General features: G+C 33.6%; 18 protein-coding genes, 3 long non-coding RNA genes and 1 pseudogene across 33 annotated transcripts; 10 read left to right on the top strand and 12 right to left on the bottom strand.

Annotated features, from left to right (window-relative positions):
- Positions 1-93778: 93778 nt before the first annotated feature.
- Positions 93779-94153, bottom strand: LOC135136035 (uncharacterized). The gene has a single exon (XM_064065164.1). The coding sequence runs from the start codon at positions 94151-94153 to the stop codon at positions 93779-93781; it is 375 nt and encodes a 124-aa protein (XP_063921234.1).
- Positions 94154-111846: 17693 nt separating this feature from the next.
- Positions 111847-113675, bottom strand: LOC135136034 (uncharacterized; annotated as a pseudogene).
- Positions 113676-240775: 127100 nt separating this feature from the next.
- Positions 240776-828747, top strand: LOC135136030 (hemicentin-2-like). 7 transcript variants are annotated; one of them, XM_064065158.1, is made up of 15 exons: positions 240776-241042; positions 577445-577586; positions 580350-580558; positions 590873-590986; positions 609005-609208; positions 768447-768598; positions 796343-796487; positions 808214-808344; positions 808402-808561; positions 815190-815483; positions 820866-821162; positions 821332-821646; positions 822816-823144; positions 827022-827327; positions 827571-828747. In XM_064065158.1, exons 1-15 carry the CDS (start codon positions 240928-240930, stop codon positions 827661-827663), a joined length of 3006 nt encoding a protein of 1001 aa, XP_063921228.1. In that variant the 5' UTR covers positions 240776-240927; the 3' UTR covers positions 827664-828747. The 7 variants fall into 7 exon arrangements, with proteins under 7 accessions (XP_063921228.1, XP_063921227.1, XP_063921226.1 ...); XM_064065157.1 differs by having other exon boundaries at positions 822726-823144; positions 827067-827327; XM_064065156.1 differs by having other exon boundaries at positions 822726-823144; positions 827574-828747.
- An 11828-nt stretch (positions 828748-840575) lies between these two features.
- LOC135136633 (tonin-like) lies at positions 840576-841748 on the bottom strand. The gene is made up of 2 exons (XM_064066003.1): positions 840891-841748; positions 840576-840674 (listed from the first exon to the last, which is right to left on the bottom strand). The coding sequence occupies exons 1-2, from the start codon at positions 841746-841748 to the stop codon at positions 840576-840578; spliced, it is 957 nt and encodes a 318-aa protein (XP_063922073.1).
- Positions 841749-854390: 12642 nt separating this feature from the next.
- On the bottom strand, positions 854391-855323 carry LOC135136632 (tonin-like). Its single transcript, XM_064066002.1, has one exon. The coding sequence runs from the start codon at positions 855321-855323 to the stop codon at positions 854391-854393; it is 933 nt and encodes a 310-aa protein (XP_063922072.1).
- A 3347-nt stretch (positions 855324-858670) lies between these two features.
- On the bottom strand, positions 858671-859751 carry LOC135136603 (snake venom serine protease KN3-like). The gene is made up of 2 exons (XM_064065962.1): positions 859604-859751; positions 858671-859552 (listed from the first exon to the last, which is right to left on the bottom strand). The coding sequence occupies exons 1-2, from the start codon at positions 859646-859648 to the stop codon at positions 858680-858682; spliced, it is 918 nt and encodes a 305-aa protein (XP_063922032.1). The 5' UTR covers positions 859649-859751; the 3' UTR covers positions 858671-858679.
- Positions 859752-893288: 33537 nt separating this feature from the next.
- LOC135136596 (uncharacterized) lies at positions 893289-895968 on the bottom strand. The gene is made up of 4 exons (XM_064065954.1): positions 895939-895968; positions 894436-895042; positions 893435-894385; positions 893289-893378 (listed from the first exon to the last, which is right to left on the bottom strand). The coding sequence occupies exons 2-3, from the start codon at positions 895033-895035 to the stop codon at positions 894305-894307; spliced, it is 681 nt and encodes a 226-aa protein (XP_063922024.1). The 5' UTR covers positions 895036-895042; positions 895939-895968; the 3' UTR covers positions 893289-893378; positions 893435-894304.
- Positions 895969-901103: 5135 nt separating this feature from the next.
- Positions 901104-923408, top strand: LOC135136032 (uncharacterized). Its single transcript, XM_064065163.1, has 14 exons — positions 901104-901701; positions 914118-914268; positions 914338-914517; positions 914771-914824; positions 916160-916288; positions 919504-919647; positions 920093-920221; positions 921019-921118; positions 921169-921365; positions 921543-921776; positions 922072-922264; positions 922318-922585; positions 922681-922917; positions 922970-923408. Exons 1-14 carry the CDS (start codon positions 901198-901200, stop codon positions 923120-923122), a joined length of 2673 nt encoding a protein of 890 aa, XP_063921233.1. The 5' UTR covers positions 901104-901197; the 3' UTR covers positions 923123-923408.
- Positions 903329-909028, top strand: LOC135136033 (uncharacterized). The gene is made up of 3 exons (XR_010281671.1): positions 903329-903383; positions 908266-908346; positions 908972-909028. It is a non-coding gene; the product is annotated as an uncharacterized LOC135136033 (long non-coding RNA).
- Positions 923409-934688: 11280 nt separating the features above from the next.
- Positions 934689-935103, top strand: LOC135136013 (uncharacterized). Its single transcript, XM_064065127.1, has 2 exons — positions 934689-934760; positions 934810-935103. The coding sequence occupies exons 1-2, from the start codon at positions 934740-934742 to the stop codon at positions 935095-935097; spliced, it is 309 nt and encodes a 102-aa protein (XP_063921197.1). The 5' UTR covers positions 934689-934739; the 3' UTR covers positions 935098-935103.
- Positions 935095-964082, bottom strand: LOC135136012 (guanine nucleotide exchange factor subunit Rich-like). 2 transcript variants are annotated; one of them, XM_064065124.1, is made up of 18 exons: positions 963546-964082; positions 963390-963497; positions 963187-963339; positions 962948-963131; positions 962758-962891; positions 962611-962702; positions 962139-962559; positions 961880-962089; positions 957187-957547; positions 956855-957132; positions 956657-956804; positions 956497-956606; positions 956311-956442; positions 955910-956264; positions 955302-955856; positions 950086-950596; positions 949843-950031; positions 935095-936312 (listed from the first exon to the last, which is right to left on the bottom strand). In XM_064065124.1, exons 1-18 carry the CDS (start codon positions 963684-963686, stop codon positions 935967-935969), a joined length of 4428 nt encoding a protein of 1475 aa, XP_063921194.1. In that variant the 5' UTR covers positions 963687-964082; the 3' UTR covers positions 935095-935966. The 2 variants fall into 2 exon arrangements, with proteins under 2 accessions (XP_063921194.1, XP_063921196.1); XM_064065126.1 differs by having other exon boundaries at positions 950086-950593; positions 963546-964081.
- An 11391-nt stretch (positions 964083-975473) lies between these two features.
- LOC135136705 (putative ribosome-binding factor A, mitochondrial) lies at positions 975474-977581 on the top strand. Of its 3 annotated transcripts, none has more exons than XM_064066119.1 (8): positions 975474-975607; positions 975696-975931; positions 976206-976401; positions 976451-976622; positions 976681-976820; positions 976878-976994; positions 977045-977191; positions 977390-977581. In XM_064066119.1, exons 2-8 carry the CDS (start codon positions 975819-975821, stop codon positions 977561-977563), a joined length of 1059 nt encoding a protein of 352 aa, XP_063922189.1. In that variant the 5' UTR covers positions 975474-975607; positions 975696-975818; the 3' UTR covers positions 977564-977581. The 3 variants fall into 3 exon arrangements, with proteins under 3 accessions (XP_063922189.1, XP_063922192.1, XP_063922191.1); XM_064066122.1 differs by having other exon boundaries at positions 975687-975931; XM_064066121.1 differs by having other exon boundaries at positions 975474-975642.
- Positions 977582-977785: 204 nt separating this feature from the next.
- Positions 977786-1021192, bottom strand: Mcr (Macroglobulin complement-related). The gene is made up of 17 exons (XM_064066118.1): positions 1020940-1021192; positions 998979-999432; positions 998581-998930; positions 997938-998527; positions 997818-997886; positions 997542-997766; positions 997263-997488; positions 997076-997206; positions 996051-996302; positions 995545-995998; positions 995264-995487; positions 994976-995212; positions 994798-994920; positions 994324-994745; positions 986190-987257; positions 978694-978868; positions 977786-978643 (listed from the first exon to the last, which is right to left on the bottom strand). Exons 2-17 carry the CDS (start codon positions 999416-999418, stop codon positions 978341-978343), a joined length of 5289 nt encoding a protein of 1762 aa, XP_063922188.1. The 5' UTR covers positions 999419-999432; positions 1020940-1021192; the 3' UTR covers positions 977786-978340.
- Positions 1021193-1021465: 273 nt separating this feature from the next.
- On the top strand, positions 1021466-1022377 carry LOC135136337 (ER membrane protein complex subunit 7). The gene has a single exon (XM_064065569.1). It carries the CDS (start codon positions 1021559-1021561, stop codon positions 1022249-1022251), a length of 693 nt encoding a protein of 230 aa, XP_063921639.1. The 5' UTR covers positions 1021466-1021558; the 3' UTR covers positions 1022252-1022377.
- LOC135136338 (GTP:AMP phosphotransferase AK3, mitochondrial) lies at positions 1022364-1023346 on the bottom strand. Its single transcript, XM_064065570.1, has one exon. It carries the CDS (start codon positions 1023116-1023118, stop codon positions 1022441-1022443), a length of 678 nt encoding a protein of 225 aa, XP_063921640.1. The 5' UTR covers positions 1023119-1023346; the 3' UTR covers positions 1022364-1022440.
- Positions 1023347-1038486: 15140 nt separating this feature from the next.
- On the bottom strand, positions 1038487-1050847 carry LOC135136455 (uncharacterized). Its single transcript, XM_064065720.1, has 6 exons — positions 1050580-1050847; positions 1050232-1050520; positions 1049945-1050176; positions 1040399-1040681; positions 1040211-1040326; positions 1038487-1040152 (listed from the first exon to the last, which is right to left on the bottom strand). Exons 1-6 carry the CDS (start codon positions 1050658-1050660, stop codon positions 1039678-1039680), a joined length of 1476 nt encoding a protein of 491 aa, XP_063921790.1. The 5' UTR covers positions 1050661-1050847; the 3' UTR covers positions 1038487-1039677.
- A 329-nt stretch (positions 1050848-1051176) lies between these two features.
- LOC135136536 (uncharacterized) lies at positions 1051177-1052723 on the bottom strand. 2 transcript variants are annotated; one of them, XR_010281726.1, is made up of 3 exons: positions 1052378-1052723; positions 1051790-1052331; positions 1051177-1051508 (listed from the first exon to the last, which is right to left on the bottom strand). It is a non-coding gene; the product is annotated as an uncharacterized LOC135136536 (long non-coding RNA). The 2 variants fall into 2 exon arrangements; XR_010281727.1 differs by having other exon boundaries at positions 1051815-1052331.
- Positions 1052724-1056770: 4047 nt separating this feature from the next.
- Positions 1056771-1058219, top strand: LOC135136554 (uncharacterized). The gene is made up of 3 exons (XM_064065892.1): positions 1056771-1056879; positions 1057025-1057098; positions 1057522-1058219. Exons 1-3 carry the CDS (start codon positions 1056856-1056858, stop codon positions 1057637-1057639), a joined length of 216 nt encoding a protein of 71 aa, XP_063921962.1. The 5' UTR covers positions 1056771-1056855; the 3' UTR covers positions 1057640-1058219.
- Positions 1058220-1070690: 12471 nt separating this feature from the next.
- On the bottom strand, positions 1070691-1087493 carry LOC135136307 (ceramide transfer protein). Of its 3 annotated transcripts, XM_064065522.1 has the most exons (10): positions 1087384-1087493; positions 1087067-1087271; positions 1086850-1086966; positions 1079098-1079341; positions 1078817-1079049; positions 1071683-1071859; positions 1071399-1071630; positions 1071142-1071344; positions 1070949-1071081; positions 1070691-1070893 (listed from the first exon to the last, which is right to left on the bottom strand). In XM_064065522.1, the coding sequence occupies exons 2-10, from the start codon at positions 1087268-1087270 to the stop codon at positions 1070766-1070768; spliced, it is 1671 nt and encodes a 556-aa protein (XP_063921592.1). In that variant the 5' UTR covers position 1087271; positions 1087384-1087493; the 3' UTR covers positions 1070691-1070765. The 3 variants fall into 3 exon arrangements, with proteins under 3 accessions (XP_063921592.1, XP_063921591.1, XP_063921593.1); XM_064065521.1 differs by having other exon boundaries at positions 1087067-1087480; XM_064065523.1 differs by having other exon boundaries at positions 1071689-1071859; positions 1087067-1087480.
- A 10899-nt stretch (positions 1087494-1098392) lies between these two features.
- Positions 1098393-1098854, top strand: LOC135136631 (uncharacterized). The gene has a single exon (XM_064066001.1). The coding sequence runs from the start codon at positions 1098393-1098395 to the stop codon at positions 1098852-1098854; it is 462 nt and encodes a 153-aa protein (XP_063922071.1).
- A 7084-nt stretch (positions 1098855-1105938) lies between these two features.
- LOC135136198 (uncharacterized) lies at positions 1105939-1149539 on the top strand. The gene is made up of 2 exons (XM_064065369.1): positions 1105939-1106231; positions 1146508-1149539. The coding sequence occupies exon 2, from the start codon at positions 1146532-1146534 to the stop codon at positions 1148356-1148358; it is 1827 nt and encodes a 608-aa protein (XP_063921439.1). The 5' UTR covers positions 1105939-1106231; positions 1146508-1146531; the 3' UTR covers positions 1148359-1149539.
- Positions 1117216-1118240, top strand: LOC135136694 (uncharacterized). The gene is made up of 3 exons (XR_010281747.1): positions 1117216-1117471; positions 1117798-1118078; positions 1118135-1118240. It is a non-coding gene; the product is annotated as an uncharacterized LOC135136694 (long non-coding RNA).
- Positions 1149540-1151140: the final 1601 nt, after the last annotated feature.

Below are 1151140 nucleotides of genomic sequence, written 5' to 3'. Positions count from 1 at the left end.
AAGTGCAGTGTAATACTATTAATAATAGTACTCTGATAACCCAAATATCCCGCCAAACATTGACATATGAACAAAATTATAAAAAGCCACGACAATTTGAAAAATGGTCGTGAGCGGCCATCGCCAACAAGATGGGACTACGTCGTGAATCGAATTTCCCCATCACATACATAAAACACATGTTAGATTTGGTCAAAAACACAAAATGTCGTTCTAATGCACGTCGCTTTGAGAGGCACGTCCGAGTATAAATGTTCCAAAATTGGAGTTATATAACACATAAAACATAACATAAAATCAGTATACAATCCCCATTCCCCCTTCGAATCCACGAAATTTACTTCACTGCTAATTTTAAAAAGAATCAAGGCTTATTTTAAAACATTTTTTTCAAAAAATAATAATTGTGAGTATGAACTAATTCATATTTTCAGGTTTTTCAGAAGCAGTCAATCTAATTTTTTCTATTATTTTAAAAAGCAGCTATTTAATTTTCCTAAAATTTCTACAAAGATAATGTCGTAATAACGAGTGATCAAAAAGTTTTTAAATTAGAGTTGGACTTGGAAATCTTTGTTATGTGTTTGATTAAAATACAGAGACATGCCAAATATTTCCATGGCCAACTTTAATCTAAAAACTTTTTGATCACCTGTTAGTTTTATATTACATATAATAAAATTTAAAACATACATCACAAAAAATTAATAAATACCATCAGTGACGAGGAAGTTCGGTTTGAAAAAGGTTAAGGCAATTTTATAGACATATGTATTATTTATAGTACATTAAACAACTATCAGCTTGATTTAATACTAAATAATCGTTTTAATATTTTGAACACGTGCAGGGAAAACACGTGAAAGTTTGTTAGATAAGAATTTTGTGCGTGTTCCACATTATAATTATTTCCACAATATATATAGTTCACATGTAAAGTACAGTCTGATGTTTCAAAGGTGAGAAAAACATTTAGTTTAAGTAATACAATTGAGTCTTTTGTGTGTTTAGCCGCTTGATGCTCGTATTAATAGATATTTATTTAGTTTGAAAAGACAAACTTAATTTTGTAAATACTACTTTAATTACCGCGTTAACAAACATCTTTTACAGTCATATACGATTAATAATGTTTTCACATTTATTTGAGTAGAATTAAAGTATTATTCGTCACTGATTTTTTTTCTAAATAATAAGATATATTTTTCATACTATGCCATGTTCAGCTTTCCTTGCTATAAAAAATATTTTGAAGTCAGAGATCGTAGACATTTACGATTGGAAAAACCTACTTCGAACTATGTGTCAATATAAATTTACAGCAATTTCATCCAGTTCATGAAATTTATTAGGCTTAGACCTGAACGTGCCTCACATATCTAACGAATGCTACATAATTCCAAAGTTGAATATGATGTCTGACGTTGGTCGATAAAATTGAAAATTATTTCCAAAGTTTTCGAAAAGACATAAAGTTTCTGTTTGTGCAATTTGTACGATGAACAATGAACAGAATGCTTCCCTGAAAAAAGTTCAAATATCTGACTCATTCATCTTTACAGCTCAAAATGGCGTCACGTCGCGACCATACGTCATACCCTGTTATGAGGGCATCCGCAGACTTATACTTACAAATAAGAGAAAAGTTCTGCAGATTTTACTAAAATTGTTATGTCTCACATTGCTCTTTGCGCTACAGTATCCTGCAGGAGCCACATATCTTGTCGCCGTTCCTTTTTTAAAATCCGCTATCATTTCATTTCCATTTTTCTTAACTTCTCATCCATTTGCCTTTATCTTCGTGACAATAAAACTGAAAGGACTGATACTTCTGCGACATGTCTTACCTGTTCGGCATATCGGCAAATTTTTGCAGGAATAAACTTAGAGAATCGAAGGCAATTTTTAGCAGGTGATGTGGTATTTAGACGCTAGATGTCAGTCGTAAGTAGACCCGCTTCCGGTTCTGGCACGTTTCTGGGCGGAAGAGAGTCTTCCAGTTTATCCTATCTGTCAACATACTTTAACCTTCGCCTCACGAGAAGCGGGTTCATGCGGAAAACGTGATCAGTCAACATAAGTGAATTTTATCTCGTGTCAACCAACCTTATAATAAACTTCTGCACTCCACAAATTGCCTTGTAACAGAAGCTCTTGTTGACAATAAAAATTCAGAACTCAATTAGCGATTTCCCCCTGAAAGCTTCATTTTACTTTGATGTGAAATGACAATAAAAGTAAGGTGAAAAGCAAGTCCCAGATAGAATAAGATGAAATAAACTCATTTTTCACTTTTGCAACTTGATCATATGATGAAAACTCCGAGAAAATTAAAATAAAGTCAATTTAATTAAATACCCGGCACTGACGTCAGAAAACAATTTTAACGTATTATACAGTGTGACGGTAAATATTTGTTCCTACAACTTGGCTATGTATTTTGCGCTTCGTCATAATTATTAATTTATTATATTGATCTGTTGCAAATGTTACAGACGCAAAATTTCACAAAACGCATAACACGAAATCGTTATATATAAAATATGATATAATGGAGTAATAATATTACCTACTGTTTTTTATAGTACTCAGTACAAACAGTGGTTTCCATAATGGTGTTAAAATCGTCCTTGCCTTGTTCCTCGTAGCAAACGAAGACTGGTGAATTTTTTCTTAAATCATGTCTGTTTTTGTCTATACTTTTTTAGTGATTAAATTTATATTGGTTCACTGTGTTTTTCGAAAATTTGAGAATGCTGTAATGTTGCGCCAGTCTATATTTAATGATAATAAAATATAGATTTATTTTACTATTCTGTAGCCTGTGTTCGTATGTAACATAATGTACCACGACATGAACAAAAGTCAACAACAAGACAACCATTCTCATTACCGATTCGTTAGGTCAATTACAAATGTTGACCCAACGCAGAGATTTCATCTGAATGAGCAAATTGGCTTAAAGCAGACACAGTCAAGAGGCCACAACAATGGTCAATAATCACACCCTACCGAAGATCAACGCATTGCGTTCGGTAATCACGTGTCCATGGAAAATTTTTAATAATGGAGTTAATTAATTAACTTGACATTATTTTTAAAGGTGTTTGTTTTTTATGCTTAATGGTTTAATATACGAATGATTATTTGATTTATTGGTCCCTCTGGGATCACAGCTATAAACCTGAGCGATGAAATTTGTAAAGTTTTCTATTGATTTCGAAAAATCCAGAGAAACTAGTAAGTTACAGCTACGACGGTGTGTGAATATATTTTACACAAAATTCGTCTTACTAAATGATGGCCTCCATAAAGTTCAAATCGAAAACTTGCAACGTAAGTTTTTAAAATATCTTTGGTACAAAACAACAGGAAGTTATCCGGACAGAGTGTTTCCACAAATCGATTGTTGTATTTTAGGATAGTTGCATTTTTGAAGTGAAAACTTTCGTTGGCGCACTGTGCACACTTTTCATGTGAACATTTCAACAGGTTTTTTTCTTGGGTACTGAGTAAATCTGATCCTTTGGACTCCGGGATCGCCCATTCGAGTAATCTCGGATTCAACAGCCGAAAGAGCCAGCGAAAACGGCGAAAGAGTCAGCTATGCATCATCAGCGTGCACTGTTGTGCTTGGACACGAGTCCGTTATGTCCAAATACAAAAGGTACAAATACGTAATAACTAATAACCATAGACCAGATGGGCCGAGCAGACGGGCAAACCGCCAGTACAGTGGTGCACTTGAACCTCCCGTAGGAGTTATTAGCCTTCAAATGTCTAACTGTACTGTAAAAAAATCATGCATATGCAGTGGTGTTCATTTTACATATTAAAACGCAAAGATCATCGCATTAAAGCCTCAGTTTGTGGAGGAAATAATTGTTAATCTAAATAACATTAATTCGGGCTTAGTTACTTAAATGCAACCTAACTTTCACTGAATGCAGCGACGACGTGAGCCTATGGGCGACTTAATTGCTATCCCCACAAAATATGGAACTATAGTTGACGGAGTTTTTGTTAAATATTTAGATTGATTTCAATCATATTCATAAGTATAGAGATATATTTTGTATTTTAGTTGAAGCAAGCCATTAGCACACTAAGATTCAGCAGAGTAATTGTGATATAATTATAAGCACTGGGGTAGTCGGTCTAAGACGGTAGCTTCCAGGACTTCAGAGAAAACCACTGGTGGTAAGAAAATATTTATTCAACACACAACATACACAGCAATCATGGACGCAAGCATATGGTCGACATACAAACGGTGGACGGCGGTTGTGGGGTGGAACGCCGCGGTTAATACCGAGCGGCGCTAGGTCGGGGCGATTATCCCCGGTTGATGCCTGGGGGATGGTCGCTTGGGACGAGAGTCCTCCGGTTAATGCCTGGAGGGCGGAAAGATATATCCCCCGGTTGATGCCTGGAGGCGATGAAATATCCCCCGGTTGCCACCTGGGGGATCTCGGGAAGTCCTCCGGTTAATGCCTGAAGGGAGGAAAGGGATATTCCCCGGTTGATGATCAGTCGGGACGGTAACCGTCCGGTTAATGCCTGGGGGCGGGTGGAATATCACCCGGTTGATGCCTGGGGGATGTCGGGATGTCTTCCGGTTAATGCCTGGAGGGCGGAAAGGTAGAGGGAAGGGCAGAGCGCACGGGTTGATGCCGAGCCACACTCTGCCTTTTCTGCGGAAAACGGAGAGAATTTTTAGCCGATCTTAACTCACCACGTCACACGACGTCAGTCGTCGCCGGCTATGAGAAGAGGGGCGACCAGTGTTGTCAACTTAGTGGATTTTCCACTAAATCTGGTGGTTTCGCATGCCACTTTCGCGAAAAAAACTTGATTTAGTGGTTAGTGGAATTTTTAGCGGTTCTTTGATATTATTTCAGTGGTTTATGGTGGTTTTTAGCTTTGGATTTATTTCAACAAGAAACTGTATTTTTTCTTATTTTAATGAATTAAAAAAAAATTAGGTACTTATTTTCTGAAGAACTTCACAGTTGTTTCAAATTTCCCGCGTGATTAGTTGCATTATAAGTTGTCCACTCACATCACGCGTATGAGGCTGGAGTAGGCAATATGCAGGATGCAAGTATGGGTGATTATCTTTTTGTTCGCTCATTTTCTGTGACTGGAGCGGATTGTGTGCCTAATTGATGCTGATAGACTGATGCTGCTATTCCATTTGCCTCCGTGGATCATTATTAGAGCGGAATAACATAGAGTAGGTAAATTAATGTTTTTAATTTGCTTTATTGAAATATTTTCTTATAGACAATGCCGAAAGAACAGTACACTCAAAAGTTTCGAAGATCATGGCTAAGTGATCCAGCTTTAAAAGACTGGTTAGAAGTTGTTGAATCCACTGAAGGAGAAAGAGCAAAATGCAAAATGTGTAAACAACTTTTACGGAATCATTATCATGACCTCAAAAATCATATAAAGTCAAAGAAGCATCAAAGAAATGAGAAAATTATTGTGGGTACCCAAACAAATAAACAAAAGACACTTAATTTTAAAAAAGATACTGATTTGCTGCAAGTAAAAGTCACTGAGTGTCGATTAAGTTTATTTGTAGCTGGTCATTGCAGTATTAGAGTTATCGACCATTTGTCTCCAGTGTGTATAAATAGTTTTAAATGTTTTGCCAGTGAGTATCTACAACTTCACCGAACTAAATGCACTTCCATAATATGTAACATCTTGGGACCTTACTTTAAAAGTGAATTGAAAGAAGATGTTGGAGATACGCCATACAGTATAATTATAGATGAGTCGACTGACTTAAGTGTACTTAAATATTTAGGTATTATCATAACTTACTTTAGTTCAAATAAGAAAAAAATTGTCAACTCATATTTAGAATTAGCAAATTTGGAATCATGTGATGCTGAAGGCATTTCACAAGCTGTTTTAAAGTGTTTGGAAAAATTTAAAATGCAAGTTGTTAATATGAGGGGAATTGGGACCGATAATGCGTCAGTTATGACTGGCATTGATAATGGTGTATACAGGAAGTTAAAGGAATTAGCACCTCATTTAATTCTTGTCAAATGCGTTTGCCATTCCCTTCAGTTAGCTGTTAGTAATGCAGCGAAAGATTTTATGCCACGAAATTTGGAATTTATTATAAGGGAAACTTATTCATGGTTTTCACATTCCGCTTATAGGCAGACCCAGTACAAATCATTATTTAATACTATGAATGAAGGACACGAACCATTAAAAATCGTTCAGTCATGTAACACAAGGTGGCTATCTGTAGAATCCGCTGTTAATCGTATATTTGAGCAGTGGTATGAATTAAAGGCGCACTTTGATGTTGCAAGGCAAAGTGAAAAATGTTACACAGCTGAACTGTTATATAACATGTATAAGGACAAAGTAAATTATGTCTACTTGTGCTTTTTAAAACCAATATTAGCAGACATACAATCAGTTAACAAAGCATTTGAATCTCAAAAAGCTGATCCTTCGAAATTATTCAAAGACTTGTTAATTCTTCTAACTTCACTTGTTCATAAAGTTACTACACCAAATACACAATTTAAACTTTTTTCTAAACAAAATATACGAGATTACGTTGACAAAGATTGTTATTTGGGCTACAGATTCGAAAATGAAGTAAAATCGTAAAATTTGGTAGCAACGATATTTCAGTTATGCGTCAAAGATGCATAGATTTTATAATAAAACTGATTGAAGAAATTTCTAGTCGTTTACCAGATAATATTAACTTATTGAAATAAATTGATATGATATCGGTTGAAAATACTCTGAAAGCTAACAAAAATACTTTAGTGGAACTTTTAAATTTTTTAAAACTTGATGAAGAGATTATAGCAAAACTTGAAAATCAGTGGAGGCAGATTCATTTGATTGAGTGGCAAAATATAAATTCAACAATAGATTTTTGGATAGAAGTTACTCAGTATAAGAACAGCTATGGTGACAATCCATTTTTCGAACTATCAAAAACTGCAATGATGTTGCTCACACTGCCCCACTCAAATGCAGAAGTCGAGCGATTGTTTTCGCAAATGAATATCATCAAATCAAAATTAAGAAACAGAATGAAGCTGCCTCTACTGGACGCAATCCTAACCATTCGGTCTGGGCTAAATAGATTCGAAAAATGTTGCTACTATTTTGAAATTCCTGTAGACGTAGTTCGCAAAATTGGAACAATCGCAGCGTATAAAACTCAATGTGATAGTAGCTATGAATTTTTACACTTATTAAACAATGCAACTGACTTATTTGATTAGAACCGGTGCAAACGGCTGTTATCAAAAGAAATGATATTTTGTTATAAACCAAAGAATGTATTTTTTTTATTCAAAGAATGTTAAGTTTCGTTAAATTTTTCGTATTAGTTTTGTTGTATTCTTGTTTAAAAATAAAAAAACTTTAATACAGTTATTTTGTTTGCGTAAATTTTTGATGTTGCGACATTTAGTGGAATCTGGTGGTTTTTATACTACCATATAGTGGGTATGCAAGCTATACCGTTGGCAACACTGGGGGCGACCGACTGGTGCGCCGGCTAGAGGGATCACTCGCTGTTCGATGGCCGGACTGCAGCGCATCGTTACGAGATTTAATAAATATACCTATGATTGAAAATAATTAATTTTATATTATAATATATTTTTATTTTAAATTAGAAATGATTACGATCGCCATAAAACTGTCCACTATCGCCAATCGGCCTTAAGCACACCCGCTTTGTTTTCTATCAAAACTATATTTTCGTTCTAATTCAACTATATATAGTTTTAGCCAAATCGAATTAATTGTGTAGGAAAGTTTTGGGACTGATATTTATTTTCTAATTAATTTTGAAAATTGACGAAGACATTTTGTATTTAAAGAATTTTATGGCATTTACGACCGCTGATGAAAATATCCCAGACACACAAAAAAAGGGCATTATGTCCGTTCACACTAATAATCTGACCGCCAAGGGTGCAACGTTACACTTGCATATTGAATCTGCTATTTAAGGCGATAACCACTTGACTGGTCCATTAGCGAACCCTGATGAGTAGAGAGCGGATTTTATGAAATTTGCATATCCGTTATTTTTTGCATATAAGTCTTGATATTTAATATGTGAACGAATCATGCCAATTAAAAATGAATACAGCTATAAAAAAAATGCATATTTGCATATATTTGCATTCTGCTGCATATTTCACCAAACTGGTGCATATTTTGCATTTTTATCAATTTTTGTACTAATTTGAAAAAAAAATTATCGTCATTCTATCGGAATTTGTCTAGAAAGACGAAATTTTATGAATCATGTTGCAAATATTGTCCTGAGCTTCAAATAACTAGGAAAGGTCTGGGCTTTATGGTAGTTTGGAGAAACCATTGGGTGTTAAGCCACCCTTCTAGGTAAATTCGGGCCCTAATTACTTTTGGAAATACCGTTGGTTCCCAATATTTTTGTTCATTACTTAAGTATATTAATGGTATGTTGTTTGGTGGTCGAAGGGACGTAATCCTATTATTTTTCATCCTGAGTTTGCATTGAAAACATTTAAAGGGATACAGGTGTGTCAATATCTCGAATATAACTCAAATTAATTTAATTTATTAGGGATTAAACCTTTTCTTGAACTTATTCTTCAAAAAGGAACTCTGTTTTGTCGCGCCTGCTCTAAACCGGTAAGGATTTTTATACATCTGTGGGCGTAGTATACACTTTTTCTACTTACAAAAGCATATTTAGAATCACCGGAAAAACTTTTTGTTAGAATATTTCGAAAAATATTTAAAAATAAATTGTTGCTAAAATAGCAAATAGTTAATTACTACTATTTTTTAATCGTTCTGTTTACCTATTTATATTTTAGTATTAAACATTATCTTTAAAAATGTGATTTATGTGCCAGTGAGATCTAATTAAACACTTTACAATGCGAATTATGTATTTTTTTTTTTTGATAAAATGTAAGCCAGGGAAACCTGTATTTGTAATTTCTAAAAAAATTTAGTTCGATTATTACGCTTTTTTTTATTTTTGGAGCATATGCAACTGCATATCTCTGCATATATTAAGAAAGTTACTGCATATTTGCATAAATTTGATGCATATCATATGATCATATTTCTCAAAATTTTGCTGCATATTTTCCGCTCTCTACTGATGAGTGACTTGGCCCAGATGGGTGGCCCTGTGTTTTATCGGGATGTTTACCAAAAAGGTCCGGGAGAACAGTTTTCAGTTTTAAGCCGGACGCGAACGGGTAAAGACATTTGTGATTTTTATTATAAAAGAAAAGTGTTGAGGTGAGTGTTAACACTGAGTTATCGGTTCTTGAGGGTGTGGTGTTGTGAGCGCGATTTCACAAAGGTGTAATCCGTACTGCTAATCATCATTAAATCTAATTGGAAAATCTGCAATAATTCGGTGAGTTCGTTCCTTATCATTACTGCTGTATTTGACTTGATTATTGATAAGTGGTACCGAGTCAGTTGTCAAATAATGTTAACAGAAATTGAGAGAAATTGAGAATATAATAATTGATAAATGAGCCTTGTCATGTCGAGCTAATTTAATTAGCTGTCCACCTTACTGTGTTACCTAACTGGCAACTCGGGGTAGTATCTGGGGCCGGTGAGGGCACGTACTTTTCCCCCTTGCCATTGCACAGTCCGGTACTACCCGTTTTTGTGTGAACTATCTGTTTCTGCGGATAGCCTCCCATTTGTGGCGGGGGAAGTGTCTGTTTGTGGCGGACAGAGTTGTCAGTCGAACATCTTGCGTGCCTTTCCCTTGATGTCCGTGGTCAAAGGACTGGTTATCAAAGTGGGCACCTCGCGCGCCTTTCCCTTGGTGTCCCTGCACTCTTTGATACTAGACCTGGGATAGTAACTGGAGCGGGGGCGTCGTGCGCCTTTTTCCCTTCGCCCCATTGCACGACCCAGTACTAGTCGCCATTGTCGATAACGAGGGTGAGTACTTCGCGCGCTATTCCCTTAGTACTCATTGCACACTCCGTATCAGACGATAGAGACCGTTTTGACTCCAACTTCTTGGACAGAGCTCATTGCTGAATAATTTGTTAAGTAAATCAGTCTTATGCAGATCATAATAAAATGGTACTGAACTTGTTGATTATCAATTAATTAAAAAGACACGGACTCGCTGGTAATAAATATCACTGAAGTAGCAGATTGCATCTGGCAATCTTGGGGATCGATGGCTCACACCCCCCTTTGCATTTTTTGCAGGTTGAGTAATTGTTGATAAAACCGATTCACCTCGACACCGGCCTATCTGAGAAGGAAATATTTGTGATTATCCAGACATCATCTCTGACGACTTAAAAGTGAGTTTAAGATTTAATTATGCTCAAGCCTGACATTTTAGTAAAGTTAGAAATGAAAAAAAAAGGTAACGCCCATTTGTTATTGTTTAAAAAAAAATGTTTTTATCGTATTAATAATAATTTTCTCCCCTACAATTGGAAATATGTCCTGTCTATTTTCTAATTGGAGCCTACAATCAGATGAGTGCTAATTGTAATGTCTTTAATTGTTCATTAGAAATCTACTTAGTAGCTAATAAATAAATTTAAAACGAGTAATGTGTGACTTATTTCCTTTTCGTTTTTAGTTATTCATTCTTTTTGTACTCTTTCTTCCTTTTTCACTATTCCTGTTGTACATGAAATATTATATTATATTGCCTACTTTAATAAATTGTACCTTGAACTGTTCAGCAATAAATTATTTTTATACAGGCTTATTCTCCTCCTGATGGATTTCCTCTCTCTGCAGGTTTTTCTTTCGTTTGACTGGATTCCTCTATCGGAAGGGGGGAATTTTCGAATGGATGTCCTCGTTGCCTATTTGAGGCGCCTGGTGGAACTTTTCCATGGGCGCCCATAGGGAGGGGGCCAGGGGGGGCGATGCCCCCCCCTGAGATTCTGCGTCAATTTCCTTTTTATTTGTCAAAATTAAACTTCAGCACATTTGTAAGAGTAGGTACATACCCTACACTCTCAGAATTATGGCCACACAAACACAGAAATGTGACAAACTTAGACCATCTGGTTTTGAAACCCTCTATTCGGCCCAGATTTGCCTGGAAACATCATAAATCTATCCTTTTTAACCGGTACTGAATTATGGGTTGTTTCGTTGTTTGTTTTTTACAGTTATTACAACACAAGAGCAAACATTTTATTGCTTACGTCCAAAAATTCATTCCGTTTTCACTTTTTATCTATGGTGAAGTGACGTGTAAAGACGAACAGTTGTTAAACCGGCGTTTTGTTGACTATACTTTTTATTATTTATAATACAAGCGTAAGTAGGTACTCTTGATTAAATGTCTGTTTAAATTTTAAATTAAATTTTTATTTAAAAACAAAGAAATATCGATATTTGAAATTTCTTCAAAAGAAAAATTACAAATACTGATGATGATACTTCAGCTAATAAGAAGTATAAAATAAGTGGTGTTATTTATTTATTACTACTGATGGCGGGTTTTCAGAGTAGCCATCGACTTCGAGTGGAAATTTAGGTTGCTCCAGAACTGTTTCACCAGTGGGCGTGCCAACTACAACACAGATAGCATAGAAAATTATTTTGGCACTTTTATTCCATACCTGGATCATTTCATTCTTTCCTTAACGACATGATTTTCCGAAACAAAAGTGTCATCATATTCATTATTTTCCTTACATCCAAAGAATGTACATAACTTAAAACCAAGTTGCTTTAAAGGGTTGGGCGAATTTTACTCCACTGACAATTTATCAGACGAAATCCAAAATTGGCAGGATTTTGTAAAAATAAAAAAACTTGACAGTAGTATTTGAGAGAGAGAGAGAGAGAGAGAGAGAGAGAGTTAATGCCGAAGAAACATCTGTTGGTAGAGTAATTGACGATTTTGGCCAAGAAAAAAGAAATTAGCAATTTGCTTTTGATTAATTTTATATTTTTATAACTTTTTAATTTTAATATTTTACACTGTTTTGTTAATAATAAGAATAATGATGTTGTAGGATTATTTGCGAGTAGATTTGATTAACGTAGTTAATGATTAAAATATATATTTATAATAGTAAAGATTTATATCATTATATTATTTATATATACAAGAACAGAGTATATTACAAAAATTTTAGGGTGGCCCCCCCTGAGAAAGGTTTCTATGGGCGCCCATGAACTTTTCCTTCACGTGCACCAAATTTCCGTCTGGTTGCCGACTAGGAACTAGGTTTCGCCTCCAAAACAATGGAACTAAAATAAAATGAAGACGAACGAAACCCACTTATATATGGGAAAATGATATACCGGATTATGTAAGAACAACCTGATCACGATGTTTCCATTAATATCTGTTTACTCCCGCTACCAAATTATGGCTAATTTGTATACTGTTTGACGACAGCTTCCAATTCTACTGTCAATTGATACCTATACCAAGACCAGAAATTTAGCGCGGATTTTGCCTCAAGCATCTACTGACTTTCACTAATTTTTATAACGCAATCCAGATGGTGTAACACGTGCTAACCACCGCATTGTCGGATAGACTATTTTCGCGTTTATTAGAGGCAGCTGTCGCATTTTCTGGTGGGAAGTTTTCCAGAAAACGGGGATGTCCTTTCTGTTGAATATGCCGTCCCATTTTATTACCCAGAATTCCTAAACTACCCTGCAATATACATCCGCACCATAAAGTGTCCTAAAACCCCCATGAACCAAGCACGTTTTCGGTTTGATGCGCTTTAGACAATGGGACTCAGTAATAACGTGAAAACCCGTTATTTAGAGGTATAGGATTGAAACGTTCTTGATCGAAAGCCATTAAGCATCAGATATACGTATATCACTCTTTGATGCGGAATTTATTCGGAGAAATAGAGGTTTTTTTTTGATTGTAGGTTTGATAATAATTATTGTACATAGAAGATTAGTTTTGAGAAAAGAGCTTTATATAGGTTATCTTTCCTATAGTCTTTATTTTCCCACTTCACGCTGTACCGTTGCACTGTTTTGGGGATGATCTTTTGTCCACACCCCAAACAATGCAACATTTCTTCTATCTTTCCGCTATCACCTCTTTTTGCAAGCTAGCTTTTTTCAAAGCTAAACACATTGTAACGAAGCGAATTTTTCGAGGAAGAGTGTTTACTGTGTTGTGGCTGTTTTTTTTTGGAAGTTTGACTTTTCGAAGTGCAATTCGACCTTCCGACCTCCGTAAGTACCTCTTGGATCATCTACCCGTTTGCGTACCGGTTTAGAATAGCCGCCCCCGAGCGAAAAACCGTACCACTGTCTCCATTTTTTTTTTGTTGTCATCGGAACAAGTCAAAACCGTCGCGCAGGCGTCGTGTACCGCCACAGCACTCCCCTCCCGGGTCCAGGAGGAGCCCATCTGGAAGGGAGTCTCCGTCCAGGAGGGAACGACCGTGCCGGACGTGTTGTTCTTTTCCTTGTTGTTTTATTGCTGTAGATAATTAAGAATTCTTATTTTATCTATGTAGCTAGTGGCAGAGAATAAACCCGATTTATTGTAAAATATCTTCTGCCGTTTTATTTTATTTCTTTATTTTCGCGGGCGCTCACCACCTGAAATCCGTGTCTCCGGCTTGAGAGTAACCCCGGCGCTCCCTCCCCCGGAAAGGGAGCTGACCCCGAGCGACCGTCGCTCATGACCGAAAGCGCCACCTCCGGCGGCGTGAAGGCCGCCGCATAAGCCTAGGTCGGCCAGATATGTTTTTATATCAGCGGCACTAGAGAACCCAAGGCTTCGCACCCAAATACACCGCCACCACACGTTATCGGCGAGATTCCAGACGGTCACACCGGTCAATGCGCCCTCTTAGTACTTATAAAAGACAAGCCCATTCGGCTCCAATGACAATGTTTATGGAAATATTTGTCATGTCTTTGAGTAAACTGTAAAAGTCATGCATACTATTTTATGTCAATAAAAAAAGGTTATGCATGACTTTTATAGTTTAATCAAACACATTACAAATATTTCAATGGCCACCTTCAATCTGAAAACTTTTTGATCACCCGTTAGTTATTTTATTTTAAATATTATTTAAGATTACTTATTTACATCGAGGCCGCTCGTGAGAACCTCTGGACAACCGTTTTTCCGGCTCACGTGTATCCCAAGGTGCTCTCTCTCCTAACATGGAGCAGACCGCCTACGTCAAACCAGGGCGCGGCGCTGAGGTACGTCACAACCCTCAAGAGACCGGCATCGACCGACCCGAGATTTACTCACAGCAGTTATAAAAAAAAATCATTTAATTTTCATTTTTTCTGCAACTGCGAAATACAATTTAAATTCCCAGTTTTATTAAAAATTTAAAAGGGAGAAACAATGAGTAGGCTTGCTTTCATTGTTACTAAGGAGGTAGACCACAATCAACAAGCTTGCCATTTTATCATTGTCAAATGCAATTTTCACAAAGCATTTCCAGCGAAAGTGAACAGGAGCGTTCGTGTACCCTCTCAGATGTGTACGAGACAGCAAGTACCGCCATTCCCAACTTACTACCTGAAAAATCCAAGAAAGAATACGAAATCGCCTACAAAAACTTTAAAGAGTAGTGCTTAAAAAAAACGCCGAAAACGGTCTTATAGCTTATTTGGAAGACAGGTCCCAAAGCGCAAAAACCTCAACCTTGTGGACAATTTATTAAAACATCGATATTACGCGATATTCAAAATTAGAAAATTAGTGCATTTTCTTAAGAAGTAGCCGGTTGAATATCGAGCAAAAAGGTAGACAGTTTTCACAAAGGATGATGTACAACGGTTTTTGGCTGAAGCAGACGACGAAAATTATCTACTGATCAAGGTAATTTAACTTTATTGCCTGCATGATCATAAATAATCCAGGTAATTATTTAGGTAGCGCTAATTATATTATATTGCTTCGTTACTTGCAAAATTAAACTCTCTTACTTTATATGTGCAAGACAAAAAACCCTCATGTGTGGCAATATCAGAATCTTGGCTAAATAACTCAGTTGACAGCAGAGTAATCAACTTACCTGACTACGATATTTATTGTTCAGACCGTAAATAAAACCGGCAGTTTTATGTCAAAATCATCGACTCATTATTGAATCATTGACTCATTTTCTGATATTCACCCTGTAAAGTCTGGTATCCCTCAAGGATCTGTTCTCGGACCCATTTTATTTGATATTTATATATGGGATTTGAGTCGGCTCTTAAAATCCTACCACACAATTTACGCTGATGACCTTAAAACCTTTAGTGATCCTGATAGTACTATGACATGTGAAATTTACTTAATACCTGTACAGACAAAAGTGTGTTGTCCTTCAGCTTGAAGGAAGAAACCCACGTTTAACTTATCAAATTATCAAATTGAAGACGAACCCATAGCAGAGGTCGAAATATATGTGGATCTGGGTATCACTAGCCAAAATGATCTCAAGTGGTCAGAATACAATTCAATTGGAGAAGTAGAAAATACTAGAGAAAATAATAGTAAAAAACGTTTCTAGACTTGATGTTTCCAATTGTGTGAATGTTACGATCAACCTTTATAAGAATGTATCAAAATAATGTAGGTAGATATCATTTTTTGTTTGATTTTTATTAATTAAAGACTTTTTTCTATTGTTGTTTTTAAGCGATTTTAACAAATGAAATTTCCGCGTTTTTTTCACGTTACCAGGAGCAACGGTATCCAATATTTAACCGTAAAAAATCTAATACTTGGCGCTTTCGTCAAAAAATGTAAAGTTTTTTCAGAGTTTTTGAAAAAATAAATTAAATATAATTTCTAACCAAAAAAAAAAAACAAGAACAAAACACTAAACCGCGACACAAAGTAATTTGAAAAGCTGTGGCATACAGGACTGAAGGTTATTCTTGTTGAAGAACGCTCAGCAGGGTTGGTACAATTTTCTCCAATTTCTATTACAGTATTAAACAAGTGATTCGTTCTATAATTGACCCATGTCGACAAAATGATATTGTTCTGCCAGCTTTTCTTTGCCGTAATGATTTATAAATTTAGTTAAGGTTTCTTATTCCTGGGAGTCGACTAGACCTAAAATTCAAACTTTGGTCTATAGTGCATACGAAAAGTTTTACTTATATTCTTGTTTTGTTTGAACGAATTATGAATGCAGTAAAGGACATTAATATTATTAGTGATGTGATTACGGAATTATAAAGTCCATATTAATATGATTCTCTCATCATGAATTATAAATTTGTACAATTTCAATGCTGACGCACCGACGTTGTGAAAAAAAAAACGAAATTAAGGATAATTAGCAATATTACTTGACCTCCTGCTGTGTTTAGTCTGAGGCCTTTAGAAGAGATCGTGACACAAAGCAAAGTATTATCTTGGAAATGAGTTATGAAGACCTGTAAGCTGAAGGATGTGGCTAGCATTAAACAAATGTTCTCGTTGAAATAATGGGAGCCTGTGTTAAATAATATGGAGGAAGAATGGATTCCTTTTCATTTGTCTCGCTCCCTCTATTCTATTAAATTAAATCTTTCCTTATTACAGAGAGCGACCAAAGCAAATCCAATTAAAATGCGATTTTAAATATTTCGAGTTCTGATCTCGAATTCGAAGTTAAAGTTATTTATTGTCTTGTCAGTTAAACGCCACGATTCGGCGATCGGTCTTTCTGCTCTGACATAAGTAATGAGAATGCTGGTAGGTACTGCATGTCACATACGCAGGCACTAGTCAGCTTCTGCCAAGGCAGCAAAATGCACCTGTTCATTTTTGCCCGACCTATTATAACTCTTCCAAACGAGCGACGTTTTTACGATTCCGCGATCGCCGGAGGTAAATAAACTTTTGCAGGTTAAGTAAGTATTAATCGGTAGTCAGCAGTACGAATTCTGTTTTTATTTATAATATCTATACTCATCGTTCAATTTTTTGAAAAATTAATTGCATTTTCAAGTCATTTGTTAAATTATTTCTAAAATGCCCACGAGTACATCTGAAACTTTGTTAATAAATTAATAACAGAAAATGTTTATTTCAAGCAAGCTATAACCGTTCTTTTAGTAGCCCGAATATTTTTATTACACATAATACGGAAGCAAAGGAGAAATTAATTCTGCATATTTAACTATTTTTTTTTTGTATTTTTGCAAGCATATTTCAATGTTAAGTGCATTTTTATTTAATCGTAATTTTAATACAGTTTTCATACAGTTGGTTATTGGGAGTATGCAGGTAAACAAGTACCGACCTTTTCTACTAATGCGGACGGGTTTTTCCAAGACTTCATTTAAGGGCATCACCAACTAGGCACATTACTGGAATTATTTACTTACCGGTCTCTAAGCCGAATAAGTTAAGTTATCCTACATTTAATTCATTTTTGGAAAAATACTGGAAAAGGACTATTCTAGACGAAAGCTCTCTAACAACTGTGTATTAGCAAAAATTGTTTTTAAATAAACTATGTGATATTTATGTTATTAAAAATAATATCCATGCCGTTTAATTATAAACAATTTTAAATTATAAATTTTCTTGCAAATTTATTGCGTCTGGTGCTGGAGAAAATTTCACAATGTTCTCGTTCTTATTCAGCCGTCTGTTAAGTCGACTGTAGTTTATTTAATTACTAATCTCCTTTAAGATGAGAGATGGCTAAGACACTCGCATTGTAAATTTTATTGGCGCTAATTTAATTTTTTTGTTAAGTGGTAGTAAAGAGCCTTAACGATTTTCAATTATTGATAGCTTACTCGAAGATGTATTCTGAATACAAATTTTAATATCCAACAGATCGATTATGCAAATTGGTCATATAAGTTTAAGAAAACAATTGTCTTGAATATTAGTTTAACACAGTTTAAGAGACAAAACTTAATATAGTGAAAATTTTAATTAATAATGCATTTAATAAATTCGGCAATTAAGTCGAGAGCTCAATTAGGTATGCAAAATTATTCCAGACCGTCGACAGAGTGTGCACTGCATTCAAGAGGCTTTCGTAACTGTTTACTTCTTAGCGGGGAACATGATGCTACAGTTTCCACTTAGTTTCGTTTATTTGACTTTTCAATTTCCGACTACAATAGCGAAGCACAATGCAATTAGGATACAATATTGCATATATTTCAACACAGCAAGGTTTCCTTGAGTTCCACTTTTATATTTTCATTTCGTATATTTAAAATTAGTTACACAATGCTTCTATAAGAATCATGAATCCATTTTCAAAACATACTCTTCTAAAATTTGTACACACATGATGCGTACTATTTAGGTCGTCTAAAGACAGTTTCTTCGAAACAAATTGCGTTTACTGTATCTCATTTCCACAAAAAAATGGCAATTCCTCTGTGATTTATAGCACCAAGTAAGCTGAAAGCAGTGGTGAACACCGCATTCAGAAATTTCAGTAAACAATTGAGACATTTCACCAAACCTTAAAAAGAAAATGATGAAAAACTGTTTTTTGTATATAGAAAGCTCTTAATGGTTCAAGTTAAGTTGATGCGGATTAAGTTTTGCAGATTCTAATGATTTACCTTCCTGTTGCTGCCCAAGTGATCTTACTTCTGTTCAAACTATATTGCTCTAGAACTCCGCTTGAAACCTCCTTTGAAAATCGTTTCGTTTTTCGGTTGCGTAAAAGTTTTGTCACTATTATTAGCAAATGAAAATCGTCAAAATCCAGGATGACGTCTTGTCTTCTGAGCTGTTGTTGTGTGAGGTATAGGCAATTTTTCTACTATTATTAAGTCTAAAAAAATACGTTGTAGGTGGCCACCGCATTTGTTTTTACTAGGCCTTCAGTTCGAATTTGGCGTTTGTACAACATTTTTATTAACTACAGCTCGGTTTTATCACCCGAGAGACAGAGGGTTTAAAATTGAAATCGTGCTTTTGCGGACGAGCGTCCTTTCCATAATTGATCCCCACGTCGTTTCCATAATTGTTGTATGAAAACTATATCCTCAGTTGCCTTAACTTAGTAACGTTTTGGATGCAATACGTTTTTCCAACTCAGTAAAAAAATTTTGATGGTGTCTGGTTTAATGTTTAATTTGAATCTTGTATGTAATAACCTCATCTCCCCACAACTAAGCGCATTAGATATATCTCAAATCTAATTTTCTTAGCCTTTTTTTGATTATCACAGCTTGAGTGTTATTTTTTTCAAAAAATCCCACCGACAGATTGTTTTTCCGTTTTACCTACAACCTGAAATATGAAATTTCTTCCAAGAACATTATCATTTTCAATTCCATTTCGGTTTGTTTTAGTTCGCAGCAGTTTTTTATTTTAAAGGCTTTAAAGGTTTAAATTTGAATATTCTTCAGACGGTGAGTTACAGAGTTATTTTCGCAGTAGGATTTTGGAAAATGAGGGGATGGATTTATTTGATTCCAGCATGTAAAGCAGAATTTCCAGATTTTGAAGTTGAAGATTCTGCGACAGGAAGTGTGAAAGAGAGCAAGTCATCTGGATGACATACTGTGTCTAATCAAGTTGTTACAAATGTGAGAGTAATGGAAGAGTCCCCACGAACATCAATGCGAAGATTATCTCTTCAATTGGGCTTCTCATTGTCAACTTGTTACAAAGTTGTTAAACCAAAGTTGAAATTATATTCGTCTTACTAGTGTACAAGAGTTACGTCCACCAGATTACGAATCCTGCTGGCAATATTGACAATAGTTCGAAAACCATTTGAATAATGACGATATGCTGGATCTAGCATTTATCATTCTTCAGTAACCAAGCGTGGTTTCATTTATCTGGATATGTACCAGGATGGTCACAGAAATACCCGACCTGACAGAAGACACAAAAAATTTGGGAAAAGGACTCTTGCTTTTTCAAGGTAGTCCTCTTGTAATTCTACACATTTTTCCCAGCGTTGTGCAATGGCTTCGATACACTGTTTATAGGAAGAATCGTCGAACACCTCAAAATTGCCATTAGCCGCAGATTCCACTTATTAGTATTACTGTTGGCAAATTTTTGACTAGCGAATCAATTTTTCAAGCTTAGGAAGAGAAAATAATCAAAGGGGGCCAAATTTGGTGAATAGGATGAGTGAGGAAGCAACTAGAATTTTAATTAATAGGTGCATTGTCTTGATGCAGTAATACTTTCTTTTTCGACAAATGCGGTCGTTTTTAATTGATTTCGTCGCTTAAACACAGCAATAAGTTCGCATAATACTCGCTGTTGATGGTTTTGCCTTTTTGGAGAAAATCAATAAAATGATTCCATGGGTGTCCCAAAAAACTGACGTCATGTCCTTGCCAGCAAACGGAACTGTTTTCGCCTTCTTTGGCCTTGATTCGCCAGGTCCAGTCCATTGTTTTGACTGTTGCTTCGTCTCTGGAGTGAAGTGCTACGAAACATTGGTAAACCCCCGATTGAAACCCCCCTCACGTCTCTGTTTTTGTTCTATAGTAAACAAACGCGGCACTCATCTTGCTTACAACTTTTTCATGCCCAAATTTTCGGTCAATATACGATGTACACCACTTTTTGAAATGCCCAACATGTCTACTATCTCGCGCACTTTTAGTGGACGGTCATCTAATACTCTTTTGTGGATTTTCTTTACCATTCCCGGTGTGGTCACATCATTTGGTCGACCGCTACTATGTTCATTTTGGCAGCTCCTACGGCCTTGTTTAAACTCTGCCACCCAATATTTAATAGTTGTAAACGAAGGAGCAGACCCTCCTAAAGTCGCATCCAGCTCGGCTTTGATATTGGTTGGACTGAGACCTTTCAACTGAAAGTATTGTATCACATAATAATGAACACTTTTTTCCATATTTACAACTTCACTGAGATCAGTCACTATAAAATAAATACTAAATAACTTAGGACCTTGAAATTTCAACCTTTAGGTTCATAGGGTTGGTATTTTCGATCTTGGTAATTTTTGTCAACAAATGAACAGCATCTATACGTCAGGTCGGGTATTTCTGGGACCATCCTCGTACATTCACAGCACAACACTAAAGTGTTGAAAATCCTCATGACTTTGTGAAAACACCTTTGCTTCGAATTAAAGTAGGTGTGTGGATAGGAGTTGAATTGAAAACCCAGTCACTGTGGGGTTGCAGTGCGGGGAAAAACACCTCAGGGTCAAAAAAGAGTGTGCGAACTTCACTTTCCACACCTCCGGTAGCACAAAAGCAAAAGAGGATGAGGAGGCAGGAGACCACTTCTAAAGAACACAGCTATAGGGTGGTAGCTGCAAGTCACCTCCGTGAAGCTGTGATTGACGTACAGAACCCACTTGATAAGCTGACTGCTGACCAGGTGGAGATGGTACAAAATGGCCTGATGGGAGCACTGGACAGACAAATTGAACAGTGCCTGGCATTGGGAAGACAAGCAGCCACTTTCGGGGACATCAAGTACACAGGGCAAATCCTTAGGATAACCTGTCAAGGCGAGATGTCTCTGGAATGGCCAAAACATTGCGCTTTCTAACACCCTTGTGGGAAGTCGCACAACTTAACGTGGTCCCCTTGACTGAGCTACCAAGGCTGTTGAACGCGACCCTGTGGATACCGGGACCACCGGTGGATGCAAAGGTCGTACTTCACCTCTTCGTGTTTGATTTTGGGATGGATGAGCCAGAAACAATCAGGGAGAGAGAGAGAAGACAGGATCAACTATATGCTGTCCTCTTTCAACCTGAAATTTAAGGAGAACTCAGGAAGGGCAGATCCCTATGGAAGAGACACAAACCCTTGGAAATGAAGCCTCTACCATGTCTCCTGAAATAGATATGAGATTTTTGGTTGCAGAGATGGCGCTGCAGCAGATAAATTTCATACAGATTAACTTGCAGCACTGTCGCACGGCGACGACTTTTTTGTGTCGTCGCCTAGAAAGATGCAGAACACTATAGAACTATGGATAGTAAAATTCAGGATCTCGGGGTTGAGCAGTTTAAATGGCATTGTTGTTTTAGGTACCATAATAGAATCTCCAAGGACATGTATTCACATTCCCAGCAGAATATTAAAGCCGTCGTCCTACCTCAAGTCAGTTCCAGCTGAATATCTTTTGGCAACAAATCTAGAGATTCTCAACCGAGGCTGCGAACCAAGTTTCGTAACATCGCGTAGCCAGTCAGTTATTACACTGGCGACATGGGATATCTCACAATATACTCGTATAATGAAATGGCACGTCTCTAAAGAGGCGTCAGTGTCAGACCATGGATGGATTATGTATACATTAAAATGTACAGACATAACCACAAAGACGTATAGAAACCCTAGGCTGACGAACTGGGCTTTATACAACGAAGAATTGGAAGATAGACTGGGCACCTCCGTACAGTCGATACCAGCAGAATATAAATCGACAGAAGACATAGAGAAAATTTTGACCATTATCAACGACCTTCTAATGTTAGCTTATGAGAAAAGTTGCCCCCTAAAGAAAGAAGGCCTGGGTAAAGGTACAATATGGTGGAATCGAAGGCTCAGCGTACTTCAATCGGAACTAAGAAAACTTTTCAGTAGAGCAAAAAACACCAAGAAAACTGAAAACTGGGAAGCCTACAAAGAGCACCGAAAAGAGTTTAAGAAAGAATTAAGAAAGAGGAAACGGGAAACGTGGAGATCCTTCTGTAGCGACAGAACGTCTACTGCTTCGGCCGCAAGACTGAAGAGAGTTCTCTCGAAGGACTACGCACATCAAACAGGTTTCCTGAAGAAAGAAGATTGGCACTTTTACAGCTACCTTAGAAGAGTTCGCAGAACTTTTGCTACAGACTATGTTTCCAGGCAGCACAAGGACTACCTAGTCGGTACTCAACCTTCCCCGAAGGACTGGGCGCTGGAGGCAAAGGTAGTCACGGAGGCAAGACTGGAGTGGGCAGTTGACAGCTTTTCCCCATATAAATCTCCAGTCCTGCAGAGGGGAATGAGCAGAATATGTCCTAGCTTGTTGCCAAAGTTTCGGGCGTGTGTGGTTTTCAGCTACATACCGAATGCATGGCGAAAAGTAAAGGTTATCTTTATACCTTATCCAGGGTGACAAGATTACACCTTGCCTAGATCCTATAGACCAATTACCTTAATATCATTCTTGCTGAAAACGCTAGAAAGACTAAGCGAAAAAGAGATTCGGGAGACCGCTTTAAGCAACCTCTACATCCGAACCAACATGCCTACATCCAAGGAAGATCCACGGATACGACCTTACACACAGTCGTAAACCGTATGGAATTGGAGATGGAGAACAAACTCTCCACTTTAGGAATGTTCTTAGACATTGAAGGAGCGTTCGATGAAACGACCTTCAAAAGCATAGGATTAGCCCTACTAGGTCTTGGGGTTTAAACCGCAAGATCGCCCTCTGGATTTACACGGCAATAGAGAGACCGATGCTTTGGTACCGAGCTTTAGTTGGGTGGCCCAGAGCCAGACAAAACGCAACAGCTTTGCAACTTGAACACGTTCAGAGAATGGCGTGTCTCAGTGTTACAGGAGCAATGAGGACCACTCCCACAGCGGCTCTGGAGACTTTTCTTTGCTTAGCACCTCTTAACCTTTATATAGAGGAAGCGGCAATGAGTACGTCTCTAAGACTTCACTCTCTGGGAGATGGAACAAACAGGGCCGCACAACGAAGCACACTCGAATCTTAACGGAGGCGTTCAACAGAATACCCTTGTTAAGGATGGGTTGTGACCGAATGGGTACAAAATTAATATATGACAAGACATATAGAATATCAATGAATGATAATTCAGAAGGAAGAACCGACATCGATATCTATGTCAATGGTGCCAAAACAGATAGTGGTTGAGGAGCCAGGATCTACTCCTAACAACTGAACGCACAAATCAGGGTACCTCTCGGCACCCACACGTCTGTCTTACAAACAGAACTGATGGGAATAATGCTGGGAGCTAAAATCGTTGCTGAACGTGAAATCGACAACAAACCAATACGCATACTTACTGACAGCAAGTCTGCACTACTAGCCCTGAACAGCTGCATGGTTCGATCCGGGGTGGTTTGGGAGTGTAGACAAACGCTAAGGCAGAGCTGTTCAGTACTTCAAGTAAAAGTACTTGAAGTAATAATTCAAGTACTTTAAGTACTTCAAGTACTTTACTTGAAGTACTTTTATATTTAGGTACTTGGTACTTGGTACTTGGAGTATTTCTAAAATGTACTTGAGTTTAGTACTTGATTTTGCCAAGTACTTTGCTCCAAGTACTTCACTCAGTATTTTAAATACTCTTGAATTACTTGAAGTATGAAAGTGGAAATTTCAAATACTTTAGTCTCTATTTTACGAAGTTTTCACATCTCAAAATAGGGTCTGTTAAATACTTGAAGTTATTAATTCAATTATTTGATTAGATGTATTTTTATAGTAAAATCGTGTTTTTTTCCTGTGAGGTTATATTTTGATCTGTGATTGTGGATATCTTATCCACAATATGACGTACATTTCATAGGTACTTGCATAATGCCGATAGATAGGTAGGTAAGAAAATTAATGTCATAAATATGTCATTTGAGAGTGGATGACGACAGCAGAAGTGTCGGAGATCTGTGTAAAATTTTCAGCGATGTAAAGTTGTGAATATATGAATTTTGTCTTTTTTGTATTTTGGTCTGGAACTTAACTTTGCGGGTAGTTTTTCAGTACCTTCCCGGTACCCCAAAGGGAATCGGGTTTGTTGACGTACCTGCTAAAGTGCAAGGTCGGATTTGAAAATATTTGAGAAATGATTCAGTACTCGTTCAAAAAGATATTTATTCTTTCATTAGTTTCTTAACCCCGCCATGTATTTGTCAGTAAGAAGCCTGGTCAGGGCGGAGAACTCGGCAGGGGATTATCCCTTTTATTATAATAGCAATAGCTGATGGCAGGTACAGACTTTCATATTCGCCTCTTCCTCGTAGAATTTAAACACAATTTTATGTTAAATATTTTGCAGTTTAATTTTCTTTATCATGTTAGACACTCGTTTTTTACCAAATTTTCTTTTTTTGTTTATACATGGTTCAGCCATATAAACTTAGTTGGTTATTACTACTTATATTTTCTCACATTACAGTTTCAAATAATCTTTTAAATTGTATGAATTATTTGAACACCAACAATTTAAAAAGACGTAATGCAGAAAAACAATGATTTTAAAAGTCACACTAATTAGTGTCATTTGTCTTTCCTGTGCGGATTTTATTTATTACCGTACAACAACTTTACGTATTACATTGCATCGCTTATTACATAAACCCAATATTGTTCAAAATGAAATATGTTTTGTGAAACTCGGCTCGTAGTACCAATGTTTTTTGTAATCCAGTTGATACGACCATGATTGTATGGTTTTGATGAGTACCGAATTGTATTTTGATATTGCTCGAAGGACCTTTGTTTTGTTGTGTACGAAATAATAGACAGCGTTCGGCTTCGATGTTTAAATACAGGACGGTTACAGAAGTACTGAATTTACATTTGTATTTACAATATCAGGTAAAGAGACCCAAAAGGGTCAGTGGCGCTTCCGGAAATGGAACAAAATACATATTCACATTATAAAAAAATACAAAGTTAATGAAATTCGCGATTAGTTAGTATAATTGCCTAGATAAATACACCCCTACGAAATATTTTAACAATAATGAATTTAGTACATATTTACCTGAATTTTCGCAAAAGCCGTTGTTAGGCATTCCCTGAAGTCATTGTAGTATTCAGTTACTAATGTCATCTTCTTTGGGTTCTCAGGTACAAATAAAAAATAAGCCAATCGAAAATGTAAAGAAAAATTCGGGAAAATATTGTGGCATTAGAGGAACAAAATTTTGTATAAATGGACGAAACAGCCCTCCGAACCCATTATTTGTGATTTGTCAGTGTAAAGTTACATAGACAAATATTGTAGTGATTAGTGTTTACTATTTTGTCACTGTAGTATTTAGGTTAATTTAATAATTTTTAGAATAGTAAATACGTAAGTGGTAGACAGATATATTCAGGAATATGGGGCATTCATTCCAAGAAAATTCTCAGCATTTTTGGTAACCGCAAAAGTAAAAAACGACTAATTACTTTGATCACTTTGATATATGAGTTATAGTTTTCGCTGAAAATGGACTCTCGTTTTAGGCATTTTATTTTTTATTTAAAAAATTCATACGTTTTTTTTGAAAATGCAACATAGTGTCTTAAACATTTTTATGTCACGAGCATGTATATGTATCGCACTGCTCTTAAAATTTTTTTCTGAAAAATTTCAGTTTCACAAATCCGGCCCTGTGCACTTTCACAATGGGTAATGATTAAGGGTGCTATAAACTACCCACAAACTTAAACACGGAACCGGTTCATAAAATTCATATATTTTTAACACAACTTTATTAAAAAATCAGAACGTTTTGGTGGTGAACCAAAATTCAAAATATTAAAAAAGGCAACAGAAGCCTGAGAAAATACCATACAGTGCCGATGTTTTTGTTATAAATTAATAGTAAACATACATAGACAACGCCGTCATGTATTTTATTTTAAATTTTAAATTAGAAATAGACGTTAATTTTGTCGAAGGCATTGTGTCAACAGAAAGATGTAAAAGTATTTCAAAAGAATATTGTTTATAAATAACATAGTATTATTAATAAGTGAGCTACCATTCTGCATTTAAGTTGATGCTTATGCAATTTTTTATGTGGCGAAATATGTATTATTGTATACTTAAATTCTGAGTATTAAAAAATTCAGTTCTAAAATATATTAAGCTTTTTTAAAAAAAACAGGAAAAGTTATTTAATTCTACAATATTTCAAATAATTAGAAAGTACTTGAAGCATTTTCAGTACTTCAAGTATTTGTAAGTACTTGAAGTATACCTCCAGTACTTCAAGTACTCGTAAGTACTTGAAGTAATGTACTTGGCTTGTACTTCAAGTACATCTGAAAAGTACTTGATACTTGAAATACTCTTGCTGAAAGTAAGTACTTGGTACTTTACTTGAACACTATTTCAAGTAGTACTTTGTACTTGGTACTTCAAGTACTTTTTTTGAGTACTTTGAACAGCTCTGCGCTAAGGTATGTAACGCAGAGGAATAGTGTGGAACTTTCTTGGATCAAAGCACACAGTGGCAATGAAGAAAACGAGAGTGTAGCTGAGATGGCGAAGCGAGCCGCGTATGCCCTTCTGGGGACCCGAACTGGCAATCATGCCTTCGGTTGCCCTCTCGAACGAACTAGTTAAGCATTATACCCATATACGCCATGAGCGAATATGCACGACGTTGTCGGCAGCGTAGAGCTTGTATAGCGACACCAGACTGTCAGTTGATGAAATTTTATCTCTCACTTTCAAGGGGCAAATTGCCTAAACTGATAGGATTCCTTACGGGACATTACCAGTTTAATAAACATTACATACCATAGGAATGGTAACACGACCCAATCTGTCATGAATGCAATAAAGAAGATGAAACAGCTGAGCACATTCTTCGTGAGTATTCAGCGCTAGCCTCCTACAGGAAATCCATACTAGGGAACATCAGGCCTGAATGGACTTGAGGAAGGTACAACGGGCCCAAAGGCCTAAGTGTCGTCTGGCTATGGTCCAGAATCCAGTGGATAGAAGTTTGTCGCGGATACTCAGGTAATAGGACCAATTTTTTTCCATGATAGGGGAAAGGTGCCTAAAATGATCCCCCTAAGGGAAAATGACCCAAGAAAATACAATTCTTCATTCTTTTCATAAAATTTCACTAGGACTTATAAATTTGACTATTTAACTACCTACTGGCTCAATTTAAACTAAAAAGAATAATTGTTTGTATTTTTAATTGTTGTTTTAAAAACATCCTACCAAAGCATCATTTTAGGAACGCATGTGGGTAAAATGATCCCCAGATGCTCCTAAAATGATCCCCTATATAATTGTAAATTAATGAACAATAGGTGAGGACAGTTTCAAACAATATGGTAACTTATAAACTTTTATTCAAAAATAAACAAAAATTAACCTTCATATTCCATAAAAACTAACAAAATCTGAAGGAAAACAGTCTTTTATGTAAAACTAAATGGCATTCTCATACAAATACAAATACTGAAGTTAAATAATAATAAATTAACAAAAAGGGTTTTTAAAACTTTAAATCTCTTCTCACGTCGTCGAAGTTGCTCTCTGTGAGGATTGTGCTTGCTTTCCTTTCTGTGCAGGTAAAAACGGTACGTTTGCTACTCAGAAATTTTTCCCCGCCTAAAGCAAACATATCTTTTCTTTTAGCTCTTCTTTTAAGAGACATAAGTGGTACCCCAAATTCTTTATGTGCTGTTTCAAAGGGCATACCTTTCGAAACAGCATCTAATGCCTATACCATCGATTCCTGACTCCAGCTTTGACGAGTTGTTTTTCTTTTGTATGGAACCATTTAACAATACCTAAAGAAGGGAAAAAAGCACATCACAATATTAGATACCTAATAAATTTCCATGTGGCCAAAATGATCCCGGGATCATTTTAGTTCAGGAAGAAGGGATCATTTTAGCCTAAACAGCAATATCACGTTTGCAAGTTGAAACTGAACCTTACATTTTTATAAATCGCGACAAAACAATGTTAACTTATCGTTGAATTGTGGGTAACTCGACAGAAAAAAACAGCCATCACAATAAATCTTTCCGAACAAAACTAACCAAACTTTGAAACACACCTTACCTTAGATTGGACACAGCACATTTAATAATTATTTTCACACAACGCGTAGGACATTACCAGACTCATAGAACTTCCAGCAATGGCGAAAAACAATGTGTGGAAACGATTTTCACCCATATTAAACAAATGGCGTTAGTTGTGTTCTCAAAAACAATGGGGATCATTTTACCTTGAGGGATCATTTTAGGCACCTTTCTCTTAACGCAACAAAGCAACAACAGCAAATTTTGGATGTGTTCATTCAACAGTTATATGATGATCAACTCAATGCTCGTTTCTTCCAACAAAATAGAGCAACATATCATAGTGCAAATATTACAACACTGAATTATCTGTAAGATTTTTTTGAGAATTGCATTTTGAAATTTTCCAATAAGAACACTGAATTTTGATCACGTGATACTGAATTATTTGATAATTTTGGGGTTCTGGTTGCTTTTTGACATCGATAACACGCTTGTAGCTCAAATTAATAAGTGGAAATTTTTGACAACTTCAAAAAATTATCAGTGCTGTCAAAGTTGACATTCAAATTTCAAAAATGAAATTGCAAGTGTTTTAGACAACATTTATTACAATTTTATTAAAAATTTACATTATTACAACTCGTCACTTAAAGTGTGCAGTTATTGTAAAGCATTTCGGGCTTTTTTGAAACATAAATCATTGAATGGTTAATAGAAATTTAATATTCGTTGAAAAACTTTTCCTGAACAAGTTTTGCAATCACACTCCACATCGTTTTCACACAGCTTCCTTTGTAGTCTGATCCATCGACTTTCTTCATGTTATATGCATAATCCATTAGAATATTGCTGATTTCTTTAGGTGTAGTACTTGCTTGCAAAATATAATTCCGTTCAGGGCAAAAGTTTTCAAACTTACTCCACACAGAAGAATGTGATTTTCTTGTATTCTGCGGAACACTGCTTTCAATACTATCTCCAATATCTGATTAAGATTTATTACTAAATTGCTTATTCATTATTTCTACCGTTGACAATACGGCGAAATAACAGGAAAAAAGTAAACGGCATCAGTGCTATGGGAACCCCAGTCAAAACCATCTTTTTAATTTCAATTCAATTACAAAAATATCATCATGCAATTCTCTAACCGAATTCCCTCTTTCTCGAAAAATTATCAAATAATTTCGAAATGTCAAACACGAGTGCTTGCTGGGGCATTTAAAAGTACGAGTGCACGTAGTTATTTGATAATTTTCCTCGCACTTGGGAAATTATATATGATAATAGAATAATACGCAGGGGAAAAATATTCCATAGCCACCTAGTTTACCAGATCTTACTCCCCTTGATTTTTCAATATTTGATTATCTGGAGGTTAACGTTTTTACACCCAGAGTGGAGAATTTTCGACATTTCCGTTTTTCATCACGCTAAGGAAAGTACCGCAAAGACGCTGACGTTATAAAAACTTTGAGATTGGAGCGAATTAATACGAGGTACGACCAAGTTAAATTTCTCCACAAGACTCGGACAATCTATTTTGTTGTTAAATAAATTAAAAACAAATAATAAATCAGGACTGATATATAATTATGAGTTTTAAAAATTTCACGTTTTACGTTTTTTATTCACAGAGCTAGCGGCAACATTCAGTAAAGTTTTAACCGAAGTTGATATTTTTTTGACATTTATCTACACGTAATGAGCTAACTTTATTACAAAAAATTGTAACTAACATTTAAAGCATGTTGAAGCTAAAACGACCCATGTTTCATAAGTAAACAATTTAAATTCATTACAGGCAGTACGTAATTAACATTGTAAAACGATCTGTTTGAGACTGTTTTTATAAGACTTACCTCTGGATCGTTTTAAAAATCCTCTTGATACTGCTCAACAAAACATAATCCTTAAAAAAATATATTAAAATGTATCCCGCTTCAAAGTAAAAAACAACACAGAGAGAATTCTCCGAAAGGGATTATCTCGGTTATTAGGTGTATTCCGACTTAAAGTAGAAAACCAAATTCACCAACAAAAAACGTTTAGTTTTCTAACTGAAAATTTAATTCAAAAATTGTGAGGCAGACAAAAGACTCTAATGTTAGATTAATAACCAACCATAATTTTTAAATAACGTGACAAGTTCACACTAACTAGTTACTATAATATTCTCTAGCCCACGTATGAGATACAAAAATTGAATCTAGAAATGCCTAAAATTGAAAATTTTTTGCAGTGTTATGCAAACCACTCAAATTTGTTATAAACAAGGCTTCATTTTTGCAAAAGAAACTGCGTTACCAGTGTAATTACGTAGTAATGAGTGATTTTAACTAAGTACGAGGAATGTCATATAAACGGTTCACCGATTGGTGTACATTCAAGAACAGTGAAGCAAAAGACAAAGCATCATTAACATTTTTTGAAGATTGGTCGAAGTTTAGTTCAATTATTATTAGTCTCAATTTTAATGCTAATCATTGATACAATATACGGGACGTTCTTCACCCTTGCCGAGAAAACTTCTACAACTTCGTTGCACATGTTACCACTTTTAAATTAATTTGTATCATGAATTCTACGATGTAAATAGACGGCAGTTTCCAAGTTCTGTGGCTTTCTAACTAATCGTTTGGTTTGGAAATTATTTAAGGTCACGCCAGATCTTGTTAAACACAATTCGCCAGAGACTAATCTCCGTTTTCACTTATATCTCGTACCTACGTGTTAGCACAGGAACATATTTCAGTTTTATTAATTCTAAAACGTAAAATCACTAACCATTTGTTCTTGAAACCACGCTCTCGGTTCATTTGAATAATTCTCTCGGTTCTTATTTAATTAAATTATTACATAATTGCTTAGATACATACATCACACAGCGATTTTACGTTTTTACAATTTTTACGAGTAATTTAATTACAAGTTTACGTTGTTAAAACTAAAGAAACGAGGAACAACATTAGACAAGAAACATTTCTTTTGGTGAGACACAGTTCGATAGGTCGGCGCAGCGAAGGAAGACGTGAGATGGCGCCACTATCAGAACCTGTCTAAGACATAAAATATGTAAGAGAAGCTAATGCAAACCGTCCATCTTGGTATATCTGGAACTGTATTTCCAACGGCTATCTATATTCATATGGACGTCAATGGTAACGTTTAAAATATGCGTGCCGATGTTTCGATTCTCTAGAGGCGAAAATTTATTCCTGGTGAACGCTGGGGAAATGAGTTTTAGGAATATGTCAGATACATAGTCTTACTTTGGTTTGTTTTCAGTATCAAACAGTAAACAAAGCTATATTGTTTCATTCTTATTTCGAATAAATTTGGAGGTGCCTCGAGATATCTTTCCTTTCCTTTGTTCCAGCACAAAAAGTCGTTAGATTTCACGATTTCATGATTTGTTAGAAATCTCGAATACGTATGTATTTTTATATTTATTTTCAGGTTATTAAAATTGTTAACTGGTAAAGTATCTTGTCTATGTTGTACATGCCTTTCTTTCTATATGGTGTTTTCAAATAATTTTCATCTAGTCGCCTATGCATTTTCCATGCAAATTAAAAAAAATCTGCTTTACGAGATAATGACTGAAAGATAACTGTAATTATATCTGTTGGTTGCATAACTACAAAATACTCTTTAAACATCATATTCATCTAATGACGTATAGTCATGCTCACATAAATCCTGCACAGATGACAATCTGAATTTGTATCGATGCTATTGACTTTGTATTGATTTTGATAATGTAAGGGTGAGGTTGTATGGGATTTATGTATTTTTTTCAGAATACTTCTAAGTGTACTGAAAAACACGTCAGTTCAAGCTGATAGACGACGTAATGATTTACTAATGATGAATCTTCAACAAGCGCCTGCACTTTTCCGGGACATTTTTATTTGTCTGCCGCCTTTCGGTAGATTTTTCTTTTAATATGCTTGCCGTTGTCTGAAATCTGTCTATAATTTGACAGACGTGATGCACAAGGAAGTATCTTCAATAATTTTGTTGGGAAATTTTAGTCGAAACTGTGCCCTTTCGAACAGTTATTGACAATGTATTATTGATTGACAAGTTCAAAAAACAGTACAACAAGAATTATGTTTAAAAAATAAATTCCAAAGCTAACTGGATGGAAATCGATTGAAATACCTCGTATACGTCGTCTTAGTCAGGACAAGTTAAAGTTTAAGCTTCGCTTTAGCATATGTACAGGTCATCATAAAATATTGTAGTCAAAGCTGGCTCTGACACAATTGAATTTGTGTGCTTCTTCTTATTTGGATAAAATTATTAAGAAATTATATAGTCCATTACAGATTTTCGAGATTTTATCTGCTTTTTGACGAACTCTTCTGTTGTTGCTTCTTTAATTGTAGCGTACACACTCTGTACTCCTGCTCATCCAGCCACGTATTTATACAGCCCCTTATTTAAATGAAATTCCCACTCATTCGAACGAGGTTATGTCGTATGGAAATGACAAGTAGATGACAATGACAGAAGTTACAAAACTCGTTGAAAGTTACTGGTTTCTGGGCGTACTTTATCAAGTTCCAATTCATACGGTAGCATGTTTCGTAAATGTGAACAAGATGTAATTGCGTAACCACAACATAAAACAATCCAACTGCAACACTAAAAGTTCCCAGATTTACTGAAATTCCCTAAGTTGGTAGTGTAGATGCGCCCACACGTGATGTTTCGAACTGGAAGATGCACGCAAAACTTCCTGTAAATCAAAATGCCGCAGTCACTTAAAACACCACCCTATTTCCCCAGTTATTCAAATTTCTACTGATTTTGACTTTTTTTCTAACCTAATGATTTTTTCTAGTTTGTTCGATGCTCTTCTCTCCAAAATTGATGTTTGGTTTTCCTAATCTTTCAAAGTCGTCTGTGAATTAACAGACCGTGTGGTACTTAGTTTTATTCCAACCCTAGTTGGGGCGTCAGTTTTTGTTATACAATGATCTACTGGACCAAATAGAGAAAACACTTTCGCCAGAAAAAAATTGTAATTTTAACTGATAAAACAAAAAGTGTAACAAATGTCAATTAATGGCACGCCACTAGTCGCACTAGTAGTCGGGAAAGAAGAAGGCGATCTTGCTTCTTGCTACCATTATTAACGAAGGATACGAGGCCTTCTCGCGACTTTGCGTTATAAAATGAATAAAACCTAATTTTGATTAACACTATAACCTACAACGATTGCATAACAGCGGTTAAAGTAGCTACAAAGGAATCAATGGGTATTAATAAGTTTGAAATAAATCTCTTTTAAGAAGGGGGGGGGGGGGTACACTTTAGAGCAAAATACGTTTATTATTGTGTCTTACTATCGAAATCGAACAACTTAACGGGGATTCGGTTGTATTTTGTTCAAGCTTGTAAAAGTGAATAAGCATCTGGAGAAAATTTCTCATGCAAACATCGACGAAGAATTTTTAAACACTCATACAAAGAATACTTCATCGTTGGAAATGTTTCTAAATGGAAGTCACCAAGAAGGTTTCCAGTTAGTGAAAACGTCGTTTAAGATTTGAGCGAAAGGATTTTTAACAAGTGCAACGGACGTGCAACCCCAATTGTCACCCGTCATCGCGAGCTGTATTGTCGCGGCTGTCCGTCATGGGTCGAATTCTTGTTACCTAACGACCCCTTAAAGATCACCTCTTCCGGATCTTCCTAGAAAATCCCAACAAATAGATACATATACTTGCTTCTGTCCCATCTCGCTATATCCCGTTTTCTCCCCATGTGGCACTGGACCCTCAGGTCAACTTTATGGTACCACATGTTCAGTATTTTTCGAGGGAGTCGTTAGAATGTAAATTGCGTCTCAAATGTGTATAGCTCTTTTTGTTGGATTTCAAGAAAACGGCACAGTTTTATAACGACCATGATGGATGGGCACAGAGGCAGAGAAAGGCTTTGTTCGAGAAATCCACAGGTGGAATGAAGTTTGCGATTCCACCTGGGGGAAACCGAGTCACAGGTAACAGAAAGTTTGACGGGTTCGAGATCTATGGTTGCTATCCCATTTAAGTCGCCAGCCAGTGGCCACCCAAAAAGCTGTTCGATAGATTTGGTTTATAATGTAAATGACATTGTTAGGGACTAATTTTGGTATGAATATGTGAATCGACGGCGATTTGGGTTGTTTGCTAGTGTGGTCACCTACATTTAAAATTTCAAATTTGGCGCTACAACTAGATGGCAGCAGTGAGGAGGAAGCAGCACGAGACGAGAGGGCATCAAAAACAGAATAATAAAACCGCTCGTTCGAAGATTAAAAAATTAGTTTTTACTAAAAAACCGACTACAATCTCAGGAGTGGGATGAACGACCTTAACATCGGAATGACCAATGTCCGATTTGTGTTTGTGAAGTGCTGATTCATGGAATAGTTACACGGATAAATGGTAGAAGAGTCATGCACGTGGGAAATGTGAGGTTATGTCAACTCATCACGTTTTTCATAAAAGGAGAAGATGGCAAGAACCCTCCAAGAAGTGGAGTTGTGTGACGACGCTATTAAGAATGGTCCTTATGCATCGGTACGTACGCTATACGGCCTTGCCTTTGACGACGGTAGTCGGTTGAACAGAAAGAAGCTGTGTCAATGGACTGGTTTCCCTTTTGAGATCGCATCAGATGACTTCAATGAGAAAGTGGATGAGGTAGTGCAGAATTTTACGATCGCAGAACTTTGTGGAGTCGGCCTTCTACTGGGGTTGAATTGTGCAGGTACTCACCAAGAAGTGGCCGAGAGAATTTGTTCAGTGTTGACTGATTTTGATCTGTTTACACAAGAAAGAGTTGTTCAAGAACAAGAGAGTGAAGACGAGGACGACGAAGATGATCCGGTAGACAGTGATGATGGTCGAGCAGGCGCGGCACCAGTCCCGACGTTCACCATGTCTTACAGAGACATCGAAGATTCCGTACGCACTTTTAGTGGTGATGACAATTATGCAATCGAGACTTGGGTCGCAGACTTTGAAGACATCGCTAAACTTATGAAGTGGTCGGAACTGCAACGACTAGTTTTTGCGAAAAAATCATTAACTGGGCTTGCTAAGTTATTTATCCAAAGTCAGAGGAATTTGGGTGCATGGAAGGACTTGAAACGCAGGTTATTGAGTGAATTTTCCAAGAAGGTGAGCACTTCTGAACTGCATCGCATGCTGAATAATAGAAAAATGAAAAAAGAAGAATCTCTCCAGGAATACTTGTTGAAGATGCGTGAACTCGCTTCAAAGGGTCAAATTGAAGAGGAGTCAGTAATCGAATATGTCATTCAAGGTATCAACGATGATCCTGAACACAAATTTTTGTTGTATGAAGCTAAAACTTATGTCGACTTAAAGAAAAAAATTGAAGTTTATGAGAAGATTAGAAAGACCCGTACACCTTCGACTCAATCTGTTGGTCAACGTTTCCGAAAGCATAACGAAAAACAAAGGAACTTATTCTCCGGGGTCTGTAGGAGCGAAGGGCAGTAGTAAAACCCCTCCAAATCAGAACATAATTAGAAGATGCTATAATTGTAATGGTGTGGGCCATTTCGCCTCAAATTGTCCAATTCCGGTGAGGGAAAAGGGTTCCTGTTACAATTGCGGTTCAAAGGAACATCAGAAGAGGAATTGTCCAGGGAAGAAAAAGGAAGACAACACCACCAATGTAATATCAACCGAGACACAAGATCCCTATATGGTAAACGTTAAGATTAATGTTAAAGATGAATGTCAAACCGAATGTAGCTATAATTTGAATTCATTAATCGATACAGGCAGCCCAATTTCAGTTGTAAAAGTTCGGTATGTCACCGAAAATAATTTCAATGAAGGTCTAAATCCAAATTTAAATTTCGTGGGTGTGAATGGATCGAAGCTTGATATTTTGGGTATTTTTAACACGGAAGTATTTGTTAATGAAACTGTTTTACCCATAAAATTCTATGTAGTTCCTAATAGCACCATGTCCTTTAACGCTATATTAGGTAGAGATTTTCTCAATACCAAGGGTTTCACGTTTACGTTGGGAGATCATTTAAAAATTATTTCAAACGAATTTGAGAAAGTAAATAACTTTGACGAAATTTTACATGTCGATTTTAAGGTAGGTGAAGAAATAAAAAGTAACAAAGAAGTACAGATCAATCCTTGTTTAGATTATGATAAAAAAGTGGAAGTTTTGGAAGTGTATGATAATTTTTATTTATGTAATGACTCGCCAAAGATTGATTGTAATTACGAAATGAACATTTGTGTTAAGAATAATCAACCAATCTCTTTTAGACCACGGCGTTTATCCTTTTCTGAAAAAGAAAAATTACAAAACATGTTAGATGATCTATTAGAACGAGGCATTATTAGACCTAGTAGCTCTGATTACTGTCGTCCAATTGTACTGGTAAGAAAAAAGACAGGTGATTTAAGGCTTTGCGTTGATTATCGCGAATTAAACAAAATTACTATTAAAGACAACTTTCCTACTCCTTTGATAGAAGACAATCTGGATCGACTTCGAAACAAAAGATATTTTACGATCCTTGATCTTAAGGATGGTTTCCATCATGTTCGTGTAGCAGAATCGTCGATTAAATTTACTAGTTTTATCACACCTTTAGGGCAATTTGAATATCTTAGAATGCCTTTTGGGTTAACTAATGCCCCAAGAGTTTTTAACAGATTTATTAATTTAGTTTTCAATAAATTAATTCGAGCAAACAAAATTATTTTGTACTTAGACGACATTCTAATAGCGACCAACAGTTACGAAGAACATTTAGATATTTTGAAAGAAGTATTTGGTGCAGCCTCCCAACACAATTTGCTTTTTCGAATTGATAAATGTGCTTTTCTTATGTTTGAAATTTCTTATTTAGGATATCTAGTAAACAATGATGACATCACACCTGATCCGAAAAATGTTGAAGCAATTTTGCAGTATCCAATTCCTACAAATGCTAAGGAAGTTCATAGGTTTGTTGGTATTGCTAGTTATTTTCGAAAATTTATAAATGGGTTTTCCGTCCTTACAAAACCTTTATATGACTTGTTAAAAAAGAATGTTGAGTTTCGGTTTGGTGAAAAAGAACTTGAATTATTTGAACAAGTAAAGAATCAATTAGCTTCTTATCCTCTTTTAGCTGTGTATGATCCGCATACCCAAACAGAGTTGCACTGCGATGCATGCACATCTGGGTTTGGAGCTATTTTACTTCAAAAACAGTCGTCGGGAAAGTTTCATCCTGTTTTTTATTTTAGTCGTAGGACGACCGAAACCGAATCTAAATATCACAGCTTTGAATTGGAATGTTTAGCCGCTATTTATGCTATTAAACGATTTCATATATATCTCTTCGGTATACATTTTACGATTGTCACAGACTGTGATAGTTTTAGGCTTACTCTGAATAAAAAAGATATTAATGTTCGAATTTCTAGGTGGGCACTATTCTTACAAAATTATGACTACGAATTGCAACATCATCCAGGAACACGGATGATCCATGTTGATGCTTTAAGTCGAGCCAACAATATATTACTACTAGAGGAAAATACACTGGAACAAAATTTAGCTATTTCTCAAAATTTAGATTCGAGTATTCAAAAGGTTAAGTCTGAACTCGAAATCCGCGAAAGTACAAAATTTGAACTTAGGAATGGAGTAGTGTATAGAAAGAGCAAAGGAAAACTTTTATTTTACGTTCCTTCGTTGATGGAAAGTCAGATCTTAACTATGTGTCATGATAATTTCGGTCACGTTGGCGTGGACAAAACTATGGAGTATCTAAAACGCAGCTATTGGTTCCCTAGTATTAAAGAAAAAGTGAAAAATCATGTTCGAAATTGTTTGAAATGTATCACCTTTTCACCCATTGGTGGCGCTGTGCCGAGTGAGTTACACAATATCCCTAAGGGAAATAAACCCTTTGTCACCATACATATTGACCATTATGGTCCATTAGAAAAAACTTCGACAGGTAAAAGATATATTTTTGAGATCATTGATTGTTTCACTAAATTCGTAAAACTGTATGCAGTCAAGAGCACCAAAACTTGTGAAGTAATCAATCAGTTAGAAAATTATTTTAGGCACTATAGTGTACCATTACGTATTATATCCGATCAGGGATCCTGTTTTACCTCTAATGAGTTCGAACAGTTTGTTCAAGAACATATGATTCAGCATATTAAGGTCGCGACGGGGTCACCAAAATCAAACGGTCAGATCGAAAGAATCAATCGAGACTTAACACCAATGTTGTCAAAATTGGCTATTTTAACAAACAAGTGGGAGAAAGCTTTGGGAACAGTTGAATTTGCTATTAACAATTCGTTTTGTAGATCCACTGGTAATTCTCCATCCGTTTTATTGTTCGGTATTAGTCAAAACGATCCTAGCGATCCTTTAAGAAATTTATTGGGCGCTGAAGCTGACAAAGAAGATGACTTAGCCGAGGTTCGAGAAAAGGCTCAGTCTCAGAATGAAAAGTTACAAGCATACAATAAGCGCATGTATGACCAAAAACACAGACCTCCTAAACCGTACAATGTCGGTGATTATGTGATGATAAAAAACATAGATGTTACACCAGGTATTAATAAAAAACTTTTACCTAGGTATCGTGGTCCCTACGAAATCAAGAAGTCCTTAGGCAATGATCGTTATTGGATTACAGACGTTGAAGGTTTCCAAGTAACGCAAATCCCATTTGAGGGAGTATGTTGTCCTGAGAATATGAAGCTTTGGCTTCAATAAGTTACAAAGAGATTAGTTTCATTTGTTCATTATTTCATAATGTTGTGTTTCTTAGTTTTGTTTCCACCTCGTTCTAGTTTTGACGCTAACATGTTCGTCTTTTAAGCCGTCTTTTAAGCGATTGGGTTTTCTAATTCATCTCTAATACCCTTATGATTTTTTTTTGTGTCCTAATTACTTATGTGATTTATGTACTTTAGATACTTATGTGCGTCTTATCATTATGTTATTTAGGCGTTATATTATGTATTGGATTTATGTGACTTATGTTTTTAACATTTTATGTTTCACTAACTTATGATGTTTGTGTGACTGAAGTTTACGCACCTTATGTTTTATGTCACTTATTATGTTATGTACCTTATGTTTTACTTTGTGTAACTTATGATGTTTGTGTGACTGAAGTTTAAGCACCTTATGTTTTATGTCACTTATTATGTTATGTACCTTATGTTTTACTTTGTGTATATGATCGGGACGATCATAATGTCAGGATTGGCCGAATTGTGGTCACCTACATTTCAAATTTCAAATTTGGCGCTACAACTAGATGGCAGCAGTGAGGAGGAAGCAGCACGGGACGAGAGGGCATCAAAAACAGAATAATAAAACCGCTCGTTCGAAGATTAAAAAATTAGTTTTTACTAAAAAACCGACTACACTAGTAAGTTCGAGAGAGAATGAGAAAGGGTTGCAACCCATTGGTTTTTCTTTGTTAGCCCTCCTGACACCGAGTGGAGTTTCCACTCATGGCGAAATGATAAAAGCGTAGTCTGGTCAATTTTTGTCCGTTCTCTGGTCGGCATTTTGCAGTGTGCAACTCGTTCCTTCTCGACGCGAGATTTGCTGTTTTAAATTTAATTTTGTGTTCAGAGTTTTAATGTTCATTTTGTTCAGTGTTTAAATTCTCATTTGTTTTGTTCTAAATTTGTGGAAATCAATTTGTTCCTTTTGCTTTCTTTGTAATTTTAATTGCTTTAGTGTGTATAACTAAATAAGGGTGACCAATTTTCAACCAAGTTGGACTTTCTTTTCGCAGACTTTTGCGGCCAACCCTTCCGTTTAAAATAATAGTGATTTGAAACTGTGTTACCAGTGAGTGACTCCGTGCCCTCGAGCAGTGAAAAGGAAAGTTTCGAAAGGTAAGAGAATTCCCATTTTTCTGTAATGTGTGATTAACACTTCTAAGGTAGAAGACCACGCTACCCGATTTAAGATAATTTAATTTTTCTAAACAAAACATTATTTTTTTTTAACTCACGTGCCACCCTTGCTAGGCTATTTCCAGATTGAACAAGAAAAAAAAATGAGTAAATTCTCTTTACAACCTTCCTTAGAATTACAACAAAACGCAAAAAACATTTTGTATCTTTCGTAGTTAAAAATAATAAAGAAGTACTGTAAGGAAACCTCGGATCAGTGGGCCGCGGTCTCACTGGTATCTTAGGATATGTGACGTACCTCGGCGCCGTGCCCTTGACCAACTAGTACCGCTGAAGACACCGTTTAGGCGATGTGCTCACCTGCGTCACGTTTGCTAGGGCGCCAGTTTCCTCTTCGGAAGAGGTAATACCTTGGTTGCTCTAAAGCCGAAAACACGAATCTCCAGAAGGCCTTGTGAGCGGTTGCGATAATAATAAAGTAATACTTCGGTAAAGAATTCAAATAAACGGTTTTTATTGTCTACCACCAGCTACACGGCTAAAGAAATATAGAAAGACAATCTCCTATGGGACAAAGTTATCGAGATAAACAAAAAAATGTGGTGAAGAAACATAAAAGAATTATTTTCTGATAGAATTCAATTGTGCAGTAGTTAGTTTTATTTGGACATAGTTCACGTGGCATACCCTTAAATAACAGCAAAGCTATTAACTGATTACCAAATACCGTCTGTTCCAAAATTCGACCTTGCTCCTTCGGCACTCGGAAACTGGGGCTGGTAAGCGTTACCTCCGCAAGGGGGACGTGAGAGGGCCAGTACAGTTACCGGAACGGTATACTTTATGGAACGATGAAGCCTATCTTGCTCAATGTCAACTCTCACTTCCGTGTCGTACAGACTGTTTCAAACTAACGGGAGCTCTGGCGAAGACCCACCAAAGCCTTCAATTTCGCTTAACCGAGTTGAGAATACGGTACCGGATACTTTGCCAATTAGTCCCGGCTGGTGACAGGCTCTGGGTCGGCAAAGGAGCTGAAGAAGCCAGTGGCATGCGCGGGCGGGAGAGATGTTTGCATCCGGACCCGCCAGGAATGTGACCGACGAGCCCAAAGGGAACACGCCGTCAGTTCCACCTTAGTACCCACGGGTCCAGGAAAAGCTTCTCGAACGGGCCCGCGCCAGGTGTGGAGCAGCTCGCGCTCCCACGACTGGTTACCGGGCCCACGACGAATTTTAGTCCCGGAGTTATGGGAGGCGAGAGGGTGTTACTAGTCTTCAGGGAGAACTGGGAGTATCGGTTCGAACTGGAGGTGAAGGCTTATATAATCGGTCAACTAAGCCACCTGTCTCGGCAAGTCATGGACGCGAAGCTTACGATGCGTTCTAGTCCGGCCGCCGCAGTTCGTTTTCCGCAGAAAAGGAAGAGTGTGCCTTGACATTAACCAGTGCGGTCTGACCTTGCCTTCACCCTTCCGCCCTCCAGGCATTAACCGAAGGACTTGCCGGCATTCCCCAGGCACCAACCGGAGGTTTACCGTCTCGACCGACCATGCCCTAGGCATCAACCGCGGGATATTTCATCCGCCTCTAGGCATTAACCGGAGGATTACCGTCCCGACCGGCCATCCCCCAGGCATCAACCGGGGTATACCTTTCCGCCCTCCAGGCATTAACCGGAGGGCTTCCCGACATCCTCTAGACATCAACCAGGGGATACTCCGTTCCAGCTCCAGGCATTAAGCGGAGGACTCCCGTTCCAAGCGACCATCCCCCAGGCATCAACCAGGGGATTATAGACCTAACCTAGCGCAGCTCACTTACTTCAAAAGGCTTGTCAAGTCAGCCAATCTCACCTCCAAAGGTACCGACAGAGTGACTAGCAATGGACGTCTGATACTCCAGACGAACCATAGCGAGCAAGGTAATGGGGCAATGCCGAGGGTTCACCAGTACCTATCTGCTTCCTCGAACTAACAAAGCTTGGGACCTTGGGGCGGGCACCAAGCTCCATCAGGGAATGCCGAACCCCGGTGTCGACCCGCATTAGGTGTAGGACTTGAGAGGATAGTGAAAAGCTTCTTGATAGAGGGTTCGCCCTCCGAGGCACGCCTTAAGGCCTAACGGCGGAAAAGGCTGAGGTGGCGCGGGCCCCCAAATGATCTTTATGTTCCGGAATTCATATGTATCACAAAAAATATACCTTTCAGGAAATTATAAAAAAGGGGAAAGATTCCACCAAGACTTGACAATAATGGAAGAGCGATATTAGGACTGGTGGGATAAAACGTTTTGGAAGATTATCATTGTCCTCCTATAGTTACGGAAAAACCTCAATTACGTATAAAAAATAAAGTTTGTAAGCAACATTTTTAATTTCAGTTATATTCTTACCAACACTATAGATATTTAATTATCCAGACGTAATCAAAAAATTTGAAAACAAATTTCGAATCAGTAGGTACTGAAGCACACAATAGAAATACAACTCTATTGCTTTCCCACAAAAACTGTCGTAAACCAATGTAATAGTATTTGCATTAGTAGAGAGGGACATCGTTAGACATTCGAATGAAGTTACACTATTTTTCCAATTTCTATGACGGTGCTAAAGAACTTATCACCTATTGATATGAGTTAGCCAAACATTGCGTGTGCTTACTCAATTTGTCACCGTTATTCTTTTCAAATGATTTCCACCACAGGAAAACATTTACTGTAATCTTCCACAACATCAAGTCCATCATGCTACGAGTGCAACTAAATCCAGTATTTATAGTTCGGCTAACTGCAATTGAACTTACTGTAATTTTTAGGAGTTCGTCACAATGGGGGCAGTAAATCCGATTGCCTGTTCAAGACCTTCTTCCTAACCATCTGTGTAACGTACCATCACTTGTATTTATTGAATTTTATGAGAAATAAATAACTTCACTATATATTTAGCCGAACTTTACTTACTAATACTCCCCGTGCTTACCACACATGTTTATTGAACTAACTAGACTCTAGTCATTCCAGTGGCATTGCTGTTTTGTTATGAAGAAAATAATAAAATAAAAAACAAAATAACGTTTCATGAAATGGGCTATTGGTTGCTGCGTAACTTGAATAGCTTTAAACTGTTGTGAAATTACTAATTCATGAACGAACAAAGGCTGAATCGGAAATACTGGTTAGAGATATGGATAAAATTTGGCAATAGAATAACACAAATTATTTCATTTTACTCCATTTTTACTTCTCGAGAGCAACCTAGAAAAGTATGTAATAGAGTCCATCCTGCCAGGATACATTCATGTTTTGTTGATGTTTCATGATTGCTATAGTATGGAAAAATTGGCTCTCGTTTCCGTCTGTCTGTTGTCCGGTCATCGCATAGTAAATTTAAAAAAAAAATATACCGATCTTCCGATTTATGAAACCATCTCGATTTTCTCTACTAAGTAGATGTCTAGTTTTTGGAAAAAAATCAAAAATTTTGTGAAGTTTTACAATTTATATTCGAAAGTGCAAATCGGATTGTGTGAAATCTTGCAGATATTCAATTCAACGTTTCAAATCCTATCCAAAATGAGCAAAACAGGATTCCATATTGTGGTTTATCCATGTATTCAAACTTCAAATGCAAATAATGCTTTATATTTTCTAAAATTGATTATATAGGATCATCCAAGAGCGTCTTACCCAGTGTTCCCGAAACTTCGAGTATACAGTAGTGTTATTGTTTGTATTACACTACAGCTATTCAAATTAGTTTATATACTTGTTAAAATGTTGAGGACGTTATTACAAAATTTTGTTATGGAAAAACTCACATGAAACCTAAGCTTCTTTATTTGTACTTTAACAGACCTCACATATTTTTATTTAACTTATAGGGATTATCATAAAAAAAATAAAGTACGGAAAATTCAATTTATTCTACTTGTTCCTCTGCGGGGTCGAGGGAGTTCTGTCTAAATAACTTACATCAATGTCTTAAGCTTTTCTGAATGTTTTAATGTTGATTCAAATTTAAACCATCAATTGGGTACCTACTTCGATGTCTTCATTGAAACGGAAAATAAGTGACTTGAAAATGCAAATGGATGATTGATTGTAGAAATTAATAATCCTGGGATTCAGGTTTTGTAGAATTTTATTTCAGGTAACAAGTTGTACATATTATTTAGAAGAAACGGGTATATTTGAAGTTTTATATTTTAATTTTTTCCCTGGTATTCACTCTCAAGTTTCCATTTAATTTCATGGAACGAAGTACTCTAATCATTTTGAAATTATTGTGATACATTGCAGAAGCACTTGGAGTATTATTCACTTCGGATGCATGCCAAGAATACAGCAAATCGTAGCTTCAAAAACTTAATTTTTTGACAAATGACAAATCTGTATAAAAAGCATTTGTGTTCGTTTGATAAATATGCTCAATTCGTCTGCGTTCGTTATAAATGATGCATTTTAGTTGGTGTGTACCCTGCGAGGAGTTGTTTACCAGTTCGTATCGACTCATACCACAAATTGGCTGCAACAAATATCGCATTTTGTTTTAGTATCATAAACTGTCCTAAACATCCGCATTAATCTAGAAGATCCATGACTTCAGTTATATCAAAAATAAATCAGTTATTTCTTGTTTTGTTTCGGAAAATGATTGCTCTCTCTAATAATAAATACCGAGCAGTTCGTGTAAAAATTTGAAATTTTTCCAACGCGATGAGAACGTATTAATCCGTCGCGCTCCAGGAGGTGATTTGGAATAATACAATAAATAAAATATGACAGCTCAAGTTGCTGGGTATTAAATTATTCATGGTCCCTATTTAACTAGAAGCATGAAATATTGATAAACAGTAGACAAGGAGAGGCGCTCGCTTTATGTTTTCTAACGACTTTTTATCTGTCAGTTGACAGAATGACTTTTTATACTTTTGCTCGAGTTTAATCCTGAAGGAACCTTCGCCGGCGTGTGATGGATCGTCCTGGCGTTGTAGAAAAACTGCACCGGATGTCCTGCACTGGACACTGGCTTTGCACCCTGACATTCTTTACAGCCTGTTTGGCGTAAGTCGCGAAGTCCGATTCACGCCACACTCAATTCAGACGACCTCTTAACTTGTTTACTTCTTGAAACGCCCACGGCTAGAGTCATTTAGGACAACTCTGAATAAATGATAACGAAAAAAAATTAGCACTAAACCAGCCATTCCACTAAAAACGTTTTTTGCGGCGTCTTCGTGTTCATCAATAACCATCACGAGATTAATCACTATCATTTCCTCAAATTTTTTACGCGAAGAACTTAGCTGATGATAAGTTCTATTCAATTATTATTGAGTTGTGTGAACCGAGCTTCGATATGAACACTTGGAAAATTATCGGAAATCTCTGCTTTTCCGTGGAAGGAATCTCACGAACAAAGTGCGGTTTGGATTTTTTAGTTGGGGCTTTTCAAATTGGACATATTTATGGCTTCTGAGCGAATTTATAGTGTTTTTGTACATCCAATTGCGCTTCCAGCTAAGTGTGAATCGCCTTATTTGTTCCAATCTGATAAAATGCTGGCACCGGTTTCAGGTGAGCTGTGGTCACGTCCATTAATTGAAAATTGCTGCTGAGAGCGAAAATCTTTCAATAACAGTGTAAATATATAATAACGCTGACTTATAGCTTACACGAACCATTATAGCGATTATAACCAGCGCGCTCCTGGAAGATACAAAGCGATACAAATACAATAAGAAGAGTTACAAGTCTACTTAATAATTGCAAGCTATAACAAGTTTTCTTACTGGTTTACAATATTGCAAAATTATGTCGTTAACACAAAGTTATAGATCTCCTTTTGACAATATTAGAAAGGAGTTATAAAACATTTATCGTATAATCCACGAGTTATTTACTTAAAATTAGAAACGTTGTCCACGGAGAGAACTTATTTGGAGATAATGAGATAATACTTACACTCCTGACATCATCAGTTAGTAGTTTTGAAATGATACAAAAATGAAAAGACCGAAGTCCGTAACACAATATCGTATAGTTTTGAATATGTGCAATAAAATTATCACCCGTTAAAGATTTGTGCATGTCGCAGTTTTCTGTACTTTCTTAAATAGATCTAATGAAAATATGAGGTAACTGCAATTGCTTGAAAAATTTCGTTCAGACATTTGTGTGATTTTTATTGCATTCATTTGTCAAGCCAACAAATTCACCGACGCTGTGATAAAACAAAGAAAAATGCCTGAAGCATAGTACGAGCAAACACGTCCGGTAAGATCATTTAATTTTTAACGGCGAAATTTTTTGTCAGCGGAAATGAAGTCCTCAAGTTAATCAGAAAAAAATAAAATGTTAGTGCTTAATAAGAAAATGTTATTTTGTATTAAAAATTGTTGGAAAGGAAAACCAACATTCTTTTGTGTGAACTATCAGCTCATTAAACAACGTATTATATCCATTACTACTTTTACTATTTTTTTTAAAACCCGTAACATCGATAAGAATTTCAAAGGAAACACTTGGAAGAATTACAGGTTTGGGTTCATGAATTCTGTAGTTAATTGAAATAATAATGGTTTGTAGAAAAAGAATAGATCCTAGAAATGAAACTGATAAACCTGAAAACGTTCTCGAAGGTCACATTTTTATTAACTTTTTTCAAGCGAAAGTCTAAATGCTTTGAAAGAGAAAGTAGGAAAGAAGAAAATATGATAGCGAGGTATCGAGCAGAGGATGTGTTTGTAAGAGCGAGAAATGGTGGAGTATATGTTGAACGAATGTACAGAAATGGAAGAGAGATGGGAAAGTAGGGAAGAAATGTTGTGTGAAGATGGGAGAGAAATTGAGTGAATGAAAGAAATATGGAAAAGGTACCGGGGTTACTCTCAAACCGGAGACTCGGATTTCAGGTGGTGAGCGCCCGCGAAAACAAGAGAATAAATATAAAATGGCAAGAAATGTTTTACACTAATAAATCGGGCTAATTCCCTGCCACCAACTACACAGCTAAAATAATAATCCTACAGCTAATTTATTAAATAAATTACAACACAAACTAACAAAAGAAAGAAAAAGAACAATACGTCCGGCATGGTCGTTCCCTCCAGGAGGGCGACTTCCTTCAAGACGGACTCCTCCTGGACCTGGGTGCGGCGACCTTGAAATTGAAAACCGCGCGGGGCGGTACACGACGCGTGTACGACGGTTTCGACTTGTTCCCGTGACGACAAAAAAGAAAACGGTGACGGTAGTACGGTTTTTTCGCTCGGGGGCGACGATTCAAAAAACCGGTACAGCGACAGGCAGAAAACCCAGGAACGTACTTACGGTGGTCTCAGGGCTTCTCCAAAAACTAACAAAGTCAAAAACTGCTAAAACTCCTTTTACCACAGCACTTCTACACCCTTCAAGACTTCAGACTAAAATTATCTTCTTCGGCCGCGTCGGCGCAGCACCCGCGAGTTTACCTCCGGTTCTCACGGTACACGTCGCTGTCCCCGGTCCGGAAAAATTCGTTTCGTTACAATACATATGCCAATTTAAACCTATAAATTGGAAACTCTCTTAGATTTCCAAGAAACAAGTTGAACTTGTTCATTGAATGTTAGTTTTTAGTCCATCATCACACTAAGATCTTTTATCTTCGAAATTCGTCACACTTTGTGATCAAATAGCGAATACTGATAATCTACTGGAGTTTTATTTCTGAAAAAAGATATAATGAAACACTTGTTTGTATTAACCTTCATTAAATTAGTCTCACACCATACACCGACCTTTTCAATGTCGTCTTGGAGAAGTACCTACATAGTCTTCGTAAGACCTTATGTTTTTATATATTTTGAAGTGGTACCGCAAATAAAAGTATATTAGAATTCCGTACTACTTGATTAATATCATTTATAAAAAGCAAAAATAACAAAGGACCACAATGTGACCCTTGTGGAACACCCGAAGCAACAAGGATTTGATTGGATATAAAATTACCGAATTTAGTACGAGTATATTGAATGCGATCCCTAACAAAACTACCGATCCAGCTAATAAACCTGCTATCCAAATTCATTTTCTCCAGTTTATGTATCAAGATTGACTCTGTCGAATGCTTTGGGCAGGTCACCATAAAATGAGTCAACTTGAGAATCATTTTCAAAAGAGTTTATTATAAAACTTTGATATTCTAATAAATTTGTTAAAGTCGAACCTCCTTTAATAAATCCATGTTGAAATGATGATAACGATTGTTCAGCAATATATCTAAGCTGCTGAGTAATTAAGAAATCTAATAATTTAGGCAAAGCTGATCGAATGCATAAGAACGATCCCCTCATTGGTATATGAGTGTAGCATAACTATTCTTCGAATAAGAAGGGAAAACCCCTGAAGACAGAGATAAATTGACACAGGTATTGAGAGCAACTTCGTCATCTTTATTGAAACCAAAACATTTTATCAATAGCTCTTTTCCAAAAATCAATCCCAGCAGTAAGAATCCAAATCACTCTAGAATGAGATGGTTAAATAAAAATTTAGTTAAGATGAGAGATACTTTAACATTTCTAGACAGTTTTTACAAACGTACCATGCGAAGCAAAAACCCAACTGTGATAACCTTTAAGGGGTGGGCAATAAATGAAAGTGATGTAGCATGTCATAAATTAAAAAGACATAAAACATCTAAAGCTAAACTAAAGTTAGATCTAGCTGCCAATGATCTTAACGACTTCTTTGTCAATATCCCAGATGCGCTCATCAATAAACTGCCACCTGCATTCCATAATCCAGTCAATTTTTGTTTAAATATTTGTGTAAATGATCTTGACTATTTCCACTTTGTTGAGGTATATACGTGCCATATTAAGAACATCATTAATAACATGAAATCCAGTCGAGCTAAGGATGTTTATGGTATGGGTGCTGATTTGATAAAGAGTGTGAAAGAAACCTTAATTGATCAGCTAACGAAACTAATCAGTAGGTGCATAGTACAAGACACATTTTCCGAATGTTAAAAAAGAACGCGGTCATTAGTGTAGTTTCAAAAGGAGACACTTCGGATCCAAATACTATAGACCCTGGTTCCTATATTTTCAAAAATATTTGAAAAAGTACTAGCGATTTAGTTGATAGAATATTTCAAGAGCAACAATTTGGTATGTAAGCAAAAATTGAGGTTTAAGAAAGCAAAAAGCATGGTAGATGCCATGGTATTTTTACTGGACAGCATCACACAAGCTTATAACAATGACGAATACTTGATAGCTAGCTTCCTTAACTTATCAAAGGCGTTCGATTGTCTTAACTATAGTACGCTAATTCGTAAATTATATCTTTATATGTAATATCCATTCATCAGACATTAATATCATAACATCTTTTCTCAAAAATCGTTCCCAACGAGTCACTATTGAAAATTCTGATTCTGACTTTTTACCCATAAGTAGTGGTGTATCTCAAGGGTCTATCCTAGGTCCATTCTTATTTCTAATTTTTGTGAATGACTTCTCTGTTTTTGTACGAAGGCACCGTACTATTCGCGGATGATACAACCATTACCAACAGAGGAAAACCCATCAAAGATGTAGTACAGAACAAACAAACAACCCAAATATTGGCCTTTGATTGTTTCATAGCAATGAACTGGTTATAAGCAAGTGTGTGCAAATTTTGTTTATTCTCGAACATGTTCCTGATGTAAGGTGTCTGAACATCCATGTAAGCAAATCCACCAATTTTCTCGGGGTCACCTTTGACTGTCAACTGATATGGAAGCAACATGGTGCTCGACTGTGTAATAAGCTATGTAAGAATACTTTTATCAGTCGCAGTTTGGTAAATTCAGTAGAGGAGGGAACTATACGTTCAGCTTACATGGCATTAGTTCAATCGCACTTGCTATGTGGCTTGTTATTGTGGGGGCATCCATTTAAAAAACTTAAAATAAAGTTGACTAGTTTATTTATTTGTCAATGTCTTTTGTGCGTTAGAAAACACATCAAGGAGTTTACTGTTAACAATGATATGCATCACCAGAATATAAGGAATAAAGATAAAATTTACTTAGAAGCTGGGAGACTAAGAAGAACACAGGTGACACATAAATACCACACAATTCAGTTTTTTAATGTTTTACTAATAATATTAATAATAATAATAAGATTTATTCGCAAACAGGTTTACAGCCAATAACATTACATTAACATTACATTAACATTACATTAACATTACATTAACATTACATTAACATTACATTAACATTACATTAACATTACATTAACATTACATTAACATTACATTAACATTACATTAACATTACATTAACATTACATTAACATTACATTAACATTACATTAACATTACATTAACATTACATTAACATTACATTAACATTACATTAACATTACATTAACATTACATTAACATTACTTTATTTTACTTCCTAAGTATAAAAATCTGGACTGAAATAAATTTAAATGTATTATTCAAGATTTGCTGTATTCTTTTCAAGAATTTTTTTGCTATTTCAACATGTAAAAAGTGTTTAATTTAATGTGTAAAATTGTGATAACCATTCTTTCTATGCATATAATTGTATCTACTTTTGGCGTTTGCAAAGTTTTTACATGTATTGTAATGTGAAGTAAAACATGAAAATAAATTATTATTGTTAAACATTATTAACTACGCCCTTAGAATCATTTACAAAAAACATGTACAGTTAATACATGTGTTAGTAACTGGAAAAACATTGTATTCAAGAATCATACGTATAGTGTTTTAAAACATAACTTAAAATTAAGAAAAAAAAAATAGAAAAAAAACGAAGAAAGGATTCCATGGCTAAGCATGTGTGGCGTGACCGAGGCGTGACAGGGATCTAGTACAACGTAAACATTTTTTAGCGACATGACATTTTCAATATAAAATATGAATTTATACTTAATAGTAATAACAATAACTGTAATTTGTGTCCACACTTAATAGTTGATTCATTTTGTGTAGTAAATAAGTACTGATGATATTTATATGAAGACAATAATCCAAATATTGTTGAAAATTTGAACTAACGAAGCTTTTAATAAACAGTTGATTGTTTATGAATTTAGTTTACATTTTAACATAAATATAGCAGTTTAAGCTTCATCGATTGACAGTTAAAACAACATTTCAGAGAACAATGACGAGGATTGATGGACGCGTATCAATTAATTGTTACATATTAATTTATTAGCCTTCATTAAGACATTATTGATAAATTAAAATGGAATTTATGCAGTCTAGCTGATAGCTTTGATCACTTTTTATTTGTATTCAGTAAAATTCAATCGTGATGTCTCAGCAATAAATTAAAAATTCATATGAAACAGAATAGTTTTATTATGCGTAAGCTAAGGCAGTATTACAATCAAGAGTACGACAGCATAAGTAGGTTTCCCGTTCCCGTCTGTCGGTCTGTTTGTCTGTTTGCCATTTATCCGGATATTCATTAAACCGATAATCTCGGAAACCACTTGACCGATTGTTGTCAAATTTGTGTGTATATTAGGAATGATTTCCCGTGGATGGTACATACAACGCTAACCAAATTTTAATAAGACGAAAATTGTACAGTTCTTTAACTAGCTGCATTGGGTAAAATAATTTTCATCTACGTACACATACATATAATATTCTATTTGAAAAAATGGAATATCGGTTTGAAAAAAAATCCTGACGTACGGTCGTGTTTCAATACGAGAGAATTTTTGGGAAGAAATGAATATACATAATTTGTCTCATCCACCAACAAACCACAGAAAAAGGAGAAAACAGGAAACCTGCATTTGCGTGTTCTGTAAATTGTAGAAACCGATAATATGTGGTCGCTAATAAAAAAAAGTTAGTGCTCTAATTTAGTAGTTATTACTGAAAGTCGCTGATGATATCTAGCACGGACATTATATTTCATCATTGACATAATGAAATGGGATCGTATAAATTATGCTTGTTATTACCTGCGCTGCTAAACAAGCGTAATGAAGACGTAAGTAATTAAAAGTGAAAATATTGAAGAATTTACACTTACTGTTGGAGGGTATAATAACTGTTTATGGAAATGAGTTAATCTGTATGTTCAAAGAGAGCGGCACCGTTCTTCTGAAAGTAACCGATTGTCGTGTCCATACGTTTAGGATCTTCGAAGCTTTTCAATTTCATGAGATACCTTCCATTTATCTGTCTACTAGAGGATGTTCCTTTTCGACAGGGAATAATTGACGGGATCGTGGTATAAAGTGAATTCTTAACATGAATGATACGTTACCGATGCTATCTACGGTCTTACTACAGTCACTCGTTTCTTTAACCGTTTGAAATAATCAAGCTGATTTACAGATAGAGTGGTTAGATATCAACAATTCATTCAAGTAAATGATTTGGATTAGAAAATACGTACTGTAAATGTTTAATTTCGAAAATAAAACTTCATAAGAGGATAAACAGGACTGATTTACATAGTAAACAAATGTTAAGTATGATAAATATGGGGACCAAACATAAAATGTAACGCAGATAGCAGTCAAGGAACGTGGCAGCTGTCTGAGCGTTAGAAAATGCGGAAACCTGCAAAATCAGTTTGTAACATTTATCCACCTCGCTTTCTGCCGCAATTTTTTATCAAGTATTGATAAAGTGGTGCTACCCGGGGAGTGCGTAGAGTTATTTATATTACTTTGATGTAAATTAATTCGATTTATTAAACTGTTACATTCTTACACCTAGAGGTATTATTTTTCTTTGTAAATAACGCGTAATCAGGAATGACTAATGTGATTGGCAATCCTGGATTTTTAGTTGAAATTGGTGTCATGATGTTTTCCATAATTTCCGGTTGAAATATTTAATTTGCAAAACGTATCAAAAACATAACCTAAGTGTTTGTTTTGTGATAATGTCTATAAAGTAAAAACCAGCGGTATGAATAATACACCCACAGCGCCTGTACGGACAATGTAAAATATATTTAAAACAGATACAGATACAATCGAACAAAATGTACAGAATATTATTATTATTATTATTAATTTATCATTTTCGAGAAAATGAGATGACTCGTTCTTAATTTGATCAGTAAAAAATTAGAGAGTGCTTAACTGTATTAAATTTAATTTATCTAATGAAAAAAAAAGGCTTCCCGCGAGTTCAGTCGGTTCAGACTCAGTTCAGACCGGTTTCGGTCACCTCGACACCGACATCGACACCGACCCGAGTTACTCGCAGCTCGAACTAGAAATCCTATTCCATCGCGCGTCGTATACGTGTTCTATAGTACGAAAAGAAAGGAGTTAAAACTCCGAAATATTAAAATAACGAAACATAAAACTTAAAAAAAGGATATCTGTTCCTTTGCAGCTGGAAAATAAGAAAACAAATAATGTTTCTATTGTGGTTGACGATGAGTCCTATTCGACTGTAGATGGAAGTGATTGCTGCAAATAAAGATTATTATTGCAAAGAAAATTTTTTAGTGGATATAGCAGTCCGTTTCAAACGTAAGACAAAATTTGCCAAAGCAAATACCATATATTGTGCGATCTGGAAATGTTATAAATGCGTTAAATACACTCATTTTTAAACATTTCTAGTGACCTAAAACTATCCATAATTTTAACTTTACTAACTGCTCTAAACAGTGTTCAATAATTTTTAGCAAATCTGTGGCCATCTTCATAAATAGTTGTGTAAAACTCCAGATGACTTGCGTTCTTTTTGAATTTGTAATAATTGACTTTTTCTCTATGCAGTACATTTTTTATTACTGTCTGTACAATTACCTTGTCTTTTCCACTGATTCTACGTTATTAACCTTCAGGTTGTCACGAACCTCTCGCGAGTTCGCCCGGAGAAATCAACTATTTGCTTATTGAAACCTGGAAAAATACTTTATTAAATCCTTTGTGACTGAAAGGACGAATGAAATTATAAACTACGAGTGTGCTCTTCGACATTTAAAGGAAAAGTAAGAAGTTGGTAAAAAAGTGAACTTGAGATTTGAAACGCTTCTCGGAAACGCGAAGTAGAAAATAAGGTCAAAGGATTGGGTTTTTGTCAAATTCTTCCAAGAAAACTACAAATGAGAATGTAGAAGCTGAGCAACAAAAGTCGTGACGTACACGGTTAGATTGAATGGAACGCGCTATCTCTACTTGGCTTTAAATTTTCAGTTCAAACCATTAACCTAACAGACAATAATAAATTAAAATAAGGAAATGTCGGACTTTATCTGTCACGTAATACCTAGAAAACTTGAAAAAAATTCGAATTACTAAGATTGTCCTTAAATGTTACGATATGTCACTGGGATTTCTTGTCAAGTCGATACTACTATTTAACGAGTTGTAGCAGCACAGCTAGACAAGATCCACTTCATCGTGTGTGTATGTTGTGATGTCAAAGCACCAAACTTGAGACAAGATGCTGACGCGTTTCGCTAACTGTACTAATTTAGCGGTGTCAATATATTTGAAAACCAACATCCGAAGAGATATGCAGGGTGGCCCAACGAAAAATCGACCTTTTCGAGCATTTTTCACATAATCAAGTACCGCGCCTACGGATCCGTCTGTTAAAATACACGTAAGGAAGCATGTTCTGCATATGTTGCAAGTGAGTTTTCCCCTAACAAAATTTTGTGATGACGTCATCAATATTTTACCATGGATGCATAATGCCAATTTGAAGAGATGCAGTGTAATACTAATAATAACCGCACCGTATACTCAAAATTTTGGGAAAATGGAGTGAGTTGTTCTTCGTTTGACCAATAAAATAAATTGACTCATTAATTAAATATTTTTAGCATCTTAGAAAAGTAATTTTAAAAAATGTGGATGCATTGATAAGCCAACAAGTATAAATTCATATTATTCTGCATATTTTAGACAGGATTTATTCGGAAAAATTTTAAGATTAGTTCAGCAATTTTTTTGTAGGGGAGAAACGGATAAATTGTTCACGATTTACCATGCTTACGATCACCTTGAAAAGTTTGTAAGAAATCAAAGCATTCGGTGTTGCAGATTCAAAATTAAATTGCAAAATATTATATATTTTGATTTTTTTCCAAAAATTTGGATGTCAAGGATAACAACTCAAAACGGATTCATAGCGGCCTGTGTAATATAAATCGACATAGACAGACAGACGACATGTGAGACCTATTTTTTCGTAGTTAAATTTAAAATGTTGATAAATATATCAATCAATTTTATAGATTAAGTAAAAAATTATGTATCTAATTTTTTCAGAATTCTGGGGAACTAATTATAATGAGAAGTTTATATCCATGGCGACATAGGCGATTTTGTTTAAAATTCATTACATTCTGCATCATGTACTTATAGTTTTCAAATTCTAATTGATATTCGAAGAATCACAACGAATTCCAGACTCACGATTCCAAAGGAAAAAGGTTTTGGACGTCTGAAGAATGTTTGCATTGACGTCCAAAATTCATGAATTCACGGAGAAGGACGGATTTGCAACGCTTGAGCGACATATGCTTGCGTTTAGCGAGATACAGACACGCGTGCTCGTCGGGGAGATATTTTATGCTATCGTATATTTTATTCAGCTGGTAATTTATTTTTTCCGTCAGCTAACTTATAATAAGGCATGCATTCTATTCCTTTGTAATAAATGCCGTCCGATTTGGAGTGCGGAAGATTTATTTTATCAAGCGACAATTTTACTGTTAACACGGGGTCTATTTATAACTAAAAGTCATGAAGAGAAAATTTGTAGTAGGCTATTTCTACAGAACTTCCGTCGGCCCTGTGCTTTTCATTTGCAAAAACTGGCTCTCTTCTTTAGGAGACCGGTTGTTCGATGTTCGCACGATGTCTCTAAAATACAGCAAGAATTAAATAATAAAACTTACAACAATAATAAAACAAAATCAAGGTGGATTCATAAAATACAAGTACAGGAGTACTTTTTTATAAAATTGTTAATAAGACAAATTTTGGTTAGCGGTTTACCTGCTACACGAAATACCTAAGTAACATACATATAAAAGTTTATAACAATCCCTGGGATAGGTTCGAAGATTATCTGTCTAATAAAAAATTGACACAGACCATAAACGGCAGACAGAAACGGGACACATATTTTGTCGTTCTCAAGGGGTCATGAAATTTCGAGTCGCCCGATGAACCCCAATACAATAATTCCTTAGGTTACGCTAGTTAAGTTTAAGGATCTCTGTACTTAAAAAAAGGTTTATTGAAGCAAAACTCAATACTTTGTAATATTTTTATAGTTTACTGTTTACATTTAAGAATATAAGTCAGAACTAAACTAATTTTATTGGCATAGGATTACTTGTACGTATTCTAAAGGAAATTGTGGTATGTTTATTTATTGGGTGTTTATTAAAACTGATATTCGAATCACTGCAACTTGTTTGCGTGAAGTCGATATCGTCTGGGAGTAACTTCCTAGTAACTAGTAGTCCTGCATCCCCAGACGATTAAGGGGTTAGCTTGATCAATAAAGTTCCTAGTATGTCCAAGAGTCCAAGTGCTGTGAAGATGATGTTGGTCCAGACAGTCTGGTTCTTTGGTCTTGTTGACGAACATCTCTTCATTAGGCTTTACATAAGATGTTATTTCCTCATATTTTTTAATCAGTGTTTTCCATAAAAAAATTTGTTGGTTTAAAGTTTTCACTATGGTCTTCTGATTGTGTTGTAGTGTAGGAATTGCGGAATCGTACCTTGCACCATCAGATGCATCTAGGTTATTAGCAATCCCTTTTACGATTGATCCTAGTCCATTTGATAAACCGCGACGTTGTCTTTTATTGGGGGTTATTGATGTTAATTTTCATTCTATAAGTTGAAATTTGTACGACAAAACTGATTTTGATGTTTAAATTCTATTTCATATTGTTTTTCTTGGTTGGTTTTGTTTTGCAGCAATTCGAATTGGTTCAGTAGATTTGAAGCTTCTATTCTTATTGGTGTAATATTGAAGTAGTGTAGGAAGGTATGATAGGAGTTCTGTATTATAGCTTGGCCTAGGTGGAAAAGTAGAAGGCCAGAGTTGTCTTTAAGGCTTCCAAATATTGGTTTCTCTAGAACCACTGGTCGAAGGACCCAGAAGAGGGTGATTCTGTAACAGTGGTGTAGTCTTAGTTGGTCGCCTTAAATTTCTTAATTAATAATTATAATAATTATTAATTAATTTATTTATTTCAACGGGTAAATCACCCAATTGCAGAAATAAATTATAAAAACGACAATACAAAATCAACCTAAATTCAAAAAATATAATTCCTAACCTAAATTATCTAAATGATTAATTAAGATGCTACGTATGCGATTAAAAAATCAAAATAAATATCACAGTATTCACAAATGGTATTGAAATGGTTACACATACATAAGTAGTACTGATGATCTTTTTAAAGCATTAGAACTACAAAAAGGAGAATAGAATGTAACTGAATGTCTACTATTTAGTCTAGGTAATAAAAAATATATTTTTTCTACCAGTTATGCACAGTCGCTATGATAATTAAGTAATCAAAACCTTGTGGTGGATAAGTACCATCTATCAAGTAGGAAACGAATTTCAAAAATTTTCTCTATACCTTTTCCAATTGTTGAATGTGTATAGCATAGATAGGATACCAGATCAATGCACAGTATTCTAAACGAGATGTAACTAGAGAGTTAAACAAAGCGAGTAAAATGTGTGCATTTGAGAAATCACGGCAATTTCGAAAAATAAACCGGTACATTTTATAAGCTTGGGAGATACATTCAGAAATATGGTTGGTAAACAGAAAATTTCGAACGAAAGTGACACCCAGATCTTTGAAGATTTCCAGACGACTTAAAGATCCACCTTCAATACAATAATTAAAATAAAGAATGTGTTCTTTCTTAGAATATGAAACAATAAAACATTTTTCTTTATTTAAGTATAACCGGTTATTTTTGCTCCAAGAAATTAGTATATTTAAGTCCTCTTGCAACAGTTCAGTCTCTTAGTGATTTTATTTCAAAAAAAAGTTTCAGGTCATCAGCGAAGAGTAGCTTGTAACTAAGTATTACATCAACCACGTCATTGACAAAAATTAAGAACAATAATGGTCCTAAGTTCGAACCTTGCGGTACACCAGAGCCAGGTGAGAGAGAATTAGAGACAAAATTGCGATGTTTAACAAATAATTCTCTGCCTTGAAGGTAAGGTTTCATAAACCTTCGTAAGGGTTCAGTAAAACCAAAGCACCGGATTTTATTTAATAAGATGTAGTGATCTATCTGATCAAAAGCTTTGCAAAAATCGGTGCAGATGACATCTACTTGGTGTTTATGATCGATTGCCTCAGAAACAAATTGACTGAAAGTAGCTAGGTTAGTAACAGTAGATCTTTTCTCAATAAAGCCGTGCTGATATAAAGCTTTTTTAATTGAAATATATTCTTTTGTATAAAGTGGACTCAAAAGCTTTCGCAAAATTGCAAAGTATACATATGAGTCTGTAATTCTCTACGCGCGTCGGATCACCTTTTTTCAAAATTGACGTAACCGAAGGCTTTTTCCATACATCTGGCAACATTGATGATGTTAACATTAAATTGAAAATATAATAAAGCGTTTTAACTAAGATGTATGCACAATTTTTTAATAAAAAGCTAGGTACATTATCAACACCAGAAGTGAACGATACCTTAAACGTTTTTAATACCTGAACTATTTCATCTTCTGAAATTTGTGAGATTGCAACAGTTAGACTAGGTAAATCAGGACCAGTGAAACTAAAATTTAAATTTGGATTATAGACACTAAAAAAACGCTATTGAAAAATGTGCCAAAGCCATTGACGATGGATGTCAAGTGGAGTGGATAATTCAGAGTTTTGATAAAACATAAGACCTGGAATTCTCGAACTCCCTTTCTTATTATGAATGCACTACCAAAATTTCTTCGGATCAGAAGAAATTTTATTTTGAATATTAAGCATATAGTTTTTGTAAGCTGTGATTCTTCGAACTTTACATAGTGACCTGAAATATTTAAATTTATGAAGATAATATTGAGATTTATAGCATTTGTACTTTTTATGAAAGTAGTTTTTGTGATCGATACAATTAATAAGATCCTAGTTAAACCAAGGTGGGAACCTCTCATTTCTGATATTATTAAATTTAAAGATAGGTACGAAGGAGTCAAATGATTTATACAATAATTCATAAAATACTCAACACACATCGTTAATATTTTTGATGCTTTGGAGATCTGACCAGTCAGTAGTTAGAATTCAGTTATACAATTCAATGAAGTTAGCTTTTCTGGAATTATACTGTTTTGAATTTGAATTCATTTGAAATTACTAATAGGATTAACTTGATGCTGACATTGAATTTACAACGCAGAATGGTAATCATCTTCTTTAATTAAAGGATTGATTGACTTATCAACAACAGGAGATAAATTGGCAAAGATAAGATCAAGACTTCGATCTAAGATATTACGGATAGAATTATATTGGAATAAATTAAGAAGGCTAGCAAAGTTATTTAACAGTACTGAGAACCACTCTTTATTGTCTGACACAAAGGAAGGAACATTAAACTCACCAATAATGATCAATTGGTTGAAATAAATGCCCTCAACATTACTAAGAGGATCTGAAAAAAGTTCAAACTCATCAAATGAAATGCTAGGAGGAATATAGACGATACATATAACAGATACTAGACATTGAAAAAATTCAATGATGGGAACAGCAGGTGTAATTATCTTATCTTAATCTTTCCTCAACAATTTTAACAGTTTTAAATCAAGGTTGGAGTTTACTGTATGCTCAAGTTTGATGGGTACGCTAGTCCGGGTGAGTATTCAACTGGCTCATGGCGATTCTTATTCGCATGTTCTATGACATGTTCCTTACATTGTGCCGTTTTTTCATGAATCTCGTTATATAGTGCTTCAATTTTTACTTCCCGAGCGTAAGCAAAGGAAGTATTGTAATCGAGTCCGTCGGCCGACTCTCTACTTTTACGTTTTCTCGATCTTTCATGACCCCTAGAAGACGAAGAAATAGGTCTCCCATTTCCGTCTGTCTGTCCGTCTGTCCGTCTGTCCGTCTGTCCGTCCGTCTGTCCGTCTGTCCGTCTGTCCGTCTGTTGTCACGGATTTTTATTAGACAGATAATCTCCGAAAGTACTCGACCGATTGTTGTGAAATTTTGTACTTATATTAAGAATATCATGTAGATGGTAAAACGCTAACCAAAATTTGTCGAATCATCCCCACCACTAAAGCGATGACGTCACTTCAAAATTGTACATAGTAAATGGGTTTTCAATTGTATAAAATAACATAGTCCTACACATGTAGTTTACAACTCTGAATCGACTTTTCACCCGAAACGTCCAGATTTTTGGAAAAAAAATCAAAATTATAAAACAACATTTTGAAATTTAATTTTTAATCTGCTAACCAGAATGCTTTGAAATGTTGCAGATGTTTTAAGGCTATAAAGAGCATCATAAATCTTTAGTCAAAAAATATTTGCTTATCCCCTCCAAAAACTTGATGACGTCAGCTCAAAAGTTTGTGGAATAAATCATATCTAAAATGTACAAAATATGATGAGTCTGTACTTGTGAACTATCACTCCATTAATATTTTTTGGATTTGCATATACAGGGTGACTCAAAAAAATTAATGAATGCGTAAATATATTTTATTGATTTAATCAGGAACTACAAAACCGAATGCTCTGAAATCTTGCAGATGTTTTAAGGTCATAAAGAGCATAATAAATGTTTAGTCAAAATATATTTGCTTATCCCCTCCAAAAACTTGATGACGTCAGCTCGAAAGTTTGCCGAATAAATCATATCTAAAATGTACAAAATATGATGAGCCTGTACTTGTCATTTATCACTCCATTCATATTTTTTGGATTTGCATATACAGAGTGACTCAAAAAAATTAATGAATGCGTAAATTTATTTTATTGATTTAATCAGGAACTACAAAACCGAATGCTTTGAAATCTTGCAGATGTTTTAAGGTTATAAAGAGCATAATAAATTTTTAGTCAAAATATATTTGGTTATCTTCTACAAAAAACTGATGACGTCAGCTCAAAAGTTTTCCGAATAAATCGTATCTAAAATGTACAAAATATGATGAGTCTGTACTTGTGATTTATCATTCCATTCATATTTTTGGATTTGCATATGCAGGGTGACTCAAAAAAATTAATGAAGGCGTGAATTTATTTTATCGATTTAATCAGGAATTACAAAACCGAATGCTTTGAAATCTTGGGAATATTTTAAAGTTATTATAAGCATGGTAAACTTTTGTTCAAAATGTATTTGTTCATCCCTCCTAAAAAAATTGATGACGTCACCCTTAAATTTTGCTGAATAAATCCTATCTAAAATGCAAAAAATATGATGAGTTTGTACTTGTGATTTATCATTCCATTCATATTTTTTAGATTTTCTTAAGAGGTGGTTCAAAAAAATTAATGAAGTCAATTTATTTTATTGATTAAATTAAAGGCAACACTTATTATTAGTATTACACCCCAACCAACCCAATTTGGTAGACACAAAATTTGTTAAAGGAAAAACTTGGTTGAAACATAAGGGTAGCACGCTTATTTACATCGACTTTAACATTACAGACCTGCATTTGTTTTATGCGTTCACTTGATTCCGCGAATGTGAAATAGACATGTTTATAATCAACCAATTGTGAATTTCACCGTCAAGAATTAAAATAAAACCCAATGTTTTATATAATAAGCGGAAGTCGAAGCAATAAAACCGACGGTCGTTTTGTTTACAGTTTCTGTGTTTGGCTCTCACGTATGCTGTTACGCCTGTCATCTTAAATTAACAATGTTTATACATACACGATTTTCAGTTGCCTCTGATACGTAGGTATACGTGAGTAAATTGTTTCGTTATTTTATTGATTATTACAAATCAATATTCAAACGACCCAATTCATTTTCCCGAAAATTTGAGAATATAATAATTTTATTCTTAGTATTACACTACATCTATCCCAACTGATATACGTGTCCTTGCAAAAATGTTGATGACGTCATCGCAATTTTTTTTTAAATTCCCACTACAAAAATGTAATGAGAAAAAAAACACAATAGGCATGCAGTCGTCAAGTTTCCGACAGCGAGGGAAGTACTGTCTAAACTCTTTAGACCAATTTTTTGTTTATGTGCTGTAACATATGAACTATACATCTTTTTTTTTGTTTCTATTTCTAAAGGCCATCGACTATCTAAATGCCCGGATTTTATATCGTGAGGTGTGTGTTGATAGTGGAGTGTTTAGAATTGTTGTACCCTAGTATGGCATAGGTCATTTAGTCAATTATATTCTCTTTTGGTTTTGTGGACTAGTAGATGTTCTAAAAGGGTTGAATGTAGTTTTTCTACAGGGCTATTAAAATTTAGATTCAACGGTGTTGCCCAATGAAGTTGTATTTTATGTAATGCTGCTATGTATTGAATAACATGGTTTTTTAATTCTGTGCATCTCTCCATTGCGAAAGCTTTGGGAATGCCATGGTGAGAAAAATATAGGTATGGTTAGAGCTTTAAATATTAGGATGGCTTGAACTGCTGCAATAGGATAGGCTTGGGCAAATTTCGAAAATCCGTCGATGATTAGAAATTTTTTGGTTTTTACAGAAAATGTGTCTAGATGAAGGATTTCGAAGGGTTAAGGCTAAAATTTGTTTAGGAGAGTTTCTATCGCATTTAGCCGTTTGACAAATTTGACAACCATTTATATTATAATTATAAACTATGTTGTAGTCTAATTCTTCTAATTTAATTCGCCAACGAGTTAATCTACTATTAGGATCTTTCAAGGACATTAACCAAAGAAGTGGCTTGTGATCAGTACATATATTAAATTTGCAACAAAACAAATAACGTCGGAAATATTTTGTGGCCAAGACAATTATCAGTAACTCTTTCTCTAAGGTCGAATAATTGATTTTTGCACCATTCAAAGTCCTGCTGGCATATGCGATGGGTAAATCGTTATTTTGATCACCTTGAGATAATACAGCCCCTATGCCAAAATTACTTGCGTCTGTAGTAAGACTAAAAGGTCCAGAATAATAAAGTATATTTGCCCAGCGAGCACAAGGCTCTTTAAAGGACCCGTAGAACAACAATACATTACAGTCTTATAACACAATCATTTACTTAAAAACTATGTCGGTGCAAGAATATCGGAATTGAGACAACGAACCAGAAAATAAGTCCAAAGCCTGTCTATACTTATTGTACACGTGAGACATATCGAAAACAAGAGAATGATTATGCTGGTTACTTTTGGCAATAGTTGTGGAAAAAAATATAGGGTTACGGGCATTAGTACGAGGTACGTGCACATTAAATTGACTTAACAAATTACTGCTAACAATCAAACCATTCCATAATTTATAAAGAGTGACAGATATTCACGTCTTGATCTTAATTCTAATACTTTACAATCTTCCAGTAATTTAGGATGTGGATAATTGCGTTCTGGATAGTGCCCTTGTTGCTTGTTATACAGATATTTGCAAAACTTACGCTGAATGCTTTCTAAGAGCTTAATGTGCACCTTATAGTAAGGACACCAGACAATCGTGCAGTATTCAAGTATTGATCTTACATATGTATTATATAACAACATCAAACATTCAGTATTTTTGAATTCCCTGGTGTTTCTTATTATAAAACCTAACATACTTAATGTCCATTTATCCTGGTAAATGTGGTCTTTTTAACATCGTCTGGACTCATTTCGATATGATGAAATCCGGATGCCAAATCTATGCTAGTAAAATATTGACATCTTCCTAACTTGTTTAGGACATCGGTAATGTTAGGGAGAAGATAATTATCGTCGATGGTTTTAGCATTTAGGGCTTTATAATCAGTGGCCATTCGCCAGTTGTTTTTGCCAAAAGCGGCGGGCTTTTTGGCGACCATTACTATAGATGATGCAAGGCCGTATTATACCTTATTTTAGCATTTTTGAAATCTGGTCATTAGTCTCTTCTTGATGGCACTGCGTATATCTATACAGTTTTGTGTGACATGGAAAACAGTGGCGGCGTCAAGGGGGGCGGTGGGGGCGGTCCGCACCGGCTACGTGCTTGGTGACAACGACAACTCACTTGCACAGTTAGAGAATACTTACAGAAGAATCACTCTACAAAAAGATACAAAAATAAATCGAGACGGCAGACAGACAGATAGGCACACATTTCGTCGTACCCTGGGGTCATGAAAGGTGGAGAAAATGTAAAACAGAGTATCGGCCGACGGACTTCACTACAATACTTAGTAATATTTTGCCATTTTTTTTGTTAATCTACATAGCCATCTTTTCATAACAAGAAACTTAAAACATGGTTAAAATGGTTTATGCAGGGAATATCCTTATACAAATTTTCCATTTTAAACATGTTTTTTTTGTGAAAAGAAATCTACACATATTAAAACAAAAGGGCCAAAATGTAAATGATGGAACTAAAGAGAGGTTGTGACGTGACGAACCGTGTATTGAACATACTTTAAAGGGTTCTTCTGTTAAGTAGGAATTAAAATAACGATCTGTTATAAATAGATCCAGAAACGATTTCGTAGAGCCAGAATCTATTATTATCAGTTTTAAAGGGAGATTTGAAATAGGTATGTATGGTAATTTTCTGAAGTTTCGATATGAATTTCTGCTATTCTGGCCTGGTTCGTAAAATTCCTGTTCGTCGTAGTTGTATTCTTCTTCATAATCTACTTCGTCCTTAGGCAGAGAAGATTCTAACGGGCCAATTTCAAGTTGGTTTGCAATTAATTGCAAGCGCCGTTGCTATGGTGATCTCGTAGAACTCTTAATACAAACCATTATATTTTTGCGAGGTTACCATAGCAACGCAGCTTGCAATTAATTGCAAACCAACTTGAAATTGGCCCGTAAGACTTCTTTTCCGTCTTCTTCACCTTCTGGATAATGTTCTTGTAAAAATAATTCTTTAGCTAACCCTTTTTGCTATGGTTCACGAAAAGCAGTTTTATTCGTTCGAAAACTGTTAATGCCACTCATGGGTTTTGGTTTTTCTGTTGGTTGGAATTTTTTCTTTGGTTGCCAGACATTCAAGGGTTTGTCAAATACTTCCTAGGCTGAAAGAAATTTATTTGTCGAAGGAGAAGAATTTTTGTGTAGAACTATTGGTTCGGATGTTGGTTCATTGCGATGATCACTAGAATTTCTCATTAATTCATGTCGGATTTCGACAATTGTTGCTGCACAGACTATGCTTATAGCATCACTTGTTGCAGCATGTAACTTATTAATAAATGTAGAAAATAGAAACTTATTCTGAAAATTATCAGCGCTTGCATTGTCGTAGAATTGGCGTATAATATTGTCCAGAGTTTCTATAAAAAAGCTCAATTCTGTGGACTTGCCCTCAAATATTGGAATCATGTCAGCATGAGCTCTTGTCAATTCAGGCATTGTTATTTTAAAGAAAAAGGAGGCAGAAAGAAAATTAGGGGTTAATTAAGAAGAAGGGTGTCGTCCTCTTCATGAGTTCTTGTATATGCAGCGAAATTATAATTGTAGCGATCCTTGATGGAGCTTTGATATCGTAGTATACTTATTGAATAACGGATGAACACTTAAAAGTGAAGTTTTTCCCGATTGAAAACTCCAGGTATCCTACCGACTGCGCCAGTTAAATTTTTGAACCTATGTAACAGAAGACCAAAAAACTAATCAATTTTTATTTGCATAATGTCGGCGGTCTTAATTCTAAAATACAAGATTTTTCTGATAATGTTAATGCTAGTGTCTATGATGTTATTATAATAATATAATAATAATCGTGGTTGAATGTTCAGATTTCTGATGTCGAATTGGGTTTAGATAATTTTAATGTTTTTCGAGTCGATCGAACTTCTAAAACTAGTGGTAAATTTCGAGGTGGGAGTGTATTAATGGCGGTTAGAAAGGATCTGGGTGCTTCAGTTGTAGTCTTGGGTCAGATAGTAGAGAGTCTTTATTTGAGGTTACAGATAAATGATTTAAAAGTGACTGTGGGTGGAGTATAAATTCCTCCTAACTCCGAAGAATATGTATATAAGAGTCATTGTGATGATCTTGAAAATATTTTTGTTCGATTCCCTGATTTCGATTATGTCATTGCAGGTGATTTTAATATACCCAGCGTCAAGATGGATGGTGAGATGGTTATGTCATGTATGGGCTATAGTAGAAGTTTTGACGTTATTAATGCTTCCTACTCATTTCTGAATTTAAAACAGATTAATGGCATACCCAATCAGAGAGGCGTATTTTTGGATCTTATTTTTTCCAATATCACTGCTCTAGGAATCCATACTGCCCTTGACCTTTTATCCAACACAAGCAGTCACCACACTGCGTATACTTGGTCATTGTCAACTTTGACAGATGCCACTTTACCTCTGGAATATTTTGTATTTGATTTTAATAATGGGGATTATCCTTCCTTAAATAACTTTATGGCGGACGTTAATTGGGAAACATATTTTAACGGTTTGAGCATTGATGAGAAAGTTTCTTTGTTTTATAATATTCTTTTTATTGGAATGAATAACTTTATTCCCAAAATAACTATCAAGTCTAGCAATTATTCATACCCTAAATAGTTTAATAGAGATCTAAAAAATTTGTGTTTTCAAAAAAAACTTGCTCATGCAAAGTATAAGCAATCGGGGAAACTGGTAGATTACCTTCAATTCAAGTCACTACGTACAAATTGTAAGGATCTTAGTAAAAACCTTTTTGATTCCTACGTTGCAAAAGTAGATGCTACTGTTGCAAATGATTCGAAGTACTTCTGGAAATTTGTTCGAGATAAAAGTAAGGATAGTGCAATACCTAACTTTATGACATTTGAAGATAAAACTGCGAACAATAGGAATGACATCTCGGGCTTGTTTGCGGAATATTTTTCGTCTGTATATGTGTCTGATTCTAAAGTTGGGTCGGATTATGTCGGTCATAATTTTCTAGAAGTGTTTGACGGAGGCTTAAAAATTACATGTTCAAATGTTTTTCAAGCGATTAACAAACTTAAAACATCATGCTCTTCTGGACCAGATGGAGTGCCTAGCATACTGTTGAAAAAGTGTATTTGTACTTTAACGGTCCCATTATTTTTATTATTTGAAGCATCTCTTAATGAGTGTAAGTTTTCGGACTAGTGGAAGAATAGTTATGTGATACCGATTTTCAAATCTGGCAGTCGAACAAAAGTTGAAAATTATAGGGGTGTTTGTAATCAATCGATTATCCCAAAGATTTTAGACGAGATAGTTTCTACACAACTGCAGTGGATGTCTTATTCCATACTATGTGATAATCAACATGGCTTTATGAAGGGAAAATCTTCTTATACGTTTCTTAATGAATCTTTCAGGGTAAAGTGCAAGTTGATTCTATTTATACGGATTTCGCTAAGGCATTCGATAGGGTTAATCATAGCATCTTAATTTCAAAACTGTGTCATCTGGGTTTTCGACATGATACTATTAAATGGTTGCATCCTTTCTTGTCTGGTAGATGTCAGCAAGTTAGAATTGGTAATTTTAAATCTCAATCTTTCAACGTTACTTCGGGGGTACCGCAAGGGTCACATTGTGGACCGATTCTTTTTTCGCTTTTTATCAATGATCTGCAATATTGTTTCAAATCTTCAAATTTTTTGCAATTCGCTGATGATCTAAAAATTTATAAGTGTATACATTCCGTGGAAGACGCGTATGCATTACAGTCAGACCTGGGCAGGCTACATGAATGGTGTCTTGGCAATCAGTTATTTTTGAATACTAGCAAATGTTACTCAATATCGTTCGCAAATTTAAAATGTACTCTAGCACATACATATAATATACACGGCATTTCATTAAAAATAGTTGGTGAGGTAAAAGATCTTGGAGTCATCTTTGACACTAAGTTAACCTTTAAGAATCATTATAATTATATTTTTAAAAAAGCTATGAGTAGATCGCAGTTGGAATATTGTTCTTCGGTCTGGCACCCTTACTATAAGTCTGATATTGATCTTTTAGAAAGGGTCCAGAAGAAATTTCTTCGCTGTATTGAATTTAAACTACGGTTGACTCACCAAGCGGGAAATTATGAAATAGTTAGAGAAATTATGAATTTACCATCTTTAGATCTTAGGAGAACATTAGCAGACGGGTGCGTTTTGCACGGAATTATAAATTTTTATATAAACTGTCCGTACCTTTTATCAAAATTGTCATTTTATGTGCCTCAAATCGATGTATGCGTAACACGTACTTATAAAATATTTACGATTTCTTCATCAAAAACAAATTTATCTATTAATAATCCGATTAAAAGATTTATGGAGTTAGGAAACAGGTTAGCTTCTATAAGATCATTTGATTTATTCATAGAGTCAAAAATTTTATTTAGGAAACATTTTTTATTAATCTTAAATAGAGGATAGTTAATATTCTGTAGTTACAATTTAAAAGTGGGTATTTATATAACGCTAATGTTTTTAGTTAGGATTAGAATGTTTGTATCAGTTTCTGCAATTTAATGTAATTCTTATTGTAAAAGTGGAGAATTTCGTAAATAAATAAACAAACAAACAAACAAACTTAAATAACGTTTATTGAAGCAAAACTCAACACTTTATAATATTCTTATAATTTACTGTACCATGTTTACATTTTAGAATATAAGTCAGAATTAAACTAGTTTTATTTACATAGGATTATTTATACCTACTCTAAAGGAAATTATGGAATATTTATTTATTGGGTGCTTATTAAAAATGATATTCGATTCACCGCAACTTGTTGGACATTGCTGATGCTAAAACTACAATAAGCTTTTCTGGCACGTTACATTATCGAACTATAGTAGAAATAACGTTTATGGTTTGCAAATATTCGCATCGGTGAATTTTGGAAAAAAAACATAACCACGCATAAATATATACAGTATTAGCGTTATTTATGATTTTCTGATTATAATTATGTTGAAAAATCTATACGTGCTCGAAAAAATCTGAAAGCAGGCTCACATTCAGCAAAAAACGTCAGATTAGGAACACGTATTTCCATTTCTACGGATTCGACGGATTGTAGAAGCGATTTTTTTCTAAAACCAAAAGCACTTAAGTTACACGCTTCTCAACGTTTCAAATGTTTGTCAAGCGTACCCCTGTTTCAGCAGTAAAAAAAAACATACATTGCTCGTAAAAATAAGTCTGAAATATGAGATTCAAATTCGGTGTGTTAAAACTAAGTTGCCGGGGCTTGTTGTCACATGATTTATGTATTTAAGCATATAAACACACATTTTTCCCTCAATTTCACTTTTAATTAACTAAAATATACAGACGGTAACTTATAAACGTCGGGTTGTTAATACCGCTAACCAGGATTCGAATTCCGGAAATTAGAAACATTCCGCTGCCGTCCGATTTATAAAGTGAATAATAAGCAGGCGATGTGTTCAACAGCTTGTCAAAGAACCGTTTTCCTAATTGTTTGATGAGTAAATTAGACCCCGGCGTCTTCACATGTGTAAGTCGATCGCTAGCCAATATCTTCAGAAATAATAACGACATTATCGTTGACATGACCGACAATGATTAATTAAATATCATGTTATTTTTCCACAATGCTTCGCCAAATAAAACAACCGAGTTATAACCGAAATAAAATAGTCGGAAGCTCAGGAGACCGTGCCGCTGTAATTAAATTAAGAAATGCTTGACCGCCCATTTACGTCCGCACACATAAAGGACAGCATCATTACATCACGAAATAACATTATAGCTTGTTTTGGCTTTGTCATCCATCTTTCAGTCCAACACGTTGTGCCCCCTGCCGTCAGGGATATGAGATGGGTGATTGGCAAGGGGTTGATGAAGTATAAGGTTTGGGGTCGGCCGCCTTGCCGCTTCGAGGGTGTCAGTGTCAGGTCGGGCTTTCATCAAGTGACTTCCCTCTTGTGAAATTATGATAATGTCTTACATAGGTTCCCTTGTGAGGCGGCAACATCAGATATTTATCTCGAGCCTATAAGAAAATTTAAACGTAGTTTTACGAAATTCTTGAAAGAAAATCGTTAGCGGACAAAATACAAAATTCAAATTATATGCCAAATTCGGTTCTGAGCATATAAATGTACGTTTTATTTCCGAAACGATGACTAAGGAAACTAATGCAACTGTGTTAGTACCTACTTTAATTCGCGTCGAATTACTTAAATGTTTTCTTTGTGGTCATAAAATATATAGAATACAAAAATATAAATTTCTCATTTGGGTTTATCTGCGGGAAATTTATTAGACTCCGAAACCGCCGACAAAGAATCGATTATTTTGAAATTTTAAATGCACATTAAGATGATCTTGGACATATTAACAGTTAATCAAAATTTGTCTCTTAGTGCGTCGTAAAAATTGCGTACTGCATTACAAAAAGTTTGCTTTTAATATAGATAAGATTCCAAAACGATGGAACAAAGCTAATAATATTCTTTCTCACAGCAGGTTTCCGTGTTTGTCTGTGATTAACTAAAAACACCTATTTTTGAATTTAAATATAGCGATCTCCTAACAGTTATTTGTGTTAATAGTGCACGGAATGGTATTCTAAAACACGAGAGTGGAATTTTCTTGACGAGGGTGCTAGTGACGTATCACGAAAAACGTTAGTGTTAAACTGCATTTTAAAATAATTTATGGGAATTCATACACACTTTCGATTACAGTAAATTCGACAATCATAAAGAGAAAACAAATTTAAGCAAAATTATAGATTTAAAAATTTCTTACGAACTATTACCAATCAATCATGTTTAGTCGCTGTAGTAACTACTATGTATATTAGCCGGCAAATGGGTGATGGTCGACGGGATGAAAGCTATGGTAGTAATCGGCATGAGAAATGAACGTGATGATTAATTGGGTCAGATCGGTTAATAGGAGAGAAGCCCGAACAATCTGTTGCTACAGATACGATCTCTAATTCTAAATAATTTCCGTTATCTAATATATATCATCGATTCCTAATCATTTGATTTATTATCCAGGGTGGAAAAATGTGTGCTCGATAATCTTATTTTATGAGAAGTCAGCGACTAATATAATAAATTGTGCAGTGAAAAGTCGACTTCTCGAGTCAGAGATCTCAGAGTCTTGTAGAGGCGTTGATTTTTAATACCATTTGTAATATGTAACAACTTGAAATAATTGGATTTTGTCGACAAAAACAACACCAAATGTGCATGTTTTACGTGAGAGTTTAACTGTTTTTTTGCACAATCGGCTTGGTTTGTAAACGGCAAGTTTGAACATATAAATTGTTGTGTTAAGTGTGTAGTTTAAGATATATATGGTGAGCAAAATATTAATAATAACAACAATGGAGTGTAAAAATTTCGCGAATGTAAACCGAAATTTTGGACGTGCAGTACCGTTAGTATTATTAGTATTCCACTGCATTGATATGCGTGTCTTTGCTAAAATATTGAGGATGTCATTGCAAATTTTGTAATCTAAAATGTTACTTGAAATATAAGCATAGAATGCTTCGTTACTGCTTTAACAGTAGACACATGCCTATTTTGTATTTTCACATATAGCAGTTTTTATAAAACAAATTGGTCGGAAATTATTTCGACAGGACTTTCCACGCCCCTTAAGTACAGCTCACCAAATCCCGCTTCTTTGAAAAATTAAAAAAAAAATTGCGAACTGTTATTTGAAGAATCAACGCAGATATCGGATAAACGTAAACACGGATAGGAGAATAGGTAACCTCCGAAGAGATGATCTGGGTTATATCCTTCCGCCGTGAAGGAAGTTAGAGACAAAGAGGTAATGAGTAGTGAAGGAGTAGAAAGAAAGAAAAGGGATACAGAAGTAGAGTCGCCGAAAGAGAACGAGCAGATTTTCCAAAGAAGCAAAATAACAGTAATCGATAAAGAAGAAAAATCAAGGAGATATAGAGATGAAGGTGGTCAAGAAGATGATCAGCGAATTTGCAACACAAATCAAAAATGATATGAGAGAAAGTTATAAACAATTATTGAAGGAATCTAATACACAGCTTAAAGAGGAGCTTAAAACAATAAGAGAAGAATTAAAGCAAGCAAGAGATCAACTACAGGAGCAAAATCAAGAAATTAGATATAAGCGTGAAGCATGGAAGCGATTTAAGGAGGAAATGGGAAAGAGAGAATGGACAGAGAAAAGAGAAGAAACAAATTGGTGATAAGAAGCAGATAAATGTAAAGATGACAAAATTTTTAGAAGAGAAAGCCAAAGTAGAGAGTAAAGTTAAAAGTGCGTACAAAATTGCAGAGAAAGTTAATGTAGTGGAATTCGAAAATAGAGAAGAAAAAATTGGTCTAAAGAGTTTCGACAGTACTTCCCTCGCTGTCGGAAACGTGACGACTGCATGCCTATTATGTTTTTTTTTTCGCAGTGGATTTCAAAGAATTCGGTTTTGTTGTTTCTGAGTAAATCAGTAAAATAAATTTACGCATTCATTAATTTTTTTGAGTCACCCTGTATATGCAAATCCAAAAAATATGAATGGAGTGATAGATCACAAGTACAGACTCATCATATTTTGTACATTTTAGATATGATTTATTCGGCAAACTTTCGAGCTGACGTCATCAATTTTTTGGAGGGGATAAGCAAATGTATTTTGACTAAACATTTATTATGCTCTTTATAACCTTAAAACATCTGCAAGATTTCAGAGCATTCGGTTTTGTAGTTCCTGATTAAATCAATAAAATATATTTACGCATTCATTAATTTTTTTGAGTCACCCTGTATATGCAAATCCAAAAAATATGAATGGAGTGATAAATTACAAGTACAGACTCATCATATTTTGTACAGTTTAGATAAGATTTATTCGGCAAACTTTCGAGCTGACGTCATCAAGTTTTTGGAGGGGATAAGCAAATATATTTTGACTAAACATTTATTATGCTCTTTATGACCTTAAAACATCTGCAAGATTTCAGAGCATTCGGTTTTGTAGTTCCTGATTAAATCAATAAAATATATTTACGCATTCATTAATTTTTTTGAGTCACCCTGCATATGCAAATCCAAAAATTATGAATGAAATGATAAATCACAAGTACAGACTCATCATATTTTGTACATTTTAGATATGATTTATTCCACAAACTTTTGAGCTGACGTCATCAAGTTTTTGGAGGGGATAAGCAAGTATTTTTTGACTAAAGATTTATGATGCTCTTTATAGCCTTAAAACATCTGCAACATTTCAAAGCATTCTGGTTAGCAGATTAAAAATTAAATTTCAAAATGTTGTTTTATAATTTTGATTTTTTTTCCAAAAATCTGGACGTTTCGGGTGAAAAGTCGATTCAGAGTTGTAAACTACATGTGTAGGACTATGTTATTTTATACAATTGAAAACCCATTTACTATGTACAATTTTGAAGTGACGTCATCGCATTAGTGGTGGGGATGATTAGACAAATTTTGGTTAGCGTTTTACCATCTACATCATATTCTTAATATAAGTACAAAATTTCACAACAATCGGTCGAGTACTTTCGGAGATTATCTGTCTAATAAAAATCCGGGACGGCAGACGGACAGACGGACAGACGGACGGACAGACGGACAGACGGACGGATAGACGGACGGACAGACAGACGGAAATGGGAGACCTATTTCTTCGTCTTCTAGGGGTCATGAAAGATCGAGAAAACGTAAAAGCAGAGAGTCGGCCGACGCTCGGGAAGTAAAAAAGGAGGAAAAATTGAAAAAAAAAACAAGGCATAGGAATAAAGGATGCACATAGGGAAATCGGAAAAAGGGAAGCTGGTACAAAATTCAGAGAAAAAGGCGTGAAGGTATTGTTTTGGAATGTCCAAGGGTTGCGAAAAAGGCAAAGGAGTTCTAGGACTACGTCGGAAAATTTGATGTGGTAGGGCTAGTAGAGACATGGGTACAAAGAGAAAACCGGGAGAAATTTGAATAGACACTACCACAAGAATATGTGTGGGAGTGTCAAGGGGCGATAAAGAAAAAGAAAAAGGGGGGACCAAGCGGGGGAATAATAATGGGCATTCGAAAAAAAATGCAAGAATTAGAAAAGGGAAGTAATAATCAAAATGGACTAATGAAGAAATTAATACAGCTGGATAATAATCGATGGGAAATAATTTTATTTAATAATAAAATATAGCAAGAAAATAACACTCCTATTTATTTATTTAACGCAAGACCGGGTGATAAGAGGACATGAATAATAGATAAAGAAAAGGGAGAGAAAAGAGAATAAGAAACCAAAGCAAATAAATAACAAAGAAGGGAAAATATTGTGGATAATAATAGAAGAAATGGGATGGGAAATTTTGAATGTAAACAAGGAATGAGATGAAGAAGGAGAATGGACGTACGTAGGAGCTAGGAGAGAATCAATTATAGACTATGGGATTGTCAATGAAGAGGCAAGGGAAGAAATAGAGAGTTTTAAAGTGGGGGGAAGGGTAGAATCAGACCACATGCCACTGGGAATAGAAATCAAAGGAAAAGAGCAAGAGTACGCAAAACAAGAGAGAAGAAACGAAGGAAAAGAAATAGAAAAAAAAAGTATGGGATGAAGAAGGAATTCAAAGATACAGAAGTAGACAAGAAAAAAAGAAATTCGAAGTAAAAGAAGATATAGAAGCTCTGATAGCAAAAGAGATCAAGTTAATTGTAGAAGCTACGGATAAAAGAAAGGGAAAAATTAATAAAATAGAAAATATAACATGGGAAGGAAAGAAGGGTACTTAAAAGGAAGAGAGAATTATAGGAGAAAATGTGAAGAAAAGTCGAGGAAGAATTAACTAAAAACACGTTTTCAGCTACTATCAAAATACAAGGGGTTTACAGTCAAAACTAAAACATCTTTTCTGTTCCGTATTAAATGTAGGTTATGATGTATAATATGTCTCACTGAAACCTGGTTGTCTAGTGAAATATATAGTAACGAAATTTTTTATAACAGTTATGTTGTTTACAGGAATGACAGAAATACTAGTAATAGTGATAAATCTACGGGTGGAGGAGTTCTCCTGGCTGCAAATAGTAAATTTAAGTCTTTGCGGTTATCTACCTCTGATACTGTTGAAGAAGTATGGGTTAAAATATCTATATCTTCAAAATGTGAAATTATTATAGGATGCGTTTATATTCCTCCCAAATTAGATCCGTCTAAATATTGTGATCACATTAGTTCAGTTGAAACTATTTGTGTTAAACATCCTTTCTGTGATATAATAATAGCAGGTGATTTTAATTTACCCAATATTGCGTGGAATCATGTAGATGGAACCATTGGAGTTGTTCCTCATAAGTTGAGTAGCGAAATTGAAATACATGTTTGTGATAGTTATTTCTCATTAAATTTCAGTCAGTATAATATTATTCCCAATTTGTATGGTAATATTTTAGACTTGTGTTTTTCAAATTATGCTGGGGTTGAGGTTATAGAATGTGAGCCGTTGTCTAGACTGAAGTTATGTCATCCTCTTTTTTTAGTTAATTTTGATCTAGACTATGAAAATTTGTACTATAATAATGTAGATAATTATTACAGTTTTAAGGAAGCTAATTATGTGGGCTTCAATGACTATTTCAATAATATTAATTGGCCGTACGTTCTTAACTGTTCTAAAGTTGATGAATTAGTTGATATTTTTTATCATTTTATATATTTTGCTTTTAATCAGTTTATACCTGTTAGGTTCAAATTTAATTCAGGTTACCCTAAATGGTTCAATACTGAAATAATCAATCTTATCAAACTTAAAGAGTGTGCTCAAAAACAGTTTAAAACAACTAATAGTAATGAAGATTATGTTGCTTTTCATAATCGAAGATATCAATGTAAGAAACATATTAAATCTGCGTATGAACAGTATCTGCGTAAATTTGAAAATGAACTATTTGCTAACCCTAGTAGTTTTTGGAAATTTATAAAAAATAAATCTTGTAGTGGGCTCCCGTTGCCTATGCAATTTAATGGTGAAAATTTGAACAACTTTCATGATGTTTGTAACGCTCTTAGTAATTACTTCTCCTCAGTCTATGATAAATCTGTTTATGTAAAAAGTGACTTTACATCTGCCAAGAATGTATGTCTAGACTTAATTCACATTACCATTTCCGACATTGCCGTTGCCATTGGGAAGCTGAATATCAATAAAGGTCCAGGACCTGATGCTATACCTTCCTTGTTTATTAGAAATTGTACTGAGTCATTAATTTTACCTATTTATATTATTTTTAATGCTTCTCTAGCTTCTGGTACATTTCCTTTGTTCTGGAAGCATGCTTACGTTATTCCTGTTCTTAAATCTGGTTCTGCTTCTCAGATTGTGAACTATCGGCTAATATCAATTTTGTCAGCAATATGCAAGTTATTTGAAAATATAGTCTGGTCTAAAATAATTCCATATCTTAAAACTGTAATAACACCTAAACAACATGGTTTTGTCAAGAAAAGGTCTACCATAACTAATTTATTTTCATACGTTAATTTTATAATTGACGCTTTTGCCAAGAGACTTGAAATACATTCTGTTTATGCAGACTTCAGTAAGGCCTTCGATAAAGTTAATCATTCTTTATTGCTTCAAAAATTAGAAGCATATGGTATTAATGGTTTAATTGTTATTTAATGGGCAGGTCTCAACAGGTAAAAATTGGCAATTATTATTCTTGTAATCAACATGTGCCTTCTGGAGTTCCACAAGGGTCTATATTAGGACCATTATCGTTCTGTATTTTTATTAATGATGTTGGCTTCAATTTTAATAGTAACTACTCTCTTTTTGCTGATGACTTAAAAATTTATACAACCGTTATACCTAAGCTCCAATGATGTTGTTTGCCTACAATCTGATATAAACAAATTGAGTAGTTGGTGTATTACAAATAAGATGACTCTTAATGTTACAAAATGTTGTGTTGTTAATTTTAGTAGCAAAGTCTCTCCGTTATATCCTAGCTATACATTAAGTGGGTCACTCATGACTGTAAATACTGTAATTAAAGATTTAGGTATATATATTTGGATGTTAAGCTAACTTTTATATCTCATTATAAGTATATTTTAAGCAAGGCAAATAAAATTTTAGGGTGTATTAAAAGGTATTGCAGGGATTTTAAGAATATCTCTACTTGTAAAATTCTCTATGTATCTCATGTCGGATCTATTGTAGAGTATGGTTCTATTGTCTAGTCCCCTTATTATATAGGGAAGTTATATAGCTAGGCTGGAATCTGTTCAAAGAAAATTCATTAGCTATCTGCTATGGAAGTTCCCACAATATGTAAACAGAGATACATCTTCTATTATCAGTTGTAATGCGTTCTCTTTAAGCAAGAAGACAGTTTTCAGCTGTTTGTTTTAGGGAGAAAATGAGAGTGAAAGCGGGTAAACGAAAGAGACAAGTATTATGAAGGAAAGGGATTTGCATGTGAAAAAGTAGAGAAAATGAGAGAAATGGGAAAGAGTATAAAAAAAGAACTGAGTGTAAGAGATAAGGATATAGATAAGCAAGAATGCAGAGTATAGGAAAATACTAAAGGATGAAGTACCAAAGTACAGAGAGAGAGAGAGAGAGAGAGAGAGAGATTATAAAGGGGAAAAGAATGATGGCGAGATTTAGGTGTGGAAATGAAGAGGAAGACAGTTCTTACCGTCATTGTTTTGAACACGATTTTTTTAATTTGTTGTAATTGGGTGATGTATATGAACTTTACAGGCAATAAAAGTTCGCTATCACAACTTCTTATTTTCAATCTGGAGTATACAGTGCCTTAAACTTTCGGATAATTCCAAACTGCATGAGAATTTGCTGAAATATATGAATAAAATAACTTGGGCATAGAAAAATATATCCAATTTCATTCGCATGTCCTCATTAATTACTATAATTTGTGTATATGACAATAATTAATATTCCCTGTTTCAGCATTATGCATTGCTACTAAAGTTGTAAATTTAAAAAACCACACTGTATTAGTAGTTACTAGTTAATTATCCTAAATTAACAGCAATTTACTACTGTTAGTCCTTTATGAAAACAAATTTGATGACATCAATTTTTGCCTGTTCAGTATGTGCAATAAAAGCAAAATTTTCATTTCATACATGAGCGAGTTTCGACAACGCAGTCAACACATTAACTAACTAACTCTGTTACGTATGTTTCGAACTAATTATTATAATTTACACATATAATTTTTAAATTATACATTTATTTCGGTAAAGTACTGAATATAAATATTATTGAACAAAAATCAAAACTCGTTAGCCGTATTTATTTGAAAGCGTATGCGATGATTACGTTAAGTGTTTCTAACAGCACACGTCCATTAATATTTTGAGTATTTCGTATATCACATCGCACAAACTACAACACTTAATAGGATTCTGATCTCCAAGTACTTATAAGATCGTCTGAACTGACATGGAAATGCAATCTCGTCGCGTCTTAAAGCCTTTGAAATGTGATACTGAGAACATGGTTACTACATGTTGTTATTTTAATGTTTATATTAAAGAAAAAAAATACTCTCGAGTTTTCAATAATATAGCAGTGCTTGGAAAAACATGTTCATCAAGAAGACGTTATCCAGAGATCTCTATTAAGCGTGTAATGATGGAGACGTTACTATTCTTGGAAGAGGTCTGAAATAATAAAAAAAATACTTATATTGGATACATATGTATGGCAAAGTTTATTTGGAAATTTTATATTCCAAAAACCGGATAACTAAAATGTGTCAAATCCCTGTAAGGTGATCTCATTTATTAAGTCGTTGTGATAAATTAACGTACTCACTTAATATTGTAGATTTTACAGGAATAAATGCTACTGCATTTAAAAGCAATATTTCATAGCATATGTCCTAAATTATTTCCTATTTTTTTGTTAATTGTTTAATATGTTAAGGTTAAGTAAATGATTTGTGAATGGTTTGTATAAGGCCATAAACAAACATTATTATTATAAAACTGTCAATTTAGCAGATGTATATCTATTTCAATTTTTCAAGTAAATCCACCACGACAATAATTAACAGAAATGGTAATTAAAACTGTAAACAACAGTAATTTATTTTGTGATTCATCAAAACCAGTAACCACATATTCAGTATAATTAAATGTGATTTTGTTTAATTTAGTGTAGGTGAAATTTATTAGCATTTTGTGTAACTCAGTGAAAATTTTTTTGTATTATTTTGGTAAACAACAAGCACTTAATAGTTATTTCAAATTAATAATATTTAATAACTTATTTTACTTTTAATTCTTCACCTTCAGTAATTCCTTCTTCGGTAGTGTTACCTAAAGTATAAAGTATATAATTATTTTTTTTTTCATCCGTAGATATTCATTTGTAGGAAAGAGCTATTAGATTTTAATAGAGAACAGATTTGAGGGTAATATTTTTAGGACAACTTATTATTTATAGACTAATTTTGTTTATAGATAGTGACCCCATGTCATGTTGAGAGTAATAAAACTAAGAGCAATATAGTTCTTACTGGGTGAGATATAGCCAAACTTTCCCCTATCACCAGAAACTTCGGCGTGTGTGGTAGCGATCTAAAAACTGACCGCAGCCGCATGCTTACCACAAACACTACACACATAATCAATCCAGTTGATTGATTTTTCATTTTTCGTAATAATGCCTTACGGGCACATTGACGCCTCGTTTTGACGGTGGTCAACAATTTATTAGGGTTAATTTAAATGGGAAGAAGTTAATAGTGGCATATCTTTGCCAAGAGCGTAAAATTCAATTTGGAAACATCACTGAATAACAGTCTAATTACGTATTCCAGGTGCATAGGTTTAAAAGGGCCGAAGATAACTTTCTCAGGATTATTACGGCGTTTTTTATGACTCTCTCGAATGGGTTGACGCCCTAAATGCGAAAGTGTAATTAATTTTGTGTTAGAGGTGAATACCCATCAGGAGCTCAGTTCGGCTTCGTGATGAGAAAATCGTTTAAAAAATTATCAGCCAAGTTTGGTTTGTCGGAAATTGATGAACAGCGTGCAGCCGGTATTATCTGGAACGTGGCAAATACAACACTTAAGTCGTATTTTGCTATATTAATTGACGGCAGAAACTTATATAATACCCAAAGTTGCAAATCTGCCACACATTTATTAACTAAAACATTTAGAATAAGTACCACAGGGTTTATGGAAAGCCTGACGGGTTTCAGAAAAAAAGGCTTACATACAAAGCAAAGATTAATTCATAAACTCTGCTCCGTTTGAAAATACATACACATAAGTCCTGTGTTACATTTTCTATTTATGAGGATATTCATACAGTTAATATTATGTCTTTAATCTGCTAAAAATTTCCTGTAAAAACGTTTAATTAAAACATTGTTGTATTGGAACAGTATTATAGGTTAAGTGAAGCATAACTAAATTAAACAGATGAGTCAAAAGTATTGTCAAACTGTCAATTTTACATTACAGATGAGATAAATACACTTTTCGGTTTTCACTTCTTTGAATTTTTGAAAATTTTAGAGTGTGTAGTGCCTGGAGCTGTTGACCGTTGTCTAGACAGGAAGGTGAATGATGTATTAACGATTTTACTCTGATGCGCTGATTGTATTGGAGAGTAGTTTCTAATTTTTAAAATTCTCCATTTGGAGAATCATATATCTGAATAACTTTCATAAATGAGTTAATTTCGTTTTTAAATTCTAAATTCTTCCCTTCTAAATGTCTTTTTTTATCATTTCAATTTTTTGCAGCTTTTACAAAGCTTTGGTAAAGATCTCCGCTACTCGCTTTTGAATAAGAATGTTTCTCCATTTCACAACGGTAAAAAAATGTGACATATAATAAAATATACTTTTAACAAAAAAAGAAACAACTTTTTTATACCTAAGTATTTTCATTACTTTCATGTCGATAAAAAAAAATAAAAAAATGAAAAACATTGTTAAAATAGACAAAACAAAATGTTAATATAACTAGTGCTTGAAGATAAGTTTAAAATTCGTGCTGCAAGACAACATGAGATGCAGCCGACTTGTCTCCAATACACGAGAATTATAAATTTGTTCATGCACGTGTTATATTCACTATTTTCTGTTGACCACGTTAATCGTGACCCGGTAGGGAAGATGTATTTGTTTTTTAAACAAAATTGAATGCATAAAAAATGGATAGCTGTTAACATCAAATTCCGCAAAATGTATTGAAAAAATTGATCAAAGGTTATTTCGGTAGAACAGCCCCTGACGCTTAGTACAGTACAGCAAATCCAGCTTTTTTGAAAAATTATAAGATTTAATAATGTTGCAACATTAAATCTTATAGTTCGTTTTATAATTCCCTGTTCAGATTTTCTTTTGTATTTTTTTTTATAGGTTTATAAGTAGATACTTGTAATTATTCTTTTAAAATAAAAACAACAAAATATAACTCCAATTTAAAAATACATTGCAACAAATTCAAAAGTATTAAGCAACTCTTTAAAACTATTAGAAAAATTTTAGGATACTTTTTTTAACATTCTGTTATAATAACCGATTATATATATTTTTTTAATTTTAAGTTTCTCAATTTTTAGTTTTTCAACATTGTCATTTTTCATTTCTTTAATTTGCATTTTTTCGAGTTTGCAATTTTTCATTTCTTCAATTTTTCGATTTGCAAATTTTCGCTTCGGTTTTCAGTGTCAAAATTTTCTAATTTTTCTTTTTTCAAGGTGAAAATTTTCAGTTTTAGAATTGTTCTATTTTTTGATTTGCAATTTTTCAACATTTAGATTTTTTAATTTTTCATTTTTTCAATTTTAGGTTTTTCAGAAACTTGAGTTTTCAATTTTTCGTTTCTTCTATTTTTGATATGTAGTTTTTCTAGTTTTCATTTTAAATATGTATCTAATAACAAGTTATAATTTTAAAAATGTTTCACTTTGTCAATTTTATGATTTTAAAATTTTTCCATCTTACAAGAATTCAACTTTAAAACTTTTTCATTTAATCGATTTTTTAATTGTTCGTTTTTCAATTTTTCACATTTTCTGTATTTGATTTTTCAGTTTTTTGATGTTTTAGTATTGCAGTTTTTCGTCTTTACAATTTTATTAATATCATTTTCAATTTAAAAATTTTTGGGTTTTCCAGTTTCTCGATTCGATTCGTTTTTTTTGATGTATCGTTTCTTCAGTTCTTCGATTCGCAATTTTTCGACTTTCTACATTTTCGATTGTGCAATTTTTCGGCTTTTCAGTTTTGTCAATTGTTTCAAATTTTTTAGTTTTAGTTTGTCGATTTTTCAACGTTTCGAATAAAAAACGGAACAATTGCAAAATTGTAAAATGAAAAATCTGAAAGCTGGAAATGAAAAACTTGAAAAGTAGAGGAAGTGAAAAATTGAAAAATCGAAAGATAAAAATTGGGAAACTTAAAAATCGAAAAGGTGCAAAACCAAAAAAACGCAATATAGAATCAAAATATTGACAATTAAAGAAATCGGATAATAATAATTGAAAAATCCAAAAATTGCAAAACTGAATCACTTAAAAATTGGAAATTCGAGGATGGAAACTTTGAAGAACTGATTAAACGAAAAAATTTAAAAATGAAAGAATCATTTAAAAATACATAAAAATATATAAAAATAACATCAAAAGGCTGAAATTGGCCATCTGTTGCGCTATTAAATATAGAAGAAAACGCACTATATTAAAGATTTAATTTTTACCTCCCGAACGTAAGCAAGGGAAGTATTGTAATCGAGTCCTTCGACCGACTATTATGTAGATGGTAAAACGCTAACAAAAATTTGTCTAATTATCCCCACCACTAATGTGATAACGTAACTTCCAAATTGTACACAGTAAATGGGTTTCAAGTTGTATAAAATAACATAGCGCTACACAAGTAGTTTATGATTCCGTATTGAGTTTTTATCCGAAACGTTCAAATTTTTGGAAAAATAATCAAAATCATAAAATAACATTTTATGATTTCATTTTTATCTGCTAAACCGAATGCGTTCAAATCTTGCAGATATTTTAAGTTTATAAAGATCATAGTAAAGTTTTAATCAAAATATATTTGCTTATCCCCTCCAAAAAATTGATGACGTCAGCTCAAAAGTTTGCCGAATAATTCGTCTTTCCACTACCTTGCAGTTCATTAATTTCTTCGAAGGGAGTTTGATAAACCTTTTTTTAATGGTTTCCCACAAAAAATAATCCAGGGGGGGCTTCTGGCAGCCCAAGGATTGCAGCTCCTACCAATCCAAATAGTTGCTAAATTCTCTGGTCAACCAGCGACGAACTCGATGATAATTGTGCGGAAGCGCTCCGTCTTGCTGGAACCAAACATGTCGCCAGATCTGAAGAGGTAAATTTGCTAACTGTAGTTCTAAGTACCTCCTCAAAATTTTAAATAATTTTCGCCATCTTTTTTTATTAAAAATAGGGTTCAATAATCCTGTTGCCCAATATGTTCAAAGGGTAATCAACCTCCAGTAGCTCGTGAACCGTTTACACATGGTAGAAATGAAATTGTTATCGCAATAGGACATTCGTAAACTGAGAGTGTGTGTATTCTGTAACCGCTTGTAAACAAGAAAATCGGCCAATCTCCTGATTTTAAAATTCAAGAAACGTCGTTATAAGCTCGCATTAAGAAGGTAATCATCAGATTTGTTCAAACTGGCAGTGTCAACAAAGGGAAATCTTCTGAAAGACCTTCAGTATTGGAGGACGTTTTTGATGATTTGAGACGACTTGAGCAGAATCCACAAACATCTTCGACAAGATTTCCTCAGCAGTCAGGAGTTCCTGTTGCAACCTAAAATTGAATGAGTATTGACGATAGGATTATACAATATTTTTGAAATAAAAAAAGAGTGAATATGTGCTTTGAACAAAACGGTGAACATTTTCAACATTTACTGGGATGCTTATCCGCAATAAATTTGTTTCTTTTTATTGTAATGAATTAGTTTTATTTTTTAATAAGATGTGAAGCATTTAGGAAAGCAGTTATACAGGTGCGTGTGGTATTTGTCGTCGGTCCTTGGGAATTTAGTAAAGTCTAAAACTCATAGACGGCACGTTTTCATGACCTACTTCGACCCTATAATCATTTATACAAACCTGTATAAATCAAGGAATAAAGGGGCACTGTATGTTGGGCTCATTTCTAATTCATTATTTAAGCCGAATAGCCGTGTATATACATAAAGTGACTTTTTGTTAACATGTTAAAATTTTTGGTCGTATGAGTGGGTTTTCTAGTACGGATTTTCAAGTAAAATTTGGCAGAATATTAGACTAGCAGTTTATAAATCACTTTCGGTTCATTTTATCGTAGAGAACAAAATAATTACGAAATTACAATCAAACTTAGCTTACGCTCGGGATGAAGTAAATAATACATTAAATTCGTTACGCAGTGCTTACCCAGGAGACCATGACCAAACGTCGTAACGTGACAAGTGTGAATTTGTGGCTAATTTTTTCAGTTTATTGTTGTGTAGTTGTAAATACTTCTTACTACTGTACTTTTGTCCATTTCGTTATTGACAATAAAATTTTATAAGGTATAATATACGTCCATACAGGCTGTAAGACATATATTTTAAAATATTTCGACATACATTTTTGTGATATATTTTTGTTAACATTGTAAATAATATATATTTAAAAATAATATTTTATGCAACAGTGCGCTTTCCGCTTAGTTTTATCCCCTGTTATGTATGATCCACGATATTATGAATATTGGGCATAAAGTATCAATCGATGCGTTGCATTGAACTCTAGCACCGCGGCATCACTCGAGCCAATTTAATTAAATATCTCTCTGCCATAGCTTAAAATACCTACATTTGAGTTGGGTCTGGACATCCACCAGCATGACGAGGTCTGACGGATAAAAGGTACTGAGGATAATGGAATTAGAGTGCTGCGATGATACTATTAGTAGCCCTGCGAAGGCTCTGTCAACGCTTAAACACATTAGCTTCCATCCTTCGATCGCTATCACTTAGAGAATGACGCGTTTTTACTGAATTTTCCACCAACGACAAATGAAATCAGTGCTTACCCATTCCTGTTAGCGGAATTCTTTTTTTTTGTGGAGCTTTTTGTTTGGACGAATAACGTACATCATAAACAATATAAATTTCGAAGAAACAAAAGGTCAAGTCGACGAGCGCAATCCAATGCTCTGGAAAACAGTAGTGGTTGTCCGGATCCTTTTACATAAAAATGTTCTAGAGGTATTTTATGATTCAGGGATATTTCGATTTTTTTGTGAGAGGAAAACTGTACACGAAGGAAATAAAAACTGTTTAATTGCTCGGATACATGTATTTTATGTGAGTTTGTAAAGACATGGATTTTCGAGTAATTATTATTAAATACGCTAATAGATTTTAGCATGTTACATTTTGGGCAAAAAGAACATTTAAACCTTCATAATAACTTCCTGTCGTTCTGACAACGCTGAATATTATCTTATGATGTGTATTTTACTATTAATACTAATATGTTGGGAGGCTTTAAAAGTTAGATTTGTCACTTCTAATTTACCATGTTGCCATTCTTGAGTCAATACGTATATATTTGCTGTCACGTTTAGTAAACTGAATTCTCAGAGTCATTTTCATCAGTCATATATATTTAAGATGATAGAACAGAACATGTCATTATTACTACAATTATAGCTCGTTAGCGTTGACGAATTACCAGGTGTGACCGATCAAAGGGATATTAACAAGCGCATAACATTTATAACGCGAATCCTTTAATTATGTGGGGATTAAGGTTGTTTTATTCCTTAGAATTATGACTAATGTTCGAAAATAATTGAAATTAATAAACGATTTCAAAACGAGAAACATGCCATTAACATAAATCGTATTCAATTAGATAGCGCTGGTAATTAGCTGTCTTTCTTATTCGCCGTTCTGAGCAACAACCAATGAACACCTTGGCCGTCCAGTGCCAATTTGAGGACACACTGACTGCACTCTGTTTAAGAAAATAATGAAAAGTTTCCCTAAAATTGGAATCGTTTTATTTTGAAAAATATTATCCATCATCAGACAAATAACCGTTAGTTTAATAATTGACAATAATAGATTGTTTGGAAAGATATCGCTATTAAGTTTTAGATATTATTAAAATAGCATATCGGGTATTTAGTAGAAAAAAATCATCCACTTGACGTTGTTTTTTGCAAGAAGAAAACGTAGCGAAAAACGTCTGTATTCTGTTAGTCCATAATATTGTGTATTATTTTAATGGAGTATTTTACTGCTTTTGAGTTTGTGTGTCGTTGAGTCATTATTACATTTATTCTTGTTTGTTTCATCTGTTCCTCCAAATTCTTTAAAACATCAGTGTGACAACTAACCAACAAGAGTTTCATTCTTGGTATCATGGCTTACAACTTATAAAACCAAGTGTTTTTGGCTTAGAGTTACTACCGAATTGAATTTATAAATGCTGCTATCGATTACATGCAATTTTGGACATGATGATGAAACTCTTCTCAGAAATTGGAAGTCCGGAAGTGGAGCTGCTAAAAAAATACAGAAAAATTTGTTGCTCATATTGAAGAAATATTAGAAAAAAAAGAGTGCGTCGACCCAGGGCTCCACAGATGGAGTTTTAGCTCTGCGTTGTTAATTTATATAAATTAAACACGTATACGAACACGTTAATTTTCTCTTAAAAAATAAAATGCTTTCATTAGTTCATTTGAACATAATATACTTTTGGTTCAAGTTGGTAAACAACTTAAAAATCAGCCTTCATAGACCTATTTTAACTCTTTGCAATAACTCACGTGGCGGAAAGCATCGTACACTCCTAGGCAATTTATTAAAAAATAAAATACAAAAATAATTAACAGCATTTCTGCAACGCGAGATTCTTAAATTTACAATTGATAAATCAACAGACCTGGTATTATATTCATGGAATGAGTTTAAAGTAGGAAAAGAATTTAATTCATTAAGGACATATTTTAAAGAATAAAAAATATATAAGCACGGTAGTGTCAGAATTTTTAAGGAGCTAAAATACATCCTACAGTCATCCCTATATCCAATATTTGCAATAATTCTTACTGCTCTTCTTTGTAATCTAAAAAGCTTCTGAAATGATGAATAGTGACCCCAAATAAGTATTCCATACATTAAATGCGATTGCACAAGACCGTAATAAGCAATTTTCAAAACTTCTCGAGATAAGTAATTAGACAAGTTTCTTAATAAATGTATATTTTTGGAAATTGTGTTTATGGTATGAGTTACATGATCCTGCCACAGTAATTTTGAATCCAATATTATGCCAAGAAATTTGGTGGAAGATTCAGTATTGAGGGATAAGTTTTTTTTTTAGAGTAAACACCATGTTTTTTGATTTAGTTTTATTTAAACAAAGTTTATTGCATAAAAACCATTGAGTCGCTTCTGCATAGATGTTATTTAAAGATGTTGTTATGGACTGGGGTGATGTCACTCTTTTGCCAATTGTTGTGTCATCTGCGTACAATACTGTTGAAAAGTGGGATAAATAATTAGGTAAGTCATTGACATAAATCAAAAATAACAGAGGCCCTAAGATAGAACCCTATGGCACCCCATACATAACTTTATTTTTGTTAGACAATTTTCCATCTAGACTGACTACTTGATATCTATTGGAGAGATAGGAAAGTACTAATTTAGTAGCAGTTGGATCAAAATTATAAAAACAAGTTTTCGTAATAATATTTCATATGATACACAGTCAAAAGCTTTACTAAGGTCTAGAAATGTAGCAAAAAGTATTCACCATATTGTAAAGATTTAATCACGTTGTCAATAAGAGAAAGAACAGCTTTTTCGCTTGATAAACCTTTACGAAATCCATATTGATTATTAAAAAATAGTTTATTATTATCAAAATATTTTAATATTTGATCAAACATTAATGATTCAAAAACTTTTGAGAAGACAGGAAGTAAAGATATTGGTCGATAATTATTTATATCATTAAGATCACCTTGTTTATGTAGGGGAATGACCGAGACAATCTTTAAGCAATCCGGAAAATTAGAACTATCAATGCATTTGTTAATTAATTTAGTTGGTGGTGGAATTAGTATGTCCTTAACTGATTTGATGACAGATACATTTAACCCATATATATCCTTACTTTTTTTATTTTTTAATTTATTAATTACATCACGGACTTTTATTTCGCTTACTGTTTCAAATGAAAAAAAAATGTTTGAAGCATTGACTAATGAACACATACGATTAATAGTATCTACATTAGGATTAGGCAAGGAGTTTACAATGTCTTTCGCAATATTTACAAAAAATGTATTATACTCAGATGGCGTTATCTTGGATATTTCATGAATCTTACGTTGTTTGTTTCTATTTATAAGGGACCACATTGCTTTTGTATTGTTACAATTATTTCTAATAAAATTATCATTAGCATTAGTTCTAGCTTGCTTGATAGCAGCATCGTATTGACGTCTGTAGTTATTATATACATTTTTTAGATGCAATGTTCCGTATGTCTTGTGCAAATCATATAAAAAATGAAGTGTTTCTCTCATCTTTTCTAACTCAGGGATAAACTAGTCTATATTATGAACTTTGCATCTATTACACATTATTTTCTTTTTAGGAAAGGCTAAATTGAAGTTGTTTAAAACTATGTCTAAAAACATGTCAAACAAGACATTTACATCAAGATTTAATGTGATAAAATTCCAATCAATATGATACAGTAAGTTAAAAAAATCATTTTTTCCTCGTTGAGTTATTGGCTGAACAAATTTAAATGCATACGAGTCATCATGAGCTTTTTCTATAAGACATATTTTTACAGAGATAGCTGTATGATCAGACTTAGAAATATTAATAGGTGTAACAGTTAATAAGTTGACATTTATATTAGTGAATACATTATCAATGGTATTATTCATGTGTGTTTTGAAATTAACTAGTGGATGGAAACCGTAACTTTTTAACAAATCAGAAAAATATAACATATTAGTATCAGAAGTACCAAAATGTAAATTAAAGTCTCCTATATTACATACTTAGATTTAAAATCAATTATTGTAAATAGCTTAACTATAGTATTAATAAAATTGTTAAAATTACCTTTAGGCGAACGGTATAAAGTTATTATTATTAAATTAAATTCTTTACTAAAAAGACCACATATTTCACAATCAACTTCAGATGATAACATAGGGGCCAATTCCAAGTTGGTGGCGCAAGTCACTGGTGCAGCGCAACTTTATAATGCTAATTTGGGTATCAAATGCTGGTTGCTAGGGGTGACGGAATCAACAAACGCAGTTTTGTCGAATTTTCCATTGAAATTTGCACCATGGAGTTGCGGCACCTCTAGTAGGCAGTGCACGTTGGCGCAATTTATCTCGAAAAATTGCGCTTGTTTATTCCGTCACCCCTAGCAACCAGCATTTGATACCCAAATTAGCATTATAAAGTTGCGCTGCACCAGTGACTTGCGCCACCAACTTGGAATTGGCCCCTTAGAGATATTTTTTAAATTACGCCAACGCAAATGCTGATTCAGAAGAGTCATCACACCACCCTGTTTTTGAAGTGATCTTGAATATTCAGATCTTACACAGTAATTATTTAAAGACAATGCACTACACTCCACAGAATTTAACCAGTGTTCCACAATGCAGAGACCATCAAAATTTTTGTCAACTAGAAAACCTTCTAAAAAGTTTATTTTGTTGCGCAGACATTGTGCATTCCAGAAAAAAAGAGATACTTATTTGTCACTATTGTTTGGCTCTGATTGCTATATCTGATAAGATAACATATATTTTGTTTAGCTAAGTTTATTTGCTTTTTATACACCGAACAAGTAAAGTCAAACCTTGAATGATTAATGTCGAGTTGTGCAGCTGGATTAACCCGATTTTCTTTAATGCAGTTTATACAACATTCATCTTCTTTCGTACAAACATTTGTAGCATGGTCTTCTCCGCATTTTAGACACTCAATTTTTTCATGACAATTTTTACTTACGTGATTGAAGCCACCACAGTCATAGCACCTCAACACATTGACGTATTCAAATACTCTACATGTATCCCATTGTTATTTTATAACAGAAATATTACTTGCGCCTAGATTTTGCTTAATAACACATTTTTTCAGATCGTCTTCACTAATGGGGTTCTCAAGGTCTAACATTTTTATTCTTGGATTTCGAAGCCCAGATTTTCGAACAGTAAAAGTGTTGTTTAGTTTACATGTAATTAAGGTTAAGGTTACAACTTAAACCAGATCTTTTCACTTAAATACTACTTTACTCAAGCCAGATCAACAAGTTCTTAACTATGTTGTGATTACAAATTGTACCGACACGGGCACTGTTAACTATCGACGTTTAATAATAACACTTTTATAATAAGTAGTTTTAAACAGCACCAGCTCTTATTTGCATCAGCTCTCAACATCTTCTCGACAATGGACCCAGTAAAATCTCTCCCTAACTTTAGCAAGCGTTTTGTTGATTCCAAAATGAGCACCAGAACCATCATTGTGCATTTCTCGAAGTACTTCCTTGGTTCTAATCGCCGGAACAACCAACTGCATGGTGATATGTTTCCCAGTCCGCATTATTGTGGAGCTTACCAGCCCTGTGTCGAATTTTGAAGTGATACTGTTGGAGTCGTTCAAGCCATCTAGCTACTTGTCCTTCGGGATTCTTCAGCTGAAGGAGCCATGTGAGGACTGCGTGATCGGTTCTAATAAGGAATTCGCGTCCATAGAGATACCTATGGAAATGTTCGACAGCCCTGACAATCGCCACCAACGCCTTCCTCGTAGCACAGTAGTTCTTATCGGGTTTCGAAAGTACGCTGCTGAAGTACTCGATGACTTTTTCTTCCTTGTCCTGCATCTGTGAGAATACAGCACCTATTCCGATGTTGCTCGCGTCCGTGTCCAAGATGAACATTCCCGATGATCGCGGATAGGACAGAATAGGACTAGAGCATAGTGCGTTCTTCAATCTCTTAAAGACTGCTTCACATTCAGCAGTCCAACTGAACTGAGACTTCAAATCCGTCAGCAGGTGCAGATAAGCAGCAATGTCAGCAAACCCGTTGACAAATCTTCTGCAGTACGCGCACAATTCCAAGAAACTCCGGACTTCGTGTTTATCTCTTGGTCTTGGCCAATCACGAATCGCCTTGATCTTCGTTTCCGTAGTCTTAATTCCGTTTGACGAAACAGTATGCCCCAGAAATTCTACTTCTTTTTGGGAGAGGAGACACTTCTTCGGATTCAACTTCAAATTTGCCTCCTTCATTGGGCTAAATACTTCTTCTAAGTTGGTCAAGTCTTCCTCAAATGTTTCTCCCATTACCATGATGTCGTCTAAATAAACCAAACGTGTTTTCCATGTTAACCCTCGTAATACCATCTCCATCGGTCTTTCAAAAGTAGCCGGAGCGTTACATAGTCCAAAAGGCATTATGGTAAATTGATACAAGCCACTGCCGGCAGAAAAAGCGGTCTTTTCCTTATCTTCTGGATGGATACCAACTTGCCAGTAGCCGCTTTTTAGGTCTAACGTGGAAAACCAGGCGGATCGTGATAGTGTTGTGAGCGTGTCATCAATTCGCGAAAGCGGGTAACGGTCCTTCTTGGTTACATCGTTTAGTTTCCTGTAGTCTACGCAGAATCTCGTCGACCCATCTTTTTTGGTGACTAGCACTGCAGGTGAAGACCATGGACTGTTTGATTCCTCTATTACGCCGTCATGCAGCATTTTCCGTAAGTGATTGCTGCGGGAGTTCCATTAATCTTCCCCGGTTTAGTTGAACTACTGCCTCTGATGAAACTTCTTATCTTCACTTCCTTGGGGGCCTTATTCACACCAGCCAGCACATCCCCCAAACTACTGGATGTTTTTAGTCTTCCTGCAGACTTCTTTGACGAGATCTCTGTCGTATGCTTCTGCTCGGAGCTGGTGATCGAGCACGACAATCGCGTTTGAGATGTCCCTGGCGCCCACATCTATAGCATTCTAGGTTTCTCTCCCGAGACACACCATTCTCTAATCCTTGAGATAGCCCATCTATTATGCGCTGCGAGAATTTTTCCGAGAATTTTTCCAACAACTTTTCTACCTTGTCGTTGTACTCTGTTTCCAATTCTGCCACTCTGATCTTGTGCCAGGTTCTTGAAGAATTGTACGCCGCCTCCACTTCCAGCGCACGAATCAAGGTCTCCGATGATGTCTGGTACCTTGATAGTTGTTAACTTTACCGTCGCGAATGCCATTTACGAAAGTTTCTATTGCAAGCGTCTCCTGAAAAGTTGATGGTGCGTTGGTGTATGCAAGACGTACTAGTTTCTTGACATCTGCTTCAAATTCCTGAAAGGATTCTCCAACTTTCTGGGTTCTTGTCTTCACTTGAGCTGCAAAAACCTGTCTCAGATGTTCATCCCCAAATTGAAGTTCTAGGGCAGCAGTTAGGGCACTGTATCTGTTTCTATCTTTTTTGGATAGAGTTTGCAGTATCTCCAGCGCTGCGCCTCGCAAAGCTGTTCTTCTTCTCAAAGGTTCGTAGTCGCTGCTGCCTCAAACTGCTCTTTATACGATGAACAAGGTGTCTGACCATCATAGGTGGGTAGTTGAATCGTTCTGGGGACCGACGCCACATAACATGAACCAGTGGTTGCTGCATTTTTTATTGTCTTTTCAAATTTCTTCATTCGATCTTCTATGCATTCATGCACTGATTTTTCTAACTCACTCTTCAAGTGATGCTCCATTGCCATCATATTTCGTCCGACAGTATTTTCCATATTTTCCAGATTTGTTTTTACGTCCTAAATTTCTTCTCTGATTTCTTCTATCTCATTCTTGTTTGCGTCCACTTCCTTTTGGAATTTTTCAGTTAGGCTGATTTACTTCCATCATTTTCATTTTGTCGTTCACTTCTTCTATTGTTGCATTCATTTTCTCACCTCTTGCGTCCATCTTTCCGTTCATTTCTTCTGTTGTTGCGCTCATTTTTTCATCCATTCCTTTATTTCTTGGGTCCATCTTTGCGTCTATCTTTTCCATTCTTGAGTCCATTTTCTCGTCCATTTCTTTGTTTATTGCATCCATTTCCGCATCCATTGTTTCCATTCTTGCGCCCATCTCCTCTTTCATTTCTTTCCCCATTTTTTCCATTCTTGCGTCCATTTTCTCGTCCATTTTCTCCATTTTCGCGTCTATTTTCTCATCCATTTTTGCCAGCATAGCCATGATCTTTTCCTCCATTTTCGCGGCCTAAGCTCTAGTCTCGATAGGCATAAATTCTTCAGAATTACAGATCTCACTTCCGACCAGTGTTACGTTCCACGGGCGAATAATTAATCGGGCGGAGGTAAAACTCAACAATTTATTTCTTAATAACTGGTATTTACACGACTATTGCAACGATTATTATGTACAGAAATTATTCCGGCAAATTTCACTGGACGCTCTTGACGGACTCCACTAGGTGAATAATCCCTTCCCGATGGTCGCCTCTATTTTAAACCCATACTTCCACGATCGAGATCTTTCTCGAGTATCCATCGCTTCGAGACTTCCGGTAACCGGCTTCAGATCCCGCCGCTCGGCCGTCGATGAGTCACCGTTCATCGACACACATACTAGAAAAACTCATAGGCGTCGCATCGGGGCGGTTATGGGTTTATTTCGTAACAGCACTATAAATTTTGCCAGTCAAAGCGAAGAAAAACCTGTGCACTGTGTGAAACAACCCTTTATTTTACAGTAATTGTTTTTGGGGTACGTTAGGCAACTGTTTTACGAGACAAAAATTCAACATTATTAATAAGTGAACTAAACTGCTCACACGTGACGTAATGTAATGTGACTGTGGTTACTATACTGCTAACTAATACATCTAATGTGTAAAAGCTGCTACTCTAAGATAAAACGTCGTATACTATATGTGAGCGAAATGCATTATAAACTCGCGCCAAAAAGCTGGTGACCCTACATTGTCACTCGCTTATGATACAGCATTTCTCTCACTTATAACATAAAATACTTTTTTTCTCCGTTCATATTTTATTTAAATTTAAAAGTTAAATATACGATAGGATACCACATATTTGTTACGCCAACTGCCATTAAGCACAATCTATGAGCTGTATATCTTTAAGGTGTAAAATTTGGAAAAAAAAGATATAAAAAAACGTAATTCAAAAGTTACGGTATGAACAATATATCACATATGCACAAATTATTTCAAAAGTGTATGAGTACAAGGTCAACTTTGCGTTATAATGTCTATCGGGTACTTACATATTTTGAAATTTTCATTTAAATGAAGGGATAAAAGCTAAATTCATGTAGATATATTTTATGTTAGCGGTGAGAAGCTACAAGGTTATGATTTACCACGATATCAGCACCTATATAAGGAGGTTTGGCCTGGTTATTTTCCAAAAAGTATTGATCTCCGTCAAAATGAAAATCTTCGTTATTGTCTACGCAGCACTAGTGGCAAGCCTGTTGGTAAGTAGTTTTAAAACACGCCATTAACGAAAAACAATTGTAAATTTTTAACACGAATAGCCTGTGTTTAAAATTTTTCAAAATTACATCTCGAAGAGTGAATTTTTTAGTGCAAGAACTGTCTCGAAAAAGTGCCCCACATCATACTAATTAATTGACGGCACTATTTACTTTTGACTGTTTGTTGTTATTTTGTCAATAGCTACATTTATTATGATATATCTTTTAGATTTCCACGGCTATGGCTTCGGAAGAGAGAAGAAGATACTGAGACATTCAGATGAGTACAGCTTACGAATAATCACTTTATTGTAATTATAAAGAATTGTTATTTGACGAATGACGGTACCATGTACTTAAAAATAAAGACATCTTTATTCTGATATTTGCAGTTATTTCATGTACTGAGTGTTAAAAATGAGTTTTTTTGGGCGTTGTTCCTATTATGCATATTCTTGTGGTACCCGTATGAGGTTTAGATCCATATATATTTTTTTAAAGTGATGTAAGTTTGCGCATCTGTTAACTACAAATAAGAAACATTAAGCAGATTATTACTCTGTTATATGTTGGTTGTAAAATTTTAAGTTTACTTATATTGTACAGAAGAATAATTTAAAAACACAAACGAAACAGGAAGAAATAAAAAAAAACAATTATATAATACAATAAATCAAGGCAAATAGGGGGGGAAGGGAGGTGAAGGTTTCGTTTGTGTGTTTACACTGAGAAAGGTTTTATGTAAAACTGCAACAATTAATTGTATTTGTACCATCTTTACTACGAGTATCATGGGAAATTTAACATTTATTTTAATAAACTAAGCCATGCCTCTCAGTAATTTTGGTTTTTACTTACTCTCTCCTCTTCGAGTTGCTTCATCATGTATGTCTGAAAACATTTCCTTGTCTTTGCTTATTTAGCGCTTTGGTGTAATGCGCATGGGTGTACCTACTTGTCGGTTAAGGTTTGCTACATCTAAAAAATTGTTGAATGAACTTCAATGGCAAGTTAACCCTATTATATCAATCCTTGCGATAGAAATGATGGCAATAAATGTGCACATCGTCCTAATGGAACTACGTGCACTGTGAGTTAATATACGACGACACGATCAATTCAATTCATCATAGAAACTTGATTAACTCTCTTAATGTTAAGTCGCTTGATGTAGTTAGTATTATCGCATGCAGAATTCTTCTGACGTAAGAGGAATTCAAATCTAAAGCTTGGAGTTGCAATTTTGTATAAATATAGTCGCGTGCGACACCTACAGGACCGGCAATTTACACAAGATAAAGGGCTACGAAGCGAGGCTCTGCTGACTAAATTGCCGGATACACAAAGACACAGCTTATTATGATGTCACGCACATCTCGCAAGGACACACATTTCACGTCAATTGCATTTTTAAATGAATATGACGACATTTTCCACCCACCTATCCGCCTGTTTTCCGCTTTCAAATAATTTCTGCTTATCTAAAATTAAGGTACAACAACAATTACACCTCCTTTGTTCGTGGTTCCTTGTTTCCATTCTTGGGGGTAAAACTGATTCGTGCTTGCGATTTCACTAATGAATAATAAATATCAAATGATAATATGTTGTATAAAACAGGTGAAAATCTATTGCAGAGTAAAAATATATTTAATTTCGTGTAACATAAATCTTGTTGTAGGTAACTAAAGCATAATATTATTCCTGGAGAGGAATATGTTTCTGTTCATTCGTAACTGGAAACAAGGTTGTTAACTCACTCAACAGACAAGTTGTTTTAATTATGTTGACGATTTATCATTAAAATTATTTTTGCAAAGTGTGTAAATATTTAGTTTTTTTTTCTAAAACACCTTTGTGGTTTAATTTCAAAACAAGGAAGAAAAACATGTACTTTATGTGTTAAAGGCTATGCTTGCCTGTAAAAAATTGTCACAGTAACGCCGTAAAAATATTCTCTGTGTCCCTTACCGACAGATGGTAAAAAAATTAAAATTATCAGTCCCTTCACCTCCAAAATGCAACCGTTACCGTGCGAATTTCGAGGAATATTTGAATAACATTTATTTGAGAATTTTTTAGCTGAGACCAAAAATTTAAGGAGAGGGAAACTTAATTCTTTATCATTATTTTCTGTAATACTAAATGTCTAAGATGTGATAAAACTATCAATTTTTGGAGGGCAAACGGTTCACCACACTAGAAACACAGAAAATATTTGTTGACGCGTTTCGCCAACCAAGTTGGCATTGCGTAGTCAATACTAAAATGAATTTTCCAGAGGGGAATATTTCTTTAACTCTTAGGAGGTTGAGGAATTTTATGGCACCGTGATAACTATCCTGCTCTGACTTTATTAAACGTAAACATTTTTCCGTAAATATTTTTTTTATTTATAAAATTTTATGATAAGGCAACACGAAATATGTTGTATGTTACTCGTAAAAAAACGAGCATAGTGTAACTAACTTCCATGCAACACTCGAGCTACGCTTTCGTGTCGCATAAGGTTCCTTACGCAATGCTCGTTTTTCAACACTCGTTACATAAACTACTATTAAATTTCTTATATTATTGGTGAATAATATATACTCATTGACTTTTTGAAAATATAATCATAATGAGATCTAAAGGACAATTTTGAATCAAACACCACACCGAGGTCTTTTATTTCATTTACTACCTTCAAGACACTGTCATTTATTTTATAAATATGTTGGCATAAATTTTTCACGTTACAGAATGTTATAACACAACAATTATCTGTATTTAAAAACAACTGATTCCGATCACACCAGTCATATAATCTATTTAAATTGTTTTAATGAGTTTAAAAATTTTCAAGTCATCGGCGTAAAGTAGAAAATTAGAATACTTGAAAGAAAACTGTAGATCATTGACAAACAGCAAAAATAATATTGGACCAGAGTGTGATCCCTGAGGTACACCAGAAGTGACTTCAAAACTACGGGATATAAAATTGCCAGTTCTGACTTGTTGACATCTGCCCGATAAAAACGAAAACAATCAGTCTATGGTGGAACTGTTAAACCCTAGTTGGCTTAGTTTAGAGATCAGAATGTTATGACTGACCCTATCAAAGGCTTTTACGAAGTCGGTGTAAATAGCGACCTATCTTGAAATGCACTATTAAGAAACACGTAGTAAGACAATAAGTTTGTAAGAGAAGATTTACCTTTGCAAAACCCATGTTGATGAGGAGATAAAATCGTTGAAGAAGACCACTGTAGTTGTTTCGAATAATGTTACCTAAAATTTTTGGGATCACTGATTGGTTGCTCACCCTTCTATAGTATTATTATATAGCAACTACACTTCCAAATATCAGGAACTTTGAATTCCATGAGAGATGATTCAAACAATAGGAACAATGGAACAGCCAAAGTACAAATGCAGTTTTTTATAAGCATACTTGGAACACTGTCGGGGCCACAGGAATAAGAAGATTTAAGATTGCTAATATTTTGAAAAACATCCAATAATGTTACCTTTAATCCATTATCAAGGACTTTTAAATTAAGTGAATTGTTATTTTCTAAATTTGTTGTGGGATCAGTAACATAGACTGTAGAAAACTATTCCGCAAACAGATTGGAAATATCTGCTCCATTGTCCGTTTTCTTATCTTTAAATGACATGTAATTAGGAACCCCATTATCATTGCTCTTATCACGAATATATTTCCAAAAATAATTTGGGTTATATATAACGCTAACATCAACTTGGGTAATGTACGAAGAATATAAATTTTCATTAAGGGCCTTGCAGCGAGATCGAATCGACTTGAAGTGAAGATAATCTACTAATTTACCAGACAATTTATATTCAAAATTAGCGAGCCTTTTCTGGTAGCACAAATTTTTATGGTGCCTGTTAAACCATATCGGATAAGAACTACCAGATTTAATCATTTTCTTTGGAATATAGTAATTAACGCCTGTAAACAAAATGTCATAGAATATGGAGACTTTAGTGTCAACATTTACATTACTGAAACAAAACTGCCAGTCAACAGATGCCAAAAAATACACATAAAAAACCCACAAATTTAACTTAAACTGTGTAAGATACTTGCAGCAAACGAACGCAGTTTGTAGGTTGTGACTGAATTTGTTTCTGATTGGCAATTGATTTGGGAATAAGTATTGACAAGTCTTTTTATACATCCAAAACCATGGTGAAACACTTAAAAGTATTTTTTTTCCTTCTTATTTCCTGAGCGTAAACTAATAGAAAAAGAATTATAGACGAGTTTGTGTGCTATTCTATAAATTATTTGATGGTGAAGCTTCAGGGAATTTTTCTAGTTAAGTACATATGGTATAAACGTTAATAATTAATTTTTATTTCACTGGGGTACACTGTTTTAGTGTGGCGTATTTGCATTATTCATGCGAGAGTTATTATAAGCTAAACATGAAAATGCACCGTTAATTATCACTGGGGTAGCAGATTCTACGCTCGCGCAACATGGGAATGGTTTTCCACATTTGTAGTTGGATAAAGTAGAGTAAGTATTAGGTTAAGAGTTTATTTGGGCTGAAACCCAACCAAGAAATTCTCCATAAGAAACTACTTACTTTGTATTCTAATACGCTGCATAATTTTTAATAATAATTTTTAACATTATGTAAGTATCAGTACAAGTTCTCGAGAAGACCAATAATCCTCCTTATTCCCTTCCTGTACCTAAATGTGGCAAAGAGTGGTTCGTAAAGAGTTAAAGACCATCAAATTATAAGTATTCGTTCTATTTTCTAACTCCCGTTAGGAATAATTTTTAGATTACTCGCTAAAAACATACAGTATATCTGTTTTAATTAATGAAAAGTATTCTTAAAAAACTTCTTAATTATTAATCTTTCATTGGTAGTTAGTTTTACGAAACATAATCATCAAGGGCTCTAAAGTTCGTATAGCAAATCTTTACTTCCCACCAAACCTCGTAACTAGTACAGTTTTAAAACACCTTGCCAAAATTCAAAGAATTCTACTTTTTTATAAGGTGAATCCATTCATACAACTCAAGTTAACACACTTAAAACATAATTTTGTTTACGTAAAGAACTAAGTAATATTAAAAACATTTGCCACTCTGCTTGTATTTCCAACGTTTGCACAAATTCCAGACGGTTGAAAGTTTAATTATAAAGTTGCACGTTACATGACAAGTGGCACTTTGTGTTATTATGCATCAGATTAGCTTTTGGTTTAGATCTCTACAATAAAGTACTATCTTTAGATGCACTCGAAACATTCGTCCTTTGTACGTAAGTTTTCGTTTTTGTTGGATAGCATCATAGATTAAATATTATTAAACCATTTCAGTACTTAAGTCAGTATTAATAATAATTATTGTTGATAGTAGCACGCTTTGTATATGCATTTTTATTAAAACGCGCTTTATGTTCACATTTTATTAAATCTAGTGGATCGTCCATGTTTTCGTCTTCTTTTTAACTACTGTTTTATTAACAATTCAACAACAGAAAGCAGTTACTTCAGCCAAAAATATTAAACTCTAAGGAATTTTAAATTCACATATTTTAAGAAGGATGTTATTTATTTACGATGAAATTCCAATCTGTACACGAACACGGGGAAAAATTACGTCTGCTTGTCTCTTTTAACGTTAAACAACAAATTGAACATCTTATGGAAATTCCAAGTTAAAGGTAAAATTCTCGTGAAAAATTCACAACACGTTTATTATCTTTAATACTGAATGTCTAGGATTAAAACCTTCTGCAGTTTCATCATATTATTTTGTCTACATTTTAGACAATGATTTTTACAGGACTGACTCTTCCACTTTCGCTGGCTGTTGATCAGTATTTAGGAATCCATTTTGCAGGAATTTTTTTCATATCCAGACCGAAGTGAATAAATTATGAAATCTGCAGTGCTTCAGATGTCATATTTTATCCCAATTCGGTGATCTGACAAAATCACGTCCTGAACTGCATCGACATAGAAATCCGTCTTCTGGGCCTCTCGTCATCTTGAACCCCTGTTAAAAGAGCCAACCCAATTATTTACGATTGTATAGGACCGACAGAGATCGCCAAGTGTTTTAAGCATATGTCTTCATAAATCTCTTTACTCTTTAACCTTTTAACAGAGAGAGCATGCCGTACTTGCATTTTCATAAAACTCAGGTTGTTTCATTCCCATGGCAGATGATAACCCAAATTTTTCCGCAACTGCTTAGCAATACTTTCGAACCTAGGAGTGTGGTTAAGTCGAATGCTAGTCGTAATCGGTGTTTAGGTTCAGAGAGGTCAGTGCCACAAATTTCATCGTATCACCCTATTATCCCCCTGTTCTTATCCAGCAACAGTAACAAAATTTGTAAAATGTAAGGTTATGTTTGTGACAAGTGGATGTTATAAGAATAGACATGCCGTTTGTGACAAATTAAATTCCAACGCCTACTTTGAGTGATTTTTCAATTCAACGCCCGGTACAAAATTTTGATGATTAGAAAATTTTTATTAGCATTGTACCATGTATATAATATTCCTAACGTACGTACAAATGTGACAACAATCGTTTCGGAGATTATCTGTCTAATAAAAATGCGGTTCCTTCGGCAGACAGACACACAGACAGACGGGAAAGGGAGACCTATTTTTCGTATTCATGAAACGTCCAAAAAGCATAAAAATAACCAGTCGCCCGATGGATTTGACTATCGGTGACATTCCGTGATCTGAATTCATTACATTTTTGTTTTCCAATATTTGTAGTCATTTTATCGTTTTCATTCTTTTTTATACTTTTTATGCCTTTAGATCCTTTTCATCTCTTTCGTCCTTTTCGTCCTTTTCGTCCTCTGCGTCCTTTTTGTCCTTTTTATCCTATTTATCCTTTTTATCCTTTCTATCCTTTCTATTCTTTTCGTTCTTTTTGTCCTTTTCATCCGCTTTATCCTTTTCATCCTTCTTATCCCTTTTCGTCCTTTTCGTCCTTTTTGTCCTTTTCGTCCTTTTCGTCCTTTCTGTTCTTATCTTCGTTTTCGTCCTTTTCGTCCTTTTCGTCCTTTTCGTCCTTTTCGTCCTTTTCGTCCATTACGTCCTTTTTATACTTTTTATCCCCTTTCGTCCCTTTAGTCCTTTTCATCTTCTTCGTCCTTTTTGTCCTTTTTGTCCTTTTTGTCCTTTTTATCCTTTTTATCCTTTTTATCCTTTTTATCCTTTCTATCCTTTCTATCCTTTTCGTCATTTTCGTCCTTCTAGTCCTTTCGTCCTTTTCATCCTTTTTATACTTTTTATCCTTCTTATCCCTTTTCGTCCTTTTGCAGAACCGCTCTAGCTATTTCTTTCTTGTGTTAATTACACTCGCCCACGTATGGAAACGTATACATCCACTCCTTTATTAGATCAATGATCCGTGATCTGAATTCATTACATAATTTTTGTTTTCCAATATTTCCAGACTTTTTATCCTTTTCATCCTTTTCATTATTTTTAATCTTTTTATACTTTTTATCCCTTGTGGTCCTTTTCGTCCTTTTCGCCCATTTCGTCCTTTTTATCCTTTTGATCTCCTTTATCCCTTTTCGTCTTTTTTATCCCTTTTCGTCCTTTTCGTCCTTTTTATACTTTATCCCTTTTCGTCCTCTTCGTCCTTTTGGTCCTTGTTATCCTATTTATCATTTTTATCCTTTCTATCCTTTCTATCCTTTCTGTCCTTTTCGTCCTTTTCGTCCTTCTCGTCCTTTTCGTCCTTTTCGTCCTTTTCATCCTTCTTATCGTTTTCATCCTATTTATCTTTCTTATCCCTTTTCGTCCTTTTGCATAACCGCTCTAACTATTTCTTTCTTGTGTTGATTACACGCGCCTGCGTATGGAAACGTGTATAAAGCTCCATCCACTCCTTTATTAGATCAATGATCCGTGATCTGAATTCATTACAAAATTTTTGTTTTCCAATATTTCCAGACTTTTTATCCTTTTCATCCTTTTCATCCTTTTTAATCTTTTTATACTTTTTATCCCTTTTCATACTTTTCATCTCTTTCGTCCTTTTCGTCCTCTTCGTCCTTTTTGTCCTTTTTATCCTTTTTATCCTTTTTATCCTTTCTATCCTTTCTATCCTTTTCGTCATTTTCGTCCTTCTAGTCTTTTTCGTCCTTTTCTTCCTTCTCATCCTTTTTATCCTTTTCATCCTTTTTATCCTTCTTATCCCTTTTCGTCCTTTTGCAGAACCGCTATAGCTATTTCTTTCTTGTTTTAATTACACTTGCCCACGTATGAAAACGTATACATCCACTCCTTTATTAGATCAATGATCCGTGATCTGAATTCATTACATAATTTTTGTTTTCCAATATTTCCAGACTTTTTATCCTTTTCATCCCTTTCATCCTTTTTAATCTTTTTATACTTTTTATCCCTTGTCGTCCTTTTCGTCTTTTTCGCCCATTTCGTCCTTTTTATCCTTTTTATCTTTTTTATCCCTTTTCGCCCTTTTCATCCTTTTTATACTTTTTATCCCTTTCCTTCCTTTTAGTCCCTTTAGTTCTTTTCGTCTTCTTCGTCTTTTTTGTCCTTTTTATCCTTTTTATCCTTCTTATCTCTTTTCGTCCTTTTCGTCCTCTTCGTCCTTTTTGTCCTTTTCGTCCTTTTCGTCCATACGTCCTTTTTATCCTTTTTATCTTTTTTATCTCTCTTCGTCCTTTTCGTCCTTTTTATACTTTATTCCTTTTCGTCCTCTTCGTCCTTTTGGTCCTTGTTATCCTATTTATCCTTTTTATCCTTTCTATCCTTTCTATCCTTTCTATCCTTTTCGTCCTTTTCGTCCTTTCCATCCTTCTTATCGTTTTCATCCGTTTTACCTTTCTTATCCCTTTTCGTCCTTTTGCATAACCGCTCTAGCTATTTCTTTCTTGTGTTGATTACACTCGCCTGCGTATGGAAACGTGTATAAGGCTCCATCCACTCCTTTATTAGATCAATGATCCGTGATCGGAATTCATTACATAATTTTTGTTTCCCAATATTTCTAGACTTTTTATCCTTTTCATCCTTTTCATCCTTTTTAATCTTTTTCTTTTTTTAGCCCTTTTCGTCACTTTCGTCCTTTTCGTCTCTTTCGTCCTTTTCGTCCTCTTCATCCTTTTCGACTTTTTCATCCGTTTTATCCTTTTCATCCTTCTTATCCCTTTTCGTCCTTTTCGTATTTTCGTCCTTTTCGTCCCTTTTGTCCTTTTCTTCCTTTTTGTCCATTTCGTCCTTTTTATCCTTTTTATCCTTCTTATCTCTTTTCGTCCTTTTCGCCCTTTTCGTCCTTTTCTAAAAATTTACAATTATTGAGAGACTTAACTAATTTTAAACAGGTTACGTCTGCACTCTGGTCATTTTCAAAAATATATTTTTCAGCAGCGTGGTGACTTACATTTTTGTTTGCTTAATATATTTTTGATTACAATCTTAACGACCAGTTTATTTCATAAATCCCTAATTTTTCATTACGGCCTATTTTATCCTTAGAAATTTCACTCTGCCCAGGATCAAGTGTTAACACCACAATAAAGCACGTATCTTTGCATAAAATATTGAAACATGGATCTTAAAAATTACCTTAAAGCGATGTTTCTGTGAACCCTTCAATTGCTAAAAATTTCAAGAAAAGTGGAAAAGTGGAATAACGTTCAAACTTTGCATCGGAATTTCAAAAATAAACTACGTTTGGAAAAGCTTAGAAAATACCAATGACAATATGTCAATACACATCCGTACTATCTTCCATTTAAAAAGCTAAGTTGTGTCTTGTCCCTTAGAAAAAGAACAAAATTTTAGTGTGCGCTATTCAATAAAACTGTACAACTTTAATCTCAGATTTTTTTCTTTCTAATAATAACTAATGAGATATCGAGGAGCGCGCGCGTAATAAGTCACACTGTAAACGCAGTAGAGAGAAGTTTCAGGATATTCTAGATTACTTATGGTTATAGCTAATCTACGAAAATAGTGGTTTTACGACTCTTACATAAACGTCCCCCTTGTCAACGAATAATGCAGATTTAGTAGACAAATTTATGACACCATCGCAAACTTCGGTAGCCCCTTCTGGTACGCTTCTCCGCGACAGGACCGGACAACCCTTAAAGCGGTTTTACACGTCACAGAATTATATTCAGAAAATTATCACGACTATTTCCTTCAAAAAAATTAATACGATCAAAGCATTGATATTTCTGCATGACAACCAATAAACGTTGAATGTCAGCGATAATTTAGTTGAACATGATAAGTAATAAGACTAATTTCAAATTTTTATCTAAAAAAGTAAGGTTTCGTTGTCGTAAGGTACAATTATTAAATTCGTCGAATTTCGTGCAATAATTACAGTTTAACACAATAAATACAATTGTTACGAAGTAACCCGTTGTTCGCTCTAGCACGGCGCCTATGAGTTTTCTAGTACATTGCCGCAATGAGCTGTCTCTCATCATCGTCGACGCCAGCGTTCAAATAAAGCAAAACGCACTCCAGAACAACCTCGAAGCAGCGATCGCGAACTTTCCAGAAGGAACGCGTGGCTGTGTAAATATTTTTCAGTTGATTAATGAGTATAAGTTAAGTTGAGCTGCACGTTAACACTGTATCGTCAGTTGTACAGCTGCGTATGATCGGGAAATAAATTGTTGAGTTTTACCCACGCCGTTGTCACTATTGCCTGGTTGTGATAGAACAAAAACTAAAGACACGATTACCCAAATAATTCTGAGTTGAAAACACCACATATTCTTGTATATTATACACACATGTTCTGAAACGTCACTTGTATATATTTTAAATGACACTATAACACAATTACAACAAGTTTTAAAACAGGAATAATAAATTTCTGAATTGGAGAAAAATAGGTGCTACACAAACACGAAAACCGATGTATTTTCAGTTGAAAATGTGTGTGTAAACTTAAAGACAAAATCTCCAGTTTTATCAGGTTCTAGAATTACTTCCACTATCAAGAATTTCATCTCCTTTAAAGCTGTTTTGAAAGCAATATAAGAATAGGCTTTTGTCATTACTATGAAATGTTTGCGTCTTCTCGAACCGTAGCAAACACCATTAAAAACTCAAGTTTAGAATCACCGACTGAACTTGTCTCCAGTGTTCGAAATGCAATAAAAATATAAAATTGTAACTCTTTTGTATTTTGTTTTAGAACAATAATACGTGCATTAAGTGTCGTCGTAAGGCATTGTTAAAATTTTGTTTATATCCTCTTCATCCATGCAAACTTCTATTAGTAACACGTTTCGCTTTAAAGACTTGGGACCAGACGTCCCTTTTCTTGATTAGTTCTGGTTGGTGAGCGTGTTTCGAAGCCAAAGTTAAATCTTTTCAAATGTGTCAACGTGAAATTAAAGCATGGAGACTAAAAAATTTACCGACCGCACGTAAATTCCTTCATTGCATTACGACCGTCGTGTATTGCACAAGTTGTCCCGACAACAGTAATTACAACTCAGATGACAAGTTTCGATATTCAAGCACCAAATCCATGTAGATGCACAACCAATTAGAATGTTTTTAATTGGGTCGATTGTGAGATGCGATAAATCCGGATTGTTTCCAGTCCACCTGGTGAGAATTTAATGAACATCCACGCACCTCGCAGAGGACGATCTTCTAAATTTATAACAACAACTTTACTGAATTTTGGCAGTCAGATTATAATTTTAAAGCTGAATGTTCCTTAAAATGGTCAAAGGCGGGTGATTTGGATAATTAGATGAACGCTGTTAGAGTCTGTTTTGTTTACATTTCATTAAACTTAAAGGAAAATGGCCCATTAAACGCCAGCTTCATTTTAAATTGATTTTGTAATGTTTTGTTACGGTAATTGCGAAAGTAGTCTAAGATGACAGTTGGAATTTCTCAAGCAGACATCTTACACATTTCGCATTGTGGCTTTATAAATGTATGTATGAGAAGTAGTTGAAGTGATATTGCTCACTGTTGACACGCCAAGGGAAGTATGAAATTAATTAAAACGACTTATAAAGTCTTACGGTGATACGAGCGACATGGTCCACATTTAGTTAAACTAGCACCATAATAATAATAGTTTATTCATGTTACTATACTTTTCTAGCACTTAAGTATGTAGGTCATAAAGAACATGGTAAAAATAATAATAATAATAACAACATACATTTATAAAAGAACATTACAAGATTCACACGTTTAACTACTCTTTGATGTGGTAAAATTCTTGCCCCACCTGACACGATTAAAAAATTAGTTTTTACTAAAAAACCGACTACACTAGTAAGTTCGAGAGAGAATGAGAAAGGGTTGCAACCCATTGGTTTTTCTTTGTTAGCCCTCCTGACACCGAGTGGAGTTTCCACTCATGGCGAAATGATAAAAGCGTAGTCTGGTCAATTTTTGTCCGTTCTCTGGTCGGCATTTTGCAGTGTGCAACTCGTTCCTTCTCGACGCGAGATTTGCTGTTTTAAATTTAATTTTGTGTTCAGAGTTTTAATGTTCATTTTGTTCAGTGTTTAAATTCTCATTTGTTTTGTTCTAAATTTGTGGAAATCAATTTGTTCCTTTTGCTTTCTTTGTAATTTTAATTGCTTTAGTGTGTATAACTAAATAAGGGTGACCAATTTTCAACCAAGTTGGACTTTCTTTTCGCAGACTTTTGCGGCCAACCCTTCCGTTTAAAATAATAGTGATTTGAAACTGTGTTACCAGTGAGTGACTCCGTGCCCTCGAGCAGTGAAAAGGAAAGTTTCGAAAGGTAAGAGAATTCCCATTTTTCTGTAATGTGTGATTAACACTTCTAAGGTAGAAGACCACGCTACCCGATTTAAGATAATTTAATTTTTCTAAACAAAACATTATTTTTTTTTAACTCACGTGCCACCCTTGCTAGGCTATTTCCAGATTGAACAAGAAAAAAAAATGAGTAAATTCTCTTTACAACCTTCCTTAGAATTACAACAAAACGCAAAAAACATTTTGTATCTTTCGTAGTTAAAAATAATAAAGAAGTACTGTAAGGAAACCTCGGATCAGTGGGCCGCGGTCTCACTGGTATCTTAGGATATGTGACGTACCTCGGCGCCGTGCCCTTGACCAACTAGTACCGCTGAAGACACCGTTTAGGCGATGTGCTCACCTGCGTCACGTTTGCTAGGGCGCCAGTTTCCTCTTCGGAAGAGGTAATACCTTGGTTGCTCTAAAGCCGAAAACACGAATCTCCAGAAGGCCTTGTGAGCGGTTGCGATAATAATAAAGTAATACTTCGGTAAAGAATTCAAATAAACGGTTTTTATTGTCTACCACCAGCTACACGGCTAAAGAAATATAGAAAGACAATCTCCTATGGGACAAAGTTATCGAGATAAACAAAAAAATGTGGTGAAGAAACATAAAAGAATTATTTTCTGATAGAATTCAATTGTGCAGTAGTTAGTTTTATTTGGACATAGTTCACGTGGCATACCCTTAAATAACAGCAAAGCTATTAACTGATTACCAAATACCGTCTGTTCCAAAATTCGACCTTGCTCCTTCGGCACTCGGAAACTGGGGCTGGTAAGCGTTACCTCCGCAAGGGGGACGTGAGAGGGCCAGTACAGTTACCGGAACGGTATACTTTATGGAACGATGAAGCCTATCTTGCTCAATGTCAACTCTCACTTCCGTGTCGTACAGACTGTTTCAAACTAACGGGAGCTCTGGCGAAGACCCACCAAAGCCTTCAATTTCGCTTAACCGAGTTGAGAATACGGTACCGGATACTTTGCCAATTAGTCCCGGCTGGTGACAGGCTCTGGGTCGGCAAAGGAGCTGAAGAAGCCAGTGGCATGCGCGGGCGGGAGAGATGTTTGCATCCGGACCCGCCAGGAATGTGACCGACGAGCCCAAAGGGAACACGCCGTCAGTTCCACCTTAGTACCCACGGGTCCAGGAAAAGCTTCTCGAACGGGCCCGCGCCAGGTGTGGAGCAGCTCGCGCTCCCACGACTGGTTACCGGGCCCACGACGAATTTTAGTCCCGGAGTTATGGGAGGCGAGAGGGTGTTACTAGTCTTCAGGGAGAACTGGGAGTATCGGTTCGAACTGGAGGTGAAGGCTTATATAATCGGTCAACTAAGCCACCTGTCTCGGCAAGTCATGGACGCGAAGCTTACGATGCGTTCTAGTCCGGCCGCCGCAGTTCGTTTTCCGCAGAAAAGGAAGAGTGTGCCTTGACATTAACCAGTGCGGTCTGACCTTGCCTTCACCCTTCCGCCCTCCAGGCATTAACCGAAGGACTTGCCGGCATTCCCCAGGCACCAACCGGAGGTTTACCGTCTCGACCGACCATGCCCTAGGCATCAACCGCGGGATATTTCATCCGCCTCTAGGCATTAACCGGAGGATTACCGTCCCGACCGGCCATCCCCCAGGCATCAACCGGGGTATACCTTTCCGCCCTCCAGGCATTAACCGGAGGGCTTCCCGACATCCTCTAGACATCAACCAGGGGATACTCCGTTCCAGCTCCAGGCATTAAGCGGAGGACTCCCGTTCCAAGCGACCATCCCCCAGGCATCAACCAGGGGATTATAGACCTAACCTAGCGCAGCTCACTTACTTCAAAAGGCTTGTCAAGTCAGCCAATCTCACCTCCAAAGGTACCGACAGAGTGACTAGCAATGGACGTCTGATACTCCAGACGAACCATAGCGAGCAAGGTAATGGGGCAATGCCGAGGGTTCACCAGTACCTATCTGCTTCCTCGAACTAACAAAGCTTGGGACCTTGGGGCGGGCACCAAGCTCCATCAGGGAATGCCGAACCCCGGTGTCGACCCGCATTAGGTGTAGGACTTGAGAGGATAGTGAAAAGCTTCTTGATAGAGGGTTCGCCCTCCGAGGCACGCCTTAAGGCCTAACGGCGGAAAAGGCTGAGGTGGCGCGGGCCCCCAAATGATCTTTATGTTCCGGAATTCATATGTATCACAAAAAATATACCTTTCAGGAAATTATAAAAAAGGGGAAAGATTCCACCAAGACTTGACAATAATGGAAGAGCGATATTAGGACTGGTGGGATAAAACGTTTTGGAAGATTATCATTGTCCTCCTATAGTTACGGAAAAACCTCAATTACGTATAAAAAATAAAGTTTGTAAGCAACATTTTTAATTTCAGTTATATTCTTACCAACACTATAGATATTTAATTATCCAGACGTAATCAAAAAATTTGAAAACAAATTTCGAATCAGTAGGTACTGAAGCACACAATAGAAATACAACTCTATTGCTTTCCCACAAAAACTGTCGTAAACCAATGTAATAGTATTTGCATTAGTAGAGAGGGACATCGTTAGACATTCGAATGAAGTTACACTATTTTTCCAATTTCTATGACGGTGCTAAAGAACTTATCACCTATTGATATGAGTTAGCCAAACATTGCGTGTGCTTACTCAATTTGTCACCGTTATTCTTTTCAAATGATTTCCACCACAGGAAAACATTTACTGTAATCTTCCACAACATCAAGTCCATCATGCTACGAGTGCAACTAAATCCAGTATTTATAGTTCGGCTAACTGCAATTGAACTTACTGTAATTTTTAGGAGTTCGTCACAATGGGGGCAGTAAATCCGATTGCCTGTTCAAGACCTTCTTCCTAACCATCTGTGTAACGTACCATCACTTGTATTTATTGAATTTTATGAGAAAATGTTTCATTTTTTCTTTAAATTTCTTCGATCCATTTTCAATCTGAAGTATTCGGCAAAATTTTGAAATGGTGTCATCAATTTGGGGGGGGGGGGGGGGTAAAGGGATAAATTTTGATCAACTATTTACAATGCTTACGATGACCTTAAAATATTTACAAGAATTCGGGTTTCAAAGTTAAAGTTGAAACTGCAAAACCAAATACTCTGAAATCGTATAAACGTTTTAAGGTTATTGTTAGCATGGTTGACTCCGAATATTTGAGAATAGCAGTGATCAGTGACCAATCACCAATTGCGCAGACCTTGATTGTCAGTGGCGTCGGTGTTTTAAATTGGAGAGAGGTTATCTGAAATATACAGTATATACATCTAATATTTGCCAAGAACGGTCCAGTAGTTTAGGAGATTATTTGTCTTTAAAAATGCAACACAGACAGACAGACGAAAGACCCAGTTTTTCGTAATCTACGGGTCATGAAACGTCGAAAAAACGTGAAGGAAGCCAGTCGCCTGATGGACTCGATTGCTTAGCTTACGCTCGGAATGTAATAAATAAATTAGTGAGTTCTTGAACTCTAAATTTATTGAAAATAAGACAAGGATAAATATAAAGTAAGCCAAAATAATAAAAATAGGATAAAACAATAATATAGTACTCAACATATTAAAAAAAATAAAAAAAAAGTAGAAAACTTTCTTGTATCTTTTTTAATTATATTTTTCCTTCTAAAATCATTTGCTCCAATTCCCGTCGCTTCACTTTCCCGGTCACCGTCAAAGGAAGTGACACAATGAATTTAATTCCAGCTCGTAACCGCTGCCTATCTGAAACTCTTTCCTCAATAAACTTCTCGATTTCTTCCTCGCTGACTTGAAAACCGTCGTTTAGTACCACCAAACCCATAGGATGATGATCATTGTCTTTGGGAATACCAACAACTGCAGCTTCTTTCACAGCAGGATGATTCAACAACTCATTCTTAAGTAAAGTAGGTGCAATAAACCAGCCCTGATATTTGAAAGCCTCCTTAACCCTATCTACCACATAGAAGCAAAAATCTTCATCAATCGCCAGTCTTCAACCACCCATCTTCATCGAAAGCATCCGACGAATCCATGTTGTAGTACCCATTCATGATAAATTTCGACTTGACTCGTAGCTCTCCACGTTGATTGAAACCCACGTTTTTCCCAGTGTCGATATCCACAACCTACAACTCTAGTTAGTACCTACTCTATAATTAGAAAAATTGTATATTAAAACCTTGTACGAAATTCCTCGAACCGGAATACCAACAGTTTCGATTTTCTCAGGATTTTTACGCAGTTCTGCGTGATGTTTGTCGTTGGGATTCAACATGGTAAGTGGCCGAGAAATCTCTGTTTGCCCATACCACGCGCCCAAATATACATTAGGAAAAACCTCTTGAATTTTGAACAAATATTCCTTTGAAATGCTAGATCCGAGTACCATAAAGTACAGAACACTTTGGACATCAACGTCTCCTCTTCTGTTTGTGAGGATTTCAATAGCATGAGCTGGTACCACCATCACAAAACATATTTTATACGTTTGAATATAATTCCATGCCTCTTTTCCATCGAAAGTTTCGCACACTAGCCGGCAGTGACCGTCAGTTATGGATCTCATCAGAATAAGACTAGCTGACCCCCAATAGAGAAAAGAGTAACTGAGATATGTTATGGGTAAAGATATATACTTTGCGACGTTCCTTCTGTAGGCCTCATCTGGATTATCAGTAAGTCTCATATTGAGCATTTGCCCAATAAAATCGTAATGACTTAGACATACAGCTTTTGGTAAGCCTGTACTACCGCTGCTGAAGTGTATCACTGCAGTGTTATCAAGATTATCGATTTTCACAGGCTGAAACCCTTCTTCACACGCATGAAGTTTAAGAAACTCAAAAAACTGGGTGTGTTTATCACTTTGGCCAAAAACTACAATTTCTGCGTTTGCTGAAGTTTCGTCTAGTACTTTTTCCAGTGTTGGTATTGACTCTGGTGCTGAAAATATTATCTTTGGTTGGATTGTGTTTACGAGATGTTTCATTTCTTGCGGTGAATACATAGGATCGATGCAACCTATGATCGCTCCTAGCAATTGCGTTGCTATGTAGGGCACTACCGCGTTTAGGTGGTTTTTTGTGCACACGGTAATGACGTCACCACGTGAAATTTTTCTGTCTGACATGTGTAGAGCTGTCCGGATGGAGCGTTGTAGAAGTTGACCAAATGTGTCTTTTTCCCCTGTTTTGGCAACTATCTGTTAACAGAGGAAATGCGTTTGAGGAATTGCTTGTAAACGAGTTAGGTAGTACCTGGGCGATATTGTCTTTGTGTTTCTTCATGTTAGTAAAAATGAAACTACCCAGGCTTTGCGTAGGTTCTATGGCTATGTCGGGGGTAGTTATTATGTTGTCTATCGACATGGTGATGTTATCTGTAAGTATTGAGAATGCTCGGAGAAAAATATTGAGTTTTTTCTTTATTATACTTACTAGAGTTTTGTTTCTCCATGGTTTACGCTACTAGACTGGATTGTGTGCGATTCACGAAGAGTTTAAATATTGTGTCTAATTACTACTGGTATCGCAATACAGCATATAATGTATTATCTTATCTGTATTACATAGGCAACAGTGTGTCATAAGCGAGACCTAAAAGTGAATGTGTTTATGTCAACAGGTAGTAATTATTATATGTATGAACTGCGTATTATTATAATAACTAAGTACAAACAATTTAGTGTCACGCCACTCAAGCAATTAAGTAGATATTTGCAATAATTTTGATATGTATATACACGTACCATTGATAAAAACAATATTGTGGTCCCAGAATTTTAGAGAAACTAGATAAACCATTTTTGATGTAATGAAAAAAATTGGGCGCAAATTGATTGAGCTGACCTCCCCTCGCTCCTGAGGTACAATGAAATAGAGGCGTCCGACATCGTTTCTCTGTCATAGTGAACTTTTCTACCTGGGATGGGTATCTGTACCTGTTTAGATTAGTGCCTAATAGATTCATCCGCATTCGTGCGAGCGTGTTGACCAGTTCACTTAAGTTTATGTTTCCGTGTGTTGTTTGCGATTTAAAAAAATTAATTTAAAAACCACCCCCTTCTGAAGTGTGCATGTTACGCTACTGACTGACAGTCCGTTGTCAGATTCTGATGGCTCACCATGTTGAATTTAAAATAATCCGTTTCTAAGAACCCTTGACCTTCATTCCCCGATAATTCTCTACTTTTTCTTTATTACCCTTTTAATGAATTGGGCATATTTGCCCTACTCTCCATTCCCTGGGAAAACCTTTACACGTCCACACATCATTCATTAACTCGCTCAATCTTTCAATCATCCCATCCGTCCCAAATATCCACACTTCGTTTACCAACCCATCCCTCCCCAGTGTTTTTCCTCTTTTCAGTCTTCCTACTTGTTTTCCTACTTCCTCTACTCGAATCTCAGCCTCCCTTTCTCTACCACCATTTCCGGTTTTACTATCATGCGCTACAATTCTCTCTTCCTTTCCATTCAACAGTTCCATAAAATGCTTCTTCTACTGTATTATAGGTATGTCTTCACTAATCGTGATTTTGTTCTTCCGTTCTTTATTTATATACTGCCATGCCTCTTGCTCAGTTCTTATGGCTTTAATTTTTTCTTCTTCTTCTTGCTGTATCTCTTCTTTCTTTTCTTTACATCGTTTTCTAAAATTATTTTTTGCTTGCCAGTACTCTTCTTTTCTACCTTTCCCCTTTTCCACCTTCGTAAACATTTCCTTGCTTCTGTTTTTAAATCTCTGCATCTGCTATCCCACCATCTGTTTATCTTTTCAAAATTTCTCCTTACAATTTCTTTTCTTATGGCTGCTTTTTCAATTTCTCTTTTTAATTCTTCCATTTCCTTTTCAATCCTTTTTTGTGTTAATTCCACTTCCAACATTTTTTTTTATAATGATCAATTCCTTCTTCATTCCATACCCATATCTTCTTCTCTCTTCCTACTTCATTACTTAAGCATCCGCTCCTTCTACTTATGCCCCTCAATTTCACTTTTAGTGGGATGTGATCGGAGTCCACTCTTTGTCCTATTTTGAATGTTTCTACCTCTTCTTCTGCTAATCCGTTTACTATTACGTGGTCTATTACCGATTCCCCTCTTTTACCTATCCAGGTAAATTCCCCCTCCTCGTCTCCTTCCTTCATCCCATTCAAGACTTCCCAACCTCTTTCTTCAATTAATTCCCATAGCAATTTTTCGTCTTTGTTTTCTACTTTATCTTTCGATTTTGGTGTGTTTTCCCCGTCGTGTTCCCTGCTTTTGTTCCCTATTCTGGCATTAAAGTCCCCTCCTAACAGTAGAGATTCTTCTTCGGACTCTTCGATTTTTTCTTGTATTTCTTGTTTCGTGTTTCTCATTCCTCTACTATATATTGTAGAGATTCTCCATCTTTTTTTATTTACAGTCAGTTTTGTTTCAATCATGCCTTCCATTTCTATCGCCCCCCCTTTTATTTCTTTTATATTTTTCTTCACTCCTGTTATGATTCCATCTATTGCTCTACCTTTGCGTTTTTCTTTTTTTGCCCGTTGCAATTTCCACTGAAATTCCTTTGGCAACACGTCTTTCAGTTTGTTCCAGTATCTCTCTAGTATCCATATTTCTGTTAGTCCCACAAAATCAAAATTTTTCACGTAGTCCCAAAATAAATTATCTTTCTTTTTCAGATCCGCAATATTCTAAAAGGGTAATTTTAAACCACGTTTTTTCCCCATTCTTCTTTCCCATTCCCCTATTATGTACAAACTCTACATTCTTAAACCTAAAGTTTTTATTTGTCCTATCATTTCTACCCCTCCCCCTTGTGTTTCTTTCTTCGGTTAGTGCTGACTTGATTTGCCAAATTTTTCTTCCAATTTTCCTTAATTGTCATTCCATGTATACATTTTGTCCCCTACTTCCAGCTTCTTATATCCCACCCTTGTTGTGTATCCTTTTTTTTCTTTCCTCTTTAGCTACCTTCCTAATTCCTTTTTGAATTTTTTGCTCTTGTAGTGTCCAATCATTATCAATATATATTCTCTTTCCTCTCAGTTTATTTTTATTCTTCATCACCTCTTGTTTTTCCGCCCAAAGCGTCTTAACCAGTATTTTCTTGCTTTCCTCTTTCTCTATAATTATTTTTTCCAATACTTTTACTACTACATCAATTTCTTTTTTCAAAAATTCCTCTACTTCTTTTGCATCTGTTTTTTCCCTTATTTCCATACCCGTAATTATGAAATTGTTTCTTCTTTCTTGCCTCCCTTTTTTCCCCCATGTTGAACTTAAAATAATCCATCTCTAAGAATCCTTGACCTTCACCAATAGGTTACAGCAATCTAACGCTCAAGAGTTTATTTATATTTATACATCGAAAGAATGTCACGTAGAAATTAGTTTGATTTGAATGAGTTTGTCTTCTCAAAACATAGGACTAAAATTATTAACTAAACAAAGTCAAACAAAATATTCTGAATATTATAATTCTTATTTTATCTATATTATATAAAGACGAGCGTATTCCTCATATTTTCGAGAAAATGGGGTGACTCTTTGTTAATTTGACGATTAAAAAATTGGAATTGCTGTTCTTCCTTTGATGGACAAAAAAAGTGCACTCCACCTCCACTGAGCCACCGGCCACGTTTGCGAAGTCACTTATGAATTATCTTTATCGTATGAACAATGTTTAAACAATAACAATAATAATAATAAAACACAAAAGCAGGGGGATTCATAAAACACAAGTGTGGGAATATAATATTTTAAGCAAATCAATTTACTTCACGAGTGTAAGCGAAGGAAGTATTGTAATCGAGTCCGTGGGCCGACTCTCCACTTTCATGTTTTTTCGACTTTTCGTGACCCCTACAGTCAATTTATTATTGATCAAATTAAGAACGAGCCACCCCATTTTCTCGAAAATGTGGAAATACGCTCGTCTTTTTAACAACAAAATAATAAAGTAGGAATTTTTAATAATAACATTCAGAATATTTTGTTCAATTGAGGTTTATGAATAATTTTAATCATCTGTTTTGAGGCTACAAGTTCATTCAAATCAAACAAATATCTAGGTGACATTCTTCCGACGTATAAATATCAACATTTTACGCTTTGCTCAGATAGCACTATTCCCGTTGATAATGTGTTGTAAATATATTTTACAATGTCTATACTTGTGCAGACACGGGACCCCTTCTTGCCTAAATGTAACGGAAAATAAAATTAATTTGTTTTTAATTTGGTTATTACAAAAATACGATTTCGTCTTTGACCGTTTGTTGACACATATGAGATTGTGCAAAATGCAAAATTGGCCACTTCCGGTCGTTCTACTAATTTATGACTTGCAGCCAGGCAGCCACCTGCACAAAGAGCTGCAAGTTTTGTTTGCAATATCGCTTCTCATTTTTATTTTGCTTTTTTTATCGTTCAGTAAAGTATACTGCACACTTTCGAAATTATTGCATTTGCATTCATATTTTTAGATTTTTGCGTTTGATTGTCTCTCAAGGGGAAGAGATATTTAATTTAAATAACTGTGGATCAATACTATTCCCTTTAAAGTTATTTCACATTAGTTTAACGCTGTACGTTTCGGTAGTAATGGACAACAGGTAGCAAATGTCTGTTCTTGTGATAAATATCCTGTGTTGACACGTAGTTACTAGAAGCACCACTATTAGGTCTCGGATTTAGATGCAACTGCTTAGTCAGTCGAACAGCTTTCAGTGTAATAACAATAACAAGAACAATACCAAGTGATAAGTATAACGAGTTTCTTTGAAACAACTTCGGGATTGATAGTTATTGCTACAAACGTAGCGTTGTTGATTTTTATTGACACTTTTCTGGTTTTCGGAAGGAAATTTCCCCTATTATTAGCTTCATTATACCAGTTCGTACGGTTATAGCTTCCTATTCTATTATTTACCTCAAGTCTATTACGACACATATAAACGATAATTCACTTTATATGATCCGGTAACTTTGATGTCAAACAAGTCATAACAAACCAGGTACACTGATGACAATTGAAATTTCATCATTCCTTACTCTGCGAACCCCTATTTGGCGGGTAAACAAACGTAACATGGGTTTAATAACTCTGTAATATCGGTCCCGAAAATGTCGTTAATTCCCTGTCGGAATTCGCAGCCGTTGGAATTCCGTCATCTTGTTCTGATTTATAAGGAAATACCGGATCAAATCGGTTACACCCCTGCACGGACATAATTCTGTTGTTCTATGAACAATAACGTGGCCAACAACGTAGGAATGTCTGGACACGGGCTCCTGGCGGCAGGACGTGGTAGTAAACATTCGTTGGAAATCGTCCATTGAGGGTGTCAGCGGGCAAGATGGCGACGATAAACCACAGACCGTGACGTAATAGAGTCGTTACCCAGCGGGCCCTGGCGGACCCATTCTCTCGACCGGGGGTCGGAGCTCGAGTGCTTCAATTGCATTACAACTGGCTTTTTATGGAACGCCACGCGGGAACAACACTTTTAAGAACAATCCAACGCACGCATACGTCTGTGGGGCTTACACTTGACCGGATCATTTGAATAATGGGGCGACGGCCGTCTTGCGACCAAGTGCTGCCGGTACAGACGGAAAAAGGTATTTTCTCTTAATAGAAAATTAAAACACGAAATGAAGTAATGGCTGTAATAGCTTAAATTAAATTTGAATTACAAGTTAAGAGACGTTATTGATTAGGGACGCTAATGGTTTTTTGTATGATAGTATTGAAGGCACGGTGCGAATATTAATTAGCTTATTTAATGGTCATTACTCAAGTGTATCCAAAGTGCTTTGAAATTTCTGTCAAAGTGAAAGTCGTAAGTAATTTTGGGTTAAAATCAGTGGCATCTCGTGATACCGGCCAAGCGATTATATATTTTTCGTAATATTAAAACTATAATCCAGTTCAGTGAGTACTTCATTAAAACCTGTATTATAAAATATGTTCATAAAACTCAAGGTTTTAAAGGAATTCCTTGCTGACTTTCTAACGAATATTGTAAAGTCTTGTTATACATTGTTTTATAGTACACGTAAAGTTAAAAAATTGCGATATTTCGACAGAACTTATCTCGCCCTTGAAGTTAGTCCGACAATTCCCGCTTCTTTGAAAAATGATAAAATTTGATTTGGCGATTTTCGTTTTGTGAAGTAAAAACCAGTCCACACAAATGCAGACAGAATTTAAAACAAATTACCAACGGGAAAAATGTAGACATTCTTAATTTCTCAGTACATGCTTAACTTCGACTGTTTATGATTATACTTTGAAATAATTCTAATTATTCTATTATTAGCACGTCCAGATTGCAAGCATCACTCCATCAGCGGTTAAACGTTTGCTCACGAACTATTTCCAAGGAACGTCACTGTATTCTTACTATTTTCTATCTACGACAAACGATTTATCAGACAGTTAGGAAACCGACAATCTAGAGAAAGCTAGAAGTCTTAAAATGCATCTCAGCAAGCATGACCACCGTCAGGAAACCAACAGATTTTTAATTTTTTGCTGGGTTTGGTGTAAAGAAGACCAAGTTTTTCACTCTACCTACCTTCGGAGTAACAAGTATACCACACCACATTTTGTTTCCAGTGAACAGAGCTTAGTTTTTTAACCACTTTTTGTATTTATTGATTATAATAAGTTTTCGTAATAATTCTTTTACTGTTAATGTAATACAGAAAATAACATTGTAATAGAAACTTTTTTTTGCTAATAATAGTATATTACATAATTTTGGTTAGCATTTTATCATCTACATGATATACCTAGTATAATACAAAATTTGACAACAATCGGCCCACTACTTTCGGAGATTATCTGTCTAATAAAAATCCGGGACGGCAGACAGACGGACAGACAGACGGACAGACGGACAGATAGACGGAAACGGGAGACCTATTTCTTCGTCCTCTAGGGGTCATGAAAGATCGAGAAAACCTAAAAGTAGAGAGTCGGCCGACGGAGTCGATTACAATACTTCCTTTGCTTACGCTCGGGAAGTAAAAAGGGAAAAATTTACCATGTGTTTTAAATTTCTAAGAATAAAAAAAATCATCACAATTGAGATGAGGTGGGTGGGCGGAGCTAATATCTAGTCTTTTTTTTTCTTAATATACATAGTATTCTTTGAACAACGCGATACTCAAAAAACATGTTTTTAATTTCTCGTACAGAAGTAAGTATTATGCAGTTAAGCTCCGCCCCCTTAGTTCACAGTGCATGAAAAAAATCATCACAATTGGGACAGGGCGGGTGGGGGGGCTTATATTCTGCCTTTTTGTTTTAATATGTGTTGACTTCTTTTCACAACATGAAACTTAATACATGTTTAAAATAGAAAATTCGTATAAGGAGATATCGATTTTGAAATTATATTAGGTTCCGCCCCATAGTTGCAAAATCCATATTTCCTTGCAAAAATGTACCATTTTTACCGTGTTTTAAGTTTCTTGTTATAAAAAGATGGCTATGTATATTAAGAAGAAAAAGGCAAAAGATAGATTAAATAGAAAAGATTTTTTATTTTTATTAAAAAACTAGGAACAAATTTTATAAAACTATGATTACATATTATTTTCGACTATAAGTTAAACCGACATACAATTTTTTTGCGGTTTTGCAAGTAGTATTTAAATAGTTAGAAAATAGTTTGTACGCTCTGAGCCCACAACCTCAACGCGGAGAAAAAAACTAATTAATGAATTAAAAACACTCACTTTTTTTCCAAAAATTCTAAATGTCTAGCATAAACATTCATACATTTAAACAACACTAATATTCAACAAAATTGTAAAATGACACGATTTTTTGCGAGGGCCATAAACGGACAACTTTTAATTAACGATTTACCTTCCTTCCAATAATAGTAACATATTTGCAAGATTTCAAAGTTAAGTTTTCAACTGTTGGTACACAATTTTGATTTTTTTGCCCAAAAATCTGGATGTCTAGGGATACAGATGCATAAATCACACATGCAGCAGTAAGTAAATTCTATGAAATTCAAGAAATTTGGCAAACTTGTAAAATGACGTCACCGTTTTTTGGGAGGGACATAAATGAAAAACGTTGAACTATTGTGTTATATTTGTTTTTTCCAAAAACCTGGATATCTAAGGTAAAGACTCAACACGGATTCATAAACTACAAGTGAAGGATTATCCTATTTTATACAATTTAAATAACATTTACTAATATAAATGTTGTAGATAACGTCACGATCTTGTTGGTGCGGACGACAAGTTTCGGAGATTATTATTTGTCTAATGAAAATACGAACAGATCAGAGGCATCTCATGAGTTGAAAATTTGACGATTCAAGGCACAGCATAGTCCAATATCTAAATATCGAAAAGATTCCATTGTCGACTTCGCGTTTTAAGAGTTCACTTGGATCCTTTTTCAGAAAAAAATAAATTTAGAAACATTACAAGATAAGAGTAATATGTGTCAGATTAATTTTTAAAATAGTAGAAATAAATTGGTCGAAGGTTATTCAATAGAACTTCCCTCGTCCTTGAAGAACAATAATAAAACAAATCCAGATTTTTCGAAAAATTATAAAAACTTATTTCGCGAATTTCATTTTTTTTTTGGGAAGCCATATATGTTAAAATAAAGACACGTATGTAATGTTAAATTAAATGTAAAGGAGGGAGCTACGCGTTTGTTTCAAATGAGGTTTTCGTTTACAAAATTTTGTGATGACGTTATCAACATTTTTGCAAGGACACGTATATCAGTTTGGGTAGGTATTAAAGGCTGATTTATAGCTATTCCGCATACGCAAACGGGCCCGGATAACGCAACGGAAGAAAGTTCAACATCAGGTCTTGCTAACATGCATTTATAACAACTCTGCATCCGGAAGCGGGTCTGTAACCGACACAAGTTTCTTGCGGTGCACACGGGCTATAAATCCACCTTAATAATGTAAGAAGAACCGTACTGCATTGCCAGATTTTTTTTGTTTTTTTGAGTCACCCTGTAAAACAAATGCTAAAAATATGAATGTACTGATATTGACAAGTATAGACTCATCATATTTTGCACACTTTAGATAGGATTAATTTTGCAAAATTATGAGTTGACGTCATCAATTTTTGGAGGGGATAAACAGCTATATTTTGATTACAAATTTACCATGCTTACGATATCTTTAAAATGTCTGCAAGATTTCAAAGCATTCGGTTTTGCAATTTCTCATTTGATCAGTAAAATATATCGACTCATACATTAACTTTTTTGTTGCCTTGTAAAAGCAATTCTAAGAAATATGAATAGAATGATAAAACACAAGTATACACTCATCATACTTACCACACGTTAGATAGAATTTATTTGTCAAAATTTTGAGAAGATTTCATCAAATTTTAGGGGGTCGTAAACGGAAAAATTTTGATTAACGATTTACTATTTTTGGGATAACTCTAAAACCTTTGCATAGTTTCTGAATACTCAGTTTTACAATTTCAAAGTTAAAGTGTAAAATGTTCTCATACACCTTTGATTTTTTTTATAAAAAATTTGGATCCCTAGAGTAAAACCTCAATATGGATTCATAAACTACAAGTAGAGGAGTATGTTATTTTATATGATTTAAATAACATTTAATGTTGTAAAAGTTGGTGATCACGTCATGTTTGATGGTGGTGGGGATGATCAGTCAAATTTTGGTTAGCGTTTTACCATCTACACGATATTCGTAACATACATACAAAATTTGACAACAATCGGTAGTTTAGAAGGTTATCTGTTTAATAAAAATTCTCACAGATGTGAACAAAAGGCAAACGACAGACAGACAAACAGACAGACGAAGTCGAGAGACCTATTTATTCATACTCTTGAGGTCATGAAACGTCGAGAAAACTTGAACGTAGCCAGTCGTTGGATGGACTCGATTGCAATACTCCCTTAGCTTACACTTAGGTCAATTTTCAGATAAAGACGTACTATGTTAAACATTCAGATTTCCTTGACGTTATTTTCATCTTGTGATAACGTTAGTTTTCTTGAATTTAATACAATTTTGTAAGATGCTTTATTCACTTTAAATCAGTGTGCTAAAAATATTTAAAAAATACAATACACCGGCTGTCTGGAAAATGGCGGATTAGCTCTTCAGTACGTTATATACGGGGGTTTCGGGAGTCCCAAAAAAATAATAAAAAAATTCTTTATAATGCAGATAACCAAAAAAACGTGATTTTATAAAAGTAAAGTTGGCAACACTGTACACACCTAATGCGTGAATACCTCCGGCTTACTTATAGTTTCCTAGTAACGATGCTGACTGAAATCCACCTTCGCTTTATATCAGGCAAACATTGTTGTCAAATGGAAATTTATCAAATTATTACAAAAACAACACAGCCATATCTTTGTGCATTCTAACTGAAATGGTAATTAAACATGGTCATGGGCGAGAAAAATATTAACTAAAAGTTTTACTACTAGTTATTCCGATAATGAATGAGTGGTTTAGTTGTTAAACGTAGCAAAAGAAGCAATTTTAAAATTATTATAACTGACCCAAAATGTGAGAAGGATTTTTTTTACTATTTTTCCCAGACTCACCAGTTGATTGTTAAGAGCGTAGCGGAGAGTTAATCCGTCATTTTCCAGACACCCGGTATAGTTAATTTTATAAACTTGTGTTACATAACCCCTACACTTGCAACTTGTAACTTTAGTATAATTTGGGATATGATACCCAAGTTTCAAAAATAGGTCTAATGTTATTTAGACGGGACTTCCCTTATCCTGAGGTACAATCAAACAAATCCAGTTTTTTAGAAAATTTTATATTACGAACTTTATTTATTTTTCGTTATGTTATAAGTTGAAGAATAGATGGATAAGGGTATGAATTATTAAACTAACATTTAAAAAACATGCTATGCGTATGTGTCAATTGAGATTTTCATAATAAAATTTTGTGATAACGTTGTCAATATTTATCGCAGGACGCTCACACACATCATTTTAAATGAGTGCAGTGTAACACTAATAATAATAATATTAATAAACGATGTTATTATTGACATCTTTTCCAACGGGGTAAACTCGACTACAGGGAAAGCGAAAGTGTATGAAGTCATAAACTACTTAACCCAAATCTAAAGATATAATATGTATATATATGACCTAAAAACCAGTGTATATAAACTACACAATATTTCGAGAAATATTATTTCACCAGATGGTGCTGTTGCTTAATGCACTTTAGAGATCCTAAAGAAGAAGTCTGGTCAAATCCGCCATTTTGTATACAATCATGTGTGCGTTTTTTTACTTCCCGAGCGTAAGCAAAGGAAGTATTGTAATCGAGTCCGTCGGTCGTAGGTCTCCCGTTTCCGACTGTTTGTCCGTCTGTCCGTCTGTTTGTCCGTCTGTCTGCCGTCCCGGATTTTCATTAGGCAAATAATCTCCGAAAGTACTAGGCCGATTGTTGTCAAATTTTGTATTTATATTGGTTATATCATGTAGATGCTAAACGCTAACCAAAATTTGTCTAATCATCCAAACCACTAATGTGATGACGTCACTTCAAAATTATACATAATAAATAGGTTTTAAATTGTATCAAATATCATAGCCTTACATATGCAGTTTATGACTCCGAATTGAGGTTTTACCCGAAACGCCCAGATTTTTGGAAAAATAATCAAAATTAGGAAACAACATTTTTACATAATTTGGAATCTGCAAAACCGAATGCTTTGAAATCTTGCAGATCGTTTACAGTTATGATAAGCATGATAGGCTTTTATTCAAAACAGCTTTACTTGTCCCCTCCAAAGAATTGATGACTGTATTTGTAATTTATCATTCCAGTCAAATTTTTTGGATTTGCATATACAGGGTGACTCAAAAAAATTAATGAATGCGTGAATATATTTTATTTATTTAATCACAAAATCGAATGCTGTTTCTTGAAAATTAAAAAAAAATCTAGAAAATACATACGAGTACATGGCCAACAAGAATGGTGTCGTTGGTTTATCCCATAACAAAATACATACAAGGATAAAGTTCTGTGTCTATATTAGGTATTTTCTCGACTTATCTTTCTCAGGTGTACCGCACACGTCAGTTTCTCTGAAAAATTCTTTTCCATTTGGTCTGGCGCCTTAAATACCTACATTTTAGAAATTGTACATACAAAATGTAGCAACAATCGATGCAGTAGTTTCGGCAATAATTTGTCTAGCAATAATCTGTACAAATGAGAAACGACAAACAGACAGACAGACGGAAATGGGAGACCTAGTTTTTCGTACTCTGGAGATCATATCCGATGGATCATATTACAATACTTCCTTAGCTTATGCTAGGGAAGTTAAAAGTTAGTTTGAAGAAAGCTAATAAATATTTTTTCCACGTCAAATATTTAAAAACTTTCGATTTTTACTTCCCGAGCGTAAAATAAGGAAGTATAGTAATGGGATCCATCAGACGAATGACGCAAAATTCTTTATCCTAAGCAAATGTTACTTTTTTGTTACTTTTCTGTTCTTAGATTTAATTATATTTTAGTTTTGTATAATAATTTTTTTTTTGTTTAGTTTACTTATATCTGGATTCATACGTTTACAATTATTATTTCTTTTTCCTGTAAATGGGTGATCACATCTATTGGAAAATAAATCATTATTATTATTTATGTTTGTCGACATTTCATGATCCCTTCAGCACGAAAAACGCAGTTTTCCGTTTCCGTCTGTCTGTCTGTCTGTCTGTCTGTCTCTCTGTCTGTCTATCTGTTTGTCTGTCTGTCTGTCTTGTATACACGTACAAAATTTGACAACAATCTGTATATTTGGAATATCACATAGATAGTTACACGCTAACCAAAATTTGGCTAATATGGGGATCAACAATTTAATATCATTTCAAAGAATTCTATGTTATATTTATTTAAATATTATACAGTAATATTCTTTTTTAGTTGAGGTCGACGAATCCGCTTTGAGTTTTTTGCTTAAACCTTGGAATGTTCACAAAAAATTAACACAGTATATTAAGCAACAACAATTTTCCATTAGCATAGGATATCCAGACCGTGGCTCAATGGGTTTCAGCTCGAAACCTGTGTATTATCTGTGAGTATGACAAACTCATTCAAATCAAAACAAATTTCTAAGCGACATTCTTCCAAAGTACAAACACACAATTGACGTTAATTAAAGCTTGTTTTTATTGCTGAGAGACCAATTTTTCCCGTTGGTTTTGTACTTTAAATCTATTTTACATTGTTCGTACTTGTACAGTTTGCACAATCGCTTGCAATGTGCGTCCGCGCATTACATTACATTACAGAGGTTATCACAAAACAAACATCGCAAAATCTAAGTTTATTATTTTTCAAAGAAGCGAGGGAAGTTCTGGCGAAAGAAACTTCGACTTATTGCTATTTGTAAAAAGGTACTAGATATGCAGTTACTAAAAAGAGTAAGTACATTGCAAAAATTGATCACAGCAATAAAAATTCTTGGTAAAGGAGCTTTTTATAGTGCATCAGTTAGTGCATCAGTACATCAAAGAATATTGTAAAACTTTATTTTACCGCCTTGCCTTCCCATGAAGTTTGTTAACAGAATAGTTGCTTGTAAAGAAGTTTCCTAACTTATACTTGAAACTTTATATTAAATATATGATCCTGAAATTATTTAAAATTTTATTATGTATACGTACACACAAAGGTGGTTTTTAAATGTTGTCATGTATAAAAATGTTTAAAATATCGTAAACCACGCTTAAAAATAAAATTGATATTTGAATGAATAAATATTTCTCAATGGGTGAACCTCTAGCATATCGCAATCTTTCAGCTACATTGTTTCAACAACCACCAAGTTTTTTAAATCGTTAAGAACTATACGCTAGTACAAAATTTGTAAAATTTAAATCCGTTAAATTATAAATTAAAAAACTTTGCCAGAACTTAAGGGAACTAAAGGTGCAAGCGCACTGTTACTAATAAATAATAAATCCTACCCAGAGTTAGCAGTTTCTCTTTAACCGACTAAATAAGCTAACGTGACCAAACCAATCCGCTTAACAACCGGACAACATCACTAATTTCTTAGAATTTGGGAATTACAAAGTTGATTTGGCCGCTTAGTAAAGGACTGTTAACAGATGCGCCACTAATGTCGCGTGGATAGCAAGCCAGTTCGAAAAATCTAAATTCACAGTCTTACAAAACCAGTTACTTTAAATATAATCGTGTAAAATCTAAAATTTAAAATCTAAGTGACGTCCGCTGACCTCGCCTTTTTCTTGTATTCGCTAATGCAAGCCCCTGATTAAAAAGAAGGTCGCATCTGGGAAAACCCTTCTACCCTCGTAAGGATCTAACTGCATCCACTGTGGTTTAAAAACGGAGAGGAAGTGTCAGATGTTAATTGTGTAACGTGCCTGTGTACTGCAGCCGAAATCCGTACGTGCTGCGAATTTTAATACAGACTTGAAAACAGCCAATAATATCATCGTCAAAACATTGATAAAGCACTTAATTATTTATAGAATACGCCCCGCAAATATTGTACATGGTGATACCAAAAACTGGCATATTTTGCGGAAATGGAACAAGTTCTCTGTTTTTAGCTTCGTTATTAAACAAAAGAAGGAAGAGGAATGCCCAATACATTATTTATTTTCCGTTTAGTCCAATGTTATTCAAACATGAAACGCTGTGGCTACGAGTAGGTAAATGTAAAATTTACAACTGGTTAGTCTTCGCTCCGACAATTTTTTATTTTACTGGTTGACTTAAAAAAATAATTTAAAAATAAAATTTTACAGTTTATTTCAGAGCTTACACAACGAACGAAACAAAGTAAGATCCAATACGTTATTTTTTTGTTCTTAAAAATATTTAAGTATATTGGCGATTGAATAATTAAACCCCATGTGGACCATCCGTAACAAGAAAGGTTACGGCGTAAGGGAAAAAATAAATAATTTAACTAGAAAGATAAATTTAATCGAATACGTTCGATAAACCTACATTTGTCAAAGAAGAGGGAGCTATAAATCAAATTGACTAATATCATTCTACTGCAACTCCACTCCATCTGCACTATTTTCATGTAAATCAATATGCAACCCACTTGATCCAGTTATCATCCATCACTTCTTCCTTTACATAGAGTTCATGGAATATCATCATCAGCACCACCATCGCACGAATAAAATTCCATTAGTTATTCGTCATGTTGGCCCTAGTTACTCCCTCGAGACCTTGACGATTTGTCAAATGTTGTCACAATTTTTTTCAATATTAATACGTTACGAAAATAATTAATTATAAATTCTAAAAATGTTCCCATAATTTAAATAAAACAAATGAAGCAAATGTGTTGGTTGTAATTTAACAACAAGAGTAAAACTGCCCAAGATTTTGTGGCTGAAACTGTAATAAAAATTATAATTTAAATAGCAATTTTAATAAAATGTTTTTTTTAGTTCGTTCTTGTCATTGAAATTGTTGGTGCTTGTCGCAAGACTGAGCTTTACAACATTAAAATTTCCGACATTAAAGATTTGGAATCGGCACTACTAATTGCAGTTCCTGACACAAAAAATAGAAAACCAACAAAGTTTACAATCACGGGAGATTTTTATAATATCGTAAAGAAATACTGGGCTCTGAGACCTTGTGATATTCCTTCTGATAATTTTTTTATTAATTTCCAAAAAAACAAATGTACACGACAAGTAATTGGAATTAACAAACTGGGGAATCTGCCGAAATAAACTGCCACATTTCTGAATTTATGAATTCCGCAAGAACATACAGAGCACTCTTTCCGCCGTACCTCAGCAACTACGTTGGTAAATATTCAGGTGCGGATATTACAACATTAAAAAGGCATGCTTCAATTACTGGGTCTAACTCGTCAGTCAACTTCCATTTCTTCCTATTTCACTACTTTTGAGTCTGTTAAGTCTACAAACCAATCTGTTTTGAAAAATATTACGGACAATATTTCCAGTGCACCAATTTTTAAATTTACTAATTGGTCAAACACTATAAATATATATTAATATTAATTCATATTTTATTATTATATTAATTATGAACCCTTTTTCCTTCCAAACTCCATCTACCACTTCCCATATCCTTTCTTTCACTCCTTCATACTGGATTCCATCCCCTCCTGGTGCCTTTCTTCATTTCAGTCTTTTAATTTATCTTTTTATTTCATCTTCTGTTATTTCCGCACCTCAATTTTTTCTAAAAAGCTGAATTTGTTGAACTGTACTTTATGGGAAAGAGAAGTTTTCTGAAAGTAACCTTAGACCAAATTTTATCTAACATAATGTATGTATTTGAAATAAACGGAACGGTTTTGAATAAATTTGGACAAGACTGGCTTTAATCATCATTTTTATGAAAACTGTTTTAACAGAGTCAATACAATGTTAAATATTATAACTTATTGGTGGATTTACACCACCATTCGAGTGGTGTAAATCCATTTCCACTAATTCCAACTAATTATTTAAAATCGTTTAAACATGCAATTAATGTGTGCAGCTTTATTGCACGTTATTTAATTTATATATAATTCGCAGTATTTAAAGTAATAAATTAAATATAATTTATACTTTGTGTTATAGTTGTGTTCTGAAGTCATCTGCAGATTCTTGACGGTCTTTTAACTGTGCATAATTCACTCAAGTAATTGCTCAAGATTGGTCTGGTTTATTAGGGACGTCGAGTCGGACTACAAGTTAACACTTTCTTGGCAATTTCATTTCATTTGGAGCTTTGGGTTCCTTTGCACGCACGGTAAACAAGGGATCCCAAGTCACCTTTAAATCCATTTTAGCCGTGAGCAACAAGAAATCGTGAGTTATTAAAACGACTAAGTCGTTTTACACATAACTTCATCCTGTGGTCACGGTAAACTAACCCTTTGAATTATTTTCCCTCATATTTGATACTATCGAATGTTTATTACTTTTTTATGGAGAAATTCAAAGCTATTTTTAAATTCATAATAAAAATTAAGAACGTTAGATCACTATCGCTGTCATATTTCATACATGTTTAATAAATGTCTGCATCAACAATAAAATCAAAAGTAGCTGCCGCAGTTTCACATAAAATCCATACTACGCATAAATTTTCAATATTACAAGATTGGGAAGTTTTAATAGTGCCTAGGGATGACTGAAAGCAACGAAGTAACTTGGGGCTTGTGTAAATTATAAATAAAGACTCCATAAAGCTCAGCCAAAATTTTTGAAATTTCGTCCAACTAATCAAATGTTTCGTCGTGTTATAAGGAAAGTTTTTGTTCTAGCTGCATATGAAAACATAATCTCACCTTATTAAAAAGTAAAAGAACTTAGTTGTGATTTAAAACTTAATCAAGTAAAGTCGGCCGCTGTATTTGCTGCATTATCGCATGCTTCTGGGCAATATATTCTTACGGATAATTGTATGCAGTACCGTAGATTAATATGCAGTGGCAGGGGGCTGCATGAAATTGAATCAAAATATAATATTTTGTACAGTGTTTATTCGATTTATATACTCATTAGTTATATATTTGGACGTCACATGAAGAAACTATTTACATTAATTTTAATATGAGGTGAATGTATAATATATCTACTAACGCTTTGGTTACAACATAATGCATGTTTCTTGTCAGTGTGGCATTTATTTGCTTCTATAAAGAACGAGAAACGAATTCAAAGTAGTTAGAGCTGTCAGTATGAGAAATCAGCCAAGGCCAACGTATATATATGTATTATTGTCAGTTTTTACTTTTCGAGCGTAATTAAATATTGAATAGGATCCATAGGGTGAATGACTACTTTTCACGATTTCTCCACCTTCCATGGCCCATAAAGTATGAAAAAATAGGTCTCCCATTTCCGTTTGTCTGTCGTCTATTCGACAGTTCTTTGTGCAGATTTTTATTAGACAATAATCTCCGAAAGTAGATAGTAAAACGCTAACCAAAATATGTACGAGTCTATCGTCACAAAATTATACGTGCTAAATGTTACATATAGTTGGATTCATGTATCTTTTTACACACGTGACCAAAAGCTAACGTCCGAACTAATAACTGTTACTTTGTAGTAATTAGTCAAAAAGATGACAATGTTCATAACGTCAACATGACACAAATGTGTAGACTCAGGCAGGTCTTTTGGTTTCGGTGCTTTCCGATTGGGTCGTGATTTTGTCGGACTGGGAAGGACGCCGAGTCTTTCTTTTCGAGTTTTAAAAAATCTTCCAAACCGTTCGACGAGTAACGCCTAGAGCATCTTCAACTCGCTAAAAATTTGAGCGAAATTATTAACCGTGAACCTTCAAGTGGTTTTTACTTACTTACTCGTTCTGTACCATTTAATGAGATTAAAGAACCACCGTTTTCCTTCTCAAGAGCAAAATACTCTATAAAGTTGGACACGATATCCTGGACACGGGAACTCAAACGTTTGCCCGTCATGTTGTAGACCAAACTCCAAACACGAACAAGAAATAAGATAACAAAACATAAAAATAGGACAACGAAACAAGAATCCTAACAACCAACGAACTTTACGAAGAACTGAATAGAAAACTTGAATAGAACAACGAAAAACTGCGATTAACCACTCTGAGTAAAACCAAAAATGACAGTGACGTTTGATGAAAATTATTATCAGTCACTAGATTGACTACATCAGTGCATGTCGCACTATGTGGACGCATTTATTACGTATTTTATCTTTTTCTAATTCAAGGAACTTTGTGAAATAGAATAACTGACGTAGAGCGTAATTTGGCCTAATTTCAGTAGACATACTATTGGTCTGGCTCTTCGTTTTTGTAATCCTTAAAACAAAGATCCTTATGATAGGTGCTGTCTGAGCTTGTATGATACTTCGGTCACGTGTGTCAAAAGATACATGAATCCAACTATAATCGTTTTCCGGGTTGAAACCGTGTTAATTGAATTTTTGGGTTCAACGTTTCGCACACTTTCGTAAGTGGCATCTTCAGGAGGAGGGGCAAAAGAACACGGTAACTCAGTATGTCAACCATACCAGAGGCGAAACTCTTCGGAAGAAAACGATCATGTGTTGATTCCGACCGTAGAAGCCTCCGAAATAATTTCGAAAGTGTTAAATGTTATCTGCTTTTAAAAATAACATACTAAGTTTCTACATTTGTGGTTTATCATTCCACCTTAAATTGTTGTAACTTTTCAGAGAAAGTAGATTTTTTGCACTGTACTTCAAGAGTGAGGGAAACTCCGTCTAAATCATCTTAGAGCATTTTTTTTATAACGTTGCTATGTAAGTGTTCAAATGTCTAGAATTTCAACTTCGTTACATACGTGAATTCGTCTACATAATAGTTGTAAGTACACAGGTGTCCCAGTTAAAATTCCACGGCCTTATATTTTGAGAATAGAAAGAGATACTGAAATTCTGTAAACACTGTTGATTTTAGCTTGAAGAAAAATATTAATTTAGCCTATTGGATTGTGCATATTGGAAATGTAATAAATTAAGTTTTTCCCTTCAATCTAAAAACAATGGTGTTTATAAAATTTGAAAATCTCTATCCATTCTAAAAATATAAGGCCGTGGACTTTTACCTGCGATACCCTATATTTGAAAACGAATTCCCAATCCAGAAAAATTAATGCAAACGAACAGAATTCTGCACGAGTATCTCTTTCTATATTGGTGTTTTGTAACTAAACAGGTCAAACGATTTTATAACGTTCGACATTAATTGTGCTGGTCTTCTCATTCGAACACTCTGCGCTAGTTATACTATAGTAGTACAACGCACTTGTTTCCATGCACAATTTTTAAAGGGATTATATCCACTGAACAACGATCTGATCTCCTGTTTGACACCACAGGTAGCCATCAACCTGTCAATTTTCAATTGTTTAAAGTAAAGTTGTAACAATATTCGAAGGACATTGAACTTTATAAAATCGTTTGACGTGTTTAATTGTGCTACCTCATCTCATCCGAACACTCTCCTTTATTTAACTAGGTAGATGTAGAAATATTGCGGTTTCAAAATTGTTTTCAAAATTGTGTTTTGGCTTTGCGGGCTCATAGAGTGAATCATTCGACTGTAAACTAGCAGAAAGGAGACAAGAACTGATGGCTGTTGTCCAAGAAGTGTTTGCTGATAATCTATTTTAATTTATTTTAGTAAATTGACAAAGTAGATACCTTTATTAGTTATATTTTTTAATTTCGAAGTTAGGCACAATATTCGTTGTTTGCTAAGAATTCATTTAATTTTACCTGAATAATTTAGCAAAATACTTTTATGAAAAGATAAAAAATATGTTAAATTAGTGCGGTATTTCATAAACTCTACCCAGGAAACACAATAATCTTGTGTTTGTTGGGAACCTATTCCATTCTAGTTGAGTAGTTTATAGGCCTACTTAACTACCTCACTGTCGTGGCAAGTTCCTTTTTGAAGGATTATCCCGCTGACTGCCTCGTCTTTGTACTCCAAGAATTGGGCTTTCTTGTTTCTGTGGTTCAGTTGGGTTGCCTAGCTTCTTGTCCTTTGAACTGCAAAGACCTGATCAAGCAAGCTTTATTCTATGCCAACAGTTTTGATAAATAAGACTTGGTGAAAACGTTTCGCTCTAATTCGTGCTAACAAGTACCCTGAGGATACACTGGTGTCGGCGATTGATGGGGATTGTAAAATTAGCTTCTGCAATGTCCTTTCCAAATAATACGTATATCGTAGAATAATATCAACAAAAGGAATCATATTTTTATAAACAAAATGGGAGGAAAGTAGGGTTTCTTTTGTGCCACCTAACTGACTATTTGAAAACTTTGTTAACATATAAGTATGAAAACCTACATTTGTGAAAACCTGATTTGTAGCATTTGGTTAGAGGTCGCTGGAATGTCAATAGTGACAATGTTAGTGAAACATCCCGCGGGAGAAATATTTCGTTTCACTTGAAATTGTGACCTTGTCACCGAATTTGATCGTTTCGATCTTTGAAGGCAAATACACGGCCTCTATTCAAAAATCAAACTGTCAGGTGCTCTATGGAGTCTAAGGTTTCCCCAAACACGTTTGGCGGCATGATGAAGCAGTTTCTCGAAGACGACGATCGAGATCGATTGAGTTCCTTTGCTTTAGTCATTCGCCAGGAAAATGTGTATAACACTTAAAAAAGGAGTAGACTGGTTGGGACATCTCTGGAGACAAACAGAAGACAAGATCGTTACTAAGAGGATGTGATCACTTTAAAAACTGTGCATGGAAACGAGAACGTCGCACTATTACTACCTAGTTAAATAAAGAATAGTGTTCGAATGAGAATACGTAGCAAAAATGTATATATTGTCCTTGTTTGATTTATATACGTTGAAAAAGGTGCAAAATAATTGCCATAAGTTCACGTTTAAAGGAAGTCTTGTTTTTCTCTCATTTTTTTGAGAAAGAAAATTGCAAAAGCAGTTGGTGCGATCACTATCAATCGGCGGCACTTTTTTCTTTTTTCGTCAATCTGTAATTATCGAAACTGTTAGCAGAGAATTAAAGCTTGCTCTGTCAAGCCTCTGCAGTTCGAAAAACAAGAAAGGAGAAGGACAAAACTCCTCCAGATAGAACTCCTGAAACAAGAAAGCGAACCTCGTAGTGCGAAGACGTCGCATGTGTAACACGTGCAAACCACCGTATAGTCGGATAGACTCTTTTCGCGTTTATCAGAGACAGCCGTCGCATTTTTCTGATGGGAATTATTCCAGAAAACCGAGATGTCATATCTGCTGAATAATGGTTTATTACGCCGTCCCCTCTTATTACCCAGAATTCCTAAATTACCCTGCAGCAGTGGCAGCTCCTAAGAGGAGGCAGGGGAGGCTGAGCCTCCTCTATATTTTGTAGCTGAGTTTCCTCTAATTTTTTTTACGATGGACGAATTTCTATTTTTGTAGACATTTGTTATTTTTCAGAATATTTTGTTTGATTTCATTTACTTTCACCATATATCAGGGTAAAATGTCGAAAAACTTTATATTTGCTCCCTTACAATCACAATTCTCACCACTCTGCGTTTGGCTTTAGCGGCAGAGCTAGCCGTTAGTCTCCGGACGACAATGCATCTTAATACAGACCGTAACCTTGAGGCATCGTCATTCTGTACTGCATTGGCTAAAACGTTGATCGGACTGCAGCTCCAAGCCGCTAGCCTCCGGATAGTTCATCTCTTTTCAGATCAAGTCGTACGGATAATTTTATCTCTTTCTTATTATTTGGCGCAATCGGGTGTAAAAATAGAAAAAACATTGAGGTGGTTTCGCGAGCTCCCTGTTCAGTGGTGGTGGTGTTTAGGTTTTACGTAGGTAAGGGTACAAAAGGGGAGACCAACATCATCACTCCCATTAATGGTAATGACAGGTAGAATTAGAAACAAAACAGAGCACTTCATGAAAATAATTATACTAAAACTAAATAGTTTTACGGCTTCGGTTTTAAGAAACAAATTATACTGTTGGAATTGTGTATTATTTATAAGTGGTAAATCTTCCGTTTGGGGTAAAACAGGCTATATAATTTACAAAATTTGTCACGAGCTATGAAAGGCATGAAAAATCACAGGAACACATATTTTCTCCGATTCAATTAGAAATGCTTGGTAAGCAAAATATTGCCAATAATTTAGATTCGGCTCATAAGAGAGATATTGAGAACTACGAGTGCAGTATACATCCGCGCCATACAAAGTTTCCTAAAACCCCCATGGACTGACACGTTTTCGGTTTGATTCGCTTTATACAATGAGACCCAGCAATAACGTGGACTGCCTTTGTTTAGAGGCATAAAATTGAAACTTTCTTGATCGAAAGCCATTAAGCACCAGATATGTCAATCTTTGACGCGAAATTTATTCGTAGAGATAGATGTTTTTCCTTGATTGTAGTTTGATCATTATTATACATAGAAGATAAGTTATGAGGAAAGAGTTTTAGTTTCGGTCGGAGAAATTGTCTCGCTTCCGGATTTGTAGAGGTGTGTTTTGTATTGCCGCCAGCAAGTTCCGAAGTGGGATAATTTTTATTAGGGTTCGAGCATAGGAAATTCTTATCGCTGGCAATGGCCGTAGAGTACCTCTGTGAAGTATGGATATTTTTATGTTTGTAAGCCTATTGTACGAGAAGCATGTTCCTACGAATTGGACGAATTTGCCGACAGACCACCCGCTCCAAGTCATTGCTCTCTTGTTTGGCCAAACTGTCGGAAAAAAAATCCTGAGAGAAACCACCCCGAAAGGAGGTGATTGGCCAAAATGTCCCCCTCTAATCAGGAAGGTACGACTTGTCTGCAAAATTTTGTCACAAAGTTTAGTTACTGTTTCGAGTTTGAAGTGGTCGGTCGCGAAATTTTCCCGCTGGTTGTTTTTGCCTTCACTATTTTTTTTGCCTTTTTAATGTAGAGTGTAGAGTTGTGTTAACGTCAAAGCGGTTCGTTAATAGCGGAAAGGGGTTCTGAAATAGATCTGGTGTAATTTAGATCGGTAAGGTTTCAACTTTAACCAATTTTAACTTGCGAAAACTAGAATTGATTCGAATTACAATTGTTGTTATGAAAATTCGAACTTCAAATATTTCGTGATTCGTATTAGACCAACCACGACAAAATTCCCCAGATTTAAAATTTTTGCGGAAAAACGTGCGCGGTAGAAAAAATAATATAAATAACTCGTTCATAAGGACATTCATCCTTTACATAAGTCGCGGCTTTGGCGCTCGTTTTATAAACTTCAGTTCGTGCCTTAATATTTGCCATATGAAACTCATTCTTTAATATACTATTTGCTAAATTACTCAAGTAACATAGTGGTTATAAAATACCGCTAGAAAAAAAGTACTTTGACAAGAGCTTGCTACACTAGGATAGCTGTCGATCAGAGTTGTCGAGTACTAGAGAGAATATTAAAAAATATGTCATTCGATTAATCTACGGCCCCATAGATTTTTATAACACTCAGTAATGCCTTTATTGTTTCGAGGAAGAGACAAAATGTACCACCATTTTTTGTTATTGAAAATTATGTATGTGTAAAAGTGCATGTAATCCTTCACATTTCCAAATTCCATCCTAAAAAACTTCGTTTTTAGACACAACTGTGTAGTTGCAGAATAAAACTAAAATTTTAAGGTCGTTAAATTAACAGTGCGAACATGTTAATTTAACATGTTCGCACTGTTAAATTAACATGTTCGTCCTTCGGTATCATCAAATATGGGTGATGATACCGAAGGACCTTTGGAAGAAACAAGCTATTCGAACCTAATAAAGCAATAACCAAAATTGTAACGCCTTTGGAGAATTTTATATGCCAGAATCTCATGCCTAGTGCTTCTACATCCATTAGGAAGGATGGGTTTTCCTTAGAAATATTTCCGAGCTCGACCTAGATATATGGTGGCCAGCACGCCATAGTTAAACCGTTTAGGGTGTCTAGCATAAATACTACAAACCCAAATACATAAACTATATAGATATTTAAACCCCAGAGCAGCCTTTATGCACGACTCGAATAAAATACTGACCCTCTAAGAAAAAAAAGGGGGTAGGCGGGGCTAGTTAGTTAAATAAAGATCAGTGTTCGGATGAGAAGACGTGGCACAATTAATCAGGCCAAATGATTTTATGACGTTCGACCTAGATTGCGTTAATTTTCTTATTCTAACGCTTAGTTCCAAATCCACCCAAACACGGATGATAAGTCCTTCGGATATTGTTTCAGATTTACTTTAAACGCAGTGGCAATTTATAGGTTGATGGTGACCTCTGGTGACAAATCGGAGATAAAATCGTTGTTCAGAGGATGTAATTACTTTAAAAAGTATACGTGAAAACGTGTACGTTGCTGTACTATTACTACCTAATTAAATAAAAAAGAGAATTCGGATGAGAAGACTAGCACAATTTTACATTATTTATTTTTTTGTACCTAAGTATTGGGTTTATTGATTGACTCTGCCCTAAAAAAAACATTATATTAAGAGGACGAAGGATGATTTCAAATAAGTGACTCCTGCCGCCAAAGGCCATAAACTATGATTAAAGAAACAGATGGAAGGTATTTTAAGAGAAACAGCGAGTATTTGTTGACGTATATAGAGCGTCTTTAACAAAAATAGGGATGAAAATCTGATCGACTTCACCACACACAGTTTTAATCTCACTTGGAAAACTGATTTTTTTCTCCAACTGTACCAATAAAACACTATATTTTAGGAATATTTTGTAAAAAAAATCGCTTCGGAATTTCATCAATATTCTTAATAAAAAAAATGTATTTCGGGCCTCATTAGATCGATAAAAGCCGCTTCGCTTCATTCAGCAACCCTTTTATTTTCTTTTGTACAAATAAAAAGTTTAAGCCCACCAAAAGTGGCTACATTTCAGGACCAGCTTTTACCCAGAGAGATTACGAATAACTAGTATAATGTAAACACAACCTTGGTGAGTTAAAAATTGAAAATGCATCACCAACAAACATGCTTTACAATTCTTTGTTTACACTTTTTAAGTAACAACGTTAATTAAAAAGTACGTAATTAAGATTGCACTCATGAGACGTTCCATTTACTTGCTTTAATTGAAACTTGTTGAGTCAACGTCCACACTTGTTTGAAAGTTAAAAATGCAACAATTTCATAAGCCACAAATTAGTTAATGACCTACTATTAAAAACACCCAGTTGATGTGTCGTATCCGCAAAGCGCAACGATGCATAGGTCAGCCTCCTATAATATAAATTCAAAAGCCGTAGGAGGAGGGTATTAATTTATCAAATGTACAACTCTGGATGTGACAAAAGTGACACACGACAATTCCCGGGTCCGACATCATCGACCGACGCTAATATATTTGTGCGGCCCTCAATCATTCGATGAATCGTGCGGAGTTGTGGATGTAACCAGCTCTGCAAATTCGTCGAAACTTTTGGAAACGGGTATTATAATAATCACAGTTGAGAGATGTATCCGACTGTGGGAGTTCTGATTCAAAAATAAAAACCGCGTGATAAATGACTCTGCTATGACATTATCATTTTGTTCTCGAATAAACGAATCATGGGGTGTATTGTGTTTGAAATCAGACAGTGTAACACTCGAAACTAATTTAGTGGTAGATTAACAAAGGATGTAAACAGATATTTAGATCGCTCACAAAAGGGAACCACATGATATTCAATAAAATCTTTAGAGAGAATGTGGATGCTATAACAATGCGTGGTGGTCTTAACAAAGAGATTACTTCAGATAGTCTAGATGTATGAAGATTTCAGCCTGCCAGTTCTGAAATATAGTCGACGGCGCAGTTTAATACTGACGTGGAGATTGGATACCACCCGAGGGTAGTAGGTATAATAGTGCCAACAAACAATAACCTACTAGAATACCAACTAACGTTCATTTTATTTAATTTATTTATTTCATAGCTGTTAGTTTAAGATAAATGTGAAATTGTAGAAATATTACTATAAAAATGTATATACAATAACACTTTAATAGTCTTTTTTAACTTTTTAAATACATTTGCATATGCAGTTTATTCCATTTATTTTTTATTTGCACCGGGATAATTTGTATGAAAAATTTGATACTACAAAATATTAACAACAAGGAAAGGTAAAGGACATATTGTTTCCCCGGGTTTTCTAAGGCGTAAATGAGTAAATTTCGATTAATTTTTTAATAAAAGAATACTTGCAGACATTTTTGTCTCGTTGGAGATAAAGCACAAAGGGAGTAAAAAACGGTTTTGACATTTCGTTCACTTTCGTTAAGAATATTTCAACAATATTTGGTAAAGTAATAAGTAATGAAAAGGGATGAGTTGAACGAGAAGGAGACGAGAGCGGAGACGAATTTTATTTGAGTGAGAAGATAACATGTAAAGAAATTCTCTAAAAATGCTTCGACGTAAGCGGACGAAACGTGGAGAGTTTTCCAAATTTGACATGATCTGGTGCCGGGAAATGTTTTCTATAAGTAAAAGTGAAAGACGTCGATCCGATTTCACAAGGTGACTCACGACTTTAGATACACAAAACAATAACACGGTGAAGCAAAATCATTTTTCCCTGCTCTCTCAAATAATATAAAACCTTAAAACACTAGGGTAAACTTCATATGACATTAACCTCAAGGGGTATTTTTAAATCTAATGAGATTGCTTGATATTTTAGAGTTATGAATTAGTTTTCTACGACAATTTTAAAATTTGTTAAATCAGTTTTAAAACTAAACTAAACCACTTAAGTACATTTTAATTATCAAAGTGTATAGAATTCTACCTTAGTTAAAAATACAGAATCTTTTTTAATGGGTCGCAGCATATTTATATGAAAATTGATCGTGAATACGTTTTTCAAATAAACTTGGATTTGTGGTCGTCACATAAAATGTCATTATTTTATTATACTGTCATTTTTAATTCAGGAACGGTTTACGTCAGAAAACTAGTCGCATTAGCGAGTTAGAGCACTTAATTGAAAAGGTCAAAGAGCAGGAAAATTCTAAATCACATTTACCGCATGAAATGCAGTTCATTTTGTCAGGAAAAGCAAATACAGGAACAGTTGGATGGCGAAAATTAATTAATCATCGGTTCGGTAGTCATACGCTGGTTGTTACAAACGGTTTATAGGTATGTAGTCGAAAATCATGAACGTCTAAAATTTTGCGAAATGTTTGGGTTACGCGGCTGAAAAATATGAAAACTAATATTTTTCCAGAATAGTCCTCTGTATTACATAAAATTTATTTATTGGAGTTTTTTAGAATTTTAACTCCTTTCTTTTCGTATTATAGAGAACACGTAGATGACGCGCACCGGAATAGGATGTCGAGTTCGAGTTTCGAACTCGGTGTCGGTGTCGAGGTCACCTAGACCGGTCTGAACTGAGTCTAAACATTGGCATGTAACACCGCGCTATAGAAAGAGAGAGAAAAATAAACTATCAAGCAATATGTACATGAAACGTCTCAGAGAGTGGTACTGATTCCGTCTCTTAGGAGCCCCAGGATGCTCTAAGAGAACACAGCCTACACCCACTACCAGAATTCAAAGAGTATCTAGACCACAACCACTCTCAGGATGCAGAAGTGATGCACAGATAACTCTCGGAACTCCGTTTGAGTGCAGAAGTATCTTTCAATCATTCTTACTAGTTCAGCTTCAGATAAATACTTCTGACTCCCTTAATCACATAGGAATCGGTTAGTTTTCTGTATTTATTTTTCTCAAGGTGAATTATCGTAAGGTTATAAAACAGTCTACTAAAATTCTATCCCGTTTAACAGATTTAATTTTAGAAATATGAGTTTCTGAGTCTCTGGAATTAATTGTTGATGCAGACTAGGATTTCGTTTGTTATCAGCTTTGGTCATTATATGGGCGTGCGCGACACTACTATATTCTCACATTTTCGAGACTTAGGGTGAACCGTTCTTGATTTGATCAATAAAAAAATTATTTAAACTTACCTAGACAGTACTTCTGTTGCCCTGAAGTGCAGGTGGACAAACACACCTTTTTCGAAAAATTATAGGATATCAATTCCGAATTTAATTTTTTTGTAAGTTAACCTCAATAAGTTGAAATAAAGATACGTGTATATGTTAAAATTAAAGTAACCAGGGATGCTCATTATTATAGCGAAATGTGCCAAAATAATTTTTTGCATTCCTTCCAACAGCAACTATTGTTAGCCAATTTAGAAGAACCATCTCTTATCATCATGCTAATATTGCTAATATTTAGATCCGAATTGTGATTATCTGTGATATTAGATTCGTTTTGATGATCGTCAGTACCTACTGTAAATATTTTCGAAGTAGTGGGCAAAAAGATTGCAAACGTCAGGTAAGTTCTCGGTTTTATTATTTTGATAACTCAAAGTTTTAGGTAATGTACTACCGTTTTTCTTTGAATTAATGAAATTTCATGTATATCATATTCTACATTGTTAATATAAGATGTTTTACATTGAGCAATCGTCATTTTACATTCAAATCTTAGGTTACTAAAAACAATGTAGTCTTCCTCAGACCTTATTAGTTTATAATATGTCTTATGAGTTTTTCTCTTCTTGCTAATAAGAAGTCTCGTTTGATAATCAAAGCATTTGGGATAATTTTTAGAACGCATTCTGTGGTATAAAATTTTCGATTGCAGTATGCAACACATCATACAATGCATTGACGCAGTCGTCTACACACTGGGTGTTTTGTAGAAAAGTCCAATTAGTATTGTTAAAATAATAATTGATAGTATCATAAGAGGCTTTACAGAAATTTAAAAAATATTGGCGAGAGGACGTCAAAGTTAGAAATACTTATTGCTAAAGCATCACACGACTGAGAAGTAGTATTATCACAGTTGGAAAATATTAGATTTTAGAAACTAAAAGAATAAAACGTTGTATGTACCACGGGCACAATTGTCGATTGTGGCCCTCGGGATATTAAAAGTTCTGCTTTGTCGGGCTTTAAACATTCTCTCGTGCCATAATCTCCCTAATTATGCCCTTAATACATAAAGTGATTAGATTATGTTCCTGTTATAATTTTTTTTTTGTAGTTTCTGAAGCATCTTAATTTTCGACGATTTAGCTTAGCTTAGCGTTTTACCATCTACACTATATTCCTAACATACGTATAAAATTTTACAACAATCGATAGGATAGTGGTTTCGGAGATTACCTGTCTAATAAAAATCGACACAGACCGATACACGACAGACAGACCCGAGATAATTTTTCGTTTTCTAGGTGTTATGAAAGGTCAAGATCAATTTTCGAATAGAATCTAACACAATCCTTCTTTTTTAGTTTTTAATTCGAGAAGCAAAATACCCCAGCGCACGAATACAACAGGAGACGCACAGACAAGCATATGGTTGATGCAGATTGTCTAAATTTCTGAAATTATATTCATAGATTTCCGTGTTTTTTGTGATTTGGTTTTTATTTTGATATATATGCAACAAGAGAAGCTGGATATATAGGCATGGCAGCGGTAGTATGTTATTTTTTTGGAAAAGTTGTTGCATGGGTGGGTTTGGTGTACTCCTTCCATACATCTCACAGCTCTTTTTTGAGCTTTAAATAAAGAATCTACACTTGATGATGCACCCCAAAAACGTAATCCATATGAGACGACAAACTGAAATAAACCGAAGTAAACTAATCTTAGTGTATCAGCGGTGACAGTGTTTCTTAATACCGTTATGATGAAACAAAGAGACGACATTTTTTTACACAAGTTACTAATATGCGAGTGCTAAAGTAATTTATTGTCGGCTATTATACCTAAGAAATTAGTTTCAGTTTTTTGTACAATTGGTTTATTATTTAGCTTAATATATATTGACTCATTGTGATTAAGAGTTTGTACTAAAAACTTTCTAAATTATGTCTTATTTAGTTTAGTTTTAGTGCATTTTCAGCTGACCACTGTAAGTATTCATAATCCGCTTTGTTTGAATTGGCGTATACATTCTTTGTGATTATGAAGTTGATCTCGTCCGCGTATTTAATAACTTTTGATGCAGACTTGCAGTGTATGCCTAGGTCATTTATGAAGATTATAAAAAGAATTGGCCCTAAAATTGAGCTCTCATGCACTCCATATTTTATTTCACTTTGTCTGGATTTTAGTTGACCTATGACAACTGTCTGCTTACGTCCCGAAAAATAAGATTGTATAATCTGTACTTCTAATGCCCAAAAGTATAGTTTTTGAAGTTATAGTTTGTTCGTGATCAACTGTGTCAAAAGCACTACTATAATCAAAAAATATTGTACCAACTTCATTTTTCTTATCTAGGTTATCATGATGGGATTCTACAAAATCCTTTAGTACTGATATTGTCGATTTACTTTTTCAAAATCCAGGCTAGGAGTTGTTAAGTAAACAATAATGTTTCATCTTTTGGACCTTTATTTTTATAAACTGGAATACACTTTGTATGCCTTAGCTCACTGGAGAAAATACCTTCAACAAATGATTCATTTATTAGTTGTGATAGTAGTTCGGCTAGAATTCAACTAACTGATCTTAGAACTCGCGTGTTAATTTCACCTATTCCTGCTGCTGGACTACGAGTTGCCTTTCTTAATAATGTTTCAATTTCATATCTCATTGTTGGTTGAAGAAAGAATGATGTTGGATTACGTTCTATTTTTGAGTTGTTAAATTCATTATTCCTTGTTATAGCAGTTGTTGTGAAATGTGTAATAAACTCATCAGCTTTTCCTTTAGGATCAGTTAACAATACGTTATAATAATAATAATAATAAGTTTAGTTTATTACGCCAAAAAAAGGCAATACATAATTAATTAAAAAAAAAAACAAAAACAAATTATACAAATAACAATTTACGACATTCTCTCTTGAATCTATTAAATGAAACACCAAAAAATTCTATGTTCTTACAGTATTAGTTAGCAAGTAAAATCATACTGTTCAAGGGAGAATGAAGCGCATAATTCCTTCGATGATAAGGTACAAAAAACACATAAGGGGAACGGACAGTTCGAACAGGTATATTAAAATAAATCATAGATAATAAATCGGGCGCATCTACTAAACCATCTACTAATTTAAAGATAAAACACAATTTGTGATAAATTCGACGATTTTCTAAACTACTAATTGATACATAACTAGCAACCAACTGAGTATTCTCTAAAATAATGTTTTTTAAAGCGAGTCTATACATTAAATATTTAAGAAAATTGTTTTGTACCGCTTCAAAACGCCTGATGTGGGAAGAATAAAACGGTGACCAAATAAGAGTGTTATATTCTAACAAGGATCTTACGAGAGAATTAAATAATATGACTAATACACGTATATCATTGAAATCAGTAGACCACCTTTTAACACAACCTAACATTTTCCTGCCTTTAGAAATGATTGTATCATAGTGACAATGAAAACTTAACTTGGCATCTAGTAAAACACCTAAATCTTTAATTTCTTTGACCACAGACAGTGCAGTACCAGATAAAATATAAGAACACGGAGATGAAGCAAATTTCCTGCTAAAACATATAACCTGACATTTATCTAAATTGAGTGACATATCATAAATTTTGCACCATTCTTCAATTTTAATTATATCGGATTGTAGGACAACAGTATCAGTAAGTGTGCGTATGCTCTTAAATAATTTTAGGTCATCAGCGTAAAGAAGCGTATCCGATGTAATATTCGAAGCAATATCGTTAATGAAGATATTGAACAGAAGTGGGCCAATGACTGAACCTTGCGGAACACCTGAAGTAACTAGATATTCATTTGAACTGACTCCGTTCAAATGAACACATTGATAACGGTCTAATAAATATGTCTTAAGCCATGACAGCAGAGGATCACGAAGTCCGTACAAATATAGCTTTTTTAAAAGTATAAAATGATTGACAGTGTCAAATGCCTTCCTGAAGTCAGTGTAAACAGCATGAACATCTAAATTATTTTCAAAGGCATCAAAAATATAATTAACAAAAGTAAAAAGGTTGGTTAAAGTTGATCGTTTTGAAAAAAATCCATGCTGACAAGGAGTTATCACAGTCTTAAATTTCTCAAACATCTGAGCAGCTACAATGCTTTCAAAAATTTTTGACGGAGTACACAGCAAACTTATAGGTCTATAATTTTTTATTTCAACCTTTAAACCTGTTTTAAAAATAGGAATGATAAATGCTAATTTCCAGATAGTCGGAAACTTGCCAGAATTAGTAGATCGATTATATAATCGGCAAAGGGGATCAGCCAGAAATTTGCTGCATGTCTTAAAAAAAGATTGTGGGAGTCCATCAGGTCCTGAACAGTTTTTGTTTTCAAGGCTTTCTAACGCACTGAGAACGGAGGAGCTCTCAATTACGACATTGTTTAAATCAACAGGTTGATCTACATGAAAGTCGATATTGTCAAAATTGATGTTCTTATTACTAGTAAATACTGAGGAAAAATGTGTAGCAAAGCACTCTACGATTTTCTCAGCACCACACACTTGCATGTTGTCGTAAATCATATTTAAAGGAACCTTACTGCATGTGCTAGATTTACTTTTAACAAAACTACAACATTTTTTCGGGTTAACCATGATGGCATTCTCTGACTGTTCAACATACGAAGGATCTACTAACAGCAGCTTTACAATCATTTCTAAGTTGGGAGAAAATTAAGTAATCATCAAAGCCTTTGCTGATTTTATAGCGTTTATGAGCAGCTCGCTTTAAATTAATTAAATTTCGGACTTCCTGAAAAAACCACACAGGAAAGCGCTTCTTACATTTGTTTTTAAAAGAAACAAATCTATCAGAGGCATAAAATAAATGCGTGTAAAAAGGAGAAACAGCAACGTCAATATCACAACAATTATCAATACAATTCCAGTTAACTGATAACAAGTAGTCATTGATTGCATTGTAACTAGCATTCTTGAAGTCTAGATATGTATCACAGAAATCATCTAAAAAAATATCACAGTCGTAAATAGTAAACTTAAAAGGAGGGTGGAATAAGTCTTCTTTGGTTAATACAACACAGCCCTTTATGATTAAGTTATCACAGTTCGAAAAACAAAGATCAAGTACATTATGAGAACAATTGACAAAATAGTTAAATTGAGACAGATCGAAGGAATAAAATTTATCACAAATTAAGAGGTCTTTTTCTGACTTGACGTTGACAGGTACATACATATTAGTGTCAATGTCCTGAATCCACCTAACATTACATAAGTTATAATCACCTAAAATAAATACAGTGGAGTCAGCGTAGTTATATACATTTTTTTTTACATTTTGTACATGGATAGAATAAGCATCAATGTTATGGCGGAAAATACACAGCACAAAAAATGTACCTTTTGTTAACAAGTTGAACAGAAACCCACAACTCTTCAATATTGGCGGTAATACTTAATACACTCGGTGCAAGACAACTTTTAACCGCAATCATAACAACACCTCCAGATTTTTTAACACTGTTACGAGAATTCCTGTCACTGGGAAACACTACGTACCTATCATCAAGCACTTCTAAATCAGAAATAGCTGGACTCAACCATGTTTCGACAAACACAAGAACGTCATAATTTTCACAAGCACAAGACAAATAACAATCTTTGAGCTTGGTGCGCAGGCCGCGGACGTTTTGATAATAAACGCTAATTTCTCTTACGTTATTCGAGCCACCTCCTCTGGGTTTAAAAAATTTGGGGATTTACTCAACGATGGAATTGCCTTCGAACTAGGTTGTTGACATAACGAGGACGGAACATTAGAAGCTTGATTTTCAACAGTAGGAGGCGCGGCTTTGGTTCTTGATAGCAGGAATTTCCTGACTAATGCTCCTTTGGGCCACGAATCACCATTGAGAATATTGTCAGATTCAGATTGACAAATTTCTAGTTTAAAAGATTTATAGTGCTCATCAGATCTTAATAAAGTACATTTTGCATAGCCAATGTTAAGTTCACTATGTATATAATTTTCAACGTCATTAACATTCATTGCTGGATCTATACGACCCAAATAATAGAAATGTTTTTTTTCAATAGTGCGTAGAGAAGAATTTGATTTCTTACCAGTAATAAAACGTAATTTTCCATTAGCTTTTTTCGACGATTCTTTGCGTAGATATCTGGGTTGCTCCCAGCCATGGCCGTTATTTTCCTCATGTTGAATTGATGCATTAGTAATCGCAAGACTATTATTATCAAGCAAAGGCATCTCCCCAAGGATAGCGTTAGTTTTTAAAGTTTCTCTCTTATCGGAGTGATTAAATTTTAGCAAAGACTGAGCATTTTTACTATCGAATACCGAAGATAAGGGTTTTTCTACCGCGGATTTGTAGTTAACTTCACTTTCATTATTAATATATTTGCGAGTCACATTATGTTCATCAGTTACCTTCTTCTCTGACCGAATCAGGTCCTGATGGTTACATATCCACGATTTTTTGTGACTATTATATGAAGATTCATCCTTATCGCAATCATAATCCATCCGACACGCAGCATCACTCTTTTTAGTGGATTTAAAAAACACATGCTTAGATAACAATTTCATGAGATCATTTTGACTCTCCCTGAGCTTAGTAACATCCGCTCTCAAAAATTCGACTTCTTGTCGTAGTTTTTCAGTTTCCGATCTAACAACTTTACTTAAAATATCTGTAAAGAGAGAACTAGACAAAAATGATGCAACTAATGGTTCATTCAGCAGATCCACATCCGATGGAGTATTGGGATTACTCAACACAATGTTAACACCGCAGCACTTTTGAATTCTTTCCACACAGCTAGGATGAAAAACAGTTCCACACACACCACAAATTGGACCATTTTTCGCCTTTCTTTTGCAACCCTTGCACACTAACTCATCACTAATTTTATTCAACAAATCACTGGAACCACCTTTTGAAAAAAATTTTTTGGTTTTCTATATCTGCCATTGTATACAGAGTTGTCAATTTTTCCATTAATACTGGACATTTCACATAACAATGAATGTAGTTTTTTAATTTCTGATGTGTACCATCGAGCCTTATTACAAGTTATATTTTTCTTACGTATATGAAAATATACGTCAAAATAATACAGGAATGAGTTATAAAAGCTAGTAAATATTTCGTTAAAATGTTCACCACTCTCTACTTTCTTATTTAAGGTGCTGCTCCACATTTCTTGTTACATACTATAATAAAATCGCTGCATATTTCCCAACTTAATTTCTAAATATAATTTTTTTACTTTTATCACAACTGAATCTACATAACTGAATATTTGCAATTCCAGTCTTATGATCGGAAAGATAACAATCATATACAGAAGTTTTAACATTGTCTATATTGGTGAAAATATTATCTAGACAGGATTGATTCGAGTTTTTGTCGACTGAAACCATTTACAATTCTTATTCAAAGTACATGACAGAAATTCATCTAACATCAACCAATGTTCACTTTAACAAAAGACATCGACATTAAATGTATCTAGCATAACTTGTAATTCATTATATTTATTATTTAAACCCTGCACATTTAAAAGCATTATTGTCGTTTGATAGTCAGGTGCTGTTTGCGATACAATATCGGAATTATGAGAATTCTCCGTGTTTGGGTCGAAAAAAATATTTTTTTTACTATAATTCCTTTTGGCCTGTTCTCACTTTGATAAAGTTGGTCCATGAGGTCCGAATTAGCTCCAACTTTAAAAGATATGCTTGTAGCCTCTTCGTGTTTTCGAAGCAGTTTAATTTGAAATTCGTGTCCAGGATATTTAGCCTTTAAGCATGTATTTACTTGTTCATTCGTAATATCAGGTCTTACTCTTCCTACATATAGCCAGGTCCTTTTCACCGCTGCTCCGAGGGTTGCAGTTTCGTCACTCGTTGCTGTACCATGGACTATGGTTTGCTTCCATGTTAAATTAGGTAGATAACATTCATAAAAACCTTCGTAGTTTGTGCTCTTGTCTTTTCACGGTTTTAAGTGGTAAAAAGTGGGAAATTTTCCGAGAATTTTGGAAGGTGGTTGATGACTAGAATTGTGTATCTCATGAACTAAGATTGATGCGGTTAAACTGAGTGAGTTTTGAGATTCTGGGGATATTCGATGACTTCTTCTTTTTTGTGTAAGTCTACCTACACGATAAAAATTATTGCTGCTATTTCAATTAGTTTTGTACACATATCCATAAGAGTGTGGCTTACACATTGTTTCCTGTGTTTCCTTTAATTTTTCCATTCCGTGGTCCAGTTTGTATGTCTTATTGTTAGTCACCACGACGGACCCCGTAGGTGCGAAGAATTGTATCCTTGTTTATCCCGTTTATTTTATTCTTTTTTATAATGACTGTCATCTGTATGAACTGTGAGGGTCCTGTTACACCCACAACACCCTCCACTAAGTGTGGAACATGCAAAAAACATTCACATGTTAAATGTTTAAAACTTAGTGAGGACGAAATTGCCGAAATCGTTAATAACAGATCTCCATGGATATGTTCTAAATGTTGTTCTGCTTCTAGTTCTGCTAATGTGATATGCGCTGAATTAATTGAAGACATTATCAAGAAACAATTAACTATTATGAAACAAGAGATTAAAGCAACTATAGACGATCACTTTAAGAATATCAATGACAGACTAACAGAGGTAGAAAATAAGGTTTGTACATTTCAAGAGGAATGAAATGTATTAAAAACATCAGTACCAAATATAGTCCAGAACACTACTGGTGCTGCTGGCGATATAAATGTTATTTATTATCTCGGAAATGGACGATCGGAAACGTTGTAGTTCTAATGTATTAATTTATAATATTCCTGAATCTGCAGCATCGTCAATTCAACAAAAAATCGATGATGATATTAATCGAGTTATGGATATATTGTCTCCGTTAAGGTCATTCCCTAAACCCAAAAAAGTTATTCGTATTGGTTCTTACAAACCTAACAGCATTCGTCCTTTAAAGATTGTTTGTAATAATGAAGAGGTGGCTAAAGAAATTCTTCGCTCTAATAAAAACAACTCCAATCGAAATAATCATTTTCGTCCTGATCTCACCAGGGTTCAACGTGATTTTAACAAATCTGTTTTGAACGATTTTAGAGATAGGTTGTCCAAAGGTGAATCCGATCTAACTGTTAAGTATAAAAACAATCTGGCATATATTACTAGTAAGAGAACTTCCCGTAATAATCTTCCAAAAAATTGATTAATTTTTATTATCAAAATGTAGGAGGTATTAGGACTAAGTTAAAAGATTTTTCTTTGAACGTCAGTTCTTGTGTTTATGATGTTATTGTTATTACAGAATCATGGTTGTGCAGTAGTATTTCTAATGGTGAATTGTGTTTAAATAATTATAACCTTTTTCGTACAGATCGTGATGTTGAACTTACAGCTAAATATCGTAGTGGTGGAGTGTTAATAACAGTAAAAAAAGATTTAGATTCTTACGTTGCTCTACGGGGTCAGTCGGTTGAAAGTATGTTTGTACACTTTGAAATATAATGACTCAGACCTGATTGTTGGGGGAGTGTATATTCCACCTGCTTCTGCCTTAAATATTTACGAGGAGTTTTGCTCTGATTTAGAATCAATGTTTGAACGGTTTCCAGATTCTTCATATATAATCGCTGGTGATTTCAATTTGTCGAATTTTGTTAAGGACGGTAATGAAATTTATCAATCATCTGTATCGCAGGAGTTGCATAATGTTGTGAGCACGACTTGCTCATTTTTAAATCTAAAACAAGTAAATACAATTCCTAACAGTAGAAATGTATTTGTAGACCTTATTTTTTCAAACATTAGCAATATTGAAATTTCTTCCGCCTTAGATCCTATTTTTCCCGAAAGTATTCATCATATTCCTTGCTCTTGGAGCATTTTTTCTGTGAATATGCCGTCATTACGTTCGGAAAGTCGTATTTATGATTTTGCCAATGGAAACTTTACGCTTTTAAATGACTTTTATGCTTCCATATGTTGGGATTCTTATTTGGCGGGCAAGGATTTAGATGAAATGGTAGGTAGCACTTTTCTATGATATAATATTTGCTGGCTTTGAGAAATGCATTCCATACAAAATTGTTAAACATAATGTGCCCAATTACCCTGTATGGTATAACAAAGAACTTAAAGATCTTTATTGGAAGAAAAATTAGCACATTTAAGTTATAAAAGATATGGCAGACTCAATGATTATTTATTTTTTAAATCTTTGAGATCTAGATGTAATGATTTAAGTGCTAATCTATACGCTTCGCATGTCAGAAGGGTTAATGCGTCCATCTTAAATGATCCAAAGTTGTTTTGGAAATACATTCGAGATAAAAAGAAAAGTGATGCTTGTATTCTTTCTAAAATGATACTTGATCAGCACTCGGGAAACGGTGGAGATGAGATAGTTAGCCTTTTTGTACAGTATTTTTCCTCTAGCTCTGTTTACGAAGTTAATGATCAAAGGAATTTTGTTTGTAATATAGATTCATCACATCAAGTTAATGATATCGGTTCCAATGCTACTGTTTTAGATATTTTTAATCTTATATGATTGTGACGTGTGACAGGTCGAAATCAACATCGATCCCATTATTAAGTCGATTAATCGAGTAATAACGGTAATAAAAATCAAGTAAGCGAAGTCAAAGTGCGAAGTAAAGTACACAAGAAGTACTGAAGAAAAACCAAGAAGAGTAAGCAGGAAGAAAAAACTCTCCGAGATAAGGTCGTACTGCTCCGAACTGTTGAAGTGGCGGGAAGGCCTTTCCGCTCGAGAAGGTTTGTTGAAAATAACCAATGTCGGATACTGAAGGGTCACTAACAGACGACGGTAAAAGGAAAAGGGAAGACGAATTTCATAAGGTGCCCCCCAAGAAGTCGAAAAAAGCACACAAAACACACAAAACAAAACATCACCCAAACAACAAGCAAAAAATTACTAAATCAGCTGTTTGGGATAGTTGAACAAATAAGGAAAGACCAAACAACTTACATTTCCGAAATAAAACAATTGAAAGATGAAAACCGGAAAATGATAACACGTATCGAGCTCTTAGAAACCAGACTTATGAGGGTAGAAAAATTGGAAAAGAAAAACAATATAGTAATCAAGGGCGCAGATATTCAGAACGATCCACTAAAACAAGGAGTGGCTGAATTCCTACAAAGTGCAATTCAAGTCCAAGCTAAAATCATAGGAGCAACCAAGATAAAAACAACACTAGGAAAGGATATAATTATTACGAAACTGGGAACCTGGGAGGATAAGCAAAACATTATGCAAGCCAAATCCAAGCTCAAAGGAAGCAAGGTGTTTATTGACAATGATTTAACCAAAGAAGAAAATAGAGTACAAGCCAACCTAAGGAAGCTGACAAAAAACGAAAGAGACCAAGGAAAAAATCTCAAAGTAGGATATCAGAAACTGATCTTAGACAAGCACATATGGGACTGGGATGGCAAAACGGAGAAAATAATAGAGAGGAATACCAAGACACAAAACCAAAAGCATCTAAGAAAACGGAGAAAATGACGACGAACTTGGCAAAGAATCTGGCAATGATTAATTCAGGGAATAGCAAGATAACGTATATGAGAGTAGGAACCTGGAATATTCGAACTCTATCTGAGAAAGAACAAGAACTGGTGGACGAATTTCGCAAGGCGAATGTCACACTCATTGCGCTGACCGAAACAAAACAAAAAGGGAAGGGTGAACTCACACTAGGTGAAGAAGTCATACTATACTCAGGGGTGGAAGAAAACTTAAGAGCGCAAGCGGGGGTGGGTTGTACATTCAAAAAACAATTTAGAAACAAAAATGTTTTAAATATCTGATAGAATTATGTCATTAACACTGAAAATAAACACAGATCGAAAATACAGTCTTATTATTTTATATGGTCCTAACGAGAATGATCCGAAACACATAAAAGATTCATTTTGGGAGGACGTCCAAAGTGTCTGCGACGAGGCAAAATATCCTGTCATAATATTGGGCGACCTAAATGGAAGAGTTGGAAATATTACAGAAGGAACAGAAGGCTCGCTGGGCAGATTTGGGTAAGTAACAAAGTAAACGGTGAGAGACTAATTGAATTTGCTATAAACAACAATTTCATAATATCAAACTCTTTTTTCGAACACAAAGATGAACACAAATATACAAGAGAAGTTAAAAGTAGGAACGAAAAATCAATCATCGATTATGTACTAATAGAAGAAAAGCATAGAAAATTAATAAAAGATGTAAAAGTAAATAGAAATGTTGAACTCGGTTCGGACCACTACCTAGTAATAGCGAAGTTAGGAATCCAGGAAGAGCCAAGAACGATTAGAACTTCCAAGAAAGCAAAGAAAAGCACCAAAGTATATAAACTAGCTGAAGTAGAAGTAAGACGAGAGTACCAGAGGCAGATAAACACAATGATAATAGATTTGGAAAATAGAGATAGTGATTACGACCTAGAACAAATGTGGGGCTGCTACAAAAGATACTACATAAAGCGGCAGTCAGTTTGCGGAACTGTAACAAGAGGGGGAAGGAAGAAAAAGACCCACTGGTGGAACAAAAAAACACAAGAAGCAGTAAAGAAAAAGAAAAATGCTTGGAAAAGTACCACCAATTAGGGACTATAGAAGCATATGAGGAATATAAAACGTACAGAATCATTGCCAAAAATACAATTAAAAACGAAAAAGCAAAGGAGTGGAAAGAATTTGGGGAAAAAATGGAGAACAGAAAAAGTAACCAAAAACTTTTCTATGCGAACCTAAAGCGATTGAGACAAGAAGAAAACAAATCAATAAATCAAATCATTAAAAAAGAAGGACAGATTCTCAACAACCCCACGGAAATTCTCGACAGATGGAAGGAGTACTTCACCGAATTGCTCGAAGGAACAGAAAATAATCAGGAAGCATCAAACTACGATGGCACAACGGTATCAGAACCTAGAGCTGAGATCACAGAAAACGACATCCACATAGACGAAGTAACATAGGCAATTAAATCATTGAAAATGAAATATATGGGCAGAACTGGCACTAAATATCTACACAAGATACTACAAAGAGCATAGAGATCAAGGAGAGTCCCCGAAGATTGGTCCACTGCAGCGATCATACCAGTACATAAGAAAGGAAATTATAAAGAATGCGGAAATTATAGAAGGATTTCATTATTAAGCGTGGCAGCAAAAATATACGAAAGAATTTTTGGAAATAAAGCTGAGATCAACAGTAGAAGATTCACTGAACGATGCACAACGCGGTTTTAGGCCGGGCCGCAGCGTTCAAGATCATATATTCACGATCAGACAATGCATGGAGAAATATCGGAAGTATGACAAAGAACTTTACCTATGCTTTACTGACCTACAAAAGGCATTTGACAAAGTCCCAAGAAATCTTCTATGGAGAGCTCTAGAAAAACATAACACCGACAACAACTTATTAAAAGCCATAAAATCGTTATACAGAAACAATTGGAATATAGTTAGGGCCCACAATATGAAATCAACTAGATTTGCAACTACAAAGGGTGTTAGACAAGGAGGAGTGCTAAGCCCACTACTATTCATCATCTTCATGAACAAAATCATCTGCAGATGCGAAGAAGAAACCAACAAAACCACAGTCGGGTATAATCATCTACAAAGACAGCAAATCGGAAATTGTACTTTTGCAGATGACATCACCTTAATAGCTAGTTCAGAAAAGCAACTCCAAAACTCCTTAAACAAATGGAATGAGGTCTTAGAAGAATCGAAAATGGCAATTAATAAAGACAAAACCAAAGTCATGGTTGTGGCTAGAGATAATAAGCAAATAGACATACGTTTAGGGAGCTCGAGAATCCAGTAGGTAACAGAATTTAAATACTTGGGTACCATAATTGATTCAAATGGAAAACTGGATAGAGAAATTAATGCGAGATTATCGGCAGCAGCGGGAGTCTACATGAGTGTTAAGAATGGTTTCATTAACAAGAGAGAAGTCAGTCGAAAAACAAAACTAGCTGTTTATATGTCCATATACTTGCCTACTCTCCTCTACGGCAGTGAAACCTGAATATTAAGTGAAAAGCAAAAAAGTAAGATACAGGCGGCAGAAATGAAATTCCTAAGAAGAATCGCAGGAAAAACTCGACTAGACAAGATTAGGAATGAAACAGTAAGACAGGAGCTAAATGTTAATAGTGCTATTAGAATTATTGAACAGTCCCAACTACGCTGATTTGAGCATCTGAACAGGATGGGTGAAAATAGGCAGGTAATGAAAGTCTGGGAAGCAAGAGGAACAGGAAAGAGGCGTGTAGGGAGACCCAGAGCAGATTGGAACGGTACCATAAGTAGGATTCTGGTAAGAAATAACACATCCTGGCAACAAGCATCAGTACGGTGCAGGGACAGAACAGAGTGGAAAAGTTTTATCAGGGATATAAAATAATACGTTTCAACACTGTAATTAGTATTTTTGAATTGTTAATTAGTTGAAATTTCTTAAGAATTATTGAAATTTTTGTTACCTCAAGACCGAAAGGTACAAGAGGTTTATTGATTATATTATTATATAATCTTATATGCAACTTAAAGTCGTCATGTAATTCTTGTCCCGATGGGGTGCCAAGCGTAGTTTTAAAGAACTGTATCTACTCTATTTGTTCACCTTTATTGATATTATTTAAATCATCATTAGACAAAGATATTTTTTCTAAACTATGGAAGAATAGTTACATCATTCCTATTTTTAAATCCGCAATTCCTAAATTGTTGGATTCACTAGTATCAAGTCAACTTCAATGGGCATCGTCGCAGATCATTTCTTGTCAGCAGCATGGTTTTTATCCTAAGAGATCCGCAATGTCTAATTTGATAGAATATCAGTCATTTCTAAACGATGCATTATCTAACCGTATTCAGGTAGATACTGTTTATGCGGACTTTGTGAAGGCATTTGATCGTGTCAATCATCGGTTACTGATTATTAAACTTCAAAAACTGGGTTTTAAAAATTCGACAGTGAAGTGGCTATCTTCATTTCTTTATGATAGATGGCAACAGGTTCGCATTAATAATTTTATTTCAGATTCGTTTTGGGTTCGTCTGGTGTTCCTCAAGGTTCACAAGGGCCAGTTCTTTTTACACTATTTATTAATGATGTGACATGCTGTTTTCAATATTGCAATTATTTGTTGTATGCGGATGACTTGAAATTATTTGCAATGATACGTTCTGTTCAAGATTCGAAACAACTGCAGCTGGATGTGAAGAAATTGTATAGTTGGTGTGATGAAAACTGGCTTCCTTTAAATATTAAGAAGTGCCATATAATATCTTTTTTTAATACAAAGTCACACATTAATTTTGATTATTATATGGACAATGATTTAATATCTCGTGTTTCGGAAAGTAAAGATTTGGGAGTCATTTTCGATACAGCCCTTTCAACTAAGAATCATTATTCACATATTGTCAACAGAGCAATGAGTATGTGGGGTCTCATCTGGCGTAATTGTAAGGAATTTACTTGTTTGTCTTTAAAAACACTTTATTTTGCCTTAGTACGATCGGACTTTGATTACTGTTCTCAGGTTTGGAACCCTATTTACAAAGTGGACATCGACTATTTAGAGAAACTTAAAAAAAAAAATTCTCCGCGCCTGGGAATATAAAGTTGGACATACCTACTCATGTCAAGGGTGAATACGTTTTATACATGGAATAATTAACGGACTTATAGAATGTCCGAATTTGTTATCTAATAAGCGTCCGTTCTGTGTGCCTGCAGTGAGTAGTCGTGTGACAAGGAGCAAGACCATTTTCAGAATTACGACAACAACAACAAATTTTGCTCAAAACCACCCTGTAACTAGAATGATGAATTCTATTAATAAAATTTCTAGCCATAGTCAAATATCAATCTTTGATTCGAAAAGATTAAAGTTTAAAATGGGTGTTAGAAATTATTTTGGTTTGTACTTGCTTTTTATATATAAGTTTAATTTTTAGTTAAATTAGATAAGTTACGTTGCAGTACTTCCACCAAGGAATTTAAGTTATTTTAATTTTTATTTAATTAATGTATAACTTTCTGTGAATTTTTGGTAAAACTTTAAGATTGTAAAATGAAGTTTTTCGTTAATAAATAAATAAATAAATAAATTTTCGTTTACCGCTCTTTTCGGCTGTTCTTTACGTATACAGCGGGTTTTTCTTGGTGTGATCGATTTCTTTTGTTTAAGTTTTTGCTATGCCATTGATCACCGTGTCAGTAGAATCGGTAGATATTTCCAATACATCGATGTTATGATTTTCAGAGTTAATTTTCACTTCAGGTTGTTTAACAGTAACATTTCCAAATTTCTCACATAATTCGTCTAAGGTTTTCTTAAGTTCTCTCAGCTCCTGCTGTAGCCGAGAAAAAAATGAGTGGCTATAAAAGTTTATAAACGTGTTATATATCCACCTTCGTTAACACGTATTAAACAGTGCATTTTATTTGAGCGATGTCCGATACCGGTTTGAGATGATAAGTACTGACAAGAGTAAATCTCACTATTCATAAATAATTCGATTTCAAATTGTTTTAGCCAAGCCATATTTAATGAACACGAAAACTGCCGAACCCTATCAAGCGTGACTAATGAGCTCGGACACATCTTCGGCCCGTGTTAATGAGTCCAAAGCCACAGATTACAAAATTATGATTAATTAAAAAATCACTTAGCTCCGTGTATTTAAATATGTGCTGAACAAGGTGTTAAATACGGGAATAAAAAAAATTGGTTTTCACGTAGCACTGAACATTTTACGACACATCTCACAACAATAATAGCAATCAAACAGTTCCAGTAGCTTTAAAACCCACCTCTAAGGATCAGCAGTAAACAAATAAATAAATAATTCAAGTTCTGTTTTACGATTATATCGTCATATACTCTGAATACAAATAGTGCATTGGAACATTACTTACATTAATTTTACAACTGAATACCTATATTCAAATTTATTTTTCCGAACATATCTTCCGGTTGCCTTCACCAATATCTTATTTGATTATATGGGTAGTGGAATTGAAAGTAGATTTATATTATTTTCTATGATAAGAAATCCTTATTGTACGGGAGCTTTTACATAGTCTAAAGTTACCTACGTTTATCCACAAATTTGAAATTTTCTCACTTACTAGAATATAACGTTCTACATATTTTTTAATTTATGTATGTATATGAAATAAAGTGTTACAATGAATCTGTATGGACAGATGTGTACATGAAGAGTAGCGTAAAAAATTGGGACCATTTTTTTGATTATTTACTAAACAAGGACCATTTTTGGAAAGTCTGTGCTAAAATGTGGCGGTAAAATCAAAATTTACGTTCAGCTAAACTGAACATTCGTTTCAATGCTAAATATGGTGCAACAAAAATTAATGTGCAGCGTACGTCCATTTGTAATTTCAAAATCTAGGAGGTAGAAATTACAACTTGTAGAAGCTTCTAACTGCTACGTGCAATCAATCGCTTACTTCATAACAGTTTTAAGACGCCACTCGACATGCTTCCTAGATATTAGTGCACTTAATTCAAGAGAATGCATTTATATAAGCTCTCTAAATGCTTTACAGATGTAAATCCCGGTTCTTAAGATTTTATCGCCTTTATAGCTCTTTAACTAGCAATCTCATATAAATTAAACTGAAACTTTGCAACGTACAATTACGAAAACAATTACATTTTTCCCTCTCCGTCGTTAAATTTTCCTCGATTATCCTCTCCATCGTGAAAAACACCACCCGATTTTGGATTTTAGTGAGTTATGTGGTTTTCTTCCCCTCTGTAATACGGTTGAAGAGGTGAACCAATCGTGACGAAACTTCACATGGGGATTGTTGAGACGATTTATGTGTTTTAGTTTGAAATCGTTGCACAGAAACAACGACAAGTGGCCACGCCTTTATAAACTGTTCTTTATAGTGCGGCGATACGAATTTTTTTGCGCGAGGCGAAATCGAGAAAGATTCCACAATTCATGCAGATTGCAATTTTGAAGTATCGAAGTTGGTACAGTGAGGAACATATAAATCATAAAGTTTGGTACCGGTCGACAAGTTTGTTTGGATGTAGGCAGTCGAGTGATAAAACGACAAAGTATTGCAACACATTAAAGTAGAGTACAAGTGACAAAAGTCAGAATTCTAGAATTTTTGTGTATTTTGCAGTGATTAAGCGATTCATTTTTTCAAACGAAGTCTTCAAGTTAGAAAACGTATGTGAAGCAATAGATTGATAAACGCTGTAGTATTCTTATTTTATTATTTTGTTTCGGGTTTTCTTACACCAGTTTACTGTAAGTAGACTGAACAAATTTAGTAGTGATTTGATACCTAATTTATTGATATTGATAATGATAATTGATAAAAGCTCACTTTGCAAGTTTTATTTTTTTATAATAAGATCTACATATGTAAACAAAAAATATGAGCACTTAGTAAACCATACTATTATTATGATAAATTTAAATATTTTAAGTAGGATTTTCTTAGCAAATTTTTATGTGATTTTGTTGGTAATAAATAGATAAATTTTCGTCAGCTGTCTATTAAGCTAGTGATAAACTCCAAACATGTGCCAAATTTCAGAGTAATTGGTTCAGCAGTAGCAATAATTTTTTTTTCCAAATTTCTACACATAGAAGGTTAAAGACATTTGCATACTAATAAACTCCAACTGTAGACGCATAATATGTTGCACATTCTGGCATTGGACTTCTCCCCTAATTTTTTTAGAAAATGATTACAAATTTTTGGGGGGGATAAAGGTAAACCTCGTATTTTCAGTTTGTTCTTATATCTATCGTCGTCTGAGAACTTGTTTGATCTGCAGAACAGAGCACGCTCAAACCAATATCGTCTCTAAGCAATTTATGTATCAGCCGACTTTTCTTAGAGCTGATCTGATACACATCCACCATGAAGAACCAACTCGTTTCGATCATCTGGTCGGACTTTAACGAATAAGTGAACACAGTTCCTGAACATTTTAACGATTTAATGCATAATGTACCCGAATGACAAAATTTACTTTTCAAATTGTACTATCAGATAGAGATAAAACGCTCACCAAAATTTGTCATCAATGTAATTGTAGATGTAGTTTAAATTTTATATCTTCCGTTTACGGTTTATGAATCCGTGTTGAGTTTTTACATTAGACGTCAAGATTTTTGGAAGGAAAATCAACAACACTGAGATTTTTCGGATTTTCGATTTTTGTATTTTTCAACTTTAGATGTCTGAACTTTTCAATAATTTAATTTTGGGCTTTTTCAATTTTTCCATTCTTCAAATTTTCGATTTCTCAATTTTTTTATTTTTCAATTTCTCAATTTTCCGATGCTTCAATGATACGATTTCTCAATTTTTGTCCTCTTCAATTTTACGATTTTTAAATATTTCGATTTTTAATTTTTCAAATTTTGAAATTTCTAAATTTTAAGTTTTACGACTTCTGAAGTATCTTTTTTATTTTCTCATTTTTCGCCTTCCCAAAGTTTCGAATTTTCACTTCTTCAATTCTTCAATTTTTCGATTTTTTAAGGTTACGATTTTCCGACTTTACCGTTTCAGTTTTAATCTTTTAATTTCTCAATTTTTTGATATTTGTTCAGTTTTGGGAATTTTCAATATTTCGATTTTTGCAATTTTCGATTTTATTTTTTGGATTTTCAGTTTTTCGGTTTTTTTTATTTTTCGACTGTTTTGTATTTCGATTTCTCAATTTTTCAACTTTTCGATATTTTAATTTTTCAATTTTTCGGATGTGTCGTTTTGATTGTTCATTTTCTCGATCCATTTTTAACTTTTCCATTTTTCGATTTTGCGCTATTTGTATTTTGAAATTTTGAAAATCGAAAATTTAAAAATTCCGAAAACAGAAAAATTGAAATATAGAAGAAGTGAAAACTCAAGAAATCAAAAAACCTAAAATTTTTAAAATTGAAAAGTGAAAATAGCGAAAAGTTGAAAAATTGAGAAATCGAACTATAAAACAATAAAAAAATTGAAAAATCCCAATTTCGAATTTTCGATTTTTTGAGTTCTAGATTTTTCAATTTCTCGAGTTTTCAGTTCTTCTTTATTTCAATTTTTCAACTTATCGAAATTTTAAGTTTTCGGTTTTTGCATTTCTTCATTTTTTAAAATTTTCGATTTTTCAATTTTTGATTTCTCGATTTAACGAATTCAGATGTTTCGATATTTTGATTGTTCAATTTTTAAATTTTTAACTGTTCTTCTCCGCTTTCGACTCCTCAATTTCTCGATCCTTTGAATTTTCGATTTCTCGATGTCTCAGCTTTTGAAATTACCTATTTCTCGGTTTTCGGTTTTTTAATTTTTCCATGTTTCGATTTTTCAGTTTCCTCATTTCTCAATTTTTCAATTTTTAAATTTTGGAGTTTCGGTTTCTCGATTTGTCGATTTTTCAGTTTTTCGATGTTTAAATTTTGGGTTTGGAATTTTTATTTTTTGATTTTTTGATGTTTGGATTTCTCGTTTTTTCAGTTCAACGTTTTAATTTTAGTTTTTTCGATTTCTCGATTTTTACTTTCTTCAGGTCTTCCGTATTTCTATTTTTCAATTTTTCGTATTTTGACTTTGCTAAATTTTCAGTTTTTCAATTTCTCTATAATCTATTTTTGGTTTTCCCAGTTCTCAACTTCTCAACGTTTTGGTTTTTTAGTTTTTCTATTCTTCGATTTTTCGACCTTGCTTTTTTGGTTTTTCGATTTCTCAAGTTTCCAGTTTTTTACTTTCTCAATTTTTGGATATATATTTTTCAGTTTTGAGATTTTTCAGTGTTTCCATTCTTGGACTTTTCGATTTTTCGACTTCCGGATTTTTCCATTTTTCGATTTTTAATTTTGGGTTTTCAGTTTTTCGTTTTTTAAACTTTAAATGTTTCAATTTTTCGACTGTTCTATATTTCGATTTCTCAATTCGACTTTTCGATGTTTAAATTTTTTAATTTTTAAAAATCCAAATTTTTCGATTTCTCGAATTTTTAAATTCGTCTTTATTATATTTTTCGATTTTTCGGATGTGTCGTTTTAATTGTTCAATTTCTCGATGCATTTTTAACTTTTCCATTTTTCGATTGTGCCCTATTTGTATTTCGAAATTTTGAAAAATTGGAAAATCGAAAATTTAAAAATTCCGAAAATCGAAAAATTGAAATATAGAAGAAGTGAAAACTCAAGAAATCAAAAAACCTAAAATTTTTAAAATTGAAAAGTGAAAATAGCGAAAAGTTGAATAATTGAGAAATCGAAGTATAAAACAGTAAAAAAATTGAAAAATCTAAAGTTTTAAAAACGAAAAATTGAAAATCCAAAAAGTAAAACGTCGAGAAATCGAAAAATCTAGAACTCAAAAAATCGAAAATTCGAAATTGAGATTTTCCAATATTTGGATTTTTGGGCTCCTGGATTTTTCGATTTCCCGATTTTTTATTTTATCGATGTTTTAATTATTCAATTTTTAAAATTCTAAGTTTTTCGATTTTTCGAGTTTTCAGTTTTTCTTTATTTCAATTTTTCAATTTACGGAATTTTTAAGTTTTCGGTTTTCCATTTCTTCATTTTTTAAAATTTTCGATTTTTCAGTTTTTGATTTCTCGATTTATCGAATTCAGATGTTTCTCGATCCTTTGAATTTTCGATTTCTCGATGTCTCAGCTTTTGAAATTACCCATTTCTCGTTTTTCGGGTTTTTTATTTTTTCGATGTTTCGATTTTTCAGTTACCTCATTTTTCAATTTTTCAATTTTTAAATTTTGGAGTTTCGGCTTCTCGATTTGTCGATTTTTCAGTTTTTCGATGTTTAAATTTTGGGTTTGGAATTTTTATTTTTTGATTTTTTGATGTTTGGATTTCTCGATTTTTCAGTTTTGCGATATTTTATATGTACAATGTTTTAATTTTAGGTTTTTCGATTTTTTATTTTTTGATTTTTTGATGTTTGGATTTCTCGATTTTTCAATTTTGCGATATTTTATATGTACAATGTTTTAATTTTAGGTTTTTCGATTTCTCGATTTTTATTTTCTTCAGGTCTTCGGTATTTCTATTTTCCAATTTTTCATATTTTGACGTTGCTAAATTTTCAGTTTTCCAATTTCTCAACAATCTATTTTTGGTTTTCCCAGTTCTCAACTTCTCAACGTTTTGGTGTTTTAGTTTTTCTATTCTTCGATTTTTCGACCTTGCTTTTTTTGGTTTTTCGATTTCTCAATTTTCCAATTTTTTACTTTCTCAATTTTTGGATGCATATTTCCGGATTTTTCCATTTTTTGATTTTTAAGTTTTTGGATTTTCAGTGGTTCGTTTTTTTAAACTTTAAATGTTCCAATTTTTCGACTGTTCTATATTTCGATTTCTCAATTTTTCAGCTTTTCGATGTTTTAATTTTTTTATTTTTAAAATTCTACATTTTTCGATTTCTCGAATTTTTAAATTCGTCTGTATTTTAATTTTTCAATTTTCCGACTTTTTAAATTTTCGATTTTTCAATTTTTTGGGATCTCGATTCATCGAGATTCGGATGTTTAGATTTTTGATTGTTCAATTTCTCGATTTATCAATTTTTCCATTTTTAACTTTTCGATTTTGGCCTATTTATATTTCGAAACATCGAAAAATTTTAAAATCGAAAAATTAAAAATTCCAGAAATTAAAAAATTGAAACATAGAAAAACTGAAAACTCAAGAAATCTAAAAACCTAAAATTTTAAAAATTGAACAGTTAAAATATGGAAAAGTTGAAATAATTTCGACATCGAAGTATAAAACCGTCGAAAAATTGAAAAATCTAAAGTTTTAAAAACGAAAAATTGTACATCCAAAAAGTAACAGTCGAGAAATCGAAATATGTATAACTCAAAAAATCGAAAAATTGAAATACCAAAAATATCCCAAAACTGAAAGAGAAGAAGAATCGAATCGAAAAGTCAAAAAGCAAAGTCGAAAAATCACAAACTTAAAAAGTCGAAAAACTGAAAAATCATAAATCTGAAAAATAGATTAACTGAGAAATCCGAAAACTGACAATTCAGAAACGTCAAATTTTGAAAAATTAAAAGATATTGAAGAACTGAATAATGGAAAAATCAAAAATTTAAATAACTGAAAAATTAAAATATCCTGAATTTGAAAAATGGAGAAACATCAAAAAATCAAAAAAATTAAATTTCGAAAATCTGAAATTTAAAAATCAAAAACGAAAAATCAATAAATCGAGATATCGAAACTCGAAAATTTAAAAAATTTTAAAATTGAAAAATCGGATAAAAAATCGATAAGGCGAAAAATAAAAAATTGAAAAACCGATAAATCAAAAAATCTAAACATCGAAAAATTCAAAAACTGAGACATCGAGAAATCGAAAAATCAAAAGATCGAGAAATTGAAAAGTCTAGAGGTCGAAAAATCGAAAAATCGAAAAAGTATGGAAAATAAATAACCACCATAATTGTGTCTAAAAGTATGTAAAAACTAATACAAAGTAAAACACAATGCTTCTAAAACATGAAAATAACTGCATTTTTCCGAAAAAAAAAATCTATTGAATGATTACTATTCCGCTAATATTGCTAATGTAGGTTTTGTTAGTATCAAACACATTTAAAGAATTAATTCTTAGTTGAACAAAAACATTTTTTGCTTCTTCTGTTAAATTAGGCTTTTTTTCTTCCCGGAACAACAGGTTTTATTGTCAGGGCCACATTATCTCCGCACCCGTATTTTTAAATTTTCTTTTTAAATTAGTTTAGGAACAAAAAATTATTGTTACCAAAACAAACACCTTAAAATTTTTTTTAGGTTAAAATGTTTCACTTGATATGTGGTAAACAAAAACTTTTCATCTTTAATAATAAAGGTAAAATATAATAAAAGGTGAGTGCAGTAATTATTGTTGATGACATTCTTGATTGACGTTGTTAAGAAAATTTACATTATTCTCCCCCTATTTTGGAATTTAGTAAATTGAAACATTCTTCCCAGTCTGCGACAGCACTCGTGACTATTACCCAGTCACCTAGAAATTTATTATTTTACTGAACTAATTTTGTAAATGTGCGTAAAGTTTGGAAGGCGATCCACTCCTAGGAGTTTTCATAAAAGTTCATTTTTGCAAAAAGTGGTAAAAAATAACGAACGTTGTATTATGGTATATGTGAAGATATCAAAGCAAGATTACTGTATATTGTTATGAGTGGGGCGCGCATCTTGAATAAAAAAGAAGGTAGAGTGCTAAATTTTACACATTTTTTATTTGTCGGCGCAGTTTCTTATATCACCAGACCTAACGACCAACGCTTAAATTGGGGCATACAGAAATGAGGGCGCAACGTCCTATAAATTTTTGATGGGAAAGTGCAAAAATTGCTCCCTAATATGCGCGAGGAGCGAGGAAGAAATTGTGGAGGAGATGTCCTTGTATTGAGCGGCGTTTTCAGCCACATTGTCACGTTCGAAACTCTATTTTCCGATATTTCCGCAGTCTGGCATTTTAATAAATAATTTAAACTCGGTTAAGCTGTGTAAAATCCGCCTCTGCGCACAACGCGTCTGATTGATCTTTTTCTGCGATTTCTCGAAATGCTTCTATAAAAGAAAACAAAGATTAATTCTAACGAGCTTGTTGGAAGAAGAAAAAAGCTTTGTCTAAGAGAATCCAATTAACGAAAGTCCCATTTAATTACAAAAAAGTATTAAAATTTGTTTGCAAAGCTATTAAGTGAATAACCAGGTCTCGTAGCAGCGATATAATTTATGTAAGACGTAGTTGCCCAATTCGCTGATTAAAAACAATTAATTTTTTAATTGTGTTTAATGAAGAGTAATGCTTTAATAAAAGTTTCTAAGTTCCGGTGGTCGACAACCGCTATTTTCTTATTTATTTCAGCTATTAAGCACCCAATTGGATGACCCTCCTCTGAAATGTCTAATTATTCCATTGGAGAAGACAAATATTTTAAATTATAAAAGAGGGTGAACTATAGTGCCATAACCACTTGTTTTTATTTGTACCACTTCATCTTGTCTCGATAACAATAAAGATATAAAACCCACCTGACTCGCCGCTTCAGATATGTGAGGGTAAAACTCGTTTCAAGGTATTAACAGTTTCGAACTTTTGGGTCCCAAACAGAATTAAAAATAGTTTCTTATAAATAGCAGCGACTTTGACTTCTTGAACATCGCCTGAGAAATATTAGGTAGGTCTCGTAATTGACATCAGGTAATAAAAAAGACTCACACATATTCTTATAATTTACAACTCTTCATTTTGAGGTGATAATTGCTGCGACACCGATTCATCTGTGTTAGACTAAAAACATTATTATCAATTTTACAACCTGAAAGGATGTAACTGTCAAAAGATACACACGTGTTTTTTGGATGTACTGATGTACAAATTTGTAATGCGGTTTCTTTTAATACGAACCATTATATTTATATGCAATGAGTAAGTGTATAACTTACATATAACTAAAAGGTACAATAAACACATGAATGTAAAATAAAAAGTTTCGTTATTCAAGGATTGTTCTGGAAAGCTCATTATTTGCAAAAGCTTATTTGTCACAATATAGTAATTACACTTATGTTGTCATAGACATTTTAAATATTATGTTGCAATAAAACATAAAGTCATATAAACAGTTAAATACCACGAAAATTTCTTAGCAAAAATGCATCAATGTTTATTTGCACGAAATATTTTTGAATTTTTGTGGATTTATATGTAACTAGCTGACCCCGTGAACTTCGTTTCACCTACAATTTAATTTTGAATCTGCAAAATCGAATGCTTTAAAATCTTGCAGATGTTTTAAACATATGATAAGCATAATAATTTTTTATTCAAAATATATTTACTTATCCCCTCCAAAAAATTGATGACGCCAGCCCAAAATTTTGCCCCGCCCACCCGCCCCCTATTTTCTCAGAGGATATATGATTTGCCAAAATCAGTCTTATCTTACCAAATACTAGACCGCCCACCCGCCCCCTATTTTCTCAGAAGATATATGATTTGACAAAATCAGTCTTATCTTACCAAGTACTAGCCCCACCCACCCGCCCCATATTTTCTCAGAGGATGTGTGATTTGCCAAAATAAGACTTATGTTAGCAAGTACTAACCCCGCCCAACCGTTCTTTATTCTCTCTGAGGGTAGTATTTGCTAGTACTTGCTAAGATAAGTCTTATTTTGGCAAATAACATATCCTCTGAGAAAATAGGGGTGGGTGGGCGGGGCTAGTGCTTGGTAAGATAAAAGTGGTTTTGGCAAATGACATATCCTCTGAGAAAAAAGGGGCGGGTGGGCGGGGCTAGTACTTGGTAAGATAAAAGTGATTTTGGCAAATGACATCCTCTGAGAAAATAGGGGGCGGGTGGGCGGGGCTAATATTTGGTAAGACAATTAATCACTGAGTCAATTTATTTTATTGATTGAATCAAGAATTGCAAAACTGAATTTTGAAATATTGCAGAGGTTTTGAAGTTACTGTTTGACATGGTAGGTTTTCAATCAAAATATATCTGTTTATCAAGCCCAAAAACTTGAAGACGTCATCTCAATTGCCGAATATATCCTATCTAAAATGTGGAAAATATCGTCAGTATATTTTCGTAATTTATCATTTTGTCCCAAAAATAGACAAAAATTTTTTAGGGTGGGCCACCCTTATCACTTAGGGGTTTAAAAAATAGTTTACAACCTATTCTCAGACTTACCGAATATACATAAAAAATTTCATACAAATCGGTCAACCAATTTCGGAGAAGTTCAGTTACAAACACTGTGACGCGAGAATCTTATACATAATGCATTATTATTTTAGAACAAATTTCATTACCATCAAAAAGGTTATACTGACTTGACCTTAAAAGATATACATATGCTGTCGCTGACTTTTCTTTAGAACTTTTAGAGGGGAACAATTTCGTCATACATGATTTTTACGTAACTTTAACCGTTTAAGCAGCGTAAGCAACGGAAGCTGTCAAAGGAGGAATAATTTTCCCGTTTTTCCGAATTTTTCATTGCTACTTCGCTCCTAATGATCGTAGCGTGATGTTATATAGCCTATAGGTAGATATGATACATGGACTATCCAACACAAAAAGATTTTTTGAATTTGAACCAGTAGTTTCTGAGATTAACGCGTTCAAATAAACAAAAGCTTCAGCTTTATTATATAAGTATAGAAGTATAGATATGAAAACACACTTTTAATTCCACAGTAGTTTACTTATAGGACACACTTACAAAATGCGTCTGTACAAATTACCTTCATCTGGCAGATAATAAAGTACTACAATAGAGTAAATAATGTATCGATATTATAAATATTAAATGGCAAAAAGTGAATATTTTTATTAATTATTGCTATTAATTTTTTGTAAACAGCTTTTAATAAGAAACTAATGTCATACTACTCATTTTTTTCTACCATTACTTTTAAAAAGTAATTAACCTTTGCCATTCTAGAAAAATCACATGTTTACCCCTAATTAAAATTCCATTTGTCAGTCCTGACAAGTTACAGATGTTCCTGCTGCAAAACTCAAGTTCCCACGGTTTATTGGTTGTTACTTCCACCCCTGATACACGTATGTAAATATTTATAACCGTTTAATATTCGAACTTTTGTGGAACTTTTTCTGTCTCGTGATAAACCGCCTTTTCGGTTTCATTAGTACAAAAATATTTTAGTGTGTTTATATTTGTTGCAGCACATACCTGGAAGCTGCAAAATAATTAATGAATTTTTCAGCGCTGACAAAGCATCAAAAAAAGCAGAAGTTTGAATTGTTAAAAATTCTAGCTGAATTTTCTAATTATTATGTAGATGGTAAAACGTTAATAAAATTTTACCATCCTCGCTAAAAATGTTATGAAGATGTGTGAAAATAAAACCTACTATGGTTGTAGAAAAGAATATGCTTGTTGTTAAGTTCATTTTAAAGTTATCGTGAACATCGTGACTTATTTATTTGTTTCTTGCAAAAACCTGAAGACGTAATTTCAAAATTTTGTAAAATAAACCTCACTTGAAATATGCACGCTACCACATATATGCAATTTTTGATCGACTTTATTTTTAAGAGCATTTGAACTTTTGGAAAAGGAGTCATAGAAAATAAAATTGGTCGAAAGTTCTTTCGACAGAACTTCCCTCGTGCCTGAAGTACAACGAAACATATCCAGCATTTTCGAGTTGAGTTTTTCCTTTAGTTAGTCGAAGGCTATAAATATAAACGCATAAATTCAGCTCTTTAAAAAATTATAAAATTTGATTTTGCGATTCTCGTTTTGTGATAACCGCTGTAAAGTAAAAACCAGAGGCATAAATAACATCCCTTATTCTTCAGTAGTAGATAATTGCAATCTGAAGCACAAGTGTTTATTTATGTTTATACATGGAACGAACGTCACGTAGAAGTTAGTTTGATTCGAATGAGTTTGTCTTCTCAAAGCAGGACTAAAATTATTAATTAAATAACAATCGCACAAAATGTTGTAAATACTTATTCTAATTCCTATATATTATCATTATTATATAAAGACGTGCGTATTCGAGGAAATGAGATCACTCGTTACTAATTTGACCAATAAAAAATTCGTGATGACGTCATTAACATGGTTAAGTCTGGTCACAGTATAAAAGAAAATTAGTCACAACGTTAGACCAATGCAAGAAAAAAAAGGAAAGGGCCAAGTTCGGCATCGCACCACAATCGCAGTATCGCAGGTCGCCATTATCTGGATACACCCACTGCGCCATGGAGACGTTCAAACCGTATCGGGAATAAAACGTTATTATAACTTGCAAATGTTTTTGTAAAAATTTGAACGTTTACCGAAAAAACTGAAGGTGAATTCGTACACTACAAGCATATGAATATACCATTCATTGAAGTGACGTCATCAAATTGTTGGTGGGGAAGATTAGTCAAATTTTGGTTAGCATTAACCATCTACATGATATTTCTAATATACGTACAAAATTTGACAACAATCGGTCCGGCAGTTTCGGAGAATGCGTGTCTAATAGAAATGGGTACAGACAGACAGACAGACAGACGGACTGAAACAGGAAACTGGTTTTTTCGTACTGTAGGGGTCATGAAACGTCGAGAAAACATAAAAGTGACCATTCGTCCGATGGATTAGATCACAAAAATTAATTTGATCTTGGGAAGTACACAACTATAGTATGGTTACCCAAGCTCTGAAATGCCCTTCGCGTGACAACTAGTTCAACAGCTAGGTTTACACGCTAATTTTACGTAAAGCAGTTGCGGCGGGAATTTTAAAAAACGTTTTAAATTTAAAAATTCATTTTTAAGCGTGGCACACTGTGTAATTGTGTGTCAAACTACTAAACATATCTTAATTTTTTGAAAATCTAGTTTATACTGCTCCTACATCTTTTGTTTAAATTTTAAATGGTAAAAATAAAATTTCAAGAGGCAAAAATAGGACTTTATTACAAGTCTAAAGGCAGTAATAATGGAATTATTATTGTATACCAACTGGTTGTGAAAGCAATTTTAAAAAAATATATAAAAACAAAGTGTTATATATATATTTACCCTCTTTGACAAGGAACTACATACAAATGATAAAAATAAAAAAAAAACATTTATGAAAGACGAATCACTAAGCGCGCGGTGTTCAATATCTCATTAATTATTATTAGAAATAAAAAGAAAAAAAATCAAAGTCCAAAATTCTATGTTTTTTTGAGGACTATTTTAATGTTATTTAACTATACAGAGTGTTTTGTTTTTAAGAGGTAGCACACAACTACGTCATATACATTTTTATTTTGATTGGCAGTTGGTGATAAATGCAACTAATTTAATTCATTTATAAGAACCACGTGCACATAACAATCATAACTGTTTATATAAACAAAATTTTGAAAAAAAAAGACCGTTTCGATTTAAAATTTAAGTTGCGCAAATCCGACGGGGTGGGGGTTAATGACAAAGGTCCATTAACCAATAGGATTGCAACTTTGAAAAATCACGTGAAGATCCCGCACTTTTACAACTTCAGACCTTGGGTAACCATACTATAACATCTCTGAAATTTCTCACACTTTAAAATTATTGTGAAGATCGCCAATCAGAATGTGTGTGGTTATTTTATTCAAAAATTTCTTGATGTCTACTCAACAGTATGTTAAGTAGTTAGTTACCTGTTAGTTAAATATGCTTCGGCTGATTACGTCAAAAATATGATTGCCTAATGGTACATTAGTATTAGTAAATACGCCAAGGTAGTGAATACAATTATTATAGACCGAACACAGTTTCTAGTTGCGTCGAGGGTTATGTTATAAGCAGAGTTAGGCACAGCCGAAGTGATCGGAGATCAATCAGACAAATATTAAAAACAACGGCGCGACGTCAGGCGATAAATTTGGCTGGCCGACTGTGCAGTCTCAACCTCAGTGGCATTTGATGCAATTCAGGGTTTATCTAATTAAGGTTATGTTAAACAGTCATTTTTAATTTTTAAAGCATTTTAACATCTAGGAGAACTCGTATAACTGAGAAAAATCTAGCAAAAGTAGTAATTGTTATTGAGAATTCCAGAAGTTGTAGGCCACGACTGATGCCGAAACCTGGTTATAAGACTTATAAAGGTACGGTCTACCTATGATAGTTTCACTACCGTGGCGGATACTATACAATTTTTTAGACCAGTAGATTTGAAAAATGTTCAGTTTATTAAAAGTAACATAACATCGCTGACAACTAGGCTTTAATGTTTGCTGTCATTATTTTTCGAAATTTGAAAAGTTGGCTTGTAATCAGGTTTTTGTGAATTTTTTGTTTTGTTTGTTGGCTCAGGAGGAGTGAAACCTACCATTTTCCTTATTTTAAATAAGCCAGTATAATTATAAACCGGCTGAAGTAACCGTAGCTAGCCGCTCACTCGGACCTACCCTTACAGTTAGTACCTAACCTAGTGAGGGTTATGGTGCATAAAATACCGTACTTATTTATTATTCCCACAACGTTTTCAGCATTGTTTTCAAAATTAAGGAATGTTCTCGAAAACACAATTTTAATGAACTATCCTGTAGAGAAACTATCAACGTCTAATGTTCCAACTGCTGATAAAATCATTTGTATTGTGATATTAGACCAGAATATTGCGGTCTCGCTGGCAAATTTTTCCTTTTTCGGAGACCCCTTGTGTTTTATTGGTGAAGTAGTTTAAAAGAATCTCGGGGACCTTTGGTGTCTGGTTTTTGAAGTAGTGTGAAAGAATCTCTTCGATCCCTTGTGTTTTGAATCTCGGAAACCCTTTGTGGGTCTTATTTTTGAAGTAATTCAAAAGAATCACGGGAACACCTTTTCTTTTGCTTTTGAAGTACATAGTTTGAAAAAATCTCAGGGACCCTTTGTGTCTAGTTTTCGAAGAGTTTAAAAGAATTTCGGAGACTAATTGTAAATATTGTTTTTGAAATATTTTAAAAGAATCTAATTTGAAAGAATCTCGAGATCCCTTGTCTTGTTTTTAAAACATTTTGAAAGAATCTCGGGGACCTCATTTGTTTTGTTTTTGAAATAGTTTGTAAGAATCTCCGGGACCCCTTTTGTTTGACCTCTAGAGTACGAAAAAAGTGTTCTCCCGTTTCCATCTGTCTGTCTCTGTGTCTGTATATCTGTATGTCTCTATGTCTGTCTGTCTGTCTGTGTGTATCGATTTTTATTAGACAAGTAATCTCCGTAACTACTGGGCCGATTGTTGTCGAATTTTGTATGTATATATTAGGTAAATCATATAGATAACTAAAATTTGGTTACTCATCCCCATACAATACTGTTATCATTAGTGTTGCACTGCACCTATACAAAGTGATATGCGTGTCTTTGCAAAAATATTGATGACGTAATCACAAAATTTTCTTAAGGGAAAACTTCTTTGGAATGTACGCCCAGCATGCTTCTTTACATTTACTGTAACGTTACATACATATCTTTATTTTAATATAAGTTAAAAGGCTTCTCATAAAAAATAAAATACGCATCATCAAATTTTATAATTTTTCGAAAAAGCTGGATTTGTTTTTGTTATTGCGTTTATTTTTATTTCAGAGGTGAGGGAAGTTCTGTCGAAATAACTTTGGATCAACGTTTTGACGTAGTGTGAAAGAATCTTTTTTTTGAACTTCGAAAACTCCTTGTGAGTATTATTTTTGAAGTAATTTAAAGGAATCTCGGAAATCCCTTTTGTTTTGTTCCTAACGTCTCTTCCAATTTCCGTCTTAAACTAATATAACGACAATATAACAGTTATATAATTTTGTTACTCTAACGTTCTGCAAATGTTATGTAGCCGTAACATAACTGTTAAACATATGTTACGGCTACAGTTCTTTAAATGTAACTGAACTGTAACAGTTACATAACAAGATAATTAACAAAAACATAACATCAACATAACGTCTCTATTCCAATTTCCGCTTTAAGCAACTGTAACGGCAACGTAACAGTTATACAACTTTTGTTATACTTTCGTTATATTCTCGCTATATAACCTGTCTATTACAAGATTGTAGATGCAACATAACAATCATTTTAAAGTAGATTACCGGTATTGTTTAACTTTGCTCAAGATTAAAGCACCTTGATTGATATGATTTTAATAATTGGAAAGTTGTATACAACTATCATTTCACGAAACCCCGTTTTTCGCTTGAAAACTCTGGCCTCTGGCGGAATTTCTGCCTTAAATGCCTTTAGGTTTAGGATCATATGAAATGCACCGTGCATGTTCCTTCGGAACACACTTCTCCACCTGCGTGAGTAATTATTCCTGAGTTCCAAACGACACACAGTAACACCGATTGAGTAGCCTTTATCAGGGTACTGGGCGAAAACTGTGTGGGAAAGAAAATGTGTTGCGCCACCTAGTGGAGGTGAAAGTAGGTAGCGATTGCAATCAAGTGATACGAGGGTCCATAAGAGGGCGCTGAGTGTTATATCTCCCCATGGTCACTCTATATCAAAGCAGAGGGGCTGTATGAATCTTGTTGTGTGTTTTTACTTTTTGTTACTTGTGCTTATAGTGTATGTAATGGCAACAATTTTTTTTATAACTTTCATATTTAATTCCAACATAACGTTACCTTCACAGTGGTATATAATACTGTTATACTTATATAATGTAACTGTACATTATTAAGTCTTATACCATAATAACAAATTTTGTTATAATTTTCTTATATAATTGCAACATAACAGTGTTATACCGGCTGTCTGGAAAATGGCGGATTAACTCTTCAGTACGATATATACGGAGGTTTCGGGAGTCCCAAAAAAATAATAAAAAAAATCTTTACAATGTAGATTACGAAAAAAACGTGATTTTATGAAAGTAAAATTAGCAACACTGTACACACCTAATGCGTGAATACTTCCGGTTTACTTTCTGGTTTCTTAGTAACGATGGTGACTGAAATCCACCTTCGCTTTATATCAGGCAAACATTGTTGTCAAAGGGAATTTTATCAAATTATTACAAAAACAACACAGCCATATCTTTGTGTATTCTAACTGAAATGGTAATTAAACATGGTCATGGGCGAGAAAAATATTAACTAAAAGTTTTACTACTAGTTATTCTGATAATGACTGAGTTGTTTAGTTGTTAAACGTAGCAAAAGAACCAATTTTAAAATCATTATAACTCCACCAAAATGTGAGAAGGATTTTTTTTACTATTTTTCCCAGACTCACCAGTTGATTGTTAAGAGCGTAGCGGAGAGTTAATCCGCCATTTTCCAGACATCCGGTATAATACTGTTACACTTACTTAATGCTACTGCTCCATAACACTGTTTTATAACGGCAACAAATTTTGATATATTCTTGTTATATAACTGCAACGTAACGTCAACATAACAGTGTTATATAACAGTATTATACTGATGTTATATAACTGTACAGTTACATTTTTTTTGTAACGCCAAGCAAACTATGTTATAATTTTGTTGCGTCACATGAGCATAACAGCAATATAAATGTGGGATATAACTCTGTTAATTTCTTGTTATATAACTGTTATAGTTTGTGTTGCCTAATAAGTTTTCTTTTTGAAGTCGTGTTAAAAAATCTCGAGGGTCCCTCGTCTTGTTTTTGAAGTAGTTTACAGCAATTAATGTTTAAAAAAATATGTTATCCCAGTATACAAACAACATCAAATACCTTCAATATTTTGGGTAACTCTGGTTAGGTCACATTATGCGGCAGCAACGTTGAACAAAAAATGTATCTGTTACTAGTAAATAAATGAACCTCCTAATAGCCCAGAATCACGTACAATTGAAAACTGTTGGGGTAACGTCAAAAAACATTTATGAAAGAACGGAGTTATTGCAAAAAGCTTGGATGAAGTCAAAATATGCGGAAATAAAACAAAGCAAAAGGAGTCTGTAAAATATAAATAAAGAGATACGTAGAAAAATAACATATCTTTTTAAAAATTGTTAATCTTAATTATAATGAAGCATTATGTGTTCAATAAAATATCTAGTTGGATCAGTTAATCAAACCCTTTTGTTTTTTATTGCACATTTTCTTCTCTTATGTTAATTTTTAAATGTGGAGTTTCTTTCGCGAACATTCCTTATTAAGTCAATTTCAGTTTTCTTTACTTGCGTGCAGTATTTCGTGTGCTCTAAAGACGAGATAATAGTTGTTAAAAATACTTTTAGAAAAGAACAGTAGGTAAAATTTGATTTATTTAGTTTTGTTGTACTCGTAGTTATTCAAAATACCTACTTTTATAATTTTCTATATTTTTTTTAGTTGACAGTAATTTTTACTCAAGCCTGAGCTAAGAAAGGCCAATTTCATTCTGGACGTTTCAGCGCTTCTAAAATATAAAAATATCAGTCTTCTATTTCCGTTTACCTGTCTTGTCTCGTCTGTTTATTTGTTGGCAGTTTTATTAGACAGAAATGTTCTGAAACTACTGAAACAATTATTTTGAAAAGCTGGCTGTCGACTTTTCATAATTCCTAATAAAATGCGAAAAATTTTGTATGCCTACTGTCTGACAAAAATACTGTGTACCGAGGCACACTACACAAACATTATTTGGAGCCGAAAGAGTATTTTATCATACATAGCTGAACGCAGCTTTCTAATGAGTGCCACAAAAACTACATGAACCAACGTTTCTGTACATAATATCAACTATAAACGTAACTAGAAAATATAAAGAAGATTCGTTAAGTACAATTTAGTGCGACCTTACTAAACTTGTCAAAATCAACGTTATTATTTACGCCCTCTGCTATAAAGCACAATGCCACTAAGCAAATTAATCTTGCTTAAATCAAATAATTAAAATTTATGACTATCGAGTCTACACCTCCTTATCTAATAATGTCAGCACGATACTTTCAGAGCGGTAATTGATGTTGTTCTTTACAAAAAGAGATGCGGTTAGTCAGACTAGCGCATACAGAATGAGACGTATTGATATGGTTACGATAATAATTATTCGAGAGATAAATAAATCAGTTTTCTGTCGTCTTACACGATATCTCAACTGCTAGAGCGTAAAGGAAACACGTGAATTAAATCTTACCCCCAGGTCCGGCTTTAGACTCCATGCAAAAAAAAACAATCCCTCTCGGGGCGTAAACAAGGCACGTTTATCTTAGCATAAAAAAATAAACCAAAGATTACGAATATTTAAATGAACTTATTCCTAATCCTTAAATTCGCAGCCACACCTATACCTATATAAATTTCTATTTTTAACATTGTGGGTGGCAGTATAATTTGGAATTATTTATTTTATTATTCTGGAGGATGTTCTAAAAGAAGCTGATAGGGGATTAAACAATTTTCTATCAGAAATCCAAATTTATATACGAGACGGAATATCAGCAATTTAACACAGATATTAGCTGGTTTAACAAAACGTCAGTATTATTTTGATTAAAATATTATCTGACAAGGAAGTTAACATGGTCTTATGTGAAGCTCCTGATGATCTTTCTTAAAATAAATAAAATATAAAAAATTAATGCTTCTTGGTTTTTTTTTATTCATTTTTGACAAATGGTGGATTAATTTTTTTTGAATTCCTAGAGATTAAGAAGATCTGTTAATTTACAAAAATCGGACATTGAATGTAATAAAAACATGTCGGTATTGGAAAAAATTATTTCCTTATCCAGATAAATAGTGGATTAAAAGTACTCGTAATTTGATCGATCATTTGAGATGGAGCACCCTGTATAATATATTTCGCATACCTTTTGAGATAAGTAATCTCTTACATTTTCACGCTGTCAGCATAATGTTCAAGTTGGATATCATTATTGTTTTGCGTTTACCTCACTTTTCATCTTTCGTTTCAGAATGCACAGGTGTCCAAAGCCAAACTTGTTGACACCGAAGCAAAAGCAGCATTTTCTGGACGTTCTTAATGAAACAAAAAGCGTATTTTGTATTCGGTACCGGTCGATTTTGTCTGCTATAAATCAGCTATAATAGAAAACGAGCGGTCATTTCAGAGATGTGCCGTGCCGCAGAGGAATTGAGATGCATTCCACCTAGTTATCGCCGCATTATGCAGCCAACTGGTCGGGTCTACGTAAAGTCTCCTCGTTAATTCCACTATTCTCCTTCACGATCTCCCTGCCAATTATCTATAATACACTAACTACTTTCATAAATAACTATTTTAATTGATAGCTGTATTAAGCAAATTGTCCTGTCATTTTCCATAATAGCCCACAAGTTGATAGGTAACTTAATTAGTGAATTTACTCCAACAAATTTAATATGTCTTAAGCAGATTAAGTAATAGTAGTAATAAGCATAAAGTTCCCCATTGTTATTGTTACAAAGTACGTAGTTCACCGTGCTAACAAATTTAGCCAATTTGATTGATGTTGCAAACTTGGAATACTAACTGTGTTAAACTATCAATGTAAATCCTATGAATGTAAATACACGTGCTGGATAATGGGTGAATGTTGGAATTAAGTTGATTTATTTTTAAGCTTAATTTGTGCAAAGAGTGCGTGCATCCCAATTAATATTGTTTAATAAAACTTTATTTAATCATTTCTTGCTTTCACCAGCAATTTACTATAGTTTACATAAATTCAATGCATAAACCGAGTGTTGCTCCAGAATTTTCAAATAATCCGTTTCTGTGATTCTATATATTGTACAAAGTAAATAATTTTAAAATTTAAACGATTGTAAAACATAATTGTTATTTATTCTAGAAGAAAATAAAAAGAAAATGTACCCACGAACGAAAAGTTTACCTAATTTACCGAGCAAAGCGAGCGAGTTGAGTAATTTCATAAGTGGGTAAATTTTCATTTGCCTTCCAAGGAATATATAATTTAATTGTCAAAAAATCATATGGAAAGTTTTTTTTTTTTCACTATTTTTACTTTCTACTTCCCGAGCGTAAGCGAAGGAAGTTTTGTAATCGAGTTCGTCGGCCGACCACCTACTTTTATGTTTTCTCGACTTTTCATGACCCCTAGAGTACGAAGAAATAGGTCCCCCGTTTCCGTCTGTCTGTCTGTCTGTCCCGATTTTTGTTAGACAGATAATTTCCGAAAGTAGTCGAGTGATTGTTGTCAAATTTTATATTTATATTAGGAATATCATGTAGATGGTAAAACGCTAACCAAAATTTGTCGAATTATCCCCACCAATAATGTGATGACGCCATTTCAAAATTGTGCACAGTAAATGTGTTTTAAATTGTATAAAATTACATAGTCCTGTAGATGTAGTTTATGATTCCGTGTTTAGTTTTTACCAGAAACGACCAAATTTTTGAAAAAAAAAAATCAAAATTATGAAACAACATTTTGCAATTTAATTTTGAATCTTCACTCCATTTTCTCAAAAATATGAGAATATGCACGTCTTTATTTAATGATAATAAAATGAGAATTATAATAAGTATTCAGGGAGTTGTGGGACTACGTGGGAAAATTTGATGTGGTGGGGCTACTAGAGACATGGGTACAAAGAGAAAACTGGGAGAAATTTGAAGAGACACTACCACAAGAACATGTGTGGGAGTGTCAAGCGGCGACAAAGAAAAAGAAAAAGGGGAGAGCAAGCTCAGGAATAGTAATGGGAATTCGAAAAGAAATGCAAGAATTGAAAAAGGAAAGTAATAATAAAAACGGACTAATGAATAAAGTAATACAGGTGGATAACAATCGATGGGAAATAATAACCGTTTATAGCAAGAAAATGGAGGAAACCAAAATAAACACAGAAAAGGAAACAAAAGAAAAAGGAGACGAAAAAATTGGTCTAAAGAGTTTAGACAGTACTTCCCTCGCTGTCGGAAACTTGACGACTGCATGCCTATTGTGTTTTTTTCTCATTACATTTTTGTAGTGGGAATTTAAAAAAAATTGCGATGACGTCATCAACATTTTTGCAAGGACACGTATATCAGTTGGGATAGATGTAGTGTAATACTAAGAATAAAATTATTGTATTCCCAAATTTTCGGGAAAATGAATTGGGTCGTTTTGAATATTGATTTTTTATAATCAATAAAATAACGAAACAATTTACTCACGTATACGGCAACTGAAAATCGTTTATGTATAAACATTCTTAATTTAAGATGACAAGCGTAACAGCATACGTGCATGAGAGTCAAACAGAGAAACTGTAAACAAAACGACCATCGGTTTTATTGCTTCGACTTCCGCTTATTATATAAAACATTGGGTTTTATTTTAATTCTTGACGGTGAAATTCACAATTGGTTGATTATAAACATGTCTATTTCACATTCGCGGAACCAAGTGAACGAATAAAACAAATGCAGGTCTGTAATGTTAAAGTCGATGTAAATAAGCGTGCTACCCTTATGTTTCAACCGACTTTTTCCTTTAACAAATTTTGTGTCTACCAAATTGGGTTGGTTGGGGTGTAATACTAATAATAAGTGTTGCCTTTAATTTAATCAATAAAATAAATTGACTTCATTAATTTTTTTGAACCACCTCTTAAGAAAATCTAAAAAGTATGAATGGAATGATAAATCACAAGTACAAACTCATCATATTTTTTGCATTTTAGATAGTATTCAGCAAAATTTAAGGGTGACGTCATCAATTTTTTTAGGAGGGATGAACAAATACATTTTGAACAAAAGTTTACCATGCTTATAATAACTTTAAAATATTCCCAAGATTTCAAAGCATTCGGTTTTGTAATTCCTGATTAAATCGATAAAATAAATTCATGCCTTCATTAATTTTTTTGAGTCACCCTGCATATGCAAATCCAAAAATATGAATGGAATGATAAATCACAAGTACAGACTCATCATATTTTGTACATTTTAGATACGATTTATTCGGCAAACTTTTGAGCTGACGTCATCAGTTTTTTGTAGAAGATAACCAAATATATTTTGACTAAAAATTTATTATGCTCTTTATAACCTTAAAACATCTGCAAGATTTCAAAGCATTCGGTTTTGTAGTTCCTGATTAAATCAATAAAATAAATTTACGCATTCATTAATTTTTTTGAGTCACCCTGTATATGCAAATCGAAAAAATTTGAATGGAATGATAAATCACAAGAAGAGACTCACCATATTTTGTACATTTTAGATAGGATTTATTCAGCAAAATTTTGTGGTGACGTCATAAATTTTTTAGGGGGGACGACCAAATACGTTTTGATCAAAAATTTACCATGCTTATGATAATTTTAAAATATCTTCAAGACTTCGAAGCATTCGGTTTTGTAGTTCCTGAGTAAATCAGTAAAATAAATTTACGCTTTCATTTATTTTCTTGAATCACCCTGTATATGCAAATCCAAAAAATATGATTGGAGTGATAGATCACAAGTACAGACTGATCATATTTTGTACATTTTAGATATGATTTATTCGGCAAATTTTCGAGCTGACGTCATCAAGTTTTTGGAGGGGATAAGCAAATATATTTTGACTAAACATTTATTGAGGCCTATTCTGTAACTTTTATGTTATTTTATAACAGTCTGTTAAAAGATAACACCCCTTTAATAATAGTAATCGTATTCTGTAACTGCAAATCTTGTTAAATTTTATCGTAATCCCTGTTAAAATTTCCTGTTAAAGTTATAATTTAAAGGGAAGTTATGACATGCCTTCATAATATAACTGTCATGTCAAGTTTTAAAAATGGATGCAGTACCAGGGTTGTTATTAATACAAAACGAAGAAAGACGACAAAGGTACCACATCTAATACTGTACTTTTACTTAACAAACTACGAAAATCATTTTAGACGATAATTTCGTTTTGCTAGGCGTCACTTACGAGATGCTGCAAATTCTTTCGACCTTCCAAATTTTTCTTTTCTAAAACTTTTCAGATTAAGTAAAGACGTTGCTAGATATCTTATAAACACACTAGCACCCCATATGAATAATGTCTTGCGACAGAGAGGTATCCCAAATTATCTTAAAGTTCTATGCTCTCTTCATTTCTTTGGCCATGGTAGCTATCAGTTAGATCTTGGTTATGAGGAAATTTTAGTATTAGTCAACCGTCCGTAAGTCGCTGTTTGTTGCAAGTAACAAATATCATAAATGAATATCTTTTAAATAAAAGTTTCCTGTTACCGTACAAGAAATAAATTACAAGGAGCAAATTTTTTTTTTTAAATATCAGTTACCTCGTAAGGGTCTCGTGCAAAAACAAATATTATACCCATCAACTTAAGACAATTTCTTCCTGATTTTAGATGCTATTGGTGCAATTGATGGCACGCACGTTGCAATTTGTTACCCCTCAAGTTAATCATTCTGTCCATCCAGCAGCACTGTATTTAAATCGAAAGGGGTTTTATAGCATAAATGTTCAAATTACAGTAGATGCTCATTTAGAAATTTTAAATATGAATGCTCGTTATCCGAGAAGTGTACATGATTCCGCTATATGGATGATGTCTAATATAAACAGGCATGTAAGAAACAAATATTTAAATGAAGACATTGACTACCATCTTATAGGCGACGAAGGATATCCATTGAGCCCTTGGCTGATGGTACAATATCCGAGACAAATTAATCCAATTGACCCTCGAGGAATATTTAACCAAAGATTACGTAGGAGCAGAAATTGTGTGGAAGGTACTGAATGGAAGGCTAAATGGAAGGTTTCGATGCACCTTAAAAGACAGAACATTACACTACAACCCCGTTAAAACTGCAAAAATTATTTATTATTTATTAGATAGTCTCAATATTTCCAAGTTTTCAAATAATTGAACAACAAAGATGGAAGTCTAGCATTTAGTGCGATAGAAAATGATAGATATTGAAACTCGATCTGACAACCTTGTATATTTTAACACCCCTGTTATAAATTGTAAATTTAACCAGATATGTTAAAAATGGTGATAAAGAATACCGATTGCGGTTATTTTTTTAACGATCATGTTATAATTTAACTTTTAACAGGGGTGTTAATTTTAACATAAAATTTACACAATAGGCCTCATTATGCTCTTTATAACCTTAAAACATCTGCAAGATGTCAGAGCATTACGTTTTGTAGTTCCTGATTAAATCAATAAAATATATTTACGCATTCATTAATTTTTTTGAGTCACTCTGTATATGCAAATCCAAAAAATATGAATGGAGTGATAAATGACAAGTACAGACTCATCATATTTTGTACATTTTAGATATGATTTATTCGGCAAACTTTCGAGCTGACGTCATCAAGTTTTTGGAGGGGATAAGCAAATATATTTTGACTAAACATTTATTATGCTCTTCATGACCTTAAAACATCTGCAAGATTTCAGAGCATTCGGTTTTGTAGTTCCTGATTAAATCAATAAAATATATTTACGCATTCATTAATTTTTTTGAGTCACCCTGTATATGCAAATCCAAAAAATATGAATGGAGTGATAAATTACAAGTACAGACTCATCATATTTTTACAGTTTGGATAGGATTTATTCGGCAAACTTTCGAGCTGACGTCATCAATTTTTTGGAGGGGATAAGCAAATATATTTTGACTAAACATTTATTATGCTCTTTATAACCTTAAAACATCTGCACGATTTCAGAGCATTCGGTTTTGTAGTTTCTGAGGAAATCAGTAAAATAAATTTACGCATTCATTAATTTTTTTGAGTCACCCTGTATATGCAAATCCAAAAAATATGAATGGAGTGATAGATCACAAGTACAGACTCATCATATTTTGTACATTTTAGATATGATTTATTCCACAAACTTTTGAGCTGACGTCATCAAGTTTTTGGAGGGGATAAGCAAATATTTTTTGACTAAAGATTTATGATGCTCTTTATAGCCTTAAAACATCTGCAACATTTCAAAGCATTCTGGTTAGCAGATTAAAAATTAAATTTCAAAATGTTGTTTTATAATTTTGATTTTTTTTCCAAAAATCTGGACGTTTCGGGTGAAAAGTCGATTCAGAGTTGTAAACTACATGTGTAGGACTATGTTATTTTATACAATTGAAAACCCATTTACTATGTACAATTTTGAAGTGACGTCATCGCATTAGTGGTGGGGATGATTAGACAAATTTTGGTTAGCGTTTTACCATCTACATGATATTCTTAATATAAGTACAAAATTTCACAACAATCGGTCGAGTACTTTCGGAGATTATCTGTCTAATAAAAATCCGGGACGGCAGACGGACGGACAGACGGACGGACAGACGGACAGACGGACAGACGGACAGACGGACAGACGGACAGACAGACGGAAATGAGAGACCTATTTCTTCGTCTTCTAGGGGTCATGAAAGATCGAGAAAACGTAAAAGTAGAGAGTCGACCGACGGACTCGATTACAATACTTCCTTTGCTTACGCTCGGGAAGTAAAAATACATATAGGAGGGGATTTTAACACAAGATTGGGCGATAAGGGGACAAGAACAATAGATACAGAAAAGGGAAAGAAAAGAGGATCAAAAGACAAAGAAAATAACAAAGAATCGAAAATATTGTGGAAGATAACAGAAGAAATGGGATGGGAAATTTTGAATGGAAACAGCGAAGTAGATGAAGAAGTAGAATGGATGTACGTAGGGGCTAGGGGAGAATCAATTATAGGCTATGGGATTGTCAACGAAGAGACGTGGAAAGAAATAGAGAGTTTCAAAGTGGGGGAAAGGGTAGAATCAGACCATACGCCACTAGAAATAAAAATCAGAGGAAAAGTGCAAGAGTGCGAAAGACAAGAGAAAAGAAACGAAAGAAAAGAAATAGAAAAAAGAATATGAGATGAAGAGGGAATTCAAAGATACAAAAGTATATTAGAAAAAATTGGTCTAAAGAGTTTATACAGTACTTCCCTCGCTGTCGGAAACTTGACGACTTCATGCCTATTGTGTTTTTTTTCTCATTACATTTTTGTAGCGGGAATTTAAAAAAAATTGCGGTGACGTCATCAACATTTTTGCAAGGACACGTATATCAGTTGGGATAGATGTAGTGTAATAGTAAGAATAAAATTATTGTATTTCCAAATTTTCGGAAAAATGAATTGGGTCGTTTTGAATATTGATTTGTTATAATCAATAAAATAACGAAACAATTTACTCACGTATACGGCGCCGGCGTGTAATATGAGAGGGAACTGAAAATCGTGTATGTATAAGCATTCCTAATTTAAGATGACAAGCGTTACAGCATACGTGAGAGTCAAACAGAGAAACTGTAAACAAAACAACCATCGGTTTTATTGCTTCGACTTCCGCTTATTATATAAAACACTGGGTTTTATTTTAATTTTTGACGGTGGAATTCACAATTGGTTGATTATAAACATGTCTATACCACATTCGCGGAACCTAGTCAGCGCACAAAACAAATGCACGTCTGTAATGTTAAAGTAGATGTAAATAAGCGCGTTACCCTGACTTCATTAATTTTTTTGAGCCACCTCTTAAGAAAATCTAAAAAATATGAATGGAATGATAAATCACAAGTACAGACTCATCATATTTTGTACATTTTAGATAGGATTTATTCAGCAAAATTTTGGAGTGACGTCATCAATTTTTTAGGGGGAAAGAGCAAATACATTTTGATAAAAAATTTACCATACTTATGATAACTTTAAAACATCTCCAAGATTTCAAAGGATTCGGTTCTGTAATTCCTGATTAAATCGAGAAAATAAATTCACGCATTCATTAATTTTTTTGAGTCACCCTGCATATGCAAATCCAAAAATATGAATGGAATGATAAATCACAAGTACAGACTCATCATATTTTGTACATTTTAGATAGGATTTATTCAGCAAAATTTTGGGGTGACGTCATCAATTTTTTAGGGGGGATGAGCAAATACATTTTGATAAAAAATTTACCATGCTTATAATAACTTTAAAACATCTCCAAGATTTCAAAGCATTCGGTTCTGTAAATCCTGATTAAACCAATAAAATAAATTCATTCATTCATTAATTTTTTGAGTCACCCTGTATACGCAAATCCAAAAAATATGATTGGAATGATAAATCACAAGTACAGACTCATCATATTTTGTACATTTTAGATAGGATTTATTCAGCAAAATTTTGTAGTGACGTCATCAATTTTTTAGGGGGAAAGAGCAAATACATTTTGATAAAAAATTTACCATGCTTATCGTAACTTTAAAACATCTCCAAGATTTCAAAGCATTCGATTCTGTAATTCCTGATTAAATCAATAAAATCAATTGACGCATTAATTAATTTTTTTCAGTCACCCTGTCTATGCAAATCGAAAAAATATTAATGGAATGATAAATCACAAGTACAGACTCATCATATTTTTCACATTTTAGAAAGGATTTATTCACCAAATTTTAGGGTGACGTCATCATTTTTTTTAAGGGGGGATGAGCAAATAAATTTTGATAAAAAATTTACCATGCTTATGATAACTTTAAAATATCTCCAAGATTTCACAGCATTCGGTTCTGTCATTCCTGATTAAATCAATAAAATAAATTGACGCATTCATTAATTTTTTTGAGTCACCCTGTATATGCAAATCCAAAAAATATGAATATAGTGATATATCACAAGTACAGACGCATCATATTTTGTACATTTTAGATAGGATTTATTCGGCAAACTTTTGAGCTGACGTCATCAAGTTTTTGGAGGGGATTACCAAATATATTTTGACTAAAGATTTATGATGCCCTTTAGAGCCTTAAAACATCTGCAACATTTCAAAACATTCGGGTTAGCAGATTCAAAATTAAATTGGAAAATGTTGTTTTATAATTTTGATTTTTTTTCCAAAAATCTGGACGTTTCGGGTAAAAACTCAATTTGGAGTCGTAAACGACATGTGTAGGACTATGTTATTTTATACAATTTAAGACCCATTTACTATGTACAATTTTGAAGTTACGTTATCGCATTAGTGGTGGGGATGATTACACAAATGTTGGTTAGCGTTTTACCATCTACATGATATTCCTAATATAAGTACACAATTTCGTAACAATTGGTCCAGTACTTTCGGAGATTATCTGCCTAATAAAAATCCAGGACGGCAGACAGACGGACAGACGGACAGACGGACAGACGGACAGACGGACAGACGGACAGACGGACAGACGGACAGCCAGACAGACGGAAATGGGAGACCTATTTCTTCGTCTTCTAGGGGTCATGAAAGATCGAGAAAACGTAAAAGTAGAGAGTCGGCCGACGGACTCGATTACAATACTTCCTTTGCTTACGCTCGGGAAGTAAAAATTAAAGGAAAAGAGCAAGAGTACGAAAGACAAGAGAGAAGAAACGAAAAAAAAGAAATAGAAAAAAGAATATGGGATGAAGAGGGAATTCATAGATACAGAAGTAGATTAGAAAAAGATAAATTCGAAGTAAAAGAAGACATAGAAGCCATGATAGCAGAACTGATCAACTTAATTGTAGAAGCTAAGGAAAAAAAAATATACATATGGTAAGGGAGGTACAATGAATGGAACGGAGAAAAAGAGAAAAGCAAGGAAAAAATAAAAAAATTGAAGACTAACAGGGGAAGGAAAGAAAAGTACTTAAAATTAAGAGAGAAATATAGGAGAAAATGTGAAGAAAGAAAAAGAGAAAAACGAGAAGAAGAAGAGAAGACAATAAAGTCCCTGAAAAAAGAAGAAGAAGTATGGAAATATATAAACCAGGAACGGAGAAGTCAGTAGGAAAATAAAATACATGAATGGAAAAGACACTTTATGAAATTATTGGGAGGTTGTGAGGAAAAATGCTACAAAATAAATAAAGGAATCACAACGAAGGAAGAAATGTGGAGAAGTCCGGACATAACAGAAGATGAAATAGGAAGACAGATTGAAAGACTGAAAAGAGGAAAGGCACCAGGAGGGGATGGAATCCAGAACGAAGTGTGGATGTTCGGGACAGAAGGTGTGAAAGAAAGGATATGGGAAGTGGTAGATGGAGTTTGGAATGGAAAAGGATTTCCTCGGCAGTGGAGAGAAGGTATAATAATCCCATTATTTAAAAAAGGTCAAAAAAGTGATGAGAAGAACTACCGAGGGAAATGCACAGACAGGAGGGGTGGTGGTGGGCAAAGAGAAAGTGTTGTCGTTGGCGTACGCAGATGATTTGGTGATTGTGGTAAAGAAAAGAGAAGTAATGAAAACAGTGATTAAAAGTTTCGAGACGTACCTACGTACAAAAAAAGGAATTGGAAGTGAGTGTGGAAAAAACAAAAATGGTGGGGTTTGGGAAGAAAGTAAGAAAGGAGAAAGAAAAGTGGGCATGGAGAGGGAAGAAGATTGAAAAGTACTTAGGATATATATTAAAAAGCAATAACTCAGATAGAGCGCATATTCAAGAAATGGTCCGAAAAGCGAACAAAGTGATAAGAATAGTAGAGAGAAAATTTGGACACGATTACAAGAGAAGAATGATGATGTTTGATAGGTTGATCAAAAATGTATTTATGTACGAAGCTGAGATTTGGGAATGGAAGGAATATGAAGAAATACAGAGAGTGCAAGAAAAATACTTCAAATGGACATTGGGATTGGAAAAGTATACGCCGGGGTATATAATGAGAGAGGAAACAAAAAGGAAGGAAATGAGAATGGAAGCGGGTAAAAGGGCGGTTGGATTTGAAGAAAAGTTTAGTGAGAGAGGTGATTGCAAAATATTGCAAGAATGTTGGAAAGAAATAAGAAAGGAAGCGGGAAAGCATGTTGGAACGAAAGAGGCAAGTATTATGAAGGAAAGGGATATGCATGTAAAGAAATAGAGATAATGAAAGAAATGGGAAGGAGTATGAAAGAAGAACTGAGTGTAAGAGATAAGGATATAAATAAACAAGAACGCTGATCGAGAATATCGGAGTCTAGATATAATGCAGAGTATAGAAAAATAGTAAAGGACGAAGTACCAAAGTAAACACAGAGAGAGCATATAAAGGAGAAAAAGTGACGGCGAGATTTAGCTGTGGAAATGAAGAAAAAGAGAATAAATTTTGGATGGATAAAACTGACAGAAGGTGTAGGAGATGTTAGAGAGAGGAAGAAACAATAGAGCATATGCTGGAAGGTTGTGAAGGATTGAGAGAATCGGAGTAAAGTAGGGAAGAAGTGCTAAACAAGGATGGAAGAGGACTGGACGGAATGAAAGAAATATGGAAGGTAAGGGAACTAAGGCAAGAGGTGGGCAAGCAGAAAGAATAGAACAATTATTATTATATAAAACTTGAATATTTATTTTATTTTATTATTTATTTTATTGATTTATTTGTATCATATATATTAAGTTAATTTGTACCCCTACTGGGAATCTTATTAAGCCTGTAAGACAAATAATAAATTAATACTACTAATAAATATTCAGAACACTTTCTTCAATTGTGGTTTAATTAATAATTTTACTCCCCTGTTTTGAGAAGACAAACTCATTCAAATCAAACTAATTGCTACGTAACATTCTTTCGATGTATAAACATAAACACTAGATCTTAAGCTTGTTAGTAGTGTTGAGAGGACATTTTATCCCGTTACTTATCTGCTTTAAATACATTGTACATTGTCCGTGATTGAAAGCGAAAATGATGATAAAACGAAAATCACAAAATCAGATTTTATAATCTTTTGCACAAGCGGGATTTGTCGGATTATATTTTAAGGTCGAGGGAAGTTTTGCCAAAATAATCTTGGACCAATGTTTTTAGTTCTTTGCTGGAAAATTTTTGAATATACCATATTAACCTTACCGCGTCTACCACTTTCCAAAATGGGGAAGCTAAGTTTTTAATTATTTGTAAAACATTCAAAATGGCTACCACGTGCTCCTGAATCATTATTAAGTCTTTTTTCCATATATTTCCACACAGCGCTTTGTGTGTGTCTATTTTATTATATCAAATATGATTTGATATAATAGAATTTTTCGCTATAATTATAGAAATGACTTTGTATGTATTTGAAAAGAAGGTCCACTGTAAAATTTTCCTGCAATTTTAAAGAATTATAATATGGACAAACTTCCTGGTGTCATTACCTCTTGAACAAATAGAAGATTATTCAGAGGACGTGATCAGTTTAAAAATTTGTGCGTAGAAGTAGTACCGATTCAGCACTACCTAGTTACATAAAGAAATGTTCAGATGAGAAGAGATTTGCACAATTAATATGGATAATTGTGTATTTAGTGATATGTATAATTAATCAGCCTAAGAGAAAATACACTAACTAAACTAAGTACAAACTGAAACCACCATTTTAAAAATAACTAAAATATATAAATAGGTAACATTGTTAGGCAATTCAGGGTTGACAAGACAGCTACGATTTGGACGAGCCCGCATTGGGTAGGAAATGGAAACATGGTACACAAGATTGCGACACTGTGTGATTTTCACCGAAGACGAACTGATAAACTTACGATTTCTGTTGGCCGCAGAGAATAAACCTTATTTTTATCCATTATGTCTAATCTCAAAATTTCACACTTTGTACAATACGTAACTATCCGTATTCCATTTCCGGCTATAGTCGTCCGTCTGTTTTCGATTACATTAGACAAATAATAATCGCCATAGTCTCGGAGACTATTATTTGTCTAATATGATGTTGTTGATTGTCCTCAAATATATTAGGTATGTGTCTTTTGGAATTGCATTTTATTTGACCAGATACAATTTCCTTGTTATAACCACGAAACATGTGATGACGTTATTTTGAGCATCAGCAATGTGTAATTATATTTATGTTACCGCTCAAGTTACTAAAATTTCAAATATAGTGTGTAATGTGACGTGATAAAAAGAAAAGATATTTTCAGAAAATATGAAAATTCAAAATAATTGCGTTTCATAACGAAATTGAATACACAAAAATCGAATTTAACAACTGTTTATGTCGAGCGATGAACACTTCAGACAAATTATACAGGATTCATATATCTGAAAAAAATTCATGCGTGTTTAACAACTGAGATTTTGTAGCTCTAGATCAAAATCAACTGGAATTCACCACAGATTGCTATTGTCTTTATTTGTGGCTGTTACTAACTGAAACTATTAAGCATAAATTATTATAAAATTTACGTTTTATAAGAATAATTTGAAACTGTTTAATGAAACCATTTTTTCGCAACTGGGCAACAAACAATACTGTTTTATTCCACTACTGTAAGACTAAATGTTATGCAAAATAATGATTATAATTGTCACAGAGCACACAGTAACATCATAATTTTTAGTTTATTGCCTTGTCTGAATACAACTAATTAACAAAATAAATAGTGAACAGATTTTAGGAGCATCCTGACAATTTGCACTGTATTAATGAACAATCCTATTCTGGACCTGGTTGTTGGAACTAATCGAGCAAAGCATTTCAGGCATGAACCTGGAGCTTTTATGGCTTACCTGTAAAACAATGTTCATTAATTATAACTTGGGGCGAGAATAAACAAGTCTACACGCATTACTCAATAAAAACACCAACACATTACACCCAAACCGAAACGAGCCTAGGAAATAATGTTTGCAGGAGGTGGCGCTGTTTTATGAATGTGATAAAGCTCGACAATATTAAAGACAAAGTAAATTGTTTGTTTGCAAAGCTGCGAAACATGTAGCACGCACGTAAATAACTCCGGCTCCCCATCCTAATTCCGTTAATTTCGTGGGCAACCTTTAAATTTTATCGCGTTTTTTTACGGCATTTCCGATCCAATTTATGCCATAACAAATTCGGCCCTTGTTGAAATGAATGAAAGAGTCTGGGTTCTTGCAATAAAACCCGAAACTTAGCCATCCATTCCAAACACGTAAACCTCATTCTTATCTAGACCTAATCAAGAGGCAGCCACTATAAGGGTTAAATCTAGATGTTATCTTATCGGAATTATCCTTGAATCATCTCCGAAATCTTACATGTTCCTGTTGTCTTAATCACTTTGAATGTTAAGTGGTGAACGAGAGGAAATGCTTCCCTTCCGAAGCTACGAACTCGAGAGAGAAGGGCCGACGGATTAAGATACCAGCTTTAATTATTTAATGCCTATTAAATGAACACAGGTGGTCGATTTTCAAATATGTACGCTTATACTACTACCTTTGGTTTCACATTTCATTTCTTTCGGAGCTTTCGGATTCTTGAAAATAGGTAGGTATAGTTTTTTCTATTTTTATGTGATATAAGATATACTATAAGTGACTTTTATTATTTCCTAACAATGCGTGAGGAATGTTATCTCCCATATTGTCTGACATTCCTTCACATAAATAAAATATAGAATTTGATATAAAAAATATTGTAGTTGTTCTGTTACAAGTCGTCTTAATTGTCATCAAGTCTTGTCAAATATATTAATTTTCTTAATATCAGGGCCGACTTTCTATTTCTATGTTTTCTCGACTTTTCATGACACCTACCGTACGAAGCATTAGGTCTCCCTTTTTCGTCTGTCTGTCTGTCCGACTGTCTGTCTGCCGTCACGGATTTTTATTAAATAGATAATCTCGGCAAATATTGGGTCTATTGTTGTCAAATTTTGTATTTATATTAAGAAGATCTCTAGCACAAGGCGTAACAATTAGGCGACAGTTAATACGACTCTATCAATTTAAAAAATAACCTCCTAATAAAAAAAATTTGGTTGTTAAGCAGACACGATTAACACAGATATTTTTTGTAGAAAGTTTGTATTCGACGTACGAGGCATTAGACATATTATTATTATATAGCATGCACGTTAAAATAATAATGCGAAGGTAATACGGGCCCTCACAAAATTTATAAAATTAGGGTAATTGTTTTATTGCACGTAGTAGGAATTATTGTTAATTAAGGATGGCGCCTTTAGAAACTCCAAAGGAATTTCAATTTGTACGCAACTGAACGCGTGACTACGTTCTAAAAATGTTGATGATTAAATTTGCTTAAGCCCAAAACTGAAAATAATGTTTCCCAAAACTGTTACTATTAAAAGAGTTGGATTCCGAAATAGAGAGTTATTACAAAAGTACGTAAAATTTACAGTAATAATAGTAAATGCGCGAGACTATCAACCATGTCAATATATTAGAGCAATTTAGAAGAATGCAGACTAAGTATGGCCTTGTAAAATTATTTATTGATGATGGAAAAAATATTCTGTTAGGTGAAGGACAATTAAATTTTTGTCTTTACAACATATTAATATATTATATGCATGCGTATGTTCCGTTTTTATATGTAGGTCCCTGGCGTTCCACACTATGCATTCGAGTGAAATATTATATCAACAAGATTTTGGGGTGATGTCGTTAATGTTGTGGAACCAAATACACAGTTTGGTTTTTTCACCATTTTCACAGAACTTATAAAACACATTTAGAATTTCGGATTAAGTGGTACAATAGTTTCGAAATCTGCAATAAGCAGAAATATAATGCCGCTTTTTCCTATTTCACAAAATGTAAAATGTATTGTTGAAATATGAGAAAACCACTTAAATTTCTTAAAATAATTGTTTCTAACATTATGCCGAAAACCACGGTTTTTTAAATGGAAACAAACTAATGGATGTAAATCTCACACGACTTTGCTTACTTTAAGTTTTAAATAATCAAATAATAATATGTACTTACTTTCAAATGGGCGTTTTATATTTGTACGAATTTAAACAGTTTTACAAAGCGTTTACGTCCCAAAAAAAAATGACTCCCCATTATCATCCTCACAGAAACAAGTGTATCAAGGCAGAAAAAATAACAGACATCATCAATTCTATATTAGAGCAGGGTGAATAGTAGCAACAATCGGCAAACAAAGTCGTAATGGCGTACAGAAGAGTTCGTACAACCCCTCGTGTAGAACACATCACACTAAAACAAAACGACAAGAATACCAATGAGAGTGTTAGATTAAGTAAACATGGTAATACATTTTCGAAATGTTTTTGTCCTAACGCCTCTTCAATTTATCTGTACAAAATCTTCCAGAATCAATACCTACCGTCACTTCACAGAAATCACCCTGATTCTAATTGGAACAGTCAGCGCTTTCAAATTATAAGCTACTCTGTCGCACATACGTGGAGGTTTGTGTTCGCAACGAAAATGTGATAAAACGATATTTAGATACGTGAATATGACGTTATTAATTTTTTGTAGGATTATTATGTCAGTCTTAACAGTGTAACACTAATACTTAACAGCTCTAATTTGTTTTAGAACTTCAGAAAAATCAAATATGCTGCTTTAAATTAATTTACTAAATTTGACATCTAGAGATGCAAGATTCATATAAGGGTTGCATTAGTAGTTTGGGAAATTATCTGCCTCTTTTACTTGATAAACTTTTAATAATAATAATGTTTCGTCTTTATAGTGAATGCAGAATCAGATACGCATTAAAATATTTAAAGGGAAATTGTAGAATAAACGATTATATCCTACCAAATGAATTACTTATTTTCGTAACCCAACACTTACAGCCATTATTATCGGTGTAGGATAAGCTTTATAATTAAAAAAAAAGACTGAAAAGTCGCAATCTACAGATCTACAGAAAACGAGAAAACAGATAAAAATGCTGCAAGAAGTTTGGCAATTGACGAGAGGAAATAATTTTTTCTCAGAACGGAAAATGGAAAATAATTGGAAAGGGAAATACTGGAAATTCAAATAACCGTATCAGATGCAGAGATGAATGTTTTAAGTTTGGTTTGTAGACAGTGCAGCTGCATATTAAATGTCATATTTTGTGAAGTTGCACACAGATGGGAGAACTTACTATAGCTCTTATGAAACCCCTACATCACCATGATGAAAAAAATTAGTCTATAAGTATATTTAAACAAAATTTTCCTCGTCCCTGAAGCGAATTACAACATATCTAGCTTTTTCTAAAAATTATTATAAAATTAGATATTGCGAATTTAATTTTTTTTATGATAATCTGTATAAATGAAAACAAAGATGTGAGTTAAAGCAAAGGTAAAGAAGCATTCCATATCAATATCAATATCTCAAATGGATTTTTCCATTGCAAAATTTAGAGATGACTTCATCAATATTGTTACTCGTTCCTGATGATGACCTCTATTTAGACCCTATAACGTTTTTCTCGACGGATCCAGAACGCCGCTCCAAGTGTTTTCTGGGCCCGTCGCGACATCCGGTTCCAGGCTTTTCTCTAGCGAGCGCCGGCCGCTGTCATCGATGAGTCAGACTACCACTAGAAGAAACGCATACATACTAGAAGACCCATAGGCGTCGTACCGGGGCGGCGTATGTGTTTATTTCGTAACAATATTGTAGTAAAGACACGTACATCATTTTGTGTAGGCGCAATGTAATACTAATAGTAACAGTACTGTATTTCCAAAAGTTAGGAAAATAGAATTCTTAATTTGATCAATAAAATAAATTGTCTCGTGTCTAAATTGTTTTGATCCACCGGATACCGGGTGTCTGAAAAATGGCGGATTAACTCTTCAGTATGTTATGCACGGGGGTTTCGGGAGTTCCAAAAAAATAATAAAAAAAAATTTTGTGACGTAGATTACGAAAAAAATAAAATTGACAACACTGCACGCACCTAATGTGTGAGTACCTACGGCTTACTTTCTAATTTTTTAAACGATGATAAAATTCAACTTTTATTTTTTTTTAGGACAATAACCATAACAACCAGTAGTCATTAATCGTGCATTATTATTAATAAACTAAGCTGTTACTTTTCATTAATAAATAAACCAAAAAAAACATTAAGACCCGATTTATAGAAAGCGAAGTTAAAGTTAATTCGCGATTAACTTTTAACTGAGGTCCGTTGCGAGGCAACGCGCATATTTTAACCAATCACGGGTTCATATTCCACATTTTAATTCTCTGTTAAACTAATCGAGGATTAAATATTTAACTCGCTGTTCTATAAACCGGCCCTTAATAAGACATTTATAAATTTTAACCAAAACAAAAATAACAAAAGAAAAATCCATTCAGGCATAGCCAGCTAAACATTAGAGATGTTCAAAATTCCCGCCTTATGCATATAAGTAAGGTCGTAATTTTTCCAAATTTTGATCATTTTTTATGAAAGTTAGTCGTCAGTACTTGGTAATATAAAACTGATTATGACAAATTACATACTCTCTAAGGAACGAGGGGGTGGGTGGGTGACATACCTTCTAAGAAAACAGAGGGTGGATGGGCGGTTCTAGTACTTGCTAAGATGTGACTGATTTTGGCAAATGACATATCCTCTAAGAAAAGAGAGAGTGGGTGGGCTGGGTTAGTAGCCGCTAAAATAATATCAATTTTGGCAAATGACATACTCTCTAAAAAAATAGAGGGCGGGCGGGTGCGGTTAGTACCTGCTAAGATAAGATTAATTTTTGCAAATGACGTATCTTGTAAGAAATTAAATTAAATTATTATAAGAAAAGACATTAGCCTCCAAAGCACTTTCAAATTCTTTTCAAACAGGAGTACCTAGTACTCCAAGATTGTTTTAAATTAAAAAAAAAACTGGGTCCCAAAATTAACTGAAAAACAGGCAAAGTAAAAGATGCTTTGTTTCTGGAAGATCAGGTCCCTTACCAGCAATCTGCAGGTGTAAACCAAAGAGTAATTACTGGTTATGTACATAAGCACCGACCAAAAGGATTGGGATCTGTGCGTAAAATCGACCACATTTTCGTACAATACCAACGTCCAAACTACCACAGTATTTCCTTCGGATTTGGTACCGTTTGACAGACTACCAACACTGCCATCCCCAGGTCTTTTCTAATAATAACTTTTTGAAAACCAGGATCTACCAATAAGTATCACAAAAAAAATATCTTCTGGAAACTGACAATTTCTTCATTTTGTTCAAAAAAATATTCTGCCAACCAATGAACATTCGGTTGTTAGTGAGATGCAAGTGTGGGGACTTATGTGTTCCCCCACTGTGTCGAAAGATCGTACTTTCGCGCTCTTTGAGGAACCAATCAGCGAACGGAAACAGCTACGATTCAGTGGGGAACATATAGGTCGCCACACTTGGATCCCACTAACATGTGTCTGCTAATTTTAAGCACATAAACGAAACACAATGAATGGTAGACAACACGATGGAATATGCTGTACTGATGAGATCCAACAAGATCGAAACTGCAGTCCACAGCTTTCCAACGAGTTGTCTAGCCCATTTTAAGGGAGGATCATCCGGCTTTTGTTATAAATATAATTCTTAAGGAAGCGCGGTTCATCAAATTTTCAAAATATTCGGGTCATAATAACTACAATTTTCGCAAAGCAAATTTTCCGGTTGTATACTATAGCTTATTTACTACAGATTGGTCCTTATTATATAGTCTCACAGATGCTAATTTGGCATGTAAAACTTTTTATGATAAAATACTTATATGCCATTTTTGATACTACCCAAATTTACATCTGGCAACAAAAACTTTCCCAAGTGGTATAGTACTAAATTAAGAACCACTCTTAAAAGCTTAAGAATAATTTTAGGCGAAAATACAAAAAATGCAAGGCTATCCATTATAAATTTGAAAATTGAAAAACCGAAAAACTGAAAAATGGAAAGAAAATTGAAGAATCGGAAAAGTGAAAAAAATCCAAAACTGAAACATTGAAAAATCCAGAAATCGAAAAATTGAAAAATCACAATTGAAGAAAGAATTGAAAAATCAAGAAATAGAGAAATGGGAAAATCAAAAAATCAGTTAATCGAAAAATTGAAAAATCGAAAAATTTAGAAACGTCAAAAATTGAAAACTGAAAAATAAAAAAATTTAAAAATCGTAAAAGTGAAATATCGTAAAGTTAATAAATTGAAAAACTGAAAATTTTTGAAAAAAAAAATCGTATCAAAAACTAAAAATTCAAAAAATCGAGAAATTGAACAATCAAAAAATCAAAACATTGAAATCCCAGTAAGTTGTTAAATAGGGAAATTTAAAAAACAAAAATTTTAAAAATCCAAAAATTGAACACCAAAAAAAATCTAAGCCTGAAAACTCAGAAAATTGAATGATCGAGAAGAAAAAATCTAAAATTTAAAAATTCGACAAATTGAAAAATCATGGTACTGTAACAAAGTTCGGTTCAACTGCTCCTTTTGGCACGCCCACACATCTGGCACCCCAGCCAGCTGTCTGTTTTCACCCGACAACACGAATGATAACCCCTGCGCCCTCTCGCGCATCCCTGCATTGCGCACCCCGCTAGTTGCCTGTTTTCATCCCGGCGACACGAACAATACTCATAACGCCCTCTAGCGCACCCACGCATCAGGCATCCCCCCAGGCAGTACCATTTACCCTCAGGCACTACCTGAATTCACCCCAAGGCAGCGCTGTCGGCTAACACCCTCGCACCACTTCCGCCCGTCTACCCTATAAAGAAGCTCTTGAAATCAACTGAAATCAACAAGAAGTACATGCTAGAGTATTCTAAAGCTCGATAGCATTTTGTTCATCTCAGCATCGCCTTGCATCCTAGGGGTCTTGGTGGTCGGGAGTGAACAGCTTCTTGGACGGGTTAAGCATCCAGTGGCGCATCCAGAGGGGTCCCACCGGGTCGACGAGTCGCGTTTGTTTAGTGTCGGTGTGCAAAGACTACTTTCGTGTTTTCGTGTTCAAAGACTACTTTCGTGTTTTCGTGTTCAAAGACTACTTTCGTGTTTTCGTGCTCAAGGACTATTTTCGCGGTTAAGGACTTTTCTTGTGTTTAAGGACTTTTCTTGTGTTTAAGGACTATTTTTCCTGTGTAACGACTTTTGTGTTTACGGATTATTTTGTGTGCAATAACTTGTTAATAACCCCTGAGATATTATATGTATATATTGTTATAAATAAAAGAGTTTCGGCTCACTGAACCAGCTACAGTACTGAAAAATCGAAAAGTCGAGATAGTAAGAAATCTAAAAACCTAAAACTTTAAAAACTGAAAAATTAAAATATCGAAAAATTTAAAAACCGAGAAAACACGATATCAAAAATTTGAAAAATTGAAGAAACGAAATATTGCAAAATTTCAAATCTGAAATAAAATATTGAAAAACCTAAAAATGGAAGGAAAATTAAACAATCGAAACAGTGAAAAAATCCCAAACTGAAACATTGAAAAATTGAGAAATGGAAAAATGGGAAAATCAAAAAAATTGGTCTATAGAGTTTAAACAGTACTTCCCTCGCTATCGGAAACGTGACGACTGCATGCCTATTATGTTTTTTTTTCACATTAGATTTCAAAGCATTCGGTTTTGTAGTTCCTGATTAAATCAATAAAATAAATTTGCGCATTCATTAAATTTTTTGAGTCACCCTGTATATCCGAACCAAAAAAAATAAGAATGGAATGATAAATTACAAGAAGAGACTCATCATATTTTGTAAATTTTAAATAAGATTATACGGCAAACTTTTGAGCTGACGTCATCAATTTTTTGGAGGGGATAAGCAAATATATTTTGACTAAAAATTTATTATGCTCTTTATAACCTTAAAACATTTGCATAATTTCAAAGCATTGGGTTCTGTAGTTTCTGATTAAATCAATAAAATAAATTTACGCATTCATTAAATTTTGGGGTCATCCTGTATAAGCAAATCCAAAAAACATGAATGGAATGATAAATCACAAGAAGAGACTCATCATATTTTATACAATTTAGATAGGATTTATTCAGCAAAAAGTGGAGGTGACGTCATCAATTTTTTAGAGGTGATAAGTAAATATATTGTGATTAAAACGGTCCTGGTTTAATAACAAAAAAATATTGTTCGTCTATAAAACAAGCTCGTCTTAGACAAAGTATTCGTAAAAAAAATATGTCGTAAAAAATTTACGTATGCTGATCCCGACTGCGATTATGGTTTAAATATTTTTTAGAAAATCCTGTCATGGAGGTAGAAACATTTGTGACAGCCAAAGAGGTTTTTTTGAGAAAATTATCTTTGAATTTAGACCAAATTGAAATAGACACTAGGCAACAAGCACGTTTGGGCAAAAGAAAGAGAAATTAGGGTTACGGCTTCAAATCTTGGACGTATTTACAAACTTAGACCGACTACAGCAATAGCTAAAACTGTGGAGTCTCTGTTGTACAGTACATTTAGAGGTAATAGTCATACATACTATGGACAGCAAAGTGAGGAAAAAGCTGTCAAGTGTTTTGAAATAAATAAAAATATAAAAATTGAGCGGTGTGGCTTGTTTATTTCAAAACAATTTCCTTACTTGGCTGCTAGTCCAGACAGGGTTCTAGAGGATAGGAGTGCATTAGTCGAAATTAAATGCCCTTCAAAATCGGAAGATTTGTCTCCCGAAGAAGCGGTTAGAAAAAAAATAATCAAATTTTGTACATTGACAGACAGAGAATTGAAACTAAAAAAAAATCCTGATTACTACTTTCAAGTCCAGGGACAAATGCTTGTTACGGGTATTTCACAAGTTTATTTTGTTGTATGGACACCCAAAGGAATAAATATAGAAAACATGTATAAAGACGAAGAAATAATTGTAAAAAGATGGCAGATAAACTTGGCAGATTTTACTTTGGCGCATTATTGCCTGAAATAATTGATTCAAGAAGAAAGAGGAACCTGCCCTTGCGAGAGATTTTTTTTTAATAAATAAAATTTGTTTCTATTTTTTTATGTACTTTAATAATTTATTAGGAGTACATTTTTCATCACCAAAACTTGCATATTGTTATTATAAGTATATTTTGATGATGATCTCTCGGCAATTGAAAACATATACCAGCACTTTTTTCGGGTAAACAATGAAGGGAGAAGTTACTGGGTGTAGGGCTTTTTTAAAACACCTCCTTTCTGGGATAAGTAGTAGATACACTTAGCTACTTATACGTGTTAAACAAAAGCTGTATTTTATATATTTTTTATTATTATTATAAATATGTTTATTAGTTTTATTGATTAACAAACAAAATATATATTAACAATAATATTACAATGAATTTTTAGTAATCATGTGTATTGAATTCAGTATCCTGAGTGGACTAAAAATATTATAGTTCCCCCCTTTTAATTCGGTTTTATGATAGTACCTCATTGCGTAAAAGTTAATTTCCTTAACAAAAGATTACTACGGCCGGTCCTGGCGGCTTGTTATAAAACTGAGTTCCTTGCCATAAATTAGAAAAGTCAGCCGAGAACTCTAACAATCAGCTTATGGTAGAGCAGGCGATAAGGGTTTTACCTGGAAAGTCGCTTCCGTAAATTTTAGTGGCGCTCCTATCGGCAAAGTACTGAACTAACTGCTCAAATTCTGTTGAATTGATACCCATTTTTTTCAATAATTGTTAGTTTTTGTTAAAAACTCTGCTAACCAATAGATCATTAATTTTCCTCTGATATTCCTGTTAAAATTGTTCGATGTATTTTGCATTAATTTGTGGTATATTTTGATTTTAATAAACACATTATTATTTAAACAAATTGTACCACTAACAAACATCTAATGACTCTGCGCCCTGTAAAAAGTGATGTTTTAACCATGTGCAAATTTACAAGCGATTCTATGATGGTTATGACTCAAAAAACTTGAAAAAAAACATACAATGCTGCTTTTTTTACGATATTTCTCAGCCATATTTTTTTAGTTGATTGAACTGGTCTCTGCGCTCTAGAATATGAAAAAAGCTGCAGTTTGATGTACGATACATCTATATTAATATCATTTTTTCATACAAAAAAAAACAAAAAAATGTTATACCTCGTCTAGCGGGTCCCCTTAACTTACCTATTTAACCTGTCGCTGAAAACTCAACCAATTCCTAATGATTGGAAATTGGCCAAAATATGTCTGGTTTCAAAGTCTGGTGACAATAGCCATATTGAAAATTATAGGCCTGTTGCTGTACTTTCACCTTTTTCTAAGGTCTTTTTCTAACAGTCATTTATAATAAAATAGTTCCGTCAATAAAATCTATGATTTCTCCCTATCAGCATAGTTTTTCCCTGGGCGTTCAACTCTAACAAATCTTGTATGCTTCACACAATTCGTAGCGGAACACCTTGATAAGAAGCGGCAGGTTGATTGTATATACTTGGACGTGTCTAAGGCGTTTGATACCATTAACCATTCCATTGCTCTCAGGCGGTCGGAAAATTTTGGTTTTAGTGATGCGCTCATCCAATTCTTTGATTCGTATCTCTCCATCAGGAAACAAACAGTTTTTTCTAATGGATTCAAATCTTCCTATTTTTCTCAAACGTCGGTCGTACCTCAAGGCTCAACTCTAGGACCATTAATATTTCTAATATACATCAACGATTTCCACTCAGTGATACGCAACAGGGTCTTGTTTTATGCAGATGATATAAATATTTTCACATATTACACTTGCCCCATCATACAGCTTTTGAAGTTGAAGAAAATGATTTTTGAATCCAAAACAATGTGCGTGCACGTATGCAATCGTATTTTTTCTTAAAAGTAATAAAAATAAGCCGACTTGACTATTCAACTACTGCATTTGTTTAGACTAGTGCATATAAGAAGCTGCTTGTCACCGTCGCCATTATATGTCAGTTGGATAATTTTATGGTGGCTATTAAGTTTGCAGAGTGTGAAAACATCATCTACGGGCACCGGCTTTATTTGCGGGGCGTACAAAAAATGTTTTCGAGATTTTATTACAAAACAAGTTAAAAATTTACATCAGTATTCCTAGAAAAATTGGGGTGGGCACCAAGTGATAATTCCGTACAAATAAGTAAATCATTTCATTTCTGAAAATTTAGAGTAAAAATCCAAGCTAAGAAATTGTTTTATTTTCCATAATAGTGTTCAATATCAGCAAAATACACATCACTTCGAAACAATTAACTAGGTACACCCACATTCAACAATTTCGAGCGTTAATGAGTGAAGTAGATCAAAATTCCCCTTATTCATTACACATTACACAAGCGTGAAAAGCAAAATATACAAAACAACAAAATCTAAGTAATTAATTAATTCTCAGAAAACCAGTTGAAATAATGCACTACCCGTTTTGTTTTTGTTTCATAATGTGTTCTCTGATTGATTAATGTTGTTCAAGCAAACATTTCAATTACACACCATCTACCTGGAACGCGGCAAATTTCCGGCGTTATTTACATTTTTCCCTTTAGTATAAAATTCAAGTTCTCCTAGAAACGGTTTCATTTTCAACATAATCCCTTTCCGGAAGCGGTAGACGGTATGTTCGAATCAGTGGACTGGATGCAACTTCTCTTTTATTAGAATTCTTTTCTTTCCAAAAGATTGACCAATTTTAGCTCGTGTCAAACTAACCATTATGATCTGCAAACATAATTTTACAAACTGCCAGCCGGTTTTACCAATAGCCATAACGTTATACTTGTTGGAACTCTCAGCTCTTTGGCGGTTATATTTTCCTCGGTGTCTATTCGTTCGTGAAAATACTCGATTTCCAATAACTTTAAACGAGTGTGATTTAAAAGCAGTTGCTGTTGTTTGAGATTAAAAAGTTGATTAGTTAAATAAACTGTTACTTTCGGGCAAAATCCGTCGCTTTGTTCGTAAAGTGATTGATGATGTTTTTGTCAAAAGTTTCGAATATAATTAATTGTTCAATAGTTTTAATCAATTTCTTTACGGTAGGTGGATGGTGTGATTAAATTTTAACCACAGGGTCAAGAATGATTATTACACATTACAACACGGCAGTGTTATGTCCTAATTTGAATAATGAATAGGTGGAAGCAAACAACAGTGTAAAGCAGGCACTGCATTGGATATTATTAATTCAACTTAACTCCAGTAATTTTCGACTAGAGCAGTGAAACAAGACGTACAACGTGTATAATTTTTGAATTATCGTGTACTTTACAATGAGTCGGCGGTGTCATTATGAGACCGCTGATTTAAGGACAGTAAAATGCATATAGCTGAATTTTTATTAAAATAAATTTAATGTTGATTATTTGCTATTTCTCTGACATGTTAAAATCATGCACAGCATTAAAAAAAATTAATGTCGTTTAACTAGATACATAGCTGCCATTGGATTAGATTTATATTTTGTACCACATCATAGTTTTCTACTGTCTTTTAATACCGTAGATACCATTTCCAACAGTTTTCACCAGTTTTTCTAATTTTCAACAAGCAAGAGCTAACCTTCGTTTGTAAATTGATTTATGTCAGTATGCACATGTGTTTGTTTAATTGCATAATCTGAAAAGTATCTGAAACCGAAAAGACATATGTTCAAAATCATACAGCATACTTTGATCTAAATAATTAATGAACACACAGTATTACACATTAAAAAGTTTCAATTTTGTATAATAATAATTATTATTATACAAAATTTATACTTGCTAAGATAAGACTGATTTTGGCAAATCATATACCTTCCAAGAAAATAGAGGGTGGGTGGGTGGGGCTAGTACTTGTTAAGACACCATTTATTTCGGCCATTGACATATCGTCTGAGAAAATAGGGGACTGGTGGGCGGGCCAAGTACTTGTTAAGAAAAAACTGATTTTGCCCTTATTAATCTTGTAAAAAAGTGTGAAATTTAGAGGTGTCATATTACAAATTTCCATAGTAACGAGTTAAATTCCTAAATCTATCAGAAATATGCAAAATATCATGAGTAGAGAGCGGAAAATATGCAGCAAAATTTTGGGAAATATGATCATATGACATGCATCAAATTTATGCAAATATGCAATAACTTTCTTAATATATGCAGAGATATGCAGTTGCATATGCTCTAAAAATAGAAAAAAGCGTAATAACCGAACAAAATTTATTTACAAATTGCAAAAACACCTTACCTTTTATTACAAAAAATACATAAATCACATTGCAAAGTGTTTAATTAGATCTCACTGACTAATAAATGACATTTTTTAAGATAATATTCTTATACTCAAAAATAAATATAGGTAAACAGAACGAATTAAAAAATAGTAGTAATCGACTATTTAATTACTATTTTGGTAACAATTTATTTTTAAATATTTTTCGAAATATTCTAAAAAAAATTTTTCCGGTGATTCTAAAGTATGTATTTGTAAATAGAAAAACCGCGTACTGCGTCCACAGATGTAAAAATACTTATCGGATTAGAGCAGGCACAACAAAACACAGTTCCTTCTTGAAGAATAAGTTCAGGAAAAGGTTTAATTCATAAATTAATTTGAGTTATCTACATATTGACACACATCTCTATCGCTTTAAACACTTAAATGCAAACTCACGATGAAAAATAATAGGATAACGTCCCTTCGACCACCATAAAACATACCATTAATACACTTAAATAACGAACAAAAATATTGAAATGAACGATATTTCCAAAAGTAATTAGGACCCGAATTTACCTGGAAGGATGGCTTAACACCCAGTGGTTCCTCCAAACTACCATAAAACCCAAACCTTTCCCAGTTATTTGAAGCTCAGGACAATATTTGCAATATGATTCATGAAATTTCGTTTTTCTAGAAAAATGCTGATCGAATGGCATTTTTTTTCAAAGTAGCACAAAAATTGATAAAAATGCATAATATGGACCCGTTACGTGAAATATGCAGCAGAAGGCAAATATATGCAAATATGCAATTTTTTTATAGCTGTATTCATTTTTAATTAGCATGATTCGCTCACATATTAAATATCAAAAAATAACGGATATGCAAATTTCATAAAATCCGCTCTCTAATCATGAGTTTTTACATGTGAGTTATCATTGCATTCATATTTTTTATATTTGCTTGTACAGGTGATTCAAAAAAATTAATGGATGTTCAATTTTTTTGTTGATTACGTCAGGAACGGCTCACTCCATTTTTCAGATTTTTCGAAGTCACAAAGACCACAATTACCACATTTTTCAAAATTTCTAAAATTATCTGGCTCTAGTTACACCAGAATTTTGAAATGCAACCTTTTTCAATATATTCAAGATTTTTAGGTCTACCACATTTTTTCCAAACTTTCTAAATTTTTTCAAATTTTGCAAAATTTATAGATCTCAGGAGTCTAAATCTTTGAAATTTTTGGAATCTCTGGAATCTTTAGAATCTGTGAGATGTATAGGATAATAATTAGGATTAGTTTTATTTAGAGTCTTTGGAATCTTTAAAATTTTTGTCATGTTAAGAGATCATGCTTTTTTTACAAATTATAGAATCTTTGAAATATTTGGAACATAATTTTAAAAACCTTTTTAACGTTTGAGTCTTAAGAGTATTTAGAATCTTTATAGTTTTCAGAGTCCTTAAAGTCTTGACAATCTTTGGGAATTTTGGATACTTCAGAATTTCTAGAAATTTTATAAAGTTTAGATTTTTTGTAATTTCTAGGAATATTAATATTTCCAAGATCTTTACAATTTTTAAGATTTTGTTGGATCTCTCTTCTATTTAGAATCTAAAACTTTGGTTTATTTAGCATCTTTGATGCCTTTACTATTATTCTAGTGTATGAAAACTTTAAGAGTTTTAGAATTTCTGAAGGGTTTGAAACCATTTTTTAAATACATAGTTCAAACATTTGGAAAATTTGGAATTTTTACAATATCTACAATCTTGAGATTTTGGAAACCTTTGAAATTTTCAGATTCAATATTTTTGTATTTTCGTTTAATTTTTGGGAATTTTCGTAATTTGCAAAATTTTTGAAATTTCCAGAATGTTCACATTTTCCAAATTAGCCCAATTTTTCAGATTTTCCGAAGTACACAAAATGACTAGAATTTCCATTTTCCAAAGTTTCTAAAATTATCAGGCTCCAGTTATACCACAATTTTGAAATTCAACCTTTTCCAATATTTTCAAGATTTCCAGGTCTACCACTTTTTTCCCACACTTTCTAAATTTTTTCAGATTTTCTAAAATTTATAGATCTCAAGAGTCTAAATCTTTGGAACTTTTGGAATCTCTGGAATCTTTACAGCCTCCCAGATTTATAAAATAATAATTAGGGTGTTCAAGGAGGCCTTCAGTGCTTTTAGGATTTATAAAAATTAAGGAAAGCATTTTTCCGATCTTTACGATTTTTAGGTCTTTAAGATTTTTGTTCTCTTTAAAGTCTTTGTAATTTTTAAAATCTTTGGTATTTTAAGAGTTCACGCAATTTTTAAAAGTTTTAGAATCTTTGGCCTCTTGGAATTTCTCTAGAACCTCAGAATCTTTCAAGTATTCAAAACAGAATTTTAGCTTTTGACCCCTTAGAGTCCGTAGAGTCTTTAGACTCTTTAGAGCCTTTCCAATCTATGGAAGTTTTGAACACCTTGAGAATTACTAGGAGTTTTATAAAATCTAAAATTTCTGCAATTTCTAGGATCATTATTCCCCCAGGTTCTTTAAAATTTTTAAGATTTTGTTGGATCTTTTTTATTTGTAACATTATAACTTTTTTAGAATCTTAAGTGTCTTTACAATTCGCAGTTTCTAGTGTATGTAATCCGTGAAAGATTTTATACTTTTTGAATCTTTCAAACCACTTTGGAATCTTTAGAATCTCTAGAAACTAAAATCACTAGAATTTCTATAATCTTTAGAGCTTTCAGATTTTCATTATTTCTAGATACTTCAGCATTTCTAGAATTTTAAATATTTTTAGATCTTTAGGATTTTTATCATCTTTCCAATTTTTAAATATTTGAAATCTGTAGAATCTTCGGATTGATTTTTGGAATCCCTGAAACCCCTTTCGAATTTTTAAATTGCCGGCTTCTCTAGCTTTTTTTAATTTTTTGAAATTCCTGAAATCCTTGTAGCCCTTAGAGTTTTTGGTATCCTTGAAAGCTTTAAAACCTTTGGAGGTTATTTGTTCAGAGAATATGTCATTTGCCGATATAAGTCTTATCTTAGCAAGTATTAGCACCACCCGCCCACCCACTCTCTATTTTATTGGAAAGTATGTGGTTTGCCAAAATCAGTCTTATCTTAGCAAGTACTAGCCCCGCCCACCCACCCTCTATTTTCTTGGGAGGTACGTGATTTGCCAAAATCAGTCTTATCTTAGCAAGTACTAGCCCCGCCCACCCACCCTCTATTTTCTTGGGAGGTACGTGATTTGCCAAAATCAGTCTTATCTCAGCAAGTACTAGCCCCGCCCACCCACCCTCTATTTTCTTGGAAAGTATGTGATTTGCCAAAATCAATCTGCTATTAGCAAGTACTAGCCCCACCCACCCGCCCTTTATTTTCTCAGAGGGTAGTACTTGCTACTACTTGCTAAGATAAGACTGATTTTGGCAAATCACATACCTTCCAAGAAAATAGAGGGTGGGTGGGTGGGGCTAGTACTTGCTAAGATAAGACTGATTTTGGCAAATCACATACCTTCCAAGAAAATAGAGGGTGGGTGGGTTGGGCTAGTACTTGTTAATACAAGATTTATTTCGGCAAATGAAAAGTCTTCTGAGAATTAATAAATATTACCTATTATAATAGGTAATATTTATTAAAATCTAGCAATGCCCAAATATAAAAATATCAGAAGCACTTTTGTAAGATATTATGATTACACATAACAAAATACTCTACATAACAATTTCTAGACATTGGTAGTACATTACCACAAAATACGTCTCTTAAAAACAACGTAACATGTTAATACGAAGAAGATACATCTATATTATATTTTGCAAAGTTTGTTGTAGGTTTTAAACACTCTTATGGTGGCGTTGTTGTTGCAGCCATCTAAAATAGTATATTATGATATTAGTTTATAATGGAAGGGATTATGGCACAAATGAACGTTTAGCGCAGGAGTGCAGCGAATGCGCTGATTTCATGAATGCCAGAATCCCGCATTATAGACGAGCATCATACGCTATTTTGTCGTCGACTTGGATATCACAATCATGAAAATTCGGTTAGTGAAATTTTAATAAATGAAGTTATGAATAAATGAAATAAACAAGAAAAATGTTGTAAAAATGTGCGAGAATGACACTTTAACAGATTTATCCGCCGACATTTAAAAAAAAAGCTGCAGAGACTGAATCAAATTTAGTGGGAATTTACTTTGTGAGAGATACTTGCCAGATTCGATAAAGACCAAAATAAAAATTGCTCGTGCTTTTGGATCCACTACAACTGGTACTAATTGTGCTACCAGTGGTATTTCTGCCTCCACCACCACGAGGACCAAGAGGAGTACTATCTGTAGAGAGCGGATTTTTGTCGGGCTATGTCACGATTATAGGTAGGGACACGTGCATCGCCGGGAATCAGTATAAGTATAAGTTTATTTAGCCAAAAGACAATAAATACATTATTTTTTGTATATGACACGTCAGAATTAATAAACAATAAACAAGTATATAAAATACATTCATACATGTATATTGACATGATCATGGCAATTACCTTACAATAACATTTACAAAAGAAAATCATCTACGCTGTAACATGCTTTTTCGAGTAATAAAGTTTTTACAGTCTTACAAAACTTCTTAACATTATTGATAGATTTTTCCAGCAAAGCATTAAAAAGCTTAGGGCCAAGATAGTTGGGAGAGCGTCTATATAATTCCAAATTAGGTTTAGCTAAATAAATTCGAGTATTTCTAGTATTGTGTTCATGGATGTTTTTATTTAAGATAAATTTATTACAATTTTGGAATGTGTAAACCAAAAGAGTTAGAATATAAACTGAGGGTAATGTTAGTATTTTTAATTTTTTAAAATGCGGTTTACAAGAACACCCAGAACCAATAGACACTATATTACGAATAATACGTTTTTGGGCTTTGAAAACTTCATTAGCCGCAAGCGAAGAACCCCATAGTGAAAAAAAATTTAGTAAGACGTGTAAGTCGACAATGTATTTTAACGTTCGTATTTGATAACATGCTATATTAATTTTTTTGATAACTTGTGTACACGGCATATTCCAATTCAAAGCTTCTTCAGTACATATTCCTAAAATTTTTGCGTTATTTACAGGTTCTAAGCGCTGGGTACCTATGTTAAGAGCTGTCTTGGCAACTTTTTTTTGACTGTGAAAATAAATACATTTAGTTTTATCATTTAAATGACCATTAAAAGCAAACCATTTTGATATGTTTTCTAAAAAGATGGTGCTCTGCATGTTATCACTGGGCATTAGGATGGAAGTGTCATCAGTATATAAAACTAGAATGCAGCCTGTATTATCGGCCAATAAAGGAAGGTCTTTGATAAAAAGACTGAATAACACTGGCCCCAGGATGGACCCTTGAGGTATTCCACAAACCACTGGCTTTTTGGATGAAAAGAATTTATGATTTCCCTTATTAATACATTTCGAGATTTCCACGTATTGATACCTCCTGGTAAGATACGAAGAAAACCACATGAATCATTTCCACGAATTCCGTATGATTCTAATTTAGACAATAATATGGTGTGATTTACGCAATCAAATACTCTGCTGAGATCACAAAAGATCCCAGTAGAGCATTTGCCATTATTAAGGTAGGAAACTATTTTGTTGTAGTATGCATTTAACGCAGTGTTTTTTGAAAAGTTTACTCGGAAGCCATGTTGAGAAGTACTTAATATGTCGAAGGTATTGAGATATTTATTTAATCTATCAAATATGCAATATTCCATAATTTTTGAGAAAACAGACGTCAAAGCAATAGATCTGTAATTGTGTATATCTTTTTTTGCTCCTTTTTTATAGACGGGTATTACTTTCGAGGTTTTTAGTAAGTCAGGGAATACCCCTAGTTCTACGGATTTATTGATCAAGAAAGTGAGCGGTGAGACAATCGACGCTGCAACACTTTTAAAGACAGATAGTGGTACATCATTAGGACCACAGCTAGTTTTATTTTTTAACTTTTTAGTAATAATGATAAGCAGCTCCTCCTCAGTTATTGGTATGAACGCCATACTGGAGCATATATTTCTAATTGTTGGGTTAAAATTTTTAGGTTTATGAATATTATTTACGGAAGCTGTAACTGAATCAATAAAAAAATCATTAAAACTATTTGCTATCTGAGATGGGTTCTTCAAAAGCTCGTTATTGCTAAAAATTTCGATAGGTTTATATTTAGTTTTAGTTGTTTTTGTGATTTGCCCAATAACTTTCCAAACCATTTTTGATGAATCCATATTATTATTAATTAGGTTATTATTATATGTTTTTTAGTGACATTAATGAGATAATGATGCTTGCGTTTTTCCGTGTTGTATAAAGGTTTCAATTCGGGATTTTGTCTGCACAATTCAAAAAGTAATTTTAATCTATCACTGGACATACGAACTTCTATTGTGATCCATGACTTATTAAGACAATCAGCTCTCCAAACTTTCTTAATTGGAAACAATGTGTCGAAATGATGCATAAACACATTAAGAAAAAATTCAAATTCAAACATTTCAGCAAAAGTGACAATTGAAATATTAGGAAAATGCCTAACATAAGAAAAACAGTCTACAGGGTCTTTATGTAAATCAGAAGTAACACGAAGAACTGTTGTTTCGTGGTCAGAAACTGTATTTAACCTGATCCAAACATCATTAACAATACTCGGATGCGCATAAATATGATCAATAAGAGTTTTGCTGTGACTAGTTACTCTAGTCGGCTTATCAGTCATTTGCACTAAGTTAAAGCATGACATAATTGATAAAAAATCTTTTTTTCTTACTATTGATCAGTAGATCAATATTGAAGTCACCTACTATATCAAATTTGTTCTTCAAAGACCAATATTGGTTTAGGACGGATTCTAGTTTGTTTAAATAAACACTAAAACCCGGACAAGGACTTGTATAACAAGTTAGATTAATGTAATTGCAAAGTTTATCACCACAAATTTCAAATAACTTTTCACAACAGATCGATGATAGGTCGATGCATTGAGAGTCAGAGAACACACGATCGCTCACCCAGACTCCGACACCTCCTCTAGTAGTACTTGATCTAGAGAAAGAGCTTACTAACCGGTAGCCTTGAAGATCGTAGCTGGCAGCAGATTTAACAGTACACCATGTTTCAGAGCGGGGCTAATCAGTGAATTCAATCGTCACTTATTTCATAAATACAATTAACGAAAACTTAATTCGTAAAACGGCTAAGTAAATGAAAACAGCGATTGATAGTGGAATGGAACGAAGCAGCGTTATTCAATTCAGTTTTAAACGAAATGCAGCCCGTAACTGCACTGAATTCCCATCCCGCACGAGCCGTACCGAGTTTGACTTTCCTGGGCCCGACGGTCATCCGCTGTCTATCAGTGGACCAATTTGTATTTCTAATACTGAGTCTACTGCTGCCCTCACAACTTCCTCCTTTGGAATAACAATTACTGGAAATACAAATTGTACTTTTCATTTAACCATTAATAAAGAATAGACGGGAGTTTACTTAAATTGTCATGACACCTTTATCTTACAGCATTACGGCACTATTTCCAGCATTATGGCACGATCTGCCGAAATCACCCTACTTATGACAGATTTTGACATCTATAATGATACATAAAGGTGTCACAGACAACATAAAATTATCAACGACACTTCTGACCCAGAGAACCTTAACTCCGGTCCAGGTCGGGCGTTCACTAGTCCGACACTTTAAATCCGGTCCACGGTCGTCATTACCCCTTTGGCATGGCATTAACTCCCCTCCTGCAAATGTCTACCTGACTCTAATTAACCTTATTTAGTAGAGGAGCACATTCAGTTCATTTTGGAACAGGAAGCGAAATACCTTAATAGTTATTTATGTATTAAGAGCATACTTAGAGAGATTATGGTAGGAGGGAATGTTTAAAGCCCGACGAAGGGGGGCTTTAATTTCCCTAGGGCTACAATGGATAATTATGCCCGTGGTACATACAACCCTTAATTCTATTTTAGTTTCTAAAATATTTTTAACGAAATATTGAGTATTTCCGGCAAGATTGTGTGAATTGTGCCGACGCGAACTTTAATACGTAGCTGGCTATTATTTTGATGTTGTTATTTGTTAAATAATTCCATTTTCAAATTGCAAACTGAAGAAGCTAGGTCGGCTAGGAAATGATTTGGTGAAATCTTGTTTTCTCAACTTTAATAAAAATGTTGAATATACAAGCTTGTTTGAATAATTGATTAATGTAAATGAGTAATCAATCGTTGCCTAGCAATTTTTGACTGATGTATGCCATAAAGGCCAATTTATGCCGGCATTTGGATGCTTATAAACAAGATTATGATTTTAAATTAGAATAAAAGTTTTCATAATATTGCAATTCATTTTACGATAGAAAATTCTTCCGTTGTGTAACTACTTTACTTACTACACATGAATTTCTAATCCATTTAGTTTCATGTTTGATTCTGTTTCCATGGAATATATAACTGGAATTTAAAAATGGGCAGCTAAAATTTATGCAACATTTACAATTGATAAGAGGTATCAATTAGGGCCAAAGTTAAGGCGAGGGATTAAGGCACTTCAGGTATCAGTGTAACGAGATATGACCTTAGAAGGGTTTTTGACACAACAGATTACTTGGATGAATCCTAAAACTTGTAAATTTGTAGGCTTCATACTTGGATAGCGATGTCATTAATCAATTGCTGTTGAAAATTTCGTATAAATTGTTAACAATAATTGTTCAAAACATATTTAAACTTTAGTTCAGTTTGTGAAGTCACAGACCGCTGCAGACTGAAATGTGGCAATATCGCAAAATTGGACGTTGTGCTTGTCAATTGTAAACATAACCTAACAATCTTCTGAGTTATTAGAGTATTAAATAAATGTTGGTCACACCTTGTTGAAACGAGGCAGCTTAATCCCTAACTAAGAATTTCACCACAGTTCGACAAGGGGTCGTAAGGTATCAGGTACATAGTTACAAAATTTTGTACCGCAGTTTGGTCATGGATTAGAAATGCACCGCAATTCGGACTAGTCGGAAGCTAATTTATTTATTCGATGACATATTATTTTCTAATTTCAACAAATTTAATGCCCAGCAGTATACAGGGTGCCGCATCCAAGTCTGGATATAGGGAATTAACATGGGAATTGGTTTTTATTTTATAATATCTCCCCAGATCACTTTAAAGCTATTATTGAGTGATGCCTTTGTGGAGGTCGAAGAGGGCTATCGGCCAGTATTTTTTTCAAATCGTTGCATCGCGCTCATTCACTGTAAAAAGGTTTTAAAAATCGTATTTTGAAATTCGCGCCCGATCCGAATTGTCGCGAAGTGTTCCGTCGTACTGTCGAAGTTCGGCGATCGCGTCTTTTTATTACCCATGCAAAATTCAAATGTCAAAGTGAAATTAGAAATTATTCTCATCAGAAATCAACGAACAAGTCAAACTGAATTATTATTTTATCCAGTGTGATGATTATTGTAGGACAAATTAAACGGAATAAATGCACAAATTGATCCATTCATTCGTCATAGTGCGCGACCCCGTCAAACGAGCCATCTCGAACTACAATCAGACCGTATCCAAAAAGCCCAAGATGAAGACTTCGAGCAGCTGGTCTTCCTCAAAACCCCATCAAAGCCCATCGGCAGCATTGTGACATTTTCTGGGAGCCCTCAAGCTAGGAATGTACTCCGGCTGCCTCACTCAGTAATCACTGAACGACTCAAATTGAATTATTTTATCCAATATGACGATTATTGTAGGTCAATTTAAACGGAATAAACGCACAAACTGCACAAAATATTTTATTAGGTTATGCTATGTTCTACTGCGATTAGATGAAAAAGCGGGGGCCTGCATGTTCTTCAACGGTTAATTTAATTAGTGGGTAATTTGGATAAATTTCACCCTTTTTTTTGGAATCACTAAAGATTGGAAGTCAATTGATTTTACATTCGTTAAGCAGGGATGGATTTTTTGTCTCCATGAAGCATCTTCATTACATGGAAATTTTTGAGAGAGTAATGTAGAACATTGACTCATCAACATTTTAAAGTATTTTGCTCTATTACGAATGTGTTTTGGGATTCAGAAAGTTTTGTATTACTGTTTTATTTGTTTATTGTGTTAACAACAACAAAAATAAAAATAATATTTCGCAAAATAAAGTTACATTTATTTTCAAAGGTGATAAAAATTACATAAAATCAGGTGGGCACGACGTTTTCTAGGAATCTTAAACAGATGAGATAGAAGAATTTCAAAAAGCATCATGACAAAAAATTGAAGCCTGAGGACTACTTCTCACATAGAGTTTTACGAAGAAACGCTTGAGAGAATCTAGGCTGATGGAGAGTTTTTGAGGAAAATTTGTTTTACTGACGTTCATTTGGTCTTAAGGGAAGTTATAATCGTCAGAACGATCAAATTTGAGCATTACACAACGCTCACGTGGTCCATGACCTTCGTTATCAATGGCGTGCAATTGTCAGTGTATGACTGGGGCTTCTGGGACATCATGTCATTGCACCTTTTTTCATCGAATCCGGATTGAATGCTCAGAAGTAGGATAATATGCTAGCTCAGCAAATAGTTCCTGGGACTCGAAGGGTGCGGCATCTGCAGCAGGTCTTTTACATCCAGGACCAAATCTCCAGCCATACAGCTCGCATAAATGTTGTTTATTTGAACCAGTATTTTTCCGCAATGTTGGAATGGAAAGTTTGCACCGCCCCATTGGCCTGTGCAATCGCCGTATCTAAACCCCTGAGAATTTTTTCTTCCGAGATTTTTTCACGACCATCTGCATTCAAACAATACCAGCTATACAAACAGAGAAGCGCTGAAACAAGCAATCCAGCAATATTGTCTTCAGATTTCAACTAAAATGCTGATCAACACGCGTAGGAGTTTTGAAGATTACTTACTGTACAGCTGCTGACAGCAGTCTTTTTGAGCAATTCTTGAAAATAGTGCAATACTTCTCCCGATTCGTACAATATTTCATTACTTCATTCATCAACAATTGTTAAGTTTTGTTATTTGTGGTTATCTAAATGGTTCATTAAAAGCGCCAGCTGTTTTGATGGTAAATCTTATCATCACACAATAAGAAAAGCGGGCCCTCGCTTTTTCATCTAATCGCAGTAGAACATGGCATTTTAATGAGATTTTAGTAATAAAGACTCGATCAGCACCAGCAACATAACCTAATAAAATATTTTGTGCAGTTTGTGCTTTTACTCCGTTTAAATTGACCTACAATAATCGTCATATTGGATAAAGTAATTCAATTTGAGTCGTTCAGTGATTACTGAGTGAGGCAGCCCGAGTACATTCCTAGCTTGAGGGCTCCCAGAAAATATCACAATGCTGCCGATGGGCTTTGATGGGGTTTTGAGGAAGACCAGCTGCTCGAAGTCTTCATCTTGAGCTTTTTGGATACGGTCTGATTGTAGTTCGAGATGGCTCGTTTGACGGGGTCGCGCACTATGACGAATGGATGGATCAATTTGTGCATTTATTCCGTTTAATTTGTCCTACAATAATCATCACACTGGATAAAATAATTCAGTTTGACTTGTTCGTTGATTTCTGGGGGTCGATTCTCGAACTCGTTCGCAAACATGCGAGTACGAATAGATGCGCATGCCAAGATGCTATTCGAAACGAAAATCCGTCGTCTTGAACGAGATCCAATGCGAATAGCAACTCGATGCGCATACGAAGGCCTCTGTTCGAGTGAGGATATGGCAACAGCGGCGAAATACAGAGGATATGTAACTGCGATGGTTGGCAGAACTCACGCGGGGTGAATTTGAATCCAAGAAGGACTATTTTAATCTGTTACCTCCAAATTTATTAAGCAGCAAAACACGTATTAGCAGGATTGACTCGATTTAAATTATTGCTTTAAAGTATTATTGTTTTTTTTAGTTTTCTTCACAGTTTGGAATATGCAATGCATATTACGGCCCATTTAATGCAAATTTATATCAAAATAAGTTGAACTTTAACTAGAATACAATATTTCCAACAAAATGGAACGATAATTCTTTTAAATTGTATTTTAAAGATTATAGGAGTAAATATTATAAATAACACTATCAATTCCATTTTTGCAATGTAAATTACAATAAATTCTCTTTATTGTTCAAAACTAAGAAGTACGACTCATGGATGACATTAAGTCGGATACTTACTATTTTAATCCCAAATAATTGACAGACTACAAAAACATAAACAAATCGTGATTAAAAAAAAAATGTTGATTTTATGATTTTATGCAACCCTACGTATTTAATACAAATTCTTGTGATTTTTTTACAATGATGCAAATATAAACTTAATAATGTTTATTTTTGAGTGGGACCACCGCAGCCAGCAGGTATTTGCATATTATTATTATTGCTGCGTGTACTCTCCTATTTTATAGAGAATTCTTAGCGTTTGGTTACCCGATATTTATTTAGGTATATTTATGGATACCATTACAACCGTTTTGTACAGTAAATGATGTTTCAGAATTCATTTTAGTTTTTATTTTTGAAACAACTGCACGTATATTTGAAATGTTCGCAGTGTCTAGCCAGAGTCACCTAAAAATTATTGTTACAACCATAATAAGAACGTGTTAATGTATTATTAGAAATTACCCAAAATATCGCAATAGTCCGTTGTTTCTTCATACATATGTAGCTATTATGTGTACTACACAGAAATCGGCTGTTTCAATTTAAAATTTTTAAATTTGCATCACAAATGTCAAAATTGTAAATGAAATTATAAAATTCCCATAATCAAATTGATACATTACAATTTGTGTATTTTTGGAATGGTAACCCTTTCTATTAATGTATATTAACAGATACAGCATATTAAAGATATTATATTGACGTTACAACAGAACTATCAAAACCAAACAGAGTTTTAGGTTAGCTTTTACCACTCGCAAACCAAAATGCGATCGCATCTACCCACTCGTAACTTGACGTTCGTATACGCTCGAACATTTGCGTATACCAACGTGTGCGCGCGGTTCGAGAATACCGAATCTTCAAAACCGTTCGGAATTTGGCCACTTGCGTATGCGGAACTTATTCGAACGAGTTCGAGAATCGACCCCCTGATGAGAATAATTTCTAATTTCACTTTGACATTTGAATTTTGCATGGGTAATAAAAAGACGCGATCGCCGAACTTCGACAGTACGACGGAACACTTCGCGACAATTCGGATCGGGCGCGAATTTCAAAATACGATTTTTAAAACCTTTTTACAGTGAATGAGCGCGATGCAACGATTTGAAAAAAATACTGGCCGATAGCCCTCTTCGACTTCCACAAAGGCATCACTCAATAATAGCTTTAAAGTGATCTGGGGAGATATTATAAAATAAAAACCAATTCCCATGTTAATTCCCTATATCCAGACTTGGATGCGGCACCCTGTATAACAGAACCCGAGTTTAACACCGAGACCAACGAGAAATTTTAAAATTAAACTAGTATAAATAAAGATAAAAAATGTAATGAGCGCCCAAGAGGACCGTAAGCATCAGCGCTCTGTCACACACCCGCGCATAATTCGCCTACAACCAGCACCTATTTTCAACCCTGCTAGGTGGCGTTTACTTCTTCGCAGTGTTCCACCCGCACCGTTCACTTCAATCATGTTATCAAGGAAAATAATGCCCATTGTGAAATGATTTCATGAATTAGTTTTCTGCCCAATGAAACCTCTATACGAATTAATTTTGTATCACAGAAAGTTGAGAGGCATGTCGTATGGAGGGGCTAACTTTGCGCCAGACCGCTACACTGTGGGGCGTCGGTTCGATTCCCGGCCGAGGTGTAACTAGCTTGCCCTCTGGGTGTTGTGTCCGTTTTGAGTGTTTGGTACTCTGCCGAGTCTCGGGTGTGTGACACTGTGTATCGCTTTGTACCTCAGGGTCCCTCCCCACAGAGTGTTTCGGTGACTCTTATACAACTATCCTATTGCAATGTAACAGTTTCATAACACTGCTATAAGAAAATTTGTGTAACTGATATAAGTGCTTGAAGCGCAAATTACTACACAGGGGTTATGTTAAGGCTATGTTTTTGTTACGTAACCTGTTATATAGCTAGCATAGTATATATATGTATCATAGGCGGCAGTTATATTGCAGCGATATAGCATTTGCATAACGTCCTAATAGCAAAATTATATAAGATATCTGTCATGTTGTCTTCATAGTTGCTTGAGGCGGAAATTAGATTGGAGATATTATGTTGACCTTGTACTCGTATTATATAATTTGGTATACTTTTTGTAACAACATTATGTTGTTGTTATATCACATCTTTGCTATATTAGGCCAGTGCCGAAGCCTTTGAAAATGGTAAAAAGTGAAAAAAATTAGAACAGGATGATACCCATTGGAAAAGGAAGAAGATATAACAAAAACAAAAGGAAAAATAATTTACGGGCGATCTAAGGTCGGGAAGTGGAAGAGGGGAAGCTTTTAAGGGTAGAAAACGGTTTATCACGATTTTCGGCAAAACTATCGCAAAAAGTTAAATGGCAAAGTTATAGGTAATAAAAAGATCTACAACTTTTGTATTTGCACTTTCTTTACATAACCTCAAAATTTATGCGAAAAATGCAAATAACCGAGTTTTTGTTTTTTTTATTTTTATCTCCCACAAAAAAAAATATTTTTCGCGAAATTTGGTGAAAACTTATTTATGTCCCAAACTCACTGTAATTTTTTTTATTCAAAATATTTATTTTTTCGCCTTATTTAGATTTAATATCGAAAAACTACCCTAATTTTCAATCGAAAATTCTCACGTCAAAACATTTGCTTTTTTTAAAAAATCGGTATGCTTTTTGTTCGCTGAAATCTCTACTTTCTGATGGTGTAAAAAAAACTATACATTACTACGGAAAATTTTCACAAGAAATGCAAAAAAACGAAGAAACTCGAATTCAAAAACTTGTTTCTTAATTATTATGTAAAATTTGGAGCTATTTATTAAAATTTATATGTTAATGACTCGAAAAACGTAAGATTCCGTGTTACATTGATAAATTAAAAAATTGCAAATCGAAATAGACTACTATAATTAACAACCAAATAAGTTAATAAACTTAATACTTTATAAGACATCTGCAATATTTTGTTAAAGTTGTAGGATAATTTTTAAATAATATGCATAGGTGCCTATTTATTGCTATTTTAAGATAACTTATATACTTGAATGGCCTACGGAAAATTTTAGCCCATCAGAAGAATGAACAACATTGTTTATGAAAATACACGTGCATTCTGAGTTACTTGAAGAGAATCGTGACGAATTGACTTATTTAAAAGAAACTTTTGGAATCTACAGCCACAAAGATTTTCCTGTAAACAAGCAGAAGAAGATGCTGATGCTGACATAATTAGGATCTCGATAGAAACTGCCAGAGATACTAATAAAACTGTCATAATTGTGGATCAAGATATTGATCTTTTGGTCCTTTTGAATCAATTGAAGAAAAACATCGTAAATTCATTGTCTTCTAATAAGTATATAAAATTCTAGTGTCAAAGTGTGTGTAACCAAACTCCCTCGAAACGGCTTGACTGATTTTTATGAAATTTTCTGTCTATATTCGGTAGGTCTGAGAATAGGTCGTAAACCATTTTTTATACCCCTAGGTGATAAGGGTGGCCCACCCAAAAAAATTTGGGTGGGCCACCCCACAGCCATCTTGCAATAGGGTTGAAAGACGGCTGTTGAATATAATCATTGTCGTACGATAAATAATAATTTTATAATTTAATTTAATTATAATTTATTTATTTATTTTAATTTAATTTTTTATTTATCTACTAATATAATCACTAGAGATAATTTATATGGCAAAACAACGTTTGCTGGGTCTGCTAGTTAGACGATAAAAATTTGTCAAATTTGGCCAATGTTTTATAAAAAACATGCAAACAAAGAAGATATCGCAAAAAATGGATTACAATTAATCAAATATATTTATAAATTTATAAATGACAATATAACCCTGAATCAATTAAGATTTCGAAAATCAATTGGCAAGAATTAAATCATCTTTCATATTGACAAATCTCCCACCAACAGAAGGCGTTTGTTTCATGGATTTTCAATTTTTTGGTTTATCAATGTAACATGGAATCTTACTTTTTTCGAGTAATTGAAGTGTAAATTTTAATAAATATCTCAAAATTTTACATTATTAAAAAAAATCGAATTCGAGTTTTTTTCGTTTTTTTGGATTTCCTGTGAAAATTTGCCATAGAGATTTCAACGAACAAAAAGCACACGGATTTTTTTAAAAAAGCAAACATTTTGACGTGAGAATTTTCGATTGAAAATTAGGGTGGTTTTTCGATATTAAATCAAAATAAGGGAGAAAAATAAATATTTTGAATCAAAAAAATTACAGTGAGTTTGGGACATAATACATAAATAGGTAAGTTTTCACCAAATGTCGTGAAAAAAATTGTTTTTTTTTGTAGGAGATAAAAATAAAAAACCAAAAACTGGGTTATTTGCATTTTTCGCATAAATTTTGAAGTTATGCAAAAAAAGTCTAAATACAAAAGTTGTACATCCTTTTATTACCTAGAACTTTGGTATTTAACTTTTTTCGATAGGACGTGTAGTTTTGCCGGAAATCGTGATAAACCGTGTTCTACCCTTAAAAGCTCACTCTCTTCCACTTCCCGACCTCAGATCGCCCGTAAATTATTTTTCCTTTTATTTTTGTAATATTTTCTTTCTTTTGCAATGGATATCATACTGTTCTAATTTTTTTTTGTTCTCAAAAATTATCGGCACTGGCCTATATGTTCTTCTAGAAAATTGTTTTAACTTATAAAGAACGGAATATTAAGCAAAGTGTTATTTCTTATAACTAAGAAGTATTAAAAAGTGAGGATAAAAAATAACATAAGGTTGGGTATTCGGAAAAGTGTCTTTAAATTTAATTCGATAATTATGTTTGAAGAAAATAAGTAATAATGAGAGCAAGTGTGTAAGTTTGTGTAGTTAGAAAGAGGAACAGCGTTACCAACTAAAGACCTGAATATGAAAATGTAATTGGAAGTGAAAAAAGTTAAAGAGATAGTGCCATATAGAAATAGAGGGAAAACGAATAACTAGCAACTCATTACTCGTTACTAACCAATTACTACAATATAGGAAGTAAAAACGGATACTGTAGTCTATGCTCAAAAACTTCAAAAAGCTATTTTTTCATTGTAAATATATTATTTATTACTTAGAACGAAAATGGGAGCGTACAATTCAACAAACATTTGTTTTACCGAACAGTCAATAACTATTAGGAATGAAAAAGTGATCACTTATCTCACATCGGTTCAGATGTAAATGTATAAATCAGGAAAATGTCTTTTTTGACAGTTTGAATGGCTTCATTTAGGGTTTCACTTTATTTTTATCACACATCAAAAGCGATTGGGTTAGACTAATATTGCCGTAACTTTCCCGCAAAAATGATCATGTTTCCATTTGATGTTCTGCATTGTGATATATTCGGATGTTTAACATCCAAAAGTAATTGGAAACCAGATATGAAAAGTTCAATATAATAAAACCCGAAATCTTAAACTTGAATTAGAGTGTCACCGGCAGTCGAAGAAATAGAAAATTCTGTTCAGATAAGAGACTAAAGTTTGAAAAACGAGCGAGGTCAGAAATGTATGTGAATGCTTAATATGCAAAAGATTGTTTCGCTAGCAGTCGACTGAGAATATTAAATTCTGGAACCTGATAAAGTCTACAGAATGCAAGGCACTGATACAATGACGACGGAGCAGAGATTCTGCTTGAAAAAAACTGCTAACTTAAAACAAATAAAGAATGCCAAGAAGTTCTTTATCAAATTACAAGCCATATTTCTCCTGTAGGCTTTGACAGGCAAGAAATTACTTTGTCTAGCTAAGAAGTAATATATATTTGAAGCTAATTATTGTTAAAATAAATAACAGACAGTATTAAATTTATTTAAAATGCTGTTAAATAAATTAGATGCATAATTATTTATTTTGAGTCTTATTAAAATTATCTCTATTACATGAGATCAAGTAACAAAGACAAAAGTTGTCAGCTATTATGTGTCTATTAATTTTTTCAGATCTCTGATATGGAGGCTATACGTTTAAGCAAGTAGGGTCCGTAATTTTTTAATTCAGTTTCTAAACTGTAGTAAAATAGCAATCAACGTCCAACTTTTAAAACTGACCACATTTAAACAAAAACTTTCCTTGGAGTGTAATCGTCAAGACCAGCAATTCCATTCTTTTTAGATTCAGTAGCGTAACGAGTCCTTCGAAATTGCGTCCAATCTTTGTATTTTTATTCCGCAATAAGAGTTTGTTGTTTCCACCCTGTCGTGTCTCTAATTGGTGTGTTGGTATTTTTTATTGCTCCAATTCGTGTTTACGGTGAGTCTTCCTGTAGCTAAGCCGAGTGCTTCTAATCAATTCCAATTAGTTGGATGACACGGACAATTTACTGGTCTGCCTGTGTAGAAAGGAACCAGTACGTGACCGCGAAATACGAAACAAAAGACCGAAAGCTCGATCTGTTTTGGACTGCCTCGAATCGACAGTCTCTGGTATGTATGGGATTAATCGAGTCAAAAACTGCAAGCTTTTGCCTTCAGTTTTTCGACGATGTGATTCTTAAAGCAATTCGGTGTAAATACAAAAACAAGAAAAAAGGAGATGCTTTAAACCTGATGTATCGTTTATTTAAAATTAATGTCGTCTTAATGCGGCGAATCGATCACAACAAGAGCTACATTCATGGAAAAGTCGCTTAATAAATTAGGGTTTTTAAGTTTCCAGACTATTTAAAATATCGACATTGTTTACCTCTGCATCGACAAAACAGTGTTTTTATTATTAGTTTTTAACTAAAGAATGTTTTGTGAAAACTACTGATTCAAACTTCTTTATGGCGCATTGAATAAAAACATTACGTTTACAAGTAACATTTGAAAATACATATGTTACAACAGCGCTGTGTTGTACAATAATAAACGACTCATTTTATTTCTGTATTTTAAAGTGAAGCTAACTGTTTTTGTTCCGGCAAATTTTTCCAACAAATATTAAAATAATTTACGCTCGAATGGCTCCAGCAAAATTAATGCATTTTTGCCTCAACTGTAATTTCCTGAATGCATTTTGTTCACATCATACAATATATACAAAACTCATTATGTTAAAACCTTTACACCACAAAATACATAGGTATATTCTTTTGTTATCAGCTCAAAAGTGATATTATTATCATTGGCATCATTCATGGCTTATCTCTTCCGGTTATAATAATAATGTTAATAATAAATTTGGTTTAAAGCTTTAGTTCAGAAACTAGAGACGCTTATCTTTAGCAGCAAGACAAATAAATTGGTAAATCGTATCTTTAATTTGTGGAACTTTTTTCCAATCAAAGTAGCTGAAAGCAAAACAGGTTAAACAATTTTATAATGCTCGACTTTGATTGTGTTAGTCTTCTCATCCGAACAGTCGTCATTATCTATATAAGTAAAATTTAGATACAACTGGTTACTGCTACATTGGGTTTTTTTTCTTTAACAAGGAGCGGCCGAACTATCATGCTAAAATAGAATGCACAGCAAAATCTGAGAATTCATTTAGAATACAAGACGTCCATGTTATAATTTTGCAAACATCTGGGAAATTAAAAAAGTTACATTTATCGATTAAGGTTGAGAAGACTATTTCGATCAAAATTAGTTATATAACAACAATTTTACAATATGCACACAAGTTCATCACAAAATCATATTTGCCGACTTCCTTGAATTTTAAGTTTAAAACTTTGAGGATAATAGTGCTAGTTTTTGCGTTAACTAAAAGTCTTGGGCAGATTGTAACCCAAGTAATTCTCAGAATCCCAACATCTGGCCAGGTATATTTTAGTTCCTGACATTCGAGCGGGAAACAATACCATAAATTCAGGTTCTATTCTGTTGGATGAAATATTTACAAAATAATCTAATTACGGCAATGTTTATGATGTATCCAGCTCTGTCCCTGCATTCTGATTATTTCCAGTTAGGAGCAAATGAAATTAATTTACCTTTCCACATTAGATTTTTAGAACGTTGGAATATAATTTAACAAACTGTTTTACATTATTACAGTTTATTTATAGACATTTCAGAAAGTTGTGTTAAGTGAAAATATTGAACCAATTTGGAATTTTGGCTGTAATTTTAAATTCATAATACAAACATAGCCTTCTGGTGTTGAAAAAATAAAAAAACAAAAAATCTGAAGTAAATATTTTTGAATAAATTAAATACTATTGTATTTTTGTAAATTATGTTTTTAGTAATAGTGAACAAATGTTGAATGAACTGTAAATTAGTATTTTAATTTTCATTACTTAATTTCCTTAATATTTTTTTTATTGCCATTTGAATTTATAATATTTCCTTTTATTTTGCACTACTTAATTTAATGCAAACGGGAGCGGAAATTAATCAGATTTCAATGAATAAATACAGTTATGTACAATTTCATTCATTTCCGTTCGATCAGGCTAAGTCATGGAGTGCTCATCTTAATTCGCACATGTGTACCTACTTGCAACACTTAAGCTTCCCTCCCTGTTTACATCTTTCAATTTAAGTTTTTATTACCATGATCAGAACAGAATTTACAAGCCCGTATCCAAACAATCTAGGTAAGTAGTCGAATTCCGACTTTAACGATTTACGCGGTAAATAGTATTATAAATTATGGGTCCGTTGTTATTGACCAAATTTTATTCATAAACGAATTTGTCGACAAAATTTATATTCTTCTTCTTAACTGCATGTTTTTGTAAACTATGTTTAGATTTTCAACTAAAAAACACACTCTTGCACATTACAAATTTTCTTAATGTTTAGTGTTATAATGTGCATTAATGTTACACGTGTTGTATTATTTATTATCATAATATACATGTAAAAATATCAGTAATTAATACTAACAAAATTCCCGTTGGCAAGCATTATTTAATCCATTTACTAAAAAAATGAATAAATCATACAGTTAAACTACAATAATTATTTCTAGTCAAGAGAAACTGAAATTATTTACCGTTCACATTAGATTTTATAGTGTTTAGGCTTCTTATGTTAAAAAAAAAATAATAAACAGAAAGTTTAAAACAAATTTTTAAGAAAAAAATTAGATCATGTATCCACAGAGTTACTCGTATATATTTTATAATTGTATTTTCTATAATAGTGGCATGAATTTTGGATTAAACTGTAAATTACTATTTCGATTTTCAGTAGATAATTTTCTTAATTGAAAAAGTTTATTTTTTTACTGTTATTTAAATTTATAATATTCTTGATATTTACACTAATTAACTTGATGCAAGTGCTAACGGAAAATTACTCAGTGTTTCAATTAATATACAGGGTGTTTTTGAAAGGTATGTAAAAAATCTGAAAATCCCTCGGACGCGGCCTGGTCTATGCGGCAAACCAGTTCTCAGGCGACGCAGCCGCTGTTCATCGGGGTGGTAAAACGTATGGATCTATTATAGTTTCTAATAATACCTGTCCAAGCATTGAAACTGGATACGCCAATTTTCGCACGCTTATGCCTGGGTTTTCTTCTACGACATTTAAAATTTCGGGTTCCGCATTTAGTGTTTGGACAAAATCCTCCATTTTCTCGAAGACGCTGAGCATTGAAAGTTCTATGGTCTGGTAAATTCCGACCGGGGATAGCTTCATCGTAGAGACGTCGAGCTTCAAGACCATTTCCAAAGGCTCTACTGTACATTAAGACCATGTCGGTCATTTCTATAACCTTGACACCCGGTATAATGAATGTCAACCTAATTTATCTCTTTATATATCTATTAGCGTTACATGCTCTCTAGGCCCTTAGTTTCTATGGTGGCAGTTATTTGTTTCCATCTCTTCCGGTGTGTGACTACACTTTTCCAGATTTTCACTCCATTTGCTTCCAGATCTTTCTGCACCTCCTCTAGCCATTTCTTTCTTGGGCGTCTTCTTCTTCATTTTTCACCCCTTTCTTCTTCAAATACTCGTTTTACTATTCTTTGTCCTGGCATTCTAGTTATGTGTCCTAACCATCTGATTCTTTGCGCTCGTATTTTTTGTGTGATCCTCGGTCTTCTGTACAGGTTCATGACTTCCTGGTTTGTTCTTCTTCTCCATTCTCTTTCTGTACTTTTGACCCCTCCGAAAATTTTTCTCAGTATTTTTCTCTTCCATGTTCTTAATTTCATTTCGTTTTGTTTATTCAGTGTCCATGTTTCACTTGCGTACCTTACCACTGGTCTTATGATTGTTTCGTACATTCTGCATTATTGATGTTAGAGAACCCATTGCTCTGCTGCCTTTTAGCATACTTTTTTCTATTTCCGTTCCTTCTTTGGCTTTACTTGTTAATGTGGCTCCTAGGTATGTAAATTTATTTACTTTTTCTATCTTGTATTCTTTTTTATCTGTTTTTAATTTAATATATCTGTCTTCTTTTACGTTATCTCTATTCATTTCCATGTATTTCGTCTTCTGCTCATTTACCACTAGACCGTACTTCCTCGCCTCTTTTTCAAATTGCTTAAATGTCCTTTCTAGCTTCTTTCTTGATCTCGTAAGCAAGGCTACATCGGCTGCATATGCAATGCATTGCTTCTTATGGTGATATATTAATCCATTTGTTGGTATTCTGCTTTCCCTTATTATGTTCTCTAGTACAACATTAAAGAGGTCGCTTGATAGTGGATCTCCTTGTCGTAGCCCTTTTCTAACCAAGAATTCTCTTGATATGTTTCCTCCCAAAATAATTTTGTTGCTCGTGTTTTGTAATGTCATTTTAACTAATCTTATCAATTTTCTTGGTATTTCTAGCTTTTCCATTGTTCGGTCAATGTTTAAAGTCTATGAAAAGGTTGTGCAGGCTTAGGTTTTGTACATAGCTGCTATTTTTAAAATCTGATCTATGGTTGATCTTGCTGCTCTAAACCCTCCTTGATATTCTCCTGTTGTTGCGTGGTGTATTCTCTCAATCGAGTTCTTATCATTTTTGCTAGCATTTGATATACTACATCAAGTATGGCTATTCCTCTGTAGTTTTCACATTCCGTTTTGTCTCTTTTTTTAAATATGGGGCAGACAATGGCGCTGTTTCAGCCTTTCGGTGTTATCTCCTCTTGCCATATTCTAATATATTTTCTTGGTAAGTTGTTCGGCTCACATTTTTAGTAGTTCTGCAGGTATTCCATTTTCTCCGGGGCTTTTATGACTTTTCATTTCTTGTATCATTCTACTTACTTCTTGCCTTGTTGGTTCTTCTATTTTTTCTTGTTTTTCATTGTTTTCTTGTCTTCTTGTTTTCATTACTTTTGGGTGTTGTTCTTCCTCATCTTATCATTTAGTAGGTCTTCAAAATATTCCGCCCATCTGTCTAGTTTTTCTACTGTGTCTCCAATCAGTTGTCCTTTACTTCTGCAGTATACCGTTCTCGTGCTCGTGGTCTGTCTTATCTTCCTGATTTCTTGTTGTTTTGTATATTTTTGTTTTGGTAGTATTTTTCTATTGTATCCATTTTTTTTTCAAATGTTCTCTCTTTTTCCGTCTGTATATTTGTTTGGTTATTTTCCTTTTTTCTTCATAATCTTTTATTGCTTCCTTTGTTGGTTATTGATCTTTTTCTATTTTTGGAATGTTAGTACTTATCAAGGCTTTCTTACATTCTTCATCATACCAATCTTGCTTTCTACTTCTTCGTTCGGTGTTGTCCATATATTTCTTTGCTGTTTCAACCATTTCTGCTTCAATTTGGCTCCTTTCATCTTCTATTGTTTCTTGTGTTGTATCTTTACTTCCTAGTCTTTTATTTAATTCTATTTCAATTTGTTGTGTAATTTTTTTGTCCTTTAGTATATCAACATTGACTCTTTTTCTTTCTTTTTTTAGTTTTCTATTGGTTGGTAGTTTTTCTCTTATTTTTGCTACAACAAGTGTGTGGTCGCTGTTAGCATCTGCTCCCTTGTAACTCCTGCAATCGTGAATCACCGTATGGTCTCTATTTTCTATTAGCACATGCTCTACTTGGTTCTTTATCTTGTTGTTCGTGGAGATTCATGTTTCTTAATTTCTCTTTATTATTTATAAAAATTAAACGTACAATTATTATAACACACATTGTTTGCATTCAAAGATTTCTGCTGGTTCTAGGAAAAATTACATGCTTCTGATGATGACGGAGTACCTAAATTGCTTCGAATCTGATTTATAATCTTAAGTTTTAAGTAAGGCTTTAACGAATTTGGCGTGGAATGGCCCGTTACTTTAATTATTTCTTGTAAATTTGCACCAGAATTCGCTAATATACTTACACCCAAAAATCGGTTAGATGGGTTCATAATGTTTGCCTTTTTAGTGTCTATTCCAACATTTTCTGCACCTAAACGTGTCCACTTACTAGTTTGATTTAAACCAACGAGACAACTCTTGTACCAAGCACACGTTGCTTTCCAGTCCTTATTTGGCGTCAAAAATAAGGGATTTGTCTTCACATTCGAAGTTCGTTTTGCCATCATCTTTTCAAGCAACCTCAACGGACATAAATCTTTTCAGTATTATACTCTAGTATTATACTCTAAGCGACCCATTGGTATCTCATAATTATTTATTTCTGAAAAAAAAAAAAAACAACTACACATGATTTCGCTTCAGTCCCACGCCAAGCCAGTTCTACAACTGCCGGCGCGGATCCAGGGGGGGGGGGCAATGGGTACAATGGGTACAATTGCCCCTCGCTGACACACGACCGAAGTACTTTATTTTGACCGATTTCAAAATTTTGAAATCGCATTTTATTTTGTAAATACAGTACAAACTCTATAATACGAATTCACCATTATCCGAACATCCTGTAATCCGAACAGAGGCTATTTGAAGTCGATGCTTCCTTAATCCGAACAGAAACTCTGCAATCCGAACTGAACTTGGAAACACGCACCTATTTGCAAAAATGACGCATAGTCTTTCTTCATATATTGTATGGAATATTTTGAAATTTTTAAAAATTGCGATATTTCAATGCACTGAATTAATTAACTAATTCTGGAAAAAAGGTTGAAGTTATCGAAGAAATGAGGCCCGAAATCTACAAGAAAAAGTATTTAGTTAAATTTCGAAAATCGTCGAAAATGGATCGAAATTTGCATGAGGATGATTTCATTTTTGAAAAAGTTTCCTAAAAATTCTAAAAAATTCAGGAATATTACGTATGTACTGATTCCAAAAATATAGCATGTTGATGGTAACCGAGCAATATTTTCGGAAAATTCGGTGTAAACTTTTTTCGAAATTTTTAAAAATTGCGATATTTGAACTGAACGAATCTATAAAAATGGTTTAAGTTATCGAGGAAATGAAGCCAGAAGTGACTTCTACAAGAAAATGTATTTAGTTAAATTTCGAAAATCGTCGAGAATGGGTCGAAATTTGCATAAGGGAGGTCATACAACACGGAAAATTTCATTTTTGAAAAATTCATCTAAAAATTCTGAAAAAATTCAGGGCGTGTTGATTCCAAAAGGATAGCGTGTTTATGGTCACGGAGTAATATTTTTTTAGAATGTATCTACATATTATCCATTGTTGCTTAAGAATTCTTTAATTTTGTTTAATAAAATTAAGGTTTATTTCTTGAAGTTTGTTTTCAGCTGTGTATGAAGTTGTTAGTCAATTTCCATACAGATTTTTGGGAAAATCGCTGATCTGAACAAATCGTTAATCCGAACACATCTTTTTGCCAATTATTCGGATTATCGAGGTTCTACTGTACACTATACGTGTAACGAAAACAACCAGATATCACCCATGTTATGTGAAAAAGAGTATACTAGCTAAAATTTTATAGTTTTTTTTGTTTAGAACAAATTTATCGCACAAAAATTGCCCCCCCCCCCTTAAACGAAATCCTGTAGCCGCGCCTGTACAGCTGCAATTAAAAAAAAATTCTTTGCAAGTTTTGGGGTGTGTTTTTGTCGAAACTTTGAGAAATCTTTTGAATTTCGACCCTGCAGAAAGCTGCAGAACTATTTTTTCTTTTTTCTGATAATGACTGAAGTTGTTTTGTCCTAGTTGGACGGGCTTTACGACCTCCTTCAAATACTAAATCTTTGAGTGAGTCCATTTTTCGATTGTGCTCTTTAAGGTATTTTTCTTGAATAAGTTTAGCAGTAACATTCCAGACAGTTTTCTTTCGTTTAATATTAAATGCCCAATCCTTCAAAATATTCGCCACTTGCCATCGGTCGTCTTAGCTCGCAGCTTATACTTTCGTTGTTTACAAAATTCTTCAAATTGTTTCCAAATACATATATGTCTCAGTTTTCACAGTATCCGCGGGTTTTAAATTTTCTATCGCTTCATCAATTTCTTCGGTCGAATTTCTACCAAAACGATTCATTTTCCACAATTTTTTGATTATTTACTTCTCGCGTCCACCGTAACTGCGGAAACTATCAAGCTGATTACTAATTCTAAGGAAACACTAAATCGATTATATCACAAAAAAATTGAACATTTTGATTGTCTTAAAAACTTACGAATTATATAATCAAAATTATCCCACCACAATACTTAACTACAAATTATTAAAGAAGTAAAAATTGAATTATCACGATTGAAAATGCTGGATAGTTAGTTAATCAATACATATATGGCACAAAATGTGTTTCAGAATTCTAAAGTGTACTTTCAGTGTTAAATGTAAAGAAATTAATAAATAAACTGCAAAATAACGTTGTAAATTTATATTAAAAGGTGCTCAGGAATGCGTTATTGCAGACAAGTACTCAACGCAGGCGAAGTAGATTACTACACGAATCACATGAATGATACTAACACGAAATAAATAATCGTTAGCGTGACATGGCACTGGATTTGTACAGTAATATCTCCAAAGAGCGGAATTGTATCCAAAAAGGTACTAAATATCAACACATAAATATGTACATAAGTAACAATTTATGCCCAGAATAACCATTTCTTATATTTTAGTATTGTGTTCTGATAACCGTAATTTTTTTTAATAGTTTGGGAAATTCAAAAACCTATAATTTGTTTTTACTTCCCGAGTGTAAGCTACGAAAGTATTGTAATAAATTGCAAACATTTAACAAGCAGCTAATTTTATCTTTCTCAACGTTTAATAGCTCCTGATATATCACAAAAAATTATTATGCCTATTTCTCTTTTAACTTTACTACCATAACAAAAAGTTTACCTAATAATAATATTTAAAATATTATCTAACCTAACTATTAGTTCAAACTCTACTGGTAACTGATGAGTACTCTTATTTTCAAGAAACAAGAAAAAGTGATATCGTTGCAATTAACGACAAAAGTTCGGAGCAGCAACTCGAGAACGATAAATATTACCGTGTTTTGAATGCAACATTCACATGCTGTGCAAATGCTATTAAATATCATTTCACTGATGTTAATACCCACAAATACAAGGATATCGTTTGTTAAATAAGACGTCGAACATCTTACACTCGTATGTATATCGCAGTTATCAACTCACTGTGCAAAAAAAAAAATATCAACTGCTTTCATGTCAAACCTCTAATTAAGTATTAAAGCTGATAAAAACTCTTTGAGTCAATAAAGTTGCAGACGCTGTTTGTGGCTCCTGTTAGGAGAAGTGATTTGCATATAAATCTGCTTATTATCAAATCGACAGGCAGCATAAAGCAATTAATCTTACAACAGTGCAGTAGTTGGCAACAAATAAACTACAGGACATAAATTTTCAAGATAGGTTATGCAGGTCCTCAGCAAAAGGTAAACTAATAATCTTATTTGAAAGAAAATAAAACATGGCCTTCGGGTAATTTGTGCAAATAAATTTGTCTACGTCATAAATTTCCATACATAGTGGCCATAATCAAAAATCATTATCTGTAGGACTATGGATCACGGCAAATTAGTTCTAGTAAAATAATGGCGTTATCAAAATAAAGAGAAGTAATGTATGCTCGTAATTCAAAATAAAACTAAACTGGTGAAATATCCGTTGTGAGTAAATTAATCCCTTAACAAGTCTTCCACATGTATAATAATAGTTTAGAAACATGGAAATTGAAACGGCTACAAAACCAAAAAATATTTTATGCAAGTAGGTGTCTACATTATTTTAAATGAACTGCAAGGAGGGTATTAAAACCACATCTGTGAAACTATGGACTATTGTCTCAGCTCGTAGAACATAACGCAGTAATCATCCAATCATTTATTTTTATAATCTTTAAAAAACTGGTATTTAATTGACTTTATTCATAATAATAACCGAAGGATACTGATAAGTGATAATAAATTAACAGTAAAAATATGTTGAACATGGAAAATATAAAGTTATGCCATTGTTAAAGTTTGTTTATACTTTATAGAGTAAAGATTGTGTCTTAATATTGTCGTATTAAATTGCATTTAATTTAATTTACCCTCGAAATCATACTGCGAACTCTACATTTTAAAAATTGGAGTGCGCATATTGAGGCCATTCACATAACAGTATAAAGAACTTTTAATGCAACCATACATGCACTTTTCATACACCACCCTTTTCCAATTTCATTTTATAGTGGTTTAACAATCAAGTTTGTGGAAATGATGAATAGTAGGTATATTGTTTTATCACGAGCAAAAGTATAACTTTTCCTGGCGAATTTGTAGGTTTAACATGCTATTTTTCTTCAAACGTGAAATTGGGTCAAATTAATTGGACATGAAAATGTGACTTCTAAAAAATTGTGATAAAGATCAATTAGAGCTGATTTATTTTAAATTGTCAAAGCGCTAATAAGATAACTAACGAGTATAATATTAAGTCTAAAAATTCAAAGAGAATATTGATCACAAGCCAAACGGGTATCCCTCACTTTTTCTACCGTTGATGAGAGACAGAAAAAATACGGAATAGCTGAGGCAGAAAAAGTGGAGTCACTATACTCTATATAAACATGTGATTTTAGCTTTCAATATCCATACAATTTTTCACTTTGATGTGAAAATGGGTCAGTGGCAAATTTACTTTAATATTTACTAAGCGAAAGGGCTTTTCTTTTTATTTAACATTCCGATTGACAACCAGTTCCAGCACAACTGATCACAAATACCTTTGATTCCGTCACGTATCTCCTACAAATAATATTATTTAGAGTATTTTGCATGTTTTTACTTTTTATAACCTAACTTTTGTATATTTTCTACTGTCATGAGCACATGTTCAAAAATATGACTGTAATTTAATTATAAAATGTTAATCATAGCAAAACTTTCATCGAATTCATCAACTTATAAATTTTGCGTGCTTGCTAAAATGTTGATGATGTCATCGCAAAATTTTGTTGCGAAAACACTCACTTGAAACATATGCATAGCATGCAGCTTTGTCTGTACTTTACTAGTCCAGACATGGTTTGATTTAAACTTATAGGGGGATAGGGGCCATCAACGACAAATCGTAAACTAAGGAAGTATTGTAATAGGGTTCATCCGGCATACTTTCATATTTTCTCGACGCTTCATGAGCCCTAGATACGTAAACAATAGGTCTCTCGTTTCTGTCTGTCTGTCATCTGTCGTCTCTGTGTGTCGATTTTTATAAGACAGATGATCTCCGAAACTACTAGACGGATTGTTGTCAAATTTTATGTGAATTTTAGGAATATCGCGTAAATTGTAAAACTTTCAAAATTTGCACATATAATTATCCCCACCAAGAAATGTTGCATCGTAAATGTGATTTGAATTTAATAAAATGACACACTTCTACGTTTGTGGTTTATGAAAACGTCTTCATTTTTTACGCTAGATCTCCAAATTTTTGTAAAAAATCAAAATTCTATAACAATATTGTGGAATTTATTTCTGAAATTGCAAAACCGAATAATCTATGAATCTAAAATATGCGAAATATTATTAGTCAGTACTTGTTCGTTATCACTGAATTCATATATTTCAGAATTTCTTATACTTAAAACTTACTTAAAAAACATGAAAGAGGCATTTATTTCATTAATCAAATAAGAAACAACTCATCATATTTTGCCTAAACTTTAGTATTAGTGCTGTACTTCATCTATCAAAATTAATACACTTTCAGCTCTTGCTAAAATGTTGACGAAGCCATCACAAAATTTTCTGATTGAAAAATTCACTTGAAACATAAAGCATAACATGCTTACTTCACTCTAACACTGCACAAGTACTCTCTAACATTTTAACTGGTGGAATTTGTCATTGAAATAATAAAATCGCAATTTCATAAGTTTTCGAAAAAGTTTGGCAAGGGAAGTTCTGTCTCAATATACTTAGATCAATCATAGATATAGATAAAGTTTAATTAGTGATTTATCATGTTTACGATATCCTTAAAATGTTAGCGATTCCCCATTAAACTGTTGTCATTTTCCAAAATCATCAAAATGATATTTGCAAATTTTTAGCATATATCAAACATTTTAGTAGCTGAAGTTATCCGGAATCAATATGAAGGTGTCAATGGTTTAACTTCCAACGTAAGGGAAGTATTTCTTAAAGGTCATTTGAGGGTCCAAGGCTTCCGGGAAGACTTACTGGTCTGTCGGTTGCCTCCAGAACCTGTTGTGACAAGACGGGGTGCGTGGGATTGAAGCAGAAATATATTATTGCTATCGTTTTGGTAATGTCTTGTAGAAAAATTTATAGAATTGTTTTTTGTTTTTTCAATTTTTCACTTTCTCGATTTTTAATTAATCCGAGTTTTCAGGTTTCAATATTACAATTTTTCGATTTTTCAATTGTTTTTTCAATTATCCCATTGTTCAATTTTTTCATTTTTCGATTTTTCAACCTTTAAATTTTTCAATATTTCAAGTTTCATTTTATAAGTCTCATTTTTTCGGTTTTTTCAAGTTTTCTTTATTTTTTCAGTTCTTCGATTTTTCAATTTTTTGATTTTTCAATTCAATTCAAAATTTCGATTTGAATAAATTCGTCCTTTTGTTGAACATTTAAAAAATGACAAATCGAGGTAATTAAGAAATAAAAATCGAAAATTTATATCGAAAAATTGCAGAATCGTTGCGTTTAGTCGATTTTTCAATTTCTCGATTTTCAATTGTTTTGTTTTTTGATGTTCGTTTTTTTATTAATCAGGGTTTTCATGTTTCTATATTACAATTTGTTGATTTTTCAATTGTTTTTTCAATTATCCACTTGTTTAATTTCTCATTTTTTCAGTTTTAGATTTTTCAATTTTAAATTTTCGATATTTCAAGTATCATTTTTCAAATCGGTTTTTTCAATTTTTCTTTATTTTGTCAATTCTTCTCAATTTTTAAATTTTTTGATTTTTTAAATTTATAATTTTTAGACGTTTCAATTTGCTGATTTTTAAATTTTTCAAAATTTCAAAAGAATTAAAAAATGAGAGAATTTAAAACATTTTACATCGAAAAACTGCAAAATTGTTTCTTTTTGTAGATTTTTTCAATTTCTCGATTTTCAGTTATTTTGTTTTTTGATGTTTCAGTGTTACAATTTTTTGGTTTTTCAAAAGTTCAGTTTGAATAAATTTGTCCTTTTGTTGAACAATTAAAAATTAAAACTTTGAAACCCAAAAAATTGTAAAATCGGAGAACTAACAAAGCAAAAAATGGAATAATTGGAAAATCGTAAAATCGAAAACTGAAGAATCTGTAAAAATAATAACGCAATTAAGCTCCGCGTGCTTGCTCACAACGAATAAAGAAATATCGTCGCAACTGAGACAGGGCGGGTGGGCGGCGCATATGATTTGACTTCTTTATTCGTCTTAATATACATACTCTTCACAGCAAAATACTGAAAACATGTTTAAAATGGTAAATTTTGTCTCCCACACTTCTCTAAAAATTTATCTACCATTTTAAACAAGTTTTCAGTTTCTTGTCGTGAATGTACCTACATATCTCAATTGTGATGAATTTTCTAATTCGTTGTGAGCCGAGCTCACTTTATGAATTTTACGATTTTAGACTTTTTCCATTTTTCAAATATTAATGGATTTTAAAAATTTTTCGTTTATACGACTTTTCATTTTGTTATTTCTTCAAATTTTCAATTAAGCACCAATTTTTCGTTTCGGTTTTTATTTCCTTTTTTCAAATTTTACGATATGCAACTGTTCGAGTTTCCAATTTTTAATTTTTCAGTTTTACAATTTTTTAGTTTTTCGTTTCTTCAATTTTTCTATTTGGAAATTTTCAATTTTTCATTTTTTTTTCTTAGGAAAGAAAATAGAAGGCGGCTGGGCGGGCTTATTATTTGCTAAGTTGAGACTAATTTCGCCAGGTAACATACCCCCTAAGAAAATAAAGGGTGGGTGGGCGGGGCTACTACTTGCTAAGTTAAGACTGAACAATATTAAGAGTAGTCCCTGGAATAAAAAGGGGTGGGTGGGCGGTCTACTGCTTGCTTATAAAACTCTTTAGAAGAAAGGCAAACTCAGTTCTGTATTTCATTGTCTTATTTTTTTTTTTACTATAAATTGCAATCTAAAATTTAAAATAAAGTAAAAAGTGACCCCACCCACCCACCCCGTCTATTTCGTTTTGATCATTCATTAAAGTTGGATTTTTTATCCATAAATAATAGAATCTATGATTACATAATTTTTTAATAAAGTGTAATTTTTACTACTTTTTTTTTCGAAAGAAATACTTCAATTTTTACATTTTTCAATTTTTGATTGGCAGTTTTTCTAGTTTTCATTTTAAATAATTAATTCTAATAATAATTTTTGAAATATTTCACTTTATGAATTTTACTATTTTAGATTTTTTCGAATTTTCAAATATTATTGGATTTTAAAACTTTTTCGTTTATACCTATGACGCTTCAGTTTTTGATTCATTTTTTTTTTTGCTATAGTACTTGCAGTATAAGACTGATTTTGGCAAATGACGTACCCTCTAAGAAAATAGAGAGCGGGTGGCTGGGGCTACTATACTTGCTAAGATAAGACTGAACAATATTATGTAGGTACTGGAATAAAGAGGGGGTAGGTGGGCGGGGCTACTGTTTGCTTATAAGACTTTAGAAAGAAGTAAACTCAGCTCTGCCCACCTTTTTCCTGTAGTTCATTGTCTATTTACTGTATAATGGGTATTGATTTCTATTTTCACAAGCGCTAGAATCTAAGACATAAATAAAGTAAAAAGGATATCTATGGTAAAAATTCAAAACGGATTAATAAATTACAAGTGCTGGACCATGTTATTTTCTAAAAATAAAAGAACCTTTATTCGGTCAATTCGTAAGATGATATCATCATTCGGGCCGAGGAGGCGGATGAAGAACAGATAAATTTTGATAACGATTTAACAAACTTCCGAAAACGTTAAAATAGGACGAATGGCTACTTTCATGTTTTCTCGACATTTCATAATCTTTCGGTAGGGACAAATAGGTCACCCGTTTCCGTCTGGCTGTTTGCCGTCTTTGCCAATTTTGATTAGAAAGATAATAATCTCCGAAAATACAGGACCGATTGTTGTCAAATTTTATGTGTGTTATGAATAACATGTAGATGGGGAGACGCTAACCAAACTTAGTCTAATCCTTCCCACCAATAGTGTGATCACGTCACCTCAAAATTGTGTATAGTGAGTCTTGTTTAAATTTTATAAAATTACATACCTCTCTACGTATAGTTTATGAATCCGTCTTACTTTTTGCCCTAGATTTTTAGAGAAAAACCAAAATTGTATAACAAAATTTTACAATTTAACTTTCAAACTGCAAAACGACATGCACTGAAAATTATCCGTTTACGGTCCCGCCTAAAAATTGATGATATCATGTTATAATTTGCTTGATAAATATTATTTAAATTTTATAAAATAACAGGCTGCTGCACTTGGAGTTTATTAATCCGTGTTTAGTTTTTACGGTGGATATTTAATTTCGGAAGCGCAAACCTGAATGGTTCAAAATGCCAAAATAATTTTAAATTTATATACAGTAAACTTGCTAAATCAGTAGTGAAACTTTATCTCCGCGCTCCCCCAAATTGATAACGTTATCACCGGATTTTGCCCAATACATTCCATTTAAAGTGTACATAACATCATGAGTCTATGCATTCATAGATTTTTGCAATTATAGGGGTTATCACAAAAAAATCACAACTTTGAATTTTATGGGTGTTCAAAGAAGCGGGATTTGTCGGATTATACGTCAGGGACGAAAAAACTGTTGAACAATTTTTCGATTATTTAATTTGTGGTATTGATGACAAACGTTAAAATATTCAGTCAATGCTTTGTTAATTAAATATTGATGTTCAAGCTTTGGATTCGCTTCATTTAATTTACCCCGTATTAATTTAACTTGTTTTACCGAGAACATAGTTTATCCTGTAGTTTTTCCATGGCGTTCAATTATGTGTTTTATAGACCATTTATACGAAAAAAACTTTTTATTCCGTAAATGTAGGTACGAAAACTAAATATTTCTGTACTTAAAAAACATCTCTATTGCAAGCGTTTCAGATAACACGGCTGGAACAAAAGCGCAGTTGAATGCGGTTAAAAATAAATTAATAAGTACATCAAGTTGTATTTCACGGCCTTCCTACGTGATGCACTATAACAAAATTACTTTTCCAACAAACCTTACGCAAATTCGTTGTCTGTGCCTTCCAAAAAGCCATCCACGTATCAAAAATAGCTACATACGTGGATTCAATCCTCTTCATTCCTGTCGCCGCAGGGTAATCGGTTCACAATCCTGTTAAAGCAACATTATAACATAACTCTACAAGTAGGTAGCAGCGAACTAGGTATCAGAAACATAACAAAATCCATTAAACAAAACGCTGCAAAAATCTTTAGTTTCCCCGACGAAACAAAATATAAATAAAAGCTCCGATGTGTATTCGTTCGTCTCAGTTGCTTATTTATTCAGACGTAATCAACCGTTATCGGGAAGTAATGAACAAACCGTCCTCCTCGCCGGGAATTCAGCGATCCTATCTCTATTCCAGGGGAATCTCCCATAAAAATGACTGAATGTCCATTATGAAGCCTCGGAAAAAAAAACTTGAACGCAATTAGATAGGTATCGCGATCTTTTGGGAACCCTTCCAAGATCGGCGTTGCGCCTCCAAATCGTTCCGCGATGTCCTCAATTCGATATTTCTTCGCATGTTGTCTCGCAAAGTGAGGAAATATCTCGTCGCCTTGATTAAGGATTAAAATCCTTGATACTACAACAGGGCCCTTAGTGCCTCGGGGGCGCTCGGCAGTCGTCGGGACGTCAGCTATTGGCCGGGCGCACGCTTAGATCTTAGCGCCAGCAGTGGCGATTCGTCCGCTGTGTTGGAAGCTTCTTGCGGGAATCTGGTCCAAAGAGCGGTTCGCCGGTTCGCGTTATTGCCGAAGACGTCGAGGAATTGTTTTCCCAGATTTATTCACGGCGGTGGTGAATGATTCAGGATTTTCGCAGTGCGAGTGACTAAAGGATGATGGCTCGAGGAGTGTTTGTTAATGACAATGTTATAAACAATGTGTTGAAAGTGCTATGGGTGTGCGTGTTTTGCTACCATGGGATCTGCGCCAAATACGTCGAAGAACCCGGTAGGAATGCCAAATTATTTAACGGCTGCCTTAATTAGGATGTTGCGCATTTATCACATTCAAACCAGTTTCGTGAATTGCAGCGACAAAATGGGATATTACTCGTGCGAAATGGGCCGCGCTGCGAAAGCACCCATGATATTATTACTTAACACCAGATATTTCATTCCTTACGAGCGCGGCATTTTCATCATCGTTCACAGAGTGTCAAGTGAAATATCCTACTAAGAAATAATAAAGATAAACACTTCATTATTGTTATCACCAAACTAAGTTTTATTAACGATGTATGTTGTATAACATCTGAATATTGAATTCTACGGATCTCTTGGACTTGTGTACGCAGTATACATTTGAAGTTTAGAATATTTATCGGGGCTGTTAACTCTATAGATCGAAATCATTGTGATTTAGAATAAGGTCTGTTTATCGTTGTACAGTTGATGACATTGAGTTACTTGAGAAAACCCTGATAGCACTAAAACAACGTTACATTTGCCTAACACTCAAACTCAATAATCGTTTAACTTTTGGAGAGTAATTTGTCAGTGTTTGTTTTTTAGATGTTAACATAATACCACTTGAAGTCAGCTTCCCAAAAGCTCTAACTTTAATTTAATAAACAAAAATCAGGAAATTACCATTCATCGACACATTAATTAACAACTGAATATAAATAGCTAAGTTTAAGAGCATGAAAAGAATGACTGCTAATTCTAAATGTCTAATACTTTATTTAATTTGTGTATGTCTAAAAGTTTTCTAAAAATTGTAAGATCTTACGACTTTTTTTTTAATGTCAGTGTACTTCACGGTTTACAGTTTGCAAATGTTTTGGTCCATAATATATTCGAGACCATGTAAATCTTTGAAACTGCATTTAGTAGAATAAAAGTGGTTCTAGTTTATGGTAAAAAAAAATTAAATAAAAAAGCCCTACGACTTCTGTCAGATCAATAAATTTAATTTTATGTTAATTTCTGAATCCCAGTGAACATCTGTTCCAAATAGACAACAGTTATAAATTTGAAATAGATTTTCTCACCATAGCCAATGTACTCAGTTTTTACAATTCTTGTTGTCAGATGATTTCTCTACTGTTTTATTTTTACCTTTGTTAATCAAGTTTTATACAGCACCAAAGTAATAATAACAATACACTTAATATTAATTAACTATTTACAACAACTGTATTCTACTTTTTTTAAAATTATTATATTATCAGTTAAGTTAAGATTATTATATTATTTTGATTTCAGTGAGCTCGCACAGGCAGCCTATACATAAATTTTAAAACTTTCTCATGCAAGTTTTCTCGTAAATTTTTCGATTTTAACGCTCCTGCTGATACTTTTGTTTTTCTAGATGGTAAAAGCGACAACGAAGGGTAACACTGATGTTGACATCTCATTTAAAACATACCGATAATGTGATCGGATCGTCGTCATGGGATAAAATGAGAATCATCCTCGATCACCGATTATTTAACTTGATACTCGATTATATAGATGCTCGGAAGTGATCAAGTGATCACAGATTCTTATCTTCGCCGATTAATTTAACCTTTCCGGGAATTGCTTGATGTTCATTGTCGAATATGAAGCACTATTTATTTGATTATGTTTTAAAATGCTTGTTCGTGCAGTAACCAGAATTGTTTAAAATTCAAATTTTTACGTCGAAATAATTATATTTATGGCGGCTTTAAGGCAGACGAACTAAATATTTAATTCGAATTAATATTAATGCGTGACTAACCCATGAGTAGTTGAATTTGTTCACGGGATCGGTTAACTCTTGGTCAAGTTAAAAGCGTGAATTAGTGCTTCTCTGGACCAGGTTTTAATTTAAATGATGTATATTTATGCTTGACATTTCGCTCCAAGATGCTTTCCTGGATACAATTTAAAGAAATGAAATATAAAGGAATGTAGAGTTCGAAAACTATAAACAATAAAATAGCGTAAAAAAATTAATTTTTACTATTTACTTACTATTTTATTTAGTGAGTTTTAGTTGATTGCTATACAACCATATGGTACTATTAGCTATTATTGCATTTGAGAGTTATCTTTGTACGATTTTATATAATTGAAATTTTCCGTAAATGAATGAATTAAAGCTAAATTAAAATTTAAATGGTCGTGAACATTTTTTATTCAGTTTAATGTAGGTTTTAAGCTTTTTTCTGTTTATTTTATCCGTGCGGAACAATTTATTCAAATTTTCCAAACAATTTTATTTTTGCGAAATTACTCAGTTCGACGCTCTTTTGTATTAAAAAAATCTTCTAATACGCCCACGGAGTGCTTAGCGGTATTATGAAACAAAGTCAGAGTATCTAGGGTCACATTTAAAGTGCCATTTATACAACAGTAGATTTCTGAAGCAAGCGTAGGAAGCAATAAATAAGGCGAATTTCGGGGGTTTATCATTTCATCAACCAACAGCATTTATAGGAGAAAGATATTTCGGTATTAAAGTTAGTTGAAGGCAAAGGTTGTTGCAGTTACAACATGTTGTAAACTTGACTTGATTTACTTGACACTTGACTTTACAAACCGTGGATCTAACTCTGACTTAAATCAGTTCATAATAATTTTTAAAGATTTAAGATCTTCGCAGTGATCATAGGGTTGTTAACGACAATATTATAAACAATGTGGTAAGAGTATTTTCACTCCGCTTGTTTTTCAGCCATGGGATCTGCCCCAAATTCGACGAAATCATGGTAGGAATACCAAATTATTTAACCACCTCCTTAATTAGGATGTTGCGCATTCATCACATTCAAACCAGTTTCGTGAATTGAAGCGACAAAATGGGATATTACTCGTACGAAATGGGCTGCGCCGCCAAAAACCAATCATATTAGACACCATTACTTAACACCTGATAATTCATTCCTTCAAACACGACACGGTAATTTCGTCATTAAATTAATATTAAATAAATTAAAAAGAACGACGTCTAGTTTTGTCGTTATTGAATATTCTATGTATCAGGTTAAACAAAGCTTCCAATGTAGACATCATTAAATCAAACATCGAAGTTCTAAAACTTCTGAGATCGTAGTTGTTACTCATATGATCATTAGAGTTCTTCAGAAATGACACAGTCTGTACTCGAAAGTAATCCTGTTGTCATATATTTTTGGAAAAAAAATTTGGAGTCAATTACTAAGCTAATATTTAATTCCGAATGCGCTGGTACGAATACACAAAATTTAACTTGTTTTCTTTGATTCCTGATTAAACAAAAAGGACTGGAATAATCTGTATCTAACTTATATTCTGAACATTTCATCAGCTTTACCGTCGAAGTCATGAAATGCTAAATATCTAGACTCCCAAGACATGACTGCTTACGTTAGTAGTGTAAAAAGAGACGAATATATAGCAGCGTGCCTACAACAGCCTTAAAAGTTTTATGACTTGTTCCGCTTTATTTCAGTGTTGATATACAAATTTTCTCCTCACTGTATGGATTAACAACGGAATCCGTTTTCCAGTATAACGACAGTTATTTTAACTTGTTTAATAAATAAAATTCCAAATTATACTAAATAATTCGTTATTTTTGACTGTGATTAATAAATCAAACTAAGAATTAACATATAAAATTCAGACACAGAAAAGTAAAAAAGCTTGTGACTGTTGTTTGCTAAAATTTAGTTAAGTTTAGTTTGTAAAATTTTAACCAATCAAAAATTAATGAACCTTGGTCACACTTATAATAAATGTGTATGTAAATAGAAATGCGCGAACTTTTCGATTAAACTTTCTCGGGTTTGTTAAAGAGCGTCAAACTTTATTTTAAAAATAATAGCAGAACTCAGAAGTTTCTGTTAGCAAGGAATACGGTTTAAAGTTTAATTAGATCCTTAATGATGCCGAAAAATGTATAAAATTAAAAGAAATGTAGCTAAAACGCGGTTTTTTCACGCGTCCATCAAAGAAACCGATGGAATTCTAAAAAACCCGTAATTTGAAACTTTGAACCTATTTAAAACAGTGCTTAAAACTTCATCTCATAAAAAATAAATTGTGACCTCTACGTTCTATCAAAAATGCACTTTAAAGTTTAATTAAGTGCACCGGTACACTGCAGTAAAAAAACAAAAACGTAGCAACACCTGCACAGTGTCCCGGCAGTGCACATAAACATTCGACATTTGCGAGCTCAAAATTCGTGCAAATAAAATGTTTGAGTGTTCGGGTGATCTCGCCTGCAGTGGTCGAGATGACAGATCAAAGGCCGGTATAGCAAAGAAGATGTAAATAATGTTGAGACATAATAGCTTTAGTTGAGACGAGATGTTATGCTCACTTAACGATTTTCTAAGAGGTTGAAGCGATTAGATATTGCTCTACTATTTAATTATCCAGCGATAACGACAGTGCTGTGGTCGCTTTATGGGTTTGATACATTGATACATTTTTAATTTATGGTGCATACATTCCGAATGAATGGATGATGTGATGATGTTTATTTTTGACATGACTCCGAATGTCGAACTGTTTTTTTGGTTTTGTCATTTCAAATGACAATGTTGGATGACGTATGACTTTTCGGGATGTATAATATGCGTAACTGCAAATTGTGACAATTTATTTTGGTGGAATTAAATAACAGGATGGCTTATTATTGAGTTTCTATTATAGCTTACAGATATTACAGTTGTGGTTATTTATATAACAAATGGTTAATTTAGAAATTTGATGAATATTTTATTCGGCGGAAAATCAATAGCGTATACATTATACGTAGTAAGGGAGATTATAGGGTGGGAACTTTACTACCATTGTCTAATATTTTTTGGTTGTATTTATTAACAGTCTGTTAGAACTTAGATTAGACGATTGGAGTTCGAATTCTTGTACTAACTGTCAAAATTTAAATAATGAATGTAAATAAATACACCGATCATATATAGATAATCTTGACTGTTAAATTTATCTGAATCTGATTTAAATTTTTTTAACGAAATGTTTTAATTTATAGAAAATGTGGACCACTAACAACATCACTTCCAATTATGGTTATAAGCACAAACTAAATAAATGCAGGATTTTTGTACTGCGAATTAGTGTTAAATAGATTTCATAGATAATAATTTATCAATTCATAGTTTTATTGCTTGCTTGATATTGGCGTTACCATTATTCATTACATATTCATTTGTATCGATATTACTTATCTTTTCATCATAACAAAAGTTTTTCCAATAAGTACTTTCTTTATAGGGAGTAATTGATTTTTCATTTACATTAATTGACTACTTATAATATTTGATGTGATGTTAATTTCAGTCCTGGTGTTGTGAAGTACTCACTAATTTTTTTCTATAAAAAACCTCATGGAACGAAAGATGAGCCGCAGACGTTTCAGTGTGATAAGAAACTGATAAGACTGACTGCGACACCTATCTCTGTTTCGAAAATGATTGTTATAAATACAGTGAATGCTACTTAACGCAGTTTCCAACAAATTTATACCCTACGATTGAAAAAACAATTTGAACAATTTACGGAACCTGGTAGATTTTTCATATTAAAATCTGCATGGTTACACAAATCTGCGGTTTTATTATTTTATATTATTTATCTATCTAACAAAAATTAACACAGACGGAGGACGGACAGACAGACAGACAGACAGACAGACAGACGGAAACGGAATATAATTTTTTTTTGAAGTCTTGGTGTCATGAGCTATGAAAGTCTCATCGATGAATTCGATTACAATACTTCCTTAGTTTACGCTCGGAAAGTAAAAAGGATCCAACAAATTTGCGATAAATTTAACAAATTAAAAAGTCACATACTTCCAAATAGTGTTTTAGACGTTAACGTTTTTAATTTTTAAATCTTGAATCAAAATATCAAAATGAGTTTTGTCAAAATAATGCCAACCTAGTTGGCGAAACGCGTCGACATTTTTTTTTGTGTTTTAGATTTTGTAAAGAACTTTCATAATTCGTTCTCCACTGTTATCAAAAGCTTGATTTCTTCAAATTCTTATTTTAATCTTTGTGTTTTTACGTGCGAATAACAACTTAAGTAATGAAGCGATCTTGCCAGATACATATTTCTAAACCACAAATAGGTTGGGACACCCATCTTTAATTCTATCTTCGATCGTGTCTGATCGTAAATCGTCCGTTTGCATATCCGCTTAAAATTATATTTAATAAATTATTGGCAGTGTCAATACAATGAATAACTTTTATCGGATTATTTGAATTTATTTTACATGATACAATTTACAACTACAATCCTATCGGAATTTCTCTCCACCAACACATTTTTATGTGTAAAAAGGTGTACAGTCACAAACCCAAATATTTACCATTTATTACTAACCGACTGATTGTTGTCAAATTTTATATGCTTTTTAGGGATATCATGTGGATGGTAAAACGCTAACAAAAATTTTTTTAATAATTATGTTGAGTAACAAAAATAATATTTTATGCCAATATGATGTCGAACTATTTGACTTCAATTTTATGCATTAAGATTAATTAAACTCCCTAACTGTACCAACAGGAACATGTTGAAATGCGTTTGAAAGTTTCATTATAAAATTATTCATTTACGTGCTTAATTTATGTGAATGCATTTATGATAAATCAGAAATTTACTGACATTTGAGGTTACCTATTGTAAACATTGATTGTTATGCAGTTATTGTTGCGGTATTTTTAATAAGAATTAACATTTCCGATATGATAAATAAATTTTCATTACCTTGCAGTACCTGTAGGTCACATCTTTTTACGTTTCACGACGTACCTTGTAGATAGTATGGGCGTACTTTTAGCAGCGTTAAAGCCAAAAATTAGGCCCCACCCATGTCCGCGCCGATCTCAGTTCTCAATTGTGATGAATTTTTCATTCGTTATCAGATCGAGGGGAGGGGCTTAATTGCAAGATCCATATTTGTCTAGAAGAATTTAGTATTCTAAACATGTTTTAAGTTTCTTGTTCTGAAAGGACGACTACGTATATTAAGAATAAAGACAAACTGTAAGCCCCGCCCACCCGCCCTATCTCAAATGTGATGATTTTTTTTCATCGTTGCGAGCCAAACGAGCGGAATTTAACTGAAAATCTTTATTATTTCTCTACAAGAAATTACCATGTAAGATGTGTTTTGAGTATCGTGTAACTCAAAGAATACTATGTATATTAAGAAAAAATTAAAACCAAAGATTAAGCCCCACCCTTAGCTGCTCTGATGTATATAGTAATGAAGTTTTCATTCGTTGGCAGACCTAGGGGCGTGTTTGAAGTTTTTAAGAATAAAAAAATTCATCACAATTGAGATGGGGTGGGGGGGCGGGGTTTATATTTTGCTTTTTTTTCTTAATATACGTAGTATATTTTGAACAGTACGATACTCAAAAACATATTTTTAATTTCTTGTAAAGAAATAAGTATTTTGCAGTTAAGCTCTGCCCCCATGGTTCACGGCGAATAAAACAAATGATCACTATTGAGACAGGGCGGGCGGGCGGGCTAACATTTTGCTTTTTTCTTTTAATGTGTGTAGACTTCTTTTCACAACATGAAACTTAAAACATGTTTAAAATGGAAAATTTGAATAAACAAATATCGATTTTGCAATTAGGCTCCGCCCTATAATTGCAAAATCCATATTTCCTTGCAAAATGTACCATTTATATTAATAAAAAAAGGCAAAATATAAGCCCCGCCCACCCGCCGTGTCTAAATTCTGATGTGTTTTTTTATTCGTCGTAAGCCGTGGGGTGGAGCTTAACTGTAAAATCCTTATTTTTTTATGAGAAATTACGATGTGAAATTCACTGATTGCCATGTAACTTTAAACATCTGAAAATTTTGTTTCTAATTTTCAATTTTTGGATTTTTCAAAATTTCGGTTTGAATAAATTTGTTCTTTTAGTTAAAAAATCGAAAAATGGCAAATCGTGAAAAGGAAAAATTTTAATTTGAGAACTTGAAAAATTAAAAATCAAAAAATTCCAAAATTGTAAAGTTAAAACTTGAAAAATCAAAAAATTGGAATTAAAAACTTCAAAATGTCAAACAAATTACTAAATGAAATACCTATTCGAAAGTTGAAAATTCTAAAAAATAAAAAATTAAAACTGGAATTTCAAATTCGATTTTATAAGATGTTTTTTTCAATTTTTCGATATTTCAGTTTTTGATTTTCATATTAAACAGTTGTATATTTTTCCGATTTCTCATTTATCCAATTTTTCAATTTGTCATTTTTTGTCTAACTTCCCTTATTTTCTTAGAGGATGTCATTTGCCAAAATCAGTCTAATCTTGACAAGAACTAGCCCCGCCCACCCACCCTTTATTTTCTTAGAAGAGTGGGTCATCGGCCAAAACCAGCCTTATCTTGACAAGTACTAGCCCCGCCCACCCACCCTTATTTTGTTAGAGGATATGTCATTTGCAAAAAATCAGTCTCATACTTGCCAAGATAAGATTGACTTTGGCAGACGACCTACTCTTCTAAGAAAATAAAGGGTGGGTGGGCGGGACTAGTACCTTTTCTTAGCAGAAGAGTACGTCATTTGTCAAAATAAGTCTTATTTTGGCAAATACTAGCTTGGCCCACCCGCCTTTTATTTTCATAGAGAGTAGGTATGACAAGTACTACCATAGTGTAAAATTTCATTTTTGAAAAAGGTGTCTAAAAATTTTTCAGATTCTTGATTTCCAGTTTTTGATTTTTCTAAATTTTCCATTTTTTATCCGAAGCTGAAAAATCAAAGAATTATAAAACCGGGTAAGATCGAAAACTCAAAAAACAGAAGAAAACGGAAAATTGCAAAATCGACAAAGTAGAAGATCGAAAAAGGGAAAATCGAAGAACTGAAGAAACGAAAAATTAACACAATGGTAAACCCAAAAATTATAAAATTGAAAAATTATAGAATCGTCAAAATTGTAAAATCGAAAAACTGTAACACTGGAAGATCGAAAAATTGAAAAATTAAATATCGGAAGAATGAAATCGAAAAACTGAAAAGTCTTAATTAATTAATTAAAAAAAATTGAAAGAGTGAACAATTTTTTAAGTTATAAATATGATTACATATTTAAAATGAAAAGCCAAGAAAATGAACAATCTAAATTTACCTTCGACGAAATTTTTTGATATCACAATTTTTCGTTTTTTCTTTTGGTCCCATTTACAAAATTTTTTGATATCATAATTTTTGGTTTTTTCCATTTTTTCAGTTTCTCGACATCCAAAGTTTTCAATTTTTCGAATTTTTCGATATTACTATTTTCCATTTTTTCGATTTTTCAGTTTCTCAATTTTTATTCTTGGATTTTTCAATTTTTCAAGTTCTTGAATTTTATTTTTCATTTTCTCGATTTTATATCACAGTTTTTCGTTTTTTCAATTCTTTAATTTTTTCAATGATACTTCCGATTTTATATACATAAGTTTCAATGTTTGTTTTTCAATTCCTTGATTTTCCAATTTTAAAATTTTTCAATTTTGTAATTTTTGAATTTCCAATTATCCGATTTTTAATTTTGTTTTTCCGGTTTTGCACTTTTTCGCTTTGTTTCCCCATTTTTAATCTTTCGATTTTTCAATTTTTCCTTTCTTCAGTGTATCTGGATGATGATGTCAATTTTACAAGTTAGCATTTTTTCATTTTCTATTCGAAAAACCGAAAAACTGGAAAAAATTAAAAAATTGAAAAACTGAAAAACGAAAAATTCCAAAATCGAAAACTGAAGAAACGAAAAACCGAAACCTTGGAAAACACAAAAATTGTAAAATCGAAAAATTTTAGAAACGTCAGAAAAATTGAAAAACTAAATATCGCGAAAGTGAAATCGGAAAATTGAAAATGGAATAAATTAAAAAGTTTTAAAATGTAATAAATGAGAAACTCGTTGTCAAACCGAGAGGCGGAGCGTAGTTGCAAAATCGATATTTCCCTATACAAATTTACCATTTTAAACATGTTTTAAGTTTCTTGTTGTGAAAGGTGACTACACAGTACTACACATATTAAGAAAAAATGGTAAATTGTAAGACTCAAGCATGCTTTTGAGTATCGTATTGTTCAAAGAATACTATGTATAATATTAACAAAAATACAAGGCAGAAATTAAGCCCCACCCATAGCCATCCCAAGCTCAATTGTGATGAATTTTTCATTCGTTGTCAGACCCAGGGGCGGAGCCTAATTGCAAAATCGATACTATCCTACAAAAATATACCATTTTAAACATGTGTTACCTTTCTTGTTGTGAAAAGAAGGCTACACATATTAAGAAAAAAATCAAAATCAAGCCCTTATAGCTTAAGTTATAGCAGCGTCAGCGACAAGTTCATAAATCGACCTTTAGAGTTGTTTGACATTGTCTCATTTAATATTAGCCGTTTTAAGTATTTCGTTAGGGTAAGAATGAAAGTTTATAATCTGCTTTGGAGTCTACGTAACGCAATTTCTTGAAATTTGGGACTGGTACCACCTTACTTCACTTAAAGTCAAATTGTTATACAAGCGGATGATATCGAAATTTTGCAAACGCCATTGTTTTTAGCTTTAATAGGGAAGCTTAATTTAGTACATTACAAACATGACGCATTTATGGCGTCGGCGTCGCGACGCAAATTGTAAATTGCAATGTGTATGATTATGTTTTAACGGATTTTGGTAGATCGTTAAATTGCAATTACAAAAATGAAATCTATGAATACATATGAAAAATTTGAAGTTCAGTAAAATTTAAGCATCTGTTCGAACTGTCGATCTTCACACTGAACACAAAACTTCTTATAGTTCGTAAAATGGGTCGGTTAATAGAGTATCACGTCTTAAAGACGCATTCAGACTTCTAATTCATTTACTTTTAAAATCGTAAGTCAGGCGAGGGTCGCAAATACGTTAAATGTTTTATGCATCAGCACAAAAATAAATCAAAGGACTTAAAACTAGCCTGTAAACAGGTTATCGAGTAGGGCTTCGATCGCCGACATAATTTTCATGATAAATGTTTTGGAGAATAAAAAATTGTCTACAGCTTTTTGAAAAACCATAAAATTTAATTTTGCTAATTTTAAATTGTATATACCTGGACTGTTGAAATCCAGAGAAAGAAGTGCCCTGTGTACGTTCCAAGTAAGTATGTCCATTACAAAATTTTGTGATTACCACATCAACACTTTAAATAGGTGCAGTGTAATACTAATAATAACATACTGTATATTCAAAGCTTCGGGAAAATTGCGTGAGCCGTCCTTAATTTAATAATTTTTTTTTCTCGTTTATCTTATATATACTAGATTTCAAAACATTCAATTTTGAAGTTTTAAAAATTAAATTATTAAAATGTTGTAGCGTTCAGATGATTGCAGTGTTTTCATTTGTTCTTAAAATATAAAGCTGCAGAATTTTATCTGCGACACTTGTATTTAAAGAGTTTTGCAGTCATTGATAAACAGGACGAACGAACTATTTTTTCATGTATCATTTTGGTTTTTAATAATTTTAAGTTATACATTATTATAATTACCTACATTAAACTGATTTTCTAACGTCTGAACATTGTTCATAATAGTCCCCTCAATTAAACTAATGACCTCTGCAGCTCGTGGCAATGCATCTGTTAGAAGTATTGATCTCTCTAACTTGCATTATTAACTGTTCTAAATTGACAGGTATGTCGGAACACATCCTGTGTGATATCAGTAAACCTGTAGCGTTGAAATTTACTACGCTTGTAACCAAGAATATAGGTATGTGGTAAACCTATCTTTTCAACAAAACACGGAACAGTCGTAAATAACATACTATTATCACTATTATCAGTTTTTCGAGTCGATGCAAACTTAAAACAAATATATACGAAGTATTAACACTAAATTCGCCAACGCTTTATCTAATTTGAATACAATATAGATAAATTCGTAGATGTATTTTCTGTGACATTTCGGTTCGGGTTGACTAACCGAAACAAATTAAATTTTATTACAATCTTTCTCCGGTCTTTAATCTAAATATTTAGCTTGGCATGTCACTGGCGTAAAACGTTTGGTGTAAGGAAGTTATTTTAAAATACACCTTGCACCGGTGAAAAGAGTTGATAAGGTTACGGTTATAATCAATAAATTGTGGCTACGGTTGGGGGTGATTTTCCAATTACGAACGTAATCAAACATTTTTACTTCAGTAAGCAGATTAGAGCTGCGTTTACTTAGGCAAACCCTAAGATTGTGGAAGGAGAGGGATCAGTGGGTGTTGCTAAATGCTAATAACGCATTAGGGATACCTAATCGCAAAATCTTGACTAAAGTTACCCTGATAATAATAGGTGTATACTGCAAGGTAGCCGGAATAACGATTAAGAAAATCGTTTTAATCACCTATACGTGAAAAGGGTTATTTTGCAAATATACCTGTTTAATTAATTAATAAAACGCCCTTTATGATAGACTAGCGGTTCACTATAGACCAGGCTTGGGTAATTATTTTTAAGAGAGGGTCGGACGGAAATTTATTAGAGAATTAGAGCTTTCAAATACATCTTTCAAAATTTAATAATTTTAAGAAGTAAATAATAGTAGTTTCAATACTGTAATGTAAAGGATGAAATGTGATGTGTTCTTGCTTGATTTGTCATCAAAATTTGTGTCGAATTCGTTTAATAAACATATTGCCTATTTAATTTGTCTCATTATTATGTTAATACGCATAGTATTAGAGGGTCATGTTAAATGTTCTTACGGGCCCGCGGGCCGGCACACGCCCACGCCGGCTATAGATCGTTCGTAGTTGTAGTGCTTTCCTGAGATATTGGAAAAATAGTCGTAACAAACTTTATAGATTTTTCTTCTTACTAACTGCAATTTCCTTGCTCTCTTGCTGTTTTTCCTGTCTGAAACTAAGCCAAAGGAACTGTGGTATTTTACAGCTCATAGATAATGAAAATGCGGGTTTCCCGTATCCACTACTGTGAAATTTTAATAATATTTTAAGATTATCTTGAAGATGAAGCTTAAGTAAACTTCACTTGAAGTATATAACGGGATGTGCTCCCACAGTCCTGGTTAATACTAAACTTGTCTCATATCAAATTTGACAGTTTATTTAATAAACTATGCAACTTGACACTAACAGTGGTGCAATAATAACTGAATATTAATTAAAATTAAGAGCATTCGTTGCCTCTAGAATGTTGATTAAGTCATTTTAAAAACTATTAAATACAGCGTAATAATCATCAAATTGATAATCGTTTTCAGAACAAATTTAATAACAATGTTAACAAGATATATGAGCTAACTAATCGGCGCCAGACAGTAGTTATTTATTATACGAGTGGTTTACATTAGAATTTACCCACGCAAAAATGTTTGAACCATCAGGGTGCTTAGCGCCCGAGTGAATACAATTTTTTTAAGTGGGTTAATTCTGGTGCCTCCCGAGTGCAATATAGTACTTTATCCCACACTTGAACCTATTTAAAATTAAAATTAATTAAATGTAATTTTTATTTTATGTGAAAGTTAAGCTTAATTTTTTCATGTTGCTATGGGTTTTCGTTATTTATGCGTCAGCAAAAAAATTGGTCAAAAGTTGTTTCGAGAGAACTTACCTCGCTTCTGAAATACAATGAAACATATCCAGCATTTTCGGAAAATTATAAAATTTGATTTTTGCGGATTGTACTAATATAACAATAACATATATTTGACTGAAAAGCTCCAGTTTACAATAGATAATATAATATTGTACCCTTATTATAAAAATAAATAAAATTAATTTAAACTCTTCTGCCAAATAAATTGATTGATTGACTGATTTTCCAATTGATAATCAAAATTGATGCTTGTCTGTATGTTACAAAATGAAATAATCTAGCATTTTTTTAAATTCAACGGCAACCAGTTTCTGTCGCCATCTTAATAAATTTTCTAAAACAAGTTGCAAAAGTTGCGCATCGTGAATACAAGGAATGACTTTAAATAGCCTCAAGTCATCAGCATAAAGCAAATAGTTCGAGTGTCGAAAACAGCTTGTTAGGTCATTTGTAAATAGTACGAATAGAATAGGTCCACAGTGTGTACCTTGAGATACACCTGAGGGAACTGAGAAAGGAGCATAGACAAAGTTGCTAATACGGACCTGTTGACTCCTATTTAATAGGAAAGACGATAACCGTTTAACCGTGTCATTTTTAAAGCCTAATTTATGTAACTTAGATATTAGAAATCTATGACTGCCACGATCAAAAGCCTTTGCAAAATCCGTATACACGGAATTTACCTGATAAGATAACGCTTAACAACTGCTTCGTTCAGTATAGACCTGTATTCGAGAAGATTCGATAACGTTGGTCTACCATATTATTTTCTCCAGATTTAAAATTGGTATAATGTAACTATTCTTCCACAATGCAGGAAAAACGTCTTCTGGTAACGAAGTTTTAAATAAAGTCAACAAAAGCAAAACTAGACTGTATTTGCAGTTTTTCAACACTATGTTTGAAACATTGTCCGGACCAGAGTTATACGTTGATTTCAAATTAGAAATAGCATCAAATACATCAGAAACCTCCACTCTCAAACCAACATCATTCACGTGACCCAAACAATCAGAGTCACAAACAAATGTTCTGCAATCATCATTAGTATAAACAGAAGAAAAATATTTTGCAAAAAGATTACATATTTCGTTTCCACATTTAGCATATTGGATGTCTAGCTTCATTTCTATTGGGATATTGATGTTATTAGTATTTTTATTCTTATATAGCTACCGACACGGCACGGTGTAGTTCGGTTGTGAATAAAGTTTTGCATTAATAATATAACAAATAAACAAATTTCAACCATGACACGAGAAACCAGGCCGAATAGTGGTAACAATTCCAACATCAACACCATCAATATACATATCTCAGAAAAAATTGAAAGAAATAATTAAAAGGCCATTTCATAAGAAACTGCTCGGCTACAGCAGGAGCTGAGAGCACTTAAGAAAACCATAGACCAATTATGTGAGAAATTTGGAAATGTTACTGTTAATGAACCTGAAGTGAAAATTAACTCTGAAAATCATAACATCGATGTATTGGAAATATCTACGGACTCCATTGATACGGTGATCAATGACATAGCAAAAACTGAAACAAGGTCGAATAAAAGAAATCGATCACACCAAGAAAAAACCCACTATATACGTGAAGAATAGCCGAAAAGAGCGGGAAGCAAACCATAGTCCATGGTACAGCAACGAGTGACGAAACTGCAACTTTCGGAGCAGCGATGAAAAGGGCCTGGCTATATGTAGGAAAAGTAAGACCTGACTCTATAATTGAACAAGCAAATACATACCTAAAGGCTAAATATCCTGAACACGAATTTAAAATTGAACTGCCTCCAAAACGCGAAGAGGCTAAGAGCATATCTTTTAAAGTTGGAGCTGATTCGGACATCATGGTCCAACTCTATCAAAGTGAGAACTGGCCAAAACTAATTATAGTAAAAAAAAAATTTTTTTTCGAACTAAACACGGAAAATTCTCTAATTCCGATATTGTATGGCAAGTAGCACCTAACTAGCACATGACAATAACGCTTCTAAATGTGCAGGGTTTAAATAATAAATATAATGAATTACAAGTTATGCTAGATAAATTTAATGTCGATGTCTTTTGTGTAACTGAACATTGGTTGATGTTAGATGAATTGCTGTCATGTACTTTTAATAACTATAGAATTGTAAATGGTTTCAGTCGTAGAAGTATAGTAGACGAGGAGTTTGCATTTATGCAAAAACTAATTTTAATTTAAATCCAATCCAATTTAACGCATGTATCGAAAAAGATCTTGAAGTAACAATATCTAATATACAGGATAAACATAACGATTATAATATTTATATAATAGTAGTGTATAGAACACCAGATAGTAATTTAAACTCGTTCATTAACAAACTGCGTGATTTACTCAGACAATTATCAGATAAAGAAAAATGCGAAATTGTTGTCTGTGGTGACTTCAATGTATACTTTTTATGTGATCATAGTAAAGAAGCCAGTACGCTTTTAGATTTCTTTTTAGAATTTGACTTGAAACCAAAAATCAAGGAAATAACTCGAATCAATCCACAGGGTGGAACCTGTCTAGATAATATTTTCACCAGTATAGACAATGTTAAAACTTGTGTACATGATTGTTATCTTTCCGATCATAAGGCTGGAATTGCAAATATTCAGTTATGTAGATCCAGTTGTGATGAAAATAAAAAAATAATATTTAGAAATTTTAAATCGGGCAATATGCAGCAATTTTATGATAGCATGCAACAAGAAATGTGGAGCAGCACCTTAAGTAAGAAAATATAGAGTGGTGAACCTTTTAACGAAATATTTACTATAGCTTTTATAACTCCCGCCTATATTATTTTGACGTATCTTTTCCTATAAGTAAGAAAAATATAACTTGTAAGAAGACTGGATGGACACACTAGAAATTAAAAAACTACATTCACTGTTATGCGAAATGTCCAGCATTAATAGAGAAATTGACAACTCTGTATACAATAGCAGATATAGAAAACTAAAAAAATTTTTTCAAAGGGAAGTATTAAAATTTAAACGAAGTTATAACAATAAACGTTTACAAAATTCAGATAATAATGTAACCAGAGAATACTGGAAGATAATAATCAATGAAACGCGAAGCGGTAAAAATTCAAACTCATCGGCACTAAATCTCATAACGGATTGTTAACTGATCCTAAAGAAGTAGGTGATGAGTTTATTACACATTTTACACCAACTACTATAACAAGGAATAATGAATTTAACACCTCAAAAATAGAACGTAATCCAACATCATTCTTTCTTCAGCCAACAACGAGATATGAAATTGAAACATTATTAAGAAAGACAACTCGAAGTCCAGCAGCAGGAATAGATGAAATTAACGACCGAGTTCTAAGATAAGTTAGTTCAATTCTAGCCGAACCACTATCACAACTAATAAATGAATCATTTGTTGAAGGTATTTTCCCCAGTGAGCTAAAGCATACAAAGTGTATTCCAGTTTATAAAAATAAAGGTCCAAAAGATGCTTCTTACAGGCCTATAGCATTACAAAGTCAAATTGCAAAAATTTTTGAGCTTTCATTTGCAGTAAAGTTGTGTAGCTACATAGAACATTATTGTTTACTAAATAACTCCCATCATGGATTTAGAAAAAATAAATCGACAATATCCGCACTAAATGATTTTCTAGAATCCCTTTGTGATAACCTAGAAAAGAAAAATAATAATAAGGTTTATTCTCCAACGGGACAAGCCCAATTACAGGAAAATTATAATAACAACATAAAATATCAAGGTACAACATAAGTAAAATTCTACATATAAAAACTAAGCAAGCTGTAACAAAATAAAATGCATAGCTATGACTATTTTAAACCGAACACAGCAGTAACATATTTTAAAATATTTCTATGTGAGTGAAAATAAACATCAAATTCATTCGATATTCTATTATAATTGTACGACATGATCGTAATTGGTGATCTTACAAGTGTGTTGGTTCTATTTGAATCAAAATAAAATGAGTGCTGTAATCGTGAATTTTTTCTTGGGACAAGAAAATTTAATTTAGGTAATAACCAACAGCAATCAATTTTATTATTTAATAATCCCTGAAGAAAATTAATACTAAATGATATCCTACGTGTAGACAAAGAACTAAAATTAAATCTAGAGAGTAAAATTGAGTTGTCTATACTCCTTATAGGATAAACACCATCTTGTAAAAAATTAATAAATTTCAAGAACTTCCTTTGCACTCACTCAATATTATTTATGTGAACATAATATATTGGGTACTAGATAAGACTGCTGTATTCCAATTTAGATCTTACTAATGAATAATAAAGAAGGATAATGGATTTTATATTCGAAAAATCGCATTTTGTACTGGGTCGTTAATATGGTCCACGAATGTAAAAGATTCATCACAAATTATACCTAAATCTTTGATCTTTTGAGATCTGTTTAGAGTGACACCATCGATCCTGTAGGAATACAACACAGAAACTTTTTTTTAGTATATGATATAACAAAACATTTTAATACATTTAAATATAATTTATTTAGGACACACCATCTAAATAAAGAACATAGATCAGCCTGTAAACTCTCACAATCCAGGATTGAATTAATCTTAACGTATGTTTTCAGATCATCTGCGAAGAGTAACTTATCGTTATTGATAAAGTCGAGTAGATCATTGACAAATAGTAAAAATAGAAGAGGACCTAAATTTGAATCTTGAGGAATCCCCGAAGTTGGAGTAAATGGTTCAGACCAGAAATTCCAATATCTCACTGAATGTTGCCAATTAGTCACGTATGAATATAACAAACTGGAAAGAGATTTCGAAAAACCAAGAACTGACAATTTATTTAATAGAATGTGATGATCTATGCGGTCAAAAGTCCGTATAAATCACATCAACCTGTCCTCTATTATTAAGAGTTTCCGAAATAAATTGCGTAATGCACCCCAAATTTGTTATTGTCGATATCTGGTTCACAAAACCAAGAGAGATAATATGTTTGATAGTTGAATAAATCTGGTTTTACAAACATGATTCAAAAATTTTTGCAAAGTTGCACAATATAGAAATGGGTCTGTCGTTATTTATTTGAGCAGGATGACCTTTTTTAAGAACTGGAGTTACACAGGCTTTCTTCCAAAAAATGAAGTTGTCCAGCTTACAGATGGATACAATCCTACCTTTCAGAACGTAAGCAGACAATTGTCATACGTCAAGTAAACTCCAAACAAAGTGAAATAAAATATGGAGTGCCTCAGGGCTCAATCTTGGGGCCAATTCTTTTTCTAATCGTCATAAATGACCTAGACATACACTGCAAGTCTGCATCAAAAATTATTAAATACGCGGACGATATCAACTTCATAGTCACAAAGAATTTATACGCCAATTCAAACAAGGCTGATAATGAACTAAAACTAAACTTAAATAAGATATACTTTATAAAGTTTTTAGTACAAAATCTTAATCACAATGAGTCGGTATATATTATGCTAAATAATAAATCAATTGTACAAAAAATTGAAACTAAATTCTTAGGTTTAATAATGCACAATAAATTACTTTGGCACACGCATATAAGTAACTTGTGTAAAAAAATGTCGGCTGTTTGTTTCATCATGAGGGTATTAAGAAGCACTGTCAACGCTGATACACTAACATTAGTTTACTTGGGTTTATTTCAGTATTTCGTCTCATATGGATTACGTTTTTGGGGTGCATCATCAAGTGTAGATTCTTTATTTAAAGTTCAAAAAAGAGCTGTGGGATGTATGGAAGGAATACACCAAACCCACCCATGCAAAGAACTCTGCCAAAAAAATAACATACTACCGCTGCCATGCCTATACATCCAGCATCTCCTGTTGCATATATATCAAAATAAAAATCAAATCACAAAAAACTCGGAAATCTATGAATATAATTTGAGAAATTCGAATAATCTGCATCAACTATATGCTAGATTAAAAATTTCTCAAAAAAATCCAATATATATTGGTACTATATTATTTAATAGGCTACCACATGAATTAAAGCAACAAGATTATTCAAGGATAAAACAAAATGTTTGCTACTGAAGAAATGCTACTAATCTGTGGATGAATTTCTAGGAGATAGGTTTTAATTTTTCTATTGTAACTGAAGATGTTGTATGTTATTATTGTAATTTTGACTAGCCTTAAAATCTGAAACTGTTAGAGAGCTTCAAATTTAATAGTGAATAAATTATTATTATTATTATTATCATCGCAAACAAATTTCCAAAAAAATTTGGATTGTTCAAAATGCTGCAATCGACGTCAGAAATAGTGTTTACATCGAGCCCTTAGAGATTTAAAAAATAAATAGGTCTCATGCTTGCCAGTTGGCTTATAATTCATATGTGTTGCTCTTTTTCTTCTACAAAGTATACTAGTCCAAAAGGTATAAGGTTATATGACCATCATAAAAGTAGTTGACGGCAAATAAATACCCCCTTTGTGTGATTCGCACTAAGCTTACCGGTTGGCAATAAATGGTCTTCTAAACATTTCTTGCTCACATTTAACAGGGCCGGCTTTCAAAGCGAGTGGTTATTTCGGAACCCTCAGCGGCTGCAAGTAGTAAAGAAATAGTGGAGTGGTGGATTTACATATTTAGTGAAAGTCGCCCCTGAACGAGACCACAACAGCCGGTCGAGCTGCAGTGGACACGTTATTTACGACCCTAAAACCTTTTCTATTGTAAACAACTTAACTTCGACACAATGGGATGATTTTATGATGGCCATATAACCTTATAGCTTCTGGTCTACTATACTTTGAGTTGACTACTGAACCATCTAGGGTAACTATTAATAACTTTAACTGGAATGTACTTTTGGAAACCTGAAAAGATTGTATCATAAAATATTGCTACTTTTTCATCTAAATTATGACCAACTAAGTAGGATTCCCAACAGACTGAGGCATAATATCTATTCAAAAGTTACCTTTAGAACAATCAAAAATGTGCAATTCGGATGATAAAAGTGGAACAGATTTGGAGGACACACACCATTAGTATGGAAAGTCTTGAGGAAATATAAAATCCACGGCGAGAGATACTTCAAGATTACTAATATTTAGTAAAGATAGGATCCAAAAATACACCTCTGCTGTTCGGGATGTTATTAACTTGATGAAGGTTCATAAATGCACAAGTAGTAGAATTAATAACATCATGGAATTTCTGCAAATGAGAATGTAAATTTATGATAACTTCATATTTATTCCAATCAAACAAAGGCAAGTTAAAATCACCAGCTCAGCTATTATATATGACGAATAAGGAAATTGATCAAAACTGATTCCAAGTCACTACAAAGATCTTCATACTATTCGTAATTGAGACTTCGGCGGGATGTATGTACACTCCATCAACAATCAAATTCAACTCGTTAACTTTTAAATGAATAAAAATACTCTCGACAGAGTACCCAACTAAAACAACAGATGCATAAAAATCCTTTCTAACTGCAATTAGAACACCACCCCCAGGAATTTTATGTTTCAAATAAATTTTCACTTTACATAATTTTCTGATGACATCAATCATCATTTTCGCAAGAACACGTATTTCAACTTTGGTTGGTCCAGTAATACTAATAGTAACGTACTATATTCTCCCCTCCCCCAAAATGTGTGGAAAAATGGTGTTGGCCGTTCTTAATTTGACAACTGTCGGCTCAGTACTTTCGGAGATTATCTGTCTAATAAAATCGGGACTGCAGACAGACGGACAGACAGACAGACGGAAAAGGGAGACCTGTTTCTTCGTACTGTAGAGTCGCTTACGCTCGGGAAGTAAAAACAATAAGTAACGCGTAATAATTTGTATTGTCCTTTATACTATCTAAAAACATGTAAAGTAAGAACTCACTAGAAGAATTTACCAACTCTTTTAACAGTAATTGGTAAACAGCTTCTTTCCTTGTTCAAATTCACTATACTAAAATTGAAAATAATAGCAAGAATTGGATAAAAACGTGTACAGGTCGTATTACTGTATCTTTATGAATAAATTGGAAGGTTCCATTACACAGCGACGAATCGACTATACTCACTAAACCAAATTTTAATTTTCAGATCAAACAGATCGTATATTTTAGAAAGCTGAATACCGTGTTTTACTTCTATTAAGAAATTGGATTTTTTGTGCAAATACAAAATCCTACAGTTGGGTATTGAAAATTATGCAGGTCAGCTATGCAGACTCGGGTTAAACAATCTCAATTTTTTCTTAACGGTCGCGGATCCCGCGGGTCATCCATTACGTGTTTGTCTGATAGTTTGAATTTGCTACCAGTTAATTCAAGTTGCCAACCATCAACGAAACGTTTTATTATAAGTCATTCATCTGGACTAATCAGACTGCCATTTTCTGTGCGTCTTGTGCCCTGAAATTTTTGTACCGCGCCGGTATACCTTAATTAATGATAATACAAAAACTTGATTCGGTTCCGAACTAAAATTTATTAACCAGTTTGACACTCAGTCTTTCATGTCGAGAAACTGGGCTGCCTTGGAATGTTTCTTTATTATTTTCTATCTTCTCACTTACACCTTCTTGTATAACTTTGTGTAAAAATGTACGCGTACGGTTGCGAAACAATCCGCATATAAATTTGTTGTGTTGATGCCGTGGCGCCAACAACGCAGCGGTCGCATGTTTAATTGAATTCTTTCAGTCCTTTCAGTGCGGTCGCAGTAATTATTAATGTGCAATTATCCTCGATTCGTAATCAGGTAAAACAAGCAGCGGATAGAACGGCGTTTATTTCTGTACATGCCTCGCATTTACCGTGATAAGCATCGATTAGCAGCAAATTTTTATTCAAAGTATCATCAAGATAACCAACTACTCCACTCATTCTTTATTAAAGTTATTCAAGAAAGCAGCTGTCTCCAGTGTCATTTCGGCTACCTGTTTTTCCCCCAGATTCCTCTCCTCGGGATCAATTAGATTCGACCCACCACACCTTTGACATTTGAGGGAATCCTATTCCCATCTCATTACGTTTGCTATTGAATTTCGTGGTGATTTGGTGCGTAATGGCGGCGGTGGAACGGCAAAAATTATTGTGCCTCCGTGGTTACTCGCTCTTTAATTAATTCCACCTTTTTCGGAGTTTGTTTTAGCGTTTATTGTTGTGATTTTATAACGCAACAAAGTTCGGAGGTCGTAGAATTGTGTCCAAAGCTGTGCACGAATTTTAAGCTAAATTTTATATTGAGTTTAATTCGAAAGTTCCTGGTTGTTGACGTTCATTTCGCAGAATTAAAATTAATTAGCGCTGAATAAAACTGCCAGGAGGGGAGAACAAAAAGTTGTGGTTTGATTTTTATTATTTAAAAAATATGCTCAGTTTACTACAAGGTTGCTCAAGGGAATAACCTGGAGCGCATTGCATTTAGTGGGAATTAAAAATATCTACATCTAATACAATCTTTACTTTTCGCTCACAATTATGTTTTTCCTACTAGGCTTCGTGGATATTTAAAGTAATTTTTGTTCCATTTTACTTCCTGAGAGAAAGCGAATGAAGTTTTGTAATAGGGTCCATCGGGCGATTGGTTACCTTACTTTCATGTTTTGTCGATGTTTCATGACCCCAAAAGTGCGAAAAAAGTGGTCTATTGTTTTCGTCCGCTTGTATTATGTCCATTGTCTGTCGTTTGTCGGTCGTCTGCCTGTCGGTCATTTCCAAAATTAACAATAGTTGAATTTTATAGAAAAAGTACCCCCGCCCTTGTGACTTATAAACCCGTGTTGAATTTTTACACAAGACATCCAGATTTTTGGGAAAAAAATTAAAGTTTTGTAATAGCATTTTGCGATTTAATATTGAAAGTTAAAATAAAGAGATGTATGTAATGTTAAAGTAAGTGTAGAGAAGCGTGCTACGTGTATGTTTCACATGAGTTTTTCCTTTACAAAATGTTGTGATAACATCATCGACATTCTTGCAAGGACACCTGTATCAATTTGGATAGGTGCAGTGTAAGATTAATAACAACAGTAAAGTATAGCCTCTACAATCCGAACCTACGATTATACGAGCATTTAGTAATCCGAACAGAGGTTAATTGAAATCGATATCTCTTTAATCTGAACAAAAACTCTGCAATCCGAACTGAACTTGCAAACATGCACCAAAATATATTTAGTTCAATTTCGAAAATGGTCAAAAATGGTGCGAAATTTGAAGAAAGTGGAGTGTGCTGGAAAAATTTCACTTCAAAAAAATTGTCTAAAGATTGTCTACAAATTTTCGAAAAATTCAGCGATGTCGATCTCGACGTGCTGATTCCAAAAATATGGCGCATGTATATTCATCCGCAACACTTTTAAAATATTCGGTTTTAAACACAAATTTCCTAAAAATTCGAAAATTTTGATATTTCAACGGCCGATTTTGGAAAAATTGTTGGATTTATCAAAGAATCCAGGACGAAAGAGAGTTCTATGGCTCGAAATCTACAAGAAAATTTTTAAGTCTAATTTGCCACTTGACGCAGTAAAATTCAGTCTGGGGTTAGTTTTACTTTTTCGTCTAGATTCCATTGTTTAACTCTATAAAATTGTTTTTTTGTCCAATGCAATAAGTAATTAAAAACCTTTTTTAAACCTAGTTAACCACTTGACACAGTAAAATTCAGTCTTCATCGGATCAAAAAATCCAAAGAAATTCAAAAGCGGTAGTGGGTGGGATTAGTTTTACCTCTTTTGGTCCAGATTTTATTGTTTATCAATATCCACTTTTTGTCTATTAAAATAAATGATGAGAAAGAAAACCGGGTGGGTGGGCGGGGTCACATTAAATTTTTCTAAGCGAAACTTGAGTACTTAACAAAATAACTAGAGAGCGGAAAATATGCAGCAAAATTTTGGGAAATATGATCATATGATATGCACCAAATTTATGCAAATATGCAGTAACTTTCCTAATATATGCAGAGATATGCAGCAGGATATACTCCGAAAATTAAAAAAAAAGCTCAATAAGCGAACTAAATTTATTTACAAATCACAAAAACAGGTTTCCCGAGTTTACGTTTTATTACAAAAAATACATCAATCACATTGCAAAGTGTTTAATTACATCGCACTAACACATAAATCATACTTTTACTAAAAATAAATACAAACAGAACAAATTAAAACAGTAGTAATCGACTGTTTAATTATTATTTTGGTAACAATTTGTTTTTAAATATTTTTCGAAATATTCTAACAAAAAGGTTTTCCTGTGATTCTATAGTATGTATTTGTAAACAGAAAAACTGCGTACTACGTCCACAGATGTAAAATACTTACCGGTCCAGAAAAATGAAAAATAATGGGATAACGTCCCTCCGATCACCACAAAACATACCATTAATACACCGAAGGAACGAACAAAAATATTGGGAATGAGCTTATTTTCAAAAGTAATTAGGGCGCGAATTTACCTGGAAGGATGGCTTAACACCCAGTCGTTTCTTCAAACTACCATAAAATCCAAACCTTTCCTAATTATTTAAACCTCAGGACAATATTTGCAATATGATTCATGAAATTTCGTCTTTCTAGATAAATGTCGATAGAATGACAATCATTTTTTTTTTTTTCAAAATAGCACAAAAATTGATAAAAATGCAAAATATGCACCCGTTACGTGAAATATGCAGCAGAAGGCAAATATATGCAAATATGCAATTTTTTTATAGATGTATTCATTTTTAATTAGCATGATTCGTTCACATATTAAATATCAAGACTTATATGCAAAAAATAACGGATATGCAAATTTCATAAAATCCGCTCTCTAAAAATAACATTCAATCTTTGTCCGGTCTGATCAAAAAAGCCAATGAAATTCGAAAGTAGAGGTGGCTGGGGTTAGTTTTAACTTTTCGTCTAGATTCCAATATTTATCAATATAAAACCGCTTTTTTGTCCAATAAATTGAGAGAAGAAAAACCGGGTGGGTGGGTGGGGTCACTTTGAATTTTTAGTAGTAAATTCACAAAATAAAATTTAATTTCCATCTAATCAAATAAGCCAAAGGATTTCAAAAGCAAAAGTAGGTGGGGTTAGTTTTAGCTTTTTGTGTTGTTCAATATAAAAATTCCCAAAATCTAGAAAAAAAAATTATTTAGTCAAAATTCGAAAATCGTCGAAAATGGGTCGAAATTTGCATAAGGGGGTCTAAAATTTCGTTTTTCAAAAAGTGGCCTAAAAATTCTCAAAAAATTCAGGGTTATAGATCTCGACGTTGTGGTTCCAAAAATATAGCGTATTTAGGGTCACCGAGCAATATTTTCAAAATATTTGAAAATGTTATAAACATTTATTATTGTTTAATAAAATTAACGTTCATTTTTTTTAATTTGTTTCCCCAATTAATTCGAATTATCGAGGTTATACTGTATTGTATTCCCAAATTTTGGGGAAAATTGAGTGATTTAATCAATAAAATAAATTGGTTTATTCATCACTTTTTCCCAATACTTCCCGAGCGTAAGCGTAAGTATTGTAATCGAGTCCATCGTACCCTAAAGTACGAAGAAATAGGTCTCCCGTTTCCGTCTGTCTGTTCGTCGGTCTGTCTGTCCATCTCTCTGTGCGTCTGTCTGTCCGTCTGTCTGTCTGCCGTCTCAGTTTTTATTAGACAGATAATCTTCCAAAGTACTGGACCGATTGTCCAAAAAATTGATGACGTCAGCTCAAAATTTTACCGTAGAAATCCTAACTAGAATGTGCAAAATATGATGAGTTTTTACTTGTAATTTATCATTTTACTCATATTTTTTGGATTTGATTATACAGAGTGATTAAAAAAAATGTATGACTGAGTCAATTTATTTTATTGATTAAATCAAGAATAGCAAAACTGAATATTTTAAAATCGTGCAGACGCTTTGAGGTTATTGTAAGCATGGTAAATCAAAATGTATCTGTTTATTCACCCCAAAAAATTGATGACGTCTCGTCAAAATTTTACCGAATAAATTCATTGCATTCATATTTTTTAGATTTGCTTAAAGAGGTGGCTCAATGAATGAGTTAATTTATTTTATTGATTAAGTCAGGAAAGGCTCATTCGATTTTCCGAGAAAATTTTGACAATATAATACTGTTATTTTCAAATTTCCATTTTACACTAAATAAAATAAATCAGTGAAATGAAGAAATGAAGTGGGCGGGGTTAAATTTAGTTTTTTTCTAGTTTGATGAGTAAGTAATGCCCCCTCGCAGCTCTTCTTTGTTCCAGTGACTATTCTTAATATTGTCCAGTCCTAGCTTAGCAAGTTTTAGCCCCGCCCACCCACCCTTTTTGTTCTTATAAAATGATGTTATTTACCAAAAGCAATCTTATTTTAACAAGTACTAGCCCCGCCCACTCGCCCTCTATTTTCCAAGAGGGTATTCCGTTTGCCATAATCAGTCTTATCTTAGCAAGTACTAGTGTGAATGGGAACAAATAGAACGTAGGAGTAAAAAAAGCGTTAATCGTAATTTTTTTGTTATACTACTTATTTGCTATAACATTTATTTTTTATTTCTGAAGAAAAAAATGTGAGAACGGGTGCGTGGGCGAGGCTAAATTTAACTTTTTCCTGCAGAATCTTTTATAAGCAAGCAACAGCCCCGCCCACCCACCCTTATTTTCTTAGGGGGTATGTAATTTGCCACAATCAGTCATATTTTAGCAAGTAGTACACTGCACCAATCCAAGTTCATATACGTGTTCTTGCAAAAATGTTGATGAGGTGATCACAAAATTGTATAAAATAAAAACTCAACTCGAAATCGCTAGATATGTTTCATTGTACTTTCAGTGCGACGGAAGCTCTTTCGACCAATTTTTTTTATTGTGTTTGTATGACGCTGTGACTACTTTTCTTTTGTCCTGTGACTAGAATTTTCCATGTTGATGACGTCATTACAAATTTTTTATTTGTCACCCTATTTTCCCCGAAATGTAAATAATACGTACGTCTTCATATAATAATGATAAAATAAGAATTATAATATTCAGAACATCTTGTTCGATTATGGTTTAATTAATAATAATTTTAGTTCTGTTTCGAGAAAACGAACTGATTTAAATCAAACTAATTTCTACGTGACATTCATTCGATGTATAATCATAAATAAACAGGGGGTGCTATTTATGTCTCTGGTTTTTACTTTATAGCGGTTATCATAAAACGAAAATCGTAAAGTGAAATTTTATAATTTTTTAAAGAGCTGGATTTTTCGGATTATACTTATAGCCTTCGACCAATTTTTTATTGATCAAATTAAGAACCAGTGGAATAATTCGTGTAAGAGTGCTAAATTTGACTACAATTTAGTTAATCTATCTTGGGCTTAAGTAGTTCAGTGCAATTGCACTATTCATTCATCAAAAAAATTGATTCACTGCTTAATTAATGTAGTGATGAGTTTCAGGAGCACTAACAATTATTTTTTTTAACTCTTTCGTAAAATATAGGGGTAGATAAGCGTTGCAGTCCACGAAGTGTGTTATAACAAAATCTTGTAGAGCTTAAACTTTTACCGATTTTTAATTTTCTCTTTTAGTGAATGACGATTTTGACAATTATGATTTTTCCTAACTTACACTTCTTTATATTGACTCAAACAAGATTTGAGTGATTAACAGTTCGCACATCCTGTTATATTTTTGTCATCATGTTAGTCACTGTAGAGTGTCAAAGTAGGACAATGTTTCAAAAGCCGCTTTAAATTTTCTCCAATATTAAAATGAAACCAGTCATCATTTTTCACTTCTACTCCTGAATAGGTTAAAAAGTGATCATAACACAGTTTTATTCTCGTTTAACTGTATAGTAATTGTGACTATTAATCTGAAACTTAAGTGGCGGCTAATCATATAGTAGCGTGTGTTTTGAAATGGTTTGAAAAATTATTCCAGTCATTGAAAAAACGAATTAGGGATAAGGAAAATTGGCCGATGAGGAATTTTCAACTTACCCCTAAATACCGTTTCGCTTCTGAATTCCAATCGTTAAGTTATTGAGCCAATTCTGTTGACTTGTACACCCAATTAACAAATTCCACTATAGCAATTCTGGTAATGTAAACGGAAAACTTGGGAATAACAACCTCGACCGTCTGTTCATATCGTAAGAATTCATTCTCAAAATAAAGTTTAATTAAGTTTGAGCGTAAATTAACCTCGGCCCCCATACAAGAAAACTCGCGCAAACTTAAAAATTTCTATGCATTTCACATTTCTGTTCGACGAAGTGTTGATAATTACGGCAGTGCCGACGGTTTTAAAACGAAAATATTTTTCACTTTTAACAACGCTTTCATTCGTCCTTTTTTTCAATTGTCCTTAGCGAAGGATAATAATTCAGCTGGTCAGTGAGTCGTTGCCGTTTTAGGGGTGGAAGGTAATAGAAGAGGCCATTCTTTACCCGCCCGCACTGCGCCAGTGCTACCACAACACATTAAGCCTTTATTACTGCGCTATGTCTCCGGACTTATCCTGCGTCCGCGTGTCTCTGAAGTGTTTTAATTCCCTAGCGAGTGCACTAGATGCTGCTTAACTAAATGTTACCACGCTGAATTACACAGGCTAATGTCCAAACTACGATGCGAATTCTTCCAGTAAAGTCCGCAATTATTGCTTCGTTGAGAAAATTAAGTGCAGAGCGAACAGTATGCTTGGTTTTATGTATGATTTATTACCTGCCGGTTATTAAGTTCTGGTATTTGAGCTTTAGGGGAGAATTATTTACAGCGCTTTGGATCTACTTTTCATTGTCGGACGGCTAAATACATATTTATGCCGAGCCAAAACGAAAACTGTATTAATCACAGCGGAAATGCGATATTCGAACTTTTCGAGCCATGACGGAAGATATTCGACATTGTCAATCAGAAGCAGAAAAACACATTCTCTGAAACATGAGTTTGCCTTTGCCGTTGATGCGATCGATAGCTACAGAGACCGGACCACTGAATGAAAGTCGTAAATTTTTCTCAAAGCATAGGCTTTGTTTTAAAAATTCGACATTCAGCTTTAATGAAAGGATTTGAATACAGGCAAACATGTTTTGTCTTTCGATACATATCTGATAGAAGGTTTCGAAAATAAAACGGTAGTTTGTGGTAATGCAGTATTCTGATTTCGTTTTTTATGCGATGAAGGTTTTTGGAATCATCGATTTCCACAGCACTTCAATAAATTATTAGGATAACATGATTATGCTAAGGCATAATATTTGAAAATTTTTTAAAGTGGTATGTGAAATACCACGGTATGTATTGATCAGATAGATGTACGGAATTTTTTAACACCACGCTAAAAATACGGCTCTTTAGCGATCGTTTTTGTGGTGTGAAAGTGTTGTTGAATTTTAGGTTACCGCAGTCCTTTCAAGTCCGCGTTTCACTACGGCTTTGTGCTTATGTTACAAAAAAGGCATGCTTTCGTTCTAATTCTGTAAAAGCTGTAAATAGTAATAAATTAGACATAAATTACACATACCGTCTTTACTAATTTTTTGGAGTGAATAAAAAATTGGTCTAAGGTTATTTGAACCAAATTTCCTTGTTCTTGAGGTACATTCCATCAAATCCAGCCTCTGCAAAAAATAATATAATTTAATTTATTTTATTAAACTTATTTGTTAAAAAATTGGTCTAAGCTTAATGACCCTGAAGTGCAATCCATAAATCTACACGACAATACATTAAAATAACATTTGGTGGAACTGTTTTGGAGATTACCAATAAAAATCGACACAGACAGACAAACAAACGGAAACGGGAGATCAATTTTTTTCGTCCTCTAGGGGTCGTGAACGTCGTGAAAACAAAAAAATAGCCTACTACAATGCTTACTTTACAGTATTTTTTTTTTACTTTAGCTTACAGCCAGAAAGTAAAAAAATACTGTTTTAACGAACACCGCAAAAAAATGTTCAACAATAATTTATAAATGCACTCTCACTCTTCATATTTTCAAAAATGTCACGTAATATTTTTTCACTTATGTTACGACAGGAGTATGAAATGAAATTCTTCCAAAAAAATATTTTAATTTCTCTCTTTATAGTTGATCTTTTACAATTTAGAGATGAAAGAAAAACTTCTACACAGCTAAATTTTACTTTATATTTACTTAATAAAAGCTGGAGATTCTTTAAACTTAAGAAGGCTTTCATTTATTATTACAAGACTTTGTAGGAATATTTAAATTAACTACCAAACTTTCGCTTTGTATAAAAAAAATTGATCGAAGGTTATTTCGATAGAGCTTCCCTCGCCCCTAAAATTAATACAACGAACAAACACAGCTTTGAAAAATTATAAAATTATGAGAAATGTTTTTATGAGCTAAAGTTAATATATGTGTGGGTTGTTAAAGTATGTACACATAAAAAGCATCGTATGCATATTTTTCTATGAGTTTTTAGATGTATGCGGTAAAAAAGGTGTGTTCGGGTTAGTGATTTGTTCGGATCAGTGAATTTCCCAAAAACCTGAAAGGGAATTGAATAACAACTTCATGCATTGCTAAAAACAAATTTCAAAATTTTATTAAACAAAAATAAATATTCATAACATTTTCGAATATTTCGAAATTATTGCTCCGTGATCCTAAACACGCTATATTTTTGGAATCAGCACGTCAATATAATAATTTTTACCCCACTTTTTCAAAAATGAAATTTTAGACAATGAAAACCTACCCCCTTATGCAAATTTCGACCCATTTTCGACGATTTTCGAAATTTAACTAAATACATTTTTTTGTAGATTTTGGGCATTTTATATTGAACAACAGAAAAAGCTAAAACTAACCCCACCCACTTTCGCTTTTGAATTTCATTGGCTTATTTGATTAGAAGGAATTTGAATTTTATTTTGTCGAGTGGCCGAATTTACTAATAAAAATTCAAAGTGGCCCCGCCCACCCACCCGGTTTTTCTTCTGATCACTCATTTTATTGGACAAAAAGGAGGTTTTATATTGATAAACATTGGAATCTAGGCGAAAAGGTAAAATTAACCCCACCCATCTCCACTTTTGAATTTCATTGGTAGTTTTGAACAGGTAAAGATGTGAATTTTATTGTGTTAAGTGCTCGACGCTGCGCGCTTAGAAAAATATAAAGTGACCCCGCCCACCCACCCAATTTTCTTTGTAATCACTCATTGTATTGGACAAAAAAAGGGTTTTATAGAGATAAACAGTGGAATCTAGACAAAAAAGTAAAACTAACCCCAGACTAAATTTTACTGCGTCAAGTGGCCAACTATGCTTAAAATTTTTTTTGTAGATTTTGAGCCGTAGAACTCACTTTCGGCCTCGATTCTTTGATAAATCCAACAGTTTGTCCAATATCGGCCGTTGAAATATCGAAATTTTCGAATTTTTAGAAAATTTGTCTTTGAAACCCAACAACTAGAAAATCTTGCGCGATGAACACACATGCGTCGTATTTTTGTAATCGTCACGTCGAGATCTACCTCCCTGAAATTTTTGAACAACTTTTTTAAAAGTGAAATTTTTTTCAATTACCCCCCAATCTTAAAATTTCGCCCATTTTTGACCATTTTCGAAATTTAGCGATTCGGGTGACTTGGCAGTTTCAAGTTTTCTAGACATTTAAGGACCCAAGAGCCCGAAAAAATGGTCTTCCGTTTCCGCCTGTTCGTCATTTGTGTGTCTGTCAATGTCGATTTTTATTAGACATATAATCTCCGAAACTACTGGGCCGATTGTTATCAAATTTTGTATGTATGTTGGTAATAGCATGTAGATGGTACAACCCTAACCGAAATTTGGTTAATCATCCCAACCAACAATTTAATGACGCCACATCCAAAATTTACAAGTTTTTTTTTTATAAAGTTAGTTACTCCTGTACTTGTGGTGTATGAATCCGTCTTGAGTTTTCTCCCTTGTTGTATGAAAGATGCTAAACATTATGACTCACAGTCTTAGAACTACAAACACAGAGTGATCAAAAAAATTAATGAATGAGGTAGTTTATTATGTTGATTAAATCAAGAAGAACTGACTCCATTTTCCCGAAAATGTGTACTGTAATTATTAGAATTATTATTATCTGTTCAAAGTGATATCCCTGTCTTTGTAAAAATGTTGATGACGTCATCACAAATTTTTTTAAGGAAAAACTCAATTGATACAAACACCTAGCACATTTTTTTACCTTCATTGTTGTCAAAATATGTCTACACATATTAAAAAAGGCAAAATGTAGCCCCGCCCACCCGCCCTATCTCAATTGTAATGATCTTTTTTAGTCGTCGTGAGCTTAATTCCAAAATTCCGATTTCCCTACGAGACATTAAAAACATGTTTTTGAGTATTGTGTTGTTCAAAAAATACTATGTATATCAGGAAAAAAATGAAGCCAAAGATTAGGTCCCGGGACCCATACCTGCCCTGATCTTAATAGTAGTGAAGTTTTGTATTCGTTGGCAGACCTAGGGGCGGCGTCTAATTGCAAAGTCCATATTTCATTAAAATCGTCACAATTGAGAGGGGGTGGGTGGGCGGGGTTTATACTTTCGTTGTTCTTTGAACAACCCAATACACAAAAACATGTTTTTAATTTCTTGTAAAGAAATAAGTATTTTGCGGTTAAGCTTCGCCCCCTTGGTATATGGAGAATAAAAAAATTGTCACAATTGATATGAGGTGGGTGGGCGGGGTTTATATTTTGGCTTTTTTCTTAATATACATAGTATTCTTTGAACAACCAGAAACTCAAAAACATGTTTTCAATTTCTTGTAAAGAAATAAGTATTTTGCAGTTAAGCTTCGCTCCCTTGGTTCATGGCGAATAAAAAAATCATCACAATCGAGATAGGGCGGGTGGGCGGGCTTACATTTTGCCTTTTTGTTCTAATATATGTAGACGTCTTTTCACAACATGAAACTTAAAACATGTTGAAAATGGACAATTTGTATAAAGAAATATTGGTTTTGCAAATAGGCTCCGCCTCATAGTTGTAAAATCCATATTTCCTTGCAAAATTTTATAAAGAAAAACTCAATTGAAACAAATCCCAAGCACATTTTTTTATCTTTATTTTAACAGTGCATACAATCTTTATTTTAACTTGTAAAGGTTATAAAAAAAAAATTAAACTTTTGTGTATGTGGTAGTTCACGGACGAGGGAAGTTCTATCGAAATAAGCTTCTACCAATTTTTTTTTTCAAAAAATATGCAGGTAAAGATGGAATCATGAATGACACATGCAAGAGTATGTTATTTTATAATATATAAATACGATTTATTCGCCAAAGTTGTAACTTGTAAGATGACGTCATCACGACGACTACCTTATTAATTTAAATTATAAAGTGTAATTAGATGTTAGTTCATACAATTTAAAATAACATTTACAATAATTTGTAAAAGTTAGAAATGACGACATGTTATTGTTGCCTGGGATGATTATTCAAATTTTGGTTAGTCCTTTTGGTCGTCTACACGATATTCCTAATATACATAAAAAAATTGACAACAATCGGTCTAGTAGTTTCGAACGTACCTGTCTAATAAAAATCGGGACAAACGCAGACAGACGGCAGACGCCATATGACAAACAGAAATTATAAAAAACATGAAAGTAACCAGTCGCCCGATGGCTCGATTACAATACTTCCTTAGCTTACGCTCGGGAATTAAGAAATGTAACTACATTACACATTAATTTCTTTCGGAGTTTAACTACATTACAGTAGAATTTAGATTCTTACGCGATTGTTTTAAACGGTAGCGGTTTCTACCAGGAAACTCCTATCTGGTAGGGAGAGTTGTAGAGAATGTAGACAAACTTATTTTAGACAGTAAATATTGCGCTATGTTCTCTGAAGGAAGGAATTTACTTAGTCAGGACCAGTTTACTTACTATCCGCTAGTAACGCACTAATTGATTTTACGAAAATCCAATATTTCCAATTTCTTTTCAATAATAAGTAGATTCCATCAGATCGCCAGAGTCGATTGGAAAGTTCAACGCGACCTTATAACTCTTTATTGGCTATAATTGTTTGGATAAAGTTCGAAGGAACTTCGCCAAAACTTCCGGATCAATCCAATCTAAAATTATGATGCACGATTCCACTTTGACTCCGATGGCGACCTGTTTTGTGTTAGTTTTAATTAAAACATCCTCGTATATTTGCCGAGTGGTATTCATAGCGTCTAGCGCTTTGAATATTTCACCTTCAAACCCCTTGTCGCAGTGCCATCTCAGAAATTCCGTCTTTGTCCGGATTAAATCCTACCTGCAACGTTTGTAAAAAGAAATGGTTGTTTTTCTTTAGTGTCAAAACTCGGAGGTGCCTTGGCAGTTTCCGGCGCATTGCATCGTCTGGAGGACGGGTGATGACCATTTCATTCACCGTTTGTAGTATCAATTGTTCCAGTTCGTTTTGCAGTTTGTTCTCTTCGGGTCATTCGGCCAGGACGTGACCAAATGCGAATTCCATCGATGGCCAAACTCTCTTGACCAATCTTGATCCTGACATAACCTGAAAGCATGGAGAGCTTTATGTGGAAATTCTTCGACAACTTTTCGAGCAACGAAACTTTGGCATTGTCGATATCTAATTGAGAAGGGTAATTGGAAATGTTCTGGGGGAAAGAATGTGTAATTGGAGCGCGAGGAATTTAATGTTGATGTTTTTGCCCGCTCACAACGTGCACTCGCTAGCGGGCTGTACTTTCAAAATGTGCATTCTTGCTGCAATTTCTCAATAATAATATGAAATTCAGTACTGGGACCGGGATCCTATATGTAATATATGCATGTATGATGGTAGCTAGATATCAAGTATGGTAGTACGCAGATCTAGACATTTTAATAAAGTATAAAAGTAACGATGTACTTACGTATTATAACCATTTACAACACAAAATGTATCAACGTTTTACATTCCATTCAGTACATCTATTCCGTGTTGTTTTTCCTTTCACAAATAAACATCAAATTGTTTACTCTGTTCTAATTCAAACAATTATTATTAACTACAATATAATAGTACATCGGTCTAATAATAATTATTCATGCCCTTACCCTAAATTTATTGGTTATTACTTTAGCGTTGGATTATCGTTAAAGGGAAGATTCTTCTTTTGAAGAGTCTTGAACAAACTTGAGAGAGCTTTTACTTAACCTCTCTCGTCAGTCACTCCGTCGTTAAAGATTAACGGGTTAAGATATAGATTTAAGACTACAAATAAGCAGCAGTTTATATTTGATATTGGATATCGAAAATTATACCGCAATATTGTTTAAAATTAAATAATAAATTCTTCACTTTGATTACTTGGGCATTAACAAAAATACAACATTTAAAAAAAATGTTTTTTAAGGATTCTACAACATCTGTCATTGTTTGTTGTTGTACACATGTGTAAAATTGGAATAAGATATTTAATTTTTGCTTCCCGAGCGTAAGCAAAGGAAGTATTGTAGTCGACCGTCTGTCCGTCTGTCTGCCGTCCCGGATTTTTATTAGACAGATAATCTCTGAAAGTATTGTTGTGAAATTTTGTACTTATATTAGGAACATCATGTAGATGGTAAAACGCTAACCAAAATTTGTCTAGTCATCCCCACCACTAATACGATGACGTCACTTCAAAATTGTACATAGTAAATGGATTTTAAATTGTATAAAATAACATAGTCCTACACATGTAGTTTATGACTCCAAATTGAGTTTTTACCCGAAACGTCCAGATTTTTGTAAAAAAATCAAATTTTTGAAAAAACATTTTGACATTTAATTTCGAATCAGCAAAATGAATGCTTTGAAATCTTACAAATGGTTTGCAGTTATGATAAGATTGATAAGCATCATAAGTTTTTATTCAAAATATATTTACTTGTCCCCTCCAAAAAATTGATGACGTCACCTGAAAAGTTTGCCGAGTAAAGCCTATCTAAAATCTAGAAAATATGATCAGTGTGTACTTGTAACTTATCATTCCATTCATATTTTTTGGACTTGCATATACAGGGTGACTCAAAAAAATTAATGAATGCGTAAATTTATTTTATTAAAATAATCAGGAACTACAAGACCAAAAGCTTTGAAATCTTGGAGATGTTTTAAAGTTATCATAGGCATGGTAAATTTTTGCTCATCCCCCCCTAAAAAATTGATCACGCCACTCCAAAATTTTTCCGAAAATCTATCTTAAATGTGCATTGTGCAAAGTATGATGAGTCTATAATTGTGATTTATCACTGCATAAATATTTTTTAGATTTGCTTATACGGGGTGTGTGAAAACAATTAATGACTGAGTCAATTTATTTTATTGATTAAATCAAGAATTGCAAAACTGAATACTTTAAAATCTTGACGTTTTGAAGTTATTGTAAGCATGGTACCTCTTTAATGAAAATGTATCTGTTTATCAACCCCAAGAAATTGATTTCGGCATGTCAAAATTTTGCAGAATAAATTCTTTCGCAAATGTGCCAAATATGAACAGACCTTTAATCATTGCATTCATATTTTTTAGATTTGCTTAAACAGGTGACTCAAAAAAATTAATGAATCAGTCAATTTATTATTGATCAAGTTAAGATCAATAAAATAATTATAAGGTAAGAATGATGATAATAATAACGTTCAGAATATTTTGTTCAATGGAGGCTTTTGAATAATTTTAGTCATCTGTTTTGGAGCGATAAACTCATTCAAATCAAACAAATGTCTACGTGACATTCTTCCGATGTAATGTATTTCCGTTGATAATGTGCTGTAAATAATTTTTTTTCACTCATAACCTTTTTTGATGACCTTGGCGCATTCAACAGCATGCGAATATCACGCACGGATGCGTTTTACTATGACTTCGTTGTTTATAAATAAAGCTGGGCGGTCGAAATTTATTTATCCTATCTACCCGTCTGAAGTGCGCCCCGTGCATTCTTGCCTTACTCGCTTCACGCTTTCCAATTGTGCATCATTTTTAATAATTTACAGAAATAGTTTTGACACTTGAAAATTATTAAAAATATTATTATTATTATTATGTCGTGGATATGGATTTTAAAATCATCAACTGACGATCAGTTAACGTTAGTTTTCTCATAATTTTCTATTCAAACTGATATACGTGTCCTTGCAAAAATGATGATGACGTCATTGCATTTTTTTTTAAATGCTTCGCTTCAAAAACATAATAGGAATGCCGTCGTCTTGTTTCAGACATCGAGGGAAGAATTGCCTAAACTCTTTAGACCAATTTTTTTGTATACGCTTTCCAAAATGATTACTTTGATTATTGCACTCACATGTCACATGATGTCAACTGACCATACATGATAATTGCCCGGTGGCCTAGTTTACGCCGCATCGTCATAGTATCATACTGGGTAAATCATTTAAAAATAATATTTGTGTTTGTGCAATAATCTGTTGAACATATCGATAATTTTGAGCAACAATAAATCTCTCAATAAGCATTAGAGTTAATGCGACTCAAAATTATCGATAACATTGTGATTCACTTAATAAAAAATAGCGGTAAGCATTTTCGAAGAAACGAAGCCGAAAATGACTTCTGGATATCGAAATCAACAAGAAAATGTCTTCAACTAACTTTCGGATATAGTTGAAAAATGGTCAAAAATGACAAGAGTGCTAAAATCAGTCTTATCCTATCAAATACTAGTGCTGCCCACCCGCCCTCTAGTTTCTTAGAGAATATGTCATTTGCCAAAATCACTCTTTTCTTAGCAAGGACTAGCCCCACCCACCCGCCCCTATTTGCTTGGAAGGTATGTCATTTGCCAAAATCAGTTTTATCTTAGCAAGTACCAGCCGCGCCCACCAGCTCTTCACATTCTAACGACTAATTTTAGTTCTATTTAGTATAAGGTCATTCCGTTGATTCATATTGGATAAAAACAATCACTCACAAGGAAACAGGGTGGGTGGGAGGGGTTAAGTGTGTTCTTCTGTCGAGTGAGAGTGGAAACTGATACCTAATAGAATCTAGAATGTGAAAAAAGTAAAATAAATTGCTAATCGTAAATTTTTTGTTATACTATTTGCTATAAAATGTATTAATTATTTCATGCACCTGACCTGATTTGACCTAACATTATTTAACCTACCCTGACAAATTATTGTAACAAATAAACACATTTTAAATGTTTCTGTAAATACCTAAAAACTACAAAGTACATTCTTGAAACAATTACATTTTATGAAACGAAAATTAATAATAATTTTCTGTTTTATCTACAAAATTTTTATAACGAGCTATTCTGACGGAACTGTACAAATTGCTGAATTTTGGGAAAGCGATAAGAATTTCCGAAGAAACGAAGCCAAAAATGACTTCTGGATATCGAAATCTACAAATGTCTTCAACAAATTTTCGGAAGTTGTTGAAAAATGCTCGAAAATGTCAAAACTGTCAAAATCAGTCTTACCTTATGCAATACTAGTTCCGCCCACCCGCCCCTTATTTTCTTAGAGAGTAGGCCATTTGCCAAAATCAGTCTGATCCTGGCAATTACTAGCCCCGCCCACCCGCCCTTTATTTTGTTAGAGAATATGTCATTTGTCAAAGTCAGTGTTATCTTAGCAAGTACCTACCTCTTTGAGTGCACACTATTATCATTTAAATACCTTGTATTTAAAAGTATGATAGTAACACTCTTAAATCTTTTGATTTTTCATGGATATAACATCATATCCCCAGTCACTACTGTTATCTTGCTCTCCTTCTGCTCTTCTTTGGATAACTGATATTCCTTTTTGTATTTTCGGGGTTATCGGGGCAACAACTCCCAAATCGATTGGAGAATTTCTCCCATTTTGCAATGAGATTTTGTTTGAGATGTACTATGCAAAATTTTGAGGAGACGTCATCCCATTGTTGACGGGGATGATTAGGCAACTTGTCGTTTTGCTGCCTAGACGATATTACTTACTAAAATACATATAAAATTGGACAATCGGTCCAGTATTTTTGGAGATTATCTCTCTAATCAAAATCGACGCAGAAGACAGACGATAATTGGACAACAGATAGACCACAGACAGATAGGCAGACAGACAGACAGACGGAAACGGGTGATCTATTTTTCGTATCAGTTTTCATTGGTCTTCTGAGAGTGCGTTCGCTTTCAAGTTAGATCCATATGTTGGTCGTAAGTAAAATTAAGAAAGAAAGAAATGAAGATGAAAGAGATTTTTATTGGTCACAAATCCTATTACTTGAGTGTAAGTGGACGCAGATTTTGCTTCTTGATAAGATATTTGCGCGTAGATGATAGAAGAAATAACACTTGACAAATTTGCCCCAATAAGAACATATTAATTACTACTAGTGTTTGCGATCGGGCAGAGGCCGAACCCTAATATGCCCGCGCCTTGAATGATGGAATGATCGTAATTAAATTCAGTTATAATGGGTTTGAGATCGGTGTGCGTCATACGTTATTTTAAACTCTTTTGTTGACTACGAATCCAGAACGCTTCCAGGCAATAAATTCCAAGGTGACCAAAAAGTACTGTCTGGGAGTTGTAAGAAATTTATCCTTAAGCAACTTCAGACGTTGTCCACGCAATCCCTTATCTCTGTAACTAAATGTCGAATAGTAATGTAATTGGGCCTCAGTGCCTGTTGGGGGACGTAATTAATAAAATAAAAAATAAAATAAATAAATAAATAAAATAGGGGGCTGCTCGTTGGATAAAGCTTTATATGTTCTTATTAAGTCGTATCTTATCCGTCTTTCTGCCCAACTCGTTGACCTCATCAGTGCAAGTCTGTTAGCGTATTGCGGATGAACTTTGCCGAACGGGATTCTCGTTGCTCTGAACTGACTCCAACACCGCAATATCCTTCTGTAAGACAGGCGCCCATATGAAGTTGGCGAACTTCAATATGGGTCTTACAAAGAGAACAGGGCTAGCCTTGGAAAAACTTTTACTTGGAAGGAATAACATCGTGTTAGCTTTTTTAACGATCTTCGCCACTTTGCCAGCAATATAATAGACGGTCTTAGGATATTTGACTACCGAGATAAAGAGCGCTACACTTGTCCTTGCTAAGAGGAAGCAACCTGTCCCAGGACCAGTTCAATATGTCACCAAGATCTTCCTTGAGGATCATACTGCTCCTACTTATGTTATATGAGAACTTTAATAAATTCTTACCTCTTGGGTAGAACTCAGTATGTCTTTTTGAATGGTTATCGGTCTAAATGGTATGAACAACTTTCAGGCGTGCCTCAGGGCTCGGTTCTTGGGCCTCTATTGTTTAATATGTTTATTAATGACATAACTTTACATTTAACAGCGAAGTGCCTAATTTATGTTAATGATCTAAAAATCTTCCTTCGAATTCGAAATCGAAGTGACTGCCTTAATCTCCAACGTAATCTAGATACATTAAGGGACTGGTCTGTAAGTAATAATCTTCCACTAAACTATAGTAAGTGTTATGTCATGACTTATTCAAGAAAGCAAAATACTATCGATTTTGATTATTCTATAGCTAGTAACGTTTTAAAAGATAAAGATTTAGGAGTTACATTTGACCTAAAGTTGAATTTCATACAGCAAATTGAATATATCGTTGCGTCGGAATACAAATCTCTTGGCTTTATCACTCGCAACTACAAAGGAATAGGGGTGACAGATTCGTTGAAGATGTTATATTTTAGTTTTGTTCGGTCTAAACTTGAATATGCATCTGTAGTTTGAAATTCTATTTATAATATTCATATCAACAATGTAGAAAAAGTGCAGCGACGCTTTCTTAAACTTATTGTATTTTTGGAGGATGGCGTTTATCCTGTTCATGGTTTTCCAAATGATCTTTTGCTGTTTAGATTTCAAATGCCAAGTCTGGTAAAAAGACGTAGCGTGGACAATATCGTTCTTCTATCAAACATTGTTGATAGTGGCATTAATTGTCCTGCTCTCGTGAGCCAAATTTACCAAGATCCAACTTAAGGAGTGGCAGAATTTTTGAAGTCCCTCATTCTAGAACTAATATATTAAAATCTTCGCCCTTGTATTTGGCAATTAAGAACTATTTGAATGTAGAAGAAACTATTGACATATTTTGTTGCGAACCAGATGATATTAAAAAGAAACTCCAAACTCTGTCTTAATTAGGTATCTAGTTCTTTCTATGTGTTTGGGTTTTCTTTGTTTATTTTATTTATTCCATTAAATTTGTTTTCTTTTTGGTAGTTGTGGATCTCGGTAATGGGTTACATACCTGTTGAGTTCCCGTATTTCAATAATAATAAGAATAATAATAATAATATACAATTTGATGTCGTCTGCATACATTGCAAACGGCGAGTTTATAAGATTTTTTAACTCAGGAGTGTAAACCAAGAAAAACAGAGGCCCCAAAACGGAACCCTGCGGAACTCCACTTAATATCTGCACCGGCTGGCTCAGAGATGTTCCCACTTAAAACACGGATTGTACGGTTTATAAGAAATCCCTCAATCCATGCTAACAGATTATCTCTTATGCCGAGGTGGCTAAGTTTCAGCAGCAAGCGATATCGCAGAACTCTGTCAAACGCCCTAGAGAAGTCAAGATATAAAACATCAATTGTGTTTCCCACATCTAGTTCTTTAGGCGCTCGAACAAGCAGAAAAGAAGATTTTTTGTATATATTTCCCAGGTAGATGGGATTAAACAATTATCTAATCGAAACTGAACCATTTGATAATAAATTACTGACTCTATAACTTTGACAACAATTGAAGTGAGACTAATCGGTCTATAATTGCTCGCATCAAATTTGTCCCCATTCTTGAAAATGGGTCGAACGATGGCTGTACGCCAATCCAGTGACAAATATCTTGAAAGAAATAACTGCTTTACTAGCAAACTGATTGCTTCACCTGACTTTTTGAACTTCCGCCATAGGGTACGTTTTTTTCTAACTAATTGCAAAATTCTACCATTAATCCAAGGTTTCCTGGGATAATTTTCGACAAATATAATTATGAGAAGTAATCCCGCATATTACGTTCTAAAATTATTTGCTTTAGTTGATGCAAAAAATGGAATATACCTTAAATTTTGAAACCAATCTTAGACGTCAATCTAAAGAAAACGTGCCGCCTCTCCGTTTTGAATTTTACTAAATGTCCAAGGTCGCATGACAGACCACACCCATCTGTATAGCTGGTTGCCTAAATGCTTCATATCTTATTAACAACTAAAGCTAATTCATTACAATAAAAAGAAATAAATTTATTGCGGTTAAACATCACAGTAAAATGTTGAAAATGTTCACCATGTTCAATTTCATCTTGCAACAGGAACTCCAGAACTAAAAAAATACACAACTACACCACTTTTTAGCTTTTTGTTCGGTGAAAAGTGGCACCCACATGATGACCACAGGTTTAACAGGAAATGATTACTTAGAAACAAAATTGGAACCTTTCGCTTACAATTAAATTATAAAACTCTGTTTAAATTTGAACTTAATAAATAAAAGAGAAACACTTTTTAAAAATTACTTTCATCAAACTGATTTGTGGTCACGCCAATGAGACAAGTCAAGCAAGCAAGTAATTTCAGTTAATATTCTCTCTATCAAAGACCAGGCCAGCACAAAATAAAGTTTTAAAATTAATGTTTCAAACAGAACGTTTGTTCGAGTCAAATGTAAATAATATATTTCATTCTGGAGTCCCTAGTAGACCCCTTGAAATTTGTCTTAAATATTTGATTTATCATGTACTGTACTTCAGTCTTAACAAAGATCACATTTAAGGAAATCGACTTAGAGGGAACTAAATCTAATTATCCCAGCATGAATTTTTAACCTCACCTGCAACAATAACAGATATAAAAAAACAAGCTTCTTTGAAAAATTATAAAATTAAACTACCAAGTCCGCTAAGGGTTACAGTACTTCATTAGCTTACGTTCGTGAAGTAACGACGAACAGACAATACATACTTCAAAGCGAACAATGCAGACTTCGATATTTGTTTAACTTCTAAGTATTTACCGCATGATGAATGATGTTTGTCACAATTTTTACTTCTCGAGCGTAAACTGAGAAAGTATTGTAGTAGGGTCCATCGAGCGAATGGCTACTTTCAAGTTTTTTCGATGTTTTATGACTCCTAAAGAATGAAAACATAAACCTTCCATTTTCGTCCGTCGTCTGTGTCGATTTTTATTACACATTTTCCGAAACTGCTGACCGATTGTTCTCAAATTTTATATGTTTTTTAGGAACGTCGTGTTGATGGTAGAACGCTAACCTAGGTTGTTTTTATCATCCCCACCAGCAATATAATGACGTTCAGTCAAAATTTCCTACATTAAATGTTATGTATTCTATAACATTTTTTATCCATATAGGTATTTGTTTAAAACAAAGTTACGTATGCTGGGGAAAAATTGTCACAGTTAATTATTTAACCAAGCGTAGCTCCAACTTGATTATGACTATTCTGAGACAAATTTATAAAAAAAATGGGGGTAGTAAAGTGGCAACTCCTATTGAAGCATTTACAACATTTGCCTGGAAAGGAGTTTCAATGTGCCTAGCGATCTGATAGGCAGCCGACCTAAAAAGAAAATGAACGAAGGGCACGCAGATAAAAAATCTATATCTTTTATTTCCATTTAACTTGCACATTTGAATCGTATTTAATTTGGGGCAAGCAGGTGTTCCCAGGCAAAGTAACGTGATTTGATAATTGTAAACGCTGCATCTAGTTTCCATGATGCAAGTTGAATTCGCACTAAATCCTGTTTTAGATTTATTGTCCTCATACTTAAAAGGGCTTTGTAACTTTGACGTTATCATAAATGTTCACCTAATAGTATAATATGGAAACTTTGCTGCATTTTGTGTAAAGTTGTGTGAACGTTTCACTCATCTCTATTTTGCTGTACCGGAAAACATCGACAACATCCACTACAAAAGTTTTATTCCACTCCCACATCATTACTTATTCCGAAACTATTTTCCTGACCTTTACCTGGTGTTGCCACCCCAATGATTAATTCAGTCGCAATCCCCTTTCACAATATCCTTTCGCATCATAGTCCTTGGGCGCATTTGAACTTATTTTATTAAAGCTTTGGGGTGGAACGCAGGGAATTATATTATTCGGGGCGTGGGTGGTAATAACAAAACACGTGCTGCGTGGCTACCCTTGATCATGGCATAATAAGAGTCTGGAGGGTTTCTTCTTGGAGCTCCCTTTGTTGTTATCCGTAACGTCACCAGTACAATTGATGCCCTGTCATCATCTCTACAAGTGCACAATGAATGAGAGCAGGGAACACGTGATTATGACGAAACCATTTTATATCATCTCATGCCGGTGCACAAAAGGGTGTCAAAGCGTGATCTTGCAAGTTTGCGTTGCATTGAAATCTTACGCGAGGAGTTCGGATTTGTCTTATTTGACAATCGGAGGGACTGCATGTAACTTGAGTTCGTATTTCTTCTTTTGTCTATCGAGCTTCGCTTTGCGACGTCGGCTGCGGGTTGTTTTTTCGACGTGAACCGCGGAACAGTTGAAAATTAATTAACAACGAAAGTAATTATAATAATAATTATCGCTGAAATTTTGTAATTGTAATGTCTGCGAATTTGATAGGCTTTGTATTATGTGTCACCGATATAAAAAATGTGGTTGTGTTGAATCGTGATTTTCTGGTTGTTTTAGCTTGACATTATTAATTTCGAAAATAATTTGGAATAATGAGTCCAACAACACTAATGGTTGGAATAAATCATTAAAATATGCAATAAAGGCAAAAAAAATGGTTAATTGTGGACGATATCCAAAAATATGCACTTTGCATATAATCTGAGCCTTGGTTAATGTAATGTTAAGGATGTTAATAATATGTCATGAATTAGGTACTCATGAAATAAAACACCGTAAAACGAAACGTGGGAGTGTGTTGCATACAAATTTTACTTAAGGCTTGACCTTTTGTTCATAATCTCGTCTAAATATTTCTCGTTATATCCAATGAAGCGTCTTATAATCCCAACCCCATATTCATGACCTGCTCTTATTTTGTAGCATTTTGTAGCTTGTATTATCGCCCCTCCGAATACAAGAAACCCTCGCTAATAGTATAATTTACATTTCGATTTAGCCAAGGCAAATTAAAAAAAACAGGTAGTAAATAATTAATCGATTAGGAGGCCAATAAAAAAGAAGGATTACTTCCAGCACGCTGGGATCGATGTAAAAAAAGAACATAAAAGTTTAATGGCTAGGTGCTTCCCTTTGCCGGTTTTATATAATTACCGCTGGTTGGTGGCGAACGAAATAAAAATAGAGATTCTTGGCGAAATAGTAATTTACAATATCTTTGTTGGTGTTTATATGCAAAATCATTTACTCGACTCTCTTTTGTCGATAAATCTGCTTTAAGTTGTCAGCCTGAAATATGCTTCACGAACCATTAACTTTTCAATTTGATAATTTTAATTAAAATTTCTTGAGCTTTAATTTTTTATTATTTTCTTGATAAGGACTGGCAGATCACCATATTTTCAACAGGATAAAGTTTTCAACCGGGTATTCAACACATAAAAGAAAGCTTTCTCTTTATTATTTTTAATTCTGAGATGATACTGCCTATTACTTTTCCAAACAAGGCTGCTGCTGTGTAATGTGGAGTAACGAGGATGCTGTCATCGCTGTACTTTAACTCTCATTCTTCTTCGCCTCTAATGCTTGCAGGGTAATATTCAGGATCCAGCCCCATCAATCAGCCAGTATTGAAAACTCCCTTACTTAGTAATGATATATACCCATTATACTGACATATTGTGGGCATTTTTTGTGCAATTAAACGCACCTGCCTGGAGTTAATGAATTTACTCCCTTCCAGCTCGTAGGGCAAATCAGAATTAATGAGCTTTGTCTAATTGAACATTCCTTACGCATTCCGGATTTGGCTTCTTACTTTTGAGATTAAATGTGACTGAAGTCATTACTGATTTATCAGTGTAAGTCAAGATTCTGTTGTCACCATTCACGCAATTGCATTTGGAGTGGCACATTTTTGCCAAAATACTGTCGCTACTTCGCTAAACATAAATGCCACTACAAGTTTTTATACTAAATTTGAAAAAAGTGGGTCCGCTAGTGAAAACTGTTGAAAAATAAATGAAGCTGCCGCCAGTTTTAGGGAGTTGATTTTTTAAACTGTAGCGGAAAATTTATTTTTACTCTCTTTTCTAATTAACAAAACCTGTTGACTTTGATTGAAGCAGGTCTGGAATGTATTTAAAATTTATAACAGGGGTTAAAAATTTACAGCCTTATCTCTGGCAAAATTCTGTAATGAACACCATCTAAACGCAAAATATGATGTTCTTGGAACATGTTTCATTTAAATTAGAAAAATACCGAAAGATGTAGACTTTCGTTATGAAAAAGTAATTAAGTTAAAGTAAATATAACCTAAGAAAATATTAAGTAAAGTTCCTTAATTATGTGAACGCATAGAGTTGCGCTCTCTCAATACACTTTGAGAAGACTATCATACGCATGCGCTAACTAATGCTCAGCACATACTTACCAACATAAAAGCTTTTAGAACTATGAGCTTTCAACTACTGGCACTGACCAGTACTCATATAATTAAGATCGAACTTCACTTAAGGTAAGTTCGTTTGATCTTATAATTTTCGTCGGTATGTGGATCGATGTTTGTGTTTTTTATCATTGTGTTTTCACTCCTGTATTTTTGACGTTATTCACTGAAGGTCTTTAGAAGAGGCTTTGAATTGTATATTTGCGTTTGATGAAATTACCTGCGGCTTTTGGAACGGTTATTTCTGTTGTCCTTTGTACAGTTTTTGTTGAAAGTATTTTTTATCCTTATGTTAATGCTGCTTTGAATTGTATGCGGAGTATAATATTCGGATTAATGTTTTTCCTGTGTCTGATGGTATTGAATTTTCTCCTTAGCGATTATAGAGTGAGAACATTCTTGAAATATTTTATAACTTTTATAACGACTGATAGTCGAAGCTGTATTTGTGCGTTTGTACTTTAGGGGCGAGGAATGTTCTGTCGATTTAACCTTCGGCCAATTTTTTAATGGTCGGGTGCACCGTATAAAATTAGCAGTCGCCGTTTTTTGATTAAAAGTTGCGAGTGTTCTGTTTGTTTGCTTTCGTCCCAAGCCTACCACATATTACTAATACGGGATGTTTACTGATATTGATAGCTGTCCGGGGTTCAGGCCCGAATTGCTGAAATTGTGGCTTTCAGTAGCGTCCACTTGCAGTGACAGATTATAATTGCGATTTTCACTTTTCACTGGTTTTACTCAGGGAATGTTTGATTACACTCAGGCGTTATTATGTCAGGCATGTAATCGTATTTCGAACTAAATCGTTTTATGCAAGTGTTGCTCTTGTCAACTGTGAATAAATTATGATGCGGACGAACATGACATCTGTAACGGTGAAACAATAATTTTATAAAAAATATTATTGTTGACATTAGTGTGACTGGACAAATATCTGTTGCAAATTTATATTCATACTTATATTTATACTACACATATATTAACAAACGTCTAAAAGAAGCGTAATTAAATAAATGTTGTACTATGAATTTTGGCCGTCAGAATTTTGTTTACAGATGTATCTTTCAGTAAATTTTTATTTTTATGTAATACAATATGACGTTTCAAAAACTTTTGTTATGCATAGTGTCCTATTTTCTGATTTTTTTATCATACCACATTAATTATAAGGAAACAGAGTATCCTACTACAGGAGTGTAAGGTTAGTTAATTATTTCTAATTAACAGTTGTGGGAAAATATGCATGTTTGAAAACTACTTAATTAAATTTCTGTTTAATTTAATAATATTATTACAATTTTATCAGTCTATGAACCACTGTGAAGACTACAAGATTTTTTCACGTCATTTAAATCATCTGTCACACGTTACAATACTGTTTCACTTTTAAGAAAAAAACTTGGTAAAAATCAAGGCAAATAATCAAGCAATATAAAAAAAAAAATAAATAAAACAGTTCTTCGAAGCATGTATCAGACAAAAGTAGAGAAATCTCCCTGGTGTAATCAAACATTTAAGCGTAGAATTCCCAAGTGAAAGTTTAGAAGCGCAGGCAACTGCTCGTAAATCCCTTTTTCTCTCGCACATTGTATGCAATTATTATTGTCGAGTTGGCACTAACATAAGTGTAAATGGTTCTGTTATATACCCTGACCGGCAAAACAAAACGGCCAGTCTGAAATATTTTTTAACACCTCTTTAAAAATTATTAATTTAACTAGTGATTGTTATTTTATTAAAAAATCATCCACTGTTGACACAGGATGTACAAATTAACAAAAAAGGAGACAAATAATTACAGAATTAAATTTAATTTAAGAAAGTTACAGAAAAAGTGCAATATTTCAGAGTGCCCGTTTTTTTGCCGGTCTGTACATTAAAAAGTTTCCAGATATTGTCCAGGTATTTTTCAGTAAAGATTCATCATATATTTTTTGTAGATAGGTGAAACGGGAACGCATTTTGCCTTCCAAACGTAAGCGATAGGTGGTAAAACGGTAACTAAGACTTTTCTGATCACCTCACCAACCACCTGTGGTTTATGAATCCGTCTTGATTTTTTACCCTTGAATTCCAAACGTTTTGAACTTTTTTGTAACTGTAAAACCAAACGCTCTCATAAATTTGACAACAAAATAATTTGTCTACTAAAAGTCGACTTAAACGGCAGACGGAAACGGAAGACCCACTTTAACATAGTTCAGAGATCATGGAACGTTGGGAAAACACGAGATTAGTCATTTGCCAAATGGAGCCGATTACAATGATCAAATAAAAATCACCAATAGTTCTTTTTTTGATGTTGTGAAATATGGATTACAAAAATATTACTTTAAAAGTTATCTGTTTGAAACAGAGTATAAAACGATGACAACATTTTAATTCATCGTCATTACAGTTTTACACAATTTCAAGATTAGTTTATCCGTCTGGTATTGATAATTAATTTCCTATTTTTAACTTTTCAAATACAATTTCTGTATTTATACCCAGCAAATACTTGGTCTAATAATCGCATGAATTAACAAAACAAATTAGATTGTGGTGATTATTAAAAACAACAATCTGATTTTGATATCTTGTACCTACCTACGACGATCTTGTCTTACAGTTATGTTAGTAAGTACTATTTAAGTTAAACATATTACAAAGGATGCATGAAATAAAGCACAATAGTACTGTAGTGACTTAACAATGCTTTACCTTGACGTAATTCAACATCAGGGTATTAACGAACAACTTTATTAGCCTTCTTTAAATGGTTTGTTTGTCGCAAAGTTTGTGCATTCATTACGCGACCTTAAGCGCAGTTAGTAAATACATAATGAACACATGAAATTAACTACCGATCAAAGCGATGTGTCATGTTATTTGTTAATTAGTTAGTTACTGATTCCACTTCTTTTGTGTTAAGTTGTGAACAAACTATAACACAAAAATTTTAATATTAAAATTTGAATGGGTGGTATTTGTGAAGAGTATTCCATAAGTCGGCGCCTGTGTATAAGTATTGGGGCACAAGATTCTCCATTTGATTATTGACAGCGGAAATCAATACTGTGCATACAAAACAAAACATGGAAGTTATTTAGTTCTTGAGGACTTACATATGTCTGCTGTACATGTTTTATTTGAACAATATTTTATATTTTTCTGATCAAATCTGTATGTTTCTGGTATAGCTCTAAGTAACTAAACAGATTTGCGCTAATTAATAAACCACACATGTTGTAAAATAAAAAAAAAAATCAAAAATGTTAATAGTTCTGGAGCTACCAGTTCTTAACGGTACTACAAACAGTAGACGGAATCAATTGTGCTCACTTAAGGTATTAATAATTTTTAGTTGTCAGAAAGCTAACTGCTTTCGCAACCTATTTAACCCTGTGCAGAACCAACCTGAACTTAGAGCTAATTGATAAATAACCGGACTGAACCCATAATACATTATTGGGCACTCGGGAGTCGAGTCTACAGAATGCGGTGGACTAACGAATCAACATGAGCTACTGACATGTACTTAATTCAGAAACGAACCGCGAGCCGAGCTCGGTTATCGAACATCGGATCATATCAACCTGAACCCACAAAATTCTGAAAATTCACACCGTTAGTGCCAGGAACTCTGTTACATAACTTCGTCCAAAGGTCATTTAAACAGGACTGCCCATGCTGCTGAAGCACAGTTTTACTTTGATTTTCCGAAATTTTGTTGGAACAAAATAGGTAATACACATTGTAAAAAAAAAACTAAAGAGGGGAATGCCCAGATAAACAATCAAGGCGGACTCATAAGCTAGAAGTATAAGGATCATGTTATTTTATAAAATTTAATATTATTTTCTATTTAAAAAATTGAGATGACGTCATCAAATTGTTGGTGACAAGACTGGACAAATTTTGGTTAGCGTTTTGTTATACGATATTTATCTAAAATTTGACAGCAATCGGTCTGGTAATTTTGAAGATTATATGTCTAATTAAAATCGACACAGACGACATATGACAGAGCATGGCTCAAGAGTCATGAATTGCGTAGAAAACATGAAAGTAATCATTCGCTGGATGGACCTTAATTTTAATTGTTCGTTAGCTTGGGATCGGAAAGTGAAAATGGATGGTACAAATTACATAGTCATATTAAGTTTTAATTATAATTTTGCTTTAATTGGGTGTTTTAAACCTGTAGAAAAATAAAGCGTATTATTATTATTATCTTGTTAAAGCATTTACGCATATAACGTGTATTTTAACCATCTGAGCGAGTTAAATTAGTTGTGCTTCAAATATCCACGGGGCTAATATTTTGTTAAACCCGTAAATGCATAATATTGGTTGTGCCTAGGCCATTAGTTGTATAAACCAAATGGTGTAAAATCGATATAATTTTTAGTAATTAGCTGTTAAACTTGACTAGGCACGGTTCTCACAATCTGGCAGTATTAGTGCCAATGGAAACCATCTACAAATTATTAGCATTCATGCTCTATTAGATTTTTTTTGAGCGGATAGTCGTTATATAAAATATAACCTTAATGATGGAGGTTCACCAATCGTTGAAGTAACAGTAATTTTTTTATTTTTAGTAATATTTTTCTAAATCTATTTCATGTAAATTAACATCGTATTTTTCTCCACCTTAGGGTAAAACATTCACTAACCATTAGGTACGACTTGGTAGGTTCCTATGTCTAACGCAGCATTTCATTGGAGTCACGCGGGACTGTTAAAACAGCAATCAATCATCCAAAAGTGACAGCTGAAAATTAATGTTAATATAACACAATTGTATATAGTATATAGATAATATGTGTCACGTGTTCGTCACTTGTGACATAAGTACCTTCTGATGGTTAATATTTAAAAAAATGGTTGCCACTACACCTTCCTTAATTTGGCATTTAATTTGGTAAACTATACATATACTCCACTCGATGTAATTTTCATAATCATGCTTGGCATGGCCAATGTATGTATCACAAGTTTAAAAAATTGGTCGAAATTTGTTTACATTTACGCCAGAAGGGGTCCCAACACTTTAAGTACCGCCGTCCAGTTTATTGGACACAGTAGTTTTTACTCACAGTCCGCATCCAGTATACTGGACGCAAATTTATATTTAATACGTACGGTCTGGGAGATTATTCCATGATTTTCTACCGGCTCAAAAGTGTAATTCAAAATTGGCAGATTTCTGTAAAAACAAATTTATGTATTTTGCATAGATGGCGATACAGATGCTCCTATACCCATTTGTATGTGGTCAAATTTCTGTAAAAAATGAGAAAATGCCATCTGTGCAGTTTGATGTGCCTTTACTTTAGGATATACTCGTAAATAATCACATAATTGACCGAAAGACTTCGAAATTTATCAAAAAAAACACGTCTACTTAACTGGACGCCCGTTCTAAAATATAAATGTTGTTACCACAGACCGCCGTCCACTAAATAGGACAGTACCCAAAACTCAAATTTGACATTAAAATTGATTTTTTTTGTTCAAAAACACACTGGGAGCAAGAGTTTTTATTTTTCTATCCATCCAAAAAAATCACAAGCATATCCGTATAAACCGTTTCTGCGCGACGGATATTGTAAAATATATTTACAGCATATTATCAACGGAAATAGTGGTATCTGAGCAAAATGCGTAGTGTTTAAAATGTTGATGTGTATACATCGGAAGAATGTCACGTAGCCATTTGTTTGATTTGAATTTATCGCTTCACAACAGTGCCTAAAATTATTCATAAGCCTCAATTGAATAAAATATTCTGAATGTTATTGTTATAATTCTTACCTTATCACTATTTTATCTTTATAAAGACCAGGGTATTCTCACGTTTTCGACAAAATGGGGTGGCTCGTTCGTAATTTGATTCATTAATTTTGTGAGTCACCCTGTATAACCAGATCTAAAAAATATGAATGCAATGATAAATTGCAAGAATAGATTGATCATATTTTGCACATTTTCATCAATTTTTTGAAGGGGATAAGCAAATATTTTTTAATTAAAAATTTATTGTGCGTATCATAACTTCAAAACATCTGCAAGATTCGGTTTTGCAGATTCAAAATTAAATTGCAAAGTGTTGTTTTATAATTTTGTTTTTTTTTCCAAAAATGTCAAGTCCGAATCATAAACTACATGTGTAGGACTATGTTATTTTATAAAATTTAACACCCATTTACTGTGTACAATTTTGAAATGACGTCATTGGATTATTGGTGGGTATGATTAGATAAATTTTGGTCAGCGTTTTACCACCTATACATATGATAGTCCTAACATGTGCAAATACAAAATTTGACAACAATCGGTCTAATACTTTTGGAGATTACTTGTTTTATAAAAATGACGATGGCCAGCCGAACCGACAGCCAGACAGACGGACAGACCGACAGACCTGTCTCTTCATACTCTAAGAAAACATAAAAGTAGAGAGTCGGCCGACGGACTCGATTACAATACTTCCTTCGCTTACGCTAGGGAAAAAAAATATTTGTAATTTTTCTCAAAATTTTTGTTACATCGTTACTACTTATATTTATATGTTTTGTATTGGAAACCATCGAGTTTATGGCTCCCTAAAATAATGTATGTGCTAAAGTGGATATTTTCAGTGCTCGGGAGGGACTGGTTAATGCGTGATACGTGCAGGAATGGTACTGTAGAAAACACGGTGGTTACCATGTTTGCCAAAAGAGAAAAAAATCCTCTCTGTATTAAAATGGTTTTGTGTTTCGTGAGTAAAACATTATTTTAGCTTAGTATCGGAATAAAACTGCGAATTCACTTGATATGAAATAAAAAAGCGATGAGAAAAAAAACCTATGTTAGCTCTTAATTTGGGAGGAGAGTCTGGTTGAACACTTGTTAACTATGGATAAAACATTTTTTAGGTTAGTGAAAACGATGTTTGTGTTTCTTTTCTATTTCGAATAAACTGTGTCCTGTGAGGAGATATATTTTCACAAAAAACGATTATTGAGTGGCCGAAGAGGAAAATTTTTATACAAGGAACAAAATGTCACTCCAGCTCAACAGGATAGTGATGTAAAAAATTCACAGTCTAAAGCCTACTCAGAAAAAGAGAGTTTGTATCAGAGGGACGAAAGCAAAAAGCGAAACTTATAATTCTGGAACGAAACAAAAATAATGTTACGTTGATTGGTGGATAAAATCGACGTGGGTAAAACTCAACAATTTATTTTTTCATAACTCGAATTACACGACTGATTATTATTACACAGCGATTATGTTCAAAACAATTTCGGCGCAACTTGACTGTACTCTCGTGGACTCGATTGACTGAATAATCCTCCTTCCCGAAGGAAGTTTTTAAAGATGTGTACCAAAAATCATTAAAAAAGTGTACTATTTTTGCTTTTTTAACAAAATATACTTTCTTTGCTTTACTCTGCATATTAGTATGTAGGTGTACGACGTAAAAATACGAAGAACAATGTTCCGTAAACTTACTGCAGTTGGTAATTTTACTTAGGAAGTATAGCTATTTAGTCATTTTTATGACTTGCTGCTGAAAATTTTCTATTTAAATATTACTAACACTGGATAGCGTATGCAGGTGGGTTAAATTTTCTGTTTGTTTTTTGAAAATTTCACACATACGTAATTAACACAAAAAAAATCCATTGTGATGTACAATAATATATATATAAATAAAATATTTTGTATCGACTTCATCTGATATCTAACTACGGAAAATAGATATACAATAGCTTGATGAAGATTAATAGCTCTGCACCCTCTCAACAATAATTAGACGCAATTTACATGCAAATGGCGCTGATAACGCACACAAATGCATGCATTCCAGCAAGACGACGAATAATTTGTCGTTACAATCCGCCAAGTCGTAATGCAACCAGTGACACATTGTGGCATATATCTAGCATTACTTGTTCTAGATAATATACTTATCTAGATGCACTTTATAGAATGTCGGGAAATGAACAGTAAACTCGTCAAAGTTCGCAGTTATATTGCGGTTTCGAAGGGGTTCCCTGCCAAGATCAGATGCATGCTTGCTGAATGTCTTTAACAAGGATACACAGCTCATCAAAGTAACCCTTGGGTACGTTATTGCCATTTTAATGCCGTCCCATAAAACGACTCAACGACTCCTTCGCCGCCGCTTGCAAAAAAATTCTTGTAAATTGGGTTTGTCAACTTTTTTCCCGTGTTATGACACGGTCTTGGGAAGTTCTTGTTCTCTCGGGAGCGATTTAAAAAATGTTGGACGATGTAACAAGGGACTCCATCGATCGCGAGGAATGATTTATACGAGTAATTCCTGAATTATTCTCGTCAAAGAGGCACCGACGGATTGCCGTTAATAATTGATTAGGGCGCAGGGAAAAATCCGCGTCCCCACCGGGGCGATTATCTAATAGTAACTCCGCGTAAAACTACTATTTGAAATTCGAATGGGAATCGTTTTCTTCGCACGCATTCGAGCAGCAAGACTGATGCATTATGTAAGGTAGCTTCCAGACTGGGGGTCTACGTCGAGGGGGTAAACAAGAGGCTGTTCTAGAATTAACTTAATAAACTAGCGAATGCTTTTCAATATGCAATTAGCAATGAAGTCCATAAAGTGGATATCGCATACAAGATGATAGATGAAGAAATACAACTGCGAGTAATCTGCATTAATTCCTTCCACTTTAAGCCTAGCTCCGCTGAAATATTTTACAATCGTTGGTGACTAATTTGATGCCTTAGTTTTTTTAAATTCTTCTGTCATACATTTTTTACTTCTTAGAGTGAGTCAAAGATCCATCACATTTCTAGGATGACATTTGGCTTCTTACACTGTTGCTGGTATTACTTATCTATATTTGTTTTAATGTATCTGCAGAGGTTATCACAAATAAGAGTGTCCAAAAAGTCCTGTCGAAATAATCTTCGATCATTTATTTTAGATTATGGCTAAAAATTTAGTAATAAACCAGTAATGGTATATTAGTCGTATATTATTGCTTTAATATATCGTGTACTGGAAGTTAACAATTTCATTTCATTTAAGTTTTATACATCGAAGGAATGAGCCAATTATTCAATAATTGTTTTTGCATTCAGTTTAATTATTACAAATAGTTGTGTCATAGAAACGAATGTCATGGTAAACCTAATCATGGAGAGGTCATGGACGTTGGAAAAAATGAGACAAAATGTGTGAAAAAAACTGTAGGTCGTATTAGTGTAAGGCCTGTTCACGAAAGTTCAGAATCTAATTTTTGAAGGCAGAGATTTCTTCTTTCCAATGCGTTTTTTTTAAACTGGAACTACATTACGCCTAATTTGGGTAGATTACACTTAAATCGACATTTTTTTCATTTCGGATAATTTCGTCATGTTTGTAAAAAACGCCCAGCAACTAAAAATCCATCGCTTTAGCCCTTAAACCGGGTTTAAACCCGTAGCGAATGCCCGGCTTTTAGCGCAACATGAGGTGATTCCGTTACAGCGGAATCCAATGGAAAAACGAATTTCGTCCTACGATCTCGGCATTGAAATGAACCATCAAACTGAAACGAAAACGTATCCAGTGTTGCTTGTACAGACACAAACGAGTAAAGTAGAGGCTATTGTGAATTGACCGGAAATAAAATCATAGCTTCATTCAATCGGGTACGCGACACAGTTTTAAATTCCCTAAAGAGCCCTCAGCTAGGCAGTGCACGATATCAGGGCTCGTACGTTATTTTTACGACCAGAGCTTCAAATTATAGTTTTGATTTTAGCCTTTCAAAATTATCGATGAACACGATATCGTTCAGATGACACATGCAAGTGCTATTTTTCCAATTTGGTTTGTATCAGTGGTGATGCTCTTGTTATTACTCAATGTTATGCAACAGGAATTGTTTTTTCAGTGCTACAAAAATTTGCTTTCTATCCGCTTGCCAAATGACAAATTAATGTAACAGTGAAAAAGGTAATGTTCTAAAGATCGGAAGGTTAAGAAGATACTTCATTTTCTAAGTAATTACTTACAAGCATTATACATTTTTATCTTCTTCTTACGGTGGTACTTTCTCGAATTGTTTCAATTACTGAGTAAATTAAAACTGGAATTTGTTTTAAATGTTTCCATTTATAACCATAGATTCCTTACTCTTGTACAAAAACTCGTTGCTTCAACTGCATGATTTGTGCTGTGCTCTATCGCATAATCAGTTATTTTTAGTACATAATATACAGGGTTGCGCATCCAAGTCTGGACATAGGGAATTAACATGGCAAATTGGTTTTTATTTTATAATATCTCCCCAGATCACTTTAAAGCTATTATTGAGTGATGCTTTTGTGGAGGTCGAAGAGGGCTATCGGCCAGTATTTTTTTCAAATCGTTGCATTGCGCTCATTTACTGTAAAAAGGTTTTAAAAATTGTAATTTGAAATTCGCGCCCGATCCGATTTGTCGCGAAATGTTCCGTCGCACTGTCGAAGTTCGGTGATCGCGTCTTGCGATTAACCATACAAAGTCCAAATGTCAAAGTGAAATTAGAAGTTATTCTCAGAAATCAACGCAAACTGAATTATTTTATCCAGTGTGATGATTATTGTAGGACAAATTAAACGGAATAAATGCACAAATTGATCCATTCATTCGTCATAGTGCGCGACCCCGTCAAACGAGCCATCAGGCCGTATCCAAAAAGCTCGAGATGAAGACTTCGAGCAGCTGCTCTTCCTCAAAACCCCATCGGCAGCATTGTGACATGTCGTGGGAGCCCGTCAAGCTAGGAATGTACCCGCGCTGCCTCATTCAGTAATCACTGAACGACTCAAATTGCATTATTTTTTCCAATATGAGGATTATTTAGGTCAATTTAAATGGAATAAATGCACAAACTGCACAAAATATTTTGTTAGGTTATGCTATGTTCTACTGCGATTAGATGAAAAGGCGAGGGCCTGCTTGTTCTTCAACGGTTAATTTAATTAGTAGGTAATTTGGGTGAATTTCACACTTTTTTTTCAAATCACTAAAGATTGGAAGTCAATTGATTTTACATTCGTTAAGCAGGGATGGAATTTTTGCCGCCTGGAAGCATGTTCGTCACAAGAAATTTTTGAGAGAGAAATGTAGAATATTGACTCATAAACATTTTTAAATGTTTTTCTCTATTACGAATGTGTTTTGGGATTGAGAAACTTTTGTATTACTGTTTTATTTGTTTATTGTGTTACAACAAGGACCCGGGGTGGGCTAGTTAGCATCATGCTTGCCCGCTACACCTTGGGTCGTGGGTTCGATTCCCGCCATGGCTCTGGGTGTAACGTATATGTCCCGTTCCCCTGTAATTGGGCCTCAGTGCCTGTTGGGGGACGTAATTAATAAAATAAAATAAAAAAATAAAAAAAAACAAACAACAAAAATAAAAATAATATTTCACAAAACAAAGTTACATTTATTTTCAAAGGTGATAAAAATTAAATAAAATCAGGTGGGCACGACGTTTTCTAAGGATCTTAAACACATGGGATAGACGAGTTTCAAAAAGCATCATGACAAAAAATTGAAGCCTGAGGACTACTTCTCACGTATGGACTTTTTGAGGAACATTTGTGCGACGGATCATTTCGCGACAAATCGGATCGGGCGCGAATTTCAAAATACGATTTTTAAAACCCTTTGAAAAAAATACTGGCCGATAGACCTCCGCAAAGGCATCACTCAATAATAGCTTTAAAGTGATCTGGGGAGATATTATAAAATAAAAACCAATTTGCCATGTTAATTCCCTATGTCCAGACTTGGATGCGGCATGCTGTATAAAGAATATTTGAAAATGATGTTAATTTATGGAGAATGTAAATGCTATGCATCGAGCAAAAGAAGATCGATCTTTTCAGCCTATTCGGGAAGACCTTCCTGGGCTACGGTTTGTACGCGTAGACGGTGAAGAAGAAGTGGCACAAATGAGTGGATGCTCAAGATCGATCATGCATCGTATGCTTACAGACAAAAAGCTGCATCCTTACTATTGACGAAAATGCAGCATCTGCGACGAGCCCAATGCGCGACGAGTGCATTTTGCTCAATGGTTCCTGGGGTAAAATGAACTATATCCTAATTTTTCACGGCACCCTCTTTTCGCCGACGAATGTTCATTTTCCTGAAAAGGAATGTTTAGTGGTTTAACATCTCAGAAGTAACTGTACCGTAGACTTCGTGCAGTCTCTCTTCCCGTTCTTCTAACGTATCTAGAGGTTCGCTATATACGTAATTTTTAATTTGATTCTAAAAAACAAAGTCCAAAGGAGAAAGGTCTGGAGATCTAGGAGGCCAGATGTTAGTACTGCCACGCCCAAGCCACCTAAGAGGATAGACTCTTTACAATGTTCGCAGCGGCTGCATTACGATTGCACTTTCCATAAATTAACATCATTTCCAAATATTTATTTATTTATTTATTTATTTATTTATTTATTTACTACTAGTCCAGAATCAACTTATGATATAGACATGTCAGAATATAGGAAATCATACACGACAGCGAAATTTATAATTTAAAAGATTTTATGAATTCCTCAATGCTATAAAAGCAATGAAGTTGTAGATAGCGTTTTAATTCTAGTTTAAAATTTCTGATAGGCAATATTTTAAAGTTGTCAGGTAGAAGATTATATAATTTTATTGCCATTACTTTTACAGAACTCTGTGTCTTTGTTAACCTACAATATGGAACTAATAATTTATTTGCGTTTCTGGTGGAGTACATATGATGAGATGAGTATTTTGGAAATTCATGGGAATGTAGATGCGGATGTAATAAAATTTGAAATAAGTATATGCAGGGCAGTGGAAAGATTTTGAATTTTTTGAAAAACGGCCTACATGAGGCCATTTGGGAAGTCTCCATCGCTAATAGGCGAACTGCTCTTTTTTGGGCTCTAAAGATCCTAATGGCATAACCAGAATTTCCCCATAAGATTGTACCATAAGAGAGAAGCGAATGGAAATTAGAATGATAAAATGTTTCTGCAATGGAATTGGAGCAAAGCATTACGAGTTTCTTCAACTGAAAAAGTACAGGATTTAGTTTAGCGGCTAAATGGTCGATGTAACTACGCCAAGTAAGCTTCCCATCCAAAACAAAACCAAGTAGAGTAACACAATTTGGATGATCAGAGGAAGTATGCTCTTTTGCTGAAGAAAATCTTATGTTTTGATTTTTCTCCTCGTTCATGGTAAGTTGATTTAACGTCAACCAGTTAGCGGCCAATTTTAGTGAATTCTTCGACCGGTAGTTTACATCCTCAATTGTTTTAGCCGCATCTAATAATGTGGTATCGTCTGCGAATAAGATCTTACCCTTGGAAGGTACATTAGTTGGCAGATCATTGATGTATAGCAGGAAAAATAAAGGACCTAGTATCGAGCCCTGTGGCACTCCAATGATGATTCTTTCTTTAGATGAGAATTTCCCTTTTTCAATAACACATTGCCATCTATTTTGAAAATATGATCTTATCAAATCTAACAGGCCTCTTATCCCGTACCTATACAATTTATCCAACAGGCGATCGTGTGGAACGCAATCGAATGCCTTGCTTAAGTCTAAGAGAGTTGCCTGGGTAATAAGCCTATTTTCATTATTTGTATGAATTTCGTCAAGGAGATCCATCATTGCTATGGTCGTGGATAAACCCTTCCGAAAACCAAACTGTTCTTTAGCAAATAAGTCGTTAGATTCTAAGAAATCTACGATGCGAATCTTAATAATATTTTCAAATATTTTAGAGAAGACTGGCAATATGGAGATGGGACGATAGCTATTGCAGCAATTTTTGTCTCCTTTCTTATACATAGCTATGGTTTTGGAATTTTGAAGACATTGAGGAAAGACTCCCTCCTCAATACATTTATTAAACAGAAAAGTTAAATGATTTACGATCATGGGATCAATGGATTTAATGACAATAGAGTTGAGGTCATATATATCACTACTTTTAGAAGATTTTAAAGATTGAATGAAATTTCAAACTTCTACGTTATCAGTATTTCTGAAAAAATTGATTTAGTTCGCATCCCGACTGAACTATTTACTGTTAAATTTGTAAGTGCTGATTGTTGTAACTGCTTAGAGAGCTCAAGTGGGATATTAACAATGTAATTATTAAAGTCATCTGCACTAATGTTGTTCTGGCAGTTAGTGGATTTTTTTTCTCGACCTAGTTCAGTATTGATTATATGCCATACAGCTTTAGACCTATTAGTTGCCGACATAACAAAGTTGTCATTAGCAAAAATTTTGGCTTTCCTTAGATTTTTCCTATAAACATTCTTTAACAGATTAATAACTTGGCCGGTTTCGGCATCATTTACGCAATTTTGCACAACCCTTAAAGCGTCTATAACACGTTTTTGTTCTTTGAGTTCCTCTGTATACCATTTAAAAGACTTAAGTTTGCCGCTACAACGCTTATTAACTTCTGGGAAATTATCATAAAATAAAGATCGTAGTAAATTTAGGAACAACTCGAACGCTTGTTCCCCTGAGAGATTACTACAGTAAATTTCGGAAAAATCAAAACTGGAAACCTTTTCACAAAAAAGATACAGCTTCCGATTTGTAATAGGTCTAAACTTAATTAGCGGTTTGTCTAAACCCAGAACATCTCCTTTGTATCGTAAGTACATCATAATGCCGAAATGATCTCCAAATTTTTTCTTCACCACCTGTGATGAAGAATCATTTATTTTATTAGTAAGAATATTGTCGTAACACGTTACGCTTTTTGCATTAATTTTTGTTGGTTCTAAAACAGTAATATGTAGGTCAAAGGAATTGATTATGTCCATAAATGTATTTTTGTTATTACTGCTAACTAGCAGGTCTATGTTAAGTATAATCTCCAGATACAACGAGATGTTTTTTTCCGTATTTAGAGGTTAATGACTCTAGAAACATTGCAAACTTATTAAAGAAAATATTTAAGTCTCCATCGGGCGACCGATAAATGACAACCACAATTGTGTTTATCTTTTCTAAATGAATGGCAGCAATTTCAAACTGTAGTTCTTCACAGTACGCATCTGGTTCTATATCTTTAGCATTAAGTATTGACTTTTTTACAAATATACACACTCCACCGTAAATCTTGGACACTCTACAGTAACACGCTTTCATCAAAAAGTTTTCAAACTTATAAAGGTTTCTTTCTTCGAAATTTAGCCAGTGCTCGCTTATACATAAGACATCAACACTATTCTCCTTCAAGAAAATTTCAAGCTCGTACATTTTGTTTCTAAGACATACAGATATATTTATATAGAAGAGAACTAGCGAGGATTAAGTTCTGGAACAAACATTTGTACAATTTGAGATCATAGACTTAGTATGGTTTAGATGAGATTTTAAGATAAAAAAGGACAATTTATATTTAGATTTAACAGTTCCTTGTCGATTGTTTCTAAAATTCCTTTAGCTGTCTTTATTCGATGTATTTGGTTACCATTTTCACATTTAACAAGGGTGATTTTCTTATTTAAATGAGGATTAATACCTGTAGGGACTGATGTCATAATGATGTTAGTTGCCGAACACAGTTTCAACTTATGTAGTATTTTCCCGAGTTTTGGGTATTGTTTATTTTGAAAATCATTCTTCCCTGCAACTATTACTACAAAATCATTACTTGTGAAGTCTTTGATTAATTTTTCAATATCACAAATAACATTATTTAATAATGCCCCTGGTTTGACGAGTGATATGATTTCAAACGAGTTGTTTACAAATGTACGCATTTTATTTATGAATAATTTCCCAGATTCGTCGGACAGAATCAAGATTTTATGGCGATTTAATTTGGGAGAGAATTGATTGTCTAAAATTTTATTTTTACTATCTTTTGATAGGCTCAGTCTAATTTCGTTAAAAAGTGAAATTTCCTCTACGTTGTCTCCAAACCTACTTTTCCCTTGTAATGGGTAGGTGTTATTGATTCCATTATTGGAAACAGAAGAATTTAAGTTGATATCGTGTAAGTAGTCACTTGAAAAATCTTTACTTTTAAAATCAATAAAAGAAGTCGATATGAGATTATTGGTATCTGTGTTAGTTGCTTTTTCAATTAGCTGCGATTTTTGTGTATTAAAAGTTTGTGTAAAAACATATTTTTTACCTGAATCCATAGTATTAGTGTTAGCGTTAAAATTATTGACTAAACATGTTAATTCGTCAATTTTAGCTTTTTGTTCAGACAAAAGAACATTCAAATTTTCTTCCATTTTAATGGCTTCATTTTGAAAAGCTTCAAACTCAGATTTCATTCTTTGGATTTGTTTATCTTTTAGGATAAAGCCTTTTTCTCATTAATCTGGTTCTTTAACAAATCTAAATCCGTACTAGAGTTAAGATTACTCTCACTAATATTAGTTACCTCATTAGTGGGGCAACAAATTATTTTGTTGCCTTCTATAAATTGTTTTACTTTAATTCGAGGCAAGCAACTTTTATGGAAGACACTTAAACAATTGATACAGATATAATTGTGATTAAGAACTTTACCACAGCCTTTATAGTTGGACAACGAGCTCGCCATTGCACTAGATGTGAGAGATTTCCACCACTTACTACTCTATAATCAAAACAAAATAGACGAAAACGAAAAGAACCCTTCACCAACGACAAAATTATTGGAGTGGCTTATGGCATGGTCCTTCGCCCATAGGGATTCAAACAATAAACAATTTAAATTTCTGACACAGACACTCAACACACGTCCGTCCGCGACCGCGAACATTTGAATAAGATATTTTTTCTACAGTGCTTGAAACAAATGTTAAAATCGTCTTGACCAGTTGAGACGACAAAATAATGTCAAATTATGGCTGGACAACTGAAATTTTTGAACACATTCTCTAATACGTTTACGTCCAGTTTGGTGTTGGCTTAATTCGTGTTGCTTGTTTAATTTGTACTATTGTTAAATAAATAAAAAAACAGGATTTATGTCACATTTTTCATTCGTATCTTTTCAATCTCTTGAAAGTACCCACAACTTTAAAGAAACTGTTTTAAATCATCATGTGCAAGATCAATATTATTCTTCTTCGTTTTCATTATCTTCCCTATATGGTTGATACCACAGCAGATATTTATGATCTCAATACACCAGAGAAGTGGAGAATGGCGCAACTTCTGGGACACCCTTGTATATAGATAGCTAGATATTTTACCTTATTAAGTATTTATTATACATCGCAAAGTGTTTTAAAGGAGTATCATTGATATGTAGTTATAGCCAAACAATCGTGAGTAGGTTTATTTACAAATAATGTATAAAACCTTGATATTGATACTGATAATCTTGACATTTGATATATTCATGGAAGATCATCATCTACCCTGATTCCAAACATCAACACCATCTTCACTAGCAACTAACAGATTGGTATTTCAGAAACACTTTCAGACTTTGAACAATTAGAAGCGTAATTTCCCATCACTCTTTGTCAGAACTGCATTCTCTGCATTCTCTATACAGCGTTCAACCACATTTGTGGATTCTCACCCACTAAACCGTTTTTAATTTGTTTTCTCTTCACTAACATCCACAACAAAAATCGCACAACAGCGCTGTAAATAGTTTCGTTTCCATCATTATATACAAGTAGTATGGTGTAAATGTCGTGTTGGTTATTTAAATAATTAAGGTTTTAATTTTTACCACCAAAAGAACCTTGCTTTAATTCAATTTCGGACACTTACAGTCCACAGTGTAACCCTCAACGCAACTTTTTCAGTTGTACGGGATAGAAAGAGACGTTTTTATGATATTGGAGGTGGTAGCAAGACTGTAAAGAGCGATATTGAGTTCACCGTCTCCTGGGCGAACAAGTACAAAATAACTTGGTTTATTGCTCTTTGCAGAAATTCATATAATGCTGACTTGTTTTTAGAATCACGTAACGTTTTTGTCAGGTCGTCATATCGATAGGCTAGAAAAAACAATACATTTCCAATGGGAACGTTGTCGTTTTTATGATACATATTCATTTTTGTGAATGCCGGAATGCATACTCTGGCCGCACTAGAAACGAGTTAATATTTGAACAGCCACGGGTATTTAAAATGAGTTTGCAGTCAAAATGGAATTAGCCAGTCTTCAATTTCGAGAATTACTTCTGCCAAAGATTTCACATGGTGTTAGTGCAAGAACAACAGGAAATCGATTATGCATAAAGATTTAAATTTTTTACTTTTATTTATCATCAAATTAATAAAGATCAAAATTAAAAAAAAAAAAACTCTCCGGTGATGGCGCCAAATTTAGCAATATTATTACTTTCAGTAAAATGCTCAATCCAGTGAGCCATTTCTAAAATGTTTATTCAATCAACGTTTGGTGTGGTATCATAGAAAATAATATTATTGGATCCTATTCTTTTAATGGAAATTTAAATGGTGAAGTGAACTTGAATTCTTTAGTAAACCATTTACCATCTTTATTAGATGTTCCTTTAAATTTGATAAAACCCATGTGGCTCAAAACGCGGAGCCCCTGCCCATAACGCACGGATCGTTAAAGAAAATTTGGAAAAAAGGTACAGAAACAGATGAATTTTATTACTAATATAACGTTTATCTCCATTATGGTATTAAGGCCTTCACCAACGACGACGAAATTCGCAGGCCAAAAAGCACCATTTTTCTTTGTTCTTAGCGTATTTTTCCTTCAACACTATACCGTTCCTATACTCATGTTTTAGGATTTTGCGAATTAAATTCATATTCTATCTTTTGGCAAGCATTTTCTTTTTCCCTCCATGTAATGTATTCACTGTCTAGACTTTTTGCTTTTAATTATGTTTTTGTGACTTTATTTGTTATCTTTATCAAAAGATATTCTTCTCCGATGAAAAATTCGAAGATCTTTTGTTACAAACTGGTTTCTTCATTATTAAAAAACGCAAAATAACTAAGAAATAGAGTTTTTTCGTGTCAAATTAATCAACTTTTCAAAAACAACTCGCGCCGTCACAATTTCTCCAGGAAAGTTACTATACAGGGTCGCTAAATTGTAACGAAACTATTAAATATCTTGAGAATTAATTGTACAAATCACCTAAAATTAGGTATAGGGGTACAAAGTTGTGCTTTGAGAATTCGTCGAAAACATTTTTTTTCCTTCATTTGTTTTCGAGATGCAAGGCCAATTTGTTTTTTTTTTTTTTAATAGCACTACCATATAATTGATGCTTTTTTTTAATAGAGTTTTTTTTCATAGACTTAGCACAATCATATTTTCTTTCTAATTGAAATGCCAAAATAAATTATGATTTCTCTTTTTTTCTTCTTCTTAATTAATACACAAACATATCCTTTACAACAAGAGACCGCACTTCTCTATAAATTTAAATTTAATTTTAAACATGTTTTTAATTTCTTATTGTGAATAGAAAACTACGTATATATATTAAGAAAACAAAAACAAAATACAAACCCCACCCACCCGCCCTCCTCTCAATTGTGATGACTTTTTTATTCGTTGCCACACCGAGGGACGAAACGTAACTGCAAAATCCGCATTTCCCTAGAAAAATTTACCATTTTAAAAATAAGTTTTTGTTGTGGAAAGATGACTACGTATATTAAAAACAAAGAAGGCAAAATATAAGCCCCGCCCACCCACCCGGTCTCAATTGTGACGATTTCTTTATCGTGAGCCAAGAGGGCGGAGCTTAATTGCAAAATGCTTATTTCTCTACAAGAAACTGCCATATGAAACAGGTTTTTAAGTGTCATTTTATTGAAAGAAAATTAGATACGTTAAGAAAAAAAAATAAAAATAAGCCCCACCCACCCACACAACCTCAATTGTGATGAGTTGTTCATTCGTTTTCTGATCTAGGGGCAAAATTTAATTTGTAAAATCAATGTTTCCCGACAAAAGTTTATAACTTTCAAATGTTTATACATCTTGTCGTGAAAAAAAGATTACGTGTGTTCAGAAAAAAAGGCAAATTTTAAGTTTTATCATATTTCGCACGGTAATTTCTTGTCAAGAAATAAAGATTTTGCAGTTAAGCTCCGCCCCTCGGCTCACGGCGAATAAAAAACACCAACTTTGAGAAGGGGGCGGGTGGGCAAGGCTTCTATTTTGCTTCTTTTCTTAATATACTTTGTCTTCTTTTCACAACAAAATCATTAAAATATGTTTAAAATGGAAAATTTTTGTAAAGACATATCAAATTTGTAATTAAGCTTGGCGAATAAAAAAAATCATCACAACTGAGACAGGGCGGGTGGGCGGTATTTATATCTTGCCCTTCTTTTTAATGTAGGTAGTCCTCTTTTCACAACAAAAACCTTAAAACATATTTAAAATGGTGCATTTTTGTCGGGAAATATGAAGTTTGTAGTTACGCTTCGTTTTTTGGACTGAGAAAGAACGAAAAATTCGTCACAATTTAAACCGAGACGTAGGTGGAGCTTAACTTAGTTTTCTGTTTTTCTTAATACAACATGTTTACTTAAGTCCATGTTTCACATGGTAATTTCTCGAAGAAAAATAAGGATTTTGCAATTAATTTGCCCACGACGAACAAAGAAAAACAGCCCCAACTAAGACAGGGTGGGTGGGCGGGGCTTGTGATTTGTTTTCAATTTCTTGTCGTGAATAGAAAACTACGTATATGTATTAAGAAAACAAAGAAAAACACAAACCCCGCCCACCCGCCCTCCTCTCAGTTGTAATGGCATTTTTACTTCCCGAGCGTAAGCAAAGGAAGTATTGTAATCGAGTCCGTCGGCCGACTCTCTACTTTTACGTTTTCTCGATCTTTCATCACCCCTAGAAGACGAAGAAATAGGTCTCCCATTTCCGTCTGTCTGTCCGTCTGTCCGTCCGTCTGTCCGTCCGTCTGTCCGTCCGTCTGTCCGTCCGTCTGTCCGTCCGTCTGTCCGTCCGTCTGTCCGTCCGTCTGTCCGTCCGTCTGTCCGTCCGTCTGTCCGTCCGTCTGTCCGTCCGTCTGTCCGTCCGTCTGTCCGTCCGTCTGTCCGTCCGTCTGTCCGTCCGTCTGTCCGTCTGTCCGTCTGCCCCCCGGATTTTTATTAGACAGATAATATCCGAAAGTACTCGACCGATTGTTGTGAAATTTTGTACTTATATTAAGAATATCATGTAGATGGTAAAACGCTAACCAAAATTTGTCTAATCATCCCCACCACTAATGCGATGACGTCACTTCAAAATTGTACATAGTAAATGGGTTTTCAATTGTATAAAATAACATAGTCCTACACATGTAGTTTACAACTCTGAATCGACTTTTCACCCGAAACGTCCAGATTTTTGGAAAAAAAATCAAAATTATAAAACAACATTTTGAAATTTAATTTTTAATCTGCTAACCAGAATGCTTTGAAATGTTGCAGATGTTTTAAGGCTATAAAGAGCATCATAAATCTTTAGTCAAAAAATATTTGCTTATCCCCTCCAAAAACTTGATGACGTCAGCTCACAAGTTTGTGGAATAAATCATATCTAAAATGTACAAAATATGATGAGTCTGTACTTGTGATCTATCACTCCATTCATATCATTTGGATTTGCATATACAGGGTGACTCAAAAAAATTAATGAATGCGTAAATATATTTTATTGATTTAATCACGAACTACAAAACCGAATGCTCTGAAATCGTGCAGATGTTTTAAGGTCATAAAGAGCATAATAAATGTTTAGTCAAAATATACTTGCTTATCCCCTCCAAAAACTTGAAGACGTCAGCTCGAAAGTTTGCCGAATAAATCATATCTAAAATGTACAAAATATGATGAGTCTGTACTTGTCATTTATCACTCCATTCATATTTTTTGGATTTGCATATACAGAGTGACTCAAAAAAATTAATGAATGCGTAAATATATTTTATTGATTTAATCAGGAACTACAAAACGGAATGCTCTGACATCTTGCAGATGTTTTAAGGTTATAAAGAGCATAATAAATGTTTAGTCAAAATATATTTGCTTATCCCCTCCAAAAACTTGATGACGTCAGCTCGAAAATTTGCCGAATAAATCATATCTAAAATGTACAAAATATGATCAGTCTGTACTTGTGATCTATCACTCCATTCATATTTTTTGGATTTGCATATACAGGGTGATTCAAGAAAATAAATGAAAGCGTAAATTTATTTTACTGATTTACTCAGGAACTACAAAACCGAATGCTTCGAAATCTTGAAGATGTTTTAAAATTATCATAAGCATGGTAAATTTTTGATCAAAACGTATTTGGTCGTCCCCCCTAAAAAATTTATGACGTCACCACAAAATTTTGCTGAATAAATCCTATCTAAAATATACAAAATATGGTGCGTCTCTTCTTGTGATTTATCATTCCATTCAAATTTTTTCGATTTGCATATGCAGGGTGACTCAAAAAAATTAATGAATGCGTAAATTTATTTTATTGATTTAATCAGGAACTACAAAACCGAATGCTTTGAAATCTTGCAGATGTTTTAAGGTTATAAAGAGCATAATAAATTTTTAGTCAAAATATAGTTGGTTATCTTCTACAAAAAACTGATGACGTCAGCTCAAAAGTTTGCCGAATAAATCGTATCTAAAATGTACAAAATATGATGAGTCTGTACTTGTGATTTATCATTCCATTCATATTTTTGGATTTGCATATGCAGGGTGACTCAAAAAAATTAATGAAGGCGTGAATTTATTTTATCGATTTAATCAGGAATTACAAAACCGAATGCTTTGAAATCTTGGGAATATTTTAAAGTTATTATAAGCATGGTAAACTTTTGTTCAAAATGTATTTGTTCATCCCTCCTAAAAAAATTGATGACGTCACCCTTAAATTTTGCTGAATAAATCCTATCTAAAATGCAAAAAATATGATGAGTTTGTACTTGTGATTTATCATTCCATTCATATTTTTTAGATTTTCTTAAGAGGTGGTTCAAAAAAATTAATGAAGTCAATTTATTTTATTGATTAAATTAAAGGCAACACTTATTATTAGTATTACACCCCAACCAATCCAATTTGGTAGACACAAAATTTGTTAAAGGAAAAACTCGGTTGAAACATAAGGGTAGCACGCTTATTTACATCGACTTTAACATTACAGACCTGCATTTGTTTTATGCGTTCACTTGGTTCCGCGAATGTGAAATAGACATGTTTATAATCAACCAATTGTGAATTTCACCGTCAAGAATTAAAATAAAACCCAATGTTTTATATAATAAGCGGAAGTCGAAGCAATAAAACCGATGGTCGTTTCGTTTACAGTTTCTCTGTTTGACTCTCACGTATGCTGTTACGCCTGTCATCTTAAATTAAGAATGTTTATACATACACGATTTTCAGTTGCCTCTGATACGTATACGTGAGTAAATTGTTTCGTTATTTTATTGATTATTACAAATCAATATTCAAAACGACCCAATTCATTTTCCCGAAAATTTGAGAATATAATAATTTTATTCTTAGTATTACACTACATCTATCCCAACTGATATACGTGTCCTTGCGAAAATGTTGATGACGTCATCGCAATTTTTTTTTTAAATTCCCACTACAAAAATGTAATGAGAAAAAAAACACAATAGGCATGCAGTCGTCAAGTCTCCGACAGCGAGGGAAGTACTGTCTAAACTCTTTAGACCAATTTTTTATTCGTCGTGAACCGAAGGGCGGGGCTTAATTGCAAAATGCTTATTTCTCTACAAGAAACTACCATGTGAAACAGGTTTTTAAGTGTCATGTTGTTGACAGAAAATTAAGTATGTTAAAAAAAATAAGCCCCACCCACCCACCCAACCTCAATTGTGATGAACCGTTCATTCGTTGTCTGACCTAGGGGCAAAGTTTAATTGTAGAATCAATGTTTTCCGACAAAAGTTTACCACTTTCAACATGTTGTAAACATCTTGTCGTGAAAAGAACAGTACGTATGTTGATGTTTTACCTTTTATCATATTTCACATGGTAATTTCTTGTAGAGAAATAAAGATTTTGCAGTAAAGCTCCGCCCCTGGGCTCACGGCGAATAAAAAATAACCACATTTGAGATGGGGGCGGGTGGGCGGGGCTTCTATCTTGCTTCTTTTCTTAATATACGTTGTCTTTTTTTCACAACAAGATCATTCAAATATGTTTAAAACGGAATTTTTTTGTAGAGAAATATCAAATTTGTAATTAAGCTTGGTTCACGGCGAATAAAAAAAATCATGACAAGTGAGATAGGGCGCGTGGGCGGGGTTTATATCTTGCCTTTCTTTTTAATGTACGTGGTTCTCTGTTCACAGCAAGAACCTAAAAACATGTTTAAAATGGTACATTTTTGTTGGGAAATATAAATTTTGCAGGAACGCTTCGCCTTTTGGACTGAGAAAGAATGAAAAATTCATCACAATTTAGATCGAGACGTAGGTGGAGCTTTCTTTTGTCTTAATACATTTAGTTTTCTTTCAACAACATGATTACTTAATACCACGTTTCACATGGTAATTTCTCGTAGAAAAATAAGAATTGCTTGCCCACGACGAACAAAGAAAAATGGCCATAACTGAGATAGGGTGGGTGCGCGGGGTTATGATTTGTTTTCAAGTTCTTGTCATGAATAGTCTGTTTCCACACTTTAACGGGTGAATGTTGTATTCAATTACAGACTTCACGGTTCAAAAAAGAGATGTATTTCATTGTCACGTAATGTTTATTTTCCGGACTGACGCAAATAACAATTACATAATTGACAGTAGTAGCATATTTTACACTTACCTTTGTGTATTAGAAATTGAGGAATATCGTTGTACAGTAAATTATTAGAGTACATCTTTATATTTTGATGCATTTTCGCTGTTTTCCATTGACATCGTATGCGATTGTTTGCTTGACATATTCTTCCATGGATCCTTGAAATACCTTTATGTTATTGAAATCTGAAAATGTATCAAGAATATGGTTCTATGTTTACCCAGTTTCTGTGACAATGCATGCTATCGATACGCAGATAAAGTTTCTTATCCGGTAAACATTTCAAGGTAGTTTACATTGCGTCCCTTTCTGTTACATAAGCGCTCTCATAAAAAATTCAACTTCGAAGACATATATTTTCATCGACGACTGAAAACAACAGTAAACTCGTTTATAACGCACTTATAAAAATTTCCAACTAATTTATTTTGGTGGAAGCGCCCGAAACAAAAGGAAAGCAAAAACAAATCAAATTACAGGTATCTGTTTTAGGGTAAACTGGAAAACAATTTTACTACTAGTGGCGATTGCTTTCGGTCCCGTTCGGACCTTTTTTGTTGTTGTCTTTGCGGAGAAAACAAACGTAATCAGGAACTTGGACCGCTGAAAACTTCCAACTCTTTTCCTTGCTTTAGAAGATAGAAAAACGTCTGCATGAGGCATTTCACAACAATTTTGCCAACTTTAGGGAAAACTGTGCACTAAATTCAACTTACGAACAAGCTCATTTGGCTTTTTTTTATCACGACAAAGCATCCGCAGGTAGAATTGGAAACGTTCACTTGCTTATCTGCTACAATGGCCGGACTTTATCGCGTTTTATTCGGACGATTCGATAAATTCTATTTACCTACTATTGATAAAATTCTTGTTGCTTCCGGCGCATTGCTAGAAATAATTCTCTGTTTTTTTCTTCATCGGGGATAAATCTCGACTACCTAAAACCCAATTTTCTGAAATCGCCTAAAGCGACGCAGTCATAAATTTTTCATTGTTTAATGCTAGATGTTGTGCTTTTTTCTCAGCAATGCTTTAACCTGAAACAGGTCTTTTTAAAGCTTATAATAAATAAACAAACGAACATCTTTTTCTCTGGTCTACGTTCATGAGATATTTATCTGCCTAATTCCTCATTTATAAGCAGAAAAAGCACAAATTGGCTGATTAAAGAAGGCTATTGCAGCAGAATGTAATTCGTTTTGGTTCATGTGTAATATGAAATTGGATCTCTACCTCTTTATGTGAATCGTGTGGTTCTAATCTAATGTCCTTTGATAATATTAATACATAGTAGAAACGATAATAAGAGACATGTAGAAGGTAATCGGGGACCTGATATTATGAGATTCTCATCTGCTGACAATCTAGCCTGGTTCTTTCGGAACCAGGAAATTACTAAGTGTTACTTCCATACGGGGGATGTGAGAGGTGCAGTATGTATCTAGCCATTACAACGGGTCCAGGTACTTCTGGCGCAATTAGTGTCCGGTTGGTGGTACGCTCGGGAGAGATAACGGGTACAAGGAAGCCAATATAGTTATACTAGACGCAAACATTTAGGGCGTTTATGGCTTCACACCAATTTAACTCCCATTATAATTCAGTAGGCCGTCACAGCCGGATGTCTTAAACCCGCTTTAATAACCTACTTGAAAAGACCTTTTCTAGAAAAAGCACAGGGTACTACTGTCTCGGCCGTCCCTGACACGTGGGATGGTTTGCATTTGCTAAGTTTTATGAAGGGTGGGTTGTAAAGTACTTTAAACGCACTAAATGGTTGCGTCTAGTATACCACGCCGTTGTTCGATGAGTACCATGGACCATTCAGCATTAATTGTAAGGCCTGAGGTAGGGTGTGAAGTGGCATGGAGTCTCATGAATTGGCTGTTGGGCTATTTAGAGTTGGAACGTTCTGATTTAGCCTTATAAGAAAGGAATGCGACGAGACAATGGGTTCTTTTCGAATATAACTTTACGGGACGAAATCACAATCTCTCACACCGTATAGTTCAACTACCATACCATTGCAGTAGTTGAATATGTTACTGAAACTGTTTGTTTTAATCAGTCGTCGCCCGAGAACTTGTTTGATCCACAGACCGGAGTGCGTTCAGGGAAATCTCGACTCTAAGCGTTCAGAATTTCTGCGGGAAAAGGTTATTATTTAGATGCTTTTATTTACAAACATAATATCATAATTATCAATACTTGTGGAACCGTAATAATGCAATAGATTTTTTTTCGTGAAAGTACAGTTATTTTTGTGTTTTAGAAGCATTGTGTTATATTTTGTATTAATTTTTACATATTTTTAGTCATAATTTTTGTGGCTTCGACTCCTCGATTTCTCGATCTTTTGATTTTTCGATTTTTCGATTTGTCAGTTTTTCGATTTTTTACTTTACGGGTTTACGATTTTTCGATCTTTCGATTTTTCAATAATCTGATTTTTCAATTGTTCAATTTTTTAAATTTTCGAGTTACGATTTCTCGATTTGTCAATTTTTTAGTTTTTTGATTTTTAAATTTTAGATTTTCGAATTTTTATGTTTTTAGTTTTTTGATGTTTGTATTTCTCCATTTTTCAATTTTACTATATTTTAATGTTTCAATGTTTTAAATTTAGAATTTTTCGATTTTTAGATATTTCAGTTCCCCAATATTTTCAATTTTTCAAGTTCTTACGTTTCTGAATTTTCAGTTTTCTGATTTCTCAATTAATCTATTTTTTATTTTCAATTTTTTGGATTTTTTAAGTTTGTGATTTTTCGATTCTGCTTTTTTGTTTTTTCAATTTTTCAATTTTTCAATTTTTCAACTTCCCAATTTTTGGTCATTTCGTTCAGTTTAGTGATTTTTCAGTTTCATGATTCTTTAGTTTTTCTTCTATTTTTCAATTTTTCGATATTTCAGTTTTGGGTTTTTTTAGTGTTTCGACTTTTCGATTTTTTGGGCTCTAGATTTTTCGATTTCTCGACTGTTTATTTTTTGGATTTTCAATTTTCCGTTTTTAAAACTTTAGACTTCTCAATTTCTCGATTGTTTTATACTTCGATTTCCCAATTTTTCAGCTTTTTGATATTCTAATTTTTCAGTTTTAAAAATTTTAGGTTTTTCGATTTCTTGAATTTTCAGTTCTTCTATATTTCAATTTTTCAATTTTCGGAATTTTTAAATTTTCGATTTTCCAAATTTTCGATGTTTCGAAATATAAATAAGCCAAATCCAAAAAGTTAAAAATGGAAAAATTGATAAATTGAACAATCAAAACATCAAAACATCCGAATCTCGATTAAATCGAAATCTCAAAAAATTGAAAAATCGAAAATTTAAATATTAGGAGAACTGAAAATTGGAGAAATCGAAAAATCTAGAATTTTAAGAATTGGAAAATAAAAACATCGGAAAGTCGAAAAATTGAAAAATCTGAAAGTTAAAAAACGAAAACCTGAAAACACAAACAATAAAAAATCGAAAAATCGAAAAATCTAGAAGGCCAAAGTCAAAAAATGGAAGAATCGAATTATTGAAAAATCCCAAAACTGAGAAAAATATCCGAAAATTGAGAAATTAAAAAATAAATCCAAACATCAGAAAATCAAAACAAAAAAAATTCGAAAATCTAATATTTAAAACTCGAAAATCTGAAAAATCGACACATCGAGAAATCCCAGAAAAACTGGAAAATCAAAAAATTGAAAAGCCAAAAAATAAATGATCGAAAAACCGAGAAATCCAAAAATCGAAACATGCAAAAATCAAAAACTGGGACCAAAAATCTAAATATGGAAAAATTCAAAAACTTCGAGAAATCGAAAAATCAGAGGATCGAGAAATTGAGGAGTCAAAAGCCGACAAGTAAAGTTAAAAATAGAAAAATTGATGAATTTAGAAACTGAACAATCAAAACATCGAAAAATCTTATCAAAGAAAAATTGGAAAATCGAAATTTTTAAAATTGGAAAATTGAAACAGGCGGAAAATTGGAAAATTGACAGTTCAACAAAAAATTGAAAAAAAAAGGTAAAAATCCCAAAACTGAAAGAAATATCCAAAAATTAAGAAATTAAAATAACTGGAAACTTGACAAATGGAAAAATCAAAAAGAAAAGTGAATTGAACATTTGAATAACTGAAAAATCGAAACTTTGACAACCCGAGAAATGGGAAAATCAACAATAGATTAATTGGGAAATCGGAAACATAAAATTTAGCAACAATGAAGAACGGCAATTCAAAAAAACGAAAATCGAAAAATCGAAAATTTTAAACATTTTGAACAATTAAAATATCGCAAAATCGAAAACCCGAGAAATCCAATCATCAAAAAATCAAAAAATAAAAATTCGAAAATCTAAAATTTAAAAATCGAAAATCTGAAAAATCCAAATCCCAGAATCGACAGATCGAGAAATCAAAATCCCAGAATTTAAAAAATTGTAAAATTGAAAAACTAAACATCGAAAAACTAGAAAATCAAAAAATTGAAAAGCCCAAAAGTAAAAGATCGAAAAACCGAGAAATCAAAAAATCGAAACATGCAAAAATTCAAAAACTGGGACCTTGAGAAATCGAAAAATCAGAGGATCAAGAAGTTGAGGAGTCGAAAGCAGAGAAGAAAAGTTAAAAATGGAAAAATTTATGAATCGAGAAATTGAATAATCGAAACATCTGAATTGGATAAATCGAGAAATCAAAAAAAAATTGAAAAATCGAAGAATTTTAAAAAAGAAAAATTGGAAAATAGAAAAGTTAAAAATCCAGAACATTGAAAAACTGAAATAAAGAAGAACTGAAAACTTGAGAATTCGAAAAACTTAGAATTTTAAAAATTGAAAAATTAAAACAGTCGAAAAATTGAAAAATCTAAAGTTTAAGGAAAAATTGAAAATCAAAAAAGTAAAAAGACGATAAATCAAAACATCCAGGAATCCAAAAATCGAAAATTCGAAAAATCGAAATATTGAAAAACCCCAAAACCGAAAGAAATATCCAAAAAATTAAGAAACTAGAAAATTGAGCATCGAAAAAACTAAAAAAAGCAAAATCGAAAAATCATAAACATAAACCGAAAAATTGAAGAACTGAAGAAGTGAAAAATCGAAACCTTGGAGAGTCGAGAAATGGGAATATAAAAAAAAAAGATTGCATCAGAAATCGGAACACTGAAAATTTAGAAACATGAAAATTTGGAAAATTGAAAAACCGAAATACGCATTTAAAAATCGTGAAATTGAAGAGGACAAAAATTGAGAAATCGTGTCATTGAAACAGGAAAATACAAAAATCGAAAAATAAAAAAATCGAGAAACCGAAAATTTGAAGAATGGAAAAATTGAAAAAGTACAAAATTGAAATATTGAAAAATTGAGAAATCTAAAGTTGAAAAATCGGAAAATCGAAAAGCCGAAAAATTCCAATCGCGTATTTATAAACCACATGTTCAGGACTATGCTACTTTTTAACATTTAAATAACATTCGATAAAATTGTAAGATGACATAATCAATTCCTGGGTGGGGGGGGGGGGGCATCAACGGATAAATTTTTAGTAACATGCTTCCAATAAGTATAATTTGGGAAATGTTGTTTTTTTTTCAAAAATCTTGTCGTCTAAGGTAAAAACTCAACAAGGATTCATAAACCGTAAACGGAGGAGATAAAATTTAAACTACATCTGCAATTACATTGATGAAAAATTCTGGTGAGCGTTTTACCATTGTCTGATAATACAATTTGCAATGTAAATTTTGTCATTCCGCAATATTATGTTTAAATGGTTAAAATCTTCAAGAACTTTGTTCACTTATTCGTTGTAAAGTCCGAGCTGATCTGATCTCTAACGAAAGTCGGCTTATAGATAAATCGCTTAGAGACCATTTTGGCCTGAGTACGTTCTGGTCTGTAGATCAAACAAGTTCTCGGTCGACGATGTAACATTATGTTTCTCCCAAATGGATGTCAAGAGAATAGACATGCCGTTTCTGTCAAATAAAATTTCAACGCCTAAAATATTGCGGACACAATAATTTTATTGCTGCATGATTTATTAGTGGTTCATAATAATATTATTATATTTTTGGTACGTTCGGCCCGTATTACTGGTTTTCGGTACGTCTCAAACGGTCAAAAACCAAAATTTGCCGGAATAGTTTTTCTATCTTGAATCATTTTTGTTAAAATCATTTAATAATTTGACAAATTTGTACGCATGTCGGCCTACAAAATCTTGTCAGACAGACGTCTATAAAATGTTTTTGCATTACTTGTGCTGCTCCGCCTGGATTATTAGCGTCTCGGCCTCGCAATATCACTCATTCTCCCAAATAATCAGTTTATTAATACAAAAATTTAATGGTGTTATTAATTTAGCAAATCTAGTTGTACGACAGAACATTGATCACGTAAAGGGGGGGGGGGGAGAGTTTGCTTTACAGTTTTTGGTTATTAATTACTAGTGAAATTAGAATGGATTTATTTTCTGACAGTTTTTTAATCATTATTACAGTTTTCATTATGAGAAAACGAGAGAAAGGTAAAGGGAGTGTTGTTTATACCTTTTCATTTAATTCTAAGTCTTCCAGACTGGTGGATATAAATTTAAAATATCGTTGTCACAGTTGATAACTCAAATTTTAATAAAAAGTAAAGAAGCGCTGGGGAGTTATTATACTCGTTTATCGTAGCTCTACTAAATTCGGTGGAAACTTTTACACAAAAATATGAGGTTTCCGTCGTTAAAAATTTATGGCAATGTTTTATTAACTGTAATATTTTTCGTAATAAAACGGGTATTTGAGACTTTTTAAACAGGTTTTTATTGAGACAGATGCATTACTCTGAAAAATATCGACGCAAGAAATCGTGGGATGTTTACAATTTCATAGTAGTGGATAAAAACGCTGAATATTAGTAGAGTCCCGCTAAGCGTAAAATGTGAAATTCAAGATAAGACTGTAAGAAAAAATACGTATAATAAAGGAGGATTTTGCTATAGCGACGAATTGTCACTGCGGTGAGCTTAAGGAACAAGATAACAGACGTGATAACAACCACATTCCCCTAAGAAAAAAAGAAATTGATAGATAAACGTAGTATGAGATCTCCAGAAAGATAATTACGAGAAAGTTATATACTGCCACGTAGCGGAAAGAGACGGGCCTTAAACTGATTGCGAGATTTAGATGAGGATTTAGAAAAGTGAGAAATAAAAGATGTTTAGACGAAAAGAAAATAAGGCGGAAGATATGTAGCAGTTTTATAATATAATGTGAGCCCTAAAAAATGTACTAGATTTGTCGGATTATCTTTTCGTGATTAAGTCAGCGAAAGGAACGAGAATGTTCGCCGAATTACGCTCTTAGTTTCGCCGCTGAAAGAAAATACTTTGGGTTTGTGCGTGATGATTTTTCAACAAGAAGGAAATCTTGTAGCTGAGGAAAAATGAGCATTATCTTGTTGTTGAGTGTTTTCGTTAGCGCTCTAGCTTATTTTCTTGTGACCCAAGGAGAAACCCAACTCTCGACGTATTCATCATTCTCCATATTTTTGCAAGCAATAAAAGAAAAAAATGATGGTTATTAATTAAAGTTGTCTCTAAACAAATGGTAGATTTTAAATCCGGAATTCACAGAATGTGTATTAAAAACAGTCCTACGCTTATATTCTCTTACATTTTGAGCCAAAGTAAGAGAATATGTGCTAAATTATTTCATACCATTTAGATATATGGAATATTATTCTCTTTAAGTTCCCCGCTATTCGTATTTTTTTGCAACAGCAATATTGGAATTCCGCTTTTTTGGGGCCACATTCACCGTGAAATACGTCACTGGTGGTAAATATTTTGTTTGATTGCGTTTTCTCTCTCTGTGTGGAAGAGTTCCTTTTCGCTTTGGCAAATATATTCCGGGTGAAAAAAGAAACCGAGGAATTTTCAATAACGTGTTCGAGGTTGAGTACCAATCGAACAAATACCTTGAGGAAATGTAATATGTTCAATTATTTGAAGCTGATGCAATGAAAATAAAATAGTGAGGAGAATATCTGCAAAATACTCTGTTAATGAGTGAAAAGAAAGTATCTAAAAAGTTGTGGACATTCCGGAAAATAAAATAGATGGCCTCATAAAGAAGAAAGCGAAATAATGGACGGCCGTTTTGTCACTTACATAGGCGTGCTTTTAATATAAACGACAGGACATGGATCCGAATAACAAACACGTCAACAATAGCTAAAACACTACCCGACAAGATTTATCGACTTAATAGATAATTATAAAGCACACTGACAGAATTCAGCTTCACCATTCATACTGTGGAATCACCATCAATGTTGTAAACGGCGTTGACGATTCCTTTAATAAATCACTAGACACAGAATTTCAATGAAAATTATTTATGGGTGCAAGAGGCGTAGTTAAAATCATTACATACACTGCATCTGGCTACTAAAATTATAAACCGTAAAATATGTAAGTTGTTTTGTTCTTTATTTTTTTGTTGTACCTACATAGTGGTGTTGCGGAAATATGATAATAAAATGTAAACAGATTGATGTGTTCGTTATATAACACCTTATTGATTTTAACAAAATAAATATCTATTGTTTCAACATGAAAATACTCGGTATAGACAATTCACTAATGCATATTTAGTAGTTACGTCAACGTTCGTTCATTGTAGTGATGGGTTATGCAACTCCTTTACTAAACATAGGTGTCAAAATGTTATGAGAGCTTCCATTTTTCTTTCAAAAAGGTAGTAGTAATAATAATAATTAGTGTACAGTGGTTGATTTTATATATTTTAATCTAGAATTAGTATAATATCTACATACGAAAAATTGTAACATAAAACTAATTCTACATAAAAAACTACTGTACGGATTTTCATGCGGTTTTCACCAAGAGAGAGAGAGAGTGATTCACGAGGAATGTTCAGGTGTATAATTTATGAACGTTTTGTGAAAATTGGCCTATCTGTGATAATAATTGTCGAGTAACAAGTCGGAAAAAAATATGGTATCTAAACCAACTAAACATTAAAGATATTCAAAATTTCTGCCTTGTGAATATAAGTAAGCTCGTAATGTTTCCAAATTTTGGTAATTTTTGTAAAAGTTCGTCATCTGCACTAAGATAAAACTGATTTTGGCAAATGACATAACCTCTAAGAAAAAAAGGGTGGGTGGACGTGGCTGGTACCTGCTACATTAAGACCGATATTGGCAAATGATCCCAGAATGAACTTACAAACAGATCAGGTCAGAATTTTCCAAAAATAGAACACGAAAGACCGCTAAAATTGTTTTAAATAATTTACAAAAACAATCTCCATGGTCTCCCAAAATAATATACCGTGGGTACCCAAACAATGCGGCTCTCAAGACTTTTTCAGATTCGTAAAAAGTAAAAACACTAAAAGGTCGAAAGATCTTTTTCATAATCGCGAGACTAGAAATATAGTTCGAAAATAATAACAGAAACGACAGATTATTCCCTAGGGAAATAATATTGCCAAAAACTCCCAAGGGAGTTTTCGTTATGAACAAAATAAACTGGAAATATTATTTATTGAATTATTATTAAATATTTATATTGAAATTCTCTGTTAAATGTTCACAATTAATAAAAGTAATACCAGAAATCTGATGAAAAGAAATGTTCTTTTCGGCCGTGACGTTAACAATGTTTGATGTACTGGTACTTTCTAGAATCTAGAGAAGGGTAAGGAGGTTTATAGTTTATAGTCCCTGAAGTAACGGGTGTTTAATTAAAAAATCACGCGGAGTAAGCATTGAAATTTCATTTGACAGAAACGGCATGTCTTTTCTCGTAACATACATAGACGTCAAGATTTCTGGAAAAAAAATTTGCAACATTTTCCAATTTATAGTTATTGGAAGTATGTGAAATCGTTACTCAAAATTTATCCGTTCATGCCCCTCAGGAATTGGTGATGTCATCTAACAATTTTATCGAATAAATAAGTTATTGAGATTTTTCGGCTTTTCGATTTCTCAATTTTTCTACTTTAGATGTTTCAATTTTTCAAAATTTCAATTTTCGGCTTTTTCAATTTTTTCATTCTTCAAATTTTCGATTTCTCGATTTTTTTATTTTTCGACTTTTGAACTTTCCTATGTTTCCGTGATACGATTTCTCAATTTTTGTCCTCTTCAATTTTACGATTTTCCAATATTTCAATTTTTCAAATTTTAACGTTTCTAAATTTTCAGTTTTCCGATTTCTGAAGTAATCTTTTTTTCATTTTCCCATTTCTCGGCTTCCCAAAGTGTCGATTTTTCACTTCTTCAATTCTTCATTTTTCGATTTTTTAAGCTTAAGATTTTTCGATTTAACTTTTTTTGTTTTTCAATGTCTCAATTTTCCTATTTTTTAATTTCTCAATTTTTTGGATATTTGTTTCAGTTTTGGGATTTTTCAATATTTGGATTTTTCGACTTTTCGATTTTTGGATTCCTGGATTTTTTCATTTCTAGCCGTTTTACTTTTTTGATTTTCAATTTTTCGTTAAACTCTAGATTTTTCAGTTTTTCTAAGTATTTCTTAAGTTTTCAGTTCTTCTTTATTTCTATTTGATTTCTCGATTTATCGAATTCAGATGTTTCGATTGTTCAATTTCTCGATTCATCAATTTTTCAATTTTTAACTTTTCTTCTCGGCTTTCGGCTCCTCAATTTCTCGATCCTCTGATTTTTCGACGTATCGATGCCTCAGTTTTTGAATTTTTCCATGTTTCGATTTTTGCGTTTCTCGGTTTTTCCATTTTTTAATTTTGGGCTTTTCAATATTTCGATTTTCCAGTGTGTCGATGTTTCGATTTTTCAGTTGTCCGATTTTTCAATTTTACAATTTTTTAAATTCTGGGGTTTCGATTTTTCGATTTTTTGATTCGTCGATCTTTCAGATTTTCATTTTCATTTTTTGATTTTTTTGATGTTTGAATTTCTCAACTTCAAAGTTTCAATTTTTCGGTTCTTCAATTCTTCGATTTTTCTACTTTGCTTTTTTGGTTTTTCGATTTCCCAATTTTCCAATTTTTTAATTTCTCAATTTTTGGATATTTCTTCCAGTCTTGGGATTTTTCCATATTTCGATTTGGCGACTTTCCGATTTTTGGATTTCTGGATTTTTTGATTTCTAGCCATTTTACTTTTTGATTTTCAGTTTTTCGTTAAACTCTGATTTTTCAATGTTTCGACTGTTTTAATTTTTCAGTTTTTAAACTTCTAATTTTGTCTATTTCTTAAGTTTTCAGTTCTTCCTTATTTCAATTTTTTAATCTTCAGAATTTTTAAATTTTCGATTTTCGAACTTGGTCTTTTTTAAAATATTTCGATTTTTAGATTTCTGGATTTATCGAATTCAGATGTTTCGATCGTTCAATTTCTCGATTCATCAATTTTTCAATTTTTCACTTTTCTTCTTGGCTTTCGACTCCTCAATTTCTGCATCCTCTGATTTTTCGACTTGTCGATGTCTCAGTTTTTGAATTTTTCCATGTTTCTATTTTTGCATTTCTCGGTTTTTCGGGTTGTACTTTTGGGCTTTTCAATCTTTCGATTTTCCAGTTTGTCGATGTTTCGATTTTTCAGTTGTCCGATTTTTCAATTTTACATTTTTTTAAATTCTGGGGTTTCGATTTCTCCATTTGCTGATTTGTCGATTTTTCAGATTTTCGATTCTTGAATTTTACATTTTCGAATATTTATTTTTTGATGTTTGAATTTCTTGACTTCTCAAAGTTTCAATTTTTCGCTTCTTCAATTCTTCGATTTTTCCACTTTGCTTTTTTGGTTTTTCGATTTCTCAATTTTCCAATTTTTTAATTTCTCAATTTTTGGATTTTTCGACTGTTTTAATTTTTCAGTTTTTAAATTAAACTTCTAATCTTTTCAATTTCTTAAGTTTTCAGTTCTTCTTTATTTCAATTTTTCAATCTTCAGAATTTTTTAATTTTCCAATTTTCAACTTGTCCTTTTTAAAATTTTTCGTTTTTTTGATTTCACGATTTATTGAATTCAGATGTTTCGATCGTTCAATTTCTCGATTCATCAATTTTTCAATTTTTAACTTTTCTTCTCGGCTTTCGCCTCCTCAATTTCTCGATCCTCTCATTTTTCGACTTCTCGATGTCTCAGTTTTTTAATTTTTTCATGTTTCGAATTTTGCATTTCTCGGCTTTTCGGTTTTTTACTTTTGCGCTTTTCAATTTTTCGATTTTCCAGTTTGTCGATGTTTCGATTTTTCAGTTATCCGATTTTTTAATTTTACAATTTTTTAAATGCTGGGGTTTCGATTTGTCGATTTGTTGATTCGTCGATTTTTCAGACTTTCGATTCTTAAATTTTACATTTTCGAATTTTTATTTTTTGATTTTTTTTAATTTCTCGACTTCCCACAGTTTCAATTTTTCGGTTCTTCGATTCTTCGATTTTTCCACTTTGCTTTTTTGCTTTTTTGATTTCTCAATTTTCCAGTTTTTTAATTTCTCAATTTTTGGATATTTCTTTCAGTCTTGGCATTTTTCCATATTTCGATTTTGCGACTTTCCCATTTTTGGATTTCTGGATTTTTTGATTTCTCGCCATTTTACTTTTTGATTTTCAGTTTTTCGTTAAACTCTGGATTTTTCAATTTTTCGACTGTTTTAATTTTCCGGTTTTTAAAATTCTAAGTTTTTCTATTTCTTAAGATTTCAGGTCTTTTTTATTTCAATTTTCAAATTTTCCGAATTTTTAAATTTTCGATTTTCCAAATTGTCCTTTTTAAAATTTTTAAATTTTTTGATTTCTCGATTTATCGAATTCAGATGTTTCAATCGTTCAATTTCTCGATTAATCAATTTTTCAGTTTTTAACTTTTCTTCTTGGCTTTCGACTCCTCAATTTCTCGATCCTCTGATTTTCAACTTCTCATTGTCTCAGATTTTGAATTTTTCCAGGTTTCGATTTTTGCATTTCTCGGTTTTTCGATTTTTTACTTTTGGGCTTTTCAATTTTTCGATTTTCTAGTTTGTCGATGTTTCCATTTTTCAGTTGTCCGATTTTTCAATTTTACAATTTTTTAAATTCTGGTGTTTCGATATCTCGATTTGTTGATTTGTCGATTTTTCAGATTTTCGATTCTTAAATTTTACATTTTCGAATTTTTATTTTTTGATTTTTTGATGTCTGAATTTTTTGACTTCTCAAAGTTTCAATTCTTCGATTTTTCCATTTTGCTTTTTTGGTTTTTCTATTTTTCAATTTTCCAATTTTTAATTTCTCAATTTTTGGATATTTCTTTCAGTCTTGGGATCTTTCAACATTTCGATTTTGCGACTTTCCGATTTTTGGATTTCTGGATTTTTTGATTTCTCGCCATTTTACTTTTTGATTTTCAGTTTTTCGTTAAACTCTAGATTTTTCAATTTTTCGACTGCTTTAATTTTTCATTTTTTAAACTTCTAAGTTTTTCTATTTTTTAAGTTTTCAGTTCTTCTTTATTTCAATTTTTCAATCTTCAGAATTTTTAAATTTTCATTTTTCAACTTGTCTTATGAAATTTTTCGATTTTTTGATTTCTCGATTTATCAATTTTTCAATTTTTAACTTTTCATCTTGGCTTTCGACTCGTCAATTTCTGGATCCGATTTTTCACGTTTTAGATTTTTAAATTTTATATTTTCGAATGTTTATTTTTTGATTTTTTGATATTTGAATTTCTCGATTTTTCAATTTTGCAATGCTTTAATTGTTCATTGTTTTAAATTTTAAATTTTCAATTTCTCGATTTTTCAATGTTTCAAATTTTAACGTCGCTATATTTTCTGTTTCCGATTTCCCAATTAAACAATTTTTGATTTTCCCATTTCTCGACTTCTCAAAGTTTCGATTTTTCGGTTTTTCAATTCTTCGATTTTTCGACTTTGCTTTTTTGGTTTTTCGATTTCTCAATTTTCCAATTTTTTAATTTCTCAAGTTTCGGATATTTGAGTTTTGAGATTTTTCAATATTTCGATTCTTCCAGTTTTCGATTTTTCGACTTCTGGATTTTTCGATTTTTGACTTTATGAATTTTCAGTTTTTCGTTTTTTAAACATTAGATTTTTCAATTTCTCGACTGTTTTATATTTCGATTTCTCAATTTTTCAACTTTTCGATATTTCAATTTTTTGAGATCTCGATTAATCGAGATTCGGATGTTTCGATGTTTTTATTGTTCGATCTCTCAATTTATCAATTTTTCCATTTTTAACTTTTAGATTTTTCGAATTTGGCCGATTTATATGTACATATTTCGAAACATCGAAAAATTGGAAAATCGAAAATTTAGAAATTCCGAAAATTGAAAAATTGAAATATACAGCGTGTTATTGAAAGGTACGTACAAAATAAAATCGGCAATTGGTCTCGAAGTATGGGTGCTAATGTAAAAAAAAGTTCAGGTAAAAGTGTTCTCTTTTTAGAGATAAAAATCATTAAAATTCATGTCCAAATTCGTTGTACGCTTCTGATAAAAAGGTCATCTTTCCTTTCTATAGCCACATTTAGTCTTAACAAAAGTTTTTTTTTATTGTTTAACAACAATGAATTGTTGACAAATTAAAACTGACGTCTGTCAAATAAAAAAATGGCACGTTATACAAATGCTGAAATGGCTGATATGCATTTAGTGTATGCTAGACCACTTGGAAACGCCCATGAGGGGCAGGGTCTTTTCGGTGAGGCATTTCCGCAACGGAGATTACCCGATCATCGTACATTTACTGCGATTAAGCTCGGCCCAACTCGTACTTAAACAAAATTTGACCACTGCAAGTTTTTCCTATAGATGCCACGTGATGATCTGTTTATTCAATTTTCTTCAAATAAACCCTGAAATAATTGAAACAAAAATAATTTTCCCCTTATCTTTTGCAGTGACATTTACTAAGTGACGTACTATAAAATGTGACGTACATTACATCGATTTAACAATTAATTTAATTCAATTTAAATATTTTGTAATCATCAGAGGTTCTTATACAACTGGACGACCGATGTCTGGAATTTCTAGTACAAGTGTTGACGTTAAAGTGCAAATCAATTCGCTGGAACATTCTGAAGAAACAATAAAACTTATGGTCTAGCCATAAACTGAGAAAATATCAAAGTTTAGATCGGTAGCGATACATAAGTTCCGTAACGAACACCGCCACGGAAGCCGTAAGATATCGTAGTGCTTTGACTACACGGTCGATCTTCAGTGTTATCTGTTTACGATGGTTTTCAAACGATCGTTTTATATTCGGCCATTCTGCTAATTCTACAATTCAATTAGAACCTAGATAGTAAGTTTTATGCAAGCGATAAAATTTGCGAGTAATAAACTTGATGTTACAACTTCATATAAAACGTTTATACAAATGACGTTCGTCCGAACCAAAAATAAACAACGTAGACATTTGAGTGGCTATTTCATGTAATCATCCCATTAGCCACGCCATAAAGGTATTTTATATGCCCTCCCAGATTGTCAGCAGAAAACAGGGATTGTTGGTGCAGCAACTTTTATTTTAATTCTTATATTTTCATAGTTCATAACAAGTGCAGTTATATTTTCCCTTCGGCAACAACGACCAAGCTTTATTCCACTGAAGTTTAAAAACGATTTTTTGGATGGAGTCCCATGTTTCAATAACTTTGTTTCCTGCGAGAGCTGAAGGTCCCGGGTACCTCACAAGAGATTCAATACGTCTTCTAATAGAAATGTATTTCCAGTCATTGAACATTTTTTTCGGAGACTCCATAAATTTTTATATCGAACTGCTGAAGATTATGTGTGTAGGGTAAAGGAAGGAAGCAGGACATATTTTATTATCTTACTGGAACAGAACGAAAATCTCAGATCATCCTCTAATTTTGGATAAAAGGATGGTAGGGTTGAAATACTATGCAAAAACGTGTTGTGTTTGTGTCTAGATCGACACATTTTTGCGAGTAATATACGTATTACTTTACTTTTGTTAACCATTTAGTGAATAATGTTGAGAGTTATTACGCTTACGAACAGAGTGAGTTTTAGTTTCTTAATTACTAATGTTATTAGTTATTAGACATTTAAATGGATTTTATACCTTACCTGTGCGTTTTGCAGTTCACTAATACCGATATGCAAAATTGATGGCCTGGGTTTCACTAAGTTCCCTTCTAATACTTAAGTCAGTTAAGAAACGATAAAATATTTGTTCCTATAGAAAGAACATGTTTTGATTTGTCAGGTCTAATAATGTTGTATTTCATACATTATGCATTATTATATTATTCTAAGTTTAATCTTTATTCCTTTGTTTCAGGTATGTCCATCAATTGTATATCACGATACTCGGTTACGTTTTAATGGGTAAGAATACTTACATTATAATTCGTCAACTAAAACCTTTTATGACAGTTTGCCTCTTTTCGCTTATTAGTATTACTATGTATTATTTCATGCTAGGCTGCACTATCAACTAGAAAAGTACTTCATGTTTAGAATAACCTCCTAATAATTAAAGTTAGTAATTTATGGTAAACAATGTTATTTTATCTTAATTTACAGTTTAGTTTGTATGTTGACTGACTTTTTTATTCTGAAGTCATTGTTAGGTCATCTGGAAGTAGACTCATGTCACAGATAATGCGCCTACAGTTTTGGTTTTTGAAATTTCACAATCATGGGATTTTGAGAGCATAAGCTAGGAAATCATTGTAACGAAGAGTTAATTTTGTTTTCTAGACATTTCACTGCTTACCGAGTACGTTTGCATGTTTCCGTCTGCCTCACTGTCTGTGTATTAGAGAGATAATCCCGAAATTATTGGATTGATTATTTGCCCGTTTATCTTGAACATATTTTCAACAATAAGTATTTACCGAAGTTTTAATTCGTACGCGAGTAACTACCGCTGTTGGGGGTCAGTAATATTAATTTTAATATTTAATTAATTAATCTACATACATTAATCTGTGTAGAATAATGAGGATAGGGACAACTACAGGACAGGCCGCCTGATGAATAATAATAATAACAATAATAAGTTTATTACGCCAAAAAAAGGCAATACATAATTAGTTAAAAAAAACAAAAACAAATTATACAAATAACAATTTCCGGCATTCTCTCTTGAATCTATTAAATGAAACACCAAAAAATTCTAGGTTCTTACAGTATTGGTTAGTAAGTAAAATCATACTGTTCAAGGGAGAATGAAGCGCATAATTCCTTCGATGACAAGGTACAAAAAACACATAAGGGGAACGGACAGTTCGAACAGGTATATTAAAATAAATCATAGATAATAAATCGGGCGCATCTACTAAACCATTTACTAACTTAAAGATAAAACACAATTTGTGATAAATTCGACGATTTTCTAAAGTACTAATTGATACATAACTAGCAACCAGCTGAGTATTCTCTAAAATAATGTTTTTTAAAGCGAGTCTATACATTAAATATTTAAGAAAATTGTTTTGTACAGCTTCAAAACGCCTGATGTGGGAAGAATAAAACGGTGACCAAATAAGAGTGTTATATTCTAACAAGGATCTTACGAGAGAACTAAATAATATGACTAATACACGTATATCATTGAAATCAGGAGACCACCTTTTAACACAACCTAACATTTTCCTACCTTTAGAAATTATTGTATCATAGCGACAATGAAAACTTAACTTAGCATCTAGTAAAACACCTAAATCTTTAATTTCTTTGACCACAGACAGTGCAGTACCACATAAAATATAAGAACACGGAGATGAAGCAAATTTCCTGCTAAAACATATAACCTGACATTTATCTAAATTGAGTGACATATCATTAATTTTGCACCATTCTTCAATTTTAATTATATCGGATTGTAGGACAACAGTATCAGCAAGTGTGCGTATGCTCTTAAACAATTTTAGGTCATCAGCGTAGAGAAGCGTATCCGATGTAATATTCGAAGCTATATCGTTAATGAAGATATTGAACAGAAGTGGGCCAATGACTGAACCTTGCGGAACACCTGAAGTAACTAGATATTCATTTGAACTGACTCCGTTCAAATATACACATTGATAACGGTCTAATAAATATGTTTTAAGCCATGACAGAAGAGGATCACGAAGTCCGTACAAATATAGCTTTTTTAAAAGTATAAAATGATTGACAGTGTCAAATGCCTTTCTGAAGTCAGTGTAAACAGCATGAACATCTAAGTTATTATCAAAGGCATCGAAAATATAATTAACATAAGTAAAAAGATTGGTTAAAGTTGATCGTTTTGAAAAAAATCCATGCTGAGAAGGAGTTATCACATCAAACATTTGAGCAGCTACAATGCTTTCAAAAATTTTTGACGGAGTACACAGCAAACTTATAGGTCTATAATTTTTTATTTCAACCTTTAAACCTGTTTTAAAAATAGGAATGATAAATGCTGATTTCCAGATAGTCGGAAACTTGCCAGAATTAGTAGATTCATTATATAATCGGCAAAGGGGCTCAGCCAGAGATTTGCTGCATGTCTTAAAAAAAGATTGTGGGAGTCCATCAGGTCCTGAACAGTTTTTGTTTTCAAGGCTTTCTAACGCACTGAGAACGGAGGAGCTCTCAATTACGATATTGTTTAAATCAACAGGTTGATCTAGATGAAAGTTGATATTGTCAAAATTGATGTTCTTATTACTAGTAAATACTGAGGAAAAATGTGTAGCAAAGCACTCTACGATTTTCTCAGCACCACACACTTGCATGTTGTCGTAAATCATATTTAAAGGAAGCTTACTGCATGCGCTAGATTTACTTTTAACAAAACTCCAAAATTTTTTCGGGTTAACCATGATGGCATTCTCTGATTGTTCAACATACGATGAGTAGGATCTACTAACAGCAGCTTTACAATCATTTCTAAGTTGGGAGAAAATTAAGTAATCATCAAAGCCTTTGCTGATTTTATAGCCCTTATGAGCAGCTCGCTTTAAATTAATTAAATTTCGGACTTCCTGGGAAAACCACACAGGAAAGCGCTTCCTACATTTATTTTTAAGAGAAACAAATCTATCACAGGCATAAAATAAATGCGTGTAAAAAATAGAAACAGCAACATCAATATCACAATAATTATCAATACAATTCCATTTAACTGATAACAAGTAGTCATTGATTGCATTGTAACTACCATTCTTAAAGTCTAGATATGTATCACAGAAATCATCTAAAAAAATATCACAGTCGTAAATAGTAAACTTAAAAGGAGGGTGGAATAAGTCTTCTTTGGTTAATGCAACACAGCTCCTTATGATTAAGTTATCACTAGAGAGCGGAAAATATGCAGCAAAATTTTGAGAAATATGATCATATGATATGCACCAAATTTATGCAAATATGCAGTAACTTTCTTAATATATGCAGAGATATGCAGTTGCATATGCTACAAAAATTAAAAAAAAGCTTAATAAGCAAACAAAATTTATTTATAAAATACAAAAACAGGTTTCCCGGGCTTACGTTTAATTACAAAAAATACATAATTTACATTGTATTGTGTTTAATTACATCTCACTAACACATAAATCACGTTTTTAAAGAAATATTCTTATACTAAAAAATAAATATAAACAGAACAAATTAAAAAATAGTAGTAATCCACTATTTAATTACTATTTTGGTAACAATTTATTTTTAAATATTTTTCGAAATATTCTAACAAAAAGTTTTTCCGGTGATTCTAAAGTATATGTATTTGTAAATAGAAAAACTACGTACTACGTTCACAGATGTAAAGATATTTACTGATTTAGGGCAGGCGCGACAAAACACAGTTCGTTCTTGGAGAATAAGTTCAGGAAAAGGTTTAATCCATAAATTAATTTGAATTATCTTCGACATATTGATACACCTGTATCCCTTTAAATGCTTTCAATACAAACTCACGATGAAATATAATAGTATAACGTCCCTTCGACCACCACTAAACGTACCAAAACGAACAAAAATATTGGAAATGAACGGTATTTCCAAAAGTGATTAGGGCGCGAATTTACCTGGAAGCAAAGCTTAACACCTACTGGTGTCTCCAAACTACCATAAAACCCAAACCTTTCATAGTTATTTGAATCTCAGGACAATACTTGCAATATGATTCATAAAATTTCGTCTTTCTAGATAAATGCCGATAGAATGACAATAATTTTTTTTTTGCACTCATGACCTTTTTTGATAGCTTTCGCGCATTCACCAGAGTGCGGGAGGTCGAATTTCCCGCACACGTGCATTTAACTTCCCGTTGCCATGGTAACCTTAAAATACTCGGGTAGTGTCAACATTGTGACGTGTTGACGGCGCTGTCAATGGCGTTGTTTATAAATAACTCACAGTTAATCTCTTCAGTTTAAAGGTTTATTCGTCGCAAAAAATATTGTACACAACACGTTCGTGAGCCTGCTTCCCGCATTCACGCAAATGCGGCACTCCCTTCGGTCGTGCCTCAAACAAGCGTTCATGCGGGAAGCAGGCTATCCCGAACTAGTTGCGTAAATTACTATTTCAAATTAGCACAAAAATTGATAAAAATGCAAAATATGCACCCGTTCCGTGAAATATGCAGCAGAAGGCAAATATATGCAAATATGCAATTTTTTTATAGCTGTATTCATTTTTAATTAGCATGATTCGTTCACATATTAAATACCAAGACTTATATGCAAAAAATAACGGATATGCAAATTTCATAAAATCCGCTCTCTAGTTATCACAGTTCGAATAACAAAGATCAAGTACATTATTAAAACAATTGACAAAATAGTTAAATTGAGACAGATCGAAGGAATAAAATTTATCACGAATTAACAGGTCTTTTTCTGACTTGATATTGACAAGTACATACATATTAGTGTCAATGTCCTGAATCCACCTAACATTACATAAGTTATAATCACCTAAAATAAATACAGTGGAGTCAGCGTAGTCATATACATTTTTTTTTACATTTTGTACATGGATAGAATAAGCATCCATGTTAGAATCTGGCGGAAAATACACAGCACAAAAAATGTACCTTTTGTTAACAAGTTGAACAGAAACCCACAACTCTTCAATATTGGCGGTAATACTTAATACACTCGGTGCAAGACAACTTTTAACCGCAATCATAACACCACCTCCAGATTTTTTAACACTGTTACCAGAATTCCTGTCATTACGAAACACTACGTACCTATCATCAAGCACTTCTAAATCAGAAATAGCTGGAGTCAACCATGTTTCGACAAACACAAGAACGTCATAATTTTCACAAGCACAAGACAAATAACAATCTTTGAGCTTGGTGCGGAGGCCGCGAACGTTTTGATAATAAACGCTAATTTCTCTTACGTTATTGGAGTTACCTCCTCTGAGTTTAAAAAATTTGGGGATTTATTCAAAGATGGAATTGCCTTCGAACTAGATTGTTGACATAGCGAGGAAGGAACATTAGAAGCTTGACTTTCAATACTAGGAGGCGCGGCTTTGGTTTTTGATGGCAGGAATTTCCTGACTAACGCTCCTTTAGGCTACGAATCACCATTGAGAATATTGTCAGATTCAGATTGACAAATTTCTAGTTTAAAAGATTTATAATGCTCATCAGATCTTAATAAAGTACATTTTGCATAGGTAATATTAAGTTCACTATGTATATAATTTTCAACGTCATCAGCATTCATTGCTGGATCTATACGACTCAAATAATAGAAATGTTTTTTTTTCAATAGTGCGTAGAGAAGAATTTGATTTCTTACCAGTAATAAAACGTAATTTTCCATTAGCTTTTTTCGACGATTCTTTGCGTAGATATCTGGGTTGCTCCCAGCCACTGAAGGGCACTAAAGTCCGAAACCGGTAACGTAAATTGAAATAAAAGTGGAAAGAACAGCGTTTTGTATATGCAAATCCAAAAAATTGGTTTAAAGAGTTTAGATCAGGCCTTCTTAAACTATGGGTCGCGACCCCAAATGGGGTCGCGTAGCAAAACTCTGGGGTCGCGAGAGATTTTAATGTCAAATATTTAAATACACGATTTTATAACATCTAGATGTGTATTTGTGCAGAGTCACACTTATCTTTTTTTATATTTACATGGGGTCCCCAGGAAACTCGCAATCATAAATGGGGTCGTGAACGAAAAAAGTTTAAGAAGCCCTGGTTTAGATAGTACTTCTCTTCCTGTCGGAAACATAACGACCGCATGCTTATTATGTTTATTTCTCATTAAATTTTTGTAGCGGGAAAATTAAAAAAAAATTCCAATGACGTCATCAACAATTTATCAAAAAAGTAATCCATTTTTTATTATCAGAATTCTGGGGGTATAAGAACAAGACTTAATGAATTTTGTTAGTGTGTACAACGCAATTATTATCACTGATCCTGAATTATTGTTGCGAAACTTCAACATCTTTCGTGCTGATCGAAATATTAACACTAGTACAAAATTACGGGGCAGTGGTGTATTAGTAGCTGTTGACAAAGCTTTTAATGCTTCTATTTTTATGTATGGTCAAAATGTAGAAAGTGTATATGTTCGCATAAATACTAAGGGGGAGATTCTGGAAACTCCGATAAGTTGCAAATCGCTATCGAAACTGCAAATACAATGCAACAACAATACATATTGCTATGGTTTTGAATTTGCAGATCCTTGCAAGGCCTTATCGAGTTTCGAGAATCTCCCCCTAATAAATTAAGTCTAATTGTTGGGGGTGTCTACATACCTTCTGCATCTGATATTCATGTTTACAGTGATCACTGTTCTGAATTAGAATCTGTTTATCAAAGATTTCCAAATTGAGACTATATAATTGCGGGTGATTTCAATCTTCCATTTCTGATTTGGGACAAGAATAAAATTACTAATCATTTGGTTGGTTGTTCTAAGGATTGCTATGACGTCTTAATTTCTATTTATTCTTTTTTAAATCTGGATCAGGTTAACACTATTCCTAATAATCGTAACGTTGTCCTTGATATTATATTTTCAAATATTATTAACTTACAAGTAAACGCCGCCGTTGATTCAATCTTTGATAACAGTCTCCATCACATTTCGTATTCGTGGTCTCTTCCTAATTTTTGTGTTTCCGTTCTGTCTTCTGAAATTGAAATATTTGACTTCGCTAATGGGAATTATTATCTACTTAATGATTATCTGGCTTCTGTGGATTGGGAAAGTTGTTTTGTTGGTCTGGATGTGGATGATAAAGTTTCAGTTTTTTATGGTATTCTCTTTGAGGCATCAATAGATTTCTTCCAATAAAAACTGTTAAATGGAATAGCTCATCATATCCTAGATGGTTCAATACAGAATTAAAAAATTTGATTCGTAAGAAAAAAGCAGCTCATTCAGTTTTTCGTAAATCGGGCACGATTGAGGATTACCTTTGTTTTAGATCGTTGAGGTATCACTGCAAAAAACTTAATACAGATCTCTATAAGTCATATTTGACTAGAGTTAACAATAGTTTGTCGAGTAACCCTCAATACTTTTGGAAATTCATTAAGGATAAAAATTAAGGCGATGGTATTCCAGAGGAAATGGTTTTTAATGAAGAACGTGCACAAGGTGGAAATGCAATTTCCAACTTATTCGCTCAGTTTTTTTCTTCTGTATACGAAAAGAACTGAAATAGAAATTTCAACCTTAATTTTGTTTCGGATATGGAAGTAAATGATTATGGTTAAAGATGTCTACTGCTGCGGTGTTTGAGCATATTTCCCAAATAAAGTCTTCCTCCAATTATGGTCCAGATGGGATTCCAAGCATTCTCTTAAAAAACTGTGTCTTCACAATTTCTTTTCCGTTGATTTTGTTATGTCAATCGTCTCTAAATGCATGTAAATTTCCTAAAGTTTGGAAAATCAGTTATAATATCCCTATCTTTAAAACTGGTGAACGGAATAGAACTGATAATTATAGAGGAGTGTGTAACCAATCTGTTATTGCTAAGATTTTTGACTTCATAGTGTCTAAACAATTGCAGTGTATGTCGTCCTGCATAATTTCTGAAAAACAACATTGTTTCGTTAAAAATAGATCAACTCTGTCGAATTTAATAGAATACTATTCCTTTCTTAATAATGCTTCTGCCAATAAACTTCAAGTTGATGCTGCATACACCGATTTCTTTGAAGCCTTCGATAAAGTAAATCATACGTTGCTACTTTTTAAGTTATCCAAATACGATTTTAATAACAACACTATAAAGTGGTTAGCGTCATTCTTAAGTGATAGACAGCAACAGGTGACAATTGGGAATAACTTATCTACTACCTTTTCTGTAACATCGGGGATCCCACAAGGTTCACACTGTGGTCCTATTTTGTTCTTGTTATTTATTAATCTTGCTTTCACAATTCGAAGTTTTTATTAATTATATGCTGACGATTTCAAGCTATTTAAATCTGTTCAGTCTATGACTGACGCAATGGAATTGCAAGTTGACCCTAATAGATTACATGCACGGTCTTTGAGCAATTTACTACCTCTAAATCTCAAAAAGTGTTATGTGATCTCTTTCAACTTCAACACTAAATTATTGGTAACTTTTAATTATCAGTTAGAAAGATCTGCCATAGCTCGTGTGAAAGAAATCAAGGATTTAGGCGTTATTTCTGATTCATTCCTTACATTCAAGCAACATTATTATCATATTTATAATAAATCAATTAGAATGTTAGCCTTCATATGGCGTCATTGTTGTGATTTATCTCAGTGGTCCATTAAATTGTTGTACATTTCATTTGTGCGTTCTCATCTTGAATATTGCTCCCCAGTACGGAATTCATATTATAGAGTTGACTGTGATCTACTAGAAAAAGTTCAAAAGAAGTTTCTTCGTTTGATTGAATTTAAACTTAATCGTAGTCATCATCAGGGTGATTACACTTCGATTTGTACATTATAAATAGTGTCTTATGAATATATATTTATTATCTGTTCTCATTTCTATTGCTAATTTTTCTTATTGTTAAGATGAATTAATTAAGTGGTTTAAGTTTATATACTTGTACATTTATTTTATATACTATTATTGTAATTGGAGTTATCGGTCAATAAAACAATAATAATATGAACAATAATACTAATAATTGAATGTTCTGTCGAAAATGCTATCTGTCCGTTGGTCGACGAAGATTTCCATCACCCAGCGCTTGAGCTGAATCTAAATTTCCAGTCTGGCAAACCTCCCAGCTCTTTCCGTATGAATAATAGTGTTTCGAACTACAATTTCAAGAAAGCGAACTTTCCTCTTCTCTATGAACTAATTACAAACGCTGATTGGTCCTTTTTGGAAAATATTAACAATGTCAATTTAGCATGTAAAAAATTTTATGATAAATTGTACAGTCTTTTTGATTTATCTGTTCCGAAATCTATTTATCGTGATCGCCGGTACTACCCACCTTGGTTCTCATCCGAAATTATAAGCAACTTACGCCTTAAATGGTCTACATACAAACAGCATAAAAAACTCAGAAGTGACCAGTCCTATTACCTATTTAATACTCAGCGTGCAAAATGCAAGAAACTTATTAAAGAGGCACACAATCACTACCTTTCATCTATAGAAAATTCAATCATCAATGATCCGAGCAAATTTTGGGCTTACATCCAAAACAAAAAAGGTTCTACGCGTATCCCAGGAGTCATGTGTTATAACAACGAAGAAATCTCAAATCCTGCAGACATTGTTAACGCCTTTGGCAATTACTTTCATAGTGTTTTTATACATTCTACTCCCATCGACCCAGCTTCCCTATCACTTCATCAATGCGTCTTCAATAATACCGTTTCAGTCAATGAGATCTCCGTTGATGATGTTCGAAAACACTTGCAGCGATCCAAAAATTCGCAAACTACAGGTGTTGATGGTGTTCCCAGTTTTCTCCTACGTGATTGTGCTTCTGTTCTTGCTGCTCCCTTAGCTAAAATTTTCAATCGGATGTTGCAGTATTCAACTTTTCCAGATATATGGAAAAAAGCCTTTATATGTCCTGTACTTAAAAAAGGCAAAACCAATGACGTTACAAACTACAGACCGATCTCTTTGCTGTGCAATTTTGCGAAAACTTTCGAGTCAATTATTTACGAAACTATCTACAATTCAGTCAAACCTTTTATCTCTTCATATCAGCATGGCTTTATGGCTAACCGTTCAACGGTCTCGAATCTTGCTGTTTTCTCCCAGTATTTGTCGGATTCCCTGGATGATAAATGTCAGGTCGATGTAATATACACTGATTTCCAAAAAGCTTTTGACAGGATTGATCATTACGTTTTACTGGAAAAGCTCAGCCGTTTCGGTTTCTCCGAACCACTATTAAAATTGATTCAATCCTATTTATTTGATAGAGAATTCAGAGTTAGATATCGTAATTTTACATCTGTTGCATTTGTACCCACTTCGGGCGTGCCACAGGGTTCCAATCTGGGTCCATTGCTTTTTCTATTGTTTATCAACGATCTTGCTGAATCTGTATCTTGTAAAAAGTCATTGTTCGCCGACGATTTCAAACTCTTTTCAATCATCAATTCAGTCAGTGATTGTTTTCTTCTCCAACAAAATTTAAACTCGGTGACCCGCTGGTGCGACAGCAATCGTCTCCAACTCAATATTTCCAAATGTAGAGTAGTCTCTTACTCAAGAAAACAAGACATTATCACCTACTCGTACAATGTAAATGGTATTCTAATGGAGCGTTCACAAACAGTCAAAGACCTAGGTGTAGTTTTTGACAGCAAACTTGCTTTCATTGACCACATTAATACAACCGTTAACAGTGCTTCTAAAATATATGGTTTTATCTATAGAAACTGTCGTCGCTTTTCCAATGTTGAAACTATCAGATTATTGTTTTGTTCGCTTGTAAGGTCGAGATTGGAATATGCTTCCTTAATCTGGTATCCTATTTACGATGTACACTGTCTTAGTTTAGAATCGGTTCAGAGACGTTTCCTCAAATTTATGGTATATTTAGAAGATGGTATTTACCCTCCGAGAGGTTGTGAGCAATCCCTATTACTGTCGCGTTATAATTTACTATCATTAGAAACTCGTCGTAATATAATTGCTGTTAGATTTGTATATAATCTTTTTCATAACAAAATCGATTGTGCTGAGCTTCTCAGCCAATTCAACTTACTAGTACCTCGCGTAAACTCCAGACAACAGATGTTATTTTACGCTAACTTTAGCAGAACCAATATGTCTATGCGATCGCCTATTATAATTATGTCCAATTTATTTAATAAAATTTCACACTTATGCGATATGAACCTTGATTCACTTCGACATATTGTTTCATGTGTTATAAACTTAGAATAACTTTTTTTCTCCTCCTGCATCTGCCTATCTTATTGTTCAGATGTATATTTATGTCGCAATGAAGCATGTTTATTTCTGTACTATTAATAGTTGTACAATTTATATTTTGTTAGTTTAGTACTGTTACTACTTATTTAGTTGATGTTTATTTGATCCTGTAAATGGGTGTCATACCTGTTGGAATCAATAAAGTTATTATTATTATAACATTTTTGTAAGGGCACGTGTACCTATCAGTTCGGATAGATGTAGTGTAATACAAAAATAAAAGTACTGTATTCCCAAATTTTCGGGAAAATGAATTGGGACGTCTCGAATATTGATTTATAATCAATAAAATGTGCGCGTGTATTAGCAGAGACGACTCAAAATCATTTATGTACAAGCATTCTTAATTTAAGACAACAAGCGGTAACACTGAAATTGTACACATGAGAGTCAAACAGAGAAACCGCAAACAATACCGATGGTTGACCAGACTTTTTTATGCTTCGACTTCCGCTTATTGTATAAAACAATTGATTTCATTTGAATTTTTGATGGTGTAATTCACAATTGCTTGATTATTACTTGTCTATACCACATTCACGGAACCTAGTCAGCGCAACAAAACAAATGCACGTCTGTAATGTTAAAGTAAATGTAAATAAGCTTGCTGCGCCTATGTTTCAAACGAGTTTTTAGTTTACAAAGTTGTGTGTCTATCAAATTTGGTTGGTGCAATGTAATACTAATATATGATGTGAGTTAATCAATAAAATAAATTGACACATTCATTAATTTTTTTGAGCGACCTGTTAAGCAAATATAAAATATGAATGGAATAGTAAATCACAAGTACAGACTCATCATATTTTGTACATTTTATGTAGGCAGCAAAATTTTGGGGTGACGTCATCCATTTTTTACGGGGGGATGAGCAAATACATTTTGATGAAAAATTTACCATGGTTATGATAACTGTAAAACATCTCCAAGATTTCAAAGCATTCGGTTTTGTAGTTCTTGATTAAATAAATAAAATATATTCACACATTAATTTTTTTTTTTGAGTCACCGTGTATATGCAATTCCAAAAAATATGAATGGAATGGTACATTACAAATACACAATCAACATAAATATTTTCTACATTTTAGATAGGATTTATTCGACAAACTTTTCAGGTGACGTCATCAATTTTTTGGGGGGGGACAAGTAAATATATTTTGAATAAAAACTTATCATGCTTATCATAACTGTAAACCATCTGGAAGATTTCAAAACATTCGGTTTTGCGGATTCCAAATTAAATGTCAAAATATTATTTCCTAATTTTGATTTTTTGTCCAAAAATCTGGACGTTTCTGGTAAAATCTCAATTCGGAGTCATTAACTACATGTGTAAGACTATGTTATTTGATACAATTTAAAACCCATTTACTATGTACAATTTTGAAGTGACGTCATCGCATTAGTGGTGGGGATGATTATACAAATTTTGGTTAGCGTAAAAGTAGAGAGTCGGCCGACGGACTCGATTACAATACTTCCTTTTCTTACGATCGGGAAGTAATAAAAGTGGAAAGAACAGCGTTTTCCGATTAAACAAATCAAAATATTTATAAGGGTTTAAAAGGAAGACCTACATTTCTAAAATTAAAGTTTACAGTTTGTCTTAGAACCCGTGTAAAGAACTTTTTGAAATCTTTAAACCTCAGAGGCAAAGTTCTGTTTTTATCTGCATATCTTTAAATAATATTTCTGAAAAAGTTTTGTTTGGAAAATAGTCTTGAACAAGTTCTGATTATGTTACTTACTATGCAAATTGAAGGTGAGAACAGACTTGTTATCATGTTATGATATCATGCAGTGATACGTGTATGGATAAAAGTGAAAAGTTTGAAGCCTGAGCCTCACCATATGCCTGAGTTATTTAACCCGTAAAAGAAAAATCATGATTTATTTTCTACATTTTCTAACCAGCAAAACTCAGCCTTAAGCACGCTACATACTACAGTTTAAAAATTAATAATTTACTATTGAATCGATAGCAAACGACGAAAACTGATATTAAATCAAATGATATGTTATTATATAATCCTGGTTCATCATTATTATTTAATCATTCATGTCTGAAATAAACAAAATGCCATATTTTATTGTCATTTTAAGTTTGTTTGAACAACTGAAGCAACAACATGTTTTACGATACACGAAGTATCGACATATCATTTAGTTCCATGTATAATTATTTGATCAACCATGTTTCCATTCGATTCCAGTGTAGAAAATTGTGTTATTTTAAGCTTTTGAATTGAGTCACATTTTGTAGCGTTTAAATACCTCGTATATGATTAAAAAAAAAGTCGCTTAATCAGTTTGGAAGTTTTCAAGAAATACAAAAATGTGAACAATTATGTCTATAAATAATTAATAATATTTCACAAAATTATTAAACGCTCATTTATAGTAAGGGAATTTGATATTTAGATTTATATTAACTCTGTAAATCTGAGCAGCTGATGATCGTATGGATAAATAAATGGCGTGATTAAATGCATCTGGAAAATAAAAGTTATTACTTAGAATAAATGACTGCTTTAAAATAACTATATGTGTTTTAGTTGCCAATGGCGGTAAGTAAACATAGATGTGAAACGTACATGCAATAAGAAATAAACTCTACAAATAATAATTTTCGTCATTTCACTATTCGATTATGAAGTACAGGAAGTTACTCTTATGCTGAAATGTCATTGAGTTTTTTTAACTAAATCACTTCGATTTTTCTAAATCGTTACTTGAAACGAACCACACGTTTCCCGCTTGCCGGGTGGGTGCCCTGATCACTAGACTATAGAGCGGCTTATCTTTCTTCGCTTACCAACCTATTTTTGTATTTCGTTCTTAATTAGGACTCATCATCAGGTATACTTCCAAGCTCAAATTTCGGACCACTATTATTTCTTCTCTTCACTAACGATCTCGCAGTTGTAGTGCTATCTAGGAAACTAATGTCCCCCCATGATTTGAAGTTATACACCGAAATAACAAATATTGAGAGCTGTGTTTACTTGTAAATATGTTTATATCTTTCATGTACTTCGTGTATTCCTATCCTAGAAAACAGTCTATTATCGAATAAACATAATCAATGGATCCCCTCACGATCCTGAAATAGTTTCTCACAGCAAATTTACATTTGTGAATGATGTCACAGACATTATCGCTTAGGCCTTCAGAATGTATGAGTTCCTAATTGTAGCGACTTTCATGCCTAGCGCACTCTGAAAATTCTGTTGTTTCATTGTACGATCCGGATTTGAGTATGGAGCCATTATCTGGTCTTCAATCTATGAAGTTCACTTTCACAGTTTAGAGGCTATACAACGAAAATTTCTCAAATTCATTACTAATCCGATCTATTGAGCAGATTTAATTTTACTTCTCTCCCTACACACAGGATTTTCCGTAGATTAACACACTTTTTTTTAAGGTGTTTCCTCCTTCTTGAAAATTCCCTCCTGAAAAAAGCGGAACACCAAAAAGTTTATTAAATTTAGGATTGAAAGTGTAATATTTACTTCGTATGTAGAAAATGCGCCATGGACGTTGCCAGTTTGTTGAAATAACATAACATCTTATTATAAATTCAAGGCGAATTTAGTCGAACCTCGAACTGTCCAATAAAATATAGCGAAAGGAAACATTAAGCGTCTAAAAACAAGAAGGACTTTCTTTGTTTTTCTCTATCTCGTATCTGAGAAACCGCGATAACCTGTGATGGTAGAAATTTATGGGACTAGAAGAATATTTATCCGCATTTCGATAATGGATCATCAACCTAGTTAGAATCCAAACTGAATTATTAATCACTTTCTGCGTTTCAGATCTCTCACATAAATCAAATTTCGTAGAAAACAATATTATAAAAAGTTACCATCGACTCATCTAATTAAGACTATTACAGTATCAGTCGCGTATGGCGCGCAAGAAAGAAATTCGCATAGTCAGTATGACCTGGCGGAATTTGGTCTGGGAATTGATGAAGGAATCGTAAAAATAACAATGAATCATCAAGACAAGTTCCTTATATGAGTGAGACGTCTGTCGACGTGCGGACATACCGAATTGGGGATAACGCAAAGTGCAAAAGAATCGCGGAATCGATACTTGTTAGCTGTCTGCTGACGAGTTGCCCTCGACTTGAAGCGAAAGCTGGATTTGAGCGAATCTTGGTTTAGGAATAGCCTCATAACTTCTAGAACCAATTTGGTTTCCCCCAATCATTTGCACTTCCTTTTATATACGCCGGCTTAACGCTACTTTGCCAAACTTTCTTAATATGTTGAATAGGGGCTGCGAATTACTTCAACTAACCCATGTGGTTTAATTATAAGTATGCCAGACCTTAATCGAACGCACTGAACTCCGGAATTTTATCCCACTTTTGTCTTTTATGACAACTTTCGACAATGACTTTATGTTATGACAAAAGTCGGGATTAACGCAATGTCTGCATTATGTGAACGCTCTCAGCATTTCATATTTTGGTAGATACCTTTTTTTGAAAGAAACTGTTTCTGAAAATATAATGTTCCCGACCCTAATAACTGAAGGGTTGCTATACAGGTGTATTGGAATCAGTTTCGAAGCTTCATCACTCGATAAAAAAACAGCATGAAACATTCAGTGAAAGTCATTTTTATGACAACTAAAAAAGACACTACAATATTGAAATTTCATGTGAGAAATTGGCAGAAATTGATTTTTAAGACGTTTTTGTGCCTTCTTGCATTATATGTATTTCGAAATGCAGATTTTATGAAAATTGTTGCTACGTTTTTTGTTTGCTTTAGAAACTTTATATTAGGAAACTCGTCTTTCATGGCCGTTGTTCTGTAGTTTCATTCAATTTCCATCTTGTTACGTTTTTGACACGCACGTATGATTTATTTATGTATATTTATCTGCCACCAAATACATCAAATTTCATATCTTATCGTCGTAAATTCAAAGCAGAATATCGGTGTTACGTCGATGAGAGTTTTAATGTTGCATGGAAAATTTATTGAAGCTTTGTAAGAAATATTTTGCTAAAAGGCTTTAATTCAGATACTTCTCTATGAATTATGACTCTGAAGATTCGATTATAGCTTTTTTGCATGACAATGGCACGTTAACATAGACCATTCGAATTTATGCTATAAAAATTTTAATTGGTTATTGACTAAACAAACAGATGAAGCAAATTGCGGAAAGGGGAAAGTGAATTTGTTGGCCTGTTGATACATGAAAAGTTAGATAAACGTGTTTTTTACGGAGTTCTTGTTCGAATTTTCCAGTAGTTTTATGACTGTTCATTTTACGTTACTGCCAATCATTCGATTTTTAATCGGTTGTTTTATTTAGGGACACGACAAGAGTCACGAAGCAAAATAAAACTTGTTGTTCTAATAACTAGCGCAATTATTGTTGTAGATAATATCGGTGGATATGCTTGTCGATAACCATTCAACGTGGTATTTTGAAAAGTTTTCCGATATTTATCTACTAACTTGTTCCAGCACGAAAAGCTGGTGGCTATTTAGCTAAAAAGCGTATACGTAATTTTTATTTGGTGTAACTTTTTGTTAATTAAGCAAGGCATCAAACTTTGTGGATTATATTCTTCCACTTTTTTGAGCACTTTCAAAAACAATTCCTGGTAGGTGTTGCACTTACCTGATGTAACCTACAAAACAGTTGTGTTTCGAAATACAAGCTTTAACATGTTGACATAAAGTGATCATTAATCATGTACATAAGATGAATAGTTTTCATTAAGTTGAACATATAATACAAATACAACAAGGTTAGCGTCGTATTTTGTGAGCTACTACTGGAGAATTTTTACGATCTTTAACATCAAACTTAAGGTGCACTGCAATTTATTTAAAACGAGTCACCTGTTGTTACGGAAACGATTTTTGCGACTACGGGCTTCAGCACAAATAAACACTTGAGCTACGAAAGTATTACTCTTATTTTATGTTTGTAATATCAGTGGTGTTAGGTTTTGCGTCATACATGGGTTGTTAGAAAGACAAACCTGTGCATTTTTTTCCAGAACAAATAGATATGGGTAACAGAAAATTTCATGTATGTCGAAAACATCAGATAATGACGTACACTTGTGTTTCTAAATTAACATTTTCCCAATTTTGTTCAAATTTCTTACACTCCATCTATCCAAATGGACATAGGTGCCTAACGACATAATCACAAAATTTTGTATGAGGAAAACTCACTTGCAACAAACGCATAGCATGCTTCTTTACCTTTATTTAAACACTAGATTTTAAATTTTTATTTTAATCTATCATTAATAAAAAAAAATAGTATTCGCAAAATGAAATTTTATTATTTATGTTGTACTGTATTTCACATATGGGGGAAGTTCTGTTATAATTTTAGGCCAATTTTTTCGACGTATAGCTATCCGAACTCCTTTTCATTATGTAAAACATATTTTGAGAAACAACAAGCATGAATATTTTTTTCTACAGGCTTTCACCGCTAAATATTTCGGTTACAGGAAACAGGATTTATCCGGTTTATCAGTTAGGAAAACAGGGTAACGAGTTTGTTTCAAAAGGTTTTTGCATATGCTTTTTATCATATCAGTCAAGGAATTCATAAGTACAAGCTTTCGCCTCCAAAGAAAGTTCTAATGGTGTAAATCTGAGAAAATTTGGTGGATCAAACGCGGAAATGTAATGTTTTGTTTGCCAATAACAATCAGGACTTTTATGGTCGTATTTATCGCAGCCTGGAAAGGTGACCCAAAAAATAAAAAACTGGCAACAGATGTTCAAAAAAAATAATTACTGAAATTTTAAATGTCTGACAAGGTCATTATCTCCTAGCTAGGATAAAACTAATAAAATAATGAAAATTGAGGATTTGGAAGTTTCGTGACCGGCCTGTCAGATTTTCAATCACTTTCACTTCCGGACGTTGCATGTTTGTACAAAACGCAAACGTCGGTTTTCGTCTGTCAGTCATCTGTGGTTTGTGGTTTGTCGCCTGTCTTTTATCGTTTATTTGTTATCTATTTAATTTTATCAGACGCGTTATCTCTGAAACTACTAGCGGTTTTTGTAAAATTTTGGGTGCACTTCTCGTTGATCCAAGCTCAAAACAACAAATTAGCCATTTTCAGAACTCTTGGTGGCTGCGTACGAAAATTTTGTTTTTGTGCTAGGATGCGAAGACTGTGAAAATGGTTTATTCTGTTGAACAAGACATTTTCATCGTTATGTCTTGTAATCGCAATGGGACTTCGTAAACGAAGAGTATGTGTATTCTGTAACCGTTTGTAAATAAGAATATCTGGCCAAATACCGTGATAATTCAAGAAACATCGTTAAAGGCTCACATTATAGATCCAATCAACAGATTTGTTCGAACTGGCAGTATCAAGAGATTTCTCTTTGGAAGACTTCATCTGAGGAAATTGTTGATGATTTGAAACGACTTGAGTAGATTCGAACAATTCAACAACGGGTCCAAATTATTGACGAAAAGATGTTACAGAACATTTTTGAAATTAAAAAAAGAGTAAATATGTACCTTGAACAGAATGATGAATATTTCAACATTCACTGTGACGCAATAAATTTGTTTCTTTTTAACGTAATGAATTAGTTTTTTTTTTAACATATGAAGCGTTTAGGCAACCAGTTATACACATGTGTGGTCAATGTGTGATCTTCGTTATGCGTCCTTGGACACTTAGTTGGGATCTCCGTACAGTTAAATCTGAGAGGCGGCACGTTTACATGACCTACTGCTACCCTATAATCATTTATAGAAACCCTGTACATCCTCATCAGTTTGTTGGCGTCACCTCAGATATTTTTGTTAAGTAAATCCTACTTAAATAAATAACGTATATATGATTTATGATGATTTTATGAATTCTCTTATTTGTTTTATAAAGATTTCACGTCACAGAAATCTGTATGAGGAAGGACATTTACGTGTTAATCTACTATTCATTTGGGCGGCTGAGATAAACGGATAAATTTTGGTTAACGATTTATCATGCTTACGATAACATTACGGGGTGCGTCTGAACTTAAATACATGGAAAATATTGTTTTTGCGTTTTAAAAATATGAGATACATATTAATTAATAAACTTCAGTCAAGGGGACGTCCTAATTTCATTCATTTCATTCATGTTTGGTGTGCAGTTTTTAATAAAAAAAAATATTAACTTGACAAAGTTTTAGATCTTTAAATGGACATTCTCATGCATTTTTTAAGGAAGTGTTGTAGTATTTTGTTTTCTGAGATAGGAGGTACCCTGAAGAAAAATACTTATAAGACTGATTTTGGCAAATGACATCCTCTAAGAAAATAGAGGTGTGGACGACCCGAGTACTTGTTAAGATAAAACTGATTTTGGTGAAAATAAGAGCGGGTGGGCAGGGCTAATATTTGTTAAAGGAAGACAGATTTTGGCAAATGATATACCTTCTAAGAAACTAGATCGCGAGTGGGTGGGGCTAGTACTTACTAAGATGAGACTGATTTTTTAAAATGATATACTTTCTAAGAAAATAGAAGGAGGGTGGGCGGGGCTAGTCCTCTTTAAGTTAAGACTAATTTTGGCAAATGATATACCCTCTAAGAAAATATATATTTTCTTAGAGTTCTTCGATGCTTTGTGGTCAACTTTCTTGTGACACCATTTATAACCCAAAAAAATTCGCAATTAAAGTAGATGACTCCAGAATATCGTATTCTACAAATAAACGGGATAACCACTATTTTAGGAGCGTTGTTGTGGTATCGGACACAGGTTCTCGGTCGCCTTTGGTTCCCGACGTTTTGGTACGTAGTGTAGCAATTCCCTATAAGAGGTGCTGATTAACATTCAAACAGATTTTGGTAAAAGATGCTGGTATCAGAATTTTCATTATAATTTCCTTTCATTAGTAACTTTTTAATTTCAGTTTTTACAATACAGTAACATTGGTAACAATGACTTATTTTTTGTACATAACATACGTTACATTAATTATGAAATATGCTTTATTTGAAGGGTCATATAAATAATATAACTAAGAGCTTTGTATATAATAATACATATGGTATAAAAAACTATATTAAAACCCTTGAAGCACCTATAAATCGCTTTAACTCTAATAATTTTTAATTCTCGTTAAAAAAAAAAGTATTTGTAAAACCAATTTTTTTAACTTTGTAATACATTTTAAATTTGTTATCCAGTTTTTGATGGAGACCACAAAAATAAAATTATGTCATTGTTTTGTAACCACTACCGGATCACCGTCGGCTTAGGGAAGGTCAAACTCGGTACGGCTCGTATGGGATAGCAATTCAGTTCCCGTTCTCAGTTACTTAGTCGTTTGACTAATTAAGTTTTCGTTAATTCTATTTATGGAATAAGTGACGATTAAATTCAGTGATCATCACCCGTCAGTGAGTCTCGGCGATCCAGCGCGTCCCCACCTATAATCGTGACGTAGCCCGACAGAAATCACTCAATGCCGACATGCGTATGATTAAAAAGAAGGAAAAATCGACGACAAGTAGAAAAGCATATTATTTTGCATATTTTGAATTTACTTTAATACACAGCCCACTCATACTGCAAAATTATAATTTCAAGTAATGAGAGACTGTAAAATAGTTATGGAAAAGATGATTTACACAAAGACAAGAACTAAGTAGTTCCCCAAAAAATGCAAAATGTAGGAAAAAAATCTGAACTCCAAATGAATTTCCAGTTAATAAGTATATAGAGATCATTTTATTAGCATTTTTACCCAATCATTTAAATTAACCCGGCTTTACGAATAACTGATATCGTATCCCCTTGTACACATTTCTTTGTTAAGTATGGTAATATTACATTTACGACCCCACTAAAAACTGATGACATCTTTTCAAAATTTTTCTAAATAAAGTCCATTTATGATTTTTACAACTATTGCTTATGCAGCATGACTCAAAAAATTAATGGAGTAATTTGTTTTATTGATTAAATCAGAAATCAGTTTTGAAATCTTCCAGACATTTTAAGCTTTCGCAAGCATTGTAAATGTGTAAGCAAAATATATCTGTTTATCCCCTTCAAAAATTGATGGCGTCATCTCAGAATTTTGCCAAATAAATCGTAGCAAAAATGTATTAAATATGATGAGTCGATATTTATGATTTATCACTGGAAACAAATTTAATCAATGAGTCATTTTATATTATTAACTAAATCAGGAACAGCTCACTCTACTTTCCCGAAAATTTGGGAATACAGCACTATTATTATTAGTAATACACTGCGCTGATACACCTACGTATCCCTGCAAAATGTTGATGACATCATCACAAAATTTTATAAAGTAAAAACTTATTTGAAACATACGCGTAGCACGCTTTTTTACATTAATTTAACATAACGTACATATTTGTATTTTAACTTACACTTCTTTTTATTTTCATTATACTTCAGGAGCGAGGAATGTTCTGTTGAAATAACTTTCGACTTTCGGTCAAATTTTCTTCCTAAAGTCTGGATGTCAGGGTAAAAACTGAACACGGATAAAAAAACTACAAGTACAGGTGTATGTTATTATATAACATTTAAATAACATGTACTATTGTAAAATTTTGATGTCATCGAATTGTTGGTGGGAGAATAGACAAAATTTAGGTACAGTTTTAGGATAACATACATTTAAAATTTTACAATGGGTGCAGATTTTTGGAGATTATCTGTCTAATAAAAACATTGACACAGACGACAGACAGACAAACAGACAGACAGACAGACAGACGGAAATAGGACACCGATGTTTTAGCTTACGCTGGGGAAGTAAAACTATTGCAGCGCGTTCATATTCAAGATGCTCAAATCTCGTGTTCAAATTGTAGGACAATTGCACTTCACGAATTCACATGATAGGTTTTGAAACTTTTTTCGAGACATTTTGTGACCCGCATGTGGTTGTGGACCTCCGTTTCGTGCGACTGCGACAAACTCCACATTTCACGGTTAGGTAATGAAGTAATGTTGACTTGTGCAAAGTCAAAACAAAGCCCAGAACCTTCCCGCGGCAATCGTCTGAGAATTCGTGGAGTGACCTTTACCCATAAAAATTTTATTGCGTTGAGTGTCCTGCTTTGCTACCATTATTTTCACCCTCTGTTCGCTCCAATCTGTACGTTCTGCAGCTGCACATTCGTAATAAATGTGTACCCCAACATGTGAAGTTTAAACGAAAATGTATATTTATATTAAGAAAAAAAAACAAACTTAATTACTCGTCCCCTGCTTGCAACGAATGCCGACAAGGTGCGAATAATAAAATGTAAAACGAAGGAAAAATGCTTAAAGGTTGAAAAACGAGATTGTCTCCAAGTCGGAAGAAAACAGTAAACGGTAAGCCAGATGAGTTAGGCAAAGAAGGAGACAAAATTACGGTTGGAGGAAAATATTAAATTTGGGTTCGCCACAAAATACGTCATTACTTAACTCCGATTTGAGCATCTCGCTCCCCCTTATCGAGAAAGCTACCGGAGACATATTGTCTTGTATATTAAATCCAACAACCAACGCGAATTAGGACTAATTGCTATTATTTCATATCCGTAAAAGCTATTTTAAGATGATCGTAAATTCTAAATATTGTACCACGTGCCATTTCTAAAGATAAATTATTTTCAATTTGAGAAATCTGTTACATTTTGCAAGAAAGTTTACTATATTTGTCGATATCTTTATGTATCAATTATTTTTCCACTCAATAAAAGCACAAAAGTACGCGGAAAGCATTCAGGAAGCGAATGAAACTTTTTATTCGAGGTTCTCGTTAAAGGAATAAAAATATCTAAATTTCATCGTTTCAAGTTAGCGAGTTTGAACGAAATCGAAAGTATGAAGCAAAAATTAGACAGGTTCTAAGGTCATTTTAAGTATTAGTTGTGATTGAAGGTTGCTCGACATTTTTGTGTTTTTTGGGAAGAATCTTTAAATATTTAATAGTTGTGTCATGGAGACAATTATAATGGATTGGTATTCTCCCTTTTGTGGTGTTTTTAAATATACACCTTGTTGGCATTTTGTGAAACTTTTTTACTTTTACATGTTACAAACACTTTTATTTACTGCCAATTATTCATAATCGCCATCTTGATAAGTTTTTTTTGTTCAGTTGATTAGGTCGACGTCCGACACTCATTGGTATCCGGCGCTGACCCATAACTGGAGGGTTATTTTCATTACTGTAACATCCACTGGTTGTTTAACAAGATGTGTTTCGTACATATGTTTATGGTTGCGAAGGATAGGCAAGCAGCAATTCCTGTCCACCCCCTTATTGCCTACCCTTAACTACCACCCGCCGATAATCCCCACCCACACAAGAAAGCCGCCCTCTGGGAGAGGAAAATTTAAAAATATTTGTAACGAATTTTCATCGTTGTTCGTTAACCGTCGAAGTGAGAACATCTCGTGGCGGCCCGTTGTTATTGTTGTTTGTTGTTTCATTTTCGTTGCTGCAAGAGGCCCCAGCGCCTTTTCTTCGTATCTACAAAAGGCCCAGGTGCCTTCAATCGAGAGAAATCGTCGAGGAAGATCGTTGCAATCAGGGTGAGTCCGTTGTCCATCTTCCTTATATTGTTGTTTTGCTTATATGACTTGCGTCGTAAACATATGGTCCTTCGAGCCGGATAGTTTAATTAGCTCATGGTTTACAGTGTTTTGTTTCGTGGTACACTGCAAAAACTGTTCATATATTTCGCGTGCACACTTTTGCGCTCATTTCTTTGTGCAGTAGAATTGGTTTTATTGGTAGGGTTGCTTGACCTTGAACGAGGGTGCTAACGGAAACGAAACACGTGTTCGTAAAATTTGCTTGGTGTTGAAAAGATCCGCAAAATTTGTAATGGCTGTAAAACTGAAGGAGGCTAGAGCAATGCGAGCCCTTGCGTATAATCAAATGGTAGAGACCCACGACGTAGCCTCTTCCGCGTTAGTGCAAACTACGCTCAAGGGTTTATTTTCATTCCGGTACCAACGCGTTGAGGAAGTTGTACAGGATTTTCGAAAATATCACGCGGCGGTTATTTCTTGCCTATCTAGCTTAACCGAACCGGATTTTGAAAGCGAAGATGCGGTGAGGAAAGAATTTGATCAATTGTATTGTGAAACCGGAGTCGCATATGGCGAACTTTTTCCCGCGTCCTCGGCATTGAATACTCCCACTCCTAGTGATCATAGTCAAACGAGACAAAATAATATTCGTTTACCGAAAATCTCGTTGCGAAACTTCGACGGCGATTTTGTGAAATGGTACCCGTTCATTCAAACGTTTAATACGGCAATTCACAATAACGAATCCTTACCCCCCGTTGACAAATTTCAGTATTTGCTTAGTTGCCTGTCCGGTGAAGCATTAAATCTGATAAAGTCGTTAACATTATCAGAGGATAATTATCCGATAGCATATAAAATTCTAACCGATCGGTATGACGACAAACGCAAACTGGCAGCTCAATTTTTTCACGGGATTATGTCCATCCCAAAGCTAACAAGGGAGTCTGCAAAAGCACTTCGCTCAGTACTCGACAGTTTCAAAGAGCATCGCGGCGCTTTGGAAGCTTTAAAAATTGCTGACAATTTAGAAGATTTTTTGTGGTTTAGCATTCTGTTAGATAAGGTAGATGTGAATACTAGGAAGGCTTTTGAGGCCGAATGTCGGGTTCAGAAGATTGATTTTCCAACTCGCGAGGATCTAGAAAACTTTATTGAATCGCATTGTAAAGTACTAGATTGTTGTCCGGATCCCACAGGAGTTGCTCGCCTGAAATCGTTTAATTTAAGTGGCCCTAAAAGTCACAACAAGGCGTCATTTGTTGTTACGTCGAACTCAGTAAAAAAATGTCCGCTTTGCACAGAAACTCACAACGTCGTAAAGTGTCCAACATTTGTACAAGCGTCGCCCTTTGATCGATATTCATTGATAAAACCTACTAGGACTTGTTTTAATTGCCTTAAAGAAGAACACGCGGTGAGTAAATGCCCATCAAAGGGGTGCTGCCGTGATTGTGGTGGACGACACCATACGTTATTGCATTTTAAATCTCGTAAAACCTCGCATGCGCCATCGGAACCTGATACCACGGAGGCAGATACAAACAGAACTCCGTCAGAGTCTCTCACTTCTTGCATTGTTCATTCACTTGTCAGTCCCTTGAGTTACAAAAAAAATATCTTGTTGGCGACCATAGTGTTGGAAATTCGCGATAGATGGGGAAATTTCCAAACTATGCGCGCTTTGTTGGATCCCGGTAGCCAGGCATCTTTTATTGAGAGTGCCAGTCTCAATAAATTGGGTCTACTCAAAACCAGATCGACAGTATCGATTTCTGGAGTAGGCCAAATTATAACCAATGCATCATACATCACATCTACGCAGATACGGCCGCGTAAATCTCGGCGGCCGACTCTAGATTTAGAATTCCATGTACTTCCACGTATTTGCGGCAAGCTCCCGGCATCACCAATAGACCCATCACAATCTCAGTTCTCTCGGGAGCTGGATCTCGCGGATCCCAGCTGGTACAAACCGGGTTCCATTGATGTGTTGTTGGGGGCAGACGTATATTCGGCGATTGTCTGCAACCACATGGTGGACCATACCGCAACACCCGCCATGGTTAAAACTATATTTGGGTGGGCTTTGCTGGGTCCGATTCAATCCACGTCGTTACCATCTATGCAGGCATTACATATATCGCTCCAGCCCTCATTGAACGACGAAGTACAAAAATTTTGGTCCGTCGAAGAAGTCCCATTCAGGACAATTGTTTCACCATCTGACTCACAAGCTGAGGCAATCTTTAGACAGAGTATTTTTCGAGACCCGGGTGGTAGATTTGGCGTCGCGCTCCCATTTAAAACCGACGTAGTACCTAGTTTTGTAGACTCTAAAGCTATAGCAGATAGACGACTTCTTGCTCTTGAACGTCGTTTAAGTAAACAACCCGACATTCGAGCACTGTATTTGGACTTCATGCGTGATTATTTGACGTCCAATCACATGTCTTTACTCACGGACGAATTCCCTGAGGGTGATTCGTTTTATATCCCTCATCATGGGATAATCAAACCCGAAGGGAATCTGAATAAGATTCGCGTAGTGTTCGACGCCAGTTGCAAGGCGTCTAATAATATTTCCTTAAACGACACAATTCTCATTGGCCCCAAACTGCAGGCAGACATTGCCCAATTATTGTTAGTTTTTCGAATGAAACCAGTTGCCTTTACCTGCGACATTCGTCAGATGTACAGACAAATCTTGATTGCTCCCGAACATCGACGTTTTCAATTGATCCGTTTTCGATTCGACGCGTCGGACCCAATCCAATCGTACCAGTTAAACACCGTTACGTATGGAGTTGCTTCTGCCCCTTTTTTGGCTATCCGGACCCTGCTGCACTTGGCAGACCTGGGCCACTTACAGTTCCCTTTGGCTTCCAAGGCATTGAGAGAAAATCTTTACGTCGACGATCTTGTCTGTTGTTCTGAGTCACTAGAAGAGGCAACGGAATTAAAGTCACAGTTAATTCAGTTATTGTCTTCGGCGTGTTTCGAGCTGAGAAAGTGGGCTAGCAATTGTGTGGAATTGTTGGAGGATATTCCCGAGGGCCACAAGCAGCTACAACCTTCCAATTTTGATAAGGACTTGCGAGTCGCCTTAAAGGTACTAGGGTTACAATGGGATGCTGCATGTGATAACTTTTCATTCTCCGTAAAACCGAATGATTTACCTTGCACAAAAAGGAACATTCTGTCGGAAATTGCTCGGATCTATGATCCTCTCGGATTCTTATGTCCTGTCTCGTTTTTGGCAAAATATATTATACAATTGCTCTGGAAGGCCGGTGTTGATTGGGATCAAGAGGTTCCGATATCGATTAGTCAATTGTGGAATAATCTAAAAGAGCAACTTCCCACTCTATCATCTGTAAAGATACCACGCCACGTACCACTCGTTGTCACATCGGACTGTCAGTTACATGGGTTTTGTGACGCATCGGAAAGAGGATACGGTTGTGTAATTTACCTGAGAACAATTACACAGGGCATACCAACAATTCGGTTGTTGATTGCGAAATCCAAAGTCGCGCCTTTGAAATGTGTCTCCATTCCTAGGCTGGAGTTGTGTGGAGCAGTACTGCTGGCCAAATTGATTGATTTTGTTAAAAAGGCACTGGAAAGCACAGTGAATTTCAGTCGCATATTTGCCTGGACGGATTCGTCTATCGTGTTGTCGTGGATCCGTTCTTCACCTAGTCGTTGGAAGGTGTTTGTAGCCAATAGAGTTTCTTACATTCACGATCGAGTACTACCTAGTTGGTGGAGGCACGTACCTACTTCCGATAACCCCGCTGACGTAACATCACGTGGGCTCTTGCCGGAGGATTTTGTCTCAAGCTCCTTATGGTGGGCGGGCCCGTCATTCTTGAAACTTCGCGAACAGTATTGGCCTCAAGAATCACCTGTTGGGTCAGTCGACACAGACTTAGAAATTCGCAAGATCGAGCTATTTGTTGCTCAAACCAAAGAGCCTACTATTGGTGAAACGTTGGTCTGTCGGTTTTCCTCGCTTAGGAAAATACAAAGAATTGTTGCTTATTGCCGGAGAGCGGTGCGAAAGGAGAAAGGTTCTTCATTGTCGCTGACGGCGGCAGAACTCTTTGAGTCACTTTTGTACCTCATAAGCGAGGTTCAAAAAACTGTCTTTGCCCAAGAATTGTCAAGGCTTCAAAGAAGAGAGCCCTGTTCTAAAAGATTGTTAAATTTGTCACCTTTTGTGGACGAGAAGGGAATTTTACGCGTAGGTGGGCGGCTTCGTCATTCAACTTTGCCGTCGGCTTCTAAATTTCCGGCCTTACTTCCGAGCAAACATCACCTTACAGATTTGTTGATTCGTCAAATTCATGAAGATAATTTTCATTGTGGCATAAATACAACCATGTACTTATCTCGTCAAATTGTATGGATTCTGTCCCCTCGGCGCACAGTTCGACGTGTGCTGTCCTCTTGCGTTCGGTGTTTTCAAGCTCACCCTTTATCTGCACAGCCAAAAATGGGCGATCTACCCGCCATGCGAGTATCCGAGGCAAAACCCTTTAGTTGCGTTGGTGTAGATTACGGTGGACCCTTTTCAGTCTCGGTTGCTAGGATTAGAGGGGCAACTGTGATAAAGGCGTATTTGTGCTTATTCATCTGCTTCGCCACCAAGGCGGTACACTTGGAAGTGGCATCAAGTTTGTCCACGGATGCATTTCTCGCGGCACTTCGTCGTTTTGTTAGTCGCCGTGGTCGATGTACACACATATTTAGTGATTGTGGGACCAATTTTTCCGGGGCAAATCGCGAGTTTGTAAAGACGATGAGAACAGCGGCCGAATCACAGTTAATTCAATGGACTTTTAATCCCCCCGCGGCACCTCACTTTGGAGGCATTTGGGAGAGTGGGATTAAGTCGGTTAAGACCCATCTATCTAGAGTAGTTGGCACCCAGATCATGTCTCTAGAAGAGTTCAACACATTGATAATCCAAATTGAGGCAATGCTCAACTCGCGTCCTCTCTGTAATATGAGCTCTGACCCAAACGATTTGGCTCCCTTAACCCCGGGTCATTTTCTTACCATGGAGCCACTCACATCGCCTCCAAACCCCGACCTATCTCATTTGAAAATTTCAAGGTTGTCTCGATGGCAACTAGTGCAGCATATGCAACAAGTATTTTGGCGTAGGTGGAAAAACGAGTACCTTCATAACTTGTATCAGCGCGGCAAATGGGCAGTCTCTAAGCACGTAGACAATATCGAAATAGGTACGGTAGTCCTCATCAAGGACGATAATACGCCTCCCTTGCAATGGAGGATGGGTCGCATCGTGGAGTTATTCCCTGGAACTGACTCTATCGTTCGCGTTGCCACGGTTAAAACCAGTCACGGGACGATGAAACGGCCCCTTGTCAAATTGTGTCCGTTGCCCAACCAATAAAACCAATGTCGAATCTTTAAAACCTGTTGTATATATATTAGTTTTAGTTGTTCTTTGTTTTTGTCTTTTTCTTCCTTTCTGCTTAGTTAATTTTAGTATTTGTAGCTCATTGCAAGCGTAACTTGTAAATAAAATACTGGATCCGTATTTTGGTGGGCGGTATGTTTCGTACATATGTTTATGGTTGCGAAGGATAGGCAAGCAGCAATTCCTGTCCACCCCCTTATTGCCTACCCTTAACTACCACCCGCCGATAATCCCCACCCACACAAGAAAGCCGCCCTCTGGGAGAGGAAAATTTAAAAATATTTGTAACGAATTTTCATCGTTGTTCGTTAACCGTCGAAGTGAGAACATCTCGTGGCGGCCCGTTGTTATTGTTGTTTGTTGTTTCATTTTCGTTGCTGCAAGAGGCCCCAGCGCCTTTTCTTCGTATCTACAAAAGGCCCAGGTGCCTTCAATCGAGAGAAATCGTCGAGGAAGATCGTTGCAATCAGGGTGAGTCCGTTGTCCATCTTCCTTATATTGTTGTTTTGCTTATATGACTTGCGTCGTAAACAAGATGCTGCAATAAAAACAACACGCACGAATTTGTCTTTGTATTTATCCTGCGCTAGTACATGTAACAAGCAGTTTCATTATAAATGCGCCAATTTACCTGAAAGTATGCAGGCTCATATGGGAGCGGGTAGAGGTTTCTACTCGAAGTGTTCAAATTGAGTAAGGAAATTAATGTTCCTGTTTAAACGCTGACTCCATAAATCCTTTAAGCCGTTTACAATTTGATCAAAAGAAATGATCAAATTGTAAACGGCTTAAAAGATTAAAAAAATGATTTGATCAGTAACATCCAGAACAACAAGATTACCATACCTCCAAAAAAGTAAACCAGTTACTTGGGTTGCAAATATACTGAAAAACAAAACCAAACCTGCGGTAATTCTTGAAACAAAAAATATTGAAAGTGATCCCGTTACAACGAAAATGAAATGTCTGATATAAGGAAGCTGATCGTATTAAAAATACGAACAGCTTCATATTTGGTCTTAATTTGGAATGCAAAATTTTCAAATTTTGATTAACTAAGAAAATTTTGCCGAATAAATCCTATCTGAAATGTGCAGAACATGATCAGTATATACTTGCAATTTATGATTACATTCATTCATAGTTATAAATCAAGAATTGTAAAACTGAATGCACTGAAATCTTGCAGACGTTTCAAAATCATTGTAACCATGGAAAATTGTTAATCAAAATAAATCTGTTTATTCCAGTCAAAGAAATTGATGACTTTATCTCAAAATTTTGCCCAATAAATTCTGCCCAAAATGTGCAAAATATGATGAGTGATTCGTCATTGCATTCATATTTTTTATTGCTCAAATTAAGAATGAGTCACCCCAATTTCCGGAAAATGTGAAAATACAAACGTCTTTATTTAATAAAAATTATAATAAACAGATTCAGAACATCTTGTCGCTTGTAGCTTACTACATAATAGTTTTGGTCCTCTGTTTTGAGGGACGAACTCATTCAAATCAAACGAATTTCTACGTGACATTCTTCCGATGTATAAACATAAACACTTTCAAGTTGTTTTTCTTATCGAGGATAAGCTGAGGACGTACAGTAAAGGAGTCCATCGGGCAATTTGGTACTTTCATATTTTCTCTATATTTCATATCCCCTAGACGAGGCCGTAGCCTGTATCTGCTAAACTATTTGGTACTGCACCTACATTGGAAATAACTAAAGGTATAGTTGAAATTCTTTGAAGAGAATTGAGAGAATTTCCTGTTCTGGAAACCTCTTCTCTCGTTCTTCCTTAGTAATGAGAATCTCTCAATTCAGATTTCGGATAAGCTTTCTGTATTGTCTGAATATTTTTCTTAATGTGATGTTTAAATTTTCCAAGGCAATTTTCCACTACTTACTTACTACTTATTTATTAGGTTAGTCAACTGATTTTTCGTACTTCCATATATAGCAAGTGATGTAAGTAATTTTGTTGTTGATTCTTAAATTGAAGCCATAACTACAAATCATTCATTCGGATCTCAATTAATATTTACAAATATTCAACTTTCAAAGACATTTCAAACAAACAACAGAAGTTGACAATTTTAACTTTGTTAATATTTTATAAGGGTTTGAAGTATATGTCGTGCCAACTTGATGACTTTTTCAATTTAACATCCGTACCGAACTATTGCGGGAATGACAATCAAATCGAATTGTCCTGTTTAATGCAGCCATCCACACCACTCTTGTATAGGTAAAGTCTCGTAGCTCTGCATTCAATAAGTAGTTCAAGATAATTAGGGGCGCTCTTGAGTGGTGTGCAGCTTCTATTAACAACATCGAAAACGACATCCTATTATCCTGTGTAATATTTACTCGTCTGTAGACTGTTATATGTAGATTAAAAGCAAACATCGAATTACTTAGTTGGACTTCATTATCAATATATACAGATGCACTATAGCCAGCTTTGAAGATGTCAGAATTTAATTAGGAGGTTGTCAGAAAGGAGCTTTGTAACTGTGAATTAATACTTAATATAATTTTAAAACTCTTTTGTTCATTCCTTTCGTAGTATTCTTAGCACTGAATTAATAACCAAGGTCACCGTTCCTTATGGAAATTTTCCATTCAAAAATTTAGAAAAATTTCTAGTAACTGTCACAGGAATCAGAAATATCGTTAAACAATTGGCACATCAAAGTAATAGCAAAACATTAGTTCTACCGGAATCACAATAAAATACAACTTTGTGTCTCGTGTCAACAGCAGAAACAAGAAAATTCAATTGGGTGAGAAGTAAGGAGCAATCAATTCTGTTATTTACAAGTTGGACAAGGAATTTTAAAATTAAAATAATACGTCTTACACGTAAAGGTATAAAGTTTTCAAGTAAAAGAGAATGGTCAAAACCCCTCTCTGGATACGTATCTACCTTCTAACAGAGAGCACAAGAATTTCAAAAAGTAGCGCTGAACTGACTCAATATGCTGAATGTGGACCTGATACATAGGATTCCCTATCCAAGCACCATATTCAAGTCTCGAGCGCACCAAGGAGCAAAACAAAGGGCAAAGAGTTTGCGTTTGAGTGAAGTTCCTACAGTTTCTATACAGAAAACCATAAGTTCTAAAAGTTTTAGATACCATATCATTAATATGCTCAATGAAATATAATTTCGAATCAAAAATTATACCAAGGTCTTTGATGCTGTCGGTGCGTTTAATAAGCACATCAGCGATCCTATATGGAAAAATTATATTTGCTCGTATTCTGGAAGAGGTTATAACACAACATTTCTCTGCAAACTTCAAATCATTCGTCGAGTTAATAGTAATAATAATAATTCGTTTCTTTCCAACAGGGAAACCAAATTACAAGAAATATAAAATCAAACAATTAAATGTTAAAGTGGTTGGTTAAAAATAAAAATATATAAAAATTGGAGCTAAAACTAGTATACTTAGTATATGAACAAATTATAACATATTACCAATCCTAAATACAAAAATTAAGAATAACACAATTACAAACATGCTGACATGAATCAAAATGAATATCACAACAAGAAGAAATTATATTAAATAAATTACACATATTAGAAACAGGTGAATTTCGCAACATTCTACTAGTACCACAATAAAATGTAGACGACTGACGCGAATTAATTCTTGGCACAAGGAAATTAAGTTTTTGTAAAAGATATGGGTAGTCAATTTGACCCTTAACTAAATTAACCAAAAATTTTATTGTTAGAATCACACGCCCTGTCTTCAAAGAATTAAAGTTGAATTTAGAAAGTAGCAATGACTGGTCGTACCCTCTCTGCGGATAATTATGATTTTGAAGATAGTATACAAATTTTAAATATCATCTTTGCACAGATTCAATGTAGTTTATGTGCATCTTATAGATGGAGTACCAGATTATATGAAGTCGTACATTTTAAACGATGTTGTCAGAGTTTCACCAATGTGATTAGCAAAAGTTAACTTTTGATCGAAAGTAACGCCAAGATCTTTTATGCGCGAGGAGCGATCTAAAAGAGCATCTTCAATTTTGTAAGAATAAAATACGTGGTTTTGTTTTATGATGAACGTCATAATGTAACATTTCGTATAATTGAAGAAAAGACGGTTCTGAATACACCAGTTGATTAAACAATCAACATCGGCTTGAAGTATCTCACAGTCTTCTGTTGAAATAATTTCTCTATAAAACTTCAGATCATGCGCAAATAGTAACTTTTCTGAAGATATCACATCAACTATATCATTTATAAAGATTAAAAATAATAATGGTCCTAAGTTAGAAGAATACAAAGGTCCCAGATTTGAGCTCTGAGGCACTCCAGAAAATGTTTTAAAAGTGTGAGACTTATGATTTCGATATTTACCATATTGCACACGGTTAAATAGGTATGATTGACTACAAAAGAGAGTCTGAGAAACCAAAATATCTCAATCTATCAATCAGAACAAAAAGATCCATTTGGTCAAACACCTTCTGGAAGTCGAAGTAAATGGCATCTACTTGCTTATGAGTGTCATTGCTTTTGAAACAAATTGTGAAAAATGGGCCAAATTTATAAAGGTGGAGCGTTTTTTAATGAAGTCATGCTGGTGAGGTGATAAAAAAAATAATCGAGTGATGTATAGGTATGTTTGTATAGGATGGATTCAAAAATTTTAGCAAAGCTGCACAGAGGAGAAATGGGTCGATAATTTTTGATGACAGAAATATTTTCTTCTTGAAGACAGGGACATATTGATGATACTTTCCAAATATCAGGAAAAACAGCAGACTAGACGGAAAATACTTACGAGGAAGCTTGGAATACCGTTGTATCCCATTGTTAGTGACTTTTTACAGCTACATAGACAAAATTTCTTTAAGAGAAAAAACGTGACAGTCACAAGGGCAGCATGATTGAGACTTTGTAGACACTATTGAAATAGTCAGCAAAACCACCAACAATTAAGTTTCCTAAAGTTGGATTTTGGAAAATTTTATTTTTGATGATATGATATGATTTGATTTATTTACGGTAAAAACCTATACAATTGGAATTAACAAAAATAAGGACAAAGCACTAACTATAGAAAAGTTGCCTAGCGAGGATGTAGTTTAAAATTACTTAAGGATTGACAACGAAAAAAGTCCAGCCTATCACAATATTTGTTACATATTAAAATAATATTATTTAGTGGCCATCTCAACATATAGTTAGAAGTACATCTAGATGGATCAATATAAAAGATTGGAACATTTCTAACAGGATAAAATGGAACAGAAAAAGGCAATAGATTTAGAATATCAGGCGCTTCAATATTATTAGAGATGATATTAAAGATAAAACAAACAGCTGAAAACTGTCTTCTTGTTTCAAGAGAAGGAAGTTCAAACAACGCATTATAACTGATAATAGAAGATGTATCTATATTTATATATTGTGAGAACTTCCATAGCAAATAGCTAATGAATTTTCTTTGAAGATTCCAGCCTTGCTATATGACTTATATCATAAGGGGACCAGACAATAGAACCATACTCTAGAACAGATCTGACATGAGATAGATAGAGAATTTTACAAGTAGAGATGTTCTTAAAATCCCTGCAATACTTTTTAATACACCCTAAAATTTTATTTGCCTTGCTTAAAATATACTCACAATGAGATATATAAGTTAGTTTAACATCCAAATATATACCTAAATCTTTAATTACAGTATTTACAGTCATGGGTGACCCACTTAATATATAGCTAGGATATAACGGAGAGACTTTGCGACTAAAATTAACAACACAACATTTTGTAACATTAAGAGTCATCTTATTTGCAATACATCAACAACTTAATTTGTTTATATCAGATTGTAGGCAAACAACATCATTGGAGCTTATAACGGAAGTATAAATTTTTAAGTCATCAGCAAAAAAAGAGTAGTTACTATTAAAATTGAAGGCGACATCATTAATAAAAATACAGAATAATAATGGTCCCAATATAGACCCTTGTAGAACTCCAAAAGGCACATGTTGAATACAAGAATAATAATTGCCAATTTTTACCTGTTGAGACCTGCCCATTAAATAACAATTAAACCATTTTAATAAGATGCCATTAATACCATATGCTTCTAATTTTTGAAGCAATAAAGAATGATTAACTTTATCGAAGGCCTTACTGAAGTCTGCATAGACAGAATGTACTTCAAGGCCCTTGCGAAAAGCATCAATTATAAAATTAACATATGAAAATAAATTAGTTATGGTAGACCTTTTCTTGGCAAAACCTGTTGTTTAGGTGTTATTACAGTTTTAAGATATGGAATTATTTTAGACCAGACTATATTTTCAAATAACTTGCATATTGCTGACAAAAGTGATATTGGCCGGTAGTTCACAATCTGGGAAGCAGAACCAGATTTAAGAACAGGAATAACGTAAGGATGCTTCCAGAACAAAGGAAATGTACCAGAAGCTAGAGAAGCATTGAAAATAATATAAATAGGCAAAATTAAGGACTCACTACAATTTCTAATAAACAAGGAACGTATACCATCAGGGCCTGGACCTTTATTGATATTCAGCATTCCAAGGGCAATGGCAATGTCAGAACTGGTAATGTGAATTAAGTTTAGACATACATTCTTGGCAGATGTAAAGTCACTTTTTACATAAACAGATTTATCATAGACTGAGGAGAAGTAATTATTAAAAGCGTTACAAACATCATGAAAGTTGTTCATATTTTCACCATTAAATTGCATGGACAATGGGAGCCCAATACCAGATTTATTTTTTATAAATTTCCAAAAACTACTAGGGTTAGCAAATAATTCATTTTCAATTTTACGCAAATAATGTTCATACACAGATTTAATAAGTTTCTTACATTGATACCTTAAATTATGAAAAGCAACATAATTTTCATTACTATTAGTTGTTTTAAACTGTTTATGAGCACACTTTTTAAGTTTGATAAGATTGATTATTTCAGCATTGAACCATTTAGGGTAACCTGAATTAAATTTGAATCCGACAGGTACAAACTGATTAATAGCAAAATATATATATTGATAAAAAATATCAACTAATTCATCAACTTTAGAACAGGTAAGAACGTACGGCCAATTAATATTATTGAAATAGTCATTCAAGTCCAAATAATTAGCTTCCTTAAAACTGTAATTACTATCTAGATTATTATAGTACAAATTTTCATAGTCTAGATCAAAATTAACTAAAAAAGGAGGATGACATAAGTCCAGTCTAGACAATGATAATCCCTCTAGTTAACAAATCTAGACAATATCAGTGATAGTGTAAAAAAAAATGTCGCATAACCTAATCGTACGAACTTCTTCTTCTTCTTTCGTATTATAAATAAAAAAGATTGTTGTTTCATGTCGATTTTTTTGCGAAAATCTGGATTCCTAGGGGAAGAAGTCAATGCCGATTCATAAACCACAAGTACAGGAGTACGTTATTTTGCGGTATTTATTACAAGAAATTTGAAGTGACGTTAGCACAGTGATGATGCGGATGATTAGACAAATGTTGATTAGCGTTTTACCATCTATACGATGTACCTAACACACTTATAAACTTTGACAACAATCGGTCTGGTGGTTTCGGAGATCATCCAATGAAAATAGACAGAGAGACAAATGACAGACGACAGACAGACAGTGAAAGTAGTCGTACGCTCTGGAAGTAACAACACTCATTATTCTCAACTAAAGCTTTAATAAGACATTAATCCCTGGATATTATTCGGATAAAAGTTTTTGAAGTTAAATAAGTTCTACTTGTTAAGTGCATATAGTTTGTAACGACTTTTTACAAGTGAAAAAAATGAACTTCAAAACTGTATAGAGTTTAAAGTAGAACCAACATGCACAACGACTTTCAAATCTTTACTAAATTATGTTATTTAAAAGTCATATGTTAGAAAGGAATTTTTTTTATTTTATTAAAAGAGCTTTTGAAAAACTAGTTACGTGTAACGCGTTACTTTTGTACAGTGATCTTAGCACTGCCATCTCTTGCCTTATTATGCAGTTAATAAAGCGTTTCCCTCACATGTAAGAGAATCCTCCCAGCAATCGTGTTAATTATTATAAAAAGATAAAACACCACCACACACGTTTTGCTCGCGTCACGAAATTCCCCGCGTAAATATTTATTAGAATTCGCGTTTCGTGATTTATTTCTCGCTACGATTGTGTAATACCGACGAGTGTAAGCTTCTTAGGAGCCGAAAGCTCGGTAGGCGGCAATGACTAGGTCAGAAAGGTGTAATCCTCCGGTGCAGATTGTACTGCACGAGCGAAAATAAACCGAGTAGTATCAAAGAAAATCCCGACATGGTAAAAGCGTGTGGCTACATTCGTAAAGGGGATCTGGAGGTCTCTGTGTTTTAAGGATTTCTGTCATATCGTCGTGAACGCCGGACTGGAAAACAGATTACGGCCTTCAAAGAAATATCGAGGATTTTCCGACCGGAATTAGATTGTTTGAAACTAAAACAGTCAAAATTTAATATTTGGGCCGTTCGCTTCGCTGCTTCTGTCGGAATTTTAGCTTGGTGGGCTTGCGTTTTTACGAATTAAGCCAATTATGATTCATCAAGTGTTATTATTTAATGTTGTTTAATACCGTCTTGCTTGAGTGAAGATGCAACACCCAAAGCTTCTTAGCAATAAATCTTGGTTTTTGGAACCGGTGCATTCAGACAGGAACAATTCGGCGGTTTGGTTTAATTAAGAGATATGGGTGTTGGTTAAAGTGAGGATGCGTGGAAACGTTAGTTTCTCCTTTTTAGTCTATTTCGAGGTGCGCACTTAGAATAATGGGTTCTGTAGGAGATAAACTACGTACTTCCGGCAGTGCATTAATAAAAATATGAACCTAAAATAAAAATACCCGAAAATTATAAGTGTAACCAGTTTTCTACACGTGGTTGTATTGAACCAGTAATATAGTATTACGAAATAATAATGATTAATTCTACAGGTTATCACCACATATGGACTTTAAATTGATAGTGTGAACAACATAAATAATAAAATTTTATGATATTGTAATGAGTATTCTAAATTTAAGATATCTTTTAATTAATAAATTAATCGTAAAGTTTTCCACCAAAATATACATACAAAAGTAACACTGTTTAAGTGTTTGATTGCCATGAATATCGAATGATGTAGCATGCGTAACACAAGGTAGTATCCTAATTGTGTGTTTAACCACCACTTGACCTTATTTTAAATTATTGTCTCTAATATTGATGTACCTTTTCAGTTTCAGCAGACAATAAATTTGTTTTGTCTATAAATATGGACAAAATTGGTCTGCTGAACCAGACGTTTGTAAATAGATTGTAGCATTTTTCTAAATAACGTTACTTATTATTAGTAACGACTAGCTTTTGTTATTGAAAGATTGGTCGGCAAAACACAGTCTGTGTAATAATGCTGGTCTGGTTTGAGTGTTTCTTATTTTTAACAGTGAGTGGAATTATTATCCAAAATAACAGAATTTTTTTCTAACTGTTGGTTTTATCCCAACAGAATATTTTGACTGTTTTATTAAATTTTCAATTTCATTTGGGTGATTTTATACCACAGAACTGCTGGAGTATTCGAGTCTTAGTTTGTCGTTTTGATGTGTTGGACGTCTTCATAATTTCCTCATCTATTTATTCAATTTCAAAATTTGATACATTAATTTGAATGCGCTTATTGATTTATTTAGTAATTCAACTCCCGGTTTGGATAAATCGACATAATTGTTTTTCTTGCAGATTACAAACATCTAACATATCTATGTTGTCCATGAGATGTAAAACTAGCATTGGGAAGAGTTTTCGTGATTTAACTTCCATTTTAGTGTTATGCAAACCAGTTTGTGATAAACCTAATATTTTCTGAAAATTGTGCCGTTTCAATGGACATGTGACAGAAATGTAAATAATCAAGATTAAAATACGTGATCAACGGTGTTGAGTAAACATTATCAATAATTCTGGAGATCAATAAAGGCACGAATAATATTAAAAAGTTAACTTCTCTTTTATTCCACGCTTTATTCGCAGTGCGTAATCTAATGTTTTAACACAACTGAATGGTAGTAGTAAACATACGAGTTGAAACAATAGCACATTTCTGAATGGTCATGATATATCCTGGAACAAACCAAAAATTTTACACTGGGTGGTGTAATTAGAAAAAGTTTTAAGGGGCATAAATAGAAACTAGTATTAATTTTAATAGATACTTTAAAATACCTCTTCCGTTTCCGTTTGTATGTCTGTTGTCTGTCTGTCTGTCGTCTATATCGCTTTTTAATAGAAAGATACTCTCCGAAACTACCAGGCTGATTTATTGTTGTTGTTTAATCATTCACACCAACAATTTGATGACGTCACCTCTACATTGAAATTTTATAAAATAACATACTCCTATATTTGTGGTTTATGAATCCACCTTGACTTAAAAAAAAATCGAAATTGTGTAATAGTATTTTACACCAGGATAAGAGCAAGCCAAACCTAAAGGTTAATAAAGTGGTGTAATTACGAGCGAGCGAGAATTAACTCTTCTTCTTACATTGTGACCAGAGCTGTTCAGTACTTCAAGTAAAAGTACTTGAAGTAATACTTCAAGTACTTTAAGTATTTCAAGTACTTTACTTGAAGTACTTTTATATTTAGGTACTTGGTACTTGGTACTTGAAGTATTTCTAAAATGTACTTGAGTTTAGTACTTGATTTTGCCAAGTACTTTACTCCAAGTACTTCACTCAGTATTTTAAATACTCTTGAATTACTTGAAGTATGAAAGTGGAAATTTCAAATACTTTAGTCTCTATTTTACGAAGTTTTCACATCTCAAAATAGGGTCTGTTAAATACTTGAAGTTATTAATTCAATTATTTGATTAGATGTATTTTTATAGTAAAATCGTGTTTGTTTCCTGTGAGGTTATATTTTGATCTGTGATTGTGGATATCTTATCCATAATATGACGTACATTTCATAGGTACTTGCATAATGCCGATAGATAGGTAGGTAAGAAAATTAATGTCATAAATATGTCATTTGAGAGTGGATGTAAAATTTTCAGCGATGTAAAGTTGTGAATATATGAATTTTGTCTTTTTTGTATTTTGGTCTGGAACTTAACTTTGCGGGTAGTTTTTCAGTACCTTCCCGGTACCCCAAAGGGAATCGGGTTTGTTGACGTACCTGCTAAAGTGCAAGGTCGGATTTGGAAATATTTGAGAAATGATTCAGTACTCGTTCAAAAAGATATTTATTCTTTCATTAGTTTCTTAACCCCGCCGTGTATTTGTCAGTAAGAAGCCTGGTCAGGGCGGAGAACTCGGCAGGGGATTATCCCTTTTATTATAATAGCAATAGCTGATGGCAGGTACAGACTTTCATATTTGCCTCTCCCTCCTAGAATTTAAACACAATTTTATGTTAAATATTTTGCAGTTTAATTTTCTTTATCATGTTAGACACTCGTTTTTTACCAAATTTTCTTTTTTTGTTTATACATGGTTCAGCCATATAAACTTAGTTTGTTATTACTATTTATATTTTCTCACATTACAGTTTCAAATAATGTGTTAAATTGTGTGAATTATTTGAACACCAACAATTTAAAAAGACGTAATGCAGAAAAACAATGATTTTAAAAGTCACACTAATTAGTGTCATTTATCTTTCCTGTGCGGATTTTATTTATTACCGTACAACAACTTTACGTTTTGCATTGCATCGCTTATTAAGGTACATAAACCCAATATTGTTCAAAATGAAATATGTTTTGTGAAACTCGGCTCGTAGTACCAATGTTTTTTGTAATCCAGTTGATACGACCATGATTGTATGGTTTTGATGAGTACCGAATTGTACTTTGATATTGCTCGAAGGACCTTTGTTTTGTTGTGTGCGAAATAATAGACAGCGTTCGGTTTCGATGTTTAAATACAGGACGGTTACAGAAGTACTGAATTTACATTTGTATTTACAATATCAGGTAAAGATACCCAAAAGGGTCAGTGGCCCCTTCCGTAAATGGAACAAAACACATATTCACATTATAAAAAAAATACAAAGTTAATGAAATTTGCGATTAGTTAGTATAATTGCCTAGATAAATACACCCCTACGAAATATTTTAACAATAATAAATTTAGTACATATTTACCTGAATTTTCGCAAAAGCCGTTGTTAGGCATTCCCTGAAGTCATTGTAGTTATCAGTTACTAATGTCATCTTCTTTGGGTTTTCAGGTAAAAATAAAAAATAAGCCAATCGAAAATGTAAAGGAAAATTTTGAAAGTATTGTGGCATTAGAGGAACAAAATTTTGTATAAATGGACGGAACAGCATTACGAACCTATTATTTGTGATTTGTCAGTGTAAAGTTGCACACTTAGTTAGACAAACATTGTAGTGATTAGTGTTTACTATTTAGTCACTCTAGTATTTAGGTTAATTTAATAATTTTTAGAATAGTAAATACGTAAGTGGTAGATAGATATATTCAGGAATATGGGGCATTCATTCCAAGAAAATTCTCAGCATTTTTGGTAACCGCAAAAGTAAAAAACGACTAATTACTTTGATCACCTTGATATTTTTCAAGAGTTATAGTTTTCGCTGAAAATGGACTCTCGTTTTAGGCATTTTATTTTTTATTTAAAAAATTCATACATTTTTTTTGAAAATGCAACATAGTGACTTAAACATTTTTATGTCACGAGCATGTATATGTATCGCACTGCTCTTAAAATTTTTTTCTGAAAAATTTCACTTTCAGAAATCCGGCCCTGTGCACTTTCACAGTGGGTAATGATTAAGGGTGCTGTAAACTGCCCACAAACTTAAACACGGAACCGGTTCATAAAATTCATATATTTTTAACACAACTTTATTAAAAAATCAGAACGTTTTGGTGGTGAACCAAAATTCAAAATATAAAAAAAAGTCAACAGAAGCCTGAGAAAATACCATACAGCGCCGATGTTTTTGTTATAAATTAATAGTAAGCATACATAGACAACGCCGTCATGTATTTTATTTTAAATTTTAAATTAGAAATAGACGTTAATTTTGTCGAAGGCATTGTGTCAACAGAAAGATGTAAAAGTATTTCAAAAGAATATTGTTTATAAATAACATAGTATTATTAATAAGTGAGCTACCATTCTGCATTTAAGTTGATGCTTATGCAATTTTTTATGTGGCGAAATATGTATTATTGTATACTTAAATTCTGAGTATTAAAAAATTCAGTTCTAAAATATATTAAGCTTTTTTAAAAAAAACAGGAAAAGTTATCTAATTCTACAGTATTTCAAATAATTAGAAAGTACTTGAAGCATTTTCAGTACTTCAAGTATTTGTAAGTACTTGAAGTATGCCTCCAGTACTTCAAGTATTCGTAAGTACTTGAAGTAATGTACTTGGCTTGTACTTCAAGTACATCTGAAAAGTACTTGATACTTGAAATACTCTTGCTGAAAGTAAGTACTTGGTACTTTACTTGAACACTATTTCAAGTAGTACTTTGTACTTGGTACTTCAAGTACTTTTTTTGAGTACTTTGAACAGCTCTGATTGTGACTACTATTAACTATGTTTTTAACTTATAGGCGTTATCATAACATAAATCAAGTTTTATAACCTTTCCAAAAATCTGTACTTGTTCACCTGTATTTCAGGGCCAAGGAAATTTTTGTCTAAATAACAATGGACCAACTTTTACTTCCCAAGCATAAGCTAAGATGCAATCGAATCAATCGGGTGACTGGGTACTTTCATGTTTTCTCGACGTTTGGTAGCTCCTAGTATACGAAAAAATGGGTTTCCGTCTATCTATCTGCCTGTCTATCCGTAGGGATTAAAAAAAATAGACTACTCATTCATTTTTTTCATTCACTCTCTATAAGTACCTCTAAAATCTACGAATGCGTTGATAAACCGCAAGTCATAATATTTCACACATTTCGGACAGGACTTATTTGGTAAAATTTCAACATTTTTAGCCGGGATAACCGGATAAATTTTGATTAACTATGTGCCATGCTAACGGCAAGCTTAAAACTTTTGCAACATTTCAGAGTATTCGTACTCTAGAAAACATGAAAGTAACCACTCGTCTGATGCACCCTATTACAATACTTCCATCGCTTCCGCTCGGGAAGTGGAAATATATATAGACTGTCATTAAAAAAAAAGTGTAAAAAAAAGTATTTGGTAAGATAAGGCTGAATTTGGCAAATCACATATCCTCTAAGAAAAGAGAGGGTGGGGGGGTGGGACTACTACTTGGTAAGATAAGACTTATTTCGGCAAATGACATATCCTCTAAGAAAAAAGAGGGTGGGTGGGTGGGGCTAGTACTTGGTAAGATAAGACTACCAACAATTTGATGACGTCATCTCCAAAATTTATAATAAAAAGTTTTTTAATTTGATAAATTAAGATACTGTTGTATTTGTGGTATGTGAATCCCTGTCGAATTTTCACTCTACACGTCCAGAATTTTTATAAAAAATTTAAAATTGAATGGAATAATTTCAATATAACTTTCTTTACCCCCTCTCTATTTTCTCAGAGGGCCTGGCATTTGCCAAAATCAGTCTTATCTTAGCAAATACTAGCCCCGCCCACCCGCCCTCTATTTTCTCAGAGGGTATGGTATTTGCCAAAATCATTCTTATCTGACCAAGTACTAGCCCCACCCACCCACCCTCGCTTTTCTTAGAGGGTATATGATTTGCAAAAATCAGTCTTATCATAGCAAGTTCTAGCCCCACCCACCCACCCTCTCTTTTCTTAGAGGATATGTGACTTGCCAAAATCAGTCTTATCGTAGCAAGTATTAGCCCCGCCAACCCACCCCTATTTTCTCAGAGGATAAAAAAAAATAGGGTATCAAAACACATTTATAGGATGTCATTTCGCTTTTTACAGTGTTACCGATGCAATCTGTATTTGTTTTAATGTGTGGAATTTGTGACAAATAAGTAGGATTTGTTGGTCTTTTTTCAGCGGCGAGGAAAGTTCTGTCGAATTACTTTCGACCAACTTTTTGTTTTTTACTTCCCGAGCATAAGCTAAGAAAGTATTGTTACGAAGGAAACCCATACGACGCCTATGGGTTCCGTCATGACTCATCGTCGATGACGGCGGCCGCGCGGCGTTCGCTAAAGAAAAGCCTGGAAGTGGAACTCGCTGTGGGTATTCCAGAAAGACCTCGATCGCCGCACATCTATAAGGAAGAATGGTTTTAATTAGAAGCCACCTTCGGGAGCGATTATTATGCAGTCGAGTCGAGTCCAGCGAATGTTGGGAGTAGTCAGTCAGTCAAATTGCGCTGGAATTATTTTGTACATAATCTAAGTGTAATTAGTCGTGTAAATTCGAGTTACTAAGAAATAAATTGTTGAGTTTTACCCACATCGATTTTTAATACCCGTACAACGTAACGGTATTATACCGGGTGTTTGGAAAATCGCGGATTAACTTTCAGTACGTTATGCCCCCGGGGGTCTTAAAAAAAATAAAAAAAATCTTTATGATGTATATTACGAAAAAACGTAATTTTATAAAAGTAAAATAGGTAATACTGCACGCACCTAATGCGTGATTTCTCGGTAACGATGGTGACTGAAATCCACCTTTTATTTTTTTTAGAACAATAACCGTAACAACCAGAAGTCATTAATCGTTGTGCATTATTATTATTTTAACAAACTGTTATTTTTCATTAATAAATAAACAAAAAAAAATATTTACGAAGACACTTATAAATTATAAACAAAAACAAAACGAACTAAAGAAAAATCCATTAAAGCATGACCAACTTAATAGTAGACAAGCTGTTTCCAAATTTTGATCAGTTTTTGTAAAAGTTAGTCATCAGTACTTGCTAAGATAAAACTGATTTTGGCAATGACATACCCTGTAAGAAAAGAGAGGGTGGGTGGGCGGGGTTAGTTCCTACTAAGAAAAAACTGGTTTTGGCAAATGAGATACCCTCTAAGACGAGAGGGCGGGTGGGCGGGGCTAGTATCTGGTAAGATAAAACTGATTTTGGCAAATGACATACCCTCAAAGAAACGAGAGGGCGGGTGGGCGGGGCTAGTACCTAGTAAGATATAACTGATTTTGACAAATGAGATCCCTCTAAATTATTTTAAGAAAATACACTAGAGGTTCCAAAACACTTTGAAATTCTTTACAAACAGTAATACCTAGAACCTAAAGATTGTTTTAAATTTTCGAAAAAAATGGGGTCCTAAAATTAACTCAAAAACAGGTCAGGTCAGAATTTTCCAAAAATTGGACACCAAAGTCCCCTAAAATTGTTTTAAATAATTTACAAAAAAATCTCCATGGGCTCTCAAAATAAGACACCATGGGTACCGAAGAGTTTTTTAGAACACCAGGCGACCTAAAATTAACTGCGAACATCTTAAACGTAAGGTTTTGAAAACTTTGGCAATTTTTGATACGTCAAACATTTTTAACTGCTTACATAATTTTTGCTGATTTGTATGTACCTTCGCTTTATATCAGGCAAACATTGTTGTCAAAAAGAATTTTATCAAACTATTACAAAAACAACACACCATATCTTTCTACATTCTAACTGGAATGGTAATTAAACATGGTCATGGACGAGAGAAATATTAGCTACAAGTTTTATTACTAATTATTGTAATAATATTAATGAATGTGTTGTTAGTTCATAAACGTAGCAAAATAACCAATTTTAAAATCATTATAATTCCATGAAAATGTGAGAATGATTTTTTTTACTATTTTTCCCAGACTCACCACTTGATTATTAAAAGCGTAGCGGAGAGTTAATCCGTCATTTTCCAGACACCCGGTATGGGGTCCGTGGAGCGAATGTCTACTTTTATGTTTTCTCCAAGTTTCATGACACCTAGAGTACGAAAACTTTGGTCTCACATTTCCGATAGTCCATCCGTCTGTCTGTCTGTCTTCTGTGCCGATTTTTATTTGTTTTCACTACTTTACCGATTGTTGTCTTCTTTTATATGTACGTTATAAATATAGTGTAGTTGGTAAAACGTCCCATAATTTTTTTTTTGTAAACGCCATTTAAATTTTACAAAGTAATATTCTCCTATACTTGTGGTTTATTAATCCGCTTTAATTTTGACTCTTGACATTCAGATTTTTCCAAGAAATTGCAAATTGCATCATCATATTTTGGACCAGTATAAGAGGACTGAGGTGTGGTGAAGTCGGTGGTCGTGCCGCAGAAATGTTGAGTTACTAACGTGAAGGTCGCAGGCTCAATTGACTGAGGGGTCACATTTTTTTTTTTTCAAATCGATAACTATATATTAACTCCTTTTTGTGTAAAACTTGAAAATACAGTAATATTGCCCTCGCCCATATTTAATAATACTAAAATAAGAATTATCATAGTAACAGGTGCTGATCCAAAATAACTTAATTAATAATTTCAGTTGCTTCAAATTTTTCCGCTTATTCGGGTCCGCCAGTATTTAATGGACGCACTCCTTAGATGTATAAACATAAACAATTGAAGTTAAGCAGGTATTGATAATAAATTTCTCCCGTTGGCTGTCTGCTTTAAATCTATTTTAGACTGTCTTAGTCGGTATCTTGCGGACTACACGCTCTGAAACGCAGGGGCTGTAAACGTATTCTTTACGCTACTACAGAATATACTTGTTTGCCTGTACTTCAATAGTCCACACATATCTTTATTTTAGCTCACTGGGGTTGCAACAAAAATTAAATGTTTTATTTTTCGAGGAAGGAAGGAAACAAGTAATACATAAGGTACTTATTTTTTTCAAAGCAATAGATAGTTCTAATGCATTATTTACTACCCTTCATAACTGCATGCATTACTTAATGATAGAATGTATAGCGTGATTTAATAATCAATATTAGGTATGTACACATTACCTTAACAGTTACCTAAAAAACTCTTTAATTCTGGCTAGAATTTTCTTCAATGTTACACTCATATAAAGCTCTTTACGATTCAGCAATCTGCTAGGAATCGGACAGGTTATGCAAATAATAATAATAATCAGTAAAGTTTGTATTTACATTTCCTTTAGAACTACGACTTCGTCGTGCCAATTTTCATTCAATTCGATACTCAACAAACAAAATCTGCGCAGCTTTTTGCATAAATTTTACATTCATCGGCTTTCTCGAGAGCGTCACTTGAAGAAAACAAGCTCGAAAACATAACAGTTAACCTTAAGTGGTGTCGACACCGTTCCAGCGTAAAATCTCAAAGTTATTTAAATTCGACATGATACAGGCTCCTAAATCGTCATATCTTTTGAGTACACAACCAGGGCCGCTTCCCCAAAAATCCAAAGACAAACACTGAACAGTCGAAGATTTAAATATTTAATTCTATGCCGCGTATGAATAGAAGGGCAGTAAAACTCTTTACAGATGTATATTTATGTATTACGACTGAGCTTAGAATAAATCGGAATATGTATTTATGTTAATGTTTCTTTTAGATTTGTCTCTTATTTCTTATTCACTGGAATACTGATACTGTCTCGACCCTTTTCGTTGGTGCAACGTCTCTATTCTATATTTTGAAGAAAAAGGCACTGAATATATATTTTCAAGTCGATAATTTTGCAGGGTGCTTATTTATTTAAAAACGAAGTTATCTACCTAGATTTTAACCTATCTCCCTTACAGCTTTGTTTGAAAAGTTGAAACCTTAAACTCACATTTTATCCCTGTCGTGTAGTATTGGACTGAAACACCTACTGACCTGACCTACACAACGGTTGCCGTTAAATAAAATAAAACACAGCCAAACATAAAATTTTACGTCATACATAAATGTATAAATCTCATATATCGGTACTTAAACCAAACGCAAACATAAGATAAATAAATAAATGCAGAAATCAATCTTTGTGCATGTCGACTCACGAATATGCACGTATACACCTCGATCTGGGATAAAACGATATTGCTTACCGGTTTGGTAGCAGAGGTAAAATGTCGTACTGCTGGACCTGACAAGTGAAATATTTATAGGGGCTCTAACTCTTTCCCCTAGACTTCATTCCAACTTGGCGAATAAGTTTCCTCCACAAAACAAAGTAATACATGATGTAGGGCGCTATATATTAGACGCGAAACACGTTGGAATCTTTATGAACAATTTATTGCCTTTTCATCTGGCACGAGTAATTTTAGATATATTGAATATTACTCGCAGGAACGAGGTTAGAGAATTTTAAATTGCCGGGATAAAATACATAGAGAAGTTTTACGCGTCTAATTAATCAAAATATAACTTTGTAAAGAGCTATTTTATTATAGGCTTCCTTGTGGAGGTGAGCCAGGCTTGTATTTTTTGCGTTCAAAATAATCAAGATTTCGTTTACTATCCAGTTGTTGTCGCAGTGTAAACAATTTTAAATCAGAGCGAGCATTATTCAGTGCATTATTTAATATTTGAAAAACTGTATACATATTGGCTTTTTTAAACGACGCCCGAGGTCAGGTTATTGAAACGTTTGAACGAACTCATTGGTCTTTATGATTTCTGTATTAGTATTTTAATCTTTGTGAAAATAGCGTTAATATGTTTAAATAAACTTTAAATTCTTGCGCAGATTTGAGGATGTCTTGAAATAACGAGCGATCGATCCAATGCTTTTCCAATTTTGTACTTTTTTTTTAGATAAACACAACCGTTTTTTCCCACCTTAAACTTTTTACTTGAGAGCAAAGGGAAATCTTTTATGTTTGTTAAAAAAAAGTCTTCAAAGAAGCTTCTACTAAAAAGGTCGCACGAATAAGACATGGATTTTCCAATTTAGGTAAGCGTAGCGCAATTATTATTATTATTATTATTAAAGAACCGATCGGGCAGAGGCGTGGACTGTTATACCTGCGCCAACATCAATTTTTAAACTTTAGTCATTACAATAAGTATCATATTGGGATTTAAATAGTAAGGTAGACTCCGGTAATACCACTTCTTGGGGTAGTGCTTTCCAATCATGAGAAATTTTGTTTGACAAGAATGTTTGTCTCACCGTGGTATGGCGTCTATATTCCTCCTGGTTGTGCGGAAGTTATTTATAAGATCCACTGATGATTTGGAAAATATTTTTACCAAATACCCTGAGTCCAAATACATTATTGCAGGGGATTTTAATTTACCTAATATAAAGATAGATGACAATATGTTTATGTCGTGTGCAGGATCTCGGAGCAATTTTGATATAATCAATCGTTTTTAAACATGAACCAAATTAATATAATTAATAATAATAATAATAATAACAAGTCGGCGAGTGATGATGTGGGGCTATTCTTCGAGGCGTTCCAAAATTTGTTCTTCAGCGTGCCGTATTCTTTCGGTCCTATATGGCCACGATTGTGAGTTTGAAGCTAGAAGGTAACATGATCTTGGAGATGTAATTGTAACGAAATATACCACTTAATATGAAATGTGCTATTTAAAACAGTCTTTGGTAATGCGTCTAAGAACACCGCCATAAAATATTAAAATATTGTTTCATCATGGAGAATTTCGTTTCAATATGGCTGAGGGAAAAAAATGCAAGTAACATATCTCCATATTTTCATATTTATAAAGAAAATGATAAGAGACTGCTTTTTCTCGTATGTTTGTTAACGTTTATTGCTTTTTCTGCATGCTAATATTCTTGTGTATTCTTCTATAATAGTCTAAAGATCTGTGATCTCATTTAAGTTCAGCTTTCATTCTTAATGTGCGTTAACTCTAGTTACTTTAGCTTCCATCAAACGCGTTCTAAGCTTTATAATGGCATTGTAGCTAACTCGTAAGCGTTCCTCAACTCTTGTTTGTTTTTAAGCCTGTTAACTAGAGGTGTGACACGAGATTGATGCCGTTATAATGAGATTTTCCTATTAACCTTGAAGCTTTGCATCTTCGATCAATCTTGTCCGGACCTACAACCCATTTATCAGACTATTAAGAATTCACGATACAGATGTCTTTCTTGGTTATGCATCAACGCGTCAGTTTGAACGATGTATTGGAGAAGTTTTTATTGGATTCCATAGTGGGGCGACTAAATCGAACACCAGTGACGGTATCCCTTCTGGGAATTTCACCGGTAAGGCTACAAGGGTTGGAAAATCAAATTTCTCGATGTTGAGAAGAATTTTTTCAGTTTTAATATGACGCATTATTGTCCCATGAGAGACTATCACGAGTTTCCGCAGAAAAAGTATTGTCGGAGTAAAAGTGAGCCTGAAGCGTTTTAACCACTGACAGGGATGTGGAATTACAGAGAAATAACTTCATTTTGAAGTTTGCTTTTTCGTATAAAAAAGATTTTATTTCTGAAGATTGGACACTGGCAGCTGATTTTAGGTACAACGTTTGTTAAATTTATGTTGCCGAAAAATACGTGCATGTATAAAATCGCATTAATACATTTCAAGTTAGCCAAAGAGAAAGCCATCTTGGAGACGTCCAGCTGAGATGACACACAGACCGCTTTTACGGAAGTACCTTAAATTCCCCCAGAGAATTCGCCGGAAATGCCCTATTTGAACCCATCCCTATAAAATAAAAATATGGCGAATAAAAACACATAACATGACATCTAGTCGATATGAACGCTGATAAGACTTTCTAGGCGCATTCTTTATGCGTTTTACACGTGTCCTAAGAACATATATTTTCTGCATTTATCGTAAAATCCTATTATGGTTCTGATGTTTTTTTCATCGTCATATGCATGTGATGAATAAAAAATTCAAAAATTAACAATTTTTTTATTTTAGCACGTTGACACGTTTGTGTTTCGTTGTTGATATAAATTAGTGTTATTTTTATTGCTACTGCTTGCAGGAATAAAACCCAATAATGTTACATATAGCTTTACTCTTGTCCAGTACTAAATTAAATGAAAAGTAGCGTAAAAGTTAAAAATTCCCTCAACAACAAACACGAAAATCGTGTCGTATAGAAATATTGAAAATATTAGTATTTTTTGCTTTTTTCTGAACAAGCTCATGCCATACACTCAAACAGGGTTTTTCGTGGCGGCCTGCGGCCATAATATCATAATCTAAATACTGATGATTAATGAAACTGTCAGGCGTGGTCTCGTTTTGATTATAAAAATGTCTGTTTGGATTCAAACATGTCGACACGATGACAGCATATCCTAAACGGAAGAGTACGAGTGTACGTTACGCTAAATGACGTTGGGACTAATCGTGGGTATACATTTTTTGTTTATCGCTGCTCGTCACCGAGCTTTCTCTTTTCTTATTAAAAATATACAGCTTCATGTTTAAAACAAACAAAATAATACTGTTGTTTTGTAAAGTTTGGTGTTCAAAAGCAGCCGTCCTGACAGGCCAAATCGTTGTTTTTAAAGCAGAAATTGTGTTTGATTTTTAAATGGCAGATGGAAGCTTTATTCGTAAATTTCGAATTTACATTCGTTGGTGGAAAAAAATTCGGCATTATGTTACGTAATAACTAAGTTCATCTAACAAATTACGTAGGGGTTAATGAAACCTTTGTATTGTTCGTAGCTAGTTCCTCCCTGGTAACAAAGTAGAAGAGAGTGATATGCATTCCTTATGTTACTTGAAGCAACGTGTTGTGCTTCCGTAATAATTCAGAGAAATATAAGGCATAAAAATAATTTACGGTTTCACAGCATAAATAAAACTTGCGGTTATTGCGACGGAAACGAATGTTTGTGTATTTGGTAAATATGACAAAAATAAAATTAAGCAGGGCTTGTCCTGTTTCGATTCAAGCAAGGTGACGACGATTAAAACTCTTTATATTGTTAGAAAGCTTAATAAAATGGAAGAATGTGGTAATTTCTTTTGGAAATAGGAACGTAAATCAGTGTTGTAGTTAATAACAATGCAAATCAGGTCGCTTAAGGATGTTTCCCTTCGGAGATCAAGGGCAAGATGACGCAGACATCGACAACATCGATCCCTTACAGCCTGGTGTTTTCCTAACTATAACAATTTTAATAAAGGATTTTTACTACTTCACCGAGGCAATGAACGTGAAATTCTCGACGCAGCTTATAAAGTTTGAGAAAAATTGCAAGAATCCTTGGAGAATATTATCCAATTAAGCGGCGTGCTACTTATAAAAGGTACCTTTACATTTCTTTAATACAAATATTGTGATGCCTAAAAAATTTTCTAAAACTTTTTTTAGTGATAATTAGTTTAAAGCGCCGTGAAGCTTACGGTTAAAGACGAAAATGAATTTTTATCTGAACTTTTTTGAAATTACCATAATTAGAATTTATTTTGATAATAAAGATTAAAATTAAAGATGATGTTTCTTGCCCTAGAGTCAGTCGGGAAAGTGTGGTGTAGCTCAGAAGACTGGAGTTGTGGCACTTTTAATTTTTTTTCGTTAAATCTTGAGGCATCTTTAAATTTTAGCACTTATTGATTAAATTAACAACCTTCGTCCTACGCTGTGCTAAAATACGCATTTTGCTCAATGTCAAAATAGTACACAGCAAGTAACAGAAAGCTGATAAGGCAATGTGAACAATGCAACAAAAATACTTTGAATTCAAATGAGAATTGTTCACGGTTCAAACATTTATCGAGTATGGTAAATGGAAGCAACTTTGTTGCATCGTTCCAGCGTTTGTGGCCCTATTGATCGTTATGGTCAGATAGAGAACATTACAATAAATCAAGCGACGCCATCGTCATTGCACTTGTGCACCGTTCTGAAGATAAGTAGACTTGGGCGAATCGGTCACCGTTATGAAAAAATTGGGAAATGCGAAATTTACGATCTCGTTTTCCCAGTTGGTGAGCTTATAAACACTGATATTGAAAGAACAAAGTGATTTTATGGGAGTGGTTTTGCCAGAAATCCTCTTTCGAACGCCATTTATCCGACTTTTCAAAGATAGTCGCAACAAACAATCATTGGTAAAATATAAAAATCTTTCAAGGTTAGCCATCTTTTTCTGTAAATAGGTCACGACGCGTATAGATATAACAATTTATGTATTTATCTGTTCTAGACATCGACACTACCTACCACTGTTACAGATTCAAGTGTGGCCTTTGTCTTTTACAGATATTCAGGTCATCTTTTAATCATTAATTGTATAGAGAAGAACTTGTTTCATTCTAATTTTTATAATTTTTTAGTTAGATGATATATCGATCCAAACGAGAGTTCTTCATTTGCGCTAACGCAAGTCACTGGTCCAACGCAATTTTGCGGCACCGATTTGCATCTTCGTTGCATCAACAGTTATCGTGCAATTCCAAGTTTTCATGTTATAGAATTTTCGAATAAATTAACAGCCGCCAATATTTGCCGCGCCACCGCCATTCCTCGAGTTCACCCAACTATTTGGGCCACCTACAAGTAAGACGCAACTCAATGTCGCAAATTGCACTTACTTATAGTTTGATAACTATGATTTTTTACCCGATGCATACAGATTGCGTAAACAAAGTCTAAGTTGCAGTATTTTAAACCAGTAAAAACAATTCACCCCATTTTCTCCAAAATTTGAGGAAACAGTAATGTTGCGACCGCCTATATTTAATAATAATAAGCTTAATTAAAAGTTTTAGTCGCGTCCTCTGTTTTGAGGAGACAAAGTCATTCAAATTATTCCACATGTTCTGGTCAACCGGCTTGGTACGTACTTAACTCATTTCGTTTGTAGATATACGTATATATAAAAATGCGTATACAACTCGTTATTATAAAATATTCCTTAGTTAGGTGATTTGATTACCCCTGTTGCATTATTGACATTGCTTTATCGATTTTCTATTTATTTGCGATGGATTTTTTGTCGAATCCATTCAGAATTGTAAATGTTTTATTACCGCGTGAAACGACGGCTATTTGTTTGCTATGAATGGTGCCAATTGAATAGTCTACAAGCGATGTAGGATCTAATGGGGTTTAAGCAAGCCTAATTGTCAAATGGAAATCTAATATCGATATAATCGTAGTCGGCAGTCCGGATGGGGTCTATTGCTGCTACTGTAACGCCCGGCACATGTCGACGTTTAATTACCAGTCTGTTATATGGAACAGTCACTCGGTTATTGCCATTCACTCCTATTCCTCCCTCATTGTCCGTGTCACACCCACGCCGAAACGATTCGGAAAAAAATAAAAGACGAAAAGGCACGGCACGGATGTTCACCATTCCGACCCAACAGCTCGAAAACTAGGTGACAATAAGAAGCTGACGACGCTGCGGTAGATAAATGTTTTAAATGGTTTGGCTTTACATACACTTAGGAAAATTTAGGGAGCAGGATTTATGTGTATAGTGGAAGTTTTCTTAATGAAATCAACTTCCCGATAATACTTGGGGTAAAGAAGAGTCTGCACACAGAAAATGAACATTGGAGAATTTTTCTTCCTCCATGGCAACCAATCACTGAAACTTTTTTCATGCAGTTATTATATTCTATAGTTAAATACCCATTTTTTTCCAAAATTAGAAATTTTTATTTAGCAAAATTTTCGACACAACTTCCCTTGCCCTTTAAGTACATTGTCACGTTGTTGTTATGTTTAAATTGTACATAATTATTTTATATTTTTTCACTATGCACGTGTTTTCTCATAAGAACTGCTTGCATATTTCTTAAAATTATATTTCAAGTTTGTTGTTGGAAATTTCCTGTTTGCGTTATTTATTAATGAAATATTAAACTTAAATCTGATGTATTTTTAGCTCTCATAAATTTGCATTGAAGAAATTCAACACTATCTTAAATTTATGGACATGAATATATTATTATTTATTTAGTTCAAGGATCGATTACTGCCTTCGATTATTGTCTTCGTGGCTAGCGGCAATGGTGGCTCAATTATCAGGTGTTCTTATTACAAGAAAGGGAACAATAGGGTCTAATAATCCCGTGATTACTTGAAATCGACAAAACAAATATCTCCCAAGGTTGAAGATGTTGTCAGCGCGGTGAAAACATGTTTTACACAAAAATCGTAGAAACAATAACTTACTCAGTTCGCATCCCATTCCGGTCTATTTATTTTATTTTTCAGTTGTTATAATTTTAAAATGCTTAAAATTCAAATTTCTTGGTTTCCGTATAAATTGTTAATTATTGTTTCTTTTATCAGTAGGTTAATATTTTGCATTCCGGGGTAAAATAAATGTTAATTTTATAACAAAATGACGATCGAAAATGCACATTTATAATTAGCATGGTAATGATGAGGTGTGTATTCGTAATTCCACAATCAATAATTGTTGTACTCGATCTACTTTCAATTGAGCTTATTCATCTGGCACAAATCAGTGCATGCAGGATTTACTGTATTGTACCGGGTGATCACAAATGACAGAGTCTGTTGGCAATCCTGTATTTTTAGTTAAATTTGGTATCATGATGTTTTCTATAACTTCCGATTATCAGCTGTCAAGACATTTTTAATTTGTAAAATGCATCCAAAACTTAACCTAAATTTATCGCATATCACGATTGACATATGTATTTGTCACACAAAAGTAAAAAGTACTGCCAAGAGATTCAGTCATTTCTGATCACACATTTCCGACATATGTTATGTTTTCTTTTTTTTTGCTTATGCTATACAATTGAAAAATATGTACAGTTATCTATACTTATATAATAAAGCTGAAGCTTTTGTTAATTTGAACACGTTAATCTCAGAAACTACTCGTTCAAATTCAAAAAATCTTTTTGTGTTGGATAGTCTATGTATCATATCTACATATAGGCTATATAACATCACGCTATGATCATTAGGAGCGAAGTAGCAATGAAAAATTCGGAAAAACGGGAAAATTATTCCTCCTTTGACAGCTTCCGTTGCTTACGCTGCTTAAACGGTTAAAGTTACGTAAAAATCATGTATGACGAAATTGTTCCCCTCTAAAAGTTCTAAAGAAAAGTCCGCGACAGCATATGTCTATCTTTTAAGGTCGAGTCAGTATAACATTTTTTATGGTAATGAAATTTGTTCTAAAATAATAATGCATTATGTGTAAAATTCTCGCGTCACAGTGTTTGTAACCGAACTTCTCCGAAATGGGTTGACCGATTTGTATGAAATTTTTCATCTATATTCAGTAGGTCTGAGAATAGATTGTAAACTATTTTTTAAACCCCTAAGTGATAAGGGTGGCCCACCCTAAAAAATTTTGGTCTATTTTTTGGACAAAATTTTTTATTTTTATTTTTTTAAGAATTGCCATCAAAAAATACACATAACCCTAAATTTTCACCTTTCTACCACCAACCCCCATTTTTTAATCGTCTATATAATAAAAATCAATTGCTGTTCCTGTTAGTCTCGCTAAGACTCAAAAACGGCTTGACCGATTTGAAGAATTTTTTATATTACGGGGATGGTTTATAAATAAAAAAAATAAGGAAATCTTACGAGTAAAAGAACAGTTAAAAAATAAAAAAAATCTAAAAATTTTGTATGGGAATCGCCACTTCGAATTAATTTCAATAGTTGTGCAATTGCATTTCAAATCGTTCTTTGTTTTTCGTAAAAAAAACGTCGTTTATTTTAAGAAAAGTCTTGGTTAAAGTGAATTTAATTACACATTGCGAAAGTTTCTTATTAATTTTGATCTGCCATTCTATTTACCTATATTCACTTTGTTGGTTTCGACAAAACCTCAAACTTTACCGTTATTCGAGGATTTAATTTGAAGGTTTCAATATTTTAAAATTCTCAAGACAAAATTTACAGATTTGGTTGACTGTGAAAATAATTCTGTGTCGTTTTATGAAGTTCATTAAAATGCCGAGAAGACGACAGCCTCACATAGGTCCACGAAGTCAATCAAATGTGCGACGAACTACCTCAGGTGCAAACCGCAATGATTTATTTCATGGGTAATTCGGATATGGAAGTTGATCAGCGTTGTGCTCATAATCAACATGAATAAAATGAATAGAACTGCGTAGAAACTAATATTCGAAGTACGACGTACCTACTTCATTATTACTCTTATATACCTGAGCATCTACTCTATGTACTGAGTACCTACTTGGAAACATTGTATCTCCCCGGACACAAATTGAACATCTACGCGTTTTGTGAGCATTTAATCTAAAAATGAAAATCGGCGTGGCAAATAACTGAGCTGTCTGTAAAGCAGCTTAGAAAACGAGTAGAATCGTTGTAAGAGTGAATTTTGACTAAACATGGCGACTTTCATGAACGTGGAACGTCGTCAAAAGGTGCATTCAGTTTGAAAAACACATTAGGAGCAGGAATATCGAAAACTTTTCAGGTAATTAACTTTTATTTATGCATAAATTGTGCAGTGCGTTTTTTCTAACATTGGCCATAGCGATTCCCATCTCAAGGTGTCTACCCCATACTAACTTATATTTTGGTGACTCGATTTTTGCTTTGATGGTTGAACGCTGTCACTGTTGTCCTTTTTTGTTGTATCGAGATGCTACTTGAGCATCAACTGTTACCTACTGAAGTATTAGCATCATGTAGAAAAACTAGAAATATTTTGATGTGATATTCGAGTAGATACTTCGTATTTCGAGTATGAGCATTTATATTATTTTTTTATTTATATCAACCATTGTCAAAAAATTGATCGAACGTTGTTTCGACAGAACTTCCTTCGCACCAAAATTATAATGAAACATATTCAGCATTTTCGAGTTGAGTCTTTTCTTCACACAATTTTGTGATGACCTAATCAACATTTACGATCAACACGTATACCACCTTGGATTGGTGCAGTGTAATACTAAAAATAATTGTATTGTATTCCCAAAATTATCTGCGAAAATCGAGTGAGCCATTCCATCAATTTTTTGGGGGCAATAAATAAATATTCTTAACAATTTACCATGCCTACAATAACTTTAAAACGTCTGCAAGATCTCAAAGTATTCATTTTTGCAACTCTTGAGTTATTCACTAAAATAAATTGACTGATCCATATATTTTTTTGAGTCACTGTAAAAGCAAATCTAAAAAATATGGATGCAATGATAAATTACGAAAATATACTGATGATATTTTCCACATTTTAGATAGGATCTATTCGGCAAAATCTTGAGATCACGTCTTCAAGTTTTTGGGCTTGATAAACAGATATATTTTGATTGAAAACCTACCATGTCAAACAGTAACTTCAAAACCTCTGCAATATTTCAAAATTCAGTTTTGCAATTCTTGATTCAATTAATAAAATAAATTGACTTAGTGATTAATTTTTTTGAGACACCCCCTATAAGCAAAACTAAAAAATATGAATGGAATGATAAATCACAAGTATAGTCTCATCCTATTTTGGACAATTTAGATAGGATTCATTTGGCAAAATTTTGGGCTGACGTCATCAATTTTTTGGAGGGGATAAGTAAATATATTTTGAATAAAAATTTATTATGCTTATCATATGTTTAAAACATCTGCGAGATTTCAAAGCATTCGATTTTGCAGATTCAAAATTAAATTGTAGGTGAAACGAAGTTCACGTGGTCAGCTAGTAAAATATATAAAAGTAAAATACAAATAACTAACCTATGTAAGTCGCTCGGGAGGTTTAATGTAACTTCTCTTGTTCAAATCGTGAAGTAAAAGCTAAAGAGGGAATTCTAACTTTGATTTAGTTCAAGTGTTTTTTAACTTCTGCTCCACCATCTTCGAATCTTACCAAAAAGGTACGATAATCCTGAACTCAGACCGGATCGTTAACTTTAAATTGATGATGTCTGTTGCCCTAAAAAAAAAATTGTTATGTATGGTCAAAATGTAGAAAGTGTATATGTTCGTATAAATACTAATAAATTAAGCCTAATTGTTGGGGGTGTCTACATACCTCCTGCATCTGATATTCATGTTTACAGTGATCACTGTTCTGAATTAGAATCTGTTTATCAAAGATTTCCAAATTGAGGCTATACAATTGCGGGTGATTTCAATCTTCCCTTTCTTATTTGGGACAGGAATAAAATTACCAATCATTTGGTTGGTTCTTCTAAGGATTGCTATGACGTCTTAATTTCTACTTATTCTTTTTTAAATCTGGATCAGGTTCACACTATCCCTAATAATCGTAACGTTGTCCTTGATCTTATATTTTCAAATATTACTAACTTACAAGTAAACGCCGCCGTTGATTCAATCTTTGATAACAGTGTCCATCCATCTTCTGAAATTGAAATATTTAACTTCGCTAATGGGAATTATCATCTACTTAATGATTATCTGGCTTCTGTAGATTGGGAAAGTTGTTTTGTTGGTCTGGATGTGGATGATAAAGTTTCAGTTTTTTATGGTATTCTCTTTGAGGCATCAATAGATTTCTTCCAATAAAAACGTTAAATTGAATAGCTCATCATATCCTAGATGGTTCAATACAGAATTAAAAAATTTGATTCGTAAGAAAAAAACAGCTCAATCAGTTTTTCGTAAATCGGGCACGATTGAGGATTACCTTTATTTTAGATCGTTGAGGGATCACTGCAAAGAACTTAATACAGATCTCTATAAGTTATATTTGACTAGAGTTAACAATAGTTTGTCGAGTAACCCTCAATACTTTTGGAAATTCATTAAGGATAAAAATAAATGATATTGTATTCCAGAGGAAAAGGTTTTTAATGAAGAACGTGCAAAAGGTGGAAATGCAATTTCCAACTTATTCGCTCAGTTTTTTTCTTCTGTATATGAAAAAAACAATAGGAATTTCAACCTTAATTTTGTTCCAGATATGGAAGTAAATGACTATGGTTTAAAGATGTCTATTGGTGAGGTGTTTGAGCATATTTCCCAAATAAAATCCTCCTCCAATTATGGTCCAGATGGGATTCCAAGCATTCTCTTAAAAAACTGTGTCTTCACAATTTCTCTTCCATTGACTTTGTTATTTCAATCGTCTCTAAATGAATGTAAATTTCCTAAAGTTTGGAAAAACAGTTATATTATCCCTATCTTTAAAACTGGTGAACGGAATAGAACTGATAATTATACAGGAGTGTGTAACCAATCTGTTATTGCAAAGATTTTTGTCTTCATAGTGTATAAACAATTGCAGTGTATGTCGTCCTCCATTAGGCAAAATTGTGACATGACGTAATCTAGTCTTTGGAAGGGATGCACAAATGAATTCTCTTTAGCGATTTAATATACGATAACTTTAAAGTATATAGAACATTTTAGAGTTTCAAAATTTAAAATAATTTTTATTTTCATCATACATCTAAAATGTCACAACAATCAAAAAACCCCGGGGTTGCTGGTGTTATTTTTGGAAAATTGAATTTCGAGAACTTCGGGAACTTTGAAAATCTTAAGACCTTTGAGAACTTCAAAACTTTAAAAACTGAGAACTTGGAGAACTTCGATGATTTCGTCAGTTTCTAGGATTTTGAGAATTTTGACATTTCAAAAAGTTCAAAAACTGTAGGAACTGCAAAAATTGTACAGACTTGAGAACTTTGAAAATGTTCACATTATTAAGAACTTTAAAAATTTTAAAGACTGAGAAATTTGAGAACTTCAAGGACTTTGAAAATGTTAAGATCTTGCAGAACTTTAAATTTTCAAAAACTTTCAAGAACCTTGAAAATTTTAAGATATTTGAGAAATTCAAAACTTGAAAAACTTTAATAACTTTGATACCTGTAAAAACCGCGAGACCTTAAAGAACTTCGAAAGTTTAGAGCATTTGGAGAACTTTTAGAATTTTGGCAACTTCGATCGTTTGAAAGGTCGAAAAGGACGAGAAGGATGAAAAATTACGAAAAGGACGAAAAAGTACGGAAAGGACGAGGAATTATAAAAAGAAGGAAAAAGGACGAAAAGGACGAAAAAGGACGAAACAGGACGAAAACGTCGTAAAGGACGAAAAAGGACGAAAAGGACGAGAAGGATGAAAAATTACGAAAAGGACGAGAAAGGACGGAAACGACGAGAAACAAGGAAAAGGACGAAAAAAGACGAAAAGGATGAAAAAAGTCCAAAAAGGACGAAAAGCTCGAAAATTACGAAAAAGGACGAAAATGACGAGAGACTAGGAAAAGGACGAAACAAGACGGAAAAGGGCGAAAAGGTCGAAAAGGACGGAAAGGTCGAAAAGGACGAAAAGGTCGAAAAGGACGAAAAAGGACGAAACGGTCGAAATGGACGAAAAAGGACGAAAAGGACGAGAAATTAGGAAAACGCCGAAAAGGATGAAAAAAGACGAAAAGGACGAAAAAGGAAAAAAATGTTAAAGTTAAAAACTAAGAGATCTTTATGTACAGTTATGCTTACTCACATAAATCCCGTACAACCTCACTTTTGCGTTGTGTAAAAATCAATAGCGTGGATCCAAATCAGAGCATGACTGTACTTTGCGAGAATCTCGAGAACTTTGATAATTTCCAAAATTTCGAGAACTTTGATATTTTAAGATTTTTAATAATAACGATAATTATATAATTATGTAAATTTAAATAAACCTCCGGAAGCCCTGGTGCTTTACTTTTGAAGAGAATTGAAAAAAATCTCGGGAATCGTTGGTTAATCGAATGGTTTCGTTAAAAATAGATCAAGTCGAACTTAATAGAATACTATTCCTCTCTTAATGATGCTTTTGCCAATAAACTTCAAGTTGATGCTGCATGTACCGATTTCTCTAAAGCCTTCGATAAAGTAAATCATAGGTTGCTACTTTTTAAGTTATCCAAATACGGTTTTAATAACAACACTATAAAGTGGTTAGCGTCATTCTTAAGTGATAGACAACAACAGGTGAGAATTGGGAACCTTTTCTGTAACATCGGGGGTCCCACAAGGTTCACACTGTGGTCCTAGTCTGTTCTTGTTATTTATTAATGACATAACATCTTGCTTTCACAATTCGAATTTTTTATTATATGCTGACGATTTGAAGCTATTTAGATTTGTTCAATCTATGACTGACGCAATGGAATTGCAAGTTGACCTTAATAGATTACATGCATGGTCTTTGAGCAATTTACTACCTCTAAATCTCAAAAAGTATTATGTAATCTCTTTCCTCAACTCTAAATCATTGGTAACTTTTAATTATCAGTTAGAAAGATCTGCCATAGCTCGTGTGAAAGAAATCAAGGATTTAGGCGTTATTTTTTATTCATTCCTTACATTCAAGCAACATTATTATCATATTTATAATAAATCAATTAGAATCTTAGGCTTCATATGGCGTCAATGTTGTGATTTATCTCAGTGGTGCATTAAATTGTTGTACACTTTATTTGTGCGTTCTCATCTTGAATATTGTTCCTCAGTATGGAATCCATATTATAGAGTTGATTGTGATCTACTAGAAAAAGTTCAAAAGAGGTTTCTTCGTTTGATTGAATTTAAACTTAATCGTAGTCATCATCAGGGTGATTACACTTGGATTTGTAGTTATCTCAATATAAACTCTTTAGAGGATAGGCGTTGTATGTCGGATATTTGCTTTCTCCATGGTCTCATAAATGGTAACATTGACAATTCCTTATTGCTAAGTAAGTTAACGTTCTTAATTCCTGCAGCCAATAGTCGTATTACGCGTAGTTCAGTGACGTTCAGAATTTCTGTATCTAGCACCAACAAAACTAAGAATCATCCTATCTTAAGAATGATGGAGACAGCAAATCATCTGAATAAATATAACGATTTCGTATTATTCAACAGTGGTAAACACGAGTTTAAAGGAAAACTAAGGCGATTATTTCCGACACAATTTTTAGTTTAGAATTCTATTAAGTTTAAGCATTATAAAGAGTGTAATATGAATATATATGTTTTTTATCTGTTCTCATTTCTATTGGTAATTTTTCTTATTGTTAAGATGAATTAATTAAGTAGTTTAAGTTTGTATACTTGTACATGTACTATTATTGTAATTGGAGTTATCCGTCAATAAAATAAATTAATAAAATAATAAAATTCCACGTGCCATCTTGTCCATATAAGCTAGCACTTCCTCTGCTGCTGCTTGTATGTTTTCTTTTATCTGTTTCCATCTACAATCTATGCTTCCTCTATTGTTCTGACGTTTAGCTTTGATTTGTTCTAGTCGGGCACTCCATTCTGCTTTGATATCTATTTCTTTTAGCTTGTGTACGTTGAATTTTTTCCTTCTTAGGGCTTCTTCGCTTCTTTTTACGACGCATATTCTCATTCTTATTTCAGCAATCAGTAAGTGATGGTCACTGCCCACATCTGCTGACCTTTTGTTGCGTACATCTAATAAGCACCTTCTCCACTTACAGCTTTTTAATATGTGGTCAATTTGGTTTCGTGCGACTACCAGGTTGTTTCCTAGGTAGAATTCTATTAATCTGTTACTATTGTCATTTCTTATTCCTATTCCGTGTTTGTTCATAATTTTTTCATCTCCTTTTTTACTATGGTTCCGTCACCTTTGTTGATGTTTCTTATCACTTCTGATAATTCCTCATAGAATTTGTCTTCCAGGTCATTTTCTGCTACATTTCTAGATGCGTAACACTGTACAGTTGTAATTTTCCTGACTGATGTTTTTATTCTTCCTGTTATAATTCGGTCCGAAATGGGATTCCATTGTAACATACTCTTTCTCGCTTCACGGGATAGCAGGATACCTACTCCACCCAATCTTTTCTCGCTTTCCTCATTCCCTAAGGAAAGCAAGACGCTGCCATTTCTGCTTGTTATTTCTCCATTTCTTGGCCATCTTGTCTCACATAACCCTAGACTCTTGATATTGCGGAGGTCCATTTCATGTACTATCTGCGCGAGCTGAGTTGCTTCTAACATTGCTCTTACGTTCTAGGTCCCTATTCGTGTTTTGTTTTTCATTCCAAAAATTTTGTTGTTTTGCTTACTTTAGGCACAGTTGACTACGACAAAGCGACACCTTGTCGCCATTTCTTATGTTTTCCACCTAATCTATGGGGTTCATTATGGAATAACTCACGAAAATCCCTTGGAAAACCTTCATTATAACTCAACACTCTTTCTGTTACACTCTTTTGTTTTTCTCCCCCCAGATTCATTAAACGTAATATCGAAGGTCAATTTTAATGTGTACCCTATATAATTAGTTAAATACACAAAAAAAACACAGAATGAAGATTACAAAAAATTGCTGATAAAATATACTTAAAATTTATTAAAATCTAGAATTTTCATACCAGTAGATAAAAATTCTCACCTGTTCCCAAAATTATGATGTTTACAACATTTTCTAATGGGAATTATAATAAAAAAAAATTCAAAATACCGAAATAATTAAAACAACGACCAAAAGTAAAACATAGTTATCTGTTTTGTGTAACAACATTGACATAGTGTCAAAAATTTCATCAGAACTGATGCAGAGTGTATTCAAATGACGGAAAAACTGATGTAATTTTAATATATGGTGCATGCTTTAAGCTTGTGTACCGAACATTTTCCGTACAGGGGATTCCCTGACGAGTTCTTGTTTAAACATATCTATTTGTTTTTAATTTTAACCTAATAATAATTAATGTTTATTTAAAAATCATCAAAACCAAACAGTTAACAATGTTTAACTTAAAACAGAAATGATTGCAAACATTATTACGCAAATATCAATGACTGCTATGAAATTGTACTGTTGGTTGCGTTTTGAATTTTTCAGGCGTGTAGCTTCTCGTGAAGCTGTATGAGCTATTATAGCTAAACTTTGAGTGTTTTCTTGTCACTTTTAAGCCCTTAGGGTGGAGTCAACATGAAAAGAAACTAAACACAGTGTTAAAAGTTACATTTCTGCCAAGACGATCAGAATTGTCAAAACAAGTTGAAATATAGCAGAATACTCTATTTATTACTTAAAGAAATATCTGTCTCATATTTTCAAACTTTGGCTGCATACTCATATTGCGATATTTAATATTAATTGAAAATTGTACATTGATGTGTCCAGTCTTTCACCTTCTTGTACGGCATCACCTAAACATTTCAAGTGTATTTTATATTTTACGGCCTTTTAAGGTAATTTAAAGATAAAATTTTCCGCTTTCAAAGCATTCCGAATCTTATATTTGACAGGTCCCCGCTGATTATTCCAATGACATCAATGAAAAATAATATCCTTTTCAGCGTCCATATTGTGTTTTTAATAAATCCTAGAGGCGACGGTCTGATGGAGCTTTTTCGACAAGAAAATTACAACGGCGATGCTTTGTCGACAAACATCTGGCCCCGAGACCCAGTTGAGTGGTTAATAGCGTTATTATTAATTTCCTAGTTTACGAGTGTCAGGAAATATCCCCAGTTTTAATAATTTACCGGATATATCACACACCCGTCAGTTAAATTTACAATGAAGACCAAAAGTTCGTAGACGCGTTAAACGAGTTTTTTAGCAGTTTTATTTTTACCCAATGTTGTACATGTGTCGTCGTTACTAATCACAGCATTAATAACTCCGATCGAACTGGAAAATTGCGCTACCGTACAATAAATACAGGGTTATTTGTTTTAACAAGCATCAACAAAAATAAACGTACCGAAAAATTGTTATTGATTGGAATATTATATTCGTCCAAGTCGTTAACTTTATACCATAAAACGGAATCTGTTTTTCGATTTTGTTATCATTAAAATTTTATATGTTTTCTTATGAGCACGTGTTTCTAACCCACACCAGTACTGATTTATTAATTGAGAGGCTTTCCATCTGCAGAGACCTCAATGATAAAAGACCACATTCCGTAATACTATATATTTTAGCTTACTTTAAACAACATTTTTTTCATTGAACATAAGTACGTTATAAAAATGGTCTTGGTCAAAAAAAAAAAATCTTCGTGCTTAATTATTTAGTCATGAAACACAAAAACGTTACTGCGGGACATACCAGATAATTACTTTTTTAGTGTCGATAAAAATATTACAGTTTTTTCAACCGAATCTTGCAAACATTGAAAATTATCGAAAGAATAGTAAATCGTTAATCAAACAGTATTTGTTTATCTCTCCCAAAAGATGTAAATCTATCCTGTCTAAATTATGCAAAATATTGTGACTATACTTGTGGTTGATCATGCATTCATAGTTTTTAGAATTACTTATACCGGGTGACTCAACAAAATCGGTGAATGAGGTCTGTTTTATTGATAGAATCTAGAACGGCTCCACCCCATTTTCCATACTTGTAGAGGTTATCATACAAACAATAAAATTTGTAAGTAAGTACAGGAGTATGGTACTTTATAAAATTTAAATACCATCTACTATGCAACATTTTGAGGTGGTGTCATCAAATTTTTGGTGAGAATTGTCAAATTTTGGTTATCCTTGTGCGATCTATACGATATGATCTAAAATACTTGATGTTCCCGGTAGAGAGTTAAAAATAAACTCACTCTCCTGAAATCACAAAAATTTGTGGCACATAGTGTATATTTTGTAATGTGTTTTTGAGCTTACGATAATTATTTATCACCGTCGAAATTTTTAACTTATAAATCATAGATCTTTATCTTAATTCAAAGAATTAATTTACTCTGATATCAAAGCATCTACCGAACCCACCTCAATCGTTCAATTTTATTTCTTCCGTTGACGTTTGAAGGTGAACCAAAGAATTTAATTGTCCAATAAATTAAGAAATGTTTACGAAACAAGTTTATTCTTTCAACTGTTTTTTTATTTTATTTTACACAGGACCCGTTTATATTTATTCACCTGTGGCTAGCTACTTTATGATTTGAATAAGGTATTCGCCTATTTTTTTATAGTTCCAGATTTTTAGATAGATATAGACTGTTTTGAATATCGAAACTGCATTTTTATTAGAAACAACTAAAAATATATTTTCATTTAACACTTTATTTACTTTTATTTTTTAACCAATGAATTAAATTATTTCGTTGTCCCCTAACAAAATAGAAGAGCTAAAACTGTTCGTTGTTTCCGCTAGAGATGTTTTTGGCATCTAATTACCTGCCTCTAGGTAGGTAAATACCTTCCTGTCTCAGCGTAAAGATAGAACTTGTTTGTATCAAACTTTTATTGGTTACTGTGTACTGATTACGCTGAAACACGGTAGTCAAAATAACTTACGTTAGTATCACACTGCCTTTGGTGAAATTCCTGTCTGAAGATTTTTAATGCATACCGAGTGCTACACGAAATATAATTTGAGCTAAAAATTACACTCTTGATGAAAGACACGGAGGCTTTTCTAATGCAGCTACTAAGGAAATTTCTCATTAAACTTGGCTTTTGCTTGTGGGTAACGTTTTCATCATAAAAGGCTATCGCCATTTCAGTGTGAGGTAAACTTTCGCTAAATTTTGTTACTTTGTCGTTTAATCTCGTTCCGAAGTTGTTTTATAATCATTATTATGCGAAGTAATGATCGAACTTGTCAAATTAGACTTCCTTACACCGCTGTGTTATGTTATTACCAGATATGACACGTCGATAGTTGTTACAGCATGGAAAAAAAATCCAGTTGTCGAAATTTTTAACTATTGGTAAATATACCAGCTCTCGGCTAATGTAAACACGATCTAGTTATATTAGCAATTGCTTTGTTACATTGCAATTATTGACCATGTATGTTTACTACAGGATTCTAGACCCTTCCGAACGTGATATTGTTTATCCTGATAACTAAATCTCTCTTACAGTCGTGAAATTCATCGCTAATGAAATTTCCTTGTACTGAATAATAAACCTCGAATCCTTCCCAGCTTAAAAAATTGATTTCAATTTAAAATAATCCTGCCGGTTTGTCAGCACAGATAAAGTGAAATTAAGATATCAAGAAAAAGCAAATTAGCCACCCGAAACCTAATAAAAACACTAATTAATCATGATAATTAAGTTAATACAACGCCCAACCGCCGTTATTTAAAGTAACGTCTTATAAGCGGCCAAGCATTGAATTTATTGGGTTTCTGATTTATTCTTCATTTAGCTGTAGCCGAACATTTTTTATGACCCCAAAATTTATGCAACCCTTCCCGTTCTGTAAAAGTTTAGATTAAACCGAGATTGGAAGCGAGATTTTTATGGGAGCGGTTGTACACACGTAATTGGGATGAAATTAAAGCAAGATATTACCTTTACAACACTTTTAGTGATGAACTGTAAAATTTTATGTTTTTACCAATTACCTATTAACAACTCTTACTCCTTTCATTACAGTCTTTACCACATTCCTCGTTAAAGCAAAACACACAGCGACATAATCAGGTCAGGTGCAACTTTTGCTGACAGAGCAGACAATACCCCCGAGGTTGAGAACTTGGGCCAACATACTTTTGGAGCTTGGTGTAAATACACTTTACGAAATGAGAACAACATTGTGCAAGAAATTTTGCGAGAGATTCATTTGCAAAACATATTCGGATGGTTAATAACAACTTTATACAGAGCTGAAACTAGAAAACAAACGACTAGAATGTGACGGCTTAAAACGTCACTCATATTCCGTAAAAATGGTACACAGGGTGGTAACTAATGTAACGCGAAAAATGTGTCATGTTAAACTTGGAGTTCCAATTTTTTGACAAACCTGGATATGTTTTATTACGAAGGAAGTTCTGGCGAAATAGCCTTCGACCAATTTTTTTTACGGGCAAAGTTGCTCTGTAAATATAGCGTCAGCATTGTAAATCGTACGCTTTGTAGGCACGCAATGGATTCGTTTTCCAAGGTGAAGACCCATTTTCGACCCCGGTCATCTTCAGTGCATTTTCATTATTATTATTTTAAAGACAACGTACTTACTTTGCCTGGAATTCTTATAACAGGGTAATGTATGTTGCTGTTTGCATTATACATATATATTAAAATTAAAATATTTATGCGTACGAAATATCAATAAATGCATGCAGAATTTATTCTGCTTCAGGAGCGTAGGAAATTCTGAGTAAATAACCTTGAAGATGTTTTTCTAACTTTAACAATATTCATTTCTAATTAGTACGATAGTTTTGTTTTATCTTATAGCTACACTCGGAAGCAGAGGAACAAATCAGTGCTTACGTGGATGTTAGTTGGAATAATTAATAAAAGTACTGTGGTATTGGACTATGCATCGAAGTAATTTTTTGTGTTAGTTTAAAACGACTCGTATTACAACGACAAGATTGATACAGTGTGACTTAAAGATGAAGATAAGCATAAAAAATACATATTGTTACATAAAACCCTTTTGAATAAATAGTAAGGGTTACCTATAAAGCATGAATAATGCGATGCTTTCGACACGGGTTTAGACTCTGCGAAATCACGAAGATCCGAAAAGTGTTGATTGGCAAGTGATCTAGATCGGTGGATGAGCTGCGTATATACTAACATAAGAAAAATACATACAGCAACGAAATAACGTCTGCAGTATTACACAGTTCGATGACGAAATTCGCTTAGGGAGTTACAGTCAACTCGGGGTCTCTGAGGAGAGTAGGGACAGAAGAAAAAGTTCATATCCTGACAATCATCGTTAATGTCGTGTTTTGAAAATTTGATGTTCGTTTTTAAATACTTTGGTGGTGTTCAGTGCTAATCATTAGCGTTACCTACTATACATATATATTTCGTGACAGTCGTTATATAACTGGTTAAATGTTCGCCGGACTGCAGCGGACACAAAACGAGTTATACAAACAGGACGTTGCTGTTTGCAACTTACAAAGACAAGGTTGCAGAGTCGTCACCTGTATGTTACTTTACTTTTAAATTTCTTGTAGGAAAATTAATATACTAATAGTATATTCCTTAACGAACATGTAATAATAGCCCATTACATACGAGTAAAAAGACACTATTTTATCTACGACTGAATAAAAAATTCAGCAGTTAAAAATTTATTTTTTATTTTCCAAAATTGATTGTGACGTTACAGTTAGTAATATTGACCCAACGCGGAGATTAAATATTAACATCATTGCTTGATTTTAAATTTCATGTTCAGAATTAGGTCTTGATTCTTCCGATCGCGTTTTACCTGAAGAACAATCTGGGTCTAATTCATGTAGAATTTTTGTGGCGGCATTTATTTTATTTGTTAATGACCTTTCAACATCGGCTTTGCTCCTCCATCGGTAAATATTGTAGCTGAAGATCTTCGCAAGCAATGGCTCGTATATTTCTATTTGGTAAATTTAAATAAATGGCTATTTGTTTGCCAAATGATCCAAATTTATTAATTCCAATTATTTATACGGTCCATTTGCGTTTTTGGAAATTAAAAAAGAATGCATTTGTACTTACTTTTGGTGACCGCAACAAAATGTACCTTTTAACAATATCATAAAATGAAAACTTGGGTGTTACTTTATTTTTTGTTTCCGGAATGTCAACGAGGAACGTTGTTTGATGGTGATGAACATGATCTATTTTCATTAGGTAAAGTGCAATCGAACGACAACAACCCATAACTCCCATAACTCAGGGCAACTTTCAAAATGAAAAACGTTATTAATTAATTATTAATTTTTAAAATAGAAACAGGTATTTATCATCAGAAGCTTTGTGAATGAATTTCCGTATTTCTTCCGTTGTGACGACTGCAGCTTTTTTCGATTTGTAACCATCGGATGTTCTTTTTAAAAAGAAACCGAGCTTTTTGTAATTTTCTGTTTATTATGGATACTTAACGTTGCTCTTAACACTGAGTACGTCCTCCATAGCGACATTGATTAAATACATACAGATAGACCCATACTATTGTTTGGAGCGAACAGGCCAACGGCAGGCGAACAAGAGATGGCGCACCAACATTTGGCCGTCAATCGCCGGCGAATAGCTTGGACCCCAATCACCTGCATGGACAACCCACGTAACAGCAACAATACAGAGGGTAAATCTACCACTCGATAGAGGGCAACGAAAAAAATGTGTAAAAAACTCATAGTAAGCATTTAGATAATTTACAACTAATAATTTGTTTGTATTATTTATTCATTATAATAATCCCATTTATTTACCAGAAACTTTTAAACAAAATAAAATCTAATTGACTAGAAATAACGGCAAAGTTGTGTTAGGCTCATCTGGCAACGTTGGAAATTATGTAAATGCTTACTATGAGACTTTTATAATTTTTTTCGTCGCTCTCTATCGAGTGGTAGATTTACCCACTGTATTGTTGTTGTTACATGGGTTGCCTATGCGCGTGATTGGGGTCCAAGATATTCGCCAGCGATTGACGGCCAAATGTTGGTGCGCCATGTCTTGTTCGCCGGCCTTTGGCCTGTTCGCTCCAAACAATAGCATGGGTCTATCTGTATGTATTTAATCAATGATAGCGAAGAAGACTTGTATTTTTCAATAAAATATGCCAAGATAATTATTTTTCGAAAAGGAGTTGGTGTTTTTATGAGTTCTCCAGTTCATAAATGTATTATAAACGGCTTCCTAGGTTTTTTGGATTTTTCGGGCAACAAATTTAAAGTAGCAGTTGTAGCAGCTTCCCTAAGTTCAGGTGGGGTGCAGACCATTTCATCGTCACTGTTCTCCATTTTCACAAAAGCACAGGGAAAAGAAAACACTTAAAATACCATTTGAAAGATTCTTATTTGTTTGTAAATTTTTATTCAGTTTCCATGTCTACGTTGTTTAAAACCGTATCTAGATTTTGTACGCGAAATAATTTTGGTTGTGATGTTTGATAGTATGATTTACAGACACATCTATCAACTACCAGTGATAGCGTAATAGTTAGAGATGTAAGTTTACATGCGAGTGTGACGAGGGTGGGATGTTGTTTCTATAACGATAAAATATCGGTACCGATAAAATGTGGTGTTCTTTTTCTTTCGCATCCCAGGGGTAGGATTTTGTTTTTACCGATACGATACGAAGCGATAAATGACAAGGACGAAAATATAAATTTCAGATGCGAAAGAAAAAGACGACTACATTTTATCGGTACCGATATTTTATCGTTATAGGAACAAAATCCCACTTCTGGGGTGCGATTTTGTTTCTCGACCGAAAAAAACCCGTTAGCGATAAAATCTCGTTTGCTGATTGGTTGAGATGCTACATTTCTGTCACATTTCTCGATTCTGTCACGAAATCAAGTCTTCGTGCAGCGATCTTTTATCGATAGCTCTGAGTAAAGTGATAAATTTTGGAGACATAACCTCGAAATTTATGTCAAAATAGAAGTTCAAAATCGTAATTCTGAGTTAAAAGTTCTTAAAATTAAGGTAATTGTAAACTTTTGAGCATTTAATAAGCTTATATGCAAAGAATAAATGCAAACTTTTGCATTTAAAACCTACGTAATGACATTTATTTTATCGCTTCGATCGAGAAACAAAATCGCACCCCTGGTTCGAAGCCCGCTCAAAATCAGCCTTTTTTTTAAGCGTAACAATACAACAATGCTTAGGTATCAATGCAATTATAATAGTATATTACATACCAAGGTTCTCGAGTCACAGGAATGGCACTTTTGCCGAGGTTTGTATACTCCTTTATTTACAATTTTTTCTGCGTAATATGAGTCACTCAGCAGGCGTAGAAAAATTCAAAAATTGACATATCTTGACAAGCGACGTTTAATTAATAAAATTTTATTTAAAATGTTTGATGATGATATGAATTGTACTCCTCCCAAACTGCGGGAAGTTGCATAAAGAGCGACTGACAACCTTTTGCCAGAAAAAAGTAAGTCCCGTTATCAAAAGGCTTACGAAGCATACGTTGATTGGTGCGCCCAGAATAAAGTATAAAATATCACGTCGGAAAATGTTGTCCTGGCGTATCGTGGAGTATTTCGGTGTACTGTCTCACAACTTTATGCGCAAGTTATTCAATGCCACGAACTATGTACATTAAATATCAAACACAAAGTTGATATTTCCAAATTTAGAAAACTAATAGCATGCCTGAAAAAGCAAAGTGAGGGATACAACGCTAAAAAACCTAGCAATTTTACGAAAGAGAACATAGAAAAATTCTTAAAAGATGCACCAACGGAGTTTCTTCCTCAAAAGGTGAAAATATATGTAATTATGAGGTATTAAATATTTTTTCTACTCTTCTTATAGTAATCGATCGATTACAAACCGTTGTCCTTTAAAATAAATCTATCATTACCCACACGAGTGTAATATATATAATTACATAATTGTACAGAGGAATAGCAGTTGCTGTGGATGTCATCAAAATTTGTCAAAAGTGACATTTGCCAGTTTTGTGTTTGTATGCTTCATCATGATGAGTGACTCCGAGGGTGAATTACAATCTACACCCCTCGAAATTGCGGCTCAAGCAGTTAGTGCAACTGATGATCTCCTGTTGGAAAAGTCAAAAGAGCGGTATGAGTCGGTGTACAGCAAATTAAAAAAAAAGTGTATTTTGACAAGTTAACGCAAGATTTCAAACCTTCGTCCCTATGGCATTGTTATTCATTGCTGAGAACCAAGTTAACCATCAAACACAGCTTAAATATTGCAAATTACTAGAAATTACGGGCATTCTTGAAGCGACAATCTGATTGATTCAAGAGTAAAAATAAAAAATTCTAACCGTTCAAGAAATTGACACTTTTCTGAAGAGTGCTCCTGATTTAGAATATCTTTTCACAAAAACAGTCCTGATTTTTGGAATTACTGGAGCTTGTGGGACCCAAGAACTAAAAAATATGAGGCTCGTGGATATATAATACTGACCGATTGTAAATAAATATTAACAGCTACATTCAAGCGAGTAATAACGGACATAGTTAACTACAAAAATTTGGGTTAAGAATAGAACAGTTAGTAAACAGTCGTAGATAATTGTGGGATGGACTGAGACGAACGATTAAACAAATCATTATTACTGTATTGTTTTTAAGTGAACTACGACTCCTCGGCCAAAAATTCTCCTCTGGTTGCACCACTGAATACTGATGTAATAAGAATGATAATGCTTTTCACTTGGCAGTAAATAGAATAGAAGTAACAATAACTGGTAGAAAATCAAGTTCTATTATCAATGGTTTAAAAGGGAGACAAAACCTTTGATGGGTAGATTGTGGTCAACTTTTCTCTCCAACACATTTTTCCAATTTTTTCGACTAATTTTCTACCCTACTGTATGCACAACAACTTTCAGTCTATGAATGTTGAAATTTCCTAGGAAAGATTGTCTTAATTAACTCCTAGCTCATTTACGCCATCCAAGTTAACCTTTCTTGAAGGCATTAATCTTTTATCAAAAAGAAAATTCCGTAATTGGACAATATCAAAAATATATACTGAGTAAAAAATATACAGGGCGTCCCAGCTAAAACTCTGCGGCCTAGTGACTTGAGAACGGATAGTGACATTCAAATTTGTAAACGCCATTGTCTTTAGCTTAAAGGGGGAAGCTTGACTTAGTACATTGGAAATTGACACATATGTAATATCGGTATAACGACACAAACCTATATTTTTTTAAAGGACAACATAAGTCTTTGTTAACGATTTTTGATAGACCTTTAAAATACGATTACAACGATGTAAGATACTTAGATCTCTATTCCTTCTCGAGATACTAAGGCCGCGTAGTTTTACCCAAGACACCATCGATGGATGTATTCTTCTGCAGTTAAAGAGAGATAATCAAAAACGATAATTGGTTCGGTGCCAAGGAAATTCGACAGCTATGTAATTGTGCGACGTGACGCAATCCGTGGAAACTTGAAATTACATAGTTTAGTCAATTCAGAACAATCGATGATACTTACTATGAGCTGGTTTAAAGCTAAAGTCTGTGCTATAATTTTTTTCTTGCAAGATAAAGGAGTATTCGTTAGTCAACAGCAACTTTGAGTGTAAATACTTTTTTTTGTGAAGAATATAACAATTTGTGAAGTTACAACAATTTCATCCATTCAATGTACCAGATTTTTTTTTAATGTCTTTTAATAAAACCATAATTTCTCGTGGCAGACTGATTTACATGATCTAAAGTAATATCAAATTTAACCTAAATGTCTAGATCTCTAGGTCCATTAATGTTGTGAGTACTTGAAATAAAGACTGGGAGGCGCATCTTATCTGGTGTCGTCCTATCTTAAATATATACATACTCGTCCATCCGGAACAACATCGCGCTTTTAATTATTAGTGGTGAAAGTTTTTACTTTTCGACCAAAGCTAATGTCGTTTTCAAAGTCACATTCAATTTCATGTTATTATCTGTACACCAATTCTCAAATATGCTTAAGTCATTCTGAAGGTGAATGCTATGATTACGGTTAGTAAGAGTGTAGTTATTTTTATCTTTGGGCAAAGTTAGCATCTACTTTGCATGAATTTTGATTTATTTTTTAGTTTAATTTTTTTGCAGTTTTTCGATTTTTCGATTTTTGACTTTTATAAACCCTCAATTTTTCGATGTTTCAATTAATCGATAAAATATATTTTCATTTCTTGACTTTCAACTGTTTTGATTTTTCAGTTTTTCAATTCTCCAATTTTTCGATTTTTCAGATTTTTGATTTATCAATTTTTCTATTTTTTAAGATTTCAATTTTTCGACTTCACTTTTTTTCATTTTTCAATTTTTCGAAATTTCAGTTTTGGGATTTTACAGTTTTTTATTATTCAATTTTTCACGATTTTGAATTTGTCGATTTTTCAGTTTTGCGTTATTTCAATTCTACATTTTTCCAATTTTTCAAATTTGAGTTTTATAAACTCTCAGTTTTTCTATTTTTCATTTCTTCAGTTCTTCAATTTTTCAAATTTTTGGGATTTTGATTTTCCAATTTTTCGATTTTTCGACTTCACTTTTTGGACTTTTTGGTTTTTCAATTTTTTAATTTCGCAGTTTTTGGATATTTTAGTTCTGAGATTTTTCAGTTTATCCATTTTTCAGTTTTTCTTTAATTTTTTAATTTTTCGAAATTTCATTTTTGGGATTTTTCAGATTATTTATTAATTATTATTCAATTTTTCGATTTTACAATTTCTCAATTTTTTTAATTTCCCGATTCTCATTTATCCGATATTTCAGTTTTACGTTTTTTCAGTTTTTCTCTTCAAATTTACAATTTTAAAATTTTTCAATTTTTCATCTTTTCACTTTTCTAAATTCTGAGTATTTCGTTTTTTCAGTTAATCGATGTTTTGATTTACCCATTTCTTGACTTTCCACTGTTTCGTTTTTCCTGGTCTTCAATTCTTCAATTTTTCAATTTTTCGATTTTTTAGGTTGCAATTTTTCGACTTCACCTTTTTAATTTTTTTTTGTTTTTCAGTTTTTTAGATTCTCAGTTTTTGGCTATTTCAGTTTTGGAATTTTTCAGTTTTCTTTCATTTTTCAGGTTTTCTATGTTTCAGTTGTGAGATTTTTCAATATATCGAGGTTTTCAATGTGTCGATTTCTTACTTTCCCGATTTTTAAATTTTTGGATTTTTAAATTCTAGATTGTTTAATTTTTCAATTTTTAAAATGTTATATTTTTCTATTTATCGATTTTTCATTTCAGTTCTTTGATATTTCGATTTTTCAAGTTTTCGAATTTTTCACGTGTTTCGATTCCTTAATCTCTCGATTTTTCGACTTCTCAGCTTTAGATTTTCAGTTTCCAATTTTGCGTTTCTTCAAATTTTCGATATTTTATTTTTCAATGTTTTAATTTCCCGATTTATCAAGATTTGGATATTTCGATATTTTGATTCTTCAGTTTCTCGATTTATAAGTTGTTCAATTTATAACTTTTCGATTTTTACTTCCCGAGCGTAAGCAAAGGAAGTATTGTAATCGAGTCCATCGGCCGACTTTCTACTTTTACGTTTTCTCGATCTTTCATGACCTCTAGAAAACGAAGAAATAGGTCTCCCATTTCCGTCTGTCTGTCCGTCTGTCCGTCTGTCCGTCTGTCTGCCGTCCCGGATTTTTATTAGACAGATAATCTCCGAAAGTACTGGACCGATGGTTGTGAAATTTTGTACTTATATTAGGAATATCATGTAGATGGTAAAACGCTGACCAAAATTTGTCTAATCATCTAGTGGTGGACTAATGCGATGACGTCACTTAAAATTGTACATTGTGCGTTTTAAATTATACAAAATAACATAGTCCTACACATGTAGTTTACTACGCCGATTTGAGTTTTTACCCGAAACGTCCAGATTTTTGGAAAAAAAATCAAAATTATAAAACAACATTTTGCAATTTAATTTTGAATCTGCTAACCCGAATGTTTTGATATGTTGCAGATGTTTTAAGGTTATAAAGAGCATAATAAATCTTTAGTCAAAATATATTTGCTCATCCCCCCTAAAAATTTTATGACGTCAACACAAAATTTTGCTGAATAAATCCTATCTAAAATGTACAAAATATGATGAGTTTCTTCTTGTGATTTATCATTCCATTCATATTTTTTGGATTTGCATATACAGGGTGACCCAAAAAAATTAATGAATGCGTAAATGTATTTTATTGATTTAATCAGGAACTACAAAACCGAATGTTTTGAAATCTTGCTGATGTTCTAAGGTTATAAAGAGCATAATAAATTTTTAGTCAAAATATATTTGGTTATCTTCTCCAAAAAACTGATGACGTCAGCTCAAAAGTTTGCCGAATAAATCCTATCTAGAATATACAAAATATGATGAGTCTGTACTTGTAATTTATCATTCCATTTTTAATTTTTGGATTTGCATATACCGGGTGACTCACAAAAGTAATGAATGCGTAAATTTATTTTATTGGTTTACTCAGTAACTACAAAACCGAATGCTTTGAAATCTATTGCGAAAAAAAAAACATAATAGGCATGCAGTCGTCACGTTTCCGACAGCGAGGGAAGTACTGTCTAAACTCTTTAGACCAATTTTTCGATTTTGGCCTATTTCGGTTTCTTAATTTTTCGATTTCTCGATCTTTTGATCTTTCGATTTGGCAATATGTATTTCCATTTTTCAATTTTTCGATTTTTAAATTTTTTTGATTTCTGAATTAATCGAGATTTGGATGTTTCGATGTTTTGATTGTTCAATTTCTCGATTTATCATTTTTCAATTTTTAACTTTTAGACTTCTCGATTTCTAGATCTTTTGAAATTTCAGTTTCTCGGTTTTTGGATTTTTCGGTTTTTCGATTTTCCAGTTTTCGATGTTCCGATTTTCAATTATCCGATTTTTCCATTTTTCGATTTTTTAAATTTGGAGTTTTGATTTCTCGATTTTTCGTTTTTCGGTTTTTAAATCTTAGATTTTTGAATTTTTCATTTTTTCAATTTTTTCATGGTTCGATTTTTCGATTTTCAGTTCTTCAACATTTTTATTTTTCAATTTTTCAATTTTTACTTCCCGAGCGTAAGCAAAGGAAGTATTGTAATCGAGTCCGTCGGCCGACTCTTTCCTTTTACGTTTTCTCGATCTTTCATGACCCCTAGAAGACGAAGAAATAGGTCTCCCATTTCCGTCTGTCTGTCCGTCTGTCCGTCTGTCCGTCTGTCCGTCCGTCTGTCCGTCTGCCGTCCCGGATTTTTATTAGACAGATAATCTCCGAAAATACTCGACCGATTGTTGTGAAATTTTGTACTTATATTAAGAATATCATGTAGATGGTAAAACGCTAACCAAAATTTGTCTAATCATCATCCACCACTAATGCGATGACGTCACTTCAAAATTGTACATAGTAAATGGGTTTTCAATTGTATAAAATAACATAGTCCTACACATGTAGTTTACAATTCTGAATCGACTTTTCACCCGAAACGTCCAGATTTTTGGAAAAAAAATCAAAATTATAAAACAACATTTTGAAATTTAATTTTTAATTTGCTAACCAGAATGCTTTGAAATGTTGCAGATGTTTTAAGGCTATAAAGAGCATCATAAATCTTTAGTCAAAAAATATTTGCTTATCCCCTCCAAAAACTTGATGACGTCAGCTCAAAAGTTTGTGGAATAAATCATATCTAAAATGTACAAAATATGATGAGTCTGTACTTGTGATCTATCACTCCATTCATATTTTTTGGATTTGCATATACAGGGTGACTCAAAAAAATTAATGAATGCGTAAATATATTTTATTGATTTAATCAGGAACTACAAAACCGAATGCTCTGAAATCTTGCAGATGTTTTAAGGTCATAAAGAGCATAATAAATGTTTAGTCAAAATATATTTGCTTATCTCCTCCAAAAGATTGATGACGTCAGCTCGAAAGTTTGCCGAATAAATCCTATCTAAACTGTAAAAATATGATGAGTCTGTACTTGTAATTTATCACTCCATTCATATTTTTTGGATTTGCATATACAGGGTGACTCAAAAAAATTAATGAATGCGTAAATATATTTTATTGATTTAATCAGGAACTACAAAACCGAATGCTCTGAAATCTTGCAGATGTTTTAAGGTCATAAAGAGCATAATAAATGTTTAGTCAAAATATATTTGCTTATCCCCTCCAAAAACTTGATGACGTCAGCTCGAAAGTTTGCCGAATAAATCATATCTAAAATGTACAAAATATGATGAGCCTGTACTTGTCATTTATCACTCCATTCATATTTTTTGGATTTGCATATACAGAGTGACTCAAAAAAATTAATGAATGCGTAAATATATTTTATTTATTTAATCAGGAACTACAAAACGGAATGCTCTGACATCTTGCAGATGTTTTAAGGTTATAAAGAGCATAATAAATGTTTAGTCAAAATATATTTGCTTATCCCCTCCAAAAACTTGATGACGTCAGCTCGAAAATTTGCCGAATAAATCATATCTAAAATGTACAAAATATGATCAGTCTGTACTTGTGATCTATCACTCCATTCATATTTTTTGGATTTGCATATACAGGGTGATTCAAGAAAATAAATGAAAGCGTAAATTTATTTTACTGATTTACTCAGGAACTACAAAACCGAATGCTTCGAAATCTTGAAGATATTTTAAAATTATCATAAGCATGGTAAATTTTTGATCAAAACGTATTTGGTCGTCCCCCCTAAAAAATTTATGACGTCACCACAAAATTTTGCTGAATAAATCCTATCTAAAATGTACAAAATATAGTGAGTCTCTTCTTGTGATTTATCATTCCATTCAAATTTTTTCGATTTGCATATACAGGGTGACTCAAAAAAATTAATGAATGCATAAATTTATTTTATTGATTTAATCAGGAACTACAAAACCGAATGCTTTGAAATCTTGCAGATGTTTTAAGGTTATAAAGAGCATAATAAATTTTTAGTCAAAATATATTTGGTTATCTTCTACAAAAAACTGATGACGTCAGCTCAAAAGTTTGCCGAATAAATCGTATCTAAAATGTACAAAATATGATGAGTCTGTATATGTGATTTATCATTCCATTCATATTTTTGGATTTGCATATGCAGGGTGACTCAAAAAAATTAATGAAGGCGTGAATTTATTTTATCGATTTAATCAGGAATTACAAAACCGAATGCTTTGAAATCTTGGGAATATTTTAAAGTTATTATAAGCATGGTAAACTTTTGTTCAAAATGTATTTGTTCATCCCTCCTAAAAAAATTGATGACGTCACCCTTAAATTTTGCTGAATAAATCCTATCTAAAATGCAAAAAATATGATGAGTTTGTACTTGTGATTTATCATTCCATTCATATTTTTTAGATTTTCTTAAGAGGTGGTTCAAAAAAATTAATGAAGTCAATTTATTTTATTGATTAAATTAAAGGCAACACTTATTATTAGTATTACACTCCAACCAACCCAATTTGGTAGACACAAAATTTGTTAAAGGAAAAACTCGGTTGAAACATAAGGGTAGCACGCTTATTTACATCGACTTTAACATTACAGACCTGCATTTGTTTTATGCGTTCACTTGGTTCCGCGAATGTGAAATAGACATGTTTATAATCAACCAATTGTGAATTTCACCGTCAAGAATTAAAATAAAACCCAATGTTTTATATAATAAGCGGAAGTCGAAGCAATAAAACCGATGGTCGTTTTGTTTACAGTTTCTCTGTTTGACTCTCACGTATGCTGTTACGCCTGTCATCTTAAATTAAGAATGTTTATACATACACGATTTTCAGTTGCCTCTGATACGTATACGTGAGTAAATTGTTTCGTTATTTTATTGATTATTACAAATCGATATTCAAAACGACCCAATTCATTTTCCCGAAAATTTGAGAATATAATAATTTTATTCTTAGTATTACACTACATCTATCCCAACTGATATATGTGTCCTTGCAAAAATGTTGATGACGTCATCGCAATTTTTTTTTAAATTCCCACTACAAAAATGTAATGAGAAAAAAAACACAATAGGCATGCAGTCGTCAAGTTTCCGACAGCGGAAGTACTGTCTAAACTCTTTAGACCAATTTTTTAAATTTTACAAAGATACCTATATTACCTACTGTTTCAAATAATTTCAAATAATAATTGCATACAAACTAATTCTAAGTTCTAAGATCTCTAATTATTTTGTTTGTAAGAAAATGTCGGGTAGTAGTGATGAAAGTGATCGTTACATGTTTACTAAAAACTAATTCATTGCTTATGTTCAGTTATAACTTCTTATAAAAAATATGTACTTTTATCAATAGATTAAAACTGAAAAATCAATACATTTGTATAGTTTATAATGAAGTCGCCTAAAAAATCTTGTGTGCACCACGGCCAAAAAGTGTGATTTCAGCCTCGCCTTATTTATTAATCCAAACTCGGCCGAAAATAAAATACTTTTTGACCTAGGTACACAAATAGCTATTTTTAATGTTCTGCAATAATATCGTAACTTAATGTAACAAAGTATCTTATCCATAAATTAATTTCATGGACATTGCATTGGTGATATCGTTTAGGTGAATTTGTAAATTCTAGATGGTTGATGCTAGAAAAATTTAGTATTTTCGAAGCAATTCTAGATCTGCACCTTGATAGCATTCCTAATCCTTGGTATTTTTTATCTCCCAAATTTATAATAGAGTTGCGAAATTCGAAACCGATATTTATACATTTACAAAATCGATAGAGTGAATAGTAGTTGTAACACCTAATACGTCTTCTGCTTGTCTTTGAATTTTTCTTACTAAATGGCTCCTAGCTCATTATCAAATATGTGACAACTTAAATCGAATTAATCGCTTTCGTTTAATCAACGTGGCTTTTAAACCTAAAGCCACAAAGCTGGATTGTTTTTATACTTTGGTGTGAGTTTGCAAACATTCTTTTATATTAAATGTACACCGTGGCGTTTTAAAGAAGAATGATAATCTCGTAATAACCGTAATTAGAAAATATCCCGGCGTTTTATACACAGCATTTATTTACTTACGTTTTTCTTCTTCCCGCATTCTTATGTGCACAATCCCTGAAATAATATGTATTTTTTTGTTCTAGGTAAGTGAATCAACACCAGGATGGGATAAGGAACGGCAATTGCACAGATTTTATTAGCTGGAAACCCTAAACAATAAACGAGTCCACTGCAGTAATGTGAGGCTGAAAGCTTGCAAGGTACAGTACGTCCGCACTGCTTGTTTGCACAAGATTACAACAATTTTAATTAAAATCCAGACTGTTTTACACTTGAGTTAATTATTACTTGATATAACTCCTACATGTGTGGAGTTCGAAATTGTGGCAGTAGTTGGTCGTTTTCTCATTGACGACAGATTTCTCGGAGCGTAACAGTGTCACCCCTAAAGTAATTAATGCTTGCGCTGCGGCAAACTTCATAACAAACCACATCAAACGCCGAATTTACTTTGTATAAAAACTCACTTTTATGGCACAAAATAAAACAGTTTCGGCCAGTATGTATATTGGCAGCAATAAATAGACAGTGGCCGCGGGAGAATATACACCAAAGCCGCTTTGAAATTTACATATAAATTGTGTACTACGCCAACCATCAAAAGATGTAAAGGCACATAATCTCGATGCCTTGCCGGAGTGATTGAGATGTTTGCTAAAATGCGACTTCTTCCGGGTTTTTTGGACAACTTTTGCTTGAATAATGCATCGGCACATACACAATAAATCTACTTTGGAGGTACAGCGGGTTGTTTCCTAAATAGGTAAACACAGATAAACTGAATATGTTTTATGATTAGAGGATACAAGACTACGAGATTACACGATTTAAATAAATATTGCAGCAGTTCCACAAATTATAATTATAATAACTCCGGACATGCGTAATCAAAAAATGATGAAAAAAGTTTTAAAATCATAAACACAATGTTCAGATAACCGTAATATGATTTCAATGTCTACCTCCAAATGTTAAAAAAACAATAATATTAATCGCTATTACGATTTATAACAAATTTATATTTCAAAATAGCGCACGAAGCTAGCATATATATAGGAATTTTTATTAAATATGCATAGTATTAAAAATATATTTATTTTAAGTGATTTAACTAAGTTATGCAAAACAATACAAAACATATGGTTCAAGTACCGTCCACATCTGACTACCTGAGATTTATAATTACGAACGCAAACGAATCATTGCCGTTTATGGATGAGGCGTAGCCAGTCCGGAAAAGCAAATGAGTCCGCTAAAACCTTCTTTGAGTAAGTAGGTTTTAGCGGTTTCAATCTTTTTAGTTAAAGCTCCGAAAAATAGCAACGATTAGTCCGAAAAAGCTGTATTTTAGGTACTAGTTTGAAAAATGCCCATTTCACCGACCAAAATAGCTATTTTTGGGAACATATACTAAAATACCTATTTATGTTATAAGTACATCCTAAACCAGGGCTTTATTGACAAGCCGATTTTAATAGACGAGGGAGCGCAGCGACCGAGTCGATAAAAAAGACGAGTCAGTAAAGCCGGTTTATGTACGAATTACATACAAAGTTTTATACCCGACTGCAGCAATTAAATCTTTTATAAAAATGTAAAAGTACTATCACGTCCAAAAAATGGAAACACCTAAACTGCTGATGTCATCGATTTTTATTTAATTTTTCTATTGTAAGTGCAATTTCTCTGTCACGTTGATGTTAAAAAACGTCAGGAAATCAGAGGCGTTCATTCTAAAGCAGACACAAAATAAATTTAACAAATAATAGAATTGAAAAATTAAATAAAAATCGATGACATGAGCAGGTTAGGTGTTTCCATTTTTTGGCCACGATAGTAAAAAAAAGAAACTCAACATCTAATTATGCTACAGATTTGTCAAAATGACAAATTTGTTTTGAAAAATAATGCAGCGAAAGTCGCCTCCAAAACAAAAGGAACACTCATCCCAATAAAGTCAAGAGGTTTATACGAAAAAACACGCCACGAATAAAAAAAGAAAGCAGAAAATAAAAAAAAACACAGAAAATATTATATTGGCTTATCTGAATTGTAAACTCGCTTCTTTGAAATGACCCAGTCTAAGGACACACTCAATATTGCGAAGTACAATTAATTTAAAAGAAGATACGGATGTTAGCAAATTTCCCATTTGAAAAAGAAGGGAGAATGCTGGGAAATACGGCAAAAATATCTTATATTTTATTAAAAAAAATGTAGATCCTTTTTCGGTGAATTCTGATGACAAAATGCATGAACAAGATATACAGGGTCTCTATAAATGATTATAGAGTTGCAGTAGGTCATGCAAACGTGCCGCCTCTCAGATTTGAACTGTACTAAATATCCAAGAACGCATGACACAGACCACACGCCTTTGTATAACTGGTTGCTTAAATGCTTCATATCTTTTTAAAAAATAAAACTAATTCATTGCAATAAAAAGAAACAAATTTATTGCGGTTAAATACCAAAGTAATATATATGGAATATATTAATACTATAATATGAAGAATATGGATGGTCAACTTGGTGTTCTCGTGTTTTGCTGTGCTCTTACAATCTGTATAAGGTTAGTTATAAATTATAAACAATAGGAGTATAATATAAAAGTATTGTCCCTGTATGATCGATTCTCCAATGGACGAGTGATATAGATAGTATCATTGTTTTTTTTTGATCCTCGGGTGTTATCACTGTGCAGCGCTTTTATTTTATCGTTGCTAAAAAAAAACTTATTCCAGCGATAATTTTGTGTATTTATATTTCGTCTAACCCACTGTTATTATTGTTTGTTGCAAATGTATGATATGGTTGAATAATGTCCAAAATCCTCTAAAAGGGATGGCCTTGTGGGTTGCGAAGGCGTCTGTAATAGATGGTTCCACTACTCTTGTGTTAATTTATCAGATGCAGAATTTAAGTTGCTTGAAAAGAGTAGAAATTTGTTGTATTTATGTGATTCGTGCAAACTTGTGTGTAACATGTATGATAAAACTTGTTTGCAAAATATTAGCGAAACCACTGCGTCTTTAAATACCGATGTTCAATCGTTGCATGTTAAGGTTGATAGTTTTATGGATAATCAATCGGTAGCTATTAATTCTCAATTACAAGCGTTTAAAAAGGAATTATTATATTGTTTAAATACAAAATTTCAGGAACTCAAGGATTCTTGTTCGGGTAATACAGGTACTGTCGAATTTGGCAATACCAAAACTTCATATGCGGATGTTGCAAATAATAGTAAAGTGGCTTCAGTAATGTTACTGCCCAAAAATCAAAATCAAAATATTTTGGTCACAAAAACTGATGTTTTACAAGCTGTTGATCCGGTTACTACTGGAGTTACTTTTTCCGATACAAAGCCAGGTAAAAATGGCAGCCTAATCATCAAATGCATCAATCAGGAAGATGCAACCAAAATATCTAACACAGCTACTGATAAACTGAGTGAAAATTACGTTGTTAAAGAATTACCCAAGCTCAAACCTCGTGTCAGAATAGTCGGTTTTACCTCTGAAGATTTGTACAAAAATGGTACTTTGTCTAATTATATAGTGGTGCAAAGTAAACATTTGTTTCCTGGTAGTCAAGACTGTGATATAATTAATTTCACACAAATTAAAAGTAAAAGAAGCAATGACAACAACGAAAACAGGAATGTGATTAGAGACAGCAATAGTAATAAAAAATATTAGACGAAGTTTCAAGCATTAATCCAAGTTGATAATGCGGCATATAAGAGTATTTTACACAGTGGTCACCTTATTGTTGGTCTTGATTATTGTTTGGCTTATGATGCCGTGGAGGTCCGAAGATGCTTTAATTGTTGCGGTTTTAATACTTATCAAAACAATGTTCATTCCGAAAACCAACTTGTCCCAGGTGTTCACAGGAACATTCTTTGAATCAGTGCAAAAGTGAAACTCTGTGTTGCATAAACTCTACTATATGGAATTCCACCCAGTCCGAAAAATTACCAGCAGATCATGCCGCTTCGGATATAAAGAATTGTCGTATGTATCAAAGAGCTGTTTCTGATTTTAAACACAACATCTTAAGTTTAGAATAGCAATTAATGTCAAAGTCGACCGTTCCTGCACATCGTACAGAAATATACCATCGTCTTAAAAATATTGATATTTATTATCAAAATGTGCGAGGTTTGAATACCAAACTTATTGAGGTTTTAACTTCTAGTATTAGTATGGAACATGATATTTATAATGTCAACGACCGTGAAATTTTTGATACAAACTACTTTAATGTTTTTAGGGCTGATCGTAACTTTAGTGAAACTTCTAGAACACGTGGCGGAGGTGTACTGATAGCAACTCGTAAAAACTTGAATGCTGTCCAGATTGATATTTGTACAATTAATGATGACTTTTGTAAGCTAAAAAATTTTGACATAGTAATTATAAAGTGTGGAGACACGGTCGGGTTACTCTTTTACCTGATTTTAGTTTATATACCACCTAAATGTCATCTGGATGCATATCTTTTATTTTTTAACTGTTTAATGGCGTTAAATTGTCTCTATAATGCTAAAATAATAATACTCGGTGATTTTAATATTCCTGAATTTTATGAAATTAGTCAAATCAATGCTACCGATAATAGTAAAGTCTCAGCTCTTCTAAACTTTATGAATTTTTATGAACTTAGCGAGTACAATGATGTAGTCAACTGCAATAACGTTTTATTAGATCTTATAATCTCTAATCTATATCTAAAAATTAATAAATCTGAAGTTCCTGTCACAAAAATTGATTCTTATCATCCACCTTTAGAATTTACTGTGTCGACTTCGAAGTTGAAATCCGTTCCTTTGGAAGTCCAGTCAAATTTGATCTATAATTTCAGAAAAGCGAACTTATTTCTCTTATATGACGAGATTCGCCAGTAAGACTTTGGTTTTTTAAACGGTATTAGAGATCCCAATGTTGCAGCCAGTCAATTGAATGATCATCTTACTTCAATTTTTGATAAACATGTGCCGATGAAACGAAGACGAACCAATAAATATCCGGTATGGTATAACATTTCAATTATTAATTTGTTGAAAAGAAAAAATCGACTTTGGCGAAACTGCAGGCGTACTAAATCTGAATCGGATTACAATGACTTTAAGTTAATTAGGGCCTTCTGGCCCTAATTAACTTAAAAATCCCAGAATTTTTTTGGATCAGATTTTATATTTCTACTGACATTTCTAAGATAATTAGTGTACGCAACTTTAACCATTTTCTTTATTCTTTTATTGCGTACACTAATTATCTTAGAAATGTCAGTAGAAATATAAAATCTGATCCAAAAAAATTCTGGGATTTTCTTAAAGCCAAAAATAACGATATCTCCATCCCGGCAGTAATGACCTACAATAACTTCAACGTTGAAAGCCCATTGCAAATTGTTAATTCATTTGCAAATTTCTTTACCAAAACATTCATTCAGAATACATCTCCTGCTAAAGATATCGGTGATCAAGACTTGTCAGCATTAAATATCAATATGCTGCATGTACCTCAGTTTAGTGAATCCGTTGTTCAGAAAGCTTTAAAGAGATTGAAGCCATCAATGACTGCTGGTCCTGATTCCATACCCTCTTTTCTTTTAAAAGACTGTGCCATACTACTTGCCGGACCCTTGACTTTGATTTTTAACTTAATTCTTCAAACATCACAATTTCCTGATTTGTGGAAGGTTTCACGTGTCTCACCTATTTTTAAGGCTGGAAATCGTTCTGATATATCTAATTTATCGTCCTATAAGCATAATTAACAATTTCGCTAAAGTGTTTGAATATATTCTCCATCATATTATTTATTCTCACGTCTCCAATATGATAATAACTAAACAGCATGGTTTCATGAAAGGTCGGTCGACAGTCACTAATCTCACAATATTTTCTCAATTTATATCTGAAGTTTTAGATCGACGAGGCCAAGTTGACTGTATTTATATAGATTTTTCTAAGGCCTTTGACCGCATTGACCACCATACATTGCTGCGTAAACTCTCAAGCTTTGGATTATCAGACTCTCTTATCGCCTTAATTAAATCGTACTTATTTGGTAGATCTCAGTATGTTTCATTAAATGGTTTCGACTCTTATTCTTATGCTCAAACTTCAGGTGTTCCTCAGGGCTCTGTTTTGGGTCCTCTGCTTTTTAATATGTATATCAATGATATAACGAAGTACTTAAGAGTCGACTGTTTAATGTTTGCTGACGATTTGAAAATTTTTGTAGAGATTAAATTGTTCGAAGATTGTGACAGGCTTCAGAATAATCTTGACATTATTTCTAATTGGTGCCAGGAGAATTTCTTTTGCATCAATGGTGATAAGTGTTATGTAATGTCCTTTTCTAAAATTATCAACAACACTCATTACGATTACTGTTTTGACAATAACGTCATAAAACGTAAATCTTTAATTCGTGACTTGGGAGTTACGTTTAGTACAAAATTGAATTTTCTTGATCACATTAACATAATTACTGCTAAGGCATTTAAATCGTTAGGATTTGTCATTCGACACTTAAAAGAAATCGACGATATTGTTGCATTAAAAGGTTTGTATCTTGCTTTCGTAAGATCCAAGTTGGAGTACGCTTTTTCTAACATCGAAAAAATTCAAAGGCGTTTCCTAAAATACCTTGCCTACAGGATTGATGGGGTTTATCCGAATCAAGGTTTTCCACATGACCTACTTCTAAAAAGGTTTGAATTACACAGTCTTCAGAGAAGAAGAATGGTGGACTCTGTTTTAATGCTGGTTTATTTAGTGCGTTCCTACATAAATTGCCCACAGTTACTGAGTATGTTAAAGTTTCGGACAGTAACAGCACGTTTTCGGAATACTAATCTATTTGAAATCACAACACCGAGAACTAACATCATGAAGGCCTCCCCTCTTTATCAGGCTGTTAGGAACTACTCCTTTATTGGTCACAAAATCGACATTTCTTTTACTAGCATTAGTCAGATTACGTTTATCTTTGAAACTGTGGAAATTTAATTGAGTATTTACTATCTATTTTGCGCTGTTTATTGTTATTATTACTATTACTGTTTACCTATCTATTAGTGATGTAATCCAATAATTGGGCTAATGCCTGTGGGATTACTTTGTATTAAATAAATAAATAAATAAATAAATAAATAAATAAATAAATAAAGTAAATGTTGAAAATGTTCACCATTTTGTGCAAGGTACGTGTTCACTCTCTTTTTAATTTCAAAAATGTTCTGTAATTCTTTCGTCAATGCCCAGTGTTCAATTTCATGTTGGAACTCCTGACTGCTGAGGAAAGATATTTGCGGATTCTGCTCAAGTCGTCTCAAATCATCAACAACTTCCTCAGATAGTGAAGGTCTTTCACGAAATTTCTCTTTGTTCACACTGCTAGTTCGAATAAATCTGTTGATCTCTAATGTAATGTAATTATTTTTGTGCAGACATCGACAAACCTATTAACCAGTTCTGAAATGGGTGTAAAACCCATTTCAAATAATTATAAGTATAGCACACTTCTTTATCTGTAATTTAGCAATCGGTCCATAATTTTATTTTCTTATGATATCCTACAATTTAAAATAAAGTTATGTGTATTGCTAAACTACAGTTACAGAAGTTTGCTATGCATAGATTTCAAGTGAGTTTTTCATAAGAAAATTTCGTGCTTTTCAGGAAGGTCATCAATTTGGATCGATACTATAATAATACTTAATACAAGTAGTGTCTTCCCAAAATTTTGGGAAAATGGTGACCCGTTTTTGATTTGATCAATAAAACAAATTAATAAGAAGGGTTGATGAAAATGAAACATGATTTACGAATAATAGTGGTTTCACTACAAATAAAGAAAAGTTGTCACTTTTGAAATACAATAACCAAAAAACCAACGGTGAACGGTGATACAAAAATTGATTAAAAGGATGTTAATTGAACATAAAATCTTTATTAAGGAAGTTAGTGAGCGCCGTCCTATGCCGCTGTGATAGCTTTTAACAACATGACGACTGACCTGTGGAATGCCTAAATAGGGGTTGTGGTCTATTAAATCAAAGATTTGTTCGCCCCGTTGAATGGCATTTGGGTCAGGATTTTGTCCTAAATCAAATTTATTTTGTTGCACTGTGTGGAATTCTTCGATGTACTTGCACATATGTTTCTGTGCGCAATTATTTTATGCGGTTATAACTCACTATAACGTCCCACGGAAGCGGGAGTCTAAATGAATTTCGGTATATTCTTGGTTCGTAAAAGTAGCAGGAATTCTTCAGCTAAATCTATAAAGCGACACTACTCACATAAAATTCAATGTTAGTTATAATAATACATTTATTTCCGACAGGCTTTCACCCAATTACAAGAAATACAAAATTAAAGATATGCAAAAGAAGAATCTCGTATTGACAATGCAGGTACCCATTGTTAAATTAATATAAAATTCTTAATTATAATAATAAATAAACTTAATTTATATTCCAAATTTGTTTATGACATTATCACGAATCAGAGTTGAATGATGGAAGAAAATATCGAACTTATCACATATACAATTAATGTAATGACTTATAATAAATACAGGTGATGTTACCAACGTGTTAGTTCTACTAGTTCTAACATATATTAAACTATTAAATCTGGAGTTTTGTTGTTTTTAAGTTAGATAAGAATCTTGTGCAGAAAACTATCCAACGAGTTTGAAGGGAGTTAAAATGTGTCTAGTTAACATTAATGATTGGTCAAAACCTCTGATGGTGTATGCTCCATCAGTTGTATAACCTATAAATTTAAGAAATTTTCTTCGCACTGATTCAGTGTAGTCAATATGCGTCCCATTGATAGAAAACCAAATCAAGCAACCGTACTCTAATCTGGATCTAACTAATGAGCAATACAATACACATAGAAATCTTACATTCAAAAAATCTTTGCCATATCTATATATAAATCCGTATGTTTTGGATGCGTTGGCGACCATTTCATTGATATGTGCAACAAAAATTAGTTGTGAATCAAAAATTATTCCCAGATCTTTTAATGTTCCAGTCCTATTAAAAAAAAATTCGTTTAGATTATAACTAAACTGAATGATACTTAGTCTCCGTGTGAATGACAAGATATAACGTTTGCGTAAATTGAGCGTCAATCTATTTCGACTACACCATTGATACAATAACATGAGGTTGTATTGAAGAAATTCACAGCCATTAATCCAGTTGATGGTATGGAATAGTTTAAGATCATCAACCAATAAAAGTTTTTCACAATTTAGTATTTCAGGTAAGTCGTTAGTAAATATTAAAAATAAAAGTGGTCCCAAATTTGATCCTTGCGGAACTCCAGATGTTGGTATAAAGTAATTAGATTCAAAATTACGATGTTTTGCTCGATTTTCTCTACCTCTCAAATAAGAAATAAAGAGTAACACTAACGATTCAGAAATTCCCAGTGAACGTATTTTTGTAAATCAGTATAGAATGATCTATTTGGTCGAAGGCTTTATTGAAGTCTGTGTACATCACGTCGACTTGACCTTTGCTATCGATTGCTTCGGAAGTATACTGAGAAAAACAAGCTAGATTAGTGACCGCAGATCTAGTAGCCATAACCATGTTGAAAAGGGGAGATATAGTATTTTAGTTCAAATGAAAGGTGTCTACATAAAATGGTTTCGAATATTTTGGCAAATTTGCAGATGAGAGTAATGGGTCTATAGTTTTCCACTTCATTTGGGTTTCCCTTTTTGAACACTGGTGTAATACAGATTTTCTTCCAAATAAGTGGAAATTTTGAATGTCTTAATATTAAATTAAAAAGATACAAAAGGGGTTTAACAAAAATACTAGAACAATTCTTCACCAGAAAACTAGGTATGTTATCAACGCCCGCCGTGAATGAATTTTCAAAATTCACAAATCAATCATAAGATATAGGTGTAGAAATCTGTAATTTTATAAAATTTAAATAGTATTTACTATGCAAAACTTTAAGATCACCTAGCTTCGGAGATAATCCGTCTGACAAAATCACCAACAGATTGCAGACAAACGGAAACGAGAGAACCGTTTTTTCATTCTCTAGGGGTCATGAAACGCCGAGAAAACATGAAATTACCCGCTCGTTGGATGGACCCTATTTTAATATTTCCCTAGCTTACGCTTGGGAAGTAATGACAAATATATTGCAGAGTTGTACGTGTACATATTTAAAAAATTGTGTGGTTAGCTCAATCAATAAAATTACTATCATTCGTTACGTTACGCATTACATGTGCACTGTGTTGTGGGTAAAATTAAATTTAATGCACCAAATTAATTATTTAATCTGCTATTTGTCGTCATCAATATACATAATGTATATGTTCCAACTACTATGTTTGTGGCAATGTGGCATTAAAAGACCAAATTAAGTTCTACTGCTATGTTTGTTCAGCGTTAAAAGTAAAGTGCTATCAAAATAAAAAACAGGTCAAGGAAATATTATCAAAATTTGATAATACCTCTTCTTTTTTATTGAATTCTATGGTGACATCCATCTAATTAGCTTATTATCAACGAAATTATGCATGCGCAACGCCGTGAAAGCAATATTTAATAAAGCTGTGATTAATCTTCAAGAATTTTAGTTGACGAAGACTGAAGATACTCTCCGAGGATTTACTGAGTGTTAAAGCGCGTCTTAAATTGTTGCTCCGAATACTAATGGGAATACGATTAAAGTTGCATGTTTGGATGTTTATGATCTATCGAGAAATCAAAGTAAAGTTTATTGTTAATAGTTCTCAAGATATTTTATTTCTCCTACCTAACATTGATCAGTAATGGTTTTTTGTATAACTAGAGAGTTTCAAATCGACCAGCAACAAAGCTCTGGGCCATGCTCATGTTAATGAGGAAAAAGTATTAAAGTAAAAACTGGCAGTCACGTCTGTCTTAAATTATGAATTTGTAATTTCATGGAATATGAAATATAACTTGAAAAAAGTTAATTCAGAAGCAAAAATTGTTAGTGATATTTTTTCACTAGTCTGTTTGCATTTGTCTACTTGAAAATTCTTAATAATAAAAACAGGTCGGTTGATTAAAATTTCAAATTTTGCGTAAACCTTTATCAACGTTTTCGAGAAGTGGGTCTCTAAATTTAAACTTTTTTATCGTAAAGTTACATTTTTTCAAATTAAAAATTCTGTTTGCTTTTTCGCAGTCGAATTTTTACCTAAAGAATCAGTTGTTTGTTGACTGGAATTATTTGTGAGTTTTCTCTACTATCCCTTGGTTTTAGAAAATGGAACTAAAATGTTTTCTCATTGTAGCTGAAGCTTCAGGGAAGATGCTCATTTTTTCCTTTCAATTTTTTCTCTAAAAAATGCGAAGTGGTGATAAAATGTTTTTGTCGTTCACGAACGACAAAAATACATTTTTAAATTATGTTTTTCAATTTGTGTATAAATATAATTAGATACAATGGGAGTAACAATTTTCTCATTTATGTTCGGCTACCAAAAATGATCTTCTTTTAATATTAAAAACTCAATATGATTAATGGTGCAATAATGCATTTACTGTATTGATCAGATTTATTTGGACTGAAGTAATCTCATTTAACAAATTATTTATGTTTAAATGAATTATGTCATTGTAATCTCATCTTATCAATGTATATAGATTCCGTGGCCACTTACAAACACCAATTTAATTAACCGTACAACTTTTGTTAAAATTAATCACAAAAATAATTTCCAATGGATAATAATTCGAAACGAATTTACGAATATAGGTAACTCCTTTTCTAATAATTTTAGCATTTCAGATATATAAATAAATTAATAAAGCAGGATATGGTGTTCTAAGCTACAAGAGATTTTCAGAGCGGAAACAAAATCTTGTCGGAAAATGCAAGTAAGTGGAAACAGAACATTTGCTGAAGTGCAAAATGCTGTCTGGAATATTAAAACCGTCAGCGTCGAATTTTAATTTATTATTTAAGCACGATTTTGCTTTAAGGAATAAATCTTGATATTTTTAACCATTTGTCAATTAAATCCGCACGACAAGAAAAATTCAAAATACGAACCCGAGCTTCTGTTCGCAACAGCTTAATAAACTTTAGAGCTGGGAACGGTCTCCACGACAAAAGTTGAAAATAAAAAATAAGCTCGTTAAACAAAAATAGAGTAAACCAATTAGGGATCAACTACTTGGGCACAATACGTAGCTAACGAAGTGAAATGAGAAAAAATAAAAGATAGCGACGACGGAAAATGGTCGACACTTAGTGTTCACTCTGCAGAAAACAGATAATTCTGTTCTCTAGGTTTATACTTTATATCGACATTCCTTTAGTGACAAGCAAAAATCCAACTGACAGCTTGTCTCCCAATAACTAGGAGTTCAGATGTGAGTGCGAACCTTTTACGAAAATTACTTTCCAGAGCTTTTATAAGCCAGATTCAAAAGCCTTCCTTCTGCAGGCAAATTGATGTATAGGCAACTTTAACCTCAGCACGTATCGCGTTGAAAGACTATGGTAAAAAATTGATCGGTGCGAGGGTAAACAAGGGAACTTGCTGTTTGTTTCTTGTCAGCAAAAGCGAAATTATTTATGAATGTCTGGAAACTCTGAACTATGTTTCCAACTTCTATATTACTCATTCATAAAACCATTGTTCCGTTTTTCCTATTTATTTATATTATTTTACTATTTAAAGTACACGAGTAAAAGCACTGTAATGTCAACAATGAAAACTTCTAAAGCCAAGCGACAAAAGAGTAAGAACTACGAGGAATAAATTATATTATATCTCATACATTTTAAATTAAACTTGAACTGAAGTACTAAATCGGCACTCAATAGTAAGAATATTATTAAATGAAATTTAAATAAAACGTTTACTAAATAGTGAAAGCAGAGCTTTCGATTTTTATTTATTTGAACATAATTATAAATCGGTAGTTTATAGAAATTTTGTTACTTTTTGATAACTAGGTTTTTATTTCTCGAACCTACGGCAGTATTGTGACGTTTCATAACCTCCACCGCATGAAAAAATTTGTAGTTTTTTTGTTAAGTCAATTTCACCCCAAATGTACAATGTGACATGCTTACCTGTACAGGGTTTCTATAAATCATTATAGGGTCGAAGTAGATCATGAGAACGTGGCGCCTCTCAGTTTTTGACTTTACTAAATGCCCAAGGACGCACGACAAATACTACACACATCTGTATAATTGGTTGCCTAAATACTTCATATCTTATTAAAAATTAAAACGAATTCATTACAGGAACTCCTGAGTACTGAGGAAATCTTACCAAAGATGTTTGTGAATTCTGCTCGAGTCGTCTCAAATCATCAACAACTTTCTCAGATACCGAAAGTCTTCCAGGAGATTTCCCCATGTTGACACTGCCAGTTCGAACAATGTAGTGAATTTGTGTAAAAATCAAAATTTACAAAAAAAAATAATGTTGAAAATTTAAAAATTTATCTGATGAATTTCATTTGTTCGATCGATTAATTGTCCTTACAGGGCGAGGGCAGTTTTGTTTATTTAACTTACTCAAGACGCTAGAGAAGTAAACATTGTCACTAAGTCGTAATCAGTAGAAAATTACTTCGTTTATGTAGTTAATATGTTTAAATCTTTTACTACTTGCATTAACTCGAATCGCCTTTTGGTTAAAGATAAAAACATCGTAAAGTGCGGATAATAAATTTTCTTAATAGCTCGAACAAAACATATTTACACAAATGTTCTCTGATATTGTAAATGGTCTTTTAATCATGAAACAATTAAGAAAACTTGATAACAATGTAACGACAGTCTGGCAAACCGCCGAATGAAAGGGCGATTTTACGGTCCAATTTCTCAAGTTAAAAGCAAATTAGCCGCGGAAGCACGTAAAAAAGGAGCAAAGAGGGTGTCTTAAATTTAAAATACTAAGATGTAATGCGGGGTTTTATGGGGTGGCGGTGTGCCAGTCACTCCCTCGAGCAGTATTCATCGGGATGCGGCAAAGGATTACCAAAGTACCACTTCTTGGACCATTTAAACGCTGACCACGTCCACGGAATCTCGGGGTCGCTACACGCACTCGGACGTGGTCACAGGCTCTCAATTGATTCTTTTGAAATAATAGCTTTCGCCGAGGGCCAGCCGCCAATCTCTTATCTCTTCGGGTGGAATGCCATCGCATGACGCCTTTTTATTAGTTTATTTTACACCGAACGGCGCTAAGCTATCGATAAGTAATAGGAGATAAAAGCTACATCTAATCGCTGTTGACAGTAGTTTTGATATGAAAATCTATATTCAACGTCGCCACCAAGAACCGTAGCAGCTCAATCACTGATTACATAACTGAAGAAGGAAGTTAATCAAATTTTAGAGGCCGTTTTGAGGGACATTCAGTATTATTCCAATATGCAAAAAAATTAAAAACCTTTTTGTAAAAAAAAAGCTCTTGTCTTTTTTAAGCTACAGGAAATCACATTTGAAGAAAAAATATGCATATTGTTCTTATTATAAATTCCATGTTGATGTTCACTGTTTTTTGTATTGACCGACGCATAGTTTTTGTAAAGAACTTTCCTTGATGAAACTAATGACATGAAAAACTAATCAGCTACAAATACAGGGCTTTTATAAATGATTTTAAGGGCGTAGTTGGCCATTGATTTCAAAAATCCCGCTTCGCTGAAATTATGCCCGTGAATATGCATCATTATGACAGTTCTCACTTGTCACATTGATGTCTAATGTCATTTGTAATCTGTCATTTAAAGTCGTCGTGTTTATTGTTTTCATGTTTTTCAAGTGCGAATTACAGTAATTCTCGTAAAATGGATTATTCTGTTGAACAAGACACTTTCATCGTTATGTCTTGTTATCGCAATGGAATTTCATATACGAAGAGTTGTGTATTCTGTAACCGCTTGTAAGCAAAAATATCTGGGTAAATACCGTGATTTAATAATTCAAGAAACATCGTAGAAGCTCACATTAGAGATGTAACCAAGATATTTGTTCGATCTGGCAGTGTCAACACAGAGAAATTTTGCGGAAGACCTTCAGTATTTGAGGAAGTTGTTGATAATTTCAGACTACGTGAGCAGAATTGACCAATTGAAAAACGGGTCCAAAGTATTAACGAAAGGAAGTTACAGAATATTTTTGAAATTAAAAAAGAGTGAACATGTGCCTTGAACAAAATGATGAACAGTTTAACATTTATTGTGGTGTTTAATTGCAATAAATTTGTTTCTTTTTATTGTAATGAATTGGTTTTATTTTTTAGAAAGATATGGCATTTAGGCAACCGGTTATACAGATGCGTGTGGTCTTTGTCATGCGTCCTTGGGCACTTAGTAGAGTTAAATCTGAGAGGCGGCACTTTTACATGACCTACTGTGATCCTATAATCATTTATAGAAACCCTGTATAATAGTTAATTTGTGGAAAGAAGGACATTTCAATGGCGAAATTGGAAAAAAATCAAAAAAAATATTGTTCGTCTATACCAAACCAGCGCCAAAAGTCCTGATATGTAAAAAAATTGCGTTACCCCGACAGAACTTCCCTCGGCTTTAAAGTACAAACCAACAAATTCGGCTTCTTTGATAAATTATAGAAAATTTTTGTTGTGTGATAACCTTTACATAGTTAAAACGAGTGATGTAAATGACACCTCGAACTCGCTGCGTCGCAGGGGTGCAAATTCCAATGAGGTGCCGTTCGCAGTTATACAGACCATATAAAATGTATTCTTAACTTAGATTGTTTATGTTTATACATCGAAAGAATGTCAGGTAGAAATTTGTTTAATTTGAATGAGCAGAAGACTAAAATTATAAATTAAGCCACAATGGAACAAAATGTTTTGAATATGATTAATTTTATTCTTATTTGATCATAATTAAGTAAAGACGTGGGTATTCTCACATTTTCCAGAAAATGAGGTTCTTAAGTTTAAAAAAATATATAAAATTTGTTTTGTGATAACCGCTGTAAAGTAAAAACCAGAGACATAAAGAACACCCCTTGTCCTTCGGCATTATGTAATAGCAATGTGTGAAGCTCAGGTGTTTATTAGTTATTAGTTAATACATCGCAAGAATGTCACGTAGAAATCAGTTTGATTTGAATGAGTTCGTCTTCTCAAAACAGGACTAAAAATATTAATTAAACCATAATCGAACAAAATATACTGAATATTATAATTCTTATTTTATCATTATTATATGAAGACGTGCGTGTTCTTCACATTTTCGTTCAAATGGGGTGAGTTGTTCTTAATTTGAGCAATAAAAATTTCTGATGACGTCATCAACATGGATAATTCTAGTCACAGCACAAAAGAAACGTAATCAGCGTTATATCAATACAAAAAAAAGGAAAGGGCTAAGTTCAGCATCGAACCCACAATCGTAGTACCGCAGGGCCGCCATTTTCTCCGATACACCGTGTTGGGAATAAAACGTTATTATACCTTGCAAATGTTTATGAGTAAATTTTTGTGTAACATTCAAATTATTTTAAAATACCACTCATTGAAATGACGTCATCAAATTATTGGTGGGGACGATTAGCCAAATTTTGGTTAGCATTTAACCATTTAACGTTACGTGTCTCATAAAAATGGATACAAACTCCAGACAGACAGACAGACAGGCAGACGGAAACGAGAGACTGATTTTTTCGTACTCTAGGGGTCATGAAACGTCGAGAAAACATAAAAGTGGCTATTCGTCCGATGGATTCGATTACAATACTTTCTTCGGTTACGCTCGTGAAGTAAAAAGTAAAGTTTCGGATATGAATAGGAGGGCACTAAAACTAATTATTCGCTAAAATATATGTTCCAACTATGGACAATTGAGGTTACTGTGGAGCCAAGCAATTGGAAAACATTGTTCGAGATCCACATGCCATCGGGAAGCTCATAGATTAGGATTTGAAACATAAAAATTAAAAAAATCAGTAGTTATTTCAATAAAATTATAGGAGTAATAAAAATCGTAGGCTCAAAAATGCCACTCTTGACAAAGAGACAAAGGAAAAACAGGTTGAATTAGGCTAAAGAATACCAGTGGACTCCCCGATGGTGTGGTGGTCGATATCTGCAACATATATAGAAGAACTATATTTTTTGACGGCACAGTTAATAGAGGAAAATATTTAAACATCTTAGGCAGAAGAAAGTTGATTACCACTGTGATAATGTTTCAGAATCTGGAACAAAAATTATTTACCAACAGGAAGTTGCATACGTCTAAAAGAGTTTCATGTTTCATGATCGTGTACAGAAAACAACATTCCTGTACTAAAATGGGTTTTCAGCAGTCCTGACTTGTCTTCCATAGACACACTTCCACGCAGCAAATTTTTAAAATGTGATCAGTTTAAAAATTTATGCGTGGAAGTAATACTGGTACAGTACTACCTAGTTAATATATAAAGAAATGTTCAGATGAGAAGACTAGCACAATAATTAAGGTCGAACAGCATAAAATCGTTTGATCTGTTCAATTATATTCTCCAAGGAACCAAAAGTAGATTTTTAACGAGTGAGCCAATTGAAGTGGAACGGGGCCCGTATTACGTAGCAAAAGTTGTAAAAAGCATTTTACGTACTAGTGGAAAAAATTGCTTTACAACTTGAGTTATTTACCATACTTTTCAACTATCGTAAACAAAGAAAAAACTATTCACTTTATAAAATTTTATTAATGAACAAAACATTTTAATTTCACTAGAGATGGTAATTGTAGTGTTTGTTTCTTATCACTGTACAACTGCTAACCACTAGAAAAGAGTCACATATAAGCAATTTACAGTGGTGATTGTAGAAAAAAGTATTCAATAACATCACAAGGTTAAATAAAAGTAAATGTAAATATAATTGGAGACCAGCAAAACTTTTTCTGTAATAACTAATAAATAATGTGTATGTAATGGACTTGTAATACATAATAATGATGTATGTATTCTTGAAATGTAATGATATTTATTTTTTATTTTTGTGTATCTCTAAATGGTAGTTATTCAGATTTTTTTCATATATTGACTTCAGTAATAACATATTTTCTATGACGTCATGTTCAAACATTTCTATCTAATTTGTTTACAACAAAGGCTGCAAAGTGGAATGTCGTTTATCAAATATTAATATATTTATTCGAAAAACCCGTAAAAAGAACATCATCCACGATAACTTTAAGACATTTGCAAGATTTCAAAATTTTTAAAGTTGAATTACAAAATGTTATACAATTTTGATTTTTTTCCAAAAATCTGGATGTCTAGGGTGAAAACTCAACACGAATTCATACACTACAAGTGAAAGGAGTAATCTTATTTTATAAAACTAAAAACAGTTTTACTATTAATTTTGGTGATGACGTCATCTCATTAGTGGTGGGGATGATTAGCCAAATTTTGGTTAGCGTTTTACGATATACATGATAGTCCAAATACAAAATTTGAGCATAATCGGTCCGGTAGTTTCGGAGATTATCTGGCTAATAAAATTCGACACAGACAGACGAAAACGAGAGACCACTTTTTCGTCTTCTAGGGGTCATAGAACGTCGAGAAAACATGCAAGTCCCAAGTCGCTCAGAGACGGCTTCATAAAACATGTAGAAGTATGGTATTTTATAAAATTTATTTAACATTTACAAACATATTGTAATGGGGATGATTTTTTAATTTTAACTTTGAAAGTAAATTAAAACATAGAAATAGATTAAATGTTAAATGAGACACAAGAATACTTCTGAAGAATTTGAAATGCTGCTATTCATTTTTTAGAGCATGAATAAACAATTTTTGGGTATCGTTTTGCTGTTTATAGCAAACTACTATCTTACAAAATAAAACAGAAAAAAAATCTACAGATTTAGAATAAGCAGGTACAACTTAGTAGTCTACCAATTTTTTTTTATGTTTTTTTATTTTTGCCTATTGTAATCTCTCGAACATTATATATCTAATAAAATTATCAACAAACAGACGCAAGCTGGAAACTGATATTTTTTAATTCCACAAGCTGAAACTCCAAGGAAACATGAAATTAAATGTTCATCACAGCGAACCTCCTACGTAATTTCTTAACATTTCTTAAAAAAGTAAAAATAACCTTCAAAACAGTGATTTGTAGAAATTTTGCACAAAATATTTGTTTATAAAGAGGTCGAAGTTATGTGAATTAAAAAAATGTAATTTTTATCTTTTTTTTATTTAACAAATCTCTCTTGACAGAAAAGTATTTCGTATACATAATTCAAAAACCATGATGTATACGAAATGAACCTTACTTTCGAAGTCACATTTAATTTGTTCGTCAGTCAACCTGGTTGATGTTTTCGTTTGTTTTGAGGAATTTTCAGAAAAAGATTATTTACTTCAAGCTGTATTTAGTACCATTAAGACGGCAGTTGTCCTTAAATTCCTGGAAGTTATCTTACGTGTTTAGATTACTCGAACATTTTGAAACTTGATGGCACTCGAAAAGTACAAGGACATAATTTTAAAACATTCTGCTGTCTCAGTTTACCTTTCATGCTGTAAAAAGTTGAAAGGTTTTTATCAACAGTATTGACCAAGACTTTTGGTACAATCAACTTATATTTATTTGTTTTATAAAATTGACACTAAAGTGGAAATTGTTGTTCCTTTTTCCGCTCACCTACCTACACCGTCTACAGGTGATATTAATATTGTCATACATGTATAGATAAAAGATTTGAAATATCAAATCGTTGTTGTAATTTTGTCATAAACATTAACTAAATCGTCAAAAATTGTTTCCAACCAATGTTTTCTGTTTTCTGTAATCCGCACATTACTTCGTGATCATGTGTGCACGACTTACCTTTCGAAAACATGTTTATCCGGCAGCGCTGCGAAACCCTGCACATAAATTAAACCAATTAATACAACTGAATTAAACTAGGATTTCTGAGTAGCAAACAAGCCACATTGTCATTGAAATTCTCGATTTTGGCATTACCTACAACGCTATGGTTCACTTTATGCTAGTTCCGAAACTTTAATGAGGAGGGATGTTTACGATGATGCAATAAAACATGTGTCTCGATAATGTGGAAACTAATGCTGCTGGGAGCGGTTTTACTGTGCAATTGTAGTTTTAAAATTGAATTTACTTCGAGAAATGCAGTTTTAGATCTGCTTTCCCTGCAGTTATGCAATGGAATGGTAGTTTGGTGATTTGGGGCACGATATAATTCACCGTAAAATAGTAAAAGCCGTTTAGATTAAACTTCCTGAAGATGCTTTTTTAACGCCAGCAATAAAAACAGCATTTGCAGAATCACTATAAATAATATAAATATCGAAATATTTATTGACGTCATACATGCTCAATTTTATTATTAATTTCGTATTTGGCTGCGACAATGTTTGCTATTTTATTTCAGTTAATGAGTTTTGGCTACATAAAATCAAACATGATTATGTTTGACATTGTTGCTAATATATAAGCGATTTGTGTAATAAAGACATTTATTGCCGCTATTATTATTAATTAATCGTATAAATATTGATGATGCGTTATGAGAGATTGTAATGCTTTTCAATCAATAGTAATAACAGTATCATCAAAAAACATGACAAACCTTTTTGAAACGTCGACACGATTTTTGGATCGAATCCTATAAATAAATTATCTTTGATTTTTTTTCACATGAATAAGATCAAACGCTCTTAACTCGGCGACGATTGGCTTCCCTCTAAAGTGCTCATTCGATTCTTCACATTGAGTTTCATTAGAACATGCAATCTGTATATTTTAATTTATTATTTATTTTCTCTTTGGTACAGTTTATATAAATATAAAACACAGACAAAGTAGTTGCATTAATCTTTCCTAATGCAGCTCAAATAGCCGTTTTCTTAAATTGGCGACAACATAGACTCCTTCAACAGGTACGCTATCGTCTTATCCTAAACGGTCCCATTCAAGTCGATTCTTTATTTTTAGTTGCAATTTACAACAAATGTAAAGCGTATACTTGCCTTTAGAATGTACGAAATCGTGCCGAGAACACATTACGGATGAATAAAGTTTGGATGCATTTATACAGAATCTTATCGATATTCGTGAAGCCATAAAAATGAAGTGTTCAGACAAATATATGAAAACTGCAACAAAGTATCAACCTGGCTTTAAGAATCAGTGATACGATTGATCAAACTTAACAATGTCGCCGAAACGACTGGTCAGAAAACACACCGTAGGTCAGCATGGCTGAATTTTGTTCTTGAACAAAGAAGTTGTTAACAATGAGAAAACATTTTATTATACAGCCTGGACAAGCTGGAATTGTGTTTGCTTTTAATGGGTAGGGTGAAATTTATCTGGAATGAATTCGCCAAGGGACTTTACACACGACAGAAATCATGTAATTCTGACCTCATCTAAGCCAAGTAAATAATGAACGAATGAGTTGAAGGAAAAATGCCAAAAAAAACTTCTCCAAGATTCTGCTCGCGCATTCACGCCGAGATTGCCATTAGCATTCCGAATCGGAAGCTGACGCGCAACGTAAACTATGCACCTCTTTATTTGGCCATAAAATTGGAGAATAACGGGGTTAAAACTGTAAACCGGAAAGTAAGGACCAGCGGACGGCGGTCCTAAATAAAACGATCGTTATTACTTACTGTTATTGGTTATGTGCACATTTAACTATCCAAAAATTACAAAACTACGATAGATACTTAGGAAACCGATGTAGATAGAGAGTTGTTCAAATTTAGTAATATTAACTCTCCGCATGATTGCGCAAACGTAATGAAGTCCTAGTCCAATTTAATTTATTAGTCAATTTCGATTGTCAATAGTTCTTGAATTCGCACGGTGCGTAAAACAGGTTGTAACAAGCAGCAGCTTGCAAAATCATACGTATTATGTAGGTAACACATTGAAGTAAATTTTCGAAGTTTTATCCAAACACTTCCTGTTTTTATATTTTGCCAAATTGTCACAATTGAGAGCTTTGTGAAAGCGACATCTTATTAAGACGACAATTTTTTGCGGTTTAATTTAGGCTTTAGCCGTTTTTGCTCACTGGCTGTAATTGTTTTGTTCCATTCGCGGCGTGTCCAGTTTAATACTGCTAATCTCTTTGTTCTCTACTAGCCTGGAAAATTTCCACACATCTCACGCACTTCAACCAAAATATCGAAAAAATTTCATTTGCGCACATAAAATCCCCTTGCTGACTCCACAGAGGCGATCGTCGTGCAATAATAAAATCCCGCTAACATTCGATAACGCAAGAGTTAAATGCTGGGCGATCTGCACCCTTCGACAGAGGTTAGGGTGCACTTCATAAATTTTTCGAAGAACATAAAAAATTTAATAGCCATGAAAAGTCAACATTATTTATGTATTTATGCATCCAGCAGACAGCAAAGTGAGCGTGTGCGTAAATTTTTGGGTCCAGTGCTTACGGGCCGTCGCAGTTTTGCATATTCCAAACATTCGTCGCAGGACCAAGAGCAGGAAATGTACGGAAAGGCATAAGTTATATGCGCTTCGGTGGACGGACTTGCATTCTGGGTCAACAGATCCTTATTTTCTGGTTGACGACGGCTATATTATTCTTCAATTTTACAGCCAAATTGAGAGGTATGATAAGTGGAATCGTAGACGAAGGGAATCGCGTTGGTGGTGATGGGGACGGACCTGGAAAATAATCTTAAAATAGTACTTCGTTTACGCACTATAGAATCTATAGTTTGCTAACTGGAAAATGAATATTTCGTGCGAATTGTCCATTATATATTTATCTTCGATTATTATTTTTATAGTCTGCAATACATTTCACTGTCAATAGTGAACATTAAAGATCGTTTGAAAACGATTAGGTAAACAGTTCATATTCGATTGACTAATTTAAAGCTACCCTAAATTAAAACGATGACAAGCCGAACAACTCCATAAACTCCACGACAGTCACAAAAAAAAAACTGAAGAACTATCACGGCCATCTGGACTTATTTTACCAAAACGTTCGCGGTTTAAGGACTAAATTAACTGATTTTCCGCATTGAACTATTAACCTGCACTATGATGATGATCGTTTTGAGCGAAACTAACCTCAGCAACATCTTTGATTCGGAATTATTTTGTGACAATTATACAGTTTATAGACAAGATCGCAATCCATCCACAAGTGTTAAAATTACTGCGCTCTTTTCTAAATATTCCTCAAGTGTCGTCAATGTTTCTAAAAATCAGTGCGAAATTATTTTTGTGTATATCAATTTGGGTCAGCACCCTTACATTATTAGAGCAAGGCGTATACCTCCTTCCTTACATACCCCCTAAGAAAATAGAGGGCGGGTGAGCATAGATAGGTAGTATTTGTTGAAATTAGATTGATTTTGATAAATGACTGAACAATATTAAGAGTAATCATTGGAATGAAGACGGGGTGGGCGGGTGGGCCTATTTTTTGCTTATAAGAGATTCTGAATGAAAAAGTTAAACTTAGCCCCGCCCACCCACCCGTTCTCCCATTTTTTTTCTGCAGAAATAGGAAATAAATGTAATAGCAAACAAATAGTACAACAAAAAGATTACGATTTACGCTTTGTTTTAACAGCCTACGTTCTATTAGTTCCTACTTTTACTTTACAAAAGAACATATAATTCAACCCGCCCACCCACCCGGCCTCCATTTCAGATTTAATTTGTCTAGTCCGAATAAAAGGTGGATCTCAATTGAAGACAGTTAAAATCGTTAGAATGAGAACAGTGTGTGTGGACGGGTCTAGTATGTGCTAAGATAAGATTGATTCTGGTAAATGACATATCCTCTAAGAAAATAATGGGTGGGTGGGAGGGGCTAGTACTTGCTAAGATAAGACTGATTGTGGCAAACGACATAGCTTCTAAGAAAATATAAGGCGGGTGGGCGGAGCTACTACTTGTATATACTTTTTAAGTAAAAGCATGAAATGTAAATACGGGGTGTCTAATATCTTTGATCTTTTTTCTGCTTGCTTATACTGACTTATTTTATTTACTGTAAAATGGGAGTTCAATTCTATTTTGACAAATTTAAAACAAAGTCACAATTAACTAGATTTAATTATTGAGTCTACTTTAATCAGGTCATAAGTTCACTGTTGTAAAAATAAGTAATAATTTTTATACATTTATAAGTATTGTTATTTTGATATAACTATAGGTAAAGTAATTTATCTGTCTTTTCACTAATGGTTTAATGATTTGCCTAAGATTCTAATAAAATAATAACGCTGTCATTAATTAACAGCATTAAGAGTAGTCACTAGAATAAAGAGGGGGCGGGTGGGCGGGGCTATTATTTGCTTACTAAAGATTCTGTCGGAAAAAGTTAACCTTCATAATGTGTAGACTTCTTTTCTCAACATAAAACTTAGAACATGTTTAAAATGGAAAATTTTTGTAAGAAAATATCAAATTTGCAATTAGACTTCCGCCCCATAATTGGAAAATCCATATTTCTTTGCAAAAGTGTATCATTTTAACCATGTTTTAAGTTTCTGTTGTGAAAAGATGGCTATATACATTAAGAAAAAAAAGGCAAAATATAAACTTTTGCGGCCAGAAAACTACACGAAAATGTATTTGGTTAAATTTCGAAAATCATCGAAAATAGTTCGAAATTTGCACATATGGTCGAATATTTAATCTGTGAAAAAGTTGTCTAAGAATTTTCAAAAAATTCGGGGGTATAGATGTTGACGTGCTGATTCCAAAAATGTAGCGTGTTTAGGGTCGCGGAGTAATATTTTCGAAATATTCAGGGCGAAATTCCAATTTTTTGAAATTTTTAAAAATCACGATATTTCAGTGGGCGGTTCTGGAAAAACCGTTGGAGTTATCGAAGAAATGAAACCAGAAGTTACTTCTGCTGCCCGAAATCTATAAAAACGTGTTTGTTTAAATTTCGAAAATCGTCGAAAATGGGTCGAAATTTGCATAAAAAGCACTATAATAATTTCGTCAGTTGAAATAAGTTCAAGACAATCTTTTATCCATGAATTTATTAAAGTTTTCGCTTTTGGTATTTTCACAAAATTTACTATCACGGTCTTCTTCAATGTCTAGTTATGAATGAACTAGAAATATTTTGTCAAATTAACCCACCTCGGCTTGCCATTATCAGGCATGAAATACTGTATGCTCAGTTGACATGTACTTAGTTAAATTTTTATGACTTAGACAAAACACCCTTATAAATCGAACTGGCTAATGTAAACTCTAACAAATATATTTTCGGGTACATTTATTTAGAAGAATACCAGAAAAACCCAAAGAGATGTTTAAATGGTCTTAGATTTTCTCCAAACAAAAATCATAAATAAATTTTATTGCCCCCCAATAAACTATTTAGGGCGTCTAATAGATGAAACCAAACTTCATCCATCATCACTAAAATAGTTAAGTGTAACAAAAAAAAATGCCGAAAATTGAAGAAACAACTCAATGGAACAGGAATATCAAGTTGATGCCATTTATACTGATTTCTCTAAGGCTTTTGATCGAGTCGATATACAACTTCTTTTAAATAAATTAAAATGTTATAAGGGGTAATTGTGAATAAAATCTGTTAAAATTTAAAGGTTGTTAAATTTTAAAGGTTATTAAAAATAAATCTCCATTCTGTACTGTTTAATTTTAACACACTTTGAAATTAAACATCCGATAAAATCAAAATTTACTATTCTAAAACATCAAATTCATGTTAAATTTTAACTACTACACTAGTACCCTTTAAAACTATTTAGGCTTGACAAGCAAACAACTCAATACTTCATCGACAGTACTAGAGATCATATGGCAGAGCCATTAAAAGGATCAAAAGTTCCAATTCATTTGATGGTATTAACAGCTATGCATTTTTTTGGACACGGTTCGTACCAAACGGGAACTGGCCTTCAACATCCCTTGGCAGTTGGTCAACCTACAGTCAGCAGATGCATAGCTGAAGTCTCTGATGTCATTACAAGATTTTTTCTCAATACATGGGTAAAATGTCCCCAAACTGAAAAAAAAAAATACATGAAACAAGGATTAAGACTGCTCGAATCACGTTTACGCAGTATGCTGGGTGTTATAAACTGTACGCACATTGAAATTATTGCACCACCACAAGAGGATCCAGCACATCCAGCTGGACCTTATGACTGCAGAAAGGGATATTACAGCATAAATACCCAAATCATTGCGGATACCAATCGTATTATACGAGCAATCAATGCCAGGTTTCCTGGATCGGTACATGATTCAGCTATGATATTACAAGTTGCTTTTCTTCTTTTCGCGGACGATTTAAAGTTGTATATGAAAGTTGTCAAGGTAGACGATGCCGTAAAAATCCAAAGTGATATTGATTCTTGTTGGAAATGGTGTACTAAGAATTCCATGATTCCTAACATGGATAAATATAAAGTCATTTCGTTTACTAGAAATAATGAACCAAAATACGCACTGTTTGGCATTATCTAGATAATAGGGGCATTATAGGGGCAACACATTTTACCTGTGTACAGAGGCCACTCGGACTAATTTTTTATTGTATATTTTTATTTCTAAAAAATAATAATTGCGGTTTATATATAAAGATTAATTTTTTCAAATAGCACAAATTAGTTTTATAATTAAATGTGAATGAATACTGCTGTAAAATATTTATTTATTAAATTTAACACAACAATTCCTTCTTCTGCACTTTTGGAGCGAAAATCAAATTCTTACTCCAAGAAAAAATAAATGAAGCGGCAGCAGATTGGAAATATTAATTTTAAAAGATTCATAAAAAAATTAATAAAAACTTGTTATCAGTTGTTTTATTGGCCAAAATTTCAAAAAAGTATGTTTTTTTGTATGTATTATCTAGATACATTTCGAAAAAATTGAAAACTATCTGTATCTAGATAATTTTAAAAGGACCTGTCCTCAACACTGAGTATGATGCATATTGCTCACGTTAGCATTTAAACGAGCAACGATTTCCCGAAGTTTTTATTTATCTTTTTCTAATTTTCATTGCTCTTACTTATTTTCAGCAATACGTTCTATATGCTTGAAATTTTAATCTTGCTTGACATAATGGTGGATGCGCCGGGACAACGATAAACTTTAATGAGCTGTAAGCTATAAAATAAATCCAAGAATTTGTTATGCTCAAATTGCGAGATCGCGCAATGACCGAAGTAAATAACCACATCGTTTGCTGGTCTGAACGAAACGACCAATATTTGCCGTTGTGGTGATTTTAAAACACTCAGATCGCGTAGTGCCGTTCCCAGAGTTTCCATAAAGTTCATGTTGGCATTATTTTTGTAAAATCGTCACATTTTGAAAACACAAGAGAGAATTAAAAAAATATAGTTTTTTCACCACTAGCTTCAGAAGACGTCATTATGTTCTGAACCTTACCAAATCATGGATTTTTCTCTCCAACTAGTAAATAAACAAAATATCGATAATGCTGCCATGGTTAAGTAAATGTTACCAAAAAGTATTTTTCCCATACAAACATAGCCCCTTTTCACCCCCTTAGGGGTTGAATCTCGGAAAATGTTGAAATGCGTGTTTTATTATTTGTGTTGAAGAGGATTAATACCAAGTTTCACGTAAAAATTTAAATTTACAGTAGAAATATTTTTCCCGTACAAATTTTACCACCCGTATTTAAACGATGGTTCCAGTATAAAATCAACACCCTCTCCAAATTTCAAATTTTAGCATTTAGCGGTTTGGGTTAAGCGTTGATAGGTCAGTCAATCGGGACATTGCCTTAGATTAATGATAGATGATAGATCCAAAATCTAGAACTGGGGAGCTGAAATCTGAAGTAAACTTAAACAAATGTGCTAGTAGTGAAAAAAGTAAATCTATAAACCACGGGCGAGAAGACTTTTCTGGTCCTCGCTTTCTAATTCACCTCGATCCTTCGAATCTCGGGAGATAATTCAACTTGGGCCAGAAAATTATCTACTTTCTCTTTGTTATATAACAAATCATAATATTTACGGAGCAAAAGAAACTAGATTTTAAACATTTATATTTACCTAAATTAATTCACCTGAAATGTTGTAATTAGGGAATTAATAGATCGTGTCACAGTCTGTGACAGTACTTTCAGAAATAATCATAATGATAGTCTCAGTAGTACTGGCAACAATAATTATTAAACTATTTTCATTCAATTAATTAATGTTTACGTCGGAAAGGTTCCTTGTTTATTATTATTAGAATACGTCCCACAGAGATACATTTTTAATTTGCTTTTTTATTTTTGTCCTAGTGTTATTCGTATACATTGGAGATCTTTTTTTAATTTCTGTTTTTTAACACACTGCTTCAGTAATTTATTTTCTGTTAATGGTTCATTGCATTCTATAATGCAAACATTTTCAAACTATAGATAATTCAAGTGATGGAGTCGTTAAAAAACGGTCGCTAGAAAGATAGTTGCGGAATGAAGATAGGTTTTTTTGTTTTCGAAAAAAGCTGAAGTGTGAATTTTTTTTCGTGTAAACAAGTAGTTGCAGCAAGTATGTATTAGTTTGGACAGAACAACGGTGCAAATGTGCATAGCAGGATTTGTTATGTTTGCTCATGAGTGTAATTGTGCGCGGCAGACATGACGTTATCCTTATTTAGCTAATACTTAACACAGCTGCTTTGAATCGAAATGAGTGACGTGTTCATTATTTTGTAGAACCTCGTTGTGATTTTCCACTTTTATTCGTTTCGTTATTTTCGAAGAACAGAGCAGATTCATCATCCACATACTTGGCATTCGATCGACACAAACTGTCAGTTGAACTGGAAATTTTCGTGCTTTTGACACACCGAATTGAATAATCGAATTATTTTTTGTTCCATTTGAAACAGGTTTAGCACTCGTCGATAACTGGCGTCGACCCGTTCTTGATAGTCCCATAATTGAAGCATCTCTATCTGAATTGGTTCAATTCAGATAGAGAGGCGCACCGGAAGAGGATTTTAATTCGCAACAGTTGATTTTATGGCCCGGTCGAAAGACTAATTAAGACGACGTTTAATTAACATCAAACGCAAGAAACCTCCATCGATTCGGAATTCTTCGGCGCCTCAACGAAAACCATAATACCGACATCTGGCGTTAACACGCCGTTATATATTCGAACCAGTAGATATTATAAGCGGTTAAAATGGTAGCAATTAACTCGGTAAATTACATTGTAATTAACTTTAGTAATTGAGTTGTGCTGAGGGTGAGGTGTTAGATGTGCTTACGTTGTCTGTAAAGTTGAAGGAATTACGCCTGAGGGTCCGAATTTGGCAACTTTTAGCCGCAGCGTCTCTTAAATGAATCAGCTGGCCGAAATGGGCCCCCAGGACGATTTACATTATTGCATCTTCAAACTTATTTTCGCGTCAAATCGAATTCTGTTTGTTTTCGAACTGCCGAACGGAAAACGTGAAGTAATTCTTAAACTGTCGACATTTTTAAAAGGGAAACTTTTAGACTTTTCCAGGTCACGAGTGTAAATTTTAACTGCAAAAACAAACAGGACGACGTGGCGGTTATAGATTTTCAATTTTTCATTACTAGGAATTAAGGAAGATATATTGATTTCTATTTTTTTTTAATCAACTGGAATAAGACTAATACTAATAACATTGCGATATCTTAGCGCGACTCATTTAGTTTAGTATAAGATTTCAAAGCATATGATAGTTATTATTTTCACGTAAAAATAGAATAAACTTAAACTTCCATTGTTTAAGTTTAAGAGGTAAAAATTAGTAAATACCCCTTTTTCGTTACAATTAAACTAAACTGCTGCTGCGTCGTTTACAAGTATAAAATTAAACAAAAAAAAGCAAACTTGCAAATGCATAGTCGTGAGAAACGTACGAAACAATGCAACGTTTGTCTGTACGCCCTTTCCATTAGTGACGATGAAAATTTAAATAACATGCAAGATTTCGAACTCACACTTAACGGTAATTCCATTCTAAACTAAATAACTTTAGAATAATTCTAGTTCCAGATATTTGTTTAGTTTATTTACCCAATAAATGGTAAGTTGAAGTTTATAAACAAAGTCTGGTTACATACTAAAGAAATTTTGTTACCTAACGAAAAACACCGGTGAAGTAGTGTAAGCTAAGTATTTTATTCTCCTGCATATTATTTTAGTATTAATATATTTACATTTATATCGTTATTTGTTGTTAGGGACATGCAGTATATGACAGTGATTCAATTAAGTATATCCCGCTCATGTGTATGTTTTAATGTTTATAAATAAGTGAAAAACACCAAGTAGTCCATTAAATAATTCGACAATTTACTTCAAAAAATTTAGAAATATTTTTAATATATTATTAGATGGAACATTTTTTATTAAATAATATGGAATTGTTTCTTACCTTACCTGTTTATGTCCATAAACAAAAAAAAATGTGGTAAAAAACAATTCTTCAGTGAAACACATGGTATAATAATTAGTAATGATGTTAAATGGGTGGCTAATTAACTTACTCCTGCTTTGGCTAAGTTGAAGAAAAAATGTGTGATGATTTTGGACAACGAAATTAAGGCTCACCCATACCTGCCTTGACGTCAATAGTGATAAAGTTTTCATTCGTTGTCAGACCGAGGGGAGGAGCGTAATTGCAAAATTCATATTTTCCTACAAAAAATTACCATTTTAAACATGTTTTAAGTTTCTTCTTGTGAAAAGATCACTACGTATATTAATAAAAAAGGCAAAATACAAGCCCCGCCCACCCACCCTATCTCAGTCGTGATGGTTTTTTTAATCTTCATAAGCTGTGCGTTTTACTTAATATACTTAGTTTGAACAACACGATGCTCAAAACTATATTTTAGGTGGTAATTTCTTCAGGAAAAATAAGGGTTTTGCAATTAAGCTCCGTCCTGTTGGCCACGACGAATAAAAAATCATCACAATTGAGACAGGGTGGGTGGGCGGGGCTTATATTTTGCCTTTGTTTTTAATATACGTAGTCATCTCCCCACAACAAAAACTTAAAATATGTTTAAAATGGTAAATTTTTCTAAGGAAATACTGATTTTGCAGTTACGTGTCGCACCTCGGTCTGGCAACGAATACAAAATTCATCACGATTTTAAGCCCGACCCATACCTGTCCCGACCTCAATAGTGATAAAGTGTTCATTCGTCGTCAGACCGAGGGGCGGAGCGTAATTGCAAAAACCATTATTACCCTACACAAATTTACCATTTGAAAAAATGTATCTTATGTGGCAATTTCTTCTGGAGAAATAAGGATTTTGCATTTAAGCTCCTCCCTCTTCTTTCACGATAAAAAAAATCATCACAATTGAGACAGGGTGGGTGGGCGGGGCTTATATTTTGCCTTTGTTGTTAATATACGTAGTCTTCTCCCCACAACAAAAACTTAAAATATGTTTAAAATGGTAAATTTTTCTAGCGAAATACGGATTTTGCAGTTACGTTTCGCCCCTCGGTCTGGCAACGAATGAAAAATTCATTACGATATTAAACCCAACCCATACCTGTCCCGAATTCAATAGTGACAAAGTTTTCATTCGTTGTCAGACCGAGGGGCGGAGCGTAATTGCAAAATCCATTATTTCCCTACACAACTTTACCATTTGAAAGATGTTTTAAGTTTCTTCTTGTGGAAAGATGACCACGTAAAAAAAGGAAAGTATAAGCCCCGCCCACCCGCTCCATCTCAATCGTGATGATTTTTTTAATCTTCGTAGGCCGTGGGGCGGGGCTAAATTCCAAAATCCTTATCTTTCTACGAGAAATTGCTATGTGAAACATGTTCTTGAGTAATCGTGTCGTTCAAAGCAAACCTTATGTATTAGGTACAAAATAAAGTCAATTAGCTCACCCATTCGTCTAGATCTCAATTTTCTTTAATTTTTACAATATACTTACTATTCATTGAACAACACGATATACTCAGAAATATATCTTACGTGGTAATTTCTTCTGGAGAAATAAGGGTTTTGCAATTAAGCTCCTCCCTGTTGGCTCACGACGAAAAAAAATCATCACAATCGAGACGGGGCGAGTGGGCGGGGCATAGATCTTGCGTTTTTTTCTTAATATTCGTAGTCGTCTTTGCACAACAAAAACCAAGGGGCGGAGTGTAACTGTAAAATCCATATTACCCTCCAAAAATTTGCAATTTCAAAACATGTTTTAAATTTCTTGTTGTGAAAAAATGACTACCTATATTAATAAAAAAGGCAAAATATATAAACCCCGCCCACCCGCCCGATCTCAATCGTGATGATTTTTTTAATTTTCGTGAGCCCTGGGGAGGGGCTTAATTGAAAAATCCTTATCTTATAAATAAAATAAATTACTAAAGCGTAACTTGCCAGAGGATGATTTTTTTAATTTCAGAAATTGTTTAACTGAAAAGAACATGTATTACCACTCTTTAAATGACCATTTTATTTTATGTTGTATCATTGTATGTTCATTATTCTTTAGTTCTGGATCTCACTGCATACGTACTTTTTACTCTCATAGATTGCCATTTTATTCTTTTATGACTATGAAACGGCAAATTTTTTAACATCTGTATTTCTGAAATTATATAAAAAAACCGTTTTCAACCTTGTTGTCAAAACTTTATCTCGAAATCTCGACATGACAATTTATAGAGCAATTTTCAAAGAATGCCCTCGTTTTGATGAACAATAGACGGTTACACATTTAGAAATCACCATTGTTTTATTTTAACAAATATTCGTAAACAAAATAAAAAAAAATCGATATTGTTTACGAGCAGTTTATACTTTTGTACGCATACATCCGAAAAAACTATTATTCAATAAAAATATACTATCCACTACTGTATAGTTAGTAATTTTGTGCTCCGAATTAATTATGTTCATGCAATCGAAGTTTGTCCAGTAAAGCTACCGCGTTGTTGTTCCAGAAATCCTTTTGTTTCGATTTATGGAATTATACGGTGTACTATTCTATAGAATAGGTTGTATTCAATTCAGTTTAGTGGCCACTTAATTAAAGCAGTAAATTGCTGCACAATATCTTTTTTGTTAAAAAGGCACGTTAACATATAAATTCATTTACTTTGAAAATTCCACACTTTAGCTTTGTTTTACCCATGTCGTTAGTTTATCAAGATAAGTGTCTCTTTGGGCCTAAAAGGAGACCAGCAAATTGTTAGATTGGTTCAGAGCATTATGTCTTTCCCAGCCTTGTGGGTCTATCTACATTTCCAACCGTTTATCTTGATTTGATACACCTGAAGGAACTAAAGAATTTATTTCCCCTGAAAGAAAAACGTGCCGTTACGTAAAATTTATAATTTGGGCTAATTCTCTATTGTTAGGTTATTTTTTAAGAAAACTGACTTACTGCCATTATCACATTTTTATTATGTCGATCTTAGTGTTAATTTTAATTGTCTTAGATGTATTATATAACGGGTGTTCAATTGAAAACTTGTCAGAAACATAACCTTACATTTTAAAACTTAACTCTAAGTGATCTTTCGTTTGAACAGACATTATAATACATAGTAAGAGGTTGTTGGAATAAAATGGTGGTATATATGTTACGGAGATACTTCTGAAGTACGATTATCTCTATATGTATAAATCTTTTATGATACGCATTTCATTATGCAAACGTAGACAAATTTACATGAAAAAGTATACACCCTTGATAACTCAAATTTACACGACTAATCACACAGCGATTATGTACACAGTCATTCCGAATGTCTACTTCTCCCATTGTATGGACTTCACTGACTGCTCCATTTAAACAGCCACGTGGTTCTTCTTGAAAAGTCGTCGTCACCGCGACTTCCGCTTCCAGGTGAACGCCGACCGAGCGCCGTCACCAACGATGAGTCATCCATCATCGCCATACATACTAGAAAACCCACAGACGTCGTACCGGGGCGGGGTATGGGTTTATTTCGTAAAAATGTCCAGATACTTATGTTTCTTACTTGCACTATTATTGTAGATATAAAAATTATGTAAGATAAAAAACGAGTACCTATATGTTACCAATACGTTTAATTTTACATTTTTTTAAGTACTAAACGTTGATTCGACCTTTTTCATGAATTTCGAAGCAACCTTATAGATTTTCCGCAAACGTTTTTCTACTCTTCTGAATTTTTTATCCTGTCGGTAGCATATTAGTTCTGGTAGATCGCCCCAAGAATTCAATTTAAATCCATAACTCGACAGCAGATGCTCTGTTGGTAACCGAGATATACTCCTGGGTCCCCAGCGTATCGAAACCGATGCATAAATTCGTTAATTGGGTAAATAGGACCTGGTTAATTGGAGCTACATTAGTCGGATGACGACGGAGCTGGAAGCGCTGAATTGACCGTTTCTTTACGGGCCGCCGGGCATCAAGGCAGGGCCGAAATGGGCTGAGGCCGAGACAAGAGGGGATCGCACCCTCAGAGATCATCGCCTAAATTCCCGAACGGAAAGCACAACGAAACGAACGATCGCCCCGTGGGCCCTGCTTGGACGTAACTCTCTCCCGGCGAGCTTTCCGAGCCATTGTACTCGTTCTTTATTGATGTGGTCGTCTTCCACTCGAGTTTATATTGTCCCATTCGAATTACGTCTGTCATTTACTATAAATCGTGCTTAGACGGCAGGGGTGACTGCTCAACTATCATTTTTCTCAAGGTCGCCACATCTAAAGGTGTTGGATAAAGGAACAAAAACGCGAAATTTTTTTTTTTTTTTGTTAAGAAATAACGTAATAATAATTCTGCCTTTACTTTTCAAAGAGCGAAATATGTTTTAGGAAGAGTTTAATGATTCCTTGAAGTCATTTTCCTGATCACCATTGATCCATGGCAGTTATATCCGTCAAAGAGAGAATTTTTAATCCCAATTTCCTCCCACTATTTGCATTATTGTATTAACTACACACGTAATTAATACCGAGTAACTATTATTGATTGAAGCAAATTTTTGTGTTGGCAATTCTAAATTATTGGCATCCGTGCTAGTACGTCAGTTCATAGTTGTCAATTTTGACATTAACATACCTCACAAACATGTTGATTGGTTTAGACGATGGCAGCTGTCACAAATGTCACTTTAACAGGTATGGCATCAGAAAATTTTAAATGGTTACCAACCTGACAAAAAAAATCACAAACATTAATGTTCGCGCGGTACTAGCTGTCAGTACAAAATAAATATACAAATTATACAAATATTATATAAGTATCAATATTAACATACAGCCTGGTACCAGTTAATAATGGCAGGAGCTTCTTGCAAAATGAGATCCGAAATACACTAAAATACAATTTATGACAATTTTTTTTACTAAAAAAGGCAGGGCTAATTGCAAAATCGATATTTCCTTATACAAATTTTCCATTTCAAACATATTTTAACTTTCATGTTGTGAACACATATTAAAACAAAAAGGCAAAATCTGATGATTTTTTTATTCGGCATGAACCAAGGGGGCGGAGCTTAACTGCAAAATACTTATTTCTTTACAAAAAATTAAAAACGTTTTTTGAGTATCGTGTTGTTCAAAGACTACTATGTACATTAACAAAAAAGGCAAAATATAAACCCCGCCCACCCACCCCACCTCAATTGTGATGATTTTTTATATTCTTAGTACGTTTAAATGGTAAATTTTTGTAAGGAAATATGGATTTTACAGTTAGGCTCCTCCCCTAGGTCTGCCAACGAATGAACCATTTAGATCAGGGCAGATATAGGTGGATCTTAATCTTTGGCTTTAATTTTTTCTTTATAAACATAGTGTTCTTTGAATAACACGATACTCAAACATTTTGCAATTAAATTCCTCTCATTTGGCTCTCAACGATTAAAAAAAATCACCACAATCGAGATAGGGCGGGTGGGCGGGGCTTATATTTTGTCTTTTTCTTTATATACATAGTCGTCTTCTCAGAGCAACAAACTTGAAACATGTTTAAAATACTAAATTCTTCTAGACAAATATGGATTTTTCATTCGTTATCAGATCGAGGGGAGGGGCTTAATTGCAAGATCCATATTTGTCTAGACGAATTTAGCATTTTAAGCATGTTTTAAGTTTCTTGTTCTGAGAAAACGACTACGTATATAAAGAAAAAAAGCGAAATATTATCCCCGCCCACCCGCCCTATCTCAATTGTCATGATTCTTTTTTATTCGTCGTGAGCCAAGGGGCGCAGCTTATCTGCATAATCCTTATTTCTCTACTAGAAATTAAAAACATGTTTTTGAGTATCCTGTTGTTCAAAGAATACTATGTATATTAAGAAAAATAAAGCCAAAGATTAGGCCCCACCCATACCCGCCCCGATCTCAATTCTCAATTGTAATAGACTGGATAGATGGATTTTGCAAATACGCTCCGCCCCTCGGTCTGACAACGAATGAAAACTTTATCAGATCAGTATTGAAGTCGGGACAGGTATGGGTCGGGCTTAATATCATGATGAATTTTTCATTCGTTGCCATATAGAGGGGCGAAACGTAACTGCAAAATCCGTATTTCCCTAGAAAAATTTGCCATTTTAAACATATTTTAAGTCTCTGTTGTGGAAAGATGACTATGTATATTAAAAAAAAAGGCAAAATATAAGCCCCGCCCACCCACCCTGGGTCGGACTTAATATCGTGATGAATATTTCATTCTTTGCCAGACCGAGGGACGAAACGTAACTGCAAAATTCGTATTTCCTTAGAAAAATTTACCATTTTAAACACATTTTAAGTTTTGGTTGTGGAAAGATGACCACGTATATTAAAAAAAAAAGCAAAATATAAGCCCCGCCCGCACACCCTGTCTCAATTGTGAAATTATCACGTAAAATATATTTTTGAGTACGTGTTTTTCAAACAACACTCAGTATATTAAGTAAAAATTAAAGGTAGATTGAGATCGAGACGAATGGGTAGAGCTTATTGGCTTTCTTTTGTACTTAATACATATAGTTTGCTTTGAAAAACACGATTACTCAAGAACATGTTCCAGATAGCAATTGGTCGTAGAAAAATAAGGATTTTGCAATTAAGCCCCGCCCCACGGCTTACGAAGATGAAACAAATCATCACGATTGAGATTGGGCGGGTGGGCGGGGCTTATATTTTCTCTTTTTTTCATTAATATACGTGGTCATCTTTTCACAAGAAAAAACTTAAAACATGATAGACTGATGGACTTTTCATTCGTTATCAGAGCGAGAGGCGGGGCTTAATTGCAAGATCCATGCAGTTTCTTATTGTGAAAAGATGACCACGTATATTAATGAAAAAAGGCAAAATATAAGCCCCGCCCACCCGCCCGATCTCAATCGTGATGGTTTTCTTAATCTTTGTAAGCAGTGGGGCGGGGCTTAATTACAAAATTCCTACGAACAATTGCTATGTGAAAGATGTTCTTGAGTAAAATTGTCGTTCAAAGCAAACTTTTATTATTAAGTACAAAAGAAAGCCAATAAGCTCTACCCATTCGTCTCAGTCTAGCTTTAATTTCAACTTAATATACCTACTTAGTATTCTTTGAACAACACGATACTCAAAAATATATCTTACATGGTAATTACTTCTGGAGAAATAAGGGTTTTGCAATGAAGCTCCTCCCTCTTGGCTCAGGAAGAAAGAAAAATTATCACAACTGACACAGGGTGGGTGGGCGGGGCTTATATTTTGCTTTATTTTTAATATACGTGGTCATCTTTCCTCAACCAAAAGTTAAAATATGTTTAAAATGGTCAATTTTTCTAGGGAAATACGAATTTTGCAGTTACGTTTCGTCCCTCGGTCTAGCAACGAATGAAAATTTCATCACGATATTAAGCCCGACCCATTGCTGTCCCGACCTCAATAGTGATCTGATAAAGTTTTCATTCGTTGTCAGGCCGAGGGGCGGAGCGTAATTGCAAAATCCATCTATCCAGTCTATCACAATTGAGAATTGAGATCGGGGCGGGTATGGGTGGGGCCTATTCTTTGGCTTTATTTTACTTAATATACATAGTATTATTTGAACAACAAGATACTCAGAAACATGTTTTTAATTACTCGTAAAGAAATAAGAATTGTGCAGATAAGCTCCGCCCCTTGACTCACGACGAATAAAAAAGGATCATCACAATTGAGATAGGGCGGGTGGGGGGGGGATACATTTTGGCTTTTTTTTCTGAGTATGTGTAGACTTAACAAGACACTTAAAACTTGTCTAAAATGGTAAATTTTTGTATAAATCAACTTAAATCGTCCTTTTTTCTTCTACAACCCCTTTAAATACGACAAAAGTTGAAAATCAAAATTACAATCAACGGCAACTTGGCAACGGAGTCAACAGCAGGTTTATGAATCCCGCTTTAAGGAAGCTATTGCATAAGTTTTATGAATGTGTGGGCTCTTACAAATAAATTGAAGAATCTTATTCAATGAATACAAAACCGTAGTTTACCTCTCTGGTTGTAATTTATGTTTTTAGTATCTACCATATAAGAACTCATATCATTTGAATTATTATTACTGAAATTCCTATATCATATTATATTAATAAATTATCCGTGGTAATAATATTGCTTTCATTTTCTATTATATAGAAATAACAATATATTAGGAAAATTTGTTAAAAGTAACTCACTGATTAGTGCAAAGTGTAGTTAGAAAAAATGTTCATTGAAATTTAAAGTATGAACATAATGGGATGCAAAATGGAACATTATTAGGAATCTGCACGAGAAAGGAAAATATAAAATGTTAATGCAAGAAAAGTAATAAATTAATATAATACGCTGCAGTAGTATTTTTAGTTACGTTTTTTCACTAAAATAATTTCGTTGAAACTGCAAAAATGTGCAGTGCATATAACACTTTGAAATAATTGCGAGTCGGGAAGTTTCCAAGTAACGTGCTCAGGCAAACTGTGGTAATATTATTTTTAATTATCCTTGCTCTTGGGTTATTAAATGTAGATAATTGAGCAGAATATAATTTAGTTTTTAGGAGCACAGTCAACGGAAAAGTTTAAAATTTTCTTGAGTTTTACCTGCTCCTAGCAAAAGTAACCTGTGTAAATAGATAATTTTTTGTATGTTAAATCTTATAAGATATAAAAGAAACACTTCGTAATAATGTCGTTCTTTGAATTTAAATTCTAAGTTTCAGTGCGGTTTTCTTTAAAACCATTTACAATAAAAGAAACACTTTTTCGTGTACACCAACTAAATATTGAAAGGGTATTATAACCGCTTAACGAAAATATAATTAAAAGTTATTTTAATTTACTCATTTTATGTTAGCAATACAAAGCAACAGGTAGTGAACTTTTAATGAGAAGGACCTTGTAAAATTTGATAACAATCGGTCCGGTAGTTTCAGAGGTGATCTGTCTAATAAAAATCGACACAGAGAGACGAAAACGGGAGACTTATGTTTTCATACTCTAGGTAACGTCGATAAACCACATTCTAAATACATAGTATTTAGCAAAATTTTTAATGTTAACAAATTTTTGATTTCATACTTAGAAAAATGTTGGTTAGTGTTTACCATCTACATGATAATCCTAAGGTAAAGCCAGAATTTCACAGTAAATTTCTCAGTATAATTTCGAAAATCATTTGTCGAAGAACAGTGACAGCAGGCAGAGAATGGATAAACAAATAAAAGGAAAATCGAATTTCTCATAGTCTAGGTAAATTTTTATAAATAGTTTTTTTTCCAATTGGGTTGTAAACGATTTAACCAGCGACAGTGGTTAACAAATTGGCGGCAAACACTTTCTCTAACTCAAGTTAGCGTTAAGACAATTTCTGGAATTGTTAGGAACTTATTAATCGACTTAACATTTATACGAGCGCGGCCTCTTAATGTTACAAGGTGAATGGCAATACTTGCCACAAGGCGGGTTTAAACGTTTTATATGTGCTTATGGCCAGACGGGAAGTCGTAATATGTGTTATCAGTAACCATTTTGTCAAGGCGCTTTTGTGCGTTCAGCTCCGGTCTACGGGGATATCCCCCAGGATAATGGAAGATCTCCGAAAGTGGATTGAACCCTCGGAAGGAACTCTCGCTCTGGTAAAATATTTCATCAGGATATGGCTAGGATATTACAAATAATTTAGATCCCCAGATAAACGTAGATTAAATTGTATTTACTAGTTCTCATCCGAGAATGAATAATGGATGACGAGCGAACCGTTTTAAAACACAGTCGCCTGCCGACCACCCTCGTTACACATTTCGGCTTATTTTATTTGATTATACCAAGTTAGGTTTTGAGTACATTTATCCTTCTCCTTAATTAAAAATACGAAATGCAAAATAACTCAATCACGTTGTAGAATTTGGAAACAACGACAACGAAAATTTGTAAAGTGATGAGTGAAAAATATGTGGTTACATAAAATTGTTTTTCCGACGATTGTTTATATAAAAAATCTAAATAATACTAGCAGTATACAAAAAGAAATCAAGAGAACTAAAATTTGTTTAAAACGGTGGATTCTTTGACTGTGTTTCTTCAGTAACCTCACTCAAACTTTATGTTGTACTAAACTTTATCTCTTTTAAGAACGCAGGAAACAAAATCAATTCACAATACAAAAATGCAAGAAAATCGAAACAGGCAAATGTAAAAAAGTTATACATCGGAAAATTACTGTTACACTCGTGAAAACGTGTTAGTAATTTTGTCAGAAAATAAACGAATCCGTCGGTTAGGATGAAAATGAGATAACTTTAAATGTAAAAGCAGATTAAAAACCGAACATTGGAATCAAGCGAAAAGTGGTAAGCTGTTGTAATTTCTAGAATATTATCAATTTAAATCCATTGCTATTATATCGATCAGTTTTGGCTATACGCAGACTATTTAATTAGTTAAAAACGAATCGAGTGGTAAAAATAACATTCCCAAAATAACTGATTAAATTTGAAAAGCTGTAATATCGGCTAATAAAAACCATGATAATACAATTTTGGTCTTATTGATTAATACCAGTTATACGAAATAAACTTTGCAACAAAATACGTCGATTTCGCTAACGCTTAGATTTGATAATGAAAATTGGATAAGCAGAATTCCCCAATTTGCAGAGCTTACAGAATGCAAATGTTTTAATTTGTTTCATCTTAGAGCTTATACGAGCTTTTTGAATTTGTGAACTTTATTTTGCTTATCTTATAAAATGCCTTTGAATTGTAAATTCTGCATGAAACCTATAATTTAGTTAACGAATATTTTAATGATGAAAATGGTTTTAATGTAGAGGGTGTTTGCGTAATGCACCGACAAAAAAACTGGAGGGGTTCCCGAGAGCATAAGGAATGAAAAAAACTGTTTTTTTTAATCAAAAGTTTATTAAAAGTTGCAAAATTAATGTATCCTTTATCCAAGCTTTATTCACGCCACTGTAAGAGGTGCTATCAGATTCAATTAATTCACGTTTTGTAAAAACATAGCAACCAAAAACTGATAACGAACGTGAAGCTTACACCCTGTATAATAGCTTTTGATGGTGTACGGTATTCATTCAAAATAAAGTTGTTGAATGAAATATAACAATTGGGGACGGACGCTACTAATTATGAGTCTCCCAACTTAAAAAGTTAATTTTAAAAAAATTCTTGTATTGACTTTCCTTTTTTAGTACCTATATCTTTCAATAATTGTGAATTTGAAATTTTGATTTACTCATAGCAACATATAAGTGTTGGGTAGGAGTATTTCCACGACTATACTATACTTTTTCTACAATAGATAGATAATTTTTAATACCGTTTAATTACAGTTTTTATTGTTGAAATACATCGATTTTATTTATTATTTTTATAATGATTAAAATTTAACACAACGCTAACATGTGATGGTGATAAAATAAAAACTTTCGTGTGCATTGTCAACAGAGGATGCATGTAAACTGCACGAACGAGTCCATATGTCAACTTCACAGATAGATTTTCATGCACTTTATGCATGCTCTGAAACGTCATAATGTAATCTGACATTTTCGGACAAGGCAATTTATGGCCAAAATTCTAGCTTCGGTAATAATAATTAATAGGAGTAGATAAAAACAATTACACAGGTCTCTGTTGGGCAAATTGTCTGAAATCTATTTAGTGATTGAAAGAGGAAAATGTAAAAAAAAAAATCACAATTTGTTCTATCCACAAGTGTTAGCCTTTTGTTAAAGACCGTCTTGTAACACTGTTGTTTAAATAAACAATCATAGTTTTGTTTTAGTTATGGTGATGCAACAAGTTGATATTCTGAATAAAGATAAAGGGAATTTATGATAAACAGGTTAAAAGTAGTAATACATTTATCACACAACTGTAAATACGACTTTCATGTCAATACAAGTTACTTTTCCTCTTTTACTGCATACCTTACCATAAAAATACATAAGAAGTAGCTGTGGAAGTGAAAACAACTTATTGTTCACAAAAACATTTTTACATTGGTATGTGCAGAATGTGCGTTTGTTTTTGTTACATTAATGACTTTACTTCTTAGAGTTGTTCGTGACAGAGCAACCTCATAGAACTCGTAGTTCTAGTGCCAGTACGTTTTCGACCAGTTAATTCGATTGTTTTCGCAAGCTGTTGCAGAAGAACTTGGAGAAACTACAGGACGTCCGAATCGCAGTAGCGCTTATTTACGATTGACACTAATTATTATTATTCTTGAGAGCAACGAATGCAACATAACGTATTGTTTTTCATGATTATCTGAAAGTAAGATGTGCAATATTATAAAACCAGGAATATCAAAATTTTAATTTTTGCTTGATGCTCAACTTTATTAAAGATTTAAATGTACTCACTGCACTGTACATGTAGGTATAGAGTTCACTGAAAAATCAAATGTTTAATTGTTTGCTGTTAGTTGAAACTGTTGTCGTGTTGTATATGTATACTAGAATAGCTGTTACCGCAGCTCGGCTTGAGTGGATTTCGCAATTAGTAGGACACATTATTTTTCACCCTCTGATAGGGTTAATATAGGACTCACTTCCCCCCTCTCTAGTGAACCCGTCTAACTTAAAAACTCACGGGACTCCTATACAAACTTTCATCCCATATTTTACCCGAGTTAGACTTTATGTGCTTACATTACAAAAGGAACCCACTGTCCAAATTTCATATTTCTAACTTCAGTAGTTTAGGCTCGGCGTTGATGAATTAAAAAATATTGAAATTGCTGATATTTCGAATTACAATCATTAAGTTTATGCTTTTCAGATTTAGTTTCCGGACAAAATACAGTTTTTCCGTTTTCTACAATTTTATAAGCTAAATTTACTGAATGTTAATGTGCGTCCAAAATAATTTTATTTTTTTAGCAAACCGTAATTCTCAAACGATGTAAAAAAGGTTACAATTTATATAAACAAACAACCATGTGCCTTATGAAGTTTAGTGTTTGTTTCCACCCCCAATTGTTAACTGATTAACAAAAAGTGATATAATTTTTTTATATTTGTGTTATTTCAAGAGAGAATGAGCGTCGCGTAGCATCCCGTATACAAGAATTCATCCACTGATTTTCCTGAATACTGCAATAGCACATCGGTCACTAGCTCTTAGACTACATGATAACTGATCTGCACTTATTCACTAATATAAATGACACACAATTTATTTTTTTTAACTGTTTCATTCCCCCAGGAATCGCAGTAGAAGGTACATACACACACATACATAGGACCTTATTCATGATATAATAATACATAATTAGGCGGAGTCTACTTATTAAATGCAGAACAATAAAATATTAATAATAAAGTTAACATAGAAATGCAATAGCTAGGAAGAAACTTAAGATAAACATGTAATAACAACAACAACAAAAAAATTAGAATACACACAATAACTTAACAGTAGGTATTAAGAATTGAGAAACATTGAACTAAGCAAATATAGGCGTCACAGGACAGCTAAGTTTATCACGAATGCCAGTGCAGTAGAATGTTTTTTAGTTTTTTCGAAAGCTGCTCACAGAAATACAGAACAACAATTCAAAATTAAAGTTATTATATTTAGGTCTTAATAATGTAGAAAACAGAAGTAAGAAATCTTGGCATTGACAACTGTTTTAGGTTCCTTAGTGGTATATTAGTATTTACATACATTTTATCCCAATGTCATTATTAACAACTCGGACGTCATTAGTATTACAGAAACATGGTTGAAAGATGAAGTGTCAAGTAGTGAATATTTTGGTACAAATTTTAACGTTTATAAACCAATAATAGAGGCAGATGTGTTGGTGTAACACTGAAACTTAAAACAACTGTACTTTCTGAAACAAAAATTAAAAATAATTTCCTTTTTTATCTACAAAAATTTCATACCGAGTTATTTTGACGGAAATGTAAAAATTGCTATATTTCAATTACTGGTTTTGGAAAAATGGCAGAAAATGTCTTCAGGTAATTTTCGAAAATGGTTGAAAAATTGTTGAAAATGTCAAAATTGAGCGGTTGGAAATATGTACTGTCCAAAAATTTCCAAAAAAATCAGGAATGTAGATCTTAACGTGCTAATTCGCGAGTTATAGCCGCTAATTAGAAATCTCCGGAAAATTCGGATTAAAAATTAATTTCTCATGTCTTTAGCTAATTTTCGAAAATGGTTGAAAACTATCAAAAATATCAAAATCAGTCTTAGGCCCGTTATTTCAATCGCTTGTTACTCTAGTTTTGAAAATTATTAGTTAATTCTAATCACAAGTTAACTAGTGCTTAAAAAACAAATAGCTATTTCAATGAAAACGTTACTGTTAGTTTAGTTACCATGAGTTTCCTAAAAGTTGGAAAGGCAACGCTGTAATTTCTGTGTCAGAATGGTCACAAAAAACATCAAATAATCGAACACCAAACTTTGCACAAACAGAGGAGCAATTATTTGTGAATTTAATCGGAAAAATGAAGAACGTAATTGAACATAAACGAAGCGGTTCTGTCCTGTGACAGGACAAGGAAACAACGTGTAAAGAAATAGAAGTGGAGTTTAATTTTAGGAATATATAAACAAATTTTCGTACTTTCGAAATTTTAAAACAAAGATATATGAACTTAAGAAAAGGGACGAAAGCATAATGAAAAAGAAAAGACCAAGACTGGTGGAGGTGAAGCAAAATTGCAGGAAATTTCTGAGGTTGATAATGCTATCAAAGGACTATTGAGAGAAGTGATTTCTGGCTTAACACCGCTTTTTCATAGTGGTACTGAGTGACTTGATAGTGATGTATTCAATTACTTCTTATAACTGTGATAACAACAGATTCGACCCCCACAGAATCATGTACTTGGTCTGCCGGAGACACAGCTGAATTACTATTTAAGAAAATCATTAATTAAAAAAAAATTACTTTAGGACCCGCATACCTCCCCGTAGGATATCTTATAACGTTGTTTTTCTATTAAATTTTCTACTGTTCGCTTCAATAAGCGAAAACACTGAAAACATGATTTTTCCTCCCACTTTTCAAAGTGGTTTACCCCTTCCCAAACCACTCTTCTTTTCCTCAGAGATAGTTCCTCATCATCACTGAAGGCAGTAGTAGTCGTTCATTTTTTTAATTAAATATGACATTTGTTAACTCATACTACATGTGCTGGCAAAGTTAACTATGAGTAAACTTCAGGTTTGAATCAATTGAAATAAGGAACTTTGCATTTAACTATGAATTGAAATAACGGGCTTTATGACTATAAAGTACTAGCCCCGCCCCCCTTCCCTCTATTTTCTTGGAGATTAAAAATGGATGTTAAAATCAGTCTTATTTTAACAAGTACTAGCCCTCCAGGAAAATAAAGGGCGAGTGGACGGAGCTAATACTTGCCAAGATAAGACTGATATTGCCAAACAACATATTCTTAAGAAAACAAAGGGGGGGGGGGGTGGGCGGGGCTAGTACTTGCCAAAATAAGACTAGTTGACCTATTCTCTAAGAAAATAAAGGGTGTGTGGGAAGGTTTAGTTTTTGCCAAGATAAAACTGATATTGCCAAATAACATATTCTTAAGAAAATAGAGGCCGGGTGGACGGGGCTAGTACCTATTCTCTGAAAAAATAAAGGGCGAGTGGGCGGGGCTAGTTCTTGCCAAGATAAAACTGATATCGATTGACAAATTGCCTACGCTCGAAAAAATATAGTACGGGTGGGCGGAGCCAGTACTTGTCAAGATAAGACATTTTGCCAAATGATATATCCTCCATTCTTTAGTTTCTTAAGCTCAATATCATTACCTTATAATTTCGGAGGGTTGCACGGTCGGAATCAATACCTGATTGTTTTCCGGGTTGGAACCGTGTTAATTGAGTTTTTGGGCTCAACGTTTTTGAAAAAGAATTTCACCTCTGGTATGGTTGACATACTGAGTTACCGTGCTCTTTTGCTTTATTCTTAACCCTGCTCCTGAAGATGCCACTTACGAAAGTAAGCGAAACGTTGAGCCCAAAAACCTCAATTAACACGGTTTCAACCCTGAAAACGATCATGTATCATTAACTTATACTTGCCACCTGCTTCGTCTGATGAGCATTACAATGGTATTTTTGAATATCTATAAAATAACTGTGTCTTATCCTCTAATACTCTGATTATGAGTGACTTTAATATTCCTCAGTACTATAGACAAATGGTTCTTGGTGATAATTTGAATAATCTGTCAGGTCCTTGCATTTGGTTACGTGATTTTGTTCATATTAATAGACCAATTAACAGAGCAAACTCATAACAAACGTTAACTCTAGATTGTTGGATTTAGTTCTAACTTCAAACAACCTTACACAGTGACAATCCCTTGGTATAAGAAGATCATCCTTCGCTATCTGTTTCTACTGAATTTTTTTCTGATATAACACCACGTAAATTGAGCACAGCTGATAACGGTCTCAAGCACAATTTTCGCGAAGGTGATTACATTATGCAGGAAAGACTGGTCTCGTCTGATGTCATCTGCAAGTGTTAATGATGCTTGCGACTGTTTTTATGGGTAAATTTTCAAATTATTTGATAAATTCATACCAAATTGTCCCATCCGTAAGAAATCATATCCAGTGTGGTTTTCAGTGAAAACTTTTCACCTATTACAATTGATCCTGTCAACAAAAAGCGACGTTTATGGAAGCGTTATAAATAATATCCATTTGGTAGGGATTTAATCCAACTAAACTCTATCAGAAAACTTATTAAACCCAAAATTAAGAATGAATATGCCAGGTGATATTAAAAGCAAGCCTAAAAACCTATGGAAATATATCAGTCTAAAAAAGAATCATACAAGCATGAAGGGCAGTATATTTTTTCAAGATGAAGAGATATCAGGGCCCTAGGATCTAGTGTATAACTTTGCTGTTTACTTCAGATCTGTGATAACATCTGTGATATGATCAACGTCTTATATAATTTTGTGATTTCCAGTTGTGATATTTACAGTGCTGTGAAGAGAATGTAGTCTAATTTTACTATGGGTGCAGATGGCGTACTAGCATTCTCCGTCAAAGATTGTGTATCTTGTTTATGTCAGCCGTTGTGTTACATTTTTAATCTCATTGTTCGTGATGCTACATTTTCAAATGCGTGGAAAGTAGCTAGAGTGGTTCTTGTGTTTAAGAATGGTGACCGACATAACATTCAAAATTATAGGTCTATAGTAGAAATTTCAAATTTTGCTAAGTTGTTCGAATCCATCTGATCTAATACATTATATTCTCATGTATCGTCTATGATGAATGTAACATCCAGAAGGATTTATGACAGGTAAATCGACAACTATGCGATTTTGGCCAGTATGTATCTAACTCGATTAAATCCAAAACTCAAGTGGATGTTATCCATGCTGACATGTCCAAAGATGTTGATATTGTAAAACACTCTCTTCTTATTAATAAACTTAAGTCTATTGGCTTATGTAATAATTTGTTAAACTTATTTAAGTCTTTATTAAGTGATCGTAAACAGTTTGTTGAATATAACGGTTTTAGATCGCACACTTACATAACATCCAGTGGCGTAACGCAAGGATCGAATCCTGGACCTATTTTATTTGTTATTCTTTTCAGCGATGCATTAGCGCATTTTAATTGTCGTGTTTTCGTTTATGCGGATGATCTTAAGATAGCTAACTGTATCCCAAATAACAGTGATTGTGTTCTCTTACAAGCAGACCTAAATAATTTCAGTATGTGGTGTAGTAACAATGGTCAAAGTATTAATGAGGGTAAATGCAGAGTAACTACATTTACCAAATCGACTTGTACCACGCAATTTCAATAGACATTAAATGATGTTCAAATTATTAAGGTTAATCAGATTAAAGATCTAGGCATTATCTTAGATTCTCAACTAACCTTTGTACCTCATAAACGTCATATTTGTGAAAATGCTACTAAAATGTTAGGTTTTATTTTCAGAAATATATCGAATTTCATTAACATTTGTTAGATGTAAGTTAGAATATTGCTGTTTCATACGGGATCCTTATTGTAATACTGACATTACTAGCCTAGTACGCATTCAAAGAAAGTTTTGTAAACATCTGTACTTCCTTCAATATGGTAGATATCCTATATTACACCAATTCCAAATGATTCTCTATTATGTGATTTTAGTCTAAGTTCGCTGAAAACAAGAAGAACTTAGCTAGCGTGTAATCTTTCTCTTTAAATTAATCCATGGTGATATTTGTTGTAGTAATATTCTTAATAAAATAAAATTACATACCCCGTTCTACTAAATTATAATAGAACCAATCAGCACCTCCATGCGCCGATTAATAATATTTGCCGCTCTTACAATATCATATCAGTTAGTGTTCACATCTTTATTTATCATCCAAAGAAATTTTGTGATCAATGTAAAAATGTCATTTTTGTCTTTAGTTCAAAAATTTAGTATATTCATGTAATATGTACTACCTGTTCAAATTTATCTATAGGTAAATGTATTTTTTAATTTAGGTTGTTGACATAATTTATATTGGCCGCACACTATTAAATAATTTAATTTATGTTATTCTTGCATTAATAACATGTAATAACAAAGAGTTTTATGTTGTACGCATCCTCGTAGACTCTTAAGTCTGTTGGATAATAAAGTACTTCATTATTCTATCCTGGTGCATTTGATTTTAGAGCCTCGTCTTCCACAGTGAGCGAAAATTTGAAACTATTTCCATCCATGTATTTTTTATTCCGAATTTCATTAATTGCATCGTTACAGTTATGTGGTGGAGTAAAAACTGATGAAAAATAATCATGGATTTCATTGGTGCTAGATATATATGTATCCGAAAATTTATTAGTGTGCTGAAACTAGAATTTGAATAGAATTTTATTTTCCCAGATTAATGAAACTTTATCAAAAATTTACAGTGTAACAGCACCTACGTAATCAGTAATTTAATACAACCATTCTTTGCTGAGTCGTTGTTTATTTAAGCACAAAATATTATCTCATATTAATTAATTAAATTCTAATCCAAAAAATTTTATTGTCTTTGATTACAATGTAAGACATGTATTTAGAACTCACTCGCAGAATGACAGCGGCTTATGGGGATTTTCATTTCCTTTGCAAACGGAAATGGTTTTGTCTGCTTAAGACAATTTCATAAGATTCCTTCAAGGGATCATTGACGTCAATCAATGTAATCTCTTGGTATTTTACATAATTTTACGAATAATTCAGTCATTTGTAATTTATGACCATCTACAAAGGTTATGTGCAGCCGAGAGCAATACATTTCGTCGTCGATAAGTAGTAGCAATCTTAAAAAATGACATTGACGATAAAGATTTATTGCTCGCGACTGTATCCTTTAAAACTACTATTTCAATACAATTTCGTTACAACTTGGTCATGGTGTCGAAAACAACTTTTTGTGTGAACCAACAATCAAGAGAATTATTTCATCGAGATTCATCGCTACTGAAACATTTCCACTCGCAAAGGCCATGTGTGACACTTTCTTTAATTATACTCGCAAAGTTAAACTTACATACTGCTACAATTAGTCCAGCTATTAGCAGAACGCGTTAAGTAGGAAAGTGTAGTTTCCTACGTCAAGTTTCCCTCTGTATCTGCTTAGCTCTCGTGTAAATAGTTGCTACCTTTCACGTCAACTTTGCAAACACGTGGCTGGAGATCACGTACTAGGCCTGACTTTAGGAGATAACTCGTGATGTTCCCGGTCGCCACTTCCTCTTTTGTTCTTTACTTACAGTTTATCTGAATTACATTACCGTTTCATCCCTTTCAGGATTTTACAAATTAGGACGTGCCTATGGTGGCGAAAAATTCTCCAGATAAACGTTCTCGTCGAATTTAGTGCGTAGTTTATTAACACAATTTCGTTTTGTTATGAATATGATCCACATTTACAGCGCGTTTACGAAATTATTTTAGACAAGCGTGTCTCGGAGAAGCTAGAATTATATCAAATTAAGTTCGATGGAACTTATTAAATTTCATTTCATCGAAAAATGAAAACCGATATGATATTTGTATTAAAGTACGAACTGTAATTAAAAGCCTTATAAATTCACTCGAGAAGCACTACTTATTAGCCGAAATTAGTTTCTACATTTTTCAACAAGTTGTAATAATGTCTGCACCATTCATAATATTATATAAATCATTACGTTCTTAGGAAATGAACAGTAAACATTACGCATGGTAAATCCGGTATATATTTCAGTGTGTGGAAAACGATTTTAATTAAGTCATTTACATTTAATGTAAGTGAAAAATCATCAAAATGTAGCTAAATTAAATTTTAAACCAGCACCTACAGCGGCTATAAACCTCAATACAAACCCCCTAATTATGTTCTATATAGGGTAGTTTCGGTAAATAACCTAATAAATTTATCAATAACTTTTAACGATATTCGGCGTACAATGAGCTCGCTTCGAGCTCGTTAGACTCACCCTAAAACTTTATCATAAAGACTGCCATAACGGAAAAAGATATCTCGAACTTGCACCATGTGTTGTGACTCTTAATTGTGTATTTGAGCTTTAGTAATTGGACCGACAAACTTCCCCAAACGAAGAAGTGAAAGCTTGTGAGCCTTTGTTCACGTGAAATGGTTTCAACAAAACTATTAACTCAGGCAGTCAATGAGAAAAGAAAAAATGGTGTACATTTCACAAATTTTACATTGATTAATAAGAGCAGGCGCTCTTCCAGGGGAAAATTTTTTAGTCGCTTTGAAAATATAAAAAACAATAACTAAATGATGTCGACGTACTTGAATTGACGTCTGCTAAATTTCCTGCTGACACCAGACATCTTTAACTGAGTAGATTTTTAACAGACAAGGGAATTTTTGGTTTAAGTTTTAGGCAACGTGTCTACATAATTTAAGTGTACGTCAAATTCTGCAAATGTAATTTTTTGCCGTATTCAACCACGGTATCTCCCTTTTTTAACCTAATAAATACTTTAAAATACATGATCTCACAATGAGTCAGAAAATTAACACATTTGACAGATTTTACGCCAATTGTATACATTTTCCAGTACACGAAATTAAGCAAATTAATTATTAGTTGTTGCTAATTCACCAACAAATTATTGCATTGCCACGCAAATTACTGAAACTGAACAGTTTCTAAACTTCTACCTTTTATTACGTAGTTTGCTGTTTTGGCAGACATTCGTTGTCAGCAATTAATTAATTGTTTGCTTTGTCACAATTGAATAGAAGTAGGTAATCTAAAATTGAAATATTTGTGATGAAAATATAATATCTCGGAGTTTTTCAGAAAATTCACGCCCTAATCACTAAACTTATTTTATTTCAAAGATAAAATATTTATAAGAAAAGGGATTCGAGATAAAAATTGTTCGTTTTAGTAGCAGTTGTGCAAAATAATAAAAAAAATACGTGACAATATTTTTTAATTAATGCAATGTAAATTATATATATTGTTACGTTGTACGGGTGATTGAAATCGGCGTAGGTTAAAACTCAACAATTTCTTTCTTAATAACTCGAATTACATACACTACTAACTATTACAGCGATTACGTACAAAATAACTTCGCAACTTAAATGCATTCGCTCACTCGAGTCTTGACTGAATCATCATTCCTGAAGGTGGCTGCTATTTGAATCCATATTTCGGCGATCGAGCTCTTTCTCGAATTGGGTATTCGCGACTTCCGCGTATAAAACACGATCAGCATGTACTTCTGATTTATCACCCCATTCATATTTTTTGGATTTGCATATACAGGGCGACTCAAAAAAATTAATGAATGCGTAAATTTATTTTATTGATTTACTCAGGAACTACAAAACCGAATGCTTTGAAATCTTGAAGATATTTTAATGTTGTCATAAGCATGGTAATTTTTTGATCAACATGTATTTGCTCATCCCCCTAAAAAAATTATGACGTCATCTTAAATTTTGCTGAATAAATCCTTTCGAAAATGTGCAAAATGTGACAAAAAATTAATGAATCAGTCAAGTTATTATTGATCAAATTACGAACGAGCCGTGACTTCCAGAGTGAAAGCGAAGTTATTGAAATATCCCGTCACAGAACTCTAATGAGAAGAGTCAATGATAGACCTAAAGACACGGTTCTGAAAGCGAGGGAAGTACTATCTAAACTCTTTAGACCAATTTTTTTGAATCTGCATTGATTTTTACCGTAGACGTCAAAAATTTCGCAAAAAATCCTAACTGTACAACAACCTTTTACAGATCGGAGACCATCTTACATATTTTTTTTATAGATCTCCTGAATTACCGAAGTAATTGTCGTCAAAATTCGTCCGTGTGTTGTGAATGTCGTGTAGATGGTAAAGCGCTAACCCAAATTTATCTATTGATCCCCAATCACATTGTAATGACGTCACCTTAAAATTTTGTTTATAAATACCATTTCAGTTTTATAAAATAATAAACTCTTATAGTTGTGCTTCATGAATCGGTCTTGTTTTTGTTTGTTATTATAATGACTTCTTTATTGTTTAATCCTTCTTATTTCTTTAGTCACATAATACAGTTGCTAAACCGGTTATTATATATTATATCATAGACCTGTGGAAAGACGCTCTGTTTTACACATGAAACGTCACGGTTCGATTCCGGAAGCATTTCATTTTGCTTTATTGATCAAATCAAGAATGGTACACCCAATTTTTTATTATTAGTATTACACAATGGACATGGCGAAATTGACACTCATGTCTAGCTGAAATGTTTGCAATGGGAAAACTCACTAGAAACACAAGCCTAGTCTTGCGCTTTGTTAATGCATTCATATTTTTGGAGTAATTGTTATTCGAATCATTATTTTCTACGTAAGGTGGAGAAGTGCAAACTACACCCCACGCCCGACCAAATATAGTTAGGTAGGTCTCATCAGTACAGCATATTTCAATGGTTGCCTTGAAATATGCTTAATTTGAATATTTATCGTTATCAGCAAAGTAATGTTTGTTGCAGTTGTTGTTTCTGCTGACGTTGCTTTTTGAGATGAAAATTATTAGTATTAATTATTTGTAAACTCCGTTGCCAAGTTGCCGTTGATAGTAACTTTGACGTTTAACTTTTGCCGTATTTAAAGGGATTATACAAGAAAATTGGAGGATTTAAGTTGATTACTACAAAAATTTACCACGTTTTAAGTTTCTTGTTGTCGAAATAAGTCTACACATATTAAGAACAAAAGACAAAATATAGCCCCACCCACCCGCCCTCTCTCAAATGTGGTGATTTTTTTTTATTCGTCGTAAGCCAAGGGGGCGGAGTTTAACTGCAAAATCCCTGATATGTTTTTAAATATCGTGTTGTTCAAAGAATACTATGTACATTAAGAAATAAAGCCAAAGATTGGGCCCCACCTATACCTGCCCCGATCTCAGTTTTCAAATGTGATAAATTTTTCATTCGTTGTCAGATCGAGGGGCGGGGATTAATTGCAATATCCATCTTTGTCTCCAAAAGTTACCATTTTAAATGTGTTTTAAGTTTTTAAGAATAAAAAATCATCACAGTGGAGATGGGGTGGGTGGGCGTGGTTTATATTTTGAGTTTTTTTTTCTTAATGTACATAGTATTCTTGGAACAACATGATATTCAAAAATATGTTTTTAATTTATTGTAAAGAAGGTAAGTATTTTGCAATCAAGCTCCGCTCCCTTGGTTCACGGCGAATAAAATAAATCATCACAATTGAGATAGGGCGGGTGGGCGGGCTTACATTCTGCCTTTTCGTTTTAATATGTGTAGACTTCTTTTCACAACATGAAACTTAAAACACGTTCAAAATGGAAAATTTGTATAAGGAAATATCGATTTTGCAAATAAGCTCCGCCCCATAATTGCAAAATCTGTTTACCTTAGGCTTATAGGTCTACAGATTTTCATTGCGTTGCCTAAATATGTATTGTCATAAAACGTACAAAAATAAACAAATCAACAGAATGTCTTTTCGTAACATAATGTTTTCGAATCAAAGGCAGTAGCGAAGTATAGGTTATTAAAGTATAATATATTAGTGAAGTGAGGGAAACAACATCTACAGGTAGTGATCACTGCGACTGGTATTGTTTACATTGCTCTTTCTAAACAAGTGGATCTATTTTATTGTATTTCAAGGGCTAGGGAAGTTTTATCTAGTATTATAAGACCAGTTTGTTTGTTCCTATAAAAGTTATTATTTTATGTTTGACTTCATTTAGTTGTAGTCGACTGCTAGAACGGAAGTCGTAAATGTTATTAACCCCCCAAATCAATCTTACTTGAATACTTCGATACCGATCACCTGCAAACAATAACAATAACAATTTTACTGTCATTGTTAGCGTAGCCCCAAAACAAAAGTATTTATTACAGTCTTTATTTGCAATTAATTTTCTGAATACTGAAGCTGCCTCGAATTGCGTCTGAGGGATCTAGAACAAGCTTTTACGTAAAATGTTTGAAAGAATTGAATAACTTTACTATTGTTACGATAGTCTTGATATTTTAAGTGATCAATCACATGATATGACAGTCTAATTTGACAAATAATTCCATTTCTCTGAGTCTATCAGATAATTTTTGATTATCAATTAGCATAAACATTATCATCATTTTTTAAATATTTAGGTAAGGACAAGTGAAGTAGCCGTTTTTGTCACCGTGGTATTCGAATTTCTTAGAACATTTCCACTTATTTTTATAATATTTTTGAAAGTTTTAGTTAGAGCGTAGGTCCAGTTTTAATGCATTTTAATGTAGATGTGCTTTTTGCTGCGATGTCAAGCTCGGTCCGGCCCGAATTTCGCTAATAATAGACTATCCACTAAATTATTGTCGCACTTTTTTAGGTGAAAAAATTTAGACTACCTGGGAGAGGATATGGATTTGTGCTTCATCACTAGGCTTCGGATCTTAGGGTTTTTGCATTTTTATACCTACTTCAGGCATTGGAGCGAAATTTATATATTTATCCGAATTTAAAAAAATCTGTTTCACTGTTTTGTCTGGCAGATTGTTTAAAAATGGGTTGTAAACAACGCCCTCGAGTTTAATGGTACGAATTGGTGTCGCCAACTGACAACGCTGGCCTGCATTTCATTTAGATTATAACCGGAAAGAGGTAAATCTCTGAAAATGCATTTTATTTTAGAAGTTTATTGTTAGTGATACTGAGGGTCTTTGCGTGTTAGTGAATGTGCTGGGGCCGTTTTTGATTTTTGTGCATACAGTAAACAATCCTCAAAATGCCTAAGGTAAAGTCATCCATGATAGATAAAATCAAATTATGGTTAGGGAATAATTTGGACACTAATTTTCAATTTCCTTCTTCAACCAAATACAATGAGTTATTCTGCAAAGTGTGTGGAAAAGTTCTAAGTAAAACATTTAAAATACTGAAGCTTGAATTATGTTCACATTTTTGTTTCCTAGTTTAAGTGCGCAAAAAAATCACACTTTGAACAACACTGCAGTGGCGATGCACATAAAAAAACGAGAATAAATCCAGTAAACACACTTTATTGAACATTAGTTGCGACAATGATTTTACGCAATTTTGCACCGATTTATGTAGGGCATTTACCGTAGCAAATATTCCATGGAATAAAGTTAGTTGTCCTGAGTTTAAAAATTTTATGTATAAATATACAGGAAGGCATTTACCCTCAGAAAGCGCTGAGAAAGAATTATTTACCAAAAGATTACGCTATGGTGAGCACTAGAATTTTTATTTAAAAACTTTTTAACATAAATTTTATAATTTAAAGGTAACTAAACAAATTAGAAATTCTATTGGCAATAATGATATATGGATTAGCGTCGATGAGACGACGTACAGATTAGGAAGATACATAGCCCATTAAGTAATTGGAAAGTTATCTTCTGAAGAAGCTGGCCGTCCATTTCTATTAGCTTTGAATTAATAGCAACACAATCTCGAGATTTATAAACGAATCATTGGGTGTGCTATTGATAATTTTAAACATTGAAATTATTCTAGTTTATTTAATTGTTAATTTATAGCTTTATTGTGGCCAAAAGGAACTGAACACAAAAAAGTTAAATGGTTTGTATCAGATGGTGCTTCATACATGATCAAAACTGGTACTAATTTGAAGGTGTTTTATGAAAATATAACACACTTAACAAGTATGGTTACATTTAGTGTCTGAAACAATTAGAAGATTTAGATAACCTAAATCGTCAATTTTGGGACCTAAAAATGTCTCCTTTTATTCATTTTTTAACGACCTAAAATCCGAAGCCTATTCATCACTTTAACACCAAATTGCATTGTAAGGTAGATCATTATAGATCACAGCTAAAACAAGTAACACTAAAGAACAATGCGCAAGCCGTTTATAAATGTTTCTTAGATTCAATACGTGACACTTTAGTATTGATGGACATTTTTTAATTAATTTTGTTAATATGTAATTTGTCTGAATAATTACGAACTTTGGCTGCAATGGACAGGGTTAGAAATTGCCATTACACTTAGTTGCACATCCCGAAAGAGTCGTTAGGACTATTTATGATAGCGCTATATATATTACTATATAATTTTAACAAAAAACGTATAATTTCCCGCAGTTTGGTGCATACTCCTAGAAATATGACACTAACGGTCCATATTAACAATAAATGAAAACTCTGTTCATTCTTGATTTTTCATCTTCTTAAAAATAAACGAACCACCTAAAATTCTTAGAGTGTGTGTTACACACCAACAAAATTACACATTTATTTTACCGCAAAAATTTGGTGCAAAACTTTTAATTAAAAAGTCAGAATATGTGACATCCACGGAGCCCATTAATTTCAGACTAAAGTTGAGGTAAATCGTAGACAACTTAATTTAATGGCTAAATGATAACCAAACCAACCATGGTGAATTTTTCGATGAATATTGGTGTGATTGATGTCATTTATATTAGCACATTTTTATCCGCTCTGGTGGAATTCGAAGCGTTTTCCGGAGGGAACGACGATTTAAATTTTTCAACAGAGTGCTTTGGGACAATTCGGTTTGGTCAATTTCATGTGCAAGTATGTCGGTATTGAAAAAGCCAACCCATTCAAATTAAACCGTCAGATTTTGTCATTCGCATGCCATGCCCCCATGTGTGAAATGAAAGCCTACAGCCCTAACAAAGGAAACACCTTAGGTAGAAGTACGATTATTGTTTGACGAAATTCAATAGCCGGTCGGATGTGGTTCAAGCGTTTAACACTACAAAAAGCTTTTGTGTTATTGTCGAATGACAAGACTTTGGTGCAACTGCACTGGAATTTTATTTTGTAGGTCGGGAACAAAAGAATTTTGATTTGCGGTGAGATTTGCTTTGTGAAAGTGGTTTTAGATAAACAACTCTCATAGAGGCAGGGCTGTCGGACAGAGACAATGAAGCACCTGTATAGCATCTAGTGTTTAATTAAGATACATTCTTGTTTGTAAAGTGTTACGAAAGGTGTCGGTCTTCATAGCGGAGGCGTGAACTATGGCACAAGCGGGCACAAGCTTGTATACAAGGTTGTTGTGTACTCGATGTTTACTAGAGCATGTGCTCACGGGAAAACATAGAACACATGTAACTAAATGAACACAATAAAATCTTATCATCAAAATAATAACAAGAGGGAAAATTATATAATTATTAAAAACTTGATGTTTTTGTGTCAGTATATCATTTTTGTGCATTAGTGTTAAGTTTCATAAAAATTAAAACGGTTCTCCCTATATGAAACTATATTGTATTCCTTGAGAATTAAAATTCTTCAGACATGTCAACTCCTGCATTATTAAAAATTTTATATCATTTTTGTTGTTTTAATGAGACAACAAACTATAACAACGAGAAAAGTTTAATATTTCTCAGCGAGAACCACCGGCATTATTTTCAAAAGTCTTGGAAGTAATAAAGTGTACGAGGAAACAACAAAGAAACTTCAGATGATCAGAAAGTTAACGATTCCGTGCTATGTAATTTCAATTAAAGCAAATTGGCTTTTTTCGAAAGCGAACAAGCCTAAACCGTGTAAATTCGCTTTTTACTCCCGAATCTAATGAAAATTTGAAAATAATTAAAACCCGCTAAAGTAACGTGCAAAAACTGAAAATTGGATTATAAAATATAGGCTTCGTTAATTTTTAATAAACAGGATATTTATTAAACGCAGAAGAGTGCACGTAAGCTCAGAAATAATTAATTGTTTTTGTTCCCGAATTGATTTCTCCGCTGGGGTAATTAATTTTAATTGGAACGACTCCGCATTAAGCACCAAGCATTGACCCATCTAACAAAAGAAAGAAGGAATCGGAGAATCGTAAAATATTATCGACAAAAATAGGAAACGTAGAACGCAGTAGGATATAGTTAGTCTTCAATTTACTTTCTTGATCTGATTTACGTCAACAGCCGGTCTTGAGTTTACATCAAAGTCACCAATTACAGCTTTGTCTAGAACGGAGGTGGAGTGTGAAATGCAACTCCCAGGACACAAAGCAACCCAGAGTTACAACTGGTTAATAACATTCCTGCGACGTACTTACTTTATTACAACACTGCAGTGGCCCTTAAACTCTTAAATATTTCTAATTTAATTTGGACATGTGATGTAAACTCGAATACTGCAAGGTTGCATGATAAATGAACTTTGTTCCGACTTTAGTAAAAATTTTTCCCCACACTTTACCAAATGCAAGAATATTTCATTAAAGAGTTTGTCATTAAATACGGAATAGTTTCAACGTATATCTGTAAAATAGAAGAAATAGGTTTTCACAATATACAAATACCGGATACTGCGTCGATTCTTGTTAGACAGATAATCTCCGAAACTACCGGACCGATTGTTGTTAAATTTGGTATGTTATTATTATGAATAACATGCAGATATATAGATATCAAATCTTATAATAGACTACCCTCTCACATAAAGAACCTGGAAGTTACGAGGTACTAAACAGTTATTGAAAGTTATTTTTTAAGTAAGTTTTACACATACGAAACTTCAAATGATGATAGCATACTGTATGTGATCTGTTTTTCTGCTTTATTTTTATTCTATTGAGGCATATACAGATAAATTTATTTTTATTATTATTATTGTGATCCCTGAGATTTAAATACCTTCCCTCGTCTTGGCTCGTCTTGGATCAATATTTGGGTGGTTATATTTGACAATAAAAATTGTTACAAATTTTTAGAACTGATGGAATGTATAATAAATTAGACAACGTTTTCGTAGTGCTGAATTCTCTAAATTAATGCTGTGAACTTCGAAGAAGTCTGTTGTATAGTATAAGAGGGATTCACTAACCTTTGATTATACAGACCGCATCTGTTTTAGGAAATTTTGTGTAGGTACGTAAAGTTGAAAGTTAGGGTAGGCTGTTAAACCACCTGTAAAAGAGCATGTTAGTAACAATAAAAACCATTTAGTATGCGGCATGCATGTGTAATGTTAAAGACGAATGCTATCAACTGGCAAGAACTGAACCGTGAAAACAACATTTAAACTGTTAAAGGTTAAAAGTTGGCGGAGAGTTATCTTTTGATGTATAAGCGAATTGGATTGAGCGCATCCATTGAAACAAGCGCATTAATAAAAAAGAATAATATTTAAGATGGCATTTTATCTCACTTCGTATATTTACACACCATCTTTCGAAAAAAGTACCTCTTTAACTTTTTTATCAAAATGAGTCGGTACATGAATTTGGAAAAAATCTTCTTATTCTTTTCAATTTCATTGTAGTCGATTTTTGTTTGAATTGTCATATTTCTAAATTTTCACTTTTCTGCTATTTATCGCATCATATTTTAGAATCAAGTTTTGCCTTAGATTTTTAACGGTAATAATAGTACTGATTCTAGCAATGTAACTGTGGTTGTATTCGTGCTTTTTCATTTGTTTAAAAAAAATCTTTACCTACACGGAACGCATTTCGAAATTTAAATTAGACGAGGTATTTTTATTACATTAAAATTAATACCTTGAAATTATTTTTTAATAATTAAGATAATCAATCAATAACAAGTTTTTTTTTCCAATTAAATATGTTTGAAAGAAATTCATACCTCAAACAACGCATAAATGCCGTATCTCAGTTGTTGTGATGCATTCGAGATATCGCTGAGTTTAAAAATGGTTATCCAACAGGCATAACACCCGATTAGATGATAATGATAAATCTAACATAATAACATAAAAAGGAAGAAATTAAAAATAGTGAAATGAAATAAATGAATAGATACATTTTTAAAAATAATGTAAAATCCTTAATCGAATTTTTCGCTGCTTCTATAATATTTATCTGATGATCGTTGTGGACATTACATACCCTGGCAACTCGATTCATGGTTTTTCTCTTTATATTAAGAGTTGAATTCAATCCGACGTTTATCCTATAATGTGCAAGATAGAAGATCTCTTACTGCCTCGTATTGAAACGCGGTACTGGAAATTGTAGTAACGATAAAAAATACGGCGAATCTATTTTACCTTGAACAATCCTGATACAAAACCTAGCCGACGCTAAGCACCTCCTCATTTCTATTTTTGCAGTAAAAAAGGATATCTACCTTGTTTTCCATAAAACAAGATATTTTAAAAATCTTCTAGGGACCTTTTCTATACTGTTCCTATGATTATTATATAATTCCAGATTGGAGGGAACAAGAGCGATGAATAAATTTCTTAAAGCAAATTCTTAAATTCGAAGCAGATGCTGACAATAAATTCCAATACCTTTTCTGAGTTCTCTACCATCACGGATGTACTTATATTCAGCGAAATTAAGCTAGTGTCAAAAACCACTTCCAGTCCCCAACACTCAAGACTCTAGACAGTGGATGATTATGGCTCTTAAAGTACTTATATATAATAGATGTTTTTCTTATTTTTTGTAAAACTCATCACCTTGCACTTATCTAAAGATTACATTCAAACTTATTTTGCTCACACCATAGAAGCAGGTTGCATATGTCTACTTGCAGTTCTACGCAATCATATATTGTAACGAAGCGAATTTTTGCGGGCCGGAAACCCAGGACGCATACCGCATTATCTTGGCCGTGTAGCTGGTAGTAGGGAATAAACTCGATTATTATTTAAAATATTCCTTGCCGTTTTATTTTACTCTTTTGTTTTCGCGGGCGCTCACCACCTGAAATCCGTGTCTCCGGCTTGAGAGCAACCCCGGCGCTCCTTCCCCCGGCGGTGTGAAGGTCGCCGCATGAGCTTTGTGATCTCAACAACGTCATTAATGTAGATTGGACATAGAAACGGGCCCAGAACAGACCCCTGAGGGACATCGGAACTAGCAAAGAAAAATTCCGAGGAGAAATTATGTATTCAACAATCAATCGTCGTTGATGAAAATAAGAAGTAAAAAATCCGAATAAGATATACCGGATCAAACGCTTTTGTGAGATCCGCATACATCACGTCCACTTTTATCTATTTTCTCAGCACCATGCTGTGCAAAGTGAACTAAATTAGATACAGTAGATCTACGACCAATAAATCCATGCTGAAATTGAGATACAGACTGCATAGTCATGGGAGAGATACAACTGTACTGCATATAACTACTATAAAAACTTTAGACAAGTTAGAGGTAATTGCTATCTGTCGATAGTTAGGAATGAGTGTTGGGTCATTAAGAACGGGCACAATTCTCGAAACCTTCCATACATCTGGAAACTGAAAACATTTCCATGACAAATTGCATAGGTAACATAATGGCCCAACAAATATACCAGCAAAATCCTTAATTAAAAATGCAGGAACTTGATCTGGACCAGATAGCATATCACCTCTTTATAGCAGCTATAGTATCTCGTCCCCCGATATTGACAAAAGTTCTATCTGACAATTGGTTTTATAATCGTGGTTTACCAAATTGACGGGTTTGGAGCTTCCAAAATTCTGTGAGAAAAATTTAGCAAATCAATCCACAAGAGACCAGAGCTCTTTTGGATTAATCACTATAGAGCTTTCGACGTTTTCCATATAAGCATTAAAATCCACATTTTTCTGTCGCTTAATTCTTGCTCTTAAGTCATTGTACACTTGCCTGCTACCACCGTATCTTTTAATATTCTTAAAAACTCTTTCTTTACATCTTATCAACGCTTTTAACTCACCTGAAAACCATGGAGGAGAAGATTTTTTTCTCATACCAAATTTAGGTACATGTTGCTCAAAAATGTTCATTCATTATATCATACAAAGTCTCATATAATGGATGAAAATTACAGCGCCTAAAGTTGTATGTCTTCTTAGTTTCACAAACAGGAAATCACGCATTAGAAGATAATAAGAATTCAATATCAATTAATAGAGCTGGAGGATACTCATCTGCCCTTACAAAAGGGTACTCCAGTTTCATGATATTTACAACTGTCAGATTCGAGAGTACAAGATCTAGAAGATTATTGCTGTCATGAAGTATATTATTAATCAATCAATCAATCAATCAATCAATCAATTTATTGTGCTTAAATGTACACACATTTTACACTCGTCAAAATACAGAGATAACATAAATGTCATTTACAATGTTTGATAGTAATAAATCAAGAAAAGTTGTACAGAAGAAAGAAAACATATAGAACATGATACACATTATTGCATGGATACATTGATGTCGTTCAGAAACTGATCATAGTTATAGTAGGCTTTGTTAATCAGAAAGTTTTTTACAACCTTCTTAAAATTAACTGTATCTAACTTTCTAATCGACTCAGGAAGTTTGTTGAAAAATTTGATACCCAAGTATTGAGTACTGTTCTGTGACGACTTTAAACGTATGTGTCTCAGACATAAGTTTTCCTTATGTCGTGTGTCGTATTCATGGTTGTCTTTGTGTTTGGAGTATGTGTTTATATTTAGTCTCAAATTGATCAAGCTGTTAAAAATGAATACGCAGGGCACCGTAAGAATTCTTAATTTTTGAAACATACGCTTACAATCATCTCTGTAGCCAAGACTTCCCACTATTCGGATTGCCCGTCTCTGTAATCTAAATATGTTTGTCATCATGCTTGAGTGACCCCATGCTAAGATACCATAACTTATATTACTATGGCATAATGCAAAATAAGCTACTTTTAATGTCTCTATCGGAAGCTTTCTACTTAGATTTCTCAACGCAAATATTCCTGTAGAAATTTTCTTAGCTAGGTTCTCACCGTGTGTATGAAACCTCATTTTTGCGTCTACTGTTATCCCTAAAAAGTTTGTCTCTTTAACTATGTCTGTAGGTAGTGGGCCGGTGTTTTTTAGAGTGAATGCGACTTTAACCGTTTTATTTTTGTTTAGGGTTAGTTTATTTGTTGTAAACCAATGACTTGCCTTCAATTCTGTTTCCTCATTGCGATTTAGGGCCTCTGCGAATGTAGCTTCATTAGTTAATAAGTTCGTGTCATCCGCAAATAGTACAGTTTTTGTGTTTAGAAAGAAGGGAAAATCGTTGATATAAATGAGAAATAATAATGGGCCCAGGACTGACCCTTGGGGCACTCCTAGTACCACTGGTAGCTTTTCCGATTCCCTGTCATTATGTCTTACTGACTGAAGCCTATTTACCAAGTAGGATGTTATCATACTACAAGCGAGAGGATGTAAATTGTAGCAGTATAACTTTCTTATTAGTTCTGAGTGGGAGACGCAATCGAAGGCTTTTGACAAGTCTAAAAAGCAACCGATGCTATATCTGCCGCGCTCTAGGCAATCTCCGATAAAACTTGTGAGATCAAGAATGGCTTTGGTTGTATCTCGACCTTTTCGGAAGCCGTACTGACTATTGGAGAGAACATTACCATCTTCAAGGAAGTTACTCAATTGGTCGTAAAGTATCCTTTCTAGAATCTTAGAGAAGACTGGTAGAAGTAAGATCGGTCTATAGTTAGTAGGGTCGTTTCTATTACCTTTTTTATGCACTGGTATCACTGCAGCGATTTTGAGACAGTCTGGGAATGTTGTGGTCCTTATGCATTCATTTATTAATCTAGTTATTGGTGAAATGACGGTGTCTTTCATAGATTTAATAATATTGACGCTTATGTTATAACAATCTTTTGAATTGCTATTTTTTAGTTTGCTAATGGTGTCTCTAACAGCTACACTGGAGACTTCTGAGAAATTAAAATATTTAGAATTATTACAGTGCATGTTGCAGTTCTTAATAATTAAGTCAATGGGATCTTGAGTAGATATAGGAAGTGTTTTTATTGAATTTGGCCCGATATTAGTAAAGAACTTGTTGAAATCGTCATTTGAAATTTCACAGTTTGCCGCACTACCTATCAATGAATTTTTATTTCGGTTGTTATTTATTACTTGCCAAATTGCTTTACTTTTATTATTCGATTTATCTATAAAACTCTTGGTGTAGTTCACTTTTTTTATTTTAATTGTTTCTTGATAAAGGTGTCGACATTTATTTCTAGCCTTTCTAGTCACGTCCGTTTGAACAATTTTATGAAACTCGTCAAGAAATGATAATTCTTCGCGTATTTTTCGCAATTCGTCATCAAACCACTTAATGTCCATTTTGCTATGCTTGGTTTGTTTCAGGATTTTTTCTGGGAAGGCAAGATTCATGTTGTCGATAATTTCCTTTATAAACAATGTAAACTTAGTATTGATATCAACGGTTTTATCGTCAACAAAGTACCAGTCAGCTTTACTTATATTGTTGTATAATTTGCACTTGCCTAGTTTAGTAATCGGGCGGCACTTATAAGTAACATGTTTGTTCTTAGCGTCAGATACAGTTAATTTGAAGTCTATACCTAAATGATCAGACATTAGGCTATTGAACGGTTTTACACTATAGCTTAGAGTGTGAATGTTGGTAAAAATGTTATCAAGAGTATTATTGCCCCTGGTCGCGAATTTTACGATGGGATACAAGCCAAATTCAGTTAAGGTGTTACAAAGTTTTAGTTCTAGCATGCTGTTAGTGTTGAAATGTATGTTAAAATCTCCACTTAGGATAACATTGTTTTTGACTACGTCTATTGTATCCAGTACATCAACAATAATTTCACAAAACAGATTAAAATCACCAGATGGCGGCCGGTATATATTTATTACAATAAGTTTGCAAGAATTGACTAGTGATGCTGAGATTTCACAATGATTTTCAATAGACATATTTTCCAGATTAAGTAGAGTAGTATATTGTAAATTATGTGCTGCAAATAAGAGGGAACCTCCATAATTACTCAACTTACGGCAAAAACTGGATGCTACGTGTATATTTTCGATAGAAAGGTTGTCCACTTCCGCGTCGTTTAGCCAATGTTCGCAGATAGCCGCCAACGAGAAATTTCCCTGGTGTAACAGTAGTTCAAACTCTTGGAGTTTTGATCTAATTGATTGCGAATTAAGCACAAGGATTCTTAGCTCTTTAGTTGTTGTTGTCGGGGTGGGTGAAAAAACCTGTTAATTCGTGTTCCCTTAGGCCATATTTCAGATTTCATAACGGTTTCCAACTCATCAAAGTCCAAAGTTAGTTTGAAACTGGAATAGAGGTCCGGATACTTTGAATTCAATTTTTCGATATCAAATTCGTTAAGATAGGATTTCAGATGTTCTTGCATCTGTTCTTTAGTTGTTTTAGGAGAAAATCTGTATACGTGAATATAAGCTTTTTTTGAGATAGCTTCCAGACGTGTAGTTCCAGGAAGGGATCCAATAACTGTTGATTTGAGTTGTCGTTTTTTGATTTTGGTATCAATAATAGGCTGATCCTTTTTTTCGTCAGAGGCTTGCTTAACCTTAGATTTGTTCCAAGGAGTTGACTTAGGTTTGTTATTGTTCTTTGTTGTTATTAAGGTAGGTGGTTCCTTATCGTTGGTGTTTTTCTGAGCAGTGGCGTTTGTTTCTGTTTTTTTTTCGTTGATCGGTTTCTCGTTACCTTTAATGATGTTTTTGCTTGTGGTACCGGTAGAGGTTGCCATGGAAAGTTGATTATTTAGTAGCTGTATTTGCTGTCTTAGTTCATCAATAATAATGTCCTTTTGTTTTATTATGTACGTAAAGATTCTGAGGTCCATACCCGTATTCGGCTGCTGTTGGAGACGATTAACTGCGTCCCAGAAGTCGGGGTCTGTCATTTCTGTAATGGTGTCTTCGTTTTCACAACAAGTAAAAGTTGTTCCATCGTCCGAGTATTTGGCAGAGTTCTTTGCACAGCTAGGATGAAATGGTTGCTGGCACTTTAGGCATTTTACACTAGTCACTACTTTATTTTTGCACTTTTTACAGAGCGCACTACTATCCGTGTCTGTGTTCTTTGTCGCCATCTTGAAAAAAAACTTGTGATAAACCTGTAAAAGATAACAACCCCAGTTAATAAACTGAGACAAAATTTTGTATAGTTTTTGAAATACAGCGTGTTACCGAAAGGTACGTACAAAATAAAATCGGCAATTGGTATCGAAGTATGGATGCTAAAAGTAAAAAAAAGTTCAGGTAAAAGTGTTCTCCATTTAGAGATAAAAAGTATTAAAATTTATGCCCAAATTAGTTTCACGCCTCTGACAAAAAGATCATATTTCGTTTCTATAGCAACAACAGCGTGGCTTATTTTGTTTTATTATTGTTACAGTTGCTAGGATTTACCAAAATAAATTAATTTTACCTATTTATTCTTCAGGAGCGTGTAAAAAGTTTGGATAAAGGTTAATTTTTCCCTTATAATTTTGACAACACAAAATGAGTTTTTCAGACCTCTTAGACCTCCCGAAGAACTGTCAATTTTGTTTTACGTACCTTTCAATAACACCCTGTATAATATGATATTGATAAAGACCAAAAAACGCAATTTTAAAATTATGTTAATTCAAGAAATAATTTGATTTATTATGAAATTTTAAGATATTTATAAAAATCTAATTTTAACACGAATAAAAGCGAAGTAGCAAAAACTTTATTATAATTTGTGTAATATTCATACGACTTCTTTAGAAAATGGTTTTTAGATAATTGACAACACTGACCCGAATTGTCCCATATAAAATGCATTACTTAGGGGTGTTGCACGCTGCCAGGTCGAAGCGGAACGGACTTTAGATAGTAAACGCACCAAATTAAAAATATGCTGAAATAATGTTGATTGTAACATTTTCAAATAGGAAACTCACTAGAAATATAAGTATGCACTTGCCCTTTATCAATGCATTCGAATTATAGACAGTGGCGGAGTATGGGTGATTAAAATATATGTATATATATTAATGAATCCAGAAAAGTAAAGTCTACAAGAATATAAAAAAATATATAGTGTGATATTATCTATTTGTGTCAATGTATAGAGGTTATCACATATAAAAGTTTGCAAAATCTTTTTTTTTTTTTTGTTCAAAGAAACGGGATTTGTTGGACTGTACTTCAAGGGCGAGGTTAGTCCTGTTGAAATAACCTTTGAGCAATTTTTGTGGTACAAATAGAATTGGGTTTTAATATACGGACTGTTTATAAAAAATGTTATAACCAATTTCAAATATATCGGTATTTCAGTTGTATCTAATTGGGCATTAGTGTAAGAAACCTTTGTGAACACTTTTATTATCTACGAATACTATAGCATAACGAGTATATTAACATATATATTTTTTTGCAGGTAAGACTGAGATAGCCACAACACTAGGTTCAAGCAACAACGACGCAGACACATTGATTCTGAACTGTCACAGCACCATGGGGGTTTACACTATCGTACAAATGCATTTGCCGCTCGAAATCTTAGTTCGTAAACAACGAAAGTTAGTCACCTCAAAAAACATTCGCTTGTACAGATACTAAGTAAATGCAGATAGTAATATATATAGGTATATGTTATATATTACGCTTAAGGTAATCAAGAAGCACATAAAAAATATGAGTGGAACGAAAGTTATTAACGAAATACTTTTCCTAGTCATCATCGTAACATACAATGAAATAGAAAATAGGCTATTATAAATACAAGCAACCAACAAAGTTCAGTGATTTGTGAAATAATAGCCGATAATAATTGACCATATCGAATAAGCATCAGTCAGAGATTTAATTTAAGATAACTGGTAACGTACTTGCAAGCCTGCACGTAAATCAGGCTAGAGATAATAAAACCCTCGCAGAAAGTAAAATCACACCGACTAGTTTATTCGGGCTAATATAAGCAAGATCAAAAGTAATGATTCTTCACCCGCATTTGACGTAGTCTGCCTCGGGGGCAAAGAGGAGGCGTTTACGTCAAGATGTATTCTGCCACGTTATACACCAGCCCGCATTTTGTCGTTACAGGGTAAGCACACCATGTGTAAACTTGTTTTACGCACAATTCTCCAGAAATTGGTTGGAGAAGTTGTCGTGCCATACTAATTTGATTTCCAAGACGTAAGTTTACACTACTACCATAAATTCTCCACATAACTTGTCGAGCTTAGTACACCCATAAACACTGATTTTTCTGTTCGTTTTATAGCCGTCTGCAGAAGGGTGGTTTATTTTCTTAGATTTCTAAAATACGCATCTAAAGCAATGCAGACTTAAAACAGTTTTTATTTTTGAATCATTTGACTCTCAGACAACGCATTTTTCATTGATTTTGAATTTTAATTATAAGTAGGTATGAAGATGCGACAGTTGTATTTATTTCGTTCTTCGTTGCAAGATTTCATTTAAAATAGGGTCTCGCACAATTTCACGGGCTTGTTGAGTTTGCAAGTGTAGCTACAGATGCAAACTTCTCAATACAAATTTCAAAGTGTATGATAGATCGGAAGCAGCAGGAGTCGTGGTTGTTTACCAATTTCCAAGCGAGTGTTTTTCGTAGAAGTTTTAATTGACAAAGGGGTCACTTATTACATCTCATTAGGTAATTTGCGAGAAACTTCCGGCAAAGTTTGTTTTAGCTAAAGGAGAACATTCTGTATAATCGACCTTTGTATTCCATTACAAATTGGTTGTTTACTTATTTGAACTTTGTATAAAAGCATTGTTTGATAAATGCTGGGGGGTACAAACCAAATTGGCTCGAAGTTGCAAACTTTTAAGGATATAAGAATTAATAAGTCTGCGATAAAGTTCTAATTTGTATCAGAAAGACTTTGCTGATTTCAAAGCGTTTTTTAGGTTTTTGTAATCCAATTTCATTTTGTCCTCAAAATTCTCACATTGTGAAATGTACAATGTTTTCCTACTGATTTATGCTTGGATATTTTTATTACGCAGTAGCGATTTATTTGCCAATTGGGTATTTTCAATTAAGAATTCCCGTTTCTTTTATGTAGTTTAACGTAAATTCTTTGAAACTATGAAGCAACGAGATGAGATAAAATAAAACATCCACCTCTAAATGAAACTCGTTGAATGATTACGTTCCAACGGATGAGTGTTAAGTAGGTTTCTCTGACACTGATTGAGCGCTGTATGAAGAAATTATCGCTGCAAAAAGATCTGTAAAAAGCTCTTTGCGCCAGCAGTTATAAAAGCTTTCGAAGAGAGACCGAAGCCCTTTTAAATAATAATTACGACACGAGAATTATTTACTTCAGTGAGTATAAATTCAAGAGAACATTCATTGCAAAAATGAAACTTAACATGTCTACTTCAAACAAACGCTAAATTCTGAATTATTAAGCTTCTCTCTACAACGTGTCGGTTTATTGCATCGTAATTCATCGTTGGTTTTTACGAGAAATTCGGAAAAATATAGCTGCCCGATGGAATTACCAAGAATAGGGTAACAAAGGTAGGCGCCCCCGTTTCCATATGCCACATTTTATACGTTTTCTGACACATACAACGTTAAATAATGCAACAACTGCTTAGCACTTTTCACATACAATAAACATTCCGGAAGAGGAAAACCCTCGAGTTTATATACAACTCCCTGCAATTAATGCTTTCAGCGCGAACCGCACGCTATTAATTTTTTGATGGTTATTCCTTTTTACATTTTTTACTTCAAGCAGATTTATATAATTTTCATCAAGCGTAATACTCACTCTTTTGTAAAGATAGGTACATGTGTGTCTACAATTTTACGCGTATTTTACAGGGACACTATTCTTCATATTAATGCTTACAATTATGAATCACTTTAATCGTTGTATATGAAAGCTTTGTTTGACTTGAGCTTAGAGTGAGTCTCAACTAATGGTCACTGGTAATAGTTACAAATCGTTGGCTCTATCTATCTATCAAACAGAACGACAAGAGAACAGTTTGTTTCATGTAAGTGTTCTGTTTCGTAGCTTTGTCTTCCACTGTTCGACTGAAAACAACACAGCGGATGTAGAAGTTAGTTTCAATTAAGATTTTCGCACAACACCGATAACAGATAAATCTAACGAGGTCTCGTTCGGGCTTATACGTGCTTTTATCACGAAACGTAGAAAACCAGCAAAAGCATCGGCTATTATGATTGTCTGGTGTACTCGGTTCGAATTGCAGTGCTCTTTACTTTATAGAGTAACACAACAATTGCTTAAATATCTCTTCATCGTTTAAGGGGATTAGTGATTAGTTTGGTATTAAGGTATCTTCCATCCAATTGTAATAGCTTTAATCCAGTTGATGTTACGTAAAGCTGAGTACGTTTAGACTAGATACAAGTTATCAGAGGAGTAGCGTTACGGAATATGTGATGATTCTGGGAGAGAACACGTTTCACTTTAATCCGCGTACAGTAATTAATGCAATCATCGCAGCAGATATTCTCAAGTCACCTTACTTGCCTGTTATGGTTTCATATTAAATGTTTAAACATTTCGACTTCCCAATTTCAACATTTGGAATGTGAAAGCCAATTACCCTTACGTTAACCAAATTCAAATTAGGACTGCCGGTTGCAACGCTGCTTGCAGACAGTGTTTGATTTTTTGCATAATACAATAATATTGCAGCGCTTGCTGGTATTCTAACTTTAGTAATTAAGACGTATAACCACATATGAGCTTCTCTAACTTTATTACAATAATTTGCGCTAATATAAACTAGATTCTGTGAACCTTGTACTATTGATGGTGTTCCCACACACATGTAGCTTGACTAGATGACGAAGACCTTCAACACATGTGCTGGAAAGGGAATCTCAATAAGTTCGAATTATTCAGTTGAAAAATAAACACCGGTACTAAATATTTACTTTATTGTAAAAGATAATCCGTCATATCAAGTAATGCTTTAAAAAATCTGTCAAATTAGTTACACAGCATTTGCTTAGTTTTTTACTATGTCTAACAAAAACGTTTATTAAACACTTAGCTTGTGAGTGACTATTAAAAAGCAGAACTTGCTGTAAATGTTTATAAATAATATCCACTCATTGGCTTTCTTTATTTTCCAGTTAAATCTGATGCACGACACTTGAGGAAATACGTAAGCACTATTGCAGAATGATTTTGAAAAAAGGCTAAAGAGAATTTTCATTGATTTTACTTTAATTACACACTAAATATGCCATAAACGCTAGAAAGTATAGAAAAACAACATACAATTCTTTAAGTGTGTAGAACTTTATAAAAGAAATGGAAAAACAAAAAACGAAAGTTTGTGTTATTTTTGTACTCTCTGGTTGTCTGTTGCTCTTCCCCAGAAAGTATACCATGTTCTATCAATGAGTTAAATTTTGAATAATATAAAATTGTGACTGCAGAAACTCGTCGTACTGCTTCATAAATCGTAATACCCCTTGAATATATTACTGTGGCAATTTTCGTCGTTAAGTCCGAGAAAAGCTCTGACTTGATTGGATGTTTGCCCCCAAAATTAAGTTAAACATGTTCATTCCCTAATATTGTGTTGCTCGATTCCTTTGTTCGATTGTTACAATGAACAGGATGCAGTGTATGTTCATTTAATAATAACATGCTGCTAGAAAACTTGCTCTTAATTGAGTAAATGGTTTTTGGCCATTCATTTTGACTTCTACTTCACTATTACTTTTGATTAGTACGTTTGTGTCTTAATAACTGATTAAAAAATTTTGGAAAAGTTGTAAAGAAAACTGTGGCTTCTTTCCAGATATTGGCAAAACATAGGCAAAAGCATTAACAATCTCAGGTGATGTTGAAAGTTCTTCATAAGAAAATTTCATGATTGTTGGGGTTGTAGACTTTTCTTTTTTAGTTTGAACGTAGGACCAAAACTTCTTAGACTCAAACGTGAGTACTGATTGAAGTTCGTTCAGTATCTGAGATAGTTGGTTTGAATCAAGGACTTGCACTTATATCCATAGTGCTTAAAGCATCGTAGAAATACAGGCTTCTACACTTTCTCAATTTATTGTAAAAAAAGGAGAATACTGATGACATTTTTTTTAATTAATTAATCGGTAAAATTTTGGACAATCAGCTTTAACATTAGATACGTTTTCCAAAAAAGCCCAATCGGTAGAAAGAAGCAAGTTGGATTCATCATTTTTGAGCAAGATCTCTACTATCTATAGTAGCTGAAAAGTCTGCTGTGTTAACGTCACCAAGAATCAGAACATTGTCCATATGTGACTCTTCCACGGCATTAAATAAATTTAGAAAAAGCTCGCAATCCTTGAGGTTAGTAAAAGGAGGAGTGTAGCCTACGAAAGCAAAAGGACAAAGTCCATAGGAAGATTTGATGTTTAGACCTAGCATGTCTATTGTTGTTAACGTTGATTTGATAAGTATTCGATAAATCAATCTGAGAACATAAACGTATTACGAACTGAGAAAAGGACACCTTTTTTGACATTGGTTACAGCGAAACTTCTGTATTTTCTAAACACAAAGTAATTATCCTGAAATACTTAATATATCTTCGGAAAGGCAAGTTTCTGATAGTGAGATAAATTCAAAGGAAAAAGAACAAATATTATTATACAAAGTAGGAACTTTAGAACGAGGCCACGAACATTCTGATAAAAAAATTGAGTAGGTGGTCCAAAATCAGGTGCAGTATTTAGTTTGTAGGTAACCGAAGAAAAATGTTGCTGCCTCGGTGGGAATCGAACTCCACGCCCGCCGCTTGCCGGGCAGGTATCCTGAGCACTAAACCACGAGGCCGCTTACCTTTCTCCGCTTACCAACGTGTTATTGTGCCACCACAGTGGCTCAATTTTGACGTTGAAATAAATTTAGAAAAAAAATATTTCAAGTGCGGTAACAGTACAAAAGTCAAGAAATAGACCAACATTGTAACTTAAAATAAGCTACAAATCTGCAGAAAGAAATCATTACCCATTTTATTTCTTAAATTTTCAATATCTGCATAGATTTCAGATTCGTTTTAATATGTCAAATTACTTGTTTACTAGATACGTATTTTATTTTGTATTTGCCAAGTCTCCTGGACTAAATTTATATTTTTGCTTGAAACGTTATCCCCCAAGGTGTTCGTAACAGCTGATCAGATGCCTTCAGATTTATTACAGTAGGCATCCTTTCAGCAACCATTCTCTTATGAAAATTTGTAAAATAAGTAAAACTTAATTTCTAAGTAAAGCAAACCCATAATATTAATTATTTTGTCAAAGATAAATTTATATTGAAAATTCAACAACTCTAATAGTGGCATGAATTCTTATTCAGAAGCTTTGTTAGCACTACCGTAAGCTCAGACGCCTACACATTTACCTATGTAAGTATTTATTAACGTCTCGGATATTCAACAGAAGGGGAAAATCGGAAGTAAGAGTACAGCCCGAAAGAGTTTAAACCAAGTAAAAAGCTTAAAGAATACAAACGAAGAAGGTAAACAACGATAAAGATATGGAGGAGGTAAACAGCAGTTTGAGAGACGCTTCCATGCAAATTTGCCACTATGTTTTTCCCTGCGTTTCATAAGACATTCCACTATGATTTTGTAACAACAAAGCATAGACACTTCAAAAAAACTTCAGAAATTTTCTTTGAATCTTTTCTACTAGAATATTGTGACAAAATTTCGTAGGCTTCCACGATAGGAGTCAATACATGATCGTTTTCCGGGTTGGGACCATGTTAATTGAGTTTTTGGGCTCAACGTTTCGGACATTTTCGTAAGTGGCATCTTCAGGCACAGGGTCAAGAAATTAGGAGTTACCGTGCTCTTTTGCCTTATTCCTAATTTCTTAACCCTGCTTCTGAAGAAATTACTGACTTACCGTGCTCTTTTGCAGGGTCCGTACTCGCTTCATATTTTATGCAAATGTTCATATTTTTTACTTGGCTTCATATTCTTTCATATTTTTGCAAATTTTGCCTAAACTTTCATAAAATACGCATAAAATTGCGAAACTGCACAAAGTAATCAAAATCTGTAGTTCCGGGAATATTGTCATGAGATAAGTCTTTCTACGATATGTGGCGTCGAAATCAAGGGATTTAGAGTGTATTAATGTGGGCACTTGTAATCTACGTACAATAAATAATGGCCCAGAAATGATCGATGAAAAAATACAAACAAAACTGAAGTTAACAAAACATAAATTTGTCAATAATGTATTACTTATTTAGCTAAAGAATGCAAAAGTGTAATTAATATTAAAACTTATATAACTATTAGAGATTTTTTCAAAAATAAACACTTAAAGCGCAACTAATGTTTAGTTCTAATAGTGCAAAGTTGTTTAAAGAATTTACGACAGAGTTCCAAATGAACCACTAATTCACTTAGTTTTTGTAGAGATTAAAAATTTGATAGTGAATTTATTGATTCGAATTTGCAAACCAGAAATAGTTGAAGATTTAAAAAACGATATAAATTCTGCTTCTACATTTGAAGTAGAAAAAAAAGTATTGTTTACTGATATAGCACGGAAACATTATGTGTACGAGTATATCATCATGCAAATATATTATTCAAAAAGTGAGTCTCTTTGAACCTATCAAATGTATCAATTCAAAGAGAAGAAAAAATTACGACGCTAGTTATATTGAACTTTTACCTAGAAATATTTCGAAGTTTTCAAATTTTGATGATTTGGTATATCAATGGAAACTCTTCCGAACTGCAGGAAGTAATTTAAACACTTCTTCGTCTTCCTCATGGACATGCAGATGTTGAGCAATTCGAATTCTCACTAAAAATCGAAACCAACTACACGAAAAAACTTTCAATGCGATACAGACCGTATCTGCTGTTATTAAAAACATCTACAATAATAAAATCCATAAAGTAGAATTACTCCAGATTTACTTATTTACTTAACAGAAGAAAGAGAAAAGAAACAAGTGAAAGAAAACTATCCGAAAGAAAAACTATAAAAAGAAAAATTACAAGAAGAATTGAAAATTAAAGTTGAGAAAAAAATTGCATTGTTGGAGAAGGGGCTCCAAGATATTAAATCTAAAGAAAAAAAAAATAAGGCTGCTATAGAACAGCTTCGAAATGCCAGTGACAAATTATCAAAAGCTCTAAAAATAACAATATTCTGGAAGTAAATGTTGCTCAGGCTTTAGTACAAAGTGCCCAGTTGATAGTAAATGATGAACGAACTCTATATACAGAAGCTGGAAAGCTTCAAAAAACTGTTAACAAATGAAAGGCTGACCTACTTAATTATTTTACGAAAAATGCTAAAGATTCTCAATAAATATCAATTGCGTTTGTGATTTTTATTTATATTTTATATGTATACTTATATTTTATAAAAATAAGTTTGCATTTTTCCTATGTTCTTGAGTTCGAATGTGTTATAACAAGTTATGACGTTTGTTTAATGTAAGAATTTTTAAGTTTTTTGTTCTCCAAATTTTACATTTATTTGTTATCATTTTATTAACTTTAATAGACTTGCATTAACTGAATATTGTCTATTGCTTTTCATAAAATGTCTTCATCAAACTCATCTCTACCTTTTATAAAATCTTCATATTTTTAAAGATTGTATTGCATATTTTCATATTACGTTGATGCATATGCGCTACGAACCCTGCTTTTGCCTTCTTCCTAATTTCTTAACCCTGCTCCTGAAGATGCCACTTACGAAAGTGTGCGAAACGTTGAGCCCAAAAACTCAATTAACACGGTCCCAACCCGGAAAACGATCATGTATTATTGTGACATGCATAGAAAGGGTACCATTTAACAGACGCGCACTTCAGTTTGCTGGCGACAAGTCCAAAATATAAGTTTTTGATCAACAGAAGATCCTAGAAACTTCTGCTAGTTCGCATAATGAAACCCATCATTCTTGAACTAGACGAACAGATGTTGATGATATGTTGAATAAAGGACAACTGTGAATCGAAAATTACTCCAAGGTCCATACAAATACTTTTCTTTTCTAATAACTGCCCACATATTGAGTAGGACGAATTAGTAAAATTAGTTCTCTTAGTATACGATATAAAGTAACATTTTTTAACATTCAGGGCAAGGAGAAATCTGGTACACTACTCAATAATAATATCTAGATTCTCTTGAAGCAATATGACATCCACTATACTTGATATAGATGTAATTATCTTCATGTAATCAGCATACGCCAATACCTTACCATTCAAGATGGTGAACAAGTCATCAATAAAGAGGACAAACAGCAAAGGGCCAAGGTCAGAACCCTGCTGAACGCCGGAGGTTCCAAAAACGCTGGATCTAGAGCCTTTATAAAAGACATTTCTGTCTGTTGACCAAGTAAGATCTCATAGATCTCAACAAATTAGGTAAAAACTCAAACGAGCAAACTTTGCTTAAAAGAATTTCGTGATTTACACTATTGAATGCACTCGAAAAGTCCGTATAGATTACGTCAATTTGCCCTTTGTTGTCAACTTGTTGTTTTGCTTGCTGGACAAGATTTGCTAGGTTGTAGACAGTTGAGCGCCTTGATAAGATAAGATAGATAGAATCGCAATGGGCCTGTAATTATCAACTTGCGATGGGTTACCTTTTTAGACGGGTGTTACCCTAGCTAGTTTCCATAAATGCGGAAAGGTGCAGCTCCTAATCGCAAGATTCGTTATTATTGTTAAAGGTTTAGTAAGGACATTTCTAGCATGACGGATCATCACCTGACGTGGATTTATTAACAAGTTTAGACATGATATGGATAAGCTCATCTTCAGAAACAGGCGGCAAACTCTAAATGAAGGTGTATAGGAAAAAATATCAGAAGTAATACGATATGTATTAGGAACATAGGTGCTCCAGAACTTTTCTTTAAAAGCATTTACTATATCGACCGGGTTTTCATAATCTACTCCATTATACTATAATATTCCAGGGATACGTATAGTACCTTGCTTAAGATGTACATACTTCGAAATATTTTTCGAGTTAAAGTGCCATCGAGATGTTTTAATTGTATTGTGGGGGCGGTCAAGTCCCACAAAATTCTATATTTGTATATAATCTGCATGTCGTAAAACCTATCTTTTGTTCACCCTTCTCAATAATTCTTATCCTTTCCCAGATTTCGAATACCTTCCAAGAACCCTTTAGACACAACTCGTTTCACCGCTTTCTACCGACCTTTCTTTTCATTTCAATTTCACAAACTCCAGGACTCTTCCCTCATCTGCCGAACCGACAACATCAAAATAAATACGCCAAAACGCCAAGTACTATTTCAATCACCTGATCACCCCACAATATCAACAGATTTCATAGTGATATGCAACGCAGGATCATGTAAATCTTCAGGAACAAAAGGTGATCATCACGACAAACATTGATATCTTAATGTAAGTTGAAAAATACTAAATCCAGGGTTCTATCATATGCATTAGGTATCATATTAAGTTAAATTAAGTTAAAAAATTGACAAAAGTTAGACAAGATAGTTAATTTCTAGTAGAAAATGCAGAAAACGAGTTTTTAACTCTTTTTTAACAGTTTTATAGACAAGTTTTAGTAACGAAGGTAGAAAGCAAAACAAAGAAAACAGGATTAGAAATAAACCAGAAGGGGCCAAAATATATGAACTGGGATCATGAAGATTATACAGAAACAGATTTTAAAGTGAAAAGAAGTGACGGTGGAATCGTAAATTTCGAGGACGTGGAGAGGTTATGTTATTTGAGCACATGTTTACGAAGTTGCCGGGGAGATAATAACTAGCTTATTCTAGGACAATAGGTGCTTACACTCTTCAAGTGGCATCCCAGTGAGCGCTGATAAGTATTTCGAATGCCACGAAAGTCAGTATATATAAGACAGTTAGCCGGCCGACAGTTACCTAGGGAAATGGAAATTACCTGTTCGTTGAATAGACCCTATTTTAATGCTTCAGATCAGAACAGTGGAATGTCAAGCTGAGGAAATGATAATAAAGGCATAACCAGTGGGTAATGATGGATGTCTAGAGATTAATGCAATTTACTTGAAAAATGAATAGATATCACTAAAACAAATGATGCAAAGGTAGCAATGTCTCCAACAAGTTTATATTTCAACAGCAGCAACTGTGAAATGATTTATGAATGCAGTTTTCAGACTACTATGGCTAAAACCAAATTAGATGTGGATAGGATTTTACATTCTACTCATTTTTATTATTATTATATTAAAGTGTTGAAAATGAAAAATTATAAAATATTTTTTGCAGTTTGAACAAAACTATGGGAAAGCGCGCGTGATATCCGAATATTTGATTTTCGCTTTAAATAATGACCCGGTTTAATCAAAATACCGTAATATTAATTTATTGCCGTGCACATTTTAATGATTAATATTCCAAATAATTAAAAACATGAAACATCGGCTTTTGATTGTATTAAACCGCATTTAAACAATTTGTCAGCAAAACAAATCCTTCACCCGCCCCCGTTCATGGTGAAAAAGAACGAAGTGGAAGGGTGCTGGGACAGTGATTAATGAACAGAATAAAGAATTCGCTCATAGCCAGTTGTTTTCACCATCTCTTTCAAATTGAAACCAATTTACCGATTAGGCTAAATAATGCCACAGTTCTCTCACCATGTCTCGCTTGATTAAATCATGAAGCTAACAGTGATCGATCAAGCTTAGCGTTTTTGCCGGAAAGTAATGAAGAAATTAATCATGTCTTCAGAGATGCTTCCAATGGAAAGCAAATTTGGTGCGGACCACACATGCGAACAATTTCACTGAAAATGCGTTTATTAAACTTTGTCGGTTGCGAACGCTTCCTTGGAGAAATTGACAACCAGTAAACGACTACAATTTAGTTTAAAATGTGTGTTTCATAGAATGAAGCTCAATTAATAGATCAGTCAGTTATGAATCTCTGATTTTTTTAATTATTTTTGGTTTGGTTTCGACTTTCCGTATTCATTCTATATTGACGCTGGAGAACGAAGTTTGAAATATTTCTTCGTGAGTATAATAATAATAATAATAATAATAATAATAATAATAATGTATATTCGTGCCCAAACTGTACAGTTTTTACATTCGTCAGAAAATAACAAACTAACACAACTTATATAAACATAAACACAAAAAAACATATACAAAAATTATTACAATCAATGTCGATTTAAATACTCGTCATAATCATAGTAAACACCGTTTATCAAGAGTTGTTTAACTACCTTCTTAAATTTGACAAGATTGAGATTTTTTATATCAGCCGGCAAACAGTTATAAAATTTTATACCAAAGTATCTGTGAGCTGTCTGCGTTCTCGTTAGGCGAATACTCTTCAAACACAGTTTATCCCTAGTCCTAGTATTATATGCATGGAAATCCCCAAATTTGTCAAAGATATGGATATTTTGTTTTATATAGAGTAAACATTCATAAATAAATAGTGCCGGAAATGTCAAAATATTTAATTCCCTAAAAGCAGGGCGGCAATCAGCTCGATATGGTAGACCGGCAACTATCCGAATTGCTCTCCTTTGAATGGAGAATAGATAATGCCTGCAAGATGCGTGACCCCATATTAAGATTCCATATCGCAGGAAGCATTGAATGAGGGAACCAAAAGCGATTTTTAGAACTTCTTGTGATACTTGATTCGCAAGGCTTCTAAGCATAAATGTATTTTTGCTAAGTTGTTTCGCTAATATGACACCATGTTCTTTCCAAAGCAATTTGTCATCAATCGTGATTCCCAAGAATCTCGTAGTTGTTTGAATATTTGGTAAGAGTGTTAAATTAGCTAGATTTGGTGACTTTTTTAGGGAAAACAACATGTTGACACTTTTCCCCTCATGCAGTGCAAGCCCGTTACTACAAAGCCAGTCAGAAGCCTTTGATATCGCTCTCTGATTTCTGGTCAGGATTTCATAGCAGTTTTTGTCGGTAGTACTGATTGTTGTATCATCTGCAAATAGAATTACATTATTTTCGTTTAGTTCTATGGGAAAGTCATTAAAGAATATTAGAAATAACAAAGGTCCCAGTACCGACCCCTGGGGAACCCCACGGCTGACAGGAAGATCAGACGATGTTGTTCCTTTAAGGCTAACTCTCTGAAAGCGTTCAGTTAAGAAAGAACTGATAATTCTGCAACTATCTGGATGGATGTTATATACGTATAATTTACGAATAAGAGTCTCATGTGATACAAGATCAAAAGCTTTCGTTAAGTCCAGGTATGTTGCAATGCAGTAATTACCACTTTCAAAAACTTCCGAAATTTGATCTATAAAACTTAGTAATGCGTCAGATGTTGAGCACCCTTTACGGAATCCAAATTGGTTTTTAACTAAGATTTTGTTGTCTTCAAAAAATTTCGTTAATTGTATACATAACACTTTCTCTAAAATTTTCGAAAAGACAGGTAATAGGGATATAGGTCTATAGTTACTCTTGTCATTTATTTCACCTTTTTTGAACACTGGTATGACAATCCCTGTTTTCAAACATTTAGGAAAAGTTTTGTTTTGTATGCATAGATTTATTAATTTGGTGAGTGGCGTAATGATGACATCTTTCACATTTTTTATTAATTCCATGCTGAAGCCATATATGTCTCTAGATTTACTCGACTTTAAATTTGTAATAACATCTCGCACACAGCTCTCAGAAACTTCAGTAAAACGAAAATACATGGTAACATTATTACAAACATTATTATTATTACACATCAATCCTATAGGATCATATTTGGGGTCAGGTACATTTTCTAGTATATCATTGGCGATATTATTAAAATAATTGTTAAAAACATCAGGTGAGATATCGCTGTCCAAATTTTTATAATTATTTTTATTTCGTTTACTGTTTATTACGTCCCACATAGCCTTGGACTTATTTACTGCAGTACCTATATATTTATTATTTGCCTCATGTTTTGCTTTCTCTATGCTTTTGCGATACATATTTCTATACAATGTTTTATATTCTTTAATTAAATTATTTTTTGTACATATGTACAAATCGTCCAGAAATAACAAATTACTTCGCATGATTTGTAACTCATAGTTAAACCACTTAACCTTAGCTCGGTTATCACAATTATTATTACCTTTGAGTATGTTTTTTTTTGGAAAACATATTATATATTCAGCATAGATTACATCAATAAATTTTTTAAATTTGCTATTAATATTTATATTATCTAGAGTTATAAAGGTCCAGTCTAACTTCTTTAGGTTATTAAAAAACATAGTTTTACCCAAGCCTGTAAAAGGGCGAAACGATTTAGAAACTTTTTTACTTTTGTTTAATAAGTTTGTCTCAGTTATAATTTGTAGACTAAGAGCGCTATGGTCAGATATACCTGTATTAAGATTAGTAACCCTAACTAGTGACATATCTAGATTTGTGAAAATGTTATCTAAGCCATTTCCTAATCTAGTAGGAAAATTAACATGCGGCCTTAAGCCGTGACTAAGCAGCAAGTTAGTTAAGTTACGAGTATCTTCATTTGGTACAGTAAATGATGAGTTAAAGTCACCACCAATAAGTAAACTTTTCCTATTGTCATATAATAAATCCAACACTTGATTCAAAATTATCAGGAAATCAGAGTGCTTACCAGAGGGACTTCTATATATGGAAAGAACAGTCAAATTTAATGCAGGGATAAACACTGCCGACATTTCACATACTTTTTCCTGCGACAAGTTGGTGACTTCAGGGATGTTATTGCAAATAAGGGAGTTGTGAGTGAGAATCAGCGATCCTCCATATCCATAGGTCCTAGCAAAGTATGAAGACAGATTGTATTGGCTTATAATAAGAGATTCACACTCTTGTTTTAACAGCCAATGTTCACTAATACACAGCACTGAAAAAAATATTTTATTCTTCAGGAGAAGGGATTCAAGCAGATCCATTTTATTCCTAATTGATTGGATATTGAAGAACAAAATTTCAGTCAACTTCAATATGGGTACTTCTCGGCTATCTTGTAATTCTTGGGTTACTTGTTTACTACCAGTTAGGGACGAACATGAAGAGAACGTAAGATCAGGTTTAATGTTAGAATTGGTTGAGTACTTTTTCAACTGATTTGGATCACAGTCCTCCTGTTGACGATGAGGTTCTGGTGTCAAATTTTGGTTTACTCTCGTGAAAAAACCTGTAGCGTTGGACTTTGACGTTTGAAGGCCAAAATTCTGGACTGTACAGTTGTTTCACGATAATATCATCATAGTCCGTGTTGATACGAAAGGATTTATACACACCTTTAGAGTCCAATTTAAAGATCTGAAACTTTTGGTCGGGAAGCTTTTTATTGAGATATGACGCCACTTTCGCCTCGGTGGTGTCCTTATTACACCTGAATAAGTGTAACCATAACTGTGGTTTGGGTCCGCCGAAATCTGAGTCCGTAACTTCATTATTTGCACATCCTGTCACTATTTTTCTTGATTTAGCGGAATTTTTCTTGCTATTCTTTACACCGTTGTTTTCTAAGGTGTTTTTGTGGGGCAGGGTATCATCATTGTAGATAACCGTCTCGGTGGAGACATTAGAATTGTCCAAGGACGAATATTCATCATCACATCGTCTTTTGTTAAATTTAATGTTGATTTCCTTCGTTAGCTGATTATTTGCTGTTCTTAATTCGTTCACCTGTTCTTCTAGGGCAGCGATTTTATCGAGAAGATTTTTCGTAGCATCTTCGACGATTTTTTTGATAAAGTGTTTTAAACTTTCGCAGTTTACGTCACACAAGACATCACTTTTAGCTTTAGCACCACCTCGTGTCATGTTGAAGCTTAAATTTTGGTTAAGATTACTTATTTTCAGAGCGAGGAGTCAGGAGACAGCGACACACGTTCACACGTTCACACGTTCTGTGAGAATCTGTTTTGTGAGTGGTTTTAATTCAGACTTTTCGATCGGGATGTGTACGAAAGTTTTATTTTGTTCGAGAATTTCGGCGATACAAATTAGTTTTAAATCTGATATCATTCAATTCAGTTGCTGGAAGCGAGGAGATGTTATTGACAGAAGCAGCTCTAGAAAAGAATAATAAAAATTCGCCGCGCTGAAGATACGTGATGTAAGAAAGAATGAAATCGACATTGTAGTTTACGTCGAGGTTACTTTTACAAGAACTACAAAGCATTGAGCAGGAAATCAAACGTGCATTAAGAAAAACTACTTGTACCTATGTTGTTCAGTATGTGTGGCTTTGGCGGTCGTTTGATGTAGTTTAGTTAAGTTAAATATACAGTTACAATTTATTTGTCAACAACAATGCAGAGACAACGAGCAAAAAATCTGATCCTTTGATTATACACAGTACACAAATTTTAACGCCAAAAAACTTAATAGCTGTGTTTGTAGTTGGTTCACAAAATGCTATTTGAAATGAAAAAGAATTTTATTTAATGTTCTAGAGTGCTAGAAACACTTCGTGCGCGACTAGATACGTACACACACGTATATTCAACCTAATAGGAACAGGAATAGTGCGCTGGTTTTATCAAAAGGATTAATTTTTATGTGCGAGACTGACCCAAAACCAGCTGTTGAAAATAGCGTTGATGGTTCTCAATTTTGCCACTCTCTTGCATGACCAGAATATTGATAAGCTTTAGAAAACTTGTACTTGTCGGACCTCTTTCAAATGCAACAACCTCCTCACGTTTTGACAGCTTTCTTGTAAATAGAATGGACGATCAATCCGCACAGTGTTCTTGCGTTATTATTGCTTTAGAACATCTGCAAATAAAGTATTTAATCTGAAAGATAGCGTTCCCTTTTGAGGCAATTTATGTATTTTCCAATATTTGGTACGCTGCTAAAATTTATTGTTGACAGATAATGATGAACGAGACATGAAAAACCGTCGAGACGTTAAACGTAAAATATTTTAGCACGTGTAAGCCGGTATTATGTAAATTCCACAGTATGGATTGCGATGATTGTCGTACGCGATATGTAAAATTTGCCGAAGCAACCTTCCTTCCTCTAGGGCTTTCGCGGTGAAGTATCATATGGTCGGCCTTAATTAGCTCTACCCAAGCTTTTAAAGAGACGTTGGAAACTCCATCACAATACTTGATTAACACCTCTTAGTAAACTGTGACAATACGTAGCGTGATAATCACAGACTGCTGAAGTAATTTCTTTTGTTAGTAACAAAATTAGTAAAAATTGTTTCCCTTCAAAAATTGTAACAACTGTACGAATTCCACCGGTTTAAATTTTAAGGTAAATTTAAGCTAAAGCTAACAACCAACCACCATATCCTTTATGTTGGGTCAGTCTGATTATAACGTCAAATGGAGCGAAGCTTATTAAAGTTTAAAAGAGGGCAATTGGGGAGTGTTCTGCTGCTTTATAACTTGTATCGAGGAAGTTTAATTGTGCGGTTCGTCATCTCCGCACTTGTTATTCCTGGGGCGTGTTTGGGTTATGGCTTGTTCCTATTCTGGATGATGTTGGCTGTGCGCTGTTGAAATTCTCTTGTTCTTCGCTAATTCATGCACGTATCTATTTTACATTGTTTGTACAAAGCTTCCAACAAAAGTTGAAGCCGATTCTTAAATTCCACACTTGTAGATTCCTCCCGTTATTAAACTTACGAAAATCAATCATTACTGTTATTACTGAACAACTAACAATGTAAGATAATTTAAAAAGCTGATTTAAATTTCATTAATAATCGGATCGTCGACACAAATAACAGCCTTTTAGTGTTTGCTAGTTAGAAGTTTGTTCGGTGCAAAAACCGAAACTTAGAAATATCAAGTTGACGTCGGAATCGACTTTATAAACTTTATTATAATGGATGAGGGAAAGGAAAAACAGAAAAACGTAGAAACTCTTGTCAAATCGATGTCCTTGCCGACATCTCGCCGAGAAATAGCTGCTAAAATATCAAGAGCTATCAGGGATCTATAATCAAGTGCAATTAAACAAGTTGGAAGTTAGCGTTCTCCTAGAAGGTTTTAACTCTGGGAGATAATTAAGTTGATGTCAGCTGCGAGACTCGTTCAATAACTATCTGGACGTTGTGCCTGGAAATCAATCTGATGGTGATCGAACGACGGGCGCCAACTTGGTTTTTGGGGATGGCAAAGTATACAAGACCGCAACCCCACTGCTGATTTTGCTTCACCAACTTCGACGATTTCCTTGCAAAAACCTAAGATCGGTCGACTGGAAGAAAATTGTTTTAATCAACGGCGAGCACGAACAGCCGAATGCACTTTCATTTAATTATTGTCAAGGATGGCTCACTGAAGGCCTATTGAGTTTAGGATGGTGGGTTGAGGAAGTATTGGTGTCTGAGAGGAACGGAATGTGAAAACAAATTTATCAGTTTACAAAAAGTTTTTATTTTATTAGGTTAGCGAACGCACATGAAACTATGTATGACAATGAGAACACACTTGTTGTTAAATAAATGTTTTAGTTTTGATTTTCAAGAACTGAGGTAGTCAAACATGGCAAAAATTTCTAATCATGTTATGTTTTTATACATGTGTTACAGTCAAAGCGTACATTGCGCATGGAAATGGATCCTTTTACTAGTAAATGTATACACTCACTGGACAGTGTAAAAGTAGTACAAATGACATTTTTATTAAAAATGAGTTAAGTGCTGAAAAGTATGTTCACTAATGGTGTGGAGAACTAGAAATGACATACAAAGTTACTATGTTTGTCTCTGAACCCGTACAGATAAAATAGGCTAAATGAAAAAACTTCCAGGAATTACTTCCACATATATCCCACATTTACCGGTTCTTTTTTAATTTAAAATTTGCAGATGATAAGACATTAATACTTAAAAGAAAGGGTTAACATGTCGAAATCGATAACGAAGAAGACAGTAAAATATCGTCAAAGTTTGTTCTTTGTAAATAAATCTATTAAACACAAAAAATTGCAATTTAAACAATGTTTTCTAATACAAAACAAAATATAAAACACATAAACAGAAAACAATAAAAAACACCATAAAATTTAATAAAATTTTAGGAAGTGTTGGGAGTGTTCAACATAAAATAAGACCTAATCTATTATTGTATTAACCGAAACTTGGCTCACAAATGATATCTCTGATAGTCAATAATTTCCCGGTGATTATTTCATTTTTCGTCATCACAGGGATATACATAGATTAAAATTGTCTAGAGGGGGTGGAGTTCTCTTAGCTGTAGCAAACAAATTCTTGTGTCAAAGAATTGACTTAACTATGATCACGGAAGTCCTGCCAAATGTTGACATAATCGGTGCCAAATTATTCTTTAACGAAGGGTTACATTTTTACATCCATGGATTGCTTCCTACGATTATGAATTACTCTTTAATATTCTCAGCACAGTTGACGAAGTAAATCAGAATCATGTTATCATAATAGGCGATTTTAATACTCCCATGTTTAATACCAACAATATTAATAACTATGCTGTAATATTAAATAACTTCTATTTGTTTCTTAATCTGTCTCAGTAAACAATCACAACCGTGTTTTAATCTGATTTTACAGATGACCTATTTATTGCAGTCCACTTTGACAAAGTCGTAAAAAATATTCCAAAGTTAAGTACCAAATAAGTCATAACCGTACTCGATCTTCCGTGATACTTCACAAGAAATACTGCATGGGGCAGGAGGTATTTTTCGATAATGAATTATTTTTGGCCATGACGCTCGTGTTAACCGTTTCAAATGCACTGCTGACGTTGGCGCCATGGCCAACTAGAGCAGAAATTTAAAAAAATCACACGGTATTTTAAAATATTTTGTGTGACGTTAATTGTAAGAAAACCAAATAAAACTGTGTCTCCTTCTAATCAAAAGATATTCCTCGTTTTATACGAAATTCATCACTCCCTCGTCATCGGTCTCATTTATTTGCGTTTGGATTTTAATATTGAAGAAGATTTAAGTTTATTTTTGTTATTTTAATTTTTCATAAAGTGTGAAATACCTTTAGGTATCGTAACCTTATTTTTGTAGTTTTGCCATTTTTAACATTGAGGGCATGCTAACACTGGATGAAAATCTTTTAAATTCCAAACGTCAACTGACAATAGAGCATAGTCTACATCAGAATTATTAAAATTACCTTAAAGGTCGATTTATAAACTTGCCCCTGACGTTCCTCTTCACCGTTGACGCTGACGCTGTAAGATAAATACGCAAGGAAGGTATGCGTCGTTTATATTAATATTCATTAAATTAACAGGATTTAGGGAACATGAAGCTAGGAATTGATCAAATTTCGAGCTTTTCCAAAAAAATATATTTAGATTCTTCGTTATCGATTGCGCGATACTCTGTGTAAAAAAACCTTTCTATTTTTATTGATGTGATAACATTGGAAGAATCTCTAGGTTCCCTAGTGTTCAATTCTTGGTGGAATTTGCAAGTATTTCGGGCGCCGTTGGTGTTTTTTTTTGAAAATTTGAAATAATATCTAGGATTCGTACTATATTTTTTGGCGGAATTTCAAAAAAATTTCAGGGTCTCCTGGTGTTTAATTTTTGGAAAAATTTGAAAGAATCTTGAGGGCTCCTGGTGTTCCATCTTTTGGAGAATATGTAAGAATCTATAAGATTCGTAGTGTTCTGTTTTTTTTGCGGAATTTGAAAGAATCCTGGGCGCCCTTGGTGTTTTATTTTGGCAGAATTTCTGGTGTTTTATTGTTAAAAGAGTTGGCAAGAATCTCGAGCATCCTTAGTGTTTTATTTTTCCGAAAATTTGAAAGAATCCCGAGGGTTCCTGCTATTTTATCACTTGGATAATATGAAAGAATCTCTAGGATCACTGGGGTTCAGTTTTTTGGCGGAATTTAAAAGAATCCCATGGTTACCTGGTGTTTTATTGTGTGAGGAATACACAGGGTTTCTAGTGTTTTATTTTGACGGATTTTGAAAGAATTTCGGGGACTCCTAGTGTTTTATTGTTTGAAGAAAACGCAAGAATCTCGGGCGCCTTTGGTGTTTTATTTTTTGAAAAATTTGAAAGAATCTCTAGGGTCCCTAGTGTTTTATTTTCACGGATTTTGATTTTGATTTAAGGGTCCCAAAATCCATATTTCACTATAAGAAGTTACCATTTTAAATATTTTTGAAATTTCTTGTTGTGAAAAGAAGACTACCTATATTAAAGAAAAAAAACACAAAATATAAGCCCCGCCCGCCCACCCTATCTTAATTGTGACGATTTTTTAATTCGTTTTCAGACCGAGGGGCGGAGCGTAATTGTAAAATCGATATTTCTCCACAAAAATTTACCATTTTAAACATGTTTTAAGTTTCCTGTACTTGCCAAAATAAAATTGAATTTGGCAGACGACGCACTCTCTAAGAAAATAACGGGCGGGTGGGCGGGGCTAGTACTTGCCAAGAAAAAGTGATTTGGCAGATGACATACCCTCTAACTAAATAACGGGCGGGTGGGCGGGGCTAGTACTTGCTAAGAAAAAGTGATTTTGGCAGATGACATACCTATATTAAGGAAAAAAAAAATGCAAAATCTAAATCTAAATCCATTGACGTTGCCGTTGAAAGTTGGCACGCCGTTGGGGTGACGTTCGACCAACTTTTAATTCGTCGTTATGAAGGAAAATCCTCTGAAGTAGGGGGGACATTTTTCTGGTTGACAGCACTAATTCCACAAAAATCAAATTTATGTTTTGCCTTTTTCTTAATATACATAGCCATCTTTTCACAACTTTCGTGTTGTGGAAAGAAGTCTACACATATTAAAACAGAAAGGCAAAATGTATGTTACTTTTGTCCAACGGGCAGGAGCCCAATTACACGGTCTAGGACAAATTGACCTCTAGATTGTTCACGTTACACCATTCAGAAATATTGTCGAGAGATTTTTGCAGCCACAGAGAATCGTCGTATGAATTTATTGTACTATAAATTTTTAGATCATCTGCAAACAGAAGTGATTGCACATCTATGACCTCAACGATACCATTGGTAAAAATAAAAACAAAAGGGGACCTAAAATCGAACCCTGAGGAACACCAGTTTCTTGCTGAAATGATTTTGACTTGAACCCTTTTACTTTTACAAATACAGATCTGCCTTCTAAATACGATTTTAGCAATAAAATTAATGAATTCGAAAATTCAAAACATTCCAGCTTTTGCAGTAAGAGGTCATGATTAATTTTATCAAATGCCCTAGAGAAATCAGCATAAATGACGTTGACTTGACGCTGGTTATCTAATGAGTTACATAAAAATTGAGTAATTGAAGTAAGATTAGTCTCCGTGGAGCGACTTTTAATGAAAGCATGCTGATTCATAGAAAGCATCTGAGATATATGATTTGAAAACAGATTATGCAATACTATCTCGAACACTTTTGCAAAATTGGCCTGTAATTTTCCACAGTTGCTTTCTGACCCTTTTTGAAAACCGCACGGATTCGAGAGATTTTCCATTTTTTAGGAAAAGCATATGTCTGAAGAATAAGATTAAAAAGAATAGTAAACACATTTGCACAATCTCTTACCACAAAAGCCGGTATTTGATCGGGCCATTTTAGGTTTAAATTTTTTGATAGCTTTGTACACACATCCCTCACTAATGCTCCTAATATTTAATACGTTTTTGTTTAAGCTGGAACAACTTAGGTTAGCTGATGGATTCCTGTTAATAAATGATTGAGCAAAGTGTTCGGCAAAGGAATTAACTATATCACTAGGGTTGGTTAGGTTTAAATCGTTGTATACCATATTAGATGGAATAGGATCTGACTTTTTTTGCATTTACAAATGCCCAGAACCTTTTAGGATCGGATTTAACACAATGATTCATTCGTTGCATGTACAACTTGTAAGCTTCCTAAATTTTATATTTTACCTGTGTCCTCAGAGTTTTAAATGTGGAATAATCGTATGGAGATTTAGTTTTGTTGTACCTTTTCCAAGCAGAAATTTTTTGTTTCGATGCCCTAATAACATTGCCATTAAACCAAACTGGATAATTACCTGAAACATTTTTTTTCTGTGGAACATAGACTTGAAAAATTTCATCTAATACCTGGTAGAAACTAGAAATAGCATCGTCAACATTGGTATGACTGTAAAGAAATGACCAGTCTACTAACAAAAGTGTGTCATACAAAATACTAAAATTGCATTTTCTGAAGTTATAATCAGACTCAATTGAGGTTGGAAATTTTTTGCGCTGAAAAATATCCATTTCGAGAGCGGGCTGATGACCGTCTTCTGGTAATAAAGGATCATCACATCGACGTACAATACATTGAGTGTCATTATTGATAAAAATAAGATCCACCAACAATGACACCAGATAGAGCGGTAAATATTGATGAAGTATTTCCGACCAAAAACAATTTAACCATTGAAAACAATGTCACTAACTTTTCACCTAATATAGTTACAGTTCCCACAAGCCTGATTAAGACAGATTCAAAACAAATTCAAAAAAAGATACTACGTAGTAATTCAAATAAAGGATCAAAAATGTAATAACAGTCAAACTTATTGGTAATGTCTTAAATTGGACTGATTCTGCTCGAATATTAGGCACTTCACTTTGATTATGATTTACATTTTATATCACATATTTATTTTCTTACTTACTTAAATCGGTCTACTTAAGGTTAAAATATTATGTGCTTCCAGGTTTCTCCTAAACTTCAAAATTAAAAAAAAAAAAAAAATTACGGAATCATTAATTTTCTCGGTTTTATTTTACATCATTACTGTTTATCACTTTTGTTTGTATCCCATACGTAAAAGTAGACTGCAAATGATCCAAAATTTATCGCTTTATATCGAATATCAGAAAACACGACGATTTGTCAAAAAAATTTAAACGCTGTTTTAGTTACAATGCTGTTATATAATGATATGTAATGCTGTAGACTGTAACATTAAGAATCTTCCCATTGCCCGATTTAAGAGATATGTATTTTCCAACTTATTTAAATCTTATTTAAAAAAAAAACAGAATTCTTAAACTATTAGGTTACGTATTAGATTATCTTATACATGTATTAATGAATCATGTGGTTGTTTTTCATATAAGCTTCTTTAAATTTATAATTGTTTTTTATCTCATCATTTTTCTTTTCTCTTATAATTATCTCATTTCTAGAATTACTGTTATATTTTTGTAGTGTAAACTGTAGGTTATTTTTGTAAGAGGTTAAGTGTAAGAATAGCTACAAGCTAAACTTCGCCTCCGAGAGGTACTGTATATGTGTCTGAAATAAAGACGTTTATTATTAAGACCCACCACTGACCCGGAAATGACCGGCATTCAGGCAAGACTTCTATCATTACGGGTACTAAGACCAAGTAATGATATGCATTGATTAGATTAACAGAACAACTTTCGAGATTCTAGAATTACAGCATACAAATTAGTCTGCTATTATTCTCTAATCTCACCCCATCCCCAAAAGTCTAGCCTAACTACCGACCATTTATCCGCGCATCACATGAAAAGTGACCTACACTACTCTGACCTACTGGTGCTAATCTAATCTGACTGACATGATCAGACTGTTCAAGAAACTTACGAACAATATGACATGTTCCTAACAAAACAGCTTTTTGAATTTTGACAATTATTGAATCATTCAAATGCAAAGACTTTAAATTCTCAACTAAGCTATTTGGAACTACACCTACATTAGAGATAACTAGGGGTAGAATTGAAATTTTTTTAAGATTCAACATGGATTTCATTTCTATCGATAATTGTAGATATTTTGAAATCTTGGTGTCGTATGTTTGAATAATGTTGTTTGTGTTAGGAATAGCAATGTCAATGAGAATGGCTTCGTTTGTGTGTTTTTTGATAAGTATGATGTCTGGTCTGTTAGCTGTAATGTTTAAGTCTGTAAGTATTGTACGATCCCAGTATAATTTGTATTTGTTATTTTCAAGGAACGGAGATGGAATGTAAGTGTAATAGGGTGTCGTATCTTCGATTAAATTCATAAGTGTTGCTAATTCTTTGTGAATGATTTTGGCTGCGTTGTCGTGTCTAGCTTTGTAATCAGTTTGTGCTAGGATGCTGCAAGAAGAGATTATGTGCTGGATCGTTTCAGGTTTTGCTTTGCAGAGGCGACAGCAGTCGTTTTTTATGTTCGGATCTTTGATGATGTATTTTCTATAATTCTTGGTATTGATTACTTGGTCTTGAATAGCAAACACAAATCCTTCTGTTTCGGCATACAAACTTGATTTTTTTAACCAAATCAATGACATCTTCTTATTGACATGATTTTCTTCTAAGTCTTTGTAGAATTTTCCATGTAGTTGTTTTTGTAAGAGGTTAAGTGTAAGAATAGCTACAAGCTAAACTTTTTATTATTATTATTAATATTATTATTAAAAGTCGATTATTGCTATTTAATACATTGTAACTCTGCTTCAAATCATAAAAAGAGACAAAACTTTTAATGCATTGATACGAAATTGACAATGGTATTGTATTTAAAGTTGACTGCACAAAATCTGGACAATTAAAATCTCCAATGATAATTAATTGATGATCATACAAAAAAGATAAGGACAAAAGGAAATCGAAAAAAATAATATAATCATTACTAAGACACTGAGGAGGTATGTAAATGACTATAATGTAAATAGTACAAGAATTCAGATCAGATAAGAATCTAAAAATGTCGTATTCACACAGTATTTTGAAATCTGCATCATGAATTTTTAAACATTTAGTGTGGTATTTATTGCCACAAATGAAGCATTTTTGAGTCTGATCAAAGTTTTTAAGGTTTGTGTCACAGATTTTGCACACTGGCATTTTATCAAATTATAAGAGACTAGTAATGATAAGTAGATAGCCGCTTCGGTACAAGAAGTACCGAGCGGCTAGAAAAAGAAGAAAAAAAAACAAGCAATGCAAACTTATAGTACTGTATTCATACCACAACTCCATAGGAGTGAACCAGGTTGAACTAAAAGCCAGTATCAGCCAAATTAAATTAAATAAGCGAAGACTCAATCACTACACGTCCGTTCACAACGTTCACCTCACGTTTAGTTCAATATATTGCCTCATCGGGAGTAGCACAAGGTTCGAAGCCTGGTCCTCTGTTATTTCTGTTATTTATTAATGACATAACATAGGTTATCTCGTGTAATAAGTAATTGTTCGCTGACGATTTGAAAATATATGTTGAAATCAACTCGATTGAAGATTCGTCAGTTCTTCAGAGTTCGACAAACGCGTTGAAATTAAACAAATCCAAATGTCATGTTATGTCTTTTAGTCATAAGTTAAAGACTCTGATTTATCTGTATCGTATTGGTAACACGCAATTAAAAAAAGTATCTGAGATTCAGGATTTAGGAGTTACTTTTGACAGTCAATTTAACTTTAATGAACATGTTCTTGAAATTATTAGAAAATATCATAGACTATTTGCTTTTATGTATCGCAATTGCAGAGAATTTTCCAATGTAAATGCATTAAAATTACTATACTGTGCATTTATTAGATCTAGATTAGAATACGCTACACTCATTTGGAATCCTATTTGTAAGATATATATTAATCACTTAGAGTCCATTCAAAGAAAGATGTTAATATTTGTCTTTTATACTTAATGGGGTATACCCATAAGAGGTTATGATTATCATCTTCTTTTGGTGAGATTCAATTTTAATTCATTAGAAACACGTCACATGTACTTAATAATAACATTCTTATACACCTTATTAAAAAATAAAATAGATTGTAATTCACTCCTAGCCCAAGTTAATTTTTTTGGCCCGCGCCTCAATTCGGGACAAAATATGCTATTCTATCCCAGGTTTCCTAGATCTAATGCGCTGATAATAGTTATATAACCTATAGTAGTTATCTACAATAATTTTAATTTAGTTGCTTCAGAATTCGACATTCATTTTAATTCGCAGAGTCATTTGTTAAAATGTCTAGTTAAGTTGAGTTAATTTTTCTTTCTAAGATAAACCTGTAACGTATTTTACCGTCTAAAAACCTGATAGTGTAGAGAATATTATTGCCTACTCGTTAGTTTTGGTTAAACTATCCATTTTTATTTCCCGAGCGTAATCTAACAAGGTCTTGTAATACGGTCCATGCGACGAATAGCTGCTTTCATGTTTTCCCGACGTTTCATGACCCTTGTCTGTCGTCTGTGTCGATTTTTATTAGACAGATAATTTCCGGAAGTATTGAACCGATGCTTATCAGATTTTATATGTACTGCATTTTAGGATTATCGCGTCGATAGTGAAGCGCTGACCAAAATTAAATTTAAACTATGGAGCGCTAATGGATAAGTTACGCAACTAACCAATCCCTTTCCAAAAAGATCGTAAATGCATAATTATAGTGTTGATGTTCATTTCTAAGTAATAACTAATTAAACTTTCAAGCGATAAGAGAATACGCGGAAATCGACGCCATCACTAAACTATCTGCTCTTTTATAAGCTAGCAAGGAGCCCATCAAACCATACTTCATCTCTATCAATCTCGAGGTCTGACAGAGATATTTATTAAATAATTGGAAATATAATGAGCATCGTGAGTAACGCCCGTCCAGTCTAGCCCCAACTTAATAGGGTGAAGGGGAAGTTTCGCCGAAGGAATAATCTGCGGGTCTGCAAAGCTCTACATCTGTTCGTGTGTAACGGTCCTCTGGTCCAGATAGATGACTGTGATCCTTAGAAGATACACCGAAACATGGTCATTCTCACGTGGAGGCACGTCTGAGCCACTACGATGTCAAAGACGCGTGTCGGGCCAAATTCCTCTTGACTTATTACCTCAACTTGTGAAGATTTCTACTGGAGATCGGTTGGACTGATATTGGAAATATTTCACAGATAATCTTAGGTCACGTTGACTCGTAACATAATGGTTCAACATGTTTGCTGCAACTAAAACTCGACGGCCTTATCGCGTAAGCATGTAGCATTATGCCTGTGCGATTTTTCACACTTATTTTGGCAAAGTTCCGATTAAAAAATGATCCTTTACTGTATTAATTAGTGTATTCCTCCTACACTACTGATCTCTAATTAGCATATGTTAATTTTTTTTTTTACAAAACACAATAATGAAATAATTCATTCTTCTAATATAGTTGTTCTTTTTCGTTAATCTTGATATATACTGCTCAGTCCCTGAAGAGAAATCTGACATTAACCTTAATATCTTCTAAAACACTTCATAAAGTAACAGTTTAACCAGCCCATGATCCATCAAAAGCGTCATAAAAATTAGTAGAATTAGACAACACTCATAGCTTTCAACTGCACTGAAAATTACTGAAGATTGTTTATGAAACTTGCCGGTAAACAATGCAGACAAATGATTTTCAATATTGCTTGAAGAAGTTATGAGAAAGATGCTTTAATAAACCAAGTAAATTTCATATAGGACGGCAGCAAAAACGTGCTCGCGAAGCTCCAATCGATTTATCTTTTACTTTAACCGTTTACAATGTTTTTATCGCATCCGAACAGCAACCAATTAATTAAATGTACACAGTAATAAATCAAATTCGCTCATCTTAATTCGCTGAATTTCATGATTCATCACGTTTGCAATGAATTGAAGCACTTGTATGTATTCTGAAATCCAGCAAGATTAATTGCCAACTAATATGATGACTCATGAGGGTCATGTGTGGAATAAACGTTCCCCGTCCAACTTATCCAAAACGATCGAGTTACAACGAATTTTCAAGATCCCCTTGCAAAAAAAAAAAACGCAATTTCCACCGTTTCGGGTTACAGAATAAACAAATCTGATCCTTCTGTAAGACGATAGAGACAAAAGTGACTTGCAAATGAAAAACCGAAGGAAACAGTTCCGATTGTTTAAAATAAATCACTGCCAGATTCTGAGTTCCTTGACTCTCTCAGGACATGATAATATAAAAGGACTTTTGCTACATTGTTATCGAACCGCAATAAAAAGGTCGGAAGAGCTGCAGACTTTGGTTCTATTGTTAAGAGTGCTGCACGAAATTGATCGTTACTACGCCCGATCGGTCTGATGCAAATGCCTCTCATATATTTTCCCTCCAAAGAAAACACTTGCTTAAGTAGGTCTAATTTAAAGAAAACATATATTCTGTTCACGATGAACCCACATCTCTTATTGCCTCATTTCATTCGCAAAAGCTTTCTTTAATTCGGGATTGCGGTCGAAATCCCTCGGGTTTTTTATTTTCCAGCGGCCAGGATTAAACCAAGATGAAATCGGCTTTTGTTTGCAGTCATATTTTATTTATTCCGGTTGAACCTGGTAATTATTTCGCGATTCGATCGGTTCGGAGAAATTAAAAATTTGTCGTTCTGACTGGATTTGACCTCGTTTTCCCGAAGAGATTATTTCTCGCTTAGCACGCTCGTCCTCTCAAACTCTGCCGAAATATATTACTCATTTTTGCATGAAAACGTTCAAAATCTGACATATGAAGGGAATAGGAGCTCACGGGAAATGTTATTGAAATGAACCTGATCCAGCGTTATATAGTATATATCTGCGAGGACCCGATGGGATCATCCGGAATATCACGATATCAATTTTTGCCTTAAACATATCCCTTTTACGAGGGATTATATAACTTTTCTGTGGCACAGATTTCTAAATTTGCACGCGTTTTTCTCTGTCAAACTTTCGAATTTAATCACTCTTCCACCATGTGACATTTCGCACCGCCCTCCCCAAGAAATTTCATCAGTTTTAAGCTCACAAATTTACATACTCCAACTTTAGTTCTCACAGAGTTTATAAGCGAGCTTCAAACCCTTAATGTAGTGTATTTTGTCTGGGCATTTAACACGGAATTAAAGAGACAGATTTTGTTAGCTTTGCAACTAAGAAAAGGCTTTTTAACGAGATTTTCTCTACTTAAATGTCTCCAGACAATTTTGTAGCGAGGATTTATATTGTTGTTGTCCGTTCGACGACAGAGCTTTAGGACGACCGGAGGAATTTTGCATTTTCTGTCCACAGACGCCCATTTCTTTTCCATAATTGATAGATTTTTTCTCGGAATAGCGACTGTTGTTTCTATGAAAAGCGCAATTTTATTTATCTAGAACGAACTAATACCCAGTGAATGCAAATTGCCCGCAAGAAGAGTCCTTTAAATTAAATTTCCTTTTATCCTGCTACAAAAGATTTCATTTAGAAAGTAGGATTTGGAATCTTGTAATATTTGCGTGTAAGCAAATAACACAATTAGCAAAGAACGAGATTAAATTTTTGTTCATTAAATACGCAGCAAGATTAAATATACGCGTATTCCAGAATTAAGCGTATCCATGCACTAGTAAAATGAGGAGTGTTCCATTAGTCTGTATTACTGATTTGATGAAAATATTCATTAGTAAATTACGAATAATGCTCTAGGTGATTACAAGTTTGGAAGATTATCTGACAAAAAAAAAAACGTGAATAATATTATGAATACAAAATTTATAGGTATATTTTGTACTATGTGGAATTTCTTAATTATTTAGCGTGCTGAATTATTTAGTGTTCTCATTGGTTGTAACCCTGAAGAAGAGCAAAAAAATGGGTGTTGGTCACTTGCACGCGGCGGTCATAGGACATTCGCGCGTAAATAGGAGATTATAAGTAAGTTTGGCAGCACAGGAACGAAAGAATTCGAAAACTATCCTAGCCTTCAGCTTTTTTGCATAAAAGCGTCAAGATCATTAAATTTTCTTTTGTAAAAAGTGTTTCGTGTGGATATGTAACAGGGTAGAGTAAGTTCCCACCAATTTGTTTCATTTTTTTTTTGTTTTGTAAAAGATGGATGGACAGAAAATTTAAGAACAATAAAAAATACTAACGTCTATATGCAGATCTATCCAATGATTAAATAAATACCGGCTCACTATTAATGATTGAAGCAAAACTTTTGTGTTGGCAATTCGGAGTTTTTGGCAACATTGTTAATATGTCAGCTGTCAGTTGTTAAATTGGACAGGAGTAATGAGAAGATGACATGGTGCCTCGTATACTAATAATAAATACTGGGTGTACAATTGTACATGTATATAAATGATTGTAGATCAAGTGGTCTTTGGATTCTGATCAAATTTTGCCGCTTCATTGAAACTGTGCATGTGCTAAGCTTATTTTACAACATTTTACCTAGTAACTTCCGAAATCAACCACCAAGTATCTTTAAGAATAAACTTAAGAGTTTTTTTACAACTAAATGTTTTTACACATTTGATGAATACCTAAAATGTAAGGATTTCGATTCTTTAAATATGTAAGTAGGTAGCCTAAGCAATTAATGACCTGTGTAAAACAATTCGTTTGTAACACCAATAAATTATCTTATCTTATCTTATTTTGGAAAGGACGTGTTAGTGAGATGTAACATCTATCAATTCAAATAACCTTGCGAAATGTCCTAACCTAGAAATTTCACTACCTTACTGTCCTCGCTATCTGTGCAAGAACTTCATTCACCTGATTATAAAACACGTATACAATACTGCAATTGGTTTGAAAATAATTTTAACAATGATTTGCTGGATTTAACATGCTTTAGCGATGAAGCTTGGTTTCATCTTTCCGGGTTCCGGGTATGTTAATTCACAGAATTATCGAAAATGGAGCGCTGAAAATCCCCATCAGTTTGTCGAAACATCCACTCAAAATAGGAGTGTGGATTGCGGTCTCTTGCAGACGCTTGATTAGTCCAGTTTTTTTCCATGACACCCTTAATTCTGCACAATACAGGACACAGATGTTGGAGATATTTATACAGCAACTGCATGATAATGAACTGGTGGCTATATTCAACAAGATGGAGCTACAGCCCATACTGCATATTCGACATTAAATTTTAGTACTTGTTAAGATAAGACTGATTTTGGCAAATGATGTACCTTCTAAGAAAAGAAAGGGAGGGTGGGCGGGGCTAGTATTTGATAATATAAGATTTTGGCACTTTTGACATTTTCGACCACTTTTCAACTATTTTCGAAAATTATTCTATCAGGTGCATTAAATAAGAAATACATTTTATGGCAAACAGTATATTAGAAAAAAGATTAGCACTTTTTGTACTTTTTTCACATCCTATATTCTATTATTAGTTGCCACTTCCACTCGACATAAGAACATAATTATCTCCAACCCACCCACCCACCCTACCTCCTTTTCAATGGTCGATTTTATCCGATCTGAATGAAATAAATGATCTTATACTGAACGGAAATAAAATTAGTCCTTAGAATGAGAAGAGGGTGGGTGGGCGGGGCTAGAACTTGCTAAGATAAGACTGATTTTGGCAAACGACATACTCTCCAAAAAATGGAGGGCGGGTGGGTGGGGCTAGCCCACTTGCTATGTCAAGACTAATTGTGGCAAATGATATAGCTTCTAAGAAAAGAGAGGGTGGGTGGGCGGGGCTAGTATTTAATAATATAATATTGATTTTGGCAGTTTTGACAGTTTTGACCATTTTTCAACTTTTTTCGAAAATTATCCAGTCTTGTCAGGTGCATAAAATATGAAATAAATTTTATAGCAAACAGTATAATAAAAAAAATACGATTAGCGCTTTTTTTACTTTTTCACATCTTATATTCTATTATTAGTGTCCACTTCCATTCGACATAAGAACATAATTGGCCCCACCCACCCACCCTAAATCCTTTTCCGATTTTTATCCAATCTGAATGAAATAAATGACCTCATACTGCACAGAAATAAAATTAGTCATTAGAATTAGAAGAGGGTGGGTGGGCGGGGCTAGTACTTGCTAAGATAGACTGATTTTGGAAAAAACATACTCTCCAAAAAAATTGAGGGCGGGTGGGCGGGGCTAGTACTTGCTATGTCCAGACTGATTTTGGCAAATGACATACCTTCCAAGAAAAGACAGGGCGGGTGGGCGGGGCTAGTATTTGATAATATAAGACTAATTTTGGCACTTTTGACAGTTTCGACAATTTTTCAACTATTTTCGAAAATTATCCAGAGTCTTGTCAGGTGCATGAAATAAGAAATAAATTTTATAGCAAACAGTATAATAAAAAAAATACGATTAGCACTTTTTTTTTACTTTTTTCACATCCTATATTCTATTATTAGTGTCCACTTCCACTTGACATAAGAACATAATTTTCCGATTTTTGTCCGATCTGAATAAATAAATGATCTTATGCTGAACAGAAATAAAATTAGTCGTTAGAATGAGAAGAGGGCGGGTGGGCGGGGCTAGTTCTTGCTAAGATAAGACTGATTTTGGCAAATCACATTCCTTCCAAGAAAATAGAGGGGTGAGCGGGGTTAGTATTTGATAAGATCAGACTGATTTTCGAAAAATAGTTGAAGACATTTTCTTGTAGATTTCGATATCCAGAACTTATTTTAGGCTTCGCTTTTTTGGAAATTCCTACCGTTTTCCCAAAATCGTGAATTGAAATATACCAATTTTTATAGTTTCGTCAAAATAGCTCGGTATAAAAATTTTGTAGATAAAAAGGGAAATTGTTATCAATTTTTTTTCCCAAAATATAGTAAGAATGTTGTTTGTGAATAAATTTTATAGCAAATAGTTAACAAAAAAAAATTACAATTAGCGTTTTTTTACTTTTTTGATGTCCTGGATTCTATTAGTTTCCAGTCCCATTCGACAGGAGAATGAAATTAATAATCTTATACAGAGAATTTGCAATTTCAAAGTTAAATCGTAAAATCTTGTTATGCAGTTTTGTTTTTTTTTCCAAAAATTTGAATGTCAAGGGTAAAAACACAAACTCATAAATCACTGCAAGAGTATAAATATTGTTACACAATTCTAAGTGTTTTTTATAAAAATTTGGATGTCTAGGACAAAAGCTCAACACGGATTTATAAACCACAAGTGCAGGTCACGTGCATCTTATTCAATAAAATTTAAATATTCATTCCATAATTGTCTTATTTCTTTTAGTCATCTTAGGTCTGATAGATTTTAGAAACAATTGCTGGTTGCATTTAAGAGAACAAATGACGCCTAATTCAAACTCGCTTGTCATCTAGCGTTCCATCTTAAGTTTAGCGAGACTAGTAAGAGCTTCCGGGACATAATTAGGACCTCCGGAACACAGTCAGGGCCTCCGGGATACAATGAGGGCTCCTGGAATAGTGTCAGGAGCCCCAGGAACACAGTCAGGGTAACTGGAATAATGTCAGAGCCTCCGAAACACAGTTAGCGCCTCTGAAACACGGTCAGAGCCTCCGGAACATAGTGTGGAACTCCGGAACAAAGTATCAAGGCCCTTGGAATAGTGTCAAGGCCTCCGAAACACAGTCAGGGCCTCCGAAATACAGTCAGGGCCTCCGGAATGCAGTCTGGCCCTCCGGAGTGAAGTGTCAAGTCCCTACACAGTCAGGGCAACTGAAATTGTGTCAGGGACCCTGAAACACAGTCCGGGTCCTTGAAACATAGTCTGGACCTCAAAACTCACGTAGATAATTATCTACGTGAGTTTTTTGATGATAGAATAATAAGCAGGAGAATAGCTATTTCATGACCAGCACGTTCCCCGGACCTTACTCCGTTCGACTTCTCTACATTTGGATATATGAAGGACCCTGTTTTTAAGCGTAGAATGGAAAATTTGGATGAACTGATGGAGGAAATAAGAAAATACTGCAATAATATTGAGCGAGATATGCTGCAGAATATTTTTGAAAATAAGAAAAGGAGAATCAGAATGTGTTTGCAGAAAAATCGAGGGCATTTTCAGATGTTAGCGTAAATCGTTGGACATGAGAAGTTGTTGAAGTCAAAATTGTTGATGTTAATTGGATGGGTTAAAGTTACAGTTTTTTTTAAATGTGGTTAATCTAAACAGATGAACAGACAACTTGAAGTAGATCAGATCTTCATTTAACTGGCAATATTTTTGTTCTCAAATTGAGGAGTTGGATGGAGTAAACGCCCAACGTGTGTTAGGTCGTTATTCCTTAAATCGATTCAAAATATCCTTTTTAACTTTCTTCAACGTACTGACGTGTGAATACTTTTTTTTTATTGGACTTCGTAAAAAAGTTACTAAGTGAGATAGGTAACCTGTAATTCAGAGTCAAATCAAATCTTCCCTATTCCTTCAAGCGGCAAATTTTGATTACTACAGTTTTGACAAGTTTTCCATAAGTCACTTGATCTACAAACATTTATTCACATTCCACAATACTCGGGCATATAGCAGAAAGCTTTAGGCCAATACACAAAACTGTTTATTTCGGTTCTGCTTAACTGACCCATCATTAACAAAGTGGATGGTATCGATAGTTATCGGAAGTTCTGCTAAAATGGGTTTCAAATGTGGCCATATCGGCGATACATTATGCGAAAGATTTTCCAAAATTGTACAATACGATTTTACGCGGTTCTGTCGATATACTACAACTGTGTGAAGCTAAATCTAAGTTCTGGATCCTCCGAAATGGACGGCTTGGACTTCCTCATGATACTTAGTGTAATAATTTTCTGAAAAATCCATGTTTCACCACATCTCGTTCAGTTAACGATTCTTTTAGTGCTTTTAATGCGTTGTACTAATGAACAATATCGTAGAGATGTACCGACTATAGTCGGCCGACTGTTCCGCTTTGCTAAAACCGGTTTATAAATGCAACAGACAGTGTGTTTTTTTTTTCTATTTCTCTGACTACCTTAAAAACTTGTTTTATTTTAATAAAAGGAATAACTAAAGTTTTTTTGTTTTCCAAAAAAATGTGTTAAATTTGTTTGTATAATTTTAACATTTAATTTTTTGTAGTAACTCAGTACAAAAATAAAGAATAAGACAATTTAGGGCAGTTTATACAATACTTAGCCAATTTTAACCACTTTTTTGGAAAATTTTTGAAAATTTTGAATTCGCTTTACGGGTTTATTGGACCAGATATCGTGACGGCGATTTCAGAATCGTAACTAGCGGAAGATTATCTACACTTTGACACTAATTTTCGGTCGATTAAACCAATTTTAACCGGTTTTGACAAAACCGACTAGTCGGCCGACTATAGTCGGTACATCTCTACAATATTGGCCTCATGATTAAAAAAAATTTCCAAATCATTATCTTAGCAAATACTAGCCCAACCTACCCCTCCTTTGTTTTCTTAAGGAGTATATCATTTGCCAAAATTAGTCTTATCTTAACAGGTACTACCTCCACCCGCCTCCCTCTATTTTATTAGGGGATGTATCATTTGCCAAAATCAGTCTTATCTTAGCAAATACAACCCTCGCCCACCCACCCCGTATTTTCTAAAAGGGAATATCATTTGCCAACATCAGTCTTATCCTAGCACATATATGAGAAAAAATATTTGTTTCCACCTCCCGGAATGGTCGAGTAACATTACATTGGTTATTTGAAAAGTTCTTTTTTTTAATTTGGTGTGGATATACAAGGTGATTCTTAAATTCATCCGAATATTTTACTGGTAATAGATTTCATCAAGTGCGAACATTTTTCTATGTGGCCTTTGTCGAAATTTGCAGGGAATAAAATAATTTGACTCATTAACTAATTTTTTTGAGTCACCTGTATCACAAATTCAAAAAAATTTGGAAGTAATTATAAATCACCACTCATCATATTTTGCACATTTTCAATACGATTTATTCGGCAAAATTTTTAGATGACGTCATCAATTTTCTGAAGGCATTATACAGATATATTTTGATTGCAAAAAATTTTAAAACGTCTGCAAGATTTCAAAGTACATATTTGGCTTTGCAGTTTCTTGTTTGATCAATGAAATAAATACTCAGTCACTAATTTTTTCGAGACACCTCGTATAAGCAAATCTAAACAATATTAATGCAGTGATTAATCACAAATATCGGCTTATCATACTTTGCACATTTAAGATAGGATTTATTCAGCAAAATTTTGAGATGTCATCAATTTTTTGGGGAGATAAATACACATGTTTTGATTAAAAATTTAGCCTGTTTACGAAAACTTGATAACGTTTGCAAGACTTCAAAGCATTCGGTTTTGAAGATTCAAAATTAATTGCAAAATGTTGTTATTCTCTTTCGATTTTTTTTTCCAAAAATCTGGATGTCTTCTGTAAAAAAAAAATAATTCAGAACCACACCTGTATGGAGGACTATATGATTTTATACAATTTAAAACCCCTTTACTATGTACAATTTTGAAGTGACAAATTTTGGTTAGCGTTCTACCATCTACGACACAGACGGCGGACAGACAGACGGAAACGGGTACCTATTTTTTCGTACTCTGAGAAAATACTTAGCTTACGCTCGGAAAGTAGAAAGTCACCAAAGAAGCTTTACTTTGATAAATAAAATTTGCACTGAAAAGTTATTTTTAGCTCATTTATACAAAATTTTATTGTTTTTAAAATTACAGGCAGTTTACGGTTTGAAACATCGGCACCACACCATGTTATAACCTTAAAATCAGGCCAGTCCTGCCAACATAATCTCACAGCAATCGAGAAGACCCCATTTAACGCTATTTTTCCCAAAGAATACGCGTTTAGTGTGTAATTGGTTTCTTGTAAAAGCCAGACGAAACGAAAACTATAAGGGTCTTCCACAAAAGAGATATTTCTCCAGAATCCTCACCTGAAAGTTCACGCAAAAAGCGGTTGCTGTAATTCAAAGCGCACCGTAAAGACATTCGCAGTGAATTTAATGAGACCTAAATTAGGCGATGTATTACGAAAGCTCATTATCGTCGTTATTATCATAAAATACAAATTGCGGTTGAAAAGCACAGCCTTCCACATAAACTACTCATTTTATGTTTGTGGCGTCCCAACCCCGAAGTTCGATAATTTCGATTCTGTATTAAGGCGGTAGTAGCGAGATATTTATAGTGATGGGGTGGGCCATGTTACCACTGTAGATCAAAAAATCTCAATCGGGAATTAATGTAGCGTGGTGGCTGACGCTGGGGAATAACTTCTCAAGATTCAGCGAGAACAAGGAGGGGAGCGTTTTTGTAGAAGATCCGTTCGGTCAGAATGCAAACCTTGGATGCTTTAAACTGACCTACGTGAGGAGAAGAATCTGTTAAATAAAAAAAAATCATGTCAGCGTTTTTTTCTTAAATTTCTGTGTCTTGGAAAAATTGTGGGGGAAAATTTGTGGTTAATTACAATCTTGTAATTATCATCTGATTACAGGACAACTATGTATACAAAAACGGTATATTATGTAAATTCGATACAAAAAATGTGGACTTTACACTGTATTCTTCGTTCGATAATTTCGTGCCTGTAGCGGTCACTGTCGCTACTTTTGTTTTTATGGGAGATATAAACCTGTTATTTAACTTGTCGATAAACACTTAAGAAGTAGATCTTTTCCGCCCAAACTGATGCTCGGATATTGCACCCACTCTACCAGATTGCTTCTGTGCGAGACAAAATGGAGCGAATCTGCGAATTAGAACACCGAACGGAATATGCTGAAATACATGTTTCAGAGTTATTGCTTGTCGGAGTTATTAATGTTCGGTAATACAGACTGAAAATAGACTTTTAAATTTATTCGTCTGTTCCGATTGAGTCTCTCTGGTTTACATTCAGATTCAGATTCAAGACAAATGGAGGCCGCAGTTTATTCGAATTTAAAGCATCATTTCAGGGAGGCCACGAGGAATGAGGATGGAAAATTACATAATACCGTCGACGTGCCCCTACTGAAAATAGGAGGAATGATATTTCAGCATCGGGAGGACCAACCGTTTGTATAATTATGTTTTTACTTGCGTCGTTAAAATTAAAAGGGCCAGTCCCAAATGACTTGCTGTTTGTTCCGGTTTCCGGTTACGATACTGAAAAAATACAGGTTGTTTTTAAAAGCTTAAATTACAGCGAAATATAAAAGTGACGGACTCGTTCATTAGCACCTTTGTGAAACAAAAATGTAAACCAAGATATGTACGTTATAAAAAATTCACAGCTACGCATTTTGCTTTTACGGGTATATTTGGCAAAAGTCTTGATTGTGACTCTCGTTATAAAGGATTACCTCCAAAGAGGTGTGATGTCACTATATTTGCTTGTTCCTTTGAATTAATTAGGTTCTCATCTCGGTTCCTAAATTTCATCGGAAGGTCTTCACTGTTTCTAATGTCAACCCGTTTCCACCCTGTTTATCACTTTGAAAATTTTCATTTAACACCTCCCCTTCTGAACGTGTATGCGCAACAGCTTGAAGGTTCATTCCAATTCCAAGGGAGTCAATGTGGATAAAATACCGTAGAAAGATGAATTTAGCACATTCAACATACTTCTGACGTCTTGCTATTCATTCGGCATTAGTCATTACCCTATGGGAAAACGGTTGCAATTAACACTTAATGTAAAACTTGTGCGGCAAGGGCTTCTTGCAAAAACACATGGTGATAAGAAGCCACTCTATCACGTCAATAATTTCAAGTGCTTGCAATGGCGCTGGTTGGCAATGCGGAAACACGTGTGCCAAGACTGCAGCTTAATCGTAAATGATACATTTTCACCGGTTATGAGGGTCTTCCGTTTAACAACTTCAGTAATAGTGTCATGAACCTGTAACTTGCATATTAGGTTTATGTTACTGCTGCTTTGCGGTAAAACCAATTAAGAGCATTTTCTTCCTACATTAGGGAAGTGTTTGCATTTTATGCGTTATAAACATAACACATACTATATGTAGTTTTCATTTTTGCGTAACGTAGATAGGTATACATATCAATTCAATAGTTATGAAAAGTGGGATATTGTTTGACGAGTCTTAACAGTTTGCCAAAACGATCGAAGGGAATTTTGCAAGTTAGGTAATTTATTAATTCGAAAAATCTCGTGGAAGACCTTCAGTATGTGAGGTTGATGATTTGAAACGACTTGAGTAGAATTCGCAAACATCTTTGACAAAATTTCCTCAGCAGTCAGGAGTTCCTGTAGCAACATGAAATTGAGCAATGACTATTAACGAAAGGATTCCAGAACATTTTTGAAATTAAAAACAGAGTGAACATGTGCCTAGAACAAAATGGTGAATATTTTCAACATTTGCTGTGGAATTTAATTAAATACAATAAATTTATTTCTTTTTATTGTAATGAATTAGTTTTATTTTCAAAAAGATTTGAAGCATTTAGGCAACTAGTTATACAGTTATACTTGGGCATTTAGTACAGTTCAAATCTGAGAGGCGGAACGTTTTCATGATTTACTGCGACCCTATGATCATTTACAGAAACACTGTACTACAATGCAATGTTTTATATAGTTGAAATAATTCGCATTCAAATCACACTTAATAACATTTTCATTAAACAATTCAGAGTTATTAACAGGATATTTTACCAGTAAGTTAATCTTATTAGCTTGACAATAAAATACAATATACTAGTAATGCTCAAGGCACTATTTAACTAACATGTCTACTTTTGCCAGAATATATTTTTCATCAGGTTTTGACTGATTTAGTTTTACATTACATTTTTTCAAAAATATTACCTTTATGATATTACGAGTGCAATGATTATTGTCGAAAATGTTTTCGAGTGTAATCGAGCTAAGCCAACTGAGTCTGTTACGATTTCACGAGAAAATATATCTGCAATTAATCAGGCTACGAGTTACATTCAACGAAAGAACATAATTAATGGAAAAATCAGAAATATGTATATCCTTTATTTATTACAACAATACATATTTTGAACATTGAAAGTACAATTTTTATTTCCTGAGCGTAATCGTAAGCGAAGAAATAGATCTCCCGTTTCAGTCTGTTTGTCTGTCCATCTGTCTGTCTGTCTGTTTGTCTGTCCGTCTGTCTGTCCATCTCTCCGTCTGTCTGCCGTCCCGATTTTTATTAGGTAGATAATCTTCGAAGTACTGGGCCGATTGTTGTCAAATTTTGTATTTATATTAGGAATATCATGTAGAAGGTAAATCGCTGACCAAAATTTGTCTAATCATCCCCACCAATAGAATGATGCCGTCACTTCAAAATTGTACATAGTAAATGGATTTTAATTTTTATCAAATACTCCTGACAGTACTACACTTGATTCTAGGACTAGTCTTAATCTTGTTAACTAATGACAACATTATTACATTATTGAATCTCGGGTAATTCTGTTAAACTCTACAACTCTAAAATAGATAAATTGCAACCAAAATATCTAGAAATGATTCGGTTGGTGTTGAATAAGCATCCCATGCGTAAGAACTATATTTAAAAGGCTTGTAATTAAATGATAAGTATAAAATGCATTTTTTTTAGGTAACTTAAATAGTTTGTTACGGACATTAATAAGTTTGTTCAGTAGAAATTGTAAGTATTAAAAAAAACCTGACCAGTACAATGTGCAAGTATTTAATTGTGCTGTGTTTAGTAAAAATAATAGATGTTCAGTAGAAATGCTAGAGTGTCTGGTTGACCTAACTGGCGATGGAACGTTTTAATGAAAACCCATATTTAGTAAAAAATAGTAATATATAAGTACATAGTAATTGTAACAATAGGTAGGAAACAATATTTTTAATAAATATTTTTATTGGAAAAATGTATAGGACACATTGTTCTTTATAAAAATTAATATAAAATTGTAAGAAAAAAAATAGATCACATTTAAATATAGAATACACTTTCATGTATAAAAAAAAATTACAATAAACAGTAAAATAATAATAACAATAATAATAATTCTTCATTCTTTCAATTATAACAAATAAACGATTCTATATAATAAAGATTAACATGCATATTCTAAAAAAATAATGAGGTTATGTATCATGTGTGGGTGTTAACTATAAAGAACATCATAATTTTCTAACGAACCTGTTCAATTTCTACTGAACGTCTATGATTTCTACTGTACATCCATCATTATTAACTAAGCTTTTGTTATTTTTACAGGACAATAGTTTTATTTACTGAACAAAATGAATAATATACATAACTTCCATGATAAAAACATATCGTTAAAATTAGTTACTGTAACAAAAAATTTGTTATATGACATTTATATTTTCCACTGAACAATTGTATAATATATCGGTAAAGGTAACTTGTCGAAAAAATATTATACTGAGCAGAATATTTTTACCGTATTTAAAACGCACTATTAATGATGCTCCTCCCACTCGCACAAGCCCCACCTTAATAAATCAATTCATTGGCCGGAGAATTGGGGCGGGGTTTACAATTGTACCTCTTTGTGTCTATTTTATGATTTTTAAACATTTCAATGTAAACGCTGATGGCAAAATTGTTTTCGAATAAAAATCAAAATTTTATTTAAAAAATCAAGTTCTAAATTCTATTATTTGTTAATCTAAAATGTAACTTTCTTCACAGAACCAGGAAAATAAATTATCAAAACAAAGGAGGAGCGGGTGGGTGGGGCCACTTTCCACTTTGATTTAAATCTTAGATTCTACGCCTTATCAAATCAAAATACAAATCCTTTTAACAATAAATAAAGTAAGTTACTGAAATGGAGGAAGGAGATGGGCGGAGTTTATTAGCTTTATGACTCCGTGTTGAGTTTTTGCTCAAAATGTCCAGATTTTTGGAAAAAAAAAATAAAAATTATGAAACAACATTTTGCAATTTAATTTTGAATCTACAAAACCGAATGCTATATTATTATGACAAACATAAAACATTTTTAATCAAAATATATTTTCTTATCCCCTCCAAAAATTGATGACGTCAGCTCAAGATTTGACCGACTAAAACCTATCTAAAATGTCCAAGATATTATGATTTGTCATTACGTTCATATTTTTTGATTTGCTTAAACAGTCTGACAAAAAATTAATGAATTCGTGAATTTTTTTATTCATTTAATCAGGAACTGCAAAACCGAAAACTTTGAAATCTTGGAGATGTTTTAAAGTTATGATAAGCATGGTAAATTTTTGATAAAAATGTATTTGTTCATCCCCCTAAAAAATTGATGGCGTCACCTCAAAATTTTGCTAAATGAATTCTACCTTAAATGTGCAGAGTATGATGAGTCAATACTTGTGATTTTTTAATATTTTTTAGATTTGCTTATACGAGGTGTTTCAAAAAAATGAATGGCTGAGTTAATTTATTTTATTGATTAAATCAAGAATTGCAAAACTGAATACTTTGAAATCTTGCAGACGTTTTGAATTTATTGTAAGCATGGTAACTTTTTAATTAAAATGTATGTATTTATCACCCCCAAAAACTTGATTAAGTCATCTCAAAATTTTGCCGAATAAATCCTTTCGAAAATGTGCAAAATATGATCAGACTATATTTGTAATTTATCACTGCATTCATATTTTTTAGATTTGCCTATACAGGGTGGCTCAAAAAAATTAACGAATCAGTCAATTTATTTTTGATGAAATCAAGAACGAGCCTTCCCATTCTCTCAAAAATCATCTGTTTTGCGGCGGTAAACTCATTCAAATCAAACAAATGTCTACGTGACATTCTTCCGATGTATAAACGTCAACATTTTAAACACTGCGCCTATTGCTCAGATATCAGTGTTCCCGTTTATAATGTGCTGTAAATATATTTTCTACAATGTTCGTACTTGTGCAGAGGCGGTTTATACGGATATGCTTGTGATGTTAAAGGACCTCTTCTGGCCTAAATTTAACGGAAAATAAAATTTATTTGTTTTTCATTTGATTACAAAAATACGATTTCGTCTTCGACTGACCGTTTGTTGACACATATGATCTCGAGATTGTGCAAAATGCAAAATTGGCCACTTCCGGTCGTTCCACTAATTTATGACTTGCTGCCAAGCAGCCAACTGCACAAAGAGCTGCCGCCTGAGTTTTGTTTACAGTATCGTTTCTCATTTTTATTTTGCTTTTTTCATCGTTCAACAAAGCACAATTTTAAAACTATTGCACTTGCATTCATATTTTTTCCATTTGCTTATACAGGGTGATGCAAAAAATAATTAATGACTCAAAACTCAATTTATTTTATTAGTTAAATCAACAACTACAAAACCGAATGCCTTGAAATCTTGCAAATGTTTTAAAGTTATCATAGGCATGGTAAATTTTTAGTCCGCAAAATCAAATTTTTTAATTTTTCGAAAATGCTGGATATGTTTCGTTGTAAGTACTTCAAGAGCGAGGGAAGTTCTGTCGAAACAACTTTCGAATAATTTTTAAATACTATTTTAGGTTGATTCTGAAGTGAAGTTGACGGTGAAATTGATCCATTTGTTTCGTCATCTTCTGCTAAATCATGCCTCATAGAGTTGATAATTTGTTGATGGTGTTCAGGTTCCATTTTCAAGTACAATTGAATAGAATTGTCGTTTGTAAACTCCTTATTTACTATATCTAAACCGCTTTTCTTAGCACTTTCTTTTAGTCCACGAAGACAATTTATTAACTCCAACTGGACATTTGTTATACGACTTTTTCCAATTTGGATTCTCAGTCAGAAAAAAACGATCGCTCTGGGGGCCCTTTTCCAACATTTTGAAATACAAGCAAACTGGGAAATTGTTATCATTTATATTTTTGATTAACAGGTCCCGTAAAATCACCACAATTATCTTTTTCAACTTTGAAATGGTTTGTCCTTGCCGATGCTGCTCCATTCCCTCTCCAAGCGAGTTCCTTTGATGGTATAATTTCAATGCAAAAGTTCATCATCTTGCTATATGCTTCTAAAGTAAAGGCTACAACACTAACTTTACGCTTCTCAGGCCTTTTTTTAAGCTCTTTCCCTTTCGCATCCCTTGCTTTTAAACTTCTAATAATAATTCAGGCTTCAAAAAGGTTAATTTTTATGTTATATTTCTTGAAAAACTTTTAGTTGTAGCATTCGACAACGTTTTTATTACAGCCTTTTCATAATCAATCTCTTCGCCTCATGGTTACTACAGAGCCTTTCAGAATCATTGCTAATTCGAGAATTGTCGCACTCTCATCATTTCTATAATTTTTGCTCCACTAGATATCAAACATTAATGAAACTGCTGTGCAAAAACAGTTTTCTTCAGATTCAAAAAGTTTGATCAGCACAGTTACCACAGCTACTTAATTCCTAGCTTACCAAGCAAGTTAAAAATAAGGGTATACACATTTAACACAGTTTTTATTGACACGACGAGCATACGCATACCACGGAATAAAGATTTCATATTTTAGGAACATGCAAGCGTGCTTTTTCTGATTCTTTTTTACGTATTTGTGTAGCCAAAGCACCAATTATATTATTGTAGGCCTTTGTTTTATTTCACTTTGTTTTGTTTATTGCAATGGGATATACGAATATATAAACGCATAAAATCCCCAAGGCATTTTAATTTCGTTTTCGAATTGGATAAAAAAACACCATCGGTGGAGAATCGCTGTGATTGAAACAAAATATTTACAACAAAATAGGTTCTACGCATATCGTTATTTTTTTCTGTTTACAAAATACGCAGTACACTATCCTCTTAGCTTGTATATGCAGAAACTTTGTGCGTGAAAAATGCATAAAAAACCTAGGACTGGAGCAGCTCTTGCGTAACATGGCTTTTCAACTTACGGAAAAACGCGACAAGAATTCATCGTTTCTTATTTCTGAGTTAAAAGAATGTGTATTTGGTATTTGCTTACATGCGGTGGACATGCCGCTACAATATTCCTCAAACGACATCAAGGCATTTTTTAATAAAATTTCTCTTTATTTACTTTTCGGCTTCAGCGCAGAGCACCCAGATATCATTTACCAAAATTCCTCTGCTAACAGATTTCTAGTCACCAAATGCCGCAAATAACGTTCTATTATGATAGGAGATATGAAAAAGAATTTTTGCTGTATTGAATTCGTACGAGCAATAACAATTTATTTTGAATCATATGGAAGTAAACGAAAAGATTGATTTGGGGGCAATTGAAAGAGTTGTCTAGTGAAACAACGGATTTTCGTACATTTACCGACGTTATTCTCTACATTGAGGAATAGTCGCATTTTAATAAATATGAGAAGCGGATCAGTGACCCCTGAAAATCGCTTTGAATTTAGGCTATAAAGAGAAACGCGAATCTTCTAAAATTGTCAGACAAATTAAAATATTAAATACTTGTTTTGTACCTTCGTTTTAGGTACATCATGATCAGATATTATCAGATCAGATGTTATCTAAACATGCTAATAGTTGAATTTTCCAAGTATAACATAAACAGTCGATGTTAAATATGTACTAAGAAATTGAGAATACATTTTTTCCCGTTGGTTATCTGTCTTAAATATATATTATACTGTTTCATATTGCGCCACCTTGTGCTAGTTTTTACATGTTTTTTCTTCAATAGAATGATGATTTTTATTTATCCTAAAATTACAAAACACTGATATTATTCAAACTGAAAAATATTTTACATCAGTGGGATGATTAAACAACGTTAAAATGTATTTTCAATTATGTACACTGCACAAAAAAGATCAAATAGTTTTCTTTACCAGTAAAAGCATACGGTTTGCGGCAGAACTTGAAATACACTCGTGGGCTCACGCTATATTCACTTTGAACCACAGTTACAGCGTTGTTTAAATTAAGGTGAATTCCCTAGGCACAGGAACGCGTAGGAAGTAAAAATTAGGACGTGGACCGACTTCGATCTGAAATATAGGTGCACTGTTACGCACAACACAAAACCTAATTACATTCACAAAGTTTTGATAAATCAATGCTCTAATGCAATTTAGCTGTATTGACCAACACCAAAATTTCACTGTGAGCCAATCTTGATCAGGATGAGAGCTGCATCACGACGTCGTCATCGTGATTTCGTCAGCAATAATCCTTGATCACCCATCGGTAAACGGAAAGAAAATAAAAAGGAACGAAACAAGTATATATTGGTATTTGCTTAGAGGAATGGCGTGCTGTGTATACAAATGGCGGCTGCGATGACATGAGAGCATTAACAGCGGCGTCGGGACGCTTACACTTTACGTCATCCGTCTTCCTACCATGTTATTCATGTAAAACGTCTGTTTCTCAACTTTGTCTTCCCTCTTTTTGCCCGCAAACTAAAAAGAGACGCTGTTATTTTACGTAGCGAAAGGCTTTATTTATGCTTTTTTTCTCGCTGTTTTTCTTAAGAGCTGTCAGTGTTACCAACGCAAATCTATAAAATACAATCTTTCAATTTAAAAAGTGTCACTATGCGACTTTCAGCTTCACTTGTAATTTTTTACAAAGCTTATAAGCGCGGTTGAAAATTATTTATTATTACTGCTGATGCTACAAAAAATTCATTAAGACTGAGTAATTCGTTTTTATAAAAGGAGACGTGCAAGTGTGGGTAGACTAAAGTAGATTGAGTAATTATTGCGTTAAAGATCAAAAAACGTTCAACTAAAGGTACAAAGATGAACCGCTTTCATCAAAACCTCATTTGTAGTTACAAAGAAAATTTTGCTTTGGATCGTTGAATGTCTAAAATTGGCGTAATTTATAAATAGGCTTCGGATTTAGGTCGTTAATAAATGAATAAAAGGAGACATTTTTAGGTGTAAAAATTGACGAATTAGGTGATAAAAATCTTAGTTTAGGTTAAAAACCTGGAGGAAAAAATATTTGCTCAACGAAAAAGCATACATCAAAAAAATATATTAAACAAATCATTATAGATACAAATATTTTGTGTAACAAACAAAAAAATGATTAAATAAACAAACGATCTATAGTTACGTCCACTAATTCTAAGTTATCGCAAAAAAATGGCGATCAAATTAAAGCAAGTCGCATTTAACAAAAAATAAAATAATAATTCAGGTATTTAAAATAAGTTACAAAAGCAAACTATATATTTCTCTAAATTTTCGATTCTAAATTTACACTTTTGATCGCTTAAAACACTTTTAAGTTTGAAAACGTTACAACCTATTCAATATAAGAATGATAGTAAAAAACCATTATATATTTACTGACTTGTTTTAAAACATTAAAGTGTTCTGCATAAAACAAAATTGCTTGAATCCAAGTGCTCCACCTGGTTAATACAGGTTCAAGTGGGAGAGGTGTATTTGTTAAACTGTTTTTATAAAACTCTATTCTTATTGGTGCTTTTAAAAAGATTTTCTTAACAATACTACTTATCCCATTGACATCTGGATAATTCAGTCTAATTGTTTCAGAAACTAAATGTAACCCATATGCCATACATATTAAGTGTGTTATATTTTCATAAAACACCTTCAAATTAGTACCAGTTTTGATCATGTATGAAGCACCATCTGATACAAACCATTTAACTTTTTGTGTTCAGTTCCTTTTGGCCACAATAAAGCTACAAATTAACAATTAAGTAAATTATAATAATTTCAATGCTTAAAATTATCAATAGGACACCCAATGATTCGTTTATAAATCTTGAGATTGTGTTGCTATTAGTTTTATCAAACTGCTTCAAAGCTAGTAGAAATGGACGGCCAGCGTCTTCAGAAAATAACTTTCCAATTACTAAATGGGTTATACTTCCTAATCTGTCCGTCGTCTTATCCACGCTAATCGATATATCATTATTGCCAATAGAATTTATAATTTGTTTAATTACCTGTAAATTATAAAATTTATGTTAAAAAGTTTTTAAATAAAAATTCTAGTGCTCACCATATCGTAGTCTTTTGGTAAATAATTTGTTCTCAGACTGCTTTCTGAGGGTAAATGCATTCCTGTATATGTATACATAAAATTTTTAAACTCAGAACAAGTAACTTTATTCCATGGAATATTTGCTGCTGTAAATGCCCCACATAAATCGATACAAAATTGCATAAAATCATTGTCGCAACAAATGTTTAATAAAGTGTGTTGACTGGATTTATTCTCGTTCTTTTTATGTGCATCGCCAATGCAGTGTTGTTCAAAGTGTGATTTTTTTTCGCACTGAAACTAGGAAACAAAAATGTGAACATAATTCAAGCTTCAGTATTTTAAATGTTTAACTAGAACTTTTCCACACACTTTGCAGAATAATTCATTGTCTTTGGTTGAAGAAGGAAATTGAAAATTAGTGTCCAAATTATTCCCTACCCATAATTTGATTTTATCTTTCATGAATGATTTTACCTTAGGCATTTTGAGGATTCTTTACTGTATGCACAAAAATCAAAACCGGCCCCAGCACACTCACTAACACGCAAAGACACTCACTATCACTAACAATAAACATCTAAAATAAAATGCTTGTTCAGAGATTCACCTCCTTCAGACTATAATCTAAATAAAATGCAGGCCATCGTTGTCAGTTGGCGACACGAACCCGTACCACTAAACTCAAAGGCGTTGTTTACAACCCATTTTTAAACAATCTGCCATTCAAAACAATGAATTTACGGAAAATCTCTATTGTGCAAGCACGTCCGCTTCGTTGGTCGTGGAATCCTATTTTAAGTGTTTTAAAATTTACAGTTAGGTCGTCTAATTAACACTTTAGGTCTCTAACGGTAAACTAGGTATTTTTAGGTAGTAATAATTGGGCGTTAAATAGAATTTTTTAAATTCGGATAAATATATAACTTTCGCTGCAATGCCTGAAGTAGATATAAAAAGGCAAAAACCTAAGATCTGAAGTCTATTTATAAAGGGATTTCACTTGAATAATTTGTTACAACAAAAATTTTTGATTTGTTCAAAAACGTTGACAGCAATATGAGAAAAAGGGATGAAAAAATGGTAGCAAATATTTATAGTGGTTTTTATGTTACACTTTTCTAAACAGTTGCATGATTTTGTAATCAAGTTGAAGTATATACTTAGATATTACTTTATCGGATTGATGGTTAATTTTTTTTTCGAAAGATACATTCGTTAAACTGAGATTGTTAAAAAGGGACATTTAATGACTTCTTTATATATTTTTTTAATATTATTATTAATCATAATGTGATTGATGAAAATATTTAATTATCCTTTACATTGAAGTGTTGCTTTAGAAACGAAATATTGCAAACATATGAGTACAATGCACGTTATAGGTATCTTATAATATAAAATCGCATCAATATAACTTTTGTTGAATAGCATACATACACTGCCCTGAGTTTACATATAAAATTTGACACCAATCGATCTGGTAGTTGCGGAAATTATCTGTCTAACAAAAATCGCCACAGACAGACAAATGGAAACGGGAGACCTATTTTTTCGTACTCTCGAGGTCACGACACATTGAAAAAATATATTGTATAGTAAAAACTAATACAAATTCGGAGTCTCCTTTGAATTGATCCTTTTGATCATTTCAAATATTCCCATTAAGTTGCCCTAGTGAATTTATGGCCCAAAATTTGCATGTTTCAGTAATCAACAACTTTTGAAGAGCATGACGCAGCATATTATATTCAGGCTCTTTTAAAGCTGTCTTTATAAGACAAACTTGAACAGGGAGCTCATTTAAGTTGTGTAGGATCTGATGACAATAGTGCAGAGAAAAATTAATTTGCGTGAAACGTAAAATATCCACTTGGAAATTCGTTATAGAAGTAATATTTATATACAATCCCTATCGTGGAACTACACTACACTACTTGAATCCTTAATTAAGCAATTCTGCGAAATATGAATTTAATTTTACAACTTCTAAGCTTATTTGTAGAGTTGAATTATTATTGTACTAATTGTTTACACTTTTTTAGAAGAACATTTGTAGTCATAAATTAGCTGTTTTAAGCTCCGCAATTACAGTGGAAAATACGACATGTCTAATAATAAAATTAAGCTCATAATTTGGCACATAAAGGTCCCTAGATTTAACCAAAAATTACGATCTGTTTACAACAGTAGTGAATATTGTTACACAATAGACCCAATCAAACATCACCGGTTATTAATTTACCACTGGCAGCATAATTACATTTGACTCTTTACTATTCACAAAGCTGTTCTAATTAACTAACCCCATATACTGTCACCCTAATGAGAAAATCTATTAATTAAAAACTTGTCAATCGGATCTGGTTCGTTGGAAACCTTTTTAATTACAACTGAGAGCTCCAATAGGACTTTGATAGTTCCACTGGCCATTAACAAATACAATTAAATCACGAGTTTAAGCGAATTGTAATGTTCATCTTGATTACCTGATGGTGCCTCGATAAGATTAGATATTGTCTGTTTTACGGCACTTGTAGTCGAAAGGGCGCTACATAAATTTGGACTCTGTCTTAATTAGGGTAACCTCAAGCTGAGGCTAATTAGCCACAAATATGTCGTAATTTCGAGGATCCAAAATTGTTGAGCGCGCCTTGGGATAATGTGTTAATAGTCATTATATTGATTATTTTCCCGAAGGATTGGCTTTAAAAATTATCTGTATTGATGACAAGAATCTTAAACATTAAAAAAAAAATTCACAGCTTCTAACTAAATACATACATATTCGTGAATAAGCAAACACAAACATAATCAAAATATAATCACAATAAACGAAAACGTATTTTATAGTCTGAAAGTTGATTTCATAAATTCCGAAAAGCGCACTAATGCAGTATTGATGACATACGAAGGCTTCATGCGTCATGTATCTAATTTTCCTACTTGAAATTTCTCATGTGTGATCCCAGAGACCCGGAAGCGTAGACCCGCATTAACTGCAGTCGATAAAGAGGCAACTACAACAGAAGCGCCCTTGGCTCTAAATGCTCATTGTTCCCTCCATAATATCTCACTATACATCATTATTCCATAGTTGAGCGACTAGCAACATACAGGTGCTGATCTTCTGCTTCAAATAGAGTGTGTATTATAGAGCCACGAGCTCTTTGTTATCTCTTCCTACAGTCTACTTCGGAGCATTAGAGAGCTGAGTACAGACTAATAGTTGCAAAAATCTTTTGTTGCGTTCATGTTCGCACATACATTACAATCGTCGTCTACTTGACCTTACTTAATTGTTTCTTTCAGAGCGGCGACTTGAAACGTTAACCCTTTATAATGTCGTTGTCCAAACACGAAATATAAAAGACGTTGAAAATTAATTTCGCTAAGAGAAAAACACGAAATTATTTGCTCGGAGTCAAGGCCAGGATTCCGGCATGTTTCGTAAAACAAGGGAGAAACGAAAGGAAATACGAGCTGCTAATTTGTGTTTACTTTTAGAAATTTATCGCTCTTTGTACAATAAAAGAAAATTTAGGACACTCTTTTCCTTAAAGGAAAAATGCATTAAGCTTACTGACTTTTTATTTCCTGACGTGATTACGGTTGCGCTGTGTTCAATATTCTAAGAAAATTTATGCACACGATTTACCGCCATTTGAGCGGTAGATCATATTGCGAGAATTTTGGTATTCCTGGTGCATCTGCCAACACCCTTTTACATTAATAAAGTCCATAGTGGCGTAAAAGTATCTGAACAAAAGGGGAGCTAAATGGTAACTCTAAACGAATTTAACGGAAGCTTTCATCTTTCCTTTTTCTGCATTTAAAGCAACTTGTGTAGTAGACACGAGGTAAGTTGATTTCTGCGCTGTGCTTTCTTTGCATATCTTGTGTATCCGCCTCCGCACTTTCTTCCTGTTTCCGAATCAAATCTAATTTTCTTTGCTACCTGTAATAGCCTTTCTACTTGATCTGATCCAGCTTTTTGTGAGCTACCACTGTTTTCCGAATAATACCCTGCAATAAATTTCAAAATATATTTAATGTCAACGGTCAAGGAGACTTCCTGATATAAAAATAATACGCATTGGGTTAAGATAAACAAATTTTATATAGGTATTATGAATTTACCCTTTTTGTTAAAGTCCAGTATTTCTTAAATTAATGTCACTGGTGATATGATATATCACATTTATTAATTTCTACGACGTGAAATTTAGTGTTTCGATTTTATCATCGTGTATGGATAAAAAAAATCACCGTTAAAATATTTTAAATAAAACGTATGTAAAGTGTTCACCAAAAAAAGTAGTGTTGAGGTTTAAATTATACAAAAATCCTCAGTCCAATAAAATCTAGTGTGTCTATAATAAATACGAAGAGTAAACATAATGTAATTGTTCGACGTGAAAAATCTGACCATACGAAAAGCTTCTAAGCTTTGCAATGATAACAAGTTGATTGAAAAATACACCATCAAACAGCTATCTGTTTTCAGTCCTCGTGTTACAATCGTAGTTATAATTGATGAAGATATTACTGCTGAAAACCCTTCTGATTATGTAATCCATTAAAACAGATATCTCTTGGTTGGTGAACCGTACGGTAAAGTAATTGATGAAACTGTACCTTTACGAAAAACGGTTTCAAACTACTCGAGCAGTAAATTGTGCTAACGACTTCTCATTCGAACACTCTTCATTATCCAAACAGGTAATAATGCCATTTTTAATTCAAAATAAAAATTCAAATTTTAAAGTGATTGCATCCTTTGAACAACGATTTCGCCTCCTATTGCCGCCAGTGGTCGCCACTAACCTCTTGCCGTTGAAACTTGGCACGCCTTTGGGTTGACGTTCGAGATAACCAACTTTCGCCGTTACGTTGCCGTTGACGTTGGATTTTCAACCAATCAAATTGTGGTAGTGTGCAATGCTGCCAACTTGAAGGAAATGTCCTAAAGTAGGGGGGACATTTTTCTGGTTGACAGCACTAATTCCACAAAAAACAAATTTTGATAGAGATAATGAGGTTCGCTAATATTAAGCCATTTCATCACCTGTTCACCAAAATCTTCATATTTTAAATAGCGGCCATCATTTCCTACACTGTAGCTTTCTGTCAGTACTTATACATTGTTAAAGATAGTTCTCGACATTTAAATCGACAAGATTTATTGCTATTCATCTCAATAATAAAAACAGATTAGGTATTATAACTACAAGGGCTTCCATTTTGCTCTTTTTTCTTTATATATGTAATATGGTCTTCTTTTCACATCAAGAAAGATAAACCATGTTTAAAATGATAACTTTTTGTAGGAAAGTATCGATTTTGCAATTAGGCTCCGCCCCTCGGTCTGACAACGAATGAAAATTTCAACACAATTGAGCTTGGGATGGATATGGGTGGGGCTTGATTTTTAGCTTGTTTTTACCTTAATATAAATATTATTCCTTAAACAATACGATAGTCTAAAACATGTTTTTATCTCATATAGAGAAATAAGGATTTTAGAAAAGCTCCGCCACTCGGCTCACGACGAATAAAAAAAATCATCACAATTGAGATAGGGAGGGTGGGCGGGTCTTTTATCTTCCCTATTTTCTTAATATACCTATGTAGGCATCTTTTCACAACAAGAAACTTAAAACATGTTTAAAATGGTAAATTTGTTTAGCGAAATAACGATTTTGCAATTATGCTCCGCTTCCCGGTCTGACGACGAATAAAATATTCATCACAATTGAGATCGAGACGGAGGGGTGGGGCTTCTCTTTTGGTTTTCTTTTTTAATTAATATATCTAATTTTCTTTGCATATCACGATTACTGAAGAACGCACGTCGAGGTCTACAGCCCTGAATTTTTAAAGAATTTTTAGACAACTTTTTTAAAAATTATAATTTTCCAATGGTCCCCCATTCTTCAAATTTCGACCTATTTTTGACCATATTCGAAACTTAAATAAACACATCTTCTTGTAGATTTCGAGCTCTAAAGCTCACTTCCGACATTCGTTTCCTTAATAGCTCCAACTGTTCTTCCAGAATCGGCCGTTGAAATATCGAAATTTTTTAGAAAATTTGTTTTTAAAAACGAACGCTTTGAAAATGTTGCACGATGAACATAAGCATGCTATATTTTTGGAATTAGTACGTGAAGATCTACATCCCTGAATTTTTTGTGAATGTTTATACTACTTTTATAAAAATTAAATTTTTCCATTCTTCAAACCCATTTTTTAACATTTTCGAGACTTAATTAAATCCATTTTCTTGTGTATTTCGAGCTTTAGAACTCACTTTCGACCTCTTTTCTTTGTTTTTTCAGAATCGGCCCTTAAAATATCGGAATTTTCGGGATTAAAAAAAAAAGTTTTTAAACCCGAAAATATTGAACATGTTGGAATCAGCACCTTGAGATCTACGTCATTGAATTTTTTCAGAATTTTTGGAACACTTTTTTAGAAATCAAATTTTTACGATGATCTCCATTTGCTCAAATTTCCACCCATTTTTCAGAATTTTCGAAAGTTGACTAAATCGTTTTTTTAATAACTGTATTTTCTTAGAGGGTACGTCATTTACGATAGTCGATATGTTTAAAAATAAAGGAAATAAAAAACTGAAACAAAAATATTTTAAAATTCAGTAATAATTGAAAAATGGAAACATTCTAAAATCGTAAAATTCAGAAAGTGAAATATGTTAAAAATTATTACTATTACTATTATTACAAATTTAAAATGTAAACTAGAAAAAATGCAATTCAAAAATTGAAAAATCTAAAAATTGAAACAATTTTTCGAAAAAAAGTAAAATTTAGTAAAAATTAAGTTTTATTAAAAAAAATGTAATAATAGATTCTATTATTTATCAATATGAAATCCAACTTCTGTTCTTCAGAGCCAATAAGAATGAATGATCAAAACAGAATAGGAGTCGGTAGGGGGCGGGGCCACTTTTTACTTTGTTTTATTTAAATCTTAGATTATATCGCTTGTCAAAATAGAATTCAATTCCCGTTTTGCAGTAACTAAAATAAGACAATGAAATTGAGAGAAGACGTGGCCGGAACTGAGTTTAACTTTTTTTTAGAGAGTCTTATAAGCAAGCAGTAGCCGCGCCCACCTACCCCCTCTTTAATTCAGTGACTACTTTAAAATAGTTCAGTCTTATGTTAGTAAGTTAGCCCCGCCCGCCCGTCCTCTATTTATTTCTTCTTTTTTAAAAGTGAAATTTTTCAAATGGTCCCTCATTCTTCAAATTTCAACCAATTTTTCAACATTTTCGAAACTCAACTAAACCCATTTTGTCGAAGATTTCGATTTCTAGAACTCACTTCCGACCTCGTTTCTTTAATAGGTCCAACTGTTTTTCCAGAATCGGCTATTGAAATATCGAAAATTTCACATTTAAGCTCCGCCCCTCAGCTTACGACGAATAAAAAAATCATCGGAATTGAGATTGGGCGGGTGGGCGAGGCCTTATATTTTGCTTTTTTTTCTTAATATACATAGCAATCTTTTCACAACAAGAAACTTAAAACATGGTTAAAGTAGTACATTTTTGCAAGGAAACATGGATTTCGCAATTATGGGGCGGAGCCTAACTGTGATGATTTTTTTATTCGCCGAGAACCAAGGGGGCAAGGCGGAGCGTTACTGTAAAATACTTATTTTTTTATAAAAAATTAAAAACATGTTTTTGAGTATCGTGTTGTGAATTTTATGTATATTAAGCAAAAAAGGCAAAATTTAAACATCGCCCACCCACCCCATCTCAATTATGATTTTTATTCTTAGAAGCTTAAAGCACGTTTAGAATGGTAGGTCACCCCTAGGTCTGCCAACGATTGAAAACGTCATTACTATTTAAGTAAAGGCAGGTATGAGTGAATTTAATATACGTGATATTCTTTGAACTACACGATACTCAAAAACATGTTTTTAATTTCTCGTAGAGAAATAAGGATTTTGTAGTTAAGCTTCGCCCTCTTGACTCACGATGAGTAAAAACAATTGAAATGGGGTGGGTGGGCGGGGTTATATTTTGTCTTTTTTTCTTAGTATGTGATATGTGTAAACTTATTTCGACAACAAGAAACTTAAAATATGTCTAAAATGGTAAATTTTTGTAGAACCATGTAAATTCTAGGAACGATTTCTGCTGTCTGAAGGAATCCTGGTTTTCCGGTACGTGGCATAAACTACACATGGATTCGAAAGACCCATTTTTGTTGACAGTACTGGGCACCGTCATTTCTTATTAGAAATTGTGTTCCCGTTTTCTACAGACCGTTAAAAATAATCTTTAGTTTAATAATAAAAAAATTTACAGTAAAATGTACTTATACACTTAAATATGTGGAACATTTTTTGTTATCACAAATTACTTAAAAATAATAACAAGAGTTATTAAACTATGTTAGTGTATGACGGAAAAAATTATCCAATGATGATTATGTGCTATAAATTACATGAGAACCCGGGTGGGTTGCTCTGGGTGTTGTGTATGTCCCCCGTTCCCCTGTAATTGGGCCTCCGGCCTGTAGGGGAACGTAATTCAATAAAATAAAAACTACATAAATGTGCAATCTGGTTTAAAACATTTATGAAAAATTTAAAATCATTCCCAATGTTGTCCATGGGTGTATATTTTAGAGCATTAAATTCAATTTGTTGAGACCAAAATTTCGACCAGGAAACTTCTAAATTCTATGAACTTCGAATACCAGCGGTTAATTGAGTTTTGTATGGACCAGTTAGACAAACGACTATAGAATAATTTTTCACTATTAAAAAATTCATAATTTTTCTGAGACGTCTTTGTAAGTAGAACGGTAAATTAAGTTTCTTCTAGACATAAATTGCCACTTTGTTAATTAATAATTATAATACAAATTATTATATAAAAAATAACTGAAAAGTATTTCATGTACAATGATGCAAACACAAAGCAATCTTTGGCTGTGACATCATACTGTATTAAAAAAAAAAACAACTTCATAATACATTTAATATAAGTTAATACAACAGTAAAAATGCTGTTAAAAAGTTGAACATTCATAACATTTTTTTTTCTTTCCCAACAATATTAAATTTAAGTAGCAATATAATCTCACGGTTTACAAAAGAATTTTCAGCTGCTTTTTTTGCAAATTAGCTAGTCAGGTAGTGCAAATTCTTTATGAATTAATTAAAGCACTCTTTGCAAAAAAAAATTATATCAAGCTAAATTATATATTTCGTTTATATGTTTCATTTTGTTACTAAAGTTTACAGTTTTTGAAAATAGCTAATATTTAATAAGTGTTCAATTATGCATCTGATTGTGGGCGTTACTCGTTTAGTCAGACGTAAATAATCTCATAATTGTGTTTATTTATAATTACTACAAGAATGGAAAATCCTGACGAAAAATTTCATGCTTATGCTTAATAAATATCAAGTTCTCGTAATGTAAAAAGTTCCAGACGGAAAATAGGCATCATAAACATTTATGTGACGAAAATAAAGAACAGTATCTTAACCGAATTCTGCTCACGTTATGCTTTCAATCAACAACTATTAATTATTTTATTGTGATTTATTCCTCAAGATGTGACAGTTCGCCGTTAAAACCAACTGTACATTACCACTTAAATTGAATTTTGTCGTGTTATTCTTTCCCAAAGGTTCCATGCCACCTTAATATAACGACAATTCGTAACTTTCCAGACCGTTTCAAACACATCACAGCTATAAAAACCTGATTTTGATAAAATATAGACCACGTCTGAAAACACCTTTTTTATAAAGGTACGAAACACTCATAACAAATATTGTTTTTCACTTTAGGAAGCTTGCGTGAGCCATTTTTCTGAGATTATGGTGTCTTTAGTGTGAACACGCTCATCCCCACATTATAACGAAGTTTCCTACGGCGTTTGATTTTAGTCGCTGAAAGCTTGATAGACGTTTGAAAAAACACCGGAATTATTGTAATTAGGGTGTTCGGAACCGCAATTTAGTAATACCGTTTATCACGCATTTTAAACCTATCGTTTTCGAAATAGCTGTTATTACTTTGGTGCAGTGTAAATTATTTTCGTGTAATCGGTGATGCATTCCGTTGGATAGTAAAAACGCAAACCATGAAAATGTTTTTGAGTATAAATTAAATTGATTGATTTTGTTTGCACGTTATTCTAAAAAGGCGCATTTGAGACTATATTTATTTCAAGTTGTTACACACTTATTGACAGACATTACGCTTTGTGTAATTACAAATAATCTCACAGAAATTTCAAACAACCGTTGTCGTTAATTACATTCATTTTTGAATTTTTTTTGTGACACGAAAAATAGATCATTGTTGATGTGATTTGAGAATTGGCAATTAAAATGCGAATGTAGGGCGGTACGTAATTTATGGCGAAATTACGGTTCATTGTTAGAATCACTCCATTGTGTGTTTTTATAAGGCCAATACTAGTACAGAACATTTTTAATTAATTCAACATGTTTGAGTCATTTCTTTGTCAACTAATTTTCAATAGAATGTACACTTTTTACAAATATTTTATTTTATCACAGCCAAAAAGTTTTTTTTTTCACATTAGAATTTCAAATCAAAAGAACACTAACAATGAAATGCTACAACGCAACATGGCTGTCAAAAGTTATTTTCTTATGATGATACCAAAGGACATCACAAAATGAAAACCCAAAATCCCACTAACACATCTAATAAGTTCGAGTTTTGGTAGGGCACGAAACCTTTATGTACAAAGGCTGATTAAATGTTACAAAGCAAGTTAGGTAGTTCAATGCGCAGCATAAAATCACTTCAGCTAGAGAGACGGAAACCATAACGTTCCATTATGTACATGGTCTACGTTCACATTTGAGAGCAAGAGCAATCTACATACACTTAAACTCGAACGACTGTTTACCGTTGATCGATAAACGTAATGTCTGTTACAAAAAATATAAACAACTACATTTGTAACCAGCGCAAACCCAATTATACACGAAATTAGTGTCATACACATTTTTGTTGCTTTCGATTTTCAAGTTTTGAGTCGATCGTGCTATTAGCGAGCTTTCTTATCGAGATTTCAAGTTCCATTTTTTTAAGAGGAATATTTTCTTCAGAACGTCTCCCAGCATTGTAATTAATAAACTGTCATAATTTATCACAAACTCAAGCTTTCCTGACGATTTCAACTTCCTCCACGTCGCAAATTTATTTCTTTTGTTCATCAGATATTTTTATTCTCTTAATATTTTTTTAATTCTCATCCGATCCTCGAAACCTTATCGATGTCTTCCGGAACTTCTGCTGTTACTAGCGTAGTATCGACAACAGGTATTGAACAAGCAAAGCTCTTGAATTTCCGGAAGCCCCGAAACTCAATCATTTGTGCAATTTAGCTATAGAAAATTCATTATTCGAATGCCTGCTGGAAACGTCGATACCTGCTATTACACCACCAATAAAATAAATGGACATTCTGCTGGCTTTACCTAATTTTACCTAACGTGAAGCGTATTGATCAACAGAACGTGTGTGTTATTATTGCCTGCTTTACAAAACATGTCTCCGGTATAAGAATAAACAGGAGCTGTTGTTGGAGTGCAACCCTATAATAGTTCTGCGAGATTTTAATAAGTTATTGCAAATTGAATAATACTACTGGCTGAACCATACCAAGTCTTATTCATGTAAATAGATGAGGAGCAGAAATATTAAATGCTTACAGATCTAAAAGAAAAAATTATAATAGCTTAAAAGATTATGACGTACTTACACACGAATAATAGATGTCATAAAAACCATATTATACAAAACTAATACACATTCCACCATCTTTTGTACACGATATTATCACTTAGTAATATATTTTAGGATCTATACTCTATCCCATATATGATTGTATATTCAGGCGCCAAGAACGTTTACAGTGTACCTATGACACACAATTTAATTTTACACCCAAATACGTCTGATGATACATTACATGTAAATTTAAATAAACTGCAATATTTTCTTCCTTAATGGTTTTATATCGAAATCGTAACAGGGAAAGTTGTAGAGGATTCTTATTTATTTATTTATTTTTTATCTTAGGAGTTAAACTGGGCAGAGGACAATGTCCTGTTATGCCCAAGGAACAGTGCAGATACTAACTAATATAAACTACATCTACTATAATAATTATGACTGGAAGGTGTCGAATTTAGGATTATTGCTACCAAGGTGGAGTATACTACATTTGTCTGTGTTCAGAGAAAAAAGCCATTCATGCGCCCATTTTGATATAATTTTGATAGGTGTTTGACAGGTATTATACACTTTCAGATCATCTGCAAATTATAATGTGAATGGACACTTAAAAACCCGGGCAAGATCGGCTGTATAAATAGTAAAAAAGAGGCGCCCGAAAATAGAACCTCGTGGAACACTTCTCGTTGAGAACAAAGGAACTGCCAATTTTGATCCTAAAGGTCCTGTCGGATAGAAAACCTTGAATCCATCCACCTTGGTAAACAACTCCTGATACCAGCATGTTCCAATGTATGCACCAGACGGCGGGTGGGAACCTTGTCGAAAGCTTTGGAAAAATCAAAGTAGACAAGATCGATGGAATTGCCGTCGTCTAACTCTCTACTTCAATCATTAAGGCTACAACGGAGGTTATTCGATACGTTAGGAATAACTTTATTGTCTAGTAGGAACTGCTTCATACGATCGCTGATAATGGATTCCATCATCTTACCAACTGGAGATGTTAAACTGATTGGAGATTGGCACATAAGCAAACTCAATGGCCTTGCTAAGGCAGAAGCACACTCCTTCAAAATGGCAACAGATATCTCGTCAAGTCCGGGAGATTTGGTTTTCTTTAGCTTCTAGAGCTTCACAGGGATCTCATCCTCAGTAAAATCAACATTATTTAAAACTACGCCGCATTGAGGAGGTTCTGTCGTGTACTTATTTGCAAACGAGTCAGCGAGAACGTTTGCAATGTCTTCATTTTCTGTGACTAGAGTGCTAGCCGAAGAAGGAAAGATTTATAGAGGCATTTTTGGTTTTTACTGCTAGCAAAACAAGCTTCATAAGCCCCTTGGGAATCTTTAAGCTTCGATACTAATAATAATAAATTAGAAAAAGCCCTATGAGATACATAATCCATCTCATTAACTGTTAGTTTGTATGTTTTCCACAAAATTTTCTTGCGTCGATTGATAATGAAACAATAAAGAAAGGTAACCAAATTTATGTAAAGTGCTTAGGTTTTAACAACACGCACAATAGTTGGATTGATACAAAAATAATAGCATAGTCATATTCTCATCAGTTAGTCAAAATAACCGGGTAGGTGAAGTTGGTTGAAGTTTGCCAGAATTCTTTGTAAAAGAACTTACGATTTACGATGAAATTAACAGAGTACATGAAACTTTCAAGCCCACAAAACAATTAAAAGAATTGGATGAAAGCACCAAAAAACAAGTTAGATATTGACAACGTTATCATCATATGTTGAGATTTAGTGATGGAGCCAAGGATCAGACATCTCCTAAACAAATTTTGATCGAACACATCAAGGAAAATGGGGTGTAGGTCGTATACGTGAAAGGAAGAAACAAAGAATTATCTCATGGAAACGCTAGGAAAAAACTGTCCCAAAATTGTGAACCTTTAATCCATAGAAGACTGTGTGAAATTGACCAAAGAAATCCCAACATGTGATAACCATATATCTAATAATAAAAAATGTTCCTGTTCATTAAACAACGCTAAAAATAGTTACAAATGGCTGTATTCTATATGTCCTCAACAAATAACATAACATGAAAATGTGTTTTATTCAAACCCAAGACAAAACTGTCAGGTGTGGGATTCGAACCCACGGTCCCTTTCTAGAATCATAGCTTAAATCTAACGTCTTAAACCACTCGGCCAAACTGACTACAATTAATTGTTTTGTTTATAAATCTGCACTTTCGTACTAAGCTAGGTATATGAGAGGATAGTCAGGACAGAGAGCATATGCAAAACAGGACCTAAGGGGTCAGGTCAACCGAGGACAAGACGATGGCGATAGTTAGTGACCTACCTCGTGAGTATGACGGCTGACTTGTAAGTTGGTCACAATTGTTACATGATCTGATTTACCAATGAACTAGTAAACTCTAAATTAGAGTTTACTAGTTCAAATCGGGGCTGGAAGAAATAATAAGATATAAAACCGAGGGCTGTTGATCGATTCTATACCCAGTTAGTTGGTTTAGAAAATAGTTGACATAAATGAGAATCGTTTAACAAATCCAATAATAACTTATAAGAAGGATTCGAAGATACTAGCGTTGCTGAAGGCCAACTCAAGTCAGGTAAATTAAAGTAGACAAAAATAAAAAGGTCGCCATAACCGTTCGCCAAGTCAGATACTACGTAAAAAAGTTTGGAATCACTGTCAAAATCAGTGAAAGGAATCCTGTAAATACAACCCATAACAAGCGTTAAGAAACGGCTAGAAAGCTTTATAACAAGGGACTCAATATTTAACGTAGGTGTATCTAGTTGTAGTATTAATTTATTATTTGGCTTACAGGCTTAATAAGATTCCCAGTAGGGGTACAAATTAAATGTTCAAGTTTTATATAATAATAATTGTTCTATTCTTTCTGCTTGCCCACCCCTTGCCTTAGTTCCCTTTTCTTCCGTACTTTTTTCATCCAGCCCAGTCCTCTTCCATCCCCAGTTAGCACTTCTTCCCTGCTTTCCTCCGATTCTCTCAATCTTTCACATCCTTCCAGCATATGCTCTATTGTCTCTCCCTCTTTCCAACATATCCTACCCCTTCTGTCAGTTTCATCCACTCAAAAATTTTTCTCTTTCTCTTCATCTCCATTCCTAAATCGCGCCATAATTCTTTTCTCTTTTATACTCTCTCTCTCTCTGCGTGTGTACTTTGATACTTCATCCTTTACTATTTTTCTATACTCTGCATTATATCTCGACTCCGATATTCTCGATCTGCGTTCTTGCTTATCTATATCCTTATCTCTTACACTGAGCTCTTCTTTCATACTGCTTCCCATTTCTCTCATTCTGTCTATTTCTTCACATGCATATATACCTTTCCTTCAAAATAGTTGTCTCTTTCGTTCCAAACATGTTTTCCCCCTTCCTTTCTTACTTCTTTCCAACATTCTTGCAATATTTTGCAATAACCTCTCTCACTAAACTTCTCTTCAAATCCAACCGCCCTTTTACCAGCTTCCACTCTCATTTTCTCCCTTTTTGTTTCTTCTCTCACTATATACCCCGGCATATAATTTTCCAATCCCAATGTCCATTTTAAGTATTTTTCTTGCACTCTCTCTATTTCTTCACATTCCCTCCATCCCCAAATCTCAGCTCCGTACATAAATACACTTTTGATCAAACTATCAAACATCATCATTGTTCTCTTATTACCATGTCCAAATTTTCTCTCTCCTATTCCCAATACTATTCCTATCACTTTGTTCGCTTTTCAAACCATTTCTTGAATATGCGCTCAATCTGAGTTACTGCTTTTTAATGTATATTCTAAGTACTGGAATTCTTTCACCTTTTCAATCTTCTTCCCTCTCCTTGCCCATTTTTCCTTCTCCTTTCTTACTTTCTTCCCAAAAACCACCATTTTTGTTTTTTCCACATTCAGTCCCAATTCCGTTTTTTGTACGTACTTTAATAATTGTTTTCATTTTTTCTCTTTTCTTTGCCACAATCACCAAATCATCTACGTACGCCAAAGACCACACTTTCTTTTTGCGCACTATCACCCCTCCTGTCTGTGATTTTCTGAACATTTCATCTATATTTCCTAGATAAGCTGCAAACAATGCGAGGCTGAGTGGGTATCCCTGTCTCACTCCTCTATTTGTATATAATCTCCCGCTCTATTCCATTTACTCTCACCTTACTTACTGTTTCTTCATATATTTCTTCCATTTTAGTTACCAGGTACGTATCTACTCCCTTTCTCCTCAAATATTCCCATATTTTCTCTCTATTCACGCTGTTCTGAAATCTAAGAACAATGTGTACATTCGTCCACCCTCTTTCCTTATTTTTCTTCCCACTAAATGCCGCAGGATGTACACATTGTCCATAGTACCTCTTCCTTTCCGAAGCCTTGCCTCACCGTCTGGTAACATACCCCTTGCTTCCATCTTCTTTCGTAACCTCTCATCTAGTATCATTGCCTATATCTTGTACGCCGTATTGAGCAAGGTGATCCATCGATAGTTCTTCACATCACTTTTTTACCCCTTTTTAAATAATGGGATTATTATATCTTCTCTCCACTGCCGAGGAAACCCTTTTTCCTTCCAAACTCCATCTACCACTTCCCATATCCTTTCTTTCAGTCCTTCTGTCCCGAACATCCACGCTTCGTTCTGGATTCCATCCCTCTTGGTGCCTTTCTTCTTTTCAGTCTTTCAATCTGTCTTCCCATTTCATCTTCGGTTATTTCCGAATCTCTCCACATTTCTTCCGTGGTTGTGATTCCTTCTCCGTTCCTTGTTTCATATTTCTTCTTCTGTTTTCAGAGACTTTACTGTCTTCTCCTCTTCTTGTCGTTTTTCTTTTTTTATTTCTTCACATTTTCTCCGATAATTCTCTCTTGCTTTTAAGTACTCTTCTTTCCTTCCCTTGTTATTCTTCCATTTTCTTAATTTTTCCCTTGCTTTTCTCTTCAAATCACTACATTTTCCATTCCATCCATTATTCCTCTCTTGCCATATGCATATCTTTCTTTTTTAACGCAGTATATCACATGGGTAGATACAAACTCCTCTACTAAATTGTCTATCTTTTCTAAATAGATGATAGGCTGACAAAGATATTAACGCATCAGGTAACTTAGGGTTAAGCCACTGACTAAAATAAATGAACGCTTATTGACTAAAACAAAAGCAGATAACTCATTAAACTTTGAATATAACAATGCAATGTTTCAGTACATTAGCGGACAGAAAAACAGACAAGCAGAGGGTTCAGTGACATCCACGAATTGAAGAGGAAAAGAAAAACTAATAAGTATCTGCATCACTGTTACTTTCCGTACTGCAATTCTGGTACCGAGTATAAGCCTTTTTAAGTTTCCGCTGTATTTTCAAACAACGATTTCGTATATTAAGTATGAGAGTGTGAGGGATAAATTTGATGTAGTTCATCCAGAAGGCCGATAATGTCACTAGTGTAGTTAACAGCAATAGTTAAAACGTCCGATTCACCCATGACATCTTCCATAAGTTTAACCAATTCGGAAAACTCTAGAACAAAAAGCGGATCAGCTACGTCACATAAACTACGAACAGGTCCCAACAATTCAAATGTGCCTATCAGACTCTCAGCGGAATCACTTGTTCTAACCTTTTTAAATGCTCGATCAAAGGAACTGTTTCACTGCTAGGGATCGAAGGTTCAGTCACGGGTGAATCAGCGAAAGGACTTGATATTTTGTTTGTGGATGATTCAAGAGAGTGTCTACCTTTTTTTGTACGTGTTCAGCTATCATTGTTTCATTTGTCGCTGCATTAGCGTTCCTGGTGGTAATGTTATCTTGGACTACTATAGGTATTTAGTTTTATTTAAATGTTGGGGTCTCTGACCAGCCAAATGACACTTAAAACAATTTTGGCCGTCGCAAGTGAGGAAGATGCGATAATTTGTACCACTATGTTTCATGACCAAAGATGAAGGTAAATCTATCGACTCATCCAGCGTGACAAACATCTGACGTCTAAAACTGAGTACATTACTATACTCCGCATTTTGAATCCCTGTCCTTAAAAAGGACACAGGGGAGACGGGTTTGTAACCTAGCGTTTTAATAACAGATCCTCTCTATTATTAAAACGCTAGGTTACTATCACTGTCGTGGGGGATGTAGGACATACGTTTAAAATATGTAATTATTCGTCGTGCAGGGGTAATCAGACGTCGAATCCCAACTTCTTCATTGTTAATAGTTAAAGAAGGATATTTCGTGACAAGCCCGTCTACTAGAAATTTAGCCTTTAGATAAATACAAATTCGGTTGTTCATACTTGTTGAAGCGAAAAGGACATTTTTGGGCTGGACTAAACAACCAACAGCTGCAACATACGAGTATTCAGTTAATTTCGTCTCATTAACGGAACTGGGTACAGCAGCTTGGTCCTTCTCGGGGAAGCTAACATGAGTAGCAGTAGTAGGGGGTGAACTCATGGTTGAAGATCAAATCCGTGGATATGTAGGACACAACCAGAGCAGGTACACAGTAAAGCTGGTTGCTTAGCTTTGTTCTATAAAAACCAGTGTATATCTACTGGAATGTTTCTGTGAATAAAAATCGTTTATTGACTACACATACAAATGAGGTTAAAATTGTTACCTCACTTGTTGAATTTCTTAAAGCTCTTATGATTCCGGGAAAACTGTTAACTAATGAAACAATTTTTCAAAAGAAACACCCACTATTAAGACCATATAACCCAGTTAACGAACTGTTGTTAACAATTGCAATTCAAACATATTTTAGATAATATAATATCGTCAACTCAAAAAAATTATTTTAGTCGTGAAAATGTTACACATGCTTTCAAATACTTGAACACATTTAAAAATAATGCAAAATAAAGAAATAAGAATTTATCGCTTGAACGAGGTAGGTAGTTGACCTAAATTATCGATTGTGTGCCTTTCAGGCCGTAAACAACTAAGAAAGGTGAAGAAAATTGTGTAATTATTGACGTTTGTGACAGCTGACGACGAAAGTTCGTTATAATACATTTAGCGACGACGATTAATCAGTCATCAACACGAAGCTACAAAATTTGAAACCCAACTTGAGGAAAGATTTTAGTTATATGCCACATTATTCACAATATTTCCATTTGAAATACGGAGAAATATCCATAAGAACAAATTTATCTTTCAACCGATCCATACGTTACAAGCATTAATGTACGGTGCAGTTTGCTGCAATAGCTTTAGGCTAGGTTTGTATTATTTTTAAATTTTTCTTTTGGTCTGATAACGGCTAGCTGCATGTTATAGACCGCATAAAAGGTAATGTAGATAAAGCAGCAACTTATATTTTAAGCGCAAATAAAGTTACGTTTCGGCCATTATTATTAGTTCGTCGCTGCCATTCCCTGGTTGGAACAAGAAAAAAAGAACAATAATTTTTCACATGATTCGAGCAAATGCCAAGAAACTCACGGAATGAGACTTACTTGTGGCAACTATATGATAAATGTCGTTGGTGGCGTCCTGACGTGTAGAAATAAGTTTTAATAGATGTTTCACGGTTAACAAGCGCACTGTTTCGTATAAAAACTCCTTCTCTTTGTTAAGTTAGAACTTTCTGATACCGTTCTAGGCGATTCTCAACTTGAATTCTTTGAATCCCAAAAATTTAAATTGAGATGATTTAACACGAACTTATTTTGATTACCAGTGCTATAGTGGTGAAAAGCAGCATAAATAAGCACACTATAAATGTATAAACACGCCAGTGGCATAATATTTAATTTCTGGAATAGTGGTTTACAAAGCGCTTTTGTGTGTGAGATACCAGATAATACACGAACTGCTCTTTTTTGTATACCAAATATTCGGATGGCATGACTTGAGTTATCCCACAATATTAGATCGTAATTGAAGATACTACTAAGATTTGAATAATAGTAGGTTATACAGTACGTAACCAATTTTCTAAGTTGTAACAACACAGAATTTAATATCGTGCCGAAACCTGTTTAACATCTTCAAACCAATTTAGTTTCGTTTTCTATCTAGTGTAATTCCTAAACATTTAACACTATCACATACTGTATTTTGATCGTTTTTTTTTAGTGAAAATATTGTGGGTTTAGTTTTATGTTCACTAAGTTAATTTGTTAGCTCTCAAGCAAATAGTAGCCGAATCGACTGCAAATAGTAACTGTTTGAAGATCATTAGTATTTTTACCTGGATTAATTAAAAAGGTATCGTCTGCAAATAAAATAGTACGCATGGAAACTTTGTGGTAAATCGTTAATGTCAATTAAGAAACAAATTTGGGTAGTCATCCCCTCCCACAATTTGACGACGTCATTTCAAAGAATTATATTTTCATAATAATAATAATAAATGGTTTATTTCCAAACAGGTTACAAACCCAATTACAGGAAATCTATTAAAAACAAAAGTAATATATATTACAAAATAATAGTAATATTAAATAAAAATATATATATATCTAAAGAATTAAAAAGTCACAGTTGTCACAGTGCTGCATTATCATAAGCCCTCTCAGGGTATATACCATCGACAGTGAACCATAGGAACTTCAAAAATGTACGTTGGACAACTTCTAAGTTGTTAATATGCACTTGATATATTGGATGCCAAATAATTGAACCATATTCTAACTTCGATCTAATAAGTGCATAGTACAAGTTACAGAGAGTTTTAGTATTATAAAAATTCTTACAATTCCTGTACACAAATCCATACATTTTATATCCTTTAGCAATAATATCATTAATGTGATCCAAAAAGCTAAATTTTGAATCAAAATTGATTCCCAAATCTCTGATCTTATTTTTCCGTTGTAAAATGATTATTTCGATGTTGTAAGAAAAAGTAGTAGCGGTATTCTTTCTTGTAAAAGACACAACAAAGCATTTATACTTGTTAAGTGTTAGATTATTCAATTTACACCAATCATGTAAGCGATTAAGATTGTATTAAAGAATCTCACAGTCTCTTGCACTATGAACTTCAATAAACAGTTTAAGATCTTCAGCAAAAATCAATTTTTCACACGTAATTTCATTAACAATGTCACTAATAAATATTATGAATAGTAAGGGTCCTAAATTGGACCCCTGTGGGATACCAGAAGTCGGAGAGATGGATTTAGATCGAAAATTACGATATATAACAACTTGCTGCCTGTTCATAAGATATGATGATACTGTTACAAATTTGTGTGCTTTTACGCAGTTTGCAGCTGACCAACTTGATGCAAAACTTCAGGTTGATGTAGTTTACACCGATTATTCTAAAGCTTTTGACAAACTTAATCATAATATCCTGTTAGCAAAATTGTGTAACTTTGGTTTTTCTGATTCTCTCATTAAGCTAATTGGTTCTTATTTGTGTAGTAGATTACAGCGTGTCAAATATCAAGGTCATGAGTCGATAATTACTGTTGTACCCTCTGGTGTGCCTCAAGGCTCAGTATTGGGACCTCTGTTGTTTGTCATATACATCAATGATATCGTTAAGAACATTAAGTCAAATGTTTTAATTTATGCTGATGACTTAAAAATTTACAGACAAATTACATCAGTTGAAGATTGTATTATTTTGCAGAATGATCTTGATATTTTTCTAAGCTATAGTTCTTCCCATTTCCTTCCTGTAAATTACAGTAAATGCAAAATCTTGTCCATCACTAATAAAAGCTTGCAAATAATGTTTAATTATAGCTTAAGCAATTCACTTATAACCAGAGTGGAGACACATTATGATTTAGGAGTCTTCTTTAATTCCAAATTGACATTTGAGAATCATATTAGCAACATGTGTTCAAAAGCCCTAAAGTCACTAGGCTTTATTATTAGATGCAGCAGGAATTTTAAGGACATTGGTTGCATGCGAGTTTTATATTTTGCTTATGTTCGATCGAAGCTGGAGTATGCTAGTATAGTATGGTCACCGTTTACACAATGTCATATCCAGGCAGTTGAAAAAGTTCAGCGTCGTTTTCTAAAATGCTTGGCATATAGGGAGGATGGTGTTTACCCAGCCAGAGGATCTCCTCATTCGGCACTTCTTTCAAGATTTGAGTTGGAGGATCTGAATACAAGACGAATTAAGGCTTTGTTAATCTTTCTTAAAAAGTTAATAAATTTTGATATTGACTGTTCTGATCTTCTCAGCAAATTATCGTTCTTCGTTCCTAGATCGTCTGCTCGTTCTCACCCCTGTTTTTATCTGCGAACACCTCGTCTTAATATAGAAAAATACTCTCCTATTTATGAGATGTGTAATCAATATAACCTACTTCAGAATTCCTTTGATATATTTAGATAAAAATAATAATATTTCTCCTCTTTCTGGCTCTCCCATTTCTCTTTCTACCTGTCCCTTTGTTTTTCTGCATACAATAGATAAATTTAATATTATACCTGCGTTTGAATTGCTTAACTATTCTTATCTGAGTAAAGCAGTAATTAATTAGCTGTTGATTATGTTTGCAATTTTATTGTTGGTCTGTAATTGGGTTCACACCTGTTGGCCAACATAACCAATAATAATAATAATAATAATAATAATATGAATGGAATTATGTTATCAAGGGATCTGAAAAACCATATTGCCTTAACTTGTCTAGTAATATGTAATGGTCAATTTTATCATATGCTTTACAAAAATCTGTATAAATTGTATCCACTTGACCACGATTATCAATGAATTCAGAAAATTGTGAAAAAACATGAAAGACTCGTTAGAGTAGATCTTTTTTCAACAAATCCATAGGTAATAAGGAGTAGTAAATGGTTTAACAGTAGAATAAATTTGTTTGTACAATAATGATTCAAATATTTTAGCAAAGTTGCACAACAGACTAATAGGTCTGTAATTCTCAACAAAGGTCACATCTCCTGATTTAAATACCGGACGGATGTTAGATGTTTTCCAAATGTGAGGTATTGAACACTGTTTTAAAATGCAGTTGAATATTTTTGAAAGTGGGGTCACTAAAATATTTGCACAGTCCAAAAATAAAAAACTAGGAACACCATCAGGGCCCGCCGGAAAAAAATGTTTAGATGATTTTAACGCTAAAAGAATATCGTTATCTGAAAAGGAATCACAAGAAACAAAAAGCTGCCAAACTAGTTCAAGATTCGTTGATGGGCAGCTGCTGGGATCAGATTCAGAGTAAACACTCTTGAAATAATCAGCGAAAGCATTGATCATATTAGGCGAATATAATTCCGTGTCATTGTAACGCGACATACCCGGAATCCTAATACCATTTTTTTGTACACGCTCCCAAAAATGGTTATTTTAGGGATTCAAAAGTGTCCGTAAAATGAGTCGTTTTCGTACTAGTACGAAAAAGTTGCCATGGCAACTTTTTAGGACTGAATAGTAAAAACTATAAAAACAATAATTAAATAACCACATTTATTCTAAAGGAGTAGATACAACAATACAATATTTATTTCTCAAAATGAAAATGGAATGAACAGTTTTGAGCTCCCTGAAAACTGTTGTGTCCAAAAACGAAATACCTGAGGAGCTTGAAGGTATCAGGCTGATGTCTCTTGATGTCGTGGAAGTAGCTTCAGTAGTAACTAATAGTGTGTTAGTCGATAGTTCGTTTTGCTTTTCTCCCAATAACTGTCTGCATATCTTCTTCTTCCTTTCAACAGATTCTTCTATATATGATTCTGCGACAGAAGACGACCTAAAGTTTGTTACTGTTTAGAAGAAAACAATAATTATATTGCAAAAAAATTACTTCCATCCTCCTAGCCGTTTCAGGGAGATTAAATCAACATCACTATCAGCCGCCAGAGATGCACAACTTCGTCGGAAGCAATGCCCTGTATATTCCTTGGGATTGGGCAGGTTAAGAAATTCAGCAACAACCGAGGGCATTTTCGCAAAAGAATGAATTTCTACACGTTGGACAGTGCATTTTCCATTACGATAACAAATGAAAAAATAATCGTGTTGAACTGTCTCGGGCCGTAATCGTAAAAACTTCTGGTATAATTCCAGGCCATTGACAGCTTTGCCTTTAGCTATTACTGGAAAGACTCTCTTAATGTTGCTCTTAGTATCAGGAATTGTTATAATTAGACATTCTTCGTCTTTTTGGACAATATCTTGAATTTTTAGTGAATGTAGCTCCTCACGCCTACATGCACCACACACACCAAAAAGAAGGGCAACCTACAAAATGAAAAATAAATCTATCTGATACATAGAATATTTTTTAGACTTACCTTTATTAATAAATATTTCATATCGTCTGCATTTGTCAAAAATGTGTCAATTTCTTGACGTGACAATACTTTTGACTTCGTGGGCTCGTATCCTACTGAATTTCTCTTTAAAAACGCAATGACTCTGGAAAACTTGTTCATTTCAATATTTTCTTTGACAGACAAAACAGCTTTAATCATTGAATATTTTGACCAGAGAGTAGATGGTTTTACTTCTTGTGACTGTAACAAAATACGGAAATTATCACGATAATCATGTGTAAGGCTTATAAATATTGAACATAAAGGCGGCACTTACCTTTTCATGAAGATAATTTAACATTACATCTTCATCTACTACTATAATCTTTTTTTCTTCTTTCCATCGTAGGAATATTTGATATTCCTTTTCGTACATTTGCCGAGACTTCGCTGGAAGTAAATCCAGTACGATTTCTTTTGCTTTTTCCGTAATATGTGCGGGATTCTGCATTTTGTGCAAAAAAATGTCAGGTTTTTTCGTGTTTACAAAACACTGTAGTTACTATGCAGCCCACTAGCCCACTTTTCAATAAATATTTGCTTCGTTTGTCAAAATTAGTCGTTTTTATAAATGGTTTTTAAGGTGTTTTGGGAGCTTCAACAAAAAAATATTGTTTGTAACACGTACCTAAAACGTTTTTTGGGACTCATTTGCAAAATTCGTCCCAAAAAACTATGTTTTAGTTTAGTTTTACTTGTAACAAAAATAACTATTTTTACTTTCAATAAAGGAGCAAAACTTTTTTGGGTGATCTGTAAACTTGGTTTCGATCTCAGCAATATATATATATATTTCTTATAAGAATTCTTTATAAGAGATTTACTTTATTAAACCATGGTGGATATTTTTGACGACGGATACTATTATATTTAATTTTTGGTACCGCTAAATCAAATTTTTGAAATAACTCTTTGTAGTATAACGAACAAATCTGATCTTAATAAAAATCAGCATTATTTTAAAATGATTTAAATGTTGTACAACATGCTCCTATACTTGTGGTGTACGAATTCGCTTTGATTTTGTCCTTAAACGTCCAAATGTTTACAAAAAAATTAACACAGTATAATAACACTTTACCACTAACGTAGGGTTTAGCATCCGTGGACCGGCGATCGCACGTTCGATGCCAAACTTGGCCGTTTCTTTTTATTTCCTCTCACGTATTATCAATCTTTATGACGTCATAACACATTTTTTATTGCTCAAATTAAGAACGAGATTCCCCATTATTTCTAAAATGTGAGAGTACGCACTTTCTTATGTAATTAGAATTATAATAAGAATATTCAGAACCTTCTGTATTATTGTTTGACTGTAGCTTAATTAATATTTTTAGTCCTGTGTTTTCAGGGGACAAACTCATTCAAATCAAAAAAGTTTCCTTTTCTATATGACATTCTTCCGATGTATAAACATAAACACTTCAAGCTAAGCTTGTTATTATTGCTGAGAGGCCCCTTTTCTCGTTAGTTATCTGCTTTAAATATAGTCTACACTGTCCGTACGTGCAATTTGCACACTCCTTTACAATATACACTCCCACGGCGCAGAGGCTGTTATTTTTTTATTTTTACTGTATAAAGGTTATCACAAAACAAACAACGCAAAATCTAATTTTATAATTTTTCAAAGAAATGACGTATCATTAAATTTGAAATTTCACATGTGTTGCAAATATTTTATAATTATATCTGCGTTAATCTAAATCTAAATAGAATTAAAACGTCTTTATTGTACAAATTCGGTTACTTGTATTCTCCGCTACCGTTCCATAATGCTGATTTTTATTGACTAACATTAGCTGTAAACGTTCCTGTAGTTTGACATTTACTGTCTTTCACCTGAGTTATATTTCGCCAATGTATGAAACTCTTTTTAATAAAAATGTTTTAAGCACGAATAAAATTCCTAGTATTTCTCCTTATTTATCGCCATAATCATTCATGTTTTTATTTGTTCTTGCCAACATTTATTTTTATTTACGTTTTATTGCAATGGTACTTTAGGAAATTGCGTTTAGCTAAAATATGTGTTACTTCCAATTTTTCAGCAAAATTACACTACTGCGATCATCTTATTTATCTCTTTTCAAATCGACCATCCCAAGTGCTAGTGTATGTTCGAGCAGTTCGCAAAATTAGAATAGAAATACTATTAACAGGTATCCTTGTGTTCAGTATATGAGATTCTGTATATCTGTCTCTACATGTGATCGAAGACCTAACTGAATAATTAATCGAACTTGAACGAAGTAGCATAAAAACTAAGAGCAGCAATAATGCGGGTAGGCACTTAACCCCGACTAATGAAACGGAGCCGAAATCCGCATTAGCAAGGATGGCTATAGAGCAGGTTCTCTATGGTGGAAGCGATCTCTAATTACCGTATCTTCAATCATTCAATCACACTAGATGACAACACCAATGATAATTAATCACTGTAGCCGTTAATTAGAGACTTATCACTGCATGTAAGTGCATCAGGTTTACAGTAATTGTTGGTTTCTGCGAGTACAAGGGCCAACGATGAGCAAGCTTTAACGGGTTAGAGCGGCAGACGTGTCATGGCGACGTAAAAAGAGTACACGTTTAAATCGTTGTGACGTTTCAAAATTGGCTGCATTTGTTTCGATTACGAGCTGAATTTATTACTCATTCCCTATTATTTATTCGCAGGCTACCATTTTTAGACCACTTCAACGTTCGACAATATTTACTTGCCGTTGTTATTTATTTTAGGACACTGCATAATATTCGATGCTGATTTATTGGGAGGACAAAAAACACCAACAGAAATTTCTAGTAGAAGAATGTGGACGTAATATATTGTACGTGTACTTATTCCGAGTCCATCGAACGAATGGTCATTTTTATGTTTTCTCAACGTCCCTTTTCCGTCTGTCTGTCTGTCTGTCTGGCGTCTGTTCGGTTAATCGTCTCCATCAACAATTTGAGGACATCATCTCAAAGAATTATATTTTAAAATAATTTAAATGTTTACAGCAATATACTTCTATACTTGTCGTATATGAATCCGCTTTAAGTTTTAATGTTCACAAAAAAATTACCACAGTACATAAACATTTAAAGTTAAAGCTTGTTATTACTGCTGAGAGACCTGTATAAACTAACCGCCCAATAATATATAATTCTGGGGCATCTTGTCCATTGTCGTATTTAAACTAATTTTTGTAAATATTGATAACTTATTTTTTCTCAAACAGGTAAGCCCTTAATTATTCAATAGAAATCAACAGTCTTTCAAAGTCGCACATTTTGAATATTGATCTTTAGCTTCGAATATGAGTTCTGGTGTCTGCTGAAGCTCGCAGCTTTTAACGTCCGTGAATTATCCCTGGCGCTCGTCCAAATCCTACGGTGTAAATCACGAACGCTTGGCGAACCCTGAGCTACTATCCACACTCTGGCGGTACTAAGCGAACCCGGATAACTGTCAACAATTCCACTACTGCAAACGGTTCTGTTTACACTTTACAGGCCTCCTGTTACTGGTTAAGCAATTCTGACGCACATAAATACACGGAATCGTCAACACATTTCATTTGTGTTTTGCTATTATGAATGAAGTTCTAAACCAACAGAATAGTTTGTGTGTTTACCTGTTGAGATATTGACATGTTGCAAGTAGAGCGGTAGATTTGAATGCAGTTTAAACTGAGTTTGGATTAAGTGTCAATCCTTAGGTATAACTGAATTGAATATTATTTTATTGATATGACATGAAGTTATTAATTATCTTTAAGGCCATTGTGCTTAGCTATGCTAACTTTGGATATGACAATTAATTTTCATATGTTTTTTTGTGTAAACATTATATGGCAACAACAGTTTAAAAATATTTTTATGTACTGTTCTAGTTTTCGCTAAATTTAATTATATCCACAGATAATTACCAAAGATTAGAAACTTTTGCAAGTAAATAAATTGATGTCTACAGAATTTAAACAAGGTGCCTATCGCCTCCTAACATCTAAACCATTGCACGATCTACAAAGTGCCTTTGATGCATATTCGTGAGATAGTGATCAATATGAGGCAATTATCGGCACGCTTAATTTTATTCTACGTCCGATTAAAAAAAGAATTAAATTACCTCCTCTAATGGTATCGTAAAAGAACAAATGAGGCAGGAGCCCGACATTCCAATTGTTCTAATTCATGTTGTATGTTTTTAATTCTTTGGAAATAGAATTTCCATTCGTTATCATTTTTTGTTGTAATTGTAGTTAATTACGCTTTTGTTACGTTACTGTACCAACTATTTAAGGTTATTTAGACAGAACTTGCTCCTGAAACAAGAACAAGACATTCAAATTTTTCGCAAAGTAAAATTTTTAAGTTAAAATAGAGATATATGTGCCTCATATATAAATAAATTGCCTCATTTATTATTTTTTTGAGTCATCCCGTGTAAGTAATTATCAAAAACATTTTCTATGCAAAAGTTTTAGGTGACGTCATCACATTGTTGGTGAGGATGATCAGACCAATTTTTGTTAGCATTCTACCATCTGCACGATATTCCGTCGCCTGAGAACTTATTTGATCTACAGACCAGAGCGCACTCAGGCCAATATCGACTCTAAGCGATTTGATCTATAAGCCGACTTTCGTTAGAGCTGATCTGACTGATACACATCCACTGCAAGGAACTAACCGGTTTCGATCATCTGGTTAGACTGAACAACGAATTAACGATTTAATACATATTCCTGAATGAGAAAATTTGTATGAACTATCAAATGGTAAAATGTTCACCAAAATTTGTCTTCTCATCCACGCCAACAATGAAATGACGTAATCTCCAAATTTTACAAGAGTTAATGTTATTTAAATTTTATATCCTCCGTTTATGGTTTATGAATCCGTGTTGAGTTTTTACCTTAGGCATTAATGTTTTTGTAAAAAAATCAACATTTTACATTTTGAAAGATTGTTAAATTGTTAGTCAAAATTTATCCGTTCATGCCCCCCAGGAATTAATGATGTTATCTTGAACTTGTGGTTTATGAATACGCGTTGAATTTTTATCCTCGATTTTTTTCATTCTTCAAATTTTCGATTTCTCGATTTTTTTATTTTCGATTTGTCAATTTTACTATTTTTAAATATTTTGATTTTTCAATTTTTCACAATTTTGGCGTTTCTAAATTTTCAGTTTTTCAATTTTCAGATTTCTAAATTTTTCACTTTTTAATTTCTCAATTTTGGGATATTTGAATTTTTCGATTCTTCAGTTTTTCTTTTATTGTTCAATTTTTCGATATTTTCTCTTTGGGATTTGTGAATATTTCAATTCTTCGACTTTTCGATTTTTCGACTTCTGGATTTTTTACTTTTTGGATTTTCAGCTTTTCGTTTTTTCAATTTTAGATTTTTCAGTTTTTCGACGTTTAATATTTTGATTTCTCAATTTTTCAACTTTTCGATACTTTTTTTTCCAATTTTTAAAATTCTAGATTTTTTTATTTCTGGACTTTTCTGTTCTTCTGATTTTTCAATTTTTCGATCCTTCGACTTTTCGATATTTTGACCTATTTTTTAATTCGTCCATTTTGTACATTTTGAATTTCCAATTTTTCGTTTTAAACTTTCGATTTTTCAATTTTTCGACTGTTTTAGGCTTGGATTTTTCAAATTTTCAACTTTTCGATATGTTAATATTTCAACTTTTAAAATTCTGGATTTTTCGTTTTCTCGAGTTTTCAAATCTTCTGTATTTCAATTTTTCAAAATTTTGAAGTCTGGATTTATCGAGATTCGCACATTTCCATGTTGTGATTATTCAATTTCTCGGTTTATTGATTTTTCAATTTTTAACATTTCAATTTTTCGATTTTGGCATTTTTCGACTTCTCGACTTTTCGACTCCTCTATTTCTGAATCCTTTAATTTTTCGATCTCTCGGTTTTTTGATGTTTACTTTTCGGCTTTTGATTTTTCGATTTTTCATTTATGTGATTTTGAAATTTTGAAATTTCAATTTCTCGATTTTTAAGTTACTCGATATTTTAATGTTTCAAAGTTTTAAATTTTAGATTTTTCGGTTTACCAGTTTTTGAATTTTTAACTTTTCGATTTTGGCCTATTATTTCGGTTTCTCATTTTTTTCGACTTCTGGACTTTTCGACTTCTCTAGTTTTCGATCCATTGATTTTTCAGTTTCTTGATGTCCCACAGTTTTTGATTTTTCGATTTCACGGTTTTTCAATTCTTTAATATTTTCTTCACATATTTCGATGTTTCGATTGTTCAATTATCCGATTTTTCAATTTTTCAATTTCTTACATTTAGTAGTTTCATTTTCTCGAGTTTTTGATTTTTCAATTTTTTGATTTCTAAATTTTTGGGTATCCGAATTTATATTTTTTTGATGTTTGGATTTCTGGATTTTTAAATTTTTCGATATTTTGTTTTTTCAATGTTTTAAAATTTCGATTTTTCGATTTTTCAATTTTGTGGTTTTTCGATTTTTTATGTTTAGATTTTTTGCCATCTTGGTTTTTCGATTTTTAAAGTTTATTTCAACTTTTGAACTTTTAAATTTCTCGATTTTTCAACTTTTCAATAGGTGTTTTAATTTTTCAATTTTTAAAATTCTAGAATTTTTGATTTCTCGACTTTTCAGTTTTTCTGATTTTTCAATTTATCGATTCTTCGACTTTTTGATTTTTTGACCTCTGGGTTTTTTGATTCCTCGATTTCGTACATATTGAATTTCCAATTTTTCGTTTTTTAAAGTTTAGATTTTTCATTTTTGCGACTGTTTTATACTTCGATTTAGCAATCTTTCGATAATTCAATTTTTCAACTTTTAAGTTTCTGGATTTTTCGTTTTCTTGAGCTTTCAAATCTTGTGTTTCAAATTTTCAATTTTCCGAATTTTTAAATTTTCAATTTTTTAAATTTTTGATGTCTGAATTTATCGAGATTCGGATATTTCGATCTTGTGATTGTTCAATTTCTCGGTTTATTAATTTTTCAATTTTTAACTTTTCGATTTTCCGATTTTGGTCTATTTCGGTTTTGTAATTTTTCGACTTCTCGATCTCTCGGTTTTTGCATTTTCGACGTTTCGATTTTTCGATCTCTCGGTTTTTTGATTTTTTACTTTTCGGCTTTTGGATTTTTCGATTTTTCAGTTATGCGATTTCTCAATCTTTCAAATTTTGAAGTTTTGATTTCTCGATTTTTAAATTTTTCGGTATTTTAATTTTTCAATTTTTTAACTTTTAGATTTTCCGATTTACCAATTCTTAGATTTTTAACATTTCGATTTTTCGATTTTGGCCTATTTCAACTCCTTTAGTTTTCGATCCACTGATTTTTCAATTTCTCGATGTCTCAGATTTTGAATTTTTCGATTTCTCGGTGTTTCAATTTTTTACTTTTTACTTTAAATTTTTCGATGTTTCGATTCTGTAAGTATCCGATTTTTCAATTTTCATTTTTTTAAATTTTGTAGTTTCAATTTCTCGATTTCTTTATTTTTAAGTTTCTCGATTTCTAAACTTTAGGTATCGGCATTTATATTTTTTGATGTTTGGATTCCTCGATTTTCAAATTTTTTGATATTTTATGTTACATTATAAATTTTGCGATTTTTCAATTTTGTGGTTTTTCGATTGTTTTGTTTCGATTTTTCAACTTTTCAATATTTTAATTTTTTAAATTCTGAATTTTGCGATTACTCGAGTTTTCAGTTCTAAGTTTTTAATTTTCCGAATTCTTAAATTTTCGATTTTTCAATTTTTCTTTTTCAAAATTTTTCGATTTTTCAATTTTTGATTTCCCGATTTATCGAGATTTTCAATGCTTTTAACTCTTGAATTTCTTAACTTAGCAATTTTTCAGTTTTTCAATTTTTTCAATTTTGGAGTTTCGATTTCTCGATTTTACAATTTTTCGATATTTTGATTTTTCAAGGTTTCAAATTTCAGATTTTTTTGATTTCTCGATTTTTGGAGATTTTGCCATCTTGGTTTTTCGATTTTTTAAGTATATTTCAACTTTTCAATTTTTAGATTTCTCGATTTTTCAACTTTTCAATATTTTAATTTTTTAATTTTTAAAATTTTTCGATTTTTAATTTTTGATTTATCAATTTTTCGAGTTTTAACTATTCGATTTTTTGAATTTGGCCTATTTTGGTTTCTCAGTTTTTCGATTTTTTGACTTCTCAACGTTTCGACTCCTCGACCATTCGATTTTCCAATTTTTCAATTTATTAAATTTTGGAGTTTCGATTTCTCGATTTTTCAATTTTTCGATATTTTGATTTCTCAATGTTTCAAATTTAAGGTTTTTTTATTTCTCGATTTTTGGATTTTTTTGTCATCTTGGTTTTTCGATTTAAAAAGTTTTTCGACCTTTCGATTTTTAGATCTCTCGGTTTTTCAAATTTTCAATTTCTCAATTTTTTCCAACGTAATCAGTTTTGGAAACTTTTCAATTTCTGTTTTTTTCAATTTTCGATATTTTAATTTTATATTTTTAAAATTTTTGATTATATATTTTCAGTTTTTCGATCGCTGAGAGCTTTCTCGGCATGTGGCGTTACTGCTGAAACTTTTCCCAATCATCCCAATCATACAGTATGTGGAAAATGACTACAAAAATGGTTACTAATAACATGTAAAATTAATATAAAATAGAACACAATACATATTTCTAAAGCATTTGCACTTTCCCGAAAAAAAACTATTGCATGATTACTGCTTTAACACTGTTCGGCTAGTGCTGCTAATTTAGGACGTTTTGCTAGAATCAAACACAATTAGAGAAGCAATCCTTAGTTAAACAAAAAGATAGTTGCACGTATATCCCGCAGAAATTCTGAACCTTTAGAGTCGAGATTGGTCTGAGCGCGCTCTGGTCTGTAGATCAAACAAGTTCTCAGGCGACGATTCCCAAAATATCGGTTAAATTTGCCAATAATTGGTGCAGTAGTGTTTTTGTTTTTTAATCCGGGAGACTCTTGGGTACCCATGGTATATTATTTTGGGAACCCATAGAGATTTTTTTTTGTAAATTATTTAAAAAAAAAATTGAGAGATTTTAGTGTTCTATTTTTGAAAAATTTTGACCTGACCTTAATCTTAGGACGCCGTTTTTTTTTTTTAAATTTAAATTAATCTTGAGGTTCTAGGTATTCCTGCTTGGAAAGAATTTGAAAGTGCTGTGGAACCTCTAGTATCTTTTCTTATAATAATTTAATTAAATTTCTTAGGGGATACGTCATTTGCTAAAATTAGTCTTATCTTAACAGGTACTAGCCCCGCCCACCCACCCCCTCATTTCTTAAAGGGTTTGTCTTTTTCCAAAATCGATCCAGCCCTTTGCTTGCTTTGTTAAAAAGAACCTTATGATTTTCTATCCGAAACTAAAATAAAAATATAAGATTTCATTATAGAAAAAGTGCGTGTGGCGTTATACCTCAAAATGAACAAGTGAAGCAACGCCAATTACTAGATTTATGAAAAAAATTAATAAAATTCAAAAATGGGTTCTTTGGGGGTATTATGAAAACTGTTGAAAGACATACGGCCTATATTGCATTTAACAGGCGCGGAAACGTTTTATTGTCCTCTGCTAATGCCGGCCACAAGCTCACTGTCGGCTTTAAGTCGTTAAGAACTATTTCTGCTCTATATACAGTCGAATATCGCTTTTCACACTTACTTAAAACGATAAAATCTATTTTCATTTTAGATTTATGAGCTTAAATCTACTTTTGTCCGACGTTTCTATTTTTTTTTTAATATAATGTATTTTATTAAATTAGGTACACGCAAACACGTTTCAGCGTAGTCTGGTTTCCCCTTAAATTCACGTTTATAACACTCACCCACATTCTGAAAACAAAATGTAGGTGGTAGTATGAATCCTGTTCTATAAAAAAAATTAAATTACCGACCTAATGGTAGGGTAAAGGAACAAACAAGACGAGAGCTCGGGATTCTAATTGTTGTAGTTTATGGTGTATGAAATTGTGATTTCTTCGGATTTGGATTCTGGAATGGCGATCGCTTTCTTTTTTGTTCTCGGGAGGAATCTTTTTTCCAGACAATATACTTCGAGATTATTTTCTCAAATTCTTCACGGCCGCTTCCTCGTTAACTTCTTATCTATTCGCAATGTCTTTTGCACATTTGCCAATCCTAGCGAGAAGAATAACAATAAGAGGAGAACAGATAGATGCATGGCTTCTTTTAATATGCACGTCAAGTCTCGTCCGCTTCTTGAATCTCGAGTGCCGGAAAGTAACGGCTAAGACAGGAGTAGACTGAAGCGATTTCCGTTTTCAAGATTAAAAACATTTGTGTCTATATTATCCCCCGAAGGCCGGCTCCCCGGAGACCTCGCTTCTCTTAGATAAAGCGATATTTCACGAAAGATTATATTTTTCGTGTCGGGCACCGCATTATGCAAAGAAGTAAATTAAATTCAAGAAAAGTGGGAAATATGTGCGAATTTTCCTTTATTGTATAATTTTCCGAGACAAATATGATTTTCGCGCGCCATAGCTAAATCCGCAGAAAAACCTCCTAAAGGCAGCGCCCGAGATGAAATGGGACAACAGCTTTCAATTCGCTGGCTAGCGAATGCAAATTAACCAGGAAGCGTCAGAAAAGTGATTAATCTCCGTCTGGATTACTGCAGACGGCGCTGTCACTATATTATTATTGCTGAACTTGGATTATCGATTATGCTGACATTTCTTTGTGTTTGCAGACACGATCATTTTGGGAAAATCAGGCGATGGTGGGCTGGTTTCGGGGTTCCATGTTCATGCGGAAGACACCAAAAACTCACTTTATGGCGGGCCCATTTTTATGTTCTTTGTTCTGTGATATATCATCCTTCATCACAAACCGGTTCGATGTTAAATGGGGATTCCTTTGACTGATTCGGCCTATATATCCATGAAACGGTTACATTATAACGCAGACAGGTGTGCGTGTCTTCTCAAAGGACCATACTGGGGTATTAATACTGAATTTAGGTGCTTTCAGCCTACCCACCGGATCGAAATCAATCACCTTTACTTAATATTTTTCTCTCCATACGAAAATAAAATGTGCTCTTAAATGCTAATTTGTCATTCTTTGAATTAAAAGATTTACATATTTCTACCTAAATCGTAGGGAAACTTGTGTTGATCATAATTATAAAGGCTATGAATCATACTTCTTTAAAAATTTCTGAGGTCCATGGAATATCTTGAATTTACGATATACCTAAAATTACGAACTTAGAAGATATACATTCTTTAAAAACGGTTTTATACTCTAGGTTTCCCTTAATCTTTGTTGTAGTAAGTGTGAATATAAATATATACTTTATTATTTTGATTTTTTTAAATTTCTGTTCTAATTGACCATTCGTAGGAGCAACTTTGGAAACCTGACAAGCACAAGTAGATACGAAAAAACTTGGAAGTTTTGCATTTCCATAGCTTTGAACAGGCTAACGATAAGTGCAGTTTTTCAGCCAATCATTCGTTCACCAGTGAAGTTTCACACATCGATTGTCGAAATATTACCACAGCCGATTCATTTTTTTTTTACTAAACGTATTCTATAACACAAAGTTGTAAATATACATTTTTTGAATATTATTTAAGCTCAATCTTTTAATATCTTAATTATGTCTAACATACTGTAAGTTCTTCTGAAGCTCTCTTCTAAGATTAAATCTAGTGAACAAAAACCTTCTGTTAAGTCTCGCCGGAAATGTGTCACGATAGTGAGCTTAGATTCGATATAATAACTTACTGAGATAATATTAGATACGGAACCGATAAAGTTCATTCTGGAAAAGAAAGAAGTCATTTGATATAAGTTCTCTGCAGTTCCGTCAATATTGTAAACTTAATAATGTTCGTAAGTCTGCAGCAGATGCGATGACGCATGGAACTGCAATAATGGAAGCTAGTGTTTTCTCAAGATTTAACATACATATTATCTAGTTTCACTTATTTTTTTCTTATTAATTACTTTTAAGTTGGATCAGAGTGGACTCAGTATCGATTACATTTTAAAACGAATTAATATATATTAAATTTCTGTCAAAGGATAATGTTTTAATTTAAAATAATTATAGCATATACGCAGAACGTAATTATATTGTGTAACAATTTTTATGGTTAGAGTTAATGATTGTAATAGGATTCGTCCCACGAATTTTCATGTTTCTGCGACGTTTGAAGACCCCTAGGATATGAAAAAATAAGTCAACCATTTCTATCTGTATGAGTGTCGTCTGTCTGTCTTCTGTCTGTCGCTGCTGTTTTTAATACGTATTAATGATCTGCCAAACTTATTATTTAATAGAAGCTTGTTATTCCAACTCAACTCCAAAAAGATATCAACGTATTAATTAACTGGTGCTGAAAAATAGTCTTGCTCTTAATATCCTAAAGTGCATTGTCATGTCGTTCACGAGAATATTGATATTATATATGGGAGCTTCGAAACTTAAAAGCACAGATATCCATAAAGATTTGGGAGACATATATGAGAAAAATTTTACCTTAACTTAGCTTTGAAAGTCATATGTAGGATGTTTTTGTCAAAGCATTGAAAACCTGTAGATTTATATTTAGAAATTGCAAGACTTCACAAGCATTCGACCTCAAGTTGTCTGTACTTTCCGATCTATGAAATACTGATCATGTCCTGTTACTGATAAAATTTAGGTTTACATCGCTCAAAACTCGGAAGGTAACATGCGGCATTTCGGTCTTCAGGAAACTTTTAAACAATTTTGTAAACTGCACATGGCTTCTACAAAGGACCAACGTTTTAGTCTTTAGAAGTCATCATACTCGTCAAGTATTCACGTTTTGTACATACTTTGTGCAGAACACATTCGAATGCAAGTCACCATTGCATGTAATATGCAATAACTTCAGTAAAATTGCTTAGGAATGTGATATCCACCATGATGCCATTACAAAAACTAGACACCATGTAGAGGATTGTCTGGATAATCGAAGTTAATTTAATTGATAAAAACTATTATAATTATATTTAATTATAATTTATGATTAATATGTAATATTTTTCTTCTTTTTATTTTGCATTTTTATTATTAAATAAAGGTTCATTTACATATTTATTTAGTATATATATATATGTATTTCAGCGGCGAGGGAAGTTCTCGTAACTTTGGACCAATTTTTTTTAAATTGTTAGTGCAGGGTGATAAAAATCTTAATTTATTTTAGTAATCAAATCAAGGACGATTCACCCAATTTTCCTAAGAAATTAAATTTATTGGATTGTACTTCAGGGGTGAAGAAAGTTATGTATAATACCTTAAACCAGTTTTTTTATACAGATTATTTCCACAGACAATCTGTGATGAAAAAATATTTAATAAAGGACAATAAATCTTATAATAACGAACACAGAGTCACACTGAGATTAGTGATATTACATTCTATTTAAAATGCTTTTAATTAAAATGACATTACCAAATTTGGCTAACAAGAATTATACAAATTTTAATGAATCTCCCTTATTATTGTTGTTCTTGTTTGCGGTACAATTATGGGCTAGAAATATAGCCCAGGAAATTACATTAAAATAAATTATGACTTAAGAATATGTACTTGAACTCAGTGTGGAATTGTGCCGCCGGGACACTGGAAAATTTTCCATTGAGCCCCGAAACGGTCTAATTCTTTTTTTTTTATACAATTATTTACATTTTTCGTATGTCTAGGATGTTACAATTACAAATGCAATAAATATTCATAAAAATATAACAGACGTATAAAAAACTGTATAATATGTAAATATTAAATAAGAGCATCTGTCTGTCTATCTGTCTATCGTCTGTCCGGATTTTTATTAAACAGATAATCTCCGAAACTACTGAATCAGTTGTCAAGTTTTATACGTGGATTACGAATATCGTGTAGATAGTAAAACGCTAATCAAAATTTAGCTAATCACCCCTACCAACAATTTGTTGACGTCATCTCCAAAATTTACAATAGTACATATTATTTAAATTTTATAAAATATTATACTCCTGGAGATGTGGTTTATGAACCCCTGTTAAGTTTTTATTCTAGGCATCCAGATTTTTGGAGAAAAAATCAAAGTTGCAACATCTTTAATTTATCTTTGAAACTGCAAAACCGAATGCTTTGAAATTTTGTAAACGTAAACATAGTAAACCGTTAATATTTTTTTTTTGTACACGCTCCCAAAAATGGTTATTTTAGGGATTCAAAAGTGTCCGTAAAATGAGTCTTTTTCGTACTAGTACGAAAAAGTTGCCACGGCAACTTTTTGGGACTAAATAGTAAAAACTATAAAAACAATAATTAAATAACCACATTTATTCTAAAGGAGTAGATACAACAATACAATATTTATTTCTCAAAATGAAAATGGAATGAACAGTTTTGAGCTCCCTGAAAACTGTTGTGTCCAAACGAAATACCTGAGGAGCTTGAAGGTATCAGGCTGATGTCTCTTGATGTCGTGGAAGTAGCTTCAGTAGTAACTAATAATGTGTTAGTCGATGGTTCGTTTTGCTTTTCTCCCAATAACTGTCTGCATATCTTCTTCTTCCTTTCAACAGATTCTTCTATATATGATTCTGCGACAGAAGACGACCTAAAGTTTGTTATTATTTAGAAGAAAACAATAATTATATTGCAAAAAAATTACTTCCATCCTCCTAATCGTTTCAGGGAGATTAAATCAACATCACTGTCAGCCGCCAGAGATGCAGAACTTCGTCGGAAGCAATGCCCTGTATATTCCTTGGGATTGGGCAGGTTAAGAAATTCAGCAACAACCGAGGGCATTTTCGCAAAAGAATGAATTCCTACACGTTGGACAGTGCATTTTCCATTACGATAACAAATGAAAAAATAATCGTGTTGAACTGTCTCGGGCCGTAATCGTAAAAACTTCTGGTATAATTCCAGGCCATTGACAGCTTTGCCTTTAGCTATCACTGGAAAGACTCTCTTAAAATGTTGCTCTTAGTATCAGGAATTGTTATAATTAGACATTCTTCGTCTTTTTGGACAATATCTTGAATTTTTAGTGAATGTAGCTCCTCACGCCTACGTGCACCACACACACCAAAAAGAAGGGCAACCTACAAAATGAAAAATAAATCTATCTGATACACAGAACATTTTTTAAACTTACCTTTATTAATAAATATTTCATATCGTCTGCATTTGTCAAAAATGTGTCAATTTCTTGACGTGTCAAAACTTTTGACTTCGTGGGCTCGTATCCTACTGAATTTCTCTCTAAGAACGCAATGACTCTGGAAAACTTGTTTATTTCAATATTTTCTTTGACAGACAAAACAGCTTTAATCATTGAATATTTTGACCAGAGAGTTGATGGTTTTACTTCTTGTGATTGGAACAAAATACGGAAATTATCACGATAATCATGTGTAAGGCTTATAAATATTGAATATAAAGGCGGCACTTAACTTTTCATGAAGATAATTTAACATTACATCTTCATCTACTACTACAATTTTTTTTTCGTCTTTCCATCGTAAGAATATTTGATATTCCTTTTCGTACATTTGCCGAGACTTCGCTGGAAGTAAATACAGTACGATTTCTTTTGCTTTTTCCGTAATATGTGCGGGATTCTGCATTTTGTGCAAAAAAATGTCAGGTTTTTTCGTGTTTACAAAACACTGTAGTTACTATGGTGGCAGCCCACTAGCCCACTTTTCAATAAATATTTGCTTCGTTTGTCAAAATTAGTCGTTTTTATAAATGGTTTTTAAGGTGTTTTGGGAGCTTGAACAAAAATATATTGTTTGTAACACGTACCTAAAACGTTTTTTGGGACTCATTTGCTATTCCGGACTCGCCTTCGGCTCGTCCGGAAACAGCAAAATTCGTCCCAAAAAACTATGTTTTAGGTACTTGTAACAAAAATAACTATTTATGGCCATCTAAAACAATAATGACATCATTTTAGAATTTTTCCTAATAAATGTTCTTTAATTTATATTTACCAAATATAAATTTTGGTAATTCCAAAAGGATTGTTTGTTATTTCAAATCCAATTCTCATCTGAATGACTAAACCCGAGTCATTCAGATGAGAATAGCATTGAATTACCGGACGTTCTAGATGAATTGTTGGAGAGAAATCACATTTTTTTTTATGTATTTAAGCATTTTTTTTTCCTGTTTTTTCGTCTATTTTGAGGCACTGTACCATTTTTTTAAACAAGCTGGCCAATTTTGACGTTGAAGTTTTTTATTGTTTAAAGATTTTGAGAATCGTTTCAGCCGATCCATCGAGAAACCGCTGACTTTGACATTTTTACAAAAAAAACTTTCAACGTCAGAATTGGCCTACTTTCTTAAAAAAAATTATAAAGCACCTTATAATAAATAAAAAAAGAAAATGTGGGGTGAAACGTATCATTTTACTTACTCCAAATTTGCCCTTTTTACTTCCCGAGCGTAAGCAAAGGAAGTATTGTAATCGAGTCCGTCGGCCGACTCTCTACTTTTACGTTTTCTCGATCTTTCATGACCCCTAGAAGACGAAGAAATAGGTCTCCCATTTCCGTCTGTCTGTCCGTCCGTCTGTCCGTCCGTCTGTCCGTCTGTTGTCCCGGATTTTTATTAGACAGATAATCTCCGAAAGTACTCGACCGATTGTTGTGAAATTTTGTACTTATATTAAGAATATCATGTAGATGGTAAAACGCTAACCAAAATTTGTCTAATCATCCCCACCACTAATGCGATGACGTCACTTCAAAATTGTACATAGTAAATGGGTTTTCAATTGTATAAAATAACATAGTCCTACACATGTAGTTTACAACTCTGAATCGACTTTTCACCCGAAACGTCCAGATTTTTGGAAAAAAAATCAAAATTATAAAACAACATTTTGAAATTTAATTTTTAATCTGCTAACCAGAATGCTTTGAAATGTTGCAGATGTTTTAAGGCTATGAAGAGCATCATAAATCTTTAGTCAAAAAATATTTGCTTATCCCCTCCAAACACTTGATGACGTCAGCTCAAAAGTTTGTGGAATAAATCATATCTAAAATGTACAAAATATGATGAGTCTGTACTTGTGATCTATCACTCCATTCATATTTTTTGGATTTGCATATACAGGGTGACTCAAAAAAATTAATGAATGCGTAAATATATTTTATTGATTTAATCAGGAACTACAAAACCGAATGCTCTGAAATCTTGCAGATGTTTTAAGGTCATAAAGAGCATAATAAATGTTTAGTCAAAATATATTTGCTTATCCCCTCCAAAAACGTGATGACGTCAGCTCGAAAGTTTGCCGAATAAATCATATCTAAAATGTACAAAATATGATGAGCCTGTACTTGTCATTTATCACTCCATTCATATTTTTTGGATTTGCATATACAGAGTGACTCAAAAAAATTAATGAATGCGTAAATATATTTTATTGATGTAATCAGGAACTACAAAACGGAATGCTCTGACATCTTGCACATGTTTTAAGGTTATAAAGAGCATAATAAATGTTTAGTCAAAATATATTTGCTTATCCCCTCCAAAAACTTGATGACGTCAGCTCGAAAATTTGCCGAATAAATCATATCTAAAATGTACAAAATATGATCAATCTGTACTTGTGATCTATCACTCCATTCATATTTTTTGGATTTGCATATACAGGGTGATTCAAGAAAATAAATGAAAGCGTAAATTTATTTTACTGATTTACTCAGGAACTACAAAAACGAATGCTTCGAAATCTTGAAGATATTTTAAAATTATCATAAGCATGGTAAATTTTTGATCAAAACGTATTTGGTCGTCCCCCCTAAAAAATTAATGACGTCACCACAAAATTTTGCTGAATAAATCCTATCTAAAATGTACAAAATATGGTGAGTCTCTTCTTGTGATTTATCATTCCATTCAAATTTTTTCAATTTGCATATACAGGGTGACTCAAAAAAATTAATGAATGCGTAAATTTATTTTATTGATTTAATCAGGAACTACAAAACCGAATGCTTTGAAATCTTGCAGATGTTTTAAGGTTATAAAGAGCATAATAAATTTTTAGTCAAAATATATTTGGTTATCTTCTGCAAAAAACTGATGACGTCAGCTCAAAAGTTTGCCGAATAAATCGTATCTAAAATGTACAAAATATGATGAGTCTGTACTTGTGATTTATCATTCCATTCATATTTTTGGATTTGCATATGCAGGGTGACTCAAAAAAATTAATGAAGGCGTAAATTTATTTTATCGATTTAATCAGGAATTACAAAACCGAATGCTTTGAAATCTTGGGAATATTTTAAAGTTATTATAAGCATGGTAAACTTTTGTTCAAAATGTATTTGTTCATCCCTCCTAGAAAAATTGATGACGTCACCCTTAAATTTTGCTGAATAAATCCTATCTAAAATGCAAAAAATATGATGAGTTTGTACTTGTGATTTATCATTCCATTCATATTTTTTAGATTTTCTTAAGAGGTGGTTCAAAAAAATTAATGAAGTCAACTTATTTTATTGATTAAATTAGGCAACACTTATTATTAGTATTACACCCCAACCAACCCAATTTGGTAGACACAAAATTTGTTAAAGGAAAAACTCGGTTGAAACATAAGGGTAGCACGCTTATTTACATCGACTTTAACATTACAGACCTGCATTTGTTTTATGCGCTCACTTGGTTCCGCGAATGTGAAATAGACATGTTTATAATCAACCAATTGTGAATTTCACCGTCAAGAATTAAAATAAAACCCAATGTTTTATATAATAAGCGGAAGTCGAAGCAATAAAACCGATGGTCGTTTTGTTTACAGTTTCTCTGTTTGACTCTCACGTATGCTGTTACGCCTGTCATCTTAAATTAAGAATGTTTATACATACACGATTTTCAGTTGCCTCTGATACGTATACGTGAGTAAATTGTTTCGTTATTTTATTGATTATTACAAATCAATATTCAAAACGACCCAATTCATTTTCCCGAAAATTTGAGAATATAATAATTTTATTCTTAGTATTACACTACATCTATCCCAACTGATATACGTGTCCTTGCAAAAATGTTCATGACGTCATCGCAATTTTTTTTTAAATTCCCACTACAAAAATGTAATGAGAAAAAAAACACAATAGGCATGCAGTCGTCAAGTTTCCGACAGCGAGGGAAGTACTGTCTAAACTCTTTAGACCATTTTTTTTGGTATTATATATATTTAATTTTATAGAATTGCATACTCCTGCATGTGTGATTCATGAATTGTTGAAGATTTACCCTAGACTTCCAGAATTTAACTTCGAAATTGTAAAACCACATGCTTTGAAAACTTACAACCTATTTAAAATTATCTTAAACATGGTAAATAGTTAATAAAAATGTCTTCGTTGAGGGCCTTTAAAAAATGATGAAGTCTTTTATAATTTTGCGCAACAAATGTTCCTTAAATTTTATGGAATTACATAGTCCATTTATATTATGTGAAATTTAAAATGCGTGTGTAATTTTTCCCCTAGACTTCAAGATTTTTGGCCAAAACTTGAAAATTGTATTTTTCGAAAACTGTCATCAAATGTTGACATTTTCGCTAAATTTTTAGTGGGCAAGGTCAAAAACTTTTTCGCTCTAGAACGTAAAAGAAATGTCAAAAACTTTGTAATCTTTTGAGAACTTATTGGTAATTCTATTAACTGATTTTACTTTATTAAAACAATTAACAATTCAATTATTATTACAATTGTTAATACAATTTATCATTTATTTTTCTACATGCAAATTGAAAGTCCCGATTTTGCAGTTGGTTAAATTGATGCCAAATCCAGGCCCTCTAGTTATCGTAGCTTCTATTTCTGTATGCCCACTGAGGCTGCTGCTGTAATTATTCAAGTTTACTCCGCAGGTTGTATTTATTGATAAATTCTGTGAGCTCTGCTGAAGATTGTAACATTTTATTTGCTATCGAAATTTTATTTTGTATAGAATCTTCTACATATGTCTCTGCTACCGTAGTAGAGCGCCACCCCCATATCGTTTAATGGTTGTAATATTGTCTTGTGAGTCGGTCAACAGGTTAGCGGAGGAACGCCTGAAGCAGTGCCCTGTATAATTTTCCGGGTGAGGCAATTTGAGATACGTTGATATGTCTTTTGGTACATTCCTTATTTTGTTGACGCCAACCACTTGATTAACACATTTTTCCCTGATATATTTCACAAAAAATCTTTGACTGGTGAAATCACGAAAGTTCCCCGACTATAATTTTTAGAATCGGGAATTCTTATAATGATGATTGAATATTTATCTTCTATATCACTGGTCGTCATTTTGAGCAGTTCATCTCTTCTACAAGCTCCGCAAAGGCCAGTTATTAAGATGACCTGAAAAATGGGTCAAAATTATTTCAGTCGATCTATTTATATCAATTGGGGTTACCTACCTTTTCTAGCAAAAATCTATTATCAGGTGCCTGTTGTAAAAATCTCTCTATTTCTTCTTTTAGAACCTTCGACTTTTTTGATCGGTACCCAATTGACTTGTTTTTCAAATATGGTAGCTTCGGAAATTTTGCTATATTTACATTTTTTTTAACGTTCAGTGTACGTTTTAATATCGAATATATCGATTATAAAGTTGGGGGTGCTACCTTTTTTACTTTATGCTCGAAGTATGCCAATAACACAGATTCGAACACTTTTTGGATTTTCGTATTGTTTTACGGATTTTTGTGGTATCAATTGCGACACTGCACGAAAACTTCTTGCAGTAACTCATTTTCACTTTCAGAACCTCGTTCAGAACTCACTTTTTAATAAAACACTATAAAATTGCAGCTCCAAAACAAGTTTTTGAAACAACTGCTTTTTATTGTTTGCTACGCTGCTATGGATCGTCTTGATTAAAAAAATTACTTGATTTGATTTCTTTGCTTTGATTTTATTGCATTTTTGTAATTCTTTTTTGAGTTTCCCCTAATATGGAGCTGTGTAGTTTTCGAAAAAACTTTGTTTGATACTGGATTGCGAAATTTATTTGCATTCTCGAATGCAAATGTGGCAATTTCGCAATCTAGAATCAAAAATAAGTATTTACAATTTAACTTTAAAATTGAAAAAGCGAATGTACTGAAACATTCCGAACGTTTTAAGGTTATAGGAAAACAAGACAAATCGTTAATCAATCGTTAATTGTTCGATTAAGGCCTTCCCAAAAAATTATGCTATCATCTTAGAATTCTACCGTACAAATTCTCTTTAAATTTTATAAAATAACATAAGTCCTGCTTGTGCGATTTATGAATCTGTGTTGACTTTTTACCCTTAGCATCCAGATTTTTGAAAAAAAAATCAACATTGAATAATAATACTTTACAATTTACCTTTGAAATTGCACAAACCCAATCCTTTGAAATCATGAAGATATTTTAAGATTGGTTTAAGTCTTTTCCTCCGCGTGAGAACACAAAATCAACCAAATTTCATTTTCTTTTAACCGCTGATGATTGTAATCTGAACGTGCTAAAAGTCGAATTCGGTCGAAGTATAAACACAAACAGTCGAAGTTAAACAGACACTGAGAAACTGAGAATGTTTATATTTTTTCCCGTTAGTTATCTGCTTTAAATATACTCCATATTTAAAGACGCAGGAGTTGCAGAGATGTTAATTACGTCATTTAATAGAGGTTAACAGTTATCACAAAACAAAAATCGCAAAATCTATTTTTTTTATTTTTTAAAGAAGCGGAATTTGTAGGACTATACTTCAAGGGCAAGGGATTTTCTGTCAAAATAACCTTCTTTTCCACAATTTTTTACTAGCTTTGTTTTTCTTGGTAACGTCATCAAAATTGCAAAAACAACATAATTTTTTCAAAACGCCAATGTCGCCGTCAAAACTGAAAATAATAAAAATAATTATACCCAAAAAAACATCTGTATACACTTTGTAAATTTCTCGATGGACCCCCATGTTCTCATTCCGATAATTGATGTTACTAGCCTTCTAAAATTTACAAGAAGTTAGCTAGGTAGGTATGTCTAGTCTAAGGTGAACTCTAAAATTTAGTTGTATGTTTTTTTAAATCGTCCATTTTACGCAAAGTTAGAGGTAAATTTCGAGGGAGGGTTACTTAACATAATTTTGACATAACTTTGTGACAAATAACACGATGCAATATCAGATGATAGTCACAGTTCTACACCATTATATTGTTTTTTCTTAATACACATGGTATTCTTTGAATAAGCGATACTCAAAAACATGTTTTTATTTTCTTGTAGAGAAATAAGTATTTTGCAGTTAAGCTCCGCCCTCTTGGTTAACGCCAAATAAAAAAATCATCACAACTGATATCGGGCGGGTGGGTGGGCTTACATTTTGTCTTTTTGTTTTAGTATGTGTAGACTTATTTCGACAAAAACTTAAAACATGTCTAAAATGGAAAATTTGTATAAGGAAATATCGATTTTGCAATTAGGCTCCGCCCCATAATTGCAAAATCCATATTTCCTTCCAAAAATCTACCATTTTAAACATATTTTAAGTTTCATGTTGTGAAAAGAAGTCTAGACATATTAAAACAAAAAGGCAAAATGTTTTAAGTTTCTTGTTGTGAAAAGATGGCTATGTATATTAATAAAAAGAAGGGTAAGAATTATATTATAGGTCTCAACTTAATTCATTCATTTTAGACATGTTTTAAGTTTCTTGTTGTCGAATGAAGTCTCCAAATATTAAGAAAAAAGGCAAAATGTAGCCCCGCCCACCCACCCTCTCTCAATTCTGATGATTTTTTATTTGTCGTAAGCCGAGGGGTGGAGCTTAATTGTAAAATCGATATTTCCCTATACAAATTTACCATTTTCAACATATTTTAAGTTTCTTGTTGTGAAAAGATGGCTACACATATTTAGAAAAAAGAGGCAAGATGTAAGCCCCGCCCACCCACCCTATCTCTATTGTGATTATTTTCTTTATTCGTCGTGGGCCAAGAAGGCGGAGCTTAACCGCAAAACCCGCATTTCTCTGCGAGAAATTAAAAACATGTTTTTGCGTATCGTGTTGCTTAAAGAATACTAGGTATATTAAGAAAAAAATAATGGGCCAGGTGTGTGATTAACGATAAAATAAATTATTGATACAATCATTTTGTTGAAACATACTGTATAAGTGTTTCTAAAAAATCACAATACTGAAATTCAAGCAAAAGTGTGGCACAGGATGAATTATTTCAAGAACTATTTATTTAATTTGTTCAACAAATAATCTTTTGACCACGTTTTATAACCCCTAAATCTATGTTACTTCTGCAACAAACATTAAGAATCTATTGTGTGCTCGCTAGAGTAGATTAAAGTCAGTTCTTCCGGAACACATTTTTTTTTTTAGAATATCGTTGCTGCTATTGGGTTTAAATAATAAATCTAAAGAGTCACTCACTTATTTCAAAATGTAAAATGAAAATGTTCACATTTAATTTATCCTCCACGAACTCGGTTCCATCGATGTAAATTTAAAAGCTACTCAATTATAAAACCACAGTTTTATACGAATTCCACCAGCTAATTCAATACAACTTCACTGACGCAAGTAATGTCTGAATTAAAATAAAAATAAAACATTAACTGATTTTCAGCGAATTTTAATTAATGTAATGATAGTTACACGACTGATACAAAAAATGTTTAGTGGTTACAACGAATGCACTGACAATTGCAGTGCGTAAGTTGAAAATCGGTTTTAAATCTTGAAATAAGGTATTTATGTTTAATTCAGTCTAGTGTTTTGGAAGTGGTTTATTTAACTGCGTTCAGTTTCGTGAAAGTTTTACTAACGATTATTGAAAAATTCACCGTAGATTGCCCCGAAAATTGCAATACCTTTTTTACATGTTTCCGTTGTACCTATATGTAAATAGTTACTTGGTCATATTTAGTTAATAAATTTTTCAAATAAAATTTCTTATTCCGCATATTAATATTCTTGTAACGTGGAACGTGCTGCCAACGCTGGAATATAATGATTCGTTAAATTGAGGATATATGTCTCAATAGGGGCAGCAGAAGCTAATATAACCTTGTCGAACTTTCAACTACTGTTAAACTCGGCCATTTACAGTTCTACCACTCACAATGGATCTTCCTAATTTGAAAATCGAAGTGCCCATGGATATCTGGCATTGCTTCCGTTTACTTGGCAGATTGCCGAGACAGTTCCTGGAGTGGTTTCGTTATGGCCTGATCCAATTTATGGTCGTTCTGGAGGTCAAACGATGCATTTCTCGGGTCACTCTTGGTGTTCTTAGCGCCTCATTAACCCTGAGCTCGGGGGGTGGAACTAAAGAAACGCGACGCTTCTTTCTCTTAATAGATGCTTTAACTTTAATAAATGTTACTTGTGTCTAAAGGAAACTAAATTACAACGACTGAAGGTATTTTAAAAGCAGTAAAAGTCCGTTTCGAACTGTTCAACCGACATTTGTGGCAAAATTATTGCTGCCAGCCTCAATTATTTATTATTGCCGTTTTTTCCGGTTTAAGATCGCTAAGAGTTCATCTCGTCACGCTGAAAAAATTCGCCACAATGTAACACATAAATTCCAAGTTACTAAAGAAATTGTCTTCAAACAACAATAAAACTTTTCTTAATTTCGAGGTTTCCGCATAAAAGAGAACTTGTGTTCATTAAAAAACCATCTCGGGTGGAATTTACATCAACAAATTGTCGGCAAGGCCGATATAAAAATGACATACCACCGGATTCTGGAATTATCCTCTTTTTGCGCAAAGGCATGTTTTTAATTCCACGATGTAGAGTTTATCTGCTGTTGAAATCATCATGAGCTACAATTTTAAGACTTAGAAATTAAGTATCTCCGCTAATTCTTGTTCTAACTGGCATTTAGACGATATCTTTCTGTTCCAGCTAGTGCCACATATATGGTGGAAGCAGTCCAAGGTGGAGTGGCAAAATTACCATGCGACATAGTCCCTGCCCTTGCCGGTGACAAAATGCATATAGTCATATGGTTTAAAGACGGCGAGAATCGTAAAACTCCCATATACTCGTAAGTAATTAGCGCAAGCATGCTTTCTACAATTGCGTACATTTATTATAGCGTGTTACAGTTGGCAAGTCTTGATGAATGTCTCGCCGAGTACCACTATTAAATTATTTAAAGCGAATCGTTGAATAGGGATCAATTAGAATAACAACATGTTAACGTCATGTCTGAAATTCAACGTGTTGATTATTGTGTGTTGAGTGGACGTGTTTCAAATTATACATCGTTAGCGAGCTATCATCTCATTCATTCGCTCACCCCTTGAATCAATCACCTTTTTCGGGTGTCGCCGCATAATTAAGGGAAGTTCCAGTGCGTTTGCTCGATCTCGGTGATAATTCATTTCCCTTTGACAAGCGGTGCTATTAGTGATGAATTTAGATTATGAAAGGAGTATTGTCTTGATTGACAATAACTTTACAAACGTCATTCGCGTCTTGCTCAAGGTAGAGGTAATCGATTAAGGGGTTCTTGAAAAGATTTATTAATAATCACGTTCCTGATTCAGAGAAAAGATAAAAACAACTTGGATAAAATGTTTACAAAGGTGTATACAAAGTGTCTCAGTCATTTTGTGGCTGCTGACAGAACATAGAAAAATAGGTACACTTCCTTTGTGCAATCTCTCTACGGCAACTCCCTTTGTAAATGCATCAGCCTTTCAGAAAAGTAGCTTAAAAGATGTCTCACTTTCTTATGACAACGGTGACAGGTGATGTTAAATTGAAATATAATTTTAGTCGATTGTTAACCGCAGTATTGTAACAGGGTCATCTTGATAATTGACTAATTTCCTGTTTTTGGAGCGAATCACTCCTTGCAAAATATGATAATGCTTTCTCGCATCGCTCTGTTTGTTCATATTCTGTCTGAAATTTTACGCATATTACAGTTTTAATCGACACTAATTTGGTCCTCGTATTTAAAAAATTGATGAGTAGGCTTCGGATTTTATTTAGATAAAAAATGAATAAAAGGAGACATTTTTAGGTCCAAAAATTTACGATTTAGGTTGTAAAAATCTTAGTTTAGGTTAAAAACCTGGAGGAAAAAATATTTGCAACGAAAAAGCATACATCAAAAAAATATGTATTAAATAAAACATTAAACAAAACATTATAGAAACAAATATTTTATGTAACAAACAAAAAAATGATTAAAGAAACAAACGATCTATAGTTACGTCCACTAATTCTAAGTTATCGCAAAAAAATGGCGATCAAATTAAAGCAAGTCGCATTTAACAAAAAATAAAATAATAATTCAGGTATTTAAAATGAGTTACAAAAGCAAACTATTCTTAAAAAAATTAAATATTGAACAATCTATCACCATTTCGTAATCTTTTGGTAAATAATTTTTTCTCAGAGTGCTTTCTGAGGGTAAATGCCTTCCTGTATATTTATGCATAAAATTTTTAAACTCAGGACAACTAACTTTATTCCATGGAATATTTACTGCGGTAAATGCCCTACATGAATCGGTGCAAAATTGCGTAAAATCATTCTCGCAACTAATGTTTAATAAAGTGTGTTTACTGGATTTATTCTCGTTCTTTTTATGTGCATCGCCAATGCAGTGTTGTTCAAAGTGTGATTTTTTTTCGCACTTAAACTCGGAAACAAAAATGTGAACATAATCCAAACTTCAGTATTTTAAATGTTTACTTAGAGCTTTTCCACATCACAGTCTTTTAAAATTTACAATTAGGTTAATTAACACTTTAGGTCTCTAACGGTAAATTAGGCATTTTAGGTAGTAACAAATAGACGCTAAATAAACAGATTTTTTTAAATTCGGATAAATAAAAATTAACTCAATTTTATTTTTTTAATATAAGATTTATCTTCACAACACCAAAAACACATACAATATTTTTTAAACTTATTACTATTATTTGTAAAACTTCGCTAGTTCTTCTGAAATATTTAAAAAAGACAGTGTGACCCACAAAATTAATAGTCAAACATGACCCCTTGATTCGTAAAATGTTTGCATAAATAAAATATACTATACAATATTTTCTGTTTTCAAATTATATACCTAAGGGTGGATCTTCTTAGATGTGCCACCCTATAGCTTACGATAATTAAAAAAAGTAAAACTGAACATAAGGCACGTTTATATATTTTAATTATAATTTTTTTAAGTCAAAAAAACATTAAAACGTTCCTTCGGATTCACACATTCCCATTTCTAAAAAGATTTAATCTGAAAATTGATCAGCGTCAGACCTAGCTTTATAAAATGTCAAAGTAGTTGTTACTTCCTGCTACTTATTCGACGAAAATCGATTGCTACGTCAGTACGCTTTCTGAAATCTAAATGATAGCTGTCCTCACGGATTGCAAATTGCTGTGAATAAAATTTCACATATAGTGCAGTTATTCAAGATGCAAATTGAGGAAACTCGGTTACAGATATGCGATACGTGGTGGATTCGCTATAAATAAAATTAAACATAAAAAATACACGTACAATCGCCAAAAATTATTGCAGCTGCTACGTTCGTAGTTCTTCATTTAGAATATTAAAATGAAGCCATGAAGCAAGCATGAATTTTGTTGCCAATTATAAAGCAATTTATATGTATATTACATATGAATATTGCTCGCAGAAAACAAAACATTCAACTCTTCTTTAAATATTGTTATTTAGTGAATGATCAAGACGGAAAAATAAACGGTTGCAATCGCAGCTGAATGAACTTGTCGTTATTTGTTGAGGATTTTGTTCAACTAATCTATTTCTTTGTCGTCCTTCCAGGTTCGACTCAAGGGATAAACTTCCAGAGCAAGGAAAGCACTGGCATGACGAAAGTGTCTTGGGAGGTCGGGCTTACTTCCGCTATCAGGACAATCCAGCTAAACTTACACTGGACAGTGTCCGAGACAGCGACGGGGGAATCTATCACTGCCGAGTCGACTTTAAACAAACTCCTACAAGGAACATTAAAGTCAACTTGACCATCATCAGTAAGTTATAGTTTAATCTGCTTCCTGGATAAACAGATCAATGAGGCTTAGTGCTGTTACTTCCGTAAATTTTGACGTTGAAATTCGGCGGTCTGCGATGGCACTTGAATAAAATCGTGTCTGTTGGAATGCGAACTAACTTTAAACTCTCACTAAACTGGTGATTTTTGTATAAATTCTTAATTGTAGAATTGTTTAAATTTCTCTCAAGATATTCCAGTCGCATTCATTAGTTCAGTTGATTTATTGTTTTATTATTAGTCAACAAATTGCAATGAGATTTTTCCAATAATATAATTCATACAAATATGCTTGTTGACACAAGTTATAGATCCAAAGCTCCATTAAAGACGATACTGACTCAATTTCCTAGATATGCCTACAATTTTGAGGCAGCAGTGAGAAAATTAAAGTTACCAACTTGTTCCGATCATGCTCACATTATTAGCCACTTTTTATTCTGCCAAAGAACTAAAAATAATAATTATAATAATGATAATTTAATCCCCCAACCTTAAAAAAACTGTTCCTCATCACATTTTTAAAATTTAATATTCTGTTTACTGAAGTTTCCCTTTGTCGAAGTCGATATATTGAAATTGCACTGAACAGAGTACGAAAAAAGTCTCTCGTTTCCGTCTGTCTGTATCTCCGTCTGACTACCTGGCGCCTGTGTCGATTCTTATGAGACACGTGATATCCGAAACTACTGGACCGATTGTTGTTAAATTTTTTATGTATGTTAGGAATATCACGGAGATGGCAAAATACTAACCAAAATTTTGGGAATCCTATCCACCGATAATTTGATGACGTTATTTAAAGGAATTCCACTTTAAAGTGATTTGAATGTTAAGGTCAATTTTAAATTTGCCCCTGATGTTGCTGTTTGCTATTGACGTTGCCGTTGGAAGAGAAATACACCAGCGAAGGTATGCCTTTATATCATCTGTCGACGTTGCTGTTGAAAGTTGGCACGCTGTTGGGGTGACGTTCGAGATGACCAATTTTTAACTTTCGCTGTTGCATTGCCATTGAACTTAGGTTTTCAACCAATCAAATTGCGGTGGTGTGCAGTGCTGCCAACTTGAAGGAAAATCTCCTGAAGTAGGAGGGACCTTTTCCTAGTTGACAGCACTAATTTCACGAAAATCAAATTTTGATAGAGATAGTAAGGTGTACTAATATTACGCCATTTAATATTATTATAATATTATCAAGTACTAGCCCCGCCCACCCGCACTCACTTTTCATGGTGGGTATATTATTGGCCAAAATCAGTCGTATCTTCACAAATACTAGACCCACCCACCCTCCCTTTATTTGGTTTGAGGGTATATGATTTGCCAAAATCAGTCGTATCGTAGGAAGTATTAGCCCCGCCCTCTGTTTTCATGGTGGGTAGATCATTGGCCAAAATCAGTCGAATCTTTACAAATACTAGCTCCACCACCCACCCAGGCGCGGATCCACAATTGCAATTGCACCCATTGCCCCCCCCCCCCTGACATACGACCGAGGTACTTTATTTTGACCAATTTCAAAATTTTGAAATCATATTTCATTTTGTAAATACAGTACAACCTCTATAATCCGAACTCACGATTGTCTCAACATCCAGTAATCCGAACAGAGGCTATTTGAAGTCGATGCCTCTTTAATCCGAACAAAAACTTTGCAATCCGATCTGAACTTGAAAACATGCATCTACTTCCAAAAATGACGCAAGATCTTTCTGCATATGTTGTATGGAATATTTTGAAATTTTTAAAAATTGCGATAATTCAAAGCACTGAATTAATTAACTAATTCTGGAAAAACGGATGAAGTTATCGGAGACCCAAAGTCTACAAGAGAAAGTATTTGGTTAAATTTCGAAAATCGTCGAAAATGGGTCGAAATTTGCATGAGAAAAATTTCATTTTCGAAAAAAATTTCCTAAAAATTCTGAAAAGATTCAGAGATATATATCCCGACGTGCTGATTCCAAAAATATACCATGTTTATGGTAACGGAGCAATATTTTCGGAAAATTCGCTGTGAAATTCGAATTTTTCAAAATTTTTAAAAATTGCGATATTTCAACGATTCTGGAAAAATGGTTTAAGTTATCGAAGAAATGAAGCCAGAAGTGACTTCTGAGGTCCAAAATCTACAAGAAAATATTTAGTTAAATTTCGAAAATCGTCGAGAATGGGTCGAAATTTGCATAATGGAGGTAATACGAATACATAATGGAAAATTTCATTTTTGAAAAATTCATCTAAAAATTCTGAAAAATTTCAGGGTATAGATCCCGGGGTGTTTATTCCAAAAGATAGCGTGTTTATGGTCACAGAGTAATATTTTTTTAGAATGTATCTATTATTATCCATTGTTGCTTAAGAATTCTTTAATTTTTGTTTAATAAAATTTTGGTTTATTTCTTGAAGTTTGTTTTCAGTTGTGTATGAAGTTGTTATTCAATTCCCTTTCAGATTTTTGGGAAAATTGCTGATCCGAACAAATCGTTAATCCGAACACACCTTTTTGCCAATTAATTAGGATTATTACTGTACACTATACGTGTAATGAAAAGTACCAAATGTCACCCATGTTATGTGAAAAAGAGTATACTAGCTAAAATTTTATAAATTTTTTTGTTTAAAACGAATTTCTGGTCGATAGGTAAAATTGCACAAAAATTGCAGGGGGAGGGGGGGGGGTGGGGCTGAACGAAATCTTGTATCCGCGCCTGCACCCACCCGCCCTTTATTTTCTTTGAGGGTATATGATTTGCAGTGGCGGCTCGTGACCTAAAATTTTGGTGAGGCCACACCTTATGACGTAAAATTAGTTACATACATATAATTTTTTTATATCTGTAAATTACTCTACTCTGTCAGTTGGAAGTGATACCTGAACATTTTACAAATCACGATTCAAAAAATTTCCACTTTCATTTTGCCCACACTTGGCGACTTACTTAAAAAATTTGGAATTGTAAGTTGGTTTTATACGTCAATACTAGATGAAAATTTATTGAATCACGAATTTGGCGTTTTTTGATCACAGGAAATTTTAACATAAAAAAATATTAACCAAAATGCACCACATAATCAACTGTCCGGTAAGAACCGAGGTGGAGGTGGATGAAATTAATTCTTTAAAATTTCCGCGATTGAAAGACGTTTCTGACACGTCATGTCCTCTAAAGGGAAGCTCTTGTGTGCATAAAAATATAGCAACATCAATTGACCTTTTAATAATTTCTATTTCAATTTTGTGAGCAGAATCTAGAGTACTGACAATATTCTGTTGGCCGAGAAGAACAAACTTGCAAGTAGATGATATGTGATCTTTACTTTTGGAATGTTTTTCCAAGGAACGCAACAAATTTTTCAAATCTGCATATCCAGTTTTCCACCAAACCGATTCTCCACTATCCGAGAATAAAATACATGGCCAACAGAAAAGTTTATTCACAGTTGTACTCCCAGCAAGCCAATCATATTTTGTATACCAATTGAGACTGAACGCCCTGTTTTTTTTGTTTTTCTCTTTGAATTAATGTTAAGCTTAGATCTGGACATGGACGTTCGCTTTGCTTTACAAACAATTTAAATTCGTATGTTAACTTATTGAAGGGACATTTATTCACGAGGAAGTTAACAATGAAACAATGTCACTTGTATTTCGAACAGTAGAAATTACCTGAGTACCAGATGGGCCTACTTCCATGTTCATTATTATTTAATTACAAATAAAATTAATCGGAGTACCCACAATTCACTAGTACCGAACTCGTTAACGACAACGACTGAAATTAAAAATTTATGCACACTGCAAAATGCAAAACGCACGTGCTTGTTGACATATGATGTGGACTGAGCTAAGAAGGAGAACCAATCAGATAAGAGCTGCGGCCGGCCTCAAAACTATCTGTCCTAAAGCATTTGATTCCCATAATAAGCGGTAGCGGTAATACTATGCGTTGTAAAAACTTAGCCTCCTAGTCCTACCTTTTAATCAACCCGTGAGGCCGGCCTAAACGCATGATAATACATGATTGGTTAGAATAACGCTGCGCCTTTATTTTGTGGTTGGCATAGAAAGTTCAATTGTCGCGCTAATTTTAAATTACCCGTACATACAAAAAAATAGTATGGAAGAAAAATATTTTTTATGATTATGTATGGTGAGGCCCCGCCTCACCTGCCTCACCTGACAAGCCGCCACTGATGATTTGCCAAAATCAGTCGTATCTTAGGTAGTACTAGCCCCATCTACCCACCCTCCGTTTTCATGGTGGGTATGTCATTGGCCAAAACCAGTCTTCTCTTTACAAATACTTACCAGTACTTGTTAAACTGATTTTGGCAAATAACATATTCTCTAAGACAATAGTGGGTGGGTGGGGCTAGTACCTGCTAAAATCAGTTTTATCTTAGCAGTTACTAGCCTCACAGAACCACCCACCCACCCTCTCTTTTCTTAGAGGGTATGTCATTTGCCAAAATCGACTTATTTTAGCAGGTGCTAAAGCCATTTTCTTAGAGGGATTTCATCTGCCAAAATCAGTCTTACCTTGGCAGGAAGTAGGCCCGCCCACCCACCCTCTCTTTTCTTAGAGGGCATTTCATTTGCCAAAATCAGTTTTATCTTAGCAGCTACTAGCTAGAGTAAGAGTGATTTTGGCAAATGGCATACCTTCCAAAGAAAGAGAGGGTGGGTGGGCGGGGCTACTACCTGTTAAAATAAGACCGATTTTGGTAAATGACATTCTCGTAGAAAAATAAGGATTTTACAATTAAAATCCGCCCCTCTGCTTACGACGAATTAAAAAAATCATTAGAATTGAGATAGGGTGGGTGGGCGGGGCTTATATTTTGCTTTTTTTTTCTTAATTACATAGCCATCTTTTCACAACATGAAATTTAAAACATGGTTAAAATGGTACATTTTTTGCAAGAAAATATGGATTATGCAATTATGGGGCGGAGCCTAATTGCAAATTGCAAAATCGATATTTTCTCATACAAATTTTCCATTTTAAACATGGAACAAGTGACATGGAAATCAGAGCACCCAGTAATGTTAAGAATATTTTAATAATTTTTTGTATAGTTGTGTATTAGTTCAAGATAAGTAAACCATCAGTTCAAAGAGAATATTTCGAAAATTTTATTCCCGGGCTATAAACACGACATATTTTTCGAATCCGTACGTCGAGATTCTTTAATTTTTCAGTACTGTTGAAAATTTCGACCCTTTTCGACGACCACCTTCAAAAATTACCTAAAAAGATTTTTTCGTAGAATTCGAAGTCGAGAAGTTACTTTCGCCAGCATATCTTCGAAAACTCCTAGCATTTTTCCAGAATCGCTTATTGAAATAAGGCAATTTTTGCAATTTTGAGAAGTATTCGACATCGAAATCTATATTTAAGAATTTTTTGTGGATTTTTAGGCAAGTATTCAAGAAGCTCAATATTTCAATGGCAACCTTATGAAATTTTCGACGTTTTTTATTCAACCTGGAAAATCACCGAAGGAGATTTTTTTGTAGAGTACAACCTCCGGAAACTATTTTGGGTTTCATTTCTTCAGAATCTACTAACATTTTTCTTGAATCGATCAAAATACATGTATAAAATTTTAGGGTTTTTAAAAACTTGACTTCCAAACTGTATACCCTCCATTCATCAGAGGGTAGGTCATTTGGCAAAATCAGTCTTATCTTATCAGCCCCGTCCACTCGTCCTTCATTTTCTTAGAGAGTAGATCATTTGCCATTATCAGCAGGTACTAGCCCCGCCCACCCACCCTCTCTTTTCTTAAAGTGTATGTCATTTGCCAAAATCGATCTTATTTTAGTAGGTACTAACCCCGCCCACCCGCCCTCTATTTTCTTAGAGAGATCTCATTTGCCAAAATTAGTCGTTCTTAAGAAGTTTTATGTTGTGAAAAAAAAGTCTACACACATCACAACCTTTGTGTTTTTAATTTTTTCTTAATATACATTATTCTTTGAATAACACAATACTTAAAAACATGTGTTACATGGTAATTTCTTGTAGAGAAATAATAAGGATTTTGCAATTAAATGCCGCTCCTTTGGTTCTCGACGATTAAAAAAAAATCATCACAATTGAGATCGGGTGGGTGAGCGGGCCTTGTATTTTGCCTTTTTTTGATACACGTCTTTTCAGAACTAGAAACTTAAAAAATGTTTAAAATGGTAAATTCTTGTAAACAAATATGGATCTTGCCATTAAGCCCCGCCCCTTGATCAGACAACGAATGAAAAATTCATCACAATGGATAATTGAGATCGGGGTGGGTATGGGTGGGGCCTAATCTTTGCTTTGATTTTTTCTTAATATACATAGTATTCTTTGAACAACATGATACTCAAAAACATATTTTTAATTTCTCGTAGAGAAATAAGGATTTTGCAGTTAAGCTGCGCCCTCTTGGCTCACGACGAATAAAAAAATTCGTCACAATTGAGATAGGGCGGGTGGGCGGGGCTACATTCTGCCTTTTTTTCTTAATATGTGTATCAACGGTAACTTGGCAACGGGTTTATAAATGACAATTTTCAGCTCTAAAAGCAACGTCAGCGGGAACAGCAAGTGCAACGGGAACTTCAAGGCCAACAGCAAGTTTATAAATTCCAGTTCATACAACAAATGCTTCTATATATGTAGTGTACGAATTCTCTTTAAGTTTTTTCCCTAAACGGCCGAATGTTCACAAAAAAGTTTACACATCTTACCACTAACTCACTAACAGTCCGTGGTTATGCTGTTAGGGCGTCAACCTGAGGCCCGGCTTAATTAATAATTTTAGTCATCTGTTTTGAGGTGGCAAAATTCAAATCAAACAAATTTCTACGTGACATTTTTCCGATGTATAAACAAACATTCGAAGTTAAAGCTTGTTATTATTGCTGAGAAGCCATTTTTTCTGTTTTAATTATATTTTACTTTGTCTGTACTTGTGCAATTTTATTTTATTTATGCCGCTGATGTTTAAAAGAAAAAAATCTATAAAGATAGAGGTTAACACAAAATCTTAAGAATTTTATATAATTTTCAAAAAACAATTTGTTGGACTTGTACTTGGACCAATTTTTTATGTACTAAGTGCATGTAATGGAAAAAAAGTTCTTTGACAAATTTAACAAAGTTTATAGTTTGTTGAAATGTATAAACATCATATATTCAGTGTACGGTGTTCGTGATCTTGCAGGCAGGACAAAATAGCAGACCATGTAAATTTAATGCATTTATTTTGTGCCGATAGTAAACTACCACAGCAATAATTGTAATATGTGAGTTTTTAATATGTATAGATATGTATATTTGAAGTTTAGATACAACATACAGGATGTCTATAAATGATTCATACATCCAGTATTCGTTGGAAAAATTTAAATTTTTTAGATAAAATAATTTTGCCGCTTGTATGGAAAGATGTTTTGTATACGATTTTATTTTTAAAATAAGATTTAAATAAGTCACAAAAATATTGAAAGTGAATATCCTCGCTGTAAGAGGGACACAATCCTGACGTTTTAGTCTAAAGAATAAAGAATTCGTTGCAATAGAATTACACCAGTTGCCGTTGTGAAGAACCTCCCCCTTAATATTAAAATAGTTCCTTTAAACACTACAGCAAAATCCGCCTTCTAATTAAAAGTGTGAAAAGTGTGAAATCAGCAAAAAGATGGAATTTGTTAATTTTAATTAATTTTTACAACTTAAGCCGAAGCGTCTGCCGCCGCCCAAGGTGACTTATTCCATTATGCGCATCGACTACGTAAATGATTCAAAGTGCTGGCTGAAATTTATCTTGGCATTAATTCTGATTTACGAGAATCGCTGAAACTCGCTTAGTTTCCGTCCCATTTCTCATCTCGATCCATCTATTTGTCGCATCTAAGGCAGTCCCGAATAATTGCTACAGAAACATAAAAAAGTAGGATATCCCGCTGGCTTTAGCCATTCTAAAAAAATACACCACCGAAAAGACGAGATCCCGCAGGATACCATTACTAAATTAATTGGCCGGAATGAGCAAAAACGAGATCAGTTAGCGAGCGGCAAACGGAAAAATATATACACATCCAACAAATTTGAAGCATAAATTTAAATTGGTTTAAGTGAAGACGTTTTTTTGTATCTGTATGGTTAATGTTAGCCTTTGAAGACTGCACGCCTGAATTACTGCCGTTGGTACAAAAGCTCACCTTTTACTATAATATTTGAATTACACAAAATTTGCGTCATCTCTGACGCAAATTCTATCGAAAGTTGATTTGATTTGTACGCCTACTCTGTCAGAAACATGTAATATATCACTTCTCAAACAGTTTCATTACTGTATGTAAATACGGGAAAATAAAACGATTATAACGCCATGCTGACCTCGATGTCTTTGCCAAACACCCCAAAAAACGCTTATCCCCAGTATTAATGTTTGCCCAGTTTTGTTCGAGTTGATTCAACAACTCGTATTCTAAACAAATAAAAATAAATATAATTTACATATTTATTAGAGCTGCATCCCGACCGTTATGTCTCGAAATTTGGATATCCAGGATGTTTTAAATAATATATGGAACCTCAATACATAATCCATCAGCAATTCATGGTGTATTTTATTATTTAAGGAAGATATCAGTTTCACGTCGGGTTTTTATTGTGAGATTTATTTCTTCTCGATAAAAATTTTACAACTGTCAAAACAAATTTAAACAATCCGTCGGCACTGTTTGCTGTGTTTTATAATATTACAACGAGGGTAAATCACCACGTAATATCATGCGTTTCTTTATTGTTCTGCTTTTGTGCGCATTTCGCACGTTTCGGGATGAAAAATTCTTATTTGAGGTTGAGTTTCATCATTTTTTCAGACGGATTATATTACTCATGACATTGAATAAAATTCTTAAATCCGAGAATTTTCCAAAGTAAAATTTTATTAATGTTCAAAGCATGGTTGTGCGGCATATAGATACCTTCTCTGTAATGTAGGTGCCCTTACAATAACAAGGAGTGTAACATTTACGTAAATATAATATAATATAAATTAATGTAACAATAGTTCAAACATTGCTGATTTAAATCTGAAACAATAACGACAAATTGTTTGTTTAATTTTACTGTCCTTGCAAAATTGATTTACTGAGTTCATTTTTTACAATAGGGTTTTAAACTTTTTAAGCTGAGCCAAAAAAATCTAAATGGATTGTGTAACTACAAATTGTATAAATGAACTGTTTGAGAGCTTCAAAAGTTAGCATGTCTACTTGCAACCTTAAAATTCTCCAAGAAAGTTTAGTTTTTACTCATCTCTTCAATAAACTACAGTATTTTAAATTTCTTGCTGACATTTAACCGATAACAGGATCTGTGAAAGTTGATCTGAAAATTTTTAACAACCGTTTTGTTCAAGGTGGCGTTTGTCAGAGCTTAATTATATCGTCTGCTATTTATTTTTTTATGTAAGTGTTAAATATATAGGTTGTTCTTATATTTGGTGCTTTTGGAGGTTTCTTTGAGGGACATAAGTGGGTAGCATCAATATACACTGAATTAGGAGAATATTGCCAACAGAGAAATATATTCCTTACCATTCTATTAGTCTTACGATTTGCAAAATAATGTTGAGATTGCAATAATTCACCATCTGTCATAAGGCGGTCATTTCGAAAGATTAAGTGTTGGGTCAGAAACAGATGTAATCTCAACCGGAAACTCGAATTTACCGGTCGAAATTAGTTAGTTAACGAGCGGACAAAGCGAATTCTCACTTCTTGCATCTATTACGTCCGACGGACTAAAACGAATATTTGCGCTGACTTTAATTGTCATCCATAAATTCCGGTAGGCTCCCTGGTATGCAAACAAGAAAATGAGGGAACAGTAAGTAAATGAATGATGACATATGCAGGAATTTGGATGATGCTGCGATGACAGGGTCCCTTGTATTTGTACCTTACTTGCCTTAAGTAAAAGCCGTAGAATAATAGCCATTAAGTGCTAGCAGGACGTCATGGTTTCAAAATCGGTAGACTTATAAAGAGTATCTTCAGTAAATTTAGTAATAAAACTGTAAATAGAGTTAGGCTTTTTCGATCTTTATAGGAATTTTATTCTCCGAGAATTTAATGAAATAATTATTAGCCACTTGTTGGAATAAATAACACACTTACAATTTAGTTGAAGTGTTTTGCATCAGCGCCTAATCGTAATTAGTTATAACCGTGACAGCTTCTTCAGAAATGTGAGAGTACTTTTTAATTAAGATGCTGCCTTTGTTACAGTTCCACCTGAACAACTGAGTGTTCTTGATGAAACAGGCGTTCATATCAGCAACTACGTTCTAGGACCATACAATGAAGGTTCTGCAATCAATATTACATGCGTTGCCACTGGAGGTGAGTTAATTTAATACTCTAGCTGCTTTGAGTTTTGCCGCAAAACGTTTATAGAACTACATCACTCCGTTTCCGTGTACACAAATGAAAAACGTACTTACTTTATAATATAACATATACTATAAAGTTAAAGATAAGCTTCTGCAAATAAAATAATAATTAACGTGAAACGTAGCGCACACCAAAAGTTTCCATACTACGTAGTACTAAGCTTCTGAAACTTTATGTGTAGGAGTAACTCTTAATTAAGTACATCATGTAAGTTGATAAAAGAAATATCTTGGATTGTGAAGGACTAAATTTGTACATGTAACTAACTAAATATTTAGAATAATTATGTTTCTTCTTAATTAATAGTAGCAACCCATAAGATATTGTAAGAAATTTCGCTTTCTTCTCTAAGGATTTTTATTACTGATTCATTGCCAAAATCCTTCAACATTGTTGAATACGTACAAAAATACAGTGTCGTCATAAAATATTGTAGTCAAGGAAGACCATGGTTTTGTTGACATTGTATGCCGCTTTTCACAGTTTTGTGGAAACGATTACACTAATATTGGAATTTTAGTTTTTAACGCTACATTAGTGGCTGCACTGTTTCGGCGCCAACGCTTCATCAGATTCTGTCGGATGTCAATAATTTTTTCGTTTTTACTGATTAGTGGTGCATTTTTCCACACGTTGTGCATTAATTGACTTGTCTTGTTGTTTTCATTTGTTCGAACTATAACTGTCTCAAAAAACAATTTTTATCAAAACTTCGGATCATTGTGGAATAATCTCAGGTAATGAACACAGAGGAATGACTATGGTCAGTGTTACAAATAACTTTTTTAGGTTAGGGTGGGTTATTTTTTGGAGCAAAACACGTTCATCATCATGTCCTAAGTATTACCGTAATGGGGTGTTAAATGAGGATGGGGACTGGGTGTATTCTGTGGATGCGTGTAAAGACGAGTATCTGGTGAAATATCCTGTTGTTATCGAGGAAGAATCTTTGAAGACGAATTGTGGTCAGATTTAACGACACTGGTAGCGTCTCCAAGGGAAAACCAACGAGGAGACTTCAAGTTAGTGAAGACGTTGTTGAAGATTTAAGGACGAGGATGGAACAAAATCCGAAGAAATCTTTGTCAAAACTCTCTTTACAATCCGCAGTACCATACAGCACGTGCCAGAAACGATAACAGGATTCTCGATTTGTCGTTCTTTTCTGATGACGCCTGGTTTCATCTGTCAGGCTACGTCAACTCACAGAACTTCAGAATTTGGAGTACAGAAAATCCACACGCCTTTGAAGAAATACTATTACACGCAGTGAAGATTGGTGTGTGGTTAGCTGTTTCCAGAAGACGATTCATAGGCCCGATATTTTTTTCAAGAGACAATTAATGCGACGAGATACAGGGAGCAAATTCTGGATGTGCGACCCCTTAATAAGTTTAATCCAGAGTGCGCCCCCCCCCCCCACTTGATTTTTCAATATTTGGATGGATGAAGACAGCCTTTATAAGAATAGAGTCCACACATTGGAGGAAAAAAAATGCTTGGACATGGCAGTTTTCACCTATTGTAGGGACAAAGATCAAGGCTTCCAGTTGTGTTTTTTCAAAAGAAAAGCACCGCTTACAAACCATGTCTCCCAATGTTTTGACGACTCCTTACAATTTACAAACTGAACTTTCGCGGAATCAACTTTAGCAAAATTATTTAATGCAAAAATTTATCATTACCATTTTAAAACAGTGGTACTGTTAGCTAATTGTGATAAGACTTGATCTGACAGTGTCCATTACGTTATTTTTCACAATCTTCCAGATGATTTATTCTCTTCAACTCTAATCGACTTTCCAAGGTGTAATTCTTGACAAAGCCCTTAAACGCATTTCTGATAATTTATAATTTTTGAAGGTCAAATGTATTGCAGTAGTGTTTACAAATGCTCGATAACACTGCAACGAAATTAAACCGCAAACCTGGCATTTCAATTTTCAACACATTTGACAGATTTGTTTTGACGTTCGTGACATTTCAACTGAGTTCAAATCATTTTGATGAGTAGCGGCACGAGAAAAATTTCACTTCTTCTTCACAGGTGAGTTGACTACAGTATTTTATGAGCCGTGAGGAATGAATTGACTGCTCACAGATACTCATTCAATTAGTATCCATGGTGCTTTACTTTATCGTATGTCGCGTATGACACTCATACATACATACAAAAACAAATTGGAAAAATTGAGCCTTTACTACATATTAAAATGAAGTGTTAAATTTGGCAGTTTCCTTTTTTTCGTGACACTGAAGGTCCTCAACTTATTTCAACAACTAACTTTTGAGTGGTGTTTCGAATGGACTGTTTAAATAATAATAACAATAATAGATATATAATCCAAGCAACTACATGATGATGATTAAAAATAATGACAAAAATGAAACTAATTCTTTACATTAAACACATCATACTCATCAAAATATTGTTTATTTTTTTTTTACCATAATCTTGAAACAGATCAGCGGCATATTAAATTTCATTATAAAACCTAATGTAAAGAAAACTCAACATTTACAATTTTTTTAGTAGATGGCATTAACGTAATATAGACGGTGAGAGATTGGGATTTTTTGACAGTTGACATGTAATTTGGCAGCAACCTAACACTACAAAATGCGCCGAAATTCCTACACTATCGCTGTCTCTGTTACAAATGTAAAACTACTGAAATTCCATTACTGCTGTTGCTTTTTTTTCTTAATATGTGTAGTCATGTTTTCACAACAAGACACTTAAAACATGTTTAAAATGGTAAATTTTTGCAATGGATTAGGCAATTGTGGGTATTGCAAAATCAATATTTCTTTATACAAATTTTCCATTTTAAACATGTTTTAAGTTTCATGTTGTGAAAATAAGTCCACACATATTGAAACAAAAAGGCAAAATGTAAGCCCGTCCATCCGCTCTATCTCAATTCTGATGATACAAGAAATTAAAAACACGTTTTTAAGTATCGTATTGTTCAAAGAATACTACGTACATTAAGAAAAAAATGCAAAATATAAAGGCCGCCCACCCACCCCATCTCAATTGTGATGATTTTTTTTTCTTAGAAACTTAAAACAGGTTTAAAATGGTAATTCTTTGTAAGAAAGTACGGATTTTGCAATTAGGCTGCACCACCTCTAGGTCTTTCCAACGAATGAAAACTTCACTACTATTTAAATCAGGGCGGGTATGGCTGGGACTTAATCTTTGGGTTCAATTTTTTCTTAATGTATGTACATAGTGTTCCTTGAATAACACGATGCTCAAAAACATTATTTACATGGTAATTTCTTTTAGAAGGTAATAAGGGTTTTGTAATTAAATTTCGCTCCTTTGGCTCTCGACAATTAAAAAAAAATCATCACAATTGAGATAGGGCTGGTGGGCGGGGCTTATATTTTGTCTTTTTTCTTAATATTATAATAATAATAATAATATAATTTATTTGTGTTAGGAATACATAGTATTTTACACACGTCAAAATGATAACAAATACATCAAATGAAATCATCAAAATTATTATTCAAAAATTCTTCAGTCGAGTAAAAAGATTTCGAAATGCAATACTCTTTTAATTTGTGCACTAAGATTTTTGCATCCAGTTGTTTAATTCTGTATGGAAGAACATTAAAAAACTTGATGCCGTAGTAATTATTTCCGTGTCTTGATCTGTCTAACCTTAAAATATTGTGACTAATCTCACAACTTCTTGTAGAGTAACAGTGATAAGAACTGAGCGTGTGATACTGAGCTTTATTTTTCGTGATATACTCTACACATTTACAAACATATAAACAAGGAAATGTTAAAATCTCTAATCGGATAAAATGTGGTTTACAGTCATCTCTATAATTGATGTTTGCGATAATTCTTAAGATTCTGCGTTGCAACTTAAATAATCGTACTGTTTGAGGAGCATGTCCCCACACAATGCTGCAGTATGCAAGATGCGATTCTATCAAAGCATAATAAGCGGTTTTAAGGGTACTTTCTGTCACATTATTCGCTAAATTTCTAAATAAATACGTATTCCTGCATAATTGTTCAGCTATGTTATTAATATGGTTATGCCAATTAAGAGTGGTATCAACATAAATTCCCAAGAATTTCGTTGTTTCAGAAAAACCATTAATACTATTATTATTAAACAATTTTAGAGTAAAAATTATTTTCACTAGTTTGCTTTTATTTGAATGCAATTTATTGGCTAATAGCCAACTTTCGATTTCACAATGATATTTATTCGTATGTAAATTATTTGTGGTAGCAATTGAATAGCCAACCGTTATATCATCAGCATATAAGACCATATCTGCCTGCGGTACAAGAGAAGGTAGATCATTTATATAGATCAGAAACAGAAGTGGTCCCAAAATTGAGCCTTGCAGCACACCATGAAGAATCATGCGCTCATCAGATAATGTATTATTTATTAGGACTTTCTGAGTACGATTATTTAAGTAAGATTTTATCATTAATATACTATTTGTACTGAATTGATAATACTTTAGTTTTTTTAAGAGAATTTCATAAGAAATGGTATCAAACGCCTTGCTCATGTCAATAAATAGGGCCTTGTAATAGTTACAATTTTCGAAAGAATCAGTAATCTTATTAATAAATGCGAGAATAGCATCCTCAGCGGATCTTCCCTTCTTAAATCCAAATTGTTTATTAGTTAATAGCTTATGAGATTCTAAAAATTCTAACATTTGCAAAAATAAAAGTCTTTCAAAAATTTTTGACATAATGGGTAGCAATGCAATTGGTCGAAAGCTATTGTTATCAAAACAGTCACCTTTTTTATATATTGGTATAACAATTGAGTTTTTTAGGCATTTAGGAAAAGTATTTGTCTCTAGACAATAATTGAATAAAGTAAGTAAACGGGGATATTAAAATGTCTTTTACAGGTTTGATGATCTCCCCACTTAACCCATAAATATCTTTGCTTTTCGAATTTCTTAACTTATTGAACGAGTCTCTGACATCATTTTGAGTCACTTTATGAAATACGAATTTATTTTCTACAGAACTAGTATCAAATGTATGCATAAAATCTATTGGATCCTGTGAAGTTGAAGGCAGAAATTTTAATAAGTTTTGCGATACATTAATGAAAAAATCATTTAATTCATTAGGGCTCGACCGAGGAACTTTTGGGGAAGGCTGTTTCCGGTATTTATTAACAATAAATAGTCCACATAGCTTTAGGTTTGTTCTGATTTTTTTTAATATAAGTATGTGTCATTATGTGCAATTTTAGCTTTTTTTACAGCTGCATAATACATTGCACTGTACTTGTTTTTCCAATTTTTCAAATCAGAAGTTTTGTATGAGTTATATGCTTCCCTTAAGAAATTAAGACATTCTCTCATTTTATTTAAATCATTTGTATACCACAAATTGTTGTATTTAGCTTTCTTCGAATTATAATTGATATATTTCTCAGGAAAAGCATTAACATAACTGTATAAGATATTATTTAAAACCATAGTACATTTATCAATGGGTTCTATATCAGTGTCAAGAAAATCCCAATCAATCTTAGATAACATATTATAAAATACAATTTTAGCATATTCAGATATAGGTCTCACAATTTTTAAATTATTATCCATAATACAGTCATTACCAATTTTTAAGTTTAATGCAACTCCTACGTAATCAGATAAATTGAGATTTAAAGGATAAACCTGCAATTTATCTTTTGGAATGTTACTGAAGACATCGTCTACAATATTTCTAAATCTAGTACAGAAATTAACACTAGGTATCAGGCCATAACTTACACATAAATCGATTAATGACACTGTATCATTATTATATTCATTAAAATGCACATTGAAATCTCCTCCAAGTATAATATTATAGCTATTATATTTTAATTTATTCAGAAGATCGTTAACAATATGAAGGAATTTCTTAATATCACTTTTAGGTGAACTATAAACAGTAACAATAATTAAATTATATTTGGTCAGCTTAATAGCTGTTAATTCACAATTTTTTTCCAAAGACATGTCTTTTATCCAGGGTAATGCAGTGTACTCCATGCTGTTGTTGATAAACTGCATTACACCTCCATGGGTGTGAACCGATCTCGCGAAGAAAGATGCTGTTTCAAAATCACAAAGGTGCTTATTATCACATTCCAATGACAGAAGCCAATGTTAACTAAAGCACAAACAATCGAAATTAAGTTTACTTAATGCCGCTTCCAATAAGTTTATTTTATTTCTTATACACTGAATGTTCTGAAATAATATTTGAAACGTATTACGGTTCCTTAGCACTGTATTTAAGTATTCGAATCCTTGACTTGCTGATGTTTCACTAAAAAAGATCGGACGTTGAAGTCACGGATACACACTGAGTCTGGCCAGATTTCGGGGTCGAGGATCTTGTCATATAATTCCAAAGGAACACCAATACTAAAAGACGAATTGTTACCTTTGTTTTCAAGTTTATTTATAATCACTTCTTTTTGTATGCCTGCACATCTTAAATGATTCAGTACGTCCTCACTTGTGACTTCTTTACCTTGTAATCTTCGAATGTAGATCCACTTACGTCTGGCGACTCCAGTTAATTTAGAACCTATTGGTACTGATTTTCCAGTACCATAGGATACTTTCGCTTTAGCTTTGTTATTCATATTATTATGTTGCACGTCAGTTTTTTTCTTTTGAGTAAATACTGTCCAGTTGTCTTTTGTTCTCATATCATCACTACTTAGTAAATTGGAGGTTTCATCAAAATGTCGATATTTATCTTTCGTAACATCTTGTATACCATCCATCCTGGATGTGGTTGGTTGACCCATATTTTTTGCTGCGCCTAAAGATGCTTCTGCAAGTTGCGATTGACTTTTAATTTGAAACTTGGAATGATTTCCTTGGAATAAGTTTTGTTTATTTGTATCGGAAAAAGACGTACGTGTAGGCTCCACAGTTGTTTTTGTTAATATTGACGAAAAAGATTCCTTACTGCCCATTCACAATGGACATAAGACATAAGAACGAGCGCATAACATAATTTACGTTTTTGGTTTGTGTCTGGCTTATGCTTATCTACGTTCACAGTGGACAGAGTGAACTCTGTAAGAATTGTTAAACTGCGCAAACGCAGAACGGAATAACTCCTGGCTAAACATAGAAACGGCTAACCTCAAACTGAGTCAATCAAAATATCTAACCTACAATTTCAACGATATTCGAACTTGACAACTCGCAGTACAGAACAGACTCGCAGTGTGAAGCTTTGATTATAATTTATATAATTTAATCAAAGGTGTGAAGTGCCAAGTGCCAACTGTCATAGGGAATTCAATAGCAGCATTCCCTAGATTTTAACATAATTTTGACATAATTCGTACACAAAGTTGAAACAAGTTCAACTTTGTGTACGCACACAAGGATTACATAAAACGTTCATAAGCATAAGAATTACGTTCGTCCATTGTGAACAGGGGTACACGTTTTCCATCGTTTCAACTTTATGTATTTATGTAAGCTTTATGTACTTGTTATGCCTTATGTCCATTGTGAATGGGCAGTTATCAGCAGATTTTCTTATGTCGGCTAACTGCAATTTCATCTCCTGAATATCACTCCTTAGTGACTTAATTAAATCATTTTGATCTTTAATTGTTATATTCTGTGCCAGTACTTGATCTTGGCATCCTATCAGTGCTGTTTTGATGGACCCTAGAAGTGAGCATATGTTTGCACCAGCAAAGCGGCAGTCATCACAAAACCACATCAACTTGGTTCCTTCTTACAATAATTTCAATTCGGTTTTCTTCAATTTTGAACACTTGATATGTACACTATTATCACATGCACCACTGCATGAAATAAACTCATCTGCTTCTTGTAAAACTAGCTTACAAACGAAGCACACAGAAACTCTGTTTACACCGTCGGCCATCTTGCCGTATCATATATTAGGGATATACCGACTATAGTCGGCTTTGCAAAACCGGTTAAAATTGGTTTAATTGACCGAAAATTAGTGTCAAAGTGTAGATAATCTTCCGCTAGTTACGATTCTGAAATCGCCGTCACGATATCTGGTCTAATAAACACGCAAAGCGAATTCAAAATTTCCAAAAATTTTCCAAAAAAGTGGTTAAAATTGGTTAAGTATTGTATAAACTGCCAATTTAGGGCAGTTATTCTTTATTTTTGTACTGAGTTACTACAAAAAATTAAATGTTAAAATTATCCAAACAAATTTAACACATTTTTTGGAAAACAAAGAAACTTTAGTTATTCCCAACGGGCGGAATTGTGTTTCATACGCTAGATCCAGTGCTGTCACGGCGATAGTTTGATTACAAATATATTTTTCTTTTGGATTATATCAACATAATATAACATTTCAAGTTCACAAATCTGTGGTCCTGTGTTTGAAAAATTAAAAAGGACATCGAGTATTATTTTTTGAAGTAATATAGTAATATAGAAGTAGTTTTTTAACAAGCTGTAAACACTCCTAAGCGACGCACTGGCTACGACCTTGTGGACCAGATCAAAGCGTCCCCGCTACTCGCCGTAAAACACACCTTGCTTCAACTGGGGAATTGTATCCGTAAGATAAATTCCCGCCTACTGGTTATTCCTTTTATTAAAATAAAACAAGTTTTTAAGGTAGTCAGAGAAATAGAAAAAAAAACACACTGTCTGTTGCATTTATAAACCGGTTTTAGCAAAGCGGAACAGTCGGCCGACTATAGTCGGTACATCTCTACTTAATATACATACACATCATGGGCTAGCCAAAGATGCACACGGATCAGATCTCCGCTACAACTTTGTGTAAAAAGTATAGAAAACCCGCAGTTTCACTTACGAAAACTATAAAGTGTATAAAGTGTGAAAGTGTATTCCATATAAGTTGTGCAAAACAGAATAAATCGACGAAATTTATAGATGAAAACGTTTTAATTTGTTGTGAAGGTGATATCAAGGTAGGTCAAGACACTGACACAGAGTTCTGAGAGGCAATCAATGGACAATCACCTAACAATATGATAGATATACGTGTTAAACAAAAGGACTCAGTTATCAATGAGCTACATGACAAGATTAAACTTCTGAATGAAGAAATTACCTTGATGAACAACCTTCAGCAATGTAAAAACGACAACAAGAGCTCACTAAACTATCAGAGTGACGAGGCAAAAAAAACCGCCAAAACAAGGAAAGAAAATGACCGATGTTAATGTAAGCAGGAATGAGCTAAATAAGACAAACCCCAACCTGGAAACACAGATAAAACCCACCGAGCAAGGAGAAAATCTAACACAGGAAAATGTTCAGACTCAGTGGAAAACCATTACCTCAAAGAAAAAACGTACTGACAACAAACCAATCGTTGGAAGCTCTGTCAGCTGTAACATACGAGTAATAAAATCTGCACCCAAAAAAGCTTATCTACACGTCTATAGATTGCATCCAGACACGACGGGAGATCATCTCGAGCAATTTCTGCAACAAAAGCTATCTTATTTTCAATGTGAAAAACTGAAATCCAAATATTCTGAAGAATATTCTTCCTTTAAGGTCACCATCAACTTATCAAGCTACAGGTCAGTCTTGCTTTCCCGGAAAAAGTCGTTAAAATTAATGGTGATCAGATTAAATGGTATGACTAAGAACTAAAATATATGAGACAGCATTTACGTTCTCTATGTGATGTGCATAATCACGTAAAGACTGAGAAATCCAGAAAAGCAAGAAGTGAATATCGACAATTATAGCGATATAAATTTCAACACTCTAAACTAAAATACAATAAAAAATGTATTGAATCTGTCAGTAATAAAACAAAAGCAATGTGGCGAATTATAAATCAATCACGAAAAAATGGAGCCCATGATAAAGAGGCTAACAGCAGCATATCAAGTGACACTTTTAATAACTTTTTTACAAATGTGGCGGCTCAGCTACTGGCTACAACCAATGGTCTTGCGGGTAATGCTAATATTCAATCCTCTAAAAATTCCAATATGCTACTTGCAAATAACACATTCAATGTTTGTGATTTTAAATTCTTGGAGGTATCGTATATACATGTGAGAGAGGTCATAATGAAACTTAAAAATACTAGTTGAAATGACATTTATGGTCTAAATATTAGAATATTAAAAGGTGTCGTAGACTTAATAACTTCACCCTTAACAAAACTTATAAACCTATGTACAAAAAATTCGATCTTTCCTGAGTGCCTAAAAGTTGCAATTGGTTATTCCAGTCCATAAAAAAGCGACAAGAACGATCCATCTAATTATAGGCCAAACGTAATTCTTCCTATATTCTCCAAAATTTACGAAAAAATTCTGTATAGTGAATTAAGTAACCACTTTGAAGCAAACAGTTTTTTTTCACATCTCAGTTTGGATTTAGGAAAAATAAATCGACCATTGACGCAGTCCATAACTTAGTTCAGGTTATAACGTCGTATTTTGAAGAAGGAGCGGCGGGAGTCACATCATTCCTAGATCTGTCTAAGGCGTTTGACTGCGTCTGTCCCAAACTTTTGCTAATCAAACTAAATTGCTACAATATGCACTTATCTACTAGTCGTCTGCTAATAAAATCTTATCTGGAAAATAGAATGCAAGTTGTGAAATTTAAAGACGACACTTCGCAACATCTTCCGATCGATAAAGGAGTACCCCAAGGTACCATAATTGGACCTTTCCTTTTCCTAATATTTATCAACGACTTACCGTTATCTTTAACGTCCAATTGCATCTTATATGCAGACGACACAACTTTAATAAATAGATTAGCCGACGGGAAATCTGTAGTGAACTAAAGGAACAGGCGCAGTCGGAAGCCTTCAATTGGTTTGAAGAAAACAAACTCCAGGTGAATGTAAAATAAACTGTAAATATATTGTTTAGCCTACGAAAATGCGAAACACCATCAAACTTTCATGAATCCGTGAAATTCTTAGGCCTCGATATAGACTCCAAACTAAGTTGGAATACTCAGAAAGATATGCAAGAACATATTTCTGTTAAGAAATCTTAAAGATCATATTCCAGTTGAGTCAATAAGCACTGCTTACTTTGCATTGTGTCAGTCACACATGACCTATGGTCAATTAATCTGGGGCCATGCTACTGTTCGGAACCGTATTTTTGGCCTTCAACGTAGATCCGTCCGTGTAATTGCTGGTTTAAACTATAGGGAGGAATGCAAACCTTACTTTATTACACTAAAAATACTCACATTACCCTCTTTATACATTTATGTGTGTTTAGTTTATGTTTTGTGTCATAAAAATGATTATTTAGTACATAATGAGATACATGCTTATAACACACGTCATAATGACAACTTATGTATGAGGAAATTGAGATTGAAAAAATCTGAAAATGCCTCAGAATATTATGGAATAATATTATGGAATAATATTCTACAATAAATTACCTAAGTATTTTAAAAGTTTAGATATCCATGTTTTCAAGAATAAGTTAAAGGCTCTATTTTTATCTAAAGCCTACTACACATCTGACGAATTTCTATCTGATGTCCTGTAATCGATTATAATCTTTTAATATGACGTGTACAAAATTGTAATACATATTTCTATGTACGAATAAATTTATTTTATTTTATTTTAATATACGTAGTCGTCTTTTCAGAACACGAAACTTAAAACATTCATACAACAAACATAAAATTCTTGTAGACAAATATGGCTCTTGCCCCTCGAACTGACAACGAATGAAAAATTCATCACGATTTAGAATTGGGATCGGGGCGGATAATCTTTGGCTTTATTTTTTTCTTAATATACGCAGTATTCTTTGAATAACACGTTACTCAAAAACATGACGAATAAAAAAATCATACAATTGAGATAGGGCGGGTGAGCAGAGCTACATTTTCCTTTTTTTTTTTTCTTAATATGTGTAGACTTATTTCGACAACAAGAAAAAAGTAATCCTCCACTTTTTTTCTACAACCCGTTTAAATACGGCAAAAGTTGACTATCAAAGTTAGCATCAACGGCAACTTGGTAGTGGTTCTAGGAGATATTTCAAATAATTTTCCGGAGAATACAAAGGTGTAATGATAATAGACATCGTTTTCTGTTATTAAGTAAGAGACATTTTTGTAGCAAAAAACATCAACTCGATGAAATTTATTTTCGGATCGTAAAGTTATAGCTCCTAAACGAAACTCACTACAAATTCTCGAGTAACGTGAAAGTTATTTTTCATAGCGCTTGAGATTAGATTTATTTTGAAATTTCAAATTTCGCGCGGATGGTACAGTTTACTTCGCGTAGATTTTTAGTGATTTTTACTAACTCAATCTCTCACCGTACGTAGTGTAGCAGAACATAATAGTTTTTGATGGTGTACTCTATTCATTCAAAATAAAGTTGTTGTATGAAATATAACATTTGGAAGCAGATGACATACGCTACTAATTAATGAGTCTCCGAAGTTAAAAATTTACAAAAAATTTCCCTTGACTTTCCTTTTTTAATACCTGCACCTTTCAATAATTGCGAATTTGAAATTTAGATAATAATAATAATAATAATAGTTTATTTACGGAATATACCATTACAAATCATAACAATAGTTACACTTTACATATTTAAATCATTCTTCAGCTCCCTCTTAAAAACATTAATTGACACACCACAAAAGTTCAGATCATTATACTCCATCGCCAGTTTAGCCATGCGGCATAACGGAGATTTTTGAGCATATAGTGTGCGATGGAAAGGCACTTGGAGCAAATGAAAACCTCTTGTGGCGCGATTAGGTACATGTAAAGAAAACATATTAAGAATGTCAGAACAATTTACACGGTTATTTAACACATTAAAAACAAAGCACAAATCAAAGTAATGGCGACGACTTATTAAGAAACTAAGCCCGAAATATTTAACTATGAGTTCGTAATTATTCTTATCAAATATAACATTTAGTTTAAAACATAAAAATTTAATGAACTTTCTTTGAATTTTTTCAAGTCTAGATATATAGAGCTGATAGTAAGGTGACCAAATTATACAGCAGTACTCTAATAATGAGCGAACATATGAATTATATAAAATGCAAAAGACACGAAGGCTAGTAAACTCCTGACATTGTCTTAGAACAAATCCCAAGGTTTTATTAATTTTATTGACAATTTTATCAACATGTAGAGTAAAGGCTAATTTTGGATCCAACATTACACCCAAGTCACAAAAATATGCTACTTGTTCTACAACTACATCCGAAATATTATAGTTGAATTCAGGTACTTTAACAATTTTTTTAGAGAATCTCATAGATTTACATTTGTGTATGTTAAGCTTAAGACTATTATCTGAACACCACATTTTAAACTTATCTAGGTCATTTTGAAGTAAAATACAATCAAAGGGAGAATTGATAGCTCGAAACAATTTCAAGTCATCAGCGTATAATAGAAAAAGACTGTTTTGAAATACATATTTTACATCGTTGACATATAATAAGAACAGAATAGGTCCCAAGTGGGAACCTTGCGGAACACCAGAACATGCATCAATTGATTTAGATAATATGCCATTAAATTCAACGTGCGACTTACGATTTGTTAAGTAGCATTCTATCCAGCCAAGCAAAGGATCAAATATCCCAAAATGTTTTAATTTATTCAGCAAATGTTTAATGTTGACTGAATCGAATGCTTTGCTAATATCAGTAAAAATACAATCAACTTCCGATCCCAGTTCATTCATATTAGTAACAAATTCCGTGAAAAGAAATAAATTGGTGGTAGTTGATCTCCCACTGAAAAAACCATGTTGCTCAGTAATAATAGTTTCTTTCACACTAGCAAATAAAATATCTGCAACAATTGCATCAAAGATCTTAGGAATAAATGGTAATTTAGAGACACCGCGATAATTACTAATAATATTTCTTGAGCCACTTTTAAATATTGGCAAGATAAAGGACTTTTTCCAAAAATCTGGAAATACAGATAAAGACAATGATTTATTGAACATTATTTGAAGTGGATTAATCAGAGAAAGCAGACATTTTTTAACAAAGATCGCAGGAACACCATCTGGTCCTGGGTGACTAGGGTTATTAAAAGATTGCACTTTTTTCAAGATATCATCGTAGGTGATATGAATAAAATTTAAATCTAAAGCAGTATCACAGTAATAAGTATCTCAGAAATTAACATCGGGATCAGGATGACTAAATACAGATTGAAAATATGATGCAAACAAGTCAGCTATGTCAAATGAAGAATGAGCTTCCACGTCATTATAATACATTGTTTTAGGAAAGCCACTGTTCTGTTTATTGGCTTTTACATAGTTCCAAAACATTTTTGAATTAGATATTATATTATTTTCCACCTTATCAATATATAATTGTCTACAATTGTGAATAGCCTCTTTACATTCGTATCTTAATTGAGCAAATCTTACGTAATCATAATGTGAATTAGATTTTTTATAATCCTTATGAGCTATTTTCTTCTGTATAATTAAAGATTTAGTAGAATTATCTATCCAACTGGGAAATTTATTATTATTTTGACATTTTTTTAACGGAATGAATGTTTCGATTACATAATTGATTATACTATAGAAAGCACTTACACATTGATTAATATCAAAGAAATTGTTTAAGAAATTCCAGTTTACATTTGATAGGTAATTATCAATTAGTTCATAGGGGGCATTTCCAAAATCACGATAAAAACACGGTTCGTTAGATTTCAAAATAAGAGTATTAATATCACAGATGTTTGCAATCACAGCTGGATGGTATTTATCACATTTCAAAAGAGGTAAGCATTCATTGACCAATGTGGTGTGGTTACAAAAAATTAAATCTAGAGTTACAAAGTTAACATTTTGTACGGAATTGTGTTGTGCCAAGCCGGAAAAAGCCATACCATCGCAGATGATACGTTCAGTGTCACAGCTAACATTCGATGGATACAGTCCTTCCGACATGCTTTCTGTAGATGTTGCATTCCACTTAATATCAGGCAAATTGTAATCACCTACTATGCATACAATGTGATTAGGATAGCGTGACACAATACAATTAACCAATTCAATATGATCACTATAAAGTTGACGAGCTGATCCTGGTGGAATGTAGCAAGCACCGAGAATTATATTAGTTTTACCAACTACTAGTTTTATCCAAATTTCTTCCCTATTTGATGTGTTAACATCAAGTTCACTGGAACTGTAATGGGACTGTATGGCAATGAGCACTCCACCCCCTCGAGTCTTGATGCTTGTTTGAGATGATCTGTCTTTCCTAAATACACAGTATCTTTTATCAATAAATTCACTATTAAAAATGCCATCACACAGCCACGTTTCAGAAATTACTATTATTGGGTAACACTCACTGAGGATTGAATGGCACAATTCGTTTAGCTTTGTTCTACGTCCTCAGACATTTTGATAGTAAATCTGTAAACTATCAAGATTCTGTAAACTATCAAGATTTTTGCCCTCACCTGACATTAAGACGTGACCTAATTGTGTGCTTCTGAAGGCTTCCTTACATTTTGAGATGCCTCCCCTTCTTTTTTCTTTAAAAAATAAAATTTCTTAATTATAACACCTTCCGGCCATAACTCTTCTTTGAAAAAATCGTTGTAAATAGTTGGATCAACCGTTACCTTAAAGGAAACACTTTTGGCATTAATTCTTCTAGGCAGTTTGTCCACTAGAAATTCAAAGTTTGGAAATTTAGATCTTAAAAATTCATTAACATCATTTTCCACTGTATTTGGTTGTAAATTGCCAACATAGACAGTACTGAGACGCTTCGCAGCCTTGAGTGACATATTTTGTAAAGTAGCATTCCCTCTAACAATTTTACGTTTATTCCTCCTAGACATTTTTGTTTGCAACCCATCTGCATCAACTAGAACGCTGTTGTTGTAAGATGTTGTGTTTTTGTTATAGATGCTCCCTTGACTCTGTGTTTTTGTCGTTGGCATAATTGGTTCGAGATTAAAATTCGGTGAACCATCATCATTACTAATAATTTTCGGAACTTGTAGATAGTTACTATTTGTTTTGAATTGTATTGAATTAGAATTTGACGGGACATCCGAAATTAAGTTGGTGTTTATAGTTCTTTCAGTCGTTGTTTTTTGGGTTTTAATCGGCTGAGTTCGATGACCTCCGTTGCGAAAAGTTTTACTATCACCGTCTAAAAAAAAGTCAGTCATAAAGCACCAACCTCCTTATCCGATGATTTTATTAAATTCTTCTCTGGCCAGTTATTAAATAATCTTATCATATCGATATTAGTAGACTTCAGATCTGAGAGTTCTTGCTTAAGTTCTTCAATAGTGTTTTGCATCACGTAGAATTCCCGAAAATTTGTTGCTACTTAGAAAGTCAATAATGGCTTGTGACATTGGTTCATCTTCATTTAAAGTTAAGACATCAACTGTATCAACTTGATCATCAACTTGGTGGTGAATACACTGCATTTCATTTTCACTAAGAAAATGAAAACACTTAGATCTTTCATTTTTAGTAAAGACACAACTACGGTGATACGTTACACCACATTTTACACAACGAATGCACGCATTTGTGACAACTTTCTTGCATCTTTCACACTTTCACTGTAATAAAATTGTCGGATCACTGGTAGGTACGTCCGTATCAGACGTCGCCATGTTTATAGAATTTTTATACATAGCAATATATTCGTAACATATAAAAGATCACCTACGAAAAGTTACTAGTGTTTTTGACTAGGGGTATTTCCATGACTATAGTTTAGATATTAATCGATACCTACTAAGATCCATGTCGTGTCATACAGTATAGTGCTTTGAATGACTATACTAAAGATTTGAAAAACTATTTGTTTAAGCTAACAGCCTATAGTTTTTTATATTATTTCTTTGATAAGTTTTAAAAATTGGATAGGTATTTTAGGTTTTCCCTATTTCTGAATAGTCACTGGATTTTAAGATTATATGGAAAATATGACATAATAAATCGTTTAGCCAATGAATATAATCCTTACTAGAGGTGCAATGACGCCATTAGAGTCTGTAGTAAATTTAGCTTCCATTTTTCCAGCATCATTTATCACATTTTGCAACACATTAAATACGTGCAGGGTATCAGAAACACAATTTATATCAACAGTTGTACTTTTTATGGAATTATTTATACTACTTATTTTTGATTAATACCTTGCTGAAAAATGCTACGAAGCTTACAACGATGTCTTGTGGTACAGTTTCTCTATTTTTATGTTAACTGTGATTTTTTTGATTGATTAAATCAATACTAAACCACGTCGGATAGGAAAAATTGTTGTAGCTTCTGAAATTATAATTTAAAGTTTTAAGTCATCTTATTAATATGACCTTCTTCCAGTAAGGAGAAACCTATACAAAGTAATAGTAAGCAATAATAAAATAAAATATTTTTTGCCTTCACAAAAAGACTGAAAATTAAATTTACTTCTCGAATAGTAAAAGTAATTTTGTTTTATTTTATTTTAGAATTTTCATATAGAAATCTACTTTTAATTTTTGTAGTTAATTAAATCATCTACGGTAAATCTCAATCCATTATGGGAATCCGATCCGGTTTTCTTTTTAATTAAATCCGACTCCGAACATATTTTGTAAATGCGTTGCATACAAATCTATCTTACTCATAAAATATTATGTAGAATTATTTTGTGTTAATTTATGATTAGAATTGTGTTTCTTCTTCACTATGTTCTTATTATGTCAGTCATCATTAAAAAGATTTATACTTTAAAAACAAATATAAACTATTCAAACAGTTGTTTCAGCTACTAGTGCTATAGACATTTTAGTTAGAACACGAAGAAGAAGTATGCATGCATTCATTTCCACATTATATTTTATACTGTAAAATTGTATGCTTATTTTTTGACATTGAAATAAAATTTTCTCTTTATGACACAGGTCGTCCTCCGCCCAAAGTAACGTGGTGGCAAGAGAATGCTCTCCTCGACGACTCTTTCGAGTACTTATCGGAGCGTCGAGTCAGAAATATCCTCCACCTGGAAAAGCTTGAAAGGAAGCATCTTCACACCGTATTTACTTGCCAAGCAACCAACAACAATCTAGTGGCTCCCATTTCTAGTTCAGTTACCCTCGATATAAATCGTAAGTCTTTCACAATTCCTCGTTCGCATGTTCCACAACCGAAATCATCTCCGAAGCGGGTTTTCGCAATAATTTCAGTCAAAACGCTTTCGCTGCAGTACAAGTGGTGGAAAGCGGAACTGTTCGACATTAAAAGCGACTTGTTGTATCAAATTACAGATGTCTTAAGGCAGTTCGAACTTTCCGTTTGTGCAGAATAAACAAGGCACAATGCCGAAATTAACATACTGTTTTACTTTAATAAGCTGATGAAGACGCACGACTTACAATTCGAAACCGCTCGCCTTTGCCATGGGAAAATAGGATTACCAAATTGGTGGATGCGCCGGGAAAGTTTATTTTTCTTGCTGCTATTAGTCTTGTATGCCTTCCATTTGGAGAACGAACGTCGAAATAACTGTTTGCGCTCCAAATTATGTTTTGATCTTCGCGGGACTAAAACTGCATCGAACCGTAGGTGCACTGATCCGCACACATTTCAGCGGATTAGTCGCTAGATTGCAAACGGTTATTTCATCAGAAATTAAAATTAAGCCGGGTCTAGTTATTCAGTATTGGGGAGCGGACAGTTACGCAAATGCTGATGCAAATTTATGGCTTTTCGGCCGTAGTTTTATCTACTGCGGTTTTTGTTTGGATTATGACTTAATTTTTATTACAGTGTATACCAAATGTCTGAATTGATTACAGCATTCCACACCGCGTTGTGGTGTTCTAACAAACCATAATAAGCAACTATGTATTGTGATTATCTAAACGTAAATACCCTCTCGAATTGCTGGATTTGTAGCCAACGTATTTCGAATTATTTATAACCAAAATTACGCTTTTAAGCTATACTCTGTAATGCAGAGATAAACAAGTGACTTTTGAAATTTAATCTGCTGAAAATTATAAATTATGACACACCGTCATAACATATTGACTATAAATAAACAATTAGTTTTGTGCCTGGTACGCAAAGTGACGAGGTGATAAATTGACTTAATCCCGAAGGGTACGGGTTATTTAATTTATAAACCTGAACTTTTTTACACTTTTCATTGATTGCTCACTCAAAATAGGAGCGTTGTTTTTACGGAGTGACTATTCGTACACACAGTATGTACGAATAGTACAAGAGCTATTCATACATCCAGTGTGTACGAATAACTACAGCGCTATTCGTACACACAATTGTACGCCCACACACGAATGATTCTGACTGTGCCTATTTTTCAGTTTGATTTCGTTAAATATTTAGTGACCATCATCAAATAGATAAAAGGTACGTGTATGTATATCAGTATCATTCAGTAATTACGTGTACTAACATAAGTCCAATCATAGCTTTGCAGATATAAGCATAACTTCAAACTTTAGCCGCCACAAATGTTCCCAACGTACCTTCAAACTCCAGACATTCCAGATCGAGTTTAATAATTTTTACAAGTACTGCACATCTTTTCTATAACAAGATAATAAAGTTACAATATGTTAACAGTTGGAAAAACTTTCGAAACTTACGAAGAGTGGCGCTAACTTTAAAAAATTACGAAGACATGAATTATATATATTTTTACAAAAGAATTAGTGTAACAATTTCCGAAGGAAAGAAGAAACAGGCCGCTAACTGTAGTGATGACGTGCAATATTATAAAATTGATTATGCATGTGCCAAAAGAGGTAAACATTTTAAGAGTAAATTAAAGAAGACACAAAACGATGCAAGATAATTGTCCAGCTAGTATAAAAATAAGTATTAACGATAATCATCAGTTATGCATTACAGAAATGCATAATCACAGACTTGAAGAATCCTCTTACAAATTTATGGCTAGAAATTGCAAACTGGATCCAAGCGACAAAGAAGAAATGGTGCATCTTATGCAAATGAAAGCCAATTCGAAAGACGCACAAAACTATATTATGTCAAAAACAAACAAAATCGTAACCCTGAAAGAAATATAAAGTCAATTGCTAAAGCACTATTAAACACAAACTCGAAGAGATTATCCCGAAACTTATTCAAGAAGGAGACTCAGTAAAAATTTTCCGAAATGGCGACAAAAATCTAAGAGCAATTTACTACCAAAGTAAGACAATGAAACAAATGTTCAAGTACTTTCCGGAAATATTAATATGCGATGGCACCTACAAACTCAATAACCTGAGAATGTCGTTGTACTCACTGTTGATGAAAATGGACATAGTGAAATTATATGTTCTTTTTTGTTGATTGATGAGGACGAAATTACTTTAGGCGAAGTGACTCAGTTATTCAAAAAAGAAAATGCTAACTGGGAGGCAACAAAAACTACTTTCACTGATAAGGATATGAAGGACCTTCACATTTTCAATCAGGAATTTCCAGATGCTAGGCTGTTATTATGCTTATACTACACTCTAAAGACGTTTCGCAGGAAAATTACTGTGGATAAAATGAAGATTTCGTCTGCCCACAAAGAACAGTGCCTGAATTTGATACAGAGGATAACATACAGCCATAGTGACGGAGAGTATATAGAATAGAATTGAATAAGTTTCAATTTTCCCAAAGTTACGGCATATTATAAGAAAAATTGGCACGACATAAAGGAGCAGTGGGTCTGTGCATATCGTCATCACTGCCTAACATTTGGAAACAATACAACCAGTAGATTAGAAAATATTAATCAAATGCTGAAAGCAGGTATTGAAAAACTGTCTTCTTTGGACCAGTTTTTCACTGACTTCAAGAAGGTGTTTTCTTCATTACCAATTGAAAGAGAAAGAAGTTCACGATTTACTCCTTAAGTAGGAAATAATTAAATTTAAACGGGATACTTATCAATGGAAATATCACAACTTAATTACTCCTTTTGCTTGGAAATCTTTACTGCAGCAATTTTCTTTTATGGTAAGATACAAAATTAAGGAAAACCTAGAACTAAACGAAAAATGACAAATGTGACTGCAGCTTTCTAACCAAATGCTATTGCTATGTTGCCACATTTTGGCTTTAAGAGAAAAAATGGGTTTGAATCCGTCTGACGAAAAGTTGATGCTTAATCGTTGGAAGAAGAATTTTTATTTAAGTTATCACAGAGCGTCAAGCAATATGGAAAATCTGTATGCAAATGATGCATGCCAACAAGTAACAATATTGGATTTCGCATCTCCAACACCTACAGCTGTTAGAGCTAACAAAAAATATGAATAAGCAGCAAAATTATGTTCCAGATTTGCTGTTGTTATATCCGAGTTTGGGACTGAAAAATATAAGCAAAAAATGCAAGACGCCAAATTGCTTCTCAATTATTACGAAATGAATATAGAGGTACTTATATGTGAACTGGCAAGTTCGTCTAAAAATGCAGTCACTAACAAAACGAAGTGCTTGATACAGGTATTGAAGAAATTGAAATGAATTTCACAGAGGAAAATGTTTAATCACACTGTGAAAAAATGTGGAAGAATAGATTATTTACGTTGAAGACTTGAATCAAAGTAATTCATTGGAAGAAATAAACAATAACAACAAAAAACTAATAGAAAATACTCGAAACCAATATGAAAAATGCAGTGGTACATAATAAACATCAGGATAATGAACACCAAGAAACTGCAACAAAAACAAATGAGGAAAGAATAGAAAAACTAATCCCTCAAAATTAAGGCTGTGATTGGCACATCTAAGATGCTGTAGGGAATGCTGTTCAATTAACGTTTGCAAAAATATTTGCTAACAGTGAAGTCTATAGACAGAAATCTACTAGTAATACCATCTCGTAGAATCAAAGTGAAAAATATCATATTTTACCTAGTTGCTCTTAACAAAAAATGAACGAGCCTACTCCGGCAAAAAAAACTATTGTTTCATCATCCAAAACCAACCTAAATGAAGAATTTTTGTTTGAATTAAAAGCAACTAAACTTCCTAAAAAAATGATTCGTTGTGGGCGCCCTAAAGGTCACATGTCAACGGCTGTGGAAGTAAAAAGAAAAAAACAAACTTTTGGGGTTCCAGTAAAATACAGCTTAAAATCAGATTATGAAAAAAAGAAGTTGATCTTTGAATGGATTGGTTTATCTTACGAATCCACTATTAAATATACTACTTCCCATTTACCTACTGAGCCAAAATTAATCAAATCAGAATTTTTTTAAAATGAAGTGCATGTATCTTTAGTCCAAAAAGATTTTGCAGCACCCGGTTATTCTGCTCTACTTCGTTTTTTGATAACTGCGAAAAAAATCAAGAACTTGCACTGCAGAATTTGTAACAAGATGTCGAATGGAATCAGTACTAAAGAAATGTGCCAATATCAAGCGAAAACTGAAAGGTGATTGGTTTTGTACTGTTTACAGTGAAAGCGAGAATCTTTAGTATGATACTGAACACTTGGAGATGTTCTATTAATTATTATTAAACTATCTTTTTTTCGTTCTTATAATCTTCTTAAAAATAGTTCCATTGTTTTGTTTTAAAGTTTTTTTGAAAAAAAAAAGTACAAAAAATAAAAGTTAAGTCTGTTAGCACTGTTTTGTTGTGTTTTGTTTCTTATGTTAATATACAGAGTGTTATTGAAAGGTACGTACAAAATAAAATCGGCAGTTGGTCTCGAAGTATGGGTGCTAAAAGTTACAAAAATTTCAGGTAAAAGTGTTCTCCTTTTAGAGATAAAAATTATTAAAATTTATGTCCAAATTCGTTGTACGCCTCTGATAAAAAGATCATCTCTCGTTTCTATAGCAACATTTAGTCTTGACAAAAGTTTTATTGTTACAGTTGCTAGGATTTACTAAAATAAATTAATTTTACCTATTTATCCTTCAGTAGCGTCTAAAAAGGTTGGATAAGGGTTGATTTTCCCCTTATAATTTTGACAACACAAAATAAGTTTTTTTCACTAGCAGCCTGGACGCATGCAAATGTCGACTCATTTAGTGGTAGCAAATTCAACTTTTGCTACCACGGGTTCAAAAAGAAAAATTGAGGTTATGTACGCAATGTTTGATGTGATTATTTCTTAAAAAATGAACAAATGTGTGCTACAAACATTACTTGAGTATACGCATGGTAGTTGGTAGACGGTAGAAGATAAAATGATTAACTCAGCGACAAGTATAAACGGTTTTCTTTGTGTTGAAGATTTAGATCAAGTTTGATTAGAAATCAAAACAAAATCATGTTGCGTCAAAAAATTGAACGTTTATTTTTCAGTTTATTGTCTTATGGTTTCTACTAGTGAAAAAAATAGTATATTAACCACGGTTGCAAAGCCACTTCTAGACCTCGCACTTAGAGCCCTCGACACTGCGCGTCTCGGGTTCTAATTTGCGCTCGGTCTAGAATGCTTGGCTCTGCAACCTTGGCTAATAATATACTATTTTAGACTTCTTAGACTTCGTGAAGAACTGTCAATTTTGTTGTACGTACCTTTCAATAACACCCTACCTACCACTTAGTCTCTTGGATTTATTTCTAATGCCTGTTACGGTTTGCTTGTATTTGACATAATACAGCTTTTTCTTCTTTGTCACTTATACCCATTTTGCGATTTATAGCCACAGATTTGTAAAAGCATAAGTATACCATATAGTTTTAGAAAAGACGTACAACGGTCGTAAAAATCATTAAATTTGAACTGGAGTTTGAAGGTAAATCGAAGATTTGTGGCGCCAAAACCTTTCAACTTGTGTTAGTACGCCTAATTACTGAGTGATACCTATATACAAAATCTCTATCCATCTGATGATCTGATGATCATGAAATATTCAACGTAATCGAACTACAGATTATTCACAGTAAAGAGAGTAAAATGGTGTGAACAGATGTTTGTATCATTTGTAATGTGGACGTACCTACATGTGAGTATGAACAGCGCGCGTACTATTCATACACACTGTATGTACGATTAGCGCTGTAGTTATTCGTACACACCGTGTGTATCAATAGCTCTTGTACTATTCGTACATACTGTGTGTACGAATAGTCACTCCGTTGTTTTTATTATAAATTTGTTTTGTATTTTTGAAATATTTACCAATAATTATGTCTTAATTGGTATTACTCTTATTACTCTAGAATTCTCGAATAATTTTATCGGTGATTGATTAAACTTTTTAAATGATACTTAATACAATTTTTTGTAGTTTTTAACCAGTTTTTTATACGTTTAATCGTATACGTATTATTTACTGCTATCTTTTACATCACTTTACAGTTATAGTGCACACATACATGAATTATGAATTTTGTTCTAAAATCGGAATTTTCTGTACCCCTAAGCACATGTATCTTGCGAAGGTCACATTTAATATTTTCGGTACTATAAAGAAAGATAATCCAAGCCGTGATTCGATATCAATTCAATAATCCAAGAAGAAGAACAAATTTTATTGCATGTAAGTACGTAGGTAGGTTTTAATAAATATTATGCAACAAGTGAATTAAACATACGTTTATGCACGAGAAGGTGTTGAGATCATTTCTTTGAGTGAATAAATATATTTAATTCGCGCGGCGTATATATGCTATTATTCCATTTAGACAAATTTTATGAGAAAATTTTCAAGTAGTAAATAAAAATTCGAATCATAATACTCCCAATCGAGAAATTGTGTAGACTGCAAAACTAATTCTATATTTTGCCATTTCTTCTTAATGTACGTAGTCTTCTTTCCACAACGAGAAACTTAAAACATGTTCAAAATTTTTCTAGGAAAATATGTATTTTGCAATTACAGCACCTCGGTCTGCTAACAATTCATCACGACTGAGATTGCGTCTTTTTTTTAGTTACATATAGTTTTCTTTGAACAACATGTTAGTTAAATATGTTTTCAGTTTTTTGTTGGAAAAAGAAGACTTCGTATATAAAGAAAATTGTAGAAAATATAAGCCCCGCCCACCCACACGCTCTTAATTGTAATGATTATTTTATTCATCGTGATTCGAGGACGGAGCTTAGTTGCCAAATCCTCATTTCTCTACAAGAAATTACCATGTGAAATATGTTCCTAAAAGAGGAAAATTTTGTGGAGAAAACTTCGTCGCTCTGTCTGACAACGAATAAAAAAAAAATCATTACAATTGAGATAGGGCGGGTGGGTGGGGCATATATTTTGCCCTTTCTTCTTAATACATATACGTAGTCTTCTTTTCACAACGAGAAACTTAAAACATGTTCAAAAGTTTTGTAGGGAAATATGGATTTTGGAATTACAGCACCTCGGTCTGATAACAATTCATCACGACTGAGATCGGGAGTTTTTTTTAGTTACATATAGATTTTTTTTTAACAACACGTTAGTTAAATATGTTTTCAGTTTCTTGTTGGGAAAAGAAGACTTCGTATATAAAGGAAATTGTAGAAAATATAAGCCCCGCCCACCCACCCGCTCTTAATTGTAATGATTCTTTTATTCATCGTGATTCGAGGACGGAGCTTACTTGCAAAATCCTCATTTCTCTACAAGAAATTACCATGTGAAATATGTTCCTAAAAGAGGAAAATTTTGTGGAGAAAACTTCGTCGCTCTGTCTGACAACGAATAAAAAAAAATTATTACAATTGAGATAGGGCGGGTGGGTGGGGGTTATATTTTGCCTTTTCTTTTTAATACATATACGTAGTATTCTTTTCACTACGAGAAACTTAAAACATGTTCAAAAGTTTTGTAGGGAAATATGGATTTTGGAATTACAGCACCTCGGTCTGATAACAATTCATCACGACTGAGATCGGGACTTTTTTTAGTTACATATAGTTTTTTTTTTAACAACACGTTAGTTAAATATTTTCAGTTTCTTGTTGGGAAAAGAAGACTTCGTATATAAAGAAAATTGTAGAAAATATAAGCCCCGCCCACCCACCCGCTCTTAATTGTAATGATTCTTTTATTCATCGTGATTCGAGGACGGCGCTTAGTTGCCAAATCCTCATTTTTCTACAAGAAATTACCATGTGAAATATGTTCCTAAAAGAGGAAAATTTTGTGGAGAAAACTTCGTCGCTCTGTCTGACAACGAATAAAAAAAAATCATTACAATTGAGATAGGGCGGGTGGTTGGGGCATATATTTTGCCCTTTCTTCTTAATACATATACGTAGTCTTCTTTTCACAACGAGAAACTTAAAACATGTTCAAAAGTTTTGTAGGGAAATATGGATTTTGGAATTACAGCACCTCGGTGACAACAATTCATCACGACTGAGATTGGCACTTTTTTTAGTTACATATAGTTTTTTTTTAACAACACGTTAGTTAGATATGTTTTCAGTTTCTTGTTGGGAAAAGAAGACTTCGTATATAAAGAAAATTGTAGAAAATATAAGCCCCGCCCACCCACCCGCTCTCAATTGTTATGATTTTTTTTATTCATCGTTATTCGAGGGCGGAGCTTAGATGCCAAATCCTCAATTTTTAACAAAAATTTACCATGTGAAATGTTCTTAAAAGAGTAAAATTTTGTGGAGAATTGTGGATTTGCATTTAAATTTCGTCGCTCAATCTGACAACGAATAAAAAAAAAATCATTACAACTGAGACAGGGCGGGTGGGTGGGGCTTATATTTTGCCTTTTCTTCTTAATACATATACGTAGTCTTCTTTCCACAACGAGAAACTTAAAACTTGTTCAAAATTTTTGTAGGGAAATATGTACTTGCAATTACGCTCCGCACCTCGGTCTGCTAATAATTCATCATGACTGAAATCGGGACTTTTTCTTAGTTACATATAGTTTTCTTCGAACAATACGATGGTTAAAATGTTTTCAGTTTCTTGTTGGGAAAAGAAGACTTCGTATATAAAGAAAATTGTAGAAAATATAAGGCCCGCCCACCCACCCGCTCTCAATTGTTATGATTTTTTTTATTCATCGTTATTCCAGGGCGGAGCTTAGATGCCAAATCCTCAATTTTTTACAAGAAATTACCATGTGAAATGTTCTTAAAAGAGTAAAATTTTGTGGAGAAATATGGATTTGGAATTAAATTTCGTCGCTCGATCTGACAACGAATAAAAAACATCATTACAATTGAGATAGGGCGGGTGCGTGGGGCTTATATTTTGCCTTTTCTTCTTAATACATATACGTAGTCTTCTTTCCACAACGAGAAACTTAAAACATGTTCAAAATTTTTGTAGGGAAAATGTATTTGCAATTACGCTCCGCACCTCAGTCTGCTAACAATTCATCACGACTGAAATCGGGACTTTTTTTTAGTTACATATAGTTTTCTTTGAACAACACGATAGTGAAATATGTTTTCAGTTTCTTGTTGGGAAAAGAAGACTTCGTATATAAAGAAAATTGTAGAAAATATAAGCCCCGCCCACCCACCCGCTCTCAATTGTAATCATTTTTTTATTCATCGTGATTTTAGTGCGGAGCTTAGTTTCTCTACAATCTCTTTAATTTCTCTACAAGAAATTACCATCTGAAATATGTTCTTAAATGAGGACCATTTTGTGGACAAAACTACGTCGCTCGGTCTGACAACGAATAAAAAAAGTCTTTACAACTATGGCGGGTGGGTGGGGCTTATATTTTGCCCTTTCTTCTTAATAAACATAGTGTTCTTTTCACAACGAGAAACTTAAAACATGTTCAAACTTTTTATTTCCCGAGAAGCTAAGGAAGTATAGTAATCGAGTCTCCCGTTTCTGTCTGTCTGCCTGTCTGTCGGTCTGTTTGTCTGGTGTCTGTATCCATTTATATTAGACAAGTAATCTCCGAAACTACTGGACCGATTGTTGTCAAATTTTGTAAGAATACCATGTAGATAGTTAAATGATAGCTAAAATTTAGCTAATCATCTCCATCACCAATGGGATGACGTCATCTCCAAAATTTATAATAAAAAGTTTTTTGAAACTTCATAAAATAAGATGCTTCTGTACTTGTGGTGTATGAACCCGCGTGGAATTTTCACGCTACACATCCACAATTTTTTGAAAAAAATCAAAAGACTATTATATAAACAAAATAAGAATATTTTGTAATATAACTTTGAAACCGCAATACCGAATGGTCTGGAATCTTGTAAATATTTTAAAGATGTCGTAATCATGATAAATCGTTCAGTAAAATTTGCACGTTTATCCCCTTCCAAAAAATTGATCACGTCATATCAAAATTTTGCCGAATAAACCCTATCCAAAATCTGCAAAATATGATAAGTCTATACTTCTGATTTATCATCGCATTAAAAGTTTTTAAATTACTTATACAAGGTGACTCATAAAATGTAATGAATGAGTCAATATATTTTATTGATTAAATCGGGAACAGTTCACTCCATTTTCCCGAAAATTTGGGAATGCAATACTGTTATAATTGGTATTACACTGCATCTACCCAAAGTGATATACGTGTTGATGACGTCATCACAAAAGTTTCTTAAGGAAAACTCATTTGGAACGCACACCCAGTACGCTTCTTTACGTTTATTTTAACTTATAGAGGTTCTCATAAAAAAATAAAATTCACATCAAATTTTATAATTTTTCCAAAATGCTGGATATGTTCCATTATATATATAGTTTTCTTTGAACAACATGATAGTTAAATATGTTTTCAGTTTCTTGTTGGGAAAAGAAGACTTTCTATATAAAGAAAAAATGTAGAAAATGTAAGCCCCGCCCACCCACCCGCTCTCAATTGTAATGATTTTTTTATTCATCGTGAGTCAAAATCCTCAATTCTCTACAAGAAATTACCTTGTGAAGTATGTTCGTAAAAGAGTAAAATTTTGTGGAGAAATATGGATTTTGCAATTAAACTTCGTATTATTATAAGTTAAATAACTTGAAAAAGGCAAAAACTGATAAAAAAATTACATAAGGTCATGTATTAGTAGCCATTATTAAATGCAAAAAATGTTTTCTTATACTAACAATAATGAGAAAATCGAGGTCTTGCCAGGTGAGTTTCCTCAGTCTCATGAGTTTTGATATTCAGAAATAGTCGATTTGTTGTGCTCCATGTGGATAGTCCGTTTAAATTTTCTTGTAAATTATCACAATCTCCAGATTCACTTACTAACAGGAACAGCTTAAGATCGTTAGCGAATAGTAATTTCTGACAGGATAATGAATTAACCACATCGTTAACGTATAACAAAAACAGCAATGGTCCCAAATTGGACCCTTGCGGCACACAAGATGTGGGATAAAATGGCTCCGAGAGAAAGTTACGGTATCTAACAAATAATTTTCTGTCAAATAAGTAGTATCTAAAAAGTAGAAGTAGCGATTTCGAAAGTCCAACTGAATTTAATTTCTCAAGTAATATATACTAGTCCATTTAATGGAATGTCTTCTTGAAATCTGTGCATATCACGTCTACTTGTATATTTTGATCTAATGCTTCTATAACCTATTGACTAAAGTATGAAAATAAATGCACTTGTAGATAATCGATTCTAAAATTTTAAGAAATGACATAGAATGCATATGCAGTTCTCTATCAAACTAGGGTCACCTGTCTTCAACACAGTAGTAACAATAGCGTTTTTCCAAATTATGAGAACAGATGAGGTTGTGATAATGAGACTGAAGATTCGATGTAAATGTGTTACAGAAATACAGGCACAGTCTGTAAGGAGGAAACTAGGTCCATCGTCTAAGCCAGCGATCAACGAGTCCTTAGAACGTTTTAACGGATCAAAGATTTCTTCCTCGGTTATATCATCAGTTCTGAGATTGTGTATATTTGGGTTCTGAATACTTGTTGTGTCGAAGTATGATGAATCTGACGAAATGTAGACATTATTAAAAAAGATGCTGAAAGCATTGATAATCTCCGAAGGTGTAGCAATTTCTTTATTGGTAAACTTCATTTGAGCAGGAATCCTGAACTTTCCCTTTTTTGCCTGAACAAATGCCCAAAATTTGTTGGGATCTGAAGAAATAGAAGATTGAACTTCATTCACATACTTAACATAGATAGATTTTAAATTGGTCATGTATTGCGAAAAGTTGTGAAAGTTCGAAAAATTTTGTAACAAGATAGCAAGTCTATTATTCGGGTTGTCAAGGAGATCGGGTACTATGCAAGTACCATGGTGGTGCAACAAGAAAGAGATCTCGAATAGTCAAAATTCATAGCAGATTACAAGAAATCAAAGGCGTTTAGACATTTCTGGGACCAGCTAAAACATATTCCCAGTGACGAGGGACTACGTGCTACAGCAAATTAATCATCGAAATGATATTGAGCGGTGCACTAGTAAATGTACTTTTGGTTATAAAGCAGTTAGATAAAACAAAGTACAGATTACAAAATTCCGAGAATCCGTTACCATGGTCTTATTAGGAGAAATAAGCGCATCCACCACAATTCCACATAAAATATTACATTGCGCATAAATGCCAGTGAATATTCACAGCCCAAGGGTAGAGGTTCGCACAAATGACTAACTATTGAACACCATGTGTTCGCCGCTATAGTGGGATGTTTGAGGAAAACCTCACCGGATAGTGAGACACAATGTATTTATTAATGACTTTTGAGGTAAAATCTCGTAAGATTTATCTTATACAATACAATTACTTTTCCATCAAAGTTTGAGTTAAAAGTATTTTGTTAAAATAACATAGGAGATCAGGTGTGATACTTCGCCAAGGAGAAGCTGCTAATCACGAAGTTGTTTCTGCCGCGAAACAACACGTTAGAATTTTGTTTAGGTTTACTGAATAGCCGCAAAAGTTAAAAGCTTTCAACAAAAATTCAAAACTCTAACAAAATTAATCTACCACAAAATTCAAAGCCAAAGCGACATTTCGTTGTTACAAGTGCGTTTGCTTTCATTTTCCAGAATAAAATTACTTACAGACAGTAGTTTTACATTTTCCAGCTTGCAACGAACCCATAATAACGGTAGAATATCAGTTTATTTAACTTAAGAGACGTCTATTTCAGGCAAAACAAAGCTCGCCTCGACATTTACTATCGGTCCTTTAAGCAGCGGTTACATGAGACATTGTCTTTTAGATTACAAAAGGTCGTTGTCTTCACCGATACTATATCATTTTGCATGTATAAATCCGTACGAAACAATGACCGTGCGAATACAAACTAATGCGCTATAAATTTACACAGGCCGTAATTATCCATTTTAAAATCTAGATTTATTGGGTCGTAGGAACATAAAGCATCGAGGAAATAATTTTTGTCCCCTACGTCGAGCACACTTCTTTGATAAAATATTGGGCTCAGCGTGAGATTTGCGAGTTGTGGAACACACAGATAGGTGATTTTTTTTAAAGTTGGACCGACTCTTGTGTTGTTTTTGAGGTTTGGACTATATCACCGGACCGCACTCGGTTCCTTTGTTTACGAAGATTTATATCTGCCAAGTTGCGCCCTACACAAATATTCAGTGTTTGCAAACAAGAACATATAATAAACTAAAGGTCCGCGCTTTTATTAGCTGTTGTTGCGCGCTTTATTATCTTTTTTTTTAATTACTCCAACTGATAAGTTGATTACCGAACCTTGTAGCTGCGAGTAAATTATCGAGCAGTGGTGTGAACGTTAGGTTAACTATCCCCCAGTTAAAATCATTCAAAATTATCTTTTTAAATTGCACAAAAAATAAATGAGATACAAAATATTACTGTTTATTTGTTAATGGCTATGGATTTGTGCGAATAGTAACACATTTCATTTTTGAAATTGTATTACAATTTTGTGGAAATATTTTAACAATGCAAAACTTCAACCAAAAAAGTCGCTGTAGGGTTAAATTTAGTATCTATGCAGCAATATAGTATGCTGATATACAAAGGTATGCGCTTTTTTATAGCATTAAAATTAAGCTTGGGTATGCAATGTTGATAAAAAATTCTAAAATATTTACACAATCCCCTTTTACCTTAGCTCGAAGTTGAGTATTACATTCTTTGTGTAGAGACAAAATAATTTTTGTTAATTATGGTTTAATCGTGGGAGGACTAATCAGAGGGAGGTTAGAATTCTTAAAATTCCCTCCCTGTTGCTACGCTGTTACTCAGGTTTTTAGGTCCTTTCAATCGATATTTTGTCGTGTCTTTAAAAAAGGAAGTGCCGTCCACAGACAAAAAGACAGTATGAAACATATGTATTCAAAAGGAAATAACCAATGGAAAATAGTGTATTATTTATTTTTTGTTTATCTTTATACATCGCAAGAATGTCACGTAGCAATTTGCAGTGATTGGAACAATTACTTTCAAAAAGTAATGCGTTACAATTACTCATTATTCAGTAACAATAGTAGTTTATCACAATTACAAATTACTTTTTTTTAAGGAATTCGTTACAATTACTTTTTGCACTTTAAAAAATTTTATGAAGACACAATTTTAGATATTTGTTGTATGGTCCAAAGGATCAAGAAACAAGCAGTGAGTATTTTATTAACACATTTGTTACATATTCACATCAGTAAATAAAATACTTAAAACGAACAAAAAACCTTTGGAGGGGGCTACAAGATAATATAATATACTCCTAATACTTAATTTAATAATACATTTATTTTCGACAGGTTTTCACCCAATTACAGGAATTACAAAATTAAAGATATGAAAAAGAAGAATGTCGTATTGACAATGCAGGTACCCATTGTTAAATTAATATAAAATCCTTAATTAGTAAAAGTATAATACTATCCTCATTTAGTATATCAGTATAATGCATTTAATTTATATTCCAAATTTGTTTATGACATCACGAATCAGATCTTACATTCAAAAAATCTTTGCCATATCTATATATAAATCCGTATGTTTTGAATGCGTTAGAGGGTCGACACTCTCATAAAATTTTATTGTCGGATTATAATGGGTTTAAAAGGACGGACCTGATTGGAGTGGACCAGAAAAATGGCTAAAGTTTGTTTGACCACAAATTTTAAATATTCTGCCCCTCTTTACTCAATTATTTATTAAGATATTTTATTTCTGTAAAGCGCAATAGATTTTTTAATAGAATTTCTACTAATACACCTTTTTGAAAATTTAAAATCGATCCATAAATAGCGAAAACCAGATAATCTCATACTCATCACAATTTTAACGCGTTGTAGTTTTTTTTTTGACAACAAAATTTAAAAAACGGAAAAGCAATTTGGTTGGAGCTTTTTACGCTCATTTCAACAGTGTGAAGTTTATTACAATCGGATGTATACTTTTAGGTTATTCTTCTCTTTGTGGGGATGAACCAGCTATAATAATCCCAGCAGGTTAGGTCAGGTAGAGAAAAACAAAACAATATTTTTGAGTATTTGGGTAAAAAGTAATTGCAAAAAGTAATTGTAAAATTGACTGAAATACTTAAAAAAATTAATTCGTTACAATTACTCATTACATTTTCTGAAAAGTAATGCATTACAGTTACTCATTGCTTGAAAAAGAATTGAATTACGGTAGTGAATTATTTGTAATTGAGTTACTTCCAACCACTGGAAATTTGTTTAATTTGAACGAGTTGTCTCCTCAAAACAGAGGACTAAAATTATTAATTAAACCACAATGGAACAAAATGTTTCGAATATTATCATCATTATTATTATTCTTACTTGATCAAAATTAAATAAAGACGTGGGTATTCTCACATTTTCCAGAAAACAAGGTTTTTAATTTGATTAGTATAAAACTGATCGAAGGCTGGCTGTAAGTATAATCCCACAAATTCAGCTCTTTAAAAAATATATAAAATTTGATTTTACAATTTTCGTTTTGTGATAACCTCTGCAAAGTAAAAACCAGCGGCATAAATAACACTCCTGCAGCCCCTGCGCCGTACGGACAATGTAGAATATCTTTAAAACATATAACTAACGAAATAAAATGTCGTTCAGCACTAGGTAATAGGCTAATTGCAATCTGAATCTCAAGTGTTTGTTTATATTTACATATACATCGAAAGAAATTCTGCAAGACTCTTCTGTCAATTTATTTACTTGTAACAATAAAATAAGAGCTTTCGAAGAGAAGTTAAATTTATGGAAAAGTAGACTGGATCAAAATGTTTTTGATATGTTTCCAAATATTTCAACCGTAATAGATGAAAATTTAATAGGTGATACAGAATGAAGCATTAGTGGTGAAGGTTGTAATGAAAACAAATCTGTCACAACTAGTTGAAACATTTGACGAATATTTTCAGAATCAACCGATTTGAGAATAGGCAATATGTGGAGTCAAAATCCATTTTTATCTTCAATAATAATAATCCACCTATCTCAGAAGAAAACTCGTTACTATAACTTGCTGCTGACATGAGGCTGGAAATCTTATATAAAAATAAAACATTTAATCAATTTTGGATATCCCTTGAAAATGAATACCCGAATTTGTACAACAAGGTAATGAGAATTCTAATTCACTTTTCAACTATACAGGGTGCCTCATCCAAGTCTGGATACAGGGAATTAACATGGGAATTGTTTTTATTTTATAATATCTCCCCAGATCACTTTAAAGCTATTATTGAGTGATGCCTTTCTGCAGGTCGAAGCATCGCGTTCATTCACTGTAAAAAGATTTTAAAAATTCTATTTTGAAATTCGCGCCCGAGCCGATTTGTCGCGAAATGTTCCATCGTACTGTCGAAGTTCGGCGATCGCGTCTTTGGATTAATCATGCAAAATCCAAATGTCAAAGTGAAATTAAAAATTATTCTCAGAAAATAACGAACAATTCAAACTGAATTATTTTATCCAGGGTGATGATTATTGTAGGACAAATTAAACGGAATAAATGCACAAATTGATCCATTCTTCGTCATAGTGCGCGACCCCGTCAAACCAGTCATCTCGAACTACACTCAGGCCGTATCCAAAAAGCCCGAGGTGAAGACTTCGAGCAGCTGGTCTTCCTCAAAACCCCATCGGCAGCATTGTGACATGTCCTGGGAGCCCGTCAGTAATCACTGAACGACTCAAATTGAATTATTTTATCCAATATGACGATTATTGTAAGTCAATTTAAACGGAATAAATGCACAAACTGCACAAAATATTTTATTAAAAAGATTGTCAACCGTGTAGTTTCCTTATAAATAAATAGAAATGACAAATCACTTCGGCAACACTTCTATAATTAGCATAATGTCATTTCGTGCACTGAATGTACCGATGAATCGGTAAATTACACTAGAAGCATGTTTGACCAAATTTAACTTGCATTTGCAATATAACGCACCTGCACTACGAGCGCGATATATTCACACCCATATTCTTGAATAACTTTATGGTAGTAAAAATATATCAGCAGGAAGTAGACGCAGTAAAATCAATGTTATTGTCGACTTAAGAACATTTAAATATTTATACATTATTGGTTTATCAATGTTACTAATACTCCCAAATTAACTTTATTATTTAATTACGCTTCCATACATAGAAAAATATACTTCTACATTTGTTGTTGCGATTGGATTTTTTATTATTTGCACTAACAACGTTTCTGAGGATAGTACAAGGAAAGCGTCAATAGGGAGGGATACTCTTCTAGTCGGTAAATATTTGTTAGTTGAAGATGAAAAAAAAAACAACGTTGAAACCAAATTAATTTTTCAGTCTGTGCTTGTTTTAGACTCATAAACGCGACAAACAACTGTGTTACGCCGATAGAATGTGCAATTATTTTAATTCGAATAACAATACTTGCTTTTTAGCAACTATAGCATTAGTACATAAATTATTATTTTAAATTTAAGTCGTTAGATCATTGCAATTTATATAAATAAATAGGCCCTGAGTAGAATCGCCAATTCTAGAGATGTTTATATAAATCAGAATAACAATACTCAAAAGTGTTGCTTTTTCAATCATTTTGCGTTATTCCACGAAGCATAGTACTGACACATACAACTCCGTTGTGTATTTTATCGTAAACTGTCGATTGTTCCGTATCACTTTCTAAAACATAATACTTCATTTTCATGTAGCAGTGTATAAAGCTTCAGAATTTACACGAGACTATAAACACACCCCTAAATTCTTTACTGCTCATTAATTTCCTCTATCGGCCGCTCTAAATCAACAGGTAATTAACAAAAAGTAAGCACGAAAGTCAATAAAGGCAAGCGCAAATTGCTACAACTAATACCTAAAGCGGTTCCTGTATATTAACAAGCAAGATAAATATAAGCCGGTAGATGTCTTTACGCGCCATCACTCTAGTCGGTATAATTGAAGAGAGAAGATGGAAACTATTAGTTCCGAAATCTCGGATGATTGGTGGTGTAGTCTCCTGTAACAAGACCCGGGAGAACACTAAGCGAGAAACTGCTGCAATTACACAATGACATGTATATTGGTTAGACTGTAACGTCTTTAGATATTCTCTCCTTGTATCTCCCTGAAGGAGTTGTTTATTTCCCGCTGCATTTACTCCAAGGTATCAGAATTTATCGTCGACGCCGTCTCCGTGGCGTTTATTAATGCTTTCGTCCCGAAATCTTCTCGTCTCCACGGCCAAAAACGACTTTCGCAGCGTAGGAAGTCGCATCAACATAATTTCTGCTTGTTTCCTTAACTGCAACTTCAATTCCTGCACTAGATGTAAATTCCATTTCCTTCAGTGCCAATACATGCTATGGTGTTGACTTGAGATAAATGATGCATGCTCTGTCGCGGCGTTGCTTTTACTTATTTGAAAAGGTGCTTTCGAATTTCATCATTTATCGAGTTGCTGTTATTGAGAGACGCCGAATATATTATGGACTTCGACAAGACATGCACCGACTCCATTCTGAAAGCCAGTGAGATTAAAGAAATGGTCAAACATGTAACGTCGAGTTTTCAAGTTTGGCATTTTATATAAATCCGGAAAACGCAACTTACATTTCTCGTAAAACTTCCAGTTTGTGACGGAAGTTTCAAACTCAGTGATTTTACAAATATACTCGTATAGAATAAAGTAAATTTTGGTTTTCAAGAAGCCACTCAAGAAAATGTATATAAAAATATTTTAAATAGTTTTAAACGTTAATTATTTAGAATCTCACTTGTTTATAATGCCCAGTGTCGCATTCGAGACTTAAGTAAATGTTTAAGCATTAGGTAATAGCAATCTGAAGCTCAAGTGTTTATGTTTATACGTCGAAAGAATATCACGTAGAAATTAGTTTCATTTGAATGAGCACGACCCGATTCCAGCCAAATCCGGCGACTAGACGTACGGTTTCCATGGCAACGGTGTAAACAAAACGTCTAAATGAGTCGTGATTTGGTCCCCGCTTTTGTCAGCATTTCAGCAACATATATATCCAATCTGTAAATGTAAGTTTTGATACATTTTATACAAATGGAGCGAGATAAAAAAATAGTTTTGATAATAGTGACACAAATTTCCGGATAATTTTTTAAGTATTGAAAATTACCATTTTGCTATGTCCGGTGTTCGCTACTTTCTAATCCAACAAATAATGTGTATAAAACGAAGGTAACTTCGATGTTTGTTTATAAATTGATGATTCAGTTGATTCAATATTTGACTTTATTTCTCGCGTGAAAATTCAGTGTAATCGGATATAGGTGTTCGTATGGATATGATAAATATACCTACAACAAAAATTAATTATCCGCTCTGATCGAAAAAAGAAGTCAGAACAAATAAAAAATGTGTTGTTGGAATAATTACAGTAATAAGGTAGAATTCCACGTGCAGTAATAAATGTGATTACCTTATTAAAAATTTACGTTAGGCGATCGATAACGCATTAAAATTTGCCATTAGAGTTTTGAATTTCGTTAACAATAACAATTACTGAGTTGTAAACATCTGTAGATATCATTTTTAACAATGGCTTCATAAATTTATTACTAGGTACTCACTTTAATTACTTTTTACTATTCAACTTTACATTAAATACCCAAACAACTCTTGTAACCGTAGACAACTACATATCTACAACTACACTGAAATCAATTAAAGTAATATTGCACTTCGAGGTCGGAGTACATCATAGTAATTAAATAATTTAAGTGACATTTCCGTTGACAATAGATGAAGCATAATAGATGCGAACATAAGTGATCAACTGATCAATATCAGCCCAAGTTTTCAATTTTACGTAGATTTACAATATAATCCCACGCTGCAAAAAAGAGAGCATACATTCATTCAGGAAGGGTAGTTTAGCGAAATTAGTCCTAAATGGAAAGTGAACTGCGCTTGAATTGGCCCTTTAAACCTTTGAAAATGGGCAAAGTTCCGACAAGAATGTTACCGTTTTTAATTCGATCTCGTTTAAAGTTTTAGCAACCGCACCGAGTTATGTTATGACTTTATACATCAAATAAACTTTACTGTTATATTATCTTGCTTTAAGTTGAGCTTTTTGTCGACGTTCCGCCTAGTGTTATCTGTACCATACTCGTTAGGCCTCACTTCGGACATTAAAACTCTATATGCAAAAGCTAGTTGAAAAGTTTTTATATCTGTGCAGTTTGAACATTGAAACTGTTGAAATTTCGCGAAACTTTTAATGGATAAACGATCAGAGGGTGAAAACCTGTCAACCATTATTAACGAATTTAGAGGGTTTTAACACACTTTCCTATATATGACGTCATGTTTATCGGTCGCTTAAAGAGGTATATTAAAGACACTTTTATCTGATTGAAATGTAGGTTTTTGCAGTGTTTTCTTCTTTATGTGATTGTCCAGGGGGTGTAAACATGAGATTTGTTCCCCGAAGGAAAAATTTCATTTAAAAAATTTATGACACAAAGGATGTCAAGCTAACGCCATAACTCTTTTAAAAATGCTTCTTAAGAAAAATACGAAGGCAAGGGGGTTGTGGGCAGGGACTATTTCATTTTTCTTCGATAACTTCCGAATGGTTTGGCATGGTCCACGATATGTGGTGACTTTGATCGAAAGCAGGTTATGAAAAACTAAATGTGACGATGTGATGGTATATCCAATATTCAAACTCAACTTAATAAAGAAAAATTACACTGCAGTGACACAGCTTTAACGAGCACAGCTGAACGAACACACACCCCTGAATAATGTCTGCATGACGATTCAGATTAAGTTCAACAATAAGCTTCATCCCAATTTAATTTAATAACAGAGGCTTCTCATGATTTAGTGCAATTAAAAATGTCCTTAGAAGATTATTCTTTACGTTAAATGTACTCGGCGTCAATACTGAAAACTTAAAACATCTGTGTTTTTACAGTGTGTATATAAGTCCATTTTTTCCACACTATGAACACAAAGGAAGTTATCTAATATAGACTCGAATATTTTTTATTCTCCTATTTCTTGTGCTATCGAGTGAATATAATTTTATTTAGAGTCGTTTTAAAGGCATATGTCGTAACGTACCTGTTGAAACTATAAAATAAGTTGGGGAACTTCCTAACAAACATACAGTTGTATTGGAAATTGTTGTATTATGTATATCACATTGACAAGAACTATATAACAATCAATCATCAAATCATCAAATAAAATTAAAGAAAGAAATCAGAAATTAATTTATAATATTATATTAATATACTTTACGATGTATGTAAAAAAATACACATTTCGTGTAAAACAAACTAAAGAAATAAACACGTAATTTCCATTTTTAATCCTACAAGAGGTGTTATCGTTAAAGTTGTATTTTTTATGAAAACAGAATTTTGGTCTTGACCGTTCATCAGAATAGAATATTTTTCAAGTTGTATGTTGCTTAATTGTGGGCTAGTTACATATTTATATTTATCAATACCACGTACATTATTGAAAGGAATTTTTGTTTCAATAAAAAAATACGTCTACGAATATAATCATTGTAATGCACAATTCGTTTCATTTTCATCAATTTGACCTGCGTATTTGACGTATTTTTTTTCCGCCATTTTGTTTCTTTGCTTTCTAGTACTAGTTTTTTTTAAATACCCTCATTTTCATAATATGCTGCTATGTCATTTTTCAAGTGTGCATTCTCTTATTTCAAAATTTCTATTTTCTTTTTTAAAGACCCTCATCTGGTGCTGACAGCACCAGCAACAACAGTTGAAGAGAATCACTGTTCTCCAATCAAAGTTTGTACAAGAACTTCCCTTTTTTCTCTTCCTGTTCCTTTTGACACATCAGTTTTATTGGTGCATCTCACATCCACGTTGGTCGCATCTAATATATTTTCTAATATGAATAAGATATGAAGATAAAATAAAAAATTATAAGAAAAGTTTATATTTACAGCTTACAGATCGTCTAAAAAAGATGGAACAATTGACACGTAAATAACTGTTTGAAATAAATCAAAACACAAACACAGCTATGTATAAACTTATATCAAAATAAACAAAATATTCAATGAAAGAAATCACACTGTACACACTTCTTAACCTTAAGGCTATTTCAACAGAAAACATTTGATTGCTTTTTTAAAATTGACATAAGAAGAAAATTATTTCTTGTGTTTTGTCCATATTAGAAACTAATTTATTTAGACAAAACCAGTTTATTTGGTTTCTATTAATTTCTTTGACATCTTCTAAACATGTCATATCTGCATTCATTTCAAGGACAGTTGTGTCATCGGCAAAAAGAATTATTTTATTGTCAGTAGCATTAGGCAAATCATTTATATAAATGAGGAACAGGAGCTGTCCAAGGACCGTTCCCTGTGGAACACCATGCTTTGTACTTTTTATGGTTGACTCTATATTATTTAAACTAACAAGTTGCTGTCTAGTTGTTAAATAAGATTTTATAATGTTAATACTGGATTCATGACATTTTTAATAATTGAATTTATCTAATAAAATATTTTGAGAGACAACGTCAAAAGCTTTAGTTAAGGCGAAAAATCAAGCATATACAAAAATTTTTAATTCAAGAGCATATACTATAAATTTACTTAGTTGATTTACTGCTAAAGTACTTGAAAGAGTATTACGAAAACCGTACTGACTAGGAGAAAAAAAAATAGATTCCAAATAAATAACTAGTCATTTGATTTCTAAGCAATAGTTCAAATATTTTACCAAAAATAGGTACGATCGTAATCGTATAAAACATATTGAATTTTTTATCGAGCTTGATGGAACTATCGTCAACAAAGCTAAATTCCATATATTTTTGTTTTTTATAATTTATTAACGGAATTCCATTTACAAAATATACATAAATAATAACATCAGAGCAAATAAACAATTCATAATAAATAAATAGCTTGGCACAAGCATAATAAAAAAATAATAATTTTTACTTAACACTTAAAATTATTATATTTATTAAAAAAGACTAAATTAAAAACTTTACTATTTCAAAATTAATTTTAAATTCTTCTGAAACACTTGTTTTGAACTATCAAATAAATTAAATGTTTTATGCTTACAAAGATCATTTCCAACTAACATCATTCTCCTCAAGGGGTGATTACGAGCTAAATTTGTGGCGAACGAACTAATTCTAAAAATTTTGGTGTTTTTAATTTCCGGAGGGCTAATAAGGAAGGATAATTTCTCCAGAATGGAAGAAGGAGCAATAAAGGATCTTCGATACAGCAGGAAATAAATCTTTACAGTTTCTCCATAAAAATCCCCACAGTTTGAAAGCTTTGGTTAAAACAGTAAGGTAATGATTTTTGAAAGATAATGACAAGTGAAATAATACACCAAGATCTTTAACTTCATTAACATGATCGATAACAGTATTATCCAGTACATAATCGAAATGTAATAGAATGTAATAAAATGGCATTTGGTAGTATTTAAATGCAATTCATTAAGTGTACACCATGAACAAAAGGCATCCAAATCCGATTGAACAAGAAATGTATCTTGAATAGATCTAATGCAACTAAAAAGTTTTAAATCGTCAGCCAAAAATAGAAAATTACAATGATGAAATACTTGCGATAGGTCATTTATAAATAACACAAACAAAAGGGGACCACACTGACGTTACTTGAAAAGGCTCAGATAGAAAATTGCCTAACCTTACCTGTTGCCATCTATCACATAAAAACGATCTCAGCCAGATAATCGTTTCCTGTCTAAATCCTAAATGGGACAGTTTTAATCATAAGATTCTCTGATTAACTTTATCGAATGCTTTCGAAAAATCAGTATATATTGCATCTACTTGACATCTATTCCCAAAGGATTCGTTAAGATCAGAATAGTATTCAATTAAGTTAGTCAATGTTGATCTCTTAGGACGGAATCCATGTTGATTTTCAGTCAAAATAGAAGAACTCATCCATGATAGCTGTTTAGATATCACAAAAATGAATAAGTTACATATGGGAGGAGACAACGTAAATATGCACTTCTTTATAAACAGGCTTGGAATACCATCTGGGCCAGGATTGGATAATACTTTCACATTCAAAATACTGTCAAAGACATAAGTAATAGAGACATGTAATCCAGGATCATTAATACTGTTGCTTATAAATGAAGAACAATCATAATCACTAAGTTTATCATGGGAATAGACAGACGAAAAATATTCAGCAAATAGTTTAGCGATGTCATTGGCATCTTTAGCCACTTTATGGTTCAAAAACATTTCTGTTGGAATATCATTGTAGCGTTTTCTATTCTTAATAAATTTCCAAACAAATTTGGAATTATTATAAATATTAGTATTCATTTTTCTAATATAAGAATCATAAAGTTTACTACTCAATTCTTTACCCTGGGTTCTTAGTGATCTAAAATAGTCGTAATCATATAGATTTCCAGTTTGCTTAAATTTTTGATGCGCTATTTTCTTTTTAAATGTTAAAGATTTAAGATCTTTATTAAACCATATAAGAAATTTCGACGAGTTTGACCTGAAGATATTCTTTGGTATAAATTGGTCAATGGCACAATAAAGAATGTCACAAAATAACTTCATTCTGTCATCAAGGTTCAAATCACGGAAATAAATATCCCAAGGAACAGAAGCAAAAAACTCGTTAATGAGAATATAATTCCCCTTGGCAAAATCAAAAACTTCAATTTCGGTACTCAAAGTACTCCAAAACTAATCAACCATGAGTAAAGAGTATGGTGTAAACTACCAGAAAAGAGAGAATCAATGGTAGTATTGACTTCCAGGTCACAAAAATTGGAAAATACTAAATCTAAAAATATACCTCTGCTATTGGGAATCTTATAATAATAATAATATGTTTATTGTCCAAATAAATGTGATACATTTTAGCACGCGTCCATTACAATACTGCTCTTAAAAGTAAAGAACTATCTATATTAAATCAACAACTAAAACAAAATAAACTAAATGTATATATATAAACTTTAAAACTAATGGTTATTCTACAATGGAACTAAATTATGAACTACTATTCCTCACTAAAATCATGATCCAGAAACTCTTCAGTTGAATAAAATGCCTTCGCTTTAAGATATGACTTGATTTTATTTAAAAGCGGTCTATGTTCTAAAAGTTTAAAGCTGCGTGGAAGTTTGTTGAAGAATTTTATACAAAAGTGGTTAACTCCATCTTGTGATTTGGTTAGTCTTAAAGATTTATATAGTAGGTTATCTGTTCTGGTATAATACTGGTGGTAGCACTGATTTAGCTTTGCATAATATTTAATATGTTCAATGCATTTAAAAATATATAATGACGGAAGTGTTAGAATTTGTAGGGTAACAAAATTCTCTTTACAGTTTTGCCTATATCCAATATTTGAAATTATTCTAATGGCTCTACGCTGTAGTTTGAACAATCGTTTATTTACACTGGAATGTCCCCACACTAAAATTCCATATTCTAAATGACAATGTATTAAAGAATAATACACTGTCTTTAAGTACTGCAGTGACAGAGCGTTAGCTAGATGGCTATTTTTGAAGCAACTTCTTCACCGTGTTTGTTCCAAGTAAGTTGTGAATCGATGTATATACCGAGATACTTAACAAATTGGAGATCTAGTTCAGGTGCAGGTATTTTTTTAACGTGAATCTTAAGTTCTTGGGATTTAGTCTTATTTAAAGTTAAAGTTCGCAATAAACCAGTCCTCAGCCAGACAAGTAATCCTAAATTTTTTGTTATCAATATCTTGCTTACTTAAACCTGTAGTACTTATTATAGTACCGTCCGCATACAAGGAAACATGTACATCTGCTCGATATTCAGGTAAATCATTAATGTATATTAAAAATAAAACTGGACCCAAAATAGAACCTTGAGGAACCCCATGGACGATTTTAACACAATTAGATGATTCGTCACTAATTTTAACGTACTGTGTTCTGTTGCTGAAATAGGATATCAACCTAGTACTATCTGGATGAAAATTATAAAATAGTAACTTCCTTATTAATATCTCATGTGAAACGCAATCAAACGATTTACTTAAGTCTAAAAAATAACTAAAATAAATTTGTTTATGTTCGAAACAATCAAGGATTTTATTAATTAAGTTTAATACAGCTGTTGGTATTGAGTATCCTTTTCTAAAGCCAAATTGATGGGGAGATAATATATTGTTTATTTCTAGAAAATGTAAAATTTGTCCAGGCAGCAATTTTTCAAACACCTTAGAAACTATAGGTAGTAGCGAAATTGGTCTGTAGTTATTTTTGTCATTAGCATCTCCTTTTTTATAAACTGGCAATACGGATGCAATTTTCAAACAATCAGGAAATGTTTTGTTATCAATACATAAGTTTATCAACTTTGTAAGCGGAGGAATTAATGTTTCTTTAACAGCTTTTAAAATTCCAGTTGAAATGCCAAAAATATCCTTAGAATGACTATTTTTTAAACTATTAATAGCATTTCTTGCGTCAATCTGTGAAACATTTGTAAATAGAAATATATTTTTGCCACCTGTATTATTTACTTTCATTATGTGAATCGGATCAAAATTTGGAACTGGTAATTTACTTTTAATTTCGCTAGCTATAGTTCAGAAAAAGCTATATTATTATTCATTGGGAGTAATTGCAGTTTTACTATTACAATTGGAGCTTTGGATAGACCGATTGCTATTTATTACTTTCCATAGGATTCTCGGATTAGCTTTATTAGCTTCAATAAATTTATCGTTAGCTTTTACTTTTGCTTCTCTAATGGCTAAGTTATATTTTCTTTTAAACTGGTTAAGTAAAATTTTTAGTTCTAATGTTCTATGTAGATGATGAGCGTCAGTTATAAATCTCAAAGTTTCTCTCATTTCTCTTAATTTAGAATTAAACCATCTGTCACATAGGGCATGAGAACTCTTTTTGTTAATAATTTTTTTTAAAGGAAAAGATAAATTATAGTAATGTATTATTATACATAAAAATTGTTTAAACTTGAGCTGTACATCTAAATCTATATCAATAAACGTCCAGTCGAAATTAATAAGATGCTGAAAATAATAAAATTTACCAATATTTGTAACAGGTCTCAATATCTTAATTATTTTAGAACATGTGTTATTATTGGTTAAAATATTTCGTATGTCAACGACAACTACCCGATGATCCGCAATATTAAATTCTGTTGGAGTGGCAAAAATTGATTGTGATTCTATATTAGTAAATACATTATCAATACAGGCATTACCATGTGTAGCGAAATTAACTAAGTTATACATATTAAAACTAGAAAATAAATCTATCAATAATTGAGTAGATAAGTCATTAGTTTTTTCTAAATGCACATTAAAATCGCCACCAATTACTGTATGTTTGGTCTTATAATCTAAAGCGTTAAGTAGTTTAGTCTTTAACTCTAGAAACAAATGTATATCCCCGGAAGGTGTTCTGTAGATTACAATAAAGAATAAATCAAATTTGGTTAAAAACGAACCTGTTATTTCACATTGCAGTTCTACAAACAATTTTTTAATATGGGAGAGTGTTTTATATGCAATATTCGGATTAAGAAATTGAATTACACCACCATGGACATGTCGCACTCTAGCAAAGTAGTCCACTGTGATATAATTGTCCAATTTGATAGTTGCAGCCTCCTCTTCCTTGAGCCAGTTCACACATACCTACTCCACTGAAATTATAGTCGATCAAACTTACATCTAGAATGTTGACTTTATTTCGTAGACACTGAATATCTCGTCTTGCTCTTGCTTATTTCGCATAATCGCTTGTACACTTCACAATCATAATCAAATCGAGAGTGATTAACTTTGAGATTTAATTTTTGATTTTTGTTCACTTTTAAACAGTTAACGCAAATTGAGTCATTTATGCAATCTGTTTCAGTGTGATCATCTCCTCCACAGTTTAAACATTTGGGTGGAATTTCAGTACATTTTTCAGACGTATGATTGTACCCTCCACATTTAAAACATCTGTAGAAGCTAATGTGCTCATTGATAACACATTCGCACCATTGAATGAATGCAGTTTTTAGCATAATTATTTCCGAAAAGGTTTTCGGTTCTACTTCTATAATAGCTAGATATTTTTTTCTCATCCGTTTACATGTAATCAATTTGAATGTTCCACTAATATCTTTAAGTATCGGATGTTGTTTCATTAGACATGTCTTAAGTTCTTCTTCATTCAGTTGTTCCCCTAGCACAACTATTTTAATTCTAGGGTTTTGTAATGTCGATTTTTTAACAATAAAGTTATTACCCAATTTAGCTTTTACTTCCGCTTCCAACTTGATCATCTGTTCTGTAGTAAGTATTGCATCCAATAGCAATACCGCCTTCTTTCAGGTACCGTGTTAGTAATGCCAACTTCTACTTCATTGGGCTTAATATTTTTTTTTATTAGCCCAACTGATTGCGCGGATTCCAGTGTTTATTTCGGTTTAACATGATCACATCTTTAGATCTTTTAGCCATTTCACTATATGATTTGCCTGGAGTCTGATTCATGGATTCCTTATTATCTTTAGATTGGAATTTTAAATTTTCTTGGAGTTCAATGAACTTATTATTTATACTGCTATTCAGTTCTTTTTTGAGAGATAAAATATTGGTGCTGAGTTTTTCTTTTCATAGTGTGATAGCATTTTCCATGACTACCTCATTTTTTGGATCCTCTATACGCGCTTATGCTAGCTCCAAATTTTTATTTAATTCACAGTTACCACTTCTGTAACTATCATTTTCCGACTTTAGAGCAGTAACTTCATCCATCAATATTTTAATTGTCCTTTCACTGAGGGCGATGATTTCATTTTTTGATTCCTTTAGGGCATTATGAAAAGTTTCTACTATACTATGTACTTCCCTACAATGCTCTTCACATAACATAATGTTGTCATTTATTGTTATCATCTTTTTTCCTCTTGCAATTAACTGACGATGACAACTTTTATGATAAAGCTCCTCACACTTAGAACACTTGATGTTAAGCATCTATAACTTTCATTTTACACTTTTTACACAATTTTTCGGCACTTTCAGGTTGATCACTGTTACCGACGTCTTGCTGCACCGACAAATCGATAGAATCCAATTAAAATCACCTGCAATTATGACATTAGAATCCGGGATTATGTTATAAACACTTTCAAGATCCACGCAATGACTTTTATAAATTTCCACTGCCGAGAAATATTAAAAATTACATTAAAATCGCCAGCTATTATGATAAAAAAATTTAAATTGGTTAAATAAATTAATAGTTTATCTAAGTTGTAAAGAAAAATGTCAAAATTACCCATAGGAGATCGGTAAACAGCGATAACAATAAGTTTACCAAGTCTAATAACTGCAAATACGCAGTCAAAATTTTGACAGTACTCATCAACATCCATCTGACAGTAGTCCGTCAGTCAATTATGAGTAGCCATTTTTCTACAAAAACTGGCTGCGAAGTTGAATTAAATAAAAAGAAGGAATAGTTGAAAACTATCGTATACAGGCAAGATTATCAACATTGGTCTTACTTGTTGTCCAAAAGTGGTTTCATCGCGCCTGATTGCTATTGCTAAATATGCGTGCGCATTGACTCCCAAGCGTAACGAAGCGGCGAAGTGCCGCCATAAATACAACCGTGGATGAACTTGATGCTAGTTCTAAGTGGATCGCCTTGGTGGCAAAATAAATGAATAAACACTTATAAGTTAGAACAGATGCACCTCTAATCCGGGCAATCCAGACGGAAAAGACTTCACAACTCTCACGTTCGAAGCCTTGACAAAGCTTCCAGAAAAATAATCTTCTGAGTTTTATGAAGTACACCAGTGACTCAATAAGTTCAATTGGTATCAACGATAAAACAAAAATAAACCCTTGAGCGCGGTTTTTACTAACGCGGGGGCCGCTACGTTGTGTTTCTCCACCATTCGACTATAAACAAGGGTTCGCAGTGCTCGACCCTCCTTGAGTTTAGCTGCTATCACAAAATATACATAAGTTCGCATTGACACGTTGTAAATTCCAGGTAACAAAAATTTAACACGTGTAGAGAAAGTTGTTGTTCGGACCTTTGTTCAAAGTCAAGCAATACAACCAATAATACCAGTGTGATGAAACATAAAAATTATTTCCAAAAAAAGACTATGTCCAAACAATCATGAGGCGAGTAAAAGACGCATGGAAGAACTTTGTGCGACTTCACCTACAATTGACGAACGAGAGAAGGTTGCGACAGTTTCTTTTCAAAATCTCGACTATTAGAGGCCGATGATTTTTTTCTGTGTGGGTAGGGTTTAAGGGGGTAGCATTAATACATTTAAAAAGCTTTCCAAAAATAAATGCTCTGAAGTTACTTAAACAAAACTTCCCTTGTCCCTGAAGTATAGGTATTCCAAAAATTCCGTTTCGAAAAATTATAAAATTTGATTCTGGGAAACTGTATTTTTGTATAGCTCCTATAACTTAGAAGAAAGTATATAATACCAGTCACAGTGTAAGGAAAATGCTGTATTAGATTTTCGAAACCGCGTATACCTTCGCGTTGCGAGCTGATCACTTCAGCCGATTAGCCAAGAACAGCGTTGATAAGTGGTCCGCTTATATTAATAGTACAGTTCTCACTTGTCACATTAATGTCTAATGTCATTCGTAACCTGTCATTTAAAGTCGTCATTTTTATTGTTTTTCAAGTGCGAATTACAATAATTCTCGTTGATCCAAGCTCAAAACAACAAAACAGTCATTTTTAGAACTCTTGGTGGCGTTCTTTAATAGATCTGGTGTAATTTAGATCGGTAAGATTGGTAGCCATGACGAGAAATGTCAGGTGATGTCAGTGGCAAATGTCAAATTAAAATTTCCCGTATTTCCGGAGGGGTATGGACTTCACTAACTTCTTCACAAGACATTTTAACCAATTTTAACTTACAAAAACTCGAATTGATTCGAATTACAGTTGTTGTGAAAATTCGAACCTCAAATATTTCGTGGTTAGTGTCAGACTAACCCATCACCAACCACGACAAAATTCCCCAGATTTAAAAAAAGGCAAATTGCAATTAAATTTTGCGAAAAAACGTGCGCGGTAGAAAAAATAGTATAAATAACTCGTTCAAAGGCCATTGTGGCACTCATCCTTTATATAACTCGTTCTTTAATATACTATTTTGTGGTAGGAAGCGAAGACTGTGAAAATGGTTTATTCTGTTGAACAAGACACTTGGATCGCAATGTCCTGTTATCGGAATGGAACTTCGTAAACGAAGAGTGCTTGTATTCAGTAACCGCTTGTAAGCAAGAATATCTGGCCAAATACCGTGATTTAATCATTTAAAAATCATCGTTAAAGGCCCACATTAGAGATGTAATCAACAGATTTGTTCGAACTGGCAGTATCAACAAAGAGAAATCTCGTGGAAGACTTCATCTGAGGAAACTGGTGATGATTTGAGACGACTTGAGCACAATTGAACAACGGGTACAAAGTATTGACGAAATGATGTTACGTTACAGAACATTTTTGAAATTAAAAAGAGAGCGAACATGTGCCTTGAACAGAATGATGAACATTTTCAACATTTACTGTGATGTTTAAAACATGAAGCGTTTAGGCAACCAGTTATACACATGTGTATGGTCCATGTGTGATCTTTGTCATGCGTCCTTGGGGACTTAAATCTGAGAGGCGGCACGTTTACATGACCTAGTGCGACCCTATAATCATTTATAGGAACCCTGTATAAAAGATGGTTGTTCAATTTGGATTTTTTTGACAAAATCTGGATGCTTACGGGAAACACTCCAGGTGAATTCATAAACCACAAGTAGTTATTTTATAAAGTTTAAATGATTTTAGACAAATTTTTAAAGTCCTGACTGACTCCCTTTATGATGTAGGCAAAGAATAAGGCTGGATTTTTCGAAATTCCTCCTCTAAGTGGGTAAAATAGGAGACGAAATTCTTAATGTTCGTTCCGCCATATATTTTCATAGCAAATAATTTACAGGCTTCTGGTTACAAATTAAACGCTCAGCTGTTTTAGCGTTTTTGGAGATTCCGCCCCTGAAGGGTTCAAATAGGGGATGAAAATTTGTGAGTCGCCTAATGTTCGAAAGAATAAACATGAGAAATTGAATATGTAGGCTCATGGTTAACATTTACCTGTTCCTATGTTTTTGGAAACTGTACTCCTAAGGAGATATGGAAGTCGCATTTACTTAAAAAATACTTACTACTTCTTTAAGATAGTTAGTTTTTCACAAATGACGAGTGGTATCTCGTGGCGGATGATATTTAGTAAGTTAGTTAGTCGGTCAATTTACTCTTTTATTATAAGTTATTATTATTACAAATAGTAAAAAAAGTCAAAGACCGAAGTTGTACGGATTTTTGAGGACTATTTTCTAAAATTATTTTTAACTATACAGAGTGTTCTGTTTTTAGAGGATAACACACAATTTCAGTTATTGTTTTTAATTAAACCTCCTATACCTTTTCGCAATTTTAATTAATCTCTTCTTCGGCTTTACAACCGCAGTTTATTTTTGAAATTAAGATTCGACGTTGCCACAATATTCCAGTTTTCTTGAAATCGAAAGTTTTACAAAAAAATTACAGTAGGGTTATTTTTAAAATCTATGTTACATTTGTGGAGAAATAAAGAAAGATACCGCTTTGTGGTGGTGTAAACGAGACTAAATTTTCATATACAGAGTATTTACAAAAATATTTTAATAATTGCAATTTTCAAACACGATATTTCAGTTTTTTCAAACAGAACAGCCTGTATTTTATTACTGCATTTTATTCTATATTTTGTTATCTTTATTTTTGCTAAGTATTTTCTATATTCAAAGTTGCCAGGTGATTACATTTTTTTTTTACTTTTTTAACAGACACATCGACATACTCCAAGAATAAGAACAAAAAAAAAAGAGTAAGACACAGTACTAAAATACAGGCTGTTCCATTTGAAACAACTGAGATATCGATATTTGAAAAATGTAAACTTAATTTTTTATGGACACTCTCACTACATTAAAAGTTTAATTAGAACAAAGCGCCTACCTTTATTTATCCTTCTATAAAATATTGTAAAACAGATTTTGAAAATAACCCAATTGCGTTTTACCATTGTGAAAAAATTACAAGAAAATTGGAATAACGTGTCAACGTCACATCAGTATTTCAAAAGTAAACTGTGGTTGTAAAGCTTAAGGAGAGACCAATAAAGATATCTAAAGTCATATAGGGTGTTTCGTTTAAAAAAAACTAAGTTGTGTGTTACTCCTTAAAAACAAAACACCGTAGCTAAAACTAATTTTAGACTAGTCTTCAAAGAACCGTACAACTTTGGTTTTTGAATTCTTTTGGTGACTCACTCTAAATATTGTTACGTTGCGCGTTGTTCGATGAATAAAATCGGCGTGGGTAAAACTTAACAATTCATTTCTTAATAACTCGAATTACACGACTAACAATTACAGCGATTATGTATAGAATAACTCCGTGGTTCACTCGACTCGACTTGGTGACTGGAATGACTGAATTGGCTGAATAATATCGATCCCGAAGCCATATTCCTTCCTCGATATTTCGCAATCGAGGTCATTCTCGAATCCATCGCAACTTCCACCTCCAGGCCTTTCTTTAGCGAACGCCGCTTCGATCGGCCGATCAGTCATACTACATACTAGAAGAAACGCATACATACTATGTCGTACCGGGGCATCCTATGGGTTTATTTCATAACACTAGCTAGTGTTTAGCTACATGAAATTTCATATGACAGGTAAACCAGTCTTGCCGTGCGTATATGTACAGTGTGAGTTACCAAGCGCGCGTTCCTCGATATCTCATTGACTATTAGAAACAGAAAAAAAGGCAAGGGACAAACATGTGCGGTTCTTTCAGGACTATACTCCACAATTATTTTTAACTGTACCGAGTGTTCTGTTTTTAAGGTGCAACACACAGCTTAGTTTTTTTACGAAATACCCAACATGTATATTTTTAGATAGTTTATTTTTGAAATTCTGATGCGACGTTGCTACGTTATTCCAATTTTCTTTAATTGTTTACCAGTGGAAGGGTTGCAAAAAATCACAGCAGGGCTATTTTAAAAGTCTGTGTTACTGAAAAACTGGACATGACGAGAAAATCAGGTCAGATTTGTAAAAAGCAACGGGACTCGGAAGTTCATGCCACTGATATAGTAATAAAATATGTTGTATTTGAACTGAAAATCGATATTTGCAATTGTAAAATTTTAGAATTTTTTTATAAACATTCTGTATTGATTTACTTGATACGTTGAAACGTTGAAATTGAAAACGCGTACCTTTATTTATCGTTCCACAAAATATTGTAAGAGAGATTTTAAAAATAACCCTGAATTTTTATTCGAACCCCCTTATCGCTAAAAAAGTTCAACAGAATTGGAATAACGTTGACAACGTCACAACGTAATTTCAAAAATAAATTATGGTTATAAATCCGGGAAGGCGCTAGTGAGAATATTTAAAAGTATGTAGGGTAGTTCATTAAAAAAAAACTAAGTTGTGTGTTACGTCTTAAAACCAAAACACTATAGTTAAAAATAATTTTAGGGTATAATACTCAAAGGACCGTATAACTTTGATCTTTGACTTTTTTTTCTATCTCTAATAAGTAGTGAGATATCGAGGACCGCGCGCTTAGTGATTTACCCTGTATAGTGTCTATATGTTTATGTCAACAAGGTAGGGCATGACGACAGAGTGCAATTAACCCTTGTTTTTCCACACCTCTTTTTCTTCTTCGACTGTTATAGGCTTCTTTAGTCCTCTTCTTTGTATTACATAATTTTTAAGGTACTGTCTAGTTCCGGTCCAAAATCAGAAGTAGATACTTAGGACATCCGAGTTTAAAAGAAGTAGGCTGTAACTGCTACAATTATAAGAAAACTATGGTAACAAATTTAACTTTTCAAATAAATAAATCAACACAAACAGACAGATGTGAACACAGAATATCAAACCGTATTTGAATTTTTAAAGTTGCTTAGCTCAGGATTACAGTAATTTCTTGAGAAAGAACAGGCACTTAAAACAAGCATTAAAAAAGTCCAAACTATTACAACCAAGATAGGAACCATAGTGGTGATAAAATGTGAAACTTAGAAAGATAAAATGCAAATTATGAAAGTTAAATCAAAGCTAAAAAAACTAACACACACATGGACGTTAGAAATACAAAGAAATTTAAAGACTCGCGAAACAGGAACTAGGTAAAGGAAAACAAGTAAAAATTGGTTACGCAAAGCATTTATAACGATAAAACTGCGATGGAAACGAGCAACAGTTACAGAAAAAGAATCTAGAAATGGCTCCAAAAAGCTAGCAAATGAGACAAAAATCTCGGTTAGAATGAAGACAGGCAATTAAATAACGAATGCAAGGGCTATAAATTTAAGGTTGTAGCGGTATAGGAAACTAAACTCTGTGGAAAAAAAAATAGACTTAGAAGTTTATATGTATACTATTTGAAAGGGAATACTAGAAAGCTAACTAAACTCTGTTTTATCATCCCCATGTGATGACGTCCCGTAAAAATTTTTCATTGTAAGTAGTATTTAAATTTTATAAAATAACATACTTTTGTTGTATTTATAGTTTATAAACGTGTCTCGAAATTTTCCCTGAGGCCTCCAAATTTCGCAAAAAATATGAATATTAGTGTAAGTGAAACTGAACCAAGCATATTCGTTAACTCATTGGATTTTTTTCTTGCGCTGTTACTGCTATTATCTATATGTTTTTTAATGTGTAGAGGTTATAAATCACCAAAACAAGTTTTTAAAGAAGTCGGGTTTGTTGGAGTGTACCTACGTCAAGCGCGAGGAAAATTCTGTCGACTATTTTTTTCTTCGATAAGCCAGTGCACATACGCAATAATTTAGCACTTCGTGTTCCTTGTTGATCTTAAAGTGTGTAAATTGCCGACACATTGAAGCCGAGGGAATAACTTTGAGGGCAATAAAAAAGAATTCCAGCTATAAGGCAAAGTCGACAATCCTCCCGTGCGTCATAAAGAAAGGAGAGGCTCTTAATGTTTTCTTATATTCATGTACAGTGGGAAAATAACCGCCGACGATGTCAAGAGCTGTCATAAAAGCTTGTGTAGTGCGTTCTCCGTAACTATTCCAGAAACTAAAGTGTCGTTCGACACATGTAATAAAATCCGTCTAATAGCCGGGAGATTGTGCTAAAAAATTGAGGCGAAATTTCGAGGTTTCTGGATAATACATAAAGTCGCACACATTGAAAAAAAAGACTGTTGCTAAAAAATGTATGTACAGTGAGAATCTGAGAAAAGACATCTTAAACAGTATTCTTGGAAATTAGTTTGTTACGAAGTTAAATTACATTTTTTTTGGTAATATTCTTTAAAAAGCTTTTCGATTATATATCATACAAAAACAAAACGAATAAAAAAGAGGAATAACAAGAAAAAAATTTAAGTTTTAACATTTTACAAAAATTACATTTTTTATCAAAAAACTGGATTTGTCCGATTGTACTTCAGGGGCGAGGCAAGACCATTTTTTTCATTTATATTTGAATTTGTAAAATATGTTTTGAGTCGATAAGTTTTAAATCACTGGAACGCTCATAACTATCAATTTAACACCAAATTTATAATTCTCAGTTCTCTGATTCCCATTGAATCACGAAATTTTTCGCTCAAACACCCGAAAAACGTGGAACATTTCCGCTTAATAGGAATTTTATTAAAATAAAAGAGGATTTATTTCAATCACGATTACTAGTGACAGACATCATAATTTACGGCGTACGTTTATGTAAATCATGAGATAATTGCATATAAATGAAGCGGCCCTGTTATGAATATAAAGTCCCTTTATAAATATAAAATAAACCATATATCAAGTAAAATTAAAGCCACAACACCTCATTTTTTCAAGCTCCCAGACAGACAATGAATCAGCTATAAATTACACCGAAATAATGCAAATTAATCTATTCAAGTCATTGCAGCCGAAGGTTACAAAGGGTTTTCGGCAACCTGATAAATTGCTAGAAATTCCTTTCCCGTCAAAAAATACAAACGACGCAAGGGGTAAACAACCCATATTAGGGACATTTTGTATGTGCCCTAACGACATCGATTTTCTGAAAAATTGTCACTAAATTTGGACGATTTCTCCACTTTGTCTTTATTTCGTTATAATTTTACGTGCAACTGCCCGATTTTTCGGCAATAAAACCACACGCTAGATTGGTACTTCAAATATTTAAAAAAACGATTTAGATAATTGTTAATGCATTCAGTTTACGTTTTTTTATGCCAGGACTAGTGATTATTAAAACTTCGCAGAGGCACCCACTGAGAAGCAATTTAACTTTATTAACAAACTTTCTCATAATGGCAAGACTCCTAACTGAATCAGTGGTGGACTCTGGGCAAACCATAATTGCTTCTTGGAGCTTCCAGACTACTGTAAATTTCACTCAAGCAGTAATTGTCTTTCTATTTTATTGTCGAATAGATACTAAGTTATAATTATTGAAAACTTGACTACACGTCAGAAGCATCCATGTTAAATACCAATCTGGTGTTTGGTGTTCACATATGATTGCACGAAGGTCAGTCTAAAAACGTCGTTAAAAAGAACTTAAAATACCCATTCCTTGGAAAAACGATATTCGAATGTTTTATCACAAGCGCTCTTTTGTAATTTATGTTTGTCTAAAGTACCTAACATCACTATAAATTCATTTAATTCTCCATTAACGACACTATCAAGTTTTTAATTGATTGCATTAAAGAAGAAAATGTAATCTTTAAACCAATTCTGAACGAACATGTTTTGCATTTAAATGAAGGCAATAACAAACCGATTTTATTTTAATACAAGTAACATTTTGGGGTGAACCATCCATTGCCTTTTTGAGGCGTTAATATGTTTTGGAAATGTGTTTTTTTGATTTTTTATTTTGATTGAGATATGTTCATATTTTATGATATTAAGTCTCTATAGTATTTTTTTATAAGCATAATGTTTAAATTCACTTGAGATTTACATCCATTATTATGTAATAAAACATTTAGTATAAAAAATCAAATCAAATCAGTCTTAAGAAGCTAAATTAAATCGAGAAAATTTAAGAGTACACTATGTACTACGATAAGTAAATCGATAAGTGAATAGATAAGAAAGAAATCAATAGTAACGACGAAAACGTCATCACACTACTTGCTTCTCGAGCCTACTTGTCCGGAACAATGACCTTTTTGCTGCAAAAAAAGGATTTAGGATGTGTATTCTCTGTTAGGCAAGTCAGTAAGTAAAAGTTGCTACAGAACTAAAATTGATCATTTAATCTTCATATGTGTAAATAAAATATGTATGAAAACATTTTTCTCCATATTTTTAATACGCTTCAAAATCCCTGAGTGATCTCGGCAATGAGAGACCAACTGATTGAATGGATTTAGAGAAATACCTACACAAATTTAAAAAAGCGTCATGCTGAAATTCGTTGTTAATAATTGAAATAAACTCGTTAAAAAGCAATGCTGAACCCTCTGAACATCATATGGGATTTTTATTAATAAATAAAAAAGGTCACCCACACAAAAATACAATCAGATATACAGGGTTTCTATAAATGTTTACTCTCTTTCGCAATGCCCATTGTTCAATTTCATGTTGCAACAGGAACTCCTGTCTGCTGAGGAAATGTTGTTAAAGATGTTTGCGGATCCGCTCAATTCGTCAACAACTTCCTCAGATACTGAAGGTCTTCCACGAGATTCCCTTTATATACACTGCCAGTTCGAACAAATCTGTTGTTTACATGTCTAATGTGAGACTTTAACGAAGTTTCTTGAATTATGAAATCACGATATTTGGCCAGATATTTTTGCTTACAAGTGGTTACAAAATACACCCACTCTCTATGTGAGCACCTCTTATTTGTTATCGTCAGTAGACGTGAACGTGTGAACACAGAATCTCGGGCAGGGTTTTTGTGTCACTTGAAAAATTAGATATAGCTTAGCGTTATTGTCATTATGACTAACGTGTATGTGTCCAATGTCAAAATGACAATCCCACAAGCATGACTAAAATTACAAGTTTAGTAGAGTTTATGGTACATAAGGAGTGTTTCATAAATTATGTCAATGAAATGGAATCGGTGTCCGGGATTCCGTGCTCGCCACTGTAAGTTTCAATCCATTTCCGTAATAATTTGCTCAACCATTTCATAACGTGAGTCAATTGTAAAATACAATCGGGGTCTGAAAATCTTGGACGTCGTTTTAAGTGACGTTGACGTTGAAGCTCCCGATGCAGTTGCTGTTCCCGCTGACATTGCTTTTAGAGCTAATTTACCAATTTAGACATGTTTTAAGTTTCTTGTTGCTGAAATAAATCTATCCATTTTAAGAAAAAAAAAAGGCAAAATGTAGTCCCACCCATACCCGCCCTGATCTCAATTCTCAATTGTGATGAATTTTTCATTCGTTGTCAGACCGACGGGCGGGGGTTAACTGCAAGATCTACATTTGTCTACAAGAATTTACCATTTTAAACATGTTTTAAGTTTCTTGTTCTGAAAAGACAACTACGTATATTAGGAAAAAAGGCAAAATATAAGCCCCGCCCACCCACCCTGTCTCAATTGTGATGATTTTTTTTTAATCGTCGATAGCCAAAGGAAAGGAATTTAATCGCAAAATCCTCATTATTAGTCTATAAAAAATTACCTTGTAAGACCATGGTACAAGAAGACATGGTATGCTGATCGAAACGCTGTTCTGACAGCTTCAAAAGCTATCAAATGTCAGTTTATCTGTGATATGGGAGGTTATAAGGGAGGTTGATATTCGGTTCAATTTCTAATCATGGGTTAACTTATCTTCGAAGGTGCTATGCTGAAATCAGATGTTAAAAACATGTGTTCAAATTATATCTCCTTGTACCATGTGTATACCATGTATATTAAGAAAAAATTACAGCCAAAGATTAAGCCCCACCCATACCTGCTCTCATCTAAATAGTAATGAAGTTTTCATTCGTTGATGGACCTAGGGGAGGAGCCTAATTGCAAAATCCATATTTTCTTAGAAAAAATTACCATTTTAAGGGTGTTTTAAGTTTCTACGAAAAAAAAAATCATTACAATTGAAATGGGCTGGGTGGGAGGTGTTTATATTTTGCGTTTTTTTCTTAATGTACATAGTATTCTTAGAACAACACGGTACTCAAAAACATGTTTTAATTTCTTGTAAAGAAATAAGTATTTTGCAGTTAAGCTCCGCCCCCTTGATTCACGGCGAATAAAAAAAATCATCACAATTGAAACAGGGCGAGTGGGCGGGCTTACATTTTGCTTTTCTATTTTAATATGTGTAGACTTAGGCTATGTATATTAAGAAAAAGAAGGCAAAATATAAATTTGATTTTTGTGGAATTAGTGCTGTCAACCAGAAAAATGTCCCCCCTACTTCAGGGGATATTCCTTCAAGTTGGCAGCAGTGCACTACAGCAGTCTGATTGGTTGAAAACCAAACGTCAACGGCAACGTAACGACGAATTAAAAGTTGGTCGAACGTCACCCCAACGGCGTGCCAACTTTCAACGGCAACGTCAACGGATTTAGATTTAGATTTTGCATTTTTTTTTTCCTTAATATAGGTATCTCATCTGCCAAAATCACTTTTTCTTGGCAAGTACTAGCCCCGCCCACCCGCCCGTTATTTAGTTAGAGGGAATGTCATCTGCCAACTTATATTTTGTATTTTTTTTTTCTTTAATATAGGTAGTCTTCTTTTCACAACAAGAAATTTAAAAAATATTTAAAATGGTAACTTCTTGTAGTGAAATATGGATTTTGGAAATACGCTCCGCCCTTAAATCAAAATCAAAATCCGTGAAAATAAAACACTAGGAACCCTAGAGATTCTTTGAAATTTTTCAAAAATTAAAACACCAAAGGCGCCCGAAATTCTTGCGTTTTCTTCAAACAATAAAACACTAGGAGTCCCCGAAATTCTTTCAAAATCCGTCAAAATAAAACACTAGGAACCCTGTGTATTCCTCACATAATAAAACACCAGGAAACCATGGGATTCTTTTAAATTTCGCCCAAAAACTGAACCCCAGTGATCCTAGAGATTCTTTATTATTATCCAAATGATAAAACAGCAGGAGCCCTCGAGATTCTTTTAAATTTTTCGCAAAATAAAACACCAAGGATGCTCGAGATTCTTGCCAATTCATTCAACAATAAAACACCCGAAATTCGCCAAAATAAAACACCAAGGACGCCAAGGATTCTTTCAAATTCCGCAAAAAACAGAACACTACGAATCTTAGAGATTCTTCCATATTCTTCAAAAGATAGAACACCAGGAGCTCTCAAGATTCTTTCAAATTTTTCCAAAAATTAAACACCAACGGCGCCCGAGATTCTTGCAAATTCCGAAAACGGAACAATGGAACCCTAGAGATTCTTTTAAATTCCACCAAGAATTGAACACTAGGGAACCTAGAAATTCTTCCAATGTTACCACATCAATAAAAATAGAAAGGGTTTTTTACACAGAATATTGCGCAATCGATAACGAAGAATCTAAATATATTTTTTGGAAAAGCTCGAAATTTGATCAATTCCTACCTTCATGTTCCCTAAGTCCTGTTAATTTAATGAATATAAATATAAACGATGCATACCTTCCTTGCGTAAGTTTATAAGTCGACCTTTAAGCTAATTTTAATAAACCTGATGTAGACTATGCTTTATTGTCAGTTTGACGTTTGGAATTTAAAAGATTTCCATCCAGTGTTAGCATGTCCTCAATGTTAAAAATGGCAAAACTACAAAAATAAGGTTACGATACCTAAAGGTATTTCATACTTTATGAAAAATTAAAATAACAAAAATAAACTTAACTCTTCTTCAATATTAAAATCCAAACGCAAATAAATGAGACCGATGATGCGGGACTCATAAATTTCGTATATAACGAGGAATATCTTTTGATTAGAACGAGACACAGTTTTATTTGGTTTTCTTACAATTAACGTCACACAAAGGACTTTAAAATACCGTGTGATTTTTTAAAATTGCTGCTCTGCAATAAATCGATCCTCTGTAAAATGCTTTAGATGTCATAGTCGTAAACGGACAATATATTTAGCGAAAGTATACTTCGGATTAAAATCTACATTTAGATTAGTGGAAATGAGCAAAATTATATTTTTAAACATATTTTAAGTTTATATTTTTTATTTACTGTAAAAATCTGTATTTCTACTTGGCAGTGCGCTGCTTGATAAAAGTTTACAATTATTGTTTTCTAAATGTGATATTCAGTTTAAACTAGTTACGATTTATGAGAAATCGTTAAAAGTTCAGATAGTGGAAAAATTATTCGACAAACGTTCTTTCAACAAAAAACGTAGAAGAAAGATTAATCAAAAAACATATATTACCAGACTTGTATTGCTGCCAAATGACATAAATTAATATCTGAACACCGAGAAACTATTTACATTGATCGAAAACTTGTTTGGTTGTTAAACACTAGGTACAGAAAATATGACACTGAAATTGATTATGCCATATATATTGGTGTAGATTTTTTTGCCTCAGTCAATGATTGTCTTTGATAATTATTATTAATTTGATATTTATCCAGATTAGCACATCTAAATCTGATTAATCGCATGAGATGAAGCACCCCGTCTTTCCACTGAGAATGTAACCAAGAGATTAATCCTCTACCTTCCAAACATCAAAAGCACCTCGATATGAAAAGAACGTGTCATATCTAGATATTCTACATTTGTTGCACATTTCATAACCTAATTTCCTTCGTCTTTGAAATTCGACGATCAGCCGGCAACATCAAAGAGCAGAAGTCGCGAAGCACGTCCGTTCAGAATTTTAAACGAGCGATCTTTAATCCTAAAGTCGTGTTTAATTCAGTAGTCACGCAAACCTTAACCAGTGAGGAATCACAGGTGAGTGGTCCAGCCTTGCGGTCGACTCTCGGCTGGATTATGGGCAGGTACAAACGGACCACGCGACGGCGGTTTTGTACCATGCTGGTTCAGACCTGCGGTGTTCATGTCCACCGTTCGGAAGCCCAAGGTGCAATTACCGCCTGCTTAGCCTGAAATATTATGCACGCAAGCACGTCCTTTTTTGCCCCTGTTGCATGGTGAATGCAAATAAATAGATTGAAGGCGGAAAAACCGTGTTGAAGATTGCTGATTAACTGCAGGTCCGAGATTCATTTGCAAGCATTCCATAAACGTGGTTTTGTAATTGCAACTTCATGTGAACATGATTTGCGGATTGTCATAAACTGTTATGATTATTCTCGCAAGTATGACCTAGTTTCAGCATGCTAGGTTGTAACTCGGTTATAAGAAAAACTGTATGTAAAAATTCTCAATATTTTGCTGCGTATCGCAGGATCAAATATTTCCGTGTGGTATTAACACTGATGGAGAGATAAGGCGACACGAAACTGGAAAATGACATGTTGTGTTTATAAATATTACTGCACCTTTACTGTATTAGATTTATTTGCACTTCGGGAAAAACGAGAGAAAATCCACGATAATGACTAAATGGAATTGGGTCAAACATTAACACGGGTAATGATCGAAAATCAATAAGAGGGTTAAAGGGAGCAGCGTCAACAATCACAAGTTGAAATGGATAGTAAAATTTGTGTGTTTCCAGACACTGAATATATTTGGGACTGATGTATTATTGTTGTCCGACAAATAGATATAGGTATTTATAGTCAATTTAACGCTCGTTAGGCTCATTAACCATGAATTTTGTTTGTATTGTACTAGGTTTTTATTTAATTAATAAAGTTGTTTATCTTGTGAAGTTTATTAATTTCACTTTTCTGTAGGGTAATAATTATTGGTATTTACAATTAAAAAATATAAGTGAACCTTATAAATCTATATAACTAATCTCTGCGTCTCTGGGGTTGTGAAAGTCATGATCACGCACATTTTTTTACAAATTACCGTCAGTAAGGTGACATGCTGCAAATTTTTATTAATTTTTTATAATTTTCACTTCCCGAGCATAAAGTATGGAAGTATTATAATAGGTTACTGCTACTTTCGTGTTTACTTGACGTTCGTAACTCCTAGAGTATGAAAAGATATGTCTCCCGTTTCGAACTCTCTGTCCAGCTACTACCTTTTGTCTGTTGTCTGTGTGATTTTTATAAGACATACAATCTCAGAAACTGCGAAATTTTATACTTGTTTTAGACATATCGTGTAGGTGGTGAAACGCTAACAAAAATTTGTCTAATCATCCCCACCAACAATGTGATGACACCGTTTAAAAATTTTCATATACTATTTAAATTTAAAAAATAATTATCTTAAATCAGTGTCAAATAAATTTTAAAAAATAGTAGGTCATGTAAACGTGCCGCCTCTCAAATTTAACTGTACCGAAATCCGTACGAAGTGCCCAAGGACGCATGACAAATATCACGTGGACCACACACCTGTGTATAATTGGTTGCCTAAACGCTTCATGTTTAAAAAAAAATAAAACTAAAGGATGGTTCTTGAATTATTAAATCACGGTATTTGGCCAGATATTCTTGCTTACAAGCGGTTACAGAATACAAGCACTCTGCGTTTACGAAGTCTCATTGCGATAACAACACAACAATGAAAGTGTGTTGTTCAAAAGAATAAACCATTTTCACAGTCTTTGCTTTCCAGCACAAAAACAAAATTTTCGTACCCAACCACCAAAAGTTCTTAAAATGACTGTTTTGTTGTTTTGAGCTTAGATCAACGAGAATTACTCTAATTCGCACTTGAAAAACATTAAAACAATAAAAACGACGACTTTAAATGACAGGTTACAAATGACATTAGACATTAATGTGACAAGTGAGAACAGTCATAATGATGCATAATCACGGGCATAATTTCAGAGAAGCGGGATTTTTGAAATCCATGGCCAAGTACGCCCTTAGAATCATTTATAAAGGCGCTGTATATAGCGTGTATACGCTAAAACAAAATGTGTCTGTGGACGTCATCTCAAAATTTTGACAACTATTTTTATTTTTGGAAAAATATTGTACATAATTTAACTTAGGAACTACAAAACCAATTGCTATGCACGCTTTAAGGTCATTATGATTTATGATGATGGTAAGTTGCTAAATCAGAATTCGCCTGTGCAAAAAGCCATTTCAAAATTAAATTAGTCACATTAGAGTCTACAAAATAGTCTATTGTGCAACAAGTTTTGAAAAGGACTCTTTTCACACAATTTTGAAGTTTATTAGCACGAGCCACCAAGTGCTGAAAGTCAAAGGAGTGAGAAGAGTTAATTTCAAACGTGTTGCACACTATACTTTTTCTACACTTAAATGATAAGCAAAATAATTGACTTTTTAACTTGTTTATTATTAGTATTACTTATATTTGTCAAATCTATAATTGCTTTAAAATATTTTATAACAGATAATTAATTATTTAAACTTTTAATAATTTATTGTAAAATTGTAACAGTTTTCTAAATTAACCAAAGGAATTTCAAACTTATTTATTAGACGTATTTATGTTTAGATTTTAAGTAGAATTTTTTCGGCAAAATTTTCAGCTGATGTCATTAATTTTTTGGGGGAATAAACAAATGCATTTTGATGAAAAATTTAGCATACTTAGGATAACTTTAAAACATTTCCAAGTTTTCAAGGCATTCGGTTTTACGGTCCTGGATTAAATCAATAAAATAAATCCACCCATTCATTTTTTTTAATCACCCTGTAGCAAAAAATATGAATGGAATGATTGAGTCTCCTGTATAAACAAATCCAAAAAATATGAATGGAATGATAAATCACAAGTATAGACTTACCTATTATATTTTGGACATTTTAGATATTATTATTATTTGGCAAAATTTTGAGCTGACGTCATTAATTTTTTGGAAATATATTTTGATTAAAAATGTATCATCCTTATCATGATTTTAAAACATTTGTAAGATTTCGGAGCATTCGGTTTTTCGGATACAAAATTAAATTGCAAAATGTTGTTTCATCATTTCGATTTTTTTTTTTCGAAGAATCTGGACATTTTGGGTAAAATCTCAACACGGAGTCATAAACTACATGTGTAGCACTATGCTATTTTATACAATTTAAAACTCATTTACCATGTACAATTTTGAATTGACGTCATCACATTATTGGTGGGGATGATGAGACAAACTTTGGTTAGCAGTTTACCATCTCCATGAGTTTCATAATAGACGTAAAATTTGACAACAATCGGTCCAGTAGTTTCGGAGATTATCTGTCTAATAAATATCCGGACAGATGGACAGACAGACAGAAACGGGAAATCTACTTCGCTTACGCTCGGGAAGTAAAATCGTAACAATTTTTTAATTTATCTGAATTTTTAATTTACTATAAATACTTATAAATTTATCAAATTTTACGTCAAGTTGCACTGGTGAACAAAGAATATTAATATTTTGTTTAAGAAAAATTGCCATAATTTTCGAATATTAAATACTAAATCTAATAAAGCTGTTTTCTAAATTTTTTTCGAATAAAAAAAATGCAAAATCTGAAAAATGAAAAAAAAGTTAAATCACCCTGACCTTAAATTCTTTTAAAACAGTTCATTCACAATGTATTTAAAGTGACTATTTCCCTCAGAAACTTTCGTCCAATAAAATTGTGAGAAAAATCAAATTATGACAAATCATAGGCGACTTAAGTTAAAATTTTTTTACTCAAAAACTTATCGATCGATAAATTCCCTGCATCAAACAATGATAGCATAGTATCAAGCGAATATTTCCCCGCGTGGACCAATGAAAACACACTATTTTGTTGAATTCATAATTTTTGCTGACTTGATTTTGGTTTTTAATTAGAGTGTTTACAATTTTATTTATTAAAAATTAGCATAAGTCCAAAAAATTAAACTTTCTTCAAGAAATAGTCTGCGAAAAGACCCCTCGACCTCGAAAACTTGGTGATAATTTTTCCGATTCCCCTCGTTCGGTGCCCTCACTCGGGAAATTGATGAAAAATTATCGCCAAGTTTTCTCGATCTCGGGATCTTACTATTGATAATTTTTGTTAATTTGGAACAGTTTTTTAGATTAACTTATAAATGAAGCTTTCTGTTTGATTGATTCTTCAGTAAGTGATATATTTGTGGAATGAGCATGAAGCATCTGGATCATTGGAGAAATCCTCTACTACTCCTTATAAATCATGGGTTATCAATGAAATACATATTGAGAAAGGATGATTCCACCTCATTGACAATTTTCTTGGTGATTTTCATTTGATTTTGAAATGAGTGGTCAATGTATCATTTTGCAACACTACTTGACCTGCGTGCCATTTCAAGGTTAATAAATCACTGCACGCATTAACTAGGAGTGTGGCTGACGAACGTCCGAACAGTGTCCCGTATAATTTTCTGCATTTGGTAACTTTAAAATTGCGCTGTTCTTAAAGGTACCAAATGCAGAAAATTCTTTGACCATATTCTAATTATGTTGACTCCAATTATTTGTCTAGTACATCTAGCATTCTGGTAACTGAAAAAAAATCTCCGGGCAGATTTGGAGTGTGAAGACTGGCATAGTTCTTACAAATCGCATAAAATTTGTCCACCATAGTAAAAGATCTAGGTAATTTATTCTTTGTAATGAACATTACTGATTCTAAATCATTCATGTCGTCAGTCGTTAATCTCGAAAGTCTACAAGCTCTTATTAGTTCAATGGGTTTCACCCTATCACCGTATGTAAATGTCAATATAAATTACTAGTATTATTCTATAAGAATAACAAAATAAATACCTTCACAAGTAAATATTTTTCATTATATATATGCTGTTATCACAAATCTCACCAGTGAATTGAAGCGAATTAACTAATGATTTCATCTTTTATTTTAAAAAATGAACAATTTCAACGATTTTGGTTATAACAAATGTCAGTTTTGACAAAACTGCGTGAAAATTTTTCAGTTAAACTTTAATTAAACTGTTGGACAAACAATTTTTGCATAACCAGTTGCTTGTTTCCCTAATTGCAACACATTAAGGGAACACTCTGGAAATCTAAATTATCTGCCCCCGTTGTTGAGGACCGTTCAACAATTAAAGTTTGGACATTTGGACTAACCATCAAACTAGTATTGTTACTCTGCCTGTAAGACGATGTCAAAGAACCTATACAAACTGTGAAAATTGCAATAAAAGACTACGAGGATATAAAACCTTCTCCGGGACTCCAGAAATTGCTAAGGTAACATGTTACCACAGAAATCACCAGCAATCGCCGCCAACTTCGGTTTGATACTCCCTATTTAAAGCGTAACTCTACTCTCTCTCATAGGTCTTTTGGTAATTAAACTGGTTAGTTAATGAAGTGGTTATCTCAAACACGTCTATTGGAACACATAAATTAATTTCTTACGTTCCGACCTGGCAGTGTCTTGCATATTTCGCGCCCAACATGGTCCTATCTTCTTGTTTTATGGTTTTGCATTGCCTGAAAGAATTGTTTTAAGCCATGCGGTTTACTCATTGTTTTTATTGGCGTTACTTTTGAGCCGTAATAACAGCAATTAATATATCGACCGCTGCGGCAAGTGTGGTGAAGCACATAAAATTAATGTTTACTAATTATCCCGTTCCATAATATATATGCGTGACGATTGTAATTTAACGTTATATGCTTAATAACAGATTCTTACTTTGCTCTTTTGAAATTAGTACTAACAAGTTTGTGGTAGTACATTACGCCCGAGGACCATTCGGCACCAACCACAAAGTAAACTGATTCCTTCTTTGCTAATTTTTCAATTCTAACGTAATATTTTTTCTTTAAATAAATTGTTGAAATATTTATTGAAAAGGTAAAAATAGGCTTCAGAGTGTGACACTCGAATATACACAATATTTATTGCAGCAGATAGTACAAAAAGCAAAATAATGTTTCCAAATTGTATGTAATCAATTTAAAATTTCGAAGGTTTTGGGTCGGTTATTTTATCCTGCATAATAATGAGACGACTGACGAGAGGGACCTAATGAATGAGTTTATATTCAAAGATGTCTCATAATTTCAGCTCTACGCATTTCTCCCCATTGTTGGTGCTGTATTTTATTTCATATTTTATTCATTCAATAACCGATGTGGTGTGTTTATAGCCTACATTACACGAATGAAGCTTAGTTGGCTTTTAATTAATCTCAGAAAATATGATAACCATGGGCTTGACGACGGTTATGTTGATATTACAGGTGCACACATAAATTTAAGCGAACAAATTTACAAATTAATTGGACTTTTCCAGCTTCTCCAATAAATTCCTTTTTATATCATTTTTTAGCATTCAGTACATAGGAAGCATCGATTTGATTTTTTTCAGAAATTGATGGAATGCCGACGATTGCAGAATATCCAATGCGACTCGCTCGCTTTTGTAATAAAACCACGTTGATACTTGTAAATTGATAAAATATGACACTTTTTATGAATGAATGGCAGCTAGCAACATGTATGGTATTTTAATTAGTCCAAAATGGAATAATTACACGCGGAGAGCAGGTAAGACTGGTTCTTTAAAATACAAATTTTGGTGTGGCTAAGGTGATTATATCAGTGAATTCCTAATTGTTAATAAACAAACCATAATATTGCTTAATACGATGTTAATGTTGGAACAGGCTGTCGCTGTCGTGCCAAAAATATCAAACTTCGTGCTTTCGGTTGAAAGCCAATTATAATTAAAGTAATTGTAATATGCTAATTAACATAATTGGGCTCTTGCTTACTACACGCTGAGTGCTTATAAAATTTGAAGGTTTTTGTGGTTACATATTACGTGAAAATGTCTCATTACGACAATAACGGTTACTTGATGAGTTTCACATAAAATCTAAAAGAATAGACGGAAAGTAAATAAGAAAAAAGTCTTAATAACTTTACGAAAAGCGATAAAGGAAAGCAATTTGAACTGGATTTGTAGACATATTTAAAAATGTTGTAGCGATAACTTTTATTTTTAGACCGCAATTTATATTTGATTTCAGATTCTAATTTCGCACTCTAATTAGTTATTTAACTCTTCCTCGACTTTTATGATTCATCCAGTAAATTTTCGCCGTTGCGGCTAACTCAATTTTGGTTTAAATTGTCTCCGCGCCACCACACAGTTTGTGCTTGTTTAGCGATTAATGTGCTACAATTCTAAATTCCTTGACATTACCATACGTAATTACGTTAAGAATTATTCGAATGGGAGTTTGTATAGTAAATTCTTAACACTGTTAATTGATAAACGAAAGGCATAATGTCAATGTTTCCCCCTACTGTTGGAAAACGTCAAACCGCAGCAAGCCATAAACCCCAATTAGTGCCTGCTAACGCCCACGGATTTGTAATGATGTAAACATGATTAAGGCTGATCCAGATCCAGCGACATGAGAAAGGCCCCGACTTAAAACAAAACATCCAAATTTATTTTTGTTGCCAGTGCAAGATCTCGTGACAAAATATTTTACTTTGCAAAAAAATGAAATACGGAACAAACGGTTAATTTTTTAAATTTAAATCACATTTAACGTATAATCTTACCGGAACTTTTCAACTTTTCTTCAAACTTCAAGATTCTTCTGCATAATTTTTTAAGTGTTAAATAGTCGCAACGTCCTTTAGCTCCGTTAGAGATGTACAGGGTTTCAATAAATGATTATAGGATCAAAGTACGTCATGAAAACGTGCCGCCTCTCACCTTTAGACTTTACTAAATGCAATGCAATAAAAAGAAACAAATTTATTTAAACATCTTGATATTCGGTAGTTAAACTACAGTGTATTTAAAGTTACCTTCTTGTTTCTAGATCGCCTTCAAATTGTTTTAACATTTAGGAATTTTATATCAAACACAAAAATTCAAGTAAGTGGAATGAGATTGACATTATGGTACGTAAAATAAAGAATATTGTCGCCTTTCAATTTACTAGTTGCTGCCTGAAAAATATCAAAAAAACATTATTGGGGGAAATTCTACCGATGATGCACCTTGTTAATTAACACGGGATAGTGCCGCCCCGGTTTTTTTGGATTTGACCAATTTGTCACTAGACCATTAAACTACTCGATTGATCCAAAGTAAAACTTCTCGAACCATGAACTTTCTATATTAAGAAATAAGTACAACTACATGCTCATATAGTTCTCTAACAATCAATCATAATCATAAATAATTCGTTTAGATAGCTTAGTTTTAGAAATACAGAATGTAATACTTTAACAAATGCGTCAATTACAGATATGCTTGTAAAATTTTCCTATATATTCTTGAAAGACGTTATTTAGCATATTGTGTGATATAATGACACTTCGTTCTGAAAAGACATCAATAAGATTTTCGCACTGTAAATGGAAATACCTGTGCGTAGGTGGGAAGGAATTTTTTACAACAGACAGAACACGAGCATAAAATTCAATCGACTTTCGATTTTTGCCTCATTAAGTGATAAACCGACTTCTCGTCATTATTAATTCAAACCAAAGCGAAAGAAGAAGCTTTCTTAACGAATGATCAGATACTTGGAAAATACTGTGATCCGTCAGTTGAACGTAAACATTCTTTCTTTCACTCAAAGGAAATCTGCGCTCGTGTCACGTCTCAAGCAAAATCATTAAGGGAGTTATTAAATTGTTATTAAATTCCACTGTGATTTTTTGTCTGTTGTGTTGCAATATCCTCAAAGGTTGTTTTTAATTGAAAGCTCGTCTTTACAACGAAGTTAATAATAATAACTTAATGTAAAATAACGCAGTTGCCATGTGGCTGTGTTGTATGAAATATCTTATTTTGTCAGCAAACAGCATATGGGTCATTCTTGACAAATAATTCAGCTTCTGTCAGTAATCTACTTAAGAATGTACGAAAAACTTCTCGGTAAAAAGAAACGGCCACTTTTCAGCTTTGTCGTGTCGGTAATACGATGAGAGGCAGCCCTGCTGTAAACTAATTTCAGTAATATCATCCCGGACTGAGATAAACAGTTCAGTTAAACCTTTCCTTTAGTAATTTAATCCCTACAAAGAGTAAGGACAATATACAACCCGAATAAATTAAACTTTTTGTTTTGAGATTTTATCTTAACTAACAATGACCCTTTTTAATCCGGTTTCTACACCTTCCCGGTGTTTAGCTGGATGATTTATATTGAAATTTATTCAAATTGAACCATAAGTAACACATAGGTGCACGAACATTTTGTTTATTTTATAACATCCTTATATCTCGCTGAAGCTTATCTAATCATAAAGTATAAAGTTTTAATTGAGGTTTTAAACCGGTCCGAAAGAAAATAATTCGTTTCGAATGGCTTTGTTGAAGGGTTGAAAAAGTTATAATTTGCATCCGCTCTTTCACTTTAACGTGTCAACAGTCCAATAAAGGCCATTTCTTTATTCCGGAGAATTTTATTGTTGTAAAAGTTTTTATCTCGCGAGGATTATTAGTATTTTGTTCTCGAAAAGTATCGATGAGGTTGGGAACGAGCTTTGCTTAAGTGAATGGAGGGTGCTCTGGAAAATTTCACTTTGACGATTTTCGTCGAAAACAATTACTTGATCGAATCAATATTATCACTTATACGGAGCCAAGTCAGAACTTTGAAAGAAATTTTGGGGTAAGTGTATGCTAAATCAAGATCCGATAGCTGCTGGATTAGCATAGTGAAGGGGAAAGAATGATTGTTTTGAAAATTATTGCAAAAATATTTATCTATAATAATATATTCGCTGTAGACATAGTGACATTTACATATATACAGCTTTATTTACATTGTCTTTTAGACAAAAATCCTTTTATTGCATTTATGCTAGTGACCCATTATCACTTTTGTTACTATTAACCAAATTCAAATTGTGTTAGCAATGTTTTCTTATCATGAAGCAAAAATATTTTTGATCGATTTCTTTTTGTGTACATCAAGTAAGCTTTAGAAGGCAAGATACTTTTATTGTGATAGCGTATTAGCACAATGGAATTTTTGAAAACCGGCAAAGGTATGAAAAACAAATGGCATTAAATTGTTGCGCAAGTACCATTACGTGCTGTAATTTCCTACCTACAAAAGATCTTTTGAAATGTCGAGTTCTTAAGGCGTTTACTACGCTACGCGCTCCAATATAAATGCGAAGATTGTGACCCTGTGAATACTTTTTCCAGGTGAAAGTGTGTTTCTATTTGAACAATGGTTACTGCAATGTAGTGGTTTAAATTAAAAATAATAGGTTTTCTTAGCGCAGCTAGTCATTTTTGGGTAAGAAACGAATTTGTAATTTCTACTGGTGAAACCGTGTAGTTCCTAAGCTATAAATCACTTTTCAAAAAGCTGGTTGGACCTAAAGTAAAGAATTACTGAACATGTATCTTGACAAAATTACCACAGTATAAAACCGAATATGAGGTTCTACATAATATTGCTACTTGTTTGAGATCACTTTAAACAATGATGACTTGCTGAACTTGACAAAAAAAATCACAAAAATTTCGAATATGGAATGCTGAACATCGCTACTACTTTATTGAACTCCTTTTACATCCAGTTGAATGTAATAACGTAATATAGGAGTTGGATCACGTTTTTTCACAGACGCCTAATTGATCCAGTTTTCTTCCTGATCATTAAAAGATCTTGGTTTTCTAGATTTCTCTGCATTTGGATATTGAAGAAGAAAATGTCGAACCTATGGAGAAAGTTACGAACTACTACGTTAACAGAACTCATGTTTAAAATTTGTTTTATATATGGCTGAGAAATAGAAAGATACAAACTTCCTTTAAATACAGCGCTAAAGTTCACAAATATCGAATTTAATTTAAGCATAAAAACGAACATGTACCGAGAATAACTCTTTTTACAATTTTGTAACGTACAGGGGTTAAATTTAATAAAAGTTATTGTTATTATTAGCACTAGTTATAGGACAATAATTGTAATCCCTTTCATTATTAGAAAAAAATTGGTCGAAGCTTATTTCGACAGAACTTCTGTCCCACCTGAAGTCCAAGTCCAACAAACACCGCTTCTTTGAATAGCACCCTCACAGCACAAGTACAGATAATGTAAAATATTATAAACAGATAAACAACGGCAGAAATGGTGTCTCAACACTAATGACACGTTAATTTCAAGTGTTTCCTTATACATCGGAAAAATATCAGGTAGAAATTTGTTTGATTTAGACGAGTTTGTCGCCTCAGAAGAGGACATTAAACTTATTAGCTACCGCCACAATCGAACGAAATGTTCTGAATAATATTATTATTATCATAATTCTTATTAAACACAGATGCGTATTCTCACATTTTTGAGAAAATGGAATGACTCGTTCTTAACTAGTTTAATAAAAATGTATTATGACGTCATAAATATAGATAATAGTTACACAAAGCAAGAAAAAAAAAAGGAAAATCCAAGTTTGACATGGAACGCGCGAACCACCAGTTCGCGACTTAATGTGTAATCCTGGGCCCCGGATGATATTCTATCTTCGTCGCAAAATGATTTTGTACTATGTTAATTTTTTTATGAAAATATGGTCGCTTGGGGAAAAACTCAAAATTCATTGAAATGGCGTCATCAAACTGTTGGTGGAGATTATTAGCCAAATTTTGGTTAGCGTTTTACCATCTACATGATAATCTTAACATTCATACAAAATTTGACAACAATCGGTCCTGCAGTTTCGGAGATTACGTGCCTAATAGGAATTGATACAGACGCCAGATAGACAGACAGATAAAGAGCGGAAACGTGTAATCCGATTAGGATCGTCTTTGTTGCTTAATTTTTATGATCTCCACTGTCCGGTGGTAGTTCATAAGAACTATACAATAAAACAAATCAGGATTTTTCGAAAAATTATAAAATTTGATTATGCGAATTTTATTTTTATGAGGACCCTTATAAGTGAGCCGTTCCCGATTTGATCAATAAAATAAATTGACTCAATCATTAATTATTAGGAGTCACCTTGTATCAGAAATTTTAAAACTTTTACTCTGATGATCAATCATAAGTATAGACCATTTTGTACAATTTGGATAGGATTTATTCGGCAAAATTTTGAGATGACGTCACCAATTTGTTGAGAATGATAAACAGATGTATTTTGATTAATAATTTACGATGCTTACGATAAGTTTAAAACATCTGCAAGATTTCAAAGCATTCGGTTGTGTAGTTCCTGATTTAATCAATAAAATAAATTGACTCTTACACTAATTTTTTGAGTCACTTTATATAAGTAATTATAAAAACTGTGAGTGCGTTGATAAACCACAAGTATACAGTCATAATATTTTGCATATTTTAGAGAGGATTTATTGGGAAAAATTTTAAGATGACTTCGTCAATTTTTGAAAGTTATAAATGCTTAACGATTTACCACGATTACGATAACCTTAAAATATTTATAAGATTTCACAGAATCCGGTTTTACAGTTTCAAAGTTAAATCGCAAAACGCTGTTAAACAGTTTTTAATTTTTTTCCAAAAATCTGGATGTCTAGGGTGAAAATTCACACGAATTCACACACCACAAGTGCAGCAGTTTCTTATTGTATAAAATTAAAAAAAAAATTCTATTATAAATTTTGGAGATGCGTGATCCCATTGGTGCTGGGAATGATTCGTTAAATTTTATTTAGCGTTTAACCATCTACATGATATTCCTAATAAATATATAAAATTTTACAACAATCGGTTCAGTAGTGTCGAAGATTACGCTAATAAAAATGAATGCAGACACTAGACAGACACACAGACAAACAGACAGACAGACAGACAGACAGACAGACATACGGAAATGCGAAACCACTTTTTTCGTACTTTTTAGGTCATAACACCTCGAAAAAATATGAACAGTGGCAATTCGCCCGATGGACTCGATTGCTTTACTTCTTTAGCTTACGCTTGGGAAGTAAAAAGGGGACGCGAATAACCCATCAGATTATCACCTCATAGCGTTGTTGCTGATATTTGCAAAATTATTTAAAAAATATTGTTCAAGCAACTAAAATAGTTAGTTATTTTTGTATTAAGGGGTGATGAAAGCGACTTTGGCCCACGGTGGTTTTATAATCCTAGGCCCGAACAGCCAAGGGATTATAAGAAGCCAAAAGGAAAAAAAAACTGTCAATGAATTTTTGCAATGGTACACCCAGAAAAACATCGGTGGCCACCAGATTAATGAAAACGTTTTACTTGTTTATTTCAAAAAAGAGTCGCATAAATTCAGATCGTCTACCGTATGGTCTTATTATAAATTAGTTGTATAAATGACTTCATTTCGATATGATTTTACAAAAAATTATTTTGAATCTACCAAGCTGTTTTCTGAGCACCAACCAGGGTTTAGAAATCAATTGTCCACTATACGTAAGTGCAATACGAGGACTTGTTGACATAATGTCTTCACGAGAGCAGGGACAGGTCGGTGGTCCTAAATCCTTACCTTTTCGAAGGACAGTAGTTATTTATCACAAATAAACTAGCTCGTTGCAGTATAGGCACAGTGGTGTAAGTATGATCAAATCGTATTTAGACAACAGGTCACTGGTTGTTAAAATAGATCATCCTACGTCAACTCGACCTTTTCTTAATATATACCTATTTTCAACAACATCAAATGCCATTTGATATGTAAGTATTGAAAAGAATGTATATGTACTAAGAAAATTGAAGGGTAAACCTCACCCACCCACCGCAACTCAATTATTGTGATTAATCTTTTTACTCGTTGTGAGGCGGGAAGCGGAGAGAAGACATTACCCTTTTCTTTGGGAAGAAAGTTTAAATCGTCTAAATTGAAAAATCGATTCCCCTTTCAAAATTTGTTAAGTACTTATTCAGTAACATTTTTTCTTATGTATTTTTAAAATTATATTTTAAGGTACATTTTGTTCAAGAAGATTTCGTCTACGACTTAAAGTTAAAAGAGAATGTTGTAGCTAAATATTTTAAAACTTAAGATTTCAAATATAAAGCTCCAAATAAAATTATCAATCCAGAAGACACAATTAATGAGAAAAATAATTTAAAATTATTAACGTAAATCGAGTGTTTACGAAAGTGCTACCAAAATTTATTGCAGCAGAAAGAAGACAAAATTTATTGTTTAAAAGAAAAAATTAACAGTTTCAATTTACAGAATTTAAAAATTAATAACAAACTGTCCAAAATTTTGGTTGGTTTACACTATTTACATTTATATTTTATATTTTCCGTATTACACATTCTGTTTTTTGTATTTTTTTCTGATGTGACATTAACCTATGTTGTATAATGTAATATGGCGAATAAAACATCATTGTCACTATCACTATTAACGAAGAAAAAATCCTTAAAATATAACGTGTAGATTGACTAATTTATAGAAGGAAAATAACAATTTATCTGTTTTCTCACCAACGGTTTAATAGATTTGCCGAAGATTCTAATAAGACAATAATATTGTCAATATTAACAGTATTAAGAGTAATCACCAGAATGAAGATGAGACGGGTGGGCAGGCCTACTGCTTACCTATAAAAGACTGTCTAGTAAAAAGTTAAACTTAGCCCCGCCCACCCACCCGTTCTCTCATTTTTTTTCTAATCTGAAGTAAGAAATAAATCTTATAACAAATACTATAACAAAAAAGTTACGATTGACGCTTTTTTATGTAAATAATTATTGGATGATTAGAAATTTGAATAGTATTTTACCATTTACACGATCTTCCTATCATACATTTAAAATTTCAATCAATCAGTCCAGTAGTTTCGGAGACTGTGTCTCTAATAAAAATTGATACAGGCAAACAGATAGACGAGTCACGATAGGCAGATGGAAATACGACTATTGACCCTATTGTTATCCTTCCTTAGCGTATGCTCGGGAAGGAATAGACTAATAAAGCACACTTGTACATGAAAGTAACCATTCGATGAATGATACATATTTCCTTAGCTATGCTCTGGAAATATAAAGAAGTTGATGTCACTTCCATAAAAACCAAAGGTGGTAATTATAAATTATAACAGTTAATCCGTAGATGCCGACTTTACACGACTGTTTATTGGGGATACTAGGTAAACTGAAGCTTCAAATTTGTTAAGCATTAAAATAAACCAATCACGCATCAAGTACTACACCTTTGAAAATAAAAAAAAACTGTATTTAACACACTAACAAATGTACCTTTGACGCTGGATGTTAGTTATTTTTTACCCGATTTGAGCAAATGATAGATCAAACGAAATCGTCTGGAATATAAAGTCCCCGCCATTTCTATCTGCGGGTCACTTGATAAAAAGAAAGGTCGGTTACCCTGTTCTCCTTGGATTTTTGTTCAAGACGGTTGGCAGCGACGGAATTTGACGTGTTGAAAGAGTAATTTTTAAATTAAAAATGGACAATTCAATAAAAAAACAAACCAGAATTCTGTTGTCCCGTCAAATGAAGACAGCAATAGTCAAATGCCACCAGGAATTGAAACATCTTTCTCCCTTGGCATGTAATCGTCAATTAGAGGACAAATTGCAAGGTATTTTTCGGTATGGTAATAATTGCTTGTTCTTTTTACCCTGCACTTTCCACGTTCCATTTTATCCATTAGTGCTCAAGAAGTCAAATTAGAACGGTTTTACACCATTATCCATCCGGTTATCCATTCCAAAATCCTCAAAACGGTAAAAAGCCAAAGCCTCATTTCTACACCGACTTCCCGTTTAAAGAGTGTTGCAAGTGAGGGAAAGCGTTTCACGGTTCTTCATGCTGGGGGTAGATCTCGTTTTTTGGGAGGTTGTGAGCTGTTTTTGGACAGTAATATTGATACTAGAGATTACCACAAAACTATGAATGGGGAATTGTTGAAGCAGTGGACTGAGAAACAAATAATTCCATCTATAAAGTTATTACACAGTAAAGTGGTAGTCGTACTAGATTACCCACCATACCACTCAGTTCTTGTTGAACGCCCTCCTAGTCTTTCATGGACAAAATCAAAATCACAATTTTGTCTACAAGACAACAAAATTCCTTTTGAAAGTAATTTCACCAAAAAACCTTCAACAAAAAAATTCGAAATTGACGAACTACTGTTCAAAAACGGCATAAAAGTGCTTAGGCTTCCTCCTTACTACTGCCATTATGATCCCACCCATAATTTGTTGATCAAAAACACAAGGCCAAGAACGCAAAAGTACAAACAAGTGACAAGTGAGTCCAAAAAAGTGACACTTCATGAACATGATTGGGGACGTAAAACGTCTAGATTTATAACGGCTGGCTAAAAAATTAGCTTTGCTCATTGCAGTAAAATCAATGCATGTAACTGAGAACAATTTCTATGTACTCGATGACCTTGACCCATTTTAAGTACTTAGGAGTCATGACTTCTCAGACCTAGTATCTTTTAAACTACCCTTCAGTTAATTTTTCAGACTACTATATTTATTTTGGTGTTAAAAAAATTGGTACATGCTAGTCAAATTTACGCCAACTCTTCAACCCGAAGAACGATTACTTATTAACTAGCATATAAATAACTCGGCTTATTGTCGTATCGAGATTGACTCCGGCATCTACATAATCTTCTGGTCCATAGCTTTAGAATATTGAAATGCGTTCTATGCACATACCAACACAAACCCATTTATTTATGGCCGCGTTCTACTTATTGTCAACATTTTGTTTATGCTGGTTTTTATTCCAACGCTGACGAATTTAACACCCCATAACATCATCGTGTAAAGCAGAATTACGATTAATCGCACACCTGAGCACCCGAGCCGACAACTCAGAACATAATTGAATGAATTTGCATATTTCCGACATTTTTCCACGGAATTAAAACGAACTTGCCATTTTAAATGCTGCAATAAACACTCCGCGAACCAAAAAAGTCCGAAAATGGAGCGGCAAGAGACAAAGGAGATAAATGAAACAGGACAAGGTAAATTACGACTGTCTCGTAACCGGAAATTAGTCCCCACGACAAAAGTCAAACCACTAGATCGATTTTGTCAGAGTACGGGATGAAGAAGAGCGAACGAACTTAGACACAAAGAAATGCCGACTGTTCGCCAATTAAACCAATTATGCCGATTTATTTAAATTCTGATCGAGAGGTTCACTTCCGAATCGCCAATTTCGTTAAATGCTTTATCTGTTTGTTAATTGTCCCTTCCGTTCAATACAGTTTAGAAGTAAAATTTCAGGGAATGTTCTCGATTCAACTGGCTCGTGAATTCAAAGGATATTAAATAACCGATTCAGATTTTAAGCGATCGGCTCGTTATCCCATCAGAATGAATAAAGGAGTGAATGTATTCCAGACGACGGCTTGCCAATAATGGGGGCTACTTTGAGCATATTTTGGTTATTGATGCGAACATGCGTAAAATATATCAATGTCCGCTTGCTCGAGTTTCTTTTCTAGGAGGTGGCGTCCTATTTACAACTATCGCAATAAAATCACGTTAAATTATACCTATAATCTATACGAATCCTTAAAATTACTATTTTAACGCCCTTTTCATTTCCAAAGCGTAAATTAAGGAAGTATTGGTAAAGAACAAGGCGGTTTAAACAATAAAAAAAATAGTAATATTAAACAACATGATATAATGACACATATTTGATAACAATTGGTCCAGTAGTTTCGGAGATTATCTCTCTAATAAAGATCCGGACAGACAGCAGACAGATAGACAGACAGACATACAGACATACGGAACGGGGGACCTATTGTTTGTACTGTAGGGGGCACAAAAGGTCGAGAAACCGCTTACGCTCGGGAAGTAAAAATATTAATATTAATTTTTGTTAAGTATTTCCTGAAAATAGCACGATTTTTGTATATAAAATACCGATCTGTGAAGGTCCCTGTTTAAAAAAGACGGACGTAACTGATACGTTTAATACGTAAATTTCTCTTTTCTGAAAACATTCAGTTGTTCTCTGTATCGAACTGTATTTACAAATTTTCCCTTCCTATTTAAAAACCAGTTGCAATTTATATAATGCCTGAGCTGTATATTTCGTGAAACTCAACTTTATTTACTTTTTTGCTTGTAATTTTTACTAAATGATTTAGTGGATTTAATCCGGATTCGCAGGGATAATAGCCAGCTCCAATTCTCTGCCGGTGCGCAGGATATAGCGCAAATAAAACCATTGTCCTAGAGTTTTCCTGGATTAGCATGTAGAAGAGATTGGGAAGAGTCATTTGGTTCGCTGCTTTTCCATTTAAATACGTGACCCGTAAATGATTTTTTAAAATTTGTATCCTAATTTTGACATCGAGAACCGACGGTTTATGATCTCGCAAAGCGACAAGAGGGGTCAGGTATCTGGTGCCGATCTTCTTCCGTCCGTCATCAAAAGGGCTCTTATTTTCCAGGGTATAAGCTGAAATTTGCACATTTTATGCTAAACGATATGAAAAACGATCCTTGTTCAGTTTGTAGCTGGAGATAGGACATGGAAAAATAAACAAAACGTTGAGTCCATAATACATGCCTCGACCCTGCGAAATTTTATTTAAAAAAGCCCCAATGGCGGCAGCGCAAAAAGCACAAATAACCGCATTTTTTTAAGGGAAAAAATGGGAAAGTCGCAGAAGAGGGTATTAAATTTTTTTATGTTACAACCCTCTTAAAGCATTTTATGAATAACGAGATTGGTCAACATGGGGGAGAATAATTTTTATTGCCGCGATCATGAAATATTTTGAGTCTTTTTTATGACTCGAGTATACCTTGCGAGGTCTATCTAATGCATTAAGATGAGACAGACAGGTGAATGATAAATAAAAAAATATTGTTTACAGGGTTCAGGAGCACTGTAAAAACTGCCGTCATAAATTACGTTTTTATGGCCCTAACTTGGCCATAAATTTTAAAAACATGCGTTATTTTGTTCAAAAAATGAGCTTGAAAATTTGTGTAACCATAATATTTTTTCATTTACAAATTGAATCAGGCTTGGCCCTCATGTTATTGGCTCACAGTTTTCGCCGAATTTATTAAACAAAAAAGTTGTTAGCTCTATAATTCACGGGCTATTTGAGTGTTGATTTTAGAGATTAATGTGGGAATTTATTGTGCACCCGTTAAATTGTAACATATTGTTGTTTAAAAATATTAGGTCAAAATCAAACACATAAATTGAAAATGTGGTGTATTAGTTAACATAATATACAGGTGTTCCGTAAAAAGTGGGACATAGTCATGGTGCAAATTCTCTGTCACACGAGAGATACGAAAATAAGGTTAGCGTTGTTTAACTATTAAATGTACAATTATTGACACTGACAAAATTGTCAACTAGCTATTAAATAATGTCACATTGCTGGAAAACAAGTGTGTGAAATAAATACAACTATTGAAACAATATTTGAATATTCTGGCATCGTTTAATTTTAGAGCAAGAAATTGACTAAAATGTAATGACGTGGTATTGATGGATCATTAGGATTCATTGTTTCCATTCATTGTTAATTATTTAAAAAACGTAAAGGTATCCCTTAAATAGGTAAATACACAGGGTGTATCACATTTGAACGTTCAAACTGCTACATTAAAAGAAAAAAAATGAACCAAATTTGAGGGCACTTTGCATCGATGGCCCAGTATACGAGCGGTGTTCGACTCTTTACGGGACATGCTGTATTTGTAATACTACCACATTTTATAAATACACACATATACAATTTTCCGGTAACAAAATAGAATAAAATAGTCTGCTGGCGATGAATATCCTGTACATGGAAAAACGTTTACCAACATTTTTAGAATTGCTTACACAGGGTGGTTAAAAGGAAGGTATGCATAACAGATTATTTTATTGACTAAATCAAAAACTGTGTTTTTGTTGATGATAGGGAGGTCCTAACCCACAGTAAAATTATAGCAATAGTTTTTTTTTTCATGCTATTAACTATAAACAGTGGTTGGAAGTAATTCAATTACAAGTAATTCATTACTGTAATTCAATTTCTTTGCAAGTAGAGCCTTGTGATAGTGAAGACAAACTCCTCATCATAGAAAAACCCTTTAAGCTGAAGTATTTTATTTATTTTTTTCATTATTTTTGACTTCTCTTAATTCCATAGAAATTTCCTAGCAACTGTTAAATAAACAACAGATACAGTAGATAACAATAAACTCGGTATTTCTTCCATTCTGCTGCCAAGGGAATTTCTACTCTAGTAGAGTAGAGTCACAGGTTTGTCCTGTCAGGTTTTCTTACTTTTCTTCCCGATTTGGTCACCTGGATCGTTTTGTCATCGTTCATTGCGGATGTTGGTTCTGATCGATCGTATAGTGAATTTCCATCGTCATAAAACAATTTTTCGTCTTCGTTTTCTATTTCTAATAGATATAACTTTTGTACGAAATGACCTGAAGAGGTTCTTAGCTTAACAACTCTAATATTTCCGTCTTTGCCGGGAATTGTGTCTTCTACTCGTGCTAATAGCCAATGTAGTCGTTTCTCCTGGTCGTGTTCTATGAAGACAAGGTCTCCAACTTCAACTGGTCGGGAAAATTTTCTTTTATATTCTCTCAAAATCAGTTGTCCAAGATATTCATTCCGGAAACGTTTCTGTAAGTCCATCTTCAATTGATTCTTGTACCGATGTCTTTTTGGAAGATGAATGGCTTCAATGTCGTCTAAAAGTACTACACCAGTCTATTGAATATCTTGAAGAAACATCTTTGGTGTTAAGGGACCCAAATCTAGGACGTCCTCTGAGATATATGTGAGTGGTCTTGAACTGAGCAAAACTTCACAATCAATAATGTTCCTTTTATGATGCGGCAGTTGGGGGATTGAACGTCCATTCGATTCTCTCCAGATTGTAAAATTCTTTAAGTCCGTTCCAGTTCAAGGACTCTAATGCATTCTGGTATCCACTGAAGTTAGTTTGGTTATCCGTGTAAACCGTTGTAGGTCATCCACGTCGTGCTATGAATCTTCGGAAAGCTCGTATAAAACTGTCAGTGTTCAATGATGGATCAAATTCCAAATGCACAGCTCGATAAATGGCACGCGTAAAAATTGCAACCCAAACTTTAACTCGGTTTTTTAGGAATAAAGGTCCAAAAAGATCAATTCCTGTGACTTGAAATGTAGCAGCATCTTTTACTTGATTCCTTGGTAGAGATATGAGCGGAGTGTTCAGTCGCTTTGGATCGAATCTCCTGCATCTATCACATTTGGTTATAACCGATTTTACGGTCCTTTTTCCTCCCATGAGCCAGTAGAACTGTCTCAGGTAACTCAAAAGGGTTTGAACACCAGCATGGCACATTTTCTGATGAGTATCGAAAACTAATATACTTATAACTAGATGTTTACCTGGCAACAGCGTGGGATATCAGAAATTTTCAGTATCGTCTCGTTCTGTAATTTTAGTCTGTACTCTGATGACGTCATTGTGATCTCGAAAAGGTATGATGGAAGAAATCTGTTCGACAGATTCAATTTTTAAACTTCGTTTCTGTACACTTTCACCAATTTAGTTAGGTTTAGTCCTGTTATTTTCAGCATTATGACAAAATCTTTTGATCCCACCAAACAGTCTGACTATCTGCTCGAATTTGGAACATTTTCTGTAAGCTCAAGAAACGTCATTTTTGTTTGGTGACAACATTGTTGTGATACTTTTCTTTCTCTCTTCCATAATTTTGTCTTCGTCAGTTTCGTAATTCTGTTGTGGCCAAAATTGTCTCTCTTCTTTTAACCAATGCGGACCCTCCCACCAAAAAGAATCTAACAACCGTGATGCTGTGCAACCTCTGGATGGTAAATCAGCTGGATTTATTGTACCAGGTACTAAGTACCAGTCGGCAACGTTGGTCAGCTTGTGAATTTCTTATATCCGATTCCAAATAAATGGTCTCCAGTTTTCAGTTAAATTAATCCAAGAGAGAACGTCTGTAGAATCAGTCCAAAAATATGTAGGAATATCTTGACAGTTGAATGTTTTTTCTACAGCAGCAAAAAGCCTGGCAGCAATGGTAGCAGCTAAAAGCTCTAGTGTTGGGACCGAAAACCTTTTAGTGGGTGAAACTCGCGATTTGGCTTGTACAATTTATTATTATTATTAAGTAATAAAGATACAGTGAGGACCTAGGTCCTATAAACTGTAAACTTAACTAAAAAACGGCAATGAAAAATGTGTGGATAACGTATATACTTAAGTGTGGTAAGGTACTGCAAAAAAAAATAAATAAATAAAAATTACAAAACCAGTACTATAACTAAGAAAAATAATCGGAAAGAAAAGAGTCGAGATGATTGTTAAACGAATTGACACTAGACGACTCCACGACGTTCCGCGATAAAGCGTTCCAGTGATTGCAAACCCGACAAAACCAAAAGTGTTGTCGAGAAAGAATACGGTATTGTTCCTTGTGGAGTTTCCAAGGATGCGCTCGAAGTCTTGCGTCATTATTCAGTGTGAAGAAATTGATAATCGGGAAGTCAGAGAATTGGAAAATAATCGATGCACACGATAGTCTTCCGTTCTACGAGATGTCCTAAATTTCAGCCAGTTTCTTTTTGTACTGGATTTATTTCAACAGCGCCAAGTCAATCCATGGTTTGCCCAGAATAGTGGGAACTTTTTTAACAAGTGCGCATTTAGTCAACAGGGAATAAAAGTGGTTATAAAATAAATTCCAGGATGACTCAGGATCGCTTGAAATGGGCCAATTAGAGGTACAAATTTCATTACGTAAATATTCATAATTAACACTGGTCTTATATTGATAAGTCTGAGATTTGCTAGTTTCAACTGAAAATTGAATTTTACCATTTAGTATCACATGGTCAGATTTGTCAGAAGTGGGAGAAGGATTGCATATACTAACAAGGGGCAAGGCTGAAACAAGGACCAAATCAAGAAGAGAAGGAACCTGATTTTCACGGTAACGAGTAGGTTCATTAACAATTTGGTATAAATGCGAATCACGAAAAAATTCTATAAATAAATAATCCGAGTTTACGGTTCCTGGTAATAGTGGAGAGGGCCACTGGAGGTTCGGAAAATTAAAATCATTCTTTATAATAACATTTTCATATCTCTCAATTAATGGGGACAAGATTCGATACAACTGAGAATCAGCCTCAGGGGGGCTATTTGGGGGTCGATAAACACAAGAAACAATTATGGAAAAATATTTATTAAAGATTTTTAGGCAAGTTACTTCTATATTAGGCACATCGATTGCAAGTACCTCAACATTATAATCGGATTTTAGGTTATGACTGATCGAAACAGGGTATAATTACAAATATTAACACAGGAACTTTGGATAGAATTAATCAGCCATGATTCAGAGATTAACATGATGTCGGGTTTATAGAATTCCATTAATAAGGCAAACTCATTAAATTTAGAAGACAAGGACAGAATATTTGTATAGACGAACTTCCATTCAACTAGGGTTATTAGTTTTTTGAAATTGATGCTACAATTCCAGGGATGCCTTTACGATATTTAATAGTTAAGTTAGCTTCGCCCTGTTGAAGACGTCTAGATAATTCGACACGAAGATCTTTTAATTGTTTTTGCTCATATTTTGTTTTGTCACCACCTAAGGCTATAGTTTTGAAGGAAGAATTATTAGATAGCAAATGTTTGTGCCCAAGGATAAATCTCACGAAAGCAGGATTATTTAAAATCACTCGTAGAAGCTGGGGTTTATTAAGAGTTTTGCTACCAATTCTCTGAGTATGTACCAGCTACTATGGACGTAACGGCATCGAAAATTTTCGTACACAAAGATTCATCGCTAACATCATTTTCCTGAAGCCCATATACAATTAAATTATTCATCCGAGCCACTCGATCTTTTAACTCTGCGAGATCCAAAACTGGCCGACGACCACTGGGTATTCCTTCGTTTCCATTGTTAATATTGTTAATTTTAGTCGAAAGATTTTCAACGATTGTCTTACAATTTTCTAAATTTGAACCGAAATTTTGGTTTTGGTCGCTAATTTGGGAAATTTTTGATTCCATCGTCTTAATAGTCGGGGAATGCTCATCAATCAGTTTTTGTTGTAAGTCAACGGCTTCAATACAGTTACTTAAATTATATTTAAATTCCTTAAATTTCACATCCAGATCGATCAACAACTTTGAATGAGCATCACGAAAGGAAATAATATCCCCTTACAGAGCTGTGAGGTAGTTATATCATTCAGTTTGGCCATAATTAAGTAAGTCGAAGTGGTGAGTAGGTTTCTGTGTGAAAAACCATATAGGGTTACTCAGTGATGAAGGACAATTCAAATCGTTCAATCATTGTACAAAGGGTTCTTTTAAGTCTTCGGTAACTGGTGTAGTCCAGTTCAACTGTATCATCCAAGTTCTTTGAAGTAACATTTTCGGCAGTAAAAATACAGATGACACAAATGCAAGTGGATCGAAAATTTTGTTGGTGATGGACAAAAATTTTCTAGACAGAGGTGTAGAGTGTCATCATCTTTATTTCAAATCATTCCCAGTACAGAAGACATATGTTTTTCTTCGTAGGTAGGATCAAGTATCGTGAACTCCCATAATCGTAGGTCCAACTGAGCTTCAACAAAAATTGTAGTAGCTTTTTTGATGAATTCTTGCAGCTCTTCTTGTGTGTCAACGCTAATTAGGCCATTGTCAACGTAAAAGGAATTCCTCAACTTCAAAATGATGTCTTCTGGTAAATTTACTCGTTTATCGTCTAGCAAAGTGTTCAGGTGATGTTTGATAACTGAATTCGATACGAAGGAACTGCATGTGACGCCAAATACTACTTTTATCTTTGTCATATAACAAAAATCTTAAAAAATCTCTGTCTGATGGACGTTGACTGATTTGTACAAAGGCCTTTCTTACATCAAAAATGACAGCAATTTTTTATTTTCGAAAATTGATTAGTAAAGAAGGTATCAAAGTTAGCAAATTAATACCTTTTTCTAAGCAATGATTCAATGATGGACTATCTTTTTCTCTGGCTGATGCGTCGAACATGGGTTGTAACTTAGTTGTAGTACTTGATAATTTTGCCAGATGACGATGAGGTAAATAGTGGACTGAGGTACCAATCTCGCTGTCGTTAACCTCCTCAATTATACCTTCTTTCAACCATTCTTGAAAAACTTGGTCGTATTCATTGTAATAGCCATCCTTTTCTTCGAGTCTTTTCTTAGTTAAGTTTAGGTTATCATGTGAAGAAACGAGTGATAAGCAAACATCCGTGGAACAAAAAGTGAACGTACCAAAATCAATACAAGAAAAGGGGAAAAATCCAAACAAGAAACAGATAAAAACCAATCAAGTCAATAAACCCACAGTGAGTCTATTAGAGAGAGATCAACTCAATTATATGAAATCAATAATTGATCTGTCTGGATCACCAAAATCAATGAGGGTGGAGAAATCGGTAGAACAATTTGATAAAGATATAAATGACAATGTTGATTACCAATCTGGCGACAACGGAAAATTCATTGAAGTTCGCCGTAAAGAAAGCAAAAATCGTAATCTTGTGATAGGTAAAAGTAACAACTCTTCATCCCGATACAACAACGTACGACATAAAACACATCTCAACAACATTTGAGAAGCTGAGGTTGAAAAACTAACTTTAAAACGAAGTGAAAGCGTAGCCTCTTTCAAAATTGAAATTCCTTTTGCAAATAAAGATGCAGTGCTGAACGAAAGTTTATGGCCATCAGGTGTCGTTCTAAACAGGCATTATTTCCCAAAACAAAGTGGAAAAAAACGTAAATTTTCACAAGGAAAGACTGTTGAAGTCGCCAGCGTAAAAACAAAAAAAGTGACGAGAACATTAAAAGATCAACAAAAATATTGTAAATCAAATAATGCAACCTCTTGCAAATTTAGTGTGATGTTTCTAAACATCCATTCACTTAGAAACAAAGTTGAAGAACTTAATGCTTTCGTTAATAACACTATCGACGACATCAAGAGCTGTGCAGCATTGTGTTTGGGTGAACATTGGATCTCTCCTGTGGAAATGCAGTGCCTACACCTGGATGGTTTTGAGACAAGTGCTTACTATGCTCGACCGGGAGGATGCGGCGGATCAATCATCTTAATTCGTAACGGTATAAAATACATTCCAGTATCACAATTATCTGATATATCTATAGAGAAATGTTGTGAATTGGCGGGAGTTTTTATTCCCAGTACAAATACGTTCATAGTAGTAATTTATAGACCACCTAGTGGAAATTTTTATCATTTTGTGTCCAACTTAGCTAACGTATTTTCTTACATTTAATGTTAAGTTTAACAGCAACGATGCAATTAAAATAGGAATCTATGATCTGTTTAAAAGTATTAATTTAGAATGTTGCTCAAATGTACCTACAAGATATAACAATTGTCTAGATACAGTTTTCACGATATTTTAAAAAATCGTTATTCCATTTCTCATTGTGATTCGTTACTGTCTGATCATGACGCAATATTATTCATGATGAATACTGAAGATGTTCCTGACGATAAAACTGTCATTACAAACATTAGTACCTATAACCCAAATTGGTAAATATAAATTGTTCAATTATTTATCTAAGGTTGACTTTAGTTTCATATTCAATAAAGATCAGGACATAAATTTTAAGTTCACTCATTTTGTTAATATTATTTCTCATTGCATCCAGATATGTTTTCCCGAAAAAAAAATTAAAAAAAAAGGTAATCAAAACTGTATAAAATGGTTTGATAATGACCTTAAAAAATTACGAGAAGCTTTACATATACAAAATGACATTTATAAAAGAGTTAAAACAAATGATTCTAAACACATCCGCAACATGTACAGGTCATTATACAGAAGTAAAATAAAAGAAAAACAAATTTATTATAATAAAAAAATTATTGATAATGCCAGTAATAAATCAAGAGCGGCCTGGAAAATCATTAATCAAAAATGCAATAACAATAACATAAAACAGTGTAATGAAAATGACTTTCAATTGACTAGTGATGAATTTAATACGTTTTTTACCTCGATTCCATTAAAACTAGGGAATTCGGCCGAAACAACTGATATAAATCCGATTGAGTTACTACGTTATTACCCAAAATAAACCTCAAGTTACTTTTCATTTTCTCAGATATCTAGTGTATCAGTTCGTGATTTAATTAACAACTTAAAGAATAACAATGTCATGGACACTTACAATATTAATGTAAATATCATAAAATCTGTAACTGATATAATAATTAGTCCACTTGTAAAATTAATAAATTTATGTATTTCATTGTCTGTGTATCCGGACTGCCTGGACGTAGCCAGAGTGATTCCAGTCTATAAAAACGGTCCCAAGAACCATCTAAACAATTACAGGCCGATTTTCTCAAAGATTTTTGAAAAGGCTTTACATGTTCAACTTAATTCGTTTTTTGAAGAAAACAACTATTTTTCTGGGGACCAATTCGGATTTAGAAAAAAAAGAACTACCATTGATGCTATATTAGCTTTCACAAATATAATTTATGCTAATTTTGAAAATAAAAAAGATAGTGCTGCAATCTTCCTAGACTTATCAAAAGCATTTGACCGTGTCTCCCGTGACATCCTTATAGAGAAGCTGGAAAGATATCATTTAGATCAGAACGCTTGCCAACTGTTGCGACCCTTTTTAGAGAATAGATGTCAGTTTGTAAACTGGAATAAATTAAACTCAAAAACTCTGCCATTACATCATGGAGTGCCACAAGGCTCAGTCTTGGGGCCTCTTCTATTTCTAGTGTATGTAAATGACTTTTCCTCGAATGTATCGTGTCAGTCCATTCAATTTGCAGATGATACCACCCTAGTGAATGCGGTAGATGAGGAAAACGGTTCACAGTCGGTTTATAATGAGTCACATTTGAAGGCAAAAACCTGGTTTCTAGCCAACAAACTAACTCTGAATGATCAAAAATTAATTAAGATGTGGTTTACCTTAAAAAATAATGATAATTCCAGCAATAGTTTAAACAGCACCAAATTTTTAGGTATTCACTTAGATAGCAGGCTTAGTTGGGCTGAACATGGTAAAGCTGTAGCGAATAAATTATGTAAAGGCATTTTTGCTTTGAGGAACCTTGTAAACGTAGTTCCTCTTGAAACAATCAAGTTAGCTTACTTTTCTTTAATTCAATCGCATTTGTCATATGGAATCTTGGTCTGGGGTCACTCTCCTATTTGTCACAGACTATTCCGACTGCAACGTCGAGCAGTTAGAATTACAAGGGGCTTGGGCTATCAAGAAGACTGTAGGTGGGTTTATAATGAATTAAATATCTTAACTGTGCCGAGTTTATTTATTTATCAGTCTTTACTCTACGTTAAACAAAATATTAACTTATATAAAGTACATGGTGATATCCATTATTATAGTACTAGATATGAGAAAAATATTTGTCAAAAGAAATTGAGATTAACTTGCTCTAGAACCGGTATTGCGTATCATGGTATCAAATTTTATAATATTCTAACGTTCGAATTGAAAGAGATGCCACTTATTCGCTTTAAGCCTAGATTGAAAGCACATTTGAAATTCAAGACATATTATAACTACATTGATTTTTTAACTGATGACAGTAGTTCGTCTCTTTCAATTCCATAGTTATTCTTGATTTATATTATGTTTTAATGTATATGTATTTTATCTTAATATGTTTAATGTGAACTATAATGTAGTGTATCTAAGTTTATAATGGTATTTGTGACTTGTGTAAAACATGTTTTATGTCCTATACACCAATAAAGTTAATTCAATTCAATTCAATTCAATTCAATTCAATGTAGTGGTTTGTGTCCCTGAATCCATGGCATTGAGACTTCGTATCTTCCATTCGGTTGTCTAGTCACTATCTTCTGAAAATTATCAAAAATTTCTTATTCGTGCTTTTGGTTAGATCTCCACTCCTCTGGATTCTCAATAACTAAACCATCAAGAGTCCATAAATCTGTCAATTTTGGTGTTTTTGATAAAAGTGACAGAACGACAATGTTGCAGGATTTTTGTGCATCTGGACGAGGAGTGACAACTTTATCCATCAGAGTCCACCCTAGTTTAGTTTTCATGGCAACTAAACCGCATTTCAGAATATGTTGTTCACCACAGAAGAGTTTTCCTGCTATATCAGCACCGATTAAGGTTTCGATGGGTACTTGGCTTCTGTCGTTGATTTTGATGTTAAGGTCTTGCAGTTCTTTCATCCATTTCCTATACCCAATACGTTAGTACAAATGACTGATTGGTCCAAGGCTTCAAAACGACAAGTGTAACTTTTATCAGAATTTTCCAAATAGACACGATAGCAATTATGAGAAGTGACTTCAGATGAAAGCATGAATAAGTAATTCAGTTCTAAGAATTTCGTAACCCATTTCTTTGGTTGCTGCACTGTTGAGATATCCATCATAATATGTAACATTATTTAGAGTGTTGCACAAGCCTTCTGTTTGTGGAGCTTCTGAAGGTTCTCCATTTGACAATTTAGCAGATTTCGAACACATCAAGGTTACGTGTTTACCTTCACAGGACTGACACTTTAATAATCTCTATAAAGTAAAAACCAGAGGGTACAAATTCCCAGGGGCCAGGATCCGCACAAGTGAGGATAAAATGAAATATATTTAAAGTAAATAACCACCGAAAAGAGATGTAGATATTCTAACTTCTCAGTACATAGAAAAGAATTAACAAAACATCGTACACACACGAATTCATATTACGTGAATAATATTGTGTGTACCTATATTTGTGAATTGGCGTTGAAAGTGTGTTGTCATCGCTATTATGAAATAAAGATTGTAATATGTCTGTAGAAAAAATATTTGTAGAATGCAATTCTTAAACATTGTACTTTCCACAATGCGCTCTAAAAAATGCCCAAAATACGGTAAAACTTCGTGGATACAGTTTTAAGATAAGACAACACTACTACTTTCAAGTACTCTAATTTCCATTTATGTGTCAACAGCCAGTTAATTAAAGAAGTTAGCGGAATAAGTGCATTCTTGTGTAAGATAAAGTTTTCTCAGTTTCAGAGAGCATGATCATATTTTAGAAGTGGCCAGACTGCAAAGTTTTATTAATCTAAATTGGGCAACTCCACTTTTGACATTCCGCTTCTTGTTCTTATAGGCTTAGTAAAAAAGTGTGTGAATTGTGAAGCGGAAAATTTTAAAGTACGTCAACTGTTTTATCTGTAATGCGTAACGTGGCTTGACATTTCATTTAAATTAAATACTGACATGAATGAATCCTTGAAACGAAATGTCTGTGGTATGCAAGAACACTATATGTACTGGATAGATTAATAATGGAAATTTTAAGTGTTTAACCATTTTCTTCCGCACTGCTTTTACTGTTTAGTTTAAATCTAACAGAAGATAATTTTACATCTTTGCCATTGCTAAAGTTGGAATATTAAAGAAACATATCAAGATGTGACATACAAAATTAAAGAATGTTTTAATAAAGTTTATAACAATTATGTTATAAGCATTTATTGGATATTTTAAATGAAATACATATTTTCTAATAAATACGTGTATGCACGTTCGGAAGAGCTAGCGGGTGATTCATATTAGTGTCACATATCATCGAAGACATCGCGTTATATTGCTACGTTACTTGCAAGTTACGATCACTCCGTCCAGAGAAATAAAGTAAAAACCATTCGCAACTTAGCCATAAATTTTAGATTTCCTGTCAGCTACTTACTGAACCTCGTTGAATTTTGTGTACTATAAATATTTGAGTTCAGCCACTTCGACAGGCAGAGCACGTATGGCTTTTTGACTAGGTATTTGGAAAATGGACAGTTTCACTGAAAAACGGAAAACATGTCTGCAATAGCAAATCAGTTTCCTCGTCTCATATAAACGTCATTATGTTTTTTTACAACTTAAAACGTAACAAAGCGAGTTTTTCACGCACAGAAGCAGTTTCGCCGACGTAAATGGCAGGGTGAAGCGATAAAGTCGTCTAACAAAAAACGAGCCCTCGCACTGAAGACTTCAGAGGGAGAATAATTTCAGTTAAACTCATAATTATATTAATGTCAAAGTTCGGGTTAAAATGTACCCAGGTATCGTTCAGTTTTAATGCACTTCAGATAGATAATTTGTTAGATCTGCACTTCAGTAACAATGCGCTGGAATTTTTCTTTGTCTCGTCGCGGCTCATAATTCTTTTAACCAGACAGAGCGTGATGTGGAAGTCAGAACTTCATTTGCTTCAACAAACCCTTCACAGCTAATTAAAAAGCTTTCTGTGCTTCGCGGTACGTAGAATTATATTTTATTTTTAGGGGATAGAGAAAGTTCAATTAAACTTTGTACATTTACTTCTATATTTATACGCAAATATTACTTCTTGTAAATACTAAATGAAACATGAAAATACTGTTCGAATAGGTTGCTTCCGGGAATTTTAAAAATGTAGATTTCAGAGCTTAATACATGGACGACGATGTCATTTAACGATTGTTTGTAGAAAATCTCGTATAAATTGTTAACAATAATTTTTAAAACGTGTTTAAAACTGATTTCATTTTTAGACGAGAATGTACGGTTTGTGACGTCACAGATCACTACAGACTTTTTTTAGTGTAACCGCCTAGGAATTCATGTACATAAAGAGTTTCAAAAAAGTATTTTTTTCTGGTTTCAGCGCTAATGAAAGCTTTCGTTGTTTTTTGTTTGATACCGACTCCTTGTTAACTTATTTTTAAAAGAATATTGTTTCTGAAACATAAAACGTACATTTTACTTAAACTTTCATAAGAAACTTTTTAAGTAACAAATTCGAACCGATTTTTTTTTCATGAGGAGCAAAACAGTTAAGATCAAATAAATATGTGTTCTGTGATCTTTTTTTAGTCCAGCAAGAGTCAACTTCTGTAACATGCTCAAGGGAGAGTCTTCTGAAAATAAAAATCAAAGAAAAAATTACACGACTTAGTTTAACGGCTAATATTGTTTCCATTTTGATGAAAAAAAAAAAAAACAACTGAGCTCAAATATGCAAGTTCTTAATACAGAAAAATTCTTTAATTAAAAACATCTTATAAATCTTTGAAAAAATTGAATAAGTGATACCGTATTTCAGGAGCGAAGAAAGTTCTGTCGAAATTACTTATTCAGGGAAAAATGAATGAGGCAATCTATTTTATTGATCAAAACAACAACAGCTCACTCCATTTTCTCAAAAATTTCATTATACAGTAATGCTATTGTCAGTATTACGCTGCATATGTTAAACTTGGTATACCTGATTTTGCTAAATTGTTGTGACAGCACCACAAAATGTTATTATGGGAAAACTCACTAGAAACACCCGCATATCATACTTCTTTACCTATGTAATCCACACACAATATATCTCTATTTTAATTTCTAGGGTGTAGATATCATAAAAAGTAGAAGAAATTGTATTTGTTCGTTTGCATTTCTGGGTCGATAAGAGTTGTGTCTAAATAATGTTAATAAACCAATTTTTTTATTTATCAAATTAAAAACGATTCACCACATTTATCTGAAAATTTAAAAATACCGTAACTTTGCGCCCACCTATATTTACCAATAATAAGATAATATTTGTCATAATAACCTACACTTAACCAAAATAACATTCAGAACGTTGCAACTTAATTAATAATTATTAATTAATTATAATTAGTCGTCTCCTCTGTTTTGATGAGACAAAAGTCAATCAAACTCCATTTTCTTTGAACACAGATGCACGCTTTTTGTCTGCCACCGCTTATTCTAGTCAACCGAGATCCATCGCTACATCCTTAATAGTCGAGCAGTATAAATATAAACACAAATGTAATATAAACATAAACAGTCGAAGTTTGCTTTAAATAGGTGGATTTCATTTTGTCCGTATGTTACCCCGCCCACCCACTCTCTCTTTTCCTAAAGAGTAATTCATTTGCCAAAATCAGTCTTATCTAAGCAGTTACTAGCCCCGCCCACCCACCCTCTCTTTTCTTAGAAGGTATGTCATCTGCCAAAATCAGTTTTATTTTAGCTAGTACCTGCAAAGGTAAAACTAACTGTGGCAAATTATATACTCTCTAAAAAATAGAGGGCGGGGCTAGTACTGATTTTGGTAAATGACATATTCTTTAAAAAAATAAAGAGTGGGTGGGTGTCGTTAGTATTCTCTAAGATAAGAACGATTGTGGCAAATGATCTAGCTTCCAAGAAAATACAGGGCGGTGGGCGGGGCTGGTACTTGATAAGACAAGACTTGAGTTTAGTAAATGACATCCTTAGATAATAAAGGCCGGGTGGGCGGGACTAAAACTTGATTGTTCAGTTCTATCTTAATAGAACTGAACAATATTAAGAGTAGTCACTGGAATGATGAAGGGGTGGGTGGGCGGGGTCACTGTTTGTTCATTTAGCTTACTTTTACAAAAAATGATCAAAATTTGGAAATATTACGAGCTTACTTATATGCACAAGGCAGCAATTTTGAACATCTTCTCTAGTGTTTAGTTGGTTATGTTTTAATGAATTTTTCTTTTATTGCTTTTGTCTTATTAAATGTTTTTTTTTTTTTGGTCTATTTATTACACTGAAACCTTTCCACGGCGGACACCTAGGGGGAATCTCAAATGGTCCGCTGTGGAGAGGTGTCAAGAGGTTTCAAGACACGAACTAAAGAAAACACATTGTAACATGTACATACCAACGGCAAATTTTTCTGAGAGTCTCCAAATGCTTAATTTAAACTTCTCTGCATTGTCGACAATTTCAATTTTTGTCACTAATACTTAAAAATTAGACTTTAGACGTAAACGCTCAAATGATAATGTTTTATAAGTTCATTCTCACTTAACAAACAAAACCACCCCAGCTTTGCTGTTTGGGAAAAATGCATATTTACTCGTATTATGAGCAGTGTGGGGTTAAAGAGAGTTATGACCAGGTACCGAGAATCTGTTGGCCTAATCTTTAAATTTTATTGTAGGGTCTAATCTCTACCTGTTACCTGTCCGTTGTGAAGACGTAATTTTACAAAGAAAATAACTAAAAGTGCGCCAATTTTACTGTCCGTGTCCTTTGTCGGGAGTGTCCGTTCTTTACAGGATTATTTAACTTAAATGACCTATTCTATACGTTGGGACAGTGAAAATTGTTCGCTCTATGGAGAGATGTCCGCTATTGGGAGGTGTCCGTAACAGGAGGTTTCACTGTAATAAAAAATAACGGCCTGTTTTATTAATAATAATGTACAACGATTAATAACTACTGGTTGTTACCATTATTGTCCTAAAAAATAGAAGGTGGATTTCAGTCACCAACGTTACTAAGAAATCAGAAAGTAAGCCGGAGGTATTCACGCATTAGGTGCGTGCAGTGTTGCCAATTTTACTTTTATAAAATTAGTTTTCTACCTCAAGAGCAAGGGAAATTCTATCGAAACAAACTTGAAACAATTTTTTCTTCCCGAGCTTAAGCTAAGGTAATATAGTAATCGAGTCCATCGGACGAATGGCCACATTTATATTTTCTCGACGTTTCATGACCCCTACAGTACGAAAAAAATAGTCTTCGGGTTTCTGTTTTCTGTTTGTCTGGGGTCTGTCACCATTTTCTCCAAAAAGGTGAAGAATACGCACGTCTTTATATAATAATGATAAAATAATAATTATAATATTCAAAACATTTTGTTCGATTGTGGTGTTAATAATTCTGAGAAAACAAACTCATACAGATCAAATTAATTTCAAGGTGACATTCTTTCGATGTATAAACATAAATAAACACTTAAGTTTCAGATTGCTATGCTATTACCTAGTGCTTTACGACAAGGGGTGTTATCTATGGCTCGGGTTTTTACTTTACAGCGGTTATCTCATGGCGAAAATCAAATTTTGTATATTTTTTAAAGAGCAATTCTGTAATTTTTAGTATTACATTGCACCAATCCAAGTTGAGATACGTGTCCTTGCAAAAATGTTGATGACGTCATCCCAAAATTGTGTAAAGAAAAAACTCTACTCGAAAATGCTGAATATGTTTCATTGTACTTCAGGAGCAAGGGAAGTTCTGTCGAAACAACTTTCAACCATTTTTTTATTATTTCCTTCCTTTTTATTTCCCGAGCGTAAACTAAGGAAGTATTGTAATGGAGTCCATCAGGCCACTGGTTACTGAAAGTAGCATTTTCTCGATGTGTCCTAATATACGAAAAAATCGATTTCTCATTTCTGTCTGTCTGTCTGTCCACCGTCTTTATCAATTTTTGTAAGACAATCTTAGAAACTACCCGACCGATTGTTGCAAAATTTTTTTATCTATATTAGGACCATCATGTAATAGTAAAACCCCAGCCAACTCCAAAATTTGAAATAATAAATTTGTTTGTAGTTTCATAAAATGTAGCTAAAATATTATGTTTTAAATATCGTGTTGTTGAAAATACGTAGTAATAATATTTAAGCCCCACCCACCCGCCCCTATCTCAGTGATGAATTTTTTATTCGTTGTTAGATAGAGGGGCGGAGTTTAATTGCAATATAGGTACTCCTGCACTGCTTGTGATGTATAAATCCGTTTTGAGTTTTTACCCGAGACATTCAGATTTTTGGGAAATAAATCAAAATTCTATAACATTTTGCAATTTAATTTAATTTGCAAAACCGAATACTACGAAATCTTGCGGACGTTTTAAAGTTGGTAAATCAACCTCCCCCACCTCCAAAATTTGATGACATCATCTCAAAATTTTGCCGTATAATATAGAAAATGTGGAAAAAATGAGGAGTCTATACTTGTCACTTATCATTGCATTGATATTTTTGAGAACTGGGTTACCCTGTAGCTTATTAATTAAATCAGAAACGGCTGACTCCATTTTCCCGACAATTTGAAATACAAGACTGTGTGGCGATTTTGACGTTTTCCGGCCTTTTTTTTTTTTGTTGGGGGGGTCCTTTGTGACGACGGAGACGGCAACCAACCACGAATCGACGGCACCCGTACATAGAACCTAGTTCCTCCTGTTATTTAAATATTCTAGACCAAATAAGCACTCACCTAGCTGTTATTGGTTCCTTATTTTGCCAAAATCTCGCTTTTCACCGCAATTCAATTTGCTCAAAAACCGCTTTTAACCTCCTCTTTTTCTCGCCGCCCGTAAAAACCGACCCCACTCTTCCGCGACCTTGCTCACCGAGCGCGCTTAGATTTAAAAATCGTTACACGGTTTTTTGATATCAGAAAATACTGAGATGAATCAAGAACCAATTGTTAAAGTTTTTAGTTTCACAGGGGACTCTGACCTTCGAATTACCCATCAAATTGGTCTGCACAATTTGACTGTGAATGGCTCACATCGTCAAAAAGTAAAATTTGCAGCCAAGCTTTTTTCTCGCCATATCTCAAGCAATCAACAAATGTGGTACCATGAGACTTTTTACTGAAAACGAAAACTGAATAAAATAGAATATGCGATGTTTTTCGAACTGGTAAGAGAAGTAAGAATCAAGGAAAATTGCTTATAAAATAATGTTAAAGTAAATGACTGGTTTGATTGGTTAAATGTAAGAATTCCAGAAAACGACAGCAGAGAAAGAATAAAAGCTTTTGGGCTGCAGTTGGAGGTGTAAGAAAAAATTTTGGATACAATGTCAGACGTTATGTATAAGATGATAATTAAATGAAAATCGTCTTTAATGACGTTTCAAAAAGGAATTATTCAGACCAATAATGCTCTTAACTGTTATTTAAGAAAGAAAATTTTGCACTTAATTACACGCAGACGAAAGCAAGATGTTTTACAGCAATTTTTTGGGCAAATTAGGTCGAAAAGAGGATTATATGATCATCCTGACGCTTTAGATTTTAGGTACAGATTGAGCAATTTTATTTTGGGAAGAAATGAAGGTTGTATCTCAGAAAAAGCTAACACAGAATATGAGATTCCAGATGGCTCTTTAAACAACCTAGGAATATTTTCTTAAGCGGTAAATGTGTTTCTTGTTTAACTACAGAACGTAGTGCCAACCAAGAAAATGCTGCTGACGACTCGAAGTTTCGCCAGTTAAATGATCTCTAATATGACGTAACAGAACATTTAACAGGGTACATTTGTCATAAGATGAAACTTACGGAAAGTAGAACGGAGCAGAATCGAGTTACATTTACTTGGACAGAAGGTGTCTTATAAAGCCTCCTGACGAACTTATTAAAAAAATGGCAGAGTTGGAAGTAATTTTTAATAGATTTAATGGAGACAACATCAAAATTACAAAAAACTATTTAAAATCTTTGATATATAATTCAAAATCCATTGACTGTAACACGGAAATGAAATCATTACTTTTCAGGTCACGAATGTATTTCAGGATAAAAAATCTTAACAATGTATTATGGGAAAGTAAAAATAATACTAAGTGAAAAAGAAAATTTCGAAAAATGATTAGTTACCATGTATATTACAGTTCCATAGTACATTGTATTTATTTTTAGTAGTTATTAAGAATTCCTTATTTTTAAGTTCATATTATGTGGTAAAATTTTGTTTTTGTCAATTGTATCGAAACCATTTTTTGTTCTATTAATAGTAGATTGTTTTCCAAGTAGTGAAAATTGGTCCTTTACCAGTGAGTCTGGACGCTTTAATTAACGAACGGAGCGAGCACAGAAAAACACTTTTATTATGTGTTGAACATGTTACTTTTTCGTGTACTCAGTTGTTGAAAATTAAAAACAGAATTTCTAAAGTAGATTTCGATTTATCATAATAATTATGATAAATAAGAGTGTTGTATGAAAGCAATAGCCCCGCCCACCCGCCCCTCCCTTTATTCTAGTGAACACCCTTAGTATTGTTAATTAATGACAAAATTATCTTATTATAATCTTACTCAAATCTGTTAAACTGTGGATGAGAAAACAGATGAATCGTAAATAAAATTTCTAGAAAGTGCTATGCTGATGTTAAACAAACGCACCAGACGTAAGAATTACGTTTCAAAGGCAATATTACTGATGCTCCTCCCACTCACAAAAGCTCCACCTTCATAAATCGTTTCATTGGCCCGGAGAAAAGGGTGGCGTTTACAATTGTACCTCATTGTGCCTACTTTATATGATTTTCAAATATTTCTACGTAAACGCTGACAGCAATGTCGTTTTTGAATTAGAATTAAAATTTTATAAAAAAAATGTAGTCGTAGATTCTATTGTTTGTCAATATAAAATGCAACTTCCATCACAGAGCCAATGAAATGAGTTATCAAAACCGAGTAAGGGTGGGTGGGTGGGGCTATTTTTTTATTTTAGATTCTACGAGTTGTTAAATCACAAACACAATTCCTATTGTAACGTAATTAACATAAGTCAGAGAAACGAAGAATGAAGGTGGGCGGAGATAAGTTTTCCGAGTGTTATATGAAAGCATTAGCCCCGCCCACCCACCCTGTCTTTATTCTAGTGAATACTCTTCTTCACTTTTGACTTTGTTTTAAATCTTAGATTCTACCGCTTGTCAAAATACAATTCTAAATAAAATAAGTCAGAACAATGGAGAAAGAGATGGGCGGAGCTAAGTTTACCTTTTTGCTACAAAATCTGTTAAACCTTTTGGAGAAAATAGATAAACTATAAACAAAATAGGGATAATTCTGAATCAAACCTGTTAAATTTAAAGGGTGTGAAATTGAAAATTTCGATCGGAACAAGTTAAATTCCTAAATCTGATTAGCTGTTTATTTTTTAACAATCTTTAAATTTTAACATATTTGATCCAGAATTGGCCCTAATATTTACTAATTATTAAGCTGGTGTTCAATAAGCAGACCAGACGTGCAATACTATTGATGCTCCTCCCACTAGTCCCACTGCCAAAAGCTCCACCTTGATAAATCGTTTCATTGGTCCGGAGAAGAGGTGTGGCCGTTGACAATTGTACCTCATTGTGTCTATTTTATATTATTTATACGTAAATTCTACTATCTGTCAATATAAAATGCAACTTCCGTCACAGACCCAATGAAATGAGTTATCAAAACGGAGTAGGGGTGGGTGGGGTTATTTTTTTTTAATTTTAGATTCTACGGCTTGTCAAATCATAATTAAATTCCTATGGTAAAATAATTAAAATAAGTCAGAGAACCGGAGAAAGGAGCTGGGCGGAGATAATTTTTAATAGTGTTATATGAAAGCAATAGCCCCGCCCACCCGCCCCTGTCTTTATTCTAGTGAATATTCTTAATATTGTTAATTATTGACAAGATTATTATCTTATTATAATCTTACTCAAATCTGTTAAATTGTTAATGATAAAATAGCTAAATTGTAAATAAAATATCTAGAAAATATTAAGCTAGTATTAAATCTTGGGTACATACATATAAGCATACCATACTTAAGAATCAGATTTAAAATCAATATGACTGACTGGTTTAGCAGATTTGCCGAAGATAATAATAATCTTATTAATTAACAGTATTAAGAGTAGTTACTTGAATGAAGAGGGGCGGGTGGGCGTTCCTACTGCTTGCTTATAAAAAAGTTTTGCAAAAATTAACTTCACCCCGCCCACCTACCCATCCTCCCAATTTTTTTTCTTCTGAAATAAGAAAAATCTTATAGCAAATATGTAATATAAAAAAAAATTACGATTAGCGTTTTTTTCTGTCTTAGGTTCTATTAGTACCCATTCCCCTTCTACAGAAGAACATAATTATTATGTTCGCGTTAAATGTGCACAATTACCATAACAACAAATCCGTTGATAATAATAATCAAATAAAAACGTAAAAAAGCAAAAAAAAGATTATTCTGAAGATCTTGGCATTTTCAAATAACCTGCAAAAGCCATTGCGACTGGAGTACCTGTGAAACAGTAATTACAGACGTATGAAAAATGTTACAAATGCTTTAATGAATGATGGAAAAGAACAAAAAATTCAAATAAAGCGGACGAGACTGGATGGTTGTAAAACTGTTACTAACGAGAAAAATAGCACTTTTTATAATTATCTCCAAATTAAAAGCGCACTTTTCTATTGAGTACACGAAAAATAATATTAAACGCGAAATTGTAATTTGTCGCACACAATAAAAATGCGTATCAAACTCCGTGAAATTCGTTTATACAATTTAATTAAGGTAGTAACGTAAATTTATTTTTCAAGTTGTTTAATGCAGCATTATAATTATCATATTATAGTATAGAGGTTGTACAACACATTTTTTTAAATACATAAAGAATTATAACAATAAAAATTATTAAAAATATGTATTAGGGATTCTTCCTACTTTTATGTTTAAATTCCAATATCACATTTTGAGCCGCACAAGTATAATACCTTGAGAATTATTGTATCACGCGTTTGCACCAAATCCCCTCCCCCTCCCCATCCGTCGCGAAAATGTGGAAAATATTATGAGTCTGTACTTGTGATTTATCATTTCATTAATATTTTTTAGATTTGCTTAACAGGTCGCTCAAAAAATTTAATGAATGAGTCAATTTATTTTATTGATTAAATCAGGAATAGTTGTTCACTCCATTTTCCCGAAAATTTGCAGATACAACACTGTTATTATTAGTCTTATGTTGCACCAACCCAATTTGATAGACACAAAATTTTGTAAAGTAAAAACTCGTTGAAACATACATGGTTTGCATTTACTTTAACATTACAGACGTGCGTTTGTTTTGTTGCGCTGACTAGGTTCCGTGAATGTCGTATAGACAACTTATAATCAACCAATTGTTAATTATACCATCAAAAATTAAAATAAAATCCAATGTTTTATATAATAAGCGGAAGTCAAAGCAATAAAAAAGTATGGGCGACCATCGGTATTGTTCGCAGTTTCCCTGTTTGACTCTCCCGAGTACAATCTCAACAAGTGTGACCGCTTGCTGTCTTAAATAAAGAATGCTTATACATAAATGATTTTGAGTCGCCTCTGCTAATATACGCGACATACGTGAGTAAACTGTTTCGTTGTTTTATTGATTATAAATCAATATTCAAGACGACCCAATTCATTTTCCCGAAAATTTAGGAATACAGTACTTTTATTTTAAGTATTACTCTACATCCATCCAAACTGATGTACGTGTCCTTGCAAAAATGTTGATGACCTCATCGCAAAATTTCTACTCGTTTGTAAAAGTAGATAATAAAGTAAAGAACAATTTTTTTTAGTACGTGAAAGATCAGAAAAGATAGTGAGAAAGTGGTTTAAATTTAATTTGAACTTGAATCTATCAATATGAAGGGAAAATAGGCACTCGCATTATTTTGCAATATGGAAACATTCAGTTTAAAATACAAATAAGTTTGATCTTTCATCTAAATCATTTAAAATTGCATTCCAAATGGACTCACTGAAACAAAATAGGTGCTGTAAGTTAAAAATTCAAGAAGGTTTTGATACGGACGCAGTTATGCATAATATGACTTTAGCAGACTCGGTTTTAAAAATTTAATTTTCTAATTTGAAGTGGGAGTGTGACCGTTGGTCAGTGGAGTGCTGTGACACTATAAGATACGAGAGAATAATAAAAATTTGCTAGGACCAAGCGCATATATGTTTTTGTGTGGCTTTAAAGTTAGTGCTCTGTACGACCACGACTAACTGATCAAGTGATCACTTAAGCATCTCAAAGTCGAGAAGTTCAGACGAAGTCACACGCTTCTTGCCCAGGGGTTAGAATTGACGGTGACGGTGTTTAGAACTGACAGACAAACTATAACCCCGCACAGGAAAAACAACACCAGCTAAATCGGATAAACCGGTGTGAGCCACAAATTGGTATAAAGTATGCAATACTTTACAGTTCCTGCTCGTCATGAGACACGCTAGCGAGTCGGCAGAGGGGCACCCACCCCACGAGTCGTGCCGAGGATGAATTTAAATTATCTCCGCCCTGACCGTAAGAAGCACCATTTTTAATCCGGGTCGTGTTCTGTCCATCCAAACTCACTTAATGAAAGAAAAAAAACACTGTAAATTACCGCAGCACTGGCCACAAACAACGACAAACATCATGGATTGCCAGGACCTGGTCGTACATGAGTTGTGTGGGTTTTTTCAGTTTTCCGGTATTTACAAGTCGGGGTCGTAATTTATTCTGGATGCGTGGTAGTAGCGAGACCCGTTCGTATTGAGTTAGCGAGTAACCGACGGTGCGACGATATTTCATAGCGCCCCGTGTCGACTACTAACAAACACAAATTCCCCCAGTTTCGTTCTACATCTCTTCACTCAGTTTTAAACGTGGAAAGCTCTTATTTACTTTTACGCCCACGGCCAAAGGTGGATTTGGCAAGGAATTGGGCCAGCGGGACGAAAAAGATCGCACTTTCGGGAAGACCCGCTGCCGTTTATATTGCACTTTCAGACTTTGTTATTTTTAGTAACGAACGCAGATAAAAGAAAATAATAGCAAAATTCTTTTCGTTAATTGAAAAAGCTTTTTATATTTTTTCTTTAAAATGGTAATAGCGTGGCACTCGGGATGGACTTGTTTTTTTTAATTTCGCATGATGATTAAACTAGTGGAGTACTTTGACAGGACACATTTTTCGTAGTCTAGAGTGTACCCCTTATAAGATTCTAAGATTACTTTTTATAGTTGGAAAATATTAGATTCTTATACAAATTGTCGGTCGGACCCTTGAGTTTAAATCCGTCTAATTTTCCGGAAGCATAATTTACAGAAAAACATCTCTGAGATCCTGGTGCATTAATTAAAAGTTTATTTAGTATTTTAAACTGCTCTAAAGGTAATTAACAAAATGCGTGCATTTCTGTTTCTGAAATAAAACCTGTTCGAAATCAATTATGATTAAAAGGTGGAAGAAGTACGATGTAAAATATAACGCATACTTCAAATACTACTGGAGAGGCAAAAGATTTGGTGTAGATACTTTTTTTAGATTTAGTATTGGCAACATAATCTAAATATTTCAGAGATTGTTGAGCAAAGTGACGTTTTTTGAGGAAATCAGTAAATTTAGGTAATTTAGTTAGTCTCTAGTACTTGTTAAGGGAATACTGATTTTGGCGGATAACATACCCTCGAAAAAAAGAGAGGGCGGGTGGGCGGGGTTAGTACTTACTAAGATATGGCTGATGATGGCAAACGATACACCCTTCTATTTTCTTAGAAGGTATCATTTGCCAAATTCAGTCTTGCATTAACAAGTACGCTTAGACGGTATGTCATTCGCCAAAATCAGTCTCATCTTAGAAAGTAGTAGCCCCACCCACCCACCCATTATTTTCTTGAGGGTATATCATTTGAAAAAGTCAGTCTCATCTTACTAAAAACTAGCCCCGCCCACCCGCCCTCTATTTCCTTAGAGGGTATTTCATTTGCCAAAATTAGTCGTATCTTAGCTGCTCACCTGTCCTCTATTTTCTTGAGGGGGGGGGCAGTATTTACTAAGATAAGATTGACTTTTTCAAATGGTATAAGCTATAAGAAAATAGAGGGTGGATGGGCGGGGCTAGTACTTGTTAAGGGAATATTGATTTTGGCGAATAACATACCCTCGAAAAAAGAGAGGGCGGGTGGGCGGGGTTAGTACTTACTAAGATAAGACTGATGATGGCAAACGATACACCCTTCTATTTCCTTAGAAGGTATCATTTGCCAAATTCAGCCTTGCATTAACAAGTACGCTTAGACGGTATGTCATTCGCCAAAATCAGTCTCATCTTAGCAAGTAGTAGCCCGACCCACCCACCCATTATTTTCTTGAGGGTATATCATTTGAAAAAGTGAGTCTCATCTTACTAAAAACTAGCCCCGCCCACCCGCCCTCTATTTCCTTAGAGGGTATTTCATTTGCCAAAATTAGTCGTATCTTAGCTGCTCACCTGTCCTCTATTTTCTTGAGGGGGAGGGCACTATTTACTAAGATAAGATTGACTTTTTCAAATGGTATAAGCTATAAGAAAATAGAATGTGGGTGGACGGGGCTAGTACTTGTTAAGGGAATATTGATTTTGGCGAATAACATACCCTCGAAAAAAAGAGAGGGCGGGTGGGCGGGGTTAGTACTTACTAAGATAAGACTGATGATGGCAAACGATACACCCTTCTATTTCCTTAGAAGGTATCATTTGCCAAATTCAGTCTTGCATTAACAAGTACGCTTAGACGGTATGTCATTCGCCAAAATCAGTCTCATCTTAGCAAGTAGTAGCCCCGCCCACCCACCCATTATTTTCTTGAGGCTATATCATTTTATCTTTTAAGATAAAACTGATTTTGGCAAATGACATACCTCCTAAGAACAGAGAGGGTGGATGTGTGGAGCTAGTACCTGCTAAGATAAAACTGATTTGGCAAATTACATACCTTCTAAGAAAAGAGAGGGTGGGTGGGTGGGGCTAGTATCTTTTAAGACAAAACTGATTTTGGGCAAATGACATAGCTTCTAAGAAAAGAAAGGGTGGGTGGGTGGGGCTATTACCTGCTAAGATAAAACTAATTTTGGCAAATGACATTACTTCTAAGAAAAGCCGCTCTTTATTTTCTTAGAGAATATGTCATTTGCCAAAATCAGTCGCACTTTTGAAAGTACTAGCCCCACTCACCCACCCTCTATTTTCTTAAAGAGTATATCATCTGCCAAAATCAGTCTTATCTTACCAAGCACTAGCCCCACCCGCCCACCCTCTCTTTTCTTAGAGGATATGTCATCTGCCAAAATCGATCTTAAACTCAACTCAAGATAAGAGAGGGTGGGTTGGGCTAGTACTTATTAAGGGAATACTGATTTTGACGAATAACACCCTCGAAAAAAAGAGAGGGCGGATGAGCGGGGCTAGTACTTACTAAGATAAGACTGATTATGGCAAATGATACACCCTTGTATTTTCCTAGAAGGTAGCATTTGCCAAAATCACTATTGCCTTAACAAGTACGCTTAGAAAGTATGTCATTCCCCAAAATCAGTCTTCTCTTTGCAAGTAGTAGCCGTGCCCATCCGCCCGTTATTTTCTTAGAGGGTATGTCATTTACCAAAATCACTGTCGCATCCAATCAAAAAACTTACTAAAATAAGATTGATTTTGACAAATGATACATACACTGATACACCCTTCTAATATTTTCCTAGAAGGTATCATTTGCCACAATCAGTCTTATCTTAGCATGTAGTAGCTTGCCCGCCCACCCGCCCATTATTTTCCTAGAGGGTACATCATTTGAAAAAGTCAGTCTCATCTTAATAAATGCTAGTCCCGCCCACCCGCTCTCCATTTTCTTAGAGGGTATGTCATTGTAGCCATCGATTTTGGCGTAATTAATTACATTCGATGATTTTCAAACAGTTCGGACAAATCTAAAAAGCTAGTTAAAAGCTTAGAAATCTCTATCATAAATCGGAAAAAAATAAGCACGTAATTTTAACTTTATTTACTGTATGGTCGCGGGATGAGAAGATAGAAAAAAGAGACTGAAGCTGTACTTTGTTTGAGTAAAATATATTAAAATTATTTTTGAATATTTATTTTTTTTTGAAATTCCGATACTGGTACCTGCTTAGATAAGGTTGATTTTGGCAAATAACATATCTCTAAAAAAAGAGAGGGTGGGTGGGTGGGGGGGGGGCTAGTAGCTGCTAGGATAAGACTGATTTTGGTAAATAAGATCCCTCTAAAAAATAGAGGGCGGGTGGGTGGGGCTAATACTTACTAAGATAAGACTGATTTTTACGAATGATATGCCCTCTAAGAAAATACGTATCATTTGCCAAAGTCAGTCTTATCTTAGCAAGTACTAGCCCCACCCACCCCTCTCTATTTTCTTGGAAGATATGTCCTTCGCCAAAATTAGTCTTGTCTTAGCAAGTACTAACCCCGCCCACCCACCCTCTCTTTTCTTAGAAGGTATATCATTTGCCAAAATCAGTCTTATCTTGGCAGTTACTAGCGCCCCCCCACCCACCCTCTCTTTTCTTGGAAGGTATGTCATCTGCCAAAATTAGTTTTATCTCAGCAGGTACTAGCCCCGCCCACCCACCCTCTCTTCTCACAAAGGGTATCTCATTTGCCAAAATCAGTCTTATCTTACCAACTTTTATTTTCTTTTGTCGAGTGAGAGTGGAAACTAATAATAGAATCTAGGATGTGAAAAAGTAAAAAAAGCGGTAATATTTAAAATAGCTGTATGTCAATTGGCGATTTTCGAAAAACGGTAGGAATTTTCGAAAAAACGAAAACGAAAACTTCTGGATATCGAAATGTACAAAAAAATGTTTTCAACTAATTTTCTGAAACCACCCACCCTCTGTTTTCTTAGAGGATATGTCATTTGCCAAAATCACTCTTATCTTATCAAGTTCTAGCCCCCCCCCCCTCTGCTCATTCCAACTACTAATTTTAATTCTGTTCAGTATAAGATCAATCATTTCATTCAGAGCAGATGAAATCGATCACTTTTATCAACATATTGTTACAAAATAAACCCACACGGCGCTCAAGTACAATGCCTGTGGGTTTTCTAGTATGAACAGTAATGAGCGATGGTGACTCATCATCGATGACGGCGGCGCTCGAATAAAGAACAACTTCGAAGCGGCGTCCCGAACCATCCAGAGAAACAGATGGTTATTTAAAGAGGGACCAGCGTCGGTATCATTCAGTCAGTCAACGAGTCGAGTCCAGTAAATGAGAGAATGAGTCTAGTCAAATCAACAATCGCTGTATGTAGTCGTGTGAATTAGTATAACTGAGAAATAAATTGTTGACTTTTACCCACGCCGATTTTAATTACCCGTCAACGTAAAAATATCCAAAGAACCCTTTTAATCTTTTCCGTATTTTTTGTCATTTCTATAAGTTTCCTTTTTTAGTTTGTCCAAACACTATGTATATTTCTTAGACACAGTTTTTTGTAGGTTTCTAGTGTGTTTGAAATGAGAGCTTCATTTTACTGTCGAACTGAAAAAAATGCTTGAATTTATCAAAGTATTGTGTGCAAATTGTATTTTATTTATGAAATTATTCAAAAACAACTGCACTTTTCGAAAAACGAGCAAATAATAGCTGTTTATCTTATTCGGAACTGTAATCTTTCAAAAACTTAAATTCGTATGCATTGTGGTTTTTGTTTGTTCATCATTTCGATCGAAAAAGCAGCTCGAGGGTATGTGAAATACACAAGGCAAAGTTCAGCAGAATAATTAAATAACATATGAAGGAGCTTCCAAATAGCTTCGAACAAAGAAAGTCGGAAAAACGAGCTTATGTTTTGTTTGAAAATTATGGAATTATATATTAAATTACTATCTTTTATTTACCTTGTCGCCTTCCCTACCTAGCGGCGTCCAGTTTCGTGTGAAACTTCTGTTTTGTAAATGGATGGCAACAGGTTTAAAATATTCAAAGTATTGGATGCATCTTAAGAATAACAACAAATGTCTTAACAATAGTAACGAAGAATTGAGTACCAGTTTGATTTTAGTACGAATTTACTGGTGTTGTAAACCACATTAGGTATGTAGAGAAACATTTGCAAGATAGATAGAAAATCTTATGTGATATGGCGATCAAACATACTGTTACGTTGAACGGGCGAATAAAATCGGCGTGGGTAAAACTCAACAATTTATTTCTTAATAAGTCAAATTTACACGACTAATCATACAGCGATTATCTAGAAAATAATTCCGGCGCAACATTCACATATATAGATTCTATAAAATACTAAAATTTACCGCCATTTCTCGCTATCGCAAAAGCTTAGTTTCTGTCCTTGTAAAGGAAATAGCTAATAATGAATCATTTTAATGTTTTTTACCGTGTTATTCACAATTTTAAAATTTAAAGTACATAACAGCATCGTTTACGGTTTTTATAGGATAAAGCATTTTCAGTATACGGCACGACGTTTTTACCTAGAACAAACTTTCGCCGTGGATTATACTTATTACATAACGTTATGAATATTCATAAGACAGCATACATGTTTGCCTGCAGTAGCCCTGATTGGATTATCCATTAGAAGCGCGGCAGATGGTTTCGACAATGTGCCATGGCGGCAAACGTCTCTAGTTTCCATATTGCAGTTACGGCATCTTGTTTTAATTTTCGCATGAAAAGGGCATGGCTGTTTTCTGCCAAAACAGAAAACCTTATCGAGTGTTCTCCCTAATAGGGCTTTGAGGCTTATCCTGCATACATTTGTGCGGAGTTAAGGAATGAACGGAACACAGTTTAGTACTCAGATTTAACTTTGTTCTATATTAAATGGAAATGAACATAATTAAAATTGTCTCTTTCGGCTGTGTAAAAGTTTGAGAATGTCTTTCAACTGCTCGATGCAAATATTTAATTCTCAAATAAACTTTTATCGTTATAGTAATCTCGTTGACTAAAAATCCGACCTTCTCTTCCGGGAGCAAATATTTAAAATATTCTGAAATCACATCAGCTTTCTATATCTGCTCCAGAAATGGATATCGATACTCTTTCCATTGGGAAAGAACTGTATAATCGCTGCGAGTGGTGAGAAGCGACTGTATCTGGAGTGAGGACTGGCAATTGCCTGATTTCCGCTCTTATTGAAAGTACAACTGGATTTTTACAGCGGCCGCACAAATATTAAAAAAGTCGAGAGTTTGGATTTCCTATTCGCTTCATTCAGTTTACCTTACAGGAAAAAAACAGCCAGTGAGATATTAGATACACTTATTATCTCGATGGCAGGAAATGTGTAAGTTTTGGCGTTAAGGGTCTTGGTCGAGCTTTCGACCAATAACGAGGGACTGCCCAGGACATTTACCGTCTAATGACTTTACTGGCTTAAATTACTCCGGCTTTTTGCCACCTTCACGATATATGGATGGTTTTAATTTAGAGTGTTTTTGTTACCACTGAAACTTCCATACCACACACGACCATAAAACGGCGAGGGTCTCCTGCGGTTCGCCAATCGAATAAAATCGGTGTCATTATTTCTCACATGTAGGACCCACTGCGATTATCTTAGATCACCTGAACTAAATTACCGAGGATATATTTTATTGTCGACTGGTTAGATCTTAATTAATAGAAGCCCACTTCAACATGTATAAATTTTTGCTGCTGCTACTGATAACCAAAAATCGTTTATTTTAATTCGCAAGAGATTACGATTACTTTATTTGAAAACTGCATTTTAAAATTATTGTCTAAATGCAATCCCAAAATTGTGTTACTTAAAACATTCTAATATTAAGTACGAGGTGATTATTTTGACAGGACGACTGAATAAGCGCACGAACTTGTCTCAATATCTCATTAATTTTTATTAATATATTACATATTTATTATTATATTACATTCGCATAAAGTGATAGGCGGCACACATCCATGACCTACTTCGACCCTATAATCATTTATAGAAACCCTGTACATACAGCAATATCTAAAACGAAGACACTCTACCCAAGAAATTTTTAAAAAAGTTGAAAGGAGCAACTGCGTAGTCCAGATTTACCACCACTGGGCTATTTTCAGTGTCAATGTCGATACGTAAAAGAAAACAGCGTCGGATTGAAGACACAGGGGTCCACCGGGGAATTTACAAAGTGGGACCTTGTAGTATTATACACAGATGTTGTTTGGGTATTATTATTACTATTATTATTTTCAGTTTTGCCGGCGATATTGGCATTTTAAAAAAATTATGTTGTTTTTGGAATTTTGATAATACTACCAAGAAAAACAAAGCTATAAACTGTGAAAGGTTACTATGACAGAACTTTCCTCGCTCTTGAAGTCTAGTCCGACAAATTCGTCTCCTAAAATATTATAAAATTAGATTTTACGATTTTCGCTTTGTGATATTTGTTAACGTCTATAAAGTGGTGTAATTAACATCCCTTGCAACCCCTGCATCTTTAAATATGAATATCTAAAGCAGATAACTAACGGGAAAAAATGTAGACATTCTCAATTTCTCAGTATATGCTTAACTTCGACTGTTTATGTTTATATTTCAACCGAATTCGACTATTAGCACGTTTAGAATACAAGCATCAGCTGTTAAAAGAAAATGAAATTTGGTTGATTTTGTGTTCTCAGCGCAGAGCAACGGACTAACTGATAAATTCATACTCAAAAACTGAGTATGAATTAATCAGTTAGTTCCACAGACACTCATAAATTTGAAGAAATTCGGCAAAAATATAAGATGACCTCACATTTTGATTAACGATTTACCATGTTTCAAATAATCTTAATTTAATATTTTTCTATTTGCTTTTTTTCCAAAAACATAGAGGTTTCTTACAACACCATACTTGAAAACATGTAGTTCTCTACATAAATAAGGATCTTGCAATAAAATTCCGCCCCCAGGCTCATAAGGAATAACATCATTACAACTGAAATGGCGTTGCGAAGGCGGGGCTTAAATTTTGCATTTTTTCTAGATATATGTAATGATCTTTTCACGCCAAGATTTTTAAAACGTTTGAAATGGTAAATTTTTGGTTTCGGAAACATCTATTCTACATCTAAGCTCCGCCCCTTGGTCTGACAACGAATGAAAAATTGATCACATTTGAGATCAGGGTGGGTGGGCGGGGCTTAATTTTTGACTTCTTTTTTCTTGAAATATAGTTTTCTTTCAACAACATGATACTTAACATGGGTCACATGGTAGTTTCCTGTAGAGCAACAAGGATTTTACAATTAAGCTCCGCCGACGAATAAAAATAGTTGCCACAATTGAGAAAGGGGTGGGTGGGCGGGGTTTGTATTATGTTTTCTCTCTACTTTTACATTTTCTCGATCTTTCATGACACCTAGAAGACGAAGAAATAGGTCTCCCGTTTCTGTCTGTCTGTCCGTCTGTTCGTCTGTCGGTCTGTCTGCCGTCCCGGATTTTTATTAGACAGATAATCTCCGAAAGTACTGGGCCGATTGTTGTCAAATTTTGTATTTATATTAGCTATATCATGTAGATGGTAAAACGCTAACCAAAATTTCTCTAATCATCCCCACCACTAATGTGATGACGTCACTTCAAAATTGTAATTGGGTTTTAAATTGTCTCAAATAACATAGTCTTATACATGTAGTTTATGGCTCCTAATTGAGATTTTATCCGAAACGTCCAGATTTTTGGAAAAAAAATCAAAATTAGGAAACAACATTTTGACATTTAATTTGAAATCAACAACAAAACCGAATGCTTTGAAATCTTGCAGATGGTTTACAGTTATAATAAGCATGATCATATTTTAATCACAATATATTTAGTTATCCCCTCCAAAAAATTGATGACGTCACCCCAAAATTTTGCTGAATAATCCTATCTAAAATGTACAAAATATGATGAGTCTCTTGTTGTAATTTATCATTCCTTTCATATTTTTTGGATTTGCATATACAGGGTGACTCAACAAATTTAATGAATCCGCATATTTATTTTATTGATTTAATCATTAACTACAAAACCGAATGCTTTGAAATATTGGAAATGTTTTAAATTTATCATAAGTATGGTAAATTTTTGTTCAAAATATAATTGCTCATCCCCCTAAAAAATATATGACGCCACCCCAAAATTTTGCTGAATAAGTCCTATCTAAAATGAACAAAATATGATGAATCTCTTCTTGTGATTTATCATTCCATTCATATTTTTTGGATTTGCATATACAGGGTGACCCAAAAAATCAATGAATGGGTAAATTTATTTTATTGATTTAATCAGAAACTACAGAAGCGAATGCTTTGAAATCTTGCAAATGTTTTAAGGTTATAAATAGCATAATCAATTTTTAGTAAAAATATATTTGCTTATCCCATCCAAAAAATTGATGACGTCAGCTCAAAAGTTTGCCGAATAATCCTATCAAAAATGTACAAAATATGATGAGTCACTTGTTGTAATTTATCATTCCTTTCATATTTTTTGGATTTGGATATACAGGGTGACTCAAAAAATTTAATGAATGCGCAAATTTATTTTATTGACTTAATCAAGAACTGCAAAACCGAATGCTTTGAAATCTAATGCGAAAAGAAACATAATAGGCATGCAGTCGTCCCGTTTCCGACAGCGAGGGAAGTACTGTCTAAACTCTTTAGACTAATTTTTTTAGTATGTGCACATAGTTTTCATTTCACAACAATAAATTCAAAACATTTAAAAGTGAAATTTGTAGAGAAATGTGGGGTATAAAATTTTAAACATTTTAAACGGTTTTTTGTTGTGAAGGGAAGACTATGTATATTAAGAAAAAAAAAATGAATGTTATCATAAAAAAATAAAATTCGCAAAATCAAATCAACCAATTTTTCGAAACAGCTGGACCTGGAAAGTTCTGTAGAAATAAGCTTCGACCATTTTTTTTAAATTGCTTATACAGAGTGGCCCCAAAAAATGTGTGAATATGAATGAATTAAAGTGTTGTTGATGTCATAATAAAATGTCATAATGAAAAAAAAAATCACTTGATTGTATATACTACCACTTGGCAAGATTGTAAAATGGTGTCATTACTGTTTTAGATGGGCATAAACGAAAAAAAAATACTATTGATTTACCATGTTTATGATAACTTTTAAACGTTTGCAAATTGTTTTGAAAAATCTGTTCCTGCATTTTTACCAAGTACTTACTTTGTTTTCGCCGCTTCGTTTTTTCACCAGTATATTAGTAAGTAAACTAAGATAAATAAATAATCATAAGTCATCATCACAACGAGGCAGCAAAATTCACGAACTTTGAAAGTCAATTTGATAGACTGTTTTTAATGAAGAGAATATTTGGTTTTGAAAATTTGCAAATTATAGTAAATTTTTAGTCAAAAGCAAAAACGAACAAATTCAGAAGAATAGCTGGTCAAGGTGTCTTATAGGAATAGTATTCTCAATACAATTCCGAACAGTAGCTGTTTTGACTCGTTAAAGTCGAATGCTGACGATTTTATTTCGTATTCAAAAACCTTTAGAAACTTTTAATACTTATATATTTCGTAACGTATATACATCGTATTAATAACTGACTCCGATCTTTTCCCTTCGGTGGCTGGGTCAAGAGAGATAACGATTCTTCATTCGGTACCGCCTCGTACCCCGTCCCGGAGACCCCCACCTAGAGGATGCTGAGTGGGGATGGGGATGAGGCGTGTTCGTCCATACTCCCCCCGTTGAAGCTTGTGCACTTCAACCACTCCTGGCTGCTACATTTTTTGCGGCGTCTCCTCAATTGGTATGAGGCAGATTTTCTGTAGCGACCTCTTCACTATCCCTCTGCTCGTTTTGACGCTGACGACCCGGACTTGACCGTCATCACCTGAGTGAATGTCTTGAATCCGCCCTATGTGCCAAGACAATGGCGGCAAGCCGTCCTCCATGAGCACCACCATGGAGCCTACAAGATTAGGATTGTCCCCTTCCTGCTTCCACTTGGACCGGCGTTGTAAACTGGTGAGGTATTCTCGACTCCACCTCGTCCAGTAATGGGCTCTTAGCCGTTCCACGAATTGCCACCTGGATAGACGATTCAGGGGAACGTCCCTCACATCATTTTCTGCAAAGGCTGTCAGTGGCTCTCCGATAAGGAAGTGGCCAGGAGTCAGGACTTGGAGGTCGTTTGGGTCGGAGGTTAAGGGGACTAAGGGTCTGGAGTTTAAACAGGCCTCGACCCGCACTAGCACAGTATACATCTCATTTATGGTTAAATGGGAACCGGCTAGCACTTTGATTAAGTGTTTTTTGACTGATTTTATGTTCGACTCCCAAAGGCCTCCCATATGGGGTGACCTTGGTGGTATAAAGTGCCACTTTATATTGACGTTTGCTAGCTCGTTGGCAATAGTCTTATTTTCATTTTTCAAAAAGGTGTATAATGACTCTAATTCGTTTTTTGCACCAACAAAATTAGTTCCATTGTCACTGTAAATATCTTGAGGGTGACCCCTTCTACTCGTGAATCTCCGAAGGGCTCCGAGGAACTCTTCAGTGGTTAGGTCTGTTGCCAATTCGATATGTACCGCTTTCGTCGCAAAACAAATGAACAAAACAATATACGATTTTATCAGCCGCTTACCCCGTCCTCGCGATTCTTTGATTTCGATTGGACCTGCATAATCGACACCTGTAACCACAAATGGTCGTGCAGGTTGGACTCTAGGTGCTGGCAGGTCGCCCATTTTAAATTTTAAGTTGGTGGGATTTACGCGAAAACACGAATAGCAATAGTGCAAGACTTGGCGTATGGCACTTCTCGCGGAGACGATCCAAAAGCGTTGACGCAGTGCTGCCAAGGTGCCCTGGGGGCCCGCATGGAGATGGCGTTCATGCTCTTGCTGAATTAATAATTTTGTGACCACACCGTTTTTGGGAAGTAATATCGGGTATTTTGCGTCATTAGAGAGTGCAGAATTTTTCAATCTGCCTCCAACACGTATTAGATTATGTTCATCCATGAATGGGTTTAGCGTGAGGATCTTGGACTTATTTGGCAGGGTTTTGTTTTGGCTTAACAAGTTCCAATCCTCGGTAAATTCCAGCTGCTGGACCATACGAATTATGCTAAATAGCGAGTCGTTGAGTTCTCCTGTAGTGAGAATAGGATTTCGGATCTTATTGGTGTTTCTGCAGTTATGAATGAATCTACGAACCCAAGCCATGATTCTTTGCAACTTATTAAATTTTGAATATTTATGTAATAACGTCCTTGAAATCGTAACCGCATTACATACGACAATCGGATCCTTTTTTTCTGGTACATCATCGCAACTGATGTTCAAGTGGGACTGTGGCCATTGATTTTCGGGACTTTTCAGAAATTTTGGACCGTTGAACCAGATTGGATTTGTAATGATTTCTGACGGGTATGCGCCTCTACTTAGGATATCTGCCGCGTTGTTCTCAGAATTGATATGCCGCCAATCGTTTGGTTTTGTCAGCTTAGTGATTTCCGAAATCCGATTTCCTACAAAAATTTTCAACGAATTCGCAGGAGTGTGAATCCATGCTAGCACGATACTAGAGTCAGTCCACAGGATTTCGCGGGAAATGTCTATTGATATATTTTGCCGAACCTTGTTCACTAGCCGTGCGAGTATTAATGAACCACATAACTCCAAACGCGGTATCGTGATTGTTTTAAGGGGTGCAACTCGTGATTTTGCACACATGAGTCTGACTTCGTACTCACCAAACGTATTTTGGGTTCTCAGGTACACCGCTGCACCGTATCCTTGTTTCGACGCATCTGAGAAACCGTGGATTTCTGCTCGTGCTATTGTCGGATTTGAGATTACCTTACGCGGGATTTGGATAATTTTTAAATTTTGTAATTCAGACGTGAACGCAATCCAAGAGCTATGTATCGACATTGGTACAGATTCATCCCAGCCCAAATTTAACATCCACAATTGCTGCAGAATGATTTTGGCCTTCATTATGATGGGACCGATAAGACCTAGCGGATCGAAGATTTGCGAAGTGACGGATAAAATTACTCGCTTGGTAATTCGTTTAGGGTGGTTAATCATATTTAGATCGTAGTTTAACGTGTCACATAATGAATCCCAGCATAGACCTAGTACTTTAGAATGTTCGGATTTACTTAAATCAACGTCAGCTATGGTGTCATCGGGTTGTTCTGGTAAAACACTGCGTTCGTTTGAACGGAATTTTCTTAATTCGAACTGACCTTGATTTAGAATATTAATTAGGTCGTCTCTAATTTGAATCAATTCGGAAATAGAATTAGCACCTGTCAAAACGTCATCCATATACAGATTATTTTTTATTATATGACTCGCTCTAGGATAGTTTTCGGAATTAAGTGATGAAAGTTCTGACAAACAACGCGTTGCAATAAAACTGGCAGGTTTTGTACCGTAAGTTAGCGTTAATAATTTGTAAGTTTGCAAAGGCTCGTTCGAACTATCGCGCCACAGAATTAATTGATAATTAGCATCTTCTTCATCTATTCGAATCTGCCGGTACATCTTGGCGATGTCGGCGTTTAAAGCGAATTGAAAGGTTCTAAATTCCAATATAATTGAAAATAAGTCTCGTTGGATAACCGGGCCGCACATTAAGTTATCATTCAAACTTTTACCGTTTGACGTTTTAGCAGATGCGTCAAAGACGACGCGTAATTTTGTCGTGCTACTTGATTCTTTATGAACTGCGTGGTGCGGTAAATACGCAATATTATTTCCGGGGACGGATCGTACTAGCTGCATATGACCAAGCGAGAGATATTCTTTGATGAATTTTGAATAAGATGATCTTAGGGCTTCGTCTTTACAAAACCTTCTTTCGATTCCGAGAAACCGTTTAACCGCCAAATGTCTAGATTCTCCGAGATTTATTACATTGTCCCGTCTAGGTAACTTAACCAGGAAGCGCCCAGTGACGTCACGCCTGAGGGTAGACTTAAAATGATTTTCGCATTCTATCTCTTCAAGAGATAAAGCACATTTACCTGCACCTGAATCATAGTTCGTACCCGAACTTTCTAATTCGAAGAATTTGGTTACCCTGTTTTCTAAAGATGAGGTATTTACAGCGAGATTACAAACCACTCTATTTGCAACAGGGTTGTTGGGTATGCCATAAACGGTATTATGGGGCCCGACCGCAATAAACCCTAACTGAGTTTTCTGTAGGATAATTCCAGTAGGTAAGGTAATTTGATCGATGCATAATAATGACCAAAACAGGCTCCCGCCAATAAGCATGTCTACTTCCGCCCTTTCGTAGAAACGAGGATCGGCTAATTGGACGTTTTCTGGAATTCCTAGGGTAAAACGGTTTATGGTCATCAGCGGTAACATGTCTGTGATTTTTTCTACAACAATGCATTTGATGTTGTCGGCCTTATAAGAGTTGTATTTTGATTTGATATTAACTATGACAGATTGAGTTGCATTACTAACGGTACCATTTAGGCCCTTAATTTCAAAATTTTCATTGAAGCAATTTAACCGAAGTTTTTTAGCTAGTGCCCTTGTGACACAATTAGACATAGAACCCGGGTCCAAAAATATCCGACAAGATTCATAACGGTTTTTTGCATTTTTTATCAGTACTATGGCCGTGGCTAATAATACATTGTCGTGATGAATAGATTGATTAACGTGCGTGGAATAATTGTTAAGGGTAGTCGTAAGATCGCCTTGACCCGATGAGTCAACATGGAGTAGCGAATGATGCCTTTTGTTGCAAGTACGGCATTTCATAGATATTCTACAGTTTTCAACAATATGATTATTTCTCAAGCAATTAGTGCATAATTTCATGAGATTGGCCTTTTCGAGTCTGCTTTGAACCGATAAGTTAACAAAATCGGGGCATTGGTGAATCGCATGTTCAGTAGACTTGCAATACAAACAAGGATTTCGCCCTCGTTTTGTGGTCGCGACATGTGTCGCGGTGCGCTTTGTATTTTGAATAAATTTTGGCGGGATATTAGGTTGATTTATAAGTTTCAAGTTACTGTTTAAAGCTTCTAAAACAGCCGCTCGTTTTTCTAAAAAAGTTATGAACTGCTCATAAGTGGGAACTGCGCTATTTAGAGTCATTTGCCACTCCCGTTTCGAATTAAAGTCCAATTTTTCCGCAATTATCGGAACTATTAATGCATCCCAAGTGTCGACCGGAATTTGTAATGTTTTTAAGGCCGCAAGATTGGTAATGACGATATCAAGTAATTCACGAAGTGCCGCAGCAGAGGATTTAGAGATTATAGACGCATTTAATATTGAGGAAACGTGATCTTGCACGATCAATCTGATGTTTTTGAAGCGTTTTTCTAAAATTTCCCAAGCTTTCGTGTAATTTTCATCATTGATAGATAAAGATTCAACCGCTCTTAAAGCTTCTTCGCGTAAGCAAGATTTTAGGTACTGAAGCTTCTGTCTATTATTTAAACATTGATTTTCGTCAATTACGGATCTAAAGCAGTTTTCGAAATTCGTCCAGTCTTTATAGTTTCCCGAAAACGTTTTTAAATTTAATACCGGTAAATTGAAAGGAGATTCTTTATGACTACTCTCCGACGTGGACGTTGAAGGTACAGAAAGTTTTGAATTCTCATGTTTTTCAATAACGTCGGTTATATCCCCGATTATATCACAATATTTATTTTCGAATGTAATTCTCACATTGCGATGTTGGATTTTAGATTCTTCGGTTTTCGAATCTAATTTTTCGAGTTCGTACTGATTTTCTTCGAATTCTGTTTGAAGACTTTCCAGAATCTGTTTACGCGCCTTTAAGCGGCTGATACTACCATTTGCAATACTAAAATTATTCAAATATTCTTCTATGCGAGCTAGTTTTTCCCAAATTGTAGCTAGGATAGCTTTAACCTCGTCAGCTTTAGTCATCTTGTAAAATTTACGAATTACTGAATATATTAAGAGGCTTACGAATAAAAGATTGTTTACAATTATAGAAAACTACCTGCCACTATTTGAAATTAATTATTTTCCGAATTTACGATTAGATTTGAGTATCAATATTAATAGATTAAAAACTCTATAGCTAATAAGATAGAGAACGAGTAGAATGGTTTAAGCTTTGGCTTAATACGAATTACTTTGCAATTATGTGGATGCAAAAAATGAATTAAAGATTTGAGCGAATTTATGGCTTTTTCGTAAGCGTAATTATGAATAACGAATATGAATCAGAATAAGAATACGACCACGAGTCAGTTTGGCGATTATGAATATGAATAAAGAGTACGATTTTGAGATTTGTTTAAGAATACGATTTGAATAACGCACATGCAGTTTTAAGAATATGATTTGAATAATGCAAATGCGATTAAAGCGATATTCATCCAAACGAGAGTGTATACCGTACCGTGCACATCGATGTCCGTTTAATAGACGGGATTTAATCAGAATGGAAGTAGACAGAAGAGTCACTAACCTGTAGATTTGACGATTCTCGAAGATGCCTCTGACGATGACGTTGAATTCGCTTGGACGTGAATGAATTAGTTTAATTCATCCGGCTCGAAGGACCATGTTTTGACTCGTTAAAGTCGAATGCTGACGATTTTATTTCGTATTCAAAAACCTTTAGAAACTTTTAATACTTATATATTTCGTAACGTATATACATCGTATTAATAACTGACTCCGATCTTTTCCCTTCGGTGGCTGGGTCAAGAGAGATAACGATTCTTCATTCGGTACCGCCTCGTACCCCGTCCCGGAGACCCCCACCTAGAGGATGCTGAGTGGGGATGGGGATGAGGCGTGTTCGTCCAGTAGCCGTAATTTTTTTGCATTCAGAATATATCAAAATTATATCAATCTTTTCGTCGTTTGAATGTTTTTTACGTAAACGTATTGTTAGGAAATAAACCCATACGCCACCCCGGTACGACGCCTATGGGTTTTCGAATGTGCGGCGATGAGAGGTGACTCATCATCGATGACGGCAGCGAGTGGCGTTCGCCAATGAAAAGCCTCGATCACGACTAATCTAGAAAGGACCATATGGATTTAAATAGACCACCGTCAGGAGCAGTGAGGGTTCCAGTAAATGAGAGAATTTGAGACCAGTCAAATGCATTCCAGTCGGAATTATTTTGTACATAGTTAATCGTGTAGTTTTGTATGTAGGAAAAATTAAGTTAATGTATATTTTAACACAATGTTATAACTAATATTGTGTTATATAAAGATTTTCAACTTTCATTTCTAAAGCATGCTTCATACATAGGAAAAAGAGATCAATCTGAACGTTCTTGAAGTTATATTAATATACAATATGAGTCCACTCAGCGTGCGTACAAAGTCAATATTTGATGTGAACCTATAGGGGATAAAATAACTGGACCTTCCCGTTTTAACGACAATCTATCCGGAAATAGTTATTTCGTATTCTTGAAAAATTAGGTCTTATTCTGGCAGTTCTGTTTCACAGTAATAATGATCCTAATACGCCCGCTACCTAAATTTAGTTTCAACAAAATAATGCGTACATTTATGATGATATTATCCCGAGTATATGATGGGTAGAGAGCGGATTTCTGTCGGGCTACGTCACGATTATTAGGTGGGGACGCGTGAATCGCTGTGAATCAGTAGCGGGTAATAATCAGTGCATTTAATTTTCACTTATTCCATAAATACAATTCACGAAACCTTAATTCGTAAAACAGCTAGGTAAATGAGAACGGGAATTAACAGCAAAGTACAACGAAGCACCGTTATTTTATTCGAAAATAGACGAAGTGCAGCTAGTAACTGCTCTGAATTCCCATCCCGTACGAGCCGTACCGAGTTTGGCCTTGCCAAGCCCGACAGAAATCCGCTGTCTAATGATGGGCTAGGTAACATCGAGGGTGGGAATTTGTTTCTATAACGGTAAAATATCGGTACCGATAAAATGTGGTCGTCTTTTTCTTTCACATCTGAAATTTGTATTTTCGTCCTTATCATTTTTCGCTTCGTATCGTATCGGTAGAAACAAAATCCAACTCCGGATCTCCCGACTTAACACCATTTGATTTTGTTTCGTGAGCTCGAATAAGTATATCAGCGGAGACTTCAAGCTACGATTTTAAGTGAAATGAATTTCCTTCATTAATTCCAAAGATAATTAATAATACTCAACAAGACATTTAGTTTCATATTTACATGCCAAATTATTTTTGTCATTTTAATTATAGGTATGTTTTATTTATTACGTTATCTCGTCTCTATCGGACAAAGTACATACGAAAAACAGGTTACATGAAGTTTGTTACTAAGTAATGAATAATGACTCACATGTTATCAAGTTGTACAATCACGTATTTAACGTAACATTATACAATTCTTTTTAACCTCCTTACAACGTTTGAAAAAAAAACAACAATTTAGGATATTTTGTGTGATACGATAAACTCGATAATATAAAAAAAGCTGTACGTATTAAAGCCCCTGCACCGTCAATGTGGGAATCTGATCCCCGATTCAAATTTGTGTCTACAGATCTTTTTCCTATTACACCCGTGATTTTATTACTTGGTTGCTCTTATAAATCTGGGTTTATACCCCCTAAGGTTATAAATACAAATTGTGTATTTTATTGATAGAGACAGAATTTTCGTAGATGCTGAACTGATTAAATTAACCGCACAAATCCCAATTAAATTATGCATTCATGTTCTAAATTATCCCAACTGTATGAATGTATGAATTGCTTGGTCCCTGCTTACGGGGAAACGATGCCCGAGGGAATTATTTCACTTGGTTCAGCCGTCTAAGGCAGAAATGTAAGCACTCTTGTATCATACATCCTTAATTACGGAATCTGCAATTTACATTTGATTTCCTTTGTAATTATACGGCCTCTGCATGCACCACGCAATGCATTGTCACGTAATCGAGTTTGATTTACTCTCTGATTTAATTTATATGTTCTTTACCTGGAGGCACAAAGTAACGAACCAATCAATTATCTGCTCGGGGACTGAGAGTGTAGCAGTGTAGCGAAAATTTAGCAAGCGCTACTATAGGTTACACTGGACCTGGTTTTAGATTAAACAGTTAACGTTATGTAATGTAACAAATGATTTTTCTTTGCATCGTTCATCAGAAACTATATCACCGTGTTCTCAAGTTTGTTGTAACTGCAATTCACAGTTTTCAGACACTTTTGTCTTAGGAATTCCCCAAGTACCGCACGCAACTGCCATCATTTATAAAAAAGTGAAAGATAAAAATGTGTTCCTTTCTGCTGCAAGTAATATGTTTCTTGTTCTGTTCTGCAATTTAAAAGATTTGCAGTCCATCTGAATGTGAAAAATGATGCGTATTTGCCTCTGCAGGTGTGAACAGATTTCATCCGCGAGCCGGATTTGTGTTATTTAAAATTCTTGGCATTATTCGGATGGACTGGAGAGCTCGAATCGATAATGCATTCATCTCAGACATTCTGGAAATATCCACCTGGTGTCAAACATCTCAACGAAAACCTTTTAATCAAGTCGCAATCGCATTACTGAAAGACCGATCACGTATCACTAGTAAAATTGCATTCGTCTTGACTGATCCCAATCGATGGCTTCTTGTGATTCACATTTTGCGAAATAGATTAGACGCGCCAGCATAAGATTATATTTGCTTGATACATTCCCAGGGTATATTGGAAACTTAAAAATCTTGGAAATTTAAATTGGATTTTCTTTTTTTGAGTTGGTTTTTCCGATAAAAGTTAAATTTTCTTTCCGAATAAATACCAGAAATACATGTACCTACTTAAAAATTAACTGCTGTAGCTTTTAGTTCCTGTCTTTGTCTGTCAAATTTTCAGTGGCGGTACGTACAATGAAAATGATTGGGGATAACTTCGTCTATAAAATAGCCTGATGCTGCGAATGAATGGTTACCAGTGCACTCCAATTGTATATTTTAAGCACAACACCAGTAGGTATTATTGAAAAACAAACGAAACCATTTACTTAAAATTTTGATAAACCAAGCAGTGGTACAGGGTTTCTATAACAAATCATCAATTATCTTTTGACTTTTCTTTCTTTCTTAATATTCGTAATCTTCTTTCTACAACAAGAAACTCAAAACATGGTCAAAATAGTAAATTTTCTTAGAGAAATATATTTAAAAAACGGCAAAATATAAGCTCCGCCCACCCGCCTTCAACTCAGTTCCGATTTTCATCCCTTGTCATACTGAGGGGCGGCGCGTAGTTGCCAAATCCATATTTGTCTACAAAAATTTACCATTTTGATAAAGTGTAGAGTCTGTGGTTGTGAAAAGAAGACTACGTATATTAAGAAAAACAAGCCAAATGCAAGCTCCGCCCACCCGCCCTGTCTCAACTGTGATGTTTTTTTTGTAGGCATCGTGAACCGGGGGCGGAGCTTAATTGCAAAATCCTTATTTTGTTTACAAGAAATAACCATGCAAAACAAGTTCTTCAATAATTATAAACAAGAAAGCCAAAGATTAAGCTCCACCTATATCCGCCCTGATCTAAATTGCGATGAATTTTTTATTCGTTGCCAGACCGATGGGCGGAGCATAATTGCAAAATCCGTATTTTCCTACAAAAATTTACCACTTCAAACATGTTTTAAGTTTGGTGTTGTGAAAAAAACTACGATTTAAAAAAAAAGCAAAATATAAATTTATCGGTAGTTGTTTAAAAAAGAAATGCAACATCATTATATAACTTTCAAACGAAACTCTACCACAGTTTTACCAGGTTCTAACAAGAGAGTTTGAAAATTACAGGTTAAAAATAAAAATATTGGCTTTAATTTCATACTTTGAAACTAAAATTCGACACAACTCCTCTTATTTCTAAGATAAAATTTGATCTAAAGCGGTGGTTCAAAGTTATTTATACAAAACTTCTCCAGACTCGAATACATACAGCTTCTTCGAAAATAAAAAAGTTAATTTTTATTTATTCATTGTTAGTGAGAACCCCTATAAAATAAAGTTATGTGGAGTGTAGATAAAGAAATATTCTATGAAGTGCCGAAATAATATCCCCGCACCTACCAACGCAACGCGAAAAAGATATTATCAGTATATGCTTAACTTCGATGTTTTATATTTATACATCAAAAGAATGCTAGGATTAAGCACGTAGCACGTTGTCTGAGTTGTATGAAAAGAACGTTCTGAATATTATTTTGGATAAGTGGCTGTTATTATGATAATTCTTATTTTGTTATCACAAAGTATAGGCGAGCGCAACATTATTGTATTTTCAAATTTTCGAGAAAATCAGGTGAATCGTTCATGATTTAATAATAATTTAAAAATTGTGACCCATGAGCCGATTGAACCATACAAAATTTTTACAGCATGTAATTTTAAAAAAGTTAAATAGCGTTTTAAAAAAAAATGAGGGAACGTCATCAAATCGTTGGTGGGATGATTTTAGTTAGCGATTTACTATATTCCTAAAATACATATAAAATTTAACAACAATCGGTCCTGTAGTTTCGAAGTTTAGAGTCATGAAACATCGAGAAAACAGTAGTAGTTGAGGGTTATGGTGTACTGAGGATGTGAGGATCGTGGTGTTCTGAGGATTTGATGATTATGCTGTTTTGAGGATTTAAGTATTATGATGTTTTGAGGATTTGAGGATTATGCTGTTTCGAGGATTATGGAGGTTTGAGCATTTGAGGATCGTGGTGTTCTGAGAATTGGAGGATCCTGGTGTTCTCAGGATTTTAGGATTATAATGTTCTGAGGATTTGAGGGTTAAGCTGTTTTGAGGATTTGAGGATTGTGTTGTTTTGAAGATTTGAGAATTATGCTATTTTGAGGATTTGAATATCGTGGTGATCTGAGCATTTGATGATTATGCTATTTTGAGGATTTGAAGGTTGTGGTGTTGAGGATTTGAGGATCATGGTGTTTTGAGGATTTGAGGATGGTGGTGTTCTGAGGATTTGAGTATTATGATGTTTTGAGGATTTGAGGATTGTGGTATTCTGAGGATTTGAGGATTGTGATGTTCTGAAGATTTGAGTATCGTGATGTTCTGAGGATTTGAGGATTATGGTATTCTGAAAATTTACTGTTTTGAGGACTTGAGGGTTATGGTGTTATGACGATTTGGGGATCGTGATATTCGAGGATTTGAGGATTGTGGTGTTCTAAGGATTTGAGTATCGTGATGTTCTGAGAATTTGAGGATCGTGGTGTTCTGAGGATTTTAGGATTATAATGTTCTGAGGATTTGAGGGTTAAGCTGTTTTGAGAATTTGAGGATTGTGTTGTTTTGAAGATTTGAGAATTATGCTATTTTGAGGATTTGAATATCGTGGTGTTCTGAGGATTTGATGATTATGCTATTTTGAAGATTTGCAGGTTGTGATGTTAAAGATTTGAGGATCATGGTGTTTTGAGGATTTGAGGATGGTGGTGTTCTGAGGATTTGAGTATTATTATGTTTTGAGGATTTGAGGATTGTGGTATTCTGAGGATTTGAGGATTGTGGTGCTCTGAGGATTTGAGGATCGTGTTGTTCTGAGGATTTGATGATTAAGCTGTTTTGCGGATTTGAAGATTGTGGTGTTCTGAGGATTTGGGGAGTATGGTTTTCTGAGGGTTTGAGCATCGTGGTATTCTGAGGATTTGAGGATTATGCTGTGTTGACGATTTGCGGATTATGGAGTTTTGAGGATTTGAGAATTATGGTGTTCTGAGGATTTGAGGACTGGGGTGTTCTGAGGACTTGAGATTATGCTGTTTTGAGGATTTGAGGATTATGATGTTTTGAGGATTTGAGGATTATGGTGTTCTGAAAATTTGAGCATTATGTTGTTTGGAGGATTTTGGTGTTCTGAGGATTTGTGGATCGTGATGTTCTGAGGATTTGAGGATTTCGCTGTTTTGAGGATTTGAGGATTATGGTGTTCTGAGAATTTGAGAATTATACTGTTTTGAGGATTTGAAGGTTATGGTGTTCTGAGGATTTGAGGATCATGGTCTTCTGAGGATTTGATAATGATGCTGTTTTGAGGTTTTGAGGATTATGATGTTTTGAGGATTATGCTGTTTTGTACAGTAGTCGCTATTATATTTATGTAGCTTACACTCGAGAAGTAAATTACTTTTTTTTTTCAAAATTCCATTATGTCCGTAATTACTAACAGTTTTCAAAAAAGATCCAATTTTAACAGTCGTTATCTTTAATTAACAATAGAGTTGTTTTGGTACCAAAAATCTAAAAATCTTACATTTCAAAAATCGAAAATCGAGAATCAAAAATCGAAATATCGGAAATCCAAAAAAATTGGAAAATCGTAATTCTAAAAAATTTAAATTAAAAAGCCGAACAATCGAAAATTATAAAAATCAAATAATAGAAATTTCGAAAATCGACAAATTTAACACTCAAAAGATCGGAAAATCGAAAATTCGAAAACCGGAAAAATCTAAATTCGGAATATCGAAAATTGAAAATTCGGAAAATCGAAAAGTAGTTTGAAAAGAAACCTACAAGTTGTTTTGGCGTAAATGAATTTATTGCATAATTTTGCACTTTTATGTACAGCTTTTCAAAGCTACGAATATTTAATCTTGAAAAAGTACGATGGGCCAAAAAAACATAATGTGTACTGGTATATTTGCAAACCACATAAACTGGCACTAAACTTAGCTTTTACATACAGATATACAGAGTGAGTCATTAAGTTAGTCCTTTTCGATATCTCATTAATTACATATTATTATTAGAAATAATACAAAAAAACTCAATAATACAGTGTTCTGTTTTTGAGGGATAACATTCAGCTTAGATCTTTTACACAGAACATTCTGTATATTTTTACATACTATAATTGGCATCTTCTTAGGTTTTACAACTAAATTTTATTTTTGAAATTTCGATGATTATAGGGTCGAAGAAGGTCACGAACACGTGCCGCTTCTCAGTTTTGGACCTTACTAAATGCCCAGGCACACACGACAAATACCACACGCATCTGTATAATGTTGCAACAGGAACTCCTGACTGCTGAGGAAAAAATATCAAAGATTTTTGCGGATTCTGCTCAAGTCGTCTCAAATCATCAACAACTGCCTCAGATACTGAATGTTTTCCACGAGATTTCCATTTTGTTGACACTGCTTGCTTACAAGCGGTTACAGAATGGATATAGAGAAAATTATATACGATATCCATCTTTTGCATAACTGGAGTGCATTTTAAAAAATATTTTCAATTTTGAGTTTTTAGTTCAAAAAATGACAAATTACAAAAATAGCAACTAGGCGCATTGCTGCAATTTTTTTAGAAACATTTCAAGAAAACCCGTCGAAACGAAAACGGCATAATACCACAAAGCACTCTAGTAATACCTAACCGTTTTTTAGCTAAATCGTTTTAATCGATTAGTTGCGAATAATCTGACTGAAGCAGTTTAACCAAGTTGTACACACGCAAAATCAAGTTATTATTTTGAAGAACTTGCGTTATTGTTATTGTACACATTATCCTTAAGTGCATTTAAAATCATAAATATCTAATTCCATTCAACGCAGCGATACCACAAAAACACCATGAACCGTCAGCGGTGCGCCGACTGATGATGTTCCAACGCTCATTTTGGTTAATCGAATAAGTTGTGCCTGTTTATATTTCATAAGTGGCACCGGTTTGTCATATCTCTTTGGTCTTTGCCGCAGTTTTTTGTTCAACTCGACTCTCGGAAATTAATTGTCGGAGTAATTTAGTTCATGTCTGTTTAAATTCATTTTCGGGGTGCTAATGAGAACTTAAAAGTTGCTTGTATTTAACTTTTTAATGAAACCTCTCATCGTACCTTCTATTTTTATGAGCATATTTATTCATCTGTTATTTCATAATTGTACTGGTCAAAACGCGCTAAATTAAATCACATCATTGTTTAGATATCTTTGCCTTAATTTCGATATTTGTACTCGACATTCAACTTAAGACTTCGTCGCAACGCAACGTCGTAGTTTCTGGATTAAAATTTGTAGTTTCCTGTTCGCTATAACATACGACGCGGTCGAATCTAAGGTTTTCTAAGCCCTAAACGTCAAGGGTGGTTTTACCAGCCAGAGCAATTAATGATGCTTAACTGACATTTTGACATATTGTGCGATAGCCCGATAGCAGCAGCAACTTACCGCTGTTTTTGTCCAGCAACCATAACTGAAAGCGATCTTCCCTCATAACTCTTTCCGATATCGCGCGTCTCCATCTCTCCACCAAAAAGAAACCCCGCATGTGTTATTTGTTAAAAATTACAATACAAAAAGTGCCACTGTCAAAAATCAAGTGAGACCCAGATGAAATATTGAAGACGAGACGGGTGCACATTAATAACCATCTCGGATTTGCTTTTTAATTGTGGGTGGTAAAAAAGACCAATCTGGGTGTTTTAGAGATAATAGAGGTTGCTTATAGGATGCCGGTAAACCAGATCCCTTAAGTATTGATCTGACGTTTCGATTAACATTGCAAATAGCGGTGTATTTAACTTAGCAGTTACCATAACTTACTAAATGCATATTTCGTGCTCGCCTTGTGGGAATTTGCCTTGTAATTCCGTTATTACGTTTAGAATCGGGATCTAAGCTCCTATTTCTTGTCGAAGATGGGCATTATGAAAATATTCGTCGGAAATTTCAAACGGGAAATGCAGACGTAATCGCTTTAATAATTTGTAATATTTTAAGTAGCTTTAATCGCATCTGCTAATTCTTCATTTAACTTGTTCAGTTTCTCGCGTGAATGGTTTATTCCTCGTTAAATTTATTCACTACTAAATTACTCAAATTTATAAGCATTAACAAGTGCATCCCTCAGTATTATGTTTATTAAATATGTATCAAAGATAATGACAATGTGGCAATTATATTTCTGTAGTTTCATTAAAAACTGTTTTATTCGACAAACATATCTCGTTCACGAAACAGTTGTTAAGTTTTGGAAATTATCTGTTTTTCTCGTTAAGTATAATTAGTCATTGATTATACAGGTCCTGACAAGCACAATAAGCTCACTGTCCTGTCTAAGACATGTTATTCAAGTTTTGCATTTGTCTATGGAAATTAAGGTAATACTAAACAAAAAATAATAAAAATTTCAATTCTGCTTTTAGTTTTTTCCACTATAGATAGAGGACCAAATAGTTTAGTAATAGTTTAAATTTTTATGTTAAAACGACCAAGATTCGAAAAGTTGTTATATTGATTAGGGTAGGTTAGCACAAAGCAGACTAAATCAGAGTAGTATGGGTCATTATAGAGTCAAAATGAGCAAATTAACAGTCGACAGAAATTCTAAATTTGCAAAAATTTCAAACACAGCAAAATTAACAACAAGTTCCAACCGTCATAAGTTTGTATAAAAATTGTAGAATGGATTGGGACAATTAAATTAAGATATTTAAATTGAAAGAACTAAGATATTCGATTTTTCACAATTAAATTAATGTTCTAAACTAGATGAATCTATTGCAAAAATAAATATTTAAATTCTATGTGAAATTGAGGTGTTGGAAGCATATAACAAAACTTCGTATTAATGTGATAGTGAGCGATAGCGATAAGCCTAAAAATACTGAAGCGACCAAAAAGTTAGCATAGAAAATTACAATGTGGAGATATAATATGGACTTATAATATAGAAGAACGAATCTACAAAATAAAGCTTAAATGTGCCGCTATAACATAGAGGTCTTTAAGAATATTATTGAATACTATTATGACCACCCGGTATATTTAGGCATTTTTTCTTAATACTTTTGTATTTTATCTTAATAATAATTGGATTGATGATGAGTTATCAAACTTCAATGATGATGACAATCAAGATTGAATATTATAAAGCTTGTTTCTTACTAATATGAACTGTTAAAGTGCTGCGCTAAATTTCCAATTTTACTGTGGTAAAATCTTTGTTATTATTTATGAAAATTATACCAAATTGGAGAACTCCTTGTATACTTGCACTTTTTGAAATCTATTGGCCTACTTTTATAATACGTAAGTAGCTTTTTCCAATTTCTACTAATAAAATGCTCATTTTGTGTGTTAAGTCTCGCTATTAAAACAATAGTTTAATCGAAAGGATGAATAAAATGTTTATAGCAACACTTGATTCAGACTGTCATTGACAACACGAATAAAGTAAAAAATCTAAAAATTCGCACTACCACTGAAATTTTCGTTGCTATGGATGTGTGGATATTCAATTAAATTTACAACGCTTAATACTCCACCTCCTGTAAAACAATTCTAATGAAAGGCCAGGAACATTCTTTGAATTTGACGTGACGAAAGTACAGGCAGCTTAGGCAATTTACCTTTTTTAAATGTTCATCGTATTAGTAATAGTACAATTAATATTTATGTATGTATGGATTACCTAAACAATAAATTTTTTGAAAAATTTTGAGAAATTGGAAAAAATCTTGTATGATACACATGAATAAACGCATTTTATCCACTCAAAAACATTATCACTAAACTGTTTTTTCGTGGGATAAAATTCACTTTTATTCACTTATACCATAAATAACTATAATACGTTCCCAACTTTCTTTATTCGTGTAGTCAATAGAGTGGCCTTTTCGTATTGTCAAAAGTTAGTCACCTTGAACGGCCCCAAGGTTGTGAAAATTGTGTCCCTGTGATCAATCCTATCGTATAAAATATTTAACAAATAACATCATTGTCGTTAATAATATTTGATTCACAATGAGCAAGTGCGGTAACTGCAATCATAATATAAAAGCAAGTACTCCAAATTTAAAATGTGACGCATGTCAAACTTCTCTACACCCTCACTGCGTGGCTGATGGGCTAACTGAGCAAGAACTTATGATTACTCGTTCCAAGTCCAAATCGATTAAGGTTGTGTGTAATTCGTGTGAACATAACATGTCATCTTTTCGAGATCTTAAATCACTGCTAAGTGATCTTTGTGCCGAATTTACTGCATCAATTGATAATCTCAAAAGAGATTTGCAAGACCAAATCGACAGCGTAAAATTTACTCTAATTCTTCAAACACAACAACAACAAGCTGAGTAATAACATCATATTATATAATATACCTGAACAACCTAGTTCTCTATCCAAATCAGAACGTGACGTTCAATGAAAAAAAATCTGTGGACGGCATATTAAAGGTCATCAATCCAAACTTTGATAATTCCGATTTGCAATGTTTTAGACTTGGAAAATTTCAGAATTCGCATATTAGACCGGTTAAAGTTACTTTAAAATCTGAACAGGACGTTCTAAACATCATTCGCAAGGCTAAAAATCTAAACTCGTCTGACCAGCATAAAGATGTTCGTCTATTCTTTGATAGAACTCCAAAACAGTTAGTACTGTATAGACAACTGAAACAGCTGTTAGAAGATAGAATAAAGAAGGGGGAAACAAATCTAAAGATCGGGTATTACAACGGTATGCCACGCATAGTACGTTTAAACTAACTAATTCACCTGATTACAAACAGTTCTTTACACTATATTATCAAAATATACGCGGTCTACGCTCAAAATCCATCACATTGTACAATGATGTTTCTGGTTGTAATTTCGATTTTATTGCGTTGTCTGAAATATGGCTCACTCAAGAGATCTCTTCCAACGAGATTACACCTCAAGACTACCTAGTTTTCAGAAAAGATAGAGATTATAATTTAGTAGGACCTTCAAGGGGTGGTGGTGTTTGGTTTGCCGTGAAAAATTCTTACATTTGTGTAGAAATTGATTTATCTTCAGTTACTTCTGCCGTTCCCAAGATAGACTGCATCGGCGTAAAAATTTCTTCAGTGTCCAGGAAACATCTTCTATTTATCGTCTATATTCCTCCTTGCATTTCATTCGATGAGTTTGAACTCTTTTTAGATCTTCTTAGTAATGTTGAGGGCATTTATTTCAACCAATTGATCATTATTGGTGACTTTAATATTCCTTCCTTTGTGTTAAACACTAATGAGAGATTCTCAGTACTATTAAATAACTTTGTTAGTCTTCTTAATTTATTCCAATATGATGCTATCCGTAATATCTTAAATCGAAGTCAATCAATCCTTTAATTAAAGAAGATGATTACCATCCTGCGTTAGAAATTCATTGTCAGCATCACATTAAACCTTTAGTAATTTTCAAATGAATTCAAATTCAAAACAGTATAATTTTAGAAAAGCTAACTTCATTGAATTGTATAACTGAATTCTAACTACTGACTGGTCAAATCTTCAAAGCATCAAAAATATCAACGATGCATGTTTAGTATTCTATGATTTATTGTATAAATCTTTTGACTCCTTCGTACCTATTTTTAAATTTAATAATACTAGAAATCGCAGGTTCCCGCCTTGGTTTACCCAGGATCTTATTAATTGTATTGGTCAGAAAAACAACTATCACAAGAAGTACAAATGCAATAAATCTCAATATTATCTTGATAAATTTAAATATTTCAGGTCTCTATGCAAAGTTCTAACAATCACAGCTTACAAAAACTATATGCATAATATTCAAAATGAAATATCTTCTGATCCGAAGAAATTTTGGTCGTATATTCATAATAAGAAAGGGAGTTCGAGAATTCCAGGTCTTATGTTTTATCAAAACTCTGAATTATCCACCCCAGTTGACATCGTCAACGGCTTTGGCACACTTTTCAGTAGCGTTTTTACTGTCACTAATTCAAATTTAAATTTTAGTTTTACTGGTCCTGTTGCAATCCCACTAATTTCAGAAGATGAAATTCTTCAGGTATTCCAAAACGTTTAAGGTATCGTTCACTTCTGGGGTTGATTATGTACCCAGCTTTTTATTAAAAGATTGTGCATACATTTTAGTTAAACCGCTTTATTATATTTTCAATTTAATGTTAACTTCATCAGTGTTCCCAGATATATGGAAAAAAGCTTCTGTTACGCCAATTTTTAAAAAAGGTGATCCGACAGACCCATATGTATACTCTGCAATTTTGCGAAAGCTTTTGAGTCCATATTATACAAAAGAATATATTCCAATATAAAAAGGTTTATATCTCCTTTTCAGCACGGCTTTATTGAGAAAAGATCTACTGTTACTAACCTAGCTACCTTCAGTCAATTTGTTTCTGAGGAAATCGATCATAAACACCAAGTAGATGTTATCTCCACTGATTTTTGCAAGGCTTTTGATCAGATAGATCACTACATCTTACTATGTAAACTCCGGTGTTTTGGTTTTACTGAACCCTTACTAAGGCTTATGAAATCTTACCTTCAGGGCAGAGAATTATTTGTTAAACATCGCAATTTTGTCTCGAATTCTTTTTCACCTGGCTCTGGTGTACCGCAAGGTTCCAACTTAGGACCATTATTGTTCATAATTTTTATCAATGATGTGGTTGATGTAATACTTAGCTACAAGCTACTCTTCGCTGATGACCTGAAACTTTTTTTTTGAAATAAAATCACTAAGAGACTGTGAACTGTTGCAGGAGGACTTAAATAGACTAATTTCTTGGAGCAAAAATAACCGGTTATATTTAAATAAAGCAAAATGTTTTATTGTTTCATATTCTAAGAAAGAACACATTCTTAATTTCAATTATTGTATTGAAGGTGGATCTTTAAATCGTCTGGAAAACTTCAAAGTTCTGGGTGTCACTTTCGATCGAAATTTTCTGTTTACCAACCATATTTCTGAATGTATTTCCCAAGCTTATAAAGTGTACGGGTTTATTTTTCGAAATTGCCGCGAATTCTCCAATGTACACGCTTTACTCACTTTGTTTAACTCTCTAGTTAGATCTCGTCTAGAATACTGTGCGTTGATCTGACATCCTAGATATGCTATTCAGATTCAACAATTGGAAAAGGTACAGAGAAAATTTTTGAAATTTGTTTCCTACTTGATAGATGGTACCTATCCACCACAAGGTTGTGATCATCGAAAGTTATTACGTAGATTTAATTGCCGTTCACTAAGCACCAGACGTACAATTATCATCATTAAATTCTTGTATAACTTACTTAATTATAATAGCAAATGTGCATATCTGGTAGGCAAAATATATTTTTTTCACTAGCAGCCATGAAGCTTGCAAATGTCGACTCATTTAGAGGTAGCAAATTCAAGTTTTGCGACCACAAGTTCAAAAAGAAGATTGAGGTTATGTACGCAATACTTGATGTGACTATTTCTTAAAAAATGAATAAATGTGTGCTACTAACATTATTTGAGTATACACATGGTGGTAGTTTTAGACGGTAGAAGATAAAACGATTAATTCAGCGACAAGTATAAACGGTTTTCTTTGTGTTGAAGATTTGGATTAAGTTTGATTAGAAATCAAAACAAAATCATGTTGTCAAAAAATTGAACGTTTATTTTTTCAATTCATTGTCTTATGGTTTCTACTAGTACACTTCTAGACCTCGCGCTTCAGACCCCTCGACGCTGCGCGGCTCGGGTTCTAATTTGCGCTCGGTCTAGAATGCTTGGCTTTTCAAACTTGGTTAATAATATACTATTTTATTACCTAGACTAAATAGTAGACATTCAGTTACATTCTATTCTCCTTTTTGTAGTTCTAATGCTTTAAAGAGATCACCAATACTACTTATGTGTAACTATTTCAATACCATTGGTGAATACTGTGATATTTATTTTGATTCTTTTAATCACATACGTAGCATCTTAATTAGTCATTTAGATAATTTAAGTTAGGAATTATATTTCTTGAATTTAGCTTTATTTTGTATTGTTGTTTTATAATTTATTTCTGTAATTGGGTGATTTACCCGTTGAAATAAATAAATTTATTATTATTATTATTATTAGAAAAAAAAAAATCACAGCTAACTGATGAATAATGATTAATATTTAAATGAATTATTTTGAAATTGCCTGTTAATAAATTTATAGTTTTTTTATCATAACATGCAAATAAACTACTATTTGATTAAATTGTTTGCTGTTTAAACCATAAATCTCTGAAGTACATCCAATAAAAAATATTTTTCATAACTCAACAACAGTTTGTTCATAATTTTCATTACGAGTTCAAATGAATTCATATATAATTATGCTATAAGCATCGTTATAATTAAGCGTGAAAATTTTAATTAATTATAACTGAAGACCTATTAGACTAATAATAATATAAATTTTATAAAGCTATGTTATAAAACTATCTAATAATCACGCTTGCGCTCATACACATAGCGACTATTTGTGTGTGTCTGGGGGAATTTTTGGTCCCTCCGATTGGTCTGGCTGCTTACAAAAATTATTGGAATAGTTCCCTAAATGTCATACTTATATAAAAATCAAGACTGAGATTATAAGTAAAGTTACAGTATTTTTTTGGGAGCTTTAAAGCGTCTGGTAAAGAGGTAAAGTGAAGACAAGAAAAGTAAAGAGAAAGTGATAGTAAAGTAAGAATTGAAACATAGAAAAAGGGTTGCACTGTTTGAGGTGTCGACAAAGAGTATAAAGGAAGGGAAGATCATCCCTAAAACAGTACAATGGTACTCTGGTAAATAGAAAAGAGAAGGCGAGAGGAACGAGAAAAGTCTAGGGAAAGAGAGGGGTGTTTCTCTCTGAGGGATGCATAGAGACACCTCGTGCAGCTTGTAGCAGAGTAAAATGCGTACCTCCAACCGCCCCTTATCGTCTAGTGCCAAAAAATCGAAAATAAAATAAAGTTAAGAACTAAAAATCTCGAACAAAGCGAAATTATACAACCAGTTATATTTAATTTGAATACCTCAACACTAGCATATATTTTTTTAGGCACTTTAGTATTTTTATTTGTCTTTTATGATGTTCAAGACCGATGTTAAGTACCCGAGCATTTGTGTGGTCCCTAGAATACGCCCCACACACCGGCTAGTAAAAGTAGCATGCTACAGGATATGTCAGAGTCAACGGGGTGTTTCAGAATTCAAATAAAATTAGCTACAAAAATTGTAGCAAGAAATTTTTTTCGCATAGCAAATTTTCTCATAAAATGATAGCAACATATTTCATACACATCATCTCCTGAATCCCCGTGAAAACAATATACATTATATATAATATAACTATATATATTAAGACTGTAATTTCTTCGAGATGAAACAGTACACACCTAGACGTATTACTCTGTAGTTAACAACATGTGTTAATACTTCTTTTCACATAAGTATTATGAATCATCACCGTAGTCACCACCATCACGACATCTTGTTTTTCCTAAGAAACTATTTAGACCTAGATCTACAAAGGAACGACATAATAACATTTGACAAATTAAATTTGGAAGCGGAAAACCAGAAAACCTTAAATATTTTGAAATGAAAAATAATTTGATCATCTTTTTCTAATAAATTTGTCAAACTTTTGTTTAAACTTTTAGTTAATCGGATTAAAAACACGAAGACAAAGTTGTTGTAATCAAAATATAGGTACGCGTTACAAATTCAGCTCCTTAACTAAAGTAAACGACGACACTGTTATACACGGTACTTACCACAAGCAAGGGCCGACCTCAAAGTTTTAAGGAAGCAAAATGGAAGAAAGAAAAACAGGTTTGTGTCTCCGGCATGCATTCTTCACTGCAGATTTTGCAATGAATTATATGCATTATGCGAGCGATGGTTTAAGAGGTAGTGTTTCCTCTCAAACTTCGCATATTCCGGAGTTTGTGATTTAGTTGTAAACTCACAATTAGTTTGAGGAAGTAAAGCCTTGTCATAAGTCGCAAGGGAAATCTTACGATCCGCAGCAGCTTTCACAGGCCTATTGCTATTACCTTATTCTGACATAGGACACTTCCTGTCATTTACTTATTAATTTATGAATATGGGGTATGGGGAACGCTTTACTAACCGTTGCGGATCGATAATAATTTAACAATACGAAGCGTTTAAACTGGCACCCACAGAGAGAATTAACAAAATTATATAAACATCAAACATATATTCTTCCTGCATCGAACTTTTGTTCCCTTATGAATAAATTATGTTGACTTTTTTCTGAAATAAATAATACTTCGCAAAGCTATCGCTAGATAATTACTTATCCACTGAAATGTACGGTACTGATGAGACCAAAGACAGAGTTTCACTGCGTTGTCTGGCATTCCAAAATTTTTATTCATCAAGCAATAAAAGGTTTCATAAATTTATTGCTCTGTCTGCTCGGTTAACTTACTTAACACTTAAGTTATCTAAAAACAAACTTATCAGTCAATCTGTTCAAGTAATAGGTCCAAAAGTAAATTTTGGCGTAAATAGGAGACGACTGACGTGTTGAACATTCTTTAATAATTGCAAAGCATCACCCGGCAGTGCAATTTCCAGGAGTTTTCTCTGTGATATATTGAATTCCTTTAAGATCGAACAGATTCTATTACAGTTTCGTGTCCAGCTTATGTCTAGTCTGATTAAAAAAAATGCAGCATTTTAGGGGTATCTGCAGTGTTTTTAACCCTCATTTTCCGTCTGCCCGAATGCTCGTCAAGTTAAAGAAATCGCTAGAGTGACGTAAAAACTCTTGACATGAGACGTTCAACAAATCTTAGTTGTGAAGTCCGTTTCAGTGATTTTTCGCAATTTGTATATCGTGATGTGTATTTGTTTGTTATAAATCAAATTTAATGCAGAGAAAATGTAGAAATGTTTTCTTTCGATTAGTTCGATTAGATGAGTGGGTGTAGGAGATGGAAGCAACTAATTTTATTTAGGTAACCACAGTGTCGACAAACGACGTAGTTGCAGATTGAAATACACTGTACTTAGTCATTGTGCAATTAGTTACTTCTAAATAAAACGTTTTCATTAAATATGCATTTCGTTTCTGTAACACCAACAAATACTTGTTCCTTTCGAATTTGGATGGTAATGATAAAACGAATATTTGAAAAGGAAAAGACGAATACAGAAATGGAAACATAATGATATTAAAGAAATTAAGATAAAATAACAACAGTCTCAAATTAGATACATAAGCATAAGAAGGGTGGTTTCTATTTTTACTAAATGCATACAAGTAATAACATAACTGTGGATCGACCCAAATAGTGGCTTTCTGACAGTTCTCACTTGTCATTAATGTCATTTGTAACCTGTCATTTAAAGTCGTCATATTTGTGATGCGTCCTTAGGCATTTAGTAAAGTTCAAATCTGAGAGGCGGCACGTATTCATGACCTACTTTGATCCTAAATATTTTTTATCAAGATGTCAGAGGCTTAAATACTAAAATAGTGAACTATTTCCAAGTTCTTTTATTGTTGTTCGACATGACAGATTATGTAATAGAGGACGCAATAAAAAACAAGTTTTTTATTAGATTGGAAATTTATGTAAATAGTGGGGCTGCTCAAGGCTTTCATTTAGGTCCTCTGCCTTTTATAATATTTTTCACTGACGTAAAGAATCTTGCCAGCAAAAGTTTTATTTATGCAGATCATCTAAACATAGTTAATAATAATAGAAGGATTCAGTATAAATAATATACAAATGGAAACTGCGGTTTACAAAGAAAATCAGTTGGTATTTCAATTTGCTTGTCCTAATTACTGTGAATTATTGCAAAATCAACTAAATCCGATTGTCAAATGTGTGTCAGGGAAAGTATCAACCCCACCGAACGCGATACAGAGGATTAAATGACTGTAAACATAATTTTATAATTAGGAATGATTGATTGCTACCTCTTGACAGTGAACTGGGACAACGAGAGTAACGATCTCTTTTACACGATAAATGAGAAAGAAATTTAAGGGAAGTCGATTACTCGGTATTCTGAGATCCGTATTTTAAAAAAATTGAAAAAAAAAATCCAATTTCGTTTTTACTTGTGTGTGAAAAAACACTATTTGACTTACTTTAGTAAAAAGTGCTGTTTCATTGCAAGAAAAATGCTTCCATAATTGTGATTAAAACAAAACAAATATAAAGGTTTCGACCACATTAAGCGATACATATCTTATTCTTGTATTTTTAGTTTAGTCAACGTTGAAATTATTTCTTTCTCCCTGTATTTTTAAAAAGTTTTCCTACGTGGTGTTCATTTTTTTAACACATTGGATAGGTAGACAGATTTTATTAATTTTCGCGCCGGAATAACATGTCGAGTTCGAGCTACGAGCTAACGTTTTTCCGTACCGACACCGACACCAGTCTGAACATAGGCATGTAACCCCGCGCTATAGAAAGAGAGAGAGATAAATTGGTGTGAATGTTTGCTGCTCCGGTGCAGCATTGAACCGCACATATCCCGCTTGCCGGGCAAGTGCTTTGACCACTATGCTACAGAGCGGCTGATCTTTACTTCGCTTACCCAGCTATTATTGTGCCGCCACAAATCTAATCATGACGTGCTGGATCGCCGGGACTCAGTAGCGGGTGATAATCACTGAATTTGATGCCGTTTTCACACGTTTTATTACTCATTTAAGAACTGATATTTACGAGTATATCACTTATTTCGGTCACTATTGGCCCCTAATAACTGTATTAAATGATAGAGATAAAGATACCAAAGGCGGATAACGCTATGATTGTATTTTAAATCGAATAAGTTATAAATACTGCTCTAGCATTTGTAAATATTTACTTGTTATTTTAATTGTTAAATTACACATTGTACTTTAATTTACATTTATACAATATTATTATAATAATTAATTATGATATTTCTATATGATAAATAAATAATCATTACTTGGTGTTAGTACCCGTAATGGTAGAAGTCTTGCCTGAATGCCGGTCATTTTCTGGTCAGTGGTGGGTCTTAACAATAATAATAAAGAAAAAGTATATCTTATAATAAATAAACAACAATTGACAATACATGGATATTTATTTTAATTAACTCAATCATCATCATTTTGTCAGAAAATACAAATGTAACATATTTTTGGTTTTTATTATTTTTTAATAGAAAATTAATGACTTCGCTGCGTGTACGTGTTTCATTTATATAAATTGACAACGCAGAGTTAAAACTCCATCCCTGCGTCCCTGGGTCGACGCACTCTTTTTTATTGTTTTACTAAAAAATTCAATAAGATCAAAAATAGAATTACAAGATTGTAGGAAAGTTCATGGGTCGAATATCTAATATTGCTTAACCCAGTTTCTTAGCAACCCATTAGAGCAATGTAAGAAAAAAGTCGAAGTTACTGGCCTATATGTAAATAATAAGATGAAGAAATCAAATCTAATACACATTGTTGAACACCTAATTCCCCGAAATCCGAACTCAACCTCCCACGGTAATATGAAGGTGTCGAAAAGGTGAGAATAATATTTCGCTTATCCCGGGCTAAAAACCTCACTCGTAGCATAATAAAGTTAAAGCGAGTGTGGCAGAATTTTATGGAGTTAATTTCGAAACCAAATTCCGTTAAATAAATAAACGCCAACCGCCACCTTTTGTGTGGGGTTGAATTTAATAGCTTCCTTATAACAAGTTTACAAGCCCAAGTCTTTGCATAGTTTCGCCAAAAATGCTTAATAAACTGTAGGTATAATTTAATTCGCTGCCAGGGCACAGCATAGTTATTCATTCTTTGCTGCTCCTTCAACAGTTCGCTGTGAGTTATTTACGCCGTCCGGGTGTGCGGAAAATGTTCTCCGCGGCAGGTGTAAAGGGTTGCAAACTTTTTAGCATAAATTTAAAATTAACAACTGGGCGACAGCACAACACCTCGACGTGCGTGCTAATAAAAATGATAAATAAAAATTAATTAAATGCGAGCTGGTACGAAGTTTATGGGCTCAACGTTTGTTTATATTTTATTTTTAAGAAGCATACACTTCCAGTGAAAATTAACACCAGTTCTAAAACAATTCTTATAATTATAGTTCTGCTCAGATAATAATGTCTGCACCAAAAATTTTGGCTTTTCTTGAAAAAAAAAAATCTAAATTTATTGTTCAGTTATAAATTAGTCCTTTTACTTTCCTAGGAAAGTATTGTAATTGTCTGTCTGTCTGTCCGTCTGTGTTATTGTGTAGAACTTGATTGCTGACCAGATTGATATTTATATTTACATTTTTACGCCCTGTCAATGAAGCGAAAACATTATAAGTAAAGTAATGAGTGGTAAAATAGTTGATTTCAAATACTGACGCAAAAAACACGCATTCGCATATTTTTTCTTATCCCCTTTAGTAGCCTAAACAGAAACTAATTTAATAATGAAATTTCTTAAACCTCAGATTCAATTCCAAGTCACTAGACGGCTTTTATCAAAACTGTGAACTACTTGCGTGTATCAAGTCTCATGATTCATGCAGGAACAAGCAGAATCCTAAGGAGCCACATTAAAGTTTCGTTAATACAGTATGCGTACTTGAGTGTATAATTCAACATCATCATCGTACGGTGTTCTTGCATTACCTTTGTACTGACAATGGCTTAAGACCCAAATTATAACTCTTCAGTTATCTCTTAGTTCTACTATGCAACAGAAATCCTTCGGGTTTGTTTGACTAAATACGTAGAGATATTTTAAATAATTTGCTTGTTTTTATAATCACGTCTTCATAACTACCATGCTTTCTTGAACATGAATGTTATGAAAACAGGTGAAATGTAACGATTTGTAAATCTGACGTATAATCCCGGAAAACGCCTTTGTGCGTATTTATAACTACACAGGCCTATTAAAAACCTATTTTTATTTTAACAACCGTTTTGCAAATTTGTGTATTCTTAATTACGAATATGAACTTTATTTTTTTATATCCCGTAAGAATTATTCAAAAAAAAATACGAAAAATTAAAATTTAATGAATACATTATTTTAAAGAACAATTAGACACTTTTTTTGTATATGAATTTTCTATTGTTACGTTGAGCGGGCGAATAAAATCGGCGTGGGGTAAACTCAAAAATTCATTTCTTACTTGAATTTACACAAATAACTATGACAGCGATTATGTACAAAATAACTCTGGGCGTAACTTGTACCTGGACTCGACGTGATGACTTCATGAATAATCATCGTTCCCGACGGTGGCCTCTATTTAAAACCTATAACGTTTCTCTCGATGGATCCAGAACGCCGCTTCGAGGGTTTTCTGGGCCCGTCGCGACATCTGGTTCCAGACTTTTTTTTTCTTTCTTGTGTTCAAAGCCACTTAAACATAGACTTTTTGTAGCCTGTAGACAGATCTTTCCGAAATTTTCAACATTTCTGCGGCCAGTTCTGTCTACCTTTTTTTCTTAAATTCCAAAACATCTTTTTAGCTTGGCCGTTAAATCGCCTCATTTTTGACTGGGACAAATGACGAAATTCAAACTTTGGTGATTTTTTGTCTCACACAAAGTCATAAGATAGAAAGGGAAAAAGTTTAATTTGGGGTAATTTCACGACTTTATCCTCTCGTCTTCCACATCAGAAGATATCAAATAATTTAAACTCGATAAACTATGAAGGCTCTTAAACACAAACTATTAAAATAAATTATTAGTTTGACAATATACATAATTAACAAGTACTGAGAATTTAATTCACTGTTAATCATATTTGATTTATAATTTGTTACTCGGAAACACTCTAGTAATGCAACATATTTGTCCATATTGGTTGATACTAAAATGCATAACTAAATCTCAAATTTCATTCGGTAAAGTTCAGTATGTAAATTATGAATTGTAAACTGAATGCCATCATAGTCAAATAACCTGTACCGGCAATTATATGAAAACATTTATTAGGTTTCAATGAAACGCCTTTGATTTTGAAATGTACATTCCAAATGCGATGTAAAAGCACAGACCTTGTAATCAGGGTAGGTATAGTTTACGAAATATCGTTGTACCCTATAAAATTTTATTAGCAATAACGAGACGGACAGTAGTACAATAGCAAGAGATATTTACAACTTGAACTAATGTGAACCATAAATATTTCTTACCATTGTACTACTGTCCGCCTCGTTATTGTCAATAAAATTTTATAGGGTACAACGATATTTCGTAAACTATATATAAATATTTTTTTGTGTTGCTAGCCAGAAACAGTGGTTTTCCGAGCCTCTCTAGCGATCGGAAAGCAAAATTTGTAGACCTCCTTCAAATTTGGTAGTCGAAAATAACCATTTTTAAATTACTGGGCCTCCAAAAATGTCATTAACTAGATTCTTTTATTATAATAGTGGATAGCGCATAAATTTTAATTCAAAATGGCGGGTTTCTCGAAAGATATTTAACTGGTCTGTTAACCCTTTCGCTAATGAATTAGGAGACCGCACCCACCATCCGTGTGCTGAATTAAGAAACATGTAAAACGTACATAAACGTAAAAAGCACATGCGAGACGTGTTGTTCTCGTAAATATATATTTACGTATTTAGTAAAACGTAGTAAAACAACTTAAAAAATATAAACAAAATTAGCATTCTTTATTAAAGAGATATCACAAAATGATAAAATTTCTATAAAAAAATTATAGAATTGTAAAAAAGTTTTACAGTAAAAAACTAACGACTGTTGCAATCATATGAAAAGTAAGACAATGGAGATTGCAAGCGCGCCCATCCAAGCGCTGTACGTACTTAATATAAAAATATTCTCCAGTTTAATTATGAAAGGTAGCCATTTATTATTCTCACATGGTAGAGGTAACACCAAAGGATTTGTCAAAATACCCACATAACAAATTGTGGCCGCTGTAATTATAAATTTTAATTATATTACGAGCGCTAATAATTCTAATGCTGGTTTTCCGGACATTGCTAAATTATTCACAGGTTGCAGTCGCATAAACTAAGTAAATTTACACATTATGACCTTAAATAAAGCTGTAGCGTTTGTATTCGAATGGAATTGTCACGGCTTTACAATCTAATATGCAACTTGGTCAAATTATTTGTAACTACAAGCACGTTATTTACTTACATAGCTTTAAATTTTCAAAAGTGACCAAAGTTTAGAAGAGACCAAAGTTTCTAAATGATGCAAAAAATGAAGCTCTGAAAAATAATTTGACAGAAAACTATTTTAATACAGCTTGGGGTGGCGTAATGGAGACAAATTTTCCCGGGTCGTGGGTATCAAAAACTCCGACTTATTCAGCGAGTGCGAGAACAACCGTATTGACCGACGAAAATAAGCAATCTCGCACCCTGTTTTGTTTAAATTATATTTATGGACCTAAAAATTTTTGGGAGAACGTGGTGTTTTCAGAGATTTAGTGAAAGATACGTATATCACGAAAGAACATATCTGGACGATCTTCTGTGAACGTTTACAATTCGATATACAGGGTTTCTATAACTGCGTGCCGCCTCTCACTTCTGGACCTTACTAAATGCCCAATAACGCACGATAAATACCACACGTATCTGTATAACTGGTTGCCTAAATGCTTAATATCGGTTAAACATCACAGTAAATGTTGAAAATGTTCACCATTTTGTCCAAGGCACATGTATTTTTAATTTAAAAATGTTCTGTAATCCTTTCGTCAAAACCCATTGTCCAATTTCATGTTGTAATAGGAACTCCTGACTGCTGAGAAAATCTTATCAAAGATGCTTACGGATTCCGCTGAAGTCGTCTCATTATCAACAACTTGCTCAATTACTGAAGGTTTTCCAAGAGATTTTCTTTTGTTGACACTGCCAGTTCGAACAAATCTATTGATTACATCTCTGATGTGAGCCTCTAACGATGTTTCTTGAATTATCAAATCACTGTATTTGGTCAGATATTCTTGCTTAAAAGCGGTCACAGAATATACACACTCTCCGTTTACCAATGTTTAAGAATTTTGAAAACGACTATTTTGTTGTTTTGAGCTTGGATCAACGAGAGTTAGTAATTCACACTTGAAAAACGTTAAAACAATGAAAACGATGACTCTAAATGACAGATTACAAATGACATTAATGACAAGCGAGAACTGTCGTAGTGAGACAATTTCAGTAAAGCGGGATTTTTGAAATCCATGGCCAACTACGTCTTTAAAATCATTTAGAAAAACCTTGTATTAAACGAGACAATGCAACAAAAATACCCACTGTGAAAAATGAGATTAGGTCTGACATTTGCGCGTCATCTGTTGAACGAACGGAACGTCCTGATGAAAATTTTTAAATTAAAAATAAAATATTTCAAGAAACAAGACTGAATTTAACAGAAATTTTAGTTTTAATTGATGAATATTCTTATTAATTTGTGCAAGCGAATCAATTCTCTACAGGGTTATCGAAAAAATATCTTTCTGTAACGGAAAAACCTGCTCCGTTTCCAAACGTTTCCTAATAAACTGACATAAATTTTATTAGATGATGAAGGTGCACAATATGGTTCGGAATATTAAAAATCTGGATTTTATCGAATTCCTAATGCCCAAATAACGTCACACGACCTTGACGTACAGGCTGTCTCGCAGTAGTTCATTTGATCGTCGGTAGTTTATTCGAACTTTGTCGGGTATCCAGCTTTCAGTCGGTCAAATCTTTCTACTCTTATTGCTTATTCTATAGGTTATTACAAATTCCAACCCTTCCAAGATCGGATTTATTGCAATAGTTTTGTACACATCGTAAAATTTCCTTTCTGATTTGTTTCATTTGATCCTGGTATTCGCTTCCAATCGATTAGATCCATTTATTTGTGAACAACGAGTGGGTTATTATTCGAAATTTTTGGCTTGGAATGATGTGCGTAACAAAAGCGGAACGTATGATTGGAGCTCGCTTAATACCGGTGATTAAAATTTAATACGCTATTCCAAAGCCGGAATTTATCATAAAAATTAACTTAACACCTAAGGTAATGACTTCCGTAATTTATCCGAGCACAAAGAGCGAATTTTAGGTCTGAAAACAGCAGTAAATTTCTTCTGTCATTTTGGTTTATTAGGACCGTATTTAGAAATGCTTTTAGTGCGCATTAAAATTACCATTTAATGCAGGAACATTATCATCTGTTTCCATAATTAGGAATTCTTGTGTAAAATGATTCTATTAAGCCCTGCGTCTACGTGGGTATTCAAAAAATGTGACACAATTTAACAAAAAATGTCATTAGGGAAAGATTACGGCGGATTTCAAGCTCTTTTTCGCGCATTTATTGCCAGCAGCAGCGTCTAGCTTCTTAATGAAGCAGCCATTTTGACATCAATAACATTTGCTTTATTTTACAACAATGGATGACAAATAGGATTTTAAAAACAAAACCTAAAAAGTAGTTTTCGAACGAAAATCACAAAGATCATTAACAGAAGAGTAGTTAGCTGCATAATCAAACTAATCGATGAACGCTAATAAATTAAAATACACAAGTCGCAGTTCACAAGATCGCTAAATAAACGCAGCACCGAGAAAAATTCTCTGAAAATAAAACCACTACAACAGGAAATCAATAAACACAATTGGACGTCGCTTTTATTAACAGTACAGGAGGCCGGTAAGAAAGTACATAATGGATTCAATTGTTGTATTTCCAAGAATCACAATTCTGATATATTCTGCTTATTTATAAAAATCCACAATAATAAAATATGAGATTTATTAATTGTATTGTTATGGGTTCATCGGACGACTGGCCAGTTTCATGTCTGTTTGCCTATCTGTCTGTCTGCCGTCCTGGTCGATTTTTATTAGACCGGTAATCTCCGAAAGCACTGCACTATAAATAAATATTAGTGTTTATTTTCCCCCTAACAAATTTTCAACACTCCACAGTCATGTAATTAGTGGTTACTGATCATTGATTACTTACGCGTTTGCTGTAAGCCGCTTAGCATTAACAACAGTTTTGATTTTTCTCTTGTATAAATCGTCATAATACTTTCATAGGGTGATGGTTTACATAATATAATATTTTCAGTCCTTTTTCTCACCCCACCGAAACGCCCCTCATCCGTTGTGTTTTCAGATTTATTGATAGTTTCAATAATTATTTCTCTAGGCGTTTAGTAAGTTCAAATCTGGAATGATCTAGGACTAGAGAGCAACCCGATCTGTATCAGTTTGGGTTTAGTTGCGAACAGACTTTGTAACAATGTATAGATAACAAGTTTCTATTGGATTATGAAACTTGCAAAGGCATTACCTCGGATGTTTTTATGTAGCGTTGTGTAGTAAATCGGCAACTAATTTAAAGCCGAAGCCGGAATTAGTTTTAGTTTAACGCATGGGCAGCGTATAACAACAATAAATTATAAAGTACGGTATTTGCAGTATGTGACTAAATTTTTCTATGTCTATAATAGTAAATTTAGCGGTTGCAGAAAGGATTTAACTTATCGTTGCCTGCTATAAATGAAACACGCTTGGAATATAACAGCTACAGTGAAAACTCATTGCTATGACGATATAATTAAATTTTAAAATGTCGTTTACGAGTTTTGTTCGAAATAACTTTGTAGGACCCGTCATTCCTAAGTAAGGTCAGGAATTATTTTAGGTTGATGTAATTACATCAACTATGCTCTTTTATTAATTAAATTTCACATTGTTTAAATTCTTGCATAGAGGTACTTTATTACATAATATTAAGGATTTTCGGAATTCACTTTACACCAACATTTATTAGATGATAGTAATTGATCTTATAATAAATTTGTTATTGAAAATGATAATACTTACTTAAAATGACACAAAAATGCAAAACTATTTCGATGTAAATCATACTTTCACACTATCTCTCTTTCAGTGATTAGTAGAAACTATTAAAATAAAACTAATTGTAATGTATGTATTGTGGGTTGCGGATATAAGGGGGAGAAGACGTATAAAAGAGTGTAACAGAAAGAGTGTTGAGTTATAATAAAGGTCTTCCAAGGGATTTTCGTGAGTTATTCCATAGTGAACCCAACGGAATAGGTGGAAAACATAACAAGTGACTACGAGATGTTCCTTTGTCGTAGTCAAGTGTGCCTAAAGTGGTCGCTACAGACAAAATGTCGGATCCAATTTTTGGCGTGAGTGCACCGGCATCTTTCAACCACAAAGCGTCGGATTTGACTGCCTTCAAAGAAACGCTCCTAAAATTTTTCGTTGCGAACGGGATTACCGATCTGTTTCCCCGAGAAACCGATGGAGAAGTAGTTCTAAAATTTGCTATGAACGATTCAAGAGCATTTGAGCTCGATGCGATCTTATTTTGCGACGAAAGGCAAATTCTTTTCGGCAAGAAGATACCAGAAGGAATCGGTGTCTGCATGAGTTACTCGGGTGAAGAGCTTGGTAGCAGCGTGTGGTTTTAGGGCAGAACTACTGATGCGTGACATTTTCGTTATTGACATGAATAACAACCAGATAATGGAGAAGCTATTCGAGCATGATCCAACAAAGGGGAATGTCACCTTCACGTCAATGTTCAAATGAGCATTATCAAAGGAATCGTCACTGCAGGAGCACCAGGACAGAGCGGATAGGTTGAGTGTGAAAAAATAACCTGAAGAAAAAGTATATTATCATCGGCTAGGTCAGATAAAGAATCGGCACCAAGGTGCTGAGAAGGAGACAAATGTAAGTAATGTAACAAAGGAGGATTTGGAAAGCGACTCGATTTTTATGTTAAATGGAGTTGATACTGTTAATGATTGTATTGTTAAACCCACGTATATTCATATGACTGTAGAGCAGGTACCGTTAAGTTTTGAAGCGGATTCTGGATTCGCCCACTCCGCGGTTTCTGAGAAACTACATTTGTAACATTTTAAAACTTGTACACTGCATGAAAACAATTTGTGACTATGTTGGAGTAATGTTCAAACCATTAAGGTATTTATGGTTAAATGTGGCTTATGATAATAAGGACCTCCGTTATTAGGTAGGAATGGTTTATCAATGTTACATTTAGGAATTGCAAAAATGCAGTACGTCAATGAAAATGATATAGAAACAGTGAATTGGGTCTGCAACTTACGTAAACGTTATGCGAAGATTTTTGTAAATAAATTAGGAACATTTAGCAAAACGAAAATAACTTTACATATAATGTAGTTCCGAAATATTTTAAACCGAGGCCGGTCCCTGTTGCCTTGAAGGAAAAGCTTGAGCAAAAACTTAATAGGTTGGTGACTAATAAAATTTTAGTGCCTGTAGAATTTGCAGATTGGGGTACTCTAATTGTTCCTGTTCTTAAGGCAAACGGAACTGACGTTCGTATTTGTGGAGACTTTAAAGTCACTCTAAATCCTTATTTAATTGAAACAAAGTATCCATTACCGAGAATTGAATATCTTTTTCCAGTTTTAACTCCCTTCTTGTCGTATTATAGAACACGTATACGCGCCGGAATAGGATGTCGAGTTTCGGTTACGAGCTTGGTGTCGGTGTCGAGGTCACCGACTGAACATCAGCATATAACGCCGCGCTATAGAAAGAGAAAGAAAGAGAGAGCGAGAGATAGAGAAAGAGAGAAATAAACTATCAAACAATATGTACATGAGAGTGGTGTTGATTCCGTCTCTTAGCACCCCCAGGATGCTCTAAGAAAACACAACGTACACCCACTGCCAAAATTCAAAGAGTATCTAGACCACAACGATCCTCAGGATACAGAAGTAATGGACATCTAATTCTCAGAGCTGTGTCTGAGTGCAGAGGTTGCTCGACGAATTATTTTTGGATGAAGGTATATTGCGGCCAGGCCATTAGTGTGCGTAGGCGTTGACGGGCAGCGCCTCCTGTTCGCAGCGGTAGTAACTATCGACTCAAGCAACAAGCGCGGGAGCAGCGTGGGCCGATCATGAGGGCGCTACGGTCCATGTTACAACTATTTAATAAAATGTGTTCATTTGACCAAAGATAATGATAATGACAGCTTTTGAATACTCTATAAGAAATGCATGGGAGTGAAGCGAACACAGAATGTGACATAAAGGACCGTTGGGGGCGCAAGATTTTTGGTGGTAAACCTGAATGTCCTAATGTGTATGTTAAATGTTACTAAATATATTATTGAAAGTGACATAACGAATGAAAAATGCGAACTCTGAGATAACTTCAATTAAATATGATGCGATGGTTTCAAATTATATATAAAAGAACAGTCATGTTAATTGCATATGTATGTATTACAGTTACGTACATTTTAACAAACAATATATTGTTGGTAAGTACATCAATAGTTTTATAAAAATAACACTGATAAGTGACCCTATGATTTTCTTCTACACCTATAATTAATTATTAACCGATGGAACTGGTAAATGCTCTATAAATGGGACAAAATGATTGATTCCCTCTGTTTTTTAGATTGCTTTTGTAGTTCCCTATTATGGAATTTCAGTGTATAAAATATACTTAATCGCACAAATAATGACAAAAGGTAATCATGGGGGAGATTACTACATGGATGCTTGTTTGTTATTAAGGCCAGCTGATTTGTAAGTTGTCTACCAATTTGAAGCAAAAGTTATGTTCAAATGAACTAATGAAAGCATTTTCTACTGTTCAGTGTAATATCCAAACTGTTCATATGGAACATTAAGATTGCCATAAGGTAAACTTTCAGAATTGTTAGCTTGGAAATGACAATAATGTAGTGCCTAGAATTTCCGCCACGTTCCTTTTCATATTCATGACATATCTGAGAAGAGTGTTTTAAGCCCGTACCCACTGACTATCTACATATTTATCGTAAGATATTTGGAGATTACTACATGGATGCTGGTATGTTATTAAGGCCAGCTGATTTTTAAGTTGTCTACCAACTTGAAGTAAAAGTGTATTATGAACTAACAAAAGCACTTTATTTTTTAAGATATAATTAATGACTCCGTATACGTGTTTAATTTACATAAATTGACAACGTAGAGTTAAAACGTAAAGTAAAACGTCCCTGGGTTGACGCACTCTTTTTTTTTCTCAACTTCAGGGTGGTGTACAATTTTCCAAGATAGATTTGTCGAAGGCCTATCAACAGATTGAGGTAATTTTTTTTTTTTAACAATATCCACACACAAAGGTCTGTATGCAAACACGCTATTGCCATACGGTATTACCAGTGCTGCAGCAATTTTTCAGAATATTATGGAAAAATATTTATCAAATGTTCCAGATGTCGCTTGTTTTTTGGATGATATAATATTTACGGGTAAAGACTTTAAAGAACACTTGGAGCGGTTGGAACATGTTTTAAAAAAATTAAAAGATTGCGGATTACAAGTATCGACTAATAAATGTTTATTATTTGTTCCTCACTTGTAAACATCAGTTTATCAATTCGCTGTATTCAACATAAAAATGTCGCTTAACTGGCTAGCCTGTAAAAATAGCTAGTGAAATTTTTACACCCCTGCTCGTGCTCATACAGCCATATATTTTAAACTATTATAAGTTGAAATGGCAGCCAAAGTTGATTCAGGCAAATTTTCAGTCACAATTGCTGCTTCCTCAGTAATATAGCTCATTGACAGAACTAGACAACACAATAAGTACCATGCTGACGTGCGTTCCCAAGACAGTACGTCTAAAGCTCATACGATGTTTCTTCAAATATCGGACCTTCTAGAGTTTTTAATATGTAGTTTATAATAGTTATTTGCAAGTGAGAAACAAATAAAACATTAAACAATACACGCAAGGTACCGGGTTTTTACTGGCGGACAGAAAGATATGACTGGCGAGCCGCAGGCGATGTCCGCCAGTGAAAACCCTTTTACCGTGCTAGTAATGTTAAATACTAATTCCTTCAACCATCACTAAATTATCTGGGCCATACGATTGATAAAAATGGGTTGCATACTAAAAAAGACCATGTTCAAGCAGTCTTAAAAGTACCATGTCCCGATTCAGTAACTAAACTAAAATCTTTCGTAGGAATGGTGAGTTTTATGCAAAATTTCTTCCTAATACGTCAACCTTTTTAAAGCCACTATATAGTTTACTGAAAAAAGAAACCACTTGGGCTTGGTCAGCAGAATGTGACGCAAGTTTCAATAAAGTGAAGGAGATTCTTATTTCTTCTGGCGTTTTGGCATATCACATTGTTGAATTCCGCAGAATTAAAATATTCCCAAGTTGAAAAAGAAGCGTGTGCTATAATTTATGGTGTAAAGACAGTTTTTCAATATGTGTATGCACGAAAGTTTACCCTTCAAACTGATCATAAACCCTTATTGACGATCTTGGACCCTAAAAAGGGCATACCGGTATTTGCAGCGAATCGACTACAACGATGGTGTCATATTTTAACTCTGTTAATAGGCCGTTGGCTACGTACTAGATTGGATTTACTCTTACCTTCAGTTACAAATATTGTTCAAGAAGAACAGGATAAACAACAAAAAAATTTAAAGGGCAACAGAGATCGATCAATTTAAAGTTAACGATCCGGCCTGGGTTCGGTATTATCGAAATAATAGCAATAATTGGACAGCTGGCAATGTAAATAAAGTTTTAGGCTGTCGTACCTATTTGGTAAGATTGGAAGATGGTGGAGCAGAAGTTAAAAGGCACTTGAACCAAATCAAAGTTAGAATCCCCTATTTAGCTTTTACTCCACGATCTGAACTAGTTAGTGCGCGTCCTGCGACCTCTACTCCTGTGAGTCCACCTCGGGAGCTAAGGCGAAGAAGTCACATTAGACCTCCCGAGCGACTTACCTATCCATAGGTTAATTATTTGTATTTTAACTTTTGTATATTGTATAATGTATATAATTGTACATATTCTTCAATAGTATAGTTTTAAGGGGGAAGGTGTAATGTATGTATTGTGGGTTGCCGATATAAGATTGCCCGCTGGCATGCGCGAGGGAGAACTAGGGGGGGAACAAGTAAAAGAGTGTAACAAAAGGGTGTTGAGTTATAATAAAGGTTTTCCAAGGGATTTTTGTGAGTTACTCCATAATGATAACAAGTAGAGGTGACCAATCAAAATTTGAGGTATTCCTCTTCCTACACCAGCAAGTCCCATATCCAACATTAAAAGTTAACAAGTACATAGCCAACATGTTAGAATACTTGGCGGATGGTTTTCTCAAGAAAACTTTGCTCATTGAATTACGTGCGTAGCAACTCTTGTGTTAATAATGGATTACATCTATCCTACAGAACTGTAAAGACACCAGTGAATGATTTAGACAAAAAGATTAAACAAAACTTCTGCAACCTTAAAATGATTTTGGCAGTGTAGTATCGATGCTCGTGCATATGCATGAATTTAAACGAAAAACTAACCTCTTTTTATATCGCACAGTTAACCACCTAAAGGTTAATGCAGTTTGGTGGGCCATTGCACCTGGTGGTTTGACGATTTACCTATACGACTCCACTGTCTGGTAATTGCATTTAATCTATACTTATCTATACTTATACAGGGTTAGTCACGAGAGAATTACTTCTGAAAATTATTTTTACGCAACCCAAAATACTAATACCCTGTACCACTTGATATTATCTAAATTTAAAATGAAATGCCTAATCCACGATTGCTTTGACTTTGGCAGTGTCACTTTGACGTTAATTAATTTTTAACATTTTTTTTCATCGTTGACTCGCCTCTAGAGCCCCATTGGATCGACGACATACAGTCAGATCAATCTGGGCTATACTGAAGCCGTAAGTGCAATGTTGTTCGCCGCTAATGTGCATGTGTTAATTCGCCATCTCTGCGTCACTTAGAGCCTCTTCGAAGTGCAAATCTGCAACCTCTGGACTTCTTCGGCCATCCATTTACAAAAAAGCCGTAGCATCCCCCCAAAATGCCCAACATTTTCAACAGATTAGTAGTTAAATTATTTACTTACTTGTTTGAGTTTGTGTTGTAACCTTTGAATAAAATGCCGTAAAAGGAACTTTTAGAAATAATTTTCTCGTGATTATTCGGTTGCAAAAGATCAAGAGGCCCACTGACAAATTTATTAGCGGCGGCGGAGGAGATTTCCGACTGGCTGCGGTACCACCATGGACACTCGCGTAACCTTTTCCACAATTGTCAAAATGAGATTGCCAAACTCAAAGCAATCATGGATTAAGCATTTCATTTTAAATTCAGTTAGTATCAAATGGCACATGGTATTCGTATTTTGGGTTGCGTAAAAATAATTTTCAGAAGTAATTCTCTCGTGACTAACCCTGTATAATAAAGCTGAAGCTTTTGTTTATTTCAACGCCTTAATCTCAGAAACTACTGGTTCAAATTCAAAAAATCTTTTTATGCTGGATAGTCCATATGGACTATATAAGTTATATAACATATCTACATATAAGCTATATAACATTACGCTACGATCATTAGGAGCGAAGTAGCAATGAAAAATTCGGAAAAACGGGAAAATTATTCCTCCTTTGACAGCTTCCGTTGCTTACGCTGCTTAAACGGTTAAAGTTACGTAAAAATCATGTATGACGAAATTGTTCCCCTCTAAACGGTCTAAAGAAAAGTCCGCGACAGCATATGTCTATCTTTTAAGGTCGAGTCAGTATAACCTTTTTTATGGTAATGAAATTTGTTCTAAAATAATAATGCATTATGTATAAAATTCTCGCGTCACAGTGTTTGTAACCGAACTTCTCCGAAATGGGTTGACCGATTTGTATGAAATTTTTTATGTATATTCGGTAGATCTGAGAATAGATTGTAAACTATTTTTTAAACCCCTCAGTGATAAGGGCGGCCCACCCTTAAAAATTTTAATCTATTTCTTGGACAAATTTTTTTATTTTTATTTTTTTAAGAATTGGCATCAAAAAATACACATAACCCTAAATTTTCACCTTTCTACCACCAACCCCCATTTTTTAATCGTTTATATAATAAAAATCAATTGCTGTTCCTGTTAGTCTCGCTAAGACTCAAAAACGGCTTGGCCGATTTGAAGAATTTTTTATATTACGGGGATGGTTTATAAATAAGAAAAATAACGAAAACTTAAAAGAACAGTTAAAAAATAAAAAAAATCTAAAAATTTTGTATGGGAATCGCCACTTAGAATTAATTTCAATAGTTGGCGTTTCTGACGGACCTCTCGTCTATCTGACGTGTCATACAAAACTAATTCTTCCGTGCAATTGTAAAAAGTATATTGCATTTCAAATCGTTCTTTGTTTTTTCGTAAAAAAAAAACGTCGTTTATTTTAAGAAAAGTCTTGATTAAAATGAATTTAATTGCACATTGCGAAAGTTTCTTATTAATTTTGATCTGCCATTCTATTTACCTATATTCACTTTGTTGGTTTCGACAAAACCTCAAACTTTACCGTTATTCGAGGATTTAATTTGAAGTTTTCAATATTTTAAAATTCTCAAGACAAAATTTACAGATTTGATTGACTGTGAAAATAATTCTGTGTCGTTTTATGAAGTTCATTAAAATGCCGAGAAGACGACAACCTCACATAGGTCCACGAAGTCAATCAAATGTGCGACGAACTACCTCAGGTGCAAACCGCAACGATTTATTTCATGGGTAATTCGGATATGGAAGTTGATCAGCGTTGTGCTCATAATCAACATAATCAAACATTGAAGCGAGACATTGGGTGGTATGAATAAAACTGAGTAGAAACTAATATTCGAAGTACGAAGTACCTACTTCATTATTACTCTTATATACCTGAGCATCTACTCTATGTACTGAGTACCTACTTGGAAACATTGTATCTTCCCGGACACAAATTGAACATCTACGCGTCTTGTGAGCATTTAATCTAAAAATGAGCATCGGCGTGTCAAATAACTGCGCTGTCTGTAAAGCAGCTTAGAAAACGAGTAAGATCATTGTATAAGAGTGAATTTTAACTAAACATAGCGACTTTCATGAACGTGGAACGTCGTCAAAAGGTGCATTCAGATTGAAACACACATTAGGAGCGGGAATATCGAAAACTTTTCAGGTAACTTTTATCTATGCATAAATTGTGCAGTGTGTTTTTTCTAACACTGGCCATAGAGATTCCCATCTCAAGGTGTCTACCCCATACCAACTTATATTTTGGTGACTCGATTTTTGCTTTGATGGTTGAACACTGTCACTGTTGTCCTTTTTTGTTGTATCGAGATGCTACTTGAGCATCAACTGTTACCTACTGAAGTATTAATATCATCTAGAAAAACAAAAAATATTTTGATTTGATATTCGAGTAGATACTTCGTATTTCAAGTATGAGCATCTACTGAGTTTTATTTATTGTATCAACCATTGTCAAAAAATTGATCGAACGTTGTTTCGACAGAACTTCCTTCGCACCAAAGTATAATGAAACATATTCAGCATTTTCGAGTTGAGTCTTTTCTTCACACAATTTTGTGATGACCTAATCAACATTTACTATCAACACGTATACCACCTTGGATTGGTGCAGTGTAATACTAAAAATAACTGTATTGTATTCCCAAAATTATCTGCGAAAATCGGGTGAGCCATTTCATCAATTTTTCGGGGGCAATAAATAAATATTCTTAACAATTTACCATGCTTACAATAACTTTAAAACGTCTGCAAGATCTCAAAGTATTCATTTCTGCAACTCTTGAGTTATTCAGTAAAATAAATTGACTGATCCATATATTTTTTTGAGTCACTGTAAAAGCAAACTTAAAAATATGAATGCAATGATAAATTACGAAACTATACTGATGATATTTTCCACATTTTAGATAGGATTTATTCGGCAAAATCTTGAGATGACGTCTTCAAGTTTTTGGGCTTGATAAACAGATATATTTTGATTGAAAACCTACCATGTCAAACAGTAACTTCAAAACCTCTGCAATATTTCAAAATTCAGTTTTGCAATTCTTGATTCAATCAATAAAATAAATTGACTCAGTGATTAATTTTTTTGAGGCACCCCCTATAAGCAAAACTAAAAAATATGAATGGAATGATAAGTCACAAGTATAGTCTCATCCTATTTTGGACATTTTAGATAGGATTCATTTGGCAAAATTTTGGGCTGACGTCATCAATTTTTTGGAGGGGATAAGTAAATATATTTTGAATACAAATTTTATTATGCTTATCATATGTTTAAAATATCTGCAAAATTTCAAAGCATTCGATTTTGCAGATTCAAAATTAATTTGTAGATGAAACGAAGTTCACGGGGTCAGCTAGTATTTTTATAAGAATGAAATTTAACGTTTTCATTCAATCGACGTAAATACCTTGATTCAATATTTTTGTTTTCACAACAATACAAGCTAATAAATAATCCATTAAAAAATTAATTAATATACATTTTAATTACTTCGGGTCTCATTATTTCCGAAAATGTAATTAAATAACATCCCTACACAGCTTATAATTTTGGAAACAACAGTAATCAATACGATGTAATTAGAGAAAGTATTAGGTACTTGCTTTAATTTCGACATAATGTACGTTCCGTGGACATACAAAAATTAATCTTGCTCTAGTGCACACATAAATTTGTCAAAATCTGAAAAACATCAGTCACTGCAATAACCGCTTTGGAAATTTGTATTGTTTTTTGAATTTTTCGACGTAGAACGTCTGTGTATGTGAAGGAGATTTTGATCAAAGTTCTGTGTATCGTCCTTTTTTGTTTGATCCAAGTTACTGGCTAAGAACTCCGAAAGCCAGGACGTTGTGGTTTTATTAGAGCGAACGCGGAATAAAGAGCAAGGACTATGCGAAGTGAAAGCGGCGGCAGTGGTCCGGACACGAGACCGCCAGAAATGGCTCACATGGAAGACGCCAAACCGCACAACTCCCTAGAGATAAGTCTGATAAGGATATCGTGGCCAATTCGAGTCGGTTAAGGTGGCATGCCTGCTAACCCGATACGAGCAGTGGAGCCACGATCTCAGATAATACGTATTTGCAGGGATTAAGTACAATTGTGACTGCGGGTAATCCTTTGCAATAACTTCACTATAAAAATAACTTACAGTGAGGATCCTGCCTGGATAACCGAAACAATATTGCCCGGGAGGCTGTGTGTTAAAACTTTTATATTACGTTATTGTGCGGGCAAAAGCTGCTTCCCAATAAAGACTAAGGACTTCGCTCTTCATTTTATTCGCACTAGAAATTTACCAATCCACCGAATTGACAAAACAATATGGTTTGAAAAAAAGTGCGAATAATAATAAAAATATTTTATAAACACCAATCAAATAATTAAAGGCATTTAGTTACAAAGTGAAATAAAAATGATTAGAATTTCTTATACCGGAAAAACTAATAAAGCATACTTTTTGTTTCCTGAGCGTGCGCAAAGGAAGTATTATAATCAAGTTCATTAGACGACTGGTTACTTTTATCTTTTCTCGAGTGTTTCATGACCCCTATAGTAGGTAAAATAGATCTGCCGTTTCCGTCTGTCTATCTGTCGGCCGTCTGTCTGGATTTTTATTAGACAGATATAATCTCCGAAACTGACTGATTTTTATCAAATATGTATCATTATACGTATCGCATAATTAATATTACCATTATTACATCATAGGGGAATGGTATGGGCCTTCATTGGGTATGGTAGCCGGTCACCCTCAGTCTTTGTTAGGGGCAACATGATATCCGTTCGTTACATTGACGATATTCTTCGACCGTCTCTGTTATCATACATTCAAGAGCTTCCAGAAGCTCTTTTCCAGCAGGATAACGCCCAACCTCATATCGCATGCGCAATAATGAACTTTTTCACAAATTCCCACGTAAACCTCTTGGCATGACTTCCAAGATCTGCGGATCTATCGCCCATTGAACATGTGGGGGTGCAAGAATATCCCAGTAATATGTGCTGTTTGTGATTATTAGAAATTACGTCGAAGGACCAAAGTGAACACTGCGACCGTTTTAGTTGGGATTTATTCCAGAACTCTTACTACATAATTGTGTGTACCGGTACCGACTAAATGGGGTGGGTGGGACACACCCCCACCTCTCACAACCCCAGGTACCTGCTAAAGATGATTGGATATGGAATTTCCAACATGCCGGCCCCGTTGAAGGTTTAACTTCAAAACAATTGGAGGGGGGCATCTGACTAATGATACATGCTATTATAAATTCATAAAAACATAAAAAGTATATAATATATATAAAATATAATCATCACATCTAATTCGCGAAGCACAGCCGGCAACACAAAAATCGTCATTCGCTAGGGATAATGCGCACCTTTGTCACCGCGCGTTTCACCACTCCCGTACTAGTTTTTACGGATACAACCCGCACAATTCCGTCGTGACCTGGGTGAACTTCGGCGACTCGTTCTAACCTCCACCGTAGCGGGGGCAGTCCATCCTCCACTAGAACTACTAAAGTTCCGACGTCGACGTTGTTGACGAAATTGAAGTTGGGCCAAGTATTCCTTGGTCCATCTGCTCCAAAAATGTTGCTGCAATTGCTGCACACGTTGCCATCGAGATAAACGATTTACAGGGATCTCCTTTAGGTCCCGTTCCACTGGCGTTGTTAACGGCTCGCCGATCAAAAAATGTCCCGGTGTCAGAGCTTCGAGGTCATTTGGATCTTGGGATAAAGGTGTCAGGGGACGGGAGTTTAGACAAGCTTCGATGCGGGTTAATAACGTATAAAACTCCTCGTAAGTTAACAATGCATTATCGACCACCCTGTGCAAGTGATGTTTCACGCTTAGTACGACACGCCCCCACAATCCCCCAAAATCAGCCAACCTACTGGGTATGAAATGAAATTTCGTACCTACGGATGCGGAGTACTGCAATATTTTATTTTGAACCTTTCGCGGGATTTCGAAATTGGACAATTTCTGAAGGGTTTTAATAAATTTGATAAAAGTGTCGCGAATTTCAACTGGTATAGGTTCATCCGAATTCAATTTATGCGGCCAAAGGATTTGCAAGAGAATTTTTGCCTTATCGATAATTGGATTTATTTCACCAAGAGCGTTAAAGATTTTTGCGACTATGGATAACATGTAGCGTTTTGTAACAGTTTTAGGACAACAAATTGGCGGAAGATTTATTTGATATTTCAGTTGGTCACCTAAAACCTTTTCATAACCTGCTTGTTCAAATACAGTACGATGGGGTAGGCAATAACTATTTGGGAACTCCGAAGTATTAAAAGGAACGAGCTCCGTTTGGTTTAAGCCGCAATATTCTACCATAAACTTTTTGTCGACGGATTTTAGTTTATGGTCCTTGTCCGGTCTATTTTCCAAATTTAAAAATTGTTTTACAGCCCTTGGGGGTGACTCACCCAAGCGAAGGCCTTTAACAGGTAATTTTACCACGAATTGTTCTGACGACATCCTAGTTGTGTTTTCTACGGAATGTTTTTCACATTCTAAGTGATTGGTCTTATATTCGTCCTGATGGAATACGTAATTAAAAATGGGTTTACAATTTACCAAGTTACATGATACGCTTGGAGCGGGAATGGTTGTAATTAATTCGCCCGACAAAATGTGACCTAGTTTTGTATTTTGTAAATATGGTAGATTTTTACCTAATAAAATAGGTCCGTCTAATAATAATTTCCAGAATAATTGCGCTCCAACTAACAAATCGACATTTTGGGAAATATTATAATTAGGATCTGCTAATATTACATTTGGTGGCAAATTAATTATTTCTTTTGGAAATGTTACGCTAGGAATTGGCAGAGTAATTTTGGAGAGAATAACACAATCGAAATTTACTGCAAATTCGCCGATGCGCGATTTTATAGTTACGTTCACATTTCCTTGTGTTCGATTATTACGTGTACTGATACCAGAAATAAATTCGGTTCCAGTTGTTGGTATGAGACCTAATTTATCACATAAACTCTTAGTGATTACATGTACTTGGGAGCCGCCGTCCAAAAGCACTCTACATGTTTGAAAAACTCCTTTTTTATCTAAAATAAAAACTGTTGCGGTTGATAAAAGAACCTGGCTACAGGCTTGCCTTTGCAAAGTGTTAGCGGATGGTACAATTTCATTGCTATGTAGCAATGTGTGGTGTCTTTGATTACATTCCTTACATGAAAATGTTGATTTACAATCTTCAGTTTTGTGATTATTTCTTAGGCAGTTTGCACAAAGTTTTAAATTTTGAGATACAATGTTTCTGTCTAGAACGGATTTGCTTAGAAATTCATTGCATTAATACAGAGCGTGTGAATTTTTGCACAAAAGGCAATTAAATTTGGAAACTACGTTAGAATTATTAAACCTTTTTTGAATAAAGTTTTGCGATCTTGTATTTAATTGTTTAGGACTAGAAATTATTAATTTGGACTTATTGGATGGTAAATTATTGGTTTTTAACTTATCCATCGCTTCCAATATTTCACACCTTTTTTCTAGAAATTCGGAAAATTGCAGGAAAGTAGGTACTGCCTTGTCTAGTGTTGACTGCCATTCCTTTTTAGAGGCATAATCTAATTTTTCGAATACAATTTGGACCAAAATTGCGTCCCACTGATCGACCGGTAAATTTAACACATGTAAGGCCGCGACATTATTGGAAACTGTGTCGATAATTTCCCGTAATTCCTTGTGCGATGATTTTAATAAGCTGGGTATGTTTAAAATGTTTGTGATATGTTCCTGAACAATTAATCTTTTATTTTCAAACCTTTTTTGTAAAGTTTCGATTGCCTTGCTGTAATTTTCGTTGCGGACCGCCAATGATTCGATGGACCGCAACGCCTCATCTTTTAAACAACTACGCAAGTAGTGGAATTTGCGGATATTTGATATGTTCCCGTCATTGTGTACTAATGATTTAAATAGATCAAAAAACGAGAACCATTCGCTATGTTTGCCATCAAAGGTAGGCAATGGTAAAGGTTTCAAAATTACGCTATGTTCATTGGCTTCGAGTTTATTACCATCATTACGTAGGTATGTTAATAGTTGTAGAGTTAGGGGTTAGCGACGGGTTCGACGTCGCCGGACTGTTCTCAATAATTATGCCTTTTATTTTACCTAATGTTTTATAGTATTGGTTTTCAACCGAGGTACGTTCCTTATCATTTTCTGATTCCCAATACGATTCATTATGTTCCGCGTCTATTATCTGAAGTAACTCTATTTGATTTTGAATATTATTGTAGTCCTTTAACCTTTCTTTCAAATCTAATAACCTTGCATCTAATTCCGGTACGCTATCGTCGTCTTTTACATTATTTTGTATACGCGTTATTGCAGCCTTTATTATTTTACGCTGATTTTTTAACTTCGTAAGTTCGGTCATTTCGGAAGACTACGGACGCGCAACGACAAAGATAAAACTTAAGCACAGGGCGATTGATACGTATAAGAATTTAGAACCGTTTGATTTAGAAGGATAGAAAAAGGAAGGATCTGACCTTTTGATGATTTTATCTGCTGCAAACTCTCGATGATGATCCGCTTCTGGGATAAAATCAGCCGACCTTTTAATGATTTGATCTGCTGCAACCTCTCGATGATGATCCGCTTCTGGGATGTTGGCTGCTGCAACCTCTCGATGATGATCCGCTTCTGGGATAAAATCAGCCGACCTTTTGATGATTTGATCTGCTGCAACCTCTCGATGATGATCCGCTTCTGGGATAAAATCAGCCGACCCTTTGATGATTTGATCTGCTGCAACCTCTCGATGATGATCCGCTTCTGGGATGTTGGCTGCTGCAATCTCTTGATGATGATCCGCTTCTGGGATGTTGGGCATGTGTCTTGATTTATGATTTCGTGGAGTTCTGGATCCGCTTTGAATATCGATTTGGCGCACTTATTCACTTATTGTTATACCGCTATTCGGGCACTGGTTCGGATATTCGGCTCGAATTGACCAAAAATGTTTGTGATTATTTAGAATTGGTTCGAACGACCAAAATGAACAGTGCGACCGTTGTACTTGGGATTTATTCCAGAACTCTTACTACATAATTGTGTGTACCGGTACCGACTAAATGGGGTGGGTGGGACACACCCCCACCTCTCACAACCCCAGGTACCTGCTAAAGATGATTGGATATGGAATTTCCAACATGTGCATCACTCAGAGTTTGACACTTCATGGTAAAACTTCCTCCACTTTAGTCCATTAGGAGGAACGATTTCACTGTCATTTTACGTCAAGTAGTTTTTTACAAATCAAAACCTGCAAGAATTGTATCTACCACAGATATTTGTATGCAGATTTTTAAAACAAACTTGGTATGCTCTGTCCAGTGATACACTAGATGCCACTTTAAACTTTATATTTGTAGCTTTAATGCTTAAATCCTTTAACCCAAAGTAAGATTCTGCATTTTGCAATTTATCCAGTGTTTTAAATTATTCGAAACTTCAAAAAAGAAAAGACAATTTCAGTTTTCCGTACCCTAAAGTTGCTTTCATCTTTCGCTGAACGCTTGTTCGGTAATTTGTTCGTTACGTGTCATAATTTGCTGTTTTGGTACGTCTCAAAGCACTCTACTTAAATATAACCCGAATCGTTTAGTTACTGAAATGACTCCTACAAAATAATGACGATTATTATTCGTGAGTTCCCGCAGTGTATTGATCAACCGCAAAGGACGTTTATTACGATCTATTCGCATTAGCTCGACGTGTATGTTAACCTCAAAAGCTTTTCTCCGAGTTTAATTAGACACTACTCATATATTATTCGTTGAGTAATTAGCTGAGCGCGAAATTTACTCAGAAGCATCAGCCATACAACCTGTTAACATGCTTTTCTAATTATTTATTTTTATCATAATCCTTTGTCCCGACTCCGCCATCTTCCCATCTCGTAAATCACGGCGCTCGCTTCCGTCCAAACAGTATCAATCAAACGAAGAATAAATGGCAAAAAACAGAAAAGCACATTTGAATTAATCAGAACTCGTGTGATACCCCAGTCTCGAGGGTGTAATCTAAATGGCGCAGTAGCAAAACACCATCCAGTTGATGACTAGCCGTGTTTTTGCCCCGCGTCATTACAACGCTATTTTAAATTATATCTGCAAAAACGGCAAGTAAATTATTTAAAATAATCACTCCGTCCGCCGTGACTGTTTATTAATGCCTCTCGACCTGACCTCTGGTCGTTCTTTTGCCCTCGGCATAGACGAATTCACCCCGTTTTGCCTAATTAACCCTGGCACGCACGTTACACGCAACAAGTTCTTGTTATCATTTAATCCTCTCGGAATTTGTAGACGCTATCTGCTTTGTGTTTCTGCTTCATGTCGCCGTGTTATTTGAAACGATGGCGATGGGAGTGCAATTGTATTTATTTTGTTATAATAAATATGTATAGGTAGTATAACCTCAATTGATTGAATTATTTTACGACGGTTATCCATATAGAAAAGAAATTACCCCATTGGGAAAACAATTTGTTTGTCGCTATCATAAAATCAATTAGGGGAAGTTGGGGGAATAGTGGCATTCGGAATTAAATTGACCAAGCTCTAATTTGTTCATTTTCTTAGTTTTTCAAATAAAAACCGGTTGGGGCTAGATAGTCCTCTAAGCAACTAGTTAGTAACAATTTTAACCCCGTTCTGTTTTATTTGCTATAAGATGACATCGGATCTACTTATCAAAATTGTTACTAAGCAATTAGGCTCTCCATGAAGCTAATTGTAAGAACAAAAATTTTACCTGGTTTTAGATAATAAGGTGTTGGTTAATTACTAAGTTAACACACGAACACGACAATTTTTGACTAAAATTTCAATAATTTTTAACTTGAGCACGACACGGCTTTTACTACAACTTTTTTTTTATCTACTCATCAAGAGCAATTACGGATTTCCATCAGTGTCCTCAACATAATTTTTTGGACATTCGATTCCTTACCTTGCCTCTGAATAAGGGAAGGTTCAACAAAGAGTTCTAAATCACTAAAGATGTAGCCAGATACAATGGCTTCGAAATAATAAACTGTCAATAATGTAAGAAAAAATATATCGAGCAGAAAAAAAGGTCAATCATCATGCGATTCAAAGAGCACATGGATCATCTCAAATTCGAATTTTGTAAAATGACCACAGAATAAACGCAGTTTATTTAAAATTAGTCAAATCTGTCAATAATTGTTAATTTCTAGAGAGTCCAGTAAAGTTTAAAAACAAAAATCGTAAAATGAATTCAGAGTTCAAGCCTATTCCAAAGTCATCACTGTCGAGGTGGAAGAGTGGGAAGAATAGGGTGGATACTATACCGGGTGTCTGGAAAATGTCGGATTAACTCTTCAGTACGTTATGTACGGGGGTTTCGGCAGTTTAAAAAAAAAATCCTTTATGATGTAGATTATGAAAAAAACTTAATTTTATAAAAGTAAAATTGGCAACCCTGCATACATCTAATGGGTGACTGAAATCCACCATAACAACCAGTAGGCATTAATCGTTGTGCATTATTATTAATAAAGCAAGATGTTATTTTTCATTAATAAATAAACCAAAAAAAACATCTAATAGTAATAAGACATTTATAAATTATAAACAAAAGCAAAACCAACAAAAAAAATCCATTAAAGCATAACCAACTAAACACTAGAGAAGATGTTCAAAATTTCTGCGTTGTGCACGTAAGTAACCTCGTAATATTTACAAATTTTGATCATTTTTTGTAAAAATTAGTCATCAATATTTGCTAAGATAAAACTGATTTTGCAAGTCACATAACCTCTAAGAATAGGGAGGGCGGGTGGGCGGGGCTAGTACCTGCTAAGATAGGACTGATTTTGGCAAATGCGATACCTTCTAAAAAAAGAGAGGGTGGGTGGGCGGGGTTACCCGCTAAGAAAATAGAGCGAAGGTGGGCGGCGCTAGTACTTGCTAAAATACGACCGATTTTGGCAAATGACATACTTTCTAAAAACAGAGAGGGTGGGAGGGCGGGGCTAGTATCTGTCTACAAATAAGAATGATTTGGCAAATGAGATACTTTCTAAGAAAAGAGAGGGCGGGTGGGCGGGGCTAGTACCTGCTAAGATAAAACTGATTTAAGCCACATTATCAAAATAATAAATCTCCTCTTTGTTGTTTTTATCAAAATGCCTGAGGGTTGCGTACTAAGATTAAGGATTTCTACAATAACATCTGTTTAAATACTTTATTTTTATTTATTTATTATTTTATTTATTTATTAACGAAAAACTTCATTTTACAAACTTAAAATTATACCAAAAATTCACAGAAAACTATACATTAATTAAATAAAAATAAAAATAACTTAAATTCCTTGGTGGAAGTACTGCAACGTAACTTAATCTAATGTAACTAAAAATTAAACTTATATATAAAAAGCAACTACAAACTAAAATAATTTCTAACATCAATTTTAAACTTTAATCTTTTCGAATCAAAGATTGATATTTGACTATGGCTAGAAATTTTATTAATAGAATTCATCATTCTGATTAGAGGGTGATTTTGAGCAAAATTTGTTGTTGTTGTCGTAATTCTGAAAATGGTCTTGCTCCTTGTCACACGGCTACTCACTGCAGGAACACAGAACGAAAGCTTAGATAACAAATTCGGACAGTCTATAAGTCCGTTAATTATGCCATGTATAAAACAGGCATCAGAAATTTTCCTACGAGAGACAAACGACTGGATATCAAAAGTAAACATGAGCCACCCGTATTCACCCTTGACATGAGTATGTCCAACTTTAAATTCCAAAACGCGGAGGAATTTTTTTTGAATTTTCTCTAAATAGTCGATGTCCACTTTGTAAATAGGGTTCCAAAGCTGAGAACAGTAATCAAAGTGCGATCGAACTAAGGCAAAATAAAGTGTTTTTAAAGACACACAAGACAGTTCCTTACAATTACGCCAGATGAGACCCCACATATTCATTGCTTTGTTGACAATATGTGAATAATCATTCTTAAATGAAAGGGTTGTATCGAAAATGACTCCCAAATTTTTAATTTCCGAAACACGAGATATTAAATCATTGTCCATATAATAATCAAAATTAATGTGTAAAATTATATGGCACTTCTTAATATTTAAAGGAAGCCAGTTTTCATCACACCAACTATACTATTTATCCACATCCATATCATTGCAAATAATTTCAAGTCATCCGCATACAACAAATAATTGCAATATTGAAAACACCATGTCAAATCATTAATTAATAGTGTAAAAAGAACTGGCCCACAATGTGAACCTTGAGGAACACCAGACGAAGCCCAAAACGAATCTGAAATAAAATTATTAATACGAACCTGTTGCCATCTATCATAAAGAAATGAAGATAACCACTTCACTGTCAAATCTTTAAAACCCAGTTTTTGAAGTTTTATAATCAGTAACCGATGATTGACACGATCAAATGCCTTCGCAAAGTCCGTATAAATAATATCTACCTGGCTACGGTTAAATAATGCATCGTTTAGAAATGACTGATATTCTACCAAATTAGACATTGCGGATCTCTTAGGATAAAAACCATGCTGTTGACAAGAAATGATCTGCGACGATGCCCATTGAAATTGACTTGATACTAGTGAATCCAGCAATTTAGGAATTGCGGACTGATTACATACGCCCTTGTAGTTTTTAATTTTATCATGTTGTCCCGATTTAAAAATAGGAATGATGTAACTATTCTTCCATAGTTTAGGAAAAATACCTTGGTTTAATGATGTTTTAAATAATATCAATAAAGGAGAACAAATAGAATAGATACAGTTCTTTAAAACTACGCTTGGCACCCCAGCGGGACCAGGATTACATGACGACTTTAAGTTCCATGTAAAATTAAAAATATCTGAAACAGTAACATTAAAACCGATATCATTAACTTGATGTGATGAATCTATATTACAAACAAAATTGCTTTGGTCATCAGGTTAAGTATCTCATCTCCACCGTTTCCAGATTGCTGATCAAGTATCATTTTAGAAGGTATACTAGCATCACTTTTCTTTTTATCTCGAATGAATTTCCAAAAAAACTTTGGATCATTTAAGATGGACGCATTAACCCTTGCGACATACGAAGCGTATAGATTAACACTTAAATCATCATCTAGATCTCAAAGATTTAAAAATAAATAATCATGGAGTCTGCCATAACTTTTATAACTTAAATGTGCTAATTTTTTCTTCCAATAAAGATCTTCAAGTTCTTTGTTATACCATACAGGGTAATTGCGCACATTATGTTTAACAATTTTATATGGAATGCATTTCTCAAAGCCAGCAAATATTATATCATAGAAAAGTGCAACCATTTCATCTAAATCGTTGCCCACCAAATAAGAATCCCAACATATGGAAGCATAAAAGTCATTTAAAAGCGTATAGTTTCCATTAGCAAAATCATAAATACGACTTTCCGAACGTAATGACGGCATATTAACAGAAAAAATGCTCCAAGAGCAAGGAACATGATGAATACTTTCGGGAAAAATAGGATCTAAGTCGGAAGAAATTTCAATATTGCTAATGTTTGAAAAAATAAGGTCTAGAAATACATTTCTACTGTTAGGAATTGTATTTACTTGTTTTAGATTTAAAAATGAGCAAGTCGTGCTGACAACATTATGCAACTCCTGCGATACAGATGATTGATAAATTTGATTACCGTCCTTAACAAAATTCGGCAAATTGAAACCACCACAGATAATATATGAAGAATCTGGAAACCGTTCAAAAATTGATTCTAAATCAGAGCAAAACTCCTCCTAAATATTTAAGGCAGAATCAGGTGGAATATACACTCCCCCAACAATCAGGTCTAAGTCATTATATTTTAAGTGTACAAACATACTTTCAACCGACTGACCCCTTAGAACAATGTAAGAATCCAAATCTTTTTTTACTGTTATTAACACTTCACCACCACGATATTTAGCTGTAAGTTCAACATCACGATCTGTACGAAAATGTTGTAATTATTTAAACACAATTCACCATTAGAAATACTACTGCACACCCATGATTCTGTAATAACAAGAACATCATAAACACAAGAACTGACGCTCAACGAAAAATCTTTTAACTTAGTCCTAATACCGCCTACATTTTGATAATAAAAATTAATTAATTTTTTGGAAGATTGTTACGGGAAGTTCTTTTACTAGTAATATATGCCAGATTGTTTTTATACTTAACAGTTAGATCGGATTCACCTTTGGACAACCTATCTCTAAAATCGTTCAAAACAGATTTGTTAAAATCACGTTGAACCCTGGTCAGATCAGGACAAAAATGATTATTTCGATTGGAATTGTTTTTATTAGAGCGAAGAATTTCTTTAGCCACCTCTTCATTATTACAAACAATCTTTAAAGGACGAATGCTGTTAGGTTTGTAAGAGCCAATACGAATAACTTTTTTGGGTTTAGGGAATGACCCTAACGGAGACAATATATCCATAACTCGATTAATATCATCATCAATTTTTTGTTGAATTGACGATGCTGCAGATTCAGGAATATTATAAATTAAAACATTAGAAGTACAACGTTTCCGATCCTTCATTTCCGAGATAATAACATTTATATCACCAGCAGCACCAGTAGTGTTTTGGACTGTATTTGGTACTGATATTTTAAATACATTCCATTCCTCTTGAATTGTACAAACCTTATTTTCTACCTCTGTTAGTCGTTCATTCATATTCTTAAAGTGATCATCTATAGTTGCTTTAATCTCTTGTTTCATAATAGTTAATTGTTTCTTGATAATGTCTTCAATTAATTCAGCGGATATCACATTAGCAGAACTAGAAGCAGAACAACATTTAGAACATATGCATGGAGATCTTTTATTAATAATTTCGGCAATTTCGTTCTCACTAAGTTTTAAACATTTAACATGTGAATGTTTCTTGCATGTTCCACACTTAGTGTAGGGTGTTGTGGGTGTAACAGGACCCTCACAGTTCATACAGATGACAGTCATTATAAAAAAGAATAAAATAAACGGGATAAACAAGAATACAATTCTTCGCACCTACGCGGTCCGTCGTGGTGACTAACAATAAGACATACAAACTGGACCACGGAAGGGAAAAATTAGAGGAAACAATTTGTAAGCCACACTCTTATGGATGTGTGTACAAAACTAATTGAAATAGGAGCGATAATTTTTATCGTGTAGGTAGACTTACACAAAAAAGAAGAAGTCATCAAATATCCCCAGAATCTCAAAACTCACTCAGTTTAACCGCATCAATCTTAGTTCATGAGATACACAATCATCAACCACCTTCCAAAATTCTAGGAAAATTTCCCACTTTTTACCACTTAAAACCGTGAAAAGACAAGAGCACAAACCACTAAGGTTTTTACTAAACAAATTTTTTTTTCCTTATCAATACGAATATTGAAGTTGTAGCAATTACTGAAACATGGCTAGACAGAATGGATAGTGAACTTTTTCCTAATGACTTTGTAGTTTACAGGCAGGTCAGAGACTTTCAAATTATAAATGTTTCCCGTGGTGGAGGAGTTTTGATTGGTGTTCGTGACACAATTCAATCTATTGGTTTGGATCTTTCAAATGTTAACAATATTGTTCCGAATATTAATGTTGTAGGTGTGAAAATTATTCACAAAGGTCAAAGTATTATCATTCTTGCAGTCAATGTAACCTCACCTTCATCTATGCATGACTTTGAGTTATTCTTTGACATAAACAGTACCTATCAATTCATGAAAAGTGATAAGATATTAATCTTTGGGGATTTTAATGCTGCAGTATTTACTGCTAATGCTAATGACTCCGATCATCAAAGTATCATCCTTAACAATTTTCAAGCATTTAATAATCTTTCTCAGCTCAATTCTGTACACAATGCTCACCAAAGAATCCTAGATTTAGTCTTTTCTAATCTTAATTGCCTTGTTGAACCTGCTGATTCTTCTCTTGTCAATAAAATTGATCCACCCCTTTTAATAAAAGTTAACCACAACGATCAAACCCCTAAGGTCTTTCCTCTTAATAATGCCACTGAACAATACAATTTCAAAAAAGCTAATTATCCCCTGCTATATGAAAAACTAACGTCCTGTGATTGGAACATTCTCGACTCTTACTCTAATGTTGATCAGATTTGTTCGTTATTCTACAAAGAGCTTTAAAAACTAAAGATAAGATTCATATGTTATATAAAAAATACAAATCTAATTATTTATATAATTTGTTCAAATCTTATCGGTCTAATTGTAAATCTCTTATAGAGAATTCTTATGGGAACTATATTGCTGAGATCGAAACCAAGATTACAGATGACCCAAAAAAGTTTTGGTCCTTTTTTCAAAGCAAAAAAAAATGATACTAGAATTCCGGGTATGTTGCGTTACAATAACACGAAATTATCTTCTCCTGATATGATAGTCAATGCTTTCGCTGATTATTTCAAGAGTTTTTACTCTGAATCTGATCCCAGCAGCTGCCCATCAACGAATCTTGAACTAGCTCCCCAGCTTTTTGTTTCTTGTGATTCCTTTCCAGATAACGATATTCTTTTAGCTTTAAAATCTTCTAAAAATTCTTTTACGGCAGGCCCTGATGGTATTGCTAGTTTTTTACTTTTGGATTGTGCAAATATTTTAGTGACCTCACTTTCAAAAATATTCAACTGCATTTTAAAACAGTGTTCAATACCTCATATTTGGAAAACATCTAACATCTGTCCGGTATTTAAATCAGGAGATGTGACCTATGTTGAGAATTAGAGACCTATTAGTCTGTTGTGCAACTTTGCTAAAATATTTGAATCGTTATTGTATAAAGGAGTTTATTCTACTGTTAAACCATTTATTACTCCTTATCAATATGGATTTGTTGAAAAAGATCTACTGTACCTAATCTTCCATATTTTTCACAATTCGTTTCTGAATCCATTGATAATCGTGGTTAAGTGGATACAATTTATACGGATTTTTGTAAAGCATTTGATAAAATTGGCCATTACATATTACTAGATAATCATATCTAATGAACAGGCAGCAAGTTGTTATATATCGTAATTTTCGCTCTAAATCCATCTCTCCGACTTCTGGTATCCCACAGGGGTCCAATTTAAGACCCTTATTATTCATAATATTTATTAATGACATTGTTAATGAAATTACCTGTGAAAAATTGATTTTTTCTGACGATCTTAAACTGTTTATTGAAGTTCATAGTGAAACAGACTGTGATATTCTTCAATACAATCTTAATCGTTTACTTGATTGGTGTAAACTGAATAATCTAACACTTAACAAGGATAAATGCTTCGTTATGTCTTTTACAAGAAAGAATACCCCTATTACTTTTTCTTACAACATCGAAGGATTCATTTTACAACGGAAAAATAAGACCAGAGATTTAGGAATCCATTTTGTTTCAAAATTTACCTTTGTGGATCACATTAATGATATTTTTGCTAAAGCATATAAAGTGTATGGATTTGTGTACAGAAATTGTAAGGATTTTTATAATATTAAAACTCTCTATGCACTTATTAGAAGTTAGAATATGGTTCAATTATTTGGTATCCAATATATCAAGTGCATATTAACAACTTCGAAGCTGTCCGACGAAAATTTTTGAAGTTTCTATGGTTCACTGTCGATGGTATATACCCTGAGAGGGGTTATGATCATGCAGCACTGTTACAACGATTTGAGTTTATGCTTCTTCAACTGCGGCGAATAATTGCGATGAAATTTTTAACTTATTCAGTAAACAATAGGATTGATTGTGAAATGTTGCTAAACAAAGTCAACTATTTAGTTCCCCGCATCCATTCTCGTCAAGACCAATCGTATTATGTAATTCGCCTATAGTCATGATATGTAATGAATTTAATAACATACCTAAATTTTGCGATATATATTTCGATTCTTTGAACTCTATTGTTAACATCATCGCACAAATATGGACAATATGAAATATCCTTAAACCAGATAACATAGAGGAAAAATATAGATATTCTCAATTAATTTATCAGTACATGTTTAACTTCGACTTAGATGTGTGTAATTCGAAAGAAAAAAATTGTAATATGGCGCCATCACTTTTTACGAGGGGAAGGAGGGGCATAAACGGACAAATTTGTATTGACGATTTACCATGTTTACAATATCATAAAAACATTTGCAAGATTTCACAACATTCGGTTTTGCAATTTCAAAGTTAAATTGTTAAATGTCGTATTACAATTTTCATTTTTTCCTCAAAAATTTTCATTGTCAAGGGTAAAAACCCAAAACGGATTCATAAATCACACATGCTATTTTATCAAATTTAAGGAACATTTATTCGGTAGAATTGTAAGACGACGATCTAATTTTTTCGAGAGGCCATAAACAAATACATTTTGATAAATAGTTTATCACGCTGCTTATAACCTTAAAAAATGTTATTATATAGTTTTGATTTTTTTTAATCTGGATATCATTATTTTTGTCTAATAAAAACTGACACTAACAGACGACAGACAGACCGAAACGCAACTTATTTTAGGAGTGATAAAACGTCGAGAAAACATGAAAGTAGCCATTGGTCGTGTAGACCCTATTACCTTGGCTTACGCTCGGGAAGTAAAAAGAAATTTAGTTGGACTCGTGACATTTTTTAAATTAAATTTTGGATCAATAATTCAGCGGAGAATGCATATTGTGGTGGTTATTAGAAAGGGACACGCTTTTAAGGCTGAATTACCACGTACATCCGTTTAACAAAGAAAGCAGATAACTGCTAATGTACAAACACACAAATTAAAACAGAATTTCGTATCAATGCGGTGTGTAATAAATATAATCAAACGGAAACCAGGTAAATTGATTACATTGTTTCAAGGGTTGTGGACTGTTGGTGAAACTTTGAACTAATAGTTAATTTCAGATCTCCAGTGGAAGTTATATTGTTGGAACAAAACCACCAAACATCGACTTTTCACTTGACAAATTTTATTGTTAACCATTTGTTGAGTTTGCACAATATGACACATAGCATTGTTAATAAAATTCAACTTCTGTACATCCCACTGCATCCTACAGAGACACACTAAAGTAATTACTCGTTCAGCTAAATAGATGACTACGAAAACCTCATGTTAAGTTCTGCATATTGCTAATACGAACACGAAGTGCGCGTTACGATTGAAATTTTCTCTGTGTCTTGTTCGCTTTAGTTCATTAACATGCAGTTTTGTGTATTCGCATTTAACTAGATTTCACCCTTGTCGGCTTGTCACAAAATCTAGCTTTAAAGCCGGATGAAGTTTTATTTGTACGATTTATTTAAACTATTACAGCGAATTAAGTGATTTGCATAAAATGTGAGCTTGCTTGAGAGTCGCTAATTTAATCATGACTCGACTAATGTAATGTGACTTGCCTAATATGAGCTGCCAAATGTACAGCTTCAGAAGGAATTTATGAAACGGTTTGACCAACTAAAATTATCGTAAACTAAATACATAACATTTAGTTTATTATATCATAAAAAATATTTGTAGATTAAATGAAACAAGTGCGGATTTGACTTTAGAATAATCCGAGTTAAAAATGTGTCGTAAACGGCCTTTAGAACGTTAACAATCGAAACAGTTTTTGTAATTTTGTCTGTATATGGTGCAATTGGTTTTCTACGCAGGACGTAACTTTTGAAAATACACGCCCATTACGTACAACAAATGCCAGATGCTGCAACGATATTAATGAAAAAAAAATTAATGACTAGTCTAACAAAGCCCTTTGTATTATTTTCCAATTCACGCTCGCGAGAAATCGATATCGCGGGATATTTTTGAAATTATACGCACAAAAGATAGTCAATATCATTGTTTCGAAGTAGTGGACGGAAAATACAGCCGGGGGATTATACGTCTGAATGCTTCTGCATCCATGTAATTTACTTTTGCGTCAAAAACCATGTGATATTGTGTAGAGATAATGCTTTTTACTCGAATTAAATATGTGCATCCACTAGAGAAATCCGTTTCTTGCGCATTATGCAGTCGGTCGATTTCAGCCATCCACAAATAAAACCTTTCCTTTTTGGAACTCCATGAATGCATATAACAACGTAAACGTTTCCTGAGTACTTGACTGTCTGTTCGAGCTATTTCAAGCCACACAAATCATTGCCAATAGATATTTTTTATAGGAAATATGAAAAGTTCCAAAGTTGGCCGCCTACTAAGTCATAAAACACACACCCCGCTTTTTCTCGGCTTTTGTTAGTTTTGAAACTGACCCTAACATTTATCCAAGTCCAAAACTTTCCCAGTTTGAACGTCAATTTGTAATATTATTTGGTATGAAGTTTACATAAGTTACGTGTTTTCTGGTAATACGTAAGAGATCGTTTCTCGGTCTTTTTGAGTCTTGTTTGCTGGTCAGATATTTCACGCTCGAGTTGGGTTTTTATTAAATATTTGCATTTGAAATTCAACAACTGAATCTCGAACTAATCCCGAATAATCCCTCTGCGCTGCCTAATTACAACGATTCGCTACATTTATTCGGCGTTTTACAATTTAATGAATAATCTACGAAAGCCAGACTTCAACAAGTTCAATTAAATATCTGTTAAAATGAGATTGCGCAACAAATAAACAGTGTAACAGTGATCCTGTCGGACTTGATATACTGTTATTAAACTTGCGTTTCGATAAAATTGATTTTAGTGGCGTTTCAATTAAATACAATCATTTCATATTCTAACATTTTAAAAATGACCGTGATGGAAAACGTTCATTACAGCGTGAAAATTAAACGTTTTCATGTAATCTGCTTGCAAAAATGCACCATTAATAAATTCATTAATAATTATGAGATTTACATATCTTTTAATCAAACTTACAATATTGGATACAGGATGTTACAACCGTGGAATACGATTATTCACCCAAGGCCATGAAAGACCAAATCTGGGGACTATTGGCTAACAAACAACCCCAAAAACGATATCATTTAGATTTACAACATCATGCGCGTTAGGTATTGAGGCTGCCACCTTACCACTGTCATTTCAATGCTATTGAAATGACATGGTTGGAAGTTGAAAGAAATCATGATAAGATCATTCCAAGAACCAGTGCAACTTGGCAAAATGTGTTTAATCAAGTTCCGGATGTACATTGGAACAACTATCTTAAACATACTGATAAAATAATAAGTTCAACTAATTAAGAAATTAAATGGTCCAGTTTATAAAAAACAAAAGTCAAAATTTACCATTCTTTTAGTTAATGTGCAGCGGAACATTTTAAATGTTGCTTCAGAAGCAAGGATCACCATTATGTTGATATCAAATCTTTGCACAGACAATTTTACGTTTTCGTGTATCCAGTGAGTGGTCAGCGGAATTCTAATTGACAATACAGGATGCTTTTGAAAGAAAGCGCGCCAAGTAGTCTTTCTATAAAGAAAGCACAGGACCTTATTTAGTCCCGTATTTTTGCTTTTTTTTCTGGTGTGTTAATTTTAGTCCACATTTTGTATAGATTGTGAACATTTTTCTTAATTAATTTTCTTGTTGCAGTCCGACCTCTGAGGGTGAAATTGCTTGGGGAAAATAAGCCATTATCCGCTGATAACACTTACGAACTTAGTTGTGAAGTTGTGGGCTCTCGTCCTCAGCCTACCATAACCTGGTGGAAAGGAAGTGTGCAAATGAAAAACACGAGAGAGACCGTAAGTTTACACATCTAAATACATACACAAGCCGTTCAAAGTCAAAGTGTAGCGAAGTATATTACAGCTGAATTTCAAGAACAGAAAGCAAAAGGCTTTAGTGAATATTTTATACAGTCGTTATAAATTTAATTTTCTAAACATTTGCTTGGGTTCATTTGCTTTTTATATAGATGTTACAGCAAACTTTACACTTAATGTTTCAGCCTATGTTCGTCTCTTTACAGGAATAACTGTACAAATTTCAGTTCTACTGCGTCCTGTGAAAAAAATCTATACTGTACATACACATGAATATGGTTTTAGTTCTGTAAATATTTAGTCCATCCATAATCTTTATCAAGGAGTGGTTTCAAACAATTTGAACAAGAGGTTGACTTAAACATTAACAAAAAATATAAATTTACAAATTGCTCATAAATATTGTATTAAGTACTTAATTTTTTTTGTAAATTTTTTTTTACAGAACATTCGCGATATTTCAGTTTCAATGTTCTTCTTTGTTCAACTCGGACTAATCAGTATTGCTTTCGCTGGAGTTGTCATATTCACCTACATTTAAAATAAACCCGTCAACGACAATGTCCATCATATCCACATCCACTTCATTAAAAAGCCATAATAATTCTGACATAAAGCGTCTTATGAGGGACATAAAACACTAGTGTTTTATAATGCATAAAACACTGATGTCTTACAAGTTATGAGATATGCAATAAAAAACAAAGTAATGTATTGACATAACATTAACGTTAATTAGTATTCAGAGTTACAACTTTATCCCCATCTTCCTCTGTGTTTGCAGTTCAAACAGGAATTTATAAAACGGGTCAACGATGGCCATATGTCTGACATTTGATTAGAACATTGTCACACTAACATTTGTTGGTCGCTTTGTTAAAAAAGGTAATAAAACAGAAAGCCGGATTTACGAGTTTAATAACTCAAATAACAAATAATTAAAATTGCTTAAAGATCAACGTAATAAGTACTGAAAATGTTGCTCATTTTTCGTTTCGCAACAAGCTATTCTATTCATAAAAGATCCCCGGACTCGTTCCAGAACTTCTGGTGTTAGCGATCGGCGGCCTGCCGTAATCTTTTCTTTTAGATCTTCCACGCTTAAAATAGGGTCTTCATACACTTTATCTTTTACTGTCCCTCATAAAAAAAATCCAGTGGTGTGAGGTCGGGTTTCCGGAAAGGCCAACAATTAACTGAGCCTCTGCCAATCCATCTCTTCTGTACCTTCTTTCCAAATCTTCTCTCACTATTCGTGGGTTATCGACAAAGACTCTGTTGTCACCACATAGCTTCTATAAAATATAAAGGGAGTAAATGATAAAAGTACAATCGCGACCATAGAAAACTGTACCACTTTGCCATACACAAAGTTTTATTTATGTATTTTTTTATAACATCAGAACAGCAATTTGAATGTACGCCTCTGATTTAAAAAAGATAAGTGACCTAGTCAAATAAAACATTAATTAAACCCACTAAATTTCAAAAAAATATTCATGAACTGAAAGAAATTTGAAGAGACACTAATACAAGAATATGTGTGGAGGTGTCAAGGGGCGATAAAGGAAAAGAAAAAGGGGAGAGCAAGCGGGGGAATAGTAATGGGAATTCGAAAAGATATGCAAGAATTGGAAAAGGTAGTAATAATAAAAACGGACTAATGAAGAAAGTAATACAGCTGGATAACAATCGGTGGGAAATCATAATCGTTTATAGTAAGAAAATGGAGGAAACCAAGATAAACATAGAAAAGGAAACAAAAGAAAAAGGAGATGAAAAAATACTTATAGGAGGGGATTTTAACGCAAAACTGGGCGATAAGGGGACAAGAATAATAGATAAAGAAAAGGGAAAGAAAAGAGGATCAAAAGACAAAGCAAATAACGAAGAAGGGAAAATATTGTGGAAGATAATAGAAGAAATAGGATGGGAAATTTTGAATGGAAACGAGGAAGGAGATGAAGAAGGAGAATGGACGTACGTAGGGGCTAGGGGAGAATCAATTATAGACTATAGGATTGTCAACGAAGAGGCGTGGGAAGAAATAGAGAGTTTCAAAGTGCGGGAAAGGGTAGAATCAGACCACATGCCATTAGAAATAAAAATCAAAGGAAAAGAGCAAGAGTACGAAAAACAAGAGAGAAGAAACGAAAGAAAAGAAATAGAAAAAAGAATATGGGATGACGACGGAATTCAAAGATACACAAGTAGACTAGAAAAAAAGAAATTATATAGGTATATAGTGAGAGAAGAAACAAAAGGGGAGAAAATGAGAACGGAAGCGAGTAAAAGGCCGGTTGGATTTGAAAAGAAGTATAGTGAGAGAGGTTATTGTAAAATATTGCAAGAATGTTGGAAAGAAATAAGGAAGAAAGAGGGAAAACATGTTTGGAACGAAAGAGACAAGTATTATGAAGGAAAGGGATATGCAAGTGAAGAAATAGAGAGAATGAGAGAAATGGGAGTGAATGACAGAAGACCTGAGTGTAAGAGATAAGGATATAAATAAGCAAGAACGCAGATCGAGAATATCGGACTCTAGATATAATGTAGAGTACCTATAGATAAATAGTAAAGGATGAAGTACCAAAGTACAGAGAGAGAGAAAGAGAGAGAGCGTATAAAGGAAAAAAGAATGATGGCGAGATTTAGGTGTGAAAATGAAGAGAAAGAGAATAATTTTTGGATGGATCAAACTGACAGAAGGTGTAGGATATGTTGGAGAGAGGAAGAAACAATAGAGCATATGCTGGAAGGATGTGAAGGATTGAAAGAATCGGAGGAAAGCAGGGAAGAAGTGCTAAACGAGGATGGAAGAGGAGTGGACTGGACGAAAGAAGTACGGAATATAAGGGAACTAAGACAAGCAGAAAGAATAGAACAATTATTATTATATAAACCTGGAATATTTATTTTATTTATTTTTATTGATTTATTTGTATTATGTAGATTAAGTTAATTTGTACCCCTACTGGGAATCTTATTAAGCCTGTAAGGCAAATAATAAATTAATGCTACTACCTACCGAACCACGTCAATACCAGATTTGGGCAGATAACAAATTTTCACGAGGGAAACGAGGAAAAGGCGTAGTAGGAATTGATAACATCATAAAAGACTTAGAACTTGGCAGAATGTACAGTATTCATCAAAGTGAATATTTCCGTCTAAGTATACTGTTGAATAGTACCGCTTGAGGAAAAGACGTATAAATCTACAGTCACAGTATTAGATGAAGAAGACACAATTCACTACCCAACAAGAACTTCCTAATTCTCCCAATCCGTCACGTCTTCCCTCTCATTGCCGAAAAATGAAATTTGTTACACAAAAACATATTTTCATTTTTTTGGAATATAAACTATGTAGTAACAATTTTTATTTGCCGAATGATAACAGGAATAACCGTCAGAACTACGATACCGTTTACTTTGAAGCTTTGACATGATGATTAGTGTCTTATTTGATTATCAAAATTTGTACTTTATTCTCCCGAAACAGTGATGACTACGTTCGAAAAAAATATTAAACATTTCTTATTATAAAAATGTCTTTTGGTACACAGCCAGTATTGATTGGTTGGCAGCGGAGGATTTTCTGTGGGAACTATCTCATCCTTAAAAGTTGAATTAATAAACAATAAATTTCACTATATTAACCACTATTACCCTTTCATTAACTTGAAGTATTAAAAAAGAACAAAACTGACCGGTTTTAATTACTCCAGTTCTAAGTTTTTTAGGTGCACTAGATTTTCAAAGAAAACACATCGTATTGTGTAACAGGAAAGTGTGTAGATTTGAATTGACCCATATAATTGATTAAACGTTCACATTCAAAATTTTGTTTGTTCGACCGGAAAATGTAGCGTTTGGGCTGAAATATTGTGTGTTTATATTTATCTCTGACAAATATATCATTCAAAGGATCTCGTTTGTCAACTTTGCTTCGACTAAACACGACATGAATGGCGAATGGGAAAATATTTATTCCGGAATGAGCCATCGCCACTAAGAGACGTCAGTCTGCATCAAGTGAAGAGTTTGTTGTTGGTGAAGTTAATTTTACAGTTGACAGTGAAGATATTTTGAGAAGATAAAGGAAGTTCGTGGTTGCTGTAGTCTGTAGTCTGACTGTGATAGCGTCAAAAATCACATTAATCCAATTTTTTTTCACAAAATATTGGAACCTTAATACGCACTTTTTGAAGCCGAACGACTAGATATGAGTTTTCTCCTTAGTCAAAAATATCTATTTCAAAAAATTAAAATTGTAAGGTTCTAACGAAAGATTTTGTTTTCATACGATAATATTTAACATGAACAAAAATACCAATTTTAAATTATTATGTACATTTTGCATCTGTATAAAAATAAAAATCGCACTTTTTCTTTTAACTTAAAAACAATGTTCGATAGCGCATTGATTTTCTTGCAAAATTTTATGTAACTCCCGACAATTGGATTGCCTCTACATTTATGAAATTACTCCGGAAGTAATGAAATATGTTTGGTACAAAAGTCTCCCCAATGAAAGACAAAATATAACGGTGTTTATTTTCTGGATATACCGCAGTGAAATAGCCAGCGAGATTCGGGCAAAATACGCAAAATGACCGCAGCAATAAATCTTGCAAATATAGGACTCGCTAGTATTGCAGTTACTATGCAATTGAAATCGTTATACATTCTTATCGGCTCTCTAAATAGCGTCATATAAACTTTCAGCCAGAAAAACATCAATCGAAGCTAAAATACACAGCCAGTAATAGGAATCTTGTATTTTATTTTGTCCAACAAAGACACCGGAATTTATTTACTCTTTCGAAGAGAGCCGAACCTCATCCGGGGTTAGGTCGGGCCACTTTTATTTTACTGCTGTCTGTCATCACAGCTCCCATTCTGTTTATTACGAAGATGCGCCACTGGATTTGAAAAATGATGCGGAAAAGTAACCGCAGCGCAGGAAATTATTATTTTACGAGTTGCATGCAAATTGTATGCAAGGCCAAGACCGTTTCAAAATCCGGATGGACTGGCTGCGGAATCTTTCATGTCCTCGCTCGAATTTTTATTGGATGAATCTGAAACACGGGAATCGTTATTAATATTACATTATCAGCATAATATCATGCGAATGATAATATTCCCACAATGAGCGGTGCGGATATTGCCTCGGGATTGCTACATCCTTCGGCTTTAATGCCACTAAGGGTAATTATCTCTAGTTGCGAATAAGGTAATGTCTGTGATGGTAACAGTTCGCAAGGCTTATTTGATCAACCCCATACCATTTTATGACTGGGTCACTTTATGACGGGTGTAAATATTGCACATCGTAAAGTACTGCTATGATTTACATGACCTCAACGTGCTGATCACTGTAATAACTTCATATCATATTACTGTTGATAGTTTAATTGGCTTTTAATAACTCGCGCTGATATTGGAACCTAGATCGTGTCTTATGCGGTGCATTTATGTGCACTTTAGTTGCCGCCAATTTAATTATTAAAGTTTAATTACTATTGTTGCTATTATTACTACTACTGTGAACAGTTATTGGACAATAGTAGTCTGTCTGTCTCCTACATACGAATAATACGATGGTTATAGAAAATCTTGTCGTAATGTGCTTAATATTGTTGTATCATGCTTAATTAGACGGCACATCAATAAGTCTAAAATATGAACATTTATACAGGGTGACAAAATTTTCAAGTGAATAATATCAAAAATATTCAGTTTTGAGAAACATTAAATGTGTTAAAAATATTCTTCAAAATGTCGTTAAAAATACAGCAATAATAGAATAACAGAATTAATATAATAATAAATGGTCATAATGTGCACCACCGTTTCTAGGCGTTTCAGGAAAGATCTCCGAACACGCCTCAAAATATCAGGTGTTACGGTGTTACACGCATGTTTTATTCTCTTTTCCATGTCATTTATGTTTTCGATAGAGGTTGTCTTTCGAATCCTTGTCAGGGTGCCAAACTTTAATACACATTTTTACATTTAACGCTATGGATCAAACGTCTAAAGCAGTGACCGGTATATGAAAATGCTTGCATTGTAGTATTAATTTATTATTTGCCTTACAGGCTTAATACGATTCCCAGTAGGAGTACAAATTAACTTAATCTATTTAATACAAATAAATCAATAAAATAAATAAAATAAATATTCAAGTTTTATATAATAATATTATTCTATTCTTTCTGCTTGCCCACTTTTGCCTTAGTTCCCTTATCTTCCTTACTTCTTTCATCTAGTCCAGTCCTCTTCCATCCTCGTTTAGCACTTCCCTAATTTCCCCCGATTCTCTCAATCCTTCACATCCTTCCAGCATATGCTTTATTGTTTCTCCCGCTCTCCAACATATCCTACACTTTCTATCAGTTTCATCCATTCAAAAATTATTCTCTTTCTCTTCATTTCCACACCTAACTCTCGCCCGCCATCATACTTTTCTCCTTTATACTCTCTCTCTGTGTGTGTGTACTTTGGTACTTCATCCTTTACTATTTTTCTATACTCTGCATTATACTTAGACTCCGATATTCTCGATCTGCGTCTTGCTTTTCTATATCTTTATCTCTTACACTCAGTTGTTCTTTCATACTCCTTCCTATTTCTCTCATTCTCTCTATTTCTTCACAGGCATATCCCTTTCCTTCATAATACTTGTTTCTTTCGTTCCAAACATGTTTTCCCCTTTCCTTTCTTATTTCTTTCCAACATTCTGGCAATATTTTACAATCAACTTCTCTTCAAATCCAACCGCCGTTTAACCCGCTTCCACTTTCATTTTCTCCCTTTTTGTTTCTTCTCTCACTATATACCCCGGCGAATACTTTTCCAATCCCAATGTCCATTTTAAGTGTTTTTCGTGCACCCTCTCTATTTCTTCATATTCCCTCCATCTCCAGATCTCAGCTCCGTACATAAATACACTTTTGATCAAACTATCAAACATCATCATTCTTCTCTTATAATCATGTCCAAATTTTCTCTTTCCTATTCCCCATACTATTCCTATCGCTTCGTTCGCTTTTCGGACAATTTCTTAAATATGCGCTCCATCTGAGTTATTTGTTTAATGTATATCCTATGTACTGGAATTCTTTCACCTGTTCAACCTTCTTCCCTCCCCATGCCCACTCTTCCTTCTCCTTTCTTACTGTCTTCCCAAACACCACCATTATTGTTTTTCCACATTCATTTCCAGTTCCTTTTTTTGTACGTACTTCTGGAAGCTTTTAATCATTATTTTCATTTCTTCTCTTTACTTTGCCACAATCACCAAATCATCTGCGTACGCCAACGACCACACTTTCTCTTTTCCCACTGCCACCCCTCCTGTCTGTGCGTTTCTGAATATTTCATCAATATCTCCTAGATAAGCTGCAAACAATGCGGGGTTGAGTGGGTATCCCTGTCTCACTCCTCTATTTGTATAAAAACTCTCGCTCTCTATTCCATTCACTCTCACCTTACTTACTGTTTCTTCATATATTTCTTCCATTTTCGTCACCAGGTACGCATCTACTCCCTTTTTTGTCAAATACTCCCACATTTTCCCTCTATTCACGCTATCAAACGCTGCTTTGAAATCTATGAACAATGCGTACATTGGTCCACCCTCTTTCCTTATTTCTCTTCCCACTAAATGCCGCAGGACGTACACATTGTCCATAGTACCTCTTCCTTTCCTAAACCCTGCCTGACCATCTGTTAACATAGCCCTTGCTTCCATCTCCTTTCTCTTCCCACTAAATGCCGCAAGATGTACACATTGTCCATAGTACCTCTTTCTTTCTGAAACCCTGCCTGACCATCTGTTAACATAGCCCTTGCTTCCATCTGGTTTCTAACCTCTCATTTAGTATCATGGCGTATATCTTGTAGGCCGTATTGAGCAAAGTGATTCCTCGGTAATTGTTCACAGCACTTTTTTGCCCCTTTTTAAATAATGGAATTATTATACCTTCTCTCCACTGCCGAGGGAACCCTTTTCCCTTCCAAACTCCGTCTACCACTTCCCATATCCTTTCTTTCACTCCTTCTGTCCCGAACATCCATGCTTCGTTCTGGATTCCATCCCCTCCTGGTGCCTTTCATCTTTTCAGTCTTTTAGTCTGTCTTCCTATTTCACCTTCTGTTATTTCCGAACCTCTCCACATTTCTTCCGTCGTTGTGATTCCTTTATTTATTTTGCAGCATTTTTCCTCACACCCTCCCAACAGTTAATTCTATAAAGTGTCTTCTGGATTCATGTATTTTGATTTTTCTACGGACTTCAGTCTTCCTTCTCCGTTCCTTGTTTATATATTTCCATACTTCTTCTGTTTTCAGGGACTTTATTGTCTTCTCTTCTTCTTCTCGTTTTTCTCTTTTTCTTTCTTCACATTTTCTCCTATAATTCTCTCTTGCTTTTAAGTACTCTTCTTTCCTTCCCCTGTCATTCATCCATTTTCTTAATTGTTCCCTTGCCATATGTATATATATCTTTCTATTTAAACAAACCTTTCAACTTCTACAATTAAGTTGATCAGTTCTGCCATCATAACTTCTATATTTTCTTTTACTTCGAATTTCTTTTTTTCTAGCCTACTTCTGTATCTTTGAATTCCCTCTTCATCCTATATTCTTTTTTCTATTTCTTTTCTTTCGATTCTTCTATCTTGTCTTTCGTACTCTTGCTCTTTTCCTTTCATTGTTATTTCTAGTGGCATGTGGTCTGATTCTACCATTTCCCCCACTTTAAAACTCTCTATTTCTTCCCACGCCTCTTCGTTGGCAATCCCATAGTTATAATTGATTCTCCCCTAGCCCCTACGTACATTCATTCTCCTTCTTCATCTCCTTCCTAGTTTCAATTCAACATTTCGCATCCCATTTCGTCTATTATCTTCCACAATATTTTCCCTTCTTTGTTATTTGCTTTGTCTTTTGATCCTCTCCCCTTGACACTCCCACACATATTCTTGTGGTAGTGTATCTTCAAATTTCTCCCAGTTTTCTCCTTGTACCCATGTCTCTACTAACCCCACCACATCAAATTTTCCCACGTAGTCCCAAAACTCCTTTTCCTTTTTTGTATTATTCGTTCCGCATATATAGCGTAATGCGGAAATACAGATTTGTAAATAAAAAAGAAAATCTTGTGCTAGCCGAGTGGTTAAAGCGTCGTTTTAAGACCTAATTCTCGAAGGAGCGTAGGTTCGAATCCCACACCTGTCAGACTTTCACCGATTTATACATTAAACACCAAATAAAACAATTGAGTGTAGTCAGGTTGGCCGAACGATCTAAGGCGTCAGCTCCAAGCTCTGATCTCGAAATACCGTGGGTTCGAATACCGAACCTGCCAGGTTTTTTTTTTAATTTAAAAACGTGGATGTAATGAATGTAGGTACATTTCATTGCAGTTGTTTGTTAAAAAAGTGTGGGAAAATTTGATGAAGGTGATGAAAGAAATAAAATTGTGTTGGCTAAAAGTAAATAAAAAATATTAGTTTTATGAGTGTTAAACGTAGACATCATCTAAAGAAATATTTCTTCCAAAATAAAGTTACAGTCTACTAAATTTGTAAGTACTTTATATGAAAACATGGTCAGATACAAAGATCACATAGGGAGGATTTTTCATACCAAATCTGGTCACTGCGGAGGCGGTGACGTTAAAACGGAAATTGAACGGGGACGTACATCAAATAGGGGCGGTTGGGCTTATCGTGAGCGTATAAAAACTGAACGGTTAATATTTTCTTAATATACATAGTATACTCAAAAACATGTTTTTAATTTCTTGTAAAGAAATAAGAATTTTGCAGTTAAGCTCCACATTAGCTCCCCTTGGTCCACAGCGAATAAAAAAAATATCACAATTGAGACAGGGCGGGTGGGCGTTCCTACATTATGCCTTTTTGTCTTAATACGGGTATAATTCTTTTCCCAACATGAAACTTAAAACATGTTTCAAATGGAAAATCTGAATAAGAAAATATCGATTTTGCAATTAGGCTCCGCCCCATAATTGCTAAACCCTAATTTCCTTGCAAAAATGTACAATTTTAAACATGTTTTAAGTTTCTTGTTGTGAAAAGATAGCTACGTATCTTAAGAAAAAAAAAAGTCAAAATATAAGCCCCACCCACCCACCCTGTCTCAATTGTGATGACTTTTTTTATATTCTTCGAGAGTCAAGGGGGCGGAGCTTAACTGCAAAATCGTTATTTCTATGTATACAGAGAAATTAAAAACATGTTTTTGAGTATCGTGTTGTTCAAAGAATACTATGTACTATGTATATTAAGAAAAAATTAAAGCCAAAGATCAAGCCCCACCCATACCTGGCCTGATCTAAATAATAATGAAGTTTTCATTCGTTGGCAGACCTAGGGGCGGAGCCTAATTGCAAAATCCATATTTTCCTACAAAAATTTACTATTTTAAAAGTGTTTTAGGTTTGTAAGAATTAAAAAAATCATTGCAATTGAGATGGGGTGGATGGGCTGGCTTTATATTTTGCGTTTATTCTTAATATACTTACATAGTATTCTTGGAACAACACAATACTCAAAAACATATTTTAATTTCTTGTAAAGAAATAAATATTTTGCAGTTAAGCTCCAGCCTCTTGATTCACGGCGAATAAAAAAATTCATCACAATTGAGACAGGGCGGGTGGGCGGGCTTAGATTTTGCCTTTTTGTTTTAATATGTGTAGACTTCTTTTTACAACATTAAACTTAAAGTATGTTTAAAAGGGAAAATTTGTACAAGAAAGTATTGATTTTGCAACTAGGCTCCACCCCATAATTGCAAAATCCATATTTCCTTGCAAAAATGTACCACTTTAACCATGTTTTAAGTTTCTTGTTGTGAAAAGATGGCTACGTATATTTAGAAAAAAAGGCAAAATATATGCGCCTCCCACCCACCCTGTCTCATTTGTGATAATTTTTTTTATTTGTCGTGAGTCAAGAGGGCGGAGCTTAACTGCAAAATCCTTATTTGTCTACAAGAAATAAAAAACATGTTTTTGAGTATCGTATTGTTCAAAGAATACCATGTATATTAAGAAAAAAACAACCCAAAAATTAAGCCCCACCCATTTCCATCCCAAGCTCACTTGTGATAAATTTTTCATTCGTTGTCAGACCGACAGGCGGAGCGTAATTGCAAAATCGATATATTCCTACAAAAATTTACTATTTTAAACATGTTTTACCTTTCTCGTTGTAAAAAGAAGACTACACGACACATATTAAGAAAAAAGGGCAAAATGTAAGCCCTTGTAATTAATAATTACAAGAGATGTACCGACTACAGTCGGCCGACTAGTCGGCTTTGTCAAAACCGGTTAAAATTAGTTTAATCGACCGAAAATTGGTGTCAAAGTGTAGATAATCTTCCGCTAGTTACAATTCTGAAATCGCCGTCACGATATATGGTCCAATAAACACGCAAAGCGAATTCAAAATTTCCAAAAATTTTCCAAAAAAGTGGTTAAAATTGGTTAAGTATTGTATTAAGTAACTGCCCTAAATTCTGTTATTCTTTATTTTTGTACTGAGTTACTACAAAAAATTAAATGTTAAAATTATCCATAAAAATTTAACACATTTTTTGGAAAAAAAAAGAAACTTCAGTTATTCCTTTTATTAAAATAAAACAAGTTTTTAAGGTAGTCAGAGAAATAGAAAAAAAAACCCACTGTCTGTTGCATTTATAAACAGTCGGCCGACTGTAGTCGGTACATCTCTAGTAATTATAATACCTAATCTGTTTTTGAGATCAATAGCATTGGAATCTTGTTCATTTAAACGTTGAGAACTATCTTTAACAATGCATAAGTGCTGACAGAAAGCTACAGTGTAGAAAATGATGGCAGCTATTTAAAATATGAGGGTTTCGGTGAACAGGTGATCAAAATTTGATTTTCGTGAAATAATAACATAAAAGCTGGTGTTATTTGTAGGGAAAATAGTGTTTAATTACTAGTTTAAATTGAATACTTATGTAGTTGAACCGCTTTACTGTTTTATAACCATCGAAAAATCCAAAAATACCAAACACATTGTATAATTCACGTAGTATTTATGTAAGGAACAATGAAATACAAAAACCGTGAAAAATTTAGATGCTTAAAGATACTTCAATATTTTGAATTTCGTATCATAAATTTAATGTTATGTGTTTTGTCGATAACCGAAACATTTCTCGCTAGAAATAAATGCTCCAGTATAATTTATTCCTACGTCACAAAACAAACATGTTACTTCTTGTTTTCAACGTGAATGATTGCTCTGTGTTTATTTCTATTGGCTTTTTACAACAAAACTTGCAACAACATCCTTGTCAATATGAGACAAGTATTAATACTTAAAAACCCCCAACACAAAAGTAATTAACCTAAAAAAAGTCTGAAATTGGTTAAGATTAGTTGCGACGGTCGACGCACTATCTCCATGCTCACGCAAACCAAGCCTATACCAACTGTGTCATGAGCTGATGTTTTGTTTGATTATTATCAATATTATCATCAACGATAGCTAAAACATCCATTTGGAACTACGATGTCATTTTTTACGTCAGGGATTAAAAAATATGTATCGAGAATAAATTTATTTATCAATTTATTACAATCATAATTTCACTTTAATAGCAGCCGTCCTTTGTCATAAGTATTGTTTTATTTTTTGTCCTGAAAACCGTCACGGGAGGTTTGAAATTTTGTAAATGCGTTATTTTATGCAGTTTTTAACGCAGATGTATTATTAAACATTTTTTGCCAGACGGGAATGCAAGGCTTGTACATGTAGCAGCGGTGCCCAATGCGGCGTGATACGTAGTCCTATAATTTCAAATTAAAGGCATGAAAAAAATTGAAATACCCGGTCACCGCGATAAAAAATAATAATAGTAATAGAAAATTTGCCGCGCTAACACGAAAAAAACCTTCGGTTGCGAACTCTTTGTGTTGAAAAACGTGCGCCGAATTAAATTAAATTAGGGGCGAAATGCATGCTTATTTTGTGCAAAAGCTTGTACATACCTGCGATTTCTGATTACGGTTTCATTTCCTGGACTGTTATTGTTATTTTTATCGTTCTTTGTGCCACCGACGTTGGCTACAATTTGATAAAATTACAAGCGGTTTTTAGCCCAGCGAAAATTGTCCCAAACTTATTGAATAATGCATGTAATTCTTGCGTGATTGCTGGATCGCTTTTTCCTTTACGGCTCTAACTAATCCACCGTCAAGCATTTATGCTACCTGAACGAATACAAATGTAATTGTTGTATAGTAGCGCGCGAGTAGTTTGTATTCTGGAAGTGTCTACTAACTTCACTTCGTTTAATCTTTATGGGTTTTTCGCTCGTATTTTTACCCTAGACTAGCCGTGATTTGTATTCCACCAGGTGCCTTCCATCGTAATTTATTTGGTTGCGACCAGTGTCGTCAATTTGTCAATATTTTACTCATTTGTGAATACGCATATAAAAATTGTTTGATTTATTGGCAATTTACTGTCAATCAACTCTTTCGCCTGGCGCCTCCGCCTTGTATGCGGAACGCATCATTCGCACCACTGACTCATAAAATAACTTTTATTATTAAGTGACCTCAATACATTCTTTACGAAAATTATAATTCGATTATAATATTTACACCTAAACACTTTTCAAAAATATTCTTATCTTATGTATCTTTTTATGAATATGCCCTATTTTTATGAAATGCCTTTTGAGACTGCTTTATCAGCTTAGAAGCAATTAGGCTTGATTTTGAGAATTTTAGCTTTGGATAAATATAAATTTGCTTTTTTTTGTGTGTATTGAGATGTTATTCATAACTTGGTAAACTCGTTACTATTTCAGCGTGAAAAGATAAATGTTATGTTAATGTTAACAGGTTTGCATACAAATTCTATACATATTATTGTATTCGCCAATTTTACTTTAATATTTATTTTAATTAACGGGAAATGTTTATTCTTAACGAAGTAAATAAATACCATTGTCTGGATAAATAAATTTCATCCGAAACAATTAGCTAATTTGGAATGACAGAATTTTCCTACTTTTGCAAAATTCATTACAAGTAAACGGCATCCAATCAACCTCAATACATCGCATTTGTCGAGACGCTGTGTTTAGTTAGCTAATTCAGTTGCATGTTTACTCCAATCAAGCATTTCGCCGATGTTAAGATCCTAGACATTTCCAGCAAACTTCATAATTGATGCTTCCATGCTAATTCGTAAGTTAATGTTTTTATTTGCTTTTAGCCGCAACAATTTCAGTTCTTGTTTTTCATCAAGCCAAAATTAGCATGGGTTGCAATTTTCTTTATTCTTTTAAAAACTTTATTTTAAAATATGGTTGAACTCCAGTGTCTTGTTTTTAGACAGAATTTCTCTTGACCATGAAGTAGATTCAATAATCCTTAGATGGAGATTTTTAAACTACAGATAAGGAAGAATGCTATGCGTCTATTTCAAGTGTAATTTTCATAAAATTTGACAATGACGTTATCAATTTTGTAGTAAGGACACAGATATCAATATGGATAAACAGAACATTCATTAAAATCGTATTTTGAAAAGAACAAATCAAATATACTGCAAACGCTTCGAATATTTTCTTTGCATGTACCTACACAATATATCAAACAAAATTTGGTTGCGAAATCGGTTTTACAAGAATTGACAATAAGATCTAAATGATTTTTTGGTGGTAACATCAATCAATCATGCCACTGCTGAAGAATAATAAAATACTTTACGCCTGTCAGTGACAAAATCCCTCCGTTCCATTAAATCCGATAAGCAATAGGGTCATAACAAGTGGGGAGGTCGGCAACAGACGTTTATTACCTGTAAACTGGTGACGTGTTTTATGACTTATAGGCGTCGGTGCAAAGTGTGAAGAGGGTAATAGGCTATACATTCAGACAAACGTTTGTAGCCACCTTCAACAACGCGACAGCCGTCAAATCGGATTTTTTGTATTTCGTACTATACCACTACATTTATCATCAAACTTACATTATTAACATTATGTCTTTTATTAATGTGTCGAAAGCGGAAAACTATCCATTAGTTTGAATGAAACTTTAAATTCACATTAACAATTTAGTTAATTTATGCAAACTACATATTTATTCAGGTGTATAGATTAATATTACAAAAATCCTGAACAAGCACTCCCATAGGTACGAAAATATTTATACCTATATATTTCATAACACAGCTCAACATTTGAATCAATACAGTGTAATGGGACACTGTGTTTCTAAAACTGAAATTTATACGTATCCTGTTTTTTCTACAAAATTGGTAAATAATTAAAAAGTGCAAAGGAGGCTGCATCTTAGGACGTATTTTTCAAAGTTCATTCAACAGCCTTTAAGATGACGCTATAGCATTCTGAACAGGATGAATAAATAAAATAAAGTCAATATTCTATAATCTTTAAATCAGTATTAATGTCCAACCAAGATCAAGATATTGCTAATACAGGATCTCTATAAATGTTTATACGGTCGAAGTAGGTCATGAATACGTGCCGCTTCTCAGATTTGAATTTTACTAAATGCCCAAGGACGCATGACAAAGACCACACGCATCTGTATAACTGGTTGCCTAAATGTTTCATATCTTATTAAAAAATAAAACTAATTCATTAAATAAAAAGAAACAAAGTCATTGTTAACAGTGTTACAATAAAAAAAAAAACAGTGGGTAGAAAGCACGATAGAAAGTTTTATTATAGTGCGGTGTGTACTTATACCTAAGGAAGAAGTAAACACCAAGGTGAGACAACTAATCCTGGAGCACGACGTTTTTATGGTCCGAACACTGATAGGGATAATAGTCATCATAACTCATAAGAAACACCCAGCGAACAGTGAACTCAGTGAGGTAGTGACCAGCCTATAGGAGGATCGGAGGTCAAAATTACAATTGTAATTTATTATAGATATACTCACGAACATAAATTAAATACAAAACACAAGGACAAAAAAAAATAGTTACAAGATTTGACCAGGTGATTGCAGAATTAGCTAAAAGAAGACGTTCAATTAGAAAAAAAGTTAGAGAAACAAGAGCTTGAACGACAGATGAGGAGAAATAACCTAATAATCAAAGGAGTCGTAAACGAAGGGGTGAAATAGAAGCAGATACAAAACAACAAGTAATGAAATTAGCATTGAAAACTGAGGTGAAAATAAATCCAGAAATACATATAATAACTAAATTAAGAAGAATAGGGAAATATAAAAACTAAAAAATAAGACACATAAACTAAAACCAGCGAAGAAGCCCAAGAAAATGGAAATATTGCAACAAACCAGAAAATTAAACTTAATTGCTGATACAAAGTGATTTCGCAAGATGAAAGTCAGTGACGTACCTCAGTACAAGTATGCGAACAACAAGTGAATTTTTTATACAGACACCTCATATAAAAACTCATTACATACATAGTAGTTAAATTCGACACTGTTCAGTATTGGACGACAGATAACCTTCAGGCGAGGATTTATAATTTTAGTTTTACGTACCTATAACTTTATCTTTTGGTACACTTATGGCGGCACAATAACACGTTGGTAGGCGGAGAAAGATAAGCGGTCTCGTAGTCTAGTGGTCAGGATACCTGCCCGGCAAGCGGGTGACGTGTGGTTCGATTCCCACCGAAGCAGCAACATTTTTCTTCGCTTACCTTCACACTGTACCGCTGATGACCTGAATTGTATAAACTTCTTATGCACGAACTTACCTTCATAAAAATAGCTGCGTATAATGAATAAAAATCGAAAAACTATTATTATTACCGTCCGTAGGTGTGAAAATAAAAATTACAAAATGCTTTGAAATATGAAATACGATTGAACAATAAATTCATAGATTCTGCATAATTTTTGAATAATAACAGTAGCTGTATTCACATAATATTTACTTGGAACGAGACATTTTTATTGCGTGACATAGATGTTTTCAAAGACTTGCTAATAAAGATTCTGGGCAACAACTGAATCCTTGTAATTTTTTTAATAACATAATCGAGATAGACCTTTCAAATACCGCTCTCAGAATTGCGAGAGAATGTGTAGGATTTATTTATTCCATTTTCAGAACACTGTATTCTTCAATTTATTAAATTCGTGGTAAAATGACATTACTTTTTTTATCTCATATAATCTCCCACATATCCGAATAAAACAAATTTAATTACATATATTCAAGAATTTGATGTGCTGAAAGAGAAGCAAAAAATTCCTCTACGTGCTGTAGATATTCATACCATAATCATAACGTCAAAGACTGAGCTGGTCCTTTCAGTGAAACAAAACTAACTTAGGTGGAAAACCACCATTTAACGAATTGGAAAGAAAACAGTCGTCTCCGAAAATAAATAAGTGAAGTATATATATAAGTGAGAGCAACATGAATTAAATTATAAGAATTTTTGTTGTCTGAATCAATCCATTTAATGCGACGTTTACGACGTCTATTTTTATCCACCACCGTCAAGCAGAAAAAACATAAAAAAGATGGTTTTAATTTAAAAAAAATACTGCCGTTCCTCTACGAAAATATTAATGTTGACGAATTATGTACACCGCAGAATGAGAAGGCGAGAGCGAACACGATAAAAGATTCAGTTTTTTTTATTTTATTTAAGAAATGTCGTCTTCACTTTGAGAAACATTTGTATTACACAAGACGGTCAAAGTTAAAATTTCATACGTTATTTTGAGAGATAACAAAAATAGGGGTGGTTCTTGTGATGAAATTCATGGGATCAAACGATATAAATTTCATCAGAAGCGTCTTGTTGTCGTCTGAAGTTGGCCTGTAAAGACATTGTAAATTATGTTTCCTCAGCAAATATTTCACGGTATCGGATATTGTTGCAGCCCGGTGCAGGGGTTACAAATTCACCTATCAAAGGCTCAAGTAATACGATTCAATCACGAGATGTGAAATTCAGCAAGGTACGCTCTTCTGAACCGGCGTAAACTTAATAGGATGTTATATTGTAGTCGGGTTCTTATTGGATTCCAAAATATTCCTTCTGTTTCCCAATTCCGTTCTAACAAATTTACCGAGTGTATTTACTTTTATTCAATTTATGACTGGGATTTCCGGAACATTTATCCACCGTTTCCCTTCATAAGCCATCGCCGTGCTGTATAGCTGGCGTTATAAATGATCTTCGCTTTATAATTACTACACTCTGGACTGAAGATGTTTATGCACGAAACATTGTTGTTGCGTTTTCTTAATGATACATCACTTTTGGAAATCAACGCATCAGCATTTTTTAATTATTTCAAACAAAAATCAATAAAACTTCTAACGCGAATATTTTTTTTGTAAGTGTAAGTCAGTTTATTTTTTCATAGTTCCGTTATTTTTTTCTGAATTTTGATTAAGCAAAACATTCTGTAAACCATAGAGTCGTTAATAATGCGTTTTAATCACGGCTAACCAAAATGAATTCAATTCTTCAATTTTTGTTTTTAAAGCATTATTTCTCTGATACCTTTATTAGTATTTGTGTTATTTTTAATAGTTCTTCCTTCACTTCCCTATGACTGACAAAAGTTTTTCTTCAATCTTCTTTATGTCAAGTTCCCCCCATATTCGACTGAATTCAGATCTGTATTCTATACTAACCCTTATAATACGTAAGTGAAAAAATTTTACGTTGATATATATACAGGGACATATTTTTAACTCTGAACATAGACCATAAATGGCCTATGTTCAGTTTTAAAAAACACACATCAATACGTGTAATATTGGTTGCATAACTACGCTTTATTTATTATACTGCGTGCGCGTTAAATTTTGTAGACGAGGATTAGTACGGGACCAATATCTGTAAGGAACGGATTAATATGGAAAGGATAAGTGGATAGCTGGAAGCTAACCAATAATTTTGTGAATTCACTTCCCCATTTATTGAAAATGACGCTTCATCTGGAAAAAGTATTTTGTTTATATTTTGTAGTTTTTCTTAACAGAATAGAATATAGAAACATTAATCAATTAATTATAGTCAACTTTGAATAGAATGTTCCTGGTGGCAAGTTTAGTACAAATACACGCTATAGTCGAAAACATTTTGACTCATAGTTAACTTTGGATACACAACTATAATACCTGTGCTAGTCCCAGCCAACTCTAAGTCAAAACGATTTTTTTATTGTGGTTTCAAGACCATTTTAGTAATTAATTCTTTTTGAAAGATTTCGTAAAATTAATAAAATGTATGTAGTAGCTGAAAAGGTTCTGACTCACAGTTGGCTTAAGTCGGCATTTAAACAAAGTAATGTGGCTACAAAAAATAGCAGCAATATTGACGATTAATTGAATTGTAATATTTAAAGGAAATTTTGAAATCAATGGGGTCAACGATAATGTCAGTGATAGTCATAATCAACTCTAAATCAAAATATTTACTTACTATATTAAATATGAGATGTTTTTTCAACATATAAAGTAAGCTACAATCATCATAATATCTAGATTAAAAGAACAAGTTTCCTAGCTCTGATTATTATTTTCGCCCAAAGCTACTATAGCCACTATAGTACAGTTACAGTTTTCGACATTTTTCACCATTTTGAAACTTAACTAAATACATTTTCTTGTAGATTTCGAGCTCTAGAACGTACTTTCGAACTCGTTTCTGTGATAACTCCAACAGTTTTTCCACAATCGGCCTTCGAAATATCGAAATTTTTGAAATTTATAGAAAATTTTGAATTTAAAATAAACATTTTAAAAATGTTGCATCTTTTTGAAATCACCACGTCGAGATCTACAACCCCAATTTTTTTGAGAATGTTTAGAGAACTTTTTAAAAATTAAGTTTCTCCAATTTTTTAGTCTTATCTTAGCATTTACAAGTCCCGCCCATCTGTCCTCCATTTTCTCAGAGGATATATCCTTACTCAAATTCAGTATTATATTACCAAGTACTAGCCCCGCCCACCCACTCTTTATTTTCTTAGATGGGTATTTCATTGGCCAAAATCAGTCTCATCTTAGCAAGTGCTAGCCCCGCCCACCCGCCCTTTATTTTTTTAGATGGTACGTCATCTGCCAAAATCAGTTTTTTCTTGGCAAGTACTAGCCCCGTCTACCCGCCCTGTTCTCATTCTAACGATTTTATTTCTTTTCAGTATAAGATCCATCTTTCATTCGGACTATATAAAATGAATCACTGAAATGAAGGAGGAGTGGGTGGGCGGGGTTAATTATATCTTATTAATAATTATGCCAACTGGAATGGGAACCAATAGCTAATCCCATTTTCTTCAGTGGGTAACTCACTCAGAAGAGATCGCGTATATTATGCTATTATCAGCGTCATTCCAGTGATTTATTTGAAACTTTTCTTTTGTGGAATACATTTTTTATCAAATGAAATAATTTGCCGTTTCAAAAACAGCGTCAGTTTTAAAAAAATTTCAAAATCAAAGCGGCATGGTAGCAGACATGTGTAATGTTGCTTGCATAGTTAACAATGCATTGATGTGTGTTTTCTAAAACTGAACATAGGCCATTTACGGTCTATGTTCAGAGTTAAAGAAATGTCTCTGTATATACGTAGATATTTAACTTCATTTGTACAATATTTCAATATTCTTTCTGTTTTCTGTTAAAAAAATTGTAATGGGCCATTATTTCATTCTTCTTGGGTTTGTTATATTTTTCTAACTCTTCTAAAATTTCAGTTACTGTAATACCTTCCTTCTTCTTACTTTTAAAGTGTTATATAACTTTAAAGTTTCGGCATCGATTAAATTCAAAAGTCTAGCTATTTGTACCTTCAACCCTTTAATTTTCGTTGGAGTTGCATAAAAAAATCTCAATTTCTTGTTTAAAAATTTTAAAGTTTTTCTTCGGGGAAGGGAGCACCGGGGTTGTTCTCAAGCCGGAGACACGGTTCTCAGGTGGTGAGCGCCTTCAAAATCACTTTTGGGGAAACAGCCACAGCACTTCCAGAGCCTTTGAGGTTTCAAAGCAAAATCCTCTTCCGCCGCGACGGCGCAGCGATCGCGGCTTTACGCCAGGCTCTCGCGGTACGCGTCACAGTTTCCGGCCCACGAAAATGCGCTGCGTTACAGTGTTCGCAGCGCCATGTTTTATATTTAAATGCATAGGTTTTCAAAAATTCTTTATTTCAAAATAATATATACTTCTAAACAGCACGTGTAATTGTAGACAACTGTTTTCTCACGATTCTCGTACTCATTCGAAAATTGTAGAACTTTCAAAGCTGTCGCAAACCACTCTTTCACAACAATCATTCTTATACAGAGTGACTTGAGATAGAGGTAGAAAGAACACCCACGGCTTCATGAAAATGTGTAGAAGTTTTCGTTTTTTTTTTTTTTTATTAATTTTAATACACGGGTAAAAAGTCTACAATTCTGACCCCACTGGGGGCCATTGATATGCAGAAAATTACCTTACCAATAACCTACAGGTAAAAATTATAAGCATAGCAACCTGATTGTTAAAATTTGTTGTTGCAATTATTGCTAATAGTTAAGAGAAATAAAACTTCGTAAACAGGGTGTATATTGATTCCCTCTGTTTTTGAATCCTTGACTAAACAAAGGCAGCAGATATTTGAAGTTGCTAGATTTTATCCATTTCAAATCAAATCTCGCCTTCTATAGATTTTCTGCAGTAGGAAAGAACCCAAATTTACGAAGGCTCTAGCACAGACTGACGCACAGACAGATATACGGAAACAGGCGACGAGAAAATATGAATGTTCTTCTTTAGTTTACGCTTGAAAAGAAAAAAAGAAATTTTAATGGGAAGCAGCATGACAACAGTTGTTCAAAATGCTCTGTAACGTTTTTTCATTTATGTTACAACAGCAATGTCAATTTACAATAGTTTTTCAAAATTATCAAATTTCTATTGAGATACTTGATTTTTTTAAATGGCTCAATATTGAACAATCTAAAGGGTAAGATATAGGAAATCACAAAATTGTTGTAAATAAGCCAAAACTAAACCTGCTGTATACATTGTCGATCCATTCCGCTAGAAATAACCTAAACGGAGATTCTGCCGAATTCACATAACCGGATAAATGGAATCAAATGTCGCCACTAAAGAATGTTAAATCCAATATTCTGTCACAATTGAGGTTATGTTCAAACCAGTTGCAATACCCAACCCGACGAGTTCTATCTACAAGTGAAATCTTGTACAAATGTATGTGTAACCTGTCTTTAATAACATTGTTACGTATGCTTACCTTTACACCGGTTGCTCAAATTGTTCTCTGGAATGATCAAGAACAGAATCCGAAACTGAAGGCTTGCCCGTGTGATTTAATAAAGAAGCCTGCTGAAATTCAATTTCTGGGAACTTTGCAACGTGCTCACCTTTACAAGCTTGCATTGAGTGCCGGAATATTCCACTACGATAATATGACATCACAATAAATGTGCCATATTCCAAAGAATAGAAGACCCTTATTATTGATAATAATTTAAACTGGAAATCAGAGGAGGCTCTGAAAACAAAAGATGTGAAAGACGTATGGGGTAGTTTAATTAGTTTTACCTCAATTTGTGTCAATAGCAGTAATATTAATACGAGTATATCTAAAAAATAATAAAACTGTGCCCCACGTCTTTCACATCTTTTGTTTCCAGAACCTCTCGTTATATCAAATTTAGAAAGTCATACGATATAAACAGTCCGGAGTCCATTTTTACAAAAATATTCTATCCAACGCCTTCACTAACACTGAGATTTCCTCGTTACGCGATCGTCGTTATTTCATTCATCTAAATATGGAACTTGAGAGATTCCCTCATTACCGTCTGTTTTGCACAAAATTTACGGGCTGTTAATCTTAGGACTCTTGTGGTGGTGTCTACAACGCTGACACGTCATTGTATCGATGTGTTTTAGGTGCAGAATGATGGGTGTGTAGATCAAGACGATGATCTTCGGGTTTATGTCATAAGACAAATCAACAATAGAAATTTATTCTATTTTGGTTTCATCCAAGTGTAAATGTCAGTATTAGACAACCTACTTGTAAACTCGTCCCAGAGAGCACGATGATGTAATATACAATCCCGTCCAGCTAACAATCTGACTTTGTATCCATGCTATTGATTTCGTATTGATTTTGACACAGATGAGGTTGTACTTCAGCTGAACTTCTCTATTCTTTCGAATATCGTTTTATTGTTTGTCTTAAATTGACCTACAATAATCATCATATTGGATAAAATAATTCAATTTGAGTGGTTTAGTGATTACTGAGTGAGGCAGCGCGAGTACATTCCTAGCTTGACGGGCTCCCAGGACATGTCACAATGCTGCCGATGAGGTTTTGAAGATAACCAGCTGCTTGAACTCTTCATCTCGTCCTTTTTGGATACGACCTGAGTGTAGTTCGAGATGGCTCGTTTGACAGGGTTGCGCACTATGGCAAATGAATGGATCAACTTGTGCATTTATTCCGTTTAATTTGTCCTACAATAGTCATCACACTGGATAAAATAATTCAGTTTGAGTTGTTCGTTGATTTCTGAGAATAATTTCTAATTTCACTTTGACATTTGGATTTTGCATGGTTAATCCAAAGACGCGATCGCCGAACTTCGACAGTGCGACGGAACATTGCGCGACAAATCGGATCGGGCGCGAATTTCAAAATACGATTTTTAAAACCTTTTTACAGTGTATGAGCGCGATGCAACGATTTGAAAAAAATACTGGCCGATTGCTCTCTTCGACCTCCACAAAGGCATCACTCAATAATAGCTTTAAGGTGATATGGGAAGATATTATAAAAGAAAAACCAATTTGCGATGTTAATTCCGTATGTCCAGACTTGGATGCGGCACCCTGTATAATATGATTTTCTTGAAACCGCAATAAATCCAAGGCAAAATGGTGAAAGGTAAAAAGGTTTGCAGACGAAACGATTGAGAAAAAAAAGACTAAAAACGAAAAAAAAATGGGGACAGAACGGCGAGAACGCAACGTCGGACACAAAATGCCCACATTCTCGCTTTCTCAAAAGCTGACACTTGTATGAGAAAGCACTCCGTGAATTTACAACATAATTATTGGACTTCTTGTAAATGCTTACTTTGTAACACTAGGAACGCAACGATTTTTAAAATAAAGGAATTTCCCTCTTCGTTCTGTTTTATCCCCTATTTCCAAGCTGCAAACATACTTTAAAACCACAGTCGCAAAGCGACGATATACGTAATTAAAATTAACAGTTAAAATAATGAAAGTAACTAACCACGAACACTAGTTTAGAATGTATACGTAATCATATTTTATTCCGCATGAAGAAACTCAATTTTTTTGCCATCCATTTAGGTCTTTTCCCTCCGAACACATGACTAGCCATGAAGACATTGAAAAATCTTTTTTATCGCTTCGCGTATAATTTAGGGAACGGCATTACATCTTTTATTATGTTATTTGAAATTCTCCGCATGTATAGATATGAATAGTTGGGGTATCATCGTTCTTTGTGCTGTGAACGCGCACGTTGAGAAATCTAGCTCGGGCACGTATTAGATATTTTGAGAAAATGCGATCCGAAAGTTGGTAGGTTACGCGTTGATATTGTGGTTATGTGGATATGTGTTTTCCTACGAAATGTCAATAAGGGCAGACCCACTGTCTCTGTGTTTTGTAATTTAATAAAAACGCTCCTTCAACTTTTATTTGTTTTCTAGTGCTCATATTCGACATTTTAAGTGCGTAATATATAATGCGCTCAACTTTCTTTTATGTAGCTATTTATTTTCTCCGTGAAATTTCTTTGCAACTACAAGACGACAGTACTTCGTCTGTTTTCCAGACATATTTATTTTATGGCTTTCCCATTTTTATATCCCTAGACTTTGAGCTCTTCTGGATACGAATTTTACAGCATTGATTTTTAAAAATATAACATAGCTGACATGTTCTACCTACAGCTTCTTGGGCTGATACTTGTTACATGTAGGAAGTGTTTACAAAAAAATATTTAGATCGAACTGCAATGTGTTTTTAGGAAAATATCATAAAAAGAAGCCAAAATAACTGAATTCTGTTTTTTTTTTTTTGGAGTTTTAACTCCTTTCTTCTCGTAATATAGAACACGTAGGTATACGACGCCCGCCGGAATTCCTATGTCGAGTTCGAGATACGAACTCTGTGGCGGTGTCGGTGTCGGTGACGAGGTCACTGAGACCCGTCTGAACTGAGGCTGAACATTGGTATGTAACGCCGCGCTATAGAAAGAGAGAAAGAAATAAAATATCAAAGCAGCGTCTCCTGTTCGTAGCGGTAGTAACTATCGACTCGAGCGAGATTGAGCCGACTGGAGTGGAGCGTGAAAGTAGCGCGGGCGTGATCGAGAGGAAACTACGGTCCATGGTACAACTATTTAATAAAATGTGTTCGTTTGACTGTTCCAATGACTAAATTAGGTACAACAATTGATGCCGTTTTCACACGCTTTATTACTCATTTAAGAACTAATATTTATATCGCTCATTTTAGTCACCATAGGCCACTAATAACAATAACTGTATTAAATGATAGGGATAAAGATACCGAAGACGATAACGCTATGAATGAACAGTAATTTGTATTTTAAATCGAATAAGTTATAAATATTACTCTAGCGTTTGTAAATATTTACTTGTTACTTTAGTTAAGTACACATTGTACCTTAATTTTTTTTTATACAGTATTATTATAATAATTAATTATGATGTGTCTATATGATAAATAAATAAAAAAAAGTATAATTTATAATAAACAAAATTGACAAATATTTTTGGTTTTTATTATTTTTTAAGAGAAAATTAATGGCTTCGGCGCGTATACCTGTTTAATTTATATAAATTGACAACGCAGAGTTAAAACTCTAATCGTGCGTCCCTGGGTCGACGCACTCTTTTTTTTTATTATTATTTTGCTTAGTTATGCATAGAACTCAATCGTCTTTATTTATAAACTGAATTCCGTTAATATAACTAACCTGAAGACAACTGTGAGACGTTGAACACACTTCAGCTTTTTTAAAAGCAAAAGTGACATTTATTCCTTTCAATTTAAAAACATACGTCCAACATTTTGCATTTCCATAAGGCGGAAATGTTTCGGTGAGTGTCGGCACAATTTCTTTCTTTTGTGTGCTTTTGTGACATACATACAAAAACCTATCGAATCGCCGTCAGACCAGCACACTTGGACATAACAGCTCAAGTATTATTCTATTAACTTGGTTTTTCTTGTGAGAGAATTCCCGAGACAATCTCACTTTTCAAAGCCACAACCCTATTTGTACGTCTACAGATAAACTGATACGAAGAGACTTGAGACAAGTCCAATCAAATTATCCTGTCTCAATTCGTGATGTCATAATCGTTATGACAAGTTATAAGACAAATTTTTATAGGGACGAATCGCATTGAGAGAATTAAAACTCGAGTGGTGTTGACGGACGAAACGTTTTTTGTTAAGAAAATTGGATTGAAAACAGGATCGCAGTTTTTCAAACCTAAAATAAAGTAACTAAAGTTACAACTAAAACTTTGTTGTGTCAAAATGGCGTTAAATTTACAAATAATAAAACAAAAGTTACACGTGGTCATGGAATAGCCAAAGTTTTAAACATTTCAGATTAGAAGATCATTGAGAAAGTGTTATTGCACGAATTACGTTATTTTCACGGAACTGTGGCCTCGGATGCGATTAATTTTTATGTAAATAATTACCTTTTTATGAAATTAGAAACTAAATTAGCCGTACCCTTAATTTTAGCAGAATATATAGTTTCTTATAAATTCCATAGGGCAAAAATTACAAGCAATTTATAGACAAATTTTACAAACTTTTTAAAGTTAATGCGAAACTGTAAGGAGCGGAAGTTTTACCGTACACTTGTTGCTTAAAGATTACTCATCAGTTGACCTCAAAGGTTTTGAAAAATTTCTTTCTCCCTTCTCACTTTTTTTTTTAATTTTTAAATATTTATTGTATTCTCAATTTGCTTGTCTTGATTCATGCAGCTGCCATCCACATCAAGATTATTTCTCGCTTTTTCGTGGCTTTTAAAATAAGCTGAACGTGCGTAATATGTATATATCAAAAAAGTGTCAGGCTTCTATGTATTTGTAGCAAATACTTCCCGAGTTCATCACAAAAAAAGCACAAAAAGCGTGCAGTTTGACATCCAAGAGAAATATGGCGTGCCGACCGAAAGAAATTCACCCCACATTATAATATAATAAGAATGTTATTCACAGAAAATGCAAAAATGTTGAAATATGAATATATACAGCGAAAACGTGATGTAGTTAAACTTCTTGCCATCACCGGCATTTCTCCTCGGGATATCTTCATATTTTCCATATTTTGTTTTATTCTGCGACATCCGGCTTCTCCAATTGGCGCAAAAGTTGTTTTTGCGGTTACCTCATAATCTCGGACTCGAAATAAATTGAATTGTTTCGTTACGTTGTTATCCCGGCGCATCCACAATTTTTAGTGATTAATGGAACTTCAATATAGCACTTTAATTCCGGCACCGACTCGAAAACATCTTTTTACGGAAATTTCTAACTAGGTTACTGCGCACAGAGGGCAAAGCTTACCGCTGACAATATTTTTTGCAGACCAGTCCTGATCTCAACACCACAACCAGCGTCTTAACATTTACCCCAACTGTCGAAGACGGAGGCAAATATCTATCTTGCAGAGGTCAGCAACCGCATATCTCTGACAGCGGGCTTGAAGACGGATGGAAGCTCGATATTTACCGTAAGTCTTACATGAACCCTTTATTATTATCTCCGCCTACAAATTCTTAACAACGTCACCGTTTCAATGGGTAAAAAATCTCTGTAATATAATCTAAACCCAAAACTTGAAATTACCGAGGTGAAAAATTCAGTTTGTGTCCAAGCTCTGAAGTTATCTAGAGAGAATTTCCTTGGCTCCTAAAGTACAGTCAAATTAACGCATTTTTTAGCGGTTTTCTATGTTAACAATAACCTTAAAACGTGTACAGATCTTCAAGCCAATCAGTTTCGTAGTCTCAAAGTTAATTACTGACAACATCCATAACGAAAGTTGTTTATTCGTAGTTTATAACATTGACTGTAGTTAATCCATCTTTATATTTGACAACGATCAAAGGTATTCTGATTTTGAAATTGAGTAGCAAATTTCGACAAAGAGTATTACACTACAACAAGCTGCTTCGTTAGCAAGTGCAGCGATTATATAGGATAGGCCTTGTCAGTTGCTAACCAGCAAACCATGGTGTAAATTAGGAGAGGATATCACTCCAACAAGTATAATAATTAACCGGGAACGTAAATAGAGCCGGCACTTTAGTCGGTAACTGCGGTCCAGATATGGTCTAATTTATACGGAAGAGCATCAAAAGCAGATGAGGTGGTCAGTCGGCGGTTTCCATATGAAATCCATTATGGAGGAAGCATTAAACTCGTGTCGAATTTATCTGGAAGCAGGACTTGCTCTTCTGCGAAAGGGTTCAATTAAATCACGAACGAATGATGCGAGCTAAATTCGAAATGTACTAGGACGGCTCCCCACTCTAATTTACATTCACCCTCACACATCATCGCAGATATTACTTCGCTATGCTGAGAAGCAAATTATATGTTGTAGTAGGCGTAGACTGAGAATGATTTTATGAACCTACGTAAAATTGCATCGGAGGCGTCGATCATCGTGTTTCACTATTAAAGTTGTATGATTCGTTTCGGAATTGGATTCTCCTGGGTTTTAAAGGAGTTACGGTTTCTGAAAAAAACAATTTTTAAGTTCGGTCGATTTGAAATTAATTCACGGAGTAAACGCAATCTAAATCTATACACAAATACTTTGCTTATGGTTCAATCGTTAAACAGACGACACTTCAAAAGTATAAACACAAGCCGCTGATATTGTTATGGGAGAATTTTACTAAAATACTATACAGCGGCTGTGGCAACAGAGTGCTATAAGAGTGTGCCGATCGAACTATATCAGTTTCATTCTAGAGTACAACAAAATTACCCATAAGGGGCGCTGTAGCACGAGCTAAGTTTGAGGCTCCTGGTTGTGGCTGTTCTCCCCCCACAATGAGCGAGCACCCCTCCATTACAAACATGCTGGACGAGTAGGCCGTTGCGGTCGCATTCGATTTCCATTCAAAATCTGCCTCTTTTGTGCAGATGGCGCTATAAGTCCCGTCCGCTCAACAAGGAACAGCGCCCTCCGCTTCTGCCACGTGTTTCTGTATTATTTACCTCAATTCCATTTTGAATGTTCACTTTCAATGACTCTGAGATTAAACTACAACTGCATAAGTGTTAAAGTTTCAAAAAGAGCAATAAAAAACATTTAAATTCGCCATACACTCTCGTGAAATTTTAAACAGCAAAAAATTCTTATTTGAGATTACGATTGGACATCAGAAAATTTATATGATGGAGGCACTAATGAACAAAATATTTACATGAGTAAAAGACTAGCAAAAATTTATAAAACAAAAAAAAACAATGGGTGTAAAGTAAAACGTGTGCGGATAAAAAGTTACGGGAGGTTAGGAACTGGAGAGCATGAAAAATTTACGTTTAATGTAAATTATACAACAAAGAAAATCATTGAAGCTAAAATTATGCGATAGAAAAAAAATTGTATGAGATGAAAAATTGCAAAGCTAACAAAATTACATGAGGTAAATATTTTATGTTTATTCAAGTTATTGGTTAAATATGAAAAGTAGGTTCAAAATGGCGTCGAACGAATGCGTCTTTCAAAAAAATGCATCAAAAATATGTCTCCCAGGAATGTACTCAATCCTGTGGCGCTGTGCCAATAATGGTATAAATCAAAGAAATAAAATACACGTTCCACGTGACTCACAATGTTGTTAATTTGTTTAAAGAAAATTTATAATTCAAACATGTGCTCGATTTGAAAATACTCTTTCAACATGGCCGCTGCCAAAACAAAGAATTTACATTAAGTTAAATTATACCACACTTTATCAACGATTCAAACAAAGAATTTACATTATGTACAATGATGACTTGATCGAAGTGACTGGTTACTTAAATCCATTAGCTTTGAGAGTTTATATCGTGTACTGTCCCCAGCTTATCCCAAACAAACACATCATAAATAAACACAAAATGCATCCTGCGTTGCGAGAAAAGCTTCTCGGTGATGTAATTTTCCACGTTGCGAGAAAAATGTCTCGATGATGTGATGATGATAACGATGACAATAACTGCCCAAGGGGAGAAATTTTTTAATCCCCCGTACCTCAATCCACGATATTATGAATTTTACCGCACTTTTACGGTTCTTTTCCCAGAGTGGGACAACGTTAGGTTAATTTAACTGCCGTAAATGAACTATTAGCAATCTTGTGTGAGGAATTAAGAAGTGTTATAATGTAACACTTGAGTATAAGCATATAGAAACCCTATTCATAATTTGATAAACAAAGGATGAGTCTTGACTAAGTGAATCTGATGAAATCTCCTGCAAGTACTTTTATCTGAACAAACTTATGACTGTTAAATTGTGTCAGAACCAGTTAACGATTAAAATCCTAACACGAACTGTGAATTTACAAACAATAAAACAAATTTACACCACGTTCGTCGAAAATTCGCATATTTCCGCTTGGAAAAACCGTAAGAATTAGCTACAGTCACAACAAACAAACCAAAAGTGACGTGTCACGACCCTCTAGCCACCAAATCAACTTCTACCAACCCTCTAAACATAAAATTCCCCAGGAGAACAACCTGGTCACAGTATCCTGGCCTCCCTCATTAGTCATTACTTTCCCCAAAGCTGACTTGAGCAGTAATGGCGACAACGGGTCTCCCTGTCTTAGTCCACACATAACTTTAAATTTTTCTGTTAATTGTGTGTTTATTGAGTCTTATAACCTCATTTTCACAAAACCTGTTTGTTACTTATTCCTAAATCTTTGAGAGCTTGTACAAAATCAATAAATATACCTATGTCTGACGTCTGATTGGTGTGATGTCATCACAAAATTTAAAAAAAAAAAACCGTTCGAAACATCTCGTAACACAAATAAAATTCGCCAAATTAAATTATATAATTTTTCGTAAATGCAGTGGCGAGGGAAGTTCTGTCGACACAACCTTCGACCAATTTTTTTATACATTGAAATAAATACTAATGAATAGGTAGTTAATTTTTGGCACAAAATGTGGACGAAAAAAATATTTTGTTTTCTTCCCTTTACATTCAACTACTTATCACGATAAAAGTATTTGGACTCTTGAATGAATAATAATAATTAACAAAGATGATTTGCTAATTTTGTGTAGACGTAAAGGATTTTATTCTCTCGGTATAAATATAGAAAATAAAAAAATATTATGCTATTACTTTCTGTGGGTTTTTTTTTAATAAAATAATATTTACTTGAAACACTCATGTTTATTAAATCGAACATAAACGTGGTCTAACTGGCATTGCTGACGACAGTAACCGACTTCACAAAAGTGTTTTTGTTATAGGCGTACATACAAGGAAAGCAAACTTCGTACCTAAAAGTTAAACGGGAGAGAGGAGAATATGCGACCATGCAAACTAATTTGGTCCATTACACGAGGAATCACTTGGAACTGGAACAACTTTTTCTCTGTAAAAACATTTTGTAACATCAAAGTTTTACAACACACGAGCTTTTTGTATCCCATTTTGTTCAGATATATGTGGAGAGGGACTCATGTAGAGAAAGCGAAAGACTCTTTATATGCACACCACGCTTCGGCATAGTTTACAACTCTTAACATCTCACCACATTAAATAAGGCCAAGAATAACCACTCCCATGAGGAGGAGCCATCATAAACAAGGAAGCAGTAACTTTTTGCTTCGGCAAACTTGATTAACCTCTCGACCGATTCAAATTTTTGCTGCTATCGTCGAATGCTAATAAAAAAAAACGTGTTTTCGCTTTCACTGGTTGCCTGTAGGTTTGAATAATAATTTGCAGTTGTTTACTTCTAATTAGGTGGTAGAATTGTCGAATCGGGTTAACAATTCGTGCTTGTTTCTACATTTCCTATTTCTGCGGTAAAAGGTCCATAAATATTCGCAAATGGCATCGTCAGCATAGAATCTACGCCATTTCAAAAGCGAGCGCCACGGTTACACTTGTTCTATTTTGTTTATGCAAATTTAACGCTACCACTAGAGAAATGATTGAAGAGAGGCGATAACAGTACTTCTTGTTTATATCAAAGGCTATCAAGCCATCCATCCTACTGATACTTTTACTATTAATAACTTTTATGTAATTCTCGACTGACTACTAAAAAAATAAAAGACACTGGCTGAATTTTGATTAATATTTTTGTTTTTAGTAACTAATATGAGATATCGATTTCTACCATATTTCCATCCTTTGTTACTGTGTCTGAAACAGGAGAAGTATAGTTACAAAATACATAGGTTTCTTACATGTTATACGTAACAAATAGAAGAGGGAAACTGTTTATAGTTTTCATTTATTTTTTCTCAACATTGCTATATATAATGTCCAAGTTGCACGTCTATTGCATGTCTGAGGCGTATTTCTCTCTAGAAAATGGCGAAACTAATCTCAAATACGTCGCCTTCAAATACTCACAAAAGGGAACACAATATTTTCGCTATTCTGAATGTCATTATATTCAGCATACCATGCGGTTGTAACGAAATTTTAATGTATGCATTCTGTTGCAAGTTTGGTCTTGTTGAAGTGGTTACTGCTCTGTAATTTAATAAATTATATTTAAAAAAAAATACATAGGGAAAGTACAAAGTATCTGATTGGCGTAGAGTCGGTCACGTGGTACTTTAGCGCCGTGTTAAAAATTTAATTGCAATGAAATATTTAATTGAGTTTCTATAAACCGGGTCTTAGTATGTGAAAACATATTTTCTTACAAGCGGCAAAAAGATGTTATGCTTAAACAATTTGTGCGTCTGTCTATCCGATTGTCTGTCCGTCTGCCGTCCCGATTTTTATTAGGCAGATAATCTCCGAAAATACTGGGCGGATAGTTGTTAAATTTTGTATTTATATTATATCATATAGATATTAAAACGCTAGGCAAACTTTGTCTAATGATCCCCACCAATAATGTGGTAACGTCACCTCAAAATTGTACATGGTAAATAGGTTTTAAATTGTATAAAGTAGCATAGTCCTACACGTGCAGTTTATGAACCCGTGTTAAGTTTTTAATCAAAATGTATCTGTTTATCCCCCCCCCCCCCAATTGATGACGCGATCTGAAAATTTTGCCGAAAAAATCCTATCTTAAATGCACAAAAAGTTATGAGTCTATACTTTATATCATTCCATTAATATTTTTTAGATTTTCTTATACAGGGTGACTTAAAAAAATCAATGTATGACTCAGAAATCAGGAACTACAAAACCAAATGCTCTGAAAGCTTGCAAACGTTTTAAGGTTATCTCAGTTATGGTAAATCGTTAATCAATTTTTTCGTTCATGCCCACCAAAAAATGTATTTTACACTTTCACGGCATAAATGTTGCTTAAATTTTATTAAATAAAGTACAATTCTCGCATGTGTGAATTATGAATCCGTGTTGTGTTTTTACCGCAGATATCCAGATTTTTGGTAAACAACTCAAAATTGTATAACAACATTTTACAATTTAACTTAGTTAAAGTTAACTGTAGTTGTAGTTTATGAATTCGCCTTGTTGTTTACTTGTTGTTTTAACCTATTGTGTCTTCGTGAGAGTGACATTTATATAAAAAATAATTGAACTGCGCCCTACGTCTTTCACATGTTTATTTCCAGAGTCTTCCGTTACGTCAAATTTAGAAAATCATACGGTAGTATAAGCAGCATAAATCATTGAAAATTGTCCAAAACCTATAACTCTAGACTATTTTTTTGTATTAACGCAAATCTCGACAACTTTAATAAGGAGAAAAAAATCATCAAAAACACTATACCGGGTGTCTGGAAAATAGCGAATTAACTCTTCAGTAAGTTATGTTGGGGAGTCCCAAAAGTCCCAAAAGTGGGCGAGGCTAGTACCTGCTAAGATAAGAGTGACATTGGCAAATGACACCATCTAAGAAAAGAGAGGATGGGTGGGCGGGGCTAGTAGCTGCTATAAATCGTCGGGCCAAAGAATGATAGTTGACTCATCACAAGCTGCGCACAAGAACAGGTGGGGAAAGCCGTCAGTGGCGTAGTGATATTTTGTTGTCTAAGGATCTTGGTGTACGCGTCAAAGAAGAATGTTATTTTAAAGCTCTGAAAAGTACTGTTTTATAAAACTTATAAAACAAATAGTGAAATACAGGTGAAACACGTGAAACGCAAAACGAAATGCAGCAGACGCCACTGAGGGACTGCCTCCCCTCCTTTTTGAAAATGGACTCGTCCTGTTTCAGTTTCGTTCTTTGCGCACTTTTATTGGTATGCTATACTTACAGCGGCCAGACTCTAAAATAAGACCGAGTTTGGCAGATGACATACCTTCTAATAAAAGAGAGGGTGGGTGGGCGGGGCTAATACCTGCTAAGATAAAACTGATTTTGGCAAATGACGTATCCTCTAAGAAATTTATTTAAATTATTATAAGAAAAGACATTAAAGGGTCTAAAGCACTTTCAAATTCTTTCCAAATAGGAATAACTAGAGCCTCAAGATTGTTTTAAATTTTTCAAAAAAAAAAACGGGGTCAGGTCAAAATTTTTCAAAAATAGAACACCAAAGTCCCCCAAAATTCTTTTAAATAATTTACATAAAAAAATCTCCATGGGCTCCCATATTAATACACCATAGGTACCCAAACACTGCGGTAAGTACACAAGACTTTTTCCCGCCTTCTCTTCTCTTAGAGGGGGTGTCATTTGCCAAAAAACCAATCTTATCTTAGCAGGTATTTACTAGCCCCACCCACCCGCCCTCTCTTTTTTACAGGGTACCTCATCTGCAAAATCAGTTTTACCTTGGCAAGTACTGAGCTGACTTACAAGCACAAGGCAGGAATTTTGAACATCTTCTCTAGTGTTTAGTTGGTTATGCTTTCTTTTGTTGGTTTTGTTTTTGTTTATAATTTATAAATTAATGTCTTCTTATATATATTTTTTTGTATATTTACTAATGAAAAATAACAGCTTGTTTTATTAATAATAATAATGCGCAACGATTAATAACTACTGGTTGTTATGGTGATTATCCTAAAAAAAAATAAAAGCTGGACTTCAGTCACCATCGTTACTAAGAAACCAGAAAATAAGTCGGAAGCAGATTATGGTAAAAACGTATTTATAAAAGTAAAATTGGCAACATTGCAAGCACCTAATGCGTGAATACCTCCGACTAGTAGTCATTAATCGTGATAAGAAAAAACTGATTTTGGCAAATGAGATACTCGATCAGAAAAGAGAGGGTGGGTGGGCGGGGCTAGTATCTGATAAGATAACACTGATTTTGGCAAATCACATATCCTCTAAGAAAAGAGAGGGTGGGTGGGCGGGGCAAGTATCTGCTAAGATAAGACTGATTTTGGCAAATCATATCCTCTAAGAAAATAGATGGTAGGTGGGTGGGGCTAATACCTGCTAAGATAAGAGTGAAAAAAATAGAACACCGAAGTCCCCCAAAATTCTTTTACATAATTTACAAAAAAAATCTCCATGGGCTCCCAAAATAAAACACCAGATTCCTTTAGATTTATCCGAAAATAAAAGAGCATAGGACCTAAAATTTGCTACGAGCATGTTAAACTTACCGGTTGAGAGCGTAGCGAAGAGTTAATCCGTCATTTTCCAGACAACCGGTATATCTTTTTAGATCCTGATAGTTTACAGATTTTGAGAATGCATTGCGCCATGTTGCTTGATATTTAATATAACTACAACTAAGTAACGTTTTAAGTTTATCGTTATGATTTTTTTTCCATTTTAAATGGTAGAGCAAGATCCCAGGGCCCCCAGTCGTTACTTATTTTCTCACAAATAAAATGTATAGGATAAAGTAGTATTAGTATATACCTTGAGTGTATGCATAGCTTGGGCCGACTGCCAATTTACAGGTACCAGGTGATAAAAGTAGGTAGAAACAGTACATGATACTCAAGGAACTATTTCAATAATTTTTGTAAACAGCCAGACCAATCGGAGGGTCCCAACATGCCCCCAGACACACAAGGAGTCGCTTTGTGTATGAGCGCAAGCCGAAGGTCATTATTCGTCCGCTTGTCATTGAGCGGCAGAGAGATATTTGTGGGGATTTTTTCCTTTACTTACCGTCAAAGTAGGGTCATCCCTACGAACGGATGGTTAATTTTTTCTTAATATACAAAGTCTTCTTTTCCCAAGAAGAAACTGAAAACATGTTTAACTATCCTGTTGTTGAAAAAAAACTCTATACAGGGTGTCTCAGAAATAAGTACATTAATTTTAACCAGTAACAGAACTCGTGAAACGGAACAACTTTTTTATCTAGCATTTTTTCGAAAACTCAAGTCGAATTTCGAATTTTCCCACCCATATATTCACGAGCCGTCTATGTTCACTTTAAATAATAACTTAAATAGTAGCAACACTACAACAATGAAGAAGGTACCGTAGCAACCGTTTTGACACTGACAATCATTTTTATGTCAATGCTTTTATTAAACGTTGTCTCTTTAACATTTGTTTGGCACAAATTTCTAATTTATAGACGAAATGTGTTGACGAAATGTGTTGAAATGGCTTTGTTTTCAAATCTGGAATGCACCGATATCATTTTAACGTACGGTGAAGCTCGGGGAAACGGAACTCGCGCCCAAGGAATTTTTTCAGAAAACCTCTCAAATCGTCGTCTGCCAAATGTGCGCAGTTTTAAGAACGTTGCAGCATTTTCGAGAGTACGGATCTTTTAAACCTGCACCTCAGGATCGGGGTAAGTTACGTAGTAATCGAATTGCTAATATTGAAGAGGCTGTTTTGAAGAGTGTCGAAGCTCGACCGGGTACTAGCACGTATCACTGTCTAGTGTGATGTATCGGAGAGTAGTATTTGGAGGATACTCAGAGAACAAATGTACCCCTTTCAGGACCAGAAAGTTCAGTTATTGAAACTAACAGACTTACCACGTAGGCAAAACTTTTGTGAGTGGGTTAAGAGAAAAATAAACGAACAAGCAAATTTTGTATCTCTTACACCATCAACTGATGAGGTCGGTTACACGAGGGAAGGTGTTCAACACCCACATTTGGGCCGATGAAATTCCGTACGCCGTTAGGGAGCAGGATTTTCAATTTCTCTCTAAATGTTTGTCACATTGACAAGATTAGGAAAATACGTATCCTAGTAACTGTTTTTGACCATAAATTATTAATTATAATAATTATTAGTGTCCATGGGTGACTGAGGATCCATGGGCGGGTAACCTTAATTGGGGTGTAACTTTAACAATTTTTAACTTGATAATTAAAAAGTTCTTGACAAAACTCTACTAAGAAAAGTTGTTGAGTTCAATGAGCTCTATAACTGATTACAATTAATGTACTTATTTCTGAGACACCCTGTATATTACAAAAAACAAAGATTAAGCCTCACCCGCCCGCCCCGATCTCAATTGTGATGAATTTCATATGGTAATTTCTTGTAGAGAAATGAGGATTTTGCAACTAAACTTCGCCCTTTTGCTCACGATGAATAAAACATTCGTCACAATTCAGAAGGGGTGGGTGGGCGGGGCTTATATTTGGCCATTTTTTCTTAATACCAATATGGGATTGATTATGAGTTATCAAACTTCAATGAAGAAGACAATGAAGACTGAAAAAATCACAGCTTATTGATGAATAATAATAATTAATGTTTAAATGAATTATTTTGAAATTTCCTGTTAATAAATTTATTTATTTTTTTTTTGCTTATCATAACATGCAAATAAACTACTATTTCATTAAATTGATTGTTTTTTTAAACCATAAATCTCTCGAGTACATCGAATAAATTATTTTTCATAATTCAACAACGGTTTGTTCATAATTTTCATTACGAGTTCCAATGAATTCACATTTAATTATGCTATAATTACCATTATAATTAAGCGTGGAAATTTTACTTAATTATTACTGAAGACCTATTAGACTATTAATAATATATATTTTATAAAACTATGTTGTAAAACTATCTAATAATCACGCTTGCGCTCATACATGCGACTCTTTGTGTGTGCCTAGGGGAATTTTTGGCCCCTCTGAATGGTCTGGCTGCTTACAAAAATTATTGAAATAGTTCCCCGAATGTCATATATAAAAATCAAGACTGAGATTATAAGTAAAGTTACATTATTTTTTTGGGAGGTTTAAAGCGCCTGGTAAAAGTTGCCGCCGGCGAAAAGTGTCTGGCAGTATTAATTATTAATTTTCAGCAATATTTTCTAAAACAACCCTAAAAATCAGTACTGAAACTTTGAGAAATGTAAGTACTGTTGCATGCATAAACTCAAGGTATATACCAATACTACTTTATCCTACAAATTTTTTTTGTGAGAAAATAAGTGACGTCTGAGGGCCCTGGGATCTTGGAATATAGGAAATCGTAAAATTACAGAAATCTGTAAAGCAATGTACTTGCTAACATTTTAATAAACACTGTCCTATTCCATTTTATTCTATTCTGCACCTTGGCGAACTTGATCTCTGCTCGCGTGGGTTCGAATCCCATCCCCCTCGATATTTTTTTTTTCGATCACATTGAATTTCTTTGAATGTTTTACTTCACGTGCTAGGAGTTCTGTCTAAATTTTTTGGATCAATTTTTTTGTTGAGTGAACAGTTTTACAAGTTGTTTTTGTGACTTATGTATACGTGCGGCCTGAAACAATATGACATGTTTTATGTCTACTTATACTCTTTCAGACTGTATTTAAAGCAGACATGGAATAAATATTTACAAATAACGAATTTATCATCTGAAAAGTCCATTAACATCAAGGTCAAAAAATATATAAATCTAAGCACTTGCACGTTCTCGCAATACTCATAAGCTATTACATTAAACCATGCATATGTTAGTTTAAGATTTTTCTGAACGTCTTAAATGCATTTAAACTATAAAAGCGATATTATTATAAAATGTTTTCTAAAACTCGTAAAATGCTTTCTTGTGATTTCCGTTAGTCGGTGGCTCTTCCATTTGATACCCTAGATTTTTTATTCCTCAGTAATAAATCTTCCAGAGGTTTTTATCCCTTTGACGCAAACAATCGACTACATTGTTTACAAAATCGTTCTTACCGCCAGCATGTAAAATAATAAAAGCGTTATTCATCATAATACTCCGTAAGTCTTTTGACATTTTTAACGTTGACATCCCACGCCGTAACTTCGTTTCGTCTCCTCATACTCTCCACTTTTATAGAACCAGCTTCCATTAAACGGCACGGAAAGCCTCCCACTATTTTCATTTTAACATATTTGAAAAATATCCTTTTCAGACGTTCCGCTCGTTTCTCTGGAATTGGGCAGCACACTAAACGGCAGTACCATCAAAGAAGGAGTGGATGTCTACTTTGAATGCAACATCAAGTCCAACCCGTGGGTATACAAAGTCAGTTGGAGGCATAATGTGAGTGTCATATCTGCATAGTGAAAATAGAGTTTCAATGATAACCAATTGTTGCAGGGCAAACAGTTGTACAATAATGCACAAGCAAACACAATTGTCAGCAATCAGAGTTTGGTACTTCAATCGATTACGAAAGCTCGATCTGGCCATTACACCTGCGTCGGACACAATCAGGAAGGGGATGGTGAAAGCAATCCGGTCCAGCTTGATGTGAAATGTGAGTTTAGGAATTAATTTTACCTTTAGTTTTAGACTGTTTTCAATCGGTTTCTGGAAATCTATAAGCAGAGTTGCTTTTAATAAAAAAACAGGACGCAAAACGTTTGTAACGTTGAATCACTTTAATTATAACATTAATATGTTGAGTGAAATAAGTATACTCTTTTCGATATAACGGTGTAATTATGACTTTTTGCTTTGATCGTGGCTACATAAAATTAGAGAACCGTTTCCGAGGTATTCGAAAAAAACAACCAGTCCTCGCATAAATTTGTAAGACGTCTTATCTATGGATTCTAAAAAATCGATTGAGCACATTACCCTATAACTGACAAAGTCGTAACTTAGGACGAAGCTTCCAATAAAGATTTATTTTATAATTCTCTTGAGCTGATGCCATTAACTTGCTGGAGACAATGAAAAACAAATTTTAGTTAATGGTGTGTAATCCTTAAATCAATATTAATGCCGTGCAAAATTTTCAAATTTTTTTCTTACCCTCACTGTCTCCTTTTAGCCTTTTGGGGAAAAAGAGAATGAAAGTGAAACGAATAGCAGTTGAGATGTAAGTGGAAGGGAATTTCGTGCTTGGGTTTAGTTTTTTTGTGTAAATTTTTCTACCTGAGTTCTGAACGAGAGATCTTCAAATTACTATGCTCATTTCTGATCTACTTAGATTTTCGGTAAATGTGGTAATATAGTAACAAGCACTAGGTTTGTCTTTGAACTTGAGTCCCAGAGTAGTATGCGGATATTCCAAAAATTAAAGAGGTCAAACGATTTTATGATGTTCCATTTTAATTGTGCAAACGTCTTCTCATCTGAACATTTGTTTATCTAACTAGGTAGCACTACACCGGTACTACTTCCACGCTCAAATTTTTAAACTTATCACGTCCTCTGAATAACCGCGATATCGCCTCCCAATTTTGGCTCTAGTTGGCGCTGCGTTTTATTAAGTTTAAAGTGAGCGTGCAACAATATTTGGAACATCATAAAATCGTTTGACCTGTTTAATTGTACAAACGTCTTCTCATTTGAACATCAACGTAAACTAAATAGAAGATAACATACAAGAGTTGATGTAAATGATACAAAGCATGGGTAACACAATAAACGAAATGTCCACTGAAATTAGAAAAGGAGAAAGGAACAAAGAGAACACAGGGAAGAAGTGAAGAGCTTAGAGCGGAAAATAAGAAACTAGAAAAAGAAAATAGGAAAATGAAGAAAACTATAAATGGGTTAGAAAACAGGCTAGAACGATCGGAAAATGAAAAAAGAAAAAACAACGTGGTGTTGCAAGGACTAAAAATAGACACTGATGACCGAGAAGAGTAAAAAAAAGGCGCAGAAAGCTTTATAGATAAGTCATTAAATGTAAATGTAGAAATTAAGAGCGTTCCGAAGTTAGGGGAAAAGCATGTTTAATCAAATTGGCAAAATATGACGACAAGATAAAAGTAATACGGAGCAAAAACAAATTAAGTACGAAAACAGGGGAAAGGATATTTAATCAAGATGATTTATCAAAAAAAAATTAAGAAATACAAAAGCAAATTATAATAAAAGCAAAAAAAGAAAGAGAAAACGGGCAAGTCACTAAAATAAGGTATAAAAAACTGTTGATAGGAACTGAAGAGTGGAAATGGGACAACGAAAAAGAAAACCTGATAAAAACGAATTCCATAAAACTAAAGAATGAAAATACTCAAGTCAGCAACAAAGGAAATGGACCAGGCAATGAATACGGCAACGAATATGGTAACAAGCAATAAAAAAAAAGACGAGAAATAAAGAATAGAAGAATGAAACAAAAACAAAATATTATACTCACAGGAACATGGAATGTAAGAGGTATTTATGAAGAAGGAGCTATCAAGAACCTTATTAAGGAAATCAAAAGATATAAAATAGAATTAATAGACGGAATACAAGAAATTGACAAGTACAATCTCTGCAGCCAGACAGTTTGGAACAGGTTTTATAGGGCGGCAGAGGCTTAAAGGAAAAATAATAGACTTTATGCAGATATCAGATAGGATCTGTGAGATAATGCTAAAAGGACAAAACCAAAATTTTTTCGTTCTAAATATACATGCATAAAGGATACATTCTATGAAGAAATGGACAGAGTTATCGACAAAACACCAAAAAAAGATATCATAATTATAATGAGAGACGCAAATGCAAAAGTAGAGGGAGAAAAAATATAGAAAGAAATAGTAAGAAAACACAATAAACATGAAGAATCAAACAACAATGGTCTGGGATTAATCGAATTGGCTGTAGAAAGAAATATGAAAATAATAAGTACGCAATTTCAACGAAAAGATATGCACAAGGGAACATGGATCATTTCAGGAAGACAAGAAAGAAATCAGATTGATCATGTACTGATCCAAGAAAAACACTTTATGTTGATAACATCAGTGAAAACCTGTCGAGGGACCGACACAGATTCAAACTACGTTTTGGTAAGGGCAAAGCTAAAGCAATGGAAAGGGGAAGACAAAGAACACAGAAGAAATCACGAAGTAAGATATAATACAGAAGAATTGCAAGCACAGGAAATCAAAACAAAATATGAAGCAAACAGAAAGAAACCTCGAAAAACAAGATCTTTCAAAAGAAAAAAAACATAAAAACCAAATGGAACAATATAGAACGAATAGTAACAGAAGCGACAAAAAGACATGTGAGTAAACCAAAGCAAGATAAAGGAAAAAATGGTTAGACGAAGAATGCGAGGCCAAAATAAAACATAAAAAGTTACTCAGAATGAAAATGTTGCAGATAAGAAACGAAGAAAATACAAAGAATTATAGCAGTCAAAGAAAGATAGCTAAGCAAATATGTCGCAGGAAAAAAGGGATTTTTTTAAAAAGACAAATAAAAACTATAGAGGAAGCATACCAGAAGAAAGAGATAAGAAACTTTTATAAAGACGTGCAGAACGTAAAGTCAACAAAGCACGAATCTATCAAATATATAAAAGATATATAAGGCAACTTAATAGGCGACAATGAAGGAAAATTAAGAAGATGGAAACAGTACTTCGAACAAATATTAAATCAGAGAAGGTCAAACAGAAGAGCATAAACAAGTATCAAAAAAAAGAACTTTAAGTAATGAAAGTATAGCAATGTTGGTAAGCGAAGAAAAATGTTACTTCTCCGATGGGAATTAAACCGCACGTTTACCGCTTGCCGGGCGGGTACCTTTACCACTGGACTACGGAGGAGCTTATCTATCTCAAAAAGGAATAAAAATAGAATTTGAAGAAGTAAAAATGTTTATGTACTTAGGGGTGTTGATAACCAACAAATGCCAAGAAGGCAATGAAATAGAACTGAGAATTGCCAAAAGTAACAACTGTGCACAGGAGGATTAGGAAAAATTATGAAAAGTAAAGAAATATCAAGGCAAAGAAAACTAAGAATATATAAAACCATAGTGAGACCAACCAAGTTAAAGTTCTTTACTTTCTTTTGTAAAAAGTTACAACTAACCTTAAAACTTTACCTTTACAATAATTTGCATAATAATAGAACTGCTATTAGTTTTTCGTGGAAATCTTTAATTATTATTATTTATTAGTGTTATGTAAAGATTAATATCAATAATTCGTGACTATTGTTACTATTTTATTCAAGCCGCACAACAGCATCAATAAGTTATTGTAAAAAATGTATGTTCTCGTTAAATAAATGAAATTTAATAACGAGCGATTATCTAAAATATTAACCATAGAGCTACTGAAAGTAATTAATTTTCAGTGTGCGTGGACGAAGAGGGTCGTTTGTCTTCTAACTAAGCGTATATACTTTAAAATAACTCGATTAATCAAGGATGCAAATTTTTGAATAAACTGCTTCTGATAAATAGTTAACTGTCACTTGTGATATTGATATTAGCATTAAGTTCTGTTTACTTTCTTAATGAAATTACGGATCCATCTTCCCTAAATTATTGTGTGTGAAACCGGTTTACCAGTTTTGCGGTCAAGTTATTAAATTACTTAAATTAGTTTCTGCCCACCGAACGACCAATACAATTCAGTATTAAGAAAAATAAATGATTTATCTGATAATCGAAGGAAACGCTAAACGGCAGTGTGATTTATGGCGAGTAATTTAGGCTAAAATTGGTTTTATTCTCTATATTTTCGTATTTGCAATTGGTTGTGAAGAGAAGGACTGAGAGAAGGACGAGTCACTATAAAAATCATTTTATTACCTTGGTAGACTACAGTGAAAAACTTTATAATGTTAAAAAATAAAAGATTGATAAAACACAAAGCAAAGATCTTTTAATGCTTGCGTTGGAAACTGTTCCAATTTCCTATCAAGTTGTTACGAATCAAAATATAATAACACAATAATAAATTGTTCCATTTTAACCGGAAAATAATTTTCCACTTTTTGATTGCGATTTTAATTATTCTTAACGAACAAGGCATTATTACAGAATTGTTTGTTCAAGAACAAAGGGTTGGTCCAGGGCTTTTATTTGCTAAATAAAACGTACATAAGTGAGCCCCAACTGTTCGTTGGAGTTTTCAGTGAAATCAAAGATAAAGTTCGGTCATAAATCAACAAATAAAGTGGAAGTTGTAATGTGTCTTGTGAATGCTCAAACTGCGAAATGTAACAGAAAATGGCGGTTACACATGCTACCGCTGGCGGCTTATTCCGGCCCGACGGAGGCAGTTGCCACCCCCTCGAATATCAATATTTGTATTATCAACTTCCTGCCGCTGAGAGGCGACGAGTCGCAACTTTATTTAGGAAAATTGTCATTGTAATGTTTCACTTTGTTTGGATGGAGGCAGTCAGGCGTTACATTCGAACGTTAATTACTTTTAGCGCCTTTGTAGGAATTTTTTGTGAAAGAGTTGAATCCTTACGTGACCTAATTACAAAGGTTTTAACTACCAGCAATGTCAAGACTGTACATAGATTTTTTAAGATAAAGTCTCCATTTTTCGTAGACCTGGGGCATCGTTCAAAAAAGCAGCGAAGTAAGTAAATATTTGCTGTTTTTATTTTCCGAGCATAGGCTAGGGACGTATTGTGTAATCGAGTACGAAAAAATAGGTCTCCCGTTTCCGTCTGTCGGTCTGTCTGTCTGGCTGTCGTCTGCGTCAATTTTTATTTAACAGATAACTTACTTCAAATATATACATATTATGTTATGCTTTTTTACCTGTGTTTTAAGAGTCCACAGGGGTAAAATTTTTCTAATAATCTCTATTTGTACCCCTGACTTCACACGCAAGTGAAGTCCTGTGTAAATAACTCTAGACCGATTTTTAAAAACTTGTAGAAAAAAACTACCCGCTTGGAAGTTTCTGGTAAAACAAGAGAAAAGTGCATATCTAGAATTTAAATACCTTATTGATTTAGCAATTTACCGACTACCGATCTGAAGTTACACTCATGGAAAATAATGTTAAAAGACAGATTGCTGAAAACATTAAAACATGCTTAACCGTATGCCACCAAACTGATACCCGTATCGATCTTGCCTTCAAACTACAGACATTAATCACATCTACTTAGCACAGTTGACATTGTAGCGACAATGTTACGTTGCACCAGAAGCACTTACGGTTTTATGTAGATTAGAGACAGGCTGGCGTTGTGAACTCCAATTGAGAAGATTACAACAACAAGACCTGGTTGCAAGCCAACATCCTTAAGCGCCACATAACCGCAGCAGAACCATGACAGAGTTATTAATTAGTAAAATTAAATTTAGATAAACTTACTGATAAACTGTGACCTCACAACTTTTGCCGAAATGGACAGAAAACTGGCGCTTGTACTATTTTTGAAAATAAGATGAAACGTAAAACATTAAAAGTCACCACTTCAATACATCGTCCCAGTAGAAGTCATGAACATTCTTTTTATTTTGATTAACGCTTGTCATTGTAGGGCGTGGTTCTAGATATCAATATTTCGAAGGAAAATATGAAAGCTTTATAAACGACTTTAATAGCAGACATTATGCTTTTTCATCCTACGTTATTTTTTATATCATGGATGAATTTATGTCAAGAGTGGTCGTATTGTGTACTCGATATCCACGTGGCACAAAATGAAATCCACTAAAAGCATAAACTGTAGTAGTCTTGGCGAAAAACTCAAGATCGATATTATAGCATTTATTTCGTTCTAAATAAGATTTTTTATGTGACATGTTCTAGATAGTAGTTGTTTACGAAAGCCTTAAATCACAACTCCACAAAACCGATTTCCAAACCCCTAAGAGGTTGTCCGTTCACATGTCCCAAAGAAAATGATGGATGTGTTTGTGTATTCTTACAATTCCAGGTATTTTTACTCACTCGGTAGTGATTTATTTGCTTGCCTTGCGTATATTAAACTTTTTCCCGTACAAAATTCCATTTTTTTTTTAATACTACCAACTTAGCATAAAACACTAATCTATTAGTTCCACGACCTTTTTCAACAAATGAGTTTCTGTGCCACATTAAAATGAACTTAACGTCATCAATCATGTATATGTGCGCGTCAGGCGAATTCTCGCCTTTTCGGAATCCTGTGTCATTTTTTTAATGGTCGTTTATTATAATTAATTTTGCCGCTTTTCTCCAGTTATTCCGACTTGTCGACCCGGCCAACCGAAAGTCTTCGGAGTTGCAAGACATGAGACGGCTCGAATTCTGTGCGAACTGGAGGCCAATCCGACAGATGTGCAGTTTATTTGGAAATTTAATAACTCTGCGGATACCGTCGATATTCCACAAAATCAAATTCATAGCGAAAGAACAAGAAGCACAGCGGCCTACAAGCCCATGACAGAACTGGATTATGGAACTTTGCTGTGCTGGGGAAGGAACGAAATTGGAATGCAGAAGGAACCGTGTATATTCTACATAAATCCGGCAGGTAAGTCATTCGCAAGTTTAATTCCAGTTATTGCGGTATTATTCTAATCTTCTTTTCCTTAAAAAAGGAAGTTTACGTATTTAAAGATAAATTATAAAAAGCAAACCGGAGCAAGTACTAATACCTGCCGACAAAAAATATTTGAATAATTGTCATTTCGTCTTCTAAAACAGAAATCGCTAAACAACATTTGTTCAAAGATCCTCGAACATAAATAAAATTACAATGAGTTTTTGACTAACAACACTAAACTAAACATTAAACCTGAAACTTACTTTAATGAAACGAATATTATGTAGGACATATACTGAATTATCATTAAGTAGCATACCAAATGCAAAAACCTTTGCCCCTAAACACGAAGACAAAATAAAAAGCATAGAACATATTACAGTAGCTACACAACATATATCGTTTACTATGACGTAATTCGAAAATTTGTTCAAGTAAGATCTTCGTTTATTTTACGGCCTGTGGTGCATCACTACGGAAGTACTAATTTTCTAACAATTTATTAAACAAAGTTTGAAATTATATTTAAAATCACTTTAGCAAGAAGAGTGAATATCGTCCTTTATTTAAATTATCTGTAACAAGTGTATACAATTTCTAACCTAAAATTTCGCAAAACTAATTAACTCTTTTATAGGCAGTTCTGATGGCATCGTACTTTCACCAACTTAATACCTTAACTTAATTAAAATTAACAAAAAATGTAGTTCGGACGCAAAATCATTTATTCCTCCGCGCAAGTTGAAGACCTTCTTAATGCTCAGCTACAAAAAAACCACTTTCCGAACTTTGAATTAAATCAAATTAAACGTTCTGGATCAATGCAAACATTTGAATATCACAAATTTTATAAAAACAAAGAAAAATCTGAATTAAAGTAACTGGATCCAAATACACAAGTTATTACGGAGGTGTGGCGGCAAACTCGTGTTTGGGTTTTGGATATCACGAAGCGTCATGCCATCCCGACCACCCCTGACTTCTATACAAAGCCTGCATCCTTTGTGCAGATGGCGCGATCGCCAGCTCGACCAGGAACCGCGAACTCCGCTGTCTCAACGTGTGTTATTTACCTTAATTTCGTAAATCCCGCCAGCTCGACTAGGAAACGAGCGCTCCGATTCTGCCACGTGTTTCTGTGTTATTTACCTCATTTTAAAGATTAAATTTCTATGACTTTGATATTAAACTACAACTGAACAAGTGTTAAAGTTTCAAGAGAGCATTGAACATCAGACAATTTATATGATGAAAGCATTAATTAACAAAATATTTACTAAACAAAAAATTAGCAAAGATTTACAAAAACAAAAATATCTGGTGTGAAATAAAACATGTGCAGACAAAAGAACAGGAACCGTAGAGCATGAAAATTTACGTTCAATTTAAGTTTACATCAAAGAAAATTACTGAACTTAAAATTGTGAGATAGAAAATTTTGTATGAGGTGAAAAATTTCAAAGCTAACAAAATACATGAGGTCAATATTTTATGTCCATTCGAGTTATTGGTTAATTTTTAAAAATGAAGTTATTCAGCTGCATTTTGGGTTATTGTTTTACATTCCCCAAAAAAACACAAATAAAACATAGCAGGCAATCTGGAGGTTCAAAATGGCGTCGGACGAATGCGTCAATCAGTGGCGGCTGGTGGGTCAAAATTTCGGGTCGGCCAAATATTTTGAGTCTACACCTTGGTGTTATATATTTTCGTAATGTATGGCTGCTACTCATTAACCACTGACATTTTACGTGCCAGGATGTACAAAACATCTCAAATGTTTCGACCTGTTAAAATAATTTTTTATAGGAAATTGACAATGTCAGTTTGATTCCAAATACTATTAATCCTTAATTCTACTTGTTCTGCTTTATCATTAATTGAGAACCACCGAAAACATTATTTTTACTGAGTTCCGCGTCGACCGGCGGCTATACGGCTTGCCGACCCCGGACATCCACAATTAAATAATAATAATTAAATAATGACATGCAGTTAAAAAATATAAAAAAAGTAATAATAAAAGTACCAACTGTTAACTATCTTCATTTACATTTATTTTTTTTTTAATGTATATGACAAATTGTCAAATAAATTAATTGAATAATTGAAAAATTAAAATGATTTAAAACTTTAAATTCGTTTCTGAAATATCTGAAAACGCTTAGATGCTAAAAATACAGAAAAAGCGCATTTATGTTGTAGCTAAGTTATGTACGAAAAATAAAATTTTAGATAATTTAATGTAATTTTTTTCGTTTATTATTCATACACAGAAAAATGTATTAAATCGACAATTATTATTAAAAAAAAATAGTGTGCACTGAAGAACATCGAAGCCGTTATTGTTTTGTAATTTGGTTAGCTATCTTAAATATTAAGCGTTTTAAAAACTAAATTCGCGTTGCTGGGTACGGCGAAGGAGGATTTCGCCGGACCTGGCACAACATACGTTCCGCCAGGTCTTTTGTCTACTACAGTGTACTAGACAAAGAGAACGATGAAACCGTAAGCTGCTACGAAGTCGAAACATCGAGTATAATGCATTCCTGGGTACGGCTTGCCGAAATCTCGCCGGCAAAGCGTGTTTATCAGCATTTAAAATTAGCAACAAATGCTTTATTTTGTACCTACAATATAATAAAATATATTTTTAATATATATGATCTATCCTAACGTACATTCAAACTTTATTTCTTTTTTTATTTTCTAATTTCAACGCTTACTAAGTATTTTAAAATGACTGGTACGGCGTGGCCGACCCTGCCGCCCCTGACCAGCCGCCCCTGGCGTCAATCCTGTGGCGCTGTGCAAATAATGGTCTAAATCAAAGGAATAAAATGCACGTCCCACATGACCCACAATGTTGTTAATTTGTTCAACGAGATTTTACATTTCAAACATGTGCTCGGTTTGAAAATACTCTTTCAACATGACCGCTGTCAGAACAAAGAATTTACCTGATGTTAAATTATGCCACACTTTATCAACCATTCAAACAAAGAGTTTGCGTTGTGTTAAATTATGCCATTATCCAAGTGATTAGTTACTTGAAACAATTAGCTTTGAGTGTTTATATCGTGGACTACCGTACCTTCACGGTCTTTTCTCAGAGTGGGGCAACGTTAGGTTGATTTAACTGCCGTTAGTGAACTATTAACAATCTTGTGGGTGGAATTAAGAAGTGTTATAATGTAACACTTAAGTATAAACATCCATAAATCATAATTTGGTAAACAATGGGGAATCCTGACTAAGTGAATTTCATGAAAACTCCTGCAAGTGCTCTATCTGAACAAATCTAATGTCCGTTAAATTGTGTTAGAACCAGTTAACGATTAGAATCCTAACATGAAGTGTGAATTTACAAAGAATAAAACAAATTTACACCACATAACGTCCAAACAATTCAACTTCAAAAGATCAGACTTTGAATATTTACTTATATGACACTCTTCTATCGATAAACTGGTGCACTATCTATAACTCAAATAATGTCAATGACCCATGTACTAAGCAGTTTTTATAAAATCCTGTATAAAATATTTAAAATTTGAGTTCCTACTTTTAAATTTGATAACTATGTTTCATATTCGTTTAACCAAGAATTAATTAACTGTATTCGCCAAAAAAAATGATATCCTATGTAAAAAAAAAAGAAACAGCTCGAGAATCCCAAGTTTTATTAAATATGAAAACTCTGAATGAAACTCTCCAGTTGATATTGTTAGTGACTTTAGCACGTTCTTCAGGAGCGTTTACATTGTATTAAATCCCAATAGCCCATTTCAATCCACTGGTCGAGAACTATCGATCTTATTAACTGTATAAGTTTCGCATACACCTGAAGACTAAATTCTCCGGCTTCTTCTACAACTTTGCCAGTTTTTGAGTCCACTTTGTTCAAAAGAATATATTCAAGTATAAAGTGTTATCTAACTCCTTTTCTGCACGATTTTTGTCGAAAAACAGATCAACGGTCAGCAACTTGGCTTAGTTTGCGCAATATACATCCGATGCTATTGACCACGTCTATACCGATTTTAATAAAGCCTTTAATGAGATTGGACACTCTGTTATTATAGAAGCTTGAATGCTTTGGCTTCACTAAACCCTTAATATTAAAATTAAAATTAAGTATTTTCTCGATTATGTCAGGCGTACCACAAGATTCGATACTGTTTTTGATCTTTATTAATGACTTTTTACATATGATTGAAACCTTTCCTCGAAGTAAAATCCCTAAGAGATTGCGTAAAACTACAAAATGATGTACATCTTTTCAGTAACTGGGGTTGCCACAATCGGCTACGTCTAAATAAAGATAAATGTTACATTGTTTTTGCGTTGGTGGTGTAATGATGATAACGATGATAACGGCCTAAGGGAAGAAATTATTTTAATCCCCCGTCAGTTCACGGTATGAATTTTGTTAATTTAACTCCCGTAAATGAACTATTAGCAATCTTGTGTGAAGAATTAAGAAGTGTTATAGTGTAACACCTACGTATATGTATCCAGAAATCTCATTCGTAACTTGTAAACAAAAGTGTTATCCTGACTAAGTGAATTTCATGAAATCTCCTAGTAAGAGTCTGTTTAAATAAATCTAATGTCTGTTAAATTGTGTTAGAAACAGTTAACGATTAAAACCCTAACCTGATCGGTGAATGAAGAAAAATGGACGCCGTCGGCATTACGATTGATTGTCGTTAAACAAAGGCTTCCTCCCTTTTATTAACTACCAAACCAACTAATTTAACCTAGCTACTTACAGCGTCCTTTTCATCATGCACCCACACGTCACCAACTCAAAAACAACAATGACGTATCACGCTTTCACCATGCTATTTGCCATGTCGTTCTCTTGTCAAAGCCAACTACCGCCCTCTAACTAAACATGCAGAACTATCAACTACCCCCAAGCGCTAACGTGCACATGGTTGCCTATGTTTAATTTTTGATTGAATTTTTTTTCTCAAATACAAATGATTCAAATATGATTTCGCGCCGCTGTTAATTAAATTCAGCGCGAAAATTTGTTTTCTTCACGCTGTATTTGTGGATTTTTCAAAAAGTGACACATTGTTTAAAAATTGTTCTGCAAATAAAATAAAAAGTATCTCGCTTACTTTGGGACTAACAATTCCAGAGTGGCAACACGAAGGAAAGCTTACTTTTATATATTATTCAAGTTAGCGTTGACCACATGCCGATACCTCAAGTAACAAAGGAATTGTTGCGTGGGGAATAAAATCTGGGACACCCAGCGTAGCGAAACCAATCAGCAAGGGCAATTTATAACAGCGAATTTACATTCCTGTGAGGCCTACGGCAGAAATACAGATAAATGTGATTTTTGCGTTTCAGGAAAGCCTGATGCCCTTTCGAACTGTACAATCCTTAATCAAACAGCGGAGTCATTGCACGTGGAATGTACGGAAGGCTTCGACGGTGGTTTGCAGCAAGAATTCATTATGGAAGTGTACGACACGCAGACACGCAAATTGGTGAGCAACGTCACGTCAAAAAATCCCATTTTCACTGTTGGTGGATTGGAATCCGGGCTAGGATTCGACATCGGGCTTTATGCCTCTAACAAGAAGGGAAGAAGCGATGTCTCCCATCTCCATGCTTTTACCCTCAAATCAGCGGAGAAACACACAGGTAAAACATTTTCTTGCACTCCCCGCACTAACTGCCATCCTTGTCCACTTGTTCGGAAAAACTTACACATGAAGAACGAATTTAAAACCGAATCCACATCAAAGTCAAATTTCTTTTCATTGGTTAACACCAGTTTCAGTCATAACGTTTTGTTTTTCGTTGTTTGTAGTTGCTAAAAGTAACAAACCATTTCCACCGGAAAACTGTACACTGGTTCACCAAAGTCAGTTCTATCTCAGGATAAAATGTCAAGTTCCAGAGAAAAAACGTGACATGCACGACACCTACGTCCTCCAGATCTTTCATGCGGAAAGCCGCATTTTAATCGGAACTGCCACGTCACAAACTCCTGACGATATCGTTTTTAGAAACTTGCCACAAAGATACGATGATTTATTACTTTTTGTTAGAACGAAGGATAAGAAGTCTTTAATGAGCGATGCAAATATTATTTACGCCCCTAAGAGCACTATGCGAAGTAATGGTAAGACATTCTCAAAGGAAATCGTGTGTCGGGTTTCTAAAACTTTGGTGTGGTGGTTTATATCATAACTTTAACCTCCCATTTAGAAATTAACTTTTTTCTTCTGCATGTGGTCTCGTAGGGAGAAAGATAGATCAAAATATTTCGTGTGTGGTTGTTGAGCGAAAATTAACCGACAACGTTATTAGTGTCACTTATCCAAAAGTACACATTTTAGTTGTTGCGTGTAAGTAACTGATTTGGTTTATGTCGTGTTTTATTAATCGTTGGCAAACAAATGAAAACTTTAAACCCAGCTCCATTTCCAGAAAAGTTCCTGGTTTAATCAATAAAGCAAATTGACTCATTTATTAATTTTTTTGAGTCATCCTGTATAAGCAATTCTAAAAAATATTAATGAAATGACAAGTAACAAGTATAGATCCACTAAATTTTGCACATTTAGATACGATTTATTCGTCAAAATTTGACTACCGGACCGACTGTTGACAAATTTTATATACTTATGTATTATGAATATCATGTAGATGGTAAAATGCTAATCAAACTTTGTCTAATCATCCTCACCACTAATAAAGAAAACTAGAAAAAAAGAGTTTAAAAAATGTCAGACTGAAGTAATCGACCGTGATTCTGTTCGATGGCGAGGAAGCAATGAGTTTCATTTGTACTAACGCTTTCGTTTAAATCAAATGGTTTTAAATGTTGCTTTGAATTTAAATTCTCCGTAATGTAAACGTTTAGAGACATAAAAACTTCTTTAAACTGTATGCAACTTTCAACATTTTCAATTTGAATTATTTGAATTTTCGCATTTTCTTCTACAGATTTAACTCCCACTAAATCCAGTTTACCTCGCAACACACAAACTTTGATGTATCTTTGCCTCTATAGTTAATATTAAATGAGACTTTCGATATCTGTTAAATTAAATTATCAACACTCAAACCCATTAGAAGTACATACGCAAATAATCTTTTGAATTAAAAGTAACTGCTGTCTCATGCTGGTAGTCCTTATGGTTGCTTTACTATATTTGTCACACAACCCCTCTACATAACAAATAAAATCTCTTCCAGCATCAACCCCAGCTTTGCTCCAAATAACACCGCTCCTCGGAGCTTTAATAGGAGTAGTGGCAGCTTTGATCCTTGTCGCCGTTGTAATAGTGGTGGTTATACGTCTGCGAGGTGGTGGCGAACGGGACGACAAAGACTATGACGACGGCGGTTTGTCATCATCGGGACGCCGCTGCGTTGCCGGAAACGGAGATAAAGCCAGCACGGAACCGTTAAACAAAGATCTTAACGATAGCGTTGACAGTTTGGAAGAGAAAAATCCAGATATCATCCCGCAGAACAACGGAGAAGATGACTATCAAGATGAAGAACGGGCCTTCGAAAGACTGAATAACGCGCCGTTGAGGGTCTACAGTAGGATGCACAGTCCAAACAATCAGGCGAAGAATGGTTGTTACGATCTGTATGGGACCAAGACGGTGAGACCAAATAATTGGATATTTGTTTTGCAGAGTAATTAACGTGTGCATGTAGCGAAAATTTTCGGAAAAAATTTGGCTCCAATTTTTCGATGTACATACAGCTGTTTCGAGTTAAATTTGCAACGATATCAAACTGTTGTTATATACAGTGACAAATAAAATTAAATGGTCACCAGATGTCAGTATCTGTTTGACAACATAGCTACAGAATGGTTTTTTATAAATTATGAGTAACTGCATCTTCAAAACGGAACTTTTTGGGATTTCTTGCCAATTTCATATAGACAAAAATAATAACTTATGTCAAAACTACTTTTGTCAGTCAATTACGAGCCGCCACTGCTTTTATTATTCTATGGCGGCTTTAAAAGTTAGGTCTGCCACTTTAAATGTTCCCGACTATACTTTGACCAGTACCTACGGAATACAATTTTTCTAACTAGTAATACTTTATCAGCAAACTACTGCAGGAGTGATGACAGTTAAATGGAATTTATAACTTGCTGTTGACGTTGAAGTTCCCGTTACAGTTGCCGTTCCCGCTGACGTTGCTTTTAAAGCTGAAAATTGTCATTTATAAGCTCCGTTGCCAAGTTGCCGTTGATAGTGACTTTGATGTTCAACTTTTGCCGTATTTAATGGGGTTGTAGAAGAAAAGTGGAGGATTTAAGTTGATGACTACAAAAATTTACAATTATTATGCTTTAAGTTTCTTTTTATCGAAATAAGTCTACACATATTAAGAGAAAAAGTCAAAATGTAGCCCCGCCCACCCGCCCTATCTCAATTGTGATGATTTTTTTTATTCGTCGTGAGCCCAGGGGGCGGAGCTTAACTGCAAAATCATTATTTCTCTACGAGGAATTAAAAACATGTTTTTGAGTATCGCGTTGTTCAAAGAATACTATATATATATATTAAGAAAAAAATAAAAGCAAAGATTAGGCCCCACCCATACCCGCCCCGATCTCAATTCTCAATTGTGATGGATTTTCCATTCGTTACCAAATCGAGGGGCGGGGCTTAATTACAAGATTCATATTTGTGTATTGAAAAGTGTACCATTTTAAACATGTTTTAAATTTCTTATTTTGAAATGACGACCACGTATATTAAGCAAAAAGGCAAAATATAGGTCCCCCCCACCCGCCCTATCTCAATTGTGATGATTTCATTTTAATCATTATTTCTCTACAAAAAATGCTCATATCAGACACATTTTTAAGTATCTTGTTATTCAAAGGATACTATGTATTTTAAGAAAAAATTAAAGCCAAAGATTAAGCCCCACCCATACCTGCCCTGATGTAAATGGTAATGAAGTTTTCATTCGTTTGCAGACCTAGAGGCGGAGCCTAATTGCAAAATCTATATTTCTTTGCAAAAACTTATCATTTTAAATGTGTTTTAAGTTTCTAAGAATAAAAAAAAAATCATGACAATTGAGATGGGGTGGGTGGGCGGGGTTTATATTGTGCTTTTTTTCTGAATACACATGGTATTCTTTGAACAACACGATACTCAAAAACATGTTTTCAATTTCTTGTAAAAAGAGTATTTTACAGTTAAGCTCCGCCCTCTTAGTTAACGGCGAATAAAAAAATCATCACAATTGAGATAGGGTGGGTGGGCGGGCTTATATTTTGTAGACTTATTTTCACAACATGAAACTTAAAACATGTTAAAAATGGAAAATTTGTATAAGGAAATACATATCGATGTTGTAATTAGGCTCTGCAGCGCTGGTTAGGGTCCGATCATCTAGTTATTATTGATTAGTGATTACCTACATCACTGTAAATCTATATCGACAAAGTGTAAAGATAATAATTCGTTTTATTCAAATGATAATCAAACTAGTCTAAATACTGCTTCCTATATCTGGAACTGATTGAAGGCGAAACACAGAAAGACACTTGACCTCTAAATGGACTTCTTGTGCCCACGGGGGTCAAATTATTTTGTTCAATTTTGATGTTTTAAAATTTCTTTATTAAATGCTTAGCAGCCCTGACAAACAAGTGAATTGTAAAATTTTTTATTCACTCTCAAATTTGTAATCACTTACAGAAAAAATAAAAAACAAGTTCAGGAACATAAACGTCTTGCTTATCAAGATTTTCATTTCTTTTTTAGCAGTTATCATAGAATACCTACAAGTTGTTTACAATTTTCACTGAACCTCTGCGTCAATAAATCATGCCCACCGCAAAATTGATTCTTTGGGTTCAATTTTTGCAAAATAAATTTTTGAATTCGTGTAGGTTTATTCACTCGAACAAATATCCCACGTGCCATGGGGCATGTGAGCTAATCCTTCTTCTCCGTAAATAAAAAGATACTTACTCACTTGGTGCATGATACCGTGTGATCAGAAATGATTGATAGACATTTTTTTATGATTATTTTATGTTTCAAGTACTAGATACGTAAATTTAACGAGTTTTCTTAATTTGCCCATAATTTTCTAAACTTTAACGCTTACTAGTAAAATTACCACACTTTTCTTGTTATTATTTGTTTATTTAAATACTTTCACCTTGTTTAGGTATTTTATTGATTAAAAATCCTTCTAATGTTTAGTGGTACAATTTGTCTGCTGGCTATATTGATGTGTAACCACAACCACACCAAATTAATAAATCATTCATTGGGTTTTAGATAAATTAGTTTAAAGTATCAGTATTCAATTATTTTGAGTTAGGCTTTATCCGACATTCCTATAAAGAAATAAAAAAGAGTGCGTCGACCCAGGGACGCACGAATGGAGTTTTAACTCTACGTTGTCAATTTATATAAATTAAACACGTATACGCGGCGAAGTCATTAAATTTCTCTTAAAAAATAATAAAAACCAAAAATATGTTAATATATAATTAAAGTAAATTGTCATTTTTGTTTATTATAAAATATACTTTTTTATTTATAGAAATATCATAATTCAGTATTAGAATAATATTGTATACAAAAAAATTAAAGTACAATGTGTAATTTACCAACTAAAGTAACAAGTACAATATCTTTATCTCTATCATTCAACACAGTTATTGGTGCCTATGGTAACTAAATGAGTGATATAAATATCAGTTCTTAAGTGAGTAATAAACTGTGTGAAAACGGCATCAATTATTGTACCTAATCTAGTCGTTGGAACAGTCAAACGAACACATTTTATTTAATAATAGTCTCTCTCTTTCTTTCTATAGCGCGGCTTTACATGCCTATGTTCAGACTCAGTTCAGAACGGTGTCGGTGTTGGTGTCGGTGTCCAACTCGACATCCTATTTCGGCGCTCGTCGTATACGGGTTCTATAATACGAAAAGAAAGTAGTTAAAGCTCCAAAAGAAAAAGTCACACCTCTATAATCTAGAAAAATTTCAAATTTTTGTTTCTAATTTTTCATTCGTTTTGTAGCAAGTCTTAACAATTTTCTATTTTTTGGAGACTAAAATCCAAACTTTTTTTTCACATTCAAAAAATAGATATTTTTTAAGTTATCCGTCTTTTCTACTTTTAACTTAGTCTACCTAGCAACAACCGGTTCATATAAGAGGCTTAATTTTCCCATTTCAATGAATTTAGTCTTAAACTGCTAAGTAAGTGTAATAAGTAATAACAACCAGCAACACAAATCGATCGTCTTCATAAATTGTATAGATATTTGACCTACACAAACAGTTTTCCCAAACTACGATATTTCACTCTTTAGTCGCACCGTTCATCGTGTATGGCATGTATAGGACAACTTTCTTTCGTTACAAATTTATTTCTGTCTGCTTAATGCCAGCATTAAACTGAAACTTTCTTTTTCCGCCATTCATGTCTTTATTCTTTCGGCTTTCTTTCCAATACAGCATCAATCCTATTTTTCAGAACGATGAAATAACATATGCTGAATTGTCTCTCACAAATCAACAGATGCCGCATGTCATCTATAATCAACAAGCCATCCCCATGTCTGTAATACGGCGCCAAGAACCCACGGTATACGCTCAAATCGACATGAAACGCATTCCTCAATGTCTGCAGCCTCTAAGTCCGCCTCATCCTTCGTCTTTCCAAACTTTGCATCATCCGCATCTTCCCGCTTACATTCCGAGACCTCTTCGGGAAGAGCAACTAATGCATGAAAACGCCGTCAATGCTGAAACGCCTTTGATGAGTCCTCGAGACACTAGTGTAAGTACAGTTTTGGATCAGTTGCAGAAACATCCACCAGTTTGTGCCACATAAGTGTTACGAAACAATGTTGTAACAATCGTCAAACTTATTCGGTGTAACTTCACTTGCTAATATAGTTTAAGAATCTAGAATTTAAATGTCCCGCTCTTTTCAATGCACTTGATGTGACACAAAATGGCAAGTCCTAGAGTAAGTAAATAACCACCCACAAATCACTCGAACTTATAGATTTCTGTTCAGCAGGCTTTACAACCGCTGCTGGAGGCCAATAGCACAAGAACACCAACGATGAGCTCTACGCAGCCACGGACAGTGACTGCGACTCGCTTTTGACCTAATTAATGATTCGGCAGAACTGACATATTTATAAATCAAAAAGACATAATAAAGTTTGTTATTACCTTATGACTACGAACTCAAACGTGAGTGTTACTTTACTGTGAGTGTGTGATGTGTGTTAAAAGTTTATAAATAAAATGGAAAGAAGCTTATGAAAACTAGAGGTTTTAAATCTACGTTGGTTTTCTATTGGAAGAATATTTTGATATTTTTATAGTACTGAATACTTATATTAGTACGTTAATAAAGAAATGTTGCTTTGTTATTTTTATTACGCATTGTTTTTGGACCATACTTTTATTTAATAAAATATATATGTCATCAAAAATTTGATAAGTGTAAAAACTACTAACCGAATGTTACGAAAACATCTAAATCCGAATTTTTCAACATTATTCGCGTGTAAATAAACTTTTATAGCTGTGACAACAAATCAATTAATTAATAAAATGTGTTATTAAATATTTTATTAGTGTATAACTTTTTTATAGAACTGTTATTCCAAATATAACCTGTTTGTTGTCCTTAAGAAATTATTGAACGATATGGTACGTATTGTTGTGATTTCTTTAAAAGAATGAATATCTTTTACGTTTTGTGATATTTTTTTTAGTTTATTTTAAATACTGCCATAATAAATGTAACTATTTTAGATATTAAGTATCTGTTTGTAACCAGGAAAATTGGATATACCGTCCAATCGACTAACTGTGTAAAGAAAACTTCAACGAAGTTTTGCATTTTGTACTACTTTTAAAATAGCTTAGTAAAAGACATTAATGTAAACTTATTTCAGTCCAGTACAGCTTTTTTGTACATATGTATATAAATTGCTCAATTTTGATTGTTTATTTTCCATAAACATCGTAAAATGGCCAAAATATCCGTTAAAAATATGTGTTGTAAATTAATTACCTCATCTGTATTAATATATTGACAATAACATATATGTTTATTTTAATAATTTAAAATTGTTTTTCGTTAATGAGTATACTGGATATGTAAAAATGAAATCAAAGTGGCCTTGTCGAACTTAAGTACATTTATTTAAACGGTTCATGTAGTGTTACTATAAATTTTTTGGATATGTATATAATATATTATGTGTTATATCATATATGTAATTAATTATTCATGAATTGTCTAAAAATATAATTAATTCAACTTAAAATAATTGTATTGAGTGGTGACCTTTATTTCAGTTATCATATTCAACAAACGTTGTTTGAGATTGTTTGGTTGGTATTAATTTTTAAAAACAAATTGCTACTAGCTGAAAGTCCAAAAATTAAAAAGAAAATTTAATACACGATATGTGAAAGCTTCAAGCAATCTGATACAACCTTAGATGCCCTTCAACTAATATACAATACAATACATTGATATGTGTACCTAAATTTTGCAAAAAGTGAATATATAAATATGCAGTTGTCCTCACTCTTAAAAATAGAATAGTTATTTATGTTAAGATAGTATATTCTATTCAAAAGGGAAACCGAGGAGGATTATTTAGTGCACACAGTAACAAAAATCCGACGATATTGAAGGATATCGGAAAATACCAAAGAAATAACTTCTTTTCAGTTAGAACATCGTTTGTTCTATTTCTTTAGTGGTGTTAATGCTAGGCACATCAAATATTGTCTATATTTTTGTAAAATATTTTACGACAATTTAAATAAATTGCAGTTTTACCAAAAAACAGGCTTAAACAAGCAAAACCGGAAAAACGAATACAATAAACTGCCAAATTTTAAATATTTCAGTTATGCGCCCTCATGCGGTCACAAGACGAACGACCACGTATGAAAACGGATCACTAAAAATATCGAGTTGTCCCTAGTGTATGTACTGTGCCTGGCTTGTGATAGGCAACCAGCAATACACGGCCTAACCAGCAATAAAAACACAGAAGATATAGAATGGAGTTTTACAGAAACAGATCACTAACTAGGCAACAACAGTGGAACGTTTCTTTTGTCAACAGAGGGTACAACTAGCGGCAGCGCCAGATACTACGTAAAATAGAAATCAAAGTGGGCTGTAATGCGTGTCCCAGGTTTGTGTCTACGCTTACGTACCGGGTACATGATAAGAGATGGCACTGGAGTATTTTGTCGAAAAAGCACTTGGCGACAACTTAGAAGGTCAATTTTAAATCACAATACAAAAAACGAAAGGGTGTATTTAAATCTTCTGGTCATAAACAATTTTCGAACTAAGCTATCAAAATTTTGGGTGATATGTATTTTGTCGATGAGGTCGGAAAAATGGTGGTAGCTCCGTTAGTAAAAAAAAATATACACATATACTTGTACTGTGCGAACCCGCTTTCATCTTTTACGCTAAACGTTCAAATTTTCGCAAAAACCTTTGCAAGGTATAATAAGGTAATAATGTTGATGACGTCAACTTTCTCAAATTTTTTATTGGTCAAATTAAGAACAAGTAACCCCATTTTCTCGAAAATGTGAATAATACGTACGTCTTAGTACATAAATAACAATGATAAAATAAGAATTATAATATTCAGAACATTTTGTTCGATTATGGTTTAATTAATAATAATTTTAGCCCTGTTTTTGAGAAGACAAACTGATTCAAATCAAACTAATTTCTACGTGAGATTCTTTCGATGTATAAATATAAGTAAAGACTTGAGCTTCAGATTGCTATTACCTGGTGCCGAATGACAAGGGGTGTTATTTATGCCTCTGCTTTTTACTTTACAGCAGTTAACAGAAAACGAAGATCGTAAAATCAAATTTTATAATTTTTTTAAAGGGCTGGATTTGTCGGATTATACTTATAGCCTGCGACTAACTTTTTATTGATCAAATTAAGAACCTCATTTTTTAAAAAATACGAGAATACCCAGGTTTTTATTTAATTATGATCACATAAGCGTAGTAATAATCAAAATCAAAACATTTTATTTCATTGTGGCTTAATTAATAATTTTAGTATTCTGTTTTCAGGAGACAACTCATTCAAATTAAATAAGTTTCTACGTGACATTCTTTCGATCTATAGACATAAACAATCGAAGTTAAGCATATACATATACTGATAATAATTCACTGTTTTCCGTTGGTTATTTGCTTTTAATACATTTCATATTGTCTGTATAACTGCAGACGGCACCTCTTAAGAATTTGCAGGAGGTTCGAAAGTTCATTTATACCACTGGTTTTTACTATATAGAGGTTATCAGAAAACACAAATTTTCTATAAATCGTCGCCTGAGAACTTGTTTGATCCACAGACTGGAGCACGCTCAGGCCAATATCGACTCTAAGCGTTTAGAATTTCTGCGGGAAATAGTTATTATTTAGATGCTTTTGTTTACACACATCTCACATGTTTCACTCGATTTTGACATGCAACTATTGTTTGTGTTTAACTAAGAATTAATTCTTTAATTTTAAATTGACAATCGGATAATTGAAAAATCGAAACATCGAAAAATTGAAATATAGGAGAACTGAATATTCAAGAAATCGAAAAACCTAAAGTTTTATAAATTAAAAAGTCAAAATATCGAAATGTTGAAAAATTGAGAAATCGAAGTATAAAACAGTCGAAAAACTGAAAATCTAAAGTTTAATAAACGAAAAATTTAAAATTCAAAACGTAAAAATCGAAAAATTGAAAAATCCAGAATTCGAAAAATCGAAAAGTCGAAATACTTACTAAAAAATTGCAAAACTGAAGTATCGAAACATTGAAAAATAGAAGAATCGAAAAACTGAACGAAATATCCAAAAATTAGGAAATTAAAAAATTCAAAAATTGATAAATCGAAAAGTAAAAAAATTTAGAAACGTCAAACATTGAAAAATTGAAAAATTTAAATATCGAGAAATTGAATACCTAGTAGAAAAATTGAAAAGTCATTACACTGAGACATCGAAAAATTCACAAATCAAAAAATGCGAAAGTCCAAAAATCCAAGTCGAAAAATTGAAAAATGGAAAAATCAAAAAGTCAAAAAAATTGAAAAGTTAAAATATCGAAATGTTGAAAAATTGAACAAAATAGAAGAAAAATTGAAGAATCGAAAAACTGAAAAATCACAAAATTGAACGAAACATCCAAAATTGGGCAATTAAAGAATTTAAAATTCGGTAATCGAAAAATCAAAAAAGCATAATCGAAAAATCGCAAACTTAAAAAACTGAAAAATTGAAAAATCAAAAACCTGAAAAATTGAGGAACTGAGGAACTAAGAACTGGAAACTTTGGGAAGTCGAGAAATGGGAAAATAAAAAAATAGATTAATTGAGAAATCGGAAAATTGAAAATTCAGAAACGTCAGAATTTGAAAAATTAAAAATATTGAAGAACTGAAAAATAGAAAAATCTAAAAATCTAAAACCTGAAACATTGAAAAATTAAAACATCGAAAAATACAAAAACTGAGACATCGAGAACTCAAAAAATCAAAATATCGAGTAGTCGAAAAACGAAAAATTGAGAAACCGAAATGGGCCAAAATCGAAAAGTTAAAAATCGAAAAATTGATAAATCGAGATTGAATAATCAGAACATCGAAAAATTTAAAAATTCGGAAAATTGAATAATTATGTAGAACTGAAAACTCGAGAAATTAAAAAATCTAGAATTTCAAAAATTGAAAAATTAAAATATCGAAAAGTTGAAAAATTGAGAAATCGAAATATAAAACAGTCGAAAAATTTAAAGATCTAGTGTTTAAAAAACGAAAAACTGAAAATCCGAAAAATAAAACATTGGAAAATCCGGAAGTCGACGAATCAGAATATTGGAAAATTCCAAAACTGAAAGAAATATTCAAAAATTGAGAAATTAAAAAAGGGAAGATTGAGAAATCGGAAAACCACAAAGCAGTCGAAAAATCGGAGAATTGAAGAACTGAAAAATTTAAGTTCGAGAAGTCGAGAAATGGGAAAATCAAAAATAGATTAATTTAAAAATCGGAAATCTGAAAATTTAGCAACGTCAAACTTTGAAAAATCCAAAATTCAGAAATCGAAAAATTTAAAATTTAAACCATTGACCAATCAAAATATCACAAAATTAAAAAATGGAGAAATCCAAACATCAAAAATTCAAAAAATAAAAATTCGAAAATCTAAAATTGAAAAATCGACAAATCCAGAATTTAAAAAATTGAAAAATTGAAAAATCAGATAACTGAAAAATCGAAACATCGAAAAATTGGAAAATTGAAACATTGAAAAGTGAGACATCTAGAAATCGAAAATCCAGAAGATTCAAGAATGAAGGAACCCGAGAAGAAAAGTAAAAACTTGAAAAATTATATAAATCGAGAAATTGAACAATCAAAACATGGAAACATCTGAATTCGATAAATCGAGAAATCAAAAAATTGAAAAATTGAAAAATTTTAAGAAAGAAAAATTTGAAAATTCGGAAAATTGAAAAATTGAAATATAGAAGAACTAAAAACTCGAAAAATCGAAAAACCTACAAATTTAAAAATTGAAAAATTAAAACATTGAAAAGTTGAAAAATCGAAAAACTGAAAAATTCCAAAACTGAATGAAATATCCAAAAAATTGAGAACTTAAAAAATTTGGAAAAGTTGGAAATCGAAAAACGAAAAAAAAACGAAGTCGGAAAACCGTAAGCTTAAACATTCGCAAAAATTGAAAAATCAAACAACCTGAAAACTCCGAAAAACTGAAGAATTGAAAAAATCAAAACTTTGGGAACTCAAGAAATCGGAAAATTAAAAACGATTAGTTCAGAAATCGGAAAACTGAAAATTTAGGAACGTCAATATTTGAAAAATTATCTTTTTCTTTTTCAAAAAAAAAACAATTTGAAAATTGAGAAATCGAAAAATAAAATATTCAGAAATCGAAAAGTCGTAAAGTCTCAATAGCATATTTATAAACCACAAGTTCAAGACTACACTAATTTTTAATATCTATTCGGAAAAATTGTAAGATTATGACTAACGATTTAACATGCTTCCAATAACTATAAATTGGAAAATGTTGTTGATTTTTTTCCAAAAATCTTGACGACCAAGATAAGAACTCAACACCGATTCAAAAACCGTAAACGGAGGATATAAAATTTAAATTGCATCTACTACTGTAAAATTTGGATTGTTGGTGACAAATTTTGGTGAGCGTTTTACCATTTGATAATAGTAAATTTTGTCCGACCAGATGGTCGAGATTGGCCTGAGTGCGCTCTGGTCTGTAGATCAAACAAGTTCTCAGGCGACGAAGTTTGTACTTCAAGGGCGAAAGAAGTTCTATCAAAATAACCTTGGATCAATCATACACTAGAACCGTCCTCGTGAATAACTCTATCTATTGCTGAAAACCGCATGAAAATCCGTACAATAGTTTTTGAGGTTATCGCGTTCAGAGAAAGACTTCGTTTTATTCTATGTAAAGATCAATAGATGGATAGATTTTCATTTTCAATCGAAAACTTCATAAAAAAACATGAACGAGTTCGACTAGTTACTTTACATTTCTTTGAAGAATTTTAAAAATTGAATGCAATTTGTTGCTACCTTTTTTATCGTATCGTACCGCTCCGGATGAACATAATTACGTCGACCGGTCGAAGTTCTTATATTTCGGCCTACAGTTGTGACGTCACACGGGCGAAGAGAGGCTGGATCGGGCATCATTATTTAATCATTTTAATTATTACGAGGAAAAACTTCCCAGTCTATCACATTGTCGGTGTGGCCGTATTGCGCCGATGGTCATAATTGCTCTATAGACGGATGGCCGTTTTGCGGGGGGTTCGAAATTGTACTTGAAAAGGTGTGGACCGGATTGCGGCGTATTGACCTAATCTGTTTACCCATAAATACCTTTATCTGCCGTCTGAGTAGGGCCGGCACTCGTTCTAATTCTTACCCGAGGCAAACGATTTTAAGAAGTACTTAATGCAGGCTTATCATCATTTAACTCAATTCTGGTATTGATCAAGTACATACATTATTATGTACTTAATCAATGATTCTTGAAAAGTATTGGTTAAGTTTCAGATATCGTTAGGAAAAGAGACACCTATTACCTATCCTCAACAAAATGTAACTAACCTCATTTGACATACACCTGTTAAAACTTTTATGACTTAAGCAGCTTTAGCCAAACCACCCTTATAAGTCAAACTGGCTATTGTATTACTTAACTCAGTTCACAATGGACAGTAATAATCTTGCGGTTGGGGCCCACAAAGCTTACAATAGCCAGTTTGACTTATAACGGTGCTTAAGTCATAAAAGTTTTAACAGGTGTATGTCAAATGAGGTTTGTGTAAATATTACTTAGATTTTCGAAATTATGTCTGTCAGTGGAAGATAAAATCAAAAAGGAAAGAAATGATACATACTGAAAGCCTAGAACAGCCTAGTACCTGACGAGGTAATGAGTAAAGCCAAATCTGCCACGTATAACGTGTTGCCGGTAAAATACAAGCTGTACGACAAATTGTATCAACAGTTTGATAACTGACTCGGTAGTTTTTGTTTTGTGAATATTTTGTTGATGAATGTTTCCTTCATATAAATTATCTCATGTCCAATTTTAATCTCAAATAACAATTATTTGTTGTTTAAAATTTCACAAGATTGTATGGCAAATTTAAATGTTGTTTATTGCCCTTTTTGAAACTTTGACACTTGTTCAGTTGTAGTTTAATATCAGAGTTATAAAAATTGAACATTTAAATGGAAGTGAGCGTAAATAACACAGAAACACGTGGTTTAAGCGGAGTGCACGGTTCCTAGTCGAGCTGGCGGGCTTTATCGCGCCAACTGCACAAAGATAATAATAATATTAATAATAATAATAATAATATGTTTATTGCCCAACAGCTCATATGAACCTATTACAGAGCAATTGATACAAACTAAAGTATATTATCAATATAAAAAATAAAAAGAAAAGTAAATAAATAAGTACAAATAAATATACCGGATACCTGAATAATAAGTCTAAATTAAGAGTTACTTAGCAAGTAGAAAACAGATGAAAAATATAAGATAAAGTAAAAAAAAAATAATAATAATAATAATAATAATTCTAAACATAAGTGATAATTAATAATTACTCTCTTGCGAAGATACTTAAAGCTAAATACTTAAGATCTTTTAGATTTATATTAAAAATGTCACAATCTCTCAGTTTGTTGTTAAAATTACTACACATAACATTAATCGGGCTTTTTACCAAAATATTTGTGCGAGCGGTGGATAGATGCCAAGGTAAAGAGTGTCTGTTATTTACACGTGGTACATGAAAGAAGATTTTGGCCAAAAGTTCACTGCAGTCACTTTTATAATTGACGATTTTAAAAAGAAACATTACAGCACTAACTTCTCTTCTAGCATGTAAAGACGGTATATTAAACTCTCTTTGAAGTATCAAATTGTCACATCCTCTAGCAGGGTAGGTGCCATATTTTTTAAACCATAAATATTTAAGAATTTTTTTTTGAACTGATTCGATGACATTAATATAGCAATAATAGATTGGATACCAAATTAGGCAACCATACTGTAAGCGTGATATAATGTACGTATTAAACAGCATTTTCATAGGTTCAGTAGAAGTGAAGTCACGACATTGTCTAATTATAAATCCAAGCAAAGAGAGTGAATGTTTTACTACTTCATCAATATGGAACCGAAAAGAGAGCCGAGAATCAAAATAAATTCCCAAATCTTTTACAACATCACACCTGGTGACGTGTTCTCCATTTATTGTGTAATCAAAAACAATAAGAGATTTTTTATTACCAAATGACACAATTTTACATTTACTAATATTCAAGAAAAAGTTATTATTAGAACACCAAATTGTAAGTTTATGCAAGTCCTCCTGAAGTTGTAAAGCATCATCAAGATCATTTATAATACAAAAAAGCTTAGCATCATCTGCATATAATAGAATGTGACAATTCAGTGAATCAGGGAGATCATTGATAAAAACAGAAAAAAGTAGGGGCCCAAGATTGGAGCCCTGGGGAACACCAGATACTGCCTTAAAGAAGAATGATGAAAAACCATTGTAAAAAACGTATTGCAATCTATCACTTAAGTATGATTTTATAAGTTCCAAAAGTTTACCAGAAAAACCATACGATTCTAACTTTAACAATAATAACCTGTGATCAATTCGGTCGAAGGCCTTTGCAAAATCTGTGTAAACAGTGTCAACTTGGGACTGATTGTCAAGTGCATCTGAAAGAAATTGTGAAAAACATGTGAGATTTGTTTCAGTGGAGCGTTTACTCATAAAACCATGCTGTTGAGGTGTTATGTAATTCTGAATATGAAAATAGATATGCGAGTACAGAACTATCTCAAAGATTTTAGCGAAGTTTGAAATTATGGATATTGGTCGATAATTACTGACATTCGATTTTTCACCTGATTTAAATATCGGGGTAACTTTAGAGGTTTTCCATTTTGAGGGAAAAGTACCAGTACTAAGAGCAACATTAAAGATTATTGAGAGAAGCTGGACAAACAAACCTGCACAGTCACGTAATAGAAAGCTTGGTATTTGATCTGGCCCTGCTGTAAAAGAATTTTTAATATTACGTAAAGCAGACAAGATGTCTTTATCAGTGATTTTACTGATATTTATGGGAAGAGAGTGAACTCCAGTTGTAAATTTATGTGACGATGAATTTTGCGACGAAGTGTAAGAAGTCTGAAAATACATAGCGAATGCATTAACTATGTCATTAGGTGAATTTAATATATTATCATTGTAAGCCATCTTACCCGGAATTCTTGTAAGACCTTTTTTTGATTTAACATAAGACCAAAATATTTTAGGATCTTTGGAAATATTTATTTGCATAGAGTCAGTATATTTTTTGTAAGCAGCTTTTATTTGGTTTTTAATAATCTTACGGTAATATTTAAATTTAGAGTAGTAAAATTCGTTAAGTGACTGTTTAAATTTTTTGTGATAATAAGATTTAAATTTAATATTTTTAATAATAGAGAGATCGAACCAAGGTGGATACTGTACTTTATCTTGATGATTATGATATACTGGAACATGCTTATCCAAAACTTGATATAAAATGTCATAAAAACGCTCGGTTAGAATATCAATGTCATCAGAAGTATTTAAAACTGACCAATCAATGTTACATAGATCATGATAGAGGAAGTGAAACCTGGCTTTTTTAAAGTTATATACACTAGTATTAGGTGAATTATTAGTGGGGAAGCTATTAAATGTAGTGTTAGTTATGTTAACCACAATAGAGAGAGCAGGGTGGTAGCTGTCCTCTACAGTTAAAGGGGAATCATCGTGTTTGACAGAACAATCAACATTGGCAAAAACAAGATCTAGTAGCCTGCCGTTTCTATTTTTAATAACATTGTATTGCTCTAAATTTAAAAATTTACAAAAATTATTAAGAGTGTTAACAAGAATATTATCATTGTTTATTATGAATTCTGGAACGTTAAAGTCACCCAGTAATAAGAAATTTTCATTTGTATTAAAGTTATCTTCAAAATATTCACAAAACCTTAACAACTCATTAAGTGATGGAGTTCTACAAAAATAAACAACAAAAATGTGTAAAAAGGTACCATTTAAAAAACATTTACAACCTACAATTTCAATCATATCTAGATCATTCCGTAATTGACTTAAATCAACAATTGTCACAGGTATATGGGTTCTCAAAGCAAGCAAAACACCACCTCCTCTGGACAAGTTCAATGCATTATAATTACGGTCACATCTAAAAATTGTATATAAGTGAGGAGGGAAAATTTCGGAATCAGAAATAGAGTCTTGTAACCAAGTCTCTGTGATGCAAATAATGTCATAAGTTAAATCTAAAACCGAAATTGAAAGTTGGCTTAGTTTGTTTCGGATACTCCGTGTATTTTGATAATATAAAGAAGTAGATGAAATGTTGGGCTTTACGATTTTAAATGATTGGATACTTTTATAACGCGCGGAATACCTTTGACGAACTTAATTTGAAGATCGCTCTCCCCTTCAGCTTCTCTACGTTGTAACTCTTGCTTCACATTCCGAAAATATGCATTTTGTTTCGGCGTTTTGTCAGAGGATACCTTTACATTATGAAAACGCTGACTGTACTGTATTCTGTTACGGTTTTCTTTTACCTTACGCAACACAGAAAGGACATGGTCCGGATTATCCAGAATAATACGAATAGGACGCGGAAGGGACCTATTGGGATCAAATTTGCCTAGTCGATTACATTTAAGGATAGTTGTAGTTGGTTCATCCGTATTTTCAAATTCGGCCAAAAATTCTTTCACGTAATCTAAGTCCTTAGAGATCTTTCCTGCGGGCGGCAATGTGGATGATTGTTCAGGAATACCATAAAATATCAAATTAGATTTACGAATCTGACGATCAGTCACTTCTTGAACAATTTCTTCGTAGTTGGTATCAGCGGGGACATTTTTCGCTTCCAGTAGTTGTTCTTGTAGAGTTTTTACCGAGTCTGATAACTTATCAATCAGTAACTTAAGTTGAGGAATAATTTCACAGCACTTGCAAGGAGATGCGGTGTTTGATTTTACAAGATTTCTGCAAGTATGACACTTCCATTCAAGACCGGTTATAGATTTAAAATTGTCGTATTGGCCCTTAGATATGTCTACACATTTAATGTGATAACACACACCACACTGCGAACATTTTAGTCCTGGGACTGTGGGAGTTATGAAACTATATGCAGATTAGAATAGAAATCAGGGGCCGTCGAAATGACGTAACGCTGTCAACTTGGCCCAATAGTCGAGACCCAACTCGAATTTGCGACCGTAACGGCACTCTTGAACTGCTGGGCGACAGTGGTTGCGATAGATAGAATAACCGTCGTGACTAGGAAAACAGCCACGACCAGGAGTCCCAAACTCCGCGCGCGTTACAACGCCCCTATGAGTATTTTTGTTGTGCTCTAGAATGAAATTGACACAGTTCGATCGCCACACTACTATAGCGCTTTGGTGCCACTGCCACACGTCTGTAATAACTTGTGTATTTGCATCCAGTTACTTTACTTCAGATTTTGCTTTGTTTTTATTAAATTTGTGATTTTCAAATATTTGCATTGATTCAGACCGTTTAATTTGATTTCATTGAAATTTCATCCAAAGTTCAATACGTTTTTTTTTTGGAGCTGAGAAACGATTGCGATTCGACCCCCCATTAGGCAGATAAAGGACAAGTCACGAGTCACCCTCGCACGCAGCTCTTTTTTGTCAGTGGAGGAATAAATAATTTTGTGTCCTCCATAAATTTTGTGTTTTATTTAGCGGTACTTTTCCAACCTTGGGGTCCATCATTTGCATCTGAACGCATCCCGCCATTTTACAAAAGCATAACGTAGGGTTCTATTTGGTTAGACAATCACAGCCAAGTCCAAATTTTGAATTTTTCGTGGGTCTTTCAAACTTTTTCACATGTCAATTTAAGGAGGAAATTTGGGTTATCACAAGCTTTCAAAGAGAAGATATTGAAAAATTCTTTATAGAAGTACCAGATGGAAAGTATCTTTTAATGAAGGCATATTCGCTTATTTGTCTTTTGCATAATAAAAATACTTGTATAAATTATCTAGGTCGCATTGTTGTTTGGAATTTCTGAAGCCCGCCCTTGTGAAGAGTTGATCAAATTATCCAGAAACGACATTCTAAATAAGGGGTATTCAGTATTCAGTATATCTTCTTGATATTTATAAAAAGTACAAACTTTTACGCCCCAAAAACATCCCTCACCAAAGGTTCTTCCTTAATTACCAAAACCAGAAGTGTATTATACAAGCTGAAATCGACACTATATCAAGCATACCTCAATTGGCAGCTTCTTTTTTGAAACTATCTCAACCAGAAACCTATACAGGTCATTGTTACGGGCGTTCCTCGGACACATTATTAGGCGACGCGGGTAGTGATTTTACGGACTTGAAAAGGCATGGCGGCTGGGTGCCTAGTAGCGTAACGGAAGGCTATTTTGCGAAGTGTCACCACCAAGTTAGATGCGGCAAAAAAGATTTTAAAACACTAGTGACTTTTTTGTGCAGTAACTGGTAAACAGTTTCTTTTCTTCTTTAAAATTGCTATAGCAAAATTGAATACAGTAGCATTTTTATTTACATATACAAGAAAAAAACTATTTTCGCGCAAATTGCAAGTAGTAACTCCCTCGTCCAAAGCCAGATTACTTGACTGGCAGCGTTGTTCTGCATAGTTTCCTTTATGAAATCTAAATACGATTCGACTTTACTATACGTAGCAGCCAGTTTAGGCATAGCACACCCACGACCTGCTGAAATAATTCCTATGACCGTGTTTTCATAAAACAATCCTCCTCCAGAATCGCCGGAACAAGCGTCTCGTCCACCTTCCTCTACTCTTGTGCAAATAACTGTCGAGTCCAGTACCGAAGTCGGCCAAGTTTCTTTACAAGTTTCCGTATCAATAATCGGTAATTCCACACACTGTAACGTCCTGTTATACTCGGTTTCTAATGGGTCTCTTGTCAATGCTGCGAGATTTTCGGATCTTTGGAAATAGAATACTTCTGAACGATATCCGACACCTACCGCTGTCGCTTCGGCGCATTTGTTAGTAAATCCTGGTTCAGGGAGAAAAGCCCTTTTTAGATACCTGGTTTCGTCAAAGGGTTTGTTATTTAGGATAAGTGCGATATCGTAGCGCAGTTCAGGCTGCTCAATATCTCCCATACGATATATGTTAAAGTTTTTGTGACAGATTGCTTTCACGGCGAATCTTATTTGAACAAAATGTTGATCATAGTTGAAACCAGTCCTTAACAGGGTTCTGCCACTGCGGATGTATTGAAAATTGATGCAGTGGGCCGCTGTTAAGACCCACCGTTTGGAAATTATGACGCCTCCGCACACCAAGTTAGTGAAAATTGCGACTGCGAATGGGTACTTTTCGTACTCGCACTCGTCACCACCAACGATTCGTGGATCGAACAAATCATTCTTTTTCGCATGAACTATAAATGTAGTATAAAACAGACACATCACTGCTATTCGTTTTAGGCACACCATGGTGGGAATTTATTTTGCAAACGTCAAAAAATGACATCAATTCCACACAAAGGGTGTAGCGATGTAGATTTACAAAGTAGTAAAATATCATTCTAAAAAACTAGTCTAAATTTTCAGGATTGTGATGTCCTAGTCGACGACAAAATGGCATATGATATTCCTTTATAATGCGGGATTATGGCAGCGATATTAAGGCACAGTTATATAGTTTTAAAATAATTGGTCAATGAACTGTTGAACTAGTGGTAGGTATTTGATGGTTCGTATTGGTAACTTATAGTAGAACATGATAGGAGGCCTACAGTTTGATCGAGGAACGTAGAAGCTTACCTGATTGAATATATCCAGGCTTTTTATTTCACCGTTGACAATATTTTGAAGGAATTTGCAAGACTTAGAAGCACATCTTGTTCACAGTGCAACGAGACTAGGTACATATTTGGATATATGACAATAAAGTGTGTCGAATAGTTTGGCAAAATTTCATATCAGAGTAACTGGTCTGAAGCCAGATATATCAGATTTCTCTCCAGACTTTGACACAGGAAAAATACGAGATACCTTCCATTCTTGAGGACAAATGCAGGTGGCAATACTTAATTAAATTAACGATATGCAATAAAGGTACAACAAACCAGCTAATGTAGTCCATAATAATGAATGCTAGTATATTATCTAGACCACATACACAATTCTCTTTGATCTTCTTAACGGTCGTAATAAAACCATGCTCACACACAATAAACTTCTGGAGAAAATCGGAAACTTCACAGTCTTGGATATCACTTAAGGTTTCAGTACATGCTTAACTTCGATTGTTTATTATTATTATTATTATTATTATTAGAGTAAGTTGGTCAACAGGCACTAGTCCCAATTACAGACCAACAGATACATACAAAAGGTATAGATGTATAAAAACTACTGTCAAATTCATCACACAGCTATAAATTACCGCCTGACCAAGAAAGGTTAAATTATGACAATAGGACAATTAAACCGTTGGAAGAAACGCCAGAGAAAGTAGTTATCAGTGTATCACATGAAAACATCGAAAGTATTTTGATGTTGATTGTACAGGGTACACATTTCAAATATTGGAGAGTGCTTTTCAATGTCAATACGAGGAGTTGGTAAGTAAAATGAGTAATGGTACCGGGACGAAGGTCTCGGAACAGAAAATGACAATTTACTAAGGAGATGAGGACAATGAATTTGAAAGTGTATTAGTTTATGGAGAAAATTCAAAGAAGCCCTAATGCGTCTTGTCTGTAAGTCGTCAAAACCAAAACGTGCCAACAGTGTGGAATGGGAAGAGCCCCTTGCGGGATACACTCCATCAATTTTAAAAACCAAGAATTTCAGGAATCGGCGCTGAATCTTTTCCAAAGAGTTAATATGTAATTGAGAGAACGGAGCCCAAACCACGCTCGCATACTCAAGCACATTACAAAAATATAGAATGCGCAAGCAAATAACATCATGGAAGCTACCGCCGCATCTCAAAATAAAACCGAGAGATTTATATGCACGTGAACAAATGTTGTTAATATGATTAGCAAAGGTTAATCTTGAATCAAAGGTAACTCCCAAGTCCCGGAATGAATTAACCCTGGATAAAATAGTGTCATCAATGGTATAGCTGTACAGTATTTCTAAATTCTTATTGGTAAATGACATTACAAAACATTTCCTTAAATTCACAGAAAGTAAATTAGTATTACTCCACTTACAAAAACGGTCCAGATCATTCTGTAATAAACGACAGTCATCCAAAGAAGAAATCCTTCTGAAAATTTTTAAGTCATCTGCGTATATAAGTGTGCTAGAATTAATTTTTTTCACAATGTCGTTGATATAAATAGTGAAAAAGAGAGGTCCAAGAACTGTACCTTGCGGTACACCCGATGGAACTAAAATCTTATTAGAAACGTGACCATAATATTTAACACATTGGGATCGATTAGATAGATAAGACGATATTAAAGACAACAAGGAATCGGAGAAGCCTAAATTATGCAATTTAGCAAGTAAGATGTGGTGGTTTAGTTTGTCGAATGCTTTAGTAAAGTCGGTATATACCGCATCAACCTGAAACTTGGCATCAAAGCTATCCGAAACAAACTGAGTAAATGAACATAAGTTCGAAGTAGTAGATCGACCACTGATAAAACCATGCTGGGAATCAGTAATACTACTGCTAACATTAAATAATAAAAAATTATGTAATACCATCTCAAAGATCTTACTGAAGTTACATATTAAAGATATTGGTCTATAATGAACCACATCATTTCTAGCGCCGCTCTTGAAAACAGGTGTTATAGTAGATAATTTCCAGATGTCAGGGAAAGTTTTTGTTTTTAAAATTAGATTAAATATTATGGTCAAAGGATAACACAAAACTGAAGCACAGTCAGATAACAAGAACGCAGGAATCCCATCATGACCAGCAGTAAAATTGGATTTCAACTTCTTTAGAGCACCTAGCACTTCAGACTCAGATATATTTGACAGGCTAATAGACACATTAGGTGTAGTATCAAAATAATCATCAATGTTAGTGACAGCACAATCACTGTAATTGTTGGTAAAATACGCACTAAACGCATTGACAATCTGTTCTGGACTATTAAGCAATTCACCTGAATAAGTCATTTGCGCAGGGATACCAGTACACTTCCTCAAACTGTTAACATATGCCCAAAATTTTTTTGGATCGGATTTAATATTAGATTCCATATCAAGCAAATAGTGGCGCTGTGCCCGCTTAATGTCACATTTCAATTCAGATCGTAGTCTTCTGACGTCATTGATCATCTCAGAGTTATTAATGTAATTAGAGGACCTTAATTTTCGTAGTAGGCGCCATTTACACTTAGGGCCGGTTGCATAAACGCAAATCAAATTTAATCTCTGGTTAACTCCATAGTAACGATTGTTATTATCATAGTTACAATTGTTCTTAATCAGAGATTAAATTTGATTTGCGTTTATGCAACCGGCCCTCAAGTTTGCAAATGATAGAAGGTGTAAACCATGGGGGAAAAACAGACTTACGGACGAGACGCGTTTAAGGAACGTACAAGTCAAAACCAATCTTCAACTGACTATACAAAAGAGTACAAGCCAGATTAACATCTGTAATATCAAGAATACATGACCAATCAATACGAGATATAGGTATAACTGTATAAGCCAGGATAATCAGCCCTCCTAAAATTCCAAAGTTTATCTTCCGAACTGTTCCTATTGATCACTTTTGAGATTCCCGAGAAACCACAGTGATGAGAAGAGATGGATGGTCAATGTCCTCATCCAGTAAGATATCTATCGATCTCAGAATAGAGCAGTGACCATTGGAGATAACCAGATCTAGGAAACGATCATTAGCATTTCCCACATTGTTAAACTGTTGACAGTCACAGAAATCAAGGAAGTTGAAAAGGTAAGATAATTTTCTGCTACTTAGAGAAGAAGATGACAAGGTAAGTTGGTAATTTGAAATATTAAAATCACCGATGATAATAACCTGTTGATTATATAAGTTGGTAAAATTACCTAGTAAATTAAATAGCAATTCATATTCATCAACAGTTGCAATTGGTTGAACATAAACAACAAATATATAAATAGTGAAATGACCTAATGAACATTTAGCACAGACTACATCTGTACACTGTAACGAATCAAATCCTCTACATGACAAATCAATTTTAAAAACAGTGAATCGATGCTGCGCGGTTAGTAATACCCCTTCCCCTTTACATTCATTTTATGAAAATCACGATCTGATCTGACAATATGGAAATTCTGGGGACAGAATTCAGAATCCGTAACTGAACTATTAAGCCATGTTTCTGACAGACATATAAAATCGTAATTACAACAGAGAATAGAATTATGAAGATCGGACAACTTTGAGTTGATTCCACGAGTATTTTGATAATAGACAGAAATTTGAGATTTATTAAAAGACTGAGATAGAGTGAAGGCAGAATGATCAGAGACAGAACTAGAATCGATGGACAAAACTTTTAACTGCTATATAGAGATACCGAAAAGGTCGAATTTGAGTTTATTGATCGTCAGTTGATATGCCTGACAATTTTGACGTTCCTATGCAGCATGATCAACAGCGATGTTTTCAAATTTCTCATTGGATTTTAAGTTTGAACAATTAGTACAACACAGATTCACGGCAGTGCACTCCTTTACAACATGCTTTCCAGCACAGCGAGGGCACAACTCACTGTTAGAGTTTTTCGACGAGTGATTGTATCCGTTACATTTATAACATCTGAGGACGTCTATTCCGCAGTAAATTGAACAGGCATCCAAGCCAATCAAGCAGTGTCCAATGTTCAAAGCCTTCTTATATGTCTCAATATCAACTTCAAGTAACGCAAAGAAACTGTCTGTCTTATCTTTCTTTTTCAAAGAAGAAAATTTTATAAGCTTGTATTCGTCCACATTATTGAAGATGTACTCGTTTTGTTTAACTAAATATGGAATAATACAGCTTTCATCTACCCAATCAGATATGCCGGCAATTCGAATTCGGGGCCGCAACGTTTTGATATCACGAATGTCATAGTCAGAAGAGAGCTTTTTAGATTTTGCAAATTGTTTGAACCGTCCGACATCATCGCACCCAAGTAAGACTTCTCCCTCTTTCAGATTTTTTACCTTACCAATACGCACAGAAGAATCAACGGGGTCAATTTTAGCCATGATGTCAGACTTAGTTTTATGTACTGACTGAGTTTTATCCTTCGGTTTCACAATAATTGTTGCTTTAACATTGATATCTGAAGGAGTTATATTATTCGGCGAAATCTGCGATTGCTGCTGAGACATTTTAGTTAACTGTGTTACGTGGAGGTGTGGGAGCATGCAGCCACAACCAGTGCCCAGTTAATACTACTTTATTCCCCACTCCTATATATACACTATATGACATCTTTCCCTTTCGAGAAAAAAATTATAAACTAAATTTAATTAACATTTTTTGGCTTCTTTACTCTCCTGCCAAACTTTGAAACATAAATCGTTCTTCTTGTGTGAGAAGAGGATGGTGTTGCCTCGTCTGTTGTCTCATTTGGCTCCTCTTCTGTCACAGTTGCACTATCACTTTCTTCGTCACTTTCACTTACAAATTCATTCTTATCAGTCAAATCGGTTACATTTACGTTCTCTGACATATCAGTTACATCATCCTCATTATTTTCTACATTGCTTACATTTGAATCCGTATCTGACATGTAACTAGAGGAATTTTTCATATAATATTGTGGTTTCAAAAAATATCTATTTCTACGCATAACTAGGTTGGTATCATCTTCTTTAACAAGATATGACCTATCATTAAACTTTCTAACTACACTGCCTGGAATCCAAATATCATTTTTTCTAATATAAACTTTTTCATTAATTCTCAAAGCTCTTAATTTTTTAGACGCTCTATCATAATAACATTTTTGTTTATTTTGTCTGTCTACTAACAATTGCCTCTGTTTTTTGAAATTAATATTTTTTGGAGTTAACATATTCTTAATAGGTATTAAAGTTCTAGTTTTTCTATTAAACAATAATTCAGAAGGTGATAAAATACAATTGTTAACAGGTGTATTCCTATAATCTAACAAAGCAAGGTTTAAATCAGTGTTTGTCTCGTAACATTTCTTTATAATATTTTTTACAGTCTGAATAGCCCTTTCAACCATGCCATTCGATTTTGCATAATGAGGACTTGAGGTGACATGTTGAAATTGCCATTCTTTCGCAAAATTCTCGAACACAAATCCTGAAAATTGTGTTCCATTATCTGACACAAATATTTGCGGAATACCTAATCTGCTGAGTATATTTTTCAAATGTATAATAACCGTATCAGCCGTAATATTTTGAATTTTACATATTTCCACATATTTAGAGAAATAATCAATTACAATAATAAATTTCTCTTTCCTTAATTCATACAAATCGCAACCTACTTTCTGCCATGGAAAATCTGGAACAGTATGCGGTATTAACGGTTCCCTAAAATTATTCCTGGAACACTTCTGACAAGCTTCACATGACAGAACTTTATTTTCTATATCGCGATACATACCTGGCCAATAAAGTAATTGCCTGGCTTTTAAGAAACATTTGCGGATTCCTAAATGACTCACATGTATAATATCTAACATGTTTTTCCTTAAGGATCGTGGTACTACTAAACAGTTTCCTTTATAAATCAAATCGTCAATAATTACTAGTTCGGATCTAATGTTATAATATAATTTTGCAAATGATGTACATTGTACCTTGGAATTTGGCCATCCTTCCCTAATATAAGTATTTTAAAACTGTTTGCAATTCTTCATCTCTTTTCGTTTCTAAATTAAATTCTGCAAGTTTACTCTTTGATATTGGAAAATTCTTTCTTAAATAATTTATTTGAGCTTCATACTCGTGATCAAAAATTTTAGTTTTATCTTCTGGCATTTTTATTCTGCTTAATGCATCTGAAATATACATTTCTCTACCTGGTTTATATTGTACTTCTAAATCATAAATTTGCAAATCTAACATCATTCTCTGAATGCGCATAGGACAATCAATTAAAGGTTTTTTAAATATGTGTAAAAGTGGTTTGTGATCTGTCTAAATTACTACCTTCCTGCCATAAAGGTACTGATGAAATTTTTTTGCACCATACACTATAGCTAACATTTCTTTCTCAATTTGAGCATAGCATCTTTGACATATGTTCAAAGACCTTGACGCGTACGCGATTGGTGCCCCTTCTTGTAATAGTGCTGCTCCGAGACCATCTCTTGAAGCATCTACCGACAATACTAAAGATTTATTTGGATCATAAAATTTTAACAATGGTTCTGTAGTCAGTATATTTTTTAATTTATCAAAGACCTTTTGTTGTTCATGTCCCCAATGAAAAATTATATCCTTTTTTAACAACTCTCTAAGTGGTGTTGACAATTCTGCCACATTCGGTATGAATTTATGTAAGTAATTTACTATCCCTAAAAAACTTTGTAACTCTTTTACATTTCTTGGGATTAGATAATTTTTTACCGTTTCAATTTTACTTTCGTCCGGTTTTATACCCTTATCTGTCAACTTATGTCCAATATATCTAACTTCACTAAGTGAGAATTTACATCTGTCTGGGTTGAACCTAACGTTAAATTTACGTGCTCTTTCTAATACTAATTTCAACCGTTTATCATGTTCTTCCTGACTTCGTCCCCAAACTAAAATATCATCTACATATATTTCCACACCCTGAATATTTTCGAAACATTGCATAATCTTTCTTTGAAACACTTCTGATGAACATTTCAGACCAAATGGAAGCCTTTTAAATCTATATCTACCAAACGGTGTGTTAAACGTACACAGCTTTGAACTTTTACTATCTAATTTGATATTCCAAAACCCTTTATTTGTATCTAATACTGAAAACACTTTGGCATCTTTCAGCTTGCTAATTATATCAACATAAGTAGGTATGGTAAAATGCTCACGTTTTATAGCCTTGTTAAGATCGGTCGGATCTATACAAATTCTAAAATCCCCATCAGGCTTGTCAACTATTACCAACGAATTAACCCATTCGGTTGGTCCAAATTCTCTTACAATGATATCTTGCCTTTCTAAACTTTCCAACTTAGATTTTAGTTTTACCATAATTCCTTGAGGAAATCTTCTCGCAGCATGAACGCGTGGTTTGACTAATGGATCAATTTTTATACTATACTGGCCCGGTAGACATCCGATGCCCCTGAAAACGTCAGAGTACTCCTCAAAATAATTCCGAAAACTATCCATACTGCATACCATCCTTGCGATGTCTAATTCCTCAATCGAATCTTTGCCTAGAACAGGTCGACTATTAGTTTTTGAAATAAACAATTCAATGTTATATTCCTTATTTTTAAAACTTACAGATACCGTAATGTATCCTAAGACGCTGATTTGCTTACCACTATAACCCAACAATTTCGTTTTATTTGGTTTAATTTCATTGTTGCCAAAATATTTTTTATACATATACAGTGGTATCACATTAACGTCTGCACCGCTATCAACCCTAAATTTAATAACACTTTTATTTGAAAATTTTAAATCGACATTCCAATCATTTTTTTTATTATCATTTTTCTGTAACAAACCTATAAATAATTCCTCATCATTTTTATTTATGTTATTAATGCTTTTATTTTGACAAAACCTAGTGAAATGATTGTACTGTCCACAGTTTCTGCATTTCTTTCCAAATGCTTGACAATCACGTAGCGAATGAAAATAACCGCATTTATTACAATTAAATTTGTTGTTTTTGGAAGTCACACTTATCTTTTGACGCTGTTGATGATGATTGGTACCGGTGTTCTGTGCTCTTCTCTGTCTTACTCCCGCTGAGCTGCTGTATGCCTCTCTCTCTTCCTTCCTTGGGTTCACGTGTTGCATCGCCTCTCGCTGATTCGTTCTTCTCACTCTCATGATTTCATCTTCCGTCTCGTTCTCACTCATTCGACTGGTTCCCTCACTTATAACTTGCAATTGCCTTCTTGTTATCTCCGCCGCCTTGCATATTTCGATGGCCTTCACCAACTCCAAGTTTTTTGTTCGAAGCAATCTGTCCTTGACGCTGTTTTCTTTTATGCCCAACACCAGACGATCTTTAATTAACGACTCACATAGGGTCCCAAATTGACAGTTTTCTGATAATTGCCTTAATTGTGTTACATATTCATCCACTGTTTCACCCGGCTTCATTTCTCTTGTGAAAAACAAGTATCTCTCGTACGTCTCGTTGATAGTAGGCACGAAAATGTCTTCAAATTTTTTCAACAAGCAGTTGAATTTTCCTTCTTCTCCGTTCTTGAACTCGAAGGTATTATAGATTCTGAGAGCCGCGTCTCCAATGCAGTTTTGCATGACTGCACATTTGTACTCTTCGGATTCTTTATCGATTTTCGCCGCTTTCATATATATGTCTAATTTCTGCACGAAGAATTTCCATTCCGCTGCCTTATCACCTGATAACTTGAGCTCTGCAGGTACTTTTGCACCTTTCTCCATATTTTGAGATTTCTTGGGCACTTCCACACACTAAGGAACTCACCAACTCACTTTATTTCTTCTCCTTGCTTCCTTTTTTGCCTTATTCTCGCCCTTTTGTCTCCCGGTCACCTTTATGACCTTCGCCTTTTTACCGACTGCGCCATGTGTTACGTGGAGGTGTGGGAGCATGCAGCCACAACCAGTGCCCAGTTAATACTACTTTATTCCCCACTCCTATATATACACTATATGACAAACTTTGAGATTTCATCGCGAAGAAAAGAGTTCTGAGTAACAAGATCACGAATCACAGAATCCATAGAATCGATTTTACTAGTTAAAGGTCGCAACTCACTATTAACAATCTCTCGCACTAGTAACTTGAGCTGATCTACTGAAATAAACACATCATTGGACCTACCCATAGCATTGTTCACACTGCTGTGAGAAATAGCTTTCAGTTTACAAAAATTACAAGACCAGCCGGTAAGATCGCCCAGATCATTCAGACTGTCATAAGCCTCAGGAGTTAGACCACCGCATAATATGTGGTAATTGTGTTTGCATAGCTTACACGAAATGTAATTATCTGTACGCCCTATGGTACGTGCACATTTACTACATTTGATCGCCATAGCTATAAAACTCACAGAATAATAAAAAGCCAGTAACGAGCTACTGCCTCCGCTAAGGAGGCAGCCAGTAAAACACCAAATAATAATCCGAAAAAATTAATGAAGTAAAAATCTAAAAACAAGCGATGACGATAAATGCGGTGCAAATAAAAACACCCACCGAAATGAGAAATCCAACAACCACAAACCTCAACTCCAAAAAACGACTTACCGACCCCTCACGGGGGTGGAACCCTCAATGTGAAGCAACGATTCGAAAATCTAAAATTTATGCTCAAAAGAAACCACAAAACGAGCCACCAAAACGAGGCCAAGAACAAGAGCACCTACACAGCACAACACAGCTCACTGTTATGTCTATAATTCGAAAGAATTCGACTATTGGCACGTTTAGATAACAAGAAGCAGCAACATTTGCGTTAAAAGAAAATATAATAAAATAAAATAATAAAAAACTTTCATAAGAAGGCGATGAATTATCGAAAAATCGTCCCCAACGACCAAAAGCTGACGCAAGGCCAAGAGTACCACCCGCAAACGGTATCTGTTAACACTAAAAATTCCTTTCGCCCCAGCGCTATCTGTTCACACCAAACGTATCGAAAACCCCCGACAAAAACGCTTAATACACATTATGGCAGAAGGAGAGCGAGATAAGTTACTGAAAGGCAGGCTTACACAGATGCAGCATAGAGATTTTTCTGTCTTCTTCTCGGTTTCAGCAAAATTTTCTAAGTTCTGATTTCTTCAAAATTCAGCTAAAAATAGTAAAAAAAACTCGGTCCGGAAACGGACAGAGTGTCTCACTACATCTCAGAACTTGAATTAAAATCACTTCCTGCGCTACTGCTTTTATAGGGATTTTTACCCATTTATCTTGTCTCCCGCCCCGTTAATAAACCAAATTTATTTTTAATTTATGTGTTACACGGAACGCGACTTTAGGTTTTATTTCGCTGTTTTATAGGGTTTACTTTTCTCTGAATAGGGTTTCGTTTCTGACATTTTTATGCGACTACTGTGTCATAAATAGTCATCAGCCTGTTGCATGTGTGCGTAAAGGCGGCGTTTTTTTGATCTGTTTTTATGCGTCTGCGTTTTGTCTTCTGCTATTTTAGTTTGGGTACGAATTCGCATGAAAATAATTGCGACTAGCGATTTTTATGGGTGTAAGATTCTGTGCATGTGGTTCGCAATGTCTGACAAGCGCAATGATATTTGCAATATACGACTATCTGAATTTTGTTCTTACGTTCGGGGATTGGTGGTCGAGTTTGATTATCTGTTTGAATGATACTATATGCAGATTAGGACATGCGTGTTAAGTAAATAAAGTTTGCAAATTTTCGAATTTTGTTGTAATGTTCTAGCGAATTGTTATTCCTCTTTTTATTACGATTTTCTCCTGAACGAATTTAGTGACAGCTCGTGACTTCTCCAAATGCTTCATATCTTAAAAAAAAATAAAACTAATTTATTAAACAAATTTATTGCGGTTAAACAACACAGTAAATGTTGAAAATGTTCACCATTTTGTTCCAGGTACATGTTCACTCTCTTTTTAATTTCAAAAATGTTCTGTAATCGTTTCGTCAATACCCATTGTTCAATTTCATGTTGCAACAGGAATTCCTGACTGCTGAGAAGATCTTGTCAAAGAGTTTGCGGATTCTGCTCAAGTCAACTTCCTCAAATAATGAAAGTCTTCCAGAAGATTTCCCACCCTGCCAGTTCGAAAAAAATCTCTTGATTACATATCTAATGTGAGCCTCTAACGATGTTGCTTGAATTATTAAATCACGTTATTTGGTTAGATATTCTGGCTTACAAGCGGTTAAAGAATACATACACTCTTTGTTTGTGAATGTTTCATTGCGATAACAAGACATAACAATGAAAATGTCTCGTTCAACAGAATAAACAATTTTCAGGGTCTTCGCTTCCTGGCATAAAAACAAAATTTTCGTATGCAAGCACCAAGAATTTTAAAAACGACTGTTTTGTTTTGAGCTTGAATCAAAGAGAATTACTATAATGCACTTGAAAAACGATGGCTTTAAATGACAGGTTACAAATGAGGTGTTCATTTAAAAAATTCTTCAAGTTAACTTTGACATTTTAATAAAAGAAAACATAGCCAAAAACGCATGTGCATGATTAATTCCATAATTGACATTTGACAGTTGTTTGACACTTTTGACAAGCAGAGTTGTTTATGCTAACACGCTTTATCCGATTTGCCGTTTGTGTTTCGTTGTTCAGTTTACTTTTAGGTGTTTTCTGTTTTTCCAAAAAATCAGTTGTTTTCACAACTGACCAATGAGTACCCGTACTATTCTTGGTGCCATGGCTTACAGTTAGAATACCATATTTTTGTGGATCAGAGTTATTATCGGAATGGTGTTAAAGTTGATGGTGTAACGGCGAACACCTCAAGATATTGTTCATGCTGAAGAAATAATGGAAGAAACACCAAAAATGTCATTTCGTCAATTACATCAGCAACTTAATCTTTCTGTCGGAGCTACCCACAAACTTTTACGTAAAGATTTGAAAGTCTGTCCTTACGATATGGATCACAGCAGTGCAAGAACTCCTATCAGTGGACTTCCCACGAAGATTAGAATTTTGCAATTGGTTTGGAGAATATGAACATGGAAGGAAAATTGGTTCAAAAAATAATTTTTAATGATGAAGCATGGTTTCATCGCAATAGAAACATAAACTCACAAAATATGAGAATTTGCCAATAGGTACCCTCTACATTTTTACCACATTTCGTTTATAAATTTGTGGATTATGTAAACACTGTAACGGGTATGAGAAACTCTATTTCGACTGAATGGTGGAGAGAAATGAATTGACATTTCCGTGTTAGATAGAAATATCAACAATATTTCTATAGCAGTACCTATTTTTAATTGTACCGCTATTTGTATATACAATAAAAAACTATTTTTGCGCTAATTGCAAGTAGTAACTCCCTCGTCCAAAGCCAGATTACTTGACTGGCAGCGTTGTTCTGCATAGTTTCTTCTATGAAATCTAAATAAGCTTCGACTTTACTATATGTAGCAGCCATTTTAGGCATAGCACACCCACGACCTGCTGAAATAATTCCGATGACAGTGTTTTCATAAAACAATCCTCCTCCAGAATAGCCGGCACAAGCGTCTTGTCCACCTTCCTCTACTCTTGTGCAAATAACTGTCGAATCCAGTATCGAAGTCGGCCAAGTTTCTCTACAAGATTCTGCATCAATAATCGGTAATTCTACACACTGTAACGTCCTGTTAAACTCGATTTCTAATTGTTCTCTTTTCAATCCTGTAAGATTTTCGGCGTTTTGGAAATATAACACTTCTGAACGATATCCGACACCTATCGCTGTCGCTTCGACGCATTTGTTAGTAAATCCTGGTTCAGGGAGAAAAGCCCTTTTTAGATACCTGGTTTCGTCAAAGGGTTTGTTATTTAGGATAAGTGCGATATCGTAGCGCAGTTCAGGGTGCTCAATATCTCCCATACGATATATGTTAAAGTTTTTGTGACACAATGCTTTCACGGCCAATCTTATTTGAACAAAATGTTGATCATAGTTGAAACCAGTTCTTAACAAGGTTCTACCACTGCGGATGTAATGAAAATTGATGCAGTGGGCCGCGGTTAAGACCCACCGTTTGGAAATTATGACGCCTCCGCACACCACGTTAGTGACAATTGCGACTGCGAATGGGTACTTTTCGTACTCGCACTCGTCACCACCAACGATTCGTGGATCGAACAAATCATTCTTTTTCGCATGAACTTTAAATGTAGAATAAAACAGACACATCACTGCTATTCGGTTTAGGCACACCATGGTGGAAATTTATTTTGCAAACGTCAAAAAATGACATCAGTTCCACACAAAGGGTGTAGCGATGTAGATTTACAAAGTAGTAAAATATCATTATAAAAAACTGGTCTAAATTTTCAGGATTGTGATGTCCTAGTCGACGACAAAATGGCATATGATATTCTTTTATAATGCGGGATTATGGCAACGATATTAAGACACAGTTATATAGTTTTAAAATAATCAATCAATAAACTGTTGAAGTACTGGTAGGTGTTTGATGCTTGGTATTGTTAACTTATAACTAGTAGAACATGATAGGAGCCCTACAGATTGATCGAGGAACGCAGAAGCTTATCTTATTGAATATATCCAGGCTTTTTATTTCACCGTTGACAATATTTTTGGATGGAATTTGCAAGACTTAGAAGCACATCTTGTTCACAGTGCAACGAGACTAGGTACATATTTGGATATATGACAATAAAAAGTGTCGAATAGATTGGCAAAATTTCATAACAGAGTAATTGGTCTGAAGCCAGATATATCAGATTTATCTCTAGACTTTGACACAGGAAAAACACGAGATACCTTCCCTTCTTGAGGATAAATGCAGGTGGCAATACTTAATTAAATTAACGATATGCAATAAAGGTACAACAAAGCAGCTAATGTAGTCCACAATAATGAATGCTAGTATATTATCTAGACCACATACACAATTCTCTTTGAACTTCTTAACGGTTTTAATAAAACACTGCTCACACACAAGCAACTTCTGGAGAAAATCGGAAACTTCACAGTCTTGGATATCACTTAAGGTTTCAGTACATGCTTAACTTCGATTGTTTATGTTTATAATTCGAAAGAATTCGACTACTGGCACGTTTAGATAACAAGAAGCGGCAACATTTGTGTTAAAAGAAAATATAATAAAATAAAATAATAAAACACTTTCATAAGAAGGCGGTAAATTATCGAAAAATCGTCCCCAACGACCAAAAGCTGACGCAAGGCCAAGAGTACCACCAGCAAACGGTATCTATTAACGCTAAAAATTCCTTTCACCCCAGCCCGATTTGTTCACACCAAACGTATCGAAAACCCCCGACAAAAACGCATAAATTAAACGCTTAATACACATTATGGCAGAAGGAGAGCGAGATAAGTTACGTATGACTGAAAGGCAGGCTTACACAGATGCAGCATAGAGATTTTTCTGTCTTCTTCTCGGTTTCAGCAAATTTTTCTAAGTTCGGATTTTTTCAAAATTCAGCTAAAAATAGTAAAAAAACTCGGTCCGGAAACGGACAGAGTGTCTCACTACATCTCGGAACTTGAATTAAAATCACTTCCTGCGCTACTGCTTTTATAGGGATTTTTACCCATTTATCTTGTCTCCCGCCCCGTTAATGAACCGAATTTATTTTTAATTTATGTGTTACACGGAACGCGACTTTAGGTTTTATTTCGCTGTTTTATAGGGTTTACTTTTCTCTGAATAGGGTTTCGTTTCTGACATTTTTATGCGACTCCTGTGTCATAAATAGTCATCAGTCTGTTGCATGTGTGCGTAAAGGCGGCGTTTTTTTGATCTGTTTTTGATGCGTCTGCGTTTTGCCTTCTGCTATTTTAGTTTGGGTACGAATTCGAATGAAAATAATTGCGATTATCGATTTATATGGGTGTAAGGTTCTGTGCATGTTGTTTGCAATGTCTGACAAGCGCAATGATATTTGCAATTTGCGACTATCTGAATTTTGTTCTTACGTTCGGGGATTGGTGGTCGAGTTTGATTATCTGTTTGAATGATATCAATATGCAGATTAGGACATGCGTGTTAAATAATTAAGGTTTGCAAATTTTCGAATTTTGTTGTAATGTTCTGGGGATTTGTTATTCCTCCTTTTGTTACGATTCTCTCGTGTTACGAATTTAGTGACGGCTCGTCACATCTCCAAATGCTTCATATCTTAAAATAAATAAAACTAATTTATTAAACAAATTTACTGCGGTTAAATATCACAGTAAATGTTGAAAATGTTCACCATTTTGTTCAAGGTACATGTTCACACTCTTTTTAATTTCAAAAATGTTCTGTAATCGTTTCGTCAATACCCATTGTTCAATTTCATGTTGCAACAGGAATTCCTGACTGCTGAGAAAATCTTGTCAAAGATTTTGCGGATTCTGCTCAAGTCGTCTCAAATCATCAACAACTTCCTCAAATACTGAAGGTTTTCCAGAATATTTCCCACCCTGCCAGTTCGAACAAATCTGTTGATTACATCTGTAATGTGAGTCTCTAACGATGTTGCTTGAATTATTAAATCACGTTATTTGGTCAGATATTCTGGCTTACAAGCTGTTAAAGAATACATACACTCTTCGTTTGTGAATGTTTCATTGCGATAACAAGACACAACAATGAAAATGTCTCGTTCAACAAAATAAACCATTTTCAGGGTTTTCGGTTCCTGGCATAAAAACAAAATTTTCGTATGCAAGCACCAAGAATTTTAAAAACGACTGTTTTGTTTTGAGCTTGAATCAACGAGAATTACTATAATACACTTGAAAAACGATGACTTTAAATGACAGATTAGAAATGAGGTGTTCATTCAAAAAAGTCATCAAGTTAACTTTGACATTTTGGTAAAAGAAAACGTAGCGAAAAACGCATGTGCATGATTAATTCCATAATTGACATTTGACAGTTGTTTGTGTTTCGTTGTTCAGTTTACTTTTCCGTGTTTTCTGTTTTCCCAAAAAGTCAGTTGTTTTCACAGTGAGCAACTATACTATTCTTGGAGCCATGGCTTACAGTTAGAATACCAAATGATTCTGGTTCAGAGTTATTATCGGAATGATGTTAAAGTTGATGGTGCAATGGCGAACACCTCAAGATATTGCTCAACGCTGAAGAAATAATGGAAAAAACACCAAAAAAGTAATTTCTTCAATTACATCAGCAACTTAATCTTTCTGTCGGAACTACCCACAAACTTTTACGCAAAGATTTGAAAGTCTGTCGTTACGATATGGATCACAGCAGTGCAAGGACTCTTATCAGTGGACTTCCCACGAAAATGAGAATTTTGCAATTGGTTTGTGAATATGAACAATAGAGAATTGGCGCAAAAAAATAATTTTTAGTGGTGAAGCATAGTTCATCTCAATGGGTACATAAACTCACAACATATGAGATCACATACATTTTTACCACATTTCGTGCATAAATTTGTTGATTATATAAATACTGTAACGGGTATGAGAAACTCTATTTCGGCTGAATGGTGGAGAGAAATGAATTGACATTTCCGTGTTAGATAGAAATATCAACAATATTTCTATAGCAGTACCTATTTTTAATTGTACCGCTATTTGTATATACAATAAAAAACTATTTTCGCGCTAATTGCAAGTAATAACTCCCTCGCCCAAAGCCGGATTACTTGACTGGCAGCGTTTCTCTTCATAGTATACTCTATGAAATCTAAATAAGATTCGACCTTAGTATACGTAGCAGCCAGTTTGGGCATAGCACACCCCCGACCTGATGAAATAATTCCGATGACCGTCTTCTCGTAAAACAATCCTCCTCCTGAGTCCCCACCACAAGCGTCTCGTCCACCTTCCTCTACTCTTGTGCAAATAATTGTCGAGTCCAGTACCGAAGTCGGCCAAGTTTCTCTACAAGTTTCCAGATCAACAATCGGCAATTCTACACAGCGTAGCGTCCTGTTGTAAAGTTTTTTTTTTTGTTGTGTGGTCAATCCCACGGGATTTTTGGGTGTTGCGGCACGGGGTTCTGTATGTCCTACACCTACCGCTATCGCTTCGGCGCATTTGTTAGTAAATCCTGGCTCAGGAAGTAAGGCTCTCTGCAGATACTTGTTTTCTTTAAACGGTTTGTTACTTAGGATAAGTGCGATGTCGTAGCGTAGTTCAGGGGATTCGACGTCTCCCATAAGGTATATGTTAAACTTTTCGTGACATATTGCTTTTATGGCGAATCTTCTTTGAACAAGTTCTTGATTATAACTGAAACCAGTTCTTAACAGGGTTCTGCCGCTGTGGATGTATCGAAATTTGATGCAATGGGCCGCTGTTAAGACCCACTGTTTAGAAATTATGGTGCCTCCGCACACCACATTAGTGAAAATTGCGACGGCGAATGGGTACTTTTCGTACTCGCACATGTCACCACCAACGATTCGTGGACTGAACAAATTTTTGTCTTTCGCTTGAACCTTAAATACAGAGTAAAGCAGATATAACACTGCTATTTCTTTTGGGCATACCATGGTGCAAGTCTGCTTTACTTTGCAAACGTCAAGATATGTCATCAATTCCACAGTGAGTATAGTGATGAAGATTTACAAAACAGTAAAATGTCACTCTAAAAAATTTACCCAAAAGTACCCTGGTCTCTGAAACACAGTAAAACAAATAAATATATATAACTTCTTCAAAATATTGTAAAATTTAATGTTTCAAAAAATGTCATGTAGTCTATCCATTATTGTCATTATGAGTAACATTTTTAAATTTCAATTTTTTTTTTTATTATTTGACAGATTGATAGATAAGTCTACGTAAAACGAATTATGCCTCCACTCACTTACATATCTTAACAAAGCTCATATAACATTTCTTGTCCCGAACGGTACATCTTATAGGCAAGTTTCAGAAAGATTGAATATCCCGAAAAGAACGGTATATTGTTCAAAAATTTATTAGAGAGGGTATATTGGAACGCCGAATATCCACACCTGATCACGTGCGATTAATTAATATTATTCGAGAGAATCTTTTCACTACCGCTGTTGAAGTAGTAGCTGTCAGCAATTTTCCTGGGACCTCCAAGACTGCGTATCGTCGTCTAATAGCAAATGGATCTCGAAGCTATGTATTAGTAGTGCAAAAAATTGGCCTAAACAAATAGCTCCTAAAAATACTGTTTTCTAAAATAATCTTGTAGTAAGGCACGCCATGCATCGGCAATGGCATTCAGGAGCTCCACCCGGTTTTTTCACCAATAGACCCCACATATTCTCTATAGGGTTCAAATCAGGACTATTACTCCATTCAAAGACGTGAATATTTTCGTTGTTTAATCATTCGACCACCATATATCCGTATGAACCGAATAATTGTCTTCTTGAAATATAAAATTTCCATTTGGAAAAACTCTAGCAGCTAAAGGAAGCAACACGTCTTCCAAAATGCTGAGGTACACAGGAATATTTAGTCTATCTTCCACATATAGCATTACTTGAGGACTAATCGCAGAAATCCATGCCCATATGTTTACAGAAAATGGACCAGTTTGCATGGTTGTTTCAACACAGCTTTCATTATAGCGGATATTTCTCGGTCTATACACTATGATGCGACCATTGCGAGACGTTTGAAAAATGTTTTCATCAGAGAAAACTGTTGTGTTAGCAGGCTGGGGGGAAAAAAAGAAGTGAATAGAATAACAAGACGAATTGTGAGAGTTGTCAATAAATACATTTTTCCTCTTAACAAGATAAATAAATAAATAATAATAAATAGTAATTTGAAATTACATAGATCATGACTGGACCGGAAGGAACACCTAATCCGGTAAAGGTAACGCATAGTCCGGCGATGGGTATGCAAGCTCATGTTAGTCCACCAGAAAAAATTACATTTTCTATGCCTAATACTTGACCCCAATGGAGAAAGCGGTTTGAGCGATATATGTCCATATCGGGACAGAATGATAAGCTGGAAGAGGAGAAAATAAATTTATTGGTGTATATCATGGGAGAGTAATCTGATGCTATTTTATTGCAAGCTTCAGTTAAACCAGTGACTATGTATTTAAAAGACCGGCAACCCCGTATCCCTATGCGTACCACTGAGAGAATATTCGCGGTTAGAGGGCGCCACAAAAAGCGACAAAAGCCCTCTAACCTTCAATGGTTGTTACTAATACCATTTCACGGGTTGTTGTCTGAACTCGTACAGCACAACTACTGTAAGAGAATCACTGTTGCAGCCGTTTTAGTTTGAAATTTAACAAGTCGGACGGCGCGGAAAATTACCGACACTTTGCGACTCGAATCAAATAAGGATGTGGGAACAAAATCTCTCCATAAGCTTCAAACTAGTATAACTTTATTATTAATTGACGAATTAAAAATGTAATTGTTAACATATATAACACAACTTTAAAAATACAATCTGCACCATATCTACTTGCTTCGCAAATGTTTAACTTAACACGGCGTTTTAACTGTGAAGGGGTTTTTTAAATGCATATGGTCTGCATAAAATTCGACAAACACATTTCGCCAATCATTTTCATTTAAGTATTCCATTACCACATTATTATCAGCAAAGAGCGGATTTCTGTCCGGCCTGGCAAGGCCAAACTCGGTACGGCTCGTGCGGGATGGAAATTCAGTGCAGGTACAGGCTGCACTTCGTTTATTTTAAAATAGAATAACGGTGCTTTAGCGATTACAATTTTTGATAAGTGTTAAAAAATAACATAGCGTATCCAGTCATTTTTTTCATTTTTAAATTGGTCGATAGCAATATAAAGTTTGAGCAGATTTTTTGTTCAATACTTAAAATACGTACACCGTTACGTGTTGGTCTAATTGTATGTTTTTATTAAAATATTTTAATAGAAATCAGGGTTTCATTAAAATTAATAAATTAACTGAAACTACAATCGATAATTTAAAGGATCGTAACGGTAGGTACTGTACACATAACAAAACACAATTTTGTGAACTGCTGTTTTGCAGTTTTATGAATGAATACCTTTCTTGGAAATTTGTGGGTAAAATCTTCTTTTGAAAATTTGTCGGCAATGTCTTTCTTGAAGATGTGCCAGCAATATCTTTGTAAACAGCATTATTTTGTGTCTTCCCCGCCTCCCTTTCCTAGTAATAAACTTAATAGGATTAACAAATTCTCCTTATACCTGTACCCACAGGTACTTTGGAATTGTACTGACAAATCGGTACAACCCCTGTCGTAGTAATTTTATGGTAGGTAGGTACGTACATATTAAAAACCGGGTTTTGAGATTTCATTTTTCAAATTTCAATAAGTGGGGCAAGAACGTCGTTCTTTTCTCATTGTTAACGCCAATAAATATTGTCGGGATGTTTGAGTTTATTATGTCTCCGCCGCCTAGGCCAGCTGCGGCGGCACCATTTGAGGTGCCGGCCGACAGTGCCGAAAGGGGCGGCTTGTATCTTAGCAGTGCCGAACATGTGTAAACGGCACTAAGAGTTGTACTGCAGTCGTCTGGACGAACAGACGTGTTTCAAAAAGCAAAGTCGAAAAAAGTAGATTAATTGAGGAATCGGAAATCTGAAAATTCTGAAACGTCAGAATTTGAAAAATTAAAAAATATTGAAAAACTGAAAAATCGAAAAGCCTAAAATTTAAAACATTGAAAAATTAAAATATCGTAAAATTGGAAAATGGAGAAATCTAAAAATCAAAAAATAAAAAAAAATAAAAATTGAAAAATCTAAAATATAAAAATCGAAAAACTAAAAAATCAACACATCGAGAAATCAAAACTCGAAAACTAAAAAAAATTGGAAAACTGAAAAATCGAATAATATAAAAATCTAAACACAGAAAAACCGAAAAATCGAAAAGTAAAAATCAAAAACCGAAAAATCGAAACATCGAAAAATTCAAAAACTGAGACATCGAGAAATCGAAAAATCAAAAGATGGAGAAATCGAGGAGTCGAAAAGTCGAAAAATCGAAAAATTGAGAAACCGAAATAGGCCAAAATCGACAAATCGAAAAGTTAAAAATGGAAAAATTGATAATTCGGGATCTCAAAAATTGAAAAATCGAAAATTTAAAAATTGGGAAAATAAAAACATTAAAATATAGAACAACTGAGAACTCGAGAAATCGAAAAATCTAGAATTTTAAAAATGAAAAATTACAATATCGAGAAGTTGAAAAATTGAGAAATCGAAATATAAAACGGTCGAAAAACTGAAAAATAATAAAAATATCATAATAACTATATCTACTATAATGGCCGTTCATTTTTGGAACGAAGTTCCTTACGGCAGGCTTGGAGGAGATAGGAATTTTGCTGCACGACCGAACTGAAACAAATGTGATCCTAAAACCGTAACGAAAACTCCGTGGAAAAATGGCCGCCTTACAAGTGTAGGTAAGCAGAGAAAAAAATGTTGTGCCTCGGTGGGATTCGAACCCACGTCTCCTTGGTCTCCAGGCACGAATGCTTACCACCACACCACGAGACGACTTATTTATTTTCTGCTTACCGACGTGTTATTGTGCCGCCACACAAGGTTGAAGGTCCGCACACGTGCAGCTACCTTACAAAGACACCGCCAACACGTGAAGACCGCACCGACAAAATATAAAAAATGTCCTAAACACTTTTCGTTCTCTCATCCCTTCTCTCTCTATTACCACTCCACCCCGCCAATGCATAGTATATACTCATGAATTCATGGACAAGCACGTGGCGAATACGCACATTATAGATACATTTTACTCGTGAGTAGCCACGTTTATTTTCATACAATTTCAAATCGTCAAAACAATAATAAATATAGTAACAATGGCAAAGCAGAGTATCAAAAAGCGTATAGGGAACGCGAAAAAGCTAAAAAAAATGAAAATAAGCAAGAAAGTTACGATATAAAGCAAACATATCCTCTAAACTAGTGACAATATTTAAAAAGTTTATTGATTATTTTTTTAAATAATTAAAACAAATTCTCCCTTGAATTCCAAACATTTAAATACATATATATATATTTTGATAATTCTACCTATTTTACGTAATTTATTATTTCCTAAAATACTGAATTTCCTAAATATTTTCCTGTACTTAAATAAAAACTAATCACCAAAATTTAAGAGAAAAATCAAGAAAACCTACATAAAATTGAGCACGTTTTTTTTTGCAAATTGTGTCGATTCTACATTAACCGAAGGAACTTCGTTCCTACCTGGTGTCCCACGACACCACATTTCTTTTTTTTTTTTATTTAAATAAAGGATGAATTTAAACGCATACACCAGGCATCCTCCAAAAATTGGGATTTACTGGCATGTTGTCAACATGTGCTTATCATAACAATAATTAAAGAAAAGCTGAAATTTGGTTAAATTTGGACAAAAACCTTTCACCAGTCCACCGTTCATTTGGGGATGGGCTATTTTGCTTTAACGTAATCGCACTGGCCACAAGTCTGATGAGTTGGTGTTCGTCCAGACTACTGTTAACGTAGTTCACAAGAAAAAAGGAGGGAGAGCCACTATCCACTATTACGTTTATGGATGAAGTGAAGTGAGGGGTAAGACGGAGCATTAGCCCCGCACTTGTCCATAAGGTTGCCTCTCTTTTAACTCTATACTCACTGGTTAAACCTAAGAGTTATGCTGAGTCATTACAGTGTTTTGAAAATCACTTTGTTCCAAGGAGAAATATAATTTTTGGGCGTTACAAATTTAATTCCAAAGTTCAGAAACCGGGGGAGTCAGTGGAGAGTTTCATTACTAGTCTTCATTCTCTGGCTGAAAGTTGTGACTACGGAGCACTAAAGGAAGAATTGACAAGAGATCGCATAGTGGTTGGAATGCTGGACTCCCGGACTAGTGAGCGTTTACAATTCCAAACAAATTTAACTTTATCTGATTGCGTATTGGCTGCGAAACAAGCTAAAATTCAGGCTGAGCAGAACAGAGAACTTCAAAACGACATGCATCAGCGTCAAGTTGCAAAATTGTCAGTCGAGACAAGAAATGCTAACAATGGTAGCAGTACGGGTGATATGAAGAAACAAAACTCGTTTCAGAATAAGTCTTTGAAGCATCAGTGTGATAAGCGCTGTCCTTTTTGTGGTCTGCAACCTCATTCCAGAGATAAGTGTCCTGCTAATGGAGTAGTTTGTCGAAAATGCAAGAAAAAGGGACATTTTGCTAGAGTATGTAGGAGTGTTAGGATTAAATCTTTGGAGTTACTTTCTGAAGAGGAAGACGTAGATCTTGTAGGGACGATTTATTTAAACCAAATTAATACTCAAGAATGGATCGCCTCCTTATTTGTTTCAGGGTTAAAGAGAGTTATTGAGTTTCTGGTAGATACTGGTGCTGACCTTTCTTGCCTACCCTTTCATTATGTGCCCGAGAATCTATTGTATAGAATACGTAAGTCAAATAATAGTTATTTATATAATTAATTCGTAAAAAAAAATTTACGTGGAGTTGATTTTGTTGACAAGGAGATTCTATGTTTATTGCAAACACGGCGTCTATTCACGGTGTCAACACGTATATTTTCGACCGCGGAAATGAATGAGGAAAATTGTGAAATTTCAGAAAACATTGTGAAGAAAGCGCAAAAAGCCAATGAAAATGTGTTACCTGGAACATCAGGATCCACATATGAAAAAGAATACAAAATTTTCCTTAATTGGAAGATTAAGAAGTGGCTTACTTCCAAAAATTGGTGAGTTATTCTGTTTATAAAATAATTATTTAACTGTGTTCTTCATTTTTAGTCAGAAAAATATTCACCCAGTTCCTTATGGTGAAAATACTCGATGGTCAAGACAACTTTAAGAGTAAACGACAACATAGACATTTCTAATTATCATGGTTTGACATATTTTTATAAAAAACCCAAAAGGTTATGTGGCAAAAAAATCCCGAGTTTTGACTGGCGAACAAGTCATGCAATTTGTAAAAGATGCTTCCAACAACAGATATTTACTTCAGAAGGTAAACTAAGTTATTTTTTGATGATTGTAATTAATTTAAATACGAATGTTTTATGCAGTAAAGGTAGTTGGAGGATGAGTGAACACAATTCTAGATTTTTATATAATACGTTATTCGGTGCTAGCAGAATGGAAGCAGAGGCAGAAATAATTTCAATAGAGGCACCTCCGAAAAGTTTAAGTTTGCCTGAATAGTTTGGTATGAATAGCAAGTTTGTAAACTGTAATTTGTATCTTCGTTATTAAATAAAATGTCAAAAAATAAATAAGTAGTTAAAAATAAACAATAATTTTTTAAAATTTTTGTTTAATTCGGTATAGCAAAATAGGGCATAATGAGAGGGCATAATAACTCTTTATGCCCGCTCATTGTGCCCCGGATATAAGATGCCGCTTTACGTTTATCAAATCATGGATATAAAACAAACATTATATACGAGTGAAAAATAAAATTATTTCTGGCCCGTCTGGGATTAAGCTGGGGGTTGTCGGTACTATGCCTGTTAATTTGATCCAAGGGGACAAACTGTTTAAGTCAGAGTTGTTTATTATTAAAAATTTGACAAAACCTATTCTAGGGAGGACTGGGATTATTAATTTAAATATTATTCAGTTTAAAAATAATGATGGCTTATTAAATTTAAATACTGTAGCTAATAATAGTTCATTAAAAGAAATTGTTTCGGAAAAGTTTCCAGGAATCTTTAGTAAAATCGGAACGTTTAAAACTGAAATGGAGATAAAAGTAAAAGAAGGTGTTCAACCTTATGTACAATCTGTACCGCGTATAGTACCCCTCGCCTTATTAGATTGACTAAAATTGGAATTAGAACGATTACAAAAATGAAATATAATAGAACCTGTTGATTATTATACTCCTTGGGTCAGTCCAATTGTAGTTGTGAAGAAAGGTGAAAAAATTAGATTGTGTGTGGATTACACCCGTTTATTTCCCAATAAACAAGGTAGAATTAATCTTAGCTAGATTAAAAGGGGCAGTTTATTTTAGTAAGCTGGACACTACATCAGGTTTCCATCAAATCAAATTAAGTAAAAATTGTCAAGATTTAACCACTTTTATAACCCCTTTTGGTCGATTTTTATTTAAGAGACTTCCGTTTGGGATTTCTTGTGCCCCAGAATATTTTTCCTTGTTAACTAAAATTCTAATTGGAATAGAAGGTGTAATTAGTCATATTGATGATATTTTGATTTTTGCTGCTACTATTGAAGAACATGATAAAATATTAAACGAAGTTCTTTCTCGAATAGCTGCTGAAGGGATTACATTAAATAAAGATAAATGTGTATTTAGAGTTAAATCCTTGCAATTTTTAGGTCATCAAATTTCTGACAAAGGTATTTCTATTGATCCAGACAGAATTTCTTCAATCAATAAGTATCCAGAACCCACAAACAAAAATGAATTGTTACAATTTTTGGGAATTATTAATTTTTCTAGTCGCTTTATTCCTAATCGTTCAGAGATTTTAGAGCCACTAACTTCGTTGTTAAAGAAAAATGTAACTTTTATGTAGGGTGTTTCTCAAAAAGAATCGTTTGAGACAGTTAAACACTTATTACAGATTAGTCCTTGTTTAGCGTATTTTGATTCTTCTAAGAAGATTTTTATTTCTGCAGATGCTTCGTCGTATGGTTTGGGTGCATGTCTCATGCAATGTAATGAAAACAAAAAAGAAATTATTGCCTATGCTTCTAGATTACTCTCACCTACTGAAAAAAGATATGCTCAGATTGAACGCGAAGCACTTGCATTAACTTGGGCAGCAGAAAAATTTCGAGAATATATCACCGGAATACGAATAACTTTTGAAACGGATCACAAACCATTAACTCAAGTTTTACAAACAAAACCCATAGATGATTTAACACCTCGTTTACAGCGTTTCAGAATTAGATTAATGAGGTTTGATTATGAAATTTATTATGTACCAGGAAAAGATCTAATAGTAGCTGATGCGTTATCAAGAAAATTTTCAGGAGATTCGCGTAGTCCAGAGGATGACGAGTTGGCTCATGAAACGGAGGCACATGTTAATTTGATAGTACAATCTGTTGAAGTAAAACCATACTTTATTGAGGAAATTAAACAAGAACAGGCCAAAAACTCTATATGTCAAACGTTAAAGGATTATTCTATAACTGCTAAGACTAAATTAGAGGAGAATATACGTCCTTACTACCAATATCGATTTGAAATTTCTTTTGTCCACGATATATTGTTGCGAAATAATAGAATAATTATTCCTAGTTCTTTGCAGTTGAGGTGTTTAGAATTTTTACATCGCGGGGATTGTTAAATGTCGCGCACGAGCGAAAACGTCTGTGTAGTGGTTAGGTCTTTCTTCACAGATTGAAAATTTAATTAGAAATTGTCCTCAATGTGTGGAACATAAAATTAATTTTAAAGAACCTTTCTTAAAGGATTCATTTCCCGAACGTCCGTGGCAAAAAATTGCACTAGATTTGTTTAAAATTGATAGTTGGTACTTAATAGTGACTGATTATTACTCAAGATTCTTCGAAATATTCAAATTAAATAAAATAACAGAATTCATCATTATTGCTAAACTGAAGACATTATTCAGCCGCTTTGGCATTCCTGAAATTGTAAGGTCAGATAATGGTCCACAATTCCAAAGTGAATTTAAAAAATTTGCTTATGATTATGATTTCCATCACATTACTAGTAGTCCTTACTTTCCTCAGTCTAATGGTTGCATTGAAGCGGCTGTAAAAATAGCCAAGAGTCTTATTAAAAAAATCCTGACGGTTTAGATTTAGCTTTATTGGCTTATCGTACTACACCATTAGAGTGCGGATATAGTCCTTCCGAACTTCTCATGAATAGGAAACTACGGTCACATTTGCCTATTTTGCCAAGTCAATTAAATAAAGCTGTTAACGCTAAATTTGTTTTTAAAAGGGAGGATAAGGCTAAAGATAAAAGTATTGACCAATTTAATAGAAGACATAGGGCCCGAAATTTATCAGAACTGAAACTAGGGGACAGTGTTTGGGTAATTGACTTACGAATATATGGGAAAATAATAGAGGTCTTAAGAGAACCACGGTCATACATGGTGGAAACTAATTTTGGAATCTATCGGCGCAACCGATATCATTTAGTTCCAGCTCCTTATTATATTTTACCACCTCCGCTCATTTCGACATTGCCTCAGCCTCAGCCTTCTGAAAATAGTGTCAACATTGATTCAAAATTAATGAATAAAAGTTCCAGAGAAGTCAGCACCAATATCACTACAGGAATTCATAATTCATCTGATAATGTTGTGTCGTCACCTCCATGGTCTGTTCCTCCTCTGCGGCGATCAACTAGGAATTCAAAGAGGCCTGCTTATTTGAAAGACTACGTAACCTAGCTTAAAAGGGGGGGATGTTGTGTTAGCAGGCTGGGGGGAAAAAAAGAAGTGAATAGAATAACAAGACGAATTGTGAGAGTTGTCAATAATAGTATATTATTAGCCAAGGTTGCAGAGCCAAGCATTCTAGACCGAGCGCAAATTAGAACCCGAGACGCGCAGCGTCGAGGGCTCTAAGTGCGAGGTCTAGAAGTGGCTTTGCAACCGTGGTTAATATACTATTTTTTTCACTAGTAGAAACCATAAGACAATAAACTGAAAAATAAACGTTCAATTTTTTGACGCAACGTGATTTTGTTTTGATTTCTAATCAAACTTGATCTAAATCTTCAACACAAAGAAAACCGTTTATACTTGTCGCTGAGTTAATCATTTGATCTTCTACCGTCTACCAACTACCATGCGTATACTCAAGTAATGTTTGTAGCACACATTTGTTCATTTTTTAAGAAATAATCACATCAAACATTGCGTACATAACCTCAATTTTTCTTTTTGAACCCGTGGTAGCAAAAGTTGAATTTGCTACCACTAAATGAGTCGACATTTGCAAGCGTCCAGGCTGCTAGTGAAAAAATACATTTTTCCTCTTAACAAGATCTTTTACTGATAAAACAAAAACTATCCTACTTTTCCAGTTTATCCAATGCGAACCCCATTCTTACTTCTTAAGTAATTCATTACTGCAATTCCATTCCTTTTCAAGTAATGAGTAATTGTAATGCATTACTTTTCAGAAAATGTAATAAGCAATTGTAACGAATTACCTTTTTTGAATGATTCATAGAATAGAACTAATTTATTACAATAAAAAGAAACAAATTTATTGTGATTAAACGTCACAGTAAATGTTGAAATTGATCACAATTTTGTTCAAGGCACATGTTCACTCTCTTTTGAATTTCAAAAATGCTTTGTAACATCCTTTCGTCAATGCTTTGGATCCAATATTCAATTTCATGTTGCAACAGGAAATCCTGACTGCTGAGACAATCTTGTCGAAGATATTTGCGGATTCTGCTCCAGTCGTCTCAAATCATCAACAACTTGCTCATACAGTCTTCCACGAGAATGACTGTACTTAATTCACACTTGAAAAATGATAAAACAATAAGAGCGATGACATTAAATGACGTTAATGACAAATGAGAACTGTCATAATAAGGCTTAAATTATTTAAGGCGAAGCAGAATTTTTGAAATCCATGGCCAACTACACCCTTATTAGAATCATTTATAAAACCCCTCTACTAAACTTACGCATGATTACGGAAATCAATAAAAATGTATTAGCTTAATTATGCTGTTTAATTTGGGATTATCATTTAAAAAAAATTAATGTGACATTTCAAATCGCAACCACATTTAATTTAAGACATATTATTAAGTTAAAATTCGGCGATTGTCAAACAATAATGTCAGACTGACAGTGTACTGCATTGGAAAAAACGATCCACCAATAAAAATCTATTCCCTCGTTTGCTGCACCCTTATTTCTATATTACCTAGATACACTAGTTTTGTCTAGATAAATACTTCTAAAATGTGCGCATTAAAAAACTTACAAAATCTTAAATACTATATTTCATGTAAACTCCAATAAATGATATTCTCGCTAAACTATCTCGTGATAATTCTTCTTTGGTTTCACAGTCATTGTCATCGTCATCGGCGGACACACACATGGTATACAGGCTCACAGAAGTGGTGACCTTCTGATTGTCCATTTTTGCTTTACTGAAAATTAACCATCAGTAGAATTTACGTTCTTCAGAAAAACTAAATTTACTTACAATTTATAAAATGCTACCTATATTACACCATCATCAAATCTAGTGGACACATACACATCGTATAGAGGTTTTTCAAAAGTGATGATCTTCTTATCGCCTACACCTATAGGAAGTGCATTTACCAACGAATAAAATTCCTTGCTTGTCTTCACTTGAAATTTGTTAATGATATATTTTCTGGAAGCGTCCCTAGCCAGCTGTTGCAGCAAAGGCACTTTTGGTAGAAGTGCAATCTTCTTTGCAACCATTTGTGGCACTTTTGGTGTGCTCAATAGGGCTTTTGTCAATACAGCGTTGGCAAAAAAATTCAATAGGTCCATTGCACCATCAGCGAGTAACCGACCACACCGTGTTTCTAACCATTCCGAAAATTTATATACTTGAAAGCATATGCTTTTTTTAAGTAATGCGGCGAAAGTTTCAATGCATAAATCAATGTCAACAATGAATGAGACCATTATAATTTTATCAAAATAGTGACTTTTAGGATGAAATGGAATTAATTCTTGTTGTAAGCCTAGGTCAAGTAGGGTTCTAAATAGTACACAATAGCCGAATCTTCTGTAGATAACGTGGCACATTTCCTCCGTACACTGCATACCATACTCCACCATAAACAAAATTAACCATGTTACTTCTAGCTCCGAACTTCCAAATTTACAAACAAAGCTGCCGTCCGCATTTTCGCAAAAATCTACGACACAATTAAAGTAGCAATGGTCCGTCGAATCCAGCAGATACTGCATCCTTTTAATAAAATTAGACACGGAATCAAAAATTAAGTCAAACATCTCTCCTGTTTCCAGCGCCAATCCTATAGCCTGTGGACATCGCTCCACCAGAAGTTCGAAAAAATAGAAACTCCTACGGATCAAAGTTTCTAGGAAAAATGTACAATCCTCATCCTCGTTTACCACGAATTCAATGTCAAAATCCACTAATTCGTCGATCAGAAGAATTTTGATGTCACTGTTGTTTTTAGACGGTTGTATGTAGTGTAGGTTGTTGATAAGATTGAAGAACGCCCAAAGACTAATCTCCTTGGAAAAGTGTGCATCATCAAACGTGTACAAAAACAACTGCTCGAACACGAAGTCTGACACTTTAGCGTAGCTGTACTCAAAAACGAAATCCAAGGCATTATGTAAAAAATATTCATTACAACTTTCTAGTGACGGATCTGCGCCATAATATAGTAACATAGCTACCATCTCGTCCAAGGAATCGTCGTACTTGCCTTTGAAATGAAATGCTTCCAAAATAAGGTAAAAAAGGGTTTTATTCGATTCATCGATATAGTTTGGGTCCAATCCATGATCGAGGCAGAATTTTATAACATTGATGTTTGTGGCATAACAGCCTGGAAAGTTCACGATGGGAAGAGTGTCCAAAGGGAGTCCGTTTCTGATTAAACCATAGAGGAAATGTGGGTCTAACCATTCATCGAGGTCGAAACATTTTAAAGTACAGGAGAGTTCAACGGGAGTTGCGAAGGGGAGCAGGTGGTCGAACATTTCTTTCCTGAAATGAAAATAAGTTAGTCGTTTCTCCATCCACAAAGAAGTGCAGTCTGAATATAGTTATCACATGTTTCAACAACTTTCTGGTCAAAACAGTCTGATCGACGCACGACTAGTTACAAAAATTTGTTAAATATTATATAAAGAGGATATGTTAAAGATCTTATCAGGTCCAGCACTCGCCTCATCATTCAGAGTGTAATGAGTGCTGAGAAGAAATAGGACGTGATTACATGTAAAACGGTTGTCTAACTTGTATTAAAACGGTTTTTGCTGTGACTGACATTAGTTTTTGTCAGAAAGAGTAAAAATTTTGAAATTTGAGAACGATATGCAAATTGATTAAATATATTTATATTGTTATAAATTTATTTTATGATTAATATTACCACAAATTCGATGCTGACAAATGCAGGATAAAATATTAAGGTAAAACCGTACCACAGAACAATCAATAAAATTATTTGTTCTTATCTGTATTCAAGATTTTGAGGTTATGATAGCATTTTGTTGAAGTCTTCGTTGTAGTCCAATAGTTAATTGACACTGCCGCTATTTTATTCTTTATTTTTTATTTTTAAGGAAAATTGGATTCTTTTGCTAGCTAATTTACTCAAAAAAGTATAATTTTAACTGCTTATTTAATTAAAGATGTTAAATATTTATAACAACAAAAAAAAACGGTTCATTACACCTTTAATCAGCCTCCTGTTATTTGGAATGTTTTGACCTGTGTAGTAATTAAAGTTTAAAAAATGAAGAACAAGTACATTTTCTTGTGCAACCAACTGCAATCTATTGAGAACACGCAGTTTAAAACACTTATTCCCAGAAACCAAAGCTTAAATTCGGTATGTAATAATTAGGGCCCGGACTTAGGTTTTTTGCCTTTTTTTTCCTTTTTAAGGCATTTACATGAAACTTAGATATAAATGTGTTTCGCAAAAAATAACGTTATTTGAGCCTACTTTATAATTGCCTAATTGCCTAAAATGAGAGTATGTGACCTAAAACTGCTCTTTGTGGCCTAAAACGTCCTAAACCTGCTGCTTTGCGGTAATTTCACAAACATCCAGACAATGGGTGAGCCGAAAGCAGACCCCTCCCGGAAACAACACTAATAAAGTGCGGTAGCTCTTTGAAAGACGTCTTACGCCTTTCCTTTCGATTGTAATATTTTATCTTACAAACAAGTTTGTAACACATTTTTATTAGTTCTTTTGTAAATGCACTTCCGCTAGTGCCATTTGCCATATTTCTGACATTCAGTTAAAATTGTGTCGTGGTGTAAGTTTGGTGTTCTCTTGTATAGTGAACCAAGAGCTATAAGGTTATATGGCCATCATAAAAGTAGTTGACCGCAAATAAATACCCCCTTTGTGTGGTTCTTACTAAGCTTACCGGTTGGCAATAAATCATCTTCTAAACATTTCTTGCTCATATTGAACAGGGCCGGCTTTCAAAGCGAGTGGTTATTTCGGAACCCTCAGCGGCTGCAGGTAGTAAAGAAATAGTGGAGTGGTGGATTTTCATATTTAGTGAAAGCCGCCCCTGAACGAAACCAGAAGAGCCGGTCGAGCTGCAGTGGACACGTTATTTACGACCCTAAAACCTTTTCTATTGTAAACAACTTAACTTCGACACAATGGGATGATTTTATGATGGCCATATAACCTTATAACTCTTGGTTCACTATACAATATTTTTAAACGTCGTGATGCCTAAAGAAAAAACCTCTAACACAGTTAAAATTAACCACTGGCTCAAATCCGTGGATGACGGCAATATCTATCAAATTGCCAACGATGCCAGAGGATTATTCTGTGAAGCATGTGGCAAAGTGGTAAGTATGTAAACACGATTTTCATCAATTTGTTATTGTTTAAGTAACATACTATATTATTTAATTTTAATGTTGAATATTTAAGTTTAAGTGTGAAAAGAAGTCTCATTTGGAACAGCATGAACGAGGGGACATTCACAATGAGAACGTAAAAAAACCATTGCGTCAAAGTTTGTTATACCAACAATCCACTTCTGGGACAGCAAATCGGGAATTTAATTTGGAAATGTGCAACGCGCTAATTGCTGCTAACATTCCATGGAACAAGTTGTCTTGTCCCAAACTAAAAGAGTTCCTACAAAAATACACTGGAAAACACATCCCGGATGAGTCCACGCTTCGAAAAAATTACCTAGAGCAGTGTTTTCAAAACGTAATTGAAGAAATTGTATATTTTAAATGATTGGACTAATTTTTTTTTCAGACTGTTGAAAGAATTAAAACTTACATTGGGGACAACGATATTTGGATTTCTGTCGATGAAACAACAGATACAGTAGGCAGATATATGGCCAATATGATAATTGGAAAATTAGATTGTGAAACGGCTAGTGTCCCAATTTTGCTTAGTACAAAAAAATTAGAAAAAACCAATAATCTTACCATTTCACGATTTGTAAATCAAAGTTTGGGTAAATTTAAACCTATTTAAATAATATCTACTTAAATTTTACATCATTTTATTATAATATTTTAGGTGTACTGTGGCCTGCGGGCATCAAATATGATAAAGTCAAGCTTGTAGTGACAGATGGTGCAGCGTATATGCTGAAGACCGGAACGAATTTAAAAATATTTTACAAAAATCTGCAACATTTGACATGTTTGGCGCACTGTTTGCACGTTGTGTGTGAGTCAGTACGTAACCAGTACGAAACTGTCGACGGGTTAATTTCGAATGTTAAAAAAATATTTTTAAAAGCTCCAACTCGAGTTGAATTTTATAAACAGACCTTGCCCGATATTCCACTACCACCGCAGCCTGTATTAACGAGATGGGGGACATGAATAAGGGCCGCATTATTTTACGGAGATCATTTTGATGACATACACAAGGCTTGAATTAAATTGTTTCATTTCTGTCAATTGAATAAATATTTCAGGTAATCATGACTTTTACCACAGGACATGCACGATGCATTGAGTTGGCACAAATATATGTTAATAAACCACAACTGAAGAACGACTTACTTTACATTAAGGCCAATTTTAAAATATTATCGGACAACATACCAAAATTGGAAGCGATTGGTCTGCTACTAACGCTGTAGAAATCGTAACGCAAACATACAATTCATTAAAAAATGGTTCAGGGAAGGTTTCCAAAATCGCGTTCAATAAATTAAAAAGTTTGGAAAAGAATCCCGGCTTTAAATTTACCAAAAAAATTAATAATTTATTGTCTGGCGAAAATGTGGACATGAGTCCCGAACCCATTGATTGCGACTGGACACATTTTAAATTTGCTCTAATTGCATCAGTTGATGCAGAAAAATCGTTTTCAAGCTTAAAAAATATCTTAGCAAATAATCGCACATCAATCTAGAAAATCTAGAGCGATATATAGTTTGTCATGCGAATGCTTCGCTTGAATAAATTATTCAATTTATTACAGTCAAACAGTCATATTCAAATATTTAAATCTTTAAATAATTAAATATATGTATTATGTTAATTAATATTGTGAACAACTCTTAAACAATATAAAGACTAAAAAAAATTGTTTTAGTTGCTTTGAAATTTTGAAGATTTCAGATTTGTATCAACCTATTTGAACCTATTTCAACATTTTTATAACCTAATTTGAAGTTTTTTAAAGCCTATTTTAGGCGCCTTTTTCGACATTTTTTGTGACCTAAAATCCCGGCCCTAGTAATAATGTATACTTGTAATCATTGTCATACCACTGATGGTTTAACACACTAATAAACTTTTGTGAATTCCGTCAGTGTTTATTTAAGTGCCGCGTACACAGTTGTTTGTATTTCCAGTCGACTTTGGATTCAGGAAATTTTATAAATTAATGCACGCAAAACTTATATAGCGTGTGTAACTCTACTGTAAATGCCAGTTACCACCAAGAAATACAGCTTTAGTCTTACCTTCCATATTTAATGGTGTCCACAACTAGCATAGTTGTAACATGAACATCCACTGTACAGAAAATGTGAAGTTTTGTTTCGACAAGACTTTTGAATAATTCGTAGCGTCCTTCACTGATGGCCATGTCGAACTCTTTTTGTAGCTGTAACTAACATATAAAAACACTTATTTCTGTTTTACTGCAAGGGAGAAACAAAACTGTTTACCATCATTTCCTTTTTTCTCAAAATTTGTTTTGTCGAGACTCGAGAGCTGAACCTGAGCATATACGGCACATGGAATAACTGGCAGAGGCAGTGATGGTGGATGGTGATGATGTGCCCTATGTGTGTATCAGACCCCTACCAGAATCCAAAGGGGGGTTAAAACCAGTGGTGGGTGTCAAACAATGATGCAGCAAAACGACAGAGGGTGAGGGGGAGTTTATTTACTTACGTAGCCGGTCGCCGCCCCGGTTGAAAATATTTACAAAGCCCAAATTATAGATGCAAATGTTTTTACTCACAGTAATTTTGCAACAAATATGATATAAGAAATAGGTTGCCTTTAAAAAAAACTGCTGTTTCAATTCTTCTTGTGCATAGAAATGCAGTACTTTACCATTTTTAACGCCACTGCACTATCCGCTGAATGAATCACTGAATGAATCATATGTACAACCATGCTGAAAGAGCACTACAGTTTTCTTGCTTCATCTCACTTGCCCTGTACTAAAAGACAAGGACAACCTTAGATTCAACACTTACCTGCCAAAAGAAGGGAACAGCTTGTTTTTTAACAAAAGAAGCACGGTAGGAGCTTACTTACTGAGTGATAATTATTGTTGGTTTACAATCACCAATCACATCGATTTATGGCTTAGGCAAATGCAATTCTGAAATACACTTTAATAGTAAAACATATTTTGTTTTGTGTTGCACATGTAATGAAGAACTTATTTGTTGTTTAATTACTTATTTTCTACTTTATATAACGGAGAACGTAATATCGAAGTTGGTGTTGAGCACATGCAAGAACATTTTATATTCGATTTCGATTTTTAATTTGATTTATTTTTCCTGAGTTTAGATTGTTCTAAATATATAAAGCATTTTATAGCATGAACTGTGTAAGTCTGATTCTTTGAACCATTGGTCCTTTCAGGGAAACAAGCCAGACGAGAGGTTAAACCAAAAAATATTAAAAAAAAATAATTTATTATATTTTATAACCAACACGATCTCTTTCAAAAGTAGTTATATTCTCTCAACTTTCATTTTTTTTGTCTTTGTAAATTTTAATTTCCTTTAGCTGAAAGTGTATCAGAGTCCGTTAAACATACAGGGTGATTCAGCTTAAATGACGAGCTTACCCCTTTCTTATAGGCGCCCCAACATACAAAAGTTCTTTTTCAAAATGCTATAAATCCAAGTTCACTTTTCTTTTCGAAACGTCAGTTTCATTGTTATATAAATAATCACAAGACGTTTTAAATCACTGGTTACTATTTTCCAACAAAAAACAAAATGATCTGTAGAAGATTTTCGATGTGATCTAAGGATGTGACCACCCTCTGCCCACAATTAAACACCTCACGCGTTCTAACATTTCGTAGGTACTTGTCCAATTCGTTCTTGCAACTCAACCATATTTTCAAACAAAACAGTTACGCAGTTTGTACTATCCTACGTTTACTTGCACAGCCACATATCGACAAAAATTTATCATACGTGCTACATCTACTAGAATATCTATGATAGTCTCTCTCTTTGCAATGAACACTTTTTTTATTAATAAATCGCGAGTGGCTCTCCTTAAATTGTTCACTACAATTTTATAGTCTTTAGGCACAGAACAATTTTTGATTAAATATTCAACTGAATTCATTATTTTCATTTAAAACCAAACAATTTCACTGGTACAGATGAAACTTAGCTTCCGTAGTTGAATTAGTATCAGCGGACACTGTGTCAAATGTGCCCCGATTCCAGCCAAATGCAGCGACTAGAGGTACGGTTTCCATGACAACGGAGTAGACACAATGTCTAAACCCAATTACAGGACAGCATATTACAAAAAAAAGGAGGAATATTAAGCGCATATAAATACAAATCAAAAATTCTAAAAGTGAAATACAAGTGCCCAGTTAATACCATTAAACTAAGTTAGCAACTTAAGCAGAAAAATAAATAAAACAGTAAATAAATACAAATTAAAAATTTTGAAAAAGAAATGTAAGTAAGTATCCAGTTAATATTATTGAACTAAGCTAGCAACTAGAACAGAATAAAAGTCATCTATGAGTTTATTGGCACATTTACACATAATACATAGTTTAGGCGCTCGAGCTAAAACATTGGTGCCGGACGTGCTAATATTAAAACTATTAACAAATCTTGCTGAAAAACGTGGAACATGAAACTGTATTTTAGAGTGTAAAATAGAGCAGTCGATTTTATTATGAACCAGTTTAATCAAAAATTTAGCACACTGTAATTTAGGTCTAGACGAAAAGAACTGCATGACGTTAAGTTCATATCAGTGCCTCTACGGGGATAGGACCCATCCATCTTGAATGAGAGAAACTTCAGACATTTTCTTTATATCTTGTCGAGCATCATATGCTGATTCATGTAGATGGGGTACCAGACTAATGAGGCATATTCAATTTTACTCAACACAAATGCAAATAAAAGAGATTTAGAAACGCGCATTATAAAACCCAATGATTTATTTGCTAAATTAATTAAGTCTTCAATGTGTATCTTAAAAATTATCGCAGAATAATAAGTTACACCCAGATCTTTAACAATTGACTTTAACTCTAAGTTCAGGCCATTAATAGTATAAAAAGTATCAATAGGATTGGATTTACGCGTATTTGATACATAGATTCGTGTAATGCATGCCAGGGATAATTGCATAGTTCTTGTATTGGCCTTTCTGACTCTGACATCATAAGAACGCGCTCAAAATCAAAAGCCATAAAGGTTGTTTGTAATGTATGTAATGCAAATATGGCTCAATTCAAGGATGTCAAGGCATTAATCACTTCAATACAGACTGATTTTTTAGTTTCACGTAACCAATTGAGAGAGGATTTGGAGAATGAAGTCGCAACATTGAAAGAATCACTCATCAATCAACCTAACAACCAGTTTGAGGTGAGTTGCTGAAGTGATGGAGAGAGAAAAACGCAAGAATAACTTAATCCTCTATGGAGTGCCGGAACAGTAGAGTTCCCTCAACAACAGTCAACGCGCTGATTTAGATCGATCTGCTGCATAGTGTTTTGGAATTAATTAAACCTGATCCTATTGTTCCTGAGTTTAAATTGCAGAGACTAGGAAGATTTTTGCCTCACAATTCAAAAACCAGATCTCTCAAGATCACATCTAAATCGCTTTGGGCGTTTGTTCAATCCAAAAAAGGGGGTACTAGAATTCCTGGGGTGATGCATTTTAATGACTCACAACTTACTTCACCAGGAGAAATTGTAAACGCATTTGGTGAGTACCTACTTCAGCAGTGAATTCATTGTCTCTAATGACGACCAATGCCCCTCTTTTGCTTCTGACAAGTCGACTCAACTATTTGTCTGTATTGACTCTCTAACTGAAAATGATGTTTCTCTAGCCTTGAAAAAATCAAGGAACTCTTGTACTGCTGGGCTGGATGGCACTCCTAGTTTCCTACTGAGTGATTGTGCATGTATCTTTGCCCATCCCTTGCTAAAGTTCTTTAATTTCATATCATATATATCAACATGTTTTTTTTCAGGGAAGATCTACGATTACAAACCTAGCGTGTTTCTCCCAATATGTTTCTGTTTGTCTTGATAACAGGGGTCAAGTTGACACTATTTATACGGATTTTCGTAAAGCATTTCACCAAATTGATCATTATATCTTGATTGTTAAATTACAATAGTTTGGCATTTCCACACCCCTGATCAACTTCCCGTTCATATCTAACGAACAGAGTCCAAGTCGTTAAATATCGTAACTTTTAATCACAACCACTTTCTCCTACCTCCGGTTTACCGCAAGGATCGAATTTAGGTTCATTATTGTTTCTCTGATGGCCTCGAGTTGTTTATGGAGATTAAAAATATTAACGATAGCATGATTCTTCAAGCTAATATTCAAATTATTCTGCAATGGTGTATTTGTAATCGTTTATCTCTTAACCAAGACAAATGTTTCGTTGTGTTTTATTCAAGAAAACTTAATCCTAGTTTAAGCGATTAATTTTCAAAAAAATAATAAAAAAACAAAACATTAGCGAAACAGCTAAACACAAGCGCAATAGTCGAGCAGCAGGTGAATCCCAGGCCAGCGCGCATTCTCGAGTGCCTCACACTCTAGCGACGTGGACAGGCAGCGGCTCGCAGTATCACCACTTCCACCAAGGCGCCAAATTCAAATTCTTGAACCGATTGCTAACACGGCCATTCTGACGTAAGCTTCGCTCTCGAAGCTTCCAAAATAAAGGGCCACGATGCTCTTGGACTGGAAGGGGTGACGGCTTCATTATACCTAGAGATACAACAAGTATCACAAAACAATTAATACTCCAATAATGGTAGGGAGCACACTCGGGCTCTCATACCAAAAAGCTCAATTTCAAATTGACTCATTCAGGACAACTTTTTTTTTTTTCACAAAAATGTATCTTTTGACACCGAGATGTATTTCAACCTCCTCGTCAACAACAATTTACATTTTGACACCGAGATGTATTTCAACCTCCTCGTCAACAACAAATTACATTCTGACACCGAGATGTATTTCAACCTCCTCGTCAACAACAAATTACATTTTGACACCGAGATGTACAGGGTCATCAAAATTGATTGAGAGAGTTGGTACCCCCTGTTTTTGTCGTGAAGTTTGTCAACCTTATGACAGATTTGTTTAAGGTTATATGGCAATGAATTCAGTGGCGTGACACTTCAAAATCTGCCAACTAATGTTTTTACCAAAAAAAAAGTCGAAAAAAGATGCCAGTGAGTTTTGAAATTTGAAATTTGAAACTTCAAATCTGACAGCTAATATTTTTATACAACTTAATAAACCAAATTATTCAAGTTCAGGTTTACCAACTCTCTCAATCAATTTTGATGACTCTGTATTTCAACCTCCTCGTCAACAACAATTCACATTTTGACACCGAGATGTATTTCAATCTCCTCGTCAACAACAATTCACATTTTGACACCGAGATGTATTTCAATCTCCTCGTCAACAACAATTCACATTTTGACACCGAGATGTATTTCAACCTCCTCGTCAACAACAATTCACATTTTGACACTGAGATGTATTTCAACCTCCCCGTCAACAACAATTTACATTTTGACACCGAGATGTATTTCAATCTCCTCGTCAACAACTCAGGGGGTCAGAACACACCTACTGAAGTGTCACAACTCAAAACAGTTTCGATTCAGGTAATAAAGATCAATGAATACTTACTTATTTAGTGTCAATCAGGTCCAAAATCTCGCCCATGTTGACAGCTATGGACCATTCTGACGGCCACAATCTCAGCTGTTCTTTGGCAGCTTTTACAATTTTATGTTTACGGGTCTCAACGCGTTTCAGCTCATACCTTCCTTCGTTTGTGATGTGCACCATCTCGTAAGGACCCATATACTCAAAATCAGTTTTACTGGCATGCATTTTACTGGATCGGTGAACCAGAACAAAGTCACCAACCGAATACCTGACTTGGTCACAACGCTTGGTGTTCAGTGCGGCGATCTCCCCGTGACTCTGGGTCTGAAGACGTTCTCGCACTCGTTCGCGATCTACTTACAAATTTCGAACAGGTGTCACATCTTGACCAAGATTGTTCACAACAGCCTGAATTAAAGGTGTCTTTGTCTCAAGGCCCATTAAGGCTCGCATGGGAGTGGTGTTGGTAGATTTTTGAACAGTGGTGTTGAGAACAAGTTGAATCTTCCACAGCACGTTCGGCCATTCTGATCTGACACGGGTTTCGATACGAATGAGATTCATAAGGATACGCATATAACGTTCTACTTGGCCATTAGCACGGTGCACATCCGGGGTTATAAAATGGTATTCAATACATAATTCGTCTAGAAACCGACACAGGGACAGATTGTGGAAATTAGTGCCACTGTCGGACACGATAACACGCGGAGTACCGAAAGAACCAATAAAGGTTTGACAAGTTTGTTGCGTTTCCGCGGCAGTGATAGATTTTAACGGAGTAAGGTGGCAATACTTAGTAAACACGTCGATCATTACGAGGACGTATTTGAATTTTGGGACGAGACAGGCAGGGACCCCAAGCAGTCGATATGCACAACGTGAAAGAGTGTAGAGGGCTTTTCAAGCATCCGGACGAAACCTTGTAAAGGACCAGTACGTGTCTTTTTGACTGCACACACAAAACAATGGTTTACATAGTTCTGTACGACGACGACGTGGAAACTGTAGTACAGCCGCATTTTTTGATTGGGACCGTTGGATACTAGAATTGCTAATTTCGTACCCTAAATACTGAATTTTTGTTGCTAAAAATGTACTTTTTTTTGGAGTTTAATGTTATTCTACTTGTTTGAAATGTTTCTAAAACTTCTTCTAAAATGGCTAAAGATTCGTGAATGGTTGCGGCCGGAATCAAGATATCGTCCAAATAGAGTAAAATTTTGGTAAATCGTAACTGTCCTAACACTAAATTTAAAGTGCGCTAAAAAACAGCTGGCGCATTGATAAGCCCAAAAGGAATGCGCACAAATTCGTAGTGCCCGTCTTGGATGACAAATGCAGTCAACGGAATTGACTCCGGGGACACTGGAATTTGGTAATCACCGGAAAATAAGTCGCGGTTTGTGGGGAAGAATTTTGCATCCGATAAGCGTTTTCATTGTTCTTCGATTAAAGACAAAGGGTATTTATCAGGTACTGTTATTTTATTAAGTAGACGGTAGTCGACACATAATCGCTTGTCACCACCCTTTTTATCCACTAAAAGCACCGAACTAGCATATGGAAAATCAGACTCCGGAATGATCCCATTTTCCAGTAATTCGTCAACCATTGTTCGAATTTGTTCCCGTTCATGGTCAGAAAACACACGATGCCGTCTACCAACAGACTTCTCAGTTGTTAACGTAATTTTCATGCCCTGAGTGTTTACGTGCCCTATTTCAGACAAATTTTTGGCGATACGTCTCGCATAGCTATTTAAAAGCATAAAGCATTAAAAGGATATTGATTGTTTGTTGATCTTGAACTACAACATTAATGAGGTTCTTTTCGATAGTATTTATTTTTAATCCGCTTGAGTCACAATCTTGAAGTGAAGAGTAGTAACTTTTAACCTATTTCCGACTTTAGTATAACAGACGTAATTTTCCGTGAAGTTTTGACCAATTTGTAATTCGACACCCATGACACACCGGTCGACTACATACGCGGCAATAATTCTTTGCACGCCATCAATATTTATAAATTCACGCACAAATCCAAGGGGAGCAATCGGAGGCCCATCTGACAATGTTGTCAGAAAAACAACTCCATCCAAAGCCATTTGTTTTAATCCAAATCGCTCAACAACGTTTTTATGTACCAGTGAACATTCACTGCTGAAATCGACAAAACATTTTACATTACGACTCGCGAAAATTATGTATTTGAAAATGTTTGTTTTTATTTGAGACCGTTTGGTGGATGAAAACTTTTGCACGCCACTGGAAATAGCCACTTGTGCCATAACGCTCCCGACATTGGTGCTTTTCGTTTTACACTCCTTATCGGTACATTATGCAAGTCAACAGTTTTCAGGTGGCTGGCCAAAACATGGGGATTTCGTACACCCGCAGTTTCGATAGAAAATTTAATTTGTTCGTCATTGATGGCGCCTACTATTTAACTAACTTTATCTTCGTCTTGGAGAGGTATTTTAAGTTTGTTAATTAAGGCCAGTTTTTGAAATGCGTACTCGTACAGAGTTTAACCCGACTGTGGAACACACGCCATCATTTCTTATAATAATTTATACAAATTCCGCTTAGGGCGAAAATTTTGTCGCAATAGAACTTTCCACTCATTCCATGGAAAAAGTCGTGTAGGTAGTGCCCGATACCAGACCTCAGCAGGTCCTGCCAATTTATTGAGGGTCAAATGACGGGTCGTTTTGTCATCCCACCGATAAATGTAAGCAAATTCATCGATAGAGTCTAGCCACTCTTCGATATTAGGACAAAGGGGGTTAAATTCTCCTATGACAGCATTCACTCCAGGAGTAACACTTACCGTATGAGTACCTTGTCTTACCCCCAGATTCTCACCAAGTTTGCTCATACCCTCAACAATTGCTTCTCCCAAACGGGACACAGTTTCGCTAATTCCGGAGCGGCTCCTGCGTTCCCGGCGCCGACTGCGTCGCTCCGTCGCTCACTTGGATCGACCTTTTCCTTCGGCAGCACGATGATGCCGTGTTCTCCAGGCCCGGTTCCCTGGTCGCCACTTCGACTTCGAGTGCGACTACGACGACGACTTCGTCGATGACTTTTCGCCTTAGCACGCCGAGGTTCCTCGTCATCAACCTCAGGTGTTCGTCCTTGTTCTTTCGGCATGGTCGTACTTTCGTGTTCAGAACAACCACAAACTATCACTAAGCACTAACTTATAATCGGTTATCGGGTCGTTTATCCCAATAAATTGTCTCTTGTTGCACAATAATTACGCAATCCAAAATTTTCACAAAAAGTCAAAAAGAAGCACTGGGAAACGGGGCACAATCCCACTTCTGATTTAAGCGATTAATTTTCAAAAAAATAATAAAAAAACAAAACATTAGCGAAACAGCTAAACACAAGCGCAATAGTCGAGCAGCAGGTGAATCCCAGGCCAGCGCGCATTCTCGAGTGCCTCACACTCTAGCGACGTGGACAGGCAGCGGCTCGCAGTATCACCACTTCCACCAAGGCGCCAAATTCAAATTCTTGAACCGATTGCTAACACTAGTATATTCTCTTATACCATAGTGCCAATACTGAGTTACATCGTTGTGTGACTTTTAAAGATTTAGGCATTACGTTTGATTCTAAACTCAGTTTTGTGAAACATATAGATGATGTAATAGCAAAATCTTTTAGGATGTATTGTTTTGTTTATAGAAATTTTAGCGAGTTCTGAAATATAAGAGCTGTATGTAACTTATATTTTATTTTATTTCTTATTACGATCACGTGATATATTTACATGTGCCCATTTATCAACTGACTTAATAGATTTATAATTTTTTATTGCAGTAAGAACATCAGCGTTAGAATTAAGACGAATTCTATGAGGTCTTTTTCTTGAAATCATAGGGGGAGCGAATTATCCGAGTCGAACTGGTGTAGATATTGGACCGTTCAAATTAAGGTTTGTCATGTCATAAGTCCACAGTAATGCATACATTATCAGACAAAAGTTGTTCCTGTTTCGATACATCAGGAGTTTTAGGAATAGTATAGATAAGTAATTAGATTATTTTCCCGCTTATTCCTCTCTGTTATTTCCTGAATTATTAACTCTGACTTTATTGAGTTTCGATGAATTCGAGCCTGAATTATTCTCCTTCTCAACAATTAGTTTTTTTGGGCTATTTAGATTATTTCCAAATTGCAAACAAAAGATACAACTCCAAATTAACCACATTTCACTCTGAATTTTTCGCGTCTCCGTAAAGGAGATATTAACACAGTGAATTTTATACTGTTTATTGCAGATGCAACAATTAACGACTCTGTGTGGTTCAGCAGAAGAAAAGAAACACGAGTATTTGATTAAATTCATCTTAAATTACTCGAACGAAATTAAAATAGTAATAATAAAATGAATTATGGTTATGAGGCTAGAGTGGAATGAAATTAAGCGTAAAAGAATTCAAGAATTAAATTTTTGGTAAAATATGTAACCTGTTGCCCTACACTAGTAGTGAAAAAACTGTTGGTTCGATGTTATATAATACGCGGCAAATAAATAATCCAGCTATTATGTGGGATAATGAGTAAACATCACAAAACTGATACCATTATAGCCTTAGAAGAACAATTAGGTATGAAAATTACTCGACGCGGTCTATTTGTAGATTTAGAAGATTTTTTCAAATTTTCTTTAGATAATCAAACTCCCTGTGATAACCCAAACTTCCCGCCTTAAAATTTGACCTTGAAACAGTTTGAAAGGCCCGCGAAAAATTCAAAAATTCAAAGTTTGGCCTTGGCTGTGATCGTCTAACAAATGAGAACCTACGTTGTGTGTTTTTTTTTTTTTTGTTTTTGAAAAATGGCGGGAAGAAGTTCTTTCATACAAGTGCATACACTGTCGAGAGCGCCAGAAATAATAGACAAAATTAGGAGCCTTCCTAAGGAGGAAAAAGAAACGAAGAACGACAGACGCTCGGTTTGCCCTTCTGGCGAGTCCGCAGGGCCAAGGTGTCATCGGTCTTCATTCCCCAAAACCCCCTGGGGTTTTATTCACCGACATATTACATGTCAAACACCCTAAGATATGTGAAAGAAAAACACTCGCGAATTGACAGACATACACATATGAAAACCGAACAAATACAAGACCTACACATATGTAAATTGGATGGCAGAACCCGAATCATTATGAGAGTGTGGCGATCGAACAAACATAGAACAAAATATATCAATTTCATTTACGAGCACAGCAAAATACCCAGAGGGGGCGTTGTAGCGCAAGTGGAGGTTGGGACTCCTGATCATCACTGTTCTCCCTCACGACGGTGATTCTATCTACACCAACGCCTGCTCACACGCATCTCTCCATTACGAACGTGCCCTGCGAAACGAGGCGGTTACGATCGCAGATCCGTAGTGGGGTCTCGACTATTGGGCCAAGTCGACAGCGTTAAAGACCCGCGATCGCCCCCTGAAGCTATACAAACCCGCGGATTTGTGCAGGTGCCGCGATTGATCCCGTCAGTTTGAGAAGGAGTCGCGCGCCCCACGTACACTACGAGTTATGTGTTATTTACTTCAATTTCATTTAAATGTTCAATCTCTATGACTCTAATATTAAATTACAACCGAACAAGTGTTAAAGTTTCAACCAAGAGCAATAAACAACATTTAAATTCGCCATACACTCTTACGGAAATTCAGTCAACAAATAATTCTTACTTGGGATTAAATTTGGACATCAGATAATTTGCAGGACAAAGACATTCATCAACAAAATATTTACATGAGCAAAACTTAGCAAAGATTTATAAAATAAAGATCTGGTGTGAAATAAGCTTGTGCAAATAAAATATTATGTTAGGTCAAAACTGTAGAACATGGAAATTTACGTTCAATTAAAATTATACAGCAAAGGAAATTACTGAAGCTAAAATTGTGAGACAAAGACAAATTGCATGAGATGAAGATTGTAAAGTTAACAGATTTACATGTGGTTAATATTAATTCGTGTCCAGTCAAGTTATTGGTTAAAATTCAAACGTGAAATTATTTAGCTGCATTGTGGGCCATTATTACACATACATTTCCCCAAACAAAACACATAAACAAACATGGCAGACAATCTGCAGTTGCAAAATGGCGTTGGACGAATTCGTCATTCCAAATAATAGGCGTCGAAAATATGCGATGCAAAAATACGATGAATCCTGTGGCGTTGTATAAACGATGGGCTAAATAAAAGGAATAGAAGGCACGTCCCCCCATGACCCACAATGTTGTTAATTCGTTCAATAGATTCAGTTAAAACATGTGCTCGTTTAAAAGAAACAAATGGACGCTTCAAAATGGCCGCTGCCTGAACAAAGAACGGTGAAAATAACAACTCGTTTGCCGCCATCCAAAATACAGATTTCACAAATATAGCTAAATAAAGCATGGCCCGAACTAGAAATCACTTCCTGTAAAGCCCTACTGCGATGGATTTTAAATGAAAGAAAAAAAAAACGAGATTAGTGGAAAAAAAAAAACGCACGCGTCGAAGTGTCACGAGGTCAGAAGTATCGTCGGGGCTTGAAACTCGCGGCGAAACAGGTCCCAGTCGAAAACGTGTTCAAAACATACCTCTCCAAAGATGCGAAGATTTCGACACGGCTTACCGCCAACAGGAACACAAAAACCTCGTCGTAAGAACGATGAGAAATCAGGAACACCCAGTGGCTCAACGGGGCCTACTAGGTTTTCCAATGGAACAGATCAACACTGGAAAAACAAAACACAACAGCAAAAGGCACAGAATAATTCACAATTAAAAATACAACCTGTTGCTCGAAGCGCTCGAAAAGAAGTCGACCGTTCTCTCCAAGCGATCAAAGCGAAGTGGGTGATCTTACACGAGACAAAAACACCGTAACATTTGCGCATGTCTGTTTCTTTGGGGTTGGTTGCCAACCTTCTTTTCTTCTTCTCACCAACTGTTTCTTGCGCGCGAAATTCATTTGAAATTTAAAAATTCGAATTGGATCCTTACATCCCTCAGATCAAGATTTGCTAAAAACACATTTTGACAATTTTTTAAAGAATTAAAAAAGACAATTAGATCTACTGAATCAAAGTGCTCCCTGTTTTAGAGACACGTTTATAAAATACAACACAACAAATCCATCTACCACCGCAGTGGAAAGGATGTTTACTGTTCGCTCGGGTGTTTTTGAGACAAAGCGTCATGTCTTGGCTAACAAAAATTTTGAATGTCAGTTGTCATTGAATTTAAATTTTGGATGTAGTCCTCTTGCGTGAAGTATTTATTTGTTTTATTTTATCTACTGATGTGAATATATGACAAATGCATTAGTAAAATAAATCACTCACTACCTTTTTTATTGCAACACGTTTTTTCTTGACCCCTTGGACCCATACAACAAATATCTAAAATTGTGTCTCATCAAATTTTTCAAAGTGCAAAAAGGAATTGTTAGAGTACCTAATGCATTACTTTTTAAAAGTAATGAGTAATTGTAATGCACTACTTTTTAAAAGTAATTGTTCTAATCACTGGTTACTGTGGTTGATAATCACCATGATTTTCACATAAACGTATTCTATTTATACTCCGTCAGAGTCTAAGTGTTTTACAATATTTCTATAAATGATTATAGGATCGAAGTCATGAACACGTGCCACCTCTCAGTTTTCGGCCCTACTAAATGTCCAAAGACTCACGACAGATACCACACGCATCTGCATAACTGGTTGCCTAAATTCCTCATATCTTATTAAAAAATAATATATATTTATTTTATTAGGAGTTTAAGTGATACTTTAGGTGACGGAGTATGGACGATTAAACGCCGATCAATAGCGAGGCGAATTAAGTCCATACGAGTCACATAAAGCCACTTAAACTCCGAATGAAATACAATATTTTATTTTCAAACGATTAATCTTCTTTTGAAATGATTATTTCCCATCTTCTTGCTGCATTAGGGAATTGCCTTGATTTCACTTACCATGGTTACTATGGTTGACAACCACTATGATTTTCACATATTTATACTCCGGCGGAGTATAAGTAGTACTTATGCGCCGCTCAAACACGGTGTCATAGAAATGACACTTAAACCCCGGTAAGAGCGTCATATAAGTGTCAGTTATATGACGTTTGAAAATAAAACTAATTTATTACAATAAAAACAACAGTGGCGGCTCCTCGGGGTGGGCAGGGTGGGCAATGCCCACCCTATTTGATTGTTTATGATACGAAGTAAAATATTGATTTTTTTTCTTTTTTAAAATATTCTATATGTATACACAAATAATTATTGTCGTAAACATCATTTAAGCCAACGGATTTTCTTCATTACATCCCGCAGTTTCCGCAACTGAGAAATTGCAGCGTCAGATCTCGGCGTTATACGGTTCATGTGAGGATGGGCTAGTCCACCCTGGTCCACCCTCTTGTTTGTAAGCAACGACATACGTTCGGTTTTCTATGTACGTAATTGAGAGTAAAGAATTCGAAACGCGCGTCTTTGCATATCCGTGCTTTCTTGCTTCAAGCGGGCCAGGACGCCCTGGCCTCAACGTATATCTCAAACGCTGCAGAATCGGATCTCTCGATATTCGATTCAAGGATTCAATAAATTAATTTCGATTTTTTTATTTCTTCTGTATTGTAAAAGTATAGAGGTAATTATTTTTATTACTCTATTGAAATATGGGTAAGGTAGTAAGGAAAATAATGTTATGCGAAAATTCTTGAATACTATTGTAATAGAAAAGAGCAACACCATAATAATTAATAAATACTTTTTCATATCAAATGAAAATTTGTAATAACCATATTCTTGTATTATGACACCGTGTAAACTTTATAATGAATTATAAATTTAAAAATACGAATAACCAATGATGAGAATAAGTAATACATTTATTATTGCAGTACGTATCTGACATGTGTATTTTTTTATTATTACATATGCATTTTTGTTTCATAAATATAACTGTAGCAGAGTCAACAAAAGTTAAATATACGCTTAATTTATTATTTAATTCAGACTGTCCGCACAGGTTTGTTACGCGTTCGTTCTAGCATGGGTGGGCAAATCCACCCTGAAAATCGGAAGCACTCGGCATGGTTCGTTCTCGTCGGAGACACGACTCAATTTTCTGACTCAATTGAATTCATCAGATCAGAAACTGCATTGTGGATAGTGCATTTAATTATAAAATGTAGCTTATTCAAATTACCAAATAGTTAGGCGGCTACCAAAGTAGGTACTTTCTAGCAATTTTTTTTATGGCAAATCCTACTGTAAGCTGTGCAAATAATATTAGAGAGGTGGTAAAGAAGGCATTAAAGACATTGAGTTTTTGTTTTTAATAAATAAATTCAGTAGTATGGAACTTGATATTTATGAATTATTTGTTTATAAATTAAGATCATGTCCCGAAATGAAACAATTGGTCATCACAAACTCTCGTGGCAGTAATAAAGGCTTTAATCAAAGTTCGGACAATAAATATTACCTACCTATTGGTTGATCGGTAGTGAAACAACAAACAAAACTGTTGGAATTATCTGCTATTTAACATAAAATTAAATTACGAACACTTTAGAATTCCACAAGAAGAGCGATATAAAATATATCGCTACTGCTTTACAAAAACATGACCAATCTGAATAAACGAAAATTACTTGGAAAACGAAGTGAAACTATAGAAAATTCTCTTAAATTCGGCGTTTATTCGATATGATAATTTTCTTGGCTACACAAAAACATACATTTCGGGGACAAGATGAATCGCAAAGTTCTCTTAAAGTAAATTTGATGATAAATTTAAAAAGTTTTTCGGAGGAGTCTTTGGTAATTAGTGGTCTTCAGAACGATTATTTTGGAATTATTTTTATTTTATTTGTTATTGTTAACTTTGCTAGTATTTTGAGAATTTATTATTTTTCATTTGGTATTTTTAATTTTGCTTTTACAATAATTTTCCAAATTGCTGCTTTTTCTAAGTGTAGCTTATCCCAAAGGTTTAAAATTTAATGTTTTCTCGTCATGTTATTTCAGAATCTTTACATGTTAGGATCATTATTTGAGTTTATAGTTCTATAAACACCTAACAAATCTATTTATGTGCTGAACCTTTTTTTTGCTCCTCGTTCCTCTTCTAGCAAGAGTCTTCGACGTTCTCGTTGGTTCTTGCTGACCGACATTGTAAGTAACATTTATAAAATAATATATATGTTATATACATAAAATATTTGTTATATTATATTGATTGATATGCAGCACCAAAACAAAAACACGTTCTCACAAAAGTGATTAATTATATATATGTATATATTTTTTTTCATACATGTTATAACCTACCTATAATGCTTTGCCCACCCATCAAAAATCACCACGAGCCGCCACTGAAAAACAAACAAATTTGTTTGTGATTAAAAGTCACAGTAAATGTTGAAAATGATCACCATTTTGTTCAAGGCACATGTTCACTCTCTTTTGAATTTCAAAAATATTCTGTAACATCCTTTCCTCAATGCTTTGGATCCAATGTTCAATTTCATGTTGCAACAGGAAATCCTGACTGCTGAAACAATCTTGTCGAAGATATTTGCGGATTCTGCTCGAGTCGTCTCAAATCATCAACAACTTGTTCATACATTGAAGATCTTCCACGAGAACGACTGCAAGCAGAATTTTTGAAATCCATGGCCAACTACACCCTTAGAATAATTTATAAAACCCCTCTACTAAACTTACGCATGATTATGGAAATAAGTAAAAATGTATTAGCTTAATTATGTTGTTTAATTTGGGATTATCATTAAAAAAAAATTAATGTGACATTTCAATTCGCACCCACATTTAATTTAAGACATATTATTAAGTCAAAATTCGGCGATTGTCAAACAATAATGTCAGGCTGACAGTGTACTGCATTGGAAAAAACGATCCAGCAATAAAAATCTATTCCCTCGTTTGCTGGACCCTTATTTCTATATTATCTTGATACACTAGTTTTGTCTAGATAATGACTTCTAAAATGTGCGCATTAAAAAACTTACAAAATCTTAAATACTATATTAATTCTTCTTTGGTTTCACAGTCATTGTCATCGTCATCGGCGGACACACACATGGTATACAGGCTCACAGAAGTGGTGACCTTCTAATTGTCCATTTTTGCTTTACTGAAAATTAAGCATCAGTAGAATTTGCGTAGTTCAGAAAAATTAAATTTACTTACAATTTATAAAATGCTACCTATATTACATCATCAAACAAATCCCAATACTCAAGATCATCACCTTCACTGTCACTCCTATTATGCCTCCTCCTCATAATTTTCTCTCTTTCACAGTCATTGTCTTTACTGGACACATCCACATCATATAGAGGTTTTTCAAATGTGATGATTTTTTTATAGCCTACACCTATAGGAAGTGCATTCACCAACGAATAAAATTCCTTGCTTGTCATCACATGAAATCTGTTAATGATATATTTTCTGGCAGCGTCCCTAGCCAGCTGTTGCAGCAAAGGCACTTTTGGTAGAAGTGCAATCTTCTTTGCAACAATTTGTGGCAATTTTGGTGTGCTCAATAGGGCGTTTGTCAATACAGCGTTGGCAAAAAAATTTAATAGGCACATTGCACCATCAGCGAGTAACCGACCACACGGTGTTACTAACCATTCCGGAAATCTATATCGTTGAAACCATAGGTTTTTTTTAAGTAATGCGGCGAAAGTTTCAATGCATAAATCAATGTCAATAATGAATGAGACCATTATGACTTTATCATAACAGTGACTTATAGGATGAAATGGAATTGATTCTTGTTGTAAGCCTAGGTGAAGTAATGTTCTAAATAGTACACAATAGCCGAATCTTCTGTAGATAACGTGGCACATTTCATCCGTACAGTGCATACCATATTCCACCATAAACAAAATTAACCATGTTACTTCTAGCTCCGAACTTCCAAATTCACAAACAAAGCTGCCGTTCGCATTTTTGCAAAAATCTACGACACAATTAAATAAGTAGCAATGGTTCGTCGAATACATCAGATACTGCATCCTTTTAATAAAATTAGACACGGGATCAAAAATGAAGTCAAACATCTCTCCTGTTTCCAGCGCCAATCCAACAGCCTGTGGACATCGCTCCACCAGAACTTCGAAAAAATCGAAACTCCTACGGATCAAAGTGTCTAGGAAAAATCTACAATTATCATCCTCGTTTACCACGAATTTAATATCAAAATCCATTAATCTGTCGATCAGAAGAATTTTGATGTCGCTGTTGTTTTTAGACGGTTTTATGTAGTGTCGGTTGTTGATAAGTTTGAAGAACGCCAGAAGACTAATCTCCTTGGAAAAGTGTGCATCATCAAACGTGTACAAAAACAACTGCTCGAACACGAAGTCTGACACTTTAGCGTAGCTGTACTCAAAAACGAAATCCAAGGCATTATGTAAAACATATTCATTACATCTTTCTAGTGACGGATCTGCGCCATAATATAGTAACATAGCTGTCATCTCGTCCAAGGAATCGTCGTCCTTGCTTGTGAAATGAAATGCTTCCAAAATAAGGTAAAAAAGGGTTTTACCCGATGCATTGATAAAGTTTGGGTCCAATCCATGATCGAGGCAGAATTTTATAATATTGATGTGTGTGGCATAACAGCCTGGAAAGTTCACGAAGCGAAGACCGGCCAAAGAGGCTCCGTTTCTGATTAAACCATAGAGAAAATGTGGGTCTAACCATTCATCGAGGTCCAAAGATTTTAAAGCACAGGAGAGTTGAGCGGGAGTTGCGAAGAGGAGCAGGTGGTCGAACATTTCTTTCCTGAAATGAAAATAAGTTAGTCGTTTGTTTTAATTGTTTTAAAACAGTTTTTTGTCCTAATTATTTTTTATTGCCTTTTTCAGATGTTTGCTGTGACTGACATTTGTTTTTGTCAGAAAGAGCAAAAATTTTGAAATTTGAAAACGGAATGCAAATTGATCAAATATATTTATATTTTTATAAAATTATTTTATGAATAATATTACCACCAATTCGATGTTGACAAATGCAGGATAAAATTTTAAGGTAAAATCGTACTATAGAACAATCAATAAAATTATTTGTTCTTATCTGTCTCCCAGATTTTGAAGTTATAGCAATTTTGTTGAAGTCTTTCGTTGTCGTCCAATAGTTAAATGGCACTGCCGCTAATTTATTTATTTATTTATTTTAATTTTTAAAAAAACTTTGATTCTTTTGCTAGCTAATTTACTCAAAAAAGTATAATTTTAACTGCTTATTTAATTAAAGATGTTTAATGTTTATAACAACAAAAAAACGGTTCTTAACACCTTTCATCAGCCTCCTGTTATTTGGAATATTTGAATTGTGTAGTAATTAAAGTTTAAAAAATGAAGAACACGTACATTTTCGTGTTCAACCAACTGCAATCGATTGAGAAAACACGAAGTTTAAAACACTTATTCCCAGAAACCAAAGCTCAAATTCGGTATGTAATAATGTAATCATTGTCATACCATTGATGGTTTAATACACTAATAAACTTTTGTGAATTCCGTCAGAGTTTATTTAAGTGCCGCGTACACAGTTGTTTGTATTTCCAGATGACTTTGGATTCAGGAAATTTTATAAATTCATGCACGCAAAACTTATATAGCGTGTGTAACTCTACTGTAAATGGGAGTTACCACCAAAAAATACAGCTTTAGTCTTACCTTTCATATTTAACGGTGTCCAAAACTAGCTTACTTGCAAAATCAGCATCCGCTGTATACAAAATGTGAAGGTTTGTTTCGACAAGACTTTTGAATAATTCGTAGCGCCGTTCACTGATAGCCATGTCGAACTCTTTTTGTAGCTGTAACTAACATATAAAAACACTTATTTATATTTTACTGCAACGGAGAAACAAAACTGCTTACCATCATTTCCATTTTTCTCAAAATTTGTTTTGTCGAGACTCGAGAGCTGAACCTGAGCATATACGGCACATGGAATAACTGACAGAGGCAGTGATGGTGGATGGTGATGATGTGTCCTATGTGTGTATCAGACCCCTACCAGAATCCAAAGGGGGGTTAAAACCAGTGGTGGGTGTCAAACAATGATGCAGCAAAACGACAGAGGGTGAGGGGGAGTTTATTTACTTACGTAGCCGGTCGCCGCCCCGGTTGAAAATATTTACAAAGCCCACATTATAGATGCAAATGTTTTTACTCACAGTAATTTTGCAACAAATATGATATAAGAAATAGGTTGCCTTTAAAAAAAAAAACTGCTGTTTCAATTCTTCTTGTGCATACAAATGCAGTACTTCACCATTTTTAACGCCACTGCACTAACCGCTGAGTGAATCACTGCATCATATGTACAACCATACTGAAAGAGCACTATAGTTTTCTTGCTTCATCTCACTTGCCCTGTACTAAAAGACAAGGACAACCTTAGATTCAACACTTACCTGCCAAAAGAAGGGAAAAGCTTGTTTTTTAACAAAAGAAGCACGGTAGGAGCTTACTTACTGAGTGATAATTATTGTTGGTTTGCAATCACCAATCACACCGATTTATGGCTTAGGCAAATGCAATTCTGAAATACACTTTAATAGTAAAACATATTTTGTTTTGTGTTACACATGTAATGGAGAACTTATTTGTTGTTTAATTACTTATTTTCTACTTTATATAACGGAGAACGTAATATCGAAGTTGGTGTTGAGCACATGCAAGAACATTTTATATTCGATTTAGATTTTTAATTTGATTTATTTTTCCTGAGTTTAGATTGTTCTAAATATATAAAGCATTTTATAACATGAACTGTGTAAGTCTGATTCTTTGAACCATTGGTCCTTTCAGGGAAACAAGCCAGACGAGAGGTTAAACCAAAAAATATTAAAAAAAAATGAATTTATTATATTTTATAACCAACACGATCTCTTTCAAAAGTAGTTATATTCTCTCAACTTTCTTTTTTTTTATCTTTGTAAATTTTAATTTCCTTTAGCTGAAAGTGTTGCATATCACTGTAATCGTAATTTAATTATCTATCAGAGTCCGTTAAACATACAGGGTGATTCAGCTTAAATGACGAGCTTACCCCTTTCTTATAGGCGCCCCAACATACAAAAGTTCATTCTCAAAATGCTATAAATCCAAGTTCACTTTTCTTTTCGAAACGTCAGTTTCATTGTTATATAAATAATCACAAGACGTTTTAAATCACTGGTTACTATTTTCCAACAAAAAACGAAATCATCTGTAGAAGATTTTCGATATGATCTAAGGATGTGACCAACCTCTGCTCACAATTAAACACCTCACGCGTTCTAACATTTCGGAGGTACTTGTCCAATTCGTTCTTGCAACTCAACCATATTTTCAAACAAAACAGTTACGCAGTTTGTACTATTCTACGTTTACTTGCACAGCCACATATCCAAAAAAAATTATCATACGTCTACGTCTACTAGAATATCTATGATAGTCTCTCTCTTTGCAATGAACACTTCTTTTATAAATAAATCGCGAGTGGCTCTCCTTAAATTTTTCACTACAATTTTATGGTCTTAAGACACAGAACAATTTTTGATTAAATATTCAACTGAATTCATTATTTTCATTTAAAACCAAACAATTTCACTGGTACAGATGAAAATTAGCTTCCGTAGTTGAATTACTATCAGCGGACACTGTGTCAAATATGCCCCGATTTTAGCCAAATGCAGCGACTAAAGGTACGGTTTCCATGACAACGGAGTGAACACAACGTCTAAACCCAATTACAGGACAGCATATTACAAAAAAGGAGGAATATTAAACATATAAATACAAATCAAAAATTCTAAAAGTGAAATATAAGTGCCCAGTTAATACCATTAAACTAAGTTAGCAACTTAAGCAGAAAAATAAATAAAACAGTAAATAAATACAAATTAAAAATTTTGAAAAAGAAATGTAAGTAAGTATCCAGTTAATATTATTGAACTAAGCTAGCAACTAGAACAGAAAAAAGTCATCTATCAGTTTATTGGCACATTTACACATAATACATAGTTTAGGCGCTCGAGCTAAAACATTGGTGCGGGACGTGCTAATATTAAAACTATTAACAAATCTTGCTGAAAAACGTGGAACATGAAACTGTATTTTAGAGAGTAAAATAGAGCAGTCGATTTTATTATGAAGCAGTTTAATCAAAAATTTACCACACTGTAATTTATGTCTAGACGAAAAGAACTGCATGGCGTTAAGTTCATATCAGTGCCTCTACGGGGATAGGAGCCATCCATCTTGAATGAGAGAAACTTCATTTTCTTTATATCAGGGATAATTGCATAGTTCTTGCATTGGCCTTTCTGACTCTGACACCATAAGAACGCGCTCAAAATCAAAAGCTATAAAGGTTGTTTGTAATGTGTGTAATGCAAACATGGCTCAATTCAAGGATGTCAAGGCATTAATCACTTCAATACAGACTGATTTTCTAGCTTCACGTAACCAATTGAGAGATTATTTGGAGAATCAAGTCGCAACATTGAAAGAATCACTCATCAATCAACCTAACAACCAATTTGAGGAGAGTTGCTGCAGTGATGGAGAGAGAAAAACGCAAGAATAACTTAATCGTCTTTGGAGTGCCGGAACAGTCTAGTTCCCTGAACAACAGTCAACGCGCTGATTTAGATCGATCTGCTGCAAATAGTGTTTTGGACTTAATTAAACCTGATCCTGTTGTTCCTTAGTTTAAATTGCAGAGACTAGGAAGATTTTTGCCTCACAATTCAAAGACCAGATCTATCAAGGTCACATCTAAATCGTTTTGGGCGTTTGTTCAATCTAAAAAAGGGGGTACTAGGATTCCTGGGGTGATGCATTTTAATGACTCACAACTTACTTCACCAGGAGAAATTGTAAACGCATTTGGTGAGTACCTACTTCAGCAGTGTATTCATTGTCTCTAATGACGACCAATGTCCCTCTTTTGCTTCTGACAAATCGACTCAACTATTTGTCTGTATTGACTCTCTAACTGAAAATGATGTTTTTCTAGCCTTGAAAAAATCAAGGAACTCTTGTACTGCTGGGCTGGATGGCACTCCTAGTTTCCTACTGAGTGACTGTGCATGTATCTTTGCCCACCCCTTGCTAAAGTTCTATAATTTCATATCATATATATCAACATGTTTTTTTTCAGGGAAGATCTACGATTACAAACCTAGCGTGTTTCTCCCAATATGTTTCTATTTGTCTTGATAACAGGGGTCAAGTTGACACTATTTATACGGATTTTCGTAAAGCATTTCACCAAATTGATCATTATATCTTGATTGCTAAATTACAATAGTTTGGCATTTCCACCCCCCTGATCAACTTCCCGTTCATATCTAACGAACAGAGTCCAAGTCGTTAAATATCGTAACTTTTAATCACAACCACTTTCTCCTACCTCCGGTTTACCGCAAGGATCGAATTTAGGTTCATTATTGTTTCTTCTGATGGCCTCGAGTTGTTTATGGAGATTAAAAATATTAACGATAGCATGACACTTCAAGCTAATATTCAAATTATTCTGCAATGGTGTATTCGTAATCGTTTATCTCTTAATCAAGACAAATGTTTCGTTGTGTCTTATTCAAGATAACTTAATCCTAGTATATTTTCTTATACCATAGCTAATACTGAGTTACATCGTTGCGTCACTTTTAAAGATTTAGGCATTACGTTTGATTCTAAACTCAGTTTTGTGAAGCATATAAATGATGTAATAGCAAAATCTTTTAGGATGTATGGTTTTGTTTACAGAAATTGGAGCGAGTTTTCAAATATAAGAACTTTATGTAATTTATATTTTGCGCTTATTAGATCTAGGTTGGAATATGGTGCTATAATTTGGTATCCCTTATATGATATACCTAGTTTAACCTGGTTAACAGGGAGAGGAGCACAGCACCGACACCGTTCGTTTGAAATTCGGCCTGATTGTGTTTACATTATGTTCTAGAATCGTTCGAAAACAAGCTGTTTCCAACCTAGAACGCAGAAAATGACACCTAACAATTTCATTGGTTTCTATGCAAAGGAAGGTCCTCACCGACTATAAATATGAATTTATTTAATCTTAAACAATAGTACTTTTACGGGGCCCCAAAAATAATGTGCATCACTTTGCTAGAAACTGCGTTACCGAATACTGACTTTTTGTATCTGCCCTTGTAATGCAAAGAAGTGTTATTCAATAGGTAAAGATCTTTTAGGCGATGATTTAAATTGAAAAACAGACGGAAACGAGAAACCTGCGTTTTCGCACTCTATGGGGTCATCAAGAAAACATGAAAGTTACATTCGTCGGATGAACCCTTTTACAATACTTGCAAGTTACAATACCTATTGCCTGTTAGAACTTTTTTAACTGCTAACTACTATTTTAATGTGCTTTAAAAAAAACTACTTTTTTACAAAAAAGAACAATCCCTCTCAGTAGGTTTCATGTATAAAATTTACGACACAATTAATTTGATAAGTTAATTTAATCTATGTTCCCTTCCTGCCTGTAATAGAAAACTTACAATATGCCTCTGGATACTTTACAATCGTTTTGATCTAATTATTTTGTTATCATAATTACGAGAGAATTAGGACTGTGGAGTTCAGTCCCCTCAGTTCCCACGAAGTTTCTTCAGAAGGGTCTCATGTTGCGCTGCCCGCACGAGTTCTTTTAACCTCGATATCTACGGCAGGTTAAATAGGATTTTTTTTATAAGATGGCTAAATTTACATATTTCGATTAATAATACGAGCACTTCTTATTCAGCAGTACACTTAATGCATAAAACATCTTAGAAATATATACGTTATCAAACGACGCGCGGATAGGACGGCGCTCTTCGAAATTGAGTTAGTTCGGCTGTGCACGCAGAAGGGTTCGGACCGTGCTGTTCTTTCTCGTCGCGATGTGAAAAACATTTTCCGGAAATGTCTGCGATGGAAGCAAAACCCAATTCGACTGATATTGACCCTGCCACCAGGCTAGCCTATCACCAACGTAATCCTAGCTACACAATCCGCGTAATCTGTTGCGTCTTCTTCATTTTCCTCACAGAAATCTGTTTAGCCCACTACGTCTATAGACTGATCAACTCGGAAATACGAAGTGATTATGTGGCTAAACAAGATTTCCAGCAGTATTTTCTAAATGAAATCCGAAATGAAAACGGCAGACAAGAAGTTTCTCGGATTATACGTGAATATGAGAAACTTGGAAACATTTCCAACAGAAAGAGACGAAGTGCAACCGGAAATTTAAATTATAATTTGTTAAGTTCGCCTGGCGATGAGCCTCATGTGGAATTTTTTAACCCGGAACTACGGAGCGCACTGGAAGCAAAGGATGAATTAATTCGTCAACAAACTGGAAATAAGGGAGCAGCACCGGGGGGTGACTCGTGGATATGGCTGTCTAGTTACAGCAGAATACCGGTAAGTCAAAAAAGTTATTAACAATAAAAACTTTTGTAATTTACTTAATGTTTCTAACGTTTATTACCCTTCAACAACGAAAGTACAAAAATACAAAATTGTCGACGCGTTTCGTCAACCATGTTGGCACTATCTAGACAAAACCAACTTTAACTAACTTAATATTTCTAAAAACAAAACCGAAATCTACTTATTTAATGTTTTCTTGGTAAATTTATGTCGAATATTTTTCTATTATACTTGTAAACGCGCACTATCAATAACCCCTATTAAATGACTCTGTTAATTGTAATATTCTTTCGCAATAAATACTTATATTGTATGGATTATTTACAATTAATTAATGTTTATAAACTTTTTTAGATGTTTATTATCTAGATATTTTTTTAAGTACAAGTGCTAAATTTAGAATATATAGCTTTATTTAAATCTGATATAATAATGAAAAATACAGTCATATACAGAGTGAAACACAAAGTGTGCGCTTTTCGATATTTCATTAATATGTATTTAGATAGAAAAAAAAGTCTTAACTATTTTAAACTATACAGAGTATTCTGTTTTTTAAGGCGTATTATTAATTTTTTTCAAACAGAAGAACACAAGAAAAACATAAAAATCTGCCCAGATGCTTTTTCCATTTTTTTTTTTTTTCAAAAATCTCCTGGGAGAATTTCTGTATCTGTCTATACATTTAAAAATCAAATTTTCACGTGTATTTTGATAGAATATTAGATAATGAGACCGACCAAAACAGTTTGGATCAAGCTGGGGATTTGAAAAATTATTATTTGTGCAGTTAAAATTTCATATGTTGGCTAGAATTTTTTGAAATAGTTTTGCTATATTGCGATATTCTTTCTAAGCAGGTGCAAAAAATAATGTTCATGTTATAACTGTACAAAAATGTATGACATCTGCACGATATTCGTAATACACATACAAAATTTAACAATTGGTTCAATAGTTTCGAAAATTATCCGTCTAATAAAAATCCGGACAGACGGCAGACAGGCAGACAGACGGAAACGGGTGACCTATTGTTTGTATCTGAGTTTACAGTCCTAAAGTAAAAAGATACTCTTATTTAATATTTACATAAATACTTTTTTATGCGTCTGTTATATCTTTAAGAATATTTAGTGCGGTTGTAATTGTAACATCCAGAATACGTGAAACATTTAAATAATTGGATAAAAAAAAGAAGTAGATTGTTTCGAGGCCCACCGGGAAATTTCCCGGTGTCCCGGCGGCACAATCGGATACCACTGAAGTTGATAAAAAGTAGGAATAATTTTCATCGTTACTAAGAATAGTACAATTTACTAACAAAGGAGTGCGTACAGTATTGCACCGATAAAATAAATCTGTTATTCGAAGAGGGTTAAGAACAATGCATGTTTATTCATTTCATGTATATACAATGGCACGCAAATGTTTCGACCCTATACAGCGACGCACAGCATTAAACCCAGTGAGATTATTAGACTTAGTTATGATTGTCCTCGTGGATTTAAAGATCCAGTAGATACTTAAAGGCAATTTCATTCAGAAAGTCGTTTACTTACAATTTTTAGAGAAAATAAACCAGGTAGTACAGGTAGCAAAGAACAGTCGACAATAAACACAAGAGAAGACATCAGCTACCCCAGATGAAATTAATAAAACAGTACAATATCGAGGTAATATCGGTTTCCGAGCAATACGAAGATTTGTTTTGTTTGCTGAAAGATATCGGATTTGTTTTCGTGAGACAATAAACTGTTGGGAAATAAACCCATACGCCGCCCCGGTGCGACGCCTATGGGTTTATCGAGGCTTTTCTAGTATGTGCGGCGATGATGACACATCGTTGGTAACAGCGGTCGGGCGGCGTTCACATGAAGACAAGCCTGGAGCGGGTTACCGGAAGTCTCGATTGCGGCATCCAGAAAAACCTTGAAGCGGCGTTCGCGATCCATCCAGAGGAATGTATGGCTTTAAATAGAGGCCACCTTCGGGAACAGATTCAATATTCAGTCAGCGAGTCGAGTACAGTGAACGAATACGAATACGAATATAAAATCATAAACATAGCTTTAGATTTATCTACCTATTCATTAGGTGATGAGGTACAAAAGCGCAGAATATTGCATCGGATGGAAGGATTTGCAGAAGTGTTGCTTCCATTATATGATGATTTGTAATTTAAAGAACACTTTCGACTGCATCGAGTAACAGTACATTATGTGATTGGGCGTCCAAAAATTATTACAAAAAGAATTTTGATCACGTGATACAGAATTATTTGATAATTTTGAGGTTCTGGTTCCTTTTTGACATCGATAACACGCTTGTAGCTCAAATTAATAAGTGAAAATTTTTTGACAACTTCAAAAATTTATCAGTGCTGTCAAAGTTAACATTCAAATTTCAAAAATTAAATTGCAAGTGTTTTAGACAACATTTATTACAGTTTTATTAAAAATTTACATTATTACAACTCGTCACTTGAAATGTGCAGTTATTGTAGACAATTTTGTTGCCTGTCTCGTTACTTTCCAATCTTGCACCCTCAGAAGAAAAAGTTCCGCTTGTCACAATAGCATTTTGTGTAGCAGTGCGACCCTGCATATGATCCACAATTTGTTGATGATGTTCCTGGTCCACTTTAAGATAAGGTTTTAGCGACGTTGTGTTCGTATAATCCGTTATTTTAATGAGCTTGTGGCGACACAATAATACGTAGTAGTAAGCGAGGAAAGATAAGCTCCTCCGTAGTCTAGTGGTAAGGGCACTCGCCCGGCAAGCGGTAAACATGCGGTTCGATTCTCACCGGAGAAGCAACATTTTTCTTCGCTTACCTACAAGCTGATGTTCACTAATTCCGGCTTTCACGAGATGTGAAACAACTGTCGATCTAGTACTATGTTTTTTTTTTGCAATTCATAAGGATTTTCTTCTAAATACAAATTCTTGATTTTCAATAATTCTTCTTCTGTTAGTGCTACAGAACTAACTTTCCTTTTATACGTTTGGCGTCTCGAGCATTTCGGGCTTTTTTGAAACATAAATCATTGAATGGATTAATAAAAATTTGATATTCGTTGAAAAACTTTTCGTGGACAAGTTTTGCAGTCACATTCCACATCGTTTCCACACAGCTTTTTTGTAGTCTGATCCATCGACTTTCTTCATGTTATATGCATAATCTATTAAGATATTGCTGATTTCTTCAGGTGTAGTACTTGCTTGCAAAATATAATTCCGTTCAGAGTAAAAGTTTTCAAACTGACTCCACACAGAAGAATGTGATTTTCTTGTATTCTGCGGTACACTGCTTACAATACTATTCCCAATATCTGATAAAGATTTATCACTAAATCGCTTATTCATTATTTCTACCGTTGACAATACGGCGAAAAACAGGAAAAAAGTAAACATGGTAACCGCAGTCAAAACCAACTTTTTAATTTCAATTCAATTACAAAAATATCATCATGCAATTCTCTAACCGAATTCCCCTCTTTCTCGAAAAATTATCAACTAATTTTCTCGCACTTGGAAAATTATATATGACAATTTAGTACCTGAGTAATTGCGGAACATTTCATCAAACATCCGATAAATTTAATGTGGCAAGAAGTTCTCCACACAGAATTGTATCTAAAATAATGCACTACTTATTAGTTTCTATTAGCAAGCAATAAATAAAATGGCCAAATAATCAAACGAAAAATACAGTTGCCGCCAAAAAATTTCAGACGTCAATGTCATTCAGTCGTCAGATAGTGTAACGCAACCTTTAGATGTTTCTAACCTAAATATTTGACAGTCATTTTTAACTTTTACATTTGACACTTACATGAATGTAGCTGTAGCGTAAACTGGAATTTTGAAAGTTTGACATTCCAGCTGTCCGAAATAGTGACAATAAAGCAGACTACATTAAAATTTTTGACATGACAGAAAAGTGATGTTTGAAATTTTTTGTCGGAAAACTGTAGATACGTAAAAGATTTAAAGATACAAATGGTATAAAAAAAGGAACTATTGATGGGTGCCATATCAAAATAAAAAAACCTACCGCTTACGCATAATATATGTTTTGCTATAGAAAATGCGAATACTCATCTACTCCAAGCTGTGAAGAAGTTGAAGTCAATCTGCTCCCTGGCCGTCCAATCGAAAATGTTTGGGATGTGATTTCGGCACCAAGTGTAGCTGGGATAGGATGAAATACCCCAGAATGATATTGATGATATCATCTAATAATTGTACTTCTTCAGTGTAGAAGAAAAAACATGTTTTTCTTTAAACTACTGGATCGATAACACTAAAATTCTAATCAATTCTTATTCTGAAATTCTTTACCCTGTGTATAAAATTTCATTACAAAATCGCTATTCCTTATTTGTGTTTTTCACTTTTGTCACTCAATATATAAACAAAGTTCCTCTAAATTGTATGACATACAAGGTGGCAACAGTACTCTAATAGTTACCTGATACAAAAACGCTAATTTCTGTATTTAAATCTGTACTACTTGTGGCGGCAGAATAACACGTCGGTAAGCGGCGAAAGATAAGTCGCCTCGTGATCTAGTGGTCTGGATGCTTGCCCGGAAAGTGAGAGGTGTGCTTTCGATTCCCACCGAGGTAACAACATTTCTCTCTCATCTTGCTCTGTAAATGGAAGTATTCTGTTGGGCAATAAACAATTATTATAAACCACGCCGCCCCGTTGCGAATCCAGACTAGGTATATAACTAAATATATTACAAATACAGGGTGATCTATTCACACCTGATTACTTTCGTCTAGGCAACACATACATATCATAAGCAACTTTGATCAATCTACTAATCTTTTTAAATTATTAGCAATCATAGTAAATGCGACAACACAAAAATCACACTATATCATAATGACAACAGTCGTCAAGCAACTAATCATGGCAAAATTTAAAGAAAATAGAACGTAATTTATTCGATACTTAAACGGATATAAATAAAATAAAATAAATAAATAGGTATCCTATAATAAGTGTTTTTTGTTTTTGGCCTGAATGTTATTCTCAATTAATTTAGAGGTTATCCGCTTGCTCTTCACTTTTCATTAAAGTTATATTTATATTATAGCATACATGTTTCGGCCAATCTTTCACCCTTCTTCAGCGCTATTCGTCATTATAATTTGTGTATTCCTAACCTAACTGTTTTTACATGGATTTTGCAGTCGTTAGATAACCTCTAAATTAATCCTATAATAAGTACTCAAACTCTCCACCTTATCCTTCTTCACAAGCGCTAACTGCGTTCAAAATGATACGTAGTCTAATTAGAATCTCGGATGTTATATGAATATGAATAATCTGTACGACACCATGATCCTTTCCGCGCATTGGTGAAATCGGTTTGCCCTCAGGATGTTAAAAACCGAACTCTGACTAATCTGCATTTGACTTGTGATCTGCCGTTAACTCACATGAGGATTATCTTATATAATGTCAATCAGGGCAGCTTGATTTTCTGACATTATTACTGTAGGACGTCTAATTTTAGTTTAATTTGATCAACTTCTCTTAATTTTTTCGAGTTTTCTGAATATTTGGTTAGAAGGAATTGTATCGCCTGGCGTGTAGACGAACGGCAGCATCGAAATTTTCATCACACTTTCCGAAAATTAAAAACATATCGGTTTTTTTCGGAATTCGAAAGCACGTTACCAAAATTTGAAAATAATTTGACTATTAAAATCAATTTATCATCTTAATTTTGGCGCAATCATTGCCATCTACACGTTATTTAATATTTATAAAAAAAAGAAGACGAAGTCGTTTATGGAAAGTAAAATGTGTTGCCTATTCGAACTTATCCAGGTGTGAACAGATAAAATAATTGCAAATACAAAATGTACGATTAATATTAATATTTATTGTAAACATTTGTAAAAAATATAGTTATTGTTTATTTGATTAAAATTATTTCTAAAAACTGTATATTGATTCCACTAATTAGAATTATTAGTAAGGGGTAGATATACAGTGTTACAATTAAATTTAGTGTCATTTTATATTATTTCGCTTTTAAGAAACGTCCATTTCAGTAAAATTTTAGCAAAATTGATCACGGATTTAATATATTTAATGACAGATATGCATCGACTAAAGGCCGTAAAGAACAATGAAGTTAATGGAGTGATGTGAATTTTGCAGTGGATTGTGAATGAACTCATTGAGAGATTTATGGAATGGCACAAACCGAACATAACTCCATAATTTATTATTCAAAAGTTTGCAGAAAATTACTTACTGAGTGAAAAAAAAATAACGTTAATTTTCAAGTTTTTACCATAGACTTTTGTTTTAACATTGTTCGTAATCGAAACTTGAATTTCGGTGAATGTGAAACTATGTAATGATAAAATTTTATTACGCGCTCCTGCCAACATTTAATATGACATAATTTTAATAATTTTTTTACGAAGTCCTCTCGCCCTAAAGTACAATAAATCCAGCTTTTCTAAAAATGATAAAATTAATAAAAAATAATATTAGATCAATTAATAAAATTATTTTTTTCAGCAACCCGGTGCGCCCCGAGAACATTGGAGACAGAGCGGCGTCGCAGTCGTCGTTTCCTTGCGTCTAATTAAAAATGCACAGGTCGAACGATATACTGATAGACTTATCGTTGGTGGGCGCATCTGTTTACAAGTACTATACCATTTAGCATTCCTCACTAACTCGTCAATTAAGTCATTCGATGCGGAAATTGTTGCGTTGCAATTTAACACAATACGCGATATATACTATTTGCAATATACTAAATTAATTAATTAAGCTTCCCCTTCATGATAAAAACAGCGGCGTACACTATTTTATTATCTCTGTCCGTTTTCAAAATATGAAGTCGCGGAATTTTATCTTGAACAACCTGTGTATAAATCGTTTTTTGTTCGTATTCATTTCATCGAATCTTTTGCGTAAAAAAATCGTTTCCCTTCCAATTCCAGCAAAATTTTATCCCCAATTTCGCGAGGCCCGTTCTTGTCCTCAGTACGTTAACGGTCACGGGTACGATAATAACATTGCATCGTTAATCACGATTCTTATATAAACACAGAAGAATAACGTGAAAAACTACCATAGTTAGTGCACTATTAATAACATTCCAAACAAGGAAAAATGAGAATTTGCAGCGATGCGGCAATTCCTGTTTGCTACAAACTGAGGTGTTTAACCAGGACACAGTTTATAGTTTACACTTTAATGTCACGGATTTCTCCAGTTATAAATAATAATATACATCAACTACAAATATAATGCAATAATTATTAGTTCACACTGACCTTTAACGATGAATGAATGCATGAATGAACGAATGATAAGCAGCAAAAAGTCAGTTTTACTTTTAATTGAAACTGAAAGTGTTTATATCGTTTTTCTTCGAACGTTTTTCCACCTCTGTTTACAAAGTTGATTCGATTTTTAATTTGTTTTTTCCATATTTTCACACTACTACCATTGTTTAAGTATATAATATACTTAAACAATGCTACTACGTTACGTCATGACGTGGTTAAAATTATCGCATATATTTCGAAGTCACCCTGTATAATATAATATAATTCAAAATGTACAACATTTTACTTTTGACTTACAGCAGTTCAAAACTCACACTGAACACCAAAGAAGTTGCCTTTTATTTTTTATTAATTATTTTTGATCAGATAAAATGACGTAATGGAGGTTTGGACCCTAAGCAGCTGTTCGTCCTTGAATATATACATAGTTGGATAATAACGAAATTTACAGCGTTTTGTTTAACCTCGTTTACATTGTTAGAAAACGCTATTCTATTCCGAGAATCAACTTTACATTCGCCAGTTAGTAATGGCCACACGAACTTTAATTAATTAATTAGGCAAAGCAGTAAAATAAATTATGTAGCAGCTGAGACAGTCAAATAATGTCAACTTGAGTTAACAAATACTTATTACGTCTTGGCATAATGTCGGGTCTCTTTGAGGTACAGACTTAACTGCTTCAGAATTCAAGCTGTTGTCGACGTCGGATACTTTATAAAGTAATTACGCACTTATGCATTAATGTGTTCAATTGGTCGTAAATCAAGCACTTTATTGCTTAAACAAGAAGGTATATTCAAACTGTGTTCTTTTCCACAGCATTAGTTGAAAAAATATAGACTATACACTGGATGGTTACACTATGCTAATATCTGGTTAATTTATAAATATTTTAAATTACCATCAAAATTTCAACGAAATAATAATAATTGTTAAATAAATGTGCACTTCGCTGTTAATGTGTTTCAAGAACAAATTTAAAATCTAGGTTGCAAAAGGCATGCACAAAGGATCACACAAACTTTATTAGCTTTCAATAGTTCGCTCTCTCATCAATGATTAAACTCAACTTTAAATTTTACTATGCACTGTTTCAAATATGGACATCAAAATGGGGTAGAAAACAAGAATTAAATATTAAATGGCGACCCTGCCACTGGAGTCGTGCGAACTTCGCATTGTAAATTAAAAAAAAAAACTTTTAACAGACCGTAAAACATCAAAAAATAAGTAATCATTGGTCGGACGGCAAGTGGAAACGCAACCGTGACACGAACATAATTAAATGGATATTAAAAAGTCCGGAACCTGCATTAATAATAATTAATTCTAATACTGTGGCTGGGCACAAAGGGGTGAAAAAAGTCATGAGGAAAGTAGAAATTCCTAAAAATGGGTTGGAAGTGTTGGATCGCTCGAGCGAAGCTACAGCAACATAGAGCATTTATTAGTGTTACAACGTTTTTAAATAAGCGAAACATCAATCGGAAAAATTAATAAATATGTAAAATTCCCGCAGAAATTTCCATCATCAGTGAAAGAAAGTACAAAATCAGGAATAAACCCTTGTATTTTGATACGATTCCTGTACAAGTAATATATTATGGTTTGTGGTAAGCGAAGCAAAAAATGTACAGCGGCAGTGGGAACCGAACCCGACGTCTCCCACTTGCCGGGCGGGTTTACCACTAGACTACGCGGGCTGCTTATCTTACCTCGCCTACCAACTTGTGATTGTGCCGCCACAAGTTAATGGTTGAACCTTTTATTTATAAATCTATGGCAGCTTAAAAGAGACCAGAACTGATTTTGTAAGGATACAACCATATATAACTTTTTACTTACATTTGCTAGAAACATCAAGAATTATTATTTATATTATTATTACCATTATTTGACATTGGTCAACAGGCATAAAACCCAATTGTAAACCAAGTGAACAAACTGAGTAAGTAGCAACAGCTAAAGTAATTACAATTATAACATCTAGTAACCTCTACCGCATCGTAAATAGTGCAGCCATCAATTAACACTCTTTTGTATGTGGTTAAGTCAACCTCCAATAAAGCTTGATATACAGTATTATCTTTTTTTTGTTTTACTAAACTTTAACAACTTAATTTCGGAATTACCGTTAAAGGTATATTTTCAAAAAGCTCTCCTCATCTACGTCATCAGAAAAAACGGCTATCCTGATAGTTGTTCTCAGATTTCTAACTTTCCGAATTTCGTAATCCTGGGCAAATTTGCCTTTAGCAATTTGTCTAAACATCTTAGTATTATCACACCAAACCAACAGACCTCCATCCTTAAAAGATTTTACTCTACCAATGTTTAAAGATGTATTTAAAGGATCAATTGCATTTAAAACGTCCGATTTGGTTTTGATATTAAAACCACAATAGAAACAGAGGTTAAATCAATTCTTGACAAAACCAGGTTTAGGTGAGAAAAAACAATCAAGAACTCACCGATCCCAAAACGCAAAAGTCTGAAAAGCCTCCTTAACTTTGCCTTTTTGCTATCCAAATGCACCGCACACCGCTCACACCAATCTCACACCTTAAAAAATTGGCATCAACAGTTTAACTTTGTTGTATTAGAACACGAAACTGTTATAAAATCGATGAAATAATTCGGACGGCTAAAAGTAGGTGAAAATTTTATTGAAAGATTCCAGTACATACAAGTGAAGCTAATAAATACGCGTTAAAATGTGAAAAATGTCTAGCCCAACACATACACATGGTAACCTTTGTAATATAAACATTTTTGGAAATCAAAATGTCGGAGATTTTAATGCCAGATTAAGCAAATAATCTAAGTTGTAAATAAAAAAATATACCGGACTGTCGTGCCCAGATTGTTTTTGACCGCGGGCAAGCATTTGGACACTAACAAAATTATTTCCTTGGAAATGGAACAGCTAAACTGCATGTGGGGGAAGAAGTAATAATTAAACGCTCGTAACATTTTAATACATATATTGAAAGATAAAACTACAAGCATAATGAAAGAGAATGGCAAAATAAAACATGAGACTAAACTAAACAAATTTTTCAAAGTTCGGATTTCTTCAAAATTCAGCCAAAAATAGTAAAAACTTGGTCGGGAAACGGACATAGTGTCCCACTGTAACTCGGAACTTGAATTGAAATCGCTTCCTGCGCTACTACTTTTATAGGGATTTTTACCCATTTATCTTGTCTCCCGCGACGTTAGTTAGCCATATTTCTTTTTAATTTATGTGTTACACGGAACGCGACTTTAGGTCTTATTTCGCTGTTTTATAGGGTTTAATTCCGTTTGAATATGGTTTCGTTTCTGACGTTTTTTATGCGATTACTGTTGTCTGCGTTTCGTCTGCAGCTGTTTTAATTTGGGTACGAATTCGGATGAAAGTAATTGCGATTGGCGATTTTTATGGTGTACGGTTCTGCGCATATTGTTTGCAATGTCTAACAAGCGCATTGATATTTGCAATTTGCGAATGTGCGAATTTTGTTCTTACGTTCGATAATTGGTGGTCGAGTTTGATTATCTGTTTGAATGGTACTATATGCAGATTAGGACATGCCTGTTAAGTAATTAAAATTTGCAAATTTTCAAATTTTGTTGTTATATTTTGGGGATTTGTTATTCGTCTTTTTGTTACGATTTTCTCGTGAACGACTTCAGTGACGGCTGGTCACACGACTAACTCATGTGAAATTGAAAATTAAATTTTATAGGTATATTTTGACAACATAAAAAATAATCTCGAAAACTGATAACGGACCATGGTTTTCAATAACATGCAATTTGGTTAAAATTTATCTTATCTTCTTTTGTACGATGTTCTTGTTCTAATTTTGCTAAAAATGTGCGTCTCCGATGAGCCCTTTTCTTCTCTTGTCTACATAATTGTCACCAACCATTCCCACTCCTCCTGGCAACATCGAGGTATTTTTGGAGTTGTGCCTGAGTGTATTACTGGGAGATATAAATGCAATGCATTATGAATAATGAATCTTTTGTCTATATTTTTTTCAGTATACAAAAGTATGGCACCTCAATAACTCAATTTACCCAGTTTTAACAAGCATAAAAGCGTTCTCGTAGTTAGAATAAATGATAGCGTATAATACGATTGATGTTTAAAAAACATGTTATTAAATGCGCCCGCTATAATAACAATACCGACAGTTATTCAGATTAATCTTTTGCTTTACAAAAAAAGTAAATACGTGCGTTTCTTACAGATTTACATGAAAAAGAAGCTCTAAACCTTTAGGATGCTTTGAATTTTAAATTATAGAAATTTGAATTTTTACTCAAATAGGACTTAAGAGAGCGAATAAAGATGCTAATGTAATAAAATACAAACAGAGCTGAATGTTGTTCAATACCTATGGAGCAAGAAAATACAAAAAACTAACGTGCAATGCCAAATAATGGAAAAAATGATATTAGGGAAATCATCTCCGACAAATTTTCCCGCGTCTCCACTGACCGGGTGTTGAAGGTTCGGGGAATGGATCTTAAAAAAAATAAAAAACAAAATAAAAATCTCTCGAAAAATCTCGGATCATCATCAAAGAGAGAGCTTCTGGTGGAACCAGAGATTAAAAGTTCAAAAAGGACAACTAAATATAAACGCATATTAAGAAAGCGTAAACTAAAGGAATTCGCAAAGAACTGAGCAAAAAAATAAAAAAAAAAACAAGTTTCCGTTAACTCGTCGGATACCAATTCCCAAGTCGGAATCTGACATGAGAGTCATGTGATTTCGAGTGTGATTTATTTACAAGTAGGAGCATTAGTTTTTAGATTTTCGTTTTTTATAGAGAATTTTAAGTTATGGAGTTCAAAAAACCATCATTTTTTCTGTTTCTAATATTTAATGAGATAATGACAAGCGCCATTTATTGACTCACCTGGTATAGTTACAGGTGTTCCAAAAACCCATATATTTTTATATTTATAAACAGATTATATATTTTCTGAAGTCCGTTATATTTACTTCTAGCAATATAATGTTTCCTTTTTTTTTTAATTTTGTATTTGTGTGTATGTTAAATGTTGCAGGAAAAAGCGCTCGAGGGCTACTGTAAAAAAGTTCATCAATTTTGTCCGCCGGGACAACCAGGACCAGTTGGTCCCCCGGGATCTCAAGGTCCCAAAGGAGAGCGAGGAGATAAAGGATTTCCTGGTGTTCCGGGCCAAATGGGTCATCGGGGTCTGTTTGTTCATATGTATTGTAACGACCTCGGTAACTAATAATTATGAATTTTAAATGTTTTTATAGGATTACCGGGTCTGCCCGGGGAAAAGGGTTCACAAGGACGGCCTGGTTTAGACGGTCGAGATGGAATACCAGGCGAACCGGGTTTAGATGGTATGCCAGGACGAAACGGATATGATGGGGTTCCAGGTGTAAACGGAAAACCAGGTCTTTCTGGTAAAGATGGGCGCAACGGTACTGACGGTGGGTTAAATTAATTTTGTAATTAAATTTGTATATTAATTAATTAATCATTTACTTAACACAAAAAATGTTTGTGTTATCTGTCAGACCACTTTATGTGCGTAATTTTATACAATCTTTAGAAATGAAGGCAACAGTAGAATATAGGAACAATCATAAAAATTAGATTAACAGTGGAACGATACATATAATACTATACGTTTAAAATAATATAAATAATAATTTATCGATAATTTTGTGTTCTTATTTCTAGGCAGACCTGGACTACCAGGACCACAAGGTCCTCCAGGACCCCTTGGACCAAAAGGTAAATTATGATCATGCAAATAACTATTAAAACAACACAAACGGCTAGCATCAAAAGCCTAGTTTCACAGCAATATGCAAAATAAACTATTAATCATTATGTGTATTATAAAATATGATCACAGCTGGGACGTGGAACAATCCTATTCGTGAACTAAGTATAAGAAACATTAAATATAATAACACCAATTAAATAAATATAATAATGATTAAATAGACATAGTATACTTTAACCAGAACTCTTGCGCGGTGTCTGCCTCAGGCGTCTACCACCCACCGTTGTAAACTTGTCTACTTACCCCGACCTCTATCTTGAGTAATACAGATAGCAGTAAAATTTTCATTACGGTCCATCTCGAGAAACCCTATCCCAGCCATCTCGATTGCAACTGATGATCTTTTGTTAAGCCTTCATAAAAATTAGTGGAAGTCAATAAACGCCTGAGGCAGTATTGTCCATCTAACTTTTTTGTTTTCTCGTCCTTTCATGACCACTAAAGTATGAACAAATAGGTCTTCCATTTCCATCTATCTGTATACCGTTGCGACGTAATTCCGGTAACGGACGGTGACGGTCTAAAATTTCGCCGATAACGCGCGGGGGTGGCGTGCCTCGGGCCGACTAGTGCGGCTGAACAGAAACACGTCTGGCCGACCTAGGTTTATGCGATCACCTTCACGCCACCGGGGGTGGCGCCTTCGGTCGGGAGCGGCGGTGCTCGGGCGTCACCTCCCTCTTCAGGGAGGGAGCACCGGGATTGCTCTAAAGCCGGAGACACGGATCTCCAGGTGGTCTGGTGAGCACCCGCGGAACCAAGTAATAAAATGGCGGAAAGTTTTAAACAACTATAAAATGATTTTACAAAAAAAAGAGAATTAAACGTCCGGCACGGTCGTTTCCTCCTGGACAACGAGTTCCTTCGGGATGGGCTCCTCCTGGTCCTGGAGGCGGCGACCCGGTTTCGGTTTCTTGCGGTGTAGAAAAAAACGGTGACGACTGTACGGCAGAAAACCCAAAGCGGTACTTACGGTAGTCGATTTTCACTTCCAAAGAGAAACTTTCAAAAAACTCCTCCACAATCGTAAAACAGAGGCGAGCCACTTTTTTTTCGGCGAAGATTTCGAGAGAGAATCCCCTATTTCGGCTGCGTTTTTTATTTTTTCGAAGAATCTCTATTTGTTCACCTGTAGTTCAAGGACGAGGAAAGTCTTGTCTAAATAACCTTAGATCAATTTTTGGGGACGACAACTAAAATTCATGTTTCTCTTGATTATGAGTTATTTATGACCCTAATATGTGTGTTAATTTTTTCATTAACACATTGACCATTTCCAGGACTTACTGGGCCCAAAGGTAAACCAGGAAGACACGGTAGAGATGGAGATCCTGGGAAACCTGGCGGTACATTTTACCAAATAAATGGTAAAAATGTGTCCGAATTATTAATACCACCTTCCATAGCTGGTAAGCCTAATACTACATATTAGTTAAATCATTTGCTTTATCATCGATAAATTATACGCAAATCTCCATTTAATGAAATTGTTATTAACCTTCAAACTGAACACAAATCAGTTCAAAACATGTTTATTTGTAATTAGACTACTAACACGTTTTATCACGCAGTGTATCTTCATTAGACAAATGAATTGTAATAGCTAAGATTTAGTGAAATTTGAAGTAGTGCTATTACAACTTTAGGTTTAACGGAAAACAGGGTGATTTTTTTGGGAAACCAGCCTATGTTGGCATACCCACAAAATTTTGGCACTATTTGAATTTTGGGGGCAAATTTTGCCGGTTGAAGACACATCTTAATGCTCAACTACAAAACAAAACTTGCCTAACTTTGAATGAAATCAAATTAAGCGTTCTAAATCAATGCAAATATTTGAACATCACAAACTTAATAAAATCAAAGAAAAATCTGAATTAAAGTAACTGGATGCAAATGTATACGTTATTACTGGCGTGTGGCGGCAAATTTAAATTATGGCAGTCAACAAGAGAACAAAATTCTAATAAAAAAAACTCTATGTAGCCCAGCGACAGCGACATCAGAGCGCTATAAGAGTGTGGCGATCCAACTATGTCAATTTCATTCTAGAACACAGCAAACTTACCCATAGGGGGCGTTGTAGCACGAGCGGAGTTTAGGGCTCCTGGTTGTGGCTGTTCTCCCCCCACGACGGTGATTCTATTCTATAGGCAAACACTGCCGTCCAGCACCCCTCTATCAAGAAAGAACGTGCTGGCTATTGGGCCAAGCCGTGAGCGTCACGTCATCCTGACCGTTCCCCTGACTTCTATAATAAATCTGCGTGCTTTGTGCAGATGACGCGACCGCCAGCTCGACAAGGAACCGCGCACTCCGATTCTGCCACATATTTCTATGTTATTTACCTCAATCCCATTTTAAATATTTAATTTCTATGACTCTGATATTAAACTACAACCGAACAAGTGTTAAAGTTTCAAAAAGAGCAATACACAACATTTGAATTCGCCAAACACTCTCGTGAAATTTTTAAACAGCAAAGAATTCTCATCTGAGATTAATCTGGACATTAGACAATTTATATGATGGAAGCATTAAGCAACAAAATATTTACAAAACAAAAAAAACTAGCCAAGATTTATAAAAACAAAAAGATCTGGTGTAAAATAAAACTTGTGCAGACAAAAAAATTACGTGAGGTTAGAAACTGCGTTTACGTTCAATTTAAATTATACAGCAAAGAAAATTACTGAAGCTAAATTGTGAGATAGAGAAAAATTGCATGAGGTGAAAAATTCCAAAGCTAACAAAATTACACGAGTTTAACATTTGCCACACTTTATCAACGATTCAAACAAATAATTTACCTGATGTTAAATTATGCCATTATGAAGTGATTAGTTACTTAAAACAATTAACTTTGAGTGTTTATATCGTGCACTGTCCCCAACTTATCACAAACAAACACATGGTAAAATAAACATGTAATTTTCAACCTTGCGAAAAAAGTGTCTTGATGATGTGATGATAATAACTATGATAAACGCCTAAGGGGAAAAATTTAATCCCCCCCATACCTCAGTCCATGATATTATAAATTCTACCGCACTTTGCACGTTCGTTTTCCTAAAGTGGGACAAAGTTAGGTTGATTTAACCGCCGTAAATGAACTATTAGCAATCTTGTATAAGGAGTTAAGAAGTGTTATAATGTAACACTTAAGTATACGCATCCAGAAACCTTATTCATAATATTTTAGACAAAGGATGAGTCCTGACTAAGTGAATCTCATGAAATCTCCTAGCAAGTGCTTTATCTGAACAATCTTATGACTCTTAAATTGTGTTAGAACCAGTTAACGATTAAAATCCTGACAAGAACTGTGAATTTATTTTTAATAATAGTAGAATAAAATAAAAAATAAATAAATACATTAATGATTTGCATTTTGGAATATTTTTTACAAAAGTTCCACCACATGCAAGTAATTACAAAAAAGTCAAGTGTCCGAGTATTTTTGTCTGACAATGTATTAAACGCAATAAAGAAAATATCCAAATACGGATAGTGAATTTAATTTTTACTAAAAATCTATAGGCTATTATCCCAAATTTACCTATAGCATTAAGAATTTGTCTTTGATATTGGACGCAATTTTGCGACAATATGAAGTATTAAGAATTTTCTGCAAACGAAAAACTGAATAATTGCTGTTTTGTGCATCGAAAAACAAGTATTTCAGACAATTAGTTTTGGCGATATCGTGTAAGAATTTGCGACACCGAAAACTCGTCGCAAGTGTTGTGTTGACTGATAAATAAATCTAAAAAAACTTTTTTTATTTTTTAGTTATAGATGAATATAGATGGATATTCAGCATTTTTGAGTGTGCAAGTATGCTGATGCGTACTAGACAATTTGTGTTCATTATATGTCGTTACCACGTTACCATTGCGTATTTTTTACAACAGTGTTAAAAATCCAAATTTGTGTTATTATCGACACAGCTTAATTTAATGAAATGATTCGGAATAGAATTTATTGTGTTTTCTGGTAGTCCTGAATGAAGTTCCAAAAACATTTTCTTTCGTAGGATTTATATTAGGAAGATTTTTCGTGCAACAAAGTTAATCAACACCGACACATCTTTGCGCAAGCAAACGTTAACTTTTTTTATTTGGCTTGAATATTGTGTTTTTACAATCAAGGGTGTAAGCTGAAAGCAAGCAGGAAAGCCCGCAAAATCCTGTATAATCCCGATTTTCATTTAAAATCCTTTGTTGAAAATACCACAAAGCATAAATCACTGAAGCATTATGCAAATGGCATTCAACAAAATTTTAATTTCTCTACATTACAATACTGATGTTTATATCTATATTCATTCAAATATTAAAAGTTTTAGAGCTAAAAACAAAGTTTTCATAAATTTAACAACCTTACTTCTAGGCAAAACGATTAATATAACGCAGCGCTTTGAGGAATAACCTCAGAAAAAGTAAAATCTCGGCTTGATGTACACTTTCCATGCATTTCATTCCCTGACATAAAAATGTGATCACGATATGGATTTACACTGAGTGGTAGAGGACGGTGCTGCGTGGTGGTGACATCCCCATACCTTTTTATAGCTTGAAATCACTTTATTTCCTTATTTTAACTGGTAAACGATTTATTTTAGGGGCTCAGATGAATCCTATGGGACCAGTTGTAGTGCATGAGGGAGAAAACATTCGACTACACTGTTCAGCAATAGGTAATCCAAATCCTCACGTGACCTGGCTAAAGTTGGGAAAACGACCGATTAGCAGGGGAGCCTGGCAAGGTGTGTTATTTTTAATGAGGATAACTTGTATAATGTATCCAGAGGCAGATTGAACGTTTTTTAATTTTAACGCGTCTTTTACATGGAAAAAAAAATATGTAAAACTTTAAAGTACCTACCTTGATACATTTCAGTTAAACAGTGTAGAACTTTTATTGCCTACTAACAAGTAAATAGTTATGTGTTTCTTGGATTCTGATTATGTGGTAAAAAAATGGTATTAAAAGAAAAACTTTATATAACCTTTGCCCAGTCAATTGTAAAATATATATGTAGGTATGTATATATAGACTTATACATACAGGGTAATTACGGAGAATACTCTTTTAATTTTATTTAAAGTTATTGTTAATATTGACGCATTCAGTCTTGCTCTACTTTTTTTCTGTGGTAATTTTGGAAGACCCTGTAAAATAGTCACCAACTAAATTTATTCTTTTTATAGATACAGGCGTTGCAGGACACACATTAAACGTTACTAGAGTTAATAGAGTTCATATGGGACAATACAAGTGTGTTGCTGACAACGGCATTCCTCCTCAAGCAAGCCAGACCTTTAATTTGGAAGTATACTGTAAGTAATAAATTAGTATAATTCTCAAAAGGAGTTAAAAATAACGACAAATGATCTACTTATTTATCCTGCTTCCGTTACAGAGAGTTTCTTTCTGTATTTTATTCTCCTTTTTCGTGAGAGAGTATGAGAAATTCACTCTCTAATTGATTGTTTGTGAGAATACTCCCATCATTATTTAATAATGATAAAATAAGAATTATAATTATAACAACAATATCAGAACATTTTGTTCCATTGTAATTTAATGAACAATTTTCGTCCTTTAGTTCTGAAGAGACAAATTCATTTGGAAATTGCTACGTGATAAACGTGACATTCTTCCGATGTATAAACATAGACAATCGAAGTCAAATAAATATTGTTACGAAATAAACCCATACGCGGCCCCGGTACGACGCCTATGGGTTTATCGAGGTTTTTCTAGTATGTGCGGCGATGATGGGTGACTCATCATCGGTGACGCCGGTCGGGTGACGTTCGCATAAAGACAAACCTGAACCGGGTGACCGGAAGTCTCGATTGCAGCGTCCAGAAAAACCTCGAAGCGGCGTTCGTGATCCATCCAGAGGGATGTATGGCTTTAAAAAGAGGCCAAGTTGTACCAATATAATAAATACATTTTTTCTCCTTGATTATTATCTGCTTTAAGTACCTATATAATTAATACATGTGTCTCAAATTGTCCGTTTAGCTTAAAAACTCTCGTTATTCTACACAAATATTACGAATACTCTGTTCTTTAACTGTTCGTTATTGTAAATACTTCTTAAATTAGCCAATCTTTTGTAATGTAGTTCCGCCACTCATCCGTATTTACAACCAAGTGGTTGAGGTAACTACTGGATCTTCCGCCGTTCTTGAATGTGAAACTGAAGCTTTTCCTGACTCTATCAGGTACTTTGGTTCTGAGAATAAACATTTGTTACACGCAATATTTATTTCAGATATTGGGAACGTTCCGATGGTCGCCTTTTGGAAAACGGAAATAAATATCAAATAGATAATTCACTCGACAGAGATTTGTATAAAGCAAGAATGCAGTTGAATATTACACGAGTACATCCAAGTGATATGGTATACAAATATTATTGTGTTAGTAAAAATGAACTGAAGACAATCAGAGGCGAGCTTCAAATCCAAGGTACGCCCTTAACATAATTTTTGCCAGACAAGTTTCTTACGATAATAGGTTTGTAAGAAAATTGTTCTGTTTTGAATAGGCTGCGTCTGGATAGACCACGCAGTGCGTTGCATCGTATTTTTTTTTTGTCGGGGGTTTTTAAGTCTTGTATTACACTTGTTTTGTTTTATATTTTAGAACAACAGCTTGGACGACCAAGGCAACAGTTCGGTGATAAAAAAACAAGTATCTATGGTAATCTACCTCCTGAACAGGTTTCAGAAGAAGACCTGTGCGGACCACCTGTTCATTGCCCTGAATGCGAAACTTGCAGCGCGAGTGGGGTGTCACTCATTGATCTCATTAGTCGTTGGAATATTAGAAAATTTGGAAACATAAAATACGACGCAGATTACCTCAACAGAACAACAAGTGAGTTTAAAATAGAGTGCAGTTCACAAACATCCTCAAGTTGACGATCATGTGTAGACTGTCTAGGCTATAAGGTCACCTTCACGCCACCGGGGGTGGCGCCTTTGGTCGGGAGCGGTGGTGCTCGGGCGCCAGAAGGAAATATAACAATATTTTAGTGACATTTTAATTTTTTTAATAAATGTTTTATTATCATTATCAAGTATACTATGCCCTCAACAAAAAATGTCGTCTATATCCTCAAAAATTATTTATTATTTTTAAAATAAAACAATTTATCTTGTCTTGTTTGCAGATTGTGTTTTATACGCCGTTGGTAAGCCAGTTTATCACCGTTACACAGATCATAACAACGGGTGTTGGATGCGAGATTCAAGTCCACACGTAGAAAAAGATTCTGAAAAAATCTGGGTTACGCAAGATGACGATTCAAAACACTTATATCAGTTTGATAATAAAACCATGTTTAGAAGAAACAGTCCATCAAAGTATATCACTCTGTGAAGTATTTTTAGTTTCATACATGTTTGCTAAATTTTAGAACGTACACTTTGAGTTACCCATTCCAAGGCAATGCCCACGTGATTTACAATGGGTCCTTTTTTTATCATGCTAAATCAACTAATAAAATTATAAAATTCAATTTGGTCAATAATAATTCATATAATTTATCACTTCCTTTTCCATACTTGAGCAACGTTTCAAATCTGTATAGTGGCCAATACAATTATATGGACTTTAGCGTGGATGACAATGGATTATGGGTTATATTTCCTGTACCGGAGTCCAATAACACTGCTGTGATGAAGGTAAATATTTGACTGATGATTGGAATCTTAGTATTAGTATTATACTTAGTCATTATAATTTACTAATATTTTATAACTCAAACACCTGGTTTTAGGTTGATGCCAACATGATGAAATACAACTACATATGGAATGTAAGCATAAATCACCACAGAGTAGGAGAAATGTTTATTGTATGTGGAGTTTTATATGCTGTAGATAGCGTAACAGATAGAAACACAAAAATTCGATTTGCTTTAGATCTCTACAATGAAAAACTTCTAGATGTTAATCTTGCATTTTCAAATCCATTTAGAAAAACTACAATGATTGGATACAATCACAGAAATAAGGTAAAACCTCACATTATTATTTTTTTAACCAGTTCATAATGATATATTTAAGGAATTATATACTTGGGACAAAGGAAATCAGTTGACCTACCCTGTACGATATCATGAACTAGGATATCACAATTTAACAGATAGGGACGATAAATCCTTGACGAGTGAATTCGTGCAAAGAGATACGGGGACCGGTTATGACATTTACCGTTAATTCTTTAAAAATCTATTCACAAAACAGTTAATCCAAAAGATGCAGGATACTGATCAAGATCTCAAAGATTAATAAATAGGAGTATTATTTAATATTTTGTGTAAAAATAGCAATAATTATATTAGCAAGCGATACGCCTGAAGTACATAATTTTAATACCTTTTATTGTAACTTTTGATTCTAACCGAATAACACTGAATGTAGGATATCTAGTAAAATAGCTTTTATATTCATTGAAATGCAATATGAGATGGTAAAATTTGTAAATAAAAGTATGTTACTGTTATTGGCGTTTGAATTTTAAAAAAGAAATATATCTTTATTTTTACTGGTACCACATTTTCGAATGTCCACTGATAAAGTAACATGTTCCATGAAGCTGATTGCGAAATGGATATCTTTATAGTATGGCCAGTGACCTAGATCATACTTTTCAATAGAAGAAGAACTGTCAAGACATTACGTACGGCCTATTGATCCATTTACTCTCTAGGTCTTTTCTAGGGATCTTATGGAAAGGATGTTAACTCGCCATAACTAAACTAGGGAAATCAAGGTACAACCTACTGTGAACTGCAATGCCTTATCGGACATCGAAAATTAGGAAACGACCGAACTCGAGCACACATTATGGAAAAATGAAAGCAAGATAAATTAAACATGACTGAAAGGCAGACTTACCCAGATGCAGCATCGAGAATTTTCTATCTTCTTCACGGTCTCAGCAAATTTTTCCAAGTTCGGATTTCTTCAAAATTCAGCAAAAATAGTAAAAAAAACTCGGTGCGAAAATAGACATAGTCTTCGACTGCAACTCGGAACTTGAATGAATATCACTTCCGGTGCTACTGCTTTTATAGGGATTTTTACCCATTAATCTTGTATTCTGCGACGTTAGTAAGCCATAATTCTTTGTGATTTATGTGTTACTTGGAACGCGACTTTAGGTCTTATTTCGGTGTTTTATAAGGTTTGCTATGGTTTTATTTCTGGCGTTGTTACTGTGTAGTAAATCATCGGTTTTTTTTCAACTTGCGTCATGGTTCCCATGTCGATACACATGTTGTCAGCCTGTTGCATCTGTTCCTGAAGCCGGCGTTTTTGATATTTTTTTATGCGTCTGCGTTTCGTCTGCAGCTGTTTTAGTTTGGATACAATTTCGAATGAAGTAATTGCGATTGGCGATTTTTGTGGTGTATGGTTCTGCACATGTTTTTTGCAATGTCTGACAAGCGCAATGATATTTGCAATTTGCGAATATGTAAATTTTGTTCCTGCGTTCTTTGTTGAGTTTGATTATCTGTTTGAATGGTACTAGATGCAGATTAGGACATGCGTGTTAAATACGTAAGATTTGCAAATTTTCGGATTTTGTTGTTATGTTCTGGGGATTTGTTATTCGTGTTTTTGTTACGATTTTCTCGTGAAAGAATTTAGTGACTGCTTGTCACACGGGTTTGACTTCTGCTCTGACTGGAACAATCGTTGCTGCATTCCCTCTAGCTTTCATATTCTGGTAGTCATCAGTCTTATAGGCCCTGATTCAGTATAAACTCTTCATTGCCAAGACGTAGGACTTTCTCCGCTGGATCGACCGTCAATCTATGGCAGCTATTCAAATCCATTTCCAAAATAAAGTCGTCTTCAGTATTAGCTACGAGAGCCCGCTGTTTTATGTTCAGTTGACTAATGCAGATTTCTACCTCTGCTGCACCCATGATTGGCGTCGACTCTCCAGTGACGGTTTACAATCTGATTGTTTCGGGCATAGTTCTTAAATCTTTAGCTCTCATGAGTTCTTTACGTAAAATTTAAAGTCACTAGATTACTAGTAATCTAGTGACTTTAGTAAAATTGAGACTTCAGCGCCAGTATCGATCGTGATTGCCACGCAAGTCCCGTTAATCTTCCTCGGTATAGTTGGTGAAACTGCCTGTTTTCACTCATCTCCCAAAGTTCTGGCTGTTTTTAGTTTTCCTGCACATTTCGTCGAGAAGATTTGTGTTGTGTGCCTCTCCTTGGAGCTGGTGATCGAGTACGACAATCGCGTTTGAGATATCCCTGGTACCCACATCTATAACACGCCATGTTTTTCATAAGAGGGGCACCGTTCTCTCGTTCTTGAGCTAGACCATTTCCTAATTGATGTGAGAATTTTTCCAACAGCTTTTCTAACTTGTCCGTTTCTTCCGTCTCTAGTTCTGCCACTCTAACTTTATTCTTCAGTTTTTCTCCAATCTGCCCGGAAGTCGTCGTAAAATCAGTTATTAATCTCAAATCTCACTTCAGACACCAGAGTTAGGTTGAACGAGTATTTAAAATCGGTGTGGAAAAAACTCAAGAAACTATTTCTCAGTAACTCAAATTTACACGACTAACTACACAGCGATTATGTACAAAATAGTTCCGGCGCAACTTGACTGGATTCCTGACTGTGTTTTAGGCGCTCTGCGCTGTTAGAAGCGGTGTAGTGTGCGAGTCGAGAAATTTTCCAGGATTCTTCGGGACTTCTCCTGAGGGAGATCGGGATAAATCAGGAAGAAACATTGTTTTTGATTTTTTTTTCTCATTGTATTTGGTTGGGAAAATTTTCGTTCTTAGGACTTGGAATAATTTTGATTTGGGAATACAGAAAACGAGAGGGGTTTGATGGAAGGGGCAAGAATGCCGCGTGAAGAGAAAATGGAGGACACTGTGACACAAAAAGTAAAGGAAATAGAGAGGTCCTTGCGGGCGTGCCTATTTTTGGAGTCGAGTAGAGTTGGCAAGGGGTGACTGACCAGGTGTTGGGATTTTGGGGCAAAATGGAAACCATAGCATTGGAGCTAGCAGTTAAGAATAGTTTTATGAAGGGAACGATTAAAGAACTGGAATCGACGGATAGGAAGACGTACGCTGGAGTTGTCGGAGGTGCTAGATCTGGACAGGATAGTAAAGAAGTGCCAAGAAGGAAGGAAACGTATTCTGTTATGCTGAAACTAAGGATCTTGAGGAAGATAGGGATAAGATTAGAGAGACAGTTAATAAAATGGATGTAGACGTGAAAGTGGAAAATGTGAGGAGGTACAGAAGTGGTGGGTTAATAATTGAGACGAGGAGTAAGAAGGAGATAGAGATGATAAAGCAGGTGGTTAAACGGATAAAGTTAGGGAGGTATTTTTGGAGCAGGGTAGGGTGTATGCTGGCTGGCAATCGTTCAAATGGAAAGATTGTATGGTGACCGAATTTGAATCAAATTTTCGCGTTGAATTTAATTAACAGCGGCGCGAAATCACCTTTGAATAATTTGAATTTGAAAGAAATAACTCAATCAAAAAATCGTTAAACATAGGCAACCATATATCCACGTAGCGCTTCTTAGGGTAGTTCCACATGTTTTGATTAGAGGGCGGTAGTGTTAGGCAAGCTAGCGGCTAACGGCATAAAGGGGGATGCACCATTATGTTTCGGTTCGGTGTAGTGGATGCATGGTGAAAGGACACTGTAAGTAGCTAGGTTTAAATTAGCTGGTTTGGTAGTTAACAGAAGAGAGGAAGCCATTGTTTAACGACAATCAATCGTAACCGACGGCGCCCAGTTTCTCCAATCCGCGCTGATAATTCTTGCGGCTTTTTAATCGGAAAAGTGTTAATTTTCGGGACCAACGCGGACCACGTGACGTACATTTGTTTTTTGTTGTAAATTCACAGTTTAGGCTAGGAGTTAATCGTCAGCTAGTTCTAGAATAATTTAGGAATCAGGAATATTTAAATAAACCACGTGCTAGAGGATTTCATTAAATTGATATAGTCAGGATAATTCTTTGTTTAACAAATTATAAATAAGTTTCTGGATGCATATACGTAAGTGTTACATTATAACACTTCACAATTCTTCATACAAGATTGCTAATAGTTCATTTACGACAGTTAAACTAATTCATACCGCGAAATGACGGGGGTATTGATAACATTACTGAGGCAAGTCCTCGCAACGCTAAAGATTCATTACATCACCGGGGCATGCCCTCGCAACGTTAGAGATTGATAACATCACTGAGGCAAGTACTCGCAAACGCTAAAGATTACATCATGGAGGCGTTTCCTCGCAACGTTAAAATTTACATCATCGAGGTGTTTCCTGGCAACGTTAAAATTTACATCCTAGAGGTATTTCCGCGCAACGCTAAAATTTACATCACCGAGACGCTTTTTCCTCCCAATGATTGGATATTTTTGTGTTTATTTATTATGTATTTTGTTGGAGTAACCAGTTCGCGGTATTCTAAACTCTCAAAGTAAATTGTTTTTGAGTAACCAATCACTTAGATCATGATATAATTTAACATAATGTAAACTCTTTGAATCGTTAATAAAGTGTGGCAAGTACGAGAATCTCATATAAATTTTGTTAACTTTGCAATTATTCACCTCATACAATATTTCTCTAATCTCACAATTTTAACTTCAGTAATTTTCCTTGTTGTATAATTTTAATTGAACGTAAATTTCATGCTCTACAGTTTTAACCTCACATAATATTTTTATTTGCACAAGTTTATTTCACACCAGATCTTTTGTTTTGTTTTGTAAATAAAATGTTGTTGATGAATGTTTCCATCGTATAAATTATCTGATGTCAACTTTTAATCTCACACAAGATTTATTTGTTGTTTAAATTCCACAAGATTCCACAAGATTGGCGAACTTAAATGTTGTTTATTGCTCGTTTGAAACTTTAACACTTGTTCAGTTGTTGTTAATATCAGAGTTATAAGAGATTGAACATTTAAAATGAAATTGAAGTTAAATAACACAGAAAACATGGCAGAAGCGAAGTGCGGTTTCTAGTCGAGCTGGCGAGATCTTACACAGGTACAGGTTTGGATAGATTCAGGCGCGGTCGCGATGTGATAGCGCTGTCGACTTCTGTTCTTAGCCGAGACCCAACTGCGGATCTGCGATCGTAATGGCCTAGTTTCAGACGTCATGTTCGTCATGGAGATGTACTGTGTGGGTAGACTTGCGATAGATAGAATCACCGTCGCGGGGGGAGAACAGCCCCGACCGGTAGCGCCAAACTCCGCTTGTGCTAGAATGCCCTATGGGTATTTTTGTTGACTACTGTAATTTTAAATCTGCCGCCACACGCCCGTAATAACTTGTGTATTTGCATCCAGTTACTTTAATTCAGATTTTGCTTTGTTTTTATTAAATTTGTGAGATTCAAATATTTGCATTGATTCAAAACATTAGCGTAGGGTTTTTGTAATTGTTTGGTTTTCATATGTGTATGTCTGTCAATTCGCGGTTGTCTTTTCTTTCATATTTTAAGGTGTTTCATTTGAAATGTAATATGGTAATATGTCGCGCGATTTTTAGCCCCCTCCCAAAAATTTTGTCAATTATTTCTTGCGCTCTCGACTCACATGTAGTGTATTCACTTGTATGAAAGAACGTCTTCCCACCATTTTTCAAGAAAAAACACAATGTAGGTTTCCATTCGTTAAACGATCACAGCCAAGGCCAAATTTTGAATTTTTGAATTTTTGAATTTTTCGCGAGCCTTTCAAACTTTTTCAAGGTCAATTTAAAGCGGGAAGTTTGGGTTACCACAATTGGGTCGATGTGTTGAGGTGTTATAACTGGTATGGACACGGTTATGGTGCGTTGGATTGTAAGATCAGAAATAAGGTTTGCAGGAAATGTGGGGAACAGGGACATGTGGGGAAACAATAATGCAAGGCGACGATCGACCAGTGTAGGAATTGTAAAGTGGCGGGAAAGAAATTTGGCCACTCAGTGTTTTCCAGTATGTGCCCGATATTTGTACAGCAGCTAAGTGCGATCAAGAAATTTATTTATGGGCCTTAAAATCCTGTAAGCAAATTGTCAGGGTTGTTATAGTGTGATGTGTGACATAGGGGTTGTTGTAGGAACCGTATGCAAGAGAGGGTCGGGTTGTTGGTGTGCCTGATGATATGAGAGTGCATATGTCCGCTGATGATGGTGGGGCTGGGTATGGATGCTGTACAGATAAGCGTGGAAGGTCAAAATTTGGGAGTATGTGTGAATATAGACTGTGAGCTGGGTAGTATGGGTGTGGCGTCTGTGCATTGTCGATATGGGGATGAGATTGGACCGTATTTGGAATGGATGAGGAAGGTGGTGGTTGTATGTGAGAGAAAGGCGATGATGGTAGGCCAATGCCGTCTCCCCCCTGTGATATAGTAAGTATGTGAGGACAGGTCGTGAGAGTGAGGGGAGGGGTCGGGAATTAGAAGAATTAATTGGGGAACTGGACTTGGAGGTTTTAAACAGACCATCTGATCTGTTTACTTATAGCGGGCCGATAGGAGAGTCGAACATTGACGTCATGGTGGTGAATGGTGGCTGGTTGGAGAGGTTTGTGTGTGACACATAGGAGGTTAAGGGAGACTGGGGTGTGAGTAACCATAATTGTATATTGATCGATGTGAAAGGTGTGCGGGGGAAGTTCAAAGCGAAGATAAAAAACAGGAGAGGGTGGTCCATAGGAAACGTCAACTGGGAGATGTTCAAATCGGAACTGGGAAGAGAGGCCTATATGACCAGTCCTGAAAGCTTCGCGAGACTTCCGGGTAGGGAGCAGCTAGAAAGCCTGCAAAAAGTTTTGTTAAAGGTACTAAAAGGTTCAAAAGGTCGAGTTGCGAAAGCACGAAAAAATGGCAGTTGACTCGTAAATGAGAGAGGAATTTGGACGGAAACGAGAGGTGCCGGTTCGAGTACCAAGGCTTGCTCAGACATTATAAAAAGGCCATCAAGGAGACAAAGGTCTTATGGTGGAGGAATTTTGTCCGGTTTGTTGGCAATGCAGATCCGTGGGGTGCAGTTTATAAGCTCTGTAGGAGTGAGAAGAACGAAGGACTGGTAGGCGTATGGGACGGTGATAGGAAAACGGAAACTTGGAGAGAGTTTTTTCCAGTTGACGTTCCCAAGAACTATGAATTGTATGAAGGGGTGGAGGGTGTCGTGGAGAGAGTGAATTATGATGAGGTTGAAAGGAGCTTGAGGAGTGTGGGAAGAAGTCGCCGGGAATGGATCATGTGACGCCTGAAATGATGGCGCTTGTGTGGAAGACTGTTCCGGAGTATGTGTTGAAGGTGTTTAATGCATGTGTGGAGGAAGGATGGGTTCCGGACGAATGGAAGGTAGAGCGACTGGTCATCCTCTTTAAGGACATGGATAAGAATAAGTCATTACAGAGGTCGTATAGTGGCCTGGTAAGATAAGACTGATTTTGGCAAATGAGATACGCTCTAAGAAAAGAGTGGGTGGGGGTAGTACCTGCTGAGATGACACTGACTTTGGCAAATGACATAACTTCTAAGAAAAGAGAGGGTGGGTGGGCGGGGATAGTAGCCTGGTAAGATAAGACTGATTTTGGCAAATCACATATCCTCTAAGAAAAGAGTGGGTGGGGACTACCTGCTGAGATGACACTGACTTTGGCAAATGACATAACTTCTAAGAAAAGAGAGGGTGGGTGGGCGGGAATAGTAGCCTGGTAAGATAAGACTGATTTTGGCAAATGAGGTACTTTCTAAGAAAAGAGATGGTGGGTGGGCGGAGCCATTAGCCTGGTAAGACAACACTGACTTTGGCAAATGACATACCCTCTAAGGAAATAGAGGGTGGGTGGGCGGGGCTAGTAGCCTGGTAAGATATGACTGATTCTAGCAAATGAGATGCGCTCTAAGAAAAGAGAGAACAGGTGGGCGGTGCTAGTACCTGCTAAAGTAACACTAACTTTGGCAAATGGCATACCCTCTAACAAAAGAGAGGGTGGGTGGTGGACGGGGCTAAGATAAGACTGATTTTGTTAAATGAGATATGACTTAAATGACGTATCCTAAGAAATTTGATTAAATTGTTATAACAAAAGACATTAGAGGCTCCAAAGCACTTCCAAATGCTTTCCAAACCTAAATACCTAGAACCTCGAGATTTTTTCAGAGGGTATATCATTTGGCAAAATCAATCCTATCTTATCAAGTATTAGCCCCGCCCACCCATCCGTTATTTCCTTAGAGGCTATGTCATTTGCCAATATCAGTCTTGTGTTGGCAAGTACTAGACCCGCCCATCCGCCGTTAGTTGAGTGTGATGGAAAAAGTGTTTGATGGAGTACTGGTGGGGAGATTGGCGAGAGTACTTGAAAGAAGAAGGTCGAGCGTCAGTTCGGATTCGTGAAAGGATTGGGAACAGGATGCGTGGATAAGAGTGAAACAGGTTGTGGAGTGATCGGAAAAGAAGTGCGTGTTGGGAATTTTTGTTGATTTTAAAGGAGCGTTTGATAATCTGAGCTAGAATGCGGTGTTGAGTAAATTGGTGGAAGTTGGATCTAAGGAAATCAAAGTTTGGGCGAGTTATTTTAGAGATCGGAAAGTATGTGTGGTAGGAGGGGCAAATGAGGTGGAAAGGAAGATGTGTAGAGGATGTCCACAAGGATCTATCTGTGGACCGGCGGTTTGGAACATCATGATGGATGGGTTGTTGGAAGAGATTGGAAGAAGGGGGATGTCGTGTGTGGCGTATGCGGATGATCTGTTGTGTATGATTGAGGCGGATAATAAAAAGGAGATTGCGGATGTGGGAACGGAAGTGATGGAAGTGGTGGTTGCTTAGGGGAATGGAGTGGGTGTAGAGATCTCCAGGGAGAAAACGGTTATGATGCTTCTGAAGGGATCGTTGTCTGACTCGAGACCGCCGAATATGAGGATTCAGGATAAGCGTGTGAAGTATGTGAAAGAGGTGAAGTATCTGAGTATAAGAGTTAGTGAGCGTATGAATTTTAGCCCGCAAATCGAGAGTCTAAAAGGTATAGTAATCGGAGTGATGAGGATATTGAGGCGTGTATTGAGGAAAGAATGGGATCTGGATATACAGCGTGTTATTGAAGGGTTATACAGGTTTCCGTGTCTGTCTTATTGAAGGGTACGTACAAAATAAAACCGGCAATTGGTCTCGAAGTATGGGGTGCTAAAATTAAAAAAAAGTTCAGGTAAAAGTGTTCTCCTTTTAGAGATAAAAATTAAAAATTCGTTGTACGCCTCTGATAAAAATGTCATCTTTCGTTTCTGTAGCAACAAAAGGGTCTCTTATTTTTTTGTTATTGTTACAGTTGCTAGGATTTACTAAAATAAATTAATTTTACCTATTTATCCTTCAGTAGCGTCTAAAAAGGTTGGATAGGGGTTAATTTTCCCCTTATAATTTTGATAACACAAATTAAGTTTTTCAGGCTTCCTAGACTTCGCGAAGAACTGTCAGTTTTGTTGTACGTACCTTTCAATAACACCCTGTATAGAGGAGGAGTGGTTGCGTGTGCTTCGTTTGGTGTGGGGGTACGGCGTGATGTGTTGAGGTTTGGATATGCGAGGGAGTTGGTGAACAGGTGTCAAAGGAGCGTGTTGTATGGGTGCATGGTGTTTTGTAGGACAGTGAGTACGGATGCGATGCAAGTGTTGATGGGAGAGTTATCGTGGGATTTGGAATATTTGAGGAGAGGAGTGATGTTTAGGGCGAAAAGAGAAGTGAGTCTAGGAGAATTGGGATGGCTGCAGATTAGGCTGGAAGAGGGAGAGAATCTGGAGAAAAAGGGTGTGTTGGATGTGAAACTGTAGGAGATCTAGCAAAGAAGATGAAATATGAGCGAGAAGGGTAGAGTGACTCATGATTTTGTTCCGAGTGAAAATGTTTGGTATGAGCCAGGATTATTTGGGTTGTTTTTGCTGACGGGGCATGGGAGTATGAATGAGTTTTTAAATAAAAGAGGACTGAGTGATACGGGTCTGTGTGATGGAGGGTGAGAGAATGAAGGAAGAGTGAAGTCGGTGCCGGTGGGGTATGCAGATACAAATACCGGCACTATAATATATAAATGGAATGTGTGTCAACGATGATGAGTCGCCCATCATCGTCGCACATACTAGAAAACCCATAGGCGTCGACCGGGGCGGCGTATGGGTTTATTTCCTAAAAATACATATGTAGGTAACTCTTTCGATTGGTGTGGGTTACATAAATTATCAGTAGTCATATAATAATTGCACAAAAGAGCCATAAAAAAGATGAACTTGAAAGAGAAAGGAAATATTAAAGAAACTAAATAAACCATAATTTTATACTTTGCCTACAGATTTAGTCCTACTTACTCTCAAATGAGCGTACTAACGGAAAATGAATAAATGAGTAGAAAAGATGAATACGACGATGACTAAATTAAAAAAGAATAAATAATACCGAGTGACTGATATTTCATCGATCATCAAATGTAAGAAAAGAGAAAGAAAATTGTGTGAAGTGAATAAAAACTCGAATACAAGATGCTCTGACCAGATTAAACTAAAACGTCTTCATCTACACTCAACTGAACCATATCGGGCTCGTTGGAATTGCAGCAAGTCTCGCAACTACGTCATCTAGATGCAAACTGGTAGTCAGCGAAAAATGTTTACCACCTTAATAAATGAAGATGACTAGATGACCATAACATAACAAAATAGAAGAGCAATAATTAAAAAATTATTTATCTTATACGGAAGGTACCAAGGTTTCATTTAATTTTAACTCCTATTCCTCGTTCTTTTAGCTGTGTACGGCTGACCGTGAATCCTGAACGTGGGAAAGTGTTAGCAAGGTCAATACTGACGGTCTACAGAAACGCATGAATTTGTGCGTCAACAAATTTTCTGGTTTCAACAATCAACTATATCGTACCAGATTGGAGATTTGACTTTTCTATTTTGGCACTGATCAAAATGAAATTTGTTTAATTAGTTTGCACACTCTTAAGAGTCATGATGAAATTTTTACAACACCTCAAACGAGAATCATTTCACAAATACCTCGTGAAGGCCGTCATTGGAAAGAGAGGTGAATGTAGTTCGTGGCAGTTGCATCAAGTTTATGATTAGTAACAAAATGTAACACTATGCAACCGTTCTTGAATTCTAAAGTCAAATAATTGGAATCTCTGTAGTTACTGAAGTTAATATATAAAATATGAGAATTTATGAAAAATTAGAAGCTAATGTTATGAATGTATGCAATCAAACATATCAAAATAAAATAACATTTTGCAAACACAGAAGAAGCAAAAAAAAGTAGTTGCACTATCAACTTTCTAAAAGATTAGTAATGTCTTTCGTTTCTGTTTCACTAGTTACGAAATTTGGGGCAGTTTTATTTTGAATGTCGTCTTGTAGTCCGTTTATCAGTTATGTTTAATTTTTGTTAATACGATTACCCCGTTAGCATAAATAAAACATTAATTGGTCAACCGTGTAAATAGTAGTTAACAATAACATTTTATTTTTTGGAATATATTTTATTTCTTGACCGTGACAAAAAACACAATATGAGTATTACTTTTTTCGCACAGTGTTCGGTTTGAGTAAATTTCTAGGTCGACGTACGTTAATTTGTCGTTAAGACGTATTGGCAAATGAGTACCTACCCATTTGTGCAATGATTACTATGCATTACTCAATATTTCCACTTCTTTTTGTACTAACCATATACCACATGCACTTTCTCTTATTTTGAACAGAACTTAGTTGACATTGCACCAAATAACAACACTTACCTTTTAAATCATGTGCAGATTAGACTTTAAGGTAAATAACATAAATGTGGAAAACGTAGTGATTGATTCATTGTTTTTAGTTAATATTGTTAGTTAGTTTAATCTCGTCATGTGCTTGTACTGTGACAGTTGTAAGAGACTTAATACAATTCAATATCGCTGGTCACCCTGTGCTTCACAAAGAATCGGCATGGAACTTCGATCCGGAGGTTGGTGCTAGACGTTCCCGACAATATCAGGAACTAAATGGAAAATTTGGTGAGAAAGCGATAGAACGATTAGGATTAGGAATTGATGGTTACGACCAGGAGCGATTAGCTCAGCAAAGAACGAGAGATCAAGGACATCTAGATGGTGCGACTGAATAAAACTCTTATTATTTATTTTTGTTTTAGTATGTTACAAAATAAAATTATTACTTGAAAAATAATATCTTACATAAATAAATATACAACAATAGTGGAGTATTATTGTAATTGATGACAGTCTAAATATTTTCTAATACTAACCACTGTATAAAAATTGACCAACGATTATTAGAATCACAAACAGATGTTAAAACCTATGACACTTAATTGTAACACCGTATCACCCATGTTGATTTATCAAATGACATGCTGTAAATAACTAGTGTAAAATCGATTGTTATTGCTGAACAAAAATTATTACGTAATTTCATTAATGCTGAGTTAATATCATAAAAATTGATTTGCTTAGCGTTGCAAAAATATATTACATTTTAATTAGCAAATTACACATCATATTTCTTCAGCATTGGAATAAAGATCTACGGAATGCAACACACTTTTTTACATCTTGTTATAAATGCGAGGCACAACACAATTGAAGTCGAAACATTTCTTACTTGCACATTTGCCGAAGACGAACATTTATAATAAAATCATAATATATTGGGTCGTATGAATAAAGTTAACGCATTGATTTAAAATTACATAAACTATGAGGAATTTAGAAATAATTTTATAACCCAGAATTTTACTCTTCTTTATTCATACGTTTCCTCATCTCTGAACCTAAAGATAAAACAATTAAAATATCTATCACTTGTTAAGACGGATTTTTACTTAGGCAGTTCTAAAATATTGAAATGGCACCGTTTTAGTCGGTTTCTTCCAATTTCCTTTAGTAAGTAAGTACACTCAAGAGTATATAAACACTGATCTATTGTACCTTCAAAATGAATTTTCTATTGTACCAAAGACGAAAAACGTATATTTTACGTAATAACACAACCAGTAGTCTCCTGTATTACTGTATTATCTCTAGATTCATTCGTATTCTCTTTAACACCACTGGAACTTGTATTTACTTCGTTGAGCTTGTCACTCGCATCCAGATTACTGGGTTTCTTGTCTTTTAACGAACCACATTGACTAGAACTGTCGTGATTCGAGCTTATTCTACGTGATCGAGTTGGAATCGGTGATGAAATTTTGTTAAGAGACGCTGAAACTGCTTGTTGATACTCTATGATTTTTTGATGCTGAACCTTCGTTTCGAGTATTTTCGATAGGACGGATATTTGATTTTGTATTGCCAACATGAAAGCTCTGTACCCCAAACTGGAAAAAAAAATTGATTAGTGAACTGCATTGTAATGCATGTTAAACGATACGGGTCAATGTGTAAAAATTATATGAATAAAACACGTTTTTAGTGCGTAATAAAATTCAGTATTCTGCAATAAATTTTACAGTTACACGCTGATAAGCACGATTTTATGGTGGCTAGACCCATCTTGAAAATTATACACAAAGAATGCGTGTAATGCTAAAACCGCACTCAGTAACTTAAGTTAACGGGCAACGCTTGCAATATCTTTAAACATGTGGTCACACAGGTTTTGCCGAATTTCAAAAGAAACTGTATGTGTCAATCCCGCCAGGATCTTTTGTAAATCCATATCAAATTGAGGAAACCAGCGGAACTAGTCATGGACGGTCGGTTATATATGCTAAATCTTTTATACATTAATAGTTACTGAGTTATAAGGATCGTAACGCCAGTCATTATGAAGATTAGACAAGGTCTAGACTGCGTCTGATAACACGACGTGTAACCATAACAATCGGTTACGATCGATCGAAATGACAAAATTTTATCTGGTAGTAAGTTAGGAAAAAAATTAGAACTTTGTAATGAATAATTTTTTACAGCAAAAACTCCCACTACTTTGCCGTTTCCATGTAGTGAACAGTTTTTAGGTGGGATAATTTACACGTATTTTAAACTGTTATCCAAAGATAGAAACGGTTCTTCTATGCAGTATGACTTGATGTTACGAAGCGCAATTTTTAGTCACCTAAGGCTAAGTCCAGAATTTTTACCAAGCAGGACATCACAATTTCTTTTAGCAGCAGAAGATAAAGCGTTTTTAATGATAAAGGTACGAGAACTCAAATACCTATTTTTTTTACATTTTTTTTTTTTTTTTTTAGATTAATCCTAATGTAAGTGGAAAATGTAGGAGGGCAGAACTGAAGGATTTGGGTATAGAAAACGTCATCGATGAAGGACGAGTTTTTCGAGTTTTATTACCAAATACAAAAACTACAATTGCTGGAGAATAGGACTAAAAATACTACAACTTGGAAAATGTATTCTAATGCGTCCACTCCACACTGACCATGATCGGTTTTTGTCTCTTTGGAAATAATAAATGTTCAGAACAAGCAGTTGGAATACACACTTTTGGCAATTTGCCAACAATTATTGCTACTTTTTGAAACTTGTTGATTTTTAGGAATATACTGGACATGGTTTCAGGAAGTTATCTGCCTCTTTGTTAAAAGATTCCAGGGCAGATTTTGCGGTTAAACATCATGGAGGTTGGAAGAGTAAAATAATATTGCAGATGGATCCATAGAAAATATCATCAAGAACAAGACAAAACCGGCGGCAACAATTTTACGAGAAAACAGTGTCCAAATTCAAAATATACACAAGAATGTACAAATGAATGAAAATAATGCAACATTTGTTATGCCGGCACCGGCCTCTAGTACTATTAATGTATTGAATTGTAAAAACTGGGTTGTTTGCATCATTTTTTAATAAAAGTGGAAGAAACGAAGAAGAAATAGGTCTCCCGTTTCTGTCTGTCTGCCTTTCTGTCTGTTCGTCCGTCCGCTTGTCCGTGTGTCCGCCGTCACGGATTTTTTTTAGACAGATATTCTCCGAAAGTACTGGGCCGATTGTTGTCAAATTTTGTATTTATATTAGGAATATCATGTAGATGGTAAAACGCTAACCAAAATTTGTCTAATCATCCCCACCAATTATGTGATGATGTCACTTCAAAATTGTACATAGTAAATGGGTTTTAATTGTATAAAATAACATAGTCCTACATATGTAGTTTATGACCCCGTATTGAGTTTTTAGTCAAAACGTCCAGATTTTTGGAAAAAAAATCAAAATTATGGAACACATTTTGCAGATAGTTAATCTTTGAAAGTTTTTTTTTTAATTATCGCATATTATACTTATTTTCATAGTTTACACATATATTGTTCAAATCAAGCAATACTTTATTTTGTATGAACATTGAACAAAAAAAAGGTTAATATAATAGAAAATGAAATTTGAACGAAGTATCGACACGGTTGGGAGAAAACTGAATATCCAGATCCCTGTTCTGTTCATATATTTATCTATAGCATTGATTAAATACATATAGATAGACCCATGCTATTGTTTGGAGCGAACAGGCCAACGGCCGGCGAACAAGAGATGGCGCACCAACAGTCGGCCGTCAAACGCCGGCGAAAAGCTTGGACACCAATCGCGCGCGTAGATAAGCCAAATCGCAGCAACAATACATTTAATAAAGCTACCACTCGACAGAGGGCGACGAAAACAATGTGTAAAAATCTCATAGTAAGCATTTATATAATTTGCAACGTTGCCAGATGAGCCTAGCACAACTTTGCCGTTATTTCTAGTCGATTAGATTTTATTTCGTTTAAAAGTTTCTGGTGAATAAATGGAATTATTATAATGAATAAACAATACAAACAAATTATTACTTGTTATTTTAAATACTTGTTAGTGTTGATGAAAACATAAATGGTAATTAAAGTTATTCTAAATATGGTCCGGTCCGGTAGCTCAAATTTTACAGTACGAGTGATATGTTTCAGGACGAGTAGGTAGCCGAGTCTTTAATTTCGAAACGAGTACTGCGAAAAGAGTTACCGGACGTATGTTATGTATTTTATTTCATACTGTCAACATACTTTTTTATTCGATAAAATTATTATTATTTTGAGAAAAAATCCAAATCGAGTCACTTTTTCTGACATCGTTAGCAACCGCTCTTTGGTAAATGTTTTAATTTGTTTACTCGTGCAAATCAGCATCATATGTTTAAACACATAGTACTTATAACACTTTACAGGACTTATTGTTTTGTATAATCCGACTCGATGGACGAATGTTTTGTGCAATCCGTCTCGAAGGACCAATGTTTGTGCAACTCGGCTCGTCCTACCAGTATTTTTTGTAATCTGGTTGATACGACAATGTGATACCGAATTGTACTTTGATATTGCTCCAAGGACCTTTGTTTTCTTGCGTGCGAGATAATAGACAGCGTTCGGTTTCGATGTTTAATACAGGACGGTTACAGAAGTACTAAATTTACATTTGTATTTACAATAACAGGTAAAGCAAAAGAGACCCAAAAGGGTCAGTGGCCGCTTCCGGAAATGGAACACTTGTCCTTTTTGGCTCAATTTTATCGGACTTGTCCGTTTTTTTGATTTTACCGGAATCGTTCGATCCAGTAAAACGTCAAACTTGACATAGTATAAAGTAAAATAAATAAATTTTATTCAATTTTGACATGTAAACAAACGTTTATTTTGCCGTCAGTAGGCCACTAAAGCTTTGGTTTATCCGGTAGCACCATAAAATTTTTAAACCGCTAGCGAAATAAAATTTTTATTTTGCTGTTTTAAAACCATGGTTACCATTTCTGTAATTTCTCCAATGCCTTGCTGCTCTTTCCATCTAAGGAACTTTTGATACACTTTCAAATTTGCTCTTTTTTGGGAGCAAGTTTTGCCGTTGGAATCTTGCATGATTTTGCAATTTTTCGATAATTTTAGTTTGTTTAAAATAAACAAACACCGTCACCAGAGTCACATACTACACACACACACCTGATATTGTAACCTAAATTCTACGCATATAAAACTTTTATTTGGTCGCTGTCAATTCTGACGTTTCTCGAATGTGAACTTTGAATCACCAATTTTTTCACAATTTGGGACTTGGGGTTGTCAAAATTGAATAAAAGTTTGTATTACACTCGCGGTTAAAATGAATGTGTAACTCGTGGTCTTAAGGCGCTCGCGGCATACGCCGCTCTCGCCTTAAACTGGCCGCTCATTAAACATTCACTTTAACCGCTTGTATAATAAATAACTATTATGATATAAATACAATTAAGTATATCGATAATTCGCTACTGAAAATTTATTGAAATATAATTTGTGTTAAAAAAAGATTTTTGTGGTTTTATGGTTTATTAACATAATTTACTTATTTGAAATTAAATATTTTTAATACATAGCACAAGTTCTTGATATTCTTTATTTTTATTCCAAGTAATAATTGTGTTTCCTTTAGTTTTAATCAAGAAAATTTTTCGGTTATTATCTAACATACTTTTGTACATTAAGAAACTCCATTCCACGTCACAGGACGTTACAGGACAATATTTAAATAAATAAAGAAGTCGTTTTATGTGTTTTAAATTTCACTCTGATTTCCGGACTTTAGACTTTTTGGTGTTTCACTTCGGCACAAGAACTAGTCGTATCTCAAAGAAAACAAACAGTGGAATATAGCGTATTGTACCTATATTTCATAGTAAAAATGTCTAAATTTTTTTATGAAGAGACAGACTGTTCTAGGAAACTTTACTAAATCTTTTCATTTACGAGCTATTGAAAGTCCGCCGGTCTCACTGATACTTCTTACTTGGCTCCTACGAATGAAGCGAAAAATGCACAGATTGAAAATATAGTAAATGGGGTAGTATGTATGCGTGATATGTCGTTAGACATTAAGTATTTTGCAAATAAAATTTATTTCATTGAAAACAGAAACAATAAAAAACATATCTGTACAAGTTTGGAATCGATATGGCCAGTTGTTTAGAATATGCAAATATGCTTTTGTTCGTATTTACAATTATTACGAAACAGGTTATCAAATAATCTATTTTCACATGGCGAGACTTTCAAGCGGCCGAAGAATTAAAAACCATAAATTTTCATTGAAGAAACAAACTCTTCCAAGAAAATTACCAAATCTTTTAGTTTACGCACTATTGGACGAGCACTCCTTAAAACGGTCAGTATACCTAATCGCATTATTCCATTGATACCTACCTACCGAAAACGTTGCCAGATGAGCCTAACACAAATTTGCGGATATTTATCGTCAACCAGATATTATTTCATTTAGAAGTTTCTGGTAAATAAATGGGATTATTGTAATGAACACATAAAACAAATAAATTGTGATTATTATTTGTTGTTTTAACCCATTAGACGCTTATAGGCTTATAAGCATACTTTTCTTGAAAAATCGGTAATAAATTCAGTGAAACATCTTTGTGCCTTAAGGCCGTGTGACACGATGCTAAATTTATGACAAATTTTAGCGAGATAAATTTTGTGCAAAAAATTGTACCGTGTCATACACAATTTACATGCTAAATTTGTGTGCAAATTTTGGTGAGAAATTATTTAGGACACGTTCTAAATACTGACTAAATTTGTTACGAAAACTGCGCAGTACGATAAGGCGCAACCGGTACGACGCCATGATGAAATCAACATAACCAAACAGTTCTTTTTCCCACAAATTGAGCACCCGTTAATCTCAAAAAATTTTGATATGCAATTGGATCTTCTGGCAACAACTCGGTATTTAACATGTTTAAAATATCTCGTCCTTCTTGTCGCCTTGTTAACCAAAGTCTGCTCCATAGTGAACGTCGTTTTCTTCTTTGAATTTTCCGATTTGTTTTATTGGCATAGCAGCTTAGAACAATACTCGAAGCAGCAATAGTTGTATAAACAAGTATTTCCTCACAATTCATTATAAATGATTAATAAGTAAATAATAAACAAACAAATTGTAGGTTATGTCACAGAGGTTATGTTGAAAAACGCACCTTACCAATCACCATTACCAACACTATTTCTTAAATTCCCGAAAATTTTCACTCACTACGCATGCGCGAATGGTAAATTTACAAGAGAATTTAGTAAGGTGGCATACAGGAGATATATTGTTTAGTTGTAAATTTAGTTACATTTTTTCGAACTAAATTTCGTACAAAAATTTGTCATAAATTTAGCATCGTGTCACACGGCCTTTAATTCCTATTGGTAAACTGGGATTTTGAATAGAGGTCGCAGGAAAATTTTGTATGGTTTTATGGTTTATTTACATAATTTTCTTATTTACAATTAATGTTTTTGATATATAATACAAGTTCTTGATATTATTTATTTTAATTACATTTAATAAACCATAAAACCACAAAAATCTTTTTTTAACACAAATTATATTTCAATAAATTTTCAGTAGCGAATTATCGATACACTTAATTGTATTTACATCATAAAATTTATTTATTTTACTTCATACTATGTCAAGTTTGACGTTTTACTGGATCGAACTATTCCGGTAAAATCAAAAAAACGGACAAGTCCGATAAAATTGAGCCAAAAACACGGAGGTAGAAGAGACACTCTTCTACCTCCGTGGCCAAAAAGGACAAGTCTTCCATTTCCGGAAGCGGCCACTGACCCTTTTGGGTCTCTTTTGCTTTACCTGTTATTGTAAATACAAATGTAAATTTAGTACTTCTGTAACCGTCCTGTATTAAACATCGAAACCGAACGCTGTCTATTATCTCGCACGCAAGAAAACAAAGGTCCTTGGAGCAATATCAAAGTACAATTCGGTATCACATTGTCGTATCAACCAGATTACAAAAAATACTGGTAGGACGAGCCGAGTTGCACAAACATTGGTCCTTCGAGACGGATTGCACAAAACATTCGTCCATCGAGTCGGATTATACAAAACAATAAGTCCTGTAAAGTGTTATAAGTACTATGTGTTTAAACATATGATGCTGATTTGCACGAATAAACAAATTAAAACATTTACCAAAGAGCGGTTGCTAACGATGTCAGAAAAAGTGACTCGATTTGGATTTTTTCTCAAAATAATAATAATTTTATCGAATAAAAAAGTATGTTGACAGTATGAAATAAAATACATAACAACATACGTCCGGTAACTCTTTTCGCAGTACTCGTTTCGAAATTAAAGACTCGGCTACCTACTCGTCCTGAAACATATCACTCGTACTGTAAAATTTGAGCTACCGGACCGGACCGTATTTAGAATAACTTTAATTACCATTTATGTTTTCATCAACACTAACAAGTATTTAAAATAACAAGTAATAATTTGTTTGTATTGTTTATTCATTATAATAATTCCATTTATTCACCAGAAACTTTTAAACGAAATAAAATCTAATCGACTAGAAATAACGGCAAAGTTGTGCTAGGCTCATCTGGCAACGTTGCAAATTATATAAATGTTTACTATGAGATTTTTACACATTGTTTTCGTCGCCCTCTGTCGAGTGGTAGCTTTATTAAATGTATTGTTGCTGCGATTTGGGTTATCTACGCGCGCGATTGGTGTCCAAGCTTTTCGCCGGCGTTTGACGGCCGACTGTTGGTGCGCCATCTCTTGTTCGCCGGCCGTTGGCCTGTTCGCTCCAAACAATAGTATGGGTCTATCTATATGTATTTAATCAATGTCTATAGGAAAACTTCGTCAAGTATTAGCTCACTATAAATTTCACATTGTGAGTTTGGGTGGGGTTAGTTTTAGGTTTTTGTTTAGATTTCACTGTTGTTCAATATAAAATGCACTTTTAGTCCAATAAAATGAGTGACTAAAAAGAAAAGCGGGTGGGTGGGCGGGGTCACTTTAAATATTTTAGGTCTAATTTGCCACTTAATGTTGTAAATTTCAGTCTTCATTTAATCAAAAAAACCAGTGACATCCAAAAGCGGAGCTGGGTGTGGTTAGTTTTATCTTTTCGTCTAGATTCTAATGTTTATCAACATAAAACACACTTTTTGTTCAATAAAATGAGTAATCAAGAGGTAAATCGGGTGAGTGGGCGGGGATACTTTGAATTTTTATACATAGATTCGATCACATGACAAAATCAAATTCCATTTCTATTTAATCAAATAAGCCAATGAAATTCAAAATCGAAGGTGGGTGGGGTTTGTTGTAGGTTTTTGTTTAGATTCCACTGTTGTTCAATATAAAATGCACGTTTCGTCCAATAAAATAAATGACCAAAAAGAAAACCGGGTGGGTGGGTGGAGCCACTTCGATTTTTTTAAGCCTGATTCGCTACTTGACGTAGTAAAACTCAGTCTTCATCGAATCAACAAAAACTATGAAATTCAAAAGTGGTGATGGGTGGGATTAGTTTTACGATTTTTGTCAAAGTTTCATTCTGAAATTTATTGTTTTCTCCCACACAAGATTTTTGTATTTGTAATATTATTAAGGACTACCAATGTTTTCCCCATTTTACAACATTTAAAAAAATAATCATTGAATTTGTGTAAAAACATTAACTAAAAAAAAAAATAGATTAATTGTTTTCTCCCTACACCCTTCAGTTATGATAAGCATGATACATTTTTAATCAAAATATATTTACTTATTCCCTCCAAAAAATTGATGATGTCAGCTCAAAAGTTTGCCGAATAAAACTGTATAAAATATGATCAGTCTGTACTTATGATTTATTATTGCATTCACATTTTTTGTATTTGCATATACAGAGTGACTAAAAAAAAATGAATGCGTGAAATTATTTTATTGATCTAATCAGGAACTACAAAACCGAATGCTTTGAAATCTTGGAGATGTTTGAAAGTTATCATAAGCATGGTAAATTTTTTATCAAAATGTATTTGCTCATCTCCCTAAAAAATTTATGACGTCACCCCAAAATTTTGCTGAACAAATCCTATCTAAAATGTACAAAATATGATCAGTCTTGTGATTTATCACTGCATTAATATTTTTTTGATTTGAGTATACGGGATGTCTGAAAAAAATTAATGACTAAGTCAATTTATTTTATTGTTTAAATCATGAATTGCAAAACTGAATATGTACTTTGAAATATTGACGTTGTGAAGTTATTGTAAGCATGGTAACTTTTTAATCAAAATGTATATGTTTATCAACCCTCAAAAATTGATTACGGCATCTCAAAATTTTGCCGAATAAATTCTTCCGAAAATGTGTAAAATATGATCAGACTATACTTGTAACTTATCACTGTATTCGTATTTTTTAGATTTGCTCATACAGGATGACTAAAAAAAAATTAATGAATCAGTCAATTTATTATTGATCAAATTAAGAACGAGCCACCCTATTTTCTCGAAAATGTGAGAATACGCTCGTCTTTATAACAATAAAATACAATAATGATAATGTAAGAATTATAACAATAACATTCAAAATATTTTGTTCAATTGAGGCTTACGAATAATTTTTAAAATAAAATGAACCGCGACTGATTTTGTTTGCTGAAAACTCTCTACTTTTACGTTTTCTCGGCCTTTCATGAGCCCTAGACGACGAAGAAATAGGTCTCCCGTTTCCGTCTGTCTGCCGTCCCGGATTTTTATTAGACAGATAATCTCCGAAAGTACTGGACCGATTATTGCGAAATCTTGTATTTATATTAGGAATATCATGTAGATGGTAAAACGCTAACCAAAATTTGTCTAATCATCCCACCACTAATGCGATGACGTCACTTCAAAATTGTACATAGTAAATGGGTTTTAAATTGTATAAAATAACATAGTCCTACACATGTAGTTTATGACTCCGAATTGAGTTTTTACCCGAAACGTCCAGATTTTTGGAAAAAAAATCAAAATTATAAAACAACATTTTGAAATTTAATTTTTAATCTGCTAACCAGAATGCTTTGAAATGTTGCAGATGGTTTACAATTATGACAAGCATGATAAATTTTTAATCAAAATATATTTACTTATCCCCTCCAAAAAATTGATGACGTCAGCTCAAAAGTTTGCCGAATAAATCCTATCTAAAATGTACAAAATATGATGAGTTGTGATTTATCATTCCATTCATATTTCTTGGATTTGCATATACAGGGTGACTCAAAAAAATTAATGAATGCGTGAATTTATTTTATTGATTTAGGGCCGGTTTATCAATGCTCAGTTAAAAGTGTCTGTTAAGTAACTGTCAGATAAGGGTAACTATCAGTTAACGGAGGTAAAATGTTTATCAATGCACGATCTTTCTTCCAGTTTCGTAGCTCGAAGTTTAGCTGTTACTCTCTTAAGTTGGTAACGCTCACCCCACTGGAAATGAGTTGTGATTGGTCAGTTTAAAACTACCCCGACCTTGAAAGTTCCATCAGATTCGATCCGCATTCGGTATTCAACGATTGTATATCGCGTTTCACGTGATCAATCATGAAAAAGCAAAATTTAACATTAGAAAAAAAGTATTGGAAATTAAAAATGAAACAAGTAGGTACACCTATAAATAAATACAGAGAGATCGAAAAAGAAATTAGTCAAAGTTGGCCATGCACAAAAAGGCTTTTGTCTTTTAGTTTAAAATAATTTTTGATTAACCGTCATGTTGACAAAAGTAATTTGCACTGTTATCAAACGAAATTAAAGCTTTTTTGTTATTAGAATCTTCAGAAATGGGATAAATTCTAGACAAAATTGGAAAACGGTGATTTTAATTCGTTCTTATGTGTTTTAAAAGTAGGCGTCATAATTCTAATTTTAAACTGTCAATTTGACATTTAATAAAAAAAATTAAATTACCCTACCACCGTGATTACGACAAACGGTTTGTCGTGCATGGCCTACTTCGATTAATTTCTTTTTCGATCTTGCGGTATTATTAGATAGGTTTTGAGTTTTTGGTACCCACATTAGACCTGGAAAATAATCAGCTAATAATAAGTGTTTTTCTCATCTTTTCTCTGTCAATTTGTTGCACAACATAAGTCCTCATCAAAATATTGTTAAATTCATAACAGATTTATTTGGATTTGTTAGGTTATGTTGCCACTAACTGGTGGATAACGTTTTAACTGACAGTTTGAACTGTCAGTTAATTTATCAGGCACTTTGACCACCAGTTTTGAGCTAGCGGGTAATGATAAACAGGTTAACTCACAGACAAGCTTTAACTGCCAGTTACTTTAACTTAACTGCGCATTGATAAACCGGCCCTTAATCAGGAACTACAAAACCGAATGCTTTGAAATCTTGGAGATATTTTAAAGTTATCATAGGCATGATAAATTTATAGTCAAAATGTATTTGCTCATCCTCGCCTAAAAAAATGATGACGTCACCCCTAAATTTTGCTGAATAAATCCTATCTTAAATGTGCAAAATATGATGAGACTATACTTGTGATTTATCACTCCATTCATATTTTTTGGATTTGCATATACAAGGTGACTCAAAAAATTAATGAATGCGTGAATTTATTTTATTGATTTAATCAGGAACTACAAAACCGAATGCTTTGAAATCTTGGACATGTTTTAAAGTTATCATAGGCATAATAAATTTATAGTCAAAATGTTTTTGCTCATGCCCCCCTAAAAAACTGATGACGTCACCTCAAAATTTTGCTGAATAAATCCTATCTTAGATGTGCAAAATATGATGAGTCTGTTGTTATGATTTATCATTCCATTTATATTTTTTGGATTTGCATATACAGGGTGACTCAAAAAAATTAATGAAAGTATGAATTTATTTTATTGATTTAATCAGGAACTACAAAACCGAATGCTTTGAAATCTTGGAGATGTTTTAAATTTATCATAAGCATGGTATAATTTTGATCAAAATGTATTTGCTCATCCCCCCTAAAAATTTGATGACGCCACTGCAAAATTTTGCTGAAAAATGCTTAAATGTATAAAGAATGATGAGTCTATACTCTCACTGCATTAATATTTTTTAGATTTGCTTATACAAGGTGTCTGAAAAAAATTAATGACTGAGTCAATTAATTTTATTGATTAAATCAAAAATTACAGAAAGGTAATACGAAAAAAGACATAATAGGTTTGCAGTCGTGACGTTCCCGACGAGGGAAGTACTGTCTAAACTCTTTAGACCAATTTTTATCAATTAAGCTATAATGAGTATTATTTTGGCACGTAGTTATTAATATAATAATAATTACTTCATTATTATTATATATAAGGGGGAGTACAACTTTAACTTTGGGAGGGGCGCGTGTATATTCAGTTACGCTACTGACCGTGTCATTTCTTTATCGGCGGCTTCGCACGTTCAGGCAAAATACTAAATAAACAACCTAGTAGACATAACAGTGTGGGGAAGCTGGAGAGGACGAGGGCGGCGAAAAAAACTGTGTATGCGTGAGGCTGTGTTTTCTGTTTTCTGATTATTCAGATTTGCTTAAACAGTTGGCTCAAAAAAATTAATGAATGAGTCAATTTATTTTATTGATTAAATCAGGAACGGTTCACCCCATTTTCCCAGAAAATTTTGGGAGTACAATACTGTTATTTTTGTTATTATACTGCACAAATCCAAGTTGATATATGTGTCCTTGGAAAAATGCTAATGAGGTCATCGCAAAATTGGGGAAAGAAAAAATTCAACTCGAGAATGCTGGATATTTTCGACGAATTTTTGTATTATTCTTTGTATGCAGTTATTTATTTGTTCTTTCATTTACTGAATCTCAATAAAAATATTACAAAAAATATGACACTTTCATTAACTTTTCAGTTTGCAAAAAACAAATGCTCTGAAATCTTGGAAGCGTTGTAAAGTCATCTTAAACATGTAAATCTTTAATCAAAATTAAAAAAAAATTAATGACGTCATCTGTCAACTGTGATCCTGATTTTGTTTATTATTGTTATTTTTCTTGTTTAATTCGTATTGTTCTTTGGATACATTATATGAACATCAATTACACACACCCGTGGTGTTGTGGTAGCAGACCAGCTTCACAGAGTTTATTAATCAAATCAAGAACAGTTTATCTTATTTTCCCGAAAATTTGAAAATGCAACACTACTACTGTTAGTATTGTACACTTAACAGTCTGCACATAGATTCATTTTAACTTATAGGGGTTACCATAAAAAATAAAATCACAAAATTAAATTTTATAATTTTTTGAAGATGTATTTATTGGAATGTACTTCGTGAGGTCTAAAGAAACTTAAGACAATTTTTTTATATTAATAAAATTTCGTTTTTTGTTTAATTGTAAAATTCCAAGAAAATGTCTTCTGCATTCAAAGAATTAAGGAAACTATCAAAGATACCGTAAAACCGTAAAAGATTCATTTATCTCCATTAAAATTAATTTAGACCATTCTCCTTTTAATACTCTTCATTTGGTTGATGTCTTGGCTGTTAAAGTGTCAGTTGACTCAGTTATTACTGTTACAATGTTTGTCGTTTACTTTCCGCCATCTCTCTCAATTGATTACTTTCGGTCTGTTTTTGACGCTTTCTCATCATTTGAATTAATTCTCGATCGTGATGTAATTATTGTTGGGGATTTTAATGTCCCGCATTTTATAAATGTGGCAGGATCTATTTACATTACAGGCAAAGCTGTTTCTTTAATTGATCTTATTGAATTTATGAAATAGAAACAAATCTCTTAATTGTGTCAAATATCTGGATTTTATCAAAATTTAATGTTTATAATTTTGTTTACTTATTTACACTTATATTTATATAACTGTATAAACATACATTTTTTTGTAATATTCTGTAATTAGGGCCCGCCCTGTAGAATATTTTTTACAATAATAATAAAAATAATAATAGATTGATTAAATTGCCGACGCGTTTCGCCAACCACGTTGGCATCGTGTAGACAAAACTAAACTCAGTCCAGTATAATTAATCAAAATAAATTCTTACCATTCTGTGTTCGTCCAGTATTGCATAAGTAATAACCCCTGGCGCAGTCTGGACACTGCTTCAATTGACTGATCTGGAGATTTGGCAGCATTTACGGTTCTTAAAACAGCCATAGCATCTCTCAATAAAACCGAAATTATAAGAGACCATTCCAAACAGCTGGCTTCCATAAACAGCTGTAGCAGATATCTAAAAACAATTCACAACAGTAAGTGTACAAATCGTTCATGATTTTATGCAAACCTGAGCTGAACTTCCGAGCGATGCGACCCTTTATTGTCAGAATTGTTCAACTGTTCTAAAATTTGCGACGACGGTACTTCCCAGTTCTCAGTGCTTGCGTTCCCCATTACATCCCTATCGTCATCCCAAACGGAACTAACTGCACTCATTCCAGTGTCATCCACTCTACCTCTTGATTGCGCCTCCAGTATTTTATCGCAAACTTCGTTTTTACAGTCGCCATATAAATCGATTCTTTTATCATAAAATGAAGAGTTTCTTGCAAAATCACACTTGTCGTCGATTTTATTAGTGCGACTTTCGACGTCACTTTGAGACAGTTCTCCGAGCTCCGTTTCGGCCATCTGACTCGACGAATCCAACGTGTTTATTGGCGTGACTAAACCTGTACATGGTAAACCTTGGAAACTCATATAGCCACTATCGCCAACACGACTCGACGTAGTTTGGTAATTTACGTCGATCTTTAGTAATTTCAAACGGTCCTCAACATTGGGATGAGAACTATCTGCTGAACAACGAACAAATGAGCCATAGAGTGTTTAATGCAAATACAAAATAATGCAATTTTGCCAAGTTATCCGTCAATAAGCAGCATGCTTGAAAATCATTTTTAAAATTCGCCATCTATTAATTCATAATCTTTAAGGCTCCGCCACACGGTCATTAAAAGATGCCAAAATAAGGCAAAACGCCAACCCATTTTGCGCCTTTATTTTAACAGTTGAAGAGAAGGGCGATACGTGTGCGTGCTCATGACATAAAAATCTTTAAGGAAGAGTCTTGTATTTTTTTAAAAACGTAGCAGTTTTTAAAATAAAAAATAAAGTGCGTAAAACCCCAGCGGATTTTTAGCGAAAACTATAACTCGGTGTGCTTTTAAAAAATATCGAGGTGATAGAGAATTTTTTTCTACTTTAGGCGCCATTCTTCGTTTTCTGTTAAAATTTTACTTCTTTTAGTTATTGTAAAAAAACTGCAAGCATTTTGGGCAAATTTTGGTAAGTTAGGCAACCCAAAATATTAGCTGAGGCGGTAAGCTGTACTTTATGGCCCACACAATAGAGCACCTTTTAAATACCTTAAGCTTATTTGACCACCCTTTGAAGTACCTGACAATAGCATTAAGAAGGATATAGGCGAGTAAAATTTTTACAGAAATATGATGACATTTCTACGTTGTTGTTTTGATTTGATTCCCCCTTTTAATTAAATGAATGATAAATGGAATTTTATTATTGGAATACATTCAAGCTATATTAGGGATGTAGGATATGTCTATGACAATATTCCATAATTAAGCAATATGACAATACATATGTGCAGTAAAGCAAATAAAACTGCAGCTATAAATTACTACAATTCCTAAGAGAGGAGTACTTATACTGCACAAATGGAAACGGGTACATACAAACTGGCTGACGCAGTCGGTTTTTTAATCCGGCCCCGAATATTGAATATAGGTACGTTGGCTCCGACAGTACGAAAGGGAGAGATAGATTTTATGATACCAAAGAATTTTCAAGCAGAAATTTATAGATAGCAAAAAGGTTTAATCGCATTGCGTTTTGTGAGTTTGGTAAACAGAGTGCTGACATCCCTGCCTCTATACACTGCATTTAAATATTAAACAATCACAGGAAACTATCATCATCAATAAAATCATATTAATAAAAAAAAAAATAATAACAAAAAAGCAAAGACCCCTTCAAAGCATAAAATTCAACATTTTACACTTATTGCCAAAAAAAACTTAACATTTGTCTATAAATCTTTTTTCAATATATATATTTCGGAGTTGCTGATTTCGACTCCACCACGAGTCAACAATTTCTGGTAGCATGGCATTTAAATAAAAATTTTCTAATGCATTTACCATATGTTTATTCCAGAAGTCATCATCTCTTTCAATCAAAAAATATTCTAAATCTACGTTAGTGTAGATGATAAAATAACACCATTTTCTTTTAGTTATATGCACTGGACCCTGTTATACCTGATGCATACCTATAGTTGTGGTTCGGGTTGAAACTAGGTAATTGTAATAACTGGATTTATTGAACAATAAATTAATGATTTTATTTTTAATAGCTCTTTAATATTTTTACTGCAAGCCGCATATGAACATTTAATCTCTGCAATTGAATTAGAATTTATTAACCCATCTGGAGAAGCTCCTAAAAATTTTTTTCAAATTTGTTAGAGCTTCAAATTTTTCTTTGGCCTTTTCTTCATTGTCAATAGCAAATTGTATAGACTTGGGCAATTTTTTCATAAAGTTTTATCGGAATGCACAATATTTTTAACGGTATTTGCGATGTTAATTCCGTCTCTCATTTTGTCCTTTCTTTACTCCATTCCCTACACATTCGCTGACCACAAGTACCTTTTTCAATAGCGTTTACGTTACTCTGTGACAGCTTTATTAATAAATCCGATTTTTTTCTTTCATACACTTCGTTTTCGTTTGTTCATCGTTGACGATATTATTTTTACCGGAATCCAGACAATTTTTTAATAGAGGTTTTAGTTTTATTAATCGTTTTTGTTTTTTTCAATTTTTGTTCCACAAACGCCTTCGTATACTAACATTGGCCTCTCCAATTTTTTTTGTTTTTGAATAACGGAATTAGGAACGTACCCTTATTATTATAACTTATTGCCGCAGCAAAGCATCACCCTTGATACGATCCTCGTGCAGAAAAACTTAAAAACTGATTCTTTTTCCTCCCACAAATTTATTAACGACAGAATTGTAGCATTCCACAGCATTGTTCTCAATATCAAAAAGTAAACTAGACGACAAAGTTGCAATTCTATTTAAAACTTGTTTGTAAGGTTCGTATAAAACACCATTTGCGAAAGTAGAAAATAAAATATCATTTGACTGTCCACTTTTATAACAAAAATAACTTGCACATTGTTCGTGATTGCCAAATATATGCTGGAAAAGAAGGAAGAGGCTCATTTTTGCTAAATTTAATAGCACTTATAATAGCTGTTCTAAATTTTAAAATACTATTTTTAAAAACATTTTTAATAGCGATATCTGCTTTCGTTGTTTTAACTATTTCTCTAATTTTGGAACAATAATTACGAAGTATGTGATTTCTACATTCAATTTCTTCTATAAAATAATATGCATCATTTGGTTTTGCAGCCCGAACTTTTTTTAATACGCTACTATCCTCGTCGCCTATAATTCTCCTATAAAGTATCTAAAGCAAATCCCTCTGAAACTTCCATGGACATAGATGTTTGCTCCTAGTTTTTAAAACAGTTATGTGTTGGAATTTCTTTTTTCTGTTTCATATAGATTTTGCAGAAACTACAAAGTTTGTTTTTGACTCCTACATAAAGTATTTTTTTAGTTCTGGCACCAATTATACGTCCTACCCCAGACAGTGCATTGTAACGGTAGTATATGGGACGCAATCATTATCTACCTCCCTCGCCTTCACAGCTAATCGGTACTCTTCTTTACCTGCGTTTTGGTTTGTTCTTCGAAAAGTACTTCGATGCTCTTTAGAACTCTAGCCTCGGCTTTACGATATGTCGCCTGGGGTATTTGAGGGATATCTAGAGCTGAACAAAATTCTGAAATTTGAGAATAACCTACGACCGTTGATCTAGCTCCACAAATAGCTGCATAATTGACTTTGTATATATGATTTTCAGGTTCAGTACAAAGATTACCGAATATTCCGTACATATGAAATTTGTAGTAGAAAACAATTTTTAAACGATAACAATTTTCATGAGTTATTTCAATATTATCTAAAGTACTGATTGATTTCAGTGTTGTTAATAAGTGGCCTATGTCAACAATTCTACGTCCAGTACTAATTTCTCGACGTGTTATGACCTCTAGAGTACGAAAAAAGTGGTCTCCCGTTTTCGTATGTCCGTCTGTCTGTCTGTCTGTCTGTCTGTCTGTCTGTATGTCTATCTGTCTGTCTGGTGTCTGTATCCATTTTTTATTAGACAAGTGTTCTCCGAAACTACTGGATCGATTATTGCCACATTTTATATGTATATTAGAAATATCATGTAGATGGTTAAACGCTAACTAAAATTTGGCAAATCATCTCCACCACCAATGGGATGACGTCATCTCCAAAATTTATAATACAAAGTTTTTTAAATTTGATAAAATTAGATACTCCTGCACTTGTGGTGTGTAAATCCGTGTAGAATTTTCACCCTAGACATCTAGAATTTTTGGACAAAATTTTAACATATCCGGGTTCTCATAAAAAAAATAAAATTCGCATAATCAAATTTTATAATTTTTCGAAAAAGCTGGGTTTGTTTTATTGTATTTCAGAGGCGAGAGAAGTTCTGTTGAAATAACCTTCCACCAATTTGCTTCATTCAAAATACATTCCGAGAGGTAACTAGGTATGTACCTACCTAAATTTCTAAGATTTCGGGTTGAAAAATTCCAAGATTACTAAGAAATACTCACAATAACGAACCTTCGTACCTACAATAAAATATTCTTGGAAATTTAATTTTACTTTTCTACCTACTTACAGAATTTTTATGGAAACAGGAATTTAAAAATAAGAGGAAGAATTATGGTCGGAATTATATATATGAACAAGCATTTTTTTGTTGTGTGTATTGCGAGTAAAGATCACAACAGTCTCTGACAATGATTTTATTAATTTATTTTAAAACACACATTTGGCTTTTTTCTTTTCTTATGACAGTAAATTAGGTTAAACCGCATATCAAAAATTCTCTTTCAAGGGACTTTATGCTAAAAAAAGGTAGGAGGTGCTATTTAAAATATTATCGATGACGTCATACACCTGTCAAATATCGCTCAAAACTTTTGAAACTAATATTACAAAATGCCAATTTTTGTATACCAGTAGACGTGTTTTTGCGTTTTTACTTCTCGAACGTAAGCTAAGAAATATTGTTTGTTTTCTTTCATAGTAGATAAATATTTTAGTTCCTTACTCTGCTCTACCTGCAAGCCGGGATACACTTCCCCCGCTGACAATAGCAGTAATAAAACTAGTTATTGTAAACGAAGTGAACGATTTTAACCCTTAGAGATGAGTGGCAGCTGTCATAACGAGGTAGCATGGGTGTTTTACAAGTTGCATATCTTTTAAAATAGAAATTTTCTTGAGGTGTGGTAGAGCCTTAAGCATTTATAGTAACACGAGTAAAAAAAGAAAAAGTATTGTAATATTAAATACCTAACGCCATATTTTGAGCCACAAACGTCGCCGAAGTCGGATAGGGCCATAAAAACTCTTCATGCAAATGCTTCAAAGCCTGAACGAAATCGTCTATTCTGGCAGCTCGATCGCGTTCTTTTCCCAGCCACGTCACCAAGTGGAAATCTAAATGGGCTGCAAAGTATCCTAAATCGGTTAAACGACGCGTGGACAATAATCTTCTCGCGTGTTTTTGTAAGATAACGTCAATAAAAAATTCTTCAGCTGTATTGCCTGATGAACCTCGAGTTTCGTTTTTGCTCAAACCGACCGTACTCGGCACAGATTTTTTTCTTCCAGAGTGGGGCGACTCAACGAAGTTGTTATTGTTACTACTTGTGGTATTGCTTGTTCTATTTTCAACTAGTTTCGGTGATATCGTTGTACTGTAACTTCGAACCCGCGGTCCTTGCACGTTGCCTAGTATTAAAGAGAGATCATCTGCATTTGGACTAACCGGTGGAGTCTGTTGGGATAAGCCTAATTTCGGAGGTAAGATAAACGAAGTACGAGGAGATTCAACGTCATTTGGATCTAACAAAAAAAAAAGAGTAAAACGGATGTTGACGAATTGTGATGGGTTTTACCTATTGCCCTAAGAAACCGAACTAAGTCTTTAGCGAGTTCCCACTTAGACTGATCTAATGCTGTATTTAATAATAAAGTGGCGTACTGTCTACTAACAGAAGACGTTTCCAAATTTTGTAATATAATGAGGTAGGACGCTGCTGTATCAAGTTGTCTTTTTGCCATGCACTCTTGAAAAAGATCTTTTGGTTTACCGGCCGCTGAGAATAAATACGGCCAAAGTGCAATTTCAGTCTTTCTAGCACATTGCACAACGGTTTGTAAATAAACGGGAAATTCCATTATAAATTCGATTACACTAGGTAACTGAGCGTCCGGAATGGGTTCTTTACTGGTTGCTTCCTCTTCCAAAACCTGCAAAACCAACATAACAAAAGAAATTTACAATATTTAAATTCACCTCATGCAACAGAAGCTCCAAAGAATGAGGAAAATAGGGCAAGCTCATACAACTTCGCGCAATTTCCCAAGCGTGATACCCAAGGTTTCTTCTAATCAATTGACGTAATATTTGATGTAGGTACACTTGACTCTGTAACCATTAAATCATTAAATTTCTACAATAAATAATTTAAATCAAACTTACAGTACGTTGCAAAACACTGAAAGGTAGTGAAAATGGAGAATTTGTGTCAGATGTATACAGAATGGTATCATTTTCAGCACCCAGTATAATAGCATCCTCAAAAAGAATTGCTACAAAAACAACCAAATTAATTAATTGTTTGTAACACATACAAATTTACCTAGGGGATATATTTTAAGATGAAATGGTAACATAATTCTCTTTGACATAAAAGTATGCGTTTTATCCCCATCTTTCGGATATAACGGCAACCAAACTCTCATACCATGAGCTCCACAAAACAACCACAAAGCTTCCGTTAAATGTGCCTACAAAACTTGTATAAAAATAAAAATTACTTACGTAAGAAAAACAATACCTTTTCGACTCGCCTCCTACTCGGAACCCACACATTTTCGACGCAACTCGCGAGAACGGTAGGCATAGAACACGTGTATCGCTCCCCGTTTCTAACCTCTCTTTGTACCATAAGGAGTCGTCCACTGACATTTAAAACTATACTTTCGGAATTATGATGCTGCCCCCGACCAGTCTCGGTCCTTAGCGATGTCAGTGTTATTGAAACTATACACGCAGGATGGACAGCTAGAGCCGATATGTCTATCGTTTGTACTTTGAAAACTTCCATAATTCCAACTACAATTTTTTCAAATTAACACGTTTAGTCTAACTAAATCTAACTAATAAAACCTGTAGAGCTATATTTGAGGACCCAAATCGACACATGTCCATCCGAACCAAAAATAATTAGTTGATCTTGAAGTATATTCATCAGAAGAACGGGTGATGAAACGGGAACTATTTTGGCAAACTTATTGTCTAATTTTGAATCTCTGGGGTAAAAACGGACTTCGTCGGCGTTTTCAAGAATGCTATAGCAACCCATTACTATAAAATCTCGCCACCATAGCAAACCTCCGAGGACAATGAAGTCTTTCTCCTGAGTTTCATTACCAAAGAGCTTCCAACGTCTTGTGTGCATAGAGTAATGGGCAAGTCCTGTTCTACCGGCAACCGCCATGTTTTGGCCTTCGGCATCTATTGCTGAATACTAACAAAGTAATGGTCAAACATTAATATGGTGTACTCAAAAAAAATTCATGCGACCGAGATAGTACACAATACAACAATAAAATCTGTCAGAAGGTTATGATTCATTCATACGTCCGAACTTTATATAAAATAGTATAAAAATTTAGGGTGATATCCCCATAAAAGTATAGTCAAGTTTTTGAATAGACACTCAGTTGAATGAGATATTAATCATTATAATACAAAAATAGACAAAAGTTCGTATTTACTTATTGCGATTATAAAATGTTTGCCGTTTTAATTTATCGGATAATTCAAAATAATACAGTAGAACACTAAAAATTGAAAAGTTCCCAGAACGGATAATGTTGCAAGAATTGAGAAATCGGAAACTTAAAAAATCGGGAAATCTAAAAATCGAAAAGTCGAAAAATTTTTAAAACCGAAAAACCAAGATGGCAAAATTTAAAAATCGAAAAATTAAAAAATAGAAATATTGAAGAACTGAAAAATCGAGAAATAAAATTTTAAAAATTGAAAAGTTAAAATATCGAAAAGTTGACAAAAATCGAAGCATAAAACTGTTAAAAAATTGAAAAACCCAAAGTTTAAAAAACGGAAAATTGAAAATCCAAAAAGTAAAAAGTCGAGAAATCAAAAAATCCAGAACTCGAAAAGTCGAAATACTAAAAAATCCCAAGACTCAAATATTGAAAAACTGAAAAATTGAAGAATCGAAAAACTGAAAAATCACAAAATTGAACGAAATATCCAAAAATTAGAAAATTAAAAAATTGAGAAACCGAAAAGTCAAAAAAGCAAAGTCGAAAAATCGCAAACTTAACAAATCGAAGAATTGAAAAATCAAAAACCTGAAAAATCGGAAAATTGAAGAACTGAAGAGCTGAAAGATCGAAACTTTGGGAAGTGAAGATGTGGGAAAACAAAAAACAAAAAATCTAAATCTAAAAATCTAAAATTTGAAACATTGAAAAATTAGCATATCGTAAAATTGAAAAATGGCGAAATCCAAACATCAAAAAATCAAACAAATAAAAATTCGAAAACCTAAAATTTAAAATTTAAAAACTGAAAAATCAACGAATCGAGAAATCGAAACTCGAAAATTTAAAAAATTGGAAAATTTAAATATCGGATAATTTCAAAATCGAAACATCGAAAAATCGAGAAACCAAAAAATAAAAAATCGAAAAATTGAAACACCGTGAAATTCAAAAAAATCGAGGAGTCGAAAAGTCGGGAAGTGGAAAATCGAAAAATTGATAAATCGAGAAATTGAACAATCAAAACACCGAAACATCGGAATTCGATAAAACGAGAAAACAAAAAATTGAAAAATCGAAAAATTTTAAAAATGAAAAACTGGAAAATCGAAAATTTAAGAATTCGAAAAATTGAAAAATTAAAATATAAAAGAACTGAGAACTCGAGATATCGAAAAACCTAGAATTTTAAAGAATGAAATATTAAAACATCGAAAAGTTGGAAAATTGAAAAATCGAAGTATAAAAGAGTCGAAAAATTTAAAAATCTAAAGTTTAAAAATAAATTGGAAATCCAAAAAGTAACAAATCGAGAAATCAAAAAAAATCCAGTAATCCAAAAATCGAAATTATGAAAAATCTCATTAGTAAAAGGCATATCCAAAAAATTGAGAAATTAAAAAATTGGAAAATAGTAAAATTGAGAAATCCAAACATGGAAAAATCAAAAAAATAAAAACTGGTAAATATAAAATTTAAAAATCGAGAAATTGAACAATCGGTTAATTGAAAAAGCTAAACGTCGAAAAATTGAAATATAGAAGAACTCGAGAAATCGAAAAACCTAAAATTTTAAACTTGAAAAGTTAAAATATCGAAAAGTTGAAAAAAATCGAAGCAGTTAAAAAATTGAAAAATCTAAAGTTTAAAAAACGGAAAACTGAAAATCCAAAAAGTAAAAAGTCGAGAAATCGAAAAATCCAGAACTCGGAACGTCGAAATACTAAAAAATCCCAAAACTCATATATCGGAAAACTGAAAAATCCGAAAACTGAAAATTCAGAAACATCAAAATTTGAAAAATTAAAAAATATTGAAGAACTGAAACACCAAAAAATCAAAAAAATTAAAATTCAAAAATCTAAAATTGAAAAATCGAAAAACTGAAAAATCAACAAATCCAGAAATTCAAAAATCGGATAATTCAAAAATCGAAACAACGAAAAATCCAGAAACTGAAAAGTAAAAAATCAAAACATCGTAATATTCAAAAACTGAGACATCGAGAAATCGAAAAATCGAGGAGTCGAAAATTCGAGAAGTCGAAAAATCGAAAAATTAAGAAATCGAAATAGGCCAAAATCGAAAAATCGAAAAGTTAAAAATGGAAAAATTGATAAATCGAGAAACTGAACAATCAAAACATCGAAACATCTGAATTCAATAAATCGAGAAATCAAAAAATTGAAAAAAGGATAAAACAGTCGAAAAATTGAAAAAAAGTTTAACAGTAAATTGAAAATTCAAAAAGTAAAAAATCGAGAAATCAAAAAAAAACCAGCAATCCAAAAATCGAAAAGTCGAAATATTGAAAAATCTCACAACTCAAAGAAATATCCAAAAAATTGAGAAATCAAAAAAATTGGAAAATTGAGAAATCGAAAAACTAAAAAAGCAAAGTCGAAAAATCGTAAGCTTAAAAAATCGAAAAATTGAAGAACTAAAGATGTGAAAAATCAAAACGTTAGGAAGTCGAGAAATGGAAAAATAAAAAAATACTTCAGAAATCAGAAAACTGAAAATCTAGAAACGTGAAAATTGGAAAAATTGAATTTAAAAACCGTAAAATTGAAGAGCACAAAAATTGAGAAATCGTTTCATTGAAACATCGGAAAATTGAGAAATCGAGAAATCGAAATTTTGAAGAATGGAAAAATTGAAAAAGCCCAAAATTGAAATATTGAAAAATTGAGACATCTAAAGTTGAAAAATCAAGAAATCGAAAAGCCGAAAAATCTCAATAGCGTATTTATAAATCACAAGTTCGGGACCGTGCTACTTTTTAACATTTAAATAGGAAAATGTTGATTTTTTTCCAAAAATCTTGACGTCTAAGGTGATTTTTTCATGCCTTAGGAAAATAAAACGTAAAGAATACAATAGCAAAAATTTTAAAATGCGCTTTACGAAAAATTAGTTAAAGAGGAAAATATTAAGAACTCTGACAAAAGATCTACCCTAAAACCAGATCGCTGAGTGTAGGGCCAGCATAAAGGAAGTAATAAATCATCCAAACAGTACACCCAATAAAATGGAACAGACAAAATAAAGCTTCAAACATGATTTTTAAACTAAAATTCTGAAGTTTATAAACTGCACATTTTTTATTTATTTATATCTTTATTTCTTTATTTTATTTTATTTTGTTTTCGAAATACCGAGTGTCTGGAAAATGGCAGATTAACTCTTCAGTACGTTATATACGGAGGGTTCGGAAATCCCAAAAAAATAATAAAAAAATTCTTTATGATGTATAGTCTTTACCATTTCTATTGAAACACCACCTGTTGATTTTGCCTAAAATTTAGCAATTGCTAACAGTTTTCGGTTGATTGACAACGGCTTTTAGTTAAAAAATTGTGTGAATATGAACGTTGCCAAATTTACGATCAACAAGTGGTGTTTCAATAGAAATGGCAAAGACTATAGATTACGAAAAAAACGTAATTTTATAAAAGTAAGATTGGCAACACTGCACACAGCTAATGTCCCACGCCCCCTGGATTCCTTGTCTCAAAGCTCCCTATTCAAGCGCAGTAAAATTTGTATTAGGTTGTCCAAGTATAATATATTTAAACAATAGCATAAGTAACCCTAGACCACATTTTTGTTCAACATTCAGTAATGCAACACACGTTTATTTATACATAATAATTGTTTTATTCACTTTCTGTAACGTCAACTCTAATAAAATATAAAACTGATATTTTTATTAACGCCAGCAAAATTTTAATATTTCAAAGTAAAAATATTTTTAATACCCCTGAGATTACACCCAGCATGTTTTTAAATTTTCATCGCCGCTGCCACTGCTTTCTCGATATTTGTCAGACCAAACCAAAACTGTGTTCTGCGCACTCCCTCCCTTTTCGAGGTGAAACCCACTCAGGTTATTTTAAGAAATGAGCGATACCGTGATTTTGCAATCACGAGAAAACAAGAAATTGAACAAGAATCAAACTTAAATATACAGGGTGATTAACGTGCCAATTGTTGTATTGTTGACTTTTTATCTAGTTTTTTTTTTATTTTATAATACGAACAGACAAAAAAAATAAAAAACTTACCCTAATAGGCCAGTTTGTGGCAGAATAAGTTGACGGAACTGGAATTACAAGCCATTGTCTTCCTTCCGCTAACGTTGAGGTCATTGAGACAGATTCACCAAAAACCCCTTCTTCCTTGGTGGATCGTTCAGAAAATATTTTTATCAAAGTGTCTGCTGAATTCACATACAATTTATCTTCTCCTTGCAAGTATAAATGATTTTGATGGCTCTATAATCAATCCATTACTTACACATAGTGCAAAAACACACCACCTTACCATACAAGGATTTATAGTTAACGCACTTTTCATAAAATCTAATTGTAAAAGGCTTGTAGTAGAAACGTTATTATTACTTGGTTCATCGTTTTCTGGCGACGATTCTTCATTAACCATCCACAGCTGGTAACCTTCTGTAGCAAACTGCATTGACTTTATTTGTAAAGGATTCTTTTTTTGGAGATCAATATTTAAACCATAATCCCACCCCAAAGAACACATGAGTAGAGATCCAAATGTTGACCACATTGCAATACCGCCTTTTTCCCATGCAGCAACTAAAGCACACCCATCCGGTGTCCATAAAACTTGTCTTATTGCACCAGGATCACCCGGATAATCTTTACTGCTTAGTATGCAATTGTGTGAAACCTCCAAGCCACCTGTGCTCTCATCAACATAGTAAACAACACACTCAGAACTGAAATAAGCTTTAGATAATGTAACGAGAAATTGCAGATGATTGATTTACTTTGCTCGTCCAAAAGTGATTAATCTGTATTTATGGTTCATTACTGTACATGTGGCATCTTCAATTCCTTGGGCCCATATTCCTTGCACTTGCTGTAAGAATAATTTTTTTCTGACATGAATTCTCACTTTTTTTTCTTTTACTTACATTTGGGTCAAATTTTAATGATGATGCTGTTAAAAATGCGGCTCTACCGTCATTTAGTACTATAGAAAACCCTCCAACTAATGGTGAATATTCGATGTTTATAATGTAGGTATTTTCTTCAACAATGGGAATTGCTGTATGTAATTGTTTAATTATACTTGTTTATAAAATATATCAAGAACATGATTACCTTTGGATACTTGCTGATTTATGCAGAAAGGTATTCTTCTCAAATCTAAGTTATAGTCCCTATGTTGAGTTCCATCCCAACGATACCTTAGTACATGGCCCTGATTTGTGGATATCATAAATTCTGACATAGTTATACACGCAATGCCAGTTATTTTACCATCCCACACCATAATTTCTTCAATCTGTATCAATAATATTGTACTAAATAATATCAGTAATTAAATTTTAAAAACTTACCATGGTCAAATGTAGCGGGGGTATGATTTCTTTAATAAATAACTCAGCACTATCTCGACGCAAATTAGCATAAGGACTGTCTGTCTGTAAATACAGCCCTTTGCTGTCTGTGATAACCCCCAGTTTGAATAGCAACAAGTGACCTTCGGATGTCTGCAAACCTTACAAATTAACAACAAAAATAGTCTATTGATACAACCTACCGCCACAACTATCATACTCGAATCTGGCTTCCATTCTGCCAGAATATTTGTACCGAATTTTTCCAAGGATTGCGGAGGTCGACGATAGAAAACAATAGGTACGCATGGCTACAAGTTCACATCATTATTATCTCTAAAAACGTCTGTTCTACTTACTTTGCAAAACCATATTGTTAGAGCATCGTCTGTTAGAACTGCAAAAAGAATCCTATCCCTGTTACAACTTATTTGCTTTATACAAGTCTGTCCTAATTTTGGTATTCTGATAACTTTTGGCCACCCAGTTGGAAAATACATTTTGTTTGAAACCTTACAAATATGCTAACATCGTACGGATAAATTATTTAGATTTTCTACATGAATATGCGACTACTGGGCACTGACGTACCAACACACAACTTTATATCATCCATACTTGTATTCCTGTCATTTTCTGCTTCTTTAGGGATATCTTCTCCTGAATTTTTTCTGAAGATGTATGTCACTTTCGTAATGTCACTTGTCGTTGTCAACGAAAACAAAGCAAGACGAAAAGTGGTAATGTGGAACTGGAAGTGGCTAAAGTTCGACAATACGCTGCACTTTCAACCTAACCATATCGTGAATGTGACAGACAAAGAACGCTCTATCAGCGGAGTACTTTTTCTGAGCGTGTGGGGGTCAGGGATCTGGAAGTAAACAATCAACAATCCTAATTAACAGTTCTTACATATTTAAAACTGTGTTCAAAACTGTGTTTAAAAGAAGAACGTAATCGGAAATTAGATGAAAAAAATCTGGAACGTATTTTTTATTTTGTAAAGCGAAAAAAGCGTATATAAAATTAGGCCAACCGGAAAATAGGTCGAAAATATTTGGTAGAATGGGCGGGGAATAAATGCATTCATTTCGTAATTATTAACAGCACCAGTCATTACTATTACTACTTTCGATTATATTGTTGGTTGCATATACAAAAATATATTTTTCTTTTATAAAATTCTCGCCAATAAAACCTACAGTGACAATTATTTGAGTCACTGTAATAAAACCCACAGTGTGATAAAAGCCAGTGAGGTAGAATTCTACCTCCATAATAAGAGCCTATAATGCTGTGCTATAATGGAACTAGTAACAGATATTATATACAGGAGGGTGTTCATTTTATTTGTTCGCGCCTGAATATTTCTGCATAGGCATTTTACGTTTTTTAAACAGCTTTGATTATTGGGAAGGAAATAAGAGTACTTAAAAGCAAGAGAGAATTACAGGAGAAAATGTAAAGACAGAAAAAGAGAAAAACGAGAAGAACAAGAAGGGAAGACAATAAAGTCTCTGAAAACAAAAGAAGAAGTATGAAGATATATAAAAAAGGAACGGAGAAGGAAGACTGAAGTCAGTAGGAAAATCAAAATACATGAATGGAAAAGACACTTTATGGAATTATTAGGAGGTTGTGAGGAAAAATGCTGCAAAATAAATAAAGGAATCACAACGACGGAAGAAATGTGGAGAGGTTCGGAACTAACAGAAGATGAAATAGGAAGATACATTGAAAGGCTGAAAAGAGGAAAGGCACCAGGAGGGGATAGAATCCAGAACGAAGCGTGGATGTTCGGAACAGAAGGAGTGAAAGAAAGGATATGGGAAAAGAAGGTATAATAATCCCATTATTTAAAAAGGGACAAAAAAGTGATGTGAAGAACTACTGGCGAGATTTAGGTGTGGAAATGAAGAGAAAGAGAATAATTTTTGAATGGATGAAACTGACAGAAGGTGTAAGCAGTGTTGGGGACAGATACTTTTAAAAGTATCTAGATACAGATATAGATATATGGAAGATAAAAGTATCTAGATACAGATTGTTTTCGATTTTTTCGAAATGTATCTAGATACAGATACAAGAAAACAGATACTTTTTGAAGCTTTGGCGAACAAAATAACTAAAAACATGTTTATGTATTTTTTATGTATTGTTTAATGAATTTTTTAAAATTAACAACATTTCGAACGTATTGTCACCTAAATTATTTCTTCTTGGTGTCAGAATTTGGTTTCCGCTACTAAACACCCGTACTACAGGTGCAGAAGAAGGGATTGTGGTATTAAATTTAAAAAATAAACATTTTACTGTAGCATAGTTATTTAAGACTGAAAAATCTTTTCTTTTTTCCTGCAAATAGGCCATCGCTTCGCTGTTTGATGTGTCGCAAATTGTGCAATATTTATTACGTACGCTTAGAAAGAATATTTTTTTGTTTTTATTCCCATACTACAGTATCCAAATTGTGTTTAAGTATATCTAATAATGATCTCCAGCATTAAAATTAATATTTCAAAAGAATACGGGAAATGATTATTCTGTGCTGAAGGTCTGTTGTCGGCAACCTGTCATAAATTATTATTATTCTTCAATATCGGCTTACGATGTTTTTATGACCATGTCCGGTAATCGTCTATCCCGGTGCGGCAGGTATATACATTTTAGGAAGAATTGCTGGTTCCGTTTAAGGCAAAATAAGTACAATTTCTTAGAAAGGTATTTAAACCACTTATTATAGAATCAAAGGCTGCCTGGCAGGCCGGAATCACCAGGATCCAACTTTAAATTTTCAGATTTTTGTTAAAACTCATTTTATTTTAATCTCGTTTCACGATTTCTGAGAATATATCACGATAAATTATTCTACCGAGGGTTGTAAAAATATTAATTTTATTGCCCAAGATTTACACTTGAACATAATCGGCACATTCTAGGGCAAAATGGACCTGCCAAGCCCGCCTCGCGTTAGGTCCAACAATGAAAAAGTGAAGAAATGACACATGTGGCAACAGAAAAAGATGCTACATTTATCTGAAAAATAAAGGTATAAAACAGTAACAAATATGCGACTTATGCGAGAGAAATATATGTATTGAACATTCGATTAGTCGATTACAGAACTAATTTGTGCTAATTGAAAAAATTAATCATTTTGTAACACGCAATTATTATTTTTTAAATATAATAACATACCTTAAACAAATATTTTTACTATTAAAATAACTCTTATTTAATAACACAAATACAACCAGCGGGCCTACCGGACCCGGGTTGCTCAGGTATACAGATAAAATACATTGCCCCGGCAAGCGTAAAGCGCAGTGAATAGTGAATTGTGGTTTATGGTTTTTAAAATACCATCTTACCATGGCTTAGATTTATTACCCCTCAGGATTATATTTAAAGATGTATAAGTACTGAAGGCTACAATGTAGGAAATGATGATATTTAAAATATGAAAATTTCCATGACAGAACACTGTTAGTGGACCTCTTACATCCATTTTTGTTTATGTGACAAAAATCACCAACATGAATTATCAAAAATTGCTACTAGTATAACTCAACTAATAACTACTGAAAAAAATTGGTCTAAAGAGTTTAGACAGTACTTCCCTCGCTGTCGGAAACTTGACGACTGCATGGCTATTGTGTTTTTTTCTCATTACATTTTTGTAGTGGGAATTTAAAATTGCGATGACGTCATCAACATTTTTGCAAGGACACGTATATCAGTTGGGATAGATGTAGTGTAATACTAAGAATAAAATTATTGTATTCCCAAATTTTCGGAAAAATGAATTGGGTCGTTTTGAATATTGATTTTTTATAATCAATAAAATAACGAAACAATTTACTCACGTATACGGCAACTGAAAATCGTTTATGTATAAACATTCTTAATTTAAGATGACAAGCGTAACAGCATACGTGAGAGCCAAACAGAGAAACTGTAAACAAAACGACCATCGGTTTTATTGCTTCGACTTCCGCTTATTATATAAAACATTGGGTTTTATTTTAATTCTTGACGGTGAAATTCAGAATTGGTTGATTATAAACATGTCTATTTCACATTCGCGGAACCAAGTGAGCGCATAAAACAAATGCAGGTCTGTAATGTTAAAGTCGATGTAAATAAGCGTGCTATCCTTATGTTTCAACCGAGTTTTTCCTTTAACAAATTTTGTGTCTACCAAATTGGGTTGGTTGGGGTGTAATACTAATAATAAGTGTTGCCTTTAATTTAATCAATAAAATAAATTGACTTCATTAATTTTTTTTGAACCACCTCTTAAGAAAATCTAAAAAATACGAATGGAATGATAAATCACAAGTACAAACTCATCATATTTTTTGCATTTTAGATAGGATTTATTCAGCAAAATTTAAGGGTGACGTCATCAATTTTTTTAGGAGGGATGAACAAATACATTTTGAACAAAAGTTTACCATGCTTATAATAACTTTAAAATATTCCCAAGATTTCAAAGCATTCGGTTTTCTAATTACTGATTAAATCGATAAAATAAATTCACGCCTTCATTAATTTTTTTGAGTCACCCTGCATATGCAAATCCAAAAATATGATTGGAATGATAAATCACAAGTACAGACTCATCATATTTTGTACATTTTAGATACGATTTATTCGGCAAACTTTTGAGCTGGCGTCATCAGTTTTTTGTAGAAGATAACCAAATATATTTTGACTAAAAATTTATTATGCTCTTTATAACCTTAAAACATCTGCAAGATTTCAAAGCATTCGGTTTTGTAGTTCCTGATTAAATCAATAAAATAAATTTAAGCATTCATTAATTTTTTTGAGTCACCCTGTATATGCAAATCGAAAAAATTTGAATGGAATGATAAATCACAAGAAGAGACTCACCATATTTTGTACATTTTAGATAGGATTTTTTCAGCAAAATTTTGTGGTGACATCATAAATTTTTTAGGGGGGACGACCAAATGCGTTTTGATCAAAAATTTACCATGCTTATGATAATTTTAAAATATCTTCAAGATTTCGAAGCATTCGGTTTTGTAGTTCCTGAGTAAATCAGTAAAATAAATTTACGCTTTCATTTATTTTCTTGAATCACCCTGTATATGCAAATCCAAAAAATATGAATGAAGTGATAGATCACAAGTACAGACTGATCATATTTTGTACATTTTAGATATGATTTATTCGGCAAATTTTCGAGCTGACGTCATCAAGTTTTTGGAGGGGATAAGCAAATATATTTTGACTAAACATTTATTATGCTATTTAGAACCTTAAAACATCTGCAAGATGTCAGAGCATTCCGTTTTGTAGTTCCTGATTAAATCAATAAAATATATTTACGCATTCATTAATTTTTTTTTGAGTCACTCTGTATATGCAAATCCAAAAAATATGAATGGAGTGATAAAGGACAAGTACAGGCTCATCATATTTTGTACATTTTAGATATGATTTATTCGGCAAACTTTCGAGCTGACGTCATCAAGTTTTTGGAGGGGGTAAGCAAATATATTTTAACTAAACATTTATTATGCTCTTTATGACCTTAAAACATCTGCAAGATTTCAGAGCATTCGGTTTTGTAGTTCCTGATTAAATCAATAAAATATATTTACGCATTCATTAATTTTTTTGAGTCACCCTGTATATGCAAATCCAAAAAATATGAATGGAGTGATAGATCACAAGTACAGACTCATCATATTTTGTACATTTTAGATATGATTTATTCCACAAACTTTTGAGCTGACGTCATCAAGTTTTTGGAGGGGATAAGCAAATATTTTTTGACTAAAGATTTATGATGCTCTTTATAGCCTTAAAACATCTGCAACATTTCAAAGCATTCTGGTTAGCAGATTAAAAATTAAATTTCAAAATGTTGTTTTATAATTTTGATTTTTTTTCCAAAAATCTGGACGTTTCGGGTGAAAAGTCGATTCAGAGTTGTAAACTACATGTGTAGGACTATGTTATTTTATACAATTGAAAACCCATTTACTATGTACAATTTTGAAGTGACGTCATCGCATTAGTGGTGGGGATGATTAGACAAATTTTGGTTAGCGTTTTACCATCTACATAATATTCTTAATATAAGTACAAAATTTTACAACAATCGGTCGAGTACTTTCGGAGATTATCTGTCTAATAAAAATCCGGGACAACAGACGGACAGACGGACGAACAGACGGACAGACAGACGGAAATGGGAGACCTATTTCTTCGTCTTCTAGGGGTCATGAAAGATCGAGAAAACGTAAAAGTAGAGAGTCGGCCGACGGACTCGATTACAATACTTCGTTTGCTTACGCTCGGGAAGTAAAAAGTGAAACAAAAAAATGTATCTGTATCTGCGCCATTAATTTTGTATCTAGATACCGATGTTTTGTGCTTAAATTCGATTTTATCTAGATACTGCCCAACACTAGGTGTAGGGTGTAGGATATGTTGGAGAGAGGGAGAAACAATACAGCATATGCTGGAAGGATATGAAGGATTGAGAGAATCGGAGGAAAGTAGGGAAGAAGTGCTAAACGAGGATGGAAGAGGACAGCTGGACTGGATCAAAGAAGTACAGAAGATAAGGGAACTATGGCAAGGGGTGGGCAAGCAGAAAAAATAGAACAATTATTATTATATATTTATTTCATTTATTTTTATTGATTTATTTGTATTATGTAGATTTAGTTAATTTGTACCCATACTGGGAATCTTATTAAACATGTAAAACAAATAATAAATTAATACTACTTATAGATTCATTAATAAATTGAGTATTAATTTTTTCAATCTTGTCATTACTTGGCATCGACATCTTTGTCATTTTTTCTGTGATTGCTGATTGCTTATTAAAAAAAAATAAACTGGACGAAGTCGTCTCTTGGGTGTACAATATGTTACCTATATATGCAAAAATTGTCAGGCGTGAACAGATAAAATGAACCCTGTATACATATAAAGCCGAAATATTATAGCCCCTCCAATTTGTGAATTGGAGGGGGGGGGGGGGGGCTAGAAGATACTATTTTTTGTCTCTCTCAGCAGCAATCGTTTTTGCGCATATACACAAAATAAATAAGAAAAGATACTAGCCCCGCCCACTCACCCTTTATTTTCTTAGGAGAGTGGCTCATCTGCCAAAATCAGTCTTATTTTAACAAGTACTAGCCCCACCCACCCACCCTTATTTTCTTAGAGGATATGTCATTTCAAAAATCAGTCTCATACTTGCCAAGATAAGATTGATTTTGGCAAATGACCTATTCTTTATTTTCTTAGAGAATAGGTTATTTGGCAAGTGCTAGCACCACCCACCCGCCCTTTAGAAAGTAGATCATTTGCCAAAATCAGTCTTATCGTAGCGAGTACTACATACTAGATTTTTCAGTTTTTCAGTCTTTGATTTCTCTAGGCAACTGAAAAAACTTTCAATATTTACTTCCCGAGCGTAAGCTACATTTATGTTTTCTCGATATTTCATGACCCCTACAGTACGAAAAAAGCAGTCTCCCGTTGCCGTCTGTCTGTCTATCTGTCTGCCTGTCTGGTGTCTGTATCTATTTTTAGTAGGCACGTAATCTCCGAAACTGCTGGACCGATTGTTGTCAAATTTTGTATGTATATTAGAAATATCATGTAGATAGTTAAATACTACCCAAAATTTGGATAGTCATCCCCACCAACAATTTGATGACGTCATTTCATTGAATTGTATTTTAAAATAATTTTAAAGTTATATAAAAATATACTCCTATACTTGTAGTGTACGAATCCGCTTTTAGTTTTTTCGGTAAACGTTCAAATTTTCGCAAAAATAATTCCACACTGCGACGGTGCGGTAGTGGTTCGATGGCGAACTTGGCCCTTTACTTTTTTTCTTGCATTGGTAATACGCTGCGACTACTTTTCTTTTGTACTGTGACTAGTATTATCCATGTTGATGACTTCATTACCAATTTCTTATTGGTCAAATTAAGAACGAGTCACCCCATTTTCTCGATAATGTGAAAAAATCGTCTTTATAATAATAATAAAAATAAGAATTATAATATTCAGATCATTTTGTTCGAATGTGGTTTAATTCAAATCAAACAAATTTCTACGTGACATTCTTTCGATGTACTCCTATAAACATAAATAAATAAACACTCGAGAATGCTGGATATGTTTCACTGTACTTTAGGAGCGAGGGAAGTTCTGGCGAAATAACTTTCGACCAATTATTTAATTTTACAATTGGCAGTTTTCTGATTTCTCAATTATTTGTTTTTTTAAAATATCAAAAAAATGGATGCTTATTTTTTAAATTTTCGATTTGCCATGTTTACCGTAACTTTAAAACATCTGAAAATTTTGTTTCTAATTTTCAATTCTTGGATTTTTCGATTTTTCAAAATCACGATTCGAATAAATTTGTTCTTTTAGATAAAAATCGAAAAATGACAAATCGTGAAAAGGAAAAATTTTAACTTGAGAACTTGAAATATTAAAAATCAAAAAATTCCAAAATTGAAAGTTAAAACTTGAAAAATCAAAAGATTGGAATTAAAAAGTTATCCGATTTTTCAATTTATCATTTTTTGATTTTTAATTTTAGCAAGTACTAGCCCCATCCACCCACCCTTTATTTTCTTAGAAAAGTGGGTCATCCGCCAAAATCAGTCTTATATTGGCAAGTACTAGCTCCCCGCCCACCCACCCTTTGTTTTCTTAGAAGAGTGGGTCATCTGCCAAAATCAGTCTCATCTTGACAAGTATTAGCCCCGCCCACCCACCCTTTATTTTCTTAGAAGAGTGGGTCAACTGCCAAAATCGTTCTTATCTTGACAAGTACTAGCCCCGCCCACCCACCTTTATTTTCTAAAAAAATATGTCATTTGCAAAAATCAGTCTCATACTTGCCAAGATAAGACTGATTTTGGCAGATGACCTACTCTTTTAAGACAATAAAGGGTGGGTGGGCGGGGCTAGTACTTGTCAAGATAAGACTGATTTTGACAGATGACCCACTCTTCTAAGAAAATGAAGGGTGGGTGGGCGGGGTTAATACTTGTCAAGATGAGACTTATTTTGCCAGATGATTTATTCTTCTAAGAAAGTAAAGGCTAGATGGATGGGGCAGTTTTTCGATTTTTCAACTTTGGAATTTTTCAATTTCTCACTTTTTAAATTTTCAATTTTTGATCTGTCTTTCCATTTTTGATTTCTCTAGGCAACTGAACAAAAATTTCGCTTTTTTAATTTTACGTATTGGCAGTTTTCCGATTTCTCAATTATTTGAGTTTTAAACATATCGAGAAAATAGTTGTTTATTTTTTTAAATTTTCGATTTTTGTTTTTTTGTCACCGAGTTTTTGGAAAGGAGTAAAAAGTAATTTTGATCATCGATTTGCGATGTTTACCGTAACTTTAAAACATCTGAAAATTTTGTTTCTAATTTTCAATTCTTGGATTTTTCGATTTTTCAAAATCTCGATTCGAATAAATTTGTTCTTTTAGTTAAAAAATCGAAAAATGACAAATCGTGAAAAGGAAAAATTTTAACTTGAGAACTTGAAATATTAAAAATCAAAAAATTCGAAAATTGAAAGTTAAAACTTGAAAAATCAAAAGATTGGATTTAAAACCTGCAAAATTGTCAAACAAATTATCAAACGAAATATTCAAAAGTTGAAAAATCTAAAAACTAAAAACTGGAATTTCGAATTCGATTTTATAAGATTTGTTTTTTTTTTCAATTTTTCGATGTTTTACTTTTGATTTTCCGATTATACAGTTGTACAATTTTCCAATTTCTCATTTACCCGATTTTTCAATTTGTCATTCTTTGATTTTTAATTTTAGCAAGTGCTAGCCCCACCCACCCAGCCTTTATTTTCTTAAAAGAATAAGTCATCTGCCAAAATCAGTCTTATATTGGCAAGTACTAGCTCCCCGCCCACCCTCCCTTATTTTCTTTGAGGATATGTCATTTGCCAAAATCAGTCTCATCTTGACAAGTATTAGCCCCGCCCACCCACCCTTTATTTTCTTAGAAGAGTGGGTCATCTGCCAAAATGGTTCTTATCTTGACAAGTACTAGCCCCGCCCACCCACCCTTATATTCACAGAAGATATGTCATTTGCAAAAATCAGTCTCATACTTGCCAAGATAAGACTGATTTTGGCCGATAACTTATTCTTCTAAGAAAATAAAGGCTGGGTGGATGGGACAGTTTTTCGATTTTTCAACTTTAGAATTTTTCAATTTCTCACTTTTTAAATTTTCAATTTTTGATCTGTCTTTCCATTTTTGATTTTTCTAGGCAACTGAAAAAAACTTTCGATTTTTTAAATCTACGTTTTGGCAGTTTTCCGATTTCCCAATTATTTGATTTTTAAACATATCGAGAAAATAGTTGTTTATTTTTTTAAATTTTCGATTTTTGTTTTTTTGTCACCGAGTTTTTGGAAGGGAGTCAAAAGTAATTTTGATCAGCGATTTGCCATGCTTACTGTAACTTTAAAACATCTGAAAATTTTCAAGTTTTTGATTTTTCGATTTTTCAAAATTTCGGTTCGAATAAATTTGTTCTTTTGGTTAAAAAATCGAAAAATGACAAATCGTGAAAAGGAAAAATTTTAACTTCAGAACTTGAAAAATTAAAAATCAAAAAATTCCTAAATTGAAAGTTAAAACTTGAAAAATCAAAAGATTGGAATTAAAAACTGCAAAATTGTCAAACAAATTATCAAACGAAATATTCAAAAGTTGAAAAATCTAAAAACTAAAAAAAAAATGAAAACTGGAATTTTGAATTCGATTTTATAAGATTTGTTTTTTTTTAATTTTTCGATATTTTAGTTTTTGATTTTCGGATTATACAGTTGTACAATTTTCCGATTTCTCATTTATCCGATTTTTCAATTTGTCATTTTTTGATTTTTAATTTTAGCAAGTACTAGCCCCACCCACCCAGCCTTTATTTTCTTAGAAGAATAAGTCATCTGCCAAAATCCGTCTTATATTGGCAAGTACTAGCTCCCCGCCCACCCTCCCTTATTTTCTTAGAGGATATGTCATTTGCTAAATAAAATAAGTCTCATCTTGACAAGTATTAGCCCCACCCACCCACCCTTTATTTTCTTAGAAAAGTGGGGCATCTGCCAAAATCAGTCTTATTTTGACAAGTACTAGCCCCGCCCACCCACCCTTATTTTCTTTGAAGATATGTCATTTGCAAAAATCAGTCTCATACTTGTCAAGATAAGATTGATTTTGGCAGATGACCTACTCTTCTAAGTAAATAAAGGGTGGGTGGGGGGGCTAGTACCTTTTCTTAGAAGAGTAGGTCATTTGTCAAAATGAGTCTTTTATTTTCTTAGAGTGTTGATTATTTGGCAAGTACTACCAATAGTGTAAATTTCATTTTTGAAAACGTTGTCTAAAAATTCTGAAGAAATTTTCCCGATGTGCTGATTCCAAAAATATGGCATGTTTATGGTAACGGAGCAATATTTTCGGAAAATTCGGTGTGAAATTCGAATTTTTTGAAATTGTTAAAAATTGCGATATTTCAGTGGACCATTCTGGAAAAACGATTGACGTTATCGAAGAAATGAAGTCTGAAGTGACTTCTGCGGCCCAAAATCTACGTGGAAGAATTTAGTTAAATTTCGAAAATCGTCGAGAATGGGTCGAAATTTGAATAATGGGAAATTTTATTTTTGAAAAAGTCATCTAAAAATTCTGATTAAATTCAGGCATAAGATCCCGACGTGCTGATACCAAAAATATGACGTGGTTATGGTCACGGGCTAATATTTTTTTCAAATTATCAATATTATCCGTTGTTGGTTGAAAATACTTTATTTCTGTTTAATAAAATTAAGATTTATTTCTTGAAATTTGTTTTCAGCAGTTTCTGAAGTTTCCCAATTAATTCGGATTATCGAGGTTAGACTGTAGTGAAATTTAAAATTGTACGTCCATCAGTGTCGGGAAACCTGGAAATTTCCCGGTAAGCCCCAAAATATTCTACTTCGGGGCCCCACACCTTACATTTCACACAGGTATACAGGAAGTTATATTTACAAATGCAATAAATTTTCCTAAAAATATAACAGACGCATAAAAAAATACATAAATATTATTAGTATTATACTAAGCACCTATCCAAAGTGATATACGTGTCCTTGCAATAATGTTGATGACGTCAGCACAAAATTTTGTCATTTGTAATAAAAATAATTGTTAGCACGCCACTGGGATGTCTAGTAACTGTCATCAGACTGTCACATTGTGCTGTCAAACCGCTGTCCTGCTGTCAGATTCAGATTGAAAATAATATATTGGGTGATTCTTTCTGCTCTATTATTGGTGTTTCTCATGGATTATCATGTGCCCCACGTGCCTCAAGTGAGTTCAATTCAAGCACCTGTTCGAATGCCAATGTTAGTTAAATTTGTTAAGGAAATTGTTTACTTATTATTTAAAGGTTATGTAGGTACAACACGAGACATCGACGATGCAGCTTTAAATAAATGCCGTACATAACTGGTTTAAAAACCAATTGGTGTTGTATTCAACTCTAGCTGAAGAGAATTTCAAGACAAATTACCTTATAAACATGTGGAAAGTTGTGTCTCTTAGCTGTCGCAGATTTCATACTGCATCCTATCAACATGCAAAAATGGGAAAAATTCTAAGTAAAGTAATGGGAATGCGCAACGCCTCAAAAAAGTAAGTTTTATGTGTACAACTGTTATGTGGCTATTTTTAAATGAAAGCGCACCACTTGAATAAAATATTTATTAGTAAAAATATAGGTGAAAAAAAAAACCTGCACACTGAACTTTAAAAGGCATTTTGTAGATTTTTATTGTCTGAATATTAATTAAGAAAACTCATTCTTTAATTTCATGTTTTTTTTTTTGTACGACATTTCACGTCTGTTGGCGATTTTACAAGATAGATAATGTTACAACATATTGCTTTATCATTATATTATCCATAGGAAGAGAATATTTAGCGAATCAGGTGTCCTACCAAATGCAGAAATGTTTAGCAAAGGTAGCAACGAAGGCAGATATTCCGGAAGCGCACGGCGCGTCTCAGTTTTAAATAAATTATTTATGAAATATATAACAGATCTGTTGGCTACAGGAGAATATTCAAAAGAATTTACTGGCCATGGAATTGAAATAAATAGGGTAATCTCGAAAATGCTGATGATATTTGCTCTTTAATGTCCTGATTTAGGTGCAAATTTCACCTGATTACACTGGACTGAACGTGTTTTGGATTGCAAATGGAACACAGAATAATGATGAAGTTGTAGAAAAATTGTTGAAGAAAAACGCCGGGTTTTTGAGGCACGAATTGTCGTCGTTAAGAGTTATAGGAAATGTACCACAGATTCACTTTCTTAAAGGTAGTCTTAAAAATGTTTATATTTTACATAAAATTATTTGAGGAAATTTATTTTCAAGATAAGCAACAGACAGAGTTAATTGAGCTCGATTCCAGACTGGCAAAAGCTGATTTTGGTGAAGATCATGTACCCCTTGAAATGACAACAAAGTTAAAAACTCAGTTAGAATTGTTTACACATTTACCTTCTGAAATTAAAGTAAATTTACATTGGTTCTAAAATTACAACCATATTTTAATCTTTGTCTTCTTTTAGGAAAAAATTCAACAGTTGGATGCCGCATTGTCAGATAATGATTTAGATGATGATGATGAATTACCTCCAATGACTCAAAATGTTTTAGGATTGGATCATTTAGAAATATTGAACAGGGTATTATTTTAATTCATGTTGTAATAATAAAATACGTGAAATTTTTGTAGATAAAAAGAAGCATGAAAAAAGGGAGAGCTTCACATAGGTGTAATAAGAATGATCCTATTATGGAAGCAATTAATGAAAATCCAATTGAATTTACAAACAATAAGGAGAAACGGGAAGCTTTTAAAGAATTTCTGAAAAAAAGAGAGGTGAGTTATTTATTTGTGATAACCTGTACTTCACCATTACTTTACAATTCAATCAAATTTTAATTATCAAAGGTTGAAAACGTCAAAAATTAAAATGATTATAAAATTTTATATTGGAAAAACTCACTTGAAACGTGGACATAACATGCTTCTTTGCGTTTTTTTTTAACACTAAACATAAATCTGTTTCTTTTGCAGTTGCTCAGATCCAATTCAAGAAAAGAAGATAAAAATTATTATCCAGATACGGAATACATAAGACAAGAGTTGGAGGAACGTCGTGCTGAATATTTCAGAAATTTAGAAATTTATGAAGACGAAGAACGTGATTACATTGAAGACAGGACTGAAGTGGATAATCGAATAAAATAAAGGATTATCAAAAGAAAATTGCTTTTATTTAATCGAGTCAACATGTACATGTTTTTTGTAAACCTACTTAAAACTATACTCTTAATCAATACTTTTTTCAGAACCCACAAAAACGTCTTTAAAGTTTTGCTATATACAAATACAAGTTCTTAATAAATGAAAAGTATAAACGTTTATTTTGGTTCTTAATGTAAAAAAAACTCTAAATTACAGCAACAATAGTCGTGGCTGAAGAAATACTTTATTTTCAAAAATGTACATACAAAAAAAAAAAAACTCAAAAATATAACAAATATAAAAAACTAACCAATTACAAATATATTAGTCATCTAGTTTTATATACTACGACACTAACTACGTCAGTGCATTTGGACGGTTTAAAACAAGACTAATGAGCATCCTTTGCTCCTTTGTTGATTAAATCTTTTCAACGTGAAATAGTTGCAATCTTATGAGTATTTTAGATATGATTTTAATAAGTAGAAAAATATACATGATGTGTCATAAGTAACTCTCAATTATCATGTTTGTTGCATACTCAGTTACACTGTTCCTATCCTTCAGACAACCACAAAATTAATGAACACAGACACGTCAAATGAAAATTACATCCCGTTTTGTAAAATCTGGAACTTATATTAAATTCCTTAACAATCCTTTTGCATTATTTAATATTTTATATTATCAGGCACAACTGTCAACAACTTTATACACCTCTTGTTATTAATATAAATTCAGATCTTAAACTTCAACAAATCCTATTAGATGCGAGTGGCATTATATTATACTGTCTTGTAGTTGGAAGTACTTTACTATTAAAATAAATGTCGTACACAGAACGATCATCATATGAGCAGAAACTCTAGACGTGGCATTATAAATCCAGCAGTATGGACATTGACTGCTACCACAAACATGACAAATGTCCAATACGTACGTGGATAAGGCATCAAATATTGTTTCGTTGAATCGTTCTGGGGCATAGTAATCATAGACTCTAATTGGCAAATAGCGGGACATGTTCGCAACAGGATACCATCTCTCAACTGTAAAGTTAATGCAAGTTTCTTCGTTGTCAAGCTGAAATTAAACAGTTTAATACAGGGGTGTAGTTAAATAAACATACTTACATAATCAAAATAAAATAAAACTTTTCTCTCCAAATATTTTGCTCTCTGTAAATTTCTAACCCGCCTGGATAGTATATAGGCGTCCAAGTCTTGTTGTTGAATAATGTAACCTGTTGGAATGGTTACGTCAAGAACTGTAAGTCCTGACCTTGGAGATTCGTTCAAATGAATCCACCTATAAACAAAAGTGTGAAAATCACGTATTTATATCTTCCATTTTTTTTATAGATCATTACTGTAGAGATGGATCATTTAAGTTCAACATGGTGAGTAATCAGGATCTGACAACGGACTGTCAGTCAGTAGCGTTACAGGCACACTTCATAAGGGGGTGGTTTTTAAATTGTTTTTTTAAATCGCAAAAAATAATACATGGAAACAGACTTAAGTGAACTGGTCAACACGCTAGCACGAATGCGAATGAATCTATTAGGCATTAATCTAAACAGGTACCCTTACGCTAGAAAAGTTCACTATGACAGAGAAACGATGACGGACGCAAAAAATCGACAAACGAAACAATTCTGCAATTTTACGAAATATTTTTCAAATTCCCGATTTTTAAAAACTGAAAAATGGGATAATTGAAAAAACAATTGAAAAATCGAAAAATTGTAAAATTGAAACCTCAAAATCCTGATTAATTAAAAATCGAGAAAGTGGAAAACTGAAAAAACGAAAAACAATAATTTCGAAATTCAAAAATTTTAAAATGAAAGCCGGAAAAAAATTTGTAACATCGAAAAAACGAAACACTGAAAAACCGAAAAATTTAAAAGTTGAGAAATCGAAGAATTTAAAAAATACAGACACTGAAAAATCGGAAAAAGCCAAAAATTGAATAATATAAAAAAAGTGAAAAATTAAAAATCGGCAAATTTAAAAATGAAACAATTACAAAATTGTAAATTTGAAAAAAAATTTAAAATAGAAAAATTGAAGAAATGAAAAAAAGAAAATCAAAAATTGGGTAACGAAAAAACAATTGAAAAATGGAACAACTGAGAAAAAGATAGAAACTCTAAAATCTAAAATTTGTAACATTGAAACCTGAAAAAGTGATAAATTAAAAATCTAGGAATTTAAAAAATCGAAAAAACGAAAAATTGTAAAATTCAACACATAGAAAATCGAAAAATTAAAAAGCAAATTAGAAAATCGAAAAATACAAAAATTTTACTAAAAAATGAACAATTTCATATGGAAAATAGAAAAACTAAAAAATGGAGAAATCGAAACACGGAAAAATCGAAAAATTATCAATTAAAAAAACGAAAAATATAAAAATCTTGAATTAAGAAATCAAAAAATCAGAGAAACAAAATAATTTGGAATCAGCTACTTGGAACTCTTGGAAGTACTTTCTTTTTAATTTTTTATTTTCTCAATTTTTCGTTTTTTAATTTTTAACAAGAGGACAAATTTATTCAAACTGAAATTTTAAAAAATCGGAAAATTGTAACACCGAAAAATTGACAAATCAAAAAATTAAAAACTGAAAAATCGAAAAAAAAAACCACTGAAAAACCCAACAATTTAAAAATTGAGATATCGCAGAATTGAAAAAATAAAGAAACTCAAAAATTGTAATATTGATACCTGAAAACCCTGATTAATTAAAAATCGAGAAAGCGAAAAATTGAAAAAACGAAAAACAAAAACTTCTATAAATTAAACAATCAAAAATACAAAAAAAAATTAATTTCAAAATCCAAAAATTTTAAAATGAAAACCTGAAAACTAATAAATTAAGAAATTGTAACATCGAAAGGGCGAAACACTGAAAAACCGAAAAATTTAAAAACCGGGAAATCGAAGTTTTGAAAAAATACAGAAACTGAAAAATCCGATAATTGAAAAGCCAAGAAATGTACACTTGAAAAAAAATCCTAATAATAATTATTTGAAAAAAGTGAAAAATTAAAAATCGGGAAATTTAAAATTGAAACAATTATAAAATTGTAAATTTGAAAAAAAAAAAATAAAAACGTAAAATCGAAAATTTGTAACATTGAAAACTGAAAAAATGATAAATTAAAAAATGGGAAATTGAAAAATCGAAAAATTAAAAAGCAACTTCGAAAATCGCAAAATTAAAATATTTGCAAATGAAAAAATCGAAACATACAAAAATTTTACTGAAAAATAAAAATCATAATGAAAATCGAAAAACTAAAAAATCGAGAAATCAAAAAATGTAAAAATGAAACACGGAAAAATCGAAAAATTAACAATTTAAAAATTTCGAATTGAGAAAATAAAAAAATCGAAGAAACGGAACAACTTGGAATTACATAGTTAGAAATATGTACTTCATTTTCTCAATTTTTCGTTTTTTAATTTTTCAACAAAAGGACAAACTTATTAAAAGTGAAATTTAAAAAAATCGGAAAATTGTAAAACTGAAAAATTGAAAAATCAAAAAATTAAAAACTGAAAAATCGAAAAAGAAACACTGAAAAACGAACAATTTAAAAATTGGGAAATCGAAGAACTGCAAAAATAAAGAAACTCAAAATTGAATAATTAAGAGGCCAACATTTGGAAAAGGAAAAAATTGTAACCTTAAAAATGAAAAAACTGAAAATTTAAAAAATCGAACACTTGCAAAATTGAAAATCAAAAACAGAAAATACGAAACTTGAAACACCGAGAAATTTAAAAATTGTAATCTTTTAAAACTTGAGAAACTGAAAACTTCGATAATTGAAAAAACAACTGAAAATTTGAAAAATTGAAAAAAAAAAGAAACAATTTAGCAATTTTTCAATTTTAAAGTTTTCAAGTTCTTGATTTCAATTTTCATCAAAATGAAATTTTGCAAAATCGAATAACTAACACCGAAACATTAAAAAATGCAACAATTAAAAATCGAGAAATTGAAAAATCGACAAAACGCAACAATTCTGCAATTTTTCGAAATAATATTTTTCAAATTCTCGATTTTTCATTTTTTAATTGTTCAACAAAAGAACAAATTTACTCAAACCGAAGTTTTGAATTGAACTGAAAAATAAAAAAAATTGAGAAATCAAAGAATTGAAAAAATAAAGAAAACTTGAAAAAACCGAAAAAATGAGACTTAACTGAAAAATGAAACTTGAAATATCGAAAAATTGAAAAATCGAAAAATTGTAATATTGAAGCTTGAAAACCCTAATTAATTAAAAAGCGAGAAAGTGAAAAATTGAAAAAACGAAAAACAAAAACTTCTGTAAATTAAACAATAAAAAATACAAAAAAAAAATAATTTCAAAATTCAAAAATTTTAAAATGAAAATCGGAAAAAAAAATGTAACATGGAGAAAACGAAACACTGAAAAACCGAAAAATTTAAAAGTTGAGAAATCGAAGAATTTAAAAAATACAGAAACTGAAGTCGGAAAATTATTTTTTATTTTCTCAATTTTTCGTTTTTTAATTTTTCAGCAAAAGGACAAATTTATTCACTAAAATTTTAAAAAATCAAAAAATCGGAAAATTGTAACACTGAAAAATTGAAAAATCAAAAAATTAAAAACTGAAAACAATTTAAAAATTGAGATATCGAAGAATTGAAAAAATAACGAAGCTCAAAATCGAATAATTAAAAGGTTAAAACAACTGAAAAATCGAAAACTTGTAATACTGAAACTTGAAAACCCTGATTAATTAAAAATCGAGCAATGAAAAATTGAAAAAACGAAAAACAAAAACAATCAAAAATACAAAAAAAATTAAATTCAAAATTCAAGAATTTTGAAATGAAAACCGGAAAAAAAATTGTAACATCGAAAAAACGAAGCACTGAAAAACCGAAAAATTTAAAAGTTGAGAAATCGAAGAATTTAAAAAATACAGAAACTGAAAAATCGGAAAATGAAAAAGCCAAAATTTGAATAATAAAAACCCTAATAATTATTTGAAAAAAGTGAAAAATTAAAAATTGGCAAATTTAAAAATGAAACAATTACAAAATTGTAAATTTGAAAAAAAATTAAAAATGGAAGAATTGAAGAAATGAAAAATCGAACATCAAAAATTGAAAAACCAAACTTGAAATATGGAAAAATTGAAAAAATTGGCAAACTGAAAACCGGATAACGAAAAAACAATTAAAAAATGGAACAACTGAGAAAAAGATAGAAACTGTAAAATCGAAAATTTGTAACATTGAAACCTGCAAAAGTGATAAATTAAAAATCTAGGAATTGAAAAATCGAAAAAACGCAAAATTGTAAAATTCAACTGATAGAAAATCGAAAAATACAAAAAATTTACTGAAAAATGCAACAATTTCATAAGGAAAATCAAAAAACTAAAAAATAGAGAAATCGAAACACGGAAAAATCGAAAAATTATTAATTAAAAAAACGAAAAATATAAGAATCGCGAATTGAGAAATAAAAAAATCGAAGAAACAAAATAATTTGGAATTACCTACTTGGAAGTACTTTATTTTTAATTTTTTATTTTCTCAATTTTTCGTTTTTCAATTTTTCAACAAAATGACAAATTTATTCAAACTGAAATTTTAAAAAATCAAAAAATAAGAAAATTGTAAAACTGAAAAATTGAAAAATCAAAAAATTAAAAACTAAAAAATCGAAAAAGAAACACTGAAAAACCCAACAATTTAAAAATTGAGATATCGAAGAATTGAAAAAATAATGAAACTCAAAGTCGAAAAATTGTAATATTGAAACCTGAAAACCCTGATTAATTAATTAAAAATCGAGAAAGTGAAAAATTGAAAAAACGAAAAACAAACACTTCTATAAATTAAACAATTAAAAATACAAAAAAAAATTGTAACATCGAAAAAACGAAACATTGAAAAACCGAAAAATTTAAGAGTTCAGAAATCGAAGAATTTAAAAAATACAGAAACTGAAAAATCGAATAATGGAAAAAATTGGCAAACTGAAAATTGGGTAAAGAAAAAACAATTAAAAAATGGAACAACTGAAAAAAATATAGAAACTGTAAAATCGAAAATTTGTAACATTGAAACCTGAAAAAGTGATAAATTAAAAATCTAGGAATTGAAAAATCGAAGCTACGAAAAATTGTAAAATTCAACAGATAGAAAATCGAAAAATTAAAAAGCAAATTAGAAAATCGAAAAATTAAAATATCTACAAATTAAACAATCGAAAAATACAACAATTTCATAAGGAAAATAGAAAAACTAAAAAATGCAGAAATCGAAACACCGAAAAATCGAAAAATTATCACTTAAAAAAACGAAAAATATAAAAATCTCGAATTGAGAAATAAAAAATCGAAGAAACAAAATATTTGGAATTACCTACTTGGAAGTACATACTTTATTTTTTTTTATTTTCTCAATTTTTCGTTTTTTAATTTTTCAACAAAAGAACAAATTTATCTAAACTAAAATATTGGAAAATCGGAAAATTGTATCATGGAAGAATACAAAAATTTTAAAATAAAAAATCCAAAAATTTCAAAATGAAAATCGAGAAATCAAAAAATCAAAACGCCGAAAAATTGAAAAATTGTAAAAACAGAAAAATTAAAAATAAAACTGCAAAATCGGTAATTGAAAAATTGAAAAAACGAAACAATTCTGCAACTTTTCGAAATTATATTTTTCAAATTCTCGATTTTTAAAAAGCGAAAAATGAAACTTGAAACATCGAAAAATTAAATAATTGAAAAAACAATTGAAAATTCGAAAAATTGTAATTTTGAAACCTGAAAACCCTGATTAATTAAAAATCGAGAAAGTGAAAAATTGAAAAAAACGAAAAACAAAAAGTTGAGAAATCGAAGAATTTGAAAAATACAAAAACTGAAAAGTCGGAAAATGGAAAAGCCAAAATTTGAATAATAAAAACCCTAATAATTATTTGAAAAAAGTGAAAAATTAAAAATCGGCAAATTTAAAAATGAAACAATTACAAAATTGTAAATTTGAAAAAAAAAAAAAGAAAATCAAAAATGGAAAAATTGAAGAAATGAAACAAATGGAACAACTGAGAAAAACACTGAAACCTGAAAAAGTGATAAATTAAAAATCTAGGAATTGAAAAATCGAAAAATTGTAAGATTCAACAAATAAAAAATCGAAGAATTAAAAACCAAATTAGAAAATCGAAAAATTATCAATTAAAAAAACAAAAAATATAAAAATCTCGAATTGAGAAATCAAAAAATCGAAGAAACAAAATAATTGGGAGTTACCTACTTGGAAGTACTTTGTTCTTAATTTTTTATTTTCTCAATTTTTCGTTTTTTAATTTTTCAACAAAAGGACAAATTTATTCAAACTGAAATTTTTAAAACTCAAATACATAATCGGAAAATTGTAACACTGAAAAATTGAAAAATCGAAAAAGAAACACTGAAAAACCCAACAATTTAAAAATTGAGATAACGAAGAATTGAAAAAATAAAGAAGCTCAAAATCAAATAATTAAAAGGTTAAAACTGAAAAATCGAAAAATTGTAATATTGAAACCTGAAAAGCCTGATTAATTAAAAATCGAAAAAGTGAAAAATTGAAAAAACGAAAAACAAAAACTTCTATAAATTAAACAATAAAAAATCCAAAAAAACATTCAAAATTCAAAAATTTTAAAATGAAAACCGGAAAACTAAAAAATTGTAAAAAAGGAACATGGAAAAATTGAAAAATTGTAACATCGAAAAGACGAAACACTGAAAAACCGAAAAATTTAAACATTGAGAAATCGAAGAACTGCAAAAATAAAGAAACTCAAAATCGAATAATTAAGAGGTCAATATTTGGAAAAGGAAAAATTGTAACCTTAAAAATGAAAAAACTGAAAATTTAAAAACCAGAAAAATCGAACAATTGCAAAATTGAAAATCAAAAACAGAAAAAACGAAAATTGAAACATTACAAAAGTTGTAGTCTTTTAAAACTTGAGAAACTGAAAACTTCGATAATTGAAAAAACAACTGAAAATTTGAAAAGATGAAAAAAAAGAAACTATAAAATCGAAAAACTGATTAATTAAAAATCGAGAAATGGAAAAATAGACAAATTGTAATTCAAAAGTTGAAGAATGTCAAAATAAACTTCGAAAAACTGTAAAATTAAAAAATCGAAAACTGAAAAATTGAAAAAATAGCGAAAGTAAAAAATCGGATAACGAAAAAAATCAACAATTGAAAAATCAAAAAATAAAAATATCTTAAAATGGAAAAATCTAAAAAACGAGAAACTGTCAAATCTAAAAATTATAACATTTAAACTTGAAAAAACTGACGAAATAAAAATCGAGAAAGTGATGATAAATCGACAACAAAAAATTAAAAGATGAAAGCAATAATATTCGACATTGGAACAGTTTGAATTTGATGTCTGCATTGTTTAGGATGTTCAAATAGATAATTATAAATACAATACAATTAGCATGTAATGAACCCTGTTAGAACGAATATAAAATAAAAAAATAAAATTGAATCGACATTGTCATTTGTTTCCCGGGATAACATTTTTTACAAAACAAAAAAAAACTTACTTTTGACAGCTGAAAAATGTAATGTGTGACATGTTCCTTCCAAAGAAATATGGCCTTATCCACAAATCAAACGCTGGCACTGGAGGTTTAGTTTGAAACTTGGCAATGTCAACATTATATTGAACATGCATCTGTAAAATGGCGTAGCCAGTTCCTTTAGCTTGTACTTTGACGGTACCCCACGCATTTGGAATGTCGATGTATTGTAGTTTTGCTCTGTTTTTATCATTTACATGTAAAACGGCTGTCTTTCCTGGCAGCGAGGTAGCTTCTATCGTTACCGACAAATTAGAAATATCACGAATTCGTTGTGCTGAGGTATACTCAATTAAAGCTTTTAAAGAATTCGCTGTATCTGAGGTAGACGCCCATCCACCATCCGTCAATCGTTGGGTGTTCAACCACCTGACGATATCGTTCATGAAAATTTCCTGCCTTGCGACATACACCATCAACGCATATGCAGTAGCTTCAATATTTTCAGAGTCGTACTCATACGGCAGCCGCGGTAACAAGAAAGGTTTTTGATTTTCGATTTTGTACGGGGGTTGGGGGATTGGTTTCCGTCCCCAATAAAGTAAACCGCCTTCTTCTCGTCGACGTCTCGACAACTCCAAGTAGGCGGCTTCAGCAAATGCTGCTTTACTCTTCAATAGGGCGTACGCCACTATGGCCACGTCGAACGCTTGACCTTGCTCTTTAATGAGATCCATGTTGCGCTCCAGCCAATGAACAGCGTTTTTCTGCGCAATCGAGACTTTCGAACTTAATCCGCTTGTTAGATCTTTTACCGAGTCCAACATTATAAGAACGTGTGCCGTCAGAGTTATGTTTCGATGGCGGATGTGATCGTTGGCGATATTGAGGGAGGCGTTGTATTTGCGATCAGGAAGCCAAGTGGTTTCGTAAAAAGCACCATACTCGTTTTGATGTTTCAGTACCCACTCTACTGCTTTGGCGATCACTGACGGATCGATGTAAATGTAGTTTTCCCATTCGTAAAAACTGGCTTCTTGGAAAATCCTAGCGCAATAGGCTGTCAACCACACGGAAGAAGCTGACTGATTCCTGCAAATATTAGAGTTAGTATAGTTAGACAATGAGTACATTCGCTGATCTGGCTTCAATATACCTGCTATACTTTATAACATGATATCGAGGGTCCCAAACCTTAACCTTAAATCGTTTTAAAATACTATTTCTTAGATATATTCTGGAATTATTGCACTTTACATCAAAATAAGTTTATGTATAAAACATAAGAAAGTCCAAAATCGTAATTTGACAGAAGCCGTTGAAAATTTTATTTTGGACAAACAACTAGGAAGCGGTGCATAAAAATATCTAAAGAGAAACCCATTGAAATCGAAAAGTCGAAAAATAGAAATATTGAAAAATCCCAAAACTGAAACAAATATCCAAAATTGAGGAATTAAAAAATTAGCCAAGCGAAAAATCCAAAAATGGAAGAATTGAAAAACTGGAAAATCGAAACTGGGAATTCGAGAAACGGGAAAATAAAAAAAATAATTGAAATCGGAAAACTGAAAATTCAGCAACGTCAAAATTTGGAAAATTGGAAAATAGAAATACTGAAGAACTGGAAAATCAAAAAATCCAAAAATCTAAAATTTAAAACCTTGTGAACAATTGAAATATCGCAAAATTGCAAAATGGAGAAACGCAAACATCAAAAAATCAAAAAAGAAAAATTCGAAAATCTAAAAATCCAAAAACTGAAAAATCGAGAAATTGAAAAAAATTGAGAAATTGATAAATTGAACAATCAAAATATCCAAACATCTGAATTCGATAAATCGAGAAATAAAAAAAATTGAAAAATTTTAAAAAAGAAAAATTAAAACACCGAAAAGTCGAAAAAAAAAGAGAAATAGAAGTATAAAACTGCCGTAAATGTGAAACATCTAAAGTTTAACGAAAAATTGAAAATCCAAAAAGTAAAAAAGGGGTGGAAAACTGCACACTGAAAAATTTAAAAATTGGAAAATCGACAAATTGGAATCGATTGGCCTGAACTTTGAAAAATTGAATAAACGAAAAATTGGAAAATCGAAAGAAACAACAAAAATTAAAGAAATGAAAAAAGAAAAAATTGTGATATAAAATCGAATTGAAGAATTGAGGGGACGAAAAATTGAAAATCGAGATTGTGAAAAATAGAAAAATGAGGAATTGTAATACTGAAAAATCAAAAAAAAAAAAAGAAAAAGTGTATAATAAAAACTTGAAAAATGTAAAAAGTGAAAATCAAACTTGAAAATTTGAAGAAAAATTGAAAAAAACCTGAAAATTTGAAAAATTGAATAACCGAAAAATTGTAAAATCGAAAGAAACAACAAAAAATAAAGAAGACGAAAAAACCAAAAATTGTGATATAAAATGGAAAAAGTGAAAATTAAAAAATCTGGAAAATGAAAAATAAAAATCGGAACAAAAAAATTGCAAAAGGGAAAATAAAAATTGAGAAACTGAAAAATCGAAAAATGAAAAACTGTAATATTGAAAAATTGCCAAATTGAAAAACTGATGCAAACCGAAAAATTGAAAATTTTGGAAGTCGAGAAATTGTAAAATTGAAAAATGAAAAATAAAAAACGAAAAATTACAAAATGAAAACTTGAAAAATCTTAAGAATCGAAAAAGTGAAAAAAAAGAAATACGTATTATGAAATAGAAATATTGAAAATTAAAGAAATTGGAAAATCGGAAAACTGGAAATCCAAAAACTCCAAAGTGAAAAATTTAAAAATAGTAAAATCGAAAAAAAAACCCACAGAAAATAAAGGAAATGAAAAAACGGGCAAATGTGATATAATTCGAGAAAATAAAAATTAAAAATTCGGCACACTGAAAAATAAAAATCGGGAACATGAAAAATTGTGGAAACGAAAAATTGAAAAATCGAAAGAAACTAGAAATAAAGGAATTGAAAAAATGAAAATTTGTGACAAAATAGAGAAAATGAAAATTAAAAAAATCAGGAAAATGAAAAATAAAAATCGAGAACTTGAAAAATTGAAAATGACAAAGATTAACAACTGAGAATGTGAAAAATCGAAAAATGAGAAACTGTAATATCGAAAAACTGCAAAATTAAAAAATTGCAACTCGAAAAATTGAAAAATCAAAAATAAAAAACGAAAAAGCATATAATGAAAACTTGAAAAATGTCAAAAGTGAAAATCAAACACGAAAATTTAATGAAACGAAAGTTTGAAAAATCGAAAGATTAAAAATTGAAAAACTTAAAATTCGAAAAAGTGAAAAAAAAAAGAAATATGTTTTGTAAAATCCAAAAACTGCAAATTGAAAAACTTTAAATGTGGAAAATCATGGAATTGAAAAATCAAAGCCTGAAAATTTGAAAATTTTTTACAGGACATTTCAATTGGGACGAAAACTTTCCCAAACCAAGCCGAGTGATGCCGCCTTAAGAACATATTTCACATGGTAATTTCTCGTAGAAAATAAGGATTTTACAGTTAGTTCCGCCCCTCGGCACACGACGAATAAAATGAAATTATCAGAATTGAGACAGGGCGGGTGGGCGGACCTTATATTTTGCCTTATGTTCTCAATATACGCAGCCATCTTTTCACAACAAGAAACTTAAAAGATGATTTGAATATCGTGTTCTTCAAAGAATAGTTACTATGTATATTAAGAAAAAAAGACAAAATATTTTCCCCGCCCACCCACCCCATCTCATTTGTGATAATTTTTTTTTTATTCTTAGAAAATTAAAACACGTTTAAAATGGTTAATTTTTGTAAGGAAATATGGATTTTGAAGTTAGGCTCCTCCCCTAGGTCTACCAACGAATGAAAACTTCATTACTATTTAGATCAGGGCAGGTATGGTTGGGGCTTAATCTTTGGCTTTAATTTTTTCTTAATATACCTAGTAATTTTTGAGTAAGACAATACTCAAAAACATCTGTTACATGGTAATTTGTCCTAGAGAAATAATAAGGATTTTGCAATTGAATTTCGCCCCTTTGGCTCTCGACGATTAAAAAAAAATCATCAAAATTGGGATAGGGTGGGTGGGCGGGGCTTATATTTCGCCTTTTTCTAAACATACGTAGTCGTCTTTTCAGAACAAGATAAATCTAAAAATCGAAATATCGAGAAATAGAAAAAAATTGAGAAGTTGATAAATTGAACAATCAAAACATCCAAACATCTGAATTCGATAAATCGAGAAATAAAAAAAATTTTAAAATTTTAAAAAAGAAAAATTAAAACTTCTAAAAGTTGAAAAAAAAATTGAGAAATCGAAGTATAAAACTGTGGAAAATTTGAAAAATATAAAGTTTAACGAAAAATTGAAAATCCAAAAAATAAAAAAGGGGTGGAAGCCCAAAAACTGCACACTGAAAAATGAAAAAATTGGAAAATCGACAAATTGGAATCGATTGGCCTGAACATTTGAAAAATTGAATAAACGAAAAATTGGAAAATCGAAAGAAACAAAAATTAAGGAAACGAAAAAAGAAAAAATTGTGATATAAAATCGAATTGAAAAATTGAGGGGACGAAAAATTGAAAAAGGGAAAAATTAAAAATCGAGAATGTGAAAAATGGAAAAATGAGAAATTGTAATACTGAAAAATTGGAAAATTTGGAAGTCGACAAATTGTAAAATTGAAAATCAAAAATAAAAAACGAAAAAGTGTATAATAAAAACTTGAAAAATGTAAAAAGTGAAAATCAAACTTGAAAATTTGAAGAAAAATTGAAAAAAACCTGAAAATTTGAAAATTGAAGACAACGAAAAATTGTAAAATCGAAAGAAACAACAAAAAATAAAGGAAATGAAAAAACGAAACATTGTGATGATATAAAATCAAAAAAGTGAACATTAAAAAATCGGGAAAATGAAAAATAAAAATCGGAACAAAAAAATTGGAAAAGGGAAAATAAAAATTGAGAAACTGAAAAATCGAAACTGCGAATTCGAGAAACGGGAAAATAAAAAAAATATATATTAATTGAAAAATCGGAAAACTGAAAATTTAGCAAGGTCAGAATTTGAAAATTGGAAAATAGAAATACTGAAGAACTGGAAAATCAAAAAATCCAGAAATCGAAAAATCTAAAATTTAAAACACTGAACAATTGAAATATCGCAAAATTGAAAAATGGAGAAACCCAAACATCAAAGAATCAAAGAAGAAAAATTCGAAAATTTAAAACTTTAAAATCGAAAAACTGAAAAATCGAAGAATCGAAACTCCAGAATTTAAAAAAATTGAAAAATCGATAAATCCAAAAATGGAAACATTGAGAAATAGAAATAAATTGAGAAATTGAACAATCAAAACATCCAAACATCTGAATTCGATAAATCGAGAAACAAAAAAAATTGAAAAATTTTAAAAAAGAAAAATTAAATCATTGAAAAGTTGAAAAAAAAAGAGAAATCGAAGCATAAAACTGTCGAAAATTTGAAAAATCTAAAGTTTAACGAAAAATTGAAAATCCAAAAAGTAAAAAAGGAGTGGAAACCCAAAAACTGCAAACTGAAAAATTTAAAAATTGGAAAATCGACGAATTGAAATCGATTGGCCTGAAAATTTGAAAAATTGAATAAACGAAAAATTGGAAAATCGAAAGAAACAAAAAAAAATTAAGAGAATGAAAAAGCAAAAAATTGTGATATAAAATCGAGAAAATGAAAAATAAAAAATCAGGAAAACGCAAAATAAAAATCGGGGAGTTGAAAAATTGAGGGGACGAAAAATTGAAAAAGGGAAAAATTAAAAAACGAGAATGTGAAAAATGGAACAATGAGAAGAAATTCGACAAACAGTAAAATTGAAAAATCAAAAATAAAAAAACGAAAAAGTGTATAATAAAAACTTGAAAAATTTAAAAAGTTAAAATCAAACTTCAAAATTTGAACAAAAATTGAAAAAAAACTGAAAATTTGAAAAATTTAATAAACGAAAAATTGGAAAATCGAAAGAAACAACAAAAATTAACGAAATGAAAAAACAAAAAATTGTGATATAAAATCGAGAAATGAAAAATAAAAAATCAGGAAAACGCACAATAAAAATCAGGGAGTTGAAAAATTGAGGGGAAGAAAAATTGAAAAAGGGAAAAATTAAAAATCGAGAATGTGAAAAATGGAAAAATGAAAAATTGTAATATTGAAAAATTGGAAAATTTGGAAGTCGACAAATTGTAAAATTGAAAAATCAAAAATAAAAAAAACGAAAAAGTGTATAATAAAAACTTGAAAAATGTAAAAAGTGAAAATCAAACTTGATTTGAAGAAAAATTGAAAAAACCTGAAAATTTGAAAAATTGAATAAACGAAAAATTGTAAAATCGGAAGAAACAACAAAAAATAAAGAAGATGAAAAAACGAAAAATCATGATATAAAATCGAAAAATTGTGACAAAATGGAAAAAGTGAAAATTAAAAAATCTGGAAAATGAAAAATAAAAATCGGAACAAAAAAATTGGAAAAGGGAAAAATTAAAAAATGGGAAACTGAAAACTCGTAAAATGATAAACTGTAATATTGAAAAATTGCCAAATTGAAAAACTAATGCAAACCGAAAAATTGAAAATTGAAAAATAAAAAACGAAAAATTACAAAATGAAAACTTGAAAAATCTTAACAATCGAAAAGTGAAAAATCAAAAACAAAAAAAAAGAAATAGGTATTATGAAATAGAAATATTGAAAATTAAAGAAATTGGAAAATCGGAAGACTGGAAGTCCAAAAACTGCAAAGTGAACAATTTTAAAATTTTAAAATTGAAAAATGGACGAACTGAAAATTCAAAGCCTGAAAATTTGAAAAATTGAACACAAAAAAATTATAAAATCGAAAAAAAAAACCACAGGAAATAAAGGAAATGAAAAAACGGACAATTGTGACATAATTCGAGAAAATAAAAATTAAAAATTCGCCACAGTGAAAAATAAAAATCGGGAACATGATAAATTGTGGAAACGAAAAATTGAAAAACTGAAAATTCGAAAAACTGAAGAAACGTAAAATTGAAAAACCCAAATAAACCACAAGAAATAAAGGAATTGAAAAGCACCAGTTTTATATTCTTTTAATGCCACAAATTTTGCATAATTTTCATTACAATTCTTCTTAGAGCCCAAAGCAACAATACATTTTTTGCAAAAATTTTGATTATCAAGCTTTTAACAACGTAACCGGTGCAACTGTACAAAGCATTTTTTTTTTCTCTCAAAGAAAGTTCTTTTTTTCTTCAAATTCCTATTTCTAGGTAAAGCTAAATTTTCTTTTCCTTTAGGAACATCATTTTCTTTTCTGTTATTATTTTTAATATAACTCAAAAACCAACTAAAGGTGTTGTTTTGTAGGTTTCGTAACTTGAGTTATTTGAAACGCCCAAATATTGAGAAACTGATAAAAGTTTTAAGTCATATTTAAATTGAATGGCCGTAGGGACCGGATGTCTTGACCGAATTAATTTTGGAAAAATACATTTTCTAAACAATCTTGAGAAAATCTCGATGTCAATAAATATGAGATTTTTTTTTCGTTCAAAAACAAGTTTTGCAGGTCTAAAATTGATGTTGTAGTCAGTACAACACCGGTTTGAATAGGCTTCCAAACTGTTTTTAGTTTAAAAATAACTTAATGAACTCTTGAAGGAATTCTATAGTTTCTCTATAAACAGCCATATCAAACTTGCTCAAAGCCAAAATAGTTGATCTAGAACTAATCAACTGAAACCACTTATGTACAACATCAATAAAAACAGCTCCTTCTACGGTGGTGAAGAAGACTGCGTAAATGACCTTCGCGAATTTTTAATTCGATTTCTTTTAGCTTGGTAGTGATGAACATGAGTTGTTAGAAAATCTTTTTGTCTGTCTAAATCTTTCATAGCCCAAGTTTTTAAAAATTGATATTTTAGCTTCAATGTCCACTTTTAAATTACATTTAAGAAAACATAATAAAACGTAATAAGTTTAGAAATAGCGTACAATTTAAAATAATAATGTTTTTAGCTTTTTTTGGTGGTGTGTAGTTAATGTCAAGCATTATCTACTTATAAAATTTTTGAGACCCTCGATATGTATGTTGAAAATTTAAATCTTTGCAACTTACCAATCGCTTCTAAACAAGCTGAACGATCCGTCAGGTTGCATAAAAGAAAGTTGTCTCTGATACCCTATATTCATGTAGTAGAAAGCCAATTTCTCCAAAGTTTTGTTTCTTTGCTGCGTATAACGCATGTATAATGTGGTGTACATATTGGCAGCAAACGAAAACATGTTCTGTTCAGCAGACTCCATAGGCAAGTGTAAAATGGATGTAGCATTTACTGGCATCGTTGGAAATATTGGACCCACAACATCACCAACAACTGAAATTCTGGCTCTATTAGATCCATAGACATAGTATCTGTCGTACTCATATGGAATGATTGGAATTTCAGTAACATTCACGTGCATATATTGGAAGGCGTACGCACGATTACTTAAGTCAAGTAACATAGATTGGTGTCTGTATTGTGGCAAACCATCAGCCTAAAAACCGTTCTAGTAAGCACGCATTAGGTACACAATAAACTATACATACCTCTACGTGTATTCGCCTTGTAATTTGATCTTTACCGATTAAAGTTGATGCGTAGACGGTGACATCAATATCTCCTAACCTCGTCGGTACAATGGGCAAATAGACGACTGCAGCGTCTTGCGGCTGTATAAAACACTCACTTAGTTAAGTACATACAAAAAAAAAAGTCAAAAATTACCTTAATATAAATAAAGAACTGATGTTCACCGAACGACGTGCGGGGATTGTACGATCGAACAACGCCATTTTCTTCAACATGTACAAACTTATAATCAGGCGAACCAAGAAGAACTACAGTAGCCTCCATTGCGTCCATCATGTAATTGAATACGGTAACTCGAATTCCGACTTGTTCTCCCTGCATACACAAATTTGGCATCTCCACATTGATAAAGAAAGGAAGCACCCCGATATACTAAAAAAAAACTTATTTAATATAACAGTTTGTAATGACGGAACAAATTACCTCAATCGCTTTATTGATCATGCCAAAACCTAGCTTTGGACTCATAGAGAAAGCAGACACCATCCAGTGAACAGGTCTTGGGGGGACGGGAATGTTAAATATGTAACGTCCATGAGGTCCTATATTAACATCTTTCCAAACCCAGACATTTTCATACTGTCGCTGAATCCGATTAAATCTATACTTTCTGAACATCGCCAATTCGGTGCCGTTATCGTATTTGCCTGAAAATTTATAAAGTAACTACGTATAAAATAAAATATTATATTATATTCACTCACATCCTGCTTCATCCGTTCCGTCAGGACAATCTTTGAAATAATCGCAGCGTTTCTCTACTCTGTAACAAGCCCCATTTAAACACTCAGCAAAGCCCAGAGTTAAATTACACCGCGACCAGCGTCTAGGTAATTCAAAATCACTAAATACGACTAATCCAGCATATTCGAATGTCCGATTTGCGTCGATTCCGTACGTCGAAGACGGAAAATACACCAGATCGTCTGGATTTCCTTCGTGAGAGGACCAAGTGTGTTGGTGTGTTCCATTTGTATTTTCATCGAAACTCGCCATTTTACTAATTACTTTGGCGTAAGTTAACTCGTTTCCGGCTTGCATTGTGTAGAATGCGCGATCGATGCCGGACAATCCTACGTACGAACCGGGCTCTCCGTAAATCGCGACTTCGACCTTATGACCAGTGCGAGCTTTTTTATTGTTGATATAAACTGTAAACTAGAATTTTGTCGTTTATATTACAGTTTGGGTTTTTTAGTTTGATTATTACCTTATTTCGACTGATTCCATTCACGGGGAATGTTAAACTGTCTACTGTGACTTCTCCATACCTACCAAGATGCCAAACAACGATAGTTGCGACTGGTGCCATTTCAGCGCTCAATGGTACAGACATAGTAGCAATATAATCGCTCATATCCTGGTCACTACTAACCAAAACTATACCTTTTGATATTATCATATAGTTAAATTTACGAATAAAGAAATTGCTCTTTATGTGGAAAATCATATTAGCACCAACCTAACGCAAAAAAAAAAACAACCATCAGAAACGATTTTTTTTTTTAGGCCAGTCCCTACGTTTTCTCAGCGGAATTTTCGCTCTATTTTCAAAATGTAATATCTCCGTTATTAACAGATCTATAGTTTTCAAATTTTAAATATATGTTGTCCATAACTTTCTTTATATAACGCAAGGGCAATTTTGTTAAAACCAGCTTGTGATCATATTATTTTTTTACTTTTAGTGAAATTTTTGCATAACGTATTTTTAAAAATCAATATCTCAATTATTAAATAAAATTTCAGAACACGGTTTTCAACACTGTTTTCAGCTTACAAAACTCCAGAAATCATACGAGATATATCGTCGATTTTATTTTTTAGAAACGATACACAGTCAAAAAAAGCGTATATCATAGAAGTTGCTAACTTTTATTTTTACTATATCTCAGTCCCAACAAATAAAGTCAAAAATAGACCTCGTAGAATTTCTCAAGTTTTGCAAGCTGAAAACAGTGGTGACAACCCCGTTCCAAAATTTCCATAAATAACTGAAATATTGATTTTTTAAAACACGTGATGCAAAAATTTCAACAAAATTTAAAAAATATATAATAATAAATTGTTAAAAAAAAACTACCTTCGCAGTCATGTAGTGAAATTTGTGGACAAGTTACATATAAAATTTCATAACCATTGGTGTATTAATAATGGAGATATTACATTCTGAAAATATATTGACAACACCATAAGAGCCAAACGTAGCGACTCCTCTTAAGTTAATAGAATTACCTGTGGGACTATGGTACTGGTGAATACCTTGATGTGTTGATTGTTAGGACTATGATGTGACAACAACAGCAATTCAGTTTCAGCGAGATTACCTAACCCATCTCTAAACCTAGCTTGTATTCGTATTGATCCTGAAATATATCGCTATGTTGTACCACAAGTAACATGATCATGTTTTGAAACTAACCGCTTTGACTCGCCGCATCGAATGTTCGTGTTCCTTCCAATCCCAATTCCGTTTTAATGTCAAACTTGTATTCCCAAACACCTGGATTTCCATTTAGCATTAACAACTGACGACTTGGTAGATCACGTCTTCCCGCTGCACTTTCAACATAAGCAAAAACTTCCATAATACCATTCGTCAATCTTTCTAACGGTAGAGAAGAACCATCATGGAACGAGGCAGCCACCTATATTTAAAAAATAAATTAATTCGCACTTAATGTACAGAAAAAATAATTACGTAGGTTGTTATAGGCATTCCGGGTTTATAAACTTGTGGAGATCCGCCCAGGAACGACAGTTTTATAGAGGAATTAAATATTCGGGCGGTGGAATAGCCTTCTATGACTTCATCCAAAAATCTTTCGCCAACTGTGGCAACAATAACCACTTCCATACCGTCAAGCGTCGACACATAATTCAGTAATTCTCGAATTGGATATTTAAACTCGTACACTCCATAAAACTAAAACATTTTTATCATCAAAAAAATCTTGTCAAAAATAAAAGTATTTACGAATTTAAGAGATGGAATCGGCTCGTAATAATTTTCAGAAATCTTAAACCAAAACGGCATGTGTTCATCCTAAAACACACCATTAAACAATTGCCGACGCTTCGTTAATTAAGCACTCACAAAATTAAAATACTTTTCTGCAATTGGTCTATTATAATCCCTGTTATTGTAATCATCGTATCTGTTTTCTAACTCGTCATAATTCTGAGGTCCGTACCTTCTATCATCATTTCTGTTATACATTCTATTATCATAATATCTTTCTTCGTCTCTATTTCTATTCCTATTCCTATTACGATTTCGTATTCTGTTTGTTTCAATTGGCTTGATCGGTCGAACGATAGCTTTTAATGTCAGGTTACCCCTTACCGGTGCACCGCTCGTATAGTTAGCCATAACCACCCCTCGAATATATTCTTCAGTATTCAAAAAGAACGCCGGCATCGTAACGTTAACTTCAAACCGAGTTTGATAATACTCTTCGACCAGAAACGTTGACTCTTCCACTTGATTTTGAGCGATTACTTTGACCCTCCATTCCCCGAAAACTGGTTGATCAGACAACTGATAATCCAGACTGACCGTACCCAGATTCGATTGCCTTGACAACCACCGTTTCATAATATGGCCGTTCGGATCCAACATAAAAACGTCCACTGCTTCATTGAACGCTTTCAGTTCAGTGTTAATCGGGATTGCTCGGAAACGCACTGAAAACACACACTTTATTCCATTGCCTGTAAACCAACAGTAAACAACTCACCCTTTTCCCCTTGCATATAGACAGGTTTATCAAGCTGTATAAAAATAGTCATGGATCTTTGGGAGAAAATTAAATTAGTCTCGTTAACAAAATAAACAACTCCTAAAACATCGTCGTACAACCCTTCTACTCTAAGTTTATAATCGCCTGGAACGCTTGTGGGTGGTACCCTCATTAAAAGTGTTTCTGGGATTCCCTGTTTAACGACTTTGTGATCTTCTGTCATTTCTACCCCGTTACGGGTTATGGAAGCGCGGACAGTGAGGGGTTCTTCTTCTTGTAAAATTGTGGCAACTACTCGGTACAGCTGTCCAGGACGTACGGTTTTAGACGCTACGATAAAGTAAGTTCTGGAAGGAAATTCTTTATTATCGGGATTTTCTGGTGGCAGCACTTACGCTTCTCTGATGATCGTGGGGTCGATTTCATTTCTGCCGGCACCAAAAAACCCATTGTTATCCTGCTTCCATGGAACATTTGGAGTACGACCGCCAAACTGATCCGCTTTTCCGAATTGAGGATCATACTGACCCGGTGGCGGATTGTATTGGCCATTGTTGGGATCAAATTGGCCGCTTTGTGGGTTATATTGTCCACTTGTGGGTTCATACCTATCTAAAGTTGGTCCATTTTGATTATCGTGCCCATATTGACCGTCTCTGTTGTATTGATCACCACTGTGTGTTGGTTCTTGCGTAAACGGACCGTTGTTTACATCGTAATTACTAATAGTGCTACTAATATCATTTTGATTATTGCTATTGATGTTGATATCTTGAGCCGTCACGGAGGAGGCAATCAAAAAAATCCAACCCCATGTCCTTAATTTGAACCTCATTACCGGTTGGTTACCTGTAATTATGATGTTAAAATATACTAAATCTATTGACTTCATGGTGGATGGGTTGTTTTGTAGACCATAAAATTATTTTCGGATCAATTAATCAAGAGTCGGTAAAAATTAAACCCCAACTTCCGATTAGGTAAGATACAGGCCTGACCTGACCCACTGTTGGCATAAATCCAGCAATACATAACAACAAAACTTATTAAACAAATAAACTCTTATCAACACAGTACTAACATAAGAAAATAATAGTATAAACTTCAAGAAATGTGCAGACGAGTTTCGTCTGTTTAACGAAAATTAGGGTTTTCTGGGAAAAGGAAACACATTAAAGGCACCCACAGTGTAAATAAATTGGAAATACGATCTTCGAGATCTACAAAACTTTCAAATTACAAAAAACAGAACACGAAAAATGTGGAACGTAAGCGCAAGATGCATCCGGTTTAGTAGCTGTATACAAATACCTCCACTATTCCACACGTGCATGGAATTGTTAGCTGAGTAGTACGCCTCCCCTAATCTTGACTAATGCTCCAAATCGCAGGAACGAAAAGCAAATACTCGCCAGGAACACGGTTTATAGACAAATTTTTTTTTTTATTTTCTCAACGTTTTACAGCTTGTAGGATATGAAATCTTAGGTCTTCCGTTTAAGTCCTTTAATAAATATACAAACAGTGCAACTTTTTTATATAAAAAATTGTCAACTGATCACGTTTTGTAAATAAGTGCGGATGTTAGACTTCTTTTTTAAATGAGTAAAATGAATGCGACATCCATCCAATTGCTCCTACACAAAATAAAAACTTCCGCTTAATTATTTAATTGAATCGAAGCTGCACCCCACAAAGGGTAAAATATTGTTGCACCGTGTGAACTGAATCTTAATAGCTATTATAGCGGTTTAGTTAATTTTAGTACATTTGGTAAAACTCAACTCTTAAATAGGACAGCCAGAAATTAACGCACGTACCTTAATATAAATGGTTAGAATATATTCATTACCCACACAGAAAAAATCAAATAAATTTTAGATTTGTTTATACAGGTGGTTCAAAAAAATTAAAGAATGGGTCAATTTATTTTATTGATTAAATCAGAAACGACTCACAACCTTCGAGCCACAAAATAAATAAAAACATATTGTTTAAAACTAAGAGAATAACTACAAAATAATAATTATAGTAATGTAATAATTAATTCTGCAAAATTGAATTCTGTAAATGAATTTTAGTATGATCACGACTTGATAATAATTTTAAATCAGTGTTATAAAATAATATTATTGCGACCTCAGATCAAGGCCACTTTTATCCGTATGCACTACGCTGCAAATTTTATTTTTTACATAATTCGCAAGAAGTTCAGACGGACCCGAGTTTATTTAAGGCAATATGTAAGCCTTTAACCACATGGTGATTTATCAAAGCCACTGAACTTTGTGAGTCTGTTTATTTTGGACACGCGATATATTTAGAATATCGTCAGCAAAAATATTTTATATTTAATTTATACCTAATTTATCTTACTTGTACTGCAGAGTTAGCTAAAAGGCAGCTTTAGATTTTTAACTTTCATTGAAAGGAGTCAAATACCTAGGAAAACTTTAGATCGACGTAAATTTGGAAAGAATCAGTCTGTTTTAACTAATTTTGCGACATTGTAAATTATATATAACTTAAGTGTGACAGTCTGCCCAACTTACTGTTCACTGTGAAATCTTTTAAGAGTATCGTGTATACACAAAAACGTTGACCAAACATTTGATGCTGTCATCTCAATTTAAATAGCTGATTTTATTATTCTATAGCTTTTATGATTTTGAAAAATTAATAAAAAATCAATATATTTTATACGATTCTTGTTTTAAGTCAAAACGAACAAAATACTAATTCGGACAACAGTAAAAACTATTTATAACCTTGCGTTTATATGTTTAACTTTTGTGTGTATACGAAACCTTCACAAAAGGCTTCGTCTGATTTTGGTATACATGCTCTTTACATAGAGAGAATCCTAAACAAATAACTATCTTCTAAAAGTAAACAGGTATTGAAACAGAATATTTGGGAATATGATATCAGATACAAATTACGTAAATATAGGGGGTATTAATTTTTTATTGGCTCTCGATGGTATTGTCGGAAACCGTAAAAGATACCGAGGTTGGTTAAGCTGTAAAAAAATGGCTATGGAGCATCAGTTGATTTTATGTCAAAACATCCAAATTTTTTCAACAAAATTGTACATTTTTTTACATTTGCATTTTTTAAATTTTGGGGAATTTTATCATGGTCGGTACGGCAAATGTCAAATTGTGATATTTAACCTTATATGTTGCTGATTCCAAAAATATAGCGAGTTTATGGTCACGGAGCAACATTTTCCAAAGAATCGCTACGAAATGCGAATTTTTGAAAATTTCTAAAAATTTCGATATTTCAACGGACGATTCTCGAAAAACGGTTGGAGTTATCTAAGAAACAAGGCCTCAAGTGAGTTCTAGAGCTCGAAATCTACAAGAAAATGTATTCAGTTAAGTTTCGAAAATGTCAAAGAAGGGAAGACCATTGAAAAAATTTCACTTTTAAAAAAGTTGTCTAAAAATTGCGAAAATTTTCAGGGGCATAGATCTCGACATGCTGATTCCAAAAATATCGCGTGTTGATGGCCACGGAGCAACATTTTCGAAAGAATCGGTAGGAAATGCAAATTTTTGAAAGTTTCTAAAAATGTCAATAATGCAGCTGTCGATTCCGGATGAATGGTTGCAGTTATCAAAGAACCGAGGCCCGAAATGAGTTCTCGAGCTCGAAATCTACAAGAAAATGTATTCAGTTAAGTTTCGAAAATGTCAAAAATTGGCCGAAATTTGAAAGAATTTCACTTTTAAAAAAGTTGTCAAAAAATTGCGAAAAAATTCAGGGACGTGGATATCTACATGCTAATTCCAAAAATATAGCGTATTTTCTTAGAAGAATGAGTCATCTGCCAAAATCAGTCTTATCTTGACAAGTACTAGCCCCGCCCACCCACCCTTATTTTCTTAGAAGATATGTCATTTGCAAAAATCAGTCACATACTTGCCAAAATGAGATTGTGTTTGGCAGATGACCTACTCTTCTAAGAAAATAAAGGGTGGGTGGGCGGGGCTAGTACCTTATCTCAAAAATTATGAAACCGAAATATTGTGATATCAAAAAATTCTAAAAAAATTTTTCCATTTTTTGATGTTTCGATTTCGCGATTTCAAAATTTTTCGATTTCGATTTCTCAATTTCTCAGTATTTCAATAATTCATTTTTTCGATTTTTCGATTTTCCAATTTTTCAACTTTTCAGTTTCGGAATTTATTCAAATTTTTTGATTTTTCAGTTTTTCAACTTTTGGTTTTCTAAATTTTTGGATTTTTCGATTTCTCAATTTTTCAATTAATCGATTTTTTAATTTTTCGACTTTTCGATTTTGTTCTTTCAGATTTCTCGATTTCTTAATTTTTCGATTTATCAAATTTTCAATATTAAAATTTTGGAATTTTTCAATATATATTTCGATTTTTAAATTTTTAGATTTTTCGACTTTGTTTTTTTTATTTTTATTATTCGATTTTTCAAAATATTGCGTCTTTTTAAACCTTACGTTTTTCAGTTTCTTGATTTTTCGATTTGTTGATATTTTGATTCCTCGATTTTTTAATTTTCAATTTTTCGAAATTTAAATTTTAGATTTTTTGCTTTCTCGTTTTTCGATTTTTCAATTTTCAATGTATCGTATTTTAAAGTTTAAATATTTCAATTTTGAATTTTCCCATTTTTCGATCTGTAGCTATTTCGATATCTCAATTTTTCGATTTTTGGATTTCTCGACTTATCGATCTTTTGATGTTTTTGATGTTTCGATTTCGTGTTTTTTCAATTTTTCGAATTCCATTTCTCGATTTCTCAGTATTTCAATAATTCATCTTTTCGATTTTTCGATTTTCCAATTCTTCAACGTTTCAGTTTTGGGAATTATTTAAATTTTTCGATTTTTCAATTTTTGGATTTTACGATTTCTTAATCTCTCGATTAATCGATTTTTTAACTTTCCGATTTTTCGATTCGTAAATGTCAAAAATTGGCCGAAATTTAAGGTAGGGGGGACCATTGAAAAATGTTCACTTTTAAAAGTTTTCTAAAAATGCGAAAAGATTCAGGGACGTGGATATCGGTATGCTGATTCCAAAAATATAGCATGTTGATGGTCAGGAAGCAACATTTTCGAAAGAATCGGTAGGAAATGCGAATTTTTGAAAGTTTCTAAAAATTTCAATATTGCAACTGTCGATTCCGGAAAAACGGTTGCAATTATTAAAGAAACGAGGCCCGAAATGAGTTCTCGAGCTCGAAATCTACAAAAAAATGTATTCAGTTAAGTTTCGAAAATGTCAAAAATTGGCCGAAATTTGAAGGGGGGAACAGTGAAAAAATTTCACTTTAAAAACGTTGTCTAAAAATTGCGAAAAAATTCAGGGACGTGGATGTCTACATGCTGATTCCAAAAATATAGCGTATTTTCTTAGAAGAATAAGTCATCTGCCAAAATCAGTCTCATCTCAAAAATTATGAAACCGAAATATTGTGATATCAAAAAATTCTAAAAAATTAAAAAAAAATTTTTCGATTTCGATTTCTCTATTTCTCAGTATTTCAATAATTCATCGTTTCGATTTTTCGATTTTCCAATTTTTCAACTTTTCAGTTCAGTTGGAATTTATTTATTTAAATTTTTTGATTTTTCAATTTGTCAACTTTTGGCTTTCTAAATTTTTGGATTTTTCGATTTCTCAATTTCTCAATTAATCGATTTTTTAATTTTTCGATTTATCAAATTTTCAATATTAAAGTTTTGGGATTTTTCAATATGTATTTCGATTTTTAAATTTTTAGATTTTTCGACTTTGTTTTTTCTTTATTTTTATTATTCGATTTTTCAAAATATTGCGCCATTTTAAACCTTACATTTTTCAGTTTTTTGATTTTTCGAATTGTTGATGTATTGATTCCTCGATTTATTAAATTTTCAATTTTTCGAAATTCAAATTTTAGATTTTTCACTTTTTTGTTGTTTCGATTTCCCGATCTTTAGATTTTTTGCTTTCTCGTTTTTCGATTTTTCAATTTTCGATGTATCGGATTTTTAAGTTTAAATTTTTCAATTTTGAATTTTCCTATTTTTCGATCTGTAGCTATTTCGATACCTCAATTTTTCGATTTTTGGACTTCTCGACTTATCGATCTTTTGATGTTTTTGATGTTTCGATTTCGTGTTTTTTCAATTTTTCGAATTCCATTTCTCGATTTCTCAGTATTTCAATAATTCATCTTTTCGATTTTTCGATTTTCCAATTTTTCAACGTTTCAGTTTTGGGAATTATTTAAATTTTTCGATTTTTCAATTTTTGGATTTTACGATTTCTTAATTTGTCGATTAATTGATTTTTTAATTTTCCGATTTTTCGATTCGAAAATGTCAAAAATTGGCCGAAATTTAAGGAAGGCGGGACCATTGAAAAAATTTCACTTTTAAAAAAGTTGTCTAAAAATTGCGAAAAGATTCAAGGACGTGGATATCGGTATGCTGATTCCAAAAATATAGCATGTTGATGGTCAGGGAGCAACATTTTCGAAAGAATTGGTCCGAAATGCAAATTTTTAAAGATTTCTAAAAATTTCGATATTTCAACGGTCGATTCCGGAAAAATGGTTGCAGTTATCAAAGCAACGAGGCCCGAACTGAGTTCTCGAGCTCGAAATCTACAAGAAAATGTATTCAATTAAGTTTCCAAAATGTCAAAAATTGCCCGAAATTTGAAGGGGGGAACAATGAAAAAATTTCAATTTTAAAAAAGTTGTCTAAAACTGCGAAAACATTCAGGGACGTGGATATCTACATGCTGATTCCAAAAATATAGCGTATTTTCTTAGAAGAATGAATCATCTGCCAAAATCAGTCTTATCTCAAAAATTATGAAACCGAAATATTGTGATATCAAAAAATTCTAAAAAAAAATGTGTCGATTTTTTGATGTTTCGATTTTTCGATTTTCCAGTTTTTCAACTTTTCAGTTTTGGAATTTATTTATTTAAATTTTTTGATTTATCAAATTTTCAATATTAAAGTTTTGGGACTTTTCAATATGTATTTCGATTTTTAAATTTTTAGATTTTTCGACTTTGTTTTTTTTCTATTTTTATTATTCGATTTTTTCAAAATATTGCGCCTTTTTAAACTTTTCAGTTTTTTTGATTTTTCGATTTGTTGATGTTTTGATTCCTCGATTTTTTAATTTTCAATTTTTCGAAATTTAAATTTTAGATTTTTCACTTTTTTGTTGTTTCGATTTCCTAATCTTTAGATTTTTTGCTTTGTCGTTTTTCGATTTTTCAATTTTCGATGTATCGGATTTTTAAGTTTAAATTTTTCAATTTTGAATTTTCCCATTTTTCGATCTATAGCTATTTCGATATCTCAATTTTTCGATTTTTGGACTTCTCGACTTTTCGATCTTTTGAAGTTTTTGATGTTTCGATTTCGTGTTTCTTCAATTTTTCGAATTCCATTTCTCGATTTCTCAGTATTTCAATAATTCATCTTTTCGATTTTCCAATTTTTCAACGTTTCAGTTTTGGGAATTATTTAAATTTTTCAATTTTTCAATTTTTGGATTTTACGATTTCTTAATTTGTCGATTAATTGATTTTTTAATTTTCCGATTTTTCGATTCGAAAATGTCAAAAATTGGCCGAAATTTAAGGAAGGCGGGACCATTGAAAAAATTTCACTTTTAAAAAAGTTGTCTAAAAATTGCTAAAAGATTCAGGGACGTGGATATCGGTATCCTGATTCCAAAAATATAGCATGTTGATGAAGCAACATTTTCGAAAGAATCGGTAGGAAATGCGAATTTTTGAAAGTTTCTAAAAATGTCAATATTGCAACTGTCGATTCCGGATAAACGGTTGCAGTTATGAAAGAAACGAGGCCCGAAATGAGTTCTCGAGCTCGAAATCTACAAGAAAATGTATTCAGTTAATTTTCGAAAATGTCAAAAATTGGCCGAAATTTGAAGGGAGAACATTGAAAAAATTTCACTTTAAAAAAGTTGTCTAAAAATTGCGAAAAAATTCTGGGACGTGGATGTCTACATGCTGATTCCAAAAATATAGCGTATTTTCTTAGAAGAATAAGTCATCTGCCAAAATCAGTCTTATCTCAAAAATTATGAAACCGAAATATTGTGATATCAAAAAATTCTAAAAAAATTTTTCGATTTTTCGATTTCGATTTCCCGATTTCTAAGTATTTCAATAATTCATCGTTTCGATTTTTCGATTTTCCAATTTTTCAACTTTTCAGTTTTGGAATTCATTTATTTAAATTTTTTGATTTTTCAATTTTTCAACTTTTGGCTTTCTAAATTTTTGGATTTTTCGATTTCTCAATTAATCGATTTTTTAATTTTTCAACTTTTCGATTTTGTTCTTTCAGATTTCTCGATTTCTCAATTTTTCGATTTATCAAATTTTCAATATTAAAGTTTTGGGATTTTTCAATATGTATTTCGATTTTTAAATTTTTAGATTTTTCGACTTTGTTTTTGTTTTATTTTTATTATTCGATGTTTCAAAATATTGCGCCTTTTTAAACCTTACATTTTTCAGCTTTTTGATTTTTCGATTTGTTGATGTTTTAATTCTTGGTTTTTTTAATTTTCAATTTCTCGAAATTTAAATTTTAGATTTTTCACTTTTTTGTTGTTTCGATTTCCCAATCTTTAGATTTTTTGCTTTCTCGTTTTTCGTTTTTTCAATTTTCGATGTATCGGATTTTTAAGTTTAAATTTTTCAATTTTGAATTTTCCCATTTTTCGATCTGTAGCTATTTCGATATCTCAATTTTTTGATTTTTGGACTTCTCGACTTATCGATCTTTTGATGTTTTTGATGTTTCGATTTCGTGTTTTTTCAATTTTTCGAATTCCATTTCTCGATTTCTCAGTATTTCAATAATTCATCTTTTCGATTTTTCGATTTTCCAATTTTTCAAAGTTTCAGTTTTGGGAATTATTTAAATTTTTCGATTTTTCAATTTTTGGATTTTACGATTTCTTAATTTCTCGATTAATCGATTTTTTAATTTTCCGATTTTTCGATTCGAAAATGTCAAAAATTGGCCGAAATTTAATGAAGGGGGGGACCATTGAAAAAATTTCACTTTTAAAAAAGTTGTCTAAAAATTGCGAAAAGATTCAGGGACGTAGACATCTACATGCTGATTCTAAAAATATAGCGTATTTTCTTAGAAGAATGAGTCATCTGCCACAATCAGTCTCATCTCAAAAATTATGAAACCGAAATATTGTGATATCAAAAAATTCTAAAAAATTTTTAAAAAAATTTTCGATTTCGATTTCTCGATTTCTCAGTATTTCAATAATTCATCGTTTCGATTTTTCGATTTTCCAATTTTTCAACTTTTCAGTTTTGGAATTCACTTATTTAAATATTTTGATTTTTCAATTTTTCAACTTTTGGCTTTCTAAATTTTTGGATTTTTTAATTTTTCGACTTTTCAATTTTGTTCTTTCAGATTTGTCGATTTCTTAATTTTTCGATTTATCAAATTTTCAATATTAAAGTTTTGGGATTTTTCAATATGTATTTCGATTTTTAAATTTTTAGATTTTTCGACTTTGTTTTTTTTTATTTTTATTATTCTTCAAAATATTGCGTCTTTTTAAACCTTACGTTTTTCAGTTTCTTGATTTTTCGATTTGTTGATGTTTTGATTCCTCGATTCTTTAAATTTTCAATTTTTCGAAATTTAAATTTTAGATTTTTCACTTTTTTGTTGTTTCGATTTCCCAATCTTTAGATTTTTTGCTTTCTCGTTTTTCGATTTTTCAATTTTCGATGTATTGGATTTTTAAGTTTAAATTTTTCAATTTTGAATTTTCCCATTTTTCGATCTGTAGCGATTTCGATACCTCAATTTTTAGATTTTTGGACTTCTCGACTTATCGATCTTTTGATGTTTTTGATGTTTCGATTACGTGTTTTTTCAATTTTTCGAATTCCATTTCTCGATTTCTCAGTATTTCAATAATTCATCTTTTCGATTTTTCGATTTTCCAATTTTTCAACGTTTCAGTTTTGGGAATTATTTAAATTTTTCGATTTTTCAATTTTTGGATTTTACGATTTCTTAATTTGTCGATTAATTGATTTTTTAATTTTCCTATTTTTCGATTCGAAAATGTCCAAAATTGGCCGCAATTTAAGGAAGGCGGGACCATTGAAAAAATTGATTTTGGCAGATGACCTACTCTTTTAAGAAAATAAAGGGTGGGTGGGTGGGGCTAGTACCTTTTCTTAGAAGAGTAGGTCATTTGTCAAAATGAGTCTTATTTTGACAAATACTAGCCTGGCCAATCGGCCTTTTATTTTCTTAGAGGGTAGGTTATTTAGCAGGGACTACCATAGTGTAAAATTTCATTTTTGAAAAAGTTGTCTAAAAATTCTGAAAGAATTCAGAGATATACACCTATATCTCGACGTGCTGATTCCAAAAATAAAGCATGTTTATGGCAACGGAGCAATATTTTCGGAAAATTCGGTGTGAAATTCGGTTTTTTGAAATTTTTAAAAATTGCCATATTTAAGTAGACGATTCTGGAAAAACGGTTTGAGTTATCGAAGAAGTGAAGCCAGAAGTGACTTCTGCGGCCCAAAATCTACATGGAAGAATGTAGTTAAATTTCGAAAATCGTCGAGAATGGGTCGAAATTTGCATAAGGGAGACAGATAATGGGAAATTTCATTTTTGAAAAAGTCATCTAAAAATTCTGAAAAAATTCTGGGATATAGATTGATTCCAAAGGTTTATTTCTTGAAGTTTGTTTTCAGCAGTGTATGAAGTCGTTATTCAATTCCCCTTCAGATTTTTGGGAAATATTGTATCCAACTTCTTGCATCATCATAACTTAAAAAAAAGATGGTTGTTTTAAACAACAGCTGAAAAAAAATCTTTTACTATTTTAAAGGATCAATGGCTAACACCTACAGATGCAACAAAAAATACAAATTGTGATAAAACCTTACGTAACGGAATTTTTGAAATGTTTTTCTTTTTTTTCAACAGCAAAAACTCTACCAAAATCGCTAGACAGATTCCAGACAATTTGAGCATCGCAGGCCTGTGTTATTAATCACAACTAACGCGACTTTCTCCTAATTTAAAATTCGTATGTTTTGTAGGTTTACAGATTACAATAATCGAACGACAAAAATTTACCACCCTATCTGTAATTTTCCAGTTTATTAAAAAGAAAACTTTTAAGCATACGCAATTTTGATAAGAATGTTGGGGGTCAAATTAATCTGTGATATAGTATTACATGCATACAGATTTCTTGGCGCACAACTGTTCAAATTAATACAATAAATTTCAACGATGGAGTTTCGCATATTATTACCTACCCCCGAGGTAGTGATGTGTGCGCCTATCAAGAGGGGTTGTAGGTTTTAGAGCAAAAATGATAGGGGAACCGTTGGCCATACAACTTTGGAATGTGCAGCTGTTTCACCGTCTGCCCCTTCAACGCGTGCCGTACTGTGTGCGATAAGACATAACTAATTTAACACAATATAATGCTTGACAGACAATCTGCAAAATTCGTATTTTTTTTAGATTTTTATTCCCACGTATAAAATGTGCAGAACAATGTACGATAAAACAAATTCGCAAAAGAGCTTGTCATAGAGCGATTCTGAAACTTACCTCACGAGTGTTGCAAAGTACTATATTAGCTATTTCATACTTGCTTTACATACGATATTTTATAAGACCGTAATTTGTCTCGAAATTTCATATTTATTTACAGTATAACCTCTATTATCCGAGCCCACGATTATCCGAACATCCAGTAATCCGAAGAGAGGCTAGTTGAAGTCGATATCTCTTTAATCTGAACAAAAACATGCACCTACTTGCAAAAATGACGCAAGATCTGCTTTCTGTACGTGTTGTATTGATTTTTTTTTTTTTAATTTTTAAAAATTGTGACATTTCAATGCCCTGAATTAATTAACTAATTCTGGAAAAAAGGTTGAAGTTATCGAAGAAATGAAGCCGGAGGTGACTTCTGCGCCCCGAAATTTACAAGAAAAAGTATTTAGTTAAATTTAGAAAATCGTTGAAAATGGATCGAAATTTGCTAGTACTTGCCAAATAACCTAGCCTCTAAGAAAATAAATGGCGAGTGGGCCAGGCTAGTATTTGCCAAAATAAGATTCATTTTAGCAAATACCTACTCTTCTAAGAAAAGGTACTTGTGCCGCCCACCCACCCTTTATTTTCTTAGAAGAGTGGGTCATCTGCCAAACTAAGTCTTATTTTAACAAGTACTAGCCCCGCCCACCCACCCTTATTTTCTTAGAGGATATGTCATTTGCAAAAATCAATCTCATACTTGCCACGATAAGACTGATTTTGGCAGATGACCTAGTTTTTTTTTTCTTAGAGGGTAGGTTATTTGCCAAGTGCTAGCCCCACCCACCCGTCCTTTGTTTTCTTAGAGAGTAGATAATTTGCCAAAATCAGTCTTATCGTAGCAAGTACTACTAAATTTTCCAGTTTTTCGATTTTTCAACTTTCGAATTTTTCAATTTCTCGCAATTTTGTTTCTAATTTTCAGTTTTTGGATTTTTCGATTTTTCAAATTTTCGGTTCGAATAAATTTGTTCTTTTAATTAAAAAATCAAAAAAAGACAAATCGTGAAAAGGAAAAATTGGTACTTGAGAACTTGAAAAATTAAAAATCAAAAAATTCCAAAATTGTAAAGTTAAAACTTGAAAAATCAAAAACTGCAAAATTGTCAAACAAATTATCAAATGAAATATTCAAAAGTTGAAAAATCTAAAAATTAAAAAAAAATGAAAACTGGAATTTCGAATTCGATTTTATAAGATTTGTTTTCTTAGAAGAATAAGTCATCTGCCAAAATCAGTCTTATCTTGACAAGTACTAGCCCCGCCCACCCACCCTCTATTTTCTTAGAAGAGTGGGTCATCTGCCAAAATCAGTCTTATCTTAACAAGTACTAGCCCCGCCCACCCACCCTTATTTTCTTAGAGGATGTCATTTGCAAAAATCAGTCTCATACTTGCCAAGATAAAACTGATTTTGGCAGATGACCTAGTCTGCTAAGAAAATAAAGGGTGGGTGGGCGGGGCTAGTACCTTTTCTTAGAACAGTACGGCATTTTTCAAAATGAGTCTTATTTTGGCAAATATTAGCCTGGTCCACCCGCCTCTTATTTTCTTAGAGGGTAGGTTATTTGGCAAGTACTACCATAGTGTAAAATTTCATTTTTGAAAAAGTTGTCTAAAAATTCAGAGATATACATATATATTCCGACGTGCTGATTCCAAAAATATAGCATGTTTATGGTAACGGAGCAAATTTTTTGAAATTTTTGAAAATTGCGATATTTCAATGGACGATTCTGGAAAAACGGTTTAAGTTGTCGAAGATATGAAGCCAGAAGTAACTTCTGCGGCCCAAAATCAACGAGTGCATGAAAGTATTTAATTAAATTTCGAAAATCGTCGAGAATGGGTCGAAATTTGCATAAGAGAGGTAATACGAATACATAATGGGAAGTTTCATTTTTGAAAAAGCCATCTAAAAATTCTGATTAAATTCAAGGATATAGATCCCGACGTGTTGATTCCAAAAATATAGCGTGGTTATGGTCACGGAGTAATATTTTTTTCGAATGTATTAAGAATACGTTATTTCAGCAGTGTATGAAGTTGTTATTCAATTCCCTTTCAGCTTTTTGGGGAATTCGCTGATCCGAACAAATTGCTAATCCGAACCATAGATCTAAATCCGAACACACCTTTCCCCAATTAATTCGGATTATCGAGGTTATACTGTATATATTTATTTAAAAAAATTTATACATAACTTTACCTTTAACAACAACAGAGACATAATCCTACGGTATAGAGGGTGTCATCTAAAATTTACCATTAACTTATTTATTTATAATGTGTTTAACTTGGAAATAATCATATATTAAAATGTATATATACAATATTTATTTAAAATATTTTTAACAAACTTGTTATAAGCTTATTCACTAGGATGTAGAAATACTGAATTCTAACATCAATTATCAAGTGGCTCCTCGTTATATATACACACACAGCAAATAACTTCACATAAACAGAGTTACCCACAGTAAACATTTGATTTTCTGGTGGGAATTAACGATGTCATGCGTTTAGGGTGTAATGTTCAGCAAAGTTGTTGAGCAAACATAGTCCACCTTACCCTAATAAGCGTGGTAGAAAGTTGCAGACATTTTGTACGACTGTTAAAGACTAGTGCAAAGTTATTTATACAGAATTTCCCTCGTCTCTGAAGTACAATCAAACAAAACCAGTTTTTTGAAAGTCGCATAATTTGATTTTGCGATTTTTTCGATGACAACACCTATAAGTTAAAATAAAGATATGTGTGTACTGTTAAACTACAGGTACAAAAGCATGCTATGTGTATGTTTCAACTGAGATTTTCCATAATACAGATCACATAGATTCAGGGGCTGCACTGATTTGGTGAGTGGGTTGATTATAAATGATACAATGCGATGTACAAGATGATTCTTAATACAGACTTATTCACGAAAATGCGAAAAACTTGGTTTCCAAGCTTAATTCTTTCATATTTTTCCCCTGGTGTCAACTCTAGTCTACACAACCTCCAGTTTATTCAACATCCACTGAAAATGTTGAATAAATTACAGAATACTACTGTCACATGTTGTGAAACATTCGAAACACCCTTGGTAGTAGTATGTACAGGATGACTTCTTTAATCCAAACATGTCCTAATCTGAGCCTACGGTAATCCAAACAGCGGGAATTCGCAGCTATAAGGCCTCCTTAATACATATGTACACCAAAATGATTCCCGCTACATGAATGGGGGAATCTCTTGATTCCATGCTTTCTCAGAACTAATCTATTTACTGATCGTTGTTCAGACGACGATTCTAACCTACGGCACCTCAGCTAGTTCTCTGATCAATGAACGAAAAATGTTGAAAGTAAAATACAAATCCCTAAGTTCATAAAGATATCTGATTTCTACAAGAAAAATCTGAAGGTAAAATTGATTACCTAAATATATATATTGGCATACATAAAGTGCAGGCCATTTCTATCGGTCCACTCCCCATTGTAAATTTAGGAAAAATGCTGGTGTAAGGTGTTTTTCAAACTTTAGGGGACAACTTGATTGAGGTTAAAACGTTATCAAAATAAAACGTAAAACCTCGCTGCTATCGAACAAAGCACCTAAGCAAGATACTTCTGGGACCACAAAAAGAGATCGTTTGCCTGCCAGTGAGGTACCAAGGACAGAAAAAATCTTGGGTAACTAGAGAATTTCTTAAAGACTGCTTTTATATGGATTTTTTCCGGTAGTTCGAAAAAGAATGCTACAGCTGAATTTTGAGGCCAAGGCAGTCCTACTTTTAGACAACGTTCCAGGACAACCCAAAGACGTATGTTTGGATGATCAGAAAATTATTGTAACGTTTTTGCGACCAGTAAAATTGAGGAAAGTTAATCTACAAGATGTTGTAGTAGGATTAGTAAAAGTTCTAGCACAAGTTGATGGTAGTTGGAGTGAAGATGATAACCTTCCATTGTTGCACTTTGATATTTTCATAAATTTTTGAAAATATGATGTATTCCCTACCTAGAAAAAGTATTCTAACAACTTCAACCATCTATTCAGTCTGGGCAACACAATCTATGCTGGGTTCCCAGCGATTTGCTATAGTAAATTCCCTGACTTTTCCAGTTTTTCCAGTAATTTTTCCAGACATTTCCAAGTTGCACATTTTATTTGTCGGAAAATATTATTAATAATTTAATAATAAACGAATTCAGCACTCGTTGGGTTTCCGACGATTTATCTCGCTAAGGAAAAAAATAAAATTCAAATATCAAATTTATATACAACCGAAAATTCTCCAGGACTTTGCCAGATTTTCCCTATTTTACTTTCCCTGACATTTCCAGGTTTTCCCGGTTTTCCAGGTCGCTGTACGTTGATCTGGATTTACAGATTCACTTGACATGTACAACCCACGCCGCTGAGTACAGCTCATAAAGTTATCATAATAAATTAGAACTATGTATAAAATAAAAATAAGTTAAAAAAAAAATCACAAATGCAATTGATATTTATTGGGAATCTTTGGCCTTCTTCATAACATAATTGAGTAGATCAGCCATTCGTTTGTTAATAGTGTTTTCAAGCCTTCCAGCTTCTGTATGTAGGCTTTAGTTCATCATTCACTATCAACTGGGCACGTTCTACTAGAGCCTGAGTAACATTTATTTCCATAATATTGTTATTTTTTAGAGCTCCTTCTCCAACAATGCAATTTTTTTTCTCGCCAGCTTTAATTTTCAATTCTTCTTCGAATCTCTCTTTTTCCAGCTGTTTTTCTTTCTTGATTGTGTTCTTCGCTCGTTTCTTTTTTCTTTCTTCTATTAAGTAAACTCTAAATTCTACTTTATGGATTTCATTATTGTATATGTTTTTAATGGCATCAGATGCGGTCAGTACCGCATTGATTTTTTTTTCGTGTAGTTGGTTTCTATCTTCAATGAAAATTCGAATTGAGTGGGAAAATCCACGCTCAACGTCTGCATTTCCATAAGCAAGATAAAGAAGTGTTTGAATTACTTGCTGCAGATTATAATATTTAGTTTTGCTATTACATAACAAAAATGAATATTTAAATTTATCATGGGTAGATTTTAGTTAAGAACTGGTGTTTTTTTATCAACCTGACTTAGTGAGAAACCTAGGAATGAAATGTATAAAAATTATCTTCTATTTGAATTTTCGGACTTTTAAATACTTCCAACTTTTAAATTTTTCGATTTTTCGACTTTTCGTGTCTCTGATTTTTTACTTATTCGATTTTTCAAAATATTGCAACTTTTTAAATCTTACATTTTTCAATTTTTCAGTTTTTTGATTTTTCGATTTGTTGGTGTTTTGATTGCTCGATTTTTTAAATTTTCAATTTTTCGAATTTTTAAATTTTAGATTTTTCACTTTTTGTTTCGATTTCTCAATCTTTCAATTTTTTGCCTCCTCGTCTTTTGATGTTTCGATTTAGCGATTTTTCAATTTTTCAATTTCGATTTCCCGATTTGTCAGTTTTTCGATAATTCATCTTTTCAATTTTCAATTTTTCAAAGCCTCCGTTTTGGGATTTACGTATTTAAATTTTTCAATTTGCAACTTTTGGCGTTTCTAAATTTTTGGATTTTTCGATTTCTCAATTAATCGATCTTTTAATTTTTCGACTTTTCGATTTTTCTTCTTTCGGATTTCTCGATTTCCCATTTTTTCGACTTATCAATATTTTCAATGTCCAAGTTTTGGGATTTTTAAATACATATGTATTTCGAAAATTTTTAGATTTTTCGACTTTGTTTTTTTTTATTTTTTATTATTTGATTTTTCAAAATATTGATTGATGTTTTGATCCCTCAATTTTTTAAATTTTCAATTTTTCGAAATTTTTCACTTTTTGTTTCGATGTATCGGATTTTTTAAATTTAAATTTTTCAATTTTGAATTCTACCATTTTTCGATCTTTTGATCTTTTCGATGTTTCGATTTCGTGTTTTTTCAATTTTTCGATTTCCATTTCTCGATTTCTCAGTTTTTCGATTATGCGTCTTTTCGATTATTCGAGTTTCTAATTTTATAAAGTTTTGTTTTTTCAATTTCGATTTCCTTGATTTTTCGATTTAAATTTTTTTTTGTTCCTTCAAATTCACGACATAGAACTCTTCCGAGTTTTCAATTTTAAACTTTTCTATTTTTCAATTTTTCATTTTGCAATTTTTCGTTTCCGTTTATTTTCAATTTTAGTTTTTTGAATTTTTCATGTCTCTAATTTTTCGATTTGGAAATTTTTCAATTTTTTGATTTAAAACTTCTCGAGTTTTCAATTTTTAATTTTAAAAATAAAAAAATCGAAATTGAAAAACGAAACATTATAAAATCCGAACATTGGAAACTCGAAAAATTGTAAGAATAAAAATGAAAAATGAAAATGAAAACCCGAAACGAAAAATTGCAGATCGAAAATCAGAGACGAAGAATTAAAGAATCGACGAATTGAAAAATCAAAGTACGAGTCAAATGAAAAATAAAAATCTAGACCTTGAAAATTTGAAAAACCGAAAAATTGCAAAATAGAAAAACTGCAAATCGAACAACTGAAGAAACGAAAAATTGAAAAATTCGGAAGTGCAGGAATTGAAAATAGAAAAAAAATTTTTGAAATAATTATAAAACAGAAATATTAAAAAATGGAAAAATTGAAAAAATAAACGTAATGAAAAAAGGAAATATTGTGATATCAAAAAGTTCTAAAAAATGTTTTCGATTTTTCGACTTCTCGATTTTTTGATGTTTTGATTTCGCAATTATTAAATTTTTCGATTTCGATTTCTCAGTATTTCAATAATTCGTCTTTTCGATTTTTCAATTTTTCAATTTTTGGCTTTCTAAATTTTTGGATTTTTCAATTTCTCAATTTCTCGAATAATCGATTTTTTAATTTTTCGACTTTTCGTTTTTTCAACTTTCCGATGTCTCGATTCCTCAATTTTTCAAATATGTACTCAAATTTTCAATGTTACTGTTTTGGGATTTTTCAATATATGTATTACTAATTCGAATTTCAAAATTTTGCGACTTTTTAAATCTTACATTTTTCGATTTTTCATTTTTTTGATTTTTCGAATTGTTGGTGTTTTGATTGCTCGATTTTTTAATTTTAAATTTTTCGATTTTTCTTCTTTCGGATTTCTCGATTTCTCAAATTTTCAATGTCCAAGTTTTGGGCTTTTTGAATATGTATTTCGATTTTTAAATTTTTAGATTTTTCGACTTTGTTTTTTTTTTTTAATATTGCGACCTTTTAAACCTTATATTTTTCAGTTTTTTGATTTTTCGATTTGTTGATGTTTTGATTCCTCGATTTTTTGAATTTTCAATTTTTCGAAATTTTAAATTTTAGATTTTTCAATTTATTGTTTCGATTTTTCGCTTTCTCGTTTTTCAAGTTTTCAATTTTTGATTTATCGGATTTTTTAAGTTTAAATTTTTCAATTTTGAATTTCCGATTTCCCGACTCATCCATCTTTTGATGTTTTTGTTGTTTCGATTTCGTGTTTTTTCAATTTTTCGATTTACATTTCTCGATTTCTCAGTTTTACGATTATTCGTTTTTTCGATTATTTGAGTTTTTTTTGTTCCTTCAAATTTATGACAAAACTGCGAATTTTCATTTTTAAACTTTTCGATTTTTCAATTTTTCATTTGCAATTTTTCGTTTCCGTTTATTTTCTTTATTTTTTTAAATATGTATTCGATTTTTTAGTGTTTAGAATTTATATTTTTGTTTTTTCAATTTTGATTTTTTGAATTTTTCATTTCTCCATTTATTCGATTTGGAAAATTTTCATTTTTTTTGTTTCTTCTGTTAAAATTTTGCAATTTTCCGATTTAAAACTTCTCGAGTTTCCAATTTTTAATTTTAAAATTGAAAAAATCGATATTGAAAAAACAAAACTTTATTAAATCCGAACAACGGAAACTCGAAAAATTGTAAGAATAAAGAAAATAAGAAACCGAAACGAAAAATTGTGGATAGAAGAAAATCAGAGACGAAAAATTGAAGAATCGACGAATTGAAAAACCAAAGAACGAAAGTTTGAAGAATTAAACACAAGAAAAACGAAAAATTGCGATATAAAATCGAGAAAATGGAAATTAACAAATGGGGCAAATGAAAAATAAAAATCAAGACCTTGAAAATTTGAAAAACCGAAAAATTCAAAGTTGAGAAAAATAAAAATAAAAATCGTAAAAATTGCAAAATCCAAAAACTGCAAATCAAACAACTGAAGAAACGAAAAATTGAAAAATTCGGAAGTGCAGGAATTGAAAATTGAAAAAATTAAAGTTGCAAAAACAAAAAATTATGAAACCGAAATATTGTGATATCAAAAAATGCTAAAAAAATGTTTCGACTTCTCGATTTTTTGATGTTTCGATTTGGCGATTTCTAAATTTTTCGATTTTGATTTCTCGATTTCTCAGTATTTCAATAATTCATCTATTCGATTTTTCGATTTTGGGATTTATTTATTTAAATTGTTCGATTTTTCAATTTTTCAATTTTTGGTTTTCTAAATTTTTGGATTTTTCGATTTCTCAATTTCTGGATTAATCGATTTTTTAAATTTTCAATTTTTCGAAATTTTAAATTTTAGGTTTTTCACTTTTTTTGTTGCTTCGATTTCCCAATCTTTCGATTTTTGCTTTCTCGTTTTTAGATTTTTCAATTTTCGATTTACCGGATTTTTTAAGTTTAAATTTTTCAATTTTGAATTTTCCCATTTTTCGATCTTTAGCTATTTCGATTTTTCGATTTCTCGATCTTTTGATGTTTTTGATTTTTCGATTTCCATTCCTCGATTTCTCAGGTTTTCGATTATGCGAGTTTTCAGTTTTCTTTTTCCAATTTCGATTTCCTTAATTTTTCGATTTGGATTCTTTTTTGTTCCTTTTTTAAACTTTTCTGTTTTTCAATTTTTCATTTTACAGTTTTTCGTTTCCGTTTATTTTCTTTTAGTGTTTAGAATTTATATTTTTGATTTTTCAATTTTAATTTTTTGAATTTTTCATTTCTCCAATTTCTCGATTTGGAAATTTTTCAATTTTTAATTTTAAAATTGAACAAATCGAAATTGAAAAAACAAAATTTTATAAAATCCTAACATCGGAAACTCGAAAAATTCTAAAAATAAAGAAAATGCAAAACCGAAACGAAAAATTGCAGATAGAAAATCTCAGACGAAAAATTAAAGAATCAACGAACTGAAAAATCAAAGGATGAAAGTTTGAAGAACTAAACAAAAGAAAAATTGCGATATAAAATCAAGAAAATGAAAATTAAAAAATGGGGCAAATGAAAAATAAAAATTGTACCGAAAAATTGCAAAATTGAAAAAATTAAAGTTGCAAAAACAAAAAATTATGAAACCGAAATATTAAAAAATGGAAAAATTGAAAAAATCAAAAGTAATGAAAAAACGAAATATTGTGATATCAAAAAATTCTAAAAAAATGTTTCGATTTTTCGACTTCTCGATTTTTTGATGTTTCGATTTAGCGATTTTTAAATTTTTCGATTTCGATTTCTCATTTCTCAGTATTTCAATAATTAATTCATCTTTTCGATTTTTCGATTTTCCAATTTTTCAACGTTTCAGTTTTGGGGTTTATTTAAATTTTTCGATTTTTCGATTTTTTAATTTTCTGATTTTTCGATTTTTTTTAATTTATCGGTTTCAGTTAAGGTATTTTTAAAGATTTTGATTTTTAGAGTTTTTGACTCTTTACTTACTCGATTTTTCAAAATTCTGCGAGTTGTTTCTCTCGACCTGTTTAACTTCTACTCGTCAATTATTTCGTTTTCGAAAAAAGTCGATTCCAAAGTAAAAATAATAATCTAAAAACAAAGATGTCAAGAAATCGAAAGAAAAAAAAATCGAAATATCCAAACATCAAAAAATCGAAAAAATGAAAATTTTGAAAATCTAAAATTTAAAAACCGAAAAACGAAAAATCGCCTTTCCGGTAAGGAAGCAGATTATAACAGAAACTTCAAACGAGATTTGCTTAGCAAAATTTTGGTTGTATATACCATACCTACGCATAATTTTAATGTGAAATCGGAGATCATTGTTATCATAAAATCAGATGAACGACAGACGAACGGAAACGGGTGACCGATATTTCATATTCCGCAAGCTGTGATACGTCTAGAAAGTAACGCTATTGTCAAGATAAAACGACGTTATTATCACCTTTAATTGGGCATTACTTTTGATCTGATTTTTTTCAATTTTGGGTGAATTTTTCCAAATAATCGACGTTATTGCAAGAATAAAACAAAGTTGCCGAAAACTGTTTTACAAATAAAGGTGAAGAATGGCTGTTGGACACTAAACCCACACACAAAATTTTGCGGCATTGCTACATTGATTGATTACACCTGAACCCCAAAAAAAAATGTCAATGGTTTTTAAAGTGTAAAATTGTAAATAAATGAAACACTACAAATGAGTCATGACATTATCATCACTTGCCACAAAACAGGTACACACCCAACAAACCAGTATAATTAAAGACAATTGTACTAATAAATACAAAAACCAAATGCCTGTAAAGGGTTTTCTTGAAGGCATCAACGCTCATCTGTTGGGGCTATAACCGACTGCGATTTCACTTTATCAGATATACGGTACAATTTAATGGTTAACGCCCATGAATTGCTTACCTGGGATGAAGAAATGTTGACCAATTCCCGCGTTCGCTATTCAAACTTATTTTGTTTATTTATAGGATTCACAGATAAAGTACACATCACAATCTTATCTAATCACTTGGTGTGGTTAACGGCAGACAACCATTTTTACTATTATTATCATTTCTTTTAGTCGCCACACAGATTAAACAGGTTATATTATTGGTGATATCACAACACACCTCCTACATCACAGGATGAATTTTAACTGAATTTGTCTGGTCAACAACATGCGAAGTGCGCACGCGTGGAAAGTAATCCAGGTGCTTGCCCTAGTCGAGATGGAACTTTAAATTATAAATTTTTTGTTATAATAATATTTGTATTTACCTGAATTGTCAGTTCAAATGGTATAAAATCAGTTTCCAGAAACACGGTTAATGTAACCACTTTTATGGTACTAATTTGTTATTTTTTGAAAATACCGCCCGCGCAGCCAACCTAATGAGACAAATTTCTGACTAGAGAAATTTCTTCGGAATGTGACATTAGTGACATTACTGACATTTGACATTCACTAGACCGATTTGACGTTTGTCTCTGTTACTTTTTTTTGTGTTGTCAGATGTATATAAACTAAGTAATAATAAAAATGGAATACTTCAGTTTGCGACACCTTTTTCTATTGTTAGCAATTCATAACAATTGCGTATTCAGCCAAGTAAGTTCGGAAGACGAAAGTGAAACTGGTCGCTACGTTATAGAAGGTCGAATTTTTCCCTTGTCAGACTATCAGACAAGTCAGGCGAACTGGCAAGCCAACACTCGAATTCTTGTCAACGGTGGCGAGTACATCGGTTTCGTAAAAAAAGACGGATCACTGATAGTCCACAATGTCCCATCTGGCTCATACATTGTCGAAGTGCTCAATCCGGAATATACATTTGAACCGGTCCGAGTTGAAATCAACTCAAAAGGGAAATACCGAGCCCGCAAAGTTAACCATATTCAAACGTCCCTGGTCATTCAGGTGCCTTATCCATTAAGGATGAAAGCTTTAGCCAAAACTCGATATTTTCAAGTACGAGAACAGTGGAGAATTACAGACTTCATTTTCAACCCAATGGTATTAATGATGGTTTTGCCATTATTATTGGTCATGTTGTTACCAAAACTAATGAATGATCCTGAAACAAAGAAGGAAATGGAACAGATTCAAAGTTTGACTAAATTTGAACTACCGGAAATGTCTGATATGGTGTCTAACTTTTTAGCGGGAGGATCGTCTCAAAGTGCCAATGCTCAACAGAATAAGAAGAATCAAAAAGCGAAGAAGAGGCAGTAACTTAAAAACTACCTAGTCATTACTAATGTTTAGTTTCAAAGTTCCGTGTCGGTGTATAAAGCTATGTTATTCACTGTTGTTCGTTTTTTTTTTAATTACAATAAACGTTACATAAATTTTACTAAATTTATATTTGAATACAAATAAAGTACAACATAATATATATAAAGAATTAAAATCAAGTAAGTTTCATATTTTTGATTTTTGTGCTGCAGCGTTTAGTGGTACAAGCGTAGCAAGGCAATCCGCAACTTTTGGCCAAATTTCATCAGAAGTGGTTCCATGAAACTCTTGCAGAACGCCTTTATTTTTGTAATAATCTATCACAGGTCTCGTCATGTTGTCATATTGCTCCAGTCGTTTCCTCACAACATCAGGCTTATCATCATCTCTTTGAACTAAATCTTCACCTGTTATGTCATCTTTTCCAGGTATTTTTGGTGCATTAAAGTCAGTATTGTACACTCGTCCACTGGGTAAATGTATCCATCTTCCTTTGACTCTCTCAATGATAACATCAAAAGGCACAACCAAGTTCAAAACAACATCTAGTTGTTGTACATTCCATAAACTACTTGCCTGTATAACGGTCCTTGGAAAACCATCAAGTAGCCATGATTTACCATTAACTCGATTAATTTCTCCTACTATGAATTTTATCATTAAACTATCTGGGACTAATTGGCCTGATTGGAGGTACTTTTCAACTTCCAGTCCTACTTCTGTTTTATTTTGAATGTTCAGCCTTAGCTTGTCGCCACTTGAAATATGTTCCAAATTGAAATTTTTAACAATTCGAGATGAAATTGTTCCTTTTCCAGATGCTGGGGCACCAAGGATTACAGACCTAAACAGTTTTGAAGCCATTATGTATTAAAACCTGGTAATTTAAACTAGACCTTTACACTATGATTCAGCAATCTACATTCATGTTCATTATCTACCAAGCATTACTACTGATAATACATTGACAAATTGTCTTGAATAAAACGATGGTTGTTAGGTACTCCTACTGGTCTAGAGATGTTAGTAATTCACAAATTGTTTGGTTTATAATAAAACAAAAATCTCAAAAGTTAGTTATACATATACAATTATAATTTAAATACCAATGTTACAATATTTAAGTAGTTTAATCTTGTTAGGACATATAACGAATAAACATCACGATATCACAATGAAGGATAAAGGATTAACTTCGATAAGTATTACTGCCACAATTATTGCATGATATTTGGTATTTGGTTTACATTCCCTGCATTATTTTAGCACCACAGTTTTGGCATTACCAGTAGCAACGCAGCAACGTGGCACCATGAGTCAACAATCGGTACGACAGCCACAGGATTCACCACGGACTCACAGGAGGAGCCACAGAACATCAACACAACTCATAATAAAAGTCCTAAAACTATTGTCGAAGAGACACGGTGATATACTTCTATTCACAAGTGTATGTCAAGTTGTCTATCTTGCTAGAAGGAATCTGTGCTAGAAGGACTTGTAAAACGTGACGCTGTTTATTTTATTATTACATGTATTCTTTGATCAAGAAAGTATAAAGTTCTATGGTGGCGGTGTTTTATGAGAGTGACTTTTAGATAATCGGTTTTTCAAATATTTATATGTATGAAACCATTTTGTTCAGCATTCAGAAATGCAGGCTCATATGTACCTATTATTTTGCACAAGTTAAAAGTTTTAAAATGTACCCATTTAGAGTTAACATACTCTTTCAAACGCTACAGATTGATTACTTCATCGAGGCATGTCCTCGCAACGCTAGAGATTACTAACACCATCGAGGTATTTCCTCGCAACGATCAAAAGTTACATCACCGAGACGCGTTTTCCTCGAAACGATGATTGGATATTTTTGTGTTTGTTTATTATGTGTTTTGTTGGGGTAACCAGTTCGCGGTATTTTAAACTCTCAAAGTAAATTGTTTTAAGTAACCAATCACTTGAATTATGACATAATTTGGCATAATGTAAACTCTTTGTTTGAATCGTTGATAAAGTGTGGCAAATATGAATCTCATGTAAATTTTGTTAACTTTGCAATTTTTCACCTCACACAATATTTCTCTAATTTCACAATTTTAACCTCTTGTTTGTATGATTTTCATTGAACGTAAATTTCCATCCTTGCAGTTTTAATCTCACATAATAATTTTATTTACACAAGTTTATTTCACTACATATCTTTTGTTTTCATAAATCTTTGCTAAGTTTAGTTTTGTAAATATTTTGTTGATGAATGTTTCCATCGTATATATTATTCGATGTCCAATTTTAATCTCACATAAGAATTATTTGTTGTTTAAAATTTCACAAGATTGTATGGCGAATTTAAATATTGTTTATTGCTCTTTTGAAACTTTAACACTTGTTCAGTTGTTGTTAAGGGGGAACGCTAGACGAGAGACAAGTTTGAATTCGGCGCCATTTGTTGCCTTAAACGCAACCAGCAATTCTTCTTTAAATCTACCTGACGCGCTGGGATAGACGACTACCGGACGTGGGTCATAAAAACATCCTAAACCGATAATGCAGAATAATGATAATTTATGACAGGCGGCCCACAACATACCTTCAGCACAGAATAATCATTTCTCGTATTCTTTTGACATATTAATTTTAATATTTGAGAAAATTATTATATTAACTATTCAAACACAATTGAGACACTGTAGAGCAAACAAGGCTTATCAAGCCCGTCTATTAGTTTATTCGCCTAAATGTATTATTAATACCGTTTTCAAATTACACCAAAATTGAAAAATCGAAAACTTAATAATTGAAAAACTGAAACATTTTAAATGAAAAAAATCGGTAAACCGAAAAATTGAAAAATCTATAAATCGAGAAATTGAACAATCTAAAAATTAAACAATTTAAAATTCGAAGAATTGGAAAACCAAAAAATCTAAACCGAGAATTTGAAAAATCGAATAATCGAGAAATCAAAACATCAAGGGAAACAAAAAAATTAACGGAAAATCTAGAACTTAAAAATTGAAAAATTAAAATACCTATCGAAAAATGGAAAAACCGAGAAATCGAAACGTCAAAAAATGGAAAATTGAAGAACCGAAACATTGCAAAATCTCAGAACTGAAATAATGAAAAACTGAAAAATGGAAGGAAAATTGAAAAATCGAAAAAGTGAAAAAATTCAAAACTGAAATCTTGAAAAACTGAAAAATGGAAAGAAAATTGAAGAATCGGAAAAGTGAAAAAATCTAAAACTGAAACACTGAAAAATCCAGAAATCGAAAAATTGAAAAATCACAATTGAAGAAAGAATTGAAAAATCAAGAATTAGAGAAATGGGAAAATCAAAAAATTTAGAAACGTCAAAAATTGAAAACTGAAAAATAAAAAAATTTAAAAATCGTAATCAAAAAATCAAAACATTGAAATCCCAGTAAGTTGATAAATAGGAAAATTTAAAAAACAAAAATTTTAAAAATCCAATAATTGAACAACAAAAAATCTAAGTCTGAAAACTCAGAAAATTGAATGATCGAGAACAAAAAATCTAAAATTTAAAAATTCGACAAATTGAAAAATCATGAAACTGAAAAATCGAAAAGTCGAGACAGTGAGAAATCTAAAAACCTAAAACTTTAAAAACTGAAAAATTAAAATATCGAAAAATTTAAAAACCGAGAAAACACAATATCAAAAATTTGAGAAATTGAAGAAACGAAATATTGCAAAATTCCAAAGCTGAAATATTGAAAAACCTAAAAATGGAAGAAAAATTAAAGAATCGAAACAGTGAAAAAATTCCAAACTGAAACATTGAAAAATTGAGAAATAGAGAAATGGGAAAATAAAAAAAATTGGTCTAAAGTGTTTCGACAGTACTTCCCTCACTATCGGAAACGTGACGACTGCATGCCTATTATGTTTTTTTTTCACATTATATTTCAAAGCATTCGGTTTTGTAGTACCTGATTAAATCAATAAAATAAATTTGCGCATTCATTAAATTTTTTGAGTCACCTGTATATCCGAATTCAAAAATATGAATGGAATGATAAATTACAAGAAGAGACTCATCATATTTTGTACATTTTAAAACGGCAAACTTTTGAGCTGACGTCATCAATTTTTTGGAGAAGATAACCAAATATATTTTGACTAAAAATTTATTATGGTCTTTATAACCTTAAAACATTTGCAAGATTTCAAAGCATTGGGTTCTGCAGTTCCTGATTAACTCAATAAAATAAATTTACGCATTCATTAATTTTTGGGGTCATCCTGTAGATGCATATCCAAAAAACATTAATGGAATGATAAATCACAAGAAGAGACTCATCGTATTTTATACAATTTAGATAGGATTTATTCAGCAAAATTTTGGGGTGGCGTCATCCATTTTTTAGGAGGGATGAGCAACTATATTTTGATCAAAAATTTACCATGCTTATGATAAATTTAAAACATTTCCAAGATTTCAAAGCATTCGGTTTTGTAGTTCCTGATTAAATTAATAAAATAAGTTTGCGCATTCATTAAATTTTTTGAGTCACTCTATTTATCCGAATCCAAAAAATATGAATGGAATGATAAATTACAAGAAGAGACTCATCATAATTTATACGTTTTAGATAGGTTTTATTATATTATATAAGTAAGTAATATAAGTAAGTAATATCTATAAGTAAGTAATATAAGTAAATATATTGTGATTAAAACGGTCCTGGTTTAATAACAAAAAAAAATTGTTCGTCTATGAAAGAAGCTCGTCGTAGACAAAGTATTCGTAAAAAAAATATGTCGTAAAAAAATGTACGTATGCTGGTCCCGACTGCGATTATGGCTTAAATATTTTTTAGAAAATCCTGTCATGGATGTAGAAACATTTGTGACGGCCAAAGAGGTTTTTTTGAGAAAATTATCTTTGAATTTAGACCAAATTGAAATAAACACTGGGCAACAGGCAGATTTGGGCAAAAGAAAGAGAGGGTTACGGCTTCAAATTTTGGACATATTTACAAACTTAGACCGACTACAGCAATAGCTAAAACTGTGAAGTCTCTGTTGGTGTGGCTTGTTTGTTTCAAAACAATTTCCTTACTTGGCTGCTAGTCCAGACAGGGTTCTACAGGATAAGAGTGCATTAGTCGAAATTAAATGACCTTCAAAATCGCAAGATTTGTCCCGCGAAGAAGCGGTTAGAAAAAAAAATAATCAAATTTTGTTTGACAGACAGAGAATTGAAACTAAAAAAAAATCATGATTACTACTTTCAAGTCCAGGGACAAATGCTTGTTACGGGTATTTCACAAGTTTATTTTGTTGTATGGACACCCAAAGGAATAAATATAGAAAAAAATTATAAAGACGAAGAAATATGTAAAAAGATGGCAGATAAACTTAGCAGATTTTACTTTGGCGCATTATTGCCCGAAATAATTTTTTTTAAATAAATAAAATTTGTTTCTATTTTTTTTATGTTCTTTAATAATTTATTAGGAGTACATTTTTCATCACCAAGACTTGCATATTTTTATTATAAATATATTTTGAAAATGATCTCTCGGCAAATGAAAACATATACGAGCACTTTTTTCGAGTAAACAATGAAGGCAGAAGTTACTGGGCGTAAGGCTTTTTTAAAACACCTCGTTTCTGGGATAAGTAGTAGATACATATACTTAGCTACTTATACGTGTTAAACAAAAGCTGTATTTTATATATTTTTTATTATTATTATAAATATGTTTATTAGTTTTATTAATTAACAAAGCAAAATATATATTAACAATAATATTATAATGAATTTTTAGTAATCATGTGTATTGAATTCAGGATCCTGAGTGGAGTAAAAATAATTATAGTTCAATAGATTACTACGGCCGGTCCTGGTGGCTTGTTATAAAACTGAGTTCCTTGCCATAAATTAGAAAAATCAGTCGAGAACTCTAACAATCAGATAATGGTAGAGCAGGCGATAGGGGTTTTACCTGGAAAGTCGCTTCCGTAAATTTTAGTGGCGCTCCTATCGGCAAAGTACTGAACTAACTGCTCAAATTCTGTCGAATTGATACCCATTTTTTTCAATAATTGTTAGTTTTTATTAAAAACTCTGCTAACCAATAGATCATTAATTTTCCTCTGATATTCCTGTTAAAATTATTCGACGTATTTTGCATTAATTTGTGATATATTTTGATTTTAATAAACACATTATTATTTAAACAAATTGTACCACTAACAAACATTTAATGACTCTGCGCCCTGTAAAAAGTGATGTTTTATCCATGTGCGAATTTTCAAGCGATTCTATAATGGTTGTGACTCAAAAAACTTGAAAAGAAAACATACAATGGTGCTTTTTTTACGATATTTCTCAGCCATATTTTTTTTATTGATTGAACAGGTCTCTACGCTCTAGAATATGAAAAAAGCTGCAGTTTGATGTATGATACATCTATATTAATATCATTTTTTCAAACAAAAAACCAAAAAAATATTATACCTCGTCTAGCGAGTCCCCTTAATATCAGAGTCATAAGAGATTGAACATTTAAAATTGAATTGAGTTTAAATAACACAGAAAACATGGCAGAAGCAAAGTGCGGTTCGAGATTCTTCGCGTCACCTGTACAAGTCCGCAGGTTTATATAGATACAGGGGCGGTCGCCGATGTTCTAATGCTCTCGGCTTCGTGCTAGCCTAGATTCAACTGCGGGTCTGCGACCGTAACGGCCTAGTTTCGGACGGCATGTTCGTCCTGGAGACGTGTAATGTGCTGTGCGGGAGGCTTGCAATAGATAAAATCACCGTCGCGGGGGGAGAACAGCCTCGACCGGTAGCCTCAAACTCCGCTTGTGCTAAAATATCCCGGGGTACTTTTGTTGGACTCCTGTTAACTGCCGAAACTTTAAATCTGCCGCCACACGCCCGTAACAACATGTGTATTTGCATCCAGTTACTTTAATTCAGATTTTGCTTTGTTTCTATTAAATTTGTAATATTCAAATATTTGCGTTGATTCAAAACAAAAACGTAGGGTTTTTGTGCTTATTTGGTTTTCATATGTGTATGTTTGTCAATTCGCGAGTGTTTTTTCTTTCATATTTTTAAGGTGTTTCATTTGAAATGTAATATGTCGGTGAATATACGATAGGGGGTTTTTGGGCTGAGGAGTGAATGCTCACAGCTCTTTTCCTCCTGGAGAGGGGTATCATGTTAGCCCCTTTAAAAAATTTTGTCTATTATTTCTTGGGCTCTCTACTCACACGCAGTGTATGCTCACTTGTATCAAAGAATGTCTTCCCGCCACTTAAAAAAAAACACACACAACGTATCTACATACATAACGTACAATAGTAACGTAATATAGACAACCATGTGCACGTTAACGCTTTTTGGGTAGTTGGTAGCTCGTTAGGGAATTCTAGAGGGTTCTTTGTTGTGAGTGTAATCACGTGCTGAGTTAGCTTGGTTAGTTAGTTGCTTGGTAGTTAAGAAGGAGAAAGCCGCTGTTTAAGGAAACTTAATCGTAACGATGACGTCACAGTTTCCCCCAATACGCGCAGCTAATTCTTGCGGCTTTCTAATCGGAAAAGTGAGAATTTTCGACCGACGCTAAAACGTTCTGTAAATTTGATTCATTGTTTGCAAATTCACAGTTCATGTTAGGATTTTAATCGTTAACTGGTGCTAACACAATTTAACGGACATTAGATTTATTTAGATAAACACTTACAGGAGTTTTCATGAGTATTCACTCGTCAGGACTCGTTTGATTTTGTTGTCTAATTATGAATAAGGTTTTTGGATGCTAATATTTAATACTTTTTAATTTTTCACACAAGATTGCTAATAGTTCATTTACGGCAGTTAAATTAACCTAACGTTGCGCCACTGTGGAAAAAGATCGTAGACAAGTGCAGCAAAATTTATAATATCGTGCACTGCGGGACGGGGGGATTAAAGATTTCTCTCCTTAGACAGTTAACATCGTTATTGTTATCGTTATCATCATCACATCACCGAGACATTTTATTTCTCGCAACGCTGGATAATTACATCATCGAGACGCATTTTTCCTCGCAACGCTTGATGCATTTTGTATTTATTTATCATGTGTTTTGTTTGAGATAAACAGTCTACAATATAATGTAACATCGTATAAATTCTTTGTTTGAATCGTTGATAAAGTGTGGCATAATGAAACATAATGTAAACTCTTTGTTTGAATCGTTGATAAAGTGTGGCAAATATTAATATTATGTAAATTTGTTAGTTTTACAATTTTCACCTCATACAATGTTTCTTTATCTCATAATTTTAACTCCAATAATTTTCTTTGTTGTATAATTTAAATTGAACCTCACGTAATATTTTATCTTCACAAGTTTATTTCACACCGGATATTTTGTTTTTATAAATGTTTGCTAGTTTTTGTTCTGTAAATATTTTATTGATTAATGCTTCCATCATAAATTGTCTGATATCCAATCTTAATCTCACATAAGAATTATTTGCTGTTTCATATTTCACGAGAGTGTACCTATGTCTTTTTTTGAAACTTTGACACTTGTAGTTTAATGTCAGAGTAATAGAAATTGACCATTTTAAAATGGAATCGAGCTTAAATAACACCGAAAAACGTAGCAGACGTGGAGGGGGCGGTTCCTAGTCGAGCGGGCGGAATTTATCGCGTCATCTGCACAAAGGATGCAGGCTTTGTATAGAAGTCAGGGGAACGGTCGAGACGACGTGACGATAGAGCTGAGCGGTAGTGCTTGCTGATAGAATAGAATCACGTCGCAGTGCAACAACAGCCACGGCCAGGAGCCCCAAACTTCGCTCATGTTACAACGCCCCCTATGGGTATTTTTTGTGCTCTAGAATGAGTTTTTTATTAAAATTTTGTGCTCTTGTGGACTGCCATAATTTTAAATTTGCCGCCACACGTCCGTAATAACTTGTGTATTTGCATTCAGTTACTGTAATTCAGATTTTGGTTTGTTTTTATTAAATTTGTGATTTTAAAATATTTGCCTTGATATAGAACGTTTAATTTGCTTTTCATTCCAAGTCATTCAAAGTTTTTTTTTTGGAACTGAGAAGCGATTGCGATTCGGCCCCCATTGGACAGCCTTGGGGACAAGTCACGAGTCACCCTCGCTTGCAGCCTTTTTTTTGTCAGTGGAGGAATAAATAACTTTGTGTCTTCCATAAATTTTGTGTTTTATTTAGCGATACTTTTCCAACCTTGGGGTCCACCACTTGCATCTGAACGCACCCCACCATTTTTTCAAAAACACAACGTAGGTTCCATTTGTTAGACGATCACAGCCAAGGCCAAATTTTGAATTTTTTAATTTTTCGCGGGCTTTCAAACTTTTTTCACATGTCAATTTAAGGCGGGATATTTCGGTTTTCACAACATTTTGATAAAAAAATTACGATGCTTATAATAACTTTAAAACATCTCCAAGATTTAAAGCTATCTGTGCAACATGCCTAGTATTAAAAATGTTAATGTTTATACATCGGAAGAATGTCACGTAGACATTTGTTTGATTTGAATTAGTTTATCGCCTCAAAACAAATGACTTTCTCGTTCTTAATTTGCAATCGGGCAATAACTGAGTTTAAATAGTATTTTTTAATAAATTATTTAATACTAAAAAAATGTTAATAATAAATATCAAAATGTGGATAGAAGTCAACAATATAATCGGACCTGCACTCTAATTTTACGGAATTTGGAAAACTATACCATCATTCTATTCATTTTATTTTGAATGTTAGATTGTTTTTTATTTAATAGTTTGCTTATAAATAATGCTTAAACTCAGTTATTGCCGATTTTTTTTTTTATTTTTGTAACAAAAAAACATCATTGTTGTATTCATCAAGAAAAACGCAATTTTTATGAAGCCGTCTTTGGAACGGATGACAATAATAATCCGGACGGATGCATCAGATACCGTGGAGATTACATATTTATAATAACTATAATGTTTTACGATTTTGACTTGTCCAAGTCCCTCGTTTGCGAACAAAGAGCATTTTAAAATAATACCGCTATAGATAAACCGGTCTTGTTTAGGAGAAGTGTGCCAGCCAAACACAATAAAGAGCTACTATTGAGCTTGAAAAGGGTGGCAGAGAAGTAAAAACTGTAAAACCACTATGCTCATTGGTACACCATACAACTGCGGATTAGCTTTGTTGCATGCTCCATTGTAGGTTTCACTTTACATTACCCTAATTTTACAATAGCAATATAATCTTAGTGGATTTATGAAACTATGCACTGTACTAAATTCAATATTATTTCACAACTTTTTAAGAAGTTCAAAGTTAGAGTTTCGCAATCCCTCACTAATTAAGGGGACTCGCTAGACGAGGTATAACATTTTTTTGGTTTTTTGTATGAAAAAATGATACTAATATAGACGAATCTACATCAAACTGCAGCTTTTTTCATATTCTAGAGCGCAGAGGCGAGTTAAATCAATTAAAAAATATGACTGAGAAATATCGTAAAAAAAGCACCATTGTATGTTTTCTTTTCAAGTTTTTTGAGTGATAACCATCATAGAATCGCTTGAAAATTCGCACATGGATAAAACATTACTTTTTACAGGGCGCAGAGTCATTAAATGTTTGTTAGTGGTACAATTTGTTTAAATAATGATGTGTTTATTAAAATCAAAATATACCACAAATTAATGCAAAATACGTCGAATAATTATAACAGGAATATCAGAAGAAAATTAATGATCTATTGGTTAGCAGAGTTCTTAACAAAAACTAACAATTATTGAAAAAAATGGGTATCAATTCGACAGAATTTGAGCAGTTAGTTCAGTACTTTGCCGATAGGAGCGCCACTAAAATTTACGGAAGCGACTTTCCAGGTAAAACCCTTATCCCCTGCTTTACCATAAGCTGATTGTTAGAGTTCTCGGCTGATTTTTCTAATTTATGGCAAGGAACTCAGCTTTATAACAAACCGCCAGGAACGGCCGTAGCAGGGGCGGCTCATGACTTGAAAAGTTGATGAGGCAAAGCACAATACGCTCCAAAATATAAATAAATCAAGATTACTTAAATATTTTCTACTTAGTCAAATAAACAAATTTGTAAACTCATTTAACTGTCCACCAAGAACCAACGTGAAGTTGTAAGGAACTCTTGTAAGGAAAGGATGGGAATGACAGGACAAAAGGAAAGGGAAACGTGGTCAGAAAAAACTAATATAACTTAAAAAAAAAACAAAATTAAAATAAACTTTAAAGAAAACATATCGAAAAAAATCAAATACAACATAAAATAAACCCATTTGATTTATAACAAAAAACAAAACGAAAAACATATAAAACATAAATACTCTGGATTTATTTTAAACTTTTTTATAGATCAATAATTAACGATTTACTCAAATCAGGAACCGGCCGTTTTAATTTCTTAACTACATACAATTTATCATCATACGTGAAAGTAGAAAAAACAGAACTGCTATTGTCATTTAACGTTAGTAGAGAAAAATTCCGATTTACTCGTAATCTTAAATAACGATTACCGAAATCAAATTATGACAAGCACAAAGCACTAACGCGACACACACAAACGTAGGCACTTTTAAGACAAAATTCTGTTACCGAAATTTTGAATCAATTTATACACACACAGATTTGTGGCAAAACAATCAACGGCCTAATTTTGAATACTTCTGCAAATGCAGACTGCATTTTAATCGCACGTTCTCCGCGCGCAAATATTGTTGTCCATCTCTTTTGCAAGCACGGAAATGAGGCTAGCCTCAATTTTGTCTTTTTTCAACTCATACCGCTTATGAGTGTATTGCAGGTTGCTTGCCTATTAACGATATCACAGATTACGGATATCCGTAATCTGTGACGATATGATTTCTATATCCGCTGTAGAGGCAAGCTCCGAGTTTGCCTCATTCGCGTCACAAAATACACGTTGTGTCGAGTGTTTCAGCGCGCTGTTTAATTAAGGGAGCAACGAGTACCTACTGAGATAAAAATAAGAATATAATTTTCCATATTTATTTTTAAAATTTTAGAAAAAAGACACAAATTATTGGCCGAAATGTGTCGTTAAAAAATAGTAAAAAATCCTAATAAGGCGTAAAATTCATTGGTGAGGCACTGCCTCACCTGCCTCATAGGACAAGCCGCCCCTGGGCCGTAGTAATCTATTGTTAAGAAAATTAACTTTTACGCAATGAGGTACTATCATAAAACCGAATTAAAACTGGGGAACTATAATATTTTTACTCCACTCAGGATCCTGAATTCAATACACATGATTACTAAAAATTCATTGTAATATTATTGTTAATATATATTTTGCATTCTTCATTAATAAAACTAATAAACATATTTATAATAATAATAAAAAATATATAAAATACAGCTTTTGTTTAACACGTATAAGTAGCTAAGTGTTGTCCCAGAAAGGAGGTGTTTTAAAAAAGCCCTACGCCCAGTAACTTCTCCCTTCATTGTTTACTCGAAAAAAGTCCTCGTATATGTTTTCATTTGCCGAGAGATCATTTTCAAAATATATTTATAATTAAAATATGCAAGTCTCGGTGATGAAAAATGTACTTCTAATAAATTATTAAAGTACATAAAAAAATAGAAACAAATTTTATTTATTTAAAAAAAATCTCTCGCAAAGCCAGGTTCCTCTTTCTTCTTGAATCAATTATTCGGGCAATAATGCGCCAAAGTAAAATCTGCCAAGTTTATCTGCCATCTTTTTACATATTTCTTCGTCTTTATAAATTTTTTCTATATTTATTCCTTTGGGTGTCCATACAACAAAATAAACTTGTGAAATACCCGTAACAAGCATTTGCCCCTGGACTTGAAAGTAGTAATCATGATTTTTTTTTAGTTTCAATTCTCTCTCTGTCAATGTACAAAATTTGATTAATTTTTTTTCTAACCGCTTCTTCGGGAGACAAATCTTGCGATTTTGAAGGGCATTTAATTTCGACTAATGAACTCCTATTTTTTAGAACCCTGTCTGGACTAGCAGCCAAGTAAGGAAATTGTTTTGAAATAAACAAGCCAAACCGTTCAGTTTTTATATTTTTATTTATTTCAAAACACTTGACAGCTTTTTCCTCACTTTGCTGTCCATATAATAGTATGTATGACTATTACCTCTAAATGTGCTGTACAACAGAGACTCCACAGTTTTAGCTGTTGTTGTAGTCGGTCTAAGTTTGTAAATACCTTCAAAATTTGAAGCCGTAACCCTAATTTCTCTTTCTTTTGCCCAAATATGCCTGTTGCCTAGTGTCTAATTCAATTTGGTCTAAATTCAAAGATAATTTTCTCAAAAAAACCTCTTTGGCTGTCACAAATGTTTCTACATCCATGACAGGATTTTCTAAAAAATGTTTAAAACATAATCGCAGTCGGGACCAGCATACGTAAATTTTTTTACGACATATTTTTTTTACGAATACTTCTAAGACGAGCTTGTTTTATAGACGAACAATATTTTTTTGTTATTAAATCAGGACGGTTTTAATCACAATATATTTACTTATCCCCTCTAAAAAATTGATGACGTCACCTGAAAATTTTGCTGAATAAATCCTATCTAAATTGTATAAAATATGATGAGTCTCTTCTTGTAATTTATCATTCCATTCATATTTTTTGGATTCGGTGACTCAAAAAATTTAATGAATCGGCAAATTTATTTTATTGACTTAATCAGGAACTACAAAACCGAATGCTTTGAAATCTAATGTGAAAAAAAAACATAATAGGCATGCAGTCGTCACGTTTCCGATAGCGAGGAAAGTACTGTCTAAACTCTTTAGATCAATTTTGTTGATTTTCCCATTTTTCCATTTCTCAATTTTTCAATGTTTCAGTTTGGGATTTTTTCACTGTTTCGATTTTTTAATTTTCCTTCCATTTTTAGGTTTTTCAATATTTCAGCTTTGGAATTTTGCAATATTTCGTTCTTCAATTTTTCAAATTTTTGATATTGTGTTTTCTCGGTTTTTAAATTTTTCGATATTTTAATTTTTCAGTTTTTAAAGTTTTAGGTTTTTAGATTTCTCACTATCTCGACTTTTCGATTTTTTAGTTCCATGATTTTTCAATTTGTCGAATTTTTAAATTTTAGATTTTTTGTTCTCAATCATTCAATTTTCTGAGTTTTCAGACTTAGATTTTTTGTTGCTTAATTATTGGATTTTTAAAATTTTTGTTTTTTAAATTTTCCTATTTATCAACTTACTGGGATTTCAATGTTTTGATTTTTTGATTGTTCAATTTCTCGATTTTTTTAATTTTTAGTTTTTGATACGTTTTTTTTTTAATTTTCAGTTTTTCAATTTATTAACTTTACAATATTTCAGTTTTTCAATTCTTTCTTCAATTGTGATTTTTCAATTTTTCGATTTCTGGATTTTTCAGTGTTTCAGTTTTGGATTTTTTCACTTTTCCGATTCTTCAATTTTTTTTCCATTTTTCAGTTTTTCATGATTTCAGTTTTGAATTTTTTCACTTTTTCGATTTTTCAATTTTCCTTCCATTTTTCAGTTTTTCAGTATTTCAGTTCTGAGATTTTGCAATGTTTCGGTTCTTCAATTTTTCCATTTTTTGACGTTTCGATTTCTCGGTTTTTCAATTTTTCGATAGGTATTTTAATTTTTCAATTTTTAAGTTCTACATTTTCCGTTAATTTTGTTTGTTTTCCTTGATGTTTTGATTTCTCGATTATTCGATTTTTCAAATTCTCGCTTTAGATTTTTTGGTTTTCCAATTCTTCGAATTTTAAATTGTTTAATTTTTAGATTGTTCAATTTCTCGATTTATAGATTTTTCAATTTTTCGGTTTACCGATTTTTTTCATTTAAAATGTTTCAATTTTTCAATTATTAAGTTTTCGATTTTTCTATTTTGGTGTAATTTGAAAACGGTATCAATAATACATCTAGGCGAATAAACTAATAGACGGGCTTGATAAGCCTTGTTTGCTCTACAGTGTCTAAATTGGGTTTGAATAATATAATAATTATCTCGAATATTAAAATTAATATGTCAAAAGAATACGAGAAATGATTATTCTGTGCTGAAGGTATGTTGTGGGCCGCCTGTCATAAATTATCATTATTCTGCATTATCGGCTTAGGATGTTTTTATGACCCACGTCCGGTAGTCGTCTATCCCAGCGGGTCAGGTAGATTTAAAGAAGAATTGCTGGTTGCGTTTAAGGCAACAAATGGCGCCCAATTCAAACTTGTCTCTCGTCTAGCGTTCCCCCTTAAAGCCATATATTATTTTTACCAGTGACTCATCATCGGTGACGGCGGCGTTCAACTAAAAAAATCCTCGAAGAGATTTGCCGGAAGGCTGGGAAAATCTCGGTGGATTCCAGAACAACCTCGAAAGCGCCGATCGCGATTTGTACAGAAGAAACGTATGGGTTTAAATAGGGACCAGTCGTGTAATTTCTTTTGGCAAGAAATAATTTGTTGACTTTTACCTACGCCTATTCTAAATTTCTCTGTCGTAACAGTATGGTACTAACCAATAACTGAGGAATTAGGATTTTATGCCTCTAATACTACTGTTACTACTGGTTGGTTAATTTAAATAAGGCACAAAAATTTATGAATTGATTTATTAAGCGTAAGTTTTTAGATAAATAGCAGTATAGCATATTACCGATTTCTTACTATAAATATTAAAAAAATACAAAATAGCTTGCACGTTCATTTTGTTTGTAAAACATTTGTAATTTATACATTAAATAGCACAATCACAAGGAAAAAAATCATAGCCTGCTAAATAAACAGTAACCTGTCTTTGATATTTCGTAATTCAAGTGTTCAACCATTTGGTGCTAGTCATGAATTCACATTCCTCTTCTATAAATTTTGAACATTCGTTGTTAGCTTGGTAATTTAGTACCCTTTAATTGTGTACTACGTTCCATGTAACGGGCGAACAAAAAGCTTTCAGATTAGAGTTGGCCATGGAAATATTTGTCGTGTCTTTGATTAAACAGTTTTAATGAAGGTTATGCTTGACTTTTTCAGTTTAATCAAAGACATGACAAATATTTCCATGGCCAATTCTAATCTGAAAACTTTTTGATCATCTTTATGTATGCATTACAAAAACGTAAAATTTCCCAAGAATAAAAAACCTGTAATATTTTACAGTAATAATAAAAAAAAAATGATATGAAAATGCGTGGACTATTTTTGGACACACATCTCGACTTCGCACTCCGGCTAAAACTAGGTAGTAACTTACTACATATAGTCGGGTTTTGCTACAGAGTTGAAACTCGAATTTTAAAAACAACAAACATGAATACGTTGAAAGCGTTCAAGATGTGGATTTAACGCAAATTTTAAAAATACCTTGAACAACGCGAAAATTAAGCGTTTTACACCGTATTAAAAGAGAACTACTCAGTACAAGAGAAGGAAGAAATCATATCTGGACCAAATGAGACCAATGGTATCTCTTGCATTACAAAATTATTTTGTGCAGTTTAAAATACGTGTTTTTTGTTTAATTTTAAATATTACTAGATTTAAAATTATCCTCCTAGCTCTGCACCCAAAATATCAGAAAAGGGTTACCTCAAATTTGTTACATGGGACAAAGATAAAACCCATTGAATAACATTGCACATACCCCAAGCTCAAACCGACATTTCTGATTTTGCCTGATGTAATTTTTATATCTTAGCTATTCATCAAGTCAAACGTATAACAATGCAGGAATTTTGAAATTTAAACTGCTACCAAAAGTATTATTCATTACCGTACTCGTAACTAGACTTTTCTGGTTGTTACGCTCCAAAGGTTCAATTTCGCGTCTCAGAAATGTAAAGGACAATAATTAAGATTCATGTTTCCTTTAGCAGGCCATGCAAAAACAATAAATAGTTAAACGGATACAATAATAACGGTTGAGGAACATACATATTTCTCTCTGATCTACTGAGATCACTAATTATGTTGCACACCCGTTATGTCTAATAAAACTACTCAAATACAATGCCACGATACAATAAATAAAAAAATTACATTGTTTATATTTTTTTACGTTTTTGTTTAATAATTCATAATTAGTAACGTCAAAATTTAAAAGTTTTAACCATAATAGTTAGGCCCCCATATAAGCAAATAAGGCATAAACACAGTTAACAACAACAATCAACAAGAAAAGGCAAGAAGCAAGGCATTTGAAAATACAGTTTACTATATACAAATGTCATTTTTTAAGAGAGGTTAGTTATTTTGGATCCAACAGTCTTATTACACAATTAATTTTCGAGATCAAAATATTGAGCAATCACTTAATTTAACACGTTTGTACTTGTTTTTTCAACTGATTCGTTTCAAATATAAAATCTTACTTCTTGCTACCATTCATAATCATATAACAATTTTCGATTTTATTTTTTAAACCGATAACAGGTGACATCGGCATATACAAGCTCTCCGTAATTGCTGAAATTTTCGATTTTTCTTTTGTTTTTTCAGAAACTTTTACCGGACTCATAATAACGTACTCAGAATCAGATGTAAAAATCTGCGAAATTCTTGATAAATCTTTAGCTGGTAGAGTATTACAGCGATGTTTGTATTGTCTCAAGTTGAATTTCTTTAAACTACAATCACCCTTAAAATCTAGTTTTCGTGGTGGTAAAGGCGGCGGTTTACAATGTTTCTTTAATTTAGAATTCATGTCTACAATTAAATCTAACGGATTTTCATAGATATGATTTGTTTGCGATATGGCCGTTTTAACGGGTTCGTCTGCGATTTCTTCATATATTCCCGACGCTAAAGAAATGCCCGATTCTCGTCGTAATAAGAGGCACTTGCTAAAAAAATAAATTAAAAATCAACTAAAAACACTACTTATATCGTGATTTATCATACTTAGATGTCTCATCTTCTAAAACTGTTAAATCTTGTAAAGAATCATCATTGGTTATACTTCCTCCAGGAGTTTTCGTGAACACAATTAACCCCAAACTAAGCAGGCTTGATGCAGTCTAAAAAAATATCGACACAAATGTTTAAACTGATATTCAAAATTTTTAACAAAATGACAAAAAAATACATACCTTTGGTTTCGATAAGTACTGTGAATCATCGGAAGTAACAGATCCTCTAACTCCAGAATCGTCGCTCCCAGCTTGACTTCTTATACACATAGGGCTATTTGATGAGCATAATTTGTTACTATTTGTATTATTACAAAGATCTCCTTCACTACGACTCAACCTTTTCAATGATCTCAAACCAAAAGTTGTCCTAGATCTCTTTCCTCTAGATACTAAGTGATTTAAAAGGCGTGATCCTTGCTTACAGTAGATATGTATTTGGCCAGGCCCAACAGAAAATTCTCTGCAAGAAAAACAACTTTTCTTGAGGAGAATACATTTTATGTAAAAAGTAAAGAATAAAATATAATTAAAATGAGGATAGCAATAATTCGGAGCGTTATATCAATTATTCGTTTACAAGCAGCGCAAACTACAGGTAAAGACGCATGTTAAGCTTTATGCTTCAAGTGAGTTTTTCGTCATCAACATTTTAGCAAGGACATCTATATCAATTCTGATACGTGTAGTGTAATGTATTTTATGGAAAATAGGGTGAGCCGTTTGTAATTTGATTGCGAAATTTATTTAAGTCATCCTGTATAAACAATGTAAAAAAATGGTCAACAGCTATTTCGACATCTCAATTTACCATATGAAATATAACGATTTTTTAGAATTTCAATATTCACAACGTGTTATTCGAACACTTCCGAAAATGAACGAAAGAGTTTTTTTTATACATTTTGATTTCCAGAAGTTATTTTCGTCTTCGTTTTCTGGAAAATTGCCACCATTTTTCCACAATTTACAAAATGAAATATAACAATTTTTTAAAATTTCAATATTCACAACGAATAACATCACTACAATTGAGATGGCGGTGGGAAGGCGGAACTTAAATTTTGCCCTTTTTCTGGATATACGTAACAATCTTTTCACGACAATAATTTAAAACGTTTAAAATGGTAAATTTTTGTCGGGAAACATCGATTTCACAATTAAGCTCCGCCCCTCGATGTGACGACGAATGAAAAATTCATCACAATTGAGATTAGGGAGGGTGGGTGGGGCTTATTTTTTGGATTTTTTTTTCCTTAACATATAGTTTCCTTTCAACAACATGCTACTTAAAAATATGTTTTACATAGTAGTTTCTTGTAAAGAAATAAGCATTTTGCAATAAACTCCGCCTTTTTGCAAAACATAAGCCCCACCCACCCACCCTATTTCAATTGTGACGCTTTTTCTTTATTCGTCGTTAGTCAAGAGGGGTGAAGCTTAATTGCAAAATCCGTATTTTTCCACAAAAATTGCCATGTGAAACATGTTCTTCAGTGATGGTGTTGCTCAGAGAAAACTATATGTATTAAGTAAAAAAACAAACAATAAAATAAAATAAGCTCCACCCCGATCTCTTAGTTCTTAATCGTGATGAATTTTCGATTCGTTGTCAGACTGAGGGGCGGAGCGTAATTACAAAATCTATATTTCTTATTTTAAACACGTTTTAAGTTTCCTGTTGCGAAAATAAGACTACGAACATTAAGAAAAAAAGGCCAAATATAAGTGGAGCTTAAAATCCTTCTCTCTCTACAAGAAATTATCATGTAAAACATGTTTTTGAGTATCGTGTTGTTCAAAGAATATTGTACATATTAAGTAAAAAATAAAGGCAAAGAATAAGTTCCTCTCATAGCCATTTCAAAAAAAACCTTTAATAAATTCATGGATAAAAGATTATCTTGAACTTATTTCAATTGACGAAAACGTTTTTTTGCTTCTTTATAATATTATAAAATTTGATTTTGCGATTTTCGTTTTTGTGATAACGAAAACTTTGGAAAGACATCTGATTCTTAATTATAACACAAAAAGAAAAGAGTGTTCCTACAAACACGAAGTTATTAAAAACAAATCAAGTTATAATTTCTTGTCAATTTTTTTACAATATTGATCTTGATATATGTATAAAATACACCCGTGTTGTAACTTTTCGTTGATTTTTAATTTTATTAGTGAAATCAATTAGTTTAATTACTGCTTATAAATTATCGTGACATTATTAAACAATATTTAAACATTTTTATTATTATTTCTAATATTGAAATAAGATAAATATTAATATATTATACTTCAACCGAAAACCGTTTTCCTAGAAACACGAAGTTATTAAAAACGAATCAGTGTGTTTAAACATTGTTAAATTAACCCCGAAAATGTGCAATTTCCCGGACAAAGTATGAAAAATAATTTTTGCAATCTCATCCTGACGTACGATGACGTCACTGTGACGTGACCAACATGGGCAAAGGTCCTGACTTCTTTTCGCGAATTCCTAATTTATTATTAATAAATATTAGTAAAAATGTGTTTGTTAGTACTGTGAACACGAACAAAAGTGGATATTTTTCCGAAAAGGACAGAAAACGGGGTAAATAAGACTTCAGTTTTAAGTTATCAGGTTCCGTGAATCGTTTACTCGACACTGTTTAAATTTTGGAAAAATTTTCTAAACGGTTAAAGTTGGTCGGTCAAAGCTATACATTTTCACGATACAAGGTGACTGCGAAATACATGCAAAAAAAAAAATGGGGAATAGCTCACAATATGATTATGTCACTGGGTAAAATTCACGGTCCTAAGTAGTAGCAGTGTCTAGAAAAAATTATTTGAAATTCAATGTAAATTGTTGTACGCGCCGCTGGACTGTTTTGTGACCTACATAATTACTACAATGAATGGAACAGAGCGAGTCGGTTAAAGGACCAAAAAAGTTACTTTATCAGGCACTTTTTTAATCGCAACGTGAAAAACACGAAAAGGGCCAGTTAGCATCGAGCGGTCGGTGAAATCGGTTTATGGTGCAGTTTTCCCATGCAGATTGTGTCGATATGGTAATGGGTGCATCAGTGGTACAGCATCTCCGATGTCATGGTACCTTCAACCTCAAACTCACGATCGTGGCCGTGATAGGACAGAAAGAAGAAGTTGGATTTTCACAGCTTGTAGTGCATCCTACATTAAAAGAATACGGCCACATCCATACCATGTTGACAAAGTACAGGGTTTGGAGCCCGCTGATTGTCCACCTTGTGTAACTCACTTTTTGTCCGATGGAACTCCACGTAGTCGTCAACAAGTACGATTTCAAGAGACGGTTTTCGATAAATGTGTATCAGTTGGATGAAACAGTTCGTTTGTGGAAATCAACAGTGTCCAGAAATTATCGAAGAGCTTCAACAAGTGAAAGTGACACCCGCTACTCCGGTGTTTTTTTACCTATCAACAAACCTCTTGCGACGCTCTGACGCCTGTATTGCTAGTCAAGGACAACATTTTCAACATTTCTTGTAAAAAGGTAGTAGCATTCTAAGTTGCTCTTATTTCTGTTCCAATAAACAACGTAAAATCGTTGTGACAAGGACCAAACATCCGTCAGAATCAAAATTACCAAAAAACTTTCACACTGACCTTTAACGATGAATGAGTAAATGAATGAACGAATGATAAGCAGCAAAAAGTCGGTTTTACTTTTAATTGAAACTGAAAGTGTTTAGGTCGTTTTTATTCAAACGTTTTTCCAACTCTGTTTACAAGGTGGCTCAGTGCCTTCGTATCGAGGGTGGTTCATGGGGGTTTTGCCCCATTCGATTTTTAATTTCTTTTTTCTATATTTCGGCTCTACTAGGGTGGGGGATGCCGTGGTTAAAATATTTGCACTTATTTCGCAGTCACCCTGTATAATTAAATAAAATTTAGACATAATTAATATTATTTATAATATTGAAATACGATAAATATTAATATTTGATAAATAAATAGAAAACCGTTTTATTAAAAACACGATGGTATTAAAAACAAATCAATTTGTTTAAATATTGTTAAATTAACCCTGAAAATGTCTAATTTCCAGGCCAAAATATGAAAAATAATTTTTGTAATCTCATCGTGACGTACGATGACGTCACTGTCACGTGAGCTACCTGAGCAAAGGTCACATTTTTCGGTCCTCTGTGTTTGGTTTTGATTTCGGTTTGCAAGATCGTCGCGTCGTTTTGACTTAAATGTAGACTTCTTTTCACGAATTTTTAATCTATTATTAATAAATATTGGTGAAAATGTGTTGTGTTAGTACTAGGGATGTACCGACTGTAGGTCTGGCCGCAGGGCCGGCTCAACACGGTAAGCGAAAGATGCACTGCATCGGGGCGCCCATGACAAGGGGCGCCGGGCAGCGGGCACCGCCTATGCTTTTATATTAACTCTATAAAAATAAACATTGAATCACTACGTACAAAATATTATAGCAGGAACAGACCAAGGCGCCCATCGAACACTTTTCAGAAAAAGCTATAGTTTAATATCCCACTATGGGGAGTGGTTCACAAAAACAGATCATAAGAAGTCACTTTCTGACTGTAATAATTGAAAAAGAGTGCACCTTTGGGTTGGGTGATTGGACCTTTAGATTAATACTGACAAAAAATACCAGATTTATTATTGCATTATCTGGGTAACAATTTGACCAGACAGCGGTATGACCAAAACCAGATGTTTTTCCTAACATTTGTCACGTTTGTTTTTACCATAAAACTCCATGTCGGCACATACTTAAAAATTTTATTTTCCAAGTCTAGTCGGTTGGTTGTGCTGATTGTTCAACAGTTTTGTTATATTTTTCACTGTTCCTGTTTGTAACCGAATTTGGTTTTGTTGTATCATTTTGTGGCTCTTTGTCATCATTAATTTTAAATTTAAATTTCGAATAACATTGAGGTAAGTCTAAATTAAAAATAACTTTGAAATCGTTTCAGTTTTACAACATTAAAAATTGAAAAATTTTTGTAATATAAATATTTTTATACTTATACTATGTAGAAAAGTTGTTGCCCGCAGCTCCGCTTGCGTGGAATTCACAAATCATTTTTCATCCCGTTCACTCCCCCCTCCTTAATGAACCCGTCTAACTTAAAAACTCTTTTTTGTCCCCGGTAGGGGCGGAATTTCAAAAAATCCTTTCTTAATGGGTGCTGATAACACAAAATGTACCTACTGTCCAAATTTCATGTTTGTAGCTTCAGTAGTTTAGGCTTTGCGTTGATAAATCAGTCAGTCTGTCAGTCAGGACAAATACTTTTATATACAGTATGTCCCCGGATTGAGTTCACAAGAGGAAAAAAAACTGTATTTTCTATTTTACAAAAAAATTACAGAGGAATAACATTTTTAGCTTAATTCAAAACGAATAAATCTGCAATATTATCAGGCTGTGTCCTTAAAAAAAAACTAAAAGTAACGAAGAACTTAGAAATATGAAAAAAATAATTTTAAAAGTACTGACCAAGAATATTGAAGTTTTAATTGCAGATTTATTCGTTTTGAATTAAGCAAAATATGTTATTCCTATGTCATTTTTTTGTAAAATAGAAAATACAGTTTTTTTTCCTCTTGTGAACTCATACCGGGGACATACTGTATACAAGGTGATTGCGAAATACATGCAAAAAAAAAATGGGGAATAGCTCACAATATGATTATGTCACTGGGTAAAATTCACGGTCCTAAGTAGTAGCAGTGTCTAGAAAAAATTATTTGAAATTAAATGTAAATTGTTGTACGCGCCGCTGGACTGTTTTGTGACCTACATAATTACTACAATGAATGGAACAGAGCGAGTCGGATTAAGAACCAAAAAAGTAACTTTATCAGGCACTTTTTTAATCGCAACGGGAAAAACACGAAAAGGGCCAGTTAGCATCGAGCGGTCGGTGAAATCGGTTTATGGTGGAGTTTTCCCATGCAGATTGTGTCGAAATGGTAATTGGTGTGCGTGAACATTTGCATCAGTGGTACAGCAACTCCGAGATCATGGTACCTTCAACTTCAAACTCACGATCGTGGCCGTGATAGGACAGAAAGAAGAAGTTGGATTTTCAAAGCTTGTAGTGCATCCTACATTAAAAGAATACGGCCACATCCATACCATGTTGACAAAGTACAGGGTTTGGAGCCCGCTGATTATCCACGTTGTGTAACTCACTTTTTGTCCGATGGAACTCCACATACTCGTCAACAAATACGATTTCAAGAGACGGTTTTCGATAAATGTGTATCATTTGGATGAAACAGTTCGTTTGTGGAAATCAACAGTGTCCAGAAATTATCGAAGAGCTTCAACAAGTGAAAGTGGCAGCCGCTACTCCGGTGTTTTTTTACCTATCAACAAACCTCTTGCGACGCTCTGACGCCTGTATTGCTAGTCAAGGACAACATTTTCAACATTTCTTGTAAAAAGGTAGTAGCATTCTAAGTTGCTCTTATTTCTGTTCCAATAAACAATGTAAAATCGTTGTGACAAGGACCAAACATCCGTCAGAATCAAAATTACCAAAAAACTTTCACACTGACCTTTAACGATGAATGAGTAAATGAATGAACGAATGATAAGCAGCAAAAAGTCGGTTTTACTTTTAATTGAAACTGAAAGTGTTTAGGTCGTTTTTATTCGAACGTTTTTCCAACTCTGTTTACAAGGTGGCTCAGTGCCTTCGTATCGAGGGTGGTTCATGGGGGTTTTGCCCCATTCGATTTTTAATTTGTTTTTTCTATATTTCGGCTCTACTAGGGTGGGGGATGCCGTGGTTAAAATATTTGCACTTATTTCGCAGTCACCCTGTACATTAAGATTGATTCATCATAATGTTATGTATGTTTGTTAATAAAAATATCGCTGTAAAAAATGTGTGATTACAAAATTTTATTTGTTTTTTTTTACAAAAATTTTTTAGAGGGCGTTGAACAGTAAGTTGCATCGGGGCGCCTGGTCCCTTAGAGCCGGCCCTGTCTGGCCGACTAACCGACTAGCCGATTGTTCGGCCAGTAAAAACCGACTAGTCGGCCGACTGTTCGGCTTTGCTAAAACCGGTTTATAAATGCGATAGACAGTGTGTTTTTTTTTTATTTCTCTGACTACCTTAAAAATTTGTTTTATTTTAATAAAAGTTCCTTTGTTTTCCAAAAAATGTGTTAAATTTGTTTGGATAATTTCAACATTTATTTTTTTTTGTAGTAACTCAGTACAAAAATAAAGAATAACACAATTTAGGGCCAGTTTATACAATATTTTAACTGAGATTAAGTTGATCACGCGTTTAACAAGGCCATTAGCGACTTCTGATTGGCGTAGAGTCGGTCACATGGTACTTTAACGCCGTGTTAAAAATTAAATCGCAATTACATATTTAATTGTGGTTCTGTGAACCGGGTTTAATTGTATTATATACTATTTTAATTTTAATAAAAAAAGCCGACCGGTCGGCTGTTTAGCCGACCAGTCGCCGACTGCCAGCCGACGGTGAAAAATGGCCGAATAGTCGGCTTATCCGACCGGTCGGCCACTAGTCGGTACATCCCTAGTTAGTACTGTGAACACGAACGAAAGTGGATATTTTTCCGAAAAGCACCGAAAACGGGGTAAGTACGACTTTAGTTTTAATTTATCAGGTTCCGTGATTCGTTTACTCGACAATGTTTAAATTTTGGAAAAATCTTCGAAACGGTTGATGTTGATCGGTCAAAGCTACACATTGTCACGATATAGTTAAACAAAATTTAGACCTAATTAATATTATTTATAATATTGAAATATGATAAATATTATACTTCAACCGAAAACCGTTTTCCTAGAAACACGAAGTTATTAAAAACAAATCAGTGTGTTTAAACATTGTTAAATTTTTTCCGAAAATGATGCAATTTCCTGTATAAAGTATAAAAAATAATTTGTGTAATCTCATCCTCACGTATGATGACGTCACTGTCACGTGAGCTACCTGAGCAAAGGTCACATTTTTCGGTCCTCTGTGTTTAGTTTTGATTTCGGTTTGATGGCGGCAAGATCGTCGCGTCGTTTTGGCTTAAATGTAGATTTCTTTTCGCGAATTTCTAATTTATTATTAGTAAATATTGGCGAAAATCTGTTGTGTTAGTACTGTGAACGAAAGTGGATATTTTTCCGAAAAGGACCGAAAACGAGGTAAGTACGACTACAGTTTTAATTTATCAGGTTCCGTGATTCGTTTACTCGACAATGTTCAAATTTTGGAAAAATTTTCAAAACCGTTGAAGTTGGTCGGTCAAAGCTATACAGTTTCACGATATAATTACATAAAATTTAGACATAATTAATATTATTTATAATATTGAAATATGATAAATATTAATATATGATAATTAAACCGAAAACCGTTTTACTAAGAACACGATGGTATTAAAAACAAATCAATTTGTTTAAATATTGTTAAATTAACCCTGAAAATGTCTAATTTCCCGGCCAAAATATGAAAAATACCTGAGCAAAGGTCACATTTTTCGGTCGTCTGTGTTTAGTTTTGATTTCGGTTCGATGGCGGCAAGATCGTCGCGTCGTTTTGTAGACTTCTTTTCGCGAATTTCTAATTTATTAGTAATAAATATTAGTGAAAATGTCTTGTGTTAGTACTGTGAACACGAACGAAAGTGGATATTTTTCCGAAAAGGACCGAAAACGGGGTAAATACTACTTCAGTTTTTGCAATTCTTGATTTAATCAATACAATTCATTAATTTTTTTTCAGACACCCCGTATAAGCAAATCTAAAAAATATTAATGCAGTGATAAATCACAAGTATAGACTCATCATAATTTGCACATTTAAGATAAGATTTATTCGGCCAAATTTTGAGGTGACGTTATCAATTTTTTAGGGGGGATGAGCAAATACATTTTGATCAAAAATTTACCATGCTTATGATAACTTTAAAACATCTCCAAGATTTCAAAGCATTCGATTTTGGAGTTTCCAAATTAAATTGCACAAATAAAATTTTGGTTAGCTTTTAACCATTTACATAATATTTCTAATATACATACAAAATTTAACGACAATCGGTCCAGCAGTTTCGGAAATTACGTGTCTAATAAAAATGGATATAGACACCAGACAGACAGACGAGACTACATTTTTCGTACTCTCGGGGTCATGAAGCGTCGAGAAAATATAAAAGTGGCGATTCGTCCGATGGACTCGAGTACCATACTTCCTTAGCTTACGCTCGGGAAGTAAAAATATGCATACGTTTAAAACCACAAATTTTGATTAACGATTCACCATTCCTACAACTTTAAAACGTTTGCAAGATTTCGGTTTTGCAGTTTCAAAGTTAGATTGTAAAATGTCCTCAATTTTGATTTTTTTTCTAAAAATCCATATATTATGAAAAATCAAGGCAAATTCATAAACTGCACGAGTAGAAGCATGCTATTTTATAAAATTTAAATAACATTTACTCTGTAAAATTTTGAGGTGACGTCATCACATTGCTGGTGGGGATGATTAGATAAATTTTGGTTAGCGTTTTACCATCTATGTTATTCCCCCCTTTCAAATAAAAACAATAGCGTTTACAGAATTTCAATATCTCTATCCACTCTCAGGACATTAGGGCGCAGAGTTATATTTGAGACACCTGTATATTTAGTTAACTTATTAGTATTTAGGTACTTGAATAAAAATTTACACTAACCCACTGGTGTGCATAATGATGATCTGTTTGTCATCCACTGGATGGGCAGGTGCTTGAAAATGAAATTGATGAAACTGATGCCACTGCCACGATAATATGGATTCACCAGTACATGGATCTGAAATAACTATTTCTTGAGGATTTGTGCCAAGCACACCATGAAGACCAACTAATCCAGCAGCCCTTGAATGGCTGTTATCGATAATAGAAACGTGGAAATTTGACTCCCCAACTAAAACAACAAGTGTGTTTATATTAAAAACAAACAATAATAAATTTTTAACCACCTGGTAAATACGTGGCCACACACAGCATCTTTCGTATCGATGACATCCAATCTTGTGCATCACTTTCAGATGCTCCTGACAAAAATAACAGAGGTTTTTGTGTCCGGCTTATTGTAAACACTCCAAACGCATACTGCTTAGTTCTTGAATCAGTTCTACAAACAGTTGAAGATCTTGGTAACAAGACACAGTTCAAGACTGAACCTTCCATTGATGATTTGAGTGTTAATTCAACCCCATTTTCCATACTGTCTACACGTTTTAATTCACACCATTGCTTTTGCCATGCCTGTAAAAAGCATTAGGAAATGTTTCAAAACTAAAACAGTGCAGACTGTAGTTTCTCACCTTCCACGGAGTTAAACCTCTTCTACTTTTAGCAGAAATTTTAACATCCAGATAACCACAAACAATATTATTGACATGCATTTTGTAAATAAACTTTGTTTGTTGCTGTTTCAATTCGAATAACTTTTGCCCCACCCCAACGTGGATATGTTTCAAACGACAATTGGGTAACAGCAAACCGACAAACTCCCTTGTTTATGCGGCAAGGCGGCAACCAGTCTTGTCCCTGGTGTAAAATATGTACGAGGTTTAGGGATTTTTGGGTGCTACAGTTGATAAAATTGCGTTATATTTTTGAGATAGGCAACTAACCATAAAGTCACTAGATCTACTATTACTTTTAGAAAGTATGGCCACAGCATATCATTCAGTAAAGACAGCTCGTCAAATATTGGAACAACGTGTCCTTATCCAACCGTTTTGATTAGGCGGGATTTTTGAAACGAAGTGGAATATTGGTTGCCTAAATTACAAATACAGCTCGTCCGTAAAACAATGTAAAAGGAACTGATATAAACATCGAATGAACTGAAACCAATTTTTGGAGTGTGGCATGAAGACTACGAAAAAAATACCACTTTGAACAATAAAAAAGAATTGTGCTTATATTTATTTTATTCATTAATAAAAGTCTATCACTTTACCAAGTTAATTTCAACATAAACATATCAACTACCTATTTTGCCAATGCCTTCAATTTTCGCCAAGTGTGAACCGTTTGAAGAGTCAGAAAGTGAACGCTGTTGTTTTCATCTTCCCTGGGAAAAGTACTTTGATGTTTTTGGTTGAATTTTTGTTGTTAGTTAAATTAGTGAAGTAATTCTGAGAACTTTTTCATAGTAACATGGACTATAGTGGTAGACCACCTCGTGATTCCAGACACAATAAAAAAACCTGCTTCAGAGGCTTCTTTAAATTTCCCTCGGAATCTGTAAGATAAGAAATATAAAGAAGTATATTATTCTATAATCAATACAAAAATTATTTGGTATGCAATTTTTACAGCACAGTGAAAATTCCAATAGTTGTAATGATTTAGGATCTATTTTACTAGCAACTGAATCTAAAGAAAGTAACCAGTGTCAAATTATTAATAGAGTTTTAAGTTGAACAACTTTTGCACATAAATCTGTGGAAGTAAATATGACAGACTACAGACATCTGGACATGGAGGAACAAAATTCTTTAAGTTATGTCTGTGGATACTTACTGAAGAAATGCTTGATGAAATATACCTGTGAAACATGTAGTTATTTTGCCGTTGCACGTAATGTCATCATATATGATAAACTTCTCTGTCACTTCAACGTCTTTGATGATGATCCACCATTTTGGCAATCCTAAAGCTGGCCATTCACACTCCAACGTCCCATTGGATGCAACTGTTGTACAATTCTGTTAAAAAGCAGCAGTACACACACACGTTACGACCTTGCAGTTAAAAATTTGCGATCGTGATGACAACATGTCCGACAAAATGACGAAAATGTACTTTTATAGCTGCTCTCACGATTTGAATAACATACACTGTCGAGTCATGTCCACACATCATCAAATTTCCATCCAATACAACACGATTGTACTGCTGCAGACAGACTTGTTCACCGACCGTCCACATCCAACCGATTTGCATACACAGACGTTCAAAAACACTTCAATTTGGTCATATCAAACACAATTGTTCTGCGGCGTTGAAACGTGAGTGCCGCGCTTAAGATGCTACATGAAACATTCACCTTTTATGTTGCAGCCCTAGAAAAACGATTTGTTTCACTATTTTCTACCAACTCAATTTTACCTTCATGTGGCCGATATATAAAAGCTGCCCTCGTAACTGTGTCCATACCAGCATACCGCACCCCTGTGCCCTGTGTACAGTTTCCACAATATTATTTATTTTATTTATGTGTTCGAACGCGCATTTTCTATTCAGTAAAAATAATAAATCACCGTTACAATATTAAATACCAAACATCTAAAATGTCAAATTTGACGCACAATGTTGACATGGTGGTAAATTTTATTTAGTAACAAGGTTTGCCACTACAGTTTCTAGCCAAAATTCAAGGTCATGTCCTTATTCAACGGTCGATTATTGTTGTTCTAGTCCGTTACGTGTATTTCTTATGGACCTTTCAAAAGCTGTCCTTACTGAATGATATGCTGTGGTATGGCAAACTGCCTGTGGTCGGAATTCGACAGAGAGGAACCTAACCTATGTGTTAAACAAAGATAGCGCGAGGCTAGTAATTTTCGCTATCTGTCAACGAAAGTTTGATGTGTTTACGATTTGAGGTTACGACAGACTGTACTAGAATTATTGAGTTAACGGACCGGAAAGAACACTATTCCAGTCTCAAAGTAACTCCAGCCCTATTCAACGAGAAAGTGTCACCGGTAACCAGCAAACAGTCGTGGAAGACGTGTTACCACCAAGGCAATTGACGGCCAAATGACAGTAACAGGATCGCCATACTGAAAGCAAAAAATACCTGCTGTCGAAAAGACGGAGCATAACAAGGACACAGATATATTTCTATTTCATAAAAGTTACTAATTGCCACACATTTCAAGATCGAGTTACATTAACTAACCATGCACAGGCGTTTATTTTTTTAAATTCGTACAGATTTTTTTAGAAACGCTGCTGAATTTTCAATATTTAAACAAATTTCCGGAAATTTGTGTCATAATTATCAGTATTAACTTTTTTAGATCGCTCCACTTGTATAAAATGTATCAAAACTTACATGTAAATAAAGATGTTGTGTCTTGGATATATGATATGTTGCTAATAAAGTGCTGATAAAAGCCGGAGACGGGGACCAAATCATGGCTGATTTAGACGTTTTATTTACACCGTTGTCATGGAAACCGTGCGTTCAGTCCCCGTATTGGACTGGAATCGGGTCCTGTTCCGACAGTGTTCAGCAACAGTAACTCAATGTAGGTTTTAATTTTCATTCTGTGTGAGTGAAATTGTTTGTTTTTAAATAAAAATAATGAATTCCTCTGCGTCACGACGGTAAAATTTTAGTGAAAAATTTAGGGACAACCACCCCCCATTTATTAATAAAAAAAGTGTTCATGGCAAAACGAGAGACTTTTGTAGATATTTTAATAGACGTAAGGTAATGCGGAACAAAAACAAAGTAAGTACGAAAACAGGGGAAAAGATATTTATTCAAGATGATTTATCGAAAAAATATAGAGAAATACAAAGGAAAATTACAATAAGAGCAAAAAAAGAAAGAGAAAACGGGCAAGTCACTAAAATAAGGTATAAAAAACTGCTGATAGGAATTGAAGAGTGGAAATGGGGAACGAAAAAAGAAAACCTGATAAAAATGAAGCAGCTTAAAATTCAAAAAAACTAAAGAATGAAATAGTCAAGTCAGCAACAAAGAAACGGACCAGGCAATGAATACGGCAATGAATATGGTAACAAACAAAAAAGAAAAGAAGAGGAATAAAAAATAGAAGTGTGAAACAAAAACAAAATATTATACTCATAGGAACATGTAACATAAGGGGTATTTATGAAGAAGGAGCTATCAAAAACCTTATTAAGAAAATTAAAAGATATAAAATGGAACCAATAGCTTTACAAGAAGCACATTTGGCAGGTAAGTAGCGGAATACAATAAATTGACAAGTACAATCTGTTTAAAAGTGGAGGCGCAACCAAACTCTTTGGGACAGGTTTTATAGTGGGGGAGAGACTTAAAGGAAAAATAATAGACTTTATGCAGATATCAGATAGGATCTGTGGGATAAGAGTAAAAGGACAAAACCAAAATCTATTCGTTCTAAATATACATGCACCGACAGAAGAAGAAAAAGAAGATGATGTAAAGGATGCATTCTGTGAAGAAATGGACAGAGTCATCGACAAAATACCAAAAAAAGATATCATAATTATAATGGGAGACGCAAATGCAAAAGTAGGGAGAGATGAAATACTTATAATAATAATAGTAATAATAATAATAGTTTATTAACGGAAAAGAAACTCCTATTACATAAAACAAGAAAGCAATTCATTTCCTACTATTTCTTTACATAAGTAAAGAAATAGTAGGAAAACAGAGCAAGCATGAAGAATCAAACAACAATGGCCTAAAATTAATCGAATCGGCTATAGAAAAAAATATGAAAATAGTAAGTACGCAATTTCAACGAAAAGATATACACAAGGGAACATGGATCATTCCAGAAAAACAAGAAACAAACCAGATTGATCACGTACTAATTCAAGAAAAGCACTATAGGTTAATAACATCAGTGAAAACCTGTCGACGGGCTGACATAGATTCAGACCACTTTTTGGTAAGGGCAAAGCTAAATTAATGGAAAGGGGAAGACAAAGAACACAGGAGGAATCACGAAGTAAGGTATAATACAAAAGAATTCCAAACACAGGAAATCAAAACAAAATATGAAGCAGGCATAGAAATAAACCTCGAAAAGCAAGATCTTTCAAAAGAAAAAAATATAAACACCAAATGGAACAATATAGAACGAATAGTAACAGAAGCAACAAAAAGATATGTGAGTAAAACCAAAGCAAGAGAAAGGAAAGAATGGTTAGACGAAGAATGCGAAGCAGAAATAAAACATATAATAGCTACTCAGAATGAAAATGCTGCATATAATAAACGAAGAAAATACAAGGAATTATAACAGTCAAAGAAAGTTAGTTAAGCAAATATGTCGCAGGAAAAAAAGGGATCTTTTAGAAAGACAAATAAAAACTAAAGAGGAAGCATGCCAGAAGAAACTTTTATGAAGACATGAAAACGTAAAGTCAACAAAATACGAATCTACGCAATATATAAAAGATATAGAAGGCAACTTAATAGGTGACGATGAAGGAAAATTAAAAAGATGGAAACAGTACTTCGAACAAATCTTAAATAGCGAAATTAGAGGAGGTCAGAGAGAAGAGCAAAAACAAGTACAAAAAAAAAGAACTTTAAGTAATGAAATTATAGCAATGCCAAGAAGAGAAGAGATAGAGGAGATGATCATAAATCAGATGAGGAATAACAAAAGCCCAGGGAGAAATGGAAATACAAAAGAAAACCTAAAATATGGAGGTGAAAATCTGAAAGACCTGCACCTCCTCTGATCCTCTTTTGACAACCGACCGCTTCTTTTAAAATAGATGTTGAATTGAAAACTTCATTGGGAGACTCGCGTCCGCGTGAAAGATGCAGCTTACCCCAATTATTTTGCGAAGATCGGGTAGAGAGTATAATATGTAGCAGGTTTTTTTTGCATAAAAATGGGGAGTGTGTCAATATAGTAAAACCATCGAAAAAAGGTAGGAGATTATGACGAGGTTCGCTTAGTGATCTTTCGACTATCAAAATTTAAATTTACCGCTACAGCATCGTATTAATTTGAGTTATTTGTATTCAGTTACTTTAATTGAGATTTCTCTTTTCCTTTGTGTAAAATTTTGCTTTATTCGACTCCGGGCAATTAAAAAGATAAATACATACTTAAAATATTTCTTATAATGTAAGCTAAATTTATTTCGAAATGTGCCTAATTGAGAAATTAATTAGCAACGTTTTAATTTGCATGACTTGATGTTTCCAGAAATGTTTTATTTTATTTGTACAATTTATTCACTGCATTTTGTTTTACTGGATTTTATATGAAGGCAAATTGCTTAAAATTTCTAAAAAATATTATTTTAGCAACAACAAAGATGCCAAGAGTCTCATTTTTAGTCATTTGCGTAAAAACAACTCATATTTAATAAGTGAATTTTGATTGTAACTAATTTGCATTAAAACGATGTCCTTGATTATAACTTGCAACTTGCAACATTTGAAAGAATTTGATTGCGATAATCAAAAAACTAAATGGCGACTAATTGGTCTTACGTGCAAATATCGCTACTAGGGATGATTTGTACACATAATTAACAATATTGGGGTAGAATTATAAGATTGCTGAAAATATGGATCATCGCACACATTGTCCCCATTTTGTTCGACATAAACCTCTATTACACTTAAAAAACGCGATAGACATTCAAGACATGCTATTTTGTAAATTTTGTGATGAACTCTATTTATTTACCTTCATACATGAATTTTTTAAGCATATGTAGTACACACGTATGTAATTATTATTAATGAGGTGAAAGGTGGGGCTGAGGTAAGGCAATACTTTCTCTTTCATTTCATTGGCAAGTTTCACTTTTCATCAGTTTGTCTCTCCACTTCGAAGAGAACAAGTGTTAAAAATACATCCTGTACCATGAATAAATATGCATGTTGTTTGGTGAGTTTATCTTCTTGATATTGCTGTATGTGAGTGCTATATTTTTTAAATGATTTAGTAAATATTGTAAGTGGTATATATGCACTAATCTAGTTATTATTCTGTTTAACTATTCTATATACAAACATTTTGCAAATTGTTTCAGGTTGTGCTGATTAGCTTGATAACAATATCATCTGCGATTCAACCACGTGCACCAAATTTCCAATATTTTGAAAGGTAATTAATTAATACTTACTATTATGATGTGATTAGTACTGGTATTTTGATTTAACGGTTCCCAGCAGCTTTTAGAATTATCTGATTTCACTTTTTCTTATTTTTCTTTTAATTGTATTATTTTATTCAATTTATTAGTTTATGTCTTCATTTTACCTTACTTCATATGTAGTTACGTTCTGTAATACGTACACACTGAAGAAAAAAATTCTCTATCATTGTAAAAGGTGCTTTAAATATCAAGATTTACTTTTCCTTGATCACCTATTTTTTTTATTTATGGATATAAAACGTTAAAATTCCGAATATTTATTATTAAATACTTATAAAAATAATTAGGCGAGAACAAATCGTAATGAAACAAATTATATGTTTTATTTATTTTGGCAGGACATTCCGTAATCTGATTGTACTTTTTTGTAGACCGAAATATCGATATCCTTATTACGATGAGAATGGAGTTGGACGTCTTTTATACGGATATGGGGATGACAAACTTTATCAGTACAAAACATTCACCCCACTGGAGGGTATACACTGAAAGATATTTTGTTGTATGTAACGTAATTTTTGCAAATCCCAGATGATACATTTTCTAGAAAAATGAATATGAATGATCACTGCAATAAACCAAAATACACGAATTTTGACCACTTTGATTTTTGATGTAATAAGTAATAACTGCTAAAATTACACATAATAAAAACTCGAATAATTATTGTTATGATGGAATAATACGTTAAAACCGGTACTATACAACCTGTACAAGCAAAACATTTATTTTCTTCACGTTTACTATTGCGTTTTTAATGATGAATTTATACTTCTTGCAGTAAGGTTTTACAAATGTCATAATTACGAAATTTGAAGTCACATTGGTAAAAATTCGTGTACATTTTTTTCTCCGTTGTATTAACATTATTAACATTTTATAACGAATACATTAATTACAACAACCAAGTATGTTTTGTTTTCATAAGCAGAGCATGACGGTTAGAATCGTTAAAACATTTTCTACATATTTAGTTTATAGTTATTTTAGAGAACTTTTCAGTTTACCTAGTCATAAAATGCTTGGCCTACAAAACATTCGACTGTTAAAAGCATGTAGTTACCTAAAAATGAAAAATAAATAGTTAATAAAAACATGTTTTACTTTATTTTCCTTTTTACCTGTCAAGCGTAAGCGCAAAGAAAATATTGTAATGAGGTCTGTTAGGCGACTGGCTACTTTCATGTTTTATTGACGTTTCGTAACCCATGGAGTACGAAAAGTGTGGCCTCCCCTTTCTTTCTGTCTGTCAGTCTATCTGTCTGTCTGTGTCCATTTTTATTAGACATATAATCTCGGAAACTACTGGACCAGTTGTCATAAAATTTTATTTATCAAAAATCTATGTTAGGAATATCGTGTAGAGTAGACCAACAATGTAATGACGTCATCTTCAAAATGTATAATAATAAATGTTGTGCTAGGTTAAATTACTTGGCTTGGTAGTTAATAAAAGGGAGGAAGCGTTTGTTTAATGACAATTAGTTGTAACGCCGACGACGCCACCGTTTTCCCCAATACGCCCAGCTAATTCTTGCGGGTTTATAATCGGAAAACATGTGAAATTTTGACCGATGCGAACACGTATAAATTTGATCCATTGTTTGTAAATTCACAGATCAGGTTAGGATTTTAATCGTTAACTGGTGCTAACACAATTTAACAGACATTAGATTTATTTAGATAAATCACTTACTAGGAGATTTCATGAAATTCACTTAGTCAGGATTCAGCCTTTTGTTTAACAAAGTTACGAATAACGGTTCTGGATGCTAATACTTGAGTGTTACATTATAACATTTCTAATATCTTCACACAAGATTGCTAATAGTTCATTTACGGCAGTTAAATTAACAAAATTCATAATATGGTGGACTGCGGGACGGGGGAATTAACGATTTGTCTCCTTATGCAGTCATCATTATTATCATCGCACGCGATAAAGTAGCTAGATTAAGTTTAGTTGTTATTATTTAGTTGATAGTTAATAAAAAGGAGGGAGCCTTTGTTTAACGAAAATTAATCGTACCGATGGCGACGCCACAGTTTTCCCAACGAGCGTAACTAATTCTTGCTGTTTTTTTAATCGGAAATATGCAAATTTTCGACAGTTGCTAACACGTGGTGTAAATTTGATTTATTGTTTGTAAATTCACAGTTCATGTTAGGATTTTAATCTGGTTCTAACACGATTTAACAGTCATGAGATTGTTCAGATAAAGCACTTGCTACTAGATTTTATGAGATTCACTTAGTCAGGATTCATTCTTTGTTTATCAAGTTATAAATAAGGTTTCTGGATGCTTATACTTAAGTGTTACATTATAATACTTCTTAATTCCTCACTCAAGATTGCTAATAGTTCATTTACGGCAGTTAAATTAACCTAACGTTGTCCCACTCCGGGAAAAGAACCGTGTAAAGTGCAGTAGAATTCATAATATCATGGACAGAGGGATTAAAAAATTCTCTCCTTAGGCATTTATCATCTGGACATCAAGAGACGTATCTCTCACGACGTGGGAAATTATATCATCCAAACGTAATTCTTGCAACGAGGAATCGTTGATAAAATGTGGCATAATTTAACATCATGTAAATTCTTTGTTTGAATCGTCGATAAAGTGTAGCAAATATTAACCTCATGCAATTTTTCTCTATCTCACAATTTTAGCCTCAGTAATTTTTTTTGCTGTATAATTTAAATTGAAAGTAAACTTTCATGCTCTGCAGTTCCTAATCTCACGTAATTTTTTTGTCTGCACAAGTTTTACTTTACACCAGACCTTTTTTTTTGTTGCCATAAATCTTTGCTAGTTATTTCTACCACGTAAATATTTTGTTGTCTGATACCCAATCTTAATCTCAGAATTTAAATGTTGTTTATCGCTCTTTTTGAAACTTTAACACTTGTTCGGTTGTAGTTTAATATCAGAGTTATAGAAATGGAATATCGAAATGGAATTGAGGTAAATAACACAGAAACACTTGGCGGAAGCGGAGTGCGCGGTTCCTTGTCGAGCTAGCGGTCGCGCCATCTGCACAAAAGACGCAGATCTTGAATAAAAGTCAGGAGAGCAGTCAGGATGACGTGACGCTCGCGGCTTATCTATAGCCGGGATTTCCAACCACGAGTTTGCGACCGTAACGACCTGTTACGTGGTTAGATAGAGGGGTGCTCAAAGTTAACCAAGTCTTTTGTAGCTGAGAACTCAGAGGTCTTCAACCTGCACAACTTAGTCGCTGCTTCTTTTCTTTTTTTTTTGTCAGTGGAGGAATAAATGTTTTGCGTCCTCCATATATTTTGTGTTTTATTTAGCGGTACTTCTCCAACCTTTGGGGTCCCCTACTTTACGTCTGAACGCATTCCGCCACAAAAAAACACAATGTAGGGTTACATTTTATTAAATGATCACAGCCGATGCCAAATTTTTTAACTTTTCGCTGGCTTTCAATTTTTTTTTTCACATGGGAAATTTAAGGCGGGATATTTGGGTTATCACAGTCTTGACAATAAATATTTCGATAGCTATCGAAGAGTGAAATTTGCCGAAATATTCTCTCAAATGGACAAACCCTTGAAACACACTATTGCGATTTCTGGCGAGAGTAACTCTTAAATGGATGCTGGGGAAGTAACAGAAATTTGATATAGGAATTTAACATTTTTAAAACTAGATATTTCAAAAACTTACTGTCTTTGACTTTGTCGCTTTATCAAATGAGGCAATAATTGAAGCAACAGGAAAAATTCTGAAAGAAAAATGAAAATTGTTTTAGATCGTGTATCTAATACTTATAAAGTTAGATGTTGTGGTGACCGCACTTGAATTAAAAATTTCGCGCTGAAATAATTAACAGTGGCGCGAAATCGCATTTGAATAATTTGAATTTGAGAAAAAAATTCAATAAGAAAATCGTTAAACATAGGCAACCATGTGCACGTTAGCGCTTTTAGGTAGTGGGTAGTTCTGCTTAAAATTTTAGTTAAAGGGTTGATCGAAGAGGGCGGCTTGGTAGAGAGGTGAAAGCGTCACTTTTGGTGTGTTGCTACAGCCGTGGTGTGTTGTGAGTGGTGAGTAGGTTAAGTTTAGTTGGCTTGGTAGTTCATAAAATGGAGGAAGCCTTTGTTTAACGACAATTAATCGTAACGATGACGAGGCCACAGTTTCCCCAACATGCATAGCTAATTCTTGTGGCTTTCTAATCGAAAAATGCGAATTTTCGACCGACGCTAAAACGATCTGTAAATTTGATTCATTGTTTGTACATTAACGGTTCATGTTGGGATTTTAATCGTTAACTGGTGCTAACACAATTTCACAGACATTAGATGTAACGGATTTTTATTTAATTTTGAATTGATTTGGATTCGAAGTGGTGGCGCATCTATCACGCGTAGTGTTGGTGTGAGCTACGGGAAAAAACGGGGAGAAAAAGAGAGATAAGAACGGAGGAGATAGCGGGGCGGGAGCGAGTGAGGAGCTCGGGAGGAAGACAATCAAGTTCAGGGGCTTTTCAAGGAAGATTTTCGGGAAGAGACGGGACCTGAGAACCGAAGGAAGAGTCAGGAGCCTCCGCCGCCTACGCTGAGGAGAGAAGAGGTGCCCTTCCGCATATTTTAACAGTGATTGGCTTATCGTATGTAATATCTTTAATAATATCATTTGTCGTAAACGTAGTTTTATTGGGCTCGGGTTGAAACCCACTTCGTGAGGTAACAATAAAGTAGCATTTATTTGAAATCCGGTAAGTAGGTTACATAAATTTTGGCGCCCAACGTTTCGTAGAGTCCTTTAAACTGCGTTTATGATGGCAGGATCCTATTTTAATATGGAACCAAATTTTTTGAAATCGAGCGAAGTTAATCACGAGTTAAAAGTGCGGGGGGTTACGCCCGATCGCTTAGATCTAGATACAAAGCGTAAACAGCTGCGACGGAGACTACGAGAAGATTTGAATCGTGGTGAAGTCATGTATGCTAATCCCAATTTCGATTTCGAGGCGGAAAAAACGGAGGTTGAAACAACACTAAGTGATATCCGAGCCTTGTTGGATTCTTTTGATGGTCGACGGGGGGATGGGAACAGGAGACTTCTCACCAAGTACTATCATGTAATGGGTCGCTTACATCGATTCCCAGCGACGGCGCCCGTAGCTGTGCAAGAATTCAAACATGATCAAATGGCGATGGCGGAAGCATTGGATGAAACCAGGTATGAAATGGTGGAACAAACCTCTCTACCTCCAGATGATGCGACCGCGAGTCCGGCGGGAGTCAACCAGAACACTACGATCCTTAAGCCTACTCCGGTACACAAGTGGAATGTAACTTTTGATGGTAAGTCTCAGCATGATTCGGTCAATGGGTTTTTACAACGGATAGAAGAATTGCGAGTGGCTCGAAATACCTCAAAAGCGGAATTATTTAGGTCCGCTGTAGATTTATTCGATGGAAAGGCACTTTTGTGGTATAGATCGATAAAACCATCAGTCAGTTCGTGGGATCAGCTGATTCAGGCTTTAAAGCGAGATTTTTTGCCGCCAGACTATGATCAGGAACTTCTTAAGGAAATTCATAATCGAACGCAGGGATCTCGTGAGTCAGTTGTTTTGTATCTGGCGACTATGCGCAATTTGTTTAATCGGTTGTCGGATATTCCACCTGAAATTTCCCAATTGCATCTAATTCGTCGTAATCTCTTACCGGTTTTCCAAACCCACCTCGCTTTGCACGACATTAAAACGTTTACTCAGTTGTCGGATATCTGTAGGACCCTGGAAAGCGTTTTAGCCAATCAGGAAAAATTTCGACCACCTCCGCGGCGAAGCATCGCTCTGCTAGAACCCGATTTAGCTTGTCCAGACGGGGATAACCAAGAAAATAAGTTATTCTCGACCCCTCAATTTCGTAATACCTCTAACATTTCTTCTCCACACCAAAAAAGTGAATTGACATGTTATGCATGTCGGAAACCGGGTCATTTTCGGCGCGAATGTCCTAATAAAACCCCGAAAAAACCTACTTGTGCTGGCTGTGGAAAAGTAGGTGTCATCCACCCTAACTGCCCCCGGTGTAGGCCGGAAAACTAAGTGGGGGAAAGCGCTTACCATCGGGCCACCGCTTTCGTTACTTCCCTAAGGCCCCTAGCCAAACTACGTGTTCACAGCGATTAGTTTCAGGGAAGGAAACAATTAATACTTTACTTGTAGAGACATCTCATGATAATCGACCTTATTTGGCAGTAGAAGTTTTGGGAAATTCAATTACAGGACTACTTGACAGCGGCGCGACTCATTCTATCGTTGGTGGGGAAGGACTTGGTTTGTTAGATCATCTAAATCTATCCATTTATGAATCGGAGGCATCCACTGTAGGGACTGCTGATGGTGTACAACAGCAGGTAGTGGGCTGTACGGCGCAGAGTAAGGATTCTATTAGGGCAGTTAATCGTCAAGATGATATCTTAGTGGCGGCGATGCAAGGTATTCGTTCACTACAGGACTTAAGTCCGTCTCAAATGTCAGAGCTTCAGAAGGTCAAAAATCTCTTCTATGAGTTATCGTGGGAAAAAGGTACGAAATTGGGAAGAACCACACGAACCGTTCATTTTATAGATACTGGTAATGCGCGACCAATTAAGCAACGTCATCATCAGATCTCACCTTACATGCTGGTTCACCTCAATCGGGAACTAGACAAGATGTTGGAGTTGGGAGTTGTGCGGCCTTCATCGAGTCTTTGGTCCTCTCCTGTTTTATTGGTAAATAAAACAAACGGTGAGAAGCGCTTTTGTTTCGACGGTCGAAAACTTAACTCTGTGACCAAACCAGATGCTTACCCTTTACCTAAAGTCGATTACATCTTAAACATGTTAACTGGAGCACGGTATTTATCAAAAATTGATCTTAAGTCCGCTTTTTGGCAAATTCCCTTAGAGGATACGTCCTGCGAAAAGACTGCCTTTGTTGTTCCCTCTCGAGGGCTTTATGAATTCGTGGTGCTACCGTTTGGTCTGTCGAATGCTCCTCAGACTTTGCAACGTCTAATGGACCAAGTGTTAGGTCCTTCGTTGGAACCATATGTGTTTGTTTTTTTGGATGACATTGTTATCTCGACACCAACGTTTGAACAACATCTTCAAGTGCTTAGGGAGGTTTACCAACGCTTGAAAGAAGCCAACTTAACCATCAATGCAGAGAAGTGTGAGTACTGCCTACCATCTTTAAAGTACCTTGGTTTTGTTGTGGATAAATCAGGTTTGCATACAGATCCAGAAAAAATCGCCGCCATGGCGGAATTTCCTAAACCCCAAACAGTCACAGAAATGAAACGATTTCTTCGGCTCTGCGGCTGGTACAGGCGCTTTATTCCGAAATTTTCAGATTTCACCTCTCCTTTAACAGCTCTTCTCCTGGGCAAGCGAAAAAGAAATAGGTTGGTGTGGACGCAGGAAGCGGATAATTGTTTCCACCAACTCAAAAATGCCTTGATAAACGCTCCTTTGTTGGTAAGCCCAGATTTTTCTAAACCCTTTACCATCCAGAGTGATGCTTCGGATGTGGGAGTGGCAGCGGTTCTAACACAACCAGATAGCAAAGGAGGTGAGGTAGTGATAGCTTACGCTAGTCGCACTCTTTCGCCGGCTGAGAAAAAATATTCGGTAACCGAAAGAGAATGCCTGGCAGTTCTATTCGGGATAGATAAATTCAGGCCGTATATTGAGGGGGCAAAATTCACTGTAGTAACTGACCATCACAGTCTCCTGTGGCTTAACAACTTAAAGGATCCCAGTGGTAGATTGGCAAGGTGGGCAGTGAAGCTGCAACAATTTGAGTTTGTTTTAGAACACCGAAAGGGTTTTATGAACGTGGTGCCGGATGCCTTAAGTCGAGCGCCACTGCCAGAAGTTGCTGTAATTCAGGTGAGGCCGGGAAACACAGATAAGTGGTACCATAGCATGCTTAAAAGTCTTGAGGAACGTCCAAACGATTATCCGGATTATTTAGTTAAGGATGGTGTCCTATATAAACATGCGAGGCCTCGGTATCGAGTCCCAAATGTCCTTCCAAGTTGGCGAGTAGTAGTACCCAAATCACAACGGCTGGAAGTGCTTCGTGAATGCCACGACTCTCCTCTAGCAGCTCACCTTGGATCATATAAAACTCTGGAACGGATACAAGAACTCTATTTTTGGCCTGGCATGCAAACTGATGTTAAACGATATGTCTCTCGATGTTCAACTTATTCAGCTCAAAAGGCAACTAATGTAGCTGCTCCCGGATTGATGGGTTCTTCTAAGAAGGCTACTTTCCCATGGCAATTGATTTCAATTGATATTTTAGGTCCTCTTCCTCGTAGTATGCAGGAACATTGTTATATTTTAATGGTCTGTGATTGGTTCAGCAAGTTCATTTTATTACATCCTCTTCGTAAGGCAAATTCCAAGTCAATTATCAAATTTGTAGAAGAAAACGTCTTTTTGATGTTTGGTGTCCCTCAAATCATCACCTGCGACAATGGTACTCAATTTGTTTCGCGTGATTTTCAGAAGCTAGCGGATTTGTACAAATGTAAGATTTGGTATAACGCAAAATACCATCCCCAAACAAACAGCGTAGAACGAGTGAACAGAGTAGCCGGGGCTGCTATTCGTTCCTACATTAAGGATAATAATCATCGGTATTGGGACGTCCATTTACCAAAAATTGGGTTTGCGCTTCGAACGGCCATTCATGAAGCCACCGGATTATCTCCTACGTATATAAATTTTGGTCGGTACGTACCAATTTCAGGAGATTTTTATGACAGGAACAGCGACCCATCGAAAGTTGATTTAACGAACCCTGACCGGAGCCAATATTTTGAAAATTTGGAGGGCTTGTCTGAAATCTACAAGACAGTGCGTCAAAAACTAACGGCCGCGTATAAAAGAAATTCTCACACGTATAATTTACGACGCCGTCCTGCTGATTCCTATCAAGTAGGTGACCGGGTGTGGAAACGCAATTATGTACTTTCAGACGCATCAAAGCACTTTTCCAGTAAACTGGCTCCAAAATATGTTCCATGTATCGTCACCAAGGTTATCTCTCGTCTCGTATATAGATTAGCGGAGGCTGAGAGTCATCAAAACCTAGGAAACTGGCACGTTAAAGATCTTAAGCCGTTTCGGGGTGATGATCGTGGAGACAGTAGTACCGACGAATGATTTTTTTTTAAGTCTATGTGCCTGAGAGAGAGAATATGACGTATGAGTGATCTCGTGTATGTGGTATGAATGTGGTGAGTGGATGAGTAGGTTTTTTTTCCGACTCAGAACAATTTAATTTTTTTCCCAATTACGACGTGTGCACACAATAAAACCCTGATTTTGACAATTTCTTCTCGATTCTGACGTTTACTTCCAGATTTTGACATTTTATTCTCGATTTTAACATTTAACTTTAGCCCTTCGTCGATTAGCAGTCAGAGGTTTCATGTTCTCCCGATGGAGGATGTTTTTGTTCGTGACTCTCTGAATCTGCAAATTCTTGGATTCGAATTCCTATTCAAAGAGACTTTTGCTGTTTCACGAAAATGGCTCTCAAAATTCTTTTGTTGTTTACTCCTTAGAAAATTCTGGAGTATGACTGGAATCTTTTTTTATTTACAATTTCTTTCCTTTTTCTTAGGTGGGATACATCTTATGGAAAAATTTTAATTATGTTTAATTTAAATTTTTTTGTTATCATAGGGGGGTGCCTGAAGTGCGGGGTTAGCATACATGACTTCACCACGATTCAAATCTTCTCGTAGTCTCCGTCGCAGCTGTTTACGCTTTGTATCTAGATCTAAGCGATCGGGCGTAACCCCCGCACTTATGCATAACATCTCAGTTCACTTTTTTGGTGTGGAGAAGAAATGTTAGAGGTATTACGAAATTGAGGGGTCGAGAATAACTTATTTTCTTGGTTATCCCCGTCTGGACAAGCTAAATCGGGTTCTAGCAGAGCGATGCTTCGCCGCGGAGGTGGTCGAAATTTTTCCTGATTGGTTAAAACGCTTTCCAGGGTTCTACAGATATCCGACAACTGAGTAAACGTTTTAATGTCGTGCAAAGCGAGGTGGGTTTGGAAAACCGGTAAGAGATTACGACGAATTAGATGCAATTGGGAAATTTCAGGTGGAATATCCGACAACCGATTAAACAAATTGCGCATAGTCGCCAGATACAAAACAACTGACTCACGAGATCCCTGCGTTCGATTATGAATTTCCTTAAGAAGTTCCTGATCATAATCTGGCGGCAAAAAATCTCGCTTTAAAGCCTGAATCAGCTGATCCCACGAACTGACTGATGGTTTTATCGATCTATACCACAAAAGTGCCTTTCCATCGAATAAATCTACAGCGGACCTAAATAATTCCGCTTTTGAGGTATTTCGAGCCACTCGCAATTCCTCTATCCGTTGTAAAAACCCATTGACCGAATCATGCTGAGACTTACCATCAAAAGTTACATTCCACTTGTGTACCGGAGTAGGCTTAAGGATCGTAGTGTTCTGGTTGACTCCCGCCGGACTCGCGGTCGCATCATCTGGAGGTAGAGAGGTTTGTTCCACCATTTCATACCTGGTTTCATCCAATGCTTCCGCCATCGCCATTTGATCATGTTTGAATTCTTGCTTAGTTTTAGCAACTCCAAATTTTGGAACTTGAATACCAGCATCCTTCAATAAAGTATAACTAATGTGTTCATGGACATTGAGGTTTCTTGTTTGCTGTTTTTGGGGTTGCCAGTTTGAAGTCGTTGATCCCAAAACTTTTTTTGCGATTGCAATGGCTACGATGCTTCGAAGTGCTGTTTTAGCTGAACATATTCTTTTAAAGAATGCCACAAAAGTTTTGGGATCAACGACTTCAAACTGGCAACCCCAAAAACAGCAAACAAGAAACCTCAATGTCCATGAACACATTAGTTATACTTTATTGAAGGATGCTGGTATTCAAGTTCCAAAATTTGGAGTTGCTAAAACTAAGCAAGAATTCAAACATGATCAAATGGCGATGGCGGAAGCATTGGATGAAACCAGGTATGAAATGGTGGAACAAACCTCTCTACCTCCAGATGATGCGACCGCGAGTCCGGCGGGAGTCAACCAGAACACTACGATCCTTAAGCCTACTCCGGTACACAAGTGGAATGTAACTTTTGATGGTAAGTCTCAGCATGATTCGGTCAATGGGTTTTTACAACGGATAGAGGAATTGCGAGTGGCTCGAAATACCTCAAAAGCGGAATTATTTAGGTCCGCTGTAGATTTATTCGATGGAAAGGCACTTTTGTGGTATAGATCGATAAAACCATCAGTCAGTTCGTGGGATCAGCTGATTCAGGCTTTAAAGCGAGATTTTTTGCCGCCAGATTATGATCAGGAATTTATCGCGCCATCTGCACAAAGATGCAGGTTAGAATAGAATTCAGGGGCGATCGAGATGACGTAACGCTGTCGACTTGGCCCAATAGTCGGGAGCCAACTGCGAGTTTGCGACCGTAACGGCCTGCTCGTCTAGGCACTCTTGGGGTGCTGGGCGACAGTGCTTGCGATAGATAGAATCACTGTCGTGGGTAGGAGAAGAGTCACGACCAGGAGCCCCAAGCTCCGCTCGCGCTACAATGCCCCCTATGGGTATTTTTTGTTGTGCTCCAGAATGAAATTGACAAAGCTCGATCGCTACACTCTTATAGCCCTCTAGTGCTGCTGCTGCTGCATAGTTTTTTTTTATTAAAATGTTGTTCTCTTGTTGACTGCCATAATTTTAAATTTGCCGCCACACGTCTGTAATAGCTTGTGTATTTATTTACATCCAGTTACTTTACTTCAGATTTTGCTTTGTTTTTATTAAATTTGTAATTTTTTTTTTCATTTAAATTTCATCCAAAGTTCAAAGTTTTTTTTTGGAGCTGAAAAGCGATTGCGATTCGGCCCCCACTGGGCAGTCTGAGGGCAAGTCATGCATCATGAGTCACCCTCGCAGGCAGCTTTTTTTTCTTTTTTTTTTGCCAGTGGAGGAATAAATAATTTTGTATCTTTCATAAACTTTATGTTTTATTTAGCGGTACTTTTCCAACCTTGGGGTCCACCATTTGCATCTGAACGCATCCCACCATTTTTTAAAAACACAATGTAGGGTTTTATTTTGTCAGATGATCGCAGCCAAGGCCAAATTTTAAATTTTTCGCGGGCCTTCAATTTTCAGACCTTTTTTTTGGCACCATAATTAACCTTTGCTAGTTATTTCTACCACGTAAATATTTTATTGATTAATGCTTCCATCCCATCATATAAATTGTCCGATGTCCAATCTTAATCTCAGATGTAAATTCTTTGCTGTTTAAAATTTCACGAAAGTGTATGGCGAATTTAAATGTTGTTTATTGCCCTTTTTGAAACTTTAACACTTGTTCGGTTGTAGTTTAATATCAGGGTTATAGACATTGAAGATCTAAATGGAATTGAGGTAAATAATACAGAAACACGTGGCGGAAGCGGAGTGCGCGGTTCCTTGTCGAGCTGGCGGTCACGCCATCTGCACAAAAGACGCAGCTATTTTAATTTTACATAACACATACATACAACGCTTATTTTTTTCATTTCATTTTTCAATATTAAAAATTTATAATTTACCTGTCTTTCAGTGAAGAACTATCTATCCATTTCTAGCGCAGTCAAACAACTTTTTTTTGTTGAATTGCATGTACTGTTCCAACATTGTTTTCTAATAGTTCGACTGAGTTACCATTACGGCAAAACTATGAATTTTTGTTTGATATCAAAATTTTAAGATCCATTTATTTACCTTTGTCGGTCGGTGGCACATTTACATTTTTAGTCGCTTTTCAATTCACTAAATTATACTAACTAGTTTTTGCAGCACTATGACCTGTTCATACTATCTTGGCACCATTTTCCCTCAATTTTTGTTCAGTTTTAATAAGCTAATTACCAAATGAGGAAATATTCAAAACTTTGTAAAGAGCACGCGACCTACATGGTTAAATAAATGGGCTTTAGGTTGAGTATGTAATTTATTTGGTCAACGATCTTGGTCATATAAGTTTTTTACAAAACAAAAATTTGTACAAATTAGCAACACTGAATGAGCTACTGCTCATTTTTGATTATGAGAATATATAACTAAGATAGAACAGTCACACAGCAAACTTCCGTAATAAAATTTGTCGATGATATAACTATAAAATATAAATTACACACAACCTGGAAACATTGTATCATTTGAAGAACGCAACTTTACAGAAAAGCTTAGCAAAAAAACGAAACAGTACACGTGATTCTCTACACTTATCAAGGCAACTGGTCTCAACATTTTAAGCAGTCTTTAACATTTAAAACTTACAATTTGGTAACACAATGTGCATAAACCATTACAGCCCTCATGAAAATTGTAATACAACACATTAAAAAGCAACAACTTTAATACCATTAGGGACGGTTTTTAGGGGTTAATACATTATTTAGAAAAGATAAAAAAATGTAAAACAGAATGTAACATTTAATATACAAGAAATATAAATAAAATTAACAAGGTAAACCGTAAAAAATCTTATGTTTAGTACATTATAGGCTTATCTTTTGTTTGGTTTTTAACATAAGCAGTAAACCTTTTTAAGAATTTTGGATATTCTCGTTTGTAAACCGCTCGTAATACCGATGCGGGAGCCCAGCCCCCCGGATTTACTAAAAACATACAGATTACTTAACCAGCTTGGACAGTTACAAAGAAATTTATTACCCACAGAACAGTACGTTATCCTACAAGTGAGATCTTCCCTGGTGACGGGTGCCCCATCTTTCGGTGGATCAACTCGAGTTTGACATAAAAGACATACCGTAAGAAATATCCGTACACATTTACCAGCATTTGCCTAAGAACTCATACAAAATTAGTAATACTGTTTGTAATAATTTTGAATTTATGTACTTACAGGATGATCTACATGCTCGGTGGAATTATTGACGACGGTCCATAAATCCGGCCCATCCCTATCCTGGTCATCCGCCAAACGTCGCATATGTGACCAAAATACAGTATCTCTTTGACTTGCGGGCCATATCCTTTTGTGAGTTTGATGAAATATGAGAGTATCTTCAGAAATAGTTTCAAGAACTGTCATGTGTTCTAAAGTAGCTACAAATACACACATTTTGTAGAATATTTAGTACGTAGACAATTGTTACTCACTTTCCCAATCATATCGATACTGTGGACTAAAAAAATAGTGGCATAATTCATGACCTGTAATACCTTTAACGACGTGCACAGCCTTTAATGGATCAACAACCATCCCATCAATTTCTTCTTCTCTTCTATACATTCTCATTTCACCGTCTTCCGCGAACAACTGCCATCCAGTCCCGCACTCCCCTACGCCTAATTTGGCCATCGCAACTTCTTGTTTCACAATTTTTTCAATCTAATTTTGTTTAAGTTAACTTAAACACAATGTGCAAGATAATTATTATTACTTTTACCTGTGGCCATAAACAATGTGATGACGCTGGGGATGTTGGAGATGACGCAACGGGAATAACTTGACCGCTCTTTAATCGATCCCGCAATTCCTGCTCTTCCTCCATTTTATCTAAGCCGGATTCGACGGCATCATAAAATTCGTCATCTGCCAATACGCTATGAGGACCTTCCTAAAAAATCAAAACATTATGAATTAAAATTTCAGGTAGGTTATTTTACTCCATTATGTAGAAACTTTGACGACATTTTAGCGCATTAAGAGATAACTGACCATAAGAAATAAATGTTTGTGCAATGTGGCTGATAACTAATTTCTCAGGTCAAGCGATAACTTCTGTAGGATGTAGAAGATATTAACTATGAATTACATAAGCATTTAAGTCAAACACATTAAACGATGTTGACACTTTAGTGGAAAAATTCATGGAACGTTTTTCAAGAAACAGCCCTGTTGTTTGCTGCATCAAAATATTGTTAGATAATTTATAAACAAATAAACAGGATGCTTAAAACTGGTGCGTTAAGGTAATGTTATCGTATTAAGATACAGTGGTTGAGTAATTGTAGAAAAAAAAAAAAAACGTGTGCTTGAAAAAAATATATACAGTTTGGTAATTATTCTAGATTTGAAGTTGATACAATTAAATTATGAAGTTTTAGGGAATCGGAACGGACTGCGAAAAAAATATTAAATAAATCTTTAGCGAAATATACGAACGTTAAGATGGTGCTTGCATTTCAGTAATATGTTTTCATTTTTTTTAATCCATTATACATACACGTATTTTTAAATAAACAAAATTGTAATTTCGTAAATGGAACTAACAATTCGTGCAAATATTTTGCATGTTCAGATGATATAACATGTATTGATATAAATTTATTATCACCACCAATTTGTCTGCACAGTATTCTAGATTACATACCTTATGACTAGAGAGCGGATTTATAAGCACACTAAAATTAAGAATAAGCGCTTAAATAAGCGTAACATTTTCATTACAAAAGTTTTATTTTAAGCAAAAAAGTATAAAAAACCCTTCTTAGAACTCCATATAAAATATTATTATAAGAATTCTAAACTTTAAATGTTTACGCATACCTATGTAGTTTAACGCGGCTAAAATAATTTCAAGCCGTATTTCAGTCTTTTTTAAAACAATTTACGATTGCAATCTGTTATAATTTGTCCAAATTAAAATTTTTTCGCCGATCATTCAAAATATGTTGTTGGCGTAGATTTTACTGTTGGTATTGTTTTAAGATATTAACAAGGTTAATAGTTGGATTAAAAAACAGCATCTGGTTAAAAGCTTTAATTCGTTTTTAAAGGAAATAAGGTTTTTAAATTCATGAAATCTACCGAGTATTTTTTAATCTTATGATAAAATTTTATTCGTGTTCACAGAAAGGGGCTTGAATAAGTATCTTTCAATGGTCAAGTTCGGGTAAAACCCATACAATAAAATACGAATAACTAAGTATTGCTCATCCCGGCAACAGCGGCATTTGAACAAAATATAGTATAACTTCTATAATTCGATCCCACGATTATCCGAACAAAAACTCTGCAATTCGAACTGAACTTGAAAACATGCACCTACTTTTTTGAAATTTTTAAAAATTGACTTAATCTTCTAAGAAAAGGTCTTAGCCCCGCCCACCCACCCTTTATTTTCTTAGAAGAGTAGGTCGATCATCTACCAAAATCAATTTTATTTGGCAAGTATGAGACTAATTTTTGCAAATAACATATCTTCTAAGACAATAAGGGTGGGTGGGCGGGGCTAGTACTTGTCAAGATAAGACTGATTTTGGCAGATGACCCATTCTTCTAAGAAAATAAAGGGTGGGTGGGCGGGGCTAGTATTTGTCAAGATGAGACTGATTTTGGCAAATGACATCCTCTAAGAAAATAAGGGAGGGTGGGTGGGGTTAGCACTTGCTAATAATAAAAAAAATTAAAAATCAAAAAATGACATATTGAAGAAATCGGAAAATTCTACAACTGTATACATAATAGAAAAATAAAAAACTGAAATATTGAAAAATTAACAAAAAAAAAAAACAAACCTTATAAAATCGAATTTGAAATTCCAGTTTTAACTTTTTTTTAGTTTTTAGATTTTTCAACTTTTGAATATTTCATTTGATAATTTGTTTGACAATTTTGAAATTTTTTGATTTTTAATTTTTCAAGTTCTCAAGTTAAAATGTTTCCTTTTCACGATTTGTCATTTTTCGATTTTTTTACCAAAGAAACTACGGTAAACATGGCAATCGCAAAATTACTTTTTACTCCCTTCCAAAAACTCGGTGACAAAAAATCAAAAATCGAAAATTAAAAAAAAATATATCTATTTTCTCGATATTTTTTAAAATCAAATAATTGAGAAATCGGAAGTTTTTTCAGTTGCCCACGAAATCAAAAATCGAAAGACAGATCAAAAAATTGAAAATTTAAAAGGCAAGAAATTGAAAAATTCGAAAGTTGAAAAATCGAAAAACTGAAAAATCTAGTAGTACTCACTACGATAAGGCTAATTTTGGCAAATGATCTACTCTCTTAAGCAAACAAAGGGCGGGTAGGTGGGGCTAGCACTTGCCAACTAACATACCCTCAAAGAAAATAAAAGGCGGGTGGGCCAGGCTAGTATTTGCCAAAATAACACTCATTTTGGCAAATGACCTTCTCTTTTTTGAAAAAGTACTAGCCCCGCCCACCTCCCCTTTATTTTCTTTGAAGAGCGGGTCATCTGCCAAAATCAGTCTTATCTTAACAAGTACTAGCCCCACCCACCCACCCTTGTTTTCTTAGAGGGTATGTCATTTGCAAAAATCAGTCTCATACTTGCGAAGATAAGACTGATTTTGGCAGACGACTTATTCTTTATTTTCTTAGAAGTGAGTCTTATTTTGGCAAATACTAGCCCGGCCCACCCGCCTTTTGTTTGCTTAAGGGAGTGGATCATTTGCCAAAATTAGTCTTATCGTAGTGAGTACTACTAGATTTTTCAGTTTTTCGATTTTTCAACTTTCGAATTTTTCAATTTCTCGCTTTTTAAATTTTCATTTTTTTGTGGGGAACTGAAAAAACTTTCGATTTTTTAATTTTACAATTTTGACTGTTTTCCGATTTCTCAATTGTTAGATTTTTAAAAACATCGCGAAAATAGATGTTTATTTTTTAAATTTTCGATTTTTAATTTTTTGTCATCGAGTTTTTGGAAGGGAGCAAACAGTAAATTGATCGGCGATTTGCCATGTTTACCGTAACTTTAAAACATCTGAAAATTTTGTTTCTAATTTTCAATTTTTGGATTTTTCGATTTTTCAAAATTTCGGTTCGAATAAATTTGTTCATTTTAGTTAAAAATCGAAAAATGACATCGTGAAAAGGAAAAATTTTAACTTGAGAACTTGAAAAATTAAAAACTGTAAAATTGTCAAACAAATTATTATCAAATGAAATATTCAAAAGTTGAAAAATCTAAAAACTAAAAAAAAAAAATAATGAAAACTGGAGTTAATTTCGAATTTGATTTTATAAGATTTTTTTTTTCAATATTTCGATATTTCAGTTTTTGATTTTTCGATTTTTCATTTATCTGATTGTTCTATATGTCGTTTTTTAATTTTTGATTTTTTTTGTTACTTTTGGCAAGTGCTAACCCCACCCATCCAGCCTTTATTTTCTTAGAATAATAAGTCATCTGCCAAGAACAGTCTCATCTTGACAAGTACTAGCCCCCGCCCACCCACCCTTTATTTATTTTGAAGAGCGGGTCATCTGCCAAAATCAGTCTTATTTTGACAAGTACTAGCCCCGCCCACCCACCCTTGTTTTCTTAGAGAATATGTCATTTGCAAAAATCAGTTTTATCGTAATGAGTACTACTAAATTTTTCAGTTCTTCGACTTTCAACTTTCGAATTTTTCAATTTCTCGCTTTTTAAATTTTCAATTTTTTGATGTCTTTCGATTTTTGATTTCTCTGACCAGTTGAAAAAAACTTTCGATTTTTTAATTTTACAATTTTGGCAGTTTTCCGATTTCTCAATTATTTGATTTTTAAAAATATCCAGAAAATAGCTTATTTTTTTTAATTTTCGATTTTTGATTTTTTGTCACCGAGTTTTTGGAAGGGAGTAAAAAATAATTTTGATCATCGATTTGCCATGTTTACCGTAACTTTAAAACATCTGAAAATTTTGTTTCTAATTTTCAATTTTTGGATTTTTCGATTTTTCAAAATTTCGGTTCGAATAAATTTGTTCTTTCAGTTAAAAAATTGAAAAATGACAAATCGTGAAAAGGAAAAATTTTAACTTGAGAACTTGAAAAATTAAAAATCAAAAAAGTCCAAAATTGTAAATTTAAAACTGCAAAATTGTCAAACAAATTATTATCAAATGAAATATTCAAAAGTTGAAAAATCTAAAAACAAAAAAAAAAGAAACTGGAATTTCGAATTCGAGTTTATAAGATTTGTTTTTTTTTCAACTTTTCGATATTTCAGTTTTTGATTTTCCGATTATACAGATGCACAATTTTCCGATTTTTCAATGGTATTTTTTGGTTTTTAATTTTTTGCTAACCCCACCCACCCACCCAGGTTTTTTTTTTCTTTGAAGAATAAGTCATTTGCCAAAATCAGTCTCATCTTGACAAGTAGAAGCCCCGCCCACCCACCCTTATTTTCTTAGAGAATATGTCATCTGCCAAAATTAATCTTATCTTGACAAGTACCAGCCCCGCCCACCCACCCTTATTTTTTTTAAAGAATATCTCACTTGCAAATCAGTCTTGCCAAGACAAGATTGATTTTGGCAGATGACCTACTCTTCTAAGAAAATAAAGGGTGGGTGGGCGGGGCTAGTACCTTTTCTTAGAAGAGTAGGTCATTTGTCGCCTTTTATTTTCTTAGAGGGTAGGTTACTTGGCAAGTACCACCATGGTGTAAAATTTCATTTTTGAAAAAGTTGTCTAAAAATTCTATAGCATGTTTATGATAACGAGAGCAATATTTTCGGAAAATTCGGAGTGAAATTCGATTTTTTTGAAATTTTCAAAAATTGCGATATTTCAATGGACGATTCTGGAAAAACGGTTTGAGTTATAGAAGAAATGAAGCCAGAAGTGACTTCTCCGGCCGAAAATCTATATGAAAGTATTTAGTTAAATTTCGAAAATTGTCGAGAATGGGTCGAAATTTGCACAAGGGAGGTAATACGAATACATAATGGGATATGGAAGCTTTCTTGCAATTTTTAAATGATACCTACTAGACGACCAAATTGAGACTTTTTTATTTATTTATTATTATAAATATGAACTAATCGATCAGACAATAACATATATTTACTTATGCGCAATCATGGTAGATTAATTATATTTAACAATATTTTATTTTGCAGTTTTTTAATCGTAATAAAATAACAATAACTTTTATATGTACTCAATGTCACGTTTATTAAGTTGTCTCTTCAAATAATAAAAAGTTAATAAAAACACTTTAAATTACCATATTTTGGAAATTTGAAATAATTTTGTGTTTGTCGGAACAGAATTAAAATTGATAAATCAACATTTTCTCGATTAAATTAATTACAACAGCAATAAAAACATACGACTTACAGTTTTGTGTTTAAGTATTCTTAAAATAAAATCTTTCATCTTTGAAAAAAACTAAATTATAACAAATTAAAACACGCCACCAGCTGATTGAACACAACCGTACGCTATGATTTATGATAAAGTTATGCCGACATCCTACGTTACTGCATTATTTCTTACACAAAGCGCGTTTGTATGGTATGACTAATCATTATTATTCATGAACTGAAACGTTCGGATAGTTTCGTCATCAATTTCGTTGTAAATTTTGATGATAAACACATTTAAAATAAAACAATTAACATTACCTACCGTTAGTGATAGCATCCCCGTGCATTTCAGATAGACTTTCAGTAGTTTATAGACGATTATTAAAAGCACGGTTAAATTGTATATCACTGACATCTTGTGTATGACACGCACAAATCGAGATGGACGATAATTGTATTTTGCGTTTGATCGAATTATAAATAGATTTACTAAACAATGGTAATTATAAAAGTATACATAAACAAATCCATTACATTTTGCAGGCAGATTTTCTTGAAAAAGCTTCGTACGAATTTGCGTGGCATCTCAATTAAAACTTTTCGACTAATTTTGACACACCCTTCACTTAATGTCAAGCATCACGAGACTAAGGTGACAATACTAGCATGTGCCTAAGATTAAAAATTATAATCAAGTAAAAATGTTGTATTAATTATTTCTGTCTATGGTTTTGTATTAAAACATACAAAATATGTAAAGGTTATTAATATTTACTTTTCTCACATCTAAGGTATAAAAATGCCACCTGTACACATTTCAAAGCTTACTTTTCGCGGGTTTTTTTAACAATTAATATTTAAAATGACGTCAACTACTTTTTGATGAGAATAAATACAATGATTTTCATATTTTTAATAACACTGCGTTCTTAGACTTTTAATAATAAATAAAATAATAAATCCGTTCATCCACGAATTCCTAAAATGTGAAAAAAAGTGGAAGCTAAATTACACTGAAGGGCGAATTTTGCTTAAACTAGCTAGTGGGGATAAATATATTCATTGTGATGTGTACAAAGAAATACTAAGTGTAACGTTACTATGTTTACAAAATTTCTAGGGCGTGACACGGACAATTTTTCAGTGATAAAATTAATTTATTTATGCAATTATTTTTGCAAATATTTTTGAATTAAAGGCTTTCTGAAAAGGATGAATGCATAAATTGTAGCAAGGTAAAGTAATCTTTGAGATAATTTGTAATAGCTTGGTCCAAATTTATGAGACTATAAATATTCAGTGAAAAACAAAATTGCTTTGGAAGTCAGTTATGATGGAATTCTAAAGTAATCGATTCTAGTCTTGGAGATTGCGTCTGATGAAATCGTCCAATAAACAAGAATCACAAAGAGCTTCATATTCTAGATTATGAAACATGTCAAAACGATTTCATTAAATACTTCTTTTAAATATGGTTTAGAAAGTAAAAGCACAATAAAATTAAAAAGTTCAAAGTATTACCTCCAAATCTGGACCAGGATGAATGTTTCGTGATTTTTGTAGTTGCGCGAAGTAACTCTTCGCCAGATTTTCACTTCGTTTTCTTCTTTCAATTTCTTTATCTAATCGGTTACGCCATGATTCTTCTCTTTGGGTTACCAATTCAGCGCAATGTTCTAAAGTATCCAAAACTGCTGCTGTAGTAGTCTTAAATGTTATCGCTTCACCTTTAAAATCAATAACTGGCAATTTTTCTGAAATAAATAATTAGTTTAAAGCACACTCGTGATTGGAAAGAAAACCTTTGTTTGGCCCATTGTGAGCTTCATTATCCACACAATAATCAAAATATGTCTGTAATGTTTCAATTTGTCGGCACAGAATGTCCTTAAAAGTATCCAATTCGGCAAGTTTTTCCCGTAAATTGCGAGACGATCGCTTGAAACTACTTCCGGACGCTGTGCTGTATGTGTTGGATTGTAGGCTAACAGTTGATCCATGCCGTTTTAAACTGTTTTCCGAGCCTGTACCATAGCCAGACTCCAACTGAAAACGAAAACAAAAGTAAAATAAAAGCTTTCAGAAAAAACAAAAAATCTATTAATAGTTCTTCATGTGTACAAAAAACTCACTTGAAACTTACGCATAGCACGAACTTTACAATACAAATTTTGTTACAGAAATCTATGTACACATTTTGGAACGACTGAATCGTTTAAAAAATAACGTGAAGATAACATTTATCACTAATTATTCACACTTGCTATCTTCCACGTTACACAGTGTTAGTTATGTTAGTTATTTAACCAGTCACAGTGTAAAAGTAACACCAATCCAACTGTTAAGGTAAAGGAGCGCATTACATGTTTTATCATAATGATTTCCATATTTAACACTTGAAGAAACGGTGAGCGACACACATTTAGTTTCATAGGTCACTGGGCGCCCAGCGTAACCGAACACCCGATAAACACAATGATTTGTAAATGGTCTATTTGAAAAATATCTATAATAGTAAATTTGTCATTATTTCGTCACAAGTGTCGCTTTATACAGTTTTAAAATTTATCAGTGCTAAACGTTAATGGTACGTAAACCTGACAAAATATGTGTACTAGTTACACCAAATGTGACCTAAAAATATAGCGACGGTCAGATTTAATGATTCTATATATGGTCATACGTATATTAAAATTGCTTTAATTAGGAGTCGATAACGTTCTAAGGATGTTGACGCACATTTAGACATTTTACTCAGTAGCGGACAGTGATCTTGGTAATGCGAGTAAAGGTAACTAAAACATTTTTTTTTCGTCAAGTGTATGCTGAAGAACTTGCCAGCGGAGTTCTTCAGATTGACTTAAATTTTTCTTTATATAATTGATACAAAATTGGATTCTGTTTGAGCGAAATGGGACGCAGCGATCATTAATTGGGCAATTTCTACGCTTAGGTATCAAACAGACAAGAGAATATTAGAGTTAATGGCCACCAACCTAGACCTTTCGTTTGACCTGTAAATAATCAGAGCACTAGAGTAAATTTGCAAACACAAGCGGTGTTGTAGAAAGTTCAAGCTTCTTTGTTTGTCAATGGGATTATAGCAACGCAAATGATTTCATTAAATTTGACTTTCATGGTATAGTTTTATAACGTTTGAAATTTTAATGTCTACGGAAAATTAAGACTATTGAATAAATACAACTTCAATTATAACTTCTGAGGTTTCTTTTTTCGGGACTTTTTTGGCTTAGTAAATAGATATACAAAGGACTGCATCGCATCGGAGTTAGTTAACCTCAACTAACTTTTAACATTTCCAGTAACTTCAATTTATAAAGTTAAAAACTTAAAAATTCTAACATTAAACAAACGTCGTAACTTGTTACATCTTGTTATAAAACATTCGAACTCAAGAACATAGGAAGAATGCAAATTGATAAAACTTTTAGTTAATAAATCTCTCGCCCATGACCTTGTTTAATTACCATTTCACTTAGAATGTATAAAGATATGGTTGTGTTGTTTTTGTAATAATTTGATAAAATTCCATTTAACAAACAATGTTTGCCCGCTATAAAGCGAAGGTACAAATAGCAAAAATCGAGTAAGCAGTTAAAAATGTTCGCAGTTAATTGTAGGTCCCCTGGTGTTTTATTTTTTGATAAATTTAAAAGAATCTGGTATTTTGTTGCTGGATGAACTTGAAAAAATCTTTAAAGCTTTTGGTGTTTTGTTTTTTATGAAATTAAAAAAGTCTTTAGTGCTGCACTTTTTTTTTTTAATTCGGGAGACTCTTGGGTACCTATGGTGTATTATTTTGGGAGCCTATGGAGATTTTTTTTTGTAAATTATTTAAAACAATTTTGGGGGACTTCGGAGTTCTATTTTTGAAAAATTCTGACCTGACTTGTTTCTGAATTAATTTTGGGAACCCTTTTTTTTTTTTGAAAAATTTATAACCATTTCAGGTTCTCGGTATTCCCGTTTGGAAAGAATTTGAAGGTGCTTTGGTGCAGCTAGTGCCTTTTCTTATAATAATTTAACTAAATTTCTTCAAGGATAAATCATTTGCTAAAATCTGTCTTATCTTAGCAACCCCAGCCGCCCGCCTTCCATTTTAGAAAATATGTCATTTGCCAAAAACGGTTTTACTCTAGCAGCTACTAGCCCCGCCCACCCACCCTCTCTTTTATTATTATTATTCACCCCCACAGTACAACCATTTATTAGGGTAAAATGAATGTACATATTTAACATTAAAACTAACTTAAATTTAACACCATCATGCAGCCTGTAACAAGCATATATTTTTATTTTTTCTTGAAACAGTATTAAAGATATCGAACATATCCTGGTTTCTGTTGTATATAATTTTCGCAAATGGTATGAATTGGAGAAAATTTACCCACATTAGTGCGAGCTGTAAAAATGTAAAATATGTCATATCGACCCTTGGAACTAACAAATATGTATATACATTTCAATAAATCTTGGCAATCGATATTTCCAGAGACAATTTTATATAAGAATATGAACGAAAAATATAAACGTCTTTCCTGTAAACTATTGATGCGAAAGGTTTGTAAGAGTTCTTCTTCAGGAAAGCCTCTTGGAGGGTAGAAACCAAATTTCTTATAATGTAAAAATTTTCTCCAAACTTTTTCTATCATGTTAACATTTATTATACAGTGCATCTTTTTTAAAAGTGGCCATAGGGATTCCCATGTTAAATTTTAGACCCCATGTTAACTATAGTTCGGGTGAAAACCCAGAGATGATTTTTGCGGAGAAAATAACCTTCGGGTTCCACTTTAATTTCCACTACCACTTTTTGCAGTAATTTGCTAATTTGTGCTTTAAAAAATAAAAATTATTTTGATTAAAAAAGTTTGGTACATCATAGACGGTTTTGACTTATCATTTTAACTTGTCATTTTTGACAGCATAATTTTGATTTAATCATTAAATACCTTAATTGCAGTTTTTAGAAAAGAAACAGAATGATGGAATTCAAACATAAATGAAGATAATAAAAGATAATTTCACTGAAATTGCGTTTTTAATGTCCAAGAAAAAACCTGTGTTTATAAATCTGCCGCAAAATTTTCAAAATGTGCCCTTGCCGGGTATAGAACGATGTGGGAATGCTGCAGCAAACTTTCGAGCTGACGTCATCAATTTTTTGGAGGGGATAAGCAAATATATTTTGACTAAACATTTATTATGCTCTTTATAACCTTAAAACATCTGCAAGATTTCAAAGCATTCGGTTTTGTAGTTTCTGAGTAAATCAGTAAAATAAATTTACGCATTCATTAATTTTTTTGAGTCACCCTGTATATGCAAATCCAAAAAATATGAATGGAGTGATAGATCACAAGTACAGACTCATCATATTTTGTACATTTTAGATATGATTTATTCCACAAACTTTTGAGCTGACGTCATCAAGTTTTTGGAGGGGATAAGCAAATATTTTTTGACTAAAGATTTATGATGCTCTTTATAGCCTTAAAACATCTGCAACATTTCAAAGCATTCTGGTTAGCAGATTAAAAATTAAATTTCAAAATGTTGTTTTATAATTTTGATTTTTTTTCCAAAAATCTGGACGTTACTATGTACAATTTTGAAGTGACGTCATCGCATTAGTGGTGGGGATGATTAGACAAATTTTGGTTAGCGTTTTACCATCTACATGATATTCTTAATATAAGTACAAAATTTCACAACAATCGGTCGAGTACTTTCGGAGATTATCTGTCTAATAAAAATCCGGGACGGCAGACGGACAGACGGACGGACAGACAGACGGAAATGGGAGACCTATTTCTTCGTCTTCTAGGGGTCATGAAAGATCGAGAAAACGTAAAAGTAGAGAGTCGGCCGACGGACTCGATTACAATACTTCCTTTGCTTACGCTCGGGAAGTAAAAATGAAAACTGGAATTTCGAATTCGATTTTACAAGATTTGTTTTGTTTTTCAATTTTTCGATATTTCAGTTTTTGATTTTCCGATTATACAGTTGTACAATTTTGCGATTTCTCATTTATTCGATTTTTCAATGTCATTTTTTTTATTTTTAGCAAGTAAGTGCTAACCCCACCCACCCAGTCTTTATTTTGTTAGAAGAATAAGTCATCTGCCAAAATCAGTCTCATCTTAACAAGTACTAGCCCCGCCCACTCCCCCTTTATTTTCTTAGAGAATATGTCATTTGCCAAAATGAGTCTTATCTTGACAAGTACTAGCCCCGCCCACCCACCCTTATTTTCTTAGAAGAATAAGTCATCTGCCAAAATCAGTCTTATCTTAGCAACTACTAGCCCCCCCCGCCCACCCTCCCTTATTTTCTTAGAGAATGTCTTTTGCCAAAATCAGTCTCATCTTGTCAAGTACTAGCCCCGCCCACCCACCCTTTATTTTCTTAGAAGAGTGGGTCATCTGCCAAAATCAGTCTTATCTTGACAAGTACCAGCGCCGCCCACCCACCCTTATTTTTTTACAGAATATGTCATTTATTTGCAAAAGTCAGTCTCATACTTGCCAAGATAAGATTGATTTTGCCGGATGACCTAGTCTTCTAAGAAAATAAAGGGTGGTTAGGCGGGGCTAGTATCTTTTCTTAGAAGAGTATTTAATTTGCCAAAATCAGTCTTATCTTAGCAACAACTAATAATGCACAATGATTAATAACTACTAACAACCAGTACATTATTAATAAAACAAGCTGTTATTTTTCATTACTGTCTTTGCCATTTCTATTGAAACACCACCTGTTAATTTTGCTTACAATTTAGCAATTGGTAACAGCTTTCGGTTGATTGACAACGGCTTTTACTTAGAAAATTGTCTGAATATGAACGTTGCCAAATTTACGATTAACAAGTGGTGTTTTAATAGAAATGGCAAATACTATATTCATGCATTAGGTGCAATGTTGCCAATTGTACTTTTATAAAATTACGGTTTTTTTTCCTAATCTACATTGTGGTGACCGAATTTGAATTAAAATTTCCCGTTGAAAAAAATTAACAGCGACGCGTAATCGCATTTGGAAAAAAAAACAATCAAGAAAATCGTTAAACATAGGCAACCAGGTGCACGTTTAGTTCTTTTTCTGGTAGTTCGTAGTTCTGCTAACGAATTTGAGTTAGAGGGTAGGTAGTGAGAGGATCGGCTTTGCTTGGTAGAGGGTCGCAACCCTTGACTGTTGTTTTGGTTTTCTGAGTGAAAGCATGGTGAAACGACGCGGTAAGTTAGCTAGGTTAAGTTGAGTTAGTTTGGTAATTAATAAAAGGGAGGAAGAGGAAGAATAACAACAATTAAACGTAACGACGACGACGCCACAGTTTCTCCAACACACTTGCTGTTTTCTAATCAGAAACATGCGAATTTTCGACCGACGCTAACACGTGTTGTAAATTTGTTTTTCTGCTCCCACTATTGTAAATAGCTAATTTTGTACAATCTAGTCACTATGTAAATGATTCCTTACGCACAGTTGTGTGTAATGGCCGTGTGTAAGGAATAGGGAATTACTTGTTTTAGTAAAAATGTGTTGGCAGTACATCTCACCATGTTTTTTATTTTGAAAATAAATCTAGTTAAGAGATATAAAAGCTAATCATGTTGTGCAAGCAAAATCTAAAAAGCGATATGAAATAATCTATACAAAATTTATGGGCTGGGGATTAAAGAACAAAGTGAAATCGGTTTCTGAGAACGTTGCTCTCGCTGATTTTGGCGAAATTTCGAAAGAGTTCAAAGCATCGTCCTTATGGGCTATTTATTCAATGTTGCGTACTATGTTAATTATTATAATAACATTGATTTTTTTTACTATTTTCGTTATATAATATACTAGTTCTTGTTTGTGAATTCACAGTTCATGTTAGGATTTTAATCGTTAATTAAGTCTAACACAATTTAACGGTCCTGAGATACTTATACTTAAGTGCTACATTATAACACATGTTAATTTTTCACATAAGACTGCTAATAGTTCATTTACGACAGTTAAAATTAACCTAACGTTTTCCCATTCTGGGAAAATGTACGGTAGAATTCAGTGAGGTACGTGGGGATTAAACATTTTTTTTGAACTTTGTCGTAAATTTTTGAAATAACTTTGCACTCCTAGAAATAAACATTAGTTGCGCTTTAACCGTTGTACTTTTGAAAAAATCTTTAATAGTTATATGAGTTTTAGTATTAATTACACTTTTGCATTCTTTACGTAAATAAGTTAAAAAATAGGAGTAGTCAATAACGGCTGCCATTTGCTCTAAAAGTCTGTCGATTGCCGATCCTAAAGTAAACCAACGTGAAGGTAAATGATTGACAAATTTGTTTATTTAACTTCAGTTTTGTTAGCATTTTTTCAGAATCACCATATCTTGGCCAAATTCGTTTATTACTTTCACGAACGCATTATTTATTGTATGTAGATGATAAACCAATAAATTTTGGTTAAGATTTTATTATATAGCAAGTCAGACAGATGGAAACAATTACCTACTTTTTTATATTTTACGGGCAATTAAACGCCGAAAAAACATGTATTTGGCTAATTATCACGATGTATACTTGTACAATATTTTCCTAGCCTAGACCGTGAAGTAAAAAGTAACATTTTGGCAAAGTATATCATTTGTTGCTGGGTAACTAATAATAATAATTATTAATTCTTTCCCTCATTGTATTCTAGATGAGATTTAAAAGCAACACACAGGAGTGTTAAACATTTCTCATTATTGTTCTGTTTACTTGTGAACACAATTGTTACTTAAGTGTCACTGAAATGAAGTTTAAAATGTATTTAAAATCTTCAACCCTCCTTGCACCAAATATTGCGAAAAAAATTAGCAGTGTTTTCTCAAGTTACACGTGTGCAATAATTTCATCAAGCCGATTTAAATTTAGAATTGTCAGTGGCTTTTTACAGAAGAACAGTAGCTACATTAATTCCCAAAATATGAGAGTATGGAAGACCGAAAATTTATATGTTTATGCTGAGACTCCCCTTTATCCTCAAAAAGTTGGTGTTTGGACTGTAATTAGTCAACAATGGATAATAAGGCATATGTTCTTTGAAAGTAATCATGGCTATTATAGTCATGTGATTAACTGGCTTATTCAATGTAATTCTGTTCAAGGTAATCTAACCGCACGTGCACCCTATAACGCTGCTCAGCAAAAAATTTTAGGCTAGAACCACAATAGCAATGTTATAGCAATTTTTTGTCAACTGGATCTTGGTTGTAATGCAGAGAATAACAGAAAAAAGGAAATGGGCTAATCTCACTTAAATTTCTGGCAAAATGGGCAACATTTTCAATATTTACTGTAATTTCATTTTATTTACTTAATAAAATTAAATAATTTCACTTATTTTATTCAAAAGTGTCTGCCATTTTTGTTTCTACAATTGTCATTTATCAGTGTACTTTAATCAGTCATTAAAGGATGACTCGATTACAAGTTATGTGTTCGCTCCATGTAGAATTTGGTAACATGTGTTAAATTTAAACAATTGGTATTAATTACCTTGTACGATTCTAGAGCGTCAACCCAGATCTGCTTGGCTTCCACAGAATCAGCTCGAAGGTACCAAACACAGTCATTGACTGAAACATCAAATCTGCACTCATCGAATTCATGTGGCTGAAACAAAAATAGCCATAAAACTGTAACTTCTTACAAATAATCAATAACAAACCCACTTGAAATCAAACAGTGAAAATAATAAGAGAAAAAAACATACTTTTATAACAGCTTTGGCAAGTGATAGTGCCCCTCGACATCCATAACCGCTTTCTTGTTCACTTTTATAATATGACAATGTTCCACCTCTTAAAACGATGTAACGATCTTGCCATCCGTGTATATAATTAGTCCATTTACTCAACACACCTGCCAATTCCTCTTGATTGTCGTCCGAATCGTCGCTACTGTGTTCGTCGGCCATGCTAAATTTTTTGATGGACGATGAGACTAATTATAACGGAACAGATTCAGGTCATTTCATGCAAGGACAGGGGGATTCCGTGCCGGTAATTATACAACACATCACAAACATACCATGCTATTTCTGCGTCTTATCAATTTGTTTTTTCATATCACTGTTAGTATACTATCAGCAGGGTATATTACGTGCTATATTGAAAAATCATGCGCGTCAAAAAATCGTTGGCCTTGAACATGTCAGTGTGGTTAAGGCGGAAGATTTAAATAAGCGTGTCAAGCTGAACATAAAAGTGCGTTGTTGGTGGTATAACGTTAGGCGTTTTTGCCCTGACTGATTTTTTTTAAGGCAGGCTACCAGTGGAGAGTGGGTTAATATATTGTGTGCAGCTGTAGTGGTGATTGGATCGTTTGTAGGTCTTGCACTTTTCCATTATCAGATACCCTTTTACAATCTTACATCAATTGTTTTTGTTATTCCTCTTTTATTTGTGTTAAAATTTCATAGTAAATCGAATTATTTCTTGAATTTTCATAATTTTATTATTATTACTTCCCGAGCGTAAGCAAAGAAAGTATTGTAATCGAGTCCGTCGGCCGACTCTCTACTTTTACATTTTCTCGACCTATCATGACCCCTAGAGGACGAAGAATTAGGTCTCCCGTTTCCGTCTGTCGGTCCGGTTGTCCGTCTGTCCGTCTGTCCATCTGTTTGCCGTTCCGGATTTTTATTAGGCAGATAATCTCCGAAAGTACTGTGCCGATTGTTGTCAAATTTTGTATTTACATTAGTTATATCATGTAGATGGTAAAACGCTAACCAAAATTTGTCTAATCATCCCCACCACTAATGTGATGACGTCACTTCAAAACTGTACATAGTAAATGGGTTTTAAATTGTATCAAACAACATAGTCTTACACATGTAGTTAATGACTCCGAATTGAGCTTTTACGTCCAGATTTTTGGGAAAAAAAAATCAAAATTAGAAAACAACATTTTGAATCTGCAAAACCTAATGCTTTGAAATCTTGCAGATGGTTTACAGTTATGACAAGCATGATAAATTCTTATTCAAAATATATTTACATGTCTCGTCCAATTAGCCAATAACACGTGACGTCACGCTGTGGCGGGAACTCAGCGTTTGACAAGCGCCGTGAAACTCCATAAGTGATAATGTTAACATTTTCGCATTTTATTTAAAAGTGTGGGTATTTATCTAGAAAATAAACACGTGAATAGCTTCTTTCATATCTTTTCTGCGTATCTGGGTTTTTTTTTTGGCGATTTGAGTTAAAAAAACCATAATAAAAATAAAAATACAGAACGCTGTCTTGGTCTGAATTCCTCGTCACCCAAAATACATCCGTGTGTTTTAAGCGGTAAATCGGAAATTAATATTTTCGTTTGAGGTTAATGTGACGGGTTTAAGTGAAGGTGTGTGATTTGTTTTTAAAGTATGGAGAATTTAAGTGATTATGCACGATGTCTTTCTGTCAAAGAGAAAAACAGATATGTACAAAAGTTAAACAATTTAAACGGCGTAGATCCTTATACAATGAGTGCAAGTGATTTTAATTTGTATTTAGACGATTTCTCTACCATAACAATGAATACCATTCTAAACTTTTTTATTTTTGGAATAAATAAAATAACCCACAATGAAATTCGTGCATTCAAAACTCTACAGGCATTTATTCAGTTTTCTCTTTTTTAAACGACTGTGTCTTTCAACATTACAAGTATTATGATCCTAAATTTTGTTATGGAACATAATCAGGATGGTCCACATCCGACAAATCTGCGGGTTTGCCTAAAAGAGCACCAATGTAGTAATTTATTAGAAACTGTAAATCTAATAGGTAGTTTCTGTACCTAAAATAAAATGATCTGAACAAACATAGGAATACTTTACTTTGGCTTCGTTAAATCCACCCGTTTCAAGGCTTTTAACCAAAGCTTCCGCCTTTTTTCCCCATCCTGTATATATTTACCTTTATTGTTGCTAATTGCTGGGAAAGGAAAATAAAATTTGTCCGCATTTCTGGTGCTTTGATTCGCGCAACCCATAACAGCATAAAATTTAGGCATTTTCTCCTAAAATACAAAATATTATAATATTAAGATGCTAGTGTATTTAAAAAACATTGATGTACATTAACAAAGATTTATTAATTTGCAAAACAAATAATATAAGATGCAGCGAAGTTAACCTGTACATCACATTGGAAAACATTATTTTTTAAGCATATTCAAACGTTATGGTGCGTTTTACAGATATCTACACAATCTAGAAACTGTAACAAAATTACCAAACTATAAAGACACAGTTGACACACTCTCAAATTTAAATGAATTCCGAAAATATTAGCATTGACTCTTATGAGAAAACCGGCTAGTTGTCAAACGCTGCCATCTTGATGACCTCGGATGACGTCAGTGTATTTGGCTAATTTTTTGGATGACGTCATCTGAAAAGTTTGTCTAAAATGTAGAAAATATGATGAGTCTGTACTTGTAATTTATCATTCCATTCATATTTTCTCGATTTACATATACAGAGTGACTCAAAAAATTAATGAATGAGTGAATATATTTTATTTAATTAATCAGGAACTACAAAACCGAATGCTTTAAAATCTTGGAGATGTTTTACAGTTATCATAGGTATAGTAAATTTTTAGTCAAAATATATTTTCTGATCCTCCTCCACAGAACAGTCAATCAGTCAGTCCTCCTCCCCTAAAAAATTGATCACGCCACCCCAAAATTTTTCCGAAAAATCTTAAATCTGCATTGTGCAAAGTATGATGAGTCTATAATTGTGATTTATCACTGCGTACATATTTTTTAGATTTGCTTATACGGGGTGTGTGAAAACAATTAATGACCGAGTCAATTTATTTTATTGATTAAATCAAGAATTGCAAAACTGCTTACTTCGAAATCTTGACGTTTTGAAGTTATTGTAAGCATGGTAACTTTTTAAAGAAGATGTATCTGTTTATCAACCCCAAAAAATTGATTACGGCATCTCAAAATTTTGCCAAATAAATTCTTTCGCAAATGTGCAAAATACGAACAGACTTTTAATCATTGCATTCATATTTTTTAGATTTGCTTAAACAGGTGACTGAAAAAAATGATTGAAAATGAAAAAGTCAATTTATTTTTTATCAAATTAGGAACGAGCCACCCCATTTTCTGCAAAATGTGAAAAATGCTCGTTTTTATAACAATAAAATAATGATAAGGTAAGAACTATAATAATAACATCCAGAATGTTTTGTTCAATGGAAGCTTATGAATAATTTTAGTCATCTGTTTTAGGACGGTAAACTCATTCAAATTAAACAAATGTCTACGTGACATTCTTCCGATGTAATCTATTCCCGTTGATAATGTCCTGTAAATAAATGTTTTGCACGCATAACCTTTTTTGATGACCTTGGCGCATTCAACAGCATGCGGGACGTCGAACATCACGCACAGATGCGTTTTGCTATGACCTCGTTGTTTATAAATAAAGCTGGGCGGTCGAAATTTATTCTTCCTATTGTGATAACCCAAACTTACCGCCTTTAAATTGGCCTTGAAAAAGTTTGAAAGGGCCGCGAAAAACTCAAAAATTCAAAATTTGGCCCTGGCTGTGATCGTCTAACAAAATGGGAACCTACGTTGTGTGTTTTTTTTTTGTTGAAAAGTGGCGGGAAGACGTTCTTTCATACAAGTGAGCAGACACTGCGTGTGAGTCGAGAGCGCAAGAAATAATAGACAAAAATTTTTTTGGAGGGGCTAAAATGGCACCCCTCTCAGGAGGAAAGAAGCTGCGAAGATTCACTCCTCAGCCCTAAAAGCTCCCTATCATATATTCACAGACATATTAAATTTCAAATGAAACACCTTAAAAATATGAAAAGAAAGACATACACATATGAACAACGAACAAACGTATCCTATACATCTGTTTGGAATAATAAAAACAAACCAAAATCTGAATTAAAGTAACTGGATGCAAATACACAAGTTATTACGGGCGTGTGGCGGCAGATTTTAAAGTTACGGCAGTTAGCAGGAGCACAACAAAAATACCCCTGGGTCGTTCTAGCACAAGCGGAGTTTGGGGCTACCGGTCGGGGCTGTTCTCCCTCCTCGACGGCGATTCTATCTATCGCAAAGCCTACCCAAACAGTACATTACTCGTCTCTAGGACGAATATGGCGTCCGAAACTAGGCCATTACGATCGCAGATCCACAGTTAGATCTCGACTATTGGGCTAAATCGAGAGAACTACAACATCGCAACCACCCCTGAATCTATACAAATCTGTACTCTTTGTGCGGGCGACAGCTCGACTAGGAACAGCACTTCGCTTCTGCCACGTTTTCTGTTATTTAACCTCAATTCCATTTTAAATGTTCAATTCTTTATAACTCTAATATTAACAACAACTGAACAAGTGTTAAAGTTTAAAAGAGCAATAAATAACATTTAAATTCGCCATACAATCTTGTGAAATTTTAAACAACAAATAATTCTTATGTGAGATAAAAATTTGACATTAAATAATTTATACGATGGAAACATTCATCAACAAAATATTTACAAAAAAAAAAAACTAGCAAAGATTTATAAAAACAAAAGATTTTGTGTGAAATAAACTTGTGCAAATCAAAATATTATGTGAGGTTAAAACTGTAGAGCATGAAATTTACGTTCAATGAAAATCATACAACAAAGAAAAATTACTGAGGTTAAAACTGTGAGATTAGAGAAAACTTGTATGAGGTTTGAAAATTTGCTAAGTTAATAAAATTTACATGAGATTACTACTTGCTACACTTTATCAACGATTCGAACAAAGAGTTTACATTAAGTTAAATTATGTCATGATTTAAGTGATTGGTTACTTAAAAAAAAAAACAATTTACTTTGAGAGTTTAAAATACCGCGAACTGCTGTTGCGAGGAAAAAGCGTCTCGGTGATATAAATTTTATAATTGCGAGGAAATGCCTCGATGATGTATATTTTAGCGTTGCGAGGAATAATCCCCGTTGATGTTATCAATCTATAGCGTTGCGAGGACATGCCTCGATGAAGTAATGAATCTGTAGCGTTGTGAGGGCAAGCCTCGATCATGTAATCAATCTTTAGCGTTGCGAAGACATGCCTCAGTGATGTAACCATGATAACGACGATAATAACGATGATAACCGCCTAAGGGAAGAAATTATTTTAAATCCCCGCCAGTTCGCTGTATGAATTTTGTTAATTTAACTGCCGTAAATGAACTATAAGCAATCTTGTGTGAAAAATTAGGAAGTGTTATAATGGAACACTTACGTATATGCATCCAGAAACCTATTCGTAATTAAACAACAAATGTGTTTTCCTGACTAAGTGAATTTGATGAAATCTTCTCTTAGCAAATGGTTTATTTAAATAATCCTGATTGTTAAATTGTGTTTGCACTAGCTGACGATTAAGAAAAACTAAGTTGATTGGTGCATTTATAAATAATAAAACAAATTTACAGCACGTGTTCGGCATGTTTTTTTGATTAAAAGTCGCAAGAATTAACCACGCGGTTTAAGGAAAATTGTGTCCTCATAGAAGTTACGATTGATTGTCGTTAAACAAAGGCTTCTCCTTTTTATTAACTACCAAACCAACTAATTTAAACCTAACTACTTACCACGTGTTTATATTCACAAAAAACACATTCAGACTGACGCTCCGCCATGCAGTGTTCTGTCTAACCACCAACCCTCTAACTAATATCCCCTAGCGCTACTAATTTTCCGACTATCCAACAAGCGTTACCGTGCACCTGGTTGCCTATGTTTAAAGAATTATTCAAATGTGATTTCGCGCAGCTGTTAATTAATTTCCTCGGCTTGCCTTATTCGCTTCTCGCTTTCCAATTGTGCATCATTTTTAATAATTTACAGAAATAGTTTTATTTCCACCGAGACGGACACTTGAAAATTATTAAAAATTTGTTTAAATGCTCCGCTACAAAAATGTAATGAGAAAAAAAAACGTAATAGGCATACTGTTGTCACGTTTCCGACAGCGAGGGAAGTACAGACCAACGTCGTCTCTGGGGTGTATAATATGTTGCCTATGTAATTGTAAATTGTCAGGCGTGAACAGATAAAATGAACACTCTGTATAATGGAATGGCACGTCTTTAAAGAGGCATCAGTGTCAGATCATAGATGGATTATTACGTATACGTTAAAATGTATAGACATAAAGACAAAGACGTACAGGAACCCTAGGTTGACGAACTGGGCTTTACACAACGAAGAACTGGAAGACAGACTGGGGACCTCCGTACAGTCGATACCAATAGAATATAAATCGACAGAAAACAGCGAGGAAACTTTGACCATTATCAACGACTCTCTAATGTCAGCTTATGAGAAAAGTTGCCCCCTAAAGAAGGAAAACCTGAGCAAAGGTACAACATGATAGAACCGAACGCTCAGCCTACTTCAATCGGGGCTAAGAAAACTTTCCAATAGAGCAAAAAACACTAAGAAAACTGAAGACTGAGGTTACTTCGATATTTTCTTTGTTATCTATTCCTTCATTATATTGTTTGTTATCGCGATTAATGCGGTTACGTCGATTTACTTTCGGTATACCCGTGCTGACAGGAATTGAAAAGATCTTGTTTCTTTCTATATCTAGTCTATTCAGTAGAAGCTCACAAATTTTTGATAGAGCGGACAGGATGGAGATCGGCCTGTAATTCAATGCTTCCTTTCTTGAAGATGGGTATTATACTTTCGCTCTTTTTAATTGATCCGGGAAGCGTCCTTCACGGAAACATCTATTTATCACACATGTCAGAGGTATTATTATGGTTGGGAGTGTCTTGATCAATAAAAGTGTGTTAAAGCCGTAAGTATCTACGGTGGTTTTCTGTTTTAGAATTTTACTCAACTGCATAATTTTTTCTTCTGTTACTGAAAATAAATAAGAGGATTATGAATTTTTTGGAATATGGGTCTTATTCAACATGTTACCTATTGACTATTGATTCAACTTCCTAAGTGTTTTCTTCACTCATTTTTGTCTTATGGGTACAAAAAATTGATTAAACTCTAAACCTGTCAGGGTGCTTTCTTTTGACGTGTCCTGTTTTTTGTTTATTATTTTAACATCATATATACAACCCGTAGGTATGAAATGTATAAAATGTCTTTAAATTTATAAAAAAAAGATTGTTTAAATATAATTATGACAATATTGTTAACGGTTATTGCAATTTTTAAACAACGGTTCTCGAAACTTATGAAAACGTGTCGACAATTTTTGTGTTTTCCGTGTTGTGGGGGTAATAAACGTTATAGTGTTATCGTGCATCGAATGATCGAAGGAGATTTCAATACCATTTTTTTTAATACTCGTATACGACCAAATTGTGAAATCATTTCTCCACTGTTCTTTGGTTATTTTCAACCATGGAGATAGAATGAGGGGAGGGAAGATAGTTTTTATGTTGTTAGAAATATCTTAGTTTTTATGCCATAATTAAACAAATAGTAAGACATTTTTACTCCTGATGAACCTATTTTATACCAAACGGTACCGCCTCTGATCCCTAGCCGTACGTTGTGCTTTCGTTACGAAATGGGGAAAAATTGATTTGAAAAATTTGCGTAAATTGTGCCAAAATATTTCCATTGTGTAGCGCAGTGGAATGTCCAACAATCATAATTATTACCAGTGGTAACACATACTGGTAAGCTGTCTGTCTTGAAAATTTACTACGAGTGCAGTGACCTCACGAGAAGTACATATATATACAGGGTGAGTCACTAAGAGCGCGTTCCTCAATACCTTGTTGATTACTGTTAAACATGGAAATAAAAGTCAACGACCAAAGAACTAAAATTATTTTGAACTATACAAAGTGTTTCAGGAACAATATATAGAACTTAGTACTTTTTACGAAGTCCAGATGATTTTCTTTTCACCCAGAACTCCGGAGATTTAGCCCCAGGTGTCTAACGCAATTAAGGAGTGTTGAGGTAAGACTTTTACGAAATTACGAAGTGATGGCGAAAAAGATTAATCCTCAAGACAAAAGGTGAAGATCGAATTTGAGGAATATGAAAAAGCTGCCTCAGTTCATATTGTAATGTTCCATCTGGGGCTAGTTGAGTAAAACATTGACTTAATGTAGTTTTGTTTATTTAAGCTCGATTACCCAGTTCTCGCAATACACAGTTCGAGCTTATTCAAACTGTTATACCTCCCACAGTCGGAAGTATTTTTTTATGCTGCAACTTGAAAGAAAAAAATCCTTTACATAAAAAACGCCTTAATTCTATTCAGTGATTAGAACAATTGCTTTTAAAAAGTAGGTAATGCTTTACAATTACTCATTATTCAGTAACAATAGTCATTACAATTACAAATTACTTTAACAATTACTTTTTGCACTTTGAATTTGATTAAGACACAATTTTAGATATTTGTTGTATGGGCCAAAGGGTCAAGAAAAAACGTGTTAGAATGAATATTTTACTAACGCATTTGTTACATATTCACATCAGTAAATAAAATAAAACAAATAAATACTTTACGCCAGAGGACCATATTCATAATTTAAATTCAATAATTGACATTCAAAATTTTCGTTATCTAAGGCATGGCGCTAGATGGAATTGTTGTGGGGTAATATGTTACACATTTTACCAAAAATTGAAGAGACGATTCTTTTGCGCTTAATTTCATTCCACTCTAGCTACAAATAAAAGTTCGATGCCAACTGTAACAACTTTTAAACAAAAATTTGCAATGGTGGGAGATTTCAAAATACTGGCTAGGTGTAAATGTATCGTAAATATTAGTCCACCGATAATTACCTGGGGACGCAAATCTGTTAATCTTTAATAAAAAGGATGTTTCTAAATCCTTAGGAGGGGGCTACAAGATCATGTAAACTTAAAAGTCTGTCTTTAATTGCCTGTTACTTTACTTGGCATTGTGACTTACAGATCAAATTTAGAAAATCTTAGAGGGTGGACACACTCATAAAATTTTACTGTCGGATTATAAGGGGTTTAAAAGGACGGGCTCTATCGATTACCTTATTATAAAGGAAAAAAAAAACATATATCACAATGTTCCGAGTTTATTAGAAAACTTAGAAAACATTGTTGTTGATTGTAAGAAATTAAAACTAAAGACGACAGTAACAGTTTGAAAATGGAACAGATATTACAAGCAGTCTTGGGACGACAAAAGCGGCATTGTAAGTTTATATTTTATGCGGTTCAAAAACCAAATGTTTCAGACAAAGAGAGACGTAACTTGGGCTCTTAATTTGTTACTGACCTAATAAAACCCGTCAAACCGAACTTTAACTTCCCCTTTGAAGTTCACTCAAACAGACTCCCATTCCAACACCGATATTTTTCTACCCGCCCTCTTCGTGTGACATTTAAATGAAGATCAGGTCGGTCAGGTTATCCGGCAAGTAAAGTCTAAGCGAAAACTAAATAAGGAAATTCGTTTCAAAACCATCTGCTTCTCCAAATCACACTCTTTTACGTGATGCAGCCGGCGAACAGAATTTAAGTACCTACTTATAATAAAGAGTATCAACATCTTGAAACAAATAAAGCACAGTTGTATAGCAAATTTTTAAGTTTTGTTACCTAAACCTTAAAAATGAATTTGAATAAATTTTTCTTAATGTGAAGTCGAATTTTGTGTCATTTGCTCATCCCCCCCCTAAAAAATTGATGACGTCACCTCAAAATTTTGCTGAATAAATAGTATCTTAAATGTGCAAAATATGATGAGTCTATACTTGTGATTTATCACTGTATTAATATTTTTACTTCTGAAGCGTAAGCGAAGGAAGTATTGTAATCGAGTTCATCGGACGAATGGCCAGTTCTACGTTTTCTCGACGTACCGTTCAGTTTCAAACCTGAATACTTTGAAATCTTGCAGATGTTTTAAAGTTATGGTAAGCATGGTAAATTATTAATGAAAATCAATTTGTTTATTTGTCCCAAAAAATTGATGACGTCATCTCAAAATTTTGCCGAATAAATTCTACTCAAAATGTGCAAAATATGATGAGTGTTCACTTTGCATTGTATTAATATTTTTTAGATTTGTTTAAACAGGTGTCTCAAAAAATTTAATGAATGAGTCAGTTTATTTTATTTATTAAATCAGGGATGGCTCACTTCATTTTCTCAGAAAATTTTGGGAATACAATACTGTTATTTTTAGTATTACACCGCACCAATCCAAGTTGATATACGTGTCCTTGCAAAAATGTTGACATCATCACAAAATTGTGTAAAGAAAAAACTCAACTCGAAAATGCTGGACATCGAATTTTTATTGCTCTCTTGGTATAACACAGCGTCATTAACAAGTAATGTTTTAGTTGGTATTAATGAATTTTGCTTGAAATTGGTATACCTGTCATTCCACCGTTGTCAAAACTGACTATCAAAATTTATTATTTATTGTTATTAAAATGTTATATTTTTTTAGCATTTCAAGCAACAACAGAGGAAGGGGACGAGGAGGGGGAATTTTCCTGGATAGGTAAAAGAGGGGAATCGGTAATAGACTACGTAACAGTAAACGGATTAGCAGAAGAAGAGGTAGAAACATTCAAAATAGGAGAAAGAGTGGACTCCGATCACATGCCACTAGAAGTAAAAGTGAGGGGCATAAGTAGAGGGAGCAGATGCTTAAGGAATGAAGTAGGAAAAGAGAAGAAGATATGGGTAAGGAATGAAAAAGGAATTGAGCATTATAAAACCGGGATTGGTGGTAGAGAAAGGGAGGCGGAGATTCGAGTAGAGGAAGTAGGAAAACAAGTAGGAAGACTGAAAAGAGGAAAAGCATCGGGGGGGATGGGTTGGTAAACGAAGTGTGGATATTTGGGACGGATGGGATTACTGACAGATTGAGCGAGTTAATGAATGATGTGTGGGCGGGTAAAGGTTTTTCCAGGGAATGGAGAGTAGGGCAAATATGCCCAATTCATAAAAACGGTAGTAAAGAAAAAGTAGAGAATTATCGGAGAATAGAATAACTCTCCTAAATACGGCATATAAACTGTACGCAATGGTGTTAAATGAAAGGTTGGTGACAGAGATGAACGAAAAGTGTATATTACCGGAAAGTCAAGCGGGATTTAGAAGAATTAGATGGGCTATGGACAATGAATATATCCTGCATCATCTAATAGAAAAAGAGTTGCTAAAGGAAGGAGGTCGGATATATGCACTGTTTGTAGACCTAAAAGCCGTGTTTGATACGGTGGACAGAGAGTGTTTGTGCGAATGCATGGAGAGAAGAGGACTGAGTGAAAAGTTAATTGCAGCAGCAAGAGAGATCTATAGAGAGACAGTGACTAGTGTGAGAGTAGGAGTAGAAGGTGAAATGTTTTGGACGACGAAAGGATTGAGACAGGGATGCTCATTAAATCCCAGTCTGTTTGCTTGTTACATAAGCGATATCGAGGAAATGTTAGAGGAGTACAAGCGGGAGGAATTGTGGTGGGGAGAGAAAACGTATGGTGTTTGACATTTGCAGATGATTTGGTAATATTGACGAAGGATGAATGTGGTATGAATGAGATGAAAAAAAATCTGCAAAGATATTTAAAAGAAAGAAACTGGAGGTAAATGTAGAAAAAACAAAAATGATGGTGTTTAGAAAAAAAGGAAGAACAGGGGAGGAAAAAGTGTGGCTTTGGGAAGATCGAATCATAGACACAGTAAAGGAGTTTAAATATTTAGGATTTAAGTTTACAACAACTAACACGGTAAAGGCACACATAAGAGAAAGAAGGGTCAAAGCAATGCAGATAATGGGAATGGTGTGGAGTATCGGTGCGATAATATTTGGACATGACGTAAGAAGAAGGATGAAAATGTTTGATAGTTTAGTTCGGAGTGTATTAATGTATGGAGTGGAGATATGGGGATGGAAGGAATATGCAGAGATGGAAGTAGTACAAGAAAAATATTTGAGGTGGATGTTAGGGCTACGGAAAGAGACGCCAGGCTATATAGTAAGAGAAGAATGTAAACGAGAGAAATTAAGAGTATACACTGGGAAAAGAGCTGTAAAGTATGATGAAAGGTTGAAAGACAGAGAGGAATGTAGGATATTGTATGAACGCTGGAAGGAAAAAAAAAGGAAGCAGGGAAAGAACATCACAAGGGTAGACAAGGATATTATGAAAGACTAGGATACGCATGGATGGAAATAGAGAGAAAAAGGGAAATGGCGGTGAGTATGAGAGAAGAGTTGTGTATGCGTGACAGAGACATAGATAAACAAGAGAGAAGAGCGAGTGTAAGTAAATCTAGGTACAATGCAGACTATAGAAAGATAATAACAGAAACAGTACCAAAGTACCTAGACAGAGAAAGCGCGAAAGAAAAAAAAATAATTGCGAGATTTAGGTGTGGAAATGAAGAAAGAAATAATAAGTTTTGGGTAAGCAAAGGTGAGAGAATGTGTAGGATGTGTGGAGAAGGGAGAGATACGATAGAGCACATGCTGCATGACTGTGAGAAGAGCAAAGAAAGAGGGGAGAGTGTAACAGAGATATTGAATGAAGACGGACGAGGGGTGGAATGGATGAAAGAAGTGGAGAAGACAAGAGTAAGGCTGGGGCAAGGGGGGATGGGGTAAAGGAAAAAAAATGTGTACATTTGTCCACCCTCTTTCCTTATTTCTCTTCCCACTAAATGTCACAGGATGTACACATTGTCCATAGTAGCTCTTCCTTTCCTAAACCTTGCCTGACCGTCTGGTAACATACCCCTTGCTTCCATCTCCTTTCGTAACCTCTCATCTACTTAGTATCATTGCGTATATCTTGTACGCCGTAGTGAGCAAGGTGATCCCTCGGTAGTTCTTCACATCACTTTTTTGCCCCTTTTTAAATAATGGGATTATTATACCTTCTCTCCACTGCTGAGAAAATCGTGTTCCCTTCCAAACTCCATCTACCACTTTCAATATCCTTTCTTTCTCTCCTTCTGTCCCAAACATCCAAGCTTCGTTCTGAATTCCATCCCCTCTTGATGCCTTTCCTCTTTTCAGTCTTTCAATCTGTCTTCCTATTTCATCTTCCGTTATTTCCGAACCTCTCCACATTTCTTCCGTCGTTGTGATTTCTTTATTTATTTTGCAGCATTTTTCCTCACAACCTCCCAATAATTCCATAAAGTGTCTTTTCCATTCATGTATTTTGATTTTCCTACTGATTTCAGTCTTCCTTCTTGTTCTGTTTTCAGGGACTTTATTGTCTTTTCTTCTTCTTCTCGTTTTTCTCTTTTTCTTTCTTCACATTTTCTCCTATAATTCTCTCCTGCTTTTAAGTACTCTTCTTTCCTTCCTCTGTTATCCTTCCATTTTCTTAATTTTTCCCTTGCTTTTCTCTTCAACTCACTACATTCTCCGTTCCATCCATTATTCCTCCCTTGCCATATGTACATCTTTCTTTTTTCCGTAGCTTCTACAATTAAGTCGATCAGTTCTGCTATCATAGCTTCCATATCTTCTTTTACTTCGAATTTCTTTTTTTCTAGTTTACTTCTGTATCTTTGAATTCCCTCTTCATCCTATATTATTTTTTCTATTTCTTTTCTTTCGTTTCTTCTCTTGTTTTTCATACTCTTACTCTTTTATTTTGATTTTTATTTCTAGTTCTTATTCTATTCCCTGACTTTGAAACTCTCTTTCTTTCTACGCCTCTTCGTTGACAATCCCATAGTCTATCATTGATTCTTCCCTAGCCCCTACGTACGTCCATTCTCCTTCTTGATCTCCTTCCTTGTTTCCATTCAAAATTTCCGATCCCATTTCTTCTATTATCTTCCACAATATTTTCCCTTCTTTGTTATTTGCTTTGTCTTTTGATCCTCTTTTCTCTCCCTTTTCTTTATCTATTATTCTTGTCCCCTTATCGCCCAGTCTTGCGTTAAAATCCCCTCCTATAAGTATTTTTCATCTCTTTTTACTTCCCGAGCGTAAGCAAAGGAAGTATTGTAATCGAGTCCGTCTAATGTGACTCAATCTTGAAATGTGTGGCAATTAGTAACTTTTATGAAATAGAAATATATCTGTGTCCTTGTTATGCTCCGTCTTTTCGACAGCAGGTATTTTTTGCTTCCAGTATGGCGATCCTGTTACTGTCATTTGGCCGTCAATTGCCTTGGTGGTAACACGTCTTCCACGACTGTTTGCTGGTTACCGGTGACACTTTCTCGTTGAATAGGGCTGGAGTTACTTTGGGACTGGAATAGTGTTCTTTCCGGTCCGTTAACTCAATAATTCTAGTACAGTCTGTCGTAACCTCAAATCGTAAACACATCAACCTTTCGTTGACAGATAGCGAAAATTACTAGCCTCGCGCTATCTTTGTTTAACACATAGGTTAGGTTCCTCTCTGTCGAATTCCGACCACAGGCAGTTTGCCGTACTTTCTAAAAGTAATAGTAGATCTAGTGACTTTAAGTCCGTCGGCCGACTCTCTACTTTTACGTTTTCTCGATCTTTCATGACCCCTAGAAGACGAAGAAATAGGTCTCCCATTTCCGTCTGTCTGTCCGTCTGTCCGTCTGTCCGTCTGTCCGTCTGTCCGTCTGTCCGTCTGTCCGTCTGTCCGTCTGTCCGTCTGTCCGTCTGTCCGTCCGTCTGTCCGTCTGTCCGTCTGTTGTCACGGATTTTTATTAGACAGATAATCTCCGAAAGTACTCGACCGATTGTTGTGAAATTTTGTACTTATATTAAGAATATCATGTAGATGGTAAAACGCTAACCAAAATTTGTCGAATCATCCCCACCACTAAAGCGATGACGTCACTTCAAAATTGTACATAGTAAATGGGTTTTCAATTGTATAAAATAACATAGTCCTACACATGTAGTTTACAACTCTGAATCGACTTTTCACCCGAAACGTCCAGATTTTTGGAAAAAAAATCAAAATTATAAAACAACATTTTGAAATTTAATTTTTAATCTGCTAACCAGAATGCTTTGAAATGTTGCAGATGTTTTAAGGCTATAAAGAGCATCATAAATCTTTAGTCAAAAAATATTTGCTTATCCCCTCCAAAAACTTGATGACGTCAGCTCAAAAGATTGTGGAATAAATCATATCTAAAATGTACAAAATATGATGAGTCTGTACTTGTGAACTATCACTCCATTCATATTTTTTGGATTTGCATATACAGGGTGACTCAAAAAAATTAATGAATGCGTAAATATATTTTATTGATTTAATCAGGAACTACAAAACCGAATGCTCTGAAATCTTGCAGATGTTATAAGGTCATAAAGAGCATAATAAATGTTTAGTCAAAATATATTTGCTTATCCCCTCCAAAAACTTGATGACGTCAGCTCGAAAGTTTGCCGAATAAATCATATCTAAAATGTACAAAATATGATGAGCCTGTACTTGTCATTTATCACTCCATTCATATTTTTTGGATTTGCATATACAGAGTGACTCAAAAAAATTAATGAATGCGTAAATTTATTTTATTGATTTAATCAGGAACTACAAAACCGAATGCTTTGAAATCTTGCAGATGTTTTAAGGTTATAAAGAGCATAATAAATTTTTAGTCAAAATATATTTGGTTATCTTCTACAAAAAACTGATGACGTCAGCTCAAAAGTTTTCCGAATAAATCGTATCTAAAATGTACAAAATATGATGAGTCTGTACTTGTGATTTATCATTCCATTCATATTTTTGGATTTGCATATGCAGGGTGACTCAAAAAAATTAATGAAGGCGTGAATTTATTTTATCGATTTAATCAGGAATTACAAAACCGAATGCTTTGAAATCTTGGGAATATTTTAAAGTTATTATAAGCATGGTAAACTTTTGTTCAAAATGTATTTGTTCATCCCTCCTAAAAAAAATGATGACGTCACCCTTAAATTTTGCTGAATAAATCCTATCTAAAATGCAAAAAATACGATGAGTTTGTACTTGTGATTTATCATTCCATTCATATTTTTTAGATTTTCTTAAGAGGTGGTTCAAAAAAATTAATGAAGTCAATTTATTTTATTGATTAAATTAAAGGCAACACTTATTATTAGTATTACACCCCAACCAACCCAATTTGGTAGACACAAAATTTGTTAAAGGAAAAACTCGGTTGAAACATAAGGGTAGCACGCTTATTTACATCGACTTTAACATTACAGACCTGCATTTGTTTTATGCGTTCACTTGATTCCGCGAATGTGAAATAGACATGTTTATAATCAACCAATTGTGAATTTCACCGTCAAGAATTAAAATAAAACCCAATGTTTTATATAATAAGCGGAAGTCGAAGCAATAAAACCGACGGTCGTTTTGTTTACAGTTTCTGTGTTTGGCTCTCACGTATGCTGTTACGCCTGTCATCTTAAATTAACAATGTTTATACATACACGATTTTCAGTTGCCTCTGATACGTAGGTATACGTGAGTAAATTGTTTCGTTATTTTATTGATTATTACAAATCAATATTCAAACGACCCAATTCATTTTCCCGAAAATTTGAGAATATAATAATTTTATTCTTAGTATTACACTACATCTATCCCAACTGATATACGTGTCCTTGCAAAAATGTTGATGACGTCATCGCAATTTTTTTTTAAATTCCCACTACAAAAATGTAATGAGAAAAAAAACACAATAGGCATGCAGTCGTCAAGTTTCCGACAGCGAGGGAAGTACTGTCTAAACTCTTTAGACCAATTTTTTCTTTTGTTTCCTTTTCTATGTTTATCTTGGTTTCCTACATTTTCTTGCAATACACGATTATTATTTCCCATCGATTGTTATGCAACTGTATTACTTTCTTCATTAGTTCGTTTTTATTATTACTTCCCTTTTCCAATTCTTGCATTTCTTTTCGAATTACCATTGTACATGATGACAAACTTTAGCTTTTCTTTCTTAACTTACTTTTTGTTTTGGTTTCAATAAATAGTTTTTTTTCCAGCCGCCTTAAAACATGACACTTTTAATGGCAATTTCCACACTAAAAGTAGAGTAGACGTTTTTGTAATTAGGAAAAAAAAACTTGCGTTACTACGGCAACATTCACTTTTAATCCAAGGATTTAAAAGTCTTTTAAATGCTAGGATTAAAAACAAATACTCCCAATAATGAATCTCAAACTATATTTTTTCGTCAATTTTGAAAATATTAATAATGCGGTCTTTAATATTTTATCATTTTATTGATAATAATTAAACACATTACATGATTTCTAAATTTTAAAATTGATATTACATAAATGTAAAATTAGAACAACTTTCAGAAAATTGGATTAACGATTTGCCGTCACTGTTATCCCTTGTAATAGCAGTGTTAACAATGTTTATCAATGTTGCTGCTATTTCATTGTCAGTTACGTCTTTGCTTATATTTACTTCATTGCTCTTCGGTGGTTTTTGGGGAATCACTCCACTCGTACTTACTCGCTTCATCTAACCGCAACATTTTTCGCGCCACATCTTCCTTGTGCTTCACTGATTCCTCTATGTACCCCTCCGCTACACTATTCGATTTCCAACCCCCGTGTCTCTTGAGAGATGTAATGTCACCTCGAGTATCTACAAGGAAAGTGGTAGACGTGCGATGTAAGCAATGTCCGCTATATTCTATATTCATTGGGATTTTCCAATTTTAAAAATTTAGGTACTTCTCGTGGAACATCGTTAATCTTGTGAATCCCAGTTAGTTGTTGCTGACACTTTCCATTTAGGTATTTAAGGAAAAATAGACGTTCATGAAAATTTTTGGTCGAAGAGCTATATATTTCTGGTAAATATTAAAATATTTTTCCTCTATAACGGTGAATGATGTTGGCTTTTTAGTTCTGTATGAGGAATCGTTACAAGTAAACCTGATTTAACATTTTCAATATTGTCTATTCTTGGTAGAAAGTAAGTCTGCAGTTACTATTTATGCCTTTTCGGCCACATCTGGAGGCATATCTTGTTCAACATTCATTATTGGTGAAAAATGAATCAATTTTTGATACTTTTTGAAAATCAATGAGCAATGACAACGTAAATAAAAAAATAGGTAATCATGACTACATAGATACCAGAGTATTGATTTCATTTTCATTACAATTTTTTTTATTTAATTATTTCCAATTTTTGTGTTACATTAATAGCTGGAGAAAAAATAGCGTGTTTCATTGGGATTAAAAATGGGTTTTTTGACTCGCAAAAAATTAATTCCTAATAAAATAATATACTATTTAAAATTTTTAAAACATTTTCAAGCTACCTTATTATTTTATACCCTTAAAGGAGTCGCGCGCCACAGATTGAGACACGTCGGATGCAGATAATAGTCCTATTCTACTTGACTCGGCAAAGTATGTCTAACTCCATCAGGTGTTAAAAAAACCCTTTCGACAAGGATAAGGCCGTTCCCCCCTTTAACAGTTTCTTATCATGTAATCACGAACTTATTTATTCTTCATGAATTATAATTGTTCGTCTTGTTCGTCGCGAGCAAGAGTTCAAGGTTGGTCTTGAAAACATTCTTCCCTGGTGACGGGGCCGATAGCTTTTGCTTTGCCCACCACTGAATTTCGGGATTACTCAGACAAAGTACCCCGCTCTACGACGAGTTGGTCGACTCGCTGGACTCGACCTACCAAACCGACAGCCAACAGCGTTAGTTTGCTGTGTGGCTTTCATTGGAAAGGTGCGCCGCGTCGTGTTTGCCGTTACATGAATTATATACATCACCTTTTATGCTGTGACCTTTTGTCTGGTGAATTTAACCTCGATTAATGCTTTGTCAAAAAATGATGAGTGATTTGAATTATGTGTAAAGTGAACAGTGCTATTTTCATGGATATTTTGCTGTATCTGATGCCTGGAGACAGTAGACTGTAAGTTGTGGTTTCCACATCCAATGGTTTAAAATGTCAGAATCAATTTATCGACACCTAACACTGCAAGCTGCATGTTGAGCATAAATTAGTTTGATTGCGTTGAAGTTAACTGGATAAGTGTTTTTGTAGTGTCTCTAGTTAAAAAAATATGTACTCAGATGTAGTTGACATTGTAAAAATCTATTAAAACATGAATAAAAGCATTTAACGAACATGGGACTCGATAAAAGGTTTCGAGATCATTGACCGAATTTATTAGCATGTCCGCTAAAGATCTTTATATTGTTGCATTTTATTCATGACGTACGAATGGAAAGATGTATGTTTGTTGTTGTAAAATGTGCCAAAGTCGAATTACGGTTTTTGTGTTGTCGTTGTTATCTTCATTTTTTGGGACTGAAAAACGTGCGAAGAGAAGTGACCATCACAGATGGTACGAGTAAATAACGGTTAACATTTTAATATTGTTGATATCTTGGACTATTACAACACAGCTTACAATCTCGGATTTGGAAGGTTTTTACATGCCAAAGTTTATTACAAACAGGTAAAATATTCTAGATTATTATAAGTATTTACAATGACGTAAGTGGTCGCCCCTATATGGTACATACTATATATTATATTCCTTCATTAAACTTCGACGGTAATACAAAATGCTTGTGTCGTGTATAAAATGTTAAAAAGAAACTTGGAAGCAGTTGTTTTGTTCCCGCTATTATCAACACTCACTTTAGAAAATTCTCATTAAAAACAGATTACTAATATTTTGTGTTTAACACCGACGGTTTGAATGTAGTTTCCAGTTTTTTAGGTGTGACAGTTAATGAAATTGTAAAATTTACTCACATCATGCGTCTCCTCTACGTAATTCTTTAACAAAACTCCGCATGTGCAACATTCAGTGAGACTGACCCTCGTCGTTTCTCCCCCATTCCTGTTTGACTACAACCAACCGATTTTAATATGTGAAGGACAACACATAACTTTTTGTTCAAATTTTAAAGATCCACCAACACTTCACTTCTCATAGAAAATATGCGTGGCAACGTTGTTATTTTTTTGGTTGGGGAAAAAAGAAAAAGGTGGGTTATGTTGATTACTGTTAAAAGTAGGTATTCTTGAACATTATAAACCCATCAACTGTCCACGAAATAGGAAGTTAGTATGATTTAAGATTATCTGCTAATTACAAGGAATTGATCTGTCCTTAAAGGATAAATATACTTTCAACTTCCTACAAATAATTTTAATACATGTACTAAAATGGTGTGTTATTGGTAGAAAGATATGTTCGAGTAATACAATAATGACGTAAATTATGCCCAATTTTTTAACATTGAAAGTAAGTATAGATACCAAGAAAATGTTTTTTTTTTTATTATTTTCAGTTTTGCCGGCGACATTGGCGTTTTGAAAAAATGATGTTTTTGCAATTTTGATAACGCTAGCAAGAAAAACAAAGCTAGTAAAAAAATATCGCCCTTGAAAGAGTCCGACAAATTCCGCTTCTTTAAACAATTATAAAATTAGATTTTGCCATTTTCGGTTTGTAACAACTGTTAACCTCTATAAAGTGGCGTAATTAACATCCCCACAGCCATTGTGTCTTTAAATATGACATATATGTAATTAAAGTAATAACTAACAGGAAAAAATGTTGACATTCTCAATTTCTCAGTATATGCTTAAATTCGACTATTTATATTTCGACCGAATTCGACTATTAGCACGTTCAGATTACAAGCATCAGCGGTTAAAAGAAAATGCAAAGTAAAGAACTGATTGATTAATTCATTCTCACTTTTTCCCAAAAACACTCAAATTTGAAGAAATTCGGCAAAAATGTAAGGTGACAGATAAATTTTGATTGACGATTTACCATGTTTCAAGTAGTCATAAAATATTTGCGCGATTTCACAGCATTCGGTTTTTGCAAATCCAAAGTTAAATTGTAAAATGTTGTTATACCATTTTGATTTTTTTTCCAAAAATCTGGATGAAAACTCGACACGGATTCATGAATCACACGTGCAGAAATCCTATAAAATGAAATATATATAATAGGTAACTAAAATAGTACGTTTCACCCCACACTTTGTTTTTTAATTTATTATAGGGTGCTTTATCATTTTTTTAAATAGAACAGGCCATTTTTGACGTTAAAGTATTTTTTTTTTATTTTTTTGTAAATATCTCAAAGTCAGCGGTTTCTATATGGAGCCGTTGGAATATAGCCAAAATCTTTAGAAATCTATAACTTTTTAAAAAATAATCTAAAATGATGTGAAAAGTTAAAAAATGAATCAAAAAAACTGTACGACAAATATTGACGTTTCTTATTTTATAAAAAAAAAACTTCAACGTCAAAATTCGTGGCTGTTTGTTTTAAAAATGATACAATACCTACAAATAGACGAAAAAACATTAAAAATAGCTTAAATATTTAAATTTATAAATTTCATCTAAAACGTCCGATAATAATCCAATCCGAATTCTTCATATGGGAACTGGATTTGAAATAACAAACAATATTTGGTAAATATAAATTAAAGAACGCTTAAGTATGGTAAAATTGTAAAATGATGTACCTAATTATTGTTTTAGAGGGACATAAACGAAAAAAAAAAATAATTGATTAACGATTTACCATGCTTACGATAACTTTAAAACGTTTGCAAAATTTCAGAGCATTCGGTTTTGCAGTTTTAAAGTTGAATTGCAAGATGTTGCAATTTTTTTTTCCAAAAATCTGAATGTCTAGGGTAAAAACTCAACCACATGTGCAGGAGTATCTTATGTTATCAAATTTAAATAATATTTACTACTGTAAATTTTGGAGATGACGTCAACAAATTGTAGGTAGGGATAATCAGCCAAAATTTGATTAGTGTTTACCATATACACGATATTCTTAATACAAATATAAAATTTGACAATTGGTTCAGTATGTGTGTACACTGATTGTACTAAAGCCTTTGACAAACTAAATCATAATAATTTGTTGGCAAAATTGCTTCATTTTTTGGTTTTCTTGGTTTTTCTGATTCTTTGGTTAAATTATTCCTTTTACTGCACCGTTTTTTTCCTTCGTCATTCTTGCGAGTTCTTTCCATCCTTTCCCCATTTTCTTGCGTTCCTCTTCTCCAGGTTAAACGTGGTCTTCCTTTATTGCGTTCTTCTTCCATAGTCCATTTCAGTGCATGTCTGTGGATATTATCAAGTTCTTTCTTCAAAATCGAGTTCCATTTGCTTCGTTTTATTTCTTTTCTTATTATTCCTTGCACAAATCTTGCCCATAGCTCTTTATTCGTGTCTAATGTATGTCTAATTCTCCTCCTCTTTCCCTGCTGATTATGCTGCCTAAGTAGCAACATTGATCTACTTTCTGTATTTCCTTTCCCCTTTGGTAGAATTTTTCTTGCTTTTCTTCGATGTTTATTCTCATTTCAACTATTTTCTGTACATTTCATTGCGTGTTCTTCTAAATTTTGTAACATTTTTCCTATGTCTTCAATTGATCTTGAAATTAAGCAAATGTCCTCTGCATACTCGAGGTCTGTCAATCTTGTCACCTGAAAATAGCTCCACGAAATTCCGTTCTTCTTTCCTATTGCTTTGTCCATATTTAAATATATATTGAATAACATGGGCGATAGAATACATCCTTGCTTAATACCCTTCTGCATTTTTATTTTATCTGACAAATGACCTCTGTGTAGCATTTGGCATGTCGCCTCATCGAAAATTCCTGGTATTAGCTTAATCAGCTTCTGTGGAATTCCTTTGTACTTTAAGATGTACCAAACCAATATAAGTTTCTGTGTTTTTTTTTGCTTCCTTTATTACTGTTCTTAGTGTTGCTATCTGAATTCTGCTTGTTCTTGTCGAACGGGCCAATTTCAAGTTTGATTTGCGATATCGCATAGAATGCGATATCGCAAGTGCCGTGGCCATGGAAGATGCGATGACAGTTGTTGCGATTCGCTATCGCTACTACTGTCATCGCATCTTCCATGGCAACGCGAACTTGCGATGTGGCAGATCCAACTTGAAATTAGCCCGTAGTCCCCCCATTATTCTTTTATATGCTGCTATTTTATTTATTGTACATAGCAAAGTTACCCCTCGCCAGTTCTTATAGTATTTTGTATCTCCTTTTTTGGGTAGGTATGTCTGTTATTAGGGGTGTTAGAATATCTGTTGTTTTTCGGCTATCCGCTTTCTATATCTCTGCTGGCAGGTGGTCTACTCCTGGTGTTTTATTATTTCTCATATACTTAATAGCTTGCTCAAGTTCTGTTTTTGTGGGTTTCTGCGTGTCAATATCTAAAAGATGTTTTTCTTCTCGTTGATTATAATTTATACTTTAAGCCTCTTTTATCCTCTTCTAGAGTCTCTTTATAATATTCTTGCCATCGTTTTACTTGTTCTTCGGTTATCGTTAGCAGCTTTCCTTCTTTATTATAGACCGGTTTTCCGTTGTGTTTCTTATCTACGAAGAGATTGCTAATTTTGTATAGCTCTCTTATGTTGTTTGTTGTCGTTTCTTTTGCCCGTTGGGGCATATCTTCCATCCGGTTTCTTTTATTTTTCCTTGCTGCTTTCTTAGCTGGTTTATTTAATTGTTCGTATTCCTTCCTTATTGTTACCTTGTTCGCTATGTTTGCGGTTTAAATTAGTTTTGCATTTATTTTTTTCCTTTCTTCAAATAGTTTCCATGTTTCAGCTCAGCCATTCCTATCTATTTTCTTCTTGAGATCCCCAAACTTCTTCTTTTATGCCTTCTCATTTATTCTCCATGCTGCCTCCATCTTGCTGGTTGTTTAGTTTTACTTTTTTTAGTCGGTTGCTCCATTCAGCTTTTGTTTCTTCTTGTTTCACTTTTGCAGGTTAAATCTCTTTCGTGTTGTAAGATTTGTTGGTTTTCTTTTGGGATCTAGTTTTACCCTTACTTCTCCTATTAATAGGTAGTGGTCACTTGCAGCGTCTGCTTATCTATTATATGGTCAATTTGGTTCTGTGTCTTCTGATCCGGCGTTACTCATGTTATTGCAAGTTTTGTGTGGAAATAATGTTCCTCCTGTTACCAAGTTATTTCCTAAAAATAGCTCCACTAGTCTTTCTCCATTCTCGTTCATAATTCCTAGCCCGTGTTTACTCATTATCTTCTCGATTCCTTCGTTCTTGCTTCCTATTTTGGCAATTGTTATGTCTCCTTTGTTAGTCTTGTTTATTGTATCTGATAGTTGTTGGTACAAGTTTTCCTTTTGTTCATCTTCCTCCACTTCTCTAGGTGCATAACACTGGATAACATTAATTTTGCTGATGCAGGTTTTTATTCTGGCAGTTATTTGTTTCGTTTTCCTTTTCTTTGTCTTTGTCCATAGCCGGCCTCGTTATTCTTTTTGTTTCCATGCGTTCCTTCGTAGTTTCTTGGCTACAATCTACTTTGGGTTTTATCCCATTTCCATGTTTTCTCATCTACAGTTAGCTTATTGAATCTGATTTTAACAACTTTGCGTGTTCCCTTTCTCTCTTCGCTTGCAATTTTATCTGTTTGTATCTCTGGCTCCTTTTTTGTAAGATCATTATTTATATAGACGCGGTCGTCTAGTTTTAATTTTGCTTTGTTTTCCATAATTTTCTGCTTATCTTCACTATTTTCCACCTGTATGAGACACATATCTTTCCTTATTTTGGAAGCCTTTTTAACTTTTATTTTCATCTCCCGTTGATTTTTGATGAATTTGTTCGCAGTTTCTCTTAGGGTTGCATTGTCCGGTATTTTTTCTCTTTTTAGTTTCTCAATTCGTTCCATTTTGTTTGTTAAAGTTGATAGTTCCTGTTTAATTTCGTTGTTTTCTTTCATAGTTTCCTCGTCATATTTTTTCAGTTTCGTATTTTCCATTTTCAGGGCTTTGACTTCTTGTTTAAAATGGTTTTGTTCTTTTCTCATTTCTTTAATGTCTGGTTTTAGGTCTTTAATTTTTAATTCGGTAAACTTTGATATTGACTGCTTTGACCTTCTCAACAAATTATATTTTTTCCCTCCTAGATAATCAACTCGTTCCCGCCTCTGATTTTGTCTGCCAACACCTCGCCTTAATATTGAAAAACACTCACCTATTAATGGGTAATCAATACAACCCGTTTCAGAACGCTTTCGGTATATTTAGATTTTTTTTCTTCTCTTTGTGACATCTCATAAGTTTTTTCCCTATTCAATGCAATTAAAATTACTTTTCCTTTTGAAATTGCTTAACAGTTCCTGTCTGGGTAAAACAGTAACTTAGCTGTTTATTTATGTTAGCAATTTGTTGTTGGTCTGTAAATGGGGCGTTGTCCATTACTACCACACTTTTAAAATTCTCAAATTCAAATTACATTATCCTGTATTCCCTAAGATTCGCCGCAAAAGAGAAAATCGTAAGTTCAGTCATCAGCCAATCATGTGATGGGTCGAGCATAAGACGGTGCATTTCCAAGGTTTTTCATAAGATTTTTACTTCCCGGGTATAAGGGAAGTATTGCGATAAGGTTCATTGAACCATTGACTAATTTTATGTTGTAACTCATAACTTATGAAAAAGTTGGTATATTTTAGGGTTATCTAGATAGTAAAATGCTTACCCCAATTTGGCTGATCATCCCCAGCACCAATTTGATAACGTCGTCTCAAAATTTTGATATTTAATTTCTATTAATATTTTGTAAAACAATATGTTTCTATACTTGTGGTTGATCAATTCGTCCTTATTTTGACCTTACAACTGTTGATTTTTGGAAAAAAAAAAAAAACTTTACAATACTTCGACATTGTGCAATTTAATTTTCCAATGACAAAATCGACTGCTCATTTATGTTTTGAAATAAATCGTTCATCACATTTTATCTGTTTACGTACTATCAAAAATTCGGTGGAATTATATCTAAAATATCCAAAATATATATTGTGGGCCTGCACTTGTGGTTACCAATATATGTACATCCATTTTTTTAATTTGCTCATATACAAATTTTTATTAAACTCACTTGAGACACCCAGCAAGCTAGCTTGGTTTAAAATTATCGTCTTATTTTGGTATATAAAGCTTTTATTATACTATGGAAGGTATATAAAATCTGTTTGAAAATTATAACAGTGTAAACTATGTATAGAGTCATTTACTACAAATACACAAGAATATGTTCTGCTTCAGGAGAAGTAAACATTTGGCTTTTCATATAAAACTGAACGAAACAGTCTAAAGGCGAGAGATAGATATCAAGTATTTAACGTTATTGTGTACTGGCTGACCCCGTGAACTTCGTTTCACCTACAATTTAATTTTGAATCTGCAAAATCGAATGCTTTGAAATCTTGCAGATGTTTTAAACATATGATAAGCATAATAAATTTTTATTCAAAATATATTTACTTATCCCCTCCAAAAAATTGATGACGTCAGCCCAAAATTTTGCCAAATGAATCCTATCTAAAATGTCCAAAATAGGATGAGACTATACTTGTGATTTATCATTCCATTCATATTTTTTAGTTTTGGTTATAGGGGGTGTCTCAAAAAAATGAATCACTAAGTCAATTTATTTTATTGATTGAATCAAGAATTGCAAAACTGAATTTTGAAATATTGCAGAGGTTTTGAAGTTACTGTTTGACATGCTAGGTTTTCAAACAAAATATCTCTGTTTATCAAGCCCAAAAACTTGAAGACGTCATCTCAAGATTTTGCCGAATAAATCCTATCTAAAATGTGGAAAATATCATCAGTATATTTTCGTAATTTATCATTGCATTCATATTTTTTAGATTTGCTTTTACAGTGACTCAAAAAAATATATGGATCAGTCAATTTATTTTAGTGAATAACTCAGGAGTTGCAGAAATGAATACTTTGAGATCTTTCAGACGTTTTAAAGTTATTGTAAGTATGGTAAATTGTTAACGATATTTATTTATTCCCCCTAAAAAATTTATGAAATGGCTCACTCGATTTTCGCAGATAATTTTGGGAATACAATACAGTTATTTTTAGTATTACACTGCACCAATCCAAGGTGGTATACGTGTTGATCGTAAATGTTGATTAAAATTGTGTGAAGAAAAGACTCAACTCGAAAATGCTGAATATGTTTCATTATACTTTTGGTGCGAAGGAAGTTCTGTCGAAACAACGTTCGATCAATTTTTTGACAATGGTTGATATAAATAAAACTCAGTAGATGCTCATACTCGAAATACGAAGTATCTACTCGAATATCAAATCAAAATATTTCTAGTTTTTCTAGATGATACTAATACTTCAGTAAGTAACAGTTGATGCTCAAGTAGCATCTCGATACAACAAAAAAGGACAACAGTGACAGTGTTCAACCATCAAAGCAAAAATCGAGTCACCAAAATATAAGTTAGTATGGGTTAGACACCTTGAGATGGGAATCTCTATGGCCAGTGTTATAAAAAACGCACTGCACAATTTATGCATAAATAAAAGTTAATTAGCTGAAAAGTTTTCGATATTCCCGCTCCTAATGTGTTTTTCAAACTGAATGCACCTTTTGACGACGTTCCACGTTCATGAAAGTCGCCATGTTTAGTTAAAATTCACTCTTACAACGATCCTACTGGTTTTCTAAACTGCTTTACAGACAGCTCAGTTATTTGCCACGCCGATCCTCATTTTTAGATTAAATGCTCACAAAACGCGTAGATGTTCAATTTGTGTCCGGGGAGATACAATGTTTCCAAGTAGGTACTCAGTACATAAAGTAGATGCTCAGGTATATAAGAGTAATAATGAAGTAGGTACTTCGTACTTTGAATATTAGTTTCTACTCAGTTTTATTCATACCACCCAATGTCTCGCTTCAATGTTTGATTATGTTGATTATGAGCACAACGCTGATCAACTTTCATATCCGAATTACCCATGAAATAAATCATTGCGGTTTGCACCTGAGGTAGTTCGTCGCACATTTGATTGACTTCGTGGACCTATGTGAGCTTGTCGTCTTCTCGGCATTTTAATGAACTTCATAAAACGACACAGAATTATTTTCACAGTCAATCAAATCTGTAAATTTTGTCTTGAGAATTTTAAAATATTGAAAACTTCAAATTAAATCCTCGAATAACGGTAAAGTTTGAAGTTTTGTCGAAACCAACAAATAAATATAGGTAAATAGAATGGCAGATCAAAATGAATAACAAACTTTCGCAATGTGTAATTAAATTCACTTTAACCAAGACTTTTCTTAAATTAAACGACGTTTTTCTTTACGAAAAAACAAAGAACGATTTGAAATGCAATATACTTTTCACAATTGCACGGAAGAATTAGTTTTGTATGACACGTCAGTTAGACGTCCGGTCCGTCAGAAACGCCAACTATTGAAATTAATTCGAAGTGGCGATTCCCATACAAAATTTTTAGAATTTTTTTATTTTTTAACTGTTCTTTTAAGTTTTCCTTATTTTTTTTATTTATAAACCATCCCCGTAATATAAAAAATTCTTCAAATCGGTCAAGCCGTTTTTGAGTCTTAGCGAGACTAACAGGAACAGCAATTGATTTTTATTATATAGACGATTAAAAAATGGGGGTTGATGGTAGAAAGGTGAAAATTTAGGGTTATGTGTATTTTTTGATGCCAATTCTTAAAAAAATAAAAATAAAAAATTTTGTCCAAAAAATAGACCAACATTTTTTAGGGTGGGCCACCCTTATCATTTAGGGGTTTAAAAAATAGTTTACAACCTATTCTCAGACCTACCGAATATACATAAAAAATTTCATACAAATCGGTCAACCCATTTCGGAGAAGTTCGGTTACAAACACTGTGACGCGAGAATTTTATACATAATGCATTATTATTTTAGAACAACTTTCATTACCATAAAAAAGGTTATACTGACTCGACCTTAAAAGATAGACATATGCTGTCGCAGACTTTTCTTTAGAACTTTTAGAGGGGAACAATTTCGTCATACATGATTTTTACGTAACTTTAACCGTTTAAGCAGCGTAAGCAACGGAAGCTGTCAAAGGAGGAATAATTTTCCCGTTTTTCCGAATTTTTCATTGCTACTTCGCTCCTAATGATCGTAGCGTGATGTTATATAGCCTATATGTAGATATGATACATGGACTATCCAACACAAAAAGATTTTTTGAACTTGAACCAGTAGTTTCTGAGATTAGCGCGTTCAAATAAACAAAAGCTTCAGCTTTATTATATAAGTATAGATGAAGATATTGTTACGTTGATCGGTGAATAAAATCGGCGTGGATAAAACTCAACAATTTACAAAATAATTCCGGCGCACTTCACTGGACTCTGTTGACTCTACTGTCTGAATAATAATCTTTCTCGACGGTGGCCTCTATTTAAACCTATCGTTCCTCTCGATGGTTCGAGAACGCCGCTTCGAGGGTTTTCTGGGTCCGTTGCGACATCAGCTTCCAGGCTGTCATTTAGCAAACGCCGCGCCGCCCGGCCGATGAGTCATACCACATACTAGAAGAAACACATACATATTAGAAGACCCATGGGCGTCGTACTGGGGCGGCGTATGGGTTTATTTCGTAACAATATATTCTGTATGTGATTACACCGGGTGTCTGGAGAATGGTGGATTAACTCTTCAGTACGTTGTGCACGGGGTAATAATAAAAACATTCTTTATGAGATTCCAGCTTTTTTTATGACAAATAACATGGGTATAATATTTTTATTTGGAATTGTTTTACCATGGTAAACCTCAGGTATTTTATCACAACGAGTTTTTGTCGTTTTGGGGAAACACTGAGAAGAAACCACAACCTTTAGAAGTGGTGGCCGTCGTTTCCCTGATACCTATGTGTAAAAAACCTTCATACAACTTTGGAAGTTAGAAAGAAATTACCTACCCAAAATGATTCATTTTAGAAAGAAATTACCTACCCAAAATGATTAATTTTAGAAAGAAATTACCTACCCAAAATGATTAATTTTTTCTCGCAACAGTTCTATGTGAATCATCCTTTTAACAATTTCTGGAAAACGGATCACTTCTTGGAATACATTCACGCTTTCCTTTTCTTAATTGAAAACATTCTCGTTTCGCAGAACTTTAGCGAACATTTTTTGGGGTGATATATTTCTTGGCAAAATGCAAGTTTAGGGTAATAGAATGAGATGGGATGACAGTTCGAAGTTCATCGTTCAATAGAGATAACATCTTTAAGAAATCGTAAGTAATTAGCAGTAGGAGAAATTATCTTGTAGTCTTCTTCATTATTACAGTCCAATTGGCTCTTTTCTTTTGTAATGAGAAATTCGTATGAACGAGTTTTTTGAATGTTTCGAAGAAAACAACTTGAACCACTGTAGATTGTTCAGCTTCCTATTCTTCTCCAGTTTCTTTTTGAAAATGATCTAGCAGTATCTCAAAAAAATTTGAATATTCTGGTAACTGCACAGTGCGCCACTTATAATTGCATATTATCTAGTAAACGCAGTAAATGCGTCCTTTATAAAATAAGTGGTCCGTTTTATTAATACGAGATACTTTTTTAGGATTCCCAGCGACCTGGAAAACCGGGAATAATCTGGAAATATCAGGGAAAATCTGAAAAAGTCCTGGAGAAATTTCGGTTGTTCATAAATTTGATATTTGAATTTTATTCTTTTTCCTTAGCGAGAGAAATTGTCGGAAACCGAACGAGTACCGAACGGCTGTGCTGAATTATCCCCGGGTGCACTTGGTTCGTCACCTTGTTTTTTCATTCCTAGACGTATTATTTTTGTCATCATTTTCACTATTGTTACGTTGCTCGGGCGAATAAAAATTGGCGTGGGTAAAACTCAACAATTTATTCCTTACTAACTCGATATACACGACTAACTGTTACAGTGATTAATAATCCCTGTTCCCGACGGTGGCCTCTATTTAAACCTATGCGTGCCTCCCGATGGATCCAGAACGCCGCTTCGAGAGATTTCTGGGCCCGCAATCGAGACTTCCGGTAAGCCGCTCCAAACTTGCCTACCGATGATTTTTAAGAAGTTAAAAAATGGTCAAAATTTATCAGATCATAAAACATTACACAAAAAGAATTACTGGATAAACAGTTTTGACTTTTGAAGAAATATATACATATACTACTAGAGTACACATTGAAGCATCTAGTTACGTCTCTTCAATTTGGACCTTTGGTTATATTTGAAAAAATGGCATTAAATCCCTCCATGGGACACTACATCCTGGCGAAGATGATCTCATAGAGTAGTAAGGAGGGCCGCGATTATGTGTTTTATAGCGAAAACAAATGGAGTGTATAAACAAAGCGACCATAGTGGAAATAATGACGATAATTTTTTATTCAAGATCTATATCATTCCTTCAAGGACTGGGTTAGTTTAGTTCACTGACAGGAACTATAGAACTGAACTTTCACGTATTCTGCTATATATTTTCGTGAATTCTAACATCATCAATGAATGGTTGCAACAGAAAACGAGGTGGTCACTCCCATCATATAATTTGTAGTTTACCCATTGAACATAGTTCTAGTCAAAAGCGGGTAAAAAGTTATCAGAGTAATTGATACATATATTTCAAGTCTACGTATGCTGTTACTGCTTTTTCTTCTTTCACCCTCCAGGACGATGCGAACCGACATATTCATCAAACCCCTCCTGTAAGATTCTTCTCTATTGAACCAGCTTTCAAACAAAAGAAACTGCATTGAAATCGGTTCATCCGTTTGGGAGCTACGATGCCACAGAAAAATCCGCAGACAGATAAAGGCTTCAAGATTAAGAGTGGCTTAAGTGCTTACTATTGAAATCGGTTCATCCGTTTGGGAGCCACGGTGCCACACATGTAGTCTATCAAAAGTCATCAATACACCACAGTATGCATTTCCGTATAGACTAATAAACCTTACCATCTTAATGATGGGTAGTTGTTTTCCCTTAGAATAGGTTTATATTCTCTAGGGGTTTTACATTTACTAATTTTAGTAAATACAGTCTGGCATAATTCATATGATTACACTGGCGTAGACCACAAAATTCCATAAAATTAGAATAGGGCGTGTTTAATTTAGGGGAGCACCTTGCAGATTCCGGGAAATTGAAGTCCCCTACAATTATCTCTTGATGAAGGTGGGCACAAAACTCACTTAATACTTCCAAGAATAATTATATATTACAAGTAGGCGTTTTAAGGGAAAAATACGTCGACACAATGTATGCACCTTACAGGAATTATAGAAAATTTTCCCTGCTACAACATCTGTTAGTACATTGTCTTCAGCCACCATTAAAGAGTAACTCAAATTATTACTGACATCCAGATGTCATAGAAAAATCCACAAAAATCTTTACAGGATTCGCTTCGCATATAGTTTCCAATTTAAACTGTAAAATTTTGTATATTTTTGATGGCATCACATGCAATCTCATGAACTATCTTGCGTTTTAGACTCCCCCCGACAACTCCATGAAACTTAGTGTTATCGCGATATTATGCATTCGAAATTAATTATATATTGGCATGCAAGGATGAAAGTATATTAAACGCTCGAATTGCCTACAGCGCGACGTAGTTGAATAATCACAATATGAACAAGGTGCGGGCGTATATTTCCGTAGGAGCAGGCAATCCTAGGTGAATCAGCAATAACTGAGACCAAGCTTTATGTCACTAAGTAGTATGTTTTTTTTTTATATTATACCCCAAATATCTACAGCTCTTATTTTTCTATTTTTACATGGAGTAGAATTAGTTTTCAAATAGCGATTGCATTAGAGTTATCATTCACCTAGATTAGATCCATGTCGGCTCAAGCTGTGTCACATTGCATGTTGAAACGACTTATCTTTAAATCTTACTGCAAATGAATTACTAATCTAATAAATTCCCTGATATGCTTCCATTTGGTTGGCAAATAGCAGAATCTTTGTTACGGCAGGCGAACTTTTTACAGTAGGTCAAATTAAGTTTGTTTCTGTAATTTATGAACCTTCTAAATGTCTATTGAACCAAAGATATTATTATCTTTTTTTGAATATATACCTGGTGTGCATGTCTCCTGTGTTGCGGACGAAGTTCTTAGAGGTTGGCAGTTACAAGTAGTATACCGAAATAAAGAACAGAAAACGGAGCAAAATGAAGTAATAAAATACTGGGTCTTCTAACTGAAAAAATGAAATCTATTTATTTATATTATCAAATGTAATTATTGAAATTTTTCACTGGTTTTCATCTGGCTCAAATACAAGTCACCCTTGGGATTCCACAAGGGTCTATTCTTGGACCTTTGGTTTTTTTGTTGTTGTTGATATAGCTTGTAATCTGTATTCTTAGTGCCTTTTATATGCTCATGACTTTAAGGTATTTAGAAAAATCTCGTATACCTCAAATTTCAAACATATATCTATTGTTAAAAAACATGAACATTGCGCCCAGTAAATATGGACGAGTTTGCGGCCAACATTTCTGTGAAGATCAATGGGAAATATATGGCCAAAAATTAAAGAAAACCGCAGTTCCTTCAATTTTTCCCTGTGCAACGGAGAGTAATAGTTCAAATAGTAAGCTTTTCAGTGAATCTTTTCAGTTTGAATCTCCCTTGTCAAATAATTCTCTTTCTTCTCAACCTCTCTGGCCTGAATTTGTTTCGTCTAAACCGTTAAAGTGCAAACAACCACCTGACTATGTAACGCTACAGAAAGAAAATTATACGCTAAGAAAAAAAGTTAGATTGTTAAAAATTCGGCACAAAAAATTAAGCCAGAAATTATACTTGCAAAAAGTGTGTAATGTAAATTTAAGGAAAAATTTGGCAAATATATTAACAAAGGATCAAATTGAAGCTCTAAAAGGGAAAACATTCAAAAAATGTTCCGAACAAACAATCACTAAATCTTTGAAGCTTAAATTTGGATGTGGGGCCATTGGATATAACTTATTAAGAAAAATGAAACTCCATTTCCAGCTATTCGAACATTGAATTTTCATTTACAAAATTTAGAGTTTAAATCTGGAGTTTTGGATGAAGTATAGGGTTTTTGAAAATTAAATATAAATAAAAGCTGGGATTGATTAATATGTACATAGTGGGACGTATATTGGGGGAATTACTTTACCAAAACATGAGGACGTAGTGACAAAAGCGTTGGTAATTCTTGTGGGGGGTATAACTACTCGCTGGAAACAAATTTTTTCATACTATTTTACTGGAGACAGAATGAATGGGGCAATTCTAGCTGATGTTCTTAAAGATGTTTTTAAGAAAATCAGTGCAATTGGTTTGAAGGTTCATTCTGTAACCTCAGATATGGGATCGGTGAATCAAGCTATGTGGAAAATCTTTGGAATAAAAGCTGGAAGAAAATGCGAAACTAGAAATTATTTCCTAAACCCAGTTAATGGCGAAAAAATCTACTTTTCAGCAGATGGGCCACATTTATTACAAAATATAAAGCAATGTTTGGTACAAAACAAAATCATTCAATTACCAAATGATTTTGTTGAAAAATATAAATTGAGAAATGGTAAAATTGCTAATCGAAAGATCCAAAAAAACGAAAAACTGAGAATTGCAGAAATGGAGAAATCGCAAAATTGAAAAATCAAAAATTAAGTATTCGAAAAATCAAAAAAGTCAAAATTTGAAAATTGAGCAATCGAAAAATAGAGAATCAAAAATGAAAAAAAAAGGGCAATCGAGAAATTGACAACTTCCCAAAATCGAAAAATTGAGAAATCGAGAAATGGAGAAATTGAGAAATCGAAATATCAAATAACTGAGGATTCGAAAAATTGAAAATCGAGAAATCCAAAAATGGAAAAATCGAAAACGGAAGATATTGGGAAATCGAGAACTCAAAAAATCGAAAATGAAAAAATCGAAAAGCAAAAATATTAAAAAATCCAACCGTCGAAAATATGTAAAAATTGAGAATTCGAAAAATGTAAAATTTAGAAGACGAAAATCTGGAAATCGAGAAATCGAAAAATGGAGATTAAAAAATTTGAGAAACTGGGACATCGATAAATCAAAGAATTATAAATCGAGAAAACTAGAAATCGAGAACTCAAATATGTAATTAGAAGATTGAAATATCGAAAAATAGAAAAATCGGGAAATCAAGAATTCGTAAAATCGCTAATCGAAAGATCCAAAAAACGAAAAACTGATAATATCAGAAATGGAGAAAAATCGAACTAACGAAAATTCTAAAAATGAAGAAATCGAACAATCGAAAAAACGAAAAATTAAGAATTAGAAAAATCAAAAAAGTCAAAATTTGAAAATCGAGCAATCGAAAAATAGAGAATCAAAAATAAAAAAAAGAGCAATCGAGAAATTGAGAACTTCCCAAAATCGAAAAATTGAGAAATCGAGAAATGGAGAAATTGAGAATTCGAGAAATCGAAATATCAAATAACTGAGGATTCGAAAAATTGAAAATCGAGAAATCCAAAAATGGAAAAATCGGAAACGGAAGATATTGGGAATTCGAGAACTCAAAAAATCGAAAAGCAGAAATATTAAAAAATCCAACCGTCGAAAATATGGAAAAATTGAGAATTCGAAAAATGGAAAATTTAGAAAACGAAAATCTAGAAATCGAGGAATCGAAAAATGGAGATTCAAAAATTTGAGAAACTGAGACATCGATAAATCAAGGAATTATAAATCGAGAAAACTAGAAATCGAGAACTTAAATAATTGGAAGATTGAAATATCGAAAAATAGAAAAATCAAACTCGAAAAATCGGGAAATCAAGAATTCGTAAAATCGCTAATCGAAAGATCCAAAAAACGAAAAACTGATAATATCAGAAATGGAGAAAAATCGAACTAACGAAAATGCTAAAAATGAAGAAATCGAACAATCGAAAAAACGAAAAATTAAGAATTCGAAAAATCAAAAAAGTCAAAATTTGAAAATTGAGCAGTCGAAAAATAGAGAATCAAAAATGAAAAAAAAGGGAAATCGAGAACGTCCCAAAATGGTGAAATGGAGAAATTGAGAAATCGACTACTCGAAAAATAAAAAAATTGAGAGTTCAAAAATTATAAATTGAGCACTCGAAAAATAGAAAAATCGCAAAATGAAAAAATCGAAGAACAGAAACATTGAAAAATCCAATGGTCGAAAATGTAGATTTAAAAACTTGGAAAATTGGGGCATCAAGAACTCAAGAAATTAGAAATTGAGAACTCAAATAATTGCAACATTAAAAAATGGAAAAGTCGAATTCGAGAAATCGTTAATCGAAAAATCCGTAAAACGAAAACCTAAGAATTTCAAAAATCGAAATATTGAAAAATCGAACTTTTCGAAAAATCAGAAAATCCAAAAATGAAGAATCAAAAACTGAAGAAATAATAATAATAATTTATTTTCTACAGGTACATAACCCAATTATAGAAGAAGTTGAGAAATTGGGAACACGAAAACTTGAGAATTCGAAAAAATGATTTTGTTGAAAAATATAAACTAACTTCTGATTTGGTTGACGTGCAACACATTAAAGATTTTTGTGAAGAAGAAGGCAAATTTGAGCTGCAATTTGCGTCTAAATTAAATGTGGATTTTTACAATCTAACCCTTTTAACAAAATGAAGGTGTCAAATTCTCTAAACGTTTTGAATCGAACTGTTAGTTGTGGAATAAAATTTGATGCGGAAGAGGAGAGAGAAGACAAATCTTCTCTAACGACAGCTGTTTTTATTGATGTTGTACATAGGTGGTTCCAGTTGATTAGTTCTAGATCAACTTTTTTGGCCTTGAGCAAGTTTAATATGGTTGTCTATAGGGAAACTATAGAATTCCTTCAAGAGTTCATTAAGTTATTTTTAAACTTAAAAGTCGCTCCTGATAAATTTGGAAAAGCAGTTTGGAAGCCTATTCAAACAGGTATTATACTGACTACAATATCAATTTTAGACCTACAAAATTGTTTTTGAACGAAAAAAAATCCTTATAAGTATTAACATCGAGATTTTCTCAAGATTGTGTAGAAAATGTATTTTCCCAAATTCGGTGAAGACATCCGGCCATTCATTCTAAATATGACTTAAAACTTTATATCAGTTTCTCAATATTTGGACGTTTCAAATAACTCAAGTTACGAAACCGACAAAACAACACCTTTAGTTGGTTTTTTGAGTTATATTAAAAATAATAACAGAAAAGAAAACGATGTTCCTAAAGGAAAAGAAAATTTAGCTTTACCTAGAAATTGGAATTTGAAAAAAAAACTTTGTGTGAGAGAAAAAAAAATACTTTGTACAGTTGCACAGGTTACGTTGTTAAAAGCTTGATAAAAAATCAAAATTTTTGCAAAAAATGTGTTGTTACTATGGTCTCTGAGAAGAATTGTAATGAAAATTATGCAAAATTTGTGGCATTAAAAGAATATAAACTGGTACTTTACATTACGCTTCAAAGAACGTGTTCCAAATAGCAATTTTAGTAGAGCAAATATTTTGTAATTTCAGGGATTGTTTAAAGAATAATAATTTTTGTACTGGTAATGTTTTGGAAGTCATGAAGACAGAAATTAGGAAAAATTCGACTTATTGCTCAATACAATTTCCAACATGCTGCAACAGCAAAACAAAATTTACTGCAAGAATGATAGTTTACCGTCTGAAAATCTATACCAGAAAAGCTAAAGTAGAAATAAGAAAAAAACAGAGAATAAAATGGTCCAGCAAAAGCCAAAATGAGGGATTTGGTTGAAAATGCAAATCAAAAATTTGAAAAAAAAAAAAAGAGTAACAGTTTCTTTGTCCAAATTTCGAGATAACAAAGAATTATCTTTGATATTTTGTATATTGTATTATGTAAATAAGCTTAATATCATTAATTCAAATTAATTCAATAGTACCCCTATTTAAAATTTTCCTAGTAACACCACTGACCTTTTGGCATATTATTTATAAAGAGTTTCTTTTGCCAGGAAACACTCCGGCAAATATGAAAAAAATTGGTGCATTTGTTTTTACTGACGTCATCAGCTTCTTGGCCGGAATATACATGCAGAAATTATATGGGCGATAAAAATCGAATATGTACCATACCGAAATATCTTGTATAGAAAATTACGCTACTTAGATACTATAAAAATTTATTAATTAAAGTAGTATTTTTCCAACATTTACAAGAATGTATCATATTGTTTCTAATTTACAAAATTTGAGTGTATGCTTACATACTTTTTTAAAATTACGAAGAATCTGAGTGTTCTTGACAATCTATGACTAGCACGAAATAATACTTCACACTTCTAGAGTGATAACTAAAATTTGATTAATTTCCTAATCATTTTAAAATATCTGCAAGTGTACAATTTATTCTCAAGTATTTGCCAAAGTACATGGTAAAATTAATATATTTATTCCGATAAGATAATGCTGCTATTTTAAAAATACATACAAACTCTGCATCAATCAATACTTATCCATCATGATTTTTTAATAATTCTAAGAATACGAAAATGCCGTTGCTCTTTTCGTCGGATTGTCTGTTGTATATATGCTTTGTAAGTTTTGAGGAAATGACTTCACGATTGTACATTTGTGTCTGTTGATACTTAAATAACATATTCCTACACAGTTTATGAATCCATGTTGAGTATTTACCCGAGACATCCAAATTTTTGGAAAAAAATCAAAATTATATAACAACATTTGCAGTTTAATTTTGAGTCTACAACACCGAATTAATTGTTATTTAAATTTTCGTAATTATCAACAACACGAAAAAACTTTTGACTAATTTTTTTACTTGTAACACAATTCCGTTGAAAAATTTTACAGTCTGAATAAAAATTGGCCTCAAAATAATTGGATATAATTGAACGATTTTGACAGTGGAAAAGCGTTTGTGTTTAACAAAATTACTAAAAGTTACCATTTATTTCTTGGGATTGTTATTTTCTCAAAAGGTTGGATTTAGTGGCTTTCGTTTCCTCTGCGGATACCAACCCTGCTAGAACGGCTTTTATCGACCACTTCAGCGGGTTGGTTTGTTGTTAGGCTTGATAGTGAAATTAATGTCGCCTGGATATTCGTTGAAGCAAAAGTTCTGGAAAAGCATTGTTATTGCCAAGTATGAGGAGTCGCTGTCGACCTCGAGAGACTTTATATGCAAATTTTTTTAAAAGACTATCTCCTGGGAGTTGTTTTGATCATTATCTGTACGAAAGTTCTGCTGATTATGTTCTTAATTTGGTTTGCTTTTATTCTGGACCAGCTAAATTATTGTTACTGTGTTGCAAAATCCTACTAGTTCAACAAATGTGGCGCCAACGTCTTTATTAAAAAGTGATTCCATTCTTGAAACTTATTTCTCTCACATTATTAGTTCTGATTATATGGACCTTAGGATTGTTAGTAGGAGGTGTGTTAATCCCGATAGGATCATTCAGTGTGACAATTCTTACATCGACCTGAACATGTACGTTTGTACTTTATTATCCTTATTTGATTCTATAATTTCAACCGAGACATTTCTGTTACCCTTTTCTGTACCTACATCACTGTATAAAAACAAATTAACTACTTTCTGTGTGAAGAGTTGGTTGTTTGTTTACACCTATGCACATTACAAGTACCTACATATTTGTCAAATTTAAATTGGTGGTTGGTATTCATTGTATTCTGTTCAAGCTATTCTAGATCATTGTCGATAGTAGATTTTGCCCTTGTGAATAAAAAAATATTTTATTTGTCACGTTCACTTCATGGTAATTTTACCGGTTTACGCTATGGTATTCATTGTGTTACTATATTAAAATTTGTGTATGCTTTATGTACATTTTTGAAAGCATGAATTTTCGATAAGCTCATTTTTGAATGGAATTTGTTAAACCTTAATAGCATTTAGAAAACGTGTTTTTTCTGTTTACTGTGTAAATGTAAATCTCCAGTTGTATAACAGTAGTTGCGTTATTAAGATCTGCAATAAGCTGTACGTACACCCACGCAATTCGGAGGTATTTATTAAACCGTCATTACTAGCTGATATTCGGTGTGTCACGTTTTGTTTTTCTTCATCGGGTATACAATTTGTTGAAAACTATCAAAACAGTCTTGTATAACAACTCATTACCGTTATGTTAAAGTAGATAGTTAAAAGGTGTGCCTTCGATACTGCAACTTCTGTGCTGTGACGATTTAAATGTTAAATGTAGTTGTAATTAATTTTTAAAATCTTATTTCCAAAAAACTTACGGCAAAGTTAGTTTCCTTTGCTGATTTTCATGACTTAAATACATTATGAAGTGAATGTTGGAACTAAAAACCAAAGCGGCGTTTTATTTGCCTTAATTGGGATGTCGTTTCCACTTTCGTTAAGTTTTTGTCATTTATAAATTTTTGATAGAATGAATTGTTCATAAATGGAATATTTTCTACATTCGCACTAAGGGCATGAACTCAGGCAGTTTCTTCACAAGTTCTTAAATTCGATTTTATTGGATGTCGCCACCTTTGTCAGTTGAGGATGACACATGGTGAATCGTTTAGTGGAACACATCAGAACACAAATATTTTAGATAACTGGAGGATGCGTCTTCAAAAAGTGTGGGGAAATACCAAGTAGAATTAACTGTAAGTAAATAAATCTAAAAATTAAAATAAAAGGATTATACTTTAATTTTGATATTGATTTGGACCAAAGTAGTAATACCGACACGAAGTATTCTTAATAGACACATTAAACTAAATAATAAAAATCACGTTTTCATTAGACAAAATTAAATTTAATTACTAAAAATGAAGATGTAAAAATCGCACTGAATGCATATTTATTTTAAACTAGTTTTTCGTCCGCGTAGACGATTTGTTGTGTTGAAGAACCTTTTTATTACCAAGTGCCAAGTAAAAAATGTGTTGAAGGGCATTAATACAAAGTTTCAAGTAAAAATCACCATAAAAATATTTTTCCTCATACAAACTTTGCCACCCCCTTTCATCTTCTTACGGGTGGAATCTCCAAAAAATTTTAAATATATATGTATTTCATTATTTATCTTGAAGAGTATTAATAGCAAGTTCCACGTAAAATTTTACAGTAATAGAAATATTTTTCCCATACAAATTTTGACACGATTTTTCACCCCCTTGGGGGTTGAATCTCTAAAAATGCTTAAATGCCACACAAATTTTACCACCTCTTTTCACCCCCTTTGGGGTCTCCAGTGTAAAATGAACATCCTCTCCAAATTTCAAATTTTTATCATCAGCAGTTTGGGCTGGGCGTTGATTTCGTTTTTTCTTTTTCTTAATTTTTTTTTCAATCTTTGATTTTTCTATTTCCCCATTTTCCAATTTTTTTAAATTTTCAACATGTGGTTTTTTCAATTTTTAATTTTTCCATTTTTCAATTTTTCGTTTCTTCAATTTTTCGATTTGCAGTGTTCCAATTTTGCAATTTTTCGATATTATAATTTTTCATTTTTTAAAATTTTCAAGTTCTTCATTTTTATTTTTATTTTTCCCGATTTTATCACAACTTTCGTTTTTTCTTTTCTTTAACTTTTTCAATGTATAATTTTTCGTTTATTCATGGTTTCAAATTTTCAATCCCCGATTTTCCAATTTCTTTAATTTTCAATATGTGGTTTTTTCAATTTTACACTTTTACAGTTTTTCGTTTATCAATTCTTTTTCACAATTTTTAATTTTTACATTTTTCAATTTTTCGTTTTTTCAATTTTTCAATTTACAATGTTTCAATTTTGCAATATTTCCATATTATAATTTTTCATTTTTACGATTTTTCAGTTTCTCAATTTTTGACTTTTCGATTTTTCAGTTTTTCGTTTATTCATTTTTTCAAGTTCTAGATTTTTATTTTTCATTTTCCAGCTTTTTTAATTTTCATTTCCCCGATTTTCTCACAAATTTCTTTTTTCTTTTCCTTTATTTTTTCAATGTGTAATTTTTCGTTTATTCATGTTTTCAAATTTTCTATTCCCCGATTTTCCAATTTTTTAAAATTTTAAACGTGTTTTTTTAGGGATGTACCGACTAGTGGCCGACCGGTCGGATAAGCAGACTATTCGGCCGATTTTCATCGTCAGCTGCAGTCGGCGACTGGTCGGCTAAACAGCCGATCGGTCGGCTTTTTTTTATTAAAATTATAATAGTATATAAAACAATTAAACCCGATTTACAGAGCCTCAATTAAAAATTTAATTGCGATTTAATTTTTAACCCCGCGCTAAAGTATCATGTGACCGACTCTACGCCAATCAGACACCTTGTTAAATGCGCGATCAACTTAATCTCAGTTAAAATATTGTATAAACTGGCCCTAAATTGTGTTATTAATTATTATTGTTGTAGTGAGTTCCAAAAAAAATTAAATGTTAAAATTATCCAAACAAATTTAACACATTTTTTGGAAAACAAAGTAACTTTAGTTATTCCTTTTATTAAAATAAAACAAATTTTTAAGGTAGTCAAGAGAAATAGATAAAGAAAAGACACTGTCTGTCGCATTTATAAACCGGTTTTAGCAAAGCCGAACAGTCGGCTGACTAGTCGGTTTTTACTGGCCGAACAATCGGCTAGTCGGTTAGTCGGCCAGACCTGCAGTCTTTTTTTAGTTTTTTTTCAGTTTTGCACGTTCTCGATTTTTCGTTTTTCGATTTATCTCAATTTTTAATTTTTCCATTTTTCAGTTTTTCGTTTCTTAAGTTTTTCGTTTTGCGGTGTTTCAATTTTGCAATTTTTCCATATAATTTTTCATTTTTACGAATTTTCAGTTTCTCAATTTTTGACTTTTCGATTTTTCAGTTTTTCGTTTCCTCAATTTTTCAAGTTCTTCATTTTTATTTTTCATTTTCCCGATTTTATCACAAATTTCGTTTTTTTTTCCTTTACTTTTTTAAATGTATAATTTTTCGTTTATTCATTTTTCAAATTTTCAATCCTTGATTTTTCAATTCCCCGATTTTCCAATATCTCCAATGTTCAGTGTCGTTTTTTCAGTTTTACACTCCTTCGGTTTTTCGCTTAATGATTCTTCGTCTCAGTTTTTAGTTTTTCCATTTTTCAATTTTTCGTTATTTCAATTTTTCGATTTGTAGTGTTTCAATTTTGCAATTTTTCCATTTTATAATTTTTCATTTTCAGTTTCTCAATTTTTGACTTTTCGATTTTTCAGTTTTTGTTTCCTCAATTTTTCAAGTTCTTCATTTTTATTTTTCATTTTCCCGATTTTATCACAACTTTCGTTTTTTCTTTTCTTTAATTTTTTCAATGTATAATTTTTCGTTTATTCGTGGTTTCAAATTTTCAATCCTTGATTTTTGAATTCCCCGATTTTCCAATTTCTTTAATTTTCAATATGTCGTTTTTTCAATTTTACACTCCTTCGGTTTTTCGCTTTTTCCATTCTTCATCTCAGTTTTTAGTTTTTCCATTTTTCAATTTTACGTTTTTTCAATTTTTCGATTTGCAATGTTTCAATTTTGCTTTTTTTCCATTTTATAATTTTTCATTTTCAGTTTCTCAATTTTTGACTTTTCGATTTTTCAGTTTTTGTTTCCTCAATTTTTCAAGTTCTTCATTTTTATTTTTCATTTTCCCGATTTTATCACAACTTTCGTTTTTTCTTTTCTTTAATTTTTTCAATGTATAATTTTTCGTTTATTCGTGGTTTCAAATTTTCAATCCTTGATTTTTCAATTCCCCGATTTTCCAATTTCTTTAATTTTCATTTCAATATGTCGTTTTTTCAATTTTACACTCCTTCGGTTTTTCGCTTTTTCCATTCTTCATCTCAGTTTTTAGTTTTTCCATTTTTCAATTTTTCGATTTGCAATGTTTCAATTTTGCTTTTTTTCCATTTTATAATTTTTCATTTTCAGTTTCTCAATTTTTGACTTTTCGATTTTTCAGTTTTTGTTTCCTCAATTTTTCAAGTTCTTCATTTTTATTTTTCATTTTCCCGATTTTATCACAACTTTCGTTTTTTCTTTTCTTTAATTTTTTCAATGTATAATTTTTCGTTTATTCGTGGTTTCAAATTTTTAATCCTTGATTTTTCAATTCCCCGATTTTCCAATTTCTTTAATTTTCATTTCAATATGTCGTTTTTTCAATTTTACACTCCTTCGGTTTTTCGCTTTTTCCATTCTACATCTCAGTTTTTAGTTTTTCCATTTTTCAATTTTTCGTTTTTTCAATTTTTCGATTTCCAATGTTTCAATTTTGCTTTTTTTCCATATTATAATTTTTCATTTTTACGATTTTTCAGTTTTTCAATTTTTGACTTTTCAATTTTTCAAGTTCTACATTTTTATTTTTCATTTTCCAGCTTTATTAATTTTCATTTCCCCGATTTATATCACAAATTTCTTTTTTTCTTTTCCTTTATTTCTTCAATGTGTAATTTTCCGTTTATTCATGTTTTCAAATTTTCAATCGTCGATTTTTCAATTCCCCGATTTTCCATTTTTTTAATTTTCAACTTGTGGTTTTTTGAATTATGCACGTTTTCGATTTTTCGCTTTTCGATTTTTTATCTCAATTTTTAATTTTTCCGTTTTTCAGTTTTTCGTTTCTTCAGTTTTTCGATTTGCAGTCTTTCAATTTTGCAATTTTTCCATATTATAATTGTTTATTTTTATAAATTTTCGTTCCTCAATTTTTGACTTTCTGATTTTTTAGTTTTTCGTTTCCTCAGTTTTTCAAGTCCTTCATTTTTAGTTTTCATTTTCCCGATTTTATCACAAATTTCGTTTTTCTTTTCCTTTATTTTTTCAGTGTATAATTTTTTGTTTATTCATGTTTTCAAATGTTCAATCCTAGATTTTTCAATTCCCCGATTTTTTACACTTTTTCGGATTTTCGCTTATCGATTCTTTATCTCAATTTTTAATTTTTCCATTTTTCAATTTTTCAATTTACAATGTTTCAATTTAGCAATTTTTACATATTATAATTTTTCATTTTTACGATTTTTCGGTTTCTCAATTTTCGACTTTTCAATTTTTCAGTTTTTCGTTTCCTCAGTTTTTCAAGTCCTTCATTTTTATTTCTCATTTTTCAACTTTATTAATTTACATTTCCCCGATTTTATTACGAATTTATTTTTTTCTTTTCCTTTATTTTTTCAGTGTGTAATTTTTCGTTTATTCATGTTTTCAAATTTTCAATCGTTGAATTTTCAATTCCCCGATTTTCCATTTTTTTTTTAATTTTCAACATGTGGCTTTTTCAATTTTGCACGTTTTCGATTTTTCCCTTTTCGATTTTTTAACTCAATTTTTAATTTTTCCATTTTTCGATTGTTCGTTTCTTCAATTTTTCGATTTGCAGTGTTTCAATTTTGCAATTTTTCCATATTATAATTTTTCCTTTTTATGAATTTTCAGTTTCTCACGTTTTGACTTTTCGATTTTTCAGTTTTTTGTTTCCTCATTTTTTCAATTCATTTTTATTTTTCATTTTCCTGATTTTATCACAAATTTCGTTTTTTCTTTTCCTTTATTTTTATCAATGTATAGTTTTTCGTTTTTTCATGTTTTCAAATTTTCAATCCGTGATTTTTCAGTTCCCCGATTTTCCAATTTTTTTTAATTTTCAATATGCGTTTTTTTCAATTTTGCACTTTTTCGATTTTTCGCTATTCGATTCTTTATCTCAGTTTTTAATTTTTCCAGTTTTCAATTTTGCAAGTTCTACATTTTTATTTTTCATTTTCCAGGTTTTTAAATTTTCATTTCCCCTATTTTATCACATTTTTTTTCTTTTTCTTAATTTTTTTAAATGTGTAATTTTTCGTTTATTCATGTTTTCAAATTTTCAATCTTCGATTTTTGAGTTCCCTGATGTTTCAATTTCTTTAATTGTCACTATTTCCGTTTTTTAATTTTTGCACTTTCTCGATTTTTAAGTTTCTCAATTTTTAATCTTTCAGTTTCTCAATTTTTTTGATTCGACGCGTTGAGTACCGAAAAGTAGAAAATCTAAAAATTAAAAATCGGGAAACTAAATAATCGGAAAAAATTGAGAAACCGAAAAACTGAAAAAAACAAAAAATTGCAAAATCGAGGGGAAATCAAAGAAACAAAGAATTGAAACAGAAAAAACGATGAACTTGTAAATCGAAAAAATTAATGAATCGAAAAAGTGGAAAGAAGAAAAAACGCGAAAGTGAAAAATTGGAAAATCCAAAAATTATAAACTTGAGAGATTGAAAAACTGAAAAATTAAATATCGAGAAATTGAAAAATTGAAAATTTTCAAAACCGTAAAATTGAAAATCTGAAAATTTTAAAAATTATCGATATTATTAGATATTTAAAATGAAAACTAGAAAGATTAGAAATCAAAAATTGACGAATCGAAAATTATAAAATCAGACTATTGAAAAATCGAAACTGAAAAATTAAAAATGGAAAATCGAGACATTAAAAAATTAAAAACTAAAACTCATGAAATTGCAAATCGAAAAATTGCAAATTCTAAAAATTGAAGCAATCAAAGTTAGAAAACCGAAAAACTGAAAAATTAAAAAAAAAACTAGAAGATTTGCATATCACAAAATTGAAGAAACAAAAAATTATGAAAAATTGAAAATTGTACATCGAAAAATTGAAGAAACGAAAAACTGAAAAAACAACATAAAAAAAACGAAAAAATTAAGGCAATAAAAAGCTGAAAGGAAAAATTGCCATTCAAACATTTTTAAGACATGAAAAATTGAAGAATCGAAAAATTGAAAAGATAAAGAAAATAAATAATTGAAAATTCCAAATCTAAAAATTGAAGTAATGAAAAATTGAAAAATCGAAGCAGTGAAAAATTAAAAATGGAAAATCAAAACATTAAAAAATTAAAAACTAAAAACTCATGAAACTGCAAATCTAAAAATTGCAAATTCAAAAAATTGAAGCAATCAAAGTTAGAAAACCGAAAAACTGAAGAATTTTAAAATGAAAACTCGCAAGATTTGCATATCGTGAAATTGAAGAAACAAAGAATATGAAACATTGAAAATTGTACATCGAAAATTTCAAGAAACGAAAAACTGAAAAAACAACATCATAAAATCCAAAAAGTTAAGGTAATAAAAAACTGAAACTAAAAATTGCCAATCGAAAATTTTAAGACATGAAAAATTGAACAATCGAAAAATTGAAAAGGTAAAGAAAATAAATCATTGAAAATTGCAAATCTAAAAATTGAAGTAATAAAAAATTGAAAAATCGAAACAGTGAAAAATTAAAAATGGAAAATCGAGACATTAAAAAATTAAAGACCAAAAACTCATGAAATTGCAAATCGAAAATTGCAAATTCTAAAAATTAAAGCAATCAAAGTTAGAAAACCGAAAAACTGAAGAATTTTAAAATGAAAACTCGAAGATTTGCATATCGTAAAATTGAAGAAACAAAAAATATGAAAAATGGAAAATTGTACATCGAAAATTTAAAGAAACGAAAAACTGAAAAAACGGAACTTCAGAAAATCGAAAAAATTAAGGAAATAAAAAACTGAGAGGAAAAATTGCCAGTCGAAAATTTTAAGACATGAAAAATTGAACAATCGAAAAATTGAAGAGATAAAGAAAATAAATAATTTAAAATTGTAAATCTGAAAAATCTAAGCAGTGAAAAATTAAAAATGGAAAATCGAGACATTAAAAAATTAAAAACTAAAAACTCGAAGATTTGCATATAGTAAAATTAAAGAAACAAAAAATTTGAAAAATTGGAAAGTGTACATCGAAAATTTGAAGAAACGAAAAACTGAAAAAAACAACATCAAAAAATCCAAAAAGTTAACGAAATAAAAACTGAAACGAAAAATTGCCAATTAAAAATTTTAAGACATGAAAAATTGAAGAATCGAAAAATTGCAAAATTGAAGAAGCGAAAATGAAAAAATTTAAATTGAAAAACAATGGTCGGGACATTGCCTTTTATATACAGGGTGGCCCAAATAAAACGAAACAGACTGGACTGTAGGCGCTGTCCTTGAGTAAGTGCCAAAAGTTCAGGTCGATTTTTGATACAAGGAGTACGTGTAACGTTGCTATTGTCTGGAGGTCATTTTCAACATTTATTACGTTAACATTTTTAACTAGTAAGTAAAAAGAGGCGGTAAGAGGTGATAATCCACCGATTTTAAAAATTCAAACACTGTTATAAAGAGAATAATATCTATAATTGTACAATTATTAACAGACGTAATTATTTGTAAGCAGTTTTCGTCTACTGGATGCTCATTCGTAAAAAATGTTAAGCAACACTTGATTTTTCAAACCTTCCGACTTTTAGTAACAATCCGTTGGTGAAAACTGGTAACACATAAATAGGAGTTACAACTACATGAACCACCCAACAACCTTCCGGACTTTTTTGTGTACCTACATTTACAGTTATAATTACCAACAAATTATTTCATTCACCGATGTTGAAAATAACGTGCAGACCAATATTATGTATTCCTTCAAGAAGATTTTTGAACGATGTTCTTTTATACTCAAGATTTATACTTCGTAACATTTGATTGTTTTGTAAGATAAAAGGTTTTTAACAAAACGTTTTAAATATTTTTCATAATTACTGTTTTCCTAAATCTGAAAGATTGAACCCGAATTTAGTAGTGCACGATGACAATTATTAAAACCGGTTAGTTTTATTGAAGTTTTACTTAAAATGATAAAAACCGAGTGTATAAGAAAATCGATGGCATTAAATGAAAAAACCGCAATTCCCATTAGCTGGAGTAAAGATGCGACAGAGCATCGACCAATGTGGCGCGACCTTGAGCTGGTCACACTTTCGATCGGCAGTGGGCAAGGTCCGACCGGTGAAAATATGGCCTTGACTAAAGTGAGTTCAAACTCATAATGAGCACACTTTCTAAATGAGTACCTCCCAGTAGGTGCTACGCAAGAACGAGGTACGCATCCATACGTATGTATGAGTATCGCAGGAGCAATGAAAACACGACCAAAGGCAGCCATGTCTTTGATAGTTGCATTTTAAACTCACGGTAATCGGACGAACATTCTATCAAAGACAAATCTTCAAATATCAGTAGCTGCCTTTGGTACTATTTTTATTGCTCTTTGTTGAAAGATATAATTAAAACACGTGTTTTTATTTTTTATTTACCGGCAAACTGTCTACACAACAAAGACAGTACAAAACGAAGTTTAATTTGCCACTATAGCCGGAAATAACCTCTAAAGATTACTGCCCGCAGATAATAAATCGTGCTTTTCTGGTTTCAGTTGTATTAAAATTTGAAAATTGTAAAAGTGCTGCTTAAAATTTTGATGTTCTGTAAAAACGTTCTAAAGGGCTAATCATTTAGGACGATCTGTGGGTTTTATTTCTTGGAGGGACGATTCCAGTATTTTGAAGGTCGTATCCGCTTGTGTTCTTTTGACCGGAAAACGCTCTGCATAATAAACCGGAGCAGCAAAGGGAGCGTTTTTTCTGCATTCACCATGAAGTAAAATCATATCAGTTTTCTCATCATTTGAATATATTTTGGTCTCTGACAATCAACGATAATTAACAGTTGATAGACGCCAAAACTGATAAGACTATGTTTAACATTTTATTAAATCTATGAAACTCTGGAAATGTATTTTGGGTTGTATCTTGGGCTTGGTTAGGGGCATTATTACACCTGAACTATCCTGTATAAATGTAGACTATGACCTTATTGCAAAGGTTGTCATTCCGATCGGATAAAAAAAAGTCAGTTGGACAGGTCAAGTATTTTCAGATTTGACCTATTAAAGTCGGTGAAAATGTCCCATGATGAAACTGATTCTGAAAATTTAACACCACTAGCAAATATCCTATATTACACGCCTCATTGAAATGAAAATCTGAAGGATTTATACCCAAAAAGGCGAAAGCGTTTTCTATAAATATATAAAACAATTTATTCCAGAAGCCCCAGGCGCTAAATATTTCTTATCCAAGGTGACGTGTATCTTTGGTATTATGATAGTTTGCAGAAGACATGAGCTAGCTAGCTACACAGGACACAAGTTGGAACCTCGAGATAATGATTTTGGAGTCTATTTTTTTTATTGCTTATGTCAATGGAAAATGCACGGTGTAAAACATTCGAATAAACACGTTTTGAAACATGGGAAGAGATTGCTACTTTCTTAATTTTCAGAATTCCAGTTTATACAGGGTGTTTGCGAAGTGCACTGACAAAAAAAAACTGAAAATTGGTCTCGATGAGTAGATATCATTAGGAAAAAAAGGTTCTAATAAAAGTTTTAGTTTTCGAAATAAAATTGAGCTTTTTCTAATGCCGAAATGACCGATATGATCTTGATTTATGGAAGAGCATTTGGAAATGCTCATGAAGCGCAGCGTCTCTACCAGGGGGATTTTCCAGGCCGAAGATTGCCTCGTCACACAACATTTAGTGCCGTTGTTCAACGTCTCTGGGAAAACGGAAAATTTCAGCCAAGTACGACGGATCGTGGTCGTGAAAGAACCGAACATGTTATAGACGTGGAACCAGAAATACTAGAAATTATGGAAGAAAACTTTATTAGGACTTTCTCCGTTTGTTGTGTGGCGAATCCTAAAAGAACAACGGCTTCACCCATACCACAGTTTGATAGGTCCATACGTTCTGCCCCCTCGCTTGACGGTGGTTGCGTATTTAGATTTTTTAAACAACGATTTAGGACCACTTTTGGTAAATGTTCGTAGGGCTCTATGGTACCTTCATGATGGATCCCCTGCACATTATGCCGTAGAAGTGCGGGAATGGTTGACCGAAACTTTCCAAACAAATGAATTGGGAGGAATGGACCTGTGTTGTGGCCACCTCGTTCTCCCGATCTCAATCCCTGTGATTTTCTATGGGGTACATGAAGCAGGTAGTTTATCAAGCTCCAGTGAATACGGTGCAAGAGTTGACAAATCGCATTCAAAATGTTGCTGCTCAGATTAGAAATAATCCAGATATGGTTAGGAGAACGCAGCAGTCGTTAATTTGGCGAGCAGAAGCATGTGTGCAAAATAGAGGCCGTCATTTCGTAAACTTGTTGTAGTAGTTTGTTTAACGTAGTGTTGATTTTGTTCTTTATTTTTATTTTGATTAGTAAAGTTTAGTTGGTTATCGTCGTTGAAAAGTCTTATTCTTATTAGTAGTTTCTTTTTGTTAACTATGCTCATTCATTAATAAGTCTGTACATAACTAGAGAAAATGACAACATCCTGAAAAAGAACAGGCAGACGATTACCTATCACGTTGGAATTCCAATGGAACCAAGATCGGCGGACCACTGTCCAGAACCGCGATTATATAAGAATTGAAAAAACCACAGCGGAACGCGAAAAACGGGAAAGAAGACCCGCGACCCTGGATAGTGGTTCTCCGGCCCTCGTTCTAATACGATTTCGTCGCAAGAAAAATTAAGTAAAAATGACTAATTACTACCATTTAAAATAATTCTTTACTCCAAAATGTTTAAACATCCAGTTAAAATGGTTTCAAATTGATTGTTTCTGAAAAAATACTTTTGACTTTTTACTTGAGATTTTTCAAACTTCACCTTTCGTTGTCAGTTTTTGGTTGCTATGTTTTCACAAAACGTGAATTAATTGAATCTGAAAGCACCTCTTACAGTGGCGCGAATAAAGCTTGAATAAAGGATACATTTACTTTGCAACTTTTGATAATACAACAGGAGTTTTTTTCATTCCTTACGCTCTCGGGAACCCCTCCAATTTTTTTGTCGGTGCATTTCGCAAACACCCTGTATATCGGACACTGCTTTCGTCGTAATTTTGTTACAATATAACAGAACTAAAACGTCACTTTCAAAATAAAATCAAGGTAACAAGTCAAATTTTGAATTTAATTCCAAAGCAACAACTCAACCAACATTGTTCTACGTAAGTCAACAATGACATCTAACCATGGTGTTACAAAATTGCCAATTCAATTGCATTTTAATAACTGTAGCAACCAGAATGTGGTTAACTCATTACCTATCAAAAGGAATAATCTTAATTTTTTTCTGCTAACCTTTTATATTTATGTTTATATCATTATATAACATACTTATTACAACAATGATAGAGTTTATTTAATATTTCTTTAGTATTTCAAGTTGTAATACATTTTGCAACTAAAGTGGTTATTTTTCATTATTGTGGTTGTAGAAAAAAAATTCTACAGCGCTCACGTAAAGGTCATGAAGACTCTCATGTTCATTACAAGTCTCGTGTCGCATTTCACTTATTCGTGTCCTAATCGTTGGCATTCATTAAACGATCGTTTTATAATATACATATATGCAAATTCCAAGTAGTGTTTTTGATCCTTTTTGTTAAAAAGGCCAAACATTTTATTTATGTATGCGATACAAAATAATGTGAAAAATTGTGGCATCCAGGAGTCTTGGGAAAAAAGCTCACGTTTCAGTAGGGATGGTGCAATTTTCTAAATATCATTTATTAGTCACACTGCTGTATAAAACTTACGTCTTGTACGTCTTTTAACTGAGTCATGTCGCAAAAACTATATTGCATGCCAGCGTTTTAGGAGCGCATATTGATTTTTTTTCAGCAAAAAATGAAAAAATTTAAAACAATTAAGCAAGCCAAACAAATATTTCTGTATGTTTTACGACGTTTCGGCGGTAAATGATCAATATCAAGTTACTCATAAACGCAGAAAAAATGATTTAACCTCAGTATAATTTTATGAAATGGTTTTAAATGGAGATTAAAGTTACAAAGTGAGTGACGCGGTTCCTTAAAATTTCCACGATTCGAAGAATTTTCCGATTCATCATGACCCTAATTAAATGGTACATACTTAATTCTTGCATACGTAAATGCATTGTAATCTGAATCGCATTCTTTAAAATTTGCCTGTTTTCTCAGGCTTAATACTCAAATTTTTTATTTCAATTTTGTGTGCACCAACCGAAGTCATCGCAATATTTTGCTTTTACTTCTCAGAAGAATCAATTTACAGTTTTGGTGAAATATGCTTTTGCCTAGTGTTAAACAACGCAACAATTTTTTTAATTCGGAAAATTTATTTTTCCGCCACGCTTTCCCTATTATTTGCAAATGAGATACATGGTCACTAAAATAATTTATTTAATTCCACACTTCCGGTACCTTTGGATGCGAAAAAACGGGAAACAAAAAATGTTCATAGTGTGTTCTTTTGACATTCCAACAATTATTAATCTTTTTGACGTTAATTGTCATTGTTGTTGTTAAATATTTATAAAAACTAGGAGTATTTACTTATAAAATGACTGATAACGTATTTAACCCTACTTCCAGTAAACTGTGTTCATACCATTATAAAATGAACGATGTTAACCAAAAACGTACTAAGCGCCAAATCGCAAAAAATGAGTTAAACATCCTAACAGTCAGAATTTAATGTCAAAAACTAATTTGTAAAAATACTTTATTTGTCTTAATTATTTTTATACCAAAATTAGAGGTAGAACTATGCGCCTTTAATAAATCTGGGATTATGTTGTAATTAAAAAGGTACCAAGCGACACAGCACTTTTTTAAATTGGTTCTGCAGTGCTTTGTTTCTTTGTAACTATCCTACAAACTTAGTGTTTTATAAGCGTCAATTTTGGCTTTATAACGAGGGTATTTACTCCGGTAAAACAAGGAAAGGACACTATTTTATTTGGAAAAAAAGAAAATAGGTCGTGGCGCAGAAAAAGTGGGATCTTGTCTTAAGAGCTTAATACCTACTGAAAATTTTACCAAAAAGGATATAACAGAACTGACTCTGTGGTCTGATTCTTGTGGGCGTCTAAATAGTAATAAAAGCTGTATTCATGGTAAAATCAATTTTATAGCAACATTCTACTTAACAAACGATTTATTTGAATTTTTTTGTTTCGGAACATAGTTTTTTACCTAATGACAAAGATTTTGGAGTCATTAAGTATATACGCTACAAGATTACGCCAATATTATGTTCTATTGTAGAAAGAAAAATCCACTTATTGTTTAGTTTATGCAGAGAGAACATTTTTGTAGTGAGGCCGATTTAGAGTCTAGTGTCACAAATAGAAGGCATACATGAACAAAAAATTAAGATGCTTGAAAACAAGAGTGATTAAACTTACTAAAGATAAACCGCTTTCTATTTTTACTTCCCGAGCGTAAGCAAAGGAAGTATTGTAATCGAGTCCGTCGGCCGACTCTCTACTTTTACGTTTTCTCGATCTTTCATGACCCCTAGAAGACGAAGAAATAGGTCTCCCATTTCCGTCTGTCTGTCCGTCTGTCCGTCTGTCCGTCTGTCCGTCTGTCCGTCCGTCTGTCCGTCTGTCCGTCTGTCCGTCTGTTGTCACGGATTTTTATTAGACAGATAATCTCCGAAAGTACTCGACCGATTGTTGTGAAATTTTGTACTTATATTAAGAATATCATGTAGATGGTAAAACGCTAACCAAAATTTGTCGAATCATCCCCACCACTAAAGCGATGACGTCACTTCAAAATTGTACATAGTAAATGGGTTTTCAATTGTATAAAATAACATAGTCCTACACATGTAGTTTACACCTCTGAATCGACTTTTCACCCGAAACGTCCAGATTTTTGGAAAAAAAATCAAAATTATAAAACAACATTTTGAAATTTAATTTTTAATCTGCTAACCAGAATGCTTTGAAATGTTGCAGATGTTTTAAGGCTATAAAGAGCATCATAAATCTTTAGTCAAAAAATATTTGCTTATCCCCTCCAAAAACTTGATGACGTCAGCTCAAAAGTTTGTGGAATAAATCATATCTAAAATGTACAAAATATGGTGAGTCTGTACTTGTGAACTATCACTCCATTAATATTTTTTGGATTTGCATATACAGGGTGACTCAAAAAAATTAATGAATGCGTAAATATATTTTATTGATTTAATCAGGAACTACAAAACCGAATGCTCTGAAATCTTGCAGATGTTTTAAGGTCATAAAGAGCATAATAAATGTTTAGTCAAAATATATTTGCTTATCCCCTCCAAAAACTTGATGACGTCAGCTCGAAAGTTTGCCGAATAAATCATATCTAAAATGTACAAAATATGATAAGCCTGTACTTGTCATTTATCACTCCATTCATATTTTTTGGATTTGCATATACAGAGTGACTCAAAAAAATTAATGAATGCGTAAATTTATTTTATTGATTTAATCAGGAACTACAAAACCGAATGCTTTGAAACATTGCAGATGTTTTAAGGTTATAAAGAGCATAATAAATTTTTAGTCAAAATATATTTGGTTATCTTCTACAAAAAACTGATGACGTCAGCTCAAAAGTTTTCCGAATAAATCGTATCTAAAATGTACAAAATATGATGAGTCTGTACTTGTGATTTATCATTCCATTCATATTTTTGGATTTGCATATGCAGGGTGACTCAAAAAAATTAATGAAGGCGTGAATTTATTTTATCGATTTAATCAGGAATTACAAAACCGAATGCTTTGAAATCTTGGGAATATTTTAAAGTTATTATAAGCATGGTAAACTTTTGTTCAAAATGTATTTGTTCATCCCTCCTAAAAAAATTGATGACGTCACCCTTAAATTTTGCTGAATAAATCCTATCTAAAATGCAAAAAATATGATGAGTTTGTACTTGTGATTTATCATTCCATTCATATTTTTTAGATTTTCTTAAGAGGTGGTTCAAAAAAAATAATGAAGTCAATTTATTTTATTGATTAAATTAAAGGCAACACTTATTATTAGTATTACACCCCAACCAACCCAATTTGGTAGACACAAAATTTGTTAAAGGAAAAACTCGGTTGAAACATAAGGGTAGCACGCTTATTTACATCGACTTTAACATTACAGACCTGCATTTGTTTTATGCGTTCACTTGATTCCGCGAATGTGAAATAGACATGTTTATAATCAACCAATTGTGAATTTCACCGTCAAGAATTAAAATAAAACCCAATGTTTTATATAATAAGCGGAAGTCGAAGCAATAAAACCGACGGTCGTTTTGTTTACAGTTTCTGTGTTTGGCTCTCACGTATGCTGTTACGCCTGGCATCTTAAATTAACAATGTTTATACATACACGATTTTCAGTTGCCTCTGATACGTAGGTATACGTGAGTAAATTGTTTCGTTATTTTATTGATTATTAAAAATCAATATTCAAACGACCCAATTCATTTTCCCGAAAATTTGAGAATATAATAATTTTATTCTTAGTATTACACTACATCTATCCCAACCGATATACGTGTCCTTGCAAAAATGTTGATGACGTCATCGCAATTTTTTTTTAAATTCCCACTACAAAAATGTAATGAGAAAAAAAACACAATAGGCATGCAGTCGTCAAGTTTCCGACAGCGAGGGAAGTACTGTCTAAACTCTTTAGACCAATTTTTATTACAAGTAATCAGGAAAATGAGATCTACAATGAAGTTTTGATGCATAAAAGGAAAAGACTTCTAAAAATTTTGGAAAATTGTCTACATTATGGCCCAATGGAAAAGCAATACCGCGTAAAAAGTTGGCAGATCTAAAAACATTATGTTCTTTTATTCCCGAGGATGCAAAACTCTTTTACAAAAACTTACGGGAAATAAACTGTGAATTTTATGTGGAGGGTTTTTCAGATGATATCGATTTCGAATTAGGGGAAACAAATTTAACTTAATCATTTTTGTTTTTGTTTCATGGCATATGTTCCTTTTTATAGTAGGTCGTTAAATTAATATGAATATATATATTTTTCAAAAAATTACTTAGGGCCTTTTTACGGAATAATAAATTTAATATCATGGTTTTCTCAAAAAAGAACCAAGCGCCAAAATGCTTCGTTAAATCTGTAAAGGACTAGTAGGTGTTTTTGACGTCATTAACAAAATAGACTACATTCATAACGTCATGTATTCTTAAGACAAAAATTTTATTCCGACATTAATACAAATTTTTAGTTTTTAATGAAAGTTTACTCTAGTATTACTCAAATTGCAATTTTGTCGCTTAGTACGTTTTTGGTTAACGTAGTCCAAATATTCTATAAACATGTAATTTTTTTGTGACATTTCGCATTTTTTTCGATCCAACTGTACTTTTTGTACCAACGGTTGTTAAACGCCCGATTCGATTTTCCTCCTACGCAAACGTTAATTAACGATTTATTCAAATCTGAAGCCGGGACATTTCAGTTATACAATTTGTCGTATTTGAAATTAGAAAAAGTTCCATTTCGAAAATTTACAAAAGTAGTAAACAAAATTCAGTCCATTCATCCCTAAATTAACCAAATTTGTAACGCGTAAAATGAATGCAAGGATCTAAGATCATATCTCGTTAACAGTGGTAAATAGTTCTCACCTTAAATATATTCATGGATTTGTAGCAACATTGAAATAAAATCCATGGAAATAAAGATGTACATATGTGAAAATAAAGAAGTTAGAGAGTGACCGAATTCGTATCGCAAAAAATGTGCAATATAATGAAAATCCCATTTATAGATACGACTTTGTAAAATAAAAGGTTAAATTTCTAAGAACTTGCGGCGTTTAATATTGCACAACCTGTAAATGACGACATGAATACCAACATTGTTTGAATAAAGAATTATTAAAATAATTTTTACTTCACTTCCTAATCCAAAATGTGTTTAATGTGTCCCTGCTCTAAATACGTATAATTAGAGTCAGGTTTTTTAAATTCATAGGTTTTCCAAAAATTATGTCTTATTTAGGTATATTCATCCGTCTCCCAGCTAACTACTATCTTATTTAACTAGATTTACAATCTATATAAAAGTAAGACTGTTTTTTTTTAATTCCAAAAAAAAACCTTTTAATAAGTCAACCTTTGAGGAGGCTTTACAACTCTTGCACTTCGTGTAACATATTATTATTTGATATTTCTTTGTTGGTACTGTGAGAAGTGTTGGTGTTTTAATAGGTGTTTGTATTGTTGTACTTGTATTTACAATTGAGTCAAATTCAAAATCAACTTGTCTCTTTTTTAAATATTTAGAATTTCTACGAACTACACCATACATATATGAAAAAGGTATCTATATTACCAACACAATATTGAAAAATATAAAAACCACAAAATATAAAAACTGTGACGAAATTCCGGGTGGGACGGGCGGACGGTCGGGAATCTCGCCAATAACGTGTGGTGGCGGCGTACCTGGGTGCCAAGCTTTGGGCCGACTAGTGTCGCTGATATAACAAACACGTCTGGCCGACCTAAGCTTATGCAGCGGAAGGGAGCGTCGGGGTTGCTCTCAAGCCGGAGACATGGATCTCAGGTGGTGAGCGCCCGTGAAAACAAAACAATAAAATAAAACGGCGAATGTTTTACATAATAATCGTGTTTATTCTCTGCCACCAGCAGCTAAAAAAGTTAAATATCCGGCACGGTCGTTCCTCCTGGGCGGCGACTTCCTTCGGGATGGGCTCCTCCTGGCTCTGGGGGCGGCGAACTTGAACTTTGAAATCGCGCGTTACGACTTGTGACGGCGACCACAAAAAAAACAGTGACGGTAGTACGGTTTTTCGCTCGGAGGCGGCGATTCCAAAAACCGTTACGCAAACAGGCAGATAATCCAGAAAGGTACCTACGGTGGTCGGAGGGTCAAACTGCACACTTCTCTACAATTGTCAAAAAAAACGTCTCCACACAGCCACAACAGTTCTTCACCCTTTGAGGCTTCAGGCCAGAATCCTCTTCCCTCGCCGCGGCGCCGCGGCGATGGCGGATTTACCCCCGGCTCTCGTGGTACGCATCATCTATCATCATCAGTCCTACTAATTCGTGTATTACTGTCTTACTTACTTTCTACGGATGATACGATTTGTCAAAAGGGATTATTTCAAAAAGTATTTTCTTATCATGAGCTGGAAGAATTACTATGCTTGTATGACGATTAGTTGGACGTAACACATTTAATAATATGTTTATTTATCATTTTTTGCCGATAAGTAAGAATAATAACAATAAATCTGAAATCTTTATCCCATGTGTGAGCTAGAAGTCTTATAGTAAGTTCATTTTGTCTAATTTCACGATATTTCACACCGGATAGAAGATGAAAATGTCGATTCTTGTTATGTCTGTCATCTGTTGGTGTGTAGAATTATATTCTATTGAACAGTATCTTCCATTTTTATTGCTTGTGAATGAGTGATAAGTAGTTCGATTTTATTGTGAAATAAGATCTGATTAAGATTTTTTTTACAGAGATGAGGTTCAAGAGGTACTAAGATGGCCGCTACGGATGGTCAGATTACAGTTGCAGCCGCAAGATGGGCAGACGAGGGAAACTATCTTCGGGAATTTATCTTGAAGTGTCAACTGCCCGCAGTAGTGAAGATAATCAAAGGTCAATACGGAGGTCTTGGAGTTCCAACACTACCAAGCCCTGGCTTGCAGTCAACAGCACTACTAATATCCGCGGGAAAAAGGCAGAAAATCGTGGCACAAGCTGTGAAAATCAAAGAAGGTCGCCGACTAGTTTCCGTTGGGCCACGGCTAGTAATTCCCGAGACGTATACAGGATATTTTGAGCTGCTTAGTGAGGAAGGCAGGGCGGTACGATGTATAGAAAGTGTGGCGGAATTAGCGCGGCGCAGACCAGAAGAAGGTTGCCTCGTACGAGAAACTATCCGAGGAGTGCAAGCTAAGACTCATTTAGAAGGTGCCATCATTCCTGAAGGCGCCAGAACTATTTCTGCGGGTGAAATAATAGTCCCTGCTGGCGAAATTGTCGTACCAGGCTCTAAAAGTCGGTACCTGAAATGCCTGGACAATGGAGGTGACAGTATACTTTTGGGTTTGGAACAACGAGGGAAGTTTTCAGCGTTGGCTCGGGAAGACAATATTAGTGGAGTTCACACCGCAAAAAATCTCTTGAGTAAACGACTGCCTTTAACAGTTAGATTAGTTCATGGAACCGCACCACGAGGACTCAAAAGTCCCAGTCATTTTGTGCCAGAACTTAGATTATTATCAGTATTTGAAGAAGAACATGTGTTTGCCTTACCTTTGCAAAAGGAATCTCAGAATGTAATATTTCTGCCTTTAGCTGCACCTTTAAAATTACTGCGAACGCGAAATGAGGATCAATTAAAGGCTATGACCGAATTCAACAGACTGGTAGAAAAGTGTATAAAATTAGTGAGCGATGTTGCAGATCGAATCCAAGTTCTAGATGGGAAATTAGGCGACTCAAAGAAACAATCGGCGACCCACCCAAAAGAAATGAAGAATGGTTATTTATTACGTCGAAGCGCTTCGTCGGATTCGGGAAATCAACGCCCGAAACACTCCCATCATCGTAGAGATGAAAACCGGATACCCATCCAATCGAAAGATTACGACGAAATCGATCAGATATATGATTACGTACGTGGATTCGCTCCGTTACCCAAGAATATTCGCTCGCCCTTTACCAACCCTTCGCCTTCGTTGAGTTCACACAGTGCCACACCGTCGCATCTCGTTTCAGATGGTAGTAAACCAGAACCTCCGCCTATAGAAACAATACCCACTAAAAAAATTCAAACGGAAAAACGAGAACGTAAAACGGCTACTTCATCAATTAGGGAACTTAATGCGGCAAAAGTCCGCACTCACACAGATAAGACACCTCCCGGCTTTCCGAAGCTGTATCTTAAGAACGGTCAGTCTCAACGTGGTCGACTGTTACGCCAGAAAAGTGCTTCTCCGATGAAGGAGACCCCGCCGAGCTCCATGTCCAAGTCGGGATCTCCACTTTTTAACATTAGATACAAATCTTTAAGCAACCTGCAAACAATGGATTTCGATGGCACATTAGACTCTAGCCATTCGGGAGGCCAGGCGTCTGGAGATTCCGCGGCAGTTGTTAAACAACCCGAGAAAAGAACTAGAAAGTTATCTAGGCCTCGAAGTTTGACTAACTTAGTATGGGAAAGTAGAGAACACCCGGATAGTTCGACGCCAGTCATAGAGAAGCACAAAAAAATTGAGCCAGTTGCCATCAGCTACAAAAAACATTCCAAACAATCCATTAGCAGCCCAAGTCAGCGCCGGGAAACATTATATTTATAAAATTTTTAATTAAAATTAGCAATTATCATACTTTCCAGCTTACGCTGTTTGTGATTTGTGTATTGTAAAATGTTTAGTCTAGATATGTTTCAAGACTTGTGATTTCTAGTTTATAAATATTTAAATTTCGAACAACTCGTGACAACGCCTCGGTGGAAACATAAAATGTTTCTTTAGAATTAGATTTAAAGGTATTTATTTGGAGTGAAAAAGCTACTTAATAATACTTTAGTCACTATTTATACTTTACAGCTAATGTCATCAATCATTTTCAATGCTTATTATGTTTACTTTTTTAAAATAATCTTAAACTGTAATATTGTACTTGAATTTCTGTGTTAAAAAACCTTCAGTATGATGTTACCGTATTCAGGAATACAAATTTATTGTTTTATAGTCCTTGTTTATCCATTTTTTTAATTAGTAAACATGCAAAACAATGTTTCGTGCCAACCAAGGTACATATTTTTTTCTTCATCGCCATTGTGTAACAAAGCGATGAAAATCTCTTTCTTCTTCCAGATTTTTATTTTCAAAGCAGAAAAACCACATTCGCTCACATTTCTTATAATGTGAGAATTGTTTATGTTTACGTCTCTCCTTTTTTAAGTAAACAGTGTTTTCAAAGTGGAAACTATTTTAGCCAGTCGATTTATAAATAGTCAGGTCACTAAGTTTTAACAAACGACAGTCTCTTTTTGTATTTTAGTCATTACAAGAAAAGGAATTTCATGAGGTTTAATAAGAAAAGAACGCCTAGAAACTGAATTTTATCATAAATCTGTGTTAAATGTAATAAGAAATATTTATACAGTGCCCCCCCCCCCCCCCCATAGGGTGCAAATTTGAAATCAACCATAAAAAGATATTCTTTGATTCTGAAGATACATTAGTAAGAGAGATTAGTTTGTTTTAACATTTTTATTTGAAATAGTTTTATAAATATTTTGGATAGTTGTGCATGTTTATACGTAAAAGATGACAAAAATCTACCAAAGACAAATAGCTGCCTTTAGAATATGTATAAATTTTGCATTTGTCGAGAATTTAAATGATTTGACTTGTTTGTAATTTTAAGATATTCTTAGATAGTCATACAATGCGATTTAATACGATTAATTAGGTATATATCTTCCATATTTGCAGTACAAATATGATGTTCTAAAAGTAACGTCTACAAAACAATAAAAATATTTAAGAAAAAGTAATAATTGATAGAGAAAATTTTATTTGTTATTTTTATTAGTTTTATAAGTATTCACGTATTGTAAATATTTATACTACCTTGCAAATAATCGCAGTACCAAAATTATTTCCTACACTTTGTTTTAAAATGACAATTACTAACTAAAACAACTAGAATCGTCCAAAAAAATAATAATATTAGATCTCTAGTTCTATTTATCGATTTCTAAAAACTCCTATTTTATGACTAGAAACAGATGAGATTAAAAAAAATGTGGCGTTAAATTAAATTAAACAAAAGTTTGATTTCATATGTAAGATAAAATTATATGGTGGCCATTTTATAGTTAAAATTACCTTAATTTGTGTAACGGAATTAGAAATACAGTTTTAGATAAAAAAAGAAATAAATATGTGAAGAACTATTAATTGTATAGACGTTAAAACTAATTCTATCTAACACAGATTTTATCATTCGATTCAGAACAGACTATAATTTCATAAAAAAAGTTAAAAAAAAACAGTTTCTTGTTTCCACTATCTCTTGAAATCTGAGTTCTAAATTAATCAGAAATTATTTAGTAGTTAGTTTCCTCATTGTATAGAACTCAAAAAAAATTAAATACGTAATCATCACATGTTAACGGTACATACAGATTTCCTCAGTTAATGTTAGAGTGAACCCTGTTGTGGCCATTGATTTTTTTGCTAATAAATATGTTAAATAGTAACTTCATGTTTATAACTTTTTGTTTTTCTACAACGCTAAATAAGTTGATAGTTAATGCATGTGCCGAATTTTACACGTCCGTAGTTAAAATAGTGTGAGTTAAAAGCTCGTTTCAATTCGATGCGTTATCACTAAGTTGTTTTGCCATAATTATTATATTAGGCAAAGTTACTAATGCTTATTTTTCATCTGTGATGAAACTGTGTATTTTGTTTGTATGTTGTGATTGAATTTATTTTTAGAATTATTGTGAGAAGAAATAATTATCAACCGGTACATGTCTAGAAACGTCTGCGCAGTATGCGGACTTAAAAGTACATGTGTTTTATGTATTTTTGGATTTTAAAATTGATTACTACGATTAGTTCATAGAAGAGTATTGATCCAAGAAGAATGAAATATAAATGAAACCTAAATCCGCTTTACGTACTTAAGCAGGATTACCCTATATACGAAATCATTTATACAGTAAAGTAGTAAATGGTTTTCCAAAATTCTCTTCACATTACATGTTTAGAAACAAATTATAATCGTACATTATCGATAATCCGATATGTAAATAGAGTTATGTACAAAAATATGAAAAATATGAGGCTTTCTACCTCGACTACTTCGAAAAATTTAATGAAAAGAATATCGAAAATGTTGCATAATTTTTGGTGAAATACTACGTTTGATTTTAATAAAATTATAGTGCGTTTGGTGATTAGATTTCACATATAACTGTAAAACTATGTGACCAAGATATAAGTTCCAAACTGAACAGAACCCTATTTTAGTTTATTTTTCTTCATTGAAGTATAACAAAAAATATTAAACCAAAATCAAATGCAGATTTCTTCTTTGGTGCCTTTAAATTGTGATGTG

This window comes from Zophobas morio, unplaced genomic scaffold (genome assembly GCF_036711695.1).
Source record: "Zophobas morio isolate AGI-343-1 ecotype UQ-CSIRO unplaced genomic scaffold, CSIRO_AGI_Zmor_V1 ptg000026l, whole genome shotgun sequence".
Classification (NCBI taxonomy): domain Eukaryota; kingdom Metazoa; phylum Arthropoda; class Insecta; order Coleoptera; family Tenebrionidae; genus Zophobas; species Zophobas morio.
This window is presented reverse-complemented; position numbering and strand designations above follow the sequence as displayed.

What these genes read in the sequence shown, in the direction of transcription:
- LOC135136035 (XM_064065164.1), bottom strand. Translation starts at nt 94,153, where the DNA reads ATGGAGGAAAAGATCATGGCTATGCTGGCAAAAATGGATGAGAAAATA.
- LOC135136030 (XM_064065155.1), top strand. Translation starts at nt 240,928, where the DNA reads ATGATGGCTCGAGGAGTGTTTGTTAATGACAATGTTATAAACAATGTG. An exon ending in AGTTACCCTCGATATAAATC is followed by an intron (nt 609,209 to 768,446) that starts GTAAGTCTTTCA and finishes TTCTTGTTGCAG; the next exon opens with TCCGACCTCTGAGGGTGAAA. An exon ending in ATGGAAGCTCGATATTTACC is followed by an intron (nt 796,488 to 808,213) that starts GTAAGTCTTACA and finishes TATCCTTTTCAG; the next exon opens with ACGTTCCGCTCGTTTCTCTG.
- LOC135136633 (XM_064066003.1), bottom strand. Translation starts at nt 841,748, where the DNA reads ATGGTGTGCCTAAAACGAATAGCAGTGATGTGTCTGTTTTATACTACA. An exon ending in AGAACAACGCTGCCAGTCAA is followed by an intron (nt 840,675 to 840,890) that starts GTAATCTGGCTT and finishes TTCGCAAAATAG; the next exon opens with CCTTCCGTTACGCTACTAGG.
- LOC135136632 (XM_064066002.1), bottom strand. Translation starts at nt 855,323, where the DNA reads ATGGTGTGCCTAAACCGAATAGCAGTGATGTGTCTGTTTTATTCTACA.
- LOC135136603 (XM_064065962.1), bottom strand. Translation starts at nt 859,648, where the DNA reads ATGACATATCTTGACGTTTGCAAAGTAAAGCAGACTTGCACCATG. An exon ending in TAAAGCAGACTTGCACCATG is followed by an intron (nt 859,553 to 859,603) that starts GTATGCCCAAAA and finishes TCTGTATTTAAG; the next exon opens with GTTCAAGCGAAAGACAAAAA.
- LOC135136596 (XM_064065954.1), bottom strand. Translation starts at nt 895,035, where the DNA reads ATGTTCGACCACCTGCTCCTCTTCGCAACTCCCGCTCAACTCTCCTGT. An exon ending in ATTTTGATATTAAATTCGTG is followed by an intron (nt 894,386 to 894,435) that starts GTAAACGAGGAT and finishes TTTGATCCGTAG; the next exon opens with GAGTTTCGATTTTTTCGAAG.
- LOC135136032 (XM_064065163.1), top strand. Translation starts at nt 901,198, where the DNA reads ATGTCTGCGATGGAAGCAAAACCCAATTCGACTGATATTGACCCTGCC. An exon ending in CTAGTTACAGCAGAATACCG is followed by an intron (nt 901,702 to 914,117) that starts GTAAGTCAAAAA and finishes TAAATGTTGCAG; the next exon opens with GAAAAAGCGCTCGAGGGCTA. An exon ending in AATACCACCTTCCATAGCTG is followed by an intron (nt 916,289 to 919,503) that starts GTAAGCCTAATA and finishes GATTTATTTTAG; the next exon opens with GGGCTCAGATGAATCCTATG.
- LOC135136013 (XM_064065127.1), top strand. Translation starts at nt 934,740, where the DNA reads ATGTGCAGATTAGACTTTAAG. An exon ending in TGTGCAGATTAGACTTTAAG is followed by an intron (nt 934,761 to 934,809) that starts GTAAATAACATA and finishes CATTGTTTTTAG; the next exon opens with TTAATATTGTTAGTTAGTTT.
- LOC135136012 (XM_064065124.1), bottom strand. Translation starts at nt 963,686, where the DNA reads ATGTATTTTCCAACTGGGTGGCCAAAAGTTATCAGAATACCAAAATTA. An exon ending in CGAGTATGATAGTTGTGGCG is followed by an intron (nt 963,340 to 963,389) that starts GTAGGTTGTATC and finishes TAAGGTTTGCAG; the next exon opens with ACATCCGAAGGTCACTTGTT. An exon ending in TCAGTGTTTTGCAACGTACT is followed by an intron (nt 956,443 to 956,496) that starts GTAAGTTTGATT and finishes TAATGGTTACAG; the next exon opens with AGTCAAGTGTACCTACATCA.
- LOC135136705 (XM_064066119.1), top strand. Translation starts at nt 975,819, where the DNA reads ATGTGGAAAGTTGTGTCTCTTAGCTGTCGCAGATTTCATACTGCATCC. An exon ending in ATGCGCAACGCCTCAAAAAA is followed by an intron (nt 975,932 to 976,205) that starts GTAAGTTTTATG and finishes TATTATCCATAG; the next exon opens with GAAGAGAATATTTAGCGAAT. An exon ending in ATTTACCTTCTGAAATTAAA is followed by an intron (nt 976,821 to 976,877) that starts GTAAATTTACAT and finishes GTCTTCTTTTAG; the next exon opens with GAAAAAATTCAACAGTTGGA.
- Mcr (XM_064066118.1), bottom strand. Translation starts at nt 999,418, where the DNA reads ATGAGGTTCAAATTAAGGACATGGGGTTGGATTTTTTTGATTGCCTCC. An exon ending in CAGAAAAGTATTTTAATTTT is followed by an intron (nt 997,887 to 997,937) that starts GTGAGTGCTTAA and finishes GGTGTGTTTTAG; the next exon opens with GATGAACACATGCCGTTTTG. An exon ending in CCAGTACCATAGTCCCACAG is followed by an intron (nt 996,303 to 997,075) that starts GTAATTCTATTA and finishes TTTTTGCGTTAG; the next exon opens with GTTGGTGCTAATATGATTTT.
- LOC135136337 (XM_064065569.1), top strand. Translation starts at nt 1,021,559, where the DNA reads ATGGAATACTTCAGTTTGCGACACCTTTTTCTATTGTTAGCAATTCAT.
- LOC135136338 (XM_064065570.1), bottom strand. Translation starts at nt 1,023,118, where the DNA reads ATGGCTTCAAAACTGTTTAGGTCTGTAATCCTTGGTGCCCCAGCATCT.
- LOC135136455 (XM_064065720.1), bottom strand. Translation starts at nt 1,050,660, where the DNA reads ATGCATGTCAATAATATTGTTTGTGGTTATCTGGATGTTAAAATTTCT. An exon ending in TGTGGCCACGTATTTACCAG is followed by an intron (nt 1,050,177 to 1,050,231) that starts GTGGTTAAAAAT and finishes TTGTTGTTTTAG; the next exon opens with TTGGGGAGTCAAATTTCCAC. An exon ending in TTAGAAGATGAGACATCTAA is followed by an intron (nt 1,040,153 to 1,040,210) that starts GTATGATAAATC and finishes TTATTTTTTTAG; the next exon opens with CAAGTGCCTCTTATTACGAC.
- LOC135136554 (XM_064065892.1), top strand. Translation starts at nt 1,056,856, where the DNA reads ATGAATAAATATGCATGTTGTTTG. An exon ending in ATAAATATGCATGTTGTTTG is followed by an intron (nt 1,056,880 to 1,057,024) that starts GTGAGTTTATCT and finishes AAATTGTTTCAG; the next exon opens with GTTGTGCTGATTAGCTTGAT. An exon ending in AATTTCCAATATTTTGAAAG is followed by an intron (nt 1,057,099 to 1,057,521) that starts GTAATTAATTAA and finishes ACTTTTTTGTAG; the next exon opens with ACCGAAATATCGATATCCTT.
- LOC135136307 (XM_064065522.1), bottom strand. Translation starts at nt 1,087,270, where the DNA reads ATGGCCGACGAACACAGTAGCGACGATTCGGACGACAATCAAGAGGAA. An exon ending in TTGCCAAAGCTGTTATAAAA is followed by an intron (nt 1,086,967 to 1,087,066) that starts GTATGTTTTTTT and finishes TTTTTGTTTCAG; the next exon opens with CCACATGAATTCGATGAGTG. An exon ending in TCACAATGGGCCAAACAAAG is followed by an intron (nt 1,079,050 to 1,079,097) that starts GTTTTCTTTCCA and finishes TATTTATTTCAG; the next exon opens with AAAAATTGCCAGTTATTGAT.
- LOC135136631 (XM_064066001.1), top strand. Translation starts at nt 1,098,393, where the DNA reads ATGGTGTTAAATGAAAGGTTGGTGACAGAGATGAACGAAAAGTGTATA.
- LOC135136198 (XM_064065369.1), top strand. Translation starts at nt 1,146,532, where the DNA reads ATGGCCGCTACGGATGGTCAGATTACAGTTGCAGCCGCAAGATGGGCA.